The sequence below is a fragment of the Rhineura floridana genome, chromosome 9, assembly GCF_030035675.1.
Source record: "Rhineura floridana isolate rRhiFlo1 chromosome 9, rRhiFlo1.hap2, whole genome shotgun sequence".
NCBI classification, from domain to species: domain Eukaryota; kingdom Metazoa; phylum Chordata; class Lepidosauria; order Squamata; family Rhineuridae; genus Rhineura; species Rhineura floridana.
The window spans coordinates 106,860,664-107,998,593 of record NC_084488.1 but is presented as its reverse complement, the minus strand read 5'-3'; the positions used below and the strand labels follow the sequence as shown (position 1 = coordinate 107,998,593).

The 1,137,930-nt window shown below is 42.9% G+C and overlaps 3 protein-coding genes, 1 non-coding gene and 3 pseudogenes across 20 annotated transcripts in view; 4 read left to right on the top strand and 3 right to left on the bottom strand.

Annotated features, from left to right (window-relative positions):
* Nucleotides 1-169,332: 169,332 nt before the first annotated feature.
* Nucleotides 169,333-662,166, top strand: ARHGAP24 (Rho GTPase activating protein 24). 7 transcript variants are annotated; one of them, XM_061583120.1, is made up of 11 exons: nucleotides 169,333-169,636; nucleotides 173,384-173,485; nucleotides 271,474-271,673; nucleotides 363,552-363,639; nucleotides 574,986-575,108; nucleotides 613,544-613,751; nucleotides 635,917-636,049; nucleotides 640,581-640,654; nucleotides 642,082-642,203; nucleotides 653,229-654,303; nucleotides 661,363-662,166. In XM_061583120.1, the coding sequence occupies exons 3-11, from the start codon at nucleotides 271,494-271,496 to the stop codon at nucleotides 661,604-661,606; spliced, it is 2,247 nt and encodes a 748-aa protein (XP_061439104.1). In that variant the 5' UTR covers nucleotides 169,333-169,636; nucleotides 173,384-173,485; nucleotides 271,474-271,493; the 3' UTR covers nucleotides 661,607-662,166. The 7 variants fall into 7 exon arrangements, with proteins under 7 accessions (XP_061439104.1, XP_061439103.1, XP_061439109.1 ...); XM_061583119.1 differs by lacking the exon at nucleotides 173,384-173,485; XM_061583121.1 differs by lacking the exons at nucleotides 169,333-169,636; nucleotides 173,384-173,485 and adding an exon at nucleotides 184,142-184,291.
* LOC133364689 (5S ribosomal RNA) lies at nucleotides 198,209-198,327 on the top strand. The gene has a single exon (XR_009757997.1). It is a non-coding gene; the product is annotated as a 5S ribosomal RNA (ribosomal RNA).
* On the top strand, nucleotides 445,367-445,483 carry LOC133364684 (5S ribosomal RNA; annotated as a pseudogene).
* LOC133364719 (5S ribosomal RNA) lies at nucleotides 561,179-561,297 on the bottom strand (annotated as a pseudogene).
* A 14,556-nt stretch (nucleotides 662,167-676,722) lies between the features above and the next one.
* MAPK10 (mitogen-activated protein kinase 10) lies at nucleotides 676,723-1,000,323 on the bottom strand. Of its 7 annotated transcripts, none has more exons than XM_061583112.1 (14): nucleotides 1,000,255-1,000,323; nucleotides 902,705-902,915; nucleotides 827,515-827,586; nucleotides 801,654-801,823; nucleotides 768,863-768,992; nucleotides 760,217-760,275; nucleotides 757,013-757,151; nucleotides 756,028-756,193; nucleotides 747,630-747,701; nucleotides 727,891-728,073; nucleotides 717,010-717,134; nucleotides 685,058-685,121; nucleotides 681,342-681,419; nucleotides 676,723-677,257 (listed from the first exon to the last, which is right to left on the bottom strand). In XM_061583112.1, exons 3-14 carry the CDS (start codon nucleotides 827,578-827,580, stop codon nucleotides 677,115-677,117), a joined length of 1,395 nt encoding a protein of 464 aa, XP_061439096.1. In that variant the 5' UTR covers nucleotides 827,581-827,586; nucleotides 902,705-902,915; nucleotides 1,000,255-1,000,323; the 3' UTR covers nucleotides 676,723-677,114. The 7 variants fall into 7 exon arrangements, with proteins under 7 accessions (XP_061439096.1, XP_061439095.1, XP_061439097.1 ...); XM_061583111.1 differs by lacking the exon at nucleotides 1,000,255-1,000,323 and adding an exon at nucleotides 977,470-978,117; XM_061583114.1 differs by lacking the exon at nucleotides 1,000,255-1,000,323 and adding an exon at nucleotides 977,470-978,117 and having other exon boundaries at nucleotides 677,164-677,262.
* On the bottom strand, nucleotides 909,957-910,075 carry LOC133364606 (5S ribosomal RNA; annotated as a pseudogene).
* A 71,558-nt stretch (nucleotides 1,000,324-1,071,881) lies between the features above and the next one.
* PTPN13 (protein tyrosine phosphatase non-receptor type 13) overlaps nucleotides 1,071,882-1,137,930 on the top strand; it is a 196,459-nt gene continuing 130,410 nt past the window's right edge. For 4 of the 5 annotated variants that reach the window (XM_061583095.1, XM_061583093.1, XM_061583092.1 and 1 more), the window contains exons 1-2: nucleotides 1,071,882-1,072,504; nucleotides 1,124,861-1,124,980. In XM_061583095.1, coding sequence (XP_061439079.1) covers nucleotides 1,124,866-1,124,980 — 115 coding nt within the window. In that variant the 5' untranslated portion in view covers nucleotides 1,071,882-1,072,504; nucleotides 1,124,861-1,124,865. The remainder of the gene's footprint in view (nucleotides 1,072,505-1,124,860; nucleotides 1,124,981-1,137,930) is intronic. The other variant, XM_061583096.1, reaches the window with a different exon arrangement.

Here is a 1,137,930-nt window from a genome sequence, read left to right as displayed (position 1 = left end):
TGAGTGATTATATTTTGTCAGCACTAAAACAGGTGGAAGAAGGATAGCAGAGATAAGTGTTTTCCAAAAACTTCTAAAAGAAGAACTGTGAGGGGAGAGAGACTCTGTTTGCCATCAAGGGATGGCTGTTTCCACCTGCTTTGCTCCACTCTCCAGCCTTGAGAGCCTGCATATCGGAGTTGCTTCCAGAAGAACTCTGAGGGGACTTTCTGATCTTCTGGGCTGAGACATATAAAAGATGGGGGGGGGGGTTTGCTAGGTACAAATGTCATCAACTTTGGGACTACTTTTGAATGTGACATTATTGGTTATTTTTAAGCAGCAACAACACCGGTGTTGAGAGGGTAGCTTCTTGGCACTGCCCCACTGCAGTGGCTGCTCCTGACAGCCAAATGGCATGGGGTACAAGGGCGTTTCAGTAGTGGATCCTGCAATGGCACGGGGGCTACCTAAGGATGCTGGGTGCTGACGCTGGCCTGATAACCTCACTTGAAAAGGCTAGTCCCTGCAATGATTAAGATTCTTCTTTTCTTCATCTGAGAGGCTGTGGCTCCACCGGGAGCCATGAGATTCATCCAGTGCATGTCACTATGACGGTAATTATACACATAAATAGATTCTGCCGGCAAGAAGACCTATTTGAAGAAGAGATCACAGATGCCTATAAGGAACATGGTGTGCATAAGATTCTTGCTTGCTTGCTTGCTTGCTTGCTTTCGGCCTGTTTTATATTGTCAGTGAGTTACACTTTTATCACCTGTAGAAGTACCTTAGGTGGCCACTTGCTTACCCTTATAGGCTCCAGTTTTATGAACTGGCATAGTCATGTGGATGCTGGATACACATTGTTTCATCTAGCTCCATATTTTCTACACTAGCCGCTCTTCTCCAAGGTTTCAACAGAGTTCTTTCCCTGTCCTTACTAGAGATGCTAGGGATTGAACCTAAGGACTTTTGCATACAAAGTGTGTGCTCTGCCTCTGAGAGATAAGCACACCATTAAAGCAAGGGTGGCTGCTTGACAATTGGTTGCTGAGGTCATGCAAATGGCAGGCGTCGCACCTACAAGCCTCATAGAATTAGCACCTTCACACTATTTTCACTAGCCTGTTAGTGGCCCTGCACGCTGTGCAAGGGTGTAGTCATCCAGGGTCTCAAGGGGTCTTAGACCCTTTACATTTTGGGGAGCCAGGTCCCTGCAGGATCCCTATGTCTCCAGCATCCTATGAGCCAATCAGCATGAAAGGAAAGTGGGTTAGCCGCTGGGAAGAGTCCTCTAACTTGCTTCCTTGTTGTTTCCTGCTGATTAGAGCCAGTTAGAATGAAAGGAGTTCCTATTAGTTCCTGCTTCAGAAAGCCAAGTTGTGGAGAGAGAGTTCTGTAACTGCAGGAGACAGTGAATCCTGAGGATAGCTTCCCATCCACATCATGTTTGGTAGCAGCAGGTGATAGATATGTATACACTGAATTCAGTAATGCAAGCAATATCTCTGACAGTGAAAAAGGAGAGTCAAATGGTGACAGGGATAGACAATCAGAAAGCAGTATTCAAGCTGGCTAGATTATTCTATAATCTTAGAAGGTTGTGTAGTCTTCGGGGTGGAGGGTAGCTGTGACCCTGCACTTCTGAATTGGCCACTACACTACTGACACTGTGACACAGCAGATAACATGGGTGCCACCAAGTACAGAAACCAGGCCTAAATACCAATCATGTCCCACGTAGATCCCAAAGACTCCATTCTCCACAAACAATTCACACAATGTTCAGTGGGTACAGACATCGTTATTTGTCATGACTATAGTGATAAGAATCTCACCATCGGAATTAGCCACCTAATCAGAGGCCAAGAGGTCAAGACTGGGTAACAAAGACTACTTATGAAGAAACAAACAGGGTTGTATTTTCTCAGGATAAACACACTCAAATACATTTACAAAGACAGCAGTGGCTGCTGATAAAACATGCTACTTCCAGACAAAGGGTTTTCCCCACCCCGTGGGAAAAACCTTACCTTGGGGAAAAAAAGATCAGGTGACCATGATTCTTCTGTGACCTCAATGTTTGCTCACTTTAGGAACCTCAAAGCTTCCTCTCAGTCTCCCAGGACATACACAAACGGATATTACATATGTGCCCTTGCTGTTTATTCCATCATGAGAAGAACCTGTTTTCCATTATTTGCCTGTTTTGATGATCAAAGAAAAGATTTGCTGTGGAATTCTCAGTCCACCATGTCAAATTGCATCTTATCTGAGACACTGCAAAATATGATCTGGTAATGTTAGGAAAATATGGAAAAATCACTGTCTGCCCAGGGAACTGCAATCTTTAAAAGACCCAAAGCTAATGCTTATTAGATACCAAAAAAATTAAAAATAAATAACCACCACCGTCATAATCATTCACAATCATTCAGCTGATTAAGGATTCCTCCAAACAGCCTGTTTATTGAACATTCATCCCAATTTGCTTGCACAAAGCATATATGGAAGTTAAACTGGTCCAGTCTTTATTGACCATTCATTCTTATTTGTTTGCAGAGCAGTTATGCAACAATGAGCATTCATCCTACATTCATGCTAATATACATCTTCCTGTTAATCATTCGTTCATCCCACATTTTCCAGTGCATTTCCCCATTGCTTTCCGAACCTCAGAAAGTCCATTAAAACACACAGGCATGCGCACGCGCACGCACACACACATTTATTACACTAGGATGACAGAGCACTTTAATCCACTTTAATTGCACAAACCTAAATATCTAGTTTGTGCTTGAATCCATCCGGGAAAGTAGTGACCGTCTGGAGGGACCTTAATTTGATCAGCTTCCCTCCTCTTCTGGATAATGGGTGGTGCGCTTTGTCATGCCATCCTAGGCTCCTTTGGGAGAAAGGGCAAAATAGAAAGTTGTTATTCTTGTTGTTGTTGTTGTTGTTATAAATCTCATCTATAAACACACACCAAGGACAGGGAAGGAGTAGGACTTCATTAGGCTCTGTGATGATCCATCTAGACATGAGCAGCATGAACTGGGGGATTGTGCCATTATTCTTAAGGAAATCATATATGCCTCCAAAGGTGAGGTGTAGGTATTTACAGCACCAATATTGAACTCCTTTTTAACCAAGAAGGGAGACCTGCTATAAATGAATGGGTTTGTTAATCAGATCTGTTAATTGCAATATGCAATCACTTCTACTAAACAGAAGGTTTTTTTTCCCCATATTATGTATTTGTGAATGTTGGGTATTATTTATTTCCAATAAATTGGGCTTTCCTCTTGCTTGACATATTGCACTGATCTATTACTTTACTCTCATTTTGTCCTGTTAACTACAAACCTACCTTGTAATGAAATATGTTTCTCATAGTTTCTCCTACATACTGAATGAAACATATTGATAATCATCATAAATTTCTAAGGCTTTCCCTCAAACCATCATGCATGCTGGAAGCTGGAGAGAAAACAGGAGTCAATCCGCAGTGTATTATCAGGACACAAAGCCACAGTTCATGCATTCATTTGGTAGAGGCACCAAACAGCATGCAAGACGAGCAGCATGAGGCCATCCCTCCACCACATAACCTCCAGAAAGAACTACACCCTTGGTGTGATTGTCCAGGTTACACAGAGGAACAATTTGCTTGTTTACTTGCACTTAAAAAGGAGAGGGAGGAATTATATTAAGAGGCCAGTGGTAAAGAACATTATTTCTGTCAGGGACCAGAAGTTGGATTCCTCTGCATCAGGTGATAAACCAGGAGGGATGAGAGGACATCTGGTTGAGCATACAGCCACCAGCACCTTGTCCACATCAGATGACTACAGAAGCTGAAACCAATCCACAGCACATCCACCAACTGTGGCATTGGGTACTTCATCTGGAACTACAACAATTGCAGAGTTGCGGTCGCTCTGAAGTCAAACAACTTTATCTTCAAAGCATGTAGCCGGTTTGTCACAGCAGATTTTCAAATGCTCCAGAGGCCTCTCTTCCACAGTGGGAATCAGTAACCTCCAGGCCATCTGAAATCACGCCAGCAGCCAGCTACTCGAGGATGCAATGCAAGCTGCAAAATGGACCTTCTTTATAGCCCACACTGCTACATGGCAGGCACAATCATGTGCACTAACTGTGTTCGGTATGCCTTAACAGTGAGACTTGCACCACTTGCACTCTAGCCTTCATCTGGCTTGCTTCATAGCCTGAAGCTCCCCAGAATACCAAGGAACCACTCAGGCTCCACAATGCCAGAGTGGATGGTCGGGAGCCATCATGTCAACCACCTGTTTCATCTCACCATTCCACACTGAAACCAGGGCTTCAACAGGATAGTCAGCTTTCTCTGCTGGAAAATACCCTGAGCATTCAGGAACACAACAGTTTGCATCAGTCTCCGAGGGTGCACCATCCGAACATGCCCATCATACTTACAGGGTGAAATTGCCATTACCAGTCCAAACTGGTAATGGCAATTTCCCCCCTATAATGCACTCCCATGTCAACCATGAAAAGGGAGTGCATTGCATCCCACACATACACACTTTTGGTACATTCCTCATATCACTTTGGGTAAGGGTACAGCAAAGGTATGCCCTGCCTGGTGTTGGACTGATGACCATGTGAGATAGCCCTATGATTGTCATGGAGACCATGAAGTTCCATGCTGGAAGCCTCTGCATGGATACAGAAGTCACCCAGAACTATAGTCCTGAAGTCCTTCACCACCACACCAGAGATGACCTTGGCTGGCTTGGTCAGGGATGCTGCTGCATAACAGCACAGTCGATAGACCAGCAGAATTCTCAGTCTGTCTCTCTGGCCCAACTCCAAGTGCAGACCCTCTAAGCTGATCGCAAGATCAAGAGGTTTTCTGGTAAAGGAGACGATGCCTTGGTAATACATGCCAGGTCAGCCCCTTCATCCACAGTCAGTTTAGCTGCTGCAGTTTTCTACTCAGGGAATAGAGAGACAATTTTCCAGATATGACATCTGGACACAAAGCAATTTCTGGCTACCCATAAGAGTGACACAGGCATTCTCTAGTCAGTTGGCAACCCTGATGTCCCATAAAAGAAGGAACGCTGGGCTCTTCTATCATTAGTAGCAACAATGGAGGCAATGGCTTACCAATGTGAGGAAGCTATTGTCCTGCCTTCTGGAGACCCAGTTGCAAATCTCATGATCAGAAGTTGCAATACAAAAGCTAGCTCCGAGCGAGCAACTTGCTCCAATGACAGTTGGGAGCAGTCTGGAGGCCTTTTAAGCCTCTGTCTCCAGACTGCCTCCTCCAGGCTCCACCCTCTCATGGAGAACTTCAGAGCCTTAAAGGGCCAACTCCCTGGCCTGAAGACAGGCACACTTCCTCCATTCCATGGCCTCCCTTCAGGTGTGCTCCCTGCTCCACTGATAGGGTTGCCAGGTCAGAAGCATCTCAAACCCTGAGATTTCAGGGGCGGGCCCTAGTGATGTCATTTGCAAGTAATTAAAAAAACCCTGCATGTACACGTTTATGCCTACCAAGATCCTGCTGTGATCTTTTGCTGTAGAGCAATCTTATTCATGTTTACTCAGAATCAAGTCCCAATCCTGTACAGAGAAAGTACTCTTTATGCTGCTGAAAACTATACATTTACTGAGTCCCTGATGTGAGACAAGCAGGAAAAGGAAACTGTGGGTTTAGCTATTGCCTGGGGGTCAGCAAATCTTATCAATCGCAATCCTGGCTTCACTTATTGGTGAAAACCTGAAAGGGCAGGGATTAGAGCAGCAGGTACTAACAGAAGTTGCAGGGGGGTGGCTGACATTTTGGTTTATATCTTTTGAACCAGACCATCTGGAAACTTACTTTTTTAAAAAACTGAAAGCTAAGAGTCTTGAGATTAAGGTGACTCACAAGGAAACAGTCTGCAGGCAAAAACCAGAGACCTGGCAACCCTTTCCACTGTACTCATGAAGAGCAAGTAGGAGGCATCTGGTTCCTCAGGCTCAGATGAAGGAGCCCGTGAGGGTCCAGGTTGGCCCTGGTGATCCGGAACATTCCTCTGGAAGCTCCTGCCCACCACCCTCAGTTGCAGTGGTCTCTTCATCTCTAGCAGGTGGCTTAGAGCCCTGAACTTGATCTGGTCCTCACCTGGTGCCTCTGCAGCCTTTGGCTGGATTGCTGCTGGATTCAGGGGTCATCATGACATGCAATAGGGGAGGAGGAAGTTTGAGGCCAACTAGGATTCTCTCTTGCATGGAGGAGCCCTATGCGCATACATGGGCAGACACACATGGCCCCTTCACAGGGCTATCAGACATGCAGCTGGAGGGGCATGTGGCTGCAGCATGCATCAGTGTCGGGTGGGGCTGAACAAAAAGTAGCAGACTTATGTCTGTCCATATGCTGTTGGTCCCGCCCAGCTAGCATGGCCTGTCGTGACCCTTGAATCCAGAAACAATCCAGACGCGGAGTCAGAGGCTGCAGAGGCACCAGCTGAGGAACTGGACCATGCCTGAGGCTGTCAAACAGGAGCCCCCAGAAGAACCTCCTGTATCACCAGAGCCAACAATGGTAAAACGCAATTGCCTTCATGCCCTGTTTGCGGGTGTTTGACTGTTGGAAACAGGCAATGAGGGCTGGCAAGTGGAGCACTCCCCCACCAAGCTCAGCTTGCCCCACTCATCCCCCAGCCTGTCTGTTTTCATTCTTACTACCAGTGCATGGGGTGGTGGCACTACCTGTCAGTTTCCTTCTCCTTCGTCTCCGGGTTGCCCTTGCAGAATTCAGCAGGGAGGAGGATGGTGACAAAACTTAGAATTAGTTGGCTCCAGTAGTGTAGTGGCAAATTCAGAAGTGCAAGGTCCCTCCATGATAGTCACAGCCATGCCCCTTTTTTGCTGGGGGTTGAGAATCAGATCCTTGTTAATGCCTTCTTCCACAACAATAGACAATTAGGCCCTAGGACCAACAAGCATGAAAGGGGAGAGTGTCAGCTATTGAAGAAAGTCTTCTTAGTGGCCGACTTACCTCCTTTCACTCTGATTGGCTCCAATCAGCAGGAAAGGACAAGGAGGCATGTTGGAAGACTGCTCAGTGGCTAACAGACTCCCCTTTCATGCTGATTGGCTTGTAGGATGCTGGAGACATAGGGAATCTGCTGGAGACATTGGGACCCTGCTCCCAAAAAAGTAAAGGGTCTAAGACCCCCGGGACCCTGAAGGACTACGCCACTGGTTGGCTCTGCCTGTCATTGGCTCTGTCTTCACCTGTTTTTTTCCTCTTGCCCTTTGTTCTACCAATCCCAATGGACACTGGCCAACACTGGAAACAGGGTGCCATTTTGAATGGACCCTTGGCCTAGAACAGCCAGGCTCTTCTTATGTTCTTGTGGCAGCGGTCACAGAAGATAGCAAATGTGCAATTGTTTTTTAAAAAGTCACTCCTAATTTCTAACAAAGTAAACTATTTTTTTAAATAATCAGCGTAATATTTCAATCTAATGCAGATATACAACAAGGGTTATTTCTCCCCCTTTCCCCAAATCTCACCCTTGGGTCAATGCAGAGCTTGCCTATTAAAAACCAGCAATGTTTTTCTTTTATTAGCAACGTTTAATGAAATAATTAGGCAATTAATTACAAACTTGATGAGGAGCAGCAATTATCCCTTTTATTTCAAATGGGCAAAGGGCTGAATAACTTATGGGTGAGGACTACATAATACCCTGCTGAAGATGGGTCCTGAAGAGGCAGGGTGGGATGGGATGCTGTTTAAGCGTTTGTGGTGGCAATGCACATCAGGAATAACATACATAAAATAACTGCATCATCTAGCTCAGTATTGTCAACACCGGCTGGAAATAGCTCTCCAGGATTTCAGACAGGGATCTAACTGGAGATGTCTAAGATTGAAACTGGGACCTTCTGCACACAAAGCAGATGTTCTAACACTGATCTACAACCTTTCCACCATGGGCAGAATTTGTCCATGAGGACATAACAAAAGAAGAGCCTGCTGGATGAGACCAATGGCCCATCTAGTCCAGCATCCTGTTCTCACAGCGGCCAACCAGATGCCTATGGGAAGCCTATAACCAGGACATGAGTGCAAGAGCACACTCTCCCCGTTTGAGGTTTCCAGAAACTGGTAATCAGAAACATACTGCCTCTGACTGTAGAGGCAGAGCATAGCCATCATGACTAGCAGCCAAAGATAGCTCTATCCTCCATGAATTTGTCTAATCCTCTTTTAAAGCCACCCAAGTTGGTGGCCTTCACTACCTCTTGAGGGAGCGAATTCTGTAGTTTAACTAGGTGCTGTGTGAAGAAGTACTTTCTTTTGTGTGTCCTGAATCCTCCAACATTCATTCGATGTCCATGAGTTCTAGTATTATGAGAGAGAGAGAAAACATTTTCTCTGTTCACTTTCTCTGTGCCATGCATACTTTTATACTCTTCTATGCAACCTTTCCTCTTAGAGGAGTCGTTCCATCCCCTTTATCATTTTGCTTACCCTTTTCTGAATCTTTTCCAACTGTACAATATCCTTTTTGAAGTGTGGTGACCAGAACCGTACACAATATTCCAAATGAAATCACACCGTAGATTTGTATAACAACATTACAATATCAGCAGTTTTATTTTCAATTCCTTTCTTAATGATCCCTAGCATGGAATTTGCCCTTTTCACAGCTGCTGCACGCTGGGTCAACATCTTCATCGAGCTATCCACCATGACCCCAAGGTCATGTTCCTGGTAAATGTGGAATTAAGATTTTTTTTGCCTCAACATGCAACACTTTACACTTGAATTGTGTTGTCCAGAAGTGGCTGCAGCTGGCAAACTTGCAATAGCCAGTAAAAGGCAATCAGTGCCACAGAGACCACTTTGGCCTCTACTGACAGTGTTGAAACTAAGAGTACCTCTGAGCTACAAACCTGCTCTCTCATGGGGAGGGCATTCATGTCCAGGATAGGTTGAACATTATCCTCCCAGACACAAGAACCACCTGCTCACAGCACCTCCATCTTGTCAGCATTCAGCTTCCGTTTATTGGTCCTCATCCAGCCTATTACCTAATCCACTCTTAAAAACAGACAGGATCTCAGATGTAATACCTCCAATTTGCTAATTTAAATCTCGGCCCAGGATCCTTAGAGAATTAGATACACATGCAGTGAAGACTGGTGGCTCTGATGTCAGTGAGGCAATGAATCCGCTCCAGGTTTCAGTGTGAACATTCAAGGAACTAACTGTAATACAATACAGGATGTTCTGAGGGCTTTTTAATATATGTTTTCAAACAGATATAAAAAGAAACTTATATTGTTACAAAATACAATAAAGTAAAAAAGGGAAACAGAATACAATTCAGATTGGACACTTTGCAAGATGTACTAAAGAAAAATAAAAAGAACCAATCTGTAACCATTTTCTTCTTTATTTCCTCTCATTTAATTAAACGTAAAAGCCTTTCCCCTTCTGAGAGGCTAGGAAGCATATCTGTGGCCAGGGGTGTCCAAAACATAGCTGGAAATGTCCCTGGAAAGTGCACTGTGCTGATCTTGTAAAATTAGTTTCCAGGGGCTGCACAGAAGAAAAATATGGCTTCCCTCATTGGCCCATGCACATGCTGCAGGTGCAGAAAATGTGGACTAACCTGTAATCAATCTTAATTTGAATATCAAAATTATTAAACTTCACTGGACTGAAGTCAGAGCTCATTATACATTTGAGAATTATAACAATCATACTCGATACAACTTACGAACCAACTGAATTTTACTGTGACATCAGTGGTATCAACAGTGTTCAGGCATTTCCTTCCACAGAGAATTGGTAGATATGTCACCCAAGACAATCTGGTTACTGCAAAAGAGTGGAAAGTAGATATTACTCTGTATTTTATACAAGCACAAAAGTGGCCGTATACTATAGCCAGCATGGATTTTTCACATTCCGCAATGTTAAATTGAAAATACCCCCATGCCATTCTGATGTTTCAAAGCAGGGAAATTGGGCAGCTATAGTGAATGCACCAGGGGAGTAGGAGACCTGACCTCCTCTCTGAGATATTGGACTGCCCTACAAAGTTGTCAAAATGCAAACACAATTTGGGTTGGTCTTTCACAGTCCAATCCACTTCCTGTGTAGCTTGGAAGAATTTAGTAGCATGTGCCTCTGAGCATATGGTTAATGCTGGCAACACCTGCAATCAGCCCAAATAACAGAAAGAAGACCTGCTGTGCTGATCTTGTTTTAGCAGGGAGGAAGCAACATTATTAAGACAGTTGAGATGGTCACTTTAAATATGTCTGATTCACTTTGCAATTTTAGTGAAGTTTCCTATAGGAAATCATTTTCTTTTTTTTCTATTTCTGTGAATTTGTGAAGTACAGCAACACTTCACAAAATTCACACTGAAAAAACTCCAAAAATAATTGTGGAATAATGGCACTGACTGTTCTGCAGAATAGTTTCCAGTGGACATCAGGAGTGTCTCAGTCTGCAGAAGATAATGTACTTATTTTTATCTGGAAGCCACCTTGAGTTCCAGTTTGGAAAAAGGGTGGGGTATAAATAAAGATAATAATAATAATAATAATAATAATAATAATAATAATAATAATAATAATAATAATAATAATAATAATAATAATAATAATAATATAAAACAGTGGGAGGTGAAATATATTCTAGCAAAATTCTAGGTGTGCTCTATGTTTTTAATTGACCGTGCCCACCTTTCCTTAAATGAAGTGGTTTAAACACAGCAGGCTGAAAACATGCATCCTCTTTTTCCCAACAGCTAGAGTCATTTCTGAAGTAGCAACATATTGTAATCACTCTGATTTTGCATCAAACTTCAGTCTCAGATTCAACTGTTAGTGCACCCAAAACAGAAATAGAACATAACCTCCAATTTGAAACACAAAAGGCTGTCTTGACCAATAAAAAGGCTTTGAAATTAATAAAAATAAATTTGACACAGATTTCTGGGGTGAATAATGAGGGAAATAAAATTTTCCAGATTAGATTCTCTGTAGAAACATTAGTAACACAGGAAAGAAGCAAAGAAGAACACCAGCAAACATACAAAAATATACTTCTCCATCTTTGGAGATGGCAGGTGTTGCCCCCACTCACCATATGCTCAGAGACACATGTTACCAAATTCTTCCAAGCTACACAGGAAGTGGATTGGACTGTTAAAGACCAACCCAAATGGTGTTTGCATTTTAACAAATTTGTAGGGCAGTCCAATATCTCAGAGAGGAGGTCAGGTCTCCTACTCCCCTGGTGCATTCCCTATATCTGCCCAATTTCCCTGCTTTTTAAAGTTTGATAGAAATATCTGTGGGCTATTGGTACATTCTTAAACCGCAAGGTTTTTTGCCTATTAGTGAATAACTATCAAAATCAAGAACATGAAGCATGCAGCATAACAGTGGCCACCACTCCCGGACAGAGAAAGCCAAACCATGCATGCGATGAAATGAAGGGGTAGGCAGACAGAGTGCCTATTTCACACTCTTTAATTGGACTTGGCTGCGTCTTTGCAGTGGCCGGTGGAAAAGGAAGTCTGAACATGGAATAAGCCACAGACTCACAATAAAATGAATAAGAGGGAGAAGCTTTCCCGTTCATCTCCCTATTAATTCTCAGTTAGAGGAAGGGAGGATTTCCATTCGCAGTGAGGGATGCATTAAGGAAAGGGCTATAGCTCAGGATAGGCCATGTATTTTGCATGCAAAAGGTCCAGACTTCAGGGCTTATCCACATGGGGGCATTACCTTGTACAGTACTAAAGATGCTGTTTTTACCTCTGTTTTCTATTTGCACCGTCCACAGTAAAGGCTCAGTGCCAGCTGCACACACTGTGTTTTCTATTCACACTGAGGGGAAGGATCAGCAGAGCTTGGAAAAGTTACTTTTTTGAACTACAACTCCCATCAGCCCCAGCCAGCATGGCCACTGGATTGGGCTGATGGGAGTTGTAGTTCAAAAAAGTAACTTTTCCAAGCTCTGAGGATCAGTCACGCAGTTTCTTAATGACCACACCCTCTAATTTAACATTTCCACTCCCTCTGGTTACCTGGCAATCGAGCATGCTCAGTTTGTTCTACCAGTTAGTTTCATTTTTAAAAAACAACAACTTGGAAGTGTGATTATTTGTATTTTCACTGGTGGAATACAGCTGAAATACAAATCTTTGTTTCAGCAAAGCTATGCTTTTGCACACAAATTAGGGAGGAAAGAAAAATCAGGCACCGTTTGCAGCAACATAAAAAAGTCTTGCAGAACAGGAGAGAGCAGCCAGAAGTTGCTCTTCAGCCCACAGGAAATGAAATGAAAGAAGGGAGGAGGAGTAAGTGGACGTGGAGAGGGGAACAATTGACACACCCACCTAAAAGCATTGGAGCACAGTGTCTGCAAGTACTACAGAAACGGAGTGAAGATGTTTTTTTCTTCCCTTTTCGTATTACCAGAGGATTGGGTTAGTACAGATTTACAGGGGGGAAATTGCATGATAGCTTCCATTTGCCAGTAACATCATGTGAACCATGCAAATTAAAAGCACATGTGAGTAGCACCAAACACACACTAAACCACCATGTAGATGAGCCCTGAGTCTCTGGCATCTGCAGGCAGAGCTAGAAAAGACTCTTGTTTGTTTGGTCACTACCTAGGGCAGATCCACACCATACATTTAAAGCACATTTAACACACATTTAAAGGACATGATTTCCCCCAAAGAATCATGGGAACGTAGATGGTTAAGGGTACTTGGAATCTGTAGCTCTGTAAGAGAAAAAACACAGTTCTCAGCATACAAAAGGTCCTAGGTTCATTCTCCAGGACTTCCAAATAGGGCTGGGGGAAAGATCTGTCTGAAACCCTGGAATGCTACCACCATGTAGGTAATATTAGGCTAGATGGACCAATAGTCTGAATTGACAGAAGGGAACTTCCTAGTTCCTGCATTTTTAATTCTGTATTTAACAGTAATAGTAGAACCAGCACATCTACTCAAAACACCATCGATCTAGAAAATCTGCTCCCCTCCTTTTTTTATTCTACTTTGGGAGACAGTAATGGAACAGTGTTACTTTAAATGTTGTTGTTTTTCCTGTGTTTTGTTTTAATGCCCAAGAAAATGGGATAGTCACAGACTCATGGATTTAAACAAACTTTATTTGGGCGCTTGACTGACTGGCAATTGTGGGCAATCATTTTAGCTGTCACCAGGCCTGCGGCAATGTGTGAGTGCTCTTCCATGAAATGTTTATATTTCATAAACAAAATGATGTGCTTAACAGTCAGAGCAATGGGAGGGTTCCAGCTAATGCATTTTCCAATGTGTGAGGTAAATTATTAATGCGCTCCAGTAGCTGTTAATTTCAGTTTGCCGGAATGATTTATGGGGAGGTAAAGGAGAGAGACATAATCTAATTGAGATCAGAATCACTGTTCTAGGCAAAGAGCACCAGCATGGACCCCTAGCTGCAACAGAATGATTAATATCTAATAAGCAAATAACCCGTTAAATTGTTATAAACATTATCTTTGACAACTCTTTTGTCAGCAAATGAAGGAACAAACAAAACAATATATGCTCCTCCCTAAAAGCATCCTGTAGGCTTTTTATTTTTAAAAGAATATCCCAATAAAATATGCACAGATAAGCATTTTCCCAGAAGGTTATCCTGTTGGTAGGGAATCATATGCCCTGATCAAGTTTGAGTTAGCATTGGAAGCATTTTTATTGTAACGTTGAACAACAATTGAACTGCCAGAGCAAAATCAATCTTGAGAGGCAAAGGGAGAGAGACTGTCTATGTTTTCAGGAATCTACATGGCTGAGTTCTCTCCGGTCATTATTACTCTAGTTAGTATGTCAGTCCCTTAACTCTATTTTGTTGTAGAGATGAAGGGGAGGGCATTTAATTTTTGTTGCTTGCAGCTCCTTGAAGTACACTAATAGGCATTATTACCTCAGAGCAGCTTTGGACATGACTAGGGATGGAATTTTCTGAAAGTCTCAATGCTAAGCTTATCCACATGGATTTTTTCTCATTCCCATTTTGCTCCTTAGTCTCAATAAGAAGAGAGTTTCCCCGACCCCTGCTTCTGCTTAAAAAGTGAAAAATGCTTGCACAGTTCACACATTATTACATGTGTAATATTATATTATACATATACACTCCAGGTTTCTTAAAGTAACCGGCACAAACAGATACTTACAACGCATATATATATATAAAACTACTTATGTATTATTAGCATAAGCATTTGTTAGTCGCTTTATATATAAAAAAGTCTTAGAACAACTTAAGATAAAATACAAACAGGTAAAATCAATCAGAAGCCAAAAAAGAAAGAAACGAACAAAGAAAAAGTAAGACAACATACAATACAAAATTTCTATAATGCTCATCCAACAATACTGTAATAAGGACAAGCCCTGTCCTGCCCCACGAAAAGATGAGCATCACAGCAGAGAACACCTTTACCATCAAAAGCCTGGGTAAATAAAAAATGTCATTGCTTGGTGCCTGTAAACTGATGTAATTGGTGCCAGGTGCATTTCCTGACAGTGTATTATAAAATGTTGTATCTCCTCCATTTTGTTATTCTTTTCAGGCTGAACCTGGAGTACTGTGTCACATTCTATGCACATTTTAAGAAGGACATTGGCAAACTAGACTTTAGCTATTCAGAAGTTCAACTCCCACATCCCCTCCCATTGGCCATGCTTGCTAGGACTGATGGGAGTTGTAGTTCAACAACATCTGAAGGACCAAAGGTTCCCCATACCTGCTGTAGTTTCATCCTGCATTGTAGATCCTTCATTGAGCACAGGGTTGGACTAGTCAGCATCCAAAGACCCTTCTAACTCTATAATTCTATTATTCTAATCAAGTTTTTACCCAGTAACCCGAGAATGATTTTTTTAAAAATTGCATCAGAAAGTGGGGAATGGGTCTTTTGCTTAATGCTGCAATCTACTAACAGCATCTGCTATAATCCCTGAATGACCAGAACTTCAGAATGAAGACTAGTTTTGGGACTTCTACATACTAGGTAGGGCTGGGGAAGAAATGTGAATAATGTGTACAAAAATGCATTGTATTGAAGAAATTGTTTGCAAAAATGTGTACATTAGTCAAAGCACATACAAATATGTGTTTATTAGGAGAACTTTGCACTAAAATGCTGGTAAATTATCATGCCGACTTTTTAAATTGCATATTGCTGCAGAAATATGGGTAATTGAATTTAAGACTGGAAAAATGAGAAACTGACAGAAACCAAGAGTGACAGATTCATCCATCCTTAGCTCTATGCCAGAGGTGGGTAGAAGCTAGATTAGGATCTACTACTGATAGATCTTTGGGTGATTTGCATTAGGCTGGCAAGGGTTTCCAGACAAAATGCTAACAAAATGGCAAGGAAGAACAAAACTATATTGCCATCAGCTACCCTTGAGCTAATAATTTCTCTCTCAGCCACTGTATTCCTCACCTGTAAAACATCTGTATTAATTGACTACTTGTCTCCATGCTTTTCTGCTCTGCAATGTTTGAGTTGTATGCTAGCATTCCTATAGCAACTCAGATACGGATTGTACCTGTATATGATGATTCATCCCAATTCATAGATTGCAGTAGGTAATTGACCCAACCCCTGATCCACCATTGGGCACCTGGTTCCACATTCTAAGCCGCTATTTTACACCGAGCTCCAGTTGGAGAACCTTTGGGTTCTAGTGAAAACAAGCCTTAGGAACATAGAAAGCTGCCTTATATTGAGTCAAACCAATGGTCCATCTAGCTCAGTATTGTAGGCAACAGCTTTTCAGCTTTTCAGACGGAGGGTCTCTTCCAGCCCTATCTGAAGATGCTGGAGAGTGAACCTGAGATCTTCTGCATGCAAAGTAGATGCTCTACCACTGGGCTGCAGCCACTTGGGGTGTAGTCATCCAGGGTCTTGGGAGGGCCTTTGACCCTTTACTGAATGGGAAGCAGGGTCCCAGCAGGGTTCCTAAGTCTCCAACATCTGGCAAGCCAATCAGCATGAAAGGAAGAGTCTTCTAAGATGCTTCCTTATCATTTCCTTCTGATTGGAGCCAATCAGAGTGAAAGGAGGCAAGTCAGCCACTGAGAAGACTCTTCAGTAGCTAAAACTCCTCCCTTTCATGCTCATTGGCGACTAGGGACATCTGTTTTTGTGGAAGAAGGCATGAACAAGGATCTCATTCTCAACCCAGCAGCAAAAAAGGGGGAGGGGGCATGGCTGTGACTACTATGAAGGGGCCCTGCGCTTCTGAATTTGCCACTACACTACTGGCTGCCACCCTTTCCTTAGGTCTGGGATCTGGCCACTGGCCTGTTCTAACCTGCTGTCCTTTCTTATCCCTGGGGGCCTTGCTTGCTTCATCCTCTGCCATGCACACATGAATGCACCCTCCCATACAAGCACAGAGAGAGAGAGAGAGAGCATTTAAAATACTAACCATTTGCTTTACCAAAACCACAGAGGTTTTTTGCAGAGTACACCAATCTAAAAGAGACCAAAAACAAGGTTTCAGTACAATTGATAGATTGATATGTGAAATGGGGGAAATGGCTTGTTGGCTTTGAGGCTAGTGAAGCTAGTGGAGGATGGGTGAGACAGTCTTGGGTGAATAGATCTGGAGCAGAAGTTGGGGCCAGCATTCAGCCTTGCCAATCTCAAAAACTTCCCCAAAGTCAATGAGCGGTGTAGTCTCTACAGCAGGGATGAGGAATCTGCAGACCTCCAAATGTTGTTGGACTACAACTCCCATCATTCCTGACCAGTGGCCGTGGTCAGGAATGGGGGCTGATGAGATTTGGGAGTCCAGCAACATTAGGAGAGCCACAGGTTCCCAATCCCTGCTCTACAGAGATGTGTTGGAACATTCATGAGACTGGTAACTGTGCCAAAAGAAAAAAGGATACTACTTTTTCCACATCAAAATGGTTAGCTTTAAAAAAGAAGCAGCCTAAAACCAATTAAACCCAAACAGGAGGCTGTAGAAATGTCCTAGTAGAGATGGACAAATATATCACTATCAGGTTCTGTCTATTTCTCATTTTTTCCAATCTTAAATTCAGTTATCTACATTTCCACATCAGTTTTTTTGATTTTTTTAAAAAAAGTTCTAATGAAAATTCATCAGCCTTTTTGTGTGAATTTCTCCTATAATACACACTTTTATATGCAGTTTTTCCCTAATATACACATTTTGGTAAAACAATTTCTCCTAATATAATTATTTCCTCTAATGCATGCATTTGTGTCTACAGTATATGCTTTTTTGGTGGGCATTACTTGGTTGGATAACTGCAGTGCGAATTTCACAGGATGGCTGTGTTTCGGTTCACATGTTGTTTCAGAAAGTGAGAACTGGGTAAGTTCGTCCTAAAATGTGAGTGGAATTGAATTTCTCCCCCATCCCTAGAACCAAGTTCATGTTTTAAGACAGAAGCGTTTGGCTCTAGCCTAGCACTGGAACAGCTGCTGAAAATCCATTTTCCTATTGTTTAATTTAGTCCCTAACCCAGTGCATGACTTATTCTAATATTAACCATGAGAAACGTGGTGGTGTTTTGGGTTGTTGTTGTTTTTTAAAAAATATTGTGGAATTTGGGTTTATTAGAAGTCTTGTTGCCTTTGGCTAAGAAGAACCGTATTGTACCCTTGCAGATGTCAGATGTGGAAAGTCCTTTTAAAACCATTTAATATGTTATTTCCTGCTGGTGATGTGGGACTCTTCCAAACAAAGTAAGAAGCACCATTGTGTCCTGTCCTGTCCACCCTAGAACTTCCAGCCTCAAACTCCTTAGGATGAGTTAGTCCCATTGCTCACATAGAATTCAGCCAAAACCTTCACTTCTGATGCTTGCATACATCACACATTCCATTCACAAGGCTCCCAGTGATCTGAAGTAGCCTCTCATAGGCAGCATCACGTGCAGGGCCAGTCAGAGGGGGTGAGGCAGGAGAGACATTTGGCCTGAATTTAGAAATGTGTTAATTTTTTGGCATTTGGCATTTTGGTAAGTTTTGCACCTTGCTTTTTATGTGCATTGGATCAAATTATGACACACTCTCTCAGGTCAGTGCTACAAATTTAAGCAAATAAGAGATGTGGTCTGGTAAAAGACACTGATCTAGAAACTAGTATTTGTTAACTGATTTTATCATATGCTTAATATCAACTATGATACTGCACAAAAGCAAGATTATTCCTCACTGATTAGCGCATTTTGCATGGAAAAAAGGCTAGAAAAGCATTGTTGAAAAAAGAGTGAAGCATAATTTGATTTTTAAATTATGTTTGAATGCCTTATTTTGTTTTCGTGTGTCATTTTTGGGGGGCTGCATTTATTATGTAGAGGGCCCTCTGAGAGGGCCTTGCTGTATGTGTACCAACTCCACACAAGATGGTCAAATACCATCAGCAGTAACTCCACTGATGTTTTTCTGCATATGGTTATATTTTAGGGAAGGGGCCAAACAAGCCACACCAAGATATGTGGGGGGGGGGGAGTGCACAATCCACTCTTGGACATAGAATTCAGATTCCTAAGAATCTCAGGTTTTATTTTTGAAAAAGTTAAGTTTCTAACCCTTACGGTTGAGAAGATATGCTTAAAAGCAGACAAGCAATGCCTGGTGAACTCTCCCAAGCTGAGAAAAAATATCCAATGTTTGGTGGGTGGGCCTTCAATGCCTCATATTGCCTCTCCCATGATTAAGAGAAACGGAATAAATAATGCAGATCTGTCTTGCAAATTTACTTAATCTGCATAATTTGCGCTGCCTTGGTACATGAATCATTATTTCCCTGCCTTTTTTAGCATTGTAGTACACACACATTCCTACCCATATCTTGGTGTGGCTTGTTTGGCCCTTTCCCTAAAATATAATCATATGAAGAAAAAGGCCAGTGGAGTTTTACTGCTGCTGGTATTTGACCATCTCTATATATGTGCCCTTGTAGTCTGTGGAACAAAGAAAGGGATTCTTCTTCTCCATCTTACATGCTTCCCACATCTTGCATCAGGTTGCATTGGCTGCGGTATACTGAATAAAATCAATGGTCCATCTAGTTCAGTATTGACGGCACTGACTGACAGCAGCTCTTCAGGGTTTCAGAATAGGAATGTTTCCCAGCCTTATCTACCAAGGATTGAAACTAGAGCCTTCTGCATGCAAAGCAGATGCTCTGTCTCTGAGGTATGGCCCTTCCAGAACATTGACATCAGCAGGTATTTTACAATTGATTTCAACAGGATATAGATTATTGCCCTAAGCTCCTCCCCCACCTATTTAACTTCCTCTTCCCCATTCAGTTAGACTAGGGATGAGGAACCCCTGGCCCTCAAGATATTGTTGGGCTATAGCTCCCATCAGACCCCAGCCAGCATGCTCAATATGGGAGCTGTAGTTCAACCACATCTGGAGGGCCACAGGTTCCTCATCCCTAAATTAGACTAATAAATTCCCAAGATTTCTCATCAATTATATTCCTAAGCCTTTGTAACAAATATTTCACATTAATTACAGTGTCTTCAAAAATAACGAAAGTTGGATGTGACCTTTAAAACACTAAAAATACAGTTCCTCCTAATATGGGTCCTTTTATTCCTAAACTAAGCCATCCCCACTGTAAATTATGAGGCTAACAGCTGGCTGCCAATGAAGCCAACTATTAATTGTATGCTCACTACACAGCCTCGTGTAAATCAATATGAGCAATGAGCACAGTTGTCTTCTCCTATACAGAGGTGATATAGATACCCAACCCACAATGTGAAGTAATTTAAGGCTGGCTGTCAGATCTCTTGGGCTAGCCATCATCAGTTGCTTTGTTGCCATAAACACTGGAAAAGAGAGAGAAGTGAGGAAAATGTTAAAACTCTGTTAAACATATACTTTGGCAAGTTATCCCAAGGAAAGCCGTGGTGAGGTAGAATAGCCATCGCTTTTGCCAAAAGGTGTAGAAAAATCACATAGGATAACACTTGGGAAGCTGCCTTGTACCAAGTCAGGCCTTTGGTCCATCTAGTATTGTCTACAACACTGACTGGAAGCGGCTCTCCAGGGTTTCAGACAAGGGACATTCCCAGCCCCACCCAGAGATGCCAGCGATTGAAACTGGGACCTTTTGTATGCGAAGCAGAGGCTCTGCTACCAAACCACAGCCCTTCCCAAAGTCCAGAGCTCTATCGACATCAGGATGGGGAACATTTTTTTCATTCCAAGGGCCACATCCCCCCACGGGCAATCTTCTGGGGGCCACATCATGCCAATGGGAGGGGAGGGACAGAGGAAAAGTGGGAGGCACAATGGATGTGGCTCTTTTGCTTTTGTGCAATAGGTTACATCCCAGCATGCAATAAGCAGAGGCTTCTTCATCCCACCCACATCTCTCCGTTCTCCATCCAGGCAAGCACGAGATGTTCAAGGACACATCCCAGCCAGGCAATCACACTTGAGGGGCAGGTGTATAGTCGTCCAGGGTCTCAGGGAGTCTTAGACCCTTTACCTTTTTGGCAGCAGGGTCCCTATGTCTCCTGTATCCTGCAAGCCAATCAACATCAAAGGGGAGTGTGTTAGCCAAGAGTCTTCTAACATGCTTCCTTGTCCTTTCCTGTGGATTGCAGCCAATCAGAGTGAAAGGAGGTGTCAGCCATGGAGAAGTCTCTTCTCAGTAGCTCTCCCCTTTCATGCTTATTGGCTCCTAGGGTTGTTTGTTGTTGTGGGAGAAGGCATTAACAAGGATCTCCAACCAGCAGCAAAAAATGGAGGCAGGGGGCATGGCTGTGACTAACACGAAGAGACCCTGCACTTCTGAACTTGCCACTACACGGCTGCTGAGAAGAGTGAGAAGCAGGGCTGGGGAGGAGTGCAGCCTGGGGAGGGGGCATGGCTTGAGGAGAGTCTCAAGGGCAAGACAGAGAGGTTTATAGAGCACATTCGGTGTCCAGGCCTGAGATTCCTCACACCAATCTACTTGTTCAAGTGGCACAGGGGCAGGAAATCTTTTTACTATTATTTATTTATTTATTTATTTATTACACTTTTATACCGCCCCATAGCCGAAGCTCTCTGGGCGGTTTACAACATAAAAACAATACACCGTTACATTTGGCACAATTGATAATAAAAGAAAACAAATATATCACATTTTAAATAAACATAACTGAACAATAAATTGCTAGCAATATACATATCTGAAAAAACCAAATATAACAATTATAAAAATATCTAGACAAAAATAGAAGAAAACCATACATCACATTATAAAACATAAACCGAACAATAAATCTCAAACAATATACAGTTCATCAAAAGCAGAACCAAAAAAAAAGAGAATAACAATTGTAAAATATATCTAATAACAGTCATAAAATATGTCTCAAACAAAGTTCTCTACTGTCCCGTTATTATTATTTATACCCCGCCTTTCAGCCAAAGGCCCTCAAGGAGGCTTACAAAAACACAAATATAAAAATACAATATAAAATACATCAATAAAACAATACAGTTTACAAAATACAACTTAGAAAAGTTAAATAACTGCTCTTAGGCTAGCAATGTAAAATGCACGACACATGAGGGAAAAGGGACAGGGAAGAACAAGGGGAAAAAGCACGCTCAGGCACGAGTTCTCAAATTATAGTTCTTATCATGAATTTATCAGCCCGAGGGCCATATTCCTTTCCGGGGAACCTTCCAGGGGCCACATGCCAGTGGTAGGTGGGGCCATAGGCAAACGTGGGCAAAGCAACAAATGTGAATTTTGCCTTTGTACAGTAGGCCGGCTTGTGTCCCACTCACACACCTTACTCTGCCCTCCACCCAGGCAAGCAAAAGGTGTTACCAGAGTTCAAGAACACATTGCAACTTGGGAAAAACACTCAAGGAAGGAGTGAAGCTGAGCTGATGAGGGTTCTGGCATGGGGAGAGCCCCAAGCACCAGAAGAGAGGATTGGAGGGCCACATCCCCCGGGCCTGAGGTTCACCACCCATAAAGTAGTTGCACATATGTCCTGTGATGACCAATGCCATTGATCACCACCAATTGCAGCTTCACCCTTCCCACGCCTGGTGCTTCTGCCCTGTAAAATGCCCCCCTGCACCTTTTCACCATAATTACTACCCTTCTCCTTATGGGTTTCCTTCCAAAAGCTTTTGAAGAAACTCGTGTCTCCCTGGAACATAGCTTAAAAACTGGATTATGAGTAGCTTGCTAATCAAAATGTACAGTGCTGCCATGAAATCTCAATGCAAGTTCCATCCACCTATTTCAATTTATATCCTATTCAGTAGTCTTTGTGCAGCTCACATTAAATCCCTATCTTTCCCTATTATACCTTAACTCTTCCTTTGTTTATCTGTTTTGAGGAAACAAAATCTTGGCCTCTGAAGGGCTACATACAGTAATATCTCAGTTAACAAAGTAGAGGCATTCCTAGACATTACTTCTTTAACAGAAACTTGGGTACCAGAAGTAGGAATAACATGGGAAGAATAGGATAGGTTCCTACACCCTCTCATAGACGGCGAAGGCAGCTTCAACAGGGGCTTTACAGAGTGCCTGCATGGCACCAGCACCCTCTTCCTCCTCCTCCTCTGAATTGTATTGGATGCTTCCCTCCCCAGTGTGGGGAGAAAGCAAGAGATGTCTTTCATGCAAAACAAACACACAGGCTTGCCAGTTTCACCCTAGCAAAACAAAGACCCAGGCTTATCAGTCTATTGATAGCAAAGCAGACATAGGCTGGTCAGTTTCACCTTAAAGCAAAAGCACAGACTTGAAAGTTTATCTGCAAAGACACAGGCTAGTCAGTTGCACCTTAAAGCAAAGGCACAGGCTTGAAAGTTTATTCTCAGCAAAACAAAGCCTGCCAGTTTTACCTTTAAAAAGGCCTTCCTTAAAAGGAGCTTCCTTGGTTAACTGAGGTATTACCCTATACAAATCAGAAAACTGTCACAAGAATCAGCAATCCTTCACAAAGTTGTTCCAAAGGCCAGGTCAGATCCCCAGATTCCAGTTCAAGACAGCTGAATTTTAGGTGGGGCTGTTCTAGGAGGACTATTGTGGATTGTATGAGCCCTAGAGGACCATTACATTTCAGGATAAAATCCTTTGGATTGATAAAGTCAGTGCAGTTATTTCCATCAGCAAAGATTCTGCCTGGTCCAGTCCCCCACCCCCACCTCAGTTCAAGGAGAAACACAAAACACAAGAAAACTACCAAGCTGAAAACAAGCCATCGTGATGTAGCAGAGCATTGCTCCACAAAACCATGTTTCTGCCAGTAGATTGGATTACCTGTATATTGTACAATAAATGGGTTAGAAATCCATGCAGTAGCTCTACTCATTTTTTGTGTGCGTGTGCATGGGGCAAAATTCATACGCCAAGAAGCCTTTGACAAACGTTATTTCCATACTTAAATTGAGCAACAAATTGAAACTGGCAAAGGGACAGAGGGGGGGAGTAAGAGAGAGAATGCATGCTACAATTGCGCCTTTTAAAAATTGCTTTATCTATGGATAGTTTTGTCCCACACTCAAAGCAATTTCAGGACTTACAGAATGCGAAGCCTGGAAGAAAACTGAGCTCTAATTAAATCTGCAAAGGTTCCTTTATTTCCTGTGAACAATGTGAGTCAAAAGTGATCTTTTCCACAAGGGAAAAATTAAATTAAGCTTGATGTGAGAAGTCTGCTATTCCCAATGCATTTCCACATCAAATATTTGTAACCGCTTTTATTCTTTTCATAATGGCGTCAATGAGAGAGGAAGAACTCCCCAAATATAGAATTCCAAAATCTTATTTTGAATTAGAATACATTTTTAACCTCTTCTCTAAGGCTGAAGTACAGACAAGGCCATTCACTTTTATCATAATTGCTTCAGTTAAGAGATCTGCTACGTTAATAAATCCCCTTGTTTTAATATTTAATTACAGGAATGCAATCTAAAGCAAATACACAAAGACTGTCTTAGGGCTTGTCAGTTGTGGATAATTGTGGTGTAGCAGGATGCGTTAATTTTCAAAGTGATATTCATGACTTAAAACAAAGGTTCATTCGTTTAGGGAATTAACTAACAGAACATTATCTTTGTTCACAGCTATCTGTCTAAGGTTTCAACTTTTTTTTTTTAATTGGCCTAGCCCTCTTGGGATGGGCCACATCCATGAATGTTGTAGACACCACTTACAGGGCCCGTCCCACACCCCAGAGTGCCAAGCCAATTCAGCAGCTTTATAATGATAGGCTCTGATAAATTCTCAGTCATGAAAAACTCTTTCTCTGATAGTTGGGGCAGTTGTGGTGGCAGAGGCAAAGATGAAGGTGAGATTAGACACGTGCTTCTGATCTGTACACAAGTTTCCTTGATCATTTGGCCTAAAGCGGCACCATTTTGTCCAAGCTGGTGACTACATAAAGCACCATGGTACCCTGCAGATGGTGTTGGACTACAAGGCCCTTCATCCCTGACCATTGAACAGGTTGGCTGGGGCTGATGGGAGGTGGAATTCAACAACATCTACAGAGCACTATGTTGCCTACTCCTAGTCTAAAGGAAGCACTCTTAAAACAGAATGCAGTTGTACATACTAAACATGCATGCTGCCTTGGAGGATGCTTCTTCCCCATAAGAAAACAAAGGAGGACTGTTGAGCAGGTGCTTCTGCTTCTCAATGAGTGAAACAAAGAAAGTGTCTTGAGACGCAAAATACCTATTTTTTTTAAAAAAAGAAATGTGGGCAATTGCTATGAAAACTGCAAAGTCCTGCTTCTTCCCCACCTCTGCACTAACTGATTAGAAGAAGGTGGAGAACAGAGGGAAGCTTACATCTCCTTTAGCAGCTGCCCACACCTCTGTATGGAGGCCCACCTCAGTCACTGAGGACAGACACTAGCTTGAGCTTATCACAGGCAAATGAGTTTTTAAAAGCAAGGGGCATATACTAGGAAGGAGGAGCATGCATTAATATCATCCTTGAGCCTTTAAGCGCATCCTAGAACCCCAGAGACAGTGGATTTGTTAATACTCACTTTGTGGTTTCACAGGCTTGGGTGGGAGGGGGTTGGAGGGAGGCAACAAAAGCTATCAGGAAAGCTTACCATTTACAAACCAATTTCTGTTGTTTCTGCAACACTGCAAAAATGCGATTCATGCATGTGTTAATGAAATTGCAAAGAAAGCTTTGGCTCCATTTTATCAGTGCTATTAGATTGGAGAGCAACAACACAGAGAGTTTACATGTCTTTAGAAAACACCCAAGTGCAAGTGGGGACAAATTTGCAGTATTTATCATTCAAAATAAAATTGCACCAGCATAAAGCAAAGAGTAATGATTTGGTCATGCATGTGTGTGTGTGAAGAACTGAAGGATAGGAACACAAGCCAGACTGATCTATTGATAGAGTTTGCAAACTGGACTTCAAGTTTCTGGGATTTGAATATCCTACCCCCAATATTTATGGGGGCAGTTTGGGTTATTCAGTGGTTAAGGTAAATGGACTCTGTGTCTGCTTAGAGGTATTTTCACCCTTATTGCTTCACATTCCATAGGGCTGATTGCTGGCATTCAACACAGATTTTGGAGGCAATTCTTGCAATATAGGTTGCAATCTTACCTGGGATTAAGCCCCAGAAGTAATACAATGGGATCCACTTTTGAGTAGCCATGGATAGGACATGGATAGGATTGCCCTGTAAATTGATTAAAAGCTTGCCACTTTAAAGTTACTCTTTGGGGTCTGTAGTCCTTACCTCTGTTGTTGTCCTGTCATTGTCATTGTCTTGTCCTTTCTTCTGCTGCCATCCCCTGTCAGGTGTTTGACTATAAGCACCTCCAGACAGGTGTAACCCACTGGTGTATTCTCCGATGTACTATGAATTCTGGTGGGGGGATATTCCTGTGCATGCCCTGTTAGAGAGCTGAAGGCAGGGAGCAGCCGCCATTATGGGCAGTTACCCTATTGTAGGAAAGGGAGATTACTTACCTCAGTGCAGTTAGGATGAAGCTTAGCTCTTTCCTCTCTGTAAGGCCCTGAACCCTAAAGAACAGGTTAATAGTGTGTTTTCCCTTAAAAAAAATTAAACTGAGTGAAGACGTTCCCCAAAACTGTAAGTTCCTTGGCTGGTTTATGTTCTTGTATGTTATAAATTGCATTTTCCTGAGTTACACTGGCACTGGTAGACATTTTGAGAAGACTGCTGTGGCACTGAGGCAAATAAACAGAGACTTTTTTTCTCCTGTGGCCAGCAGCAAGACCAGACTTCAGGGAGAGAGAGAGATGCGGCGAGTGACTGAGTGGAGTGCTGCTGTGATGATAGCCTGAAAGACTGAACTCTGAGGTGAGGGCAGTGCTTTGCTTTATTGTTTTGTGCCATTTATGTAAAATTCTTATATAATTATGTACCTATCATTAAGAAGGGAGTAGAAAAAGAGGAAGGCCAAAGAAGACATGGATTGATTCCATAAAGGAAGCCACAGACCTGAACTTACAAGATCTGAACAGGGTGGTTCATGACAGGTAGGGTTACCAACTCTTTTAAGAGTACATGTACTCTTTTTGAAATGGTGCAACAGCATACTCTTACTTTTCACGTATCGAAGCCACTCTTTTTGAAATGACAAAATGATGGTAACCCTAAGAGGTCGCTGATTCATAGGGTCTCCATAAGTCGTAGTCGACTTGGAGGCACATAACAACAACATCGTTAAGATAGAATGCTGTTATCATTTGGGGTTTGAGAGTTTTATGTTTTTACTGCTGTGAAAGTCCTTTGCTGTGAGTCCCTCCAGAAACCTTGACTACAGAACTTTAACTTATAAAAGCCTGAAGTGATATTCAACTAAAAAGTGGCACTTGCGCAACAGGATTTCCTGCCCTCTCCTCCCCCTGCATGTGCCCCATGCTGTCCTCAGATTTGCTCTGGGAGGTTGGGGGGAATACCCAGAACAGATTTAGGGGGAAGGGGGAGGGGAAGAGAGGAGGAGATCATTCCATTGCTCAGGAAAAAATCCTTGCGCTAACGGAATGATCTGCTTAGCGCTATGTTGAACACAACCCGCAGTAAAATCTTACAAAGAGTTACACGGGGACCTGTTGCTTTTTTAAGAACATAGGAAGCTGCCTCATACTGAGTTAGGCCATAGGTTCATCTAGCAGTGTACTGTCTACACTGACTGGCAGTGGCTCTCCAGAGTTTCAGACAAGGAGTCTCTCCCTGGAGATGTCAAGAATTGAACTTGGGACCTACTACTGAGCCAAATCCCTTCTCCAAAATTTTATATCACTCTTTAAAGTACCATGTACATAAACATAATAATTATAACAACAATGGCATCACAACAGCAGCAGCAAAAATTATAACAATGACATAACAGCAACAGCAACAGAAATGTTGTTCCACTAGAAATGAATAAGAAAATCAGAGCAGAAGTATCATGTTCAGCCTTAATTCAAAGGCAAAATAATTGTACTAATTCTGTGCAAAGAAACCAATATGTAAATTTGCCTACTATTTATGGAATGGTTTCCTTGTTAGCAGGGGCAGTTAAAAGTGGTAGAGGACAAAACTGCCCAGGCTCATTAAGGCACTGCTCAGTGTACTTAGTTCTTGTTTTAATGCAGTGATCTAATTAACCTTTTGGCAGAATTAAAACGACCTTGAGTTGGCCCAGTGACCTCAAATGCTTCATGTTGTTAACTTTAAACAAGCTTTTTGAGATGGTCATGAGCAACATCTGTTAAAACCGGCAAAAGGTCAAATCCATTAAAGATAGCTAGCCCACGCTGATAGCGCGAAAGAAAGAAAGAAAGAAAGAAAGAAAGAAAGAAAGAAAGAAAGAAAGAAAGAAAAGAGTAAATATGGAACTGTAGTACTATTGACTCAGGGTCACAATACAGCATTCACACATAAGACTAAGACAGGGTTCTTGGCTTCATAAACCGTACTGTGCACAAGCTACATAGACATTCAGCCTCATCATTCACATTCATCCCCTTCAGTGCTCCCCTGGGAAAGGGCCATAGCTCAATAGTAGAGCATCTGCTTTGCATGCAGAAGATCCTATGTTCAATACCCAGCATCTCGGGGGGGGGGAAGCAATTTACAACCAAGTAAAAAAAATGCAATGATAAAATCACATCAGCATATGGAAAACAGATTTAACTATACAGTGGCATTACTGGTGCTGCCCAAACACCAAGGAAAACAAAAATGGCTTTGCCTGGTGCCACAAAAATGAGAAAGTTGGTACCAGGCAGGCCTTCTTGGGAAAGTATTCCATTAAACAGGGGGCCACTACAGAGAAGGCCCTTTCTCTCATTGCCACCATTCAGGCCTCCTTTGGAGGTGGAGCACATAGAAGGGACTCAGATTATAATCTCAGAGTCTGAGCCAGTTCATATGGGGAAATGCAGTCCTTTAGGTATAAGGGTTCCACATAAGGCTTTAAAGGTCAAATCCAGCACTTTGAATTGGGCCTGGAATCAGATTGGCAGCCAGTGCAGTTAGGCCAGAACCAGTGGGATATGTTCATGCCTTCTTGTTCCAGTTAACAATCTAGCAGTTGTGTTCGGTACAAGCTGTTGCTTCCAACCCATCTTCAAAGGCAGCCCCACATACAACACATTGCAGTAGTCTAACTTGGAGACACAGACAACTGAAGCCAGGCTTTTCCTGTCCAGATAGGTCACCACTGGTATACCAGCCAAAGCTGGCAGATGACACTCCACGCCACTGAGGTAACTAGTGCTTCAAATGACAGTGTGGGATCCAAGAGCACCCCGAAGCTGTGCACCTTCACCTTCATGGAGAGTGTAGTCCCATCTAGAACAGCATGTATTCTAGATTTATTAAAAATTAAATTAATTAATTATTGTATTCCACTCATCGATACAGGGGAATCACCCAGTAGCAGCGTCTCAGTCTTATCTGGATGGAATGTCAGTTTGTTGGTTCTTGTCCAGTCCATTACTAAGGCTAGGCACCAAATTCAGCACGTACACCACCACTGCATAACTAATAGTCTCCGCTGAAATGCATAGGTCTTAAAATTGTGTAACTTCGGCTGCATTATTTTTAATACATCTTACAAGCTGTTTTTAAGTTATACCACTTTGGGGCAAGGGAGCGATGTGTTAGAAGTCTAACTTGGGCTCCTACTGGAAGGTCAGGAGATATATATATATATCAAAATCAATGGGTGTTGCTTTTCCCAGCATGGAGATGGATTGGTGGGGAAACATTAATGTGTTGTATTTCTGCCTGTCATGCAGTTGCTATGTCAAAAAAAATGTATGAAAAATTGGTCCAAAAGGGGGAAAACCTGAACATCCTCTGAAGATGGGTCAGGACACTTTTATTTAAGCACAATTTTAAATCAACTGTTTTGGTCAGTTAAAAAAAGCTTATCTTTGAAAATTACCTACCTTGATATAGTATAATGGAGGATAAGGCCACAGCTCCTCATGGGCATCTGGCTCGCTGCTGCAGCATCAGAATATTGGAGCAGATAAGCCTTTGGTCTGATCCAGCAAGGCTCTTCTTATGTTCTTATCCTGAGCTTAATCTGTTTGGTTAAAAGCAAGAAAATGAATCGGCTAAAAGGCCTTTACAAGAATAGAAAGAGACCAACAAAACGATATCCTCTCAACATATCAGCTTGTTCTGAAACATATATTTAGACAAAAATGTTTGCTTGTTTCTTTTCTTTATTATATTATTTATATCCCATATATCGTCCAAGGTACCCAAGGTGGTTTAATGGCTCTTCTCAACAAGCCTGCAAGGTAGGTTCACTTGAGAGTTGGTGACTGGCCCAAGGTCACCTAGTGAGATTAATGGCTGAGTGGGGATTTGAACGCTGGTCTCCCAGGTAAGGATGGGAGGATCTGTCAGTTTTGGTTCTCTCAGTTTCTCATTTTTCCAGTCTTAAATTCAGTTCTCCACATTTCTGCAGCAATTTGTGAATTTTTTTTAACCTCATGAAAATTCTTCACAGTTTTCTGTTTTCTTCACAGTATGCAGTTTTGACGAATGTATATATTTTTGCAAGCAATTTCTCCTTTTGTATGTTATTTTCACTAATGCATTTTTGTATGTTATTTTTACCAATATATTCATTTTGTGCACACTTTCACCTCATATATGCTTTTTTGTAAGAATTGTTTGATTAGAGAACTGCATCGCAAATTCAGATTAAGTGCAAATTTCAAAGGATAGCTGTGTATTGGTTCTCATGTTGTTTCAGAAAATGCAAATTGGATAGATTCACCTTTAAGTGTGAATTGAATTTCTCCACCATCCCTGCTCCCAGGTCATACTCCAACACACTAACCACTATACCACACTGGTTCTGATTCCAGTAAGTGGAATCACCAAGATCCCAGTTGCCAACCAGAGGCAAAAGTGTGGGAGGTAGACCATAGCTCAGTGGGAGAACCTGTGCTTTGTGTTTGGAAAGTCCTAGGTAGGTTCAGTTTCTGATCTCTCCATTGGAGGGAGGGAGAGGGAATCAGGTAGCAAATGATGTGAAAAGATCTCTGCCTAAGACCTTGGAGAAACACAGCTACTCCAGTAGGCAATACAATGGCAGACTGACAAACACTCCAACCCGGAACGTTCCTATATGGTCCAGTGGCATCTGTGACCACAGGGTCTACCAGGCAGCCATCACTATTGGTGGGTGGTCACTGGAGCCAATAATAATGTTACTTCGCATTTATTTAGCACCATATAGAGTTCAAACCAAAATGGTTAACAGTCCTATTCATATTGATTCGGAAGTAAACCTCACTGAATTCAAGAAGGCTTTCTCCCAGAATCCTTACAACAGCACTGCAAGTACCATCAGTGACCCCTTTTGCACTAGTGGTGCATGTGGCGGGGAGTAGTTGTGGAGCCACCCTGCTGACACTGGTGTCACTGCTGCTTTCCTGGACAGGGTAGGTGGCAGGGAGGTCGGGGCCATGCAGGTGCATTGTGGGACTGCCACCAATCAGCAATCCTAGGGTCAGGAGAGTGGCTCTGCTACCCCACCATATGTGCCAGTGCTGCCCTTTTGCACATGGTGGGAGGTGGGAGCAAATGATCCTGAGAGTGATATGCCAAGGGCAACCTTGCAAGTTAATAGCAGAGGCAAGAATTGAATTGAGGACTTCCTGATAGACAACTCTGTCTGTGAAGCATTACACTAGCTTTCATCCCATTTACTCCAAGGATGGGGAACTGTGGCCCTACAAATGTTGTTGGACTGCAACTCCCTTCATCCCTGACCAATGCCCTTTCTGGCTGAGGCTGATGGGAGTTGGAGTCCCACAGCAATTGGAGGGCCATAGGTCCCCATAACCCTGCTTTACTCCAATTCCTAATGTGGCTCTTCAAGAAAACAAGTTGCTGACCAGGATGAAAAGTTGAAAACAAAATGGGCTTCCCACTCCAATTTGCCCTGGGAGGAAATCTCCTTAAACATTACTAGCTTTATTGAAAGTAGCCTTTAGCCAGCAGCACCTACTGATAAGATATTTATCTAGTCTGCATCTGTGTTGGAATTGCTTTTTAAAATATAAAGCTTTTTTTTAAGCTTTTTTAAAAAATATGTTTTTAAAGATGTTTTATTTTAATATGTTTTTAAAGATGTTTTGTTTTAATATATTTTAAAGTCTGTTTTTAAGGTGCTTTAGAGTGTTTTTAGTGTTTGCCACCCTGGACTCATTCTGGGAGGGAGGGCAGGATATAAATTTAATAAATAAATGTCTAGAATACCCCTCTCTCTTCTGTCATGGGCACTGAGATGCTATTAAGTGCATATTTGGCTCTTAGGGTATTTCCAGCCACGTCATTCAGAATCCCTTAATGCATCCCGTGAACATGGGCCATCTGTGTGCTGATTTTGGCGGAACTTATTTACATCAGTTTCAATATTAGCTTCGTTTGGCTTAATCATTTATATCAGTTATGATGAACTCAGCAGGCTGAACATCCTCCTTTCTTTTCTTCCAGAAGTGCCAAAGGCTTTCTTTTTCGTGAACTGCTCATATATCCCTGCTCTGTGCTGTTTCTCCTTCAAAAAAAAAAAAAAAAGTCCTGATGTACTACATTAACATAGTGCATTAACATTGGTAATGTGGTAATTATTTTGCATAATCAATACCATCAAGTCCTTTTTCTTGGGCCTCCCTTGGTGTTTATTTACATTTATTCCAGAGACGTCAGATTCCATCAGGAGGAAAACCGATTTTCTTGTCCTACATGCGCTCTCTAGATAACCTCTAATTCCTCCCTAAATCTATTTGTGTTCTTTGTAGCCCCCCAGTTTGCTCTGCTCTCGTAAGCGTTGGGGTCTTGGGTGTGTAAAACAAGCCTTTAGTGCACCAAGGCGTGAAAGAACAGGCCCTGCCTTATATTAATTGCTGTTAACGCCGATGATTATTTATGATAATTATTTATTTTCCAAGCCGTTTCTGTTTATGATGTGATGCATTTGAGCCCCGAGCACATTAGGTGCATTATTCATTGGGTACATTTGTCAGAACATGCATGTGTATAAAGAACTAATGATCCATATTAAATTAATGACACTATAAAAAAGAAAAATGCGCCCCTATACTACGCAGCTAAGGAAGGCAACTCCAGTCTTACAGAAATCACAGGAACGGGCGGGGGGGGGGAACTAATCAGATGAAGCATTGGACTGTTCTGCTCTCCAAATTTCATTTCTCGAAATGTGCTTGTACACAATGTTGGTTTTTATTAAAACAAATTAATTCAGTCATTAAGGAATCATACGGCAAATGTCTCATAAGTCAGGACCTTCAGTGTAACAAATTGATTAAATGACTGTGTAATAGTCTCTTTAAACAAATCTAGTGTAACAAGTTAATAGATCTGCTCAATTACCATGCCGGGGTGGTGAGAATGTGGGCAACACACTCATTAAACCTGGGAGATTGTTCCAGAGGATTTTCTGTATGTATGTGGCTTTTTAAAAAAAAAAAATTAAACCTCCTCTGGAAATTGATTGCTAACCTGGCAATTAATATAAAAATGCAGATTTGATGGCGGTGAGTTGTCAGGGTGGAACAGTTACGAATTAGAAAAAGGTAGGTAGGAAGGAAGAAACTTTGTAATGGATCTATAATGAAAATTATTACAAGTTAATACTTACTCTTGAATATTCTTGAATTTGCTTCTGGAGCAGAACACAACTCCCAGCCAGATTATGGACTTCCCCTGGCTTTTGCAAAGCAGTTTGCAAATAGGGTATACCTCTCTAATGCCCATGTTAAGGGCATGAAGACCCAGATCAGTGGAGTGACTCAGCTCCTCAGCTGAGTGAGCCCAAGGAGATGGAGATGGAAGGCTTAGGAAATATACAATTCATCGGTGTTGGTGGCCTCCTTCTGCTCCTCCTTGGGCCCGGCATCAGCACTGCCACTGGTGCATCTTTGGAGCCATGACCTAGAGTTCGTGATGCGGTGGGGGGCGGTGACGATGGGCCATGGCTTCATGCAGAACTCAGTGGACTTCAACATGGGCCACTCCAGCTTCATCTTGTGCCGCCACCTGAAGCTCACCTTCCATGCCCCGCACTTCTACCTACGCTGCCTTGGCAAGAATGGCGTCCTTGTTGATGGCACCTTACAGCGCAGGGGTGGCCTGGACCTCCAGCTGTCCCCACATCCTTCTGTTTGCCATCTTTGTGATCCCTTGTGAAGCTTGTGAGAATTTGGGGGTGATTTGAGTGTGCTGGACCCTGGGTGAGAACCAGGGTGGACAGGTAGAGTCCTGAGTGAGAGCCAGGAGGTTGAGAAGTGTTGAGTGGAGAAGTGAAAGGCAATTGTTTTAATATTAATATGTAAATTTGTATTATGTATGCATTTGTATTGCGGCTTTACTGGATATTTTTATATTATTTGCTGTTGTTTTATCTTCCGTACACCGCTTAGAGATTTTTATATATATTAAGAGGTATAGAAATGGCTTAAATAAATAAATATTAAAAAGAAAGATAGTTTTATTAGCAGAAACTGCTATGGGAATGGGCCACTCTGTTCTTAAATTACACCTGTTTGGTCTCTACCTTGATATAGTTTGGAAAATTGCTGTAGAGAGAACAGTAGAGGCTGGTGGCTCCAATGGCAGTGGGGCATGGAATCCGCTCCGGGTTTTAGTCTGAAATTTCAAAGAGTTGTCCAAGCTGTTCGCACTAAAAGTTTGGAGTAAAACCTGGAGTGGATTCACTGCCACACTGACACTGGAGCCAGCAGCCTCCACTGGAGAATTATATTCAGTTTACATTTTAATGCAAACCTACATAAAATTCACACTTTCCAAACAAATATGCAAATGCAGATATCCTCTGAAATCCTCTTCTCTGAATATTCCCTGAATATTGTGATGCAGAACTCCAACCATAAATGTGTACAAAGAAAACATATATTAGGTTTAACCAGAGCTTGGAAAAGTTACTTTTTTAAACTACAACTCCCATCAGCCCCAGCCAGCACAGCCACTGGATTGGGCTCATGGAAGTTGTAGTTCAAAAAAGTAACTTTTCCAAGCTCTGGGTTTAACAAATGTATATATTGGTGAAAATAATGTATAAAAATGCATTATATTAGAGGAAATTGCTTGGAAAATTGCATATATTAGGAGAAATGCACACACAAATGTATATGAGCTTTCTTGACTGTTTTTTTTTAAATAAAGTTCACAAAACCGGAAATGGGGCAAATTGAAGTTAAGACTAGAAACATGAGAAACGGAAATTGACAGATGTGTTCATTCCTAGCTCAGCAGCAGAGCACATGCTTTGCCTGCAAGAGGTCCCTCGTTCGGTCCTTCCTTGGCATCTCCAGGTTGGGCTGGGAACGTCCCTTGTCTGAAACCCTGTGGACCTGCTGCAAGTCAGTGGTGATGATACTGATTCAGATGAGCCAACTGCCTGATCCAATATAAGGCAGGTTCCTAAACATGACAGGGCTGTTGCAAACCTTTCCGTGTCTTATTTCTTTTCTTTTTCCTTTACCATTCTTTGTGTCCGTGTGTGGAGTCCTTTACTTTCTTTTTGCTGCAACTGACTGACATGGATGCCTTCTGAAAAATAATTAGGTTTTTTTATTTCTATTGCAATTTTTATACATATACTTAGAATTTACATCATGCTCTAGAGCAGTAGTGTTCAACCTTTTCAGAGCTGGAACTTCCTTTTAACTCAAGTATGCATTTTGGGATCCATTTTGTAATTTTTATTTATTTATTTATTATTTGATTTATATCCCACCCTTCCTCCCAGCAGGAGCCCAGGGTAGCAAACAAAAGCACTAAAAACACTTTAAAACATCATAAAAACTGACTTTAAAATACAGTAAAACAAAACATCTTTAAAAACATTTTTAAAAGCTTTCAAGGCATCTTTTAAAAAAGGTTGAAAACATATTGTTTTTTTTAAAAAGGGTTCAAAACATATTAAAAAGCAATTCCAACACAGAAGCAGACTGGGATAAGGTCTCAACTTTAAAAGGCTTGTTGAAAGAGGAAGGTCTTCAATAGGCACCGAAAAGATAACAGAGATGGCGCCTGTTTAATATTTAAGGGGAGAGAATTCCACAGGGTAGGTGCTGCCACACTAAAGATCCATTTCCTATGTTGTGCAAAATGGACCTCCTGATAAGATGGTATCTGCAGGAGGCCCTCACCTCACAGTGATTTACTGTGTATATAAGGGATGAGACAGTCTTTCAGGTATCCTGGTCTCAAGCTGTATAGGGCTTTGTATACCAATACCAGAACCTTGAACTTAGCCCAGTAGCTAATAAGGCAGCCAGTGCAATTTTTTCAGCAGCGGAGTGACAAAATCTGTGTCAGGCTCTACCTTCTATCCCTCCTAAAGGCTCTCCGGAACAAGATCATTTTCAGAAGTCTCCAGAAAACCAACAGGGAGGGCACAGAGCGAACTTCTTGGGGGTAGAGTATTCCAAAGCTTGGGGGCCACAGCTGAAAAAGCTGTCTCCCGCGTGCCTGTCAATCTAACATCTTTCACTCCAGGCACACAGAAGAGACCGGAGGCAGACGATCTTAAATCCTGGGCAGGTACATATGGGCATAAGCGGTCCCTCAGGTACATTGGTCCAATGCCGTTTAGGGCTTTAAAGGTCAGAACCAGCACTTTGAATTGGGCCCGGAAACAAATTGGGAGCCAGTGGAGTTGATAAAGCACAGGAGTAATATGCTCCCTTGGATCACACACTCATCCCATACATTTATTGGTCTTGGGATGGAAGACAGAACCTTTGATGAAGAGTCCAAGCAGCTGCTGCTGCTGCCATCACCAATCCAGCTCCTTGACTATCACTGTTTTTTCTCATCATTGTGTGTGCTTGAGCTGGTTTGTGAGGACAGAGAGACAGACCCACACACAGCCACCATCATAGGACACTTCTATAGGTTGCTGTTGCCTGGGAGATTCAGTCACATGCTTGCAAATTCGGATTGCACAATTAAAGTTCATTTGGTGCTCTTGAGCAACAAACCTGCGCTCTCCCACCCACCCTCTGCCTAATAATCATACTTTTTGCAGTAAGGCAAGTGATCGGAAAATGCACTGAAAAGTGTAGGAAAATGATTGCTTGATGCAATGTCATGTGATCTCCGCATGGACAAATCAGAATTAATGCTTAATAAATAACCCGCATTGTCTAACCTTCCAGCAAACTTTGTGCAAACAAATCAGGAAGATTGTTCAGTAAACAGGCCATCTGGAAGTGACAATAATGTAAGTCCATCCTCTTCCCAGCACATTAGGGGAGAAACATCAAAACATTCTCCCTGGTGTGCTAATTTGCTATGTACAGGGAGGTTTGTTCCTTATATATTTTTTTAAACTTGAGGAGTATTTCCCATGCTATGAATGAGAGAGAAATTCTCTTTGGTTCACATTTTAATGCAACCCACCTAATCTGCACTTCCCAAAACAATGCATGAAGCAAAATGCAGCCATGGTTCAACATTTGCACATTTCTGAATCTCGCGGTGCTGTTCTCCAACCTTCCCAAAAACTGCCCATGCTAGGGGAAAGTGTGCTTGGCAATGCCTATACCAGTGAAAATAGCATACAAAAATGCATTATGCAAGTGAAAAGTGTTTGCAAAAAATGTGTACATTAGAAGAAATGCATCCTAAAATGCTGGGTGTTGTTTTAAAAATTGGAAACAGATGTGGAAATGTGGAGAATTGAACTTAAGACTTTAAAAAATGAGAAATGAGAGAAACCGTAATTAAGAAATTTGCTCATCCCTACATGCACTCTGTGGTAAACCCAGAATTCCATCACCTCATTTGCACTCACTGCCCTCCATCACAAAATAAGGAAAGCCATGCGAGAGAAACATCGAAAAGAGTACAGGGCTCATGCAGTTGGTTGGTCCTTCTGCCAAGCATCTTCTCTTGACTTCCTAGTTTCTCTTAAATATTTGGAAGGACAGCAACAATCTCCCGCCCCCACCCCAGCCTGCACAATGCCATTTTGTTAAGTGTTTGATCTCTGTGGTGACCCTGCCACTTTATCTGTTGGCTTTTATCTTCCAGGAGCCTGTTGCCCATACTTTACTCTAATAGTTGCTATAATTCTTGAGCAATGGGGCTCATCTTCAGCTGTGGTAAATTAAAAAAAAGGCACTTTAATACCAGCCCCAGCAATACGCTAACGGTTTGACAGTGATGGATTTGCATAAAGATTAATGAGATGGGCTTGCTTGACATGACTTTTAATAAATGATTGAGAAGGTTGGCAGACGTTGGGTGTGTTGGGCGAGGAAAGAGCGGGAAAGATGCGTTATGAAGAGAAGTTAAGCTCTGGTGCCACTTGTGTTTGATCATAGTTTTGTACTCTCCTTTTACATGTGCACCCATTCTCCATTAGATAACGCTCATGGTAATATAGGAAACCTGCGGAGATATGGATCTAAAGCTATTGTTCCTGGAATGGTGATGGCACACCATTTAAAACTTGGAGGCAATAGCAAGGCTTCCAAAGAGAGGTATCTAACTCGTTGGCCTGATCCATTCATTGAGCTACTTGAGGTAAAGGGCTGTAGCTCGTGGTAGAGAGCACATGTGTTGCATGCAGAAGGTCCCAGGTTCAATCTCTGGCATTAGTTGCCAGTTTGTTTCTGGATCCAATTCAAGGTGCGCACATTAGTGTTTGAAGTCCTAAACAACTAAGGCCCCATTTATTTATTTATATCCTGCCCTTCCTCCCAGCAGGAGCCCAGGGCGGCAAACAAAACCACTAAAAACACTTCAAAACATCAAAAAAAAGACTTTGAATTACGTTAAAACAAAACATCTTTAAAAACATTTTTTAAAGCTTTGAAGACATCTTTAAAAAACAGTTAAAAAACATCATTTAAAAAAAAGTTTTCAAAACATATTAAAAAGCAATTCCAACACAGAAGCAGACTGGGATAAGGTCTCAACTTAAAAGGCTTGTTGAAAGAGGAAGGTCTTCAATAGGCACCGAAAAAATAACAGAGATGGTGTCTGTCTAATATTTAAGGGGAGGGAGTTCCACAGGGTAGGTGCTGCCACACTAAAGGTCCGCTCCCTATGTTGTGCAGAACAGACCTCCTGATAAGATGGTATCTGCAGGAGGCCCTCACCTGCAGAGCACAGTGGTAGACTGGGTATATAAGGGATAAGACGATCTTTCAGGTATCCTGGTCCCAAGCTGTATAGGGCTTTGTGCACCAAAACTAGAACCTTGAACTTGGCCCAGTAGCAAATGGGCAGCCAGTGCAATTCTTTCAGCATTTTCAGCCGCTGCAATTTGCACCAGCTGCAGCTTCTGGACCAACCTCAAGGGCAGCCCCACATAGAGCGCATTACAGTAATCCAGCCTAGAGGTTACCAGTGCGTGGACAACAGTGGTCAGGCTACCCCGGTCCAGAAACGGATGCAGCTGTCTTACCAGCTGAAGCTGGTAAAAGGCAATCCTAGCCACTGAGGTCACCTGGGCCTCTAGTGACAAAGATGGATCTAGGAGAAGCCCCAGACTACGGACCTGCTCTTTCAGAGGGAGTACGACCCCATCCAAAGTAGGCAACTGACCAATTATCTGAACTCGAGAACCACCAACCCACAGAGCCTCCATCTTGCTAGGATTCAGTTTATTGGCCCTCATCCAGCCCACCACTGAGTCCAGGCTGCAGTCCAAGGCTTGCGCCTCTCCCGATTCAGAAGTTACAGAGAAATAGAGCTGGGTATCATCAGCGTACTGCTGACACCTTGTTCCAAATCTCCTGATGACCTCTCCCAAGGGCTTCATCTAGATGTTAAACAGCATGGAGGACAAGATGGTACCCTGCGGCACCCCACAGCAAAACTGCCAGGGGGCCAAAAGACAATCACCCAATTCTATTCTCTGAAAACGACCCTGGAGATTGAATCAGAACCACTGTGAAACAGTGCCTTCAATACCCATCTCACCAAGTTGGCCCAGAAGGATCCCATGGGCAATGGTATCAAAAGCCTCTGAGAGATCAAGTAAGAGTAACAGGGTTGCACTCCCCCTGTCATTCTCCCAATAAAGGTCATCCATCAGGGTGACCAAGGCCTATTCAGTCCCATAACCAGGCCTGAACCAAGACAGTAAAGGGTCAAGTAGTCTGTTTCATCCAAGAGCAGTTGCAATTGCTGTGCCACAACTCTCTCAATCACCTTCCCAAAGAAGGGGGTATTTGTGACCGGTTGGTAATTGTCGCAGACCAATGGGTCCAGGGTGGGCTTTTTCAGAAGCTGAAAAAGCTGAAATGCTGACTCCTTCCAGAGAGAGGGCATTCTCTGCATGGTAGCCCCTAAGTTGTAGAACTCCCCCCCACCAGAGGTGCATCTGGCACCTTCATTATACAGTTTTTGTCATATGCAGAAGATGCACCTCTTTGCCCTGGCCTTTGACACCTGAGATATACATTTTAGACCCCACCCTATTCTCTTGTCTATACTTCTTTTAATTGATTTTAATTTTGCATTTTTAAATTGCTGTAAGCCAGTGGCAGCTGGTGGCTTCATGTCAGTGGGGCAATGGAAACCTTGAAAGTTGACACTAAAAGCGGGAGTGGATTCCACCGCCCCACTGACATGGAGCCACTAGCCTTCACTGCTGTAACCCACCCTTAGACCTCATGGAGAGGGCTTTTTCAGTTGTGGCCCCCACCCTGTGGAACTCCCTCCCAAATGATCTCCGCCATGCCCCTTCCATGATGAGTTTCCGCCAGGCCTTGAAGACCTGGCTCTTCAGGCAGGCTTTTGGGGTTGGCTAGATTTTATCTTCATTGTTTTTAGATTTTTAATGTCTAGGTATTGTATGCCTATTTTGTACATCGCCCAGAGTGGCTGGACAGCCAGCCAGATGGGCAACTAATAAATTCAATAAATAATAATAATAATAATAATAGGTAAGAAATCGAATAAATAATAACATTCATCATCTCCAGGTTGGGCTGGGAAAGATTCCTATTTGAATCCCTGAACTGTTCCTGGTAGTCAGTATAGGCAACATTGAGTCAGATGTTCCAGTGATCTGATTTGGTGTAAGGCAGGTACCTTTGAAGGTAAAAAGCCAAGGCATGGAATATGAGAGTTGCATTAAGGTACATTTTCAGCATGCCCCGTGGTTCCCTGAGGGCTGATTTGCACAACAAAAAATCAATCTGGGTAGTGAGACCTATTCAGATCTTATTACAGATAACCCTGCAGTGTGGTAGCCTCCAAAGCATTGCCAAAAAGAGGAATACGTCACAAAAAAGGACACTGATTTGCATAAGGTTTGCTTATGTTGCTATGCAAATTTTGTGCACAGATTTACATAAAGTTTGCATATGATACTATTATTATTTATTATTTATTTATTTGTTTCATTTTTAGACCGCCCGTAGCTAGTAGCTCTCTGGGCAGTGTACAAAACAGATTAAAAATACAATATTATAATAAAATCAATCACATATATCAACAACAATATTAAAATAAAGCGTAGACATAAACATTAACATTAAAAACATTAAAAAGCCTGGGAGTACAGCCAGGTCTTAACCTGGCGCCTAAAAGAAAACACCGTAGGCGCCAGGCGTATCTCTTCAGGTAAGCTGTTCCACAATTCGGGGGCCACTACAGAAAAGGCCCTAGATCTGGTAACAATCCTCCGGGCATCCTGGTGAGATGGTACCTGGAGGAGGGCCTTAGATACTGAACGAAGTGAACGGGTAGGTTCATAGCGGGAGAGGCGTTCCACAAGGTACTGTGGTCCCACACCATGTAAGGCTTTATAGGTCAAAACCAGCACCTTGAATCTGGCTCGGAAACAAATAGGTAGCCAGTGCAAACGGGCCAGGACAGGTGTTATATGCGCAGACCGATTGGTCCTCGTCAATAGCCTGGCTGCCGCGTTTTGCACCAGCTGAAGTTTCCGAACTGTCTTCAAGGGCAGCCCTACGTAGAGTGCATTACAGTAATCCAGTCTAGAAGTTACCAGGGCGTGCACAACTGAAGCAAGATCGTTGCTGTCCAGATAGGGGCGTAGTTGGGCTACTAAACGAAGATGGTAAAATGCATTCTGAGCCACCGAGGCCACTTGAGCCTCAAGCGACAAGGAAGGGTCAAAAAGGACCCCCAAACTACGAACCTGTTCTTTCAAGGGGAGTGTAACCCCATCTAGAACAGGATGAACATCCACCATCCGGGCAGGGAAAGAGCTCACCAACAGTGTTTCAGTCTTGTCTGGATTGAGTTTCAGTTTATTAGCTCTCATCCAGTCCATTAATAAAACCAGCAGCGGTTTAGCACATCAACAGCCTCACCTGAAGAAGGTGAAAAGGAGAAATAGAGCTGCGTGTCATCAGCGTACTGATGGCAACGCACTCCAAAACTCCTGATGACCGCACCCAGAGGCTGCATGTAGATGTTAAAAAGCATGGGGGACAAAACCGACCCCTGAGGGACTCCACAATGGAGAATCCAGGGTGTCGAGCAATGTTCCCCAAGCACTACCTTCTGGCGACGATCCGCTAAGTAGGAGCAGAACCACTGCCAAGCAGTGCCCCCAACTCCCAACTCCGCGAGTCTCCCCAGAAGGATACCATAGTCGATGGTATCAAACGCCGCTGAGAGATCAAGGAGAATCAAGAGAGTCACACTCCCTCTGTCCCTCTCCCGACAAAGGTCATCATACAGGGCGACCAAGGCTGTTTCAGTGCCAAAACCGGACCTAAAACCGGATTGAAATGGATCCAGATAATCGGTTTCATCCAAGAGCGCCTGGAGCTGACCGGCGACCACCCGCTCCAAAACCTTGCCCAAGAAAGGGACATTCGCCACCGGTCTATAGTTGTTAAGAACATCTGGGTCCAAAGAAGGTTTCTTTAACAGAGGTCTCACTACTGCCTCCTTGAGACTACCAGGGACTACTCCCTCTCTCAAGGAGGCATTTATCACCTCTTTGGCCCAGCTGGTGGTTTCGGTCCTGCCAGCCTTCACCAGCCAAGATGGGCAAGGGTCCAGAGCAGATGTGGTCGCCCATCTTAGTGTCCCTAAGTGAAAATTTAGAAATAATTGCCATAATTTTAGTAGAAATACAAGTTGGGCAATTGATTTGTATGCCGTTCAGTCCAGGTGCTGACTGATAATGGGCAGCTTCAAAGCCCTGCTCTCCTTTCTTTGGGTTATTTATCTTTAAACCAGACTTAAGACAGGACAGCCCTCCCAATAGGGAATACCTTAAAATAAAAGACTGATAGCCTTTCAAATAGATGACTAGTCATGCAGTCCAAATGCAGCCAAATGGTCATGTGATTCCTTCATCCTGTTGGTCATATGATTTCATCTCTATTCATCTAGGGAAGGTCATCGACTTGATTGGCTTTTAAAAAGAATTAGACAAATACATGGAGGATATCAATGGCTACTAGCCATGATGGCTAAGTAGTACCTCCACTGTTGGAGGCAGCATGCCTTTGTATACCAGTTTCTGAGAATCACAAATGAGAGAAGTGTTGTTCCATTCAGGTCCTCATTGTGAGCTTCTGAGAGGCATCTGGTTGGACACTGTGAGAACAGGATATAGGACTTTGGCCTAATCCAGCAGAGCTCTTCTTATGTTGCCAGATTTATTTTCAAGTCCACAAGAAGGAAAACTACATTTTTCTCCAAACCTCACCATGGATTGCTACCCATCTCAAGAAATTCCAGAGCTGGGTAGAATCCACTCTGAATTTTAGGACAGACCCATCAGCCTCCTGTTCAATGAGTGGCCAGAGGCTGTGCCATGCATGAAAAGCATTATCAGCCTGTTCCAGGGCCTAGGCAAGCCAACTGGACAATCAGAACAAGCTAACCAGACATTGTGAATATCAAGGGAAACTATCCCATAAATCTGAATAATTTCTGAACCAGAACTGATGGGGTTCACCAATCCCCACTGAAAATCAATGAGACTATGAAGCAGATGAGCAGCTGATATGGCCAGCTGTAATGTGTATTGAACAGACCACATAGCTCATGTCAATTTTAAATCATGGGACTGACCTTAACTAAGAGTGGATTCAGAGGGCAATTTTGTCATTACAAGGTGACTTTTAGACAGTGAACTTAGCTGAAGATCCACGTGATGCCAAGACTTGAAAAGGCACCTTAGGCAGCAATCCTATACACAGTTGCTTGGGAGTAAGTAAACCCCAGAGTGAGTCTTATTTCCAAGTAAGCGTGCATAAGATTGGCTTGCTGCTGTCGATCTCCTTCTAGTTGTAGCTAAAATGCTAAGACACAACATGTTAGGAAGAACATAGGATGCCATTTGATACCGAGACATATTATTAGTCCATCTAGCTCAGTATTGTCTATTCTGACTGGCTCCAGATATTCCCATCCCTTCCTGGAAATGCTGAGGGTTGAAGCCAAGACCTTGTCATATAAAGCATATGCTCTGCTACTGAGCTACAGCCCATTCCATGTTTATTCAGAAGTAAGTCTCACTGATGGAAGTTAGTAGCACGTTGGAGAATCACTGATTTCTGTATAAGCCCATTAATGGTTGCTACACTAAAATTTTGTGCTTCTTATTAATATTTAGTTTTGACCCTCTTCAATAAAAACTGTTTAAACCAGGGTGACTGAGCATGGCACACAAATTAAAGCAACCTGGATTCAAATCCCTGCTAAGGGAGATAAGATTCCATCCTTCGTGGGGGGGCTCTCAGGGGCCCCGATTAACGTAGTGACGGGTAATGGGAGGTATGGCGTTAGGAGGAGAACAGGCCAGGTAAGGGGAACTCATCCCAGACAAATTGTGTCTGTGCCTTGTTCCAGTTCTCCTCATATCCACAGGATTGTTGGTTGTCCTATCAGCCAGCTCTTGGATCTCCAAGTGCTGCTTTTGAATGCCAGGTCAGTACATAATAAAACCTCACTTGTCCATGATTTAATTCTGGAGGAGGGTGCCGACCTGGCATGTATAACCGAGACCTGGGTGACTGATCAGGGAGGAGTTGCTCTTTCCCAGCTTTGCCCACCCGGGTATTTGGTTCAGCACTGTGGTAGATCTGAGGGCCGGGGAGGGGGGGTCGCTGTGGTCTATAGGAGTTCTTTTCCTCTCACCAAGCACCCTGTCCAGACGGCGACTGGTTTGGAATGTCTCCACCTTGTGTTGGGCCAGGGAGACAGACTAGGAATACTGTTGGTGTACCGTCCACCTTGCTGCCCAACAGCTTCCTTAGCTGAGCTGACAGAGATAGTCTCGGAGGTCCTTTTGAGGTCCCCTAGACTTTTGGTACTGGGGGATTTCACCGTCCATGCCGAGGCTGTCTTATCTGGCGCAGCTCAGGACTTCATTGCCTCCATGACAACAATGGGGCTGTCTCAATTTTCTACTGGCCCAACACATGTGTCGGGACATACTCTCGATTTGATCTTCGCCACTGGACATGGAGATGGTGATCTGACGGTGGGGTGTTTTTCATCTACCCCATTGTCATGGACAGATCACCGCTTGCTGAGATTTAGACTTACAGCGGCTCTTTCCCTCTGCAAAGGTGGAGGATCTATTAAGTTGATCCGCTCCCGGAGCCGGATGGATCCTGTAGGTTTTCACAGGGCTCTGGGAGATTTTCCGGCTGATAGGACTGGTGCTCCTGTCGAGGCCCTGGTCGCACTGTGGAATACAGAAATGACCCGGGCTATTGACACGATCGCTCCCGCGTGCCCCCTTCGCTGTAGAGCTCATACAGCTCCGTGGTATACCCCGGAGCTGAGAGCGATGAAACATGAGAGGAGGAGGCTGGAGTGCAGATGGAGGAAAACTCCCAGTGGATACAATCATGCCTTGGTAAGTGCCACCAATAAGTTGTATACAAAAGCGGTAAGGACAGCAAAGAAGCTCTATTTTGCTGCCTCTATTAGATCATCTTTAAGCCGCCCAGCGGAGCTTTTTAAAGTTGTGCGAGGGCTCTTACACTCTGGCCCCCAAGATACTATGGAAACATCTGAGACCCGCTGTAATGAAATTGCTGGACACTTTCAAGATAAGATCGCATGTATCCGCAGGGACCTTGACTCTGATGTTGTGACAGATGAATCCATTGAAGTGTCCGGAGCACGGCCTTGTCTTTCTTTATTGGATGAGTTTCAGTTGGTGCAGCTCGAGGAAGTGGACAAGGTGCTTGGAATGGTTCAGGCGACCACGTCTGTTCTGGATCCTTGCCCATCTTGGCTAGTGAAAGCTGGCAGGGCTGGAACCACTGGTTGGGCCAAGGAGGTGGTTAATGCCTCCTTGAGGGAGGGAGTGGTCCCTGGTAGCCTCAAGGAGGCAGTAGTGAGACCTCTTTTAAAGAAACCCTCCTTGGACCCAGATAATTTAAACAACTATAGACCGGTGGCGAATGTCCCTTTTCTGGGCAAGGTTTTGGAGCGGGTGGTTGCCAGCCAACTCCAGGCGCTCTTGGATGAAACCGATTATCTAGATCCGTTTCAATCCGGTTTCAGGCCCGGTTTTGGCATCGAAACAGCCTTGGTCGCCCTGTATGATGACCTGTGTCGGGAGAGGGACAGGGGGAGTGTGACTCTGTTGATTCTCCTTGATCTCTCAGCGGCGTTTGATACCATCGACCATGGTATCCTTCTGAGGAGACTCGCGGAGTTGGGTGTCGGGGGCACTGCTTGGCAGTGGTTCCGCTCCTACTTCGCGGATCGTCACCAGAAGGTAGTGCTTGGGGAACATCACTCGACACCATGAACTCTCCATTGCGGAGTCCCTCAGGGGTCGGTTTTGTCCCCCATGCTTTTCAACATCTACATGCAGCCGCTGGGTGCAGTCATCAGGAGTTTTGGAGTGCGTTGCCATCAGTATGCTGATGACACGCAGCTCTATTTCTCCTTTTCATCTTCTTCAGGTGAGTCTGTTGATGTGCTGAACCGTTGCCTGACCGCGATAATGGACTGGATGAGAGCTAATAAACTGAGACTCAATCCAGACAAGACCGAGACATTGTTGGTGAATGCCTTCCCTGCTCAGATGGTGGATGTTAACCCTGTTCTGGATGGGGTTACACTCCCTCTGAAGGAACAGGTACGTAGTTTGGGGGTTCTTCTCGACTCTTCCCTGTCTCTTGAGGCCCAAGTGGCCTCGGTGGCACAGAATGCGTTTTACCATCTTCGTCTGGTAGCCCAACTACGCCCCTATCTGGACAGGGACGACCTCGCCTCCGTTGTTCACGCTCTGGTAACTTCAAGATTGGATTACTGTAATGCGCTCTACTTAGGGCTGCCCCTGAAGACAATTCGGAAGCTTCAGCTGGTGCAGAACGCAGCTGCCAGACTACTGACGAGGACCAGTCGGTCTTCGCATATAACACCTGTCTTGGCGCCTCTGCACTGGCTTCCTATTTGCTTCCGGGCGAGATTCAAGGTGCTGGTTCTTACCTATAAAGCCTTACACGGCGTGGGACCTCAATACCTTGTGGAACGCCTCTCTCGATACGAACCTACCCGTTCACTTCATTCAGAATCTAAGGCCCTCCTCCGGGTACCAACCCATCGGGAAGCCCGGAGGGTGGTTACTAGATCTAGGGCCTTTTCTGTGGTGGCCCCTGAGTTGTGGAACAGCCTCCCTGAAGAGGTACGCCTGGCGCCTACACTTTTATCTTTTCGGCGCCAGGTAAAGACTTTTTTATGCTCCCAGGCATTTTAATTTTCTTAACCATTTTAATCTTTTAATCCGTATTTTTAATTTTTGTCGTATTGTGTTTTTGTAGTGTTTTTTGTTGTTTGTTTGTATATGTTTTTATGATTTTTATTATGATATATTGTATTTTATCTTGTTTGTTCACTGCCCTGAGAGCCATTCTGCTAAGGGCGGTATATAAATTGAAATAATAAATAAATAAATAAATAAATAAGGGCAGACAAATCTGTCAGTTTTGGTTTCCCTCAGGGTGCTTCCAGACAGGGGCTTTATATCTCAAACAGCTGGTCTGATCCAGTTTTTATGGCTGCTTTGAGAATTCATCCTGATTTGTTTGCTGGGAGGTTAGATGACAAATTGCATCAAAGCAAACATTACCCTACACTTGCCAGTGCATTTCCTGTCAGTTTCCTTATCACAAAAACTTTATCCTTTGGGTTGGCGAAGCGGGTTTGTTTTACATGAGCACCAAATTAGCTTGAATTGTGCAACCTGAACTTGCCAGTATTTGATTAAATCTCACCCCAAAATAGCGACACGCCAGAAGTACCCTCAGTGTGCATGATTGGCACATTAGCTTCCACACCTTCCATTTGGATATTCACTGTTATTCAGTCATTTGATGTCCAAACCACTGAGTGGAGCATGATGGAATGTATCTCTGCACCTATCATTTTGTCTCTCTCCTCCATCACTCGTCCAATACCTTCTGCTAACTTTTTCCATTCTGGGCATGCACGCAGGTAGTTCTATACCTCTGCACCTTTAGAAAATAAAGAGAACTTTCCCCACTTTTCACATGCACCCCAATCCTATGCAACAAGGATGGAGACTCTGTGGCCCTCCAGATATTGCTTAGACTTCAACTCCCAATGTCCTTGACCGTTGGCCATGCTTGTTGGGATGGTGAGAGTCCAACAATATCTAGAGGGCCACAAGTTATTCATTCTTACTACACAAGCTTAGTTGGAATTAAGTCCCCCGCCTTCAAGTCCCACTGTGCATTGGACAACTCCCTATCCAAGATTTTTTTTAATCAAATATGGTGGAAAGCATTGGCACTTGATAACAATTTCCAGCCCCTCCCCCTGTACAATCATTACTTGCTAAGGGAGAGGGAGAAAGGAAAAAGAGAAGGAAAACAACAGGCAAAATGGAGGTCTGTGCTTTGGGGATGAGGGGGAGAATATCAATTTCTGTTGTATTTATTTATTTAATACTGAGGTCTTATGTAAGAGTGATATTTAGCTATGTTGTTCTGCTATTTGATTTGGCAGGGGTGGTGGCGGGTGGTGGCAATATGTATTTAAAAATTAAGAATGCCCCGTAGGCTTCTGTAACCATTAACAGCAAAACCATGCATTTCTTCCCACCCAATCAAAAAAAACTGCAGCAGCAATGAAATACTGGCATTCTTAGGCAAGACCTCTATGTCATTTTTAAAAAAAGTCCTAGTGCATGTAATGTGATTACAGTCTCCAAGACACTCCTACGTACGGTGTGTTTTGTTGTTGCTAATGAGCCTTCGATTATGACTTACGGGGACCCTGGGACTGCTTTCAAGTCGATTCCGACTTATGGTGACCCTATGAATAGGGGTCTCATGGTAAGCGGTATTCAGAGGGGGTTTACCATTGCCTCCCTCTGAGGCTAGTCCTCCTCAGCTGGCTAGGGCCTGCTCAGCTTGCCACAGCTGCACAACCCAGCCCCTTTCTTGTCCGCAACTGCCAGCTGGGGGGCAACTGGGATCCTTGGGACTATGCAGCTTGCCCACGGCTGCACAGGTGGCAGGACACGTAACCCCTGAGCCACTCACTGTGTGGGTGATCTTTAGCTGGCCCTTAACACCCAGGAGACACGAGCGGGGATTTGAATTCACAGACCCTGGACTCCCAGCCAGGCTCTTCTCTCCACTGTGCTATACCTATGAATCAGAGACCTCCAGTAGCATCTGTTATAAACCACCCTGTTCAGATCTTGTAAGTTCAGGTCTGTGGCTTCCTTTACGGAATCAATCTACCTCTTGTTTGGCCTTCCTCTTTTTGCGTGGAGGTCCGGAAAGAACAGTTCCTCTGAACTGGGTTGTTGAAATTCAGACGTGCTTTCAACATGCAGCCATCGATGGAAATAGTCACACTTGTATTGTCTGGGCTACCAGAGACAAAATGGCTGGACTGTGCTCAGGTGAGGAGGAAACAGAAATGAGGGTGTAGCAACTTAGGTAACCCACTGAAATGTCTCCACTCACATGACAAACTGCCCCCCCCCAAAAAAGTGCTAAGCAGCTTCCACACTAGCAGTGACTGTGGAGGTATTTATTTATTTAAATACTGCTTAATTGCCAAAGTGGCTTCTAAGCAGTTTTCAAGTATAAAACCAATTGCAAATATATATCTGTATCTATATATATATACACACACACAATTACAACATACAATAAAACAAGTCTTTCAAAACATTCAAATAAACCTCCACAGTTGAAATGTGCAATAAAACAAGCCCATTAAAACAGCCCAAGAATTAAAGCAGGAGGTTCAAGTCAGGAGATCAGAGAAATGCTCACCTAAACAGGCGTGTCTTGAGGAGCCGATGGAATGCCAATATGGATGGGGCCTCTCGTATTTCAGCAGGAAAGACTTTCCAAAGCACTGGTGCCACCAGTGAAAAAGCCCTCCTCTGGGTTTCCACAAGCTGATAATCATCAGGTCATGGCAAAACTAACTGAGGTCCATTTGTTGATCTTAATGCCCTTGCTGGGCAATGGAAGGGAAGACAGTCTTTCAATTTTTACTTACTGGATTTTCCATGGAACAGGTAAATCAAGATTAAACAAAGAAAAAGTGCAAACTGGCATTTTGATGATGACATCATGTGGATGATGCAAGAAATAGTGTGCGCATGAGCAGCGCCAATCCCACAGTAAAGTCCTGCCTGGTAGCACCCTGAGTTTATCTTTTTTCCAATCTTCATTCAGGTAACCCCTTTTCCTCATCAGTCTACTTTTTTTTTAAAGCCCCCATCAAAGTTATTGCACTTTTTGCGTACATTTCTCCTAATATATTCATTTTTGCACATAATTTTGATAATATACACATTTTTGCAAGCAATTTCCCCTAATATAATGCATATTTGTGTACAATTTCCCCCAATATGTGCTTTTTTGGAACACATTGTTTGAATGGAGAACTGCATAGCAACGTTCTGAGAGATGCAGTGGAGGCTGGTGGCTCTGATGTCAGTGGGGCAATGAATCCACCCTGGATTTTAGTCTGAACTTTCAACGAGTTGAAAGCACCTTGGACAGCTCCTTGTAAGTTGGGTCTAAACCCCAGAGTGGATTCACTGCCCCACTGACATCAGAGCCACCAGGCTCCACTGGAGACATGTGAATTTCAAACGATAACTGCATTTTCTACTGTTTCAGAAAGTGCAAATTAGGGGTATCAAAAGAATCTCCCCCCCCAATTCTGACAAGCCATCAAGTTTACAGGGTACCTTGGGCAAATCGCTACCTCTCAGCCAACCTTGCAGAATTGTGATGGTAAAATAAGGGGAAATCTAGCAGAGCTTGGAAGTAACTCGTTATTTTTAACGAGTTACTTTTAATTCGTTACAATTTTAAATAACGAGTGGGTAATTCCATTACATTTGGCAAGTAACGGAACGACTAGTAATTTGCCTACTTTTCAGCTTCAACTTTAACGTTTCCACGTTAGGTTGGACGTTACTTGGGGGCGGGAACAAGGGGAAGTCAGCTCCTGGCTGTGATTGGTTAACACAAGACATGTGCCTCACACTGATTGGACCTCTGCGCAGACTGTCTCTTCCCTCGTGATCTGTGTTAGGAGGCACGAGGGAAGAGATGAATAGGCAGGGGGAGCCTGCTAGCGTCTGACTCTGAGAGGAAAAAATGGACGCCGGAGGAAAAAGCCAGGGCAAGGACAACAACGGAAGAGAAGGCTGCAGCAGAATGGCGAAGAGCTGTGGAGGTGAGTGACGATGATTTGTGTGTGTGTGTGTGCCCCGGTGTGTGTGTGCGCCCCGGTGTGTGTGTTTTCGGCTGGAGTCTCCGGTTTTGGGGGGGGCTCTGGCTCTCTGGCTACCACCCCTTACTCTCTGGACTCTCCGCTTCAATTTAAAAAAAAATTAAGTTTCTAGGTGGTCTAATTCCCGAGATATACACCAAAACGTAAACCCCCCCTGCACAACTTTTTTTAAAACAGATCATGCTCTAGCTACAACTCCCATCAGCCCAATCCAGTGGCCATGCTGGCTGGGGCTGATGGGATTTGTAGTTTAAAGTAACTTTTCAAAGCTCTGGCTGCAACCCCGCCCTTTCATGATTGTGAGTAAAGTGCAGACTTGTGTTTGTGTTGTAAATCTCTCTCCCTCCAACCCTATTTTTAAAGAAATTAGGCAGGGTTTATCACAGTTTTTATTATGTAGGAAACTAATACTCATTTTTTTAAAAAATGAATGAAGTTTATTTATTTATTTTTATTATTTTATTTATATCCCACCCTTCCTCCCAGTAGGAGCCCAGGGCAGCAAACAAAAGCACTAAAAACACTTTAAAAATCATAAAAACAGACTTTAAAATATATTAAAACAAAACATCTTTAAAAACATTTTTAAAAGCTTTAAAAACATTTTTTTTAAGAAAAAGTTTAAAAACATATTAAAAAGCAATTTCAACACAGACGCAGACTGGGATAAGCTCTCAACTTAAAGGACTTGTTAAAAGAACAAGTTCCTTATCACTTGAGGCTGCAGTTTTCCCTGGTTGAGTAAGCCCCATTGAATACATTGGGACTTGCTTCTGAGTAAACAAACATAGGATTGCACTATAAATATCTTTACAGGTTATATAAATAAACATATTTGATAGTCATGCTTATATAAATATTTTCATAGAATCATAGAATAGTAGAGTTGGAAGGGGCCTATAAGGCCATCAAGTCCAACCCCCTGCTCAACGCAGGAATCCAAATCAAAGCATTCCCGACAGATGGCTGTCCAGCTGCCTCTTGAATGCCTCCAGTGTTGGAGATCCCACTACCTCTCTAGTAATTAGTTCCATTGGTGTATGGCTCTAACAGTTAGGAAGCTTTTCCTGATGTCCAGTCGAAATCTGGCTTCTTGCAACTTGAGCCCATTATTCTGTGTCCTGCACTCTGGGATCATTGAGAAGAGATCCCGGCCCTCCTCTGTGTGGCAACCTTTCAAGTACTTGAAGAGTGCTATCATATCTCCCCTCAGTCTTCTCTTCTCCAGGTTAAATATGCCCAGTTCCTTCAGTCTCTCCTCATAGGGCATTGTTTCCAGTCCCCTGATCATCCTTGTTGCCCTCTTTTGAACCTGTTCCAGTTTGTCTGCATCCTTCTTGAAGTGCAGAGACCAGAACTGGACACAGCACTCAAGATGAGGCCTAACCAGTGCTGAATAGAGGGGAACTAATACTTCACATGATTTGGAAACTATACTTCTGTTAATGCAGCCTGATATAGCATTTGCCTTTTTTGCAGCCACATCACACTGTTGGCTCATATTCAGCTTGTGATCAACAACAATTCCAAGATCCTTCTTGCATGTCGTACTGCTGAGCCAAGTATCCCCCATCTTATAACTGTGCATTTGGTTTCTTTTTCCTAAGTGTAGAACTTTTACTTCCACCCAGTTTTGTCATGCTGTGTCCCTATAAGTATCCAATTGCATACTATGGTTGTACAATACTTCCTTTACACTTTAAGTATGCCTTGGGGTACTCATGGTTCTCCATTGTTTTCATCCTGAGGGGCAGATAGGCTGAGAAATGGTGAGTAGCCCATGGTCACCCACTACACTTTATAGCTTATTTTCATTTTGAAAAATTAATTAAAACAATTTACATGCAGGCAAAATTTATTAAGCGGATTCACACAATATGTGTAAAGCACATCCAACTCGCATTTAAAGCGCATGACTTCCCCTAAAGAATTCTGGGAAGTGTCATTTCCCCCTCACAGTTATAGTTCTCATCACTCTTAACAAACTGCAGTTCCCATGATTCTGTGGTGGGATTCATGTGCTTCAAATGGGTGTTGAATGTGCTTTAAAGGAATGGTGTGGATCTGCCCTAGGTATGATGTTCATTCAAGAGTGAATTGAAAAGAACAATTTTAAAAGATACTTCTTACTCTTACTCATTTTTCAGACCTCTTTCTGAAGTAAAGGGTCAAATCTGTAAAAACATTTGGAGCAGCCACATTAAAAGATAAGGGCAGGGTATTCCAGGCAGGGGGTTGCCAACCCTGCTTGGATATGGATGTCTTTGCAGAAGAACCCTAGTCAAGGTTTACCAACAGCACAGTCCAAACTATATCTACTTAGAAGTCAGTCCTGTTGAGTTCTATGGGGCTTAATCCCTTAGTAAGTGTGTTTAGAATTGCATCCTTCAGGAGCCTCCATCTTTACTCCCCAAAGCTCCCATCTAACATCTCCACAACACTAGGCTCCTTTGTCTCTGCTGTGGCCTTCTGGTGACTGCCCTAGCCTGAAGGCACTTAACCCTTCTTGCTGAAAGCAAGTAGGCTAGATTAAATGTTCCCTACCCAGGCTCATATATATAAAATATAAACGGCATTTTGTCAAAAGTATTTTTGTCTACATTTTATACCTCATCCAGAATTAATTTGAAATGCTGCTTATGGTGACCCTATGAATAGGGTTTTCATGAGGCTGAGAGGCAGTGACTGGCCAAGGCTCAGTGAGCTTCATGGCTGTGGGGATTTGAACCCTAGTCTCATTTTGTGCTCATCTGTGTTCTAGAACCTGTGAGCTAGTTGTTAGACTGGTCCAGGCAGGGTTATTTAGTGAGCAAAAATGATGCAAATAGGATCTCTTTTAATTGTGCTATCGACCTGCTTACTTCCACTCTGACTGGGGGATCTTGCAGCATGGGGAAGAGATGGGGGCACATCACAGCTGAAGTTCACCCACATAGGAGCATTATCTCTTGTTTATTACAGAGACGCCTGTTGCAGGTTTTGCTGCTGAGAGCAGCAGTCAGTTAGTGCGGCCACTTGCGTCACATCTTGTTGATCCTGAGGAAGCAAAACTAGAAAGTGAGGTTCAGAAAGGAGGCCCTGTGCACGAGGAGGAGGAGGGCATGAAGCAGTGCCAGTTGCCCACAGCCACATCTGCAGAACAGCAAGTACCATGGTTTGGCTTTGAGAAAGCTTGTACATTTGTGAGCCAGAGTGGGAAAAATGTTGTTGTACGATGCAATTACTGCCTTCCAAGGATCAAAAATCTGACATCAGCTGTTTCCTCCTCATCCAATGTGAAGAAACATTTTGAGGTAAGCCTTTGTCATGCTGGTCCTCAAAGAGTGTCCATTGTCTATTTATGTTTAAATTGTGAAGTTCCTCTTCCATTTTTTCTTGGATTCATGCTTTGTTCTTCTTCCTCAGAGGGCACACCCTGAGAAGCTGAGAGCAATTGAAGAAGCAATAAAGGCAAGGAGACGTGGCCTTCCTGAACCAATGCATGACACCCCTCCTCCCAAAATGCTGAAGCAGCAGCAGACAACCCTTGAGAGGTGGGGATCTGGCAGGGACCTGCTTCTTCTGGCAGCCTGCGTACATCCTCGCTTCAAACTAGATCGGCTGGAATCGTGTCAGGCCACCACCCATACCAACAAGTAAGAACATTAGGGAAGCCCTTTGGGTGGATTACTCCAAGGGAAATGTTGTCTCAAGGGAGGCATCAGAGGGCTTAAGGTGGTAGGCAGGGGCTGGGCCTTTTCTTCCTGGGGCTCCTCATCACAACCTTGGGTTGCTGCAGGTAATCCTTAAGGGTCTGCTGTGCTGCCCCATGAGTGTGGTGACTTGGTCACCTTCCTACCTTCCATGTCATCATCCACAGGCTCAGGCTGGACCCTGAACCAGGGGACATGACAAGCATCAGGAAATGAAGAGCAGATGATGGTTTCCTAACATATATGTGTTAACATATCCTCTCTCTTTCTTAGATACACAATGGAAGCCTTGTTGAAAGCTGAAATAAAGATGGGTGTACTTAATGAGGACAGTGATCAGTCTTCAGATAAAGACCAGGAAGGAGATGACTTAGAAGATGACTTCTTTAACTTTCTGCCCCAGGGCAAGAAGTCAGCAGTGGACACTGCTGAGGAGGAACTGGTGAGGTACCTGAGGTCTCCCAGCAGGGAAGTGTCATCACTCCATGGCTTTCCACGTGTGCTGCGGTGTTTTTTGCAGCACAACACAGGCATGCCTTCAAGCGCCACAGTAGAACGCCTGTTCAGTACTGGTGGCAATGTAATGACTGTAAAAAGACATTGCTTGTCTGACATGCTCTTTGAGCATCTTGTTCTTTTGAGACATAACAGAAACATATTATAAAAGCATTTCAAGTGTAAAATCTGATTTCAAGAGTTGGGGTATCTTCATTGCTTGGGGGGATGTGAGATTCTGTTATGCCATTATGTTAATCTTAAGGATAATTTTTTTTATTCGACTACCCCCTGTGTGTGTGTGTTTATTTTTAATATTGTTTTAGGCTTCTTAGATGTGCAGCAGCCAAGGCCAGCACCTTGTAGGAGTTTTTTTTAAAAAGTAACTGAAATGTAACTGTAGTGATTACTTTTGAGAAAAAGTAATCAGTTACTTTCAGAGCAATTGTAATTGTAACGGTAATTACTGCTTTTTTGGGCCAAGTAATTGTAACTGTAATTTATTACTTTTTAAAAGTAATCTTCCAAGCTCTGGGAGTCACTAGTCTCTACACTGATTCTGTTGCTTGGAGTGGAATGTGAAATAGACATCTCATACTGTAAATAAATAGGCTGGTAACATTTCTGTTTAGAAAACCAAGGCTTTAGAAGAGTGGGCTCTTTGTGCTTCCCATTTACAACCATACTTTCCTTTCTGAAGCTCCAAACTGATGTGTTACCCTTCATACCTGTTGATCTTCAGGGCATGCTCCTAATGGAAAAGTAGGTCGCTACTAGGTGGCAATTGATGTGCATTGCTTGTGAGGGAGCACCACAGATCATTGATTCCTGCAAATGTCTTGCTGTCTGTTCCCAGGGATAAAAGAAAATGAGTTTCTGTGTTCACGTAAAACTCATTAATCCCAGCTTCAATTATGCCATTGCAGAGCTCTGCAAACCAGTCTTGCGCTGATCCAGCCCAAGACCCGTAGCTGAGATTTGCAGCAGGGCATTTGAAAAAGCAATCAGAACAGATTTCTTTTTCATCCATTATCTTCACCAGAGTAGTCTCAATGTGCACACCATTGCCCAATTTTGCACGATCAGAGCCTTTGTGTGACATCCTTCCAGCACGCATGGCATAATACATAAACTTTGGTCTCCATGACAACACCTGAGCATAACTAGGTCCCATTCAAAAAGGCCCTAGCCTAGCTCATACTTTATGTGACAGCAGCATTCTAAATAACTCAGAACATGATGCAGTCTGCAACCTTACAGCAGGAATGGTTAAACTTTTCCCCATCAAGTGCCACATTCCCTCAGGTGTAGTGTGTCAGGGGCTGCATTCTGATGGTAGGCAGAGCCGGAACCAATGACAGGTAGAGCCAAAGCCAGAGCTTGGAAAAGTTACTTTTTTGAACTACAACTCCCATCAGCCCCAGCCAGCATGGCCACTGGATTGGACTGATGGGAGCTGTAGTTCAAAAAAGTAACTTTTCCAAGCTCTACAAAGACCAAAGTGTTGTAGATGAACTAATCAAGAATAAAGACTGCCTTGCTTCACCACAGCTACTTCAGATTAGAATTAAACCAGAACTGTCACTAGAAGCCAAAATGATGAAACTGAGATTATCATACTTTCAACACATCATGAGAAGACATGATTCATTAGAAATCACAATAATGCTGGGAAAAACAGAAGGGAGTAGAAAAAGAGGAAGGCCAAACAAGAGATGGACTGATTCCATAAAGGAAGCCACAGACCTGAACTTACAAGATCTGAACAGGGTGGTTCATGACAGATGCTCTTGGAGGTCACTGATTCATAGGGTCGCCATAAGTCATAATCGACTTGAAGGCAAATAACAACAACAACAATGCAGGTCTCCTCAGAAGTAAGCCCCACTGGGTTAGACAGAGTGACTCTTAAATAAATATACAGAGCATTGTTTTTAGTACAACAGATCTGGAAAGCCAATGGAAACAATTCTTTTCTGACTTTAGTATGCTGCAATGCCGTCAGGAGTCTAGACCAAGAGGCTAGACTTCTAGCAGGGGCACCCAAAATGGTCAAAGCTGAGACATCAGACTAAGATGCATCCAAACTCTTGCTCCTTGCCATCAGCTCCCCATCAGACTCCCCTGCCACCGGCGTGCTCTGGCTAGATCCTCTTCATGGTCCTACCACATGCAGCATTCATGCCTAGACTGTGGCTGCAGCTCAGGGAACTGAATCAATGCCTTGGGTGTTGCCACACCACAAGCTAGTGCACAGTGGCACACTCACTCTGGGATGACAACTGTTTGGCATGGCTTTTGCACGTGCAGGAGGGTGGAGGTGGGCTGGGTGCAGGGCTAGGGGGGTTGGTATGTGCATTTGACTTTCAGGAGAAAATAACATAGGAAGAGCCCTGATGATCAGACAAGGGGTCCATCTAGTCCAGATTCTGCCTATCACAGTTGCTAATCAGATGGCTCTGGGAAGTTCACCTTGCATTATAGCATGTCAGTCAGAGAGCTGGGTATTCACAACTCAGCATTTTGTAATTGGTACAATTTTGATTAATGATTTCAAGGTGAAATCATGCAAGCTGTTTCACTGTAGCCTATCACAAAACTAGACCCCATTCACGTTTCTGCTACTTTTAAAATGCTTCAGTTTGAGAAGTTGAGTGGCATCTGCAATTTCCAGTCCTCTAAATAAACAAGCAATCAAAATCATCCTATCTATCACATTTAAATGTGCACCTGGGGTTTTTGGTGCTAAATCAGACCAATCCCTGTTTCCCCTCTCCCTGTTGCAATTTTGAAAATATCGTGGAAGAGTTTATCTAAACACTCAAACTACAAATAAAAAAGTTCCACATTTTTGCAGTCATTAATGCTGCAGTCCACAGTGAGTACATTTCCCTAGATTTTTCCCCCTCCTGATTGTAATGTTATGCCAGGATTAGATGTTTCAGGAGTCCCACAGTTCCCATCAAAAGCTTCTGCCTCGCCTGGGTTGCTTCCACATTAGAGCCATTTAGTACAGCGGAGACACTGCTTTTCTGTAATTAGGTGGAAGTGGAATTACAATGGAGGTTCTGTACTGTTGGAAGTACAACAGCAGCAACCACTCATTTCATTTAGTAACCTAAGGGTTAATTCTGTTGACAGGCAGCCAACCAAGGGGGTCGCGGTGGACATGTTGCTAAGCAAGCAGTCAGAATGGCATGATCCTTGCTAAGGTGATTTGAGCTCTGATTGGTGGAGTAGTTTTGAAGGAGTTTCCCCCTGTATGCCTTCCTACTATAAACTATGCCTGAACTACCAAGAAAGACCAAATCTCTCTTGTTTATTTCTCCTCAAGTTATACGCTATTCTTGTTCAATTGACTAAGTATTTATTTATTTATTATTTGATTTGTATCCCGCCCTTCCTCCCAGTAGGATCCCAGGGCAGCAAAAGTATTACCAGTTTCTTTTCTCTCTAGACTCTGCCTGCTTTATTCCAGTCGCTTTGTTAACATACACATCACTTGGTACACCACTATTCTCCATGGCCAAGATCCTTCTATAATATCTACTCACAAATGCCAAATGCTAATTGACAGTTTGCAGGTCCAACCCATTTTATTACTTCCTGTTGACTTGGCCTTTAGGATGGAGGAATTTGTCAACTTTAGTTTCTCATTTTTCTGTCAGTTCACCACATTTTCACATTCAGTTAACATCTTTTTTGTTGTTGTTAAAGTCCTTATGAAAATTAATCAGTTTAAGAGCACATTTCTCTTAAATACACATTTTTGTATGCAGTTTTGCCTAATATACATATTTTGCAAATGTTATGAGGCATTTTTGTATATAATTTCCACTGCTATATGCATTTTTTCTGCATAGTTTATTGTAATGTACACATTTTTCTACACATTACTTGGGTGGGGAACTTCATCACAAAATTCAGAGAAGTGCAAATTTTGATGGATGGCTGTGTTTTAGTTTGCGTATTATTTGGGAAATGTGAACCAAATTTCTCTTCTCCTCCCCCCCCCACTCCCTACTGGGACTAAGGGATTAGTGGTGAATAGCTTCTGATTCGCTCCTTGAATAGCCTCTTTGCAAGAAACAGCAATAATAAATATTCATCAATCACTTGTAATTGCATATGAAGTATATCAAGCACTCAGGTGCTGCTTGCAGGGTTCCCCTGGGCATCTGTGTGGCCACTGTGAGAACAGGATCCTGGTCTAGGTGGCCCTGATCCAGCAGAGCTCTTCTTATGTTCTTTAAAAAGCCCAAAGGACCCATCCCGCAATCTGAAAAAGGAAGATTCCAAACTGAGGGTGTGGAAAGGATCTTGGTCAAAATCTACACAATGTGTGGTGCTCACAAGTCAACTGAGCCAGTGCTGTGATCTTAGAAAGTTCATCTTAATATGCATTGATTTCTGTACTATTCTGAAAGCGCCAATGCTGGGCTAATTTATATTCTATGTGAATCAGGATTCATTACATCCCCTTTAATGGCAACCCTGCCTTCCCTTCCAGTCCTAGTGCTTGCCATATAATGCATATGCATGCATGAACTATTGTATTTATTTCTGGGAGCAGCAGTGGAATGAATAGCAATCAGTTGCAGTTTACAGCTTTACATATGAGAAACTGATTGCTATTTTTTCCCGCCCCCTTCACTTTCTTAGATGCAAATGTAAGTAATGGCCATAAAATTGCACGGTCCATTTTAAAAATCCAGTCACGGTCTTTGGCTCCTTGACACGGGCACCAGGAGCCTTTGGGAGCCATAGATTATTATTAAGAGGCCACAGAGAAGAGAGAGATTGCTTTGTAATTTGCAGCGCTTCATCCATTTGGGAGGGCTGGGTGTAATTGACAATTTTAAAAAACATAATTGACAATTCAATTACATGGCCTACAATGCAGACAATATTAATTTTGTCATCCCCAAGTGCTCTTCCGTTTCTCGGAGCATGGCAAGACATTGCTGCTCCCCATTCAGACTTCCGTCTCCTCTTTTGCCCAGAACACCAATGAGTTGTTTCATGATGAGTCTTGCAAACTACAGCAGGGAGATGCGTCTGTGTTGTTTGGTAGTGTGTATCACAGATGTTCTGCACTCCAGCCATAACAGAGGGTTGCCACTTTTTCCTTTTCTTTTACTGGACCAGCTCATGCTTCACAGACATTTAGCAGATAAAGCCTTTTCTGGCACTGACGTAGGTGGTAACATTGGAACACTGGAAGCTACCTTAGAATGAGTCAGAGTATTGGTCCAACTAACTCAGTTTTGTCTGCACTGACTGGCAGTGGCTCTCCAGAGTTTCAGACAGGGGACACTCCCAGCCCTACCTGATCAGAGACGGGCAAAGGGAAGTGTCCCGTCCACTCTTCTACCCCCCCATGAAGCCATCTGCTGCACCCTACCCCAAAAACCCTCTCCAGAGGGATGGGATGCACGGGGCTGCTGGAAGATTGAGGAATCGCCTATGGAGTCTGTCAATTTACGTCTCTCTCTGTTTCTCATTTTTCCTGTCTTAAGTTCCATTCTCCACATTTCTGCATCAGTTTGCTATTTTTTTTTTAAAAAAAAGGTCCTCCTGAAAATTCATCAGCATTTGGGTACAAATTTCTCCTAATATACACATTTTTATATGCAATTTTGCCCAATATAGAAATTTTTGCAAAGCAAAATTTCCCGTACTACAGTGCATTTTGTTTGTTAAATTTATATCCCTCCCTTCCACCCAGAATATATTTCACTAATATATTGTTATAGGATTGGGGGTTGATATGGATGATGTCTTTGGGTCCCCTCCAAGCCTCTAATTCTATATCTGGAAAGAACCTTCTGAACTGGCCAAGCCAGTTTCTTTGTTAAGTTAATGGGTCTGTCAAGTATCTGATCTACATGTCTAAAGACTTGATCAAGAGCAAATGTATTGCCATAGCAACAACTGGAGTAGGTTCACCCCTGCCAACATCCTAGGTCAGGAGGTAGCCTCGGTGTTTTTAGTCTGAGGTAGAGGTGGGAGCTGGAAAGACACCGAGAGGCTTGCCTTGCTTTCTGTGCTGATTCCGAAGCTATGGCTTTGGGAAGCTTCCCCTAGAAGCCTAATGGGGAAGCGAGATCTCTTGGAGTGTTAATGCTGGGAGCCCTTCCATCTTATGCTCCAATTGTATATATGTGTAAATAAAACCATATATCATAAAGACACCACGGTCTCCAGTCACCCTCATTCCAAGGAAACTGAATCTTGGGTAAGTGTTGGAACCCCTGGAAGTCTCTCACTGCTCGTAGATTGGGGTGTGCAAACCATGTACATATATGCACACTTTACCCTAATACATGGATTTTTGTACATCTTAGCTGGAGAACTGCACTGCAAAATTCAGAGAAGTGCAAATTTTGATGGGTGGCTATGTTTCGATTCTCGTATTGTTTTGGAAAGTGAAAATTAGGTAGGTTGGCCTTTAAATGCAAATGGAATCAAATTTCTCTACTGTTCCTACTTCTCATTTAACCTCTAGTTACGCCCCTAGCCTTGCACAGTACGCTAGAGTATGCAGCTTTTGAATATCCGCTTCGTAGGCACTTTAAAAAAAAATCTGTTTTTATTCAGGTTTGATATAATGTCCAAGCAATGCCAGACTGGGAAACATATTGTAGAAACCTGTTTTTCTCATAATCCTGTATGTTCCCTTGTATTATTTCATGTTAACATACAGCTACAAGCAACCCTTTCTCAAAGGGATTGGAAATAAATGGCCAATGTCATCATGCTGTAAACAAATCTGCGATGCAACTGCACTTGGAATATTGTGTGCAGCTCTGCTTGCGGCACTTCAGAAATGACATTGTAGACCTGTATATATATATATATATTTAGAACAGAATGACCAAAATGATCATGGGGCCGTACATTTGGGGCTTTTTAGTTTAGAAAAATGGTGCGCAATATGGGGGAGCATGATGGAGCTGTAAAAGATTATGCATGTTGTGGAGAACGTGGATAGGAAGAAGATGTCTCCCCCCCCCAATACCAGAATGCGGCCTCATGTACTGTTAGAAGATTCAGTACAGATCCAAGGAAATACTTCTTCACACAGTGCATAGTGAAACTATGATTCACTCCCACAAGAGGCAGTGATGGCCACCAACTTGGATGGCTGTAAAAGAGGATTAGACAGGTTCATGAAGGATGAGGCTATCAATGGCTACTAGCCCTGATGGCTATGTTCTACCTGCACTGTTGGAGGGAGTATGCCTCTGAAAGCTAAATGGAAATGGACTGCCTTCAAGTCGATACCGACTTATGGTGACCCTGTGAATATGGTTTTCATGGTAAGCGGTATTCAGAGGTGGTTTTACCATTGCCTTCTTCTGAGGCTGAGAAGTAGTGACCGGCCCAAGGTCACCCAGTGAGCTTCATGGCTGTGTGGGGATTCAAACCCTGGTCTCCCAGGTTGTAGTCCAACACCTTAACCACTACACCACACTGGCGCTTCCTCTGAAAGCTAGTTGCTGGGAATCATACGTGAGGAGAGTGCTGTTGTGCTCAGGTCAGGCTTCCCATAAGCATCTGGTTGGCCACTGTGAGAAAATATGCTGCTTTTTTCCTGATCCAAGCAAGGCTGTTCTTATATTCTGATGATGGTGATGTTTAAAACTGCAGCCAAGAATTGGAGAACTTTTTAAAAAAATGTCAGAAGTGTATACATATTGTGTAAATCAAACTATAGCAGGGAGATAGTTTTAGATTCCTACCTTGTTGGGTCAGATTGGCTTCCTGCAACAGCTATTTCTCAATGGCTTCTTTCTGTCTGTGAAATAAATGGCATGTTACCAAATTCTTCCAAGCTACACAAGAAGTGGATTGGACTGTGAAAGACCAACCCAAATTGTGTTTGCATTTTGACAAATTTGTAAGGTAGGACAATAGCTCAGAGAGGAGGTCAGGTCTCCTGCTCCCCTGGTGCATTCACTGTAGCTGCCCAATTTCCCTGCTTTTTAAAGTTTAATAGAAATATTTGTTGGTTATAGGTATGTTCTTAAACCGCAAGGTTTTTTCTTATTAGTGAATTATGTTTAAGGATTTGGCTACTATATGACTAACAGCAGCTAGAGTAACAATTGCAAAAGATCGGAAAACATCACACCTAAATTTATTGGACATCTAGTATCAAGAAATGTGGACTGCAACATTGATGGGGAAATTAACGTATAGTCTGAGAGCTATAAAGAAAGGAACTGAATCTGAGACATTTGCAGAAACAGAATCATATAATAGTAGACCCCCTGCTTGACGCAGGAATCCAAATTAAAGCATGTCCGACATGCGGCTGTGCAGCTGCCTCTTGAATGCCTCCACTGTTGGAGAGCCCATCACCTCCCTAGGTCATTGGTTCTGTTGTCATACCACTCTAACAGTTAGGAAGTTTTTCTTGATGTTTAGTTGAAATCTGGTTTCCTGAAGCTTGAGCCCATTATTCCGTGTTCTGCACTCTGGGACGATCGAGAAGAGATGTTTGGTGTCTTCTAGCTCTTCTACTCCTGTCACCCTTTTCCATGGAGTTTCTTCTACTTCATTGTTGTTCTCCACAACAGTCTCATCTTCTGCTTCAACTTGCTGTTGTTCTTCCACCTCCTCCTGTAGTTGTCTTTGCTGCTGAAGTTCCAGTGTTCTGTCTAAGAACTCTTTGTCTTCTCTTATACTCTTCAGTGTGGCCACCCGCCATCCCAAGCTCCTCACTTTTTCTTCCAACAGCACCAACAGCTTGCACTTGTTGCATGTATATGCCATGTTGTTCTCAGGCAAGAAAACAAACATTGCACACGCCTTGCAGATCACCACCACTGGAGTGTCCTTCTCATCCATAGTCTCTACTGTATTTTATTTCTTTCTGCTTGTATTGGAATGACCTGTGATTGTTCTGTCTTCCTTCCAAGTAAATAGGTATTGCTTTATAATAAATTATATCTCTTTATTGAATACACCTTGTAATTTCGCACCATCTCTCACACAGAAACCTCTGAAGAAATGCTTTTGGTTAATTGAACAAGTGACAGATTCATTCCAGGACTGAAAGTTGCCCTCTTGATTGTCATCTTGTTGTTCTACCACCTCGACTCTCTTGACAACATATCATTGCTATCATTCTTAGCTATGTTTGTTTGTATGTAAAACCTCATAAGCATGTTTGAAAAAAGATGGAGTCTGGGGAATCTGTGACCATGCATTTCTTCATCCCAGCATCCAGGAATGGGGGAGCCTGTGGCCTTCTAGATGTTTTTGGACTACAGCTTCCAGTATCCTTGATTAGTGGTCATGCTGGCTTGGGCTGAAGGGAGTTGGAGTCCAACATCTGCATGGCCACAATTTTCCCCATCCCTGACTTCATATATTCCCATCTGCTAACTCTTCCTACTCCATTTCTCCATCTCCATAGATGCTGAATGACTGTTTAGAGAGGGGAGAGGATGGAAAATCCTGGAGGAGGGCACTGAATAGGAACATTCTACACTGCTACATGTTGTTGGAGATCCCATTTGATAGATCAATCAATCAATCAATCAATCAATCAATCAATCAATCATTTATTACAGTCAAAGACCAGCACTATAAAATATTAAAACAATAAAACATATAATATTATACAGAGAAACAAACAAATAGCTGCAACATAAGATAATATGGCACTAATGGTGTTGGGTAAATAGACCATTGATGTTCTCCTCTCTCCTTTATGCACCTGCACAGGGGCCACTCTTGGAATTTCAACCCTGTTTTCTTTTTCAGAGCCTTCTCCTTATGAAACTTCAATTTTTTTTGTATCCTCAGATACAAGGTTATTCCTGACAGATGAAAAGAATGTGGCTTGCATAGGCATGTACAGGTGAATTGATTTTGCTTCCTAATGATGTATCTGTTCCACTTAAAACATTCATATGATCTCATCAGAATTCATCTTGTATGCAAGGTAATGAGCGGATAACCAGAAGATTATTGAAGGATTGCTTCATTTCAAAAGAAGTTCAGAACCAAATATTAGCATGCTGGGTTTTTTTACTTTTTCTACATGTCTAAAATTCAGGAGAGGGGCAGAAATGAAAGGGGAGGGAATGTCCTGGAAAGGTGTGTTTAATAAATGCAGGCAATATCATTTCCCGCCTGATGTTCAACTCAAGCTAACTTTGATTTCCAATCTGCTGCATGAATGGTATTGCCATTAAAAAATTTCAGATTCAGCTGCAGGAATTGTGTAACATAGTGGGCATGAAACCAGAGTGGCAGGCTGCAGGCTAGGAACATAGGAAGCTGCCTATACTTGATCTTAGCCAAAAGGCTGAGAAATGTTTTAATGGCCATTCCTCAGCAATTTAGGAGGGAAGATATCAAAAAGTCCCTTACCATGACCATAAATGCCCTTGTGACTCTGGAGAGGTGGAAATAGTGACCCATGTGCTCCTCTACTGCTCTTTCTATTGTGATTTACATAGAACTTTAATCAAACCTCTCCTGCTGAAATCCCCAGGACGATCAGATGCATTCTATGTTTCTTTACTCCTTTCCGACCAAAATACTTCTACTACTTTTAGTGTTGCCAAATTTTGCTCTGCAGCGAGCAAAACTCACCAGGAATTGATCCCAGCCATCTTGTAAATTTCTTTTTTTCCTTTTGGAATTTTAAATATTGATGTTTTAACAATCTTATCTTATTCCGTTTTATCAGATGTTACTGTATTTTATTCTCCTGTATATTTGAGAGTTTGATGTCTTTGTTTTATGTTGGTCATTGACAGTAATAACAAAGAATTGAATGGGAAGCTGCCTTATCAACAGTGGAGACTGGTAGCTCCACTGTCAGTGGGGCAGTGGATTCGCTCCGGGTTTTAGTCAGAAGATTCAAGTTGAGCTGTCCAACTAAACAAGCCTTAGTAATGTTCGGGAGGGGTTTTCCTGACACAGAGGAGGGAAAGTGACAGTAGGATTTCTCTTTTTCCCATCTTCATCCCATGATGAGTACAATGTTGTATGGAGTGCAAGAGGGGTTCTGTGTGGTGATCTGCATATTAATGTATTTGCCAGTGCCTCGTGCATGGTGCTATCCCTTTCCAGGGCTCTGGATTGCCTATTAATGGGTGTGCTCAGCTGATATGATTGCATTAGGAACCAAGCAGGGAGAAAGGCATATGCACATTCTGGAGGTCTCACGCCTCCTGTATACAGATAATGAGTCTGAGGACAGCCAGGGTATGCTTGCTGCTTTCTTATCCTGGGTAGGAAAGTCTCTGCTTCCCAATCAAATGGGGGATCTTTGAGTCAAGGTGCAAGGGGCATCCTTAAAATGGCAAGGGAACCTTTGGCAACACTTGGATCAATAAATGTTTGCTTGGCTTACTAGCCCACCATTTGCACAGACATGGCTTGGGAGAGAGGCAAGGACTTCTCTTATTTGTGCAAAATGTGGACGAGACCTCTTTTGCTGCTCAGATGAAGTTCCTGCTGTTTCTCATCTATTCAAAAACTGCACCGTAAAAGAGATGACCTGGGTGAAAATTGGTGTGGATGCCTTCGCCTTAGACTAGGTAAGACTGTCCATCTATCCCAGAGCCCCTCCAGACATCCTTTTTAATTGTGCATTCATGATTATCTGTGATCATGATGTTCCTGGGGCAGTTATACATAACCCTACTTTCAATACTGTTTGCACCTGCAAAAGTTTCAGGGTAGACATTCTGCTTTGTTTCCAGTTACTGCATGCCCCGTAACTTCCTGATGAAGTCCTGTAACTTTTTATACCACAAATGTTCTGGTTTCTTTTTATTCCACTTTTGTTGCACTACAGGGTTCGAGTGCCCTTCCAGATGGCAATAATGCAATAAAACTGGGGAAGCAGCACAGAACAACGACATAAAGCGGGGTGATGTGTGGACGATCCAGGATAAATCCAACACTAGTGCTTAGAAGAGGATTTGGTGTATGGTTTTAAAAGAGGTTATAGTTTTGTATTATTGTGACCCTGGCTGAATTTTAGCACATGTGGGAAAGTAAGGTTTCAGGGAAACAGATGGTTAATTTTTTGGCTTCTATGACTTTTAGCAAAATTCCAACAAATTCTGTCTTCGGTGCACTAGACCTTATTCATGCTGGCTTAATCCCAAAAATGTGAACAGGAGATTAGTGCAGTGGTCTGTCAAAAATGTGTGACAGACATTGCACAGCTTTGATAACCACATCATAATTAGTGGAATGTAGCAAAGTCACTGAAAGAAAGAGGGGGGAGGACGCCTGATATGTATCAAACATTTGTACATCACCCAGCTCAAGCCTCTGACCTTTAAAACTGTCCTGACACCATAATCAGATGACAAACCATAAAGATGAATCAGGATTTACACACAAAACAGCCAGCAACACTTCCCACAATCATCGCAGCTAGTGTTGCCAACTTTTAAAAACTGGTGTTCTGCTCCTATGCAGTGGAGGATCAAGACCAGTAAAAAAGTTGGCCATCATTTGTAGTAGAAAAGCTGTAGCTGTCAAAGGTTCTTCTTTTACAGAGGTAAAGGTATGAGAACCCCATCTTCCCTAAGGTGACTCTTGCAGGCCAGCCAATGTTTGTTTGTTTTTAAAAAAAATCATTTTAGAACTTCAAAGTCATTTTGTATATATATTTTAAAATATTTCAGCATATTTAAAAAGAACACGAGTGGCTAATACCATTAAGAACAATAAAGATCTCACCAATGGGAAAATTTGTTGTCAAAATTTAGCTTTAAAAAAAGCAGAAGTAATTATTATAAAGCAGCAGCAATTACTAATAAAACAGTTAAGTAAGCCTTAGATAATATTGCCATTATCTACCATTAAACAACATGATTCCCTGTTTCACAATCTACCAGCACCAGTATACCATCCAGAGAAATTCTTAATATTTGAAAGTTTGGTTAGGAAACTCTGTTCATTCTTGAGTGCTGATCTTTCCACATTCCAGCAGCCTTTGCCATCCTGGTGCCATCCAGACGATTGGGGCTGATGGGAGTTGTAGCCCTAATCATCTAGAGAACACCAGATTGGCAAAGGTGGCATTAGAGGGACTCCCACTTATTCCAACAGCCTTCTGGGTCAACATATTACAAATAACATATTTGTTACATAAGCCAGGCTTTTAAAGTAGTTGGAACTTTGACCTAGAGGTGCTTCAGCTCCATCTGATGAAAATGAATCTTAGATTCCTTCTGTGTGGTGAGCCAGTGTGCTTTAGCACTCGATAACTGTGTGCCTTGCAGATGCCTAAATGTTTCTGAGTGCATAACAGAGAGAATCCTGTGGAGTAATAGCCTGCAAAGGGCCCATTTCTCTCACCAGGATTCTTTACAGCAAGGTAAATAGGGCATTCCTAATTTTTGTAATGGAATTGGGGAGCTGGTTGCTTGCATATTCTCCTTGGAGCTCCAGCCTGAATTTTTATCTTGCTAGATATCCCAAAATGGTGGTGTTGTTTTTAAAAAAACTTTATTTGCAAACATAAGAGAAAGAAACAAGAAAGAAACGTCAGCACAATGTCAGCTCAAATAATAAGAATCCATCGATCCTAATATATATATTAGATGTTTTTAAAGATTTTTTTTAAAGATGTTTTGTTTTAATATGTTTATAAGGATGTTTTGTTTTAATATATTTTAAAGTCTGTCTTTATGATGTTTTAGAATGCTTTTAGTGCTTTTGTTTGCCGCCCTCAGCTCCTACTGGAAGGGTGGAATAATTATAAGATATATAATCAAATGTAGAAAGGGTAGTAAGATCTTCAGACTTCTGATCATTGAGGAATGCATGGTGGGTGTTTATCCCAACATTGAAGTATTAAGTCTCTTTGTAGCCATAAGGGCTCAAAGAAAATGCTTTCATTGTCGATCTGTGAGTCCTCACATCACAAGAATATAATTTAACAGTGCAAACATCTGCAAATATCCAGGATTCTTCCAAGGCAAAGTTAATACGATCAACAATTTCTGACCAGAAAGGGGACATCACAGGATATGCTCACAACATATGCCTTAAAGAGACATTATCGGCATTACAGCACCAGCACCTTTTTGAACTAGTCAATACCTTTCTATAAAGACACTGTGGAATCCAAAACATCCATTTTTGTTGAATCAAATCAACACCCATTTTAAATCTAAAGGAATATTACACTCTGGAACTGTGAGGGTTTGTTTTTTCAAAAGCCCAGAATATAAATAGCCCAAAGTAAAACATGTTCAATAGGGTGCAGCCCCGGAATTGGATTTCTGTGCCAGGAATGGGCCATGAGATATATATCGCCGCCAGCTCTTGCTAGCAGCTTTTCCGGGCACTGCTACTCATATAATATTAAGCACATTTCAGGTAATCCAAATGTTTCATATATGTTATAGCAATCCTGTAAGGCAGCCCAGTGTTACTATGCCAGTCTTGCAGGTGGCACAGGGTGGGGACGGATCAGCAAGAACAGAGGATCACTTCAGTATGTCATTGTGGTTGGTAAGACTCAAAAGCCCCAGGGGCAAAGACTTGGATCCAAATATAAATTCATCTGAAGAAGATCGCAGAAGGGAAGTTTCCCATCCCCCCATAAAGCCACCTGTGGCATCCACCCCCCAAAAAATCTCCAGAGGAATGGGGTGCACAAGGCTGATGGAGAAGGGAGGGATTGCATCAGGAATCCATCAGTTTTGCACTCTCTCCGTTTCTCATTTTTCCAGTCTTAACTCGATGCTCCACATTTCGACATCAGTTTGTGCATTCCTTTTTTTAAAAAAAAAATCCTTATGAACACATTTCTCCTAATATACACATTTTTGAATGCAATCTTGCCTCATGTGTACATCTTTGCAAAGCAAAAGGTTTCCCTGCTACAATGCGTGTTTGTATGTTATTTTCATTAATGCATACATTTTGATGCACGCTTAGCATATGCGGTTTTGCACACATTATTTGGTTGGAGAACTGCGTTGAAAAAATTTGGAGAAGTGCAAACTGGAAAGGATGGCTGCATTTCAATTCATGTATTGTTTCAGGAAGGGCAAATTAGATAGATTTGCCTTTCAATGTGAACTGAACTGAATTTCTCCCTCATTCCTAAGTATCATCCTAGATCAGATTTGGGTCTTTAGTTCACTTAAGGAAGTTCTCAGGAGTAAATATTCCCCTCTCTCTCCCTCTCCCCCACCACATCCCACCCTACAGGAGGCTTCTTCCAATCCCATGGAGATGCTTTGGGGAGACTGCAGGTGGCTGCAAGGGGAAGGATGGGATGGGAAGCCTTCCTTTCATGAACTTCTTTAACTTAGCTTAGGATCCAAGCCAAAATGTGAAGAGAATTCAGTAGCGTAATGACAAATTAAGAAGTGCAGGGTCCCTTCACAGCCATGCCCCTTCACGTGCTTGCTTGATCTCCATTGTCATCTCCACACTGCTCAGTCCTTCCTGCATGTGCCTTCCCCCAAAACAACATATGTCCCTAGGAGCCAAACAACATGAAAGAGGAGTGTGTTAGCTGCTGAGAAGAGTCTTCTCAGTGGCTGACTCATGTCCTTTCACTCTGAATGGCTCCAATCAGCAGGAAAGGGCAAGGAAGCATGTTAGAAGATTCTGGATTGTGGGCTTGTAGGACACTGGAGGCATAGGGTCCCGGCTGTGACTCTGCTTTCCAAAAAGTAATGGGTCTAAGACCCCTCAAATCCCCGGAGGACTACACCCTTGATAGAGATATAAAGTGTAGAGTAGTGGCTAGAATATCCAACTGGTAGCAGGGGGAGCCAGGTTGAAATTCCCACCCATCCATGTAGCTCACTGAGTGACTTTGGGCTGGTCACTCTCTCTAACCTAACTTACCTCATAGACAGGGGTAGCTGGTGGCTCCATGTCAGTGGGGCAGTGGAGTCCACTCCGGGATTTAGTCTGAACTTTCAAAGCAGTATCCATGGAGCACTGACATGCAGCCACCAGCTGGTACTGCTCATAGGGGTGTTGTGAGGCTAAAAGGGGGAGGAAAGAAGAGTAATATATGCTCCTTGGAGGAACAGCTCTGCTCCCTTCTCCGTGTGTTCACTGAACCCATTGCAGCATGCCTGAAAGGGGCTCAAGCGAGTTCATGGCTAAGATGTGAGATGCCAGCTTTTCTCAACCTGGTGCCTCCCGGTTGTTTTGGACTACAGCTCCCATCAACCATGCTAGCTGAGGTTGATGAGAGTTATAAGAACATAATGAGAGCCCTGCAGGATGGGGCCAATGGCCCATCTAGTCCAGCATCCTGTTCTCACAGTGGCCAGCCGGATGCCTACGGGACACTCGCAAGCAGGACCTGAGTGCAAATATAATACAATAATAACTGAGTAATACTATAATATTGATATTAAAGGACAGCAACGAAGAGCATTTAGCAGAGTAGCAGTGCTGCTTCCACCTGGCCTGTTGGGTTACAAATATAGGACAACAATTGGACAGGTGCACAGATGGACTGGCAGGTGGACAGGTGTGGATGGAAGCTGAGGGTTTAAGTGAAGTGATTGTACAAAACAAGGAGTGCCAACCGGCTGCCCTGAGGCTAGATTTAGTCCTGAGGCAGCTTTGTCTCCTCCCACAGTGCAGTTTCCAGCAACTGGTATTCAGAAACATGCTGCTCCTGACTGTGGAGGTAGAACATAGCCTGGTTACTAGCCACAGATAGCCTTGTCCCCCGTGAATTTGTCTAATCCTCTTTTAAAGCCATCCAAGTTGATAGCCATCACTGCCTCTTGGGCAAGGCATCTGGAAGGCACCCGACTAGGGAGGACTGTACTGCTCTGATCTCCCACTCTAAATCTATAGCAGGGTTGCCAGGTTCAGGGCCTGAGACTGATCCTGTATCTTTAGCAGAAGAGAAAGTCAGCCGAGTGCAGGTGTTCTTGTAACACTGTAATGGGAAAAACCACAAGGTGGGAGAATTCCACCTTGTGGTTTTTCGCATTACAGTGTTGCAAGAACACGTGCACTTGGCTGACTTTCTCTTCTAAAGATACAGGATCAGTCTCAGGCCCTGAACCTGGCAACCCTAATCTGCAGGGATATTTGAGTTTACAAGGAAACAGTGACCCAATCTTACAAGCTGGTCCCCATTGAGCAGAGCTTATTCTTTTGGGGGAATAATTTGGGGTTTTTTAAAAAAAAAATTGACAAGGCCTTGTGAATTTTGAAAGTGGGAACCTTCTCCCCCTTTTTAATAATTGCTGTGACTTACACAGCTGTGGCTGCTTGAATATTCCTCAGGACCTGTTTAGGCAGCCCCAAGCTCAGATAAAGTGAACAATTAAAAAGAGCTGGGAAGCGATTCAAACAAAAGGGACTCCTATTTATGTGCAAAGCTTTTGTGCAATGCTTCAGTAGATGTCTATATACTGGCTCTGGGGCCTTGACCTGATACATTTGGCTGCCCTTCTCAGCTGCAGCTCCTCCTTTAAGCTTTGTCTCTTTCTTTTTGAAGGGGGATTTTCATCCTCCACAAGTGGCAAAAACTCCACTTCAGAGGAGTATTGATCATAATGCAAATGATTTAGTTCAGAGCAAGCCAAATGGTCTAGAGATCATAAATTCCCCCCCCCTTTTTTTATCTAGCCCTTCTATTAGATCAATATTGCAAGGTTTCTATCAGCTCAACAGATTGAGCTGAGATTGTAAGAATTGTCTTGCCTGGGGCAAATGAACAGTTCGTTTATTCAGGCCTTTTGCTCTACCAGTGGCCAGCCAAACACCTCTGGAAGCTCATAGGAAGGGCATGATGCATGTTGGGCAGGGCTAGCCGATGTGGTAATTTCCAGATGCTGTTGGCCTACCACCCCCATCATCCCTAACCATTGGCCATGCTGGCTGAGGCTAATGGAGTCCAAAAGCATTCTCATGCTGATTTCTGCATATCAAGCTACTGTTGAAGAGGAGCAGGATAGGCTGCTTTTAGCAGCAACTAAAGCCCTATCATTTTTACCCCAGCAGTTAAACATACGGTGCCTGTAAATATGGAAGCCCCACTTGACGTGGCTCCCTTAACATCCATTGATAGAGCTGTTCAATTCACACGATGCCTGACCCCCTTCCCCCTGCCAGAGGGTTATTGCAAATAAGAGTTTAGTACAATATTGTTCACTAAGGGATTGCCGACTTTTCAACCAGTCCCTGCAGCTGTACTTTTAACAGCAGCTTGATCTGCTGCAATTAGCAGGTGGCATGGTTTCTTGCCATGTTCTGAAGTTTCAACTGCTTGTTCCTGCATATCACAAGCCTCCACGAAAGGCACAACAGCAGAGGCGCCCTAAACAGTTGGCCCTAGCATATACACTTCTCTGGCAGTAAATCCCAGCAAAATGGGACTGACCTTTGAAATAAAGATGTGAGATTCAGAGCCTGTTCAGAATTATCTCTTGACCAAATCCATGCCAGACCACATTTAAGTGTAATTAGTCCAAGCAGTTCTATTGTCAAAGGACATTAAAAGATAAATTTGTTCTCTTCCCTTGTTTTTTAACTGAATCCAGTTTAAGCTCTGTAACAGAGATTTCCTTTCATCTCACTCTCCAACATGGCTGCTTAGTTTTCTTTGGGGTTTAAGTAAACTTGACGTGCCATGGCTGATTCCAACCCTGAAGACATGGAATGGCAAGAAGACCGGTTTCCTTCCAGCTACTTGAACGGCACTATGTCTTTTCCAGGTATGGGGCTTTCCTGTGTTGATGGATATGAATTTGGCATCCCAGCCAAACTTCTTAGAAAACCTGGTGGAAGACTTGCTGGGGTAAGCCTGTTTATCATATTTCTTTGTTATCCAGAGTTTGGTGGCAGGAGCAGGGTTTTGGAAGAATTAAAAATACAATCGTGGCCATGTCTTTTAAGAGTGGGGGAGAAATTCGAGTCGATTCACCTGTAAGGGTGAACCTACCTAATTCACACTTGCCAAAACAATACAGGAATAGCAACACAGCCGTCTGGCGAAAGTCACTCTTCTCCAAATTTTGCAGTGCAGTTCTCCAGCCAAGATACATATACAAACGCATTATTATTATTATTATTATTATTATTATTAATAATAATAATAATAAATTAATTAATATGATTTATATCCTGCCCTTCCTCCCAGTAGGAGCACAAAACCTGTGTATTAGGCATCTTGATTGCCAGTTTAATATTCATTCATTCATCAATCAGTTTGTATATTGCTGTTTGCAGATAAGGCCTCAGAGTGGTATACATCAATAAAAATATAAAACCAATACAGTAAGATATAGTTCAAATATAATAAAAACAATTCCGTAACTCTAAGACACAACAGGAAAAGACAGCATTAAATTATTTGTCACTTCCATACAAACTCAACTGAACAATCAATAAATTATTACACAAAATCAATAAATTATTGATTAAACAGCAAAGAGTCCTATAAGCAGCTGTAATCAATAAATTGTCACTTCCATACAAACCCAACTGTACAATCAATATACCACATGCATATGATTGAATATTAGACAACAAATTGGTGCTCTGGTGTTTACTAGAGTATCTTCTGCTGAAGGCAGAAAGCCAGAATAACTGTAAGAGAGATGTGGGGCTTCTTCAGACATCCAGCCTGGTGATCACACAACCTTTGAAACTAAACATTCTGGCAAGATTCTGGAGGGAATCTGCACTCCTCCAGGAGTTGCTAGACTACAACTCCCCTCCCCCCTGAAAACTGGTCATGCTGGCAGAGCCTGATGGGAGTTGGAGTCCAGCAGTATCTGGAGGGCCAAAGGCTCTCCACTCCTGGGCTACAGGATATGGTGGACATTGTGGTGGGATAAGGACTGTGTACTTCTCCTGCAGCATATTGAAGTATAAGAATATAGGAAGCTCCCTGATACTAAGTCAGACCTTTCATTGAGCTCACTTTCAGGCAGGGGACATTACCAGCCCTATCTGGAGATGCTGGGGACTGAACCTTGGACCTTCTGCATGCAAAGCAGATGCCATACCACCGAGCCACAGCCCTTGCACCATAAGACAGGACTGCTCTGCCCATCATTCTGAGTAAAGACCTAGTGAGCTGTCTAGAGACCTGTCCATTAAGAATGATTCAGTGAAATGGTATGGTATGGGTTGTCCCCAAACCCAGACTTCTCTAAATGACATCCCTCCTTAAATATCTGGTGTCAGCACTCAGGGGTAAATGCTTTTCATCTCAGTCAGCCACACCTGACAGTAGGAAGGGAATATATACAGATACAGATACACAGGGCCGGCACCAGCCTGCCCTGGGCCCTGGCACCCACCCACCTGCTCCACCTACCTTTCCCTTGAAGTGAATGCTGGTCGTGCTGTGCGCACATGCCGGCCATCAACCAAGATGGTGGCCGAAGCTTTCCTAAGGGGCTGATGCCCCTGCTGGCATCTTGGTTGATGGCATGCATGCGCCTGCAGCAAGGCCAGCATTTACTTCAAAGGAAAGGTAGGTGGGGCATGCAGGCGAGTGTTGCAGGCCTGCACTGTAGTAGGAGGGGATGCCTGGGAGCTCCCTCTCTGTGATCTGTGGCAGGATCAGGAGCCGACGCTGCCACGGATCGCAGAAGGGAGTGCAACCCACCCAGCCTAAGGAGGGGACACAGCCAAGGCCCAACCTAGCTGCCCTCTGGTGCCGGCTCTACATATACATATAAAATCTCTTCCATGTGAGATGTTATGTGTAGCTTCAGACAGCTGCAGAATTTTACAATTCAAAGTTATTAACCTCTGAAAAATGGGGGTTATAATAATGGAAGTGGTGGCACACTCCATCATGAGGGTCACAAGCAGTGCCATGATAGCAAACTCAATGTTCTCTGTCTTTGAATATTGTGCAAAGGCCCTCTTGTGAGAGTCTACTGCATAAAGGAAAAAAAAGGAAATCAAAGTTAGCATTCATGGAAATTTATTGATTGAGTGCTTTGGAAGCCACAGTGCTCTCAGTAAACCAGAGGGAATAAGAAGGATGTTAGCATTGCCTGCTTTTTAGCATCACTTTGTCAATACTTGTGAACGGCAAAAGAGTAGCTTGTTCTTTCAGGGCACCTCACATTTTGTCCTTGGCAGAGAAAGGCTGTCAAGTGTCAGCTGTAATAAGAGTCTTTCCGCCCTGTTCTTTGGGGACATTCACTTATGCTAGAAATCCATCTCACCAGCTACGTCAAAGGGGTTGACTGACATATTTTGGCGGCCACATTCTAAATTGCTTTATGGGGTGGTCATAAAATACACCACTGCAAATGGGGAGTGGGGGGATCTTAGCACTACACTTTGAAAGGAAATTAAAGAAAAACAGCATCATCACTAAGATAAAGGAAAAAGGGAAGGTTGGCTTTATATGTTTATTTTTATATGTGGGTAATGGGTCAGCCCAGATATTGGCTTAAAATGTGCATAAAATGTGCTGAAATCATTTACATTTGCTTATATTTGCTTATATTGCTTAGCTTATAGCGTTGTATACAGGAAACACGTTCTCCTTTTAAAAATGGGCTTCTGGATGCCCCCCTTCTAAACAAAGCAATGTTTTGCTACGAAGCAGAGTACAAAGTGATAAGGCAGTTAGCCAACACTCCAGCTGTATCAACAAGCAAGTTCCTTATATGGTGAAGTTAAGCAAACTAGTTGAGGACAGAAGTTCCATGAGGAGAGTCTGGTTAACAACCTGAAGAGCCAAAAGAAGTTGCATGAAGAGACACAGCAAGAGGCAGTAGCTGATAAGGCCGTGGGAACATGCCTTCCCTTAGATAAGAAAGTGTATAACATGCCAGGTTTTATAGCACTCATGATCCTCCCATCTGCTGCAGTGGGGGTTGAAGAAAGCAGGTGAACCATCCATCTATTCCATCCATGACATCTGATGGGTGATGTATAATGACATGTACTTTGTAACTTTGGCTCTGTAATATGACTTAGAGTTTAACTCACATCTTTCATCTATTGTTTTAACTAAGATGTGCCTTTGAAATCTTATACTTTGATGTTAAATGGCGATCCAGCAACTTCTGTCTTGCTGATATGCATTCCTATTTTTCTGTTTCTGCAATGTTGGCTATGGCCACCTAGAATGCATTTTATTACTTGTAGTGTGCAATATATGAATAGATGGCATATATTATAAAGATTATTTTGCTGTCTGAAGTCTGACTCCCAAATAGAAAATTTCTGGTATCTCCCAAGACTCAAGAAATATTGAGTGGGGTCTCCTCTATCCTCCGCCTGTGTTTGACGACTGCTGTTGATAACCTGTGAGCATAGGTGAACTAACGTTTGATATACAAGGACTCTGTAGATACAGAGGAAGGAAGGAAGCAAGAACCCGCGACCCTGTGTATTCACGAGAAGGGAGCTGGCTTTGGCAGTATCACCCTCCCCCCACGATGGGGAACATTCCCCTACGAGATTCCTTACCTGAAGTTAGGGTGGCAATTTATGCATTGCCATAAGAACAAAAGAGGGCACAGCTTTGCAGAGGGGGGATGCATATGACAATTTATATGTATAGCCACAAATTTAGAAGTAATTCTTATCATGAAAATAGAAATACAATTCATCTCATCATATTGAGAAGACTTCCAACAGAGAATTCCATCAGACAGGAGCAGAAGTTGCTGCAATTCACATGTTTGTCAGAAGTCAGGAACAGAAACCATGCACATGAATACAAGCTGTATTCACTGTCTTTTTTTTAGTTTGCAAACGTTATGTAAATAATTGTGTTATTTTCTGCATTGTTTTGACGTTTCCCTTCCACTGAAATGCATTGACATTAATTATGTAGTGGATGAATTACCTTAATTTTGGCCATAGTGGAGAGTGAGACAATGTAGGTTTTAGTGGAAGCCAAACTGCAACAGAATGGAAACAGTGCTGATTGCGATGAACACAGGGATGGACCAAAACTGCTGCCTCCTTACATCCTTACCTGTGCTCCTGCTCAGTCTGCTGGGTAGTCTGCTATCCAGGTGCTAACTATTGATGGGTAATGTCAAAGCCCCTCCTGCTCTTCCTTCAGGTTCTTCACCTTTAAACTGGGTTTAAACCAGACAACCCTTCAGATAGAGGACTGTCTTCCTTCAGATAAAGGGTCCTTCAAATAAAGCTGTCCTCTGGATAGTAGGACACATGGCCATCATCATCAACATCATGGTTTATTTGTATGCTGCCTTTCCATAATAATCTGTGCTCAAGGTGGCTCACAACATGAAAAAAGTTACATAATTCATTGTTAGGAAACAAAATTCAAAATAGCCAAACAATGAGTTAAAGAAACATCTCATTAAGAAATATACAGTAAATTGAAACATTGCACCTATAGTTCATAATTTATTTATTTAAAATATTTCTATCCCGCCCTTCTACCCTACAACAGGGCACTCATAATAAGGCCCCACAATAAAATACAAAAACATAATCCCAATAACAGCAATTATAATTACTTCCAGAATTAAATTTTGGGCCAAACAAAAACCCCTAAGCAACATCCCATAGTCAAGATGGTCTCTGGCATCTTCAGGCAGTAGCAGCTTTTACAGCTGCTGTCAGTGAGGGCCTCACCCTCCCAGGCCAGGCAGAAAGAGGCCGGCAAGCAGGGAGAGGGTCTTGCACTCCTCAAACTCAAGGTGGTCTCTGGTACAGCGAACGTGGTCTAGCATCTTTGTAGCAGCAGCTTTTACAGCTGCAGTCAGCCAGAGCCACCCTACTTGCAGTCTGGAGTGCTACAGTCCAGAAAGCACTTCACAATATGACTCTCCTGCAGTGTAGATTGGATCATAAAATGGTAGATCCCAGGGCTGGTTGCAGTTTTATAGGGTTCCTCAGCCCCCTCCCTAAAGGGTCGCCAGCTCACCTCCTGCTGCCGCCTGTCTTCATTGCTGCAGGGACCTGCCACTACTGCTACCACTACTACCTCCTCCTTCACACTCGCTCGCCCATCAGAAACACATCGGGCCCCATCCCCTCAGAACCAGCTTCCATGACATGGGAAACTTCACTTCTGGGACAATGTAGCCACTACGCAAGGCACCATGGGAGCGAGGAGAAGTTCCCCATGCCATGGAAGCTACTTATGAGAGGGCAGGGCCCAATGCATTTCTGGCAACAGTGGCTGTGGAAGGCCTCATGAAGGTGGACCTGGAGCCTCCAGCAAATGAAGGGATGGGTGAGCGAGCATGGAGGAGATGGAGGTGGTAGCAGTGCAATGAAGATGGGCAGCAGAAGAAGTGCCAGGCCCAGCGCCGGTGGGTGGTCAGCCCCTGGGAGCTCCTGGACCCTTGGGCCAGTGCCTGACCTAGCCACCCATCGTGCTTGGCCTGGTTGTTCCTCTTAGTTTTTTTGCACCTGCTCAAAGAAGAGGCTGGGAGATCTGAACAAGTAAATGTTTAGGGCTGTTTGCTCCTTTGTCTTCCTTGGATGGGGGAAACTAGGGTACAGGAGGGTACTTTGCATGTGCCCTGCAGATTATTTTATGTCACTTGCTCACTAAGTATAATCAGAAGAAGGGGGAGGGGAAACTCTGAACAGCTGAACTTCTCTGTTGAATATGTTTCAAGACCCTCTTGAGTGTCTAGAGAGTTCAAGATAATCACTTGGCCTTTTCAGATGCCTCTCTCTCTCCCATCACATATGAAACCCCCCCCCCCCCCGAATCATATTCCTCTTCAGCCCCAGGCTATAAAAATACACAACATCCATTGCTTCATCTCCCTCTTGAAACACCAGTGGAATGAGAGCTTTGCAAAACTTTCTCTTTTCTGCACTTGTTATCTGAAACAGCTGATTGAACGCTACAACCTTTCCAAACTATTTCTGTGCTTGAAGTACGGGATGTAGCAGCTCTCTCTCTCTCTCTCTCTCTGTGTGTTCTTCACTGAGCTCAACTGAAATCTATAGAAAAACAAATATTAACAAGTACTCTGCGTGATCTGGCATTTGGTTTTGCATTTTGGTGTGCAAGACTGTCTGATTCACAGGACAGAATTCCTGTGCATTTCGGCCCTTAGTACCCAATATGTTTAGGTCAGTTCTGTACCCATGTAGGTATCCTAACTTCCTATAAAGAATCATAGAAATTGTAGTGAGATCCTGAGAATGCCTTTTAGAGATTCCTTGCCCCTGTTGCATAGATGCAGCCTGTAGTGTGAAAATAATAATAATAATAATAATAATAATAATAAACTATTTACTGCCATTTACCATAAGGTCCCAGGGTAGTTAACAACAATTTAAAATACAACATTTAAAACAGGTGAAAACAAATTACAATAATAAGAATAGGGATTGGGATTGGGGGTTGAGATAGATGGTTTATTTGGGTCCACTTCAGGCCTGTTTTGTATCTGGAAGTTGGGATATGCAAGGAAGAAATCATCTCCACTGGTCAGACTAGTTTCCTTTGTTAAGTTAGTCTCTGAACTAATGGATTTGTCAAGTGGCCACTATTAGCATATGTAGGAATATAGCACAGAGAGATCCTGCTGCTATTGGAACTCCTTCTGGAGACAGGCCTCCTACTCCCCAAACCTGGAGCTAAAGAGAGACCTGGAGAAGCTGGGAACTAGGAAGTGCTCTCTGCACCATGGCTTTGGGGTGCCTCCCTACAAGTCTGATTGATAAGCAAGATTTATTGGACTGCTAATGCTGCAGCCCCCTCCATCTTACACTCTGGCTGTGAATATGTCTACATAAACCATCTATCATGAAGACACTACCGTCTCTGCTGACCTTATTTCCAAGGAAACCAAACCCTGGGTAAGTGCAGGAACACCTAGAAGTTTCGCACCATTCAGAAATTGGGGTGGCGTGTAACACTAAATATCTCAGTGTCAAAGGCCAGGATAAAGAGGTGTGTTTTCAACATACAATGAAGACTGTGTAACTGAGGTGTCAGATGCACCTCTGTGGAGAGAGAATTCCGCATCTTAGGAGCTGCCACAGAGAATGCCCTTTCCCGGACTTCCACCACCACAAACTTATAGGGGTTGTGGTACCACACTCTGCTGATCTTAACACCCAAGAGGGAATGTAGGGAAGGAGAGTCTTTCAGATTTTTATTAGTATTATTATTTATTTAATTTGTATCCCGCCCTTCCTCCCAGCAGGAGCCCAGGGCGGCAAACAAGGCACTAAAAACACTTTAAAACATCATAAAAACAAATCTTAAAATATATTAAGACAAAACAGGGTTAAAAACATTTTAAAAACTTTTTTAAAAAGGGTTATAAACATTATTAAAAACATATTAAGCAATTCTGACACAGACACAGACTGGGATAGCTCTCAACTTAAAAGGCTTGTTGAAAAAGAAAAGTCTTCAAAAGGCACCAAAAAGATAGCAGAGATGGCGCTCGCCTAATATTCAAGGGGAGGGAATCCCACAGGGTAGGTGGTGCCACACTAAAGGTCCGTTTCCTATATTGTACAGAACAAACCTCCTGATAAGATGGTATAGGATTTCTGGGGCCTAATTTGTTTAAAGATTTAAACACTAGCATGAACAGTAGTGTAGTGGTAAATTCAGAAGTTCAGGGTCTCTTCATGATAGTAATGCCATGCCCACTCATGGCCACACCCCTTTCCGCACTTTCCCTCATCTTTGTTATTGTCCTCCACTACAACAGACATCCTTAGGAGCCAATCAGCATGAAAGGGGAGTTTGTGTGTTAGCTACTGAGAAGAGTCTTCTCAGTGGCTGACTCACCTCCTTTCACACTCTGATTGGACAAGGAGTCTTCTCAGTGGCTAACATGCTCCCCTTTCATGTTGACTGGATCACACATAGAGGCCTAGCTGGGACCCTGCTCCCAAAAGATTAAGGGGTCTATAACCCCCCGCAACTCCAGACAACTACACCCCTGAGCATGAGCACCTTAAATTGGGCCCAGAAATGAACTGGTAACCAATAGGCATTAGAGGCCAGGATAAAGAGATATATCTTCAGCACATGATGAAAGTTACACAATGGAGATGCTTAAACACACCTCTGTGAAGAGGGAATTCCGTAGTATAGTGTGTGGCTCCTCCCTATCGGATTTTGAGCCAGTTCAAATTTTAGATATTGTCTTAAAAGTACAGACATATATGAGAACATTAAGACAGGCCGTGCTGCAATAAACCTGTGTGCACTGAAAGGACTCCAGGGGTAGTTAAGTGGAATCATTCATCTGACTGTATTGTAAGTTAACAGTGATAGCTGCCCCAAATGATGGCAAGGTCATTGATAATGGTAACACAGTTTCTTTAGCCACTTTATGGTAAATATAGGCTAATTTAATCCTGGATAAGGAAACATCATTTATTTGTTTATTTTTAATTAGATGACAGGTGTTCAAGTTTTCTGGATGAAACCAATGACATCTCTTGAATATTTATGAATCATACATTGTAGCTTCAGAAGCTGTCACTTCAGTGAGGTTTATACAAAGTTGCTCATTCCAAAAGTCATCAGAGGAACTCCCAAGGAGTGCAAAAGGCAGGAGATAAACAGATCTTTCATCCCAGAACACTTTGATCTCCCTGTGCTCAAATCTTCCCATGGAACATTGTAGAGTCACAAGGGACACTAGAGGCCATCTGTTCCACCTCACTGATCAATACAGGATCTGTCAGATGCTTACATATCTTCAGTGAAGGACAGCCCACACTGTCTGAGGCAGTCTGTTCCACTGTCAAACAGCTTTTACCATTAGGTTCTCCTGATCTTTAGGGATGGGGGGGGGATTCGATTGAGGTCATTTTAAAGCCGAAACTGTCAAATTTGGACTTTCTGAAACAATGTAAAAACCAAAATAGAGCCATCCTTCAAAACAGAGCCGTCCTTCAGAATTTGCACTTATCCTAACTTTGCTATATAGTTCTCCAACCAACCAATGTTTACAAAAATGCATATATTACAGGGAAATGTTCATACAAATAAATATCTTAGTGAAAATAGCATATAAAATATTTTTAAAACTATATTAAGGAGGAATTGCTTGCAAAAATATGTGCATTAGTCAAAACTACATACAAAAATTTATTTATTAGGAAAAGTTCACACTAAGATCCTGAAAATTTTCAACCTTCCGTCCCATGATCCTAATGAAAATTGCCTCCCATACTTCTATTGAAAATGGAAATGGACTGCCTTTAAGTCGATTCCAACTTATGGCAACCCTCTGAATAGGGATTTCATGGTAAGCGGTATTCAGAGGGGGTTTACCATTGCCTCCCTCTGAGGCTAGTCCTCCTCAGCTGGCTAGGGCCTGCTCAGCTTGCCACAGCTGCACAAGCCAGCCCCTTTCTTGTCCGCAACTGCCAGCTGGGGGGCAACTGGGCTCCTTGGGACTATGCAGCTTGCCCACGGCTGCACAGGTGGCAGGGCACGTAACCCCTGAGCCAGTGGGGGTGATCTTTAGCTGGCCCTTTACACCCAGGAGACACGAGTGGGGATTTGAACTCACAGACTCTGGACTCCCAGCCAGGCTCTCCTCCCCACTGGGCTATACCAGCTGTAAGATTGGGCAAATGCCAAATGCACTGGAAAGTGAGAAGGGTAACTTTTTTTGGTGGGTCTATGTGTGTGTCCAGTACCAGTACCCCTTCTTTCCTGTTCAATAACTGGGAATCCCTGGAGGGAAGCTTTTCCTCCGGTAAACTCGGTTATGTAAACCACTTGAGCTATACCACCTGTTTACTCTTATGAAATGGCTTAATAGCAGCATGGGGTCAGTCATCACTGGGATTGCAGGGGAGGGAAGAATTAACCAGCAAGGAAAGATTACCCAGAAGGACTAACCAGAAAGTCCCACCCACTGCCATTTCTGGCCCCACCCACCTCCTGCAGATTATTATCTAAAAGGGAATCCAACTCTTGATGGAACAAAGCTGTTCACTCCTACTCTCATTGCCATCGTCCTTTCAAGGTTCTAGCACTGGATGCCAGCATAGGCTATAGAGGGGCAGCTTTTTCCCACCTTTTAATGGTAAAATCTCCCAGGGGTGGTAAAATAATTAGATGCTGCACAACTTTCTCTTTTAATTAAAAAATAAATTTTGGCTGCTCCATATTGCTCAATGTGAAGCAGTATGGTAAAGCATCTGATGGAGCAATCTTAAAATATGGGTGGTTTATGGATGCAGATATCAAACTGGGGGAGCAGGTCACAGGGGTGCGCAAGGCACTGTGTTGCTGCAGAACATTCTGTTTTCCCACATTGGCCATGGGAAAACATTTCTTAGGAGTCCAAAAGAGAAACTTATCTTCAGAACTGTGATAGCATGCACAATAATGTAGCCTCTTACTAATCAGCTGCCAAAACAACCCACAACAAAATCATATAGTTTATTCAAGGGCAAAAGCAAGAAATGTAGAGGCCTCCCAATGCTCAGGACTCCTCTCTGTGATATTGCAATGCACCACGGAATGGTGTGGATGCCGCAGGGGCGGAGCCCTTTACAGGGATTGGATGAGCTACTCTAACGATGCAAGGAAGCATAACTGGGGATCATAAGACTACTAGGAGCTGCGCTGAGTGACCTTGGCTAGGACAGGCAAAGATATATGAGAAATGGTGGGTGGCTGAGATAGGAAGAATGGAAGCCATGAAGCTAGGGCAGGAAGGTAGGGAGAGAGAGTACACCAAGGTGATGAGGGTAGGGGTGGCTAGATGGAAGAGTTTTAGGAAGGAAATAAATGTTTCGCATCGGGACCCATTTGATGAAGAAGGTGTCAGATCCAGAACCTGTCTTGTATTCCCAATCAAACCACATTATGATTGTACTTATGTTCCTTGTTACTTGCAGGAATCTCAAGGTGGCATATAAGGACATTGAACAATAGGCTCAAGTTACAAGTAGCAGATTTTGGCTGAACATCAGGAATAACTCTCTAACTGTTAGAGCGGTTTGATAATGGAACCAATTACCTATGGAGGTGGTGAGCTGTCCACCACTAAAGGCATTCAAGAGGCAGCTGGACAGCCACCTGTTGGGGATGCTTTAATCTGGATTCCTACATTGAGCAGGGGGTTGGACCTGATGGGCTTACAGGCCCCTTCCAACTCTACTATTCTATGATTCTATAATTCTATTATTCCATTAGCCTGTACTGGTTGCTTGCACATTCCCAAGCATAGTTAAGATTGATATATAACCCCCTAAACAACTTGGGGCCTGAAATGACACTTGTCTGTCTCTACCTGTCTGCTTATATGTTGAGGTCAACAGAGGAGGCCATTCTTGTTGTTCTACCACCTGAGGACGTACAAGGGGTGTTGGCATGAGACAGGGGCTTTTCTGTGGTAGCACCTTAGCTCATTCCCCTTTGAGGTCAGTCTGGGCCAACCTTATTGGGTTGTCAACACTGGTTAAAGATGAACCAGCAGTACAGCAATGGAACCAATGACTAGGGAGGTGGTGGGCTCTCCAACACTAGAGGCATTCAAGAGACAGCTGGACAGCCACTTGTTGGGGATGCTTTAATTTGTATTCCTGCATTGAGCAGAGGGTTGGACTCAATGGCCTTATAGGCCCCTTCCAACTCTACTAATCTATGATTCTATGGTTCTTCCTCTTCCCACACCCAACTGTTTTATCCTCACAACCACCCTGTGAGGGAAGATAGATCCCAGCCATGAGAGAGAGAGAGAGAGAGAGAGAGAGAGACTGGCTCAAGGTCATTCACTGAACTTCATGTCTTAGTGGGGATTTGAACTAGGACTCCTCAAGGTCTTGGTCCAACTCTAACCACTATACTGCATTCCAGAACTATCATGTGTACAAGTGGAGTGGACATTCTTTTTTCTTCCAAGAGTTTCATTCCCTTGGGGGTAATCTCTTCTGGAGAGACATGCCTGCAAAAGGTAGAGCTGAAGCTACTACTGGACCAGGCCAGAGTCAGAAATGGATGGGTGATCCCTTTCTCTCTCTTTCAGCATCCCCGCCCTCTCTCATTCTCAATCTCCTCCATCCTCCCAACTTGGCAATCTTCAGGAGAGCGGCATATCGCTTTTGCCAGTGGTCTGAACTGATTGCCAGAGGAAGGTTTTTTTAAAATTAGCTTGAGGGCTGAATGTGGCCCAAGAGCCTCAGATCCCCCCCGTCTGCTCTGCAAGGAAAGCGCGTTCTATAAAACAACCAAGCACTTCATACACGAAGCAAGACATGCGGCTTGCATGGGCAAGGCCTGAGAGTCATGATATAAATGTGCTCCTTTAAAAAAAAAACACCTTGTGTTGATTATTTGGGTTTGGGCGGGATAACTTAGAGGCAATTGTTCACAAAAAGCAAAGAGAGAGACAGAAACTGAGACTGCCAAGGCAGGACATAACTGGATGGTCATCCCAGAAATAAGAGAGGCCAGAAGGGTGAGCCTGTAAAAATACAGAAGTAATATAGCCTCCATATTAAGTGAGGCAAAACCCTCTCCTTGAAAGAAGCTGCCCACTGAAGGGAACTGGACTAAATTACAAGTTGTGGGGGCTGTAATATCACATCTATTTGAGAAGCAGTGGAAGAGGCCAAGGGGTCAACAGACTCATTTTGTTGAGGGCATATTTACGGAGGGCCTTTGAAGGACAGGGTCAAGGTAAAATACCAACCTATTACACCGACAGGCTGGTCTGGCAGGGAGGGAAACGGCTTCCAGTATCCTCTATGGAGTTGCCTCATCAAAATATGAAAAATTAGAGATGATGCCGTAGGACTTTGATATCAGAGCTGCCTCCACAGAGTTCTTGAGAGCTGTGTTGTTCTTAAGAGCTAATTATAAAAGTTAAACATGGTAGACCTTGAAACTCTATCTTTCCATCCACCACCAAAGCAAACCTTGCTCTAGTGAGAAGGCATATGGCAATATTTATTTTAATCCTATATTGTCTGAGGCAAAATTGATAGGACTGTCCTCTATGGGGACTGGCACATAATTACCACTAGGTGGTGTTAAAGCTGGCTACTGGTTCCCTGATTAAAAAGACACACAAGCCGTGCAGAAGGCATTCTCTCTCTCCATGTATGATGAGTGCATCGGAGGAGGCTGGGTGCACACACACACTCAGAGACACAGACACAGCCTGGTTGTTGAATTGCACATCTGTAACATGTGCCCATACATACAGCATGCACACAATGGCAGAGCTCCATGTGATAAGGAACCCTGCTTTTTCGGGGTTCCAGATTGCATGGCATTCTGCTGATATGCTTATGTGCGATGGCAGTCCACTGGGACTGGTGGGGCAGAAGGCAAGGAGGCCAGCTGGGGTCCAGTCAGCTAGTTGCCAACCCCTAAACTGTTTGCAAGTAAGAAGGCAGGCAGCTGGTGGCTGGCTGAGGACAGACTGAGGTTGGTGGGGCCATGCCCCACTAGCCCTAATGGGCCAGCCTCCATCTTATGTGTCAATGTGCATTTCAAGGCTGTCAGGGGCATGAAGCATGAAAACCCCTGGAGCTGCCCATCTGAAATTTGGCAGGTAGAATATCCTCTGCAGAGGCTACCATGTCGCCAAATCGCAAGTCACTATGGGAAAAAACAAAACTGCTATGTCCATTTTAATTTTAAAATATTTTAAACTTTAAAGGTGGCCAGCATGGAAACCCCTGGAGCTACCCACCTAATCCCCTCTATAGGGGCTTCCATGTCCCCAAACGTCATGTCCCTATCTCAAAAAGCAAGAAGCTTGTGGCCATTTTTGTTTTGCAATGCGAGTTAATGGGATTTCCAGAGATTTATAATATCCAGATTGTGATCTGGCTTCAGATCCAGATCGAGTCAGATTGAGTATGAATCTGTCCAGATTGGATCAGACCTGATCTGTATTTATAAACCAGAGCGACAAATTGAATCAGGGGATCCATGCACAGCCCTGGATGGGATGATGAATGTGCTTTATTCTACACCCATCAGACCTCATCTGGAGTACTTTCTCAAGTTCTGGGTGTTTTAAGAAGGCCATTGACAAACTAGAGCAGGTGTAGCCAGTGGAGACTGGCGGCTCCAGTATCAGTAGAGCAGTGAATACACTCTGGGTTTCAGTCTGAACTTTCAAGGAACATATTTTGGGAACACGTTTCAGCACCCTGGACAGCTTCTTGAAAGTTCAGACTAAAACCCAGAGTGGATTCACTGCCCCACTGACATCGGAGCCACCAGTCTCCAGTGGGTATAGCCAATGTGGTGCCCTCCAGATGTTGTAGACTACAATTCCCATCATCCTTGACCATTGGCCATGACTGATTTCTGGGGCTGATGGGAATTGTAGTCCTTGGCATCTGGAGGGCATCATGTTGGCTATCCCTGGACTAGAGCACTTCCAGAGGATGGCGACCAAGATGGTGCTGGTGGTCTGAAAAACCAAATCCTGTGAGGAACAGTGGAAGGAGATGGGAATGTTTAGCCTGGTGAAGAGAAGATGAAGGACAGACATGATAGCTGTCTGAATGGCTATTGTGTAGAAGATGCAGCAGGCTCGTTCTTAATTTCTGCAGAGGGCAGGAATAGAATTAATGGATGGAAATGGCAAAGAAGCAGATTTCAGCTAAACATAAGGAGAAACTTCCAAAAGGCAAGAGCTGTTTGATAGTGGGCCAGCCTGCTTTGGGAGGTAAAGTGCTGTTGTACTCATGCCCTGCTTTCAGGCTTCCCTTAGGTACTTGGTTGGCCACTAAGAGAAGAAGATGCTGGACTAGATGGGATTTTAACCTGATCCAGCAGTGCTCTTCCTACATTCTCCTTTGCTGCAGATGTTTAAGCAGTGGTTGGACAGGCATCTGGAGGGATGCTATAGTTGCAACATTTCTGCATTGAGACTAGATTGGACTAGATGACTTCCAGCATCCCTTCCAGTTCTAAAATTCTGTGGTCTATGGTTCCTGAATGTCTGAACAGGACTCATGTTGTGATGTTTCTAGAGAGGTGGTGCAGAACAGGTCTTGGGGAATATTCAAACAACCATCGATGCGTATGTAACAGTAATTCTAATGAGAAAATATTTTCCTTTTCATGCTTTGTTCTGACATGATAACCTCACCATTATTTATGTATTTATTTATTGTATTAGATTTCTTACCTGCCACAAGGTCCCAGGGCAGGTTACAACAATAAAATATACAACTAGAAAACAAATCAAGCAGCTGCAACCATAAAACAAGTGTAAAACAATGAAAAACTGTTCCATGTATAGAAACAAATGAAAACAGTTTCATATATAAAAAACAATGCAAACATTTAAAAACAGTTAAAACAGTTCAACAAACCACACAGCATGAACATTCCCAAGGGTATGTTTTGTGTCACTGAATATGTTTGTAAACTAAACAGTAAAATCAACAGTATGGTGGCGGCTGAATTGAACAAGACCTCTGAAGGCAGCCTTCCCCAAACTGATGTTCTCCAGATGTTGATGAACTACAACTCCCATCATTCCTGATGGGAGCTGGAGTTCATCTGGAGAGCACCACGTTGGAGAAGGTGGTTCTGCTTGTCTATTTACTGCTGACAGTTGGTTCATTTAGAAAAGATTAACAAAAAAATACTTCACTTACGGTGTCAGGACAGGACATTGCTAGGATAAGTATTTTGTTTCCTTCTCAGTACAGCCAATTTTTTATGTGGTCTTTAGTATAAAATATCCACTTCATAGAGGTCCCATTCATAGCGGAACTATAAACAACTGATCTGGTGTCCAAAGTATTGATTTGATTTTGCAAGAGGGTCCTATTGCATGGAAAGTAGAAACCTGCTTTTAAAGCTTTAGTAGAAATGTAGGCTTCCTGAGGACAAAAAGCCATAGGGCAGAAAGCTTGGAGGGTGGGGGGGAATGAACTGAACAAAAATACATGCTCAAGGACAGTGGGAGGCCCAGTGGGAATTTTGCCTGTCTTTCTTCGATCAGCGGTCCCCCATAATCATAGAATAGTAGAGTTGGAAGGGGCCTATAAGGCCATCAAGTCCAACCCCCTGCTCAATGCAGGAATCCAAATTAAAGCATACTTGACAGATGGCTGTCCAGCTGCCTCTTGAATGCCTCCAGCGTTGGAGAGCCCACCACCTCTCTAGGTAATTGATCCCATTGTCGTATGGCTCTAACAATTAGGAAGCTTTTCCTGTTTCACAGTTAGCTGCTGAAAGTCCCCCCCTCCCGGTTTCAAAAGTGGTTTGCTGTGTGGCATAGAGAGGCTGCTGTTTGAGAAACAGAACCTGCCTCTCTCTCTCCCCACCGCCCCCCCAGCTCCTGTTTTCACAAGGAATTGATTGTGAGATTTTTTGGATCCAGGCCCACAACTGTTAGTCACATTGTTTGGCGTTGCAAAGCTGATTTTTGTTAAACAAGCAGCTGGTGTGTATGTGTGTGTGTGGGGAAGGTATTGGAGATGGATCAGGAGTGTGGGGAGAGAGGACTTTAACCCTTTATCCCCACCAAAAATGGGAGCTTTCCTCCAGTTGCAAATAGCAGGCAGGAGGGCAATTCCAATTAGGGCAGTGGGAGTGGATACTTACAGAAAGAGTAAATGCAATACCAAAAAAAAAGAGGGCAAAAAAGGACACAGATTTGCATAAAAGGTGTGTATGCGAACAAATATAGGAAGATGCACATTTAGAAATAATTACGATAAGTGAAATCTTTGGTGGGGAACTTTCTGATTGCGGGCCTAATTAGGCTCATCAAACCTTCTCATTTAGCCTGTGAGGCCAAGCCAAGCCACACCCACGTGCCCTACACCTGACATCAAGTAAGGATATGGCTGAGCTGACAGGGTGGTTGCAGGCACCGCCTATCAGCTGAGAAGACCTGGACACTGCACTGTGCACAATGCTTTGCAAGCCATCAAGCAAACTTTTTTAAAAAAAGAAACAAAGCTTCGAAAGGCCCCAAAGGCTGTGCATGCAATCCAAAGCTCTTCATTGCTCTGCAGACGTTTCCCACAGTTTCACTTCTTGCAAAGCCCATGAAAACCTAGCGAAACGTAAGAGATAGCATATAGGAAAATACAGAGATGTACCGACAGAGAAGAGCAGCAAAACAGCAACAGGGCACTCTGTGGTTTTGTGGGGGCCCTGATATGACTTGGAGGAAGGATTGATATGATGCTCTGACTCAGGGGGGTGGGGAGAGGAGACCTTTGAGTCATCTTGATTTGCCTCATCGTTTGGCCTGCATGCAGAACCAATGCACACTCCCAATACATACTTCTTGGCCTTTATGTTGTTTCCTAGATCATCGTGTCTGGAAAAGATATTAGCTGCTAAACCACCAGCACCTTCCGCTCCTTTTTTGCCTAGCCTGGACCAACTGCCAATCAGCTAAATTGGGCGACCTCATGTTTTGATATTATGAGAGGAGGGGGAAAATCCCTTTCTCCCCATTTGTAATTTTAGAAACCCCTATGTCCCCTCCCAGAGCCCAAACGTTTGTTTGTTTTTACAGAGGTGTGAATGTCTAATCTCTGGTGTCTGTGTGTGCGTGTTTAAATTGAAAAACAGCCTTGCGGGCTACTGTCACGAGTGGAAGAGCAGCGGGTAAAAGAACTGCTGGACCTTTGCCCTTTTGTCCACTCCTCCTAGCTGCTTTCCTGCTTGGGGTGGTGGTGATATGGGGACAAACAGCAGTGAGGAAAAGGGGTAGCCAGTCCCACCTTGTTCCTCTCTTTTGCTCCCAGTGACTGCCTCCAAGGCTGCTTTTCAGAAATATGCAGTTGCAGGTGACACATATGATGGCCATTCATCTACATGGGGGTCGGGGACTTCAGGCTCCAGAGCTTAACGCTTATCTGGCCTTTGGCATTCTCCCTAGGCCACACCCCCTTCCCAGGCCACCCCCTTCCCTGGCCCTGCTCCACACCTTTTGCCAGACTGGCATGGATCCTTGAGCTGGGATAATTTATTTATTCATTATAATATTGATAGGCCGCACTTTTCATAAAAGTATATCAAGACGGCATTGCAATGTACAAAAACATAACAGAATTAAAATCCAATAAGAACATCCTTAAAAACAACATTAAAAGCATCCATCTGTGGCTGGAAAAGAAAATTCATACAAAAGGCTTGTTTACAAAGTTCAGTTTTCAGGAGACGCCTGAAAGAAAGGAGGGAGGTTCCTGCCGAACCTCTACTGGTAGGGAGTTCTGCAGGGCAAGGCCTGCCACACTAAAGGCACAGTCCCTGGTTAGGGTTGCCAGGTCCATGGCCTGAGACTGATCCTGTATCTTGGAGGTTGGGCCTGGCAACCAAGAGGTCTTCTATATCTTTAAAAGTTGTGCAGGGGGAAGGGAGAATGCCATCTTGTGGTTTTTCCCCATTACAGGGTTGCAAGAACACCTGCACTTGGCTGACTTTCTCTTCTCCTAAAGATGCAGGATCAGTCTCAGGCCTTGAACCTGGCAACCCTAGTATGGATGCCAGGTGCTGGAAATCGCAAGTAAGGAAAGTGCTGTTGCACTCAAGCTTGCTGGCTTCCCATAGGCATCTGGTTGGCCACTGTGAGATTAGAAGGGCATTTGGCAGCTGTCGATGGTGTGGTAGGATTCTGCCACTAACCTGAGCTCTGGTCTGGCAAGCTGCTGCTGCCTACCAGGAGGCAGAGGGGGAGGGGGGAGGCAGCAGCAAGGTCAGCATAGTGGAAACACACTGGCAGGAACACTAGATTGGCACCACCAGTGTGTTTGCACCATGCTGACCTCACCCTTCCTCCTCTACCTCCCACTAAGCAGCAGCAACACAACTGACTGGCGATCAGGTGGGAGTGGTGCCGTCACACCTCACTATTCACAACTGGCATTTGGCCTGACCCAACGGTGCTCTTCTTATGTTCTTATGGAGCCCCTCATTAATGGAATGCTCTCCCCAGGGTGATTTACCTGGCCCTCACATTGACATCTTTTTGGCCCTGGGTTAAGATGTTTCTCTTCTCCCAGGACACTGGAGTGTTAATTTCTGCAGCAGCAGATGGTGCTTTTCTTTTCTTGGTGGTCAAGCTTATGTTGGTTTTTAATTTTGGGGCCTGATCACCTTAGCTTTTGTGTTACCTGTGTTTAATAAAAACTTTCTTCCTTGTATTATGTGTTAGTTAGGGATGGAAAGATCAGTCTCTTTAAGTTCTCTCAGGTTCTAATTTTTCCAATCTTAAATTCAGTTGTCTACATTTCTGCAGCAATTTGCAAACTTTCTTTTTTTAAAAAAAATCTTCATGAAAATTATCCAGCAGCGTAGTGGGAATTTCTTGTAATAAACACATTTTTATAGGCACGTTTGACTAATGTACACTTTTACAAGACATTTCTCATCATATAATGAACTTTTGTATGCTATTTTCATTCAGATATTCCTTTTTATGCACACTTTTGCCTTACATATGCATTTCTCTAAACACTGGTTGGTCTTGCATTGCAAAATTTGACAAAGTGCAAATTTTGAAGGATTGTTGTGTTTCAGTTCTCATATTGTTTCAAAAAGTGTGGCCTTGATAGATTCGGCTCGAAATGCGAACTGAATCAAATTCCTCACCCATCCCTAGAGTTGGTGTATTGTATAGTGTACTAGGGTTTTTTTTAAATATTTTGTTCTAGCACATTATTTTTGTAAGCTTCTTTGTCTCATGGAAAGTTACTAAGAAATACAATAACTGAATGCACCATGCCATTCAGCTGCATTCTTTGTCATGCCAGCAAGCAATGCCCCACCTCTTCCTGTTTTACAGGGCCAATTAGAAAGAAGGAGGGGGAGAGAACAGTAGGGCAGTCTGTAAGAGAAAATGGAGAGAAGGGAAGGCCCTAAGCCTCCTCCTCCCTATGTCCAAGAGAATGAGTAGCTGCTGGAAGCCAGGAAGGTCACAACTGGTCCATTCAATTGCTTTCTTTTTGTCAGACTGTTGACATGCATGGATGCACAACTGGTGGCTGGGGCCCTGAGGCATCCCTCTGGGGACCAGGCCCCATCTGGCCCCAGTCTTGATATGGGCTGAATGTGTAACTCTCCTTCAGTCTTTCTGCATATGGGGTCCTCTTTTCATGGTGTGGCCACTAATACGAACATCAGTAAAGTTGATGGTTACACATGTATGGCTAAAACTATGTTCAGTCATTGAAAAGTTTTCTCCGTCTTTTTTCTACATTTTTTGGCAGCAAATTTCAGATATGAGATTATCAACAGACTTTTTTCTCTGGAGATCCCATTCTATAGAGAGCACAGCTCATGCTGACAGTCTTAACTGCACTGTTGATCTTAATTTTTTTTTCATAAGGGATAATTTGGAGAACTCTCTTTCTTCCACAGTTGGATGATATTGGAGCTGCCTGTGGCTACAACCATCAGTTGCTCATGCTGTCTTGGCAAAATGGCGCTACTGCTCCACTCCAGCAGCTGTTTTGTGATTCCCCACCCCTCACTCCCAGTTGATTTATGGTAGTCATGGCAGAGGGATTCGGAAGGGCGTGGAGTTAGCAACAGTGCAGTAACACCAATATTGATGTGGCTCCCTCCAGCTGTCAGCCCTAGGGATGTAATGAGGCAGCGATTTTCATCCCGTCCTATGTTCATCACAGTCACCACTGTTTCCATTCTGTTACAGTTCAGTTTCCTCTAAAACCTACATTAATCATCTTGCTAGCCACTATGACCAAAACTAACACAATTATGTAATTAATTTTTTGTAATGGAAGGGAAGGGAAATATCCAAAATGCACAAAATAACAGAATTATTTATGCAACGTTTGCAGGCTAAAAACCAATGATACCACTTGTATTCACTTTCTTAATTTCTGTTACTGACCTTGGCCAAATGTGCAAATTGGAACAATTTCTGTTCCAGTTTCCATTTCTGATGAAATTCTCTGATGTCCCTAGAGAAACCCCAGTGTTCCTCCTTAAAAGGGGCCTGGGCTATATACCTCGGGCAAAAGATTACATATATCATCATCACGGTTTATTTGTATGCCGCCTTTCCATCATAAACTATGCCCAAGGCAGCTAAGAACATGAAAAGGTGACATAATTCACTGTTACAAAACAAAATTCAAAAAAAGAAAACAATAAATTAAAGAAAACATTTTGAGAAACATTCAATAAAGTGAAACATCATTATAATTCCTAATAAGGTCCCACAATAAAATACAAAAACATAATCCCAATAACAGCAAAAATAATTGACCACCAGAATTAAATTTTGGCCCATACAGATGCCCTTAAATAAGACAAGATGGTCTCTGGCAACTTCAGGTACTAGCAGCGTTTATAGTTTTAGTCAGGACCTCATCCTCCCAGGCTAGATGGAAAGAGGCGAGCAAGCAGGGAGGGGGTCTTGCAGGCCTTGCAGTCGAGCTGGTCTCAGGCAGAGTCAAGACGGTCTCCAACAAAGGATATTTTGCTGAGGATAGGTCTTTTTACTTTGCATAACCATTTACTTGCATGTGGGAAGAAATCCAGGTTCCGATCAATAATTTTGTTATGCATCAGAAAGATTTGGTTCAGACTGCTAGGGTTGCTAAGGTTGCAACTCGGGGAATTTCCTGTTTACCCTTAAATATGCTGCTGGATCAGAAGAGAAGGCAGCCATGGTTTCTCCTGCGTATTTCTCCAGTCTCATTTTATGTCCCCTCCCCCACCTGCTCTAATGAGCAGAATCCCAGGTGCCAGGTATGGCACAGAGGGAATGGGATTTGACAGGAATGGGGGCTGGGAGATGACATGGCTCTCTCATCGCACTGAAAGGCAAAAGGAAGTATCTTTAGGTTGCAACCTAAAGATAGGGCTTCCTTTCTTGACTTTTGGAGGCTGGGTAATTTTGGCTAACTTGATTAGACGGGTGAACACACGCATCAACTGAAGGAAATGCGCTTGAGTGTAGAATTGGGAAATCTCAGCATTGTCTGTTTTGATATCCTCAAGACTTGTAAAGAGATCAACACACACACACAAGCCACAAAAAAGAAAGAAAAGTTGTGTAAGTTCTCCCACCCCTGAGCCCACAAAAGGTAGGTGTGACATGGCAAATAAAAAGTGAACAATTTCTTGCTAAATTGATGTCATGGATGAAAGATGTATCTGAGAGAAGACCCTTTTTTTTTTACTTTTTGCTTGCTTTAAAATACAGTAGGTTTCTCAGTTTACTGTGCCAGACCAGTGACATTGCTCCTACTGTCCTCTTGTTCTTTCATAATTTAATATGCAGAGTTGATCTTATATGAGAGTGGATTATACAGATCCTGTAAATCTAATTTACTACTTCCTATTTCCTGCTTGTGGTTTTTCAGCATCAACAGCTCCTTCTGTTGAAGAGTGATGATTGACAATTGTACTGAAGAATCTGAGTATTATAAGGAATGCTGCCCGTACATCTAAGCTTTTCCTCTAGGAGAGAATATCCTAGGTATAAAGCATCTGCTGTGGATACCTTCCCAGACTCTTCAAAACCTTCAAGACAGATTCTGCAACTATCCTAGGACATTTCAGTGCATTGGTGTGCTGCTCTTAGGCTTCCCCAGGGTTTAACAAAAAGTCACTTGTTTGTAATTTCAGCCAGTTGCTAGCTTCTCCGTCAGTCTGTTTGTCTGCCCATCTGCCTTACCTTTTCCCCAGTAAACTTTTCAAATGTGAACATGTAAAGTATAAATGTGAGAACAATTAATCTATGAGACTGTCAGTATTTACAACCCTCCTTTTTAAAAAACTGGGAGCTTAAACATACTCCATTCCCCCTCCAGCTTGGCTATAATGATTTAATTTCAGAACTTTTTATTATGATGCCAAAAGAGATCTCGCAAGTGGTACAGATGGCCTCCAGAGGTGTCCTCTGCGAGACCCAAACAGGGCTACAAATTCCTGTTTCAAGGTTTGCTTAAGCTTTCCCAGCAGTGTACACATCAACAAAGCACAAGGCAAAAACGGATGGTCACTCAGCACTTCTTAAAGTTACAAAGGTCTTACAATATTAGTCCAGGCATTCTTAAAGTTAGAAAGTTCTTCCAGGAGTGCAGATTGGATCAGTTTGTTTCAGAATTCACAAAGCTCAAACTCCTCAAACATTCCAACTCTGGAATGGTCAAAGATCAAATACTGTATGTCACAGACAAGTACTAAATCTTTGGAGAACATTAAATATCACAACTGGTTGAGAATATTGGAGAAGAATGAAGGTAAATTTGCTTTAGGTTTGCTGTGCAAAACAGATCTTTTCTTAATTTTGTTTGTATGTTGCTGAAAGCCTGTTAAATGGGACATACAAATACAATATCCTTTGATTACAAAAGCAACATTTGTCTTGTCCCAGTAGGCTGCAGGTACTCAAACTAGCTGATGTATTTGGCTACTTACATTCTTTGAAGATAGAAAAATAAATAAACCATCAAGGGTTTCTTGCCTCTTGCCCACAATTCCTTGGCCTTTGCAGCTAAGCAAAAACAGGAGCAGCAACCTGCAGTTTAATCCTTAGTCCCAGCCAGTCCAGAGAGAATACAACAGGCTCAAGTCATTTGCCAAGCTCTTGCTAACTAGCCCAAGAATGGAAAGCTCCCATACTACTTTCCCTAAGATACAGATAATGAACTTAGGAACATAAGAAAAGCCCTGTAGGTTCAAGCCAAAGGCTCATCTAGTGCAACATTCTTTTTTCACAGCAGCTAACCACAGGGAACAGTCACAAGCAGGACATGCATGCGCAACAGCACCCTCCCACTCATGATCCCTAACAAATGGAATTCACAGGAGCAGCTCTCTGGGTAGGATAGAGCTGCGACACTGGCTTTCTGGCAGATGGGTCACTGTTACTTTCTGGAAGGTAGAGGGGAAAGTGTGAAGCAGTGGGAAGGTCAGTGCAGTGCAAATGCACAGCCAATCCAGTGTTCTTGGCAGTGTGTTTGCACCACACCAACTTCTCCCAACCCCTCTTCTTCCTGGTAAGCAACAGGAAGTCTTCTGTTGGCAAGTGGGTAGCATAGCGGCTCTGCCCTGCCTCGTGAGCCACTTCTGCTGCTTCTGATATTGAAGGAGCAGAGTTGGAAAAGGTTCAGAAAAGGGCAACCAAAATGATCAAGGGAATGGATCAACTTCCCTATGAGGAAGTTTGCAGTATTTGGGGCCTTTTTCGTTTAGGGAAAAGGCGAGGAAGAGGTGACATGATAGACGTGTATAAAATTATGCATGGCGTGAAGAAAGGGGACAGTGAAAAGTTTTTCTCCCTCTCTAACAACACTAGAATTCATGGACATTCAATGAAGCTGAATGTTGGAAGGTTCAGGACAAATAAAAAAAGGTCTTCTTCACATAGTGCATAGTTAAAGTTAAATTCACTCACACAGGAGGCAGTGATGGCCCACCAACTTGGATGGCTTACATGAAGGTATCAATGGCTACTTGCCACAATGGCTATGTTCTGCCTCTATGGTCAGGGAAGCATGTTTCTGAATACCAGTTGCTGGAAACTGCAGGAGGGGAGAGTGCTCCTGCTTGTTGGCTTCCCATAGGCTTCTGGCTGGCCACTGTGAGAACAGGATATTGACTAGATGGGCCATTAGCCCCATCCAGCAGGCTCTCCTTATGTTCTTATGTATCCAGGATAGGCTGTAGCTAGTGTTAAAAAAGACTAGCCACAGATCAAGACTGAAAAAACACAGGAGGACAACACAGAAAATGCTGGAATGTGTCAACTTGCCAATGATGATGTATGGGTTCCCTTTTTAGAAAGAAAAAAAGAATGAATGAAGAATGTTAATTCCAGAGCAAGGTTTAGCGGGGAAGCAAGAGCTTTCTGTTAATACACAAAATACAAACAGCAACATGAATTCATTTATTTACAGTAGGAATGGGGTAGCTGTGGTCCTCCAACTTCCATCGCCCCCGACTATTAGCAATGCTGGCTGGGATTGATTGGAGTTGGAGTCTGACAACAGCTGGAAGGCCACAGGTTCCCCATCCCCAGTTTGCACTGTAACATTATACATATCTACTCAGAGTCTGAAGTAAACTGCAATAAGTTCAGTGGTACTTACTCCCAGGTAATTGTGCATAGGATTCCTTTCTTAGCTGATTTAAAGTTACACAGGTCAATCAAATCCATTTTGGTGGGAAATCAAGAAGTGTCATCAATCCATGTCACATGAAGATCTGACCCATACTCTCTAACCTTAATGGCTAAATCGTTTGCTAAAGTGTCACAAAAATAGATTCTATGATGATAATATGATCTCTCCTCTCTTTCGAATGCAAGAGAAGGTATTTTTCATCCCATGACATAAATGTAACAACAGCTGTTTTATGAGTTATCTCAAAATCAGCTGGATTGAGAAAAGAAATATCTTGACACATTCCCACTTGCTTGGAAACAACGGAGAAACTGAACCATAAATTGAAACCTATGGATTAACTGGGCTGGTTCAGAAATAACACCAAACTATTATTTAGCATTCAAGAGTGAACCATGGGCTCACAGACTCCATCTTCCTCCTTCTATTTTACAACTACAGCTTTATTTATTTATTTATTTATTTATTTATTTATTTGATTGATTGATTGATTGATTGATTGATTGATTGATTGATTGATTGATTGATTGATTGATATCCTGCCCTTCCTCCTGGCAGGAGCCTAAGGTGGCAAACAAAAGCACTAAAAACTTCAAAACATCATAAAAACAAACTTTAAAACACATTAAAACAAAACATCTTTAAAAACATTTCTTGCAAAAAGCTTTCAAAACATCGTCTAAGATTAAAGACATTTTAAAAAAGAAGGGTTAAGAACATATTAAAAAACAATTCCAACACAGACGCAGACTGGGATAGGTCTCAACTTAAAAGACTTGTTGAAAGAGGAAGGCCTTCAGTAGGTGCCAAAAAGATAACAGAGATGGCGCCTGTCTAATATTTAAGGGGAGGGAATTCCACAGGGTAGGTGCTGCCACACTAAAGGTCTATTTCCTGTGTTGTGCAGAATGGACCTCCTGATAAGATGGTATCTTCAGGAGGCCCTCACCTGCAGAGTGCAGTGATCGACTGGGTATATAAGGGTATATAAGCTTGCTATGTTGTCCAATCTCAACAAACACTGGTTAATTTTAACTATTGTTTGTTGAAACAAGTTAATTTTGAACTATAGCTTAAGAAGCTGGCTTGGTTCAACAAACTATAGTTCAGACTAAGCACAGTATAGCATTTGGATGTTGTGATAACCTGTGGTTTATAAAAAATGGACGTGGAAGCTTCCAATCTCCTTATGGCTGTGCCGGAAGAGGGGCAAAGAAAGCATGCAAGCTCATGGCTCATTGTGGCTCATTCGTATAACCTAAACTGGGCCACTACATGAATAAATGACGAGCATTTCAAACTTACCTAATCCACAAAGTATAAAAGTACGAGTGTATATTTGTTTTTTTAAAAAAAGCTGGGAGGACTTTCTGCTGATTGAGAAGTCTGCTTCACTCATGGCCCCCATCTGAGAGTGCTCCGTTTCTCTCCATTCCATCTTCCTAGGCAGCTAAAATAACAGATTCTTTCTTTTTCTTTGCATAACACAGAATTCCATTGTTTTAAAGTACAGAGTTTGCAACGCATGTGTAAAATAAAACAAGAAAGGGCAGGTGAGGGGCACCAAACCTAGAGCCAAGAAATGCATTGTAAGCTCTAACTTGTCAGAGGTAAGCTTCCTACCTTATGATACAAAAGAGCAGGCAAATCCTGTTTACCCATAAGTTATTGTTTGAATTCAGCTAATCTGTATTTGTCTTGAAGAGACTTGCCTCCATGAACCAGAGCACCTGGATTTGGAAAGGAGAAAATATGCATCATTTCAAATACAAACAACCTTTAACTATCTGTGGACCTAGATATCCTCATATTCATGGTGAGTGGCAAATTCAGTGTGGATTGCCCCAGTTAAAAGGAACATATGAAAAGCCCTGCAGGATCTGAACCAAAGACCCATCACGTCCAGCGTCCTGTTCTCACAGTGGCAAACCAGGTGCCTATGAGAAGGTTGCAAGGAGGACCTGAGAGCTGCAGCAACTCTCCCCACTTGTGATTCCCAGCAACTACTTCTGGCAGTGGACGTAGAATATAGCCATCATGGCTAGTAGCCATTTATCCTTCATGTAATTGTCTAATCCACTTTTCAGCCTCACACTAAGATTTGGGTAGGTATCCAGGCTGATAGCAAGCTTCTGGTGAAATATTTGCACAATTATGGCACTGCATGTCCAGGTTGTATTATGCCATTGCCAAAGCTATATTTAGAAGTGTTGCTGGATAGGATGATAAAATCTGGCTCCAGCATCAGTTAATCACAAGATTCCTTCACTATGATCATCTCAACTCATGCGCCACTATAGCAGCTTGGTTGTAAAAACCAATCCTTATTTTATTGGGTATAAGATCTTGTGTTCATGATGGTAGGATTTTTCTCCCCCACAAAGAGTAAGTGGCTAGAATAGTGGATTTGAATGAGGAAGATCTGGATTCAGTTCCTCACTCAACCGTGAACCTCACTGGATAGCGTTGGGCCAGTCACTGTCATTCAGCCTAATCTACCTCATAGGTTTGTTGGCAGGATAAAAACAGGGAAAGAAACCATGATGCCTGCTGGCTTAAGTGCCTTGGAGGAACTGTCAGTTTAAATGGATAATCCATTCAGTAAAAAGCAGGTCTTTATCTACATAATTTTGGGTATATCTTACCTAGAGAGGCATAAAACTGTTTTGATCTACGTTTCATCTTCCTTGCGAACTGTACTTCTGCCAGGGTGGACTCCTAAGCGGGAACAGAGAATGCATAGCATTGTATCCAACAATTCCCAGGAGTCTTTGAGGGAATCTATGAAGGTTATACCTGTTTCATATCACTTAAGCTGAGTAGCTGTCACAGAGCTTCTGTACCTTCCTAGTAGTCAAGAGTCCTAATTTTGCTCCTTCACTTTGATAATAGTTTATTCATTTATTTATGTACCGCTTCATGCCAACACAGCCTCATAAGTTGTTTTCAAGTATAAAACCCAGTTGCACAAGCATTAAAATATAAACACCCATCATTAAAATACACAGTTAAAATGCACAATAAAACAACCCCATTCAAACATTAAAATAAAAACATCCACAGTTAAAACGTGCATTAAAACAATCCCATTAAAACACAGTAATTAAAACAGAAGGCTTAGGCTGAGAGATCAAGGGGAATGCCTGCTTGAATGGGTGTGTCTCCAGCCAACAACATACTTTGCTATTTATTCAAGTTTTTTACCCCTAATTTTGCCTAGAGCTGTTTGGGGGGGGAGGTTCATATGGAGAGGGGTGGAAAGAATTTGTTCCCTAAAAGGGGAGAATGTGGGTGATTTAGGGGAGCTGCTGGTTGGCAGTTTGGCACTTGTCTTAATAATGAACGTTACAAGGTGGCCAAGGGGTGTGGGCACTCTTCCTTTTAACATCTTTAAAAAAAGAAATCTCCCTCCAGCACACTTTGTGGAATGTGCCCACAATGCTCTCATTAACTGTTTAGAAAGTGCGCCAGCCAGGGAGGCTGCAGAGCATGAGACAGCAGGAAGATAATTTGTTTTTTTTAAAAAAGGTTAGAAGGAAGAACATTCATACCTCTCCACCACTTCATCATGTTAACTATTAAGGGAAGTGCCAACTCTCCTAAAAATGTCACTGAAATTCTTCTGCCCCCCACAAGAGGCAGAAAAATGTCTGCCACTTTCACAGGCATGTCTGTATGTGTGAGCGAGTGAGCGAGTGAAGAATTTTGCAACATCAGTAGACAAGTTTTGGCACAGCCCTAGTCTTCTCTACCCTGTCCTTTTCTTAGCAATTCTGTTCATGTCATGAAATCTCTGGCTTTAGTCAGGTTCTTCAAGTGGTGAAAGAGGGTGCATTTGCACCATTTGTGATGGAAAGGGTGCTCCCATGTGTGAGATTAATTTGCAAATTGAGATATGACAAATGGATTGTTACCAGCATTTTTGTTTTACTTCACTTCACTTACCAGATTTCCCCTGGAAAGAGTAAATTGGGATGAAAAGTGTGTGTGTATGTGTGTGTGTGTGTGAGAGAGAATATCAGCTGGTATTTTGATGCCAACGGTATCATGTAGATACTGGGGGGGGGGACATTACATGCATTGAGGAGCACTGATCCCCCAATAAACACCTATTGGGAGGCACCCAAAAATAAAGACTCAGGGAGATGGAGAGCAATGTACACTGAGGTGGATCCTACTTAACATACCACTCTTGTGTGTAGTGAGTAAGCGTTAGGGGCATCGAGTGTCCTCATAAGTATCACACATTTACTAGAGAATAGAGTTTTCTGCATGTTTGAGGCGGTTGTCTAGTGTGTTTCCTTTAAGATGTCTATCACTGGCACAGAGACCTTTGATTGTCTGACCAATTAAAATGTTCAGACATCTGATTGCTTACTGGACAGTTGTAATAATCACAGGTTCCTAAGTCTTTATACTTGAAATGGTATTTTTCTAGAAATGTCCTTACCAGTGGACCCTTTGGAGTATTAGTATTATTTAATTTATATACTGTACCACTGGCATGCCAAAATGTGTGATATGTGAACTCACCTCCTAATTATTTACACTAGAGGTGGGGAGCCTGTGGCCCTCCAGATGTTGTTACTGTTGTTAGACTACAACTCCCATCATCTCCTGATCACTGGTCCTGTTGGTTAGGGCTGATGGGAGCTGGATATGGAGCGCCACAGGTTCCCCATCCCTGTTTTACACCATCTAGAATTGTTTACACAATCTGCTTGTGTCATAATTATCTAACCTTTTTGTCTGAATTAAACAGGAAGAAGGAATGCTTTCAAATGTCTGAAAATGATATTAAAATATTGCTCAACATGGTGAAAGAGGACTTTGATAGCGCCCTTCATTAGAGGAACAGATTTCAGCTTGGCATTGTTCTTTTTAATTACACCAGTGGTATATTAAAAGGACAGCCTTTACAGCTGTAACTGGAAAGACCATATGCCTCAAGGTCATTTCCATTTTTAAGTGAGATTCTGACATTGTTAGCCCTACCTAAGGCATTATTATTATTGTTATTGTTATCGTTATTGTTATTATTATTAATTTTCCTATACTTCCTCCCAGAAGGAGCCTAGCATGGCAAACAAATGACAAAACACTAAAAACATTATAAAACTTATTTATAAAAAACCAAACATCTTTTAAAAAATCATAAAAGCAAAACATCTTAAAAATATCTTAAGAACAAAATATCTTTTTAAAAAACATTTTTAAAAAACTTGAAAATAATTCCAACACAGATGCAGACAGGGATAAGATCGCTACTTTAAAAACTTGTTAAAAGAGGAAAGTCTTCAGTAGGCACCAAAAGACTTTAGTAATAGAAGTTGGTAATTAAATTTTAAAGAGCATTTAATTGTCAGTTACCAGACTGTATAAGAAAGGAATTTCCTTCTATATCATATAAGAAATGGGATAAAATTAATCAGCAACAGGTTTCACCAGTAAGGACTAATGTAAAGAAGAATATTTAGAAGGTAATCCAAGGACAATTTGCAGTGGTTATAACCTCCCTTTGAGATGATTGGGACAAACTACAGATTAGGAAGTGGTCATCAGTTCAGTCACCTGCTTTGGATCTACCAATATGTTTCTCACAAGGGGCATCTTTTCCTGTGGTTTTCTTCATTTGTGGCATCTGCAGCTAATAGTATATGAATGTAGCATATGAATGTAAGGCACAGGGTGTTTGTGTCTTGATCCAGGCACCCAACAATCATGTGTTGATGTCTTACATCCTGCACTACTGGCTGTCAGCCTGCAAACATGACTAACTGACAGTTGCAGGGCAGGGCAGGGCTTTATTTTTTTTTTAAATGGACAGCCAGATCCAAAATGGGGACCTCAAAAACAAGGGTCATAGTATAGCTCAGTGGTAGAGCATCTGCATGCATGAAGAGGGCCCTACATTCAATCCTTGGCATCTCCAGGTAAGGCTGGGAAAGATTCCCTGCCTGTAACCCTGCAGAGCCGCTGCCAGGTAGTGGAGACAGTATTGAGCTAGATGGACCAATGGTCTGACTCAATATTTGGCAGCTTCCTAGGTTCTTGTATTGCTAATCTTTGGAAGAATCTTGCTGTACAAGGAGGCTTAGAAATGGCATGTGCATGCCCCCTGTCCCATAATTCATGCTTCATACCCCGATTGATCTGTTGGGGTGCTTATTGCTTGGCATACTGTAACTGCAATGTATTGGAATCTGGAGAGTTCAAAATGCAGGCTGTCTGTTGAGAAATGCTTCGTTCTGTCTGTGAAACAGCATTTGGGAAAAGTTATTCAGTTAATCAAAACAATTCAGCTCGTCCCAACTTTTGCTCTGCTATGTGAGATTGTTCATGGCTTTCTCAAGCTTTGAAGGGACAGTGAGCTAATTGGCTTATGAATGTTCTCAGTCTGCTTACATAAACAAAGCACTTGACAGTCAAAATAGGCAATTGTGCCTATGGAGGGAAAAGTTGCACTCCCAGACCAAGTGCTCACACACACAGGGTCAGGAGAGATCAACAAACATCACCTGAGAGGGAAACCAGCAACCTAGATGATGGGAAGATAATGATAATAATAATAATAAATTTAATTTCTGTGTCGCCTATCTGGCCAATGGCCACTCTAGGCAACGTACAAATCGTTAAAACACAATATGATACAATACAGTAATACAATATAAAAACAGTATAAAAGCAATTCAGCTGCAACAACAATATTAAAACAGGGCAGGAGGCATTTCATTCATTGCTATTAACCCTCCCCGGAGACCCCAAAGGCCTGTTGAAAGAGCCAGGTCTTTAAGGCTTTCCGAAATACATGTAGGGAAGAGGCGTGCCGGAGATCTTGTGGGAGGGAGTTCCAGAGGGTGGGGGCCACTGCTGAGAATGCCCTCTCTCTAGTACCCGCCAATCTAGCTGTTTTTGTCGGCGGGATTGAGAGAAGGCCCTGTGTGGCTGATCTTGTCGGGCGGCATAATTGGTGGCATTGAAGGCGCTCCGTAAGATAAACTGGGCCGAAACCGTATAGGGATTTAAAGGTTAATACCAACACCTTGAATTGGGCTCGGAAAACAACTGGAAGCCAGTGTAGATCGAACAACATTGGTGTGATGTGATCCCGGCGGCGACTGTTCGTAAGTAGTCGAGCCGCCGCATTTTGTATAAGTTGTAATTTCCGGACCGTTTTCAAGGGTAACCCCACGTAGAGCGCATTACAGTAATCCAAACGAGAGGTGACCAGGGCATGTACTACCAGTGGAAGCTGATGAACAGGAAGGTAGGGTTGCAGCCTTCATATGAGGTGTAGTTGATACCAGGCTGCCCGGCTCACTGCTGAAATCTGAGCTTCCATGGACAGCCTGGAATCAAGTACAACCCCAAGGCTGCGGACTTGGTCCTTCAGGGGTAGACTCACCCCATTGAACTTCAAGTCAACATCTCCCAACCTCCTTTTGTCCCCCACGAGCAGCACCTCGATCTTATCGGGGTTTAGCTTCAGCTTGTTCCTTCCCATCCATCCACTCACGGATTCCAGGCACTTGGACAAGGTCTCCACAGCCAACTCTGGCGAAGATTTAAATGAGAGATAGAGCTGAGTGTCATCTGCATATTGGTGACACTGCAGCCCAAATCTCCTAATGATTGTCCCCAGCGGCTTCATATAGATGTTAAATAGCATGGGAGAGAGGATAGAACCCTGTGGCACACCACAATTGAGAGGCCAAGGGTCTGAAACCTCCTCCCCCAATGCTACCTGTTGGTACCTGTTGGAGAGAAAGGAATGGAACCACTGTAATACAGTGCCTCCAATTCCCAATCCCTCCAGGCGAAGTAAAAGGATACTGTGGTCGACAGTATCAAAAGCCGCTGAGAGATCGAGGAGGACAAGAAAGGTGAATTCTCCCCTATCTAATGCCCTCCTCAAATCATCTACCAGAGCGACCAAGGCTGTTTCAGTTCCGTGACCAGTCCTGAAACCTGATTGGTATGGATCCAAGTAATCCGTTTCATCCAAGTGTGCTGACAACTGGTTGGCCACCACTCGCTCAATGACCTTGCCTAAAAATGGTAGATTCGAAATTGGGCGGAAGTTATTGAAAACTTGGGGATCCAAGGAGGACTTCTTTAGGATGGGCCTTACAATTGCCTCCTTGAAGGCTGATGGCATCACACCCTCTTTCAAGGATGCGTTTACCACCGCTTTGATCCCCTCGCCCAATTTCTCTCTGCAGCTCATAAGGAGCCACGAAGGGCAAGGATCAGTAAGGCAAGTGGTAGGCTTCACAGACGAAAGCACCTTGTCCACTTCCTCAGAAGGGAGAAGCTGAAACCGATCCCAACTTACCGGCGTGCAACTGGCCAACTCTGGTTCATCTACTGTATCCACGGCGCACGGGATCGAGCTCCGTAAGTGTTCAATTTTATCAGCGAAGTGCTTTGCTAATAAGTCACAGGAGGCCTTTGACTGTTCCAAGGGTTCCTGAGCAACTGGACTGACCAGGCTTCGGACCACCTGGAACAGCCTCCTGGGACAGCACTCCGCAGACGCAATAGAGGCAGCAAAGAAAGCCTTCTTTCCTGCCTTTATTGCCACTTGGTAGGCAGCTACTGCTGTTCTAACCTGCGTCCAGACATCTTCGGAGCGGGATTTCCGCCACCGGCGTTCTAGTCGTCTCACCTCCTGTCTCAGACTACGTAACCGCGGTGTATACCATGGTGCTAGCTGAGTTCTATTCAGGGGGAGAGGACGTTTCGGAGCCACCCGGTCTAATGCCTGGTGATCCCCTCATTCCACTCCTTCACCAGGGTTTCGACCGGGCGACCTTCAGCAGGTTCCAATTCCCCTAGCGCAGTCAGGAATCCATCCGGATCCATCAGGCACCTGGGGCAGACCATTCTAATAGGTCCTTCACCCCTATCATAGGGATAGGGTGCCTCCTCCCAGAGGGTATTTTAGGTATAAATAAAGGACCCCTAGATTGGGGAGATTAAGCCTCAAGGGGGCTGAAGAAGCTTCCAGGAAACCTAAGACCTAAGAGCTGTGACCCCTCCCAGACAAGAATCCTTGCTGTGCTGTTCGTGGGGCTTCCAGCCAGCACAGGTAAGATAAGAGCAAAGACAGGCAGAGGGGAGGCAGAGACCTGCTAGCTATTAGTTTCCGTTTAGTATTTTATTTCTTGCAAATGACAGTTCGATGTATACAGCTTTGCTAATAAACCATTTAACTTCTTCACCACCAGCAATCCTCATTGTCCTTTTGAAATTTTGAACTTTGTCTTGTGCTTGGCCAGGGCTAGGCATTTGGCAATACAGTTCTTAACATTGGGCAATTCAAAATTCAAGTTACACAAAAGTTGTATTACCTTAGGTGATATAAAAAGTGACTGGTAACAATGTGAAAAGTAAACCTGTATGAGTAGCTGTGTTACAGCTGAGTTGGAGTTGCAGGGAAATAGGGATCAAGCAGGCCTTTAAAACACAACTGTACCGTATGACTGTGTAACATACCTGGATTAAACTCTGCCACCACTCCCACCCCCATAGAGAAGAAGATGGCAGGAGGGGAGGGCCCCCTGGGCCAAATGATTGAGTGGAGGTGTCAGCAACAGCCTCTCCAACAGGGCTATTCCATGGAGGAAGAAGAGGAACAGGAAGAGGAGGTGCCACACCACAGGGCAAGAGACGCATTGAAGGCTGGAGTGGGTGAATATCTTGCTTAACTCCAATGCTCTCTGCAGTCAGAATTGCAGTGGATTTTTCGCCCACCCCAGCTTACAGCCTGTCTCTTGCCCTGTGGTGTGGCACTTCCTGTTCCTCTTCCTCCTCTGCGGTCTGGCCCTGCTGAGGAGGCTGTTGCTGAGTCCTCCATTTAGTTCAGGGGCCCCTCCTCTCCTGTCTTTTCTTTCTCCATGGTGGCAGGGGTGGTGGAGGGGGCCAACTACAAAAAAGTAACAGGACGGCATCCTAACACATCGTGACAGGACTACACACCTGCATACATAAGAGTTAGCTTTTGCAGCAAAAACAGTAAATAGACTTGTGGCACCTTAAAGATGAAGCAATTTACTATGGGCACAAGCTTTCATGGGAAAGAAAAGTGGGAAAGTGCTACCAATTACAGGAGAAGGGAAAGAACCTCAAGGGGTCCAAGAAAAAAAGTGTTACTGAGCTCAAGATGTGTCAGGGCTCATTCACACAGCAATTTAATATGAAATTGAGGCTGGCTGCATACCCTTTTAATTTGCAGCGATCGCATGACGTTTTTTGGAAAGGGAAGGCAAGCCGCTGCATTTCCCTTTAAATGTGAATCAAACCAGTCTGCTGAAAAACCAAATAGTAAGGAAAAAACCGCCTCTGTTTCGCTGCGTCCTGCTTATGTAGTCCCTTATTTCAATGTTTCCTGCTGGGGGTGGGTGGATCGTAACTTGCAGAAACACCCCTTTCTCCATCCACTAAACTCCCCATCAACTCCATTTCATTTCTGTCTGCTTAGCCGGCCACTTCTGCCACTCTAGCCTTCCTTTCCACCCCTTCACTCCCCCTCTGTAATGTTAACACAGGTTTGTGGGTGTGCAAAAGGACAATGTTAATGCCCTTCCCAAGTGCAAGCAAAATAAACGTATGGGTTGTTTCAGGCTGGGAGGAAAAGAACACAAGTTATAGTGTGCTCGCTCGCTCTCTCGCTCTCGCTCTCTCTCTCGCTCTCTCTCGCGCGCTCTCTCTCTCTCGCTCTCTCTCTCTCGCGCGCGCTCTCTCTCTCGCGCGCGCTCTCTCTCTCGCGCGCGCTCTCTCTCGCGCGCGCGCTCTCTCTCTCTCGCTCTCTCTCGCGCGCTCTCTCTCTCGCTCTCTCTCTCTCGCTCTCTCTCGCTCTCTCTCACACACACACACGCACACACATGCACACACACACACACACACACACACACACACAGAGAGAGAGAGAGAGAGAGAGAGAGAGATCTGTCTGCCTGGAGGAAGAGAACCTGATTTCCCCATCCTTATGTTCCTGGATTTTTAGCTCCCCCTCCCATCCTCATCAGCTGTTGGGCAGGAAAAGAGAGGCTTTTCAGCCCAAGGAAGCTGTTAAAAACCTCCTCTAAACTTTGTTTGTGTAATATTGCAAAATTGCCCTTGTGGAAATATTATTCATTTAACATTTGATTTTATGTTTGATCGCAAAATAGTATATTTTTTTAAAAAAACAGATGTGAGAGGAATACCCCAGTTCACTATCAGAAGCAGGAATGAAAGGAGAAGGCTCCCTGTCACTCTGCCGCCTGCAAAAGCTGCCCTACTTTGCTTTCACTCACTCCCCCCATGTTTCATGTCAATTCCCCCCCTGCAGAGAGGCATGTAATTGACAAGAAACAATGGAACTGACAAAAAAAAACCTTCCTCTCTTCAATAGCAAGATCTAGAGAGAAGGGTAGTAATGACTTTGGGAGAGCCCAGAGTGCATAACAACTAACAACTTTGACGGTCTATCTGTCAGGAGGAACCTCTCTATGGTTATCAGTGATGAGCCCTGAGCAGAGGGTAAGCACTGTTGAGGCTTACTTCTGAGTAAATAAGGACTGGGTAGTCACTAGAGGCTTCAGAAGGCGCACACCCACGTGTGTGCGCACACACACATCCACTAAAAATTGCAGTTCATAAATACTTTGAAAAGGGGTGGTTCCCCCCCACGCTGTTCCCGCTTCAGGGTCCAATTGACAGGAAACAATGGGGAAAAAACCCCTCCCCTTCTCCATTGGCAATACTCCAGAAGGAGTAAACATGCAGATTTGGGGGCAGGGCCACAAGGAAACAGTGATACTAACCCTCTCCAGAGGAATGCCATGTGAATTTAAAGTAAAAAAACTGTATTGGAAGCTGGGGAGTGTAAACCTTCCAAAGCTATAGCGATGGCAAAAGGTGCATATTTACTATGAAGTTAAGCTCCCGTGTGAACCAGCCCTCATACTCCTCAGGAACACTCTTGAACATAACAATTTCAGCACTTTGCAACTTAGAATCTATTTCATGTGAAGTGTTAATTCTCAGTTATATACACAAGGTTTTAGAGAGGAAAAGATAAACAGTGAGATCATGGGAAACGAAATGCAAAAAATATGGACTGGGACACAAGCATAAATCTAACTAAAATAAGCACAGTGACCATTCACAAAGCAGTGTTGGTGGTGTTAACACAGACATCCTGGCACTGATAAATTTATTAACATCTGTAGCAGGCAATAGCAACTGATTTTCTTGATTTTGGCAGCAGGTGATAGAATTGAACTTAAGTTGTTACTCTCTGTTCTAGTTACCCCTTGAAAGACATTGGGCCAAATATAAAACCTCAGGCTATATATAATTTTATTTATTTAACAACTGCTTGGTGGTAAGAAACTGCGAAGGTTGTAATATACAACCTCAGGCCATGGGGCCAAATATGGCCCTCCAGGCCACTCTGTCTGGCCCTCAGAACTCTTCCCAAGGGCACACCCCTCACTGGCTCTGCCTTGTGCTCCAGGTTTTTTTGACTGGCTGGACTTGAACTCTGACAATGCCTCCTTCTTGACTAATAGAGAATAGCGAGGGCAGTGTGAATGCATGCAAAAACTAGCCTACTGTACCAAGGTGAAATTTACATGCAATGCTCTGCCCATTTTTGTCAAAGGCCCCACCCATCACTGGCATGTGGCCTTTGAACGTTGCTCAGAAGCAAAAGCAGCCCTTGGTCTGAGAAGGGTTCCTTACCCCTGTTCTACATGCATTTTTGACATCTCTGTCTTACTGGTTTTTTCCTGTCTTTCCTTCCTGGGGTGGCCAATTGGAGGGGTGGATTGGAGGGAGAAAAGACCCCATTTTCTCTCCTGTCTTTAATTGAATGTTTAAGTGGAATGATCTGCAGAAATAAGCTAGTGAGCATTTTCACAATATGGTGATAGGTATTATCACATGTTAATGTCTGTTAGATAATGCTGTTGTCTTGATAACAGGAAAAGGAAGCCGTAATTAGCTTCTTTGTTGGAATTGCTTTTTAATATGTTTTTAAAACTTTTTTTAAAAAATATATTTTTAAGGATGCTTTGTCTTAATATATTTTAGGGTCTGTTTTTGTGATGTTTTTGGAGCATTTTTGGTGCTTTTGTTTGCTGCCCTGGGCTCCTACTGGGAGGAAGGGCGGGAAATACATACATACATGCCTGATGATCGCAATCACAGTTTGTCAGGGGCTGGGCACTCCTGCATTCATTCATAAGTTGTGCCATCCTACTTTCCTCTTACCCAACAACCTTCTTCTTCTTAGAGGCTGTCCCTCCCCCTTCCTGCTCTGATGATCCCTTGCACTTCAGCACAACTGAACAAGGCAAGCAGCTATGTCAGCAATCAAAGGAGCGCAGGTGGCACAATGATCCATTAGTCCTCCCATATGGAACACCTGCTGCAATTTCCTTTGTAGTTAAAACTCAGCAACAGCTGGTCTCGTAACAGTTTCACTCTGTGGAGGAGAGATGCCTGGAATGCAACCGAAATAAAAATGGATGTGTCTGTCAAGTGTTCAATTGAGTTATCCTCTCCCCAGGAGGCCCTGAATTCAAAGACCCTTTGCAAAGTTGATGTGAAGTTGCAGACACGTAGACACTTGGAAGGTCATGCTCAAAAGAACCAGGAATTTTGTACACCTGTAGCTCTGTAAGCCAATGAGTTTCAATGTCTCACTTTGAATTTGGGAGCCATTTATTAACAGTTTTTCCTCTTCCTTTCCGGAGCAGTGGGTGGGGTCTGACTTGTTTCTGCACTTTTAGCAGCTGCCTGGTACATTGAAATTAAGTGGATAACCAATACTGTAAACAAGTTATTCAGAAACCACAAACTAGGGGTGTACATAGGCTGTATGTACTCCAAATTATGAGGTGAACGACATTACTTTCTCATGTTTCTGAGTTAGTGCATTCATCTTGAGTTGGATCAGGAACTCCCTAAGCTTCCAACTGGCTCTATGGCCTTGACTAACCAAAAAACCCACAACCATTCTCTCTACGATTCCTCCACCCTATGAAATGAAACTGAGATTTGGGGTGAGGTGTCAGCAGTACGCTTATGATACCCAGCTCTATTTCTCTGTAACATCTGAATTGGGAGAGGCTGTGCAAGCCCTGGACCACTGCCTCGACTCTGTGGCGGGCTGGATGAGGGCCAATAAATTGAGTCTGAATCCTACCAAGATGGAGATGTTGTGGGTTGGTGGTTCCCGAGTTCGGATAATTGGTCAGTTGCCTGCTTTGGATGGGGTTGTACTCCCTCTAAAAGAGCAGGTTAGTAGTCTGGGGGTGCTCCTTATCCATCTTTGTCACTAGAGGCCCAGGTGACCTCAGTGGCTAGGAGTGCCTTTTACCAGGTTCAGCTGGTAAGACAGCTGCAGCCATTTCTGGACCGGGATAGCCTGACCGCTGTTGTCCATGTACTGGTAACCTCCAGGCTGGATTACTGTAATGTGCTCAATGTGGAGCTACCATTGAGGTTGGTCCAGAAGCTGCAGCTAGTGCAAAATGCAGCAGTGAGACTACTCATTGAGCCAGCATATCGCCAACATGTCACCCGACTGCTGAAAGAATTGCATTGGCTACCTATTAGCTACAGGGCTACGTTCAAGGTTCTAGTTTTGGTGTACAAAGCCCTATACAGTTTGGGATCAGGATACCTGAAAGACCATCGTGCCCCTTATATACCCAGGCAATCAGTGCGCTCTGCAGGTGAGGGCCTCCTACAGATACCATCTTATCTGGAGGTCTGTTCTGCACAACACAGGAAATGGACCTTTAGTGTAGTGGCACCTACCCTTTGGAATTCCCTCCCCTTAAATATTAGACAGGTGCCATCTCTGTTATCTTTTCGATGCCTACCGAAGACCTTCCTCTTTCAACAAGCCTTTTAAGTAGAAACCTTATCCCAGTCTGCATCTGTGTTTTAAAATCTTTTAAAAATGTGTTTAAAGCTGTTTTGTTTTAATATATTTTAAAGTCTGTTTTTATGATGTTTTAAAGTGTTTTTAGTGCTTTTGTTTGCTGCCCTGGGCTCCTACTTGGAGGAAGGGTAGGATATAAATCAAATAATAAAGAAATAAATGAATAAATAAACTTTTCCCTTGTTTAAAATATCAAGATTTAAAGGTGCCTTGCACAAAAACTCCTGAATGCATCTGTCTACAATTTGACAGGGTTAATCCATTCTGGAGAGGATGTTATGCCTGCAAACTTCATTCACTTCTGTGAAATGGAAAAAAAAATTATAGTCATTTTTAGATTCCCCATTATACAGAATGGAACAAAACAGACCTTTGTTTTTTAACACATCGAATGTGCACTCAAATAATGACTCAAATTGGAAATCCATGAAGTGACTTTAAAACAAATCAGGTTGCTTCCCAAAGCTACAGATACAACTCAAATGTGGTGGTCAGTGCACACCCTAATGACAAATGGGTCGTTGTCAACAGTTTTTTTTAAAAAAAAGTTTTAAATTTTTTTCCAGGAAAGGGTAAATCTGGATTGTGTGTGTGTGTGTGTGTGGATACTGCATGACTGAGGAGCACCCACCCTACAATAAAACACCCTTTAACCTCATGCCATACATAAAAAATGATGCAATCAAAAGACCTGTATCGATCAGACTTCTTTTCTACCACAGAAGTGTTCCAGAAGCACATGGGAAATCCTTATTGTGGTGATCATTATGACAGCAGGAAAGTCCCTGGGTGCACCAAGCTCCTTGGATATGCTGGAGGGAATCCATGTCTGTATAGTGAAGAGTTGTGCAGCAATTCAATGCATATTTGTTTAGGAAGAAATAAGTCCCTCTGTGCTCAATAAAGCTTACTGCCAAGTAAATATGCAGAAGATTTCAGCCCAAGAATACTTTCCAAGTAAATAACAGAGGGGAGAAAACCCCACCTGGCAGCTGTATTCTGTGATTGCAGGATGAAGGAGGAGAGATATGCATGTTTACACAACACATCCACTGTATTTCAGGGGGAGGGCATAAATTGTATTTGGGAGAGCCATGTTCAATCTGTTGTCAGTCACAGTTGAAGACAGTGGCTGTTAGATACTTAGCCTTCACACATGATAGATAGATAAGATTTTTAACCAGAACTCTTTTGATTGATCAGTCTTTTCTGTTAATTTTTTTTGCACAGAATCATCTGTGTGGCCTCTTTGTATCTTCCCTACCCCCACCTCTCTCTCTCTCTCTCTTTCTCTCTCTCTCTCTCTCTCTCTCAGCTGAACAAAAATTGTTGGTCTCTGCAGCAAGATGAAACAATATGAAGAATCTGGAAGGATTACAGTAATTATTCAAAATTGCATTGTGGAAAGGTAAACAGCCAAAACCAGCTGTTGAGACAACTTATCCCAGTGCTTGTTTTTTCATTTTTGAAGTCATGGTGGTGATGGGGAAAAAGTACCATTTATTGTTGTCAAGCCATGCGTGTGTGAAGCCTGTGAAAAATGGGAGAGTCTATCTAAGGGAGCAATTAGCATAGCATCTGGGTTAAGATGAAGCACCTCTCAGTGGACCAAAGCAAGATAAGCATTCCAGGGCATCATTGTAAGAAGACACTATGGATTGCATCCTGGGAAACATGCGGAAAATGGAGTTGGTGGAAGCTGATTTCCCTGCTCTCTCATCCATCCTGAAGTCCCCTGAAAAGACTCCGTCAAGGGACATGGAACCCTGATGAATGGGATGGGCTTTGATGTGGTGGACTGTAAGGGGAAAGGAGGGATTCCCCCCAAATTAAGCAGAGCTCCCACCTGACCAGACCACCTGAGCTGAGCTTCCACCTGATTTTACAGGATCCCTCTTTCCCCCCTCAGCTTCCCACACCACCACAGATGGTTCTCTTAATCCAGGCCTATTACTATGAATTTGAGGTTGGATTTGTCATGTAGTCTAACATTTCAGCTGGAAACAGAGACTCTCCTGAGCATCTGAAACACCCATCTGTCCACACCATGGTTCATATCCTGAGCATCCCTCTCTCCCATTACACATTGTTTGAAAGCTCTTGTCTGTGTTAGGATTGAATTTGAACCACAGTTGCCTGTAGAATCTATAGTTCACTTGTCTTCCCTGAAACAGTTCAGGCATCATGGGAAATAGAACCAAAGTGGCCTTTAATCGACTTATGATATAAAATGTCGGTTTATTTCCTGGTGACCTGACCCTTACTTACATTCCAGCGGCTCGCATAATAAAAGCCGGTTTAGGCTGGAAACTTCCCTATTATGTATCTCTTGTATCACATCTATGCTTATAACCTTGCTTATTGTCACAAATGTGCCTTTGCATAGAAATGTTAAATGCTGTTCCGCTGCCCCACAAACCTTGACTTGTAAAACTCCTTTGATATGTAAGCAAAGTAATATCATGTCTGTCTCCAGTTTAGGGGGCGCCCGGTTGCAGCTGGGCCTCCCCTCAATGATTGTCTTTGTCTGTTACTGCATAGTGCTTATCTCAAGGACATGCGAAGTATGCAGACATAGAGTCTGAGAGATAGTCTTAATGTTTCCACTTTTGTCCTTCCTCCTGTACCCCTTTACCTCCTTACATATGCCCTACAGCTATAATATCTAGCCATTGCTTCTTTTGTATTTTATGACGTGAGCCCGATATTGTAAACTTCGGGGTATGCCTATATAAACCCTCTGACACCAATAAACGAGGTTCCCATGCTGACCTGCTTCTGCTTGTAAGTATTGGGTCCCCTTTGCAAAGGAATTGTCTTGTGTTACTTGATCTCTGATAGTGGGTTCATTTGCACTCAACTCCGCACTCTTCCCGGGTGTAATAAGCGAGTTGGGGTTGACAGGACGACTTGCGTGTTGGGTTTGGACCTAACATCTGTCTCCTGGGCTTTGCATCACTTATTCCAAGTATAGCTAATATGGTGCCCTCCAGATGTTCCTGGACTACAACTCCCAGCAGCCCCAGCCAGGAGGGCCAGTCATCAGAGATGACAGGAGTTGTAGCCCAGCAACATCTAGAGGTACATCTTTAGTTACTCTATTACAACTAAACCTGTAACTGAGAATGTGCATCTGAAATCATCACATATTCTTCCCTGTTTATCCCTTCCTCCGCTTCCTCCCTGTTCCTCCTCTGAGCCCCTCTATGTCAAGTAGGGAGGGGTGAGAAATTTGATTCAGTTCACATTTAAAGCTGAATGTATCAACATTGCACTTTCCAAAACAATATGAGAACTGGAACACAGCCCTCCTTTGAAATTTCCACTTATCCAACTTTTTGCAATACAGTTTTCCAACCAAGCAGTGTTTTACAAAAAAGCATATGTGAGGGGAAAGTGTGCACAAAATGAATATATTTGTGAAAATAACATTAAAAATGCATTAAGATAAATTGCTTGCAAAAATGTGTATATTAGTCAAAGCTGCATACAAAAATTATTTTTTAGGAGAAATTTGCACTAAAATGCTGAAGGATTTCTTATTTTTTTAAAAAAAATCCAAATTGCTGCAGAAATGTAGAGAACTGAATTTAAGATTAGAAAAATGAGAAACCAAGAGAACTGAAAATGACAGATCATTTCATTCCTAGCGTCAAGTTTTAGATTGTAAACTCCTCAGGGTAGGGACCTGCTCTGTTGTACTCTGTAATTTACCATGCACATTGATATTATTACCTATATAAAGAGGCCCACTGGTTATGTATAGTGTAAAGGAGACAGTGGCAACTAATATGAGCTATTTGTAAGTGAGGCAAGAGCTAAAGCGGTATAGTATCCGAGTAGGACTAACAAACCAAGATTCAAATTCCCAGCCAGCCATGAAGTTCACTGTGTGCCCTTGGGCCACTGACTTTCTGTCAGCTTCACCTACCTCACAGGGTTCTTGTGAGGATAAAATGGGGGAGGGGACAACCACGTTTGTGGCCTTAAGGTCCTTGGAGGAAAGATGGGATAGAAATCTAATACATAAATAACATGTTTTTTTTACTTGAGTTATCTATCGTCATACTCACAACCCCCCGTGTTCTGATGTGGAAATAATACCAGGCTGCCAGAATATCTCCAGAGTCCCCCTTGTCCAGAGTTCCCAGCTGAAACCTGGTGTAGGTCAATGATGTAATATCCAGCCTTGTTCTGGGGTGCAAGCCTTGGGCTGTTAGCACTGATGCCCCCACAAATGAGAAGAGAGGACCTTTCATCTCCATGCCGATGGCAGCGCTCCAGCTCACCCCATGGTGGCTGATGCCCAGTGGGACTGGTGGGGCGGAAGGCAGCGAGCCCACGCAGTAGGTACAGCCAGAGCCAATGACAGGCAGAGCCAACTTCTTATAGCTTTCTCTCCCTCCTCCTCCCTCCTGAGTTCTACTAGGGCAACACTGAGACTAAGGAGGAGGAGGAAGCTGACAGCCAGTGCAACACCCCTGGACTGGTTGTAAATAGAAAGGCAGGCAGGTGGTGGCTGGCGGAGGGCAAACTGAGCTTGGTGGGGCAGTGCCCCATTTGCCCTAATTGAGCAGCCTCCACTGATGGTGATCCTTTTAGAGCTGTAGTCTCGTTGCCACCCTTAAGGCTCCAACAATTCCTTGGTCTTGCATCCTTTAGAATAGGGGTGGCCAACAGGGTGCCCTCCAGTTGTTGCTGGACTACAACTCCCATTATCCCACATTTCTGGCCATGTGGTCTGGAACTGATGGGAGTTGTAGTCCAACAACATCTGAAGGGAACCACATTGGCTACCCCTGTTCTAGAGCCAGCCCTGAGCTTCAGAGCTGCAAAGTGAGGAAAGTGCCAACTTTAAACTGTCATTAGCAAAGGCCTTTGCAACTTCAGATGCCTTTTGAAACAATAAGGGTCTTTCCCACTAGTATTTTCCCCCTTAAAATATTTGCTTTTGCCAGAGGGTGTTGCTGTAGCATTTGGGAGGAATGCAGGCCCACAAAGGCATGAATGCTCTTTAGAACTCTGATGTTTCACAGCAGTTTGCCTTTCCATCCGCTTTGCAAGGGATCCAATGTTTGCACATCTCTTTCCATCGCTCAGAGAGTCAGCTGCTGCTGCTGTGCCTTCATCACTCTTTCAGACAACCATTTCTAGGGCAACTTCTTGATTGTGCCCTCACAAACCTCTTTCCTTTAGTTAAGTTTATACCTTCTATACATATATTGCTCCTGATGCTCACTTTAATACTTCTTGACCATATAAAGCCCTGTCCGCACCCCCAGTAAGCTGAAGTATCTGGAAAGAAATCATGTTAGTTCCATTGACTAAGACAGGGGTGGGGAGCCTGTGGTCCTCCCAGATGCTGTTGTATTACAACTCCCATCATTCCTGATTATTGCCCATGCTTGCTGGGGCTGATGGGAATTGGAATCCAATAACATCTGGAGGGCCACAGGTTCCCTGCCCATAGACTAAGGATTGTTTGTTCCTGATGCAACCCAGCACAAGAGTTTAAATTTCCCTATACTTGGTTCTGATTGGAGCAGCTCAACATCTCCCTCCCTAGTGGGGACTTATTGATCAGCTGACTTTTTAATTGGACAGGACACAACTCCTGTTGGGATACTGGCCTGTCATTGATCAGCCTCCAGGCACTAAATCTCACAAGGCCCAGGACGGGTTTAAACTATATCTATATATCCACTGTCTTTGCCCCTTGTCTAGTTTCCACTCATACAGATCTGCCTCTCCCTGATCCTCCTCTCCCACTGCATCCCCCAGCATCACATCTCAAGCCTTTCCTATCCTCATATAGGGATGGGGAAACCTGTGGTCCTCCAGATGTTGCTGAACTACAATGTGCATCATCCCCAGCCATTGGACATGCTGGTAGGAGTTGCAGTTCAGCAAGTCTGGAGTTAGCCGCCCCTATCCCAGCGCTTCATTATGAAGATTGTGTTTTAAAGTTCTGTATGCCACTTTGAGAGTGCATTGTCAGAAAAATGTGGATGAAGTGGGCTCCTTTGGAGGAAGGGCAGAATATACATTGAATAAATAAAGTGCTGCACCAACTTTCCACCCCCTTTTTTCCTCTGCCACTCGTAAGATTTGTTTTATTGGCAAGCAGCTCACCTGTCAATCATTCAGCAGAAGAAGAATATCCCAAGAATAATACAGAGCGGAAAATTCACTTAGGCAAATGTTTTACTAAAATATATTCATATTTTATTCACATAATCTTCATGTTATTTGTAAAACATGTCAGCTGGCAATGTAATAATGTTTTCAGAGATTTGATTTGGCAGGAAGATGGTCTAGGATTATTTTAGCAAGAAGCATATTAGAGTCATCTATTAATTAGATGACAAGACTCCCAAAAAGTTGTGACTGGATGAGGAAGTAGTTTTCTAGTAAACTTCTTTGCATAATATTCTCTCATCTGCAATAGTGAGTAGTTTCTACTCTGGTTTTGATCAATAATCATATCTAAGAACAGAAGAAGAGCCTGCTGGACTGGGCCAGTTGTGCATCCTGTTCTCATAATGGCCAATGGGATGCCCATGGGAAGCCCACAAGCAGGACCTGAGCACAAGAACACTCTCCCCTCCTGCGGTTTCCAGCAACTCGTATTCAGAAGCATGCTGTCTCCGATTATGGAGGCAGAACATAGTCATCATGGCTAGTGAGCATTGGTTGCCTTCTTTATGTATTTGTCTAATCCCCTCTTAAAGCCGTCCAAGTTGGTGGCCATTCTGCCATGGCAAGGTGGACTTTGGGATGTTGTTTTTGTATTGTGGCTATTTTTATTTGCAACTCCATGAGAGAGCCAGTTTTCAACATGCAAGAGTCAGTAGCAGATGGCATGGTAAGGTGCCATTGCTCACCTGACCTCCAATCAGTTGCATCACTGCTGCTTACTGGGAGATAGAGGGAGAAGTTGCAGGGAAGTGGCAAGGCTAGCACAGTGCAAAAGCACTGGTGGAGCCAATCCAGCACTGCTGCCAGGGCATTTGTGTGGTGGTTGGAAAGTGTCATCCAAATACCGACATAAATAAAGAAATACATATACAAGTCAACGTACAAAACAAAGAAGTGGTAGAACATGTGGTTTGCATGCTGAAGCCCTGGAATCTCCACTTCAAGGCATTGCAATTAGCAGGACTGGGAAAGTCTTCCAGCTGAGACCTTGGACTGCTGCTGCCTGTCATAGTAAACAATCCTGGGCTTGATGGGCCAATGGTCTGCTTTGGTATAAAGTGACTGTTCTGCCCTATTCCCTCACCAACCTACTTCTGTTAGCAGAGAGGGGGACGCGGGTTTTTCTTTACTCTTCACACTACCCAATAAAGCAATGCTATTCAGGGACTGCCTTCTATATTCCTTTAGTGTTGTTGCTAAATGGCTCAGCTAGAAAGGCAAGCCTCCACTCCCCTGTGACACTTCGTCCATTTAAAGCTCACAGCTATGACGTGGGTCTCTGTAACCCAGTACTAAACTCTCCTTCAAGGATTTGCTGTCATCACAGACATAAAGTATCTGGCTCAACTGCTAGCCAATGAAAAGGCGCTTGTGTGAACACAAAACAATCTTTATTTGATAACATGTATTTGAAAAGGAGCAAGTTCACTTGTTGTTCATCAGCATGTGGTTTTATAAATTGTCTCAAGTTCTTAAACTTAAGTTATTGCATGTGCTTTACACACTTTTTAAGCCCTACCTGGCCTACCCTTCTAATTTTCCCACACCAGCTCCACCCTCTCACCAACTAATCCAAAAATAACAAACAACTCCGATTCTACACTCTCTAACACTAAAAGCCCAAGCCTCTCCAGCCATCCCTAACAATCCCTAATTGCCAAAACAGTCACACACTCAAATATAAACCTCTTACTCTCACTCTTACTATCTAGCACATTCCAACCTTCTACTCACTCATTCCCTCCTCCCAACGCTCACTACTTACCTTGAATAATATAAACCACTCACCCTAAACATTATAATACACAAGCATAAAGCATTAACTCACAAATATGAAACATGACAGTGATTTCACAGGTTGAAGCCTTGCCAAGCCTGTTGGGGATGATGGGAATGCTACTAAAATAAATTTGGGATTTCTTGCTCAGTGAGGAACATATGAGCAATGCAGCCAGGTCCAAGGTATGTGGCTTTTATTTGGGAGTGGGGAGCGTTATTGGCTTAATAAATCACCCACTTCTTATGCAAGGAAGCCCAAGGATTTGAAAGCCGGTTCTCTTGACAGTCATAGAGTCAATTCTTTCTGTTCAGAAAGAAGATTTTGACTTCCCCACTGGACCCATCAGATCTGACCCCTGTAAAGCTGAGAGTAGGGCACAGGTGGTCCATAGCCAGCTAGAGCATGTCTTCTACTTATACAGCCCATGGCACTGTTTTTTAAAGAGGTTATGGAGGATCACCTGACCTGTTCTATTGGTATAAAATGGTGGTTAGAGTCCTAATAACTCCTTCCTGTGACCAAGACTGGGTAGTTGTACACAAGCTGACTCCATCCCTTACATCCTTCAGGTAACAGTTCAAGATTTATTGTGGGTTTGAGTTCTGAGATAATGCTGTTGATTAAATGGGATCTCTGATAGTTGCAATAAATTAAAACTCTCACAGGGTGATACCGATGTATTTCCAGTCCCTTAAAAGCCAAATACCCTTGTTTTCTTCTCGTGTTATTCAACACGAACCCACTGAATTGCTTTGTGTGCTGGAATATAGGCTCGATAATGACCTAGTCTTCCATATATGAAAATGAAGATATAATAAATGATCCCTTTTCTGACCAAATTGAGATACTCAAGTTTTCATTGAAGCACTAATCTTCTAGTAAGTGATATGATCTATTCTGAACTCAAGTTATTTCCTTGCTGTAATAATGCTGTTTTTTTAAAAAAAAATAATTAGATATTTTAATAAGGAAATTGTTTTAGCCAAAAAACGTGATTGTGTTGTTTGTACTGTTTGTGCGTACCTTTCTTGGAAAAAGAAAGCTTTATGCTGCAATCCAACTCACCTTTCCGCTAGGCTGGGGTGAGTTGGATGCTGCGGAGCCGCGCTGGCAGGCTCCTGGCTGTGCCAGGCTCTGCCAGTTGCAGCCCTCTGCTGCGGCTGAGCCATAGTGCCACCAGGACCCTGCCGGCACTGCCAGGGGCCCACCAGGGACTGCCAGCCCAGTGGATAGAGGGCAAACAAAAGTTGTCAGAAGCCCCCAAAACAGGGAATTCTGGGGGTGTGGCAGGGGAGGAGCTTATGCAAGTTCCTCCTCAAATTCAGACCCCTCCCCCGGGTCCCAATCCCCCTACAAACTCCACAGGCCAAAAGGCTGGCACAGTAAAATTATATGTATTCTCCATTGTAGCCTATGCAGGGCCAGATTATCCATTAGGCTTAGTAGGCTGAAGCCTAGGGGCCCGGAGCTCTTGGGGGCCTGTGGGGCACTGGCCCGAGGGCCCCTGGAGCTACAGGGAGCCCTCCGCTCTCCTTCCACAATCTGCGGAAGCATCCGCAGACCACCATCCCCCCGCTATCCCCCCGCTTTACCTACCTTTCCGTTGTCTTTTGCAGCGCACAGGTTTGCCATTGATAAAGATGGCAGCCGAGGTTTCCTTAAGGGGCTGAAGCCTCTGCTGCCATCTTGGCTGATCATCAGAAAATATCATCCACAAATACAGGTTGGTTAAAAGGAAATTCACATTTCAAAGGCCTGTATAAATAACATCATTTTAAGGTGACATCTAAAACAGGGGTGCAGAACTTTTTTGGCTGCATGGGCCAGATCTGCCACACTAAAGGGTTGGTCCCTAGTGAAGGCTGATCAAACTTCAGGGGTGTGGGGAACCACTAGAAGTGCCCCATCAGAGGATCTCAGTGATCAAGCGATCAGACAGTCCTTGGATCTGTGGGCCCATGTTTTTTACGGTTTTGTGAATTAACACAGGGATCTTGAACCTGGCTCAGTAGCAAATTGGCAACCAGGGCAGCTCTCTCAGCAGAAGAATAACATGTTGCCAGTAGCCTGCTCCTGTAAGCAGTCTGGCTGCTGTCTTCTGCACTAGATATTGTTTCTGGCCTCGCATAAAGTCTGTTACAGAAATCAAGTCTTGAGGTCACTGCTGATGGGAAGCCCACACAGAGGACCTGAGTGCGGCAGTACTTTCCGCACTTGCGATTCCCAGCAGCTGGTATTCTGAAACATGTTGCCACCATCGTGTACAGAAGAGCAGCACTTTGGTAGAGGTGGACTCTGTGGTGTTCCACATTTCTGCGTCAATCATTGTTGTGGGTTTATTTCAATGTTTATGGTATGTGAGATTTTAATAGGGTGAGTAAGGTAAGTAGTGAGAGTTGGGAGGGGGGAATGAGAGTATGGAATGTTGGTGAATGCTGCGCTTGATTGGCTGGGTGAATGTGGAATGACTGATATATATTTGAAAAGTTTGACAGTTAAGAGTTGGATAGGGATTACAGTTGGAGAGGGAGAGGGCTGGAAGTTTGGAGGGAGAGGGCTGGATGGTGTATGTGAGTGTGAGGGGGTTATACAGGCAGGTTAATATTAATTGACAATAACAGTAAAGACTGTTGGAACTGAATAAGCACATATTTAGAAACCACAGGCTTGAGGGCTTGAAACATAAACCATCTTGCTTAAGAAACGTCTGTCAAACAAATAAACTTATTTGTTCTTTATAAACATGCCTGGTTCTGGGCCAGCTATTACAAGACTACAAGGGTGGCAAAACATAAACAAAAAAGGGAAAACCAGTATCAATGGTGGCAGTGAAGTACCTGAGAAAGAACCTGTAGTAGGTTACAGAGGACCAACCCAGGGCTGTTATCTTTGAGAGTCATAACAATACACCGTGGTGCGTTGGGTTGAGGCTTGACTGGAAGCCTGTATGTTTATTACAAGGGCTAGGGGAAATAGGCAGAGTCCCTAATAGCTTTGTTACAAAGGGTGGTGGAAGAAAAGGGAAGCCATGCTAACGGTGGAGTGTTGGCAGGACAGGGACGTAACAGACTCCACAGACAGTGGATGCTGCTCACTTTTACTAGGGATGGGTGACTGTCTATTTCCAGGCTGTGTCACTTACACAGGTTCAACCAAATGTCCATCCTCTCAATTTCTGTATTAATCTGTATTTTTTTTATAAAAAACCCCATCTGCATCAAAGTTCGTATTTAAATACTAATTTCAAAAACTATTTTCTCATACACATTTCCAAATGTATTTAGAAATACATTTAACTTGTTTAGAGCCAAGAGTTTTGTTGGAACATTTGGGAGGTGTGATAGTTGTTGCTATATGCCTTCAAGTCGATCACAACTTATGGCGACCCTATGAATCAGCAACCTCCAATAGCATCTGTTATAAACCACCCTGTTCGGATCTTGTAAGTTCAGGTCTGTGGCTTCCTTTATGGAATCAATCCATCTCTTTTTCTTCCTCTTTTTCTGCTCCCTTTTGTTTTTCCCAGCATTATTGTCTTTTCTAGTGAATCATGTCTTCTCATTATGTGTTCAAAGTATGATAGCCTCAGTTTCATCATTTTAGTTTCTAGTGATAATTCTGGTTTAATTTGTTCTGACACCCAGTTATTTGTCTTTTTCGCAATCCAAGGTATGCGCAAAGCTCTCCTCCAACACCACATTTCAAATGAGTTGATTTTTCTCTTATCTGCTTTTTTCACTGTCCAACTTTCACATCCATACATAGAGATCGGGAATACCATGGTCTGAATGATCCTGACTTTAGTGTTCAGTGATACATCTTTGCATTTGAGGACCTTTTCTAGTTCTCTCACTAAATTCCAGTCTGCACAGTGGTATGGATCAGGTCAGCATGTATTGGAATTTGCTAAGATTACATTCCTCAAGCATCCCAAAATTTCACAGCTAGATGGACTGGAGAGGGAAACTTAACATGAGGGGAGAGTTCTGGTGAACTTCAAAGCTTGCTCACTGCTTTATGTTTTAGTGTAGCTGGTATCTGTGATGGATCTCCCATGGTTTATTCAAAAAATTGATAGCAGGTTAAGGAGATGCAGATCTCAAAACAGAACTGCAGGGCCATTTCTCCAGTTACAATTGCACCCCCCCCATATGAGGAGGCTGTCACCAGGAAAATGGGTTGGGGAGGGAAAGGGTTAACTTCTTCCTCCCTAAGCATCATGATCCCAGCCAGATTCAGGCTCCCCTAGAGCTGCTATTAAACTTAAAAAACAAACAGTGGGAACTTCAATCAGGGATCTCCCATTGCCATATCCAGTTGAGCTCTGGGCAAATAATGTTGGGATTCTGGTAAGATTTAAATATGTTTACTGAATGCAGTTAATTAAAAAAACCCTTGATTAATGTGCAAGAAAAGTCCAAGCTAATTTAAATTGATCTCACATATGAAATCAATCTCCCATAGGATGAAATATACAAAATCAATATTTTGCACAGCTTTATTTGGAGGATATTAGGTTGCAATTAATGTGTGATTGATTAGCGGTGGAGTATCAACTGATTCAGAGGGAGGGAGCATGAAATGCACAAGGAGCCTTGACTCCTATTATTGCACATCAGGATAATACAATAAAACAAGGTTGGAGAACCTCAGGTCGGGGGGGGGGTTACAGAGCTTGGAAAAGTTACTTTTTTGAACTACAACTCCCATCAGCCCCAGCCAGCATGGCCACTGGATTGGGCTGATGGGAGTTGTAGTTCAAAAAAGTAACTTTTCCAAGCTCTGCATGTGGCCCTCCAGGCTTCTTTGTTTGGCCCTCAGGACTCTTTTTCAGGCCATGCACCTTCAGGACCCCCCCACCAACCTTCCTCTGGACCTGCCTCAAGTACTTCTGCTTTGCTGAAATATGTCCTTGAACTGTAATAATGCCTCTTGCTTTCCTAGGTAGAGGGTAAGGTATGTGTGTATAAACCCCTGACTTTCACAAGTTTGTAATGTACCCTCCTGTACATAGAAAAGAGTCATAGGAACATAGGAAGCTGCCTTATACTGAGTCAGTTCATTGGGTCCATCTAGCTCAATAGTGTCCACACTGACTGGCAGACTTTCTACATGCAAGGCAGATACTCTACCACTGAGTGACAACACTTCCCTTCCCATCTGTTGCTCCACCCACTTTTGCCTCTGGCCCTGTGCATCACTGGCATGTGGCCCCCAGAAGCTTGGCTATGAAATAATGTAGCCCTTGGACTGAGAAGAAGATTCCCCACCCCTACAAGAAAACAAAACAATAGAACATAATAATAAATAAATGGAGGGCAGCTGAAAACAGTCAGAGCAAACTAAACAAGAACCAACTTGGCAAATAAATAATAATTTGAAGTTTTGGATTCCAACTCCTATCAGCCCCAGCCAATGATCAAGGTTGATGAGAGTTGAAGTTCACAATGGCTTAAAGGCATCACATTGACTGCTCTTCTACTAGCAAGTTTAGGTTGCTGTTCCATACACACCTACCTGGAAGTAAGGCCTGTTGAATTCAATGGGATTTACCTCTGAGCAGGCATGTATAGGACTGCACTGTAAGATGACAGAGCCAAGATGAAGCTTCAGTATACAGTAAATGTGGTACAATTTCGCTCATGAATTTTTCTTCATGTCACGTTTCCCCCGAAATCCTACTATAATAATGAAATCCTGCTTAGTTGTGGAATATCTTCAATGCAGTCATTGCACTGAGAGAAATGGGCTGGCTATCCTATGAGAATTGCAAGAAAATGAACAAATGGCTGCTACTATGAATAACAAATCAAGAAAGCTGGGACCATTTTTATATATATTGAAAGAATGGAAATCAGTGAAAGATTAACAGAAGAAGCCAAATAGCCGTATTATTCACAGGCATGGCATGTTTTATAAAGATTTGCTGAACTAGCGTGCAAGGGGAAAAACCCACCAATGTGAGTTTGTCAGGTTGTAAAGTATATGCAAAGTTGCAGCATAAATTTTAGTGCTCAGGAACTGGATGATGAATATTCTTTTTAGAGATAGCAAATATTGTTAATTCTAGGAAGGCCAGTTAGTATGAGTCTCAGCACTTCCAAGGAACTCATGCCAAGTGATGAGGTTTATCCTAGACATTTTTCTTCCAGGGAGAGGCCAACACAATGTGAATGGAGTTCTGTCTTGTTCGTAGTTGAGTTGACACACAAATTTCACCTGACTGGGACAGATGCGGTAGAAGTCAGGAGGCCAACAGGAGGTGGCGCCAGAGGCAGTGAGAAGCAGAGCCAGCTAATCCTAGTTTTGTTCCCATCCTTCTCTCTGCTGTGTTCTGCAAAGGCAACCCTGGGACTGAGGAGGAAGGTGAGTAGCAGTGCTACCCCCTGCACTGGTTATAATAAGAAGACAGGCAAGGTGCGGGCCAGATGAGAGCAGACAGAGGTTGGTAGGGCTGTGCCACATTAGGCCTAATGGATGAGCCTCCACTGCCTAAAGTAAAATTAAAGCACTTTTGGCATATATAACAGTCTTGTAACATTCCCCACTCCACACACACACACACCCCACCGCCAGGCTCTTCGGTAATGTTCTGGGCATGTTTAGTCTGGGGAAGAGAAGACTGAGGGGAGATATGACAGCACTCTTCAAGTACGTGAAAGGTTGTCACACAGAGAAGAGCCAGGATCTCTTCTCGATCGTCCCAGAGTGCAGGACCAAAGAATAATGGGCTCAAGTTGCAGGAAGCAAGATTTCGACTGAACTTCAGGAAAAACTTCCTAACTGTTAGAGCCATACAACAATGGAACCAATTACCTAGAGAGGTAGTGGGCTCTCCGACACTGGAGGCATTCAAGAGGCAGCTGGACAGCCATCTGTCGGGAATGCTTTGATTTGGATTCCTGCCTTGAGCAGGGGGTTGGACTTGATGGCCCTATAGGCCCCTTCCAACTCTACTATTCTATGATTCTATGTCCAGTGATTTTTAATTGTTTTATTAATTTAGCAGGATCACAGTTTTACAGTTTTAGAACAAACACCCTCCTTGCAGCTGATGGTTTTCATGGCATTTATTGCCATTGCTACATCGGTAATTTTGGTATGAGGATTGTGATGCGACCTTCCCTGGCTCTCCCTGTCAGGTTCCTACCTGCTCGTGGTTACTGCCTGTCTCTAGGCACCACCAGGGACTCCACCAGTCCGGACCGCTCTCTCTTATGATTTCTCTCCTCGCTCTAGCACAGATCTCAACAGATCCCCCTGCTAGGCAACCACCAGTAATGTCCCAATACTAGTATTCCCAGAGACTCTGAATACTGGTATTGTTATTCTCTTCACCGCTGCCACCATTTGTTACAGTTCCCCTTCAGCCTTGGTCATTACCTTACCCTCCCTTCTGGTCTGTGAAACCCCAGCCAAGGATCAGGCCTTTGGTAAACCAAATTAAGTATTTATTACAGATAACAAAGCTAACAAGATTAACAAGATTTCTTCTTAAGGCACATAAGCATATGGTTTTACTCAATACTAATCCGAACTCCACCTCCCTCCTGGTAAACAACTCTCTAAACCCCACCAAGCAATCCACTCTTTCTCTTCTTCCCCCCAGATTCCACAATTCACCACCTCACATTCCCCCAGATTTACCTGTCATCCTTTCATTTATACTGTCAGCCATTTTAAACATTCAGCCAATCATCAAGCATTCTATTGCCCATTCACTCCCCCTCCTCTTTCACTACTTACCATGTATACTCTAAACAACCAGCACTTACCATATATACACTAATATATAGGAACATCACATTTCCCCCCCCTTAAACAACGGCAGAGTATTATTCCTGTTCCAGGATTTATACGTCGCGTTAACAAATAAAAGTCTCTATGGGGAAAATGTCTTTCTTTGTTCCTCTGTCTGGTCACGTCACTGCAGTCCCAGCCACTTGCCTGGAAAGTCCATCGGCCAGTACATTGTCCTTGCCTTTGATGAACTGGAAGTCCACTTGATAGTCCTGTAGGGCCCAGGACCACCTCTGCAGCATAGTGTTATGGTTTTTCATAGTCTGCAACCATAACAAGGCCCGATGATCCGTAGTCACTGTGAATCTTCGTCCCCACACGTATGGGCGCAACTTGTTCAGTCCCCACACGACCTCTAGGCACTCCTTCTGGACTGACGAATAGTTTTTCTCCCTCGGCGTCAGCTTGCGACTCAGGTACGCCACTGGATGTCTAGTGCCTTCTCTCTCCTGTAGCAAGACAACTCCCAGCGCGAGGTCTGACGCATCTGTAGCCACGATGAATGGTTTCTCATAGTCTGGTGCTATTAATATGGGTCCTTGGCACAAGGCTTGCTTCAGTAGATCAAAAGCCTTCTGACATTCATCCGTCCATACCACACACTCAGAACACTTCTTCTTTGTTAATTCATGCAAGGGGGTTGCTATTTCCCCAAAATTTCTCACAAACTTCCTATAAAAACCAGCCACACCCAGAAATGCCCTTGTTTTTTGGTTAAGGGGATCGGCCACGCTTGTATTGCCTCCACCTTGCTCCATAAGGGGGTGATTTTCCCACTCCCCACCTTATGTCCTTTTTTTTTTTTTACAATAATTTTTATTCAAATTTTCATAAAACATAGAAAACAAAATCATAAAACATTCAAAGACAAAAAACAAAACAAAACAAAAATGATTAAACAAAAAAAATAAAATGTTGACTTCCCATTTGTCACATATCAAATCAGTTATACGTCTACAATATATAACAATCCTGTCTCTTAAATCATATTATAAAATCACTTTCCTCCAGTAGTTATCTTAATTAATCATCAAATCTCATAAACATTACTTTATTCTATTCTTTCCACAAAAAGTCAAAGAGAGGTTTCAATTCTTTAAGAAATATATCTATCAATTTTTCTCCAAATAAACATGTCAATTAATCCATCTCGTTAATAATTATAATAATCTTATTGTCATAACCATAGTCCAAATAAACATTTCGATTAATCCATCTCATCAGAATCTGTTAGGTCCAATAATTTCAATAGCCATTATTCCATTATCCCTATTAGTTCCATCTTCCATCTTCAATAGTCCTGTTAAGTCCAGTAATTTCAGTGTCCAATCTTCCATTATCAGTATTCCATAATAATCTTGCTGTTGTAGCCATAGTCATATAATAAGAGTCTGATGGGAATTTCCTCTATCCCAAATATTTTCTTGCCATCCATTCTGAATAAGTTGCTGAAATACTGTTGTAAAGTCATATCTGTGTTCTTCTTTTTTACAAAATACACTGGCTCATCTCTTAAGAGTTTTTCCATTGTCACATGGCTGCAGTTAATTCCATAGATTTTCTCTATATCAAGCTCCATCACATCATTCCAGTCCAGAAGATTATCCAAGCCATTGATAACTTTATCTCTAATATCTTCATTAATTTCTTCAGAGATAACGTTAAATTCCAAACAGTAGATTTTATTTCTAAAATCCATAAACTCCAGATCTTTTTCCAATTCCACATTTGTTCCAATCTCCAGGGCTTGTATCTTCCCTTTATTTTTTCTTTTCTCATCTCTGATCTCATTCTCCTCTCTCACAGGATCCCCTATTTCTTTAAGCTCCTGCGTCATTTTGCTCAGTTCAATTTTCAGCTCCTTACTACCCTGTCGCAGGGTTTGTTTCGTTATCTCAATCTCATCCATTATTTTCTGAAACATAGTTACTTCCAGATTCTCAGCCACTTTCTTGATTGCCATTTTTAAAACCACGAAAACAAAGCAAAACAAAAATAAAGAAGAACCACTTCTTATTTCAGCAACAATTGGGTTAATATTCCAGGCTTGATGACATCACAGTATAAACAGAGCAGCCTGCCTTATCTCTCTATGTTCAAGAATGCAAAACAAATTTAGTTCCCAGCATCAAAACAGTTAGTGGCGTCGTGAAGAAGCAGATTCGTCAAAATAAAATAGACCAAAAAGAGAATAGTCCCAGACAATATAATATTCCTCGGAATAGAAATCAGGAATAGAAATCCCTCTTCTGTTTATATCTTTAGAATGCACTTCCAGGACAGCTTTTTGCGACAGAAACAGAGATAAGCTGTTAATTTCGTGAATAACAGAGAAGAGTTATAGCTCACCCAGAAGTTGTCCAAAGCCGATCAATCTGACAAATCTCCTTTTGCTGCAACAATTTAAACCAAATAAAAAAAATAATAGAAAGAAGGGTGCTTGCCTGTTAGTCCGTTCTCTCTTTAAAGAAAAGATAAACGTATTGCTTAAACAGATAGAGCTTGTTCGGAAGTCCGTCCGGCATTGTTGGCTGGACCTTATCTCATAAATTAATGAAATCCAGTCCTCCCAACAAAAACAGGCTTTTGAGGTTGATCTCTACATTTCTCCCTGCCCGGGAGAAATTTCATCAGTCAAAAAAAAATGTTCTGACTGATTTATATCTAAATAAGCTTCTTTTGAGGCGGGAGCCCGTCCCAAAAGCAGGCACAAGCGAAGTCACCCTTCCCGGAAGTCTCCCCACCTTATGTCCTAAATAGATTACTTCCTTTAGTCCAAACTGGCATTTCTTAGCTTTTATTGTGAGGCCTGCTTTTCTTAAGGCCTCCAATACTGTTGTCAGGTGTTGGACATGCTCAGGCACCGACTTGCTAAAAATGGCCACGTCATCGATATAGGCCACTGCAAAATCTGACATGCCTCGCAACACAGTATTGATTAGCCTCTGAAATGAACTTGGTGAGTTGCTTAGTCCCATGGGTAAGGTCACAAACTCATATAACCCATCTGGTGTACTGAAGGCAGTTTTGGCTCTGGATTGCTCATCTAGTTCCATTTGCCAAAATCCTTTACAGAGATCTAGTGTAGAGATAATGGTTGCTGCCCCCAATAACTCTAACATTGCGTCTACCCTAGGCATAGGATACGCATCTGGGACAGTAATTTTATTGATTAGCCGATAATCAATGCAAAACCTTGTCGTTCCATCTTTTTTCGGAACCAGGACAATACTTGAGGCCCAGGGACTGATGGATTCCCTGATCACTCCTAATTCCAGCATATCTTCCACCTCCTTTTTGATCCCATTCAAAACTTTCCCATTCACACGGTACGGAACAGATCTGATTGGGGCATGATCTCCAGTATCAATGGAATGTATAACTATACTGGTTCGGCCAGGTTTGTTGCTAAAGAGATTCCTATAGGTTTTCAAAACTCTCAGAATCTCTTCTTTTACTTCCTCCTTCACCTCCTCTGACCATTCCACTTGATCTACCCCTCCTTTGTCTTTGCTTTCCTGTACCAAATCTGGAAGTTCAGGCCCACTTCCCTCAGGGAATAAGGTAACTTGCAACACCTGTGCATCCCTGGTATGGTAAGGCTTCAACATATTTACATGAACCACTTTGTTTTTGTTTAATTGGTCTGTGGTGATTACATATGTCATTGTGTCAAGCCTTTCTCTGATGGTATATGGTCCTTCCCAGTTAGCCTGTAATTTGTCATGTTTCCTGGGTATGAACGCCATAACCATATCTCCCATATCATACACACGTTCTCTGGCTGTTCTGTCATACCAGTAACTTTGCTTCTCCTGTGCATGACGCAAATTCTCTTTCACTACTTCCATCATTGATGTTAATTTATTGCGGAATTCCAATACAAAATCTACTACAGAAGTTTTGTACTCTCCCAGAGTTCCTTCCCATGAATTTTTTAGCAGTTCCAAAGGTCCCCTCACTTTTCTAGTGAACATGAGTTCAAAGGGTGAGAAGCCTGTTGACTCCTGAGGGACTTCTCTGTATGCAAATAAGAAGCAACCCAACCGTTCATCCCAGTCTTGTGGGTGATCTTGAACATAGCTTCTTATCATGCCCTTCAAAACTCCATTGAATCTCTCAGTTAGCCCATTAGTGGCGGGATGGTAAGTAGTGGTCTTTAGATGTTTTAGACCACAACATTTCCACATACATTGCATCACTTCTCCCATGAATACACTGCCTTGATCTGTCAGCACTTTATGAGGGAAACCCAGCCTCATAAAGATTTTTAATAAAGCCTCTGCCACTACAGGGGCTTCTACAGATCTCAGTGCTTCTGCGTCTGGGTACCTGGTGGCAAAATCCACCACCACCACTAGATATTTCTTGCCATGCGTTGTGGGTTTGGAAAAAGGGCCCACCAAATCTATTCCCACTCTATAAAAGGGTTGTCCAATTATAGGAAGGGGCTTTAAGGGTGCCTTGGTCTTTACTCCACTCTTTCCCACCTTTTGGCATATTCCACAAGATAGACAATGTTGTTTTACATCCTTGGAGATATTTGGCCAATAATAATGTGCAGCCAATCTCCTCTTGGTCTTTTTTATTCCCAGATGTCCTGCACATGGGACATCGTGGGCTACCTCTAGCAATCTGGTTCTGTATTTGCTAGGTACTATCAATTGCTTCACTGGTTCACATTCATCCTTTCTTTCAGCAGGCATCCACAGTCTATATAAAATCCCATTCTCACACACAACTTGATTCCTCAGTTTGTCAGTGAAAGGAATCTGTTGGGTCAGGGCTTGTTCCTTTACCTGCTTCAAACTGATATCTTTATGCAGCTCTTCCCTGAATTGATCTGCTTCTTCCCCAGAGACCACTTGATACAGTTTGTCTTCTTCAGCAGGCCTGCTAGTGGTTGCTATGGTGACCTGAGGCTGGTTAACAGATTCCACCCTGTTTGTTTCAGCCCCCCTTAATATGGCTTCTTTTTCTCTGCCAATTTGCTGTCTGGTCACTACATAGATCTTTCCTTGGGCGCCCATTACATCCCTTCCCAGTATTACTGGTTCTTGTTGCTGGGCATTAATGCCTACTTTATATCGGCCCTCTCGGCCTCTCCAAGTCATTTCCACCAGGGCCACAGGCAAACTTTCTGGTTGACCCCTCACTCCTTGGATAGTCACAGTTTCCTGAGGTAATATTTCTTCAGATTTTATTAAATCTGGCCTCAGTAATGTCTGAGCGGCACCAGTATCAAGCAATGCCCAATAATTTGCCCCTTGTACTCTCACTTCCTCTCTCAGACTTGAATCAAGGTCTGTTACTTCTGTCCAGTTTATCTTGCAAAACTGAACCTTTTTCGCTGTTTCTAAAGCCTTGGGCTCTGTTTTCACTGCCCTTGTCTGAGCAGGATTACTAATGGGGTTGGCAACCTCACATTGAAAACGTAGGTGCCCTGGTCTACCACATTTGTAGCATAATTTCTCCTCACTTTTAGGGTACACAGATCCACTCTGGGGGTGTCCTGTGCCCTTCAGATTTTAATGGAGGACTCACTCGCTGTGGTACCACATCCCTTCTGCCAGCACTATATGGTCTGGGTTTAAACTCTCTTGATGTTTTCCCCACCCAGCCAGTTCTATTGGAGGCGAAGTGATCCGCCATCTCTGCGGCCTCCTGCACAGATGTAGGGGAACGGTCTTTGACCAGGAGCCTTATTTCTGGTGGTAACTGATGGTATAATTGATCCAGTATCATGAGGCTTTTCACCTCTTCCACTGACTGAGCTTTGGCACTACTCATCCACTTTCCAAATATATCCATCAACTTTGCTCCCAGTTCCACAAAAGACCTCCCTGTCTGTATCTGGCAATTTCTGAAAAGCTTTCTAAAATAATCAGGCCCCAATCTGAATCTTTTAAACACTGCTTCTTTGAATTCAGCATAGGTGACGGGCTTGTCTGAGGGGAAATATTGGTATACCTCAGCCAATTCCCCTTTAATCAGGTTTGATAAATACTGCATGTATTTATCTTCAGGTAGCCCCCACAACTGAGCTGCTTTTTCAAATGTGCTGAGGTAAATTTGAGGATCTTGACCAGGCTCATAGACAGCAAAGTCCTTTGGAGTAATTTTTATTTTTGCTCCATCTCTCTCTTTCCTTGTCTCCTCAGAGTGAAATTTCTCTCTATCAAATTTTAACTTTTCTACTTGTAATTCAGCATCCAATGCTCGTTGCTTCTCCCTCTCCTCAAACCCCAATCTCATTCTCTCAATTTCCAACTCCCTCTGTTTTTCCTTCTCTGCACCTTCCATCCTCAATCTCTCAGCTTCCAACTCCCGCTGTTTATCTTTTTCCTCAGCCTCCATCCTCAATCTCTCAGCTTCCAACTCTCTCTGCTTGTCTTTTTCCTCAGCCTCCATCCTCAATCTCTCAGCTTCCAACTCTCTCTGTTTTTCCTTCTCTGCACCTTCCATCCTCAACTTCTCTCTCAAGTACTCTATATAAGCGGGATTGCTTAAATATCCTTCTGGGGTCTCTTCTCTGACAGTTGCAAATCCTATAAGTGCTACCCTCAATTCATCTACCCCTTTACCCTCATGAGGTAAATTGAATGTTATGCACTTCTCCACCAGCTCCTCTCTTTTCATTTTTATGTATTCAGCCATGGTGTTTGAGTTCACTCACTCTTTGCCACACACTCTTTGCCAGTCACTCTCACAAGAAATCTTGTTTTGTTATTTCTGTTTGCCACACAACTATTAGGGATTGTCTAGTATTCGTATCTCACTGCTACAGCCAACACCTGTGACGTAGTCTCCTTTGTCACCACGTGTCTTTGGGACTGTCTCTGGTTCGTATCTGGATTCTCTGTTGTTCGTATCCCACCGCTACCACCACATGTGAGGCGTCCTTCCCTGGCTCTCCCTGTCAGGTTCCTACCTGCTCGTGGTTACTGCCTGTCTCTAGGCACCACCAGGGACTCCACCAGTCCGGACCGCACTCTCTTATGGTTTACCTATCCGCTCTAGCACAGATCTCAACAGATCCCCCTGCTAGGCAACCACCAGTAACGTCCCAATACTAGTATTCCCAGAGACTCTGAATACTGGTATTGTTATTCTCTTCACCGCTGCCACCATTTGTTACAGTTCCCCTTCAGCCTTGGTCATTACCTTACCCTCCCTTCTGGTCTGTGAAACCCCAGCCAAGGATCAGGCCTTTGGTAAACCAAATTAAGTATTTATTACAGATAACAAAGCTAACAAGATTAACAAGATTTCTTCTTAAGGCACATAAGCATATGGTTTTACTCAATACTAATCCGAACTCCACCTCCCTCCTGGTAAACAACTCTCTAAACCCCACCAAGCAATCCACTCTTTCTCTTCTTCCCCCCAGATTCCACAATTCACCACCTCACATTCCCCCAGATTTACCTGTCATCCTTTCATTTATACTGTCAGCCATTTTAAACATTCAGCCAATCATCAAGCATTCTATTGCCCATTCACTCCCCCTCCTCTTTCACTACTTACCATGTATACTCTAAACAACCAGCACTTACCATATATACACTAATATATAGGAATATCACAAGGATCTTTTCTTTTATATATTAGTTTTGTATAATGTAGGGATTTGGTTGTTTTATGTTGGTTACGAGATCTAATTATGCCATTGTAAATTCTGTATTTGTGATTTTTAAAAAATTGTCTAAGGTCAATATTGTTGTTGTGATGCTATTGTTATTTTCTGTTGGCTCCTAATGTGTAACAAGAGTATATGCCCCAAACTGAAGTGCCTTTGTTCTATACTTCAGATAGACAATTTCTCACAGAAGCTCCCTATGCTGAAGGTTGCTCAAACAAATGATGCTAATGTATGCACTTTTTAAAAGGAGAAAAATTGTAAATTGGGTTAATGCAGCATGAAACACAGGACACTGCCTGTATTAATTTGAGCAAGAGCCTCTCTTTAATTCCAATGATCTGGTGGATGCACGTTTTCCAGCTCTTGTGAACAGATGTGGTTTTTAAGAAAGTGCATTATCCACCCCCAATTGCGGTTATTAATATGGAAATCATTGGCACCCTGGCTCTGCTCTGGGAGATATGGCTTCAGTTCAGGGACAGGTTGCAGCATGGAAGCAGATCCAAGCTGGGAGTGCTAGAGAGCTGGTGTCTTCAACCGGGCAGCAGTTGCTCAAGCCTGAATGGAGTGCTAAGTAGAGCTGCTTAAGCATAAGAAGCAGATGTGAAGGCCTAGAGGTGGGCACAAGGAGCCATCCTGCAACATCCATTGAGAGTGTGGTGTAATGGTTAGAGTGTCCGTCCTAGGACTGGGGAGGCACGGGTTCAAATCCCCACTCAGCCATGAAACTCAACTAAGTCACTGTCACTGTCTCTTGATCTAACCTACCTCACAGGATTGTTTTGAGGATAAAATGAGGGGAATAGAACCAGGTGCTCCACCTTGAGCTCCCTGACCTATGTTGGAGGTGGGATATAAATGTAATAAATAAATGCACCGCTAGGCTCATGAGGCAGATGCTGGAGATCAGCCTTTGTGCTGTTGCACCAGCAATCATCAGAGCCAGAAAGAGCCTGTGTGTGTTTGTGTGTGTGTGTGACCTGCTGCATCCCTGACCGGACCTCTTTTCGAAGCATGCCATTAGCGGCTCATGTCTGCAAATCCTTATTTGCTTGAGTTTCACTCTTTGAGGAGTTCCTCCCCCTCCCACAATAAACAAATAAAACTCCAGACCACCAAAAAGGCCTGACTTACAATAGCATGACAGCTGAGCTAACATAATAGTCTCTCTCATTACGGGTCTAATGTAGGAGAAGACAATCACCGTTATCATATTTGTCAGATGGAAGGACTTAAGGCACAATAAAGAACATTAGTGGATAATTCCGCAGACACTGGAATCATTAATTATTTTTCCCGTGCTGTGGCAGATTGGGCTGGAAGTGTCCTTGCACTGTCAGTCTTATTAGTATGAAAAAGAAATCAATTCCCTTCTGCCAAAAAAAGCACTCTAATTTGCTTGTTCCTTGATGATATGGATTTCATGTACAAGCTTCCCAGAAATGGGAGAGAATCCTGCCTGGAATTCTGGAAAGCTGCTGACAATTGGTGTAGACAATACTGAGATGTATGGACCAATGGTCTGATTCAGTATAAGGCAGCCTCCTATGTTCCTATTTACTGTACTAGAGATCTATAGTAGGAGTCCTGTTGCTCTTCTACAGTTGTGTTATCACAAGTTTGGCAGTAACTAACATGAATCTGAGGCCACATCTGCACTATACATTTAAAACAGCATGATACCACTTTAAACAGTCATGGCTTCCCCCACTGAGCTGTGTAAGGGGAATAGGGGTCTCCTAGCAACTCTCAGCGCCCTTAACAAGCTACAGTTCCCAGGATTCTTTGGGGGAAGTCATTGCTGTTTACTACTGTAAATGAATAATGCAGATGGGGCCTTATTAAGTCCTTAAATGCTACATTCCTGCCCCCTCTATGTCAAATAGTGAAAGTAGCATTAATTCTGATGTTTTAACAATTGTTTGCCCAGCTTTGATCTCCTTGAGTACCTCACCCAAAAATTGTACTACTTGCAGACACTCCCACCACAGATGAAAATAAGTGCCCCATTGATTGCAACCCTTCAACATTTGGGGACCCTGGGCTCAGCATGCATGTCATTCTCACTGGGGTATAACACTATCTATGGATTGTTTTTTAATGCTCTGTCCCTAATATATGCAAAAACAGATTGCAATGGCTTTGGAGCATTCTGATCTTCCAGGGTGCCCTGTGTCTTCCCGGTGACCTTTTCTAGATGTTGAGAGAAGAAGTCAGGAAGGATAATCTCCTTGAGTGAGCAGAAGCACAGCAAGGAATAGGGGGTTGTTGGAACTGGATGTTCCTTTTGTAATTTGCAGGCATTGGCCCATCCACAATGCTCAAGACGTCAAAAATCCTGGATGAGGACTATAGCAATTCAGCATCCTCATCTGAGGACTCTGGCAACAGGATCCTCCTTCAGGGGTTACATGGCAATTCTTATAAACCAGAAAAGAGTGGAATTTCTAAGACCATAACAATGTTAACTTTTATTTATGCATTACTCTAATCCAGGGATCAGCCAATGTGGTGTCCTCCAGTTGTTGCTGGACTATACTTCCCATCCCCCTGACCATTGGCCGTGCTGAATATTATTATTATAGTTATTATACTTATATTCCACTTTTCCTCTAAGGAGCTCAAGGCTACATACAAGATAGTTCCCCTTCCATTTTATGGCTATGTTATGTAGGTTAGGCAGCAGTTGCCTCCAAACTTCATGGCAGAGTGGAGATTTGAAGCTGGGTCTTCCTAGTCCTAGCTCAACACTTCACCACACTGTCTTGTTTTGGCCTTGACATTTATATTTTCAATTTAACCCTCTATTTTGTAGTTACAACATTGTATCGGTGCAAGAGAAGGTTGTGATTTTTGCCAGGATAGCTCAAACTTCAGTCTAATTAATATGTTAACAATGTGACATGGGAGCTCCATGAAAAATGCTGGCTCTGTGTCAGTGGGGCAGTGGAATCTGCTCTGGGTTTTAGTCTGAACTTTCAAGGAGCTGTCCAAGATTCTGAAGCCTGTAGCTCAGTTCCATATTGTAGTGCTAACGTTTGGAATTTTCAATGGCACAGGCAGAGGTGCCACCAGGGCAGGCTTTTAGGGCAGATGTCTGGGGCCCCACTCAGCAAAATGAACAGGAAAGCCGCAAAAGAGAACAGGTCTGGCATATCACAGAGTGTGATATGTAATGCACATTATCACCTAAAGAGTGGGAGAACATAAGTCTGTTAAGCCCAGAGTCCAAAAGTTCCTAACTACACTATGGTTCACAGATGATCCAGCAGGTTCCACAGAAGTCCACTAATTGTGTGGGAAGTAACTGATCTGGACAACACAATTACCAGAGCTTTCATACCTCACTGATGTGAAATAGAACTAAAACATGGAGGAGCAGATTTTGATGACACCCACTGCATTGGCAACTGGGAAAAGGACGTCTGAGTTATGATACCCATATCCTACCATTGAGAGCCAGTGTGGTGTAGTGGTTAAGGTGTTGGACTATGACCTGGGAGACCAGGGTTCGAATCCCCACACAGCCATGAAGCTCACTGGGTGACCTTGGGCCAGTCACTGCCTCTCAGCCCCAGAGGAAGGCAATGGTAAACCCCCTCTGAATACAGCTTACCATGAAAACCCTATTCATAGGGTTGCCATAAGTCAGGATTGACTTGAAGGCAGTCCATATCATATCATCATATATCCTACCATCATGATCACTCCTCCCTCCCCACATCTGACTCAGGACGGCCATGGTGTGGTGCAGATCCTTGAACAGGACTAGGTCATGGTGAGGCACCTTGGGGCCAGGGGCCAAATTCAGCCCTTGGGGCTTTTCCCAGGCCACACCCCTTCTCCATGAGCCACACACCTCACTGGCCATGTTTCACACCTTCCTTTGCCTGGCTGTAATGTATCCTTTAACTCTTTTTGCTTGCCTGGTTGGATGATAGATTGACAAGTGGATGTTGGGAATGCCTGGGGATGGCCTGCTGGGGGGGTGAGTGTCCACATGGCCCTGCAACCCTATCCACACCTTTCCACACATGGAGTGGGTTGCATGTATATTTATATGAAAATGTCACTGGTCTGCTACGTGTATGTGTGTGTGCAATAATCCCCACCACCCCAATAAAACAGCTACTGTGCTTCCCTCTCCTTTTCATTTCCCCCCATTTATTGAGAGATGAACCCTGACAGATGGTTGAATGACTACCCTCTGGACAGTACCTTCTTCAAAGAGATGAACCAAAGGTTTGAGTATTCTTAAGGAGAGACTTGATGACATTTTCCCCACCTTCATTATAGAGGCATCCTTTGAATTCTGTATCTGTCAACATTGCCGTATTAAAAATTAATCAAGTCTGAAGCATTTATTCCTGCAGTCAAAATTGCTACGGAGACTCTTTTTTCTTTCCTTTTTTCTTTTTTTTTTTAACCTTCCAGTATATTGCTACTTTACTATGTCGGTGTTTATTTTATTTTATTTTTCCATCCATCACAATAAAGACATATCTAATGTGGATTTCAGATGCTACTCACAAAGTGTTCCTTTTCTTGTGGTTTTTACAAAAGTATCAAAGGTTTTCAGAGTGTAGACAGGCTTGATGGTCCAGCCTTAGAGCAGGGATGGGGAATCTGTGGCTCTCCAGATCATGCAATCATAGAATCGTAGAGTTGGAAGGGGCCTATAAGGCCACTGAGTCCAACCCCCTGCTCAAGGCAGGAATCCACATTAAAGCATACCTGACAGGTGGCTGTCCAGCTGCCTCTTGAATGTCTCCAGTGTTGGAGAGCCCACCACCTCCCTAAGTCATTGGTTCCATTGTCATACTGCTCTAACAGTTGGGAAGTTTTTCCTGATGTTCGGTCAAAATCTGGCTTCCTGCAACTTGAGCCCATTATTCCGTGTCCTGCACTCTGGGACGATTGAGAAGAGATCCTGGCCCTTCTCTGTGTGGCAACCTTTCAAGTACTTGAAGAAAGCTATCATATCTCCCCTCAGTCTCCTCAAGGCTAAACATGCCCAGTTCTTTCAGTCTCTCCTCACAGGGGTCTGTTGCCAGTTTCCTGATCATCCTCGTTGCCCTCCTCAGAACCTGTTCCAGTTTGTCTGCATCTTTCTTTAAGAGCGATGTCCAGAACTGGACACAGTAGTCAAGATAGGCCTAACCAGTGCCAAATAGAGGGGAACCAATACTTCACATGATTTGGAAACTATACTATTAATGCAGTATAAAATAGCATTTGCCTTTTTTGCAGCCATATCACACTGTTGGCTCATATTCAGCTTGTGATTAATAACAAGTCCAAGGTTCTTCTTCCATGTAGTATTGCTGTGCCAATTATCCCCCATCTTATAACTGTGAATTTGGTTTCTTTTTCCTAAGTGTAGAACTTTGCACTTATCCGTGTTAAATTTCATTCTGTTTTCAGCCCAATGCTCAGCCTATCAAGATCTGTTTGAATTTTATTTTTGTCCTCCAGGGTATTAGCTATCTCTCCCAATTTTGTATCATCTGCACATTTGATAAACATTCCCTGCACCTCCTCATCCAAGTCTTTAATAAACATGTTGAAGAGCACTGGGCCCAGGACCGAGCCCTGCGGTACCCCACTCATTACCTCCCCCAGTTTGAGAAGGAACCATTGAGAAGCACTCTTTGAGTACGATTCTGGAGCCAACTGTGGATCCACCTGCTAATTGTTCCATCCAGCCCACATTTAGCTAGCTTGCTAATCAGAATATCACGGGGCACTTTGTCAAAAGCTTTGCTGAAGTCGAGATATATTATGTTCACAGCACTCCCACAGTATACCATGGAGTTTACCCAATCAAAAAATGAGATAAGATTAGTCTGGCAAGATTTGTTCTCAATAAATCCGTGTTGGCTTCTAGTAAACTCTGCATTATTTTCAAGGTGCTTACAGACTGACTACTTTATAACCTGCTCCAGAATTTTTCCAGGGATTGATGCCAAGTTCACTGGTCTGTAGTTCTCAGGTTCCTCCTTTTTGCCCTTTTTGAAGATAGGGACAACAGGTGTTGTTGGACTCAGATCCATCCAGTCCTACACCATATTTTGCATTCCATTATAAAGGGGGCTGCCTTCGGAGACAGTTTGGAAACTGCAGCTATAGTGCAGAATTCAGGGGCCAGATTGTTAACTGGAAGTAAGAGGATTGATCATAAATTTATTTATTTATTAAATTTATATACCGCCCGACTAGCATAGCTCTCTGGGCGGTGAACAACAAATCAATACAAAATACAATAAAATCCAATAAAAACGAACCACAAAATATAGAGAATGGGAGAAGCACAGATCCTAACTGCATTGGCTGCCAATTAGTTTCTGGGCTCAATTTAAGGTGTTGGTTTTGACCTATAAGGCCTTATGTAGAACCCCAATACCTTAGGGACAGCCTCTCCCTGCAAGAACTTACCAGGACCTTTGTCATCTGAGGCCCTTCTTTGTGTGCTTCCTCTGAGGGAGGTGCGAACAAGAGATTGGGTCTTCTCTGTGGTGGTTCCCTGATTGTGAAATGAGATGTGCCTAGTGCCATCACTATCAACTATTTATTTATTTAACAATTACTTTTATATCGGATGTTTCCCCTAAGGAGCTCAAGATGGGGTACAAACACAGTTCTCTCCCTCCTGATTTTATCCTCACAACAACCCTGTGAGGTAGGCTAGGCTGAGGAACCGTGAATGGCCCAAGGTCACCCTGTGAGCTTCATGGCTGAGTGTGGATTTGAGCCCTGGTCTCCCAGGTCCCAGTCTGACACTCTAACCACTACACCACATAGGTGAATATATTTGTATTGACCCAGGTATTTTGCTGCAACAGTATGTGACATAGCCTTGGGGATGGATGGATCTGTCTGTTTCAGTTTCTCATTTTTCCTATTTTAAGTAAAGTTTGCCCCATTTTTGCATTTCTAAAAGGTCTGCATGGAAATGTTTGTGTGCATTTCTCCTAATATATGCATTTTTGGAAGCAATTTTCACTAACGCATTTCTGTATGCAGTTTTCACTAATATATGCATTATACTCGCTCGATATAAGGCAACTTCCAATGTTCGTATGAATGTACTTTACTCAAATCATTCTGGCAAAGCTTCCAAATATATGGGAAGGAAGGTAAGCCAGACTGAGTGGAACCAAACACTATTTCTCCTAATATATGCTAGTTTGCACCTATGTTTTGGTTGGAGAACTGCATTACACAATTTGGAGAAGTACGAATCTTGAAGGATAGCTGCTTTTCAGTTCACATATTGTTTTGGGAGGTGTGAATGTGGCAGGTTTAGGTGCACTGAATTGAGCAGCTAAAGGCAAGCCCTTCTTGTAAGCAGGGATCAACTGCACTCTGGAGCTCCCGAGTGGCACCAAATGCATTGAGACGGCACGTCCCACTCGCAGAGGAACAAGTGGGAGCAGATGGTAATGCTCCCAATTGTACTGTTGCAGCCACGGCTGTACCTGCCCCACACCTGGTTTCATATGACATGAAGTGGGCATTACATAAGGAAAACAGCTTCATAGGCCAAATTGGGACCCTTGGCAGGCCTAATTAGGCCCATGGGCTGGAGGCTCCCCACCCGTGATGTAGACAATATTGAGTTAGATGGCCCAGTAGTCTGACTTGATATTTGTTGTTATATGTCCTCAAGTCAATTACGACTTATGGCGACCCTATGAATCCTTTCTGGATATCTTCATAGGGTTTTTATGGTAAGAGGTATTCAGAGGTGGTTTACCATTGCCTTCCTCTAAGCCTACGGCACCCGGTATTCCCAGGTGGTCTCCCCCCATCCAAGTACTAACCAGGCCTGACCCAGCTTAGCTTCTAAGATTAGACAACATCGGGAGTATTCAGGGTAGAATGGCTGTAGTTATCTGACTCGGTATTAGGTACTTTTTTATGTTCCTGTGAGACTACTCAAATAAATCTGGCAAAGCTTCCAAATAGATGGGAAGAAAGGAAAGTGAGCCAAGTCACACCCTGGCAATTAACAAGAGGTTCACAAAATGCAGGGCAAGCTCTTTTCATTTCGGTCATCTGTAAACCTCAGGAATGTCTTGTATTCATGGTAACACCTTATACTGCTATGGATTTCTGCGGGGTAGGTAGGTTTGGCAGGGTTTTGTTTGCATCGATAACCACTCCAATAAGCCTTCCACAGAATTTACAACAATAGCTTTCCAAAGCAGCCCCCCCCCCATCTTAATTGTCTGGCTCGCACATCTCTTGCAGTGCTTTCCAGCTAGGGCAGAAGTACTGAGGTACGATTGTGTTTTGAAGGTCAAATAAGACAAATGGCCTAAGGAAGGACTCTTTTATAATTGGAGCGGGATAGCGGTTTGGTTAATTTACAGCTCCTGGTAATTAGGTTCATGCCAGAAACAGCAGAATACTTGCAGGCTGGAGGAGGAGGAGGGTGGGTCATGGCCTTTTCCTGTCAAGAGTTCTGGCAGTTTTTTACCTCTTTGCAAACACACAGCAGGAAAACAACACTGAATGGAAGAATATAGTCTTACCTGTGTTGAGCCACTCTGTTCGTGTAGCAGTGTAGAGAAAAGTCAGGCGATCAGAAAAGCTAGCATTTAAATATATCTATATTTCTAAACTATATATGTCATGAAGGGGGGGGGTCTGTCAATTTTGATTTCTCTCAGTTTCTCATTTCCCCCAACCTTAATTTCAGTTCTCAACATTTCCACATAATTTGTACATTTTTTAAAAGAAAGAATCCTCATGAAAACTCATTAGCTCTCTTCTCTAAATATGCACATTTGTGTGCAATTTTACCTAATATACACATTTTTGCAAAACACTATCCCCTAATATAATACATTTGATGTTATTTTCACGAATATATGCATTTTATCCCAGCTTTACTCTAATATATGTGTTTTGTACACATCACTTGGCTGGAGAACTGCACTGCAAAATTCGGAAAAGTTCAAATTTTGAAGGATGGCTGGGTTTTGGTTTGTATATCGTTTTGGAAAGTGTGAATTAGGTAGGTTCGTCTTTCAATGAGAACCAAAAAGAATTTCTCCCTATCCCTAATGCCATGTTACTAGTACTGTAGGCTCTCAGAAGTTTTCTCTGGGAGAACACCAATTATTGTCCCAAAGCAAGATTTTCCCCATTGCAAACGAATAAACCAATGAACAAAACCCCTTAGAACTCAAAACTGATTCTTCTAGGGGTGCCACAACACTTAATTCCAAAGCAGAATTTCACTGTGTGACCTATGGCTGTAGGGTTATTCCAGGTCAATGCAGAGATCATTCTGCTATCTAGGAGCCAGTGTCGCATAGTGGTTACAGTCTTGGATTAGGCCTCTGAGGAGACCAGCGGTCAAACCCCCCTGAAGCCATGAAGTTTGGTGCATGTCTTTGGATTAGTCACCATCATTGGGTCAGTCACCTACCTCACATGGTTGTTGTGGAGAACGTGTGTTTCTGTAAAGAACCCTTAACTCTAGGGGTTGGAAACAGGATCCAGCCACTGAGTCAGATTCTGACCTCCACACACCCTGTGCGCCATTTCGATAGGTGGGTGGGGCTGCCCATCTGTCAGCCACCTGATGCCCAAATGACATCAGGTGATCCAAAGTGAATGCTTCCTTTGTGGGTGTGGCTCAAGACATGCCTTCAGGGGAAGAATCTTTGCATTGTTGGCATCAATTCAAGCTGACAATGCAAAGGAATATTTTTTCTTTGTGGGTTTGGGTCCAGCCAGGCCTCCTGAGAAATATCTTTTGTATGGCTGGCTTGCATTAAAGCCAACAATCCAAAGGAATACATTAAGCAAACCTGCTTTGGGCACAGATCAACTGCGCTACAGAGTTCCCAGTTGGGAACTTCATAGTGCAGCCCATCGCACCAGGGCTTGCTGTCACTGCTGATCAGCTGGTTGGTGTTTCCAGCAAGCCCAGCTTTGGGCAGGGATTGGCTGTGCTAGTGCAGCTGATCCCACCAGGGCTTGCTGTCACCGCTGTTCAGCTGCTTTCTTTGGCTCCAGAGGGTAGGACCTGAACCAACTGGTTCAAATGACAAGAAAGGTATTTAGATTAAATATTAAAGAAGAAATTCCTGACAGTGCAAGCTATTCAGCCTTGGAATGGACTACTCCAGAAAGGAGTGATCTTTCCATCATTAGTGTTTAAGAAGAGGTTGGATGGTTGCTTATTAAGGATGCTCTAGAAGCAGTTCCCCTGCATCAACTAGGGGTTGGACTAGATGACTGCTCCTATCCAACTCTATGATGCTCTAAAGTTATGTGATATCTCCTTATTGAGGCCTTGTAGCTGTGAATGGGTAGGGATTTCAGTAAGCATGTGCAACTTGTCATGTCACAGCACTGCAGGGATTTGAAAAGCAGCCCATGCCAAACTCCTATCATCTGTGCAATAATTAGCAGTCTTAATGTAGAGACGGTGCCTGGCAGGGTTTTCAGAAGTGGGAAAAGCAAGCATGCCTCACTGAAAAGGAATGGTGGAATAAATGCCACGGTTTATGCCTATGTTTTTCCTTCCACCGTGACTCACTGTGAGAAGAATGCACCACCAGTTCCTTTAAACTCAAAGGTGAATTGTCAAATGATGCAGCCACAACTTCTCCCAGTCAGTTTCTCCACTGTACTATGCCAGTCCCCCTCCCGCACAAAAATGTGTTTTGAAGGGGTTTATTCCTCAGGAGCACCTACATTTAAACATAACCATCACAACAGCAGTCTTTAAAATGAATGGCTTTAACAGTTCATTGAACAGTTTGTAAGACCGTACAAATCAGTCCAAACCATCGACTTCCTCCCCAAACATCAGCAGTTGCTGGATCTGTGTGCAGCTCCCCTGTGTGGTAATCCATTGAACTGTAGGTGGTAGCTTCTTAGTGAAGTACTTTCTGGCCCAGGAGTGATGCTGCCCACCCATTGGATCCTCCTGGACAAGATGAAGTAAAAGATGGCTTCCAGTTGCAGTTAAGCCTTGTTTGAGTAAAAAGGTCTTCCTGAGACGCAGTGTTTTACTGGAGCTTTAGTATTCTTTGGTCCTGATGCTTGGCTTTGTTTTCAACCCAGCCTCCCTGTTTGTCCTACTGGCTGGCTCCTAGTTCATCCCAGAGTGTTGCCCATAGTCCAGTCCTAACACTGAGAAGATCCCTGCTGGATCATGCCAAAGGCCAGCTGAATCTAGCATCCTGTTCTCACAGTGGCCAACCTGAGGTCTATGGGAAGCCCACAAGTAGGACCGGAGAGCAACAGTCTTCTCCCCACTTGTGATTCTGAACAACTGATATTCAGAGTAGGATGGAAAGATCTGTCAGTTTCAGTTCTCTCAGTTTCTCAATTTTCCAATCTGTAATTCAGTTCACATTTCTGCAGCAATTGGCTAATGTTTAAAAAAACCGCCTCATTAAATTTTCCAGCATTTTAGTGCAAATTGCTCCTAGTAAACACATTTTTGTAGGCAGTTTTGACCTATGTACACATTTTTGCAAGCCATTTCTCAACATATAATGCGTTTTGTACGTTATTTTCCCTCATACGTTCATTTTTAATGTTTGGCTGGCAAACTGCATTGCAAAATTCGAGTAAGTGCAAATTTTGAAGGATGGCTGTGTTTCAGTACTCACATTGTTTTGCAAAGTGTGAACTTGATAGGTTCATCTTGAAAGACCACCTTGACTGTGAGTGCTACGAGACATTCTCCCTTCTTGCTGGCCTCTTTCCGCCTGGCTTGGGAGGGTGGGGCCCTGACTGGCGGCGGCTATAAAAGTTGCTGCTATCTAAAGATGTTAGAGATCCACTTCACTGTGGGGTGTTGTTTAGGGGCTTTTCTTTGGACCAAAATGTAATTCTGGAAGTGAGTCATTCTTGCTGTTATTGTGATTATGTTTTTGTATTCTATTGTTGCAGCTTATTATGAATTATAAGGGTATTGTTTCAATTTATTATACCTTTCTTAATGAAATGTTTTCTTTACCTGTTTTGTTTTGTGACTGATGAATTACAGCATGTAGCTTTTTTCATGACCATGGTGGGAGGGGAGAGTCGAGGGAAGGAGGAAGGGGGGACAGGGGAGCAGAAGGAGGGGTGAAGGAAGCGGGAGGGAAGAGGCAAAAGGGAGGTGATGGGAGGGCAGGTTTGATTCATTTGCATGCTTATTGAATTCAGTGGGATTTACTCCCGTGCAATCATGCTTGAAAAGGAAATGGACTGCCTTCAAGTCGATCCCGACTCATGGCGACCCTATGAATAGGGTTTTCATGGTAAACAGTATTCAGAGGTGGTTTTACCATTGCCTTCCTGTGAGGCTGAGAGGCAGTGACTGGCCCAAGGTCACCCAGGGAGCTTCATGGCTATGTGGGGATTCGAACCCCGGTCTCCTGGGTCGTAGTCCAGCGCCTTAACCACTACACCACACTGGCTCTCTTTCAATTATGCAGTGCATTTAAAGGCACAGAAGGACTTCCTGGCTTGTGCCCTGGTTAGGAGCATAGAAAACTGCCTTATACGGACTCAGATCTTTAGTCCATCCACCTCTGTAATGTCTGCACTGACAATACTCCAGGGTTTCAGGCAGGAGCCTCTCCCAGCCCTGTCTGGAGATGCCAGGGATTAAGCCTGAGATCTTCTGCATGCAAGGCAGATGCTCTACCATTAAGCTATGGCCCTACCTGAAATCCTAGGGAAATCCAGCTGGAACTGCATTGAAAGAAAGCACTGGCGGAACAGCAGAGACATTGCTGTAGCGTGCTTCCCATCGCCACATCTGCTTTTGCATATTGTGCTGTTATCTCTTTGCTTCTCTTTTTCTTTCTTTGTGTAGGTAATGCTATGAATAGAGAATGCTAATTGTGGATGAAAATAAGTACTCCAAACCACTGCATTACATTTACAGGATTTCATCCCCCCCAACAGACAAGAATGGCACAATGAAAAGAACAAGACTTGTAAGAAAACCAAAAGGAAACAATGAAGGTGGCTGAACAACAGTAAACACTATTTAAAGACTACTTTTGTCAACTGCTTTAAATCATTATCTCTCTAACATACAATCGGCAGGTACAAGCTACAGTTTGCAAAGGCGGTTTGTCCGATTCTGCCTAGTCTTGAACAGCCCAGGGCTTTAGGTAATCACTTTGAGGGGGAGGCTTCATAAAGTTTCCTGCACACAATTGCTTGTGAAAGAGGTCCAGCTCAAAACAGTAGAGTCACCGTGGCAGTGGTAAATGTGAGTATGGGGGAGGGAGAAGCTAAAGCAGCATAGTTTTTAAGATGACATGTGTGATGTCCTTCCCCAGCACCACCAGTGAAGCTCTCACTTGTGGCTACCAGCAGACAGGAACGTCAGGTTTTCTTCTTACCCTTTACAGCTCTAGCACAGATTTCAACAAATCCCCCTGCTAGGCCTTACTACCCCACAATCTGTATCTCTTATAACCTTTAGACTGTGTCTTAGTCCCTGCCAGGCTATCTCGATACCTTGTGTCTATGGGTATAGGTAATTCCCAAACCCCCCTGCAGCCTCTTGCACTGAAGCATACAGCCCTGGGTTTTTCTGTGGGACTGGATACACTTTCCTCCGATCCGCTGCTGCCACCATTCAATAGAACTGTTCAGCCTTGGTTACTTGCTATTCCCCCCTGGTATGTGTTTCCCAGCTGAAGAAATCAGGCTTATGTTTAACCAAGTAATATATTTATTAAGAATTAGAAATAACAAGATTACTTTTAAAATGTTTCACAAGCGTATGGTTTCATCTATATTCTGTTATGTACTTTACTTCTTACTAATTGCCTCAGAACTCTGACTCTGACTCATTCTCAACAACAACACCAACCACCATCCACCTCCTCAACTCACCTCCTCAACTCACCTCCTCAACTCACCTCCTCAACTCACCTCCTCAACTCACCTCCTCAACTCACCTCCTCAACTCACCTCCTCAACTCACCTCCTCAACTCACCTCCTCAACTCACCTCTTCCAAACACCTTCTCAACACCACAACCTCCCAGATTCGACTGTCATTCTTCCATTTATACTCCCAGCCATTCAAACACTCAGCCAATCATCCAGCATTCTACTGCTCATGTACTCCCCCCTCCTCTTTCACTCCACTTACCATATGTCTTCTATATAAACAGCACTTACCATATTTACAATATAAGCAGGAACATCACATTATGCTTTGTAGAAACAGAAGTACAAAAAAGGCCAATGAGAAATGTACTGGAAATGCAACCATCCAAAGCTAGGACACTATTCAGATGCTATGGATTATGTAAAAGTTGGAAGACAGAATTATGGTTCTAAAATTTCTGAAAGGGATCTTAGAAACAATCTATCTTAACCCACTGCTCAATGCAGAATGCAACTAAAGCAGGGGTATGGAACTAGATCCTGCTGATGAGCCTATTAGTCACCTGACATCACAATGACATCAATTGACCTGTTTTTGCTTGTGGGTAAAAGCACAGCTCTGTGCTTTGCCAGCGCCAGCAATCAGCTGATCACTGGCACTTGTGAGGCCCCCCATTTTAGAAATTTGCAGGGTTCGCTAATCAACAGTACCTTCAAACCTGCTTTTGGTTTATAGACAGACCCTTTTGGTGACATAGACACAAACCTGTGTCTATATCTGCCCCCTCCCACCTGATATCCTATATGATATCAGGTGTAGAGGCAGGTGGACATGGTTTTGCTGAAATGGTCTTGTGGGTCAAATGGGGAGGCCTAGCAAGCCTAATTAGGCACACAGGCTAGAGCAGCCTTTCCCAACCAGTGTGCCTCCAGATGTTGTTGGACCACAACTCCCATCAGCCTCAGCCAGCATTGCCAATGGTCAGGAAAGGTGGGAGTTGTGGTCCAACAACATCTGGAGGCACACTGGTTGGGAAAGGCTGGGCTAGAAATATCCTACTGCTGACCTGTAGCATATCTGATAGATGGCTACCAATCTCTACTCAAATGCTTCCAGCAAAGGAGAGCTCACCAGCTCCAGAGGAAATCTGTTCCTAGGCAGACATCCTTTCAGGATTCAGTCTCTGCTTACTTATGATTTGAGAGCAGGGTTTAAAGTTGATTAACAAACCATGATTAAGAGGGAACTTGGTTAGCATTTTAATCTCAGTTAAGGTTAAAATAATATCCTTTATGTGAGTAGAAATAAGATGGGGGGGGCAGTTTACTTTAGGTAAAGAACACATTTCCTACAGTACCCTTCACTCTTTTAACTACAGCTGGGAGATTGCATTTGTAACCTCTGCGCTAATATTGTCCTAACTAGGGATGGGTATTCATTTGGTCTGGTTTTTGCAGATTGACCCCAGCTGCTTCTCCTGAATTTGCTTACAGATTAGAATGCAACTCTGTGCATTTCTCTGGATTTTACAGTGCATTCTTGGTGTGCAGAAAATTCACACAAATATAATTTTATGAAAAAGACACATACAACATGTGCATTTTATGGATGAATGCATTGAAAAATATGTATGTTATCCAGGGATGGGGGAGAAATTCAACTCAGTTCACATTTAAAGGTGAACCCACCTAATTCACGCTTTCTGAAACAATACATGAACCGAGATACACGTATCCTTTGAAATTTGCACATCTCCAAATTTTTCAGTGCAGGCCTCCAACCAAATAATGTGTACAAAAATGCATATATTAAATATACATAAAATGCATATAGTAATGAAAACAATACACAAAATGCCTTATAGTAGGGAAAATTGCTTGCAAAATTGTTTATATTAGGCAAACTTGTGTACAAAAAGGTATATATTAGACGTTTGCACTACAATGCTGACGAATTTTCATGATGACTTTTAAAAAAAAAAAGAATTCACAAACTGATGTAGAAATGTGGAAAAATGAGAGAAACAAAAATTGACAGTTGCACCCACCTCTAATTCTACTTTTAAAAGTCTGTCTTTTGTGTAAATGTCACACACAAAATGCATACAGTGGACTTTTCCTGCATTCTGATTTCTAAATTGATTTTTTTATTTGCAAATTTAACAATAAAAGCAAAGAAAAACAAAACAAAGAAAAATGAATTAAAATAAATAAATAAATATTGAAGATACAAAAAACTCAAGAAAACATATGAACGCTAATAATGACAACAATCCACCATCCATTTACATGATAAATACCATAACTCAGGATGTGTGTACTGGTGGGTAAGCATATAAATTAATATAATCCCTTCTGCTGTCCAAATAGGTATCCACTCAAAATTGACATCTATATGAAGAATGTTCAGATGTAGCCAGAGCAGTGGGTTCTCAGTCCATTGAGTAGTAGATGATGAGTATTTATCTTTCCAGGCTCAAGGTATGAGTTTCTTAGCAACCAAAAGGCCTCACAAAGTCCACTTTTGTTGTCCTCCTGTTAACCCTCATACTATTAGAATATAATTTAGAAGCACATGAATGTCTGCAAATATCAAGGATTTCATTTGCACAAAATTAATACAGATGTCCCCTTCAGACCAGAACAAATATATCACTGGGCAAGACAAAATGAGATAGAAGGAACCTATGACTGAGTGCCAGCAAGGCTCAAACAGGACAGAATTGATTGCTTAGCCCATCCCTTGCCCTAACATTAGAAGGCTCTATGGACTCATGAAGCTTCCTTCTTTGGGGGCTAGGTCAGATCATTGGTCCTGTTTTCACCAGGCTCCTAAGGAGGCAAGAGACGTCTCAGCAATAATACAGCTGAGGGTAACACCAAGGCAGTATCCAGGGCCAGTCCAAAGTCAGAGTCCTAACAGAGACCACCACAACAAAGGGGTCTGGCAAGAAGCAAAGTGAGAGCAACCTAAGGTTAAGATCCAAGCAGTCCATGGGCAAAACAGGTGAAAGGCAAGACAAGAGACAGGTCCAGGGTAGTCCAAGGTCAGGTCTGGAGTCAACAGAAAATCAGCAGGCAGGTCAGGTACAGAAGTAGTTGTATAGACAAGCCCAGTCCCCAGATGTTGCTGGGCTACATCTCCCATCAGCCCCAGCCAGCATGGTCAATGGTCAGGAATGATGGGAACTGTAGTCCAGCAACATCTGGGGGCCCAAAGGTTGGGAAAGGCTGGCATAGCCATTGTTTCAGCAGCCCTTCCAGTCTAACACTGGAGTCTTTGAGCTGGAGCTGCTTGAACCACATCCCAAACCTCAGCTGACTCCTATAAATCCTCTTCAGCCAGTCCTTTTTCCCCAAGGAGTCTGGGCCTACAGTCGGGCGCTCCTCTAGATGGGACAGCTCTTCAGCTGGTGTTTGAGGCAACGCCTCCCCCATGGACCTGGAATCTGTTCAGTCTCACTGTCAGAGGCTGAACTTGCTCTGGGTGCAGATGGCCTTTCCTTGGCCTTGTCACAGGACCCTACTTCCTCAGCATGAGATGGAGCCTGACCCATGGCTGGGTCCAAGACCAGAGCCTCCAGGTCTTCCTCTGATGAGGATTCCCCCGATGAGGGCTCCCTTGGCTAGGACCTGACACCATTGATCCATGTAGCCTGGTATTAGCAGCAGCTCTGCAGGACTTGGCCAGAGATGGTTTCCCTACCTTGCTACCAGAGATGGGGGAGAAATTCAATTCAGTTCACATTTAAAGCCAAATGTATCATATTCACACTTTCCAAACAATATGAGGACTGAAATGCAGCCATTGTTCGAAATTTGCACTTGTCTGAATTTTGCAATGCATTTCTCTAAGCAAACAATGCATACAAAAATGTATATATGAGGGCAAAGTGTGTGTAAAATGAGTATGTTTGTGAAAAATAACATACAAACATGCATTCTATTAGGAGAAATTGCTTGCATGCAAAAATGTGTTTATTAGGACAAGTTTGCACTAAAAAGCTGGAGAATTTTCATGAGGATTTTTTTTAAAAAATAGCAAGTTGCTGCAGATAGGTGGAGAACTAAATTTAAGATTGGAAAAAGGAGAAACCCAGAGAACTGAAACTGATATCTTTCCAACAGAGAGAACTGAAACTGACAGATCATTCCATCCCTACTGGAGATGCTGAGGATCAAAGCAGGCCTGCCTGCCTGCCTGCTTTTGAGGCATGTACTCTTGCCATGGCTAGGAGCCCTTTCCTGTTTTCCCCTCACTATCATACAAGTGCTTTCAGTGAGAAATTGAAAGATCATTAAGCAGTGTTTCATAGTTATGTTTAAAAAGAATAAAAACAGAGCAGGTGAACTCAAGGACTTGGCTAGAATAGACTTCCTGAAACGAACAGTTAATTCAATCCTTCCTCAGTGGGTGTTTTCACTGTGAGAAACTGCAACAGGAATAAATACATTCTGGCAGTCATGCCAGACTCACTCCAAAGGGAAGACTGTCAGTTGGAAAGGGGGAAAGTTGTGTATAAAATGAGCAAGGGGAGCAACAGAATTTCTGTTGACTTACATAATATCGCAAATGTCTAGAAGCTGTGTAAACTATTTATATAAAATTCTCCTTGAACTGTTTTTCTCCCCTCCCCACAGTTGCAATGAAACAAATCTGCTGGGATATCTAGCGTTTAAACATCAAAATCCCCCTAATCATAACACTTGGGCCCAATTATCCCTTTTTTTTTACTTGTTAAATTTGCATTTTGTTTTTCATAACTCAGATGCCTAGGGCGGAATCCAGTGTTATGTCCCCTTCCTCTCCTCCCCTCTGCAGCCCCCCTTGCACCTCCAAAATCTTCTCCAAAGGGTCCTCCAAACCTTTGGAGCAGATTTTGAGGATGGACAGAGGGCTACAGGGGGAGGGAAGTCTCACTGAGTGATGGGGGCCCCCTGTTCCTCACACACATGCAGCATTGGATACAACCCATAGGCAACAAAACAGCAATTCATTACATTTCTATGACCGACACTTTCATATCCCGATAACGTGTTTTATATACTGATGTATTTTCAAGTTCAAAACAATAAAAAATGATAGGAGTTGTCTTTGCAATATTCAGTAACTGGATTTCAGCTGAACATCTGGAAAAAACTTCCTAACTTTTAGAGCAGTACAACAATAGAACCACTTACCTTGGGAAGTGGTGGGCTCTCCAACAGTGGAGGCATTCAAGAGGCAGCTGAATAGCCACCTGTCAGGTATGCTTTAACTTGAATTCCTGCATCGAGCAGGCAGTTGGACTAGATAGCCTTATAGGCCCTTTCCAACTCTACTGTTCTATGATTCTAGCTAACTTTGAAACTATTCCACCTCTGTCTTTTCTGCTTGTTTCTTGTGCAATGAGTTGAGCAGAGGAAGCTGCCTCCACTATGTCAGACCATGAGTCCACCTAGCTTAGTACCAGGGCTGTGGAGTCGTTACATCAAACCTTCGACTCCGACTCCAACTCCTCTATTTTTCTACTGTCCAACCCCAACTCCGACTCCTTCATAAATGGCAAATGTATATTAATTTATTAATATTAATACAATAATATTAATATTAATATATTAATTTTATTTTGAAGCCAGAGTCAGTACATTTTTTCCGACTCTGACTCCGACTCCACCCAAAATTGCTTCTGACTCCACGACTCCAACTCTGACTGCACAGCCCTGCTTAGTACTGTCTACACTGATTGGCAGCAACTCTCCAAGATTTCAGGCAGGCAGGGATCTCCCCCCCCCATATGGAGATGCCAAGGATTGAACTTGGGACCTTCTGTATGCAAAGCAGATGCTCTACCACTGAGCTACGGCCTTTCACCATAATGGCTACCTTCCAAATTTTATTCAGCTACTCTTTTAATGAAGGTAGGTTTTAAGACTTCCACTGTTTTGTGTATGCTAATCTTGCTGCAATAACCATATAATTTGCTAATCTTTTTATCTATTCAATGGATTATTATCTCAATATAGTTCAAAAGAAAAAAGACCCCATTAATTTCTTAATGAACCAGCTGAATAACAGCAATCAATGGCTGCTGGTAGGAGGACGCTAAGAAAATAGCTGAATTTGCTGCTCTAGATTGGAGGCGATATAGGCACGAATCAGTTTCAGGAGTCTCTGACTGATGAAGAGAGGTGCCATTCTTGAAAAACATCTTGAAGTGGCCAGTGTGAATGTTTAATGAGTAATGGAATTGGCTGCACTAGCATTTTGGTCACTGATTGATTTCTTTCAGTATAGGGCACAAAATGGTACCTATGCTAGGAGCTTAAAGGGCACTGTGATGATCCTGTATTAGTGTAAATAGGGTAAGTGCTGTTTGTTTAGAAGATACATGGTAAGTGGAGTGAAAGAGGAGGGGGAGTGAATGGGCAGTAGAATGCTGGATGATTGGCTGAATGTTTAAAATGGCTGAGAGTATAAAAGGAAGAATGTCAGGTAAATCTGGGTGAATGTGGTGTGGACGTTGGTGGACTTGAGAGGGTTGTTTTGGTGGGTTTTGAGAGGAGAGGGTGGAGTTCGGCTTAATACTAAGACCAGTACCTCAGGAATAGATGTAACCATATGCTTAAGTGCCTTTTAAAGAAATCTTGTTATCTTTGCTATTTAATAAATATATTTGGTTTACCAAAGGCCTGATCCTTGGCTGGGGTTTCACAGACCAGAAGGGAGGGTAAGGTAAATACCAAGGCTGAAGGGAAACAAATGGTGGCAGCGGTGAAGAGAATAACACCACAAGCAGTCTGAGTAAATCAAAGGGATTGGGACAGCTTTAGCACTCAGTCACAGAGGTAACCAGATAGAGAGACTCAGGCAGAGTCTCTAGGACTACTGGTTATAGGACGTGACTGGTGGTGCTGCCTAGCAGGGGGATCTGTTGAGATCTGTGCTAGAGCAGGGAGAGAAACCATATAAAAGGACAGTCCGGACTGGTGGAGTCACTGGTGGTGCCTAGAGACAGGCAGTAACCACGAGCAGGTAGGAACCTGACAGGGAGAGCCAGGGAAGGGCGTCACATGTGGTGGTAGAGGTGGGATACGAACAACAGAGAATCCAGATACGAACCAAAGAGAGTCCCAAAGACACGTGGTGACAAAGGAAACTACGTCACAGGTGTTGGCTGTAGCAGTGAGATACGAATACTAGAGAATCCCTACCAGTGGTGTGGCAAACAGAAATAACAAAACAAGATTACTTGTGAGAGTGACTGGCAAAGAGTGTGTGGCAAAGAGTGAGTGAACTCAAACACCATGGCTGAATATATAAAAATGAAAAGAGAGGAGCTGGTGGAGAAGTGCATAACATTCAATTTACCTCATGAGGGTAAAGGGGTAGATGAATTGAGGGTAGCACTTATAGGATTTGCAACTGCCCAGCAAAAACAACCTGTCAGGGAAGAGATCCCAGAAGGATACTTAAGCAATCCCACTTATATAGAGTATTTGAGAGAGAAGTTGAGGAGGGAGACTGAGGAAAAAGATAAGCAGAGGGAGTTGGAAGCTGAGAGATTGAGGATGGAAGCTGATGGGAAAGAGAAACAGTGAGAGTTAGAAATTGAGAAGTTGAAGATGGAAACTGAGAGATTGAGGATGGAAGGTGCAGAGAAGGAAAAACAGAGGGAGTTGGAATTTGAGAGAATGAGAGTGGATGCAGAATTACAGGTAGAAAAGTTAAAATTTGAAAGAGAGAAGTTTCATTCTGATGAGACAAGGAAAGACAGAGATGGAGCAAAAATAAAAATTACTCCAAAGGACTTTGCTGTCTATGAGCCTGGTCAAGATCCTCAAATTTATCTCACAACCTTTGAAAAGGCAGCTCAGTTGTGGGGGCTACCTGAAGATAAATACATGCAGTATTTATCAAACCTGATTAAAGGGAAATTGGCTGAGGTATACCAATATTTCCCCTCAGACAAGCCCATCACCTATGCTGAGTTTAAAGAGGCAGTATACAAAAGGTTCAGACTGGGACCTGACTACTTTAGAAAGCTTTTCAGAAGCTGTCAGATCCAAGCAGGGAGGTCTTTTGTGGAACTGGGAGCAAAATTGATGGATATATTTGGAAAGTGGATGAGTAGTGCCAAAGCTCAGTCAGTGGAAGAGGTGAAAAGCCTCATGATACTGGATCGATTATACCATCAGTTACCACCAGAAATAAGGCTCCTGGTCAAAGACCGTTCCCCTACATCTGTGCAGGAGGCCGCAGAGATGGCGGATCACTTCGCCTCCAATAGAACTGGCTGGGTGGGGAAAATATTAAGAGATTTTAAACCCAGACCATATAATGCTGGCAGAAGGGATGTGATACCACAGCGAGTGAGTCCTCCATTAAAATCTGAAGGGCACAGGACACCCCAGAGTGGATCTGTGTACCCTAAAACAGAGGAGAAATTATGCTACAAATGTTACCACATTTACCAGGGCACCTACATTTTCAATGTGAGGTTGCCAACCCCATTAGTAATCCTGCTCAGACAAGGGCAGTGAAAACAGAGCCCAAGGCTTTAGAAACAGTGAAAAAGGTTCAGTTTTGCCAGATAAACTGGACAGACGTAACAGGCCTTGATTCAAGTCTGAGAGAGGAAGTGAGTGTACAAGGGGCAAATTATTGGGCATTGCTTGATACTGGTGCCGCTCAGACATTACTGAGGCCAGATTTAATAAAATCTGAAGAAATATTACCTCAGGAAACAGTGACTATCCAAGGAGTGAGGGGTCAACCAGAAAGCTTGCCTGTGGCCCTGGTGAAAATGGTGTGGAGAGGCCGACAGGGCAGATATAAAGTAGGCATTAATGCCCAACAACAAAAAACAGTGATATTGGGAAGAGATGTTATGGGAGCCCAAGGGAAAATATATGTGGTGACCAGACAGCAACTTGGCAGAGAAAAAGAAGCCATGTTAAGGGGGGCTGAAGCAAACAGGGTGGAAACTGTTAGCGAGCCTCAGGTCGCCATGACAACCACTAGCAGGCCTGCTGAAGGAGACAAACTGTATCAGCTGGTCTCTGGGGAAGAGACAGAGCATTTCAGAGAAGAACTGAATAAGGATACCAGTTTGAATCAAATAAAGGAACAAGCCCTGACCCAACAGATTCCTTTCACTGACAAACTGAGGAATCAAGTTGTGTGTGAGAATGGGATTTTATATAGACTGTGGATGCCTGCTGAGAGAAAGGATGAATGTGAACCAGTGAAGCAATTGATAGTACCTAGCAAATACAGAACCAGATTGCTAGAGGTAGCCCACGATGTCCCATGTGCAGGACATCTGGGAATAAAAAAGACCAAGAGGAGATTGGCTGCACACTATTATTGGCCAAACATCTCCAAAGATGTAAAACAACATTGTCTATCTTGTGGAATATGCCAAAAGGTGGGAAAAAGTGGAGTAAAGACTAAGGCACCCTTAAAGCCCCTTCCTATAATTGGACAACCCTTTTATAGAGTGGGAATAGATTTGGTGGGCCCTTTTTCCAAACCCACAACGCATGGCAAGAAATATCTAGTGGTGGTGGTGGATTTTGCCACCAGGTACCCAGACGCAGAAGCACTGAGATCTGTAGAAGCCCCTGTAGTGGCAGAGGCTTTATTAAAAATCTTTATGAGGCTGGGTTTCCCTCATGAAGTGCTGACGGATCAAGGCAGTGTATTCATGGGAGAAGTGATGCAATGTATGTGGAAATGTTGTGGTCTAAAACATCTAAAGACCACTACTTACCATCCCGCCACTAATGGGTTAACAGAGAGATTCAATGGCGTTTTGAAGGGCATGATCAGAAGCTATGTTCAAGATTGACTTCCGGGAAGGGTGACTTAGCCTGTGCCTGCTTTTGAGACGGGCTCCTGCCTCAAAAGAAGCTTATTCAGATATATCAGTCAGTTTTTTCTTTTTTTTTTGACTGATTAAACTTCTCCCGGGTAGGGAGAAACGAAGAGATTAACCTCAAAGCCTATTTTTGTTGGGACGACCAGATCTCATTAATTTATGGGACGAGGTCCAGCCGACGAAGGTGGGACGGATTTTCAACAGCAAGCTCTATCTGTTAAAGCGAACGTTCATCTTATCTTCTAAGAGAGAACGCACTAACAGGCAAGCACCCTTCTTTCTATATTTTTCTTTTACTTGACTTAAATTGTTGCTGTTTAAAAGAGATTTGCCAGATTGATCAGTTTTTGACATCTCACTGGGGAGCCATAACTTCTCTCTGCTACGCACTAATTAATAGCTTATCTCTGTTTTTGTTGCAAAAAGCTGTCCTGGATTTGCATTCTAAAGATATACACAGAAGAGGGATTTCTATTCCAGATTTTTATTTTGAAAAATATTATACTGTTTTGAGACTACTCTCTTTTTGGTCTATTTTATTTTGACGAATCTGTTTCTTGACGATTGCCATTAATTGTTTCGATCCTGGGAACTGCATTTTGTTTACTTAACTATTGGAGAGATAAGGCTGTCTGCACTGTTTATACTGTGATGTCACCAAGTTTGGAGTATTAACCCAATTGTTGCTGAAATAAGAAGTGGTTTTCCTATATTTTTCTTTTAAAATGGCAATTAAGAAAGTGGCTGAAAATCTGGAAATAACTATGTTTCAGAAAATAATGGATGAGATTGAGATAACGAAAATTGAATTGAGTAAAATGAAGCAGGAGATTAAAGATATAAGGGTCCCTGTGAGAGAGGTGACCCTGGAAGGGGTCCCTGTGAGAGAGGAGACCCCGGAGATTGGAACAGGGGTCCCTGTGAGAGAGGAGACCCTGGAGACTGGAATAGGGGTCCCTGTGAGAGAGGAGATCCCGGAGATTGGAACCAACGTGGAACAGGAACAAGATTTGGAGTCTATGGACTTTAGAAATAAAATCTATTGTTTGGAACTCAATGTTATCTCTGAAGAAATGAATGAAGATTCTAGAGATAAAGTTATCAATGGCATGGATAATCTTCTGGACTGGAATGATGTGATGGAGCCCAATATAGAGAAAATCTATGGAATTAACTGCAGCCATGTGACAATGGAAAAACTTTTAAGAGATGACCCAGTGCATTTTGAAAAAAAGAACAGAGATATGATTTTACAGCAGTATTTCAGCAACCTATTCAGAATGGATGGCAAGAAAATATTTGGGATAGAGGTAATTCCCATCAGACTCTTACTATATGACTATGGCTTTGACAGCAAGATTATTATGGAATACTGATAATGGAAGATTGGATATTGAAATTACTGGACTTAACAAGACTACTGAAGATGGAAGATGGAAAATGGAACTAATAGAGATAATAGAACAATGGCTACTGAAATTATTGAACCTAACAGATTCTGATGTGATGGATTAATTGAAATGTTTATTTTGACTATGGTTATGACAATAAGATTATCATAATTAGTAATGAGATGGATTAATCGATATGCTTATCTGGAAAAAAAAATTGATAGATATATTTCTTAAAGAATTGAAACCTCTCTTTGACTTTTTGTGGAAAGAATAAAGTAATGTTTATGAGATTTGATGATTAAGTAAGATAACTACTGGAGGAAAGTGATTTTATAATATGACTTAAGAGACAGGATTGTTATATATTATAGACTTATAACTGATTTGATCTTTGACAAATGGGAAGTCAATATTTTACTCTTTATTTTTTATTTTTGTTTTTTTTTTTCTTTTTTTCTTTTTGTTTAACTATTTTTGATTTTGTTTTTTGTCTTTGAATGTTTTATGATTTTGTCTTGTATGTTTTATGAAAATCTGAATAAAAATTATTGAAAAAAAAAAAAAAAAAAAAAAGAAGCTATGTTCAAGATCACCCACAAGACTGGGATGAACGTTTGGGATGCTTCTTATTTGCATACAGAGAAGTCCCTCAGGAGTCAACAGGCTTCTCACCCTTTGAACTGATGTTCACTAGAAAAGTGAGGGGACCTTTAGAACTATTAAAAAATTCATGGGAAGGAACTCTGGGAGAGTACAAAACATCTGTAGTAGATTTTGTATTGGAATTCCGCAATAAATTAACATCAATGATGGAGGTGGTGAAAAAGAATTTGAGTCAAGCACAGCAGAAGCAAAGTTACTGGTATGACAGAACAGCCAGGGAACGTGTGTATGATGTGGGAGATATGGTTATGGCGTTCATACCCAGGAAACATGACAAATTACAGGCTAACTGGGAAGGACCATATACCATCAGAGAAAGGCTTGACACAGTGACATATGTAATTACCACAGACCAATTAAACAAAAACAAAGTGGTTCATGTAAATATGTTAAAGCCTTACCATACCAGGGATGCACAGGTGTTGCAAGTTACCTTATTCCCTGAGGGAAGTGGGCCTGAACTTCCAGATTTGGTACAGGAAAGCAAAGACAAAGGAGGGGTAGATGAAGTGGAATGGTCAGAAGAGGTGAAGGAGGAAGTAAAAGAAGAGATTCTGATAGTTCTGAAAAACTATGGGAATCTCTTTAGTAATAAACCTGGCCGAACCAGTATAGCCAAACATTCCATTAATACTGGAGATCATGCCCCAATCAGATCTATGCCATACCGTGTGAATGGGAAAGTTTTGAGTGAGATCAAAAAGGAGGTGGAAGATATGCTGGAATTAGGAGTGATCAGGGAATCCATCAATCCCTGGGCCTCAAGTATTGTCCTGGTTCCGAAAAAAGATGGAACGACAAGGTTTTGCATTGATTATCGGCTAATCAATAAAATCACGGTCCCAGATGCGTATCCTATGCCTAAGGTAGACGCTATGTTAGAGTTATTGGGGGCAGCAACCATTATCTCTACGTTAGACCTCTGTAAAGGATTTTGGCAAATGGAACTAGACGAGCAATCCAGAGCCAAAACTGCCTTCAGTACACCAGATGGGTTATATGAGTTTGTGACCTTACCCATGGGACTAAGGAACTCACCAAGTTCATTTCAGAGGCTAATCAATACTGTGTTGCGAGGCATGTCAGATTTTGCAGTGGCCTATATCGATGACGTGGCCATTTTTAGCAAGTCGGTGCCTGAGCATGTCCAACACCTGACAACAGTATTAGAGGCCTTAAGAAAAGCAGGCCTCACAATAAAAGCTAAGAAATGCCAGTTTGGGCTAAAGGAAGTAACCTATTTAGGACATAAGGTGGGGAGTGGGAAAATCACCCCCTTATGGAGCAAGGTGGAGGCAATACAAGCGTGGCCTGTCCCCTTAACCAAAAAACAAGTAAGGGCATTTCTGGGTGTGGCTGGTTTTTATAGGAAGTTTGTGAGAAAATTTGGGGAAATAGCAACCCCCTTGCATGAATTGACCAAGAAGACGTGTTCTGAGCGTGTGGTATGGACGGATGAATGTCAGAAGGCTTTTGATCTACTGAAGCAAGCCTTGTGCCAAGGACCCATATTAATAGCACCAGACTATGAGCAACCATTCATCGTGGCTACAGATGTGTCAGACCTCGTGCTGGGATTCATCTTGCTGCAGGAGAGAGAAGGCACCAGACATCCATTGGCGTATCTGAGTCGCAAGCTGACGCCGAGGGAGAAAAACTATTCGTCGGTCCAGAAGGAGTGCCTAGCGGTCGTGTGGGGACTGAACAAGTTGCGCCCATACGTGTGGGGACGAAGATTCACGGTAACAACGGATCATCGGGCCTTGTTATTAGGGTTGCCAGGTTCATGACCTGAGACTGATCCTGTATCTTTAGGAGAAGAGAAAGTCAGCCTAGTGCAGGTGTTCTTGCAACATTGTAATGAGAAAAACCACAAGGTAGAATTCTCCCTTCTCCCTGCACAACTTTTAAAGATACAGAAGACCTGTTGGAGACCAGGCCTGGCAACCAAGAGGTCTTCTGTATCTTTAAAAGTTGTTCATTGAGAAGGGAGAATCCCACCTTGTGGTTTTTCTCATTACAGTGTTGTAAGAACACCTGCAGTTGGCTGACTTTCTCTTCTCCGAAAGATACAGGATCAGTCTCAGGCCATGAACCTGGCAACCCTACTTGTTATGGTTGCAGACTATGAAAAACCATAACACTATGCTGCAGAGGTGGTCCTGGGCCCTACAGGACTATCAAGTGGACTTCCAGTTCATAAAAGGCAAGGACAATGTACTGGCCGATGGACTTTCCAGGCAAGTGGCTGGGACTGCAGTGACGTGACCAGACGGAGGAACAAAGAAAGACATTTTCCCCATAGAGACTTGTTTATATTGTTAACGCGACGTATAAATCCTGGAACAGGAATAATACTCTGCCGTTGTTTTAAGGGGGGGGAAATGTGATGATCCTGTATTAGTGTAAATAGGGTAAGTGCTGTTTGTTTAGAAGATACATGGTAAGTGGAGTGAAAGAGGAGGGGGAGTGAATGGGCAGTAGAATGCTGGATGATTGGCTGAATGTTTAAAATGGCTGAGAGTATAAAAGGAAGAATGTCAGGTAAATCTGGGTGAATGTGGTGTGGACGTTGGTGGACTTGAGAGGGTTGTTTTGGTGGGTTTTGAGAGGAGAGGGTGGAGTTCGGATTAATACTAAGACCAGTACCTCAGGAATAGATGTAACTATATGCTTAAGTGCCTTTTAAAGAAATCTTGTTATCTTTGTTATTTAATAAATATATTTGGTTTACCAAAGGCCTGATCCTTGGCTGGGGTTTCACAGACCAGAAGGGAAGGGAAGGTAAATACCAAGGCTGAAAGGAAACATATGGTGGCAGTGGTGAAGAGAATAACACCACAAGCAGTCTGAGTAAATCAAAGGGATTGGGGACAGCTTAAGCACTCAGTCACAGAGGTAACCAGATAGAGAGACTCAGGCAGAGTCTCTGGGACTACTGGTTATAGGACGTGACTGGTGGTGCTGCCTAGCAGGGGGATCTGTTGAGATCTGTGCTAGAGCGGGGAGAGAAACCATATAAAAGGACAGTCCGGACTGGTGGAGTCCCTGGTGGTGCCTAGAGACAGGCAGTAACCACGAGCAGGTAGGAACCTGACAGGGAGAGCCAGGGAAGGGCGTCACAGGCACCTCCAAGATGAGTAAAAAAAAAAGAAACAATGGTGTCCTTCTGTCCATAAGTATGCCAAGGATTGCGTCCTTAAACATTATGCCTGATGTGACGCATATTGCCCCAGAGCAATGCTTTTCATCAACATGGTGGTATGATATTTAGATTGGCTCCAAAAAGGTTTTCTTTGAGAAGAAATAATGGAAACGAGCTTGCATAAACAGCTGTGCTACATTGCTGCTACCATCGTGCCTCAATTTTTTTTAAAAAAAGCCTTCTTTAAAAAGGGACTTGTGGCATCTTAAAGTTTAACAGATTCACGGTGGCATAAGGTTTTGTGAACTAGAGCCCACTATGTTAAATGCATGAAATACTATCCTCAGTATGGATGCTTGCGGAATTCAGTTTCTGTCAATTTTGATGCAAACTGACCTGATCTACATTCGCTTGGTCTAATGTGCAAATTAGAACATAATGATCCTTAACCCATACATTAAAGTTGTCCAGAGAGGCTCTGTTTTTTGTGCCCCTGTTGGCTGAGGAGCAGAATACTAAGTCACATGACAAGGCCTTTTTGTTGATGGTGCCTAGACCATGGAACTCTTTGCCCTGGTGAGATCAAGCAGATTATCTCTTGAAGCTCATTTTGGCATCACCTTGAAGTCCCCTGAATTTGATTAATCTGTAGCAGGGGTGGGGAACCCCTTTCAGCCGAAAACCCACATTCCTTCATGGGGGACCTTTTGGGGACCCATGCCACTGCTGAGTGGATCGAGACAAAGAGTGGGTGGGGACAGAGGCAAACATGGGAGGAGCAACCAGGGATGGAAGGAACTGTCAATCCTGGTTCTCTTGGTTTCTCATTTTCCCAATCGTAATATCAGTTCTCCACATTTCTGCAGCAGTTCACAATTAAAAAAAATATCCTCATGAAAATTCTTCTGCAGTTTAGTGCAAATTTTGTATGCATTTTGACTAATGCACACATTCTTACAAGCAGTTTCTCCTAAGGCACGTTTGTATGTCATTTTCACTAATACATTCGTTTTTATGCACACTTTACACTAATACATGCATTTTTGTAAATACTGCTTGGTTGGAGAACTGCATCACAAAATTTGGATGTGTGAATTTTGAAGGATGGCTGTGTTTTGATTCTCATTATTTCGGTAAGTGCAAATTCCATGGGTTCGGCTTTAAATGTGGGCTGAATCCCTTCCCTAAGAGCCGCAGATACAACTTTTACCCATGTACAACAGATTACACTCCAGCCACAGAGAAGTCAGTAGTTCCTATACACACACCCACATCACTCCATCCTCCATCTAGACAAGAAGGAGTAGTCATGTAGGAGAGATGGTGCTGTGCACCTGGCCTCCCAGCAGGTGTGTCAATGCCACTTACAGGGAGGGAGAGGGGCAGAGGCGAGGAGGTGAGGAGGTCGGGGCCATGTGGGCACATAGGAAGACCTCATCCAGCACTCCCACCAATGCACCCACACTGTGCCACTGTCCCCCGTAAGCAGAAGTGAGACATCTGATGGGAAGCTGGCTCTGCTCTACTTGGTAAGCTGCTTCTGCAGGCAAACAAGAGGCACCATCACACTTCAAGGGCACATTTCAGCCAAAGGCAAAAGCACTCAAGCAAGAAACTGGGACATGGATTGGAGAGAATCCTAAGGGGCTGATAGAGAGTCTTGGAGGCCCACCTTTGGTCTGCAGGGCTGAGGATCCCTGGCCTTGACCTCTAAATAACATTGGTGCAGTCTGTTATTACGCTGCTGCTGTTCTGCTGGTGGACTGATGGTTTTGCTGCTCTCTGACGATACTGATTTTTAGCCTTCCGGGGGGGTCCCATGTGAATATCTGTTTAATTCTTAACCCCCTCTTTCATAGAGAAAACCGTGACATTGCATGCTCTGTAATGCCCTTTAGTGCTAAGGTCTAGTGAATCCTGCCTGGGCTTCACTAGACTAGGTTTGCATCTCCCCAGTGTTCCAAATGTGTCTCAAGGGCCTTGTCTGGGCATCTGGGGTCTCCATCTGAGATATGCTGTGATGCTCTGGGAAATCAACAGGTACCCAAAGGAAAATAGGTTGCACAGGTAGGCATGGAGTTGGGAAGACTTCCATTAGTGTTGGGGAAAACAGGCCAAGCTGCTTTGAGGTGGGGTGGGGGGAAACAGTGAAGTTGTTAAGACAAAGCTATCCAGCACGAGCAAGTGGAGCTAAGCGGTGAAGGGATCAGCAAGTTTGAGACACTTGGCGCAGCTGAGGTGCTGTGTCGTTCCGGGTTCCAGAGATATCTGAGGAGTGAGCAGTTTGGCCAAGAAGGGATTCTCTCCAGCTCCGCAGCACCACAGCCAGCACATTGCGAAGCTCACCAGCTGCTGGGTGAAATCTGACACCAACTTTCATTGCTGAGGGCTGGCCTTCTGCGTTTTCCCAGCCTCTTGGACTGTGTGTATTATTTACACATTTTGTACACGGCTGCCTGTTCCAAATTCTAGGACTTATTCCTTTGGTCAAGTACAACTGGTGGCCTGATTGTCGCAGGAGCTAGAGGCATCTGCAAAGCCACAAATGGTCTCCGCATTCAAGAGAGAGGCGGAGGAAAGCAACAGTTGACAGCTTAATTTAGTCACTTCTACATTTCCTTTTTGAAACTGCCTGGTCGGAGTTACAGAGAAGTTCACAGATTTGAATATTATTGTGAACTCGGGAAAGTTCAGGGCTTTCTCTTCCTCTCCCCTCCCCCACTGGTTTATGGTGGAGTCTCCAGTTTGGAACTATTGCTGGCGTGGATCAAGGCAGAAGCTGCAAACAGGGTAGGTGGCATTAACAAACCATTGGCTTTAGTGACAAAACCTCGACAAGAGGTGATGATCTTCTGACAGGCGAGACTCTGCTTATCGCAGACCAGGAAGCAGCAGCAGCAACTGCTGCCTTACAATCCCGTTTTTGACATGGAGAAGGTAGAGGAGTAGCTTAAAGGATTCCGCTCTGTGATCTATGTTTTAATGAGAAACGTAGTAACAACACACCTCGTCTCCTGGAGTTTAAAAATAGAATGCATGTTTAAACTGGGGGTGGGGAGAGAAATCTGTACTCTTTTTGTGTCTTGAAATTCCCATGTTAACAAACCTTGTCAGGTTCCTAATAGTTTCCTTTGCATGTTCTTATTCGAAAGGACGGTCTGTAGTAAGACTATCTGACATCACCAGGATCACTAGGTTAGGCTTTCTAATAACCCCTTCGATTGCAAATCACAAAAATCCCGAGGCATCTTAAATAGTTCAGTTTTTCGGTGTGAGAATGGTAGTAGTTGCCTTTAATGATTTTCCTTGTTAAATCTCCAGAATAAATGCAGTACAATACAGATTATGAATTCTCTCTCTATATATAATAAAAAAGGATTTTCTTTGTAAGGTGATTATTCTGAGATGCAGTTAGATAGTAAGTAAGTATCTAACATGGGGATGGGAATCCTTTCAAGTAAATAAAGAGAATTCTTTTTGACAAAATAGGCTTTGGTGATTAATGATTTCATTCCATCCATGTTCAGGGGTATCCCAACAGCACAATCCTATGCATGTTTGCTCAGAATAAAGTCCCACTATGAGAGACCAGGGTTCGAATCCCCACATAGCCATGAAGCTCACTGGGTGACCTTGGGCTAGTCATTGCTTCTCAGCCTCAGAGGAAGACAATGGTAAACCCCCTCTGAATACCCCTTACCGCTGTGACTGTGTACTGCCTTCAAGTCAATTCCGACTTATGGCGACCCTATGAATAGAGTTTTCATGGTAAGCGGGATTCAGAGGGGGTTTACCATTGCCTTCCTCTGAGGCTGAGAGGCAGTGACTGGCCCAAGGTCACTCAGTGAGCTTCATGGCTGTGCGGGGAATTGAACCCTGGCCTCCCAGGTCGTAGTCCAGCACCTTAACCACTACACCACACTGGCTCTCTATCCCTTACCAAGAAAACCCTATTCACAGGGTCGCCATAAGTTGGAATCGACTTGAAGGCACTCCATTTTCATGTTCAATGTGGCTCGCCCCAACTAATAATGCATAGGATCGCCCTTTCTTTTGCTACATTGTGACATAATTTTTTATTTCATTTTCTCTGGTTTCAAGGAGAAGCAGAAATGCAGACTAAGTGAGGGCAGAGAGATTTCTTGATAAAGGTTGCTCTCTCTGAGACAAGTTCATTTGAATCTTGTGATATTTACCAATTAACGTGCTACGGAAAAGCGAAGCAAACTTGTAGGTTTCTCCTTTGGATGTGATTGTTTTCTGCACTTCCCCTTTTTGTGAGATTGTTTTGTCTGCCAGATACTGTGTGCTCCCTGCCACACACAATTATTTTTAATACTGAATTTTAAACTGCTGTAACCTGCCCTGGTGAAGGGCAGATAATGATGATGATGATGATACTTTCCAACCTGCTGGTGATAGTTTTCCCTTCAAAGACTTTCAGGAATTCCTCTTAAAGGGGGAAAAGGTAGATGAAGACAAATGCTCATTCACTTGTGTTTTAATTTGGTTACATGTGAAGGAGCCCATTGTTGAAAGGTGCTCCTAAGATGGGTGGGACTCCCGGGTGGGACTCCTGGGTGGGACTCCCTCCCCCCACCCCAGACTGAATGCTTCCTTATTGGCAAATCTCCCATTCCCTCCAAATCCATTATACCTGGCTTGCCCTATACTCCAAGGACCACCTTCAAGGCCCCGACCTCTAAGAACTGGCTCTATGAGCTGACGCTTGCAGGGTCACCTGCTGAGCATACTCAGTTGCTGTGGAGCACCTGAGGCTCGCTTGCATCGGAACATAGAATCATAGAATCATAGAGTTGGAAGGGGCCTATAGGGCCATTGTGTCCAACCCCCTGCTCAATGCGAGAATCTGACTGAAAGCATACCCAATAGGTGGCTGTCCAGCTGCCTCTTGAATGCCTCCAGGGTTGGAGAGCCCACTATGTCCCTAGGTCATTGGTTCCATTGTCGTACCGCTCTAATAGTTAGGAAGTTTTTCCTGATATTCAGTCAAAATCCAGATTTCTGTAGCTTGAGCCCATTATTCCATGTCCTGCACTCTGGGACGATCAAGAAGAGATCATGGCCCTCCTCTATGTGACAACCTTTCACGTATATAGGAAGCTACCGTATGCCATAGGTCCATCTAGCTCAGTATTGTTCACACGGGCTAGCAGTGGCTCCCCAGAGGGTTTAAACAGAGCTTTTCCCCAGATCTACTTGGAGATGTGAGGGTTTGAACCTGAAGCGTTCTGCTTACAAATCGTGTGCTCTACTGGATCCTATACAAAAGAGTTTCAGATCCCTGGCCTAGACATTCGTGGTCTAGCACTCATGGGCCGTTTCACACTTTTTGGCAGTTTGCTGCATTTACTCTGGTGTTCTCCAGGGCAGCGGTGGGGGACCTGTAGCCAGAGCTTGGAAAAGTTACTTTTTTGAACTACAACTCCCATCAGCCCCAGCCATCATGGCCACAGGATTGGGCTGCTGGGAGTTGTAGTTCAAAAAAGTAACTTTTCCAAGCTCTGCGTAGCCCTCCGGATGTTGTTGGACTCCAGCTCCTAGAAGCCATGGCCAGCATGGGCAATGGTAGAGGATGATGGGGGTTGTAGTCCAACAACATCTGGAGGGGCATAGCTTCCCCATCCCTGCTCTAAGGGGAACACAGAACATGTGACAGGAGACATGAATTCCATTTAATTATCAGCACTTTCCAGAAGCAACTGAAGACATTTTTGTTCCCAAAAGGCTTCACAGCTGGATGAATGGGTCTGTGCCATGCATATCTACTTCACACACACACACACACACACACACACACACACACACACACACACACACAGAGAGAGAGAGAGAGAGAGAGAGAGAGAGAGAGATGTTTTCTGTGTTTTTAACTTTTTAGCTGTTTTTATTGCCTTTGTTAGTTAATAATAATATTAATTCAAGAATTGTAAATATTACAAGCAATTCATTTAAATGCAAATGCAAATAATTTATAATGATCTTAAACTAAACCAACATTTTTAAAAGCTTTAGAAACAGATTAAAGCTTAAACATAAGGGGGTAAGCAATGACATGTATGTTTTTAAAAAAAAGGAAATAGCAAGTTCTGGGAGGAGGGGGCTTCTCAAGATCTGGACCCTGGTGGTGGCGGTGGCAATGACAGTGGGGCTTTAACCCTCTGTTCCCCACCACAGTCCCAATCTATATCAGATACCCCATTCCTGTTATTTGTATTGGAAACAAAGCTTCTAATGGCTTGAATGGGAGATTTCCTTCCAATGCAAATCTCAGGTGCAGATAGAGATGTGAACGTCCAGAAAAGAAAAGAAAAAATAATGGGAAAGAAATGTCCCTCCACCCAAAATTTTTTTTTTCCAGGCCTTCACATCTCTAGGTGCAGAAGGACCCATTTGGATTGGGACCACAAGACCGACAAAGGCTTAAAGTCCCTACAGCCCAGTCTCACCATGCCTGCTTTAAAAAAAACCATACATCCGCACAATTGCTAATTGCATGAATGGTGTCATGTCTAGTGAGAAATCTAGCAAGAATTCTAGGAAGAACTCCTGGCAAGATTGTTCCTTCTTCTGGAACAACGATAGCACAAAGCCTTCTCATGAAAAAGATCTGTAGCTGTAAGTATGCAGAATATGCATAGTTTCCAGGGGATTTCTGTGGGTTTTTTTGTTTTTTTTTTGTGGTGGGAGATGTTTTGTTTAATGCAGTGTTATGATGTAAAATGAATGATGGGAAAAATGAACAAAAGGGGAAGTAGTTCATAGCAGGTGGCAGACGGTGATTTGCATGCTATGGTTCCTGTGCTCTTCACATTTGGCTGTTTGGAGTTCATGAGAAATGTCCTTTCACAGCATTCATCTCTCCTAGCCTAAGGTGACCATCTGGCCTTCTGAAGGACCCGTTATCCCCAGAGTTATTAATGAACTCAGATGTTCATTAATACTTCCCCCCCCCAGGCTCTCTATGACATGAATGGGGGGGACCCACTATTGGTGAAAAGCCATACAGCTTGGCATTTCAATGCCCTAAAACCCCTTTTGCATCTGAGCATGGATGTCCTTAAACATTCTCTTAGCCATGTCAGATCCACATTTCCCACATGGGTGGGAGAACATTTAAAGGGCACCTGTGCTGTGAGGCATTTCGGATTAGAGCATAAAGTGACCCTCCCTCCTCTCGCCTTGGTACTTTTACTTTCAGCCCCCCTCCCTCTGTATGTGAGGGCCTCCCTGTTCACTGCATGGCATTTCTGCCTGGTATAATGTTGTGTGTCCCAATTAGAACAGGTGGCTGATGCTCTCCTTCGCCAGCGGATAGCATAGAGGCATTTTAGCAAAATTTACATTACGTACAGTGGCTGCCCTTGGGAAGGGCAGGAGCTGGAAAAGGCAACTGTAGAGCATCTGCCCAACGTCACTTAATTATCTGTTCAAAAAAAGAAGAGAAGATACTGTATATTATTCTGATAGGTGCTCCTGCTTGTTGCTTGAGCATGGCATTAATGGGCAAGTGGGCATATAACTGGAGGAGGTAGAATGCTATAGTGGTATAACAAAGTTGCAGAGTCTTCTCCCTTGCTAGCTTTCCAGGAAAGCACAGGATGGCACCTGTCAGAGTTTAGAAACTGTATGTTCATAGGAACACAGGATGCTGCCTTTACTGAGTCAGACCATTGGTCTATGTAGGTCAGTATTGTCTGCGCTGACTGGCAGCAATTCTTCAGGGTTTCAGCAAAGGGACCTTCTCAGTCCTATCTGGAAATGCTGGGGATTGAACCTGGGACCTTCTGCATGCAAAGCAGATGCTCTACCACTGAGCTAAGGTCCTTTCCCCAGGTCCATCCAGCTTGGTATTCAAACGGATATTTGCAGCTGTAAAGGTTCAAAGGGTATGGACAGTGGATTTTCTCCTGGGTGAGCCCCCTACGAAACCTCCTTATGCTTCAGTTGTGGAGAACCTTTAGCACTCCAGATGTTTTACTGAACTACAAATCCCATCATCCCTGGCTATTGGCTAAGCTTGCTGGGGCTGATGGGAGTTATAGTTCAGCCAAAGGTTCCCCTTACCTACCATAATGGGTCACTCCTCATTAGACCATCTAGCCAAGTGTTGTCTTTTTTGAATGGAAGCAGTGCTCCAGAATCCATAGGAAGAGAGGAAGCTGGCTGAATACTGAGTCAGCCCAGTTGGGTCCATCCAGCTTGGTATTGTCTACACTGACTGGTAGTGGCTCTCTAAGGTTTTGTACTGGGTTTTTCCCGAGCCCTCTCTGGAGATGCCAGGGATTGGACCTGGGACCTCTTGCATGCAAAGCATGTTCCCTGCCATTGAGCTATAGCTCTTCCTCATGGGGCAATCACATTTCATTTTCCGAATGCCCCTGTGAAGTAGGCTGGGACAAGTGAGTGTAACTGGACCAAGGTCACCCAGTGAGCTTCAAGGCTGAGCAGTGGACTCAAACCCAGGACTCCTCGTCCAAATCCAAGAATCCATCCACTCCAATGCACAGTGGCCTTTCTTTTGAGCTAATTCACACAATTTTCAGTGGGTTAAAACCGACTTCCTGATTTGGCACTTTGAACAAGCCTCGTAAATGCTTTCATATTTGCCCATGTTGTAGCTATAAGAGCTGATTTTGGATGTGTAAAGTAATGGTATAAACATTGAAGAAGCATGCACAAAAGCTACTTCAATCCATCAAAAGCCATTGGGGGGGGGAATCAACTTATGTTCATGGATTGGCTCATCTGCCTTCTGCTTTTAAAGCTATGACCAGTGTGCTCTTCCTCACATGCAGAGGTGTTAGAGCCCTGTCCATGCAAACACCTGTGTTCGTCCAACTTCCACACGTTCATCCAAACCTTTTGGAAGTGGACAACTTGTGTGCACATAGGTCTCCTTGCACAGTCAGATACCCTGCATTTTACATAGAATGTATTTACATATTCATGGTTCCAATGAATTAACAGAGGATGTAGTTGAGCCATAGTGACACTTCCCTATCCATGCTAGAGATCTACAAAACCCACTCAGCTCAAACTGCATGCTCATTCATATTCTTCTACTGCATCTTGGGAATTGTCAAGGGGTGGGCTGAGGAAGAACATTGTCTAGGCAACTGTTTGACATTTTGCTTTACACCTGTCTGCAAATAGCCTCTGGAAATTCTCCTCCCTATTTGTGAGCAGAGAAATTGGGAGGTAGGAACTATTTCACCTGATTTCTCCAGCAGGAGGATAAATTCTCCAATAGTTTCTCAGTGGATGGGTGGGGACTCACCATTAGCTGTGGCAGCAGAACAGCTTCTTTCATTTTTCTGAAGGTTTTTTTTGGGGGGGGAGCAGTTAATTGGCAGCAGCAACTGTGATGGAAGACTGGCCACCATTTTATATCCTGCACAATACCCCAGAGACCGTTCCAGAGGACTATGAGGAGAAAATGGTATCCACCACAAAGAAATGGCAGAGAAAATATTCTGAGAAAATTCTGCCAGGTGGTCTTCTTTTTCAAGGAGATAAGAAAAAGAAAAATCTCAAATATGTTCTCAGAAAAAAAATCTCTTCTGAGAAATGTTGGCTCAGCTCTACTTCCTTCTAGATATGTCATGATGCCTTGCACCATATTTGGCCTGTTTTGGCCACTCTTTGGGGGGGGGAGAGTGGGGGGAATCCTTGGTTGCTTTACCATTTGTTAGATAGGGGTTTTCCCTTGAAATAGTGAGAGGTATATGTTATTTTATTTATTCACTTGTTTATTACATTCAAACATGTAATAAATGTGTTTCTTCACTGATGGAACTCAAAGTTCTGTGCAAAGGTGTTCCCCAGCAATTTCCCATACAGCCTCTGATCAGACCTAGACCTACTTACCTTCAGCATTGGTGCTTTATCTCATACTGTTAGAACATGTCCTAGGACCTAGTTTTGTTGTGTTCCCAACAGTAAGATTCATTATTTGCTTTTGGAAAGGTCACATTTACATGATGCATGTCCTGCCCTCGAGGCATATGTGAAGTGTTCCCTCCTCTTAATTGTAAATGCCCAGCCAAACTGATTGCTTTAATCAGAATCCAGGATCCGGGGTTGTTCTGTACATTACATGCGTATTTTTCTTTTAAAGTTCAACTCAATTTTGGCACTGAACAAACTTTTGCCAACCAGTCACCGACACAGTGGCTACTTTTCTTGAGTGTCTGCTCTGATGAAGGCAGAACACACATGCACAAAATAGGGCTCTGAGCTTGTAATATTGTTGATTTTAATTGTGAACACTTTTGGGGGCAAAGAAGCCCACCTCCAAATATATCTGCATATTCAGAACTAACAAATCCATATTGTGAGCCAGCTAGCCTTGATCTTGGATGACTTATTTTTTTATTAAAAATCTATATACCACCCTTCTTCCCAGAAGGAGCCCAGGGCAGCAAAGAAATGACATAACACTAAAACATGTATAAAACATATTCAAAATAAAACATCTTTTAAAGCATATTTAAAACAAAACATATTGTTTAAAAATCTTTTTTAAAAAACTGTAAAAACAGCCTTAAAACAATTCCAACACAGATGCAGAGTGGGATAAAGTTTCCGCTGAAAAAAACTATGCCATGTGTTCATTTCTCCAGGGATTTAGAAGATTTATAAACCGCTTGATCAAAAACCTCTCCAAGCATGTACAAACAAAATTGGAGATAAAATATAGTTGAAATACACAATCCAGTGAAAAACAAATATACATAAACCCATTATCATTACAAACATCTCTCTCTGTGCATTTGTTTATGGTTTCACACATGGAACCCTCATTATTGAAAACAATCATCCATACAATATTTAAAACAGATATAGGAAACTAAGTTATGTGAATGCATGGCTCATCTTAAGAACATAGGAAGCTGTGTTGTACTGAGTCAGGCTAGGGTTGCCAGGTTCAATCCCTGAGACTGATCCTGTATCTTTAGGAGAAGAGAAAGTCAGCCAAGTGGAGGTGTTCTGGCAACCCTGTAATGGGAAAAACCACAAGGTGGAATTCTCCCTCCCCCCTGCACAACTTTTAAAGATATAGAAGACCTCTTGGTTGCCAGGCCCAGCCAGAGGTCTTTTGTATCTTTAAAAGTTGTGGAGGGGGGAGAGAGAATTCCACCTTGTGGTTTTTCCAATTACAGGGTTGCAAGAACACCTGCACTTGGCTGACTTTCTCTTCTTCTAAAGATACAGGATCAGTCTCAGGGATTGAACCTGGCAACCCTAAATCAGGCCAGTCCTACATCTAGCTCAGTATTGTTCACACAGACTGACAGCAGTTCATCAGGATTTCAGGCAGGGGACATGGCAAGGATTGAACCTGGGACCTTCTATATGCAAAGCAGAAGCTCTGCCACTGAGCTATGGCCCTTGATGTGATCCATATAGCACTGAGAATGCTCCCTTGGTGGCACAGGGCCCATCTGTCGGGGATGGTCAGACAGCCTAGTATTCCACATGGGTCTGACCATATTGCCACTAAGGAGCAGGGAGGAAGTATTCCCTCAAGCCCATAGATGTTTCCTTTTGCATTTTAGCAAGTCAAAGCTGTTGCATGACCCCTCTGCATATGATGGTAAACAGCCTTCAGAACAGCTGACCCAACTGTGCAGATGGTGGAAAGCCAAGTGGCGCTGACATGCTACTGAAAAAATGTATGAAAACAAACATTCATTCTTGCCAGGGTCTGTTCTCAACCTTCCAGAAAGGCTAGACTAACCATGATATGATATCAGGGCTCTGTGTTTGTGATCTAATATTCTGGCACCCTTTTCTCTGCTTGTTGTTAATAACAACAAATGCCAATGAGCTTCTGTCTAGGCCAGTAACTGCAGGAAACAGTACATGTGAGTATCTGGTCATTTGTTGTTTCAGCTGGAGAAATGCATGTAATTTTCAAGAGCCTCTTAATGAAATTCTTTTTGAAAAACCCGTAAACATGGCTTGCAGGAACAGGAACCTTCAGACTAACCTCTAGTGTTGCTTTAGGCAGAAGTCAGTGGCCACTCTTGTTTCCGGTACAACAATGTCTTCAGGGCATTTTGATGCATGCAAGGGAGCTCGGGCATGCTGCTCAAAAATCACTGTGTCTTATGAATGTAAAGCTGCTGCCAGCCAGAACACTCATTTGCAGAGCAAATGCCTCTCTTCCGCTTTAAGTTCTGCATTGACTAGGATCAGGTATTAACAGAAATTGCCTTTGAGCCACTTGCACGCTCTTGAAGCGTCATCTGTGGAAAGAAACCTAAGACCAGCACTTGGGACCACATAAACTGCTTTTTAGACTAACTTGTGCTTTTAATGCAATCCCCACTCAGTTGCTGTGACTCAGTGACAGACCGCATGGTTTGTATGCAGAAGGCCCCAGGTTCAATCCTCGGCATCTTTAGGTAGGGATGGGTAAAACTCTCTGAGATCCTAGAGAGTTACTGCTAGTCAGTGTAGATAGTACTAAGCTAGATGAACCAATGGTTTGACTCAGTATAAGCAGAGTTGGAAGGGGCCTATAAGCAGTAGTGTAGTGGCAAATCCAGAAGTGCAGGGTCTTCATGAAAGTCATGCCATGCCCCCTCACTCGCTTGCTTGCTCTCCGTCATCATCTCCACACTCCTCAGTCCTTCCCTGGAAGCCAATCAGCATGGAAGGGGGAGTGTGTTAGATACTGAGAAGAGTCTTCTCAGTGGCTCTCTTACCTCCTTTCACTCTGATTGGCTTCAATCAGCGGGAAAAGATGAGGAAACATGTTAGAAGGTTCTTCTCAGCTGCCAACACACTCCCCTTTCATGCTGATTGGCTTGTACAATGCTGGCGACATACGGACCCTGCTGGGACCCTGCTCCCAAAAAAGTAAGGGGTCTAAGACCCCCTGAGACCCTGGATGACTACACCCTTGCCTATAAGTCCATCTAGTCAACCCCCCTGCTCAATGCAGGAATCCAACTTAAACTCATTGCAAAAGAAACAAGGAGAAAAGACAGAGGTGGAATAGTTTTGAAGTTAGCTAGAATCCAGCTAATGAATATTGCAAAGACAACACGTCATTTAAAAAATTGTTTTGAACTTGAAAATATGACAGTATATAGAACAGGGGTGGGAAACACTTTTGGCTCCACGGGCTGGATCCTTATTAGGATCTGAAACCCTGACGAGTTGCTGTCAGGCAGTTGTTCACTCCAGAAGTCGTCAGACTACAACTCCTATTAACCCCAGATAGCATGGCCAATGGTCAGAGATGATGGGAGTTGTAGTCCAACAACATCTGGAGGGCACCATGTTGGCTACCTCAGGTGAGGATAATACTGATCTAGATAGGTCGATGGTTAGACTCACTGTAAGTCAGCTTCCTCAGCTGACAGGTTTCCATGACATTTCATGCAACAAATCACTGCTGTTTTGTTGTCCCTTTCATGTCGATCTGTGACAATTATCCAGATCAGATCTGCAAATATAGGATTTGTTCCCAGAAATTAAAATCAGAATATTCGTTGTTTCTAATTATTAAAACAGCAGCCAGTTTTAGATGTGCATACATTCCAACCTATTTACATAGGCAATAAGTCAACAATTGTTTGTATAGGGAAAGTGCTACTTTCTCTCCATTTCTCTTCATATATTTATTTATATACAAATACACACACATGCATTATCCCGTCAGTGGTCAGAGCTGAGTGCTGGTTCTTATGCCATCCACCCACAAGAAGGAGATATCAGCAGGTTCGGACAAAGTCTGCAGTAGTTCAAAAACTCTTTAGGGGGGGAAAGGTACAGGGGGCAGGGACCTAAAACAGTCTAATGAGGACAGAGCATGCTGACTGAAGCTGGAAATGGAAAGCCAGGTGGGAAAGGGAATGGAATGGAGTACCCTGGAGGAAGGCAGAGCTGACTGACTGGGACACTGTACAGGAGCCGTCCACCATGCAAAAACTGTTGCAGATCCCTCTTGTGTCATCTAAACTACTGGGATGGTGTGCAGCAGAAACACATTAGCCCTGTACAATGATGACAGTGGGCGATATCTCATTGTGCAGCTGCTGGGACTTAGAAGTTCCACAATGGGGCATTTTTGTTGCTCCACTGAAAAACCAAACTAAGCGGCTCAAGAAAGTCTTTTTGCTCTGTGAAGAATTACACCCCAAAGCCTGGTTTCCCTCGGCCTCTTTGCCTTCTAGCGGTGTGTCGTTCTTCGAGTGAGCTTGAATTAAGGGTTTGCCTCCTTCACCGGGAAGAAGATCAATGTGTCTTGCATGCATGAACAACCGCTAGGCTTTTCATTGAAAAGTGGCTTGGCTGGTTGCTTCCCCTGTCCTCCTCTGGTTTGTTTTGTTTTGTAAGCCCAGCAAGATTTGGACCCTGAAACGACACCTCTTGTTGGCAATATTTGTGCAGCTGTTACCATAGGTCTGCTGGAGCTTTTTCCTTCCTCTTTAAAACCCAAGTGTAAGTTGACATTCATGTCTTTAAGGTGTTTGCATTCTTACAGGCCATGACGGGGGGGGGGGAATCGGAAGAAGCGTTAAGCTTCAGGCTCCTGCTAAAGTTAGGGGGTGGCAGCAGCAGCAGCAGTGAAGCCCATGTGCCGTGTGCACATTCCTGTTTAGGCTTGCATCATTTCTATTTGGATTTCCATTATTTTGTGCCGGGACTAGTGAGGGACGTGAAGAAAATAATGAAATGAGTTTAAGGTGTGGAGGATAGGAGGATGGCTATGTGCAATATTGCATATTCTTGTCTGTTGAACTAGGCAAGGATATATCATTTTAAAATTTCTTCTTTATTTCGTTATATGTATAAGCCCATCCTTCATCATACTGATCCCAGAATAGGTTACAACAAAAAGCAGAACTGAACTAAACAGCCCAGCACCAGCATAAAAATACCTTGAAACACTTAAAGACAACAATGCATTCGGACGGAAGAAAAGCCCTGCTGGATTGTCCACCATCCTCTTCTCACAGCCAATCGGGTGCCTCTGGGAAGCCCACAAGGAGGACATGAGTGCAACAGTGTGGTGTAATGAGAGTTAGTGTGGTATACAGTGTTAAGGTGTTGGACTATGACCTGGGAGACCAGAGTTCAAATCTCTGCTCAGTCATGAAGCTCCCTGGGTGACCTTGGGTCAGTCACTGTCTCTCAGCCTTACCTACCCCACAGGGTACTTCAAGAAGGATGCAGACAAACTGGAACAGGTTCAGAGGAGGGCAACAAAGATGATCAGGGGACTAGAAACAAAGCCCTATGAGGAGAGACTGAAAGAACTGGGCATGTTTAGCCTGGAGAAGAGAAGACTGAGGGGAGATATGATAGCACTCTTTAAGTAACATGAAAGGTTGTCACACAGAGGAGGACCGGGATCTCTTCTCGATCATCCCAGAATGCAGGACACGGAATAATGGGCTCAAGTTGCAGGAAGCAAGATTTCAACTGAACATCAGGAAAAACTTCCTAACTGTTAGAGCCATACGACAATGGAACCAATTACCTAGAGAGGTAGTGGGCTCTCCGACACTGGAGGCATTCAAGAGGCAGCTGGACAGCCATCTGTCAGGAATGCTTTGATTTGGATTCCTGTCTTGAGCAGGGGGTTGGACTTGATGGCCTTATACGCCCCTTCTAACTCTACTATTCTATGATTCTATGAGGGTTGTTGTGAGGATAAAATGGAGAGAGGAGAACCATATGCAGAGGGAAGGGCATGCCGTAGTGCAGAGGCAATAGTGGAACAAGCCCATTTTTCATCACCCTATGAAATTCTGTTGGGTGCAGTACCACGTCAAATTTCCCCAGATGATCTACTGTAGAGCTTACCATGTGCGTTTGTCCTAGTTCCTTCTCCCTTCTTGCAGTTACTCTGCCCCCAAAGGCTGTCAGAGCTGTGGCTCCCATAGAAATTATGGGCCAAGGTGTGCTTAGCATTGCACTTAATCGTCCTGCTGTCTTACAGCTAAGCCCCCAGCCCCCACTTCTTTCTTAAGTAGGGAAGGGGTGCCGGGAATGAGGCGATTGTTTCCCTAGTGGCATCCAAAGCGGGAGAAGGTGTGCTCTTCCTGTCTGTGAAAAATGGAAATGGACTGCCTTCAAGTCAATCCCGACTTATGGCGACCCTCTGAATAGGGATTTCATGGTAAGCAGTATTCAGAGGGGATTTACCATTGCCTTCCTCTGAGGCTAGTCCTCCCCAGCTGGCTAGGGCCTGCTCAGCTTGCCACAGCTGCACAAGCCAGCCCCTTCCTTGCCAGCAACTGCCAGCTGGGGGGGCAACTGGGCTCCTTGGGACTATGCAGCTTGCCCACGGCTGCACAGGTGGCAGGGCACGTAACCCCTGAGCCACTCACTGTGGGGGTGATCCTTAGCTGGCCCTTTACACCCAGGAGACACGAGTGGGGATTTGAACTCACAGACTCTGGACTCCCAGCCAGGCTCTCCTCCCCACTGGGCTATACCAGCTGTAAGATTGGGCAAATGCCAAATGCACTGTAAAGTGAGAAGGGTAACTTTTTTTGGCGGGTCTATGTGTGTGTCCAGTACCAGTACCCCTTCTTTCCTGTTCAATAACTGGGAATCCCTGGAGGGAAGCTTTTCCTCCGGTAAACTCGGTTATGTAAACCGCTTGGGGCCGATCTTGGGAGGGAAACACGCCTCCCCCCCCCATGAACCTTGAGCTATATCTCACCCCTCACCCCTAGGAGAGGCGATGGGGTGCTGACAGTGTTTGGGTATATGAACTCCTGGGAAGTCCAGGCATGCTCCCGGCTGTCATTCTGGGAAGGCTGCCGCGAGGGGAGGGGGGAGAGAGAGAGAGAGAAAGAGGGCAGGAGGCGAAAGGGAAGAGTGGCAGAAAGGGTCCTGCCGGCTGCTGGGCGGAGAGCCGAGCGCGGCACAGTTGCCCCAGCGCAGGGCTGTCGCTCTGCCCGCCGCCGAGTCCTCTTTTGTTCCGCGTGTGCAGAATCCCCACGTGGACGCTCCCGCCTTTCCCCGCTTCGCTTGCCTCGTGGGGAGGGGGCAGGCTTGCCTCTCCGCTGACATCGGCGCAGGGCTCCGGCAGCCAGCCAGCCAGCCAGCGGAGGGTCTGCCATCGGGGTACATGTGGCCGCGGCGACTGCTCCAGCGCGACGAGGCGAAGCCCCCGCGCGCCCCGCTGCCGTCGGACGCAGGAGCGGGCTGCTCCACCGGGCTTGCTCGCCGGCCGATTCAAAGTCCATCGCGGTAGTTTGCTGGTGGCGGAGGGGTGTGTGTGTGTGTGTCTCGCGTTCTTGTCCGTCTCCTCCCGGCTACATGCCACGAGAGAGACCCTAAATGCTCCGGCTCCCTTCTGACGCGCGGTCGGAGAGTGTCACTCCTGGGACCCGCCCGTACCCTCCCGAAATCTTCATCCTCGAGGCCGGACGGGGAAAGCTGCCCAGCGTGAGTTTGCCTCTCTCGTGTTTCCTTGCGGGTGGGAGGGAAGGCAAAGCGGGGCGGGGGTGGAGAGGCATCCTAGCCCAGCCTGAGAAGACGGAGCACGCCGCGGGGATTGAGCGGTGTCCCCCTTGCTGAGTGCTGGCAAAGGGTGCCCTGCCTAATATGTTGTCATCCTCCAGCGCTCGATGCCTGGGGGGGCAGGTGAAGGGAGCGAAATGGCAACGGTGGTTGCGGCAGAGACGTTTCAGGGGTGGGTGGGAGTGGGCAGCTCACTCCCCCCCCAGAGAGACAGATGGGACTTAGCGATGTGATGCTCCTGTCAATCAAGGACCGGGGTGGGCGGAGGCCACTTTTCTCGGAGATGCCCCCGCCCGAGTTGCGCTCTGGATCGACGAGCCAGAGTCCTGGTTAGGATCGTGTGCGTGGAAGAGAGCAGCCGTGAAGCGTTGCTAGCTTCCCGTGTTCTCAAACGAGCAGGTGGCATCTGTATGCTGGAGGACTGGGCGTCTGCTTGAAAAGCTCCCTCTTCCCCCCCCCCCTGCACAGCCTCCCCGCTACTCATTAGCACTCCGTCGCTCTCTTTCTGTTTCGATAGAAGTACCTTTCGAAAAACAACATCCCTGCCTGACTCCTGACAAGTTGAGCTCTTGGCTGCTTCGGCCTTCTCGTCTTTGAAAACTTCTAATCGTTTCCTAAATGCCAGGCTTTGATCTCGTTGGAAACCAGCCTGCCTTGGGATTTGGAAGGGTTGTTGAGCTGTGTGTGTGTGTGTTTTTAAAGCGAGCTCAGAGGCCCTTTTCAATGGAACTGCAAGGACGCCAGGGTGGTGAGGATTTTATTGCGAGCCAGTCTGCTAGGCTGTATCTGTTGGTAGGTAGGCAGGCAGGCAGGCAGGCGGGCGGGCGGGCGGGGGGGCACAGCCTTTTGAGGACTGAAAGGTGTACGCCGGACAGATGTGTTAATCTGCAGATTTCTGAAGATGTTGCAGATTTTGAAGTGTTCAAAGCATGTTGCGCACCATCTCAGGAATCCTTCATGCCAATTCTGTAGCATGGAGGGGATCTCAGGCCTGGTGGCAAAATGTGGCCCTCCTGGCCTCTGTATCTGGCTGGAATGCGTTCTTGGACCTTGAATAAAGCCTCTTGCTTGCCTGGATGGGGGACAGAGAGGGGTGTGTGAATCTGTATAGACACTAGCTCATTCCTTTGCATTCCTTTGCATTTGCATTCCTTGCTCTCTCTGCTTTGGCCTCTTGCCCTGTCCACCACTGGCTTGTGGCCCTTAAGACATTGACCAGAAGGGAATATGGCCCTCACTACCCCTGCTATGGATTAAGCAGGTATTACCCAGGGCTGGGTCTAGGATTGAGGGAAGCCAAGGCAAGGAGTTATCTGGTGGGACCCCTCTTACGTTAGTGGGAATCCGTGGGCTTTACCCGGTGACTGCAATAATTTCACACTGTGCCCTGGATTGATACGTCGTGGTTCTAGGGATATTGTGGGAAATGAAAATAATGGCTCCAAACTTCCTAGAACATCCCAGTAGGGAAGCTTGAGGAATTTGAGCTTTCTGGATTCCAGTATGACCCAGCCTCATTGTCAGTTCCTAGAATAATGTGCGAAGCAGAAGCGATCCTTTGGATTTTGCATTCCTTCGGATTTTGCAGTGCAGTCCTCAACTAAAAAAACATACCAGAATACATTTTAAAATGTATACTATGCAAGAAAAATACATTTAGGAGTGCATTGTTTTGGTAGGAGTACATCCAAAAGTAGATATTTAAAAATGTATTTCACTGCAAAATTAAACAGGTAGTTAACTGCAAACATTCTGTGTTCCTGTATATGCTCAGTCACATCTGCACTCTGCTTATTTTCTTTCTTTCATTAACTTCCCCTGTCCATCATCTGTGGTGATGATGGCAGCAGAGGAGATCCGCTCAGTGTCTAATGGTCATAGTTTTAGTTTTCCCAGAATGCACTGAATATTGCATTGTTCCAGGGGATTCCAGGAAAAAGCTCCCCCTTCACAAAAATGTTGCTCCCCCCTCTCATTAGCTGACTTCCTAGAATATCAAATAAAAATGGCACATCCAGGGCATTCTGGGGAATGAAGTGACAGCCACTAGGAATGGCTACTAAAATAAGCTTTGCAGCGATCACTCCCAGAGAAAGTTAAGCCAACTTCATCCCTGAATGAATGACAAATAAGTACAAACAGGATATTTTTAAAAAGGTGCCCATTTGCAGCCATCTGTTTTTCGTTGCACTTATTTCAGAACAAATGGAAACTGAACTAGATTTTGGGAAGGACTGTAGCTTAGTGGTAGAACATCTGCTTTGCATGCAGAAGGTCCCAGGTTTAACCCCCAGTGACTCCAGGTAGACCTGGGACAGCATCCCTGGGTACCTGGAGGCCAAGGCATAGGCTTGTTGAAACACATGTGCAATAAGGAAGTTCCAAATAAATATGTTGCAAGCCCTTGGAATGTTATTCAAAGGGACTGCAGTACATAGCGATTCTAGTCACCTCTTGTAGATCATCACAGGTAAGCAGCAAGCCAAAATGCTACTTTTTTTACATCTGTAAAAGGTGTTGCCAAACCAATCCCTTTTGGTAAACAAGGTTGTAGAGTTAGTACACTAGTCTCAACAAAAATAGATTTTACAGACGAATGCTGAAAATTATTACTGTTTTCCCTGTTTTAATAAAAGTTTCCCAGTTAATCAGGAAAGAAAACACTGGGCTCGAGTTTGTTATAAACTGTCCTCTTCATATAACAGATAAATGGGAATCATTTTACTTTTGGAAGAATGTCTTCTTTCTCTTATCGTAATCAGACCAGGGGTGGGGAGTTCGTGGCCTTCTAGAAATTGCTGGACTACAACTCCCATTATCCTGACCATTGGTCATGTTGGCTGGGGCTGATGGGAGTTGGAGACCAGAATCATCTGGAGGGTCAGAGGTTCCAAAGCCCTGTTTTAAATTAATCAGCTCAAAATATTGCAAACCCAATAGTGGACGCTTAGATTTCCACCTACAAAGTGAGTGCATCCAGACCATAGCTCAGTAGGAGAGTGTGTACTTTGCTTGTGGAAAGTCCCAGGTTCTACTCCTGGCTTCTTACATTAGAAAGGATCTCAGGTAGCAGAGCTGGGAAGGACTCCTCCTTGAGGTCTTAGAGACCCATTGCCAATCTTGATGGATAACATCAGGCTAAAGAGATCAAAGGTTTGTCTCTATAAAGCAGATGTGTGGAACCTTTGGCCCTCCAGATGTTCTGAACTTCAACTCCCATCAGCCCCAGCAACCATGACCAATGGCCAGGGATGATGGGAGTTGTAGTTCACCAACATCTGTAGAGCCAAAAGTTCTCCACATCTGCTGTAAAGGCATCTTTATATGTTCATAATGCTAATTTTCACTTCTTCCTCATCTTATTTTGCAAATAGTCTAGTAATACCTGAAATAGGTGTGTGATAAATGGTGCCCAGTTACCAATAAGTGTGGTTACCTATAAGAGCTCAGAAAGTTTGACAAGCTTTTTAGAAGCAAACTTATACACACAATAGAAGAAGCCAGCAACAATAGAGGACTCTGTGTTGGTTGCTGGGACAATCATATTACTCCTGTAGTGCTGGATTTGTGACGTTTCCTTAGGCTGTAGGGGTCCAGCAAATGTGGAAATGAAGCAGCATAATTTTCAGAGATTGGATCCAAATTTGAGCATTTCTAATCCTGGCAAAATGGCAAATCTTTCCTGAACCTGCTGTAGAAAACCAAATGTTTCTAAATTTTAGCCCTGCTGCACAATGCCCATGCTCTTCCCCCCGTGCTAAATAGCAGGATCCTCTCTGCGTAGTCTGTCATAGGTTAACCCATATAATGAAGATCATCATGTTCCACAAGCAAAACCATGCTGTCTGGGGCTGATGGGAGTTGTAGCCCTAAATATCTGGAGGGCACCAGGTTGGGGAAGGCTGCTGAAAGATAAGTAGTGGTGCCTTTAAAAAAGTCTGGTAACTTGTAGCACTGGAGAAAAATTGAAATGGACTGCCTTCAAGTTGATCCCGACTTATGGCGACCCTATGAATATTTATTTATTTTATTTATTTGTTTCATTTATAGACCGCCCATAGCGAGTGGCTCTCTGGGCGGTGTACAAAAAGGTTAAAATACAAAATATCAACAATAAAATCAGACAACAATCAATAAACACAAGCAGCAACAAAAGAAAAAAGAAAAAAGAAAAAATTTAAATTATAACATAAACGCTTAAAATGCCTGGGAGCATAGCCAGGTCTTAACCTGGCGCCGAAAAGACAGAAGCGTAGGCGCCAGGCATACTTCTTCGGGGAGGCTATTCCACAGTTCGGGGGCCACTACAGAAAAGGCCCTAGATCGAGTAACTGTCCTCCGGGCTTCTCGATGGGTTGGTACCCAGAGGAGGGCCTTAGATGCTGAGCGAAGTGACCGGGTAGTTTCATAGCGGGAGAGGCGTTCCACAAGATATTGCGGTCCCACGCCGTGTAAGGCTTTATAGGTCAAAACCAGCACCTTGAATCTGGCTCGGAAACAAATAGGTAGCCAGTGCAAACGGGCCAGAACAGGTGTTATATGTGCTGACCGGCTGGTCCTCGTCAGCAGTCTGGCTGCTGCGTTTTGCACTAGCTGAAGCTTCCGAACTGTCTTCAAGGGCAGCCCTACGTAGAGCGCATTACAGTAATCCAGCCTAGAAGTTACCAGAGCATGAACAACTGAGGCGAGGTCATCCCTGTCCAGATAGGGGCGTAGCTGGGCTACCAACCGAAGGTGGTAGAACGCATTCCTTGCCACCGAGGCCACTTGCGCCTCAAGAGACAAGGAAGGATCGAAAAGAACTCCCAGGCTATGAACCTGTTCCTTCAAGGGGAGTGTGACCCCATCTAGAACAGGGTGAACATCCACCATCTGGGCAGGGGAGGCACTCACCAACAGTGTCTCAGTCTTGTCTGGATTGAGTCTCAGTTTATTAGCTCTCATCCAGTCTATTATCGCGGTCAGGCAATGATTCAGCACATCCACAGACTCACCTGTAGAAGATGAAAAGGAGAAATAGAGCTGCGTGTCATCAGCGTACTGGTGGCAACGCACTCCAAAACTCCTGATGACGGCACCCAGAGGCTGCATGTAGATGTTAAAAAGCATGGGGGACAAAATCGACCCCTGAGGGACTCCACAATGGACAGTCCAAGGTGTCGAGCAATGTTCCCCAAGTACTACCTTCTGGCGAATATCCGCCAAGTAGGAGCGGAACCACTGCCAAGCAGTGCCTCCAACTCCCAACTCCGCGAGTCTCCCCAGAAAGATACCATGGTCGATGGTATCAAACGCCACTGAGAGAGCAAGGAGAATCAACAGAGTCACACTCCCTCTGTCCCTCTCCCGACAGAGGTCATCGTACAGGGCGACCAAGGCTGTTTCAGTGCCAAAACCAGGCCTAAAACCGGATTGAAACGGATCCAGATAATCGGTCTCATCCAAGAGCACCTGGAGCTGATTGGCAACCACCCGCTCCAGAACCTTGCCCAAAAAGGGGATATTTGCCACCGGTCTATAATTGTTCAAGTTATCTGCGTCTAAGGAAGGTTTCTTCAAAAGAAGTCTCACTACTGTCTCCTTGAGGCTACTAGGGACTACTCCCTCACTCAAGGAGGCATTTATCACTTCCTTGGCCCAGCCGGTGGTACCAGTCCTGCTAGCCTTGACCAGCCAAGATGGACAAGGATCTAGAGCAGACGTGGTCGCCCGCACCATTCCAAGCACCTTGTCCACTTCCTCAAGCTGCACCAACTGAAACTCATCCAATAATGAAAGACAAGACCGTGTTCTGGACACTTCAGTGGATTCATCTGTCGTAACATCAGAGTCTAGGTCCCTACGGATGCATGCGATTTTATTTTGGAAGTGCCCTGCAATGTCGTTACAGCGAGCTTCAGATGTTTCAATGGTATCTTGAGGACCAGAATGTAAGAGTCCTCGTACAAACCTAAAAAGCTCTGCTGGGCGGCAGAGAGATGTCTTGATAGAGGCAGCGAAGTAGGACTTCTTCGCCGCCCTTACCGCTTTTATGTACGACTTAGTAGAGGCACTTACCAAAGCATAATTGCATCCATCTGGGTTTTCATGGTAAGCAGGATTCAGAGGTGGTTTACCATTGCCTTCCTCTGAGGCTGAGAGGCAGTGACTGGCCCAAGGTCACTCAGTGAGCTTCATGGCTGTGTGGGGATTTGAACCCTGGTCTCCCAGATCATAGTCCAACACTCTAGCCACTACGCCGCACTGGCTGTAGCTCTGGGGAACAATTAGGTCAATGGCCTAATCTGGTAAGAACTCTTCAGTGGGTAGACACTCTCCAGTCTTTCAAAGGCTTCTGCAGCTAGAAGTAGCATGGTAGAAGTGATCGTTTAAAGAGTTTTCTTTTCCTGCAATGCTTGCCGTCTCTCCTACCAGCACAATAGGCTTTTAAAGCCTTTAGTTCTTTAATGATCTGCGCGGCATGCTCTACTTGGCACCCCAATTCACATGCACAGAAGGAAGAAGAGCCTTTATCTTATTTTGATCCAATTCGGCACTGCATAAAATCCTGAGACAAAACAGGCAGTCGAGGCAGCTAAACTGTTTTATCTGAGAAGACTGGTATTCTCATGCTTACTCATTATTTTTAGCTTTTATGAAAGCTGTTTGTAGTTTCCTGTATGGAGTAGGGCAAAGAAAGAGAGCCCAATAGTAGCAGAATTCTAACCACTCACCCCTTAATAAGAACTTTGGACTGCAGCATTGCAGCTTGGGTCCCTGAAATGTGGCACTAGAATTTTAGTACTGCTGCTCATCAGTGCACCTTCAGCTCTGACCCAAAAGATTCCTCTGGGTTAACTTAGCCCAGAGTCTGTTCTTCTTCTTGATGATGACTTTAAAGTCACAACATTGGTCAGCCTGGTGTTGGTGTTTTCCCCCCCTGCTACCAGCTCTCGTCTTTGCTTTTCTTACAGGTACTTCTGGGACTGCCTTCAAGTCAATTCCGACTTAAGTACTTCTACTGCTGGTCAAATTCTATTTTGGGTTTGTGTGGGTTTTTAAAAAACATTGTTTGGTGATGAGAAAGGTTTCCTGTCCCTTTAAGCTGCCAGCTAGCCAGATTTGAACCAAATTGTTGGAAGTGGGGCAAGAGCAACTCCTGTTTGGGTTCTTTTGTTTGTATTCCAGAAGGAAGATAGAGTTGGGGTCCTCCAGCTGGCTAGTTTGCCTACCTTTACCTGTGCTCTTCTCTACCTAACTTCCTTCTTTTGTAAACTGATATGCTCAGGGAAGCTGATGCCCTTCCTTCCTTTGTCTTCTTCTTTGACTGTCCAAGGAGAGAGGAGACATCACTGTCTTTGCTCTCTCTCCTGAGTGATGAGGGCAATACCCAAACTTGGGCATTGCACCTTCAACTTAGTTAGTTAGTTAGAAGTAGGTATGCCTTTCCTATCTACTATGTATTTCTATAAATAAAGTAGCTTTTCTTGTTTTACAAAGTCTTAAGTCTCAGTGATCTAAACGCAGAATAAAAGTCTGCTTCCTAGGTAAATACACACACTGGCACACTCCAAGCTCAGACCGCTGAGTTACTCTGCATATTTTCATAAAAGAAAACATATTTAAATGATTTCTGGACCAAATGTTGCCAGAGAGCACCTCCTGTTTATTGAGCATCCATCCTTATTTGTGTAGTTATTTTATGTAGAGACTAGACCAAGTTTGGTCTTTATTGAACATTTATTCTGATTTGTTTGTGGGGAGCTTATACGGCAATAAACTTTCATCCTGCATTCCTCCTGATTTGCTTGTGGGGTGTTTATACATCTTCCCATTCATCACTCATCATCCCACAATTTTTAGTGGATTTCCCCATCACTTTCCTAACTGTGAAAAGTCTTAAAAAAAAAGAAAGACAAGAAAGTGGATTTGTTGTGTTAGGGTGACAGAGCTCTTTAACCCACTTTAATCCACAAACCTAACCACCCTTCCACACTGGTCTTTTGTTGCGGGTGTGTCCTGCAACATGCATGACACAATAATAGTGCCTTAGTGGTGGATTTATTCTGCTTTAGTTTGTACTGCGATGCTCCTCCAATGCTACTACACGACTTCTGCCCAGAGGGGTTACAGCACAACAAAAGCAGGACAAAAATAAACCAGAACATTCAGCTGGAAGTTATGGGATATGCACTGATTGGAAATGAAGCAGTGTGACCACTCCAAAACTTTTGCAGGTGCAGACAGTACTGAAAGTGGGAATGCGCATGACTGCCCCGAAAGCATCATAAGCACAACTCATCATGAATGCACAATGAAAAGAACATCTGAAGGTCCCCTTTCCTAAGCTGATGTATAGAGTGATGTACGGGGAATCCCAGCATTGCTTCAGATGTTGGTAATTGGCAGGAGATCATTACTCTTATATGCATATACAGAAGAGTCCTCAAGTCTCAGGGCTTATGCTCCAAGGCCGGGTATCCTGTGGACCCAGCAGTAGCATCCTTTTTATATCTACAATATTATTATTGTCTTGGCAAAGTGATAAAATGTCATCCTTATCATCAGGTGCATAGCTGCATTGACTAGAAACCCCACACACACAACATTGCCTTTTGCTGTGCTGCGAGATAACAAGTGGCAGAAAGCACACATATATTCTAGCCTGAAGGCAGGGGAAGTTCTGACAAGATGGAAAAGGCACTCCACAGTTTATGGAGGATGGGGCCTGTCTTTTCTTTGACATCTTCTGAGAAAGAATAGATCCTGGAGATGAAGGGAGAGGCAGCATTCATGCAATTATTCATCATTTCTATGGCATATTTCACTGTATAATGTGACATTCGGGTCTTATCTCATTTAATCTTCACAAAAATCCGATGAGTGAGTTTCCTACCCAAGCAGGAAATCAAAACTTGACCTCCCACATCCAAATGTTTCACTTTATCAAGTACACTACATTGGACCTGACAAAGAGCACTGTAGAATTTGAATGACTTCTGGGTGGACCAGCCTATGCTATATAGGCGCCACGAGTGGCACTTATATTGTGGGAATTAGCAATATTGTGGGAAGTAGCAGTAGTGTAGTGGTAAAGTTAATCATGAGTTAATCATGACAGTTCCCATTGCCATAAGCCGAAGGAGAAAATGTAGGTACGTGTGCTGATCCATTGTTACTCACACCAAAGAGCAGCAGTACATAGCATAATACCCAGCTGATTAGAATCAGCATGACTGCAATTCTGTGCATAGTTTCTAGGGAGCAAACTCCGCTGAATCCAGCGAAGCCTATTTCTGACTGCACATACTTAGCAGGTAGAACAAACTGAGCTTCAACAAAAGATCTTCAGACCACTGAAATGTAACCTTGAGCTTTTCCTTAGAAATGCAAACCACCTTGCAAAGAAGTTGTTCCTCTTAAGCTGCTAGCTGGAAATAGGAACCCTGTCAAAGGAAAGGGAAGAAGTATCCAGCCTCTGCCTGATTATTCTCAGGCTACCTCTATGCTAATGTGTCACCAACAAGCTTGAAAGCTTTATTAACACCTCATTCACTTGCCAGAGCAAGGAGATTCCATCAATTATCCAGGTGCTCCAGCAGTCGACTTCCTGGTTCCTGCTCAGACAAAAAAAGTCCTGGAGCTGGGCTCCCCTGTGTTCCCCCTCCATGACACCACTGATACCTAGAGTGGAGCATGAGGGCCTATTGTCCATGGTATCATTTATTATTATTTTATTTATTTATTAGATTTATATCCCGCCTTTCCTCCCAGTAGGAGCCCAGGGCAGCAATGGTATGGGACAGAGTCCTACCGTCTGCCTCTCTTGTGTTATGGTGATGTGCAATCCCACTCTCAGTAAGACTATAGCAGCCTTCTACTCTAATTTTCATCTGTTCTAGCCAGCATGGCCAATTGTCAGAGGTCATGGGGAGCTGTAGTCCAAAACCTTCTGGAGACCCCCAGGTTGGGGACATCTAAACTAGAAGCAATACATCAATGCAATCACATCTTATGTGCCTGTGCTATGGAGAAACAGAGGACACATTCATGACATGTTGTCGTGCTGTGCTATGCCTCTTATCACACCCAGCTTGGCTCCTTGATCAGTAAGTGCTGAACATTATAAAAGGCAACACACCAGGAGGAATCATCATGTGATAACTTGAATGTGTGAAACAAATCATATACCAAGTGATTGTCAGTGCTGGGGTGGCAGTGGTGGAAATATTTCAGATGCCTCCATTTCAAATGTGCCAGACTTGTAGGTTGCACCTCATGTATATCAACTGGTGGTGGTGGGAGTATAGCCATGCTCAAAGAGGGGGAAGCTGTTTCCATTCAGTGGAAACCTCCCATCACTGCTCTTTGAACCTCCAGAGACCCCGAGGTTTAATGGGCAGCATCAGCTGTTTGACAGCCCTTTCCCAAACAGCCGCTGTGGTGGTTTAAGGAGCACTGTGGTTTAATAATAATAATAAATAATAATACAATTTTATTTCTAGGCCGCCTATCTGGCCGAATTAACGGCCACTCTAGGCGGCGTACATAGACTAAAATATAACATAGAGTAAAATATAACATATAATACAAAACAACAATAAGTATACTCAATCCAAACCTACCCCCATCATACAAAAATTTAAACTAAATTAGACAGAGGTCTCGAATGCCTGCCTAAAAAACCATGTTTTCAGTTCTTGGCGGAAGCCTGTCAGGGAGGGGGCATGGCGGAGATCATAAGGCAGAGAGTTCCAGAGGGCGGGGGCCACAATTGAAAATGCCCTCTCTCTGGTCCGCACCAGCTTAGCTGTTTTGACTGGTGGGACCGAGAGAAGGTCTTGGGAGGCTGATCTCGTTTGGCGGCCTATCTGGTGATGCTGAAGGCGTTCCTTTAGATAAACTGGACCAAAACCGTGTAGGGCTTTAAAGGTTAAAACCAACACCTTGAATTGGGCCCGGTAAACAACTGGTAGCCAGTGCAGATCTTTAAGTACTGGAGTGATATGGTCTCGGCGGCGGCTGTTCTTGATCAGACGTGCCGCCGCGTTCTGTACCAGCTTAAGGAGCAGCTTGGGTCTGTTGGGAAAAGGGCTTTCAGACACTTCCACACTGAGCCTCTGATTAAGCAAGCAAGCAGCACAGGGATGTTTACAAAGGAGCGTTTGAAAGCCCATGTGCTGCACTTTGAAGTCCTGATAATCGGAGCTTCAAAGCACAGCATCAGCTGATGGCACTTTGACATCAGGTAATCGACAGGTGGGTGGGGTCAGGGAGATTGGGATCTGGCCCACTAGCCAGAAGAGGTTTCCTGCTCACATTAGAGGGTTGTTGGCCTTGGGATCCAGCCTGCCCTGGGATCCCCATACAGTAATTCCTCAGTTAACAAATCCTCCAGGAGCTAAGCTTTTTTAAAGGTGAAACTGACGAGATTTGCTTTGCTATGGATAAACTTTCAAGCCTGTGTCTTTGCTTTCAGGTGAAACTGAGCAGCCTGTGTCTTTGCTTTGCTATGGATACACTTTCAAGTCTGTGCCTTTGCTTTAAGGTGCAACTGAGCAGCCTGTGTCTTTTCTATGAATAAACTGATAAGCATGTGCCTTTGCTTTGCTGGGGTGAAATTGACAAGCATGTTTATTTGCTTTGCATTAAAGAGATCTTTTTCTTTCTTCCAGGGCTGAGGAGGGAAGAATCCAATACGATTCAGAGGAGGTGAAGGAGGGGAGGGGGAAGGAGGGGGCATGGGTTGCTGCTGGGTAGACACCCTTTAAAACCCCTGTTGAAACTGCCTCCACCATCTATTAGCAGGTGTAGGAATCTATCCCTATTCTTTCCATGTTATTCTTACCTCCAGCACCAAAGTTTCTGTTAAAGAAGTAATGTCTAGGAACGCATCTACTTCGTTAACTGAGGTGTTACTGTACTTTTGACATCCTTTCCACTCAGGGAGTGATACGTTCTGCCATCTAAGCCCACCCTCCATCTACCTGGCTCTCTGTAGGGGTGCTCAGTCAGTGATGGGGAACCTGTCACTCTCTGGATTTTGTTGGACTCCCAAATCCCACCAGCCTTAGCCAGAATGGCCAATTAGCAGGGACAATGAGACTTGTAGTTCAGCAACATCTGGAGGGCACTACGGATTTCCCTCACATCCCTATCCTAGGTTCCAAGTTCCTGTTTCTACCTATTCCTGTATTTATAATGTTGATTTACAGTTCTGAGGATACTGTTTAACTGGGGGTGGTGGTGGTATATTTTTGTACACCGCTTAGGGATTTTTAAAAAGTGATTTAGAAACAGGAATGAATGAATGAATGCATACAGATGGAGCCTCCTGAATAGGGATGGGCTGAGAATCCCCTGTCTCTAATTTCCTAGGCACCGATAGGATATTTTTACCCAACCCAAGCAACCTAGATGCTTCCTGCCTGACTAAGCCATCCACATGCAAGAACCATATGTACCTTTGGAAAAGAGCTGTAGCTCTGTGGTAGAGCATCTGCTTTGTATGCAGAAGGTCCTGGTTCAATCCCCAGCATCTCCAGGTAGGGCTGGGAGAGAGCCCTGTCAGAAATCCTAGAGACCCACTTCCAGTCAGCATAGACAATGCTAAGCTAGATGGACTGTTGGTTGGACTCTTTGTAAGGCGGATTCCTATGTTCCTATGCCAGTGGTTCCATCCACTAATCAGTGGAGATATTCAGTGTTAGTCCTGCTCAGAATAGACCCACTGAAGTTAATAGGCATGGCTAACTTTCTATTCCCAACAACATAGGAGGCTACCTTATATGAGTCAGACCATTGGTCTATCTAGCTCAGTACTGTCTACACTGACTAGCAGTGGTCCTCCACGGTTTCAGTCAAGTGTGTCTCCCAACACTACCTGGAGATGCAGGGGACTGAACCTTCTGCATGCAAGGCAGACGGTCTATCAGTAAGCTACAGCCCTTTCCATAATGTGGGAGGAATCCTCTAGCTCTTTCTTCTACTTGTTCTGCATTACAGAAGATTCAAAAGTTATAAGCGGTAGCTAGAAAGATATACACCTGCCTTTGGCTCAAGTGAGACCTCATTCCAGGGAGGCAAGCGCCTCCTCTTTAGGCGGTATATGCTCCCATGCTTCATCTTTGTTTGAGTCAAGCCAGGACTATGGGCAATTATACCAGGCTCCTCGTGGTCAGTTGCTGTAGCTGAAGGCCTGACCTTTAGTCTGTAGCTGTAGCCAAAGTAAAGGGCTGTATTAAACTAAATCTTACTCAGAGTAGACCCACAGAAATTAATGAACCTAAGCTAGTAGGGTTGCCAGGTTCTTGGTCTGAGACTGATCCTGTATCTTTAGGAGAAGAGAAAGTCAGCCAAGTGCAGGTGTTCTTGCAATGCTGTAATGAGAAAAACCACAAGGTGGAATTCTCCTTTTCCCCTGCACAACTTGTAAAGATACAGAAGACCTCTTGGAGGCTGGGCAAGACAACCAAGAGGTCTTCTGTATCTTTAAAAGTTGTGTAGGGGGAAGAAAGAATTCCACCTTGTGGTTTTTCTCATTACAGGGTTGCAAGAACACCTGCACTTGGCTGACTTTCTCTTCTCCTAAAGATACAGGATCAGTCTCAGGCCAAGAACCTGGCAACCCTATAAGCTAGTCATGTCCATTAACTTCAATAGGTCTACTCTCAGTAGGACTAGTGTTGAATACCACCAAAAGGATCTGAAGTGCAACAGGTTAAAGGCACTGCTCTGTTAACAGACAAGGGCAAACACCCAGGCTCGCAGTATTTCAGGGCTGATGAAGGTATTACCAGCCACTTGCACTACTTGAAAGCACTTTCTGTTCCTTTGTTTACTGATATGTATGTGTGGATAATGGCCTACAGCCATACTACCCTGAACACTCCCAATCCCATCTGATCTCGGAAGCTAAGCAGAGTTAGGCCTAGTTAGTACTTGGATAGGAGACCACCTGGGAATACCAGGTGCCGTAGGCTTAGAGTAAGGCAATGCTGAATACCTCTTACCATGAAAACCCTATGAATATATCCAGAAAGGGTGCTTGGGGTCACCATGGGTCGTAATTGACTTGAAGGCATATAACAACAACGTGTGGATAAAGTGGTCATAGTTCAGAAAATTAATCACTTAGTGACTGTCTTGTCCTAACAATAGCTGACAATCCATACCTCACCATGAGAGATAGGTACAATGGGTGCCTGAGTGTGGCTTACTCAGGCAGGTAGCATCCAGCTGGAATTGCAGGACCTTGGATAGCTCCAAGGAGACACCTTGCTCTGAAAAGGGATGGAATTGAGCTCTCATAGCCTCCGGCACAGTGTTGAGGTCTGAGGTCTACATCTCTGCAGCTTGCCTCACTGGTCTTCCTGATCTATCTGGTTTCTCTGTCTCTGTGTCAGTGTCTTGCTGTGGCTTAGGGTCAGGGTTCTGACAGTGATAGAGCACATTCTTTGCATATGTGCAAAGTCTCGGGTTCAATCCCTCCAAGTTATCTCCAATTTATGAAAAGGATCAGGTAACAGGGATGGGGAAGACTCGTCTTGAGCCCCCAAAGAACTGCTTGATGGACAATAGTCTGATCTGGTCCATGCACCCAATAGCAGTGAGCGTGAGACCAGTGTGGGCAATGCACCGTGTTCCTTTATATGTCACATTTGTGTTAAATACATTTTTGTGTATTTTTTTACTCCATGGAGTTCAGGATGACATACATGTGGTTATCCCATTTTATCCTCACAGCAAGAGTCTGCAATAGCTTAGGGAGAGAGCTGGAGGTGACCTACACAGCTGAGTAGAACTTTAAACCTAGACAGGGCTGGCACCAGGCATGACTGGGCCCCTGGGCTCTAGCCTGCCTGGGCCTGCAGTGCTGTTTGCCTCAGCACCTCCTCCCGATACAGGCGGTGTGGGGCTTATATAGGCCCACCCACCCCACCTACCTCTGGCATCAGTGTGTGCTTGCTGCATGCACACTCCTGCCATCACCCAAGATGGCGGCAGGGGTGTCAACCCCTTAGGGGCACAAACACTGATGCACTAACATGACAAGTAAGTGAGGCAGGTGGGCTTATTTAAGCCCCTGCTGCCTGTATGGGAGGGTGCTTGGGAGCTCCTGCAAAATGGATTCCACCCTCAGGGGTCCCTGTGGGCTGCATGAGCTCTCAGCTAGGGCCCAATCTGGCCATGTGCTGGTGCCAGGCCTGAACCTAGATTTCCACAAATCCCAAGACTTAATTTATTACTCCTCAGAGGCTTGTCTGGCTGGATCCCTAAACGTTCACAAGTTCCTGAGTACCAAATAAATGTGTCTTCAGTTTAGCAGCCCTTTGACTGAGCTCTCAGTTTATGACTCATGTAGTCCTGGGACAAAATGACATTTGCCAGTCTGCCCACACATGGGGAAAGTGTCCTTCTTAATGGATGCATACAAGCCCCTTCCTTATGCAATCCTATTCTGGCACAGGCTCCCAATTTAATATTATCAGTGAACACTGCTGATATGTGGCCAGAACATTCAAATAATATGTCTGGAAGTGACTCATGATTTATACGTTCTGTGATGTATTGGAGAGCTAGGAGTCTTTCAATGTTACCTTTCTGGACAGATTGACTCGGTGTTGACTCAGTCACTCAAGCAATTAATCAAAAATCCAAGAGGTGTGCTAACTAAACAAAATACACAGACGTGTGTAACCCTAACCCTAAACTGTTGACAGAAATACTTGGTCAGATGTTGCTTTATTATTTCACTGTGGAGGGGACATAGTACTCCACATTCTGGGCAAAGCTGTTTTGGGGCCCTATTCCAAGTTCATGACAGTGCTTCTGATTTTGCAGTGCTGAAAACTGCATCTAAACAGAATCAGAATGAAATCGTTGTGCTTTGAGATTTAGTCCAGCGTTGACAGTCAATAAGCTGCACTTAAGGTGCTCCCCCTCCCTCCAATATCATGAGTAATGGAACAAAGTGGAGGGACTCATGACCTGGAACTGGGACTTCAGGCTTGTGGGACCTGCTTTGTTTTTGTTTTTTACCAGAACCCCAAGATCATCTAACCAGAGCCAGGTACAAAAGATGCTAAGTCACAATGAAAGAACAGGATGCCATTAGGTACTTTCTGAGCCTAGGGACCTTCTGCATGCAAACCTTGCAGTCTGTCACTGAGCAATGGTCCTCTTGCTTGCAATTATGGTCTGGATTCTGTGGGTTAATATATGGATGATCTTTAACGTCTTTTCTGCTTCTTTCATTCCTATAATTCTATATTCCTACAAATTGATAACATTTATTCAAATGTGCTTATTTTGCACAAATGTGTTCAGCTTGCATCCATTATTCTTGGAGGTTTTGTGGAGGTTCTCCTTCCCCCTCTTCTCTCTTCTTGGGGGCAGAAAGAATTAGTATTGTGGCAAGAAAATTATAGATCAGTGAGGAGCAATACATAGCCTCCAGTCATTAAGGAGGGGCAGACAATGGAGTTTATTAAAGGCATGATTTGCATGCTTCAAAACCTCTATTTGCAATTGTAAAGGACAGATATTTACCTCTATAAATTTGCATGGATCCAAAAATGGAATAACATATCAGATTCTGAGCAGAACCACAGGAGACTGCCAGCTCTGAGAACTGAAGCTACTGTTAAGTGATATCAGGTACTGTGATGTGAACTACTGTATTTGCATCTGTGTCACCTGGAGAGACAGCATTTTGAGATAGCTAACTGTTTCTGGCTTTCACAAGTGACTTTAAGACTACTTCAAGTTTTATGCAGTGGCAATAAAGGTACTGACAACCATAGCTTCATGCTACAGGGAATGACAGCTGATCCAAAGTTCCTGGGGCTTGTGCTTCTATTTGATACACACAGTTAGGAAATACATATTTGCAGCATGCACACATTACAGTAATATGCTTTGGTATCATCATAAAAATATGTAATGCAGGGGTAGCCAACTTGGTGCCCTCCAGAAGTTGTTGGGCTCCAAGTTCCATCAGCCCTAGCCAGCATAAACAATGACTAGGGATGCTGGGAGTTGTAGTCTGACAACATCTGGAGAGTATCACATTGACTACCTCTGATGTAATGTGTGCCAAAGGGTAGCTTTTATGTGAATTTTCAGAAGGGTTGCTGTGTCAGTCTCTTGGAGCAAAAACAACACAGAGTCTTGAGGCACCTTAAAGATGAATGAATTTATTGGGGCATCAACTTTTATGCACTACAGTCTACTTCATCAGATGCATGAAGGGTTATCTGGAGTTACACATGTGTGTACATAGGTGTGGGGTGTGGGGGGGGAGTACACAATGAAGTCAGAGAGAAATGAGATGCAGAAAAGTACAGACAATAACACAGGGGTGCCAACAGGATTTCCTGGGCCTGTATGTAGATTGGGCCCCCTACATTCCCACCCACACCCCACTTCCCAGCAATCTATTGGCAAGACCTGCTGCTTCTGTACATATCTTACTGATACAAACAGTTATTTTGAATCCACAGTCTTGATTTAAGATGTATTTATTTAACAGATTTTTAAGCTGCCTTTCAGAGTTCCTGCCCTCACAAGGCATTTTACAGCAGTTATAAATAGTTCAAAAACCATAATTATATGATTATTAAATAACATTTAAACATTAAAATAATATTAAAAAATAGGAACAGCAAAAAACCTGTGCAGCTTGACTGAACCAACTCTCAGCCTAACCTACCTCACAGGGTTGTAACAAAGATAAAAGAGGACCCAGGAAGAAAAGCAAGGTGCAAATATATCATGTCATATTCACAAATAATGCAGGAGGGGGAAACATGCATAAAGGTATCCCCCATTGCTTTAACTGCAACATCCCACAGTCCTGATATTTTTAGAGCAAACTACAAAAAAACCCTCCATCCCTTGCAACACAATCCTATGTTATGCCTACTCATAAAGCCCATTGATTTACAGCACAATCCTAACCATGTCTACTCAAAAGTAAGACCTATTGAATTCAGTGGGGTTTAATCCCAGATATGTGGGATTAGCATTGCAGCTTTAGTCCCAGAAAAGTGAGTATAGGCTTAAAGCCTCTTGTAGGGAAGCTTTTCAAAACAGGCTTGGATTAAACAAATAAACTGCCCAGTTCAGCAGCTTGGGAAAATGGAAACTTGTATGACTCCTTATATTTAGAAAACTATAACACATTGTAATGGCATCATAACCTGCATGTATACTTTTTTATTTCTCTAAATTATTTGATAGATAATATGTATAATATGCTATTTTTGGCAAACAATTTAAATATTACATTTTTATTTTATTATCATAATCACTGAAATTGTTTACTCTGCATGCCTACCAAGATCTTGCTGTCCTATGTGTGCTTCTTTGATCTTCTGGACCTTGTGCTGGTTATGCACAGAGAGGAAAGTGGGCAGGCAGGCACATGTGCTGCTGCTGAAAGCTTACTCAACTCACATAATGCGCACATACACACACAACATTAACCAATATGTGGAGACAAGCAGAAAAAGGCAGCTCTTTTCAGCACTTGCAGTAGCTTCTAATTATTGCCTTCTGTTCAACAAATCCCTTGTCAATCACAGCTCTGACTTCACTCATTGGCTAACAACCTGAAAGGGCAGGGATTGGAGCAGCCTGCTAGCTCATTTCACAGAAACTGCAGGAGGGGTGAGGCTCACATTGTGGTGTATAACTTTTGTTCCAGAGCACTTAAAACTTACTTTTTTTTAAAAAAAATGAAAGCTAAGAGTATGGGCTCTTTGTTGGCCCTGGGCCTGATAGAAATGGACCATTTTCCCCTGTCTGTCAGTGGCCCTGAATATACAATTAGTAGTTGCCATTCACAAAATAGTTGTTGATAACACAGACGTTTGTGGCATTCACAACTGTTTTGTGAATGACTATTCCTAATTGCAAAATTATCACTATCCGTATTTTTGTGAATATTATTTCTCTCTGAACTCTGTTTAAAATTCTCCACCACACTCTCTCTCTCTGTGTGAAACACACACACAAGCACACAACTGAGGATACTACTTCATACATCTTATGAAGTTGACTGGAATACATTAAAGCTTATGTCATCATAAATTTGTTGGTCTTTATCCTTTACATGAATGGTGCGGTCTAGTGGAAGAGAGCTGTTTCGAAAAATAGACAAACCTTCCAGATATTGTTGTTGATCTTTCACTTCAGTGTGCAGGCCCTGGAAATGCAAAGCCCAAGTTACATATTGCTTGTGAAAACAGACTGAAAGTAAGAGACACTGGGGAAGGCAGAACAAAATGAGTCAGTCCCAGTCCCAGACACCTTCAAAACTTGAGTGGATTATGAGTCAAGGTCCTGCTGGAGTGACACTTTTGCTTGTGAATTGGGATGCTCTCCCTTCCTCACCCTCACCTGGAAAATGATTAGCAAACACTTTGAGCCTTGGTTCTGGGAAATGGTACAAAAGAGGAGGTTTCTTTTCTGTTGCTGCTGCTTTCTTGATTAGTGTGGCATGTGCTATGAGGAAAATGTCTGCTGTGAAAACACTTCTAATTTCCTCTAGCTTTCTTTTTTTTTTTAAAAAAAAGTCTTTTTTGGCAGTGACAATTTTACAGCAATGGCAAGGCCAGCCCTAGCATTAGGCAGCATGAACCAATTGCCTCAAGTGGCAGATGCTGAGGGGCAACTGCCACTCCAGTCAGCTTCTATACCTGGAATGGGGAAGGGGTGCCATTTTCTCCTTCACTTCTGACAGTAAAAAGTCTGGGGCCATCCCTGAGCAGGGGCTGTTGGAGACTTGCTTTAAAAAGTGGAAATGTGACATCTGTAAATGGCAAAATTTAAAAATGAAAACTTCCCTTAGTTTGCATTGAAATATGGACACATTGATAGCAGCACATACTTATTATCTGTGGCATACTGATGGCAACACACTCCAAAACTCCAGATGATTGCACCCAATGGTTTCATGTAGATGTTGAACAGCATGGGAGACAGAACTGACCCCTGCGGAACCCCATACTAGAGAGCCCAGGGTGCCAAGCAATGTTCCTCAAGCACCACCTTCTGGAGCCGACCTGCCAAGTAGGACCGGAACCACCGCCATGCAGTCCCTCCCACTCCCAACTCAGCCAGTCTTCCCAGAAGGATACCATGGTTGATGGTATCTAAAGCCGCTGAGAGATCAAGGAGAATCAACAGAGTCATACTCCCCCTGTCTCCCGACAGAGGTCATCATACAGAGCAACCAAGGCTGTTTCCATGCCAAAACCAGGCCTGAAACCCCACTGAAATGGATCCAGATAATTGTTCTCATCCAAGAGTGTTTGGAGCTGGCCTGCCACCTTTCGTTCAAGGACCTTGCCCAGGAATGGAACATTTGCTACCGGCCTATAGTTATTAAGATTTTCTGCATCCAGGAAGGGTCTCTTCAGGAGTGGTTTCACTACCACCTCTTTCAGGCAGCCAGGGACCACCCCTTCTCGCAGAGGCATTAATCTCTTCCCTGGCCCAGCTGGCTGTTCCATCCCTGCTAGCTTTTATTAGCCAAGAAAAGCAAGGATCTAGCACAGAAGTGGTTGCACAAACCTGTCCAAGCACCTTGTCAACATTCTCAAGCTGTACCAACTGAAACTCATCCAAGAAATCGGGACAAGGTTGTGGTATGGATACCCCACTTGATTCACCTGCTATAACACTGGAGTCTAAGTCCTGGCAGATGCTAAAGATTTTATCCTGGAAGTGCCTAGCAAATTCATTACAGCGGACCTCAGATGGTTCTACCATGTCCTTGGGGCCAGGATGTAATAGCTCCCGGACAATTCTGAAGAGCTCCGCTGGGCGGCAAATTGATGATTTGATAGTGGCAGCAAAATATTGGTTTTTTGCTGCCCTCACTGCCCCTAAATACAGCTTACCATAGGCACTTACCAATGTGTAATTGCATCCACCAGGAGTTCGTCTCCATCTGCACTTAAGCTGTCTCCTATATTGTTGCATCGCTCTCAGCTCTGGGGTATACCATGGAGCCATATGAGCTCTGTACAGGAGAGGACGCTCAGGAGCAATCATGTCAACCGCCCGGGTCATTTCTGTATTCCACAGATCAACCAGGGTTTCGACAGGAGAGCCAGCCCTATCAGCTGGAAAACTCCCCAGAGCCCTTTGGAAACCTTCTGGATCCATTAGTCTCTGGGGGTGGACCAACTTAATAGGTCCCGCACCCTTGCAGAGAGGAAAAGCCGCTGTAAGTCTAACCTTCAGCAAGCAGTGATCTGCCCATGACAGAGGGACTGATGTAAGGCCCCCCACATTCAGATCACCATCTCCATGTCCAGTTGCAAAAACCAAGTGTAGAGTATGCTCTGCTACATGTGTTGGGCCAATGGCATATTGGGACAGTCCCATGGTTGTCATGGAGACCATGAAATCCTGAGCCGCCCCAGATAAGGTGACCTCGACATGGATGTTGACTTCCCCCAGAACTGACCGTCTGGGGGATATCAACAGTACACCCGAGACCAGCTCGGTTAGGGAGTCTGTTGGGCAGCGGGGTGGGCAGTACACAAACAGAATCCCCAGTCTGTCCTGCTGACCCAACACATTACATGTTATATTTTTCTAATTATAAGGAGTCAAACAAGTTTAAATTTTCTTGAGTTGTTGAAGAGGGCAGTTTATCTATCTAATTCATAGTCTGGTTTGAAAATCTCCCCAATATGAAGCTTTTATCCTACACTCACTTTTCTGGGAGTAAACCTGCAATGCTAATCCCACATACATGGAAGTAAACATTGAATTAAATAGGACCTACTTTTGAGTAGACAGCTTCTGGAAATCACTGGGACTTTTGAGTGAACATAGCAAAGTATTGTGTTTTAAATCATTCTCTTCCCCTTCAATCCTATTTTTAAAGCAATTAGACAGGGCTTGCTTAGGTGTCATTGCTTCTATTTGGTAGGAAACTAATACTGATTTATTTTTTTAAAAAATTGTTATGACCAACAGGTTTTGACAACAAACTATTACCTAGAGTATATATTTTTACATCTGCAGTGTATGCATATATGGAGTTTTCCCAACAGCCCTGTGAGCTAGGGTTGCTGATTGGAAACCAAGGAAATTCACAATAAGAAATAAATCCATTTGAAACCCAATAACTATCAAACAAGAATAAAACAGTTGCAAAACAGCTAAGGTGGCATGATTCTGAATTTTGGGTTGGGTGAGTAAAGTTCCTTAACACTTGAGGTTGCACTCCTGTGCCCACTTCCCTGTTTGAGTAAGCCCCACTGAATATATTTGGACTTGCTTCTGGGTAAACATGCACAGCATTGCACTATAAATATCTTTACAGGTTGTGCAAATATTAAACATCTTTGAGACTCATGCTTATATAAATATTTATTCTATTTCTTGATAAATACCTGATTTCACTCTATGGTTGTACATTATTATTTCCTCTACATTTTAAGTGTGCCCTTCTTTATTGGGGTGGCCATGGTCTCCCTCAGTTGTTTTCACCCAGAGGGACAGATTAGGTTGAGAGATGGTGAGTAGCCCATGGTCACCCAGTAAACTTTATAGCTGATTTCCATTTTTAAAAATTAATTAAAACTATTTATATGCAGGCAAAGCTTATGAAGTAATGCAGATCCACACAATACATTTAAAGCAGATCCAAATTGCATTTAAAGTGCATGACCTCCTCCAAAGAATGCTGAGAAGTGTAGTTTCTCCCACACAGTTATAGTTCCCACCACCCTTAACAAACTACATGATACTGTGGTGGGATTCATGTGCTTCAAATCTGTGTTGAATATGCTTTAAATGAATGGTGTGGATCTGCCCTAGGTATACTGTGCATTCATTAGTGGATTGAAAAGAACATTTTTTCAAGATAATTTTTAAACAGAGGAAGGGCTGTAGCTCAGTGGTAGAGCACATGCTTTCATGCAATGATCCAAAATTCAATCTCTGGAAGAGACTATTGCCTGGAATCCTGAGGAGCCAATGCTAGTCCATATCATCAGTTCTGAGCTAGATGGTACCAAATGGCCTGAGTCAGTATAAGGCAGATTCCTTTGTTCCTAAAAGAGGAAAGAGGCCAGTTTGACTTTGAAATTTATTTATTATTTTATTTACAACATTTATACACTGCTGTATTGTAAAAAAAAACCCCTCAAAGCAGTTTACAGAAGGAATTAAAACAATACAATTACTGGCAAAAAAGACATTATTTAAAAACATTCAAAATAATATAACCAACAATGAGCTAAAAACAGATAGCTTCTACATGCCTTGGTAGGCTTGCCTAAACAAAAATATTTTTACCAGGTGTTGGAAAGAGTACAATGAAGGGTCAAGTCTGTAAAGAAGTTTGGAGCAGCCACGTTAAAAGGCAGGGGCAGGGCATTCCAGGCAGGAGGTTGCTAACCCTACTTAGATATGAATAACTTTGCAGAGGATCCCTAGTCACGCTTTGTCAACAGCATGATCCTAACCGTATCTGCTCAGAAGTAAGTCCTATTGAATTCTATGGGACTTAGGTTCCTTAGTGTGTTTAGAATTGCAGACTTCAGGGGCATCCAACTTTCCTCCTGAGTTCTCCCATCTAACATCTCAACAATGCTAGGCTCTATTCTTCCAACAATGGCCTTCTGGTGATTTGCCTGACCTGAGTGCACTTAAACCCTTCTTGCCAGAAGCAAGTAGGCCAGATTGAATGTTCCCTACCCAGGCTCCCTAAGCAGGTGAGAAGGAATGATCACATTACTTCTGCTGCATCTGGGAACACCCTCATTTACCTAAAATTTCTATCTTAATTTCCAATCAGAGAAATTTCTTTGTTTGAGTGGCATGCTCAAAGCAACTGTGGTTTATGCTTAATGTTCCATGCTTAATGATATCATTAGGGGCCACCTCCAGGACATCAATAGGGCCACCCCTGAAATATCAGGGTTTGGGATGCTTCTGACATGGCAATCCTAGATGGGGGAGAAATTTGTTTCCGTTCACATTTAAAGGCTTCCTCAAAAGATCTGCAAACTAAAACAGAGTCATACTTTGAAATTTGCAGTTCTCTGAATTTTGCAGTGCCGTTCTTCAGCCACACAGTATATTAATAAACTGACATACTAGGGTAGAGTCTGCATTAAAATGCATACATTGGTGAAGATTACAAAATGTATTATGTTAGGGGAAATTGTTCGCAAAAAGGTGTATATTAAGCAAAATTGAAAAGAATTTGTAAGAAGAAATCCGCAGTAAAATACTGATGAATTTTAGGACTTTTTTTTTCTTTTTAACTAACATGGAAACATGGAGAACTGAATTTAAGACTGAGAAAATGAGAAATAGCAACTAAAATGGACAGATTTGCCCATTGTTAGCTGACCCAAATGTGAAATGGCAGGAATCCATTGGAACAAGAGGCTCTGTGTTTTCAAGGTCACTGAGTTCAGTTACTCACCCCAACCCTGGTTAAAATGTCCTTCCTATGGCAACCAGATGTGAAGGGTGGCAGCACATTTGTAAGAAGAGGGAATTCAGATGGGTGCAGCTTTTCTTCCCTCTAAAGATGCACCTGCACCAAAATTGCCTCTTCCCTGTAAGGAACGTACAGAGCACCTTTTCTCATTGGCGTCAACATTGCCTTTGGTCAATCTGGATTAGCAAAGCAGCTCCATGCTCATTCCTGACAGTAGGAGGCCCAAGCAGAGCAATAAAAGCAGCATAACAATTGTCCTTCCTGGCAGATACATAATAAATAGGTAAAAGGGGGGGGCACCCCAAGATGACGAGAACGCTTGAGTGAAAATGTATGTGTAATTTCACAAATTTTTATTCCAATTTTAAAGAGAAAAATAATCTGCAAAAAAGCCCAATGCATTTTGGCTAATGTTGTATAGCCTTCATCAGGGGATGACTGTCTATATTTTTTCAGATTTGCCCTGACAAATGTGCTGCTGATTCTCAACAATCCTGTGGAAAGAATCTGATCCATTACAGCTTTGATTTAAGAAAAAATATAGACAGTCATCCCCTGATGAAGGCTATACAACATTAGCCGAAACGCGTAGGGCTTTTTCGCAGATTATTTTTATCTTTAAAATTGGAATAAAAATTTGTGAAATTACACATCTATTTTCACTCAAGCGTTCTCGTCATCCTGGGGTGCCCCCCCTTCTTACCTATTTGCTTCATTGGATGACATCCACCTTTTCCTCCATCTAGATAGATAATAAAACATGAAATCATAAGATTGGTAGAGCCAGATTAAAAACACAAGTAGTTTAAAAGACCTGGGTGACTAAAAATAGTTTTTCACCTGGCACCGAAAAAAACCATAAGGAAGGTGCTTGGCAAGTGTTTCTGAGGAGGTGCTACCACTGAGAAAGTAGGTGCTACCACCTGTCTCATTTTATTTGCCAGAGGCAATTTTAGCAGGGCCTCTGTTGAGGATCTTAAGGAGAGGGGGGTACATATGGGATAAAGTGACTTGTTTCAAGTAACCGGGTCCCAAGTCATTCAGGCAGTGATGGCTGGTACCCATTGGGACTGATGGGGTGGAAGGCAGGGGAGACCAACAGTAGGTAGAGCCAGAGCCAATGACAGGCAGAGTCACCCCCTAACTGATTATAAGCAAGAAGGCAGTCTGAGGTTGGTGAGACAGAGCCCCATTCACCCATATGGACCAGCCGCTGCAGCATTTAGGACTTTAAAGATTAACATTAGCACTTCCAATTAGGGCCAGAAACAGACTGGGAGGCAATGCTGCTGACAAAGCACAGGTGTAATATGCCCAGTCCCAGTTAATCTTATGGCCCTATGGAAGTTTCTGTAAAGACACACACACAGAGAGACAATGCATTTCAAGAGTTAATGGGCTAACAAGGGTGTTTAGGATTGCAACTTCAATCTGTCATACAAAGGGAAGGTGAGATCAATATAAGTCATCACAGGCCAATCACCTTTGGCTGCTTGCCATATATTAAAGTCCCATTGTGGATCCAGGCAACAATCTGAGTGCAGAATATCAAGTAATGACCTAGTTCTACCACTGCAGCTTCTGGGATCTAGGTTGCTAAGTCAAAAATTTCCCTTTTCCTTGGCAAAGGCAAGTAGCTCTCTTTTCAATTTTCTTTCTGTATAATTTATTTATGAAGGCATTGGAACTCCTGGAAAAAATGTACTGAATTTACTCTTTCATGTAGCTCTATTAACTTACATGCCCTTATTATATAAATGAATTCTACCTAATTTGTTACTTACCATAGAGTGGAAAATTGTATGACTTCAGTTTAGATTTACTGTACAGTATATAAGTTGGGCTTAGTTGTTTGGAACCGGATGCAAAGTCTCATAACAGTGCAATCCAATATATGTCTACCCTAATTGGTTTAAGGGGACTTACTCCCAGCTAAATGTGTACAGGATTGCTGCCTTAGAAGCTATTCTATACAGAATGGCAGAATGAAATGTATTCAAATACTGATCTGAATTGATCAATTATATAACCAAGTCACATGGTGTCATACTCATACCCCAGTCCAAACAAGCACACCTGAAAGTGTTCTCCATTGCAGCCTAAAAGGTGACATGATTCTTCATTACAGGGAAATGTCACCATAAGTCAGTCTTGCAAACAAGTCCTGTTAGGAGGTACTGGGGTTAGAACTGAGATCTTTGGGCTCTCTGTGGAGCTGCCCCATGTGGTGAGCTGCCAGAACTGCAGCATGGAGCTTCTTCCTCGCAGTGCAATATTCACAGGCTTTGAACTAGATAGGCCTTGGATTTGATCCAGCAGGACTCTTCTTATGTACTTATTGCACCAGCTGTTTGATATATGTTCTGAGAAAGCAGCTGGTGGAGACCTCTTGACACCTCATGGGATCAGCCCAACATGACATTCTTGGGATACAAGTGGGGATTCGCAATGTTCTTTCGAAGCAGGCACTATTATTTTTCTCTCTGTGTGTGTTCTGGCTAAGATTATGTGCATATAACCAACTACTCCTCTAGCATGACTTGTTTGCTCAGGAAAGGAAGGAAAGAGTTAATCCATTTCTGCTCCGCTGTATTATTTCTAGCTAACCTGAGCTAGGGTAAAAACATAGTAAGTGTAAGACAGTTTCCCATTTATTCATCTAGCCCAGTATTGTCTACTCTGACTGGTGGCAGCTTTTATGGTCTCAAGTAGGCTTTTCACATCATTTGCTACCTTGTTGTTGTTATGTGCCTTCAAGTCGATTACGACTTATGGTGACCCTACGACTCAGCAACCTCCAAGAGCATCTGTAGTGAACGGCCCTGTTCAGATCTTGTAAGCCAAGGTCTGTGGCTTCCTTTATGGAATCAATCCATCTCTTGTTTGGCCTTCCTCTTTTTCTACTCCCTTCTGGTTTCCCCAGCATTATTGTCTTTTCTAGTGAATCAGGTCTTCTCGTGATGTGTCCAAAGTATGATAACCTCAGTTTCATCATTTTAGCTTCTAGTGATAGTTCTGGTTTAATTTGTTCTGACACCCAATTATTGGTCTTTTTCGTGGTCCATGGTATCCATAAAGTTCTCCTCTAGCACCACATTTCAAATGAGTGGATTTTTCTCTTATCTAGTTTTTTCACTGTCCAACTTTCACATCCATACATAGACATAGGGAATACCATGGTCTGAATGATCCTGACTTTAGTGTTCAGTGATACATCTTTGCATTTGAGGAACTTTTCTAGTTCTTTCATAGCTGCCCTCCCCAGTCCTAGCCTTCTTCTGATTTCTTGACTATTGTCTCCATTTTGGTTAATGACTGCGCCGAGGTATTGTAATCCTTGACAAGTTCAATGTCCTCATTGTCAACTGTAAAGCTGCATAAATCTTCTGTTGTCATTACTTTAGTCTTTTTGACGTTCAGCTGTAGTCCTGCTTTTGTGCTTTCCTCTTTAACTTTCATCAGCATTCATTTCAAATCATTACTGGTTTCTGCTAATAGTATGATATTGTCTGCATATCTTAAATTATTGATATTTCTCCCTCCAATTTTCACACCTCCTTCATCTTGGTCCAATCCCACTTTCCGTATGATATGTTCTGCGTACAGATTAAACAAATAGGGTGATAAAATACACCCCATCTCACAGCCTTTCCAGTTGGGAACCAATCGTTCTTCATATTCTGTCCTTACAGTAGCCTCTTGTCCAGAGTATAGGTTGTGCATCACGACAATCAGTTGCTGTGGCATCCCCATTTCTTTTAAAGCATTCCATAGTTTTTCATGATCTACACAGTCAAAGGCTTTGCTGTAATCTATAAAGCACAGGGTGATCTTCTTCTGAAATTCCTTGCTCCGTTCCATTATCCAATGTATGCTTGCGATATGATCTCTGGTGCTTCTTCCCTTTCTAAATCCAGCTTGGACATCTGGCATTTCTTGCTGCATATGTGGTAAGAGCCTTTGTTACAGAATCTTGAGCATTACTTTACTTGCATGGGATATTAAGGCAATAGTTCGATAATTACTGCATTCTCTGGGATCCCCTTTCTTTGGAATTGGGATGTATATGGAATGCTTCCAGTCTGTGGGCCATTGTTTAGTTTTCCATATTTCTTGACAGAGTTTTGTCAAAATTTGGACAGATTCAGTCTCAGAAAGATGACCATAAGATTTGAAAACTATTGTACCAGCTGCAGTGCTCAGAACCAAGCAGCCGCCCTCATCGCCATCTTCCTCCTCGGCGATTCAGTCTCAGTAGCTTGTAGCAACTTTATTGGTATGCCATCTGTTCCTGGTGATTTGTTTCTTCCAAGTATTTTAAGAGCAGCTTTCACCTCGCATTCCAAAATTTCTGGTTCTTCATCATATGGTTCCTCCGTGAACGAATCTGTCATCCTTGCATCTCTTTTATAGAGTTCTTCAGTGTATTGCTTCCATCTTCCTTTTATTTCATCTCGGTCAGTCAGTGTGTTCCCATGTTGATTATTCAACATCCCTACTCTTGGTTTAAATTTCCCTTTCATTTCTCTAATCTTTTGGAATAGGGCTCTTGTTCTTCCCTTTTTCTTGTCCTCTATTTCTATACAGTAACTATTGTAATAGTTCTCTTTGTCCCTAAGTACTAGTCACTGTATTGTTGCATTTAGGATTCTAACCGTGTTTCTATTTCCTTTTGCTTTTGCTTTCCTTCTCTCTTTAACCATTTGAAGAGTTTCTTCAGTCATCCATTGAGGTCTTTCTCTCTTTTTAACTAGCGGTATTGTCTTTTTGCATTCTTCCCTGATCATGTCTCAGACTTCACTCCACAGTTCTTCTGGTTCTCTCTCAACTAAGTTTAAAGCCTCAAACCTGTTCCTTATTTGATCTTTATATTCTTCTGGGATGTTAGTTAAATTGTATTTTGACATTATGATGATTTTGTTGTTGTTGTTTAGCTTTACTCTGATTTTTGATACAACCAGTTCATGATCTGTACCACAGTCTGCTCCTGGTCTTGTTTTCGCAGAAAGTACGGAACTTCTCAATCTTCTGCTACCAATTATATAATCAATTTGATTCCTATATTGACCATTTGGTGATGTCCACGTGTACAGTCGTCTTTTTGGTTGCTCAAGAAATGTGTTTGCAACAAACAAATAATTGGCTTCACAGAATTCAGTAAGTCTCTCTCCTGCTTCATTTCTGTCTCCTAAGCCCCATTTCCCCACAATTCCTAGTTCTTCTCTGTTCCCTACTTTTGCATTCCAGTCCCCCATGATTATCAGCACATCTTGTTTTGGAGGGTCAATCCTTGGCATCTCTAATTTGCTGCCTAATCTTTGTAATTAGCGATGCCAAGGACTGACCCTAGAACCTTCTGCTTGCAAAGCATTTGCTCTGCCATTGAGTTGTAGTCTCTTCCCTCAATGAAAGTTAGGAATGGGGGAGAAATTCAATTCAGTTTGCAGTTAAAGCTGAATCTATCAAATTTGTACTTTCTGAAAGAATGTGAGAAATGAAACTTAGAATTAAGGAACAAGGAACTTTGGAGTGTATCTCAGCAAGGGACAGGGGAGAAAATTTGTTTGATTCAAGTTATAATGTGAACCTACCTAAGGTACTTGGACAGGTACATGCAACCACTTCGGTACTGGATCCTTGCCCCTCCTGGCTTATAAAAACAGGTAAGGAGGGAACAGTTGGCTGGGCCAGGGAAGTGATAAATGCCTCTTTACAAGAGGGAGTGGTCCCTGGCTGTCTGAAGGAGGCAGCAGTGAGACCACTCCTGAAAAAGTCTTCCCTGGACCCAGAGAATTTCAGCAGCTACAGACCAGTGGCAAATGTTCCATTTTGGGGCAAGATCTTGGAACGAGTGGTTGCTGACCAGCTCCAGGCACTATTGGATGAAACTGATTATCTAGATCCATTTCAATCGGGCTTCAGGCCCGGTTTTGGCACTGAGACGGCCTTGGTCGCCCTGTTTGATGATCTATGTCGGGAGAGAGACAGAGGGAGTGTAACTCTGTTGATTCTACTTGATCTCTCAGCGGCTTTTGATACCATCGACCATGGTATCCTTCTGGAGAGGCTCGCGGAGTTGGGAGTTGGAGGCACCGCTTGGCAGTGGTTCCACTCCTACTTGGCGGGCCGTCTCCAGAAGATAGTGCTTGGGGAACACTGCTCGACACCGTGGGCACTCCAATGTGGGGTCCCGCAGGGCTCAGTTTTGTCTCCCATGCTTTTCAACATCTATATGAAGCCGTTGGGTGCGATCATCAGGAGTTTTGGAGTGCGTTGTCGCCAGTACGCTGATGACACGCAACTCTACTTCTCCTTTTCATCTTCTGCAGGTGAGGCGGTCGATGTGCTAAACCGTTGCCTGAACGTGACAATGGATTGGATGAGAACTAACAAACTGAGACTCAATCCTGATAAGACTGAGATGCTGTTGGTGGATGGATTTTCCAATCAGGTGGTGGATACATATCCTGTCCTGGATGGGGTTACACTCCCCCAGAAGGAACAGGTTCGTAGTCTGGGAGTCGTTCTAGACTCTTCCCTCTCACTCGAGGCTCATGTAGCCGCGGTGGCACGGAATGCGTTCTACCAACTTCGATTGGTAGCCCAGCTACGTCCCTACCTGAGTAGGGAGGACCTTACATAAGTAGTACATGCTCTGGTAACCTCACGTTTGGATTACTGTAATGCGCTCTACGTAAGGCTACCTCTGAAGACGGTTTGGAAGCTACAGCTGGTGCAAAATGCGGCAGCCAGACTGCTAACAAGAACTAAGCGGTCTGACCATATAACACCTGTCTTGGCCCACTTGCACTGGCTCCCAATATGCTTCCGGGCCAAATTCAAAGTGTTGGTACTAACCTATAAAGCCTTATACGGCGCGGGACCTCGATATCTGTCGGAACGCCTCTCCCGCTATGAACCGGCTCGTACACTACGGTCTGCTATGAAGGCCCTCCTCTGGGTTCCAACTCATAGGGAGGCCCAGAGGGTGTCGACAAGATCAAGGACCTTCTCAGTGGTGGCCCCCGAACTGTGGAATAGTCTCCCTGAGGAGGTCCACCTGGCGCCGACGTTGTCATCCTTTTGGCGCCAGGTTAAAACCTTCCTTTATTCCCAGACATTTTAATTTTAATTTTTAATTTTAATTTTTGTTAATGTATTGTAATGTCTGAAACTTGATTCTGAGCCTTTGCTGTTTTAGACTGTGATATTTGATTTTAGACTGTGAAGTTTTTTGTACCATATTGTATTTTATTGTATCTATGTTCACCGCCCAGAGAGCTATTGCTAGTCGGGCGGTATATAAGTTTTAAAAATAAAAATAAAAAAATAAATAAAATTTACACTTCTTCAAACAATACACAAACCAAAACACACATATCCTTCGAAATTCACACTGCTTTGAATTTGGTGATGCAGTGCAACCAAATTATGAGCAGAAAAATGTGTATAATAGGGGAAAGTGTGCATAAAAATGCATATATTGGGGGAAATAACATACAAATATGCATTATGTTACTGAAAATTGTAATGCTATGGTTATGTTATGGCTCGTTTCTATGCCGCCTTTTGACCAAAAACACCCTCAAGGTGGCTCACAAAAAATAAACGTGTACACAAAATACAAGTAAGAAAAGAACAATACAGTTTACAAAAATTTAAAACAATATATTAACATTTTTAAAAAGCAACAATAAAAATAGCCAAACCAACTAAACAATAAAAACCAAATACATTCATCTTCCTGGTAAGAGGCCATCCCCAGAAAGATGTCAGAAAGGACAGCAGTGAGAGACCAAGGCAGGTGGAAAGGCTTGAGGGTCCCAGCACAGTCTCACACTTACAGTAGTCTCACCCCTGCTTGCAAAAATGTGCCCATTAGGAAAACAGAGCACTAAATGCTGACCAATTTTCGTGAGGATTTTTAAAAAAATGCAAACTGATGCAGAAATGTGGAGTACTCAACTTAAAATGAGAAACTGAAATTGACAGAGTCACCCATCCCTAATCTCAGCCCAGGGAGTAGTTTTCAGTAGCAGAACTGAGCCCATTGCTTTTCCACACAAAAATCAATTCCATGTTTTTTCCTAAACTTTCTGCATTTCAGTATCCTATTTTTTTTTGAGGTGGGGGGGGGATTGTTGCTATCGTTAAACAATTGGGAGTCAGAAATCTTTGGTGATCTATTGGTAAATCTCTGACTGATTTGCAGTGGGTCTGGCTCTCTCTCAGGGCCCCAGCAACTTCCTGTCTCGCTGCCTGCTGGACTTAAAAGAGAGATATCAAGCATTGCCTTTGATTTGACAGGTCCCAACTTATGCAGGCAAACCCGCCTTAGGGAGTACCTGCATGAGCTAAGATATACTTCTTAGAGAAAGGCTTTTACATTGCTGACATTTCAAAGAACATATATAGAGGTGCTAGCAGAGCATTTTAGTAAAACTCAATATGAATCTGCATGTAGAAAATCTTTCTCATTTGCTCAAGAGTGATCTCTGTGGGCAGATTGGTGGTGGTGGTGGTGGGGAATGACTGATCTGTTTGTTGATTGGACTAGTTTTCTGGTTTAAAGTACAGACACTTAAGCTTGTTGTCTTTAAATTGAAAGGGGAAAAAAGACAGCAAAAAAGTAGCTGTATGTCATCAGGTGTAGCTAAAACTCAGAGACCACTTGAAGGTTAATGTTATGGTGTTACAGAGCAATCCAAAAAGAGAGAACTGAAAGTGGATAAAGTACTTTTTTATATGCCTTGCTGGGCTTGTGCAGGCAGGGCAGAAGGAGTGTGCATGTCTTTTTCCTTGATTTTCTTCCATTTCTTCTCAAAAACAGTTTCCTCCCACTGATTCCACTGGGAGGAAAATATGCCAGCGCCAGTGCTGGTGCAGTTTGTCCCTCATTCCAGGGACATGTCAAAGGAATGATACAGCTTTGGAGCCTCTGGATCCACAGCCTCTTTCAGGATGCCTCCTTTTTGCCCTCTCCAGTGACAAAGCTCTAGCATGAGAACACTGCCTGCAAACCTTTCCACAGCCTCAAAGAGGAGGCATAAGAGGCTGAATCTCCCTCTTCAAGAGTGGATCTCTCTCTCTCTCTCTCTCTGCCCTTATAGAGGGACATCCTCCCAGAGACCATAGGATTGCAGTCTTAATAATGTCACAAGAACATTTGCTTGCAATGTCTTTCAATGTCGTAATCTCTTAAATGTTTTTATGTGCTGTAATGGGATTATTTAGAACCATTGGCTGATTAAAAAAAACTCCCAGCACTCCCAACTAAATCTGGAGGAGCAAAATGTGATATTCCATAGACTGCAGTCCTATGAACACTATTTCAGCTCTCTTAAGACTGGCAGGAAAGCCAGGCAGACAGAAAGGATTCCAGAGAGCAGACAGGAATAAACAAGCAGATGGGTAACTGGAAGCCTGGAAATGTATGCCTACAGCCCCAGTACCTGATGCAATAACTCCATGAATTTCCTAGGAGTCTGGAAAAAAGTCCCAGTGAACAATCAGGCTGCAAGGTTGGGGAACCAAGTCACTAAAAAGTGCCTGAAAGAACCTATGGGATTCAGTCCCAACGGACAGGTCAGGATCACATGCTGCAAAATTTTTCTAGGAATCCTCACTGACTAGACACTGATTTGGTGAAATGTGAAACTCCTTTAACAGATTCCCAGAAATATGAGAGTTGATAAACACATTAGTACCTGCCAACTTGATTTCTTATATTTAGCAAGCCAAGCAAAAGATCACAAATAGAGAGGATTACTGCTGAATATCCCATGTCTGCTGATCAGTGAAAAAGTTAATCACAAAATGACAATTATTTGAAATATTATTCTGGGTTGCATTCAACTAAGCCCTACGCAGAGTCGCAGACCCATTGAAATGAATAAACCTAAGGACTAGCACTGAATGCCACCCTTTGTTTTTAGGATGCTTTTCAAGCTTCTCCCTTGTTCTTTGCTAAATGGGGAACATGCTAGCTGCTTAGAGCACAAGTTTGTTAACAGGCACAATTCTGCAACAAACATCTTCCTCTCCCTCCCACTACCAACCAGTGAACAGTGGTGGCTCTCAAAATATGTCAATATATTTTTTTAAAGTTATCCATTGCGAACAATCAATTGAAATTGAAATAACCCACTTGGTGTTGAGAATCTTTCTTTCTTTCTTTCTTTCTTTCTTTTTCCCACTTCAAAAGACAAGAATTTAGAAATGAAAGCAGAGCAAATAGTTTGGAATTTTGTGAATAATTCATACAATGGGTTTTGCTACATTCCAGCCACAGAATGCCCACGTACAAATTGCAATTTTTAACATATCCATTATTCAACATGTCCAGATGAAATATTCATGGCATTTGTAAGTTGTATGCACTGCTAGTCTTTTTGGGGCTATGCGTAGAGTCAGTATGTTTGTCCACTCTTTGTTTTGAGGAGTTACAGGCAATTCACACAATCAACGGAACACATTTGCAAACAAAATGCTGGATGCAAATTGAGCCACTCTACAGCAAGGATGTGGAACTTAAGGTCCTCCAGATGTTGGAGTACAACTCCCTTCATCCTTTACCAGGGCCATCTGGGGGGCCCTGAGTGTCCAGATCCAGTTCTAAAGACAATGGTTTAGACAGTTCTTCTGGTGGCTGGGAAGGGCCCACATCTCAGTGGGAGAGAACATGCTTCACACCTATAGGTTCAGCACCTTGGACAGCTCCTTGACAGTTGAGACTAAAACTCAGAGCAGATTCTACTGCCCCACTGACATGGAGCCATTAGCCACCACTGGATGGCAGAATATCTCTGCTGGTACTTGGTACATTCTCTTGCTTTCTTTTGTCAAAAATGACATTATGGAGAACTCCTGCATGTGAGTGGTGTGAGCAGCGTAGCACATGTGGCTTCTGAATAATCAAGTAAATAAATTCATTAATAGGCAAAAAACCTTGCGGTTTAAGAACGCAGCTGTAGCCCACAGATATTTCTATCAAACTGTAAAAAGCAGGGAAATTGGGCAGCTATAGTGAATGCACCAGGGAAGTAGGAGACCTGAACTCCTCTCTGAGATATTGGACTGCCCTACACATTTGTCAAAATGCAAACACAATTTGGGTTGGTATTTCACAGTCCAATCCACTTACTGTGTAGCTTGCAAGAATTTGGTAACATGTGCCTCTGAGCATATGGTGAGTGGTGGCAACACCTGCCATCTCCAAAGATAGAGAATTATATTTTTGTATGTTTGTTGGTGTTCTTCTTACTTTGCTTCTTTCCTGTGTTACTAATGTTTCTACAGAGTATCTAAACTAGAAAATTTTAGTTCCCTCATTATTCATCCTAGAAATCTGTGTCAAATTTATTTTTATTAATTTCAAATGTCTGATGGTGCAGACAGCCTTTTGTGTTTCAAATTGGAGGTTATGTTCTATTTCTATTTTGGGTGCATTAACAGTTGAATCTGAAACTGCAGTTTGATGTAAAATCAGACTGATTACAATATGTTGCTACTTCAGCAATGACTCTTAGCTGTTGGGGAAAAAAGCATGCATGTTTTGAGCCTGCTATGTTTAAACCACTTCATTTAAGGCAAGGTGGGCACGGTCAATTAAAAACATAGAGCACACCTAGAATTTTGCTAGAATATATTTCTCCTCCCACTGTTTTATCTTGTGCAAATTGAGACACTCCTGAGGTCCACTGGAGACTATTCTGCAGAACTCAGTGCCATTATTCCACAATTATGTTTGGAGTTTTTTTAGTGTAAATTTTGCAGTGTTGCTGTACTTCACATACTCACAGAAATAGAAACAAAAGAAAATGATTTCCTATAGGAAACTTCACTAAGATTGCAAAGTAAATTAGAAATTTAAAGTGACCATCTGAACTATATCAACTGTCTTAATAATGTTGCTTCCTCCCTGCTAAAACAAGATCAGCAAAGCACATGTCTTCTTTCTATTATTTGGGCTGATTGCAGGTGTTGCCACCACTCACCATATGCTGAGGCACGTTACCAAATTCTAGCAAGCTACACAGCAAGTGGATTGGACTGTGAAAGACCAACCCAAATGGTGTTTACATTTTGACCAATTTGTAGGGCAGTACAATATCCCAGAGAGGAGTTCAGGTCTCCTGCTCCCCTGGTGCATTCACTATAGCTGCCCAATTTCCCTGCTTTTTAAAGTTTGATAGAAATATCTGTGGGCTATAGCTACATTCTTAAACCGCAAGGTTTTTTGCCTATTAGTGAATTTCCCTGCTTTTTAATCCAGGAGGTAAGAAATGGGATCCTGTGCAAGTTTGCTGAGAATGGATTGATCATTTGCATGATTATTGAGTTCAGTGGGATTTACTCCCCTGCAATCATGCTTAGGATAGGGGAAACTGACCACAGAGGATGGGGAGGGGAGGAGGAGGAGGAGGGAGGGGAGGAAATGCAGAGGGGAGGACTGAGATGGGAGCAGGCAGGAGGGGGAGGGGAGGAGAAGGACAGGTTTGATCATTTGCATGCTTATTGAATTCAGTGCGATTTACTCCCATGCAATCATGCTTAGGATAGGTAAAACTGACCGGGGGGAGGGGGAGGGCTGGAGTGGGCAGGGGAGGAGGAAGAAGGAAGAGGGGAGGAGAGGAGAGGGGAAGGAGGGGAAAAGCAGGTCTGATCATTTGCATGCTTATTGAGTTCAATGGGATTGACTATGCAATCATGCTTAGGATAGGAAAAACTGACCATGGGGGAGGAGGAAGGGGAGGGAGAAGGGAAAGGAGCATATCGGAGGGGGGCAAAGGAAGGGGGAGGGGAGGACAGGTTTGATCATTTGCATGCTTATAGAGTTCAACGGTATTTACTTCCATGCAATCATGCTTAAAATAGGTAAAACTGACCATGGGGAGGAGGAAGGGGAGGGGGAGGAGGGGGAAGGGGGAGGAGGGTATTGGAAGGTGATGGGGATGGGGAGGGAGGGGCAAAGGAAGGGGGAGGGGAGGGGCAAGAGGGAGGGGATAGGAGGGAGAAGGGAGGATGGGTTTGATCATTTGCATACTTTTTGAGTTCAATGGGATTTATATCTGTGCAATCATGTTTGAAAATGGAAATGGACTGCCTTCAAGTTGATCCAGACTTATGTTGACCCTATGAATAGGGTTTTCATGGTAAGCAGTATTCAGAGGGGGTTTACCATTGCCTCCCTCTGAGGCTGAGAGGCAGTGACTGGCCCAAGGTCACCCAGGGAGCTTCATGGCTGTGTGGGGATTCAAACCCTGGTCTCCCAGGTCATAGTCCAACACTGATGTGAGGAAGGGGCAGGGAGGGGAGGGGGAGGAGATTGGGTGGGTGGGCACTGGGCAGAAGGGAAGCCCCTTTCCAAAAGGAAAACATTGTGAACAGTATCATTGTTTTTCAGCATTTTCCCCACCTTTTTATTCTACAGCAGGCACATGTAGCCTCCCATCCAAATTTAAACCAAAGCTGTCCTGGCCACATCCACACCAGGCCTTTATTTCACTTTGGACAGCCATGGCTTCTCTCAAAGAATCCTGGGAAGTGTAGTTAGTGAAGGGTGCTGAGAGTTGCTAGGAGACACCCTGTTCCCCTCACAGACCTTCACTCAGAGTGGCTGATTGTTAAACCAGTCTGGCCACTGAAGCACTCTCAGTGGAATAGGAGTCTCCTCTCAACACCCTTCACAAACTACACTTCCCAGGATTCTCTGAGGGAAGCCATGACTGTCTCAAGTGAAATCAAGTCTGGTGTGGGTGTGGCCCCCTGATTAGCCAAGCTCAGCAGCTGTGAGGCTTTTAGAACACTGACAGTTTGTTCTTACTGAGCATGCCCCGCTTTATCATAGGTGCCAGCCAAAATGTCTTAAATTAATTAAAAATCAGCCAGGCATTTTTTTAACTTTTCAACTGCAGAAGATGAAGGTCAGAGTATGGGGCAAGGCCAGTATTAGGATTACAGGTACTCTGTGAACATGGCTGATTTTTAATGAATTTCAACAGATTATGAGAACTCTGAGAGAAAAAAGTCCAAAAGGGCTCTGTGGTTTTTTTCTCTCTTTTTAGACTTTGAACTCTTTATTCTCTCTGACTGTTTAATGTACCACCATGAAAATTGAGAGTGTTGTTAAGCAAGCGTTTCTGAGTTCAGGACTATATGATTTGTAAGGTTTTGTTTTGAAATGAGCTTATGGGAAGCATGCGAATGGCTTGGGGGTATTTTCAATTTAACATTGTGGAATATGAAAAATCCACACTGGCTATAGTATACAGCCACTCTTGTGGCTGTATAATAAAACAACAGATTTAAAAGATCATCAAATGATACAGGTATGAAGGGGGGCACTCATTACTAATGATGTCAGGGGTACTAGCCAATAGATGCTCATGATACTTGCTCAACAACATTCTTTGCAACATTCACTGTAGGTGAAATAGGCAGAGGAAATCCTGCATTTCTCCTGCAATAAAGCATGGTTATTTGAGAATTAGGAAAATCTACTCTTCTTTTGAGGGAAAAAGACTGAATCCCCTCATGACTTTGGTGGCACATTTCATGCAATAATAACAAGCACTTAGAAAGGCTCCTCCTCCTAAACAGTGCAATCCTGTACATGTCCAGTCAGATGTAAATCTCATTGAGTACGATGGGGCTTGCTTTCCCGTAAGCAACTATAGGATTGCCTATAACATGTTGCCTAAATAAAAGAAGCTGCATAATGTTTAATTTTGTGTGTGTTATAAGAAGGAATATAGATTTTTCACTTTATAAAAGTATTTGGGTAATTCCACATTTTCCTTGCAGTTTATAATGAAAGAAAACCTTGAAAGTAGAACTCATCTGATTTTTAAAAATTGTTATTGAATTTATATCCCACCTTTCCTCTCAGAAGAAGCCCAAGACGGCAAACAAAAACACTAAAAGCACTTTATTTATTTATTTATTCATTCATTCATTATTTGATTTATATCCTGCCCTTCCTCCAAGCAGGAGCCCAGGGTGGCAAACAAAAGCACTAAAAACACTTTAAAGCATCATAAAAACAGTCTTTAAAATACATTAAAACAAAACATCTTTAAAAACTTTTTTTAAAAAGCTTCCAAGACATCTTAAAAAATATATTAAAAACATTGTTTTTTTAAAAAGGTTTAAAAACATATTAAAAAGCAATACCAACACAGACGCAGACTTTAAAACATCTTAAAAACAAAAGACTTTAAAACATATATTAAAACAAACTTTTCTCTAAAACATTTTTTTCTGGGAGAATTTCTGAGGTTAAGCATCCCCCTCCATACACACAGAGAAAGAGAGAGAGAGAGAGAGAGAGAGAGAGAGAAGGAAGAGAAGGCCACTTTGCAGAATTTTTAACAAATATTCTGCACCATTTTTGTTATTTTTTTTTATGATGGCTGCCATTCCTTGCCGCCGCCACTCACCCATTGGGGCCTTGTGGAAGATGCAAAATGCAGCCAGGATGCCAATATATTTGCAGTTGCTGTCACTTGCAGTGGCAGCAAATAGAACCATCAGAAAAAGAAAGAATACGTGCTATTCTCATGGATAAAGATGATTCCCACTCCCGTGAAACCGTTGGAGAATTTCTCCTCCCCTGGAGAAATTTTGTAAAAAGAGCTCCCCAATTTCCCTGCCCATCAGTAGTGTGGTGAATTTTGAGAGGCCATTTGTGCACAGCTTGAAATATTTCCTGCATAATGGATATGCCGGCCTATCCTCTTCCTCTTTCCTTCTCCAAGAAGTTTTAATTGGAAATTCTGAGAAGTGAAAGAAAGGGAGTTGGCAATTAAGCCAGAACAATGAGCAACACTAGAAAATTAGCAATGAAAAGTTTTGTTTTTTCAAAAAGACACATCCTGCAAAACGTTTAGCTGAGAATGCCATGACACAGCAGCTTTCACTACTTTGTTAAGTGAAAAGGGGAACAAAAAATGACCGCAAACAAAAGAGAGAGAGAAACCATTGCTTCAGAACACTGCAATGGCCCCAAATATAAATGGCTTTTTGAAAAAGTTAGATTCGATATTTATTTATTTTAAAAAAATATTTCTATCCTGCCCTTCTACCCTATAATAGGGCACTCAGGGTGGCTTACAAAAATAAAATCAAACACATACATAATAAAATTGTAAACAATAAAATCACAAAAACATTAAAATAAATTAAAATACATAAAATACAATTAAAATACATAAAATACAATATATATATATATATATATATAGGGAGTGGTACTAAAGGGGGGATATGTAGAGGACAAAGTCTGCAGTCTTCACCTTCACACACTGAATGTGTCTGACTGCCGCATGTTGAGGATTAGCAGCTGTGGATATATATGACCAAGAAGATGCCCTCTGTGAACCTCTGGCATCTGCCTGGTTGCCTACTTTGAAAAGGCAAAAAGCTATTAGGATGGCTTTGGACAGGACATAGATGCTAGATGAAGGGAACTGCAGGTACCTCAACACTTCATTTGAAGTAGGTTTTTCTCCCACCCACCCCAACATCCTGAGGTATAGAAGATGCCCCCCTAACTGTGGGTAGAGATATTTGTGCTGTGATTTCCTCTTATATCAGTGTTCTATCCAAAGCCAATCTCAGATGGACCACTGGCTTGATCTGACAGTGACATGGAGAGATTCTCCAGCTAAATGCCTCTGTCCTGAAGCTGTTAAAAGCACAAGGTTCCTGGAATCCTCGTCCATCACCAGCCCTTCACCCTGAGGTCCCAGGGTGGGTTACAATAGTTTAAAATACATCCTTAAAAGCAATTTAAAACAACTTACAAACATCACAAAAATAGGGTCCTAAGGATATGCATCTCACGTGTCAAAGCCTGGGGTAAAGAGGTGTATCTTTAGCATGCCACTACAAAAGCATTCCAGTATAAAAGACACTTCCAGTATCGCCATGCAGGCTTCATCCCTTGCCTACTCCTAGGGGGACCATGGGTATGTCTGTCTGACTTGTAAGTTGCTACTAACAGAGGACAGCGCTTTGTTTGAAAGTGTTCTCTTAAGTGAAGGGCTGTCTAATCCAGTCCACTGTAAATATAAAGACTCATAAGAAGGAAGCCTTGAAGTTGCCCATCAACAGTGAGCACCCGAACAGCAGACTGGCACAAGGTCACCTGGTCACAGACTTCCTCCCTATGATGAGATGTATTGTATTTTTTTAATTTAAACCACAGAAATTTTTTAAATGGATTTGCATCTGTATATATAATTAGTGGATGCAAATTTTGTGCAAATCTGTGCCCTCTTATTTGGTGATATGTAAGTGGCCATCCTAATGATACAGCCTTTTGTTACTTGCTACCAGAACCCCGTATTCCAAGGTGAGGGTTTTTTTTCCTCGTGTGAGGAGTGTGGGGTAGCAAGCAGCAAAGGTGGTGAGTAGAATCCATGAGGGATGCCTCCTTGCCTTGATACTGCTCACACTGATTCAATCAAGGATACTCACATCGTCAAGCACCCCTGCTTTGAATTCTCAACTCACCCTTAACAAAATATCTAAAGTCTCCATCCTTTGATGCCTTGGAAGATTTCACAGGTCTGTAGGGGTGCCTAGGCCTTGGCCTGTAAGACAAATATGATACAGAGAAGTGTCACAGATTGATTAGAATTGCTTAGCTAACCCCTTGTACCTTGAAAAGCTTTGCACGCTACATGCCTGCATGCCAGGGTTCTGGTGATAGCTCAGAAGCAGGTGGAGTAAAAGAAATGGCAACCCCACAGTTGGCCAAAATTATTTGGAAACAAATTGGGCAAGCCCCATTCATTAGTTTTAGAACAATGCAGGATATTGCCCTGAAGATTCCATTTGCACCCACTAAATGCCTAATTATGGGAATTTGTTGGGTTGTGGTTGAGCCTGACTTTAGTGTTGGCATTGCTGCAGCAAACATTTTGCTAGGATAACTCGACAAAACTTTTACTTAAGGAGTTATTGGTATGAGTCTACAAACACAGGCAGTGTTCTCTTAAGCAAGCAATAGCCATAATTTTGAAATAAAGTATTCACAAGTGCAGCAGGCTTGATACAAGTCACTAGGGACCTACTCTGGAATATTTGTAGTTTATATTCTTTTTTTCTTTATGGTAATATTTTTATTTATATGATAACTGTGCTAGGAGGAGGTGGGCACCTAGGGAACCACAAAAAGTAAAACGATAAAACATTGCCCGGTAGAGAAAGACACAGAGCAATAAAATCTGAATTTGAAGCTGAGAAACTGAGCTTGCATATAAAACATAAAAGACAAGGTAACAAACACAGCAACCAGTGGAAACTGGTGGCTCCGCTGTCAGTGGGGCAGTGAATCCTCTCCAGGTTTTAATCCAAACTTTCACTGGAGGGGCACTATCTGGGAAGTGTCTGTGTTTCGTAGGAGAACAGCCAGTGTGGAATACTGGGTAGAGTAATAGACTCTGACCTGGGAGACCAGGGTTTGAATCCCCACTAAGCCATGAAGCTCATTGAGTGACCTTGGGCCAGTCACTGCCTCTTAGCCTAACGTACTTCACAGGGTTGATGTGAGGATAAAATGGGGAGGGGAGAACCATGTACACCACCTTGAGCTCCTTGGAGGAAAGGTGGGATATACATGTAATAAATAAATAAAAATAAATAAACAAACAGCACACTTCCCACTTATGATTCCCAGCAACAGGTATTCAAAGGAATACTGCTTCTGAATCATCTCTAAAAGTGATGACTCATTAAACAGCAGGTGTTACACAGTCAGCAACTGGTTACAGTAACTACCCTTCTCCAACAACCTGAGCAAAGTGGTTCATCTTTAACCAGTACTTGCAATCCACAGGGTTGTCCCAGACTGACCTCAGAGAGGAAGAAGCTCCAGAGATGATATAAAAAGGTGATATATAAATGTAATAAATAATATATAAAGGAAATTTGGAGGTGCTTTTGTATTCAGGCCTGGTGCCAGTGATTGGCCGGATTGGGCACTGGCTAAGGGCCCCAGGGTTCAGAAGGGCCCCCCACTGGCCTGATATTGGGTCACAGTGGTGGAGTGCAAGCAGTGGTGGCTGGCAGGGCTGCATGGGTGGGACTGGATTGCACTCTTCCTCTCTGAATGCCACACAAGTCACTGCCAGTTACTGAGAGGCAGTTGGGAGCTCAGCCTGGTGTGGATGCAGGTTTGGAAGTGCTGCATTGCCTCCATTACTGTGCCTGCACCATGCCAAGCTCTCCCCTGCCTTACCCCTCCTCCTTTTGGTAACCAGCAGCAATGCATGGTATTTGGACCATGCAGCTCCGTTAGCTGCTACTGAGTGCAGGCACCTCTTTACTTGGGAGTGACAGGTGCTAGTCTCCCACCTCCACCTCCCTGCCTCACATGGAAGCCTCTGACAAAGGGCCAAGGGGATCCTTCATCTCAGAGCCAGGCATTCTGGGCAAGGTGGCCAGCAAAATGCCTGCAGTTTCCTATGGTGGTTAGGAAAGCTTTTTAAAGTTAGAGTTTTCAATAAGGTTGTTTAAAAAAAAAATCTACAAGCCTTTCTAACTACAGTGGCAAAGTGCAGCAGTGATGCAGGCATCCATCTGGCCACCTTGCCCAGAATTCCTGGCTCTAAAGAATGGACTTTGGTGAATGTCAAGGATGGATGCATGCAATACAGTAGAAAGAGAAAAGGCAGATCAGGTTGTTACTTTGCTGTTTTTTTTTTAGTGCATTGTATTTAAACCTTGGAATTGTGGAATATTCCTAGGCTGCAGTCCTTGCTCCCACTGTCCTGGGAGTAAGCCTCATTTGAATTAACTAAATGGGACTTATTTTCAAGTAGGCATGCTCTGGATTGGCCAGTTACTTGCCTTGTGATTAGCCTTACGGTGTTCATAAGGATTAACATCCTTTTTAATGATAGAAGTGCTGGTGTTAATTTCTCCGGGTGAGCAGTCATTTGGCCTTTGTACCATTAAAAAAAGGAAAAAGCAGCTCTTACTAGCTCTTAATAACTAGTTTGAATTCTGAATGAGTTGCATGATGATCTTCCGTCACTTTCAGATTACAGCTGTAAAAGCCATGTCTCTATTTAAGATGTCAACTCACTTATTGCTAATGAGAGGTTTTGATGACTCAGGGCTCTAGAGACTGGTTTTGTTACAATCAAGACCTTGCTGACTCAATGCATCAAATTTCTCTTGTTCACTAAAATAAAGACTCCAGGGAAGCGGCCCTCACTCGGAAGAATGGGGCAGCTGGACTTCTAGTTGCACAGCAGCAGAAACAGAATGATCTAGTGTGTGATCCAGATGAGAGATGACTTGGACCTGGTTCAAATCCCTGATCAGTCATGGTCTTTCAAAGAAGCTTTTAGTCAACTGCTGTCTGGCTTTTGTTCCTTGTTGAGGCCAGTGAAACCTCTGTAGAAGCAGGACATAGGAGAACAACTTGGACCCAAAGTACTTTAAGGACCACCTGATCAGAGCTTGGAAGTAACTAGTTACAAGCAATGAATTACTTGTAATTCATTACTTTTTTGAGTAACGAGTGGGTAATTCCTTTACATTTTGATTGTAATAGAACTAGGAGTAATTTTACTACTTTTGTGGAGTAATTGTAACATTTCCAGAATTACTTTTGGGCATTACTTGGGGGGGGAGCAGGGGAAGTCTTCTGCTCCTCTGATTTGTGGATGAAAATCATGTGCCTCATGAGAGAAAGAGAGAGAGAGAATGAATACTGTGTTTGCACTTGGCACACAAAGTGGCCTCCACCACCCTCTCTGGCTACTGTGCTACATTTGCAGTATTTTAACTTTTTTGCATCTCAGGGGTAAATGTTTGCTTGAGTGAGTGTCCCTTAGTTGGTGGAAGGGCAGGGTTTGGGAGGTGGTTTAGTGAGAGAGATTATGCTGGCTGGCTGAGTGAGGGGGTTGCACTTGGTTTGACGTGCAAAGATCTCAGTTGTGGCCTCAGCCTCCCTCCCCACCACCCTTACCAGTGGAGAGACCTCCATTGCTATCTTATGAATAAAAATAATCATTCTACTACCTCTGTATGTGTTTGTTTATTTTTAATGTTTATTTTTAATGCTACTTAGATGTGCAGCAGCCAAGGCCAGCACCTTGTAGGCTTTTTTTAAAGTAACTGAAATGTAATTGTAGTGATTACTTTGGAGGAAAAGTAAAGTAATCAGTTACTTTCAGAGCAATTGTAATTGTAATGGTAATTACTCCTTTTTTGGGCCATGTAACTGTAACTTTAACTTATTACTTTTTAAAAGTAATCTTCCAAGCTCTGCTCCTGATTCCTTATGCTCCACCTTGATGGCTCAGGTCTTCTGATGGGGCAGTTTTGATGGTCCTGCAAGCCACTGAAGTTTGGCTAGCCTTTACAAAGAGCCAAACGTTTAGTGTGGCAGACCCTGCCTTGTGGAACTCCTTGCCAACAGAGGTTCGGCAGGAGTCATCCCTGCTCATTTTTAGATGTCTAAAAAACTGCATTATTCAGTCAGGACTTTCAAAATTGAGATTCTTTGGGCTTATCCACATGGGAGCATTACATCATACTAAAGATGCTGTTTTTACCTCCGCTTTCTAATTGCACCATCCACAATAAGGGCTCAATGCCAGCTGCAAAGATGGCATTTTCTTTTCACACTGAGGGGAAGGATCAATCACATAGTTTCCTAATGACCACGCCCTCTAATTTAACATTTCCATTCCCTCTGGTTGCTTGCAAACCAAGCATGCTGCAGTGGGTTCCTTTAAAAAAAGGTGGGTGTGGAGAGGGGAATGATTGACATACCCACCTAAAAGCATCAGAGTGTCTGCAAGCACTAGAGATATGGTGTGAAGATATTTCTTCCTTCCTTTTTCGTATTATCAGAGGATTAAGTTGGTACGGATTTACAGGGGGAAAACTGCGTGATAGCTTCTGCTTGCCAGTAACATCATGTGAACCATGTGAATTAAAAGGACACTTGAGAAGCACTAAACACACAGTAAACTACCGTGTAGATGAGCCCTTTGCCAACCAGTTCTTACTAATGTGTTTGACATTTTAAAAATGGGTTTTACTGTGCTTTTATAGGTTGTATACCACCTTGTGATATTTTATATGAAAGTGCCATTTTATAAATATTTAAACAAATAAACAAACATGGTAGATCACAACAGACCAGAACAACTTACAGGGTTCACTCTACAAGAATCACACCACACTTACAGCACAATGCTACCTCCTGCCTATGCAAAAGTAAGTCCTACAGCCCTGGGCTTCCTTTGGGAGGAAGGGCAGGGTGTAAATGTAATAATAAATAATGCTAATAAATGATAAAGAAGTCCTACTGAATTCAGTGGGGCTTACTTCCATGTAAATGGGGCTAGGCTTGTAGCCTTAGCTGCCACACCAACCATAGTTCTCACTTGTTCCTTGCACTCCAAATGACACCTTAGTTTTAGCAAAATCCAGTGGTAAGTGGGCTAGAGTAACAAGTGGAAGTTGGCAGGGGTGAATGGCAGGGATTTTGCAATGGAATGGAGACACAGATGTTGGCACTCCGCTTTGCCCTGCTAACTTCACACAGAACATTTTAGAGGATGTGGTAAAGCATTTTCTCATTCTGGGTAAACGGGTAGTCTCCACAGCTGGGAGCATGTCTCTTATTATCTTACTGTATCACAGGGGAGGGTTCTTAGTTGCAAAAACTGGGTACAGTTGGTTTGCTCCTTCTCTTGAGTATTGAGCAAGGCCAGCTCTGCCAATAGGCAGAGTGAGGCATCCATCTCAGGCAGCAGATGCTGAGGGGAGGGATCAAGTAGCAGCGGTGAGATGTTGGAGGACAGAGCTGCTTGTGCTCCATGGCATGCCTTTAGCATGGCCAATTGTCCTGTCTGTTGAAGGTAGGGACGGGTGAGAAATGCGATTCAGTTTGCATTTAAAGTCAAACCTACCTAATTTTCACTTTCTGAAATAATATGCGAACCAAAACACAGCCATTTGCTTTTCTCTGAATTTTGCAGTGCAGTTCTCCAGCCAAATAATGTGTACAAAAATGCATTTACTGGGGCAAAGTCTGCACACAAATGCATATATTGGTGAAAATAACATAAAATGCATTATATTAGGGGAAACTGCTTTGCAAAAATGTGTATATTGGGGAAAATTGCATACACACATGTGTATGTTAGCAGAAATTTGCACCAAAATGCCGATGAAGGAACAAAAATTCCACTGATGTGGAGAACTGAACTTAAGACTTGAAAAATGAGAAGCTGAGAGAAATCAAAATTAACCAACTCTCCCATCCTTAGAGGACAGTCCTCAATTTGAAGCAGGGTTGTCTGTCCCCAAGTCTGGTTTAAAGATAAAGACCCATAAGGAGGGAAATCGGAGGCCTTGAACTTGCCCCTCAGCAGTTAGCACCAGGACAGCAGAGTGAGCAAGCTTACAGGTCAACTGATCATTGTCTGCCGCATGGATATTATTCAGTGTTAGTCATACTCAGTGTAGACCCATCAAAACCAATTGAATTAGCATGTGCAAATTTTATTCAGTATAGGTCCTCTTTTATTATTTATTTATTTATTTATTGCATTTGTATACCGCCCCATAGCCGAAGCTCTCTGGGCAGTTTACAACAGTTAAAAACGTTAAAAACAAATATACAAATTTAAAAACACATTTTTTAAAAAAGCAATTTTGCAGTCATGCATTTTTTTCTTTGTATGCGTGGTTTTTTTGGGAGCGGTATCAATTTGTAAGTGGCCACTGTACCCGCTCTGCCTGTTGCCCTTGGGTGCACTGTCCCCTTGCCATTGCTAATATTGATGTATGATTCATGGACAGTCCAGCTTCTGTACATGGAATGGGGATGCCCCATCTCCCTTGCTTTAGGCAGGAAAATGCCTTTGGCTGGCCCTGGATTTATATAAACATAGGAAGTGTCCTGCTGAATCAGTCCAGAGGCCTATCTGGTAGGACTGTGCACTGGATGTGGCCAAGTCCTGAGTCCTGAACTGAGTCAAGCCAATTTGGTGGGTTTTCAGCATTGGTCGAGTTTCGTTGAGAGAACTCCGGGTTGCTGCAACGTGGCCTAGAGTGATCCAAAGCTGTCAAGTGTTGAGCCCCAACTCGTCCAGGAGGAGCAGAGAGGGGAATTGGTTGAGCCCCGGCTTTCCCAGATAGATTAGGGAGAGGAGCCAGAGGTGGGTGAGGTTTTTGAGGGCATTGAGGGAGGGTGTGAAGTCGACAGCCCGCCAGTTCCCACAGACAGTCCTCCCGTCAATACAAGTGCCCCAACAGAGCAGTTGGGGAATGACCTTGCATGTGCGCCAACTCCACCCCCCAGGACTCCCCACCTAGCACTTCAAACACTTCCCCGCCCCCTGAAGTCAAGCCGGCACCTAGCGAGCCTACACTGTCAGATGAGCAAGTGGAGGCTTGCCCCCCTCACCCCGTGTGAGACGCCATGAGAAGCAGGTCGGTCAGAAGGTGGAACTTCGAAGGAGTCAGAGATTATGGGTGAAGACCTTTCCTATTTAAGGTGGTGCCCCCCTAATTGGGGTGCTGAGTCAACTTACTCCACACGCTGCAGAGCAAGCTTAGGTAGCCTAGTTAGGGTCAGTAGTGAGTCAGCACAGATAGATCTATGAGGCGCACTGCTTTTGATGTAACCATTACTCAAAACAAGAATTAATTCCAGTCTCGTCTCCGTCTCGCCTCTCGGACTCTGGGCAGGAGATCAGGGGGCATCAGGTAGGAAGAAGAGGGGGGAAACCTGTCAAACCCCAAGACTTAGCTTCTTCAAGGCAAAAGGTAGGAGACCAACACTGCCTGACTCTCCTTCCTGTCTGTTGCTTCACCACCTCAGGAAGGGGCTATTGAGCGAAGGCATCGATCCTGTGGGGTGCAGGGTGATCCTTCACAAGCAGCTTCCTGCAGAGTAGCTGCTTGTGAAGAATCACCTTGCAGGTTGAAGAACCCTGCTCTCAGTCAAGGAGGGAAGGAGATGCCATGCTCTTTCCCCTACCCCTCTCCCAGCCATATGTTTAATTAGGGTGTGTGTGTTTTTTTTAAAAATAAACATTAACCCCACCCCCAAACTAATCTAGGACCAGATCTACGGTGGAGCAGTTGGTCCCCAGGTCAGCCAATGGCAGATTAGCCTGATGGGGGGGACAGAATGGGGTGCTGGGGTGGATTGGGGGGCTGCACTCAGCCCTGCCATGTAGTCCATCATTCTGTTCTCAGAGTAGCCAATGAGATGCCTGTAGGAAGCCCCCAAGCAGGACCTGAGTGCAACAGCACTCTCCCCACTTGTGATTCCCAGCAACTGGCATTCAGAGGCAGGCTGCCTCCAACAGTAGAAGTGTAACATAGCTGCTGTGGGCAGAAGCCATTGATAGTCTTATCTTCCACGAATTTATTTATTTATTTATTTATTTATTACATTTATACCCTGCCTTTCTCTTCATGATAGAAACCCAAGGCAGCTTACATATGGTTCCCAGGCGGACTGACCAGACCTGATCCTGCTTAGCTTCAGCAGGGAGCTGGCCTCATGTGCCTTCAGACCATAGCCTGGGACCTGTCTAATCCTCTTTTAAAGCTGTCTAAGCTGGTAGCCATCAGGGAATCCCATAGTTTAATTATGCTCTGTGTGAAGAAGCATTTTCCTTTGTCTGTACTGAATCCTCCAACATTCAGCTTCAATTAATGTATTCTGAGAGAGGGAGAAAGACTTTTCTTTATTATACTTTCTCCACACCATGGTATAATTTTGTACACCTCTCCCGTGTCACCTCTTGCTCACCTTTACTCTAGATTAGAAAGCCCCAGATTTATTTACAGGGGAGTTGCTCCTTCCCCTTAAGGCTGTCAAAGAGGCTGACAAAGAAGAAGAAGAGCGGATTTCTCTTCAAGCAATGTTGTAGCTGAATTTGAATGTGGCTGAATTTGAATATGTACTTACATGGGAGTCAGCCTCATTGAACTCAGTGGAGCTTACTTTGAGTAGACATGCATAGGATCAATTAATGCAATGGATTAAATAAACAGTGTAGCTCTAGTTGCAACAACACCTGTCCTGTAAGAGGAATAAACAAATGGACACATAAACATAGCTTTCTTAAAATTGCTTTTTAAAAATGTGTTTTTAAATTTGTATATCTGTTTTTAATGTTTTTAATTGTTGTAAACCGCTAAGAGAGCTTCAGCTATGGGGCGGTATATAAATGAAATAAATAAATAAAATAAACCTCACAGCCCCTTACATTGAACTGTGCCTAATGCTGATGTGGCACTCGGTTCCCCCGAGTTTGGGAATCACAGTTTTATGCATGTCTCCTGAACATTTGGAGCAGAAAGAAAAATGGCTATTTGAGAAATATTAGCAAGAGACGGAAAGACACTGAGGCTCATTTTGCTATTCACGAGCTGCCGGTGTCCCTATAAATAATGAAAGGGCACATCACTTGAGCTATTCATTATTAATTTGCCTCAGATAATCGGGGGGGGGAAGGGCAATTGTATTGATTTGCTGGCATTTTAAACCTCGAGAACAATATGCATTTCAAAGTTTACAGAGGAAACAGTACTGAAAAACAGTATTGTCTGTAGAGCCAATGTGGCATTCTTGTGTCCCGCTGAAAACAGCAGAGCAGGAGGGGCACCTGACCCGACTGAAGGATCATGTTGCTTAATTTTGTCAGGTAACTTTTCCCCAGACCTGGGGCTGTCTGGCATTGTACTCTAACTCTGGTCTAACTCTGCTCTCTAACTCATAGAGATACCAAGTTTTGATAGGAAAAGAGTTCCTTCAGGCCATTCTTCTGAAAGTAGCATATGGGCCACCTTTCATCTGATTGGCCTGCAATAATGGTAGCCAGGGGCCAATAATTTAAGTGCTGTGGGGTGATCTATTGCTTAGTAAAATTCTCTTCACGTTTTGTGGCCCTCAGGCTCTTTTGCATTGTTCCCATGTTCCAGCAACCTACAATTGCTGATGACTCAGTTGTCATAGGCCTCATCTGGACTATACATTTAAAGCACTATTGTACCACTTTAAAGAGCCAGTGTAGTGTAGTGGTTAAGGTGCTGGACTATGACCTGGGAGACCAGGGTTTGATTCCCCACACAGCCATGAAGCTCACTGGGTGACCTTGGGCCAGTCACTGCCTCTCAGCCTCAGAGGGAGGCAATGGTAAACCCCCTCTGAATACTGCTTACCATGAAAACCCTATTCATAGGGTCGCCCATAAGTCAGAATCGACTTGAAGGCAGTCCATTTCCATTTTTCATACCACTTTAAATAGTTATGTGCTCCCCCAAAGAATCCTGGGAGCTGTAGTTTGTTACAGGTGCTGAGAGTTGTTAGGAGATCCCTATTCCCCTCAGAGCTACAATTCCTATGAGAGATTGACTGTTAAACCACTCTGAGAACTGTGGCTCTGTGAAGGGAATAGGGGTCTCCTAGCAACTCTCAGCACCCTTAACAAACTACACTTCCCATGATTCTTTGGGGAAAACAATGACTATTTAAAGTGGTATGATACCGCGTTCAACATATAGTGCAGATGGGACCATACTTCTGACAAGCCCTTTGATCTCAAATGTGGCCCCATAAACCACATAGGTTTTCCTGCCCTCTCTTAACTGTGAAGGATCTTGTGGGAGCTGAGACCATGTCCCTACAGATGCAGCATTTTCCACGCTCCCTAGCTCAACTGGGATTCAGACATCCTGCCTCATTGCCGGGGAAACGGAATCACTATCTCCTGGTGCAGTGCTCTGTAGCAACTCGGCTGGGCTCATTTCTACCAGGTACAACTTCTGCCACCAAGAGCCACCCTTCCGATCCCTTGACATAGAAGCGTTACCTGGACAACTTCCAACACTATTCCTAGAAATTTTTGCTCTTCCTGCTGTGCTTAATGAAGTTCTTCTTAAAGATATTTTTAGCAGGATTCTGTCTCCCTCCCCCCCCCCATTAAGTGAATGATGGAACAGTCTGCTTTGAGCAACACATTCCAAAGGGACACCTGAAAGCATCAGGATAGTTTAGGGGGTGCAAGGCAGGTCATGTGGAACACCCAGCTCTGATCTCCAATATCCGAGAATGGCCAGGGAATTCAGGAGGAACAGCCAGGCCAGGGGGATGCCATCGCTGCCCCTGCTCAGCATCTGCTGTCTGAGACAAATGTCTCACTCTGCCTAACAGTAGGGCTGGCCCTGACCTGATTTCAGTCTGTGTACCTGATGTAAACAGAGGCCCAGTAAGTAGGTGTGTGTGAGAGAAAGACTTGTGGTTTTGGCCTTAGCTGAAAAATATCTAAGGCTGGAATTGATTTTTTGTCAGCTTTGTTTGAGTTAAGAAGATAGATATGATTCCATTTTGGAATTCCTGGGTTTGCTTTTGACTTATAAGTGTGCATGCTTGACTTTTTTTCTTTGTTTCCCTTTTCCGAAATGTAGCTTAGCTTTTCAACAAAAGTAGAAGTTATCCTGATAAATCACACAACAAACTGATTTTATTTGAATGTACTTGTTTTAAGGAGGGGAAATACACTTTAATTTCTACTGTTTTATAATATATCTAAACATATTGTAGCACGGCATGAAATTACAGTTGTTACATTTGCAAAACCTTCTCTGAATTGTAGAAAGATTTATGCTGGGGAGGCACAGAGATGTTTCGTGGGCTGGTTAATATCAGTTCTGCATTTGATTTCTGGAAATGTTGTCACACATGCCTATGATTTAGAATCTGTTAAAGTGCCTGAAAGAGAAATCCTCAAGAGGAATAAAACTATGATGGAGAGGGAGAGAGAGAAAGATCTGTAGGAGGAAAGCATTAACTCAACCACTGTTTGAATTATGTGTGGGCTGGAATGTATGGTTGCAGTTGTATACATATAAATATACAGAATAGGACAGGGGATATCAACAAGTGTGAAATGACAGCTGTCTGACTCTTCCTCTATTATTGTATCTAGTTATTTACATGTTATAGGTCTGGTCTTTCTGGCATGCCTGCGTTCAGCAAAAGAGAGAACAGCAAACAGTTTTTTTAAGACAAAAGCAAATAACTTGTTCAACAACATGGGCTTCTAGGAAAATAAGCCAAAGATTTGTAGCTGGCCATCATATTTGTTTTCATATTAATAAGATGATTTACATATTAATAAGATGATTTACATATGTTTGTGGTCATTTATGTATTTATTTATCTTTGACACTCTATATGCCACTTAATTACAGTCATCTCTAAGCAGTGTACACGAGACTCAATACAATCACAGAACAAAATGAGTTACAGTTGTAAAATCAGAATTCTATTAAAAAGTCTGCTGGAATTAAAAAAAAGTCTTCAGTAAGTGCTGGAAGTTCAACAGGGAGCAGGCCTGCCTGATCTCAACTGGACAGGAGTTTCATAAAATCTGGCCCACACTCCTGAGTGCACAGCTTCTGATGGATTTAAGCCATGCGTCTGAGCCATGGGGGACCACTAACAGTGACTCCCCAAAAGACCTCGTTGATCAGGCAGGGATATAATGGATCAGGCAGTTCCTGAGGTACCCTAGACCCAAGTAGTTAAGGGTCTTGTGAATTAATACAAGAACCCTGAACTTAGTAGCATATGGGCACTCAGTGCAAGCTTTTAAGCACCGGAGCGATGTTCCTATCAACTGTTTAGCTGCAGCATTTTGCACCAGCTGCAACCTCCGGACCTGCTAGTACAATGGGTTAAGACTAAGGCTTGGGAGCAATCCAACTAGGGCTCATCTGAAGGCTTTGGTGTAAGTTAGGGGTGGGAAACTGTGACGTCCTTCCCTGGTTCTCCCTGTCAGGTTCCCACCTGCTTGTGGCTACTGCCTTTCACTAGACACCACCAGGGATACCACCAGTTCGGACCGTCCTTTATATGGTTTCTCACTCCGCTCTAGCACAGATCTCACTAGATCCCCCTGCTAGGCAGCACCACCAGTCACGTCCTATAACCAATACTTCCAGAGACTTTGCCTGAGTCTCTCTCTAGCTGGTTACTTTTGTGACTGCGTGCTTATGCTGTTCCCAACCCCCTTGTATCTTTATAGATAACGCATACAACTCTGGGTTGCTCTGGATACTTGAATTGTTATTAATCCTCCCTTCACCGCTGCCACCATTAGATACTGTTTCTGTTCAGCCTTGGTAATTACCTTGCCCTCCCTTCTGGTATGTATATCCCCCAGCCAAGGATCAGGCCTTTGGTAAACCAAATAAGTATTTATTAAATATCAGAAATAACAAGATTAGTTTTAGAATGTTTCACAAGCGTATGGTTTCATCTATTCCTGTTTTGTACTTGACTTGTTATTAATCAGAACTCCAACTCCCTCTTTCTCCACACTCCTGACCTCCACCCTCAAACACCTCTTTCTCCACACTCCCAACATCCACCACCAAACACCTTCTTCTCCACCCTACTAACATCCACCACCAAACACCTTCTTCTCCACCCTACTAACATCCACCCAGATTCAACTGTCATTCTTCCATTTATACTCCCAGCCACTCAAACGCTCAGCCAATCATCCAGCATTCTACTGCTCATGTACTCCCCCCTCCTCTTTCACTCCACTTACCATATGTCTTCTATATAAACAGCACTTACCATATTTACCCTACAAGCAGGAAAATCACAGAAACCTTAGGCCCAAGGGCCAAATGTAGTCTGCCTAGGCCTTTCTTTCTGTCCTTCCCCTGTCTACATGCTCATATCACACCTAGTTCTGCTCTGTGCACTCCTCAAGTATGTTTGCTTAACTGAAATGTGACCTTGAACTGTGCTTGCTTGCCTGGATGAAGGATGGTGAATTGTGTGTGTGTGTGTGTGTGTGTGTGTGTAAACCTGGAATGTTGCCTAGTGCACAAAGGTAAGAGTCACATCTGTTGCTCTGTTGCCTTTTTACTTCTGGCCCCACCCACTGCTGGCACGTGACCCTCCAAATGTTAACCAGGAGGAAATGACCCCTGAAGTAACCCTCAAGTGAATGTGCCTGGCTGCTGGAATGCATCCTTCAACTAAAATCTTGGTTGTCTAGATGGATGGGTATGTGAGGTGCTGGTGGTATAGAAACCTCTGCCTTTTGCATGGCTGGCATGGCAGTGGACACTGGCCCATTAGATTCTTCTAAGCCCACTTGCCTGCCTTCTTACCTAGAACCAGTCCAGGGGGTGGTCCTGTTGGCTTCCTCCTACTTAGTCTCAGTTTTGCCCTTGTAGGACATGGTGGGGAGGAGGATGGGGGCAAAAGTAAAGTTAGTTGGCTGTGGCTCTACCTACGGTTGGTTTCCCAGACTTCCGCCCTACCAGTCCCAATGGGTAGCGGCCACCACTGTGGTATGTATGTAGCCTAATTTTTAAAGCTAAGAGTCACATCCATAGCTCTAGACCTACCCACCGCTGCCATGTGGCCCCCAGAAGATTTCCCATGAGGAAATGTGGCCCTCAAGCAGAAAAAAAGGTTTTCCACCCTTGTTTAGAACAGACTGTTCTAAAGCAGGTTGTTGCTTGTCAGAGCTGCTGTACAATAAGACCAGCGTATGCATGCACCACACACACACACACACACACACACACACACACACACTTCTTAACAGTTCAGAGCTTCCTGCTTGGTCACTTTCAGGTCAGAGGTAAAATAAGAGCTTTGAGGGAAGAGAAGGGAAGGTTGGAAGAAAGTGCTATTGACTTCATATTTAATTCATTTAGTAGAGCAGGATCATAAAGAGGAAGAAAAATCAAACATCAAGATTGCTATAGCAACCATCAATTTGCTGCTGTGTGATTTACTGTCTTTGCCTCACCTTTTGCATTGATGCCCCCCCCATCTTCAAAAATAATGTGTGAGGCCTTAGATCGCTGGGATTTTCAGACACCCTTTAGGCCTTTCTCTGCTACTGAAAGAATTTCTCTATTTTCTGATAGAATCCGGGAAGTCTATCTAGAACTGTGAACCAATTATCAGAGAGTTGGCAAGTGTATTTCTTTCTGGAATTCATAGGCACGTAAATGGATTCTGCCTGCCTCCTGCTGTCTCATAAATTATGACGGAAAATTAGTGTCAATAACAGTCAAAATGTATACCCCATGTTTCCCTCACAGCCAGAATATACAAAATCGACAATGCGGCCAGCAATGTGTCCTATCAACCCTTGCCCTTCTTGGCTTATTAAAGCTTGCCGAGGAGATTTGACTGAGAGGATCCAGGGTGCGGTCAACGCATCGTTGCAGGAGGGTGTGGTTCCAGCTGCCCTGAAAGAGGCGGTGATTCGAGTGCTCCTGAAGAAGCCCACCCTTGACCCATTGGTTTGTGACAATTACCGCCCGGTTGCAAATACCCCATTCTTAGGGAAGGTGATTGATTGATTGATTTTATTTACAGTCATAGACCAAACTGAACATTTACAAATACATAAATGCACAACAATACTTAAAAGAAGCATTAAACATAATCACTCTTGTGAGATACCAACTTACTGCATATTAAAACAATAAAATTAAAATATTAAAATTAAAAGGAGAATTGTTTAATCATTACTTTTTGACAATCAATGGCTGCTGCAAAAAAGCTGGCTACTTTTATTGTTATCTGAGGCAGTGATTATAAAACGGTGCGCCCAGGCACACTGGTGCACCCTAAGAGGTGGCTAGGTGTGCCTCAAATATTATGAAAGTATATTTTAAAAATGAGAAGAAACCCATTTGTACAGGGTAAGCAATAGTTTTCTATAGTTTATTTTTATTCATAGTTTAAAATACATTAATATATTTTTAATTTTGTACACGAAGTGCGCCAGAAACTTTTAATATGTTTTACAGTGTGCCGCAAACCAAAAAAGTTTGAGAACCACTGAGGGTTCCAGTCAGACAACAAATACTCTAAGTAAAATAAATCCGATCTACTTGGGATTTTTATTAAAATCGTAGTAATAAAAATAACTCTAAAATCACAGTAAAAGGAACAATAAAACAACACGTGATGAATTGTTTCCACCTCCCCTGACCCACAAGGGCACAGTTGCTCCCGGAAGGACACGCTCTTAAATCTGCCTTCAAGGAGGGCAGAAGGCAGGACATTAAGCTTGGCTAACATAAAAGCTTTCCTATATTTTGGTACTGATAAATTAATTAAGTAATTTGCGGTGCAAAGGTGACTCAGAGGGTTGTGGTGCAGCAATTGCAAGTACTCTTGGATGAAACAGATTATCTTGACCCATTCCAGTCTGGGTTCAGGCCTGGTTATGGGACTGAATCAGCCTTGGACACTCTGATGGATGACCTTTATCAGGAGGACAGGGGAAGTACAACCCTATTATTCTTACTTCATCTCTCAGCAGTTTTTGATACCATTGACCATGGTATCTTTCTGGGCTGACTTGGTGAGATGGGTATTGGAGGCACTGTTTTACAGTGGTTCCGATCCTATCTCCAAAGTTGTTTTCAGAAAATAGCATTGGGCTATGGTATTTCAGCCCCCTGGCAGTTGTGCTGTAGGGTGCCACAGGGTACCATCTTATCCCCCATGCTGTTTAACATCTATATGAAGCCCATGGGAGTGGTCATCAGGAGATTTGGGGCAAGGTGTCAGTAGTACTCTGATGATACCCAGCTCTTTTTCTCTGTAACATCTGAATCAGGAGAGGCCGTGCAAGCCCTGGACCGTTGCCTGGGTTCTGTGATGGGCTGGTTGAGGGCCAATAAACTGACTCTCAATCCTAGCAAGATGGAGGTGCTGTGGGTTTGTGGTTCCCAGCTTCGGATAATTTGTCAATTGCCTGCTTTGGATGGGGTTGTACTCTTTCTGAAAGAGCAGGTTTGTAGTCTGGGGGTGTTCCTGGATCTATCTTTGTTGCTGGAGGCCCAGGTGACCTCAGTGGCTAGGAGTGTCTTTTACCAGTTACAGCTAGTAAGACAGCTGCATCCATTTCTGGACCAGGATAGCCTGACCGCTGTTGTCCATGCACTGGTAACCTCCAGGCTGGATTATTGTAATGCGATCTACATGGGGCTGCCCTTGAGGTTGGCCCAGAAGCTGCAGCTGGTGCAAACTGTGGTGGTGCGACTGCTCACTGGGGCAGGGTATCACTAACATGTTATTCCGCCGCTGAAAGAACTGTACTGACCTCCCATTAGCTACTGGGCCACGTTCAAGGTTCTGGTTTTGGTGTAAAAAGCCCTATGTAGCTTGGGACCAGAATGCCTGAAAGATCATACAATCTAATTTACCCAGTCAAGCACTGCACTCTTCAGGAGAGGGCCTCCTGCAGATACCATCTTATCAGGAGGTCCATTCTGCACAACATAGGAAGTGGATCTTTAATATCGTGGTGCCTACCCTTTAGAATTCCCTCTCTTAAAATATTAGACAGGCACCATCTCTGTTATCTTTTCAGCACCTATTGAAGACCTTTCTCTTTCAACAATCCTTTTAAGCAGAGACCTTGTCACAGTCTGTGTCTATGTTGGAATTGTTTTTTAATATATTTTTAAAGCTTTTTTAAAAAGATGTTTTGTTCTAGTATGTTTTCAAAGGTGCTTCGTGTTAATATGTGTTTAAATATGTTTTGTTTTAATACATCTTAAAGTCTGTTTTTAAAATGTTTTAGAGTGTTTTAAGGCAGAGTGTTTGCTGCCCTGGGCACCTTCTGGGAGGAAGGGCATGATCTAATTCATTATTGCTATTGTTATATTAATAAATTATTATTAATAATAATAGGATTCCTCCTGGGGTTTAATGCTATAAATGAGGCATATGATTTGGGCATGCCCAGTGATATTCTCTTTTTTGACTTAAGTTGTCTGTATTGCATTGGTGCAATCCTTGATATTTGCTGATGTTCGTGTACTTTTAAACTATATTAATGTGGTATGGGGATTTGGTATGGGGATTAGCAATACAACAACAAAAATGGACTTTACGAGCTCTTGTGGTCACTAAGAGACTTATGCTTTGAGCCTGGAAGTATAAATGTTGGTTTGCCTTCAAGTCGATTCTGACTTATGGGCGACCCTATGAATACTGTTTTCATGGTATGCAGTATTCAGAGGGGGTTTACCATTGCCTTCCTCTGAGGCTGAGAGGCAGTGACTGGCCCAAGGTCACCCAGGGAGTTTCATGGCTGTGTGGGGATTCAAACCCTGGTCTCCCAGGTCATAGTCCAACACCTTAACCACTACGCTACACTGGCTCCTGGATGTATAAATAGCCACCATCTATTATGCAAAAGTCTAAAGACCTTAATAACCTTACTACATTTGAATGTACTTTTTATAAACACCAACTTCACCTGGATACTTATTCGGGCATAAAGATGGCATACATCAATCTGTTTGTGTAAACTAAGATGGATGTATTGATGTTTACTGTATTGCTAATGTGCTGGTGGTTGTTTATATGTGTGTTGTTTTTTCTTTCCTCCTTTTCATTTCTTTTCCCCTTTTCTTTTTTTCTGTAATAAACTTCCATTAAAAAAAATAATAATATGGGCTCCTTCCTTCAAAATGGGGAATACGAGAGCTGTAGCATTTTTTTTTAAAGGAAAACACTAAATGCTTTCTCTGCATCCAAGCACAAATATATTTTAAAACTTACTCCTTTCTATAAGTTAGGCACAGAGATTCCCTTCTGCATCTGGAAAGTGTCTTCTGTTCATGGCTGAAAATGGTGTTTTATATTTTGCACTAGAGGGTTGTGTTAGAAAAATGAAACTAAATCCACAGATATCCTTCCAGTTGTGCAAGAGTTTGCACTAGAGCAGAGACAGGGAACCTGTGGCCCTCCTGATGTTGTCCACATCATCCTTGACCATTGATTGTACTAGCTATAGCTGATGGGAGTTGGAATCCAAGAACATCTGGAGGACACCAGGTTCTGTACCCCTGTGCTAGAGCATCCACAAGCATGAACTCTGCTGTACGACCTCTCTATTATACCAGTGTGCGAACTCTTCTGCTGGAATGAAGTATTTGCAAAACAGCACTAGTGATTCTTTTCATTTTGCTTATGGTTCTTAGGATCCAGCCATATGTATATCACTCTGTTGGCTCTTCATAGTGAGGATCTGCATATGTATATCTCAATATATAAAGAACAAAATGAATAAATGGCACAATAGTTAATTCAAAGGGATTCATTCATGACTTAAATTTATATTTGGTTTCCTCCATTTCATCCATTGCCATTTGTTGAATATGTAACATTAGATAGAAAATAATAAATTGGCCAGGTCCATCTGGGATATTTATGAAAGTAGGTATAAAGCAAGTTGATAATATGGAACTGTTGAGAATATGCCTTTGATAACTTTTTAAAAAACATTGTTTAATTATCTGGGACAGGAAGTTTAGTTAAGGCTTGAACCATGTCCAAGTCCACAATTCTTCCTTTAAAAGCTTATTTTCTTGATAAACACGCTTTTACTTACAGATGAGGGCAGATCTGGTTGCTTGATACCCAAATTGATCCCAGTTTTTTTCCATTCAGCTGGATGTGTTTAGCTGTTCTGTTTCAGAGATTAGTCACAGAAAATGACCACTTTAGATTTCACAGAACAAACAGAATTACACTAAGTGAAAGAGGGCCTGGGTTTTTCAGCTAAGCAATCCTTAAGTTTCAATTAGGGCTGCCAGGTCGGAATCATCCCAAACCCTAAGGTTTTGGGAGTGGGCCCTAGTGATGTCACGGGGACAGGCCCGAGTGATGTCATTAAGCATGATACATTAAGCATCAACCACAGTTGCTTAGAGCATACAATTCTAACAAAACATTTCTCTGATTCAAAAGTAACTTAGTTAAAAGATTGAGTCTGGGTAGGAAACATTTAATCTAGCCAACTTGCTTCTGGCAAAAAGGGTTTAAGTCCCATCAGACCAGGGCAGTCACCAGAAGGCCATTGTAGGAAAAAAAGGAGCGTAGTGTTGTGCAGATGTTAGATGGGAGCGCTCAGGAGTAAAGATGGATGTCCCCAAAGGGCTGCAATTCTAAACACGCTTACTAAGGGACTAAGCCCCATAGAACTCAATAGGACTTACTTCTCAGTAGATATGGCTTGGATTGTGTTGTTGGTAAAGTTTGACTAGGGATCCTCTGCAAATATATCCAAGCAGGGCTGGCAATCCCCTGGCTGGAATGCCCTGACCCTAATGTTTAACATGGCTGCTCCAAATTCTCTACCCTTTCCTGCCAGCCTGTGGGCTGCTATAAACTCACTTTGATAGCCAACCCAATTCCAGTGAATAATAACTGACAGAGAGAAAACACAAATGGTTTGGTTTCATAGGCAGCAGTTTGAGAACAACAACAGTTGCAGTCACGCTGCCCAGTATGTGAATGACCTTTTACCACTATTGGGCAAGAAATAACCAATAAGGTGCATCATCAGTGGGATTTTTAAGTAGATTGAGTGGAGCGCATGGAACTACTGTTGTTGCTTCTATGGATGAAAGCAAGTGAGGATAAAGGTAAATGAAATGCAAATAGAAAAAGAAAAGACACTGATGATTTCCTAAATGCAATACCATACCAGCCACAACAAGATTCCTATGAGTATGGCAGAAAACTCAGCATCCCGCAACCAGTCAGGATTCCTAACCAAAAGCCAAAACTAAAAACATCCTGGCAGCCAGTTAGCCAAGGTCACAGAAATCCCCATGCAGCACAACCTGACTTGGGGGCTGCAGTTAGTGCAGAATGCTGTGGCACAATTGCTGACATGAGTGAGACCTTATTAGTACATAATGCCTCCGCTCTGAAATCTGCACTGGTTGCTGATTTACTACCAGGCCAAGTTCAAGGTGTGCTTTCCATGTTACAGGTGCCACATAGTATTCTGCTCTTGTAAGAAATCAGTGCTTTAGTGTGGCAGCACCTACACTTTGAAACTCCCTGCCTATTGACATTAGCAGGTGCCTTCATTGTACTCTTTTTGGCACCTGTTGAAAATATTTTTGTTTAGGCAAGCCTACCCAGGCATGTAGAAGTTATTGTGTTTTTATCTATTTTTAACTCATTGTTGGTTTTATTATTTTGAATATTTTTAAATACCTGTCTTTAACTGTTTTTGCCAGTAATTGTATTGTTTTAATTCTTTCTGTAAACTGCTTTGAGATTTTTTACAATAAAGTGGTATATACATGTTGTAAATAAAATACATAAATAAATTTTGCAATCACTGTGACCCTTGAGTCTCTTCCACTTTTAGGAACAAAGGAATCTGCCTTATACTGACTCAGGCCATTTGGTACCATCTAGCTCAGTACTAATGGCATGGACTAGCATTGGCTGTCTGGGATTCCCGGTAGTAGTCTTTTCCAGAAATTGAATTTTGGACCTTTGCATGCAAAGCATATGCCCTACCACTGAGCTACAACCCTTCTCCTGTTTAAAAAAATCTTTAAAAATTATTCTTTTCAATTCACTAATGAATGCACATCATACCTAGTACAGATTCACACCATTCATTTAAAGCACATTCAACACATATTTGAAGCACATGAATCACAACCACAAAATTTGTTAAGGGTGGTGGGAACTATAACTGTGAAGGAGAAACTACAGGATTCTTTAGAGGAAGTCATGTGCTTTAAATGCAAATTGGATGTGCTTTAAATGTATTGTGTGGATCTACTTAATAAACTTTGCCTGCATATAAATAGTTTTAATTAATTTTTAAAAATGGAGATCAGCTATAAAGTTTACTGGGTGACCATGGGCTACTCACCATCTCTCAGCCTAATCTGCCCCTCAGGATGAAAACAACAGAGGGGAACCATGAACACCCCAAGGAAGAAAGGCACACTGAAAATGTAGAGGCAGCAATACTATACATCCATAGTGTGCAATGAGATCAGGACATAGTATGAAGAAATATTTACATAAGCATGACTATCAAATATGTTTATTATTTACACAACCTGTAAAGATATTTATTGTGCAATCCTACGTTTGTTTCCTCAGAAGCAAATCCCAATGTATTCAGTGGGGCTTACACAAACAGGGAAGCGTGCAGAGAACTGCAACCTCAAGTGATAAGGGACTTCATTCACCCAACCCAAAATTCAGAACCACTTTAAGCTGTTTTGCAACTGTTTATACTTGTTTTTATGGTTATTGGAATTTAAAGGGATTTATTTCTTATTGTGAGCTGCCTTGGTTTCCAGTTGGCAACCCCACCTCACAGGGTTGTTGGAAAGACTCCATACACACACACACAGACACTGGAGATGTAAAAATACACACACCCCATATAATAGTTTATTGTCAAAACCAGTTGGTCATTGCAGAACGTTAAAAAAATAAAATCAGTATTGGTTTCCTACACAATAAAAGCAGTGATACCTAAGTAAGCCTTGCCTAATTGCTTTAAAAATAGGATTGGAGGGAGAGAGAAAGATTTACAACACAAACACAATTCTTTGCTTGTTCACTAAAAAGTCCCATCAATTTACAGCACAATCCTAATTATCTCTACTCAAAAGTAAGCCCTATTGAATTCAGTGGGGTTTACTCTGGGTATGTGGAATTAGCATTGCAGCTTTACTCCCAGAAAAGCGAGTACTGGATTAAAGCTTTATATTGGGAAGGTTTTCAAAACAGTGCCCTCTTCAACAGTCCAGAAAATTTAAACTTGTTTGACTCCTGCACACAAGAGAGAAAAAGACTGAAAGCTATATACTTACTCAAGTTATGAGATTTTCGGAAAAGCAGGAAAAAACAAGTTTTCTGATTTGCAAAGGGCTCTAACTGCCTTGACAATCACAACCCTGACTTCACTTATTGGCTATAAACCTGAAAGAGAGGGATTAGAGCCAGGGCTGGCTCCAAAGGGTGGACAGGTGGGCCCCTGGCTGAGGGCCCTGCAGCCCACAGGGGCCCCTGAAGGGCCCCTCATTATGGTGGGGAAGTAGTGCTCCCCTTCCACAGCAGGCTGCCTGCCACGGATCGCAGGGAGGGAGCTGCCCGCTCGCTCGCTGACCTTCCCGTGCCCGCTTGCCCTCTGCCCCGCCTGCTCGCTTGCCTTCTTCCCCACTCACTGCCATCCTGCTCCCCGCTCACTTGTTTGCCTGCCATCCTGCGGGCCCCTTGTTAGAGAGGGGGAGTAGTGCAGGGAGGGAGCTGCCTACCCGCTCACTGGCCCACCCGCGCCTTCCCGCTCTGCCTACCTGATCGCTCACTCCCCGCCCGCTCACTCATCCCTCCCCCACCTGCTCCCTCCCTCCCTTCCCCCTGCCTGCCTACTCCCTCCCTCCCTCCCGCCTGCTCTCTCGCTCCATCCCCTGCCCACTCCCTCCCTCCCCCTGCCTGCCCACCTGCTTGCTCCCTCCCCCAACCCACCCTCTCGCTGCCCCCCACCCGCCTGCCAGCTCGCTCGCTCCCCCCCACCCACTTGCTCACTCCCCCACCTGCTCTTCCGCCTGCCCACCCCCTTCTCCCTCCATTGCTTGCTCGCCCTCCGTCCCCACCGGGTCCCTCCCTCGCCCTCCCTCTGCCTGCTCGCTTGCTCGACCTACTGCCCTACCTCCCGCTCCTCTGCTCACTTGGTAGGTAGGTTGGTAGGTGCATGCATGCGTATGCCAGGGCCCAGGGCAGGCTGGTGCCCAAGGGCCCTGACATACCTGGGACCGGCCCTGATTAGAGCAGCCAGCTATGAGCTCATCTAACTGAAGTTGTGGGTTGGATGGCAGCTGATGTTTTGGTGTATATCTTGGGCACCAGATCACCTAGACATGTAATGTTTTCTTTAATGGAAGCTGAGAGTCTGGAGATTAAGGTGACTCACCCGGAGGCCCAGAGAGCACCTCAAAAATCTGGAGTCTGCGGGTGAAACCGGAGACCTGGCAATCCTAGTTTCAATAGAGAATTTTCCTCTTTTCTGATATACTAGCAATATTAAGCTTCCGTACTGTTTTCAACTTGCCCGCTTGACCTATTCCATTACTGGCTGTTTCTAGCAACCAGGGGGAAAAAAATCTGAGAACCATGTTTTTTATGATAATGTATGGAGTGATTCTTTAGTTCTATCAGGTCTGAAGACATGGATGGTCCTACCAATAGACAGAGTGATGCAGTGGCCTCAGGCAGCAGATACTGGGAGGGCAGGGAATGGCAGTGAGGTGTTAGAGAACTGAGTGCCATCTGGTCTATCCTGTGTCTCCTAAGCTAACCTTATGCAGGGAAAAACACAGGCCCATCACCAAAGTAAAATTTGGCTACTAGTCTAGTCAATTTCTGGACATGGAAATGAAGGGAGCAGCATCTTCTACTTTGACTCCGGCCACAAAATGTCTTGGGTAAGGCCACTATTGAAGAAACCTTCCATTCCTAGCTATAGTCATTGAGTGAGTGGTGGCTGAGCAGATCCAGGCATTTCTGGATGAAACAGATTATCTAGATCAATTTCAGTCCAGCTTTAGGCCAGGGTACAGTACTGAGAGTGCTTTGGTTGCCCTGTTGGACAACCAACATTTAGAAGAGAGATGGAAGAGTGTGACTCCATTGATTCTCCTGGACATTTCCCCATGCATTTCAGTATCTTTGATTTCTGAAGTAACTAGATTGGGAGCCTCACACTCCAGACCTGGCCCTAAGGTGTTTGAGAGAATGCCTCCTTGAGTGTTTATGCCTGGATAGAATGTGTCCTTGAACTCTGATGGCGCTTGTCTGGATGGAGGATAAGAGGGATGTGTGAGTGTATGTAGAAACAAGCCTACTGCACAAAGGTAAATTTAATATCTGTTGTTCCACCCAGTTTTGCTTCTGGCCCTGCCCACTACTGGCTTCTGGCCCCTAGAAGGTTATCTAGAAGAGAATGTGGCCCTCAGGTAGAAAAAGTTTCCCTAACCCTGACGTAAACAAAGGCTGCTAAATTTTGCATGGCTCAATAAACTCAGAAACAACCATGAGCTTAAATTTATCATACAGGCTTCATCCTATAAGGAAAGCAAAGGACCCATTTTCATGAACATTTCCTGCATAATAACTACTACTCATACTGATTGCAGAGCAGAGTTTGGACACCATCTCCTGGGGCAACCATTTTATTTCCCCCAGAACATGTCCAACGTGTCATTCTAGAGTATTCAAAAATGAAAATTGCAGTAGTCACATAAAAATGGTGCCTCCCCACTAGCAGACATCATTTCCCCCCTGGAATGCCTCAGAACACTGCAACATCTGGGATATTCTAGGAAAAGAAAAGGTGGCCACCAGAAGGAACTGCCAGATCAGCTTCTGCCAGTGAGAAAAAATTCCTAATGAGTGATGAATGTGTACAGGTAATGAACAGGAACCTATTTATAGCCACTGCTTATTTATTCATTCAATTTTTAAACCACCTTTCATCAGTTTAAGAACACAGGGTGGTTTACAATATATTTGCTAAAACAATAAAACTCAAATAAACAGCCAATAAATAAAAAATTAAACCAGTATTCAAAAAAGTAAAATAGAAACCATTACCGCATGATATAAATAAAGCAGCAGGCATCAAACCTGATCCGAGCTGTAAGATCAATTTCCACTAAAGGCCTAGGTGAACAGATGTGACTTTACATGAGACTAAGAGCCCACTAAAGTAGGGCCATCCATGCTTCCAGGATGGAGGAATTCCACAGACATGGTGCCACTACAGAGAAGGTCCTGTCCCATGTCAGCACAGAAGAGACTACGTGAACCTGTGGAACAAGAAGGGCCTCTGCTGCTGGTATTGGGTCCTGGCTAACTGATATAGGGAAGAAGAGCTCCATCAAGTGTTTGGGTCCCAAATAATTTGGGGCTTTATATAACAATATTCCCATCTTGGATTGGATGTGGCAACATATAGGCAACCAGTATAGGTCCTGAAGAATCAGTGCTGTATCCTTCTATGCACCAGTGGGAATTCTAGCGGATGCATTCTGCACTAGTTACAATATCCAGACCATCTTCAAGGGCAGCCCTAACACACAGCACACTAGAGTAATCTGCATGAGGTTACAAAAGCATGGATGACTATGGCAAGGCTAATCTGGTCCAGGTATTCTGCACTGTAAATTATTAGTTAAATAAAAAGCCAGCTTGGTAATGCAAGCAGGGTTACTTTAGACATATTCTTCACAGTTTCATTCATTTAACTGACAAGCCAGCTACAGCTGGAAATAGGCACCCCTTGCCACTGAAGCCACCTATGCCTCCAGTAACAATGGTGGATCTGGGACTACTCCCAGGCCAGAGCTTGGAAAAGTTACTTTTTTGAACTACAACTCCCATCGGCCCAATCCAGTGGCCATGCTGGCTGGGGCTGATGGGAGTTGTAGTTCAAAAAAAGTATCTTTTCCAAGCTCTGTCCCAGGCTATATACATGTTCCTTAAGGGAGAGTGTGACTCACAGCTAGGTCATCCACCCAATTCCCAGGAACCACACACCAACAGCATCACCATCTTGGTTAGGATTCCAGTTCACTTTATTGGCTCTCCTCCAGCCAATTGGTTATTAATGGCATATGTTTCACAACGAATGAAAATTGAACTGAATGAACCCTATTCAGTTCAATTCCTTATTCAGTACATAATGAATACACACTGTTGCTGCCCTCTTGTCGCATCAAGGAGCCCCTGCACCATTGGTCATCACCATCATTTCCACTGATTGTCTTGGCTTCTGTAAACTTGGGCTTCCTGCTCCACCAACAGCAACTTATTTGCCAGATCAGCTTCTGCAACAATCTTAGCACTCAATCTGAGCTCGTAACAAGTGTCACAGTTCTCATTCGTATGTTTATTGTTCCGGAAGAGTGTGTGTGCAGGCAGTGGGTTGTTGCCAAGAATGACAATTAAGCTCCCTGGTTCATTTAAGGAGAAAAGCTGGCCTGCATTAGGGATTGGCATATTGACTCTGCTCTTCATTTTGATCTCTGAAGAACAGAGAGGGCAATTTTCTTATCATTCCAACACTGAGTTGCTATGGGGAGGAAGATACCCCAGACCTCTGCTAACTGTGTCAAGGTGCCTTATCTTGTGTTCACGTTAGTGTCTGAAGCCCTAAACAACTTAGCACCCAAATGTCTGAAAGACTGCCTCCTTCCCTACAGGTGCTGTCAGGTGTTGACATCAGCAGAGAGGGCCCTTTTGGTAGTTCCACCACTCTTTGAAGCTTGGGCGGTTGTGGCCTGGGAGAAGGCCTTCTCTGTGGTGGCCCCTAAGCTGTGCCTCCCCACAGAGGTATGTGTGGCAACTTCACTGTACAGTTTTAGGTGAATGCTGAAGATGCACCTCTTTGCACTCGCCTTTGTCACCTGAGACTCCCCTTATTTTGTGATTTTAGGTTATTTTAACTGATTTTAATGCTATGTTTTGAAAATGTTGTAAATGCCCTAGGACCTCTGGGTGTAGGGCGGGTAATAGATGCTGATGATATGCGATCCAGGTGATGCTGAACTCCAACTCCTATCAGCCCCAGCCAGCATGGCCAACGAATCATAGAATCATAGAATCGTAGAGTTGGAAGGGGCCTATAAGGCCATCAAGTCCAAACCCCCTGCTCAAGGCAGGAATCCAACTTAAAACATACCCTACAGGTGGCTGTCCAGCTGCCTCTTGAATGCCTCCAGTGTCTGAGAGCCCACCACCTCCCTAGGTCATTGGTTCCATTGCTGTACCGCTCTAACAGTTAGGAAGTTTTTCCTGATGTTCAGTCGAAATCTGGCTTCCTGTAACTTGAGCCCATTACTCCATGTCCTGCACTCTGGGATGGTCGAGAAGACTCAGGGTTGATGGAAGTTGGAGTCCAACAACATGTGGAGGACCACAAGCGCTTATGCACAAGAGGAAGAAAACTGACTGGGATCAGAGGCAAAAATGGGCAGAGCAATGGATGTGACTTTTACCTTTGTACAGTACAAACCAGAGATTTATCCACACACATCTCTCTATCCAGGCAGGCAGGAGACATCATCACAGTTCAAGGACACATTCCAGCCAGCCCAAAGGACTCAGGGAGAGTGTGGAGCAGGATCAGTGAGCAGGGTGTGGCCTGTGGAAGAGCATGACCCAGGGAGAGTTCCAAGGGCCACACAGAGAGGCCTGGAGGGCCCCTTTGGCTCCTGGGCCTGAGGTTGTCCACCCCTGGTCTCGCATTTGCATGCAAACTTGGCAATTCAGAAATCCCAAAAGATTCAGTGCCACCAACTCTACTGAGTTAAATGAAATGGAGAGTGAAAGTGTTTTCATGTCAGGCCACACTAACTTCCTGGGATTTCCAAGCAGACACTCGAGCAATGACGGGCCGAAATGAGCCAAAGAGAAACCGTGTGTGTTATATTAACACTGCTCTTCCATACTAATAAGACACATGAATGAAGATGACAAATTGCTCTGCCTGGGATGCACAGAGGTTCTGCACTGTAAATTATTAGTTAAATAAAAAGCCAGCTTGGTAATGCAAGCAGGGTTACATTAGACATATTCTTCACAGTGTTTTGTTCATTTAATTATTTTATGTCAGCTGTGAGGGCTCCAACCATCAGTGCAGGGAATTTGCTTTGGAGGATACGTGGCCAACTGTGTGCCTCTCAGTGAGCTGAGTGAACCACATGGATTAAAGATGCTGGGGTTTTTTTTTTCTTAAAAAAATCTGGGATGATAGATTGAAGGTTTGGGGGAGCAAGACTGTCCTTTTCTGCACTGAATTTCTTCAGCTTTTGAATCAACTTTTGAAACTAGCGGGCAGTAATATGGCTCAAATAACTACGGTAAGAAAATTGAGAGAAAATGCAGAAATGACCTGATCACTAGTTGGCATTTTGCCAGAGAAGCGCATCAAGGTGAAGATAACAGGACAAATAAAGGATGTGGAGATCGGTGTTGAGTGTCTTGTGCTCCATATTACTTGTTCTGGAGTGCCAAAGTCACCTAGTTTGGGGGGTGGCCAACGTGCTGCTTTCTAGATGTTTTTGGACCAGAACTCCCATTAGTTCTGACTATGCTGGCTGGGGCTAATGGGAATTGGAGTCTAACAACATCTGGAAGGCAACACATTGGCTTTGTTCTACATATTTAAACCTGTCATCCTTGGACTCATAACCATAAATGGACACAAGTATGTTTCCCTATCATTTCAATACATGGTTATGGTGGATGTGAGGATTCTAACCACTGTCATGACTATTAGTAGGGAACTAGGAGATGGTAGTCATTATAGATCAGTTAACACAGAGTAATTTTGTGTGTGTGTGTGTGTGTTGCCAGTGGTAGAACAAAGGACTAGTGATGAACCCAGTGACCCTGGTGACAGCTTCCTGTTGTGATTCAGAGGTCAAAGTTTACTAATACCAAACAAGATCATATTTTTATATTCTGAGTTAATTCTTTTGTCCTCTTCTCTAAGAGCCAGCGCCAGCTTTGATCTAGGTTTTGGAGGGTCCTTAGGCAAGACTTTCCCTCTTGAGCAACCCTCCCTCCATGAGTCTACCCCCTCACTGCAGCAGGTCCATGGGGCTCTCATCAATGATCCCCTCCCCTGCTGGGGCATGGGCCCTCTGCAGATGCCAAATTATATTGATCCTTGATGCCAGTCTTTCTTCTTACTATCCATCTTTCTCCTTCCTTCCTTTCCAAAAAATGGTGGTGATACAGCTGGTGTGACCTCACTTTAAACCAGGTGATTCACTGACTAAAGATCAATAGACCACAATATTCATTTTCTCCCTGTTAACTTTCAACTCTGCGATTCTATGATAAATGCAAAGTATACACAGAGAGAGAGAGAACCCCATGGTTTGGGGGAAATGGGATGTCCATTTGGACTCTGAATCTGCCTAAATCTTCAGTCAGCTAGCATGTCCTGAGAACAGGAAATCTCTGGTATATAACCCATGAGCTCAGAGAAGGGTAGAACAGAGCTGAAGATTGTGGGAAAATTTGGCTAGAGAGATGGAAACAGAAACATGCTATTATTGCCAGCAGCATAATTGAGGATCTCAGCATGTCTGATGGACATGTAGAAAACATAGTTGTTGTCGTTTGCTTTGCACAGATGGTCTGTAAAAGGTAAGGCTCATGACTGCACATGGTTAAAACCCACATGTTTTGTTTTATAAAATCTCTGTGATGTTCAGTTCTACAGCTAAGTTCAGCTCTAATTGATCTCTGGAGAAGGACTCATGAAAAATCAGAGAACAGCTCCTCCAAGCCATATTTATAGCAATTAGCTCTTGGGTGTTGTGTCTCATACTGTGTTTTGGCTACTTCAGTGCTGAAATGTTAAGAGTTCAGCCAACACAATTGTTTCTTTCAGAATCCACAGTGCAGGCAAAAAACTCATTTGCCATGTGTTTTGGAAGAAACCTGCACGAATCGCAACCAACTTGAAGGGGGCTTGCAGAATGTGGCTTTCTGCGTTTGAAGTCACAGATTGCAGGAAGTGATGGGAATCTGATTTTAGTTTACAACTACTTGCATCATAAATATGGCAACTCTTTGCCAATTAAGAATAAGAGATGATAGTCCTCTTCACAGCTGTGCTATTTCTTTTCCACTCTCCCACAAAGGAGGAAGTGCATAGCATATTGATGTTATACACCAAGGGTCACCAAATATTTTGGGCCCAGGGGCACATTTGCTAACTGGAGAAACTGGAGAACTGGAAAAACACCCCCCACCCCACATACACAATCATGCACACATATAAATACTCTTCCCACCCCCTCCCAGCAATTAGACTTGAAAAAAGCCTTCATTTGGCTATAATAGAAAGCTCCTTTCATGTTTAATTTTAGTGGGAGAAGGACCCATGGGCACCAGGAAAGGCCTTTGTGGGTGCATGTGAGCCTGTGGACACCACATTAGTGACTCATTAGCTATTATACACTGAGGCCCCATCTGCACTATACATTTAAAGCAGTATTATACCACTTTAAACAGTCATGGCTTTCCTCAAAGAATCCTGGGAAATGTAGTTTGTTAAGAGTGCTGTTAGGAGACCCCTGTTCCCCTCACAGAGCTATAATTCTTAAAGTTCCCTGGGAAGAGGAATTGATTGTTAAACCACTCTGGGAATTGTAACTTTTAGCACCCTTAATGAACTACAGTCCCCAGGATTCTTTGGGGAAAGCCATGACTGTTCAAAGTGGTATAATAATGCTTTAAATGTATAGTGCAGATGGGGCCAGAGTCTTGAGTAAAGGTGGGCTTTTGAATACAGTTCTTTAATGACCAGATGAATCCTTTTAACTACTGGATTGAGTTGCTCATACTCATATAGGATTCCCCTTCTTGCTATATCTATGGGGTTGTATTCAATGAAGTCCTACTCAAAGTAGATACATTGAAATGAATAAACTTAAGTGAGTCATGACTGTTAACGTCAACAGGTCTGGTTTGAGTAGGACTAGCACTGAATACCACCCTAGTTCTTATTTTTAAAAATTGGTTATATTCAAGGCTGTTGATTTTTAACCATTTGTCACGAGCACAGCATTAGAGAGAGAGAGACAGAGAGGGAGAGATCGTGGCACTGGGGCAAGCAGTTCCAAGGCCTCAAGAGGTCTCCCAAGACCCTGCACTTTTCTTGATTTTCAAGGGCTATATAGATAACAGACACAGCAGTTAATGAATTACAAGTGGGACCTACAACAAAAGTGCTCCTTTTCAGGTTTCCAGCCAACCATGTCCTCCTCCAGGTTACTCCATTCCATCGCCTCCAAAAAACAAAAAAAGTCAGCCATACTTTCTGTGGCCAGTGGTGGCTGGTGAATATTGGAACTGGTGGGGCAAAGGCAGAGAGGTCAACAGAAGGCAGAGGCAGAGTCAATGACAGGCAATGCCAAGTAATTCTAGTTTGGTCCACATCCTCCCCCCTATGGAGTTGTATAAAAGCAACATTGATACTGAGGAGGAGGAAGCCTAAGGGCAGTTCCACCCCATGGACTGGATGCAAGTAAGACCGCAGAGAGGGACTAGCCAAGGGCAGACTGAGATTGGTGGGGCAGCACCCTGCTTGCCCTAATGGACCAGCATCCACTCTCTGGGGCCACTGAACATGTGCAGTCTTCACTGGACTAAAGATACTTTGTGTTTCTGCAAACCTTGGAGTTCTTCCAAGGCTCATGATGCCTCCCTCTTGTGCATGGATGGTGCCATTTTGGTTACATAAGAACTGGCACTTGGACACTTAAAAAAAATTCTAGCCCACTCTTTATAGAAAGCACCATTTCATTATTAGTATACAGTAGCCTTCCCCAACCTGGTGTCTCCTAGATGTTGTGAACACCCGCATCATCCCTGATCTGTCAATTTTGGTTCTCTCAGTTTCTCATTTTTCCAGTCTTGAAGTCACGTCTCCACATTTCTGCAGCAATTTGCATTTAAAAAAACACTCATGAAAATTCTTCAGCATTTTAGTACGAATTTCTCCTAATAAACACATTTTTGTATGTAGCTTTCACTAATGCATACTTTTTTGCAAGCAATTTCTCCTAATATGCATTTTTGTATGTTATTTTCACTAATATATTCATTTTTATGCACACTTTCCACTTATACTGTACATGCATTTTGGTAAACACTGGGTGGAAAACTGCATTGCAAAATTCAGATCAGTGCAAATTTTGAAGGAAGACTATGTTTTCTCATGTTGTTTTGGAAAGTGTGAGATTGACAAGAGTCAGCTTTAAATGTGAACTGAATCAAATTTCAGTTCCATCCTTATCCCTGACCATAGTCCATGCTGGCCAGGTCTGATGAGAGCTATAGTCCAATACATATGGAGGGTACTACATAGTGGGAAGGCTAGTGTATATGATACTACTGTGTATCTTGGTGATCATTGTGTCTTTCTGGATAAGGAACTCTAAGAAGATGGTTTTCCTCTGTAATATAAGCTTTTCTGAATTTGTGAATATGCTTGATGCAATTTGTGATATGAGCAATGACCATTTTTAATTTGGATAACAGTTCCTGGTATTGTGCTATTTCATATGAATTATCTTCTGAACATATTTTCCTGCTGCTGTGAACTAAGGAGTTCTCAAAGATAATCAATGTCACTCACTAATTGTCATTTTCCCCCAGAGAAAAACAGACGCATCTGCACTATTCTTCCAGTGGCATGACCTCTCCTATGCTAAAGAGTGTAAAACAAGTACAAAAGAAGTATGGAGACCTTAACATCAGACAGAGCATGCATGATGCAGGCTGATGTTAGGTTGTTGCAGAAACTCTAGAAATTTAAAGAGTGATTTAAGCATCTCCCACAGAAGTGCTCCCAGCACCTACTCTGCTATAGGCTAGTTTGGCAGATAAAAATGCTCAACTGTGGCATATGAGCCATAGAATTCTACAGGTGGGAGAACTTTCCTGCTTAGGGTCCCAGCCAGCCATATCTTCTTTCAGAATACTCCATTCCACCACCACCCCCAAACCCCAAGACTCTGACTCCAGGCGAGTCATCCCAATCTCCGGGCTTCTGGTCAGCCACCTGGCTGCGCATGTATGTACTGGTTGCCTGGCTGTGCATGCACCACCACTTGCTGCCACCCACAACCACTGTTGTGGCTACAAGCAATTCCCCGGAGTCTAGGGAATAAGAAGACTCCAGGAAAGGGAGATCTGAGGCTGTTGATGTGCCCCCTGGCTTTGGAGCCAGCTGCATTCAGTTGGAGGGGCGAGAAGGAACTTCTCAGGCTGGAGATTTAGGCAAATTGTCACACCCCTGGCTTACGAACTAATTGCATCCCATCAGGGGGGTGAGGATCAGGAATTTGCTCCTCCACCCCTGTTGGGATGCAGCTGGCTCCAAGGACCTGCTCCATGACATCACTAGGCCCGGCCCTGAGAGCTCAGGGTTTGGGATGCTTCTTACCTGGCAACTCTCATAGGGCCTAAGCACATGGAGTGTGACATACCTTGTTATCATCCCTTCATACACATGGAGTGCAAAGCGTTTCTGCAGTCATGACATCCAATGGGAGGAAATATGCTGATTCTGGTAGAGTCACTGATAGTGCTGTTTTTCCAGCATATGATGGCATCATTACACTTTGGCCCCTGTTGGAGAATAACCCACACTACCCGATCTGTGCTTACCTGGGGGGAAGCAGGTAGGCATGGTTAAGCATTTCAGTTTGGTTCGCATTTACCTAATTTGCACTTCCTGAAACAATTATGAGACCCCAAATGCAGCCATCCTTCACAGTTTGCACTTCTCCAAATTTTTCAGTGCAGTTCTCCAATTGGTAAATGCATTAAAAATGTTTATTAGGGGAAAGCGTGCATGAAAATTGCATATGTCCCAGGCTGTGGTCTGAAGGCACATGAGGCCAGTACCCTGCTGAAGCTAAGCAGGGTCAGGTGTGGTCAGTGCATGGATGGGAGACCGCCTGGGAACCATATGGAAGCCATCTTGAGTTTCTATCATGGAAAGAAAGGTGGGGTATAAATGTAATAAATAAATAAATATGTTTGTGAAAATACCTTACAAAACATATACATTATAATAGGGGAAATTGCTTGAATATATATGCATATTAGGCAGAAATGCATATCAAAATGGGTATATTAAGAGAAATGCAGACTAAAAGGCTTTCTCTATGGTGTGGCCCAGTCATTTATGAAACAAACTGTACATCTGTAGGAATAGTTTTATTGCTCTTAGAGTTTGTAGGAATGGTTTTGACTCTTTTTAGAATGTGTATTATTTGCATTTGGGCCTTATGGTTTGTCCTGTTGCCCACCACTTTGATGGCCTCAGGTTATGAAGCAGTTTATACATTTGCAAAGTAATAAATAAATAAAACGCTGCTGAATTTTTGTGAGGACAATTTTTTGAAAATGCACATTGATGAACTGAACATAAGATGGGAAAAAATGAGAAACAAAGAGAAGCCAAAATTTGTTCATCCCTACATACTTGTAAGGAGATGGATAGTGGCGCAAGGCAAAGGCAAAGAGTGGGTGGGAAGGTGTGTATGATACTAACACTTTCTATGAGACTTCAGGGTTCTGTAATTCATGAATGAACTTAACCAGGAAACTGAAGGCATGCTGTTCCTTCACCGGCATTATCTGAGGTGACCAAGCAGATCTTCACTCCTACTCTTGCAAGTGGAAGGGGAAGATTTTGTCGCTTATGTTCCCTTCCTCTAGGAATGAGACTGCAGTGTCAGCTACAAAGCAATGGGACTTATTAACTGGCTTCCTCCAAGGAACGATCCACATTTGCATTTTGAGAACTTTGGACAGACTCCAGAATGCTTGGAAAGAAAAAGAAATAAATCCATATCAACATGATGTTTGACTCTATCCAGTGCTGGCTGTAACAACCGTAACCAGCTTGTTTCTGAAGATAAAAAGTTACAGATTTTTATTATTCCGCATATTTTATGGATCTTAACACTCAGCATCTTGCTGGGCTATTGCTGACACTTACAGCAGTCAAAGTTGCTTGTGGGATATCACTGGGCTCTTAGCTACAGACTATTTTTCAGCTAATTGTTTATATTAAGGTAGCAACTAGAGACTCCAGCAGTGATATTAGTGTTTCACATATTTAGGCAGCCTCTTTATACTTGCCACACATTCTCTCAAACTAATTTAGACTACTTTCACACTGCATTTTATTCCATTATTCTTATCATTTCTTACCTGGTAATTTGTGCAATATGTTTCATCTTTCATACAATGCACAAGCTAGCTCCAGAATTCTAATGGAATGTAGTGGAAGTTTAGCACAAATTTCTGTGATAAATGATACCATAAATAATCTGTTATCAAGGCTGGGAACCCAGAAGATTGCAGGAGTTTCTTTCTAGCTGCAACCACTCAACCATCCCAGCATACAGTACATTCCTGCCCTTTAGTCGTGGTTTTTTTGGGGGGGTTGCCTGATGAATGTTGTACCGGTATTCCAGCATTAGCACAGATAGCAGCAGCATTTCCCCCACACACCCGTGTTGATACAACTAAAATAATTTTTAAAATCCGATTCTAAAGGGAGAGGGCTTGCTTGCCGACGGGACAAGATCTTAGACCTCCTACACAGTGGAGAACAAGGGCACATGTGTATAACGGATGAGGAGCAAAAACAAGCCGTGTGAAAAACAGTTGCGCGAAATGCCAGTATATCAGCTGAAAAAGCTGCTGTTCCTTAACGCAACAGGTACGGCAGTTTGAAACGGATTTTTGAAATCAGGACAGAAGTGCTACTTTTTAAATCAGTTAAGTTAATGCAATAAGCAGCCTTATTGTAATGGTTGTAATGGGATTTGGTTGACAATGGCAAATGGTTTTGAACTAGAGACTTCTAGAGGTCAGGGCCACTGGTGCAGCTAGGGCTTGACCTCAGGGCCAAAGTCCAGGCCTCTGCAGTCCAGGGCCCCTGCAAACTGATCTGCCATCACCACCTTGAACATTGGTAGCCAATGTGGTACCCTTGAGATGTTATTGGACCCCAGCTAACATGGTCAATAATCAGGAATGATGCGAGCTGCTGTCCAGCTACTTCTGGAGGGCATTGCTCCCTGACCTAGAATGAATAGCCACAGCTAGTTCAATTTTGTCCCTGAGACTCACCTTCATTTAAAGCAGGAAGACAGCTATCCAGCTTCACACCCCAGAGTGGGGCTATATGTTAAGCCTCATCATAGAGCTGCTAAAAACTGCATCCCCATATTGTGTTCCCCCATTAAATGTGCAGGATTGTTTATCTTGTGCCACTCTGGGAATTTTAACTCTGTGAGGGGACTAGGGGGGGTACTACTAATTCTCAGCACCCTTAACAGACTACAGCTCCCAGGAGTCTTTGCGGGAAGTCATGACTGTTTAAAGTGGTATGATGATGCTTTAAACGTAGATCCTCAGTTAGATGGATCTGTGGTCTGACTTGGTATAAGGCAGCGTCCTGTGAAGTTCCTTTAATGCAACAGAAGGGCCGTCTCCCAGGTATATCAGATATGAGGATGTGCATTAATGTTTTAAGTAGTGATAAGCTGCAAAGCTGCAGAGGCAACTTCTTTTGACACCCACATCACAGCATGCGGGCCACACTCCCCCCTGCGATCAACACTGTTGGAAGTATGACCTCTGGAAAAAAGTATTGCCATGTTAGATAATTAGAGCGTTCTCTGTGCCCATGTTCCCAGGAGTTCCATTTTGCCAGGGGTAGCGCTCCTCATAAGGATGATGCTAATGTGGCTCTTAATGTGGGCAACAGCCTTCCCTCCCCAGCCACCAAAAGCCTCACAGAGCCAGTTTTCTTTTTGCTTTTATCAGGTTTTCTGCCTCATGACAGTGCTATCATTTCTCAACCTCACCCCCTACCCATCTTCTTTTCAATAGGAAAATAAATGTCTTTAGCTAGCCTCTGGGATCTTGTTAAAGTGATAGTTCCTATTTATTATTATTATTATTATTATTATTATTATTATTATTATTATTGGCAGTGGTAGAGGAAAGAGGGATGATGGTGGTCACGGCAGCAGAGGGTGATGGTGGTTGATTTTCTACTCAGCAGGGTCAGAATGAGATTAATTTTCCCTGCTACTTTTTTTTTCATGTTATTTCCTCCTGAAAAATTTTATAGCATAACATCAGTGGGTGAGGCACTTTAGAATAACATAAAGAAAAGGCAGGTCTGTGCCCTGAGGAACCTGCACTCTGAATTTAGACAGGGTGGAGGGAGGAGAACAGGATAAAGAAGGGCAACAAAGGAGGAATGTAAGGAAATGCAGTTACATTAGGGATGGGTGAATTTGTCAGTCTTGGTTTCTCTCAGTTTCTCATTTTTACAGTCTTAAGCTCAGTTCTCCATACTTCCACAACACTTTGCATTTTTTTTAAAAAAAAATGTCCTTATGAATATTCATTAGTGAATTGCTCTTAATATAGGGTGGCATTTAGTATTAGATCTACTCAGAGTAGACCCATTGAAGTTAATAGACATGACAAACTTAGGTTCATTCATTTCATTGTATCTACTCTGAGCAGGACTTAGTCAAATACAACTCATACATATGTTTGTAGGCAATTTTGCCTAACATACCTATTTCAAAAAGCAATTTCCCTAATATAATGCATTTTAATGTTATTTTCATGATTATATGCATTTTATGCACACTTCGCCCTACCATATGCATTTTTTGTACCCGTTACTTGGCTGGCAAACTATTGCAAAATTCAGAGAAGTGCAAATTTCAAAGGCTGGCTGCATTTCAGTTCTCATACTCTTTTGAAAAGCGTGAATTAGGTAGACATGCCTTTAAATGTGAACTGAATCCAATTTCTCCCCCATCCCTCAGTTACATATGAGCTCTTGACAGAGGCCCTGACTCTGGAGGATCAAGTGCGTATCAGCAAGGGAAAGCATCACAACAGCAGCCATCCCAGCTTTCATGTTTTTGTGAAATGAGCCTATAAACATGCAAGCATCAGTGCATAGCTTTGTTTCAGATATGGAAACAAAAGTGTGACAGCCAGGATGGAGACTGCTGCCCTAGTGAACAAAAGGATAATTCAGATGGATCTCCCCAAACTGGGTCAATGGGCGTTAAAATGGCAAATGTGGTTCAATGTAAGCAAGTGTAAAATGATGCTCATTGGGGCAAACAAATTCTAACTTCCCATATATGCTGATATGGTCAGTACCAACAATGACTGAGCACAAAAGGGTCAGTTGCGGGTGGCTGCTGGATCAATATGTCGATGCACTGTGTGGTAGCCATGGAAAAGGAGAATTCTGTATTAGGGATCATTAGGAAAGGAATTAAAAATAGAACTGGCGATATTTATTTATTCATTCATTTAATTTATATCCCGCCCTTCTAGAAGGAGCCCAAGGTGGCAATCAAAAACACTAAAAGCACCTTAGAACATCTTAAAAACAAAAGACTTAAAATACATTGAAACAAAGCATCTTGAAAAACTTATTAAAACAAAACTGCCTGGGCTCCTGCCAGGAGGAAGGGCGGGATATAAATCAAATAATAAATAAATAAATAAATAAATAAAACATATTAAAGACATCATTTAAAAAAAAAAACTTTAAAAATGTCTTTAAAAGCAATACCTCAAAGACATTATACAAATCTGTGGTGCAATTGCCCTTGGAATACTGTCTTCAGTTCTGATCGCCACACTTTAAAAAGGGTATTGTAGAATTGGAAAAGGTACAGAAAAGGGCAACCAAAATGATCAAGGGGCTGGAGCAACTCACCTGTGAGGAAAGGTTACAACATCTGGGGCTTTTTAGTTCAGAAAAAAATGAGCAAGGTGGGGCAATGCCATTGTTGTTGTTATATACCTTCAAGTCGATTACGACTTATGGTGACTCTATGAATCTTTTGGATGTATTCATAAGGTTTTCATGGTAAGAGGTATTCAGAGGTGGGTTACCATTGCCTTCCTCTAAACCTACGGCACCCGGTATTCCCAGGCGGTCTCCCATCCAAAGACTAGCCAGGGATCAGACAAGATTGGGTGTGTTCAGGGTAGTATGGCCGTAGGGACAAGGCAAAGGTGTATACTATTATGAATGATGTCAGAAAATGGATAGGGAGAAATTTTTCTCCCTCTCTTATAATATTAGAACTTGGGGTCATCCAATGAAGCTGAACGTTGAAGATTCAGGACAGACAAAAGGAAGTTCTTCACACAGCACATAGTTAAACTATGGAATTCACCTCCACAAGAGTTCACCAACCTGGATGTCTTTAAAAGGAGATTAGACAAATTTGGTTACTAGCCACGATGGCTCTGCACTACCATGACAATTGCAGGTGGTATGCCTCTGAATGCCAGTTGCTGGAGAACAGACACAAGCAGACTCATGTCCTGCTTGCAGGCTTCCCATAGGCATGTCGTTGGACACTCTGAGAACAAGATGCTGGACTACATGGGCCTTTGGTCTAATCTAGCAAGGGGATTCCAATATTCTTATGATGTTATTTCCTCCTCTCCCCCTCCTTAGTATGTTGATTGTTTACAATACGAACATCTGAAAAGGGCTACAGTTAGACTTTGTTTCAGTTGAAGATATAAAGCCCAAAGGTCCATGGAAGAGATGAAGCTTGTTTTTGAAGAAAGTGAGAGGGGCATATGTATTTGCTCTGGTATGAGAGAGGAGTCTTTGTTGGTATTTCTTAGGTCATTGCACCAACACAGAATCTCTTTTGGACAAGTTTTATGCAAAAACCCTCATTGTGTCACTGTGCATCAGAAGAGGAGAATCCATTCCAGAAAGGCTACACCAAGAGGTCAGTTCCTCCTCCATTATACACGCTAATGGCAGTTCACCTAGAAGCTGGGTGAACAGTCATCAGGAACCTGATAATTACATGACAGGTTCCTGATGACTGTTCATCAGGAACCTGTCATGTAATTATCAGGTTCCTGATGACTGTTCATCAGGAACCTGATAATTACATGACAGCATCGCCACAAGGTGGTATATGTTTCGCACAAGGAACCACAATCCCATTAATCATGCGAAGTGCTCCATCAGTCTTCGGCAAACATGGCATGAGAATCCCCAGACTTCTTCTCCAGCTTGGAGCTGGGAAGGGGATAGGATTGTCCCTGCCCAGCACACTTATAAAGAAGATCCCCAGGCCTCTCTCAAGATCCAAGCTAAAGAGCTAGCCATTTGGGCACTTAATTGCCAATACCTCCCAAACACAGCACAACTGCAGGGATGACCTTCAGTCTCCTTTCCAGCTCCAAGCTTGGAAGTGAGGCAGGGAATAAAGGATTATCCCTGCCCTCACACAGAGGCATGCAGACAGGAACAAGGTTGGGGTGGTTTTTTCTTGACTGGAACCTTTGGTTTGGCTATCAAGGCCAGCCAAAATGTTGTGGGACCCCAATTTTGCAGTACATTCAGAGAAACAGTTCTTGGAGAAGTTGCCAGACTTATCTATTTGTGCTAGAATGTTATCAAATGTTCTGAACTAGGGTGCTCTGGGCTTCTGTAGGTTTTGATGAGCTTGTTCTGTAGTGTTTATCTGTCTGTTGGTTTTTTAATTTTATTTTATGCTGTACCCTTCCCTGGTATCTGTACTAGGAAAGGCAGGCTGTGCATCTTTTTAATGTTCATGTGTGCATGTCTTATAAATTGTTTTTGAAAATTTGATCCTGAAAATTGTACAAAGGTGAATTTTGCTACAGCTTTGTATAGTAGTTTTGCTAAGTTTTTGCCCTGTTTCATCCTGTTGGAAACTTCTGGGACATAGCTCTCGCAGAAGCTGAATCTTAATGGTTCTGTCTGGACGAGACTTTGATGTCTAGGAAACATTATTTTGATCCTGCCTATGGGCTTTTTCCCAAAGTCAATAAATATATGTCTTTCCATGGTGACATATTTTCCCCTTTATTGAACAAGCTCAAAAGCATTACTGCTCCATACGGAAGTGCATAAATATAGACCTTAGAAGTTACTCCATTCATGAGGCAAAACAACTACTCATTCCATGATGAAAAGATAGCTTTTGTTTGAGTCAGCCTGTATAGACAATTGGCTACTATGTACAGAAGTGATGTGCTCAGTTTCAATATTCCTCCTTGTTGCTTCCAAGGGAATATAACAGGTTTGGATTGGGGGGAACAGTGATGGGACCAAATGCACAGAGCAGCAAAAGATTCTTCGAGCCTAGGGGTAGCCAATGTGGTGCCCTGCAGATGTTGTTTGGACTTCAGCTTCCATCAGCCCCAGCCAGCATGGCCCATGTTCAGGGATGATGGTAATTGTAGTCCAGCAACATCTGGAGGGCACCACGTTGACTAGTCCTGATGTAGCCCAACTCAAAGGGCAAGTGAAGACATTTAAGTTTTTAAGCAACCTAGGTCCAAGATAGAAGATGGTCCATCTCCCAAATAAGCCAGTCTGTCGATTTAAGATCTTCTCCCAAAGTAGGTATTGGGAACCTTTGGCCCTCCAGATGTTGCTGAGCTACAACTCCCAGCAGCGCAGCAAGTATGGCCAATGGTGAGGGATGATGGGAGTAGTTCAGCAATGTCTAGAGAGCTAAAGATACTTCACCCTTGCTCAAAAGCTAGAGAAAGGGAATCAGTGGCTCTCCAGATGTTGCAGAATTGGCCTGCAGCAACATAAGGCCCCAGCTTCCCCATCTCTGCAGCGCAGCTTCTCATGCCCCTGTCGGCCCAAGCTCCAGTGCAGGGACGGAAAACTTGTGAGCCTCCCGATCTTGTTGGACTCTAACTCCCATCAGCCTCAGCCAACACTGCCAACAGTCAGGGATGACAACAGTTGTAGTCCAACAACATCTAGAGGGCCACAGGTTCCCCATCCCTGCTCTAGCAGACACTAATGCAGAAGACAAAGAACATCTTTGGATTTAGTTTCACTGCTCTTAGGCAGCACTCGAGCCTGAAGTACAGAGCAGCCCTTGCAATCCAATGTGTTTCAGTCAGGGGCTTAACTTGTATTTGGATATTTTTTTACTGTGAAAGCCGATACTGGTGCATATATATATATATGATTTTCAGAGAATGCTTTTGCCAGTCTTATTGGAAAGGTCATCTTCTGGCTTATCCTTTAGAAGATGTAATTAAATTTCTTGGAACAAACAGATCTTTGCTGTACTACATTAGGGCCCAAATTTTCAATACTGTCTAGCGGTATGTCAAAAGAATTGCTAGTTGCTCCTGCTCAGCTGCCACTGGTGTTGAAGAATGCTTTCACAGAGAACAACCACAAATGCTAGGAACATGCGGCAAACATATGTGCAATTCCTTTCATTCAGGAAGCCAGACTAAATTAAGGGGCGGAAGGTAGAAATCAAACCAGGCACAACGTGGCTGTGTAATGGACATCTTGTCAAAATTCAAAGTCTCGTGTATTTTCTTGAGTAGTCTTTCCATATTTGGCCAATGGTCACCTGGACACACATCAAGGACAAGTGGCCTGTTGTTGCTTAAGATGCTGAATGAATAGATTTTATTTTGGCTTAACCTCGCACAAACCAAAAAGGAAATCAAGATGTAGAAAAGGTATCCTCAAAAGTTCCAGAAATTGAGCCCTGCAGAAACAGTGGAAAATAAGCGACATGGAAATGTAAATATCTAGTTGCTCCTGCTGCTCCTGCGTCAACACACATAGGAGGCTATGGTGCATAGACCTGCCAAGGCTACAGCTGCTGGTGCCTCTAGTTCCATGAGTATAGAGGAGAGTACTCTCTCTGTGTCAGATGACCTTCCAACTTACCTGCCCTAAGGCCATGCAGCAATAAGACTCAGCGCAACTTCAAAAACTACTATTCAAGGCCACAGTCAGACATACAGAATAAGGTGGCATCACACGCACCAAAAAAACCAAATAATAAAAAGAGGAATGCATCCTCAAAGGGCAGGTCACATATGCATAGATCCACATTTAGAAATAATTACCACAATTTAAATAGAAATACCTCTCACCCTAGCAGGGAAGGCTGTGACCTCCACAGTCAGAGACAGTATGTTTCTAAATACCAGTTCCCCTACCTGGAGATGCTGAGAATTGAAATTGGGACCTTCTGCATGCAAGGCAGATGTTCTACCACTGAGCTACAGCCCTTACCCTAAAGGAAAGTAGTCCAGGGTGTCCTTATGGCTGCCAGATCTCTGGCTTCAAATGAGCCAGCTGCTAGTCTGTCACACGCACACGCCCTTATCCCAAAGATACCTTTTCAGTTCAGATAGGCTTCTATGCTCCTTCTTTCAAGGTCTCTTTAGAGGAGGGGAAGTCAATGTGTTGCCCTCCAGATGTTGTTGGCAGGGGTGCAGTTTCTGGGGTCTCAGGGGGTCTTAGTCCTCTTACTTTTTGGGGAGCAGGGTCCCAGCAGGGTCTCTCTCTCCAGCATCCTACAAGCCAGTCAGCATGAAAGAGGAGTGTGTTAGCCACTGAGAATAATCTTTTAACATGCTTCCTTGTCTTTTCCTGCTGATTGGAGCCAGAGTGAAAGGAGGTGAGTCAGTCATTGAGAAGACTCTTCTCAGTAGCTAACACTCCCCTTTCATGCTTATTGGCTCTGTTGTGAGAGAAGCTATTATCAAGGATCACATTCTCAACCCAGCAAGGAAAAGGAGGAGTGGGTGTGACTGTGGCTATTATGAAGGGACCCTGTACTTCTGAATTTGCCACGACACTACTGGTTGTTGGACTCCAACTCACATCAGCCCTAGCCAGCATGGACAATGATCAAAGTCATTGATAGACACTCCTGTGCCACAGCAGATCCCAGCATTCTCCATTTTAAATTGACTCCTCCTCCATCTTTGTTGACCATCCCCGGTATCTAGCTTCAGGAAATGAGCTAAAAATGAAAACAAGAAACAGCTTGCTCCCCCAAACGTGTGTCAGCTGCTGGTAAGAGATCAAGGGTGCCAAGCAGACCTCAAAAAGGACCACAGGCTTTGCTAAGGAATATAACACAAATTCAAGTAACCATTTCCCCCCACTTAAACAAGTATTTTTAAGATATCAGCCACAGCCATTTGTTTCATAACATCTTTGACACACATGATGCTGCTTACCCAATTTAGAAAATATGCCTTGGCCAGACCTAAAAGGGAAAAAAGTATTGATTTCTATTTTTAAATTTGATAGTTTTATTTGTAATTAAAAATTGTTCAGTGGCTTTCATGATCCTTTGCAAGATGCCTTGGGAAAGGCTTTGCCCTGACAGGCAACACATAAGTATTTTAAATATAGAAATAACACAGATAATAGCTTCCTAGTTGCCTCATTTGTCTCCAAAAAAAGTTAGGAACATTTCACACAACCAGTTTTAAGACAGTGAAGTTAATCTGAGTTGACATCTTCAGGATACCTAGCCCTGGAAGCAAGAGCCAGGATGAAGTCAGGAGCCATAGCAGCAAGAGAGATCCAAAGCAGGTCAAGCAGATTATCAGTTTTCAAAGGTGGCAAGGTGAGGCATAGCCAGGAGTCTGTATGGCTGAGAAGAAGAAGCAAGCCTGAAGCAGCCAGGTGTTGATTGGCTCACCAGATCACCTGTTCTGGCTGTGCTGATGAGTCACAGCACCTCTCTCTGTCTGGCTGTTATCTGAACACAACAAAGATCAGGCCAACTGTTCCCTCTGCCTGGGAATTGCCCTGGTGTTGCAGAGAGGAAAACACCTGGGCCTTGTTACTAGAGTATCTGGTTGAAGTCCTCTCACATTCGGCTATTGAAAATGATCTGGCAGCTCTCTGGATTGTGACTCACTTCACCCTAGCTCAACTGAAGCTTTCCCTGGTCATGGCAAATCAACATTTAGGCACATAAGAACTAGCTTGGGAAACCAAACCTCATACTCTCTGTGCATATGCAATCAATGAGCCTCATTGTTTTCTAGGTAAGGTTGTCTAGCAGCCTTCCCAAACCTGGGACCCTCCAGATGTTTTGGATTACAGTCAGGTAGCATGGCCTGTGGTCAAGGATTATGGTAGTTGTAGGCTAAAATATCTGGAGGGCATCTGATTGGGGAAGAGCATCAGATTTGTAAGACTGCAGCCTAAGATGCACATCTGAGTAGTCCAGGTCATGTTTTGTTTTTTCTATCCCACTGGAAAGTGACAGGCTGCTTTTTGGATGATAGACTAATATGGCTATTTTCCCTCTTTCCCACCCCTTCTTCTCCTCCTCTAACTAGGAGAGTCTGCTAGCCTCATTATGGAAGAGCACAATGGCTCTGCAGAGAGTCCCCAGCTGAGCCAAGGACGGCACGTTGCCATTAAGTGTGGGTGGCTGAGGAAGCAAGGAGGCTTTGTGAAGACTTGGCACACACGCTGGTTTGTTCTTAAAGGGGAGCAGCTCTATTATTTCAAAGATGAGGATGAAACCAAACCTTTGGTAAGTGTAGATGATGGTTCAAGGTGGGTGACATGAGGGGGACAGAGAAAAGGGAGCTGAAGGGAAAAGGGACAGAATTCAACCAAGTTCAGCAACTCATTCTGAGCATCAGTCTATGCAGCTTTTATTTTTGGCAGATGCTTCAAGCACAAGGATGGCTACCAACGTGATTGTCGTTGCCTAATCTGCAAGCATTTGGCTTTGTGAGGGAGACAGGGCTGCCTCTCTCTTTTGGTTTGGCCAGCTCAGAACATGTTGGTCTACAACCCGATCAGAGAAGGGAGTTGGAAGTTTGCAACAAAACATCCCAGCACCACTTTAAAATGTTCTGGCTTGTTTAGGTAGTGAGGCACTGCCATAGGGCAGAAGATAAAATGAAATTTTGGACACATTTGAAATTTAACAAAATGTCAGCATTAAAATTGGCTTGGATTTGCTTTTGTTTAAAAAAAAATCAGCATTGAGGGATGATTTCAGAGAACTTTTCATTTTGTTGATCAGCGTTAATACTTCTACACATTTGGGATCATAATAGACCCCAAAGAGGTGCAAAAAAAAGTTATAAAATATGTTCCCCCAACCTGTGCCACTTTGTACTCCATGGATTCTTCTGGTATATCATTCCATTGTGTACAGTTTCTTTGCCTCTGTGGAGTCACTTTGCCTCAGCAGCCACTGCTGACTTTAGAGATCTTCCTTGTATAAACTATATTCCTGTACAACAAACATTTCATATATACTCTTTTGTCTTTTTTTAAAATTGAGACTACGTTGGTATCTATGACCCCAGGACTTCATTAGTTATGTGTTTTATCTAAGTATAGGAGGAGTAGGCAGTAATGTGAAGGATCTGTTTGCCAAAAAGCCAATGCTGATATCCAACGTTAGCCATACTCAAAGCAGACCCATTGAAATCAATGGGCATAGGTAACTTAAGTCCATTTGACTGACAGCACAACCATAGCAACATCTACTCAAAAGTAAGTCATATCCAATTCATTGGGGCTTGCTCCCAGGTAAGTGGGATTAGGATTGCAACCTCAATTGGATATTGCCCAATATTGCTATACCTTTCAAATAAGATTTATTGTCTTACATCTTGATAGTAAAATTCCAAAATCCAACAGCCTCATAATTAAGAGGATTTTTTCCTTACTGCTACTACTATTAATACTATGAAAAAAAGGTTGATATTGGCCTCAAGTCAAAGGCCTGAAACTATTCCTGAGCAAAAACGTTTTTTTTAAAAAAAGTGTAGTAACTTCTTTTGGAGTAAATGGTGTATGCATGTGCTGGTCCTTAGATAGTGGGCCATTTTTTATGAGTATACAGGGAAAGATTCTAAGGAATTCATGAAAGAGCTGAGCTGAGCCCAGAAGCCTTATTCTCCGCTAACTGGTCTGGAAGCCTGGACATCTACTCTGCTCCCTGGTTCTCTAGCAACTGTTGCCTTTGAGCTTTGCAAGCTATTCTTGCCATGAAATCAAGGATGTGGGACCTGTGGCCCTCCCAATGTTGCTGGATTCCAGCTCCCATCAGCCCCAGCCAGCATGGCCAATAGTCAGGAATGATTGAGGGGTCATTCAGGAACATCTGGAGAGTGACAGGTTCCACCTCCCTGTCCTCAATGAATCTTGCAATTTGGTATCACTTCCTCCATCTTGAAACATACAAAGGAGAGTGTGCACAGCTCTAGGGGGACTGCACTACCCCAAAGCTTTGCCCTCCTCCATAGTCAAGAACAATAGTGCTTTATTATTGCTAAGCGCAAGAGACTTTCCACATTTCATGTACTGTTTGTTGGTCAAAGAGGATCTCTCTCCTTCCTCTTGCTCTTGAAAGCTCTTGAGGACTGCTAAGGAAAATACAGGCGTGATCTGTTAAAGAAGCAGGTAAGCTTATAAATAGTGCTTCCTTGCTTGCTCCAGAGAGAAAGTGGGAAGAAAACTGCTAGTATAAAAAAGCAAATTAATGCAACGCGGTCACAAGTCAACTCAAGAATGACTGACATGTCATTAGATTGATTTCCAATTCATTTTTCTTTTTCCATATGGGAAATGATCCATTCTTTGTTAGTATCCTGGGCTGTCTTATATTCATGTATCCCTCCCAGAGGTTATTTGCATTTTGTCCATGTGCCAGCTTTGAAGGTCAAACATCCAGCCAAAGAGATCAACCAACATTCAACATCCCTCAGTTTCATAATGCAACTGTTGTTTGACTGCCGTTGGCTAGTAGGCATTTCCCACTTGCTGCTTTGTTTTCGAGTGAAACCGACATTTTCCCCAGCATGTCTGGGTAGCCAGTGTCCCATGCTGTGCCGCAATGCATTCTTGTGGTCATTTCTAAAATGCTTGCAGACTGAATGCTCACACAGAGTTTTTGCATTTAGTTAAGAAAAGGACTATAAAGGAACAAAGGCTGCTGGCATGAAGGATGTCTCTAATGTAGGTCTGGGTCACATACATGTGAACAGCCATTTTGTTTCTTTGCTGCGTCATCAGTAGTTGATGGCAGGGTGGGGCAACAGTGCCCACCTGACCTCTGGTCGCCCACACCGGTGCTGCACAGCAGGAGGGGGAGGGGGAAGGTCGTGGCAAGGCTGTTGTGGTGCAAACACACCAATGGAAGCATTGGATTGGCTCTGCGTTGTGGTGGCCTTGCCGCCACCTCGCCCATCTCCATCTCCATCCTGGTATGCAGCAACCACATCAGCAACCAGAGGTGAGGTGAGCTCCTCTGCCCCAACCTGATGTAGACCAGCAACTGCAGGGCAAAATGTTACTGTGAACCTTTCCCAGCTGCCACTATTTTATTTATTTATTCATAAGATTACATAACTGCCCTTAGGAATGGAAGGAGCCATCAGGCGTTGTCCTCTCCGTTTCTTATTTTTCCCATCTTCAATTCAGTTCTCCCCATTTCTGCAGTGATTTGCATTTTTAAAAAACTCATGAAAATTCACCAGCGTTTTTCTGTAAATCTCTCCTAATAAACACATTTTTGTAGGCGGTTTTGACAAATGTATTACATGTTTGCAAGCGATTTCCCATCATATAATGCATTTTTGTATGTTATCTTCACTAATTCATTTGTTTTTATGCACACTTTCCGCTAACATATGGATTTTTGTAAAACATTGTTCGGTTGAAAAACTGTACTGAAAAATTCAGGTAAGTGTGGATTTCAAAGGATGGCTATGTTTCGGTTCTCATCTTATTTTGGAAAGTGGGAATTTGATAGATTCAGCTTTAAATGTGAACTGAATCAAATTTCTCTCCCATTCCTATTTGCCCTTCACTGTAAGGTTCCAGAGTAGGATACAGCAATACAATCATACCATTAACAAACGGAAGTAAAATGGTTTGGATGTACAATTATAAAAACAAGTAAAGCAATTCCAGTACAGTGTAGATTAAATGAAACAGAAGAGGGGGCCCTACAAAAATACATTAACTTTCAAAAAGGTGCATCTTTAGCATGGGATGGAATGTATATCATAAAAATGCTAGACACACCATGACTTTTAGCATTTTGGGGCTGCCACAGGGAAAGCTCTGTCCCTGGCTGCCATTCTCCACACTTCTGAGTGTGGCAAGAAAGCCCTCTCTGCTGATCTAAACACCCAAGAGGGTCTGTAGGGATAAAGGTAGTCTTTCAGATAGTTACAGGAATGCCTGTGGCTTGTCACTTGGTATCTGGCATGAACACAATTCAGACTGAGTCTGAATTTACTTCCTTGAAAGGTTGCCACACAGAGGAAGGTCAGAATCTCTTCTTGATCATCCTAGAGTGCAAGACAGGGAATAATGGGCTCAAGTTCTAGGAAGCCAGATTTCAGCTAAACATCAGGAAAAACCTCCTAATTGTTAGAGCAGTGACAATGGAACAAATTACCTAGGAGGTGGTGGGCTCTCCAACACTGGAGGCATTCAAGTGGCAGCTGGACAGCCATCTGTTGGATATACTTTAAGATGGATTCCTGCATTGAGCGGGGGGTTGGACTCAATGGCCATATAGGCCCCTTCCAATTCTACTGTTCTATGATTCCTTTTAAACTTATTCTATCCCAAACTTAAGTGATGTTATCAGAAACACAAGGCTTTAAGGCCTCCCCTCCTCCTAGTCCATACACGAGCAGTTGCCTCCAACTGGAGGATGTTGTTGATGATGATTATGATGCTCTTCACCAGTAGGTCCCAGGGTGGGCCACAGAAATTTAAAATACAGTATAAGTTCCCCAAACATCTCATGATCCTGCTCATTGCCCCCTTTCCTTTTCCATTTATCTGGTAGGAACAGCAACAAGAAAAGATTGATTAGGTCCAAATGCTATCCCTGCAGCATCCAGAGTGTGAGGATTGCAAGAAATAATAGCAACCCAAGAGTCTGATGAGGGGACTACAATTTCCAGCAATCCTAACACCCAGGCTGCTGCAGAGCATGTTTTTTTTATATAATTTGGTGAGAAGGGGGGTGTAGTTTTTCAGGGCTTAATAAGAACTCCGAACTCTTGGGATACTACAAAACTCAGTGATCGTGACACCTGCAATGCTGCTCAGGGTTTATAAAAGGTAGGGTTGCCATATTCCAGTTCCACAAATCCGGGCAGGTTAATTTGCATATTATGCAAATTATTTGCATATTATTTGCATATTATGCAAATATTTGCATATTAATATTTGGATTGTCCAGTTGTTTTGTTTTTGTGCCTAGGAATTACCACCAAAAACTGGGGAAAGATGTGAGAAATCTTTTTTTTTAAAGCAACATTTTCAGCCTTATATGCCTAGACTCTAGTTTCCAACACTATGGAGTATTTATTGATTGATTAAGAGAATTTATATCCTGCCCTTTTGCTGTTAAAAACAGAGCTCAGCACAGCTTACAAATATAATAAAAACAATAAAAATACACAATCAATATAAAAACATAATAAAAACATAAAATAGCAACAAACATAAAGTAAGTCAGGGCAGCAGCACGGTTAACCATAACATATACAATATATTTCAGAGATGTGGTGGGTGGAGAAAAAGAAGCCAAAATGTTAGGAAAAGGAGTCTTTCACACCACATGCTCGGTTCCAAATACTGTTGCAGCAAGTTTTACAAGTTCCTCCAGTATTCCACTGGTGCAGACACTCAGACATTCAAAGTATCTGTATGTTTCTTAGGTTTTATAAAAGCAGAGCTTTGCTTAACTCAAAATTTCTCAACCACATCTACACAGGTTCCACCTCCATACTCAAAATGAAACTGGGCCTGGAAGTGTGCAACAACCCCACACATACCTTGCTAATTAGATGACCAATGCCAGGATGTCTGTCTTATCGACTACTCTCCTGCTCCCCTACACACACCGGGCATCATGAAAGACCCAGTCCTCAGAAAGAAAATAAATATCTGGTCCTCTTCAAAGTATTGATAAGCCTCTTGTTTTAATTGAAATAATAATTATAAATTCTTGTTCTTATCACTAATGGGAGTTAATTATCTTGTATATGCTGCTGTTGCTTCTATGGCTGTAACCGAGTGTTAAAGATAAGTGAAATGCAAATAGGAAAAAAAAACACAGAAGGCAGTAACACTTTCCTAAATGTTATACCATACCAACCACAACAAGATTCCTATGAGTAAGGCAAAAAACTAAGCATCTCACAACCAGTCAGGATTCCTAACCAAAAACCAAAAATATGATAAATGAAGAAATATGTATATAAGCATGACTATCAAATATATTTATTATTTACACAAACTGTAAAGATATTTATAGTGCAATCCTAAGTTTATTTATTCAGAAGCAAGTCCCAGCGTATTCAGTGGGGCTTACTCAAACAGGGACAAAACTGCAACCTCAAGTGATAAGCAACTTCATTCACACAACCCAAAATTCCGAATCATGCCACTTTACGCTGTTTTGCAACTGTTTATACTTGTTTTATGGTCATTGGATTTTAAATGGCTTTATTTCTTGTTGTGAGCTGCATTGGTTTCCAACCCTACCTCACAGGGGTGTTGGCAAGACTCCATACACGCACACGCACACACAGCAGATGTATAAATACATACAGCCCATATAATAGTTTATTGTCAAACCAGTTGGTCATTGCAGAAAAACCAGTATTAGTTTTTTAAAAAATCAGTATTACTTTCCTACAGAATAAAAACTGTAATACCTATGTAAGCCCTGCCTACTTGCTTTAAAATTGGACTGGAGACAGAAAGAGTTTGAACACAAACATAATTCTTTTTTACATTCACTCCAAAGTCCCATTGATCTTCAGCACATTCATAACCATGTCTACTCAAAGTAAGTCCTATTGAATTAAATGGGATTTACTTTGGGCATATGGGATTAGCATTGCTTTTACAAAAAGCAAGTATTGGGAAGGTTTTCAAAACACTGCCCAAGCTCTGACTCCTGCACACAAGAGGAAAAAAAAACTGAAATGTATATACTTACCCAATTTATGAGATTTTCAGATAAACGGGGGTGGGTGGGTGAAACCACCATTTTGTTTTCTAGACACTAGGTCAATGAAACTGAAACACAATCCCTGATTGGCTGCAATGCTGAACGGGCGGGGTTAAAGCTACAAACTGCTATAGTACAATACTGTTTAAAGAAAGATTTAACAGTCGAGGGGGTGGCTGACGTTTTTATCTATATCTCGAGAACCGGACCACCTAGAAACTTAATTTTTTAAAAAAATTAAAGCTGAGAATCCGGGCCACGTAAGGGGCTAGCCGGGTGCCGGGTGGCATGCATAGAATCCAGGTAAAACCTGGCTATCCGGGCAATATGGCAACCCTAATAAAAGGTTGCCACAATAACTCTTCCTCTCAGTGCCACTGCTGCTGCTAAGTAAATGCCAGTGGTGCATGGGATCGAACAATTTATACATGGAGCCCTAACTTCAGTGAAGTTTGGGCTTGGCTTGTGGTTAACTTGGAAGTTCCAAGTGCCATCATTTCTGAACTCCACATTATCCTGTCTGGGCATTGAGACATTCCAGGGAGGTCGAGTTATTTGCATATTGTCTTTGGGAACCATACAGACCTAGGTAACAGCTGAGTTTTGTTGTTCCAGAGATGGAGAATCAGCCATCATTATGATTCTTCCCAGTAGGCCTTGGTGCAAACTGATACCTGCCCTTTGCCTAAAAGAGCCTCATTTTAATGTCTGCTGCCTCCTCCCACATTCTACTTTCAGAGTCTTACCAGATACAGACTCACAGTATTATCAGCAGCATCATTTCATTCTTCTATTTATCCTAATGGAAGAGTTCTGGAGAACTTGAACATTTGCATACAACGTTTGTGATATTTTAGGATAGGATAATTGTTTTCAGATATAGGAAAGGTTATACATTGTAATAAATAAAACTTAAGGTGCATTCAACAGAAATCAGGTCTAATGAATCCGTGTTCTGGCACTTCAGAACTGGAGCATATTGTTGAGTCATGTAGTCTGTGGGGCAGAAGGAGGGCAGAAGTATTTCCCACATGTGTGTTCATCCCTTGAATTTGCCTTACTTGATTACTCTGTACTTGATTCCAAAATTCATATTGGGGCAATGCCTTTATTAGGCCAACCAAAGTATCACCAAATAGTATGCAAGCTTTCAAGTTGCAAGCTATTCCGAGACATTTTGGTTGGCCTAATAAATGTATTGCCCTAACATGAATTTTAGAACTTTTCCCTCCTTATGGGCCAGCCCAGCTACCTTTTACTTTCAGTTCTCTGCAGTTCACCTGAAGTGGCTCCATGGAAAAGCTTTATACTTAAGGTGATATGTCTGCTGTAACTCTGGTGTTAGATCTATGATAGCTCACTGACATATGCAGGTGAACCCTTGGCATAGTACTCACGAAGTGATGAGCATATGTGATAGGCGCGCGTGAACCAGGCCTTGGTCTAATAATTTCCAGTGATGGAGAGTCCACCATTTTCTTTGACAATGTGCAATGGTTATATTTTTTCAAAACTTTTTCTCGCTTCAGTGTCCAGCCATAATACCTTTTAATGCTTACTTCTTCCGGAGGTTTTTAAAAGCCCCCCCCTTTGCACTTTTTAAAAAGTACTTCCTGAATTGGTTCAAAATCCAAAGCGCAGGAAGCAGAGTAATCTTGGACTCAGTTACAATTCATATTCAGTTGACAGTAGCATTAAAAGCACCCCAGGCTTAAATTTGGATGTGCACATAAAAATTGTGTGGCAAAGACTCTGAAGGGATGTTCAGTTCCAAATAGCTATGACTGTTACGATCCTTAAATGCTACATCCAAATCCTGCATTGGTGACTTGAGCCCACTGTTGATTAGAAGTACATAGTCTGCTCCTAAAATTAATCTGCAGTTCACCAGATGTCCTTATGTGAGAAGCCTACCTTTTAGATACAAAGCAGGTTTTACAAGCCCTTCATTCTGGCAAAATATGTACTTTCCATCTAATCTAATTTGCGTAAAAAATTCATTAGCAGACAAGTCCATTTAAGACATCTGTTAGGAGTTAATGGGGCACAACCACCAGAGTTCAGCTCAGTTTTAATTAAAATAATTTAAAATTTCTAATGGATCTGTAAAATAGAAATTAATGTGATAATTACATTAATTACATGAATCAAACTGGAGCTGGGTAGCTGGGGAAGCCCCTGGCAGCTCTTGTTATACAAAGGCAAAGGAAATAAGGTTTCTTACGGCCTAATTTATATACATTTATGGAGAAGTAAGCTCCACTGTGTGCAAATGGGGCTTACTGCCAGAAAAGACTACATCAGATTGCAGCCTAAGGGCTCAATTAGCCACAATGCTGGAGACCTGTAATTAGGATCTTCTGCATCCTGCGGGATGGGGGGGCTGCACTGGTTGAGGAGGGGGGAATTAACAATTTCTTCTCTGTGACACTTTTCTGGATTAAAATTGCCCTCTCTTTTAAAGAAGCTGCTGCTTGCCCATGGAGGGTTGTGGGGAGAGGAGAAACTTACATGTACCCATAAGATACTTGTGCATTTTCCTCCAAGGGGCAAACAGCTTCAGATGACAGTTTCAATTAGGAAAATCGCATGGAGAAAATTGATTACTCCCCCTTACACACATGCATGCACACACACATGCACGCTCACACTCACTCACACACACACACACACACAGCACCATGTAGTGGCGGCTGGTGGCTCCATGTCAGTGGGACAGTGGAATCCGCTCTGGGCTTTAATCCAAACTTTCAAGGAGCTATCCAAGATGCCGAAGTTTCAGCACTGTGGACAGCACCTTGAAAGTTCATACTAAAATCCAGAGCAGATTCCACTGCCCCACTGACATGGCACCACCAGCCACCATTGGCACCATGAGTCCTGGTCTTGCCACCACTACTACCACCACCATGGTGTTATTAGATTTTCTATTTAAAAAGTTGGAGGTTTATCATACAATCATATACAGGTCTAGAAGTAAAGTCCCTGAGCTCAATAGGACTTATTGCCAGGTAAGTGTGTATAAACACACAATGAGACTTGTGAGTAAGCATACATAAGGATTGTGCCACTTATCAATCCTACTGAGAAAGATCTAGTTGTCCTTAGCTCCAATTAGAAAAGGAAAATTTATTGACATGAAGTTAAAAGCTTATATATTCCATAATGTTTTAGCAGTTCAAAAACATGTTTGCCATCTTTCATTAATCATAGAATAGTAGAGTTGGAAGGGGCCCATAAGGCCATCGAGTCCAACCCCGTGCTCAAGGCAGGAATCCAGCTTAAAGTATATCCGACAAGTAGCTGTCCAGCTGCCTCTTGAACGCCTCCAGTGTTGGAGAAATTAGTGTGAGAGAAACAGCAAGTAATTAAGAGAATTACAGTGTGTTAACTGGTGGAAGTCCTGCAGAAATATATCAAATATATAAAAAACAAAAACATCCTCTAAAACATTCCATGTTTATTCTGGGTACTTTCCTTGCATCTGCCATTTTTCTTTATTTTAAAATCCTTGTGTCCAACTGAAATCTAATTTGGTAACCTGGTCTAGTTGCTTTTTCTCTCTCTTCCCAGAAGACTGTGGGTCAAATCTGAGTTTTTGAAAGCTGCCTTGTATGAAGCATGCAATGAGATCTTAAACCTATTTGCATTTTTGAAAGTTTAAAAAAAGTAGAGATAAGGTGGGAAACAGCTTGAGCTTAAAGTAACTTGTGCCTCGCTTCCATAACTGTAGTCCTCTAGCAGTGCACTTTCTTCTGGAGCTGGGTTCAGTCCAAGGGATGCATTCCTACATGGACGACCTTTGTGGGCTGCATGTCCAGGGGCAACAAAGTGAGCATGGCCAGAATCAAAAGGGGAAGGCAGAGCAACAAGCGTGAGTCTTGCCTTTGTACAGTTTACTACATTCCAGCCACATAAACATCAGCTGTTCTTACATCTCTCATCTCTCCATAATACATCTAGGAGAGTAAGCATATTCCACTTAGGCAAAAGCACATAAGGAGGGCCTACGGCAGGCCCTGCAAGAGGTGTGGCCCAAGGACCAGATATAAAGGCTTAGGGGGCCACATTTGGCCCCCAGGTCTGAGGTTCTGTAACCCCATTCTAGACCTTTCTCTTCAGGACTTATTTGCTAGCTTCCCTCATTGGGCTTTTCTTTCATGTCTGCAAAATATATGTTTGCTCAATTGCATTTGATCATTTCTTACGGCTTTTGCCTCTCTGTAGTGAGTTGTGTCCCTGTCCTCAGGAAGAGTGTACCTCAGAGACCTTACATCCTCCAGCCCTGTCCAATGGAAAGATGTATTGCCATTTTCAGGTGGGATTCAATTGCATAGCAACAGATTCAGATTGTGCAATTATAGTTGATTGGGAGGTCTTGTGTAACCAACCCGCTTCTTCAAAAGATCAGATGTTTTGTGCAAAGTGAACAGTGTGGAATAACACTTGCTTTTACACAATGTCTTCTAATTTCTCCACAAACAAATCAGAATGAATGCTCATTAAATAGCCAATGCCATCTAATTTTTCTGCAAGCAAATCTGGATGAATGCTCAATAAACAGATTATCTCAAAACACACTAAAGTGCACAGCTTCAAGTCTTGCTTGCATTAAACTGAGTGGTGGGGCTAGAGCATTCTGCAGTCCTGCCTCACTGTTTAGGAGCTCAGCTGAATTCTCACCATTATCAAAGCAACTCCTGCCTTTCCTGGGAGATCTCCTTGGTGCTGAGCAGCCAAACGATACCAAGCTACTTGGTCTTTGATACCTACCTGCTGTTGCTGAATGCCTTCTCCTGCAGAACAGCTCCCTTCCAGACTTGGTTTGTACCCCATAGGCTTTCATCTTGAGAGTCAAACCCCCTTACCATGTTGCAAACAAAACATCTTCTGAATGATTAAGTTGAGAGCCAATGGGGTATACTGTATAGAATATTGGGCTGAGTCAGCAGGAATTTCTGGGTTTGAATCTTTGCTTAGCCATGAAGAAAATCACTAGGCAACCCTTGGAAAATCAACTTTTAGCCTAATCTACCTCATAAGGTTGCTATAAAACCAATGGCATGATCCAAAGTATGTCTTCTTAGAGGTTAGCCACTGTCATTGGCCCCAAGGAGAACCTTTGGCAAGAGTGGGAAGAGTGGGGTACTTAACTTTGGGAAGGAGTTGCTAGTACTGTGGAAAGTAACAAAGGAGACACAGGGGAAAGGTCTTCACAAGCATCTGGGCTTGCTAATAGAATTACTGAGAAAAGCCCAGAACCCCTCCTTCTTTCTCGTGAACCATCTAATGATGAATCTGCCCAGGCACACAGCCCAGATTTAACTATGGAACACTTAAAACTCAATGAACAGCTGAGAGCAAAGTGAAAGCAGTCAGTCCGAGCTAGAGTTTATGCTTTCACCAACGTCAAGGAGATTAGATAAGAGACAACTTCAGAAGATGCTTTCAGCTCCTAGAAAGGGTCTTCGCCTTGTAACAAAAGTTAGAAAAACCTAGAATTAACATGCAGAAGTAAGTCCCTGTCCCTCTCTGATTGAAAGGTTTGGTAATGCCTGTTTAGTGCTTTTGTGGCAACTTCTTGCTGTCACCTCCATGCCTTGTTCCTGGGAAAAGCCTAGATTGTTTGGTATCCTGAAAGATGTTCCAGTATTCTTATTGGTGCCTAAAGTGTGATGCTATGTTCCTGTAATCACCTCCTGAATAAAGCTTTATGCAGAAAATCCGGTCTTCTAGTCCTCACTCTACTGCTTTGGTTGGGAGCCTGATCAGCCCCACTGTGTTCTGCAGAGCTTATGCATAAATTATCAAGGGCTTTTATAATAATACCATCTTCAATAGAAGCTACCAAATAGTACTATAGTTCAGCATATTTCCTTGGAAGGTTTGATGCATCTTTGGCTATGGTGAAAAATATATTTGAATCCTTCCCCTATTCACTATGATAAATGAAGCAACGCTTTGGATGTATAAATATTATAGAGCATTTCCTGAAGGTCACAAATGGAGGTGATTGCCTGTAATAGCAAACCTGCTGGTTCTTTTTTCCTATTCTAGTCACTTCTCCTCTTTGAATGTTTATCTTGTAATCCATTTCCCCCCATGGCTTTTGACTCTGTGCATAAAAGCAGTTGAAGGAAGACATTGCTCTCTTAAAGTGCAAGGTCAAGTTCAACATACAGCATGCAAGCCAGAAACCTGTTTCAGATTTAGATCAGCTATCCATTCTTGAAAGTGAATTCCTGTTTCTGGAAACATTCCGAATCAGAAGATTGGGGGGGGGTCCAGTTTTCCATAACATGTCATTAAGCTTTCAACATTTTGTAAAGCATGTTTCTCAAATGATAATATTGCTCTCACCTCTATTCCATTTGTACTTGGAATGAAACCAGATGTGGTGGAAGGCCAATTCAGATCACCAAGTGTATATGCCAAGATGTGGATGTACACATTACAGCTAGCCACATTCTGAAACAGATGTGTGATTGGTTCTACATGCAGCTGGCTCAGGGTCTGGTTAGCTTATGTGTACTGTGATTCTGAAAGCTTCCAAATGTGGGTTGGGAATGGCAAGGTTACTCCTAGTGAGATAGCTGGTTGGAAAGAGTGCCTGGTGTTATTTCTCATGCTTTTGGAAATTCCTGTGGATTTGCAGGTATGATTCAGGCTGTTAGTTGTCACCTACATAGCTTGAAATTCGGAAAAAATTGAGAATGCCTTTTCTCAGATCAATACATTCTCCCCAGTTGTGAAGATTAATCTTCAAGTTGGATTATGCAATGTGGTCTAAGTAGGTCTGCCCTTGAGGGTATTCTGGAAGCTGCATCTAGTACAAAATGTGATGGTTCTATTGCTCAGGACATCACCACCATGTTATGCCTCTGCTGAAAGAATTTCACTGTCTGCCAATTAGTTACCAGGTGAAGTTCAAGGTGCTGTTTTGCATTTACAAAGCCCTATACCTGAAAGATTGTTTCACCCCTCCTACCTAGTCAATAACTGTACTGTTCAGGTGTAGACACAATCTTATCAAGAGGTCCATTCCACAAAATATAGGTACCTGGCTTTTAGTTTTGTGGCACCTACCCTTTGGAATTCCCTCCTGTTAAATATTAAACAGGTGCCTTGTTGTCTTTTTTCACCTGCTGAGGTAGGGTTGCCAGGTTCCTGGCCTGATCCTGTAGGAGAAGAGAAAGTCAGCCAAGTGCAGGTGTTCTTGCAACCCTGTAATGAGAAAAACCACAAGGTGGAATTCTCCCCTTCCCCTGCACAACTTTTCAAGATACAGAAGACCTCTTGGAGGCTGGGCTTGGCAACCAAGAGGTCTTCTGTATCTTTAAAAGTTGTGCAGGGGGAAGGCAGAATTCCACCTTGTGGTTTTTCCCATTACAGGGTTGCAAGAACACCTGCACTTGGCTGACTTTCTCTTTTCCTAAAGATACAGGATCAGTCTCAGGGATTGAACCTTGCAACCCTTGTTCAGACCCATCTGAGTCAGTCTCTGTTCACCTTTAGAAATGAGTAAAGATATTTCTTTTTAGGAAGGTGTGGGATGAAGAAAACACAGCTGTAATTTGTACAGGTACAGTGTCAAATGGCTCCTGTTTGGCCTATTTTATGGGGCCTACTCTTAGGTAAGTGTGTACGGGATTGCAGCAAATGCAACACAAATTATCAAGGTCTTTAATAAATTTCTTTATGTCAGGGATGGGATCCTGTTGCCCTCCAGACGTTCTTGAGCTCCCATCATCCCATCTATTGAGACCATGCTTGTTGGAGCTGATGGGAGTTGTAGACCAACAATAGCTGGAAGGCCACAATTTTCCCATCCCTAATCTACACTGTAGAGAAAAGTATGTGGCCCCCTTTGCCTGGAAAAAAATGAAGGCTGATCGAAGAATTCCTGTTAACGAGACTAGGAATCTTGATTGACAGCTCTTAAGAGCAATGTTATGTGCAGAGCAAATTAGCTTTGCAATAAAAGAAATAGAAGTAAAAACCCCTTCATGCTTTTGGTGTTTGATTATAGAGAGGGAGGTTGCATATTAATATCATCTCTCCTGAAGCAATCTTTTCCTTCACTGAAGGCAAAGACAATGTAGTCAAAATAAATCTTCTCCTGGGCATTTTGTTAGGATTAGGTTATCCCCTTTTAATATAGAAAGAGTACAGTGCTTAAAGGGACAGGGTAGTGGAAAAGATTATTTGCTTCCTGAGAGAGAGCTTGCAATGAATAATTGCCTGAGAGGCCTCCTAGAAGAAAATGACATTTCTAAAGAAAGTATGAAAATTGAGTTAGCCTTTCTGGAACATCAAGCGAAGTCTTTGGCATTTGATGGTGATGTTAAATGTTTACCTACATAAGGCAGGCCAAATAAATGAATTGCTGCAGTCATGGGAATCCTTAATGTTCGATTTATAGCTGCTGGGAATGAGGCATTTTTTTTTCTTTTTCTTTTTTGCATGTTGGCTGCTGCTGCTAGGGATTATGGATGCATTTGATCTCTTCATGGTCAGCCACACTGTAAATGGAAACTGCCACATCATGATCTCCTGTAGCCTGGCTGCCTTGTTGCTGATGCTGATGCTACAGGAAGAAAGCAGGGCTTCTGATTTCCCCTTCTGTTCTAATTAAACTTTAATGGTATGCTTGCATTCCAAAACCAGCAGACCAGGAGCACCAGCCTTCCTCTTTGTATTGCTATCAGGTCATTTCCTTCCACTATTATCCTCGTCTAGTAAACAGTTGTCTGACAGCTGATTCATATCAGAGACTTTTGTACACCGGGCAACACAAGCTGAAAGCAAGACCCCTGTAGTCTTCCTTGTGGATGAGAAGGTGGTGACTGGATATGGCGGACATCAGTTAGGAAATGGATTTACAACACATCAGAAGACCAGTGAATGCATTTCAGCTTTTGAAAGACGTGGGCATGATAATATCAAAGAGCAGAGGAACACAAGCCCTCTCCTCGCTTCAGAATACAGTGACTGGATTCACAGACAGGGATGCAGGATTGCACCTGATGTCACTGCCCTGCTTCCAACCTCTATGCATCCAGTAGAACAAGGGTGGGGAACCTCAGGCCCAGGGGCCAAATGCACCCCTCCACGCCTCTCTATCTGGCCCTTGGAACTATCCCCACACACCACTTCACCTCAGACCAAGCCCCTCTCCAGCCTTTCTCCATATCGTCATTGAGAGTTTTTGTCTGCCAGGAATGTATCTTTCAAGTCTGGTGATGACTTGCTTGCTTGGATGGATGGATGGAGGATAGAGAGGGGACTATGTGTGTAGAAACTAGCTTACCATACCAAGATAACATTTGCATTCATTGCTCCACCGCTGGCCCTGCCCACCACTGTTATGTGGCCTCTGCAAAGTTGCTCAAAAAGGAAAGGAGCCCTTGGACTGACAAAGGTTCCCTGCCCATGCAGTAGTAGATGAGAAAGGGTCTCCAGGTGTTGGGTTTCTATGCACAATTCGGAAGCCTGATGGCATATAACAACAACAACATGTGTCTGGCTGCACATATGTAGGGCTCATTCTTACCTTCTGCTGAAGACCTAGCAGAAATGGACCTACTCCTCTTCAGTCTGGATTTGGAAGGTAAGAACAGGACTTCTGTTAGGGCAGGAGCCCAGGGCAGCAAACAAGGCGCTAGAAACACTTTAAAACATCATAAAAACATCATAAAATCTTAAAATACATTAAGACAAAACAGCATTAAAAACATTTTAAAAACTTTTTAAAAAAGGTTAAAAACATTATTAAAAAACATATTAAGCAATTCTGACACAGACACAGACTGGGATAGCTCTCAACCTAAAAGGCTTATAAGGAAGATATTGATGGACCCAATCTCCCATTAGCCCCAACCAGCATGGCTAATGGTCAGGAAGTTGTAGTCCAATGACATCTGGAAGGCCATAGGTTAGGAACACAGGAAGCTGCCTTATTGAGTCAAACCATTGGACTATCTACCTCAATACTGCCTACATTGACTGGCAGCAGCTCTCCAGGATTTCAGGCAGGAGTCTTTCCCCATCCCTACCTGCAGATGTTGAAGCTTGGACCTGGAAGAACTGCTTGCAAAGCAGATGCTCTGCCCCTGAGCTATGGCCCTTCCTTGCTTGACCATTCCTAGTGCAAGGTGTTGAAGGCTTGCTCTCAACTGCTGGCATTATTAAAGGTTTTGTGCATGGTGGGCTGTTCCCATAACTTGGCCATTGGTCAACCCCGAAACTAACCATTATCAGCTCTGCTTTGAAAATCTTTGTCTCAGAATACATAATTGATTCAAAGCTGCTTGTTGCCTCCTGCTTAATCTGCAGGGTGCATTTTATGCAGTTCTTGCTCTGAGAGGGATGTTCTGTCAATCTAAAGGCATGATTCCTCCCGGTGAGCAGTTGTTAAGACATGAGCCCTATATTAACTCATTCAGTTTTTGTAATTCTACACGGACTGCCTCAGGATTGCAAGCTGGGCTGATATTTCAGAAAATCCAGTGGGTTTTTGTTTTTTTACAGAAATACTATCAGACACCTCCGCTGCTCTTTGCTCTGAATTAAAATGTGGGTGGGATTGGCTTTACACCATCTAAATCTGTCTCTATGTAGGGGGGCAACCTTTTTCAGCTTCAGGGCTGCATTCCCTTCTGGGCAACCTTCTAGGGGCCACGTGCCAATATTGGGTGGGGCCAGAGGCAAAAGTGGGTGGGGCAATTTATGCTAATTTTACCTGTGCTCTAGTTTCTACACACACTCATCTCCATCCTCCATCCAGGTAAGTAAGAGGCATTATCTGAGTTCAAATACATGTTCCAAGTTGGCAAAAAAAAAAAAAACCCTCAAGGAGAGGGTGAAGCAAGGCCAGTAAGGGAGTTCCAAGAGTAATTTTTAAGGTATGTCCTTAATTTGTTTCCTCAGTGGTGTGTGGGGAACCCCTGCTTAAACCCTATTTCCTCTCTAATTTCTGTGTATGTACATAACCTTTTCTCTTTACACTTCAGGTATAAAATAATGTTGCTTTAGCTCTGCTACTAAATCCTTTGCTCCTTGTGGGGATTATATGATGGGACATCTGGAATGCAAAAAAAGTGAATTGGGGACAATGTCATGAGTTTCTTATACTCTTCTCTTTCTCCTCCAAATGTAAGTGTTTTATTTTATTTTAAAGGTTGACTTGCATTATTCCTTTTTCTTTATGATGCAAGTTTCCATGGAGAATTTGAGCCCCTGTTCCACACAGAACAGCCTTTCAGAACTTCTTTGTTTAATACAGTATTCACCCTCTACTTCCATGTTTATAAGTATTATGCACTGAATTACATTAAATGTCGAAGCCTCAGCATTATATAACAAAACAGCTGGCATTGTATCAGCTTCCATTATAGGTGCAAGAGAACACTGACTTCCCTAACTTTTTTTCTGTGGGTCCCTCTCTGGGTTCTGATAGCTAATGGGTAGTTACTTGAACTTAGTGTGTTGAGTGGGATATGTTGTTGTTATATGCCTTCAAGACAATTACTACTTATGGTGATGCTGTGAATCTTTTGGATGTATTCATGGAGTTTTTCATGGTAAGAGGTATTCAGAAGTGGTTTACATTGCCTTCCTCTAATCCTATGGCGGTCTCCTATTCAAGTACTAACCAGACCTGACCCTGCTTAGTTTCCAAGATCAGACGAGATCCGGCTATTTTACATACTGAATATTAGACTGCAGAAAACATCCATAGAACCCGTGTGATGAATCATGCTGAAGCTTGCACTAACGTCCTTGCAACACTTGTTGTGGAGACAAAGGATTTAAAAAGTAGAGTGTGTGGAGTGCTGAATGTATTCAATAGCTCTCTTCAATATGTTGACCTGTAGGTATTATAGTTCTCAGCAGCAGCGACCAGTGTGCTGTGGAGGAGCCAGGGCAGGCTGGTGGCTCCAATGTCAGTGGGGCCATGAATCTGCTCCGGGAAAGCACCTTGGATGGCTCCTTGAAAGTTCAGCCTAAGAACCAGGGCTGATTCACTGTGCCACTGACATCAGAGTCACCAGCCTCCACTGGGAGGAGCTACAGAGCCACCCTCCTGAGACCACCATTGCCGCAGGTAGCCTGGATTGTGCTGGGGTAGGGTGGGGTCCTGGCAGCACTGGAGATGCCCAGATGCACCAGCAGGAGCACTGCTTTGGCTTTGCCAGTGCACCAGTGCAGTCCTGACCTTGCAGCCTTCTTGCCCCACCACACCAGCTGCTACTGGTAGGCGCATCTTAGAGCAAGGGTGGGGAGCTTCAGGCCTGGGGGCCAAATGCAGTCCTTCAGGCCTCTTTGTATGGCCCTCAGGACTCTCACCACACCTCTTCCCATGCCATGCCCCTCACTGGCCCTGCTCCAATCTGCTGTTGAGTGCTTTCACCCATGGCCACTAGATTGGGCTGATGGGAGTTGTAGTTCAAAAAAGTAACTTTTCCAAACTCTGCTTTCACCTGGGTGGAATGTGACCTTGAACTATGATAACGCTTCTTGCTTGCCTAGGTGGAGAGTTGTCTCTAGAAACCTCAATTTTTTTTAAAAAAAAAACCCTCTACATTTTGCATAGCTTGAACATGGCGCACAGTACAACAGCAAGGGTTCCATCTGTTGCTCCACCCACTTTTTGCCTCTGGCCACGCCCACTACTGGTATATGGCCTATAGAAGGTTTCCCATGAGGGAATGTGGTCCTCTGGCTGAACAAATTTCCCCATTCCTCTCTTAGAGGAACCCAGGTTCCACTTCATACAATGCACATGATCCACTTATGGTTCAATAGAGCACTGTACTCATCTCATTTGCATGGTTATGTGCACAAGCTGCTTAATGGGATATTTACTTGTTTTATTTATATAAGAATTTCTCATTGTCCCACTGGCCAGGATTGCTCACTACAAGGTGATGGAGGAACCTTTTCTGTCCTGACTGTGGAATTTCCTACCCTGGAGGCGCAGGTGGCCTCTACCTTGTTGGAGTTCCAATATCAAATTAAAACATATTTGTTCACTCAGGCGTTTGGCTGAGTTGGTCAGTCTCTTGAAGGTAGATATAGGAATTTTTGCCAGCTGCTGTTTTTAATCTTGGTTGTTAAAATATTGTTTTAATGTTGATCTCATAACATTATTTTTTTGTTTTAACATCTTTTCTAAACTGCCCTGGGGTCCTCTAGATCAGCCTTTCCCAACCAGTGTGCCTCCAGATGTTGTTGGACCACAACTCCCATCAGCCTCAGCCAGCATTGCCAATGGCTGAGGCTAATGGGAGTTGTGGTCCAACAACATCTGGAGGCACACCAGTTGGGAAAGGCTGCTCTAGATAAAGGGTGGCTTAAAAGTTTAATAAATTAAATATGGCACCCTTCTGATGCATGTGTAGTACTCAGAGCAGCTTTCAATAATTAAAGGTCAGAACTTCATAATAAAATAGCACTATACAAAAACAAGAAACATGAAATATAACTGTCTCCATCAGTTAAAGCTTCTGAACAATCAGCAGGGGTGTTTATAAATAGAAATATTTATTTAAAAAACACAACAGCAATTTTACAGTAATCACTTTGGCTTATGTCAGGAAATAATTTCACAAAACCATTCAAAGATAATTTCCCTTCCAAGACTTTGTTCAAATAGAACATTAATGCATTTAAGAACTTTGGGTGAAGAAGAAAGTGATCAATGTAGGCTCCAACAATAGCATATGAAATAAATAAGTAAAGTGAGACCTCACGATGTGCCACATGAACTCTGTTTGGTAGGCATATGCATTTTTGTGGGCTTAGTTTCATCCTCAAAGATTCTATGTTGCCCAGAAATGGGGAGCCTGTGCCACCCCAGATGTTGTCAGACTCCAGCTTTCATCAACCCCAGCCAGCATGCCCAATGGTTAGACATGATGGGAAATTGTAGCCCAGCAACATCAGAGGGTCACAGATTCCCTGTTCTTGATGTAGTCTTGAAAACACTACATGACGCTTGCCTAAATTAAAAAGCCACATTGCTGAATACTCAGTGTAAATATTGGAAATGTTGGGTTTACTTCTAATGCATCACAGAAAGTGTTAGGTCACATCCACACCATACATTTAAAGCACATTTAAATCACAAGGTTTCCCCCAAAGAATCCTGGGAACTGTGGTGTGTTAAGGGTGATGGGAATTATAGCTCTGTGAGAGGTAAACTACAGTTTCCAGCATTCTTTGAGGGATAAAATGTGCTTTAAATGTACAGTAAGGATGTGACCTTAATCTCTGTTCTTTATTCTAATTCTTAATTAGAGCTGGAGAAGAATTTAAATCCTTCCTCTTTGACCCTCATCCGCTAACCTAATTCCTATTCCAGCAGCAATGGAATGGAGGGTGGGCCTTTTCTGTCATGGCAACCTGGCTCTGGAACTCTCTTTTCTTGAAATTCGGCTGGTATCCTTCACTGCTTGCCTTTAGATGCTTTAGGCTGCAATCCAATATACACTTAACTGGAAGTCCCACTGAACCCAGTGGAGCTTACTTCCGAGTAATGTATTGGACTGCAACCTTGGTTATGAAATAATTTTAAAAGTTCTATTGATTTTATCTTTCTCTTTAATGAGGGTTTTATGTATATTTGTTTTTAATTGGCTTATGGAATTTAGTCATCCTTTATATACAATTTTACTTATACATTGCTTGCAAACTTTTTTAAGCAGTGGTTTATACATTTTCTAAATAAATAAAAATAAAATAAACACAAGGAACTAGAGTCAACTGAAGCTTTACACTGATCATTTGCAGAGTGGGGTATGTTCTGCCTCCCTGGAGAAGCTGATTAAAGGGTCCTTGATCTATTTTGCAGTTTTTGGCTTGTGCGTGGCTGGGGAGTTAGCAGTACAGTTAGGGATGGATGAATCTGTCAGTGTTGGTTTCTGTTTCTCATTTTTTGAATCTTAAATTCAGTTCTCCACGTTTCTGCAGCAATGTGTGTGTGTGTGTTTTAAAACATCTTCATGAAAATTCATCAGCATCTCAATGCAAATTTCTGTATGCAGTTTTAAGAAATATACACATTTTTGCAAGCAATTTCCCTTAAAATAATGTATTTTGTATGTTATTTTCACAGATATATACAGTTTTATGCACACTTTCCCCTAAACTATGTGTTTTTGTAGACACTGCTTGGTTAGAGAACTGCATTGCAAAATTCAGAGACGTACAAATTTCAAAGGATAAGAAGAGCCTGCTGGATCAGGCCAGTGGCCCATCTAGTCCAGCATCCTGTTCTCACAGTGGCCAACCAGGTGCCTGGGGGAAGCCCGCAAGCTGGACCCGAGTGCAAGAACACTCTCCCCTCCTGAGGCTTCCGGCAACTGGTTTTCAGAAGCATGCTGCCTCTGACTAGGGTGGCACAGCACAGCCATCACGGCTAGTAGCCATTGATAGCCCTGTCCTCCATGAATTTGTCTAATCTTCTTTTAAAGCCGTCCAAGCTGGTGGCCATTACTGCATCTTGTGGGAGCAAATTCCATAGTTTAACTATGCGCTGAGTAAAGAAGTACTTCCTTTTGTCTGTCCTGAATCTTCCAACATTCAGCTTCTTTGAATGTCCACAAGTTCTAGTATTATGAGAGAGGGAGAAGAACTTTTCTCTATCCACTTTCTCAATGCCATGCATAATTTTATACACCTATCATGTCTCCTCTGACCCGCCTTTTCTCTAAACTAAAAAGCCCCAAATGCTGCAACCTTTCCTCATAAGGGAGTTGCTCCATTCCCTGGTTGCCCTCTTCTGAACCTTTTCCAACTCTATAATATCCTTTTTGAGATGAGGTGACCAGAACTGTACACAGTATTCCAAATGCGGCCGCACCATAGATTTATACAACGGCATTATGATATCGGCTGTTTTATTTTCAATACCTTTCCTAATTGTTGCTAGCATGGAATTTGCCTTTTTCACAGCTGCTGCACACTGGGTCGACATTTTCATCGTGCTGTCCGCTACAACCCCGAGGTCTCTCTCCTGGTCGGTCACCGCCAGTTCAGACCCCATGAGCGTATATGTGAAATTAAGATTGTTTGCTCCAATATGCATAATTTTACACTTGTTTATATTGAATTGCATTTGCCATTTTCCCGCCCATTCACTCAGTTTGGAGAGATCTTTTTGGAGCTCTTCACAATCCCTTTTTGTTTTAACAACCTTGAACAATTTAGTGTCGTCAGCAAACTTGGCCACTTCACTGCTCACTCCTAATTCTAGGTCATTAATGAACAAGTTGAAAAGTACAGGTCCCAATACCGATCCTTGAGGGACTCCACTTTCTACAGCCCTCCATTGGGAGAACTGTCCATTTATTCCTACTCTCTGCTTTCTGCTTCTTAACCAATTCCTTATCCACAAGAGGACCTCTCCTCTTATTCCATGACTGCTAAGCTTCCTCAGAAGTCTTTGGTGAGGTACCTTGTCAAACGCTTTTTGAAAGTCTAAGTACACTATGTCCACTGGATCACCTCTATCTATATGCTTGTTGACACTCTCAAAGAATTCTAATAGGTTACTGAGACAGGACTTTCCCTTGCAGAAGCCATGCTGGCTCTGCTTCAGCAAGGCTTGTTCTTCTATGTGCTTAGTTAATCTAGCTTTAATAATACTTTCTACCAGTTTTCCAGGGACAGAAGTTAAGCTAACTGGCCTGTAATTTCCGGGATCCCCTCTGGATCCCTTTTTGAAGATTGGCATTACATTTGCCACTTTCCAGTCCTCAGGCACAGAGGAGGACCCGAGGGACAAGTTACATATTTTAGTTAGCAGATCAGCAATTTCACCTTTGAGTTCTTTGAGAACTCTCAGGTGGATGCCATCCGGGCCAGGTGATTTGTCAGTTTTTATATTGTCCGTTAAGCCTAGAACTTCCTCTCTCGTTACCACTATTTGTCTCCGTTCCTCAGAATCCCTTCCTGCAAATGTTAGTTCAGGTTCAGGGATCTGCCCTATATCTTCCACTGTGAAGACAGATGCAAAGAATTCATTTAGCTTCTCTGCAATCTCCTTATCGTTCTTTAGTACACCTTTGACTCCCTCATCATCCAAGGGTCCAATTGCCTCCCTAGATGGTCTCCTGCTTTGAATGTATTTATAGAATTTTTTGTTGTTGGTTTTTATGTTCTTAGCAATGTGCTCCTCAAATTCTTTTTTAGCATCCCTTATTGTCTTGCATTTCTTTTGCCAGAGTTTGTGTTCTTTTTTATTTTCTTCATTCAGACAAGACTTCCATTTTCTGAAGGAAGACTTTTTGCCTCTAAGAGCTTCCTTGACTTTGCTCGTTAACCATGCTGGCATCTTCTTGGCCCTGGCAGTACCTTTTCTGATCTGCGGTATGCACTCCAGTTGAGCTTCTAATATATCATTGTGTTTAAGTTTGCATATTGGTTTGAAAAGTGTGAATTAGGTAGTTTCTCATAGAAATGCAAACAAAATCATATTGCTCCCCCACCCCTAGGTAATGCAGGGGACTCATCCTTTGAGGATGTTGGGGGGGGCTATGTCCTAAAGTCAGAAAGGCCCTAGATAAGGTACAAGAAGTTCTGCCCTGAAGTAGCCTGAACCTCACCTCATCTGATTCTTCCACTAGACATGGCAAGGCCCCCTGAATTATGGGTCATGATGAAGATGGAAGCAGCTTCGTAAGTGGAAGGGAGGGACTGGAGAGAACTGGTCCTGTTACACTCCCAGCAACATCACTGGGAGCACTGTATGGGCTCATTTTTGAGGTTCTGGGAAAAGTAGCTGGGCATTAGGAGCCCAACTTGGAGGTTGATTGGGGCGTCTCAGTCTCACCACTTCATCAGTATGGGCTTCTGTTTGATAACAAAAGCAGCAAGAGAGCACAAGCAAATCTAAACTTGCATATACAACAACAGACTAATGCTGTCAAATAAAACAAATGGTGATAGGTGAGAACTTTTTGGAGCGATTAAGGCCATAAATATCTGGCTCGCTAATTAGTGCTTGTGCCAAGGACAGGACAGCTGGCAGCTGAAGAATGAAACCTGGAATACAAATTTATTCTGCAGAAAGTTTTGTGTTTGGCCAAGCCCCAGTGTCTTGCAAATCCTCAAGGAAGACTATTTTACATTGCACAACTCTGAAGAACTACTATTTCCCAGAAAGCAGTCCTTGAACACTTTGGAATTCATGAATGTAGGCCTGGTCCTTGAGAACATTAAGGTGATGCCTCCTCTCTTCACTGCCTGTTGTCGGGGGTTTAAGGTTTTATGGCTTCCCTTGGCTCCCTCAGGAAGAGGTTGAGGAGTCTACCACAGCTCACTGTGCTTTGATTCATCTGAGGGATCACTGTGGGACATGTAAAGGCTATTGAGAGGGAAGGAAGAGAGAGCACCAGGCATGCAAGTAGGAGAGGATTGCTTCTTTTCTAACCAAGATACTGAAACAGAGGGGAAAGGCACTGTGTTAAGGATGCAGTTTAGAAGGAATTCACTGCTTAGGCTTTCTCAGAGAGAGAATAAAGACAAAACAGCAGATCAACAGGCATATTTGGAGTTCATTTTTTATCTAGCACCATCAAAGTACACATATCTCTGTGGTGTGCACATTCTCTTTTAGGTTGACACAAAGTAGAGGACGCTTAAGCACCCACTTTTGAACTCATCTCCTGCACATCTAAGTCGGGCAAGCAGCAGGCTGAGTCCAGTGGACTTGGGAAGCTAAGCAAGATAAGCACTGTCTGGAACAAGGACATTGTCAAATAGGCACAGTCTAGGGATGGGAGGAGCAGTTCAATTCAGTTTGCATTTACAGCTGAATTTATGAGATCTGCACTTTCTGAAACAATATGAGAACCTAAACACAGGCATGCTTCAAAATTTGCACTTGTCCGAATTGTGCAATGCAGTTTGCCAGCCAATCAATGTTTACAAAAATACATATATTAGGGGAAAGTGTGCATAAAAATGAATGTATTAGTGAGAATAACATACAAAATGAATTATATATGGGGAAACTGCATGCAAAAATGTATACATTAGTCAAAACTCCATACAAAAATGTGTTTATTAAGAGAAATTTGCACTGAAATGCGGAAGACTTTTCATGAGTATTTTTTTAAAAATCACAAATTGCTGCAGAAATGTGGAAAACTGAACTTAACATTGGAAAAATGAGAAAATGAGAGAAACCAATATGGTCAGAATTGCCCATCCCTGGTCCTGTCATGTTTTCTGTGTCATAGATGGAAGGATTTGTCAATTTCAGTTCTCTCAGTTCTTAAATTCCACATCAGTCTGCATTTTAAAAAAAAAGTCTTCATGAAAATGTATCAGCATTTTAGCGCACATTTTTCTTACAATACACATATGTGTAATTTTCTCTAATGTGCACATTTTTGTAAAGCAATTTTCCTTAACATACTGTATTTGCATATGTTATTTTCACAAATATATGTATTTAATACACATTTTTCTCTAGTATATGCATTTTTACATGCATTACTTGGCTGAAGAACTGCATAGCAAAATTCAGAGAAGTGTGAATTTTGAAGGATGGCTGTGTTTTTGGTTGCGTATAGAGAAAGCTGCTCAGATTGATGAGACAAGGCAGAGTCTGAAGGGTAGGGGTTGGCCCAGATGAATTCCCATTGGCTTCTTATATCATATGACAGATGCTGAGTTGTGGGGCCTTGATGGTGCCAAGCACAGCAAGAAACTGACTAGGAGCTGCCTATTCTGGCAAGTTGCAAGAACCACAGCTGACTGGCTAGAATCCCTAATTTGAGACCCCTGGTGGTGTCTTAGACTCCATCTGCACTATACATTTAAAGCAGTATCAGCCATCGCTTCCCCAAAGAATCCTGGGAACTGTGGTTTCTTATGTGTGCTGAGAGTTGATAGTACACCCCTGCTCTCCTCACAAAGCTACAATTCTCAGAGTGGTTTCACAGTCAGTTCCTCTTCACACAGTACTCTGAGAACTATAGCTCTGAGACTATATACCTCCAGTGGTTAAAAGTGGTTATTTATATGCCACCAGACCAAGTGCTAGATTCTTGTATCAATTTGCATGACCCTTAACAACTTGGGTACAGGATGAAAAGCAGCAAAATTCACTTTTGGTTTAAGAACGTACCTATAGCCAACAGATTATTCTATCAAACTTTAAAAAGCAGGGAAATTAGGCAGCTCTAGTGAATGCATCAGGGGAGCAGGAGACCTGACCTCCTCTCTGAGATATTGTCCTGCCCTACAAATTTGTCAAAATGCAAACACAATTTGGGTTGGTCTTTCACAGTCCAATCCACTTCCTGTGTAGCTTGGAAGAATTTGGTGGCATGTGCCTCACTTAGGATCATGCTTAGGATAGGTGAAACTGACCAGAGAAGGGGGACTGGAGTGGGAAGGGGAAGGGGAGGAGGATGGGAAGAGAAGGAGAGAGGAGAGGGGGAGAGGAGAGAGGGAAGGGAGAGGAAAGGGGAAGGGGAAGAGGAAGGCAGTTTTGATAATTTGTATGCTTATTGAGTTCAGTGGGATTTACTCCCATGCAATCATGCTCAGGATAGGTAAAACTGACCATGTGGGAGGAAAAGGGGGAGGGAGGGAGTGGAGTGGAGTGAGGAGGGGAAGAAGAGAAAGGGGAGAGGAGAGGGGAGAAGGAAGGGGGAGGGGAGGGGAGGGGAGGGAAGAAGAGGAGGGGGAGGGGAGAGGGGGAAGGAAAGGGGAGGGAGAGGGGGAAGGAAAGGGGAGGGAGAGGGAAGGAGGGGAGAGGATAGGGGAGGGACAGGAGGGAAGGTTAGGAGGGAGGAGGATGGAAGGGAAGGTTTGATCATTTGCATGGTTATTGAGTTCAATGCGGTTTACCCCTGTGCAGTTATGATGAGAATAGGTGAAATTGACTGGGGGAGGGGAGGGGGAGGACCAAGGAGGAGGGGGGAAAGTGTTGAGCCCCAGCTGTCTCACGAGGCCCAGGGAGGGAAAAGGGATGAGTTTCAGGTTCCCCAGCAGTTAGAAGGCGCGGAGGATCCAGTAGTTGTTGAGTCTCTTCAAGACCTTGGGGAAGGGAGTGAATTTAACTTCGTGCCAATTTCCACAGACGGTGCTGCCTCTGAAGAGGACAGCGCATAGCCCCCAGACATGCCAGAAGAGCAGTTAGGCGATGTTTCGGAGCGCGCGCTGACTCCCCCTTTACTAAGTGGCTCTCAGGATGCTTCAAACGCGTCTCTGCCCCCTGACCTCGAGCCTGTTGCTAAGGAGCCAGTTCTTTCAGATGAGCAGTTGGAAGCACGCCCCCCTTCACCTTGCTCTCAACGCCATGAGAAACGGACAGGGCAGAGGCAGGGCTTGCGAAGGAGTCAGAGATTACGATCCCAGACTTTTCCTACTTAAGACTGCATCTGTTAGGTTTGGGTGCTGAGTCAACTTACTCCATACGCTGCAGAGCATGTGTAGAGTTTAGTTAGGGAATTGTAGTGACCTTTGTCTCCGACTTGTGGCTCTCACCCTGAGCAGGACAGAAAGGTAGGAAGGGGAGGACATTGGGTGTGTGGGCATTGGGCAGACAGAAAGCCCCTGTCCTTTCAAAAAGGAAAACATTGTTAACAGTATCATTATTTTTCAGAGTTTCCCCCACTTTTTTATTCTACAGTAGACACATGTAGTCTCCCACCCAAATTTAAACCAAAGCCGTCCCTGGCCACACCCACACCAGACATTTATTCCACTTTAAACAGTCATGGCTTCTCCGAAAGAATCCTGGGAAGTGTAGTTTGCAAAGAGTGCTGAGAGTTGTTACCTCACAGAGCTACAGTCCCCAGAATTGTCTGGGAAGAGGGGCTGCTGACTGTTAAACCACTGGAGCTCCATCTGGCCACTGGAGCTCCATCAGGGGAATAGAGTCTCCTAACAAATCTCTGCAAACTACATTTCCTAGGATTCTTTGGCGGAAGCCATATTTGTTTAAAGTGGAATAAATGTCTGGTGTGGGTGTGGTCCCCTGATTAGCCGAGCCAAACAGCTGTTAGTCTGGCTTTTAGATCACTTGAGTTGGTTCTTACGGAGCATGCCTGCGCTACCATAGACTCCAATGTTAATTTTCTTAAATTAATTAAAAATCAGCCATGCGGGTTTTTTAACTTTTAAACTGCAGAAGGTGAAGGTCAGAGTATGGGGCAAGGTCAATAATAGGATTACAAGTACTCTGTGAACATGACTGATTTTTAATTAATTTCAACATATTAAGAGGGACCTGACAGAAAAAAGTCTAACAGGGATCTGGATTGTTCTACTCTCGTAGACTTTCAACTCTGGATTCTCTCTGGGTATTTTGTGTATCACCATGAGAACCTAGAGGGTTGTTAAGCAAGTGATTCTGAGTTCAGGACTACATGTTTTGTAAGATTTGTTTTGAAATAGCTTATCGGAAGCGGTAGAATGGCATGGGGGTATTTTCAATTTAAAATGACAGAATGTGAAAAATCCATGCTGTCTGTAGTATACAGCCACTCTTGTGGCTGTATAATACCTTCAGGACTGTCTGGTCCCTTGTATCTAGTAACAGAGGAAAAAAAGAGAATAATAAAGTGGGGGCTGAACACACAATTGCTGGCATATGGTCTTGGAGCTTTTTTAAAAAAATTGGGTGTTTCTGCTGTTCTTATTTTTTTCTTATCTTTTGTCAATATAGATGCAGCCTGGCTGTCTACTGTGTCATTAATTAATATAAAAGTCACGTCTCGCAGCCAGCCCCAGCTAAATGCTTCTATCTGTCAACTCTATTTAGTTTTGCTATTTCAATTCCTAGGGGCCCATATGTTTCCTCCCCCCCCCCACTTTCTTCTTCAGTACCACAAGGGTGCCATTAGGGGGCTTATGAATGTTTTAGAACATGAGGAGTTAAAATGAGATTTTGTTTCCTCTTGCAAGACAACAGATGTTATAGTACTTTAATTACCCCAGGTACACAAGATTTCATTTATTTAGAATATATTACTTCATTTTTAGATTATTTTCTTCTTCCAAGGATGGGAATTTATTTATATATATGCATACATTGTCTGTCTATCTATCATCTATCATCTATCATCTATCATCTATCATCTATCATCTATCATCTATCATCTATCATCTATCATCTATCATCTATCATCTATCATCTATCATCTATCTATCTATCATCTATCTATCTAATCGCTCTGGCCATATGCTTTTGGCTTGACATGCAATAACAATGTGTGAATTAGGACTGAAAGCATCAGTGCCATTTACTGATTAGAATTAGAGCTCTGATTTATCGGCGCCAGCCATTTGGGCTTTCTATCCCCATTGACTAGCAGACCTGAGTACGTGAGAACACAGAAAGCAGAGCCGGCCTTATCATTAAGCAGAATGAGGCAGCTGCCTCAGGCAGTAGGTGCTGATGGGCAGGGAGTGGTGGCAAGATATTGAAGGGCAGAGCAGCGTGTGCCATATGACCTGCCATGTGGTCCCAAAACTAGCTTATTGCCCTTGAGTGCAGTGGAAGATGCTGTCTCATCACCAGCATCTTGATTCAGTTGCCAATCTGGCCAACATATCCGCATGAGATGCAGCTGTGGCTGGAGATGAGGAGCAGCTCCATGCACGTGGCCTCCCATCAGCCATGTCACTGTGCTTACCAGGAGGGAGATGGGCAGGGGTGAGGCAGTGGGGAGGTTGGCACAGTGCGGGCGCAGTGGTGGAAGCCCCAGATTGGCACTTCCATCCCCACCACCTCACCTCCCTCTCTCCCAGCCGACCTTGATGAACTGAAAGGGGGTACCACACGGTCCTTGACCTCCAGTGCCAAGATACCTTGGGCCAGCCCTGATTGGAAATTGCCTTATACCAGGTCAGGCTGTTTGTGCATCTATCTACTTCTGTCTTTCCCAATCTGGTAGCGTCCAGATATTTTGGACTACAGTTCCCATCTGTGACCATGGGCCACGTGGCTGCACCTGATGGGAGTTTTAGTCCAAAGGATTTAGATGGCCCCTATTTGATGAAGGTGGGTCTGTCTGATTGGCAGCGGCTCTCCATGGGTGCCCAGATCCTTGCTGCTAAAGTATGCAAGCCCTCTGTTACATCTTTGCTGTTTCACTCTGAAGGAGTTGTTTGCATCTTGACCAACAGTCTGTAGCCCAGATGACAGAATTAGCCCAGGATTTGCAACTGTCAGTTGCTTTCCAAATAAAACTTTAGTAACAAACTGCACTTTACAAACTGTAAATAAAGTTCCAAAAATGAAGAAAATATAGATATTTGCCAAATGAAGAGTTTGTATAACTGTCTAGATAAGCTAGATTATTGAGTAGAACTAGCCCCATGGAACACATCTCACCAGTGTTAAAACATCTCCTCTGACTTTTTGTGCATTTCTGGATGCAATACAAAGTGCTGTCGTTGACCTTTTAAAATGCTTTGTGATTTGAGACCTGGGTTTCTGAAGGAGCAATCACTCCCATAAAAACCTGCACAGTCATTAAAATCTCCTTTAGAGGCCCTTCTCTGGAGTAACCTTGCCTCCAGAGGTTAACTGAGTAGCAAAAGGAAGGAGGAACATTTCTGTGGTGGTGCCCTGATTGTGAAACCCCAATCCCAGAAATGTTTGCTTGGCACCTTCTCTAATTTTACATGTCAGGTTAAAATGATTTCATTTGCTCAAGATTTTAATGAACAGTATAGTTGCTTTTGAAATTTTCCTCTTCTGTTGTTTATTGTTTTTCCTGCATTATACTGATTTTATTGAGTCTGAATGTAGGAAACTTACTAGTAGGGCCTGCAACAAAATGTTGCAGTTTGCAATTCTCTGCTCAGGATTCCAGCTAGCCAAACATGCCCTTTCCCAGGATACACCATTCTATTCCCCTTCCCCAGTTTTCTCTTCTCACTTCCCCAGCATAGACACACAGTATTCTGAAGGTACTGAGCATGCTCACTCCTCTTTGGGCTGTTTGGGGTTTTTCCCCATTAGTGGTTCCCCCCCAATTCTTTTGTATATTTCTGCTAATACCTACACCTGCCAATCCCTCCCTCTTGTGGGTAGATGATGCTCATTTAGCTGTATAAGATCAGCAACTAGAGAATAAATTTGCTGTTCGCACATATGATTATGTTTGAATTAACTTTTTATGTTTCTTTTTTAGATGCCATCTTTAATTATTATTTTTAAAGGCGGGATATATATGAATAAGCAAACCATACATTCCTGACTGTTAAAAAAGAGCCAGTCATATTGCATTATTTTCTATCCAGCCATGAAAATTGATTCACTCTACATACTATCACTAGAGACCAAACTTTTGAATGCTAAAAACATTACTTTAGATCTTTGATAAGCTGTTGATTTCACTAATGAGATTAACTTCTATACTTTAGGGACCCACTCCTGTTTTGAAAGGACTGATTGCCTTTTCCAGTACCTTGCTAAAATAAGCATTGCAAAAGCTACTGAGAAGTTAAATACCAATTCTGGTTGTTTCTCTACATTTTGTACAAAGATAATGGTAATTAAATAGTCTATTGGCACAGGCCACACCTCCTCCTCCTCTCCTCCTCCTTATTATTATCTTATTTTGTCTTTTATTAATGTTGTAAGTCACTTAGTGATTTTCAGGTAACGAGTGATGAATACATCTTATAACAACAACAACAACAATAATAATAATAAATTAGTCCCACAAGAGGTAGTGATGGCCACCAACTTAGATGGCTTTAAAAGAGGATTAGATAAATACATTGAGTATAAGACTATCAAAGGCTACTAGCAATGATGGCTATCCTCTGCCTCCATGGTTAGGGGCAGTATGCTTCTGAATACTAATACTGGAAACTGCAGGAAAGGAGAGTGCTCTTGAGCTCAGATTGGTCACTGTGAGAATAGGATGGTAGACTAGATTGGCCACTAACCCGATCTAGTAGGCTTTTTTTACGTAACAGCTGAATCAAAAAATTTTGAGCCAATCCTACATGATGCAGAGGCATGGCAAAAGTACTTGCCCAAGGCCAGGTGAGGCCTGGGTAAAGGCCAGAGAGACAGTAGGCACCCTGTCATATAGGTGGGTGTTTTGGGACACTAACAGTTTTTATTGGATTAACCTATTTTTCATGGAGCACAGTTTGGAAATTACTTTTGTGAAGAGTAGATGCCATTGGCCATGTATATTGTACAATCACCGAAAGAAAACTGTATTTATTAGGGCTAAACTGAAAGTTCAAAATCAAATGGAAAATCTAATAGAGGGAATGGGGTGGGGAGAGAGAGCAGGCGAGTGATTTTGGTAAGACCAAAATTGCCCAAACATTGCCGGGGGGTTTACTGGTGGTTGTACAAGCGGCATTTTTTCCTGTTTCTGTCTTGTTGGCCCTGCCATCTCTTAATCCCCACTGTACATCATCATCAACAACAACATGTATGCTGCTTTTCAAGGCCAAAGATTCTCCCAAAGCACTTCACAATAAATGAAGATGTCCTGAGAACTAAGGAAGAGAATTTTCTCTAAATTGTGGGGTGCTTTGTTTTTGTCTTTTGTCCATTTTCCATGAAACTAACTGGAAAAAGACACTGGGTTGCATCCAATTAATTTTTACTCAGAATAGACCCACTGAAGTAAATAGAACCTAAGTATGTCATGTTCATTAATTTCAGTGGGTCTACTTTGAGCAAGACTAGAACTGAATACCACCCACTCTCTTTTCTAGGCAAGCAGTTGTGCAGAATTTTGTAGGGCTTTCAAAACCTGCAACACCTGTTCATCCAGAGTCTATAGCAGGACCAGAAGAAGAAGAATAAAAAGGAATCTTTATTCCACAGGCAACAGTGGCTGTCTCCTGCCACTTTTGATTCTCTTAAGCTATTGTCTGTGTCCAGCTCCTGGGAATGTCTGTAGCCCACAGAACTTTTCAGACAGTTCCTGTTTCCACTTAGAAGCATCTTAAGAATTGATTGTTAATGGTTTTGTTTACCCACCGTCTCCAGAAAACACCCTCTGGAGATAGTACATGTAGTTTTCAGGACACAACATTCACTTTAAATGTCTTGACATGCCACTTAACTGTAATTATGTTATTGATGTGTTCTGAACACAGGTTGTTAGCTGCTCCTGAGAAAGCAGGTTGTTGCCAATATGGTTTTATTTTCATTCAAATTCCTTTGCATTATGTCTGTATGCACCAATTGTGTAGGCAGTAGCGAGGTGGATGTTCTGTTCTAGGTGGACAGAAAAGAATTGGTTCTTAATAAGAATCACAAGTGGGACTTGCAAAAACAGTGTGTAAGATGTTCCTGTTTTGGGCTCCAAACAGCCAACCACACATCCTTTTAGGATACACCATTCCATTCTGCCTCTCCCTCAGTGTTCCATTTCCCCCCTTTTCAACAGTCAGTCAGTATTCCATGCCCACTGAGCATGCTTTTTATTTATTTATTTATTTATTTATTTATTTATTTATTTATATCCTGCCCTTCCTCCCAGCAGGAGCCCAGGGCGGCAAACAGAAACGCTAAAAACACTTTAAAACATCATAAAAAGACCTTAAAATACATTAAAACAAAACATTAAAAACATTTTTTTTAAAAAGCTTTTAAAACATCTTTTAAAAAGGGTTAAAAACATATTAAAGAAAACATATTAAAAGCAATTCTAACACAGACTCAGACTGTGTTTTTGTGTGGGTTCCACCCACTTACCCCCCCTTTAAATGGTAATTTTACGTCTGCAAACTTTGGAGCTTTCCCAAAGCAACAGATACCTTACCCTTGTGCAAGAATTGTGCCCTTTTATCTAAATAAGGATCCTTACGTGGAGAATTGAATTCACTATTTATTTATTTTACTTTATTTATTTATTCATTTATTATTTGATTTATATCCCGCCCTTCCTCCCCGCAGGAGCCCTATTTGTATATATCATGATGATTCTGATGATATGCTGACTCCTTTAGTTGCTTACATGAGTAGGTCGTAAATCTTTTACCAGGGAAAGCACTGTTTTCTTTTTTGTTAGGAACCTACTGTTTCGCAATTGCCACTGGCAACTCCATGGTGGATTACTTGTATAACAGCGTCCTGGAAATCAAGGGTTGAAAATTTTGCAGAGTCACAGCTACATTCTCTTCACAAGCCCTTAAATGCTTTTGAAATTATCCTCATATGTATCCCTCTATGTCACTGGCTGGTAACCAAAGCTTGATGTGAATAAAACACACAACTGCAGCATCTGGAAGATGTATGGCCTTGATGTTTTGGTGATTCTCCAGAAGAGCCACACTTTAAAACTGAGGGGTAGCCACCATGGTGAGGGGAGTGAGGGGAAGAGGTAGAGGGAGTTGGCTAGTTTGACAACAGTAAAAGAAAAGAAATGGATTATTAACAAGCATTTCTATTGCATTGGCCCAGGTTGCTGGAATTCTGGTAGGGATGAATCTAGTGCAATGTCATCTTTGTTCTGGCTTGGGATGGATAAATTTGTCAATTTTGGCTGTCTATATCTCTAATTTTTCCAATTTTTAATTCAGTTTTCCATATTTCTGCAGCAATTTATTATTTTAAACAAAACACCAAAATTCATCAGGATTTTAGTGCAAATTCCTCTGAATACACACATTTTTGTATGCTGTTTTTGACTAATACATACATTTTTGCAAGCAATTTTCCCTAATACAATTATTATTTTTACTGTTAGTTTAACTAATATATGCATCTTAATGCACATTTTCCCCTAATATATATTGTTTGTCTGAAAAACTTCATCGCAAAATTCAGAGAAGTGCAAATTTCAAAGGATGGTTGTGTTTTGGTTCGCTTATTGGTTTACAAAGTGTGAATTAGGTAGTTTCTTATTAAAATGCAAACAAAATCACATTTCTTCTCCATCCTTACTCCTGGTTGGTGAACGATGTCAGAGTGACCTTTTCCTTACCTCTGTAGTTCCAAGGCAACTGAGTGTGGCAACAGAGTTCTTGCAGAGTGGGAGGGGGATGCAATTCAGCTGAGCTCAGAAGATAATAGGAAGGCAATTTTTGAGCACTGGTATAATACCTTGAGCACTGGTATAATATACTCCCAATTAATCTGACCCCATGCCTTTAACTGGAGTGGAGCCGTTTGCATTTGTTAATGAAACTCCAGAGGTGTGGCAACTTTTGGTGTGAGGCCATGGCATTTTAGGGGAATAAGCCTGGGCAGTTGCTCAGGGGAATAAGCCTGGGCAGTTGCTCATATATATTCCATGGCCCTGCATGTAATCTAATCCACGGTGTCTGATTATCAAGGAGAAATCATGAGCAGGACAGTGACTTTAATGCCTTACGACAGGTACACCAAATTTCACAGAAAATGTTATTTGCAGTAGGCAAGCGCTGCCTCTCGGTGCATTAGTTAGGCTACGGAGGAGAAAGACCTCCTGGTTCATAATGAGCTGTGTGCCCAGTTTGCAGCATGCTATTTCCATGCCGCATCATTCAACCCATGTCCATTATGCAGCAATGATAACCTGGAAATGTAGGTGACCCCAAAAGAATCCATGCAGGAACCCAGCGTTCTGGGAATTGGTCAGGTGTTGCAGGTGACAGCTGCTATTTATTATTTGCCATCCCAGAAATAATTATTCTGACAGCTAATTTTCTTTCACCGTCTGCCGCCTGTTTCCTAGCCCTGTACCTGGGTGAGTAATGTGATACAGCTGTCACACACCATCTTTGACTGATTGGCTTCCTAAACAGTTATTTCTGTCACATAAGCCACAATGTTTTGTGTCCTGCACAGGTACCATTTTGAATACTTTTGTAAGCTGATCCATTTTGCTGCTGCTGATGCAATGCGGGCATTTGGTGGCCCTGAGGTTATCCAGAAGGGGAAAAGTGAACAGATGCAGCTGATTGAAAAGACCAGGCTGGTGGCCATTAGTTAAAGCTCAGCATGGAAAACCTCTAGAAAATCTAGGCAATCTTGCACGTCTTGGTGCTTTACAGTCTGCAGAGAGGTACATGGAGAACAAGACCTGTAATGCTACTCTCCTAAATGGATATTGTGATGGAAAGGTTGTTGTTATTAATTAGATTTCTTACCCATCCTTCACATTAAGGTCCCAGGGCAGCTTACAGCCATTTAAAAATACAGTGTTAAACTCAGTTTAAAACAAATTGCAGTCAAGAGAATAGGGAAAGTCCTAAGAATATGTATCTCTGGTGTCAAAGGCCAGGGTAAAGGTGCATACAATGAAAGCTATGCTGTGAAGTTGCCAGACACGTCTGTAAGGATTTCAAAGCGTAGGGGCTGCCACAGAGAATGCCCTCTCCTGGGCTGCCTTCTCTCCAAACTGCTGAGGGCAATGGAACTACCCAGAGAGCCCCCTCTGCCAATCTTAACACTTGGGAGGGTCTATAGCGAAGGGGGCAGTTTTTCAGATATTTGGCATCTAAGCCATTTAGGGCAGGCAATCCTAAACTGTGGTCCATGGATCATCAGTGTTCTGCGAGCTTCGTTCAAGTGGTCTACAGCATGCCTGTAAAAATATAATTAAAAATAACACAGCATCCAGCACAGTGCATTACAATCACTACAACAGGCCAAAAAAAAATCATTAATTGGTCTGCCAAGACCCTCAGCAATTTAAATGGACCTTAGCCTGATCCAGCAGGATTTTTCTTATGCTGTTATGTTCTCCAGACCATCTTTATCATCCTTCTCTGGACACGTTTCATTTTGTTGATATCCTTCTAAAATTGTCGTGCCCAGAACTGGACACAGCACTCCAGATGAGGTCTGCCCAAAACAGATTAGAGTGGCATCATCATGTCTTGTGATCTGGCCATTATACATCTGTGGTACAGAAGTATAGGCTTGCATTTTAAATTTTTCAACTAGTTTATCACACAGCTAAGGCATATTTAGCTTGTAGTTTCTGGGGGAAAACCTAGATCCTTTTTTATGAACTGCTGTCAACTCATCCTCTATTTGCAATATAGAAGCCACCAAGATCATGGCTCTGCTAATTTGATTATATTAGTACAGAGTGCTTTGTTCTAGACTTTTCTACCCACCATGCAAACATTTCAGCAAAGGTGGATGTACATGATCTTGGTCTTAAAAAGCACTACCTAGACATTGACTGGCCTGTCTGAGCCATCATCTCACAGCTGGCACTTAATCTCCACGAAATGCTACAGGTTTGATCATTATTACTTAAATAAAGAATTCATTTAGTGCTTATTTTTTCATGAGTAAAGTGTACCCACTAGCCTCCATTTCTTTGGAGTGAAAATGAAATCTCATTTGAAGTGATTATTATGAATTATACTCCACTTTGAATAAATTCACTGCTCCCATTAACATTGCAGGCTCATGGACATACAGAGAAAAGATTTTCTAACATGTGCTTTGATATGCAAATGAGATGCAATGTGCTCCCTAACGAACTAATAATCCTCTCTGTTATGGGCCATTGATGTCTTCTATTCAGCAACGGATCTTCACCTCCCATTAGCATTTGGATGGCTAAATTGAAGTGAATCATGTCAGACTAAGCTTTTAAAGTTGTCTGCCTAAAAACTATGGCTTTAGAACAACCGTTCATGATAGTGCTTGCAAAACCAGCTTTTCTGTCTCTTTCCTATGTGTAAACAGAGTAGTTTAACAAGGCACCTTTGCTGCTCACAGCCAATACTATGGAAGGCATTGTATCCCAGGGGAGCATTATTCTACTCATACAAATGTCCAGCTCCTGCACGAGCTCCCACAGTGGTTTATAACAGCATTGAAAAATAAACAATTAAACAACACTTATGAAACCTACAACATAATTAAATCAACAAGTTAAAGTACCAAAATAATTTCTAACTCCAACAAACTATGCAAAGGAAGGTCTAGATTAATTTCCTAAAACAGGCAAAGGAATTGGCCAGGAAAGGTTATCTGGGAAAGGAACTCCAAAAAAGGGGGCCACCACAGAGAAGGCCAGAGATGTAACTGCTCCTAACCTAAATGAGGTGAGTGCAAATACAGCTTCCTTTGAGCTGAATGTATGAAAAGGATCTCTTGCACATAACCTGGAGCCAAGCTGTTGAAACCTTTAACAATTAAAACCACTTGCATATCCTGATTGTGTTTGTCAAATAGAACTCTGAGTTGCTTTTTAAGGCTCTAACAGGAAGCAGAACTTGGAAAAGTTACTTTTTTGAACTACAACTCCCATCAGCCCAATCCAGTGGCCATGCTGGCTGGGGCTGATGGGAGTTGTAGTTTAAAAAAGTAACTTTTCCAAGCTCTTACAGGAAGAAGGGGTCAGTCAGTGACCAGAAAAACCACGTTCTAAGTTTGTTAGAATGAAACAGTTTGTGGCAAAGGTAAGCCAAATAGAGCTGGTGTTTCAGCAGAGTCTATGGCAGGGGTAGCCAACATGGTGGCCTACAGATGTGGTTTGACTCTAACTCCCATCAGCCCTAGCCAGAATGGCCAATAAGGATGATGGGAATTAAAGTCCAGTAATGCCTGGAGGGCATCTCATTGGCTTTCCCTGGTCTATTGAGTGGGTCCTGCTTCCCATCTCTTCCTCTGCTGCATCCACATGCCAAGTCCTCATTCCATAATGGTAGTGTTGAGCTTATAGAACAGTAAAGCTCTGTCAAAACACCATTATTATTACTATTATTACTATAATAATAATAATAATAATTTGCTCATTACCCAAAGGTTTCCAAGTGACTTACAACATGGTTAAAAACAGAAATAAACAAAATAATAAAATAGTAGCCCCCCACAGATAGCTTTGGCAGCACACAAGCATACAAACATCATCTTAGCCTATCAAATGCCTGGGAAAAAATATAAATTTTTACCTGGTGCTGAAAAGATGTCAATGAAGGTGCCAGGCAGACCTCACTTGGATGCACATTCCACAGATGTGGAGCCACAATTGAAAAGGCCCTCTCACTTGTCACTAACCTCCGAGTCTCCCTTAGATGGGGACCCTGGAGAAGGGCCTCAGAAAAAGATTTAAGGGCTCAGTTAGGTTCATATCAGGAGAGGTGTTTAGAAGATTTTGTGGTCCTAAGCCGTAAAGAGCTTTGTAGGTCAAAACCAGCACTTTGAATTGGGCTTGGAAGCTTGCATGGCTGGATACAGGGAAAGAGTTCATCATTCCTAGAACAGTCAGAGCTGGAGTGAAGTGGGCTGAGCAGCTAATTATGTTCTGTTGTCGTCTTGCTGGCAGTCAGTCATAGGTCCATTTCATCCCCTTGCATGCCGGTGTGTCCACTGTACACTCTTGTTAGAGAAAATACACACACCAGTGTTTTTCAATGCATTCACCAGTACATCTTTTAGGTAAAATATGTATTTTTGTGCACATAAAATGCATTGCAAAATCCTAGGAAATGTGTAATACAACTGGGATTGCACTCTAACTTGCAAGCAAAGTCAGGAGCATCAGATTGGGTTGTCTGCTTTGAATAGTCAGAGCATGCAGGGGACTATGGCTGCATTTTCAGAAAAGACTTTCCTCCAGCCCCTGCATGAATCCTGCAACTGATAATGACACAACCTCTAGCATTTTGTTGCTGTTGTTCTGGTGTACTGTTAATGGCTGAACTTTTCCTAGATGTATCAGATTAGATTGGAGAAGATCCTGAAAATAACTGCATGAGGACTGACTGAAATACTCCCGTTCCTGGTGAAGGGAGGAGCATGAGGTATAAGAGGAATTTTATTGTATTTATTTAACAAAATTTATATACCACTTGATTGTAAAAGCCTCTACGTGGTTTACAAAAGACATGAGTCAAGTAGAACCTCCAGCTGTTGTTGATAGCTATTTTATCATTCTGGCAGATAGTACATACAGAGTTGGAGTGGGGGAGGAGCTGATCAAACTCTTGGCTACAAAAGACATCGAAATGTAAGAACAAATGTAAATTTTGTTCAGTTTGAGGGAGGGGAGGTCTATCTGGAACTTTCATGTTTAAGGGCAGTATGACACTAAATGTAAGTTTTAGGAAGAATAAGTCTATTTATTTTTATTTTAAACATTTTATCCTGCTTTTAACTATTTAAGTCTCAAAGCAGCTTACAACAAGAAAAATATATAATATACAAATCAATCAATATTAATTGTGTATGTGATAATATAGAACCTCTGGATTCAGAGAGGCTACAAAATATCCATTTGCTTTTACTGTTGCCTTTAAATCCTGCTTATGCACTTTCCAGAATATAAGAGCATAAAAAGAGCCTGCTGGATCAGGCCAGTGGTCCATCTAGTCCAACATCCTGTTCTCACAGTAGCCAACCAAATGCCCATGGTGCAAGCAGGACCTGAGTACAAGAGCACTCTCCCCTCCTGTGGCTTCTGGCAACTGGTTTTCAAAAGCATACTGCTTCTGAAAACCAGTCAATCTGTAAGCACCTTGAAAACAATGCAGTGATTACTAGAAGCCAACATAGATTTATGAAGAACAAATCCTGCCAAATTAATCTTATCTTGTTTTTTGATTGGGTAACCTCCCTTGTAGACTGTGGGAATGCTGTGGACATAATATATCTCGACTTCAGCAAAACCTTTGACAAAGTGCCCCATGATATTCTGATTAGCAAGCTAGTTAAATGTGGGCTGGATGGAAAAATTATCAGGTGGATCCAGAATCATACTCAAAGAGTGCTTATTAATGGTTCCTTCTCAAGTAATAAGTGGGGTACCACAGGGCTCAGTCCTGGGCCCAGTGCCCTTCAACATTTTTATTAATGACTTGGATGAGGAGGTACAGAGCATGCTTATTAAATCTGCAGATGATACAAAATTGCGGGGCACAGCTAATACTGTGGAAGACACAAACAAAATTCAAAGGGACCTTGGCAGGCTGGAACACTGGGCTGAAAACAACAGAATGAAATTCAACAGGGATAAATGCAAAGTTCTACACTTAGGGGGGAAAAACCAAATGCACAGTTATAAGATGGGGATACTTGGCTCAGCAATACGACATGTGAGAAGGATCTTGGAATTGTTGTTGATCACAAGCTGAATATGAGCCAACAGTACAATGTGGCTGCAAAAAAGGCAAATGCTATATTAGGCTGCATTAACAGAAGTATAATTTTCAAATTGCATGAAGTATTAGTTCCCCTCTATTCAGCACTGGTTAGGCCTCATCTTGAGTACTGCATCCAGTTCTGGTCTCTGCACTTCAAGAAGGATGCCAACAAACTGGAACAAATTCAGAGGAGGGCAACAAGGATGATCAGGGGACTGGAAACAAAGCCCTATGAGGAGAGACTGAAAGAACTGGGCATGTTTAGCCTGGAGAAGAGAAGACTGGGGGGAGATATGATAGCACTCTTCAAGTACATGAAAGGTTGTCACACAGAGGAGGGCCGGGATCTCTTCTCAGTCATCCCAAAGGGCAGGACACGGAATAATGGACTCAAGTTGCAGGAAGCCAGATTTTGACTGAACATCAGGAAAAACTTCCTAAATGTTAGAGCCATATGACAATGGAACCAATTACCTCGAGAGGTAGTGGGCTTTCCGACACTGGAGGCCTTCAAGAGGCAGCTGGACAGCCATCTTGCTTTGTTTTGGATTTCTGTATTGAGCAGGGGGTTGGACTTGATGGCCTTATAGACCCCTTCCAACTATACTATTCTATGATTATATGACTGTGGTGGCAGAGCACAGCCATCATGGCTAGTAGCCATTGATAACCTTATCCTCCATGAATTTGTCTAATTTTCTTTTAAGGCCATCCAAGTTGGTGGCCATCACCTCTTGTGGGAGCAAATTCCACAATTTAACTATGCACTACATGAAGAAGTACTTTCTAGTGTCTGTCCTGAACCTTCCAACATTCAGCTTCATTGAATGTCCATGAGTTCTAGTGTTATCAGTGGGGGAGAAAACCTTTCTCTTTCCTCTTTTTCCATGCCATGCATAATTTCATACACGTCTATCATGTCGCCTCTGGCTCACCTTTTTTCTAAACTAAAAAAACCCAAATGTTGCAACCTTTACTCATAGGGGAGTCATTCCATCCCCTTGATCATACTGTTTGCCCTTTTCTGAACCTTTTCCAACTCTACAACATCCTTTTTGAGGTGAGGTGACCAGAATTGTACACAGTATTCCAAGTGTGGCCACACCATAGATTTCTATAACAGCATTGTGGTATCAGCATTTCCTAATCAGTACATTTCCTAATGATCTCTAGCATAATTTTATACTTGTTTACATTGAATTTGCCATTTCACCACCCATTCACTCAGTTTGGAGAGGTCCTTTTGGAGCTCTTTGCAATCCCTTTTTGTTTGAGGAACCCTGAACAATTTAGTATCATCAGCATCTGCTTGGCTGCTGTGGAAAACAGGATAGTAGTCTAAATGGGCATTTGGTCCAATTTAAAACAGTAAAACAGGGGAAGCCAATATGGTGTGCTCCAAATGTTATTGCATTTTATCAGCCCCAGCCAGCATAGCCAAAAGCTAGGGATGATGGGAACTGTGATCCAGCAGCATCTGGACGCATCATGTTGACTAGCCAACATTGCAGTTAGAATTTTCCTTGGAGAGTTCCTTCCCATTTTGTTTTATTTTTAACCTTAGCTGCGTATATGACTTGCCTAAACTTTGGCCAACAGGGATATGACCTTTTCCGATGTCAGTGGAGCAGTGCTGAGCACCATGGACAGCTCCTTGAAAGTTTAGGCTAAAACATGGAGCGGATTCACTGCCCCACTGACATCAGAGCCATCAGTAGGAAAGATATACAGAAAAGTTTGGGAATCTACTCTTGGATATGCTCAAGATAAAACAGCAAATCTCATACACAACTAAATGCTATATCTATTAAGAGCTTTGTTGTGGCTAAGTTTTATACTATCTTTCCATGTGAATCTGCCTATGTGTTAAGACTGCATCAAAGGCTCTGCTGTGGGTGCTCTCCTCCCCCTGCCACTAGACATTAAGCAGTTGGAGGCTGGGGAAAGGACCTTTTCAGTTGTGCTCTCCTGACCAAGGAACACTCTCCTTAGATTTGATTCCTGGCACCTAGCCTAGAATCACACAATCATGGATTTAGAAGGGATCTGAAAGGTGATCTAGTCCAACACCTGCAGGAAATCCACTGCTACAGCATCATAGGTGGCTGCTTAGCACTACCAGCTCACAATTCAGAGACGCATACATTGCCTTTTTAAATTCCACAGCACAGTGGGAGATAGGCACAAAAGAGTAAAAGAAATGTCATCTAAATACATGAGCAATGTCGATGAACACATGAATCACATGTGCTTTAAATACTGTTTTCTACAGATCTGAAGATAAAATTGCATATCTTGAGATAATTCTATGAAACAAAGCCATTGTTAATTAGGGATGGGGGAGAAAATTTTTTTTCTTTGCATTTTCATCAGAAATTACGTAATTCACAATTTTTGAACTAATGCACAAACTGGAGTTTGAACAATCAGTACAAAAATGCCTATATGAGAGGAAAGTGTGCATAAAAATGAACACATTTGTAGAAATAATATGCAAAGATGCATTATATGAGGGGATTTCTTTTGCAAAAATGCCCATATTGAGAAATTCACACTAAGATGCTGGTGCATTTTCATAAGGATTTTTTTAAAAAATATCACAAATGGGGAAAACTGCATATGTTTGGAAAAATGAGGAACTGAGAGAAAGCGAAATAGATTTGTTCATCCCTAGTTATAATGTAATGATTTTTCTGCAGCTGACTGACATTTTAACATAAATAGAAGAGATGATAGCAAAGGGGGCTTTGACTAATTTTGTTTCCTGGTTATCCGGGAACAAAGATTTTGTACTGTTTCCTTTAAGACCAGGGTTTATAGCCCTTAACAAACAACAACTGTATCAGCGGATCCTTTGTGGTACAAGTGTACAAGACCTGCATGCTGATACAAGTAGCAAAGCAAAATATCCAAGAAAGTTTTCATTAACCTGTGACTGAGGAGGGGAGGGGAAAAATCGCTCTTTTAGTGTAGACTACTCAAGAGAATCCCCCACTGTCCATTACATCTGAGATAAAAGCAGTATTTTCAGCTGAATAAGCATCCCAAAGAACAACATTGGCTTGTTGCTATGTGTAGAAATGTTATTAGTTGTTTCCTGCCAAATGTATTGGCTCACGAGGAAAGAAAAATTGAATTGAACCCAACAATGTACAACAACAACAAAAATCATCTAGCATTTAATCTGGAAGTCTTAGCACACTTGTTCAAACTGGATACAGTTTGGTAGATGCTATTTATTTCTCTCACTCTCTCTGCCATCCCTCTCTAGCTTAAAGGAATTTTAGAGGGATATAATTCTGTTTAAATGGATATCCTTTAATTTGAAATTGTTATAAAGAATGGCCCTTTTAGCACTGTGGGCACAATCCAGAATGCTGAGCATATTTAAGTCCCACTGATTTTGAGGCTGTGTACACAGTTACCCATTTGTAGCAAAACAATGTAGTTTTTCTCAGTACGGAATTGTTAGTGCTTATCCTCAACATACTACTTTCAATTTAGATTGATTATAGATGATCCTTCCATCCAGATAAGTAGATGTGGTTACTTCATACACATTTGAAAACCCTTCACTTGATGAGGTTATCCACATCTTTTCCTCCATGTGCATATGTGGATACCACCTCTTCCCACTGCTGGGACCACTTACAGCTGTTTTCAGGGTAATGCAGAATCAATGAGCTTTTATTTTCAGAATGAAGCCAGTTGGTCAAGAAGCGCTTTTCAGGGGCAAAAAATGTGCTGTGGGTCTAGACTGTGTGTGGACTAGGTAGAAAAAGCACAAACTCCATCTCCATTGATTCTATAATAAAATGTGGTGTGTACAGAGCCAGAGGTAAATAATATGCCAAACTTTCCTAGTGAAATCGTAGAAATTTCAAACTCCACTGTTCCCACCCAGCTGTGCGCAATGGAGATTACTCTCATGTAAGTATTTACAATGAATCAATTGCAGTCTTACATGATCTTAGCTGAATCATACACATTTATACATTTAGCTTTTTGTATTAATCTATTATTATTATTTTTTGCCATATTTTTTATGATTGTTAAACTATTAGGAGAAGGGCAATAGCTCAGTAGTAGAGCATCTGTTTTACATAAAGAAGGTCCCAGGTTCAATCCACAGCATCTCCAATGAGGGTGGGGAATAACCTGTTGGAAACCCTGGACAGCCTCTGCAAGTCAGTGTTGGCAATACTGAACTATTATTATTTATTAAATATATATCCCACCCTCCCTCCCAGCAGGAGACCAGGGTGGCAAACAAAAACACTCAAACACTCTAAAACATCATAAAACAAACATTAAAACATATTAAAACAAAACATGTTTAAAACCGTCTTTTTAAAACATCTTAAAAAGCAATTCCAACACAGATGCAGACTGGGATAAGGTCTCCACTTAAAAGGCTTGTTGAAAGAGGAAGGTCTTCAGTATGCACCGAAAAGATAACAGAGATGGCGCCTGTCTAATATGTCAGGGGAGGGAATTCCAAGGTGTTGCTGCTACTATACTAAAGGTCCACTTCCTCTATTGCATAGAATGGACCTCCTGATAAGATGCTATCTGCAGGAAGCCCTCACTGCAGAGCATAGTGTTCAACTGGGTATATAAGAAGTAAAAATCTTTCAGGTATCCTGGTCCCAAGCTGTACACCAAAACCAGAACCTTGGAAAAGTGCAATTCTTTCAGCAGCTGGATGACATGTTGGCAACACCCTGCCCCAGTGAGCAGTTGCACCAGCTGCAGCTTCCAGACCAACCTCAAGAGCAGCCCTACCTAGAGCACATTGCAGTAATCCAACATGGAGGTTACCAGTGCATGGACAACAGTGGTCAGGCTATTCCGGTCCAGAAATGGCAGCAGCTGCCTTACCAGCCGAAGCTGGTAAAATGCACTCCTAGCCACTGAGGTCATCTGGGCCTCTAGCAACAAAGTTGAATCCAGGAGCACCCCCAGACTACAGACCTGCTCTTTCAGAGGGAGTACAACCCCATCCAAAGCAGGCAACTGACCAATTATCTGAACTCAGGAACCACCAACCCACAGCATCTCCATCTTGCTAGGATTCAGACTCAGTTTTCTATTTGTCTTCATCCAGCCCACAACCAACTCCAGGCAGCGGTCCAGGGCCTGCACGGCCTCTCCCAATCCAGATGTACAGAGACATAGAGCTGGGTATCATAAGAGTACTGCAGACACCTCACCCCAAATCTCATGATGACCACTCCTAAGGGCTTCATATAGATGTTAAACAGCATGGGGAACAAGATGGCACAACTGCCAGGGGGTAGAAAGACAATCACCCAATGCTATTTTCTGAAAACAACCCTGGAGGTAGGATCGGAACAACTGTATAACAGTGCTTCCAACACCCATCTCACTAAGTCAGCTCAGAAGGATGCCATGGTCAATAGTATCAAAAGCCACCAAGATATCAAGTAAGAATAACAGGGTTGCACTCCCCCGTCCCTCTCCCAATAAAGGTCATCCATCAGGGCGACCAAGGCAGATTCAGTCCCGTAACCAGGCCTGAACCCAGACTGGAATGGGTCAAGATAATCTGTGTCATCCAAGAGTACCTACAACTGCTGCTCCACAGCCCTCTCAATCACCTTCCCTAAAAAGGGGGTATTTGCGACCCGGTGGTATTTGTCACAGACCAATGGGTTCAGTTTTTTATTTGTTTGTTTGTTGATTATTTGATTTTTATCCTGCCTTTCCTCCCAGCAGGAGCCCAGGATGGCAAACAAAAGCACTAAAAACTTTAAAACATCAAAAAACAAACTTTAAAACACATTAAAACAAAACATCTTTAAAAACATTTCTTAAAAAAAGCTTTCAAAACATCATCTAAGATTAAAAACATTTTAAAAAAGAAGGGTTAAGAACATATTAAAAAGCATTTTTTCAGGAGTGGTTGGATCACCGCCTCTTTCAGGGCAGCAGGGACCACTCCCTCCCGCAACAATGCATTGACGACACCCTGGATCCACTCAGTCAAACTCCCTCGACAAGCTTTAGTAAGGTCAAGGGTTGAGGGGACACATTGCTGACTGCATTGTCACAAACACCTCATCCACATCATCAGGCCACATCAATTCAAACCAATCCCAAGAAGTTGCAGCAGACATTGCACTGGACATCCCACTGGAGACTTCAGTAGATGTGGATGGGGCATCAAGATTGCTACGGAGGCAAGCAACTTTACCCTCAAAGTGCCTTGCAAACAATTCACAATGGGACCAAGGGTCTAAACATTTCATGGAGTTGATGTGAACAGATCCCTGAAAATTCAGTGGAAAATCTCCACTGGATGGCTACTTGAGGATGCAGTGGTGGCAAAGAAGTGGGCCTTCTTCGCCACCCTCACTGCCACACATTAGGCATGGTTATGATGTTTTGCTCATGCCCGATTAGCCTCACAGCATGTCTTTTGCCTCTTGTGCTCTAGCCCTTGTCCAGCCTGTTCAATTGCCCTTAGCTCACTGGTGTACCAAGGTACAAACTGGGCTCCACAATGCTGGAGAGGGCGCTGAGGAGCAACCTTGTCAAGAGCCCGATGTGCCTTGTTGTTCCACAGTACGACAAGGGCTTCAACAGGGTCACCTGCTCTATCTACTGGGAACTCCCCCAGGGCATTCAGGAATCCAGTGGACTCCATTAGTCTCTGGGGGTGGACCATCGTAATCTGTCCACAACTTTACCAGGAAGTGGTCTGCCAATGACAATGGAGTGACATCCACTGCCATTCCTATCTCCAGACCACCCTTTCCTCCATCTGGAGCAAAAACCAAGTCAAGTGTGTGCCCTGCCCTTTGTTTCGGGCCGGTGACAACTTGAGACAGCTCCATAGTCATCATGGAGGCCATGAAGTCCTGAGCTGGAACTCTAGAGGCAGCCTCAGCATGGACATTGAAATCACTCAAGACTACCGTTCTGGGCTCCTCCAATACCACAGCCGAGACGGCCTCCACCAGCTCAGTCAGAGAGGCTGCCGGGCAGCAGGGTGGATGGTACACCAGCAGCAACCCTAGTTTACTGTCTCCTTGGCTCAACACCAGGTGCAGGCCCTCACAGCCAACTCCAAGACAGAGCAGTTTTCTGGTGACAGAGATGGAAATTCTGTAGACCACAGCATCTCCTCCCCTCTGTCCCTGCAGCCTGTACTGGTGTTGCACTGAGTATCCAGGTAAGCAAACCTGGATCAGATCAACTCCTCCCAGCTCACCCACCTAGGTCTCAATAATGCACACCAAATCACCACCCTCATCCATGATGAGTGTGGTCTTATTGTGTACCGATCTGGCATTAAACAACTACGCTAACCTAAACATGTACTGTCTTTTAACATAGGAGATATCCACATGGGCAGATCAAAACAGGAAAATCTCACCAAAGATTCTCTTCGGACTAGGATTACATCAGCAAAATAATGGGAACTTCACAGTGGAACTAATAATGTGTGGCCCACAACAGATTGCAGAGGGCTGACCATACTTTTAGGAAGAGTGAGGTGGCTGCCCCTGTGGGCCTGGAGCAGCAGCAAGGTATTGGAGGGCAGGGCTGCATGCGGTAGTGACAGAGGCTCCAATGTCAGCGGGCAGTGCTGAGCATCTTAGACAGATCCTTGAAAGTTTGGATTAAAACATGGAGTGGATTCACTGCCACACTGATATCAGAGCCACCAGCTTTTACTGGCTGCATACCATGCACCCTGCACTGAGTCCCTTGCTGCCCTCAGACCCAATGGAAGAGGCTGTCCCATTGCCAGTGTTGATGTATACCTCACTGAGTCACAATTCCCAACATTTCCTGGGAAGAGGGATTTACTGTTGAACCACTCTGGGAACTGTAGCTCTATGAGGAGAACAAGGGTCTCCTAACAGCTCGCAGCATCTAACAACTTAACAAACTACACTTCCTAGGATTCTTTGGGGGAAGCCATGGCTGTATAAAGTGGCATAATAATGCTTCTCCCGGGCATTTTAGCATGTGTTTTTTTAATTGTTTTTTTAAAAATTTAAATTGTGTTTTAAAATTTGTATATTTGTTTTTAATGTTTTTAATTGCCATAAACTGCCCAGAGAGTTTCAACTATGGGGCGGTATATAAATGTAATAAAGAAATAAATAAACGTATGGTGCAGTTGTAACCCAGTTGACCTCTCTACCCTGTGTATGTATTTGATTGCTGACCCACCCTTCACTATAAGACCCCAGCGTGGGTTACAACAATATAAAACGCCATATAAAAATCAGTCAAAACTATTTACAATTAGAAGAATAGGGTGGATCCTAACCATAGATCTCTCAGTCTTGGGTGTCAAAGGCCAGGGTAAACAGGTGCATCTTCAGCATATCCCGAAAGCTATGCAATGAAGAAGCCAGATACGTTGCTGTGGGGAAGGAATTTCACAGCTTAGGGGCTTCCACAGAGGGTGCCCAAATACTTGAAAGTGGGGAGGTCCATCTTGTCTTTTGCCTCAGGCAGCAAAGTGTGTTGGGCCAGCCCTGGTATCATGCCTTCCAAACACTACTTTATTTTAATTGCAGAATGGTCTGAATATATATTAGAACGTGAGAAATGTAAAGGAAGCATCATAATATCAAGTGAATGTCTTGAGAAGCAGAGACGTAGGCTGAATATCAAATAGAATCCACCTGGTAAAGCAGCAACCGAGTCTCTAGGGAGCTTTGAAACGCCAACTTGCACTGACTCTCAGGCGTGATTAATGTTTTCGGTTCTGGAAAGTCTCCCGTTTTACTTCTGCATTTGTCTTAGCTTATTGGAATAGCCATAGAAATAAACATTTATAGCTTATCAAATCGCAGCATCGCATTGATTGATTTCCAGTTTTTGTTTTCTTTTTTCACATAACTATCTGGAGATCTTTTCCTTAAACAGAAGAAGGAACGAACTTGCTAGCCTCACCTCCTGGGTGAGCTTGTTTGCTACATATCACTCTGCCAAGTGATAAAGGGAATTATTACTTCAGGCGCAACTGTGAGGTAGAATACATTGCATAATGGCTTTCTGTATCCACCCAGATGACTGACTGTGATAAGTTACCCATAACAGTAAGTTTTAGTTTGCTGATGCAAGAGAGTGAAAGCAGTGCATTAAAAAAAAAAAAAAAAGACCATGAGCCGTTGAGCACAATCTTCGACTTGGCTTATTACTATTATCCTACATACTGGTGGTTCCTAATGTTTTCCCCCACGGACCACTTGAAAATTGTTGATGGCTTTGGCAGACCACTTTGTTATTTTTCTGCCTGCTGGAGCACTTGCGATGCACTGCGCTAGATGCGGTGTGGTTTTTAATTGATTTCATTGCTTCTTTTGCCTCTTACATTGCATTTTATTATATCACAGTTTGCATTCTGTAGAATTCAAACTATAATACAATACAATAAAATATAAGAAATAAAAGAATACAAATATAATTAAAATTCAACATGAATATTTAATGCAGACACGCTGCAGACCACCTGAATGACACTTGCAGACCACTGGTGATATGTGGATCACAGTTTGGGAATCCCAGCTATATACTCATGACAAAGCTATTTTCCAAGTGCCTGTCCCTATGTAGCCTAAGGCTGTCATCAGCACACTGGTCGCTTCAAAAGCAGCAAGAATGTTTTTTCTGCCTGTGTTTTGAAGTGATTCTGCCCTCTGCTGGACATACCTCCCTTCCCCACTGCTCACTTCAGACCTTTCAGGACCTCCCACAGCCAAGTGTTGAGCTAATCACTGTCTCTGCCTGAGCCTACGGCAAAGCGTTTCCATTGGCCACACCTGGAGCGGCAACAGGTTGATCTACCAATCAATTGCAAAATGTGTCGGAAGCTAATTTTTTTTAAAAAAAACACACACAATTGAGCTGATCTGACCAGGTTTTAGAGTAAAAAGGGGTAGAGTTTGACTATTGTCATGTGCCTCTGTTTTCAGCAAACAGAGGAGATGCACTGGAACCAGCACAACAGTAAGTGTGTCTCTACCTTAACTGCACAAGAGAGTGGTATCAGCAGGTTTGGAGGGACTCCAAACCTGAGAGTAGAGAAAATCTTAAGGGAGGAAACCCTAAGGAAGGGGGGAACCCAAAATAACCCAATGAGGAATGAGCATCTTTAGTGGCCATAGAAGACTGAGTGTCTATTGAAGAGGGAAACCTGAAAAGTAGAGAGGGAGAATGAAATGGAGTATCTTGGAAAAGGGCATTGCTGGCTGGCTAGAACCCTGAACAAGAGCATCCCACGCTACAACAATTTGTTTCACTTGCTATATAATTTATGAAATGTACACCCCAGTTTTCCCACAATGATCTGTGTGATTTGCAAAATTTTATTTATTTATTTAATTTATTTATTTTATTTAATTTATATACCGCCCTAAGCCAAAAAGGCTCTCTGGGCGGTGTACATAGAGGATAAACAAGAAAATATATGAATAGAACAAATATTAGAAAATCAAAAAGCAAAACAAACAAAGAACAAAAACCAAACAACATCAGAATATACCAGTAATGAAATACTGTTTTAAAATACACTATAAAACATTTTTTTTAAAAAATAGAATATTTAAAAAATTTTAAAATGCCTGGGAGTATAAAAAGGTTTTCACCTGGCGCCGAAAAGATAGCAGCATTGGCGCCAGGTGTACCTCATCGGGGAGACTATTCCAATTCGGGGGCCACCACCAAAAAGGCCCTGGATCTAGTCACCGCCCTCCGAGCTTCTCGATGTGATGGCAATCGGAGGAGGGACTTAGATGTCGAGCGCAGTGTACGGGTAGTTTCATATTGGGAGAGGCGTTCCACCAGGTATTGCGGTCCCATGCCATGTAGGGCTTTATAGGTCAAAAGCAGCACTTTGAATTTAGCCTGGAAACAAATAGGAAGCCAGTGCAGACAGGCCAGAACAGGTGTTATATGAGCGGACCGTCTGGTCTGCATCAATAGTCTGGCCGCTGCATTCTGGACTAACTGTAGTTTCCGAACTATCTTCAAGGGCAGCCCAACGTAGAGCGCATTGCAGTAGTCCAACCTAGAAGTTACCAGAGCATGAACAACTGAGGCGAGGTCATCACTGTCCAGATAGGGACGTAGCTGGGCTACCAATCAAAGATGGTAGAAAGCATTCCGTGCCACCAAGGCCACCTGGGCCTCGAGAGACAAGGAAGGATCGAAAAGAACTCCCAAGCTACGAACCTGTTCCTTCAAGGGGAGTGTAACCCCATCAAGAACAGGATGAACATCCTCCATCTGGGCAGTGAAGGCACTCACCAGCAGCGTCTCGGTCTTGTCTGGATTGAGCTTCAGTTTATTAGCCCCCATCCAGTCCATTATCACGGTCAGGCAACGGTTTAGTACGTTAACAGCCTCACCTGAAGAGGATGAAAAGGAGAAATAGAGCTGTGTGTCATCAGCATACTGATGACAACGCACCCCAAAACTCCTGATGACCGTACCCAGCGGCTGCATGTAGATGTTGAAAAGCATGGGGGACAGTACCGATCCCTGCGGGACTCCACAACGGAGAGTCCAGGGTGTCGAGCAGTGTTCCCCAAGCACTACCTTCTGGTGACGACCCATCAAGTAGGAGCGGAGCCACTGCCAAGCAGTACCCCCGACTCCCAACTCCGTGAGTCTCCCCAGAAGGATACCATGGTCGATGGTATCAAAAGCAGCTGAGAGATCAAGGAGAATCAACAGAGTCACACTCCCCCTGTCCCTCTCCCGACAGAGGTCATCATACAGGGCGACCAAGGCTGTTTCGGTGCCAAAACCGGGCCTAAAACTGGATTGAAATGGATCAAGATAATCAGTGTCATCCAAGAGCCCCTGGAGCTGGCCGGCAACCACCCGTTCCAGGACCTTGCCCAGGAACGGAACATTCACCACAGGTCTATAGTTGTTCAGGTTATCTGGGTCCAAGGAGGGTTTCTTCAGGAGTGGTCTCACCACCGCCTCTTTTAGGCAGTCAGGGACCACTCCCTCTCTTAAAGAGGCATTTATTACCTCCTTGGCCCAGTCGGCGGTTCCGGACCTGCTAGCTTTCACCAGCCAAGAGGGGCAAGGATCCAGAACAGACGTGGTCGCCCGCACCAGTCCAAGGATCTTGTCAACATCCTCGAGCTGCACCGACTGGAACTCATCCAATAAATGGGGACAAGACCATGCTCTGGATGCTTCATTAGGACCAACTGCTATAATATTGGAGTCTAAGTCCCGACGAATGCAAGCGATCTTATCTTGAAAATGCCTGGCAAATTCATCACAGCGGGCTACAGATGAATCTATAATGTCCCGAGGGCCAGAATGTAAAAGCCCTCGTACAATTTTAAAAAGCTCCGCTGGGCTTTTTAATAGCAGCAATATATAAAACAATGAGGCAGCAGCAGCAGGTTAAAACATTACATGGGAGATCTGAAGGGAGTGAGTATCTATCCAAATAAATAGGTTTTCAAAACCCACCAAAGTGCAGGGAAGATAGGGCAAGTGGGAATACTGGACCTCGTCAGAAGGACAATTTCAGTGCCACCCAAAAGCTGCTGTTCTGCACACCTGCCCATCAAACCTACAAAGGACAGGAAACAGGACCTCTGAAGCTGAACTAGGGCCCCAGCAAGTTCATATGGAAGAAGGTGGTTGTTGAAGTACCCCTCCCAACCCCAGTCAATATAGTGCTTTACAAATCAAAAGAAGCCTTTCCTTATCATGCTCCATATCGCTTACCTGTCCTTATCAGATAACTACAATACAGCCTGTCTTGAACCAATAGATGTTCTGCATATTATTTATTTATTTATTAAATTTATATCCCACCCTTCCTCCAAGTAGGAGCCCAGGGTGGCAAACAAAAACACTAAAAACACTCCAAAACATCATAAAAGCAGACTTTTAAAATATATTAAAACAAAACATCATTTAAAATATATATTTTTACAAAGCTTAAAAAAAAATCTTAAAAAGCAATTCCAACAGACACAGACTGAGATAAGGTCTCTAAAAGGCTTGTTGAAAAAGGAAGGTACATACATCATCACATCAGTTCTGTTCTGTGCCTTTTGGGAACCTCTTTATAGTCAGTTATTGCAAATTGCTACTCTAGTTACATGCCCTGTTTTATGGAATCTCCTTTCTCTGTCAATGCCAAATGGCTGGGCTTGTTTCGGAAGTGAAATAAGATAACAGTCCCTCAAAGAGAGAGACAGAGACAGAGAGAGTTCCAAAGTTTGTTCTTAATTGATGATAATTATAAAACAGACGATAACATCTTTATGGCCTGCTTTGATTGATGTGACAGTTTTCACAGCAGCCTTGAACAGGATGCTCAGACAAGGAAGGTATTTTATCTCACTGTCTCTATCCTTGCATAAATATTTTAAAAAATGAAAGGCATAATAAATCTGTCTGCTGCATATACACACTTGGGCTGCCAAAGATGCCACCTGTTTAGGATTTTAATGAACTGCTCTGGAATTGGGAGGTGGGGAGAGAGAGAGAGAGTAACCCAGTCAAATTAATGCTGTCATTTTCCTCCACTGCAGTCTTTTCTTTTAAAAAAAAAAAATCAGGAGTTTCTAAGAAATCATTTTACCCAAAACCTGCTCGATGAGGCAACTCTGATCTTTTAATTAGAATTGTGGGGGTGGGAAAGGAAGGGAGCTGATACTGCTTGGTGCTTACATGGCAGACTTCTCATGGCCCAAACAGGAAAGTGGGCTTTCACCTGCATGCTTGAATGGCCTTGTGAGATCTTTCTCAGGTTGCTGACAAGTCCAGAGGTCACATCAATAATCCAGCAGGATTTTCTGGAGCTGGGGTAGTGAAGTGGAAGATGGCATCCAGTGGGATTCTTTGTTCTTTTTGTGCCTTTATACTGAACTGCCTGGTTGCTAGAAAAAGACAGTGGGATGGGTTGGAATTGGAAAAGGGATTGCAAGCACATTGTATATTGGAGAAAAGTACTATGGTGTAATGAACAAAGTATTAAGCTTGGAAGGGGTCAGGTAGGCCTGATTCAAAGCCTTCACAGATCTCTTTGTGGATCCTATACATAAGAACATAGAAGAGTCTTGCTGTATCAGACCAAAGATCCAACTAGTGCAACATCTTGTTTCCCATACTGGCCCACAAGTGCAGAACATGAAGGCAATAATCCTCCACTGCTGCCGTTTCCCAACAACTCGTATTCATTAACAAACTACCTCTAAACGTGTAAGCTCCATAGGCTTACCATGACTGACAGCAATTTATTTATTCAAAAAACTATTCATATACTGCCCTCTCACAAAACTTCAGAATGATGTACTATTGATGGGCTCTCAGTGGTTATGTAAACCACTTAGAGGTTTGGGTAATTTACTTAATTTATCTCTCAAATGAATCAGGAATCATACAAGGTAAATTCATACAATTCCAGCCTGACAATGGAAGCCTTTATAGCCCTTCAAGGTCAATGGAGCCAATGGCCTAGGTGGGAGGAGTCATTCTAGAGCTAAATAGCCCGTTATTATAGGGATGGGAAATCAGTGGTCCTGTAGATGCTGTTGGACTCCAGCTCCCTTCAGTCCCAGCCAGCATGGCAAATGGTCGGTGATGATGGGAACAGTCCAGCAAAATTTGGAGGGCGGCAGGTTCCACCCCAGCTGTACTGCATAGTAAATACTTTAATGTTAGCTCCACAGACTCACTATGCAGCCCTGGAAGTAACTATCATATGGATAAAATGAGACACCCTTCCTGTGTAACACTCAAACTTTCCAGAAGGAAGGGTAGGATACAACTGTAATTTTTAAAAAATATGTACGTGTGCATCTCTGGGGATCTCATCCCATTACTGTCTAAAACATGTAAAAAAATGGAGAATGATCTGAGATTATTGCCTGATACACATTTATGACCAGTTTGTTATTACAAAGACTCACATCTGAATGTGTCCATAGATATATTTTCATAATGCAAGTAGAGGAAAGTAATATCATAACAGTCTCTATGAAAAAAGAGTTATGACTTGTTGAGGATTTCTTTTCTCATTGAGCTATGGAAGAGAAGCTTGTCTACTATGACTTTGTTGCATCGACCCCTTTAGGTTTGGCTTGCTTGAAGATTTTCTTGGCGATGGACAAAAAATGATGGGTGATGGTGGACCAGGAACATGACTGTGTTCCTTGTAGGGATGGAAAGATCTGTCTGTTTCGGTTCTCTCAGTTTCTCATTTTTCCAGTGTTAAATTCAGTTCTCTACATTTCTACAGCAATCTGTGAATTTAAAAAAAAAAATCCTCATGAAAATTAGTACGTAAGTAATAACCTTTATAGCTCAAAGCAATTAGCCACCGCAAAAAACCAAAAATGCATAAAATACACAAAACACTACAGAATACACCAAAAACATCCAAAAATAAATATATACATTCATACATAAAAACCTACGTTAGTAGACGTATGCATGTAAATTTAAATCAACGAAAACAATATCAAACCGACTCTAATTGTTTTACATAATTAGCCCTGATCTTCCCGGCTGCCAAAGCAAAGTTGGCGACCCGAAATGTTATATGAGTATCCGTACCGGCCAGAAGAATGGATATTAGTTCCGGCACAGGCCTATCTGACATAGGGTGGATTATGGGAAATAAAATTTTAGACCTGGGATCTTTATAAAGAGGGCATCTCAGAAGGTAATGGGCCACATCCTCCACCTCACCCGAATGACATATACAAACTCGAGAGTGGTGGGGCATGTTAGCATAACGACCCTCAAGGATAGCCGAGGGCATGGTTTGGAGGCGTAAGGCAGTAAAAGACCTCCTCAACGATGGAACAGAAAGGAAGGAAAAATATTACTCCATACTAAATGTCGTCTTGTACCAAGGGTACCATAAGGAGAAGGACATTTGGGAAGTTGAATAAAGCGTCCATCTTTGGGCATATAAAAAGATCCTGTCCTTCAGCAGTTTTTTTGCCCTCAAAGAAAGGTGTGAAGGTAAAAGGGCTATGGAGATCCCGTAAGTGGCCAATTTAGATTTGGTTCGATTTAACCAAGTAGAGTGATAAGATGATTGGAGTTGTTCGAGAAAACACTTTTTAGGTAGACAGGAATCATCCATGCCAGCAAACCGCAACCAGTAGGAAGCCAAAGCGGCATGAGCCAGCGATTCTATCGGGTGCGAGCCAGTCTGTAACCTTAATAGAGAAGCTGGCGTGCCACGGGGGGTAGCCAGAATAAACCTGAGGTAAGCGTTCTGAACTTTTTCAAGAGAAGAGATGTTGCCATAACCCCAGATCTCTGCCCCATATAACAGCTGTGGAATTATCTTCCTGCGAAAGATTTGCAGGGCAGGGGGAACCAAACTACCTCTCTTGCGGGTGAAAAAACGGCATAGCTGATGTATAGAATGGGCAGCCTTCAGCCTGACAGAGTCAAGATGGGAATTCCAGGACAGATAGGAAGTAGAATTAAGGCCCAGGTAACGGTAACTCTGTTGCTGTTGTATAATCTTGTTATTAAGTCTCCAGACGTGTTTGGTTCGTTTTTTCCCAAACACTACCACTTTCGTCTTGGAGCAATTAATGAGGAGACGTTCCTTAGCACAAAATAGGCCCAGGCTGTGTAACAGCCTCCCCATTCCAACTTGAGTGGTTGAGATGAGGGCCAGATCGTCGGCATAAAGTTAAACAGAAAGTTTAACAGATAAAATTGAGGGTGGAAAATACATTGAGCCTGAAAGTTCCTGTACGATATTGTTTATATAAAAGTTAAAAAGAAAGGGGGCTAGTAAACAGCCCTGGCGAACCCCACGATAGGTAGGGATCGCCTCTGAAAGTTGACCATTAGCCCCTAGTCTCACCCTAAGGGATGTGTCAGAGTACAAAATTTGCAGGAGTAGAAGTAACCGTTTGTCTATATTTGTAGTGCCAAGTTTCTGCCAGAGGCGTCCTCTGTCTACCAAATCAAAAAAAAAAAAGTCATGAAAGTTCTCCACCATTTTAGTGCGAATTTCTCCAAATAAACATTTTTGTAGGCAGTTTGGAGAAAGCTACACATTTTTGTAAGCCATTTCTCAACATTTCATGCCTTTTTGCATGTTATTTTCACTCATGTATTCAATTTTATGCACACTTTCCCCTAATATAAGCATTTTTGTAAATGTTGTTCAGTTGGCAAACTGCATCCCAAAATTCTAATAAATGTGAATTTTCAAGAATGGCTGTGTTCCGGTTCTCAAATTGTTTTGGAAATTGCGGATTTGATAAATTCTGCTTGAAATGCGAACTGAATCGAAATTCTCACCCATCCCTGATTCCTTGAAATGAAAATGTTAGGAGTTTCTGGTGAGGTCGGTTAGGGGAATTTCTTAACTGAATCAGTAAGGTTGGGTGACTGTGGGTGGTATAAACCTAATTCATTTTTTCCCTCCATCTCCAGTTTATTTGCTTTTTAGTTTCCTCATCTTTGTGCTATAATAATCACCAGAGAATGCTGTTGCTCAGAAAAACACACTGTGCTGGCATCTATCTTTCAATTCAATGGCTTAATTTGGAACACTGTGTAAATTACATGGGCTATCTCAGAGCAGCTTCTACCAATATGCTCAACTGATGTTTTTCATTCCAAAGAAGTTGCATCATTGGTTTTTAATTGTGTGTAGAATTGAAAAATTTGTCAGAATCACAGGCAGGTGCAAAAATAATTTCCATGTCCTTCCCACACATGTTGTTCCTATTTCCAAATTCTTATTTCTCCTTAGTTTGTCTGTTCACCATAGTACTTGTGGATGCCTTCCCCAACCTGCTGCCCTCCAGTTGTTTTGGACTACAACTCCTATAATCCCTAACCATTGACCGTGCTGGCTGAGGCTGTTGGGAGTTGTACTCTGTCAGACCCCTACTCAGGGTCTGGTCTCATAACATATCTCTCACAGGTTCTAGCACAGGTCTCTCACGATCCCACTACTAGGCACCACCACCTGACACTCTGTAACGCAATATTGCCCAGAGACTGTGCCTTAGTCTCCTCCTCAGATTGCTACGTAGTGTCTGGGTGCACACACCCCCTGCATATTTCTGCCTTCAAAGATTACAGCCCTGGGTTGCTTTAGATACCTGCTGCTATTACACTATCCCTTCACCGCTGCCACCATTGATGCTGTTCCCAGCTTTGGTATTTGCTTTGCCCACCCTTCTGGTCTGTAATATCCCAACCAAGGATCAGGCGTGATGTTAAACCAAAACTATTTATTTAATAACACAAGGAATAAACAAGATTACTTTAAGTTGAGTCAACATGTGTGTGGTTACATATAATAGATTTCTCTTTATATAGCTTAGTCCTAAACCTGCCTCACTACCCACCTAAACACAAATCAACCCCTCCAAAACCCAGAACCAACAACAACCCAACCAACTGCCATTCTCTCATTTATACCTTCAACCACCCAGACGCTCAGCCAATCACAATTCAGCATTCCTCAACATTCCAACACATGTACTCCCCCTCTCACTCACTGTACTTACCACATTTACCCTACAAAACCGACACTTACCATAATTACTGTACAACATTTACAGGAGCATCACATACTCCAGCAAACATATGAAGGGTACCAGGCTGGTGGAGGCTGGCAGTTTGGTTCTGTATTGTCAAGCATGATTTGAGGGAGAAGTAAAAGGAAATCCAACTCTCCCCTGCCTTGGGGGGTCCTAAAGGTCTAGTTTTCATGGAGGTGGTAAACCTGTGTCTGGGATGTACCATTTTAAATCGTAAGGGGTGGCTCCTATTATTAAACATACAAAAAAAAACCCCACAAATCTACACAGAAAGCTAGCATCCTGTTAGGGGAAGACTTCTATCTTAGTCTTGTCCCTAACAGGGTAGGTTTAGAAAAGAAAAGAAACAACATAAGACCAGTATCAAAATCATCTGAGACAAAAGTATCAGTAAAAATCGTGCATGCCTAATGTCAGTCTACATAAAAAGATCTTGGGTGGCCACTTAAAAGAATAAAAGTGACAATTTAAACAGGCATTTCTGAGGCCCCCTTTGCACTATACATTTAAAGCAGTATTGTGCTACCAGTCATGGTTTGCCCCCCCCAAGAATCCTGTGATTTGTTAAGGGTGCTGTGAGTTGTTAGGGTTCCCCTCACAGAGCTACAATTCCCAAATTTCCCTGGGAAGAGGGACTGATTATTAAACCACTCTACTACAACTTCCCAGGATTCTTTGGGGGAAGCCATGACTGTTTAAAGTAGTATGATACTGCTTTAAATGTATCCGAAGATCCTCCATGGCGCAGAGCGGTAAGCGGCGGTAACGCAGCCGAAGCTCTGCTCACGGCCAGAGTTCGATTCCAACGGAAGGAGGAAGTCGAATCTCCGGTAAAAGGGGTCGAGGTCCACTCAGCCTTCCATCCATCCGTGGTCAGTAAAATGAGTACCCGGCATGTGCTGGGGGGTAAAGAAAGGCCGGGGAAGGAACTGGCAATCCCACCCCATATATACGGTCTGCCTAGTAAAGTGTCACCCTAAGAGTCGGAAATGACTTGCACTATAAGTGCGGGGACACCTTTACCTTTACCTTTTAAATGTATAGTGCACATGGAGCCTGAGGGAGAAATTCAAGGGCCACAATTGGGAAAAAAAAGTCTATCCCAATGGTTGACCCCAAAACCCCGATAAATAAAAAAAGGTATGTGGGCTTTTCTATGTCTTGCACTTGCTATGTCAACTAGCTGCTGCACTGCCTTTACTGTAATTAGAAAACACAAAGTGAGGAGGGGCAATTCTGCAGGTGCCACAAAGCCTCCTCCCCAATGCCTCTACTGAGGCATTGATCGTGGGAAGAGGCACTGCGGCACCCTGCAGCTTTGACCCCCATCTCAGCCGTGGGGAGGAGGAGGAGACGCAAGGTCTCCACCACTCTTCCTGCTGCATGTTTAGTTAGGGTTTTAAAACCCTAATTAAACAGTAGCCCTGTCCCCAAACTTATTCGGGAGAAAATCGAAGGCGAAACAGGGGAGTGGTCCCACAGATAACCCAGGGTGGGTTGACCTGAAGACCCCTTGGATTGGAACCACAGGGCAAGCGGGGTGGGGCTGTGCACAGCCCTAGTTTTTATTTATGATGGCTTTTCCTGAGGTATGACCCAGTCATTTATGAAATATGAAGTGCACATTCATAGTGTTATTGTTTTTAGAATATGCTATTTTTGTATTTTCTTTTCTTTTTACCTTGTACGCTGATTTGATGGCCTCAGGTCGTTAAGTGTTTCATACATTTAGAAGATAATAAATAAACACGTGATACCCTCCAGCTGCTTGCTGAAGTGGTTTCCTTCTGAGATGACTGTATCACATGCTTTTTCTCAACATGTAGATCAGCTCTCAGTGGCTGGAAGTTGAGCATGGAATTAACATAGCAGTGCAAGTTTTATTTAACCCCCTTAATCTTGTTTAATCGATTAATTGTCTCTCAGCCTGAGCCTTTGGGAATTGGTTATAAATGCAGATAAATTATAAATAATCTGCCTGTGTAGCAGCTACTATCAACCTAGCTTTGTCTCTAGCCAAGTCATTTCTTTCAGTAGGGCTTTTCAAGTGGCTGCCTCTATAGTTGGCACAGTGTGTATTTAATAAGTAATTTAATTTACCCTGCAATTGATTATTGTCTCAAATCCCTACTTCCAAAAGCCAAATACTTATTTTTTTCCAGCACAACTTGCAGTAATCTTTCCCATGAAGTCAGACTGTTTCAGATGCTAACTATGCATGAAATACATCAACGGCATTATCTTAAATCTGAAGATAATTAAGTGGGAGAGGCTTTGGGGGGGGAGGGAAGAGGTTTAATACAACAGCTGTCATTTATCTGGCAAGACAGTACTAAGCATATTTATTCAGAAATGTCCCACTGCATTCAAATGGGCTTATCCTCTGGCAGTGGAGGCTGGTCTATTTGCCCCACCAAACCCAATTTGCCTTCAGCCAGCCCACACCTGCCTCCCTTGTTTCTTGCAACCTGCCTGTGGAGGTGGTGCACTGGCTGTCAGTTCCTTCACCCATAGTCCCAGTTTGCCCTTGTAGAACTCAGCAGAGAGGAAGATAGCGGGCAAAACTTGAATGCGTTGGCTCAGCCTGTCATGGGCTCTGGCTCCACCAGCGGTGACTGGTGGCTCCATGTCAGTGGGGCAGTGGAATTCACTCCAGGTATTTGTTCGAACTTTCAAGGAGCTGTCCATGGTGCTGAAGCACTGGGCTCCACCTGCCATTGGTCTCTCTTTCCATTCCAATGGGCACCAGCCACCTAAGCCTCTTTAGGGCTATAGCTTTAGGAGCTCCTCTTGGTCTCACTTGAGATCATACATTTTTGTCCGGGTTGTACCACTAAAGACTGGAAACTTTTTAAATGTTGGAACATAGGAAGCTGCCTTATAGTGAGTCAGACCCATTGGCCCATCTAGTTCAGTACTGTCTACACAGACGGATTGAGGCTTTCCAGGGTTTCAGGCAGGAGTCTCTCCCAGGCCTGTCTGGAGATGTCAGGGACTGAACCAGGGACCTTCTGCATGCAGAGTAGATGTGCTGCTACATCGTCTGCAAGCTTTTAATTCTGTTGCTGTTTAATGCATTGATTTTTGGTGCGGCTCTTTTGTCTTTTTGTTTCTGTTTTTGTTTCTGTTATTCTTGCATTTATTTTGTTTTGTTTGTTTTATTCATAAGCTGCTTTGAGCAACTCCTTTTGCGCAGGGGAAAAGCAGGGTATAAGAAAAATTGGTCAGGTGCTTTTGAGCAATAATTTTAATAGAAATCAGATTGATAAATTTTAGAATTAATAATATTTTGATCTGTTTGTCATCCAACTCCATGGTTCTAAATTAGAGATGGAGGGATCTGTCAATAGTTTCTCTCACTTTCTCATTTTTCCAGTCAAGTTTTCCTCATTTCCACATGACTTTGCAGTTCTTTTTTTAAAAAGTCTGCATGAAGATTCATATGCATTTTCTAGTGCATTGCACCAGATAAATTTAATGCAATTTCACCTAGCATGACTGTGTATGAATATGTACTGTATGTAATATATATACATACACACATAAATGTAAGTTGAATGGTTAATGTGCATAACAACTGGCCGTTGTGCACATTCACCTGGCATCATGGCGAATGTGCACATAATCCAAATGTTAGTGGTAAAATTCTACTGTATTTTATATTGTTTTGGATTTTAAGTACTGTGTTTTACATGAGCTGGTCAATGACTGAAATAAATAAATCTATCTAATGCTACTGAGTACTTTTTATCCCGGCCAGGGCAAAAGGCAGAGGGCAGGTAATTTGACAGTAGTGGACTGGGTCAGGAATGGCACAATGACCGGAAAATATACAAAATTCAGCCAATATATGCACATTTCTTGAGGCCTGTTGCAAACTATGTATATTGACCAGGAAATGTGCACCCTTCACAGATGGATTATGTGCACATTCTTCATGAGGCCTGCACAATGGCTAGTTGTTATGCAGATGATGATATAATGATTAAAATTTATATCCTACCCTTCCTCCCAGAAGGAGCCCAGGGCAACAAACAAAACACTAAAAACACTCTAAAACAAATGCAAAGCAATCTAGATTCTATCTTTTCGTGGTATGAGCAAGTTGCCAGGGAACTTTGCAACATATTCAACTAAGATAAGCAGCTTTCTCCAGATCCATTCTTTTGTGGTTCCTCAGATGTTCTCTACCCTTTATTCCACTCCCCTTGGATTCATATTTAACTAAGATCATTTTAAAAATTAGTTCTGGCACTGGAGCATAAGCAGCTTGACCCAGTTTGCAGCTTCTTGCATTCATTCCCACTAAATTATATTTATATCCCTCCTTGGTTCCATGATGGAAGTCAAGGCAACGTCCATAGATCTAATGGTAGTAGAGGAAAAAGAGGGTTTTGCTGTAAAACCATAAATATCATACACCAAAAATAATGAACGTTGTTGTATTTTCTTTTATTTCTTTCTTCATAAAAAAACTTTTTCTTCATAAAACTGCCCAACGCATTTCGGCTTTGGTTAATAGCCTTCGTCAGGGGCTACGACATAAACATATTTACACATATCATTTTTTAAAAAAATATATTTTTACACATTATAACATTATTAATGACAAAATATTTTTCATTTTAAAATTACTTACACTTCACTTCTCCTAGTGACGTCTCTTTCTTACTGTCATTCACTTTGTTCTTACTATTCTAATATCTGAGGATCTCTTATAAAAGGCTTCGTTTTGCATATGAATCATTGCTCAGCTGTTTTGTGTATTCCTTGACCATTGCTTGCGTTTCTCTAAAAGGGAACGTCTCCCAATTCATTTATGTTTACAAAAGAGGAAGAAAGTCTATATCTCCATTCAAGCTTGAAGGGGATAAAGTTTGTAAAGTTAAAATCCACCACATTTCCCTTTTTAAGAGTAGTTTGTTGTCTTGTTTTCGTATTTTTTCTACACCCCAAAATTTAAAGTCTTTTACTGTATGATTACACTCTGAAAAATGTTCAGCCAACGAAGATCCCTGTCTCTTACATCTTATGTTACTTAGATGTTCTCCTATTCTTGTTTTTAAGGATCTTGATGTCTGTCCTACATATAATTTGGGGCAACTGCATTCTATGATGTATATCACTTGTGTGGTTGTGCAAGTGGTAAAATGTCGTAGAAAAAATTCTTGTTGATTTAAAGGGTTTGTAAAAGATAATTTCTTTTCTGTAAATTTACAATAGTTACAGTGTCCACAGGCATGATGTCCTGTGGGCACTGTAGCATCAAATATAGTTGTTTGTATTTTTTGATGTTCTGTATATGTACTCCTGATTATATGTTCTTTTATATTTTTTGTTCTTTTGAATGAAATTATTGGTTTTGCTGCACATCCAGGAACATGTCTCAAAATATCCCAATATTTTCTTCTTTTTTTTACAATAATTTTTATTCAAATTTTCATAAAACATAGAAAACAAAATCATAAAACATTCAAAGACAAAAAACAAAACAAAACAAAAATGATTAAACAAAAAAAAATAAAATGTTGACTTCCCATTTGTCACATATCAAATCAGTTATAGGTCTACAATATATAACAATCCTGTCTCTTAAATCATATTATAAAATCACTTTCCTCCAGTAGTTATCTTAATTAATCATCAAATCTCATAAACATTACTTTATTCTTTCCACAAAAAGTCAAAGAGAGGTTTCAATTCAAGAAATATATCTATCAATTTTTCTCCAAATAAACATGTCAATTAATCCATCTCGTTAATAATTATAATAATCTTATTGTCATAACCATAGTCCAAATAAACATTTCGATTAATCCATCTCATCAGAATCTGTTAGGTCCAATAATTTCAATAGCCATTATTCCATTATCCCTATTAGTTCCATCTTCCATCTTCAATAGTCCTGTTAAGTCCAGTAATTTCAGTGTCCAATCTTCCATTATCAGTATTCCATAATAATCTTGCTGTTGTAGCCATAGTCATATAATAAGAGTCTGATGGGAATTTCCTCTATCCCAAATATTTTCTTGCCATCCATTCTGAATAAGTTGCTGAAATACTGTTGTAAAGTCATATCTGTGTTCTTCTTTTTTACAAAATGCACTGGCTCATCTCTTAAGAGTTTTTCCATTGTCACATGGCTGCAGTTAATTCCATAGATTTTCTCTATATCAAGCTCCATCACATCATTCCAGTCCAGAAGATTATCCAAGCCATTGATAACTTTATCTCTAATATCTTCATTAATTTCTTCAGAGATAACGTTAAATTCCAAACAGTAGATTTTATTTCTAAAATCCATAAACTCCAGATCTTTTTCCAATTCCACATTTGTTCCAATCTCCAGGGCTTGTATCTTCCCTTTATTTTTTCTTTTCTCATCTCTGATCTCATTCTCCTCTCTCACAGGATCCCCTATTTCTTTAAGCTCCTGCGTCATTTTGCTCAGTTCAATTTTCAGCTCCTTACTACCCTGTCGGAGGGTTTGTTTCGTTATCTCAATCTCATCCATTATTTTCTGAAACATAATTACTTCCAGATTCTCAGCCACTTTCTTGATTGCCATTTTTAAAACCACGAAAACAAAGCAAAACAAAAATAAAGAAGAACCACTTCTTATTTCAGCAACAATTGGGTTAATATTCCAGGCTTGATGACATCACAGTATAAACAGAGCAACCTGCCTTATCTCTCTATGTTCAAGAATGCAAAACAAATTTAGTTTCCAGCATCAAAACAGTTAGTGGCGTCGTGAAGAAGCAGATTCGTCAAAATAAAATAGACCAAAAAGAGAATAGTCCCAGACAATATAATGTTCCTCGGAATAGAAATCCCTCTTCTGTTTATATCTTTAGAATGCACTTCCAGGACAGCTTTTTGCAATAGAAACAGAGATAAACTGTTAATTTCGTGAATAACAGAGAAGAGTTATAGCTCACCCAGAAGTTCTTTAAAGCTGATTCATTTGACAAATCTCTTTTTGCTGCAACAATTTAAACCAAGTAAAATATCCCAATATTTTCTAATGCTATATTGTAGTTGTTTGGTGACATGATTATAAGTCAAACTACAATGCATTTGGTAAAATGTCGTAGAAAAAATTCTTGTTGATTTAAAGGGTTTGTAAAAGATAATTTCTTTTCTGTAAATTTACAATAGTTACAGTGTCCACAGGCATGATGTCCTGTGGGCACTGTAGCATCAAATATAGTTGTTTGTATTTTTTGATGTTCTGTATATGTACTCCTGATTATATGTTCTTTTATATTTTTTGTTCTTTTGAATGAAATTATTGGTTTTGCTGCACATCCAGGAACATGTCTCAAAATATCCCAATATTTTCTAATGCTATATTGTAGTTGTTTGGTGACATGATTATAAGTCAAACTACAATGCATTTGTTTTGGAACTTCTTTAGTTCGTGGTTTTAAAAGGATATTGCGATCTTGTGAGGCTGCTTTGAAACTATTTTCTACTTTTTGTGTTGGGTACCCTCTGTTTATTAATTGTTGTTTAAGGGACTGTGAATGATTTTCAAAATCTTTTTTGTCACTGCAGTTTCTTTTAATGCGTAGAAATTGTCCATATGGTAAATTATTTTTCATGGTTATTGGATGTGAGCTTTCATAATGTAAATACGTATTCCTGTCTGTAGATTTTTTGTACATATTTGTTATTAATTGTTGTCCACACTTAGTTATTTCTAAATCTAAAAAATGTACAGTGGTGTCATCATATACAGAATCAAATTTTATATTGGGGTGTCTGTTGTTTACCCATATGAAGAATTCTGCTAATCTTTGTATTTCACCTGTCCAGACAAAAAATACGTCGTCTATATATCTCAACCAACTCTTTATATTTGATGTAAATTCACATGAATTCATAATCTCCCATTCATAGTCTGCCATAAACAAATTGGCTACTTCTGGTGCCATGGGGCATCCCATGGCCACACCTGTCTTTTGCCAATAAAAGTCGTTGTTAAATTTAAAATAATTTTTTTCTAAAGCTATTTCTGCTAGGGTACACAAAAAGTGAGATGGTGGATGTTTAACAGATCTTTTTTCTAATGTTTCTCCTATAATTCTTATTGCTGATTCCTGAGGAATGTTTGTATACAAGGAACAGACATCCATAGTCACCAATTTGTCTTCTGGTTCAATTTTTAAGTTTTTAATCTTATTAATGAAGTCTGTTGTGTCTTTTACATAAGATGGAATTTCTTGCACAAAAGGTTTTAAAAAGAAGTCTACAAATTGTGACAATGGCTCTAGAATTGAATTGCATCCCGAAACTATGGGTCTTCCAGGTGGTGGTAACTTGTCTTTGTGTATTTTTGGAAGTGTATAAAAAACTGGTATTCGTGGATTTATATTGTACAAAAATCTTTTTTCTTCTTCATTGATATATCCCATAATCAGTCCTTCTTCTAATACTGTCTGGATAAGATTTGAAATATCTCGAGTAGGATCGGCTAAAGATCTACAATAAGCATTATTATCTGATAGTTGGTGTATTATTTCTGTTTTGTATGTTGTAGCATCTTGGATGACTATCGCACCCTCTTTGTCTGCCGGTTTTATAACTATTTGTGAGTCTTTAGATAATGTCGTTAAAGCATAGTGTTCTTCTTTGCTCATATTTTGCCAGGGACGAGGAGTCTCCTTTTCTATTCTTGCCAATTCTTCGTATATCATGCGTTCGAATGTGACTATGGCTGGATCTGTTGGATTAGGTGGCATAAATAGAGATCTTTTCTTAAATGGGGTGGCTGGTGTTATTGCTGTAGTCTCTCCAAAATGATCTCGTAATTTGATGTTTCTCAGAATGCGAAATAGATCAAGGCGAATCTCTACTGGATCGTATTTGGGAGTGGGAACAAATGTTAGTCCTCTTTCTAAAACTTTTATTTCTGCATGGTTGAGGCTTCTCTTTGATAGATTGACAATTAACGTTTTTTGCGTAGACGGTACGGTGGAGATCGAGGATTGTTGGAGCGTTTTTGGCGGAAATTGCGTGTGCTGTTGTTTCGATACTTCCCTCTCTCTCCTAAAAAAGAGGAAGACGCATGGCTCATACTATCTGTATCGCTACTTTCCATCGTGGTGTTTTCCCAGTCTGTATTTGATCCTCTGGATACATCATGAAACGAAAATGTCACTTTTTTCTGTTTTTTATAAAGCCATGGATACACTTTTTGTTGTTTATAGTCATTCTCGTCACGTATAAATTTCTTGTATTTAAAAGCCTTTGTATCCTCTTGAACTTTTTTTAATTCTTGATCTAATTTTGAGAGTTTGTGCATTATATCTGGAGTTTCTGTTTTTTTAAAATCTTCTATTGTTGTCCGTACTGTTTCTTTAAGTTGTTCATTAATTTGTTTAGAAGTGTCTATTATTAGTATCATCAGATCTTGTGAACACTTGTTAAGGATAGAGCACCATTTCTGCATAAACATTTCATTTTCTGAAAACATACCTGGTGCTTTAAGGATACGTAGACCTCTAGGTATTCGTTGTACTCTACAGTACTCCAGTAAAGTAGATGCATGCAATTCATTTCTAATTAGATCTTTTTGTTGTTTTTCTAAACTTTCCGAATCCAAATTCAGAACTTGTCGTTGTGTGGAAAATATTGAAGGTTGCATAAGTAATTGATCTAAATACTCTTTGGTGTAACTATGGGTGTTTTCCCACATTGTGCAGACCAGAAAAGCTGATGAAAAAGTGCAGATGGTGGTCAAAGAACAAATGGTAGTGGAGGAAAAAGAGGGTTTTGCTGTAAAACCATAAATATCATACACCAAAAATAATGAACGTTGTTGTATTTTCTTTTATTTCTTTCTTCATAAAAAAACTTTTTCTTCATAAAACTGCTGTTAGGGATAAATTGAAACCCCCCCAGTGCTTGTAAAACTATAATTCACTTGTCCTACCTAAACCAGCTTGGGCTTCACGGGAAATAGAACCAAAGTGGCCTTTATTTGACTTTTGATATAAAATGTCGGTTTATTTCCTGGTGACCTGACCCTTACCTTCATTCCAGTGGCTCGCATAATAAAAGCCGGTTTAAGCTGGAAACTTCCCTACTATGCATTTCTGTATCACATTTATGCTTATGGCCTTGCTTATTGTTACAAATGAACCTTGCATAGAAATGTCAAACGCTATTCCAATGTCCCACAAACCTTGACTTGTAATACTCCTTTGATATGTAAGCAAAGTAATATCATGTCTGTCTCCAGTTTAGGGGGCGCCCGGTTGCAGCTGGGCCTCCCCTTGATAGTTGCCTTTGTCTGTTTCTGCATAATGCTTATCTCAAGGACATGCGAAGTATGCAGACATAGAGTCTGGGAGATAGTCTTAATGTTTCCACTCTTGTCCTTCCCCCTGTACCCCTTTACCTCCTTTCATATGCCCCAAAGCTATCACAGTTAGCAATTGCTTCTTTTGTACTTTATGACGTGAACCCGATATTGTAAACTTCGGGGTAAGCCTATATAAACTCTTGGACACCAATAAACGAGGTTCCCATGCTGGCCTGCTTCGGCTTGTAAGTATTGGGTCCCCTTTGCAAAGGTTTTTGTCTCGTGTTACTTGATCTCTGATAGTGGGTTCATTTGCACTCAACTCCGCACTCTTCCCGGGTGTAATAAGCGAGTTGGGGTTGACAGGGCGACTTGCGTGTTGGGTTTGGACCTAACAATTGGGGGCTCGTCTGGGATCCCTTGTGCGGACCCCCTTTTTGCCATTGCACCCCTTAATTTGATAACAGGTGCCACGAGAGAATTTTCTCGGTTATCAATAAAAGCGGGCAGCTTTGACACTTTGGGGATAAAGCACAGTTGAGGAAAAACCCGTTATCAGACGTCATGGGAAATAAAGGGAGTGCGGACTTCCGGGAAGGGTGACTTAGCCTGTGCCTGCTTTTGAGACGGGCTCCTGCCTCAAAAGAAGCTTATTCAGATATATCAGTCAGTTTTTTCTTTTTTTTTTGACTGATTAAACTTCTCCCGGGTAGGGAGAAACGAAGAGATTAACCTCAAAGCCTATTTTTGTTGGGACGACCAGATCTCATTAATTTATGGGACGAGGTCCAGCCGACGAAGGTGGGACGGATTTTCAACAGCAAGCTCTATCTGTTAAAGCGAACGTTCATCTTATCTTCTAAGAGAGAACGCACTAACAGGCAAGCACCCTTCTTTCTATATTTTTCTTTTACTTGACTTAAATTGTTGCTGTTTAAAAGAGATTTGCCAGATTGATCGGTTTTTGACATCTCACTGGGGAGCCATAACTTCTCTCTGCTACGCACTAATTAATAGCTTATCTCTGTTTTTGTTGCAAAAAGCTGTCCTGGATTTGCATTCTAAAGATATACACAGAAGAGAGATTTCTATTCCAGATTTTTATTTTGAAAAATACTATACTGTTTTGAGACTACTCTCTTTTTGGTCTATTTTATTTTGACGAATCTGTTTCTTGACGATTGCCATTAATTGTTTCGATCCTGGGAACTGCATTTTGTTTACTTAACTATTGGAGAGATAAGGCTGTCTGCTCTGTTTATACTGTGATGTCACCAAGTTTGGAGTATTAACCCAATTGTTGCTGAAATAAGAAGTGGTTTTTCTATATTTTTCTTTTAAAATGGCAATTAAGAAAGTGGCTGAAAATCTGGAAATAACTATGTTTCAGAAAATAATGGATGAGATTGAGATAACGAAAATTGAATTGAGTAAAATGAAGCAGGAGATTAAAGATATAAGGGTCCCTGTGAGAGAGGTGACCCTGGAAGGGGTCCCTGTGAGAGAGGAGACCCCGGAGATTGGAACAGGGGTCCCTGTGAGAGAGGAGACCCTGGAGACTGGAATAGGGGTCCCTGTGAGAGAGGAGATCCCGGAGATTGGAACCAACGTGGAACAGGAACAAGATTTGGAGTCTATGGACTTTAGAAATAAAATCTATTGTTTGGAACTCAATGTTATCTCTGAAGAAATTAATGAAGATTCTAGAGATAAAGTTATCAATGGCATGGATAATCTTCTGGACTGGAATGATGTGATGGAGCCCAATATAGAGAAAATCTATGGAATTAACTGCAGCCATGTGACAATGGAAAAACTTTTAAGAGATGACCCAGTGTATTTTGAAAAAAAGAACAGAGATATGATTTTACAGCAGTATTTCAGCAACCTATTCAGAATGGATGGCAAGAAAATATTTGGGATAGAGGTAATTCCCATCAGACTCTTACTATATGACTATGGCTTTGACAGCAAGATTATTATGGAATACTGATAATGGAAGATTGGATATTGAAATTACTGGACTTAACAAGACTACTGAAGATGGAAGATGGAAAATGGAACTAATAGAGATAATAGAACAATGGCTACTGAAATTACTGAACCTAACAGATTCTGATGTGATGGATTAATTGAAATGTTTATTTTGACTATGGTTATGACAATAAGATTATCATAATTAGTAATGAGATGGATTAATCGATATGCTTATCTGGAAAAAAAAATTGATAGATATATTTCTTAAAGAATTGAAACCTCTCTTTGACTTTTTGTGGAAAGAATAAAGTAATGTTTATGAGATTTGATGATTAAGTAAGATAACTACTGGAGGAAAGTGATTTTATAATATGACTTAAGAGACAGGATTGTTATATATTATAGACTTATAACTGATTTGATCTTTGACAAATGGGAAGTCAATATTTTACTCTTTATTTTTTATTTCTGTTTTTTTTTTCTTTTTTTCTTTTTGTTTAACTATTTTTGATTTTGTTTTTTGTCTTTGAATGTTTTATGATTTTGTCTTGTATGTTTTATGAAAATCTGAATAAAAATTATTGAAAAAAAAAAAGGAAATAAAGGGAGTGCGCCGGTAAAGGACAGCCCTTTGGGAATCATGTGTATGCTGTGGCAAGAGGAGGAATTGCCTGTGCGAAGGAGAGGCCTGAAAAAGAAAAAGATGATAGAGCTCTGTGAGGAGGAGTGGCCGCGGATGACTGCAGTGTCGGTGCCGGGTGAACGGTGGCCGAGGGGTGGGTCCTTTGAAACCGCTCCGCTACTGGGAGTGCGGAGACGGATTGGGGATACCCACCCGGATCAATTGGAATTTTGGCTCCTATGGAAAATAGGGTCGCAAAAATGGGATAGTCTTACTTTGATGGCAGTGAGAACTTTGTCCATTGAGGAACCCCCTCCTCATTATTTTAATGACGACACGTCAAGTAAAAGAACGGTCTTGAACCATTCTATAATACCGTCTGCTCCGGATCCGCTACCAGCTCCCGGGGGCAGGGATCCCAATCTGGAGGAAGGGGCCTTTTCATTTGTATCAGATGATGAGACAGACGAAAAGGGGAAAGAGAAGGGGGCCTCAGGGGGCATGGACACGCGCAAGCAAAAAAAGGAAAAGAAAAGAAAAGAGGCAGAAGCGTTGGAGATGCCTTTGCTTGTACATGATCAGCCGTACGTGGATGGCCACGGGGATATCCAGCGTACTGAGGTGGTTGAACTAAAGAGTTGGTTGGAATGGGACTTAAAAGAATGGAGTAGAATGGCTGGAACTTTCGGGGAACAGCCAAGGAGAATCAGAGAACTGTTAGGCAGGTTGTTTGAAAGCCACAATCCGACGTACTCGGATGTGGAGCATTTGTTGAGAAGAGTACTGACAGGTGAAGAACGTAGCAGGTTGTGGACAATGGAGACTGCTTGGGCTGCGGAAGCGGCAACAAATAGAGCTTGGTCGGACCGAGCGCAAACGGCTGCAGCTTGGGCAGCGGGAGACTGGACGCAGCCTCGCCGCGCTCAGCTGCAGACCGATAGGGATAGGATTTTGACACACTTGGAGGGAATGTCACAGAAACCCCCCAACCAAGCTAAATTTATGGCGATCAAACAAGAAGCCAGCGAACCTCCCAGAAAATTCTGGTCGCGCTTGTTAGAGGGAGCACGTAGTTATACTAATTTGAACCCAGAAAACGTGCTGGACCATCCGACCCTCATTGCCAATTTTGTTCACCAAGCGCAGCCAGCGGTGAGGGATTACTTTCTGAATTTCAGACCCGGATGGGGGGGGAGGCTGTGACTGTGATTTTAGAAGTAGCAGATTTTGTGTGGGACAAAGATAAGGAGAAAAGTAGAAAGAAGGAGAAGAAGGAGGATTTTGAAATGCTGGCTCTTGCAATAAGAGGCCAGCCACCAAATAGAGGATTTCGAGGCAGGGGAAGAGGTTTTCCGAGGGGGCTGAGAGCTGGAAACCAGAGAGGAAGGGGACAGATGAGGCATTCATGGCAGGGAGATAGGGCTTGTTTCCAATGTGGAGAGTACACTCATTTCAAGAAAGACTGTCCGTGGAGGACAGGGGACGCGCAGTATACCCCTAACAACCCTTCTTACCCAGATTTTACAGGTACGAACGCAGATTTTCCGCCCCCACCTCCACCTGCCGCTCAACAGATACCTGCTTCATGGGACCAGTACGGCGGACGCCCAGTGAACCAGCAATGACTAAATGTGGATAGGGAGGGGCTGGGAGCGGGGCTAATGAATCTTATGTCTCTGGCAGGTTTCTTTCTCTCTCTCTCTCTCCCAATCCAAGAACCCAGACTGTCCTTAAACATGCAGGGGCAAACGGTGACTTTTCTGGTGGATACTGGAGCCACATATTCCCTGATAAATGTTGCATCCGATAGTTGGTTAAGTAAAGAAGTGAAAATGACAATGGGGGTAGACGGAAACCCCACACCTATGTGCATAACGTTACCATTGCAAGTAAAATACAATGATAAAATGTTTAACCATGTTTTTCTTTATTCTGCTTCATGCCCTATTTCTTTAATGGGCCGTGATATGTTATGTAAACTGGAGGCTACCTTAACCTGCACCCCTGACGGGGTGGGTTTGTTGATGAGTGTATTGGGGGTGCCTGTGGGGAACACAATTAAACACAAACATATAGGTCACAGCTTACCAGAAGATCTCATTGACCTGCCACCCGACTTGTGGGGCACAGAGGATACGGATGTGGGATTGTTGCGATCGGTAAGCCCTGTCAGAATTCAGGTAAAGCCATTCCTCCTGCCACCAAACGTTGCCCAGTATCCTCTGTCATTAGAAGCAAGAGAAGGCATACGCCCCATAATTGAAGGTTTTATCGCAAAAGGAGTCATCCGGCCGCAGCGAACCCCCTGCAACACGCCTATTTTACCTATAAAGAAACCCCCAAAGAAACCCGGAGATCCAGTCCGGTGGAGATTTTGCCAAGACTTGAGGGCGGTAAACAGGTATGTGATCCCTTTACACACTGTTGTTCCAGACCCGGTGACAATCACCAGTCAGATTCTGTGGGACGCGAAGTGGTTTACCGTCATTGATCTAAAAAATGCCTTTTTCAGCATCCCTCTCCACCCAGATTCGCAGCATTTGTTCGGGTTCGAATGGGACCAGCACTCTTTCGTTTGGACCCGAATTCCTCAGGGATACTGCGATAGTCCTGGGGTGTTTAGCCAGTGTCTATGGGACGACCTCGAGGGGTTCACCCCAAAAGGGGATTCAGTTCTTGTTTTGTACGTCGATGACATCTTGATTGCGAACGGACACCAGGGGGCGCTGCGAGAAGACGGTAAGGCTTTTCTGCTATACTTGCATTCAAGGGGTCATAAAATCGACCCGAAGAAAATTCAGTGGCTATCAGAGAAAGTTAAATATTTGGGGTTCATTTTAACGCCAGAGGGGCGACAAATGGATCCCGGGCGCGCTTCCACCATACAGAATTGTCCGCTCCCAAAGACAAAGAGACAGTTAAGAGGGTTCCTGGGACTGATTGGGTTTTGCAGACCATGGCTGCCATCCTGTGGAGAATTGAGCAAACCGCTACACGTGCTTACTGCAAGTAAAGCTCCTGATTTGATACAATGGAGCCGGGACAATGAAAAGGCATTTGAATTACTAAAACAGAGTGTAGCCACGTCTATGTCTTTGAAACCGCCGAATTACGGTAAACCCTTTCATTTGTTTGTTCATGAAAGGTCGGGGGTAGCTAGTGGAGTTCTGACACAACTGTACGGTCCCAGTCACTTCCCAGTGGCGTTTTATTCGCAGCAAATTGACAATGTGGCTCGTGGGACCCCCACATGCACACGCACGCTGACAGCGGCGGCTTTACTTTTGACCAAGATGAAAGGATTGACCCTCGGTCATTCCACTACTGTCTGGACTTCGCATGCACTTTCGGCTTTGTTGCGAAAAGGTACCACGCAAGTGTTTTCAGCGCAGAGGCAGCAACAGCTGGAAGCAGAGCTGTTAGAGGATCCTAATGTGCGGTTTGAACGTTGCGGACCGTTAAACCCAGCTACCCTCCTGCCCGAGTTGCCTCCGCCCTTCCCGGACCATGACTGCGTAGAAGTTTTGCAATCCACCTTGCAGATCAGACCCGATCTGTCTGATGAACCGCTACCGGAATCAGATGTCATTCTCTTCACGGACGGCAGTTCCTACTACCAGAATGGGGTAAGATACACAGGTTTTGCAATAACAACACAATGGGATGTGGTAGAGGCGGCAGCACTCCCAGGACGGTGGGGAGCGCAAGCAGCAGAAATCTACGCGCTGGCCAGAGCGTGTCAATTGTCAGCAGGTAAAAAGGTGACCATTTTCACAGATAGCAAGTATGCTTTCGGGGTTATACATTGTCACATTCATTTGTGGAAATACAGGGGGTTTACAACTGCAGGGGGTAAACCAATCCAACATCTGGAACTCGTGCAAAAGTTGTTACAAACTATTCTTGAATCTTTACAGCTAGCAGTGGTGCATTGCAAAGCACACACCAAGGAGCAGGATCCTGTGACACTAGGAAATGCCCTGGCAGACCAAACTGCGCGCCAAGCGGCACTGCTTCCTATAAGTATGCCAACTTTGGCGCTGGCAACCACTGCTTTTGTCCCGCCTTATCTGTTTCAATACCCCCACAGGAACTGAAGCGATGGACCGAGCTAGGAGCGATCCTGAAACAGCAGTTATGGACTATGCCTGACGGTCGAGCATGCCTTCCCAGAGCTTTGTACCACACAGCAGCGAAATGGTTCCACGACCATGGGGGTCATTATGGTAAACATCCGCTAGTGGATTCGATAACGCGCTTCTGGTATGCTCCCGGAATTCAACCAGTATGTGGTGCAATAGTGAAAGCATGTCACATTTGCCAAGCAAACGGCCCAGCTTTACCAAACAGGGCCCCGCAAGGGGGCAGACCTGTACCGGCTGCACCATTTTTACATCTTCAAATTGACTTTGTTGATCTCCCTAAAGCAGAAGGAAAGAAACATCTTTTGGTCATGGTATGTCCTTTAACAGCATGGGTAGAGGCATTCCCAACCACAAATGCCACCGCCACAACGGTGGCCAAATTGCTGCTGAAAGAAATAATACCGCGGTTCGGGGTTCCAGAGGTAATAGACTCAGACCGAGGGACACACTTTACAGGACAGATTTTGGCAAAAGTCAAAGAAGGTCTGGGAATCAAACATCTATTTCACACTGTTTATCATCCACAATCGTCCGGGGCGACGGAGAGACAGAACCGGGAAATTAAGACGGCATTGGCTAAGTATACTCAGGAAACAGGTTTAAGGTGGCCTCAGGTACTCCCTCTCGTTCTTTTCCAGTTGCGCACCCGCCCTACCCGAGACTTAGGGCTCTCGCCGTTTGAATTAATGTATGGCAGGCCTCCCACAAAAGGGGGGAGCTTGCCAAATGTGGATGTTTCACTATTGGGGGGGGATCACATAACTGTATCCCAGTATCTTTCTCTGCAGAATAGACTCCGTGAACTGTGGAAAGCTGCCGGATCCACCAAGACGGTGCCCCTTGAGGACCAGGTGCATCCATACTGTCCTGGGGACTTTGTCTGGGCAAAGAAATTCGTGAGGGGCGATTCTTTGCAGCCAAGATTTACAGGACCACATCAAGTCCTTTTAACTACACAAGCAGCCATCTTCCTGGAAGAACGGAAGTCGTGGATACATCATTCCCACATAAAGCCTGCTGTGGTAGCGGCACCTCCACCTCCCCAGGTCCCCAAAATACGTTTGCAGAGGAACGAAGAAACCGGTCAGTGGCAGGCGGCTCAACTCCCTTTCCAAGAAACAGACATCGAGTAAACAGCAACGCAGGAATGCTCCGACACGAATGGAGGATGTCTGCCTATTTGTGGGTCGTGGGTGTTTTGATTCACCATGCCTGGCCCTTATGTTGCCCCCCAAATGTGAAAATATGCAGTGACAATGACTATTATTATCTGAAAGATTTTGGATGAACAATTCCGAAAACCCAGGACTATCCAGATCCCTTCCTGTATGATGTGGACCAGATAAAGGAAGGGATGGTGAAGGCCGACATTGCGGGACGGTTATGTCATAAAGCGGCTGTTATATTGCAACACAATTATACAGGCAGCTGGGTAGTACATTGTATCCGTGTGGAAATTGAATGGCCCATCAGACTCGCACTTCGGTGCAGACAATATTGCCCTATGCCTAACTATGGTTGTCCCCCTAATGTGGATGTAAAGTCCATAAGAGCAGAGTATAACATGCTTACTTTTCAGACACAAGATAATAGAATTACTTTTCAGCTCAGGACAACAGAAAAACAGAGGTTTTGTGTGGGTATCGGTATACCATCTTGCTATGAGTGGCTGAATGATAAACTGAGCGCTCAGAAACCCGTACAGAAGCAGGTAACACAGGCTACACATAATATAAAGACATTAGGCGGGTTTAAACAAAGAAATACTAAAATAGGCGATGGGTGGGATGGAAATACGTTTGTTGCCTTAATGGAAAAAACAGCTCCTAAGAAGGGCACTTGTTATGTCTGTGCACACACACCACCACATGGACAGGCTGGAGTCCCCTTGACTGGGGCCCCTTTGCCATTGAAAGAATATCTTTCCTTTGCCTCACATTCCAGCTCACAGGAACTAGAAGGGGGGCTGGTTCTAAGCGGGCCCATCACCAGATCAGTCTGTGTAGGCAGCGGAAGCCAGCCAACGGGTGGGATGATGTGTGATGGCTTGATTTACTCTACAAACCCGGGTAATTGGACATTTTTAAATGGAACACACAGAGCAGAGGACTTGACTTGGTTATCCATCTGGCAGCATCTGTTGCGGCTGACTTTTGCAGACCATCATCTGGTGCCTTTCCTCACGGACTTAGTGGACCACCAAACCCCAGCTGGACTCTGGTGGCTTTGTGGACACTCAGCGGTAAGGAAACTACCAGTATCAGGCTCTTGGACCTGCACTCTGGGAAGGGTGGTGCCAGGGCTCCGGGTTTCCCCCACACTGCCCACTCTGCGCCACCGCAACAAGAGAGGCACAGGGGAGGCAGTGCTGAGAGGATTTTTTCCAATGTATGGCGCAGCCAAAACATACCAGGAACTCATAGAACTTTCTCAAGCCTTTGAACGTTTTATGAATGATTTGGCTATTTCCTTTTCAGATCTTACAAATGAACAAGGACAAATTAGAACTGTAGTTTTGCAAAACCGGCTCGCCTTGGACTTTTTATTGAGCTCTCACGGGGGGGTCTGTTCGTTAATAGGAAGCGAATGTTGTACCCATATTACGGACAGCAAAGCTGACGTCATTAAACACATTAATGATATTGGAAACATTTATCATGAGGTAGAGCGCATTGGGAATTTCTCTTTGTTCTCTGGGTTTTCTGATTGGTTTTCTGCATGGCCTGACTGGCACAAAATTTTATCTTACATTGTTATGGTACTTGCTTTGTTGATTTCTGTTTGCTGTTGTTTGCAATGTATTCCTAATTTGATGCAATTGGCCTCGGTCTGTTTGGGCAAGCTCACACTGTCCTTTTCCCGTAAACCACAACCGACTTACATGGAGATGGCTTTGAGACTGATTTGGCAACTCAAGCAAGGAAAGACAGCTACCTGAGAGACTAGTCAGTCTCTCAGGGCTGAAAGGGGGGACTGTTAGGGATAAATTGAAACCCCCAGTGCTTGTAAAACTATAATTCACTTGTCCTACCTAAACCAGCTTGGGCTTCACGGGAAATAGAACCAAAGTGGCCTTTATTTGACTTTTGATATAAAATGTCGGTTTATTTCCTGGTGACCTGACCCTTACCTACATTCCAGTGGCTTGCATAATAAAAGCCGGTTTAAGCTGGAAACTTCCCTACTATGCATTTCTGTATCACATTTATGCTTATGGCCTTGCTTATTGTTACAAATGAACCTTGCATAGAAATGTCAAATGCTATTCCAATGTCCCACAAACCTTGACTTGTAATACTCCTTTGATATGTAAGCAAAGTAATATCATGTCTGTCTCCAGTTTAGGGGCGCCCGGTTGCAGCTGGGCCTCCCCTTGATAGTTGCCTTTGTCTGTTTCTGCATAGTGCTTATCTCAAGGACATGCGAAGTATGCAGACATAGAGTCTGGGAGATAGTCTTAATGTTTCCACTCTTGTCCTTCCCCCTGTACCCCTTTACCTCCTTTCATATGCCCCAAAGCTATCACAGTTAGCAATTGCTTCTTTTGTACTTTATGACGTGAACCCGATATTGTAAACTTCGGGGTAAGCCTATATAAACTCTTGGACACCAATAAACGAGGTTCCCATGCTGGCCTGCTTCGGCTTGTAAGTATTGGGTCCCCTTTGCAAAGGTTTTTGTCTCGTGTTACTTGATCTCTGATAGTGGGTTCATTTGCACTCAACTCCGCACTCTTCCCGGGTGTAATAAGCGAGTTGGGGTTGACAGGGCGACTTGCGTGTTGGGTTTGGACCTAACACTGCCCAACGCGTTTCGGCTTTGGTTAATAGCCTTCGTCAGGGGCTACGACATAAACATATTTACACATATCATTTTTTAAAAAAATATATTTTTACACATTATAACATTATTAATGACAAAATATTTTTCATTTTAAAATTACTTACACTTCACTTCTCCTAGTGACGTCTCTTTCTTACTGTCATTCACTTTGTTCTTACTATTCTAATATCTGAGGATCTCTTATAAAAGGCTTCGTTTTGCATATGAATCATTGCTCAGCTGTTTTGTGTATTCCTTGACCATTGCTTGCGTTTCTCTAAAAGGGAACGTCTCCCAATTCATTTATGTTTACAAAAGAGGAAGAAAGTCTATATCTCCATTCAAGCCTGAAGGGGATAAAGTTTGTAAAGTTAAAATCCACCACATTTCCCTTTTTAAGAGTAGTTTGTTGTCTTGTTTTCATATTTTTTCTACACCCCAAAATTTAAAGTCTTTTACTGTATGATTACACTCTGAAAAATGTTCAGCCAACGAAGATCCCTGTCTCTTACATCTTATGTTACTTAGATGTTCTCCTATTCTTGTTTTTAAGGATCTTGATGTCTGTCCTACATATAATTTGGGGCAACTGCATTCTATGATGTATATCACTTGTGTGGTTGTGCAAGTGGTAAAATGTCATAGAAAAAATTCTTGTTGATTTAAAGGGTTTGTAAAAGATAATTTCTTTTCTGTAAATTTACAATAGTTACAGTGTCCACAGGCATGTAACGTCCATAGAGCTCCCAGGTGATATCTCATCCAGTCCCTGTCTGGGCCCTGGTCACCTTAGCTTCAGCAAGGTTGCTGCTGCTGCATGTGCCTTTAGGCTATGGCTCTTTTTACTCCCCTCCATCATATTTCATTTATTTATGATCAAGCGTAAGATTCATTGTGTGTGGCATCTTTACGTGGTACATCCATTTGCTGTTGCTGATGAGATGGGCTCCAGAGGGAACGTTGCAGCATCTTAAAAAGAGCATGAGAGAATCATGTTCTACTCTACCATCTGAGATGTTATTGAGCTACAACACCCACCATCCCTGATATTGGCTAAACTAGCTGGGGCTGATGGGGATTAGAGTCCAAAACATCTAAAGGCCACCAGGCTGGGAGAAGGGTACTCTCCTCTTTCTGGCACCTGTGTCAAATTGAGAGATTGCCTTAGTGACTTTGTGATGATGTGTGCAGCTGCCTAGTGCGATGTCCCATTTTTTAGTGGAAGGCAGATCAGGTGATTAACAAATTCTCATTTAGCTCCAGCTATTGTTAAAAGAACATTGCCTAGGGGAAAAGGAGAGATCACCCCAGTGACCATTGTGGCATGCCGCATTATTATCCCCTTTCTCAGTGGAAGGAATACAGGAAGCTGTCTTACACTGAATTAGATCATTGGTCCATCTACTTCCAGTGTTGTCTGTACTCACAGGCAGTGGCTCTTCAACTATAGAGGGCAGTGCTTCCCAGCCCTACGTAGAGATCCCAAGGATAGAACCTGAGGCCTTTTGCCTGCAAAACGAGTGCTCTCTGTGGCCCTTCCCAAAAGTGATATGATGGTCATCGTCAAATATTCTGAGGACCTTCACATAGGGATGGAGCAAGAGGATATCCAGAGGATAGGACCCAGACCTATGGGTTTCAGTTACAAGAAAAAAAGTTTTAGAACAGTGGAACAAGCTGCATCTGAAAGTGGTGGAGTCATCTACATTAGAAAAAGCAGAGGCTGGATAGGTACCTAACAGATACTGCAGTAGCGGATGTCCTGTGTCAGCAGGAGGTGGACTAGATGAGCTTTAAGATCCCTTCAAACTCTAACAAAAGACAATTGCCTGATCAGTTTATTTCACTGCCACCAGGTGTTCCCCATTTCCTCTTCTTTATCAAGAAAGGAGATTTCCCCTCCCCACTTTCTCATTCTCTCCCTCTTAATATTAGATGTTTATGACTTATATTGAAAATGTTATATTCTGTGTAATTTGGTAGAGACAGTTCAATATTTTTAACTGCATGTGCTTTCAGCACAAAAATGTACAGTACCAATGGAAGCCATCAAGACTCTCTCTCTCTCTCTCTCTCTCTCTCTCTCTCTCTCTCTCTCTCTCTCTCTCTCTCTGAAAGGCTATTGTAACTGTGAGAGGAGCATAGTAAGGATATTTCTCCTGGACTCCTCCTCAGTTGCCATGCATGACTATGGTGAAATCGAACAAGGGAATGGAAGCTCTGGTGGTGATTAATTTATGATTGATGGTAAAATCAAGAGGTAAAACATAAGGCCATCATAGGAAGCTGCCTTATACCAAAGAGGCCATTGGTTCATCTAGCTCAGTATTGCCACTCTGTATCAATTTAAAGGCAAACCTACCTTATTTGCACTTCCCAAAACAATATGTGAACCAAAACGCATCAATCCTTTGAAATCTTCTTTGAATTTTGCAATGTAGTCATCCAGTAATGTGTAAATAAATTGCACATACTAAGGTAAATTGTGCATATTAATGCATATATTAGTGGAAAAAACATAGAAAAAGCATTGCATTAGGGGAAATTGCTTTGTAAAACTGCATTTTAGACAAAAATGCATACAAATATATGTATCTAAGGAGAAATTTGCACTCAGAGGCCGATATATTTTCATGAGGACTTTTTTAAAAAAAAATCAAAAATGATGTGGAAATGTGGAGAACTAAACTGAACTTAAAAATGGAACAATAAGAAACAGAGAGAAACTGAAATTTACAGATTCACCTATGAAAATGGTGTCTTCCGCACAAAAGAAGGAGCTATGAGAAGGCTCAGCGAAACACCAAGGGTTTGCAGAAGTTTGAAAAATCTTTAGAAAAAGATTCTAAGGGGGAGACCCTAATAACAACTGATTGAAGACCGAGCGTGCTCACTGACCACATACTGTTGAATGATGACTGTGGAGGGAATGAAAGACTGGATGGGAGGGAAAATGGAATGAGTTTCCCTCAATGGGAGCACTCCACGCTGCAACATTTTGTTGCAGGTACCATCTGTATAGAATATTTTGAAAATCAGGTAATGGTTAGTTAATTGTTGACTAATGGGAATATTTAAATATTTACAACCTCACTTTTATTAAAAATACACCAAGGTGGTATCCCACATTAAGAAATTACAATATATACATCAATAAATACTGGGTGGGAAAAAGAAATTCATGTTGCAAAGGCCTGTCTGAATGTCTAAAAGTAGGCAGGGATGATTTGGGCTGAACCTCTACTGGCATGTAGTACTATAGGGCAGGGACACTAAAGGCTTGGTCCCTAGTAAAGGCCAACCAAACCTCAGGGGCTTAGGGAACCACCAAAAGTGCCCCATCAGATCCTATACTCTCCTAGACTAGTCTTCTTCCCTCAGATGCATTGGAGGACACTGTCCTGTCACCAGTGTTGAAGTAATATTCAACTGTCAGCCCAGTCAGCTTTGGTACATGGAATGGGGGCTTGGTGGTGCACCATCTTGTCCTTCACCTCAGGCAGCAAAATGTCTTGGGCCGGCCATGCTGCCTGTTTCTTTCTTGAAAGGATTATTCTAAAGAATCTGCTGGATCCAAACCCTCACGGATGCATTGACCTTTTGCAGGTAATTCCCATTTGGTCAGGCTGGGTATTAGAGGCTGTTTGTTTTTCACATTGTGCAGTGAGTTTATGTAGCTTGCAAGGCTTCCTGAGGTGATAATACAGGATTATTAAATTTAATGCCTTAGCAGTATAAAGTCTTAACAAAAATGTTATATTGTTAACTGCAAAACTTTGTAAAGGGATGAAAATGGACCACCTTCAAGTCGATCCCGACTTATGGTGACCCTATGAATAGGGTATTCATGGTAAGCAGTATTCAGAGGGGGTTTACCATTGCCTTCCTCTGAGGCAGTGACTGGCCCAAGGTCACCCAGTGAGCTTCATGGCTGTGTGGGGATTTGAACCCTGGTCTCCCAGGTTGTAATCCAGCACCTTAACCACTACACCACACTGGCTATTAAGAACAAGACCAGGATTTTACTTCCTAGGCTCTAGGAAGCTGACCCGCACTGCTTCAGCAGCCTCTTTTGGCCCAGCCACCTTTTTACCTGCCCACATGCACCATATGTGATGTCAGGTGATTGGCAGGTGGGCATGACTTGGCCAAAATGGCCTGGTGTGCTACATGGGGAGACTTCTTGGGCTTAACTAAGCCTGGAGGCCAGAGGGTCCCTAACCCTGTCCTAGAGGGGGAAAAACAGGCATCCTGTTGTACAACTGTTTATTTTACTTTATTTATTTAAAATATTTCTATCCTGCCCTTCAGTGGGGCACTCAGGGCGGCCCACAATGCAATCCTACACAGTAAATAAAAACATTAAAATAGATAAAAATAGATAAAATACAGTTAACAATTCAAGGGGAGTGATATTAAAAGGGGACTAAAGAGGTAAAACTAGAAAGGGGGGGCAATAAAATCAGTTTCAGGCTCTACCTTCAGTCCCTCCCAAAGGCTCTCCAAAACAAGATGGTTTTCAGAAGTCTCTAAAACATCACCAAGGAGGGAGCGGAGTGGGGTTCTTTGGGTAGCAAAATATTCCAAAGCCTGGTGGTCATGGTTGAAAAGGCCCTCTTCCACATGCCTGTTAGTCTAGTATTTTCATTCCAGGCATGCAGAGGAGACCAGAACCAGATGAACTTAAATCATGAGCAGGTACATATAAGTGAAGTGGTCCCTAATGCCACATTTGCACCATACATTTATTCCACTATTATTCCACTTTAAACAGTCACGGTTTCCCCCCAAAAATCCTGGGAAGGGTAGCTTGTGAAGGAGGGTTCTGAGAGCTGCCGGGAGACCCCTGTTCCCCTCACAGAGCTACAGTTCCCAGAGTTTTCTGGGAAGAGGGACTGACTCTGATAACCACTCTGAGAACTATAGTTCTATGAAGAGAATAGGGGTCTCCTAACAAAATTAAAGCACCCTTCAAAAACTATCCTTCCCAGGATTCTTTGGGGGAGGCCATTTTTTTTTAGTATATTTATATCCTGTCTTTCCTCCAAGGAGCTCAAGGTGGCATACAAACATGGTTATCTCCCTCCCAATTTTATCCTTGCAATAACTCTGGGAGGTAGGTTAGGCTGAGAGACAACGACTGACTGGCCCAAGGTCACCCAGTGAGCTTCATGGCTGAGCAGGGATTTGAACCCTGGTCTCCCAGCTCCATGTTCCACTTGCCACACCCACTAGTATTTTCTCTTTGAAAAAGTATTATTAAAACTGTAAACAGCCTTTGGGTGTGCCTCATTTCCTGGCTCAACTGTGGCTGTTTGGCAATAATTTCACTGACTGCACCCCAAGACCCCCATCTCATGCAAACCCCCCCCCCCCAGCATTCAGCTTCCACCCCTCATTCATCTTCCATCACCACTCTACAAGATCAGGCAACCCGTTTTAAGGAACTGTTCATCAAGATTTGCATTAAAGGTAGGAAGAGAATGACACTGTAGAGGAGAATATTACAAAATCTGAAAATTAAGCCAATTTTTATGATGATAGTGGAAGATAAATAATGAGAGATGACATGGCAAGAAAAGATACTGGGTTGGAGAAAGGCTTGTAGAGATGGGACAATTTAAGTACAACTTAAAAAAATGAATATGTTTGCAACATTGCTATGGGCCAAAGGAGGCTGGCTTTTAATAAGCTGGAGGCTGACTGTCCAGCTTATTCAATTAATTTCAATTACTGCCTCAAGTTCTAGTGAGGTGGATAAATATGAAGTCCCCACCCATGTACTCACCTCTCTGAGACTCAAATGGAACAAATTGTGGGAACATACGTGTGTGTTTGTGTGTTGCGAAAAGAATTCTGGGAGAAAGAAGGAACTAGATTTGAGGAATTAGGGCTTGAGACACCCAGAACAGAGAAATATTTCATCCAGGTCTTTAAATGAATATTCTGAAACCAGAATTGCTAGAAGCTGTCAGGTTATAATAATAATAATAATTTTAATTTATAAGTCGCCTATCTGGCCAATGGCCACTCTAGGCGACGTACAACTCAATTAAAATACATCATAATAAATACAGTACAACAATAAAACAGTAGAACAGTGACAGTTCAGAGTAGCAGGCAATTAGTAAAAAAGATTAACCCTCCCCAGAAGTCCCGAAGGCCTGTCTGAAAAGCCAGGTCTTCAAGGCCTGGCGGAATACATTCAGGGAAGGGGCATGCCGAAGATCATATGGGAGGGAGTTCCAGAGAGCGGGGGCCGCCACAGAGAAGGCCCTCTCTCTAGTCCCTACCAGCCTAGCTGTTTTAGTTGGTGGGACTGAGAGAAGGCCCTGTGTGGATGATCTTGTCGGGCGGCATAATTGGTGGCATTGGAGGCACTCCATCAGATAAACTGGGCCGAGACCGTGTAGGGCTTTAAAGGTTAATACCAACACCTTCAATTGGGCCCGGAAAACAACTGGGAGCCAGTGCAGATCGAACAGCACTGGGGTGATGTGCTCCCGGCGGCGACAGTTTGTAAGTAGTCGAGCCGCCGCATTTTGTATAAGTTGTAGTTTCTGGACCGTTTTCAAGGGTAGCCCCACGTAGAGCGCATTACAGTAATCCAAACGAGAGGTGACCAGGGCATGTACCACCAATGGGAGCTGATGAACAGGGAGGTAGGGTTGCAGTCTACGTATGAGGTGTAATTGATACCAAGCTGCCCTGCTCACTGCCGAAATCTGAGCCTCCATGGACAGCTTGGAATCAAGGACAACCCCTAGGCTGCGGACTTGGTCCTTTAGGGGCAGTTTCACCCCATTGAACATCAAGTCAATGTCTCCCAACCTTCCCTTGTCCCCCACGAGTAGCACCTCGCTCTTATCAGGATTCAGCTTCAACCTGTTCCTTCCCATCCATCCACTCACGGATTCCAGGCACTTGGACATGGTCTCCACAGCCAACTCTGGTGAGGATTTAAACGAGAGATAGAGCTGAGTGTCATCTGCATACTGGTGACACTGCAGCCCAAATCTCCTAATGATAGTCTCCAGCGGCTTCATATAGATATTAAATAGCATGGGAGAGAGGATAGAGCCCTGTGGCACACCACAATTGAGAGGCCAAGGGTCTGAATACCAACCAACATTCAATGAAACAATGAGGCTAGTAATGAGTTTCTGTATTCTGCATCCCCCTGGCTGCAGGTGGCAGAGGAAATAGAAGTCTCAGATCGATCTGCTGAGAACAAGATGGATAGTCAGCGTCCATCTTAGCTGTATTTACAGAGAAGCATAACTACCCTATAGCTGTACTCTACTGTGTGTTGACCTATAAAGTTGGAACCTTCATCTCCATCCATGCCTGAAGAGTCTCTCCCGCTATGTTCCATTGCAATCAAAAACGTGTGCAGACATAATACTTAATCATGTTTTGTTTTTCTTAACCATGGCTAAATGTTATTTCTGATCTGAATACAAAACCATCATTCCACATACCAGGATATGAAACTGTGGTTTAACATGAATTTGAAAATAACAGTTTGCGTTACCCTTGTATTATTATTCTACCTGCACCAAGCAAGCCATGCTTAATAAGATTTCTGCACTGAACCATAGTTAATACGATTTTTGCACCATGTTGCTTGCAAGACAGCAAGCAGATCTCACTGATGTCTCCCTTTATACAAACTCTGGCTGGAGGCCTCATACCAGCAAGCCAAATCATGGTTTCACTGTGCATTTGGGGTCTTTTAAAACTGGAGTTCAAGCAACAGACCATGATGGGCACTATATATGGTTATGCACTATGTCTGCACTTGGCTTAAGAATGGCCATGAATGCCCTACTGAATGTGTCAAGTACATTTGAGGCAGAGCTTGGACGTAATTAGTTACAAAAAGCGAATTACTTGTAATTCATTATTTTTTGAGGAACGAGTGGGTAATTCCTTTACATTTTGATGTAATAGGAGTAATTTTATTACTTTTGAGGAGTAATTGTAATGTTTCCAGCATTACTTTTGGGGATTACTTGGGGGCGGAGCAGATAGATAGAAATCATGTGCTTCAAACTGGGTTTCTGTGCAGCATCTCTCTTCCCTCGTGCTCTGTGAGTGAGTAGGAGACGACAAGGGAGGAGGTGGAGAGTGAGACAGGGGCAGAGTGGAGAAAACAATTGTTTAAAAAAATGGACGGTGGTGGAGAAGAATGGAATGGAGGGAGAAAGGAGCCAGAGAGCAAGAACATGGATAAAGGAGGCGAAGGAGGCAGCAGCAGAATAGAGATAAAGAACTGTGGAGGTGAAAGATGATGACGATGATGTGTGTGTGTTATGTTTGCACTTGGCACACAAAGTGGCATCCACCACCCTCTCTGGCTACTTTGCTGCATTTGCAGTGTTTAAACTTTTTTTGCAACTCAGGGGAAAATGTTTGCTTGGGTGGGTGTCCCTTAGTTGGTGGCACGGCAGGGTCTGGGAGGTGGTTGAGTGACAGAGATTATGCTTGCTGGCTGAGTGGGGGGGTGCACTTGGTTTTACATGCAAAGATCTGAGTAGTGGCCTCTGCCTCCCTCCCCACCTTCCTTACCAGCGGAGAGACCACCAATGCTATCTTATGGATAAAAATAATTATTCTACCTCTGTGTGTGTGTTTATTTTAATGTTGTTTTAGGCGATTTAGTGCGCAGCAGCCAAGGCCAGCACCTTCTAGGCACTCTAGGTTTTTTTTAAAAGTAACTTAAGTGTATTTTAGTGATTACTTTTGAGTAAGAGTAAAGTAATCAATTTTTTTCAGAACAACTGTAATTGTTTTTTGTTCTTGTTGTTATGTGCCTTCAAGTCAATTATGACTTATGGCAACCCTATGAATCAGTGACCTCCAAAAGCATCTGTCATGAGCCACCCTATTCAGATCTTGTAAGTTCAGGTCTGTGGCTTCCTTGATGGAAACAATCCATCTCTTGTTTGGCCTTCCTCTTTTTCTACTCCCTTCTGGTTTTCCCAGCATTATTGTATCTTCTAGTGAATCATGTCTTCTCATGATGTGTCCAAAGTATGATAACCTCAGTTTCATCATTTTAGCTTCTAGTGACAGTTCAGGATAGAGATCAGGAATACCATGGTCTGAATGATCCTGACTTTAGTGTTCAGTGATACATCTTTGCATTTGAGGACCTTTTCTAGTTCTCTCGTAGTGGCCCTCCCCAATACTAGCCTTCTTCTGATTTCTTGACTATTGTCTTCATTTTGGTTAATGACTTTACCGAGGTATTGATAATCCTTGACAAGTTCAATGTCCTCATTGTCAAATTTAAAGCTACAAAAATCTTCTGTTGTCATTACATTAGACTTTTTGACATTCAGCTGTAGTCCTGCTTTTGTGCTTTCCTCTTTAACTTTCATCAGCATTCGTTTCAAACCATTACTGGTTTCTGCTAGTAGTATGGTGTCGTCTGCATATCTTAAATTATTGATATTTCTCTCTCCAATTTTCACACCTCCTTCATCTTGGTCTAATCCTGCTTTCCGTGTATGTTCTGCTTACAGATTAAACAAATAGGGTGATAAAATACACCCGTCTCACACCCTTTCCGATTGGGAACCAGTCGGTTTCTCCATATTCTGTCGTTACAGTAGCCTCTTGTCCAGAGTATAGGTTGCACATCAGGACAATCCAGTGCTGTGGCTCCCCCATTTCTTTTGAGGCATTCCATAGTTTTTCGTTATCTACACAGTCAAAGGCTTTGCTGTAATCTATAAAGCACAGGGTAAATTTCTTCTGAAATTCCTTGGTGTGTTCCATCATCCAACGTATGTTTGCGATATGATCTCTGGTGCCTCTTCCCTTTCTAAATCCAGCTTGGATGTCTGGCATTTCTTGCTCCATATACGGTAAGAGCTTTTGATGTAGAATCTTAAGCATCACTTTATTTGCATGGGATATTAAGGCAATAGTTTGATAATTACTACATTCCCTAGGATCCCCTTTCTTTGGAATTGGGATGTATATTGAACGCTTCCAGTCTGTGGACCATTGTTTAGTTTTCCATATTTCTTGACAGTTTATTCCTTTTTGGGGCCAATGTAAGAGTTATTGTAATTTATTCCTTTTTAAAAGTAATCTTCCAAGCTCTGGTTTGAGGCACAGAGAGAGATGCTTGGTAGGTGCGCCATAACTGACAGTTATGGTTCAAACATATACAACTGATTCTGGCCCTCTTGCATTGGCTGCCTGTATGTTTCCGAGCTCGATTCAAGGTGCTGGTTTTAACCTATAAAGCCTTACACGGCTTAGGACCACAATACCTGATGGAACGCCACTCCTGACATGAATCCAACCGTACACTACGCTCAACATCTAAGACCCTCCTCCGGGTGCCTACTCCAAGGGAAGCTGGGAGGCTGGCAACAAGGGAGAGGGCCTTCTCAGTGGTGGCCCCCAAATTATGGAATGATCTCCCTGATGAGGTGTGCCTGGTGCCAACACTGTTATCTTTTCAGTGCCAGGTCAATACTTTCCTCTTCTCCCAGGCATTTTAGCATGTGTTTTTAAATTGTTTTTTAAAAAATTTAAAATTGTGTTTTAAATTGTTTTTTGTGTTTTAAAATTTGTGGTGGTATATAAATGTAATAAATAAATAAATAAATAAACTGTGACCTCCTGGAGAGTCACCAATGCCAGAACATCTGGCTATTTTTAACTGTTTTTAATGATGTATTTTAATACTGTTGTGACCTGCCCTGGGACCTTTGGGTGAAGGGTGGGCAATAAATCATCATCTTCCAGGAGGAGCATAACACTATTTGGGGTAGGTTTTGGTAGCCAGATGTGATATTTGGCAAGATTTCTGGGTTTTCACATGGTGGTTTAGTCTGCTTATCACTTTTATCTCAAGGGCTCATCCTATCTTTCTTTTTTATTTTTAAGGGTACAATTTTCTTGCCTGGAAATCGAGTGATTGAGCATCCTTGCAATGATGAAAGTCCAGGGAAGTTCCTCTTTGAAGTGATTCCAGGTAGGATATTTTTATTCACAATAAATCTGTTGTGATGTTGTACTGACTGACTAATGACCAGTTTTATTCAGCCTTAACAGATGCTGAAGATGATTAATGATTCAGTTTACGAAGGGGGGGGATCAGTTATTTTATTGCTAATGATAAAGCTAATTTACACTTTTTTCCTATTCAGTTTGGGGTTTTAGGTTTGCTTTTTTTGCTTTTTTGTGTGTATTTATCACAGTAGAGGTTGCTTTAGATTTCTAGACTCTCTTGGCATTGAAAGATACCTTAAAGAGTTTGATGTGTTAACATTAGGTAATAACAAGTGAAGCAAGCACTTCATAATAGCGCAGTGATTTAGCTGTAAAGAAAATGGGCAGATTGACGCTGACCTATGACAGGACCTTCTCAATGGCAGCTCCACATTTGTAGAATGCTCTCCCTGGTGAGGTGCATCATGGGGTAGGACTAGATTACCTTTGAGTTCCCTTCCAACTCTATGATTCTAGGGGTAGGATCAGAAGGCCAGGGCTAGTTTTCAAAGCAGGCTGCCAATCTGGAAAGCAAATGAGCAATCAAGTTAATAAGGAGTTATGCAGGGACAGACAGTTTGAAAACAGCATAGCTGTATCTGAGTGACACATTTCATGTTCAAAAGCAACCCAGAGTCAAAACCTTTTTAGGGCTAGGCAGAATCCAATGAGCCTCTTAGGTCACCTGACCTCTGCTGAGCTGATTGCTCCAGTAGCATCCCTTGTCCATCCATAATGAAGGTGCTAGACAGCAGTAGAAACTAGAAAATAGTCTGGAGGGCACAGTTCCCTCTGTTGAGAAGCTACCAATGTTGCTGCAGGGAATAATGTCCCTACATCACATGGTCAGAATTTACAACTGGCTCAGACTTCCAATACTCCAGGCAGGCAGGCTTGAAATGGCTGTGGGACTAATGCTTTGGCTACCACTACAAAAGTGGCAGTCTCAGCACCTTGAAAGTTCAGACTAAAACCTGGAGTGGATTCCACTGCCCCACTGACATGGAGCCACCAGGCGCCACTGACTTGGATCTCCCTCTCTCTTTTCCTCCTTTTGGTATGCCTGTGGCAAGACTTTATGTAGATTGGCTTTACCCCTGTGGTATTTTATAATAATTCTGTACATTTACCAGCAGACATGGTAGCACTACGTGATGAAGAATGGAAAGAGCACATAAATAAAAGAGCAATACTAGTGAAGCAAACATTTCCTGCTCATCCTTAACAATTTGGGGTGAAGTAATAGGTCATTCTGAACAGAGAATGATTTTTCACACATGGTTCCCCATAATGGGTACCCCCCACCCCCCGCACCTTATCTGGTGAAGTAGATTCTTAGTGTGTCCTGCAGTTTCTTGGCAAATCGAAATCCTGTTGCACTCCAGCTTGGAACCAATGGTAGGCAGCAGCTGTCTTTCTCTAGCATTCCCTGCAGGCTTAGCGTAATGGACAAATATTCAGTTTGTCCAATGGCAGCATCAGCTGTGACCAGGAAGAACATAGGGCTTATCCATACGGGAGCTTACCTTTGTACTAAAGACGCTGGTTTTATTGTCATGATAGATTTGCAAGGTCCACACTTCATTCTCAATGGTAGCTTCAAATCCTCTGTTTTCCATTCACACTAGTAGGCGTTCCTCTGGGAAAGATTAGTGTTGCTGTTTCTTTGTGGCCCCGCCCTCTAATTTTACATGTTTACTCCCTCTGATTCAAGGCTGAAGACGGGAGATCGCCTTGGTGTGCAATTGACAAAAAAAAAAGACTAGACCCCCCCCCTCCCCTTCTCCATTGTCCAAGCCTGAGTGAAAGGCAGACAGGGGGGAGTGAGTGAAAGGCAAAGTAGGCAGTGGCTGTGGCAACTTTTGCGGGTAGCAGAGAGAGAGGGAGTGGGCGATGGGGCATAAGAGAGCCCGCCCACTAAAAAAACTTTGAAGCAAAGCATCTACAAGAAGGAGCTTAGCACAGCTGAGATGGTTTTTCCTTTCATTTTCAGATTGAATTAATATGGATTTAAAGGGGAAAACTGTGTGATAACTTCTGCTTGCTGCAACATCATGTGAGCCATGTGAATTACAAGGGGATGCAAGTAGCAGCACACATACACTAAATCACCGTGTGGATGAGCCCATCGATAAGGGAAGGAGATTCCTGATGGGAATATAGTTAGAAGCTGTTGCTAAATATATGTACTAGTTTAGAATATTCATCACATCATCACTTTGTGGTTCAGGGTCTTCCTGGAGAGAGGGGGGAGGGGAGAGAGAGAGAGAGAGAGAGAGTTCTCGAATTATGCTTTCTTCATAGCTAGTGGAGGAAAAATCTGACTCCTATAGCATTTATAGTCCCCCATCAACACTATTTGTATGTTGATTTGTTTGCGCATAAAGTTTGTGTGTAAGTTTTGTAAAAAAATAAATATTAAAAAGCCAGTTGAAGAGAGACACACCTCCTCTTAGGTTTAAAAACCATGAAATTCCAGAGTTGAAATATTTTTGCAAAACAATACAGACAAATGTAGGCTGGACAAGAGTGGAATCCATGGCTAAATGTTAATTGATGCAGCTGAAGGGCAGAGAGGTTAGTCAGATGCATTTGATTATTATTTCCCTGGGGAAACTATGGGGGAAAGATCTAAACCGTATCCAGTTTTCCTTGTTCAGCTTCCTCCACTCTCATCCATTTTGGCATATGATTACAGAATTTTCTGTGTGGGAACTATGTTCCAGATTAGGCTGCTTTGAACTAGCAATGGAGGCAGTATTTTTATGGCTTGAATGCTGATATGTATAGATAGGACAGTGGTTTTTAACTGAATGTTGATTTGCATAATTTCCTTTTCACTTCTTACTCTAGAAAGCCAGTGTGTTCTAAGGCAAGGTATATGGGACTATGTTTACCACCTAGTTTAGCTGTGGATTCTGTTACCATGAGTCTTGTCATCACCGCATGTGTCTGTGCTTACAGATCAACAGTAGGAACATGTGCTATGCCTTGTGGCAAATTAAACTTATACGAGGCATATTTTTATCTATTTATTTTATTTATTATTTGATTTATATCCCGCCCTTCCTCCCAGCAGGAGCCCAAATATTTTTCTCCAAATATTCTCCACCATTTTGTGGTGGTTGTCTTTTTCTCTCCACAATGCCCTGAAAATGTTGGTTCTAGGGTATTGTGGAGGATGTAAAATGGTGGCCAGGTTGCCCTCATAGTTTCAGAAAAAAATAAAATAAAAATCTGGCACTTTTAGTGGCAACAGAAAAACCTACCACTGCTAATGATGTGCTCCATCCCCACAAAATTATTGGAGAACATCTTCTCTTCGTGTAGAAATTCAGTGAAATCAGCTTCCAGTTTCTTTGTCCATCAATAGTGTGGAGAATATCAAGAGGCCATTTGTGTACAGCTCTACTTAAAACTTGATGTGAGTTAGATTGACAGCACCCCAGGCTCTTGCAAAGCTTCTATTCTGACTCAGTTGCTACAGTGGTTCTCCTTTTCAGCCCAGCATGCTCACTATGTAACCTTTCTATTTAGGAGTAATATGAATATTTGAATCAGGCCTGAAATCCACTTATAGAGTATTTAATCTCTATACTTAGAGCAATAATGTTCATACCTTTCTTTATTAAGGAGAACCACCAATGGAATTTTGCCTTTGTTCAGCTTCCATCTCACAGAGGCGCCAGTCCTTTTATCCAGAATTAAAATTGTATTTGCAGCCACTGCGCCATCTCTCATCCACACCTCGTCATGTTTTGCAATCTCAGGTTGGTGCATCAATCAGTATCAACCCATTTCTGTTTGTGCAAAACCCCTTTGGTCCCTAGACCATAAATATATCTTTTTTTTGTTCTGTGTAGCTACAGGAGCTGAGCTGATTTTAGGTACTATTGACAAATATAAAATACCCACACCAAACCTGGATGCTTGGGATTAGTCTAGCATGCATGTAGCCTGGTTTTTTATACAGTTCTGAGTATTGGCAGCATTTTGTAAGCAGGAAATGCTGGCACAGAAAACAATATGCATCACATAATGTCTCAAACCTCGATTGAGTTTTTTTGCTTTTTCTTAGACTGCCAAGTTGACCAGAAAGCAAATGGACCAATCTTCCTAAATCTCGGCTAACTCTGAAAGCAGACATAATTGCTCAACTTCTCTTAACTCTGGAAATCTTGATGAAAAGGTTTCAGGCTAAGCATGGGTTTACAGTTTTAAAAGTAGATAGCTAAATATTCAAAATGTACACAATCTGATTTAAAAATATCTTCCTTTGGAGATATACAAAATGTATTTCCTTACATCCATCTTCCTGTGCACTGACACTGACATCAAAGTTTCAGGATGCTTATCTGCAAAAGCAAACAGGATTTTCACAGTGCAAATCTGGATAATTGTTGCTATCACATGTAGTTGGTTAAACTGCAAAACAGTTTGCACATCCAGTTGTCCCTTGCTACAGCTTGTTTGGGGACACATATGTAGCTTCACATCTGGAGCCATTCGTAGCATCCTTACCTCTCTGGTGCCACTGATGGAAGCTCAATTAATTAATTAATTAATCAAATTAATTCAAAGATGGGCATTCTCTCACTACTGCTGTGCATGGTGTATTGTTTTTAAAAGTCCCTTATTGATCCTAATGGCGTAGTAACAGGATAATGTTTCTCCATGACTTGTCCAGGCCAGCAATCTGTTACTAATAGTAGCACTGGGAAGTAGCAGAAGATGATTGCTTTCGGGATTTTTGTACTATTCTTCTTATCTGGATAGATGTCTTGCAGTATTATCCTTACATAACGTTGCACATCCTCCTCCACTGGCTTTATTTTTCACCAAGGAAAAAACCCAACAACAAAGATTGTTTTATGTAGCAGATTTCTAGCATCAGCAGGGATTAGACTCGATGACCTTTGCGATCCCTTTCAATTTTATGATCTATGGATAGCAACCAACGTATACATCAGTAGAAGAATTTCCACTTGCTCAGTGGAACTTCCCCTCTGCTCCCACATATGCCCCCTAAATCTGTTCTAGGGGTTCCCCAATGGAATGAGTGACTTGGATACTGCCATATCATTCTAGTCTATGGGCTTATCCAAACGGAGCGGGATAATCCACCGTTTCCATATCCGGTTTGTCAGCTGATAGTCCTCACTTTTCGCCTTTTTGTTCGCTGTTTCCCAATGAAAAAAAATGTCCCAATGAAATTCCCAATTTCAAACAGGAAATCGCATTTTTGCCGGTATTGGAAGGAGCAGATTTAACCCGTGAAAATGCGTGACACCGTGCGACGTCATTTGGACGACCGAAAAATAATAAACACACATAGCGTGCGTGTCACACATTTTGCAGTCGTCTGGATGAGCCCTTTGTGTGCAAAGGCACCCATGCATCATGGTAACATTGTACACTCCCTGCAGCTTCAGTTCTGACAACCTGAACTTGCAAGCGGTAGCATCTGTGTTTTCATATTTCATGCTCTCCTTTCAAGGGTCTCCTGATTTTGGATATGCTGAATCAATGAAATGCTGAATGCAGTGTTGCACATTTCTCTCCTCCTCCTCCTATTAGAAAGTGCACTCAAGCTAAAGAACTCAGCTCTTCTCTTCCACTCACCCACAAGCCTCAGCACTGCTTCCTTCCATCCCATTCATGCACTTACATTCCTGGTAGCTGTAGCAGCACAAGGAAGGAAGGAAGGAAGGAAGGAAGGAAGGAAGGAATCTTTCCCTCTCCCCTCCCTTGTCTGCTACAAGCAGCAATGCATAAACAAGATGCTCTAGGAAAACTGTCATTTCCCAGAGATCTTTGAGCCTGCCTTGCTGCCATATTGCAGCAGTGGTGGGGGAGAGAGAGAGAAAAGTCAATTCACCTTTCACCACTTATGAAACTTGGGAGGGGAAGAGCTTCCAAAACGTCATTTGTAAGATGGCATGGGCACTTTCCAAAGGGAGGGAATCCAAATTTCCACTTGCAGGGTGGGTAGTGGCAAATGAATTTTAATCACACTCTTTATGAGAGCAAGATGTGGATGTGGAGGATTGGTAAAGATGGATTTGGGAAAAGGTTACTGTGTCAATCTGTGTTTGGGTGGGTAAAGTGTGGGTGCAATTTCTGTTCCAGTTATTTTGTTTAGTTACCAATGATGCTGTTTAGTGGAGTTTATTGTATTTTTGTGTTTAATTTTTATCCATAATATTGTATGTTTGAGATAATATTTCGTTTTCCTGTTAATTATGCTGCTTTAAATGAGTATTTTTTATTTGATGTCTATCTGTAATGTTTATTTTGATATTTTGTGGTGCTTTATTTGATGCTTTAATTTAGGCTGCAAACCACTTTGATGCAGTATAGACATGGTTTAAATAAATTATTTTATTTTATTGGGGTGGGATGCAGAGCTCAAACAACATTCTAGAGCATTATATTGCAATGGCAAAGCACTGAAACTTGATTTTCTTAGCCTGACAATTCCTCGCTGTTCACACAATTAATGTTGTGCTTTCCTTTATCATTCCAAAGGCAACTGGGTACAATCTTGCATCTGTATGTTAAATCTGTGGGCAGCTTCAAAAACATTTTCTCCTTTTCTTGTTTCTTTGTCGGTGATACGAGTAAATTATTCTAAGAATGTGAGAGGGAGTTGGATTGTTGTGTGGTATTCGAATTCTGTGTCTGAGGGTGAAAGAGAGAGCAAAATATGTTAATGGGGATTAATTTAGCCTTTGTGTTGCAATGAAATATGCACATAAAATGTATTTACATTTTTAAATAGCCATTTAGATTTTTTTAAAAACTATGTTGGTTCCATCCCCACTTCATCTAATAAAATACATTAACTTTCTATGTGTCTTCCATAATACAATTTCTCGTTGGATAAATGGTATGATTATGTGTGGCATTTCGCTTTGTTAGAGAAACTTACAGAGCAATCCAAATGCTGGGAAGCTGGCAGAGGGGTGACTGGCAGAGGAGGAGCTGGTGGAAAGTTCCGTGGGGTCCTCCTCCCACTCAGGAACCACTGGCCTGGCTGAATGCCGGCTCTGGCAGAAGCCACGTGCACAGGCTGGCCCAGAAGTGCCAGCTCTGACAAACAGGTTTCCTAGGGAATAAGCACTCCCCGTAGGTCACAATGGGACATAATTAAAATTATTGTACTGCACTGGCCTTTTGGTCAGTCCCCCCATGGCTCCAGCCTCGCCACACCCTTGGAACACCCCATTTTCAGGGCTCCTGCCAGCTTCCACTAGCCCTCTGTCCCCTGGGCTGGCTATTCCTGGCAGACCCTCAGCAGCGCCAGCAGGCTCTTGGCGACACCACGGCACAGCCACGGCAGAGAATTGCTGCCAGCAGAGGTCAGTGGAGCCCAGCACAGCCAGGAGCCTGCCTGTGCAGCCCAGGCTCTGCAGCATCCAACTCACCCCAGCCTGGCGGAAAGGTGAGTTGGATTGTGCCCTAACTCATAAATTGTGGGTAGCATGAGATCAAAGCAGGAGAGACATCTTTTTTACTGTTTGGTTTGATTTTATTGATTACACAAACTGGAAGGAACATGGGAGATCACTACCTTTTGTTTATGCAAGGCAACGGATCTTGTAACCCACCCCTTCCTTCCTTTTCTGGGGAGGAGGGATGATTAAATAGATTATTGTTGCCAACCTGGATAATATCTTCAAATTTCAGAATTGGAAACTGTATTAAGACTTCAGTAAGAACTGAAGAAATGTTATTGTATCTTACTTTCTCAACAACTGCCAGATTTTAATTCCCCTCCCAGTTTAGGGAAAAGGTTTTTTAAAAAATCAATGCATCTTTTTCAAATTAAATGTTGATAAAATGTTCTGGAATTATGTAGAAAGAGGAGGAAACACTTTTAAAAACTAGGAAAATGAGGAGGAAATGAATGGAAGGAACACTGGTAGGACAGATGAATAGGACAGCTTCAGGAGGTGCCAGGAGCGAGGTCAGAGCACATGTGCCCTCAGGGGCTGTAGGTTGTCCATCTGTGTGTGAACCTGGGACCTTCTGTATACAAAACATGTTCTCTCCCATGATGCTATGGTCCCTCCTCACTCAGAATGGCAACTTCAGTGCTCTAATTAAAATTCAGAGTGGAAAGGTACATATTAAAGGGTAAGCAGACGATCAGTTCAAAATTTCAAAAGCAAGCAATGTTATAGAACAATGGTTAGAGCTGGACTAAACTCTAACCCTGAAAAACAGAAGGCTTAACATCTCACTTATACCCCTTCCCCTGTCACATAAGGATAGTTGTTGGAGTCTTGGAGTAATCTCCCACTCTGGAGAGCAAATATTGCCAGATCCCCCTGTTCACAAGAGACAACTTCCTTGTGGTGCACCATGGATAGGCCCCAAAACTTGTGTTTCATTGGTGACAGGTATGACTATTAATGTATGTATTAGTGAAACCAAGGTGTATGAGTCCACATGTGAGCAGGAATGGGCATTAACAAAATACACAAGGCTTTCTGTATCCCAAGCTCAAGTAGGCATTGGTACATGTGTGTAGGGATTCCAGATGCATCACTGTTGCCCAGAAATCATGGCCCTGTTCTTGAGTCCTGACTGATTGGCTAAGGGGGAGGAGGGGATGCCAAGAATAGCCCACATTGGCCTACATTATGACTAAGTGATAGAGTTGCCCCATGACATGACTCTAGAGTTGCCCTATTACATGACTCCAGCAATGATCATGGTACAGAGTTGGAGGCTGAAGAGGTTGGAGGCTGAAGAGGTTCAGGGCTCTGAGAATGCTGCTGAAGATTGGTCGACAGGAGCCAACATAACAACCACTGGGAACTGTAGAGCCACAGCCAGAGCTCTCATGGGCACCTTCCCCTGAGGAACCAAATCCCTCTCACAATAACTCAACAGTGCAGTAGTGCAGGGAGTGCATGAGGCAGGAGGCCATGGAATGTAGGAGGAGTGCCTGTCTTCAGGCTATCGGGTTGGCCATTTAAAAACTAAGGACGTGATGAGGAGGCGGAGCCTGGGAGATAGGGTTTGGGGGCAGAGGCTTTAAAGGGCTCACTTTGCCTCTGCAGGAACAAGTTCTTCACTTGGAGCTCTCCATGGTACTGACCAGCTTTGCTGTCCCTGGCCTCAAACCAGACCAGGATGCCCCCTCTGTCTTTGAGTGCTGTGCAACTTTTAGTCCAATAAGCCCCCTGTGCTACATAAATGTGGCGGTGTATTCATATTTCAGGTTTTATTTATTTGATATTTCTTTTAAACATTTATACACAGCTTTTCCTCTCCAGAAAGGAGATGCTCATAGCAGCTTACAAATATGAAAGCAGACATAAAAACAATAATCCAGCCATTAAAATAGAAATGATCAGACTAAAAATAGGTGCAAAAAAAGCAAGACTCTAGAGAGCAGCAGCAGCAGCAATCAATACATTCAGCAGCAACAGAATCAAAAGTTTATTTTAAAAGGGAATGTCTTCAGTTGCTGGTGGTACACAAATACAGAGAAAGACAACCTCACCCAGGGCAGTTTCATATAAAAGGAGAGGGTGCTTCAGGTAGCTTGGTGCCAAGGACTTTAAGGTTTTATGGCTCTTGCTGTGTGGAGTCACTTTCCTGCTAAGAAAAAGAGACTGCAATAGTTTCCTATCTTAGCTCAGTATGCATTACTTTCCCTGGGTTACTTAGAAAGTTCCATAGTTTAGGAATAAAAATGGCACAGGCTCCCTCCATGGCTCACTTCCAGCAACCGCAGCCTGCTGTTAAATCACCTCCACAGTAAAAAAAAAAAATGAGCAATTGAAAGCACTGTGAGATGTATCAAAATGTTTTTTATTTCATTAGGCAGGAAGGATGAGGGAGGTGGGTGCACTTTTAAAAACATTTGACACCATCCAACTCCTGAAAACTCTCATGGGGGATTGCCAGGTGGGCTGTAAATAGTGTTTTTCTTCTTAATCTTTTTACTGCTCTGGCTCTTGTATTCACAGACTGATATCAAATTGTGTTGCTCCCACTGGTGCGGTATGTTTTCATTTCTTCATCCTAGCAACGTCTTTCTCCCAAGATGCTGCGCTCCCTTTTGAAATTTCAATTTCACTGGAAAGAATGAACTAGTTTTCTTGAGACTCTGATCTCAAGGACAGGTATGGGGGAAAGGAAACCAGCAAGCTGTTTTTGCTTGTGTGTATTCTAAGCACTCTGTAAAATGGTGAACACCTGGGGCCTATTCTAGATACGGCATGATTGTTACATGAAGTAGAAGCACTTTGCTGTTGGTATGATGATGCCCTGATGGTTTAGTTAAAATGTTAAGCCAAGGGACCTGAATAGATGGATGCTGTCTTCATTTCACCAGCTGGAGATATTTTAACATCTTGAGCTTTGCAACCTTGATATTTCTCCATGACTCCAAATGTTGATGGCCAACAACTCCCATCATCCTTGACCAGTGGCCCTGCTCACTGGGTCTGATGGTATCCTACAACAACTGGAGAACCACAGGTTCCCCATCCTTGCTGTATGACAACAATGAAGTTCCAGCCAGCATAGTTAATGGTTTATGGGATGAGGAGAGTTGCAGGTTCCCCATCCCCATCCCTGGGCTACTATGTAATGGACTGAATCTATGTAATGGACTGAATCTAGTGAAAGTGGGGAATAAAATCAGTGGAACATTAAGAGCCCAGTTTGGGGTTTAATATATCGTTGGAAGATTCAGGACAGACAAAAGGAAGTACTTCTTTACTCAGCGCATAGTTAAACTATGGAATTTGTTCCCACAAGACGCAGTAATGGCCACCAGCTTGGATGGCTTTAAAAGAAGATTAGACAAATTCATGGAGGACAGGGCTATCAATGGCTACTAGCCATGATGGCTGTGCTCTGTCACCCTAGTCAGAGGCAGCATGCTTCTGAAAACCAGTTGCTGGAAGCCTCAGGAGGGGAGAGTGTTCTTGCACTCGGGTCCTGCTTGCAGGCTTCCCCCAGGCACCTGGTTGGCCACTGTGAGAACAGGATGCTGGACTAGATGGGCCACTGGCCTGATCCAGCAGGCTCTTCTTATGTTCTTATGTATATACACACAAACTTGTGAGCTAGTCCCACTGAACTCATTGGTCTTTTTTCTGCAGAAACAAGTATAAAATTTGGCTGCAAGTACCATTCATTTCAGGGAGATATAAGTAAGGCTAACTTTGTCTGGCTTGCACCCAGTATGTCTGGGAACAGGATGCCAGGGTAGCATCAAAGCAGAAGGTTATGTGATTGAGAAAACATATGGTTCTAAAATGATGGCTAATTGCAGGATATGCAAAATGCTGCAATCTGCCCTGCGGAGTATGGCTATGATGCATTGGATTATTTTCGACAGGCTTTCCAGACACCAGTTCTCAAGACATATTTTTTTTCATTTCTGCTGAGCTCAGAATGTGAGAAAAGGAAAAATGGGGCATTTTTTGGCACAAAGGGTTTAATGAGTAATTACTATGTCAGATGTGATGGTCTGTTAGTTTTTAAACTAAAATCCTCAGAGTGTTTCAACATGTCCAGCAAAGCAAGATTATTTTCTTTTGGCTCATGATGGAGATCTTATTTCATGAAACTAACATTCTCTCCTACTGTTCAGAAACAGCATACTTTTAACACATCAGTGCACATTCAGCTAAGTCATACTCAGAGCAGACCCTTGAAATTAATGCACTTAAGTTACTCATGACTAACTTAACTCCACTAATTTTAAAGGATCTCCTCTATGACTTAGTTGAATGCCATCCATTATCTTCAGTTGGTTCAGAATGTGACTGATTGGATATTAACCAGTGTAAATAAGATTAAACATCCTATATACTAATAGGAAAGTCACAATACTAGAATCTCTTTTATGATATTAGAACTCAAGGCTGAATGATGGAATGTCTGTGTCATTTTCAGAAGCAAGCCCCACCCACAAAGTCTCTGCATGTGCCAAAAGGTCTCCACTTCAGATCCTCCTGCATTGGGATAGTGGGGCTCAAGGGACAGTCTCTAGGAGTGTTCAGCTGAATGCATTTCCCAGTTACAAGGAAGATTCTCAGTGTGCTCACTTGAATTAGAATCCCAATGCAGGTAGGTCTGAAGTGCAGCCAGCGTACATGGGATTTTCGAGAGTGTGGCTTGTGTCCATGCCCCATCTCTCCCTAATTTTATCTCACACACATTTGCCTCAAATGCCTGAAGGTACCTAGCATAAAAGGCCATCACACTGTCATTTATTCAACAGCTGAATGACGGAATGTCTGCATCATTTTCAGAAGCAGCTTGCAGGATTCGGCAGAGCCATTATGTTAAATTCGTGACAGGTGGTTCACTACTGCTTGAAGAGCAATACAGAATTGGGTTTATTTATCTGTGTCTAAAAAATATTAAAACCAACATTAATAAAATAAAGAAAAATGTCCAACTTTAATCTCAAACAAATACATATATTTACAACATAGGGAAAACAATACCAGGAAAAATACCAATAAATAAAATCTCTGAAAACTCTGTTATTGACTATATCGGTTGATATTTTGATATATTCCATATACATGTCAATAACATAGAATTTTTGGACATTTTATTTATTGGTATTGTTGTCCTGTTAGAAATTAAAGCTGTGCATGTTTCTTTATTTTATTAACTTTAGTATTAATATTTTTAGACACATATACAAACCCAAATCTGTATTGTTCTTCATTTCTGTAGGTTGGGTTTATACTTCCTTGTTCTTTCATCTCATTGTGGTGCGGGTCACTATTGCTTACCCAGAGGGAGAGGGAGGGGTAAAGCACTGGGAAGGTTGGCATGGTGCAAATTCACCAATAGGAGCACCAATCTGCTCTGCCATGCTCTGCCATTTGCCATGCAGTGACTGCCTTGCTGCTTCAGCAACAGCGACCCATCCGCTGGGAAGCTAGCATAGCAGTTCTACCCCATCCGGCAAGCTGCTTCTGGTCATTTTACATTAATGTATCATTATACAAATGTATGGGTCCCTCCTGTTCCACCGTTTCAAAGAGCTATCAAGAGATACCTAAGCATATTTGACACATCATAGATGCTTATCCTTACCAACTCTTAAAGGAAAACAAAGGCTGGAGTTTTAACTCCTTCAATGCGCATCATGCTCGGAAAGCCTAGTGGATTTAATTGCTTCTGCCAGAAAGATGAATGCCTCCCACACTGCTCCCTGACAGTCAGCCGTGCCTCTTCATTAGTCGTCAGGAGCACAAAACCTCAAGGGCATTGGTGATACTTCAGTAGAACTAATTTTGCCTGTGATGTCTTGTACAGTGAGCTAGGGAGGTTATTTACTGCATGGCAATAGGACTTTTTTTGTTGTATTACAGCCTCAAGCTCTGTTAAACTTTTGTACAGGAACTGCTGTAATTATGGCACCCGGTCTAGGGATGTACTAGAATTCTGTCCAATTCGGATTTCATACCAAATTTTCCATTAATTCACTTATTCTCTATCATTGCGGATCAGATTTTTATGTATTGATTTTCCACGGCTATTTTCAAAAACGGACTTTTTAAAGAAAAAAAATCACCTCTAAAATATTGAAATTAAGAACAATAATTTTATCACTATTTCTTTCATTTGATCTTTCCTTTCAAAATATCAATATTTCCTTTCAAAATATTGATATTATTATCAATATTTTTGTGGGGGGAGGGAACGGATCTGTAAAAGCAGCGGCTAGTGGACAAAGAGTGAACTTGTATCGATATCAGTCTGTTAGGTTGACAGAACTGGCACTGGCCAAGAGTTCCAAGCGCTAACCAGGTCCTCAAGTCATGAATGTTGATTTTGCTGTTCTTCCTCCAAATATAGAAATGCAAGGAAATCTCATGTTCTGAAGACATATTCATCTATTTCCAGATCATGTCACTTTCAGAATTCTATTCCATCATTAATCTGTGAGGTGTTGTTGTTGTTGTTGTTAAATTTTATATCCCGCCCTTCCTCCCAAAAGGAGTATGAACAATTGCACAGAGCTGGCATTTTAAGGCAAGTGTTCTAATGTTATGGTTAATTTTTAACATATTTTATTTTTATTGCATAATTTTAACCTTATTCTACACCGTTTAGAGACTAGAGTGTATATAAATTGTGGAAATAATAAAATACAGGTTATTATTTCCATATTACATATCAGGGAGAATCAATGGCTAGCTTGAATAAGCAGAGTCCAATTATAGCTCAGAAACATAACAACTCAGAACAATGATAAGTAAGGTTCTGTGGCAAAAGGACTCTAAGATGGGTGAGAGTTTCTAAATAAGGAGATTCTAAAGGCACAATGGCAAACAATTCCAACAAGGAGAAAAGGGGGAAGACAGCAAAAGAAGCCAATGTGGCCTCACAAAAAGCTTAGACATGAGCTGAAAACAAAAAAGGACACATGTAGGAAGTGGAAGGAAGGCCAGGTCACAAAAGAAGAATATAGACAGGTAGCATGGAATTGCAGGGATGGTGTCAGGAAGGCTAACCGGCCAGAGACCTTCAGCTATGGGATGGTATACAAATGCAATAAATAAATAAATAAAGCTGAGAATGAGCTGAGGTTAGTGAGGGATGCTAAAAGCAACAAAAAATCTTTCTTCAGGTATATCCATAGTAAAAGACAGAGAAAAAAATGGTGGTACAGCTACTCAATGAGGATGGCAAAATGATAACAGATGACAAAGAAAAGGCAGAAGTGCTCAATTCCTACTTTGGCTCAGTTTTCTCTCAAAATAGGGTCCATGACCTTCCTGACAAACATAAAGTTGAAGTGGCAGGATTGCAGCTTGAGATTGATAGACAAATGGTCAAGGAATACCTAATCACTTTGAATGAGTTCAAATCTCCAGGGCCCTATGAACTACATCCGAGACTATTGAAGGAACTGACTGAAGAATTCCCAGAACCACTGTCTATTATCTTTGCAAAATCATAGAGGATGGGCGAAGTGATGGTTGACTGGAGGAGGGCTAATGTTGTCCCTATCTTCAAAAAGGGCAAAAAAGGAGGAACTTCAGAACTACAGTCCAGTCAGCCTAACATTAATCCCTGGGAAAATTCTGGAGCAGATTATAAAATGGTCAGTCTATAAGCACCTTGAAAACAATGCAGTGATTACTAGAAGCCAACAGGGATTTGTCAAGAACAAATCCTGCCAAACTAATATTATCTCATTTTTTGATTGGGTATGTTATCAATTAAACAATAACGCCTCAATATTTTGGAATATTGATAGGCTTAGGCACGCTCCCAGATCACAAGGTTCCAATAAACCCAGGAACTACGAAACAAGTAGGTAAAATATGCCAAGTTTATTAGTACTCTTGCAAGAGGAGAAATAGCCAGGCCAGTTCTGCCTGGGCTGGGCGCAGCCAGCCTTTTTACTCCCAGGAAAGTTACGTATAGAAAGTACAGCATATGCCCCTGCCCATTTCCCAGAAATCAGCCCATTTACAAGAAATCCCATACGTGTAGTTTCGTTCTCCCCTCATGGAAGACCCCTGTTAAGTTTCCATTTTCCTTATATGGTGTTGTTTTTCTCTTCTTCAGGTTAGGGCGTTGGTGGGGGGTGTAAGCGCCATTACTCTAACATAGGAATGTGATGCCTAAGCAAGTTAAGCGACCTTGACACACATCTTCCCTGATGCTACAGGCTTTTCTACAAGAGCTACTTCAAGACATTTCTCTCAGGGTGATGTGGGCATCTATTTCTTTTTTAACATTCTAACAAACAACTTATAACAAAATTAAAATCATTTTCCACAGGTAACCTCCCTGGTAGACTGTGGAAATGCTGTGGTCATAATATATCTCAACTTCAGGATAGCTTTTGACAAAGTGCCCCATGATATTCTGATTGGCAAGCTAGATAAGTGTGGGCTGGATGGATCAACTATCAGGCGGATCCACAGTTGGCTTATCAATGGTTCCTTGTCAAAGTGGGGGGAAGAAACGAGTGGGGTACCGCAGGTCCTGGTCCTGGGTCCAGTGCTCTTCAACATTTTTATTAATGACTTGGATGAGAAGGTGCAGGAAATGCTTATCAAATTTGCAGATGATACAAAATTGGGATAGGTAATATTCTGGAAGACGGAAACAAAATCCAAAGGGATCTTTAGGCTGAAGCATTGCAGAAATCAATAGAATGAATAGAATGAAAACAATAGAATGAAATTTAACAGGGATGAGCGCAAAGTTCTACACCTAGGAAAAAGGAACCAAACGTACAGTTATAAGATGGGCTCAGAAATACTACATGTGAGAAGGATCCTGGGATTGTTGTTGATCACAAGCTCAATATGAGCCAACAGTGCATTGTGACTACAAAAAAGGCAAATGCTATTTTAGGCTTCATTAACAGAAATGTAGTTTCCAAATCATGTGAAGTACTAGTTCCCCTCTGTTTTGCACTAGTTAGGCCTCATCTTGACTACTGCGTCCAGTTCCTATAACTTTAACAAGGATGCAGACAAATTGGAACAGGTTCAGAGGAGGGCAACAAGGATAATTAAACTACTTGAAAGGTTGTGATGCAGAGGAGGGCCAGGATCTCTTCTCGATCGTCCCAGAGTGCAGGACACGGAATAATGGGCTCAAGTTACAGGAAATCAGATTTTGACTGAACATCAGGAAAAACATCCTAACTGTTAGAATGGTACAACAATGGAACCAATTACCTAGGGAGGTGGAGGGTTCTCCAACACTGGAGTCATTCAAGAGGCAGCTGGACAGCCACCTGTCGGGTATGCTTTAACTTGGATTCCTGCATTGAGCAGGGGGTTGGACTCAATGGCCTTGTGGGCTCCTTTCAACTCTACTATTCTCTAATTCTATAGGTGAGGTCTATTAACTAGGGATATGTTGCAACATGTGGCTTTACTGGCCCCAGATTCCAGTCCATGGCCAGCACCTCCTAAAACTCAGCATTCATTGCAACTGTAATTTTGGTGTTATTGTCTTCATTTTCGAATCTCTTGAAAGGAGACTGCCTCTGTTCTGTATCTCTCTCCTTCCCTTTCATGTGTGCTGTGTTTTGCCTTGCTTACACCTCACATCATTGGCTTCCTACATTGGGAAGTGGCCTTCTCTCCTGGGTGATGGGTGAGAGAGAAAGGTGAATGCTTGCCCTCTGCAATTTCTGCAAGTATTTGCATTAAAAATCTCTCATATAATAGATATAGTACATGGTTTCAGCAATTTAATCGGTAATGCATGTGAAAGGCACAGAGCCACTGGTGATACTATTTGAGACTGGGCTTATGCATGACAAGAAAATCTAGTGACCAGTTACCAAGTTCTCTTATCTCTGTGTCGTTGCACTGATTAATCTGGAAAGCTGTTAGGAACACATAATTGCAGAACTCTGGACAAACACTGTAGCCACAGTTGACAGTGTGTTCTTGGCAATCAACTTTGCATTGACTTGTAGCCTCTGTCTAGTCTTAACAAATTGGTTGTACCTGCTGCCTTTGAAAATGAAATATGAGGGCAACTTTTTAAACCAAAAGCATAGAACAGAAGACATTTGTTGGAAGCATTTAAAGGTAATTGGAGCCCTGCCAGCCCCAGAGGGCCTGCAAAACTGGCAACTCTCACTTGAAACGGAACAATTTGCTCCCCAGGAATAGGGAAGGACCTATTGATTTTAGGTAGATGTCTGCTGCTCCCAAGATCTGTAATTGTAAGTGCCACATACTTACTGAAGCAGCTTTTTCTTCAGCCCATACTCCGTTTGTGGCCAAAGGGAGAATCTGCTCTTTAAAAGCTACTCTCTGGGGGTAATCATGAAAAATGCCACAGCCTCTTCAGCCCAGGTGCTGGCTGCCTAAGTGCAGAGACAGGAGAAAGGAAATTAACCAGGGAGGTTGATCTTTTCAGTTCGCCAACTGTGGCGCAATGAGTACAGAATGGGATGGTGCCATCTGCTGCTATTTGGCATGACTGCTCCACGGGAGGACAGAGCTTGCTATTGTCCTCGACCTTGGCAGAGGAACCTGGCACAGAGCCGGAAAGTCTGCTGCCTTCAAGGAGAGATACGAGAGGACAGAGGGAATTTGTGCCAAAATGGCAGGAGTCTGTTCTTTGATCCTACAGAATCTCACCAAAATGGGAGAAGGAAAATTTATCAGACATGCAGTACCTACAACTGGATGGTTTTAAAACAGGCACATCAGATTGATTTCACAAACTAGTGAATCCCTTATTAACACTGAGGACCTCATCAGCAATGTGCCATAACCTCAAGAGGCACAATAAACTTACTATTGTTTATAGTTTATGATTCATGTATATGATTTTTATGTAGTTTTATTCTGTACCACATCCTGAGACCTATACTGAAACAGGGAGGGTTATACAAGTTCTTAACAAAATGATAAATAATTTTAGTTTCAGATTACTAATGTTGTATATTATTTTTGTGAAGCTAATAGATGCTACTGTATGAGAGTCTCGCTTGGCATCTTCTTTAGGATAATTCTGGTGCGCACTGAAGTTTTTTTAAAAAATCTCATACGACTTTTAAAAATATGTGTTTTTAGGGCTCTGAATCACTGCTTAGTTGTTGTTATATGCCTTTAAGTTGATTACAACTTATGGTGGCCTTATAAATCAGCAACCTCCAAAAGCGTCTGTTATAAGCCACCCTGTTCAGATCTTGTAAGTTCAGGTCTGTGGCTTACTTTATGGAATCTATCCATCTCTTGTTTGGCCTTCCTCTTTTTCTACTCTCTTCTGTTTTTCCCAGCATTATTGTCTTTTCTAGTGAATCAGGTCTTCTCATTATGTGTCCAAAGTATGATAACCTCAGTTTCATCATTTCAGTTTCTAGTGATAGTTCTGGTTTAATTTGTTCTAACACCCAATTGTTTGTCTTTTTCGCAGTCCATGGTATGTGCAAAGCTCTCCTCCAACACCACATTTCAAATGAGTTAATTTTTCTCTAATCTGCTTTTTTCACTGTTCAACTTTCACATCCATACACAGAGATAGGGAATACCATGGTCTGAATGACCCTCACTTTAGTGTTCAGTGATACATCTTTGCATTTCAGGACCTTTACTAGTTCTCTCATAGCTACCCTCCCCAGTCCTAGCCTTCTTCTGATTTCTTGACTATTGTCTCAATTTTGGTTAATGACTGTACCGAGGTATTGATAATTCTTGACAAGTTCAATGTCCTCATTGTGCTTTTATTCTTCACTTGTGCTGGAAACATTTATGCGGTGAGGTGTTACTTGATGATACTGTGTTTTTAATTCACATCTTCAGCGTGAAAGTCTACAGGGAGATTTAGATTAATGTGGATGGAATCTGCCTCACAGTCACAAGCCCTGCACAATCAGGGTTCCTGATTGAATGTTCTCCATGCAGACCTCTGGCCTGAACACATGAAGGTCAGGAAAGGAGGGAGGCACATATGGAAATATTGTGGGAGGGGCTGGTGTGCTCCTATAACTCTGCCCAGTTTGCGCATTCATGCATCAATTTGAATGTCGGAAGAGGGCTCCTGTTAACTGCACAAAATTGCCTCAAGAGCTGCATGTAATAGGGTCTGTATACCATATGCTCCAGCTGTCATAAAGACATAAGAAGAGCCCTGCTGGATCAGATCAAAGGCCCATCTAGTCCAGCATCCTGTTCTCACAGTGACCAACCAGACGCCCATGGAAAGCCTGCAAGCAGGATCTGAGTGCAACAGTGTCCTCCCTGTGATTCCCACCAACTGGTATTCAAAGGCATACTCCCTCCAACATAGTACACAACCACTGTGGCTAGTGGTCATCGATAGCCTTATCCTCAATGAATATGTCTAATACTCTTTTAAAGCCATCCAAGTTGTGGGAGTGAATTGCCCTATGTCCGTTCTGATTCTTCCAACATTCACCAGTTTACCAGGGATAGTCTCTATTTTCTGGTACCTGGCCCTGGTAAATCAAAATTCCTGTTCTGCGTCTCTTTTCCCCCCATCTTTTTTGGAGATGTCTTACTAGAAATTTCAGCCAATGTGAGTTGCTAGAGTTGTCATTCTTCAGGACTCAGGGTCCCTTCCCAAGTGGGTGAGTGAATGAGTGAGTGGGTGTGTCTTGTCTATCTAGTGATTATGCATATAAAAAATGCATGCATCACAGACTGCACAGCTTCTCATTTGACATACTGCAGCTGCTGGGATATATTTTAATCTCCTATAACCTATTGTTGGAATAATCTCTTTCCCCCCCCATATAACTTTAATTAAAAGATCTCATTACCCTTTTGGCTTGGACACCAGTGGAGCACATGGCTGTCACTGAGTAAATAAATACAGCAGACAGCAGGCGGTTAAGAGCCTTCAGCAATGTGTAATAGCATAGAGGGTGAGGCTCGCTATGATATGAAATTAGGGATGATTACAAGCATGTTATTTATTTATAGGTTGCTTGTCTGAGCTTTGCCCTCATGCCCCATTTTAGCTGGAGCTGTGGCTTACTTTCACAAATGTATACGCCATTGGGAGTGTTGTTGCAATATTATGCAAGATGTTTTAAGTCCTATGGATATGAAGACAAATGGGCTGTTCGCTTCCACCTTCCCCACCCTCACTCAAGAGGCACCAGCATATGTGTTGATTTACCTTATGCCAAATACTGCTCGGTCTGTACACGCTCAGGAAGACAGGGAAACTGTGAAAGTCATTTTCCAGCTGAAAGTCATCTCTTGAGGCTGCTGTCTCTCTGCAGTGATAAAAACCACAATTCAAATACTTTTGGCAGTAAATTTCAATACTGCATGTGTTCACCAAGTGTCATTATTGGTTTGACCTTAAGGACCATTTTTCCTAGAGCATTAAAAAGGGGAGGAGGGAAGAAATCTGAACACACTTTTCATTACTCTTTCCCCATTCAAATACTATATTTCAAGGGAGTGGGTGATATTCAATGCTAATCCAACTCAAAGTAGACCCATTGAAGTTAATACATGTCTAACTCTCATTCTTTCATTTTAATGGGTCTAATCTGCACTGAATCAAAACAGAGAGACTTGTACCACATTGCTATACATTCAAGTCCCATGGGATTTGCTTCAGTTCCAGGTATGTGTGTATAGGACTAGAGCATTAAGAATGCTACTGAAATCACAGTGTAGATTCAATCATGGTTTTGAAATTGGGACTGAGGTTTAGTGAGGCATGTACTGAATAACAATTAAGGGCAAAATGTCCATGATTTAGACAAGTAGAGGGATGGATTGCAGGAAACCCATCCTCAGTGGGGTAGGTCTTCTGCCCACCTCCAGAATGTCACCAAATTTAGCAGTTTACTTTCTTCCACAGGAGTAAAAATCAGCCATATTAGCGTGGATTTGTTCTCTGTGTCTGCTAACTTCTTGTAAGCCACTCAGTGAACCTTTTGGGGGTTGGACTGTGGGACAGAAGGAACTTTAAATAAATAAATAAATAAAGGCACAAACCTATGTATGCTCGCTCAGGAGAGTCAGTTCCATTAAACGCAATGGGCCTTGCATCTAAGTAAACATGCACAGGATTGCATTGCAAAGGAAAGTGGCATATTAGAAGAGACCATTGGGATTCTCTGTATGGATAGATCTTCCATGATGGAAAAACAAAATTCATACCATGTAATAAAATAGCTACATGTGCTGATACTAGAGGCAAGGAGCCACCATCCCATGGACTAGATTTGGGTCCTGGGGGTTGTTCATTCAGCCTGCAGCATCCCCTCCTCACCTCTCTCCCCTCCCACTGTAATTAGGCTCCCATTGGAGCCAATGAAGGCTTTTTTCAAGCCTAATGTGGTGCAGGAGTGGGTATTTTGGGGGGTCACAGCTGGAGAGAGAAGGGCTGTGGCTCAGTGGCAGAGCATCTGCTTTACACATAGAAAGTCCAGGTTCAATCCCTGGCATCTCTAAGTAGGGCTGGAAGATAATCTTTTCTGAAATCTTGATGAACCACTGCCAGTCAGTATTATTGTTGTTGTTGTTGTTATTAACCCACCCTTCACCTAAAGATCCCAGGACAGGTGACAACAATGTTAAAATACAGCATTAAAAACAATTAAAAACAACTTAAAATCACAAAATAGGGTACAGACCAGCCTTTCCGGGTCTCCTCATGTTGCAGGACTACAACTCCCATCAGCCCCAGCCAGCATGGCCAATAGTCAGGAATTATGGGAACTGTAGTCCAGCAACATCTGAGAACCCAAAGGTTGGGAAAAGCTGGTATAGACAGTACAAATGGGATGGAGACAACACTGAGCTAGATAGACCAATGGCTTGATTCAGCATAAGTCAGCTTCCCATGCCTCTATGATTAACCCTCCCTTCCCTATATGTTGCAACTCCCACAAAGAAAATGTCCACATTTGCCTCAGCCACGCCAGAGCTTGGAAGATTACTTCCAAGAGCTTCGGCTATGGGGCGGTATACAAGTTTAATAAATAAATAAATAAATACTTTTAAAAAGTAATAAATTACGATTACTGTTACATAGCCTCAGAAAGTAATAAATTATCATTACAATTACAATGGCTCTGAAAGTAACTGATTATGTTATCATTACCCGAAGTAATCACTACAATTACACTTAAGTTACTTTTTTAAAAAATTGAGTGCCTACAAGGTGCTGCACATCTAAGTAGCCTAAAACAAAGTTAAAAATAAACACACACACTCAGAGGGTAACAGAATAAAGGTGCTACAAAATTCTAAAGGTGCTGTTTTGCCGTAACAGACTAACACAACTGCCCATCTGAAATCTGTCTCTCTTTGTGTATTTATTTTTCTTCATTGCATTTGTATCTTGACCTTCCTCCAGGGAGCTTAATGCCTTACTAAAAACTAACAGCAAAGAACCAGAAATAATTCCACTTCTGTCTTTTGTTTGTTTCGCATCTACACCACAGAGTTAAGCAGGTTGAACAGTCAGTCCCTCTCCCCAAAAAATCCTGGGAACCATAACCCTGTGTGTGTGTGTGTGTGTGTGTGTGTGTGTGTGTGTGTGTATGTGTGTGTGTGTGTGTGTCTAAGAGAGAGAGAGAGAGAAATCTCTAGGAGAACCCAGAAGGAGATCTTTTGCTGTAATCAAGCTCAAGTTAATTAAATGTATGAGATCTCTAAGAGACTCCAAACAGGAGACGTTTTGGAATTCCAGGAATCTTTGGGAGGTGCCACAACTGTTACATTGGTATAAAACAATTGTGTTCGTTGTCCAGTAGATGTGCCCTAAATGCTAGTTTCCCATGTATAATAATAATAATAAATAAAATAATAAAATTTAATTTCTGTGTCGCCTATCTGGCCAATGGCCACTCTAGGCGATGTACAACAGTTAAAACACAGTAAGATAAAATACAATGGTACAATATAAAAACAGTAGAAAAACAATAGAGCAGCAGACAATGATATTAAAACAGGGTAGGAGGCAATTCAATCTAGTAATTAACCCTCCCCGGAAATCCCAAAAGCCTGTTGAAAGAGCCAGGTCTTTAAGGCTTTACGAAATGTATTTAGGGAAGAGGCATGCCGGAGATCTTGTGGGAGGGAGTTCCAGAGGGTGGGGGCCGCCACTGAGAATGCCCTCTCTCTAGTACCCGCCAATCTGGCTGTTTTTGTCGGCGGGATTGAGAGAAGGCCCTGTGTGGCTGATCTTGTCGGGCGGCATAATTGGTGGCGTTGAAGGCGCTCCGTAAGATAAACTGGGCCGAGACCGTATAGGGATTTAAAGGTTAATACCAACACCTTGAATTGGGCCCAGAAAACAACTGGAAGCCAGTGTAGATCGAACAACACTGGTGTGATGTGATCCCGGCGGTGACTATTCGTGAGTAGTCGAGCCACCGCATTTTGTATAAGTTGTAGTTTCCGGACCGTTTTCAAGGGTAACCCCACGTAGAGCGCATTACAGTAATCCAAATGAGAGGTGACCAGGGCGTGTACTACCAGTGGGAGCTGATGAACAGGAAGGTAGGGTTGCAGCCTTCGTATGAGGTGTAGTTGATACCAGGCTGCCCGGCTCACTGCCGAAATCTGAGCCTCCATGGACAGCCTGGAGTCAAGTACAACCCCAAGGCTGCGGACCTGGTCCTTCAGGGGTAAACTCACCCCATTGAACTTCAAGTCAACTTCTCCCAGCCTTCTTTTGTCCCCCACAAGCAGCACCTCGGTCTTATCAGGGTTCAGCTTCAGCTTGTTCCTTCCCATCCATCCACTCACGGATTCCAGGCACTTGTCTCCACAGCCGACTCTGGTGAAGATTTAAACGAGAGGTAGAGCTGAGTGTCATCTGCATATTGGTGACACTGCAGCCCAAACCTCCTAATGATTGTCCCCAGCGGCTTCATATAAATGTTAAATAGCATTTAACTAGCATTTAAATAGAGAGAGGATAGAACCCGGTGGCACACCACAATTGAGAGGCCAAGGGTCTGAAACCTCCTCCCCCAATGATACCTGTTGAAACCTATCGGAGAGGAAGGAATGGAACCACTGCAATACAGTACCTCCAATTCCCAATCCCTCCAGGCGATGTAAAAGGATACTGTGGTCGACAGTATCAAAAGCCGCTGAGAGATCGAGGAGGACAAGAAAGGAGAATTCTCCCCTATCTAATGCCCTCCTCAAATCATCTACCAGAGCGACCAAGGCTGTTTCAGTTCCGTGACCAGTCCTGAAACCCGATTGGTATGGATCCAAGTAATCCGTTTCATCCAAGTGTGCTGACAACTGGTTGGCCACCACTCGCTCAATGACCTTGCCCAAAAATGGTAGATTCGAAATTGGGCGGAAGTTATTAGTATAACTAATTTATTTCTGTATTTGAAGTGTGTGCGTGTGTGCGCATGGCAGGGGTGGTGGTTATTGGCTCATTTGGATATTGGTGAAGATGTGAAACACAGAGTTCAAGTAGTATGGCTGTGTACACACCATATGTTTAAAGGACCATGAAAGCACATGGTTTGAAGAATCCTGGGAACTGTAGTTTACCCCTCACAGAGCTACAATTCCCAGCACTTTTAACAAACTACAGTTCCCAGGATTCTTTTGGGGAAGTAATGTGCTTTAAATGTGTACATAGTGATTGATGAGAAAAAGAAATAGCATGTGAAATAGTAAAAATCTACATATTACTGAATGGGAGGAAAAGAAACCCCAATTCAGTTCAGTCCTCATAAATATGTTTTCTTGTTCATGTGGTTCTTCTGTACGTTTTCATAGACTAGGCATACACAGGGGGTGCCATTTTATACAAATGCAACCTATTTCTTTTGGAAGGCCTTGTTGATGCAAAAAAAGGCATTAACAAAGGGCACGTAATAACTGTGTAAAAGTCTATATGATATTCTCTTTCCCAGTCTATATAAGTAACATACACAACACTGCCCTCTGCAGCTTCCATCCAGCACCAGGCAGTGGAGAGTTTTGCTTTGTAAGTGATGGTTCTCTCACACAACATTTTAGACATTCTACCCCTTAACTGACATCTCTCATACAACATTTCTTTCATCCAACAACCTGTCATTCATGAGAATATGTTCCAAGTAGTCTTGATCACAGCCGGGAAAGGAGTGTTGTCTGTTGTAAGCGTTTTAATAAGGTTTATGTCATAGGATCAAACGAGCATCACCCTGTACAGATGATGACCTTTAGGTACTCACAGAAGCAGTTGTCCTGATCCATGTGTATATGAAGCTCCTGTATTTTTGAACTTCCCCATTCACTTGGATGGAAATGACAAACCTGTGTATGTAATTATTTTGCACATGTGGAGCTTTGTCTTGCTGACTGAAGTGAATGTTGAAGCCCTTCTTGCCAAGGGAGCATCTTGGTGGCACAGTATCACTGAGAGCTAACTGGTTGTAGTAGATATAAATGTGAGCCAGAGAGTCCCCAGTTCCTTTTAGCTATAAACTCACTTGGTGGCAAGCCACTATTCCAACAGGTATAGATTTCCTATTATGTCATCTTCATGCTGGGCAAAACCCCACCTGCTGAATTTCAGCCTGTCATTCAACTCTCAGGGAGGGGACAGTTCTAAAAGTAAATGGGTTGAACTATTTTTTGATATTATGCAGTCTGTCTCAACCAAGGACCCGCTCTGGTAATATCTTCATTTCCAGGATGGAGTGGTTGGGGCAAAGCAAAAGGGGAGATGTTAGTCTCTTTGCCAACCATCCTTTCTATGAAGCCAGCTACATTTCATCTCAAGAATAGGATAAGAACATAAAAAGAGCCCTATTGGATCAGATCAAAGTGCGCGCGCTGCATGCCATCACCCAAGATGGCGGCAGAGGCTTCAGTCCCTTACGGAAACCTCGGCCGCCATCTTGATTGATGGCAACCCTGCACAGCCGCAAAGATCCGTAGAGAAAGGTAGGTGAAGCGGGGGGATGGCGGCGGCGGCAGCAGCAGCAGGGGCGGGTGGCTCGGACGCTCTTGTCTTGCGATCCGCGGCGCAGCTTGTGCCACAGATCACAGAAGGGGAGCGGAGGGGCCCAGGGCAGACTGATGCCCAAGGGCCCCGGCATTCCTGGAGCTGGCCCTGTACAACTCCCATTAGCCCACTTGATCGCCAGTTTTATAAACCTTGCATCTGCTTGACCAACATCCTTGAGTAACCTTTCCCCTTAGCCTGCTGCCATCTTTGAAGTAACAGCCAGTTTTGTTTATTTCCCACTTGCTTCTCTTTCTGTTCCTGGACCCTGTGCTATCTGGCCCTGTTGTTATCTTGGCCCTGCCATGGCATTGTACTAGGTCAGTCCATCTAATTCAGTACTGACTACTCTGACTTGCATCAGAGTGGAAAAGCAGGAGTCTGGACAACAACCTGGAGATGTTGGGGTTGAACCTGGGATACAAAGCTTATGCTCTACCATTGAGCAATGGCCTTTTTTAGTGGGACTATGAACTTTCTCCATATTTCTGTTCAGGGACATAGGAAGCTGCCTTATACCAAGTCAAACCACTTATTCATCTAGCCCAGTATTATATATTCTGACTGGCAGCAGCTCTTCAGAGTCTTCTCCAGCACCTCCCACCTGATCGTTTTAACTGGAGATGCCAAGACTGAACCTGGGACCTTCTGCATACAGAGTATGCTGAGTTATGGTGCCTTGGCCCTTTCCCAACCATCGTTTTTATGGAGAAACATTCTAGCCTAAACTTCTCCCTGACATACAGAGATATTATTTTTTATTTTTGAGCATTCAGTCATGTGAATGAGGCCCCACTTGTGGTCTGAAGTGGTAGAGATCACACTCAGCTGTATATGTTCCTGGAAATGTCTCTTACATGTATAACTGGGTCTCTGAAGCAAAACTGGTTGCAATGGATTCTATGGCAAAATATAGACATTGGTTGCTATATCTTAAGTAGGATAGTTCATGTTTATTTTGATTACCTAGTCCCATGTAGAGATAGGGGATAAATATGATTCAGTTCACATTTAAAGGTGAACTTACTTAGTTCACATTTCCTAAACCAAGATGCAAACCAAAACGCAGCCATCCTTTGAAATTCACACTTCTTTGAATTTTGCAGTGCAATTCTCCACCTACATAATGTGTACAAAAATGCATATATTAGTGTAGTGTGCATAAAATGCACATTGTAGTGACACCCTTCGCTGGATGTCTTCAAGCAGAGGCTGGACAGCTATTTGCGGGAGATGCTCTAGATGTGGATTTCCTGCTGTGAGCAGGGGGTTGGACTCGATGGCCTACAAGGCCCCTTCCAACTCTATGATTCTATGATTCTAAATAGCATACAAAAGTGCAGTATATTAGGGGAAACTGTTTTACAAAGCTATGTGTATTCGGCAAAATTGCATACAATGTGCTGGTGAATTTTCATGAGGACTTTAAAAAAAAATCATAATCTGATGTGGAAATTGGAGAACTGAACGTAAGACTGGAAAAATGAGAAACTGAGAGAAACCAAAATTGTCATGTCCACCCTTCCCTAGTCCCATGAGGGTACACTAAAACAATGGCCAAGGCATGCTTCACCAGTAGAGGAGTTTCAGGTAATTGTGGTAAAGGTCTGAAGCATCCCAGCTATAATGCAAGAAGGAAATGCAAATAGCATTGTTGTGCCAGGCTCTTTTTAAAGATTAAACCTGGGTTGTTGGGTTTCTTATTTGTTTTGATTGCCAGCACCTATAAATCGGGTTACATAGAAAACTGCCTCATACCAGGTCCATTTTTGTGTATTTTCTACTCTAACTAGCAGTGACTTTCCAGGGTCTTTGACTTTTTCATCACCTGTTTCCTGATCCTTTTGACCAGAGGGTTGAACCTGAGACCTTTTGCATACAAAACAGGTATTCTGCCACTGAGCCATTTGGTAGCTTCACTGTACTAGCATTCCAAAATGTGACCTTGAACTAGATAACAGGCATCTAGATTGTATGACTCTTTGAGAGACAATCCATCTGTAAGACCTACAGTTTGAGGGAGAAGGAGAAATCCCTGTGGGTCAAAGTAAATAGTCGCTTCTATTTGCATTTAAATTAAAATACTTATTTTGAAATCAAGAATTGCTGATCTGTGCAGGCACATGGGTATTATAAAAATGCCAACGCTTAAAACTAGGTCTCATTATGGTGATGACTTTTCTCAATTTAAATTACTTACAAAAATATTTTCTATTAATTCATAAGTATCCATTAGAACCCTCTTATTTGTAACATTTGCCATGCATCTTTTCTTAAGACTAGAAAGAGTGGCTCAGTGGTGATGATATTTCAGGCCCATTATAGCCCAAGGAAGCTTCTTATTCAAAGTGCTGAACAGGCTGCTGTGATCAGCTACTCTGAAAAATAAGTCAAGCGAAGCTCTATAGCAATTATATAATTTAAGTGGTCAGCGAAGGCGTGGGGAGATTGCATTGCAATGAAACATTTCAGCGTACTTCAGGGTAGCTATTGTGTCAGATGAAACATTAGTTCAGGAGGCTTTTCTCTCTTGGTCCCACCCATGCACACTGACAGAGGGCTTGCTTTATAGAATCACAGTCAGGTTGGGTGTTGCCAAGGTACTGAGAGATTTTGAAAGATTGCTCAAAGGGGCAGTGTATGCACAGAGCCATATTGCACCCCACTGAAGGATCCCTATCAGTGATTATCAGGCCATCCAGTGCCACTTTGGCCCACTGTGCAACTGTGTCCCAAAGCTCAGCACTTCACTGAAATGCCCAGAAATAAATGCCCAGTTTTCACTTACAGGAAAAGGATGTATTTGGGGATAGTCTTTGGAACTAAACTTACTTCCTGTCCCAGTGACTGGTAATGGGCTAACTCCCATTGGCTTGCCTTAGTTTCCGTGTGCTTTTTGCAATCTTTCCCTGTGAACACTTGATGAAAACTCTAGTTTTTTCAAGTACTTGCAAGAGATTGCCGACAGGGGATGGATTAGGCCATTGGTCTTTAACTGATGGGTTGGGACCCACTACTGGGTCACAGTCTGAAGGTGGGAAGCTACCTATGGTGGTACTAACAAGCAGGTTCCCAAATGCATGTTTGGTTAAAGTTGGATACCAGGTCTGAAAAAGTTGAAGAATACTGGATTAGGAGATTTCTCCCCATGAATCCTAGACCCTTCCCTGCCATTCCTTTCCTATCTTCTGAACTTACCTAGTAGCAAGGGTATTGGTGGTTGCAGCATCAAAATCTCTCTTTCTCTTTCTCTGGCACCTAGAATGCTACAACATAGTTGTCCATAGTTCTCCATGAAGCTTTGAATCTGGAATGATGCTCTAAAGCAAGGGTGGCCTGTTGTATTTTTATTTATTTATTTATTTATTAGATTTATATCCCACCCTTCCTGCTAGTAGGAGCCCAGGACAGCAAACAACGGCACTAAAAACACTTTAAAACATCATAAAAACAGACTTTAAAATATATTAAAACAAAACATCTTTTAAAACTATTTTTAAAAAAGCTTTAAAAACATCTTTAAAAAAAAGTTTTAAAACATATTAAAAAGCAATTCCAACACAGACACAGACTGGGATAAAGTCTCTACTTAAAAGGCTTGTTGAAAGAGGAAAGTCTTCAGTAGGCGACGAAAAATTAACAGAGATGGTGCCTGTCTAATATTTCAGGAGAGGGAATTCCAAAGGATAGGTGCCACTACACTAAAGGTCCATTTCCTATGTTGTGCAGAATGGACCTCCTGATAAGATGGTATCTGCAGGAGGCCCTCACCTGCAGAGCACAGTGATCGATTGGGTATATAAGGGATAATATGGTATTTCAGGTACAGTATCCTGTTCCCAAGCTGTATAGGGCTTTGTACACCAAAACCTGAACCTTGAACTTAGTTAGCCCTGTAGCAAATGGGCAGCCAGTGCAATTCTTTCAGCAGCTGGGTGACTTGCTGGCAATACCCTGCCCCAGTGTGCAGTCTCACCGCCACATTTTGCACCAGCTGCAGCTTCCAGACCAATCTCAAGGGTAGTCCCACATAGAGTGCATTACAGTAATCCAGGCTGGAGGTTACTGTCAGCTCTACACTGCGTCAGCAGTGCCGGTGGGGGCTGGAAATTCCTGGGTGGTTGGCAAGGAAGCAAAGTCCTTAGCCGGCAGTCTGGCCATAAATCTGCCAGGTCTTAGGAGGAGGAAATCTGATAAGGGCCAGGCTTGTCCGAAGCGTACTTGCTGAGTCAGGAGTCCAGAAGCAAGGTCAGTAGAGGTCCGGGATCAAGTGCCAAGGGGTCAGTCCGAAAGAGGGTACCAAGAAACTAGGAACACACAAGCCACGCCTGACGTTGCAGTCAGCAACAAGCTGCAGCCAAGGTGTGCCTTATAAAGAGCAGGATGGACAGCAGGTGTGAGTCCTCAGCATTTGGGCCTTAAGGAGACAGGCCTGCCTCTCTTCTGCCTGACCTTCTGCTGTCTACGTTCTGCAGGTGAGGGGGGAGTATCCTGTTCACTGTCTGTGTCTGGCTGCAGGGCCTCTGCTGTATCTGGGGTGCTCTGCAGCTGAGGGGGAGAAAGAGCTGGATTCTCAGGAGGCTCCTCCATGTCTCCTTCTGAGTCTGCTGCTCCTGGGTCTGCTGCTGTTACTCCTGAGTTGTCCTCATCTGAGGAGTCCTCTGACAGGGCCATGAGAGTTACCGGTGCATGGACAACAGTGGTCTATCCCGGTCCAGAAATGGCCACCGTTGTCTTACCAGCCAAAGCTGGTAAAAGGCACTCCTAGCCACTGAGGTCACCTGGGCCTCTAGCAACAAAGATGGATCCAGGAGCACCCCCAGACTACGGACCTGCTCTTTCAGAGGGAGTATGACCCCATCCAAAGCAGGCAACTGACCAATTATCCAACCTTTTTGGAAACACAAACCATGCTGTGTATTGATATTTACTATGGCTAGCACAAACTACACTTTGGCATAATATGTGATCTGAGCCACAAGAAAACATCTTATAAAAATACTTCATTTGCTTCTCATTCCTATAGATAACGTTAAAACACCAGTTTGTATTCCTTAGTTAACTGCATAAAATAGAGGTGCTGCTAGATTTTGTCTTCCTGTAAGCTTTTCATGACTACTCATATAGCACAGCTGCATAGCCTCCACAAGCTGGGTTCTTAGTGAGTATAGAAAAGTCATGAGATTTGGAGCCACCTGATTAGCATCAGCACATCTTAATTTCGGATCTAGCAATACTCCCTCTGCTTTATAGACTCTCGGCATGATATAAAAGTATCATCCTAAGCTCTCTCTGTGTGTGTCTGTTTTCAGGGGTCAACTTAGATGGTTACTATCATTTAAAAGGGAAAAAGAAAGGGACAACAACTCTTGAAGGTATTTCTGTCTTTGATTTAAGTTTTAAAATAATGACATTTCATCTGGGACTGTTGACCTACTTGGAGGTTTGTGCTGATGAAAGGTGTAGCTGTGAGTGCTGAATGGGATATGAGGGTGCATATAAGGATAATGAATTTGTGTGTGGCTTTGATGGTTGGAACTCTGTAATAAGATCCATACTGAAGTAATGAATGTCTGTAGACAAAGCCTTAGGGATAGGGATGGTTAGAAATGCAACCACATAAATACATAGAAAAAATGTTCTTGGTCCCCAGGGTTGGGTCTCCTACTACAGGCTCAACAAGCATTTCCTAAATTATATGGCCATCTGTAGGTATATTACCCCATTTTAATTAAAAGTACATTAGCCTAGTTGCAGGACGGGCAGCTTGTTCGGCAAGGAGAGACACATTGGAAACAGATATTTGTCTGGATAGCTACAACTACATTTGCATACCTAGTTGCAAATAATTGATCTTGTGTACAGGTTATTTGCATAAACAAAGCTGATGCCAAACATGTGCTACAATATTTGTCTTCTGAAAGTGCTATTTTCAAGGCTGAAAAAACTTTCATAAGCCCTTGGGAGAGAGAGAGGAAAAATTGATATATGAACCTGTAAGTAACGAGTATGGGGAGATGTAATTAATTGGGGCTGCCTTTGCCTTCTTGCTTCTCAGCTTTCAATATTTTCGATATTATATTTTCAAAGTGAACTTTGCTGCTGTGTTAGCTATAAATTTCCATAGCCCCCACCCCCAAACCTCAGGCTCTCAGAATTTAAAAATGTGACCATTACTTACAATATACAGCAAGGATATTGCGGAGTTAGGAAAGGTTCAGAAAAGGACATCCAAAATGATCAAGGGGATGGAGCAATGCCCCTAAGAGGAAAGGTTGCAGCATTTGGGGCTTTTTAGTTTAGAGAAGAGGCAAGGAAGAGGTGGCATGATAGAAGTCTATAAAATTATGCATGGCTCTCATAATAATGAAGGAGAATGTTGGAGGATTTAGGACAGACAAAAGAAAATACCTCTTTATGCAACGCATAGTTAAACTGGAATTCACTACCACAGGAGGCAGTGATGGCCACCAGCTGGGATGGCTTTAAAAAGGGGATTCGACAAGTTCATGGAGGATAAGGCTATCCAATGGCTGCTACCTACAATGCTGTGCCTCCACGGACGGAGGCAGTATGCTTCTGAACACCAGTTGCTGTACACCAAAGGAGGGACAGTACTGTTGCCCTCAGGTCCTGCCTATGGGCTTCCCATAGGCATCTGGTAGGCCACTGTGAGAACATGATGCTGGACTAGATAGGCCATTGGCCTGATCTAGCAGGGCTCTTCATATGTTCTTATGAGGTGCATACTGCATATATCTGACCTATCTGTGTGCGCGTGCAAGCACCAGGGTTACATCACACTTGAAAGGAGGCAACAAACAGGAGACAAAGTGGAAATGTGGGCATAAATATAGAACTGACTCAAATCTCAGTTGCATCCATTAAATTTTATGGGATAAAGTTAACAAGATGCAGGCACAGGCACAGTTCACAGTTCAGAACTTGTTACCCCAGACACTGGATAGGTGTTATCAAGTGTACTTGTTTACTTTTAAAAACAAATCACTGCCATTCATGCCTATGGAGAAAAGTCAAGCGCTGCATTTTGGCACACTAGGTGTTTGTGTATTTGTTTTTATGTATAGCCTTTCTATTAAATATTCAGGATGACTTATAAACTACTAAAACCAATAACCAATCAAATAATAGCCATTAAAACAAACACTAGAAATACAAATATTTATTATTATTATTTATTTATTATTTATTAAATTTATATACCGCCCGACTAGCGATAGCTCTCTGGGCGGTGAACATAAAATAGGATAAAAATACAATGAATAACAAAATAATATTAAAATACAATCAACAATACAATAAACATTATTAAAATTAGATCAATGTAACTTAAATGCTTCAGAGAATAGGAAGGTTTTGACCTGGCGCCGGAAGGAAAGCAGAGTCGGCGCCAGGCGTACTTCCTCAGGGAGACTGTTCCATAGTTCGGGGGCCACCACTGAGAAGGCCCTAGATCTTGTCATCACCCTCCGGGCCTCCCTGTGAGTTGGAACCCGGAGGAGGGCCTTCGTAGCAGAACGTAGTGCACGGGCCGGTTCATATCGGAATAGACTAAAGCCCTAGAAATATACAGGCTCACCCTCTGTTCCTGCCTGTCACAATGATGCGCTAGTTGTAGTTAAAAAACAGGGATCCAGGGAAGCTCCTTTAAAAAGAAAAAAAACTCAATTATAGACCCAAGCCTAGACATTGCATTAATGGAATTACAAGGTTGAAAGTGACAAGAAGATAAACCCACCTGGTTGACAGAAACAGGCATATATTATACCAAAAAAATCCTATATATTAACCCGTTACAAATTAGTTTGCAATGACAGTTTGCCATAAGTAGAGAACATGCCATCCAGCTTTTGCCAGAACATTGTTCTCTGCCACTGCCACCATAACTGAAGATGGTCACTCACTGTATGGCATTGAGCAAGCCTTGTCCATCAGCTGGTAACTTCAACAAATTATAAATAAATAATTTGTAACCTTTCCTCATAGGAGAATTGCTTCGGCCCCTTAAGCATAATAATCAAGGGCCTGGAACAATTTTCCTAATAGGGGAATGTTGTAACTTTTCCTGAGATACAACATTTGGGGCCTTTTGGGTTGAGGGGGAAAAAAACAAGTTGTGGGGGGTCAGAGAGAGACATGATAGAGGTATATAACATTATGCATGGTGTTCAGAAAGTGGATCGAGAGCAGTTTTTCTCCACCTCACAAAGTGCAAGAATTTGGAGTTGTCCAATGAAGCTGAATGTTGGAAGATTCAAAACAGACAAAGGGAAATACTTCTTCACACAGCACATAATTTAACTATGGGAATAGCTGCTATAAAATGTGGTGATGGCCATCAGCATGCATGGCCTTGAAAGTGGATTAAACAAAGTCATGGAGGTTAAAGCTATCAATGACTACTAGTTAACTTGGCCATATGCTAAAAACCATGCCTCTCAATAACAGTTGCTGGGGAACACCAGTGTGAGAGAGCAGTTGCCCTCATTTTGAGCTTCCCACAGGGATCTCATTGGCCACTGTGGAAGACAGGATGTCGGACTAGATAGGCCTTTGGTTTGAGCCAGTATGTATTAAAAATTGATGAAAATGTTAATGCTAAAATGTCTGATGAAGTTGCATCTGATGAAGTGGGCTCTAGTCCACGCCAGCCATATCATTAGCCGTTAACGTGTCACAAGACTCTGTGTTGTTTTTGCTGCATCAGAATAACAATAGCTACCCCTCTGAACACTGCTAAACTGTATTCTTGCAATTCTAGAAAGGAAAACATTGATCAATTCTTATCCACCTAGGAAGGCCATGGATTACTAAGGCCTCTGCATGTGCTAAAACAGCTGACCTGCTGCTAAGCACATCCATTGATTAAATTAGAATTTCCTCTTAATGGCAAGAAGGTGCCTGAAAGCAAGCAAGCAATTTCTGTACACCACATTTCCCACTCCTAAAGATTATACCTTTTTACCATTTTTTAACAAAATGATTAAGTAGTAGCTGTTTAATGACTTCAAATACCACTAAAATAAACAGCCGCTCCTGGTGCATCCTAGACAATAAAGCCTATTAGCTCAACGACTCATAGCAAAGTGATTAGATTCACTTGAGTACTAATGGAATAACTGGGGAACCACAGGCAGAACTGTGCACAAACCCAAGCAGGAGCAAACTAATATCAGGGATGACTTTTCCATAGCAGCAGGCTCTGGTGAAAACTTGTTAGGAGTTGGTGTTATACTGCCGCTGAGTTGGAAATGCTCGTGGATGACCCTTTGCTCCTTGATGCTCTGATCTTGGAGGTAGTATATAGCTATCACAAGTCACAATTACTAGTGGAGATTGATAGCCTTATCCTCCATGAATTTGTTTAATCCCCTTTTAAAAGTGGTCTATGGTAGTGGCCATCACCATGTCTTGTGGAAATGAGTTTCCTAGCTTAAACTAGGGATGGAAGCATATGTCAATTTTGCTTTCCCCAGTTTCTCATGTTCCAATCTTAAAATCAATTTTCCACATTTCTGCAGGAATTTGCCTTTTTAAAAAATCCTTGTAAAATTCTTCAGCATTTAGTGCAAATTTCTTCTGATCAATACATTTTTGTATTCAGTTTTGACTGATGTACATATTTTTGCAAACAATTTTTCCTAATCCAATGCATTTTGTATGTTATTTTCACTAATGTATTCATTTTTATCCACACTTTCCCCTAAAATATACATTTTGTATTTTTTATTGTTACATGTATAACCCAGCTTTCATCCAAGGAGCTTAAGATGGCGTACATGATTCTCCTCCCTCTCTAACTTCTCCCGACAACAATTCTGTGAGGTAGGTTAGGCTGAGAGACCATGACTGGCCCAAGGTCACACAGCAAGCTTCATGGTGGAGTGGGGATTTGAACCCTGGTCTTCCAGGTTCCAGTCCAGTACTCTACTGAACTACTACACCATACTGGCTCTAAAATTCAAATTTGGAAACACTGTAATTGAAAATTGAAATGGTATATTGTAAACATTGTATGGTTGGAGAACTTCATAACATTTGGATATGTGCAAATTTCAAAGGATAGCTGTATGTTGGTCCTCATATTGTTTCAGAAAGTATGAATTTGATAGATTAGACTTTAAAAGTGAATGGAATCGAATTTCTCCCCCATCCCTAGTTTAAAGCAGGGGTTTTGTGAAAAAGTAATTTTGTTTGTTTTGAATCTACTACTCTTCAGCTTCATTGGATTTACTCAGCGCATAGTTAAACTATGGAATTTGCTCCCACAAGATGCAGTAATGGCCACCAGCTTGGATGGCTTTAAAAGAAGATTAGACAAATTCATGGAGGACAGGGCTATCAATGGCTACTAGCTGTGATGGCTGTGCTCTGCCACCCTAGTCAAAGGCAGCATGCTTCTGAAAACCAGTTGCTGGAAGCCTCAGGAGGGGAGAGTGTTCTTGCACTCGGGTCCTGCTTGCAGGCTTCCCCCAGGCACCTGGTTGGCCACTGTGAGAACAGGATGCTGGACTAGATGGGCCACTGGCCTGATCCAGCAGGCTGTTCTTATGTTCTTATGGATGGCCCCAGATTCTAGTATTATGAGTGAGGGAGGAAAGCTTGTTGGGGTTATGGGGGGCGGGGCAGAAATCTAGTCTGCATTTTAAAGCAAACTGATCTAATTTGCCAGTTCCTGACTTATATGCAGGTTGGAACATCTATCAATAAGATTACACGCACTTCTCTGAATTTTGTGATGCAGTTTCAGTTCAAAAACTGCACACAAAAATGTGTATATTTTGGGAAAATGCAATGTTGTGTATTTTACAGTGAAATGCTAACCATGGTCTACTTGGAAGTAAATCCTATTGAATTCAGTTGGGGTTCCTGCCAGGAAAGTGCGATTGCCACTTTGAATAGTCATGGCTTCCTGCAAAGAATCGTCTTCGAGATCTCAGAGTGGTGTAACAATCTATCCTTCTTCTCCCCAGGGAACTCTAGCACTTGTAGCTCTGGGGTCTCCTAACAACTCAGTACCTTCAACAAACTACAGTTCCCAAGATTCTTTGGAGGAAGCCATGACTGTATAAATGTGTGATACTGCTTTAAAGGTATAGTGCAAATGGGCCCTTAGGGAGAAATGCACTGAAGAACATAACAAAAATGTGTATTTGAGGGAAAGAATTAGTACAGAATGCATACTTTAAGGGAAGTATATGCAATAATTTAAGGGACAAACCCAAGACAGAATGGACATATAGTTGAGTGCCTGTTAAACCAAAGCAGTTGCAGAACAGAAGTAGGCTTATGTGTCCATCCCTTTATAATACCTTCTAGTTACATTTTACTTTTGTGAACATAATAGGTGTTTTTCCACCCTTTTCTCTCACATCCATAGGCAGAGTGATGTTTTGTTTTGTTTTAAATCAAAGTTTTTGGACGCTGCCTCTCCTCTGCAGACCATGCTTACCAACTTCATTTGTAAGCAGTACCAAAGAAAGCTTCTGCTGTTGTTGCTTTATATGATGAGCCCATTAAAAGATATACAGAAGCTCATAAAAAGAAATTGTACACAATCGATGGAATGCTTTCCCAGGCAGTGATGTTGTGATTGATCTGAAGTAATTTGATTCTGACCTTTTTCATCCTTTACTGAGATTGCTCTTACTGATACCATTAACTAGAGGTAGCAGTGGTTTGAGGCTAGCCTTTTTAACAGCAGGCACACTATTGATTCAGAACAGAGAGCAAAGCTGTTAGCATCAAACTGTTTATGCCATCAAAAGTTTTTTAAAAAAAGTTCTTCAGTCACTAATGAGATTTTCCAGCTCTAGTCTGATTTTTGTTTTTAACGTTTAATGCTATGAAAATGAAGAATTAATGCACACCAGAGACAGGAATCAAATCAAAACAAATACACTTTCCTGTTTGAAAAAAGATGGACTGCCTTCAAGTAGATTCCGACTTATGGTGACCCTATGAATAGGGTTTTCATGGTAAGCGGTGTTCAGAGATGGTTTACCATTGCCTTCCTCTACTTTCCTGTTTAAATACACCCTTTTCAGTAACATGGCTGCTTCATTTTTGCTGAGAGCCCCCTTACATTGCTTCACTCTATTCATCATTGACTGAACACTGGTTCCTATCCTACTTCACAACATCAGGCCTGCAAACTTCGAGACTACAGTAGCTAAGTGTAAGGAAGCTTATTGGAAGCTCCTAATAAGTTTTGCTGCTTTTCTGGGCTTAAGAGAGTTGTGAAGCACCTTAGCCACCAGTTATGGAGGTCTGGTGTGACAATGTGTATAACAGACACCATTTAGAATTTGCTGGTTTGGAAACAGTTTATATTTTGAAAAGTCCCTCGGAGACATTTTGTGAACAGGTGTGAAAAATTCTAATTGAAGGGCAGTACGTACATCTTTTTTTTTGGTGGGGGGAGCCATAAATAACTGGGGGAAAATCCTATTTTTAAATTGTTTTACAATTTTAAATTGTGTTTTAAATTGTTTTTAAAAGATGTGTTTTAAATTTGTATATTTGTTTTAATGTTTTTAGTTACTGTAAACCGCCCAGAGAGCTTCGGCTATGGGGCGGTGCATAAATACAATAAATAAATAAATATTAAAGCCCCACTGAAACACATCTCTATGTTATAGAAAGCGAGTCGAATATTGAGCATACAAGAGAGAGAAACTGAAATCTTGAGTATATGGAAGTAAATTTCTTTGAATTTACTTGGAATTCTATTTGAGGAAGTGTGGACTTACACAACAGATACCAGTGAGCTGAATAATACTGGTGTTGCACAAGAGCAATACTTTTATGATTATACCCTTCATATTGTTTCCTTCAGATGCTCACAGTGAGATCACCTCAGTTTCCCTTGCAGATGCCTAGAGAAGGCAAGATCATGGTTAGTCCCCCTTGCTCCTTCTTATTCATCAAATGTGCTGTAAAATGAGAAGCAGACTTGGGAATGTAGAGAAGAGCTCTGATTTACAGACTTTAGTGTGGTCTTGGGCTGCCCACTCAAATACTGCCAAAAAAGAGGAATTGCATCATCAAGAAAGAGAACAAAAGAGTACTTTGCATATGCTAATTTTCACATATAGTTGCAAATTTAGAAATAATTATTAGAAGTACAAAATCATCACCATAGTGGGGAAGAGTGTGACCTGGTGACCTGTGTGTCTGCTCAGTCAGCTGGCCAGGGGCTAACTATTTATGGGCAATTTCAACACCTTTCCTGCTCTAACATCTTAGGGTTTGGCTTTCAACAAGACTTGGACCAGACAGCCTTTCAAACAGAGGACTGCCATTGGTAAAGTAGGACACAGGGCCACCTTTATAGGCTCTATAAGTAAAAGAAAATATGATTGGTCTCCTTTCTGGCTGTGGCTCAATGGTAGAACATTTGCTTTGCATGCAAAGCACCCCAAGTCCAATCCTTGAAAGCATCAGATAGTGCTGGGAGAGAACCTGTCTGAAACCCTGGACAGCTGTTGCCACTCAGTGTATACCAGGTGTAGGGAGTCTTTGGACCTCCAGGTGTTGCTGAATGGCAACTCCCATCAGCCCCAGCAAGCAAGTCAGGGATGATGGGAGTTACAGTTCAGCAACATCTGGAGGACTAAAGGTTCCCCACACCTGATGTTTGGTAGACCAAATACTAAGTTTGGTAGACCAGTAGCCTGACTTGGTATGAGGCAGTTTCCTATGTTCCTATGAAGTCTTTTCTCTCACCTCCCTCCTTTCCCTCCCTCCCTCTCTCTCTCCCTGTCTCTCACTCATTTTCTTTCTCTCTCACAGACACACACTGCTCTGAGCTGCTGAGAGCACCAGCAGTCATTAAGACCAACAGAAAATGACAAATTGAGGCTGTCTGTGCCAAATCACTTGAGTTGTGACAAGCCAAATAAACATTAGGAACCTTTCCAAGAAGTGAAAAACCAACACAAATGATTTTCGTTTTTATTCAAAGGAAAGAGAAAATAAACTCTCTGCTGCGTCTGAAATGCCTCACTCACTTTTCTTCCCCTCACACTTCAGAAAATTTCATTCTGGTGTTAAATCACGCGCACAGAACATTTCAGATGAGTTGGTTTAGTTTAAGGGAAGGGAGATGAAGGAGGAGGAGATAAATATTTTAAAGGGTAAGGATTTTGGTTCCATACACAAGATTTGTTGACAAAATCCTGGGAGAAAATAATTGCATTTCCCCCTCCTTTCACTTAATTAACTCTGGCTATGATAAGCAGCTATGATTGTGGATTGTCACAATATCTTTCACAGCAGTTGCTGACAAAGATAATTCAGGACTTGATGGTGTTAGCTGTTACCTAAAATATTGCTGCCTGTCCCCTGCATTATACCTCATAACAGGAAGAGGATAAAGATTGTCTTCATGTCAGCTTAAAGACTGATCATGGTACAAGTAAACAGTTCAGTCTGTTGGCATGTCTGAGGCGTCACCACTTTCTGTTGCTGCCTGATCAGCATCCCAATTTGATAAAGAAGCTTATTGTTTGAATCCTCGAGTATTACGGAATTAGTCAACTGTAACTTGTCTACATAACGCTTTGGGAAGTTTCTGGAAACTTCTGTTGGTGCAAATTGCAGCAGCTGGACTGCTGATAGGAGCCCATTTTTGGTGAAACCCATCATGGGAGAGGGAAGAGTTAGGCAATCCCCCCATGTGTTGAAAGAACACATGGGGGAATTGAGGGGCTGCACAGACTAGCCTTGCCCTCTCCTACTCCTGACTATGGTTGTGAAGGCCCAGGGGAAAAAAACATTCTTCCCCCCAGTTTTTTTCCTAATTTTTCAGAAAAACTGAAAAAAACAGGAAAAATTCCCCCCCCCAAAAGATTTTTTCTAGCCTTCACATCTCTGCTCCATGCTAACACACACACAATGGCCACACTGGCTGGCATGTGAAGAGGCCCTATGTATGCGTGGTAGGGTTGCCAGGCTCAGGGCCTGAGACTGATCTTGTATCTTTAGGAGAAGAGAAAGTCAGCCAAGTGCAGGTATTCTTGCAACACTGTAATGGGAAAAACCACAAGGTGGAATTCTCCCTTCCCCCTGCACAGCTTTTAAAGATACAGAAGACCTCTTGGAGGCCAGGCCTGGCAACCCTGATGTGTGGCTGTATTGCTTAGTGTTGTTTCCTAAATATTTGCTGCCCTGGGCTCCTGCTGGAAGTAAGGGTGGGATATAAATCAAATAATAAAATAAATAATTATTATTTGATATCAGTGTGCATGCTGCTTTTGTGTTTTTAAAATGTTATTTAATGTTTTAAATGTCCTTAGGGAAATTGTTAGCCCCCTAGGAGGCCCCATTGTTGAGCCAAAAGGAGGATTAAAAAGTTTTTCATAAAATGCTAGTGATTGACTGTGAACCTTTGCTAGGTTTGGTGCAAAATAAACTAAAATTGTCCCTTTAAGACAGAACTTTTCCTGCAATTTCTTACAGAAGTTTCACCTAGCAGAACCCTCCAATTGATTTGAATTTCTCTTTAGGTTAAATTAAGCAGCAAATCTAGATGCTAAAATACCAACAATGGGAATGCTCATGTTGTATACTGTAGATCAAAATCTAGACTTGGGCACTGGAGGTGTAAGGCAGTTTTCCTGAGCAATCATGCACTGACTGGGTAAACACTTTCACTTGCCGTACGTCTGTAAAATTGGTACAGCAGTATCCTGCCTAACAAGGTTGTTGTGATTATGAACTAAATAAAAGATGTAAAGTGTTCTCTCTCTCTCTCTCTCTCTCTCTCTCTCTCTCTCTCTCTCTCTCTCTCTCACTCACTCACTCACTCACTCACTCACTCTCTCTCTCTCTCTCTCTCTCTCTCTCTCTCTCTCTCTCTCTCTCTCTCTCTCTCTCTCACTCACTCACTCTCACACTCTCTCACTCTCTCGCTCACACTCTCTCTCTCTCTCTCTCTCTCTCTCTCTCTCTCTCTCTCTCTCACACACACACACACACACACACACACACACACACACACACACACACACACACACACACACACACACACACACACACACACGAAAAAGAAGACCACTTTACAAACTTTAATTTGCTTGTGGCAGCTGCCATTCCAGTCCACAATTTCCCAGAGTGATATTAGGTCCAGGGCTTTTTGGAGGATGGAAAATGGTGGCCAGGCTTGTCAGCACAGTTGCTACTTGCAGCAGCTACTAGCCATGACGGATATGTTCTACTTCCACTGTCAGAGACAGTGTGCCTCTGGATAGCAGTTGCTGGGAATCAGACGTGGGGAGAGCATTGTTGCACTTGGGTCCTGCTTGAGAGGTTCCCACGAACATCTGGTTGGCCATTATAAGAACAGAGTGTTGCATTGGATTGCTCTTTGGTTTAATCCAGCAGGTTCTTCTTTTGTTCCTGAAAACAACCAAAACAAAAAATTTGGGGGGGGGGAGAAAGAAGCTCTGCAACTGTCACTACTAATGGTGAGCCTCACCTCCAAGAGACTGTTGGATAATTTCTCCTTCCACTGGAGAAACTTGTTGAAACGATCTTTCCAGTTTCTCTGCCTATAAATAGAGCAGCTGTGTAGTGGCAAATTCAGATGTGCAGGGTCCCTTCATGACAGTCATGCCCCCTCACAAACATGCCCCCCTTCTAAAATTATACAGCCTTCCAATAAAATGAGCTTTCAGTCTCTTACTTTGGAGTTCTGTTGAGTGAGGAATGCAGGATGAGGGCATATCTTTTTGAGTTTCAGCAAGAAGGAGACAATGACAGCTTCCAGAAGACTCTTCTCAGTAGCTAACATGCTCATCTTTCAAGCTGATTGTTCTGTAGGATGCTGGAGACATAGGAACCCTGCTAGAACCCTGCTCCCCAACAGGTAAGGGATCCACAACCCCCCCTCCATGCTCCTGGATGACTACATCCCTGACACAGACTGCAGAAGTTTGAGAAGGCATCTGCTCACAGCTTTGCTTTATACTTTCAAAGTGCCATATGGATGGTGGTGATGATGAAAGATTCTGCAATCTTTCCTCCAGCTATATTATCAACTATAACATCATATCTGTGTTTATTTTAAAATTCAGAATATACTGAGACATTTTGATGTGCATTTGGAAGCAGGACCAAGCTCCACAGTTGGAGCTAATACTTCCACTCCTCCTCTCTGGAGAATGCAGGTCCTCCTTTCTTCCTCAAGCTACCACAGATGCTGATCAACAGTATGCGAGCAGGTGTGTGTGCATGGAGTTGAATGCTGGGGCACTTCACAGGTTCTGGCAGAGCATAGGTCCCTAGAGTGCTCTCTTTCTCTTTAAGGCAGGTTCTAGTTATATGTGAGTACCAGATGTTTGGACTGGTGTTTGGTTATGAAAATGTGTGGGAAGCAGCTGGATTATTTAAATGGCTGAGAACTTGGATACTTTCACCATTGTGTTTCGCTGGAATTAAAGAGAAGTAGCTCTTTCTGGTAAATGAAAGGGAAAAGGGTTGTTTGCCTCTTTGTCAGATATTTGTGTAGCTGCAGGAAAAGCCATGTAGAAGTCATTTTTGCATCCTGGCATAGCTTTTATAGTGTACATTTATCAATTATACTCATAAAGGCAGCATCCCTGCAAGTAAAATTAATGGCCAGATCCAGAACCCAGGAAAAACAAATGATGTAGTCCTTGACATCTCCAAATAAAGGAGGGAATGATCCCCATCTGAAATCCTGGAAAGCCACTGCCATGAGGGTAGACGATCCTGAACTAGATGGACCAATAAGGCATGACTTGGGCCAAAGATCTGATACTATGTTCGGATTTTTCTCCTCAGTCTTTCTCCTGCGCACAATGGAGGAGGGAGATCACCTATAAAATTATGCACGGTTTAGAGAAAGTAGATAGAGAAAGGTTTTTCTCCCTCTCTCATAACGCTTGAACCTGGGATCAATCCAATGAAGCTGAATGTTGGAAAATTCAGGACAGAGAAAACAAAGTACTTCCGCACATAGCGCATAGTTAACCTATGGAATGAGCTCCCACAAGAGGCAGACATGGCCATCAAGTTGGTTGGCTTTAAAACCAGGACTAGACAAATCCTTGGAGCATAAGGCTGCCCATGGCTACTAATCCTGATGACCATGTTTTACTTCCATGGTCAGAAGCAGGATGCTCCTGAGTACCAGTTGCTGGGAATCACAAGTGGGGAAAGTGCTGCTGTATACGTCCTGCTTTCGGGCTTTCCACTGGGGCATTTGGTTGGCCATTGTGAGAGGAGGATGCTGGACTAGATGGGCCCCTGGCCTGATCCAGGAGGCTCTTATATTCTATTCTGCTCTGATCCTGAACCTGATCTGGCAGAAAGAGTGCTTCTGGGGAGGTTAAGATATCCGGAGCCACCCCCATTGACATCAGGGACAGAAGAACGTGATTCTATCAAGCCTCCTCCTGTGAGGATTCTAACTATGATGACGTTAGCTGTCTGAGGGGAAGAACTATGTGGCAGGAGCTGCCCTGCCTTCCTGGCCTGGACATTTGTCACCTGCTGTGTTCCTGGATCTGATTTGGGAGGAATCATGCTTCCAGGGATAGCCAGAACTGCCACAGACAGCAGCAAAGAGTTGCTGTTCTTCTAGAGTAGTCTTTCCCAACCAGTGTGCCTCCAGATGATGTTGGACCACAACTCCCATCAGCCTCAGCCAACATTGCCAATGGTCAGGAAAGATGGGAATTGTGGTCCTACAACATCTGGAGGCACACTGGTTGGGAAAGGCTGCTCTAGAGAGCCAGAATATGTATAGGCAGAACTATATAACTGCATTATCAGAACTTCAATTTTAAGAACTTGTGCTTGAGCCTCCTTTTCCCTCCTCTCCCGTTCCTTTCTTGTTGAGCATCATGCCTGTTTAGATTGTGCGCCTGAGATTGGGACAACCTTAATACTGATTTTTGTGAACCCTTCACAGACCCTTTTTAGCTAAAGGGAGAGGCATATATGCCTTTGTCTACACCAGTAGTGTAGTGGCAAATTTAGAAGTGCAGGGTCCCTTCATGATAGTCATGCCACGCCGCCTCACAGCCACCCACTCTTTTCCGCTTTCCCTCATCTCCCTTGCTGTTGCTGTCATCTCAAAAGTCCACATTCCACCACAACAGACATCCCTAGAAGCCAATCAGCATGAAAAGGGAGGGTGTGTTAGCTACTGAGAAGAGTCTTCTCAGTGACTGACCCATCTCCTTTTACTCTGTTTGGCTGCGATCAGCATGAAAGGGCAAGAACTCTTGCTAACACGATCCCTTTTCATGTTGATTGGCTCATACATAGAGACCTGGCTGGGACCCTGCTCCCAAAAAAGTACTGGGTCTATGACCCCCCCTCCCATGACCCTGGACAACTGCACCCCTGGTCTACACATGAGCATAACATTTGAATGAGGTGTACACATGTAATATCCTATGTATGTTGGCATGAACAACAACATCAAGTTCCCTCATACAAGTTAGGACTCAGCAGTGCAATTTGTGCCTCCACATGTTGGGGTTTTTGTGTCTCCTATGCCCTACTTCAGGGTAAAAGTTGCCCTGGGCTCCTTCTGGGAGGAAGGGCAGGATATAAATTTAAATAACAACAACATAAGAAGAGCCCTGCTGGATCAGGCCAGTGGCCCATCTAGTCCAACATCCTGTTCTCACAGTGGCCAACCAGATGCCCATGGGAATCCCGCAAGCAGGAAGTGAGGGCAAGAGCACTCTCCCCTCCTGCAGCTTCCGGCAACTGGTTTTCAGAAGCACTCTGCCTATGGTGGCAGAGCACAGCCATCAGGGCTAGTAGCTACTGATAACCTTATTCTTCATGAACAGGATGGGGAACCTGTGGTCCTTAATAGCCTTGGGTGGGCTCTGCCCCAATATTCTTCCACTGTTGATCATCTGCATAATAACACTCACCCACTTGTAATTCCCCAGCAACTGACATTCAGAGGCGTGCTGCTTCTGATATTAGAAGTAATATGGCCACAATGACTAGTACCCATTAATAAGCCTATATTCCATGAATTTGTGTAAATCCATTTAAAAGCCACTATCCACCATTACATATTAAGGTAGAGGATTCTATACCTTAACCATGCATGAAGTGAAGGAGTATATCTGTCCTGAATCTCCCTACATTCCCAACAACAAATAAAACAAATGTTGCTGGGCTATAGCTTCCATCATCCCTGACCATTGGTCATGCTGATTAGTGCTGATGGGACCTGGGATGATGGGAGTCCAAGAGACATGTGGAAGGTTTCAGGTTCCCCACCCATGCCCCCTATTCAAATGTTATATCCATGCATAGATGTCCAGGGATGACCAGTGGCCAGAGTAGGAAGATTTGATTTAACTTAACTATAATCAGAAAGAAATCTTGGTCATGGGCATATAATCAGATTTACAACAGGGAAGATAAAATGATGCATTTTCCAGAAGACAGGCCAAGAAAATCCCACTAGCTAGGATGTCAGAGTAATAGCAGAACACGAGAAGTGGTATAATTTACAGCTCACTCGAGAACTCTGAATCAATGAAAATCATGGGCAAGTTGGATAATATAATTCTACCATGCTATCTATGCCAAACATAAAAAAGGTTTGGTTTCACCTCCCACTTTATTTAGAAAACATATGTTCCAGATTCAAGCATATGACGATGAACTGGCAACTGAAATCAGTCTTTGTAAAACCTAGTGAACTAGACAGAATGAAGAGCAGGGAAGTCTGCAGCTGAAATAACTGTGATCTGTATAGTTCAGTAAAAGCCAAGAAGGTTGGACAAGTGCAATAAAACCAAGCATAATTTAGTCTCTCTTAGGTCATGAAATGTTATGCAAATTATGCAAAATGCCTCAACTGTGCCTTTGCCATGTGAGCCGATTGCAAAGTCCTAGGGATCCTAGGGAGATCATCTCAGGCACAGTTGTTTATGCCATGGGTTGGTCCACTGTTAATGGAACATGATGAGGAACACAGTATTCAGGGCATCTGCCAGATTCTTTAGAATCTCAGCTTCATATTCTTAAAAGAGCATGTTTCTCATCTTTGTAGCAGCAGGAAGAAGCTTAAAAACGCAAAGGCAATTTTATTTATTTATTTATTTATTTTCATTCTCACTTCTCACCCCTCAAAGTGCAATGTACCTTAGGAATTGTATCAAGCCTTTTAAAAAAATCAGTCCAAAGTTCTGTGAATGAGCACTGAGAAATGATTGGGAATGACATCAGCTCCATTAAATGTTACTAGCAAGATGACCATCAAACGACTGGAATGTCTGTGTGGAAACTAGTGATGTGCAAACTCACTGTGGCCCAAACAGCAGCAGCATCAAACTATCAGAAAAAATGAGTTTGCTTTGACAGTTCTGAATTGGCTTATAATGTTTTTGCACAGGTGTGTTTTCACCCTGCTGCTTGGGAATTGTTGCACAAAGGTAGGCAGCACAACCATCTTCCTTCTGTTCCTGTCGATGTTGCAAGTCACAGTGCCCTGCTCCATGCCTGGCTGCTTGCATACGCTCCGTATTGCAAACATGGAGCTCCATGTTGAGAAGGAGGAAGCAGCACTAGCATCTCCACTGACAGCAGGGGTGAGAGATAGGCAGAGGCAGAGTCATCTGCCACATGGGTGATGACTGTTACTTGTGAGGAATTCCCTGTTGCTGCTGCTCAGCACTTTCTTCCTAATCCTCCCTGCAAGGGAAGAAGGCCAAGTCATTATTTATTTACTTGCGTATTTAAAACATACTGTTATGAGCATGGGGGGTTGGAATGGATGATTCCTGTGGGTCACCTTTCCAGCCTCTGATTTGGAATCCTGTGCCGTGGAATGAGAAACTCTCTGCTGGTCAAATGAGTCTTTTGTTAACCAAATAGATTGGCCAGGTAAGATGGGCCAATCAGTTGCCTAGCAATGGAGAATGGGCTAGGAAGACCCCTTTTGTGATTGGAACTCTCCTGGAGAGGCTCTCCCCCACTCCTGGCAGCTAGCAGAGTTGTGCTTGTAGTTTTTAGTGTGGCTAGAGAATGGCTGGGGCTGCAGGCACGCAGAGAGGCTATCCGTCTGCACCATGGCTTTAGGATGCCTCTTGCAACCCAGATGGAAAAGCTGGGTATTGGACTGCTGATGCATTGAACCCCTCCATCCTTGAGCTCAGGTTGGAATGTGTGTAAATAAATAAACCATATTTCATGAAGACACTGAAGTCTCCGCTGACCTTCCCAAGGAAACCAAACTCTGGGGAGGCGCAGGGACCCCCGAAATCTCACCACTCGGAGATTGGGGGAGGCGTGCAACAATACCATCATGAAGCTTCCATTCTCCAGGTCAGAATATCACAGGGGCAATGATCAAGTAAAGATTGAGAATCCATCAAGTGGATTCTCCACCAAGAAGCCTCAGGCTGTCCAACTTTCCCTCTCCTTCACTAGGACCTGGATTCATTTGGGGAAAGACAAATTAAAGATTTAGAGTAGGGGTAGCTAACATCTCATTTTAGTGTCTGATATGGCCCCCAAGTAATTTTTTCTGGGCCCCCAAGGCTGTACTGATTTTGGTGGTGATGGCAACAACAACAAAAATAAGACTGGCATAGTGGTGGGATAGGCAGAGAGATTTGCACATGTGTCCTCTCTCTCTTTCTCTCTCTCTGCTTGCATGCGTGAGAGTCTGCAACAGTGTGTGATGGCCACAAACACCACTGATATGTGAGCCCTACAGGGTTGGCCAAGGCTGAATTGGGCTCTCAGGCCAAAAAAAATTAGCCACTCCTGATTTAGAGAATCCACCAAGCAATCCCAAATAAAAATCTACGCCATTTCCTACAGAGGACAACAATGATTAAATAAAATCAATGGACCATCCTGGCATTTTTTAAATAAATTGGCTTTATAGTTTATTATTCATGAGGACCCCACTCCAAACAGTTGGGTTTTGGGTTGCTTTCTCCCCAAATCCTTGTATATTTCCTTTTGGCAAGGTCACATTGGCATAATGCATGTACCCTGTGATTAACTCTTCCAGACCTGGGAAAGGATACTCTATTCTCTTCTGTATTCTCTTCCTATTTACAGTACAAGAAGCTCAAGTCAGTTACTGCATTTGGAACAGATGTTGAGGCTGATTTGAAACTGTCACCAGGTGGTATGCAGACTAAAACACAATACTACAATGAAAACATCAAACACCTCTGTAAAAAGCTGGTTGGCAAAGAATTTCTGATTTCAAAGGCCTGATTTCATAACAACCAAGTAATCAACTTCTTAGTCTTTGGTGAAAATGGCTATGGTCTTAGCTGCCTAGCCTTCCCGTTGACTGTGAAGGTGCAAATGCAAAGGGGAAAAAGGAAAGAAATAACATTTTAAATTATGACCAGAGTAATAATTTCAGGACAACAGGATCCACCTCATGATAAAAACAAGTATTTTAAGTATGGAAAAACTCTTTCCTCTGGTGAGGAATGGCTAGGATGTTAGCCTAAGAACCCAAGTTCAAATCCCTTCCCAGCTGTAAAGCAAACTGGGTGATCTTCGGTCAGTGTCTCACTCTTAGCCTAACCTGAATCTGGAGGAGGGAAGGGGGAAGGAGGGAGCTTGGGTGAATGAGTGGGCACTTGTTATTATGTGCCATCAAGTCGATTATGACTTATGGCGACCCTATGAAGCAGTGACCTCCAATAGCATAGACCTCCAATAGCTCTGCTACCCTAGTCAGAGGCATTATGCTTCTGAAAACCAGTTGCCGGAAGCCTCAGGAGGGGAGAGTGTTCTTGCACTCAGGTCCTGCTTGCGGGCTTCCCCCAGGCACCTGGTTGGCCACTGTGAGAACAGGATGCTGGACTAGATGGGCCAATGGCCTGATCCAGCAGGCTCTTCTTATGTTCTTATGTCATGAACCACTCTGTTCAGGTCTGTGGCTTCCTTTATGGAATCAATCCATCTCTTGTTTGACCTTCCTCTTTTTCTACTTCCTTCTGTTTTTCCATTGTATTTCTATTGTATTATCTATTGTATTTCTATTGTATTTTCTAGTCAATCATGTCTTCTCATGATGTGTGCAAAGTATTATAACATCAGTTTCATCACAGAATCAGAGAATAGTAGAGTTGGAAGGCGCCTATAAGGCCATCAAGTCCAACCCCCTGCTCAATGCAGGAATCCAAATTAAAGCATACTTGACAGATGGCTGTCCAGCTGCCTCTTGAATGCCTCCAGTGTTGGAGAGCCCACTACCTCTCTAGGTAATTGGTTCCATTGTCGTATGGCTCTAACAGTTAGGAAGTTTTTCTCATTCTAGCTTCGAATGATAGTTCTGGTTTAATTTGTTCTAACACCCAATTATTTGTCTCTTTTGCAGTCTATGCTATGCGCAAAACTCTCCTCCAACACCACATTTCAAATGAGTTGATTTTTCTCTTATCCGCTTTTTTCACTGTCCAACTTTCACATCCATAAACAGAGATCGGGAATACCATGGTCTGAATGATCCTGACTTTAGTGTTCAATGATACATCTTTGCATTTGAGGACCTAGTTCTCTCATAGCTGCCCTCCCCAGTCATAGACTTCTTCTGATTTCTTGACTATTGTCTCCATTTTGGTTAATACCTGTGCCGAGGTATTGATAATCCTTGACAAGTTCAATGTCTTCATTGTCAGCTTTAAAGTTGCATAAATCTTCTGTTGTCATTACTTTAGTCTTCTTGACATTCAGCTGTAGTCCTGCTTTTGTGCTTTCCTCTTTAACTTTCATCCGCATTCATTTCAGATCATTAGTGGGAGTGGGCACTGGGCAGAGGGAAAACCATTTTCCTTTCCAAAAGGAAAACATTATTAACGATATCATTATTTTTCAGGAGGGGAAAAAATCAGAACAGAAAAAGCAAAGCAAAAAAAGCAAAAATAACTAACCCAAAATGGAACCACCTGCCAGTTTGATGGAACTCAATTGAACAGACACCAACCAGCAGATCCTAGCCTTAGCTGGGAATAGGGGTGAAATTTGATTCAGTTCATATTTAAAGGTGAACATACGTAATTCATACCTTCCAAAACAAGACGCGAACTGAATCACAGCTATCCCTCAAAATTCTCACTTTTCTAAAGTTTGAAATACAGTTCTCCAGCCAAGTCATGAGCACAAAAATGAATGGTAGGGTAAAGTGTGCATAAAATGCATATATTAATGAGAAAACATACACAAATTATTATTATTATTAAAAATTATTAAAAATTGCTTTAAAATTTGTATATTAGAGAAAATTGCATACAAAATGTGTACAGTATGAGAAATTCACACTACAATGCTGTTGAATTTTCATGAGGTCTTTTTTTTTTTTTTAAATGCAGACTGGTATGGAAAAGTGGAGAAATGAACTTAAGACTAGAAAAATGAGAAACTGAGAGAAATTGAAATTGACAGATTCACCCATCCTGTACCTACCTCACAGGGTTGGGAAACCATGTATGCCACCCTGGGCTCCTGCTGGGAGGAAGGGCAGGATATAAATCAAATAATAAATAAATAAATAAATTTTAAAAAATTAAAAATGCAAGTGTTACAGACCTGTTAATTTTGAACTTCATCAACATCACCAGTAGAAATGAGGCTATAATGATGGGCAGGGAAGTTCTCTATGTGATGCTCCAGTTCATGCAGTGGATGATACTAAGCAGAATGCCTGGAGTGAGTTTGTTTAATGTTCTCATAGGCCGAGGATGGGGAACCTGTGGCCTTGTTGTTGGACTCCAGATCCCATCAACTCCCATCCAGCATGGCTAATGGCCAGGGATGATTGGAACTGGAGTCCAGGAACATCTGGAGGGACAAAGGTTCTCCATCCCTGCAATATATTGTGGTTAACATCTGCCCTCCCTCACCCCTAGGTGCTGTGGGACTCCAAATCCCATAATCTCCCAGCTGTCATAGACAATGTTCAGAGATGCTGGAAGTTTTAGTACAAGAACATCTAGAAGGCCACAAGTTCTCCATCCCTGCCATAGGCTGTCAATTTTTGTGGCTGCTATAGTGTAACATGAGTATAAGGGAAGGGGCTGCTGGGAAGTTTTTGTTAGGCCAGGAAGATCTGCAACCTGGAAGAAAGAGTTGGTGCATCAGCCCATTTTTCTGCTCAGAAGAACCAGGTTTGTCTGCAGCTGGAGCTCTTGTCAAAGCCCTATGAAGTGCAATTCCAAATTAGCAATATTTACAACTTTCATGGATTCCTTTAATTTATTTATAGCATAGCATTCCTTCTTGTTCTTTCCCCCTTAAAGTCATGGGAGAGTAGATGTTGGCTCAGCCATGAGAGGAGGAAGAAATTGGTTATTTCCCCAGTGGCCCCTCAGTGTTTAAAATAAATAGTAACTATAGTGGCTTAGATCCAACTACATTTTTTTAAGGGAAGGAGGGGGGAAAAGACACAGATTGCTATGCCCCAGCTTGTCAGTTGAGCAAATCAAGGCATTTCATTTGAGCTGAATGGCGATGTTTAGGTACGAAAGACTCTGCTGGAAAAAAGATCTATGAACAGACTGTCATACCCATTAACTTTAAGGTAACTTTATTTTATGTTTTTATTACCTTTTAATTATATCAGGCAAGCTGGGGTCAGGTTAAATTCTAGTGCTGTTTTCACCATCTCTCCTCAGTTTTATGAATGACCATTTCCAAGCAAAGGGAGCTTCATTATATGATGCAGACTTTTCTGGAGAACTTGTGTGTGTGCATGTTTGTGTGTTAAATTAGTGCATGCTGATGTTGGTTATTGGACTGACTATATACAGAAATTGTACTAATCTCCAGATGATGAAGAAAATTGATTCTGAGGCTGTAAAAAAAAAATGATTTGCCAGAATATGTTTGGTACAAGACTTTTTTTGCCTTCCTGAAGCACATTTGATCTGGACAGGGAATGCAAAGTTCACATTTGTTATGCCTGGATCTCTGGATGAACAACGGTGGTTGCAGAATGGTTAAGCAGATGTATAAACTGCTTGCTATGTTAATTCCTTAACAGGATGCGTTACAGTTGCCCTTCATGTCATGCATGCCCTGAGACTCTGTTACGGAGATGTGCTTGAGAGAAGATGATGCGAGAATGCTAATTTGGCAAGCAGCTTCTGTCACTAGAGCGTTGCAACGCCTTGGAGTTGGGTTCCTTTTGCTCTTTTTCCCTCACTCAGCCTCAGTGTTGGGGATTTTTTAAAAAATTAGCATAGATTTGCATAAATTAGCAAAAGTGAAGGAGGAGCATCAGGGATGGCAGTCGTACATGAGGATGGATTTCACTGGAACTCTGAAATGTCTGTAAGCTGAATTTGCTCCCGATTTGTGTTTTGTTTCCCCTCACTCAGTCAACTCATTTATACCTTTTGATTTAGGGGCAGGGACCTTCAGGCCTGGGAACTAAACGTGGCCTTTTGGGCATCTCTTTCTGTCCCTCAAGACAAACCCCAGGCCACACCCTCTCCTCAGGCCAAACCTCCTCACCAACTTTCCTCGAATGCCTTTGTCTGGCTGGGACGTGTCCTGGAACTCTTGATTGCTGCGTGGGGGGGGGGAGGTCTAGAAACCTTTGGCTTTTTCATGGCTGGAATGTAGTCTCCTGGATAAAGGTAAGGGTCACACCTGTTCCCCAGCCCCTGTTTGCCTCTGGTCCCTCCCACCACTTGCATGTGGCCCTTGAAAGGTTTTCCATGAGGAAATGGGGCCCTTGGACTTTAAAAAAAGGCTCCCCTCCCCCACCCGAATGTCTTACAATAGCAATGAACATCTCTACATAAGAACGAGGTGGAATTTATTCATTATCCTTCATTATCAAGTTCCAGAACAGTGGAAAAATATATTTAAAAAGTACTAAAAGCTACAAATTAAAATCAGCAAATGCTTGCTGAGTTAGATAAGTCTTCATGAAGACACCAAAACACAATTAAGGCTGGCATTTGCCATACTTCAGGGGGAGGGAATTTGAAAGGCTGGGCACTTCAACAGAGATGCCTCCCCACCCCTTGGTTGTCAGGAGATGTACATGTTCAGGTGAGAGAAGAACCAGGAGGGCCTTATGTGTGGATCAGTGGTTCCCAACCTTTGAGTATGGGACCCCCTTTGTAAGCTCCAAAAAATTTGTGACCCCGCCATGCTAATTGTAATTTTAGTCTCTGTTAATTGAAAAAAATGGTGCGTGGCAAAATCACATCTCCAAATATCCCTTTCCATTAAAAGCTCCCTGCAGACAGGGAGGTGTTGCTTTCTTTTCTTAATGCAAAGGTCCAATCAAATTGGTATATCCCTCCCCCCCAGACACACAATCTGAAGATGTACAGTTCTGTCTCTCAACACTAGTGGGTTACAGTGTTGAACTAAGATCCAGGTTCAAATCCCCACCCAGCCAAGAAGCCCACTGGGTGACCTTGGACCAGACACAGTCTCTCAGCCTGACCTGTCTCACAAGGTCTGTGTAAGGATAAAATGGAAAGGGGGGGGGAGAACCATGTGCACCACCTTGAGCAACTTGGGAGGAAAGGTGGGATATAAATGCAATAATAATTAAATAATTAAATGCATTTCAGCTGCAGTATGTGGACCCCGGCCTCAGCCAACCTGAAGCAGCAATGTGGTAGTGGGGTGTGTGTGCTAGATTGTGAAGACAAAAGGATGGATAGATTGAGGAGGGGGGTAGTGTTTTGGGTGTTGGGATGATCATCAGAACTGATGACTTGGGAAATGAGAGCAGAGCAGAAGACAGATCAGCACGCACACACACACAAACACACACACAAACACACCTGCCCTTTCTGCAAGCATCTGCAGGTGTGCAGGCGTTCAGACACTTGGGAGGGGGAAAACCCTCAACTGCCGCAGCATCTAGAGAGAGATTAGGAGGGCAGAGTGTAGGTGGAAGAAAGGGGGGATGCTGGCACACACACTTAGCCTCAGAGATGGGGGGCAAGCAAGTCCTGCACTTCCTCACTGCTCCTTGGCTCCATCTGGGCAGCCCTGCAAATAAGAATAATTTTTAAAAGGAGGTGGCAGCGAAGCAGGAGCCAAGAAAGGCAGGCAGGTTGGCTGCCGGGAAGGAAGGGGGAAAGCAGCCTTTCCTTGCAACCTTGCTTCTTTTGCTTCACAGGAGTCAGCGATTGTAATCCCCTCTTCTTCCTGGTAGCTCCACCCTCAGCCTCCTTCAGCATGTGCCACATGTTTTATAGGCAGATGCCTGTCCTCGGCATGCCTGAAAGACACTTTGCCACTCCAGCAAAAGTCCTCCCCTCTTATCTGGAGGAAGGGGAAGTGTAGTCTGCAGCAGCAGTGGGGAGCAGACAGCATCCAGGGAATGGAGACTTTTAAAAAATAAATAAATACATAAATAATTCATTTCTTTACTGTTCACAGCCCGCCCCCCCAGATTACTTCGCTGGTGTAGATCTCATTGAATAGGCAGGTTGGTACAGCAGAAGACACTCCCTCAGGTAACCAGGTCCCAAGGTGTTTAGGGATTTGTATGTCAATAACATCACCTTGAACCTGGTGTGGTTCTGCCTCCACTGGAATCTGGGCTGTAATCACAGTTGCCAGTGGGGTAGAAGCATTTCCAGAGTAGTGTCCGGACTGGCTGCTTTTGGTGCCTGCTATAGGAATTAACAGAAATAGAAGTGGAGGGAAGGGAAGTGTTTTGTCTTCCCTTGGCTCCAAGTCCTGGGGTAAACTGAGGGTCTATAATGACTCTCACACTGTGTCTTGCTTCACAGTGGTCCTCTGGCATAGCAACTGTATATAGGGACTGCATTTGCTGACCCTTTGCAGGATTGCAGATATTTCATCTGATTTTGAAAGTGCTCTGGATGCTACAACAGTAGACCTGTTATGTAGAAGGGGGGGGGAACCCACACCTCCCTTATAGGACCATTGGGCATACACAGGGATGCTCAGACATATTTGCACGTGGTCAAAGTGAACTATGGAAGCCGTTCTGATTCCTACAGTCCTCCCCAGGAATTTGCAAAGCAGACTTATTTCATTCCACTCTCCACCAAAATGTCATAGAACAAAACTAGGTGGTTCCACCTATCCTTGTTGCTGCCTACAGCTACTGCTTGCTCAGCTACGACAAGAGTTGGCTGTGTGCTCTGTGCAAGTCTGTAGAAATGCACTTTAAGCTACAGTCATAACTTATACTGCATGTGCCATTAACATTGTACTCCCCTGAAAACTTTTAGGAAACTTTTTCTAAAAGTTTTAAATCCCTGTTTCAGTTAGCTCAAATTAAGTGGCTTTTAAAATGAGTGCACTCAAAAAGGGAAAACTTTCCTTCTTTTTCTCATCTTTTTATTTGCCCTTTGGAATTTTACACAAGCATCCTAAAAATCAGGATGTATAGCTCAATGTATATTTCATCTACATTTAAATTCAGGTGCGGGCAACTTGGGTGATCAAAGGACTGGAAACAAAGCCCTATAAGGAGAGACTGAAATAACTGGGCATGTTTAGCCTTGAGAAGAGAATACTGAAGGGAGATATCATAGCATGCTTCAAGTATTTGAAAGGTTGTCGCACAGAGGAGGGCCAGGATCTCTTATCGATTGTCCCAGAGTGCAGGACACAGAATAATGGGCTCAAATTACAGGGAACCAGATTCTGACTGAACATTGGGAAAAACCTCCTAAATGTTAGAGCAGTTAAGCAATGAAAACAATCACCTAGTGAGGTGGTGGGCTTTCCAACACTGACAGCATTCAAGAGGCAGCTGGACAGTCACCTGTCAGGTATGGTTTAATTTAGATTCCTGCACTGAGCAGGGAGTTGAACTTGATGGCCTTGTACTCTCCTTTTAACTCTACTACTCTATGATTTTATGAGTATAGAGTGTGCTTCTTTAGGCCCAAAGATATGCCATTTGATGTCATGATTTTCTTTTTACAAGATTGCAATGTGAACTTCCCAGCATCTGAATGCTAATTTGGCTGGATAAATTTGGCCAGTGAGCCGTTACCCACCTGTAACTTGATGCCACTCTATCATGCATGCTTCCTTGGCTTGCTGACAAGGCTCCTGCTGACAATTCACCTTGCTGCATATTGCAATAAATTTTTCCAAATGAACAATTCCCCCTGGATTGCACATGCACAATATTTTCTCATTTAAAACTGCGGCGGAGGAAGGAGACGTTTTCATTTCTTTTAAACATGCACATCAGGCAGTAGGTAACCTAAGGGGATGTTTGGTGCAGGCTGAACACTGCCTAAATGAATAGCACATGCATCATTACACCTTCTTTCTTAGCCTGAGACATCCATTGTTGGTATTGTTTCATTAACTTATCTGTAAGATATTACGGGGGCAATCTACAAGGAAGCTCTGCTAGTGGCCCACAAAATTGTTGTTCATAAAATAGATACTGCAGTTGTGCCAGAGAAGTAAATATTAGGTATATTTGGCTCCATTGTGCAGCACATTATTCTTTGGATTCCACTATTTCCCAGAGGCACCTGCTACAATCAGGGATATAGTCTGCAGGACAAAATTGCAAAATATTTCATTTGACATCCAGCTTTTCCTAGATTTTGATGGAAGTCCTAGCCTCATTCAACTCTCTAAAGGCCACTATCCACATTCTGCATCAAAGGTACATCCTTTTCTTCTGCATCATGTACTATATGTTTAAGCACATCTCTCTAACTACAGCCAAATTAGAGTGCTCAAGTGAGTGTGTGTGCACAAATTTACTAAACACAGTGCACATGCAACAAATGTAATGTGGCTAGCTGCTCTAATTGTGTGGTTTATTTTTGTGGTTTATTAAGGAAATTCATTTCCTTTGTACACACACACACATGGTTCCCTGACTCATGGAGTCATCAATAAAGATCAACTTGCCTTGTTATGAATGATCTTCTTCACACTTGTTTCCATGAAAAATAGCACTTGGCTGTCCATTTCCACCTGTTTATCTTTAAATATCATCAGAGCTGAAAAGGGGGGGGAAGCAGGTGCCTTTATAGCAACTGGAGAGTAATGAAACATGCACTTATGGCATCTACACTTCACTGAGCCAGAGGCTAAGCAGTCATTAGCAATAATGTTTTCCCAGCACTCCTCTTCTTTCATGCAAGCAAAAATGTTGAAGGTGAGGGCTTGGTCATTAGGATTTGGCAGCATTGCTTCTGCTCACTTCAAAATAGTCCTGGGGACTTCCATGATTATTTGACAGGAAAATGAGCCTATAATACCCTTTCAGGAAAGGAGGGAGGCTGAACAGCCAATGACAGAATCAACTGTTGTCAGGTTATGTGTTCCAGTGAGATCATTCAGTGCTACTAAAACTGCACTGACACATAGAGCTCAAAGTAAATTTGATGTTAATTACATGACTGTACATTAATTAATGTACATGTTTTTTTCTTATACGAATAACAGCTGTGGGGGAGTAGCATCAGGAGTACAGGGGGTAGAGAGGGAGAGTTTAACCCTCCCCCGTGCCATGGTCCCAATGTAAATCATCTCCCTAAGCTGCTGTTTGCATGCAAGTTCCTGATACAAATAAACAGCTGGTGGAAGGTTTTTTTTGTTGGGGCTGCAGCAGGAGCGAAAGGGTTAAATTCTCCCTTTCTACCTCCTCATATGCTCAGGATTCTCCATGGCTGCTATTTGCATAACAAAAAACATACACATTAACTGAAGTCATGCAGTTAACATCACATCTAGCCTGATCCAAAGAGTACAAAAAAAGAAAAAAATACCGGACGATAGTGAAAACTAAATTATCCAGAAACTTTACTCTTACTTCCATATAGGTATGTAAGATCACTACTTTTAAGGAAGACAGAAAAAATACAGGCATGCTGGGCTCCATATACACAGTAGTTCCACAGAGCAGTTTACTCTGCAAATACTTACCTACAACTGGATTCCTACCTGCCTGTTGTATGGATTTGGATGGCAGACTGGCCTGGGGTGGTGGTGTTCCCCTGCCCTGGAGATTGTTGAATGCACATTAATGGAAATTACTACCAATGTATAAGTAGGATTCATTTGATACATTTAGAATTAGTATTAAATGATTACAGTTTCACTTGGACCAGAAGCCTGTGTCCATCTGGAGCTTGGCTCTAATTCAGAGTTTCTTCCAAGTTAGCCACTTCTCCATTGACTAAAAATGCATTTGCTTACCTTCCTTTCTCATTCCATTTTAGAGAGATTGCTTCCATGTGCTCACACAAAGACAGCTGCAGGGTTTTACTAAAAGTTGAAAGGGAAGATTTTTGTGAGTGCTGCTAATGTTGTCCGAGTTTGCAGGCTGGCAAGCAGCCGGCACCCAAGATGGGAGAAATTGAAATCGTCTGAGCGCTAAAGTACTGTAAAGTGGTATTTTCACATATAGCAGTAATTCCTGCATTTTTCATGGCTGGAATCTGTTAGGCTGAAAAATAAACAGAATCATTCAGCATCTGCAGAACTTTGTGCTGCATATCTGGGCTCCTTTTGGGAGGAAGAGCAGGACAGAAATGTAATAAATAAATACCTAAGGATGTAAGAAGGCATCATTTTCCATTTCATCCTGTATTTGTTGCATGTTTCTGTGTCAGGTGTGGCAATACGATGTAGCTTATGCAATTAATTACATAAATTACACAAGTTATGTTGTCATTACGTTCCATCCCATTCATCGCAATGCAAATTGGGGGAAAAGTAATGTATCATTTGCAAACTGAAAGCAACAACAATCAAATTTGCTGGATTGATTTCCATTCTGGACATGGGACGAATAAGTGAACAGTAGCAATTTCTGCTCCCATTTCTGTTTTCAGCAGAATTCTCCAATATCTCTATGCATATCAGGACTGGCCCAAGCCATTCTGCTGCCAGAGGTGAAGGACAAGATGGTGCTTCCCCTCTTCCACCTACAATACCTGACCAGCCTGGCAATTGAAATTGAACTTCTGACAACCCTGGTAACAGGACAGAGTTCTACACTGCATTTGAGGGCAGCAGGCTAACTTAGGAAGTGCAGGGCAGGCCTGACCCCATGGCACACACAGCACCCTGCCTGTCAGAATCTGCTGCCTGAAACAGTTGCCTCTCTCTGCCTAATGGTTGGGCCAGCCCTGCCACTGTGACTGTAAATGTGTACAGCAGAGCTTCAGACATAACGGCCACTTGTTAACTAACTGATACTCATGTATCCTTGTGGTACAATGGGTCCAATCTTGAGTGGTGCAGAGTCTTCTGTTTCTCACACACCAGACATATTGTGATTTTTTCCAGCTTATCTGTATGCTGTTTTTAACCCAAAGCTTCCTAAATAGTGAAGAGTGGTGAAGATCTGCAGGCATAATAACCGCTTGCTAATTAATTGATCTTCATGTGTCTGTGTGGTAAAAATAGGGCTAGTCTTTGATAGAGATTATTTCCATGGAATGGCAAAACCCAATATAAAAATATTGGAAATGCAGTGTTAGAAGCAATATAACCAGAGATGGCAATGTTTCCTAATAACGATCAAGAGCCAATATAATTTAGACAATACTAAAACTTAGAGAGTGATTTAGAAATTCTGAAACTTGAGTACTTTTTATTTTCTCTGTGGGTTTTTCATTTTCCTTTCTTGCCCAGTTTAACACTGAGAACCCCTCTGAAATAATTGTGTTCGTGTTTTGATTTTTTTATATTATAATTATTACAAACACTGGTGGGATGGGTTGTAATTTGGTTTCTGTATGTTTGTCTTATTTCTGCAGAATAAGATCACAAAAAGGAGTTCTCACCAACCGCCATCCCATACATGTAAGGACTATTTTTTTAAAATTAAAAGCCAAGGAAAGAGAGAATTTTAAAAGTGGATATGTAAGTTAGCCAGTGGTGGCTGGTGGCTGCATGTCAGTGGGGCAGTGGAATCCACTCTAGATTTTAGTCCGAACATTCAAAGAGCTGTCCAAGGTGCTGAAACCTAGTAGCTCACTGAAGGCTTAGAATAAAGCTTGGAGCAGATTCCACTGCCCCACTGTCATGGATCCGCCAGCCTCTACTGAAGTTAGCTGATATGTAAAACTTGAACTGTACAAAATAGACTACAGTGCTAAAAACAAGGAAGTTCTGTCAAAAAGAAAAGAAACCTATAAAATATACCCACCTAAACACAGCTGTAAATATCACCAAATCCCTGAAGTTCATGAGAGAAGGGGGCCTGTCTAATGTCAGCTGGGAGGGAACTCCACTGAATGCTGAACACACAGCTCCTGGTGGATGAAAGACATGCATCTGAGCCATTGGAGAGCACAAGCAGCAACTCCCCCAAGGATCTCATTGATCTGGCAGGGACAGAAGGCATCAAGTGGTCCTTAAAGTATCCTGGACTGAAGTCGTACATTAACACAAGAACCTTAAACTTGGCCCGGTAGCATAAGAGCATTTTAAATGTTTCTTTGCACATTAGTTCCTAACAATAACAACAACTTAAGAAGAGCCTGCTAGATCAGGCCAATGGCCCATCTAGTCCAGCATCCTGTTCTCACAGTGGCCAACCAGCTGCCTATGGGAAGCCTGCAAGCACGGACTGAGGGCAACAGCACTCTTCCCAATTGTAATTCACAAAAACTAGCAATCAGGACCCGAGTGCAAAGAGGACTCTCCCCTCCTATGGTTTCCAGCAACTAATAAAAATAGTACTTTGAAAGTCATGCCACATTACTGCAGGGAGAAGGGAGAAATTGGCATAAATCACCTCTCCCTCTTTCCTCCAGTGGCAGCCTCCACCAAATCTCAGTCAGTAGCCATTCCTTTCTCAGCATGGCTCTGGGTCCATCCCATAGAGTTCTAGAACATCCATTGTTGAAGCTGCCACTTACAGAATTATAGACATAAGCTTGGTTGAGTTCAAAGACAGCTAATGTCCTACACTTTTTTCCAACTGGAATTCACACTGGATCACGGGGATTGTTGCTAGAAATTTGCTAGTTTTGTCCATTATGTCATCCATTTAAATGCGTACCCATGTGGATATATACACAGAAAGGTCTGATTGCATGGAGGGATTTAGTGTCTCTAGTGATCCAACTCAAGCTATCACTTAAAAACAATACATTAGCACAGAAAATTATTGGCTCAATGACACATCTTTCTCTGAAAGACATGAGAGTGGTTTTTTAGGGGTTTTTTCTTGAGGGGAGGTGGTCCTTTTTTACTGTGGGAAGAGAAAGCCTTCTTTTTCTAACACCTTTCTATGCAGCATATTAACGTAATCTCATTTCCTGGTTGGCCAGATCCATTGTCTGCAAGCAGCAACTATGGAAATCTAAATGTATGTGTGTTTCTGAGCATCCCCCCTCCCCACTATGGATGTTTTGTTAGCCTTTGTACTTGTTTGTTGTCTGCTTAAATTGGGTGTCAAATTCCAGCTGGAAGCCAGGCTGCTTGTTGCCATCATGGCTAATTGGGCATTCATAGGGAGGTAAAAGATACACCCTCTCTGCATCTAAATTTTATTAGTGTCCTACTGTTTAGTCCTCTTTTGGGGAGGCAAAGGCTATTTGTCAATGTCTGCTTCCTTATATTTGGCAATCCCCCAATAGCTGTTTCTTTAGAAAAGTCACAATTGGACAGCTCTGTAGCTGTTGTCTTTATCTGATTTTACATAGTTTAAAAATTTATGCCTGGGAGAAGAGCCAAAGATCTTTACAGTTAATGTAACATTGATGTAAATTTTAATCAGCAGGAATACACGTCAGAAAGTGGGCAGGCAAGGGACACTTTTTGTTCCTTCCCATTGGCCTTATGAAAATTAGCATTCAGGTTTTTCTCAATTGCTTATGATTTAAATCACAATTCTTCAGCTTTGAGTCTTTTCCAAACATCAAATAAAGGTGACATAAGGACTTTGGACATGAATGCTCTTGCTTGGGGATTGAAGCTAGACAGTTTCAGGGACGAGTGAAAGACCAGAGCAAATTGTAGAGCCATGGACCAGGGGTCAAATAATAAATCAAAGGAGCAGCTGTAGAAATATATCTTAAGAGTTGCTCCAGGGCCAAAGCTGAAGAGGGCAGGGCATGCTAAGAGAAGGTGGTTTCTTTCAGGGCTTGTAAGAGATATTGAAGTAACTTCCACAGTGCTTCAGAGCTGGTACTTGCCTCTGTGAGGATCCCACCTCAGACCACCACCTGTCAGGTCTTCCAGTCAGGATCCTGGGTTTTATTTGTTCTCTCAGTTCACTTTTCACTGCTCTTCCTTGAACAGGATTACTGATGGGGTTTGTAGTTTCACATTGGAAATGGAGATGTCCTGGCTTACCACATTTGAAACAGAGTTTCTCCTCCATTTTAGGATACACAGACCCAAACTGAGGTGCCCTGTGCCCTTCTGATTTTATTAGAGGGTATACTCTCTGTGGTGCCACATCCCTTCTGCTATTATTTGGTCTTGATTTAAAATCTCTTTGTGCTTTTCCCATCCAACCAGTTTGGTTTGAGGTAAAATGATCTGCCAGCTCTGCTGCTTCCTGCACAGATTTAGAGGAACGATCTTTAACCAGCAATCTAATTTCTGGTGGCAATTGATGGTATAACTGGTCTAATATCATGAGGCTTTTCACCTCTTCCACAGACTGAGCTTTCGCACTCGTCATCCATTTCTCAAATATATCCATCAGTTTTGCCCCCAACTCCATGAAAGACCTCCCTGTCTGAATCTGGCAATTTCTGAAAAGTTTTCTAAAATAATCAGGCCCCACTCTAAATCTTTTGAACACTGCTTCTTTAAATTCAGCATATGTCACTGGCCTGTCTGAGGGGAAATATTGATACACCTCAGCCAATTCCCCTTTAATCAAGTTTGATAAATACTGCATGTATTTATCTTCAGGTAGCCCCCACATCTGAGCTGCCTTTTCAAATGTTGTGAGGTAAACTTGTGGATCTTGACCAGGCTCATACACAGCAAAGTCTTTTGGAGTGACTTTTATTTTTGCTTCATCTCTCTCTTTTCTTGCCTCCTCAGAGTGAAACTTCTCTCTTTCTAATTTTAACCTTTCCACTTGTATCTCAGCCTCCATTCTGTCTCTCAGTTTCCAACACACATTGCTTCTCCTTATCCTCAGCCTCCATTCTCAATATTTCAGTCTCCAACACTCGCTACTTTTCCTTTTCCACAGCCTCCATTCTCAATCTTTCAGCCTCCAACTTTAACTTCTCTCTTAAATACTCCACATAGGCAGGATTACTTAAGCACTCTTCTGGAGTCTCTTCTCTTACAGGTTCTTTGGATTGGACTGATGTATAAGTTATTAATGCCACCCGCAATTCATCCACCCCTTTACCCTCATGAGGTAAATGAAAAGCTATACATTTTTCCACCAGCTCCTCTCTCTTCATTTTCATGAACTCAGCCGTGTTTCTCGGAGCTCACACACTTTACCACACACTCACAAGTAATCTTTATTAGTTATTCCCTTCACAGTCACACCACTTTTTAGAGACTCTCTTTTGTTCGTATCCCTCGTATTGTTCGTATCATTCGTATCCCACCACTACAGCCACCACATGTGAGGATCCCACCTCAGACCACCACCTGCCGGGTCTCTCCAGTCAGGATCCTGGGTTTTATTTGTTCTCTCACCAGCTCTAGCACAGGTCTCGCAAGATCCCGCTGCTAGGCAGCACCACCAGCCACTCCCTGTTTCACAATATTGCCTTAGGACTTTGTCTTAGTCCCCTTCTGGCTTATTGTTACTTTGTGTCTGGGTGCACTTGCAGGCCACAACCCTCCTGTGTCTTTGTGCCAATAAAGCATACAGCCCTGGGTTGCCCTGGATACTTGATGATACACTATCTCTTCACCGCTGCCACCATTCGATACTGTTTCTCCACCTTGGTAATTACCCTGCCCACCCTTCTGGTCTGTGAAAGCCCCAGCCAAGGATCAGGCTTTTGGTAAACCAAGAAAATATTTATTTATAAACACCAGGAAATAACAAGATTACTTAAGGTATATTTAACAAGCATATGGTTTCATTTATTGTGTTCCTCTTTATGTTTCTAGTCATATGTAATCTGCCTCAATACCAGCCAAATATAATCCAACCCACAACCAACTCCAACCCACAACAACAAACAGAACCCTTTCTCAACTGTTATCCTCTCATTTATACCTTCAGCCACTCAAACACTCAGCCAATCACAATACAGCATTCTCTAGCATTCTAGCCCATGTACTCCCCCCTCTCACTCACTCTACTTACCACATTTACCCTACAAAACCTGCACTTACCATATTTACAGTAATATCTACATACAGGGACATCACAGCCTCCTCTGCCACATTTCCATAGAAGAAACCTTCCTTAGTTTTTATTACCATCTCCTGCCTTCAAACAAACAGAAGTTAATGCTTTTGTCTCCTTCCTTTTTGGTCTCACCACAAGAGTTCCTATGATTCTTATAAACACTTTCACATAGTAGCCATTAGCTTATCTAATGGAGCAGAAGCTTCCATTGTGGAAGCTTTAAACTTCCACCTGCTCTTTTCCTTTCTTCTTAGTTATTTCCCCCCCAACAAATTATATACCACTTAATTATAATTATCTCTAAGCAGTGTACACATAAGTCAGATAAAAATCAGTTCAAACTGTAAAATCAGAATTCAGTTAAAATGCCTGCTGGAATAAAGAAGTATTCTGTAGGTACCAGGAGGGAGAGGGCCTATCTAACCTCAACTGGAAGGGAGTTCCATAAAATTGGGCCTACAGTACTGAATGCATGGCTCCTGGTAGATACAATCTGTGCATTCAAGCCATGGGGGACCACTAACAGTTCCTCCCCCAAAGACCTCAGTGACCAGGCAGGGATATAATAAATCAGGTGATCCTTGAGGTATCCAGGACACAAATTGTTAAAGGCCTTGTAAATTAATATAAGAACCTTGAATCTGGCCTGGTAGCATATGGGCAGCCAGTGCAAACTTTTGAGCACCAGAGTTATGTGCTGGTGATAGTCTGTTCCCATCAGCAGTCCAGCCACAACTGGAGCCTCCAAACCAGGCCCCACATAGCCCCACATAGAGCACATTGCAGTAATCAAGTCTTGAGATTACCAGTGCACAATTAGCTACTGCTACCCATGTTCCAATTCTTGATTTCTTTCAAATGTCTGCCCACTCTACGATTCTCTAGTATTTGGGGGATTTAGTGGTTCTGAGTTAGGCTCTTGGTGTGACACAAATAAGCAGAAGACAGAGATCCAGCAACAAACAGATGGCTGGGAGATCAAGAGATCAAAGTAGCATAAATGGCTCCCTGGAAGTCAGGTGAGCAAGTCCAAAGGAGAAGTTCTGGGATACCATGGAAGAAGAGCCTGAGTGTAGAGCAAAGTACAGTCATGGGGTTTGAAATATTTGTTTTAAAATATTTACATTTTATTTTATTTTTCCCTCATTTGTTTCAACTGAATTCATTTCATTTTTCATCAATTTCATTCTTTTTTTTTGTTTTCATTTGTTTTCCATTTTCCCATTTATTTCAATGCAGACAGACTGCTGATGCATGCAATGTCCCATCCAAATGGTATGACATTCTGCTATCTGCTATAGCTATCTCCAGGGCATCACTTTCTGCTATCTTCAGGGCATCACACCGGCCAGATTTCACATAGACAGAACAAAGGGCCCCTGTTTTGTAGACAGTAAAAATAGGTGCACCGACACAGCCCAGCTGCAATCTAAGCAGAGCTTTCCTGTCTGTCACTTTCACTGTTCTGTGCTTTCTCTTTTTCTTCCTTGTGACCTTTTTGTGAACTGTACACAGAGTTCTAGGCAATGTACCAGTTGCACAGCAATTGGAAATGAATGGGAAAATGAAGCAAATAGGATTTCACTCCCCCACTTGCTTTCAATCTAAAAATGCGTCAATTTCCATCCATTTTTAAAACACATGCACACTTCCTAATGAACAAAGGGTTCTATAGATGCAGCAGCGGCTGGTGGCTCCATGTCGATGGGGTAGTGGAATCCGTTCTGGTTTTAGTCTGAACTTTCAAGGAGCTGTCCAAAGTGCTGAACCTATTTTGAAAATAGGTTTCCACACCTTGGACAGCTCCTTGAAAGTTCAGACTCAAATCTGGAGTAGATTCCACTGCCCCATTGACATGGAGCCACCAGCCGCCCCTGTTTGGATATGGACTCCACTTGTTCGGGAACATCACTTTGGCTACAGGAAGATATAGTTGAAAGAACAATGTTTCTGTGGAGCCAGGGAGCTGAGTCCTAGTGAGAATGGTAGGTGGGAAATCCCCTGGTACAAATCTCTCTTCTGTCTTGACCTCATGAGGTGGGTTTAGGCCACAGTGTCTCAGCCTCCATCTGCACTATGGGATAATGGTGTTACCCTTGTTTACAGCATGGAGAACCAGTGTGGCACAGTGGTAAGAGTGTATGGCCTGGTATGCCAGCGTTCCAATAACCACATGGTGCTCACTGAGTGCCCTTGCATGCCTAACTCACAGCCTAACCTACCTCACAAGGTTGTTGTGAGAATAACATGGCAAAGGGGGAAACTATTATACTACCTTGAGCTCCTTGGAGGAACGATAGGCTATAAATGTAATATACAAATAAATAAAGCATTGTTTTAAGGATCACTGAGAGGGTGAGGTACTTTAAACTGTTTGAAATGCTATATAAATGTGAAGTGTTATTGCTGGTGGTGGTGGTGGTAATAGTAGTTATTGTGATGCAAAGTCTTCAGGTCATTTTCTGACACTCCTTTTGCAGATGTTTTATGAGATATAGACATTTCTAGTCTCTATTTACATACCTTTTATTCCTTTGATCGTGAAATTGAATCTACTTTGTGAAAAGGTCAAAAAATGGTGTGGTTACAAAACTGCACAGTTAATGAGATACAGCAATATGAATGAATTCTGGTAACCATATTGCTGGCTGTTTTGTGCACAATATTGGCACCATTAATGCAATTATAGGGGTGGGCTTTTGTATACTACTATCAAATGGTCTTTCTTTTCCAAATATACTGACATAAATTTAGCCTCAATAATATTACAAAATAATAAGGTAAACTGACAACCGGGGACTGTACATCCTGTCTAATGTTCAGTTCTAACCTGTTGTTTTATTTTTAGGTTAGTTTATGGGTTCTAATAATGAGAAATAAGTGTGCTTTTCATATATATGAAGTACTAAATCTGAGACAGAAATCCTTAGTTACAGATAAATCAAAATTTCTCATGTAGAGCCCTTTCACCACTGGAGACAAATTGTCTTTTTCCCCTTCTTCTTCCAGAAGTGTTAGCCTGCCAGAAGCCAAGTAAAAAACAAATGCACACTCCCATACCCATCTGAAAAATAAATTCTGGGATTTATTTGACCGTGTCTTCTGTTTATCACTGTGAATTATCACCATCCAAAAATCTAGTCCTAGAAACAAAACTTTAATACATATTAATACATTGTAGAATTGTAGAGTAGAAAAAGAGGAAGGCCAAACAAGAGATGGATGGATTCCATAAAGGAAGCCACAGACCTGAACTTACAAGATCTGAACAGGGTGGCTCATGATAGATGCTGTTGGAGGTCACTGATTCATAGGGTCACCATAAGTAGTAATTGACTTGAAGGCACATAACAACAACACTTTGTAAGGATATGCCACCCACTAGAAGACTCTTCCTAAAATTTATTTTCATTTTAAAACAGTGGCTAAATTTGTCAGATATATGGATAATTTGAATGTGTCATTTCTCCCCTTGCAGTAAGAGTTTAGATGTCAAAGACTATTATGCAAGACTAAGATTGATGAAATCTGGGTAGTGAAATACTGGGATTTTTTTAAAAAAATCATATTTGTTGTTATATCATTTTTTTCATATATTGTAAATACACTTTAAGCTTCAATCCTATGTACACTTACCAAGGAGTAAGTCGCACTGATCGCAATAGGACTATTTCTGACTAGACAGAGTAGATTTGGACTGTCAATCACATTAGTTAAAGGAGATATCTGAGGCAAAATAATTCTACCTACCCAATCTTAAAGGAATATTGTCAATTCAACAGTGTTGCACAGTGTCCCACTGCAATTAAAATGTTACTCTCAATGTCTGTTTCTTGCTATCTTACTAAGCTTTTAAGATAGAGGTGAGATGGATGGTTTATCAAAGTTTGCAGGGCTACAATTGTAAGCAAACTTGTTTCTTAACTGTGAAGTCTCCATTTTAGTGTGATATTCCTTGTGTGATTACAAAAAGTCAAGGCTCATAAGATCCCTGGACACAGTTAAGAGAGAGAGAGAGAGAGAGAAAACCACATTTACAAGCACTAACGGAACACTGTGAAAACATACTTGGACAAGTTGCCTCATATTAGAATGTTGTGGTTGAAACTGGTTTCCTGTGACATTTTACTTGGAGTGTGTGTGTGTGCGGGGGGGATTGGGATCATGAATGCCAGTTTCTGCACCTGAAATACAACTTTTTAAATCATTCACACTATTGGCCATAGCATACACAGAATGGCTGTTGTAGGGGCATGGCATGACTGCCACAAAATGACAGGCAGGTAGAAAAAGAGACAGCACCATGAAATGGTGCGGGCAAGCCCCCCTCCCCCATCAGTGGGAAAAAATACCGCATCACGCTTGCTCAGAAAGAGAAACTCTTTGCTCCTCTTTTCTGTTCAGAACAGAAGGGAGTACAGGGGATCAATCCTGGCATCCAATGAAATATAGGCAAGTTTGCCGGGAGGGTTCACTGTAGGAGAGGCCGAGCCAGTGCAAACAACGGAGAAGGAAGAGCAAAAAAGTCTCTTGTGCATTGTAGATTTGTGAGGGGATATTTACTGAGATCTTTTGCAGGCACCATGGAAGGTAATGGCAGACACACTGGAACCCATGGGCGCCACATTTGCAACCCCCAAGCCAATGGGGGGCTTGTAAAAGGCTCAAACCAAGCATTACAACCCCCCAACAATTTTCTGCTTTTTTTCCTTTTAAAACAATGTTCTGTGTTCACTGAGCATGCTCAGTCCTCACCAGGCTTTTGTTTTTTGAAAGGGGGGGTGCCCCATAAGTTATTTTTAACAAATCTGTGCTTCTGCAAATCTTAGGGTTCCCCTAATTTTCTGATCTCTTCTTGTTTCTCAGTGGCCCCAACTGCTTACAATTCTGTCTGTACTTGTTACTTGCGTCGCTGTTAGAGGGAGTCATATGAAATAAAGGCCTTCATGTAGAGTGGCTTATACGTATGTGAGAAGAAAAGTATTACTGATAACTTCATAAGCAACTTCTTCCAATTCATTTTCAATTTATTTATTTAATTTAAGGAGTTTCTTCTATGAAACAAGATAAAATGGATGAGGTGATTATCACAGCAGGGCGAATAAAAGGAACACAGTTGAAACATATGGTTCTCTTAATTCACACTGGCTTTAATTACTTCTTGATTATATTGTATACATTAACCAAAGAAGTTACTGTCTAATATTGCCCAGTGAGTAGAATTTCTCCACAAAGGAGCTATGATCTCTGAATCAAAAATGGTGTAACTGAGACTGGTATACCAACTTTGCATCTCTTCACTTTGATGATTAAATTATAAGCAACAGTGCTAGAGACAGTTCCCATATCAAATGCCGTATGTTTGGGCCAGAGCCCAGAATACCAGATATTGTTTTCCCTATCAGTTGAAAACACTATTTCAGACCAATCACCCAACTCTAATCCTAATGAAAAAATACTGATGAAATGGACTGGCATAGCCATGCATCTTCCTTTGCAATGTCTTTTTCTTTCACAACAGCATTTAAATGCCAAATGTGTAAAAATATGTAACCATAACAACACACATTTTCAAGATTTGTACTATTACATTGTTCAGCATGTCATGTTTCCTTGTTCATTCTTTATGGAAGGGGTGGGGGAACCTGTTGTGCTCCAGATACTTTTGGACTTCATAAGAAGAGCCCCTCTGGATCTGATCAAAGGCCCATCTAGTCCAGCATGCTGTTTTCACAGTGACCAACCAGCTGCCTATGGGAAGCCTGCAAGCAGGGCCAGAGGGCAACAGCATTCTTCCCAATTGTAATTCACAAAAACTAGTATTCAGAAGCATACTGCCTCTGACAGCAGAGGTGGAACATAGTCATCATGGCTAACAGCTATTAATAGCCTTATCCTCCATGAATTTCTCTAGTCCGCTTTTTTTTCCCAATTAATTTTTATTCAAATTTTCGAAACCAAAACAATACAAAAAGAAAAAAACACAAATCAATAACTAATACAATAAAAAAAGAAAATATATATATAAAAAAATATTGACTTCCGATTTGTCATAATTCAGCTATAAATCTATAATATATAACATACCTGTCTCTTAATAGATTATAAAATCACCTTCCTCCAGCAGTTATCTTAGTTGGTTTCAAATCTCATTAACATCATATCATTTTAATCTTCCACAAAAAGTCAAAGAGAAGTTTCCAATCCTTGAGATATATGTCAATCAATTTTTTTTCTAAATAAACATGTCAAATAATCCAACTCATCAAGTCTACTAAGTCCAGTAATTTCAAATCGCTCTTCTGTCATTATCCTTATTGGGTCCATCTTCCATCTTTACGCACCCAAAAATCTTGCTGTCATAGTCATATAATAAAAGTCTGATAGAAATTTCCTCCATCACAGATATTTTCTTGCCATCAATTCCGAACGTATCACTGAAGTATTGTTGCAAAGCTGCATCTCTGTTCCTCTTTTCCACATGATACACTAGTACATCTCTTGAAGATTTTTCCATTGACACAAAACAGGGATTAAATCTGTTAACTGTCTCCATTTCAAGTTCCATCAAATCCTTCCAGTCCAGGAATTTTTTTGAACCGATAATATCTTTATCTCCAATCTCTTCAATTCCTTCAGGGACAGCGCTGAGTTCCAAACTGTAATATTTGTCTCCAGGATCCATCACAGCCAGGAAATCCAAATCTTTTTTCATGTCCATATTTAATCCAATCTCCATAGTTTGAACCTTGCCTTTAATTTCTCTTTCATCTTTTTTTGGTTTTCCAGATCTATCTTTATTCTCCTTTCTCATAGAATCCTGAATTTCTTTTAGCTCCTGTCTCATTTCGTGAAATTCAATTCTCCACGCTTATCTATTATTTGTCAGTTCTTGTTTTATTGAGTTAATCCCATTCATTATTTTCTGAAACATGTCTAAAGATAAAATCCCTTCTTGTACATCCATGATCTTCTTAATTGTCATTCTTAAAGCCAAAGGAACAAAACTCCTTCAATTTTCAATGTCCCAAGCAAAGAGCAGTTTATTTCTTTATCCAGTTACAAAGGAGTTAATCTTTCCAACCAACTGGCGTCACACGCTAGACAGCCCTTATCTCTTATATGCCCAGAAGTGCAAAAACAGCTTTAGTTCACAGCATCCAAATAACTAGTAGCAGAGAGAATGAGCAGATTCGTCAAAAAAAAAGTAGATCAGGAAAAATAGTCCCAGACATATATTACACAAAAGTCTTATAAATCAAAAAGATTTTTCTTTTCTCTTCCAATCAGAAATCCCTCATCCGTGTAATCTTTAAAATGCTATTTTCCATGTCAGCTTTTTGCAATAAAAGAAAGATAGGCTATTTTTATTTTCTTCCCTCTTAGTTCCGTGAGTAAAAAAGGAAAGTCTTAACTCACCTAGGTTATCTTAATTGCTGTTACTTTGACAGATCTCTTTAGCTATATAGATAAGAAAGTTATAAGCGTAGACAGGAGGATACTTGCCTGTTAATCCGTTATTCTTTAAAGAAAAAAAAACGGGTCACTTATTCAGCTGAGCTAGCATAGAAATCCTCGCTCCATCTGAGCTGCTGGAAGACTGTCTTTCACAGACAATTCTGACGAATTCCAGACTCCAACAATCACAACAAAGCTATGTGGGAAATCTCACGTTTCTTCCTTATCCGGAGGAAATTATCCCCAGTCAGAAAAGACCCTTCTGACTGAATTTAAAACTGAAAAAGTTTCATCCAAGATGGGAGCCCGTCTCAGAGCTGCACAGGCGGAGGGATCCTCCTGGGAAGTCCGAATTTGTCTAGTCCGCTTTTAAAGCTGTCCAAGTTGGTGGCCATTACTGTCTCTTCTGGGAGTGAATTCCACATTTTCTTTTGTCTGTCCTGAATCTTCCAACATTCAGTTTTGTTGGCTGACCCTGGGTTCTAGTATCATGTGAGCAAAACATCTTACCTACTTTCTCCACATCTCCCCCTTACTTGATTTTTTTTAAACTAAAAAGCCCCAAATGTTATAGAATTTCCTTGTAGGGCAGTTGCTCCATTCCCTTGATCATTTTGGTTGTCTTTTTTTTTGCCCCCTTTCTATCTCTGCAATATCCTTTTGACATGTGGTGACTAGGATTGTGCACAGTATTAAAACCTGTATGGGTTTTTATTATGACACTGGAAGTTTTATTTTCATAGAATCATAGAATAGTAGAATTAGAATAGTAGAGTTGGAAGTGGCCTACAAGGCCATCAAGTCCAACCCCTGCTCAATGCAGGAATCCAACTTAAAGCATACCTGACAGGTGGCTGTCCAGCTGCCTCTTGAATGCCTCCAGCATCAGAGAGCCCATCACCTCCCTAGGTAATTGGTTCCATTGTCGTACCACTCTGACAGTTAGGACGTTTCCCCTGATGTTCATTTGAAATCTGGCTTCCTGCAACTTGAGCCCATGATTCCATGTCCTGCACTCTGGGACGATCGAGAAGAGATCCTGGCCCTCCTCTGCATGACAACCTTTCATGTACTTGGAGAGTGCTATCATATCTCCCCTCAGTCTTCTCTTCCCAAGGCTAAACATGCCCTTACTTTCAGTCTCTCCTTTCAGTTTCCAGTCCCCTGATCATCCTTGTTGCCCTCCTCTGAACCTGTTCCAGTTTCAATCCCTTTCCCAATTTTCCCTAACATGGAATTTACCTTTTCAACAGCTGCCTCCCACTGAGTCAACATTTTCATCATGCCTTTTCTTTTTATTATTCTAAAGTGCCCTGCCCACTTATGGTGAACTATAAAATTTTCAGGAAGTAACAGTGAGAGGGAAGTAGCAGGGGGGGAAACATGGATCTGACACTACTGAGTAGAAATCCAACCCTATCCCCCCATCCCCCCTCTCTCTGCTTTAAAAATATCCCAGAAGGTATTTGATGTTACTCTTTATTTCATATATTTATATACTGCTTATATATACACAAACAATGGAGCTGAAAAAACTGCAAGACAATATAATGCAAAACTGCAATGCAATATAATGTAAAACACTAAAATGCCCCCAAAGCAAACATATAGCAGCATATTTTGAAAACATCTTCAGAGTCAGGGTTCCCTTTTCTCTTCACTTTCCCCCTTATCAAGGTTCATTCATTTGGCCTCACAGACCTCATTAGTGTATATGTGGAGATTTTTGACCACACAAGCTCACATTCAACCACATTTGCCATTTTAATGCCCATTCTTCCTGTTTAGAGAGATTCCAGAGGGCAGCTGGATAGCCACCTGTCAGGTATGCTTTAAACTGGATTCCTGCATTGACTCGATGGCCTTACAGGCCCATTCCAACTCTACTATTCCATCATTCTATCTTTTTTCGAGCTCCTCAAAATCCTTTTTTGTTTTTACCACCCTGAACAATTTGGTGTCATCAGCAAAGCTTGCCACCTCACTGCTCACCCCTATCTCCAGGTCACTTGTGAACAAGTTAAAGGGCACAGGTCCCAATGCAGATCCTTAGAGGATCCCATTTCATACATCCCTCCATCGTGAGAGCTGCCCATTTATCCCTACTCTCTGCTTCCTGTTTCTTAACCAGTTATCAATCTATAAGAGGACCTTTCCTCTTATTCCATGCAGGGATAGAATCCACAGCCATGGCCAATTTGCCACCAATCTGCTCCATGCCCACCCACCCCCTGCCACCATGGAGAATGAGGAAGCAGGAGAGTAGCCCCACCGGGCAGAACAATAGAATGGAGGCCTCAGCAACAGCCTCCCCAGCAGGGGCAGAACATGGAGGAGGGAAAAGAAGAGGAAGAGGAGGTGCCATACTGCAGGGCAAGCAACAGGCTGCTTGGGGGGGGTGGAATTAAGTGGATTTTTTGCCCAACCCAGACTGCAGCCTGTTGCTTTCCCTGTGATGTGGCACCTTCTCTTCCTTTTTCTCCTCTGCAGTCTGGCCCTGCTGGGAAAGCTGTTACTGAGGCCTCCGCTCTATTGTTCTGCCTGGGAGGGGGCTCCTCTCCTGCCTCCTCCTCCGTGGTGGCAAGGTTGGGTGGGCACAGAGTGGATTGGTGGCAAATCAGTGGCTGTGCATTCCATCCCTAACTTTATGACTACCAAGCTTACTCAGGAATCTTTGGTGAGGTACATTGTCACCAGATTTTTGAAGGTCTAGTCTAGGGTTGCCATATTCCAGTTCCACAAATCCGGGCAGGTTAATTTGCATATTATGCAAATTATTTGCATATTATGCAAATATTTGCATATGAATATTTGGATTGTCCAGTTGTTTTGTTTTTGTGCCTAGGAATTACCACCAAAAACTGGGGAAAGATGTGAGAAATCTTTTTTTTTAAAGCAACATTTTCAGCCTTAAATGTCTAGACTCTAGTTTCCAACACTATGGAATATATATTGATTAATTAAGAGAATTTATATCCTGCCCTTTTGCTGTTAAAAGCAGAGCTCAGCACAGCTTAGAAATATAATAAAAACAATAAAAATACACAGTCAATATAAAAACATAATAAAAACACAAAATAGCAACAAACATAAAGTCAGGGCAGCAGCACAGTTAACCATAACATATACAATATATTTCAGAGATGTGGTGGGTGGAGAAAAACAAGCCACAATGTTAGGAAAAGGAGTCTTTCACACCACATGCTCAGTTCTAAATACTGTTGCAGCAAGTTTTACAAGTTCCTCCAGTATTCCACTGGTGCAGGCACTCAGACATTCAAAGTATCTGTATGTTTCTTAGGTTTTATAAAAGCAGAGCTTTGCTTAACTCAAAATTTCTCAACCACATTTACACAGGTTCCACCTCCATACTCAAAATGAAACTGGGTCTGGAAGTGTGCAACAACCCCACACATACCTTGCTAATTAGATTACCAATGCCAGGATGTCTGTCTTATCGACTACTCTCCTGCTCCCCCACACACACCGGGCATCATGAAAGACCCAGTCCTGGGCTCAGAAAGAAAATAAATATCTGGTCCTCTTCAAAGTATTGATAAGCCTCTTGTTTTAATTGAAATAATAATTATAAATTCTTGTTCTTATCACTAATGGGAGTTAATTATCTTGCATATGCTGCTGTTGCTTCTATGGCTGTAATGGAGCGAGGCCAAAGATAAGTGAAATGCAAATAGGAAAAAAAAAACACAGAAGGCAGTAACACTCTCCCAAATGCAACACCATACCAACCACAACAAGATTCCCATGAGTAAGGCAAAAAACTAAGCATCTCACAACCAGTCAGGATTCCTAACCAGAAACCAAAAATATGATAAATGAGAAATATGTATATAAGCATGACTATCAAATATATTTATTATTTACACAAACTGTAAAGATATTTATAGTGCAAGTTTATTTATTCAGAAGCAAGTCCCAGCGTATTCAGTGGGGCTTACTCAAACAGGGACAGAAATGCAACCTCAAGTGATAAGCAACTTCATTCACACAACCCAAATTCCGAATCATGCCACTTTACGCTGCTTTGCAACTGTTTATACTTGTTTTATGGTTATTGGATTTTAAATGGCTTTATTTCTTGTTGTGAGCTGCATTGGTTTCCAACCCTACCTCACAGGGGTGTCGGAAAGACTCCATACACACACACGCACACACAGCAGATGTATAAATACATACAGCCCATATAATAGTTTATTTTCAAACTAGTTGGTCATTGCAGAAAAACCAGTATTAGTTTTTAAAAAAATCAGTATTACTTTCCTACAGAATAAAAACTGTAATACCTAAGTAAGCCCTGCCTACTTGCTTTAAAATTGGACTGGAGACAGAAAGAGTTAGAACACAAACATAATTCTTTTTTACATTCACTCCAAAGTCCCATTGATTTTCAGCACATTCATAACCATGTCTACTCAAAGTAAGTCCTATTGAATTAAATGGGATTTACTTTGGGCATATGGGATTAGCATTGCTTTTACAAAAAGCAAGTATTGGGAAGGTTTTCAAAACACTGCCCAAGCTCTGACTCCTGCATACAAGAGGGAAAAAAACTGAAATGTATATACTTACCCAATTTATGAGATTTTCAGATAAACGGGGGTGGGGGTGAAACCACCATTTTGTTTTCTAGACACTAGGTCAATGAAACTGAAACACAATCCCTGATTGGCTGCAATGCTGAACGGGCGGGGTTAAAGCTACAAAGTGCTATAGTACAATACTGTTTAAAGAAAGATTTAACAGTTGAGGGGGGTAGCTGACGTTTTTATGTACATCTCGAGAACCGGACCACCTAGAAACTTAATTTTTTTTTAAAATTAAAGCTGAGAATCCGGGCCACGTAAGAGGCTAGCCGGGCGCCGGGTGGCATGCATAGAATCCGGGTAAAACCCAGCTATCCGGGCAATATGGCAACCCTAGTCTAGTCACAGCATCACATGGGTCACCTCTATGTATTTGCTTGCTGACACTCCCCCAGTGCTCTAAAAGTCTAGTTAGATAGAACTTACTTTGCAGAAGCATGATGATTGCCCCCACACCCGCAAAGAAGATCTGTGAAACAGAAGATTGTGTTCAGGTTATGTTTATTAAAATATAACAAACTTGGAGGACCTGCAGATCAGATAACCAAATTAATCAAATTCCAAAGACATGGGCAGGTGTGGAATCTATCTAATTCTGGTAAGGAAGCATCCCTGTAAACTCCTGTGCATGTACTATAACCATAGGATGTGACTCCCCAGCAAAGGATGGAGAAGAAATCTCTCCCTTCTTGCTAAGCAAACCTTGGGTATGAACCCAGTATGAGAAATCAGGGCCCAGTGCACCTGCGTTCACCTGAACTGTGCATGTCAGGTCAAAGGGCACTTCCCAGTGATACAGCACTGGCAGATCCCTGAAGGGTGCCCTTAACCCAATAATGCCTCAGTACACCTACCAATTTTCTCCCCACATTCCTCACCTGCCCAAAATCCATGCCCTCACAAGGTGATAAACCACCGTGTTCCCTAAGCCAATTTGATTTATCCTAACAGTGTGAAGAAGGCAAAAAGTGGGAATCCAAGACTGATACCCTAACCCCCCTCCAAATCCTACTTAGCCCCTTTACAGATGACTGGCAAAGCCAACACTGCTGCATATAGAGAGGGAAGGAGGGTGCATTGAAGGAGCAAAGAAGAATGGCTTGAAGTGGAGCAAACTTATATAGTGAGTTCCATCATCTTCCTTGTTGGCTGATTCAGAGCCACATGTCCATCCCCCAGCCCCCTCCCTTTGGGAACAAAACTCCAAAGTCATAGTCATCACAGAGAAATTGGGGGTGTGTGAGGGCAAACCCGACCTCTCCTAATCATGGGAATGGCATTCTTATTGAGCAAGACTTGTTCTGCTACATTCTTGGCAATTTTCTCTTTAATAACGCTTTTCACCAGTTTCCTCAGGACAGATATGCTAACTAGCTTGTAATTTCCCAGATTCCCCCCTGGATCCCTCTTTAAAAACTGGTGTTACATTGGTCACTTTCCTTAGGTAAGCAGGCTAACTTTAAGGACAAGATTCATGTTTTTTTCTAGAAGATAAGAATTCAACTACCATCAGCCCCTATCAGCATGATGAATCATCAGGGATTAAAAGAGTTGTACTCTAGCAACATCTGGAGAATCACAGGTTCCTCAGCCTGGATTTATGGGATAATGGTTTTAATACTTTTCTTTAAGGCCAGTCTTCCTGTCAAGGTTAGTTATCTAAAGAGTGCCCTGTGCCTAGGAAAAAAAAGTTAGTTGTAAAGCAACCTAGCAGGATATAATTCTTAAATAATGAATGACACAATATATGGGTACATATCTCTGCAATAAAACAGGTTTTATATTAAGATGGTTCCAGAATGTTTAATGGCTTTTATTGCAATAATTTTCAGATAATCATAAACAGCCAGAAGACAAAGATGCTTTGGGAAAAAAATCAGTGCATAATGTTTTAAAATCCTGGTTCCCAAAACTGTGGGTTGATGCATTTTCCTATCAAACTAATAAAGTAAACCTGCAGAGTGACAAAAAATACCAAACATTTCTTCTCTGTGTTAACAATTTACTGTTGTTGCCACAGCAATCTTAAATCATCACAGGCATTAAAGGAATGGACCTGGGGGTCATGACTGTGTGAAAATCCAGACAAGACCGAGACGCTGTTAGTGAGTGCCTTCTCTGCCCAGATGGTGGATGTTCACCCTGTTCTGGATGGGGTTACACTCCCCTTGAAAGAACAGGTTCGTAGCTTGGGAGTTCTTTTCGACCCTTCCCTGTCTCTTGAGGCTCAGGTAGCCTCAGTGGCACGGAATGCTTTTTACCATCTTCGATTGATAGCCCAGCTACGTCCCTATCTGGACAGCGACGACCTCGCCTCAGTCGTTCATGCTCTGGTAACTTCTAGATTGGACTACTGCAATGCGCTCTACGTTGGGCTGCCCTTGAAGACAGTTCGGAAACTACAGTTAGTCCAGAATGCAGCGGCCAGATTGTTGACGCGGACCAGAAGGTCTGCTCATATAACACCTGTTCTGGCTCGTCTGCACTGGCTTCCTATTTGTTTCCGGGCTAAATTCAAAGTGCTGGTTTTGACCTATAAAGCCTTACACAGCATGGGACCGCAATACCTGGTGGAGCGCCTCTCCCAATATGAAACTACCCGTACACTGCGCTCAACATCTAAGGCCCTCCTCCGAGTACCATCCCATCGAGAAGCTCGGAGGGTGGTGACTAGAAATAGGGCCTTTTCGGTTGTGGCCCCCGAACTGTGGAATGGTGTTTCCGATGAGGTGCGCCTGGCGCCGACGCTGCTATCTTTTCGGCGCCAGGTGAAAACCTTTTTATATTCCCAGGCATTTTAATGTGTACTATTAATATTTATTGATGTATTTTGTTGCTGCTTTGATTTTTGTTTACGTCTGTTTGGTTTGATTCCATTGTATTATTGTATTTATATATTTTCTGACTGTTTTATTGTTATGTACACCGCCCAGAGAGCCCTTGGGCTTAGGGCGGTATATAAATTAAATTAATTAATTAATAAATATAAATTAATAAATAAAATGTTTCCTGCGGGTAGTTTAATTATTTCATCCTCACCGTTCCAGGAAAACTAAAGATGTCATACATGAGGCTCACTATGGTCTCCAATCCAGGCTCTGGTCAGATCCATACGTGCTTAGCTTCAACAGTGTTCTACCAAAAGATCATTTACTGACACACAAATATTTATATCTGTATAATATGTGTCTGATGTTAGTATACATCAGCAATTCCTAAAGCTGAATGCAGCAGTTCCAAAACTTCCCTCCCCACACAGGTCCACTTGTAAATTACTGATTGTTAAGGTTACTGCCTGTAACCTTGCCTATTTCTTGTTGTTATGTGCCTTCAAGTCGATTATGACTTATGGCGACCCTATGAATCAGCGACCTCCAAGAGCAACTGTCATGAACCACCCTGCTCAGATCTTGTAAGTTCAGGTCTGTGGCTTACTTTATGGAATCAATCCATCTCTTGTTTGGCCTTCCTCTTTTTCTACTCCCTGCTGTTTTTCCCAGCATTATTGTCTTTTCTAGCGAATCGTGTCTTCTCATGATGTGTCCAAAGTAGGATAACCTCAGTTTCATCATTCTAGCTTCTAGTGACAGTTCTGGTTTAATTTGTTCTAACACCCAATTATTCGTCTTTTTCGCAGTCCATGGTATGCACAAAGCTCTCCTCCAGCACCACATTTCAAATGAGTTGATTTTTCTCTTCTCCACCTTTTTCACTGTCCAACTTTCACATCCATACATAGAGATCGGGAATACCATGGTCTGAATGATCCTGACTTTGGTGTTCAGTGATACATCTTTGCATTTGAGGACCTTTTCTAGTTCTCTCATAGCTGCCCTACCCAGTCCTAGCTTTCTTCTGATTTCTTGACTATTGTCTCCAGTTTGGTTAATGACTGTGCCGATGTATACTACCCTGAACATGCCCAATCTCGTCTGATCTCAGAAGCTATGTGGGGTCAGGCCTGGTTAGTACTTGGATGGGAGACCGCTTGGGAATACCGGGTGCCGTAGGCTTAGAGGAAGGCAATGGTAAACCACCTCTGAATACCTCTTACTTTTTTTTTATTAATTTTTATTCAAAGTTTCAAAAAAACAAAGCAAAACAAAAGGAAAACAAATTAATAACTAATATAATAAAAAATATTGACTTCCGATTTGTCACAGATCAGCTATAAGTATATAGTATGTAACAAACCTGTCCCTCAATATATTACAAAATCACTTTCCTCCAGTAGTTATCTTAATTAATCATCAAATCTCATTAACATCATATCATTTTGTTCTATCTGCAAAAAGTCAAAGAGAGGTTCCGCTCCTTGAGAAATATATCCATCAGTTTTTCTCCAAATATACATGTCAGTTGATCCATCCCTACCAAGTCAGCTAAGTCCAGTAATTTTAATAGCCATTCTTCTATTATCAGTATTAGTTCCATCATCCATCTGCCATCCTTGCACACATGTTAATCTTGCTGTCATAATCATATAGTAAGAGTCTGATGGGAATTTCCTTCATCACAAATATTTCCTTGCAATCAATTCTGAATGTATTACTGAAATGTTGTTGTAGGGTCATGTCTCTGTTCCTCTTCTTTACGAAATGCACCAGCATATCTCTTGAGAATTTTTCCATTGTCACATATCTGAAATTAATTCTGTAAATTTTCCCTATTTCAAGTTCCATCAAATCATTCCAGTCCAAAAATTTTATCAAGACAGTAATAACTTTATCTCTGATATCTTCACCAGTTTCTTCAGGAACAGCACTAAATTCCAAACAGTAATCTTTGTCTTTAATATCCATCACGACCATAAAGTCCAAATCTTTTTCCAATTCCACATTTGATATATCTGATCCAATCTCCAGAATTTTCTTCTTCCCTTTAATTTCTTTTTCATCTTCTATTGCTTGTCCATCTGCTTCTTTTCTCATATAATCCTTTATTTCTTTCAGCTCCTGTTTCACTTTACCAAATTCAGTTGCCATCTCTTGTCTACCCTGTCTCAGTTCTTGTTGCGTTATCTTAATCTCATCCATTATCTCCTGAAACACATCCAGAGGGGAAAACCCTTCCAGGGGTACATCCAGGGTCTCTGCCACTTCTTTGATTGTCATTCTTAAAGCTGAAGAAAAAACCCTTCAAATTTCCAATATAACCACAATTCCCAAACAAAGAGTAATTTGCTTCTTTTTCCAGCAATAAGGGAGTTAATATTCCAGGCCTGTTGACATCATCTGGCCAACACAGTTCTTATCTCCCGCACGTCCAAGAATGCAAAACAAATTTGGTTCACAGCGCCGAACAATTAGTAACATACACGAACAGCAGATTCGTCTAAAGAAAGTAGTCCAAGAAAAAGTAGTCCCAGACATATATCAATCAAATAATCATCTAAATCAGATTTTCTCTTCGGGTAAGTTGCCCCTCATCTATTTTAATCTTTATAGTTTCCAAATTCAGGCCAGCTTTTTGCCATAAAAAAATAAGCTTTTTAAATTTTCTTTCCTCCTCAATTCCTTGTATAAAAGAGAGAAGTGTAACTCACCCAGGTATCTTGATTGCTGATTCTTAAACAAATCTCTTTTGCTGTAGTAATTTAAGCCAAATGATAAGATTAGACAGAAGAAAGCTCGCCCGTTGTGGATCGTTTAAAAGAAAAACGTCTCACTTTTTTTTCAGCCCAGCTTGTTGGAAGTCCTAACTCCGTCGTCAGCTGCTAGGTATGCCTTCTTTTCCCAGGGAATTCCTGATCAATTCCAGCCACCGACAGCCCAACGAAGTTTCTGTGGATAATCTCTTCGGTTCACCCTTGCCTGGGAGAACATTTATACCAGTCAAAGTTCCCTTTTGACTGATTTTAAACTGAAAAAAGCTTCCTCTGAGACAGAACTCATCTCAGAGGCAGCCACAGGCAGAGCAATCCTTCTGGGAAGCCTCTGAATACCTCTTACCATGAAAACCTTATGAATTGTGATTAACAAAATAGCGGTTTTTATTCTAATACCAAAATGTTTTGGCTTCCACCTTCATCAGCTGCTAACATAAAAATGCTGTTACCAAGGTGGCAGTTATAGAGCTTTGAGGATGGAACGCTCAGAGGGGCTTCATTTGCAGAAGCTAAGTGGAGCTGGTACTATCGTCCAGGTTCAGGCCATGTGATTAACGGAATCCCTATAGGGATCCGAGCAAGCTTGGGTGAAGTTCTGTTTGTTGCTTTCAAAACTATCTGTCTGTCTGTCTGTCTATATACACACACACATAATTGTGATTAACAAAACAGAGGTTTTTATTGTATTACCAAAACGTTTCATCAGCTGCTAACATACAAATGCTGTTACAAAGGTGGCAGTTATAGAGCTTTGAGGATGGAATGCTCAGAGGGGCTTCATTTGCAGAAGCTAAGCAATGTTTGTACTGTCCTCCAGGTTCAGGCCATGTGGGGCCAATGTGTCCAAAGAGCATATCCAAAAGTTCTCCCTTTTAGTCAATGCTGCTGGATCTCTTGGCATCTCTGTAGCTGTTATAGAAAAGTCCAACCAGCTGTGACCCTGTGTTGAAATGTTTTGCAATTGGTTGCTCCACTTTTTTTGTTAAGATTGCCGATTTGTGGTTTCTGAAGTGTGTGCGTAGGTCAGTTGTAGTTTTTCCTGCGTCTTCGATATGAAATCCTGGTCTTTTGCATTCGATGTCATAAATTCGATGTCGATGCAGGTGATGTTCTGTTTGATGTAATTTGTCCTGCCTGTCCTAGTGCTTGTGAAAGTAGCTGTCTCCCTGAGGTACACACAGGCGATACAGCGTTTGGAGTGACAAGGATGAAACCCAGGATTGGTGATTGGTGGCTTAAGCACAGCTCTCATTAACAGTCTGCACAAATTAGGAGGCTGGTGAAATGCTACAACAGGAGGCCTGCTGATGGCTCTAGCAAGACGTCCAGAGTTTGCCAACAATGGGTAGCTCTCCCTGATTGCTCAGTGATAGTTAGCAGATGCTGGATGGAAATCTACCACAAATGGAATCCGTTGCTCTCTGCTCTTTGACACATTATGATGGAGGAGGTTTTCTCTGGACAGAATGGAGATTCAGTGGATGTTGCAATCGATAATATGTGGAGGATATCCTCTCAGAAGAAGGTGTTCTTTAAGTTTGCTGATCCTTCTCTGGTATTTATCTTCAGTGTTGCAAATAAGTTTGATTCTCAGAGCTAAGCTATACAATGTTTTTCTTGACATGCTTAGGATGGCAGGATTTCCAGTTTAAATAGGTGTGGGCATCAGTGGGTTTGTTGTAGAGATCAGTGGCTATTTTGTTATTTTCATTGGTAAGAAGGACATCAAGAAAAGGGATGTGCGGATTATCATTTGTACTATTAAATACAAATTTAATAGATGGATGGATAGAGTTGATGTAAAGATTCATAGGGTCGCCATATGTCATATGACTTGAAGGCATATAACAACAGCAACAATGACTGATGTTATATTTGCCATAAGGAGTGGCCATGTGAGCTGGGGCCATCATGTAACACGTTTCCCCATCCTCACTAAATGAATGCCATTGATGTGGATTCTGAGTGGTAAAAATTATTACATGATGGACCCAGCTCATACTAGATCGATAATCCTCATGCAAACTGGTGCCCTCTAGATGTTTTGAACTTTAACTCTCAGCAGCCCCAGCCAGCATAGCCAAGATTGGGGATAGGGGTGGTGGAAAAAATTGATTCAATTCACATTTGAAGCTGAATTTATAAAATTCACAGTCTCCAAAACAATAGGAAAAGCAAAACACAGGAATCCTTCAAAATTCACACTTACCTGAATTTTGCAATGCAGTTCTGCCACCAAATAACGTTTACAAAAATGCATATACTAGGAGAAAGTAGAGAACCAGTGTAGTGTAGTGGTTAAGGTGTTGGGCTACGACCTGGGAGACCAGGGTTCAAATCCCCTCATAGCCATGAAGTTCACTAGGTGACCTTGGGCCAGTCACTGCATCTCAGCCTCATGAAAACCCTATTCATAGGGTTCGCCATAAGTCGCCATAAGTCAGAATCAACTTGAAGGCAGTACATTTATATTTAGGAGAAAGTATGTATGAAAATGAACATATTAGTGAAAATAATATACAGAAATGCACTATATTTTGAGAAATTGCTGCAAAAATGTGTACTTTAGTTAAAACTGCATACAAAAATGTGTTTAGTAGGAGAAATTCGCACTGTAATGCTGACAAGTTTCCATGAGGGTTTTTTAAAAAAACAAAAACAAACACAAATTGCTGCAGGAATGTTGGGAACTGAATTTAAGATTACAAAAATGAGTAACTGAAAGAACCAAAATTGACATATCTTTCCATCTCTAGTTAGGGATGATGTGAACTGTAGTCCAACAACATCTGGATGACACCAGGTTGGAGAAGGCTGTACTAGACTAGGGAGGTCAGGCTTCAGGCTTGATGAAGCTACTTCCTTTTATGCTAGAACCCAAAGATCTACCAACTGGAGACCTGTGCAGAAGCCATATAGAGTTAGAATTAAAGAACATGGTGCCTCTGAGCACACTCTGAGCCTAGTTTGTTTTTAGTACTAGAACTGAACTGGTTAACTTTCTTCATTTCAGCTGCCTATTAAAAAGAATTGTTGTTGATATGGTTAAACATATCAGGGTGATATAATATCAGGGTAAATCTGAACAGGGTGGTTCATGACAGATGCTCTTGGAGGTCACTGATTCATAGGGTCACCATAAGTCATAATCGACTTGAAGGCACATAACAACAACAACAGTGGTTAAACAATTGGGAAGCTGTTGCTGAACTACTGCAAAACATCCACATACCAGTAGATCCTGAGCTATCTTTTGCTCAACCCTATGCTAGACAAAATGGCCAAAGTGTACAGGAGAAGTTGGCCATGAGGATGCCAATCTGCATGGTGAATATCATGTTTGGACTACTTCTGATTTGTATGGAGAGAGGGGAAATGTACAGGATATGTCCACATATGCCTCTTTCTACAGCTCTGCTGTCTAAGAATTAAACTATCATTACTTTCTAGATTAGTATTCCTTAAGGTCAAGAAGCTGTATTTGAAAGTACATAGCACAAATCGGTGACCAAGAGTGGTTTCCAGTGGTTAGGGACCAGCGGGGACTGTTGGCGATGTATTAATTCCACACTGACCGCCAGTGTGGTGTGGTGGTTCGAGTGTTGGACTAGGACCTGGGAGACCAGGGTTTGAATCCCCCCTCAGGCATGGGTGACCTTGAGCCAGTCACTGCCTCTCAGCCTAACCTACCTCACAGGGTTGTCGTAGGGATTAAACGAGGAGGGAAAGAACCAAATATGCCACCCTGAGCTCCTTGGAGAAAAGGTGGGATATAAATGAAATAAATAAACAAATAATTTGATCAGACAAATGTTTCCTGTGTCACATAGCATTGCAACAAAAAGCAATACTTGTCTGACCATGCAAAAGAGTTTAACAAGAGTTGGTCCTTTAGTTAGTTTAGGTGCAGTGATCACTCTCAGTGGAAGCTAGTCTATTAGGGCAAGTTGGGCACTGCCCCACCAAGCTCAGTCTGCCTCAGCCAGCACCCAGCTGCCCACATCCTTACAACTAGTCCAGGGGGTGACATTGCTTGCCATCTTCTGCCTGCTCCATAGTCTCAGTGTTGCCCTAGTAGAACTCAGCAGGGAGGAGGATGGGGACAAAACCACAATTAGTGGCTCTGCCTGTCACTGGCTCTGGCTCCACCTACAGTTGGCCTCCCTGTCTTCCGCCCCAACAGTCCCAGTAGGCACCAGCCACCACTGCTCTGTTGCTGCTTTCAGAAACTTCTGTTGTAGTTATTTCTGCTTTGCAAACTGGGACGTGCAAACAGGTTTTAATTAACTGAGCAGCTCAGCCAACAATGTTTTGGTAAGATTGTACCATCTGAGTGGGAAACGTCTGGAACAGTCTCCAGCACTGAGGTGACTATATTTCAAATCAAACTATAAAAGAAAAATATATAATTATTTCAGGGTTGAAGGGGCATCCATAGCATTCTCCTGATATGCCTTAACAGTTTATTGCTATGATCTAGTGACTTTTGTGTCTATCTGGTGGCTTCAGTATATCCAGTTCTTTGTACATCAGCAACTGCCCCATTCCACATTTATTATTGCTGATAGGATAAATATTTTTTGAAACAAAAACATAACCATACAAAAGTTGACAACAGATCAGAACTGTTTATCCTCCTTGGATACCAGAACAGAAGACTGCAAACTTCCTTATGAAAATTTTAAAATATTGTATTTCCAGTGTGTTGCCCCTTTTCTAGCATATGCACACACACACACACATACACACACACAGAGAGAGAGAGAGAGAGAGAGAGATTTATACTAGCTATTTATGCATTGCCAAATAAAGAGGAAATGCATCACAAAAAGAGGATGAAAAGGATATAAGTTTGCATAAAATGTGCATATGCAAATATATATGTATAGATGCAAATTTAGTAATAATTACTAAAATTTAAGTAGAAATACAGTACATTTCACCATATTGGGGAGGCTATGAGCTGGTGATTTGTGTGTCTGCTAAGTCTGCAGCCCAGGAACTAACTATTGATGGGCAACTTCGCAATAACATAGAGCCTTGCTGGATCAGACCAAAAGCTTCTGTGGTCCAGCATCTTTTTTTACACAGTGGCCAACAAGCAGGACATGAATACAATAGTCGTTTCCTGTTGTTGTTCCCCAGCAACTGGCATTCAGAGGCATATCCACCATTAACATTTTTCATAGCCTTTTAAAGTTGTCTGAGTTGGTGACTATCACATCTTGTGGCAGTGAATTCTAAAATATAACTGTGCAGTGCGTGAAGAAATACTTCCTCTGGTTTGTCCTCAATCTCCCACTATTCAGCATTAGTGGATGGTCCCAGGTTCCAATATGATGAGAGCGAGAAAAGCTTCTCTTTGTCTACTTTCTCCACAACATGCATATTTTACACACCTATGGGCCCGTCCATACGACTCTGTAATCTGCAATGTTACAGCTTTGTGTCCTCATTAATTCACCATTATCCATATGATGTTGCAAGCTAGTGCAGATTTTTGCATTCACAAATCCGCATTAGAGATACCACTGAAAAGCCAATATGTTTTCCTAAAATGATAATCAGTCGCATTAACATCTGTGTGCTTGGACACAGTGCCACGGACTTTCCTGCAGTAGGCGGTCCATGGGCGTTCCTCCATCACATGCCAAGCCCTTTATCTCCTTCCCACCCAATAGCACATCCACAAACCTGCACATGTGTGGGACTGAAAAAAAGGTTTCTGCACTCTTCGGAAAAAGTATGCAAAAAGCAAGCAACCATTATGGACCAATCACTGAAAAGGAGTGGACTTAGGGGAGTGGCAAATGCTAAAATAATTTAGACCAAAAAAAGTCCAAATGTATGGATGGTTGATAATCGGGTTTTCACAATAATCCGACCACAAACAGGACATGTATAGATCTCAAGGCCACCAACTGAATATGGAAAATGCTGATGGTAAGGTATGGATGAGCCCTAAATCCTCCCCTTACTCGCTATTCTTCTAAGCTAAAAATCCCAACACCTTTTAACTTTTCCTCCTGGAGGAGTTGCTCCAGTCCCTTGATCATTTTGACTGCCCTTTTCTGCACCTTTTCCAGCTCTACGATGTGTTTTTTTTGGGGGGGGGAGGAGATTGACCAAAGCAGTATACAGTCATACCACAGATTTGTATAAAGACATTATGATATTAGCAATTTGAAATTTGCTTCTTTTCCTAATGATCTATTACATGGGATTTGCCTTTTACACAGCAGCTGCCTATTGGGTCATTGTTGGACTATACACCATAATCCCAAAATTCCTTTCCTGGTCAGTCAGTGCCAGCTTGGGTCTCATCAGTGTATATGTGAAGCTGAGATTTTTGAGCTCATTTGCTCACACAGAACCACATTTGCCATTTGAATGCCCATTCCTCGACTTTGGAGAGATCATTTTTGGAACTCCTCTCAATCCCCTCTTGTTTTTACTACTTTATTTGCTAGTTTGACCACCTTGCTACTCAATCCCAACTCTAGGTCATTTATGAGCAACTTTAAAAGAAAGCATTACAAGTGGTTCAAATTACATCCTTTCATTTCAGGAACTTTCTGTTTATGCTCTGCTACATAAAACATAAAAGAGCCCTGCTGGATCATGGCAAGGATCCATCCAGTCAAGCATCCTGATCTCACAGTGGCCAACCACATGCCCAAGGGAAGCTCACAAGTATAACTGGAGTGCATAGTGCTCTCCTCACCAGCTACAGGTATTCAGTGGCATACTGCTTCCAACAGTGGAGGAACAACATAGCCAGGCAGCACCTACCCTGTGGAATTCCCTCCCTTTGAATATTAGGCAGGCTCCATCTCTGCTATCTTTTCGGCGCCTTTTGAAGACTTTCCTCTTTCAACAAGCCTTTTAAGTTGAGACCTATTCCAGTCTGCATCTGTGTCAGAATTGTTTAATATGTTTTTAATGATGTTTTTAACCCTTTTTTACAGTTGTTTTTTTTAAAAAATGTTTTTAATGCTGTTTTGTTTTAATGTATTTTAAGATCTGTTTTTATGATGTTTTAAAGTGTTTTAGGGCTTTGTTTGCCACCCTGGGCTCCTGCTGGGAGGAAGGACGGGATACAAATTAAATAAATAAATAAATAAAATATATTGTGACTAGTAGCCATCCTGTTCTACAACCAGTTACAATCCATAAAGGGATTTCTCCTCTTATCCCATCATTCCTAAACTGACTCAGGAGTCATTGGTGATTATCCTTGGAATTTATCAAAAGCTTTTTGAAAGTCCAGGTACACAGTGTCTACCAGATCACCCCCCTAATCCACATGCTTATTGAAACTCAAAAAATCCCAAAAGGTTGGTGAGACAGGACCTACCTTTGCAGAAGCCATGTTGCAGACCTTTCTAATGCCAACCCTTCTAATGAAACAACAAATTCTTATTTTGTTAGTCTGAGGATTAACAAAACAATCTTCATTATTGTCACTTCCTAAATTAGTCCGATTGACTTTCCTTGTAGAGCAGTAATCCAGAAGAATGGATTGATCTTATCAATTTAAATTTTGAAGCTGACTTTTTTCTCCTCTTTAAATTGCAATTAAAAAAAAAAAACCCTCATACATTGATCTTATGTATGTGGTATGTTAATACAAGACATTTTATCAGTCCTCTGCTGGATTAGACCTAGTTGTTTATGACTGAGATACAGGTCTGTAAATAAGCACCTTTAACGGATTCAGAGGAAATCTTTACACACTTTAATTGCATGGACTGGTTCAATCCTCCGGAAGGCCAAAAGGGAAATCAACTGGTAATTTTAATGCAAAATCAATTGGGATTATCTTTACAAAATGTGCTGATGCAGCTCCTTAAAGCAGCATCTCCTTTTTGAGAAAATGTGATGGGCTGGTATCCTAATGAATTACAATTCTGCTGGGTTTTTTCCCTTCCTCAATACATAGTATTCCCTAAGGGAAATTAAGTCATATGGCATTCTTATGACTATGTTGGCAATTATTAAAATGGATTTTTAAGAAAGCATTTAAGTTCAGAACAAGATTGTGGGCACCTGAAGGTCTATATATTAGATACCTAGTTCAGCTCAGTTATCACATTTTGCTGAGTGTGCACAAAGAGGGAAGCTTTCAGTGGCAGTCACCTCCTGAGGAAAATAGCAGCGAGGAGAGAGGAATTTATGAGGACCACAGTACAGAGTGAAAGGGTTAGACCAGGTGTGAAGAACCTTGGGCCCTCCAGGTGTAGCTGAACTACAACTCCCACCAGCCCGAGCAAAGATGGCCAATGGCCAGGGATGACAGGAACTGTAATCTAGCAACATCTGAAGGACCAAAGGTTCCCCACACTTGGGTTAAACCATCCTCCTTGTTTTGACCATTATACTGATTCTGATCACAACCCCCAACTCTAGCTATGATTTCTGTTTATTTATGTATTTAATTTACATCCCACCCTTCCTCCCAAAGAAGCTCAGGGCAGCAAACACACAAGCAATAAAACATCTAAAAACAATTCTAAAACAGATGCAGACGGAGAAGATCTCTACTTAAAAGGCTTCTTAAAAGAGGAAGATCTTGAGTAGGCACCGAAAAGTCAACAGAAATTGTGCCTGTCTAATATTTAATGGGAAGGAATTCCAAAGGGGTAGGTGCCACAATATTAAAGGCTTTATTCCTGTGTTGTACAGAACAGCCCTCCTGATAAGATGGCATCTGCAGGAGGCCCTCACCTGTTGACCATAGTGTTTGACCAGGTATATAACGGCTGAAACTATATTTCAGATAACCTGGTCCCAAGCTGTATAGAGCTTTATACACCACAGTGAGCACCTTAGACACATACATGCTTTTCACATAAACTAGTTTGGCCCCAGCAAGTCTTGTTGCTGATGCTGGTCCATGAGGCTGAAAATGCAAGTTGTTTTCTCTCCACTACACTCCTGTTGCCATGGAACACAACCTAGGGGGTAAATTCTCCTGTTCAAACTTCTCTGCAATGAATTTGAGCTGTGCACAAAACAAACGCCTTTGCTTCAAAAAAGGGTGACTGGTTTTGCTTGTGTTGATACTATTGCTATAGTTACTATGAAGAGAGGTATAAAATTAACCACAAAAATGCTTTTAAAATATAGTGCTTTTTTGAAATGCAATCTTGAATATACCAAAGAATAGGCCTTTGAACTAATAATGCTTACAGAGAGAGAGAGAATTTTCTTCTTTTCTTGCACTGAGATCTGAAATGGTGTTTCTACTGTATGTTCAGATGTTGTCTTGCTGAGTGAACCAAAAACTATGCAAATGCAAAAGGAAAATGGGAAGGGTTTTGTGACTGATCCTGAAATATGGTAAAAGGTTTCTAGAGTTGCCTGTTTATATATCAGAACGATATAAATCAAGAAAGGTTGGCTGGCAGTGCTGGCACAGCCTGGTCAATTTATATTGATTGATTTATTTATTTATTTAAAATATTTATACCCTGCCCTTTTTCCAGAGAACTCAGGGCGGCTTACAAGAATAATCATAAAAAAGATTAAAAGAGTAAATATACAAAATTAAAAACAATTAGAATGAATAAAATCAAGTACAATTAATTAACCAATTCAATTAAAAGCTCTTCTAAAAAGGATCGTCTTCACCTTAGCACGGAAGGACAAAAGCGAGGAGGCTAATTGCACTTCACTAGGGAGCGAATTCCACAATCTGGGGGCGGCCAACGAAAAAGCCATATTCTGTGTCTTTGCAAGAAGAATTTGTGAAAAGGATGGAATAGTGAGTAAGGCCTCACTGGAGGATCTTAGAGTCCGGGCAGGTTCATAGAGGGAGATACAGTCTAACAGATAACCTGGACCTAAGCCGTATAAGGCTTTATAGGTCAAAACCAGCACTTTGAATTGTGCCCAGAAACATATTGGCAGCCAGTGGAGCTGGTACAGCAAAGGGGTTGTATGTTCCCTGAGCCCGGCTCCAGTTAACATTCTGGCTGCAGCTCTTTGTACCAATTTAAGTTTCCGAGCAGTCTTCAATGGCAGCCCTACGTAGAGCACGTTACAGTAGTCTAATCGGGATGTAACTAAGGCATGTGTCACCATAGTCAAGTCTGATAGGTCAATGAAATTGAGACTTGGGTCACGTCCACACCATACATATAATGGTCTCTTAAACCATTTTAACAATCATGGCTTCCTGCAAAGAATCTGAAGTGTAATAATAATAATAATAATAAACTTTATTTCTACCCCGCCCTTTTTCCAATAGGACTCAGAGCAGCTTACAGCTAAACGATAACACACCATTAAACATAGAAATGTATACAATTAAAAATAGAATTAAACTATGAGAAAAATTAAAAACTATAAAACGTATGTTTAAGAACAGCAGATAATTTAAAATAATAAGATCATAATGTAGTCACCCATCCTAGGACACTTAATCCTGGCCGTTCTCTATCCCAAATGCCTGTTGAAATAAAACAGTCTTTACTTGTCGCCAGAAAGACAGCAAGGAGGGAGCTAATCGCACCTCACTCGGAAGGGAGTTCCATAGCCTAGGGGCGGCCACTGAAAAGGCCCTATCTCGTGTCCCCGTCATATGTACTTGCGAAGGTGTGGGGAGCACAAGAAGGGCCTCACCTGAAGATCTCAAATCCCGGGCAGATTCATGTAGGGAGATACGATCTGCCAAATAGCCTGGACCTGAGCCGTGTAGGGCTTTGTAGGTCAAAACCAGCACTTTGAATTGTGACCGGAAACAAATTGGCAGTCAGTGGAGCTGTTGTAACAGGGGAGTTGTATGGTCCCTGTAACCAGCCCCGGTTAGCAAGCTGGCTGCAGCTCTTTGTACCAATTTAAGTTTCCGAACAGTCTTCAAAGGCAGCCCCACGTAGAGCACATTACAGTAGGCTAAGCGGGATGTAACCAAGGCATGCATCACCCTAGTCAGATCAGGCAGGTCCAGGAACAGGCGGAGCTGGCGCACCAGTTTTAATTGGGCAAATGCACTCCTGGACACAGCAGTAATCTGGGCCTCCAAATTCAAAGCTGAGTCCAGTAGTACACCTAAACTGCGAACCTGAAACTTCAGGGGGAGTGCGACCCCATCCAGCACCGGTTGAATCCCTATTCCCTGATCTGCCCTCCGACTGACCAGGAGTACCTCTGTTTTATCAGGATTTAATCTCAACTTGTTTGCCCTCATCCAGTCCATCACTGATGTCAGGCACTGGTTTAGGATCTGTACGGCTTCCTTGGCTTCAGGTGGAAAAGAGAAATAGAGTTGAGTGTCATCGGCATACTGATGGCATCGAACCCCAAAACCCCAGACAACCTCTCCCAGCGGTTTCATGTAGATGTTAAATAACATGGGGGACAAAACTGAACCCTGAGGGACCCCATAGGTCAATGGCCAAGGGGTCAAGCAGGAGTCCCCCAGTACCACCTTCTGGGTTCAGTCCTCCAAGAAGGACTGAAGCCACTGTAACACAGTGCCCCCAAGTCCCATCTCAGCAAGGCGGCCCAGAAGGATACCATGATCGATGGTATCAAAAGTCGCTGAGAGGTCCAGTAGAACCAAGAGGGACACACTCCCCCTGTCCAGTTCTCTGCGTAGGTCATCCACCAAGGCGACCAAAGCAGTCTCTGTCCCATAGCCAGGTCTGAAACCAGATTGAAATGGATCCAGATAATCCGTATCATCCAAGAATCTCTGGAGTTGGGCGACCACCACACGCTCTATTATCTTGCCTAGAAATGGAATATTGGAGACTGGCCGATAGTTACCCAGTAAAGTGTAGTTTGTTAAGGGTACTGACTGAATGCTAAAGTGGTATAAGAAACTGTATAGTGTGGATGTGACCATAGTTCAGACAGAGCAAAGTAGGTCAAACTCACTCTTTTTTTTTAATTGGGCTAGGAAGAAACTGTGTGCCTGCATGCTCCCTCCTTGCCCCTGCCCTGCCCTCTTCCCTTCTTAAGGGTGCCTTAGTTAAATACCTCCTGCTGTTTCAATGAACCACAGTTGTTCCATAATGTCCAAACAAGGAAACTGTGGTCTAAGTAATCTCTCCAAGCCAGTACATCAGACCAGTTTAATCCTGGTTTGATATCCTGGTTTGTACAGATCACTTATATTAGTTTCCTAGCTTGGACATCAGAGGAAGCTGTGATTTATTGAACCAGGATTATTGAATTAAGGCATGTAAAATAAAAGAGGGAGAAAAGGGAATGACTGGGCAGACAGCTCATAAAACATGGTTTACTAGTCTGAAAATTTTGTATCTAAACTAGGCCTGTTATTTTTTTCTAGGGTTTTCTTTTCTTTTTGAGTTTTCTAATAACATAATTATAACAGCAAATACAACATATATTTAAAATTTTACAAGGAAGGAGAATATAAAATAAGATGGTGTGGGAAGGAAGGTTTAAAAAGGGCACTCTCAGATATCTTAACCTTTCGGATTTGCTTGTAATATAAACAATCTCACTCAGATTATTTTATAAACAGTCTTTAAATAACCTTGCCAAACTGCAGTAAATGCCACCCTCTTTTAAAATGAAAAAAAAAAGTCTCTTCCCCCTCCTGCCGCCCCAGTTTTTGGTTAGGCAATGTCTACGGCTAAGCACACCCCCAGATGCTTTCTCTGAATTTATGAATTCAGCATTTCTTTGTTTTCCTTTCCCAAAGGAGAAACTGGAGCTATATGTCAAATGGTCCTATTCAGGTGTGCAAGAGCTCGAGTTTACATGCAGCAGATGACATTTAAGTGTTATATCACACATTGTGCCAAATAGCCTTGTCAAAGATAAGAGCCCATAGAGACTATGGTTGTGTACACACCATACATTTTAAAGCACATTTAAAGCACATGACCTCCCCCAAAGAATCCTGGGAACAATTGTTCACTCCAGAGTTACAATTCCTAACACTTTTAATAGATTACAGTCCCTAGGATTCTTTGGGGGAAGTCATGTGCTTTAAATTTGCTTCAAATGTGTGTAAACAGCCCATGTATCTTTCCCTAAGGTTCTCTGTAATTCATAATCCACCTTTCTATCCTATAGGACCCCAAGACAACTTACAAAAGGAACTAGGGGAAAAAAGTGAGAACTGCAACAAAATGTTGCAGTGCTGAGTACTTCTCCTCAAGATTCCATCTACCCGCTCCCACCACATTTTTCTCCCTGCCTTGCTCAAGTCAGCAGCATTCTGTGGCCACTGACAAAGGTCAGCTGTCACTGAGCTGCTTTGTGGAGCTCTGCCCCATAGGGGTTTTTCTTTCTTTCTTTCTTTCTTTCTTTCTTTCTTTCTTTCTTTCTTTCTTTCTTTCTTTCTTTCTTTTTTGTATTTTTGCAAGCCTGCTGATACCATGTGTGAGTCTGTGTGTTAGAAAAAGAGAGTTGCTGCTTTTGGCTACATTTTATTTATTTATTTATTTTGTATCCTGCCCTTCCTCCCAGAAGGAGCCCAGGACGGCAAACAAAAACTCTAAAGACACTCTAAAACATCTTAAAAACAGACTTTAAAAATATATTAAAACAAAACATCTTTAAAAACATATTAAAACACCTTTTTAATTTTTTTTAAAAAACATCCTAAAAAGCAATTCCAAACAGACACAGACTGGGATAAGGTCTCTACTTAAAAGGCTTGTTGAAAGAGAAAGGTTTTCCGTAGGCGCTGAAAAGATAACAGAGTAGGCGCCTGTCTAATATTTAAGGGAAGAGAATTCCAAAGGGTAGGTGCTGCCACACTAAAAGTCCATTTCCTAAGTTGTGCGGAACGGACCTCCTGGTATCTACAGGAGGCCCTCACCTGCAGAGTGCAGTGATCAGCTGGGTATATTAGGAGTAAGACAGTCTTTCAGGTATTGTGGTCCCAAGCGTATAGGGCTTTGTACACCAAAACCAGAACCTTGAACATAGCCTGGTAGCTAATGGGCAGCCAGTGCAATTCTTTCAGTAGCAGGGTGACATGTTGGCAATACCCTGCCCCAATGAGCAGTTGTGCCACCGCATTTTGCACCAGCTGCAGCTTCTGGACCAACCTCAAGGGCAGCCCCACATAGAGTGCAACATAGTAGATCACCCTGGAGGTTACCAGTGCATGGACAATAGTGGTCAGCCTATCCCAGTCCATAAACTGTATTTTTCCAAGCTCGAATCAAGGTGCTGGTTTTAACCTATAAAGCCTTACATGGCTTAGGACCACAATACCTGATGGACCACCTCTCCAGACATGAACCCACCCATACACTACGCTCAACATGTAAGGCCCTCCTCTGGGTGCCTACTCAGAGGGAAGCTGGGAGGCTGGTAACAAGGGAGAGGGCCTTCTCAGTGGTGGCCCCCAAATTATGGAGTGATGTTTCTGATGAGGTGCGCCTGGCGCCAACACTGTTATCTTTCCGGCGCCAGGTCAAGACTTTTCTCCCAGGCATATTAGCATGTGTTTTTAAATTGTTTTAAAAAAAAATTAAATTGTGTTTTAAATTGTTTTTTGTGTTTTAAAATTTGTATATTTGTTTTTATTGTTTTTAATTGCTGTAAACCACCCAGAGAGCTTTGGCTATGGGGCGGTACATAAATGTAATAAATAAATAAATAAATAAAAGGCACTCCTAGCCACTGAGGTCACCTGTGCTTCTAGCTACTAAGATGGATCCAGGAGCACCATCAGACTACAGATCTGCTCTGACTACATCAGACTACAGAGGGAGTATGACCCTATCCAAAGCAGGCAACTGACCAATTATCTGAACTCAGGAACCACCAACTCACAGTGCCTCTGTCTTGCGAAGATTCAGCCTCAGTTTATTGGCACTTATCCAGCTCACTGGTTCAGAGCTTGCAAAGCCTCTCTCGATTCAGATGTTGCAGAGAAATAGAGCTGGGTATAATCAATGTACTACTCACACCTCACCCCAAATCTTCTAATGATTACTCCCAAGGGCTTCATATAGATGTTAAACAGCATCAGGGATAAGGTGGCCGAAAGAAAATCACCCAATACTATTTTCTGAAAACAACCCTGGAGATAGAATTGGAACCACTGGAAAACAGTGCCCCCAATACCCATCTCACTAAGTCAGCCAACAATAGTCAATGGTATCAAAAGCCACTGAGATATCAAGTAAGAGTAACAGGGTCGCACTCCCCCTGTCCTTCTCCTGGTAAAGGTCATCCATCAGGGTGACCAAGACTGATTCAGTTCCATAACCAGGTCTGAACCCAGGTTGGAATGGGTCAAGATAATCTGTTTATCCAAGAGCAGTTGCAATTGTTGTGCCACAACCCTCTCAATCACATTCTCTAAAAAGGGCATATTCGCAAACAGGAGGTAGTTGTCACAAACCAGTGGGTCCAGGGTGAGCTTTTTCAGGAGCAGTTGGATCACCACCTCTTTCAGAGTGGCTGGAACCACTCCCTCCTGCAATGATGCGTTGACCACGCCCTGGATCCACTTGGTCAAACCCCCTCAACAAGCTTTAATAAGCCAAGAAGGCCAAGGATCGAGACGACGCATTGCTGGCCGCTTCATCAGAAGCAACTTGTCCACATTATCAGGCTGCATCAACTGAAACTGAAGTCGCAGCAGTCGTTGCACTGGACACTTCACTGGGGACTACACTAGATGTGGATGGGACATCAAGATTGCTACAGAGGTGAGCAACTTGTAAACAAGTGCCTTCTAAACAATTCACAGTGGGCCTCCAAAGGGTCTACAACTCCATTTCCTGGAGTTGATGTCAGCAGACCCCTGACAATACGGAAAAGCTCCACTGGATGGCTACTTGAGGATGCGATGGAGGCAGAGAAGTGGGCCTTCTTTGCTGCCCTCACTGCCACACAGTAGGCACGGTTATGATGTTTTACTCATGCCCAATCAGCCTCACAGTATGTCTTTCTCCATGTGTGCTCTAGTCATTGTCCAGTCTGTTTCATTGCCCTTAGCTCACTGGTGTACCAAGGTGCAAACTGGGCTCCACAATGCCGGAGTGGGCACTCAGGGGCAACCATGTGAAGAGCCCAGTGCATCTCGCTGTTCCACAGCGTGACAAGGGCTTCAACAGGGTCACCTGCTCTATCTACTGGGAACTCCCTCGGGACATTCAGGAATCCTGTGGATTCCATTAGTCTCCAGGGGTGGACCATTTTAATCTGTCCACCATCCCTGCAGGGAAGGATCAGAGCCATAAGTCTAAACTTCACCGGGTAGTGGTCTGACCATGACAATGGGGTGACATCCACCCCTTCTACCTCCACAACACCCCTTCATCTGGAGAGGAAAAAACAAGTTGAGAGTGTGCTCTGCCCTATATGTTAGGCTGGTGACAACTTGAGACAGCCCCATGATTGTCATGGAGGCCATGAAGTCCCAAGCCTGAACACTAGAGTCAGCCTCAGCATGGACATTAAAATCACCCAGGGCTATCATTCTGGGCTCCTCCGGTACCACAGCTGAGATGGCCCCTGTCAGCTCGGTCAGAGAAGCTGCTGGACAGCAGAGTGGATGGTATACCAGCAGCCACTGTAGTTTACTGTCTCCTTGGCCCAACACCAGATGCTGGCCCTCACAGCCCCTCCAAGACAGAGTGGTTTCTTGGTGACAGAGATGGAAATTCTGTAGACCACAGCAACCCCTGCCCCTCTCCTGCAGCCTGTGGTGGTGTTGCACCAAGTGTCCAGGTGGGCAAACCTGGATCAAATCAACTCCTCCCAGCTCACTCACCCAGGTCTCGGTAATACACACCAAATTGGCACCCTAATCCACGATCAAATCAGAGATGAGTGTCGTCTTATTGTGTATTGATCTGTTACATAAGCAATGACACTCACAGCCTCAACAGCAGAAATAGGTATCTAAATTTGAGGATTGCATATATGTTAGAAAAATAACCACCTCTTCTCCTCAACAGTCATACTCATATTTTTTTACCTTATACTAAATTCTTCATACTTTTTTTTCCTGTTCTGACTTTTTGAAAACTATATTTTTATCCCACCCACCCTCTCAGGAACTCAGGCCAGGGGATATGCTCTCCTCTCATTTCCCCCACCTTCAACAACCCTGTGGGATAGGTTAGGCTGAGAGGCAGGGACTGGCCCAAGATCACCCAGTGAGCTTCATAGCTGAATAGAGATTTGAATCCAAGTCTCTCCAGTCCTAGAATGACACTCAAACCAGTTCACTTTAAAGGCTTTTTCAGGGGTTAATTATCTTGATCTATCAGGATACAGACTCAGGAGGACTTAATGTGGAATTGAACAACTCAAAAGTATGGCACCTTGCAGAATCTAACACATTCTAGCTGTTGAGAACAGATGCAGGTATCTATTCTACATAAATTAATTTGGAGTAAACTTTTTTCAGCCTTATGTACATGGCATTAACCAAAATAGACAAATATATTCTAGAGATGACACTAAAACTTTGCTGAAAAGAAAATAGAAGTGAATATATAGGCTCTACCTCAAACAAAACATGTGAGGGAATTCAAGGTAAGCCAAAATAAAAGAAACAAGCAAAGTTTCTCAAGAACATCCTACACATCCCTATGTTGTCACTGGATTACCCCACAGCAAAATATGAAGCAAATATGGAAATTCCTAGGCTGAAACATCTAAGGAATTTTGAAGAAAGCCAAAGGAGTTTCATTAAGTATTGAAATATCAAAATGGAAGGTGCCTTTGTACCTTCCCAATTCCGATATTTATTTCGGAGAATGGTCAATAATCATTCTAGAATAGAAATGGGGAACCTGTGGCCCTCCAGATATTGTTGGACTACAACACCCATCAGCCCTGACCATTGATCATGTTGGCTAGGGCTGATAGGAGTTGATATCCAGCAACATCTGAAGGACCACAGGTTCCCAACTCCTGCTCTAGAACATGGTGTATCAGAAGAGGATATGTCAAGACCTTTCTCTTTCAACAAGCCTTTTCAGTAGAGACCTTATCCCAGTCTGCATCTGTGTTGGAATTGATTTTTAAGTTGTTTTTAAAGCTGTTTTTTAAAAAAAAGATATTTATTTATTATTTATTATTTGATTTATAGCCCGCCCTTCCTCCAGCAGGAGACCAGGGCGGCAAACAAAAGCACGAAAAACACTTTAAAATATCATAAAAACAGACTTTAAAATACATTAGAACAAAACATCCTTAAAAACATTTTTTTTAAAAAAAAAAAGCTTTCAAGACATATTTTTTAAAAAGGTTAAACGCATTTTTTTTTAAAAAAAAAGTTTAAAAACATATTAAAAAGCAATTCCAACACAGATGCAGACTGGGATAAGGTCTCTACTTAAAAGGCTTGTTGAAAGAGGAACGTCTTCAATAGACATCGAAAAGATAATAGAGATGGCACCTGTGTAATATTTAAAATATGTTTTTAAGATATTTTGTTTTAATATGTTTTTAAACATATTTAGTTTTAATATACTTTTAAAGATGTTTTGTTTTAATATGTTTTAAAGTCTTTTGTTTTTAAGATGTTGCAGAGTGCTTTTAGTGTTTTGTTGGCCACCCTAGGCTTCTTCTGGGAGGAAGAGCAGGATATAAATGTAATAAATAAATAAATAAGACCAAATTATCCAGAAAAGAAATTCCATGTAATTAATAAAATATGTTAACAATAATATATACTTACAATTTGGCAGCATGGTCTGATGTAAAATTAAGAGGTTCTGTTAAATTAAAGATCTATGACAAAATGTCTTAATATTAAATAACATGTAAGAAAATTCCAATGACCATACTAAACACTGGTGTGCCATTTTGCATAATGCAGGAGAAACACTTCTTCCCCATAATCTATTCTAAACCGTTATGGAGTGAAGTATGATGTTGGCTTTCCAATTAGCTGTCATAGTCAATTGCCACCGATGGACCAACATCCATGAAGGTGTGCCTCCTCTCCCTCTGAGTATGGGCTTGTACGGGAATTGAACCACACATCTCTCACACCCAAAGTGAGAATCAAGCATGTAGATGTTGCATTGGCCTCATAACTGCTTTATCATAGAATTATATGCTTCTATAATTCTGCGTTGAGCAGGTTGTTGGCCTAGATGACCTTCAAAGGACCTTCCAGGTCTATTATGATTTTGCATGTACATTGTAATGAGGGCTGGTCAACTCACATCTTGATGTGTTCAGTGCATCATGTGGCTAGGTCCTTGGTATTGGTCATTGACTAAGGCAGCCTTTCCCAACCTTTGGGTCCCCAGATGTTGTTGGACTACAACTCCCATCAGCCCCAATCAGCATGGCCAATGGTCAGGAATTATGGGAACTGTAGTCCAGTAACATCTGGGGACCCAAAGGTTGGGAAAGGCTGGGCTAAGGTGACTCTCCCTTTCAGCAGTATGTAACCTTTGAAAAAGCCACTCACTTGGACTCATCTCATCATCTTCTAAATACATTACTCACTGCTGGTTTTCTCAAGTGTGCCAACAATTAGAAGGCATGGCATTTGGAAGGTGTGCATTTTGGTGGGCAAAATATTATGGGGATGGGAATTTAGGAAATGTAAATGCCAGAGTAGGTGACTACAACTTGCTACCCCTACATACCCAACATTCACCAGGAGAGGCCATCCTGCAGATACCACTCTATCAAGAGGTCTGTTATGCACAATGTCAGAATTGGGCCTTTAGTGTGGTGGCATCTGTCTTTGGGAATTCCTTCCCATTGCATATCAGTCAGGCAAGTTCTCTATGGACCTTTTGGTACCTGCTCAAGATATTTTTCTTTCTAAAATCTTTATCCCAGCTGGCATCTGGCATGGATTTGGACTGATTTTATGTATGTGCTGTTTTTATATTTATATATAATTGGTTTTTAAAAAATATTTTATATTTTTATTTGCTTATCTATTTATTTATTAAATGCATATCCCTTCCTCCCAGAAGGAGCTCATATAGGGATTTGTTTTATATATATATAATACATATATGTATATGTATAGGGATTTGTTTTTATATATGTAACTTTTTAATGTTTGTTATTATACAGCCACAAGAGTGGCTGTATACTATAGCCAGCGGGGATTTTTCACATTCCGCAATGTTAAATTGAAAATACCTCCCATGCCATTCTGATGCTTCCCATAAGCTCATTTCAAAACAAAACCTTACAAAACTTATAGTCCTGAACTCAGAAACGCTTGCTTAACAACCCTGTCAATTTTCATGGCGATACACAAAACAGTCAGAGAGAATAGACAGTTCAAAGTGTAAAAAGAGAGAGAAAAACCTCAGAGCCCTTTTGGACTTTTTTCTCTGAGAGTTCTCATAATCTGTTGAAATTCATTAAAAATTAGCCATGTTCACAGAGTACCTGTAATCCTAATACTGACCTTGCCCCATACTCTGACCTTCATCTGCTGCAGTTTAAAAGTTTAAAAAATGCCTGGCTGATTTTTAATTAATTTAATAAATTTTGGCTGGGACCCAATGATAATCCAGAGCATGCTCAGTAAGAACCAACTGTCAGAATTCTAAAAGCCTCACTGCTGCTGGGGCCACACCCACACCAGACTTTGATTTCATGTGAGACAGTCATGGCTTCCCTCAAAGAATCCTGGGAAGTGTAGTTTGTGAAGGGTGCTAAGAGACTCCTATTCCCCTGAGAGAATGGTTTAACAGTCAGCCACTCTGATTGAAGGTCTGTGAGGAGAACAGGGCGTCTCCTAGCAATTCTCAGCACCCTTCACTAACTACACTTCCCAGGGTTCTTTGAGAGAAGCCATGACTGTCCAAAGTGAAATAAAGGCCTGGTGTGGATGTGGCCTGGGAAAGCTTTGGTTTAAATTTGGGTGGGAGACTACATGTGTCTACTGTAGAATAAAAAGGTGGGGGAAAGCCTGAAGAAGAATGATTCTGTTTACAATGTTTTCCTTTTGGAAAGGAAAGGGGCTTCCCTTCTGCCCAGCACCTACCCACCCAATCTCCTCCCCTCCCACTCCCTGCCCCTTCCCTGGGTCAGTGTTGGACTATGACCTGGGAGACCAGGGTTTGAATCCCCACACAGCCATGAAGCTGACTGGGTGACCTTGGGCCAGTCACTGCCTCTTAGCCTCAGAGGAAGCCAATGGTGAAATCACCTCTGAATACCGTTTACCATGAAAACCCTATTCAAAGGGTCGCAATAGGTGAGGATTGACTTGAAGGCAGTCCATTTTCATTTTCAAACATGATTGCATAGAAATAAATCCCACTGAACTCAAAAAATATGCAAATAATCAAACCCACCCTCCCTTCTCCTTCCTCCTGTCCCCTCCTCTTGCCCCTTCCCTCTCCCTTCCTTTGCCCCTCACTCCCCATCCCCTTCCAATCCCCTCTTGCCCCTTCCCCTTCCTCCTCCCCATGGTCAGTTTTACCTATCTTAAACATGATTGCATGGAAGTAAATACCACTGAACTCTATAAGCATGCAAATGATCAAACCTGTCCTCCCCTCCCCCTTCCTTTGCCCCCCTCCAATACGCTCCTTCCCACTCCCTCTCCTCCTCCCCCATGGTCAGTGTTTCCTGTCCTATTTGCATAGATTGCATAGGAGTAAATCCCATTGAAAATAAGCACGCAAATGATCAGACCTGCTTTTCCCCTCTCCTCTCCTCTCCCTTCCTCCTCCCCTGCCCGCTTCAGCCCTCCATCCCGCCCCCTCCCCCCGGTCAGTTTTACCTATCCTAAGCATGATTGCACGGGAGTAAATTGCACTGAATTTAATAAACATGCAAATGATCAAACCTGTCCTTCTCCTCCCCTCCCCATCCTGCCTGCTCCCCTCCCCATCCTCTGTGGTCAGTTTCACCTATCCTAAGTATGATTGCAGGGGAGTAAATCCCATTGAACTCAATAAGCATGCAAATGATCCATCCATTCTCAGCAAACTTGGACAGGATCCCATTTCTTACCTCCTGGATTAAAAAGCAAGGAAATTCACTCATAGGGAAAAAACCTTGCGGTTTAACATCATACCTATAGCCCACAGCTATTCTATCAGACTTTAAAAAGCAGGGAAATTGGGCAGCTATAGTGAATGCACCAGGGGAGCAGGAGACCTGAACTCCTCTCTGAGATATTGTACTGCCCTACAAATTGGTCAAAATGCAAACACCATTTCGGTTGGTCTTTCACAGTCCAATCCACTTCCTGTGTAGCTTGGAAGAATTTGGTAACATGTGCCTCTGAGCATATGATGAGAGGTGGTAACACTTGCCATCTCCAAAGATAATTATATTTTTGTATGTTTGCTGGTGTTCTTCTTACTTTGCTTCTTTCCTGTGTTATTAATGTTTCTACAGAGAATCTACACTAGAAAATTTTATTTCCCTCATTATTCATCCCAGAAATCTGTGTCAAATTTATTTTTATTAAATTTTATTAAATTCAAAGCCTTTTTATTGGTCAGCATCATATGATGGTGAAGACAGCCTTTTGTGTTTTATATTGGAGGTTTTGTTCTATTTCTATTTTGTGTGCATTAACAGTGGAATTTGGACCTGCAGTTTGATGAAAAATCAGACTGATTCCAATATGTTGCTACTTCAGCAATGACTCTAGCTGTTGGAAAAAAGAGGATGCATATTTTCAGCCTGCTATGTTTAAACCACTTCATTTAAGGCAAGGTGGGCACAGTCAATTAAAAACATAGAGCACACTTAGCATTTTGCTAGAATATATTTCACCTACCACTGTTTTATTTTGTGCAAATTGAGACACTCCTGAGGTCCACTGGAGACTATTCTGCAGAAGTCAGTGCCATTATTCCACAATTATGTTTGGAGTTTTTTTAGTATAAATTTTGCAAAGAGTTGCTGTACTTCACATATTCACAGAAATAGAAACAAAAGAAAATGATTTCCTATAGGAAACTTCACTAAAATTGCAAAGGAAATCAGACATATTCAAAGTGACCATCTGAACTATATCAACTGTCTTAATAATGTTGCTTCCTCCATGCTAAAACAAGATCAGCACAGCACATGTCTTCTTTCTATTATTTGGGCTGATTGCAGGTGTTGCCACCACTCACCATATGCTCAGAGGCACATTTTACCAAATTCTTCCAAGCTACACAGGAAGTGGATTGGACTGTGAAAGACCAACCGAAATGGTGTTTGCATTTTGACCAATTTGTAGGGCAGTACAATATCTCAGAGAGGAGTTCAAGTCTCCTTCTCCCCTGGTGCATTCACTATAGCTGCCCAATTTCCCTGCTTTTTAAAGTTTGATAGAATAGCTGTGGGCTATAGGTATGTTCTTAAACCGCAAGGTTTTTTGCCTATTAGTGAAATATACTATGAATTGCTCTGGGATACCTTAGGGGAAGTGATTCATAAATTGAATTAATAAATAATAGTAATAGTAATACCCTCACCCTGAAATGTTTTGTTTAGATTTTGAAGAGGGATCATCATGGTTAAACCCTGAAGGACCGCTGCACAGATAGCTTATTGATTACAATTGGGTACTACTTTCATGAGCTAGAACCTCTGTCACAGTATGCAGATAGCAGGAAAAGGCATGGGATGAGAAGAGTTTTCTCAGTAGCTGACTCACCTCATAGAATCATCGGGTTGGAAGGGGCCTATAAGGTCATCAAGTTCAACTCCCTGCTCAATGCAGGAATGCAAATTAAAGCATGCCTGATAGGTGGCTGTCCAGCTGCCTCTTGAATGTCTCCAGTGTTGGAGAGCCCACCACCTCCCTAAGTCATTGGTTCCATTGTCATACCGCTCTAACAGGAGGTTTTTCTGATGTTCAGTTGATATCTAGCTACCTGTAACTTGAGCCCATTATTCCTTGTCCTGCGCTCTGGGATGATCAATAACAGGTCCTGGCCCTCCTCTGTGTGGCAACCTTTCAAGTACTTGAACAGTGCTATCGTATCTCCCCTCAGTCTTCTCTTCTCAAAGCTAAACATGCCCAGTTCTTTCAGTCTCTCCTCATATGGCTTTGTTTCCAGTCCCCTGATCTGAACAGGGTGGTTTATAACAGATGCTATTGGAGGTCGCTGATCATAGGGTTGCCATAAGTCATAATCGACTTGAAGGCATATAACAACAACAACGATCATCGTCGTTGCCCTTCTCTGATCCCGTTCCAGTTGTCTGCATCCTTCTTACAGTATGGTGTCCAGAACTGGACACAGTACTCAAGTTGAGGCCTAACCAGTGCCGAATAGAGGGGAACCAATACTTCATGTGATTTGGAAACTATACTTCTGTTAATGCAGCCTAAAATAGCATTTGCCTTTTTTGCAGCCACAACACACTGATGGCTCATATTCAGCTTGTGATCAACAACAATCCCAAGATCCTTCTTGCGTGTAGTATTTCTGAGCCAAGTATCCCCCACTTATAACTCCAATCAGCATGGAAGGACAAGCACTCTTATCAGTGGTTAACACACTCCCTTTTCATGACCCCTTGCATCTCCAGATGATTACACCCCTGTATCTGTCAAATATCAACAGGAATGTTGTAAGTGTCACTTAGCTTATACTCCATCATTGTTTAGACACACAGTACTTTTATATTTATATACCTATTGATTTTGATGTTCTCACAAAATTAATTTGGGTGTGTTAGTATTAACATGTGAACATGTGAATGTCAAAGTTCATCAAATTTTGAACAATCATTGTCACAAATACACAAAGCCCAATGCTCTAAGTTTATGAGGATCTTCTAATAAAATATCAGGGACTTTCTTCTTCTTTTGTATATTTATTGCAGCTAATGTCCCAAATTTGATGAATGCTGACATTCACACATGAATGCTAAGAATCCCAGAAGAAGAATGACCCAAAACAGACCTATGTAGAGAAATACAAGAGTGCTGCATTGTTCAGGCATAAGCAAGTGAATGTTGACAATCACATTTAAGTAACTAAGGCTGCAATCCTATACACAATTAGCTTCCTGGGAGTCAGTTCTGGGGGTATGTGATGGTCAACATTTCTAGATGTATATCTGAGTTTTTGGTAATTCACAAAATTGAGCTAGGATTATCAGCATTCACACACACAAGCTGCAATGCAAGTTGTAATTGCTTCATATCTCCTTCCTCTTCTTTGACTGATTGACCTTGTCTACCAGGTCTGCTACAGGCAATGGTACTGTGACTGTATTGCCTTTGGCTCGTCAGATGTAGGTTGCCAAGAGCACCCATCAAAAACAGTTAGCTAACCTGCTGCAGGAGCAACAGTCCAAAGCATATTCAGAGGCTTAGAATCACATATATTCTCTCCTCTTTCTTACCACTGCAAGGCGGCTGGTGTATGACAACCTTGCACCAGCAAATCTTGTAAATCTGGCTGTCAGGATGCTGACACATGTAAGAACAATTTCATCCACTGATGTTTCAAGCATGACACTTAGCTGGCAAATGAAGAAGGCCTGGGACTGTTTTTAGAGCACAGAAATTCAGAACAGTATACAGAGGACACACAGATGTATGTGTTTAAAACCTTTCCCACTGAACAGTGTTTCCTGGATTTGTGAGAATTATGTGCATGAGAAACATAAATTCTTCACAAAAATGAATAGGTTTGTGTCTACTTTCTTTCGTGTGACAATAACAACAATACTGTCTCTTGCTTGTTTACGTCAGGGTGGTGAGGAAACATGCCATGGAGATTTCCAGCTCCGAAACAGAAAGCGCATCATTGCCCTAAAGCCAAGTTTGTACTTAAAAGTGGTTCTACAGATATCCTAATTGTAAAAGCTCATCTGCAACAAAGCCAGAGCTCAGAAACATTTTGAAACAAATAGGTCTCATTGGCAGAACTAAGCCCCAGAGCTTCTTTAGATAGTGTTCCATAATGTAGCCACATTTGCCAAGAAAAATCACATCCCCATTGCTCTTCACATTTGTAAATGAGGAATGCAGAGCAAGACCTCCTATGAAAATCTTATTGGTTAAAGGTTAAAGAGGAATATATGAGAGAAGGTGCATAAACAGGATCTTTAGTAGCAGAGCAGGAAAAGATCCCTCCCTGAGACCATGGAGGTATGCAGCTGGTGAGTAGACAGAACTTGGTTCAATGCACCAATGGTCTGACTCCATCTAAGGTAGCCTCACATATGTTCATAACTAGTAATATACTAAGTGTGGAGAAAGATTGAGAATAAAATGCCTGTTTGTTTAACAATTCAGTGTACCTTGCACAATTGCCTAGGTTCACCATCTCAAAATTGCTGCTCTTGTCGCCAGGACCAGTGTCAGGATAGATGTTACTGGGCACCTGCCAAGGCCCACTTCCTTGTAAGGGCCAACTGCAGTTCTCTAGAGACTAGTCTGATTCCTGCAGCTCCTCCTCCTCATGATACCTGCCCATTCATCGGTCCTCTTTTGAACATGCAAGCAATGACAAGAGTGAGAAATATCTTCTCTCATGCTCTGCTTCTGGGCAGTTGTGTGGATTAGGGCCAGACAAAATGAAATACCAAGCTTTGAGATACTGGAATGGCAAGGACAAAACCTACCTTCCACTCCTGATGCTGGGTGGTCGGCCTCTCATTGGCTGCAGTCCTGCACATAAGGGTCTGTGCAATGTGTTACTGTGTGCAGAGTATGCAGAAATGTCCTGTATCCCATGGATCTTGTAGCATTATTATTGTTGTTGTTGTTATTAGTGACTTGCAACAAAATGCTCCTGGTCATGATTTCAGTTAACCAGCCATTCCATTTTCCAGGATTCTCTCTTCTACTCTCCTCCCCACTGTCCTGGCTCCCACCTAAAACATGACAGCACATGCACTTACCTATAGGTAAGGAAATGATAAAGCAGATTAAGAGGCAGGAAAGAGCCAGACATAGTCCAGGAGCTTTTATAAGGCAAAGGTTTAGCCAGAACAAGGCTGCTCTAGGCACAAGGCCAAGGTTCACAAATCCAAGAGCAGTAACAATCCCAGGCTATGGTCTGAAGGCACATGAGGCCAGCTCCCTGCTGAAGCAGGATCAGGTCTGGTCGGTGCCTAGATGGGAGACCACCTGGGAACCATACGTAAGCCGCCTTGGGTTTCATGAAAAGAAAGGTGGGATATAAATGTAATAAATAATAATAATAATAATAACAACAATCCCAAGGCTGCTTGGGAGCTGCAATATTGATCCGACAAGTTCCCCCACCTACCCACCAAGCTTTTAAGGAGAGATGGAGAAAGGTCAGTTACTCACAAGAAACCTATTCCTCCTAGAGTCCTAGAAGACCCCTATTCCCCAGACAATCCCCAGAGGTTTTAATGGGCCAAGGTCCCTCTTCCCTGGGAGCCCTAGGAATTGTAACTCTGCGAGGGGAATAAAGGTCTCCTCTCAGCCCCCTTAACAAACTTCAGTTCCCAGGATCCTTTGGGGGAAGCCATGACTGTTAACAGTGGTGTGATATCACTTTAAACGTATAGTGCAGATGGGGGTCTTAGTGTAGAATAGGAAGCTTTCAAAACAAAATATCTGGGCTGTTTTAGTCAGCGCATGTGAAGAGTTGGCCTCTAAGGGACAGTTTCATTTTTCTGCAGAATCGACGGTAACAATCTAGCTGACTTCAGAAAAATGGAAATGGAGACTTGAGGGAAGAGGCAGAAGGTGCAGCTGCCTTTTAAAATGTCTTTTAAAATGATCTCTCATTAATGGCAACTAGGGGTCCTCTCACACAGGACAGCAATAACAGATGGCTTCACGAAGCAAAACAGCAGCTAAGCTATAGTCCTAATAAATTACTCAGAAGGAAATTGGTGCACTGCTAATACACCGTCTCTGTTGAGCAAGCCAAACAGCAAGAGTATAAAGTATCTTCCCAACATCCTTAAGTATAGATTAGAATGTATGGCTTGTCACTGGCTTCAGTCAGTGAAGGCTAGACAGGCTGAGCAGAGGTTGTAGGCCTCAATGCCAAGAAGGCACTATATTTGCAAAAACATCAAAAAATTACCACAAATCCTCCATCAAAAAAACATTCAATCCAAGGATAGAGATATGTTGTAGGGAACTATCCTGCTTTTAACAACCAGAATGAATAAATAATGACTTCCTACGTTGCTTGGCTCCCCCTGAGATAAGAGTAAACACAACTGTTATTAAAAATAGTATTTCTTCCCTTCCTGTCTTGCCAGAAAAATGGAACTATTTTTAAAACTTGTCTGTCCCACATTTCATGAAGACTTAACAGCTGTGTTCAAAACCCAGATTCAGATGTTGATTTAAGTCAGTTGATGGGACTAGCTTCCATTAGAACAGAAAAGTATTTTTCCCTGGCTCCACCATCAGCACCACCACTCTCAAGGGTTTTTTTGCTATTGTATATTAATGTGTATTCAGTTTTCAGTACTGTTTAGATGTTGGTATTTGCTGCTCAGAAATATATGCTGTTTGGTTTCCCTTTTTGATAGTGGGTACTAATGTTTGGTTTCAGTTTCAATATTTAATAGTTGAAAGTTAGTATGTGACAGCATTTGGTAGGTGACACACAATGATATTTTGTATATTATTGTTGGAGCACTGATAGTACTTGGGTACCAGATGACTAGCAATGGACAAAATTCACACACCTCAAGTCATCATGGGGTTGGGTTTTCAAGGCCTTTTAGGATAATTCTCAGGAAATGCCCCACTTGTGGGAATTGAAACACAGAAGCTGCCTGGTGCTGATCACCTGTATAGGGATGCGATCCACCCGCCATAGACGCCACCCCCCTGTCAATACGGAGAAGGAGAAGGCAGTAGAGGAGGGCTCAGCAGAGGCCTCAGCAACAGGCTCCTCAAGCAGAGCCAGGCCACGGAGCAGAACAGGAAAATGCCGCCGAGGAGAACAGGGGAAAGTGATAGAATGGTGGTGGGCTCTCCAACACTGGAGGCATTCAAGAGGCAGCTGGACAGCCACCTGTCAGGTATGCTTTAATTTGGCTTCCTGCATTGAGCAGGGGGTTGGACTCGATGGCCTTATAGGCCCCCTCCAACTCTGCAATTCTATTATTCCATGGCTGCAGGCTGGGATGGGCAAAAATCCACTTAATTCCAACCACAGGGGTGTGTGGGCAAAAATCCACTTAATTCCAACCACAGGGGTGTGTGTGTGTGTGTAAGAATTAAGAGGATATTCACCCATTGCAGCCCGCAGCCTGTTGCCTTCCCTGTGGTGTGGTGCTTTGTTTCTTGTTCCCCTTCTTCCTCCACAGTCTGGCCCTACTGGGGAGGCTGTTGCCAAGGCCTCTGCTGTATCGTTCGCCCCGGGTGGGGGGTATTTTCTCACTTGCCTTCCTTCTCTGTGTTGGTAAGGGGGTGGCGGTGAATTCATGGATTCCATTCCTAACCCTGTCGGGGTGTGTGTCTTATATAGCAGCTGTGGCCCTGCCACTATGCAACAGGGGTAAAGCTCATTTATTTGAAAAGAAGCTGTATGTTGGAGGACAGACAAAAGAAAGTGCTTCTTCACACAGTGCAGAGTTTATTTATTTATTTATTTATTGTATTTATATACCACCCCATAGCCAAAGCTCACTGGGCGGTTTACAGTAACTAAAAACATTAAAAACAAATTTACAAATTTAAAACACATCTTTTAAGAACAATTTAAAACATTTAAAACAATTTAAAAACACATGCTAAAATGCCTGGGAGAAGAGGAAAGTCTTGACCTGGTGCCGAAAAGATAACACTGATGGCACCAGGCGCACCTAGTCAGGGACATCATTCCATAATTTAAACAATGTTAAACTATGGAAGTCGCTCCTACAGAAGGCAGTAATGGCCGCCAACTTGGATGGCTTTAAAAGAGAATTAGACAAATGGAGGATAAGGCCATCAGTGTCTATACCATAATGGCTATGTTCTGACCCCACAATTAGAGGCAACATGGTTCTGAATACCAGCTGCTGGAAACCACAGGAAAGGACAGTGCTCTTGCACTCAGGTCCTCCTTTAAAGTTTCTCTTGGGCATCTGGTTGACTACTGTGAGAACAGGATGCAGAACTAGATAGGCCATTGGCCTGATCCAGGAGCCTCTTCTCATGTGTTCTTAAGTTTCTAACTCTATGTTGAATTGTAAGTAAAATTTCAAACATAGATGCATGTGTATCTTTGTAACATCATTTGGATATGTATTTTTAATCCCTTTACTATTTTTAAAAAAAAATTAATTTCCCCTTTCCCTGCCACATAATTCAATGAGTCAACATCCATGTTTATACCTACAAAATTCAATAGGACTAAGACAGCAATCTCATACACTTGGGAATAGGGATGAGTGAATATGTCAGCTTCATTTCTCTCACATACTCATTTTTAAAATCTTAAATTCAGTTTCCCACTTTTTCACATCATTTTGACTAGTACACACATTTTTGCAAAGCAGTTTCCCCTAATATAATGCATTTCTGTATGTTTCACTAATATATGCATTTATGTGCCCTACTATATGCATTTTTGTATACATTACTTTGCTGGAGAACTGCACTGCAAAATTTGGAGTATGAATTTTGAAAGATGGCTGTGTTCTTCAGGCACATATTGATTTGGAAAGTGCAAATTAGGTCAGTTTGCCTTTAAATGCAAACTGAATTGAAGTTTTCCTCCATTCCTACTTAGGAGTAAATGTAGTTGAAGACTTTTAAGTAAACATTGAATTGGGCTTCAAGCTAGTTTAAGTACAGAGTGCTCCACCTTTGTTGGATTTGAGTATGGACTGCTTTTCATTCCACTTTTGACTCCTTATTCCCTTGTTAAGAACATAAGAACATAAGAAGAGCCTGCTGGATCAGGCCAGTGGCCCATCTAGTCCAGCATCCTGTTCTCACAGTGGCCAACCAGGTGCCTGGGGGAAGCTCTATTAGCATTTCTATAACTCTATTAGCATTTCATTCCTGAATCCTAGTTGTGTTTAAACAGTCGTCTTGTGCACAAATTGGAATGGAATCGAGCTCTCATTCCCAGTGATTTGTTGGCACTGCAGGGCTAACAGGTGTTAAAACTATAAAACAGGTGTTAAAACTATAAAAACTTTGTGATTCGACTGAGCATGTATGACACCCAAAACAAGCAACTATCCATCCAATGTGACATACTGATGACTTATTGCCAATATGATGTGAGAGAATGAAAGAGGCAAAGGTGATCTGATATTGCTTATTTTACTGACAGTGAAGAGAATCTAGAATCCTGCCCCCATGTGAAGATATGTTTACAGCCATGTTATCTACACAATTACTTTTTAGAGGTAAAACACATTATTCCCATTTTACAAACAAAGCATTGAGATGCAAGCCCATCCCTGCAAATCTCCTGTAGCTGTCACAGTGGAACATCAGCATGCCCACAACATGCATTTGACCAAATTTTCAAACCGATTAACTTTTCTGGCTCCCAACAAGGGATGGAAAGATCTGCAAACTCCATTCTCTCAATTTCTTGTTTTTCCAATCTTATATTCAATTCTAAAGCAATTTTCAGAGTTTTGGCGTGAATTTCTCCTGCTAAACACATTTTTGGGTGCAGTTTTGACAAATATACACCTTTTTGCAAGCACATGCTCCTAATGTATTTTGTATGCTATTTTCATGAACATTTTTATGTAGCTTTCCCCAACTTTTGGGTCCCCAGATGCTGTTGACTCCCATCAGCTCCAGCCAGCATTGCCAATGGTCAGGAACGATGGGAACTGTAGTCTAGCAACATCTGGAGACCCAACTATTGGGAAAGGCTGACTTAATACATGCATTTTTTGTAAACATTCTTTGGTTAGAGAACTGCATCTTCCAGGAAGGGTGACTTCGCTTGTGCCTGCTTTTGAGACGGGCTCCCGCCTCAGAAGAAGCTTATTCAGATATAAATCAGTCAGTACATTTTTTTTTTTGACTGATGAAATTTCTCCCGGGCAGGGAGAAACGTAGAGATCAACCTCAAAAGCCTGTTTTTGTTGGGAGGACTGGATTTAATTATTTATGAGAAAAGGTCCAGCCAGCAATGCCGGATGGACTTCCGAACAAGCTCTATCTGATTAATGCGACACGTTTATCTTTTCTTCAAAGAGAAAACGGACTAACAGGCAAGCACCCTTCTTTCTCTTCTTTTTTTACTTGGTTTAAATTGTTGCAGCAAAAAGAGATTTGTCAAATGAATCAGCTTTAAAGAACTTCTGGGTGAGCTATAACTCTTCTCTGTTATTCACGAAATTAACAGCTTATCTCTGTTTCTATTGCAAAAAGCTGTCCTGGAAGTGCATTCTAAAGATATAAACAGAAGAGGGATTTCTATTCCGAGGAGAAAAAAATAAAAAATATGAACTTTGGAACATTATATTGTCTGGGACTATTCTCTTTTTGGTCTATTTTATTTTGACGAATCTGCTTCTTCACGATGCCACTAACTGTTTTGATGCTGGGAACTAAATTTGTTTTGTATTCTTGAACATGGAGAGATAAGGCAGGCTGCTCTGTTTATACTGTGATGTCATCAAGCCTGGAATATTAACCCAATTGTTGCTGAAATAAGAAGTAGTTCTTCTTTATTTTTGTTTTGTTTTGTTTTCGTGGTTTTAAAAATGGCAATCAAGAAAGTGGCTGAGAATCTGGAAGTAAGTATGTTTCAGAAAATAATGGATGAGATTGAGATAACGAAACAAACCCTGCGACAGGGCAGTAAGGAGCTTAAAATTGAACTGAGCAAAATGACGCAGGAACTTAAAGAAATAGGGGATCCTGTGAAAGAGGAGAATGAGATCAGAGATGAGAAAAGAAAAAATAAAGGGAAGATACAAGCCCTGGAGATTGGAACAAATGTGGAATTGGAAAAAGATCTGGAGTTTATGGATATTAGAAATAAAATCTACTGTTTGGAATTTAACGTTATCTCTGAAGAAATTAATGAAGATATTAGAGATAAAGTTATCAATGGCTTGGATAATTTTCTGGACTGGAATGACGTGATGGAGCTTGATATAGAGAAAATCTATGGAATTAACTGCAGCCATGTGACAATAGAAAAACTCTCAAGAGATGAGCCAGTGCATTTTGTAAAAAAGAAGAACAGAGATATGACTTTACAACAATATTTCAGCAACTTATTCAGAATCGATGGCAAGAAAATATTTGGGATAGAGGAAATTCCCATCAGACTCTTATTATATGACTATGGCTATGACAGCAAGATTATTATGGAATACTGATAATGGAAGATTGGACACTGAAATTACTGGACTTAACAGGACTATTGAAGATGGAAGATGGAATTAATATGGATAATGGAATAATGGCTATTGAAATTATTGGACCTAACAGATTTTGATGAGATGGATTAATCGATATGTTTATTTGGACTATGGTTATGACAATAAGATGATTATTATTATTAACGAGATGGATTAATTGACATGTTTATTTGGAGAAAAATTGATAGATATATTTCTTAAAGAATTGAAACCTCTCTTTGACTTTTTGTGGAAAGAATAAATAATGTTTATGAGATTTCATGATTAATTAAGATAACTATTGGAGGAAAGTGATTTTATAATATAATTTAAGAGACAGGATTGTTATATATTGTAGACCTATAACTGATCTGCGACAAATGGGAAGTCAACATTTTATTTTTTTGTTTAATCATTTTTGTTTTGTTTTGTTTTTTGTCTTTGAATGTTTTATGATTTTGTTTTGTTTGTTTTATGAAAATTTGAATAAAAATTATTGTAAAAAAAAAAACGAACTGCATCACAAAATTCAGGCAAGTGCAAATTTTGAAGGATGGCTGTGTTTCAGTTCTCATATTGTTTCAGAAAGTGCGAAGTTGACTAATTCAACATTAAATGCCAACAGAATGAAATTTCTCCTCCATCCCTACGCCCAACTAAAGAACCTTGGGGCTTTTGGTGAAAGACAGGGGTGGGGAACCTATTGTCCTCCAGATATTGTGGGACTGTAACTTCCATCCTTCCTAACCATTGGCCATGCTGGTTGGGGATTATGGGAACTGGAGTCCAACAACATCTGGAGGGCCACATGATTGTATCTCAGTGGTAAAGCACATGCTTTGCATGCAGAAGATCTCAGTTTAAATCCCTGCCATGTCTAGCTGAATGAATGAGGCAGCCAGCGATGGGGAAAAACCTTCCTAAGACCCTGGAAAGCTGCTGCCCATCAGAGCAGACACTACCAGGACAGACTGAGATACAGTGTAAAGCTGCTTCCTACATTCTGTGAAATGGCTAGGGAACCCAATTAAAAAATTCCCATGACTTTGCAGTGATGTACAATTACCAAGGTACTGTGGCAAAGGGACGAAGGGAATCATTCTACTTAATCGAAGCTGGATTAAATTTTTAGTGAAGACGAGTCTCAGTGTGAAAAGAGGCTCTCAGTTTAAAAGTTGTATTTTTAAGGAAACGGTCACTTCACCTAATTTTTGCGCTTTCCCCTGAACATCTCTGCACTGATCCATCTCCCACTCCCAGATCAGTTTTTAGCAAAGATCTGAATTGCACTTCAATCTCTCTTGTTGCTTGCTGATAGTTAACTAGCTGCCTAGTCACATGGCATTCAGCCCAAGGGTGACTTGGGCAAGTGCTTGACTAGTAATAATAAAAACCAAACCCTATTTTTAGTTCCTACACAATAAGCCACTTGATTTTGCAGCCTGGGGGAATGGAAGGGAGGGGGAATAGAGGGTCTCAAAGAGATCAGTAAGCTAAGGGCAAACAATGCACTTAAGTAAAACAACTTGCCTGCAGAGAACTAATGCTAGGTATATTTTAAATGGATATAGATAGACAGAAAAGCACTTTTAGTGTGCTATTTGAATTCTTTTAATCTTATCTTGCTTTAAATATATAAACACACACATGCACGCATTCCTTTTTTGCTCTTCACTTCGCAAGTATACTCTGAGTCACTAGGGGCACAATCCACTGGTTTGCTTTTTCATGCAACCCCCACTGAAATTAATTGACCCTGTATCCTGTGTCTAAGAGGGGAAAATATTATGTGTAGCACACAGTCACTCACTGCTACCATCTGATTAAGACTTCTCAGGGTTTCATTCCACAAATTCCTTTGACAACCATCAGCTATTAAATCTTGAAAAAGGGAAAAAAAGCTTCCTTCCAACATCCTTCTTTGGAATCCTTCTGCAGGAACTGAATCAAAACACCAAATAAGTATAAAGTCACATTTATTTATTTTTTTAAAAAGTCCAAAATTAGTTTTTCACAAAAATTGTTAAACTTTGGAATGGGGTGGTGGTGTAGGAAGGATGGTAGACTTAAAAGGAAAAAAAGTCTGTAAGCAGTATGTTGGTATTTTTCATAAAATCTTTGTTTAGAAGCTGAAATGTTCATCCTCCCTCTCTCCCCAACACGCACACACCCCTACCTTCTCTCAAAAAACCCTGAAAGGCTCTGGCCAGGACACACTATAGCTGATGACAAACTCTGTAGTCTCAAAGCTCTTTCTGTGTTTTGTTTAAGACTAGAAACGAGAGGCTGGCTCAGAGTCAGTACCCCTTTTGGATTCTCTGATTCATTGCTCTCCTGACCTCCCGTTTGTCTCACGCTGTGATTTATATAGCTCAGCACCACTTTCAAAGCCGAGCCTTTCCAAAGGCAGTTTTTTTTAGGGGGGGGGACCCTTCCCTCTCTGGGCTCCAACCGTTCACCTTGCAACTGCCCTTGTCTTAGTTCCCCACCTGACTTCAACAGCTCTGTATGTGTGTGTGTTGTGTGTGTGTGCAGCACCGGTGTTAGAAAGAGAAAAGTTGTTGCCATTCCTGTGTGATGGAGTCATGGGAGAAATTGCAGCGAGCAGCACGGAGATAGTGGGAGTGCAAGGAGTAAAGCTGGCCGGGCTTGGAAGCCGCTCGTAGCAGCAGCAATTTCAGCTGACGGCGCTGGAGGTGTCCACATTTGTAGCTGGCTCTTCTTTCCCTGTAGTACTTGTTGGAGAAAGGTGAGAGTTCAGTCTTGCTTTAGATTTCTTGCACGTTTCCAGTTCCAGCTGCTTGGAGAAGGGTGTGTGTGTGTGTGTGTGTGTGTGTGTGCGTGACTAGCTCAGGTCGAGCCACAGCAAATCTATTCCTAACACTGCCAAAATCTAGAAGATTTTGTGGATTTACTGGGAAATATTTTTGCATCCTAATCCTTCCCAGTATACTGGATCTGAAGCTGAAGATTGGGAGAGTCCAGAGTGGCGAAGTGCTGGGATTTTGTTTCTTACCTTGTTTTTAAATGGTGGAGTCTTCCAGTGAAACTGGCTAACTAATTTTAAATAGCTCTCTTTGTATGCTTAGGCAGGCAAAGCCTAACTGATGAACTGGTCACCGGTGATTTTATTACTGTGTTCACTTTGGGAGTATTTTGCCTTTAGGATTATGCAATATTTATTATTGCTTCAAGTAGGGATCCAAACTTTGGCAAGAAACTTGTGGGATTCCCTATCTCCTTTTATTGCATTCAGGGTTTACTAGTATAGTTTAACATTATCCACAGTAAAATTGAGGTCTGTAAATTAGCAGTAACTCTGATACAAAGTAGCTCCAATAATAATTATCTTTTGTTTGAGATTATGTACCTTTGTAAATATATCCGCTGTAACAGACTTGCTGCAGTTTTATATGCTGACATGAAAAAGACAGGTGATAAAATTCCAGTTACATATGTATTTATCTTTATTGCAAGTAATAATAAGCCTGCCATGGCATATGCAAGCTCTCCTTTTTGAAAGTATGGTACAGTTACCTGACTAACAGCACTGAAATGTGTATGAAATATAGTTTTAGCAAAGATTGTGGGGGGGGGCTTGGAACTCCATATGTGAACACAGATGTCTTGAATTCTTCTAAAAGAAAATTCAAACTTTGTAACTAGAATAAATTATGCAACTTCAGGAAAGTAGTACCCAGCTTTATTACCTGCATAATTTTGTTGCTCCTGCTGCTTTTGATCCCCCTCTTTCGCAATATTATGAATTGTTTCCAAGTGTTCTTTTCCATGGCATAAGTGAGGATGGTTGGAAGTTATAAATCAGTGGATGAGCTCAACAGGTGTGTAACATCACAGTGATGAAGGGTTGGGTGACACAGGAGTATGAAGGTAAACTTCTTTATGAAGAAGACCCATCTTCTCTGACCATCACCAGAACCCACATTCAGACAGCAACAACGTTCCATACATCTTAATGCCCCCCCCACTCTACAACTACAAGGGCCATTGATCTACTCTTATATTTTAAACTAGCAAAAATGCTTGTAAGTATGATGGGGAAGGGCTTTGTAGAGAAAGGCTTTACATATTGCGAGATCAAAGGTGCTATGGACTTTGAAGAAGCACGAGTACAGGGCGAAAGGGACAAACGAGCTAAGTAGAAGGCACGTCAAGCAAATCCTCATTGCGACCATCTTCCATCTGGAAACCTATGTCCTCACTGTGGGAGGCTGTGTGGATCCAGAATTGGTCTCCACAGTCACTTATGGACCCACTGTTAAAGACCTTACCCTGGAAGACAATCTTACTCAGCCACGAGTGATTGCCAGTGAATGACAGTACCTCTTTGTGTGTTTGGTAAATAAAAGTATATTGCATTCCACTGTCATTTTTATCCCCAAGTATACCATTTCACCTTTTCTCATTGGAATGAATGGAGCCATTCACTTCTATGGGAGAACATGAATGGCACATGCAGGAAGACCACCAACTTGTGAGCTAACCCTACTCACTGCCCCTGCCATTCTTCAAAAAGAAGCGGAAACAGATTATCAGAGTGTTGGTTAATGTTTCATTCCTTTGTCCTTTGACTGTACCTTACCTGGTATCAGGCACTTAGGCTATGCACAATTCCAAGCCACAGAATAAATAATTTAGAAAGCCTTCTTGGGAAATCCCAGATGTGTGGGATGTTTCTGGCTATAATTGCAGGTGTTGTGGAGTATAGCTGGAAAAGTGTGATTCCCGTCTTAACCTCTGAGAGTCATGGTACACAAAATGTGAATTTTCCCTGTTCTGTTGCAGTGTGAAAATTATGAGGGAAGACAAGGGATCCCTTAATGTAATCCACAAGTCCCACCCTTGACTCCCTTATCTTAGTAAAATCATTCTATTCCAAAGCTTTCTAAAAACACTAGGTAAGAGGGCCAACACAAAAGCTATGTGGATGCCGCAACCCAGCACATTGTGATTTAAGCACTAGTTGGGTGGTAGTACATATATAGGATGCCTTGTCCCCATCCAGTGGGGGAGCTGATTTGTTTCCATGGACCATCATTTTAGAACTGTAGTGCCTGAAAGGTTCTATCTCCATTTGACCTGACTGTCTTAGACCTGACCATGCCAAGCCTCTGGTCTAGGCCCAGTTCTGAAACAGTCATGGATTGTCTCCCATTAAATCTATCCATGACTTGGGCCAGCTGGTTCAATCCATGGACGACGTTTCCAAAACAGAGAGTTGGATATGTGTAAGGTGTTTCTGCAGTTCTTTGCTTGTTCTGGAGTCCACTACTAAAGCAATCTACCCTCTTTGGTAAATCATGTGAGTGCTTGAGAGAGATTGCTGTTATACACCTACACTAAATAAACATCAGTGAAACAATTCAGGAAAATAAAACCAAGTAACAAGCTGAGAAGGTTAATTACAATTGCTATGGCCCAAATGTCCCATCGTATTATGCATTGCCTAGTTGCTGTAAATGTTTTCTGCCTTATTTATGTGCATGAATGATGTTTAGTCCTTAGTTTAAGAGTTATTAACCTCAAAGGGCACGTTTGTCCACTTTCAACTAATAAGAACTGTTGCAGCTCTACAGCTCGTGTCTTTGTTTGGAAAGCAAGAAAGGCTATTCTGCCATTTGTCACAGTTCTGCTTTGGCTTTGTGCAGTCTTGTTATGTTGAATGAATTTAGAGCATCCACAGAGAGTGACTTTGGACTGCTTACCCTTTCGCTATTTGGAAAGTCAGTTCATCCTTTTGAATGCAAAATCAAGTAGCAGTTCTGCACTGACAGTCAACAACTGGGTTTTCATCAAAGGATTTATTCACGGGCCGATTTATGTGGAATTAGTGGGGAAAGTAAACTTTGAAGTGAAATGCTCAGCAGTGTAAAAGCTTCATTAGGTGAGTCATTTTGGCATATTTGTGCACGAGTGGTTTCTTCTGCCGTTGCTTCAAGAAGCCACAGGGGCAGGGCAAATATTTTTCTCCTTGAGTGGGAATGACCATGGAGAAATCCACCACTATGCCTTTCTTAGTTGCAATCTCTGCTAACTTGCTTGACTGTACAGTGGCATGCTATGCTTATGAGGAGAGAAGTAACACTGAACGTGACATCTCAGAGTCAGATTAGTTAATAAGTGATTTCCTTAGAATTTTCGTGGAACAAACGTAGTTGTGATAGCATGAAGGACAGTGTAGTGATAGTATGAAGAGTCATCTTTTTTGGCAGTGGAAGTTTTGAGTGGAATCAGAAGACAAAAAATGAACATGGACTGGGAAACGCTGGCCCAAGCTGAATAAAAAATACGTGGCTGGGAGACTGAAAAGAGATGGTTTGGGAGAAAAGCTTCCATTGTTTGGGAAAATAGATCTGAAGGGGGGAAGTAAGATCACCCTTTCAAATGTGTTTACATGGCTCTCACTGGAGGCCCGAAAGCTGGTCCTTTGTCAGTCAAGGCACCGATCTTGTTGAGGAGCAGATTTTTTTAAAATTATTTATAAAACTATACATCATCAGTTTGTACAATATAACAAATCTGCAGTTCAGGAAACTCTGATAGTTTTGGTGTTTGTGTGCCACTCTTCCCTCCTGTATTTCTCAGTGGCCATACCTGTGTTCTCCCCCTGCCACAGTCCTTACCTCAGTCAGTTGCCACAGATATTTGGATATGGGCCTAAATTTTGAGGAGCAATCTGACTATACATTTAGCCAGAGCTTGGAAAAGTTACTTTTTAAAACTACAACTCCCATCAGCCCCAGCCAGCATGGCCACTGGATTGGGCTGGTGGGAGTTGTGTTCAAAAAAAGTAACTTTTCGACTTCCGGGAAGGGTGACTTCGCTTGTGCCTGCTTTTGAGATGGGCGGGCTCCCGCCTCAAAAGAAGCTTATTCAGATATAAATCAGTCAGAACATTTTTTTTTTTGACTGATGAAATTTCTCCCGGGCAGGGAGAAACGTAGAGATCAACCTCAAAAGCCTGTTTTTGTTGGGAGGACTGGATTTCATTAATTTATGAGAAAAGGTCCAGCCAGCAATGCCGGACGGACTTCCGAACAAGCTCTATCTGATTAATGCGATACGTTTATCTTTTCTTCAAAGAGAAACCGGACTAACAGGCAAGCACCCTTCTTTCTATTCTTTTTTTTACTTGGTTTAAATTGTTGCAGCAAAAAGAGATTTGTCAAATGAATCAGCTTTAAAGAACTTCTGGGTGAGCTATAACTCTTCTCTGTTATTCACGAAATTAACAGCTTATCTCTGTTTCTATTGCAAAAAGCTGTCCTGGAAGTGCATTCTAAAGATATAAACAGAAGAGGGATTTCTATTCCGAGGAACATTATATTGTCTGGGACTATTCTCTTTTTGGTCTATTTTATTTTGACGAATCTGCTTCTTCACGACGCCACTAACTGTTTTGATGCTGGGAACTAAATTTGTTTTGTATTCTTGAACATAGAGAGATAAGGCAGGCTGCTCTGTTTATACTGTGATGTCATCAAGCCTGGAATATTAACCCAATTGTTGCTGAAATAAGAAGTAGTTCTTTATTTTTGTTTTGTTTTGTTTTCGTGGTTTTAAAAATGGCAATCAAGAAAGTGGCTGAGAATCTGGAAGTAAGTATGTTTCAGAAAATAATGGATGAGATTGAGATAACGAAACAAACTCTGCGACAGGGCAGTAAGGAGCTGAAAATTGAACTGAGCAAAATGACGCAGGAGCTTAAAGAAATAGGGGATCCTGTGAGAGAGGAGAATGAGATCAGAGATGAGAAAAGAAAAAATAAAGGGAAGATACAAGCCCTGGAGATTGGAACAAATGTGGAATTGGAAAAAGATCTGGAGTTTATGGATATTAGAAATAAAATCTACTGTTTGGAATTTAACGTTATCTCTGAAGAAATTAATGAAGATATTAGAGATAAAGTTATCAATGGCTTGGATAATCTTCTGGACTGGAATGACGTGATGGAGCTTGATATAGAGAAAATCTATGGAATTAACTGCAGCCATGTGACAATGGAAAAACTCTCAAGAGATGAGCCAGTGCATTTTGTAAAAAAGAAGAACAGAGATATGACTTTACAACAATATTTCAGCAACTTATTCAGAATTGATGGCAAGAAAATATTTGGGATAGAGGAAATTCCCATCAGACTCTTATTATATGACTATGGCTATGACAGCAAGATTATTATGGAATACTGATAATGGAAGATTGGACACTGAAATTACTGGACTTAACAGGACTATTGAAGATGGAAGATGGAATTAATATGGATAATGGAATAATGGCTATTGAAATTATTGGACCTAACAGATTTTGATGAGATGGATTAATCGATATGTTTATTTGGACTATGGTTATGACAATAAGATTATTATTATTATTAACGAGATGGATTAATCGACATGTTTATTTGGAGAAAAATTGATAGATATATTTCTTAAAGAATTGAAACCTCTCTTTGACTTTTTGTGGAAAGAATAAAGTAATGTTTATGAGATTTGATGATTAATTAAGATAACTACTGGAGGAAAGTGATTTTATAATATAATTTAAGAGACAGGATTGTTATATATTGTAGACCTATAACTGATTTGATCTGCGACAAATGGGAAGTCAACATTTTTTTTTTGTTTAATCATTTTTGTTTTGTTTTGTTTTTTGTCTTTGAATGTTTTATGATTTTGTTTTGTATGTTTTATGAAAATTTGAATAAAAATTATTGTAAAAAAAAAAAAAAGTAACTTTTCCAAGCTCTGCATTTAGCATAATGTTAATCCAGCTATCATCTAATTATCATCCAGTTACCATCTAGAAAATAAAATAAAGGCCATCATCCAGTGGTAGAGAGTGGGGTTCGCATGGAGAAGATCCCAAGTTCAGTCCCTGGCACCTCTAGTGGAAAGGATCTCAGATGGGAAGGGCTGGGAAAGACATTTGCTCCTGGCATCAAAACAGATGGGCGTACTCCAAATTTGGTGCCCTTCAGTTATTGCTGGATTGGAACTTCCATGAACCCCAGGCCACATAGCCAATGGTGAGGGATTGTGCTTATGACTAGAGGGCACCAGGTTATGGAAGTGGAATAGAACATACAAAACTAAATAGACAAACACTGCATAAGGCAGCTTCATAATGAACCATTGTTTCAGCTTTCAGGGCTGTTCTGTTTGTTACATTTCTTATCTCTTTGACTTTGGAATGTGGCGAACACTTTTCAAACACTTTTCCTTGGAACTTTGTGCTGTGCATGTTCATAGGTTATGAGATATCTTGGAAACATGAAAAGAAAGTTGTTGTTCCTTTTGACTTTTCCACCTGTTTATCCAGTTCACAAACATCATTTTGGTTGTACAAAGTCAGAATGATTATACACTTGCAAAGTAGAACTTCAGTTAACTTTGGTGCTGCTGTTCAGTTATCAGTTATTAATGCTGTCAAGGATGGGAAATAAAAGTTAGGTCCTTTCTTGTGTTCCATGTTGCTGGCGTTATTTACGTCCTCCAGTGTTCCAGGTATTTTGCATTATTTGTATCCAAAAAAGTTTAGATGACTGTCAGCTGAACTACTTGATTCTTTTTTTGCCAGCTTTCTTTAGATACCATATTTCTGTCCCTTGTTATTCTCTTCAGAGTCATATATTGTGTATATACGAAGTTCCAGGTCTGAATGCTTGGTAACTTTCAGAAAAGCAAGACGGGTATGGTTGAGGGGCTCTACCTGAACCTTAGAGAGTTAGATGCTGTGGTCAGTGGCCAATTGACATTAATAGATGATGTGGAGGGTTGTCAAAATGTATCTATAAAGATATAAATGCACTACTTATATGAATAATATTGGCCTATTTTGCCAAGCTGTTGGAAGGATTACTGATATGATTTATGCATTTTATTAGGATACAATTAAAGTATTTAATTTGGATAAAATGAAGGTGCAAGGCCCATTGCTTAACGCATAAAGATGTTCAATTTAAATGATCTCCTACCTGTTAAACGGTAACCACTAGGTGGCAGACAGAATAGAAAGTGTCTCATAGCTTCTGGACAATATCCAAAGCCAGGCTTCAATAGGCAAAGAGAGTTTCAAAGAGGAAGAAAGTTAGGAAGCTGTGTAACCACTCATAAGGACTCTCTCTGTGAACTTTTGTGGATGAAGGTGTTTCTGTGTTGTTTTGTGTTTGAAATTTTACAAGCAAGGCTGTATCCCCACCACCACCACTAGCATGAAGTGGAAAGGAGTGGAATTACCTTTGATCTGTAGCAGTTTTTTTAAAAAAATGTTGAAAGCATCCAAAGGTGTTAGTCATGATGCCTAAATGAAACATCCATGTTCAGAGACAGTATACCCTGGATACCAGTTTCTGGAGAGCAATAGCCCTCCAGCCCTGCTTGAAGGCTTCCCAGAGGTATTTGACTGGCCACTGTGGGAAGCAGGATGTCAGAATAGATGGAGCATTGGTCAGTTCCAGCAGAGCTCTTCCTATGCATTACAGCCTCCAAAATGGAGGGAGAGAGGCATGAGTAGGCAGGGGAGGAATTTGTAACATAACTTGCAATGATACATCATATTGGCACCAAATAATGGGTTGTATCCAAGGCTGCACAAGCACAATGGGACTTCCCTTTCCTCTCCGCTCTCCATGTCCCCCCAATCTGCTCCAGAGGGCCCCACAACCCTCTGGAGCAGATCTTGAGAGTGCACAAGGGGGCTGCAGGGGAAGGCAGATAAGAGGAAAGTTCCATTGCACAAACTGAAGTCTGTTTTGCCAGCGGAACTGCAGCATACGATACAACCCAACACGTGCTCGTGATTTGATTTATTGCATTTATATGACAATTTATTGCATTTATATCCCACCTTTTCTCCAAGGAGCTCATGGTTTTCCCCCTTCCTTATTTAATCCCCACAACAAGGTAAGTTAAGCTGAGAGGCATTGACTGGCCCAAGGTCATCCAGTGAGCTTCATGGCTGAGTGGGGATTTGAACCTTGGCCTCCCAGGACCTAGTCCAACACTCTAACCACTATACCACAATGCCTCTCATGATACTAGTACAACTAGATGTGTAGTAGTTGTGATTGCTGGGGCAGGGATTTCTGTTTACAAACAACTTAAGGAGAGCTGTTTGACAGCTGGTAAATTGTGTTTTCTCCACAATAGGAGCCTTAGCCCAAGCACCATCTCTGTGATCCCGGAACTGTTGTGTACAGCTCCCCCGGTAAATCCCTGCATCTGGAAAGGCCCTTTGTGCTGTCATTGTAATATAAAACAACATGAAATTGATATTGTAATTATTAGCTGATCTTAGCAACTCCATTAAGGATGATAAAAGCCTTGCTGGATCAGACTAATTGCACATGTAGTCCAGCATCCTGTTCTCACAGGGTCTAGCCAGATGCTTATGGGAAGTAGGGATGGAATCTGTTGGCCAGTGCCAGTTCAAAAGCATTCTGTCGACCTAACATGCTGACTCAGATTTGTTCTATATCCGCTAGCCGCTGCTTTTATCAATCTGTCTTGTTTTTTATATAGATATTTTTAACAAAATATTTATATTTTGAAGGAAATTGATATTTCCTTTAAAAATATTGATATTTTGAAGAAAATATTGATATATTAAAAGGAAATATCAATAAATTATCATTCTTACAACTGATATTTTAGAGGTGGATTTTTATTTTTTAAAAGTCTGTTTTAAGAAATTTGCTGCATTAAAATCTGATCCTCAGCAATTAGCAAATTAATGGAAAATTCAGTAACAAATCCAAATTAGGCAGAATTCTAGCACATCCCTAATGGGAAGCCTGCAAGCAGGACTTGATGAGTGCAACCACATTCTGCCCTCTTGTGATTCCCAGCATCTGGTATTCAGAGGCATACCTGCTCCAATACTGGAGGTTGTACATAGGCATTCATGGCTAATAACATTAATAGCCTGATGTGCCATGAATTTATCTAATCTTCTTGTAAAGCCATTCAAGCTAGTGGACATCACTATATCTTGTGGGAGTGAGTTCTGTAATTTAACTACCTGCTTTGTGAAGAAGTACCTCCCTTTTCTTTGTCCCGAATCTTCCAACATTCAGTTTCATTGGAGTTCTGGTATTCTGAGAGAAAATAACCTCTCTATCCACTTCCTTGACACCACACAGAATTTTATACACCTCTATCCTTTTGCCTCTTATACACATTTTCTCTAAACTAAAAAGCCCCAAATGCTGCAACCTTTCCTCATAGGGGAGTTGCTCCATCCCCTTGAGCATTTTGGTTGCTCTTTTCTGAACCTTTTCCAGTTCTATAATATCCTTTATGAGGTGAGGTGACCACAACTGAGCACAGTATTCCAAGTGTAATCACACCAAGAGTGTGTCCAACCCATTTAGAGCCAACATCTTGAACTGAACCAACATAGAAAGCAATGCTAAGTTCTCTGGAGTAGAGATGTAATGTCTGTGATCTGTTTTGGTACTACTGTTGCAGAGTTGGTGTACATTTTGTTCTCACCAAGTGCATCCACTTAATCATCCAATCAATGGCTGAAATGGAAGGAGTATTACTGTCATGCAGGTTCCACATTGGGGAAGGGGCAATAGCTCAGTGGTAGATCACATAGGTAGCGTGCAATTTTCAGCTGGTACAGAATACAGCCACCTGGGCCCTGATGGGAGACAGATGGCTGGAGCATGTAAAACTATTGCTTTATCACAGAGTTCTTAAACTATGGGCCTCCAGGTGTTCAGTCTTGGGTCCCTAGATGTTGTTGGAGTACCACCAAGTCCTACAAACCCCAGCCAGGTAATCCAGTGGTAAGGGATCATGGGAGTTGTAGTCCAACATCATCTGAGGAACTTACGTTGGAAACACTGCTTTATCAGCTACACTGGGTGCCCAGTTTTCTGAGCCCAATTTAAAGTGCTGGTTTTAACCTGTAATGGGTTTGGGTCTGATTTATTTAAAGGATTGTCTGCACCCATATAAACCTGCCCACGTATTAAGATTGACAATGGATGCTCTTTGCTCTTGCTTACCCCCACAGTTAGTGAACTTGGGCACAAAGGAGACAGCATTGCCTGTGGTGGCCCCAGGATTCTGGAAACCTTTATCAGCCAACCTCCGGGCTGTTCAAGCCTTTAGAAAAGCTTTGAAGACCTACCAGTTCTTAGTGGCCTATCTATGAGGTATACTGGCATTGTTGTCCCTTTGGGTTTGATGGACTGTGTTATTGTAGGCTGGAGATTTATGTATTATTTCTGGTTTAATTATGCTGTGATATGTTGCTTGTTTATGATATTGTATAGTATTATTGCTGCATTTTGTATTTTATGTATTATTTTGTTAGCTGCCTTGAGTGAGCTGACTCATAAAGGTGCCCTATAGATGCTTTTAATAAATAAATAAAAAAACCTAGGTTTGGTTCCCAGCAATTCCTAGTAGAATTGAGAAAGGCCTCTTCCTGAATCCTTGGAGAGCCACTCCCAGTGACAATACTGTTAGATGTTGTGCAACTTCCTGTGCTCCTTCTCATTTTAATGAGGTTTGCTGAGAACTGGTTAATTATGCTGTTTGGTGTTTGGGTTAGCAGGTGTGGGGAACCTTTGGCCCTCAAGACGTTGCTGAACTGCAACTCACATCGTCCCTGGATATTAGCCATGCCTGCTAGCGCTGATGGGAGTTGTAGCTGAGCAACAGCTGGAAGGCCAAAGATTCCCCACTCCTGGGTTAGAGAGATGTAGTGCTCTAAAATTGATTCCGAACAGGGCCCTGTGTTTTTAAATCCATGTCTCACTTCCATGTGCTAAGTCTTAATACAAAATATACGAAGTCTGCAATGGCTGTTAGGTAGGTTACAGAAAATGCTGTTAAGTGTTAACCTGTGCAGTAGCGGGTATTACTGCACCAGGATGAAAAAGATTCAGTTTATTTTGCTTTCATTGATTTTATTCCTCCCGTCTCTTGCCACGTTGATCTCTGGGCCGGCATGAAATAAAACAAAAAGATGATTGCCTGTCTTCAGTTCTCCCATCAGTCGTTAGAAACAAAAGTGTGGGTCAGAACTGGACATATTGGACAAAAATAAGATCCAGGATGGAAAGAACAGCAGTAAATATTTCTAAATAGACATGCAGTAGCCTATGCAGGCTTTTGTATCAAAGGCATATTGAGTAACAGTGATGCGTAAATTTGGTATTTTCCTTCTAAAGCCTTATCAGAAGCAGAACTGACCCTTCTTTTATAGAACAGGAAATGAAATGTGCCACAGTTCAAGAGTCAAGAGTGAAATTAATTGGGTTGTAAGATTGATTTTTCTCTCTATTCTGTCCTTGCTTGCCCCACAAACATCTCCTCCCCTCTTTGCTTTGCAAACTTTAGAGCACTATGAGCCAGCTCACAGATTAGCAATTAAACATATGCTACCCCTGGCATTTGAGAGCCAGTCTGGCGTAGCGATTAGAGTGTTGGACTATGACCTGGGAGACCAGGGTTCGAATCCCTACACAGCCATGAAGCTCTCTGGGTGACCTTGGGCCAATCACTGCCTCTCAGCCTTAGAGGAAGGCAATGGTAAACAACTTCTGAATACCGCTTACCATGAAAACCCTATTCACAGGGTCATCATAAGTCAGGATCGACTTGAAGGCAGTCCATTTCATTTTTCACCCTGGCATTTACCGTCCTAGAATTTATTTATTTATTTATTATATTTCTACCCCACCTTTCTTTTTCATGATTGAAACCCAAGGCGGCTTACATATGGTCCCCAGGCGGTCTCCCATCCAGGCACTGACCAGACCTGACGCTGCTTGGCTTCAGCAGGGAGCTGGCCACATGTACCTTCAGACCATAGCCTGGGACCAGAATGTGTTGTTGTTGAGGCCATTAGAGGGGTATGATTTGGAGAAATAAGTATTTTCACACTTCTTTTAAGCCAGTGGTGGGAAACCTCAGCCCAGGGGCCAAATGTGACTCTCTGTTTGACCCTTGGAACTCTCCTAAAGCCACACCTTTCACTGACCCTGCTTCATGTTTTGGCCTGGCTGCAACTCTGTCAATGCTTTGTGCTTGCCTAAATGCAGGCCAGAGAGGGATGTATGAGTGTGGGTAGAAACTAGCCTTCTACAAAGCGTAGCATTTATATTTGTTGTTCCACCCACTTTTGCACCTGGCCCTGCCCGTCACTGGCATGCGGCCCTTGGAAGGTTGCCCAAAAGGGAATGCGGCCCTTGGTCTGATAAACATTCCCCACCCCTGTTCTAACCTCTGGCAGCTAATGGGAAATCATTAGAGCAGAATCGCAAATGCCCCCCACAATTTGTCCACACATCAAAACACGGGAGACCTCGGGTTGAATGTATTCTCTGTCAGTATCCCACACAGCAGGGATGGGCAACCTGCAGCCCACCTTAACCTAATTTCATGTGGTTGAGGAGCCCCAAGGGACAGAAGGAGAATGGGAAGGGGAAATGGGGAGCAATAGAAGGAGAGGCAAGCAATCAGACCTCTGGCAAGGTGAACAATCTTCTCGGTGGGAAAGGAGAGGGGGTTGGCAGAAAGAGAGTGAGAGAGAAGGGGTGATTCTGCATCACTGGCATGCAGCCCCCGGCAGATAATCTCAGAGGGAATGTGGCCCTCAACAGAACCCTGCCATACAGCACGGCATAGAGAAAAAGGAGGTTGCATCATGTATTTCCCAGTGCAGAGGTAATGTTCCTGGTGCTGGAGGGAGAGGAAGCTCCTTACCTTCAAAGCTTGAAGGGCATAGTTCAGATCCTCAGTGTACTGGGAATTTATTTATTTATTTATTTATTTATTACATTTATACCCCGCCTTTCTTTTCATTATAGAAACCCATGGCAGATCAGTGTACGATCATGCCAGGCATGGTTCACCTGAAGTAGTTCCCACATTAGTTTTTTGTTTTGTACATTACTTTCCAATCTTCATAACAAGCGAATGAGGAAAATTGGGATGAAAAATTAGCAATCTGCTCAATCAGCTTTATAGCTGAGTCAAAATTCAAACAATCACCCACATATAAAACTAACACCTGTAGTATACTTGGCACAGTAGTTCCTGATGTGTCTGTTATCAGCCACATATTTTACTTAATTGGGAGGGGGGTACGGCTCACAAGAGAGCCTTCTCAGTGGTGGTCTCAAGAATATGGAACTCCCTCCCCGCATCTGGCACCATCTGTTGTTAGCTTATGTCAGTTGCTGAAGATGCACCTCTTTTCTCTGGCATTTGAAAACTGAATAGTTGGCTTTGGTGCCCTCGCTATTGTGTGTTGTATGGCATTACTGTTTTGGAGTTACAGGCAAGGCTGTTATTTTTTTATTATAATTTTAACTGTGTTCTTATATACTGTAACCCACCCTGGGACCTTCTGCTGAAGAGAGTTATTGATTAATTAACAATTAACAATTATTGATGCTAATTATCATAATCAAAGTTGTTGCATCTTGACCTTTTTCATTGATAGCTATGGCCTATTTTCAAAGTCAGTTATTCATGACAGTCACAAAGATCAGGAAAGAGCCAGTGATTATTTGGGGGGTTCTTTCTCAACATCTTAATTCCCTTAAATTTTGTTGATCAGATCAGTAATATTTGAGCTTGACATCTGATCTTGATCCCTCCTCGATAATCCATCTTGCAGAGCTGCCAACAATCAAACTCTTATTACAATCTGCATCAATATAAACAGAAAACCTACTTCAAAACTACTTCAAAATTTTTTCAAAAAAATGTTTTTAAAGTCGTTTTGTTTTAGTGTATTTTAATGTCTGTTTTTATGATGTTTTAAAGTGTTTTCAGTGCTTTTGTTTGCTGCCCTGGGTTCCTGCTGGGAGGAAGGGCGGGATATAAATCAAATAATAAATTAATTAAATAAATAAATAAAACTGTTAAAGCACATCAAAAGAACAAATATGATCAATCCTTAAAATTATTCAAAATCCTTAAAAGCATGCCTGAAATAATCATAATTATAATTGCAATAATGATCCTGTAAACGCTCCTAATAGCTTACTGGCTTGAGCGTTGCTATACTTCTTGAGGGACATTGCCCCCCATTGTATGTATGACACTGATTGAGGGGATTCAATTGGAGCTGCTTCAGCTGATCGTAGGAGATTGCAGTGTGGGGGAACTCATAGGAATGGAGGTATTCCATAATACCTCCCTGTTTGTGGAATACTCTCCCTACAGAGGTGTGATTGTTGCTGATGCTGGAATGCTCTCTGCTCCAGATCAAAACTTTTCTGGCTGTTGGAGCATTTTACATGCATTACATTCTGCTGTATCCCTGTTGCCTTTTAATATTGTATTATGATTGTATTTTGTTGTTGTATTTTGTGGTTGTGTGACCATTTTTGCTTATATTGTTCACTGTCCTGATATCTTTTGATGCAGGGCAGTTTATAAACATCTTAATAAATAAAATAAAAGAGAGGGTATATTGGGGCCGGCAAAATGTTTAGGGCTTTATAAACAAGTGGCACAAGCCGCTTGTATTGTCCTCTTGATACCATGTTCTTTTTCCAGTTTCTGTGCTTTTACATTCCAGCCATTATACTAAATGTGCTTTTTATCACATTATGTGTGTTTTCAGCCTTGCTAGTGATAAGGCCTGCTTTGGCAGCTTAACTCCACATCTGGACCCAGATAGCATCGCCGAGGAAAGGAGATTACACAGAGAGCATCAACAGAGAATTACTTACACACAGAATTACACATGTGCACATCCTAGCATTCCAAACCTAGCAAAATATAGAGGAGACAGGGCCCTTCATCTATGGCGTGAGTGTAATGCTTGGTGTGATATATACCAAGAACCAAATGTGTTGCCATAAAGATAAATGGAAGCTTTAAAAAATATGGGGTGAAGCCATTCAGTAGCTTGCTAGATAAGCACTAAATATATTACAAGGCATAGTTGGTCGATATTTAAGAGATTAATTTTCAGCCTCTTAAATTACTGCTATTACAACAAGACACATATTAACTGTGCTGTCTTTGGTCCAACAGGGAAGATATTTTTTTTGTCTCTCTGTGTTGTGTTAAACAGTAATCTACCCCAAACCATGGAGTCATTACATTTTAGAAGTGGAACACAAAGATGAAGCAATTTTGATTAAGCCACTGTTGGCCTCCTATTGTTTGAATTGCTTTTGAACTTTCTGTCAGACTAAGCATTTATTGACTTTCAGAAATATTAAAATGGAATGCTTTTGCTGCTTTACAACAGGATTTTAAGCACTCGGGTTTTTTCTTAAGCCTTTCCTCAGGTCTAAGGTATCTAGCATCATCATGGAGGTACCACCCTTAGGATATTGCTCATTGCAAGCATCTAACAATTCACCTGCAGTGGGCACCAACAAGCATCTGGATTAAAATAAATGGGGCAAGGAATAGAAGGAACATGGTGGTTGGCATCTATTACCGCCCACCCAATCAAGGAGAAGACGAGGATGAAACGTTTGAAAAGCACATTTCCAATGTTTCGAGGAGGCATGATGCAGTAGTAACGGGGGAGTTCAATTACCCCGATATCTGCTGGGAGACAAATTTTGCCAAACATGGCCCCTCCAAGAAATTCCTGACTTGTGTTGCTGATAACTTTCTCCTATAGAAAGTGGAGGAAGGAAGCTATCCTTGACTTGAGGGGCAGTTATGGGAACTCTGGGAAAAAGTGACCATGTTATACAGTACTTGAGTTATTGATTTTAAAGGAAGCAAAACCTGAGAGTGGCCATATGTGTGCCATGGACTTCAAGGAAGTCAGTTTTAATAAACTCAGAACAATTTTAAGTTCCCATGGCAAGTGACCCTAATGAGAAAAGGAGTCCAAGATGGGTGGGAGTTTCTAAAAGAGGAAATTCTAAAGGCATAATTACAAACAATTTCAACATGGAAAAAAGGTGGAAGACAGCAGAAAAAGCCAATGTGGCTTCACAAAAAGCTTAGAGATGACTTAAAAAAAGAGGACACATATAAGGAGTGAAAGGAAGGCCAGGCCACAAAGGAAGAGTACAGACAGGTAGCACAGAATTGCAGGGATGGCATCAGGAAGGCAGAAGCTGAGAATGAGCTGAGGTTAGTGCGAGATGCCAAAAGCAACAAAAAAGATTTCTTGTGGTACATCCATAGTAAAAGGCAGAGAAAGGAAATGATGGTTCAGCTACTCAGTGTAGATGACAAATTGATAACAGATGACAAAGAAAAGGCAGAAGTGCTCAATTCCTACTTTGGCTCAGTCTTTTCCCAAGAAAGTTTATGACTCTCCTGGCAAATGTGAAGTACAAGCTGAAGGGGCAGGATTGCAGCTTGAGATTGATAGACAAATGATCAAGGAATAACTAATCACTTTGAACGAGTATTGAAGGAACTGGCTGAAGAACTCTCGGAACCACTGTCTATTATCTTTGTGAAATCGTGGAGAATGGGTGAAGTTCCGGATGACTGGAGGAGGGCTAATGTTGTCCCTATCTCCAAAAAGGGCAAAAAGGAGGAACCTGAGAAATACAGACAAGTCAGTCTGACATCAGTCCCTGAAAAATCCTGGAGCAGATTATTTATTTATTTGTTTATTTATTATTTGATTTATATCCCGCCCTTCCTCCCAGCAGGAGCCCAGGGCAGCAGATTATAAAGCAGTCAATCTGTAAGCACCTTGAAAACAATGCAGTGATAACTAGAAGCCAACATGGATTTATCACAGAGCTTGGAAAAGTTACTTTTTAAAACTACAACTCCCATCAGCCCCAGCCAGCATGGCCACTGGATTGGGCTGATGGGAGTTGTAGTTCAAAAAAGTAACTTTTCCAAGCTCTGATTTATCAAGAATAAATCCTGCCAGACTAACCTTATCTCATTTTTTGATCAGGTAACCTCCCTGACAGCTTGTGGGAATGCTATGGACATAATATATTTCAACTTCAGCAACGTTTTTGACCAAGTGTCCCATGATATTCTGATTAGCAAGATAGCTAAATTTGGGCTGGATGGAATAACTATCAGGTGGAACCACAGTTGGCTACAGAATCATACTCAAAGAGTGTTTATCAATGGTTCCTTGTCAAAATGGGGGGAGGTAACGAGCAGGGTATCACAAGGCTCAGTCCTAGGCTCAGTGCTCTTCAGCATTTTTATTAATGACTTGGATGAGGAGGTGCAGGGAATGTTTATCAAATTTGCAGATAAATTGGAAAGGATAGCTAATACCTTGGAAGACAGAAACAAAATTTAAAGGGATCTTGATGGGCTAGAGCAGCCTTTCCCAACCAGTGTGCCTCCAGATGTTGTTGGACCACAACTCCCATCAGCCTCAGCCAGCATTGCCAATGGTCAGGAAAGATGGGAATTGTGGTCCAACAACATCTGGAGGCACACTGGTTGGGAAAGGCTGGGCTAGAGTATTGGGCTAAAAACAACACAGTGAAATTCAACAGGGATAAGTGCAAAGTTCTACACTTAGGAAAAACAAACCAAATGCAGTTATAAGATGGGGAATACTTGGTTCAGTAATACTACATGTGAGAAGGATCTGGGGATTGTTGTTGATCACAAGCTGAATATGAGCCAACAGTGCGGTGTGGCTGCAAAAAAGGCAAATGCTATTTTAGGCTGCATTAACAGAAGTATAGTTTCCAAATCGCGTGAAGTGTTAGTTCCCCTCTATTCGGCACTGGTTAGGACAAACTGGAACAGGATCAGAGGAGGGCAACAGGGATGATCAATGGACTAAAAAGAAAGCCCTATGAGGAGAGACTGAAAGAACTAGGCATGTTTAGCCTTGAAAAGAGAAGGCTAAGGGGATATATGATAGCACTCTTCAAGTACTTGAAAGGTTGCTACACAGAGGAGGGCCAGGATCTCTTCTTGATCGTCCCAGAGTGTAGGACATGAAATAATGGGCTCAAATTGCAGGAAGTCTGATTTTGACTGAACATCAGGAAAAACTTCCTAACAGTTAGAGTGGTACAGCAATGGAACCAATTCACATGGAGATGGTGGGCTCTCCAACACTGGAGGCATTCAAGAGGCAGCTGGATAGCCACCTGTCGGGTATGCTTTAATTTGGATTCCTGCATTGAGCAGGGGGCTGGACTTAATAGTCTTTTAGACCCCTTCCAACTCCACTATTCTATGATTCTATCAACATGCACATATGGTGCCATTTTAGAGGCACCATTATGCCCCTGCCATACAAGCAGCTTTTCAGCTACAGAACCCGTGTAGGTTACAAGAACCTCCAACGCCATCATTGCAGTCTGAGGACCAATTTTATATGCCCTGCACAGGAGCTGCTTTTATTGCTTTCTGATCCCGTCAGTGACTTACAGGGTGGCAAATTCTACAAAATTGGAGAGCCCTCAAATTGCACCCCAAGGTCCTGCACAACAGATTATAGCCAGCCTTGCCTGGGTCTGTTTATTTGATTTGATTTCTATCCCTCCTTTCTAACCTGAAGAATCCCCAAGTTGGCTTGCATTAAAAACCAGTAAAATACAAATGCCACTTTTACACCTGGCATTGCTGTGGGGAAACATATATCACCCCAATGCAATGAACCATAACATTACAGAGTTGGAAGTAGGGATGGAAAGATCTCTCAAATTCAGTTCTCATTTTCTCATATTTCCAAACTGAACTTCAGTTCTCCATATTTCTCCATGAATTTGTGATTAAAAAAAAAAAAAACTTAAGAAAAATTTTCAACATTTTAGAGTGACTTTCTCCTAAACATATTTCTGTATGCAGTTTTGACAAATGTACACATTTTTGCAAGCAATTTCTCCCAATATGGTGCTGTTTTGTATATTATTTTCATGAATATATTCATTTTTATGCACATTTCCCCCCAATGTATGCATTTTTAAAAACAATGGTTGGTTGGAGAACTGCACTGCAAAATTTGGATAAGTGAAAAGTGTGAAGGATGGCTGTGTTTCAGTTTTCGTATTGTTTTGGAAAGTGCTGGATCAAATTTCCCCCCCATCCGTAGTTGGAAATGACCTTGGTGGTCATGTAGACCAACCTTCTCAATGCAGGAATCTTATAATGGCAGCATCCCTGACAGATAGCCATCCAACCCTGCTTATATACTGCCAGCGAAAGAGAGCCCACCACTTCCAGTGTCACTAGGTCTCATTGCAGCCGTTCCCAATGGCTTTCATCCTATCTCACTTTTCTGAGTGCTGGCATTGGATGGTCGGCTGCCAAAGTGCACACTCCTTCCTTCCTTGCATTCAGGATTGTATGTCTTTTTCACTGCCCAAGGGTGGGAAAGGATGAGGCGGGTGCTGCAGAGACAATGCAGCAGCTGCTGCTCTTCAGGTGAGCTGCTAAGTGATGGCAATCAGATTTTTGGATGCCTGCATATTATACGTTGCTACTCTCTTGCAAGCATTCATGTTCATATGTGAGACAAGGGAAGCAAGCAAATTGCCTTGTTAATGTTGACCACACTGAAAAGTGAGATGCAGCTAGTTCGTAATATAACACTGAGTTGTATCGAATGTTAGCCATAGTCAGAGTAGATCCATTAAAATTAATGGGCATCACTAATTTAGGTCCATTAATTTCAATTGGTCTACTCTGAGTAGAACTTACTTGAATACAACCCAGTATAATGATCATGCACTGGTACAGCATGAATATAGAAGATCAAGAGATCCTCTTCAGTCATTGTTTAATAATGTCATAGGATTAAAAAACAACAACCCTAAGGGGTAATCTAAATGGGTAATCCAAGGGGTAATCTTTGTGGGTAATTCTGACCACAGGGCTCAAAAGGGTATCAAGATGTTTATATTGAGGGAGGGAACAGATCAGTGTGCTAGCAAACCAACACAGACAACACACCCTGTTTTACCAGCATGTGGCAATGAAGCTGCTACCTTCATGGCAAAATGGAGAGCTTTGATCCAGTTGCCTTAGCAACAGGCCAGTATGTTCCCTCTTCCTGCTCTATTGAGAGTGCGTGCAGTGCATGCGCTTTGTTTGTCCTCAGTGATATCACTCCATAGCCAGTCAGATCTGGCCACATGCTGCTAAGTTGTCCTTATACTCCTCTCAGTTTGATCAGAGGAGGGCAAGGGTAATGCCAGCCAAGGAAAATGGGCCTAAGAATCTCCTACCTCCTTCCTTTCACTGACAGATCTATCTATCTATCTATCTATCTATCTATCTATCTATCTATCTATCTATCTATCTATCTATCTATCTATCTATCTATCTATCTATCTATCTATCTATCTGTGTTATTTATGAATTTATGTATGTATATATACATACCAGCCTTCCTCCCACAAGGAGCCCAGGGCAGCAAACAAAACACTAAAAACACCCTAAAACATTTTAAAAACAGACTTTAAAATATATTAAAACAAAACATCTTTAAAACCATCTTTTTTTTTAAAAAAAAAAAGAGCTTTAAAAACATATTAAAAAGCAATTCCAACACAGATGCAGTTTGGGATGAGGTGTCTACTTAAAAGGCTTGTTGAAAGAGGAAGGTATAAGGACTTTGTCTTCATAGATGCCACCACATTACCAAATATGATCATCTAAATGACAAAATGATGTTGCCCCACTGACTACGATCCCTAATTCTCACTTAACTAGGGTTGCCAGGTCAGAAGCATCCCTAACCCTGAGATTTCAAGGGCAGGCCCTAGTGATGTAATGCGGTGGGCCCTAGTGATGTCATAGAGAGCGGCCCTAGTGATGTCATTAAGCATGATACATTAAGCATCAACCACAGGTGCTTGGAGCATACCACTCAAACAAAAAAATTTCTCTGATTGGAAATTAAGATAGAAATCTTAGCTAAATGAGGGTGTTTCTAGGTCTGGCTGAAGTTATGGGATCATTCCTTCTCATGTGCTTAGGGAGCTTGAGTAAGGAACATTTAATCTAGCCTACTTGCGGGGAAAGGTTGCCATTGGAAATTTCAGTGCAAAAGAGGTTTTTTGGGGGGGGAGGCCTGAAGGCCTACTGTTTGTTTACTGCCTCTCTTTGCAGCTCATCATGTTCATGTACTTCTTCCAGAGCTTGGAAAAGTTACTTTTTTTGAACTACAGCTCCCATCAGCCCCAGCCAGCGCCATGCTGGCTGGGGCTGATGGGAGTTGTAGTTCAAAAAAGTAACTTTTCCAAGCTCTGCTTCTTACTGGTTATGTGAACCCAAACTGGTTTGCTTTCCTGATCCATTTAAAGATTGCACTGCCACTGTCTGAAAAGGCTTTATGGATTTCTTAAAGCCTATTAAGAAACCCTTTGCATCTTATCTCTGTCTTTTCCTTTGTCTCCTGTGGGATCTGAAGTGCTGCTGATTTAATACATCTTTTGCGTGTTGCTTCCTGTTACTTTAAATAAGGCGCAAGCACCATATTATAAACTAGGACTGCCTCAGAGGCAGTAATTTATGCTAACCATACAAGAAACAGACCATTTCAGAGATCTATGTATTTACTGTTTTGAACTAGGGAGTCGTTTTCGCCGTAAGGGCTGGCAGTTTTTCAGATCCCAGGAGAGAGCGAAGAGCTGACCAAACTGCTAATATTATAAGTGATGTTTGTGTGTATCTCTCCACATCTAAGAGAATTGCTAGTGGAGAAGTTTCCTTTTATAAAAGCATGCAACCAGAGCCTTGCCAGGGGAAAGCAAGTGGGGAGGGGCAATTTGGAAAAGAAAAATGGCTGGTGAAGAAAAGGTGAAGTATCCCTCCACATTAAGAGGAGCCCTGCTGGATCAGGCCAAAGACCCCTCTGGCCCTGCATCCTGTCCTCGCAGCAGCCAGCCAGATGCCTATGGAAAGCCCATAAGCAGGACCTGAGGGCAAGAGCACCTCTCCCTAGCAACTGGCATTCACAGGCATATTGCTGCCAATAGTGAAGGTAGCACACAGCAATCATCATGTCTAGTAAGAATGAACTGTCTATCCACCAGTGTGCCTCAGGTGTCAGTAATTTGGGGAGGCTGTTATAAACTCTATTATGTACAAGAGAACATAAAAACATAAGAAGAGACTGCCGGATCAGACCAATGGCCCATATAATCCAGCATCCAGTTCTCAGAGTGGCCAGCTGGCTGCCTACGGGACGCTCACAAGCAGGACCTGAGCACAATAGCAGTCTCTCCTCCTGTTTTTTCCAGCAACTGGCATTCAGAATAGGGTTGTCAGGTTCAATCCCTGAGACTGATCCTGGATCTTTAGGAAAAAAGAAAGTCAGCCAAGTGCAGGTGTTCTTGCAACCCTGTAATAGGAAAAACCACAAGGTGGAATTCTCCCTTCCCCCTGCACAACTTTTAAAGATACAAAAGACCTCTTGGTTGCCAGGCCCAGCCTCTAAGGGGTCTTCTATATCTTTAAAAGTTGTGCAGGGGAAAGGGAGAATTCCACCTTGTGGTTTTTCCCATTACAGGGTTGCAAGAACACCTGCACTTGGCTGACTTTCTTTTCTCCTAAAGATACAGGAACAGTCTCAGGGATTGAACCTGGCAACCCTAATTCAGAAGCATACTGCCTCCAAGATATCCACATGTTCTACGGAGGGAACATATCCTTCATGGCTAGTAGCCACTGATAGACTTATCCTCCATGAATGTGTCCAGTTCTTTTTTGAAGCCCTCCAAGTTGGTGGTTGTTATTGCCTCTTGTGGAAGCGAATTCCATAGCCCTTCTCTGTCTTAAAATACTAAGAAGCAAATAATGTGTTCTTGTTGTTTTGCACCATAATATTTAAATGCCAGAAGTATGCCTTATGTACTTTACTGCCCACCTCTTTTGCAAGGAAAATGATCCTGTGCTTTAAGTTGGATTCTTAAAGTGTCTAAAAGTGTTGTTTTAAATTAGTAAGCAACAGACGCCATTTTGGTTGCTGCCTTTCCTAGAGACTGTAGCATATTTACATGTGTTAATTCCCTTAAATGTATGAAAATTTAGAATCAGACTGAGGTTGCTGTTTTAGAGGCTGTAGGGGGAAATGAACCAATATGGTTTACAATGAAGTCCTAAGTAAATAATACTGCTTTCTGGCACCTACATATATTTGTGGCTTGATAGCTTTTCAGATGCTAGCAACTTCACTGAGAAAGGCACATATGAGTTGTCCATTTCAATTAGAACCATACCAAGGTTTTTGGTTGTTGACTTAGAGCTAACTTGCTATTCATTCAGAAGGACCAGCTAACAGTAATTTCTAAGCTTCAATACTCATAAAGGACTTTCAAAGATCAGTATGTGTGCAAGAGCAAAATGAAGCTTATACATAAGATGAAAATCTAAAGACTCTTTAATTTTTAATGCTAGTGCCTATGATGAGAGACATATTGTGAAGGAGGGAAAAAAGAGAAATTGCAAAAATGTGCCATTCTTCGTGAAAAATGCATTGTGAGAATTGATTTTTAAAAAATGAAGGCATGAGTAGGGCCTAGCAGGTAATCTAATGCAGCCCAAAATGGGGGATGGTTACTCAGCCAGGTTTTGAGTGAACAAGGTGCAAAAGATAAATTACAGGACAAGGTAGTATTTATGAGAAATGGAAGGGAGTGTTAAGGGCAAGCTGAAATACAGTGGTGCATTGAGGCATTATGAAATATAGTCAGGGGGAGGAGACACTAGTCATATATTGCAAGAAAGAAATTTACAATGATTATAGCTGAGAAAGCAACTAATAATTTAGAAGCCTTACTTGCAGCATCTCTCTGCTACAGCATAATACTTCAGTCATCATCTGCCCTCGTCTGCAAGAACTCTCTCTTAACATTTTACTTGTTGTGTAAATTAAGAGGGAATAACCAGATAACCACTCCAAATTGTTATTATATCCTAGACATACACTAGCCATCACCATACCTGAGCCCAATATTGATGACTTCGTTAAAAGAGGTGTATCAGCTAACCAATGCAACACTGAGGTTGGAAGAGACAAAAGTTCCTGGAGCTAAATTGACAATGAACTTTCAATGACTGACCATCAGGAATTGCTTTAATTCTTACCCTTGGTGGGATTGATACCGAATCCATAGTAATTTGTTGGCCCACAGGCAGAATGGCCTCATGAAAGATTTTAAGGAGGTAGCTGGAAGTATTTATCTGTGCTTCGTGACAGTCACCAGACTCAAAGAGCACTTCTCCCTGTTTTGCTTGCTTACAAATCTCAGTGAGCAAACTTGGGACAACCCTATCTGTCACTCAACATACCAAACAGGGTTGTTTGAAGTCTATAATGCAGCTCAGAACTCCTTGAATGAAAGGTAGAATACAAATACAATAAGTAACATTTAGAACAACGGTAGCCATTTCCCTTGTTTTGTTTTAAAGCTTTCGGATCTCTTGGTGGATGCTGCTGCAATCCAACTTCTGTGAGGAGTTATCTTTTGAGAATCGCCCTTCCTGTTAGGGAGTCTTTAAAGAACGACTTGGGTTACATGTTGCAATGGTGCTGGTGGCAGCCTTTGTTTGGTAGAACAGAACCACACAGGTGCTTTCCTGTAGCCAGAAGGGGTAGAGAGAAAGGCACAGCACCTTCCTTTCCATTTAGAAGCCCTGGATTCTGCCCAGTGCTGTGTAAAATCATATCAAAGGAGGGTGTGGGAGCTTTTAGAGCAACAAAATAGCAAATGAAACAGTTGCACAGGTCTACCTCGCTTGCTTAGGATGTCACGCAGCAGCCTTTAAACTGGTAGTATATAGCAGTGGTTTTCAAATGGTATCCCATTCCCTGGAATCTTTGAGAGGTTTGCTTTTCAGTGATGCCTCAATGAAAAGACTGGCAGGTAGACAAGTTGCAAGAAAAGCAGCTTGCCCAATCTTGTCTTCATTTACACAGCTGTGGTGGAACGCTGGGCACATTGTGGGGCACACTCTCCATTTATGTGGGGCAAAAAATTTGCCTAACGCAGTTGGTCAGAATCCTGTATTAAGTGAATACTGCAGCCTGTAAACCTGAGCAGGACACAGGTGTTCCATGGGAGAGGACTCGGGTCCTGCTTGCGGGCTTCCCCCGGGCACCTGGTTGGCCACTGTGAGAACAGGATGCTGGACTAGATGGGCCACTGGCCTGATCCAGCAGGCTCTTCTTATGTTCTTATGCTCTGAGGCTTCTCACCAGATGGAGTGATGCAGAAAGCATTCCTTGCTTTCAGGCAGTTTGAAAACCACTGCTGAATAGGATTAGGTTGCGGCTTCTTTGATTTATCATTTGATTGGAAGGGGGTAGGAGCAATTGAATCTTGGGCAACTGCCTAGAAAGGTTTAACCATTACTAATGATTCACAGGGTTGCCATAAGTCATAATCGACTTGAAGGTATATAACAACAAAACAAAAAATGGAAAGTTAGAGAAGTACTCGCGTAGCCTTTAAACAAGAGCCAGTGTGGTGTAATGGTTAAGATGTTGGACTATGACCTGGGAGACCAGGGTTTGAATCCACACACAGCCATGAAGCTCACTGGGTGACCTTGAGCCAATCACTGCCTCTCAGCCTCAGAGAAAGGCAATGGTAAGCCACTTCTGAATACTGTTTACCATGAAAACCCTATTCATAGGGTTGCCATAAGTTAGGATTGACTTGAAGGCAGTCCATTTCATTTTTCAGCCTTTAATCAGGAAGCAAGCTCTTTGTCCAAATCAACTTAGTCTGGAATGCAAGATCTCACTTAACTGTTCTCCAGGAGAAATGTGAATTTAGATGGCCTTTGCTGACCTTTTTCATCCTAAGTGTAGGAAGTCTGAACTGTACACCATGGCATGTGTTTGAGCTGTGATTTCTGAATGCAGTGCATAACTCAGGGGATTAACCTTTTGCAAAAGAGTAAATTCCATAGAGTCAAATCCCATAGCTGGTTGGGGGTGGGACTTCCCATTACTCCTGTACTGCTTAGCAGTAACTGTTTGCAATTGCTGCAGGGCTACATCTGCTTCTGCTGGTATAAATAAAATAGCATTTTTATGAGATTTCTGAAGGTCCATACATATCCATTTCCCCTTGAAATTCTACATATATCCAGGTGGGGCTATTGTTTTTAGAACTGCAGCTTTCCCACCCAATGCTTTGTTTTAAAGATTTGTGAGCCACCAGTAAAACGTTGCAGTTAATACTGACTGGCATATGTCACTCTTAAGGTTAGCTCTTGGTTTTAGGTGGGCATCAGGCAAATGACAGAGATTCCTTTTAACTGAGGGTGACTGATGAGGAGCTGAGAGTGGGCCAAGCACACTTTTGCTAGGGCTAGGGCAGAAGAATAGAAGAATAAGGCCCGGCCTCCAAGAAGTCTTATGTATCTTTAAATGTTGTGCAGGGGGAAGGGAGAATTCCACCTTGTGGTTTTTCCCATTACAGTGTTGCAAGAACACCTGCACTTGGCTGACTTTCTCTTCTCCTAAAGATCAGTCTCAGGCCCTGAACCTGGCAACCTTAAGTGGGACCTGTCCAAATTGAAAGAAAAGGAGAGCTCTAGGGAATCATTTGGAACAGGCCACAGGAAGCTTCCAGCCTGGCCAGAGTCCATGCCAAGTGAGAGTGGCAAGCCATATTGGTGGTCCTAGGCCCTAACACCTACTCAGGACTTGCCAACTCTTGGTTGCAGCCAGGGTCATTCTGGAGAGGATGGGTTTTGTGTTGAGAGGTTTGGGACTCTTAGAAATAAGAATCAAGACTATGCTTTATAGATTACTGCTTTATTTTAGCATTCCTTCCTTGCATATAGCTACATGCAGACTGATGTTCTTCCTTCCAGCAAGCCCCTTGCCTTGCCAGATTGGACAGATCTTTCAGAGCATTCTGAAATCCTGGACTGTATCAAGAAGGGATGGGGGAGAGATTTGATTCTGTTCACATTTAAAGCTGCATCCATCAGATTTGCACTTTTCAAAACAATATGAGAACTGAAACATAGCCATTCCTTGAAAATGGCACTTATGTGAATTTTGCAGCTGAGTTCTCCAACCGAACAATATTTACAAACATGCATATTTTAGGGTAAAATGTGTACTAAAATGAATATATAGCCATGGGCTCCTTCTGGGAGGAAGGGTGGGATATAAATTTAACAAATAAAATAAAATAAATATATTCATGAACATAACAAAAAAATTAAGAGAAATTGCTTGCAAAAATGTGTACATACAGAAATGTGTTCATTAGGAGAAACACTAAAATGATGAAAAAATTTCATGATGTTTCTTTTAAAAACAAACCACAAATTGCTGCAGTAACTTGGAGAAGTGAGTTTATGACTAGAAAGATATAAAAATTTCTCAGTGGAGAAACTGAGAGAACTGGAATGTACATGTCTTTCCATCCCTACTGTCAAGGAATGGATCTGCAGGGAGCACCTGCATATTTCCTGATGGAGGTTGAAAACATTTTAAAAAGCTAAAATGGCAAGCAAAAATGCAATCAGACTGGCCAACCATGTATGCTGAACAACCTGATATAGTGATTCACATTCCAGTTCAAAGCCATTCATTGGCGATCACTCGTGGCCGAGTAAGATTGTCTTCCAAGATAAGGTCTTTAACGGTGGGTCCGTAAGTTACTGTGGACGCCAATTCTGGATCCACACAGCCTCCCACAGTGAGGACATAGGTTTCCAGATGGATTTGCTTGGAAGACGCCTGTGCGTGAATTTGTTTTATGTGGGGAGATTGGTGCACGGCGATCAACACACAGTCTTGACAGAAAAAGGCTTTGATCCAATGGCATGGATACCACAATGATTGGAAGTCTTTTGTCTGCTGCAGCCTTCATCCGCCTTCACAGCCGTTGTAACCTACACATTGTTATCCTCTGCCTGTTCTGCCGTTGAGGACTTTCTTGCATTGTTCTTTGTCTAGTTCCTCTCCCTTGACCTTACCGCCATGGGTGACCTTCTGGGAGTACATGACTCCCGATGGCATCACTAGCAGGTCTGTGTTAATTAAGTCTGCTGTGCTACCAAAGTGTCAAAATGGGAATTTCCAAGGATAGGAAGTCCAGCCCCTGCGCTGCATTCAGAATAAAGTAACATCCAGTAATTTCTTGGGAGCATTCAGATTCAAATCCATTCAGCTTTCATGCTGATGCTGCTCAGCATAAACTATACAGGAGCAAGTATAACTTAGGTCAAGAAGACAAATCGTATTTCACAAACTCTGAAATGTATTAGCTTTGACACTTATGAAGTTGCTACCAAACTCAGCACTTTCCATTTGCGTAGGCATTTTCTATTAAATTTGGGGCCAAGAAAAAACCTCTTGGATTCCTGAGCTTTACCCAGTGGAGGCTGGTCTGCTAGGGCAAATGGGGCACTGCCCCACTAACCCCGTCCAACCTATCTGCCTTCTTACTTACGACCAAGCCAGCGGGTGGCATAGTCTGTCAACTGCCTCCTCCTTAGTTTCAGTGTTTCCCTTTGTAGCAAGGAGGAGGATGTGGAGGAATTATTTGGCTTTGCTTGTCATTGGCTCTGGCTTCACCTATTCTTGATCTCCTTGCCTTTCACCCTATTCATCTTAATAGGTGCCATCCACTACTGGCTCTACTGTGTTTCTTAAGGCTCTCTTTCATATGAAAGATTTCTCAAAGTTATAAAAGCATCCTGTAAAAACTTCCCCACCTTTGGATCACCATAACATCTAGCCCAGCCTTTCCCAACTGGCCACCAGATGTTGTTGGACCACAACTCCCATCAGCCTCAGCCAGCATTGCCAATGGTCAGGAAAGATGGGAATTGTGGTCCAACAACATCTGGTGGCCTACTAGTTGGGAAAGGCTGATCTAGCCCATGGGTGACATTGGAAGATTTCATTACACACGGGCATCACAAAACACCCTGTTTTACAGAAGAAACACTGGTGATGTTCAGAATCTCCCGTTCCAAACTGGTGATGTTCAGAATCCTCCAAAACAGGCAGAATGCCTACACCATCCCAAAGAAGCAAATAAACACACACAAAAAAGCAGACAACTGCCCCAAAATAATAAGCAACCACCCCAACCAAACAACCCCCCAAAGCCAAATGAGCCTCAATTTAAAAAAAATTGGGAGGAGCAGGGGGCCTTGGTGTGCCTCACCCTTAGGCAATATCTCAGTCTTCTACCTTCAGCATGAAGATAATACGTTTTTATTAAGGTTGATGTAAGGATTGTTGAGATACAGTATTGGGCTGGTTCGCACATCACACTAAGCCAAACCATGACATAGCATGAATGCAAGGGTTCCTGGAAAAAAGTCTGCAGCCACTATGCTCCTCCCTTGGTCATCCTGCTGTTGCACTGCCATGAGCTAAGCCATGGTTTGGCTAAGCATCAAACCTGGGCCCATGGTTGATCTCCTCCACTGCTGTAAACTCAAGAACTCATGGATTACAGACCATGGTTTGTCTGGAACAAGACAGAACCACAAGCCCAGGCTGAGATGACACAGTAAGCCAAACAAGGATTTATGATGATGGCAGCACAGCAGCAGAACCAGGGGAGGATCATAGCAGCTGCAGACACCTCCCCAGGGACCTGCACTCTTGCACATTGATGCTAAGCCATGGCTTATCTTAGTGTGGTGTGCAAAGCAGACCAGTGTTTGAGAAGTGCTTTCAACATTATAAAGTGCTATAAACAAACATGTTGATTTCAAGCAAGTGGGCCTGGGAGCATCACTCAGGATTCTCAGTTTCTGGGAGGCCTGTATGTGCGTTCAGGTGAATGCATTTGCAATCCGCCTTCAGATTTTCCCTTTCACCATGGAAAATTCAGGGGTGGAGAGGGTGGGTACGTACAGCCTTATACCCCTTCCACAAAGAGCATCTGAAGCTGGATTCTGTAATGTATCACTTTACTTAACCTATTTTCCAAAGACCAGAAGGAAGTCAGCACTGTGGACCTCAAGAACTCTGAGGTGATAAAATGCACCATACCACTTCAGGTCGCCAGGTGGAAGGAGGGTGGGGTCACATTTTTTAATTCCTTCTCTATCTTAAAAAAAAAAGAGGAAAACTCCCTACAGATCAAATCCTGATACACACTAGGCAGAAAGGTTCAATCTTAGCAATTTGCCCGTGCTGCCAGTTTTGTATTTACATGGAGTTGTTATTATTAACGGGACCAGTGTCAGTTGGTGGCCAGGTCAGGCCCTGGCTTAGGGTGGGTGGGTAGTGCTCTCATTCTGCAATCTGTGGCAGCGTCAGTTCCTGACCCTGCCACGGATCACAGAGAGGGAGCTCCCAGGCACCACCCTACAACCGTGCAGGCCCATGACGCCTGCCTGCACGCCCTACTAACCTTGCCTGTTGGGGTAAATGCTGGGCATGTTGCACGCATGCCTGCCATCAACAAAGATGGCAGCCAAGGTATCAGCCCCTTAGGGAAGCCTCGGCCACCATCTGGATTGATGGTAGGCACGTGCGTGCACCATGGCCAGCATCTACCGCAGCAGGAGACATAGGTGCGGCAGGGCACTGTGGGCCTGGGGCTGGTGCCAAAGGGTCCAGTCATGCCTGGCACCAGCCCTGTTTATAACATGAGAGAAGCATGTGACATTGTGAATTCCCCATCTGCAGAGTGAAGTGGCACCATCTGTTTTTCCACCACATTCTGTGACATACTTACAATTACAGGCCTGTAAAATGATTTGTGCAGTAGGGTGGTCCGGAAATGTGCCAGGAGGAATTAATCGGTTCAAAAACATTCCCCCATGTATCAATTATACAAGCACTGTGTCTCAGAGATGTTTGGAGGTGCTGAAAGGCTTCTTTTTAGACTGCACTTATGAAACATGTTAAACTCTTCCCCATCCGCTTGCTCCTTGTTGGCTGAGACAGCAAAAACCTACAGATCTGAGAGGCTACGGCCTTGAAAATAATGCACTACTTGAAAAGAACTAATTTGTAGGGCCTAGACTAGAGTAAGGAAACTGATGCCAGTTTTGATGAGAGTGGGAAGAGACCTCCATATTATGGCTGCCCTTGTAGGGCCTGTTTTTGGTTTTATATTATCTCCTGGTTTTTGTACTTCTGTTCGTCTGGGTCTTCTGTACCGATTTAGTTAGCCATTTACTTGTTGCCACTCATTGTATTTGCCTGTGCTAATCTTCATGTGCGGGTGCAAATTTGGAAATCACTTGTATAATTTAAATACGAATACAGCACATCTCGTCATAGTGGAGGGAGACTGTGACCAGGTGACTGTCGTATGCCTGCTCAGTTTGCTGTCCAGGTGCTGCTCATAGGTGATGGGCAACTTCAAGGTCCCAGTCTCCCTTCTCTATAATTAAACTGGACTTGGACTGGACAGCTCTTCAACTACAGGACTGTCTTTTGTAAAGAAGGACACATGGCCACCCTAGTTGTGATGAAGTAATAGAGTCACAAGTTAATCCCCTGAATTAGCTATGTGCTGTATGATCAACCTGCCATTAAAAGCACAACTTACAGGGGAAGGTTTATATACTGGCAACTTTAGTTGTAGGACACGGGGACAAATGAGATTGTGAAGCTTGGGCCCAGTTAATGGTCTGGTAGCATCTGATATGGACACTGAGCAGATATGGACCTCTTCGGTCCCTTGGATGAGAGACTACTGAGATCCCCAAGCACAAACAGAATGAAAGTATAAATACCCATTTTTTTAAAGCAAGTAAACACACACACACACACACACACACAATTACAGCAGTTGCAGAACCAGATCATCATTTTAGGCTGCTGCTGTCCAGAGTGAATCTTGTTTTTTAGCAACTTTTGTGTTTCTTTATACATATTTGTGTGCATCTGCGTCTGTCTTTCAAACTTGTTTGTATGCATTATATATATAGTATACATGTGTTCAGTTTTAGCTGCTTCTCATCAATAGTTCCTACAGTCAACCTGATCTAAAGCATGTTTTACTTGGTAGTATATCCTCCTGAGATCAATGGGACTTACTTCCTGCTGGTAAATGCTCTCAGTCCTGCTACAATTGAAGGTCAATGGGATTTTAAGCAGCCTACCTGTGTGTGGGATCACAGTAATTGTCACTACCATAACTGGGCTGATTTTTAGAAATACCAAAGTGATCTGCCTTTGTAGCTTATCACCCTTCTCAAAGCTTCTCCCCTAATTCAGGATGCAAGAACTCAACTGAACTTCACAGATATACAATATTATGGGAAATTGAACCTCTCTTTCTCTCTGTCTTTCTTCTGAAAATTTGATCAAGCAACCCCTAGGGAACCTGAAAGGCTGTAAAAAAATGTAAATGTACTGCCTTCAAGTCGATCGCAACTTATGGCGACCCTCTGAATAGGGTTTTCATGAGGCTGAGAGGCAGTGACTGGCCCAAGGTCACCCAGTGAGCTTCATGGCTGTGTGGGGATTCGAACCCTGTTCTCCCAGGTTGTAGTCCAACACCTTAACAAAACAGGGTATTATATTTACTTTGGCCTTTACAGAACTAGTGACAGCAAAACCCAGTTAAATAGTCTAGTTCAAAGCCTATCTTTTCAGCAGTTTAATCTGTTCATCATGTAAAACCTTTCGATACCCAAGGTGTTTTAAAAATATATATATCTTACAATCAGTTTCCATCCAGACTAGCCATGTAAAGTCTGCTAGAAGAAGGATTTGGAGCTGTTATATGTAATAGCTTGCCTCTCTCATCTTGCATTAACAAAACGAGAAAACAAAACAAAAGTCAGTTCTCAATTTCGATTGCCTTTTCCATCATACATCTATGAAAATTCATACAGAAATGATGTAAGAAGATTTCAGTTGGGGAAACAGCCAAGCTATGAGATGATTAACTTCATTCTCAGGAGCATGGGATATAAAAACTTATATTGATTTTTTTTTTCTGTATGTGGCCTGCTCCCCAATGTTGAATGAAACCTATCTGCCTCTCTGTTTTTCTATTATCACCTATTTTTAATTGGAATTATATATATAATGCACATATGCTCAAACATGTATTTGTTGTATCCACACCATGTGCTATATCTTTTCTAACCAACTATCTGTCTTGTTTTAGCCTCCGTTAGAATAGTATTTCTGTCTATTCTCTACAGAGTTTATATATAAATATATGACAAGTTGCTCTTGCTATTAACGAGATAAAGCTTTGAAGAGAGTGTGTGACTTAAGCCTACCAAAAACTCTTCCATACCTGTAAGTGATTTTGTTTTTCAGTTTTGCTCCCAAGCTCCCAAAGTGGTTGAAATCCATGTATAATTCATATCCATGGCCATATACATGTAAATGATTCATGTCAGATGCTGACACTAAGAGTTGTATTCAATTAAGTTCTACTCAGAGTAGACCCACTGAAGTTAATGGCCCTGTTAGTGATGTACATTAATTTCAGTTGGTGTACAATAATTTAAGATATGCAGACGATACCATACTACTAGCAGAAACCAGTAATGATTTGAAACGAATGCTGATGAAAGTTAAAGAGAAAAGCACAAAAGCAGGACTACAGCTGAACGTCAAAAAGACTAAAGTAATGACAACAGAAGATTTATGTAACTTTAAAGTTGACAATGAGGACATTGAACTTGTCAAGGATTATCAATACCTCGGCATTAACCAAAATGGAGACAATAGTCAAGAAATTAGAAGAAGGCTAGGACTGGGGAGGGCAGCTATGAAAGAACTAGAAAAGGTCCTCAAATGCAAAGATGTATCACTGAATACTAAAGTAAGGATAATTCAGACCATGGTATTCCCGATCTCTGTGTATGGATGTGAAAGTTGGACAGTGAAAAAAGCAGATAAGAGAAAAATCAACTCATTTGAAATGTGGTGTTGGAGGAGAGCTTTGTGCATACCATGGACCGCGAAAAAGACAAATAATTGGGTGTTAGAACAAATTAAACCAGAACTATCACTAGAAGCTAAAATGATGAAACTGAGGTTATCCTACTTTGGACACACAAAGGGAAGACATGATTCACTGGAAAAGACCATAATGCTGGGAAAAACAGAAGGGAGTAGAAAAAGAGGAAGGCCAAGCAAGAGATGGATTGATTCCATAAAGTAAGCCACAGAGCTGAACTTATAATATCTGAACAGGGTGGTTCATGACAGATGCTACTGGAGGATGCTGACTCATAGGGTTGCCATAAGTCGTAATCGACTTGAAGGCACATAACAACAAAAACTTTGAGTAGAACTAACATTGGATACAACCTACAGCCCTCCTTGGGTCTTAAGATCAGCAGAAGGGTCCCTCTTGGTGGTTCCACCACCCTCAGAAGTTAGAGGATGGTGGCCCGAGAGAGGGCATTCTCTGTGGCAGACCCTAAGCTGTGGAACTCTTTTCCTACAGAATTGCATCTGGCAACTTCACTTTTTGGCCAATGCTGAAGGCACACTTCTTTAACATTTGAGATGTATGTTTTCCAGACCCACCCTATTCCCGTGATTGTAATCTGTTTGTAACATTGAATTTTAAACTGTTGTAACCGGCCCTGGGACCTGCTGGTGAAGGGCAGTCATCATCATCAACATCATCCAAAGTTTAACATTTTGGTCAATACATTGTGTGTCCTTTTAAAAAGGAGGCTACTTGACTGGACTGATTTTAGGATTGATCTGGACTAGAGCCTCATTGCCCCATCCTACTCCTTACAGTGTTTAATGCATTACTGTTTGCATTCTTTTAACATTTGATTAAATTAGTGCTGTAATTTTTATCTTGGCATCCTGCACTAGCTATACCCCAGGCATTTTGTCACCGAGGTTCTTCTGCTGAATTATAGGCTTAATATGTGCAATAGGAGTTACATTACTCTTTTATAAGTGCTGTAATCACTGTGTATTAATAATATGCTTGTCGTACTAATGTTCAGAGAAGCAGAGAGATACAGAGGAAAGGTAATTTGGAGACAACGTAGCAATTGCTCTACTTGATTTTAATGTGGCACATACATTAATTAGTACCCACATTTGGTCTTTATTAATTACTTTACCAACCGAAACACAGTTTTGGGCCCATACTGTAAACTAGCCATGAAGACTTGTGAATGAATTAAATTAATAGTAGTTCACATTGCACTCACCCAATTTGATTCTCATATGTACATAGGAAAATGAAAGGACTGGTTTGCATGGTTATTTTTGAAGTGCACCAAACGGGGTGTGACACTTCTATGGATTCTATGGATTTTGAAAGCAACAAACAGGGTGTGACAACATGTGAGCCATTATCAGAATATGTATTTGAGTAATATTCACACGCCCAGTTCCAGGGCTGGCCCCACCTAATGACGGCTGGTCCATTGGGGCAAATAGGACACTGCCCCACCAACTTCACTCTGCCCTCAGCCAGCCCCCACGTGCCTAACAATCAGCCCAGGGGGTGGCCCTGGCAGTCAGCTTCCTCCTCCTTAGTCTGAGGGTTGCCATTGTAGAACTCACCAGGGAGGAAGAAGTGGACAAAACTAGAATTAGTTGGCTCTGCCTGCCATTGGCTCTGGCTCCACCTACTGTTGGCCTCTCTGCCTTCCGCCCAACCAGTCCCAATGCGCACCAGCCACCTCTGGCCATACCATTAGGCAGACTGAGGTGTATTAGGTAGAGGGAGGAGCAGCAGCAAGGTGCTCGAGGATAGAGCTGTTTTGGGGAAGCAGGAAGATATGTGTGTGTTTTTTGGGGGGGTGTCTTCTTCTCTCCATCAAATACTGGTAGAATTTTTGTATGCGGTTATTGTGTCTAGTCAAACAAATGAAAAAATCTGTCCCACTACATAAAAGCAATTTCGTTTGTTGCATTATTTGTTTATTGCATTTATCTCCTACCTTTACTCCAAGGAGCTCAAGGTGGTGTACAAACATGGTTCTCCCCCTCCCCATTTTATCCTCACAACAACCCTGTGAGGTAGGTGAGGCTGAGACACTGTGACTGGTCCAATGATGACCAAGCTGAAAGGAATCTGGAACAGGGATAAGTCTCCCCTGCCCAGTCTTGCCCCTGCCATGCCCCCCCAAGTCTTGGAATGCCCCTTTTTCAGGTTTTACGCCCGCCTCAGCTGAGCTGGGATGGAGGACTTGCACTGGTGTATCTCCTGCAGGGATGGGGTTCGGTAGCTGGTTCCTATCTGTTCGAATTCTGATGGTCTTCCAGTATCAATCCGACATTTTTTGTTCCTGATTATTTTCACAGTTGCCAATTTGCGGGTTTTTTCCAGCAAAATATATATATATAAAAAATAAAAAATAACGTACTTGCTGAAGAAAATGCTAATGAAAATGCTTATGCTGTCGGCACTTGTTCCATTGATTTTTTCCTATTTAAATATCAATTAGGCAGCTAATTGCCCATTAATTCTGTCTCTTGCCTCAGGCTAACTGCTGTGCTGCTTAACAAGGGCTGTCCCCCCTCCCATTTTGCTACTCTTGTTGTTTTGCAGTACTTTTGATTGTTAATGTCGATTGTCGTCACCTAGACAGAACTTAAGAATGCATCAGTTTAGAGAAAAGCTAATTGCGAAGACAGTAACGTAAAACTGGGAACAGATTTTTTTTTAAAATTGTGCCGCTGACAGCCGCGACCTGCCACAAGAAATCAATGCAGGTCCGAAAACAATGTGAATTATCGGATTATGTCAAAATCTGGTAATAAATCTGATTTAGCAAATATTCTCCCCCATCCCTAATCTCCAACTGAGCTGGAAAGGGGAGCTTCAACCAGTGTAGTCCTGGCTGAGCCCTGATTCATCTGGAAACCTGCCTATTCCAACATATCATCCATCCCAGCGTATCTTGGGTTTGGGTTACTCCCTACAATGCTCTCCTGCATTCGAGCTGTCAAAGTCCCAGTCCTGAGGATTTCCATTCTGTGTAGGCTTTTATATGTCATGGAATGTGACTCTAAGCAAGAGAGCAGGTATGGGGAAAAGCCACAGGTGTGTTGTAGTGGTGTGCTCTTGGGATGTGAATTATAATCATATACTTCTAGAAACGATCTTGTTCTGGAGAGCCTTTGGGAGGGTCTGAAGGTAAAGCCTGACACTGATTTTATGGTTTTATGCCTTCTATGTTAAATTTTACCCTTGTAGTCCCCTTTAGTACCACTCCCTATATATATATTTATATATATAATGTATTTTAATTGTATTTTATGTATTTTAATTTATTTTAATGTTTTTGTGATTTTATTGTTTACAATTTTATTATATATGTACTTGATTTTATTTTTGTAAGCCGCCCTGAGTGCCCTGTTATAGGGTAGAAGGGCGGGATAGAAATATTTTAAATAAATAAATAATAATAAATATACCCCTGGGCAGTTAAAATTTTCCTTTTCAAAAAGTACTGGAGAAGACTGGTTGGAATTGATGTTTTGGGAAATAGTGTTGTGGTGCTTCAAGAAAACTGTTAGAAATCAGCTAAAAAGTTAATAGCAGTGATGTTATTTTTGTTTACAAAGGCTGAAGGAAGTCTCATCTGATTAATTCAGTCCCTGCCATCTTCCACCTGGCTTCCTTTTCTCCCCACAGGCTAGTCATCTGCATTCCACCATTTACATCTAAATGGCTGGTTCACACTACTCGCTCTCCCTGGTCATCATGCATGACCAAGCAATCTGAAGGGTGCATGACATTCGACCTGTGAAATACCAGGAAACAAAAGGAACGGCAAACTCGGGGTGGGGGCAGGGGCTCACTGATATATTTTAAACAGTAAGGCAAGAAGCATCCCACAGGTCCCCTTAGCCAGAGTAGGTCTTTTTACTCCCCAGCCGAAATGTTCAGAACTGCAGGCTCACTGCTTGCAAAAAAATGAACTGGAGTATGCTTAAATAGATAGTTTGCTAAACATATTTTTGACACTTGCACTGACACTATCTGTCAACTGTGCAACACAGTAATACGTGGGATTGTTCCTCCCAACATATTTCAGTAGTTTTCCTTGCAGGGGTTTTGAATGAAACAGAATCATAGAATCATAGAGTTGGAAGGGGCCTTGTAGGCCATCGAGTCCAACCCCCTGCTCACAGCAGGAAATCCACAGCTAGAGCATCTCCCGCAGATAGCTGTCCAGCCTCTGCTTGAAGACATCCAGTGAAGGGGATCCCACCACCTCCCTAGGCAGTCGGTTCCATTGCCGAACCGCCCTTACTGTCAAGAAGTTCCTTCTAATATCCAATCTGAATCTACGCTCCTGCAACTTAAAACCATTAGACCTAGTCCTACCCTCTGGGGCAGCAGAGAACAAATCTGTACCCTCCTCTATGTGACAGCCCTTCAGGTACTTAAAGAGTGCAATCATATCACCCCTCAGCCTTCTCTTCACCAGACTGAACATGCCAAGTTCCTTCATCCTTTCTTCATAAGACTTGTTCTCCATACCGGCTATCATCCTTGTCGCCCTCTACTGAACCCGCTCTAATTTGTCTATATCTTTCTTAAAATGAGGCGCCCAGAACTGAACACAGTATTCCAGATGAGGCCTGACCAATGGAGAATATAGTGGGACTATTACTTCCCTTGACCTGGAAACTATAGCTCTGTTTATGCAGCCCAAAACCGTTTTTGCCTTTTTTGCCGCAGCATCACACTGCTGGGTCATGTTCAACTTGGCGATCCACTACAATTCCAAGGTCCTTCTCACATGCACTACTGCTAAGCCGGGTATTTCCCATCCTGTACCCGTGCATCTTGTTTTTGTGGCCTAAATGCAGAATCCTGCATTTGTCTTTATTGAATGTCATTTTATTAATTTCAGCCCAATTTTCTAGTCTATCCAGGTCCCTTTGGATTTTATTCCTGTCTTCCATTGTGTTAGCTATCCCTCCCAGTTTTGTATCATCCGCAGACTTCATAAGGCTTCCCTCCACGCCATCATCTGATAAAAATGTTGAAGAGTATTGGCCCCAGGACAGAACCCTGTGGCACTCCACTTGAGACCTCCTTCCAGTCCGAAGCAGAGCCACCAACAACCACTCTTTGAGTACAGTTTTCCAATCAGTTGTGAATCCACCTGACAATATTTCCATGTAGTCCACATTTGACTAGTTTGCTAATCAAAAGGTCGTGGGGGACTTTGTCAAACGCCTTGCTGAAATCTAGATAGATGACATCTACAGCATTTCCACCATCTACTAAGCTAGTGACCCGATCAAAAAAAGAGATGAGATTAGTTTGACAGGATTTTTTCTTGACAAACCCATGCTGGCTCCTTCTAATCACAGCATTGTCATCTAGATAGTTGCCAATGGATTCTTTTATTATCCGTTCTAATATCTTTCCCGGTATTAAAGTCAGACTGACCGGCCTGTAATTCCCCGGATCTTCTTTTTTACCCTTTTTAAAAAAGCGGGACGACGTTTGCCCGTCTCCAATCCTCCGGCACCTCTCCCGTTCTCCAGGATTTCTCAAAGATGATGGCAAGAGGTTCCGAGAGTACATCCGCAAGTTCCTTCAATACTCTGGGATGCAGTTCATCGGGCCCTGGAGATTTGAACTCATTTAGGTTAACTAGGTATTTCCTGACTATCTCCTTATCAATCTCGAACTGCAGTCCCGACCCCTTACTGAGATTGCTACCGATGCAAGGTTGCACACTGTTCCCTTTTTGGGAGAAAACGGAGGCAAAATAGGTGTTGAGCAGTTCTGCTTTTTCCTCGTTATCTGTCAACATTTTGCCATCCTCATTGAGCAGCAGTCCCACCGTTTCCTTGGTCTTTCTCTTGCTTCGAACATTTCTGAAAAACCCCTTTTTGTTGTTCCTCGCTTCCCTCGCCAGCCTCAGCTCATTCTGGGTTTTAGCTTTCCTTATGCTATTCCTGCAAGCCTGAGCCGCTCGTCGGTACTCTTCCTTGGTGATGCGTCCTTCCTTCCATTCTTTATACATGCTCTTTTTTACTTTTACCTCCTCCACCAGTCTTCCATGTAGCCACATTGGCTTTTTCCGATGTCTTCCATTTTTCTTTCTCTTTGGAATTGTTTGCGATTGCGCTTTTTGTAATACGTTCTTCATGAACTCCCACGCTTCTTGGGCTCCTTTTTTCTTTAGTCTATCTAGCCACGGGATCCTACCCATCATTTTCCTGAGCTTGCTAAAATCGGCTTTCCTGAAATCCAAGGTCCATGTTTGACTATATTCTTCTTTGGCTTTCCCCAGAATCCCGAATTCCAGCATTATGTGGTCACTTTCCCCCAAGGTACCGACCGCTTTAATTCCCGTGACCAATTCGTCCGTGTTAGTTAAGATCAGGTCAAGGATTGCCGATCCCCTTGTTCCTTCTTCTACTTTATGAAAGAGGAAATTACCAGCAAGGCCCATCAGGAATTTGTTGGAGGCTTTGTGCTTCGCAGAGTTTGTCTCCCAGCAGATATCCGGGTAGTTGAAGTCCCCCATCACTACTACTTCTTGCCTCCTTGAGATTTCAGAGATTTGTTTGAGAAAGGCCTCGTCTACCACCTCTTCTTGGCCAGGGGGTCTGTAGTAGACACCTACTACCATGTCAGTTTTATTTGTTTCTCCATTTATTTTTACCCAAATGGTCTCTATCGGACCACTTTGTTCGCTCTCTTGGATTTCCGTAGAGGTGTATTTGTCTTTGACATATAATGCTACTCCTCCTTTTCTGTTGCTTCTATTCTTTCTGTAGAGTTTATATCCTTGAATGGCTATATTCCAATCATGGGAGTCATCCCACCAAGTTTCTGTTATCCCTATGAAGTCATATTTGCCTTGATGCACTAAGACTTCAAGCTCCCCTTGTTTGTTTCCCAAGCTCCGCGCGTTGGTATATAGACACCAGAAGTCTCTTTTCTCCCGATTGGATTCCTCCGTTAATATACCATGAGCTTTGCCATGCATCCCTTTCTCTCTCCCAGTGTCTCCTGTACCCTTCAAATCGCTGCGCTTACAACCCGCTGTCTTTGGATCGGTCTTTAAGCTATCATCTCCATCCCCCAGAGGTTTTAGTTTAAAGCCCTATTGATGAGTTTTGCCATACTTCTGCCAAAGAGATTCTTCCCAGTCCTCGTGAGGTGCAGCCCATCTCTTGCCAACAGTCCCCCCTCCAAGAAGCTTAGACCATGGTCCCAGAATCCAAACCTCTCCCGTCGACACCATCTGCGTAACCAGTCGTTGACCTGCAGTATCTTCCTTTCCCTTTGTAGTCCTCTATCCTTTATGGGAAGAATTGACGAGAAGACCACCTGCGCCCCCAAATGCTTGACCTTCCTAACCAGAGCCTCATAGTCCGAGGTGATCTGTTCCAAAGTATTTCTGGCCGTGTCGTTCGTGCCCACATGGATGAGGAGAAAGGGGTACCTATCTTGTTTCCCAATGAGCCTCGGCAGGTTGTCAGTGACATCCTGGATGCGCACCCCAGGGAGACAACAGACTTCTCGATTCATTTTGTCCGGCTGGCATACCGGTGCCTCTACCCCCCTGAGCAACAAGTCTCCAACCACCAGCACCCTCCTCTTTTTGCCGCGAGCAGTGGTTGCATCAGCTTCCTTCTTCCGAGGTGTGGAGTCTTCCTTTGCAGTCAGTGTCTCTTGATGCAGGTGAGTTTGTTGAGGCTCTTCAGAGGTGCTGTCTGCCGAGAGACACTGAAAGCGATTTGTTAGTTGCATCAGTTCTGAATCCCTCCTGTTTTTCCTTGCCCTTACAGTGACAGTCCTCCACGGGGATTTGTAGCTGTTGCAGTCCTGTTCTTCCTTGTCACTTTCTTCCTGTACTTTGTGTCGCTCCCTTAATTCCTCTTGTGTTCTATCGAGGAAGTCCTCATCTTCTGTGATAAGTCGCAGGGTGTCTATGCGTTGCTGCAGCCCCCTAACCTTTTCTTCTAGGAGCGCCACCAATCTGCAGTTGCTGCAAGTGTAATCGCGTCTGGTTTCCGTTAAGAAGATGAACATAGCGCACACGTTGCAGGTGACAACAACTGCTTGATCCCCCTCCATTTTATGTTTGTTGTTTCCTATTTCGGTTGACAGTGGCAGTCTTGATGTTTCTTTTGTGAGTGCCAGGAGTTAGTTGAATGGATTTTGGTTTGGTTTTTTGGTTTTTGGTTTTATTTAAATTTGCGCGCCATAAGGTGCGCGCCGCTGAGCCTGATGGGAAAGAAAGTATGCAGATGAGCTGCTTACCTCACCAGAGCTCCGCCTCCTCTCTTGGTCAGCTGCCTCCCAAGTCTTTCAGGTGTTTCAGGGTCAGGAATTACCTCACCCATCCTTTCCTCTCAAACTCAAACTTCTGAACTTGAAATATGATTTGCAAATAATGGTTTCTGAAATTCTGGTGTTGCAATTTGTGCTCCATTTTTTTGGCATCATGCTGTAGCATGGTTGATGAAGAAGCCAGAGCTGGTAGCAGCCTTGGTCTCCCCCTCCACAACTATGCCCCCTGGAAGGGAAAAAGCCATACCTGGGTGATCAGGCATGGCCTTTGCATACAGAAGGTCCCAGGTTCAATCCCTGGCATCTCCAGGAAGGTCTGGGAAAGTTGGGGAGCCACTACCAGTCAGTGAAGACAGTATTGAGCTAAGAGGACCAATAGTCTGGACAGTTTTCCACGTTCCAACGTTTAACCCTCCTGGTGGCTTTGGGCGAGCCTCTGTCTCTCAGTCTCAGTTCTGCTTTTGTTAAAGGAACAATAGGAGCTTTGCAAAAGAATTACTACAGAGTCAAAACTGCCAGCCACATCACCACCACCACCACCACCACCACCATTATATTTGTATCCCACTCACAGTTAGATATCACCATCAGAGTTTGGATGAAGAGTAAAATCTCTTCTGAGAAAATGTATCTCAGCTTTACCCAGGATTTAATGGAATCTATTGATACATGTGATGGGTTTAGAACATGGGGTTCCACTTGCAGTATTTGCTGCAGCTGGTGCTGTGCCAATACCTACTCCCCAATTTCTTAAAAGTTTTCTTTCCCAATGAAAGAGGCTTTGGTTTTTCTGCCTCATTTGCAGAGTACTTTAGAATGTTTTTAGAAGTTTATCATTTTTGTGGATCCGGGGATGAGGTGAGGTTATCTTATTGATGCAAGTTGGCTGAGGATGGTGTGCATATTTTTCTTTCCATTAAACATTTCCCTAGTGCTCTGCAGTCTCACCTGCTGCCTGCGCTTCCTGAGCTGAAAAAGCCCCATGGCAGGTGTAACCTCATGAGATCTTTCCCTGGGAAGTGGCTGGCTACCAAGTGCCCGAGATCAATGTGCTTGCTGTAGGGATGCTGTTGGGATGGCATTAGGTTCAGCTCACATTTAAAGGCAAACCTATAAAATCCACACTTTCTGAAATAATATGAGAAATGAAACACAGCCTTCCTTTGAAATTCACACTTATCTGAATTTTGTGATGCAGTTCTCCAGCCCAACTGTGTTAGCAAAAATGCATATACCTGGGAAAGGTATGCATAAAAACGAATATATAAATGAAAATATTATTAAAATTGTATTATATATGGGGAAATTGTTGGCCAAAATGTGTACATTACTCAAAATATCTTGATTAGGAGAAATTTCGCATTAAAATGCTGATGAATTTTCATGAGGATCACAAATTGCTTCAGAATGTGGAAAACTGAAAGATTGGATACATGGGAAAACTGAAACTGACAGATCCTTCAATTTCTAGCTTGCTGATTTTATTTTTAAGGGAAGGCCTTTTAAAATGGCCTTTTAAACAAACCTTTACACACTGGTTTCTTTAAAAGTAAAATGACTTCATTTTTAAAAAATAAAGAGCTGTCAGGAACATGGTAGACAACCTTCCCCCACACTTACAGGAAAGCCCAGCTGAGGACTTCGTGGGGTTTCCAAGAAGAACCATCACCCTGAAAGGCTGCTGAATGCAAACTATCAGAAAGCTGATTTGTAGAATGGAAGGAAAGACAAAGACACGCCATCAACCACCTTAAAAACAAGGCAAGCAGAAAAACCCTGCACACCACCAATGAAAATTTCACCAAAATGTCCTTTCCCCTTTGGTAATTTTCTAATGCAGTTTCTTTTCTGATTGATTGATGGAATGGTTGTATCAATGTAGAAGAAATTTTCAGCATAGCATTAATGCTATTTAAGTGCTAGAGATATCTAATGGACTTGCTGGAGCAATTTTCTTCTTTCCCTGCTTTGCATTTCATTGTTTAAAAGCATGTCACTAGCATCCATTCTTTTGGAAAGGAAAGTGAAATCTTACTCTGCCTGTCAAAGTAAATCATTGCCTTTAAAAACTGTTTGTTGCTGCTGCTGCTGCTAAACTGATTAAAGTCACAAGTATGTGCTCCTTAATTAACAATAGCATCCAGACTCCTACCAATGCAGCAAAAGGGAGATGCCTGGCCGATACTGAGGCTTTTGGGGGGGGTTGTTCCCATGGATTCTTGCTACTTCTGATAACAAGACTAATACAGTAGGGCCCCACTCATACAGCGGGTTACATTCCGGACCCCCGCTGTAAAGCAAAAACCGCTGTAAAGCAGATCCCATTGACTTACATTGACCAAAATGGTGCCCGGTGGCAAAAAACCACCGTAAAAGTGGAACAAGCGCTGTAAAGCGGGACCTTTCTACAATTCACAACCACTGTATTAGCGGAATGCTGTGAAGTGAAGCGCTGTAAAGCGGGGCCCTACTGTACTCCACTTCAGTGCTTTATGTGATTGGTTGCTTATACTGAACAAAATAAAAGGCACAGTACTGTAAGCATAACAGTGATTAACTTTAAGAACTGATGCCTGAGTTTGTTTGATTTCCTCTTCTCTCCTCTTGCCTTTTTCCTTTTGTGTTGTGCCCTTTAGATTGTAATCCTATGAGCAGGGATTTTATGTAAGTTGCTCTGAGAGCTTTTTCAGATGAAGAGCAGAGTGCAAGTGCTATAAATAAATAAAGTAAAAATGAAGAACTCCACTGCTGATTTGGGAGATTCCCTCTTTGGTTAAAAATATATCCTCTCTGGCTCAAGAATGTGTTACAAGATGCAGCAACAGAGATAATCAGGCTAAAGCACATCCAGATAACAGAAAAATATTTGGCTAAACTTGTGACAGCTCCAAAGGCTCACTCAAATTACAGTAGGGCCCCACTTATACGGCGGGTTCCGTTCCGGACCCCTGCCATAAAGCGGAAATCGCCATAAACCGGAACCCCATTGACTGTAATGGGGCACATTGCGCGAAAATGATGCGAAAATGCCGCAAAAGCGGCTTTAAAAGAGGGGAGGAAAGCCGCCGCATTAGCGGAACGCTGAGAAGTGGAGCGCCAGGAAGCGGGGCCCTACTGTATACTGTAGCCATTTTGTTCTGTTGTTTCTCTGCCATGAATCTACAGCGTTTACCCTTTACAAAAGATAGTGGTTCCTAGCAATAAGGAGATTGGTAAGGGATATACTGTATAACAGGTGACTCCGTTTACTTCTTTCATTTTACCTACTGCATTTACATCCTCCAAGGTGCATAAAGGCAGCATACATGGTTCTTTTCTCCTCAGGTTTCTGTTCAACAACTATCCTGTGAAATAGGTTGGGCAAAAGGATAGTGACTGTTCCAAGGTCACCCAGTGAGTTTTATGGTTGTGATTTGAACCTGGGCTCACTAGTCCTAATCTAACACTCTAAACACTAATCAACTCTCTCTCTCTCTCTCTCTCTCTCTCTCTCTCTCTCTCATATGTATAGTACATATAAAAATTATATTATTGCTTTACCATTTGTGCTTCATTTCTAATTAGGCACCAGGTCTGTGACAAAACTGGCATGTTTGGAATGTGGATTGGGTAGATCTACACAGAATTCTACATGTGGTAAACCAAATAGGTGATGGCTTTGCCATGCATGAGTTTCCTTTAAATTAAAACTCAGAGCAAATTTGGCAATTCCTCCCCATGTAAAACTTAACAAGAAATATTGAAGAAAGTCAAAGGCTCAGTTCAGACACTTCCTGTTATGTGCCTTCAAGTCAATTATGACTTATGGCAACCCTATGAATCAGCGACCTCCAATAGCATCTGTCATGAACCACCCTGTTCAGATCTTGTAAGTTCAGGCCTGTGGCTTCCTATATGGAATCAATCCATCTCTTGTTTGGCCTTCCTCTTTTTCTACTCCCTTCTGTTTTTCCCAGCATTATTGTCTTTTCTAGTGAATCATGTCTTCTCATTATGTGTCCAAAGTATGTTAACCTCAGTTTCATCATTTTAGCTTCTAGTGATAGTTCTGGTTTAATTTGTTCTGTCACCCAATTTATTTGTCTTTTTCGCAGTCCATGGTATGCGCAAAGCTCTCCTCCAACACCACATTTCAAATGAGTTGATTTTTCTCTTATCCGCCTTTTTCATTGTCCAACCTCACATCCATACATAGAGATTGGGAATACAACGGTCTGAATGATCCTTACTTTAGTGTTCTTTGCATTTGAGGACCTTTTCTAGTTCTCTCATAGCTGCCCTCCCCAGTCCTAGCCTTCTTCTAATTTCTTGACTATTGTCTCCATTTTGGTTAATGACTGTGCCGAGGTATTGATAATCCTTGACAAGTTCAATGTCCTCATTGTCAACTTTAAAGTTACATAAATCTTCTGTTGTCATTACTTTAGTCTTCTTGATGTTCAGCTGTAGTTCTGCTTTTGTGCTTTCCTCTTTAACGTCCATCAGCATTCGTTTCAAATCATTAACTGGTTTCTGCTAGTAGTATGACACTCCATTTTAACAGCAGTGAACTCTCAACACTAAAAAAACCAAATGCCGAAAACAAATGTCTTACCTCTATTGAGTTACTTATATCTTAGCATTGTGTTTGGGCAGCTGAGCAAGCCTCCTGGTCAGTCAGAGTTCTCTATATTTTTAACAATGGTGAATTTACTCCTAGCTTTACTTTCCTAACTGAGAGAGACTTGCAATCAACAAAGGCATTTCTATTTTAAAAATAAGTTAAGTGACCTTCTGGCTAATCAGGTGCCCATCCTGAGGAATAGATAAGGAGCTCGTTTGCTTTGACTTCTTCCAAGGTCAAACCTATTGTTTGCATTGGCTCAAGGAGACAGAGCTGGCTGTTGATATGCTTGTTTTACAATTGATTCCATGCACTCCCTTCCCAAACACACACTCACACACAGTTATTTACTTGTGCCTTGCAAAATGTTCAAGCAATAAAAGCAGACCCTTGGGAATCAGACTAGAGTATTATTGTTTGCATTTTGAGAGGCCAGTTCTCTTTATTGCTGTTAAGGGTTTGATTCAATGTGGATTTTCCCCCTGGATTTTTCTCAGCAGCCTTTAGCAGGGGTGCCATGGGTCTCTTTAAGGAAAAGTAAACAGATTCCAAAGGCATAGGTGATACAGGAGGGTACAGTGGGCAAGCAATCCCCCCCGACAGGTAGCTTGCTCCCCCCCACATCACCTAAAGATAGGTGAATCAGTGTATTGTGCTCCATGTCACTTTGGCAAGTGTTCACCCGTAGGTGTCCTTTTCCTTCACATTTCCTCATCTCGTTGTTATTTAAAAACAAATCTGCATGAAAATTTGCATTAAATACATATTTTAAAAACATTTCAAGTAAACATTTTCAAATACACTTAATGTATTTCTCCTCAATATACACATTTTAAGATGCATTTTCTCTCAAAAATACAGATTTTAAATCAGATGGAACTGTGATACATTTAAAATGTTCAAGGACTGCACCAGAACTTTCAGAGAAGTGCAAAATCCAGTGAATAGCTAACTTCCAACCCACACCATTTTGGAATTTGCAAAGATCACATGCTTCAAGCTTTCCTACCAGTCACCTCCATTGCTGGACCCTTATTTTATTTATAAAAAATGTTTGTATACCGCTATTTCGTTAAAAACATCCAAGTGATTTATAACATGTTAAAAATAACCACCACCACCATAGAATAAAAAACACTGAAAATACAATAAAAACAAAGGTCAACTGTTGCCAAAAAACCCTTCTTAATTGCCTCCATAAGCCTGGTGGAACAGAAAGGTTTTCAGCAGGCTCTTAAAAGTTAAAACAGAAGGCTTCTGCTGAATCTGTGGCTCTGTTGGCAGAGCATTCCAGAGAACTTGGCCGATGACACTAAAGCTCCATTTTGTGTCAATGTTAAATGAGCTTCACCAACTCGGGGGATGACCAAAGCCGCTCCTGCAGATGATCTCAATGATCAAGCTGCAATATAACCCTTGTGGTTACTTCAAAGAAAGACACTGTTCACATAATGGCTCCCTCCTTCCAGAAATTCACCTTGCCTCTATTGTGTCTTCCCCAGTCCTTTTTCCGTTTCTTTTTATGGTGCCGGCACTGCCCAAGACTCTTTCTTGGCCCTCCCCTAGAATGAGATTTGATATAGCAAAGGACCAAGCATCTAAAACTCTTGCTTTGCCTATATGTATTGGGGATCGGTTTATGCCAAGACCCCTGAAGGACCCCTCATACGTGTGGGAGAGTAGTGCTCCACTGCCATTTTCGGAAACATTACAATTGCTGCACATCTCTAGAATTGTCCCAGATCCCAACAGTATGGGAAAAACAGAAGCCTCTTGAAAAGATAGATGCAGAAACCAAAATAGCTTCCTCTCAGTTACACAGGTGTGAAGAACTCTTGGTCCTCCAGATATTGCTGAACTACAGCTCCCATCAGCCCTAGCAAGCATAGCCAATGGCCAGTGATTGTGGGAGTTGTAGTTCAGAAACATCTGGCCGACCAAATGTTCGTCACACCTGTCTTAGGACAAACCCATCTTAATATATGACATAATCCACCTGATTTAACATCAGTGTGTCTTTTTAAAACTATACATTTAGCAGCTGCTGTGGGCCTATTCACAATCTCTCAGGAACCTAGTGCAGATCAATGTGTACAGGTAGCTTTGTTTTCTAGTGTTAAGAGATCTGTTTGTTCCAAACTGAGCTCTCTTGTGGCGTTGGCTAGTTAAGTACCAGACCAAACATTCCCCAAATTAATTATACGAGAATGTCAGAAATCTTCCCATGTAAGTGCAAGTGAGGCCTATACCATTTGAGTGCGGCGTAGACCACCATATTAATTTATGATGCCTCAACCTTCAGTCCTTTACATTGCTTTCCACGTGTATTAATGGGTAAACCCTTTTAAAATGCCTCTTAGCAAGGCAGCCATTACCATATCAGCTTGGTTGCTTCCTCGCAAACAGATCATGTCCAATCCTTTGCCCCGTGACCATGCATCTGAATGAAATACTTAGCATATACAGTATGCTGAATGTTTAAACACCATCTGCTTCATTTATTACAATCCAGCACTTTTGCTGACATACCGCCAGAATTTGCTTCTTACGGTAAGCTGAGTCAGCTGTTTGCTTCTAAGCAGGAGTGTCCTCCAAACAAAGCAAGGTAAATTATCTGAGCAAATAGTAAAGCTAGGGCCACAAGGAGTTGATGGAGAAGGAAGTTTGCAAGCCAGCACACGGCCCATGAAGGAGAGCAAATGAAAGGGCTTTTTTCAAATTCCAGGCATGTTTTTTTAGACTCCATACTGCTAATCGCCTTCTCAGCTGCAGTGGAAGGGAGCCACAACAAAGCTGAATGAGTGGGGCACTTTGGGACACAAAGCTCAACCCCAGCCTTGAGGGGTAGGGAAGTCCTCGCAAAAACATTTGTCAGCATTTTGGTGTGCATTTCTTCCAATACAGGCATTTTTGTGTGCAATTTTGCCCAATAGAAACCTGTCTGCAAGCAATTTCCCCTAATATGATACATTTTTGTATGTTGTTTCCACTAACATATGCATTTTATGCACACTTTCTTCTAATAGACACATTTTTGTTCATGCTTTTTGGCTGGAGAAGTGCACTGCAAAATGCGGAGAAGTGTGAATTTCGAAGGATAGGTGTGTTTACTTTCACATATTGTTTGATGAAGTCTGAATTAGGTAGGTTCTCATTAAAATGTGAACCAAATTAATTTCTCCTCCATCCCTATTGAGAAGGAGCTCAGAAGCATCCACTTCCAATTTTAAACTAACCAGAGGCCCCTGTTACGTCCAAACTCAGGGAAATCATATTAGATTAAATTATAGTTAGTGAATAAGACAAGATCATAAGGTTTGATCCTGGCTCTTTGAATTAACCAGGCTTTCAACTAACCAAAGTTCCCACAAGTTTGGACATGATGAGGAGCTCTGGTTCGTTTAAATGTGGAAGCAAAAATGTCCAATTCCCTCCCTGAGGCTGCATTACTTGGAGACACAAGTGGTTAGAGTGCTGTTTGCTCAGGTCCTGTTATTGGCCTTCTTATCAGCACCTGGTTGGCCACTGTGAGGACAGGATGCTGGACTAGATGAGCCACTGGCCTGATCCAGCAGGGCTCTTCTTAGGTTCTTATGCATGGAAGAAGAGAAAGGAGAGGAGAGTCTCCAAGGCTCATTCATATTATGCTAGAACATAATGGGGTTTGGATGACCAGCACGTCCATTGAAAGAACAGTGCTGGCTAGCACTGTCCCCATTACTGATATGTGCAGTGCCCACAACCCCCCACTGCTGTCTATGCGTTTGGCTGGTGTGTGAAGAGTCTGTGTGCTTACTGAGGTGCGTACATTGAGCTCTTCCACCTGAGGGACCCTGGCCCAATTATGGAGGCTTTGAACCCCACTATAGTTTAGTGTCACACCTAAATCATGCTGGCTCCCTGTTCAGTGCTGTTTTGTCTAAGGGATGTGTCATCTTTTGTTACTGAAAGAGTTGCTAGGTTTTTTCTGACCTCAGCGTAGATCAAGAAGAAGAAAAACCTGTTGGTTTCTTGAGTGAAGGAATTGTATAATTTGTACTTGGTTTTTAATTGTTGCATTTCCTATATTTGTATTGATTTTTTTCTGGTTTGTGACCATAATAAATGTCTTGACTTTGACTTGATTACTGGTCCCCTTTACATACCTGACTTTATGGATGTTACTGTGCCCCTGATATTAGGGATACAAGGGATGGACCTTAGTCTCACAGCCTCCTTCCCACATTCCCCTCTGCAATCCATTTCAGGTATTAATGAGTAGGGAAGGAGAAATAGCTTTGGTTTTATTTCCAGTCTCCAGTACGCAAACTCCCGCCCCTCAGGATATAAGCTCACACACTACCAGTATCACCAGCTGACAACTATGATCATATGGTGCACAAAAATTAGGAAACAGGTGACCTGTGTTTGGTATGTGTGATTTTCCCCAGATCATCTTCATCTAAAATAATCCCATTCTGAAGTCTGTTATGAAAAGGGTACTTCTGGGCAGATGCGTAAGTGGGCAGATGTTTAGCAGAGCACCTGTGGCCTTCAGTTATATGGTTAAGCCCAACATCACCAGCTGTCCATTTCCACATACAAGGGAGATAATGCTGGCCTGATCCCCCAAACCACCCCCCAATTAGCTATAGTAATCACATGGTAGGTTATGATGATGATTTACATTTAAATCCAACCTTTCCTCCAAAGAGCTCAAGGTGGTGTACCTGTTTCTCCCTCTCCCCATTTTAGGCCAGTTGCTCCAAATGCTGGGGATCACACGTGGGGAGAGTGCTGTTGCACTCAGGTGTCCGGTTGGCCACAGTGAGAACAGTATGCTGGATTAGATGGGCCAATGGCCTTCTTAGGATCTTATCCTTACAGCAACCCTGTGAGGTAGGTTAAGCTGAGAAACAGCGACTGGCCCAAGGTCACCCAATGAGTTTCATGGCTGAGTGGGGATTTGAACCCTAGTCTCCCAGGCTTAGCCTAGTACTCCGATCACAACTCTACACCAGCTAATTGCTGCTAAGAGATTATGAAGCAGACTTTGCCTGGGTGGAAAGGTATAACTTACTGTTTTTGGAAAACCTTCCTGTGTATTGCCCAAGTGGCTCCTTACTAACCAGCATAGGCCTCTCAAAGAAAACACCTGGTAGCTAATTATTGTTCTTCAATTGCATTTTCTTTCTGATGTTCTTAGGTGCAGGTAATTTTTAATCTTTATGACATTCTGCTTGCGTTGCATTGGAAGCATAAATTCATGTGGGTTAGTTTAGCCTCGAACTGAAAATCCGTTTTGGAATACACTGAGTGGATAATAGCTGACCTAAAATTTGACGAATTCTGCTTTTAATTTTCTCTCTGTGTTCCAGTTGTCTACCAGCCAACATTTTTGAACCCTGCTTTATTGTTGCTGTTGTAGCAGTACTGTGTTTGTTTGTTTTTAAAAAATGGGGACATTCTTTTTTCTATTTTCTAAAGATGTTGTTTATTAGTTATGGCAGCTTGGTGCATTTGTCTTATACAATAAAAATATGCTTATGCCAGACACAAGTAGGTTAACCACTTGTCATGTTTAGTAATGAATTTCCCACATAGGTTAGACATCATGAGTTTGCATCAGTGCATCTAACCTAAGAAAAATGCATTATTGCATTCTGGCAGCATACCCTTGAAAGTTTTTTTTAACAGTTTTGTTAAACAGTTTGGAGGTACCTCTTTTTAATGCTTCAAAGAAATCATTGCTTCAGCTCTCATGCACCATTATCGTAAACGTATTCACTGTATTCTCATTCTTTTGTTTAAGCACTATGTAGTAATTCAGCATGTTTCCAAGATTTGAACCTAGTTGTGGATTTTGTGGCCATTGCTTGCTTTTATGTCATATCCATCAGATTTCCATACTCAACATTTTCTCTTTGCCAATATTTTATGTATAAGACCTGAAATTTGCAGTTAGCAAAACCATGGTCTGATTGACTGATTGCTCAACTGTTATTGTCTGTTGATTGATTGGGAAGATGACACAATGAATAGCTCTTCCCCAATGGATGATGCTTCACTTTGCCCTGTGTAAAGATTGTCTTTTCTTGGCTTTGTAGTCCGACTTGATGTTTCACAGCGTGTGCACATTAAGCATGCTTCCCAATAATACTAAAGCCGCAATTTTATGCACACTTACTTTAGAGTAAACCCAACCCTTAGTAGTACTTACCTTTGAAAAAGCTGGTTCAGTATCGTATGTATAATAAACATAAGGTGAATAGTAGCACTACATTTGCAGTAATAAATAAATCTGTGCCCCATTGACTTGCTTGATTTGTAGGTCAGGTAATATGAGAACTGTCTCAGTGACATGCTATGAGAAGATGTAGGAAGCTGCCTTATAATGAGTCATGTGATTTGGTCCATGTAGCTCAGTACTGTCAACACTGTCTAGGAGCAACTCACTGGGGTTTCAGACAGGGCTGTTTGCCAGCCCTATCTGGAGATGTCAGGTATTGAACCTGTGACCTTCTTCATGCAAAGTATGTGCTCTGCCACTGAGCTTTATGGCCCTTCCCATTATTCTTTAGACGTCGTACCTAGATATATAACCACATTATTTTGCACAGTATAGTTAATTTTGTTTTGCACTGAACACCCTTCCCCAATGAAAAGTCCAATGCTTCTCCATACAATTTGAACAGTGACATTACCATCTCCGCTGATACCATCTGCACAAATCACAAGCCAGTCAGAATAATTTGAATCAAAGTACTTCATTTAACTGAGCTATAAATTGTTTGTGCATCTCTCTGAGCATTAGGAAGTATTCTAAGAGTGTTTCAAAGACGTTCAAAGGGAAAAATGACAACAGCTATAATAGCATTAGGCAATGCAGAAAGGATATGATCATAATTGTTGTTATATGCCTTCAAGTCGATTATGACTTATGGCGACCCTGTGAATCAATGACCTCCAATAGCATCTGTTATAAACCACCCTGTTCAGATCTTGTAAGTTCAGGTCTGTGCCTTCCTTGATAGAATCAATCCATCTCTTGTTTGGCCTTCTGCTTTTTCCTACTCCCTTGTTTTTTCCAGCATTATTGTCTTTTCTACCAAATCATGTCTTCTCATCATGTCTCCAAAGTATGATAACCTCAGTTTCATCATTTTAGCTTCTAGTGATAGTTCTGGTTTAATTTGTTCTAACACTCAATTATTTGTCTTTTTGCAGTCCATGTTGTACGCAAAGCTGTCCTCCAACACCACATTTCAAATGAGTTGATTTTTCTCTTACCCACTTTTTTCACTGTCCAACTTTCACACCCATACATAGAAATCGGGAATACCATTGTCTGAATTATCCTGATTGTAGTGTTCAGTGATACATCTTTGCATTTGAGGACCTTTTCTAGTTCTCTCATAGCTGCCCTCCCCAGTCCTAGCCGTCTTTTGGTTTCTTGACTATTGTCTCCATTTTGGTTAATGACTGTGCCAAGGTATTGATAATCCTTGACAAGTTCAATGTCCTCATTGTCAACTTTAAAGTTACATAAATCTTCTGTTGTCCTGATCATAATAGAGTAAGTAATGTTGAGAGTGTTAGGATTCCCAGGCGTTGCTTCTCTTGGGGACTCAGCAAATGGTCAGTATTGTGTTTCCTTCACCTTCATGAAGGGGCAGGAAGAAAGCAAGGGAGGTGGGCATTGGAGCAAACACAGATATAGAAAGAGTGGCACACAGCCTGAATTTCCAGTAACAGTAGAAAGCTACCTTGAGGTGCACTGCATTTGCACAAAGTTGGCAAGATATAAATATTTCAAATAAAATAAATCTACCATTGGCGGTTGATTCTCTATGAATGAAAAGTGGCATCAGTCTATCCTCTGGCATCTCTATAGTGAAAGCCCTATATATTTTGCATTGGGGGGGAAGCTCAGGATGGAAGTGCCAAAAAGAAATGTGGAGGATAGCAACCCCTAAGCAGATTCAGTCAGTGCCAACATTTTTGTAACTGAGAATGTCAGAAAGGAGCTACTACTGAGATTATTATTATTATTAGATTTATATTCCACCCTTCCTCCCAGCAGGAGCCCAGGGCAGCAAATAAAAGCACCAAAAACATTAAAACATTTTAAAAACAAACTTTAAAACACATTAAAACAAAACATCTTCAGAAACGTTACTTTAAAAAAGCTTTAAAAACATCTAAGATTAAAAACATTTTAAAAAGAAAGTTTAAGAATATATTAAAAAGCAATTCCAACACAGACGCAGACTGGGATAATTCTCAACTTCTTGTTGAAAGAGGAAAGTCTTCAATAGGCACTGAAAAGATAACAGAGATGGCACCTGTCTTAATATTTAAGGGGAGGGAATTCCACAGGGTAGGTGGTGCCACACTAAAGGTTTCCTGTGTTGAACAGAATGGACCTCCTGATAAGATGGTATTAGCAGGACCCCTCACCTGCAGAACGCAGTGATCATCTGGGTATATAAGGGATAAGACGGTCTTTCCGGTCACAAGCTGTATAGGGCTTTGTACACCAAACCTTGAACCTTGAACTGATTTAACATAGGCTGCAATCCTGTGCACACTTATTTGGGGAGTAATGTGTGGTGAACTCAGCAAGATTAACTTCCAAGCAAACATGCAGATTTCTCATTTGCTTTGCGTGTTACAGAAACTGACCTGGGAGGGACCACAGGATGCACAAGCTTTGCACACAGAAGATCCCAGGTTCAGTCCTAAGCATTTTCTGTTAGAAGGATCAGGACTGCCTTGATTCTGGAGAACCACCACCAGTCAGAGTAAGTGCTAGACTAGGTGGACTAATAGGGGGTATAAGGATAGAGAACCTCAGGCCTGGGGGCCAAATGTGCCCCTCTACGCCTCTGTATCTGGCCCCTGGGACTTTTTCCATGCCACACCTCCTCCCCATCCACACCCCTGACTAGACCTCCTTTGCATCCTCCTTGAGTGTTTTTGCCTGATCTGAATGCATCCTTGAATTCTGATAATGCTTCTTGCTTGTCTGGATGGAGGACAGAGAGCGGTGTGGGAATGTATATAGAAATTAACTTACCATATAAAGGTAAAATGTACATTTGTTGCTTTAACCTCTTTTTTCTCTGGTCCCGCCCACTGCTTACATATGGCCCCCAGAAGGGAATGCGGCCCTTGGGCTGAAAAACGGTTTCCCACCCCTAGTATAAGGCTTTTCTCCTGTGTAGCCCTAAAAAAATAGCAAGAATAAAATGCTGAGTTGGCAGCTTTGTGAGGCACAGTTGAGAAAGTTCAAGGTAAACCAAGCTTTTGGAGAACTTAATGAGAGGGGAGGAAAGCCCTGCCAAAGATGTTAATGACACATCAGGAGCAGTTACAGTTTCTGATCTGCTGTAAAGTTTTGTTTGACTGCTTCGAGAGTTTCTGTGCCTTTGCACATTCCTTGGATGATTTCACGGCAGAAGACTTTCTATCTACCCATCTTCTTCCACCTTCCCGTCTCCTGGCTCTTTTCTCTGAGCATTTGGTGTAAGGCAGAAAGGTTCAGAGGCTTGCCCTGGATAAACATCAAACATTCTCTTATCTGAAATGCATCCTCAGCCTCTTATGTCTAGACATCAGGCAGGGAATCTCACAAAAACAGCTTATCCTAGGACAGGGTGGGCTGGGTCGAATTAGAGTCAAACACAGAATAAGCACAAAACCTCTTGCCAGAAGCAAGAGTTAATTTGAGCTCTGGCTGTACCTGACACACACTTACGAAGGCAACCATAAATTCAGATGGAATGGGCTTCGTAGGCTGAGAGAAAGGGCAAGTGATGAATGCATGCTATTTTGTTAGGCTGGTTGGCTCACCAACCTTGGTCAACAAGAGCAGGGGTTTGGTTATCTGTGGTCCTGGGGGGGTGTCTTAGACCCCTTATTTTGAGAGGAGCCAGGTCCCAGCAGGGTCTCTATTTCTCTAGCATCCCATGAACCAATAAGGGGAGTGTGTTAGCCATTGAGAAGAGTTCCAATGAGCAAGCAAGCCTTTATTTGTTCCTACAAAAAGTCAAAACAAGATGTGGAGAGTGAGAATTTGGTAATTGCACAAGAAGAGACAGTGAATCCTGATGATAGCATCCCATCTACATCATCAAGCAGCTTGGTAGCAGCAAGAGATGGAGGTGTAGACACTGAATTCAGAAATTCAAGCCATATCTATGACAGTGAGAAAGGACAGTCAAATGGTGACAGTGACAGAGAAGCAGAAATCAGTATTGAAGTCTGGCCAGATTATTCTATAATCTTAGAAGGAGCATGGCTGTGAGGAAGTGTGGCTGTGACTATCATGAAGGGACCTTGCACTTCTGCATTTGCTGCTACACTATTGAACAAGAGTGATACCCTAGCTACTTGTGCATTCACAGAAATACCTCGGTGACCCCAAAATAACTTGAGATACATTATCAATGTCCTATCAAGGCTATCAGTAGCTACTAGCCATGGCAGTTATGGCAGTTGGAGACAGTAAATGCCTCTGAATACTAGTTGCTGGAATCCACAGGAGGGGAGAGAGCTCTTGCAGTCAGGTCCTGCTTGCAGGCTTCCCGTACGGATCTGGTTGGCCACTGTGCGAACAGGATGCTGGACTAGATGGGCCACTGGCCTGATGCAGCAGCTCTTCTCATGTTCTTATGTTATGTTTGTACACAGGCATTGCTAAGAACATGCAAGAGAAATGAGAACTTGGGAAGGAAGTGATGACAAAAGGCAAATGTGTGCAACCCAAATCATACAAAATAAATCCAAGACCTTTCGCCATGGTACACATGAGCCCTGGCATTCAGCAAGGAAAATGTACATGCAGAAGCACATTCCAAAGTCCACACAATCAGTGTGAATGCAGGTGTGCATCTATAGTATGATGCTCAGCTAAGCCCCGATGGCACATCTTTTGATGTGGATGCAAATTTGCAAACAAAAACAAAAGACAGCTACATAAATGTATAGGTGTTGTGTCCAGGACTGGACTCAGGAACCAGACCAGTTGGTGAAAGCAATTCAGTCTTTATTAAAGTAATATCCAAACAGAAACTACGCCTTCTCATGAAGCAACACAGTAACACGTGTCCAGTGACATGCAAGAGAGTTGACAGAACAAGGAATCCCTGCTCCCCCTGACTCTTATAAAGGGGGATTTCTGGTGCGAATTCTCTCACTCCGCCTCAAGGTGCTCTCTTCTACACCCCTCCTTTCTCTCCCCCTTGCTCTTTTTTGTTTTCTCTGGGTTCGCGATGAAGGGGGAAGCGCTGCCCCCTCCCCTTCTGAGGATTCTATCTCTGGTATTGGGGAAAGAGGGGGGTGGATGCCATGCCCATCAGGCGGGCTTTTCTCTGGCTGAGGAGGGAGTTGAATTCCCCCTCCTTCCGTTTCTAACTGCTCTGACCTGGGAAGGGGGGTGAGCGTGGGAAGTTCCTGGGAAGAGTCTGTGTCTGTGTCGGCTAGAGTTTCAAGGTCTTTACTGCTGGGCAACACTAACTCTGGGATTCCTCCCCCCTCCTCTGGTTCTTCTTCACACAACTCTGGGAAAATGATATCCTCCCCCTCCTCATCCTCTGAAGTGCCAGAACCCCAATCCTGCATCCTGACAATAGGGTCCTGACCTGTTTTGAGATTATTATTTTTTTATTTATCGGGGGATTGCTTTCCAGCTTCCCTTTCAACTCACCTAAGCAGACTAAGCAGTGTTGAAATGGAAAGAAATTCCCTTGTTAAAGAGGAATTTTCAAAAGGTGACAAGAGCCTGGACATTTGCGCAGCTACTTTTTTCCCTTTAGTCTCTGTGGTTTTTTCCCTACGGCTCTTTTTCATTCTTTCCATTGTCGTGTGTCAGTGTGCCTCCCTCCCTGTCAGTTGTGCTCCTGTGATCAACAAGAGCTGAGCTGAAGCCTTGGTGTAAATGGGACTTTTGCATTTGCATAACCTTTAGACTCCCTTTTGGGAATTTCCACCAGCATTTCTCATTTTCTCTCAAACTGAGGTTTGAGAAGGTTAATGGTTCTGTACAGGGCATATGGGGTCATTCCACCACTGGGTAAAGTTTGCTGAATGTGATCTTGTGAGTTAATACACTTCCAGTGTTTCAGGCTGTCACTGACTAACTTTGCCACTGACTGATTATTTTTCACATCATCTGGCTCCTAAAAGAGAAAGGCAGCTCAGAGGAATCACCACCTCCAAGGGCGTTGTGTAGCTTTTCACTCATCTGGTTCTGAATTAGATGCTACTAGAAGGACTGAATTTCAGTCCCCCGCCTCTTCTTTCTAATTCAATGTGTCCGTGATGAAACATGGAGAGCAGTTCTTACTTAGGTCAGGGGTGGGGAATCAGGAAGCCAGATTTCAGCTGAGCATCAGGAAAAACTTCCTAACTGTTAGAGCAGTATGACATTGGAACCAATAACCTTGGGAGGTTGTGGGCTCTCCAACACTGGAGGCATTCAAGAGGCAGCTGGACAGCCACCTGTCAGGGATGCTTTAAGTTAGTTTCCTGCATTGAGCAGGGGGTTGGGCTTGATAGCCTTATAGAACCCTTACAACTCTACTATTCTATAATTCTATGTGTAGCACTCCAGATGTTTCTGGACTGCAGCTCCCACCATCCCTGACCATTGGCCATGTTCGCTGGGGATGATAGTCTTCAGAGCCCAACAACACCTGGAGGGCCACAGGTTGCATACTCCTGGCTTAAACATATGTGAGCATAGATTTGAGTCTGTGAGTATCAGCTGTTTATGGTGCCGTCAAACCTCTACAGTGAAAGGGACGAAATTGGAAGAACGCCACAGAATAATGCTGATGATATCTTAATGCTGGTATACAAATCTATGGTGAGACCATATTTGGAATACTGTGTACAGTTCTGGTTGCCTCACCTCAAAAAAAGATATTGTAGAGACAGAAAAGGTTCAGAAAAGGGCAACCAGAACAATCAAAGGGATGGAGCGACTCTCCTATGAAGGAAGGTCGCAGCATTTGGGGCCTTTTGGGGTCAGGGAAAAGGCGAGGAAGAGGTGGCATGATAGAAGTGTATGAAATTAGGCATGGCGTGGAGAAAGTGGAGAGGGGAAAGTTTTTTTATGTCTTTCTCATAACACTAGAACTCGTGGACAACCAATGAAGCTGAAGGTTGGAAGATTCAGGACAGACAAAACACATACGCAGCACATTGTTAAATCCTGCCCTGACTCCACGGCCAGGGGCGGTGTGCTTCTGAATACCAGTTGCTGGGAACTGCAGGAGGGGAGAGTGCTGTTGCACTCGGGTCCTGCTTGGAGGCTTCCTATGGTCACCTGCTTGGCCGCTGTGTGAGGGCAGGGTGTTGGACTGGATGGGCCAGTGGACCGATCCAGCAGGCTTTTCTTATAACCTTTTGTATTGGGCATAGGGATGTGCAAGCTTTGAAGTTACACATATCTGTCAGGCAGAACAGAGATGCTTATTTCAAACTGTGCATGAACATTCCCCCCACCCCCCATATCCCAGCAATTCCTATATTATGTGCTGAAATGACTAACATAAGATGTTAAATCAGCCAGGTCATTAAGACTAGCATATACATTTGTGCAGGTTGGTTCACGACAGATGCTACTGGAGGTCATTGATTCATAGGGTCGCCAGGCACATAACAACAAAATACATTTGTGGGCCAGTATCCAAACAACTGCACAACTAGGTCTGGATGCCCAAGGAGGTTTTACATTTCTCAAACAGGAGCTCCCCCTGCCGCATGGCAAACTACTTTGAAATCTTGTGTGTGTGTCTGCACACACACAAATAAAGGCAGCATGTAGCACAATAAGTGGAGCCTGCTGTTCAAAGGGGAAAAAGGGTTTTTAAAACTCCTACTGAGCACTGCTAAGCCCCTGGGGACGCCTAAAGTGGCTCTTTGGCTCCTAGTCATGCTTTTTAATAAAAAAAAATCAATTTCATTTTTGATAAGTTGACTATCATTTCCAATGAACTATTCTCCTGCATAATTCAAGAGCATGCATATGAAACCTGTGATGGCGGCTAAAGTTTGCATTTCTGGTTCTTGTCGTTTATATAATTTTTTAATTTATGAAAATGGAAGTATAGGTAGATGGAAGCGCCCTGCTAGATAGGAACAATAATAATAATAATAATAAATTTAATTTCTGTGTCGCCTATCTGGCCAATGGCCACTCTAGGTGACGTACAAAATCATTAAAACACAATATAATAAAATACAATAATACAATATAAAAACAGTATAAAAGCAATACAGCTGCAACAACAATATTAAAACAGGGCAGGAGGCATTTCAATCAAGACAATTGACCCTCCCTGGAGATCCCAAAGGCCTGTTGAAAGAGCCAGGTCTTTAAGGCTTTCCGAAATGACAGTTACAAAAGGAACACTACTTAACATCTTAACATCTTAATATTCAATTGATTTAATGCATTTTACATTTAATATTTTAGTACTGGGTTTTGTAGTTGTTTATATGTTTAATTATGTTTAGGTATTTTTGGTATAATTTTTAAGTTTAATATATGTTTTTAAATTGTATATTGGATGTTATATGTTGTGAACCGCCCAGAGAGCTTCGGCTATGGGGCGGTATAGAAATATAATTAATAAATAAATAAATAATAAATAAATACATTTAGGGAAGAGGCGTGCCGGAGATCTTGTGAACACAGGAAGCTGCCTTATACTGAGTCAAACCCACTGGTCCACCTAGCTCAGAACTGTCTACACTGACTGGCAGCGGCTCTCTGGGATTTCAGACAGGGAGTCTCTCCCAGCCCTACCTGGAGATGCCCGGGATTAAACATGGGACCTTCTGAGTGCAAGGCAGATGCTCTACTGCTGAGCAACAGCCCTTCCCTGGGTTCCATGGAGTCCAACCTCGTTCTCCCAATAGCAGCCAGCCAGATGTTAGTAGCAGGGTGTGAAACGAATAGTGTAACATAGTGTATCTTCCCCACGTTAAAGAAACTGGAAGTGACTCCAGACCTGTTTGTCAAACAGCAGCTAAATCTGCTACCTGATTTTAAATGTATAACAGATTTAACTATCCTGGCTAACCATTGGAATTGGAAAGAACCACTGATGTTTTACTTCAGTCAAGAGAAGTCTTTTGAGAGATCTCTGGGGGATTGTTTCACACGGCTGATCCGCTCCAGATTATTGTGTACAAACGTATATACCCGAATGGAGAAAAGCGAATGTGAACCAGCCTGTTTGTGACCGCAAGTGTAGCCACAAAAGGGGTCAGGAGGCGGCTGAGGAGTAAAGTGTATGTCAGCCTTTCTCTATATAGGCATGCACCTTATCACGCGATTGCAAGGAGGAATTTAACAATGTGAGGCAGCCCCTGAAGAGTGTATTTTGAGAGCCATACTAGGTGTTTCTCTAATCATGAATTTAATTCATTCCTCCTCTGTAACTTGTGGTAGAACTTGCTTGCGGGCTTCCCATAGGGATCGGCCAATGTGAGAAGAATATGCTGGACTAGATGGGCCACTGGCCTGATTGAGCAGGGCTCTTCTTATGTTCTTATATGACTGTCTGTTGCATCTTTCTACCCTATGCTACCTGATTGGCTTCCAGTGCAGCAGCCCCAGCAAGGAAACATATAGGGGGATATTCAAAGTTAGACCTGCTCGGAGTAGTTTCATTGAAGTCAGCAGACATGACTAACTTAAGTTCATTAATTACTGAGTAGGACTTGATTGAATATGACCCATAATATGATCCCAGAACAATGGGTAAGCTCTACTGGATGTTACAGAGTGGGAATGGAGAACTAGATAAATGACTGTTACTTTGCTCTTTGCCATCTTTTAGTCTAGAATGTGCCACTTGTGAACATTAATGTGGAATAGAAAGATACTTAAAAAACAAAACAAAGCTAATTGTAGCTAATGTAGGGATTACATTTGAACTGTTACTCCAGGAAATGCAAAAACCAATTAAGTGTCTACTCAGCCTTGAGTAGCCTTGGAATTGGTTTGGAAAACATTTGTCTCTGTTCTGGGCCCTCACACAAATGCTCCTGTTCATACTCAACATTCCTGCAAACTTCCCAAGCGGTTTGCACACACTTGCTTTTGGCGTCAGCTATGCACGGTGGATATGAATTTTGCTACAAATATTCATTTCAGCTATTTCCAGGAGTGTAATTCATAGAATCATAGAATAGTAGAGTTGGAAGGGGCCTATGAGGCCATTGAGTCCAATCCCCTGCTCAGTGCAGGAATCCAAATGAAAGCATACATCCATATTAAAGCATAATTGATACAGCCCTGCTGGGCAAGGCCTTCTGTTAACCAGTGATTTAAAAAACATGGCAGATCCCAGGTTTCTTAAGGAGAGTATTTACCTTTTAACATCAAATACAAATCAGCAGGCACATACAAGCTTAAGTAAGAGAGGCAAGCCTGTTGGTACATGAACTCTAGCTGTCTAAACCTATGCACGTTATTTTCCTATATTAAAAACAGAGACATGGTCAAAGTGAGCCGTTTGCATCCCAGAAAATCTGAACTGAGTCAAGAGGAGAGGAGGCTGATAGCAACTGCAGCTTAAGGTTGTTCAACCAAAGTCTGTATATTGGCTTCCCTGTGTTTTGTTAAGCAGTTATTGTAACGGCAGTGATTGATAGCACGAACTAAAGCAGGTGTGAGGAATCTGGCTCTCCAGATGTTGCTGAAATACAACTCTCATCATATGAGTCCATCGGCCATGCTTGTTGATGCTGCTGCGAGCTGTAGTCTAGCAACATCTGAAGGACCAATAGCTCTCCACGCCTGAACTAAAGTGTTCCATGAGTGGATGTTGTTCTGAGAAAAAGAAACCTAGAACAATAGCCATTTTAGATAAGACTTGTACAAAGAAGAGGAGATATTCTAGTCTTCTCTGTATACTTTTATGGATTTCCTGTCTGATCTCTATGAACCAAAATTATTACACCCAACCTGATGTTGATGGACCACAACTCCCATCATTCCTGATCATTGGCCATGATAGCTGGGTCTAATTGGGAAAGACTGCCTTAAAGCAATACTTAACCATAGTCTTAAACTTAACAAAGGAATGCTAATAGTCCAGGATACTCTAGTGATGTGTCTCCATATAATCTGATTGTTGGGTGGTTGCTTTTAAGCAAACTGGGTCTTCCCTAGGTCTGAATGGGGCAAAACCAGAGCTTCCTCTGCCCACCTACTAAAGATAATGAAACTGGGTGAAAGGGATAGTGAGGCTATGTATTTAGCCTGCCCCAAAGATGCCTGGCTTCTCCACCCCTCCTCACACTGCTTTTGGTGTATTGGGGCATAACTTCTGATGTGGGAAAAGCCTGCGCTTTGATGCTCCCCATGCAATTTATAACCCCAGTCACCCAGGATTCTTAGAAGTACAGTTATACATCAGTTAACAAATCCTCTGGGAAAGAAGCTCCGTTTAACAAAGTCTTTTTTGGATGCGGGGGTTGTGGGGAGTGCCTACTCTGACATAGTCAGAATGTGACTCCTTGTCTACTAGACTGCGGTTGCTGCAGGCAGCGATCTCATACATGGCTGGAATGGTGCTCCTTGCAGGTACCTCCACAGTAAACAATGCTTTGGGTTGCCCTGGAAGCACTGTTTACTGCAGACAAGTCTGCTCGAGTGTGGGGAGGATGGCAGAGAGAGAAAGAGAGAGAGACCAAGCACAGGGGAGTGGCTGCCTCCTTGCCTGCCTGCTCAAATGTATGAAGCCTTCAAGCGGTGTGTATGCAAGGCTTACCTGACCTGGTTGTTTCATTTCAGACATGTGTTTTTTTTGTTTTGAATAAGACGTTTGCTGAAATATGTTGAACTGCTCTTCTTTTTTGTGGTGTAGGAACCTATCCCTGTTCTTTCCGTGTCATTCCTACCTCTCGTATCAAAGGTTCTGTTAAAGAAGTAATGTCCAGGAACGCATCTACTTTGTTAACTGAGGTATTACTGTGTAGGGAGCTTACCCACTTCAGACGTTATGCTCCAATACAATGACAGAGGATGGAGCTTTACATACTTGGAGGCAAAGCTAAATGCACAGCCCCTCTTCACCATGCTCCCCCACTTCGCACGAATAACTACTGAAGGACTCCGGTATTTGTGTCTGAAGAGAAACAGGAGAAACTGCCATTTGAATCAGAGACTGAAACAGATTAAGGGAGACAGTGAGGGGAAAAAGAGAGAGAGAGAGAGAGAGAGAGAGAGAGAGAGAGACTTTGGGTTCCATGAAGTTGTGGCAGCTTCTCACTGCTCCATAGCTCTTTGCCTTTGTGTAACTATAAAACCAACTTTTGGACTAAAGCACATAATTTCCCCTGAGCTGGCCCATGCAGCAGTACTATATGGATGCGGCAACTTGCCCTGCATCAGATGAAGCAGACTTTAAATAAACAAAAGTTGTTAGCCTTTAAGGTGCCACATGGCCTCTTTTTTACCCCTTGCAACAAGCTAACATGGCTAACACTACGGAAACTGTTGCAAATTACAATAGGGGATCAACATCCTGGTGCATTAAAAACAAACAACCTTGAAAAAGGCAAGATCCACAAAGCATTTGAATAGTCCATGAAAATACAGCCGCTTTCGACAGGGAGTGACTGAAGGCCCATTTACCCAGATGAAAGAGGCTGGCAAATTTAGATAGGCAGGATGCAATTACCCAAGGCAGAATTCGCCCAGAGACTCAACAGTCTCTTGTCCGCCCTGTTGTAAAAACTGAAATGAGATCTTCAGTGACCAAGGCTGCAATCATGGGATGACTTAGGAGCTTGCAGCAGATGTCATCTAAGTGGCGAATTAGTTCAGTCAGCCCTGACTTTACGAGAAAGGTGATGCTTTGTGAATTGCAAATGTGACTTAGGTGGCAGTTTCCTTCTGCTCCAATTTATTCCTTTGGCCCTGATAGTGAAATCCATAGACTTTGGTCCTTAGCTTTGCCTTGCATAAAAGTCCACCAAGTTACTAGCCCACATTGCCACTGTCCATCTGCCCCACCCATCCTTATTTAGTTGGATGTGGCCAATCAACATGCTAAAAGAAAGGGGGAAAGGAGCCACTTCTCTTTTCCTTTACAAAAGCTTCCCTACCTGGTCACCTGAAAAGGATTCAGCACTTGCCATTGGCAGGGAAAGGTAGAGCATATGCTTTGCCTGCAGAAGGTCCCTGGTTCAATTCCTGGCATCTCCAAGTAGTGCTGGGAATGCCTCCAGCATAAAAAGCTGGAGAGCTGCTTCCAGTCAGTGTACACAATACCGAGGAAGTAGGACCAATGGTCTGACTTGGTAGAAACAATCTTCTGATGTTACTATAGGTGACCAAGGTGAGAATCTGCCTACATGCCTGCCTGAGCTCATTCTTATGGCAGTTGTAAGGTGTGCTATATGGCACAGGGAATGCTAGGGATGGGTGACAATTTTGATTCCGTTTGCATTTCAAGCCAAATCTATCGAAACAATATGAGAACCAAAACACAGCCATGCTTCGAAATTCACACATATCCGAACTTTCCAATGCAGTTTGCCAACCAAACAATGTTCAGAAAAAATGAATTTTTGGGGAGGGGGGAGTGTGCATAAAAATGAATATACAAGTGTAATATAACATACAAAAATGCATATATGATGCATTATATGATGAATGGCTTTGCAAAAAAAATGTGTACGTTAGTCAAAACTGCCTGCAAAAATGTGTTTATTAGGAGAAATTCACAGTAAAATGCTGGAGAATATTCACAAGGATTTTTTAAAAGAAAAAATCACAATTTCTAGGTTCAAGGTTCTAGTTTTGGTGTACAAAGCCCTATACAGCTCAGGACCAGGATACCTGAAAGACCGTCTTACTCCTTCTATACCCAGCCGATCACTGTGCTCTGCATGTGAGGGCCTCCTGCAGATACCATCTTATCAGGAGGTTCGTTCTGCACGACATAGGAAACGGACCTTTAGTGTGGTGGCACCTACCCTGTGGAATTCCCTCTCCTTGAATATTAGGCAGGTGCCATCTCTGCTATCTTTTTGGCACCTTTTGAAGACTTTCCTCTTTCAACAAGCCTTTTGAGACCTATCCCAGTCTGCGTCTGTGTTAGAATTGGTTGTTAATATGTTTTTTAAATAATGTTTTTAACCCTTTTTTAAAAGATGTTTTTAAAGCTTTTTAAAAATGTTTTTAACGTTGTTTTGTTTTAATGTATTTTAAGGTCTGTTTTTATGATGTGTTAAAGTGTTTTTAGAGCTTCTGTTTGCCGCCCTGGGCTCCTGCTGGGAGGAAGAGTGGGATATAAATCAAATAATAAATAAATAAATAATTAAAATTGCTGTGGAGAACTGAATTTAAAATTGGAAACACGAGAAACCGAGAGAACCAAATCTGACAGCTCTTTCCATGACTAGTGGATGCAGGGCTGGAGTTGAACTGTGCAGATCTTGATAAAACGTCCCAGAGAACTTGTGTTTTGGGGTGGAATACAAATATAATAAATAAATAAATGAAATCCTCTTGAATTTTTTAAAGAAGAAATTCAACAGTCTAAAGCAGGGGTAGTGAATCTGTGGACCAGATGTTGTCGGACTCCAAGTCCTATCAGCCCTAGCCAACATGACCAATAGTCAGGGATGATGGAGTTGTAATCCAACAACATCTAGAAGGCCACAGGTTCCCTTCCCTCGTTTAGCATGACTGGAGTAAAGCCAAGGGACAGAGCCTCTTGAGTAGATCTTTCTGGCCTTGTTTGTTTTACTGCCTTAGTCCACCTGTTGCCTCCTGACCAGATGTAGCCTGATTGGCTATTGAGAATATTTTAGCAGGCAGCCTGGGAAATCCAAGCAGGCTGTGCACCTCAAGATTTTGGGGCTGCTGGTTTAGCTTTCCAGGTACTTCTGCCTCTGTCCTTGCATGCTTCTTTCAACAAACCCTGACTGCTGGCCTAGCTAACTGCTGTGCCTGCTTCACTTCCTGCTTATTCATCTTGGAGTGCTTGAGTCATGTCCAGCAGCTTTCTGCCTGAAATTCTAGGCTTGATTTGGTTGCCTGGTTGCCCGGGGTACCATGGTGCAAAGACAGTTGAATTTCTTTAGGAAAACCAATGCCTGTAAACTGGGGATGTACTAGAATTCCACCCAATTCAGATATGGTGGTGAATTGCCCATTAATTCACTTATTCTCTATTGTTGCAGAACAGATTTTTATGCAGCGATTTTTCACTGCTAGTTTTGAAAACAGTTTTTTAATTTAAAAAATCCTCTAAAATATTGATATTAAGAATGATATTAAGAATATTTTTTGATATTTCCTTTCATTTATCAACATTTCCTTTCAAAATATTGTTTTACATTTATTGATATGTCCTTTAAAAATATCAATATTAATATCAATTTTTTTTTTTTTTTGGTGAAGGGAATAAGACTGGTTTGGTAAAAGCAGCAGCTAGTGAACAATGAACAAACTCGGAATAATACCGGCTTGTTAGGTCGATGGTTTCGAACCAGCACTGGCCAGTGGATCCCCTCCCTACTGTAAACATGACATCTTAGTTTCTATTTCTAGGACCACCTTGGATTCTTGGCTCTGAGGCAGAGTCCTGCCACCACACCCCTGGAAAAATGGTAGAAAAAATTAGGAGTGCACAAAGAGATGACCTGCAAAAGTACTTGCAAAAGATCAAGCCATTTATAGGTGCTTGCCAAATTCTTGTAGGTGCTGGACATACCCTCTGCCTCCCCCTTTCCCCTACTTCAACCTAAATAACTTATCTTGGAGCCAAGGCAAGGATGGGCAGCCTGTGGCCCCCCAGATGCATTAGAGTACCATTGGACATACTGGCTGGGCATGATGGCAGTTGGAGTCCAACAACATCTGTAGGCCACAGGTTCCCCATCCCTGAGCTAGGGGGAACTGGCAGGCCCTCCCAAACAGTTGGCAGAGAACTTTCTGTTCCAGGGATCAAACTACTTGTCCCATCATCCCTGATGGGGAAAATGCAGATCTCCTGGCCCCATTTTTGGTATGGAAACATGCTCCATGGAGGCCTCTGGAGCTACTTGGTTTCCTCCCCTTCCCAAGGCAAGTGGTTGATCCCTTGTGGCTGGGGCAGTGGGAGGTGGAAGCAACGGTGGTAGATGTCTGCAGCTTTGAGCCAAGGATGGCTGTGCTTGCAGCAAGCTGAGAAGATAGCTTTGCTTGCCTCAGATCAACTCACAAGCATTTGAACAGTGTCATTTTTCAAGTGTCCCTAATTCAAATGCTTACAATATCGCTAGGAGAAACCCAAGGAATACATTTGCTCTTGGAGATCAGAGCCACTAGATGGAAGTATGACCTAGGCATAAACTAGAATGCGTTGGGCTGTCAGAAAGTAGGACTGGCCCTGTTTTATCAAGAACTTTCTTAGATTCCCATACCTCACCTCCTGCGGCAGCTATTGCAGGTGCTCCTCCCTCCCCAGGAATCTGACTGACTGCCCTTAAATGCAATTAAGATTTTCATACCCACACCTCTTAACAGAACAGCTGGCTCCATCATTCCCAAGAACCAGTGTGACACTCTGCCCTAGAAACAATCAGCTTTATGACCCAACAGCATCCATCCTCTGAGGCATCTAGCCTGATCTTTGTACTGTCCAAGGTCTGCTGATCTCAACAAAATCCCCACATTACCGGTATAATCAGCTCCATTAAAAATCAGTGGGAGTTGGGGTTCCCCCCCAATTGATTTGAGGTGGATTGCACCCAATGTATTTAAGATCCAGGTATTCAACTGTCAAATTACCAAAATAACAACAACACCCTGCTTGTCATGTGGAGATAATAACTAAAACATGAGGGCAGGCAAGCAGAAACAATTAATAGAAACCCATCAGATTATTGCTGGCAGCAGTCTGATGCTAGCTAAATAGAAGGAAATAACCCTGCAATCACGCTGCCATTTGCATTTTTTTGTTCCTTCTGTAGACGACTATCACTATAACATGGCTGTTCAAATATGTATGTCAGTTAATCTTCCTTTCTGCATCATTCAGGCAGAATTATACCTAGGCTTGCAAGGTACAGAAATCCAGATGTATCAGGTGCTGGTTCAGTGTTTCACATTAATGAACCACGGATAACCTTAATGAGGATTTGTTGATGGTTGAGATTATTAGGAGCCCCTAACTGCCTTCCTTGTTAGACGTGGCATTCATTATAAGTCACCTAAGGGCAAAAGCAGCTCTCTCCCCACCGAACAGGTTTAGCTTGCCAGTGAGTCTAATGAGACGGCTGAAGTTCATTTAACAGTGGGTACTGTGGCTAGGGAGGGGGAGGAATGATTCTAGTCTCTGTTGGCAAAGTTCACCCATTCAAAAAGATTACTTCGTAAAGAAAGGGCATTTACTTACCTTTTGTCCTTAGCTATTCTCTCTCTCAGCCATCTGAAATGCAATACAAATATGCACTAAGGGAATGACATTTTAAGCTAATCCATTTCAATTTGGTTAGTGTGCTTGAGTGCAAAGCAAAGTACGTTTCCTATGATAAAAAGAATGCAGAGGTTCCTTTCCAACAGTTGGGTACCCTTTCCAAGTTTCCATCCTTAAGAAAGGAAGACTCCACTATCATATTCAAGCATTGCAAAAGCTGGTGGGAAGAGGAGAGCCTCTCAGAATTCTTCACTCTATCTGTAGGAAGAGGCATTGGAGGAAGCATTTCACCAAATTTCTCTGGGGAGCAGACAAATTCTCCCAATAGCAGAGATAGTAGCACAGCTTTTTAAAGTAGCACAGCTTCCCTAAAGCCCCCCCCCCGCCTGAAAGTGGCAGTGACGACAACTGTCTTGGCAGCCTATTGACGATTTTACCTCCTCGACAATGCCCTGGACTTAACATCACCACAAAAATAATGGTGGGCAATAATCAGAGAAAGTTCTGCAAAGAGGCCTTCTTGCAGGAGGGGGTGGTATCCCATAAATTTTCTCAGGAAAAATACCTTTTGATAAATTTCACCTCAGCTCTAGGTAGGACATAACCCATACTTTGTTATATGGTAGTATTACGTTTCATGTTGTAGACAGTTGTTTTTGTAGAGTTGAGAATTCACCACGGTTAAAGTGGAGGGTCATACTACTAGCAGAAACCAGTAATGATTTGAAATGAATGCTGATGAAAGTTAAAGAGGAAAGCACAAAAGCAGGACTACAGTTGAACGTCAAGACTAAAGTAATGACAACAGAAGATTTATGTAACTTTAAAGTTGACAGCGAGGACATTGAACTTGTCAAGAATTATCAATACCTCGGCATTAACCAAAATGGAGACAATAGTCAAGAAATTAGAAGAAGGCTAGGACTGGGGAGGGCAGCTATGAAAGAACTAGAAAAGGTCCTCAAATGCAAAGATGTATCACTAAACACTAAAGTCAGGATCATTCAGACCATGATATTCTCAATCTCTATCTATGGATGTGAAAGTTGGACGGTGAAAAAAGCAGAGAGAAAAATCAACTCATTTGAAATGTGGTGTTGGAGGAGAGCTTTGCACATACCATGGACTGCGAAAAAGACAAATAATTGGGTGTTAGAACAAATTAAACCAGAATTATCACTAGAAGCTAAAATGATGAAACTGAGGTTATCATACTTTGGACACACAAAGGGAAGACATGATTCACTGGAAAAGACCATAATGCTGGGAAAAACAGAAAAGAGTAGAAAAAGAAGGTCAAACAAGAGACGGATTGATTCCATAAAGTAAGCCACAGACCTGAACTTACAAGATCTGAACAGGATGGTTTATAACAGATGCTATTGGAGGTTGCAGATTCACAGGGTCGCCATAAGTCGTAATCGACTTGAAGGCATGTAACAACAAACACAAGGCAGCTTATATAATATCAATAAAATACAAGGCAAGATAATTAAGAAGACAACTTTTTTAAAAAAAGAGGCAAACCATCAGGGAAAACCAAGCAGCAGGATTAGTTAAGGAATTCTAACCAACAATATTAATCCATACTATGGCCTTCATATGGTTACTTAAATGAAGTATGATACACTTGGTGATATAATCCAAAGTGCTTCTTTTGTATGAGGGTTTTAGTCTGCTGCAATGCCTCCATCGCCCTTAGAAATACTGGAGCCTAACCAGAATCTTTTTTTGTATGCATCACAGCGGGTGCTGCATCCCTTGGTTGCATTTCTTTCTTCATGATGACCTATGATGCAATGTGATTCCCTCTAGGGACTGCATTGAAATTACCAGGGTTTTTGTTTTCATCCCCTCCATTAAGACACTTAGAAAATGCTTCAGTCTTCTGGTTTTTCAACTGCATGGATCTCTTAAATCAGAGTACTTGCATTTGGAACGAGTAGGAGAAAAGAGCAGATTGGACTCTGAACAACAAATGTGAAGGAGGTCACAGCAACACCAACAAAAACAGCCCTTCTCTTTGAAGTACATTAATGTAATTGTTGTTTCTTTCTAAATTACTTTTGATCACAACTTGACAATAACAGTCATGCAGGCTTGTCCAGGGACCTGCACACGGGAGCTGAATGTCCGTCCCAGTGATATGTACTAATCTTCCTATGCTGGTTTTGTTTCTCCCAATCTGCTCATGTCTTTTGGCCTCTCCCTAAGGGCATTAGCAGAGGAAGAAGCTGCTGAACAGGAAAGTGTGGCCCTAAGCTCTTTCTTTTCCTCTCTTGAGCAGCAGAAAGTTTGAGACCAAAAGACTTGCACAAAGCAGATTTGTATTTGAACTGTTGCACAACTGACTTAAGGCAGTCACAGGTGGATGGCCGTGGTAGCTTGTTGTAACAAAAACAAGCAACAGTGCAAACCTAACCATGTCTACTCAGAAATAAGTCCTGTTGAGTTCAAGGGCACTTTCTCCAAGGCAAGTAGGGTTAGGACTACAGCCTAATAACCTTGTGATGCATGAAAGACTGACAAATTTATTATGAAGTAAATTTTTGTGAACCTGATTCCATTCCATCAGATGCACAGAATGTTATTCTGAGTTGGCAAGAATACACTTACACATGAACATATGCTTGTATGTGAGTGTGGGAATGTTAGCAGTGAGGTCAGAGGGAAAAGAAAGAAGAGGAATTCAGACTGTTTTAATTAAGTTAAAGCTCAAATGTAAAAATAATTACAGTTAACTGTTCACAAAGCAATGCTTATTTCTTTTTATTAACATATTTATATACCACCTGTTATGCAGGCATCCTAAAGGGCTTTGCAGCAAATAATAAAAAACAGCACACACCAAAAACCAAAATATGATAACATATTTAATAACGTATGATAATATAAATATGGTAACCCAGACATCCTGGCATTGCTAAGCTACAGTAATGTATTGTAATGATAGGAAGATGTTAACATTTTTTAAAAAATACACTGACATGGCTGTGTTGGTGCCTGCCAGCACTTAGAGACAGAATTGCACCTTCCATGTACATTTCTGACTACAATATGCAGCAATTAACTGGGAATGGATGTTGCTGTTGTGCCTTGCTTATGAACTTGCATCTGGGTGATGACTATTAAATGACAAAATGCTGAACAAGATGGCTGATTAATTGGATCCAGAATGACAATTCTCACATTTTTTCCCTGTAGGGTTTTTTTGTCATAATGAGCTACTACGGGGTTACAGAGCTATACTGCTGCTTGCCAAGTGGAAGTCCTTGAGAGAGTGATAGGCTCAGACCTTTATTTTTGTATGTGAATAGAGAGGATCAGATGCAGTGATGCCATAGTTTCTTAAATACAGTGATTGAAACCACAGCCTTCATGACCAGCCAGGGGTATGATCTGGCTTTCTCTGCTAAACTGACAACATGCCACTGTGAGATTTTAACAGGCATAGGGTAAATGACACGATGAATCTGATGGTGATAACTGCCATGGTTAAGCTATGTACCTAACTCGGCTCAATGTATTATCAGTCATTGAGGATTTAGATGGGATTCATTTATTGGATCTCAAAATAACTGACTCTGTTTGAAACCCATTTTGCAAATATTGCATCCATCATTGACAGCACCAGTAATACAAGTGAGAATGCTTTTGTGAGAGTGTGCTGATTCCCACCATAGACTCAAAGCGTTAGCTAACTATGCAAGAGTGAGTTCCACCATCCACTTTATTTACATTTCTCTTTTGAATTAGGGCTCAAGGTGGGCAGCCATATTTTTAAACAAAGGCATCTATACTTCCAAATGCAGCTGTGTTCTACAATTATCAAAATGTTCAGAGCTGCCAAATGAAAATCAGTGGGTTGTTAAAAGTGTGTGAAGGTTAGAGGCGCAAAAATTACACATTCATTGGTGCAGTTAAGTGCCCCAAAACAACAAACAAGATTGTTGTTAGTTCCCATTGATCTGTGGAAAAAAGCATTTGGTGAGAAATAGTCTGGAACAATTGACAATAGCTGGTCTGGTCTATGGAGAAGTGATGAGAGAAATAGCCTGACATAATGCATAGTGGCTAGCTATGGCTGGGGTTTGAATGGAAGAGCAATAACCTTGCATGGTGTCCAATATCTAGCTGAGACTGTGCATTGAATAGGGAACAAATATGATCACTAGTTAGATTGATGGGAACGAGGTGTACAAAACTGGTAGCCAGTCTCCGCTTTGAATCTGAGTGTCTACCAAGGCTGTGAAAATGCTTCATGTTTGAAATGCCAATGCATGGATAATACCCCAGCAAACAATGGAAAGGTTTTGCACATCCTTAGTGAACCAGATTCCACTTCGTTCTGTGATGCACACAGCTTATGTTCCTGCACATCTTCCATGGGGTTTGTGTTAGATAGCAGACAGGGAGCCCCATGCCATTTTGCCTCTGAAAATGCCTCTACAAAGCTTATTTCCCTCAAATATGCTGTTTAGTGCAGGTATGACCTTTTTCTTTTTATCCATAAGATAGCAATGGTGGTTTCTCTGCTGGTAAGGGAGGTGGGGAGGGAGGCAGAGGCCACAGGTCAGATCTTTGCATGTCAAACCAAGTGCAACCCCCCCCCTCAGCCAGCAAGCATAATCTCTCTCACTTAACCACCTCCCGGATCCTGCCCTGCCACCAACTAAGGGACACTCACCCAAGCAAACATTTTCCCCTGAGATGCAAAAAAAATACTGCAAAAGCAGCACAGTAGCCAGAGAGGGTGGTGGCCACTTTGTGTGCCAAGTGCAAACACAGTATTTACACACACACACACACAGAGAGAGAGAGAGAGAGAGAGAGAGAGAGAGAGAGAGAGAGAGAGAGATCTTTCACCTCCACGGTTCTTTATCTCCATTCTGCTGCTGCCTCCTTCTCCTTTATCCATGTTCTTGCCCTCTGGCTCCTTTTCCCCTCCACTCCATTCTTCACCACCACCATCCATTTTTAAAAACAACTGTTTTCTCCACTCCACCCCATCTCACTCTCCACCTCCTCCCTCGTCACCTCCTACCCACCCACAGAGCATGAGGGAAGAGCGACGCTGCACAGAAGCCCAGTTTGAGGCACATGATTTTCATCCACAAATCAGAGGAGGAGAAACTTCCCCTGCTTCACCCCGCAAGAAATGCCCAAAAGTAATTCTGGAAACATTACAATTACTCCACAAAAGTAATAAAATTACTCCTAGTTCTATTACAATCAAAATGTAAAGGAATTGCCCACTCGTTCCTCAAAAAAGTAATGAATTACAAGTAATTTGTTACTTGTAACTAATTACTTCCAAGTTCTAGTGGGGAGTGGCATCTATTTCTGGCTGGGGGAGGGAGGGAAGTGGCACAGTGGTAGGCACCACTTAGAAATTGCATCCTTGTTGCCACATTGGGAATGCAACAGAAGCTGGGGTGAGGAAGGAGTAAAGCAGGGATAAATTTCACTGTGATTTCCACCCTAAATCTAGGTTTTGACCCTATTTACCATTGTGTTGCTTTTATTAGTGTCTTGTTAGCTGTCCCCAGCCCTTCCGTAAGTGCAGAAGCTGAAGTAACTCATCTGTAATTATTTTAAGAAGACTTCTATAAATTGATGTTGGGACAGAGCACCTGACCTGAACAGAATTATGGTGTTCCAGTAAAGCTCAGGTGCCATGGTTTATGCATATGACATTTTGCGCTGCCAGAAGAAGTTGTGTATTAATCCAGGGTGCATCTCCTGGATTGATACGGTGGTGAGAAGAGTCAAACAGAAGTAGCAGGACAAAACAATATTCCTAAAGAACAAATGTACCCTGTGCTCATCTTTATAAAATAAACTCAGCAAGAACATGAAACACAGCAATTAAAGCAAATAAAATTACTAAGAATGCACATTTTACAGTAAATATGTGGCCAGTAGTGTAAGCAGGAGGGAGGATAAGGGTAACCAAGCCTGGGTGGAGCTCTAGCCATGGCACAAAATGGACATCAAAGGCCGTGCAATACATTGGCAGCTATTTACAATAATTTAAAATTATATAAAGTTTCATTTTTTATGGTGGGATAATTAAGCATGCTTTTGAGACAGCAAATAAATATAAAGAAGCAGGCATTAGCTTGCTCAGAGGCTTAGTGAAGGCACCAGGCCAGTGATAGCACCTCCATTGCAGCTTCTGTCTGCAGCTTCTCTGCCTGCCATCTAGCATAGTAAAGCACATTTAGCCACTCTTCCTCGTCCAACTGCTGCTGCTGCCTAATCAGGAGCAACACGATGAAAACGAAGTGGGGAGAACCAGCAAGATAAGGAAGCACAAAGGAGACACACTCCGGTGCTACTGGTAATGGGCTGCTTATTGAGCTCAACATGTTGCAGAGCACTCTCTTTCATCAGAAGCTACAAACACCGTTCACTTCCTTTACTCCAACAAATTCTGGATCAAAGAGCTCGAAATGATAACAAATCATATTTGTTCTTATAATATGTCTGCAAATAATTCTAATCTCAAGCCTATACTCCCCAATCAGGAACAACACCAAGCAGTAGCACAGGGTAGTGAAGGCTTCCCCAAAATATTTCCTGCTCCCCTGTTTGCTCACCTAGCTTTCAGTCTCCATAGATCAGGCATTGGTTACTTTTTGTTGCTTCTCTAATAAGGGTCTTTGCAACTCCTTGGCATCCTCAAACTATATTTTTCTGGAGTTACCCATGTGTCCAATCAGCAGGCAGCAGGGCTGTGTTTTTGGTTTTTTTGCAGGGGGTGGGGGATGTACAACAACTTCTGAGCAGGAGTAGTCTATCGATGTAGTGAGAACTTTCCATTTTAGCACTGGTAACCCCACAGAGCCATATTCAGGCGTTTGGGACCTAAGGATCCCAAAAGCATGAAGGGGCTATTGAAATCACATGGTCTAAACCTGCCCCTTATGTGCTGACCCATGCACTGGCCATGCCCCTGGCCAATACGTGACTGGTGTCTGTGGCATTCCTGCTCCATTTAAAAGGCAACATCCTGCCTTTCCAGTGCTTTACCACAACAGGCAACACCCTCTGCAATATTTTTTCTGCCACCAGGATCTTTACCTTAGGTCCCCTTTTTTTATACACTTCAGGTTGTGAAGATATTATGACGTTTAATATTATACTGTAATACTCACCTGCTTTTCAGTAACACAGCATTAGGAATGGGATGAGGAAAACAAAAAGATCCTTATTAATGCATTTGAGAAATAAAATACAATAAGAAGCCACAATTCTAACTGAACCTAACCCCCTGCACTAACTCTGTGTATCTGTCCATCAGTCTCTAAACCAGACCTTATCTCTGTATCGTACTCTTCCTCTCCTTCCACTCTCTCAACCAATCACCATTAATATGTAGATACTCACTTGGTGACTCACTCGCTCAACCAAACACTACTTACTATAAACAGCATATATTTAAATACCAGTAACATCACAGCGTATTCACACAGGGTTCCCTCTACAGAGACAGGGACTCTGGCCATTCCGCACTTGCATAGGCTCCCTTCAAACTGACAAACACCACACGTTGGGCAGAGACAATGGCTGCCACCATGTCAGTGGGGCAACTTCAGCACCTTAGATAGCTCCTTGAAAGTTCAGAGTGGATTCCACTGCCCTACTGACATGGAGCCACCAGCCACCACTGGCTGGCACACGTCAGCATCTAAGGGTAAGCCTAGACAATGTATTTTCAATAGCCCCTTCATGCATTCAAGTACTCGTGAATAGTGATGCCTAAATAGGTTTGAGGTCTGCCTTCCTCTAAGCCTACGGCACCCGGTATTCCCAGGCAGTCTCCCATCCAAGTACTAACCAGGCCTGACCCTGCTTAGCTTCCGAGATCAGACGAGATCGGGCGTGTTCAGGATAGCTTGGCCATAGTTAGAAATGATTAGGTGCATGATATATGGCCATTTAAAGGGGTGGCAGTCAAAAATGACGTGAATATTTGCAGAACAGATTAACAGATTAATTATCTAGTTATTAGCAATGATTAAAAGAAGAAGAAGCTGTAAATCAAGGGAATGCATTTTCATAACTGAAAGTGTGTGCTACTGGGAGTAAGAGAGTCATTCCATGAGTAACTATTTGCAAAGAAGGAAGGCCTAATTACTTTTAATTTGCACTGGAGCTAGTCCAGTAGAGCCGTGAACACATGTTGTTCCACAGAAGAAATGACTTCTCTGGAATTCACACCACTGCTGGAATAGCACCAGTTCAGATTTAGCAGATTTAACACTTTTGCCTCTGTACTGATAATTACATCCAGTTGTACACAGACCTTTTTGGTCCTGGAGAAGCATGCCCTTGCTTCACTGTCAGCTTTCTCATTGCTAATAGTAGTGTGAGAAGTTATGTTTTCCTCCTTGCTGCTGTAAGGTGAGAAGGGGACATGGAGAGCTCTTCCTCCAAGATGGGTGTGTGTCAAGCAGGGATGGGCGAGCAATTCGATTCAGTTCAGATTTCAAGCCTAGTCTATCACATTCACACTTTCCGAAGTTTGCACTCAATCGAATTTTTCCATGCAGTTTGCCAACCAAACATTGTTTACAAAAATGCGTACATTAGGGAAAAGTGTGCATAAAAAGGAATATATTAGTGAAAACATACAAAAATGCATTGTTATGACAAGAAATTGCTTGCAAAAATATGTACATTAGTAAAAACTGCCCACACAAATGTGTTTATTAGGATAAATTTGCACTTAAAATGCTGGAGAATTTTCATGAGGAATTTGTTTTTTAAAAAATCACAAATTGCTGCAGAAATGTGGAGAACTGCATTTAAGACTGGAAAAATGAGAACTGAGAGAACCAATACAACAGCGCTAACACCAGTGTTTCCCACTGCAGTCCTGTTAGCTCTATTTGAGTGTTCAACCCCTATGTGATTCCAATTGTGCAAGGGAGACAATGGGGCCATGCTGTCTGACTTCGCCCCTGCTGTTACATCCTTGATGGCCTGGCCCCATTGTCTTCCACATGCTGGCTGGGAAGGTCTGAAGCAGGGAGGTCCCCACACAATTTAGAACTGCAGTCATATAGGACACATGCAGCTCCACCGTCTGCCCCTACGCAACAGCTGTTACTGGCACCCCCAGTTAAAATGGGGATCTGGTAGTAGCAAGTTATGGGAAGGACATTTCCTATCTGAGACCTTGGAGAATTGCTGCCAGTCAGAGTAGCCAATATTTGGGCTAGAGATGGACAAATAGCCTGACCTAGTATAAGGCAAATACCCATTTTCCTTGGTTGACACAGTTCCTTAACTGTTTTGTTTAAATTAAAAGATACATTTGCAAATGGTAACCATTAAATGACAACTCTGGATTGTATACAACTAAATTCTACTTAGAGGAGACCCAATGAAATTAATAAACCTAGATGAGCCATGTCTATTAACTACTCTGAGTAGGGCTGGTATTGAATACCACCTTCTGTGTTGGGGAGAGAAAAACATCATTGTGTATCTTAAAACAACTGTTCAAACACTTAATTATCAAATAGATTTGAACTACCAGAGAATTAGTTACAAGTCAAAACTTATTAGCAGAGGCTTTTAGCTAATTAACAGGTATATTAGGGAAACATGCATTCTCTTGGCAAAGAAGAAGGGGATAACTGCAATTATGAATTACTTCACCAACTTCACTTCGCTGGAGAGACATGTTTTATAAAAAATAAAAAATTAAAAGGGGCTCCAGGCCCAAAACTGGCCCTGCTATGACCCTGTGTGCTTTATGAGATCAAAGTCCTGGCATGAGATCTAAAGGGAATAGAAGGCTAACCTAGGCAAAATGTGATTTTGGTTTAAAATAACCTGGATGTGGGGAAGTCCACAGTCTTGCATGTCTAATGCAACCTTTGGTGTCATTCCCTCTTTCCTGAAACCTTTAGTTTGCCTCATCTTTGGTCATAGAGAGCAGCTTTTGCTGCTATTCTGGCTTTTTTCTTTTTTATTAAGACTTTTATTAAAATTTATATAATCGAATACATTTCGACCAATCTAAAGCAAAGTATTAAAATTTAATAAAACATTTAAAATGTAATTACGGTGGGGGGGATTGTCTGCAATCTATCACCTTCTCATAAATAATTTGTTACAAGCCCATAGCATTAAAGTGAAGATACGTTCACAGATGCAAGCACATTTTCAAATCAAAACATACCAGAAAAGAGTCCCAAGGATTTGGGGGTCTCTTCTTTTTCTGAGAAAAGAAAATCCAGCTTTCCCCATTTAAGAAATGTGCTTTTAAAAACATGTGCTGCAAAAATACTCTTAGCCTTTTCTGGGGTCTTTTTCTCTATCTTTCACTCTCTTTTATAAGGGCAAATTACTGGCATTTGGGTCCCTGCTGGCCTTATGGAATTTTTCCAGAACATTTTCAGCATGCTTAATACCTTGACTTTTTAATGCGTTTGTGGGATTTGATTTGTGGCAAGGCTTCTTGAGCTGCCTGCTCTGAAAGCATGTTTTCTTCTCCTTTCTGATGATGGCACTGTTGAAGCCTGGATTGTGCTGTCAGCAATGAGGGCCAAACATCATGTGAATAGATGCACTCTTCCCAGGGCATGGTGTGAAGCCATGTGATGCAGTTGCGCTGCTGAAGCTAAGCAGGTCTGGGTCTGGTATGTGACTGGATGGGAAACTACTGGGGACCTCATGGATGAATGCCATTAAATGGGGTTATTATTAGTAGTATATACATTTGGGGCTCTGCAACAAAAGATGTTTGGGAAGAGCTTTCAGCATTCTTCCATCTCAAGCAATTGGGTTGCCTGATGGAGTGAATGGGTCGGCACCAGCTGGTGAAAGCAAAGGAATGAGTGGGCACCAACTGAGTGAATGGGGAGGTGCTTCTATATCTATGGGTGGTGTTTGACATTAGTCCTACTCCAAGTAGATCTTAGGTTCAGTAATTTTAATGGGTCTACTCTGAGTAGGACTTAGTTGACTACAACCCTGTGTGTCTTTTGCTCTGTCCTTCCTTTCCAGCCACTCCATTCTATTTCCCTTTCTACCCAGTTTTCAGTTCCTGCCCTCAATAGTCATCCCATGGGCACTGAGCATACTCAATTGTCATTGGGCTGGGGGTTTTTTTGGGGGGGGAGTTCCCTCCCCTTTAGATTTTTTCCCCTTAAAGATTTGATGGTTCCTTCCTCGTGTGGATGTGGCTTTTCCCAGGAACATGACTGTCAGAATTTCTATTAAAACCCCTTAAATATGTGATTTGGACACATTCAAAAAGCAGAGATGAGATGAGATTAAACCATTTGGCAATGGTGTAGCAATAGATGATTTTGTGAGATTAAAAAGATGGCATTAAGGCAAGATAGTTTGGCAAACATCTAACATCAAAGATAGTTTGGCAAACATCAAACAACTAAATATCCTGAAAATAAAGAAAAAGCATTGCTGGCAGTATAAAAATTCATCCAAACTCCAAGCGCAATTGGGACTATAGATCTGATGCGGTTAAGTGAAGGTGAGTACAGACATCCCTCTGAACTGGTGCAGATAATACTTAAGGGTTTTGTTATTGTGGAGCGCTCTGCATCTATAGAGTACGTGTATAACCTCCCATTCAAAGAGCTCTTTGCTTCTCCTTTCATGCTTCAGGTGGGCTGTTTGCTCCCTCCCCATCTTTAACAACCTGAGTTAAGCATCAGCAGGGTGGCCATGTGTCCTTCTTTTCAGAGGACAGTCATCTATTTCAGTGTGTTCTCTATTTGAAGGACTGCCTGATTCAAATCTGATTTGACCACAAAGAACTATAAGCAGGGAGAAGAGCAGGGGCTTTGAAGTTGCCCGTCAACAGTTAGCAGCCCCAGGACAGCAGACAAGCAGGCACACACTGGTCACCTGGTCACAGTGATACATTTTCTATTTTTTAGGCAATGTATAAGTGGCTTCCCTAAGCATCAGAGTGCATCAAGCACTTGTGGATCAGAGTTTGTTTCAGTGCCCCCTAAGCTTGATTCCATGATAGAATTCCACTTACATGTTGCTCCCCCCCCAAAAAGGACAAAAATGAACACAGCCTCACAGAGGTTGTGTGTGCAATGTTCCAGGTGGAAGCCTCACACAATCTCAGAGATGAATGTGTGCGTGCAGTTACACTGTTTCACACACATCGTATATGGACCTCAAATTCTATATTTATACATCTGTGTAAAAAATGGAAAAATTGACTGCCTTCAAGTTGATTCTGACTTATGGCGACTCTATGAATAGGGTTTTCTTGGTAAGTGATATTCAGAGGGGGTTTAGCATTGCCTTCCTCTGAGGCTGAGAGGCCGTGACTGGCCCAAGGTCACCCAGTGAGCTTCGTGGCTGTGTGGGGATTCGAACCCTGTTCTCCCAGGTTGTAGTCCAACACCTTAACCACTACACCACATTGGCTCTCACTATACGATACTATACTATACTATACTACTTCTATACTATACTGTACTATACTATACTATTACATCTGTGTAGTAGGTCTAATTTGCAACCCTGTCAGAGACAGAGAAAACCCAAGCTGCAGAGTTGCATGTCGGAAGAAGTAGGAGGGGGAGAGGTTGTATTTCTCCAGGAATGTCTTGTTCAGCAGAGGGGATAGCTTGAGGGTCAGAACCGCAAAAGGCCTGAAAAATGAGCTATGAATTCTTCCTACAACTATTGCTTATGTAATGTCAAGAAAAATTAATCATAGGCTCGCTCTGAAATGGTAGAGCTTTGTTATCTCGGGCACAAAAATATTCCTGGGAAGCGCAAGGGCATGGCTACCATGCAGAACAAAGATAAAGAGCCATGCATCTTGTGCAGGGGCTGTTTCTTCAGGATTATACAACAAAGGACACAAGCATATCACCAGAAGGGGCAGGATCTTTGTAGGATTGTTGTGCCATTTGTTTAATTTATCTTCTTCAATTTCTCTCCCACCTTGCCCTCCAAGGACCCCCTAATATCATAAAAAAAACGATAGTGTAAAAGCAATCAGACAACAAAACTGCAAGCACAATAAATCAGTAAAACAGGCCAGGAACAGCGAGAGTAGCAAGTAAAGTACCTTTTAGAATTAACCAGATGCATTTAAGAAAGCCTGCTGGAACAGATGCGTCTTCAAGACAAAATGTTAAAAACGTCTCTGTTGGTTTTGAAAATTCACCCTTTCTGCAAAAGGTGGTACATCTCTTCAGTTTTGTTGGCTCAAAGTCATGGCAATCACTGGGAGGAAGGGCAGGATATAAATATAATGATAAATAAATAAATGAATAAAATGGAGGTTATATAAGGGGGGAGTACAATGATGGTTCCTAAGAGCTTGATGACTTAATACAATAGACGTGTAAGAATACCGCATGAGGTATGTATATAATCTGCCAACTGAGGATAGCACGTTATGGAGCTGATGAAGAGGACCGTGGTATACAAAAAGCTTACGCAATCATAAATCTGTGAGACTTGTTAAGTTGCCACAAGTCTCCTTTTTTTTTGCATTTTCATACACAAACATGTTCTTCTGGGCAGATAAAAATCCAGTTTAAAATCTGGATAACAATTGACTTTCTTCCTATATATGCTTAACACCAGGAGGGGAAAATGCAAGGAAGCTGCTTGGCTTGATCATTCAGGAAACAAGCCCCCACTCATTGTAAAAAGCTCCTCTTGTTCTGTACAGGGAGTACGTAAGGTGCAATGTGGTGAAGACACGCAAAGGCCTCTCCAGTTCTCTTTCAGGTGGACCACGTCACCTCTGGACTTGTACCTCCCTTGATGTCGATTGCTTTGTTTTTCCATTTGCTGGGCAGAAGTTCCTAAAATATTTTTGCTCGCATCCTAGTGGTGCCGGCTGGTTGCACAAAGCTGCACCCAGAGTGGAGTGGAGTGGTTAGAGGCAGCCTTGATCAAGAAGCGCACCGACTCTCCACTTGCTATTTACTGAACCACTGGAGTGCATCTGAGTTTGCAAGAGAGAGGGCAGGCAGCTAGAATGAGTTACTTATAAACCATTTTGCAGAGTAGAGGTGCGGAATAATTCCTCTTCAAGGAGCAAGGAACAGTAGAGAAGTCAGTTACGCCCTTTTCATCTCAAATTGCTAACTGATGTCTGTGGCTTCCTTTAAGAAATCCAAACATTGTACAAAAGAAAGATCTGAAGAGAACATAGGAAAGTTTCCATTTTTCCTCCATTGTACCAACTCCATGTTGAAAGATGAAAGATATGCAAGCTTTTCAATTTCACAGAAGTCTTCAGCAGGAGGATTTATAGAAAGAAAGAAAGAAAGAAAGAAAGAAAGAAAGAAAGAAAGAAAGAAAGAAAGAAAGAAAGAAAGAAAGAAAGAAAGAAGTCTTTATTGTTCAGAGCCATAGGCTACCACAATTAAACAGATATAAAAAGAAGATACAAAATACGTATTAAAAAACCCAAATCAGATTACAATAAAACACAGTTCGACAACATAGAGTGGAAGAGCAATGTTACAGTTCAAATAAAATTTCCTCCCCTGAGAGGGAGATACCCTATCCCACGCCATGTCTTAGTCTTATAGAAAGACAGCTTATGCGCATGCCCAGTTTTCACATGGCTGCCCTCAATGAGATGGAAATTAGCAAAGGCATTGCCCCCAAGTTCCCACATTATTTGCATTGTACTAGAGGACCCTCCTTGTATGTCAAAAAGACCCTGGCTGAAGAAAGCCAAGACAAAACAAAATGCAGTTCTGGGCTTCTGGGAAGAAAATTCTGGAGACATGAACTGGCATTGACCTAGCAAAGGGTTTCAGGATCAAATTAGATGTGATGCTAAAACTGTCATTTGCAATTATGCCAGAGGTTTAAAAAAAATAATAATAGGTACAAATGACATTTCCCCCCAAGAGGACATGGGGAGAGGAGCTTTAACTAGGATGGCCAATTATGCATTGCCAAAAAAAAGGGAAATGCATCACCAAAAAAGAAGACTGATTAGGACACATATTTGCGTAAAAATGTGTATGCTAATTTCTAATTATATATGCACATTTAGAAATAATTACTATAATTTCAATAGAAATGCAGTACAACTCACCATAGTTGGGAAGGCTGTGACCAGGTGACCTGCTCAGTCTGCTGTCCAGGTGCTGCCCATTGTTGATGAGCAACATCAAGCTTCTTTCCGCTCTCCCTTCTTAAAGTTCTTCCTCTTTAAACCAGACTTGGACTAGACAGTCCTTCAAAGAGAGGGTTATGCTCCATAAAGTAGGACACATAGTAATCCTATGTTAAACCTTCCCTCACCAGCTACAATCCTGACCAAAAAAAAAAAAGAAATTCTCCCCCATGCTATTAGCCCTTAGGAAAAAAAGTTCACGTTGGTGCTAGCTTGAGCTTTTTCCCTAAGGTTAATAGCCACAGGGAGGAGGGAAAGTTTTAATGGGGTTCACAGCTTGAGCAAGGAGGGTTAAACCTTCTCTTCCTGCACCCTGTGGTCCCAGTGCCCAACCTGGACCCATTGGTTTGTGACAACTACCACCCGATCGCAAATACCCCCTTTTTAGGAAAGGTGATTGAGAGAGTTGAGGCACAGCAATTGTAAGTACTCTTGGATGAAACAGATTATCTTGACCCATTCCAGCTGGGGTTCAGGCCTGGTTAATGGACTGAATCGGCCATGGTTGCCCTGATGGATGACCTTTATCGGAAGAAAGCCAGGGGAAGTGCAACCCTGTTATTCTTACTTGATCTCTCAGCGACTCTTGATACCATTGACCATGATATCCTTCTGAGCCGACTTGGTGAGACGGGTATCAGAGCAGTTGCATATGGTGTGCCATAGGGTATCATCTTGTCCCCCATGCTGTTTAACATTTATATGAAGCCCTTGGGAGCGGTCATCAGGAAATTTGGGGTGAGGTGTCAGCAGTACGTTGATGTTACCCAGCTCTATTTCTCTGAAACATCTAAATCAGGAAAGTCTGTGCAAGCCCTAGACTCGGTGGTGGGCTGGATGAGGGCCAATAAACTGAGTCTGACCCTAGCAAGATGAAGGGTTGTGGGTTCTGAAGTTTGGATAATTGGTCAATTGCCTGATTTCAATGGGGTAGCATTCCCTCTAAAAGAGCAGGTTCGTAGTCTGGGGATGCTCCTGGATCCATCTGTGTCAGTAGAGGCCCCAGTGGCCTCAGTGACTAGGAGTGCCTTTTACCAGCTTCGGCTGGTAAGACAGCTGTGGCTTTTTCTGCATTGGGATTGCCTGACCACTGTTGTCCATGCACTGGTAACCTGCAGGCTGGACTGCTGTAATGTGCTCTATGTGGGGCTGCCCTTGAGGTTGGTCCAGAAGCTGTAGCTGGTGCAAATTGAGGTGGCACAACTGCTGACTGAGGCAGGGTATTGCCATCATGTTACCCTGCTGCTGAAAAAAATTGCACAGGCTGCCTATTAGCTACCAAAGTTCTTGTTTTGCTGTACAAAGCCCTATGCAGCTTGGGACCAGGATACCTGAAATATTGTCTTACCCCTTATATACTCAGTTGATGTTGATCACTGCGCTTGGCAGGTGAGGGCCTTCTGCAGATACCATCTTATCAGGAGGTCCGTTCTGCACAACTTAGGAAGTGGACCTTTAGTGTTGTGGCAGCAACACCTTGGAATTCCCTCCCCTTTAATATTAGACAGGCACCATCTCTGTTATCTTTTTGGCGCCTACTGAAGACCTTTTTCTTTCAACAAGGCTTTTAAGTAGAAACCTTATCCCAGTCTGTGTTGGAATTGCTTTTTAAGATGTTTTTAAAGATGTTGTTTAACGTTATTTTAAAGATGTTTTTAAAGTTGTTTTTGTTTTAATATGTTTTTAAGTCTTTTGTTTTTAAGATGTTAGAGTGCTTTTAGTGGTTTTTTTGGTGGCTGCCCTGGGCTTCTTCTGGGATGAAGGGTAGAATATAAATTAAATTAAATTAAATTAATAAAATAGTTTAGAAATAACTGGATGTTGCTGCTAATGATGCATTTAGTATCATGCATACTTTGGCCTTTAGCCCCTGATGTTTTAAATCCATTCTGAAGGAACCACAGATGTGCAGCCATATATTCAGAAGAATGTCTCACTATGTTCAGCTGAGCTCACTCCCTAGTGCTAGACTGTGTTTAGGACGGCACCTTTAGATTGGTACATTTGTCAAGAAGATCTTACATGAATCTGTGTTTTCAAATTATGCAATCCAAATGAAAGACTTAAAATACAGACAGAAGGGGTGAAACCTGTATGTTATGCGTTGCTCACGTTTTGCTGAGATCAGGTTACAAATGTAGGAGGGGCAGGGTTACCTAGGAAGAACTATGGTAACACTGTTAACCTGACCTCTGACACTGCCATAGTTCTTCCCACATGGTGTCATCCAGTCCACATGGTACTTCCGTTCCTACATTTCCATTTGGAGAAGGGGCATAACTCAGTGAGAGAACATCTGCTTTACACGCAGAAGGTCCTAGGCTCAATCCCAGGCAACTCCAGGTAAGGTTGTAAAAGACTCCCTGTTGGAAACCCTGGACAGTCACTGCCTGTCAGTGTAGACAATATGGAACTAGATGGGCTGCTGGTCTGACTTCGTTTGAGGCAACTTCCTGTGTTCCCGAGTGAAGTGGAAAGCCAGCCCTGTGTTATTGTGAATAGGGATGGAAAGATCTCTCCATGTCATTCCCTCAGTTTCTCATTTTTCCAATCTTAAATTGCACCAATTTGCAATTTTTTTAAAAAAAAAATCATCATAAAAATTCTTCAGCATTTTAGTGTGCATTTCTCCTAATAAACACATTTTTGTTGGCAGTTTTGACGAATGTTCACGTTTTTGCAAGCAACATATTGTCATATAATGCATTTTTGTATGCTGTTTTCACTCATGTATTCATTTTTATGCACACTTTCCCCTAACATATGCATTTTTGTGAGCAATTTTTGGTTGGTGAAGTACATTGCAAAATTCAGATAAGTGTGAATTTTGAAGGATGGCTGTATGTCGGTTCTCATATTGTTTTGGAAAGTGCAAATTTGACAGATTCTGCTTGACATGCAAACTGAACAAAATTTGTTGCCCATCCCGAATTGTGAATCAGGAGAAGTATCCTTGGCACTGTAATTTGCATTTGAAATCCAGATATTTATTTATTTATATCTCATCCTTCCTCCCACAAGAATCCCAGGGCAGCAAACAAAACACTAAAAGCACTTTAAAATCTCTTAAATACAAAAAATGTTAAAACATATTAAAACAAAACATCTTAAAAGTATCTTTTAAAAAAAACAACTTTAAAAACATCTTGAAAACCAATTCCAACACAGATGCAGACTGGGGTAAGGTCTCTACTTAAAGGTTTGTGGAAAGAGGAAGGTCTTCAGTAGGCATCAAAGAGATAACTGAAATGGTGCCTCTCTAATATTTAAGGGGAGGGAATCCCAAAGTGTAGGTGCCACAACTCCAAAGGTCTGCTTCCTATGTTGTGCAGTACGGACCTCCTGATAAGATGGTATCTGCAGGAGGCCCTCAGCTGCAGAGTGCAGTAAGGTAAGACAATATTTCAGAGGTAAGACAATATTTCAGGTATCCTGTTCCCAAGCTGCATAGGGCTTTACACACCAAAAATTTGGGGGATTCTGAGGACTTGTCAGAGTTTTTTTTTTTAAAAAAATGCTTCCTCAATGGTAAGGGTAAGGAAATTGGTACGTGACTGAAATCTAGGAAGCTGCTTTATACAGAGTCTCTCTCCCTCCATGTAGTCTGACTCGCTGCAGTTTGCCAGAGTTTCAGATAGACATCTTCCTGGCCCTACATTGAGATGCTGGTGATTGAACCTGCAACATTTTGCATGCAAATTGAGATAAAGCTTGCAGCTTTTGCCTTGCCAGCCAATTTAATCTAATGCGTCATAGTTGTACCTTAGTGCATACTGTACACTGCGGTGGATTGTGCCCTGTAGACTACTGAGCAGGCACGGTTACTGCCCAGGAGAGGTAGGCAGGAACATTCTGTGACAGGTTTAGCCAATGTGGTGCCTTCAAGATGCTGTTGGACTACGATGACCATCAGTCCCAGCTAGCAAGGCCAGAGGTGATGGGAGTTGTAGACCAGCAACATCTGGAGGGCAACCATATTGACTACTGGTGCTCAATGACATAGGCAGTCTGTGGACTCAATGCTCCATTCTAAGATTACCACAAAACATCTACTGTCTTTGCCACTTATGGCCTCTGTGCTGCAGAGATACTTTAAAGTGCTCACTCATTACTTTACAGTGCTTTCTAGTTATTTTGCTTTATTGTTTACTGTATTGCTTACTATTGTTTATTGTACTGTGTTGCTGTAATGAGTCCTTGTATTTGTTATAACCTGTGCTTTAAGCTAATAAACTATTCCTCCATAACACTTTAGCATGTGATGCCACAGCATCAAAGGACATGGACAGTGTTTCTGAAATTCTGCCCATGTGGCTAAGCACGATCGCATCCCATATGGCTGTGCATAGGGCTTATAGCCACACACGTGCTATTTCATCTGCGATAACTATGAATACAACTGGCTCTTTGTGGGTGGAAGAAAGAAATGTTTAAAGTGTCTGGTAGGGATTTGGTGGAAACTCTACATTTTCTGCTTGGGTTACAAATATGAAGTACTTGCATCATTTTGCTGTACAGCATCCAACCAAATGAACATCAGAGGGTTGAAATATTGGACACTGGCTCCATTCATGGAAACTGAAATGAGTCAATTAGTGGCCGAAAGTGTTTTTCCCTTTGTCAGGAACACATTGAAGCAGCTGTCATTTGGAGTCATTGCTGGCTGAACTGCAGGATGACAGAGCAGGATATTGCTGTATTATTTGTAAATCACCCTTCAGGCAGGCCCCAGCCGTTATCGTTTCATTCATTTCTGGGAATGGCACTTGTTTACAATCTCATGCAGTGCTTTTACGGCGCGTCTTCAGATGAAACTTAAGCCAATATCCTCGATATCAAGCACGCTCAATATGTGGGACTTCAGCGAGTGGTCAGCTCTTACGCACAGGATGCTACCCTGTGTATGATACTGGGACACAAATGTTAACAAATACCTATTGAGGTTTTAGAGTAAAAAGAGGAGCATTATCCTCATCTGTCTCGGCTGTTGTGTCATCATGAGTGGCCCAATTTCTGGCAGAAGTGCCAGGAGCTGCACGGGCTGCTGGAGGTGTAGCAAACCTGGGCAGATGTTGGAAAAGCTAGGGATACGGTTAGAGCTTTCAGCTGAGCCAGAGGGTACCTGTGTGTTCACTAGTACTTCCTGTGGTGCCTGCACAATGTCTCAGTAAATATCCATTTTGTTCTGTCTCCTGCTTCCCCAGCATCCATTTTGTGATAACTCTGCCCCACCCCCGAGCCATTTTGTGACTAGAGGTCACCGGAACTTTCTCAAAATTGTAAATATGCCCACAGGTCCAAAAAGGTTGGAGACCCTCCCCCCCAAAAAGATTGGCAAGCCTTCAGAAAATTGGACAATGGGGGTATAGCAACCGCTGAAGTTTTCTTAACATGAACAATGGTTCCTGAAAGCTTAGCCGACAAACTTTGGTTACCACGGACAGAACTCTGTTTCTACAAACTGTAAAGAAAGGGAAAACAGGAACACAAAACCCAGCTGCTTTCACTTTTCATAGTACTCAATGGGAATTACATTAAAGAGAGATCCCCTTTGGCCTCCACTTGTGTTACTTCCAAACTATTCCCCTGAAAGAAACAACACACCCTTTCAAAGGGAGGGCAGTACATACGTCCTGATTTTGGGCATTCAAAAGGGGCAATTTTTTGACCTCTTTGACTTCCGTCGCCCACCAGCAGTCAGACCCCTGGAACCTCTTTTTAAAAATCACTTCCTCACCACCCCATATCACCCCCAGTTTTCCCCTCCAAATTCACCTCATCTGATATTCAAGCCAAAAAGGGCTCAGAACACTACTGATTTAATTTCTAGAATGGGGAACCATGTTAGTCTCTTACAGCAAAAACAAAAATCAGTAGAAGCAGCAAAGATTATTTTGGCACCCTGAAGACTAACAGAAGTATTATGGCCTAGGTTTTCTTCGGCTTGAGACTGTGGAAGCTTATGCCACAATCAATGTGTTCATCTGCAAGGTGCCAGAAGACTCTTTGTGTCTTCTACTGATTTAAGAGCATTTATTCTTCACATCATGAAAAGGTTTATCTTTCATTGATGAACTGAGCTATCTGTATCTGCCTATCTGTCGTTTCCTGCTGCTGTTATTTTTATTTTTACTTTATTTTATTTACATTTATTACCCACCCTTCCTCCAAGAAGCTCAAGATGGCGTGCATGGCTCTCCCCCTCCTCATTTCATTCTCACAATAACCCAGTGAGGACGGTTAAGTTGACAGGCAGTGACTGGCTCACGGTCACCCAGACAGCTTTATGTCTGAGCAAAGGATTTGAACTCCTGTCTCACCGGTTCTAGTCCGACACTCTAACCGCTGCACCATACTGTCACCACAGTGGATTGTATATGAGAATTTGGGTTGTAAGGAGAGTGATCCTTAAAGTATGGCCCTCTTCTCTCGTAGGAGGAGACAGAGAACGGATGACATCAAACCATGAGACATACCTCCTTATGGCCAGCACTCAGAATGACATGGAGGACTGGGTGAAGTCTATCCGCAGGGTTATCTGGGCACCTTTTGGAGGAGGTGAGTGCATCTGTGAAAAATGTGACCTGAAATTCATTTGCTTGTTTTAAATTATGCATGTGGCTTATTTTGTTTCGACGAGGAGCAGACAGAGAGTCTCACAACAATGAAAAGGGGAAATGAAATGGATCAGATGGATTGCAGAACTCCAGTGTTTGACAGAGAAAAATAGCCACTCTCATTTGATTCCATTTGTACAAGAGGTTTGTAGTGGTACAGTCAGTAAGCCACTTTATTGTATTAGTATGCCCCACCATATATATTTATAATAGCAGCAATTTCTAGAGTTCAGAACAAACTACCAAAGTAGTTTTCAAATCCATTTTCATAAATAAGACATTTTCATAAATAAGGTACAATTGGCAGAGAAGCTCCTATATAACGTAGTGGTGAGAGCTGGTATAGTGAAATGGTGCAAGAATGTAGGTGGGAAAATAGGAGTCTCTGGTTCACAACTTAGCCATGACATTTGCAAGGTGGCCTTAGACAAGCAATTATTGTTTTAGCCTTGATATGGGTATAATAATGCTTGCCTACCTACAGAGTGGTTGTGAAGATAGCTGAGATACCATTTGTGATAGCATTTAAACTTACAGATATACTAGACACTAGAAGCTCTATAGGCATAGAACTGGCATTTCTAATGAGAATTCCTAGGTGGCAATCCAGAGAAGGTGTGGGGAACCTTTGGCCTTCCAGATGTTGCTAAACTACAACTCCCATCATCTCTGGTCATTGTTCATCCTTGCTGGGCCTGATGGGAGTTGCAGTTCAGCAGGATCTGGAGGACCAAAGTTTCCCCATCCCTCATTTAGAGCAATATCTTTTACTCCCATTAGCCCCAGCCAGCATGGCCTATGAACAGGAATGATGGGAGTTGTAGTTCAGTAACATCTGGAGGGCCACTGGTTTCCCATTCCTATTTTACAGGATGGTGCCTTTTTTTTTTTGCAGTAGCAAAGTAGTTGTTATTGATTACATTATATTCCACCTTTCTTCATAGGTGATGCCAGAGAGGGTGAAGGGGGCAAATGGGCCAGACCAGTTCATACGCCCAGACACACACATGTACCTTATTGCTGGATACTGGTGATTACTTGAAGGAAAAGCACTCATAGAATCATAAACTAGAATTTAAAATAAGACTATAATCTGAAGTGTGTTTACTTGAATGTCAACTACATCAGAATCAACAGAACTTACTTTAGAGAAAATGTTTAGATGGGAGCATGAATTTGAAATATACTGTTTCAAGTTGGACCTACAAGAAAATGTTGCAGAGTTGAGTATTCCTATTAGAGTTGTAAAGGACTGGGGGGAAAAAACAGAAAAATATGGGGAAGGAACAGGGTTTTTTTGTGTTTGTTTAATTTTTTCAGAAAAAAAAGTCCCATCCCCCCAAATTTTCCCAGTTTTTCTTCCAGGCTTTCACATCTCTAGTTCATCTTCAGTGTTCTAGCCAGCCCATCTTCTACCATATACAATTCCATCCCCCACTATTTCATTTTTCTGCCAACAGCATGCTCAGTCCTTAATAAGCCATTTTGCCCCCCCCTGCATGTACAGTTTCCTTTTCCTTTTTTTAAAAAAAAACTTTGGCAGAGCTGCTGATACTTCCCTCTCGCTCATCGGTGCTGTTTTTACTCATTCCCTGGGAGAAGGAGTTCACTATTAGTATATAGGATTTCTCTTTCAGGTGGGACAAAGCTAGTAGTGGACAGCATGGTGAGGTAGTGCCACTTTCCTGACCTCCCGACAGTTGAGTGGCTGCTTCTTACCAGGAAGGCGAGGTCAGTGTGGAGCAAATGCACCAGCAGGAGAGCAGGATTGGCTCCACCAGTATGTTTGCACCATGCCAACGTCCCTGCTGCCTCTTCCTCCTTCCTCCCAGTAAGCAGCCATGATTTAACTAGCAGGAGGTCAGTTAAGCATCACCACCCACACACACCATGCTATTCAGTACTGGACAAAAGCTTATTCCACCCATAATACACTTTGCGTTTCTATGTACCCTTCACTGCTACCACTGCTTTTCTTTAATGACAGACCTTAACAGACCCAGGCCTGCTTATTTTCAGCAAGATTGCTGCATTTATGGTCTGAAGTGGGTTGCCTTTTTCATTTCTGCCTTAGCACATCTGCTCAGGAACAGGAAGGGATTGAGGAACGTAGGAAACTGCCTTATATAGAGTCAGACTATTGGTCCATCCAGCTCAAGATTGTCTACGTCAGTAGTTCCCAAACATTTTTCCCCCATGGCCCACTTGAAAATTGATGAGGGTCTCGGCGGACCACTTACTTAATTTTTCTGCCCATTGTCGCAATTGTAATGTGCTATGCTAGATGCAGTATGATTTTTAATTGCATTTTATTGCCTCTTACTACAATTTGCATCCCATAGAATTCAAATATAATACAATAAAGAACCAATACAATACAGTTAAAAATCAATATGAATACTTAACATGGACATGCCACAGAGCACCTGAATGAAGTTTGTGGGTGGTCCACATACCACAGTTTGGGAACCCCTGGTCTACACTGATTGGCCGTGGTTCTGCAGGGTTACATATGAGGGCTCTTCCCAGCTCTTCCTGGAGATAGATAGGATTGGAGACCTTTTGCATGCAAAGCATGTGCTGAACTAGAGGAAGAACACTGAGACTGTCAACATAATGAGGCAAAGGCAGATCAGACATTACACTTATTTATTATTGATGTAACATGCTAGGAAAGTATGTGCTTCAGCACAGCAGCAGCAGTCCATTCACATGCAGGTCATGACTCACTTTGTTGTTGTTATGTGCCTCCAAGTCGATTACGACTTATGGCAACCCTATGAATCAGCGACCTCCAAGAGCATCTGTCATGAAACACCCTGTTCAGTTCTTGTAAGTTCAAGTCTGTGGCTTCCTTTATGGAATCAATCCATCTCTTGTTTAGCCTTCCTCTTTTTCTATTCCCTTCTGTTTTTCCCAGCATTATTGTCTTTTCTAGTGAATCATGTCTTCTCATGATGTGTCCAAAGTATGATAACCTCAGTTGCATCATTTTAGCTTCTAGTGATAGTTCTGGTTTAATTTGTTCTAACACCCAATTATTTGTCTTTTTCACAGTCCATGGTATGCACAAAGCTCTCCTCCTATGACTCACTAGGACTTAATATTTATATATTAGTACAGCAGCATTGAAGCTGCTTCCCTATTACAGAGTCCCAAGATGTTCAAGTAACTACTGCATCAGGCATGTGGAAGTGGTGGCCCTTCAGACTTGCTGGACTACAGTCTCCATCATCCCTGACCATTGGCCATGCTGGCTGGGGCTGATGGAAGTTGGAGTCCAACAACATCTGGAGGGCTACAGGTTTCCCAGCCCTGATTTAGTTGCAGGAATTTCATAGGTAGGGAGGATGATATGCCTGGCCTCCTTGGAGACTGCTCCTATGAGTTTCCCCCTCAATGTAGGATACAGCTCTTTACTCTCAGTGCCCTTGTGAAGGTGCTGTGGGGAAGATCTTGCAGGTGAAGTCCATTTACAGGATTATATGGTCATCATTTGGAAGTAGATGCCTACGTCCAGCCGTATGCTTCCACGTTTGGGGGTTGTTCCTCCCAGCAGCAGCCAATCGGTTTCACAAAGGATTTATTCCCACTTGCATGCTGGCTTTTCCAGTAGGCTGGAGCATCAGCATGAAAGTAAAGTAAACAGAATTTCTGGCTTGCTCCCAGTAACGTTTGGCTGTGAAAATAAATGTCTGGCAATTCAGAAGCTATGCTTTGTATTGTTTTTGCAACAGCGGAGAACACCATTGCAGCTGAAAAACTATGTTTACTGTTGGAAAAATCACCCTTTCCTCTTATCAGTTAGACTGTAGGGATCTGTAGAAAATTATCATTGTTAACTGACTCTCCATAGGGAACAACACAACATGCATACTCCCTATCCAGTATTTAAAGGCTAAGAACATAAGAACATAAGAAGAGCCTGCTGGATCAGGCCAGTGGCCCATCTAGTCCAGCATCCTGTTCTCACAATGGCCAACCAGGTGCCTGGGGGAAGCCCGCAAGCAGGACCCGAGTGCAAGAACACTCTCCCCTCCTGAGGCTTCCGGCAACTGGTTTTCAGAAGCATGCTGCCTCTGACTGGGGTGGCACAGCATAGCCATCATGGCTAGTAGCCATTGATAGCCCTGTCCTCCATGAATTTGTCTAATCTTCTTTTAAAGCTGTCCAAGCTGGTGGCCATTACTGCATCTTGTGGGAGCAAATTCCATAGTTTAACTATGCGCTGAGTAAAGAAGTACTTCCTTTTGTCTGTCCTGAATCTTCCAACATTCAGCTTCTTTGAATGTCCACGAGTTCTAGTATTATGAGAGAGGGAGAAGAACTTTTCTCTATCCACTTTCTCAATGCCATGCATAATTTTATACACTTCTATCATGTCTCCTCTGACCCGCCTTTTCTCTAAACTAAAAAGCCCCAAATGCTGCAACCTTTCCTCGTAAGGGAGTCGCTCCATCCCCTTGATCATTCTGGTTGCCCTCTTCTGAACCTTTTCCAACTCTATAATATCCTTTTTGAGATGAGGCGACCAGAACTGTACACAGTATTCCAAATGCGGCCGCACCATAGATTTATACAATGGCATTATGATATTGGCTGTTTTATTTTCAATACCTTTCTTAATTATCGCTAGCATGGAATTTTCCTTTTTCACAGCTGCCGCACACTGGGTCGACATTTTCATCGTGCTGTCCACTACAACCCCGAGGTCTCTCTCCTGGTCGGTCACCGCCAGTTCAGACCCCATGAGCGTATATGTGAAATTAAGATTTTTTGCTCCAATATGCATAATTTTACACTTGTTTATATTGAATTGCATTTGCCATTTTTCTGCCCATTTACTCAGTTTGGAGAGGTCTTTTTGGAGCTCTTCGCAATCCCTTTTTGTTTTAACAACCCTGAACAATTTAGTGTCATCAGCAAACTTGGCCACTTCACTGCTCACTCCTAATTCTAGGTCATTAATGAACAAGTTGAAAAGTACAGGTCCCAATACCGATCCTTGAGGGACTCCACTTTCTACAGCCCTCCATTGGGAGAACTGTCCGTTTATTCCTACTCTCTGCTTTCTGCTTCTTAACCAATTCCTTATCCACAAGAGGACCTCTCCTCTTATTCCATGACTGCTAAGCTTCCTCAGAAGTCTTTGGTGAGGTACCTTGTCAAACGCTTTTTGAAAGTCTAAGTACACTATGTCCACTGGATCACCTCTATCTATAGTTGACACTCTCAAAGAATTCTAATAGGTTACTGAGACAGGACTTTCCCTTGCAGAAGCCATGCTGGCTCTGCTTCAGCAAGGCTTGTTCTTCTATGTGCTTAGTTAATCTAGCTTTAATCATACTTTCTACCAGTTTTCCAGGGACAGAAGTTAAGCTAACTGGCCTGTAATTTCCGGGATCCCCTCTGGATCCCTTTTTGAAGATTGGCGTTACATTTGCCACTTTCCAGTCCTCAGGCACGGAGGAGGACCCAAGGGACAAGTTACATATTTTAGTTAGCAGATCTGCAATTTCACCTTTGAGTTCTTTGACAACTCTCGGGTGGATGCCATCCGGGCCCAGTGATTTGTCAGTTTTTATATTGTCCATTAAGCTTAGAACTTCCTCTCTCGTTACCACTATTCGTCTCCGTTCCTCAGAATCCCTTCCTGCAAATGTTAGTTCAGGTTCAGGGATCTGCCCTATATCTTCCACTGTGAAGACAGATGCAAAGAATTCATTTAGCTTCTCTGCAATCTCCTTATCGTTCTTTAGTACACCTTTGACTCCCTTATCATCCAAGGGTCCAATCGCCTCCCTAGATGGTCTCCTGCTTTGAATGTATTTATAGAATTTTTTGTTGTTGGTTTTTATGTTCTTAGCAATGTGCTCCTCAAATTCTTTTTTAGCATCCCTTATTGTCTTCTTGCATTTCTTTTGCCATAGTTTGTGTTCTTTTTTATTTTCTTCATTTGGACAAGACTTCCATTTTTTGAAGGAAGACTTTTTGCCTCTAAGAGCTTCCTTGACTTTGCTCGTTAACCATGCTGCCATCTTCTTGGCCCTGGCGGTACCTTTTCTGATCTGTGGTATGCACTCCAGTTGAGCTTCTAATATAGTGTTTTTAAACAACTTCCAAGCATTTTCGAGTGATGTGACCCTCTGGACTTTGTTTTTCAGCTTTCTTTTTACCAATCCCCTCATTTTTGTGAAGTTTCCTCTTTTGAAGTCAAATGTGACCGTGTTGGATTTTCTTGGCAATTGGCCAGTTACATGTATGTTTAATTTAATAGCACTGTGGTCTATGAGGCTATGAGGTTTTGCTTAGGAAGGGGATTTCGGCCTTTGGCTGGTGGTCCTTTCCTATGGCACATTTTCAGCTGGAGCTCTGCCCAGTACTACCTTCGGATGTGTCCACAGCTGGGTCTTGGATGTGCTTGGGAGGGAGAGGCGAGAAGACACCAGCTGAATGAGGTCCGAAACACATTTGAAATACATTCCATTCGTCCACTAGGAATCTGATGCCTGTGCAAAAAGCCAGGGAAAGGCTCCCAAAGAATTTTACATTACGATGACCTACAAGTGAGAGTTTAATAACTTAACTTCTCTCCAGAAGGTCAGATTCTTGCTGTAATTTTCAGGCTTGGTGGAAGCTACTCCTTTCTCTTTTAGAACATAGCATGACTCGCTTCGTACAGTGTATGCAGTTAGCAGCCCATTCCATGCATTTTGGGTGCCTCTAGACTATCCTTTTGTCATTTTGCAAGAGGGATTCAACCTCATAAAGGTCTGCACAATCAAAAAGGATTAAAGTACCCTGTTGCCCAGCCTAGAGCAACACATACACTTTTAAAAATAGCGCAACATACTTGTCGAGGTTAAGAATGTGACAATGAAATGCATTGAAAAGCGTGGCATAACGAATGATTAACAGGAATGCTTATAAAGAGCCTGTTAAGCAAATCAGGATGAATGCTCATGATTGTATAACCTCTCTGCAAACAAATCAGAATCATTGCTCAATTAACAGGTCATGTGGAGGAGCCCTTTGTTGACTTGGGCAGCTCTTTCATTGGGTTCATTGGAAAGTGTTTCGCATCATGCCCTGTCTCAATGCAGTCAGTTAGGGCTGGCCTGAGACATTTTGCTGCCTGGAGTGAATGACAAGATGGTGCTCCCTTCATTCCACACACATAAGCCAGCTGGATTGGCAGCTGAATCTTAATACTAGCAATGTTAACACTAGCAATGCAGGTCAGCATTTTCCTCCACCAACCTGAGGGCATCAGGCTAGCTTAAGGAATGCAGCTTAGAGAGCACAGCTCTGTCCTTTGACAACTTGCCACCACTCCCTACCCCCTCCCAGCAACTGCCTCACTCTGCCAAAAGACAAGGCCAGCCCTGCTGCCAGTGTTACCAAAATCAGGAGCTGTTTGCTACACTTCTATCCCATTCTTCCATGAAATAGTTCAAGGCAGCAGCTCACTGGGCTACCTTGGGCCAGGCACTCTTTCTCAGCCTAACCTACTTCACAGGGTTGTTGTAAAGATAAAACAGACGGGGACCATGTAGACCACTTTGAACTGTTTGGGGGAAATGTTATATATAAATGGACTATGACCTGGGAGACCAGGGTTCAAATCCCCACATAGCCATGAAGCTCACTGGGTGACCTTGGGCCAGTCACTGCCTCTCAGCCTCATGAAAACCCTATTCTTAGGGTCGCCATAAGTTGGAATTGACTTGAAGGCAGTACACACACACACACACAGCAACAAGAAATACATGGTGTGTCCTCACTCCCCATTTTATCCTCACTACAGTTTTGTGAGGTAGGTTAGGCTGACCAAGGAGCAACTCACCAATGCCACCCAATAAGCTTCACAGTGTTATCAGGGACCCATTTTTCATTTGCAGTGTGGTTTGAACTCAAGCAGTGCTGCAGTGGAAGTTCTTAGTTGATCCAAATAGGGATGGGAGCATCTGTCAATTTTGGTTCTCTCAGTTTCTCATTTTTCCAATCTTAACTTCAGTTCTCTATGTTTCTGCAGCAATTTGGGAATTCCTTTTTTTTTTTTAAATCCTCATGAAAATTGCCCAGCATTTTAGTGCGAATTTCATCTAATAAACACATTTTCTATGTAGTTTTGACTAATGTACAGTTTTATAAGCACTTTCTCTTAATATGATGCACTTGTGTATATTATTTTCTCAAATAGATTCATTTTTATGCACACTTTCCCCTAATATATGCATTTTTGTAAACATTATTTGGTTGGTGAACTGCTTCACAAAATTCAGATAAATGTGAATTTCAAAGGATGCCTGTGCTTCGGTTCTCATGTTTTCAGAAAGAGCAAATTGTAACAGATGCAGCTTTAAATGCAAAATGAATCGAATTTTTTCTCCATCCCTTGGTCCAAGCAGGGCTTGAAGTCACAATCAGCTGATCGGCACTGACTTTAAACCCAGCTGTCAACAGAGCTCGGTTCCACTCAGGAGGTCTGATTGGGAGCTCCTAATGGAACCATTTCCAATGGGGCTTGCATTTAGCACCAAAAGGCATCAGATACAAGCCCCACATGCCATGAAACAATCAGGAGCACATTTTAAGGCTCCACGTCTTTTTAGCCATGTCTTTACCTGTGGGACAGTTGTGAGTGACTTGGGAAAAATTATCTCATAGGCCAAACTAGGACCCCTGTCTGACATAAGTGGGCCCACAGGTCAGATGTTCCCCAACATTACTTTAGCCCATGTTTATCCGCTTGTAAAAGATGTATTTGAGCTAGAAACCATGTAATAGTTTTTGTTGCAAAAACCTACATCCTTTGAACCTTATATAGGATAATTGGCAATTCATAGTCTCACACTATTAGGCCTTTTTGTTAGTTGACTATACCTACCGAACACTGGTAAGTTCTTCCTGCAGAAAGGCCGTTGGCAAGGTTGGGCCCACCTAGCGGGTCCCAGTTCAGTGGTGCCTTGTCATTTCGTCCAAAATATTAACTATGTTTCTAAATGTTATGATGTGAGTTCTGGCCGCATCCCAGTCAAGACCTTAGGAACATAGGAAGCTGCCTTGTATTCATTCAGATCATTGGTCCATCTAGCTCAGTATTGTTTACACTGACTGGCAGCGGCTCTCCAGGATTTCAGACAGGATTCTCTCCTAGCCCTACCTAGAGATGCCGGGGCAGGAGCCATAGCTCTGCCCCATGTGCAAGGCTCAGGCTGAATTCTATAGAAAAGCAGACCTCTGGCATTGCTTAAGCAATGTTTGGCCTTTAGCTGGGCCTTATGTAGGAGCAACATTTCCGACTCCAGTGTGAAGTACACCTTTACTGAAAGGTGCCTCTTCACTTAAAGGGGACAAGCCTGCTCTAGCAGTCTTTTACTCCAGCAGAGGAGACTTTGATTGTACTGAGGCTTCTGCGATGGAGTCCTCCGAGTCAAATGACAGCAATGCAACATCCTCATGTCAGAGGGGCACTGCTATAACAGGCTCATCTTGTAGACATGGTTCTGGGGCTGGCAGTTCCCCCTTCTGATTCCCCAGTTTTATCAACCAAAGAAAGGGAATCCAGTCCCGGGGTCATGAGACAGAGACAGGTTTAGCCTCAGACCCAAACCCAGGATTATCTAAACTGAAAGCTTGGAAGCTCTTTCCACTCTTCAGAGTTGCTCAAGAGATGCCAGGGATTGAATCTGTGACCTCCTGCATGCAAAGCAGATGTTCTACCTCTTTGTTAAGGCCCTTCCTCTCAGATATGTAATCCCAAACAGTAATGCATGAAACAGGCCAAGTTTTAAGTGGCCATAGCATGCTTGTGGTTGTCTTAGTCCAGCCTTTCCCAACTAGTGGGCCTCCAGATGTTGTTGGACCACAACTCCCATCAGCCTCAGCCAGCATTGCCAATGGTCAGGAAAGATGGGAATTGTGGTCCAACAACATCTGGTGGCCCACTAGTTGGGAAACGCTGTTACCTAGTCCACCTTTTGAGAACTATAGATCTATGGAAATCATGAAGTGCTGCAGAGAAGTTGGTATTACATCTTCATGGATGTAGAGTTGTCTGGCACCACCTGTTGTTGGTAACGTAGTACAGAACTTGATTTGTTAGTTGTACTGAATTTTAGGCCTGATGCATGAGACATCATGAGAAATGTAAGCCCTTTTCAGACTTTTTTCTAGGGTTAAATGAGCTCACAGGGAAGGAGCAGCATCACAGGACTAGGCTCAGTGGTGTCACTAGCGGGGTGCGAGGAGTGCGGACCGCACCCGGGTGACACCATGAGGGGGGTGACACCCAGAGCCACCCCGTTGCGGGGCAGGGCGCCCGCGCTGTTGCCCGACAAAGGAGCCAAGAAGCGCTCCAGGTCGGCATTGGAGCAGCCAACTCCTCCTCGGAGGCAGGCAGGTAGGCGGGCGAGACCAGGAGCAGTGTCGGCGGGGTGAGGGAGGCGTGCCAGCATTCCCAGGCCTGCTTCTCCGGCTGGGTGCCCCTCCGGCGCGTGCCCTCCCAGGGGCATGGGTGGCTGGCCTTGTGAACGTGTACATGCGTGCATGCATACACACACACACTCAGCAGGACATTTGGGGGCTCGCCAAGGAGTTATCACACTGGGTAACACCAACCGTAGTGACGCCACTGACTAGGCTCCCCTGGTTAGTTTAGCTCTATGATAATGCCAGAAAGGCCAGTCTTACGTGTTGCTTAGCATTATGCCAAGTTGTTTGCAAATGTCTTTTTAAAGGTCCAGAACTTTTTTAGCAACTCACTGTGAGTCACTATCTTGGAGAAACATAGAGACAAGGCACTGATTGATAGCAATAAAAATATTGGTATTTAATAAAAAAGGCTTTTAGTGGTTTTAGATTTCTGTTATAATGGATCTGTGTTGGCAGAGGGCCTACATTTCATGAGGAACATTAGAAAGTATCCAAGTGTAGACCACAAGGAAAGTGTGCTTTGAAGTATTTTCTTATCTTACTTTGCGTCACTCTCCTGTTGAATGTGCAAATATTGTTTAGGGCAGACTTGCACCTCCATACCCTACTCAGTTACCTTGAGCGCTCATTGTGAACAGGTTCCTGTTGCTTTGCTGCTGTTCTTCCCACCATTTTCCTTCTTAAGCCTTGCCCTGACAGCCCTTGGCCTCATTTGCCCACACTGCTACTTTAACACTATTGAAGGAGGGTTCAAACTCTGCAGAGAGCCATATGATTTTTATCAGTGAAGGTACAATGTGACATCATGACATAAAGATGAGGTGGATGCTCAGAAACAAAATTCCAGGAGTTGCCAAAGCCAAGCAGATTATATGACAGTGTCCAATGAAGCTGAAGACATTGAGATCAGAGAAGAAGAAAGAAAGAAGCATAGCCAGATGAATAATGGGGCAACTAAGAAAACATCACTAAAAAAATGTGAATGTTTAGAGCAGTGTTTCTCAACCGGTGGGCCTCCAGATGTTGTTGGACCACAACTCCCATCTTTCCTGACCATTGGCAATGCTGGCTGAGGCTGATGGGAGTTGTGGTCCAACAACATCTGGAGGCACACCAGTTGAGAAACACTGGTTTAGAGGGATGAGTTTGGATCTTTGGGGGAGAGGTGAAGAGATGATAATTTGTTTGGCTGCATGTGATGTGCTTCTTTCAAAGCAAATATTGGAATCCATGTGTGGAATACGCTCCCCAGTGAGGTCCGCCTGGTGCCTTCATTGTCATGTTTTGGGCGCTGGGTAAAGACATACCTTCCCCCCCCCCAGGCATTTGGTAGACTGAGATGATGTTGTCTGTTATCAGTATGCTGCCAAAGCTTCCTGTGGCTGCATGGCAATGTTGTTGTTTTACTGTTCTGTTTTTACACCATGTTATTTTTGTCACTTGGAGACTTTTAGGTAACAAGCAATTAATAAATTGAATTAATAATGATAATAATAATTGGATAAATACCCATCACAGACTTAGTTATTGATATCAAAACTCAGGGAAATTCTTCTTAGCTCTATTTTTGAATCATTTAAAAGAAACGTGTGCTTGTTTTTATGAAGCTGTGAATATCAAGGGAGTTATACTTTTAATGTGAACTGTGTGCAGCAGCACCCTGTTAACAGTGTCATGTATGTACCAAGACTAGGGATGGAGGAAGGCAGTGATTTCTTTCCTGTCCAATGTTTGTTGCCATCAATGACGTTTCCATTCTGCTGCAGTTCCGGCTTCTGCTAAAACCTACATTTTATTCATCTCATTATCCACTACAGCCCAAACTAACACTATTAATTATGTAATTCATTTCAATACATTTCGTTGAAACAGAAACTTAAAGAATGGTACAGAATATAATGTATTATTATTATTTTATTAATTATTTACATAATTGTGGACTAAAAAAGAAAGACCATTCTTGACCACATAGGGACATAGGAAGTTGCCTCATACTGAGTCAGACCATTGGTCCATCTAGCATAGTATTTAGTCTACACCAGTAGTATAGTGGCAAATTCAGAATTCATGTTAGTCACAGCCACGCCCCCTTTTCTGTTGCTGGGTTGAGAATGAAATCCTTGTTAATGCTTTCTCCCACAACAACAGATATCCCTAGGAGTCAATAAGCATGAAAGGGCAGAGTATCAGCTGCTGAGAAGAGTCTTCTCAGGGGCTGACTCATCTCCTTTCACTCTGTGGCTCCAATCATCAGGAAAGGACAAGGAAGCATGTTAGAAGGCTCTTCTCAGTGGCTAACACACTCCCTTTTCCGGTTGATTGGCTCATAGGATGCTGGGGACATAGTGATCCTGCTGGGACTCTGCTCCCAAAAAAGTAAAGGGACTAAGACCCCCTGAGACCCTGGATGACTACACCCCTAGTCTACACTGACTGGCAGTGGCTCTCCAGGGTTTCAGCAGGAGTCTCTCCCTGGAGATGCTGGGGATTGAACTTCGGGCTTTCTGCATGTAAGTCAGATGGTCTACCACTGAGCTACGGCCCTTGGACAAACGTGAATTGTGGCAATATCTGCTCCCATTTTGTTTTCTGACAGAATTCTCCAGCATCCCTAACCATGAGATGTTCTCAGCAGCCAAAATGCATGTTCATTAGACCCTAGCCTGGCTTATTGGAGGTGCAAAGGAGAAGCACAGGAAGGATTGCAAAGCCTCCAGTGTCACAGGTTTAAATGGGGAGGCACGGGTTGGGGAGCCTCCTTGCGCTCCCCCATTCGACATCCAATGTCATGATTTTGACAGATGGGTGGGGCAACGCACCTGTGATTCATGATGCCTCATAATGACATCATGTGACTGACAGGACCGTTGTCCCACCCACCTGTCAAAGTTGGCTACAGCCAAAAGGTGCCCTGCCCCTATCTTAAAATAATGGTCAATATTCTGTCCACTGGGCCATGCTGAAGCTCACAAGGATCTGGGCCAGCTCCAAATGATGTGTCTTTCTAAAAATGTGCTACAAAGCAATTTCATTTCACAGCCACAATTCATCAGCGGATTGGTAGCCGCTTGGCATAATCCTCAACAGATTATAACTGCTGAGTACTAAAAGCCACTTCTTACACTTCAGTGCATGGGTGCCAGATATGTGTGAGAGTGAAAAGAGAAATTTTGTTCCTGCTCCCATCATGCTACAATTCAGGCTGACCCAAGTTTGTTAGCAGGCTGAGGGACAAACAAAAGGAAGTTGTTCTTCACACGCCCCATATTAAATGTGTGGACTTCCCTACTACAGGTTGCGGCGATGGCCAGTAGCTTAGATGGTTGTTCAAAAGGACCGGGAACATTCATGGAGAATAGGTCTGTCTGGGGCTATTATCCTTGATTGCTATATAGAATTTTTATGTATAGAGGCAGCACGCTTCTTGCAGAGACTGGAGTAAGTTGTCAGCATCCATGGGCCCATTGGGATTGATGCCGGGGACTCTCCTTTCCTCCCCATGAGCTTCTCTCTTCTTCAGCAGTGTGCCTCTGAATAGCAGATGTTGAGAAAAAAAACAAGGAAGGCCCTTTGTATGAGTGGACAGAGGCATTGGGATGCTGTATTAAATGGACCTTGATCTGATCCAGAGTGCAAGCATGTGCGTCCATCGGAGGGTTTTTTAAATATATATAGAGAGACATTTATTTATTTATTTATTTATTTATTTATTATATTTATATCTCACCTTTCCTCTGAACAGCTCAAGCTACTTTGCTCTCCACAGGATCTGCCTTTTGACTTTTTTACATCTCTGCAGTTAAACTGGCCCTATATACTTGATCTGCTGTGGCAGGGATGGGGAATCAGTGGCCTTCTAGATGTTGTTGGACTACAAATCCCATCTTCCCCTGACCATTGGTCTGGCCGGTTAGGGCTGATGGGAGAAGGAGTCCAACAATATCTAGATTCCTGTGCTAAAGTGAATACAGCTCACCAGCCTGGCAGGTGTTTGACAGGTTCTCCCTTCCTCTGTTTTCGCAAGCATAGATGGGTTTCTATAGTGCTTGACTGGAGATGTGAAGGCCCAGAAAAAAACTCAGAAAAACCAGCATTTTCTTCCATTTTTCTGTTTTTTTCTGGAGTTTTTCTTGGAGGATAGGGAATGGAAAAATGGGGGGTGAAAAATGGGGGGAAATGAATTTTTAAAATTTTTCTGGTTTCCCCCCAAAACCTTCACATCTCTATACTAGGCACAAGATCAGTGTGTGTAGGTGGCCTTTTGGCAAACCTCTAATAAAGGGGTAGTCAATGTGATGCCCTCCAGATATTTGTCAGACTACAATTCCCATCAGCCCCAGCCAGTAGTCAGGGATTATAGGAGTGATAGTCCAGCAACATCTGGAGGGCACCACATTGGCTACCCCTGCTCTAATATTTGGAGTTGGCCTTTTGGCAGGCATAGCGCAGTGGCAGCAGAGCAGTCAGCTCTGCAAATTATTAACCACTTTATTAAACTGTGGTGCTAACTTGTGCTAGCAAGGGGGAGGGGAGAGAAAGAAACCTGCTGGGAACAGATTGCTTATGAAAAAAATAATAATAGAAAAGGTATGGAGACACGACCTTAACCAATTTTATTTTTTTAAAAAATCTAATTCCCCAAATGTTTGTCTATGAATTAAATTCATTTTCCTGATTAGATTTAAGGGGTGACATTTTTGTTGTTGCTGTTCAAATAAGAGAGAGACAAGTTTTGATTACACAGCATGAAAATAGAAATAACATGCAACTAGGAGGGATGAAGGAGCTGGAAAGATTAATGGGTTTTTTTAGGGCGGGCAAAGAGAAGCTGGACGCTCATGTGAGAGCCAGAAGGGTTCTTAAGCTGTCACACGTGACAGCTGTTTGAAGTCAACTCCAAGTCAACATTAAAAAAAAGAATCAACATTGTAGAAGCTGTAGAAGCTCGCTTTGCCTCCTTTACATTGTTTTGCTTGCACCTGCTGCATGCTTGCGGCGGACTTGGACAGAAGGCAACGGAGGTAGCGACAGAAGCAAGAGCAGCGTTTGAAACCCTTGCATTGAGAATAGTTGGACGGGGAGAAGGCTGGCACTGGCATTTCTTGCAGGAGGCGTGCGTTCTTCAGCAGATCCCAAAGAACTTAGTGGCGGTGCTCAGCTGCTGATGCTGCCAGGGCTGGTGTATTTGCCCACGGGAGTCGAGGGAGCAGGAAGGTAACAAATCATCCAGACTCTCTGAAGGGGAGGCGTTTTCTTGCATAATAATTGGGAAAAGAAGAAGCCCTTTGAAGAGAGTCCATAATGGACAAATGTAGCCTTTGGGGAGATGCTGTCATTATTTTTGTTCCCCATTTGCGGAGATAAAAAGGAGTCGACAAGGAGCATCCAGAGCAATTCTTTGGGGCCCTTTTTTGCCATTGTGCTCGTCTTCTGTCTGTGCATTGCTATTTGCTGACCTTTCCCAGTGGAATCTGTGCCCTCCCTTCCCCATTTGCTCCACCCCATACAGTTCCAGCTGAGAAGAAGCACTGATTTCCCCCTCCATACCCTGTCACAAGACCCCCACAAGACCCCTTTCATGGAAGATATACCTTTATGTTGAAATCCTTTTGTCGCAGCATGGCATTGTTGCCATTCAACGGGAAATAAAATTTTAAAAGCTCAAGGAACAGGAATAGGGAAGACGGAAGAAAGCCATCTGAGATCACTAGCAAAGAAAGGATGATATAATATCTTCCCTTTCAAGAGCTCAAGAGCCACATTCCACCAAGCCTGGGAAGATCTCTATTTGGGAAGCTCGGGGGAAGAAATGCCACTGAAAACCATAGTAAATATGAGTGATGGATTGCAGTGTGCCATCTAGAAGCGGGTTTTAACACATTTGCTTCTGGGTTGCAACTATTTCTCTGGCCTGCATGATGCCTGAAGACAGGAATACGGGGGTCCGTGCCTCAGGTGCCTTAGCATCATCCCCCTTTGTTCCCAAAACTACCTACAGGAGAATTAAGCGGTGTTTTAGTTTCCGCAAAGGTAGGTACAATTTGTCATTCCCATTGCCTTTCTCTCTCTCTCTCTCTCTCTCTCTCTCTCCCCCCCTCCCCGATTCTTTTCTGAAAGGTTTGGGGGGGGTGTAAGAAAGAAAAGCTGTTGTATTTTGAATAGAAACTCAGAAACAAAGGGTAAGAAACAATCAAAGATGCCAATGCTTATTTGGATGATTTTATTTTTCCTTGGTTTGTTGTCGCATGGTTACCATTTTCTTCTTCTTCTCTGGTTCACAACACACAACTTGATGTAAAAAAAAAGTACAGAAGGGTTACTATATATATATATATATATATAGTTAAAATTACAGTGCACCCCAGCTAGCAAAATCAGTCAGGCACCAAGGACGCTGGTAAACTAGGAACACCAGGTTCTGCTTTAGTGTGGAAGAGGGCTTAGAGATCCTGCCATTTGAATCTAAAGATGTCTGATCAGCTAAATAGGGTCTGCAGTAGATACATCTGATTATTCTGTTGTTAACAATTTTGCAGTGTGGTTTTGCTAGCTTGTTCTTCTCCTGCAGCTCGTATTCCTATTTCATCGGCTGCAGAAAATATCTTCAAACTTGTTCTCCAGCCCCCTCCAGTGACACAGTGCTTCTAATAAATATGTAGGATTTTTATTGAGTATGTGAATGCATGCATGTGTGTCTAGGTGACCTGGTGGTAGTGGAAGAGGGAAATATGTGTTATCAAAGAGAAGAAATAACAGGAATGGTGGGTATAAGAACAAGGTTCTCTCTATTCTAGGATATGCAACAGTGGCCAGAGAGATGCTTCTCGGACGCTCAGAAGTGAGGCATAAGGACAACAGCCTTCCCACATTGACTGTGGCCAGCATCTGGTATTCAGAGGCAACATGCTTTTGAGTCTGGAGGTTCAACTTAGCTATATTGGCTAATGAGCCTTCAAGTTCAGAGGCACAGGATTGTAAAATATTCACATGCATTAATTCTGAAAATGACAGGCAATCTTTTCATTGGGATCCAGGAAAAAAGCTGTCATCAGTATATGGAGTTGTTGGGGCAAATGTATATAGGATCCTACCTTGGGTCAAAGGTGGCTTTGATGACCTCTTTACTACTATACTTTAGTCATTCAGTTTATTGCCTTCGGGAACCTTTGAAGAGACGAAAATAAATCAATGACTGTGAGCCAGTTTCCTATGGCTGCACTGCATGTGGCTAGACATTTTGGAAGGGGTAGGGCAGATTGCACCACATGTGTCAATCATTTGTCAAAAGGACAAATTGTGCTTTTTTATGCCACTGCAAACTGGCCTTCTATGGATTGGGCAGTATTGTGCATCATTGCAGTTGTGGGCTTGTGATGAACTATTCAGACAGGCCTTGTGGGAGAAATTAGGAGATATGTTAATTTATTTATTTATTTATTTATTTATTTATTTTATTTTAATAATTTATATCCCGCCCTAGTTCATAGAATTCAGAGCGGCGAACAATAACAATAAATGTTCTCTGCCCATCAAGAAATGTTTTGAATCTTTGATTTCCATTGAAACACCTTCTGGTATTTTTGCCTGCCAAATATGCCTCAATTTTTGCTTCAGGCAACGTTCAGTTGTATCTCTGAAGGTATGTGGAATCCCCATCAGAATTTTTGCTAGCCTCATCAAAAATTATTGTAGTCTCTCTTGAAATTCCAATAGATGTTCTATCTCTTCCAACGTCATTTTCTGTGAAGTTTGGTTGGTGCAATTGAAATACAGAGGTTCAGAGCAACTGCTTCTCAGATTTCTAGGGATAATTTTTAGTTGCATGAGTGACTTCTTAAAATAGGGCATAATGCCAAGGGGTCAATCCAGCCTCTCCTGTAAAAAATGGCTTTTGGTCTGTCAGATCTGAATATCTATAGGTCAGTAGTTAACCTACCATTTCAAGAGAGTTAGTGGCAACCCAACTTCAGAAATTTTTGGTTGAGAGCAATTATCTAGATCCTTATCCATTGGGATTCAGAAGAGAAAATTGTATTGGCCTTGATACATGTTCTGTGTGACCCGTTTAGTCTTCTGGACCTTTCAGTGGCATTTGACCCTAGAATCACCAAATCCCTCTGAACTGTTGAAACAGTGTGGAACACTGTAATGGTGATTCAGCTTCTACCTGGATGAATAGTCTTAGGCCTAGCTATTCACGATGTTATTAGCAATCATGTCATAGGTCTTTAAAAAATAAAGAGCAGGCCAGGGGGTGATCATCCTCAGGCATACAGCATGTGGGGAACATAGGAAGTTGCCTTATACTGAGTCATCCAGTTTGATATTGTCCACACTGACTGGCAGCAGTGCTCCAGGCAGGTGACATTCCTAGGCCCACCTGGCGATGCTGGGGGTTGAACCTTGGATCTTCTGCATGCAAACTAGATGCTCTACCACTGAGTTATGGGGCGCGGGAGAGCTTTAAGTCTTCCCAGCTGCAATACTAGTACAAATCTCACTTCATGGCATTATTAGCATTAGGAAAAAGCACTCTATTAGTGCCAAATTTTTTTTCCCCTAACAGTAACTGTTACGTGGGGGGGGGGACTTAAATGCTCCCCAGCCCCCTGTTGGATTTCTGAGGATGATCACCATCTGTGTCTGGTATTAATTTTTTTTTAAAGCAACAACAGCACTTTTAATCATAGTGTTAATGTCACATATAGTTATGTCTTTGGAAGGAATCAGTTGGTGACTTCCATTCTACACCATACAACTTAACTGTTGGGTTCAGTCTTGCCGCCTTTGCTTTCAACATCTCTATGTATCCACCAGGAAAGAGAGAGTCCAGGATTTTGAAATATAGTACCACTGATGGCACAGATCTCAAAGTCAGATTGTGGGCAGTTCCTCGACTGAGCCTAGGCGTTATGTTAAACTGGGTGAGGGATGATAAACTGAAAATTAATCCAGAGCAAATCTGGAGCTGAAGAGACAGTGGTTTTGTCTGTTATAGAATGTGTTACCCTCCCTCTAAAAGAACAGGCAGGGGGCAATCGATGGTGCAGCTTTAATGCTTTGCAACCAGATGGTTGCAAAAGCCAAGAATGCTTTTTTCCAGCTTTAGCTGATGAGCCAGATGTGAACCTTCTTTTCTAAAACATGTTTGGCTACCTTCAACTATGCATAGGTAGCCTCCTGTTTAGATTAGCATTATTCCCTCTGCATGGGGCTATATTTGGAAATAACCCAGAAAGTGGTGCAACTGATGTAGAATGTAGCTGCTTGCCGCCTGATGGGAACAATATGCAGGGAGCACATTAAAACAATTTTTTGCTTAGTTGTTCTGGCTGCTGGTAAGTATATTTGTGCTCAGCTAAAATAGCCCCCCCTCCCCACATACATGCACATATTCACAGCTCCATTCAGAGGACAACATTTCAGCAATTTTTGCAGTACACACAAATTTCGCTACAAGGTGGTGGAGGCAGACAGCAGCAATTTGTTTTATTTAATTTTTTTGAAAAATGTGCTGCTCAGCAGCAGAAATGGAATGCATCTGGGCAGCACCAAAAGTTGTTTGTTTTTAAAGGAGGCTTAGGGTGAATTTTGCCTACCCCCCTGAAACCACCACCCCTTTCACCAGCCCTCTACCCCCCCCCAAAAAAAAATCAGTCCAAAATTATCATTATATGGTGTTTGGCCCAGCATTAGTTTCTCTGCTCAATTCAAACTATTTGTGTTTACCTTTAAACTCTACGCTGAGGTCCTTTGTACCTAAGAGAATGCCTCCATCTGTACATTGCTTGCCCCCCATCTATCAAGAAATGAAATCGGCTGGAGAGGCCTTGTGCTGTATGCCATTTTTCAGGCAGGTAGAAATCATGCAACGTATTAACTGCATGAAAGGAGACCACATATAGAAAGCACATGTTCTTCCAAGCACATGTCTGTGACTTCACTTGATTGCTTTTTTCAGCAGGCACCTTCTGTTTTAACTTTTAAGTGCCTGCTGAAAACCTTTCTGTTTCACCAGGCTTATGCAGGCAATTAAGAACATGCTTTTTTGGCAAGAGTTGGTCTTTGTTTTTATTGTATTTTTAATGTTTTTTTAAAAAGTTTCTGTGGTTGTTGGTTTAAACATGTTGTAAACCGCTTTGATGCTTTTAATGAAATAGTGATATACAAATATGTTTATAAAGAAATAAATAAGTTGGTTTTTCACTTTCTTCCATGTGTGTCTGTAACACAGTTGGAAGTGCTTGCCAGCCTGGCACAGACCATTGGGGGGGGAGGAATGTCATCTTTCCCCCGGGAATCCACTCCCTGTATTTCCAGGTTTGTAAGAATGTACCATGTATTCATGGACTGAAGGGGTGTCCTTCTCAACAGTGTTTAATGGATCCCATGCACCAAGGATGTAAGCCCCTTTCATAGCTGAGTGAATATACTGGGGGAGGGGGAGGGTGGAAGAGCGGGATCACAGCAGAAATCCCTGCTCCCATCATCTGCACATTCTTTTTGTGTGTGACTATAGCCCATGTACCATGGCTGTCTGCACAGCTTTCTCGGGTTCCTAATCATGTGGAGAGTTCCCTGAGTGTGTACAGTTGTATATGTTGGGGGGGGGTCTATTTATACCTTCAGAACAAATGCATGTAGGCTGGGTTGGTGACTGTTTCCATGATCATCTCCTCCTCCACACATGCAAAAAGGGCTCTTGCATCACCATTAGAGTGCTCAAAGCAGGTGCTTGAAGGTTGCCAGAAGATACCGATGCAAGCAACTTGCCTTGGACCTAATAAATCTCACTTCTGAAATCTGTTGCAGTTGATAGAGCACCCTATAAGTCTGTTCTTTACGCTGGGCAGGTATTTTCGATTTCCATACATCTGAGAATGTGGGTATGAATAAGTGAGTCTGTCCATTTCTGTTTCTCCTTTTTCCAGTCCTAAGTTTAGTTCTCCACAATTCCACCTCGGTTTGCAATTTATTTCTTTTTAACAAGTCCTCTTGAAAATTCAGCAGCATTTTAGTGCAGATTTCTCCTAATATAATGTTTGAATGCAAGTTTGCCTAATATAGTGGTTCCAAACTTTTCCCCCTATGAAAAACTAGAAAATTTCTGATGATCTTGGTGGATCACTTAATGATGTTTCTGCCTGTCGTAGCAATTGTAATGTGCCATGCTAGATGCTGTACAATGTTTAATTGTATTTTTATTGCTTTATTTCCTATATTATGATTTATTGCCTTACAATTTGCATTCCATGGAATTCAAATGGTAATACAATAAAATGTAAGAAATAAAAGAAGTAATAAAATAGAATTAAAATCAATATGAATATTTAATACTGACATGCTCTAGATCACCTGAAAGAAACTCACAGACACTGGTGGTCCATGGACCACAGTTTGGGAACCCCTGGTCAAATATACACATTTTTGCAGTGCAATTTCCCCCCAAATAATGCATTTTTGTATGTTGGTTTTACCAATATATGCATTTTTACACACACTTTATTCTAGTATGAGCATTTTTGTATGCATTACTTGGCTGGAGGACTGCATTGCAAAATTGGGAGAAGAAAGAATTTTGAAGGGTGATTGTGTTTCGATTCTCATATTATTTTAGAAAGTGCAAATTAAGTATTTTTGCCTTTAAATGCAAACTAAATCAAATTTTCCCCCCAACCTGAGTATGGGGTCTCCGGGTGATGTGATAAAGGACCAGCCTCCATGTGCTAAGCTACAGGAAAATGTAAAAGGAATAAGATGGGAACTTTCTCCATATGGCAGTGTTTCAATTTGTATTAGAGAAGTTTTGTAGCCAGGTGAAATCTAAAAATCAGAGTTGCACAAACAGTGACAATTAGCTGTACTTGGGTTTGAGAGTCTGCAATTTGTTGTTGCCTAAATTAAACCAGAACTATCACTAGAAGCTAAAAGGATGAAACTGAGGTTTCATGAGAAGACATGATTCACTAGAAAAGAAATAATGCTGGGAAAAGCAGAAAGGAGTAGAAAAAGAGGAAGGCTGAACAAGAGATGGATTGATTCCATAAAGGAAGCCACAGAGCTGAATTTAACAAGATCTGAACAGGTTGGTTTATAACAGACGCAATTGGAGGTCACTGATTCATAGGGTCACCATAAGTCCTAATCGACTTGAAGTAGTATGGAAAAAAATGGAAATGGACTGCCTTCAAGTCGATTCGACTTATGGCAACCCTACAAATAGTGTTTTCATGGTAAGCGGTATTCAGAGGTGGTTTACCATTGCCTTCCTCTGAGGCTGAGAGGCAGTGACTGGCCCAAGGTCACCCAGTGAGCTTCATGGCTGTGTGGGGATTCAAACCCTGGTCTTCTGGGTCGTAGTCCAACACCTTAACCACTACACCACACTGGCTCTCAGAAGTAATATAGCAACAACAAAAATACTCATTCTCTCTATTCGCATCTATCTCCTTTTGCTGCTGCTGCTGCCACTACCTGTATTTCCCCACCTTCTATGCTAGTTCCACAGGAGATGGAGGCAGTGCTTAGGGAAACACCAACTTTTTACCGAAAGTATACAGCAGAGCAGAAGAGCGGTTGCTAGGCACCCACAGTCACATGGTGTTTTTATTGCTTGTACAACATGTGTGCGCCACCAACTGATGTTGTTAGCTCCAGACAGCTGAGGTGGAAATTATGGCAATGCCAGCTCACTGTCCTACCAGCAATGGGACATAGTCACCTGCAGTCAACCAGGCAAGGCAATAGTGACAGTGCATGCTGTTAGAGGAACAGTGTATGCTGTTGTCTTGCATCCGACCTGCTCTCGGCTTCTGTTATGCTCCAGTTGTAACTATTCCAGGAATGTTCAGAACTTGGTGAAAAGATTAAGTGATTCATCTGCAGACAGTTGGTTCTGTGCTCTCCCCCTGCTTTTTAATTTCACTGTCCCAGACTTCTCATAAGGAACCGAGACTGTCAGCTGTTTACCTCCCCTCCCCCCACTTAGTTCAACAACAAAGTGACCCTCTGTTCCGAAAGCAAGAGCAGTGAATGAGTGCAACTTCCCTTAGGCCTCTGCTCTCTGGCTATATAAGGGGAAGGTCAGGAGGGCAACCAGTGCCCCTCCAAGCCTCTTCAAGCCACAGTCACCAGTGAGATCACCAGCACTGGCCCTTCACTCGTCTGTTACCCAGTTGCCAGATGTGTACAGGTTGCACAAAAAGAAAAAGGTACCTCCTTTTCTCACATGACCACTTTGACATTTTTGTGGATATGCAAGGATGACAAATGCAGAAGTATGCCATGAGCTCAAAGGAGGCTGTGTATATTTCTACAGTAACTCCGTGTAAAATTACATGAACAAAGCGAGGGGACTGTGTAGGTACATTGGGCAGTGAGGTGGCATAGGACAATGGAAATCAGAGCAAAAACTCCATTATGATCACAGTCTCACCTTACCTGGGATCAGGAACTGATATGTTCCCAATAGACATTGTCTAATTGTTAGGAATTTATTAGGAGAGTGTTAGGAAAGTGTGATTTGTTACTGTATTTTCATTGAAAGTTTCATTGAAAGTTGTTATAGTTGCTTTTTAATAATGTTATCTTGTTATTTAATTTTTGTAAATTGTACTGTTTTTATTGATATGTATTTCTGTATTTGTGTTTATTTTTTGTAAGCTGCCTTGAGGGCCTTTTGGCCAAAAAGCAGCATAGAAATAACAACAACAACAACAATAATATGTAGGGGACATATGGAATTAGCAGTTTCTTTTTGTCTCTGGTAGAATTGCCATGAAATATTATTTAAAGTACAGCTGAGGGGGGGGGGGACCAGAAAAAATTCTGAGAATTTCTCCCCCACCAAAAAAGGCTTGCCAATTATTCTGTGCTGTCATTTTCCCTCACAATCCCCAGAATGACACTGTGCTCAGGACATTGTGGGAGATACAAATTGGCAGCCAGGCTGCCATCATGGAGGTTCTGCTGTTGCTACTGTTGGTTCTTGTGGCAGCAGCGGAAAACAAAACTAAAACTATAAGAAGAAAGCAAAGAAGTTCTGCCATTGCTAATGATGAGTCTTCTTTCAAGAAACAGTTACAGAATTTTGCCCACTACTCACTCACTCGCGCGCGCGCGCACACACACACACACACACACACACACACACACACAGTGAAATGCAAATATAATACAATACATTATTATAGTGGATTAGTCCTGTGGTCCATGTGAGTCATAGATGTGGAATCTGTGACTCTCCAGATGTGGTTGGACTTCAGCTCCCATCAGCTTTAGCCAGCATGCCAATGGTCAAGGATGATGGGATTTGTAGCCCAACAATACCCAGAGGGCCAAAGGTACTCCATCCCTGACTTATACCAAATCAAGTTAAGAGGAACCATTGGGCTGCCTGGAATGGTTGGGGGCCTATTCTTTCTTCCTCCAGTCTGCAGACTTGATTTGGGTCATCAGAAGGAACAGGAGAACAAGACAGCATCTGGAGGGCCACAGGCTCCCCATCCCTGATTTAGCTGAACATTGTCTTCCAACAATGGCCAACCACACTCGGGTACTTACGGGCATTAAAATATAGGCCAAGATTTTGCCATTATGACTGGTCTTTTTCTATACCTAGTGTGTTTGTCAAATTTGAAAATTTGATTATGCTAGTGGCCATAGTAACATCCTTGGCAAAATTAGTTCTGCAGATCAGTTGTGCATTGTGTGAAAAAGTGCTTCCTTTTGTTTGTCTTCAACACGCTACCTGTCAGTTTTAAGTTAATGTGATAACTATTGTAGCTGCATTGTTTATTGCTCATTTATTCTCAAAACCTTTTAAGTGCTGATAATCACTATCTTCTGAGAGAAAATAGCAAATGGGGGGATGTTTCCCCCCCGTTCATGATCTCCATGTTTTACCAGCTTTGTCTGTTATGCTATCTATGGCTGTATCTGGATCAGGATCACTTGGCCACTGTACGCCATGCATTGGTAACATCAGGAGTGGATTACTGAAATGCACTGTATGTGGGTCTGCCCTTAGGCCTGATCTGGAAGCTCCAGCTAGGACAGAATGCAGTGGCTAGACTGCTGATGGCACCAGATGGCCAACAGCATGTGACACCTCTGCTAAAACATCTGCTCTGGCTGCCCATATGGTACCAGGCCAGGTTCAAGGCTCTTATGTTAATATATAAAACTCTGAACAACTTGGGTCCAAAACACTAAAGGACCACCTGAGCCCTTATATCCCATCTCCATTGCTGAGATCATCAAGAGGAGCACTGTTAGTTATTCCCCATGTTGCAAAGGATTGGTTGGCTTCCATTGGAAGTCGGGCATTTAGGGAGCAAACCAAACCCAAGATCTGCTGGGATTAGCGGAGATTGGAATAGGCAGATCTCCTGCTGAGCCTGGTCTCGACTGGTTCTATGCATGCTGAAGTCCCTGAGGCAGATATACACTGAGCCAAGGCTGGGGTAAATCCTGAAAAAGGGGTGTTCTGGAGGAGTGGCAGGTCTGGGACAGGGGGAGGCTTACCCCTATCCCAAACTCTGTTCAGCTCTGTCACATGACCTAGCAGCCCCACAGACATTTTGTTTTCCCTCTGCCAGGCTCAGTCTGGCTCAGTTGGCAGTAGCCCTGTTCCTGAACCAAGTTTGGACTAGGGGAAGTTACACTTGCATTATTTATCCCTGCCTAAATTACACTGGCTTCCTATAGTTTGGATTGTTCTGTGAGTGTCACCAGTCCCATTCTATGGAATACTATTCTGGCAGAGATCTGGCAGGCACCCTTGCTGTTAACTTTCAGGTGTCTCTTGGCATATCCACTTTACATTTTCTTCAGATTACCCAGCCATTATTTTGTATTGTATTTATGGTATTTTATGTTTTATTGCATTTTGGATACTCTGTTCATAGGGTTTTCGTGGTAAGAGGTATTCAGAGGTCGTTTACCATTGCCTTCCTCTGAGTTTCGATGCATCCTAGTCTGGTGTCTCAGCTTTGACCATCCCGCCTTAGGTGACCCTGCTACGGATCTAGCCTCTTGGTCTAGAACAGCCTTTCCCAACTAGTGGGCCACCAGATGTTGTTGGACCACAACTCCCATCAGCCTCAGCCAGCATTGCCAATGGTCAGGAAAGATGGGAATTGTGGTCCAACAACATCTGGTGGCCCACTAGTTGGGAAAGGCTGGTCTAGAAGGAAGCCACAGACTTGAACTTACAGGATCTAAACAGGGTGGTTTATAATAGATGCTTTTGGAGGTTGCTGATTCATAGGGTCGCCATAAGTCATAATCGACTTGAAGGCACATAGCAACAAGATGTTTTATTGCATTTGTGTACATTGCCATCTACCACATTGATATCTTACTTTGTATGGTAGTATAGCAATGCCTCTATTAAATAAATGAATCAAGGTTGTTGTCCATCTCCATTGCATCTGGCTCAGACAGCATCTACATATATTGTAGGGCATCCATATTTTTTTGAGGAGGAGCAATAGGAGCAAGGCCTGTTCTAAAGGGCGGCCAGGTTGGGCACTGGCCTGATGGCCCCTGGAGCTACAGGGGGGCCCTCAGCCGCCCCTCCGCTCCCCTTCTGTGATCTATGCCCCCCACGTCCCCCCACTTACCTGTCTGCTGTCTTTTACCGTTGCCCTTAATGAAGATGGTGTCCGTGGTTTCCCTAAGGTACTGAAGCCCCTGCCGCCATCTTAGTTGATGGCAGAGATGTGAACACGCACACACGCCAGGGCCCAGGGCAAGCTGATGCCCAAGGGCCCTGGCATTCCTGGAGCCGGCCCTGCTTCTGAGTAACAGCTGCTGAAAATGGCAGGAGGAGAGAATGCTCTTGTGCCCAGGTCCTGCTTGTGGACTTCCTACTGGCATCTGATTGGCTACTATGAGAACAGGATAGCGGACTGCATGGGACATTGGCTTAATCCAGTAGGCTTTTCTTATGTTCTTATCCATGCATATCCAGAGTCGCCTCTGCCTTGCCTCATCCAGATAAGCTATACAGAGGAGAGTGTTGGGAGGATAACTCCACAGCTCTGCCCCACCACATTGGCCACTAGTGATTAGCAACTACCTGTCAACATCATCATCATCATCATCACCACAAAGTATCACATAACCGGCCTTATGAAAGGGTTTTGGAATTGTTTAGGGAATAAGGCTGCAAGAACATTACATGTCCCTTTAGTTAACTGAGCAGAAACTTGTACTTGAGTTTTCATTGCCTCCTCCCTAGGCCCCTTGACTTTTTCAAATGTATATGACAAACACCCCCCCTTAACAGTACCGCTTTGTAACTTCTCTTCTGCAAAACCAGCACAAGAAAGGGGGGAAAGCGGAGAAATGTTAGGTGTCAGCAATATTTCTTGTACAGTGCAGACTCCTTCCTTGACACCGTCTGTTTGGGGGCAGCACAGCGAGAAACCATCCCTCACACAGGGAGATCATCAATGTTATCGGAATGAGGGGGAAATGGGCCTTTAACAGCTGCTACACAAAGCATAATATTTTTGCAACAGAGAAGATGCCAAAGCCAACAGCAGAAGTTAATTTTTGTATTAGTGCTATGGATTAGCTATACTTAATTAGATTTTCCAGTCTCTGGGAAAATGATATTTTTGGGGGGTGGGGCTCAGTTATGGCCCAAATAGGAAGGTCCACAGCGTAGTAGTACAGAATCTGCTTTCCACGCTGAAGGTCCCAGGTTCAATCCCTGGCATCACTGGGTAGGGCTGAGGAAGACTCAGTCTAAAACCCTGGACAGCCAATGCCAATCAGTGTAGACAGTACTGACCTAGGTGGATCAGTGGTCTGACTCAGAGTAGAAGGCAGCTCCCTAAGAACCTTGAGGGTTTTCAGTTTAGCATTTTGCTTTTAAAAGATGCCTTCAGGAATAAGAGAGTGCCTTCCTAGGGACCCTTTGGGTTTCTGCCTCCTCCACCATTGTCCACTAGGATTGGATAAGAACATGAATGCCTCCTATTCAGGGCCGGTTCCAGGAATGCCGGGGCCCTTGGGCATCAGCTTGACCTGGGCCCCGGTGTGTGTGCGTGTTCACATCTCTGCCATCAACTAAGATGGCGGCAGGGGCTTCAGTACCTTAGGGAAACCACGGACACCATCTTCATTAAGGGCAACGGTAAAAGACAGCAGACAGGTAAGTGGGGGGACGTGGGGGACATGGATCACGGAAGGGGAGCAGAGGGGCGGCTGAGGGGGCCCCTGTAGCTCCAGGGGCCATCGGGCCAGTGCCCAACCTGGCCGCCCTTTAGAACCGGCCCTGCTCAGAAGCATGCTGCCTCCAACAGTGGAGGTAGAACATAGCCACAATGGTTAATAGCCATTGATAGCCTTATTCTCCATGAATTTGTCTGAAGCCATCCACATTGGCAGCCATCACTTCTACCAATATGGATGCACCAGCAGAGCCAATCTGGTACTCTTGCCAGTGTGTCTGCAGATCTCGCCACCACCAAGTCCCATCCAGGTAAAGTGGGAAGGAAGCTCAGCAGCTCTGTCCCACCCCAGCAGCTACTACTGGAACTAACTATCTGCAGCAGTGATCCCATTTTCTCTGTTCGTGTTGAGAGATTGAGACTGATCTAATACCAACCAGTGAGCTTTGTGGCTGAGTGCCAATTGAACTCCAAGCCTTCCCTCTTAAAGTGCAGCATTCTAACCACTACGCCACATGGGCTGTCTCAATTTTGCTAAGAAGGAGCTCCCTTGTAAGAATTTATTGCACAAAGCCAACATGCAGTTTGCATCTATGACACTGCATGTGTATGCAGAAAACAATCTACCTACGGTAGCTTCCTCCCACATGTACACATGGCAACATTTCGTGGGCCCTCAATGAACTACTTAGAAGATTTATGTGATGTAGAAAATTCACTCTGCATGAGGTAGATTTGACCTATGCGTACCTTCATCCATTCTTGGTGATGAGAGTCATTTGAAATCATCATTGTGGCAGTCTACTATCTTGGAGGGTGAGCAGTTCTATGCTTTGTAGCCCATAATCTTCCATCTTGCTTATGTAAGCAAAGGATCCAATCTCCTGAGCCTGAGGCTGTCATAGTTAGTTAGTTACAAGGAATTATACTGCCCTTTGCAACATCATAGAATTTTGTAGAGCTAAGCCAAACTGCGGGGGGGGGGGGAGAGATAATGTGTTTCATTAACATTTTTGCCCCCATCAAAAAGCAACTTCTCTTTTTAGTCATTGCTATGCACATACGTATTCACAGTGAGCAAAAGGGAATGTTTCTAATGTGCCAACCAATGTAAAATTCCCAGATTTTCCACTGTAGCAATGAAATCACCACAGCACAATATGGCAAACAGATGATGCACATCAGAATGTGCATCTAAGTACAAATGTTGTTTTTCTGCCCTTTATTGCTTTTAGTGGGATGCATGCCTTCAGGTCAATCTGTCTTCAAGCTTGTTGTTAGAATGGAGCTATGAAAGCACTTTGTACAATGAAAAGTGAAAAATTATTATTACCAGCGGTGGCAACAGAAACTAAGCCTGGAATGTATCATGACAAAATATAAACATTTTTGTACATGCATTTTGGTTTTCATCAGGTCAGCTAGCGCCACTTGGCATCTGCCCATCCGACTGTACCCCAGGAACTATGCATGACAGAGCACCAGCTCATGAGGGGTCAATAATCCCAATATTTTTTTTATGGGGTGGTGGTGTATGCCAGCAACTTCAAAAGATGCCAAGCACCCAGCTGGCCATAATGCATAGTTGATGGGCACTGTTGGGCTTGATGGGTAAGCAGTTGTTGGGCCCACATTAGGTGTTGCTCAGGTACCCATGAATCGGGCAGGAACAAGCATAGTTTGTGGAAACAAGGCACTGAGTTACTTTTGAAAGGGAGTCAGTACATTTTAACAATCTCACATCATTCAGTGCGATGGAACAGAGGAGCAACAAGACCTCTCAGGGGAATAAGAGTTCCGCACCATGAGATAAGTCATGACAGCCATTTGTCCCCTTTGTGTACTTGCATTGAAACACAGACGCAGAAGCACACTTCATAGTATCAGAGCTTTAAGATATTGACTTTCCCTCTTTGACACTACATACGTACATACCAAACATCCTGGAGATGTGCAGCAGTTTACAAAAAACCCTGGGTTTTCAAGGGCTGGTGACAGTTCTCTGGACACTACCAGAATCATGATGGTCCCCAAATCCTGGAGCTCCACTCTGCTGTGATGAATCCTTTCAGAGGCACCATGCCCTTCACAAAAGGAAAAGAGAGAGAAGCTCAAGCTGGAATTCCCAATTTTCTTTTGGGTCAGGGGCATTGCCACACTGCATAGTCTCACCACACCTGCTTCCAGTATTCTGGATTTGGATACCTGATAGAGGTTTTCAAAACTTTCTACCTTCCTTCACAGAACTTTTTCCATGCTGTCTTGTGTACCACAAAACACCTGCATCTCTGCCACACAACATCTTGCAGAGAATTCTGGTGTGTTTGAGGTTGCACACTTAGTTCATGTGAGGCCCTTAGTGTTGCCCCATTTGAATTGAAAGTGTGACCAAGAAGAGTCACCTGCAGACCTCTGGCTTGCAGGACCTACTTTGCTTTTTATTAGAACCCCTCTTTCTGCCCCCCCATGCCAACCAGTCCCAGCTGCAAAATAATGGTGGAATTGCATGCACAGTGTAGCCAAATGCACAATTCAGAGGGCAGGTTCCTGCTGTGAGCAATGACCTCTAAAACCAAAAGCTTGGGCAGAGCACAGACTGAATGCTATAAGACAGCATAGCTCCGATGTTACCCCAACAATAGTCAGCCTTAGGCGGAACCCAATATAGGAGCAGCCGTTCTGTCCCAGTTACAAGCTCCACCTTCACTGAAAGGTGCCTTTTTAGTTAAGGGGCCTAGCCTGCTCCAGCAGTCTTTTACTAGGAGGCTGGCTGTACCGAGGCTTCTGTGATGGAGACCTCTGGGGCACAGGATGGCAATACAGCATCCTCAAGCCAGTTGAACCCTGGCACCATGGGCTTGCTCACAGAAGTAAGAACATAAGAAGAGCCATGCTGAATCAGGCCAAGTGCCCACCTAGTCAGCATTCTGTTCTCATGGTGGTCAACCAGACACCTATGGGGCATGATTCCAGGGCTGGCCGTGTGTTCAATTCCTCTATCAACTCTTAACCCTCGACTTCATCATCTGAAGAAGGGGAGGCCAGAAACTGATCTACTACAAATTATGTGATGATCTACCAGTAGATTCCTATCTACTTTCTGCGTCCTCCATCCAACCTAGACGATACCCTTTGTTCCTCCTCCGGATTGCTAGCAGTGGACAAGTTATATTTCAGGGACATTTAACCACAATTACTGATGTTATCATAGAGAAGGACAGTTTTTGGAGGAATCCCAGGTTTCTCCAGTACATAGGCTTGTGTACACATTACCGGCTTAAACGAGGGTTCCCCCCCCCCCCCGTTCAACTCCAAGCTGGTTTTGGGGGGAAACACATCAAAATGTAATGTTTCATAAGAAATGACAAGATAGATATGGGTTGTGGCTAACATCAATCATGTTTACACCACTTCCCAAACCAGTGTTGATAGCTCACTGGATTCAGAGTAAATAGGGGTTTATACACAGCCTGTAGTTTTAAATGGACAGTGAAAAAAGCAAATAAGAGAAAAATCAACTCATTTGAAATGTGGTGTGGAGAAGAGCTTTGTGCATACCATGGACTAAAAAAAAGACAAATAATTGGGTGTTAGAACAAATTAAACCAGAACTATCCCTAGAAGGTAAAATTATGAAACTAAGGTTATCATACTATGGACACATAATGAGAAGACATGATTCACTAGAAAAGACAATAATGCTGGGAAAACAGAAGGGAGTAGAAAAAGAGGAAGACCAAAAAAGAAATGGATTGATTCCATAAACGAAGCCACAGACCTGAACTTACAAGATCTGAATGGGATGGTTTATAACAGATGCTCTTGGAGGTCACTGATTCATAGGGTTGCCGTAAGTCCTAATCGACTTGAAGGCATATAACAACAATAGTTTTAAAAACCACTGTTCTAGATTAATAATTTGGAAATAACAGTGGACACAGGATAGATTTCTCTGTTCTAGGCATAATAAGATTGCAGTTAAAGACTGGTAAGAATCTATTATTTTACCACACATTATTAACATGATTCTAGGAACAAAAATTTAAAGTTGCTGGGCCACATAGTGAGGGAGATGCTTCTGTAGGTGGAATGGAGCCAGTGCCATCTTGTTCTTTGCCAATATCTTGGGCTGGCCCTAAAAATATGGGAAGAGATTAACTAATCCATGTCATGATTTTGATTGTGTGCCTTGAATGTATGAAAGTTGTTGGCTGGTAGATTTTGCTTTTCTCTTTATAACCCCATAGCTTTCAAAATAATTGTCTCAACACATGTTACCAAATGAAGGAACTTCTTCAGGAATTTGTCCTGTGGATTACAATTGAAAAATTAATTACAGTACGTTCAGACTTTTAGCCAGGCAGAAGGGTTGAATATAATTTCCCATAAGCGTTGCAGACAGATAAGTAAGGATTAGATTTGAACTTCAGTAGAAATGCAGATGTACAAAAAACTTACACATATTTGTATAACCTCTGTGGTGGGAATGTTCCAGTTAATAAATAACTGTTCAGTGTTTCTTTTGTTAACCATGTGGCTCTACCACTTTGATTTTCTAAGTGACCTTAGTTCTTGTTGATAGATTTAAAGGGATAGAATTGTGAGAAAATAAAGGACTCAATTTCTGTTGGATAATTTCAACATTCAGTTGGCAATTTCTGTCAATTAAACATAAGCAGAATATGAGCATACCTAAAACTCTTCATTTTATGAAGCATTTGGATTTCAGGGGGAAAAACTGCCTTTGATCTTTCAAAAATGTGTATTCGGGAACCAGTTTTTTCCTCTTGTTGAGAGATCCTAATAGAATTATGTTATATGAAGGGATTCATCATATGTAGTGTTCCCTCATTATGGAACCTTTGTCTTTCCAAATGTTGCTGAATTACATCTCTCGTCAGCCCTAGCAACCTTTGGAGGGTCCAAGGTTCCCCACAACTGATATACAGGTTCCTTTTAGACAACCAAATCCTACAGGGATCTTACCTCATGGTGACTGCGAATCCACACAGTGAGTGGGTGAAGAGACCATCCATCCCAATCCATCCATTTTTCATTCAAATTTAATTCCATCTTCATTTTGATCAAGAAGCTTTCTTTACTAGCTATTCCAGCAGGTGTTGCCTTTCCAACAGAAAGTGAGCTAAAATTAAATTGACTTTAAATTTTTAATTAATCAAACAATCAAAGGCCATGGTCCAGAAGTGACCACAAGTGTTTGGTGCTCCCATTGTGATCTCCTGTTCCTTAAAATGTGGCATAGCGGTTAGAGTGTCAGAGTGGGACCTGGGAGACCAGGGGTCAAATCCTCACTCGGCTATGAAGCTCACTGAGTGCCCTTGGGCCAGTCACAGTTTCTCAGCCTAACCTACCTCACAGGGTTATTGTGAGGACAAAATGGGGAGACGGAGAAGCACATTTGTATGGAACCTTATGCCCCTTCAGAAGAAAGGTGGGGTATAATAAATAAATAATAAAGCCTGCAGTTCAGAAAAAGCATGCAACAAGTGGTTTGTGCATGGCAGGCCTGCCTCCCTTCATAGGAACATGGGAAGCTGGCTTGTGCTGAATCAGACCGCTGTCAACGCTGACTGGTTGAGGCAGGGGACATTCTGTGTGCAAAGTAGTTGCTTTGCCCTGAGCTACTATGGACCTTCCCCTTTTTGTTGTTTGTATTTTAAATTAATTTAAAAGCAGCTGGAAATGCAGAAAGAGATGCACTCCATTTCATAGAGTCATAACACTGGAGCTCAACCCCCAGCTCAGTGCAGAAATCTTGCAGTTATAGCGTCCCTGATAAATGGCTGCCCAGCCTCTGCTTAAATGCCTCCAGGAAAGGAGAACTCCTCACTATTAGCTTCTCTTATTGTGTCAGTTTCCAATTTGCCAATCCCCCTCCCCCGGTTCTAATACTGCCCTTTGGAGCAACAGAAAACAACAGCCATAGTTTTGTTTAGGTGGGAGGGCAGGGAAGAGAGAAGCACATGCCCAAAAAGAGCTTCTGCAGTCCCAGTCCTTGAGCTTAACTGACTCTCCCATGCAGTAAGTATGTTTACAAACAGTTGTCAGTGCTGCATCCTGATGTGTTGTGATTCCGGTCAAGCCATGTTCACACCAACAGTTATTTCAGTTTAACTGTCATTTCGACTCAACACTTAACCTAGGCCCAAATCATACAGATAAGTAGCAGAATGGATTATCACTTTGGCCCCATCTGCACTGTACATTTAAAGCAGCATCATACCACTTTAAACGGTCATGGCTTCCCCCAAAGAATCGTGGGAACTGTAGTTTGTTAAGGGTGCTGAGAGTTTATTTATTTATTTATTTATTTATTTAAAATATTTCTATCCTGCCCTTCTACCCTATAATACGACACTCAGGGCGGCTTACAAAAATAAAATCAAACAAGTACATAATAAAATTGTAAACAATAAAATCACAAAAACATTACAATAAATTAAAATACATAAAATACAATGTATTGCCAGGAGACCCCTATCCCCCCACCCCACAGATCTACAGTGTCTGGGAAAAGGGATTGATTGTTAAAGCAGTCAGTTTGCACATGAGGGTTCTAGTGAGAGGGCCTGAAAGAGTAGGCAAGTGAAGAGCGCAGATAGACATAATGCTCTTAAACCTAGACTCTTAAATTTCATATTGCCATCACAAAAACATGGCTCCCTCAATCCCTTTTCCTCTCTGGAAACAGAACAGAGCAGAACCCTGGGAGATCATCACAACATTTCTCCCCCCCCCCTCTCTCTGTGTGTGTGTGTGGTGAATGGTACAGAAATAAATCACTGCCTTCTGGGTAACTCTTGCAGGCATACCCGACATTTTGCTTCCATTCATGTAAATATGGTGTCTGTAGCACTTGGAACAGCTATGGAAACAACGGCTAGGAATGGCAAGCAACTACACTGCTCAAGTTCCTGGATGGAGCCTACTTGTGGTGATGTCCTGAGGAGGTCATGCTAGAGGATGATCATGTGGTAAACACTCCACCACTGAACACTCTTTTGTGTGAATAGGTCCTCTTGACTTGTGTTGCCATAGTGACTAAGATTATGAGAAAGAGGGTAAATAATGAAGCAGGTGTGCCTTTCAAAACAGGAGCTGATTTGTCCTTGAGTCTTTGCCAAAGAGATAAAAGAAAGAAAAAGGAGTTACAATACAACACAAACAAAATTGGTTGCTAATAGGAATACTGTGGAGGAAGAGGATGGCATCCTTTCCTAAGGAATTAGCAAAACTGTGCACAAGCAAATGTTTAGTTGGGTTTATGGTAGGTGCTAAGCCTCTGGCTGCTGCTGTACATCCTGTGTTCTTATGTCTCAGATTCTCTAAAAATGTAAATGTACTGCCTTCAAGATTCCGACTTATGGCGACCCTCTGAATTGGGTTTTCATGAGGCTGAGAGGCAGTGACTGGCCCAAGGTCACCCAGGGAGTTTCATGGCTGTGTGAGGATTCGAACCCTGGTCTCTCAGGTCATAGTCTAACACCTTAACCACTATGCCACACTGGCTCTCTAGCCCCCCCCCCCAAAAAAAAATCTCTAGAAGCTTAACACTTGGCCACAATGATATTGCTAAGGAATGCTCTAGGAAAGGGCCAAAATTGCTCATGGTCAGTTTCATTTTTGCCAAGACTGAGACACAATTACATTTTTTTTAAAAGAAATAGTCTTGAAAACTGTTCAGGAATAATCCTTTAGGGCCTGCTCATGGAATGCAAACCTCTGAGGGTGGGAAACTGCCCCCTAAAACATTATTAAAAACTCTTGGGGGGAAATGGCTCAATTTGCTTCTCCCTCCTCAAACAAAAAGGTCCAATTTATCAAAAGGGCATAATAATAATAATAATAATAATAATAATAATAATAATAATAATAATAATAATAATAATAATAAATTTTTATTTGTTAGTCGCCCATCTGTCCGAATTAACGGACACTCTGGGCGACGTACAACAATACAAAATACAATATAAAACAATAAAACAATATACAATCAACAATTCACAACATCAACATCAATTCATCTAAAACCATCTTTCAATTAATATACCATAAAAACTAATCCGCCCCAGAAATCCCATAGGCCTGCCTGAATAGCCAGGTTTTTAAGGCTCGGTGAAAAGCCATCAGGGAGGAGGCATGTCGAAGGTCAAAAGGAAGCAAGTTCCAGAGGGTGGGGGCCACAATCGAAAATGCCCTCTCTCTGGTCCGCACCAGCCTAGCTGTTTTCACCGGTGGGACCGAGAGAAGGTCTTGTGAGGCCGATCTTGTTTGGCGGCATAATTGGTGATACTGGAGGCGTTCCTTCAGATAAACTGGGCCAAAACCGTATAGGGTTTTAAAGGTCAATACCAACACCTTGAATTGGGCCCGGTAAACAACTGGTAACCAGTGTAGATCTATCAACACCGGAGTAATATGATCCCGGCGACGGCTCTGCGTTATCAAGCGAGCCGCCGCATTCTGTACCAGCTGCAATCTCCGGACCGTTTTCAAGGGTAACCCCACATAGAGCGCATTACAGTAGTCTAAATGAGAGGAGACCAGGGCAATGTATCACTCGTGGGAGCAGATGAACAGGAAGGTAGGGTCGCAACCTCTGTACCAGATGTAATTAGTACCAAGCTGCCCGGCTCACTGCTGAAACCTGAGCCTCCATGGACAGCTGGGAGTCAAGAATGACCCCCAGGCTGCGGACCTGGTCCTTCAGGGGTAATTTCACCCCATTAAGCACCAAGTAAGTTTCCCAGCCTTCTCTTGTCACCCACGAGCAATACCTCGGTCTTGTCGGGATTTAGCTTCAGCCTGTTCTCTCCCATCCATCCGCTTACGGACTCCAGGCATTTGGACAAGGTCTCCACAGCCAACTCTGGTGAGGACTTAAATGAGAGATAGAGCTGAGTGTCATCCGCATATTGGTGACACTGCAGCCCAAAACTCCTGATGATGGCTCCCAGTGGTTTCACATAGATGTTGAATAGCATGGGGGAGAGGATAGAACCCTGTGGCACTCCACAATTGAGAGGCCAAGGGTCTGAAACCTCATCCCCCAATGCTACCCGTTGATATCTACTGGAGAGATAGGAACGGAACCACCGTAAAACAGTGCCCCCTATTCCCAGTCCCTCCAGGCGGTTTAAAAGGATACCATGGTCAATGGTATCGAAAGCCGCTGAGAGATCCAGGAGGACGAGGAATGTGTATTCTCCCCTGTCCAACGCCCTCCTCATATCATCCACCAGAGCGACCAAGGCTGTTTCAGTGTGAAAATCAAAGGCCAGAGAAATTCCGTCCAGCCCTTGAAATTCCCTCATTGGGTTTGAGAAATGGGTACTGTCCTGTGTCCATATTGTAGGTGGAAAACTTGACTGATTGATTCATTGATTGGCAATGATGCAGTTAGGATCGTTGCAGGAATCATTCCATATAAATATAAATAAATTCTAAGAGGCAAAGCTAGAAGTTTCACCAACAGAAATGGGGAGATTTGAAGACCCAGTCAGATTTTCACTCACTTCCTATAATTTTCATGCACAAAGTGGCTCTGTAAATATAGCTGCTCACTCACTCTCTTGTTGCTTATCTGTTATTTAAACAACTACATAGCCAAAAAAAGGCAAGAGAGGATGTATATGTTTTCAGTATGCAAGGAATCACAGAAATGTCTAAATGTTTTTACCTGGTGGTCTCTTTCCTTTGACTCACCTGTGTCGCTTCCTGTTTTCATGTGCAGGAATCTTTGGGCAGAAGCTGGAAGACACGGTCCGTTACGAGAAAAGATATGGAAACCATTTGGCTCCCTTGTTGGTGGAACAGTGTGTGGATTTTATTCGGCTGCGTGGGCTACAAGAGGAAGGGCTTTTTCGACTGCCAGGCCAGGCTAATCTTGTCAAAGAATTACAGGATGCTTTTGATTGTGGAGAGAAACCATTGTTTGACAGGTAAGTTGGCAAACTTATCTCCTTTATAGTGGCATCTCCCAGGGGCAATGGGGTGCCATCAGACACCTCCTTTTGTGACTTACCCCTGCTCCTCCCAAATTATATGTTTATTTATTCATTCATTCATTTGTCTTTTTGGGTAGGATTTTTTTTTTGAGGAGGAAACATTCATAGAAATGCAAATGTTAAGAGAAAATACATTTAGAAATGTGTGTTTTGAGAGGAAATACATTCAAATACATATTTAAATGTGATTTTTTTTGGTGCAGATTAATAAGAGAAAGAGAGAGATTATTTATTTATTTAAAATATGGATAGCCTGACCTTTAATTTCAGGGTCGGAAATAATATCCATTTTGTTGCACTGGGCTCCTTCTGGGAGGAAGGATGGGATATAAATTTAATAAATAAATAAATTTCCAGATAGAGCCGATTAATTCGGTTCTATTCACATTTAAAGGTGAATCAAGTGAATTTGCATATCCTGAAACAGTATATAAACTTAAAACAGTGGCCATTCAAAATTTGCAGTTCTCCAAATTTTGCAGTGCAGTTTTTCAACCAAGGAATGTGAACAAAAATGCATATACTTGTACATAAAGATGCACTATTAATGGAAATAACACAAAAACACATTATATTGCAGAAAAACGCTTGCAAAAATGTGTATATTAGGCAAAATTACAGAGAAAACTGTATATTCAGAGAAATACATAAGAAGAGCCTGCTGGATCAGACCAGTGGCCCATCTACTCCAGCATCCTGTTCTCACCAACCGGATGCCCATGGGAAGCCCACAAGCAAGACCTGACTCTAAGAGCACTCTCCCCTCCTGCAGCTACCGGCAACTGGTATGCAGAAGTATACTGCCTTTGACGATGGAGGCAGAGTACAGCCATCATGACTAGTAGCCATCTACTGCCTTTTCCTCCATGAATTTGTCTAATCTTCTTTTAAAGCCATCCAAGGTGGTGGCCATCACTGCCTCTTGTGGGAGTGAATTCCACATTTTAACTGTGCGCTGCATGAAGAAGCACTTTCTTTTGTCTGTCCTGCATTTAGTTTCATTGAATGACCATGAGTTCTTGTGTTATGTTGCCTCTGACTCGCCTCTTCTCTAAACTAAAAAGCCCCCAGTGCTGCAACCTTTCCTCATAGGGGAGTCGCTCCATCCCCTTGATCATTCTGGTTGCCCTTTTCTGAACCTTTCCAACTCTACAATATCCTTTTTGAGGTGAGACAACTAAAATGCTGATGAATTTTCATAAGGACATTGTTTCTCCCCCCAAAAAAACATAAACTGATAGGGAAATCGTGGAGAACTGAATTTAAGATTAGAAGAATGAACCAAAATTCACACATTTGCTTATCCCTAGTCATAATCCACCAGCTAAATACCAATGTTTAACACTTTGGGGCGGGAGGAAACCTGCCAATGAATGTAAAACAAATGTAACTGTATTCATCTCTCAAATGTCAGAACTGCTTAAGCAAAGCTGCCTATGTTCCCTTCTCTGGGATTGTAGTTTTAAACTGCTTGCAGTATGTTTATTCAGTCCGCAGGGGGAGGTGTATGTGTGCGTTCTGAAGTCCTTTGATACAAGGCCTTGCTCTTCGAACTCTGAGGCACTTTTGTGCCAGCAAGCACATTTCGCCTCTGCAATTTACTGAAGAGACACCGTGCTGCGGACTTCCGGGAAGGGTGACTTAGCCTGTGCCTGCTTTTGAGACGGGCTCCTGCCTCAAAAGAAGCTTATTCAGATATATCAGTCAGTTTTTTCTTTTTTTTTTGACTGATTAAACTTCTCCCGGGTAGGGAGAAACGAAGAGATTAACCTCAAAGCCTATTTTTGTTGGGACGACCAGATCTCATTAATTTATGGGACGAGGTCCAGCCGACGAAGGTGGGACGGATTTTTAACAGCAAGCTCTATCTGATAAAGCGAACGTTCACCTTATCTTCTAAGAGAGAACGCACTAACAGGCAAGCACCCTTCTTTCTATATTTTTCTTTTACTTGACTTAAATTGTTGCTGTTTAAAAGAGATTTGCCAGATTGATCAGTTTTTGACATCTCACTGGGGAGCCATAACTTCTCTCTGCTACGCACTAATTAATAGCTTATCTCTGTTTTTGTTGCAAAAAGCTGTCCTGGATTTGCATTCTAAAGATATACACAGAAGAGGGATTTCTATTCCAGATTTTTATTTTGAAAAATATTATACTGTTTTGAGACTACTCTCTTTTTGGTCTATTTTATTTTGACGAATCTGTTTCTTGACGATTGCCATTAATTGTTTCGATCCTGGGAACTGCATTTTGTTTACTTAACTATTGGAGAGATAAGGCTGTCTGCTCTGTTTATACTGTGATGTCACCAAGTTTGGAGTATTAACCCAATTGTTGCTGAAATAAGAAGTGGTTTTCCTATATTTTTCTTTTAAAATGGCAATTAAGAAAGTGGCTGAAAATCTGGAAATAACTATGTTTCAGAAAATAATGGATGAGATTGAGATAATGAAAATTGAATTGAGTAAAATGAAGCAGGAGATTAAAGATATAAGGGTCCCTGTGAGAGAGGTGACCCTGGAAGGGGTCCCTGTGAGAGAGGAGACCCCGGAGATTGGAACAGGGGTCCCTGTGAGAGAGGTGACCCTGGAGACTGGAATAGGGGTCCCTGTGAGAGAGGAGATCCCGGAGATTGGAACCAACGTGGAACAGGAACAAGATTTGGAGTCTATGGACTTTAGAAATAAAATCTATTGTTTGGAACTCAATGTTATCTCTGAAGAAATGAATGAAGATTCTAGAGATAAAGTTATCAATGGCATGGATAATCTTCTGGACTGGAATGATGTGATGGAGCCCAATATAGAGAAAATCTATGGAATTAACTGCAGCCATGTGACAATGGAAAAACTTTTAAGAGATGACCCAGTGTATTTTGAAAAAAAGAACAGAGATATGATTTTACAGCAGTATTTCAGCAACCTATTCAGAATGGATGGCAAGAAAATATTTGGGATAGAGGTAATCCCCATCAGACTCTTACTATATGACTATGGCTTTGACAGCAAGATTATTATGGAATACTGATAATGGAAGATTGGATATTGAAATTACTGGACTTAACAAGACTACTGAAGATGGAAGATGGAAAATGGAACTAATAGAGATAATAGAACAATGGCTACTGAAATTATTGAACCTAACAGATTCTGATGTGATGGATTAATTGAAATGTTTATTTTGACTATGGTTATGACAATAAGATTATCATAATTAGTAATGAGATGGATTAATCGATATGCTTATCTGGAAAAAAAAATTGATAGATATATTTCTTAAAGAATTGAAACCTCTCTTTGACTTTTTGTGGAAAGAATAAAGTAATGTTTATGAGATTTGATGATTAAGTAAGATAACTACTGGAGGAAAGTGATTTTATAATATGACTTAAGAGACAGGATTGTTATATATTATAGACTTATAACTGATTTGATCTTTGACAAATGGGAAGTCAATATTTTACTCTTTATTTTTATTTTTGTTTTTTTTTTTCTCTTTTTTTCTTTTTGTTTAACTATTTTTGATTTTGTTTTTTGTCTTTGAATGTTTTATGATTTTGTCTTGTATGTTTTATGAAAATCTGAATAAAAATTATTGAAAAAAAAAAAAAAAAAAAAAAGAGACACCGTGCTGTGAGGAATGGTGCCGCTGAGCTCCTGTGTTTGTATAGCTAAAATGCATTTCTGCAGGCCTCAGCAACTGCATTTCCTGCCACTCAGTGAAGGCAGTTCTGCAAGATGGGCCCCTGCAGAATAGCTGCAGTCTGCAAAATGGTGTTTTAGGGGCTTCTGAATTCAGCTGCTTCCGCACTTACAGGCTTGAAGGCACAATGTGTTTAACTGGCAGACAACTAACCTGTGGTTCCAACTAATTTACCAAATGACATTATCCCAGTCTGCTGTTGTTTTTTTTAAAAAATATGTTTTTAATATGTTTTGTTTTAATAGGTTTTTAAAGATGTTTTGTTTTTTAAAGTCTTTGGTTTTAGAGCGCATTTAGTGTTTTTGTTTCCCACCCTGGGCTCCTTCTGCGAGGAAGACCAGGATGTAAATATAATAAATAAATAAATAAATAAATAAATAAATAAATAATAGTATGAGGGGCAGGGGGGAATTAAAAGAAAAAACCCAGTGCTGCTCATAGCAAGGACCAGTGGTGTTTCATGATCCTGTATCTTTCTCCAGTTCATAGAAAACATTGGGGGAAGCCTGTAGCTCAGTGACAGAGCTTGTGCTTTGCATGCAAACAGTCCCAGCTTCAGTCCTTGATATCTCCAGCTAGGGCTGGGAAAGACCCCAGTCTGAAACCCTGGAGAGCCACTGCCAGTGAATACAGACCAGGGATGAGGAACCTGTGGCTCTCCAGATGATGGGCTTGAACTCCCATCAGCCCCTGCCAGGATGGCCACTGGCATGATGAGAGCTGTAGTCCAACAATATCTGGAGGACCACATCCCTGGAATAGACAATGTTCAGCTAGGTGGACAAATGGTATTAGGCAGTTTCCTATTATTTCTGTGAATGGAAGTGAGTGTGAGTAGTTTACTTAATGATGTGCAAAATATAAATTCAGGCTGTGCTTGCATGTCATGATGTCATAGTTCTAATTTTTTGTGGCTTACATCCACATTGTTTTCTGTGCATTTGCTCAATGGAAACTTTCTCCAGCAAACAGCAGTGGCATGTTACTTATTTATTTGAACAGATGTCCTGACCTTTCCTGTAGGCTCTTGGAAGTTCACAACATTTTTAAAATGGTCCTACTCCTTGCTTTGTGGCACCAAGCTCCACTGCCAGTAAAGGGAGGAAATCAATCCCCAGCTGTCCCTTTCTACTTCTCCTTGTGCTCATTTTTTCCACCAAGATATATAAATATATACAATGTTTAGTTCAAAACATGGTACACCAGACCCTACATATGAGTGAAACTTCTCACAGGTTTCATGAAGACTTTCAGTAGTGCCAAAAAAATATGTTCCCCCTTTTCTGTGATTTCTCAATACAAATATTGACTTCACTTGCCCACACTCTCAGTTTCCTTCACCTGCCCTCAGTGACGTATCATCACATATCTTAATCTGATTGGCTACATATGTTGTGACATTGAACCATTCACTATGTGATCCCAGATTGGAGGAAGAAGCACAGCCAAGGAAAACAATTATGATAACCAGGATTGAAAAAGTTGAATATTTGCACAAAATGTTTTTTAATGAAAACGTTTCCCACTGAAAAAAAATAATTTTGATTCCTAAACTGAAACTGACAAATGTTTGGTGCAGTTTTAATGAAAATCTCATTCCTTTCTATTGGCTTAGCCTTCAGGCACATCAAACAAAGCCCAAATAAATTTTATTTATTTATTTTTACATTTATATCCCACCTTGCTTCCAGTGAGCTCAAGGTGGCATACATGGTTCTCCCATTCCCATTTTATCATCACAAGAACCCTGTGAGGTAGGTAAGACCAGTATTCTTCAACCTTGGGTACCCAGATGTTGTCAGGCTACAACTCCCATCAACCCCAGCCAACTTAGCCGATGGTCAAGGATGATGGGAGTTGTAGTCCAACAACATCTATGGACCCAAGGATGAAGAACAGTGAGTTATGACTGAGAGCTGGTAACTGGCTCAAGGCCACATGGTGAGCTTCATGCCTGAAAGGGGATTTGAATCCTTATTTGAGCTCAGATAAATGGTCTTGTAATGCTATGGTCTGCATTGGAAAAAGAGTTTCAGATGTGACACTTGTGTTACATAACTGTGACAATGCAAACTACAAGAGAGCAGCAGAACAGCAATATATAAATTGGGCTTTTGGTGAGTTTCTTGGAAAAGCAAATGTTACTGGTGTTAAGGCAGGCAGACACCAACATTTCTTTGATTTGGGTGCACAGAAGCATGTAGAATACAGAAGTAGAGAGGCTGAGTATTGGGAAATCGAATGAGTCGAGGTCCCAGGATGTGCTTCCATAATTGGATTGCCTGCTTTGGCAAAGCTGCAACTATTTGTAGTGGAATTTGGCTTTGCTGTATGCTCAGTGAGGAGTTGCATGCACGATGAAGAGCTGTTTGAAAAAGATGTCATTTGTTGATCTTCAGATCCCCCCCCCCCCAACCACAAATGCACATTGAGAAAACAGAGCATCGGATTCCATTAGTTGAACAATAGATGAAAAAGGATGGTGAACATTTAGAATAACCTCATTGTAAAATTGTTTCATAGCAGGCTATTATTCTATTCTGTTTTTATGGGCTGCATCTATTGGGAGGATTTTTTTTACAGTAAATGTTATGACTTTTTAATTGGAATTTGAAGAAGGTGTGGGAATACTTTCAAGTAAGCACTGATCATTTTGGAATTGTTTGCTTTCCAACTAAATAGCTGTGATGATATATATAAAGACAACTTGGGAATATATATTCTCAAGATATCTTTATAGCATATGAAAAAGAGTTCTTCAAGAAGCAGCAATAGCATTAATCCATAACTCAATTTATCTGGATCAATCCCATTAACAATAATGAAAAACTACACTGGAAACTCAGTGCAATCTTTGGCTGTAATCTCAAGAGGGTCTTTAGATGAGCACACATATTATTTCTTTTCTTTTTTCTAATAGCACTATTTAGAATCTTTAGCTTCTCCACAAGCTGTCAGGAGGGTTTCATTTCACCACCCGCTCATCCAACAAAGGGTCGCTTAAAAAAGAAGAATTTCCAGCACAGCTCTCACTTCAGCCAAGCAACATTGAAAAATCTTGGACAGAAGCTGCTGTCCAAGGTACTGAAGCAGCTAGGCACCAGAGATCATATCACAAACATACTTTGAGTAATGGAATGGACCAAGGAATTTCAGAAGAAAATCATCCTGTGCTTTATAGATTACAGCAAAACCTTTGATTGTGTAGATCATGAAAAACCATGGAATGCTTTGAAAGAAATGGGGGTGCCACAGCATCTGATTGTCCTGATGCACAAGCTATACTCTGGACAAGAGGCTACTGTAACAACAGAACATGAAGAAATCGATTGGGTTCCAATCGGAAAGGGTGTGAGACAGGGGTGTATTTTATCACCCTATTTGCAGAACATATCACAGGGAAAGTGGGATTGGACCAAGATGAAGGAGGTGTGAAAATTGGAGGGAGAAATATCAATAATTTAAGATATGCAGACGATATACTATTATTTATTTATTTATTTGTTTTATTTGTATCCCGCCCTTCCTCCCAACAGGAGCCCAGGGCAGCAAACAAAGCACTAAAACACTTTAAAACATCATAAAAACTGATCTTAAAATACATTAAAACAAAACAGCATGAAAAACATTTTAAAAAAACAACCTTTAAAAAAGGTTAAAAACATTATTAAAAAACATAGTAAATAATTCTACTACTACTAGCAGAAATCAGGAAAGATTTGAAATGAATGCTGATGAAAGTTAAAGAGCAGGACTACAGCTGAACATCAAGAAGACTAAAGTAGTGACAACAGGTTTATGTAACTTCAAAGTTGACAATGACATTGAACTTGTCAAGGATTATCAATACCTTGGCACAGTCATTAACCAAAATGGAGATAAAAGACAAGAAATTAGAAGAAGGCTAGGACTGGGAAGGGCACCTATGAGAGAACTAGAAAAGGTCCTCAGATGCAAAGATGTATCACTGAACGCTAAAGTCAGGATAATTCAGACCATGGTATTTCCGATCTCTATGTGTGGATATGAAAGTAGGACAGTGAAAAAAGCAGATAAGAGAAAAATCAACTCATTTGAAATGTGGTGTTGGAGGAGAGCCTTGTTGATACCATGGACCATAATTGGGTGTTAGAACAAATTAAACCAAAACTATCACTATTTTTATTTATTTATTTATTTATTTAATTACGCTTTTAAACCGCCCTATAGCAACAAGCTCTCAGGGCGGTGTATAGCAAAATAAAACCACATTTAAAAACAAACAAGCGTGGATTAGAACTAGAACTAGAAGCTAAAATGATGAAACTGAGGTTATCATACTTTGGACACATCATGAGAAGACCTGATTCACTAGAAAAGGCAATAATGCTGGGAAAAACAGAAGGGAGTAGAAAAAGAGGAAGGCCAAACAAGAGATGGATTGATTCCATAAAGGAAGCCACAGACCTGAACTTACAAGATCTGGTGTTTCATGACAAATGCTATTGGAGGTCGCTGATTCATAGGGTCGCCATAAGTCGTAATCAACTTAAAGGCACATAACAACAACAAACCTAGGAGACAGTTTCAGCAGGGATCATAAATGAGTTGTGCCCCTCTGTATGCTAAATCAGACACAGCACAGAAAGCCTGACGTGCAAGGAAGGCTGCGCACTTAAGATACTACCATTCTTAGCTTGGTTAATGGTTTTCTTCTTAGAGTTAATTATACAATAGCTGGCACCTGTTTAGCAGTGCTAAGAGTCTTGAAGCAATTTGCAGACATTAATAAATAAAGCATGTCAATTGTCATTTGATGAGACCACTCTCATCGGAGCCCCTCGGGATTTCCTCGAAACCATGGCTTCCTGGGAACTGCACCTTAGTAATACTGAGCCCACCCATGTAGCCGGTCATGCCCTCGACCTTGTATTTGTCTTGGGAATGGCGGGGAGTGTTCTGAAGTTGGGGGCTATTTCTTTTACCCCCGTGTCATGGTCAGATCACTATCTGGTGAACCTTGACTTCTTGTTGCCATACACCCTCTGTAGGGGTAAAGGACCTATTAGAATGGTCCGCCCCAGGCACCTGATGGATCCGGATGGATTCCTGACTGCACTGAGGGAATTGGAACCTGCTGAAGGTCGCCCGGTCGGAACCCTGGTGATGGAGTGGAATGAGGGAATCACCAGGGCATTAGACCGGGTGGCTCCGAAACGTCCTCTCCCCCTGAACAGAACTCAGACAGCACCGTGGTACACACCCCAGTTGCGAAGTCTGAGACAGGAGATAAGACGACTAGAACGCCGGTGGCGGAAATCCCGCTCTGAAGATGTTCAGACACAGGTTAGAGCAGCAATAGCTGCCTACCAGGTGGCAATAAAGGCAACAAAGAAGGATTTCTTTGCTGCCTCTATTGCATCCGCAGAGTGCTGTCCCAGGAAGCTGTTCCAAGTGGTCTGAAGCCTGGTCGGTCCAGTTGCTCAGGAACCCTTGGTGCACTCTAAGGCTTCCTCTGACAAATTGGCAAGGCACTTTGCTGATAAAATCAAACACCTGAAGAACTCGATTCCGTACACTGTGGATGCAGTAGAAGATCCAGAGTTGACCAGCTGCAATCCGGTTCAGTGGGATCGGTTCTGGCCTCTTCCTTCTGAGGATGTGGACAAGGTACTTTCAACGGTGAAGCCTACCACCTGTCTGACTGATCCTTGCCCATCATGGTTCCTTATGAATTGCAAGGAGAAATTGGGCGAAGGGATCAGGGCGGTGGTAAATGCATCCTTGAAAGAGGGTGTACTGCCACCAGCCCTCAAGGAGGCAATTATAAAACCCATTTTGAAAAAACCCTCCTTGGATCCCCAAGTCTTGAACAACTTTCGCCCCATTTCGAATTTGCAATTTTTGGGCAAGATCATTGAGCGAGTGGTGGCTAGCCAGTTGTCAGCACACTTGGATGAGACGGATTATTTGGATCCATACCAATCGGGTTTCAGGACTGGACATGGTACTGAAACAGCCTTGGTCGCTCTGGTTGATGATATGAGGAGGGCATTAGACAGGGGAGAATTCACCTTTCTTGTCCTCCTGGATCTCTCAGCGGCTTTTGATACCGTCGACCACGGTATCCTGTTAGATCGCCTGGAAGGATTGGGAATAGGAGGCACTGTTTTTCAGTGGTTCCGTTCCTTTCTCTCTGACAGGCATCAACAGGTAGCATTGGGGGATGAGGTTTCAGACCCTTGGCCCCTCATTTGTGGAGTGCCACAGGGTTCTATCCTCTCTCCCATGATATTTAACATCTATATAAAACCGCTGGGAGCTATCATCAGGAGTTTTGGGCTGCGGTGTCACCAATATGCTGATGACACGCAGCTCTATCTATCCTCACCGGAGTTGGCTATGGAGACCTTATCCAAGTGCCTGGAATCCGTGAGTGGGTGGATGGGAAGGAACAGGCTGAAGCTCAATCCTGATAAGACCGAGGTGCTACTTGTGGGTGACAGGGGAAGGTTGGGTGTTGTTGACTTGAAGCTTAATGGGGTGAGTTTATCCCTGAAGGATCAGGTCCGCAGCCTCGGGGTGGTTCTTGATTCCAAGCTGTCCATGGAGGCTCAGATTTCGGCAGTGAGCCGGGCAGCTTGGTATCAACTACACCTCATATGGAGGCTGCAACCCTACCTCCCTATTCATCAGCTCCCACTGGTAGTACATGCCCTGGTCACCTCTCGATTAGACTACTGCAATGCGCTCTACGTGGGGTTACCCTTGAAAACGGTCCAGAAACTACAACTGGTGCAGAATGCGGCGGCTCGGTTGCTTACAAACAGCCGCCGCCGCGATCACATCACACCAGTGTTATTTCATCTACATTGGCTTCCAGTTGTTTTCCGGGCCCAATTCAAGGTGTTGGTGTTAACCTTTAAATCCCTATACGGTCTCGGCCCAGTTTACCTGAAGGAGCACCTCCAGTACCACCAATTAAGCCGCCTGACTAGATCAGCCACGCAGGGCCTTCTCTCAGTCCCACCAACGAAAACAGCTAGGTTGGTGGGGACTAGGGACAGGGCATTTTCAGTGGCGGCCCCCACTCTCTGGAACTCCCTCCCGTTCGATCTCCGCCATGCCCCTTCCCTGGATACATTTCGCCGAGCCTTAAAAACTTGGCTCTTTGGACAGGCCTTTGGGATCTCCGGGGCGGGCTAATTTTTCTGTGATTGTTTTTTGTTTTTGTGATAATTGTTTATTGATTGCCCTACATAGTTCTACAGCTGCATTAGTGTTGACTGCATTGTATTTTATTCTGTATTTTTATTGTATTTTATTGAATTTTAATATGTACGTCGCCTAGAGTGGCTTCGGCCAGATAGGCGACACAAAAATTAAATTTATTATTATTATTATATTATTATTAAGTATCATCACCTCTTATTTCATGGAAGGAACACCCAACCAATTCAACAAGGTGAACTAATTACCTGGAGGAGTGGTGAGCTCTGCTCGCCAGAGGTCTCCAAGCAGAGGGTGGACTGCCATCTGCTGGGTGTGCTCTAGCTCTGGATTTCATGCATCAAACGGGTTGGACTAGACAGCCTTCAGAGCCCCCTCCAGCTGTATGATTCTATGGCATTACAGTTCCAAAATGACTTGATTGATGCTAAGAATCACCATTGATTAAAATGGGTTCTGTAATACTATATATATTATATATACAGTGTAATATAAATACTGTGATATAATTCCAGCAATACTAATAATCACATAGTGCCTGAGGGCATTCTAAAGGCTTCATATACAATCTCAATATTCCTTAAAACAACTCTGTAAGGTAGGTTGGTTTCATTATCCCCATCTTGCAGATGATCAAAGGCTGGAGCTAAGAGATAAAGAATTGCCTAATGCCATCTTGAGAGTTCTTGCCAAGATTTGAACTGGGCACTTTCTGATTTCCAGATAGTCTGTTGCAAAGCAATGATGACATGAAGTACATGTATGGCTACCTCCAGGCCAAATCTCTGGGGAAATGTGGGGTTGTATTCAACTAAGTCTTAGAGTAGACTCACTGAAATAAATGAAGCTAAGTTAGCCATGTTTGTTAACTTTAATGGGTCTACTCTAGGATTAGCATCCAGTGCCACCCATTATATTTGTGCCCACAATCCCATGGGCACAACCTGAATCCCTTTAATTCTGGCTGACCCTTCTTTACAACAGCCTTGTAAAGTTGTTTTCGCTGAGAAACAGTGATTAACCTTAGGTCATACATGCTTTGTGGCCAAGTGGGGATTTGAACCTAGGTCTCCACAGTTTAAGTGCAATGCTCTAACCACCACACCACACTGTAGTGTCCTTGGTGTCTTTCTTCAAGGACATACCCTTGAGAATATAATAAACCACATCCAAATTTTTGAGATCTGTTCAACCCATATTACTCAAAGATTTTCAGAACATTTCACTATATACCTCCTGGGACGTTACTCTCCAGTGACAGAATGTATGGTCATTTCCCAAGCTTTTCACTCCACTGAAATTTTGTTTGGAGGGTCTTGAAATAATACATTTGGCTTTGACTATGTTTTAGGAACAAACCATCTTTCTTGACCTCTGCTTTATGCAAGCAGACCCTCAATTATATAGATAAACAAGGGATTAAATGGAAACTGGAAATCTTTTAAAGGAAGTTTTTATTGAAAGAAATCAAATTGGACTTCTTTCCACTCCCACCACCCCCCATTTAAAAGTAAACTACCATTCCCATCATTTGTTCATTGCTGTTATTATAGGATTGAGATGATCTGTTAGGCTAGAACAATATTTGAAATGTGACAGCGATGGGTATTAATATTTATGTGGGAATATTTTCCTGGGTGATTTCCAAAGGTAAGCAAAGTTTAGATATCAGAGGAATTTAAAAGTGGGTCAGATGAGGTAGCGTATGCATAACTGAGTGGGTATAATGATATTGTATATCACATAAATAGCATAAAGCATGATCTTGTGCATTATCATCTAAACGTTCAGAGACTGAAAGCTTATCTGCACCAAGATGTTACTCATAGTGTAGAAGGAATAGTTATGTGATTTAGGCTTTCAAGAGTTTCTCATGGACTTTGGCATTCATTTCTTAAAATCCCACTGATCACTGCATAAACCAAGGCTGCCTAGACCCTCTGTGACATCAGAGCAACCAAACAAATGGGAGCCGGGTGCAGGAGTATGCACGTCTGCCTAAAAAGTCTCTGTGTGATTCAGAGTAGATCTGCCACCCATATATGGGTCAATGGGTAAGAAGATTGCAAGAGTCAGAACAGGAGTGGAATGCCAGACATGTGCTGTACTTAAAAAAAGGGGGAAAAAACCCTCACAACTTTTTATCACATTGTATCCCAGCCTTCCACTAAGCTTCTCAGGCTGGTGTGTATGACAGATCTATTACATTCTCCCAACTGTAGAGGAAAGTATTGAGCTGCGAGTTGGTGACTGACTCAGGGATGGCCAGTGAGACTTTTATCTCAAATATGGATTCATAGGGAGCCGCCTTATATGGAGTTAAACCATTGTACCATCTAGATCAGTATTGTCTACACTAACAGGCAGCAACTGTCTAGCTTTCCAGACAGGAGTCTTTCCCAGCCCTACTAGGAGACGCCAGGAATTTAGCCGGTGACCTTCTGCATGCAAGGCAGATGCTCTGCCATTGAACCACGGCCCTTCCCCAGCCCAAGTCTCCATTCAGTGGTGATAGGAGCTGAATGAGAATATGATGGTATGCTGTTAACACTGGGGTTGAGCCAGAGCTTGGAAAAGTTACTTTTTTGAATTACAACTCCCATCAGCCCCAGCCAACATGGCCACTGGATTGGGCTGATGGGAGTTGTAGTTCAAAAAAGTAACTTTTCCAAGCTCTGGGTTGAGCTAGCTCAAGCATACTTCTGTTTTTTTTTAAAAAAACAGCAACACATTTTTCTTGGTTGTCTAGAAATATCCTCAGAGACCAATGGGTGATAATGACAGATATAGGGAAAGCATATCAAACACACCTTGGGGGCTGGGAAGGCTGAGGCTGTAATTTTGGCAAAGAGATAACAAACCACAAGGGAAGCACATTGTCATGGGAGGGCTGGGGCAGAATCATGCTTCCATAATTTGAAAATGCAATGGTTTTATATAACCCTCAGCTGGATGTACCCGTTTCCTCACTGGGCACCATGTGCTGAGTGATACACAAAGGTCAGTGGGGAAGTTGCTCCTTTGACACCAAAAGAAAATTTCCCTTTGTGGAAAACAGCAAGCCATATTATGTTCATCAGCGCTGTTCAAGGGTAGAGTCCAAGCCTTTGATGTTGACATCAAAGATAAAAGCCATTTCAGAGCCATCATTTCTAACTGAGCTCCTTGGGGCACAAAATAGTTAGATGTTTTTATTTCATTTCATATATTCCTACACTCTTCACCACTGAAGTGATACGGTAGCTCATGGAGGCCCGTGCTCTGTACTGGACTGACACTAATGGAGTTCAACCTGAATGTGAACTTGAAGAAACTGATAACCATCCCGTAATGTAATGTTTACTGTGCTTTTAATCAACCTGGTGATCAACGTGATGGCTGTGCTCTGCCACCCTAGTCAGAGGCAGCATGCTTCTGAAAACCGGTTGCCGGAAGCCTCAGGAGGGGAGAGTGTTCTTGCACTCGGGTCCTGCTTGCGGGCTTCCCCCAGGCACCTGGTTGGCCACTGTGAGAACAGGATGCTGGACTAGATGGGCCACTGGCCTGATCCAGCAGGCTCTTCTTATGTTCTTATGTTCTTAACCTAATCTGTGCAAAGTAAACAACAGAGCAGTCACTGAGATAATTTTAGACCTACCAATGCATGTTTTTATGATCTGACCTGGCCATCATTATATATAATTATCTGCAATCAGGACTGCATCTCCAAAGATGAATAATGTTTTTTATGTTTGTTGGTGTTCTTCTTACTTGGCTTTTTTTCCATGTTACTACCGTTTCTACAGAGAATCTAAGCTAGAAAATTATATTTCTCTCATTCTTCATCCTAGAAATCTGTGTCAAATTTATTTTTTTAATTTCAAAGCCTTCGTATTGGTCAGTTCATATGATGGTGAAGGCAGCTGAACTATATCAGCTGTCTTTATATTGTTGTACAGACAGCAAGTGCGGTGTAGTGGTTAAGGTGTTGGACTACGACCTGGGAGACCAGGGTTCAAATCCCCACATAGCCATGAAGCTCACTGGGTGCCCTTTGGCCAGTCACTGCCTCTCAGCCTCATAAAAACCCTATTCATAGGGTCGCCATAAGTCGGAATCGACTTGAAGGCAGTACATTTACATTTTATATTGTTGCTTCCTCCCTGCTAAAACAAGATCAGCATAGCACATGTCTTGTTTCTGTTATATGGGCTGATTGCAGGTGTTGTCACCACTCACCATATGCTCAGAGGCACATGTTACCAAATTATTCCAAGCTACACAGGAAGTGGATTGGACTGTGAAAGACCAACCCAAATTGTCTTTGCATTTTGACAAATTTGTAGGGGAGTGGTATATCTTAGAGAGGAGACCTGACCCCTGGTACATTCACTATAGCCACCCAATTTCCCTTCCCAAATATCTGTTGGCTATAGGTACGTTCTTAAACTGCAAGGGTTTTTTTGCCTATTAGTGAATAATAATAGTGTTTCCATTTGCAGAAGTATGGTGAGCCAGTGTAATAGATAAGAAGTTTTTAGCGGGAGGGAGAATGATTTCCCACAACAGACATACTCATGTGTGGAACCTTCCCGACTGCAGAGTAATAGTTGCATGTTTATGAGTTGAAAATGTTTATGAGGCTTACATGTTCAGACATGTGGCAGCCCCTCTCCAACAACCTCCAAAGTGATGCAGGGCCACTAGCTCAGGCCTAGGTAGGTGTGGTGGCTGGTGCCCATTGGAACTGGAAATGCAGAAGGCAGGGAGCCCAAACAAAAAGTAGAGCCAGAGCCAATGGCAGGCAGAGCCAGTTAATTCTAGCTTTGTCCGCATCCTCCTCCCTGTTGAATTCTGCAAGGGGCAACTGACACTAAGGAGGAAGAAACTGACAAACAGTGTCACTCAGGAGTGTAGTGGCAAAGTCAGAAGTTCAGGGTCCCTTCTTGATAGTAACAACCACACCCCTCCCTCCCTGTTATGCTGCCGGGTTGAGAATGGGATCCTTTTTAATGCCTTCTCCCACAACAACAGACATCCCTAGGAGCCAAAAAAGCAGGAAAGGGGACAGTGTGAGCTGCTGAGAAGAGTCTTCTCAGTGGCTGACTCATCTCCTTTCACTCTGATTGGCTCCAAACAGCAGGAAAGGACAAGGAAGCATGTTAGGAGACTATTCTCAGTGGCTAGCCCCCTCCCCTTTCCTGCTGATTGACTCGTAGAATGCTTGGAGACATTGGGACCGTGCTCCCAAAAAAGTAAGGATCTAAGACTGTCTCAAGACCCTGGACAACTACAGCCCTGGACTGGATGTAAGTAGGAAGGTAAGCTTGGGGGGGGGCTGACTGGGGGAGGCTGAGGTAGGTGGGACAATGCCCCATTAGCCCTAGACAACCAGCCTCCACTAGCAGTGTGTGAAAGTGCTGTCTTTATTAAACCATGGTGGAGAATCTGTGGCCCCAAGGGCTGCATGGGGCCCACAGCCTGCTTTCATGCAGCTAAGGGGAGCACAAAGGGAGAGAAGGATTGCTGGTGGAGGAAAATAGAAGGAAAGCTGAAACTTGACTGAGTGATGGGGAGGAAAGCTCTCTCTACTAGTGGGGAATGATGAGGGTGGGGAAATAGACAACGGAAAGGGGGAAGGAACACAGGAAGCTTGCCTTAGACCAAGTCACACCAAGGTTCCATCTAGCTCAGTACTGCTGACACTGGTTGGCAGCAACTCTCCAGATTTCCAGCAGGGAGCATTCCCATGCCTAACCAGAGATGCCAGGTATTGAACTTGCGACCTTCTGCGTGCTGAGCAGGATGCTCTGCCACTGAGCTACGGCGCTTCCCCTGGGGCTGATCAGAAAAAAGACACACCCCCCCCGTGAATGATCAGTTCAATAATGATCTGCTGTCCCCGCCCTACAGCAGCCTACAGGCAGAGAGGGGGAGAGAGCAAAGGGGACAGAAAAGAGAGTAAAGGGGCATTGAAAAAGTACCTCCACCAAGCTAGAATGTCGGGACAGTCCCAGATGCAGCATCCAGAAGGAAGTGCTGGTTCATACGGCACAGAGCCTCCATGCCATCCATGCCAAGCCCTGAGGCTGCTGGCAGCAACACCAATCTCCTCCAGCGATCGTGTGTGAGATCCCACATACGTGAACCGCCTTGATATTTGCTTTCTTTTGGAATGGCCTTGCTTCATTCACCTGCAAACTGGCGACTTTGCTTTCTTAAAATGTTGACTGTGGTACCATGGACACATATCGGGCTGTACAAGCAATTGCCTGCGAATATAAATGTTGCGTATGTATATGCGGTGGCCTGCCATGCGTCCGTATTTGTCATACGGAGGAGAGGGAGGAATGTCCCCAGGCTGTGTAATCAGCCTGACAGCTATTTTCCCCGTGTTTGTGATACCACAAAGCAAAAAATGTTGTTGAAACAGCAACTGCTGGGAAGGAAGTCAATGACAGCAGGGGCTGGAATGAAAAGAGCTCTGGATCTGTGCTGCCTAATTGCAAAGGAAAGGATTTGTGACTGTTTGCAATCTACAAAGCCCCTTTATATTATATTCCTAGGGGCAGCTTAGAGACCAGCAGCGGCCGGTATTCTGCCAGGCAATAAAATGAACAATTAACTCATCTCTGTCTCTCTGCTGTTTGTATACATGGCTAGGCCAGCATAGCTTATTTAAAGGGGAAGAGAATGGGTGAAGTGGTGAAGAGTTAATACAGAAGGGCTAAGAATTTAGAAAATCCTCAGGGTATGTACTGTTTAATTAAATTCTGTGCTAATCACCCCAAATAGGTGGCTTGCCACTTGCCATAGTTTACAGCGAGGAATTTAGACATGACCGCCTTTGACAGGCGAATAAGATTGTTATACCGACATCCTGAAGGTTTTTCAGTGGGATCTTCTCTAATGCAGAAGCATTTCTTTACCTGCCACAGCAGTGTTGCTCCTGGGTAGTCGTCGTCGCTTGCTTATGCTGTGGCCAGGGCGAGCTGCTGTTTGGAGTTTAATACTGAGCTATGTGCCTATGTTTGGGGTAGGATACATGGGTTAAATCCAGTTTCATCCTCGCAACAATCCTGTGAGGTGGGTTGCACTGCCCAAGGCCACCCAGTGAGCTTCATGGATAAGCAGCAATTTAAATCCAAGTCTCCCCATTCAGAGGGCTCCTGCAGATGAACTATTTACTCAGCATGCATCCTGATTTGCATGCACAAACATTATGCAGTGGTTAGCCTATGTTCCATCTTGATAGAGCATTTGTTCTGATTTGTTAGCAGAACAATGAGCATTCATCCTGCATTCATCCTGATTTGCTTGTGTGCAGTGTTTATTTGGCTTCCTGTTAAACATTTGTTCATTCTGTTTGCTCCACTACAAATCCACACTGCCTCTAGAGGCAGAATGATTTTATATTCCCTGAAACATCCAAGCACAGAATCAATTCCTGGGGTTCCCTGATTCCCTGATGTGCCTCTGTTGCTTTTTTTCCGCAAAATGGTTATCTTTTCTTGATTTTTAATGAACAGCTGGTGGGGGGGGAATGAAAAACTGGAGTTGCCAACTTCTCTTGACTTTATTTGAAAGGGAGAAACCATAGCATGATGAAAATGGTGTGTCCATTTTTTCTGAGGACCGGGGGGTGGGTCTTAGTCAAGGTTTATTTCACCCAGGCTTCACCAAGAATTATTATCACAGCATAGGAGAAGAAAGTGAGTTTGGACAGGACTGCATCACATTTTCATGGGGTTCATTTTTCACTGTGAATGGTGCCATTTTAAGGGGCACAGAGTTTCCTCCAAAAGAGCAATGCTCTCATAGGGTGAAAACTGCCTTTTGCTGCAAAATTGGCATCCATTTCTCCTCTTTTCACAAAACACAATCTCCCCTTTCCCTTGTCAAGAGATGGGGAGGACTTTTCAGCTGCAGATTGCCTCCTTCAACGTGTCTCTCCCAGCACTTTAATGGAAACAAAATGCGGTGCAGTGCACAGCACATGTTGCCTGTAAGGGTGAGGGGTATTGTTCTTCAGTACAGAAGAAGATGCCGTATTAAAAGATGGACACTTTTGCCCCCATTTGTATGTTCCTTGAAACGCTGCCAAAACAGGGAAGATTGTTGCCAGGGTGATGGGTTTTATGAAAAGTGGTCCCCTATTTCTGTTCAGCCCCTAAAGGTCTCCCTCCACTCAGTAATCATATATGGCTCAAAAATTAGGAATTTGGAGATGTGACTCCTGACAGGTTTGAAAACTGGCATTTCTCTCATTTTAGAAATTACACTGTGGTCTTGGAACAGCTCACATCTCATTAGGTGGGCTGACCATCCACCTCGTTAATTGTTATTAAGTCCGATACTGCATTAGCATTCTACCGCAAATGGAAGCTCCTCTGGCCTTGGGAAGTATTCTCTATAATCTTATTTTACAAAAGCACCATCTAGTGGTAATATACAGATATAGCACAATTTCCAAGGCCTTCCACCTGCCGAGCTCATTAAAAAGGTTGCAATGTGTACAATATAAATTGTCGACTGGGTCCCCAGATGTTGTTGGACTACAGCTCCCATTATCCTTGGCCAATGGCTAAACTGACTAGGGTTGATGGGAGTTGTAGTCTGACAACATCTGGGGACCCACGGTTGAAAAACATGAATATAGGGTACACGGATTTAGTCTGAGCTACAAACGACAGCCAAGACATCTGCATGGTTTGGAAATAAGAGATAGGGAGAAGTTTTCCTTTATCTCTAGCTAGAAACAAGTTCCAGACAGACAAAAAAGAAGTATTTCTCCCATAATTGAGTTAAGGAATTTGCTGCCTTCAGATGTGGCAATGATTGCTGCCTTGGATGGGATTAGACAAATTCATAGAGGAGAGCAGCTCTATCAGGAGTAGATATGCTTGAGAAATTCTGTATCTTTGAATTCCAAAGTGAACTGGCTTGATCCATACTTCCTGGCCTAATGTGTAGAGTGTGACATACTGATCCTTCTGACCTTACACTTCTCAGAATTGACAGTAAAAGTACCCAAATGCATATTTTAAGATAAAATACATTTAGAAATGTGGTACATTGAGATAAAACAAGTATAAACATATGTTTGTAATCAAATAGATAATAAAATATGTATTTAGGCATTTTCATGCAGACATTTAAAAATACTATTTTTAAAAAATTATCTCAGACCTTTGTGGAACAGAACAGAACAGACTTATGAATGAGACATATGTAATTGGCCTGGGCCAGAAATAAAATGATCTGCCTGTCCCTAATCAAGAGCTATTCATGGTTCCCACCTCCTTGCCGCTGCTGCTAAGGATGGCATGTGTCCTATTTTGTAAAGCAGAGGTTCCCAAATTGTGGCCCATGGACCACCAGTGGCCCACAAACTTCATTCAGGCGGTCTGCAGCATGTCTGCATTAAACAGTCATACTGATTTTTAATTGCATTTTATTCCTTCTTTTATTTCTAATATTGGATTTTATTTATTACAGTTTGAATTCTATGGAATGCTAATTGTGATACAGTACAATAGAATGCAATATTAGAAATAAAAGAAGCAGGTAAAATACAATTCAAAATCATATGGCACCTTGCACAACATGGCTACAACAATCATTCAAATCATTAAGTGGTTCACCAACACCCTCATCAATTTTCAAGTGGTCTGAGAGGGGGAAAAGTATGGGAACCACTCTCTCTTTCCATGATCCTCTGTTTGAAGGACTGACCAGCCCACATTTAGTTTAAAGACAAAGAACCCTAAGGGTTTTATCCAATGCTAGTTCTGCTCAGAGTAGACCCATTGAAATTAATGGCCGTGACTAACTTAGGTCCATTAATTTCAGTGGGTGTACTCTGAGTAGATGTTAATTGGCTGCAACCTTAAGAAGGGAGAGTGTCAGATCCTTGAAGCTGCCCATCAACAGTCAGCACCTGGACAACAGATTGAGCAGGCCCACAGGACACAGCTTTCCCTGCTATGGTGTCATGCACTGTATTTTTAAATTGTAGTCATTATTTCTAAATTTTTCATATATCCGTATAAATTAGCATATGCAAATTTTATGAAAATCTGTGTCCACTTTGGTCCTTTTTTGGTGACATGTTTCCCCTTACTAAGTGGTGCATAAGTCACCACCCTGCTGCTGCTACCTGCTCGTTTGCACGATCACCTCTCCCTCTGGGACCATTCAGCATCGCTCCCAGAGAGAGAGGACAACACGCACAGAGGTCACTGCTGACTGCTCCATTGTGTGGAGAGCAGGTGGACAGGGAGCAAAAGTGGGAAGTCAGGAGGCTCTTGCGATAGGCAGTGGGCCCCTTGCTAAAGGGGTATGGGCCTCCGCATTTGCCTAACAATGCTGCTACCTGAGGTCAGTTCTCATACCAGTTGCTGGGGTTGAAGGCAAGCGCAGAGGCAGGAGGTTACCTTCATGCCCTGCTTGTGTTGGCTTCCTGGAGACATTTGACTGCCCAGTGTGGGAATCAGAATTCTGGTCTCTGTGGACCTTTTCATCTGATCCAACAAGCCTCTTCTTATGTTTGCATTAACTCAACAATCGCATTTCTAAAGCAAAACTTAGAATTGCCTTAAACAAGTGTAACTTATCATTGGACCAAATCTGAGACTCCATAGTCAACCAGTCACCATGCTTACAGAGCAATCCAAATGACAGATCTGCCAGGATTCGGTGGATCTTGTGCTTTCCTGGCTCAGATGGAGATATCCTGGTGTAAATCCCTCACCCTGTCTCAGCCAGCAGAACTTAAGCAGGCAGAATTTAAGCCAGTTTAAAAGGGGTCATTCCAGGGATGTGGCAGAGACTCACATCTGTTCTGAACCCCTTTCAACTCAGTCACATGACCTAGCAACCCAGCAGAACTTACCCAGCAGAAAGGGCGGTGTAAATCAAATTCCTTCTGAATAGAGTCTGGAATAGGGATAATTTAAACTGGTGTAATGTATGCCAGCCTAAATTATGCTGGCTTTCTATTGTTAGAATTCCTTTGACAGTCAATTTACGAAGTGACTGAATGGAGCTTCAAGTGACAAATTATTTCTGTATTCATAAAGCACAGGTTTTTCTGAAATGCTGATTCAGCTTTTCTTGGCAATATTGGAAGAGATGTATGGTAGCCTTCCAGGTGTCTTACGTTACATTTCCAGTGGTAAACTTGTCCATTCCACTCACCCCCCAGAAATACAGATGTACACACGGTGGCATCGCTTTTGAAACTGTACCTCAGAGAGCTCCCAGAGCCAGTTATCCCGTACGCCAAATACGAAGATTTTCTTTCCTGTGCCAAACTGCTCAGCAAAGAAGAGGAAACGGTGAGTTTTCTGCCTTGATTTTGGTGCATGAAATTATGAGATGTTTCCTAATCTTATTTAGGGATTTGGAGTGGATTCACCTAACTCCTATTTGGCTAGCCTTTATGCTGGCTATTTCAGTAATGTATCTTAGAAACATTATTATTATTATTGACAATCATTCATGCATTTATTAATCACCTTTCCACACACACGTTTCAAAGTGAAGTATAAAATACAATAAACAGTTCAAAACGGCACAGAAAATAATAACATGGTTTTAAAAACAATGCAAAGTAAAACACCCAAGGTAAAGACGTCCTCATCCAGTTGGAAATGCTTGTCAGAACAAAAATGTCTTCATGTTTTTCTGGAATGTGCAGATAGTGGGCCCCTGTCATATTTCAACAAAAATGCTGTTCCACAAAACGGGGGCAGCCACCGTTTAAGCCCTGCTCTGTGTTACTCTGGAGTGGGCTTCTGATCTCTTTGGAACTTGAAGGATAAGCTCTCCCACAGACTGCTGTGACCTACTGGGTATATAAGGGATAAGGCGGTCTCTGCAAAAGTAACATGGGAAGCTGCCTTCCACAAGATAAGACTATTTGGCAGTGTGGTGTAGTGGTTAGAGTGTTGGACTGGGACCTGGGAGGCTAGGGTTTAAATCCCTGCTCGGCCATGAAGCTCACTAGATAACCTTGGGCCAGTCACGGTCTCTCAGCCTAACCTACCTCACAGGGTTGTTGTGATGATAAAATTGGGAGGGGGAGAACCATGCTTGTACGCCACCTTGAGCTCCTTGGAGGAAAGGTGGGATATAAATGCGATCATCATCATCATCGTATAGCCGACTACTGTCTACCATTACTCACCGTGCCTGTCCAAGGTCTCAGGCAGAGCTGTTTCCCACTCCTTGACCTTGTAATTGGTGATGCCAGGGATTGAACCTGGGATTTCCCGCATGTGCATGTGCTCCACCACTGAGCTGTGGTCCCTGCCCAAATTTGTGAGGATGTGACAGAAATGTCGTGTTGCTATTTCTCATCTCCCATTCATCATTGTTCCCCATCGTAGGCACAGTAGCAACAGGACAACAGACAGCCGGGGTAGGGCAGAAAGTGGGACACAGGTTCTTCTGTCCCTCGTCAGTGAGCACTGGGGATGGTAACATTCACCTCTCTTGCAGGCAGTGATGGCCGGTGGCTCCATGTGGCAGTGAAATCCACTCTGGGTCAGCACCTTGGACAGCTCCTTGAAAGTTTGGACTGAAACCCAGAGCAGATTCCACTGTCCCACTGACAAGGAGTCACCAGCCGCCACTGCTTATAGGCTGCTGACGTCAACTTCTTAAGATCAGTTTCAGTTGATGCAGCCTGATGATGTGGACAAGGTGCTTGCAACAATGCGGCCACCAACGTTTTCTCTCGACCCTTGCCCTTCTTGGCTTATTAGAGCTTGCCAAGAGGGTATGACTGAGTGGATCCAGGGTGTAGTCAATGTGTCATTGCAGGAGGGAGTGGTCTCAGCCACCCTGAAAGAGGTGGTGTTCCGACCACTCCTGAAAAAGCCCACCCTGGACCCATTGGTTTGTGACAACTACCACCCAGTCACAAATTCCTCTTTTGAGGGAAGATGATTGAGAGGGTTGTGGCGCAGCAATTGCAAGTACTCTTGGATGAAGCAGATTATCTTGACCCATTCCAGTCTGGGTTCAGGCCTGGTTATGGGACTGAATCAGCCTTGGTCACTCCCTTTATTGGGAGAAGGACAGGGGGAGTGCGACCCTGTTATTCTTATCTGATCCCTCAGCGGCTTTTGATACCATTGACCATGGTATCCTTCTTGGCTGATTTGGTGAGATGGGTATTGGAGGTCCTGTTTTACCATTGTTCCAATCCTATCTCCAGGGTTGTTTTCAGAGAATAACATTGTGTGATTGTCTTTCGGCCCTCTGGCAGTTGTGCTGTAGGGTGTCGCAGCATCTTGTCCCCCATGCTATTTAACATCTATTTGAAGCCCTTGAGAGTGGTCATCAGGAGATTTGAGGCACGGTGTCAGCAGTACACTGATGACACCCAACTCTGTTTCTCTGAAACATCTGAATCAGAAGAGGCTGTGCAAGCGCTGGACCAGCACCTGGACTCAGTGGTAGGTTAGATGATGGCCAGTAAACTGAGTCTGAATCCTAGCAAGGATCTGCGGGTTGGTGGTTCCCGAGTTCAGATAATAGTTCAGTTACCTGCTTTGGATGGGGTTGTACTCCCTTTGAAAGAGCAGGCTTGTAGTCTGGGGGTGCTCCTGGATCCATCTTTGTTGCTAGAGGCCCAGGTGACCTCAGTGGCTAGGAGTGCCATTTACCAGCTTTGGCTAAGACAGCTGCAGCCATTTCTGGATTGGGATAGCCTGACCACTATTGTCCATGCACTGGTAACCTCCAGGCTGGTTAACTGTAATGTGCTGTATGTGGGACTGCCCTTGAGGTTGGTCCAGAATCTGCAGCTGGTGCAAAATGTGGCAGCACAATTGCTCATTGGGGGAGGGTGTCACCAACATGTCACCCTGCTGCTGAAATAATTGCATTGAGTGCCCATTAGCTATCAGGCCAAGTTCAAGGTTCCGGTTTTGGTGTACAAAGCCCTTTACAGTTTGAGACCAGGATACCTGAAAGATCATCTTATCCCTTATATACTCAGTCGATCGCTATGCTCTGCAGGTGAGGGCGTCCTGCAGATACCATCTTATCAGGAGGTCCATTCTGCACAACATAGGAAGCAGACCTTTAATCCTGTGGCACCTACCCTTTGGAATTCCCTCCCTTTAGACAGGCCCCATCGCTGTTATCTTTTCTGTGTCTACTGAAGACCTTCCTTTTTCAACAAGCCTTTTAAGTAGAGACCTTATCCCAGTCTGTGTCTGTGTTGGAATTGCTTTTTAAGATGTTTTTAAAGCTTTTTGGAAAAGATGTTTTTAAATATGTTTTGCTTTAATATATTTTTAAACTCTGTTTTTAAGGTGTTTTAGAGTATTTTTAGTATTTTGTTTGCAGCCCTGGGCTTCTACTGAGAGAGTGGGATATAAATTTAATTAATTAATTAATTAATTAATAATGTTCGAAACACAAAGAAAATCCCTTATTTTTCCTTCTTCCTCTTCTAAGCACATATTTGCATTGGACTGCTTTTCTTAGGGACTAGATGCACTTTTAATTTTACCCCTCTGTGCAAGCAATGCACTCTATGAACATAGTCTCTGTTTTCCCTCTTACCATTTGCTTGGTTGGTAAAGATGGTAATGATAATCTTGCTCTCCATAGTGCTTGATGTGTAGCAACTTTCCAATTTCATCTCACCTGACTTAACATTTTCAGGGAACTGCATCTGTACTTCAGGTTTGCTGCTAAAGCACAGAACCAGGAAATCTTGGATAAATTTTTTTAGCCATGTTGGTCCCTTAGAAAAAAAAATCTAAACGTAAATTCAGGATAATACCTTTATTTGGACCAATAAATATATCACAAAGTACTGAGCAGGCTTCTCTCCTTGAGACTAAATATTATTCAAAATATTGGGGGTAGGAGTGGAGAGAAGAGATTTTGCTGCATATGGTAAAAAAACAAAAAAAACCCAGTGTACTGTGTAAGATGGAGTGAACAAACTGTTATACAGACTTAATGAGGTTTCCAGGCCATGCTAGGTGGGTGTGGCGGGGGAAGATACCAGGCTGCACCAAAGGCTACTGGGAGGAAGTACCGGTAGAAATGTCTGCTGTCCCTCAGAAATTTTAAAAGCTAGCAGTTATTCAGATCTGGCACAGGTGTTAATTGGAACACTCAAAGCCCTTGTTAAGGCAGACAGCAGAAATTAGTGGTAGTCCAGATATTCCTGGGCAGATTCACTCCTGGCCAAATATATTAAATTAACCTATTTGTAGTATTTAGTTCATTTATATACCACCTTTCTTCAACTATGGAAAAGCCTGGGTGTAGCATCACTGCACAATATCATCAGGAACGAGCCCAGGCCACAGCAATCTTGCAGGGCCCACCATTGATTCCTGCCCTTAGACCCCTTGAATTCCCCCCCCCGGCATTCAGCTGGGCAAGCATCATTTAAATTTTCCACAGTGTCCGCAGTGGGAAATTAAAAGGGCATCCACCCAGTGCCAACCCAAAATGTGCTGCAGCCAGGTAAGCTGACCTGGAATAGAAATGAGGGCACTGTGCTCCCAAAACTGCAGTCAGCCCTGCTCAAGGTGGGCTTGTGTATTCATACAGTCTCCCATCCAGGCTGCGGCTAGACCCAGACATGCAAGATTGCTCCATCACATGTGTCTTCAGACCATGCCCCAGGACCAAACATGCTAAGCCAGGCAGCACTTTCCTTTACCAATTGGAAATGGGTGGCACCTGTACTTTGTCTCATCATGATATAAGCTCCTGCAGTCACTCATCACAGTCTGTATGGCAAGTTTCTGCATGAGTAATGAGGGGGCAGTATTATGTTTTGTTTGGTATTCTGATGTTTCCTGCACATGTTTGGACATCTTCACACAGGGGCTGAACGAATTAGTCAAACAGGTGAAGAGCTTGCCACTCGTCAACTTCAACCTGCTGAAGTATATTTGCAGGTAAGTATCCTGACAAGAATCTCTTAATCACGGACTGTCTCAGTGCTCCCAAAGACATGGTTAGGCAGCAGTAGTTTTCTGTAAGCAGTTTTGTAAGTGGCCAAAGAAGGAGCAGTTAAATTTAACTGATGAATAGCCCAGTCATCCTTTCTGAATCCTTTTGTACTTTAGAGCAGGGGTGCCCTGCAGATGTTGTCGGACTGCAACTCCCATTGTCTCTGACCACTGGCCAAGCTGGCTGGGGCTGATGGGAGCTGGAGTCCCATTAGGAGAGCACCACACTGGCTACCCCTGCTTCAGAAGAGTCATGAGGTGAGGCTCAGTTCCCTTTCATTTTGACCATGTGTGCAGGAAGACGTAGTTTCTTCCTGTCCTACTTTGAACCCACTTTGGCGGCCAACAACAGTAGCGTGGTATTAGGAACTAACTCTGTAACGTAATGCAAAGGTGACGTTTGGATTCACCCTTTCCCCATGATTGTTTGCTGTTTCATTGCATAGGGCAGCCTTCCCCAACCTGGTGCCCTCCAGCTGGCTGGGGCTGATAGGAGTTGCAGTCTAGAATGTCTGGAGGGCACCAGACTGGAGAAGTCTGGCTTAGGTGGATTGTAATGAAGGAAAAGAAACCACAGGAGACTCATAGGAATGTCTCTGTTTGCAGTGAGAGACTTTGCTTGGGAAAATTACTCTGTAAACTCACTCCAGTACTCTAGGGGTTCTCACAGGACATATTGTATAGAAACACAGTAAGTAAATAAGTAGAATATTTGCACGTAAGTGGGCAAAGAACAGCAGCCATTAGCTGAGGTTTTTTTTTCATGCAATCTAGTCAAATACTAATAATTTTCCAAGTTTTACCCCTTCTGGAGTTTTGACTTTTCCTTTTCCCCATTTCTGTTTCAAACTTGTGCATGTCTCTTTTAGAACAATGGTAAGAGCTTGTGGGCAAACTGCAGTGCAGAAGTGTCATGGGTGAAATTAGCAATTGTGGGAATGCTTTTAAAAAGTAAATAGCAAGGCATGGGGCAGCCAATCCAGACTGGGACTCTAGGAGGGATAGAGAGGCTTTAACCCTTTGCCCTCACTGCTGTCCAGATGCGGCTCTCCCTCATGCCAGCATTGGAAGAAAAGCATCCATTGGCACAAATGGGAAGATTTTTCCCAATGCAAATAACCGATACAGCGAGTGGGGAATGATCCAGACTGAGACCACAGCAGGAGGCAAAGGGTTACCCGCCTCCCCCAACTTGGGTGCCAATTTATATTGAGGGGGGCATATTTACTATTTACAGTTTTTTTAAGCCACTCACATTATTGCCAAATGCATGAAAGGCATCTCGTCTAGCTTGGCCCTGTCATTTATAGTTGACTGAACCCTGATTCTGGACTCCCCTTTCCTCCCCTTATGCTCATGGGATACTTTAACAGATTCCTGGATGAAGTTCAGTCCTATTCCGGAGTCAACAAAATGAGTGTGCAAAACCTTGCTACCGTGTTTGGTCCCAACATCCTGCGCCCCAAAGTGGAAGACCCTCTGACCATTATGGAAGGTGAGTTAGCAAGCAAACCATTCTGCAAAGAATCAGTTGGCTGGCCTAAGGATCCTGCCAGGACATAAATGCAATAGTTTGTCAGAATGCTGATTTAATTTGATAGTTCTTTAACTGAGTAAAAACTTAAGTGAAATTTGCCAATAACCACATAGCAGCATATACAAACTACTAGTGGGCAGTGGCGGCGCCTGGCTCCATGTCAGTGGGGCAGTGGAATCTATGCTGGGTTTTAGTTCAGACTTTCAAGGAGCTGTTGAAGGTACTGATAGCTCTGTGCAAGTTCAGACTAAAACTCAGAGGGGATCCCACTGCCCCACTGACAGGGAGCCACCAGCCGCCACTGCTAGCAGGCCACATTGTAGGTAACAGACTATACATTTTGAGCCCGAATGCAGCTGGAGCCTGAGATTAGTGGCTTGGGGTAGGTATGGGGCGTCTATGTCAGAAGCACTCATCAAGTACAATGAAGACCCAAGGGTATCACAGTTTGTCCCTGCCTTCTGATGGTTCCCACCACCATCAGCTCCATGCATGTTTTTTTCCTTGCTTGCCTGGGGCATTGTACTAAATGAGCAAAGGAGGAAAGGAATCTATCCATCCATCTCAGGGGGCCACTTACTGAGCTAGTCTAGACAGGACACACACCACAGTACCCCTGCAAGTACTGTGAGCCAATCCAGATGCTATGCTCATGATGGAGACTGGTATCTCAGTGGCAAGGTTACCATATGCCAATAAGCTTGTTTGTTTAGTGGAACCGACCATGTGGCTCTTGACCACCATCAGTGGAGGCTGGTGGCTCCAATGTCAGTGGGGCACTGAATCCTATCCAGGTTTTTGCCTGAAGAAGTTATCAGCACCTTGGACAGCTCCTTGAAAGTTTGGGACTAAAACTCAGAGCGGATTCACTACCCCACTGACATTGGGGGGCACCAGTCTCCATGGCCCACCACATAGTGTGTTTCCCTTCCTGTACGAGCAGCCACAGATGCAGTGCATGGTATCCTTAAGCAGCTCCAGAGGACCCAGTTCTAGTGCCACCAGAACTAGTGGCTGTGTTGGTCCCTCCATCCTGCCAGTCCTAAGACCCAAATTTACAGCAGTAGCAGCAGGCAGGAAGCTACCATTTTGACATTCCCACAGTGCCACAGAGCAGTGCTACACTGGAGCACTGTGGGAATGTCAGGATGGCAGACAGCTCATAGGCACCCGCCAACAGTTGCATGCCTGATGTCGCCTGCTGTTATAAACCTGCTGGGAACCCACTCTGGTGTCAGAGGGGGGGCATTCTGATGCCAAAGGGGCCCCACTTTGGAGTCTAAGGGGACCTCCTTGGAAGCCACTCTGGTTGGGGTGTAGGGGGCTCAACCTGGAGCTAGCTTTGCACTGTTGTCATTGATTGTGGGCAGGGAAACTCACACTTAATGGGCAAGATAAGATACCAACAGTGATTTCTACTAAACAATATGACTGGTAATGTTCAGCATAATGTCTAGACCAGAAGTGGACAATTTGTTTTCTGTTGAGGTCTGCATTCTCCCTGGGGTACTCTGTCAGCAGCTGCACACCAGCAAAGGATGGGACCAGACCTAAAGGATGGTGGGACCACCCCTTCTCTCACACACACACACTCTCTCTCCCTCTCCCTCTCCCTCTTCCTTTCTGTCACCCCTTTCTCTTTCTGCTACTCCTTCTCTCTTTCTGCCAAACCCCTTTCCCCTTTTCTTTCTCTCCTTAGCCCCTGCATGAAATCCTTTTTAGGGTTGTATAGGACCATGGGTTTCACACCACTAGCCTAGACCACTTTTCTCCTTGTAATTTAACAACCCTGTTGAATTTGCTACAGCAGAGATTGAAATATGCATCATACACCCCAGGGCAGCTCTTTCTGGAACTGGACTATTGGAAGCTGTGCCCAGCTGGACAACCCATTCTCTACATTGCTGGCCAACCCACCCTCTACATTTTTAGAGACGTTTAGGAGCAAACAAAGAGCGCTGTTACTGGAGAGAGCCCCCCCCCATGTGCCACTAAGCCTAAATTGAAGGCACAGTGTTCAGCTAAGTAGGTATAAAACCATCCAGGGAAAAAAACCCCGAAGAATAGTTTATGGCAAAAAAAGGGTATTTTTTCAAGCATCTTGTGGTTTGTTGTTGTTGTTATTGAACAGAATATCCAAAATGCAACAACAACAACAAACCACAAGGTGTGATGATGACCACTAATGTCAATAGTTCTTAATAATGATGACACCAATTCAATTCATCCATGATAGATAACTGCTGTCTTCACACCATGATCAACCACTGGGAGGAGCAGTCCCCCGTCCCAATGAACCCAGCTTTCATTTTTTTAAAAAATAGTTAAGTTTTTAGCATTTGTAGAACCTGGGATATGGGGCAAAAAGTGCAGGCACAATTATCGTTTTTTGTGTGTGTTTGTGAGAAAGTAGCCTGCTCCCACCTTTCAGTGTTTTTAGTTATTATTTATTTATTTATTTAATTTCATTTTTAAACCGCCCATAGCAAGTAGCTCTCTGGGCGGTGTACAAAACATACAATGTTACAATAAAATCCATTTCAAATAACAAGAAAATTTAAAACATTAAAATGAACAATTAAACATTAACATTAAACATTAAAATGCCTGGGAGTATAGCCAGGTCTTAACCTGGTGCCTAAAAGAAAATACCGTAGGCGCCAGGCGTATCTCCTCTGGTAAGCTGTTCCACAATTCGGGAGTTAATGAATGAAGTCACAGCAACGACTGACATTTAAGAAAGGAGATCTAGCCAATGATACAAAGAGAAAGCCGGAGTGAAACTCCCATTATGTAGACTCTAGATCAGCCTTTCCCAACCAGTGGGCCTCCAGATGTTGTTGGACCACAGCTCCCATCAGCCTCAGCCAGCATTGCCAATGGTCAGGAAAGATGGGAGTTGTGGTCCAACAACATCTGGAGGCACACTGGTTGAGAAAGGCTGCTCTAGATTATCTAGGAATGATTGCTGCTCCATAGAAAACAATTCAGGTATCCAGGATTTTAGTGTAGCTATGATTTGGAAATAGTGTGTCAACAAAGACAAAAGGAAGCAGCAAAGTCATTTACTTTTTTATTTGGCATATTTAGTTTGTCCCCACCCCCATACCCCCAAATTTTCCCACAGACACCAAAGCTTCACAACCTGCCTGGGAGCTTCTCAGGGGGATCCGGCTCATCACTGCTGGGAAATGCAATGGTAGACCAGATGAACTTCTGGCCTTTCCAAGTCCTGGCCCTAACCTAGGAAGCTGCCTTCTTCCAAGTTACACTATTGGTCCATCTTGCTCAGTGTTGTCTTCTGTGACTGGTTGCAGCATTCCGGGATTTCAGACAGGAATATTTCCCAGTCTTACCTGGAGACCCCCGAATTCAGTTTTAGAACCATTTACATTCAAAGTCTGTGCTCCACTACTGAGCTATAGACCTTACCCTGATCCAGCTAACGCAATCCTTAGCTTCTTAACAAGGCATTAGGGTCCAGCTGCTGAGGTTTAAAACCCCACAGAGCATGTGGATAGATACACAGGCTGGCATTCCAATTAATCCATTAACATCTAGATATCTGTTCTTAGCTTCTTCTCCTTCTGTGGATTTATATCCCTCTCATCAACAAATGATTTATTTTGCTAATTAGAGAGTGAAGGAAGAACAGTATGCAAATGTTCTCGCGATTGCAGATGCCCATATTTCAGCTGCTGTGCTATTGCATGCTTTCCCTCATAACTCATTAAATATGAGAAGTCAGAGCACTGTTTGTGTAACTCATTTAAAAGTGTGCAATCAGCATCCTTCAGACTTCCATTCTATAGTCCAGTGATGAGCATTTGACAAAAACATCATCCTGAGCAGAACAATCTAGCCTTCCAAGTCTCTGAGGCTGCATTCCTATGCACACTCGCCTGGGAGTAAATATCACACTCAGTAGGACTTACTTCTGTACACTATATGCATGTAAATCTGTATCTGTGTTTGTCATGAGTCCCATGGACCATCCTTGGGGCCATGATGAAGAAGAGGAGGAGATGAACTGGGACTTCTGGGAGGGCCTTAGTGACTCACATTCAGGGGGCACTGATGCTGAAGGCTTCAGCACTGTTGACAGTGATAGGTCCACCCCCATAGCTCCAGTTAGAGCTGACAAGATGTTGCCCAAGCAGGAGGCTGCCCTTCCACTTCCCATTCACCTCCCTTCTCCACTCTCACCACCACCGCCTCCACGCACACTTCTTCCTGAGGAGGAGGATCTTGCAGATGTGTCTCCACCACCCTCACCTCGGACGCAAAGATTACTGCGCCAGCAGGCTCAAAACATTCCCACAGTCTCTGTAAGGAGGAGTGCTCGCGTGCACGCATGCTCCCATTCAGTGACACCTTCCTCATGCAAGTAGAATGAGCCAGTCCACACTTATTTAAGGGTTGTAAAGGGGTGTGACCAGTTGCTGCAACAATGTCTTAGCTCTGTGTAGTCGTGCTGAGTAGAGTTGTGGAATTCTGTGTAACCTGTAAGCTGATCTAGGAAGTGTTCTTAACTGAAACTTTCTATCAAACCTATTAAAGGAAAGCACACCTTTGCATCTGAATCTGACTTCAGCAGCCTAGGGCAGGACAGTTTGTCACAGCCCCCAGCTCCTCCACCCGACAATACCATGAATGAATTGGAAGCAATTGGAGGGGCAGAGGAGGATATCCAGCATGCTTTGGAAACTGTGTTAGCCAAGCTCTAGACTCTTTGTGTTGACAATTGGCTCGAGCCCCTAACTCCTTATCAGAGCTCATCCAGCTTTGCCTGCAAATTGATAACAGACCTGAAGGTTGTAGGATGGAAAGGCCTCTTCGGCTTAGGTGTTACCCCCCATACCTCTCCCCTGCATGCACTTCTCTGCCAGCATGGGAACCTCCACTTAGTCAGGGTGGAACCCATGCAGATTGGGGGGTCGTGGCCACACCTGATAGAGGAGGAGAAAGAAGTGCCAAGACGAGGGGTGTGCCTATACTGTGGAAAAGCAGGGCACTTTGTGAAATCCTGTCCGGCCAAGTCTGACAAAGCCCTGGTGCAGGAAAACTCCAAATCCCAGTTCTCAGAGGTCCACAAGCTGGGATCAACTGTCCATAATGGGCATCACAACATCCTGACCCCACCAAGGCCAGCCATGCACCTACCCCCTCAGGTTGGAGCATCCAACTACAAGCCATGGTGGATTCCAGAGCTTCCAGTAATTTTATGGACTTGGGCTTTGCTAAACAGCATAACATTCCCATAACCTCCCTGGACATGCAATTGGCAGTGGAGACCATTGATGGGAAGCATTGCTGTACCACTGTGAGGCCCTGTACGTGCCCCCAGGGGAACTTCAGGCTAGGATCTTGTGACAGTGCCATGATACCCCCAACTGCTGGTCACTTCAGCATATTCAAGACTCTGCAGGCGGTTAATCCAGAATTTTGGTGGCCCTGAATAAAGCAAAATGTGGAACAATACTTTCAGACTTGTCCTAACTGTATGAGGGAAAAACACACTCCTAAATGACCTGCTGGTTGCTCGTACCTCTGCCCATGCCTGAGGGGCCATGGAGAATGGTGACTCTGGACTTTATCTCAGATCTACCCGTCTCACAGGGAAACATTGCCATTCTGGTTGTGGTAGTAAAATGGCCCACTTCATTCTCTGCTGTGGCCTCCCTACTGCCAAGGAAACCGCCCACCGTTTTTATCAAAAATGTCTTCCAGTTTCACAGTCTTCCAAACAGTCTGGTCTCAGATTGGGGGGCCCAGTTTACCACCCAGTTTTGGCATGCCCTTTTGCAATGTCTGCATATTGAACTTTGTTTATCCTCCACATAACATTCTCAGATGGACAGGCAAATGGAGAAGGTTAATGCCACCCTACAACAGTATCTCCGCTGTTATGTCAACTATCAACAGGACAACTGAGTGTCCCTGTCACCTCTGGTGGAGTTTGCCTATAATAACTCAGTGCATTCCTCCACCCAGCAGACCCCTTTCTTTGCCAACTATGGGTACCACCCATGCTACTTCCAAAACCCCACCACTACGTTGACCATACCTACAGCTACCAAATAAGTTCAGCAGTTACAAGCTATGCAACAACTGCTACAAGAACAATTGGAGACAGTCAAGGCTGCCTACAAGCAAGCAGCTGGTCAACACTGTCAAAACTGGTCCAGAAATCCAAGTGGGAGATCGGGTGTGGCTCTCCACAAGTTCTCTGCCAACCTCCACCCCGCACCACAAGTTAGAACCTTGGCAAGTGGGGCATAAGTGGAAGAGCAGATCAACGCAGTAGCTTATCAAATGTGTTAATCAAATTCCACCATTCATTGCTGACTACTGAAGATCCAGCTCACCCATATGGGAAGCCCAAGCTGCCTTCCACTCCCACACTCAGTGACGCCCAGGAGGAGTAGAAAGTGGAACAGATCCTCAATTCCTGCTTGCCATGCCTCCTTCAGAGGACTCAACAGATGAAGGGGAATGGGAGACTTCAGACTCAAGGGAAGGGGTGAGCTGAGAGGCAGCTCAAGACCCTTCACCCTCAGACAAGGAGCAGGACCCTGCTGGAGCCATACTGTCAGATTCAGAGAGTCATCAGAAAGCTACGCTGACCCCAGCAGAGAGGAGACACCAATGGGTGCTGGTACAACAGAGGCTGTCCATCTGCTTAAGAACCACACGCTCGCGAAAGAGGGAAGGCTGATTGCAAACACCTGGCCTCAGACGCTGAGCTTAAAAGGCTGTGAATGGCTTGGGGCTTTGCCGGAAACAACATTGACCTTCCTTGTCACCTTATAGCCAGCCTGGCTTGTGATGCCATGTCTTCGACCCTGCCCTGCCTAATTGGATCTCCAGTACCCTGACTTTGGACTCCCAAGGACTCATCTGTCCTACACTCTTTCGGCTCTTCCAACCTGGTATTTACATTTGTTGTAGTTGTGGGCCTCTTATCCTCAACTCAAGCCTGACAGATTTATGGCCTGGCTGCTGGCCATTATCTGCTGATTGCAGCCAAACTATTTCACTCGGTCAGCAGAAACTTGACACTGCTGGCATCGAGGGAAGCTACAGTACCTGATCCATTGGAAAGGTTTCAGACCAGAGAAACATTCTTGGGAAGCTACTTACTTACTTACTTAGTTATTATTTGATTTATATTCCACCCTTCCTCCTTGCAGGAGCCCACTTCTGACATCCCACGCTCCAGACTTGGTGAGAGATTTCCATGAATGCTATTCCAGTAAACCTAAATCTCTGAAGTGGGGGAAGGAACTGTATGGGAGGAAGGATGATGTCATAAGTCCCATGGACCATCCTTGAAGCAATGATGAAGATGAGGAGATGGATTGGGACTTCGGGGAGTGACTCGCATTCAGGAGGTGTTGAGGCTGAAGGCCTGAGCTCCGTTGACAGTGACAGCTCTGCCCCTTTAGCTCCAGTTACTGCTGATGAGACATTGCCCAGTCAGGAGGCTGCCCTTCTATTTCCCATTCACACCCTTTTCTACCCACGCTGCCACTGTGCACACCTCCTCCCGAGGAGGAGGACCTTGAACATGTGTCTCCACCACCCTTGTCTCCATGTCCAACTGCACCAGAGGTCAAAGGGTTCCCACAGTCCCTCTAAGGAGGAACGAGCACATGTACACACGCTCCCATTCAGTGACACCTTCCTCACGTGAGTAGAATGAGCCTGTCCACATCTACTTAAAGACTGTAAGGGGGTGTGCCCAATTGCTGTGACAATGTCTTAGCTCTGTGTTGTCATGCCTAGTTATGCTGAGTTGCGGAATTCTGTGTAACCTGTAAGCTGATCTGTGAAGTGTTCTGCACTGAAACTTTTGATGAAACCTATTAAAGAAAAGCACACCTTTGTGTCTGAGTCTCACTTCAACAGCCTAGGGTAGGACAGTGTTAACCTTAAGCTTGGACAGATGTTTGGTGTATTCTGAGCAATTTTTTGGCAATTGCTTTGTGAAAATGGATAAAGTGTTTGATTTGCCTATCCGGGAAACATTTCCGTCACTCTAATTGACTCCATTTCCCTTCAGTGACATCAGCAAGCAGCCAAATGGGATCGCCCATGAAGTGTCATGGTATCATCCTCACTCCACGATGCTTATTGATTCGTTTGTTTAAAATGGCTCCTGGCCTTTGCATTTGAAGGGGGAAAAAAGAATCCATAATATTAAAACCCAACCTTTGCAAAATGATAAGGGGCAAGTGAGAAATTACTGCTCAAAGGTGTCTAGCACACCATGGAATAATGCATAAAACTGTGATTATAATCCCCCAACTTTATTTCTAGAAAGATCAGGATGGGAACAGATGCCACGTATTGCCAGATGCCTAACTCCAAAATGGGCTCCATAAATTAAAAAAGAGGTCATGCTGCTTGTGCACTGGGGCCTTCTCCAGAAAGAAGCATGGCCATTTATTATAATGCATTTCAAAATGACCCCCCTCCTGGCTTAAGGGAGTGCACTTTGATTTATAACATAAGCAGCAGTATATTCTACCCTGAAGAACTGTGCGATGCACTCTAGTGGCTGATCCCAGGCTCATTTTGGAGCGCTTAATTATATTTATATTAAATTGATTTAACAGCCCTTCTCATTGTGATATGCTGCTCCAGTCGGCAAAAGTAAATATTCCATACATGGGGACGAGTGGGGGAAGAACTCAAGTGCTCACCGTTGTGGGTTTCTGAATCCAACCAACTCCATGCTGTTCAGACCTCAAGTAATACTGAAATGAACCTCATAAATTGTAATTAGACCATTCATCTTCCCACTCCTTATTTCTTTCCACCCTCATTGTTCTTGCTGTGTTCCTGAAGCTGCTGGCTATTACATTTAGCTATTTCTCTTGCTCTGACATGACAATTCAACCTTATCTGAATTCTGGAAGCCATGGAGATCAAGTCATGTGTCCAAACTGACATGTGGAGAGATTTCATTCTTAAATTCAGCTCTCCACATTTCTGCAACGATTTGCCATTTTTTTTAAAAAAAATCCTCATGAAAAATGTTCAGCATTTTACTGTGAATTTCTCCTAATAAATACATTTTTGTAGGCAGTTTTGACTAATGTACACATTTTTGCAAGCCGTTTCTCCCAAAATAATGGATTTTGTATGTATTTTTCACTAATATATTCACTTTTATGCACATTTCCCCCTAAAATATGTTTTTTAAAAAATATTGTTTGCTTGGAGAACTGCATCACAAAATCCAAATAAGTATGAATTTCAACGGATGGTTGTGTTTGGGTTCTCACATTGTTTTGGAAAGTGTGAATTTGATAGATTTGGCTTCCAGTGCAAACTGAAATAAATTTCTTCCCCCATACCTGCTCCTTATACATCTCTATTCACATAGTTTAATTTTCTCTTCACAGACATATACTATCACTTCATTCTTTCTCATTACCTACTCTCCTTGTCTCTGTTCCCCCCTGTGCTTTTCATAAGAGCTGATATGCAGTTCAGTAGCTGTGAATGGGATCAGTAGGCCAGGAAGCCCATAACTTAAATCTCACCTCTGTCATCACCTTACTAAGTGGTGTCGCCTTGATGTTGTCCCCAGACTGTAAAGGTTACTAGGACTCTCTTGAGAATCATGGAATCATAAACTAGGAAGAGGAGAGAAGGCACTTGAGCCACTCTTTCCCCTTAAGCATGATATCCCTACGCACCAGCCTCCCACATGTTATTCATTTATAATCCACACCATAATACCTCATAAAGATGCTCGCAGAACATAAAAGTTCCAGACTGCAAAAGTGTGCAGGCCATACTCAATCACACTGTGCGGACCACATCTAAATGGTGCCCCTTGTCTCTATTTCTTCAAAGCCCTCAACATGAGCCCTTCATTTCAATCATTGTAGCATCATTTCCAATGGCAATAAAGCCTAAGTATGTGTAAGTGTTGGTCACACTTGTTACCTTTCCTGTCTCCCCCTTCTCTCTAGTGGCATTGCTAGAATTTAAGCAGAATCAAGATGGACACCGTCTGCTGAGGGTGTATTTTTTGCCTGCCTTGATTCTCCTTATGTCCTTCACTGCTCACTACCCCCATCTTCCAAGGAAGAAGGTGCTCACCGCTTTGAACCCAGGGGCAAGGTAGCTAGTGCCATTTACTTCTGAGCATCATGGAAGTTACAGTTCAAATGGAATGCTTGAAGGGCCTCATTCTTTTTTGTAATTACAAGGCTGACCACCCATTGCAACTCGTCCCGCTTTGTCAACTCTCTCTGTTGTCAAAAATGAGGGGCATGTACTTGGCTTTTGTTGTTCTTATTGTTTGCTTTCATTGCTCTGTGTGGGCCCCTCCAGATGTGCTTTTTATTGTGCATTCATGATGATTTGTGCTCAGGATGGTATCCGGGCAGTTATGCACAATCTCACTTTCAATACTGTTTGCACCTGCAAACTTTCAGGATGGACATATTGCTTTGTTTCCAATCAGTGCATGTCCTGTAGCTTTCTGTTGAAATCTATAACTTTTCGTACCACAAATGTTCCCGAGATGGAGGAGGGTTGGTGTGCATTTGTTGTGCAATAGCACAAGAGTGCTTCTCCAGAAGGCAATAAATGCTGTAGCATTGGGGAAGCATCACAGAACTAATAAAGCAGAATGATATGTGGATGGTCCATTATAAATCCACCACTAATGCACTGTTATTAAGTCAATGACATTTTGCAGAATACACACACACACACAAAAAAAACAAACCCATTCTGGAGGAATACATCAGTCATGCTTTACAAATAATAATTAAGAGAAAGAAAGACATGGTGATGAGTGATAGAAACAGGAAGATCTCCTTTACTTTCATTTTTCACTAGAATACTGATCTTGTAGGTACCAAGTCTCACAACAGATAGACATTAACAAAAACCTCATTTTTCATCAATTATTATTTGATATTCAAATCGGGGTGTGTTTGTCTTATCCTCTTCTAGGTACTGTTGTCGTCCAGCAGTTGATGTCCATGATGATAAGTGAACACGCGCTGCTGTTTCCCAAGGATGCAGACATGCAGAGTGGACAGGAGGTGTGTATTAACAACAATGAGATCCAAAAGAAAGTGATCATCGGTCAGCTCCAGAACAAAGAGAACAACAATACCAAGGAGTCATCACCGGTGAGACGCTGCTCTTGGGATAAACCTGAATCTCCTCAAAGAACCATTGTGGAGAATGGATCTCCGACAGCCCAGCCTGGGAGCAAGTCCAGTAGCCCCAGAAATAGCATTCACAAACTGGACATCACCAGAAGTCCACCCCTCATGGTGAAAAAAAACCCGGCATTTAATAAAGGCAGTGGCATAGTCACCAATGGGTCCTTCAGCAGCTCTGTGGAGGGTCAAGAGAAAACATCACCAGCCTTGCCCAATGGCACTTTGCAGACTAGAAGAACATCCTCCCTGAAAGGGCCAGTGACCAAAATGGGCACACACAGTGTGCAGAATGGAGGTGTACGAATGGGCATTTCCAGCACCGATGCCCATAGCAACTCTCTGAACAGCCGGAACCAGAGCTGGATGCCCAATGGGTACGTGACACTGAGGGACAACAAGCAGAAGGAGCCCACGGGCGACTCGGGCCAGCACAACAGACTTTCTACCTATGACAACGTGCACCAGCAATTCTCCATAGTGAACGCTGAAGATAAGCAGAGTGTCGACAGTGCAACCTGGTCCACGTCTTCTTGTGAAATATCCCTCCCTGAACATTCCAACTCCTGCCGCTCGTCGACCACCACTTGCCCCGAGCAAGACTTCTATGGGGCCAATTTCGAAGACCCCATCCTAGATGAACCCCCACATGAAGACCTCTCCAACCAAGGAGATTACGAGAACAAAGGTGACCGAAGAAGCGTGGGGGGACGCAGCAGCCGGGCAACCAGCAGCAGCGACAACAGTGAAACCTTTGTGGTCAACAACACAAGCAACCATAGTGCTTTGCACAGCCTTGTGTCGAGCTTAAAGCAGGAAATGGCAAAACAGAAGCTGGAGTATGAAACGAGGATAAAAAGGTAAGCTGCTGGGGTAGGAGCTCCAGTTACAGGGCTTTACGGGAAGTGGTCTTGCCTGTAATCACGAATGGGTACGGCCTTGGAGGCTACAGCAGCTCAGGGATGCCATTGTCTATAGCATTGTTCCTGGAGAAGTCAGATTTGCTCAAATACATGAAGGCTGATGGGGTTAGGCTCATGCTTGATCAAATGCCACTCAGGCCGATGGGGAAGCTGCCTTGTACCGAGTCAGACCATTGGTCTGTCTAGCTCAGTATTGTCTGCACTGACTGGCAGCAGCTCTCCACAGTTTCAGGCAGGTGTTTTCTCAAGCCCTACCTGGAGATGTCAAAGATTGCCTTTGGCACGCAAAGCGTATGTTCAGCCACCAAGGTCTGGCCTCTCCCCAAAACCTGGGCCCATGCTATGAGCAGGATCCAGCACTGCCTAAGAGTCTGCATTATGCCAGGCCAAACCTACTTGTCTGTCTTCCCTAGTATTGTCTACTCTGACTGTCAGAGACTCTACAGGATCCCAGGCAGAGTTCTTTCACATCACCTGCAATCTGATCCACTGAGCTGGAGATGCCAGGGATTAAACTGGGGACCTTCTGCATGCAAATCATGTGCTCTGCCACTGAGTTATGGCTTCTTCACTATCTGTGAAGTCTTTGGCTTAATCCTCATTCCCAGCTAAGTATGTGCCCCCAAGTATGTGAGCAATTGTGTTTGTTTACATACATTCATTCATTGTTCCTCTGTGCCTCTCCCCCTCCTTCTGCTGCCTGCCCCACAGTTTAGAATGTAAACTCCTCAGTTGTTGTTGCTGTTGTTGTTGTTAACAATAATAATGAAACCTAGAAAAGTACATTGATCGGGCTAGCTAAATAAATAATGAGGGGGGTAAGGATGATAAACTACAGAGTTGAGTGCAACTAAAGACACAAATCTTTGGTGTGTCAGAAAGGTTGTACACAAGCCTCTTTTTGCAAAAGTGCCAAGGCCACATGCCAGAGTCATAACTCGGCTGATGGGGTGAAGAAGGTGTATGGTTACTTGCATGTCAGGACCCATGGCTTTAAGTACAGTGCAAGGAAGGTATGCTGGAAACATGCCCGCTGCTCATAGTGGCTGCCAGTATTCCAATTGTGCCCATGCTCATATTCATGGTGTCATGACACGATGGTGCACTGGCAAGGAGAAGTGTGATGGAACTGATGGGTAGAGGGAGAAAGAGACAGAAGCTTGGTGTTGAAGAACAGGGCTGTCGGGGAACCTGCTTTGCAGAAAAATTGTCCCTTGGCCCTACCATTCGGCAAAGTCAAACGATGTGACATTTTGATTCAGTGCATTGCACAGCCACAACACCAAAGGCAATTTGGTGTCATTAAAACCCCACATTCCAGTGCAATCCTCGGCATGTCTACTCCATAATAAGCCCTATTAAGTCCAATGGGACTTTTTCCCAGGTAGTAAGTATGCATGGAGGGTTGTAGCGAAAAGCACCGTTGTCCCAGTGCAATAATACAGAGGACTGCATTATTCATCTACTTAACTCCAAATAATCCAACTCAAGAGGTATTTAGATTGGGCTGCTCGTGCTGCCTTCTTGACTGAAACAACTATACATTATTTGCTAGTCAGGTGAGTTAAGATCATTACACCGGGGTCTTTCAATCAGATCCCAAGGAAAAGTCATTTAAATTATATATGCTCTGACACGAAGTGTTGCATTAACAATGAGAAAGAAGAAAAGGTCAGACGACGTCTTAGCACTTGGCTTGATTTATCTCTTAGGGGATTACTTATCGCTCACATCTTCCTGTCTGCACCAAGTGATCAAGAAGTCCAGCTGTAAATGCTAATGAGTATCATGAAATTTATTTTGCTGCATGCCAGGGGACAGAACAGGAGACACTCAAAAAATAAAATGTATTTCTCACTGGCAAGAAATGCAAAAGCCCCTCTGCAATGGCCACTATTTTCAGATTCATAGCATGGCTTTTAATGAGCTCAGGAGGCTTTGATTCCATTATAGAAAATTGCGAATGAGCCTTAGAAATGGCTTCAGCCTTTCACAGCCCTGAGCCAGTTAAGTATTAGGCCGAGGTTAGTAAACACTTACATTTTTTACTGTGGAGCTCAAAACGTTGGGAGAGTTGCAATCCAGATTGTCTATGCAATTCTTCCTTCTTTCAAAGTACCAGGGGGGAACACGACTGAGAGCAGAGCAGCAGCAGCAGGTGGGAAGAGGGTTAAGCAACCCTCTCTCCTGTTTTCTGTTGTAAATAATCCCATCCTGAAATGGTTTTTTATCTTCTCTTTTTTTAAAAGGAGCCATCAAGTGAGTGTGTGTAACATTTTGTTAGGCCCCCAGAAAGGTTCACATACAGTTCTGAGGAATCTCACTCCAGGCTTTTCGCAGGACCAGACATAGTTAGCTTCAAGAGTAGAACTGTGTCATGCACTTCCAGAACATTCTCTGGGCCTCTTCACATGTAGGTTGTCAACTGGTTAGTTAAATAATTCCTGGAGAATGGGGCCCCCATTCTGCAAGTGTTTCTGTAATCCATACCATCACAACATTGCCACATGTTGAACTCAAAAAAATCCAGTTGAGTTCAGTGGGACTTACTCCTAGGGAAGTGGCTATGGGATTGTAGCTTGTGGAGAACGCAGCCCAGACATGTAGTGGCTGTGCCGCGTTCTGGTCCTTCTCATACCCGCAGGGTTGTTGGTTGTCCTATCAGCCAACTCTCAGATCTCCAGTTGCTGCTTTTTAATGCCAGATCGGTACATAATAAAACCTCCTTCGTCCATGATTTGATTGTGGACGAGGTGGCCGATCTGGCATGTGTAACCGAGACCTGGGTGGTCGAACAGGGAGGAGTTAGTCTGTCCCAGCTCTGCCCACCGGGGTATCTGGTTCAGCATCATGGTAGATCTGAGGGTCGGGGAGGGGGGGTCACTGTGGTCTATAAGAGTTCCATCTCACTCACCAAGCACCATGTCCATGCAATCACTGGTCTGGAGTGTTTGCACCTTGTGCTGGGCCAGAGGGACAGACTGGGAATCCTTTTGGTGTACCGCCCACCTTGCTGCCCAATGGCTTCCCTAACTGAGCTGACAGAAGTGGTCTCGGAGATACTGTTGAGATCCCCCAGACTATTAGTACTGGGAGATCTCAACATTCATGCTGAGGCTACTTTGTCTGGGGCAGCTCAGGACTTCATGGCTGCCATGACAACCATGGGGCTGTCTCATATGTTAGTGGCCCAACACATACATCGGGGCATACTCTTGACCTGGTCTTTGCTACTGGACATGGGGATAGTGATCTGGATGTGGGGAGTTTTACATCTCTCCCATTGTCATGGACAGATCATTGCTTGCTGAAGTTTAGACTTTCAGTAGCCTTTTCCCTCTGCAAGGGTGGGGGACCTATTAAATTGGTCCGCCCCCGGAGACTAATGAATTCTGAAGGTTTTCAAAAGGCTCTGGGTTTTTTTCCGGCTGATAAGACTGGCGCTCCTGTCGAAGCCCTGGTCGATCTGTGGAATACAGAGATGACCCGGGCTGTTGACATGATCGCTCCTGCGCGCCCTCTCCTATGTAGAGCTCATACAGCTCCTTGGTATACTCCGGAGCTGAGAGCGATGAAACAAGACAGGAGGCGGCTTGAGCGGAGATGGAGATGAACTCCCGACGAATGCAATTATGAGCTGGTTCGTGCTTCTACTAAGCTCTATGTAGGAGCGGTGAGGGCGGCAAAAAAACAACATTTCGCCGCCACTATTCAGTCATCTCTCTCACGCCCACGGGAGCTTTTTAAAGTGGTTCGTGGCCTACTTCATCCAGGCCTACAAGATACGGCAGATACATCGGTAGCTTGATGTAATAAATTTGCTGAACACTTCTAGCATAAGATCTCATGCATTCGCCGGGACTTAGACACCTATTTAATAGCAGTTAATCCTACTGAGGTGTCCAGAGCACAGTCTTGTCATGTTTTGTTGGATGAGTTTCAGTTGGTTCAGCTCGAGGACGTGGACAAGGTGCTTGGACAGGTTCGTGCGACCACTTCGGTACTGGATCCTTGCCCCTCTTGGCTAATTAAAACTAGCAAGGAAGGAACAGTTGGCTGGGCCAAGGAAGTGATTAATGCCTCTTTACGAGAGGGAGTGGTCCCTGGCTGTCTGAAAGAGGCGGCAGTGAGACCACTCCTGAAAAAACCTTCCTTGGACCCAGAGGATGTCAGCAGCTACAGACCAGTAGCCAATGTTCCGTTCCTGGGCAAGATCCTGGAACGTGTGGTTGCTGACCAGCTCCAGGCGCTATTGGATGAAACCGATTATCTAGATCCATTTCAATCGGGGTTCAGGCCTGGTTTTGGCACTGAGACTGCCTTGGTCGCCCTGTTTGATGACCTATGTCGGGAGAGAGACAGAGGGAGTGTAACTCTGTTGATTCTCCTTGACCTCTCAGCGGCTTTTGATACCATTGACCATGGTATCCTTCTGGAGAGGCTTGCGGAATTGGGAGTTGGAGGCACTGCTTGGCAGTGGTTCCGCTCCTACTTAGCGGGTCATCTCCAGAAGATAGTGCTTGGGGAACATTGCTCGACACCGTGGGTTCTCCAATGTGGGGTCCCGCAGGGTTCGGTTCTGTCTCCCATGCTTTTTAACATTTATATGAAGCCGCTGGGGGCGGTCATCAGGAGTTTTGGAGTGCGTTGTCATCAGTATGCTGATGACACGCAGCTCTACTTCTCCTTTACATCTTCTTCAGGTGAGGCAGTCGACGTGCTGAACCGTTGCCTGGCTGCGACAATGGACTGGATGAGAACTAACAAACTGAGACTCAATCCTGACAAGACTGAGATGCTGTTGGTGGATGGTTTCTCTGATCGGATGGTGGCTATATACCCTGTCCTGGATGGGGTTACACTCCCCCTAAAGGAACAGGTGCGTAGTCTGGGAGTCATCTTAGACTCTTCCCTCACACTTGAGGCTCATGTAGCCTCGGTGGCCCGGAATGCGTTCTACCAACTTCGGTTGGTAGCCCAGCTATGTCCCTATCTGAGTAAGGAGGACCTCTCATCAGTGGTACATGCTATGGTAACCTCGCGTCTGGACTACTGCAATGCGCTTTACGTAGGGCTACCTTTGAAGACGATTCGGAAGCTACAGCTAGTGCAAAATGCGGCAGCCAGACTGCTAACAAGAACTAAGCGGTCTGAGCATATAACACCTGTGCTAGCCCGTTTGCACTGGCTTCCAATATGCTTCCGGGCCAGATTCAAAGTGTTGGTACTTACCTATAAAGCCTTATACGGCGCGGGACCACGATATCTGTCGGAACGCCTCTCCCGATATGAATCGGCCCGTACACTACGGTCTACTACGAAGGCCCTCCTCCGGGTTCCGACTCATAGGGAAGCCCGGAGAGTGGTGACAAGATCTAGGGCCTTCTCAGTGGTGGCCCCCGAACTATGGAATGGTCTCCCCGAGGAGGTGCGCCTGGCGCCGACACTATCATCTTTTCGGCACCAGGTTAAAACCTTTCTCTTCTCTGAGGCATTTTAATTCCTGTTAATTGTAAATTATTATATTTTGATTTTAGACTGTACAGTTTTTGTGTACAGTTTTGTGTTATTTATATTGTATTTTTAATGTTCACCGCCCAGAGAGCTGTTGCTAGTCGGGCGGTATATAAGCTTAATTAAATAAATAAATAAAATAAATTGTGTTAACTATCCTTCTTGATGCCCTTGAAAATGCCGTAGGATCCTCCTGTTCACAAAATATTTGCTCACTCATGTTTTTTTAGAAACCCTTTTTGTCAACAGTTAAGACTGTACTATGTATTTATGACTACAGCATCAACCAGCAGAGTTGTGAATTACTGATTGCTGTAAAAATCTGCCTCCATCTGGGAGGAAGGGTGGGATATAAATCAAATAATAAATAAAATAAATAAATAAATTAGCAAAGGTCCTACAATGAAAAGGACTAGCAGAAGGTTTCATTAAGGACAAAAGGAAATACTTCTTCAAATAGAGTTCACTGCCAAAAAAATGATGCAATAGCCACTGTCATAACTGCCATTAAAAGGTTAGAAAAAATATAATTAATGTTAAATCACTCGGTAGGTATTAGCCGTAACTAGAAACGGAACATCTATGTTCAGAAGTGGAATAGCTCCAGGTGCTGGAGATACACCAACAGGGGTTGGGATGACAGTGTCTTGCTCATGAGCTTTTCAATAAGACGAAGGCTCTAAATTGCATGAAGAATCTACTTGAACAGAAAAAGTTCCCTGCTGGAGACACTCAGCACCTAACACATGGAGGGCTGCAGGAATGGTGACAGAGACATGGAGAAAGGGGGCCAACTACTTATCGGGGGTGGGGGGAGTGAACAAGTGAATAGGGCTAAAGTACTTGTTTTATTATTTAACAAAGTTTATATACCACTTGATTGTTAAAAAACAACCTCTAAGCGGTTTACAAAAAACATTCAGAAGTATCACACCAAATCTCTGTAATAGGATAGCACAATGGACACTGAAGAATTGAGTTACTGATCCCAAATCAGCCACGTGAACGAGAGCCTGTGTTCACATAATAAGTAAGAGTGTGCAAACATCCCATAATAAGTAAGAGCATGCAAACATCCCAGGGGACAGTCCAAAAGGGGTCGAGTCTTTGCAAACATTCCATTTGAATGCTCTCAGGGGCACTTGCAAACTTCCTGACACCCTCCCTTCTGCCACCTCCACTTTCCTGTGCTTTAAGGTTCAGAAACCTAATCTCAGGCCTCAGAATATGGAATAATCTCAGGCCTCGGAATGATTTTTTTCTCTCCTTGTTGCTCCAATTCCCCAAATCCCCTGATGCTTTGCCTGTCATTTCCCCCTAGGGGAAGGCCTATGGACTGATAATTCTATCCCTGTATATTTCTGGGCAATAAAAGACCCACATTCTGGAAGGCATTTAATACTGCCTCACAGTCTTCACTGATGGTGCATTGAGTTGTACCAAAGTACACTAAGCCTTTGCCTTCTACTTTGATTCCTCCAGCCTTGAACAAAGGAATCTCTCCCTGGAGACCGAAATGATGGGCTTGCACGATGAACTGGAACAGGAGAAGAAGAAGTTTACCATGGTAGAAATTAAAATGCGCAATGCTGAGCGGGCCAAAGAAGATGCCGAGAAGAGGAATGACATGCTGCAGAAAGAGATGGAGCAGTTCTTCTCAACATTTGGAGAACTGACAGTTGAGCCACGTCGGCCGGAAAGAGGGAACACCATATGGATCCAATGAGCACTGCTGCTGACCAAGACTGTGGGATTCTGGGAAGAGGGTTGTTGGGATATTCTATTGTAACAGGTGACTGGTCACCTGACTGAGGCTAGCACTCAATGTAATGTTGTCGACCCGCAAAAAAAAGCACCACCCCTACATCAGCCAACTGCATCTGCCATGTGTACTTTTTAATTGAGAAATCATATTCCTTGAATGCATCATAATGCTACTGTTAAGTGTTACAAATGGGTTTGTGTATATAGATTTTACACAGGTCATCTGAGGGAGGGAGGGAAGGAGGGAGGGAGGGTGATAGAGACAAGAAAAAAAATATTTTAATGCAAGTCTTATATTTAAACTGGCAAACAGTAACTTCATTGCAATCAAGCTTTATAGTGAGGCTTTTCTCCTTTGCACTTACTTAACATAAGCTATTTTTGGCATTGTGTTACCATCAGCTTATTTTGTATATTATTTTTTCCCCTTTGGTTGCCCCTGTTGCTGGGGAATTAAGATAAACATCTATATATATAGATATATATATATATAAGGTTAGCTATTAAACAAAACAAAAAAGATACTGTGTGACTGTGCTTTTTGTGCCAATGGATTCGCCCATGACCAAAAAAAAAAAAGTGTAAATAATTTTATAAAAATATAACATGAGCATCTAATCAGTTCTCTCTTTTTCTTTGTGTTTTGTAACTGATAGATCCCAATCCAGCATTTCCTCCAGATGCACCAGTAGCTGCAAACCGCCCTCCTTTGGACCTCCACATTCAGGGTCAAATTACCCATTATATTAAACGCATAGTACGGAAATGCATGCTTGTTTTTTAAGTAAGAGCCATTGGGGGGGGGCACAGGCAGGAGACTACAGCACATGGGAAGGGGCATTAACCCTTTCTTGCCATGCCATAAACCTTCCAAGAGCCCTCCCCCATGCACCAGTGGCTGCTTCCCTCCAGTATTAAACAGCAGTTTGGAGGGTGGCCCGCAGTGAAGGGAGGTATAGTGTTAACCTCTCCATGCACTATAGTCCCAGTCCTGATCACCTCCTCCCTTAGGCAGCTATTTATCTTATTTGATTCAATTCATGAACCACTTTAAAAAAATCTCCAAGGGCTTTGCAAAACAAAACAAAAAAGCATACAACTCTAAACTATGTTTGGCCTTAGACGGGTTTGGCAGAAGGGGGGGTCCTTAGTAGTGATGGGATCCATTGGCTGTGCTGGTTCGAAAGCATTCCATCAACCTAGCTGGCTGGCATCAATTTGAGTTTGTTCTGTATCCACTCACTGCTGCTTTTACTAACCCGTGGGGGGGGGTTTCTCTCAGAAAAAAAATGATATTTTGAAGGAAATATAGATATTTTAAAAGGAAATATTGTTAAATTATCATTCTTACAATCAATGTTAGAGGCAGATTTTTTTTTAAAGTCCATTTTCAAAAATAGCCATGGAAATTCACTACATTAAAATCCAATCCACACCAACTGAAAATAAGCAAATTAATGGAAACTTCTGTACCAAATCTGAATTGGGGGGAATTCTAGCACATCCCTACTCCTGAGTGCAGGAAAGAAAGCATGAGGGAAGAGGATTCAGTGGGAAACCAGACTGCCCCTTAGGACCAGATTGCTTGGGGAAAATGTTATATTATTAAGTATTGTTAATTATTATTATTCAAAATATGTTGGGCCAAACATACTGCTGAAGCTCTCTTCTTCCCTGTGTCTCATCATATTTTTTTAGGCCCACTTTTCCTTCTTACCTGAAGTAGGTCCTGACGTCTCTGTAGTTGTGTATGCCATTGCTCCAGGGTTGCCTTCCCGACTGTCAGTATTTTGCAGGGGGGATTCAGTCGCACACCAGAAATGTAGGTTTGTGCAATTAGAGTGGATTAAAGTGGATTTTTAAAAAATGGACTTTTGTGGTTAGGGATATGTGGAATGCCCAAAATGTGTGGGACAAGAAATCGATTGATGGCAAGATGTATAACCTCCACTCGAATCAGAATGTTCCTAAAGAGCAGATATTGTATAGCTTCTGTGTAAGCTTTGTGTAAGCAAATAAGGGATGAATGTCCTAGGGGCCCTAAAAATGTTTAAAAACTTCCATCTATGAGGCTCAGCTTTATACTGTGTTTATACAACATGTGTGTAACATATGCCCCTTTCGGAAGTTCAGGTGGTAAACGCACAGGATTAAACCAGGATGGGAGTGGCAAGATTTCTTGCATCTTTTTTTTAAGTAGCTGGTTCTAAAGCGTGCTTCTAATGTCTTGTTTCCTGTTTTAAGTCTTTTGGAATATTAAATTTTAAGAGCAGGTTCACATCACACATGCATGTCCATCATTTTGCTTACTCAAATTGTGTTGACTTTCAGATGAAGTATATTATAAACTGTCTCCCATTAGAAAGGTGTGTGTTGGAACTGCCACCAGGTCTGTTTAGGGTGCTTCATCTGTGATGGCTTCTTTGCCCATGCAAGCCGTCACATGATGCTACAATGAACCAGTAATGTAAACACATGCAGTTAATCAGCCCCGTAATATAAATAATGGGTGGTACTCAACACTAGTCCTACTCAGAGTAGATCTATTGCAGTTAATGGACATGACTAGCATAAATCTAGAAAAGATAGCGACCATCAGCCTGTAACGGTAAAGGCAGCAGTGGAATCTGGCCTAAGCACAGTAAATTATTCAGATCAGTGGTTTTCACAGAATCTGGGACTACAGGAGAAGAAATTAAGAAGGCAAAAGGTACATGAGATCACAGTTAAACATTTTCAGGATTCAACTATGGATAGATTATGTGATACTATTTTAATCCCTGATACTAATAGTACTACAAGCATGTATTTGAGACCTTTCTTAACAACTGACATAAAGGTAACTGAAAGAAAGCCTATGAAATCCTTACATTTTCATAAAGAATGCAGAGTACTGAGTGGGACTAACTTAGGTTCATTAATTTCAGTAGGTCTCCTCTAAGTAGGACTTTGTTGAATATAACCCAAAGGTGGGTTGGAAATACGGGAACAAAGAGCTCTCAACCGTTACCATTAAGAGATGGAGAAAGTGCTGCAGGGCAGCCGTTCAGGCGGATGACATGCACATTTTGCCAGTTATCCCATAGCACTTTCTCCATACTCTGGAGGGCAAACTGGGTATGTTACAGGAGCTGGATGAGCGTCAGCACACAGCAGCTTCAGGCAGTTACCAAAGCTCCCAGTGAGGTCCACCAGCAATGATTCCCACAATCCTTCTCATAGGTGCCAGCTGACAAGCCAGGATTTTAATTTCCCACAATGCCACAATAACAACAGTATGTTAGGAGAATGGTGGGGAGTTTAAATACTGGCTAGCACCCTAGTGCTAAGCTACCTAAGCCCAGCAGAGGTCCCACTAAAATAGGAGCGGAGCCACCAGAGGGCAAGTTCCTGAGGGCCACCTCAAAACTGGAGCCAGCCCTATGTGGGACGCACACAAACATTGAATCCGGGCAACTTTGTTTGGGGAGGGGAGTTAACCCTTTACCTCATGCCATTTTCCTGGTGCAATGTCCCCCTTCCCCACAGCAAATTAGCTACAGAGGAGAGGGGAAAGACAATGATATAAAACAGAGTTGGGAGGGGGCTTGAAGGCTGGCCAGGCCACCCTGCTCAAAGCAGGAATCCCAGAGCTGCAACTTTCTTGACAAATGGAAGCACCCTGGTAAGAGAGAGCCCTTCTGGTGATTGGTCCTATTTCTTCCTCCTTGTGGCCTTCATGATTAGTTATAAGTGCACATGTAGCACTGCTACTGATTAAAATGCCGAGTGTAGACTGACTGAGATATGTCCATGAGGATCCAATGGGCGGAATGAGTGCTTCTGAAAGTCTCCTCCTCCAAAGAAAGACCCATCAGACATGCCTCTGGGTGCACAGTTTAAGGCAGGTATGTGAAACTCAGTCCCCAAGTCATATGCAACAGCCCAACCTTGTACTGTAGCTCAGTACAAGCTTGATAGCCCTGTCCATCTGCACTTAGAAGACTCAGGTCCCCTCCCTCCCCAAGTAATAAGGAAGATTTCATCACCAGAGGCCTGATTTGCATACAGGTGCAGAAGGTACCAGAAAGCATCACTCTGTGTTGTCATGAATGACTTTGCCAGGATGATTTCAAAAATAAGGGTAGCGCTGACTGTTCACCAGAGGTGTAAGAAACTAGTGTTATGAAGCAAGTGCTCTTGTCAGGCATGTTCTATGAGGCCATCATATGAAATGAGGAGGTTGGACTCAATGGCCTTGTAGGCCCCTTCCAACTCTACTATTCTATGATGGGTTACCTATTGTGAGAGGGGCATGGAAACATAAGCCATAGCTCTTGTGTCCTTCTGATTAGCCCAGGAATTTATATTGCTTTGTTTAGGAACTGCCATTGCCTGACATTAGGAGGCTTGTTGGTAAGTGGTCATCACTCAGTCAATAAACACGATAGCTACTTGTGCAACCCTGGATCCTGAGCTGGTCCAGCTACTGGTAATGGGTTTGATCAGGGCCTCTGTCATGAAAACAGGATGAAACTGATTCCCTCACCTTCCACTCTGGCCAGTGTAAGCGGCAGGGCATTAGATGTGGTGGCTTCATCCCCCCCATTCCCAGATGGAAGTTAGGATTGCTCCCTAAGCAACATTAGAAGCAGCTCTACAAATGTGAACCCTCAGTGTTGATTGTCCCTGTCTTATAGGCCAGGGATGGGGAACCTGTGGCCCTCCAGATGTTGTTGAACTCCATCTCCCATCAGGCCCTGCCAGAAAGGCTAGGACTAGAACATTTGGAGAGCTACAGGTTCCCCCTCTCTGTTAGATGCATTTACACTGAGATTGCAAGTCGTTTTAATTTACATTAATGAATGAAAGAGAGATACATGATGGCCTTTCCTTCTAACAATGAATAATAGTTTTTTGGAGGTAGTCCCTACCTACACCATATATACACTATAGGGACATCCAAGCAGCTACCAGCTCTTCCCCCAGTGTTTATTCCTAAGCTGCTCAAAGATCTAGACCGAGGTGGACTAGCAAGAGCGTACTAGTGCGTAATTGCCTCATAAAATCAGCACTATCCACACCTAAATGCTTAGGATTATAGCACTAAACCAGAGTACTGAATGTCCCCATCGCTTCTTGCAAAACACCCCCCCCATTCATCTCAAGACAAGCTTACTGGTCACCTTTGGACAAATTGACCCTGTTCTGCCTTGTCATGTAGTAGGATTGATACTGTACTCAAAAGTGGTTTCTTCTGCAGTCAACCGCCATGCTTTTGGCCAGTGGGAAAGTTGACTGAGGTTAGGCTATAGCCTGTTTTGGCCAGGACCCTGGAGTCACACTCCCCATCTTCAGGGGAAGAGGTCAAGGACTCTGAACCAGAAGAAGAAGGGCATGCAGGGCGTACCCCAGATGTTCCTCCATCAGATGGGCCTGTGGGACCAATGCCCCTCGGGCCTGAGCATGTGGCACCATTTTTGCTGCTGTGTTTTATTTATCTGTTATATGTATATTTGTAGTTGTAGCTTTTATTTTACTTCGGTGTCTTTTCTTGTAAGCCATTTTAACAGGATTATTAGACAGGCTTACTCTGAGGATGCAATGTCTATTTTTACGACGTTTTAAAGTGTTTTTAGCATTTCTGTTTGCCGCCCTGGGCTCCTGCTGGGAGGAAGGGCGGGATATAAATCAAATAATAATAAATAATGCCCAGATATGTTTGAATCTCTATTGAAAATTTTGTATATATAAAATAGCGCAGAGGACATGACCCAAAAGAATCAAGACAATGAAGCGAAGTATTTAGACAAGAACTCCAAAAGGATTTTTTTTTCTTTTTTTGGCACAAAGGGGAAAATAGATTCCCTTCTGCTTTTAATAACTCAAAACAAACAGAAGTTAGAATGCATCGACTCAACATTTATCCACAAAAGGTTGATGAACAAAGCCAAGATCCCTCCATTCCCCCTCATACCACCCACAGGAAACAATGAAAGGTAGAAAGTAAAATGACTGAAGCAGTAAACAAAATGCAGTGATGTTCATTTCCTTATCAAATGTCACATTTGTCAGTTCATCCATACTCACAGGCTGTTACTTATCACATTCAAAACTAAGACCTTGCAATGAAGTTGGACACTTTTTCCTCTTCCGGTCTTGATGCTGAACAGCGGCTCTTGTTTTGTGTTTGTCTTTCTCCGCATATATATAGAGATATAAAAACTACTTTTATCAACACTGAGAGGTTACACTCCTGGCCATTGTGAATTATATTTGGAAGTCCAATCATGCAGAACTACAGGCAGGTGCAACTTGGGTCTTATTACAGGATGGACATGGCAAGGTGAACAGTTTGGTTTTGCAAGTTGGGTTTGGAGGTCCTGGTACCATTGTAAAATGTATTACTGGCCTTAAGTCCCACTTATTCAATTTACTAAATATACATAATTATCTATATACACATTGAGCCCTCTGACCCTTTTCCTTACTGGCTGATCACCAATAGAGGAAATGATCAGAGGCACCACATGGAGGTTGTACAGTGGCCTTCGAAAAATACAGAAAGAGTGATGAATTGGTATAGATAAGTTACAAAGAGAGAGGGAGAAAATCAGTACATATATTTACATACTATGCATCTAACTAAGTAGGAGAAACGTACAGCCCTGCTCAACAGAAACAAACCAATTTGTTGAATTTAGTGAATCTTGTTTTCTCAGGGCCATGCTTTTTAAGCCTTTGAAGTTGGGCTAGTTCCACTGAAGCCAATATTAGGGAACTGCCTTATTATGAGTCAGACCTTCTCTATCTAGGCTATGGTCTGAAGGCACATGAGGCCAGCACCCTGCTGAAGCTAAGCAGAATCAAGTCTGGTCAGTGCCTGGATGGGAGACCACCTGGGAACCATATGTAAGCCGCCTTGGGTTTCTATTGTGAAAAGAAAGGTGGGGTATAAACGTAATAAATAGAATAAATAAATATCTACTTCAGTGAAATCTACTCTAGCAGTTGTCTAGGATCTCAGGCCAGCCCTTGCTATTAACTGGAGATGCTGGGAACTGAAAGCTGACAATCCAAATCTTCTGTTCTTTTTCTGAGCTTTTCTATATTAAAGTGAATTGGATGACTCTGCCTTGGGCTGGTGAGCATGGTAGGCCTTTCTACTGCAAAATATACCACACTACCAAACATCTGCATTAGCCTGTCTGCATACAATGCTGGAATAAACCCTCGGCTGTGCTGGCCCAGCAGTGCTATCTGTTTGTCCAGCATTGCTGCCACTGAATATCATGATACCCACCTTGGGAAGCATCCACAGGTGCTTCGGGGAGAACAGGCTATAGCTGCAAAACTCATACACCCCAATCCAGCAGGAGAAATCCATGCACATTGCAGGCCTTCGTGGACATGTTTTTATGAGCATACACACTGCAGTACACAAGCCTGCACACTCTCTTGTACTACCACATGCAACACATTATTGTGTACAACCAGAACTGGATCGGGCTCCCCGTCTCCTAATTATAGTCCCAAAAGAACCCAAAGATGAAATTGTAATGTCATCCAGGTGGGCAAATGCATTTTTAAGGGGGATTGAGAGAAAGAGTAAACTGCTACCTAAAATAATAAAACAATTTTAGCAAAGCTCACTTTTTGCATTTCCCATGCCTGAAATTGAAATTAAATATTGCATTGACTTAAATGTTTACTTATTTAATAACTTTCCTGCCCTATGTTTCATTAAATTACATCAAATTACAAATGTTTGTGTAACTGAGAAAAATTATTGGAAGGAACACCTTTGGATGTTTTCAGTCTCCTTTTGTTTGGGGATAAATACAATGTCTCAGAGTCCCTTTTGGTTTAAGAGGTGTTCATAATTTTACTTCTCAGCAATTTCATCCCTTTCCCTATTCCTTTCAAGATGGGAAACCCAATCTGCAATCCAGTCAAGGGTACTTCAACTGAAATTGGTTTTGTCCCATGAAAGCTTAACACAGCTAGGACTGAAGGCTAAAAACGTGTCTCACATACACTTCAGCAGGACTGTTTGTTTCCTGTAAAACTAAGGGGGAGGCATTTTCTAAGATTTGACGGGGGTGAGTTGGAGAAATTTCCAAAGCTTTGCAGGGGGAACTTACCATAATAGATATGAGGGGGTAGCACTGAGGGCAATCATTTGAAAAACAAACCAACCACAGCCATGGCCCCCTTTTTCAGCTGCTGGGTTGAGAATGAGACCCTTGTTAATGCCTTTTCCCACAACGACATCCCTAGGAGCCAACAAGCATGAAAGGGGAAAGTGTTAACTACTGGAAAGAGTCTTCTCAGTGGCTGACTGATCTTCTTTTACTCTGATTGGCTCCAATCAGCAGGAAAGGACAAGGAAGCATATTAGAAGACTCTTCTCACTGGCTAATACAATGACTAATACCCTTTCATGCTGATTGACATGTAGGAGGCTGGAGACATAGGGGCCCTGTTGGGGCCCTGCTCCTAAAAATGGAAGGGCTGTGAGACCCCTCGAGACCCAGGATGACGACATCCCTGGTTACAAATTATGATCTTTCCACCACTCTGTAGAAATTTCTCCTGACCCATGAAGATCACATGAACATTTGGGAGCTATACCCTGCCCTGAAAATGCTAGCCAAACTAGATGGGAATGTAATTGTATGATTGCAGTGAACACATCCAAGGTTTAGGGGTGAACAGCCACTTTGTGTATGTAATTCTCATGGGGACTGTTCCACAGGCAGAAAGGGTTAACTCCCTTACCTGTGTAGCCCCCTGAATGTACCACCCCAACCTGCACCATCATGGCTACTCTTTTAAATTTTTCAAACCAGACAAAGTAAATGCAACCATGCCATTGCAGTCACTTCTCGTCTGGTCCTTAGACCAGACATTCTTATAACTCTTTAAACTAAGAATCTTGCCACCAATTTCACAGGGTTCTTCTGGTGAGCTTAAAGTATTAAATAAAGTACTTTGCACGTATACAAGTGCTTTAAGTTGCTAATGATGATATAGATGGGAATAAGCTGTTCCAAATCAAAATTCTCCGACTAACCCAGTTTCTGGAGCGCTGCCTTAAGCCTCAATCTGTGAAGTTATTGACTTTACTGAAACTATTCCAGAAACAGATGGGCCATTGATTGCAGGCTCCCATTTTTCATTGGGACTGAACAGAAATGAAATTTAAATAACACAGCCCATGAGTCAAGCATACTTTTTATAAAGAAATGAGATCCAGTATATCATAGGAACAGGGCTCTTTCTCCAGCTCATCAGTTTAAACAAGACACATTTCTTCCTGTTTTTCACCCAGAAAAACTTTTAAGTTCTTACAAATCTGCAAAATAATTCAAATCCACTGTGTTCCCTTCCCTCCGTTAAAGCAATCCTTTGAAATTCAAACCAGCTCAACCATCAGACTCTTGACAGTGCAGTGTTCTAGTCAATATTATATGGATAATTTCCAGTCTAAAAAGAGACACATTCAGACTGAATTTAGCAGACCACCAAGAAACTAAACATTTGCATGTATCCAGCAAAATACAGGCTTTTAAAAAAGAAAATACTAATATGTCTCCAAACTACCATGCAAAATCTAATTATTTCTTGTCAGATATGCACTTGGTTGAAATCTTTCTCTACACAATATACAACCACCCAAGTAAGACTCAAAACAGAACAAACCTTCCTAGACCATTTCATTGAAGTAAGAGAAAGAGGACTGATTTGGGGGAGGTGCAGATTATGGCGCTGCAGAGGGGATAACTGCTTTCACCTGCTACTTCTGCACAGCTGAAACAAGCATAAGAACTCTGTCCTCTGTTTCAGGGGTGGGAAAACTTCAGGCTTGAAGGGTCAACTTTACTTTTACTAGGACCTGAGAGATACCAGCTGCAGCCAACTGCAAAAGCCACTTGGAAGGAAAGAATTCTAAGGCTGTGTACATAATCCCATTTACTCTGCATTCAGTGGGTTTCCGCTGCTGGTTTGGGGAGCGACGTACACACGATGTTAGTCACAATCCATCTCTATCCTGTTGTTGCTTATGAAATAGTGTGTTTTCAGGTGGTTTTCCCCCAAAACCAGCTTCTATCCAAATTGAGAAAAAGAACGACTCAGCTGTGTTTTAAGTCGGTAATGTGTACAAGGCCCAAGACCAGGGATTTGTACCTGAACGCACAGATACTCCACACAAAAATCCCCTCTCTCTGCCTGCACCGCCCGTTTTCTTCATTTCAACTGTATAATTTAGAGGGAGTCATTTTGTCGTTGCCGCTGTCAATCTATCGGGAGTCAGAAATCCTTGCCAATCTACTTCAAATCCTCCAGAGTGGGATTGGAAATCTGCTCTCCCATGGATGGGGAACCTGTGACTAGGCATGGAATGATGTCTCCGTTTCTCATTTTTCTAATTTAAAATTTGGTTCTCCGCATTTCTATTATTGGGGCATCTTCTAGAGTACCACCTCTCAGAACAGGGGTGGGAAACCTCTTTCAGCCCAAGGGCAGCATTTCTTTGTGGGAAACCGTCCAGGGGCCACATGTTAGTGATGGGTGGGGCCAGAGACAAAAGTGGGTGGGGCAACAGATGGGACTCTTACCTTTGTCCAAATGGTTACATTCCATCCACACAGAAATCAGAGGTTATTCTGCCAACACAAAACATCCCACCCACCTCTCCATGCACCATTCAGGCAAGCAACAGGCATTATCCGAGTTCAAAGACACGGCCCAGCCAGGCAAAAGCACAGTGAGACTTAGGAGAACAGATATGAGAATACTGCATGAAAGTCAAAGGGAGAATGTATCACTTAAAGGACATGGATTTCTCTGCTCCTGTTTTGTCTCAGCATGTATCATTAATGTATCTATTTGTGGTCTCTCTTTCTGGCTAGACATGCGGCAGTGCTGGCAGGGTTGCCCCCCTTTTAATCGGCAAATTACAGACAGTCCAGTCATTTGCCAGATCTATACGACCTGGGAGACCAGGACTCGAATTCCCACACAGCCATGAAGCTCACTGGGTGCCCTGGGCCAGTCACTGCCTCTCAGCCTCAGATGGAGGCAATGGTAAACCCCCTCTGAATACCGCTTACCATGAAAACCCTATTTGTAGGGTTGCCATAAGTTGGAATTGACTGGAAGGCAGTTCATTTTAGTGCATAGGCAAACTCAGTTTATAGAAAATTTCCTATGCGTTATAGACAAAATTTCAGAAACTAAAGGTATGACACAGCAGCAACCTCCCACTAACTGCCCATCCCTTACTTTCTTCATCTTCTAATATATCCAGTGTAAACTAGAATGGAACTGCAATGAGATGGGTGGCCATTGATAGCCTATCCTCCTGAATATGAATGAAGCACATAGGGTTGTATTAAACTATGTCTTACTCAGAGTAGACCCATTGAAATTAATGAACCTAAGTTAGTCATGTCTATTAACTTCAGTGGTTCTATTCTCAGTATGACTTAGTTTAATGCAACCTTCCCCCCCCCCTTTGGTTGGAATCACTACCAGTCAGTTTCACGGAATGCCAAGTCAGCCTTCCTCAAGCACTAATATTTGGAAAAAGATACTTTCTCCAAAGTATTAACTGTTTTATAACTCTCCATCAGGTCCATACTACATTGTCTTTTTTTCTAAGCCAAGCCCCCTAACATTTTGGACATGTCTTCATAAGAAAGAAACTAAATCCATTTAAATTATTTCAGATCCCCTTTTCTATATTTTGATATTCTTTTTTTTATGTGGCTTAACCAGAATGGCACCCAGAAGTGTAAATGAGGGTGGACCATAGTTTTATATAACAGTTTAGAGATGCATGCTGCTTGATTTCCAGTCCCTTTCCTAGTTATTCTAACACCGTCTTTGCCTTTTTCACAGCTGCAGTACAGTCAGCTGATGTTCTCAGTATGCATTCTATGATCTCAAAGTTATCTACCTTTCCTTGCTGGCTGAAGATGATTACTGAGTTTTATTTTATTTTGCCCCAATGAAATTCACTTTGCACTACATGAAATTTCATCTATTCCCCAGTCACCCATTCAGGACAGCTTTATGAAACCTTCCGATGGTTCCTTGGGATTTCACTCCCCTGAGTAATTTGCTATCATCATCAGACCTTGAAATTATGGATTGTGGCTTCTGATATTGACAAGTGCATCTTCTAATGGTCTTTAATTCCAAAAGGCTCCCTGTTACCTGTGGTATCAGCACCAAAATGGGGGACAGTTGAAAGTGGTTTTTAATTGCCCATAATATTTGGGCAGAAAAATACACAGCTAGCAGATGCCATTATTGCTGTTATTGCTTAGAGCATTATTTCCCTGTTATTGCCTTTGTGGCATCCCTAATGCACTAGTGTGTCTGATTTAAGTACTGCCATTTCTTGTGCACTGGGAGTTCATGAGGGCTGAGTTAAGGTTACAGTGCCACTCACAGATGTCATTTTCATGGCTTTTAGAATGAATACAGGAACAATAAATCAAGCACCGTTGCTTGGAGGCTCCCATTTCAATGGAAGTTGCATGTGGTACCCGTGAACAGACTGCTCAAATGGCTGTGATGCACTAGCAGTGCTTGATGGATTGCCCCCAATATTGCTATTTATTTTTATTTTTTGCAGTAGTAATTTATTGCTGCTATACATACTGCACTAATTAAAAGTGTTCTGGTTCTTTTTCATCAAAGAAAAATCTACCAGCCTATTATTTCTTTATTTAGTAAGTAAAACTAAGACTGTGATTATAAAAATGTTAGGGAGGAAATATTTCTAGACTTATTAATGGCCAAATTTAATAGAAAATTAATATGTGGTTCAGTTCTAATGTAACATCACTTAAAGATTTTGGATTGTGGCCATTGTGTTTATTTGTACATATCTACAAAGTTATTTGCCTTCATGGAAAAAATTTATTTTTTTAAAATCAGTTTAGTTTCACACAATGGAACCATGTTGGCCATGGTAGTTGTTACAGAAAGTAAACTAGTATGTATGTGTTTTCTACAAAAATTGAGTCACATGCAGCCAAAAATAAATGTTAAAGAGTTGTGTTAATATTTCCTTCCATTTGATTGTGGCATGAAAGCTGACTCTTACAGACTAACCCCTGATTTTGACCCCTAGTCTCCTGGCAAATTTCAACATAGAGAAGTACATAACTTCTCAGGTTTTCTAAAATCTCTGGGTTACAATCTGTACATGCACATAGGCATCTGTAGAGTTTGTGTACCTGGGTTCCATAAAAAAGCCAGGCCACTGGGTGCCTCACCAATGGCCAGGTTTGGTGCAGTGTGCAGGGCGCACCATGGATCTGGCTGAGAACTCACAGGGTGGCAGCAGGGAAAGGGCGCACTCACAGGAGATGGCTCATCCCTTCAGCTTCACTCAGAAACATTTTTGCTTCTCTACAGGCATAGCCCTCAACTTTTGTGCATGTTTGCTTTGTATAGCTACATGGAACAAAGACCAGTACCTGGGTTATCAGACTCATTCCTTATTTGACTTCTCAAGAAATATGTCTTACAACATTGTCTACTTGATGTATCAGTGACACTGAGGCAACTGCTACTCTGGCTTGCTCTATATATATGTAACCTCTCTTGGTGTAGACCTGGGGAAGTTTATTATTTGTCCTAATGAAACGCTTGTAGAGGGGAAAACTGTGTAAGGCTCAAAGCAGCTAGCCATTCACTATTCTCCAGTTAATATCCCACAAGGAAACTGATTGAAACAACTTTTAAGAGACAGCGCCTAGATTGGCGTTGCTCCAAATCTTCTTTTTCTGATGCTCTAAGCAACTCCGCATGAAATAAATGTACATTAAAAAATACCCTTTTCTTAAAATCCAACTACCTTGCTTTGTTGCTGTAACAGGAGCACTCTACATGCACAGAGAGACAGTCCCAATGAGAAGCCTATCTGGCAGTCGGCAACATTCATTATTATGAAGAGTGCCTCCCCATCTCTCTAGTGAAGACATCTGGAAGCTCTTCATCCTGACCAAAGAAATGATGGGGCTTGAGGAGAACAAATGCACAAGTCCTACTTATCTCCCCACGATATAACACAGCTTTCACTACTGCCTTGATTCAGGAGCCTGGTATCTCCCTGTTCCTCACCACCTGCAGCATGAACTCTGCAAAGAAGGGAGAAACCTGCAGCATGTTTTTGCCCGATGGGTCCCCAGGATCAGATCAGAGTAAGAGGTGGCACCTCTGCAAGTTGCCTTCTCATCCTCTAGGATGTCACAGCTACTGGTTAGCCTCAGCTTGGCCCAGCCGCAGCCACGTGACCGGCAGGTTGCCACCTGACTAACCCGGTTTGTTACCTCCTATTTAATTTTTATGGACCATTTCCTACAGCCTCTTTATAAAAAGCAAACGTGGACATACAAGGCAATGGAGTTTTCTGGAGATCTGGCCCCTGAAAGGCTTCTCTTGTCCTGGGAACAGAAGAGAATGCCTGCTGGATCAGGCCAAAGATTCACCTAGTCTAACATTCTGCTTCCCATAGTGATCAAGCCAGAGGTCTCTGGGAAGCCCATAAGCAGGCCTCTCTCCTGACAATTCCCAGTGCTTAGCATACATATTCAATCTAAAACCCAAGTCTAAAAATCCATCACTATCAAAAGAAAAACGTACCTGATTGAACATCCTTTCTATATTATTTCCCCAAACAAACTGCTGTTAACGACAAAGCTGAAATATAGGACTCTACATCATCAAGATTCTGAGAGAGCTTCGGTTTGATTTTGTTTCTACTCCTTTAAATTAACCCATGGACCAACTAAACAGGCTGTACAATGAGAATTATATTACAGATGACATGTGCATTAAAACAAAAAAACCAGGAGATTCAGTTTGCTACTGCAGGCTGTGTGTGCACGCATGAAGACGCCTGCTCTTTAGATATATGTGCATACACAGCTGCATATATATCCATAAACACATATTTGCACGTATGTACACCAAGATACGTGTGCAATTCTCTGTACAACTGCTCAACACAGAAACAGAGACGGGTTAGATATGCACACATGTATACACAGAACGGGATTTGATGTACTGCCCACCTTGTCATGCCAACGTGGAAAAAGGACAGTTGCAGGTTGCTGGTTTTGCAGCCATTAAATTTTTGCAAAATTTATGAAAAAAGGCTTCTTTTAAGTCCCCCACCCCACTTTTTTCTCATTTTGCAGTAAGCATCATTGGAAGAAGACCAAAGCAGAGCAACTATAAGTTAAATATACACTTGAGCTTAGCTGCATTTACATAACTCTTTTAGGAGAAGCAGGCTGAAAGGGTTTTGTTTTATTTCATCATTATGCATTTTTGTTGGGTTTTTCCTTTGTTTTTTTTTCTTCCTTGCCATCACTGAATTCTTTTGTAACCACAATGATTCTTCCCCCCTCCCCTAAATCACATTATCTTCTGAAGAACGTTGGGTTTCGCAGGCAGGCGGCTAGTCACCTGCAACAACCGAGGGGTCCTGCAGAAGCTTCCAAACTGCTGTCAGTGTCCGATGCCAGGGTCTGGTCTGTGGACATGGAGGAAATGTCATTGACGGATGAGGACGGAGGGAGGCTTTCGCTGCTGTTCACTGCTGCACCTGTGCTAAGAAAATGAACACCGACGTGATTCAACCTGGAAGCCAGGGAAGGCTTGAGAGACAGCAGTACAGATGCTTCAGCTCCAGGGCAATCAAGTATCATGGGGCATTGTGGAAAATTAAAAGGGAGGGTCACAGACCCAGCTGCCCAGCATGGGGCAGCTGGGGCAGGTGTCAATATTGGTGGGCCCACTAGGGCAGTCGGGCCTTGGCAGCTGCCCTAGAACATGCCATGCTGACACCAGGCCTGGTCCACCTGGGTGTCTTCAGATATATGCTGGAGAGGAGATGGTCTCTCTTCTTCATTATCTGAAGGGATCAGCTAGCCATGTAAATGCCTAAATAGGATTCATAGTATTAACCAAATACTAACTAGGAATACAGATAGCATGCATTTGTTAGCCAATAGGATTTGTATACTTGTAAATGTCTACTGTACCATACTGGATTGGGTTTTTTTTACTGTTATTGCATAAATAGTTTGTATACAAACAGCTCTGTGTAGCTTTACTTTTCCAACGCAATCAGTGAACACTTAAAAAAAAACAAAGTGCCTTTCAGATTATACATTTTTGCAATTCTCCTGTAACCTTCAGGGAACCACAGATACTCACCTAACCTTCAGACTGATCCTTGCAATGCTAGCATGGCTTGTTGCAGGAGTGGGCTGAATATCTGTACCTGTATTCCTCTTGTCTAGTTATAATGCAGAATTAGGTCATTCCCTCACCGCCCCCACCTTTATTCTTAATTGGTTACACACAGAGTGCCCTCGTGCTTTCAGCTGATAACATTCTCTCCCACCCCCACCCCCACCCAAGGATAAAAAGTTGCCTAGAAAATGATTGCTTCATAAAATAGCTTGTTTGCCTGTCCCTTATTAAAAGTTATAACAACAACCATTGAGCTGCATGCAGCTAGAAATGCTAATGGAAACGGAAGGAAAGCACTGAAATACATCAAACAACAATTCTCTGTGCTTCTCTGCAGTCTCAAGACCGGATAAATAAAATGAAATGGAAAAGGTGATATGTCAACACAATGCAAGTGGACTTCCACTTACGCAATGGGACTTCCTTTAGCGCCCCACACCTACCCCAATCTGATCTGGAGGATCCTTCAAGCCTTTATGCTCCATTTTAGGTGATGGTTCATTTTAGATGAAAGCCAACCCTTAATTACTCCTTGCAAATTACTTCCCCATATAAGCAAATGCTGTCATTGTCACATATAAATCACCCAACTCACACTGCTCTGTGTGACAAATGTGCTTGTGAACAGTGATTTATTCTGATATCCACTCCATCTTAAAGAAAGATTGTGCTGGGCAATACACCAGAAGTGCTTAAATCAAACCAGCACGCTTTGTTTTTCACTGTCTGTTCTGCAAGGACCTGTTGAGTTGCCTCGCTATCATAATGGAAACCAATGTGTATGTTTCTTAAAACTCCATCATGTCCTTTGCTGCTCTGGCAACCTATGGTGGTATGTACTTTGGGTTGTCCTAAGTGATTGCATGGAGCAGATGGTGTTTTGCAACTGTGATTGTACCTATGAGGGGTAGGAAAGGGAAATGTTTAGCCGGCTTCATAAGTACACAAGAACATAAGAAGAGCCTTCTGGATCCGGTAAATGGCCAATCTAGTCCAGGTTCTCACATATCCCTTAACCACAGGACAGATGCCTGTGAGAATCCCACAAGCAGGACCTGAATACAACAGCTCTCTCCCTGCTTGTTTCTCAGCAACTGGCATACAGGAGCACACCGCATTCAACAATGGAGGCAGAGCATAGCCCTCATGGCTAGTAGCCACTGATAGCCTTTTCCTCCATGAATTTGTCTAATCCTCTTATAAAGGCATTCAAGTCGGTGGCCATCACTGTCTCTTGTGGGAGGGAATTCCATAGTTTAACTATGTGCTGTGTCAAGAAGCACTTTCTTTTGTGTATCCTGAATCCTTCAACGCTCAACTTCATTGGATGTCCCCAAGTTCTAGTGTTTCGAGAGAGTGAGAAAAACATTCCTTTCTCCACACCGTGCATAGGTTTATACACCTCTGTCATGTCTCCCCTTACATTTTCCTCTAATCTGAAAAACCCAAAATGTTGTAACCTTTCTTCATAAGGGGAGTTGCTCCTTCCCTGCTATCATTTTAGTTGCCCTTTTCTGGATCTTTTCCAGTTGTAGCTTCAGGCTTCATATGCTCCCTCCTCCACTCCCCATGGGGGGAATAACTGAAAGAATGATTTGGGGAAATCTGTACACCCCCTCCCCAGCTCTGTGGCCAGTTGCTGGCCGTGTGGTGTCACCATAAGGCCATCAAAGTGAGGGCAGAAGCAAGAAGTAATGCCTCTTGCCCTCACTCTGACATCTTCCGGGTAGGAAAAACTGCAGGAAGAGCAGCAGGTAAACTGCAGGGAGCCTGGAACATTGAGGTGGCTCATTTCAGGTCAGCATTGGTGTGGGTCACATAGAGCAGTGGTGCATGAGTGCAAAGTCAATGTGCAACCACAGCAGGAAACTGTATCTTTTTGGTGCCAGGTCAAGACTCCTCTTCTCCCAGGCATTTTAGCATGTGTTTTTAAATTGCTTTTTAAAAATGTGTTTTTAAATTTGTATATTTGTTTTTAATGTTTTTAATTGTTGTAAACCGCCCAAAGAGCTTCGGCTATGGGGCGGTATACAAATGCAATAAATCAGCAGCAGCAGCAGCAGCCTGTCCTTTGGGAAAGGGGCATGATACTGCATAGAAATTAAATCCATGATAGCTTACAAAGCCACTGTGGAGCCACATACACAAAACTAATGAGTTTTTCACAGCTGTTATAAACCACATCTCCTTGGATGACAGCAGAGGATAGCGTTGACAGTGGCTCTCAAAAAAGTCTTAATGCAGACAGAGGCCTTTGTGGAGCTAAGCACAGATTTCCTAGATCGTGGGTATAGTCACCCATTGATTGAAGGATTGTAGCTATACATCTGCATGCAAGGGACAACATAATCTCTCTTTACACGAACACTACTAGGAACCACACTGATCTGTTATCCCTTTTGTGTCCCAAGAGGGCAGGTGCAAACACTGCACATTGTTAAGGGACACAAGATGGCCTACAGGATTAAGAACATAGGAAGCTGCTTTATACTGAGTCAGTCCATTGGTGCATCTAGCTCAGTACTGTCTACACTCACCGGCAGTGATTCTCCAGGGTTTCAGGCAGGAGTCTTTCCCAGCCCTACCTAATGATGCTGGAATTGAACCTGGGACCTTCTGCATGTAAATCCCATGCTCTACCACTGCACTAAGGCCCTCCCCCAAAGGACTGCATCTCCTTCCCTTCTTATGTGCAAATTCATCTTTAAGGAACTACCTTAACCATGGTTAATGCTAACCAGGGCTTATTTTAACCAGGCTGGGAAGAAGGGAACTTAGATGACATTCACCAAGCCCAGGACAACTTGGTGATCCAACACCCCACAAGTTATGGATTGCAGCCAGCCAGGACTTTGACAATCCCCCTGTTTTTGCTATCCCAGGCAGACAGCAAAAACAACTGCGACTTATCAAGTTCTTGGCTGGTAAGCGGAGTTCTGCCTGGAGGGTCACAAACTAGAGTGGGCTTGCCATTCATCACAATGAAGATCAGTATAAAGGTAATCCTTAACCATGGTTATGCTTGGCAGGAGAAGGGTAGGGTGAATTTTAACTTGACAGTGAGAAGCCTGTCAGGAGGCTCATCCTTAATCAGGCTTAAGGAACTGGCTGGCTACAACTGGCACCAAGCTAAATGTTTTCTCTATGGATGCAGTCAGTATACAGTATTGATACAACTGTGTTCATTCATCCAGAGAAAGTCCTGGCAGTAACCTAGGCTCCCGCATAGCATTAAATTATCTGCCTTTACCAAAAAGAATAAGAGACTAGAGTTCAATTAACACTCATCTTCAGTTTCATGCAGCAAACTGTTTGAAGGGATGTTCAGCCTCAAAGCTGGTGCAGCAGTGTATGCCCATATTAATAGCAGCAGGTTAAGATATTTGGAGCTTGCAGCGAGCACAATAGGGTTATTCACTGGGACTGAGTACCTGAGGGAGAAGGCTGTCCTTTTACTACACCATTTTTAGTCTTTTCTTCGGAATTCATTACTTCCTTGTAGATTAATTCTGCAAGAGACAAAAAAGCCCGTTATAAAGGTGCATAACAGTTGCTAGCTTTCCCCCACCATCATTTAAAACAGTGGTCCCAAAACCTTTTCCCACAAGGACCACTTGAAAATTGCTGAGGATCTTGGTAGACCACTTAATGATTTATATTTTTTTTGCCTGTTGCAGCAATTGCAGCGTGCTGTACTAGATGCTATGTGCTTTTTAATTTTATTTTTACAATCCTGGGTTTAAAGAATTTGTGATTGGATGGCCTAAGCTAATGACCGGCCTTGTAAATAAGTCCACAAAAGGTATTAGTCCACACCCATTTTTACTAACCTCTCTGCCCACACATGCCTGCTGTTGTCACTTGTGGCATGTAAATAGCCTGGAATAGTAAAAGAGCCAACTCTCTTTCATAATGCAACTTATGAAAACTGCCTGGCCCCAATTCCTTAGAGGTGACTCTTTCCCACAGACTACAAGCTTTTAGTGAAGGGCCTATTTGTATTTTAATCTGCTCTTGTTATCCTTGGGTTCTACTGTCACAGCCTGCTTCTGAGACCTACTGAGAACTGATCTACACCTTCAGAAATATTATGTAATGCAGCCTTCCTGGGGTCACATGATTTTTTGGAACGTATTGGCAGCAGTGTATTGGAAAATTAAGAAGTGCAGGGTGCTTTCATGATAGTCACAGCCATGCTCCCTCCCATCCCTAAGTGCCAATAAGGATGAAAGGGGAGAGTGTTGGCTACTGAGAAGAGTCTTCTCAGTGGCTGACTCACCTCTTTTCTCTCTGATTGGCTCCTAGGAAAGGACAAGGAAACATGTTAGAAAACCCTTCTCAGTGGCTAACATGCTCCCCTTTCATGTCGATTGGCTCATTGGATGCTGGAGACATAGGGACCCTGCTGGGACCCTGCTCCCAAAAAAGTAAGGGGTCTCAGACACCCCCCAAGACCCCGGATAACTATACCCATGTGTTGATTAGTTCAGATGGAGCAACTCATATCACCCTACAACATTTCTTAGTTGGAAACAGGGACATGCTTTTAATACCGCTATTCTCATACCAAAGATAACTGCCGGAGGCACCCTCCTCTGCATCACTACCATCATAATTCCCTCTGACATTCATTCCTGCAGTTTAGTGGTGAGGGTTGCATTCAACTAGGTTCTACGCAGCGTAGGCTCATTAAAGTTAATAAACTTACATTAGCCATGTTTATTAACTTCAGTGGATGTACTCTGAGTAGGATTAGCCCCGAATACCACCCTGAGTGTACCTTCTTATATATCCAATAAGGCACCATTCATACACAGGAGAGAGGTACCAGCAGGCGGCATGCCAAGCTTTGTAGAAGTACATAATAATATTTGTTTGGAGGGGGGCTAAGGGGAAGAACCCCCAAAATTGCCCAATGAGTACTGAGCATGTTCAGTGGGCATGGAATGTGGACTGAATATGGGGGTAAATACAGAAAGTTGTATCATCATTGTTATTGATTAATTAAAGGTATATACAAGCCTGGTGTTGAAATCAGGTTCCAGACACACAGGGGTGTAGATTTCAGGCACATTCAATCCTTCCTTCCGCCAGCCGGATTTTGTTATACCACTTGCGGTTGGGATTTTTCCTATTTGCTTTTTAAAAATGGTTTAACTTGCCTTGGGCACTATATGGCCAAAAAAACAAAAGTGGCATACGAATCTTCTTAACAAATTAATTAATAAGCTTGCAATTTGCATGTTTTGAAGTTGCTCTAGATTTATCCTGCTGAACCAGAAAGTATGTCCCATCTTATGCAGTCACTTACTTAAGTTAATTTTCCTGATCCAGGGGCAGTAATTTAGTCCATGCCCCTGCTACAAAGCATGATGCATGTGAGTTAGTGTGCACTATGTTGCAAGCAATGTATACAGTAAGAAAAGTTCTCTATCATTAGTAACATATATCCTAAGCAGGTCATATCCACACCATAGATTTAAAGCAGTATTATGCCACTTTAACAGCCATGGCTTCCCCTCCCAAATATCCTGGGAATGATACATAAGAACAGCCTGCTGGATCATACCAATGGCTCACCTAGGTCAGAGCTTGGAAAAGTTACTTTTTTGAACTACAGCTCCCATCAGCCCTAGCCAGCATGGCCACTGGATTGGGCTGATGGGAGTTGTAGTTCAAAAAAGTAACTTTTCCAAGCTCTGATCCTAGTTCAGCATCCAGTTCTCAGAGTGGCCTGCCAGATGCCCGCAGAAAGCCCACAAGCAGAACGCCAGATTCAAAGTGATGGTTCTTACCTATAAAGCCCTTAACGGCATTGGACCGCAATACCTGGCAGAATGCCTCTTCCGCTATGTACCTACCCGTTCGCTGCGGCTGATGTCGAAGGCCCTTCTCCGGGTTCCAACGCACAGGGAGGCCCGGAGAGTAATAACTAGAACTAGGGCCTTCTCAGTGGTGGCCCCCGAGTTATGGAACACCCTCCCTGACGAGATACGCCTGGCGCCTTCTTTGTTATCCTTTCGGCGCCAGGTAAAGACCTACCTCTTTGCCCAGGCATTTTAAAATTTTAAAATTTTAAAATTTAAATTTTAATCTATTTTTGTCTTAATCTTGTTTTATATATCTTTTATAGTCTATTGTACCCACGCTCATTTGTATGTTAACTTGTTTTTATACTGTTGTACACCGCCCTGAGAGCTTGTTGCTATAGGGTGGTTTAAAAATGTAATAAAATAAATAAATAAATAAATAAAATAAACCTGGGCACAACAGCAGTCTCCCCTCCTGTGGTTTCCAGCAACTGATATTCAGAAGCATACTGCCTCCGACTGTGGAGGCAGAGCACAGCTATTATGGCTAGTAGTTTGTGAAAGATGCTGAAAATTGTTAAGACACCTCCCCATGTCCCTCATAGAGCTACATTTCCCAGAGTGGTTTAAACAACCAATCCCGCTTCCCAGGGAACTCTGAGAATTGTAGCTCTGTGAGGAAAACAGAGGCCTCCTAGGAACTCTCAGCATCCTTCACAAACTATGCTTCCCAGGATTCTTTGGGGGAAGCCATTACTGTTAAAGTGGTTTAACGGTGCTTTAAATGTGTACGGTGTGGATATGGCCTATGTTATAAGCCAAGGGCAGGAAATCTGCACCCCCGGAGCCACATGCAGCCCTCAGCCTCTTTCTGTATGAGTGAGGTGGGCTTAAAAGGAGAGAAGGGTGCAGGAGGAGGCCAAAACTGAAGGAGTGATAGGAGGAGTGGGTTTGGGGGGAGCTCTCCGCAAGTAATAGAGGTTCAGATCTCTAGAAAGAGCAGTCTGTCTCTGCTCAGACACCCTTATGGGTAGGGAGGAGAAAGAAAGAAAGAAGCCCCACCCACTTTTAGTTCTGGCCCCACCCCCTCTAGCTTCAGCCCCACCCACATGATTAGACAACAGATTACACCCAGGAATGTGGTCCTGGAAAAAAAGAGGTTCCCTATCTCTGTAATAAGCAGTGTACGTCACAAATGCGATGCTAGAAGCAACTGGCATGAGCTGCAGAGAAAGAAAGGCAGAGAATGACCAGAGAGGGAGAAAATGCAGAGAGGCTCAGCGGCCTGGGATGTGTCCGCTGAGGCACCAGGTCATCTGCCTTAAAAATGAGATTACCTTTCCACTCTTCAATTGTGTGTTCTCTTTCATCCAGCTGCTTATCATATATCTGCGGAGGTGGCTGTTGAGCAAAAACACAGAGAGGTAAGCAGAACGCGCTATATTAGGAGTCTAAAATTAAATTAAGCCCAGAGGGAAGGGGTAATTTAAATGCCAAAACCTCAAGGAAATGAAACAGTGAGCAATTTCCACCACAGCAACCCTTTTTTTTGCTCTGCAACATGAGACAGGTGAAAGGGATAGGAGTTCTTACCTACAGGCCATCCGTTGATTTGATGACACTCGTTGACTTGATACCACATTTAAACTACATAAATATTAACTAAGGTTGTGATTGAAGAGAATTTCTTCCTCTCAAAATGTGGATTTGCTTGGCTTCTTGCTTAATTGACCATCCATACCTCATATTCACATTTTAAGCAGGAGTTCTCTCAATGACATCTAGGTCTTGATTGACACTGCTGTCCCTTGGTTGAAAACTATAATACTTACTTTCCCCCCCTCCCAGTGTGAATAGTTCACACTTTTCCAGCTCCTAGCACCTTAGCCTTTGTAAAATGGGTTAAACTGGGGTGTCTTGAGTCATAATGTTGACACATGTTGAAGCATTCACAAGACCTGATTCCACATTCAAACAAAGGTCATTTTGGACTGATTATACCATAGTTTGAATGCAGTCTGGTACAAACCAGGAATGCAGTGTTTAGCTTACTAATGAGAAGGATGACACCTGATGCTATTCTCAGTACTATTGGTATAGTTTCACATTCCATTTGGAGAACCTTAAAAAAAACAGGCGTGGTTCCATGAGCCTATGAATGGCTAGACAGAAGGGCAGACAAAAGTAAGATATCTCCACTAGGAGAACCTCCCCCCACTCAATTTTGGGAATTGATCGACCACACTGCATGGCTACATTTTGATGCCACACATAAAAGGTCTTGATGTGGCAGGCATTAGGTACTGCCTGGGGATCCCACTTATTTTAAGCAGAAGTGGGGTGGGGGGAGGAACTGGTAGAATGAAAGAGTTTAGATTAAAGGTCAGACTGGCAATCCCACTGTCACCTGCTATCAAAGTATTCATGGGTTGGTTTTGAGACAGTACGCCAAGTCAAGTGAAAGTACACCATAGCAACAAAGGACAAAATGGAGGAAAAGAAAGAAGAAAAAGAAAGAGAAAGGCTAAAGAGACCTTTTGCAATGTCTGCCAGAGACATTTTAAATTCACTTTTGCAAAGGAAAATTACTTTGTGGGATTAAATGAGGAAAAGTCTACAGGCCACAAGTTTGTTTTTGGAGTAGGGTACCCATTTACAATTAGGGATGTCAGAGGATTCTGACAAGACAGAAATGGGAGCAGAAATTGCTGCTGTTCACTTATTTGTCCCATATCCAGAACAGAAATCAATTCAGCAAATACAATTGGTATTTGCTGCTGTTGTTGCTTTCAGTTCACAAATGACATGGGTTTTCCCCCTTCTCCATTTGTATTGTGTCTCCTTCACATTGAAATGAATGGGGTTGAATAACATAACTTACGTAATTAATTATGTTGCGTATGTTATGTAAGTTACATAGTTAATCGTGTAAATTACATAAGTTAGATATGTTATATAATTTCACCACAGCAGAGAGAGATAACATAGTTGTTGGCAGAAGACAAACTGCAATGGAACAGAAACAGTGCTGCATGCAACAAATACAGGGTGGAACAGGAAACAATGCCTTTTTACATCCCTGCTTACAATATACCCCCCAAAGTGGAAATGTATCATCAGAAAAGAAGACACAAAGAGGTCAGAAATTTGTATGAAATTTGCACATGCTGATTTATATGTATAGGTGCAAATTGAAAAGTGTTTACTAAAACGGAAATGGGGAAGACAGTGACCAGGTGAGCTGAGTGTGCCTGCTCAGTTCGCTGTCCAGTTGTTACGTAGTGATGAGCGCCTTGGGGGTCCCTGCTGCTCTCCCTCCTTAGGTTCTTTATCTTTAAAGCAGACTTGGCTTGGACAACCCTTCAAGTGGGATCCATGTCCAATCTATACTGGAGGCAGCAGAAGCAATTGTTGTTCCCTATTTGCCCCAAAGAAAAATCTCAGGGCAGCATTACAGGGCCTGTTTCCTCATGATTACTGGAGAATTACAGTAGTTTATGTTGTTGTTCCATCTTTTTATTTTCCAGTATACACACTGAATGGAGACAGAAGCACAAGCTAGCACACAGATAGGCAACATTTTCTTAATGTAGCTACAGGACCCCAAAATCAATAGTATACCACTGAAGCACTTATACTATTCCTGGCTAGGTAAAAAATAAATAAAAGCTGGCTGTTCCTTTTTCTCTTGCTAGACTGAACCTGCTCCAAATCAGGCATGTTGAATGGGACAAATATTCCAGTGGCTTGGAATAGCCCTTTGATATCAATGACAATTAATCAGGACCCTATTGTTCACTAACAAGTGTCAGGTTGTGGCAAAATCTAGAGAGTCTGGGCCATTTTGCATGTCCAAAGAGCAAGCTTAGAACAATATCTTCAACTTAATTCCTGGACTGGATTGGGTGGATCTGCATGGCAGGAGTAATGTGGGATAGATGGCGAGATGCAAAATCCCAAGGGAAGGAAATGATCCTGAGGTCAGTGAAGCATCTTTCCCTCCTCAAGATGAAGACCGAGTGGGCTGAGTCACAGAAGAACCTCATTGAACTATGCTGGATTTATGGAAGTATAGAGCCCAGGTTGCTCCTGTCATCCCAACTTGATTGAGGAAGGAGGGAAGCATGGCTGGTTTGTTCTATTGATCTTTCCTGTACATGATTTAACAAAGAGTGGGAAGCCAGATTTTGGCTGAACATCAGGAAAACCTAACTGTTAAAGCGGTACAAAAGTGGAACCAATTGCCTAGGGAGATGGTGGCATGTGAGAGGCAGATGGACAGCCATTTGTCGGGTATGCTTCAACTTGGATTTCTGCATTGAGCAGGGGGTTGGACTCAATAACCTTATAGACCCCTTCCAACTCTACTATTATGTGATTCTATGTCCTATTCTCCTTTTCTAATACTAGTGTTGGATTATTATCTCAGTCTATAGATCCTTACACTTACCATGTGGTATACAAGGGTGTTCACCAACATGTTCACAGCTGGAATCTCATAGGGTGGTGACCCAAAACCAGGCACTTTTCTTCTATTGCCCCTGTACTATGGAATGCCCTTCCCTCTGCCATATGTGAAGCAGCAACCATCAGTTGCTTGTGAAGATGTATCTTTTGGCCCAGGCTTTCCCTGACCCATCTTTGGATCCTGTTTTTTATTTGTTTGAATTCCCGGAATCCCTGTTTTTTAAAATGCTTTTATACTAGTGTTTTACTGGTTTTACGTTGTTGCTTGTTTTAATGATATTGTTTATTCTTTTTCTGTAGTAGACTGCTTAGAGATTTTAAGACATTAAGGGTTTACCATTTTTTTAAAAAATAAAAAATGCTAGGTCGGGGGATGTGAGTTCAAAACACATGAGAAATTGTAGGAAGCCGCCTTACACTGAATCAGATCAGTGGTCCATCTAGACTAGTACTGTCTGCAGTGATTAGTAGGGGCTGGAAAAAGTCTCAGAGAAAGTCCTTGCCCATCCTCTTTATACAGAGTCAGGCCATTGGTCCACCTAGCTCATTATTATCTACATTAACTGGTAGCAGCTCTCCATTGTTTCAGGCAGGGAGTTTTTCCCAGCCCTACATGAAGATGCTGTGGGTTGAACCAGGGACACTCTGCATGCAGAACAGGTATTCTGTCACTTAGCTACAGTCCTCAAAGACCATTTAGTCCAATCCCTTGCTGATGAGTGAAATCCATTACAATAGCATCGTTACAGGTGGCCATCCATCCTTCAAAGCAATTACAGTGGAAACTTGCTAGAATGCTTCTCGCTGTACCGCAATTTTGGATATACCGCATCCTCAAGTAAAATATACAGTACATTAGTGTACATGTTTTTTAACCCCCAAGATTGAAAAATGCGATAGGTTCCCGTCCCTTCCAAATAACTTTCCTCACTTCAGTGCTCGTGCTGTTTCTAAGCCGCTGGGTGGTTTGGCTTCTCACTAGGAGCCACTGCTCACTGACTTTAATCCTTAAAGGTGAGCCTGAGCTGAAATGCAAAAGGGACGGTTCTCCAAGTGCTTTTTGCAGGGATGGGGGGACAGGATGGTTTCTTCAAAGGGAAAAAGCATGCCTAAAATGTAAGTAGTGCACCTTTAAAACCTTTAGCAAGTACTTTACTGTAGTTTGAATGTCACTCTAAGTGCCTACTGTACTTCCCGGGGGGTTCCAAACCACCAGCGCTTTGGTGCTTTCAAGCCAGAGAGCTTGAACCCTTTCAGTGCAGTTTTCATTATAAGGCGGAACCCCTACAACACAGGTGCATCCTTTCTCCCTCGACCCCTGTGCTATAATGAGCTTTTACTATACACGGTGTAATGAAGTTTCCTTTTATTGTTACTAAAGCCATGGCTTGTGCTTTCCAAATAAACTTGTGTCCCTTTGTTGCTGCAAACTGGCCAATCACTCTGAGGCTTATGGCCACATCATGCGAAGCCTTGGAAAACCCAGCCAGAGCCTTCTCCTTCCTGCCAATCATGGTGCTGTGAAGATCTCTCACTCAGCCTAACAGAGCATGCAACCCTAGCCTGTGACAACAGGGAGGTCATCCAGATTAGCAAGTCTGACAGCCCATCATTCAACAGCTCTGCCGGGCCTTGAGCTTGCATTTGCTAATGAGGGGGAAAGCAAAGAGGACAGGGCGCAGGGTTGAGGGGACAATGAGAAGACAATGAGGAAAACCCAAGGTGGGACCAAGGGCTGCAAATTCACACAAGAGCTGCTACGGTTGTCTGCTTCACTAGGCAGCCCACTCTAGGGATCAGAAAAGAGCTGAAACAGGGAGTGAGCTTGGCTGAACTGCAGCTTAACTCATGTCAGCTGGGCCACTACTACAGGAGGTAAAGCAAAGGACAAGAATCTGAAGCTCAGCAATTGCCATTCCCCAAAAAAGGCCTCGCCCAGGGAACTAAAAAAACAAAACATGAGTACTTAGTTTGAGGCAGGCTTTGGCTCCAGATGAAGTTTTCATGGCTTGTGACAGGTGCTGTTAGAGAGTGGGTAGTAGTCAACTAAGTCCTACTCAGAGTAGACCCACTGAAATGAATGAAACTAAGTTAGTCATGCTTAGGGATGGAAGGATCTGTCAACTGAAGTTTACCCAGTTTCTCATTTTTCCAATCTTAAATTCCATTCTCCACATTTCTACAGCAATTTGTGAATTTCTAAAACAACATCCTAGTGAAAATTCTTCAGCATTTTAGTGCAAATTTCTCTTAACCACCACATTTTCATGTGCAGTTTTGATTAATGTACACATCTTTGTAAGTAATTTCTCTGACTAGAATGCACTTTGTATGTTATTATTTATTTATTATTTGATTAATATCCCGCCCTTCCTTCCAGCACGAGGAATTCAATAATATGTTTGTTTTTATGCATTCTTTCCCCTAATATACGTATTCTGTGAACATTGTCTCGTTGGAGGACTGCATTGCAAAATTTGGACAAGTGGAAATTTCAAAGGATAGCTCTGCTTTGGTTCTCATATTTTTTCAGAAAGTGCAAATTTGGTAGATTCGACATTTCTTCCCCATCCCTAGTCATGCCTATTAACTTCAATGGGTTTACTCTGAGTAGGACTAACACTGAATACCACCCAGTGTCTTGAAGTGTGTGTACAGAGTACACATAGGAGGAGGAGCCTATTACCTACTTTCTTCAGCAACCCAGATTTCAGCCAACATGACCAATTTTTAAGTTATCATTTGCAACTAAGTGCCTGAATTTGTCCACTCATGGACAGTTCCTTTTTCACTGTAGTCATTTTTATTTGGAAATATATCATCTCATCATCATGCTTAAAAAATTATTGTAATCCAAATTGGAAACCACAGATTCAAAGAAATGTTTTCTAGCTAGGAAAGATGCACATGCTGTTCACAGAATCACTACATTTACACAGGAGCTTGGCTTCTACAGAACATGCTTGACCCTTACAGCTCCATACATGCTGGTAGCCATGGTTACAGTTGCCATGGAAACAAAAAGTCCTGACTTCCAACTTGCTCAGCTCTCTTCACCTGAAAGTCTACAGAGATTATTTCAATATAGGAAAGTCTAATTAAAACTAGGAACATATCTCCAAGTCAAAAATACCCACAAAATGTTGTACAGTTTTCACCTGGGGCCCACCCAAACTACTGTGTTATTGTGGGTGTATGCAGCAACAGGTCATTGACACTTACTGCACAGTGATGAATGGCATGGTGGGGCAGCACCACTCACTTGATCTCTGATCGGTTATGTTGCTGCTGCTTACCAGGAAGACAGAGGGGGAGAGGCAAGGTGGCAGTAAGGTTGGCATGGTGAAAAACTCACCACCAGAATCATTGCACTGCACCTGCCAGTGCATTTGCACTGGGCTAGCCTCATTGCCACCTCCCCCACTGCTCTACCTCCCAGAAAGCAGCAGTGATGCAACTGACCGGAAGTCAGATGAGTGATGGAGCTCCACTAACCCAGCCACTACTGCATTTGAAATGGATTTATACTGGACCGTCTACACATCATCCTGCTTTATCAGTTGTTCAGTGATGCTTCCCCAAGTTCCTGCATTATTTACATCCACACTTTAACTTTGCCCATTCCATTGTCTGCGTTCCTGTCATCCCCGGTACTCCTCCCTTTTTTCCATGAGTCCAAATTGACTGTAAGTCTCTTTTGGTTCACCTTGTGAAGAAGCAACTTTTATTATTATTATTATTATTATTATTATTTGTACTAAGTTGCACTTTGATGCCATGCCATCATACTTGCATTTGTACACTTTTTAAAGTTTTTATTTTTTGGCTGTGATTACTGTGTTAAACTATGCTCATGTGAAGTGGGGGGGGGAGACCACAGGGATGCCAGTGTATGGCAACAACAGGAAGTATGTAGGAGTGGCTACATCACAAAGCAGCAGATACATTTTGGCATGTTGCCAATGCGCTTTTGCCCTGTAGTGTGCTGTGTGGAAAAAAAGAGAACCATATAGTATACTTTTTATACTTTCATAGTATAAAAAGCAATGGGGTTTTAGCAGGAAAATATGGGACATGTACCAATTGCAGATGAAGCAATATAATCGCCTCAGATCTTTAGCGGGTACAAACGGTATTGAAAGTATAACTTCCCCACTAGCATTATGGGCACCAATCTGGAGAGGCCACTGGTAAAAGTCATCTATGAAACCCTCCATATACAATGCTGAGAGAACGGGGCTAATGGTATGTAGTGGATCTTCTGACAAATGCTGTTCCTCCAGGTAATAACCATCTGGCTGGCCATATTTCCAGATGGTTAAGTGCAGACAACACAGCGTTCCACTCCACCTGGGTATTGTGTTATTTGTTATATTGCCCTCTTGACTCTGCATTTAGAGCTGCTTTAATTTTCCCACTGTTGAGCTTTTAGCAACTGATCAAGCCTTAGTATCTATTGTCATGCATTGATTGGTTGTTCCTGTGTTGCACATCTGTTCTCCTCAGAAGAAGAAAAGCCTCCCTCTGGCCTTATTGTCTGCCACACTGAGTTGTAGTCTGAAAGCATGGTCTTTTCACTTTATCCATACTATCTGTTTATTTCAGTCCGATTCAGCCTTCTGTAAATATATATTTGATCATCTGCATTTACATGTTGTTTGCTGTTCAAGTAGGGTTTGAATTAATAAAGTTAAGAACATCAGAACAGCCTGCTGGATCAGGCCACCAGCCATCTAGTCTAGCATCCCGTTCCCACTGTGGCCAACCAGATGCCAATGAGAAGCTTGCAAGCAGGACCTGAGCGCAATACCACTCTCCCCTCCTGCGGTTTCCAGCATCTGCTATTTAGAAGCATACTGCCTCTGACTATGGTGGCAGAACATAGACATTGTGGCTAGTAGCCACTGATATCCTTATACTCCAGCCCCTCGCTGGATCGTCACCTTGTAGTGGTGAGTGGGCTTGCGTGTTCCAATGAACACTGTGAGTGATGCCGTCGGGAGTCATGCACTCCCAGCAGGGTCACCCATGGCAGTAAGGTCAAGGGAGAGGAACCAGACAAAGAATGATCCAAGAAAATCCTCAACGGCAGAACAGGAGGAGGATAACAATGTGTACATTACAATGGGTGTGACGGCAGATGAAGGCTGCGGCAGATAAAAGACTTCCAATCGTTGTGGTATCCCATGCCATTGGATCAAAGCCTTTTTCTGTCAAGACTGTGTGTTGATCGTCGTGCGCCGATCTCTCCACGTAAAACAAATTCACGCACAGGCTTATTTTATTTCTATTGTATTTTTTTTACTATTTTGCTTGCCACCCTGGGCTCCTTGGGGCAGAAAGGTAGGATCGAAATTTAATAAAATAAAGAAACAAACAAACAAATCAGTAATGCTGAGCCACACTGAACAGAAAGCATTTAGTAGCAGTAGCAACAAGGACACTGCTAATGACAGTTGCGCATGACCTTTGCTGAACAGGACAGACCTACACTGGCCTGTAATGTGGACACAGGACATCAACCTCAAAGAGGCTGAGAAATGATATACTCCTGGAGGAAGAGATTTAGGAAGGAATTGCTGAAAAAGTCCATAAAGAAACATTTTGTCTAGAATCCTTCCTAGGATCATTGTAAATACTGGCTACTGTAGCAAATGGAAACTGGGGAACAGAATACAATTTTATAGATCTGTACGAAGCAGTTATGTTTAAAATATTTTCCTGGGACATAAAATAAGAATGAGACACCATGCAAACTACTTTACACAGTCATGGATGGTTCAGAGGCTGATGAACAGATGACCTAGCATTGACCTCCACTGTTCTGATCTGTCCCAAATATTATTTTATTTATTTATTATTTGATTTATATCCTGCCCTTCCTCCTAGTAGGAGCCCTGGATGGCAAACAAAAGCACTAGAAACACTTTAAAACATCATAAAAATGGACTTTAAGATATATTAAAACAAAACATCTTTAAAAAACATGTTTTAAAAAAGCTTTAAAACATATTTTTTAAAAAAGGTTTAAAATCATTTTTTTTTTTAAAAAAAAGAAGGTTTAAAAACATATTAAAAAGCAATTCCAACACAGACACAGACTGGGAAAAGGTCTCAACATAAAAGGCTTGCTGAAAGAGGAAGGTCTTCAGTAGGTGCCGAAAAGATAACAGAGATGGTGCCTGTCTAATATTTAAGGGGAGGGAATTCCAAAGGGTAGGTTCTGCCACATTAAAGGTCCATTTCCTATGTTGTGCAGAATGGACCTCCTGATAAGATGCTATCTCCAGGAGGCCCTCACCTGCAGAGTACAGTGATCAAGTGGGTATATAAGGGATAAGATGGTCTTTCAGTTAACCTGCAAGCTGTAAAGGGCTTTGTACACCAAAACTAGAACCCTGAACTTGGCCCAGTAGCAAATGGGCAGCCAATGCAATTCTTTCAGCAGTGGGGTAACATGTTGGCAATACCCTGCCCCAGTAAGCAGTCTTGCCACCACATTTTCCACCAGCTGCAGCTTCTGGACCAACCTCAAGGGCAGCTCCACATAGAGCGCATTACAGTAATCCAGCCTGGAGGTCACCAGTGCATGGACAACAGTGGTCAGGCTATCCCGGTCCAGAAATGGTCACAGTTGTCTTACCAGCCAAAGCTGGTAAATGCTACTCCTAGCCACTGAGATCACCTGGGCCTCTAGGGACAAAGATGGATACAGGAATGCCCCCAGACTACAAACCTGCTCCTTCAGAGGGAGTATGACCCCATTCAAAGCAGGCAACTGACTAATTATCTGAACTCAGGAACCACAGCATCTCCGTCTTGCTACGATTCAGACTCAGTTTATTGGCCCTCATCCAGCCCACCACTGAGTACAGGCAGCGGTCCAGGGCTTGCACCACCTCTCCTGATTCAGATGTTACAGAGAAATAGAGCTGGGTATCGTCAGCGTACTGCTGACATCTCACCCCAAATCTCCTGATGATAGCTCCCAAGTGCTTCATCTAGATGTTAAACAGCATTGGGGACAAGATGGTACCCTGTGGCACCCCACAGCACAGCTGCCAGGGGGTTGAAAGACAATCACCTCATGCTGTTCTCTGAAAATGACCCTGGAGGTAGGATCAGAACCACTGTAAAACAGTGCCTCCAATATCCATCTCACCAAGTTGGCCCAGAAGGTCAATGGTATCAAAAGCTGCTGAGAGAACAAGTAAGAGTAACAGGGTCACACTCCCCCTGTCCTTCTCCCAATAAAGGTCATCCATCAGGGAGACCAAGGCTGATTCAGTCCCATAACCAGGTCTGAACCCAGACTGGAATGGGTCAAGATAATCTGTTTCATCCAAGAGTACTTGCAAATACCAAGATGCCCAAGTAGAAATAATCAGTCAGGTAAAAAATCCAGATGCTATACTGATGCATGCTGGCAAAGACACTCTGAAAGTTGAAGTTTAGCATGCAGTGGCACTGTTGCAGTAGAAGAAACTGAAAATCATGCAGGAGGAAGGCATACCACTTGGGTCTGAAAGATCATAGGGCAGGATATTTATTGATCATATTTATTCACTGACCTTCATTTACTCAAGGAGCTCATAGCAGTGTCTTGCCCTCATAACAACCCTGTGAGGTGAATTAGGCTGAGTGACTCTGACTTGTCCAAGGCCACCAGTGAGCTTCATGGCAGAGCAGGGATTCAAACCCACGATTCCCTGCTTCTAGTTCCATCTGCTGTCCATTAGATTACATGCATACTGCCTTATAACTTTTTGAAGAACTTTTCAGGAGATAGGAATGAAACAAAAAAGGCAATAGGTCCTTCTGGGAACTGGTCTCTAAAGTTTGCTGTATCCATCTGGAAGAGCCTATGCAGTCAAGTGAATTTCAGTACCAAGGGGTGTGTGTATAATGCTCTAGATCTTTTCAGGTGTTTAAAATATGTGAGTAATGAATGTATGTAAGGGGCAGTCTCCACCCTCCCACCCTATGTGTGTCCATCAAAACACCTGTAAAGGTCCCCGTGCACTCAGCAAAAAACAAAAGAAGAGCCCTGCCATGTCAGACTAAGGGCTCCTCTATTTCATTTCCCACTAGGGGTGTGGGAGAAATTTGATTCAATTTGATTCAACGTTTAAAGCCGAATCTATCAAATGGGCACTTTCCTAAACAATAAAGGAACGGAAACACAGCCATATTTCAGAATTTGCACTTATCCAAATTTTGCGATGCAGTTCTTCAGCCCAGGTTTATAAAAATGCATATACTGTATGGGGGGAAATGTGCATAAATATGTTAGTGAAAATAACATGCAACAATGCATTATATTAGGAAAAATAGCTAATATTAGTCAAAACTGCCCCTTCTAGGATGCACACCTAAACGTGGTGAGGGGGTTTGAGTGTGTTGAAGAAGCTGAGAGCAATGCCGTCATCATGAACTGGTCGTATCGAAAATCAGAGTGAAGCTAAAGAACAACAAAGCAATCATAATGCCAAAATACAATTTAAATAACATCCCAGAAGAATATAAAGATCAAATAAGGAACAGGTTTGAAGCTTTAAACTTAGTTGACAGAGAACCAGAAGAACTATGGAAAAAGCAGAGATGTTACCAGAGAAGAATGCAAAAAGACAATACCGCTAGTTAAAAAAAGAGAAAGACCTCAATGGATGACTGAAGAAGCTCTTCAAATGGTTAAAGAGAGAAGGAAAGCAAAAGCAAAAAGAGATAGAAACATGGTCAGAACCCTAAATGCAACAATACAGTGACTAGTACGTAGGGACAAAGAGAACTATTACAATAGTTACTGTATAGAAATAGAAGAGGACAACAAAAAGGGTAGAACAAGAGCCCTGTTCCAAAAGATTAGAGAAATTAAAGGGAAATTTAAACCACGAGTAGGAATGTTGAAGGTCCTCCATGGCGCAGAGTAGTAAGCAGCAGTAACGCAGCCGAAGCTCTGCTCACAGCCGGAGTTCAATTCCAACGGAAGGAGGAAGTCGAATCTCCGGTAAAAGGGGTCGAGGTCCACTCAGCTTTCCATCCATCCGTGGTCGGTAAAATGAGTACCCGGCATATGCTGAGGGGTAAAGAAAGGCCGGGGAAGGAACTGGCAATCCCACCCCATATATACGGTCTGCCTAGTAAACGTTGCAAGACGTCACCCTAAGAGTCGGAAACAACTCGCACTACAAGTGCGGCGACACCTTTACCTTTACTTTAGGGATGTTGAATAATCAACAGGGGAACACACTGACTGACCAAGATGAAATAAAAGGAAGATGGAAGCAATACACTGAAGAACTCTATAAAAGAGATGCCAGGATGACAGATTCATTCACGGAGGAACCGCATGATGAAGAACCAGAAATTTTAGAATGTGAGGTGAAAGCTGCTCTTAAAATACTTGGAAGAAACAAATCACCAGGAACAGATGGCATACCAATAGAGTTGCTACAAGCTACTGAGACTGAATCAGTCCAAATTTTGACTAAAATCTGTCAAGAAATATGGAAAACTAAACAATGGCCCACAGACTGGAAGCGTTCGATATACATCCCAATTCCAAAGAAAGGGGATCCCAGGGAATGCAGTAATTATCAAACTATTGCCTTAATATCCCATACAAGTAAAGTAATGCTCAAGATTCTACAACAAAGGCTCTTACCATATATGGAGCGAGAAATGCCAGACGTCCACAATGGATTTAGAAAGGGAAGAGGTACCAGAGATCATATCGCAGACATATGTTGGGTAATGAAACGGAACAAGGAATTTCAGAAGAAAATCACCCTGTGTTTTATAGATTACAGCAAAGCCTTTGACTGTGTAGATCATGAAAAACTATGCAATGCTTTAAAAAAAATGGGGGTGCCACAGCATCTGATTGTCGTGATGCGCAACCTATACTCTGCACAGGAGGCTACTGTAAGGAGAGAATATGGAGAAACCAATTGGTTCCCCATCGGAAAGGGTGTGAGACAGGGGTGTATTTTATCACCCTATTTATTTAATCTATACGCAGAACATATCATACGGAAAGCAGGATTGGACCAAGATGAGGGAGGTGTGAAAACTGGAGGGAGAAATATCAATAATTTAAGATATGCAGACAATACCATACTACTAGCAGAAACCAGTAATGATGTGAAATTAATGCTGATGAAAGTTAAAGAGGAAAGCACAAAAGCAGGACTACAGCTGAACGTCAAAACAACTAAAGTAATGACAACAGAAGATTTATGCAACTTTACAGTTGACAATGAGGACATTTAACTTGTCAAGAACTATCAATACCTTGGCACAGTCATTAACCAAAATGGAGACAATAGTCAAGAAACCAGAAGAAGGCTAGGACTGGGGAGGGCAGCTGTGAGAGAACTAGAAAAGGTCCTCAAATGTAAAGATGTATCACTGAACACTAAAGTCAGGATCGTTCAGACCATGGTATTTCTGATCTCTCTCTCTATATGTGAAAGTTGGACAGTGAAAAAAGTGGGTAAGAGAAAAGTCAACTCATTTGAAATGTGGTGTTGGAGAAGAGCTTTGCGGATACCATGGACTGCAAAAAAAGACCAATAATTGGGTGTTAGAACAAATTAAACCAGAACTATCACTAGAAGCTGAAATGATGAAACTGAGGTTATCATACTTTGGACGCATCATGAGAAGACCTGATTCACTAGAAAAGACAATAATGCTGGGAAAAACAGAAGGGAGTAGAAAAAGAGGAAGGCCAAACAAGAGATGGATTGATTCCATAAAAGAAGCCACAGACTCCTGAACTTACAACTTACAAGATCTGAACAGTTCATGACAGATGCTCTTGGAGGTCACTGATTCATAGGGTCGCCATAGGTCGTAGTCGACTTGGAGGCACATAACAACAACAAAGTAAAAACTGCATATTCCTTATGAGAAATATACACAAAAATACGGAAGTATTTTCATGAGGGGTTTTTTTTTAAAAAAAATAGCAAATTGCTGCAGAAATAGGGAGAGCTGAATTTAAGACTGGAAAAATGAGAAACTGAGAGAACTGAAACTGTCAGATCTGTATATCCATATTTTCCTTCAAGTAACTCTCTAGATGCTTGCTGGAAGCCCTCCTACATAGAGCATGAAGGCAAAAGCTCTCCTCCATTACAAAAGACAGCCACTAACAAATCTGGGAAGTCAATATCTTCCAAAACCATGGCAACTGTTTCATTTATTTATAGCAAATATTAGTTACTGTTCTACAAAAACATTCAAAACACCTTTGATTATATGATAACAATACTGGCAACCCTAACCCTAAAATATTACTGCCGAAGCTCTGCTCACAGCCTGAGTTCGATTCCAACGAAAGGAGGAAGTCGAATCTCCGGTAAAAGGGGTCGAGGTCCACTCAGCCTTCCATCCATCCGTGGTCGGTAAAATGAGTACCCGGCATATGTTGGGGGGTAAAGAAAGGCCGGGGATGGAACTGGCAATCCCACCCCATATATATGGTCTGCCTAGTAAACGTCGCAAGATGTCACCCTAAGAGTCGGAAATGACTCGCACTACAAGTGCGGGGACACCTTTACCTTTTTAGTAAAGCTCAATAATAAGACACGTTGCAAAACTGGTAACCTATAGCCAATCATTGTCCAGATCTGAAAAGTTAAGGAGGCTAGAATGTGGAATAGGCAAGGCCTTCTATCACGCGCCACAAACACTCCCATCAGTAGGAGTCAAAAGCTAATCTATTCCTAACAGTAAGACAATGCTGCAATTGTTTACTAGCACTCAGAGGTCAAAAAGTCAGGTTGGCATTTGGTTGTATTTTCTTACAAAGCACTCTTAGGGGCAATCAGGCCCCAGCTTGTCCTTCATTCATTGTGAATGAACAGCATGTCGCCAGAGTAATAACATACATTTCCCTCTAGTTAGCAGCAGGTCATGGGCTGGCATTTAAACAAAGACTACCAGAGTCTACATTTTTTTAAACCTGTCAGAAGGAGAGCAGGCTTTTGCCTTCCTGCTACCATTTCCCAAAGTCATTACACTCCCTGCCATTTGAACAAGACATCATAATTTTACTGCTCCTCTGTAGCCTATGAAAAGATCATAAACTTTTAATAGAGTTATAAAATGAGATTCTAGCTGGCTCAGGGTTCTGCATCTTGGCTAGGATGCCATCTAGCTTCCTTCTTCCTCACTAGCATGCTCATGCTGTAAAGCCCAGGAAGATGCACAGGGTCATCACCTCAAGGTTAAGCTCTTGAAACAAAACCATTGACATTTTCTACAAAGACTGAGCTATATATTTTTTATAAAATGCTCTGTTCCCTCCTTTTGTGCTTCAGCTGCTTATTCAGATGCTTCCTTGTCTAAATTGACTTGTTTTGCTTTCTTTCCTTTTCCCTTCCACAACCAAATTTAAAACCAAATTTAAAAGACCCAAGGGATGGATATTGCACTTTTGGGGAGATGACTAATTGCCAGTTTGGGGTTTTGTGGCTCTGAAGAACAGAACAAGGTAGGAAACCCTGTAGAAAACGAAGAAATAAATGAAATATTGACAGTGTTTGCTCATTCATTGCTCATTCATTGACATCTGGATGTGAATAGTGTAACAAAAAGCCGGGATATATGGTTCATGTATCTCTAGAGGCAACTACTATGGGGTGCAAGGATTGCAAAGAGGCTGCCTGTGAAGTGAGTGAGTGAGTGAGTGAGTGAGTGAGTGAGTGAGTGAGTGAGAGAGAGAGAGAGAGAGAGAGAGAGAGAGAGAGAGAGACTGGTATGTTGTGATCAGTGGTTCATAAAATGCTCAATGTTCTCATACTGGACCACTATCATTTCTAAGGAATAATATGCCTAACTGAGCTGAGAGCCAGCGCTATGAAGCTTTGCAGCCTGCTCCAGCAGCTCAGCCAGGAAGATTAATCTGGCAGTGATCTTCCTATAGACACCAGAAACTTCTGACCCACCAGGAGAAACAATATTATGTGACCTAGGCTGACTTATCCAACCAGTGGGATGAAAATATGAAGAACATCAAATCTATAAATGCCTCAAAAGCCATCCATAGGCTGATTATTCATAAACTCGCACAAGCCATTCTCACTATAAACACAGGCTAAAGCTAATGGATAGTTTACAAAAAGGGGCCAGGCCATTCATATAAACAGTTGTGTGCAACAATTTGTTTCATCACAGATCTGCCATTCACTGATTTTCTTTTAAAGCTGTCAGGTTTTTGCACAATTAAGATGTATAGCGAATGCTATACAAACAAAAGCTCAATGGAAGGGGAGAGGAAACAGCATATGTAAATATCTTCCGTGAAATGCTACATGAGTGATTTGTCATTACACCTGCAAAACCCTTTGATTGACCTGGCTTTGCTTATTGTACCATATTGCAGCCACAGAAGTTTCCTACAGTGACGCTGCAATCTCAGTTTCATCAAGGAGTTTTGACTTAGGAGCTTGGTTCAGCTCATTCTATGGTTATAACTGTTACAGTTTTGTGAATAAGACTGTGACACTGTACTATACCTGTTGGTTCTCCTGGATCTCTCAGCAGCTTTCTATACCATCATTCTAGACAGGATTGGGACTGGCATTCACTGTGTTATGGTGGTTCCACTCTTACCTAGTGGAGCACTTGCAGAACGTGGTGCTAGGGGACTTCTGTGTGCCCCCCCCATCCTGGAATTTGGTCCATGGGGTATCTCAAGAGTCCTTCTTGTCCCCATGCATTTCAACAACTCCATCAGGGATGGGGAACCGGTGACCCTTCAGATGTTGTTGGACTTCAACTCCTATTAAGACCAGGAAGTATGGCCACTTGTCAAGAATGATGGTTGTAGCCCAGCAACCTCTACAGAGCCACAGTTTCCCTGCTGATCTGTGGGAAGTAATCTGGAAGTTTAGGCTGATGTGTCAACAGTGTGCAGATGATACTCAGATACTCTGTCTTTCATTTCTATCAGCTCATCCCGGAAAGGCTGTAGACGTCCTGAAGCACGGTCTGTAAGTGATTTAGGGGTGGGTGAGGAAGAAAAAGTTGTGACTCAATCCAGACCACATGGAGATACTGTGGTTAAAGAATCAACTACTCTGGATGAAGATTCATAACTGGTTTTGATGAGGTTGCATTCCTTCTGAAGGACCAAGTCTGCAGTTTGGGAATGGTCTTAGACTCCATACTAACTGGGAAAGCTTGGGTGGCTGCAGTTTACATTGATATACCAAACATGACCCTATCTGGAAAGATATGGACCTTGCCTCGATTATCCCTGCACTAGTGCTATCCAGGTTAAGACTACTGCAATGTGCTCCATGTAGGGATGCCTCTGAAGACAGTTCAGAAACTTCAGGTGGTGCAGAATGCAATCACCCAAATTCTGGTGGAAGCCGGGAGGTCAGCTCACATAACACATCTATTGTACTAGCTGTACTCATTACCAGTGTGTTTTGACACCCAATTTAAAGTGCTGGTCTTAAGCTTCAAAGCCTTGAGCTGTATTACCTGAGAAACCACCTTCACTCATACCAGCCTGCCTGCTTGTTAAGATCACCATTGGAGGCCTTTGACAGCAGCTAGCCCCGTGCATCCGGGATTCATTGCTGATGCTTGTCCATTGAGACATTTAGGACAGCCTCAAAGATTTGTTTTTTGTTTGTGTAGTTTTGGGTGAGTTCATTACTGGTGTTTTTTATTATGTATTTTGAGTTTGTGATTGTGACAGCATTTGATTTTATCTTGTAAAGCTTCCTTTTGCCTTTAAAAGTGGCCTAATTTTTTTTAACTGCCTTCTTGTGCACCTTGGCACATAGGATCCTACCACAAGTGAATTGCCTTAAGTAAGCTTATCATTTCTGCCCCCCCCATTGTGCTCTTATGCCTTTTATAATCCCCAAAAGTAAGCAGACGAACCCTTTGCAGCCAGTTAGCGCCTTGCAAGCTTGTTGTACTCCTGCATTTGTGTGAGTCAGGCTGCAGTGAAAGACAAAGGAGCGGGGCAAGAAAACAGGTGGCATTAAGACACAGGCCAGCATCTCTTCCTGGAAGGGAAAGATATGAAAGCACTGCGGGAGGGAGGGCAGGAGGGAGGGACAGCAGGCATAAGAATGGTAAGGATATTTCAGCAGTAGCACCTTCAGAGAAAGGAAACTAAAACACAAGATGGAACAAGAATTCTTACAGCCCCTGAGCCCAGAAGCAGAGTGCTGGAACTTGAACTTCGCCTTGGCTTAACCCACACATACACACAGAATGCCTATCTTTGTGTCTCTTGGCACCAGTTCCCCAGAGTGTACAATGAGAATAACAGTGGTAGGAGTTGTAGTTGTTGATTAAGTGTATTTCCCAGCCTTCCTCCCAAAAGAGCCCAGGTTCCAGGGTAGTTCCAAGAAGGGATTGCAGAGAAATTTGATGCAGTTCACATTTCAAGGTGAACCTACCTAATTTGCACTTTCTGAATCAATATGAACGCAGCCATCCTTCAAAATTCACGCTTCTCTGCATTTTGTGATGCAGTTCTTCAAACAACAAGTGATAAAACAATTTTAAAAATCTGAAAAACAACTTAAAAACAACTCCAGTACAGCTGCAGACTGGGAAAGTTCTCTTCTTAAAAAGCTTGTTGGAAGAGGATGGTCGTCAATAGGTGCCAAAAACTCAGCAGAGACAGCACCCGTCTGATATTCCAAGGGGGAATGGAGATGTCCAGACCACAGCTTAGCCCAGTAGCTAATTGGCCAGTGCAAATCTTTCAACAGAGGGGTAACATTTATTTATTTATTTGATTGATTGATTGATTGATTGATTTCCTGCCCTTCCTCCCAGAAGGAGCCCTGGGCAACAAACAAGACACTAAAAACACTCTAAAACATCATAAAAACAGACTTTAAAATATATTACAATAAAACATCTTTTAAAACATATTAAAACAAAACATCTTTAAAAACATCTCTTTTAAAAAAGCTTTAAAAATATCTTAAAAAGCAATTACAACACAGAAACAGATTGGAATAAGGTCTCTACTTAAAAGGCTTGTTGAAAGAAGGTCCTCAGTAGGCACTGAAAAGATAACAGAGATGTTGCCTGTCTAATATTTAAGGAGAAAGTATTCCAAAGGGTAGCTGTGACTACACTAAAGATTCACTTCCTATGTTGTGCGGAACGGATCTCCTGATAAGATGGTATCTGCAGGAGGCCCTCACCTGCAGAGCGTAGTGATCGACTGGGTATATAAGGTGTAAGATGATCTTTCAGGTATTCTGGTCCCAAGCTGTACAGGGCATTGTACACCAAAACTAGAACCTTGAACTTGGTGTGGTAGCAAATGGATAGCCAGTGCAATTCTTTCAGCAGCAGTGTGACATGTTGGCAATACCTTGCTCCAGTGAGCAGTTGAGCCGCCACATTTTGCACCAGCTGCAGATTCTGGACCAACCTCAAGGGCAGCCCCACATAGAGCACATTACAGTAATCTAGCCTGGAAGTTACCAGTGCATGGACAACAGTGGTCAGACTATCCCAATCCAGAAACAGCCGTAGCTGTCTTACCAGCTGAAGCTGGTAAAAGGCACTTCTAGTCACTTAAGTCACCTGGGCCTCTAGTGACAAAGATGAATCCAGGAGCACCCCCAGACTACAAACCTGCTCTTTCAGACGGGTATGACTCCATCCAAAGCAGGCAACTGACCAATTATCTGAACGCAGGAACTACCAACCCACAGAGCCTCCGTCTTGCTACGATTCAAACTCAGTTGACTGGCCTTCATCCAGCACACCACCAAATCCAGGCAGCGGTGCAGGGCTTGCACCGGCTCTCCCGATTCAGATGTTACAGAGAAATAGAGCTGGGTATCGTCAGAGTACTGCTAACACCTCGCCCAAATCTCCTGATGACCGCTCCCAAGGGCTTCATATGGATGTTAAACAGCCTGGGGGATAAGATGGTACCCTGCAGCAAACACCCCACAGCACAACTGCCAGGAGGCTGAAAGACAATCACCCAATGCTATTCTCTGAAAATGACTCTGGAGGTAGGATCAGAACCACTGTAAAACAGTGCCTCCAATACTCATCTCACCAACTCGGCCCAGAAGGATACCATGATCACTGGTATCCAAAGCTGCTGGGAGATCAAGTAAGAATAACAGGAGCGCACTCCCCCTGTCCTTCTCCCGATAAAGGTTATCCAACAGGGCGACCAAGGCTGATTCAATCCCATAACCAGGCCTGAACCCAGATTGGAATGGGTCAAGATAATATGTTTCATCCAAAAGCACTTGCAATTGCTGCACCACAACCCTCTCAATCACCTTCCCTAAAAAGGGGGTATTTGCGACCAGGCGGTAATTGTCACAAACCAATTGGTCCAGGGTGGACTTTTTCAGGACCATTTGGATCACTGCCTCTTTCAGGGTGGCTGGAACCACTCCCTCCTGCAACAATGCATGGACCACACCTTGGATCCACTTGGTCAAATCCCTTTGGCAAGCTTTAATAAGCCAAGAAGGGCAAGGGTCAAGAGGACACGTTGCTGGCCGCATCATCGCAAGCACCTTGTCCACGTCATCAGGCCGCATCAACTGAAACCGTTCCCAAGAAGTTGCAGCAGATGTTGCACTCAATACCTCACTGGGGACTACAGTAGATGTGGATGGGGCATCAAGACTGCTACGGAGGCAAGCAACTTTACCCTCAAAGTGCCTTGCAAACAATTCACAGTGGGCCTCCGAAGGGTCTAAAACTCCATTTCTTGGAGTTGATGTCAACAGACCCCTGACAATACAGAAACGCTCCACTGGACAGCTTGAGAATGCAATGGAAACAGAGAAGTGGGCCTTCTTTGCTGCCGTCATTGCCACACAGTAGGCACAGTTATGATGCTTTATTTGTGCCTGATCAGCCTCACAGCACGTCTTTCACCACTTGTGCTCTAGCCATTGTCCAGTCTGTTTTATTGCCCTTAATTCACTGGTGTACCAAGGTGTACACTGGGCTCCACAATGCCAGAGAGGGCACTGAGGGGCAACCATGTTAAGAGCCCAACGCACCTTGCTGTTCCACAGCATAACAAGGGCTTCAACAGGTTCACCTACTCTATCTACTGCAAACTCCCCCAGGGCATTCAGGAATCCAGTGGATTCCATTAGCCTCCGGGTGTGTGTGAACCATCTTGATCTGTCCATTGTATTAGGGGAAAGTGCTTGCAAAAATATGTACATTAGTCAAAACTCAAGAACAAAGATTATTAGGAGAAATTCACACTAAAATGCTGGTGAATTTTCAGGAAGATTTAAAAAATAATAATTCACGAATTGATACAGAAATGCGGAGGAGGGAATTTAAGACTGGAAAAATGAAGCTAGGAGAACTGAAATTGGCAGATCCATCCCTAGCTCCAAGGAAAGTGTGAGAAGAGGCTGGAACAGAGCTGCTGTTATCATAGACAAGGCAATGATAGCAAAGCATTCCAGCATTTATAACTGTGAGCTGGATTTGGTCAGTATTTCACTCCAATTGAAAAGTTTCTTGGTGACTTTTCATTAGTAACATATGGTCCAATGATATATTTCTGGAAATCAGCTGACAGGACAAGGAACGAGAATTAAACTATTCTTTTAAAGTAAAAGATAAGATGAACAGCTACAAGCATCCTGGATCATTACAGTATATTAAACTAACATTCAAGCCATATGTCTCTTTCATCTATGCAAGAAACGTGGAGTAGAGCAATCCCCACAGCCATCTATAGCTCATAAAGCACCTGTGCAGAATTCTAAAGATAGGGGCCATTCCCTGAAGCTATCATAAAGAAAGGTCTTTCAAGAGGATAGATTCTGGATGGGGAATTTTAAGGATGGAAGAATGTTCTGTAAATTTGTATATTTGTTTGCAGATTAGCAGAGGATGTCAACGATCTGAAATGCGTGTGTGCCAGTGTGTGCTTTTACCTAAGAAAGCAGGCTTTTACCCTGCATTGAGATCACTGAGACTTAAGACTTAGTAAAATAAGAAAAGCTACTTTATTTATAGAAATACATAGTAGATAGAAAGGCATACCTAGTTCTAACTAACTAACTAAGTTTGAGGCGCAATGCCCAGGCTCGGGAGTGGCCCTCATGGCCCAGGAGAGAGAGAGCAGAGACAAAGGTGTCTCCTCTCTCTCGGACAGTTGGAGAAGACGAGAAGAGAGGAAAGGGCAGAAGGAGGAGGGGCAGATAAGCTTCCCTAAGACATATCAGTCTAGCGACGGAAGTCAGTCAGAGCATCACAGGTAAAAGTAATTAAGCCTATCCATCTGGAGGGCCCTAATTCTATCTCCCTTCTGGAACATAAAAGAACAAAACAGGAGTTGCTCTTGACCCACTTCCAACAATGAAGCTGAGAGGTAAGTGACAGATTAAGTGCCAAATGCCTGATGTGTGAACTTCAAAAAAAGCAGGATTAGACTGTAACTGCGGGGAAATAAAAGAGTCCTTATAATTTCAATCACTGAGCAATTAACAATAAAGAAAACCCTAAAGGAGGGTGGGGAACTTCTGGCCTGCATCCAGCCCTCTGGGTCTTCTCCCACCCATCAGGTGCTCAACAAGGAACAGATGAGAGGAGAAAGGGCTTTGAGGTTCTGCAAAGTGTGTAACTGCCTATCTTCTTCAGCTTAAAGATTTGCTGCTAGATCAAAGAAGTGCGGGATGTCTCTGAGAGGTTGATGTGTGTTCCTCTCAAACATTTTAGAAAGTCTATGGGGGAAATTAGAAAGAAACTTTTTAGAAAGTCTATGGGGGGAATTGAAGGTGAAACCTGAGCAGAATAAGGAAGAATTAAATATATACCTCTTTTTAAAGGGGAAATACCTTTGTGTGTCTGTGTCTGTGATTGTATGTGTATGTGTTAGGGATGTGTGATTGTGTGAGACTTTACCTGACCCACTCTTGGGTCTCGAGCCACCCATTCCTGGAATGTGGCTCCCAACTACTTTCCACTGGGGTAATGCAGCCCTCGGCTTGAAAAAGGTTACCCATCCCCGCTCTAAATATTCATTCACAGCTAATTTTCCAATACAACAGAAAGAGTCTGAGTTGATTTCCTACCAATTCTTATGGCAGTGCTAGCCTAAAGGTATGGCTCTAGCACTTTGATATGCCACATTGGTTTTATTGTATTTTTAATGTTTTTTATTCTATGGTGGTGGTGGTTGCTTTAAAAATGTTGTATACAAATATTTTTGTAAATAAATAAACAAATAAACACAATAGCCATTTGTATTACTTCCAGTATCAGAGGTGGTATACCTCTGAACTAGGGTTGCCAGGCTCAGGGCCTGAGACTGACCCTGTATCTTTAGGACAGCATTTCCCAACTAGTGGGCCACCAGATGTTGTTGGACCACAACTCCCATCCGCCTCAGCCAGCATTGCCAATGGTCAGGAAAGATGGGAGTTGTGGTCCAGCAACATCTGGTGGCCCACTAGTTGGGAAAGGCTGCTTTAGGAGAAGAGAAAATCAGCCAAGTGCAGGTGTTCTTGCAACACTGTAATGGGAAAAACCACAAGGTGGAATTCTCCCTTCCCCTGCACAACTTTTAAAGACACAGAAGACCTACTGGAGGCAGGCCTGGCAACCAAGAAGTCTTTTGTATCTTTAAAAGTTGTGCAGAGGGAAGGCAGAATTCCACCTTGTGGTTTTTCCCATGACAGGGTTGCAAGAACACCTGCACTTGGCTGACTTTCTCTTCTCCTAAAGATACAGGATCAGTCTCAGGCCATGAACCTGGCAACCCTACTCTGAACACAAGTTGCAGGGGATAGTGGAGGCTGACCCATTAGGGCTAATGGGGCACTGCCTCATGAACCTCAGTCAGACCCCCCTCCTGTCTGCCTTCTTTCTTGCAACCAGGCTACGAGGAGGCACTGGCTGTCAGTTTCCTCCTCCTTAGTGTCAGCGCTGGCATTGTCAAAATCAGCAGGGAGAAGGATGGGGACAAAACCAGAATTACTTGGCTTTGCCTGACATTGGCTATGGCTCCACTTAATGTTGATCTCCCCGTCTGCCACCCTACCAGTTCCAATAGGCATCAGCCACCACCGGTTGGGGATCATGAATGGGAGCGGGCCACTGTGCCCATGTCCTGCTTGTGCTCATAAGTATCTGGTTAGACATTATAAGAACAAAATGATGGTCTAGATAGCCCTTTGGTCTGATCCAGCAGGGCTCTTGTGTTAAACCCTCATGACCTGATGGTTTTTTTCCCCCTGTTGTGGGCATAAGGGTTAGAAATTCAGGATTCAAGGAGAAGCATGTTAGACATGAAGGCAATTGCTTCTTGCTCCAGGGACATGAAGACTGCAGAACACAGAGACAGTTGGGAGGAAGAGACCACAAGCACTGCACCAGAGGGAAACCTTTGGGTAAATTCACACTCCCATAGAAAAGTCATTAGCATATCTTAAATGCAATGCATTGTTGCATTTCTGTGCGAGGAAGACAGCACTGTAAATCCTAAAACCAAGTGGTAGGATTACTTCCTTGTGATGTATTGGAATAAATGACTGCAGAGTGATAATTACTTATTAGCCTCACATGTGCAGGAGTTAGATCTGTGGCCAGCTACTGGCTATATGTTGCTCCAACGTTCTCAGGTCTCATAGTCAAAGCAGAAAAGGACACAAGTTTGCAGACTGTGAGCCATCTCTCCATATGGTATCTCATCGCTATGGTAACAGAGCATCTCACAAGCACTAATGAATTTACTCCCACAGCAACACTGGCATTGGGAAGAATTATAAAATGCTCTCTAGGCCATCTTAGGAGGCTTGCTAGGAATGATTACACCTCCTGTACACTCACACCTGACCTTTTCCCCCGGAGGGCAAGCAGATGCTTATGCTGCTATCCTTGCTTGCTAAGAATGGCTTGCTGTTCTTGATTTCTTGATTTCTTCTCCTGCTAGTCATCAATATCAAAACAACAAATTGCTACTGGAGATAGAATTTTCTTCTTCCACCAAGTGGGAAACATTCTATGGAGATACTCCACTTAACTTTTTCATGTGATGTTATTTATTTTCTTCTGTTTATTAACTACATTTCTATACTACCCAATAGCGGAAGCTCTCTGTGGGCAGTTCAAAAAGCAGAGGACAATAGCAGTGCAAGGAGCTAAAAAGCACCAACACATTTTTTACAATTATAGGATTAAAAAGCTGGGGAAACAATGGAGGCTGGTCCACCAACCTCAGTTTGCTCTCAGCCAACCCCCACCTTTCTGCCTGCCTTCCTACTTACAACCAGTCCAAGGGGTGACACTGCCTGCCAGTTTCCTCCCCCTTAATCTCAGTGTTGCCCTTGTAGACAAGGATGGGCTCTGTCACTCAGTCTGTGTCCATTTACTGCTGGTCTCCTGGCCTTCTGCCTGACCAGTCCCAATGGGCATCAGCTGCCACTACTGGGAGAATAACAAGGCCTTCACCTGGTACAGAAAAGATCTCAATGCAGATGCCAGGCAGACATCTCTAGAGAGGACATTCCACAGTCAAGGTGCCACCATTCTCTCTAGTGGCCACCCTTTCAGCATGGAGGTTCCACCTAGTGCCATGCCACATAGCGATTGATAGACCCATCCCCATATATTTGTCTAAACCTTTTGAAAAACATCCTCCCCTTAAATATTAGACAGGCATCTTTGTTATCTTTCCACGCCTACTGAAGACGTTCCTCTTTCAACAAGCCTTTTAAGTAGAGACATTATCCCAGTCTGCATCTGGGTTGGACCATATCCCAGTCTGCATCTGGCTTTTTAAGATGTTTTTAAAGCTGTTTCTCAAAAATAATTTTTAAAAAATGTTTTGTTTTAACCTGTTTTTTAAATATAATAATAATCTAAACTAGTGAACATTACTACATCCCCTAGAAGTGATTAAGGCTGCATACACATGACATTTTATTCTACAACAATAGAGACTACTTGTTTTTTCTACAGAGTCCACATACAATCTAGATCTATTGCATATTTTTTTTGCCGCTGAAAAGCACTTCTTGACAAACTGGTTTCATTCTGAAAATAAAAGCTTATTGCAGATTGATTCTACATTACCCTGAAGTATCCATTTGAAAACAGATGCAGGTGATCCCAGCAATGGGAGGCAGGGTGTATCCACGCCTGCCCAGTGATGTGGGTGGGAGTGTATCAATATTGCAATCACCACTTCTTTCTTTATTCACTTGGGGCATGTGCAGGGAGGAAAAAGCGTGGATAAGCTAATCAAGGGGAGGGTTTCAACGGTGTATCAAATAACCACATCACCCGTGTGGGCAGCAGGATCTACAGTCAATCTAGATTGAAAGCAGCATGTTGAGGATGAGCATGAATAATTGAGTTTGTGTGTGTGCCCCGAAGTCAAATGTATTGTGTGAAACATGGACATGGATGTGGAAAGCACTCTATGTATGAATTGTAAATAAAGTTATTACAAACTGATATTCAGATAGTAGTTAACACTTAATAGGATGAGTCAAATGTATGCATAAGTCAAAGATAAATTCTGGAGATGCAATTTCAACAGAGTTCACATGTTTCATATCTTTTGGACCTGTCCTAGGATTATAAAGTACTGGGCTTCTATAACTGAAATTAAAATCACGACATGCTATGATTTACCAAGAGATCTATTTGTTATCTTTTTGGACTACAGTAGGGCCCCACTCATACAGCGGGTTATGTTCCGGACCCCCGCTGTAAAGCGAAAACCACTGTAAAGCAGAACGCATTGAAGATAATGGTGTGCGTCGCGTGAAAATGGCACGAAAATGGTGCGCGACGAGCAAAAACCGCCGTAAAAGCAGAACAAGCGCCGTAGGAGCGGGGCCTTTCTGCAATTGACAACCGCTGTATTAGCGGAATGCTGTAAAGAAAATGTAGTACTATCAGAAAAAAAATGTAGTACTATCAGATAATAGAGGAACACAAATGTAACACACTAACAGTATCATGATTGTTATTAGCTATAAATGGAATAAGATCCCCATCCTCACCCATTCAGCTGAATGGCTTTTAAGACCATGAGATATGGTCAAATTTGCAAACATGATCAAAACTAGAGAGAGGAGACAACAAAATGACCAGTTTATAGCAAAATGGATCTTGGAAAAAATTTATCCATTATTGGAAAGGGCACAGTTTTTCTATACTCCCTGTTAGGCATGTCTTATTTATTATTTCACATGTTATCTGATTATATTTCATATGAATTATTCTGCTATTATTTAACAAAACTTAGTAACACTGCCACCTTGCCTTATTATTATTACAACTTATCCTTTTCTATATTCCGTCATTAACACTATTGTTATCCTATTATTTTTATTATTATTGTTTCACCATAACAATTAAGTTTCTTGAATTTACTATGATTGTTAAGGAAGGGAATTGTAGGAGGAAATTTACATTCATAAATAATCATGATGTTTTTCATACCTGAATTTATTTATTTTGTAAAGATTGTTTAAAAAACGAGAAAGAAATAGTATTTACTTTCTGTCCTATTGGTAATCAATTTCACTGAGTAAAGCTAACAAGTATTATGAGAGAGGGAGAAAAACAGGGCAGAATAAAAGATTCCTGTTCCACCAGGGCAAGATACTTGTGCTAGCAGAATGGAAATTCGCCTCCCTCTTCTCTCCCCTGCAGTGTCCTGTGCACCCTCAAAAACAGCTCTGGAGGGTTGGGGAACCCTACAGAGAAGATTTTGATGGTGTGTGTGCCAGAAGGAGAGTAGGAATAGAGGATCTGTCAATCTCAGTCAGAATCACAGAATAACAGAATAGTAGAGTTTGAAGGGGTCTATAAGGCCATCAAGACCAACCCCCTGCTCAATGCAGGAATCCAAATTAAAGCATACCCGACAGGTGGCTATACAGCTGCTTCTTGAATGCCTTCAGGTCATGGATTCCTAGATCATTGGTTCCATTGTTGAACTGCTCTAGCAGTTAGGAAATTTTTCTTGATGTTCAGCTGAAATCTGGCTTCCTGTAACTTGAGACCATTATTCCGTGTCCTGCACTCCAGGATGATCAAGAAGAGATCCTAGCCCTCCTCTGTGTGGCAACCTTTCAACTATTTGAACAGTGCTATCATATCTCCACTCAATCTTCTCTCCTCAAGGCTAAACATGCCCAATTTTTTCAGCCTCTCCTCAAAGGGCTTTGTTTCAAGTCCCCTGATCATCCTTGTTGCTCTCCTCTGAACCTGTTCCAGTCTCTCCAGTTTCTCTAGTTTCTCTCAGTTTCTCATTTTTCCAATCTTAAATTCAGTTCTGCGGCAATTTGTGATTTTACTCACAAATATTCGTCAGCACTTTAATGTGAATTTCTCTTAAAAAGCATTTTTCTGTGCAGTTTTGACTAATGTATGCCTTTTTCCAAGCAATTTTCCTAATATAATGCCATTTTGTATGTTATCTTCCTTAATAATTCATTTGTATGCACACTTTATCCTAATATATGCATTTTGGCAAACGTTGGCTGGTTGGAGAACGACATCAGAAAATTCAGATAAATGCAAATTTTGAAGGATGGCTGAGTTTCGGTTCTCATGTTGTTTTGGAAAGTGTGAATTTGCTAGATTTAGCTTTAAATGCAAACTGACACTAATTTCTCCCCCATCCCTAGAGGTGAGGAAATAAGAATGCTACTACACCAGTGGAATCCCACTAACCTTGGTTTGGATACAACCCAGAGTACCTCTGTCCATTCTCTTATCATGTTCCACCTTTGTCGCCTTTATTAGTGTTTAAATCACAGAATTCAAAGGGGGCAGAACATGACAAAATCCAAGCCCCTTCCCTAGGAGTCTACACAAAGGTTTGCATCTGCCAGCGCTGAGGACTCTGGCCAAATAAACAAACAAAAGCAGGACTGCAGAAGTGTACAGGTTGGGGAAAATCAATATGATGAAAAATAAACACAAATGCAGATAGAAAATCATACTGTTGCCTCTGACAGGTGACATGAGACAAAGAGTGCTTTTCAGCTCACCTCCAGAGCCTTATAAGGGCAATAAGTAAATGTCCTTATTTCTGAATGTTACAGGAGACTGTGAAGCATTTTGATGATGGGGAGACTGTACTATAAAAAATGTTTCAGATTTGGAGTGTGAAGCCAATAACGGCCAAGTGTACCTCAAGTCACGTTCAGCATAATAGTGCCACTGTGTTGCACACTGGAGTATAACACACACATATACACATTTGTGCTTTGGTGTGGTTGTGTGCTGCGGGTGAGTGCTCTCCAGCTCACCACAGACTGGTTCAGTTGACCTGCTTCTCTAAATGTCAGGAAATTGTTCTATTTTCCCCCAGGCCAATCTGAATTAGGGCTGGTATTTTGGAATTTGCCAGATTTGGGGAGGGGGGGGAGAGAGACTTTAATTGACTGCTGAAATGGGGAGAATAGGGAGTTTACATGAGAACCCAGGAGCTTCTGAGCCATGGCAACCACAGTGGAGCTCTGGTTGCTGCTTCCTCTATTTCCAGAGCACATCTGCCCATCCTAGCTCCCTTCCCAGAGAGAGGAAGGGAGGTGTGGGTGGTTTTTACAATGAAGATCACGATAAGACATGCTCCCCAGACGATTCAAGCCCCTTCTCTCCCTCCCAAACTGTTTTGAGGATTGATGTTGCGCTCTTGACACAGAACAAAAATGCCCACCCTTAATTCAAATGTGGCAGCAAATTGGGTGATGCAGCCTAAGCCTCTTTCGAACTCCAACCCCTCACTCTGCCTCCCTCCTATCCACTTACCCAGCAGGCTCCTTCCATGTCCCCAGCCCTCTCCTACTTTCCCTTCCACTCCATTTCCCAGGCGGATATGATGGTGGCAATTCCGTGGGAGCAAGCAGGAAATCAGGGGTGAGCCATAGATGAGCAAGGGAAGAAAGATCGCCCTCCCAGTCATGGCAGTTCTCCAGTGGTAAGCCACAGCAAGGAGAGAGAGGGACAGAGAGGAGGACAGAGCTTCCCTCCCTCTATGGCACCTGGCATTATTTTATTATTCCATTTATATCCTACCTCTCCTCCAAGGAGCTCAAGGTGGTGTGCAAACATGGTCCTCCCCCTCCAGTTTTTATCCTCACAACAGGCAGATTAGGAAGAGAGAGAGAATGACTGTCCCAAGGTCACCCAGTGATCTTCATGGCTAAGCAGGGATTTGAACCCTGGTCTCCCAGGTCCCAGTCTGATGCTGTAATCACTACTCCATGCTGGCTCTACATAGCATGCCAGACTGAAGGCAGACCCTGGGAAATGCAGTTTTCCTTAAGGCTACTGTCATTGTGGTAGCCCTTGGGAAAAGCTACATTTCCCAGGAGGTATCAGCATTGTAGCTAGGGTTGCCAGGTTCTTGGCCTGATCCTGATCCTGAGAAAGTCAGCCAAGTGCAGGTGTTCTTGCAACTCTTTAATGGGAAAACCACAATGTGGAATTCTCCCTCCCCCCTCCACAACTTTGAAAGATACAAAAGACCTCTTGGTTGCTAGGCCCGGCCTCCAAGAGGTCTTCTGTATCTTTAAAAGTTGTGCAGGGGGAAGGGAGAATTCCACCTTGTGGTTTTTCCCATGACAGAGTTGCAAGAACACCTGCACTTGGCTGACCTTCTCTTCTCCTAAAGATACAGGATCAGTCTCAGGCCATGGACCTGGCAACCCTAACTGTAGCACACTTCATAGCATAGCGAGCAGAGGAAGTGGAGATTCCTCCCTCCTTACCCTCTTCTTGCAGTTTGCCACCAGTGGAGCATCAGCCCAGTAAGGGGGAGGGGGTAAGAGATAGGAGTGAAATAGGAAGGGAATTCCTTGAACCTGGCCCATGTTCGAACAGGAAATGTGAACTGTAAAATAATCCAAGAGACAGAATATCTGCCATGGATTCAAAGCTGAGAAAGACACATTTTGGCAATGTCACTAGTATGGTGTCGCCTACAGAGCCAGGGCACAGGCAGCTGGACAGGAACAGAGAAACAGATTGAAGGATATGCCTTACTTTATATTGCATCGCCAAGTTCAAAACTTTCTTACTTGTTGTCCAGGCCAAGAGTGCCACAGACCCCAACTATGTCTGGCCATCAGGGTAGCCATTCACCACTACTAGAAATACTACGTGAATTAACAGAGGTACTTTAAAGCATAGAGAGTGTGACACTGGCTGCAAATTAGGTTGGAAAGGCTTGTTTCTATTCAAAAGGACTAATGTCACCAGACAATGCAATGAAATAAAATAGCAACATGAATGAATTTATTTATTTATTTATTTCGGTAATGGACCAGCCAAAATAGCAACATGGAATTAGCTGAACGTAGGGATGGGTGAATTTGCCAGTTTCAGTTTCTCATTGTTGCAAACGTAAGCTGAGTATGCCCCTTCCACATCTGTAACTTTTTTACATAAAGAGACTGCACGAAAATTTGTCCACATGTTTGTGTGCATGTCTACTAATATATTTATTATGTGTATTTATAGCCTACCCTTCACCAAATTGTCCCAGGCTGTGTTACAAAAACATAAAATTTAAAAGAAGTACAGTGTGTATTTAAAATCATAACATAAAAAGCACAAAAACAACCAGAATATCAGAATAACAAAACAGCAGCAGGGCACAGCAAACCATGCATTTTTGTAAACCATTTCCTCTAACATTGCATTTTTTGCATATTATTTTTACTAATATATGCATTTTGTGCACACTTTCCCCTAAAATTCAAACTGAACAAATTTCACCCCCATTCCTAGCTCGGTTTGGATACCCTAAAGGTTCTAGCATAAAAGACAGTGTTTCACTTACCGCCTCCACTTCTGCTGGGTCATACCAGACGTTAATGTACGGGTGCTGTAAGGCTTCATCCACTGATATCCGTTTGGCTGGGTCAATCACTAGCATCTTTGACAAAAGGTCCCTGGCTTGGCTAGCTGGAGCAATGAAACCAAAGCAGGAAATGTGTCAGAGCAGGAACGTGTGTTTTTTTAAATTAGTTTTTCATTAATATAATTCGCAAACTGAACTGAAGTTTTTAAACAGGCCTTTGAATATGAATTTTCTTTCCAACCAATGCAGTACTTCTGGATGCTTTTATTATTGTTTTTAATTATGTTTTAATTAGTTTTTAATTCTAGTATGCTTTTTAAGTTGTAACACCGCCTTGATATTCTTTTATGAAAAGTGCGGCTTATAAATATTTTAATAAGTATATAAATTAAAGTGCATATAGGGAATTACTAAACAAACTGTGTGCAGGGTTGGTAAGTACATTTTTTTAAAATCCCCCATCCCCACCTGGAATTCACCTGAGTGCACTTGAGGGTTCAATCATAACTACAGTAAGTCTATTAAGAATAAGGTAATATAAAAACAATTGTTGTTCATTTCTGCAGGTAATCAGTCTTTGCCCCAAAGTAAGAAATGAAGCCGACGTGGAAACTGAAGGAATACCGACCCTTAATGTAGTTGACAGACAAGCCCTATGTGGCCGAGTAGTCCATTGTCTTTGCCTTTGTTGTTTTTATTTTGAAGATAAGTTTCCCAGTCATGGCTACATCCCATAGCCGCTGCAGCCAGGCTTCATAAGTTAATATATCAGCTGTTATTCAGTTTCTAGCCACCGCCACTCTGACAGCCACTAGCGGGAAGGATATTTCATTTTGGGAAGTGGGTGGAGGAAGGACATTCAACATGATGCCAACTTCAGACAAGTTGATGATTATGATGGACTGCCTTCAAGTCGATTCCGACTTATGGCGACCCTATGAATAGTGTTTTCATGGTAAACGGTATTCAGAGGAGGTTTACCATTGCCTTCCTCTGAGGCTGAGAGGCAGTGACTGGCCCAAGGTCACTCAATGAGCTTCATGGCTGTGTGGGGAGTCGAACCCTGCTCTCCCAGGTCATAGTCCACCAAGGGCATGCAATGCACTTTTTTCTTATACTGCTAAATGCTCTTTAACCTATGCAGCTTAACTGACAGAGAGCTAGAAAATTGATAGTTGGTTCTGCTCAACCTTCTCCGTAGATCATGGTCACCATTTTAAGCTGAAGCTTTTGGTTTTCATTTATAAAAATGAGATTAGAATAATATGACTACTTTCCCTTTTTTTCAAAATAGGCATTTCTTTAAGGAATCGACATCCTTATTTGGATAACCTACAGTGCTTTCAAAGGCACACCATTCTGGGTAACAAAAAAAATGCAACGGATGCACCACTTACTCTAGTGCAATAATGACTTATGACTTGTTCACGCATTCACCAAAGGGGAAAGCCTCCATGCATGGGGTGGCAACTGGGGTGGGCGTGACCATATGTACTGCGTAATAGGTAATGCAGAAAAACAGTTGCAGGCTTATATATGTGTGTACACTTAATTTGTGTGATGCTTCTTCCATAAACAGCAAGTGGAAGGGTTCATGTGGCCCTGATGCCCCATTATGCATAAGACAACAGTCCGCAGACTGTGGGCTGTACCTAGGGCTGGACAAATCAGGCTATCTCTGGTCAGTGTCGCTTTTGCATGTATTCATCCCCAAATCCATTTTCCTGTTGCTGTTTTAATTGTATTGTAACCCTCCCAGGGATCATTTGATGAAGGTACACTTCATCACTGTTTGTGCATCACAAAATTCAAAGAACTGCAAAACCTGATCCATATATTAGTTCGAGAGGTGCAGATCAGGTCAGTTGAAACCAGAATTCACACATATTGGATCAAGCAATCCTAGCTGCATCTGACTCACATTCCAGTTTCTTGCAGTCCCTTCTCCTCTCTTCAACCCAGTCCTTAGCCTATTTTCTCAGAACTCTCACTGAGGTTAATGGAGCTAACTCTCTAGGAAGTATACTTAAGTCATACAGATTCCAATGAGCCTTCTTGGAGACTCCTCTGCAGTAACTGGTTTATGGATTGCAGACTACATTAGGGAGGTGTGCATGCACTCCTGTTTGACACCTCAACATCCAGGGATAAGGCCTGTCAGACTGCCTGTAGATGGGGGTGGACTAACATAAAGGCAGGAATTTGAATAAAGTGCCCTAATCAGAAACAACAGGCCTTGGCATTACACAGTTTTGCCCAAAGCAAGTCTCAATGAGTAGCATGCATTGTGGCCTCTGAACTGACAATGGCTGTAAAAGAGTAATTTTTCGGAGTATTACATACTTGTACAAAAAGTACCACAGCAGTAGGGCTGTGCACTGGATCCAGCCATTAGGCAGGGAGAAGAGACAACCACAGCTCTCTTTCCTATCTGAACGCCACTGCCGCCCCATAGGATTGCTGCAGGTGCTAGTTTGCAAGGCACTTTCCTATGGGAAAGCACCTTGCAAACCTACATTGCATAGGTTTGCTCCCTCAGTTTGTTGCCTATTGAGCCCATGGAGCGATCCTGGAGGGGGGGGGTTGCAAGGCACAAGGCAAACAACCCCCCCTCCAGAATTGCTCTCTGGGTTCAGTAGTCAACCAACCAAGGGAGCAAATGTGGGCAGAATTGACCTCCTCCGCAACATCTCCTTCCCTCTCCCCTCCCCTAACCCTAACCCTAATTAAAAATTAGCCCCACCTCCTGAACCCAATTCTTAGTGACTCCCAGGTGGGGCAGGTGGTCCCCAGGTCGATCCAGTGGGGTCCATTGATGCCCCCCTCCGGACTGGAGCCATGGGGTGAATGGGTGTGTGTGTCTGTGCACAGCCCTAAAAAGCAGCTGTATAGAGTAGAGTAATTCCACCTAAACCCTGCTGTCTTCTGGTAGAAGATATCACTGTCTCTTGCCCATGCTCAAGTTTGAGGAATTTAGCATATAAATTAGCCACAATCCTAATAAGGCTGATAAGATGGTAATTAGCAGTGAGGTGTCTCCCCTTTGTCTTATGAAGAAGGGGAACTTGCTGGTATCACACAGTAGCACTAATAAATAGGAAGAATTGATAACTACTGTACTATTAGATATGAACCTCTAGTAATATTAATAAAATGGAAGGATTTATAAGTAATTGGAACCTTCTATATTATATTAAGCACCTCTCTAGGGCTTGTATCCTCCTCAGAAGTCTTATTACTAGACAAGTGATCAATAAATCCAATCATATCTGAAACAGGAGACCATAATTCAGAATCACAAGAATACCTCCCAGGCCTCTGGGAATCTGAATCTGGGTTTTTTATTAAAAATAAGGGGGGAAATACTTTCCCCAAACTGGACCTGATACATTGGTTATTAACGGGTTGGTGGTCTAATGAGACCCCTGGTTTATTAATTTCCAGAATCCTGGTGTATCCTTTGTTTTAATTGCCCTCTGCAGATAAAATCCAAGAAATGTTTTTTAAAAAGCGAGTTTGTTCATAGTTAAAATAATGCTTTTTCTCTATAAGGAGTTTAATTGCAGAACGAGAGTCATCTGATAAATTGACCCTTTTCTTTGCCAGCACACACTACACACTATACCAGTGCTATATTTTTTATCTATAACTGCCCTTAATTAAAATTATGTGCAGAAAAAACACTAATGGATCAGGAGATAATGGCGCACAATTTTTAAAAAGAGCATTTAACATAAAGACATATGATCAGAAACATCTCCCATTGCAAAAGTGTAACTTATCATAGTCAAATTAACCTATTTTATGCATGTTGGACAGGATTCTAAAATGGACCCCTTCAGGCTGATCCTCACTAGAGATATAGGGCAAAAAACAGATTCTGCAGGATCATCAGATAGATAAGAGGAAACATAATCTTCAATGCTGGCTTTGCAGAAAGTAACATAGGCAAAGTTACCCTCTGGATCAGTAAGACTAATTCTGGTGAAGGATTTGAAATTTAAGTTACCCATCGATTTTGACATAGCTACTTCTGCAATGTTAATAAGGCCATCTTAAGACTGCCAAGAGGGAGAGAAAAATAGTCATCCAGCTTGGTCCCTATTTGGATGGCAATAACTGCACCACTGATCCTGATACAGGGAAGCAATATCTGCTTCAGAAACCAAACCTGTCAGATTACTGTGGCATCACTTGCCTAAATCCACTCTATTTGCAGTTAAGTAATTGCCTCCCTGTTTCAAAAGCCATTGAATGGGAAGCAGACAAAGCAATGACAATGTGCTATACTATTCATATCTCCTGGGAATCAGAGAGCCTGTGGGAATCACAAGTAAAACATGGAATCTGGCCAATGCAGACTAACCTTTGAGCCATTCTGACAGAAAGAGTTTGATTAATTCCCTGATGAAAGCTCATTTGGATGACTGACATGGAGAAGGGAAAACAACATTTTTCTGGTACAAAATCTACTCTCTTGTCAGTCAAAACACTCATACAGGCACTCCAAGTGTGGGTGTGAATCCAGTTCTGTTTTCCTCACAAGCAATCATTTGTACCATCAAAATGGGTTTTTCTAAAAAAAAAGCTATCCATATGCTAAGTGCTTCATGCATGACAGTATTCTTTTTTGTTGTTGCCACATCTAATTCCTTATCTGAAATACAAAAACCTCCACTTGTTCATCATGCACAGCATGTTATTAAAGGAGCAATCAAACAATATGAACACAAGTGGCAAAAATATTCTGACTGTCTGCTTTTGTCTTTCAGGTACAATTCAGCATTTATGGCCAAGCACATTTATTCCAGAAGAATCCAGAATAATTATCATCTTCTGGGTCCAGGTTAGAAAGTCTACATGCACACAGTCATTGAAAGTGATGGGAAAGCAACTAAATGCACCACTATTTATGCATCTGAGGCAGAAGTCTTCAGTTATGTCCTCCTAGGTCCTGCCCCAGGAGTCCAGTGGAGCTACTGATTGGCTCACGGGATGTGGGACCACCTACCTGTTGCCTTCGGCTGGCTGAGATCCCAAAGGATGGCCATGTTCTCTTCCCCCTCAGCACAGGGCCACAAATTAGGGCCCCTGGTAAGTGGATCTGGGACTTACACTGATGTAAAATAAATCTAATTTTAACATCGTCATCATCATCACTGTTGTTGTTATTTATATACTGCCCCTCCTCCCCAAAGGAGCTCAGGGCATCAAACAGGCAATAAAACACAAAAACATCTATAAAACATCTTTTAAAGGTTTTTAATTTTAAAAAAATCTTAAAAAGCAATTCCAGTACAGATGCAGACTAGGATAAGGTCTCTACTTAAAATGCTTGTTGGAAGAGGAAGGTCTTCAGTAGGCACCAAAAAGACCAAAAGGACAGTGCCTGTCTAATATTTATGGGGAGGTAATTCCAAAGGGTAGGTGCCACGACAGTTAAGGTTTGCTTCCTATGTTGTGAAGAGCAGACCTCCTGATAAGATGGTATCTGCAGGAGGCCTCACCTGCAGGGTGCAGTAATTGACTGGGTATATAAGACAATGTTTCAGATGTCCTGGTCCCAAGCTATATTTGGCTTTATACACCAAAACCAGCACCTTGAACTTAGCCAAGCATTATGGCCAGAGTCTAGACTTTCATATTTCTACTGATCCCCCCCCCGAGCTGCAGCCCCCAGAGCCATACCCCACACTACTCCAGAGGGTTTCCCCAAGCTTCAAGAGAAGCTTTAACACAAAGGAGAAGATGGGAAGCCCCTTTCCACAAGCAGAATTCAGCCCATGGTTTGCTGGATCCCTATGCTTTGTTTTCTATAGCTCCTATGTCCAACAGCCAATTCTCAGTTCACATCTCCATGAACTGGAGCCAGTGGTTTGTCAAGGCTCACTCATTTCTGTACTAGGGTTCAGCCCTGGAACATGTGAACATGAGTGTCCATCTGAGCATGTGGTGAGCATGTGGTGGGTACATTTAACTCATTTCACAGAAACCATAGCCACTGGGCTCCATTTGTCCCTGCATTGTCGCCAAGGCCGGTGCCAAAGGGCAGCCAGGTGGGGCCCTGACCAAGGATCCCATGGCCCACAGGGGCCCCTGAAGGGCCCCTCAGGGTGGGGGAGTAGCACTCCCCTTGTGCAATCCTGCCACAGATCGCAGGGAGGGAGCTGCCTGCCTGCCTGCCCACTTGCTCACTCACCAGCCCACTCGCTCGCCGGCCCATCCGCGCCCACTCATTGGCCCTCCCACTCACTCCCCCTCCCCCCACCTGCTTGCTCACCCTTCCCCCGCCCGCTCACTTGCCTGCCCCTTTGCCTGCCATCCCACCCGACCCCCTTGCTCGCCCACCCACCATCCCACCTCCCTGCCCACTCAGTAGGTAGGTAGGTAGGTGGGGCATGCATGCATGCAGGTGCCAAGGCCCAGGGCCAGCTGGTGCCCAAGGGCCCCAGCATGCCTGGCACCAGCCCTGATCATCGCCATCCTCCTCACTATCTCCCTATGCATGGGGCAGCTGAGGTGGCAGCAGATACCCCTGACAGGCTGAAACAGAGGAAGAGGAGGCAGTGGGGGTGTGAAAGGTGGATGCTGCAGTTCTGATCCTGATCCTGCCACTGGTAAGCGGGAGCTCTGGACAGGTCTTGTGCATGCCTCCCCTGCCCCTATGGCTTCTGCATTTCTTGGGGGCAGCAGGAGGAGAACCTTTTTGGGACACCCCATGCTGAGTGGTGTGGGGGCGCTCTTGGGAGTTGGCAGACTTGGCTTGGCTAGGTGGCCAACTTCCCCCCAAGCAAGGTGCCTCCTGAACAGACCCCTGATCCCCTGCACCCAAGGGTCCCTAGCAACCTGGAGCCGGCCCTGGCTAAGGAAGCCGTACTTCCCAATAGCCATTCTCTGATGTTTGTTTTAACTTTTAACTTCAGTTTTTAACTAAAGACAGCACAAGAACAAAATCTTGCTGTCTTTACTTGGGGACTTCCTTGATTTTTTTTTCTTTGTTCTTGCTATTTTTCAAATGTCAAGGGGGAGGGGAGTGGAAAATGAACAAAGAAAGGAAGAAATCAGCGATGTTTTTTATCTAAAATAAAATGAAGCTGTTTGGGTAGGGGTGTGTGTGTGGGGATTAGACCGAGGTTTGCTACTGAATTGGATCAAAGGGGCTGCACTCATGATATGTGCTATATGTGCATATCCCCGTTCAGAGCAACATACCACGGAGTGGCTTGTATCATCACACACACAGCATACATTAGAACAGTTTGCTCTAATGGTTCTTTTCACTTTTTTAACGACCACCTTTTTACCTCTGAGCAACAGAAAAGAGCAAGCGGCTTTGAAAATTATTGTATTTAAACAGATGATGGGCTGGGCAAATATGAATTCTGTCAAAGAAGACATGAACACATGAACACTTCCTGAGCACAAAGGAGGTCTGTAAACAGCTTCCACAGGCAATAGCCGAATGCCAAAATATCACCTTCTGCTGCAGAAGGAGGCAGTGGTGGTTTTCAGCATGTCAAACATCTTTTTAATGGTATAAGGTTTGGAATGGCTATTTTGGGGGAGTAGATCGGGACAGGAAATCAGAGTTTGAAGGGGGGCAGCCATATCTGCATGCATGCAAAAAATATTTTTTTCATCAGGGAGCGAAAGAACATCTCACTTATCATTCTCTCTGCATCTGCTTTAAATCCCTTGTAAACCCATTATTGTGCTTCATTATTGGGGTGGGGTGGGGTGAGGAAGGGACGGTATGTGGGCTTATAGAAAGATCTCAGTGCTTCTGAAGCCATTTGGCCAGAGCTTCAATCACCCCCCAGAGTGCAGACAACAGCATCGCTGTATGATGGGAAAAGGCATTCTGGGTAATGACATGCAAATGGCTGCAGATTAAAAAACATTATGCATCACTGTTACAAGCAACCTTGGGAATCCATGTGTGCAAAACGGATGCACACTTCAAGATTTTAGAAGGTTCCAAAACTGTCATTGGAAACCTTTTTTCTGTATTAAACACACATCAATCATTGTTTTCTCAGAACGCTTCCCATCCTGCTGAAGTTAATCATGGGCTCCATTAATGTTTAAAATCATCTCCGTTCTTATTGCTGGCAATGGCAACTTCTCATCTAGCACCATTGTAATCAAGACAGCATTTGGTTGCCTGCATCAGACATTGGCTGCCCATGCATGCTTCCCTATTGATAAAGACTGAATCCAAAGCAATTTTGACCCAGCAGCCCTTACAATTTAATTCTTTCTAGGGAAGGTTTTGCGTGTTTTTGTTCACAGCTTACATGCATCTGAGTGTCTTTGTTTCAAACAAAGGGGGGGAAACAGTGGGGCCTAATCCAGCCTCTTATCCATGTGCATCACTGGGCACAAGCAGTTGTTCCACTCACTTAGCTCTCTGACTGCAGGAAGGCTGCTTACAGAGGAGAAGGAATCGGTAGTAGAGTATTCCTCTATGCAGGAGGGAAAGACAGGAAGGAAGGATGTTTAAAAAAATGGAAATGGACTGCCTTCAAGTCAATCCCGACTTATGGCAACCCTATGAACAGGGTTTTCATGGTAAGCGGTATTCAGAGGGAGTTTACCATTGCCTCCCTCCGAGGCTAGTCCTCCCCAGCTGGCTAGGGCCTGCTCAGCTTGCCACAGCTGCACAAGCCAGCCCCTTCCTTGTCCGCAACTGCCAGCTGGGGGGGCAACTAGGCTCCTTGGGACTACACAGCTTGCCCACGGCTGCACCGGTGGCAGGGCACGTAACCCCTGAGCCACTCACTGAGGGGGTGATCTTTAGCTGGCCCTTGACTCCCAGGAGACACAAGCGGGGATTTGAACTCACTGGACTCCCAACCAGGATCTCTTCCCCACTGTGCTATAGGAGACTCAATTATCCCTATAGTGCTTTCCTAGGTACATCGGAAGTGGCCTTATACTCAATCAGAGAATTGGCTCATCTAGCTCAGTATTTTCTACACTGACTGGCGGTGGCTCACCAGGGTTTCGGACAGGAAACATTCCCAGCCCTCTCTGGAGGTGTCGGAAACTGAACCTGGGACTTCTGCATGCAAAGCAGATGCTCTGCCATGAAATTATGCCCCCTCCCCCATGAGACCATTGGTCCATAACTGTCTACACTGACTGGCAGTGGCTCTACAGAGTTTCCAACATGGGACATGCCATACCCTACCTGGAGGTGCCAAGAATTGGACCTGGGACCACCAGCATGAAAGGCAGATGCTCTACTCCTGAGCTACAGCCCTTCCCCAAGGGCCAAATGTCTGAAAGCGAAGTCAGATGCAAATCTGTTCAATCAATCAATCAATCAATCTCTCTCTCTCTCATACACACACACACACACACACACACACACACATGAGAGAGAGAGAGAGAGAGAGAGAGAGAGAGAGAGAGATTTTCTGGGCACATTTCCCACCTTTATTTTTAACATTGAACTCTCATTTCATAGCATGCCCTATAGCTAATGAGTTTTGACTAGTTTTTTGTTTGTTTTATTAACACACATATATTCTACCCTTCATTACAAAATAGCAATAGTATCTGAAGCCATATTAGAGTAGGGACAGAGCTTCCTGCCCTCACTCACCCTGGTGTTTTATGGGTAAAAATAAAGAAAAAAATGCAGGGAATGCAACTCCTGCTGTCTCCAGCATTGCAACACTGCCCAGGTTCTTAGTCTTTCAACTCAGTCCTAGTATGTTCTTCAAGTAGCCCAAGGTGGTCCGCATTATCCCTGCTCTGAGGTCAGTTTTGCTCCACTGACCAAGTATCAGATGTTCATCAGCATAATAACTGGATGGCAGGCTGATGTGGGGGACTGCTCTACTAAACAGGGTTGCCAAAAGCTCCTAAAAATTAGTCTCTCTGCACCCCAGTGCCTTTAATGGAGATTTGATATGCAGAAATCAGTAGATATGACTGCAAACTGCTGCAAATTAAAGTGCTGTTAATGGGACTGCTCCAGAGACTGGTTGAAAAGTTGATGACAACTCTTCTTCTGAAACATAGAAATTTGACCGCAGCCTTTTAGCATGTTACTGCCACCGTGCCCTATTTTGGAAGCTTGTAGTAAATCTATGTATCAGCACTCCAAAGATATCATAATTAATCAATTCATGCAAAAAGCATCACTGCATAGTGTTTTCATATAGAATCTTAAAAACACCTATGAGATTGTCTTATTGCTGTGCATGGGCTAAATATTGCTAATGTAGGACAGAAAGCGGAAGAGAGCCTTTTCCCAGCAACCTTTCGTTTTACACACATTTTGCAAGGTGCTTCTCTGAGATTTTCCAAGTCGTGGTCTAAAAAGCTACATGATGCAGTAACCTTGCTGAAGTTAAACAGATTTAGGTCTGGTCAGTGCCTGGATGGATGACCCTATATTATTATTATTATTATCATTATTATTATTATTATTATTATTTATTCAACTTTTATACCGCCCGACTAGCAGTAGCTCTCTGGGTGGTGAACACAAGTACAATAAAATCACAAGTACAATAAAATCACACAATACAATACAACAGAGCATATAAAAACAACACAAACTAAAATCAATACAACATATTTAAAATTGAATTAACTTAAATTGAAATTAACTTAAATTAAGATTAAAATGCCTCGGAGAAGAGGAAGGTTTTAACTTGGCGCCGAAAGGATAATAGTGTCGGCGCCAAGCGCACCTCCTCGGGGAGACTATTCCACAGTATATGCTGCCTTGAGTCCCGTGATGGAAGAAAGATGGAAAATAATTGTAACGCATTTCACATGCAAGCTATAACAATCTCATGGCACTAGTTCAAAAATGATTCGTATCCCCTTCTTTGCTCTTACCTTTGAGTTTGTTGTGTTCTGAATCTGCTGGAAAGAGAGAGTCTGGGAAAAGTTTGGGGAAAGTGAGGCCAGCATATTTAGGTCGGTTTTCCACGTAGTTCCGCACTGTGGGCTGGAGTTTCTTCATGAACTCTGGGCAAGGGGTTCCAAGCTGTTCAATTACCTTATTCCACTGGTCAATATCTGAGCAGAGATAGTTAAGGAACAACCAGGTGCAGAATCCCAATCCCATTCTCAAGCATTTTTCATAATTTTTTCTCATTTCCAAGTGACTGGCACGTTTAGTGTTTAAAGACCAACATGAAAACTTAACTATTGAAAGCTTTACTGTCAGTGGTTCACTCCAGGAGCAATATTATATTAAAGCAATTCCATCCACAGCCCAAATAAGCCCAACAACTTGAATTAAGTCATGATTTACCCCATTGATTAACAGATGGAATTATGGCCCAATTCATACAATCACTTTGCCATATAACTAGCTCATAGGGGCTTTCATCACATGGGAAGCCCAGTCACGTGGAATACTTTTCATGTCACCATCGGTAGCCCTAGTGGAGATGGAACACTGGCATGAAAAGTATCCACATGACTGGTCTGCCCATGTGATCAAAACATCCAGACATTACCAATATGTTATGAGAGCCACTGATAGAGCCATAGTGGCAACTACAGCACAAAAGTAGCATATAAATATGCTTAAATGAGTCATAGCATCATGACACCATAATGACTATGGGTTTCCTCAAAACTTTCGTGAAGCCAATTATTCCATCAAGGTAGTTCTGCTTGTTGTAACAACTCAACAAAGACAATGGAGCTACATTACATGAACAGGTCAGAAAAATGTTTCTATTGCCAGCTTGGCCAATTCATCAGGATTGTTGCATTGTACCAAACACAGTCCAGAGGAATAAAAACAGTGTAACCTCTTTGCAAGACCTCTCTGCAGAGGCCATTTTACCTCTCCTTTTGAGCCTCATTCTTCATGAGAGGTCCTGTACTATTTAGAAGTGCAGGTTCCTCTAGGAAATGAGATGCTGCATAATGGAAGACACTTCCACAGAATAAGTCCCAATGGGTATGAACGCAGGTCATTTGTACACATTCTTGTTCACTAGCTCCACAATGTACACGCTAAACCCAAATGTTCCTTATACAATTTTTAAAATATTATTTAGCTCCCCTACGACAGAAATTAAACCATTATGATCATTTTTATGATAATCCCAAATGTTGCATGCTGAACTATGTAGCAACCCATGCTCCAGCTTGCTGGCAAATATTTAATACTGCTTGCTGTAATTAATTGGTAGTTGCTAACAGAGCACCAAACAGCATGACAAGCACTTTACAGAACACAGAAAGCTTACAGTCTACAATGGATGGTCAAATCAGATGAAAATAGAGGCACTGCTGTATGCATTTAATACCCTAGCTCTCATACCAAACATCGTTGCCTGAGGTGCCCTGCACATGGGCACATTACTACACAATAGCTGATGCCTCTTATGTCTCTCTCTCTCATAATATTAGAACCCAGGGTCACCCAAGGAAGCTGAAGGGTGTGAGATTCAGAACAGATGAATGGCAGCACTTCTTTGCACAGTGCATAGTTAAAACGATGAAATTTGCTGGCACAAGATACAGTGACTACCAGCCATGCTACCTCCAGGATCCGGGGCAGCATCCCTCCCTATGCCAGTCACTGTGGAACAAGAGCAGGACAAGGCTATTGCTCTCATGTCATGCTTGTGGGTTCCCCAGAGGCATCTGGTTAGCCATTGTGGGGAAACAGGAGGCTGAACTAGATAGGCTTTTGGTCATATCCATGCTCCTGTTGCTCCCTTATGTTCTCATTCTGCAATAGTCTGTCCTGATCTAAAAGAAAGAGGGTGATCGTTCTTTTCGTTAAAGATATACTAGAAAACCCAAATGATCTGTTTTTCAAAATGAATAAGTTGTTTTGTGAAATGGCAGGCTGGGCCAGGGCCAGCTCCAGGAATGCCGGGGCTCTTGGGCATCAGCTTGCCCTGGGCCCCGGTGTGTGTGTGCGTGCATGCACGTGTGTGCGCATGCACGCCTGCACACACGTGGCCCCCCACGCCCCCCCACCTACCTGTCTGCTGTCTTTTACCATTGCCCTTAACAAAGATGGCGGCCGCAGTTTCCCTAAGGGGATGATGCCTCCGCCGCCATCTTTGTTGACGGCACGCGTGCGTGCTACGCACGTGCATCTCTGCCATCAACTAAGATGGTGGCAGGGGCTTCAGTACCTTAGGGAAACCGTGGCCACCATCTTCATTAAGGGCAATGGTAAAAGACAGCAGACAGGTAAGTGGGGGTGTGGGGGGCCTGTGGATAGCGGAAGGGGAGCGGAGGGGCAGCTGAGGGACCCCCTGTAGCTCCAGGGGCCATTGGGCCAGTGCCCCACCTGGCCGCCCTTTAGAACCGGCCCTGGGCTGTGCACTGCATGTCGCTGTAGTATTCATAACGGTGTTTATGCTCTAAGAGGAAGAATAAGATTCATCCACTCCCAACACAGGTATTTGGCATCTAGGGACCAGGGAGCCAGGAGACATAACCTCAGAGGATGATGATTCTAGCAACTGACCCTAATACTTTTTAAAGGTACTCACAACAATCTCCCACAAAGGCAAAACTGATTTACCAGGAAGGAGAGGTACCAGGAAATTGAAATGTGCCAGAAGTGTGTGAGATTGGGATGGAAGTGGGGAGGAATAGAGCAAGGATTGAGTAGACAGGAGTAGAATGTACTACTCGCAAAACATGATTAGAGTGGATGGGGTAGAGGAAAGCTGAGCAGCAACAGAGGGATAGATAAAGCTAAACTAGGGTACTTCAACAGAACCCTTGTTAAAGCTGTAGACAGTGAGGAAATATTAGAAGAGGACCCAAACCAACCTGCACCCTGCGTTCTTCATCTGAGGCCCTTCTCTGTGTGCTCCCCTCCAAAGGAGATGCAACATGAGAATGAGCCTTCTCAGTGTGCCTCCCCATTTATGGAATGCTGTCCCTAGGGAGGCATGCCTGGGCTGGCACCATCACTACCAGTTTGTAGGCACCAGGCAAAAACATTCTTATTCACCAGGACTCTGGGCCTTAATTCTTTGTTTATCTTTCAGTGGGGTGGCTTTGGTTAGATCTTTTATAAACATTACTTGCCTATTTTAGGTTGTTTTATCTTTGTTTTTATCCTTGTCTTTAATGTTTGTTTTTGTAAGTCGCTTTGAGTTTTACTTTTTAAGGGGAGGGGAAAGTCACTTATATAATAAATAATCATAATCCAGGGTTATTGTCAGATATTGTTGGGCACCTGCTGAGGTTCATACCCCACCAGGAGGTCCATTGCTGACCCCCCCCCAAGATCCCTGTCCCTGATCTAACTCCTGGTTACTGCTGCCTGCTCACTTGTCGTCTCCAAGCATGTGAGCAGTGACAAGAGCAAGAAGGAGAAGCCTCAACTTGCTTTCACTTCTACTTGTTGGAAGTTTTGTGGACTGACCCAGAGGAAGTGGGCAAGCAAACAGGAAGTGGTGAAAGGGCAAGGAAATAGGCAGAAAACTAAAGGCCTCTTGCCCAGGTGTCCTCCTGCCAACACACACACAAACACTGGGACTGACACTGGACAACATTTTTGGGCACAGGAAGCAGCTTTGGAAGGCACAGAGATGAGCGTCAGACTTGCAGGGTTCATGTCATATAAATCACATGAATGAAGAAAGAGTAACTTTTAAGACTCAGAGAAAATAGGTTGAGCTCTTGGAGCTGGCTTAGAGTTTTTCCAGCTAAGATTTATCTTCTGAGACATCGTCTTCTTCCCAACACACACAAAAAGCCCTTTCTCTAAATTCTAATGATTATCATAACAATCAGAGTGGGAGGAAGACACAAAACTGATCAGGTGGCTGATTTCAACTACATAAAAAGGGACCTAAAATTTTCATTCAAGCAACTCGTTTAGTTTAGCTGAAGCTCCATAAGGGGAATGGAAAAAGCAGCAGAAATATTTTCACCCTCAACAATCACAATCAGAAAATGATCTACTCAAGGATATACTCAACAAGTAAACCGACACTTTTGACTGGACCAGCCCTGCCAGTACAGCAATGTACAAGGCTCTGATTGTAACATGCGGAAATGAACAAGCACATTAGCTTATTATAGAACAATACTCAACTCCTGTCAGCATCCAAAAGGACAAAGATTAGAACCACTACGATTAGGTGAAAGAATTGAATGTTTCAGTAACAGTCTGAGTGCACGCAGGTTGGCTCTAAGGCATGTCCACACATAAAGCAGTTGCAAATATTGGTCACAGCTGGGGATGGAGGAGAAATTTGATTCAGTTCGCATCTAAAGCTGAATCTATCAAATTCGCACTTTCCGAAACAATGACAACTGAAAAACATTCGAACCTTTGAAGTTTGCCCTTATCCCAATTTTCCAATGCAGTTCTTCAAACAAAGTGTTTACAGAACTGCTTATAATAGGAAGTGTGCATTAAAATGAATATATTAATGAAAATAACATACAAAATGCATTGTATTAGGATAAATTACTTGCAAAAATGTGCACATTAGCCAAAACTGCAGACAAAAACGTGTTTATTAGGAGAAATCTGCACTAAAATGCTGAAGAATGTTTATGAGATTTTTTTAAAAAAAATTATAAATTACTGCAGAAATGTGAAGGATTGAATTTAAGATTGGAAAAATGACAAAATAAGAGAACTGAAATTAATGGATCCTTCCATCCCTAATCATAGCACAGGACATTTCTAAGCAATTTTTCTCCTTGGGAAATTCATGGCTTTATTATAATAGACATCAATGGTATTGGACCACACAAGAGGATCATTGTGGTTCATAAAATGGCCAGGGTATTGTGGGGTCAACAGTCAACAATGCATGTACCCCTCACAGAGAGAAAGATACAAATGCAGTTGTCTAGGATCATTCCAGCTTGTGGTATCTAGTTCACTGACGTTGCCAAAACCCAATGAGCCTTCAGAGCCACTGTTACGGCAAATATGGGTGGAATGTGGCATGTAACACCTATGCAACATAGAATTTACGGAAGAGGGGAGGTAGGAGGAGCTTTAATGAAATTCATAAGCTCACCCCAGTTCTTTCCAAATTATGACTTTAGCCTTCTAAAAACAGTATATAAGAGGGGCATAAAAACTATTAGGAGGCTTGACCCCTTTGACCCAACCCTGTAAATTGAGGATTGGTTATAACTTAACCTAGGATATTGCATTAACCTGCATGTGGACAACCTTTGGCCCATCAGATGTTGCTGAATTACAACTCCCATTAGCCCCAGTGACCATGGCCAATGGCCAGGGTTGAGGGGAGTTCAGCAACATCTGGAGACCCAAAGTATTCCCTATGCTTGCATTAACACAACACTATGTGTCAATGATGCTGAATCAGTTGTAGACACTGCTGCAGCGTAACAGTGTCATTAGAAAGCCATTAAATGCCACGAAAATAGTCAGAGTGGAGACATGGTTGGAGGAGGCGGAACAGAACTGTCATGTGCCATCTTAAAAGACTTTTGACCCAATAGAATCAGCAACGTTGGAGCAACTATTTGTGTCTAATTTACTTCAGTAAACAACCAAAATGGGATTGGACTTGTCAGGATGTGTTTGCCCAAACCAGTGCTTGCACAAGGCACCATTAGTAATGTGAGAATGAAATTCATATCTATAGAATCAAAGTGGAGTCTATAAATTCCAGCATATACTAGGATTCCAGTTCAAAATTCTGTTAAATTTCAGGTGATTACTTCAATTTCATCTTTATACTAACCAAGAGCAAAGTGATTCAAATGGAAAAAATAAATGTTCGGTTGTGATGTCAATTGGGTGCTAGAAAATTGTTGCACAGGAAATCACAGTACTGTTGAAAAAAAGGAAGTCATGAACCAAGTGGCTACATTTCAGGGCCAAACCAGATGTGATGATAGCAGATCTGTTCTAAACTCTGGGTTTTTACTGCAATATGTAGAAAGCCAGGGCGGAGGCTCAGTTTAAACAGCAAAATGTTTAAAGAACTGAGAAATGGGCAGGGATGCTGAGTCGCCCATCCACCTAGAGCACCTCTCTCTCTCTCTCACATTCCAATTTGTAGCCTAAGGTGATCTATTTCTCCAGCTGGGCTCTGAAACTGGAACTGAACTCCATGAAAAACCATCTTGGGGGAAGACTAGATGGGGATAAGCCATTGGAGGGGTGGAGGAACTAGCATCCTCCTTGCTGGTTCACCCCTATTGCTGTTTACGGCAAGCTCATCTTTTGCTTTTACTTTGGCAAGATCCTGATTTTAAATGCATGGGCCTGCCATCATCACTGTTAGTTTGGCCCTCAAAGGGGAGCCTCTCAATCCAAAAGATCACATGTCTTAAGAGCACTGTAGCCATTGGTTACAGATCCAAACTAGCTGACCATCACTTAGCAATCCTTCTAATAGCAAACTCGGGATGTTGAGTGCCAACCAGTTTGGAAGTGAAATGGGGTTGCTTAAACACTAAGGCAATCCGTTCTGCATATTCAGAGGTCTCCCTAGGTATGCAGAAGTATATATGCTTGTCAGCTAAAATGATTTCATTTAAATTCCCAGTATGGCCCAGCAGGGGCCTGCAAGCTTCCAGGATGTACAGGACGTTAATATGTCAGTAGCAGTAGATGGGTATGGAGGAAGATTGAAAGGAGGGAGAAGAAGGGAGTTAACCTGCTCAAGGACCTAACAGTGAATATCCTGAGGGAGGATTAGGGTTAGTGGGATGTGACCTGACATGTGAAACAACAACACAGAAATCCTCAAACACCTTCCAACCATTGCATGGATTGCAAGTACTCTTGTAAGGAAACAATCTATTCCTCTTTTTTCTTGGTCCCTGTAAAAGCCACCCTCTTCCCATCCCTATGAACCCTTGCATTTGTGATTTTGAAAACACTAGAACAAGCACAGGACCACAAAGAAACACCTGGCCCAGTGGTAGGTCTCCGAGTATCAGTCCATAATACTGGAGTCTTTGTGTGTGTCTGACACATGGTAGTAATGAAAGCCACTACAAATTAGTTTTAGGCATAGATTTCAACACCTCAGCATTTAAAGTGTATGTATCACCTCCTACAACTCCATAGGTTGAGCCAAGGCATGGTGAGTCCAGGCTTGCACATAAGCCCACAGAAATGACTAGCTTGCAAAAAGAAACAAGTTACTAGCCTGCTAAGAGGCTAGAAGGCTGCATTTGCGTGCTGGTCATGAGTGGGGTGGGAAACTGCAGCCCGTATGGAAACAGAGACTACTAACTTCTTAGCAGGTGAATAGGAAAAAAAGGTGCCCTTCTACTAGAGGTGGGTGAGAATTTTGATTCAGTTCGCATTTCAAGCAGAATTTATCAAATGCACAATTTCCAAAATGATATGAGAACCGAAACACAGCCATCCCTCGAAATTCACAGGTATTAGAATTTTGGGATGCAGTTTGCCAACTAAACAACATTTACAAAAATGCATATATTAGCGGATAGTGTGCATAAAAATGAACACGAGTGAAAATAACATCGAAAAGGCATGAAATGATGAGAAATGGCTTGCAAAAATGTGCACCTTTGTCAAAAATGGCCAGAAATTGCCACCCTGGCTCCTGCTGGGAGGAAAGGTGGGATGTAAATAAAATAATAAAATGAAATAAATAATAAATAAAACTCCCTACAAAAATGTATTTATCTGGAGAAATTCACACTAAAATGGAGAATTTTCATGAGGATTTTTTTTTAATTTGCAGATCGCTATAGAAATGTAGAGAACTGAATTTAACACTGGAAGAATGAGAAACTGAGAGTACCGAAAGAGTCAGATCTTTCCATCTCTACCCAAATGGGCTGTTGGAGAAGGGATGGGACAATCAATCCTCCCGTCTGCTAGCCAACTGCATTTCCACGCTGGTTGTGAAGGGAGAAAATCTCCTTCCACCGAAGCTAGCACAGAAACCAAATGGCCTGGCAAAGAAGGGATGGAATGATCTGTCGCTCTTTCTGTTAGGCTGCATGGGGCTCCTGGATGCCAATAGCCACCAGGGAAGCATTTAAATAAAAGATTGGGTGAGCCATGATCTCCACATGCCTCTGTCTGCGCATTTCCAAAACTGCCTCTTTTGTGCCTTGCTATAGACCAGGGTTCCCCAGCTGCGATCCATGGATCATCAGTGGTCTGCAAGCTTCATTAAGGTGGACAATGACATATCTGTGGATTTGTGGTGGAAGATGGGAAAGGGCACATCCATGGCACAGACTATTCATATTGATTCTTAATTGTATTTGTCTTGCTTCTTTCATTTCTTACATTGGATTTTATTGTATCACAATCCAAATTGTGTGGGATTACAATTGCTAGAACAGGCAGAAAACTCATTAAGCGGTCTGCCAAGACCTTCAGCAATTTTCAAATGGTCTGGGGGGGCGGGGAGTTTGGGAACCACTGCTGTTTTGTTATGCTTTGCCTTGGTGTGGCCTGGTTATCAATGGGGAATAATGGGCATGAATGGGGCAGCTAGCTGTTCCAAGTACTGGAAATGTGAGCCATGCCCACTTGAAAGGAACAGAAAACAGCTATAGATGCAGTGTGCAAAGTGAGAGTTAACAGAAGTTGCTTTTGCAAAAAAAAAAACTGCAGAAAAGGGCCTTCCTCTTCACTAAGGAAAGCTACACTGCAAATGAGAACAAAGGAACTAGATAAAATGTTGCACAGCCTTACAGGAAATGGAGTGCACAGTTAACAGCATTTCCCCCCTATTTGTTTAAGAATACCAACACAATTAAGGACAAATTTCAAACAAATCATCAGCTGCTAGTGGTTGGTTTCTAGGGAGTTATTTCTATAGCAAAATGCTCTTAATGGTTTAATTATAGAGGCTCTGTGAACAAATTTTAATAAGTATGCAGCTGTTTGAAAGAAACTAGGCTTTTAAAATGCATTATATAGAACATCTTTGGTGAGGTTTATCTTTTCCTTCGGGTAATTTATTTGAAAGAGATTTCTTAAAATAAAAAATACAAGAAAATTCATGCTTCTGAGCCCATAGAAGCTATAGGATGAGTCTAATCCATGGTATGCTGAGGTGCAGCAAATACCGCATCTTTTGGAAGAAGACCAGGGGGAACTTACAGTAAGATGAGGAATCCTTGTAATTCCAATATGGGTATTTGTTCTAAGCCATGCATCAGATGGTGAAAAAAAAAGAGAGCCATGAAAAGGAAAGACACTGTTAATTTTCAATAAGAAGAATTGCACATAGTTGCACATCTCTACTGCACGCCGGCCGATACTGTGGCCCAGCAAGCCAAACACATCTCAACAGCTATGCATTGTGGCCAGCCTTGTGCTTGAGATCTCCCCTCCTGCTGTTTTTGCAGTCCCAGGTTTGGAAGCAAAGAGAAGCCATTCATCAGGCCCTTGTCGGGCCACCACATATTGACGGGCTGAATTTGGTTTGGTGGGTTGCAAGTAATACAAACCAGGTCTTCTACTGAAAACAAAGATGGTCTGGACAATTAGGATAGCTAACATTATTGGGTAGACCTGCCATCAAGAGCCCTAGCCCAGTAAAGCAGAAGCATAGTGCATGTCTGTGTACTGGCTTGTTGGCAGCACCTGTCACCCATTGGCAGCACCAGGCATCCTCTAGAAGCTGGTAGGGACTCAGCACCCTAGCAGGGCCTGCCAATACTGAAGTCTGATCTGATTTCACTCAGCCTCTCATGCCATGCTTGATCTTACTGAGTGGAAAGCTGCCATTTTTAATTGCTCACAGAATTCCCAAAATGATGGTTTGTCATTGTAGGGTTTGGAGGGGGGGAGAGATTGTTTTGGTTCACTTAATTTGTACTTCCCCAAACCATATGCAAATCAAAATGCAGCTACCCTTTGAAAGGCGCACTTGTCCAAATCTTGTGATGCAGTTCTCCCCCCCCCAAAAAATGTACAAAAATGTATATATTAATGGACAGTGTGCAAAAAATGCACATATATTTGTGAAAAAATATTAAAAATATATTGTATGGGAGGAAATTCCTTGCAAAAAAATGTGTATATTAGGACAAATACACACTAAAACACTCCCAAATTTTCATGGTGACATTAAAAAGAATGCAATCTGATGCAAAAATGTGGCAAATCACACTTTAGATTAGAAAAATGAGTGAGAGGAACCAAAATGGACAGATTCATCCATCCCTAATTGTGGCTACTTACATTTATGATGTTGTTTTATCCTCAGTTGTATTACACAAGATTTTAACGTTTTAGTTTTCTTCACCTTTGTCTACTGTCCTGTTCCCTCTGTAAATGAAGGGTGCTCTAGCTGCATTTTAAATGAATATATAGACAGTTGGTACTTGCAGACTGCAGAACTGCTTCTGCCAGTAAACTCATCAGAGGGGTTCAGTGATGTGGGGAGAGGGGTGTCAGAGGGCACTTTGACAGGGGGGGGTAGCTTCACACCTGGAGCCAGCTCTGTCTCTGTGCACCATACAACATACATGGTGGACAAGCTTCTATACCAGCTTCTCCTTAGGGATGCCTGCAGAATTTCACATACATTACTGTCTCGGTCCTCAGCAGAATCTTTTCAAGACACCATTTAGCACTGAAAATCTGTTGCTGTCAATCAAACTCTTTTAACTGTTCTGCAGAAATGTCACTTTTGCACAGCTAATCTGGGCATGGAGCCTGCAAAGTGCATTTGACTGGCAGACATTCAACATGTTGGTGGGAAAATGAGTGAATATGATATTATGTATCAACAAACATAAAAGATAAAAGACGGACAGACAAATGCATAGCCATGACCTTGTGAATGAAATTCACGTTAAGACTGAGGACTTCTTTCCTATTCCTCCTCCTCCCCTTTTGCTTTCAGTATGTACTACATGCACAGATTTTGTGGGGAAATGCTTTTCCCCTCTGATAATTTCTTGAGCTTGAAGAAAATAAAACTGTGCCAGAGATAAGACAGATGCAGCTTAGAATATGTTTACATATATTAATTGCAATTTGTATGGAATAAAAACATTATTCAGAATAAATCTAAAAAATGTCACTGAGCAGCAAATGCGAAAACTAAATAGTTTGCAAACTGGGACTTTATGGCCACAGATTTAAAATGAAGAATGATAAGGAAGGGACGTAATGGTGATGTTGCAGAAAAGAGTTGGTCCCATGTGTAACATTTATTTTATTTATGTGAAGAGGACAAAAATCCTATCTGAGAGCTGTTTTTTAAATGTAGAAACAAAATGGTTAGTTTTTAGAGCCTGTACAGACTCACTTTTTTTAGGGGTGCACTTAAGTGTCTGCTTAAAAATCTTAAACAGGTATCTGCCCAATCCTATTAATGTATGTCATATAAGTCCTCCAAGCTCAATCAAACATACACCCAGGCAAATCTGCCTGGCTTTGCAACTTAAAAATACCAAGTGTGACTGTGAGAAACACATATTTGCAAATGTATCATACAGATTTAAGAGGCAAGTTCCCCCTTCTGGGATCCCCTAGATGGTGTGCTCCCTTCCCCAGCTAGAGTCATAATGGGCAACAGCAATTATCTCATAAGCCCACAATGCCTCAGAGCAACACTGTGTTGGAGGCTTGCGGGCAATGTGGGAAATTTTAAATAGTGGGTGACTTTCCATACTCAGCCACTACGGCCCAATAAGCTCAGAGGCAACAAAGTGGGCAGCTAAGCCAAAATGGCATCAGTGCCAATGGGGCCAAGGCATAGATCAGCAGCCGTGGACCCTGCTGGAGTGAATGGGGCATGGCAGTTGCCCGAGGCTGCTGGAGGCTGCCACCAGTGCTTCATTCTTATCAGAGAGCTGAGATTAGCCATGGCTCCCTGTTGAGTCAACATTAAGCGGCCTTTGTGGGTTTGTTACTGTGAAAGTGTGAAGCAGCCATTACTAAAACCAGCTACCACAGCATTTGACTCACCCGGAAGATATAATTCAGAAATCATTTCCAAGGATGAAAACCAGTGAAATATTGCTACAGAAGCACTGATGTCTGTATGTAACTGATCGTGTTAGAATGCAACACTGACTCATCCTCTTCACTCACCTGAACTGCAATATCCTATCATTCTGTGCTGTGCCGGTAAAAACGTCAGGCTTCTTTGTGTTTGTAGTTCCTAGTGTTAAAGTGCTATCAATGAGGTTCATTACAACAGAAATGGAACAGGAACCTGTGGCCCTCCAGATGTTGGTGGACTGCAACTTGCATCATCCCTGGCCATTGGCCATGCTGGCTGGGGCTTATGGGAGTTGTAGTCCAACAACATCTGGAGGACCACAGGTTCCCCCATCCTTGCCTCACAAGAAAGGGAGGACTGCTGTGGTACTTTTAAATTAAATTTGCAACCTGCCCCATCCTGAGGAATCAGGGCAGATACCAAGGAAGAAACTATCTACTGGACAGCATAAGCTGAAGATAACTAGTGCAGCCATCTATAACAATACAGTAGAATCCCATTTGTCCAAACCTCAGTGATCTGCATGTTATCCATGTCCTCTATAGGTCTGTTAGCCACAAATGGAGCCTTTCTTTAGCCAAAAGATAGAATAAAAGTGGATGGGGTGGTGGGAATCAATAGATTTATTTTTTTTAAACGAAATAAATGTTCTCCCATACCAAACCAACCCTTGCCAATTTTCTTTATCCAAATTTTCTGGAACTCCTTTAGGCCGTTTTGATACAGGAGATTCTACTATAACATAGAAAATTTATAGAACAGTATCTAATATAGCCAGGAGAAGGCTGCTAACCTCTACAGAATTATGAATCTATGGCAGTCTGTGCCATGAGTGAGGAACCTTTGCTCCTCCAGATGTTGCTGGACTACAACCCCCATCATACCATTGGTCATCCTGGCTGGGGCTGATGGGAGCTGTAGTCCAGCAACATCTGGAGGGCCACAGGTTCCCCATCCCTGTTCTGTTGTGTCACAGATTTTTCAAGTAAAGATATGACAATGATTGTGAGGCATCCCTTAAGCTGTGTTGATCCCATTCCATGAGGTACAATAAAAGCCTTTGCTGTACCATTCCAAATGCGCAGAAGGGAGTGAAAATGGTACCTAGAGAGGCCCATGGCCTAGGAAGGATACGATCAGTGCCAGGAAACAACACAGCACCTTTAATCATTTCTCCCATGATGCACCCTACTGACCACATGTCAACTGAAAACAAAAATGAAATGAAGGTAAACAAGAACACAGCAACAGAACAACAAATAAATGAGAAGACTTATCTGGTTGGGTCAATAAAACAGGCATGATTCCTTGCTTTGAGGGTTCCAAGGAAGAATCGGATCTGCCTGATTTGAGCCTCAGATCAGATCTGAAGCTCTGAAGCTCCTGCCCATTGCTGTATCCATCTGTCCTTGCTGCTTCCTGCCCTCTTACAACATCCCTGTATCACCTTCCTCTTGGTAAGCACCAGAGGCAGTTGCTGCAGGTTCAGGAGGCACTGGCCAAGAAGCCACGGGAGCAGCAGACTGTGGAGACTGGTGGCCCCAATGTCGGTGGGGCAGTGAATCCGCTCCGGGTTTTAGTTTGAACTTTGAAGGAGCTGTCACAGATGCTGACATCAGGAACACCAATCTCCACTGGCAGCAGGTAAAGGGGGTGCTGATGTCTTCTCTTGCCCTTCCCAGACCCGCAATGAAAAATCTGCTACTGTGAACACAATGTGACAGCCCTGGTGCTTAAATTCCACTCTTCTGAATAAAGCTTTTCCAACGTTTATGCCTGCAAAAAGCAGCATATTGATTGATGGGGCAACCTTTTAAGGAGAGCTTCCATGCATATCCTTATGAAATAGTTTGTTGCACCCTGTAGCTACAAAAGAGGGGGGGCTAAAACCTCCCCCGCTCCCCCCCCCTGCAAAGGCCTGATTTCTGTCTATACCTTAGAAGTGGAAAGGGAAGGAGGGGGGTCTTTTGTTTCCCAAGCAAATGTCCTTCTGACAAGGTCTTATTTTTTAGGAAATTGAATGTCCTCCTCATTTGGGCAGCTACTTCCTTGAGTACAAAAGACTGCTTATGTTAGACTTGCCAGCCGGAGGAAGTGATTGGTCAGAAGGGGGTTGGTAGCTATAGGTTAAAATGGTTGATTTTTAGTTTGGAAAAAGTCAATACTTGCCTACATGCACGAGAGTAATGCAGCATGAAAGAAAGAAAAAACAGAATAAAGAAAGAAAGTTCAGTGAACTGAATAAGACCCAAGGCTAGCTACTGAATGTCACTATGGGTTTGAGATTATGATTACTCAACTAATTTTAAAATATAGGTCTCATCTGCATTCTTTTAAGCATATTGGTTTCTAAAGAGTTATTTTCTGAAGGGATATGCAAATCATCTTCCCTTTAGCCTATAGCAAAGAAACTACTGTTTCTCCTAACAAGCTGAAATTTCAGCAGCTGGACAAGCAAGATTCCCAACAAAGCAGTAGGTGGTATTCAAAGCTAGTCCTACTCCGAGTCAACTCTCTTGGTTCATTAAGTCCTGCTCTGAGTAGGACTCAGTTGACTACCACTCCCAATATCCACCCATTATTTAGAAATGTGATTCAAATGTATTGAGAATCCATTTCTCTGCTGTGGTAACTCTTTTTGGAATTCATAAACTTAGCAAAGCCAAATTTAGAATAAGGCCTGCAGGATTTTTTTTGCACAGCATGATGGATAACACTGGTTTTGATTGGGAACATGCATTCTCAGGAGAAAGGAGGGGAGAAAGCAGCCCACCCTTGTCAAAATTTCTCTCTGCTTTCCAAGCTGGAGGGTGGAGCAAATGCTACATTTTACAGTTGACAAAGGTTTGAACCGTTGGCCTGAAAGTTGTGGTAGAGGAACAGTTTTCAGCAGCAGATGCACCTCTTAACCCCGGCCTTTGACACCTGAGACGTGTGTTTTCAGGACCCACTCTAACCCTGTGATTGTAATTTGGTTTAAATGTTCTTAATATTGATTTTTAAATTGTTGTAACCAGCCCTGGGACCTGCTGATGAAGGGCAGGTGATGGTGATGATGATGATGATATGCTTAATTAAGACATTGGTCACAGCCACAGCATACATTTAAAGCACATTTAAAGCACATGGCGTCCCCCAAAGAATCCTGGGAAGTTCAGTTTACCCCTCACAGAGATACAATTCCCAGCATCATTAATAAACCAGTTTGCAGGATTCTTGGGGGAAGCCATGTGTTTTAAATGTATGGTATGGATGTGACCATTGTTAACTCGTATGTGCAGCAATAGGCAAATTCCGTACCAGGGTCTGAAAACAAAGCAGCCAACGTTGTGATGCCTTTATAGAAGCCTATGGAGTGATTGGTTGTATTGCCAATATTGTGACACCTTCCTACAAATTTTAAAGTGCAAGCACATTTGGAATACTGTGTACATTTCAAAAAAGGGTATCATTGAGGTGGAAACTGTGCAGAAAAGAACAACTAAAAATGATCAAAAGGTTAGAACGCCTTCTGTGTGAAGAAAGGCTAAAGCAACTGGAGCTTTCTAAAATAAATTAAAAAGAAAACATTTTAAAAAACCACTAAGGGAGCCAGAATTGAAGGGTTATAAAATTAAGCATAGTATGGTCAAAGTGTGTAGAAAAACACTCTCCATTTCTCATAACTTAGAACCCAGGGGTCATCCAGTGAAACTGACTGGCGGTAGATTCAGGGCAGATAAAAGAAAGCACTGCACAAGAATCCACTGCCACAAGATGGTGGTGGTGACAGCAACTACCAGCTTTCAAAAGCCATAATGAAGTAAATAAATAGCCAGGATCAGGGGTGCTAAAACCAGCTGTTAGGGATAAAGTGGGTGAGAACTGACCAACTTGGGGCATCAGTCCTACCTACAATCTATCACCTAACTCACTCCACCCACTTTGCTAGCATTTAATCCTTTAGCAGAACTTGCGCCTACATGTTTACAGTTCTGGAGCATGTGCACTTTTTAGGAGGGGGCAGGAGGACAGTCTTCCTCTTTCAGACCACCACTTTGTCATGATCACCTGTTCCTCTGGTTAAGAGGAAGTATAAATGCGGTAAACAATACTGCACCTATTGTGAGAGAGTGCTGTGCAGACTATGGTTACCCAAGTTTCACAGGCTCTTACTAGAGAGCACCTATAATATCAGTGATGACAGCACTCCAGATGCATAACAGCATTCCAGGTGACATTTAAGAACATGCTTCATTATTGTTGTTGATGCTTTTAAATGATGCTTTAGAACAGGTGTAGGGAACCTTTAGTTCTCCAGATGTTGCTGAACTACAAGTCCCATCAGCCCTAGCAAGCATAGACAATGGTCAGGGATGATGGGAGTTGTAGTTCAGCAATATCTGGAGGGCCAAAGGTTCCCCACACCTGCTTTAGAACACATCATTCCCTTTTAAAATCATCCAAAATCTCCTGCCTCTGCAGCAACACCCACTATTTTGCATTTTTTCCATTTCTTTCCCCCATTCCACCCTTTAATTCTCCTGCCCACTTTGTGTCCAGCACAGGGGTGCACATCTCCCTTTTACAAAAAAAAGAAAAAAAAGAAAAAAGGCAAATGTCTCCCCACCCCACCCCTCAGCGGCACATGGAAACAGGAAATTATACTTTGTTCTAGATTGTATTTTCTCTTTGGTGTTACTAAGATTAAAACTGGGGCTTGAGGTTGGAAACCCATGGCATTGCTTTGTATATCTGTAACTACAATGTTGCGACGCTTCGCCAACATTTCAACTAACAGTGAAAGCCTAGACATATCTACTCAGAAGTAAGTTCCACTGAGTTCAGTGGGGCTTACTCCCTGGTAAGGGCATAGAGGATTGCAGTTGAAGTTATACATCCTGATCTATAGGCTCGTGAGTGTAACAGAAAGCACTATTGCTCAGTAGTCCTTCTAGCAGGAACTCTCCCCCACCACCGCCCCCACCACGCTTCCTAATTTTCTGTGCTAAATAGCCCTGTATATTCTGACAGTAGTATAGTAGCTGCATATTGCAGAGGGGGAGGTGTGCCTCGAGTAAAGGTTTGCCATGGGGATGCCACAAAAATGGAGATGGGACATATATATGCAAATAAATAAAAAGGAATAACTTTGCTTTGAAACATATAAATAGAAAGTTTCAATTTATAAAATGCAATTATACTCACAAATGCACACAAGCAGGGGCACAGCCACCCTGTCCTTGGCAGCAAAAGCATCAGTTCACTAAGCGCAAAATCTCTCTCAGTGCTTACTTCACTGAGATGTTGGAGGGACCCTGAGAACAAATTTCCGGTTTTACCAAATAAGAATGATCAAATTATGGTATCAGTATGTGTGAGCACACATGGCATGATTTCAAATCTTGTGAGCAACACCACGGTTCTTGTTTGTCAAAAAGAATACAGTGGTAACCATATTTTCCAGGGCATCTTTCAGCAACACGTGGATAGCACTGAGAGTTTTGTATGGCCCATCAAGAGTGAGAACCATATGAGAAGCAACACGCCAATGAGCATGATCTTTGTTAAAAAGTTAGTTTGCTAAAGCCATAGTTTTTCAGGTGCTTCATTACACACACCTAAAGCTGCTGCACAGACACGATCTCTCTCACTTCAATATGAGAAGTTCTCTGCACATAGAAAAGGGTGTGTGTATGGAGCCTCCAATGGAGACTGGTCCTTTTGGGCAAATGGGGCACTAGCTGCCCTCAGCCAGCCTCACCTGCCTATCTTATTTACATCCAATCCAGGGGGTGGACCTGGCTGCCAGCTTCCTCCTCCATAGTTTCAGTGTTGCCCTTGCATAATTCAGCAGGGACAAGGATGGAAACAAAGTTAGAGCTAGTTGGCTCTGCTTCTCAATGGCTCTGGCTCTACCTGCAGTCGGGCTCCCGCTCTTTCACCCTACCAGTCCCAGTGGACACCAGCCACCACTTCCCATGGAGGAAAATCATGCAGATATGAGAGCTATGCATGCACATTGGCATGTTTGTATCACAAATGGCTGGGCAACTGACAAAGATCACAACGGCCACATTCACACCAGACATTTACTCTACTATTATTCCACTTTAAACAGTCATGGCTTCCCTCAAAGAATCCTGGGAAGTGTAGTTTGTGAAGGGTACTGAAAGCTGTTAGAAGACTCCTGTTCCACTCACAGAGCTACAATTCTCGGAGTTTTCTGGGAAGAGGAAATGACTGTTAAACTACTCTGACAAATTGTAGCTCTGTGAGGAGACCAGGGGTCTCCTAACAATTCTCAGCACCCTTCACAAAGTACACATGGGAAAAGCCATGACTGTTTAAAGTGGAATAAAAATGGAATAAATGTCTGGTGTGAATGTGGCCAACAGTACTCAGCTTTAATCGTCATGGGTAAAAGTCTTAATCAGCAGCATTCCTCTCATATAAGTGATGCTGCAGGTGATCCTCAATATATCTTTTTATATATCTGCTGGCCCCTACAGATGAATGGCATCATGTCCATTCATCTGCTAATCTGTTCATGTGATTTTCAAATGCAAACTTCGCACACAGGAGATACTATCCTCCCATCTTTCAATAACAGCCTACCTTCCCTACATTTGGGGGCAGATGACCACAGCATGTTGGAAAGATTTACCCTATGTTAATCACTAAAAGGCACCAAATATTAATTAGTGCTCATGACCGTATGTCTATCACACCAGCTGTCAAAAAACTCCAAAGCCAATTTATTAAACAGTCTCTTCCTAGCCAGCAGATGGAAATCTTCCTTGTGTTTCTTTCAAAGCCGTGAGAATGTAATATAAATATGATGTTTTATTAATATAAATGCATTTTATTCCTCCCCTAAAATAAACAGGCAACTTTCTTTCTTTCCTAGATTGCAATTGTTTTCATTTTCTAATATTGCTTTCACCACCTTGAGAGATGGTAAAAAAAATATCACCAAAGCTCAAAATGAACAAGACAGAGTGGGGTGTGAAGGGTGAGCAGAGTTTTGTTAATGATACAGACCTCATGCACAAAAAAAGAGGAATGTTTATTCTGGAAATCTGGTTAGGAGTTCCATTTCTAGGAAGCTTCAAAGGATTGCTGATCTTTATTAGGCAACAAATGGGTAAGTCAAAACATTTAGAATAAAATGTTGTATTGACCCATCTCCAGAGTCCATACAACATCAAGGTGGACCCAAACTAACGATGCATTAGCAAGCAAAAGATTATGATGTCACCACAAACATCAAAAAAATACAATTTTCAAAACATTTAGCCAAAACCGGGAAAAACACAAAGCTTAAAGGAACAAATGGGCTATTTTCTTTAAAGTGCAATCAATAAGAAAAAGCATACAATTTTGTCATCAGTCGCTGGTTCTTTTATACCCCCAAAATGGCATTAACAAATATAAGGGTAAAGCATGAAAATCTGCATGATATCATTTGTCACAGAGCTGGTGGTTTTTTTGTTTGTTTGTTAGTTTTGTCATTTTGTTGCTATTTCCCAGGTGACTCCAATCATAATTGCAAACACCCCTAAAATTCAGCTTTTCACTTCTGTCTTTGTATTCTTCTCATATATTGTTTGCTTAATAGGAAAACTCAGGGATGAGGCTGCAGCGGATGGAAGAGAAATAATTCAATGAAGGTTGCAGCAAATGGAATAAGGATACAGTCCCTTCCTGGAAAGAGGATTTTGTGGCGCACCATTTCTCCCATAATGCATCCTACTGACCATATATCCACTAGAACAGCAGAGACAAAGAAGTGAAGAGAGAAAGGGAGGGGAAGGCAAAGTTAACTAAGACACTTTGGCTCCTATAGAAAGGGGGGGAAAGAGCAGGTTGATCAGAGAAAGGACAGCTTTATGTACCTTCCACCAAACATTTTTAAACACACACACAAAGATCTCATAAGCAGAAGTAGCACCATACCCAGACAATATCATTTTTTTCAGAATTTTATTTCACTTTAAAAAAAAACTTATTTCAAAATTCCTGACCCTTTTTTTAAAAAAAAATGTCCCAATTTAAATGTGTCGTGAGCCACAGGTAATGCTCTTTACTGTTTAGGGCTGCAGTCCTATACACACTTACTTTGGAGTAAGGCCCATGGAGTTCAACAGGGCTTAGGTTTGAATAGATATATATAGGATTGTACTTTGGACCTGTTCCATGTGGTTCCTGTCACGTTTAGCCCGTATGTGTTCAGTGACCATGTGCCAGCAGCACATTCCATATGGGCAACTCCCGTTTGACAATACCAAGAAAGAAATTGTGTATTCTAACTGCACGTGTTTGCTTTTCATTTTCAGTTACAGAAAATGTGAAATTTTAGAACAAATTAGAGTAAATTTGGGGAGAGGTGAAAGGATGAGACCTAATCATCCCAAGTTTGGTCTAGTTCGGGGATAGGGAACATATATCCCTCCAGATGTTGCTGGACTAAACTCCCATCATGCCTGATCATTCACCATGTTTTCTAGGACTGATGGGAGTTGGAGTTCAACAACATCTGGAAGGCCACAGGTTGCCCCTCCTTAGTGTAGCTCCTACCAAAAGCACCCAGGAGGCTATGGTCATAGAAGCTATGGCTGCCAAGTTGTGAGAACCTGTGCAAAACGAATCCAGTTCTGTGGTCAGACAGATGTACTGATTCCCACTTTCCCTCACTCCCAACTTCTAATGGGGCACATTTATAATCTCCTCCCTCTAGAAGCCACATCCAAATCCACACCAGTTCCTGCTTCATATTGTTACAAGTCTGGATTAACTGTCGAGGAGTGATGTTGTAGGTCTCCTTCACCTACAGCTACAGCAGCATAAGGACAATTGTCCTCTTGGCATGTTGCCACCCACCTGAGTATGCATGGAAATGATCCAGCCAAAATAGGGAGGGCCAATCCTGTAGGTCTTTCCCACCCAGTTATTGGGTAATGACAAGTGGGGAACATGCATATGATTGGCCCAACCCACATTGTCCCACCTTGTACACATACCACACTCACAGGGGATCACATTACAAGGAAGCCATCCCCATGCAGCTGCAGGCTTGTGTGAAGGGAGACACAGAGCACGGTTCTTCAATCTTGGGTCCCCAGATGTTCTTGGACTACAACTCCTATCATCCCCAGCCAGCTTAGCCACTGGGCAAGGGATCATGGGAACTGTAGTCCAACAACACATGGGGACCCAAACTTGAAGAACGCTGACATAGAGGATTCCTGATCTTCCATGTTATTCCTGTTTAAAGGGCAGCTAACTGAATGGCTTCCTTGCATATGTACTTCAAATTTTATCAGAAGTTGAAAGGGTGGGGAACCTATCCAAACTTTATATTTTAATTAAAAGTGCAGTTGTGTGGGTTTTTTAAGTTCTTTGATGGTAAGAAAAATGAGAGAAAACTAAAACAACACCCCAAAGTATGTTAAGTCAATAAATAAAGTTAGAATTTAAGTAAAACAATGCTTTTAAAACATTCAGTTCAGCAATCCTATACTTTAGAGCATGTCCAGAGTTTGAATCGTGCAGCTCCTGAAACTCAAAGAGCTCCAGCCTGCTAAGCATTCTACTCCCACGTATCAGCAGCAGCCAATGCCACCGGCATTGCAGGTCACCAGGGAGTTGCCCTCAGGGGTACAATCCACAACAGCAGCAAATGCACAGGGCTAATTCGAGCAAGTGGAACACAAAGGAAGCAGTTATCTTCATCCGTCAAGTCTGCTCTGGTGGGTCACACACAAAGGCCCCTTTCATGTGTTACTTGCATGAAGGGGGTATCACATGATTATTAGGCTGTGGGGCCACGTACCTGGTACTGTCCCCGATGTCAGTCATGCTCCTGGCAACATCTTACAGATGCTTAAGCATTAGCAATGCACACAGGCTTCTTCCCTGCTAAAGTGAGGTTGTCAGAAGGCATGGCCAAGCAGCAGGACCAAAGCTAGGAGTGGAGCCAACAGCAGGGCCTCACTCTCCAGGAATCACAAGACAGCCAAAAAGGGGGCTGGAATACATGTTTTTATGTAGGGAGATGAAGGCATCAGTCCCCAAAATACTGAGCTTTAGAGCAGCCCTTGAATATTCCAATTGACTGCAGTGGAGGTGAAGTTGGCTGTACAAGACAAAAGAAGAGGTTCCTAAACCCATATTTGTCTTGCAGCATTCATGGTGGGGCCAGTATTTGCAGGGGGGAAATCAGGCAAGGGGAAGGAGGTCTTTAATCCTTCCCCCACCTGCTAATATGTCTGCAGCTATTTTTCATCCATCTGGGCCCGAAGTCCAGAAATAAGTTCAGTAGGAAGAAAGAGATGCTAAGGAGCTGGGAGAACTGGCAAGCAGGGGAAAAGCTACACCTGATCCTCCTGTCCAGGATCCAGCTTGCTCAGGGCCAACCAGATATGATGGTGCCATTTTACATGTACAGTACTTGCCTTCGCCATTCATCAGGTGAGGGGTGTCCCTCTTACTTTAATACAGAAGACCACACTGCAGAAGGGTGCTGAACAGCAAACCCTGCCTCCCTCATCTTGCCTCCCTGTGGTCGATTGCTCCAGCCAGGGCTGGCGTCAGACTGCTGCGGGCATCAGAATCTCACCATATGGGAAAATGGAGAGGATGGATTCAGTGTTCACTTCAAGTCTAGTACTTCTCAAAAAGTGATATTTTGAAGTTAATTTATAAAACAAATTTAGGGGTAATCTAGCCAAAGCTAATCCCCTTTTAAGTCCAAATGACTCTAGTTGAAGACAATGTAACATATTCTAAATCAACTCTTTCACAGAGGACCAAACTACCTGTTCCACACTATGCACCTCTTTACCCTGGCCTTCGACGCCTGAGGTGTATATTTTTAGGACCCACGCTATTTTCTGTGGTGTTGTTTAGGTTGTGCCGTCCCCTCCATGTGCGCGTATGTGAACACTTTAATACACCTGGTTGAGCTACCTCTTGTGTTGCTGTGTCAGCAGTGCGCATGCCTGCCATTGCCCAAGATTGTGGTGGGGGTGTCAACACGCCACCACCATCTTGGGTGATAGCAACAGGAGGTGCGACCGGGTGTATTTAAGCATGCATCGGCTGTGCATGCAAGCACTGGTAGTGTTGCCTGGGAAAATAGAGCTCCCACTCTATGATTCAAGCCACCATCTGGTTGTGCCCCATAACCCAATTCTGGCAGAAGTTCCACCCTTCCACCTGCAGGGGCCCTCAGTCAGCCACAGGGACCCTTGGCCATTGCAGGGGGCCTCTGCCAGTGCCCGACCTGGCCACCCGATGGCACCAGATCTGGCTCCAGCCACTTTCCTCCATCCCCAGCACTGATAGTAAAAGTGAGTCAGGAAGTGGGGGAAGTGGCTGGTGCAATGGTGGAGAGGTCAAGCCCAGCAGAAGAAAGGGTTTTGTGGCTTCTCTCCTATGCACTCCATTTACTGTTGAAGCAAGACACATATACACAGCTTTATGTGTGGCCTGGGCAAACATGCAAGAAGAGCCAGTTCCTTCACTGCAGCAGCCTCAAGGAAGAAGGAGTTCCCAGTCTTCTGGGTCCTCACTGACAGCTGCTGCTTCCTGCATGGGTGAAGAAGTTCCTTCTTCAAATCACTGAGTTCACAAGAAGAACCAGCAAATAGCAGTTCTACCTGGGGATTTACCATGTCAGCTGTAGTTATGACCCCGGGGATGCTTAATAATGATGGCGTAAAGACTTCAAATGGGGGCGGCCCAGAATATGAACTCCCCACTGCTCAAACATTTTGAGTTGGGTGCAGCCCCCAGGTCCAGTTGGAGCTGTCTCAAAATGGAGTTGAGACACTGCCTCTCCCCTGCAATTATTTTCACCTCCTCAGGCTTTACCTTGGAAAAAGAGAGAGAGGTTTAAAAAGCAAAGAAGAGGTCTCACTGTCCCAGAAATCCTGGCAAGAAATTGGGCTCTGCCCATCATTTCTGGCTAAGGTGAGGTCATACCAGGCATCTTCTCCATGGCAGTGAGCCTTATCCCACATCACTCTGTTATTCAAACACTACTAGAGAGTTGTGGGTAGGCATACCAGGTTGCAACCTAGAGATCTGTAACATTAAATTCTCCAGCAGGGGAGATGAGGCACCCATACAATCTGCTGCTCATTCCACACCCAGTCCTCTCTGCCAGAGTTTATAATGTGCAGAATTCCATGTGAGGTGCACAGCAGGTATGGAAAGGGACACAGGTGACAGAGGTGGAAAAGGCAGGAAAACCACCAGCTGCCACATCGCCTGCTTCACTAGGCAGTGTACAGGTCTTCTGGACTACAACTTCCACCAGCCCCAGTGAGCTTGGCTGGAGCTGATGGAAGCTGAAGTCCAACAACATCCAGAGGGCACCAGGTTCGTGAAGGCAGGTGTACCTTCACCAGGTTCCAGTCTGGCAACTTTAGCAGCATGGAGTCCCACTATGGGGTTAGCGCAGCCACTTCCCTCTGGTAACAAACAGTCAGAGGCCCAGTGTGTATATTTTATGATGATCATTTGGTCTATCAAAGAGATTTCTTCTCTTTTTCTCTCTCCCTCTTTCCCCCCCTCTCCTTTAAACAGAAACAAAAACAAGCACTAGCAAGTCATTTGTTTTGGTTAAACAAAACAAAGGTGCAATGCTTGATTGTACACTACACTCAACATCTAAGGCCCTCCTTCAGGTGCCTACTCCGAGGGAAGCTCGGAGGTTGGCAACAAGGAAGAAGGCCTTCTCAGTGGTGGCCCCCAAATTATGGAATGAAATCTTTGACGAGGTGCGCCTGGTGCCATCACTGTTATCTTTTCGGTGCCAGGTCAAGACTTTCCGCTTCTCCCAGGCATTTTAGCATGTGTTTTTAAATTGTTTTAATTTTTTTAAATTGTGTTTTAAATTGTTTTTAAAAGATGTGTTTTAAATTTGTATGTTTGTTTTTAATGTTTTTAGTTACTGTAAACTGCCCAGAGAGCTTTGGCTATGGGGCGGTATACAAATACAATAAATAAATAAAAATAAATAAATTGATAGCGGGGGGAAAGAAAAAGGCTGACATTGGGTGTACAGGACAGCAAAGGCATGCCTGACATAGTGGAGTAGCTCTCACTGTTAAAGGAGGCAGCAGTTTGAGGACCTTGGGAACAGAGTGCAGCAAAATGGTGGCAAAGTATATGCAGCCTCCATAGAGTCAGGTGCCAAGAGAAAATGAAAGCATGGAACTGGCCTTCAGCAGGCAAGATGCATTGGTGGAGGGAGATTAAATCAAAATGTACCAAAATATTTCCCTCCTGAAATGTCGGCTAGCAAGGACTAGTCAAATAGAGAGGAAAACTAAAAAGTAAGCTCGCTCGCTCTTGTACCACACCAAGCACTTCTGTGAATTCAAAAATAAAGTGTCAGTTACAGCCCAAGCATAATAGGCAACAGCCAAAAGATGTAAGCTTTTCCCCTCCTGGCTTGGCTTCCATTGACAGATAAATGCCTGTACTGCCATGAAGCAATGATACTGGATTGTACATTGTATGATAACTGATTCTATCATTTACATGTGCTCAGGTTATCAATGCAATGACTGTATGTATTTATTTATTTAATATCCTGCTCTTCCTTCTAGAAGGAGCCCAGGGCAGCAAACAAAAACACTAAAAACTCTGATAGCTGCTTTAACATTCTTGATTAAGAAGATTTTAACATTTATTTTCCCTTTAAATTATTACTGAAAGAAAACTTTCACTTTTAGCTGATAACTAGTACTAGAATCGCCTTCAGCTCTAGCCATCAGTTTTAAACTGAGAAACGCAAGGTGTGCTGTAACTGCAGACAAATTTAAATAACAAAGAAATCGGGCTAAAATAGCTATCTAATTGCAAGCTCGCAAACTGCTATCAGATGTCAGTTAAAAGTGCTGCAGCATGCTAATTGGATTCCATAAAATTGGAAAATAAATGGCCTAGAAGTTACACTACTTCCCTGTTACAAAAGGGGTCTTCATTTTAAGATTACTTGGGCAGCAGAAATAGGAGTCTAATGGATTTATTTCTATTGTGTTACTTGCTCTTTTCTCTTCAGCATGGGTCACCCAATATTTAAAACATATGCAGCACTGATTTAATACTGTACTGCTGATAGGGATTTTTTAAAAAGCACAGAGAGAAAAGAATGCTTGACCTGATGAGATTATTTGTGCATAAAGAAAATAATCCCCCTCTCTCTTCCTAACAGGCCAGGTGAATCAGATAGAGTCCTAAAAATAGCAAAAATACAGTTTCAGTGCAGTTATACAGCAACAAGCTTACATCAGATGTGGGAAACTTTGGGCCCTCCAGATGCGATGAGGAGGGTTTGCAGCAATCGTCAAGTCACAGGTTGATGCATGGATACTACATGTGATCGTGGCAGCATTTATTTATTTTAGTTTACAAATTGACAAACCCCTTCACAGCCTAAAGCCTTCAAAGCAATGTACAAGAACATAAAAATAAGATACAAAAAAAATACAAACCTGATGCCCAACAGTTCATGGGGGCTTTCCCTGCCTTCCCCTTGCCTTAGGTGAGTCTGTGAAAGGGAGGATACCATGCAGAGGGTCGCAGAGAAGCCTGTGCACCCTCTTACACTCATGATGACATAATGATGCCCTAGAGTCTTCACCAATTTGGAATGGGACAAATTTTCAGTTGGGTTTATTCAAGATATCTAGCAGACGTCTTGCAAATTAACCCAATTGTTAACTGGACTAGGTGTCATCTGCCATCACTAGGCTTAATAGTAGATTTTGAAAGAGTGTTTATAGGATCTTGGTATACCTCATTAAGGAAGGCTTTCACAAGGTTGAGGTATCAGTCCATAGCCTTAGCTTACCTTGAAGATACATTTTCCTAAACTGCTTTGGATCAATGCTTGTATATACAGACAAGAAGTCAATGATATTGATTTAGATCCTAACTAAAGTTCCTTTGGCACTTGAAAATATGCTCCAGTTGGTTGGGGGACCCACCCGAGCAGCATGAGTGGTGATGCAGAGAGAATGGGAGGTTGATGAAAAATGCTAACCTGCCTTGTATTCCATCAGGAGCCTCTGCTGGATCCCAGTTCTTTCCATTAGTGGAGGGCTAGTTAGAATTCAAGTCATTGTCTGTTTTTTGCTGTAGAACACTATGTATAAAGTGCTTAGAGCTGGATTCTTGCCTGGTCTTTGTGTTGGTTCTGTGATATCAATGTTACTGTGTTTAAAACCCTCTGTTTTCTCTTGCACAACCAGGATAAATATATCTTCTATAAGAACCTCCCCATTTGCAGAGCCACTGGCAGCAAATAAAAAATATACAAATATGTGCAATTGAACACAGTCTCTGTGTTACACTGGAGATAATTTAAGTTTCTGTTGCAAATGTTATCTTGTTATTGTTCTCTGCTTGCTTGATTTTACAATATATTTTGCCAGCCACAGGGCTGGATGTTGTTTACTTATCTTTTTAGTTTTATGGTGATCCATGGTTTTAAGCACACAAACTAACTGGAATATAGGTCCAAGTTCCTTTGTTTTGAAAGGATGTGCAGCTCTAGGGCAACAAGTTACTAACAGGGGCCATAGTTTGAATTGAGAGAGGCCTGGAGGGCCAGCCACTGTAATCTTTGACCCATACCCACTGACTCCTAGAAGTCTCACCAAGGCAAATAGCTCTTTTGCCTTTTTCTTCCCACTGTGATGAAGAAATGTTCTGTCTAAATTCTCTTCCTGTACACATAGAGCATCATATCCATTTCGGTGGTCTCCATATTTGTTTCTTAACTGTAGTTCTATCTGCATCACACACTATGTAGTTATCCTGTCTTCAATAATCAAGTGGATAACCTTAGAAGTGTCAGTGTTTCAACAGCTACTATAGTAGGTGATAATGTTGTTGGTTTTATGCTGGTGAAAAGCTTTATTGGATGATATCTGCACAATAAGGTTTATTAAAGACACAAGAGCTGCTTTCTCTTTTTCTTTTTTTGGCCTGGCCAGTTAGCAATCCTAGCTTTACTCCATTCATATGCTCATTCAAATCATGTGTATGTGTGCATGTGTATTTATATATATCCTACCATTCTCCTTGTAGCCCATTCCCAAGATGACCTCTGGTGCTCTGTAATAACGTGTGACCACATAGGGAGTCATCATGAAGCTAGTGCCTGCGGTCCTGGCCAGTCCAAAATCCAGGATCTTCAACGTGCAATCAGATTTTACCACAATATTACTGGGTTTTAAATCCTGAAAGAGACAAGAAAGAAAGAAAAAACAGGAATAAGTTCTACTTACAAGTATGGAAGACGAATCTGCCCATTTTGGTTCGCTACATTTCTCATTTTTCCAATCCTAAATTCAGTTCTGCCCATTTCCACAGCAATTTGGGATTTTTTAAAAAAAATCCTCATGAAATTCCACCAGTATTTTAGTGCAAATTTCTCCAAACATACACAAGTTCGCAATGCAATTTCTCCTAAATTAATGCATTTTTGTATGTTATTTTTAATATACAAGTTAGCATATGCATTTCTACATTGACACTATGCCTGACTATATACATTTTTTGTATACCTTACTTTGCTGGAGAACTGCATTGCAAAATTCAGAGAAGTGTGAATTTCAAAGGACGGCTGTGTTTCTGTTCTCGTATTGCTTCAGAAAGCGCAAAAAAGATTAACCCTTAAATGTGATTTGCATTGAATTTCTCCCCCATGCTGATGTACAAGACATACTAGGTGCAATGTTGCTTTATATCTGCTTTGGTCGAACTGCAGGACTAGAGAACATACCCCGAGTGAGGTGAATGATCCAAGAGAGGGGATAGAGCAGGAGGATGTGGCCAATTAAAACTTAAGATTGGTCATCCAGAGAGACAAGGGAGGTAGTGTTTGTTCTAAAAAGAGCATTGTCCCAGGAATCCTGGGTCCAGGTAGAAGCGAATGCTCCAAAGAACAGAAGATACACTGGAAACGTTTTCAGCATTTTTTTTATTTCAAATTTTTCTTTCCTGTACGACCCTTGTCCTTTTTGGTGGGGAGGGTGTTAAGCGGAAGGCTAACTTACCCTGTGAATGATGCCTGCAGAGTGAAGATGCTTGATGCCACAAAGCATTTGATAAAGCAGATACGACATTCGCTCATGGTCTAGCTCCATCTGAATCACCTGGCACAAGTTGGCATCCATCAGCTCCATTACTAAATAGCTAAAGAGAAGAATAAAGCCACATGATCACTACTTATCATGGATCAGATGCAACACTCCATCAGAAATCATTTTAATGGGTATAAGAATTAGACAACACCAACAACAAAAAAAGCAAGGAAAGAGACAATTCCACAGAATTGTGATGCAGCTGAGGGTAGGGAGTAGGTGAGATCTTACTGAGTGTGGTGTTGGCGTCTACATATTTAACATAAACATCCGTTTCCCCCACTAGCTTAATTTTATTCTTTAGTAACTAGGGTGAACGGAGTACATTCTGTATGCTCGCTGCAGCCTTCCACTCTCTTATAGGATCTCTCTCTCTTTCTCTCTCTCTCTCTCCCTTCAAGACCCTCCAGAAGACCTCTTCATATGAAGCCACCTTATAGCAGAATAAGGAATTCAGTACTGTCTGTTTGCCTGGCAGAGGCAGTATGCTTCTGTAAACCAGTTGCCGGAAGCCGCAGGAAGAGAGAGTGCACTTGTGCTCAGGTTCTGCTTGCAGGCTTCCCATGGGCATCTGGTTGGCCACTGTGAGAACAGGATGCTGGACTACATGGGCCACTGGCCTGATCCAGCAGGCTCTTCTTATGTTCTTATGGCAACATTTCTAGTACCAGCAGTCCTTTTAATTGCAGAAGCCAGAGAATGAAATTCCTGTTTTCTACCACTGAGCTTTGTCTCCATCCTAAATAACAGAAAAAGGCTTTGATCCAATGGCATGAATACCACGATGATTGAAAGTCTTTTATCTGCTGCAGCCTTCATCTGCCTTCACAGCTGTGTAACATACACATTGTTATCCTCCACTAGTTCTGCCATTGAGGACATTCTTGGATTGTCAGGTTCCTCTCCCTCGACCTTACCACCATGGGTGACCCTGCTGGGAGTACATGACTCCCGACAGCATTGCTCATAGGGTTCATAGAATCATAGAATAGTAGAGTTGGAAGGGGCCTACAAGGCCATCGAGTCCAACCCCCTGTGTCATTGGAACACAAAAGCCCACTCACCACTACAAGGTGACGATCCATCGAGTGGGCTATTGTGCTTATCACACTCTTGACAATAAAGAAACCTTCCATTAATAATTGCAAGGGGGGGAGTTGATCAATAATTATTGTGCATATGAAACAAAAAACACAACAAAAAACAGTGCTGGCTTCTTATGCCAACACTGGCATCAAGGGTATCAGTGGAATTGGTTAGGGATGGAGAGAAGGGCAAACAAAAGAGAGAGTCCCAAAACTCCTAAACTTTGACTTGCATCCAAGTGGTTAAGGGGTAGGGGCAGGTGCTACTAGAGATGAGGAAGACTTCTGAAATTTGCCTAGAATTAACTTGGATATTACCGAAAATCTTCCCCAAAAAACAGACGTTCCTAGGTAATTTTTCCTAGCCAATTTGAAAGGCTTGCAGAAATTACTGGTGCATCTCTGCGGCCCTCCCCTATCCCCAAAAGCTATTTCCTGCCAGCCCCCAAACAATTCCCCCTTCCCTTTCCTTACCATGCAACAAGATGATGGCAAGAATAGAAGTGAGGGTGCATGAAGGGATGGATATTATCCTCCCTTCCTCCTCTCCATTGCCCTATCACACTGAGTAACAGTGTGGCAGGGCACATTAAGTACATAAAGAACCTGCTGGATGAGGCCAGTGGCCCATCTAGTCCAGCATCTTGTTCTCACAGTGGCCAGCCAGATGCCTATGGGAAGCCTGCAAGCAGGATCTGAGTGCAAAAGCACTCTCCTCTCCTGCAGTTTCCAGCAACTGGTATTCAGAAGCATATAGCTCCTGATTGTGGAGGCAGAACACAGCCATCATGGCTGGTCACCATTGATAGATTCATCTGCCACAAATTTGTCTAATCCTCTTTTGACTTGGTGGACATTGCTGCCTCTTGTAGGGTTGAATTCCATAGTTTAACTATGTGCTGAGTGAAGAAGAACTTTCTTTTGTCTGTCCTGAATCTTCCAACATTCAGTTTCATCGGATGTCCATGAGTTCTAGTGTTATGAGAGAGGGGTGATGGGGGATGTAGTTTTCCCGGGGGCATCGTAATTGCCAAGGGTATCTCAGAAAAGTTTTAAAAACACAGACATATCACAGTGTAAGGAGAACACTTGGTTCTTCAACCAACATTCTGCCCTAACATTATAGGGCAACCTGTGGATAGCGAAAGAAATTAACAAAAAGGGCAGGATAAGCAGAGTGTGGCCAACCAGAAACACTTCTGGATTACCTTAAATTTCATTCAGATCAGGTTCTCATTACGTGCCAAGCAATAGCAGACAATGCTCAGTGGAGATACTAGCAATTCTCTGCTTTGTCCCTAGGCAAATGATTTTTACAGAATCATAGGTTATCAGAAAATAGATATGAAAGAGGAAAAAATGTTTCACATCCCTCCGTTCTTTTTCTTTTTCAAAAAAGGCAAGTGAATTACCCACCTTTCAAAAGCCTGCACACCTCAGGGAGGTAACAGGCGCTGCGTAAGGAAGCTATCAACACAAAGGAATTAAACGGAGCTCCTTAGAGCCATTCAGATTCCTTTGCACATGTGCAGATGTTCAGACTCTCCCCTCACCCCAACCTCACTCCTGCATTTTCTCAAGAACCTCCATTAGGATGCTTTGCACACATTTTCCATTTCTGCACTTCCTACACTGAGGTGGAAAGAGCTTTTCTGAAATACCTAAAGGCAGCGGACAGATAGTCTTGAGTTCTCTGAGTCTTTCTTTTTATCCTTTGTAGCTTTTCAGTTTTCACAGAACAATAATTAACAACATAACACAAGCACAAAAAATGGCAGGATATTCAATTCTCCTGTTCTCTCCCCCCTCCCCCCCATGTAGATACAAAATATAGCACTGACAAGAAGAAATGAAAGATTGTCCATCAGGTCACCACCTCATGTAGTTTTCAAGGAGAAGGTGCACTTTCCCTTCAGTCATTCCTGGATTTTAATTTTCACTACAGAGAACAATGCCTTCATCTCCCTCTGTTCTTTCCCACCCCCACCCCAATAGCAAAGATTTTGCTTTCGCTTATGTCCACATTACTTACACATCCTGGAACTCCTCCAGAGATTTCTGTGGTGTGAAGACATTTAATAAACTGATAATCTGAAAAGCAGCGAGAGAGGAAAGGGGAGAGTGAGAAAGAATGATAATAAGCAGTTGATCAGATTATGACAGATTGCTCTACTGAAATAGCAGCGGCTCTTTAAAACTGCTCAGTTTTTACCTGAATCTATCCTCCTACAAGAGCTTAATTAAAATAAAAAATTAAAAGGAACCCACCAACTGCAGATCACGAAGGCAAACGCTGAAAAGGTGGAGGCCATGACTGCATACGTGTTGCTCATCTGATTCAACAAAAGCAGAGCAATGTTTGCCTCTAAACTGGGAGTTCTATGAGTGCACATTCAGACTTGCTGAAAACAAACATATAGAATTTGCAAAACTATGAAACACCATATTAATGATGTTTGCCAGAGAAGGATGGGGAGGGTACGAAAGGCATTGGAGCTTCAGAAAAACAACCACCTGCCTATTAAAAACAAAGATTTGGATTGGTTTGTTTCCTACTGTTTACTGCTGTTGCTGCTTCTACTAATAAATACCTTCTCCTGCTCCTGCCACTGTTGGTAGCTGTAGACTGGATTGCAATGAAAAGGTGCTGGTGTTGATATTGTCACTACCTTTAGTTAGTACCTACTGTAAAGCTGAAGGATGTGCCCTCCACTCCCAGCCCCAACTAAATGTATTCTGCACTCCCACATCCTCAGAGATGCAGCCCACAAATGAGGCCAATCACCAACAGCCAGTCAATTGACCCGAAGGAGCAGCACTAAGGTTTCTCTGGAGTAACAGACTGGGAATCCAACACAGTCATTTGGGGATTTGTTTTGCTTTGTTAAACTATCGAGCGGCAGTTGGTCTTTATCTGGCCTAGCACACAGGCATAAACTCACAGAGGCAAAATAAAATTGCCAAAAGAAACATGCTTTTCAATATGTTTCAGTACGCGTTATCTTCTGTCATCTCATTTGTGGAAAGCTACCCATCTAGAAGCCAAAATGATGAAACTGAGGTTATCATACTTTGGACACATCATGAGAAGACATGATTCATTAGAAATGACAATAATGCTGGGAAAAACAGAAGGGAGTAGAAAAAGAGGAAGGCCAAACAAGAGATGGATTGATTCCATAAAGGAAGCCACAGACCTGAACTTACAAGATCTGAACAGGGTGGTTCATGACAGATGCTCTTGGAGGTCACTGATTCATAGGGTCGCCATAAGTCGTAATCGACCTGAAGGCACACAACAACAACAACAACCCATCTAGGCCCATCCATGTCACTTCACCCCTCTCCCACCACCCATCCCATTATGCATCACACTGCCTCTCTTTTCCTAACTTTGGCCCCATCAGCGCTATAGGTTTAAAGCAGTATCGTACCACCTTAAAGAGTCATGGCTTCCCAGAAAAAGAATGCTGGGAACCGTAGTTTGTTAAGGATGCTGAGAGTTGTTGTGAGATGCCTGTTCCCCTCAAAAAGCAGCAATTCATTCCCAGAGTGGTTTAACAATCAATCCTTTTCCCCAGGGAGCTCTGGGAATTGTTGCTCTGTAACGGGAATAGGGGTCTCCTAATAACTCTCAACACCCGTAACAAACTACAGTTCCCAGGATTCTTTGGAGGAAGCCATGACTGTTTAAGGTGGTACAATACTGCTTTAAATGTATAGTGCTGATGGGACACTTACCTGGGTAATTTACACCTCCTTTCATCCCATAATCTCCCCATCCCCAGTACTACCCACTCTTTTTATCTTTGCCTCTCTCACCTGCTGCCAATGTTACACCAAGAGCTATTTTTTTTTTATTTCTTATACCTTGATCCATTACAGTGGACCTTGGTACGAGAACCAAAATACCAATGAATCCTGGGAGACCAGCGTTCCCTTAGATTTGTTTGTGACAGACAGGGCCTAGCACAGGCTTCCTGGCTCTGCATATGTTAAACCAAAATTGCAGACCTTAGCATCTCCAATGGAAAAAGCTTTGCACTTATGAGATGTGCCATCCTGGTAGATCTATAGCCCCTTTAAAGTACAAGAGATAAGGATATATTCCCCCAATAACAGCATCTTAACATTAAGAATTTGGCCATTAGAACCAGATTTTTTCACTGTGTATCTGATAGCGGACAGTAATGCGATGATTTTCACACTGAGCACCCTGTAAACAGGAATCCAACACTTGGCACTACCAGGACCCCAGCTCTTTCATTTCAAAGCATATTCCAGGATGTTCTTTGTTCTTCACCGGACATGGAGGCACTGCCGCTCGCTCCCCTTCCCACATTACATGTAACTTTATGAGCGGAAAAAGTTATTTAGGATCAGGATTCTGTAGAGTCAGGGTGCATCTTCTGGGCTTCCACGAGTTCCTCCCTGCTTCACATCACAACACAGCGCAGGACAACCAGACCAAGGAAGGCTGAGACCTCTCATGTTTAGGTCGAGGTTACACAGCAGGCACAACTTGGGTCCTGAGCTTGATACAAAGCTTCATTCCTGAATTTGAGTCCTAACATTTCTACAGGAGAGGTATTACTCCAATACTTTTATTTCTCTACTTTTTCTTCTCTTGGGTGTAAGTCTATGCATTCTTGGATGTGAGTAGCACAGGGTCTCCTATAACCTCTATAGACCTATCAATTGAATGAGTGCATTTAGCTAGAGGCTGCTTGAAGTTTCACTGTAAATTAATACTACATTTTTCCTATTTCCTCTTTGAATAAAGTTTACTTTTACTTATCTTTTGTGTGCTTTCTTGTTGGGTTGTGGGTGGGTTATACACACACACATATGGGCAAATCCAATTAAAAGCTGCCTGGACTCCTGGGAAGAGTGGGATATAAATCTAATAAATAAATAAATAAATAAATAAATAAAAGGTCCCATGAACTCTAAGTACATTTTGAGTCACTTGCACGTATACACACATCTGTAGGATTCACACATACACATGTTGATGTGTTTTTACACTAGCAATCTTTCTTTATTTACCATTAAATTTATATCCCACCTTGCCTCTCAAAAGGAGCCCAGAGAGGTAAACAAATGATAAAACACTAAAAACATAGTTCAAAACAAAGCATCTTAAAAATAGCTTCAAAACAAAACATCTTAAAAACAGCTTCAAAACAAAACATATTTTGAAAAATTCTTAAAAACAAATCATCTTAAAAACAATTCCAATACAGATACAGACTGGGATAAGGTCTCTAAGTAAAAGGCTTGTTGAAAAAGAAAGGTTTTGGGGACAGAAGTTTTCAGCTCTGAACCAAGAGGCATTATGGCTAGGGGTAGTGAACCTTTTTCAGCCAGAGAGCCACATTCCCTTGTGGGAAACCAGTGCTAGGTGTGGCAAAAGTGGGTGTGGTCAACCATACACCACTCTCCAACTTGGCAAGCAAGAGCTCAAGGACACATTTCAGCCAAGTAAAATCACTAGGGGGCACAGAGCTGAGCCAGTGTTGGGTGCGGACTGGGCAGAGTTCCAAGGGCTGGATAGAGAGGCCTAGTGGGCCACATTTGGCCCCCGTGCCTGATGTTCCTCGCTGTACTCTAGGGAATCTATTTCCCAGTGGCAAACTGAGCATACGTGGAAAGAAGTTTAACCTACCATTTTAATTGAATTTTGGCAATGAGAACCACATAAATCTGCAGCTGTGTCATATATATTTAATTCATGTAAATGTTAGAGTCTTAGATGCTGTGCAGTAATTACCTGAGTAATTTCAGTAAAGGAGAGAACTGAACTTAGAGGTTGAAATATTATATAAAATGTTAAAGTATTTTATTAAAATGTTAATTAAAAGAAGAAACTACTATCATCTGGGTCTTAAAACTGACAGAACAATCCTCTGGCAGCCCTTCAAACAGGCCATCCTCTGTAAAGTAGTGCACGCTGCCCCGCCCCCGCCCCAATACCTGGCTGTAGCTCTTCTTATCTCTGTTTGGTGCTCTGGGCCTTGATTTCTGCCTGAACTGGATGAGGTACTTGCCTCTGACTCTTCTAAATAACTGCTTGCTGGCCTAGTCTTGCGGGGCCCTGACAAAGGGTTTGCAACTGAGTGAGAGCTCAACATGGTTTTCTCTTTTTCTAACTGAGGGAGTTTGGTTCCAAAATCGCTCCCTCCCCCCCCCCGCAAAAAAAGGCCAAAGGCCCTTGGACGTGCAAGACAAGGCCAAGTGCAGAGTGGAGGCATCCTCAGGTCTTTATAGGCACCTGCCTTTCACATACAAGCATGGTGGGGAGCAGATGTCACTGACCCCATGTGAGAATTTATGAAATTCCCTATTTGGTAGCTTCCAAAGTCAAAACAATAAAGAGGATTGTTGTTGTTGCTGTTGTTGTTGATGATGATAATAGCTAGTAATTTAAAATGCAATATCAAAAACAGTTTAAAACAAATTACAGTAGGCCTCTGAACCAAGTCTGCTTTGGAATGACTAAGAAAGTGGCTTGATGGAAAAACAAGGAAGTGGATGGGTGATTCATTCTGGTTGCTTGTTGAAGGAAAAGACTTGGAGACACTGTCCTTGAATATATTTAAAGAAAAAGGGGGGACAGCGTGGGGTGGTGGTGGAAGGATCATAGCCCATTCCACAAGTTCTCCAGGCCACTGTTGCTTTAAAGTAGTTCTTGCTTGCGAATCAAAACTAAAAATGCTATGCTTTAAAATTTTGAGTCACTTACAGTACATACGCATCTGTAGGATTCGCACATTGAGGTGGGAAAAAGGTTCACTTTCAAAATCTAAATCTGAAATTTGGGAATTGGAATTTAAATGGCAACAACTGTGATTTTTGCGCTATTTGCTTCAAACCTCTGGGGGGGCGAGGACACTGCCCCATACCTCCCAGGCTATGCTAGGACTTCCAAGGACCCCAAGATAAATTATGGTGGAATATGTTTATACCGATTCCTTGCTAGACACAGCCTAATAATGTTGAACGGTCATAAGCAGATAGATTCATGTGCGGAATTTACCTACATCTCTGGCCTCAGGTGCAGTGTCATCGATTACGCCTTGATCTCGCATTCCCTGTTCAGGTTTATTTTGGACTTTTCTGTCGGCTCCAGACAGGATAGTGATCACCTTCCCCTTACCTTTTCCTTTTATCTACCAGAACGCGGTAACTTGCTCCTTACCCATAAACCAATGGCAAATCTAATCCACCCTACCCATAAAAGGACATTTTGGACTCCCACAGTAGCCTCTAATGTGGCCTTATTTCTCACTTCCCCCTCTGCCCTGTCCTTACAGAGGGAGATCATGCATGCTTCTGATTCATATTTAGCGTCAATAGCGTATAACTCCTTAATTATCAAACTTAAAGCCTCTATTATCCCACCATCTTCTTCCTTCAGGGCTCCTCCTACCACTGGTTTTCCCAGATGGTTTGATAAGGACTGTCTTGATGCTAAGAAACAGCTGAGACGGCTATACCTTCAATATCGACACCAAAATTTAACCACCCTCCCCCCTGAGTATTTTATTATCAAAAAATACTACAAGCATATGATAGTCATCAAAAAAAGGCAGGTGATGCACGAAGATTGGGAAGCCTTAATTCAAGCCTCCAGATCAAATAATTCAAAGTGTTTTTGGGAGCTGATTTCTGGTTCTATGAGCCCACTAAATCCGGCCCCTTGCCACATTTCCCCATACCTCTGGGAGAAATATTTTTCTGCAAACAACGAGACTGTAAATGCTGTTTCCTTTATTGATAATTTAACAAATCTTCCCACTTGGCCACCTGTAACCCAAAAAGAAATTATTGATTTGATTGCTAGCTTGAAATCCGGCAAAGCTCCTGGACCTGATAACATACTTTCTGAAATGTTGAAGGCGCACCAAGCTTGGTGGGCCCCTCTTCTAGCAAATTTCTTTACTCTGATCAATAATTCCGGATGCTTCCCTGAGTCTTGGCTTGAATCCATAGTTATCCCTATATTTAAAAAAGGGAACAAAGAGGACCCAGCAAATTACCGCCCAATTAGCCTCCTTTCCATTATTGGCAAACTATATGCCTGCTACTTAAAAGAGAGACTCTCATCTTGGTTGGAGGAGGATAATATCCTTGGGAGGGAGCAGGCAGCTTTCCGGAAAGGTAGGTATGGGATAGAACACTGTGTGATTTTAAATCACTTAGCTGAAAAATACAAGAACCGCTGGGGTAACGGCCTGTTTGTTGCCTTTGTCGACTTGAAATCGGCTTTTGATTCCATCCCTAGGGAGATACTATGGGCGAAACTCGCAAAATCTACGATCGACAAGAGACTCCTCTTCTTAATTAGCCGTCTGCACCACCACACATCCTTTCGTGTTAGATGTAGTCATGAAGGTCATCTCACAAACCCCATTACTACAACAAAAGGAGTTAGACAAGGCTGCATACTAGCCCCACTTTTATTTAATTTTTTCATGAATGATCTGTCCCTTTATTGTCAATCCCCGGACTTCCACCCCCCTAAGTTAGCAAACCTGCATTGTCCCTTGTTATTGTATGCAGATGACGCTGTTCTCCTTTCTGTTTCTAAAGTTGGACTCAAACGCCTAACTAAAGCTTTTATGAGTTTCTGTCATGATAACAAACTATCTATAAACTTTTCCAAAACTAAGATCTTAGCTTTTGCCAAGCACTCTCCTGCTCACGCATGGACAATTAATACCCATAAAATAGAACAGGTTTCTCATTTCAAATACCTTGGTATACTTTTTCATTCCTCTCTGTCCTGGAATCCCCATATCCGAGGGGCTATTTCTACTGCTCGCAACTCAGCCAGTGGTATTCGAAGGTTCTTCTTCACTAAAGGAGGACAATACATTCCGGCAGCCCTAAAGGTTTTTAGATCCAAAACTATTTCTCAACTTCTCTACGGGGTACCTTTATGGATTGGCGCCTTCAACTCTTCTGCGGAGGCAGTTCTCTCCTTGTTTCTCAGACAAATTTTTGGCGTTCCCAGGTGCGTTCCTGCGGCGGTCCTTAGGTTAGAATCTGGCCTAGTCTCACTTGAGTCTCAAGCGTGGTTGGCCGCCCTAAATTTCTGGTTTAAAATGTCTTATGAAAAATCTACTGGCTATCTCCCTTTACTCTGGGAAGACTCTTTTACCTCGAAATGGGCCTGTACGTTTACAAATTACCTTGCAAGTATTGGCCTCTCAATTGAACATCTGATGTCCCTCGCTCCAGAGACAGTCAAACATTCTATCCGGACTCGTATCAACGATATGGACTTCCAACGCTCCATAACTGCAGCCACCTCGACCTGCTCTCCTATTCACTTTGGTCTGAGCTTTGTGCCTATGCTCAGTGCCCCTTATCTGGAAACTCTTACGATCCCCAAATATCGTCTAGCCTTTACAAAGGCTAGATTTAACTGTCTTATCTCTGCCTTACTTGAAGGGAGATTTAAACGTATCCCGTATGCAAACCGATTATGCCTTTGTGGTGTCAGCGCCATAGAAACTCTCTCTCATGTCATCTTTGAGTGCACCCTATATGACGATATTCGCTCCAAATTCATAACCCCCATCATAAATAAATACGCCTACAAACCGCTTAACTGTTTACTTTTACATCTTTTGTCAGCAGCTAATAAGGATACTATCCTGTCAGTTGCTAAATTTATTTTTGCGGCTCAATCAATTCGGAAGGCATCTATCCTTTCAGAAGCTTCCGCCACCCAACTGTAACTGTTTTCCTTGTTGTTTTATTGTTTTACTGTTTTAACATGACTGCAACTTTGTAACCTTTTATTATAAACGTATGTAGTTTTATTTATAAATGTCTTTTGGTCTATGACCGTATCAATAAAGATTGATTGATTGATTGATTGATTGTGATTTTTGCAATTGTTAATTCCTACTCTCCCACAACTGAAGCAGCCATCTCCTGCCTCACTACATTGAAAATAGCTGTGTGAACCAATCCTATAGGAAAACATCCCTGGAGTGGAGGGGGAAATACTTGTTGAAGAAAAAAAGTCTGATCTGTGCTGGAAGAGAACTCCACTCTTCACCACTAGATGAGGAGATTGCAAAAAGAAAAGGATTCCAAAGAAAGATCAAACATTTCCACTTGAAAGAGAACTCAAGGTTCACTCCTCAACTGCTTTACCCCATATCAGTAAATTCTGACCTTGACCTTAATCATAATCATAATCCTATTTCCACAAGCACAAACGCTATCCAGTATTAGCATATACCAGTTATGTAGCTGTGGACTGGATAATAAGAGCACAATTGATCTACTGCTGCACAAGAGAATGGAAATTGAATTGGTTTTCCACTGGTCTCCACGGGACTTTCATAAGATTTAAATAGAAGATCTCCATAACGACAGCATAATCAAATATTCTGATCCAAGGTTCAGTAAGTGCAGCTAAGTTTTTGCCTTTTTCTGACACCTCCTTTTGGGAAGGGAATAATGCAGCTCTGATCATAACCATACCTCTGCACAACAATCGGGGGAGGAATATTCTGGAACACCAGGTAACACAGAATCGTGTTTTTAAATTAACAGGTGATAAAATGAGCTTCTCATAAAGGCATAACATTATGTCTCTCGCTTTGCAGTGTTAAGTGTTCATGCTTCTCAATCCCACCACCAGAAAGAAACTCACATTTTTGTGATTCACACACTTCATGAGGACTAGCTCCCTGTAAGCTCGCTTAGCATGTGTTTGATTTTGAAACGGCCTGCTGAGCTTCTTGATGGCCACATTTCTGTCGAGAACAGCATCATATGCAGCACTGGAAATGAAAAGGATAAGAACGATTACAGCAGGTCATTCCGTTTAAAGGCACATTTTGTATTATGTTTACTAATTAAAGATTTTTTTTCTTTCAACAGAAAAATGCATTTCTTGAATAGATCCAATCTCTTTCCAGGACTCGTCTACCTTTATCAGAAAAAATATGAAGGAATCCAGCTTGTCAGTGACATATAAAGGCATCATTGTTCACAGAAGCTGAAGCCAACAGTTTATTTCAGTGGTCACACTAGTTAAGTCTGAGTACTCATATATGAGCTGATTTACCTTCACAAGAAGGCATTGTGACTAGGCACCTTAATTCTAAATATCCAGGTGATCAAACGTTTCTGAAATATAATGATATGACATATATGATACCGATATTGACAGACTTATTAGTATACACCAGCCTTCTAATACAATCTTGTGCCCTCCAGACGGTTTAGATTTCAAATCCCATCAGCCCCAGCCAGCATGGTCAATGGTCAGGGATGATGGGAGTTGTAGTCCAACAACATCTGGAGGGCTTCAGGTGGGGGAAGACTGGTATACACCAACCTATACTGCACAGGACTGATGTACACTGAAAATCACTTGGGCACTTTGCCACACTCGCACATTTTGGTGAGCGCTGGATGCAACATTGGAAAGGTGGACAGTAGGTCTAATATGTACTCTATTTTTACCTTCTAAGCAAATACTCTTTGTGACATGCTAACTGAGACCCAGACTACATAGTTTGTCACATAGTTTGCCCTTGCATGATTGATTTTTCTTTAATGAATAGTTGGCGTGGGGTGGGTGAGCTGAATCAGCACCGGGGGGGGGAGTCTTTAACCCTGCATCTCTGCCACAGTCATAGTTGGAATTACCTGCTCCCACTATGCCATCGTCACAATCTGGCTCCCTGTCCATGAAGGTTATTTGTTAAAGGGGAAAAATTGCCTGTGTAAGGGCAAACTGTGAGACAAACATTATATTTGGTTTGATTCTGAGTGTAATAAACCAACTTCCCATTTCCCTGGGCTATAGGAAGTTCCCTGGACAGTCTTGTTATTATGTGAGGTGAGAATAATGTACATTTATGGTGTTTCTATAATGTCTGCATATTTAACGGAAGGAGGAGGGGCAGATAAGCTTCCCTAAGAATTACTCGAGTCCCTGGATACTCCAATATGGGGTCCCACAGGGTTCAGTTCTGTCCCCCATGCTCTTTAATATCTATATGAAGCCGCTGGGCGAGGTCATTAGGAGATTTGGAGTGCGTTTCCAGCAATATGCTGATGATACGCAGCTCTACTTCTCCTTTTCATCTTCTTCAGGTGAGGCTGTTAATGTACTAAACCACTGCCTGGCCGCGATAATGGATTGACAAGACTGAGATGCTGTTGGTGGGGGGGCTCTCTGCCCAGATGGTTGATGTCCGACCTGCCCTAGATGGGGTTACACTCCCCCTAAAGGAGCAGGTCCGTAGTTTGGGGGTCTTATTAGATCCGCTCCTGTCACTGGAGGCTCAAGTAGCCTCGGTGGCACGGAATGCGTTCTACCAGCTTCGGCTGGTAGCCCAACTACGACCCTATCTGGATAGGGAGAACCTTGCCACAGTTATCCATGCTCTGGTAACCTCTAGATTGGACTACTGTAATGCACTCTACGTAGGGTTACCTCTGAAGACGGTTCGGAAACTTCAGCTGGTGCAGAATGCTGCGGCCAGAGTTCTTACTGGGACAAAAAAAATTGATCATATAACACCTGTCCTGGCCCAGCTGCACTGGCTACCAATATGTTTCCGGGCCAGATTCAAAGTGTTGGTTCTTACCTATAAAGCCCTTAACGGCATCGGACCACAATACCTGGCGGAACGCCTCTCCCGCTATGTACCTACCCGGTCGCTGCGCTCAACGTCGACGGCCCTTCTCCGTGTCCCAACGCATAGGGAGGCACGGAGAACGATAACTAGAGCTAGGGCCTTCTCAGTGGTGGCCCCCGAACTATGGAGCGCCTTCTTTGTTATCTTTTCGGCGCCAGGTAAAGACCTACCTCTTCGCCCAGGCATTTTAAAAATTTAAAAATTTGAATTTAAAATTGAAAATTTTTAATTATGTTTTATTGTGTATTGTATTTACATCCACTTGTATTTTAACCTGTTTTATTATGCTGTACACCGCCCTGGGAGCTTATTGCTATAGGGCGGTCTAAAAATGTAATAAAATAAATAAATAAATAAATTAACAATGGGAGAGCAGAAAAGCACTCATAAAGTTCTAATCCATAATCCATATGCTGAGAGAAATTAGTCTGGTTTACTAAGAGAAGAGTCTTCTCAGTGGTGGCTCCTGTTCTGTGGAACTCCCTTTCAAGGGAAACTATTAGATCCTTGAAGTTCCTTCTTTCCCCCAAAATCCAGCTACTCCTAATCTCTCTGCTTCTAAATTCAGTCTCACCAGAGGGCTTACCTGCTTTTGAACACAGTTTCTGGAAATGCATGAAAACCACAGGTTAGTTTAACAAAATTGGAAGGCTTCAGCTTCCACCTGCTACATGCCACAATTGCTTCAAGTCTTTAGATTTTTTGTAAAACAATATAATGCAGTAAAAATAGGGACTCTTACCTACTCTACAAAAGCACATCCAGGCTCCCACACACACACTTCATGGAAGATCCCATCATGATGAAAAGCACATGCTAGCTATGTGTAATCATTAATTTGTGTCAGGAAGGGAGGGAATGGGAGAATAAAGCACCTTTTAAAAACTGACAGCTATTTGCTAAAAACAGGGCTGGCGAAACTTTTCTGGTTGGCTGGTCAGATCCCAGCTTTCCCCACCCTCTGTGAGCCATTTTGTCAGGCGGGCAAGTCTTGCTTTCAGCACTGACTGAGCTCCCACTAACAGCACTAGGGGACTCACTTTAAGATCCCAATTGTTCCTTTGCAGCCACATCAGGTGTGGGATGGCTGGGGGAGGGAGAAAACAGCCTTGTGGGCCAAACTGGGACCCAGGCCTGGCCTAATTACACACAGGGGAGGCGGAGGTTCCCCACTCCTGGTTAAAAAACCTGTTTTGGTGTGTTTGTGTGTGAGAGAGATTAGGTTTTGCCTCTAGGTGGTGTTATTCAGAGCCTCAGTACAAAAAATCGGAACTATATTCAAGGCTAGCCGTCCTCAGAGTACATCCATTGAAGTTAATAGACATGACTAACTTAGGTTCAATAATTTGAATAAGTCCGCTCTGAGTAGAATTTAGTTGAATCCAACACTATGTACCATATTAATTCCTGGCAGGGAAGTCCCTACCAAGAATTAGACAAATTCATGGAGGATATGGCTCGCAATGGCTTCTAGCCATGATTGCTATGTTCTGCCTTCACGGTCAGAAGCAGTTGGCCTCTGAATACCTGTTGCTAGGAATCACAAGTGGGGAAAGTGCGGTTGCCCTCAGGTTCTGCTTGTAGGCTTCCCACAGGCATCTGGTTGGCCACTTCTTCTGTTTCTATGTCCTTATGTCCCAGAACATGGTAATAGATTTTCTGTATATCCTTTCCTGTTCCATCCCACTGGGTTCTATTATATTATTCCTCATGTTCAATATGTACGAGGCTCTCAGGTACATCATTCCAATGGAGTTTTACCTTTCCTTTTCTGAAGATTAAAGTCTAGTCCTTGCTCTAGTGGAAAACTAGTGTCCGGGCCCTAGGTTAGTTGACTTCCATATATTTTGGCCAGTTTACTGTGTAGCAAGTCTACTACAAGGTGTTTTTGTGATTTGGCCAACTTTTAATATTTTGATTATTGATTTATTGTATTTTATTATATCTTGTGTTGTATTGATATGCTGTTCACTGCTTTGGGGGCCAAAAAGTGTTATATAAGTAAACCAGAATGTGAGGAGAGGGAGTTGCCACGGTGCAGGAGAAGATGCCCTTCCATGCTGGTGAGCGTCCCGGAAAGAGAGAGGTACAGCTCATAAGCCGTGCATCAAGAGACGGAAGCGGGAGGATAAAAGAACCATGGGTGGGGCAGTGGGGTTCAGTCCTGAGGCTCACCAATTTAGAGAAATGCTGGAGAGAAGCGGAAAGAAATTGAGGGCAATGCAGCAGAGCAAGTGACCAGCAGCTCTGTACCATGCATTTAAAGCCCATCCAATGCTCAAGTAAAGCAGATGACTTCCCCCAAAGAATTCTGGGAACTGGGGTTTTCCCTTCACAGGGCTACAAGTTCCCAACCCCCTTAACAAACCACAGCTCCCAGGATTCTTTGGGGGAAGTCATGTGCTTTAAATGTGCATTGGATGGGCTTTAAGTGTATGGTGCTGGTTGAAGAAAGAGATGGGAGTGAAGAACAGTGTGCCAGGTAGTGATGGGCTGTTGGAAATGACAACACAGCTTGAAAGTTTGGAAATGGGAGAGAAAGAGCTGGCACGGGTACAAAGTGAGGAGTGGATGTGTGAAAGTCAGAAAGCTGAAGAGCCAAGAGGACAGGCTGAAAAGGTAGTGGCAAGTTCAGGAGTGTAGGGTCCCTTTATGATAATCACATCCATACCCCCTTCTAAGATTATACAACCTTCTAAGATTACAGAATAATCTGGCCAGGTTTGAATATTGCTTTGTACTTTTCTATCCTTGTTCACGCCTTTTCCCACAACAAGATGTCCCTAGCAGCCAATCAGAATGAAAGGGGAGTGTGTTAGCTACTGAAAAGAGTCTTCTCAGATGCTGACTCACCTTTCACCCTGATTGGCTCCAACAAGCAGCAAAGGACAAGGAAGCATGTTAGAAGACTCTTTTCAGTGGCCAACACACTACTCTTTCATGCTGATTAGCTCATAGGACGCTCGAGCCATAGGGACCCTGCTGAGACCTGGCTCCCAAAAAAGTAAGGGCATCTATGACCTCCCAAGACACTGGATTACACCCCTGGGAGTGGCTATAGAAAGGCAAACACGAGCGAAGGTGGACAGGAGGGAAATAAAGCAAAACAGCAGGAAACCAGGAGTCTGAAGTAAACTCAGGTGTGGAGGATAACTAGAGAGGAGAGAATGGAGAAAGCCTTATCCAACACAGGGTGTTAACTGCCCCAGTGGTGGGCCATAGACTAAGCACACCTAGAAATATTATAACAAAGGCGGCCCATAATGAAAAAGGACCTCTAGCAGGAAAGCCTGAAGGGTTCACCAAGGATCTCTGTTGTATAAAGAGACACAGGATTTCAGAGGACACGTGGAACTCAAAGAAGATGAATCCTCAGACATAATCCCTGGTGCCTGATCTTTCTAAATGGGAAATTCGAGGGATTGAACCTTCTTTATGTCAAAGGCTGTGCCCTGCCACTGAGCCATGGTCCCTCCCCAAGATTCCCCCCCCCTTCAGTTGATTCCTAATACTGAAACTGACTTTGCTTGCTTGAAAAGCACTAGGGCAGAGGAGCTGCACAGAGGTATGCCATTGGTGGGATGAGAGTTCAGTGTCCCCCACCAGCCTTATACCAGATCAAAACATTGGTCCATCTAGCTCAGTGTCATTTACACTGACTGGCAGAGGCTCTTCAGGATTTCAGGCAAGGGACATTGTCAGCTGTACCCGGAGATGCCGGGGATTGAACACTGAGCAACTGCCCTTCCCCATTTTGCCTGAACAAGCAGAATGGCTGCTGTCACTCCCCCCCCTCCCTCTCTACTATCCCACATTGGTTTGTGTTGCTTTTACTGCAATTTGCCTGCAGGCTGCTGCAGAAATCCTCTCTCTCACACATGTGGTCCAATAAACTGTCATTCATTCTCTCTCACACACCCAGATCCCTGCTGTTTGAGTACACAGCTCAAGACAAATATCAGAAACCAAATAACAAAGCCAATAGAAAACTGGTGGGAACCTCTAATGAAATCTGGCATCTCCTGCTGGCATCTTGGAAGATTTCCTTTCCCCTGCTTATAAATGGTTTTTTTTTTATCTCCACCACATAATCCAGAGAACACCTTGTCAATACTGCATCCAAATTAATACATAACATAATGTGTGTGGTTGTGTGTGTGCCTGTATCTATATAAATCTATATCCTTCATTTTTAAGTGTATTGTTTTGCTCAGGTCTCTGAGCAATAGTTATGTTACGTACTTAGGATAGGGATGGGTGAGAATTTCGATTCAATTTCCGTTTCAAACTAAATTTTATCAAATCCGCACTTTCCAAAACACTATGAGAACCAAAACACAGCCATCCTTCAAAATTTGCACTTATTTGAATTTTGCAATGCAGTTTGCCAACCAAACAGTGTTACAAACATGCATACATTAGGGGAAGTGAATAAAAATGAAAATATAAATGAAAGTGATGAGAAATGGCTTGCAAGAATGTGTACATTAGTCAAAACTCCCTACAAAAATGTGTTTATTAGGAGTAATTTGCACTATAAATGCTGGAAAATTTTCATGAGGATTTAAAAAAAAAAACCCACAAATTGCAGCAGAAATGTGGAGAACTGAATTTAAGATAGGAAAATGAGAAAGTGAGAGAACCAAAATTTACTATCCCTAACGAATCTTTCTATCCCTAATTTGGGGCAATGTTACATGAACTCTTATCATCATCATTATCGTAGCAACATCTGCGTAGATGAAACACAGCACTACACCTCTTCCTTCAAACCCACCTCAAAATTCACCTTTCCCATGAAGCCTTTGGCTACCCCACTGTGCTTGTACCTGAAATAAACACATATCCTTCCCCTGTTTACCTCTACCTACATCTCTCTCATTTTTTATTTTATCTAACCTGTGTCAAATTTTTGATTGGGAGTTCCTCGGGACAGGGGCCTGTGTACACTCATCTTATTTGCACATTGACAGTAAGAAAGAATGGATGAAGCAACTGTACTTCTCAAAATAGATTCTTAATATAATCTTGTGACTCACAGTATTAGTTGATTAGGATTTATGAAATAATCTGCCTTCCCATATGTTATGTTTCCAAACTAGCTAACCAAATCATTGTGTCGAAATGGATTTTCTGTGGTTATGCTGCTTTGTTTTTGCCTTCTCTGAGGCAGGATGCCAGAGCTAGTTGACTCCCCACGCCCAGTAAAAAGGTGTCATTTTCATTTAGGCAATATATGAAATCTTTGGGATCTTTGTTCTAAACAGGATTTCACAGTCAGCTTCATCACTTGGAGACTATGCATAGTGGCTGGGAAGTGTACAAAAGAACCCAGGGATGGGGAAACTAGGGCCAGATGTTGTTGGACTCCAACTCCTGTCATCCCTGACCATTGGACATGCTAGCTGGGGATGATGGGAACTGGGAGTCTTAACATCTGCAGGGCCACAGTTACTCTATCCCTGAAATAACCTCTTTGCTGTCCATCTGTGGATATCCTCCATAACTTTATGTGATGCGCACAAATGATGGTGTTTATTCTTCATTCATCTTACACTGGCCACATCTGGTCCATCTAGGCTAATATTATGAACTCTCCCTGGCAGTGGCTCTCCAGGTTCCCATCCATGCAACCTAAAATCCTTCACCTGAGGTGCCAGGAACTGAATTTGAGAGCTTCAACATGGAACACAGATTCTCCCACAGAGCTATGCCCCCCCTTATTTGGTGATAGATGTCCCCATCTTGCCATGGCATGGGATGTATCAGTTAGGGCCACATCCACACCATACATTCAAAGCACTATTGTACCACTTTAACAGTCATGGCTTCCCCCAAAGAATCCTGGGAACTGAAGTTTGTTAAGCATTATTAGGAGCTACAGCTCTCACAAAGGTTTATCAGTTCTTCCCAAGGTACTCTGTAGTATGATATTGCTTTAAATGTATCATGCAGATGTGGCCTAGGAATCATCACAAACAAGAATTCTCCCATGGTCACTAAATGCTGAAATTGTTAGGTGAGTAGATTCTTACTGTGTCATCATCATATGCTGAACTCTGTATGGATCCATGCAACCCACTCTTTCGTATGTATCCATTTTAAAGATGAATGCAAGAGACAACCATCAAAAGCTTCATGCAATTATCCCATAAAAATGAGTAGCTGGCCTGCCCACAGATACCTGTGTGAGACTCCTATTCTATGCATGCTTATTTAAGAGCAAGTCCCACTGAATTCAATGGGACTTCTATATAGATATGCAGAGAATGGCCCTGCTAAGCATCCATGGCACATTCAACAGCTCAAAAGACAACAGAAAACCAACTCTCTTCCACCTGCCTGTCTTCCAAACCTCTGCTTATCTGGAGGCATTCCTACATGTAATCCTATACCGCTTTATTCAGAAATAAGCCCCACTGTGTTCAATGATGTTTCCTTCCAGGTAAGTGTAGATAGGATTGCAGCCCTACTCATCACAGGAGACCAGGCAAGTAACTATTTACAAGCCTGGTGAAAGGGAATTAGAAAACTTGAAAATACAGCTTACAGATAAAACTGTGTAACCATTCTCTGGAAGAATAACTGCAGATACTCTTGCTAAACTATGACTTTATCCTAGTACCTATACAGCTGTGCATTTTTTTAACAACAGCTTTAAATCAGCCACAGCTTTATCATAAAAGCTACAGCTTTACTGTGATACACACTGTAAAAATATTATTTAAGTTTACTACAAAACACTAGCAGTTAGGGTCACTAAAAATGCTGTAAATAAACTGGTAGCTAATAAATTGTGTTTATGGTTGGCTCAGAGAGGCAGTGTTAGCTTACAATTTTTTTAAAAAAAATCAACAACGGTAAATAACTATTGAAATGGCCTGTTTTAATGGAGGCAAAGACTGCTTTCAGCTAAACACCTAACGTACCAAACCCACAACAAATGAAGTATGTACAGTATATATACAGTAGGGCCCCGCTTTCCAGTGTTCTGCTAATATGGCAGTTTTCAGTTAGAGTAAGGCCCCACTCATACAGCGCTTGTTCCGCTTTTACGGCATTTTTCTGGCATCGGGCACCATTTTATTGACAGAGTTCCGCTTTTCGGTGGGTTTCACTTTTAGGCGTGGGTCTGGAACGTAACCCACCATATGAGTGGGTCTCTACTGTACACATTATCGCCCTTTAACAATGTGCAAGGAGCTAATTTCACTGGGAGGAGAGAAACTGAGCTATGCTAGTTTTATAGAACAAATGTTGTAGGAATCAAAGTAGATCGCTTGAAGGGCAAACACAAAAGGCCACAATGCAAACCCAGCTGAGGGATCTCCAGCTTGCCAGCCATGATGAAAGTTACAGACCAACATCATAACCTTAGTTACACAATGCTTAGGTTTACTTCAGGTGTGGCTCTCCAGATGTTGCTGAACTACAACTCCCATCATCCCTGGCCATTGCCCTTGCTTGCTGGAGCTGATGTGAGATGTAGTTGAGCAACATCTGGTGGGCCAAAGGCTCCCCCCACCTGATTTAGTTAGATAATTCTGCAGGTCAGTAGTAGACCCAAAGGGTTGTAGCCAATTATGTTTTTCTCAGAGTAGACCAATTGAAATTAATAGATCTAGTGGGTTGGATTCAACTAAGTCCTGCTCAGAGTAGACTTACTGAAATTAATGAACCTAAGTTAGTCATGTCTATTAACTTCAGTGGTTTTGCTCCGAGTATGACTAACATAGGAAATATCCAGAAGCTTTCTCTACGGAAGGTCACCATTTCAACTCCCCCTTTCATTCACCAGTTAAAGGTTTCCTATAGGAGGGTTGAGGAAGACTTCTGCCTGAAGCCATGGAGAGACATGACTAATCAGGTGATATAATAATCAATATAATCAATAATCAATATAAGGCAGGTTTGTGTGTTCATATTTTGGATGGCATGAACCTTGTAAGGGGTGGCCCTAATATTAGGTAGAGTGAGGCACCTACCTCAGGTGGTAGATACTGAGGAACAGGATGAAGTGTTAAGCTGTTGGAGAGCACAGCTGTGTGTGGCTTGCAGCCTGCTCTGCACCCCCTACGCTAGCCTGCTGTCCTAAGGCGTGGTGAAGGCCAATGTCTCATGACCAGTGTTAAAGATTTAAGTATAATGGCTTCTAGGGAGGGGTGAAATTATCAGTTTTGGTATCTCTTAAGGTTAATTACATTTCCTTACCAGTTTGATTTTTTAAAGAAAGTCCTCATGGAAATTCATCAGCTAATTAATCCTAATATACATATGTTTGCATGTAATTTTGTCTAATATACACATTCCTGTAAAGCTATTTTCTCTAATATAATGCATTCTATAATGTTATTTTTCCTAGAGCACTGGGATCAGTTTGCTCACCCCAACATAGGAAGAAGGAGATAGTGATTACAGGGCTAGAGGTTAAGGTGAGAAAGAATGAGAGAGCCCTAGGTTAATCGATTACCATCATATTTGGGCTACTTCACTGAACAGGTAGGTCATTATCAGGTATTTTGTGGTTTTGCTATCTTGTATTGTTTTGATGATGTATTTATTTACATCTTTATTGCATTTTTACTTTATTGTTTCATAGAATAGTAGAGTTGGAAGGGGCCTATAAGGCCATCGAGTTTCATTGTATTAATATGCTCTTCACCACTTTGGAGGGCTATGAGCAAAAAAAAGAGCACAGTATGTAAATTAAAAAAATGATTGTCATAATTACTGGTTTCAGTTCTGTGAGCCCCCACTGTCTGACCTGATGCACTCCAAATGTGGGTTTGCCATCTCCACATGAGCAAAGTCTCCATCAATTTAATAAAGTGGCCTTATAGGCCCCTTCCAACTCTACTATTCTATGATTCCATGAACTTTAGGCAAAATATTTAGCCTCAAAAGTACAGATGTAGCTCAACAACTGATCTCAAGGTATACAATAAGGTCCCACTTCTGAAGAGAATGCAGCGGTTCATTTGAGGAGAGGCCACCTGGGACCCTTGCAAAGTGCCTTGGGCTCCTTGGAGGAAGATTAAGATTAATTATACTGTATATACTAAAAAACCATTGTTCTCTGCAAGACCCATGAAAGCCATGCTGTGATCCCACCCTGGTCATGGCTTCTGTATATTTTGCTGAGAAAAGCAGCTGCACCTACAGCCTTCCCAACTGATGCAAGTCACATGTATTTTGTTACTGTATTCAGGTATCTTTCAAAAATATCACTCACTTCAATGTTGCTGTTGTCACCAAAAAACTCTTTTAAGCATCCCCTGCAAACTCCTCAGATATTGGTGTCCAAGTAGGTACCACCAAATTCATGTCAAATTTCACTTAGAGCTGCACATTTGAGTTGATGACTCAACTAGCATAATTAATTAAAAACCTTCCAGGTTGTATTCAGCTAAGTCCTGCTCAAAATACACCAACTGAAATGAATGAACCTAATTTAGTCATATCTATTAACTTCAATGGATCTACTCTGAGTAGGAATAACACTGAATACCATTCTCTAATTGGTTAAAAATGTGCTTCTGATTAATGAGGTAGTGGATTTCTTTTGTTAAAAAAAGACATACACATATTTACAAAACATCAAAAGGCGGCAGTTGTCATAGGAGAAGTGCAGAGATTAAACACTGCAGTCATTGCAGCTGCTTTTAAGATCTGATGTTTTCATGATGATGACCAGTATGTAATTTCGTAACAGGCTCATGTTGGAGCTCAGAGGATCAGGTGTTCATCTGCTCTTCAATCAGCACATACATACCTGTAACCCCTTGAAATGGCGGCTTCAGGATTTGCAATGAAGCCACCCTGCTGTCTGTAACACAGTCATCATGTCTTTTTTTATTGCCTATGCAGCTGCTTCTAGGATTAAATAAACCTATCTCTGGTCCTTTTTAGGGATTTTACAAAGATTACAGGGTCAGGCTGGGCCTTGATATACAGCATGAAAATGGATGGTGCACTATAACTTCAGCCTCCTTAACTGCAATGTAGGGATTAAGTCATACTCAGCTAACTTCAATACTGTTTCAATAGTACTGAGAAATAACAGGGAACTGTCAGTATGCTCAAGAGAACCCCAACATTTGCAGAAAAAGAAAAATATTTATGGGGAAAAAATCTAAGGGGCACCCCTTTCCAAAAAACAGTGGACTAACCTATGAGGATGAAGCATACTCAGCGGCCACAGAATGCTAAGTGTCTGTTGCAGGGGGAAAAGGGAACTGGGGTGGGGGGAAAGAGAGGGACAGGGAGAGGGAGGGAGGGAGAGAGGGAGAGGGGAATGGATAGAGCATCCTGAAAGAAGATATGGCTGGATGGAACACTGAACAGGAGCGCTCTACACTACAAAAAGGTATTGGAGGTCTCACTTATAATTACTACTACAAGTCATTTATAACTGGCTAATATTGCTTATTTTTTTGTTATTTGCAATGGACAGCTTGATCCCCAACTTAAGTTATGCTGAGCCAGAAGGGCCCAATTAAGATCCTTGGTAATGCTATGTGGTCACTTGCAGGAATGCGTGAGGTTACTGATGAGTTCATCACCTCCTCGCGGAGATTTCATAGAGACTCCAACTATATGACTGGGTGCTTTACTGTGTGTCTCCTACATAGAGCTGCTGTAATTGGTAAAATCATGAGATAGGTATGATCTGGTATGATCCCTTTTTCAAGCCATAGCAACCACAGAAATTGAAGTGGCTGATGCCTGGAAGCACTAACGCATACAATCAGTGCTCCCATATTATCCCTGCTAGGCTACAAGCCTGCCAGTGGCACTACTTTCTCCTGCAAATGATGGTGTGGGAGCTCCTCTCTGTCCATGTTCAGCTTACAATTGAAAACAGTTTTAGGATCAGAGAGCTGGGGAGAACTCAAATGTCATATAGTCCAGCTCCTGGCCAATGCAGGAAATCTGCTACTACAGCATCTCTGATAGGTGGCCATTCAGCCTCTTCTTTAAAATCTCTGATAAAGGAGAGTCCAAAACCGTCCAAGGCAATCTGTTCCAATGTCACATAGGTCATGCCATCAGGAAGTTCTCCCTAATGTTTAGTCAAAATCCACTTTCTTATAAGTCTAGAGGGAAGTGCACTGATCACAAGATCTGATTTGGACCCTGATTCAACACTTCAGAAAACAGTGTGATGTAGTCCAAAGCACTTTAGATACTACCTGTTTTGGTTTTGGTCCCAATTTGGAAAAATGAAGCTTCATGCCTCACCCATTCGCTATTATGGGGAAATTTTTAAAAGCCCTTTTTCCCCCTTTTGACAGAATCGGATGAAGTTTTCAGGTATACCAGCCCTTTCTGAGAGGATAAAGTCTGCCAGATTACAGACAAATAGGTTCAGGGTTTTGGTGTATGTGTGCTGGGCACCTTTAAAAAAATTAAACTACCTATAAGTGGAGTTTTTTGGCAGAAATTGATAAAATTTTGCAGGCATGGCAGTCTCTTCTCATGGGATGGATTGTGCCAATTTTAAATGATAGTGTCACTGGCGTTTCTGGCAAGGGTAGCACTTACAGTTCTGGAATAGTTAAAGGTTCACTTAATTTCCCCAGTTGCTTTGTGGACAATTTTCATGAAAATAACATACATTACAGAGAAGCCCCTGGGTGAGAAAACTGCCCAGTTTCAGAAGGATAGAGTCATGCATTTTGTGCTATGTTCCTTTAAACTTTTTGGTGAAAAACTAAATAGGATTTGCTTCCTTCCCTATGGTTTGGTTAGCAATGATTTTAGTATGAAACCGGCAAACATTGTTGAGGTGCCCTTAGGAAAGTAACCTGTAAAATTTCAGAATGATAGATGCAGGGGCTAAGGAGTTAAGACTGATTAAAAAATAGCTTCAGACTTCTATTCTGCTTCATTGGCATCAAAAGTCACAGAAACTAAGTGCAAAGCTGATTTGGCAGAAGTGGATGTGTGAGTTTGTGGCAGAGGCAAAAGGACTTGAATATTCAGAATTTTCCAGGCAAACCTGACTAGCAGAACTAGAAAAGAACACATAACAGACAATAACAAGGTAATACAATACTTCAGCATACCTCCTACAAAGCACTGTGATTAGAGAATCCTGATAAAATTATCCTCCCTGATTAGAAGGAAAATCTGTCAGTCACTTTCTCCCTTTGCTGGCATTTTCCTTATATTTTCTTTTGGGAGAAATTGTTTTTGCAGGCACACTGTCTGCAGTGTTTTTTAATGTCTTAATATCTGAAGCATCCCACACAGCTTCAGAGGCCCTGCTTCAGTTTGGGCACTTCACAGAGATCCTGCTCCAGCTGGTACAAGCCTGAAATCTACTCAAAGCAGCCTCCTTTGGTCCAGAATTTGGGATTTGTCTAAATCTGCTACACACCCCTAACGTGTCTGAATCTTCTACACACCCCTAATTTGAACCCTTTAGTTTGGATCCTACCCTTTATAGCAACAGAAACCAAATTTGCTCCCTCTGTGTGACAGCCCTTCAAATATTTGAAGATGGCTATCACATTGCCTCTTAACTGTCTCTTCTCCAGGCTATGTACCCAAACTCCTTCAACCTTTCCTCACAGAACAATAGTGATAGCACATAAACAAACAGGAATTTGTGAACTACCAAAACAAACAGGAATTTGTGAACTACCAAAACAAACAAAAAAAACTTTACCATGTTCAAACTTTATTGTAAAATGTGGTAATTTGAATGCTGAAGTATACTTTGCCAATTAATACTGTAAAAACTGTTAACTTCAATGCAATATTGATATCAAATATACATTCTCATTCTCATATATATGCATAGTAGTCAACATTAAAATGTTGCATTGATCTTCCCACTAATTCAGTGGTGGAACAGTCTGAAGAGGAGAACTTTAAAAGTAGTTTGTGGCTGATTTGTTTTGCCACAAATCATTTACTGAAAATTTTGGAAGCGCTATAATGTTTATTTACCTGGACAAGGTTTTCCAACCTTTGAAGATATAGGACCACCTGAAACATGGGACACACCTTTAATTCCCTCCCCCTTCTCTCTCTCTATGCCATAAGTTCTTTCTGTGAATTCCTCTCAAGAATAATTTAATTGGGCCCCTAGGCTTTGATGGAGTTTGAATCTCAGGACTGAATCTAGGCTTTTGGCCCTGTTTTTTCCAAGTGGCATACAGCCTCACACTGTTGCATATCAATAGTGGGAGATGACATAGCAGAGAGAAGATTTTTCATGTGGATTGTGATTAAACATTTGGTGCTGGCATCTGCTTTCTATTTGGTAAGGAGCTGTCAGCAGTGGAGTTTTGACAGATAGATCCCAAGTTATATATTCAAAATGATAATAGGACAGGCACGATTCAAACAGATTGGAAAGGGTCTTAAGCTTTGAAGGCATTCTTGCAAAAAAAAAATCACTTTTCTAATTTCAGCCACAATACATTGCTACAAACACAAAGAAAACTGGAAACTGATCAGAAAGTGGCAGGCTAGCTTGGCAAAGAATTTAGTCCCTGCTACATCCAGCTTCATCAATACCAATAACAAATACCTATAAAACAGAGTGTCAGCCAGCCTTGCCCCTCTTCCAAGATACTCCACTCCATCCCCCCTCCTGGGTTTTCCATTTTTCTGTGAGGCAGCACTCCATGCCCCAAAGCAAGCTCTGTCCTCTGTTGGCTGGTTTTGTGCTTCCCCTCCTCTCCCCCCCCACCCCGCTTAAGGCTTTTTCTTTTAAAAACTTTTTTTGTACTTCCCCCAAACCTGCTGACGCATGCCTCTTCTGCAAGGATTTTGACATTTTGGCTCCATAAGGATCCACACTTGGACAATAATAAATAATAATAAATTTAATTTTTGTGTTGCCTATCTGGCCGAAAACACTCTAGGCGACGTACAACATTAAAGTTCAACAATACAATATAAATACATAATAAAATACAGTGCAGTCAACAATAATCATTTTAAAAGCAGCAGTACAAAACAGTTTAGGGCCATCAATAGACAGTTTTAAAACAATATAAAAAAATTAGCCCACCCCGGGGATCCCAAAGGCCTGTCCAAAGAGCCATGTTTTCAAGGCTCGGCGAAATGTATCTAGGGAAGGGGCATGGCGAAGATCGAACGGGAGGGAGTTCCAGAGAGTGGGGGCCGCCACTGAAAATGCCCTCTCTCTAGTCCCCACCAACCTAGCTGTTTTCGTTGGTGGGACGGAGAGAAGGCCCTGTGTGGCTGATCTGGTTGGGCGGCTTAGTTGGTGGTACTGGAGGTGCTCCTTCAGGTAAACTGGGCCGAGACCGTATAGGGATTTAAAGGTTAAGACCAACACCTTGAATTGGGCCCGGAAAACAACTGGAAGCCAGTGTAGATGAATTAACACCGGCGTGATGTGATCACGGCGGCGGCTGTTTGTAAGCAGGCGTGCCGCCGCATTCTGCACCAGTTGTAGTTTCCGGACCGTTTTCAAGGGTAACCCCACGTAGAGCGCATTGCAGTAGTCTAATCGAGAGGTGACCAGGGCATGTACCACCAGTGGGAGCTGATGAATAGGGAGGTAGGGTTGCAACCTCCGTATGAGGTGTAGTTGATACCAAGCTGCCCGGCTCACTGCCGAAATCTGAGCCTCCATGGACAGCTTGGAATCAAGAACAACCCCGAGGCTGCGGACCTGATCCTTCAGGGGTAATCTTACCCCATTAAGACTCAGGTCAGCAACACCCAACTTTCCCCTGTCACCCACAAGTAGCACCTCGGTCTTATCAGGATTGAGCTTCAGCCTGTTTCTTCCCATCCATCCGCTCACGGATTCCAAGCACTTGGACAAGGACTCTGCAGCCAACTCCGGTGAAGATTTAAAGGAGAGATAGAGCTGCGTGTCATCAGCATATTGGTGACACCGCAGCCCAAAACTCCTGATGATAGCTCCCAGCGGTTTTACATAGATGTTAAATAGCATGGGAGAGAGGATAGAACCCTGTGGCACTCCACAAGTGAGGGGCCAAGGGTCTGAAACCTCATCTCCCAATGCTACCTGTTGATGCCTGTCGGAGAGAAAGGAACGGAACCACTGTAAAACAGTGCCTCCTATTCCCAATCCCTCCAGGCGATCTAACAGGATACCGTGGTCGACGGTATCAAAAGCCGCTGAGAGATCCAGGAGGACAAGAAAGGTGAATTCTCCCCTATCTAGTGCCCTCCTCATATCATCTACCAGAGCGACCAAGGCTGTTTCAGTACCATGTCCAGTCCTGAAACCCGATTGGTATGGATCTAAATAATCCATTTCATCCAAGTGTGCTGACAACTGGTTAGCCACCACTCGCTCAATGACCTTGCCCAAAAATGGCAAATTCGAAATGGGGTGAAAGTTGTTCAAAACTTGGGGATCCAAGGAGGACTTTTTTAGAATGGGTTTTATAATTGCCTCCTTGAGGGCCGGTGGCATTACACCCTCCTTCAAGGATGCATTTACCACCGCCCTAATCCCTTCGCCCAATTTCTCCTTGCAGTTCATAAGGAACCATGATGGGCAGGGATCAGTCAGACAGGTGGTAGGCTTCACCGTTGAAAGTACCTTGTCCACATCCTCAGAAGGAAGAGGCCGAAACCAATCCCACCGAACCGGATTACAACTGGTCAACTCTGGATCCTCTACTGCATCCACAGCGTACGGAATCGAGTTCTTCAGATGTTCGATTTTACCGGCAAAGTGCCTAGCCAATTTGTCACAGGAAGCCTTTGAATGCTCCAAGGGTTCCTGAGCGACTGGACCGACCAGGCTTCGGACCACTTGGAACAGCTTCCTGGGACAGCACTCTGCGGATACAATAGAGACAGCAAAGAAATCTTTCTTTGTTGCCTTTATTGCCACCTGGTAGGCAGCTGTTGCTGCTCTAACCTGTGTTCGAGCATCTTCAGAGCGGGATTTCCGCCACCGGCGTTCTAGTCGTCTCACCTCCTGTCTCAGACTACGCAACCAAGGTGTATACCACGGTGCTGTCTGAGTTCTGTTCAGAGGGAGAGGACGTTTCGAAGCCACCCGGTCTAATGCCCTGGTGATTCCCTTGTTCCACTCTGTCACCAGGGTTTCGACCGGACGACCTTCAGCAGGTTCCAAATCCCCAAGCGCAGTCAGGAATCCATCCGGATCCATCAGGCGCCTGGGGCGGACCATTCTAATAGGTCCTTTACCCCTGCGGAGGGTGTGTGGCATCGAGAAGTCAAAATTCACCAGATAGTGATCTGACCATGACACGGGGGTAAAAGAAAAAGCCCCCAACTTCAGAACACTCCCCACCACTCCCAGGACAAATACAAGGTCGAGAGCATGACCGGCTACATGGGTGGGCTCAGTATTACTAAGGTGCAGTTCCCAGGAAGCCATGGTTTCCAGGAAATCCCGAGGGGCTCCAGTGAGAGTGGTCTCAGCGTGTACGTTAAAATCCCCCAGTACTAAAAGTTCTGGGGTCAACGTTCGCACATCCGAGACCACTTCCAGCACCTCGGTCAGGGAGTCTGCCGTGCAGCGGGGCGGGCGGTACACAAGCAGTATCCCCAGACTGCCCTTCGGGCCCAACCTCCAGTACATGCAATCAACAAACTTGGTCCTTGGGAGCGGAGGCCTGGTGAACATCAAGGACTCCCGATAGATGACAATGAGTTCGCTATTAGAATATAGCAGGGAAAGGGAACCTGTGGCCCTCCAGATATTGTTGGACTCCAGCTCCCATCAGCCCCAGTCAGCATGGCTAAAGGTCAGGAATGATGGGGACTGTAATCCAGCAATATCTGGAGGGCCACAGGTTCCCCCATCCCTGCTATATAGACTGCCACAAAATCTCTGTTATTTGGATCATGTTAAAGTATAAGCCCAAATACAACGAAACTGAGATTTTTTCAGCAGCATCTCTTAAACGCACACAGTTATCAAACCAGTTTGGCCAACAGGTCTTTGGAATAGCTCGTATACAAAATGGCAAGTTGACACTGAAATCCAGGAAATCCAGAAGGGTTTGTGCTTACAGCAGGAATGGGAGAAGGAAGGAGAGTTCACACACATTGTTGGGTAGAAGGCAAATTACAACATTTATTGAGCAGTCAGCAAATAGGATGGCTGATTTTTAATGATGGGCATCTCGGCACAGTGGACATAAGTTGATAAATGGCATGGAGGAAAAGGGTGAACTTAAGAGACACCCTCTGCTGTCCAAACGCCAGCCACCCGAGGCTGCTTTTCATTAAAAAGAAAGAAACTCTTAGAAGAAAGACAAGCAACTGAATGTCACACCTAGTTTGGCCCTAATTAAGAAATAAATAACTGACCATGGCATGTTTGATCAACCAAGAGCTTGTTTAATAACTTATCTTTAGCTTGTGAACACTTAGTCAGGAATTTTTTGTCTTTATACTTTAAATGAAATAATGTTTGTCATTGAGTGTAACAAAGGATTGATTGAATTCTAAGTACTTTTTTATTTACTTTTAAGTCTTGCATATCCATTAGAGCACCTCCGCCCCCAACAAATCTGAGATGCTGTTTCCTGTATAAATCCTGGTTCACAGAAGTGTTCAACAGAGCCATTTCAAGCAAATACATCCTGGCTTTCAACATGGTATAGGTACTAGTACTGCAGATACAGCAGCCACAACATAATGAAGATGGATGTTCATCTTTCAAGCAACAACATCAATAAGCAAGTAATTTTGTGCGGCATCTCAGGAAAGGCCAAACTACTTATATATGTAAAAGCCAGGAGTAACAGAAGCATGTCTTTTAAAAGTATTGATAGCTGTCATTGCAATGTGTGCAGGGGAGGGGCAATTTTGAGTGGGACCAGACTGCCGGACCAGGGACTTTAACCTTTGTCCCTGCACCATTTTCTAGTCTCCTGCTCTTTCAAAATAGCTGCTGCTTGCCTTGTGGAGCACAACCACCTACATGAAAACTAGGGATGGAAAGATCTATCAATTTCAGTTCTCTTGGTTTCTCATTTTTCCAATCTTAAATGCAGTCCTCCTAATTTCTGCAGCAATTCTTTATGATAACAGTTATTATTGAACTGCAGCAGAGAACCCTTGTTCTGAATAATGACTGTTACAGAATTCTGGCAACAGAAAAGTGAAACTTGTTTTAATGTCAGAAAACAGACAGCATTCAGCTGTGCAAAAGCAAGATTACCACTGAGTGGAAACAACCTTGTTTTATTTCACTTCCCCCCACCCTTTGCTTAGTTACAAAATGGCAAGGGGTAAAACACCAGGGCATCCCATATCCTCTAAAAAAGCACCCTTAATTCTAAAATGTCCCAAATAGTTCATATTTACTATAATTATTAGACAATTTAAGTGACGATCGCTGGAAACCTTTTTTTTTTAAAAGAGCCAGTGTGATTTTGTCATACGACTGGATTGCTTCATTGGAGAGCCTGAGCTTTAAACCGTGTTTGATATATGCTTAGCTGATATGAACAGCAGGGTTGTAGCAAACAGAAAATGGACTGCCAAACATACCTGATAGGTTCCAACAGCAGCCTCACATTATTGTGTTACTGCTGGCTAGTCATGCATAGACAAACAGAAAAATAAATTGGGCTGAAATTCTGGATGCCTAAACTAATATGAATAGAGACAGGGCCACTGGAACATCTGTATTGTACTGCAGAAGGAAGGAAGGTTGAGGGTAGCATGATGCTATCATTAAAAAAGGGTGCAAGGAAGAGAGGATCAGCCACTCTGTACAGCCTGTTATGTCTTGCTCCCCATCAATTAAGCAAGAAGAATTCTGGAATCAGTTTACTCAACACTGAACTTTCCAAAATAATTTAAGTTTTGCTTCAGATTCAATACAATAGTATTTTATTACTATGTTGTATTCTGGATGTTGTTTGGTTCTCGTATTGTTTGTGTGTTTTTGTTTTTTTTGAGTTATTATATTTATTGTATTTATATATTGTGCCTGCTTTTACCTTTTATGTACACCGCCCAGAGAGCCTTCGGGCTTAGGGCGGTATATAAATTAAATAAAATAAATAAATAAAATCTAACCTATAATTAGAGATGTGTTTAATATGGGCCCCTCGTAGATTGGCATTTTATTGTGGATGTATTCTGCAACATATTCTCAACACAACAATAATACATTCATGGTGGATTTATCCTGCGTTAGCTTGTTCTGCAATGCTTACCAACTGCTACCATATTACTGCCATCCAGAGGGGACATAGTGCAACAAAAGCAGGACAAAAATAAACTAGAACATTTGTGGTAGAAAAAGTTACAGGATTTCAGCAGGAAGCTATGGGATATGCACTGACTGGAAATGAAGTAGTGTGCATATTTGCAGGTGCAAACAGTATTGAAAATGGGATTGCACGTGACAGCCCCGACACCATCATGAGCAGAAACCATCATGTAGGCATAATAAAAAGGACATCTGCAGGGGCCCTATGTTAGAGAACAAACTAATGAAGGCAGGGGAGAAACAATCTATGTTGACAGAATGGCCAAATCCTGAGCCAAGCCAGGAAAATTAGTACGCCTGCTCCAGGGCTTTCCTTCCAAGCTGGGCATGTGGCAGGGAAGCAGAAGATATTTGGATCCAGCAGGTCCAAATCTCCCCTGATCTATCCCCAACACATCCTAGGAAAGCCCCCGTTTTGCCCTCTCTGTCACTGGAATACCAAAGGCAAAGGGGCAATGGTGCTATGGTGTATCCAAGGTTCTTGGATGATAAAGAATACAGAATTAACAGAGGGAGTTTCCCACAAAAAGATGTGACAAAAACCACTAGTTTAAATAGCTTTTCAAAAGGATTTAAGACATTCCTGGCAGAACTATCTGACAACAACTTTGGTGCATGCCTATGTGCAAAACTCAGCAAAACGTAGCTTGAAACTCACATTCAGCTTGCAACTCAAACAAGTTAAATTACTTTTCCTTTTGTCACGATTTAGGTGCATCGTGCAACGGCTGCAAGGATGGAAAATTATTTTTGCAGAGATTGTGTTCCCTAAATGCTACATTTCACAGAGCTGCGTCCTGATGCCAAATATTTCTGTTTCCCAGCAAAAAAAAAAGAGTATGAAACATTAGAGTATAAATTCGAAATATGTGCCAACTTCCTTTAATCCTTGATAGCATCAGCAACAGCTGGGAAAGAGGCTTTAGCAAATGAAGGGAAGATTTGTCAAATAATTACATGCCAACCTCTTCCTTTTATTGCTCTACAAGTCACAGTCTGAAAAGGTCCAACAATAATTCTTATTTCGTGTTTGTATAAAGACAAGCCTTTATCCTGTCCTGGATTTCTCTTTGCCACATCAGCTCATGTGTTGATAGTAGTGGCAGTATATTTGTATAAACTGACAGAGTATCAAGGTCAGATGCCACAGGCAGGTATAAGCTATTGGAGGTCGCTGATTCATAGGGTTGCCATAAGTCAAAATCGACTTGAAAGAACATAACATTAACAACTAGGGCATAATTGTTAGAAAATGTGTTTTTAAATTTGTATATTTGTTTTTAATGTTTTTAATTGTTGTAAACCGCCCAGAGAGCTTCGGCTATGGGGCGGTATACAAATGAAATAAATAAAATAAATAAATAAATAAATAAATATGGCCAGGGATGATGGGAGTTATAGTTCAGCAAGTTGCTAATAGCAACATCTGGAGGACTACAGATTCCCCACATCTGCTCTAGCACTTGGGTTTCTGCCCTGATCCTGAGCTACCTTTTCTGTTCTTATTGTTTGCTTGCCTGCTTATTTATGACAATTATTTATGTGTGTGTATGTACTGCCTTCACGTCAATTCCGACTTATGGTGACCCTATGAATAGGATTTTCATGAGGCTGAGAGGCAGTGACTGGCCCAAGGTCACCCAGTGAGCTTCATGGCTATGTGGGGATTCAAACCCTGGTCTCCCAGGTCGTAGTCCAACACCTTAAACACTACACCACACTGGCTTTCAAAAATACGTAGTCGGCAGGATTTGAACCTGCGTGGGGAGACCCCAATGGACTTCCAGTCCATCACCTTAACCACAAGAAGCACTTTTTAAAAATAGCCAGAGCAGAGCACACCTCTGGTTGCAACCATGTCTTCCTTCCAATATGACCCTGGAATTCCACTATCAGTGGGTAGTTTTCACAGTAGCTGTCTTGTCTGGAATTGCTACCCTTCATTCACTCATGTATGGAGCATTCAGTCAACACTGTCATTAAATGGTAGCATTACAGGGTGGTTTTTTTCCTAAGTTGCTCTGATGGATTTTTTTTCAGGCTTGGGTTGTAGTGACTTGTCTTTTTAATTTTTTTTTACTTAGAAATATATTTGTATACCACTATTTCATTTGAAAACATCAAAGTGGTTTATAGCAAGTTTTTAAAAAACCATACAGTAAAAACAATTTAAAATATAGTAAAAACAAGGATTTTACTACAATCACATTTGCAATGCCTGCCTGTCCAATGTGAATAGGCAAAGCTGAGTTCCTTCTATCAATCAATCAATTTATCTCTCTCTCTCTCACACACACACACACACACACACTCGCTCACACACACACACACACACACGCACTCCCTCCAGGGTGGTTTAGGAGCACAGGAAAGGACAAAGAAAGAATATTTCCTACATTTCACAGAAGGATTGCAAACCTGGACTTCCGGGAAGGGTTGCTTCGCTTGTGCCTGTCTCTGAGGCGAGCTCTCGTCTCAGAGGAAGCTTTTTCAGTTTTAACACCAGCCAAAAGGTTTTTTTTGACTGGTAAAAATTTCTCCCAGGCAAGGGAGAAACGAAGAGATCACCCACAAGCTTTGTTTATGTTTGTTGGGGGACTGGAATTCATTAGGATCGCCTATGAACGAAGGTCCAGCCAGCAGCGTCGGACGGAGCCAGGGAACTTCAAGCAAGCTCTAACTGATTAAGCGAATGTTTTTCTTTTCTTCAAAGAAAAACAGATTTTAACAGGCAAGCACCCTTCTATCTATCCTTATCATTTGGCTTAAATTGTGGCAGTAAAAGAGATTTGTTAAAAGAATCAGCAGTAAAGAATCCCTGGGTGAGTTATGACTTTTCTCTTTCATATACGGAATTAAGGTGGAAGGAAATTGAAATAGCTTATCTTTGCTTTTATTGCAAAAAGCTGGACTGGAATTGAGCATTATAAAGATTACAAACAGACGAGGGGCATCTAATCTAAGGAGAAAATTTTTTGATTTACATGAACTTTTGAGTTATATGTCTGGGACTATTTTTTCTGGTCTACTTCATTTTGACGAATCTGCTTGTTCTTTATGCCACTAACTATTTGGACGCTGTAAACTAAATTTGTTTTGTATTCTTGGACACACAAGAGATAAGGTAATTTGTGCTGTCTACATTATGATGTCATCAGGTTTGGAATATTAACTCCTTTGTTGCTGGAAAAAGAAATAAATTGCTCTTTGCCTGGGAATAGTGCTATAAGTGGCTGAGACCATGGATGTAAATATGTTTCAGAAAATAATGGATGAGATTGAGATAACGAAACAACAACTGAGACATGGCAAACAAGAGATGAAAATTGAATTTGGCAAAATGATGCAGGAGCTGAAAGAAATAGGGGACTTTATGAGAGAGGAGGTTGATGAGATTAAAGATATAACTAAACCAGAGCTTGGAAAAGTTACTTTTTTGAACTACAACTCCCATCAGCCCCAGCCAGCGCTGGCTGGGGCTGATGGGAGTTGTAGTTCAAAAAAGTAACTTTTCCAAGCTCTGAACTAAACAAGCAACAGAAGAAGAAAGAAAAAATAAAGGAGAGATGCAAGTCTTGGAGATTGGAACAGATATATCAAATGTGGAACTGGAAAAAGATTTGGAGTTTATGGATCCTAGAGATAAAGATCACTGTTTGGAATTCAGCGTTGTCCCTGAAGAAATTGATGAAGATATTAGAGATAAAGCTATCAATGTTTTGATAAAATTTCTGGACTGGAATGAGGTGATGGAGCTGGAAATTGAGGATGTGACAATGGAAAAATTCTCAAGAGATGTGCTAGTGCATTTCGTAAAAAAGAGGAACAGAGATATGACTTTACAACAACATTTCAGTAACACATTCAGAATTGATGGCAAGGACATATTTGTGAGGAAGGAAATTCCCATCAGACTCTTATTATATGACTATGATTATGACAGCAAGATTATTATGGGTGCAAGGATGGAAGATGGAAGATAGAATTAACACTGATAATGGAAGAATGGCTATTGAAATTGAAACCTAGCAGACTTGATGAGATGGATTAATTGACATGTTTATTTGGAGAAAAATCGATGCATATATTTCTCAAGGAGTGGAAACCTCTCTTTGACTTTTTGCGGAAAGAATAAAGTGATGTTAATGAGATTTGATGATTAATTAAGATAACTACTGGAGGAAAGTGATTTTGTAATATATTAAGAGACAGGTTTGGTATATATTATAGACTTATAACTGATCTGCGACAAATCGGAAGTCAACATTTTATTTTATTGTATTAGTTATTAATTTGTTTGTTTTTTTGTTCTGTTTTGTTTTTTGAAACTTTGAATAAAAATTAATGATAAAAAAGAAGGATTGCAAACCTTATACTTGGCAGCAGAGCTTGGAAAAGTTACTTTTTTATAAACTACAACTCCCATCAGCCCCAGCCAGCATGGCCACTGGATTGGGCTGATGGGAGCTGTAGTTCAAAAAAAGTAACTTTTCCAAGCACTTCTTGGTAGATAAGCAGACTTAGGGAAAATTGAAGATTTGCAAAAAAATCTTTAATTTAAAAAATCTTTCAGGGGGAACTCCACCCCCCAACCTAAAAACAACCAGCCCAATGAGGACTGAGTGTGCTCAGTGGTGACAGACTGCTGACAAACTGGGAGGGGGAGATGGAATGGAGTGGCTGGAATCCTGAACAGGGTTCACTCCACACTATAACATTTTGTTGCAGTGCCCTTATATCATTTACAAACATCTGCATTTTTATGGAATTTGTAAAGAATGCATCGTGGGACATCCCCATTAACATGCAACCAGCACTTTTAGTATTGCTCTCAGCTCAAAACAAGATGAGGAAAGCAAAGAAATTGTTTTCTATCAGAACCAGCAGTCACCATTAACACTTGATGCCTAGTGCCATTCAAACAACACTGTATTTGATCATCTTCCAACAGAGGGGTGGGGAGAAAAGAATGGAGAGGGAAGCAGCTGTTCACCATCCCTTGGCACAGAAACTGCATCACTACTAAACTGTGAGAAAACAAGAATGGCTATCCTTTTCTAGAGGACACTGCTTTTTCATGCTGCTTGGTCAGTGCTAACAAATTATAGTCTTGCGAATCTGAAATTCCTGATCAGCAACTAGTTTTAAACAGGGATTATATTTTGAACTAAGGAAGGACTGAAAAGCCAGCAACATTAGCACTGCATTCTCAATACTCAACACACAAACATATATATGTATTAGGGATGCGCTAGAATTCAACCCAATTCAGATGTGGTACTGAATTTTCCATTAAGTTGCTTATTCTCAATGGTTCAGGAATGGATTTTAATGTAGCAAATTTCCATGGCTATTTTTGAAAATGGAGGGTTGTTTTTTTTTAAAAAAAGTCCACCTCTAAAACATTGGTTTTAAGAATGAGAATTTCCTTCAAAATATTGACTTTTCCTTTAAAAATATCAATATTAATATCGATATTTTTCCAAGCAAAAAAAAAAGCCCAGATTGGTAAAAGCAGCGGCTAGCAGATAAAGAATGAGTTTGAATCGATGCCAACCTGTTAGGTCAATGGAATGCTTTTGACCAGCACCAGCCAATGGATACTATCCCTAACATATATACACAAATACATGCACATACATATATACCCCAGTGGATACTGGTGGTTCTGATGTCAATGGGACAGTGAATCCACTCTGGGTTTTAGTCCAAACTTATACACCATTTGAGGAGAAGGATTGTATTACGGTAAAATTTGCGCAAACATTTAGGTTCCGTTTGGTTTCATGCTGGAAGCTAAAGAACCTGATTCAGAATATAAATTGCAGAATGCAGGACTATCAGGTGGGGTTTAGAATCTTTCTACACTTGTCTTCCAGGATTGGGGGGTATGGGGCATATAGGCAGGACTTTTTATCTCTGGACTCTTGCCTTACTGAGCAACAAAACATTCTGGTGATAAAAAGTATTCTTCTGGCATGTTGCTAAATATAATTTGCTGTTTTGTTGGTTCTCTATCCAGGCTAGAGTTTGTGATGGTTGGTTACTCCCTCTGCCAGATGCAACATTTTAACAGCCAAGCATCCAGGAAACAGATGGTACAATCAGTGGTCAGTGTACCAGATGCTTAAGCCTCCACTCCTGCAAACTCCTCCTTTTCCCCCAATTGTCCCTCCTGGCCAAGGATGCTCAAGGATTTTCTTTATTCCCTTTTTTAAGCAAACCAAGCTGATTCACACTTCCTAGACTAATATGCAGAGTGGAACACAGTTATTCCTACAGTTTTCACACTTCAAATTTTGCAATACAGTTCTCATCTCAATAAATAAAACAAAATGCATATCTGATGTTAAACTATAGAAATACAAATGAATAATTTGGGATAAAATGTGTACCAAAGATGCCTATTTTGTTAAAAAAACATGATGAAACATAATACATATTTAGTGTGTATGTGTGTTTTAAAATCACAGATTTAAAAATCAGATGGAACAGACTTATGAATGAACACATGCAAAACAGATGTGGTCCAGAAATAGACTGGCCTGGTTTGGACCCACTATTTTTATATGTCACAGCATAAAAGTATTATGGAAGATGTGGGGAACCTTTGGCCCTCCAGATGTTGCAGAACTACAACTCCCATCAGCCCTAGCAAGAATGGCCAACAACCAAGGATGATGGGAGTTGTAGTTCAGCAGCATCCGGAGGGCCAAAGGTTCCCATACATATAATAAGGTATCAGGCTGTCTCTCTAGAAAACAAATTACAGCAAACATGTTTTCTATATTTTCCAAAAAATGGAACACAGAATAATTCTAGAAGATACATGGCTTCAGCTTTGACACAAACTATTGTACACATGCTGCTTCCAGATGATACATCTCTTTGTAATGGCTTTAAAAGAGAATTAGACAAATTTGTGGAGGATAGGTCTACTAACCCTAATGGTTATGTTCTACCTGCACTATTGGAGGCAGTGTGCTTCTGAATACCAGTTGCTGGAAACCGCAGGAGGGGAGAGTGCTCTTTTGCTTATGTCCTGTTTGTGGGCTTCCAATGGGCATCTGGCTGGCCACTGTGAGAATAGGATGCTGGAATAGATAGGCCAGTGGCCTGATCCAGCAGGACTCTTCCTACATTAAGTTCCATTAGTAAATAGCCATGTCCTTTCTTGCAGAGCTTGGAAAAGTTATTTTTAAAACTACAACTCCCATCAGCCCCAGCCAGCATGGCCACTGGATTGGGCTGCTGGGAGTTGTAGTTCAAAAAAGTAACTTTTCCAAGCTCTGCTTTCTTGTTAGAAGTCTGAGAACACCTCTAGTTCTCTATTACAGTGTAAACCTGGAGTGCGTGCAGGTGAAAAACAAAAAGAGAATGAGCCTCTTTTTAATGCATGTGTGCTTGTAACATACAGGGGAATTAAGGAGCACCAGATACTCTTTTTAACATTGCCTGCCTGGCTGCCCAGTTTCTGCCGTCTCCTCCTCCTTTTTCTCTTGGGGACCAAATACCTTAGAACCAGTTACTAAAGACAGGAAAAGCAGGAAGCGACAAAAGCGATAGCAAGAGGGGAATAAGTGGGAAAGAAAGAGGCCTACAGGTGGGGGCCTGAGACTGAAATGGTGCAGAATCCGCCCAGGTCAGGTGGGGAGGGAGACACTTCTGTGCTATAGCTTATGTTTTGTATGCAAAAGGGCCCAAGATGTCTTTATTTAAAAGGGTCATCTAGCAGGAGATAGGAAAAACCCCTCCCTCCCTGTGCCCAAGACCCTGAGGAGAAGCTGCCAGCCAAAGTAGACAATATTGGGCTTGAAAACAGTCTGACCTGGCAAAAGGCAGCTTCCTGCGTTCCTAAGCAGCTGTGGGGTGGCTTGTTGCCCAAACAGAGATGGGAAGGAGGAGAATGCCGCAGCAACTAGCAGGCTAGCCGTGATTTCGGTAGGATTTAGATTTTTCTCCTACTACTCTCATTATAAATGTCCTTTCCTATCTGTACATTCCACCTCCACATTGCTACGGATTAAATGGGGTGTGATGCCACAAGGAGAAAGAGTATCAGGAATGCCAGCATGGCACCTCCAACACGTGGGGGAAGGGCCATAGCTCAGTGGGCAGAGTTTCTGCCCTGCATGCAGATTCTAATGATGGTGATGATGATTCATAGGGTCGCCATAAGTTGTAATTGACTTGAAGGCATATAGCACAAACAAAATAATAATAATAAGTTTCTTTGTTTGTTAGATTTATATCCCAATCTTCCTCCCAGTAGGAGCCCAGGGTAGCAAGGAAAAGCATTAAAAACACTCTAAAGCGTCATAAAAACAGACTTTAAAATATATTACAACAAAACATCTTTAAAAACATCATTTTAAAAAAGCTTTAAAAAGATCTTAAAAAACAATAATGACCCACAGCATCTCCAGGGAGGGCTGGGAGAGACTCCCTGCCTGAGACCCTGGGGAGCTACTACCAGCAGTGTAAACAGTACTGAGCTATATGGGCCAGTGGGTCTGACTCAGTATAAGGCACCTTCCTATGTTCCTATGGGGAGGAGGGCTTGGGATTGTGTCTGCTGGCTCTGCCCTTGACCTCCACACAGACACAGACACTCACTCATTGTACACATGATGAGTGGTATGCACCGACATCGTCCCATTAACACAAGGACTTCCTCTGCCTTTCTGTCTCCCCCCAAAAAAAGTATATCTATTCTGGGGGTTCCCCCAACTGTCTGGAGCAGAGAACAAGAAGACAATTTTGCTGGATACAGTCCAGTGTCTTCTGACTAGGGTTGCCATGTCTTCCAGTACAAAAACATTTCCATTAAATGAATGGTGATGTGGAGGTAAAGTTGGCAAAGGATATTTATAATGAAACAACAGAAGGAGGGGAAAAAGACCCAAATCATCAGCTGCCATCAAAACATAAAAAATAAGAACAACTACACAGATTTTAAAGCAGATCTAGAGCCTGGAGAAAGGAAAAGGCAACCTATACAGTGACAAACAATAAATCAAAGAAAGCCTTACATAAACCACAAAATATCTGATTATTTACTCTGCAAGATTTATTAGCTCTCCATGTTTTATAATGCAGCCCTTATGATATTCATGCTTTCACTGAAATGTCAGAGTTTCTTGCTTTCCTCCCCCCCCTTTTTTTTTAAGTGAGAAAGGATTAATGGGGACATCAACTGGGGGACCTTGCGTTTGTGACAGCTTCAAAATGATACGGGATGAGACTTATTGCTTGGCAGATCTGGGGTTGTTTTTAGAACACCAAGAAGAGGTATTACTGGGTCCACCAGAGGTGTGCTTTGCACTGCTACTGGAAGCAGCTTCCAAAGACCATAACCTCCATACCCTGTCCTGTTGCTAGTTACTGTCTGCCACACGCAGCACAAATCCAATGCTACCATTTGCTGTATAAAGGATACTTCGAAAGATTGGGAATGTGTTCCAAAAAGTCTGAATGACTGCCTCTGTGGTAGGAGGCAGCATGCTTCTAAATACCAGTTGCTGGAAACCACAGGAGGGGAGAGGGCTCTTGCATTCAGCTCCTGCTTATGGGCTCTCCCATGGTCATCCGGTTGGCCACTGTGGGGACAGGATGCTAGACTAGTTGGGCCATTGGTCAGATCCAGCAGGACTCTTTTCTTACAATGTCAAGTCCAAATAAACGTCATGTTTTGACTTCCTTCAGCGCAGGAAAGGTAGCTACATAATCAATTAGATGTGATGTGCTGTGCAATGCAAGGCATTCCAAGGCCCACCTGGATTCCATTTTGTATGTGAATGTGAATGTTTTTGTATGTGTATGTGAAAGTTTTTGCGCTCTTTTGTGTGGTAGGTTTTAGTTGTTGTTGTTGTTGTTTCTCTTGGCCATGCACATTCACACTTGTGGGTGCATACCTTTTAGTAGGAACGTAAGAGGAGTCCTGCCGGTGGCTGGAGCTGTCCACATCCCTTCCCAATTGGCTTGGTTCCACCTTTCCTTCCCTTGGTCCCTGTTTTTCTTCCCCTTTGCATCTCTTGGGACCTTCACTTCAGCCCACTGCCTCATCTGCACCAAACTCTGCCTGTTTTCCTTTTCCCCTCAGTTTCTGCTCGGCTGTGGTATTACCCCACCCCATGGCCCCATTTGGACCAAGCTCGATGAGACAGGAACTGCCACGCTGGTTTATTCTAGAGCTCAGCCTATCTTCCTCAGAAGGCATTTTTCTGAGAAACATTTTGAGATTTCTGTTCCCTTTTTCTCAGCCCCCTTGACAAAAGGCCACTTTCCATAATTTTATCCAAATACTCTCCATATTCTCAAATATCCTTGCTGCTCTGGGTTCATTTGGGTGGAAGGGTGAGATACAAATCTAGTAAATAAATATTAGGCATTTTAAAAAATGATGATGACTACCCCCCCATACACACACCTACAATTCCCCAGCATGACACTAGAGGATTCCCCAGCATTGTAGAGGATGCAAAATGGTGGCCACCCTGCCAAGACAGTTGCTGCTGCTGACCCTTTGCATTGAGAAGAAAAACGAAGATGACGAAGAAGAAATATGTACTAATAGTGAGCCCCACCCTGAGAAACTGTTGGAGAACTACTTCTCCCCTAGAGAAATTTGGTGAAATCTCACCCCTCAATTTCTTTGCCGACAAATAGGGGGAAGACTTTTGAGGAGCCATTTGCATACAGATGTACAGTTCATTCACAGATCTGCCACTCCATTCACATCTAAGATCGGGGTGGGGATCATATTTTACGTCAAAAGGAATGTATGAGTAAAGGGAACGAGACCCTGCCCCTCATCGTAGCTTTCTGTGCTCCACTGCTCTTGAATCCGTTTTCTCCCCAGCTTGAATCACTTTCAGTATTTGTTCCAGGACTGGGGCATCAGGAGCTATGCACTGCACCATCTCTACCAGATTTCAGAATTCTTTTCTCCCTTCTGATGGATAGGTTGCTAGACATGCAAATAGGTCTGAGCTGAGGGTGGAAAATGGTATAACTGCTTCTGATACTGTAGAGGCATCGATGTCTTCCTTCAGCAAGGAAAATCAGTCCTGTTCTACTCAGCTCCTAAGGCATTAGGGTTCTTGGAAGGCTCTCTCACAGATGAAAAGTTGAAGATTCCCTAGACATAATCTACCAGCTTACCCTCCTCAGTTTACCACTCTACCAGACTCAGCAAAGAACTTTAGAATAAGGTTGCACCAGGACAGACAGATGCTGACTTGCCCCCTTTAACTTTGATTGGCTCCACTCAGCAGGAAAGGGCAAGGAAGCATGTTAGACGAGTCTTTTCAGTAGCCAACATACTGTAGCCTTTCATGCTGATTAGTTCCCAGGATGCTTGAGACATAGGGACCCTGCTGGGACTTGGCTCCCCAAAACGTAAAGAGTCTAAGACACACACACACACCCCAGACCCTGGACAACTACACCCCTGTTCATGACTACAGATGGTGTACCCTACATACAACCAAAGGGAAAAGCAAACACACACACATATAAATATATATACATGGACAAGAATTCCTGCACAAACTTACCAAACTATTCCCTGAGCCCCAGACCCTATTGGTTTTAAGTTCTGGTAGCGCTTGAGAACTGTGAAGGTCGAGTCACCCACTTCCACACTGTAGAACTGGTTGTCAACTTTGCTTTTACTCATGTTGTAATATTTGGCAATATATGACACATCCACTTGCTTCCCGAATCCCTGTCACAGAGACAAAAAGCAGAGGGGCAAGGGGATGGGGAAGGAAACAGAATGAGAATAAACTATCAGCATAGTAATGAAACAAACCAGACAAAAATGTGACCCATTCTGTCATATCAGACTCATTGTCAAAGAATTTTATGTTGACAGCTAGCTTTCTTAGTGACTCTCATGTGATCTTTCTCAAGCCCCATTTCAGATAGGAAATCACCCTTCAGATCATTCAAGCCCCTCCAAAAAGGACCCAAAGACTAGAGGATTCAACATGGAAAAACCAAAGGAAATTCTGCCCCACTTTTAGCAGTCACAACACATTGTGATATTTACGCTTATATATCCCTAAATGACCTTAATATTTTCCCATTTTAAGAAATGTGTGGGTCTGGGGGTTGGCTGTGTGTGTATTTATTTCATAAATTAACATCCCACCCTTCACCATGTAAGCATTTCCAGGATGACTCACAAAATTTAAAGAATAAAAACAGTAATGCCAAAGTAAACATCTTAATACCACATTTAAAAAAACAGAGAAAGATCAGACAACAAAAACACAGCAGATAAAACAAACAACAGTTTTAGCCTGGTAAAATAAGGTCTTTGGTACTGAGAAGACATCAAAGTAGGTGCCAGGTGAGCCTCCCTGAGGAGTGCATTCTGTAAAGGATATCACGAGAGCCAAGAAGGCCATCTCCCCAGTTGCCACCTGTTCCATTTCAGAGGGTGGTGGCACCCAGAAAAGATCCTCCGAAGAAGATCTCTGTGTGTGATCAGGTTGAAGTGGGATTAGGTAATCCTTCAGGTGCCTGGGTCCCAAGCCACATAGGGCTTTTAAATCCAATCCAAGTCCAGCATGTTCACATCTGAGCTCTTCCTGGAAGGGGGGGGGGAAGCAGGCCTGGCACCAGCAGGTGGCCAGGTCAGGCACTGACTGAGGGCCCTGCGGCTGCTCAAGGGCCCCTGCTGCTAGCCAAAGGCCCCGGGGGCTAGCAGGATGGAGCTCCCGCTTTGCAATCCTCGCCAGCATCGGATCACAGGCCATGACCAGACAGTGGCATGGATTGCTCTCCCAGCTGACATTATCCAGTGGGCCCTTAAATGTGCCCAGTCATTTCACCTCCTGTCTTAGCACACATGCTTGCCATCACCCAGATGGTGATGGTGGTGTCAACACACCCCTGCCACTATCTTTGGTACACAGGCATACATGCTGATGCATGAGGTGGTGCAACTGGGTGTATTTAAGTACATGTGCATATGTACATGCAGGAGCCCACATGCACATATGCACACACAGGGGAGGAGGGGGCCTGCAGCAGGCTGCTGCCCAAGGGATCATGGCGGGCTGGTGCTGGCCCAGGATTATTGTGTTGATATATGGAGAATAAAAATTACAGAGTCTACACTTGGAAACCTTAGGCAGCTGCCAGGGCCCCAGTGTTCTGGGAGGATCCAATGCTGGTTCTTACGCTGGGCACCCTTGAATTTTTTCTTTTCTGGTCCTGTACTCCAACAGCACCAGGTGGCAGGATGCAGCCATCCTTTACATTTCCCACATCTTTGACCTACTATCAGTTTGGGGAATTGTGAGAAATTAAAAGGGTGGCACTGTACGGAGCTCTGTCAACATGCACATGTACCAGAGCCTAGTGGCAGATGAGGTGGCCCATGAAAGGACAGTGTGCCCACACCCCATAAACCTGAAATCAGCCCAGATTACTATATATGTGTGTGTGCATATATAAGATGCCCATGTTCTCTCTCCTGAATCTCTCTGGTCCGTTTCCACAGGTCAGGATGCTTGGAAGAGAGCTGTTGCTTGAGCAAATGAGGCAGGTCCGACAGGAAGCCTGTATAGGAGCTGGAGACTCCACCCTTTCCTGCAACTCAGCCCAGCTCTAATCCGGACAGGTGCTTCCCTCCCCTCTCAAGTGGCCTCGCATACAACTAGCTGAGCACTGAAGCTCCTGCCTGGCTTGCTGCCTCCTCTGCTCCTACAGCCCTGATGGAGAGGTTCTCCTGAGAGTTGGCCAGGAATCCAGGTGGCTGGTGTGGCGAACTCCAGTCCTGGGGCAGAGATGTCTGGATCCAGGGTGTCTGGCAATGTGGAATCCAGCTCCTCCTCAAACACACACACACACACGCACACACACACACAATCACTACTTGGCTCAGACAGCCAAGTGGTAGGCCAGGTGTGAGGAACCTCTGGCCCAAGGATCAATCTTGGTCCGCCAGGGGGTCCAATTTGGCCCACAAGGCTATTTCCCCCAAACCATGGCCACCAGTCAATCAGCTGATGGGCAGAGGGTTCAATCCTGCTGGGTGCTGCTTCACTATAATGTTTTCCCCCATCCCTGCAAATCAACTTTGACAGGTGGGTGGGACCACCCACCTATCATTCATCATGATGTCAGATGACTGACAGGTGGGGGGAGATAAAGGGCCCAGTGGTCAAAATGTTTCCCAAAATTTGCTGTTCTAGTAAGATTTTGGTGCATCTGCCTGATTTCTGCTTCCTTACCCTGAGGATAGACTTTCTGGGAGCTGAACTCATGTATAAATAAGAATATTATAAAAATCTTAATACAGTTAGTACCTTTTCTGTACGTGCGTTCATAAATTGTATTTTTTGACGGCAGCATAGAAACGACACACTGATTTCTACTCGTCTCCTTGCTGCAAATCGTTTCCCCAAGACTCTGGCCAAATTTTCTTGCAGATAAAAACAGTGCTGAGCAACTAAACAGAACGCAGAAGGCAGCATATGGAGAAGGCTGTCATTAAACCGGGAAGGGAGGGCAGAGGGAAGAGGGGCTTCTGTGCTGTGCAATAGTGCTTCGGGGGCATGTGGAGGGGGGAGGCTCTATCCATGACCCGACTGAGCACAGCATGTTAATGTATTCCTGGCTAATTGCCAAAACTGGCTTCCTCTTAATTACATTAGAATTTTGAATGTATTTATTTTCACAAGCTACCCAGCAGGAATATATATTTACAAGAGGGGGGGGGGAGCAGGGAACCAACCAAGAATGCCAGAAGGACAAAAAGACTGAGAAGAGCAAATTTGTAGACCAAATTGAATTGTGCTACTTAATGCCCTATGAGTTTTCTTCCATTGTTTTGATAGAATGCACCCTGAGCACCCTTTATTGCTGTTATCGGTACTATTACCAGCAGTTGCAGGCTGGTGAGCAGCCAAAAGAGTACTCTGAGGCTGTGCCTACAGGTGCCAGGAGCCAGGTTGCCATCTGTTCATTTGGGACTGTTCATATTTTGGAAGCTTTGATGATAATAAGGAGAACTCTGCTTACAGGCATGGTTTCTCCACATTATCTCCTAGCAAATGAAATCCCAACAGACACCAGCAGACTCCACATGAAAGAAGAGTCAGACACCAGCTTGATAGATTGAGTTAAATGATGCATCTTCTGTTAATGTAGTATATTAGTACACCGCTGTTGACCTCATGTCACATCCCCCCAGTAGATTCAGAGAACTGGAAGGATAAAAAAAAAAAGGATAATTCAAAGCTGCATTAACAGAAGTATCGTTTCCAAATCGCATGAAGTATTAGTTCCCCTCTATTCAGCACTGGTTAGGCCTCATCTTGAATACTGCGTCCAGTTCTGGTCTCCGCACTTCAAGAAGGATGCAGACAAACTGGAATAGGTTCAGAGGAGGGCAACAAGGATGATCAGGAAACCAAGCCCTATGGGGAGAGACTGAAAGAACTGGGCATGTTTAGCCTGGAGAAGAGAAGACCGAGGGGAGATATGATAACACTCTTCAAGTACATGAAAGGTTGTCACATAGAGGAGGGCTGGGATCTCTTTTCGATCATCCCAGAGTGCAGGACACGGAATAATGGGCTCAAGTTGCAGGAAGCCAGATTTCGACTGGACATCAGGAAAAACTTCCTAACTGTTAGAGCCATACGACAATGGAACCAATTACCTAGAGAGGTGGTGGGCTCTCCGACACTGCAGGCAATCAAAAGGCAGCTGGACAGCCATCTGTCGGGAATGCTTTCATTTGGATTCCTGCCTTGAGCAGGAGGTTGGACTTGATGGCCTTATAGGCGCCTTCCAACTCTACTATTCTATGACTCTATGATAAGGGCCACTTACAGCTATCCTGATCTAATCCAACATCCTTCTGTAAAACAGAACTGATAAGCCACTAGTTCCCCTTCCTTGAACACGGATGAATTGACTCAGTCCATAATATAATGTGATATAAGAAGAGAATCTGCAGAAAAGGTACTAGCAGGCTGAATAGTTTCACACATTCAGACCAAGGGAGCCAAGCCACACAATGAATGAAGCAAGTAGACCAAGCCATGAGCTGCACTAGAAGGCAAGTAGGACCAAGCCATGAGCTGCACTAGAAGGCAAGTAGCTCCATTCCTTCGCTGTGCTTGGGAAGATATTGCCAAAGAATTGTGGTAACAATTCAGGTGGGTGGCTAGAGTGTGAAAACTGACAAAGAATTTTTTAAAATCTAATTCATGTTAGCCACTTTGGGAGAAAGGGAGGATTATAATAAAAATAGTAGTAGTGGTGACGGTGGAGAAAATATGAATTTTCACTCTACTCATGATATGTCAAACTAGTTTAGCCCATATATAGCCATTCACTTGGAATCTGTGCAATCAAGTAGTAGTCATAGTAGTAGTAGTGAGGCCCGGCACCAGCATGCAGCCAGGTTGGGCCCTAGCTATGGGCTTCCGTGGCCCAAAGGAGACCCTGAGGTCCCCCTCCTTCAGGTGGGAGGGTGGAGCCCACTCCGTGATCTGTGGCAGTGTTGGGTCATGCAATTTGACACTGATGCCAATCACAGAGTGGGAGCTCACAAGCACACACACATCGACAGAGGCGGCATGGGCTTAAATAAGCCCTCCTGCCTCACCTACCTGTCGCGTTAGTGCATCAGTGCACATGCCTCGTGTGATGTGTGTAAATGCCTGCCATCATCCAACCCAAAGCTGTTGATGCCACCACTGCATGGCACGTGGAGCGTGTGGGTGGGCCTATATAAGCCCTGTGCTGCCTGTATCGGGATGGGGTGTTGAAGTGAATGGCATATGGGCACAGGCAGGCTGGTGCCCAGGGTCCAGTCACACTTGGTGCCAGCTGTGGTGGTGGTAGAAGTAGTAGTAGTAGTAGTAAAATAAACAAATTTATATCCTACCCTTCCTCCCAAAAGAGTTTAGGCTGGGAAACACACAAATGATAAAACAATTAAAAGATCTAAAAACATCTCAAAGCAATTCCAATAGAGATGCAGACTGCGAAAGAGCTCTACTGAAAAAAAGGCTTGATGAAAAAAGGTGGTCTTCAGTAGGCAATGAAAAGAGAACAGAGACAACACCTGCCTAATGTTTAATGGGAGAGAATTCCAAAGGGTTGACACTAAAGGCCCAATCCCAAAATTGTTCTGAACAGATTTTCATTGGGAGGAAGGGTGGAATATAATAATAATAATAATAATAATAATAATAATAATAATAATAATAATAATAAAATACCCAGCAGATTGCAAGGAAATGCCTATACATGGCTTGAACTAGCTAAAAAGAAAAAGGACGTTCAGTTTCAAGAAGGTTATTCTCAACACCCAATAATATTAGTTGCATAGGAGAGACAGTTAATCTCCAACCCAAAGAAATAAATTGCTTTATCAATAGTAATGAATGAGATACAGACAACAACGTATATTGCACTAACCAGGCTATAGAAATGATTAATAAAGATAATTATTCAGCAGCAACAGCAACCACTGAATAATTAAAACCACTTTGTTGTGGTGATCTCTAAAAATTCTGTCTTCGTAATGCGCTTTATATCATCCCAGAGCCTGAATGGGAGCTGGTAAAGTTTTATTTGTAAAGTTTCTATCACTGGAGGCCAACCTTTCTGGCAAATCTGCCACCAGGTCCATTATTATTTGTATTTGTCAGGGCTTTGTCAGTTCTTCCCATATCTTTGCACCTGAGCAGAACTATGGAAGGCACAAGCAGGTTTATGTCTTTGTGGGCAACTGAGCAGAATACTGCCTTCACAGTTTTCCTTATATCTTCCTATGCAAAAGGGATAGGGGTGACCTTTTTAAAGAAAAGCTGAGAGTTCTAGGAAGAGACCTGGAATATCCCTGATATTCCAGGCCCCGACAGGACTTCTCCTCACTCTGTACATAGGAAGCTGACTCACACCAAGGCCTCATCTGCACTATAGGTTTAAAGCAATATTATACCACTTTAAAGAGTACATAAGAATATAAGAAGAGCCTGCTGGATAAGGCCAGTGGCCCATCCAGTCCAGCATCCTCACAGTGGCCAGCCAGTTGCCCATGGAAAGCCCATAAACCAGACCTGAGAGCAAAAGCAATCTCCCCTCCTGCGGTTTCCACAACTGTATTTGGAAGCATACTGCCTCTGCCTATGGAGGCAGAGCATTGCCGTTATGGCTAGCAGACACCGATGGCCTTTTCCTCCAGGAATTTGTCTAACCCTCTTTTAAACACATCCAAGTTGGTGGCTGTCACTGCCTCTTGTGGTTTAATCAATCCCTCTTCCCAGGGAACTCTGGGAATTGTAACTCTGTGATACGGGTCTCCTGATAACTCTCAGCACCCATATCAAACTACAATACCTAATGGAACGCCTCTCCTGACTTGAACCCACCCGTACACTACGCTAAACATCCAAGGCCCTACTCCGAGGGAAGCTGGGAGGATGGCAACAAGGGAAAGGGCCTTCTCAGTGGTGGCCTCCAAATTATGGAACGATCTCTCTGATGAGGTGCGCCTGGCACCAACACTGTTATCTTTTTGGTGCCTGGTCAAGACTTTCCTCTTCTCCCAGGCATTTTAGCATGTGTTTTTAAATTGTTTTTTTTTTAAATTAAATGGTGTTTTTTTATTTTTGTGTGTGTGTTTTAAAATTTGTATATTTGTTTTTAATGTTTTTAATTGCTGTAAACTGCCCAGAGAGCTTCGGCTATGGGGTGGTATATAAATGTAATAAATAAATAAATACAGTACTCAGGATTCTTTGGGGGACGCCATGACTGTTTAAAGCGGCAGAGCACAGCTTCAAATGTATAGTGCAGATGTGGCCCAAGACAGACTATTTGCCTTTCTAGCCCAGTATTCTCTTCTCCAAGTGGCAGAAGCTCTCCAGGGGGGGTTCTCCATCATCTGCTACCTGATCCTTTTAATTGGAGATGCCAAGGCCTAAACCCAGGACCTCTAGCATGCAAAGCAAGTGCTCTACCCCTAAGCTACAGTTCCTGCCTGTGGCTATAGTCATGGTCCTGGCAGCAACATAAAGACATGCCCCAGGTAAGAGGCAGTGCCACTCTAGTGTGCACTACTCTATGTAGGCAGCAACCCTTACCTCCTCACTACCATCCTTTTGTGTGGTTTTGCCTCTAGCCAACTGAGCGCAGGAGTAGAGAGGCAGACAGGAGCAAAGGCCAAGGGTTCCCTGCTCCTGCCCAAGAGTCCCACAAACACAAGCTGGCTATTCATGGTTTTAAGGCTAAGGTTTCTGTAAAAGACTGCCCCCTTCCCCATGTTCAAGACCAGCTGAGGGCAGCTTTTTATTAATATGCTAATTTCAAGCACTACGGGTGTGTGGGCATGCTATATTCCTTTCTGCAATGGAGACTGGTGGCTCTGATGTTGGTGGAGCAGTGAACCTGCTCCATGTTTTTGTCCGAACACTCAAGGAGCAGTCCAGGGTCCCTCCAGTTTGAGTGTTCAAACTAAAACCTGGAGCAGATTCACTGCCCTACTCACATTGGAACCACACTTGGATAGCTCCTTGAAAGTTTGGGCTAAAATCCAGAGTGGATTCACTGCCCCACTGACATTGGAGCCACCAGTCTCCACAGGCTATTTGGAGCAGTAGATACACCTGGAGGAAGGAAGCATAGGATGGAATTCTCTGCTCTCATTGGGAGGCCTTGAAGAAGTCGTTATCTCTCAGCCTAACCTACATCATGGGGTTGCTATGAGGTTAATATTAGATATCCCCATGCACACTGCTCTATGTTGTTTGTGAGAATAAAAGGAATGTGTGATAAATATATAAAACTCTCTCACACACACACACACACACTTCCATTTACATTGTATTGTCGGGCCTGGAGGTAGGTTCTGATACTGGCAAAGTAGGTCAGGGTCAAATGGGCTGGAGGGAGATGTGGTCATGGGCAGCCTGGACCAAAACAGGCAAAAAAGAGCCAAGGTTAGGGGACAGAGACATAGCCAAGAGTGGGCTGGTGGCCAGTTACTGAGTCGGGCAGATGAGAAACAGGGCCAGAGGCAAGGATGTAGTCAAAAGTGAACCAGAGGTCAGGTAACATTCAAATGGCCAGGCCATTCGAGCTGTTACTATCATACAAGTTTCCCAAACTGAGAAACATAGCTTGGAGAAGGAGTTATATTCAGCCAATAAGGCCCCTACTAGACCCTTGAGTCACATGGTCCTGGCAGGACTAAGAAAATGCAGTTCTGGCTCTGGTGCTGCAATGTGACAGAAATAGGGCTGGTATTGCCTCAGTGTGAACACTGTTCCGATCGCAAAGAGGGTAAGGCACCTAGACTCTGCTGCCTGATTTCCCCCAGCATGCCCCAACGCGAGATGTGGAGGACATTGAGGTGACATGCATACCTGGCATAGAGGGAGCCTCTGTACCCTATCCCCTGCACATAGAGAGCAGGATTGCACCCTGAGAAGAGAAGGGGAGAAGTGTTCTTTGTACACTCCTAATTTGCCATAATGTTTTTAATTGCTCCTCTGCAATCATATTTTCTGTTTGAATGGATACTTTTATTTGGGAGACGCCCTCTAAACAAGTTACCTTTAATTAAGCAGAAACTTCCTGCAGAGTGTTCATTCTCATGAGATAACGGCCAGTCGCACTAGATAGAATGTACTCAAGCAAAACAAAGCTCAACTGACCTTGACCAGGTCAATTTAAACATTTTAATGACTAACTTCATGGAGCATTGATGTTAAAACTATTAAAAACATCAGTGGTTTGGGAGAACTTCCACCCATTTCACGGAATCATTTCCGTTTGTGGCTTCAGAGAAGGAAAAATTGTCAGCATGGTCAAAGATAAAGAATGGCTTCAGGAAGTAAAAAAAAAAAAAGGCTTATCCCTGTCTCAAAAAAATGGGAATCCCTGTCTCATTTAATAAGGCAGAGACCTACCAAAAGGCCTCAATGCCACATTGGTCATTTGAACTGGATTGGATGCAGAAAATTTCCTTGTTTGCTACATCTCTCCTGGTGTGGATCAGGCCCTCCATACCCACATAGATGATCCTATGGGATAGTGAGCTATCTGCATTGGAAATATTACAATATATGTGGAGATTTCTAGACCCTGGACTCCTCCAAATGACCTGTTTATTCAGTATTTATCCTGATTTGCTTGCACAAAGCTTACACAGCAGTTAGACTAACTGAGCATTCATTTTGATTTGTTTGTTTATAGGATTATATGACAATGATCACTCATCCTTGAGGGATATTTACATGGCTTCCTATTAATAATTCATTCATCCCATATTTTTAATGCATTTCCCCATCGCTTTTCAAACCGCAAAATCTCCATTTTATTTATAAGTGGATTTGTTGTGCCAAGACAACAGGGCACTTTAATTACACAAGTTCCAGTATGCACTTGAATTCCTTTCACAAAATAGTGATAGTCTTGAAGCACCCCCTGTCACAAACCCAGTTACATTTTTGTACACACTGCAGGGGCCTTTTAGAAAGCTGAACTGTTTTTGCACATTTTAGACACATTTCAAGCATCTGAGAACATAAGAAGAGCCTGCTGGATCAGGCCAATGGCCCATCTAGTCCAGCATCCTGTTCTCACAGTAGCCATCCAGATGCCCATGGGAAGCCCACATGCAGGACCTGAGCGCAAGAGCACTCTCTCCACGTGCAGTTTCCACAAGTGGTATTCAGAAGCATAATGCATCTGACTATGTGGCAGAGCACAGCATTTATGGCTAGTAGCCACTGATAGCCTTATCCTCCCTGAATTTATCTAACCTTATTTTAAAGCTATCCAAGTTGGTGGCCATCACAACCTCTTATAGTATTGAATTCCATAGTTTAACTGTGCGCTGCATGAAGAACTTTCTTTTGTCTGTCCTGAATCTTCCAACATTCAGCCTCATGGAATGTCCATGGGTTCTAGTGATATGAGAGAGGGAGGAAAACTTTTCTCTATCCACTTTTTCCATACCATGTATAATCATATATACTTCTATCATGTTGCCTTTGACTCACCTTTTCTCTACACTAAAAAGACCCAAATGCTGCAACTTTTCCTCATAGGGGAGTCGCTCCTTCCCTTTGATCATTCTGGTTGCCCTTTTCTGAACTTTTCCCAACTCTACAATATCCTTTTGAGGTGAGATGACCAGAACTCTACACAATATTCCAAATGTGGCTGCACCATAGATTTATACTACAGCATTATGACATCAGCAGTTTTATTTTCAATACCTTTCCTAATGATCCCTAGCATGGTATTTGCCTTTTTCAACAGCTGTGCACACTGGGTCAATATCTTCATCAAGCTATCCACTACGACCCCAAGGTGTCATTCCTGGTCAGTCACTGCCAGTTCAGTCCCTATGAGCATATATGTGAAATTAAGATTTTTTGCTCCAATATGCATAACCGTGGCGCAGAGTGGTAAGCGGCGGTAATGCAGCCAAAAGCTCTGCTCACAGCCGGAGTTCGATTCCAACGAAAGGAGAAAGTCGAATCTCCGGTAAAAGGGGTCGAGGTCCACTCAGCCTTCCATCCATCCGTGGTCGGTAATATGAGTACCCAGCATATGCTGGGGGGTAAAGAAAGGCCGGGGAAGGAACTGGCAATCCCACCCGATATATACGGTCTGCCTAGTAAACATCGCAAGACGTCACCCTAAGAGTCGGAAACAACTCACACTATAAGTGCGGGGTCACCTTTACCTTTTTATGCATAACTTTACACTTGTTTACATTGAGGCTGTTCCGCTGCATGTTGAAATGAATAAGGAAAAAAGGGGATGGACAAAATCCATTCATTATGAAGTTCTCTAGAAACTTAATTTAATAATATCCAGGCTCAAAACATGAAGTACATTAGGGAATGCACAGAATCATTGAGAATCCATTCTCCTGAGTGGTTTGTCAATCAATCCCTCTTTCCAGGGAACTCTGAGAATTGTAGCTCTGTGAGGGGAATAGGGATCTCCTAACAACTCTCAGCCCCCTTAACAAGTTACAGTTCCCAGGAGTCTTTGGGGGAAGCCATTACTGTTTAAAGTGAGATGATACTGCTTTCAATTTATAATGCAGATGGGGGCATAGTCTGTTCCCTATGTTATCTTCCAAGACAAAGTTTATGACTTCAAAACATGTTTTATAGGCCATCACTCCGTACGTTTGAAATTAAATCCTCTTTTTTAGTTTATTTTAAAAAAATATTAAAACTCTGCCCTTGCAGCAAGACTCTGATAGGGGAACAGGCAAAGTTTGTCAAGAGCCCATGAGAGGGAGAAACTACAGTTGATTGAATTCAGTAGGAAAAAATGGTGTTTATCTGAGTAACATTTTACAACCAATCATGTAGCTTTGGGAATTCAATCATCTTCTTTATGATTATATAAAATCTTTCAAAGCTGGTGCAAGAAGTGTGTCGAAGGCATAATGGAGCATGGAGACGTATAAACATTCTAGAGTGGTTGATGGAAACTGTGGTACCCTTCACCTACAGCAAATGACACACATGTATCCCGGGGAGTTTGACACACATATTCTGCAAAAAAAAAAAAAAAAATCAGACAAGAACAAAAGAAAAAAATAATGGAATGTTTATGGACTTTGCATATGAATAACTATAAGGCAACTTGGAAATAAGGTCATAGATCTGTGGCAGATGCATGGAAGGCCTGAGATTTGGCCCAGAGCTACTCGAGCTAAAAGGTGCAAGTTGCAGATCATGCGAAAAGCCTCTGCCTGGAGATCCATCAGCTGGGGTGTTCCAATGTCCTCAAAACAAAATTAGGCATAAGCCATGACATAAATTTGCTAATGTATATGTATAGGCTGACTTTCACAGGGGAAACTGCCTGTAAGCAATGTTTTAAAAATGTTTTAGTGGGGGAAGAGGCAGAAGATTAGAGGCCTGATGCAAAAAGCCCTGGGACTTGGGTCCACTGGGCCACCCACTAACAATGCCCTTGCCCTGGAGAACAGTATTGTCACAGCAGACAATATTGGACTAGACGGGCAAATAGCCTGACTCAGAATGGCAGCTTCATACGGGCATTCCACATCGTGCTCTTGCAGAGTGTGTGAGGTTGGAGAGAGAAAAATACTGGGAGGGGTGGGAACATTAGTTAAGGTACGTTCAACAGCAACCCTATCACAGGCCCAAATTCTTTTAAAAAACAAAACAGAGGGCATGATCCACCCTGCACAGGATGTAGAGACTCTGTGTGTACAAAATGACCTTGGAAACTGAGTGGATTACCATAGGCAGCATCCCCAGGCAGCTCACAGGACAGCTTGGAATCTCCCCAACCATATTTTTTCAGCTAAGGCCATGATTTTATTTATTTTCTGATGAGAAGGAATATCCACCTGAAGCCTATATTCTTAACTTGAAAAGAAAAAGGAAGGTAGACTTTGATTTTGTTGTCTTCCCTTTGTTAAAATTATCCTGCCTGGAAAAGTTCCATAAAGCAGACTAGGTAGAGTGTCCCCATTCACCAGATGAGTAATTGTTTTTCTGTGAGTAACAAATTATGTTTCAACACACTAAACTATCGTTTTTTATGTTTTGTACAGTGCCGAGTGTGCTGCTGGTATTAAACAAGTGTTATGGGGAAAAGTAGTAGATGCCTAAGAAGATGATTGATGAAGGTGCCAGATGGCACAGTATGCAGGACAATATTTCTGAATCTGGGACAATGTCACTGTTTAATGCAGTAGAAGAGGAACAGCCAAATGAAATTCTTTGGGCCAAAGCAATTTTATCTGAATCCTGTTGGTGCTACCAGACTTTAATCACGGCATAAAAGTTTGCTTAAAATTTTACTTTTAAGAAAACTTTATTTTCAAAGTTTCTCTACACTTTTCTCTGTGGGCTTTACGTGCAATGCTGCAGCTGATAATTATTTGTAGACGTTTTAGGACCTGTCTACCTGCAAGTGGGTCAGTTTGTGCAGCAATTCCACACAAATCCATTATGTTTTCACACCACCACAAATGGCAGGGAATAAAGGCACTGCTATAGTCAGGTGTAAATCACCCAGTCTACATGGTGAGCAGATGCTCACAAACAACTTCTCACATGATGATAATGCGTGCATTGGGCCTTGCAACCAAATGTATGAATTCTCTCCATTGAGACTTACTGTATTTGATGTCATGTACAGAAAATCTGTGATGGATGTAAGGCACATGGAAACAGTTTGTGTGCCATCAAGTGATCCACTTTTCAAGCTTTTTGAGCATTTATGTTTAATTCATAACTTTTTAACAAGTTTTTAAAAATGGGAAGTAACACTAATAAATAACTAGAAGAAACTAGAAAAGGGATGACAGCCAGTGTGCTGTAGTGGTTAGAGTGTTGGATTAGGACCTGCAAGACCAGGGTTCAAATCCCCGCTCAGCCATGAAGCTCACTGAGTGACCTCGGGCCAATCACTGCCTCTTAGCCTAACCTACCTTGCAGGGTTGTTGTGAGGATAAAGCAGAGAGGGAGGAGAACCATGAACGCCACCTTGTGCTCCTTGGAGGAAAGGTGGGGTATAAATGCAGTAGTAAATAAATCAAATCAATAAATAAAAGACACACAGGGGAGTATGAACACAGTACAGGGTGGGTCTGATCAGCCTGTAGAATTGAAGGGCACCACATTCTGACCTCTGCCATCAGCTAGGGGGTCAAGGACCACTAGGAGATTAGAACCCCTGCCTTCCAAGAAGAATATCACAACAGGGGGAAGACCAGCTGTAGGGGACTTGCTTCCCCTCACCCTGCCATAAAGAACACTCTGCTCTAACTGCCAACTAACCTGGAGCTGCAGAATACCAGTTGCTGGAAATCACAAGGGGGGAGAGTGACCTTGTGGTTAGGTCCTGCTTGTGAGCCTCCCATAGGCATCTGGTTGGCCACTGTGAGAACAGGATGCTGAACTAGATGGGCCACTGGCCTGATCCAGCAGTCAGGCTTTTATGTTCTTAAGTGAGGGGATCACAACCAGCTATTTCTGCCATTGGCCAGACTGAGGAATAAGCGATTGGATTCAGTACGTCAATCCAAGCAAGATCACAAGCAAGGGAAGATCCGCCTGGAGCCGAGTGGATATAAATGCCTGTTTACCACTGTTTCTTTAATGGTCAAGGAACAGCTTTCCCCTTCCATTCCCCTTCTCTTGTTTATCTTGTCTTTTAAAAATTATTATTTTATAAGTGTGACGGCAGAACCTGTGTCTCATTTTTTTATCAATGTAAGCCACTTTGGGAGAAAATATATGCCTGAAAGTGGGATAAAAGTATCAATTAATTTTTAAAAAATTAAAACAATATTTTGCTTCAGTATTAGTATTGCTTTTCTTTAGCTTTGGAATAACAGTGACAATTATAAGCAGACTGAAAGTACTTCTCAGTTATGGGGGGAAATGGAAGAGTCCCAGCACTATGTTTAAGATGTTTCCTTTTACTGATCAAGATCAGCCTTTTCATCTTGCATGAACTGTGCCTAAGACAACTTATGATTGCTTTGAAAGAGCATGCCCAATTTGCAATATGGATTCTTCATCTCTGAACCATAGAGTGGTACAAATGCTATGGAGACGATGTACACTGGGATGTTACTGATTTACTACACCACATAAACGTGGAAAAAACTCTGGACATCCTCTATTGTTGCTTTTAACTTTTATAGAAGGCACAGAGAATAAGGAATAACGCTGTCCCTTTATATAATAACTAGATTCAGGCAATCAAGGCTTTGGATAATGGTGTTTCTTGCTTGTTTAGCATATATAGAGTATGTTTTATTGTACTTCTCCATCTTCTCTCTCCTTGCAACAGCCATGCAGTCTCATCGTTTTTGCAACCAAACAAGCTCTTTAAAACAAATACCCATCCTTAGAATGCCTCCAACAAGATTTATATTCGATTGCACACCAGACATCTGGTTATTTTTAATCAACAGATGTAAAAATCAATTACGTGAACTTTGAAAATGAAACCAACCCATATTACCACAGTCCTCTGGACAATTAATGTATGCAATTGCCTCGGTCATTTCAATATCCATTAAGCTGATGTTGATAGAACGGATGCAGAGGATGCAAAATGAAAGATCTGACTGTAACATGGAAGAGTCCTGGTAAGTTAATGCACTTCACATGAATAATGTGCAACATTACGTGAGACTCTTCCATCTTAATGGAGTCTGGGCAGAAAAGCCAGGCCCAACCGGTCTTTCTCTAGTTAGTGGTTAAAGAAGCACTCAGAGTTAAAGAAACATTTGTCGCGTCTGCATGCCATGGAACAGAGAAAGTACATGGTCAGGAAATATTCATCTACTTTTCATTGTGATCATCATATGTACAGATGAGAGACGCCTCTCTGAAATATCACCACTCTTGTTGAAAATCTTTTTGCTTCCCTCAGAATTGCTCAGATGGCCCTCCCAAGCAATATTCTCCAATCACTTTGGAGAATTCAGAGATAACTTTACTTCCAAATCAGTTTTTAAAATCAGCCCACCACATGGAGAGACTCTGAACTGGATATCCAGAGGTATTGAAAGGCAAATGACAGCTACTGCACAATTGAACTAGAGATGGGAGCAGAATCCAGTGAACTGGGTTTCCAAACCTAGACTCACCCAGTCCAGTCCATCTAGACCAATGTGAGGATCCAAGGAGGGTTCTGCTTCAGCACCTGCACATTGCTGGATTCCTAGATCTCCCTTATGAAATTCTATTATGAGATGGGTCAGAGGGCTGACTCTCTATTTCTTGTTTGTTGTTTAAAGTAATTGCACCCACCTAGCAAGTGGCTAGCTAGCACACAGAGCTCCTGCGTGGCATTCATTGAAAATAATGGAGCAGTGCCCCCTGGGAGCAACAGAACTTGATGATGTGCCATCAATTTCTGGGAAATTTGTATGGGGGGAAAAACATGGCTATCTAATGATGCTATAAGTGCAGCTATGTTTTCTTGCCATACAAATATCCCTGAAAGCAATGGCACTCCCACTGCTACATTGTTTTCAGTGTGCAAAGTGGCTGGGGCCACACATGCTAGGTAGCTGTACATCTACGTGGCTATAGCTTCTTGGTGGTGGTTCCCCCTTTGGGGAATGCCCTTCCTGGTGAGGTGCATCTGTCTCAGAGCTTGGAAGTAACTCGTTAAAAATAACGAGTTACTTGTAATTTGTTCCTTTTTTCGTAACGAATGGGTAACTTTGTTACATTTTGCTTGTAAGAGAACGAGTGGTAATTTTATTACTTTTTAGCTGTAACTATAACGTTTCCCGCGTTACATTTGGACGTTACGCGGGGGGGGAAACAGGGGCAGTCTGCTCCTGTGATTGGTGGAAAAAAGACATGTGCCTCGCACTAGGCTTCTGCAGTGTTGCTCTTCCCTCCTGCTCTGTATTAGGAGGCACGAGGGAGGAAGTGGAGAGCCAGATCGCACCGGAGGGCAAGAAAGAAGGCAGAAGCAGAAGAGCTGAGGTTAGTGATGATGGTGTGTGTGTGTGCGCTCGTCCTGTCGCCCCCTTCCCGCCTGTCGCTGCCTCTGCCGCCGCCTGTTGCTGGCTCTCCCTCCCCACCGCCGCCTGTTGCTGGCTCTCCCTCCCCGCCACCGCCTGTCGCTGGCTGTCCCCCCCCCGCCGCCGCTGCCTGTCGCTGGCTCTCCCTCCCCGCCGCCACCTGTCGCTGGCTCTCCCCCGCCGCTGCCTGTCGCTGGCTCTCCCTCATCTGTCGCTGCCTCCTCTGATGTGTGGATCAGCTTTCACTGCTACCTTCAGTTTTTAAGGCTACATACTGTCTTTGGAAGTAAGTCCTAAACTAGTTTACCACCTCAGGAAACCTGGTCATGACTGAGCTACAAGCCTTGCAAGCTCCTTTCATGTGTAAAGCACAGATAATTTCTCTGTCCCAGGCGTATTGTACGGGTTCCTGTTTGAGAAGCACTATGTAAGGGTTGCATCTAGAAGTGGTTTCCTTCTTGTGTAAAATGAAGTTCAGCCTATGGAAAGCAGACTTAAAATACCTGGACAGCAGCCCAAACCTAAATGGTGTTCCCCCCTCCCCCAGGACTGGCCTCCTGTTCCCTCCTGGTAGTCTGTTTGAATATTGCACAAGATTCACTTCTTACGATGCAGCATGTGCTCTCTTTGGCCTTTCCAGAAAAATAAGAAAGTGTAATGGTGCCATTAATAGACTTTTCTCACTCTTAAAAGAGCCTCTTCCAATTCCTTTAAATCTACCACATGCATTTCATTGTCAACTCGAGGTGGTTGTTGTGCAAAAGAAGTGATTCATAAGGGAGGGGGGAGAAACAAAGTCGGTATGAAACTACAACTCTCCATTTTTATTAATTCATGCAATGCCAGTTTTCCTGGGAAGTGATTCAACTGCCTTGCAAGGCAGCCTCTCTGTTATCAATATTCCCCTGCAACGTGCTGCTGCAGAACAGAGCTGGACACATCTGAGGTCCTGTTCTCCGTTCACAGTTGTGACAGCAAACCCCTATAGATTATCCCCCAAAATAAGCAATTGAAAGGTGCAAGCTTGAAGAAAACATTAACCACAGTCTTTAGTCAGTTTACAGAGATCTCTTTCAGGATAAGTTGTTGCCCCTGTGGGGCACTTTATTCCTGATTGAAACCTCCTGAAAACTATCAACAGAACACTGCAGCATCACTATTTGGCTGAATAAAGAAGCTCAACATTTTGCAAAAATACAAACTACTGGAGCAGTGTTCAGCTTTTCTTTTTGTTACATCTACAAAGCTTAGAATATTGCACTAACAGTGCAATCCTCTGTGTGCTTATTCAGATGGAATAAATTCAGTGGAACTCCCTGGCTGTTATTATTTATTTAATTAAATGTATTAGTCGCTCTTCTTCACAATAGTGAATCCTAAGCAACTTACAATCAACAAATTATATCGAGATTGGAATGCTGCCTGAAAGAGCACAGCTGTTGTGACTGGGGAAGGGTTCTAGCTCAATGGCAAGAGCGTTTGGTTTGCATGCAAAATATGTCAGGTTCAGTCCCTGAATTTTTAGATAGGGCTAGGAAACACCCATATCTGAGAACCTGGAGATCCACTACGAGTCAGGACACATAACACTGAGCTAGATGGACCAGTGGCCTGACTCAGTTTAAAGCAGCTTTGCTATGTACCCAAGACTAAAACAAGTTCTGCAGGCAGAAAATACAAATTCTGCATTTGGAATCCGTTAAAAAACTGGAAAATGATTCATACATACATGGAGAGGGGTAGGCAGAATATAGACTTTTGGGTTTGTTATCTGAGGTGGGGGGCTGTTTGCCAGTTGGGTGGAATATATTTCTTAAGGTATTGTGCCAATCCAGAATTCCCCAGACTTGATTATAATAATCTGATGCATGTGCAGGTAATACAGCATGTACACCAAATGTCAAATAAGGGGCCAGACACACCCATTGCTGCTGGGGTTATCAGGAGGCTTCAGCCATCTTTTCTAGTATGAAATGAATACCTCTTGGCTCATCATGGTAAACTAGAAGTGGGCAGACATTGCACCCACTTCTCACTTGAGGATCTGTCACCAAAGGAAACCAGTGCAGCAGCCTTCTTAGTTCTCTCACAAAGCCAATCTGGGCCTCCAGCTGGTGCCCATTCCTGTCAGAAAACAGCTTCTCCTCATACTCAGATAGTAACTGACCAGGTCTGCAGACATTCTTTTTATTTCTTGAGGCAATGCCTGCAGCTATATTCTCCACCATACTGTATGGGTTGACCGTCAGCCATCCTTGAGGACCATAAAGGTACCATCTTGTCCCCCATACTGTTTAACATTTATATGAAGCAGCGGTCATCAGGAGTTTTGGGGCAAGGTGTCAGCAGTACGCTGATGATACCCAGCTCTATTTCTCTTTAACATCTGAATCAGGAGAGGCTGTGCAAGGCCTGGACTAGTTCCTGGACTCTGTGGTGGGCTGGTTGAGGGCAAATCAACTAAGTCTGAACCCAGACAGAGACGCTGTGGATTTGTGGTTCCCAAGTTTGGATAATTGGTCAGTTGCCTGCTTTGGATGGGGTTGTACTCCCTATGAAACAGCAGGTCATAGTCTGGGGGTACTCCTGGATCCATCTTTGTCACTAGAGGCCCAGGTGACCTCCATTGCTAGCAGTGCCTTTTACCAGCTTTGGATGGTAAGACAGCTGTGGCAGTTTCTGGACAGGGATAGCCTGACCACTGTTGTCCATGCACTGATAACCTCCAGATTGGATTACCGTAATGCACTCTATGTGGGGCTACCCTTGACGTTGGTTTGGAAGCTGCACCTGGTGCAAAATGCAGCAGCGAGACTGCTCACTGGAGCAGGGTGTCACCAACATGTCACTCCACTACTGAAAGAATTGCACTGGCTGCCTATTTGCTACTGGGCTAAGGTTAAGGTTCTAGTTGTGGTGTACAAAGCCCTATACAGCTTAGGACCAGGATACCTGACAGACCATCTTATCCCTTATATACCCAGTCGATCACTGCACTTTGCAGGTGAGGGCCTCCTGCAGATACCATCTTATCAGGAGATCTGTTCCACACAACATAGGAAATGGATCTTAAGTGTAGTGGCGCCTACCCTTTGGAATTCCCTCCCCTTAAATATGTTTGTTGTTATGTGCCTTCGTTGATTACAACTTATGGCAACCCTATGAATCAGTGACCTCCAAGAGCATGTCATGCACCACCCTGTTCAGATCATGTCAGTTCAGGTCTCTGTGGCTTTCTTTATGGAATCAATCCATCTCTTGTTTGGCTTTCCTCTTTTTCTGCTCCCTTCTGTTTTCCCCAGCATTATTGTCTTTTCTAGTGAATCCTGTCTTCTCAGTATGTGTCCAAAGTATGATAACCTCAGTTTCATCATTTTAGCTTCTAGTGATAGTTCTGGTTTAATATGTTCTAACACCCAATTATTTGACTTTTTCGCAGTCCATGGTATGCGCAAAGCTCTCCTCCAGCACCACATTTCAAATGAGTTGATTTTTCTCTTATCCTCTTTTTTCACTGTCCAACTTTCACATCCATACGTAGAGATCGGGAATATCATGGTCTGAATGATCCTGACTTTGGTGTTCTGTGATACATCTTTGCATTTGAGAACCTTTTCTAGTTCTTTCATAGCTGCGCTCCCCAGTCCTAGCCTTCTTCTGATTTCTTCACTATTGACTCCATTTTGACTAATGACTGTGTCGAGGTATTGGTAATCCTTGACAAGTTCAAAGTCCTCATTGTCAACTTTAAAATTACATAAATCTTTTGTTGTCATTATTTTAGTCTTCTTGACGTTCAGCTGTAGTCCTGCTTTTGTGCTTTCCTCTTTAACTTTTATTATTGTCATGATCTGTGGGTGGGTAGGAGGGGACAAGGGAGGAGGTGGAGAGTGAGACGGGGTGGAGTGGAGAAAACAACTGTTTTAAAAAATGGAGTGGATGGAAAAAGAAGCCAGAGGGCAAGAACATGGATAAAGGAGGAGAAGGAGGAAGAAGCAGAATGGAGATAAAGAACTGTGGAGGTGAAAGATGACAACGTGTCTCTGGCTACTGTGCTGCATTTGCAGTATTTTAACTTTTTTGCATCTCAGGGAAAATGTTTGCTTGGGTAAGTGTCCCTTAGTTGGTGGCAGGGCAGGATCCAGGAGGTGGTTAAGTGAGAGAGATTATGCTGGCTGGCTGAGGGGGGAGGGTTGCACTTGATTTGATGTGCAAAGATCTGAGTTGTGGCCTCTGCCTCCCTCCTCACCTCCCTTACCAGTGGAGAGCCAACCATTGCTATCTTATGGATAAAAAGAATTATTCTACTACCTCTGTATGTGTGTGTTTATTTTTAATGTTGTTTTAGGCTACTTAGATGTGCAGCAGCCAAGGCCAGCACCTTGTAGGCATTTTTTTTTAAAGTAACTGAAATGTAACTGTAGTGATTACTTTTGAGAAAAAGTAAAGTAATCAGTTACTTTCAGAGCAATTGTAATGGTAATTACTGCTTTTTTTGGGCCATGTAACTGTAACTGTAATTTATTACTTTTTTAAAGTAATCTTCCAAGCTCTGATCTGTCTCCCTCATTACTGACTTTCAGGAGAAATGTAAAGACATTCCCATTTACCCAGGCCTTTCATGGCTGAGAGATACTGGCCATGGCAACTGTGAAAGTAGTAACTGTAAGGGTATGTGGTTGCTTTTCAATGTTTTTAGATGATCTAAATGTTTTTAGATGGCTTAAATTGTTTTGAAATGTTGTCAATATATGTTTTTATTTTATTTTAAATTTTATTGTTTAAACATTTTGATGTTTGCCACCCTGGGCTCCTTTGGGAGGAAGGGAGGGAAACAAAATAATAACTACTTTTTAAAAATAACTAGAGAAGACAAGAGACAGAGAGACAACCCTCGGCCATCTACTAATGGCAGGCTAGAGAGAGGAAATCCTTGAACTATCTTCATAAGTATTTTTTAAAGTCCCAAATCTATTCCATCCCATTTTTTCCCATGTGAATTTTTTTAGGATTTTTCCTTTTAAAAAATCCACATGGAAACAGGACAGACAATATGGAACTGGGCTGGAATGGAGTTGGGTTGGTGCATCCATCCCTAAATTAAGCTAAAAGTCTGAACTAGTCCTTCAGTTCTGTACCACCTTTGAGATGCACACTATCTGGGAATCTGAATATGAGCTATATTCTTCCTGCAGGTGTAAGTAAGCACCCGTAGAGAAGTTGCTTGTAGTTCAGTCTTCTTCCTATTGTGCTAGATTTCAAGTTGCAGAACAGTTTTTAGCATGGGCAGGCACTTCAAATGGTAACCCATAATGTGCACATCTAAGTAATCATCCTTTATGCTTCATAATGCAAAGTATATCAGTCTGTGGGATATTAACTTGTCCAAGGCTACCAAGTAACCTTCAGAGTGGAGAAGGGATTTTAATCTGTGTCTCACACATTTTATCCACTGAACCAAGTATCATACAAGTAATGAAGCATTATGACTGCATGATTTACAGTCATCCCAAATTTGAAAGGACAAGAAATATACAGCAAAATGTAATAACTTTAACCCACAGCACTTGATACTGATTTTAAAACACCCCTCTCTTGCCCCATATGAAATACCTACTTTGGGGCACTTACTATCTGCATTTTGATTTTTTTTCACCTTTCTGTTACCTATACCTGGTAAGGTATTAAATTATTATCACATCTTGAGATGCCACTGTGAAAGCTAGGTTTACTGGCTTTGCATCAAACTACAAAAATTGATGAGGAGACTGAAAGGTGCTATGTTGTTCACTGCATATAAAAACAAACAGCAATATCCAATTTCACTTTGATAATGGAAAATACTCTTCACAGAGGTGTTGTTGCTGAGCTAAACACGTATGCATGCTAACAGGTAACCCCTTGCCTAACCAGTAAAACTAAGGGCTGAACAACTTAATCCTCTTTCCTTAACTGCTTACCTTATTGAACTTCAGTCTCCAGAGTTTAATCGATTAGGATGTCTTTTCTCAAGGGCAATTTATCTTCAGAAGAATAGCTATGTTAGGGCTACTTCAAATTATAGCTCCCACATACAGGCCGACCAGCAAATACGGTTTCCATGTTGTAACACTCAGGGCTGGTTCACATGGAGATATAATGCGAGTTGGGCAGCGCCTGCACCCCCATTTAATTCACACCATTTACATGACGTAGGAGGCAAATCGAGGGCTTCCCGCTGCTGTTCCCTTAAAATCCGAATGAAAGAAACTGGCAGAAAATGCGAAAAGAGAAGGAAAAAAGTGTCTGCTTCACTCCCTTCCTGTCATGTGGGTGCTTTGCTACGATGTTTGCTCCACCCACAAAACTCTCAATGGGAGAATTCCATTGTTTCCTGCTGATTAAGAAGGCACTTCCTGTCGCTCTAGCCAAGGAAATAGTGATACTAATCCTTCCAAATGAACGTGAATGTGAAAAACAGTGGATTGAAAGGCAGGAAGGTAGGACATGTGTAAACTTTGAAAATCTATCGCAATGGCATATGGTGAGTATTTACTATGATTTTAAGCTCCCGTGTGAATAGGCCCTCAGTGCTGAAGAACACAGTATCTGTAACTTTACTACTATTTAGCAATATTAGGAAGTAATAGGAAGCTACCATTGGTCTGTCTACCTCAGTATTATCTACACTAACTTAGCATTGGCAGTGGGTCTCTAGGATTTCCTACAGGGAGTCTCTCCCAGCCCTACGTGGAGACACCAGGGATGGAACCTGGGACCTTCTGCATGCAAGGGCGATGCTCTACCACTCTTGCCAATTGCATGAACAGCCTCTTCAGCAGGCTGTCAGGAACTTGCGGTATCAACATGGAAACCCTCTGTTTTAAAGTAAATTAAAATGTATGGAGGGAGAGACAAACAGGCAGAAAATAACAAAAAGTCCTCTTGTAGCAAAGAAGCAGAGGTTATTTACACAATACTATGCGAAAGTCGACATGCTGGGTAATGTCATGACCCACAATCCAGGGACCTTTCAGTTTGTTGTGGATAAGGAAAAGATTTAGGCCACTTCCTCACGGGGAGAACCATCAGTACCTTATTCAGGGCCCTCCTGGCTGAACACAGCCCTCCCTTCATCCTCTGACTCAGAGGATGAGTCTCTTACAGTACCTGTATCTCCCCATCCTTACAGAAGCCAAAGATGAAAAAATAAGATGTGGGCCCTTTAATTAGCTGGCTCTTCCAGGAAGAGAGACCCACCACATCTCAGCCTATTATTATTATTTATCATATTTATTAGTCACATTTCTGCACTCAAGTGCCTCAAAGCAATTTCTACAGTAAGCCTACATACAGCTTCCTGCAGAGACATTTCCTGAAGCTGCTTGGAGCTGTCCAAGGTCCTGTATGCTGTATGTATGTCCAAGGTCCTCTACTTGATTTGGACTCTTGCTTTCCCTGCAAACCTCAAGCTCCCACAGAAATGGATAGCTGATTCTTTGGAAATTGTGGGATTGTGACTCCCCCAACCCAACTTCTCAGTAAAATGTCATTTGTGCATTAATTGTGAGAGGAACTACTGAATAAATGCAAATTAGAAAAATTAATTACATGGGTCGCTTTTCCATCTAAAAGGTCCTGAACATGGCTTAAAGCAATTAAAAATTTCTGTCAACAAACAAATATGTAAAGAAACAAAACAGAAACTATGTATATCAAATTTTGGCATCATAACAACTGTATGAGCAGCACAAGCAAAGGCAAAAATTATGGCAAGAACTAATCCATACTAAAGGCACAATGAAACAATACCCTTTACAAGACATCAAAATATTGGCAGAGAAGGATCCAAGCAATAGAGATTTCCATAATCTAGCTGCCAGAAATGAAAAGACTACATGTCCCATGTAGACTCAAGCTGTACTTTCAAGGGTGATGGAAGCACAGTAGGGACTCAGGTCACACTACACCATACATTTAATTTATTGTTATTTTTAGTTTAGGTATAACATGACAACCAAACAGCAAGGTACAAAAACAGGAAATGAAGAATATTTTGACTGTGTACTGAGAAGCCACAAAAGTATTTCAAAAAATACATTTTTTCCACACCTAGATAAAAAGAAAAGGGATATAGTACCAAAAAAAAAGAATTATTCACCTAGATTGCGGACAGCCTTGGGAACCTTTATATTGTTATCTCCCTCTTTAATTTAGGAAATAAAACTCCACCATTCTGTGACAAATGTGTCCTTTTGCTTTCTACCTTTTGCAATCTCTCTTTTTTTTAAAGTTTTTCTATTAATGCTAACTGCCAATTTTTATTGTATCACAAGAAGATGGATATGCCCTTCAAGTCCTTCCAAAGCACGTATATACCACTTTAACAGTCATTGCTTCCTCCTAAGAATCCTGGGAACTGTAGTTTAACACTCACAGAGCTACAACCAGCAACCTTAACAAACTACAGTTCCCAGGATTCTTTGGGGGACGTGTGAGCTTTGAATGTATGGTGTGGATGTGGCCTATGAACGACAATAGTGGGCAGGCAGGATCATGTGGAAGGAGGCACTGTTCCATCAGCACATCTAGACCAGTGGAGCAGCAGCAGCAGCACAATGCTCTGCCAATGTATCTGGCATAACTGCCACAGTGGCGGCATATCTGGAATTCAGCTGGCATGGCAGGGCTTCTGTCATATCCTACAGCCTTTCAGTTCGCAGATCTTCTGGACAGCTTATATATGTAGAACATATTCATATTTTATACTGGAGACTCCATCCAGTTTTTCTGTGAGTTATTGCTACTGCTGAATCTACTATAATACTGACCGTAAAATATGAAAGTACAAGTATATACTGTACCTTGTTTTACCTGTAAGGAACACACACCTGACAAAAGGCAATCTTCACATCCAGGGTAGGTTCACTGCAGTAGTGTAAGAAATGGCGGCTCATAAATACCTGCAATTCAAAGAACAGCAGAGTGGACAACTGCAATCTACTTTGGATGTGGAATTATTTCAATATTTAAGAGTTTATACATAAATTGCATCTGTTGGAGCTGGTTGTATTGGCTTGGTAGTAATAGAGATATACAGTAACCTCAGAAAATGAACTATATGGAAATTCAGGTTTTAGGGTCCAAGTGAGCTTTTTTCTCCCCCCAAAAAACTGAAGGACTTTTCCCATGATGCAGAATATGAACATGGAACTCCAGCTCAGTTAGTAGCATTATCACCCCCCACAACTTATGAAAGGGAACTGGAATAGCCTTGAATCTTGAAGCTTTGCATTATGCTCAAGAGAAACACTGATGACAACAAGTCATAGATGCGTGCAGGATAAGGCTATCAGTTGCTACTAGTCATATTACATTGCCTCCAGCATCAAAAGGTAGCACGCCTCTGAATACCAGTTGCTAGAGAGCAGGAGCAGGAGAGTGCAATAGCACTCATGTCCTGCTTCTGGGCTTCCCAGGGGCATCTAGTTGGCTACTTCATGAACTGAATGCTGGACTAATAGGCCAGTTGGTCTCCTCCAGCAGGGCTCTTGTTGTTGTTGTTATGTGCCTTCAAGTCAAGATAGGTGGACTAATGTTAGTGTATTGGAAGAAGCAAAGACCACCAGTGTTGAAACAATGATTCTCCAACATCAACTTCGCTGGACCGGCCATGTTGTTCGAATGCCTGATCACCGTCTTCCAAAGCAGCTACTTTACTCCCAACTTAAGGATGGAAAACGGAATATTGGTGGACAGCAAAAGAGGTTTAAAGATGTTCTCAAAGCTAATCTTAAAAAAAGTAACATAAGCATCGAGAACTGGGAAGCCTTGGCCCATGAGCGTCCCAATTGGAGGTCGGCCATTATCAAAGGTGCTATGGACTTTGAAGAAGCATGAGTACAGGGTGAAAGGGACAAACGAGCTAAGCGGAAGGAACGTCAAGCAAATCCTCATCGTGACCATCTTCCATCTGTAAACCTATGTCCTCACTGTGGGAGGCTGTGTGGATCCAGAATTGGCCTCCACATTCACTTACGGACCCACCGCTAAAGACCTTATCTTGGAAGACAATCTTACTCGGCCATAAGTGATCGCCAATGAATGATGATGACTTATGGTAACCCTATGAATCAGTGACCTCCAAGAGCATCTGTCATGAACCACCCTGTTCAGATCTTGTAAGTTCAGGTCTGTGGCTTCCTTTACGGAATCAATCCATCTCTTGTTTGGCCTTCCTCTTTTTCTACTCCCTTCTGTTTTTCCCAGCATTATTGTCTTTTCTAGTGAATCATGTCTTCTCATGATGTGTCCAAAGTATGATAACCTCAGTTTTATCATTTTAGTTTCTAGTGATAATTCTGGTTTAATTTGTTCTGACACTCAGTTATTTGTCTTTTTTGCAATCCAAGGGATGCGCAAAGCTCTCCTCTAATACCACATTTCAAATGAGTTGATTTTTCTCTTATCCGCTGTTTCCACTGTCCAACTTTTTATGTTCCTAGAAAAAGTGTGAGAGGATGTGGCCTCCAAAGAGGAAAAAAAGAAACAAAACTTACTACACTAAAGGGTAGAAAAACATTCACATTCAAAATGGCAGCCAGGCAGGCCTTGGAAAGCCTTGCATCATATGGCACATCACGTCTAATCAATTATGTAGCTACCTTTCCTGCACTGAAGTAAAAACATGAAGATATTGGAGCTTGAAATTTCAAGAACATAAAAAGAAGAGCCTGCTAGAACAATCCAATGGCCCATCAAGTCCAGCATTCTGTTTTCACAGTGGCCAACCAGATGTCTAAGGGAAGCCCACAAGCAGGACTTGAGTGTAAGAGCACTCTCCCCACCTGCAGTTTCCAGCAACTGGTATTCAGAAGCATACTGCTTCAGACCATGGAGGCAAAGCATAGCCATCATGGCTAGTAGCCACTGATAGCCTTATCCTCCATGTATTTGTCTAATACTCTTTTAACACCATCTTTTAAAGCCATCCAAAATGACTTCCACAGTTTAACCATGCGCTGCCTGAAGAAATACTTCAGTTTATGTGCCCTGAATCTTCTAGCATTCAGTCCACAAGTTCTAGTCTTATGAAAGAGGGAGAAAAACTTTTCTCTGTCCACTTTCTCCATGCCATACAACATTTTATACACTTCTATCATGCCACCTCTTACTTACCTTTTGTCTAAACCAAAAAGTCCCAAATGCTGCAACCTTTCCTCATAGAGGAGTTGCTCCATCCCCTTGATCATTCTGGTTGCCCTTTTCTGAACCTTTCCCAACTCTTCAATATTTTTTTGAGGTGAGGTGACCAGACCCATAAACAGTATTCCAAATGCAGACACACCAATGATTTGTTTAACAGCATTATGATACTGAGTTTTATTTTCCAGAACTTTCTCTGAGAGGTTTTATTGCTGCTTAACAGTGATTAATAATAGGAAAAACCTGCTGAGGTGATGTTAGCTAGCTGGTTCAGACATGGCCTCACAGCTCTCCTGTACCACCTACAGCATCCAGATGAGCCCCCTAACTGGGACTTTTAACTGACTTGTCCTAGCTCACATTATTTATTTATTTATTTATTTATTTATTGCATTTGTATACCGCCCCATAGCCAAAGCTCTCTGGGCAGTTTACAACAATTAAAAACATTAAAAACAAATATACAAATTTAAAAACACATTTTAAAAAAGCAGTTTAAAAACACATGCTAAAATGCCTGGGAGGAGTCTTGACCTGGTGCCGAAAATATAACAGTGTTGGTGCCAGGGACATCTCGTCAAGGAGATCATTCCATAATTTGAGGGCCACCACTGAGAAGGCCCTCTCTCTTGTTGCCAGATTCCCAGCTTCCCTCCGAGTAGGCACCCTGAGGAGGGCCTTAGATGTTGAGCGTAGTGTACGGGTGGGTTCGTGTCAGAAGAGGTGGTCCATCAGGTATTGTGGTCCTAAGCCGTGTAAGGCTTTATAGGTTAAAACCAGCACCTTGAATTGAGCTCGGAAACATACAGGCAGCCAATGCAAGTGGGCCAGAATCGGTTTTATATGTTCGAACTGTCTGGTCCCTGTTACCAATCTGGCTGCTGCGTTTTACACAAGCTGCAGTTTCCGAACCACCTTCAAAGGCAGCCCCATGTAGAGCGCATTGCAGTAATCTAACTTGGAGATTACCAGAGCATGGACAACTGAAGCCAGTTATCCCTGTCCAGATAGGGGCATTGCTGGGCCACCAACCAAAGATGGTACAAGGCACTCCATGCCACTGAGGCTACCTGAGCCTCAAGTGACAGAGATGGTTCTAGGAGAACCCCTAAGCTACAAACCTGCTCCTTCAAGGGGAGTGCAACCCCATCCAGGACAGGTTGGACATCCACCATCCAGTCAGAAGAACCACCCACTAGCAGCATCTCAGTCTTGTCTGGATTGAGCCTCAGTTTATAAGCCTTCATCCAGACCATTGTCACAGCCAGGCACCGGTTCAGCACACTGACATTAAGCACTGGGAGAAAATCTGTGGGGCTGAACACCCTCTGCCATAAATGCCTTGAGAGTTTACAGTGTTTTGGCATCACTGAGGTTCAATTTCATTTGTAAAAGAAAATAAATATCCATATGTTTCAAGACAATCCCTAAGATCATCTGAAGGAGACTATCAGTTGTCCTCCATAGGTCAGAAACACAACTCATGTCTTCAGTAGGCCCAACTCTATGGAATGACCTCTGATTGCAAATCAGACAGGCACCCTCCCTGCTAGGTCTCAGATGCCAGGTTAAAATGGTTTTGTTTCAGGAGGCCTTTGCACCATGGATGCTATTCTAATGCTTCTACATCTGAAGTTTTAGTCTATGTTTTATAATATGTATATCAGGTGTGAGAAATGTTTGGCTCTCCAGATGTTGCTGAACTACAACTGCCATCAGCCTATATATATAATACAGCCTATATATATTCACATAGACACATATACAATAAAACCATGTCAAAATTTAAAATCAGAAATCATTGACTAACTATTACAGAAAGATGTCTTCTCAATGGCCCGCATAAGCCTGGTAGCATAGAAAAGTGTTCAACAGACGTTTAAAATTTAAAACAGAAGGTGTTTGTTGAACCTCTATTGGCAGAGCATTCCACAGGACTGGACCAATTACACTAAAGGCTCAATTTCTTGCTGCTGGCAGCTCCAGTTAAAGGGATCAGGTAGGAGATGACGAAAAATACCTCTTTCTGCCAGAGGTGAGGTGCTGCTAGTCAGAGTAGGTAATACTTGACTAGATGGAATAATAGTCCAGCATAGAATAAGACAGCTTCCTATGTTCCTACAGTGAGATTTACTTCTGAGTAAACATGAATTGCAGTGTTAGGATTACAAGCAGGTTCTTTCTCTAAGATGAGGAGGAAAGGGCCGTAGCTCAGTGGTAGATCATCTGCCTTGCATGCAGAAGGTCCCAGGTTCAATCCCTGGCATGTCCAGGTAGGGCTGGGAGACACTCCTGCTTGAAACCCTGGAGAGCTGCTGGCAGTCAGTGAAGACAATACAGAGCTAGATGGACTGTTGAGCTGACTCAGTGTAAGGCAGCTTCCTACATTCCGACGGGATTCTCAAGTGAAAATTCAATCCATGGGTCTTTTAGATTCTTTCAAAAAGAATCCTGGTTATAAGATTTTATTGTCTGTTTAAAAAATTGCATTGATTACTGTTTAAATGTTATATTGCAGAGCCATAGGTGTGCAGCATCACTTAATCTTGAAATTCTACTTCATGGCCTCATACAATTTAGGGGGGAAATGGTAAAAGGCAGTGTGCAAAAATGCCCATGTTTTTCCTTTGCAGGCATAACAGTATCTATTGCCAGAGCACCACTGCACAGAAACAGCCAAAAAATATATAAAAATCTCCCACCGTGATCCCAGCCTAAAATGCACACGTGTTAAATTTTTAATGAATGAATTATAACCTCATTCCAAAAAAGCAAGATTTTGACCTTTTCAGCATTGTGTTGCAATGGCTCAGATTGCTGTCTCATCGCTCAGTGACTCACAACAGAAGCTTTCTATTCCACAGATGGTTTAATTATTTTTCCTCTCTCTTCCCCCCCTCTCTTCCCCCCCAAAAAACCTTTAAGATTAATCATAATCTCACTGGTTTCTGGAAACCTAGCAGAAAATGTCCTTTCACTGTAGGGATATTCAACATTTAAGCCCCATCAAGCAGGCCTAGGATGCTGTTATTGAAGCGTTAACGCGATATCAAATGGCTATGGTTCACATGGCTGCTTTCAAAACATGCTGGATTGAGAGCAGAGTGGAATAGGAAAGATGGAATCAGAAATTCCTGCAACAGCAGTACACTCTGTAAAAGCATCTACAACTCTTACCTTTTATTCCCCAGTAGATTATAATAGCTCTTCCTTGCAGCCATGCTGGAAGGGAAGGGGAGGCACAAGCCCAAGGCTCACTGCTAGTAGTGTAGTGGCAAATTCAGAAGAGCAGGGTCGCTTCACAATAGTCACAGCCACCACCCATCACAGCCATGCCCCCTTCTACAATTATAAAATAATCTGGCCAGCTTGAATACTGGTTTCTGCTTCTCTGTCACTGTCATCATTTGACTCTCCTTTCTCACTGTCAGATATATTGCTTGAATTACTGAGTCCAGTGTCTACATGCTTATCTTCTGCTGCTACCAAACTACTTGATGATGTAGATGGGATGCTATCATCAAGATTCACCGTCTCTTCTGAAGTTACAAAATTCTCACTCTCCACAGCTTTTTGAAGTAGGAACTAATAGGAATTCCTTTCACTCTGATGGGCTCCAATCAGCAGGAAACTACAAAGAAGCAAGTTAGAAGACTCTTTTCAGTGGCTGACATACTCTCTTTTCATACTGATGGCTCATAGGATGCTGGAGACACAGGGATGCTGCTGAGACCTGGCTTCCAAAAAAGTAAGGGGTCTAAGACCCCCTGAGACCCTGGACTGCACCCCTGCGCAGTTCATTCTTGGAATGCTAAACTATGGTTTAGCCCATGGGTGGGGACCCTCAGGCTCAGAGGCAAATGCAGCCCCCCCCCTCTGTACAGCTCTCAGGACTCTTTCTGAGCCATGCCCTCTCCCCAGGACACACCGTTACCAGCAGTAGTGCAGTGGCAAATCCATGATAGGCATGCCACACCGCACACTTACAACTCCTTTCCACTTTCCCTCGTCTCCCTTACCCTCCCTGTTCTCTTGTGATTCTAAACTCTACTTCAACAGGTGTCCCTAGCAGTCAATTAGCATGAAAGGGGAGGCTGTGGGTTAGCTACTGAGAAGAGTCTTCTCAGTAGCTGACTCACCTCCTTTCACTCTAATTGGCTCCAATTTGCATGAAAGGACGACTCTTCTCAGTAGCTAACACATTCCCTTTTCATGCTGATTAGCTCATCCACAGGGACCAGGCTGAGACCCTGCTCCCAAAAAAGTAATGTGTCTATGACTCACACACATCCGCAACCCCAGATGACTACACCTCTGCTTACTGGCAGCCTCCTCAGGTGTTTTTTCCTTTAACTCTGATCATTCCTATTGCATGCAGTAGAAGTAGCATAGAAACCTTTAACTAGTGTGTGGCTGGAACATAATCTACTGAGCAAAGGTTAAGAATCACATCTGTGGCTCCACCTACTTACCGTCTCTGGCCCTGCCCACCACTGACATGTGGCCCCCACAAGGTTGCCTATGAGGAAATACGGCCCTTTGGCTGAAAAATGTTCCCTTTCCCAAGTTTAGTGTCGCATCCAAACCAGCTCATATAAAACCAAATCAGCTTTAAGTTAATGAATCTGTATTTAACTCTTCCATCCTCTTAATGACATTAAGAAATTAGGACACATTCCTCCACTGAGCCTAAAGTAGTCCTTTTAATTATTCTTGGAATAAGTGGGCAAAGCAAAGGTAGTAATTTAAGTAGGTAATACACCAATTTAAATCCTAGGAGAAAAGCTTTATCTTTCTCCAAGAAACCTCAAGCTACCAGAAAAAGAAACCATGGTAGTAAATTACTGCTATTAAAATAAAAATCACAGTTAATTTGTCTAACTCTTAAACTGTTTAACTGGAGAAGGGAAATAAAATGGTAAAAGACATGGAAAGGGGGAAAGAAGAGGAAGACTAGAGTGATGCAAAAAAATGAAACCGAGGACACTCGTGTAGCTTTGCTTAGTAGCAGCTGAATAAATGCAGGAGACAGAAGCTCATGAGTTCTAATCTTAGATTGCAGGAGACCTAAACATTAAAAGCAGAGGTGCCTTGCAAATTTCACCTAAAGCTAAATTAAGAGTGAATTTGAGGATTCCTCCCCAGATGAAATCTGAGGAAAGCCAAAAGAATTTCAGTAAGGCAACTCAGATTTCTCTGGAAGATTCCACACATATCTTGGCAGAAGTTCAGTTTTGCCAAAAGTGAAATCCAAAGCCAACCTTCAGGTTCCTCTGTGGGCCAAACATATGGGAAATTTCAAGGGAGGCTAGAAGTATTTTGATAAGGCTAGAAAGAAAAAAGTCAAGGGAGTTTCTCACATTCATTATTGAAATAGAATAAATTGCCAGAAAAGGTTGATTTGATAAATATATATATATTATTTCTTTCTCAAACTTCATCAGTCCTCACTCTGTCACAATGGCACTCAAGGTGACATAAAGCACATATTAATACATAAAAATAATTAAAATTACTGATAAAAACACAAAGCAAATAGTTTAATTCCCCCAGTGCTGACTCCCATTTACGGAGTTCCCTTCCTATAGCTTCCTTTAGAACAGCTATGAAGAAGCTTCTTTTTCATTAGGCCTTTGGGACATAGACTAGCACCTGTTTAAGTTCAGCCACCAGCTCTATTATTGGTTCTGTATATTTTTCAATTAGTTTGTTAACTGAATTTGTCATGTTTTTATTCGTTTGTATTCTACAAGATAATGTAGTGAGTCGCTTTTGGAATCTGGATTGAAGGAAGGGATATAAATTTATGTCGAGTCTCAGATCGCACAATTAATTTAATTGCCTAAATTGTGTAGTGGTTAGAGAGTTGAACTATGAGTGTTGGACTACGACCTGGGAGACCAGGGTTCAAATCCCCACATAGCCATGAAGCTCACTGGGTGACCTTGGGCCATTCACTGCCTCTCAGCCTCAATGGTAAACCACCTCAGAATACCGCTTACCATGAAAACCCTATTCGTAGGGTCACCATGAGTCAGGATCGACTTGAAGGCAGTCCATTTCCATTGTCACCAAGGTCTTGGGGTGATGATAAATTCTAGAAAGACACATGCTTGCTCAGAAGTGAGTCTTGCAGAGTTCAGTGAGACTCTCTGTTAACACCATAAGCCGGGGTAGCCCATGTGCAGCCCTCTAGATGTGGGCTCCAATTTCCATCTGCTTCACCCTGCATGGCCAATGGCCAAGGATGACAAGACTTGGAATCCAGCAACATCTGGACAGCAACAGCCTACAAGCCTATGCACGCCTGCCTGGAAGTAAATGAACAAAGTAAACTTACTGTTGAGTGAACATGCTTAAGATTATGCTGCAAGGGTACTTAGGGTTGTAACCCTAGTGATGGCTGACATGTATTAATATTTTTAAAATTCACACACACACACACATGTACACACACACACACATAAAGAGAGAGAGAGAAGAAGAGGAGAGTTTACTTTCACAGAGTTGTACTGTCACAGTACTTTCTTACTAAATCCAAAAGTCATAGAGGAGATTGTCCCAGTTCACATTTGATTCTTCTATTAGTTATTAACCCAGATTTTTCTTCTGCCCTTTTCTGGTAAGGTTTTTCTTTCTGGCACCTTCAAGCAGTATGTAGCTGTAATCATTTGGTGCTTAACCCCTGCAGCAAACTCGCAAGAGAGCACAGTGAGGAACCATCATTCATGTTGTAATTCCACCCCACCCCTAGTCTCCCACACAGTGGGAGGTGATGATATGGTATTAGAGGGAAATATTTATCTCTTCCAAGAAGGCATTTTGTGACACCCATTGTAAACTACAGCCCACAGTCTAAAAAAGCACAGATTTCTCCTAAATCACCTGAAGATCTCTTTCCTTTGCTCACAGTGAACAAGCTTTGTGATTAAAAAGAAAAAGTTGTTGCTAAGGCTTTCATAATTTCATATGCATACCCACTGAGTAAATATGTAATATCCTGGGGAAAAATTAATTAATAAACCCTATTCCTCATTAAAATGTCAATAGTAAAGCCAGCCAGAAGTATGTAACCACGTCAGGTGCTGTGTTTAATATCACTGCACGTCAAACTATAATACGGGTCACACCTGACATGACTTTAGCTTCATTTGCCTCCAAAGGATGAGCATATCCCTTGTGCTTTATGATAGATGGAAATGGAACATAGATTGACAAACCATGACACTACGAGTATGAAAAGGCTTCCCTTTAATGCATGGAGTATTATAGAGAAGTAACCCTGCTGCACTTATTTTGGAAAGTATCCTGCCCACCTCCAAAATTAAAACATTATCCCAAATATTACTTATCTTAAATATATCTATCTTGCTTTGTTTCATTGGTCTTCAACCAGAGGAGATGGGGCGTTCCAATGTCACTGGGGCAGTGAATCCACTCCGGGTTTTAGTCTGAACATTCAAGGAGCAGTCCTAGAATTTGGACAGCTCCTTGAAAGTTCAGACTAAAACCCAGAACAGATTCACTGCTCCACTAACATTGGAACCACCTTCTCCACTGTCTTCAACTGGCAGGCTGCAATTCAACACATGTGAGTAATACTTTTTAAAAAAAAAAGTATAATGGACAACATGCTATTTCAGAGAAGCACGGATTGTACAATGGGGCAAAACTGATGAAACACCCAGCCTCGTCCTGCGTGGGATGCAATTACAGGGAAGTCCCTTCTCCACTGAAGATGAGAACAATCTCCAACCACAGCAACTTTTATGCCTTCTATCAATAGCTGAGGATACTTTTACAGTACATTGCCAGATGCTAATAGTTCCTTCTCTTTGGGCATCCCCTCTGATACACACCCTCTACCATAGTGCCATACCACGAGGCAACAAAAGGACATATCAAGAGACCTGTCAATGCTGTCACAGCATATGCCTTAAAGCCTCCTTTCAAGGATGGTTGCTTCCTAAGTACCTTTCCTACAATTAAGAGCTCCAGCTAATTTGTGTTGAAACAGTGTTGTAGGATGCTTTGTTGCTGGCCTTGGTCCTGAACCCAGCAATCAGTAGCCTATCTCCTGTTCTTGTCACCAGTTCTCTGCTTCTGCCCTACAGTTACAGCTACCAACCCATTCTCGACATGCTATCTCTGTCTAATAGATGGGAACTCTGCTTAACACAAATATCCTTCCTCATAGCCGTCCAATACATGTAGTAGAAACTGGGGACTAACAATGGAATGGGTATCACGTCGTTCAAGCAGATCTCACTCTTGCTCATATGCACACTGTTTCATCATCCATTCCTAGTAACACAAGCCACACTGTACTGCAGGCATGCTACTGCAATCAAAACACATATTAAGTAGCACAGTGACCCCTTGTTCCTAGTTCAATCATTGCTTTATCTAATTAATTAATGGCTATTTGGACTGGCAAAAGCTTTCAGGAAGGCCTCAATGAGAGATCTTTCTCAACCCTGCTGCTGGAGACTCTTTCTAAAGCTGGGGGTGAACCTAAAACCATGTGCATGTGCTCTACCATTGAGCTATGGGAAGCCCTCATTTTAGTTTCTTTGGCTCTGCAGGAGCTTCATTGGCTTACATAGCATTTCACAGAAGCCGCCTTCAGTTGTTCCTCTCCATGCAATCAAAATCACACACACACACGCACACACACACACAGAGAGAGAGAGAGAGAGAGAGAGAGATGCCTGCTAACCCCATCTCCCACATCACATCCCCCTGTCGGCCCCACCCTCTGCTGTCACAGGTTCCCTGTGAGATTTAGAAGCAAACTGTACAAAGAGCAAGCTCCAGACCTTCAACCCCAACATGTGAATGGCAGGAGGCAGGGGTTGTGACAGCAGTGGCAGGGCCAGGAAGTGCAACACAGGCAACAAAGCTCAAACAATACAGACAATTTTCTCATCACTACACAATCCAGGCTTCTCAGAAAAAGCAAACCAGAAACCCAGCTTCAAGCCATTAAGTGATGTGAGAGATCTATCAGCTGATGAATGTGTATACCTCAAATCATAATTTCAAATGATTTATTTATGTATGTATGTATGTATGTATGTATTTCTAACCCACCTTTCCTCCCAGCAGGAGCCCAGGGCGGCAAACAAAAGCACTAAAAACACTTTAAAAATCATAAAAACAGACTTTAAAATATATTAAAACAAAACATCTTAAAAACATTTTTAGAAAAAGCTTTAAAACATTTTTAAAAGATTTAAAACATATTTTTTAAACAGGGTTAAAAACATATTAACAAGCAATTCCAACACAGACACAGACTGTTTTAATGTTTTAATGTATTTTAAAGTCTGTTTTTATGATATTTTAAAGTGTTTTTGTTTGCCGCCCTGGGCTCCTGCTGGGAGGAAGGGTGGGATATAAACCAAATAATAAATAAATAAATAGTAGTGGTAGAATTACTACAGCTACTACTATTTACCTGCCCTTCACCCCAAGGTCCCAGGGTGAGTCACAACAATTTAAAATACAACATAAAAACAGTTTAAAAGAAATAATAGTGACAAGAGTAGGGTGGGTTCTACAAAAACATAGATGTCGTGTCAAAGATCAGAATCAAGAGGTGTGTCACATTAAATCACGTTCAAGTGTAAAATCAGGAAAAAAAATAGCATATTGTTCCTATTGTGCCAGGATTATCCTGGAAGCATTTACTGCCCTCATCTTTGGCCTCCCCTGAGGTTGCCAGGTGGGAGCTTCCACTGAGACCTTCAGAAGCAAGGAAGTGGCACCATGTGTTGGAATCTCAGTCCCATTTGGGGTGATTCCCTCCTTCCATTGCAACCCTAAATGACATAGATCACAATGTTCAGTAGGTCGCCCAACCTTCTGCAGAGGATTTTTGTGGGTACAGCAGGCTGTAGGGGGAAGAGGGGAAGTGTCAGAGATCCGTTGTGCGAGCTGCCTTCATTGGATACAACTAGGGATGGAGAGATCTGTCAATTTTGGTTCTCTCAATTTCTCCTTTTCCCACTCTTAATTTCAGTTCTCTGTATTTTCTTCAGCAATCTGCAGGGTTTTTTTTTTAAAAAAAACCTTAAGAAGATTCTCCAGCATTTTAGTGTGAATTTCTTCTAATAAACACATTTTTGTATGCAGTTTTGACTAATGTACTCATCTTTTTGAGCCATTTCTCCTAATATAATGCATTTTTGTATGTTATTTTCATTAACAGATTCATTTCTATACACATTTTCTAATATATGCATTTCTGTAAACTGTTTGGTTGGAGAATTGCATTGAAAAAAGTGTGAATTTCTAAAGATGGCCGTGTTTCGGTCCTCATAGTGTTTCAGAAAGTGTAAATTTGATAGATTTGGCTTTAAATGCAAACTGAATCAAATATCTCCCCTATCCCTAGATATAGCCTAATATTCTTCTTTGTTGTTAATCATTTTAAATGATTTTCAACTAAGCAAAGTGCTTTACATTTACAATTCTCACCCTAGACAATGTCACAACAAACCAGCTGTTTTCAATTAATATAAATTTGCAACTAGCAAAAGCAACCAATTTTCAAATGTCATTCTGCTGGCATCTCCTTAAAGTTGCCAGTTCCCTTTGGCCTTGAAACCACCATTCAGTTTGAAGAACTCTTAAGGTTTAAAAGCCTCATCACTTGTTCAAGCTGCACTGCAGTATTTTGTGCATAACCACTGAAAAGATCTTGAGAATAATTATTTGCTCAGTAATCACAGGTAACTCAGTAAGTTAAGGAGGTTTCCAGTACATTGGCGATATAATGCTGCAAAACAAATAGATTAAGAGGTGGAATCCAGAGCTATTAAAACCAGTGGCTGCTTTGCAACATTGACTTCAAGGGGATAGAGACTGCACCTTAAAGATGACTTAATGAAGGGCTGCAACTGGACTCTTTTGCAGTAAAAGTGTGGGTGCATGCTTTTTTGAAGGTCAACTATTTTTTATCTTTTATTTTACAAAGAACACCATTGACCAGGGCTTCATGGGTGACTGGAGAACTATAATTCTAGCTTGGCCACCAAGGCCAGCCATCAAATTCAGTTTTGCCTACAGCACTGAAGGAACAGTGTTAAGAAACTCCTTCTAGTCTGTGGACAGACAGACAGATAGACGGATGGATGGAGGGAGGGAGGGAGGGAGGGAGGGAGGGAGAGAGAGAGAGAGAGAGAGAGAGATACTTTTTCCCATCCTCAAGGAACTCAAGACAAGGCACATCCCTATCCCCAATTCCATCCTCACAACTAACCTATCAGACAGGTTAAGCTGACCCAAGTCAGATTCATGGCTGAGTGAGGATTTCCCCCATTCTAAGTCCAACACACTGTCCACTGAACCACACATTTATGTTTCCAGATTCCTCAAAAACATGCTTGTAACCTTCACTGAATTTTTTTCTTATCAACTTGCCTGTTGAGGAAACCCTGTGGAGCATTCTATGGCTGCCAGGTATTGCCTGGACTGGAACTAGGAGCCCCTATCTCTGGGCATGGCTGCCTCCTGTGTTGAGTCATCAGGGCTACAGGTTGGTGCCTCTGCCTACCCAGGTTGGCCACTGACTCTCCTTAATATGAAGAGCTGGGAGTTTGGGCAATGGCACTCTTTTATGACTCTGGCTCTTGGGTTGTTCTCTGGCTTTGATTCTCCAGTTTGAATGGCTCATGGTTCCCAGTTTCCAATCAATGCTGCCTGTAACTCAGCTCTGGCACTGGGACACCCAGTGATAGATCTCATTGCCTCTCTGTGTGAATTGAGAGCACCCTAAACCATGCTACACTAGGCATGAAGGTTCTGCTTCCAGGCTTCTCATAGGCATTGGGTGGCTTGTGACCACTCGCCATTGGCCCTCCAGGCCTACCTGTCTGGCTCTTGGGACTCTTCCCTGGCTGCTCCTCTCACTAGTCTGGCCTTCCCCTTAAATACTAGACAGGTGCCATCTCTGTTATCTTTTGGGCACCTACTGAAGACTTTCCTTTTTCAACATGCCTTTTAAGTAGAGACCTTATCCCAGTCTGCATCTATGTTGGCAGGGCCGGTGCTAGGCATGCCTGGGCTCTTGGGCATGAGCCTGTCTTGGGCCTGCGTTGCCATAGCCCAACCCCTCCATACAAGCAGCATGGGGCTAATAAACCCACCTGCAAGTCCCACTTACCTTTATTGTCCCTGTAAATGACATGCACATTGTGTGTGCATGCCTTCCATCAATTAAGATAGTGGCGGGGTGTCAGCCCCTTAGGAAAGCCTCTGCTGCCATCTTAGTTGATGGCAGGCATGTTTGTGCTCCGCATGCATGCATGCCATCAACCAAGATGGCAGAGGAGGAATCAGCCCCTTAGGGAAGCCTCTGCCACCATCTTGGATGATGGCAAATGTGCACACTGCATTCACAGGGATGAGAGAAGTAAGTGGGACATGTGTGCAGGCTTACTGAAGCCTACACTGACTGTATGGGGGGCAGATGCCTGGGAGCTCCCTCTCCGAGATCTGTGGCAGGGTCGGGAGCCGACACTGCTGCAGATCGTGGAACAGTAGCAGTACCCTCCCATCCTCAGGGGCCCCTCTGGGACTCAGAGGATCTCGGCCGGGGCCTGACCTGGCCGCCTCCTGGCACTAGCCCTGTGTGTTGGAATTACTTTTTTAGATGGTTTTTAAAGCTTTTTTAAAAAAAGATGTTTTAAAGATGCTTTGTTTTACTATATTTCAAAGTCTTTTAAATAAATAAATAATAGTGCTGCTCTGTGTCCTCCCTGAGTGCTTTTGCCTGACTAGAATGTGTCCTTACTTGTGAACATGTCTCTGGCTTGCCTGGATGGAAGCGTGTATGTAAACCTCTGGCTCAGTGGATCATGGTCCCTTGGGGCAAATAGGGTGCTGCTCCACCACAGTCTGCCTTCAGGCAACCACCACCACCCGCCCAAGTCCAGAGGGTGGCACTGCCTGTCAGCCTCCTCCTCAATCTCAAGTGTTAGAACTCAATAGGGAGGGGGACAAAAGTAGAATCAGTTGACTCTGCCTGTCATTGGCAGTGGCTCCACTTACTGCTGGCCCCTCTGCCTTCTGCCCTACCAGCCCCAATGGACACCTGTCCTGGCCAAGCCCATTGGAATCTTACAGGTCAAGATTCTGCATCTCTGCACAGCATAATTAGGCATGGCTACTCAAAGTGAAGACACTGGCGCAGCAATTAGGCACACCCCCTAACAACCCTTAAGTAGGTTTGGGCAGGCTGTTTCTACTTGCATGAGGAAGGTGTCACAGAACAGCAATGCATGCTCACGCAAACGTTCCTCCTAGTTGGAAAAGTGGGGGCTAGCTGAGCCTGCCGGCAGTTGTCTGTATGCCTGGGGCGACAGCGGTGGTGGCACCTCATTGAGATCCCCCTCCTCTAGCTGCAGCCTCCTCCTTTGCAGCTGGAGCAAAGAGGGGGGTGGAGGGAAGGAGAAGGGGCTGGCTGCTGATCAGCCAACATTCCCTCTGTTGTAATTGGAGCTAAGGGGGAGGAGCTGTCACTCTCAAAAGTGCTGAAGCCTTCTGCTTCAACACTTTCTGGTTGCAAGTTACGAGGACCCTCCCCTGGATCCCATCCTGTATCTTCTTCTTCTTCATCATCATCACTCCAGGAACATTCCACAGGACTCATGACAACACCAGCCACCACTGCTATGACTACTGATATTTAGAAAGGTCGCATCCATTGCTCAGACCACTGTTTTTTTCTGCCCACGCCCACCACTAGCGTGAGGTTCCTGGAAGAATTGCTCATGGTGGAATGCATACCTTGAGTTCAGAAAGGTTCCTCTCGCCTGCACTAGTCAGTCCCTTGCAACTGCACATGAATGGGGAGGATCAGTTTTGCACAGATAAGGAGCTCAGAGCTTTATGTTATGCTACACTTTGGAAAGATACTTGCAGGTGTTAGGAACATAAGGAGCTGCCTTTTCAGACCAGCCAATAGCTCAGTATTGTCTACATGAGGGCTGGGCAAACCTCTGGTACTCCAGATGTTGCTGGGCTCTAACTCCCATCAGCAGCAGCCAGCACAGCCAATTGTTAAGATTTGATGGGAGAAGTAGTTCAGCAACATCTGGATGGCCACAGGTTAACCATCCTGACAGTGGCTCTCTAGGGTTTCAGACAGGAGACGTTTCCCGCTCTGCCTAGAGATGCTAGGCTTTGAACCTGGGACCTGCTGCATGCAAAGCAGATGCACTACCATGGAGCTATGGCCTTTTCCCAAAGTAGGTTCCCATTAGATGAATGAGGAAATTTAGTAACTTGCCTTACACTGAATCAGGCCATTGGTCTATCTAGCTCAGTATTGAATTCAGTCTACACTGACTGACAGCAGCTCTCCAGGGTGGCAGACACGGGTCTCTCGCAGCCTTACCTGGAGATGCTGAGGATTGAAACTGGCACCTTCTGCGTGCATAGCAGATGCTGCCCCACTGAGCTGCAGCCCCTTCCCCATGTGCCTTAACTGAACAAAGTCAAGCAAGTTAAACTTGTCAAAAATGTCTTTAACAGACAGTCTGTACGAGTGCTGAATGACACAGACTTTGCACATGACCTTAAGTAGTAACAGAGATGATTTGATCTTTTGAGATGAAATGTTTTGCTGTTTGAAATACAAAATAAGGAAAGAAAGGGGAGAAAAGTAATGGCAGGCAAGTTGCCTTTCACAGAAGTTTGTCTATCATTATTGATCTTCTTGTTGAGAAACCCATTTTTCAACATGTTTTTTTAAAAAAGGGAAAAAACAGTGTTTCAGCTCATGAAGCTTGTGTCAGGCTGCTGGATAAGGAAAATTTAGGAAAGCATCCAGTGTATCAAATTAGATTTTTTAAACACACACCACTACATGAGGAAAAGCAAAATATAAAACGCAAAACCAAAAACTGTTTTTCAATTCAAGCTTGCCAGCAGCTAATTACTCTCCTAAAGACCACTAAGGCAGCAATCAAAACCCATCCATCATGGCTAGTAGCCACTGATACCCTTAGTCTCCACCAATTTGTATAATCCCCTTTTAAAACCATCCAAGTTGGTGGCCATTACCACCTCTTGTGGGAGCGAATTCCATAGTTTAACAATGTGTTGTATGTCCTGAATCTGTCCTGAATCTTCCAACATTCAGCTTCCTTGGCTGTCCACAAGTTCTAGGGAGAAAAGCTTTTCTATATTCACTTTCTCCATGCCCTGCAAAATTTTATACACTTCTATTATACTCACCTTTTCTCTAAACTAAAAAGCCCCAAATGTTGCAACCTTTCCTCATAAAAGAGTCACTGCATCCCCTTCATCATTTTGGCTTGCTTGCTTGCTTATTTATTTATTTATTACAATAATTATAATCCACACTTTCACAGGATTATATCTAGGCAATATTCAACATGCAAAATTTAATAACATCAGCATGATATTCAGTCTCTATAAACCGAACATCCTAGGAACTAATCCACTTGAGGCCATTTCATTGACTGATCATCTATTTTCCTCAGATATTCAGTGTTTCTCCTAATTAGACTGAAATCTCAACTATTTAATTGATGAAATAAGTATATGTATAATTAGTACATGAATACTTTTATATTAAAATATGTTGCAAAGGAATAACAATCATAACCACTGCTATATATTGCTGTATTTTAACACTGTAGTCAATCATTTTCATAAAATCTCCCCCAATGCCACAAGGCTGTTCTACTGTTGCAATAAATACTTTATGTTTAATTGTGGAATATCCTGAATTTAGGCCAAGTGCGGAGGAATAAAACTTTTTTAGAACTACTAATTTTGCAATTGTTCTCCATGAAAACATACAACCCTGTTAATATAAATTGTGTAAACACATAAAATATGCATTGTTTATTAATACACATACATTTGTACACATTAATATATAATGTGTGTGTATATAGCCAAAAAGATACTTATTAAAATTGCAGTTTTCCATTTATTTCCTTGAGACGAAGCACCACTGAATCTCAGTAGAGGGCTTATTCCTGTGCAGAAAAATCCAGTCTAAATACAACAGAATAAATTGCCCACAGCTATGAATATATATTCTCTCTGGTTGCATATTTAGATAAACATCCCACAGGACATGCCAAATATCATGGATGATGCACACATCTATGTTTGGGCAGACAATTAAAAAGATTTATAGTGATTTATATCATACACGAGATCAATAGTTTGCAAGTTTAATCTCTCATTAGCTATTTATTTTCTCCAGTGATTTTCTTAATTGGGAAATTGAGGTTTCCTTACAACTGAGCTCCATTTTACTGCAGTAACATAAACTGAAGAGCTGACTGTTTCCAATCTACCTCCAAGCTGATTGGTTCATCCTGATGTGAACTGGAATTTGCCATATTTCCTGGGAATCATTCAAGAAAACCCAGGGAATGATAAAATTATGGGTTGATTCATTCTTTATTGTTTTTAAAATTAGTACTTTTATCATTTTTTAAATTAATTTTCAGTGGAGCTGTGAATTCCAAATGGTGCATGTAAGTTTAACGGCCAGGTTTCACTGTAGTTAATGCAGAAGGGGCAACTAGGAAACAGGCAAGAACTTGCTTCTAAGTTTTACTGCAAAGAAACCTGTTAAAATCACACTGTCAGGGACTTTGTAGCATGAACTGGTAACCAAAGCATCTCAGTCTGAGACCTAGTAACTTTTTCCATGGACAAGGATGTATTCAGGCCTCAGAGCCCAGTTCAGACATAGAATGTGATTGGCAGGTGCTATGAAACCTCTGGATTGGCCAGGCTTAGTATAAATAAAATACTAGAAGCCTGGCTTTTTGGCATTGCCTGGCCTGCAGAACAGTACTATCTAGTTGCTTGACAGTAAGCTCTGTTTTCTGCAGCTCAAGCTACTGACTTCAGGAACTCTGAAGTTGAAAACCCTAGTAGGATTTAGGCCTTGTTCCGACATAACAATCTCAGTCCATGGGTTATCTGACTGAGAACATGCATTCTGCTCACATACTCCCTCTGACCTCCTTCACGTCCTGCCCTCCCTTCTCTCATATATTGTACTGCAAAGCTTTCCTGTTAATACAAAACTAGGAAACTGTGGTTTAATCTCCAGCTACAAACCAATTATTGAGCAAGATCAAGTTGGTTACATCTGAATTGGGCCACATACTTCTCACACCCTTCACATGAATCCCACCTCTCAGTGTTATGGTATAGCTCAAATGTCTGCACTGATGCTGCCCTTGGCTAACGCGAACCAGGTGTCAGGTCCCAGCCAGGGGAGTCCTCATCAGAGGAGTCCTCATTGGATGAAGACCAGGAGGCTCCAGTCTTGACCCCAGCCCTGGCCCAGGCTCCATCTGAGGGTGAGGGGCCAGGGTCCTATGACAAGGTCCAGGATTGGCCGTCTGCACCTGGGGCAAGACGGACCTCTGACATTGAGGATGAACAGCCCCCAAGCCCAGATGGAGACCCGGCTCATCAGAGAAGTGCCTGGCTGCAGGCCCAGACTCCTTGGGGGTAAAAGTCTGGCTACAGGTGATCAGTGGGAGTCTGCTGAGGTTTGGGGTGTGGTTGAGTGGCTCCAGCATAAAAACCCCAGTGCTAGGTTGTAAGGGCTGATGAAACAATGTCTACACTCTAGCTCTGTACCAGACCTGTCTCAAGATTGCCTATGGACCCCAGACCTGTCTCTTGCCTTGGCCCTTATTTGCATTGCTTACAGACTGCTTGCTTCTGAACCCGGACTGCTCTGACCCTGATTCTTACTGATCCCCTTGGTTTTGAGATGGACTCTAGTCTGACCCAAGATCCTCCGTGGCGCAGAGTGGTAAGCGGCAGTAACGCAGCCGACGCTCTGCTCACGGCCGGAGTTCGATTCCAACAGAAGGAGGAAGTCGAATCTAGTAAAAGGGGTTGAGGTCCACTCAGCCTTCCATACATCCGTGGTCGGTAAAATGAGTACCCGGCATATGCTGGGGGGTAAAGAAAGGCCGGGGACGGAACTGGCAAGCCCACCCCATATATATGGTCTGCCTAGTAAACATCGCAAAATGTCACCCTAAGAGTCGGAAACAACTCGCACTACAAGTGCGGGGACACCTTTACCTTCTACCTAGTCTGACCCTGGATGAGGCCCTTGTGCTGCCATTACTTGTGTTTGTGCTGGGGGAGTCTCTTGCCTCCTTCAGCAGCCCAGTGAGAACATGCCACCAGGACTGTAACTATTTGTAACTCCCAACTGATTGTAATTCTGTCGGCGCTGTACATTTAAAGCTGTATCATTCCACTTCCAACAGTCATGGCTTCCCGCAAAGAATCCTGGGAACTGTCATTGGTGAAGGGTGCTGAGATTTGTTAGGAGACCCCTATCCCCCTCACAGAGTTACAATTCCCATAATCCCCTGGGAAGAGGGATTGACTGTTAAACCATTCAGACATTGCTTTAAATGTATAGTGCTGATGGGGCCTAGAGTTTGAAATCAAGGGGCATGGGTAGAGCTGTTGCAGTTGTAATGGTACACCATGGCTAAAGCAAGCTGAAAGGAAAAAGGAATTCACATTGGGGAGGGAAGGAGGGAAACCATAGCACAGTCCTGCTTTCTTAACCATGGTTAGGAAACTAGGAATAGTATTTGTTTGTTTATTAAATTTATATCCCACCCTTCCTCCCAAAAGGAGCCCAGAGTGGCAAAGAAAAACACTTAAATCACTCTAAAGCATCTTAAAAACAAAAGACTTTAAAACATATTAAAACAAAACATCTTTAAAAACATATTAAAACAAAACATCTTTAAAAGCATCTTTTTTTAAAAAAAGCTTTAAAAACATCTAAAAAGGCAATTCCAACACAGATACAAACTGGCGCAAGGTCTCTACTTAAAAGGCTTGTTGAAAGAACAAGGTCTTTAGTAGGCGCTGAAAAGATAACAGAGATGGTGCCTGTCTAATACTTAAGGAGAGGGAATTCCAAAGGATAGGTGCCGCAGCACTAAAGGCCCAATTCCTATGTTGTGTGGAAGAGGACTCATGATGAGATGGTATCTGCAGGAGGCCCTCGCCTGCAGAGCACAGTGATTGACTGGGTATATAAGGGGTAAGATGATCTTACAGGTATCCTGGTCCCAAGCTGCATAGGACTTTGTACACCAAAACCAGAACCCTGAAACTGGTCCAGTACCAATGCACAGTCTGGCTCTCCCCAGGATCTCATCAGCTATTCTTTGCCTAGTTTGAGCACAGCTAACGATAATCAATTCCTAGAAGGCAGGATGACTTACCAGTGCTGCAAAATTGCGAAGGTTATCCATCATCTCTACTCACCTTGAGAGCTAGCAATACATAGCAAAGCTTATACCCTGAGAATACATGAAAACCAAAGCAGTTCCACTGGGTGTGGGATTTTTTATGCTAAGCAAAGATACTGTATCAAGGATGCCATTTTATGTGTTACAAGCATGTCTGAAGGCTATTTACTAAATATGAACAAATACCCTGAGAGCCTGATACGGCTGTCCCTTAACATTTACGGATATCATATCAAATCGTTATGGGACCCTCGTGTAAGACAAATCAATTTAAATCCAATTTTTCTCCTCCCGCTTGCTAGGGCTTTTCCTGGTGAGGGAATGTGGATTGCCTTCATTAGAAGTGATATTAAGATCTAGAACAATATTCAGTAAATGTCACAGCAGCTGCATCAAGCACCCTGGCAAAGATTATCCATGCCAACCTCCAGCATTTTAAAGGTTAACAATAACAGGATAAATTCTGTATCCTAAGCTATATAAATTATGTCTGAATTCAGATATCATGCCAAACAGTTAAGGAAGCCTCCCTATTTTTATTTATTTATTACATTTACATCCTACCTTTCCTCCAAGGAGTTCAAAATGGTGTACATGGTTCTCTCCTCTCCATTTTACCCTCACAACAACCCTACGAGGTAGCATAGACTAAGACAGGCCCAAGTGACAGGCCCAAGGTCACCCAGTGAGTTTCATGGCCAGGTAGGGATGCAAACTCCAGTCTCCCAGGTCCAGGTCCAATACTCTAACCATTACACCACACTGGCTCCCCCTTGCATGACACTAGCTATGATTTTGTGTGATTGTGAATTGACAAACCATGGTTTAGGAATGGCTGGCAAACCAGAATAAGAAACTCATTTAAAGTGGATTGCAAACTATGGTTTGTACTAAATATGCCTTTGAAGTTATGTTTGAATTGACAAATCATAGTTAAAGCTTTTGTTCTAATCTCCAAATGTCACTGCACCTCAGGGATGCCACACTGAGCAGACAGAAAACAAAAGCAAACAAGCAGCTCTACCCGTAGTCTTTCTGTATGCCTGGAAGCTCAAATCATGGTTTGAGTTCCAGCTATAGCTATCTCAAACCATGGTTTGGCATGATGTCTGTTTGGTGGCAATATCGTGGCTTAATAAGCTGAGATATGAACACTTAGTGGAATGCTTGTTCCACTGTCGAAATGTATTGCGACAGCGGGATGTTGTTGCACAAGAGGAAGCATAAGAAGGTTGATGGTAACTTTGTTACAAGAGTGGATATGTTTAATGCTTCTTTTAAGTATTGTTGTGCATTTGTGTATTTGTATATGTTCAGTTTGGTCTATGACCGTAAATAAAAATAAATCAATCTTTGTTGTGCAACACATTGCATAATCTCTTGCATAAAGAGTTTCTACTAGTGCAACTGTTGCACTGGATTCCTCTGTTGTGCAATAATAAAACTCACCCATCAGTTAGCACAAAAGCCCTTGTGCCAGCAAACAGAGAATGCTAGACACAGCTCAAAGTATAACGTAGATGTGGAACCATGCACACCAGCCTCATCCTCAGCATCCACATTTCTGCCATCTCCACCTTGAACCTTTGTGGGTTGAGGCTGAAGTTCTGAAAGGGGAGCTTCATACATTCATCTGAATACACTTAGAATCCTTCTGGCAATCAGGGACCCTAACTGTACAAAGTTCCTAGTCACTAGGAGAATTCTAAGTGTGGACAACCAAACATGTCAAGGATCCCCCTTCACAACTTTCCCCACATCACCAGAAGGTTGGGGATGGAGCTGGCAAGAATGAGGGGTTCATGGGGCTCCATGTGTTCTTTGAGCACCTGAACAGGTCTGGGAAAGTCTCTACTGTGTAACAGCAAACATATCTTCTAGTAACCCTAAAAGGGACTAACCTGACATCTGTTTGTGATCTTAACTCTAAAAGGAATTAACCTTAAAATAAAAGCCTCACCTATGGAGATCCACTCGATATTTTAGCTAACTATGTGTCTTAGGAACAAAGGAAGCTGCCTTATACCAGGTCATACTATTGATCCATCTAACTCAGAATTGTTATCACTGACGGGCAGTTTCTAAAGAAAGTGACCAAGGATTTGGAGGCAATGTGCTGTGCTGGTTAGGAGCATTCATATCTCCCCTTGACAATGCAGCTCACTAGACAAATTTTTCACCCTCACCTAACATTTTGTCAAAGAGAGAGAAAGAGAGAAATTACCTGTAATTACTGTGGTCCTTTAGATCTGCTCATGCTTCTTAAAGCATTAGAGTGGGCCTCACTGAAACAGCGCATGGAATTTACTGGAATTACAGGATATTTTGGGGGGTCTGCATTACCACATACAACACAAGCATCAAACCACTCCCACCCATCCAATATTATTTTGGTTTATTTTCACCTAAAGAGTCTGTGATCCCCAATCGTAGTCTTCCTAGGAGAAATAGCTTTTACCTATCACTGGTCGGCATTTTTATAAGCCTTTATTTTATCACTGATAATAAAGTTCTCCATTTTGGTCTAAATTCCGGTTGGTAGGAAGGGTTTTTTATTTGCCCTGATATGATGGACAGGTTAACAGTGCTGAGAAAGTGACCTTAGGGGCCAGAACCTATTAAAATTGTAAAAGGCAGACTAAAGAGAAGTGGGAGGGGGAGAGAAATATCTTCTTTTTGTACAGCTCTGGACTTTTCATCAGAAAAGGATTCAGAAATACAGCGGAGAGAGGCTTCCACATATATCAGAACATATTTAATCAGAGATGATGTGAAATAGAATCTTTTCCAATTCACTTCAGTAGATTTCTACAAAACATTTCTCCATTCACTATTGAAATATTGTCTGCTTAAAGTCAGCCTGCTTCCACAGCTACTTGCTGAATTAAACAACAAAAGTAAATTGAATGTCCATCAAGACCTCCATTCTGCTTAGTATTTTAGGGATGCCTTCTCCAATATGGCATCCTCCAGATATTTTGAACACCCCCATCAGCCCCAGCTAGCATGGCCAAGGGTCAGAAATGATACGAGTTGCAATCCAAAACATCTGGAGGGCACCAGGTTAGGGAAGGCTGTTGTAAGGCCAGTTGAGATGCTACTTGTACATGGGCTACCTTGACCACCACCATCATTCCCATTTTATGCAGAAGGAGAAGAGTAAAAGAGGGAATGAACCATGTCAATTGCAGAAGAGGATCTGCCTTTGTTATCTTCTATCCATTGGGAAAGGAAGGGGGAACGAATGTTTGAGCTAGTGTCTTGGCGACATCATCAGCATGAAACACAGTCTGCTGGTAACCAAGCAGGCATTGTGTGGCTAGTGCATTAGGCTACCTAAGATGGCTTCCACCTGACTGTACCTAAACCAAAATCCTGTGTTTTTTTCCTGGAATTTAAGATCCAGTTCTACAAATGACAGCCTGGTTACTTGAAGATACCAAGGTGGACCATCATATAAGTCTATTCATCTTCCAAAAATTGTTCTAAAATATAGTGTAGGAAAGCTTCCCTCTGTTTAACCATTTGAATTGGATGTCAATATCTTGTCTGAGTTGATGGACAAGACAGATTTTAAAATAGAGGAAAAGTTGAAATATTTAGGTATTATTATGACAAATAAAAATTCAAAGTTGTTTCATAATAATTATGAAAAACTATGGACAGAGATCAAGAAAGACTTGTTAAGATGGGATAAATTACAATTGTCATTAATGGGCAGAATATCCGTGATAAAAATGAATGTATTGCCGAGAATGATGTTTTTGTTTCAAACAATACCTGTAATATCCTCTGATTTACCTTTTAAACAATGGCAAAAAGATATTTCTAAATTTGTTTGGCAGGCAAAAAAACCAAGAGTTAAATTTAAATTATTACAAGACACCAAAGAAAGAGGAGGATTGGGACTACCAAATCGGAGACTTTATTTTGCTGCCTGTTGTTTAGTCTGGATAAAGGAATGGATTTTATTGAGGAATAAAAGACTATTGGATTTGGAGGGCCATAACTTGAAGTGGGGATGGCATGGATATCTATGGTATGACAAAGTAAAAGTTAATGTGGACTTTAACAATCATTTTATAAGACGTCCTTTGTTGAAAATATGGAACAGATATAAACCAAGGTTTTATTCCAAAATACCATTATGTGTCTCAAGTCAAGAAGCATTTTATAGAAGAGAAATGGCTGGAAAAGAGAAATGGTTAACTTATCAAGAACTTTTAGAAAATGTACATGGAGAATATATAATGAAAGAGAGAGAACAACTGACAAAGGAAGGATATAGTTGTCAATGGTTTGCCTATTTACAATTGTTAGAGAGATATAAAATGGATAAGAAAATGTATGGGTTTGAAATAAGTAAATCTGATTTTGAAATAGGTTTGTGTACAAATGATGAAAATATAATTGCGAAAATGTATAAACTCTTGCTGAAAATGGATATGGAAGAAGAACAAGTAAAAGAGTGTATGGTAAAGTGGGCAAAAAACTTTGGTTATAATATACAAATGGATCAATGGGAAAATATGTGGAAAAAAGGCTTGAGATTTACATTATGCTATAATCTTAAAGAAAATTTCTATAAAACAATGTATCGTTGGTACATGACTCCAGAAAAGTTGTCAAAAATGTATAGTAATGTTTCTAATGTTTGTTGGAAATGTAAACAACAAGAAGGATCATTTTGTCATTTGTGGTGGTTGTGTAAACAGGCAAAATTATTTTGGGCACAGTTAGGTAGGATGATGCAAAAAATTCTAAAGATAAATATTCAGTCAAAACCAGAATTTTTTTTATTGGGTTTTATGGATAAACAAATAGAAAAGAAATATGGAAGAATAATATTATATATGATTACGGCAGCAAGATTATTATATGCACAAAAGTGGAAAATGGAATCAACACCAACAACGGAAGAATGGCTATTGAAATTAATGGACTTAGTAGAGATGGATAAATTGACATGTTTACTTAGAGAAAAATCGACAGATACATTTCTTAAGGAATGGAAGCCTCTCTTAGACTTTTTGTTGAAAGATAAAAATGAAATGATGACAATGGAATTTGACGATTAATTAAGATAGACTATGGAGAAAAGTAATTTTGTATGTATTAAGGGACAGGTTTGATATATATTATATATTTATAGCTGATCTGTGACAAATCAGAAGTCAATTTTTTTATTTTTATTGTGTTATGTTTTTTTATTTTGTTTTGTTGGTTTTATGAAAATTTGAATAAAAATTATTGTAAAAAAATATCTTGTCTGAATCCACTCAGAATTGCATATACGTCCCAGTTTGGGCTTTACTAAGGGATGCCACAGTAATCCACCAGGTTCAATTTCTGATGTAGTTCTCATAGTACAGTGTAGACAAGTATTCCAGACCCACCCTATGTCCATGTCGGGCGGGGCAGACACCAATGAGAAGCTCACAAGCACAGCACAAAGACAACCACCTGTTCTTCCATATCACAACTCAATAGCAATTGATATTCATACTGCCAGTGAATGTGGAGGTTTCATGTAGCCATCATAGAGCAAATATTAATAGACATATCCTCCGTGAAGTTGTCTAATCCCCTTTTTAAAACCATCTCAGCTTGTGAACATTCATGAACACAAATTGTAGCATGAGCTATTGATATTGTGCATGTATTTGCACAGGTAAAATGCCAACACACTGACACTGTACCTCTGTTAAAATTCAGATCCAATTGCACAACTGCTCTTTCAAGATGGGGGGGGGGAGCCCATGCAGAAGTTGTTCAGAAAACAAGGATAACCATGTGCTTTCCGTGAATATCTGAGAAAGTAGGGTAGAACAGGGTCGGTGCAAACACTGAGCTACCTGAGGCAGATGCCGTCACTGTCCCTCTTCATCCTGCTTTCACTTCCCCTGGTTTACTTGTTAATTGCTTTGATGCTGCCATCACTGCCACAGCATTAGCAATGGCAAAGAAACTGACATGGGATGAGATGACCAATCAGGAGCACAGCAGGGGAGAGAAGGAGAGCAAAGAGTGGCACTGGAAACTATTTACAATCTGGGTGGGTGGGCAAGTGATGGCGTACGGATGACTTCATGAGCAGGAAAGGCAGGTGAGCAGAGAGCCTGTGGGTTGCACCCGCCATCTGAGCCAATTGTCTCAGTTTGTGTCATTATATGGCGACCCCAGAGGCAGAAATGTAAAAATTCCACAGAAATAGCAAACCTCATTTCACACATTCCTAGTCCCAGTTAAGAAAGTGGTACTGCAAAATCAACTTTTTTATATCTAATGCAACCATCTACAAATCTGTACAAATCAACATTCTAAAAATAATAGTATTATTGTTGTTTTAAAACCATCTTCCCCTTCTCCATTTGGTGAAAATTATTTCCTCCTGCACCCTTATTCCTACAAATGTATATATCGGTTTCTTGTCTGTACTGCAGCAATACAGAAGTGTCAGAGTTAATTCATGGCCATCTGTCTTTGTTTTTTGCTCACCCACTCCATCAAATCCCATGCTACTATGTAATTTATGTACATGTAGAGGACTTTTTGAAACAAGATCCAGAGACATTGCAGCATAGCCATAATGGAAGGGGCTGTCTAACTGACCTGCTACAAGTAATAATAGTTGGCATTTTCCATTCCTCTGCCTAACCCAAGTAAGGATGGGTTTATGGTAGGACACCAAGCTGCCATTCCTGGTCATGACAAGCAAAACACATTCACCCTAAATGGGGAGCCAGCATGGTCAGGTAAGTTATATGCATTTGATTTGTGCTCTCTCCTGCCACACTTCAAAGCTTTTCCTCTCATCAGTCATGAGAGCTAGAAGCTTTCTTGCAGACCACAGCTACTCAATTCCACGCTGGCACAATAGATTAATGAATACATGGAATGCCTGCTGCTCTAATTCCTCTCTACCTGTACTTTCATCCCTCTCCAAGGCAACATTCATCTCTTGAATAATCTGTCCTCCTAATGGTTTTTTAAAAAAAATAAAAAATCTCCCCTTCAGTCTACTAAGAAATGCTGATTCTCTATTGTTGACAGGGATGTGGGGAACCCGTTAAAAGTGTTCTTTAAAAAATGTATTTACAGACATCCCATTCTTACCCCAACAGTGATGACTTATCTCACTCATATAAAATCACACTTCAGTAGATATTCACAGTGACAGGCCAATGAAAGAACTGCATTTCCCCTCCTTCAGAACAGTTTAACATCATCAAACCCAAGCAAGAAAATGAATCAATAAGAACGCACATGAAGGATGAACATCACAGGTCGCAACAATGACAAATGTTCAGCAAGATCACCACATATGCAAAAGACCAGACTGCTATATGCAAACTCTCAAGGTGGTTCTCCATCAGTGTAATTCAGTGTCAGATATTATACTGAACAGCGACAATAAACACAGTTAGAATCAAAGGGGCTGGGAGAAGGTCATCATGACATCTAACCCAGTAGATCTCTTCTGTACTGCAGGGTGGAGAACATCAGCCTTGAGGTCTTCCCCAGGCCACACCACCTTACCAGCCCTGAACCACATCCTCTTTGTGTGCTTTTACTTGACAAGAAAGTGTCTCTGAACTGTGATAATGCTTGCCTGAATGGAGGACAGAGAGGAGTATGTGAGAGACCCACACCATGCATATAAAACACATTTAAAGTGCATGGCTTCACCCAAAGGGTACTGAGAACTGTCATTTATTCCTCACAGAGCTACAATTCCCAGTACTCTAAACAAACGACAGTTCCCAACATTCTTTGGGGGAAACCATGTGCTTTAAATGTGCTTTAAATGTATGGTGTGGATGTGTCCACAATGTATTGGCTCTGCAGGGATTAATCTATACAACCCAGACTATCATGCATCATGAGCAGACCAACCAAACTGCACCAGTGCTCCAAACAAGCAGATTGCTCCAGATTACACAAGCAACTGAGCCAAGGGAAAACTTGCTACATAAATGCTTAGAATGGAGCATATTAATACCCTGATATTCTGATCAGCAAGCTAGCTAAATGTCAGCTGGATGGAACAACTATCAGGTGGATCCATCAATGGTTACTGAATTGCACTCATAGATTGCTTAGAAATAGTTCCTTCTCAAACTGAGGGAAAGCAATGAGTGGGTACTGTAGGGACCTGTCCTGGGCCCAGTGCTCTTCAACATTTTTATTGATGTCTTGGATGAGGAGGTGTAGGGAATGTTTATCAAATTTGCAAATGACACAAAATTGGGAGGGATAGCTAATACCGTGGAGGACATAAACAAAATTCAAAGGGATCTTGAAAGGCTGGAGTACTGGGCTAAAAATGACAGAATGAAATTTAACAGGGATAAGCAAAGTTCTACACGTAGGAAAAAGAAACCAAATGCACAGCTGTAAGATGAGCGATGCTTGACTCAGCAATACTACATGCAAGAAGGATCCTAGGATTGTTGTTGATCAGAAGCTGAATATGATCCAACAGTGCAATATGGCTGCAAAAAAGGTAAATGCTATTTTAGGCTGCATTACTGGAAGTAGAGTTTCCAAATCATGTGAAGCACTAGTTCCCCTCTATTTGGCACTGGTTAGGCTTCATCTTGAGTGCTGCATCCAGTAGACACTGCATTTTAAGAAGGATGCAGACAAACTGGAACAGGTTTAGAGGAGAGCAACAAGAAGGATCAAGGGACTGGAAACAAAGCCCTATGAGGAGAGACTGAAAGAACTGGGCATGTTTAGCCTGGAGAAGAGATTAAAGGGAGATATGATAGCACTCTTCAAGTACATTGAAAAGTTGTCACATAGAGGAGGGACACCATCTCGATCATCCAAGAGTCCAGGACATGGAATAATGGGCTCAAGTTACAGGAAGCCAGATCTCTACTGAACATCAGGAAAAACATCCTAACTGTTAGAGCAGTACAACATTGGAACCAGCTACCCAGAGAGGTGGTGGGCTCTCTAACACTGGAGGCATTCAAGTTGCAGCTGGACAGCCACCTGTTGGATATGCCTTAAACTGGATTCCTGCATTGAGCAGGGGGTTGGACTCGATGGCCTTATAGGCCCCTTCCAACTCTACTATTCTATGATTATATAACAGATGCATGGATACAGCATGGCAAAGCATATAAACATCACAGTGATGTTCTAAGGGCACCACAAACAAATGTAGAGGGAAAGGAATGCCAGTTGTGAGACAGGTGGCCAGTTCTCTCTGCCAAGACTTGCTCCACATTTAGATGAATTCCTCATTAGTTCAAAATACTGACTGTGGGGGGCTGGGGGAGGAGGTGGGGAAATAGCCATCACAATATTTGTAGCACTCCAGTAGCTAATTAACTGGATTTACCAGAACCAGATGTCCTTCATTTGAAGAATCATTTATTTTGCACCTTCACAACAGTAAAATGCAATGGACATACACATGAGAGCCTATGATTCCTTAATTCCACATACTGCAGTCCTGTATTTAGCATTCCTTATTTAGTCTGCTGCAAAGTCTTGTGTATATGTGATATGGGGCAAATGAATATATCCTCCAACAGGCAAATAAAAACTCTAGTAACCATGCATTGTGAACTGCCAGGCTCTTGACATACATATCCACCATAATTATTGGTGTTGTTTGCTCTCCCAAGCAGGTAGTTAAAAAAAGAAACTTATTTATTGTACCTAGGGCAAAGGGCTGCACTACATGGCTGGTAAACTGCCTTTGCTTGCAGGATTACAGCTATGCAGTTTGGCCTGCTGCACAGTGCTTATTTGCAGACTGTTGGCAGAAATTCTTGATAAAATTTCAGGATTACCAGTTGCTATCCAGATTATTCAGGGGTTGACAACATGGCACCTGTGGGTACCAGTGTGTCCACTGTCTCCTACGTGTCTCCGGTGATGCCCATGAAAGGTCCCCTCAAAAATTCACAATGCACAAGAGACTGCGCTTCCTGCTCAGTTCCTGTTTGCATTGGCTCTGCAATATGCCCCCTTAAACATGTCTTGAATATGCCCCCTTAAACATGCCCACATTTTACTAGATGCCAGGACTGGACACTCACCCTCCCTTCCGTTTTGAAGAGAGGATTCAAAGAGCCTTCTCTCTGTGAGCAAGTGTAGCAGTGCCCGTTCCCTATTGATTGCATTTCCACACCATTTTGTGGCCCTGACTCTTTTTTCTGTTGTTTTCATTTGGGCAGCCATTTTGTATTATGCCACACACTCCACAACAGCCATTTTATGACTGATGCCCATGGCACTTTCTCAAAATGCCAAATGTGCCTACTGGCCCAAAAAGATCGGTGGCCCCTGATCTGTTTGTTGTGCGATAAGAGCCCTAACACTACAAAATTGGCAGCACGGTTTGCTTTGACAGCAGCCAAGATCAGAGTCAAAGACAGGGAAAAAAGAGACCTCTGACATAACATTGATTCATGAAACTATCGATCTCTGTAGCCTGTATGTTGTGTTTACGAGGAGATGCAGGATGTCTGTTTTATATGTACTGGTGTTATTTTTTACATGCATTCCATATGTGTATTGCATTGACCAATGGTAGATGCAATAAAATAGACGTACAGTAGGGCCCCACTCATACAGCGGGTTATCTTCCAGACCCCCGCTGTAAAGCAAAAGCCGCTGTAAAGCGGAACCCATTGAATGGAATGGCGTGCGATGCCCGAAAACCGCCGTAAAAGCAGAACAAGCACCGTATGAGTGGGGCTTTAGTCTAATTGCGTCTAATTGAGACCACTGTATTAGCGAAGTGCTGTAAAGTGGGGCCCTACTGTATATGAATCCCTAATGGAGGGAGCACCCTTGGAAAAGAAAATACGGCAACCAAGAAGACAATGTGCTCATTTGCATATCAGTTCGTGTAAATGTGTGCAAAATTTAAATGGTGTGAGGATTAAACATGTGAAACTGGTGACAAATTTATTTATTTATTTATATTCATTTTTAACGTCTGTACCCTGCCTAACTTCCAAAGGGCATTCAAGCTGGTTTACAAATCCAAATTTACTTTCTCTATTTTAATTCAGATCTGGCTCAGGTTTTCCAAGTTTAGTTACTATTTTTATTTAGGATTTATATCCAAAAGGGAAGGACCTCTCTGGACATCAGATCAGCAATGGGCTAACCCAGCCTTTCCCAACCAGTGTGCCTCCAGATGTTGTTGGACCACAATTCCCATGTTTCCTGACCATTGGCAATGCTGGCTGAGGCTGATGGGAGTTGTGGTCCAACAACATCTGGAGGCACACTGGTTGGGAAAGGCTGGGCTAACCGATAAGGGATGGCGGAGAGATCAGGGCATACAAAATACACAGCCTTCCAACATGTCTAGGCTGCCAATGCAGCATCCATGGGTGCACATAAACCTACAGAGGATTTCACTGGCACCCAAAGGGTCACGTTCCCTCTCCCTGCTGATATTAAGCTCGAAAGGAGTCTTCTGTTACAGCCATTAGAAGGGTTTTTTTCAAGTCTAACTGCAGTGCAGAGGAGAACTAACTCTTCACTCCCCAGCTGTGACCCCACACACACCAAAAATGCCCCCTATGCCACAATTAGGTTTGAAAAAAGCCTTATATTGGCTACAATACAGGACTTCTTTCAACTTTATTACAACAGAGAAGGGTAACTTGAGGGAGTCACAACTGGGAAGAGATGTGATTCCCCTAGCCAAAAATGCCTTCCGTGCCACAATTAGGCTTCAAAGAAGCCTTCTACTGTAGGCAATAAAAGGCTTTCCAAACCTACTTGCAGCAGGAGGTGGGCAGTTTGGAGGGAGGCATAACTTGGGGCATAAGGGCAGAGCTTGGAAAAGTTACTTTTTTGAACTACAACTACCATCAGCCCCAGCCAGCATGGCCACTGGATTGGGCTTATGGGAGTTGTAGTTCAAAAAAGTAACTTTTCCAAGCTCTGCATAAGGGATAACCCTTCCTTCCCCATTCTAACTCCCCCTCCAAAAAAAACCAAATTGCTCCTCCTCAACTGCAATTAGGCTTCAAATAATTAGGCTTGGAACCAAGAGAAGACTTTTCTCAATCTTAATTTCTGCAGGGACAGGAGGAGATCTTCCTGGAGATTGCATCATCATCATCATGGTTTATTTGTATGCCACCTTTCCATTGTAATCTATGCTCAAGACAGCTCACAACATGAAAAGGTGACATAATTAACTGTTACAAAACAAAATTCGAGAGCCAGAGTGGTGTAGTGGTTAGAGTGTTGGACTACGACCTGGGAGACCAAGGTTCGAATCCCCACACAGCCATGAAGCTCACTGGGTGACCTTGGGCCAGTCACTGCCTCTCAGCCTCAGAGGAAGGCAATGGTAAACCCCCTCTGAATACTGTTTACCATGAAAACCCTATTCATAGGGTCGCCATGAGTCGGGATCGACTTGAAGGCAGTCCATTTCCATTTTTTTAAAACAAAATTCAAGTAATCAAACAAAAAGTGAAAGAAAACATCTTAAGAAGCATACAATAAATTGAAACACCATTATAATTCCTAATAAGGTCCAACAATAAAATACAAAAACATAATCCCAATAAAAGCAAAAATAAATGACCAGCAGAATTAAAGTTAGGCCAAAACAGAAAGCCCTAAGCAAAATGGTCTCTGGCAACTTCAAGCTTTTATAGATGAAGTCAGTCAGGGCCCCACACTCCCAGGCCAGATAGAAACATCCCCCAGATCCCAGTCTTCTTCTTCCTCCTCCTCCTTCTCCTCCTCTACAGGGCTCATGACACCATCTAGGTGACTGCTCAAGTCCATAGCTGCTTGGCTTCAGCAAAGCTACAGCAAGTGAAGAAAACAGACATTTCAGTAGGCCTCAAGAATGCAGAAGGTGCTCCAAGATAACTGTAAAGACATTCTCCTAGGGCAAGTGTGTATAAGGTTTTCTGGCCTGAGGCCACATTCATCTCCAGGCATGGTATGACAGTGGTGCTTGTCGCCAAACCACAGTCTTACATGCGTTCTTGCATGCGCACATGCACACACACCTCCCCCTGCCCCAGTGCAGTGATTACTTTATTTCCCCCCTTTTGCCACAATCGTCACAATCAATAGGTTCTTGGGGGACTTGTAAAATTAGCTTGGGGGGCTGGATCAAGCTCCCAGGCTGGGGATTAAGCACCCCTGTCCTAAAATAATATATATTATCCTAGACAGCAACTGAAGTTAGACAGGCAGTGGCCAGGTGAACAAAGCAGGAGTAGAGGAAGGGAGGGATGGTGCATGTATGTGCAGTGTGGCCCCTCTCTTTACACTACTTTAGGTAGGGGAAGGTTCTCCGCTACCAAGAAATCTTGGGACAATTGACTGTGCAACTGATATCAATCACAGCAGGATGGGCTCATCAGATTTACTTCCTAAGGCCTTCTTTAGCTCTGTCCTTGCAAGTCATTCTATTCTCTGCCACAATTACGCATAGCTATCAGACCAGAGTTTAAGTCATTAGTCTGTGATCCATCTTGAAAAAGGTTTGGAGGAGAAAATGGGTCTCTGCTGAAAGGCTAGCAAAACAGAGCTATTACTTCCATAGGATGAAGCAGATGCCACATAAATGAAGTCTCTGTCATCAGAAGAAATGAACGGGGGCAATCAAGGGCAGCCTAACTCCTCCAGTTCTCAATCAGATGTTTGCATTCAACCAGCCACAGAGACACATTTCCATACTCAATGGTTTCATGACTTGCCTTGGCTGCACTTCAACAGAGATAAAAATAAAGCAACTCACACACAATACCAGTTCAATGGGGACGGCCACTTCCCATTGTGAAGAACGGGCACGGTTTCCAAAGCAGGGATCTGGCTCTTCAAAAGCATGCAGCGTCAGCAGAGCATAAAGCAGCTGTTGTTGCCGATGGGAAGAGAGATCAGAATTGGGGAGAAAAGCAGTGCAAAAGGCAATGAAACAAGTGGAGAATGGAAGGCAGGATGGCCTGAGAAACTGTTTTCGTGGCCTGCAAGGTATGCACAGGATTCCAGAACAGGTCATAAGCAAACATTTTCTAAAACCAAACTGCTCTTCTGCACTAACAGCCTTCATAATCATGAAACTGGTGGACTATAGTCTTGCCAGGTACTTCACTTAAACAGAGGAGATGACTTCCCACTCAGTTCTTGTACTACTACTCATCCCACTACTCATCCCACATCTTGTACTACCATCCCACTACTCAGAAGGTTTAAAAATATACAGTGGGTTCAGCATTGGCTTCCTGGCCAACGTCTGTACCCTCAAAGGCCCCATAAAATTTATCACTCTTCCCATTTGAATTTCTTATGAGGCTGCAGCCATTTCATAACATCCTCTGAATTTTGCAACAGAAATTACATTAAAGCTGTCAGGTATAGACCATCTAAGGCAACCACGAGGAACTATAAAGCATCTTGTGGCATGGGTTATAAAACACCTATTAAAATTAAAGGATTGTACAAAACCTTTATGAGAGTCTTTATGATTCCAAAGGGTGGGTTTGTAAGTCAGTACATGCTGGAATTCAGAAAGAAGATGAGAGGAACCAGATTTAACCCTCAGTCTGCGGGGAGGTGGCAGGAGGCAGGGCTTTTTTTGTTTTTGTCCAGTTTGTGAAACTAGAGATTAAAGCTACAGTCCGATATACTGGAGTAGCTAGAGTCAGTCCCTTTGACCACAGTGGGATATACTTCTGTACAAATAGATCTATACAAGATTGTGCTGCATAAGACGGAGAGGTGAACCAGAAAGTCTCTCCAGTTCAAATTCAACTCAGCCATGAACTCATGAGCAAGCCACTCATCCCATCTCAGCAACCATTTACAGGGATAAACATGTTGGCCACCCTTACAAAATTGTTATACTTCTGAAATACTAGAAGCAAAACAGGTTGGGTGCCTTGAGGCACTACATAAGTACAGGTTGTTATTGTTGGGCAGATACAATACAGCCTGGAAGATAGGGAAAAGAAGTTTTACCATCAGGGCTATTTTCTGAAGTTCTTCTTCTGTGGAAGCTCTGCCTGCAACGGGACTTGCCGGCTCTCCTAAAGAAAGGAGAGTGCCCCGAGCACAGCTCAGTTGCATGTATGAGCTCATTTCACTGTCTCAGCACTCTGTAACACAACTATATGTCATCTCAGCAAAATGCACACTCTGGAACTTGCATTTGCTAAGAGAAACAGCGGGTGGGAGAGAAGGATGTTCAGTCACTCCCATGATCACCAGTTCTTGGAAAGAGTCCCCCTGAGGATGCATTTCTTCTGATTTCATAGCCCTGCAAGGAAGCCTATTTAGCTAAAAGATTAAGAGAAACTCCCTAACAGTAAGAGCAGTTCCGCAGGGGAACCGGGTGGTAGGCTCTCTCCTTCACTGGAGGCATTTTAAAAAGCTGCTGGGTGGTCAGTTCCAAGATTTCTGCACTGAGCAGGAGGTTGGACTAGATGACCTCCAAGATGCCTTTCAACTCTAAATGTCTGTACTTGTTTTAATTTGTTTTGTGTAAATATTTTTTATTTACATTTGTATTCGTTTTAAAATATACAACACAAAACTAAAACCAACAAACGTCCCCAACCTCCTCCCTTGTACAACCTGTTGCCGCTATTAAGGTGGAAATATTGCTGCACAATAACTAAAAAGCAGCATTCTGCAACAGCTGCAGCTTCTGGACCACCTTGAAGGGTACCCCCATGTAGGGCATTTTACAGTAATCTAGGGGTCACCAATATGGCGCCCACAGGCGCATGTGCACCCTGGCATCCCTGAGAGGCTCCTGGGACCTCTCCATGCATCCACAATAGCATCCCCTCCCCTTCTACTGAGACACTGATTTCAAGCCCTAATTTTGGGCGGGGGGAGGAAATATATATGTATGCAGGTATACACGTGTGTGGGCATGTGCATATGGTGAATGCTATATGTATGCTTTTTAATGGGTTTGTGATGGCCTCATAACAATTGATTGATTGTGTGTATGCATGAGAGTATGCAAGTATGTATGTGCAGAAGTGGGGTTGGCCATCAGGCTAGGTCACCATCAAGTCTCTGAATTTTTACATGGGGAGGAAGCAATTGACTGACAAATGTCCTAGAGCATCTTCTGGTCTGTCTTAACCCCATACATTCAGCACAATTATACTGTGGAACTCCCTGCCTGTTAACATCAGGCAGGTTCCTTCGCTGTTATCTTTACAGCACCTGCTCAAAACATTTCTGTTTAGGCAAGCCTATCCGTAAGTGTAGATGCTGAGGTGTTTAGTCTACTGATGTTTTAATTGTCTTCCAAATGTTTTAGTTATTTGTTTTTAACTGTTTTACTGATGTTTCTTGTAAACCACTTAGAGTTTTTCTTACAATCAAGCAGCATATACATTTTGTTAAATAAAATATATAAACAAACTGTAATGGAGCACAGAAACAGTTCAGTTTTAATTGAACATTTTTCACCATTTGCATAGTAGGGGGGCCCTTCAAGACTCTGATTATGTCTTGTAGTCTTTTTTCCTAGACCAAAATTTAAAGCTAACAGATTCAGAGGTGGATGGTCTCTCTTTCAACACCAATTTTATTGGTAGTCACATATCAACAAGAGCTCTGGAATGCTTCCATTTCCTGCACTGCAGACAGGTGCAAATAAAATGTAGGTTATTGCCAAAGAATGGCACAAGGGAATGTTTCTGAAAGAGCTCAAAGGGTGCTGCATCTTAATTGCTGGTCCTGCCTTCCATGTCTCAAAGGAAAGAAAGGCTGTGCATGATGACAGATCTGTTTGCAAGAAGAGCAACAGTAATGTTATACCATAAGACAGAATTAAGTACTTGAGCTGCCTTTAATCCTGTGGACAGGATAAGCATTTAAAGATGCCCTGACTCATTCAACTGTCACAATCTTTTAAGCCACTTTAAAGCCCAAACCCACATAGCATACCAAGACCTGCAAGTTAAAGGAATGCTATCCATTTAGGGTGGAAATAAATATATAAATAAAACCACAAGAGAAGAACAGAGTACAAGTCTTTTTGGAGAGAAGTAAGTTAACACAGCCCAGTGAAATCCAGTGCAGATTGTACTGCTCCAGAGGGATCTCTCCAAACCGGGTGAACGTAGAAAACTAAATGGGCAATGAATATGAATGCAAGGATGTTTTAAAAGCATGAATGCTTTCTTTCACATATCAAGAGGTGGGCAGTAATGTGGTGGCAAATTCAGAGTTGCAGTGTTGCTTCATGTTAATCACAGCTACACCCCCTCTCCCTTTTTGCTGCTGAGAATGAGATCCTTGTTAGTGCCTTCTCCCCCAACAACAGACATCCCTAGAAGCTAATAAGCATGAAATGGGAGAGTGTTCTTCCCACTGGCTGACTCACCTCCTTTCACTTTGATTGGCTCCAATCAGCAGGAAAGAACAATCATGTTAGAAGACTCTTCTCAGTGGCAAACACACTCTCCTTTCATGCTGATTGGCTCATAGGATGCTGGAGACATAGGGACCCTGCTCCCAAAAAAGTAAAGGGTCTAAGACCCCCTTGAGACCCTGAACGACTATACGACTGGAGGTAGGGTATGAGACAGTTGCAGCTACAAAAACATTGTGATCATGGTGGATACCTGACATCAACTTAATGTGCAATAGAACTGAAAAGGGCAAATTGAATGTTAGGGATTATTAGGAAACAGAAAAGCAACCATAACAATGCCACTATAGCAATCCATAGTGCAGCCATATCTAATATGCTAGTGCAGTTCTGGGTACCCTCAGCTTAAAAAGGATACTGTAGAGTTAGAAAAGGTTCAGAAGGTACAACAAAAGTTATCAAAGGGTTGAGGCAGCTTCCCTATGAGGAAAGGCCAGTGTTTGGGGCTCAGAGAAAAAAATGTTGTAAGGGGCACATGGCAGGTTAATAAAATTATGAACTGCAGGTACAGAGTGGGTAGAGGTATTTCACATCCTCGCTCGCAGATGGTTCAGAACAGACAAAAGCAAGTACTTCTCCACATAACACATGACGATAACGTATGGGATGCAGTTTTGACCATTAGCTTAGATTATTGACAAATTCATGTAGGATGCATGGCTGGTAGCTATGATTGCTAAATGGACACCATGTAGGGAGATTGTTTATCTCTGAATATCAAGAGCTGGGGAAAACACAAGAAAGCAATCATTTTAATGCCTCCTTGTGAGTATCTATGGCTATTATTTATTATTATTATTATTAATTAATTAAATTCATATCCTGCCCTTCCTTCCAGAAGGAGCCCAAGGCAGCTAACAAGTGATAAAACATTAAAAACACGTTTAAAACATTTAAAAAACAAAACACCTTTTTAAAAACATCTTTTAAAGCATCTAAAAAAATTCAAACACTGACGCAGACTGGGATAAGGTCTCTACTTAAAAGGTTTGTTGAAAGCGGAAGGTCTTCAGTACCTGCCAAAAAGACAACAGAGTTGGCACCCATCTAATATTTAAGGGGAGGGAATTCCAAAGGATAAGGCCAGATTGCTGTGTTGTGTGGAACAAACTTCCTGATAAGATGGTATCTGCAACAGGCCCTCACCTGCAGAGCACAGTGATCAACTGGGTATAGAAGGGGTAAGACGATCTTCCAGGTATCCTGGTCCCAAGCTGTATAGGGCTTTGTACACCAAAACCAGAACCTTGACCTTTGCCCACTACGTAATGGGCAGCCAGTGCAATTCTTTCTGCAACAGGGTAACATGATATTCTGTCTAGTCAGCAGTCATACCACTGCATTTTGCACCAGCTGTTAGGCATAGAATGCTGGATTAGATTAGGCATAGAATGCTGGATCCAGCAAGGCAGTTCTTATGAGAAAATAATAGTTTAACCAAAATCTCCCTTCTTGCCCATGCACGCACAAGCCTATCCACAGTTACGTGAGAGTAAGCTTCACTGAAATGAGTTGGATTAGTACTGAGTAAATATGTGCTATAGATAGGGATGAATCAATCAGTCTATTTCTGGTCCATGTCCCTTTGGCTTGTGTTCATTCATCAGTCTGCTCCATACGGTCTCCACATGAATCTGCACTTGTTCAAAATCCGCATGAAAATGTGTGCTTCAGTGTGTATTTAAAAAATATTTTTGAACATATTTTCTCCCAAAATACATGTTTCTATTTTATCTTTTTAGAATGTTATGCATGTTAATGCATTTCATTTGTGTGTGTTTTGAGCCAAGAACTGCATTGCAACATTCACATTAATGTGAAATCCAGTGGAAAGCTATATTCCAATCCACACCTAAGTTCAAGAGATGCAGATCAGGTCAGTTCATTTCAGATTCACAAAGGTCAAATTCCTCAAGCATCCCTAGCTAAAAGGGATGGTATTCAAATAATTATGAGCCTTACAATTACTTAAGAAACCAACTGTTCCCACTAAAATATAAATGATAAAAATAGGCGAGACCCGTAACTCTTCTGATTAATCAGTGGGAACAATGAGTTAAGTACAAAAAACTCCACCCCAAACACACAATTTGTGATAGGTCTGTTACAAATAACTGCAGACCATCAAGACAGGGCAGGAAAAATGATTATTTATGTATTTGAGAAATTTATACCCTGCTTTTCACGTCTCAAAGCAACTTACAGGGGAGGAAACAGAGAAAATACAACACCTCAAACATAAAGCACATGATGTATGTGAATCATTAGGAGCTTTTTCTAGAAGGGGTTACACAGCCACCGTAGAAACAGGTTCACAACCTAGAAGTGCTCTGACCTCAACTCAGCAATTGTGCTTCAGGTAGCAGCAGTGGCCAAGGCAGCTTTCTAACAATTAAATCCAGTCACCCAGCTTCCTTGAGAACAAGCCACTGTGTCATGGCCCTGGACTCAAGACTTGCAGATGAGGAGGAACAAGAACAGGAATCATGCCCAGAAGCTCCCCCCTTGTCAGAGACTCCCATGGGAGCATTACTGGCATCAGCTTTGCCAGAGGTGGTAGCCATGCTCCACTCCTCCGACTCCAAGGATAACTTCTCCTTGGAACCCAGTACTGGTCAACATCCCACCACTACTACCATACAACCAGGGGCTGCAGAAAGTTCCCCAGTTCTTCAAGGCGTCTTTAAATCACAAGAGCCAGTGTAGTGTAGTGGTTAAGATGCTGGACTACGACCTGGGAGACCAGGGTTCAAATCCCCACACAGCCATGAAGCTCACTGGGTGACCTTGGGCCAGTCACTGCCTCTCGGCCTCAGAGGAAGGCAATGGTAAACCCCCTCTGAATACCACTTACCAAGGAAACCCTATTCATAGGGTTGCCATAAGTGAGAATCGACTTGAAGGCAGTCCATTTCCATTTTTTAAGTGACAACAGCGTTCCTTGGGAAGGAGGTTGCTAGAGACAACACCTTGGCTGCAGGACTTGAAAGCACATAACCTGTGCCAGATAATTGTTGGATGAACATTCCTAGCTTTTTGCCATGCTGAGACTTGCTCCATAGGGAGCTGACCAAGGTCCTGATTTCCTGCTACTGGCCTTCTCCATTTGATTGTCAAGTTTGCCAGTACCCCTGTGGTGTGCCAGCCTGGAATGGGATACATTGTCATCTGTATCCTACTAACCACTTTGGCAGATCCTTGTAATGCTCTCAGTGAAGTAGGAATGCCCAGGAAGATAATCTGGAAACTCAACTAACACACAAGTCTGCATCCAAAATGTTGTCAGATTCAGAAAACATGCTGAATCAGCTTATGCTTTACTTAATGCTAGTAGGTATGATGCCCCAAAAGATTGGAAAGGTTCAAGAAATCCTTGCAAATTTATTGTGTTGGCAAAAACATTGCTCCTAAACATTGCATCACTGAAATGTTTGCCAAAATGCATCTGAATTAAAGAGTGTCCAATAAGGTATAGATGCAGGATTAATAAGTATAAGACTTACTTCTATCTCTGTATCAGATACAGTGTATTTGCCATTACAGGGTGACAAAGATCTTAATTCTTCCTCTATGTTCTGTCTGTAAACTGACACTGCTTTTCATACATCCTTAATGTCTTACTCTAAATCCAATGAGGGTTGCCATTAAAAAGGAACAATTGTCAGCAACAGTACAATATTGGCATTATTTCTGCATTATATAATTCAGGGTGGCATATTGGGAACTTTAAATTAAATTATGTTAAGTTTTACCTTTGTAGTCCCTTTAGTACCACTCCCTATATATATGTATATATGTGTGTGTATATATAGTATTTTATGTATTTTAATTTATTTTAATGTTCTTGTGATTTTACTGTTTACAATTTATTATGTACGTGTTTGATTTTCTTTATGTAAGCTGCCCTGAGTGCCCTATTACAGGGTAGAAGGGCGGGATAGAAATGTTTTAAAATAAATAAATAAATACACTTCCAGCTGCTCAGCTGTAAGTATTATTTATTTAAGCAGTTACTGGCTTGCTATTAATATAGTGCAACCAATGTATATAATGTTTTATTGGGTAACAAAAGCAACAGCAACAACATAAAGGATAGGTTCTCCCCCTCCCCCCAAAAAAGCCTTACAAAATAAATGTTGGCACTGGGAGAGGAAAGTCGAGGGTAAACAAGGGATAACCCTTATGACAAAGGTTGACATGTGTCAAAAATCTGCTGCCATTCACAACTTCTCAACACATGGACACACAGTGGACTAGCACATCCACAATAATCATAAATGATTATGTGCACAGGTGTACAAGTATAGGTGTATGTAGATAAAATATCATGCATTAAGCAGCCCTTGCACACTGATTTGTATATGTTCTTCAAGGCATCTGAATGGTGACTTCCAAAGTCATAAGATGGTCCTAGTACCATAAAAAGCTGCCTTAATTTTAAGCCTTGGTATTGGTCCAGCTAGTCCAGCCTTTCCCAACCAGTGTGCCTCCAGATGTTGTTGGACCACAACTCCCATCAGCCTCAGCCAGCATTGCCAATGGTCAGGAAAGATGGGAGTTGTGGTCCAACAACATCTGGAGGCACACTGGTTGGGAAAGGCTGACCTAGCCCAACATGATCTATTCTGGGTGGCAGCAGCTCTGTGAGGTCTCAGGCAGAGGCCTTTCATATCATCTACTTCTTCAAGCATGGGGAACCTTTGACCCTCCAGATGCTGCTGAGTCACAACTCCCATCAGCCCTAGCAAGCATGGCCAATCGGCAGGGATGATGACAGTTGTAGTTCAGCAACATCTGGGGGGACAATGGTTCCCCACATCTGCACTACATGACTCTTCTTAAACTGGAGGTGTCAGAGATTAAATCTGGGGCCTTCTTCATGTAAAGCTACCATGGAGCTAAGGGTCTCCTCTCATAGCAGGGCCAAGAATCAATATAATATCTTTCATTATGCCCTGAGATTGCAGGGGTCAGACTGCTATTACTGTATTAAAGCAAAATATGCCTTAGACTGGCCAGTGAGCAGGCTAGAAACTGCTTGAGAAGCCCACGCAGGTTACTCTGAACTTCCCAAAAAGAAGGTCATCACAGATATGTGATAAAGGAGACCTGGCCCTCCATCTGAACGAGTAAGCCCTTATTATGCTGTTCCATCACTGACACTCACCCAAGCCTGGCAATCAGTTCTACGTGGTGGTTTCATTCAGACTTCTCTACACCTGAGAAGTAAGAATGAAAGGGAATGAGTGCAAATCTGCTGGTGCAGAGCAAGGTCAGCACTGTGACATCAATCTTCGGGAGGCCATCAGAAACTGCAACATTACTTCACCTCATCAAGCCGTGCTCCTTCCTCAAAGATGTATTGTTCATCTCATGCCTGTTTTCACTTGAGTTCCCTTTGCCCCCATCTCTCTTAGATTTTCAACAAACTTGTCAAAACCTGTCAAATGCAGTCAGTGTGTTTATATCTCACAATCGCTGGGAAGGTGGAGGTACCCTGGGCAATTTGCAATTTTGCACTCAGCCAGCACTGCAAAAAAAGGGAGGCTGTGAAGAAAGACAATTCTGCTCTCAGGACAACTTTTAAAAGTTTATCGGAAATAGTCAGTGTGGGAATGTTCTTAGCAGCTGGCAATTTATCTGTGTAAGTAGCTTGCATCTATCAAATTCACCTGAAGCACAGCCAACCCAAGATATATTGGCACTTAAAGTGAAGACTGGGGTGGCAGTTGAATTTTGTTTTGATGCTGGCCATGGGACAACATCTGCCACTGCACCTGGGGGTAGCAGGCTGCCTTAGGAGCTGCAGGGGAGGTCACGTAGCACTCACAACTCTGTTCTCCAACAGAGGGAAATGGCCAAAGGGGTCAGGAAGAACAGCCAAGGGAGAGGCTACTGCTGCCTCCCCACGCCAACTTGCATCTGCCACCTGAGGCAGCTGCCTCACTCTGCCTAATGATAGGGCTGGCCGTCAGGCCTGGCACCAGTGAAAAGCCAGGTTGGGCCCTGGCTGAGGGCCCCTGGAACTCACAGGGGCCCCTGCAGCTGGGGCTGGGTGGGTATAGCTCCCACTCCATGATCTGCATTAGCATTAAGTCATGGAATGTACAGCACACAACCCGATGCTGGCGTGGATCGCAAAGCAGCACCCACCCTCCCAGGGAACATCCCCCCCACTGCCAGCTCAGGCTGGCCACACCACTCCCGCATCACCCCATCAGCATGCATGCTTGCCATCATTTGCTAGATGGCAATTGTGTGCGCACAGCACACTAACACACTGACATGGCCGGGCCTTTTTAAACCCCTGGCAGGGGTAGTGCCACCACGTCACCACCGCCACCACCTTCAAGGGCTCACTGCAGTCCAGTGCCAGTCCCACCAGCCTTGATCAGGAGCTTTACCTGAGGATATTGCAGAAGAGGGGGGCAAGCAATCGACGGCTAGGATTACACAAGTAGAGGGGTTCTAGACAGATCATTATCAGATCAGGTTTGGGTTGTATCCTCAACATGTGTGGGAAATCTATTGTGATGATCTGCCCAAGAGAATTTGGAAACTTCAGCTGGTATAAAACTCAGCCACCAGAATATATGTGCAGGCTAGGTATTTTGACCATATTATACCTAATTTGCATTATTGGAATGGTTACCCAATCATTTCTGGATGCAACTTTAGGTCCTGGTCCAAACGTTGAAAGATTAGCAACCTGGTGAGGGCGTGCCCTAAAAGGCAGGCAGGCAGGCAGGCAGGCAGGCAGGCAGGCAGGCAGGCAGGCAGGCAGGCAGAAAGAAAGAAAGAAAGAAAGAAAGAAAGAAAGAAAGAAAGAAAGAAAGAAAGAAAGAAAGAAAGAAAGAAAGAAAGAAAGAAAGAAAGAAAGAAAGAAAGAAAGAAAGAAAGAAAGAAAGAAAGAAAGAAAGAAAGAAATGATATGAAACTATGGGAAAGAAACATCAGTTTTCTATGGGGGCATTCACAACAGATGAAGTAGTCTTAAAACAAAGAGTTACTATAGTAGATTACTCATCGAAGCCAGCCAAACAGCTGATGGAACAAGAGCATCTTGAATCTAGAAAAAGTCTAGAGAGAAGGTTAAACAAGAATCACTTTTGTTAAGAAGTCTCCCCCCAATAGCCTAGCCATTGCAGACAAGGCACATTCCCACATCCAAAGTAGTTGCAAATCCACCACTGGTAGGACATGGAAAAGACCCTTCCCTGCAGATATGAGCAAGTGGACAGGATTGCATTGCAATGTTTCATCAGTGTTAACATGAGGGGGAGAGAGATGCAAATGAACTGAAAGCTATAACATAGGCTCCTGCTATAGAATTAATTTCAGAAATTCTCCTGGTTATGCTGGAATTCTAACCCATAAAACAATCATCCACTTACGGTGCTTGCTGGTCCGAACTTTAAAGGAGCTGTCCAAGGTGTGAGGTTCTTTGAAAGTTCAGACTAAAACCCAGAGAGGATTCTACTGCCCCACTGACATGGCGCCAGCAACTGCCACTATCCATGTATCACTTTCTGTAAGCCATGGTAGGTTCCTGCCTTCCCAAACACGTCTTGTTCCATTATTATTTTTTTAAGTAAATAACTGTGAAAGGCTCAGACACATTGCTACTTCGCCTTCTGCAATTCCTTTCCTTTTGTGTTGCCACTCTACTTCCCAATGTTGGTAAAGCATACCCTTAGTTAGTTAATTTCAAGCAGACCTTGAATATCATGAGCAACTGGAAGAAAGTGTGGGCTGTTTGTGCAGGACAGGGCTGCTGGCTGTACAGCCATCCTCCCCAATATTATATTCCACGCATGTGCTGTAAAATGTGTCGGCTGATTTAGCAATATATTTGGTAAGCCTGAAAAACTTGCATGCATAGTTCACATTTACATTCTGGAGGGTAGGGAGTTATTAATGAGAATAAAAGGATTGGGAATTACTGTGCGCAGCTATAATTAAATATAGGATATATGTGTGTATATTTAGTGATATCAATGTCTTGTTTCTCACAATGGCTCTCAGATACTGTTTGTTCAAGGACCGGCAAATGAACTGGCAATTAATGAATGACACTCCAACTTTACTGCAAGAGTAATATTGATATTCTATTAGCAGTTACTCAAGAAGCTGCCACAATGCAAACTTCCTTTGTCCATGTCATCCATCTGCAACCAGAACTCGGACCAAGAATACAATGCACTAAGTAGTATCGGAGATACTCACATGCAAGTGGAGCAGTGGTTAATTTCTAAAATAAGTAGTGCCAAAGCTGCAGTGCTACATCCTTGAAGCCACCTGGGAGACAGTGTGGTGTAGTGGTTAGTGAGTCACACAAGGACCACGGAGACTCAGATTGAAATCCCCACTCAGCCATGAATCTCACTAGGCAGTCTTGGACCAGTCACTGTCTCACAGTCTAACGTACTTCACAGGGCTGTTGTGAGGATAAAATAGAGAGGACAAGTACTAGGTATACCACAGGTCCCTCTAGAATTGGCTGGTTGGAAAAGGTTTGGGAACTGATGCTATCAGAACATTTAACGCAATACAGGTGAGTGGTGAGGGGTCTTTTGAAACATGACCAATTTAACAAAACCTGGTATCCTTTCGTTAGCTACGTAGATAAAAATGGCGGGGAGCTCCAAACACCATCTACACATGGCACATTGCAGTGGGGCTATTTCTATTTGAACTGGAATGGGGAAAAGGGTCCTATTCTTGAGTCAGTTACACTACACAATTACCTGGTTGCACTGGTTAAGGTGTTGGACTACGACCTGGGAGACCAGGGTTCAAATCCCCACATAGCCATGTACCTCACTAGGTGACCTTGGGCCAGTCACTGCCTCTCAGCCTCATGAAAACCCTATTCATAGGGTCGCCATAAGTCAGAGTCAACTTGAAGGCAGTACATTTACATTTATTTACTACAGTGCTTACAGAGGACCAGCATCATTATATTGCTGTTTGCTAAGCCACTCTACATGTTGTTTTGAAGTGATCTATTGTAATGTTTATCCTGTTGTTTGCCATGTCCTTTAACCCCGCCCCACCCAAAAAAGTACTATGTATACCACCTTGAGCTGCTTAGAGGAAAGGCAGGATATAAATGTAATTTTGGAGAGAAGAGGGTTTGAGAGAGAGTTTGTCTACGTCCACCTAGCAAGTTCACAGCAGAGGCAAGATCTGAATTAGAGAGTTCCTTATTCACAGTTTACTCTCTTAGCAACTGTGATATGCTGCTGTAAATATTGCGCCCCTCACCTTGAAACAACATAATTGAATACTTGAGGACTGGGACGTTTCAACACCAGCAGTAAATTTACCAGTCAGAGGTACTGGCAGCAGGTGGTGGCAGCCATTTTAGTTTCCCTCAATGTCCCATCATTGTGCAAAATCAAAATGGCAACTCCCTAGGCACTTGGTGCTAAAGGAAGCTCTGGACAGATTATCAGTGGTAGACCCAGACATGCTAACTGATATCTGAAGATGCCAAGTGCTGATTCCAATCCTGGAGGGTTTACTTGTAATACTTTTGGGTTTTTTAATGTTGAATGTTGAAGAATTTTTAAATGATTAGTTATTGAAGGGAATTCTGTCTCAGTAATTCCAGCCAGCTTCTCTATCAAGCAACAAAACTTGACAGCTTTCACAATGCATTGTTTTCCTTAAACATAAAAGGCTACATTTTTGTAGACCTGCCAAGATATTTGGAACAGATTATAAAGGACTGGACCTCTAGAACAAATAGCTGGCCCAGAGTATAATCCTCTCTCAGGCAAAGAATTTGACCTCTTCTTGACAAAGCAAGGACACTTGATACTAGGGAGAAGATAATAGCTGCTATAGAAACAGTTGGTGATATACTTCGGTTTGAGGCCTGCAGTTAGATGTGCTTTCCATATGGATGGAATATTTACAGTAATGGTATTATAACAACTGTGTTATTTGTCTCAAATATAATTCTCAAAATGCACTTTTTCCATAATGTTAAAAAGAGGACTTGGGTGAGGAGGAGGAGGATATTTGTATGGAAAAGGAGGTGAGAGCAGCACAAATGAAGTTAATTCCATAATGACAGTGGGAAATAGTTTAGGCCCAAGATCACCCATTAATCTTCATAGTTAAGGGAGGATTTGAATCCAGGTCTTTCCAGTCCGAGTCCTCATGGAGCAACTCCCCTATGAGGAACGGTTGCAGTATTTGGAGCTTTTTAGTTTAGAGAAAAGGCAAGTAAGAGGTGACACGACAGAAGTATACAAAATTATGCATGGCATGGAGAAAGTGGATAGAGGGAAGTTTTTGTCCCTCTTATAGCACGTGAACTTGTGGACACCCAATGAAGCTGAATGTTGGAAGATTCAGGCCCACTTCCCATGGGCACCTGGTTGGACACTATAGGAAGAGGATGCTGAACTAGATGGGCCACTGGCCTAATCCAGCACTTCAGTTGCTGGTTGGTGTATGCATGGTTCTTATGTCCATCTTACCATGCATAAACCAATTATATTCACACACAACACAAAGGGAGCAAAGTTTGCTGATAATACTAAATTGAATACTAAATTGTTCAGGGTTGTGAAAAAAAGGGATTGTGAAGAGCTCCAAAAGAACCTCTCCAAACTGAGTGAATGGGTGATAAAATAACAAATTAAATTCAATGTAAACAAGTGTAAAGTTATGAATATTGGAGCAAAAATCTTTAATTTCACATACACACTTATGGGATCTGAACTGGTGGTGACTGACCAGGAACAAGACTTTGGAGTTGTAGCAGACAGCTCAATAAAGATGTCAACCCAGTGTGTAGCAGCTGTGAAAAAGGCAAATTGCTAGGAATCATTAGGAAAGGTATTGAAAATAAAACTGCTGGTATAATGTCATTGTATAAATCTATGATGCGGCCACATTTTGGAATACTGTTCTGGTCACCTTAGCTCAAAAAGGATATTGTAGAGTTGGAAAGGTTCAGAAAAGGGCAACCAGAATGATCAAGAGGATGGGGAAACTCTTCTATGAGGAAAGGTCACAGCACTTGGAGCTTTTTTGTTTAGAGAAAAGGAGAGTCAGAGGTGACATATAGAAGTGTATAAAATTATGCATGGCATAGAGAAAGTGGATAGAGAAAAGTTTTTCTCCCTCTCTCATACCACTAGAACTTGTGGACATTCAATGAAGCTGAATGTTGGAAAATCCAGGACAGACAAAAGAAAGTATTTCTTCATGCAGTGCAGAGTTAAACTATGGAATCTGCTCCCACAAGAGGCAATGATGTTCACCAACTTGGATGGCTTTAAAAGAAGATATAGACAAATTCATGGAGAATAAGGCTATCAGTGGCTACTAGTCATGATGGCTGTGCTCTGCCACCATTGTCAGAGGCAGTAAGCTCCTGAAAACCAGTTGTTGATAGCCGCAGATGGGAGTGGTCTTGCATTCAGGTCCTCCTTGTGGGCTTCCCATGGGCCTCTGGTTGGCCACTGTGAGAACAGGATGCTGGACTAGATAGGCCACTGACCTGATCCAGTAGGCTTTTATTACATTCTTATGTTGAACCCAACATCCAAGAGTGAGTTAGTATCTGGTGGATCTCTGGCTGAGACAGCTAAACTCTTGCACAGCCAGGGGGACACCAGCATTAGTCCCCAACCCCAGTTCAGCTGGATATATGTCAGCATAAGTCCCATTTCCACACTCAACCAGGGTTCAGCCAGTTCCACCAAAGCCTGCTCAGCCAAGGCCACCAAGGGCCTCAAAGAAGGGGCATTCAGGGAGGAGTTGCAGGGCAGAACTGGGCAGCAAGGAGGATTTATGCTCAATGCAGCTCAGTCATGTGAACTGTCAATTCAACAGAACTTACATCGGCAAAAAGGGTGGTGTACGTAAAACTCTTATTTTAAAGGCTTGTTTTCTCTCTGCCAGGCTTGGACCAACTCAGTCAGCTATAGTTTAGCTCCTGAATGGGCTTTGGATCTGGCTTACTTTACACCGGCATATATTTTGCTAGCTTCCCATAGTTAAGGTTGCTCCTTAAGCCATGGTTTGTTCAACAAACCATGATTTGAGGCAAAACGATGAGAAAACAAGTCATATCTTGTTCTTCCAAAGCCTAATTCATTTTCCAGCTACTCTTTCCTCATGCCTTTGTAGCTTGGCGAGTATCTGGGGGTGGGCAATTGCTGCACAAACTATGATTAAGCAAGGCTTTCAGCATAACACCAAACTATAAAACAAACCATGGGCCATAATCTACGAAGAAACAGATTCACAGTAACATTTGGCTGAAATGCCTTGCATTTCTCTGTGAGAAGCAATGCATTTACTCTGCTTCATTTCACACATTTCCTGCACTCCACACCTCTTGATCCAGGAAAGCTAGCTGGATGTATAACAGGTCATTTGTCTCATCTTCCCATGTCACATACACAATAGCCCTGGCATGCAATAAGAAAATGCTCAAAGAGATGTATCTATTTTGGCCATGCTGATGTATCAGCAAAGTTAATACATTCAGGAGGGTTTAGATACAAAGCATCTCAGTTTACCCTTGAAAAGAAAGAAATACACATTCTTCTTCTGTAAATACAATGCATCAGTGTTGGCTGGCATAGGCCAAAGTTAAAACCCCATGTAAGGTAGTTAGCCCCTACTGTTCCTCTTAAACTCAGCTAAGCATGATGTTGATAGTAAGGTGTACAGCTCTGACCTGACATACTGCCATCCTCAGGTTACCTTGTATATAACTGAGTGCATGTGCAGTGTATGTTCTATTTGTACCTTACTGTATCATGTTATTCTAGTTCTGCAACAATATCTCTGCATTTCAGACATCACATATTCCTTACGTGTGATTACAAAGCTTGTGAATGTGTGTATGTGTGCATGTGTGTGCAACTCTCAATCAATTCTCATTTTGGTTATGATTAAATAATTACTTGCTGGGCTTCTCAGAGGAAGAAAAAAATTAGTTTCCAGATGTCAGTTGTCCCCAGTCACAGTAGCCACAAATCCAGAGGCAAAATAGGAGGTATGGCATAGAGGAGCTTCCCATTATCAAGGGTTTTAAAAGTTTCCATCACTGCTTTTGCATGGTTACCACTCTCTTCCCCTTGGCTGATCCTGCGACAATTTTTCACGCAGCAGCTATCAGTATGGGGACTGGCACTGTTCAAGTCTAGTTTGTGTCATGCCTCAGTGTCCCCTGAGAGGACCAGCCCAGAATGGGATGAGACCTCCTCAGAGGAGAAGGACCCTAGGATTCACCAGATACCAATAAAACCGTCAGGACCTCTAGCTAGGAGGAAGACCTGCCTGCCTAGGGATTCAGTGGAAGCCATGGAACCTTGTTGATCCCAGCTCTAGACTCTCAGATCACTTCCAGGACACCAGTAGCAGAAGTGGCAGCATGCCAATATAGAAGCCCAGAACTGAAGTCAGAGTGTCAATCAATTGGGCATGAGACTGCCCATTTCTGAGTTCTACCCATAGGAGGAAGTAAGGCTTGATGAATGCCCTACTAATACTCCAGGAATGAGTGAAGCACTTATAAAGCTGTTGATGCAATGCTTTATTCTGCTCTCTGAAGGACAACGTCCTTGATATCCCCAAGATATGTAAAGCATTTTACACACACTGGAGCTCTATTAACAATAACAACATTTATCATCATGATCCCATGCTCTGGTATGCATGTTATTTACTATAGTAAAGAGCTTTGAGGAATTTGACAGACACTCACTGCAACACAGGTTTGGTACCATTCAGGATGGGGGCAAAATTCAATTCAGTTCACATTTAAAATCAAATATATCAAATTCCCACTTCCCAAAACAATATAAGAACCAAAACATAGCCATCCTTTCAGGCTCATTTAGATTTCGCAATGCTGCTCGCCAACCAAAGAATGTTTGCAAAAATGCATATGTTAGGGGAAAGTGTGCATAAAAATAAATCTACTAGGGGCTCTGCCCCTGCTTGCTTCATTCACCAACCCCACCTACTGTCACCAAATCTCCCCCTTCCCTCCATGGGTCACCAGTGCTGTCCCCTTCCCCCACACATGGGTTGCCAGGGCAGCCCCCTTTCCCCCCAAGATCACCAGCGCTCCCCCATCCGCCCACACAAATCACCAGTGTTTTCCCTTCCACCCCCACAGGTCACCAGTGCACCTCCTTTCCCCCATGGGTCACCAGCATTCCCCCATTTCCCCCAACAAAGATTGCTAGTGCTCCTCCTTCCCCCCACGTTGGAAGTGGGGCAAGAGCAACTTCTGTTTTGTTCTTTTGTCTTAGGGTCCTCCAGATGGCTAGGCTTGACTACATTTACCTGTGATGTTCTGACTGACTTCCTTCTGTTGCAGACTGATATGTTCAGGGATATCTGCCCCTACTCCTTCTGCCCTTTCCTTCTTCTCTTCTTCGACTGTCCAAGAGAGAGGAGACCTCCAAGAGCATCTGTCATGAACCACCCTGTTCAGATCTTGTAAGTTCAGATCTGTGGCTTCCTTGATGGAATCAATCCATCCCTTGTTTGGTCTTCCTCTTTTTTCTACTCCCTGCTGTTTTTCCCAGCATGATTGTCTTTTCTAGTGAATCAGGTCTTCTCATTATATGTCCAAAGTATGATAATCTCAGTTTCATCATTTTAGCTTCTAGTGACAGTTCTGGTTTAATTTGTCCTAACACCCAATTATTTGTCTTTTTTGCAGTCCATGGTATGTCCAAAGCTCTCCTCCGACACCACATTTCAAATGAGTTGATTTTTCTCTTATCCGCTTTTTTTACCGTCCAACTTTCACATCCATACATAGAGATCGGGAATACCATGGTCTGAATGATCCTGACTTTAGTGTTCAGTGATACATCTTTGCATTTGAGGACCTTTTCTAGTTCTCTCATAGCTGCCCTCCCCAGTCCTAGTTTGGTTAGTTAGAACGAGGCATGCCTTTCCTATCTACTATGTATTTCTATAAATAAAGTAGCTTTTCTTATTTTACTAAGTCTTAAGTTATCCTAATGCAGGGTAAAAGCCTGCCACTTAGGTAAATGCACACACTGGCACAGACTGTCGACGATCTCTGCTCATTTATACAAATTTACATGACACCACACACATGGGTTGCCAGTGCTCCCCCTTCTCCCATAGGAGCCACAAACACCTGCACAGAAACATTCACTGGTACAGTAATGCTCAGAAAAATATAACATAGGAAAATTAGTGAAAATAGCATACAAAAATGCACTATACTAGGAGAAATGGCTTGCAAAAACGTACATTAGTCAAAACTGCATCCAAAAATGTGTGTGTTGGGGGAAATCACAGTAAAATGTTCATGAGGATTTTTTAAAAAATCTGTAAATTCCTGTGGAAATGTGAAGAGCCAAATTTAAGATTGGAAAAAATGAGAAACAGAAAGAACCCAAAGTGACAGACCCTTTCATACCTAGATACCACCATTTAAGCTTTTTATATGTGGGTATCAGACAGGAGTCTTTTACAGCCGTATCTGGAGATGCTGGGGATTCAATCTGACCTTTTTTAAAGATTTGCCACTCTGCCTTGCTTGTTTGCTGTTACTTTTCCTGTATTCATTAGCTTTTTCCTGCCTATTTTTAGTTTGTTTCACATGTGTCATATGTTTCATTGTTTCACAGTATGTTTTGAGGCCAAAAATGCATTGTGCAAAATAAAATCTTGGGTGTGGAATAATCTGTTCTACAACATTAATGCCCTCAGCTGTGATGCTTAATTCTATTTAGTGAAGTGCCTCTACTGGCATCAAATGTCAAAATAGCCTTCCTTTTGCTCTGTGAGCCAAATTGTGAAAAATAACCTCACACTTTCATAAACAAAAAACCCTAACTGCCTTTACGAACTATATCCCCGAGGATGCCACAGAATACATCTGGAAAAGGGGCAAATAATGTTGGAATGCACATGAGAGCAACATGGAAAAGTAATGTAGGTGAAATGTGAGGTGATTCTCGTACTTGGTGCTAATGTGACAGCCTTCAGTACAATGTTGCAAAGCTTTCTAACGTTAAGGGCCATAAGCACTATATCCTAAGGCAGTGGTTCTCAAAAAATTTTGGTTTGCGGCGCACTGTAAAACATATAAAAATTTTCTGGCGCACTTCGTGTACAAAATTAAAAATATATTAATATATTTTAAACTATGAATAAAAATAACTTAAACTATAGAAAACTATTACTTACCCTATACAAATGGGTTTCTTCTCATTTTTAAAATATACTTTCATAATATTTGAGGCACACCTTAGCCACCTCTTGGGGCGCACGAGTGTGCCTGGGCGCACCGTTTGAGAATCACTGTCCTAAAGTAACTTTAAGATTCTGAATGTCCTTGGTTTCAACTGGAAACCTTATTTATTTTAGAGGCAAGGCTGTATGCTTTTTTAAAAAATCCAAACATTGGCCCAAACCCAGCTATTAGTCATGTAACAACCAGATGCATTGGATGGAGGTTTGCATTCCTGTGCACATCAAAAGGCACATCTAGCCTGTTCAGTGGGGCCTCAATGAGAATCGCAAGCATTCTGGATGGAGATATACATGTAGACACACAGCTATATCTTCAGTGGTTACGCACAAAGGAGGTTGCTTCTGCCCATAATTCACCTTTGTTTATCAGGGGTTTTTTATTTTAGATTGACAAACTGCGGGTGAAGTTGAATGAGAGTGTCCTTGTAGTCAGTCCTTGTCCAGTGCTTTCCTCAAGACATCCTTTCTTGACAAAAGTTTTGTCTTCAACAAAACTGAAGCAAGCAGGGCATGAGCACTTCTGCAAGCACAGCATGAGTGCAACACCACTCTTACCACTTGTAATGTCCAGCAACTGGCACTTGGAAACAGTATGAATTACTGCTCAAAAACCAAACTTTAATTTATTACAACGATATCAGCATACATGAAAATTAGGGTGTTTATACACATGGTTCCAAAGAGCATGGTGGGGAAAAACCTGGAAATGCCACAGGAAATGTTTCATTAAAAAAGGTACTTCCTATTGTACAACCTAGAGCTATTGGGTTGTATTCAACATAGCGCTGGTTCCCTCTCTGCAAGGATTTCTCCTTAAGCAACTGAATGTTCTCCCTCTCTCCTTCTCCCGCTCACCTCCTACATCTGTCCTGGGGGTTTCCCCAACCCTTCAAAGCAGATTTGAGGATGGCACAGAGTACATGCAGCAGGAGCAGAGAAGTCCCATTGCACTGACGCTAATCCTTGCACTAGTGCAATTATTGAGTTGAATACTACCCACTGTGCCTATTTTGCTACAGAGGTAGCTCTTTCTCCTAAGCTGATCCATCTCACAGTCCCAGTATTATCACATGGCAACTTTGGGCATCTACCAGGACCGTAGCACTCAGTGATGCCTGCCCTGGATCCATCTTATATATATAAAAAAAGAATGGATCTGGGAGCCACAGTTTTGATTTCCCAGAATACCCTAATGTAGCATCACTCCAGGGCACTGGTGCAAATCAAAATGGCAGCCTGACACTGATCTCATTTTAATTCCAGCAGTGCTTCAGAGTGGCAGCTTCCAGACCCAGCTATCTGGCACTGAGCAAAGTGCAAAGAAAGGCCCACTTATGTAGAAAGGGCCCACCAAAAGGTCCTCCCCATCAAACCTAGACTAGCCCTGCCTGTTGGTCTGTTATGGACTTGGAATTCACGGTCTGTAGGCATTTGCCTCTTTGACCGTGCTGATCAAACCACAAGTGGCATCATGTGGAAACCCTTAAAACTGGATCCTTCTACTGTCTATATAGTTACATGAGAAGCATGAGGAACACAAACTCTTCCATTACAAAACAACTGGGTTGAGTAATTGTTTTATACAGGCACCATAAAATGGATGGGAAAGTTTTTGGCATAGTAGACTGTTTCCTAAAGAACTTTACTGGATGTCATAAAGTCTCTGTTAATAGGGAAACAGGCCTAAAGGCTTCGCTAACAAATGTAACCTTAAAAGATGGCAGCTGAAATAGGCCAAGCATGCACTACCCCAACTGAAATGGCTATCATTCATTAATCCCTCTGCGTTTCTGCACTTTACTGGGGGCAGGTAGACTTACTGTTTTCAGCCCCAGGGCACATTTCTGACATGGTTTCTATACCCTCATCATTCTTTGGGCCAGGCAGTGTATGTCAGTCAAAATGGTTGGCAGGAAGAGGTTGCAAGCTGGAGTCAGTCTGATTTTGAAGAATGTAGGACGGAAATAAAATATGGTAGCATTTTGGTTCTCTGTGCACAAATGGCAATTTAAAGTTCCTGAGGACTAATGCTATAAACCCTATAAATTGTTTTCTAATGGCAGCAATTTGACACATGCTTTTAAGAGCATACAGAAGAGAAAGATATAACTAATCCATATCAGTTTAACAGTTTATATAGGTGGTTCAAGACTTCTAAACAAGTTATTTCTATCTTCCAAAACACCACTGGCAAAGGGGTAGGGATGGTTATTAGTGGTTGTAAAAACATCAACTTTAAGGCAGACTCAACCTGCAAGTTAACATATTCTTGTAACAGCACTCCCAACCATAAATGGGAAGGGCAGGCATTCCCTTTACTCTGACAAAAATGTGAATCATGTTACAAGATCCCATGGAGAACTCATCACAAGGTAGGGAGTGGTGTGTAGGTATACATGAGAACAGAGCGGTGCTAGATTAACTACTGTACTAGATTATACTAGATTAACGAATTGAATGAGTGAACAGTGTGATGTGGCTGCAAAAAAGGCAAATGCTATTTTAGGCTGGATTAACAGAAGAATAGTTTCCAAATCACGTGCAGTATTAGTTCCCCTTGATTTGCCACTGGTTAGGCCTCATCTTGAGTATTACGTCAAGGTCTGACACCACACTTTAAGAAGGATGCAGACAAACTGGAACAACTTCAGAGGAGGGCAACAAGGATGATAAGGGACTGGAAACAAAGCCCTATGAGGACTGAAAGAACTGGGCATGTTTAGCCTTGAGAAGAGGAGACTGAGGGGAGATATGATAGCACTCTTCAAGTACTTGAAAAATTGCCACAGAGAGAAGGGCCAGGATCTCTTCTCAATCATCCCACAGTGCAGGAGATGGAATAATGGGCTCAAGTTTTAGGAAGCCAGATTTCAACTGAACATCAAGAAAAACTTCCTAACTATTCAAGTGGTATGATAATGGAACCAATTACCTATGGAGCTGGTGAGCTCTCCAACACTGGAGGCATTCAAGAGGCATCTGGACAGCCACCTGTCAGGTATGCTTTAATATGGATTCCTGCATTGAGCAGGGGGTTGGACTCAATGGCCTTATAGCCCCCTTCCAACTCTATGATTCTATGATTCTATTTTATAAATGTGATTTGTCGAGATATTATAGAACGATGCTTTTGTGTTTTAAAACTTGCTGTCAGTTTTGATCCCACCCTCACTACAGTGAGTTCAGGGCAACATACAATGTCCCCCACCCCTATTTTATACTCACAACAGCCTTGGCAAGTTGCTTAGGCTGAGAAGCAGTGGCCAAGTGAGAGCCAAGCTACATGTGACATACAGCTGCATGCAACAGTAGAGCTTTAAAAAAAAAAAGGAAAACCGTCTCCTGAATGGAGCACTGGCAGACTGAAGTATTGGTAGGTGAAAGAGACTGCTGAAACTTTTTCCCTGCGTGTATTTTTTCCTGCTCAAGTTTGTACCCAAAATGGCCTTTCCTTCCCTCAGGGAAAAAGATATAGGTCTTCATAGAATTTTCCCCCACATGTGGGGAAAAAGCAGCTTGAGGGACTTTTCCTTGTGGGGAAGGGTTAAGCAGTCCTCTCCCTCACCGGTGCTCAGTTCAAGACTGCAGCCACCTGTGGCTGCTTTTCACACTGGGGGAAAGTTGCTTGCATGCCATGTGTGCTTTGGCCCTAAGTGTCATAGGTGAGCAAGAATCTGAACTCACATTTTATCCAAAGCATCATCCCAACTCTAAGCACTCTGTCTGTACTACACAAGGAATATGCCCGCAGAGATCTGTTCCACTGAACTCGTGGCACACTGCACCTAGCCAGTTAGCTTAGATGGTTAGATCAGTGGTTCCCAAGCCCCCCCCACTCACTCACACACACTTGAAAATTCCTGAGGGCCTTGGTGGACCACTTAATGGTTTTTCTGTCTGTGCTAGATGCTCTCTGTCCAATGTAGCAACTGGAATGTGCTGTGCTAGATGCTGTATGATTTTTAATTGTATTTTTACAGACATGCCGCAGACTGCCTGAATGAAGCTTGCAGACCACTGGTGGTCTGTGGACCAGTTTGGGAACTCATGTTAGAGCATAGTTCTTATAGCACAAAGGCCACAGGTTCGATGTCTGTACAGTGGACTACTTAGCAGAGAGACACCATAGCTCAATGGCAGAGCAAATACTTTCCACACAGAAGGTCCCAGCTTCAGTTCTTGGCATCTCTAATTAGGAGGAGATGGGAAAGACCTCTGCCTGAGACCTTAGAGAGCTACAGTCATCAGAATAAATAGTACTGGACCACATGGGCAAATAGTCTGATGTGGTGTAAGACAGCTTCCGTTGTTCCAGAGCTAAAATGTAGAAGCTCATGAGTGGTTGAACTTGGCATTTAAAAAACTGCATTGTCTACGGGAGGATACCAGCTTGTGGGATGGTGGAGAGTTAAGAGGTGCAACAGAAGTATGGACGGCTTTGTCTGTTTTGGACACACTAAACACCATGAAGGCTCTTGGTGGCCTTTTGGGGGAGTGTTTCAGTGGCACAATATTTTAAGGCAAGCAACTTACCTGCATCAGAGGTGAGCCTGCCTTCACTCTAGGGAGGGAGAAATTATGGCAGCAGGAGGTGGAGAAAAGTGAAGTTGGAAAGATAAAAATAGCAGGGCAAGGAGAGGCCGAGTGGGTCACTCCTGCACTGTAGTTTCCTGAAAGATCTGGGAGTTTGTGGTTCCTTCTCTTCATCGTGTTACTTATGAAATTTTAGTGCTAGCTATTACCTGAATGAATGTGTGTGCTGTAATTACGACCTGCCAAAAGCCATATTTTTAAGGCGGAAATTCAGGGCCCCAAGCAGTCACGTGGAAGTCTCTTGAAGTCTTTAACATATTTAACAAAGGCTTTTAATGAGGCAAGGGAGTTTAGTTATTACCTGAACGAGCGAGAGTTATGAGGCCATGAAGATATTGTTGCGCACCACCCCAGCCTCTGAGCAGTGTGAGACATCCAGGGGTTCCTGTGCTTTCCCAGAGTTTGGTTTCCTTGGAAAGAACTTCAGCTGAGACTATGGTGTCTTATAGGATATATTTGTACACACAATACAACTTGAGCTGAAGATGGAGTGGTTCACAGCATTATCAGTCCAACAGATCTTGCTTTCCATTGCCCAAGCAAGCCTCTCTATCTGTCTCCCTAGTTCCCAGCTTCTTCCCACTAGAAAAGCCACTCCTTGGCTCCAGGATGCAGGGAGGGGGCCCCTCACCTGAAAGAATTCCAATAGCTCCCTTTGGATACGCAGATTGACTATTCAGCAAGTCTGTTAACTCACAGACTAGCATAATAAAGGAAACTAGCCTGACCAGTAGAGCAGGTTTCTTGCTTGCATATCCTAACTTCAGATACAAGGTTGTAGGCTTGAAGGGGACACAAAGAAATCATCTATCTCATCCCTCAATTCCATAACAATATATTAAATAATTTTATATGGACAACTTCATTATATTAAAATATCACTGCTGGATCTTCTGCTTGCTTCACAACAGGATGAAAGATAGGCAGGTATCTTTCCCTACATCAGCTTAGAAAGATTAATTTTGGCTGAGACTGTTGAGTCATACCCTTCCTACTGCCAGCAGGCTCGCTTCTGCCAGCAGCAAGGGCCATTGCTCAGTGGTAGAGCATCTGCCTTGCATTCAGAAGGTCTTAGGTTCCATCCTCTGCATCTCCAGGGAGGGCTGGAAAAGACTCCCTGCCTGAAACCTGGAGAGCTGCTGCCAGTCAGTGTAGTCAGTACTGAGCTAGGTAGACCAATGGTCTGATTCAGTATAAGGCATCTTCCTAGATTCCTATGAATGTTTTCCAAGAAAGTCTCAGAGGGCACAGCCCCGACCTTTGGCATTACAACACCCAGGTGCCTGAATTTTTCCCTGCTGTTCTTTCAGGCAGGTGGCCTCACCTCATCATCAGCTGATCAGAGTGGAATCTCAGTTTTTCCTATAAAATGCCTCCTCCCTCATGATCTCTCTCCTGTCCTCTCGCTGCTCTCTCACTCTTCTCTCCAGGCTCTATTTTATCTCCCACCAGGACTGGGGCAGTGAAAAATCTGAAGAGCCACTCTGCAGGCACCACACAGGCTGATTCAGAAAGCTATGAGGGTCCATTTAACTGTGGTTTTGTATTTTTACCATCTCAACAGTTCACTTTATTAAGGATTCACTTTTGTCTACTGTTCTGGTGCTTTGGCCGATTGTCTGCTGATGCAAAGTTCAGGGCCAATTAAATGTCTTCTCCCAGTTATGGAAAAAGTGGAAATGGACTGCCTTCAAGTCGATCCCAACTTATGGCAACCCTACGAATAGGGTTTTCATGGTAAGCGGTATTCAGAGGTGGTTTACCATTGCCTTCCTCTGAGGCTGAGCGGCAGTGAGTAGCCCAAGGTCACCCAGTGAGCTTCATGGCTGTGTGGGGATTCGAACCTGTGGTCTCCCAGGTTGTAGTCCAACACTCTAACCACTACATCATACTAGCTCTCTCTCCCAGTTATACTGGCCTCCAATTCATTTCTGGATGCAATTTTATTTATTTAAGACATTTCTTGCCTGCTTTTCAATTGGTCACCTAGCAAACTCCTTTGGAACCCAGGTTTCCCCAGTCCAAGTCCAACACTCAGATTGCTATATGTAACAGCAGTCTTTTAAAATGTATTTAATAAATATTTATATTTAAAGGCACATGACCTATTGTCTCACTGTGTTCAAGACTTAATTCATGCCAGTTCACATCACTGCTCAGCCACCAAACCAGGTTTTTAAGCTATGGCACAGCCCTAGGATATATTGGGCGGTATCCATTGAAGTGCTTCCACTAAGGACTTTTGTCTGTGCAACACAGCTTCTTCCTCCTCTCCTCTTCCCTACAACTGTTTTTTGCGGATTCCCAACCAACTGGAGCATATTTGGGGAGAGTATGTGGGCACCTGGTGAGAGGAAGGAAAGAGACGTTCCACTGAGCAAGCACAAATCTTTGAATTAGCAGAAGCACTTCATTAGATACTGTGGAAGTGTCCTAGGCCATGGCCAAAGTGCTTTTCCATTACCACTGAGTGGCCACAAATAGTTTCTACATATTAGGGATTAGAGCCACATTTCTCAACATGCTTTGGATGTGCATGCTCCCGGTCCATCTATGTCCCTTCACACATTCTATTTCATTACTGATTTGTGCCAACCATAGTTTGCTGTGATATCTGAATTGGACAAACCATAGTTATTGCAAACCACAGTTTACTTCCAAACCAAAATGGAAAAGCCACACATTTTCCCAACAACCAAGCCATGGTGTGAGAGGTTGAGGGAAAGCCAGCAGTTGCACAGATGGCTCAGGTACAAGATGGGTGTGTCAGAAGGTGGATAAGATGGTAACAGCTGGTCTAGGGTACGCACGTATATGCATGGCTCCAGCATAAAACGTGGGCAGCATGCATTAAAGGGAGGAAAGGATAGGCTTGGAGTGCTACAGCAACTGTGTGTGCTTGGGGGGAGGGAGAGGGAGACACACACACACCCAGAGCTTGGAAGTAACTCGTTAGAAATAACGAGTTACTTGTAATTTGTTACAATTTTGCATAACGAGTGGGTAACTTCGTTACATTTTGTATGTAACAGAACGAGTGGTAATTTCATTACTTTTGAGCTGCAAATGTAACTTTTTTGCGTTACATTTGGATGTTACGGGGGGGAAGCAGGGGAAATCATCTGCTGCTGTGATTGGTGAAATGGTGGAAGAAAGATATGTGCCTGAAACTGGGCTTAATCTGCGCTGTTTAGCTCTTCCCTCATGCTCTATGGAGGCACGAGGGAGGAAGTGGAGAGTCAGACAGAGCTGGAGGTCAAGGAGGAGTAGAAGGCAGAAGCAGCAGAATGGAAGTGAAGAGCTGTGGAGGTGAGTGTATGTGTTACCCTTTCCAGCCTGCTCTCCCTGCCCCCCCCCGCTCATCCTGCCTCCCTCAGCCTGCTCGTCTGCCCCCTCTGCTCTTCCTGGCACACCCTGCTTCTCCTTGCATCCCCTCCGCTTGTCCTTGCACCCTCTTTGCATCCCCTCCGCTTGTCCTTGCACCCTCTTTGCATCCCCTCCGCTTGTCCTTGCACTCTCTTTGCATCCCCTCCGCTTGTCCTTGCACTCTCTTTGCATCCCCTCTGCTTGTCCTTGCACTCTCTTTGCATCCCCTCTGCTTGTCCTTGCACTCTCTTTGCATCCCCTCCGCTTCTCCTTGCACTCTCTTTGCATCCCCTCCGCTTGTCCCTGCACCCTCTTTGCATCCCCTCCGCTTGTCCTTGCACTCTCTTTGCATCCCCTCCGCTTGTCCTTGCACCCTCTTTGCATCCCCTCCGCTTGTTCTTGCACTCTCTTTGCATCCCCTCCGCTTGTCCTTGCACTCTCTTTGCATCCCCTCCGCTTGTCCTTGCACCCTCTTTGCATCCCCTCCGCTTGTCCTTGCACCCTCTTTGCATCCCCTCCGCTTGTCCTTGCACCCTCTTTGCATCCCCTCCGCTTGTCCTTGCACCCTCTTTGCATCCCCTCCGCTTGTCCTTGCACCCTCTTTGCATCCCCTCCGCTTGTCCTTGCACCCCTCCAGAGAGAGTGAAAATTGGGAACTGGCAAGAGACTAGGAGGTAGGTGCAGTCTCATACTTCTGTTTGTGTGTTTTGCTTCAGTTATGTGCCTCTCATAGAGTGACTCTCACTAGGCAGCAAGAGATGACTACCCCAAGCAACTAATTTGGGGCACCATGCAACAAATTATTAGCTATTTTAATTTTTGGTTGTTGTATATTTACTGTCAGGAAGAGGTACTTGTGAGATTTTCTGCCTCAAATGCCAACATAACTTTTCAAGCTATGGTACTATGACCTTGACTTGGGGGCAGGGCACCATTTGCTCTTCTGCTTCAAGTAGCAAAATGTCTTGGGCTGCACCTGCTTGCAGTCATTTCACATACTGGACAACTAACATGGCTTTTTGGTGAAGGGCAAGAGAGAATAAGACTGTTATCTCAAAAACAGTTGTGCTTGAGGAAAAGATGGCAAACATGTAGAACTGAACTTTTCTGCAATAATATAGACATTTGCATAGGGTATTTTTTTCTACTCATGGAATATTAAATCTTTAAGTCCTAAATCCTTTGTCATCCCCTCCCCCTTGTGCACACCCTTTACACTGTCTTTCTCCCTATGCATGTAGGTCAAAATGACAACTGGTGTAGTTTGGGAATTAACAGAATGAGAGCTGAATTACAACTCAAAAAAGAACTTTCCTGCTGGTGTCTGCTACTGATGTGGGGGGCATTTTGTTAGGGAGAAGTGATGAGAGGGGGTAATTTTCTGCTGAAACTTTTTATCTGCAACCCCTTCCCTGGCCACTTTTCCCTAGCTGATGGAGGTCAATAAGGAAAAACATGGGGCATTGCACTGGTAAAGTGGCAGGCATGGAAAACAGCCCCTTCCATCTATCTCCTGCTTCACCTACCCAAATGCACCCCAGCAAATGCTTTGCACATTGACAGCACACATTTAGTTGGTTTTCTGGTATTTGCTGCTGAAAGTGTAGTTCCATGCTGGGTGCAGCTGGGACGTTCTGAGTTCATATCTTACCACAGCCATGAACTCACTGGATGACCTTCTGGCCACACCCACGCCAGACATTTATGCCACTTTAAACAGTCATGACTTCCCCCAAAGAATCCTGGCAAGTGTAGTTTGTGATGGGTGCTGAGTGTTATTAGGAGACTCCTATTCTCCCGACAGAGCTCCAATGTCCAGAGTGGTTTAACAGTCAGCCCCTCTTCTCAGACAATTCTGTGACTGGAGTTCTGTGGGGGGAATTAGCCTGTCAGGTGTGCTTTAACTTGGATTCCTGCATTGAGCAGGGGTGTGGACTCGATGACCTTAAAGGTTCCTTCCAACTCTACTATTCTATAATTTTCTGTTAGCTGAGACATCTCTCTCTCTCTCTCTCTCTCTCACACACACACACACACACACACACACACACTGACTCACTCACTCACACAGCCACTGAGCATTTCATAACAGAGCATGCTCAGTACTCATTTGGTCTGTTTTGGGAGTCATCCCCTTTCTGTTTTCTCTCTCACTTTTTGTATACTGCAACACTTGGGGTTCCCTCTTGCCCACTAATACTCATTATGTGTGGTATGGATGATGATACCATGGCTACATAAGCAACAACACTTCCAGCCTGAGCTTCAGAAATAGAGGGAATGACACTCTGACCAGTTTAAGTGGTTAGTATTTAAATCTGATTGGAAACTGTTCAGTTTGATACAAGGCGGCTATTAAGCATGACCTAAAAGCTGCAATTCCAAGCATACTTACTTGGAAGTAATTCCCATAGCAGTAAATAGGATTTACTTCTGGGAGTATAGAATCAATCCGTAAGAGTCTCCCAGTAGACACCATACATGTAAGCACATGGCTTTTCCCCAAGAATCTTGGGGACTGTAGTTTACTCCTCAAAGAGCTACAATTCCCAGCACCCGTAACAAACTACAGTTCCCAGGATTCTTTTTTGGAGTGGTGGTGGAAATGTGCTTTAAATCTGTCATGTGTATGCAACTTTGGTGAGATAATAGCTGAAGGTAATCAGCCCAAAATGATAACAAATAATCAGTAGGCATTCCCAAAAGACATTCAAACAGTGGGTAAAAAAAAGTGAGAATTACAGAGGCAAACACAGAATGCAGTTAAGCAATAAAGTAATCCAAGAGAGAGGAGACACCTTTGTCTCTGCTCTCTCCCTCCTGAGCCAGGAGGGCAACTCCCAAACCTGAGTGTTGCGCCTCCAAGTTAGTTAGAACTAGGTATGCCTTTCCTATCTACTATGTATTTCTATAAATAAAATAGCTTTTCTTATTTTACTAAGTCTTAAGTCTCAGTGATCTCAGTGCAGGGTAAAAGCCTGCCACTTAGGTAAACGCACACACATCTCAGACTGTTGACAATCTCTGCTAATATCTATACAAATTTACATAACATGCATCACCTGAACTCACATGATCTAGAGTTACCTTAGATCTTGCAACATTTGCAAATGAGAAGCAATAGGGTTTTATATTAGTTCTGATTGTCTATTGGGCTATCATAGGGTATGTATTTTTTGCAGAGCTTGGAAAAGTTACTTTTTTAAACTACAACTCCCATCAGCCCCAGCCAGCATGGCCACTGGATTGGGCTGATGGGAGTTGGAGTTCAAAAAAGTAACTTTTCCAAGCTCTGATTTTTTGCCTTTTCTATGGCAAAAACTCCAACTTCAGTGGAATTTATGTGATGTGTTCTAACCATTTGAATGTGGCTAATGAATGCTTTATTCTTCCATCAGAACTTTAGCAGTAGTACTAAAATACTAATAAAAAAGGGAAAGAGAAAAAAATACTTTACACACATCATTCAGCTGTATTGTTAATTATAGATATAGATATAAAGGATAAATGGCATTTTGTCAAAAGTATTTTTGCCTACATTTTATACCTGCTCCTTGGTTTTCCAAGCTTGGCATGGAATGCTTGTCATACAGAATTAATTTGAAATGCTGCATTATCATAATCATCTTCTTCAAAATAAAAAAATAAATGTACTGCCTTCAAGTTGATTCTGACTTATGGTGACCCTATGAATAGGGTTTTCATGAGAGGCAGTGACTGGCCCAAGGTCACCCAGTGAGCTTCATGGCTATGTGGGGATTCAAACCCTTCTACTACTCCCTGTGTGTGTGTGTTTAGTTTTAATATTGTTTTAGGCTACTTAGATGTGAAGCAGCCAAGGCCAGCACCTTGTAGGCATTTTTTTAAAAAAGTAACTGAAATGTAATTGTAGTGATTACTTTTGAGAAAAAGTAAAGTAAGCAGTTACTTTCAGAGCAATTGTAACTGTAATTACTACTTTTTTTGGCCAAGCAATTGTAACTGTAATTTATTATTATTAATTAGATATAATTTTTTATATCTTCCAAGCTCTGCACATACCAGTAGATAATTATGAACCATATTCATCTCTACACAACTTTCTCCTTCTATGTTCTACAATTATTGGAAAAACACCCAACAAATTTAATTTAAACTGGCAGTTTGGTGGTGCCTTCAGTTTGCAAGGGTGGCAAACTAAGAACTGAAATCAATTCCCACTGTGGGAACCTATGTGATTGCTGCTCAATTTAAAGTGCTTGTGTTAACCTCTAAAGCCCTAAATGGCCTAGGACCAAGTCATCTGAAGGAGTGCCTGCACCCTCCGGACCTTACCTGAGCCCTAGGATTGGCATCAGAGGCCCTGTTCTCGGGCCTGTCATTAGCAGAGCCTCAAATCTGTAGGTAGCAGAAACAGGACTCCTCATTGGTGGCTCCACAGTTGTGCTATTCCTTCTGAAAAACACTATCTTTAGACAAGCCCTGAAAAGTTTTTTCTGCAATTACTTATTATCTATGCTCTTATATGAGTTATCCTGATATGTTTTAATTGTGCAATACTGCTTGCACTATCAATGTTGAAGCAGGGAACTGCTTTGTGATGCCTTGGCAATCCACACATTGAAAAAATACTACAGACAGGTTTCAGCTAAAAGCTAAAGTAATATCTCTAAGCTTACCATAGTTAGGCAATGGAGGAAAGGAGAACAAACACCAGAGTGGAGAGGGCAGAGGGAGAGCTCTTTTGTGATTGACAGGTCAAGGCTATAATCAGAGGGTACAATTTCACCCACAAAATAACTTTTAGTTCATTCTATTCCAAAATCAATTTTAAAGGTGCCTAGTACAAAAGCCCCTGGACCAACTTGTTTGCAATTTAATAGGTTTTTTACTCTCTCATGTCTACAATTTTAAGATCAATCACTCATAAAACACTAGGAGAGATTAACCCACTCTAAAACTATAATGGCTGCCCTTGGAGGAAAACCACTGTAGCTATCCTTCTGAAATTTGTTATGATTTAGACTTCCAGAAAGGGTGAATATGTATATATACAGAGCTTGGAAAAGTTACTTTTTTAAACTACAACTCCCATCAGCCCCAGCCAGCATGGCCACTGGATTGGGCTGATGGGAGTTGTAGTTCAAAAAAGTAATCCAATCCAGTGGCCATGCTGGCTGGGGCTGATGGGAGTTGTAGTTTAAAAAAGTAACTTTTCCAAGCTCAGGGTCTGAAAATAATGTGGTCAGTGCATAGTCCTAGTAGTTTCATTGTTGAAATGAACAGTCAAAAGAGGCCCAGTTGCCACAACCAATAGACCATCATGCCCCCAAGGTGGAACAAGCATTGCATGAGGTCCAGGATGGGATAGCAGATGGAAGCGCCTTCAAAAGCAGGAAGGGGCCAGTTGGCTGCCACTCCTTTCCTTCTGGTTCTTTCTAAGCAAAGACGCTGCCAGCATAGTGATGTTGGCAGCATGTTTTTCAGTTCAGAAAGAAGTGTGAGGGAAGGAGCCATTGTTTGAGTCCCCTCCACTTGCTATACTGTCCTTTCTCTCAAGGTGGTCCTATGGAACCAGGATAGGTGGCATGGTGATGCAAGCAGACTCAAAGTGAGCTGTGTTGCCCACTCTGATTCGGGAACCAGAAATCAAGCGGGGAGGGGTGTTCACTTATATGAACACCCCCACTCAATTTCTTACAACAACCTTATATATATTACTGGGATAGATGGAGCAATAGACTGATTCATTACAGAGTATCTTTGGGGAAGGGCCATAGCTCAGTGGTAGAGCATCTGCTCTGCATGGAAGAAAGGCCCAGGTTCAATCCCCGGCATCTCCAGGTAGGACTGGAAGATTCCCTGTTTGAAACCCTGTAAAACCAGTCAGTACAGACAATATTGAGCAAAATGGACCAGTGGTCTGACTCCATATAAGACAGCTCCCTGTGTTCACATATATCTTCTGTGGTCAATTTCTAAAGCCCATTTAGCAATTATTTTTGCTATAGAGCCATTTTGAGGAAGCAGCAGCTGTGAGGATGGCCCAGGAGTCACATAAACTGCTGGGTAACCACATGGCTCAGGACCAAAAGTGTTTCAGTTCCAGTTGTATAATAAGTGCAGGCTAGCAAGATCATGTCTTTCTTTCCCAACAGTATTTATTATTTATTTATTAGATTTATATCCCACCCTTCCTCCCAGCAGGAGCCCAGTAGGAGCAGCGTGACAAATGCAAACCCTGAAATAAGCACAAAATGGAAAAGCACCATTGGAAGTGTTCAAATGCAGAGTCAGCCTCTTTTGAAGAACATTGGCAGCTTCCGCGAAATAGAAGGAAGCCTGTAGTGCTCTGTTTTCTTTTAAATCAAGAACTTGGATAACATGTCAAGTAAATAATCAGAATCCTGCTGTAAGGCAGAGCATGCTTACTCTGCCATAGGAGTTGAGTTTACAAAAGATAATGGGTAACTGTTAGTTTCTGAAATGTCCTGCTCAAACATTCTGCATGAAGCCTTGACAATGCACGTTGAATGGAGTAACAGGAGAACAAGACAGAGACCGTACGCACTCTTAAAATGTTGCAGTGTCACTCTGCAATGCAGCAAATAGGCACTTTCAACATAAAAGCTTTTATTCCTTCCTTTTTTACTTTTGGAATGCTCTCGCTCTTTCTCAAAACCTTATTTAAACAATTAACCTCAAAACAGCAACAAATCAGGTCACTAACACACCAGATAATGCTACTTGGTATTTGCAGGGGGGGGGGTTGTGTGTGTGAGAGAGAGACAGTACTCACTGGTACTGAGTACCGGCATCTTTTTTTTTTTGGCTTCCCCTTGCAGCCATTTTGTGCTGGCACCCATGGCACTATCATCAAGATATGAATACCGCCACCTCATTTTTTTACGAAGCAGCAGCAGCAGCAGCAGCACTGGGTATTTGTACATTGCTTCAGATAATTCCAAGAACTTTCTGTCTTAGCTTTCCATCTTGCAGAGTGAGACTGCAATCTATTTTTGAGCAAAATATTCTCAGCCCCTCCAGTTCTTTAATTTTTCCTCATTGCCTAATGCCACTCATAGAACATGGCTTGCCCTCAAAGAATTCTGGAACTGTAGTTTGTTAAGGGTTCTAGGAATTGCATCTCTGTGGCAGGTAAACTACAGTTCCCAGAATTCTTTGGAGGGAGCCACAATGATTAAAGTGGTATAAAAGTCGTTTAAATGTATGGTGTGGAGGTGCTGCTCAACTGTAAGAATTTTATTTTTATTTAATATGTTTACATCCCACCTTTTTCCGCCATGGAACCCAAGGTGGCATACATGGGGTTTTCAGGCAGGCTTCCAGGCAGGCTTCCATTGACTAGACCCAGACCTGCTTAACTTCAGCAAGGTGCTTGTATCATGTGATCTCAGATCATGCAACAAATAACTCATCAATCATTGGCCAAGGTCCAAGTATTGCTTCTGCCTGCAGCATCCCTCTATGAGAGAGCTTTTATGAGAGAACCTTGCATGAGAAAAATATAGCCTTAGTCAGAGACCTGGATCCACATGTGTAAGCTCTTCAACATGCGGTAACCATGTGCAATTGTTCCCCTTCCTCACATAAGGCTCACTCACAGTAGCTCTTGGCATTCATGCACAAAATGGCACAAGCTGTTCCTCCTCTTCTACTGACAGCCCTTTGAATCCCATCCATAGGCTATTTTTTGATCCTGAATGTCGACTAGAGGAAGAGTGATATCTTCTATGAGACCAGGTTCTGTGTATGTACAAGTAGGCAGCATTTCAGATTACACACAATGCTTCAGTAAAACAGAGAGGTAAAAACTCGCCTTTTCCATTTCACAAGCAATTCACAGACAAAAATTCTTACCTTGCCTCCAGCTTGTCATAGCTCAAAAAACACACAACCAAATCACACCCAGAAAGCTATTTTAAGCAGCCAACAGCCTGCCATTATAATTTGTTCAGCTCGTATCTAACTGCAAATTATTTCTGAAGTGGCTATCTCTAAGCATATGAGGTTTAACAGCTGCTAATAATACACCTCCAAAATCTACGCATGATCTTACAGTTAATGCTGTAGATATGCTAAAGGCATAAGAACAGACTACACTGCCACCTGCCCAACATGAGTTGGCTGTGTGAATGTTCTACATCTGTAATTTTTGAAATGCAAAGGTCATTTCCTAGGTTACCAGTACAGTCTGAGGGTGCTTCCCACTCATCCAGTAACTTCCACAAAACAGGAATATGTAGGTTAGCCAAATACCTCTTCGGTCAGCAGTGCCACCCCTCCCATGAGGGCAGCAATGCTGGCATAGAACAGGAAATCAGGAAGCTGCCTTATATCAAGTCAGGCCATTGGTCCATCCAGCTCAGTACTGGCAGCGGCTCTCCAAGTTTCAGACAGGAGTCTCTCCTATCCCTACTGGAGGTGCCGGGGATTGAATCTGGGATGTTCTGCATGCAAAACCGATGCTCTGTCACTGAGCTATGGCCTTTCCCTGAAAGGAACCACATTATTTGGCCAACCCTGACATAGTTTCCTTCTAAAGAAGTAACTGGATCCAGTTAGGATCAATTCCTAGAGCAGAAGTGATCCTCCAATAACATATGAATTGGACTGGAAAAGGACCTCCTTTAGGAAATAAGAGTTGTCTCTCTCTGGGTTCACATGAAAGGGTCAGTACATCCAACCACCCTGCTACAGGTCAGCTGCCTTCTCCCAGCTACATTCCTTCCCAAATGGACCAAGCAGTAACATGAAAAATGTAGGCTTCTGCTTGTGGCTGATGGCAGCTCTGCTGCTAGCACTGCCCCACATGCCCCTGAGGCTGTATCGTCACTGTATTCCCTCCAAGGAATCATCCTAGGAGGGGAAGAAATGGAGGAGAACATGCAGGAGAGAAGCCAGACCCAATGCTTATTATTACATGCTCAGGAAAGAATCGCCTTTTGGGCCTTCAGCCGAGACAGAGAAGTGTTGCTGATGCAAACAATTAGTAAGAAGCTGGGCTTTCAGCTAAGTTTAGGAATCAATCGCAGGTGCAGCATGCCTCTGAAAACCAGTTGCTGGAAGCCGCAGAAGGGGTGAGTGCTGTTGCACTCAGATCCTGCTTACGGGCTTCCCATGGGCATCTGGTTGGCCACTGTGAGAAGAGAATGCTGGACTAGATGGGCCACTGGCCTGATCCAGCAGGCTCTTCTTATGTTCTTATTAAGTAAATTAGAACAAAATTAGACATGAATGGACCCTTATTCATGCGTCTATCTCATTCTAAACTTGGGCTTATTTCACCCATTTTGGGGGTTTGCCCAATTTGGGGATGGAGTGGCATTTGAGGCAAAGCAAGCATTGGGGCAAAAGAAGCCCAGGTATGGGCTGTATGACATGCTGATTTGTGTAGGGGGGGGCAAGAATTCCTCTCTCTCTCTCCCTCTCTCCCTTTTTGTCTTCTTTTTTCTAGTTTAAAAGCCACTGGCTCTGCTGGCCATTTCAAGGGCACAGCAGCAGAGCTCTGGTCACCAGCAGCTTTAAACTGTAATAAAATTAATCAGAATTTTAAAAAAGGAAGCTCCTGTTACCATGGTAAGCCGTCTCCCACACAATTATTTTGGAAATCATGTCACAGTCTCCAACACAGGACTCCTCCACATGTCCTTTTTATTGAGCATTCATGATGTTCTTTGTTCATGGTGTTATTGGGGCAGTTATACACAATCCTGCTTTCAATGCTGGTTTTGCCTGCTAAAGTTTGGGGTCAGACATACTGCTTCATTTTCAGTCAGGAAGGCCCATAATTTCCTGCTGATCTCCTGTAATTTTTCTACCACTAAAGTTCCAGGGGAAGTCCTGCTTTTGTATCAATATAATGCAAAGGCGTCCCTTGAGCAGTCGTATAGTGGCAAATTCAGAAGTGAAGGATCCCTTCATGTTAGTCATAGCCACGCCCCCTCCCCTTTTTTGCTACAAGATTGAGAATGAGATCCTTGTTAATGTCTGCTTCCACAATAGACATCCCTAGGAGCCAATAAGCATGAAAAGGGATAGTGTCAGATACTGAAAAGAGTCTTCTCAGTGGTTGACTCATCTCCTTTCATCCTGATTGGCTCCACTCAGCAGGAAAGGTCAAGGAAGCATGTTAGAAGATTCTTCTCAGTGGCTAAGACACTCCCTTTTCATGCTGATTGGCTCACAGGATGCTGGAGACACAGGGAACCTGCTGGGACCCTGCTCTCAAAAAAGTAAAGGGTCTAAGACCCCCCAAGACCCTGGATGACTGCACCCCTGCCCTCGAGACAATAATAATGTCAAGAAGGGCTGTGAGCAGGCTAAGGAGTGCTAGCGCTTGGCAGTGGGCTGGCCTCCAGAACACAGGCCTCAGCAGGTGCAGAGCTCCTAAGCCAGCCCTGCTTCTAGTCTGGTCCTCCGTCCAACAGCAGGCTGACTTGTCTGTATCCCTGAGCATGAAGAATCTTGGAAAATGCAGAAACCAAAGCTTAATGCTAAGAGGCCAATATAAGATGGAGAATTTAATGCCTCAGCATACATGGCTACAGCCATCTCAGCCCTCAATTCTTCTTCCCTGAGCAGCAAGCCTTGAAAGGCTAGCATGAAGGCTAGGATGGAGTAGCCTGTTAGGCAATTTTCTTCTTGGGCTTTAAAGAAATATGGATTGATTGAACAAAATGGAATAAATTAAACTAGCTTGGGATTCCAGCTAGGATCAGGGAACGCTTTGTTTGCAACCGTCTTGTAATCTCAGTTCCTTGCAACATTTGGTATCCTGAATGAATGGGGTCCCTTGTGAAAATGAAAGCTAACATTGCATTACCATTCTAGATAATGATACTTCCTGAATTATTTGTTTTCTTACTAGGGCATGTCATTCAGGCTTCAGGAGTTTGAAAGCAGAGAGACCAATTCATGACATAAAAAGCTCCCATTGGTTCAACTACTTCAGTGCTGCCTACACTGGCTCAATATGCACCACACATTTAAAGCACATTATTTCCCCCCAAAAATCCTGGGAACTGTAGTTTCTCCCTCACAGAGCTACAGTTGCCAACACCCTTAACAAACTACAGTTCCCAGGATTATTTTGGGAAAATAACCTGCTTTAAGTGTATGGTGTGTACACAGGACAGATAGCTGTTTTTCAGGGTTTCAGACACCAAACTTTTTCAGGTCAACCTGGAGACATTGAGGAACAGAATCTGGGATCTTTTGCATGAAAAACATGCACTCCATCACTCAGCCAGCCTTTATTCTTTTCTAGCCTCTACCCATCACCCAGAAATGCAAATGTCTTTGTGTCAGTGAAACCAAGAGGCAGTGCCACTGGGGGCTCCACATCAATGGAACAGTTAAATCGCTCCAAGTTTTATTGCAAACTTTCAAGGAGTTGTCCAAGTTCAGCACCTTGGACAACTCCTTCAAAGTATGGACTAAACCTGGAGCAGATTCCACTGCCTCACTAACATAGAGCCATCAGATGCCTCTGCCAAGAGGAGCACATGGCATGTTATGTGGCACACCACTGAAGTACCAGGTTTCAAGAGAGGTTAACTAAGGAACTCACATGGGGAAGGTACTGCCATTGTTGTTCCCCCACTTAGAAAGTAGCATCTCCCATCTGTCTTCTCTCCAGTGATGGCTGGAGCTTAAATTGTCAGGCCAACACTGACCGTAGAAGAAGACACTGAGATATATTGAAAGTGCAGGGTACTAGGGGCTGGCCTGGAGCATGGGAGGAACAGGCTGATACATGGAAGAGAATGATAGCAGGTGCAGAATAGGCAAACGAAGGAATAAAAAAGTACTTGGAGTTAAGTACCAGAGGGAGAACAGTTGTAAATTCCAAGGCAAGAGACCACATAGACAAACATCACCTACATCCCGAAGGCAAAAGAGGCATACCTTATTGTCTAAAGGCAGGAAAAGGAGATGGAGACCTTTAAAATGCTGGTGCTTGGCCACCTATGGATGGGAAGACTTGAAGCTCCGCAGCTAAATGCCAACGCCTCCTGCTGCTGTCCCTCCTTAGGTGCTCTTGTCTGCAGAGTCTCCGCTTCATCTGGAGCTCAAAGAAAAGGCAATACCGGGAGGGTCTGGATGCCCAGTTTCACACCTGCCAAACATTTGAAAAACCAAGAGAGGATGATTTAAGCTCCCCCACCTGACCATTGCTAAAATTAAAAGTCCTCCCAGCATTATTGTTGTTGTTGTTGTTAGCGAATTACTACTATATATATAGCATCATCAATGTATATAATTGTTGCCCACCTTTCTGCTATCAGTTTGCAACATATAACAATTTGCAACATAAACTGGGCTTGAACCCTGGGAAGATAGTTGCACTGTGAGTGAGTGGTTCCAGTGTCCAAGAGATTGGCCATTTGCCTGTTCTGGGTGAGGTTACTTTCCCTCTGAAAGAACAGGTGCATAGTTGGGGGTGCTCCTAGATCCATCTTTGTCACCTAAGACTCAGGTAGCTTCAGTGGCTAAAAGTGCCTTTTACCAGCTAAGGCTGGTGTGCCAGTTATGGCTATTCTTGGACAGGGATAGCCTGGATGCAGTGATCAACCTTAAGGCTTGATTACTGCAATGTGCGCTATGTGGGGCTACCCTTGTGCCTGGTCTGGAAGCTCCAGCTGGTGCAAAATGCTGCTGCTAGACTCTTAATGGGAATGGACTACTGCCAGTGTATAACTCCAGTGCTTGGTGAGGAGTAGCAGTAGCAGTAGCAGTAGCAGTAGCAGTAGCAGTAGTAGTAGTTGTAGTAGTTTTTTAAAACACATGCACCTATTTTAGCAAATGCAAACCATTTAAAATGTATTTCAATTCATGAGTGTCTCACACTAAATAGAAAATTAACTTTTAAAAATTAAGTAAATTAAAGAAAAAAGTCAAGATGTATTCTTGCAGAGAGACAGTTGCCCATTTGAATTTTAAGCATCTGTTGTCATATCAACTGATTGTGTTATATCTTGAACGCCATTGCTATTTTTTAACTAATGTGACAAAAGGTAACCACTCGAGGTCAAACCAGACTTGATGTTAAATGCACCTTTGCATCTAAGGTGTACGCTTTTTGAAATACAAATTGCATCAGCAAAGGGGACTGATAATTAACAGGATCAGAATAGGCCTAAGAAGAGCCTTGCTAGACTGAGCCAAACGCTAATCTCGGCCAGCATCCTGTTTCAACCATGGCTAGCCGGATGCCAATGGAAAGCCTACAAGCAAGATATGAACACAACAGCACTCTCCCCCCTTGTGGACAGGAAATTTAACATTTTCTTCCCCTGTTGTATCCTAAGTAAAATCCCTTGTCTGAAGCTGGCATTGCATTGTGAAGAAATCCTCCCCTCACTTGTGCCAGTGGAAATTTTTTTCCAAACCAAATACCAGCTTTAGAAGAGTATGTTTCATCAGGATTAGAAAAATGGAAATGGACTGCCTTCAAGTCAATCCCGACTTATGCCTACCCTATGAACAGGATTTTCATGGTAAGGGGTATTCAGAGGGGGTTTACCATTGCCTCCCTCTGAGGCTAGTCCTCCCCAGCTGGCTAGGGCCTGCTCAGCTTGCCACAGCTGCACAAGCCAGCCCCTTCCTGGTCCTCAACTGCCAACTGGGGGGCAACTGGGCTCCTTGGGACTATGCAGCTTGCCCACAGCTGCACAGGTGGCAGGGCATGTAACCCCTGAGCCACTCACTGTGGGGGTGATCTTTAGCTGGCCCTTGACACCCAGGAGACACGAGCAGGGATTTGAACTCACAGACTCTGGACTCCTAGCCAGGCTCTTCTCCCCACTGTGCTATACCAGCTAGCTGGGAGGAAATGCTTTAATTTCCCCTCCTGGTCTGATCCTGTAAATTATTAACCCCAGCTGGTACAATTTCCATTTTTTTAAAAACCTGCAGGTTAGATTCAGATCCATATAACTCCATGTCCAGCTTAGCCCTTGTTTTGAGTAAAAGCAAAATACATGTTCATTGCCTATCAGTCTTCTCTGGTTTTCTTTTATGAATTGCCTTTGCAAATCCTGAAAAACAGCAGTGGACAACCTCCTAGACTTTACATTGCACAGACTTCCTTTGGCCATGGCAAATCTAATTAAACTCATTTCACATAGTGCCTGTAATTTAGCTGGGTGGGGGCAGAGAATGTACTGTACTGAAAATACAATGAACAGTTAAAAACACTCCAAGATGCACCGGCATTCCTGGCAATATGCAATACCCAGTGGCTACCTTACAAAACATTTATGAAGAGGACAGTAGGACTCTGATTTCAGTGGCCAAGTATATAACTGGTGAACATTTGAAATGTATTGGAGGTTATCGATGATAATGAAGAACTCTCTTGATGGCGGAGTGGAGGGACACCGTCACCCCATCCAAACCCCCTCCAGCATGGTAGATCAGGGGTTTGGGTTGCTGTATAAGCAAATTAAGAATATTTGAATACCTTCCCCTCTATTTTGACCATGTGTTTTTCTATGGCTCTTGGGGAGCAGCAGGCAAACAGGAGATGGAGAATTTGGATATATAAAACTTCCAGTGTGGGGGTGAGAGGAAATATTTACAGGATGAAGGGAAGGGAAGGGTAATAAGGAAAAGCAAAGGGGTGTTTGCTAACTTAAGAAAACCCATCACTGGACTACTAGAAGTTGCATATAGATCTATAGTTTGCATGGGCCTTCTACAGCAGAATGTTAAGCCCACCAGTCAATATAGCCAGCCCTATTAGGTATAGCTAATGAGTCAATAGAGCCAGCCCTACCATAAGGTACATCTGTTGCTCAAGCAACAGATACTGGATAGCAGGAAATGACAGCAAGGTATTGGGATGGCAGAGGTGTGTGTACCATGGACCCTGCCCTGGACCCCCTAAGCTAGCCCTCAGGTAAGGTAGAGGGCAATGTCTCATCATCAGTGTTGAAGTAAGATTCATTGACTAATCTGGTTGGCTTCTCTATGCGGAATGGGGAGGGCACCATCTTGTTATCTGTCTCAGGAACCAACATGTGTTGGGCCAGCCTTTCCAGTAGACAAAATTTAAGTCTCATGGATTTCAATGACGATCTTCTTAAACATTATGAATTCCCTCCACAGAAACCACTTTCATGAAGGGAATAAATAAATACCACACAGATTGTGAATGTGATAATTACAAACAGTTCTATTTTTCTATGTGGATACATGCTGGGAAACAATCTGACAATCTGTAACTGTACTTCCAGCAAAACAGACTCCTCACACTTTTTCTTATATATTTTTTCTTACTCTGAAGTGTGTCCCATACTAGAAATTCATGCTTCAATTGATTCTTGTGCACACCAAACTTCCAGTTTCCTTTTCTCTTGGCATATTCAGGCTACAAATTTAAACTAGTTTAGCAGTCATTCCCTCCCCAGGGAATCTTGGGAATTGTAGTTTGTGGAAGTTAGGAATTTCTAACACAGAATTCTTAGTACCTCACCAGCTACAATTCCCAGGATTCTGCAGAGCAGGGCAGGGCAGGGCAGGGCAGGGGAACCTCAGATCTCTCTACCTGATCCTCAAGGCTCCCCTCAGGCTATGCCCCTTTCCCCAGACTACCTCTTACCAGCCCTGCTCTGTGCCTTCTTTGAATGCTTTCTGACTGGCTAGAATCCAACCCTGAACTCTGATAATGCCTCTTCCTTGCCTGAATGGAAAAATGTATGTATAGAAACTTCTAACTTTTGCATGGCTGGAATGTAGCGTAGTGATGAAAAGTGAGCGTCATATCTGTTGAGTTGTGCACTTTTGCTTCTGGCTTCGCCCACTACTGACACGTGCCCCTACCCCAGAAGGTTGCCTTTGAGACAATGTGGCCCTCAGGCTGAAAAGGTCCAACCCCTGCTTTAGAATTAGCAGTATAAATCTTGTATACATTGATATGTTGACTAGGCCTCTGTTAAAAAAAAATCAAGCGACCTTTTGTCATCGAGGTTTTATTTTCCAAAGATTCCTGCAAATTTGTTTCACCAGAGGTATGTTCTGCTTAGTGCAATGTAACTGTTACACTGAATAGTTTCTGTACAAAATGATCCAAACTGCTTAAAGGATAAAAACAAAAAGTAATTTTTCTTAAAGATCAAAATAATAAAGGTAACTTACAGGTACCTTTTTTCTTACAGATAAAAATAATATGGAAGCAAACCTGCATGAAATAGTGCTAAGTCCCCCATCCTTTCTCTCTCACACACAATTCTCAGCTTTTTTTTTAACCAGAAATAACTCCTATGGGTTCTAGGAGCTCCCTTCTAGCACTCCCTTGAGGTCTATGTTGATTGTTTTGGGGGGGGGGGGAGTTAGAAGTAACACACTTGAGTTTTCAGTTTCTAACAGCAGGCTGGGAATGTGCTGTAAATCTGTGCAGAAAAAACAAAAATGCATAAAAGACCGCCTTGTTGCCCAACCAGGTATGAACTCTGCTTCCTCAGCACCAACCCCAAATCCCCTAGAAAAGGTGGGCTTGCTGAGTCCTCACCCAGTGAAAGTGCCAAGAGCTTTAAAACATCTGAGGCACTACAACAGAATGCAACACACCTCCTACCCATTCACCCACCAGTTCCCTCCTCCACCTAGTTCCCCTGGCCAGCATGCCTCTACTATTACTCCATCCAGGGCAAATGGAGAAAGGCCATATTAGTTCAGTGGTAGATAATCTGTCTCCCATGCAGAAGGTCTCTGGTTTGGTCGCTGGTTCAATCCCCAGCATCTCCAGGCAGGACTGGCAGAGACTCCTGCCTGAAACCTTGGAGAGCCGTTGCCAGTCAGTGTAGACAGTACTGAGCTAGGTGGGCCTGTGGTCAGACTCGGTACAAGGCAGCTTCCTACGTCCCTATTAGGGCCCAGCCTCCAAGAGGTCTTCTGTATCTTTAAAAGTTGTGGAGGGGGGAGGGAGAATTCCACCTTGTGGTTTTTCCCATGACAGAGTTGCAAGAACACCTGCACTTGGCTGACCTTCTCTTCTCCTAAAGATACAGGATCAGTCTCAGGCCATGGACCTGGCAACCCTAGTCCCTATGACAGGTGGAGGAATGGTAAGGCAGGTGAAACAGATGCATGATTGTTGCAGTGCCTTGGGACATTTAAAAGTATGAGCAGCATCTGTGGGAAACCACAGCAGTTCCAAGCATTGCAGCGTAACACTTGCCAGTTCTCAGTATATCCAGAGCCAAGCTGGGGGTGACCTAATTCAAATCCCTGTTCCCATCCCACTCTCTAAAGGCGCATTTGTGTCCTCCCACAGCTATTCCTCCATCTGATTCAAGGGCAGGCAACTGACAAGTCCCAGAGCAAGCCGGGTCTAGCTTTCCTTGCCTGGAGGGACTTTCATTCAGACAGGCGGGTGCTCTGCAGACACGGCACAAAGACACAGAGGAGAAGAAATGATGAAGCCCTTGAGGCTGAGACACTCCAAAGGATCGTGGGGGGCAAGGAGGAGGGACGAGAGAAAATAATTTGTGTGTGTGAGCCAGAAGGGCAATACAACTCCCTCCAAACAGGAAACTCAGCAACAATATCCCAGTCTGCGTCTGGGTTGGCATTACTTTTTTAGGTGTTTTTAAAGCTTTTTTTTAAAGATGTTTTTAAAGATGCTTTGTTTTAAGATGTTTTTTAAAATGTTTTAATATGTTTTAAAGTCTTTTGTTTTTAAGATTTTGAAAGTGATTTTTAGTGTTTTTGTTTGCAGCCATGGGTTCCTTCTGGGAGGAAGGGTGGAATATAAATTTAATAAATTTATTTATTTATTTTATTAAATTTATATACCGCCCCATAGCCGAAGCTCTCTGGGCGGTTCACAACATAATAAATACATTTGCCCTAATTTGGGTAAACTTTAGCCATTCCTTGTGAGAAAAAGGGAGTGGGGGCTCAACATTTATAAAGGGCATTAAAAAGCAAAGATTACTTGTACTGGATAACACACAAGTTGTGATGCAGCGAGTTGATCACAACTCACTAGCCACATGTCACAGCTCAACAACAGTTCAAGCGCCCTGCTAGATCAGACTAAAAGCCTGTCTTGTCCATCATCCTCTTTTCCACAGGCATTGCTGAGGAAGCCCACAAGCCAGGCATGGAGACAAGAGCCAAGCAATTCATGCTCCTTTAAACCTGGAGGTTCCATTTAGCTACTAAATGGAACATCCATTTAGTTTTCTTCCATCTAAGCCAGGGGTTCCCTCACCGTGGACCATGGAACATCAGTAATCCACATGCTTCATTCAGGTGGTTTGTGGTATGTCTGTGAATCTGTGGGAGATAGCAGGTCCATCGCATTAAATATTCATGTTGGTTTTTTTAACTGTATCTTTATTGTATTTTTCTTATATTGTGCTACAGTTTGAACTCTATGGAACTCAAACTGTAATACAAAAAAATACAGACAATATAGATAAAAAAGAAAAGAAGCAATAAAAACACAGTTTTGAATCATACAGCACCTAGCACAGTGCATTACAACTACTGCAACAGACAGGGGAAAAAATTAGTGGTCCGCAAAGACCCTCAGAAATTTTCAAGTGGTCTTTGGGGGAAAAAACACTAATCTAAGCCACTGGTCAACACCACATCTTGTGTCAGTAAGTTCCATAAAATAATTATGAGTTGTGTAGGAAAAGTATTTTCCTTTGGTCTGTCCTACATCTACTGCTAATCAATTTCACAGGATGATCCCTGGATTCTAAGGTCCCTTCACTACATTACTTGCATTAAGGGGTATTGGACGATGCCCCCACCTCTGAGGTCACGTGTCTGGGCTAGCCCCTTTCCCGGACATCCATGTGTGGACATAAGAGGACCCCTACGCATGAGCAGCACCTACAAGCTGAGGGGTAGCAAGAAACTGGTGTGGGGCCCTGATCCAGATCAGGAGCAGATTCTGGACTGGGGCCCCATGGCTGCTTTTCCTTCATAATAAAAAAAGCCAGTTCAAACTTGTCATTTCACCTGCAGAGGCAAACACTGGTGGTTGTATTCAACTACTCAGTCCTACTCACAAGTTGTTGTTGTTATATGCCTTCAAATCGATTACCACTCATGGTGACCGTGTGAATCTTTTTGGATGTATTCATAGGGTTTTCATGGTAAGAGGTATTCAGAGGTGGTTTACCATTGCCTTCCTCTAAGCCTATGGCACCCAGTATTCCCAGGCGGTCTCCCATCCAAGTACTAACCAGGTCTGACCCTGCTTAGCTTCCGAGATCAGACGAGATTGGGCGTGTTCAGGGTAGTATGGCCTAGGACCTACTCAGAGTAGACCCACTGAAATTAATTCACCTAAGTTAATTATGTCTATTAACTTCAATATGTCTACTCTGAGTAGCACTAGCAGGTTTTGTTTCTGGTCATGCTCATAAAGTGAAGAGACGGAATGCAGGGAGAGCCTTTTCTGTAGTTTTGCTTTAGATGAGAACCGAACAGTGTTCAATTCTCTGCATGTTTACTCAGAAGTAACTCAGCGGAACTTAATTCAAATGTGCATCGCACTGCAGTTTAAGATCTTTACATCATGACAAGTGAAATCAACGGGTTTACGAGCAAGAAAATGTGTCTTGGATAAAGTGGCTCACGGAAAGCTGCCTTATACCACATCAGATTGTTGTGTCCATCAAGCCCAGTACTGTCTACCATGACTGGCAGCAGCTCTTCAAGGTCTCCAACAAAGCTCTTTCACATTGCCTGCTAGCTGATCCACGGATTGGGCATGGGAATGCCTACATGCAAGTGCATGGTTCCCCACTGAGCTATGGTCCCTCCCTAATTTGACTTGCTGGATTCTCCCCAAACTGAAGACCTTTCCACACAGTCTGTATGTCACAGCTGAGTTGTCAAGTGGGTGTCAGGAGTCAAGGCAGGAAATACTGTCATTGCACAAGGAAAGTCCCAGCCTGAACAGGAAGCTGCCCAGGGAGTTGGTCCAACTTGCAGTTCTGATGGCTCCCAGCACAGACCAACTGTAGACAAAGCCACAGATCCCTTGTTTTAGACCTGGCACCTTCTGAAAGTATGAAACCAGATATCATGAATGTGTGATAGGACAGTGGGATTGTGCCTGCACATAGTCAATGAACACGTTAGGAAGTGCTGGATCTGCATGCAGCCCCCCATGCGGTGAACCTTTGGAGTGCAGGTAGCAGACCCTCGGCAATATACCTTGAGGCCCTGGATGACTCTGCCCAAACAGGCTGACCACTGGATCCTCATGGACAAGAAGAAATATAAGAGGACTTCCTGTTCTAGTTTAGTTTTCCTTCAGCAACAAAGTCTGAGCTGTGGTACATTCCTGAATTTTTAGTGATTCTTTGGGTCCTGACTCTTAATCCTCAGCCCTGCTGCTTAGTCTATTCTTCAGCTCTGACTTGCTCTTCAGTTCTGCCTCGTGGCTTGCCCTGTGGTTCTGACTTACTCTTCAGTCCCATAGCTTCTGGCTCTCGAGTCCTGGCTCACCTCAGACTGCAGCCAAAGGCTCAACCCTGACCTTGTTGGAGAGGATGTTTGTGGGCAACTATGCACCCAACGGGTTTGTTGTTCACAATCACAGTCTATTTGAAAAGGACTTTAGTTATCTGGCTATGTTTAAGCCACAATTTTCAAGTAATAAGATCAAGACATTTACTGCCTTGTGGGACCAGCCGAAGGTCAAATCACTGGCAGATACACTATTAAGGAACTGCAGTTCCCCTCCTCTGCCCTGCAATCTTTCAATACTTGAATGAAAACAAAGGCTCCGGAGCTTTTGCTGCAGTAAAAATCCATTCATTATTTCTTAGGAGACTCCTTTCATGTTGGGAACATCGTTAATGACAAGAAATTGGATTTGGAGAAGCAAACACAGAAGCAGTCGATTATTGTTATTTTTGTGTCTTCTCCTAGCAAAGAGTACATGAACCATTCTCACAAAAAACAAAAACAACTCTGCACAACGCACCAAGGAAAAAGAAGGCACGCAAGTCTAGAAATAAATTCAATAGCACAATAAGTGGGTAATAAAGCCATAACAACAATGCACTCAAGATAAGTTTTGCCTTTGCTTCTGCTATGCCACCCGCAGTCATATCTTACAACAGCTCCCAAATTGTTTGCTGTTATTACTCATTCAAAATAGAAAACAGAAAATGGAAAAAACATAATACAGATATTGTGGGGAAACTGAACAAAAGTGTGAGCTACGATTAGGTATCTAGGCGGCTTCATTTTCATGTCTCACTTACACATACTAGAGTAAATCGAATTTAACACAGGTCAATAGAATTGTTGAGGCAGAAGATGGCTAGAACAGAGGAGTTATATAGGTTACCACCTGGAGAACATGCATGTAATTTTAGATCCCGCAATGTGACAGAAGAGGCAGCCACAGTTTCTCCTTCCTGTTTCTCCCCCACCTCAAACTATCATTCCCACCCCCACTGTATCTGCTGTCCAAAACATCTGCAGTCCAACATTATTGCAGGAGAGGGAAGGGGCGGACAACTGGGAGGGGACAATCATGAACAGCTGCAGCTACCTCTTCTTGGGAACATCCAGTGAAAGTGATTGGCAGGAGACTCTACTACACTGGAAAATTTCAAGCATCAGGAACAGTATGCTTAAGTCACTCTTTGAATTTCGCCCACCTTATGCCTGTTCACACTGCAGAATTTTTACGCTCCTGGACCTCTCTAACCCACCCAGGACCTCTCTGCAATCAAGGAACATGAGTTTTCCATTCTTATGAAGAAGTCCCTTTCAGGGGAAGAATTGGGATGGTTGGTCAATTAATCTTTAGGTTAGGTGTCAAGCAGTTTCCTTTGTTTCACAAGAAGGCACTGAGGATATGGCAGCTTTTATTTTTATATATACTTTAGTTATTTATTTTTTAAAAATTATATTGCTTAATAGAATAAAAACCTCTAAGCAGTTTACATAAGGGTATGGCCCTTACAGTGGCCCACAGACTGGAAGCATTCAATATACATCCCAATTACAAAGAAAGGTGATCCTAGGGAATGCAGTAATTATCGAACTATTGCCTTAATATCCCATGCAAGTAAAGTAATGCTCAAGATTCTACAACAAAGGCTCTTACCATACATGGACCAAGAAATGCCAGACGCCCAAGCTGGATTTAGAAAGGGAAGAAGCACCAGAGATCATATCGCAAACATACGTTGAATAATGGAACGGAACAAGGAATTTCAGAAGAAAATCATCCTGTGCTTTATAGATTACAGTAAAGCCTTTGACTGTGTAGAACATGAAAAACTATGGAATGGTTTAAAAGAAATTGGGGTGCCACAGCATCTGATTGTCCTGATGTGCAACCTATACTCTGGACAAGAGACTACTGTAAAGACAGAATATGGAGAAACCGATTGGTTCCCCATTGGAAATGATGTGAGACAGGGGTGTATTTTATCACCCTATTTGTTTAATCTATATGCAGAACATTTCATACAGAAAGCAGGATTGGACCAAGATGAAGGAGGTGTGAAAATTGGAGGGAGAAATATCAATATCAATATCAAGATATGCAGACAATACCATACTACTAGCAGAAACCAGTAATGATTTGAAATGAATGCTGATGGAAGTTAAAGAGGAAAGCACAAAAGCAGGAGTACAGCTAAACGTCCAAAAAACTAAAATAATGACAACAGAAGATTTATGTAACTTTAAAGTTGATAACTAGGACATTGAACTTGTCAAGGATTATCAATACCTCGGCACAGTCATTAACCAAAATGGAGAGAATAGTCAAGAAATCAGAAGAAGGCTAGGACTGGGAAGGGAAGATATGAGAGAACTAGAAAAGGTCCTCAGATGCAAAGATGTAGCACTGAACAATAAAGTCAGGATCACTAAATACCAGACCATGGTATTCCCGATCTCTATGTATGGATGTGAACATTGGGCAGTGAAAAACGCGGATAAGAAAAAAATCAACTCATTTGAAATGTGGTGTTGGACAGCGGCGTCACTAGCAGGAGTGCGGGGGGGGGTGCGGACCTCCGGTGTGCGCCCTCCCAGGGGCATGGATGAGATGGCTGGGTTTGCGTGCACACGCGCGTGCACACAAGCACACACTCGAGGCCAGCCACCCCATCCATGCCCCTGGGAGGGTGCGCGCCGGAGGGGCACCCAGCCGGAGAAGGCCTGGGACCGCCGGCGTGCCTCCCTCGCCCCGCTGATGCTGCTCCCGCGCTCACCCGCCAGCCCGCCTCCGAGGAGTTGGAGCAGCCTTGCTGGGCAACGGCGCGGGGCGGGGCAGCTCTGGGTGTCACCCCCCTCATGGTGACACCCAGGTGCGGGCCGCACCCTCCGCACCCCGGTAGTGATGCCCCTGATGTTGGAGGAGAGCTTTACGCATACCATGGACTGCAGAAAAGACAAATAATTGGGTGACAGAAAAAATTAAACCAGAATTGTCACTAGAAGCAAAAATGATGAAACTGAGGTTGTCATACTTTGGACACATCATGAGAAGACATGATTCACTAGAAAAGACAATAATGCTGGGGAAAACAGAAGGGAGTAGAAAAAGAGGAAGGCCAAACAAGAGATGGATTGATTCCATCAAGGAAGCCACAGACCTGAACTTACAAGATCTGAACAGGGTGGTTCATGACAGATGCTCTTGGAGGTCACTGATTCATAGGGTCGCCATAGGTCGTAGTCGACTTGAAGGCACATAACAACAACAACAAATGACCATTATGGTGTAGCAAAAAAAACCCTTTAGTGTCTCTTCCCTCCCTGAAATGAGATTATTTTGTCCCCGACCCCCCCATCACACACCCTATGTTGCCAATGTCACCCCCAACCCAAACCACACATTTGTTCTGCACTCCTTAAATATGTGCAAAGTGCTTTTTGGTTCACATGTTCCACACTACAGGAACACTTTGTGTAGATCGTGCGGGGTCAGATCCACACCATACATTTTAATCACATTTTAATCACATCTAACGTACATTTAAAGCACTTGACTTCCCACAAAGAATCCTGGGAGCTGTGGTTTCCTCGTCAGAGAAGTAAGATTTCCCAGCACCCTTAACAAACAAACAGTTCAGTCGATTCTTTGGGTGAAGTCATGTGCTTTAAAAGTCTATGGGATATGTGCTTTAAATGTATGGTGTGGACCTGTCCGTGTTCCTGGTTCTCCAACCCAGTCAGTGTATTTTTCCTGCATGACACTGCAGCAACTCAGAAAACTAGAATTAAAGAGGAAGAGAGGGGTGAGACTGAGCCAGGGCTTCATACATACCCAACAACAGGCCCACAACCCCAACAGCACCTGCCATTTTCACTTTGCGCTGGCACCTGAGAAAGTTGAAGGTGGTGTGAGATATGACTGCCAGCTCCAAAGGTTTTTTTGGTGGAGGAGGAGGCTTCCGCAGTAGCCCTTCCCTAGGGACCCTTCTCTGAATGGGCCACCTCCATTGTTAGTGCTTCACATTTGTTTGCCCTCTCCCTCTGGTGCCAATCTGCACAACTGCCCAAAATGAGAGCTTGTAGCCAGTAGAAGTTGCTGCTCCATCTCCACATTCTTGCCACTGCTTGTATGCGCACAGTTAAATAGGCAGTGACCCGAGGGAGGGGCGCAGACAGGATTTTCTGGGCCCAGCACACTGTATGTGGATTGGGCCCTCCACCCAACCTGCAAAATGGGATACAGATTTGCATGAAATTTGCATATGTTTTCTCTCCATGTCTTCTTTTGCCGGTGCAATGGAGGACCCGATCAGTGGTCACACACAAGTAATAAGGTATCTGATAGAGAGAACATGAACGGGTGAAGTTTTTCCCGTGATTGTATTTCCATACTTGAAAAGGATTAGCCTGTTGAATTTCTGTTGAAGTTGCCTGCACATTTGGCTTCATAACTGTCCTTCTAGGAGGACCAGAGATTAAGTTTTGTTATTTTAATGGAAGCTCAGTCTCCGTGCTCCCTGCTTGCTGCAGACCCTGCACATCAGTACCCTCTGTACCCACTTCTCAGTAGCCCTGGCAGCGGCAGCAAGAAGAAAGAGGGGCAGCAGCAGGAGGAGGCTGTGGGGGTCAGCAATGGGCTTCTTGAAGGGGTGGGGGCCTTAACAAATGCCCAATGATGCTGACCTCTGACGCCGGGCCTGTGGGAATTTCTCAGGATCCCCTTACAGGTTAAGGGGGCCCACAGAGAGTTCCTTAGCTCCCTGGAGCCACTGCCACTGTGATCCTGCCATGCAAAATGTTGGAGTCTTCTAAACAAAAGCAACATTTAATTCTGAATTCCCCGAAAGAAGACTATAGCCAAACTTTTTCTCAAAGGTGATGTAGTTTAAATGGAATTGCTGTTTAGACTGTAAAATATTTCTCTTGAAATGTATGCCACCTGGGTATAGTAACTTATTCAGGTGGGGTTAAAGAGAGAGAGCAGAAAACACACAAGAATGCACCATTATTTACATTGCAGCTGAAGTTCAGGAGTCAGCATTGGTGCTAATAATGCCGATAGGAAATCAGAAAAATATTCATGCAGGGCTGCTTTGGTTAACAGAATGCTATTTTAAGTACTACTCCACATTACAAGGAATGAGTCTGAAACCTAAAAAAGGAGGGAGATGAAATTACCATAGCGATAGGTTTGAGAAGGGGACTAGGCTGAAAAACTGTCAGCACTAGGAGTCTGTATTTTCTCTGTGCTAATTTATTTATTTATTTTAATATAATGCACCGCAAGAGAGCATTTCCATTTAATTACCCGGGCATCTCAGTAGAATTCCCACACCACAACCACCACTTATAGAAGTGGAGTCTGCCCTAGCTGTTTGCTGGTAAATTTAACTCTCCTACTAGTCAACGAGCAGTTTCAGAAATTCTACAAGAGAAAGGGGGAAAGGAAGGTCTGAAATGGATCTTGGTCTTCTTCTCATGCTTGTTAGATTAGTCAAAGCTGAGCTGATACCTCTTCTGGGGTGGGTTATCCATGGGTTGGACGGGGTGTGGGGGAAGACCACAGGACTATGGACTCAGCATCACATGTTCCATACAAATGTGGGAAATGCAAGTCTATTATGCCTACCTGTGGCTGTCCGCATCTATTCAGAAGTAAGTCTCATTAAGTTCAAAGAGGCTTACTCCCAGGAAGATAGGCACAGAACTGCATCCTAACTCACTTGCACTTTTTGCTAACTTTTAAGATATTACAGCCATATGTGTTTATTTGGGGGGGCTACCTCAGTTCAGGTACATGACTGCAACAGGACATGAAAAAAATATATTAGAAATGTTGTTCCTTCTAACAGTGAGTGGTAACATTTTTAATATATATAAATCTTACCTTTGCTTCAATACATCAAGAGACGTGAAGATACATATTCAGATATCTAAATCAGTAAATTTGCTTGATCGGCAAAAAGTGGATGATTAATCCATGAACAATATTTAAACAGTTGCTCTTCAGGCAGCTGAAACGCAACCTTGAGCTTTTCATCAGAAATGAAAACAATTTTGCAAAGAAAGTATTAACATTTAACTGCTAGCATGAAGTGGCAACCCCATCAAAGAAAAGAAAACAAGTATCCTGCCTCTGGATACTTATCTTCCTCATTCTCTGGCTTTCTGTATTTACTAATCTGTCACAAACAAATTTGAAAGCCTCATTAACATTTTATTGGCTTGACAGAGCAAGGAGGGTTTCTCAATTACCCTGGCGTTCCAGCAGTGAGCATTATTACGCCTGCTCTAAAAAGGGTCCCAGAGCAGCGTACCCCCATGTTGTCTTTTTCACTACCTCACTGGAGAGATGAGAAAGAAGAAGAGTACAGGAAAAAGACTGGGAGTGAGGATAGCTGTAACAGATAGGCGTCAAGTATGCTAGGTTAGGATCATAAAGCTAGCTGTTATGTTTTACTGACTCTTGGTTCTGGGTATTATTTTTTATAACTATGTTTAATGAATGGTTTTAAACGTATCCAAAGCAGTGGTAGGACTGGTGCAGCAGCACTTCCATTTCTTCTCCTCTCCCTGTGCACCCTCCAAATCTTCTCCAGAGGGTCCCCAACCTTCTGCAAGTGATACTGAGGGTGCATGTGGGGGATTGCAGGAAAGAGAAGGGGAAAGTTCCATTCTACTAGCACACGTTTCTTGTGCTAGCAGGCATTGGATTCTGCCCTCTGAATATATTCTGGTCTGATTCTAGGAGAGCCCATGCCGGCTTTGGCTTATATTGTAAAACATATAAAAGGAGTGGCCTACTGCTCTCTGTAACTCAGTAGGTGAGGGCTGCAGATTGTTTTGGGGAGTACTAAGGAAGTCTGTACTCAGTAGAACAGCCAAGTGACTGGCTTAGTGACATCTAGGGAGCGGTGGCTGGTGGCTCCATTTCAGTGGGGCAGTGGAATCCACTCCAGATTTTAGTCCAAACTTTCAAGGAGCTGCAAGTTTGGACTAAAACCTGGAGTGGATTCCACTGCCCCACTGACATGGAGTCACCAGCCATCACTGCCTCCAAGGGCCAGAGCCTTATAAGGGAACTTCTGGCATATTACAATCGGGTATATGTTTCTATTGCCCAGGCACATCTAAAACAATTAACCAGCCACTCATATGTGTATGCAAATACAATATCAGTACAGACTGCATGAAGAGAGTGCTCTTGTTGTGGAAAACATTCTGCGCAAAGCATAAAAATTTAAAACAAAAATCAATGGTGTATTTAACTAGTTCTATAGTATTTTGATTAGATCATTATTTTCCATTAATTGCAAATTAACACATTTCACATCAACATTGCATAAAAAAAAAACCAATTATCAGCCACATGCTGTCAGCTGATGAAACATAAAACATGTTACGGACATGTGGCCATTACCAATTCATTCAGTATAAAACAATTATCAGTTTTATTGACCCCAAATGAAAATGCACTGTTCTTCTTCTCTGACTGGGATAATGCATTCAGGCCTCAGGACTGATTCATACAATACTGACGAAGTATAGGAGCTCTTTCCCTGAGGATGGAGCCCATACTGATTTGGTAATGTCTGTAGAAAATTGCTACCTGGACTAGGTAAATGACACAAACTTCTTGGGAAGTGAATTGCTAGTGTGGAAGGAGTCATTTCATTTGCCTGGCCACGGGGGGGGGCACCCTTTTATCTTCTTAGTTGGGGAATAGCTGTACATGCCCTTAGAAATGTGTTTTGCCAACATGCAGTTTCAGCTGGATGGTGTGTCGTAAAACTGCAAGTTATTCCTAAACGCATGATAATAAGTGTGTCTCTGTTTCTCAGACTTCTTGTAATCGGACTCTGAGAACCATGTGTATATTTGTGACAGATCCCTTCCTTGATCCAAGCTAGTATTTCAGGATGCCCTGGGTTAGTCATAGGCTAGTTCATCCCAGGATATATATTAAACAGGGGAGAATAGAGCAGATTTTGAAAGAACAAACTGGGATTCTGGTTGTTGCTGTGTGCCAGGATGGCAGCTGAACACTAACTCTACGGCTGTACGTGGATACCATAATAAACTGTGGGAATGAGCCTAGCTTCCCCTCAGACATGCACGCTTCCCTCTCTGCTACTGAGCTCAGTTTAACCGGAACTCTGCACATGCCCTGAGACTATGTGTTTATTTCAGCTCAGCAGTGAGCACTGAGCTAGGTAAAGGAGTCAGAGGAAGCTCAACCTTCATACTATTTATTCAGGGAAATATTTAGTGGTTCCCACCAAGCCATCCAGCCCATAGTGATTACTGTACATGGGGATTTCCCCGCAATAACTGGTAATAACTGATCATGCCACCACAAGCCTAATTAGTCTCTGGAACCTCTGCCATATCTACCGCAGATAAACACCCTTCTTTAGCATTAATTATTTAATTCTGGGCAGTAATCCAGCAAGCATCTTCCCCTGGTAATTGGATTTAGCCTAAATTTACATGTCTGACGAAAGCTTGCTGCAGAAAACACTGTGATACTTAAAGGAGGGGTATGGAACTTTTCTAGCACCCAGGGCCCAGACTATTATCTCCTCAAATCCTTGTGGGCCATGTTTGACAGGCGGGTGGTACAATCATGTCCATTCCAATAATGTCTGCGGCACACAATTGTCACTAGTAAAGATCCCAAAATAACAGTTCTGTGAACACATTTGCAGAGCTTGGAAAAGTTACTTTTTTGAACTACAACTCCCATCAGCCCCAGCCAGCATGGCCACTAAATTGGGCTGATGGGAGTTGTAGTTCAAAAAAGTAACTTTTCCAAGCTCTGCACATTTGTAAGATGTGGGTCCATGAGTGTATTTGCACTGGCACACAAGTAGATCTGGTAACACCTTCCTTCTTTTCCTCTGGTGAGGCCACAAGGGGGAAATTGGAAGATTTCACTTCAAATTTCGATTAACCACAGTTTGGTGGTACGTCCACATGCTAAGCTGTGATTGGTCTTAGTTATGGTTTGTTGAAACAAGCCAGCTTCACAGTTTGAAGGTGGCTTGTTTCAAACAAAAAAGCCAAAAAACACGGTGAAGATTAACCGCAGTTTGTCAGGTTCAAACAATATGAGAAACTCTGGTTAATCCAAAACTGAAGCAAAGCTTCTGAATTCCTCCTTGCAGCTGTGCCAGAAGAGGAAGGATGAGCATGTGATCCCTCAATCTAACACAAACCACACTTCTCAGGAAGCTCAAGGAAGGAATCACTGCAAGTGTTGAAGCACACATGCATGTTTGTTATTCAACCAATGAGTTTTCACTGATGACTTTCACGTGTAAATGAACATCGCAGATAGAACACTCTGTCTCATGTGATCTTCACATGCATTTGGGGTGGCTCAGAAAGGACTGGGGAGTTTTTCCCTCCTGATTCTGGGAATTTTGGTATGACAAGGTTATAAGAACCATGGTTCTGGGATTTCAGTGCATCGTGGAGACATCTAGTGGTGATAACTACAAATAAATTTCTGGAAATTAGTAAATCTACCTTTCCTTGGTGCACTGTGATGATGAATAAACTGAGATCCTGCAAATGAAGTTGAGAAGGCACTCGTTAACATGATCTGAAATTCATTTGTTAATCTTTGGGAAAACACTAATAATACCATTTATTAATTACTGGAATAACACTAAATGTCTAATCTTCTCTGTGCTGAGATTTAAAAACATAGATAAAAATAATCTTTGAGAGACAAAGGCTGAGTCATTCAGTTGGTGAAAATATTGGGGGAGGCAATGCAGAAGTGGTCACCCTGCCTTCCTTGCATCCCATCCGTGAGTCTATTGACCCCAGGTGCTGGTGGCTGGTGCTCTCTGATCCCGGTAAAGTGGAAGGCAGGAAGACCACACATAGGTGCAGCTAGTGCCAATGACAGGCACAGCTAGCCAATCCTAGTCTTATCTCGTTCCTTACTGAGTTCTACCAGGACAACACTGAGACTAATGTAGAGAAAGCTGACAGCAAGGGCCACCTCCTGGGCTAGATGTAAGTAAGAAGGCAGGCAGGTGGGGGTTCTCTGAGGGCAGACTGAGGTTGGTGGGCCAGTGCCCCATTTGTCCCCATGGATCAGCTTCCACTGGGTGCACTGCCCCATTGCCATTGCCAGTGTTGGATGTAAGACTCAACTTCCAGTCAAGTCTGCTTCTGTACTTGGAGTGGGGAGGCACCATCTCGCTATTTGCTTCCAGCAGCAAAATGTCTTGGGCCAGCCCTGCAGGGAGGTACAGGCAAAACCATGATAGAGGGTGCCACTATCTTCTATTCAGACTTGGCTGGTGGCACCAAAAAGATTGCAATGAACTTTCCTGTTGCCAAAAAGGTTGTAGCAGCCCTTTTCATTGGTAGCTACTGAAAACTCATTGCATGCTGGCTTTTTGACTGACGTGAGTGCTGCTCTGCATTTCACCTGAACGATACCAATGATCCCTCCAATGATCACTCCAGGGATGCTATTTTCAGTGGCATTTTATAGGTAAGCCTGGCCAACTCTAAAAGCTGGGTTGTGTATCAAATGAGCATTAGGCGGCCCTCATCTCCCAGGGATGCAATCCATGTACTGTACTTGATAACTAAGCTCACCTACCCAATGACAGCAAAGCATCCATGCTGATAGCGTTACTGAAAGTAGTTGCCTGGTACATGAACCAATTAATTTTATGTAAAAATAAACAAACAAAGGTACTGCATTACCATCATTGCTCCTTCCATACGTGATGTATCACCTGCTAGTCTTCAAGTGGTATTGAACCGCAACACTCGCAATGCAGCAATTAGTATTCAGGGAAAGAAACGACAGCTTGCTTGGGTCAGGAAATGCAGAAGACAGACGTTTGGCAGCCATGCACAGAGTTCACTGCCGATGTCAGCCAGCTCCAAGAGAGCAGGCAACACACCCTTTCTTGTAGCTGTAGCAGCAGAATAGCAAGCCGCGAAGGCTTTTTTGGGGTTTCTTTCCTTCCTTTTGAAAGGAGCCTTTTGTCTTTTGGGGGGAGGGGATTAAAAGTGGGACAAGGAACAACAGCTAAACTTGAGCCGTAGTAGCAAGATAAGATGTTCCAGGATCGGGGTTTGATGGGGTCACATGTCAGCTAGTCTAGTGGAATTCAACTGGTGGCTCAATGTCCACAAATAGATAACACTTCAAGCTGAAGCTGGATATGTCCATTGTGGCAACACCACATTTTCTTTTCTTGTTTAGGGTCATGAGGCTTTCAGCGGGTAGTAAGAGTTCCTCTGCAGAAAAGGTGAAAGGTGCGCATAATACAGAGCTATACATTTTTCAATTAAAAAAAAAGTAAGAGTGGCTTCTCTGATGCAGGTTGAGGCTACCCTGCAGTCTTCAACTTAAGGCTGAAGACAAAGATTATTCCCAGGGGTAGCATGCACCCCCCCCAAAAAAAATATTTCCCACTACTCAATTCACTCCCCCAGTTTTTAGTCACTGTATATTAAGGTCCTCTTTCCTGTCCTAATAATGATCTTGGGCATCCTTTCCTCCCTCAGGCTATTTTTTCTGGAATCCTCCCTGCAGAAGACTGCTGCCTCCTGAAGCCAAAGGGTAACACAAGCAGGAGCATCAAAGATACAGACCGTAAGGATTGAAACGGATGCCTTGCATATAAAGGTCTCCTGGCTTCTTGCACCTCCACCTGGAATTTTGGTCTGAGCAACAAACACTGCCAGCCAGAAGCATCCTGAGTTCAGGAATCAAGTGATCAAATAAGGCAAATCCTACTCCATTTCCTGCTATGTAGCTTCAAAGCCTGGTGCACTTACTACATCTGTGCAACATATTGCTAGAAGAAGCCATTAAGATGCCCTGTATGCTGACTGGACTATACCGCTGCCTCCCTCCAGACTACCAACCTTCCTGAGGTCCATTCAGCACTCACTCAAGACATTTTGCTGCCTAAGGCAAAGGACAAGTTGGTTTCTTCACCACCACCCCCATAATTCTACATACAGAAGTTGACAGGGATGGGAGCTGAATCTTCCTTCAGCACTGTGGACAGGACAGCATACTCTGCTGCACATGACAGCAGCAGGCTGCCTTAAGGGTCACAGACAGAGATGGGCGAGAAATTAGATTCAGTTCGCAATTAAAGGTGAATTTATCGAATTCACACTTTCCAAAACAATGCAAGAAGCGAAACACAGCCATCCTTCAAAATTCGGACTTCCAAATTTTGCAGTGCAGTTCTCCAACCAACCAGTGTTTCCAAAAATGCAAATATTAGGGGAAAGTATGCATAAAAATGAATACGTTTGTGAATATAGCATATAAAAGTGGATTGCACTAGTATAAACTGCTTGCAAAACTGTGTACATCTGTCAAAAACTGCATACAAAAATGTGTCTATTGTGAGAAAGTCACACTAAATGCTAAAGAATTTTCATGATTTTTTAAAAAATACAAATTGCTGCAGAAATGTGGAGAACCAAGTTTAAGATTGGAAAAATGAGAAACTGAGAGAACCAAAAATGACATTCCTTCCTCCCTAGGCACAGAGCAGGGCATATGCCTCACACAGCTCTGTCCTCCAACACCCCAGTACTCCTCCCTGTTGCCCCAGAATCTGCTGTTTTAGGCAACCACCTCACTCTACCTAATGGTAGAGCTGATTCTTATGTCTCACCAACTTGCTTCCTGGTTTGGTCCCTGGTTTTTCCACCACACCTCTTGCCTATGCTATGAGCACCACACCTGCCTGGCTTCTCTGTTCAGATGATCCAAAACTTTCGTAACTTCTAGAGTGTAATCCTGCAAAAATGGGTTCCTAGTATTCTTACAGGAGGTCAAGTTGCCCGCTAACATGGTAGGCATAACAAACAGATAGAATAAAGTAGGGGTAGCCAAAGTGGCGCCCTCCAGAAATTGTTGGACTACAATTCCCATCATCTCTCACCATTGGCCATACTGGGAGTTGGAGTCCAACAAATCCTGACGGCACCACATTTGGAATAAAGCTAGTCAGGAATTGGCAGTTCCGAGCATTCATTGGTGTGGTATCATTGTCTGCCAGTCAAGATCTTTGACTACTCATCCCACTAGCCCTAGCCAGCATGGCTAAAGGTCAGAGATATGGCCCCTCCCCTAATCCACATTCTCTCATGTGGATGAAGCAATCATATGGGTGAGGCCAATTATATAACATAGGAAGCTGCTATTTATCCTGCATCAGATCGGTGGTCCGTCTAGCTTAGTGTTGTCTACACTGACTGGCAGCAGCTCTCTAGGGTTTCAGGCAGTCTCTCTTAGCCCCACTTGGGCATGAAACCCACTGAGTGACTTTGGGCCTGTCATTATCTTTCAACCTAACCTACCCCACAGGGTTGTCGTGGGGATAAATGGAGCGAAGGAGAAGCATGTATGCCACCTTGAGCTCCTAAGAGGAAAGGTGAAATAGAAATGTAATAATAAATAAATAAACATAAATACATTTATGAGCTCCATGAAAATTAAGAATACTTGTAGCACTTCAGTGCAGTTGATGAGTGGCTGCAGTTACTTCAACTTGCTTGAGTTTTCCTCTGCAATGTCAGAAAGATATGACAGTTTGCCTTCCTGGATTCCTAAATTGTTGTACCACACTAGGGGAAAAGCAGAGTTGCCTTTTTCATTTGCAGCAGAGCCGACCACATTTTATTGGTAAATGAAGCATTCCTTTTATAGTTTGTAAAACACTCCAGGCTCATTAGGCATGAAAAGCTCCTTTATAAAAATGTAAGATATTAATCACAGTCATTTGCCTTCAAGTCTCAAGTGTCTCTCATTGTAGTTTAACTTCTTTTTCCTATTACAGTATCAAAATGAGTCTGGAAACAAAGTATGTGCAACCTTCCAATTCAACATTTGTTCAGGATGTATCACGGCATCCTAAACTCCCATAAGGCATCTAGATACTTATCACATTTTCTCTCCACCCTTTTTCTGAGGTGTTCAGGGCCAGAATACGTGAGATTATCTCATTTTATCCTTACAACCACCCTAGGAGGGAAGAAAAGGTTGCAAAATATTGATTTGAGCGAGGCATCCCAGTATAGTGGTCCCTAGCCTAACACTCTCAGGAACAGCTCCTTCTGGGATTAAGGGCAGGATATAAATTTAATAACTAAATAATAATAAATGATAAATACTGTTTAGTTTTCAGGTCCATTTTTACATGTGCTTATTTCGTGGTCAAATAATAAAGTTGTAAGCTCTCACAATCAATACTGTAGAAGTGGGTTTTTCACACTCACATGAACATTTGAATAAAGAAAGCAATTAATCAAAGAAAATTTTTTGTACATTTACAGAGCATCAATCAGCCTTGACTACAACAGAAGCCTTTTTGCCTAATCATCACTGGGGGAATATTGGGAGGGAGGTTCTAACACCTCTGCCCTCCCTTTTGGAGTCCTTGAAGACTTGTCTGCTGCATGCCTTCTAAGCTACTGACGTTTGTTTGTTTATTTCTTACATTATATCCCACCTTTCTTTCATCATAGAACCCAAGGCAGCATATGTGTGGTTCCCAGGTGGCCTCCCATCCAGGCACTGACCAAACCCAGACCTGCTTAGCTTCAGCAAGGTGGTTGCCCCATGTGTCTTCAGACCATACCCTGGGCCAAGACCATTGGCTTTTCATGCAAACATCCTCACACTTGGCTTATGGAAATGCAGATATGTATCTCAATGAACTATCTCTCAGCTTATCCTACCCCACAGGGTTGTCTTGAGGATAAATGGAGAGAAGGAGAAGTATGTATGCCACCTTGAGTTCCTAAGAGGAACATCCATATCACAATATGCACCTGGGCCAATTTAAGCTAGCTGAATGCCTTGTTTGATGCAGGTAGAGATGTACATCTCTATACAAGTCCACTAGATGTTGCATGCGTCTAGTCACACACAACTGTAGATGAATCAGGACCAACTATGAAACTACCATAACTGTTCTTATGAAAGCCAGCATTGCCCCTTCTCACTAAGCACAGTTTTATAGATGCATGACAGTCAAACACCATTTTTTATTAGACTCCTGAGCCTATACCTGCACATATTCCACTGGAATGCAAACAGATACCTCATTAAACATAAACAAACAAGGATTCCTTTTCAGCAATGTTTTATTGGCAAAGTTCTAAATGAAACAGATAATGAACCATTTAACAGAGCAGGTTTTATTGTGATAAAATCGGGTTTAAAACACCAGTAAACTGTATATAGGCTGCATTTTTAGTGTCTAGTAAAATTAGGAAATATATTTGTAGTATTTCAACATTTTGTTTGACATTTATACTGTCATTCAACAAGCCAATTTTATTAGAAATCGGGTAAGCGTGCATTCGGTGTTCTTCCACAGATGATCGGATATGTCTTTTGTGCCCTAAAGGCTTTATGGATGGAGGAGAGATGAGTTGGCTTGTGATTCAACATTTTGAAAGACTGAAAATTTGATCTTTAAAAGTTTGGTGATACTGGCAAGATTTCATTTTTAGAAATATGCAAAGGTTTCTGCTTTTTGATTTGTTTATAGATCCTTTTATTACAGATGATATCAAAAAAATATACTAGTGAACACAGCTTGCTTTGTGCATGCATAAATACATGTCTGACTGCTATGGGGCACCCTCCCCAACTCAACCTGGGGATTATTCAAGTGTGTGTAAGGAGAAGTTGTGTACTTATGTGGCTACCCATGTATTATTTCCAGGCTGATGTTTCTGACTGGCACTGCAAATCTTTCAAGTTGAAGATGGGGTTCCCAAAGGCCAATGTTCCATCTTATTCCACTGCAAATCTTTCAAGTTGAAGATGGGGTTCCCAAAGACCAATGTTCCATCTTATTCCATTCCTCTATCTGTCTGTCAGTCTGTCTGTCTATCTATCTATCTAATATCCCACCCTTCCTCCCAGAAGAAGCCCAGGATGGCAAACAAAAACACTAAAAACTCTCTAAAACATCTTAAAAACAGACTATAAAATGAAAACAAAATACCTTTAAAAACATATTAAAACAAAGCATATTTAAAAATCTTTTTAAAAAAAAGGTTTTGAAACATATTAAAAAGTAATTCCAACATAGACGCAGAGTGGGATGAGGTCTCTACTTAAAAGGCTTGTTGAAAGAGGAAGGTCTTCAGTAGACACTGAAAAAATAACAGAGATGGCGCCTGTCTAATATTTAAGGGGAGGGAATTCCAAAGAGTGGGTGCCACTACACTAAACATCTGCTTCCTATGTTGTACAGAACGGACCTCCTGATAAAATGGTATCTGCAGGAAGTCCTCACCTGCAGAGTGCAGTGATCAACTGGGTATATAAGGGGTAAGATAATATTTCAGGTATCCCAAGCTATATAGGGCTTTGTACACCAGAACCAGGACCTTGCACTTGCCCAATACCTAATGGGCAGGCAGTGCAATTCTTTCAACGGGGTGACATGTTGGCAATACCCTGCCACAGTGAGTAGTCATGCTATCACATTTTGCACCAACTATAGCTTCCTGACCAACCTCAAGGGCAGACTTATGCACTATAGTGACATAAATAAATAAATATAGTTCAGCTTGCTCTCTGGTGAAGAAGTGGTTCCATTTACAAAACTGATGTATCCCGAGTTTGGGAGGAAAGGAGTATGCTTGTTGAATTTTTAAACTTTTCTAGTAATCTAAGCATAGTGTTTATGACAGAACCATTCCTTGATCATAGCCAGACTTCAAGCTAATATAGCCTTTGTGGTGGCAGTCTTTGGAAGAATGAGCCATTGGACACTCCAGCATGACATGGCAAGGAGAGGAGAGTTATACTAGCCTTCTACTGATTCTGGGCCTTTCTACAATTACCATTTATAGTAGTGTCATTGCAGCTTGATCCAACATTTTAAAAAGTGAATTTGCAGCTGATTGTCTGCACTTTTGGTCACATGTCACTGTTATTACAGACTGAGGGCTTATCCAAATGGAGCGGGATAATCCACGGTTTCCATATTCAGTTTGTCATCTGATAGTCCTCACTTTGCCTTTTAGTTCGCTCTTTCCCAATTAAAAAAAAACGCTTTTTTGCACCCGCACACGCAGCGGTAAGACCCCTACATTCTTTTTGCTTTTTCCAAGCTCCGCCTCTAAAACCTCCCCCTATCAACCAATTGGTCAGCAAAAAACATTACGTATGCTCCTCTCAATATGGCTGTAAAGGAGTTCTTGCCTGGAAGGAAAGGCTGCTTGTCGGTTTCACGCCTGCCTTCTCACAGAGAATGAAATTGACAAAGCTTTCCAGAGCAGGCTTGAAACGGACCAGAAGCCCGTATTTGCAATATTACACTTAAACGAATGTATGCTTTTCTGCCTTTATTGATATTTAAGGAGACACACACGCTGGGAATTGCACTTATTTCTCCAAAAAAGCAAGAAACGGGTCACCCCCCCTCCTTCTCCCTTTCCTTACCACAGAGAATGAAATTGACAAAGCTTTCCAAGCAGGCTTGAAACCGACCAGAAGCCTGTATTTGCGATATTACACTTAAATAAATGTATGCTTTTCTGATCTGAAGCAAAAAACCCAGCAAGTAGAATGAAATTGACAAATCTTTCGGAGGCAGGCTAAAACTGACCACCACCCCTTTCTCGCTTGCTGTGCATTGCAGATCTCACCCACAGCGGCCGCCCAGTTTGCAGGCTGGCAAAAAATAAAATGCATCTGCGCAGTAGTTGCAGACCCCCCCCAACACCCCACCATTGCAATGATTGGTTCAATTTTCCCAGGCTTATTCTCGCACATGCGCAAAAGTGCAGATACGTGATTGGCTGGAATGAGGAGAAGGGGCAAGGGGAAACGCCCAAGAACCGCCCATCAGCTGTAAAGTCCGCGGTATTGCATCCTAACTCCTGAAGGCACAGCGGATGATTCCCGATTTTAAACAGCAAATTGCATTTTTGCCGGTATTGCAAGGAGCGGATTTAACCCGCAAAAATGCGTTACAGCGCGAGACATCATTTGGACGACCGAAAAATAATGAACACACATAGCGGGCGTGTCACACATTTTGCAGTCGTCTGGATGAGCCCTGAGTATGGGGGCTTTTTCTTTCCACACTAATGATGGGTTGTGCCTGAATTGAGTAAAGTCCTAGGGCTGTAGTCACACTGCTTACATACCCTCATGCTCTTCCAGCCAGTAAATATCAGAGTTATGAGCATGTGCACGGGGATAGCGCTTTTGCAAGTTGGTTGGTTGGTTTTATATAAAATGCTTAGTATTCCATAATTCTAATCCTGTGGGAGAATAGGAGATTAGAGGAGGTTAGATAAGAGGAACTATGCGTGCGTGTCTGAGCAATGTCAGACCCAGTTACTGTGGTTAAATTTTATACCATACTACTAGCAGAAACCAGTAATGGTTTGAAACGAATGCCAATGCTGTTGAAAGTTAAAGAGGAAAGCACATAAGCAGGACTACAGCTGAATGTCAAGAAGACTAAAGTAATGACAACAGAAGATTTATGTAATTTTAAAGTTGACAATGAGGACATTGAACTTGTCAAGGATTATCAATATCTTGGCACAGTCATTAACCAAAATGGAGACAATAGTCAAGAAATCAGAAGAAGGCTAGGACTGGGGAGGGCCGCTATGAGAGAACTAGAAAAGGTCCTCAGATCCAAAGATGTATCACTGAACACTAAAGTCAGGATCATTCAGCCCATGGTATTCCCAACCTCTATGTATGGATGTGAAAGTTGGACAGTGAAAAAAGCAGGTAAGAGGAAAAAAAACTCATTTGAAATGTGGTGTTGGAGGAGAGTTTGGACACACAATGAGAAGTCAGGATTCACTAGAAAAGACAATCACGTTGGGAAAAACAGAAGGGAGTAGAAAAAGAGGAAGGCCAAACAAGAGATGGATTGATTCCATCAAGGAAGCCACAGATCTGAACTTACAAGATCTGAACAGGGTGGTTCATGACAGATGCTATTAGAGGTCGCTGATTCATAGGGTCGCCATTAGTCATAATTGACTTGAAGGCACATAACAAAATGATCACTCTCACAGCAAAATCTGGACTCAGCATCATTATCTAAATGCCCAACTGAGATGGAGACACTGGTTTCTAATTCTAATGTTCAGCCTGACAGAAAACATGTCTCCCAAACCATGCCCACCAACCCCCAATCCCTCCACACAGAAACCAGGATGAAGTCTGTATACATGCCACACGAATGGAAATATTGAGGATCCATTCTGGATCTTTCACAAAAGAATTCCATAGTTCAGCTATGCGCTGAGTGAAGAAGTATTTTCTTTTGTCCAACATTCAGCTTCTTTGGAAGTCCACGAGTTCCAATGTTATGAGAGAGGGAGAAAAACTTTTCTCTGTCCACTTTCTCCACACCATACTTCATTTTATACACTTCTGTCATGTTGCCTCTGACTATTTATTTATTTTATTTATTTAATTAAGCTTATATACCGCCCGACTAGCAACAGCTCTCTGGGCGGTGAACATTAAAAATACAATAAAAATAACACAATACAGTATATCACAATACAAAACTGTACAAAAAACTGTACAGTCTAAAATCAAAATATAATAATTTAGAATTAACAGGAATTAAAATGCCTCAGAGAAGAGAAAGGTTTTAACCTGGCGCCGAAAAGATGATAGTGTCGGCGCCAGGCGCACCTCCTCGGCGAGACCATTCCATAGTTCGGGGGCCACCACTGAGAAGGCCCTAGATCTTGTCACCACTCTCCGGGCTTCCCTATGAGTCGAAACCCGGAGGAGGGCCTTCGTAGTAGACCGTAGTGTGCGGGCTGGTTCATATCGGGAGAGGCGTTCCGACAGATATCATGGTCCCGCGCCGTATAAGGCTTTATAGGTAAGTACCAACACTTTGAATCTGGCCCGGAAGCATATTGGAAGCCAGTGCAAACGGGCTAGCACAGGTGTTATACGCTCAGACCGCTTAGTTCTTGTTAGCAGTCTGGCCGCCGCATTTTGCACTAGCTGTAGCTTCCGAATCGTCTTCAAAGGTAGCCCTACGTAAAGTGCATTGCAGTAGTCCAGACGCGAGGTTACCATAGCATGTACCACTGATGTGAGGTCCTCCTTACTCAGATAGGGACGTAGCTGGGCTACCAACCGAAGTTGGTAGAACGCATTCTGGGCCACCGAGGCTACATGAGCCTCAAGTGTGAGGGAAGAGTCTAAGATGACTCCCAGACTACGCACCTGTTCCTTTAGGGGGAGTGTAACCCCATCCAGGACAGGGTATATAGCCACCATCTGAACAGAGAAACCATCCACCAACAGCATCTCAGTCTTGTCAGGATTGAGTCTCAGTTTGTTAGTTCTCATCCAGTCCATTGTCGCAGCCAGGCAACGGTTCAGCACGTCGACCTCCTCACCTGAAGAAGATGTAAAGGAGAAGTAGAGCTGCGTGTCATCAGCATACTGATGACAACGCACTCCAAAACTCCTGATGACCGCCCCCAGCGGCTTCATATAAATGTTAAAAAGCATGGGAGACAGAACCGAACCCTGCGGGACCCCACATTGGAGAACCCACGGTGTCGAGCAATGTTCCCCAAGCACTATCTTCTGGAGACGACCCGCTAAGTAGGAGCGGAACCACTGCCAAGCAGTGCCTCCAACTCCCAACTCCGCAAGCCTCTCCAGAAGGATACCATGGTCGATGGTATCAAAAGCCGCTGAGAGGTCAAGGAGAATCAACAGAGTTACACTCCCTCTGTCTCTCTCCCGACATAGGTCATCAAACAGGGCGACCAAGGCAGTCTCAGTGCCAAAACCAGGCCTGAACCCCGATTGAAATGGATCTAGATAATCGGTTTCATCCAATAGCGCCTGGAGCTGGTCAGCAACCACACGTTCCAGGATCTTGCCCAGGAACGGAACATTGGCTACTGGTCTGTAGCTGCTGAAATCCTCTGGGTCCAAGGAAGGTTTTTTCAGGAGTGGTCTCACTGCCGCCTCTTTCAGACAGCCAGGGACCTCTCCCTCTCGTAAAGAGGCATTAATCACTTCCTTGGCCCAGCCAACTGTACCTTCCTTGCTAGTTTTAATTAGCCAAGAGGGGCAAGGATCCAGTACCGAAGTGGTCGCACGAACCGGACCAAGCACCTTGTCCACGTCCTCGAACTGAACCAACTGAAACTCATCCAACAAAACATGACAAGACTGTGCTCCGGATACCTCAGTAGGATTAACTGCTATTAAATAGGAGTCTAAGTCCCGGCGAATGCATGAGATCTTATGCTGGAAGTGTTCAGCAAATTTATTACATCGAGCTACCGATGTATCTGCCGTATCTTGTAGGCCTGGATGGAGTAGGCCACGAACCACTTTAAAAAGCTCCCGTGGGCGTGAGAGAGATGACTGAATAGTGGCGGCGAAATGTTGTTTTTTTGCCGCCCTCACCGCTCCTACATAGAGCTTAGTAGAAGCAGAAACCAGCTCATAATTGCATTCGTTGGGAGTTCGTCTCCATCTCCGCTCAAGCCACCTCCTGTCTTGTTTCATCGCTCTCAGCTCCGGAGTATACCAAGGAGCTGTATGAGCTCTACATAGGAGAGGGCGCGCAGGAGCGAGCGTGTCAACTATCGTGTCAACTAGCGATCGTGACTAGCTTTTTCTCTAAACTAAAAAGCCCCAAATGCTGCAATCTTTCCTCATAGGGGAGTACTAGCTGAATAATAACAACCTTGTGTGGCAGCATGCCAAAAAAAATATAAAAGAAAAACCCAGCAACTGTACCACTATAAATGGCAAGTGCAGAAATACCCTTCAGTTATTACTCTCTTTGCTTTCTTTGAATTATTCACAACTCACGTGGTGAAGCAGTGCAATCTCTCATTTATACATAGGGACAGTAATATATGTAACACAGTGGCTTGACCAAGCATTAAAGTTGCTGATCAATGCATGTGGGATATTGCCTTTTACATTAGTGACTTGCATGCCAACTACATTAAGTGTGGCGGCTTTTGTAAAAAAAAGAAAAAAGAAGGGAGAATAAAATACCAGCAAACTATGCCAACAAAGGACTTGAGCTTGGAAATGGCAGCCTCCTGCAGATACATACAAATGGTTGCTTGCTTGTGCTTTCCTTGCCTCTTTGAGACTTCGGCTCTTCATTTTCTCGGCAGCCTTCACTGTTCCAAATAGCTATTTATGATGGCTTGCTTTCCTTTTTCTCTTTTTCCTTCCTAATTCCTCACTGTGTGACTTAATGGATTTTCTCTTCAAGGAAGATTCTTTCTACTCTCCCTGCTGCAGAACTTTTTCATGGAGGCAGGTTTAATTATTTACTCTGCACTGTACGCCGCAGTACAAGCTCGGCCATATTTCTTAAGGTGGTTGATGAAACATCCTTCCCAATTGCAGACACAAGAAGACAAAAGGAGCTGGAAGTTTATGTATTTCTTTAATGGCAGGCGTGGGTTTGGGTTTTGTTTTGCTTTTTTACAATAAGTTAGAAAAATACCTCACTAAGTGCCAGACCTACCATTAGGCAGAGTGAGGTAGCAGCCTCAGGTGGCAAATGTTGTGGGGGTGGAGTAGCCATAAGCTAGCCTATTCTGCACAAATTCTGCACATGAAATTGGGGGGATGTGGAAGCAGTGAAATGTCTTGAGCCGAGCTAGTTCTGGTGCTTTGAATATTTTCCTGTTCTCCCCTCTGACCTTCTCCTGCTCAGTGACATGCGAGGTCTACCATTTGGGATTGCTCGGGGAAAAACATTAAAAGATACAATCTCTTGTTTTGCCCTGTTGAAAAACATGGCAGTCCCGCTTCTCCCTCTCAAAGGATCTGTTACCTCACAGGACCAGGGTTTCAGTTAGGGCAAGACTGAAATGTTCCTCCACCTTTTGTTTTTGCACAGAACAAAATAATAGCTCTGTTTTATTTTGTTAACATTCATCCCAGCCCAATAAGACCATCTGTGGAGGCCATGGTAGGGGCAAGTCTATTGACCGCCATTAAGGAAAGGGCTTATATGGGTAAGTAAAGGCTGAGTTTTAGTTCAGACAGGATTTTTTTGGCTGAACCTTCACTGTAGAATTCAGGCTCCACACGAGTCTTTGTAACGCACCAGGTTTATTCATCTTCTCTGAATCTATAATGTCATCCGTGTAAGAGACACAAGCTTTTTCATACTAAGTCAAAGAGGATGAAGTGGTGTCGTTTTCATCACTGTGTGGATGGCAGGATGAAATGTCTCTGGCATTTGGATGCGGTGTCTGCTGGAACAGATGGCAAGATGAGTGGGGCTATCTGTGGCATAACTGCAATAAGCAGGTGGGTGTAGCAGGGTCCTGTGTGTATAGGTATGTATGTCATATAAGCAGATAAAAAGAGCATCTGGACAGGAGGTGTGCAACGCCCTTGGGAGCCAAATGGACTGACGCTTAGCATCCAACCGTTAGCACAGACATGCTTGGGGACGAACTGTTATATGTGAGCCATTTATCCTTCAGAGGCAGCGTAGGATCTGGGAACACATGCTCCTTAATTCCCTTTTTTATATATATTCCCTGAATGACAACCTCCAGTCCCTTCTGTCGCTCAACTTTTAGAGTCTTTTAAAATCAACTGATTCCGGACTTTAGAGGCAGGGATGCATCAAGCACTTCCTTTACAGCATACAGAAGGCTGCAGCTGCAAGGTCACCCAGTCCCACGTTGCTCCCCTCAGATTTGTAACAAGCGTCATGTGGGCTTCCAATCCCAGGGAAGGACGGCAGCAATGTGGGAGCAATGCTCAGTGGTAGAGCATCTGCCTTGCATGCAGAAGGCACCGTCCCCCGCATTTTCAGGTAGGGTTGGGAGAGACACCTGCCTGAAACCCTGGAGAGCCGCTGCCAGTCAGTGTAGACAGTACTGAGCTACATGAACCAATGGTCTGACTCAGTATAAGGCAGCTTCCTACGTTTCTGTGTTCCAACATGCTGCCTCTTCACAAGTCAGTGATCTGGACAAAGCAACGTGGCTCATCCACTGCAAAGGCCCTGACTGAACTGGGCTAGCATCAACCTGAAACATTTTCAGACCGAAGGGGAAAATCAAAATATGCCCCCCACGGCTCTGGACTACATTCCTATACTTCCCCCAAAATTTACATGCCGAGATATAGGGCACTTTTGCATGTCATCAGTAGGGCAGTGGCACATTCAGAAGGGCAGGGTCCTTTCATAATAGTCACTGCCACGCTCCTCTGCGGCCACACACCCTGCACAGATTACACAACCTTCTAAGATTATAGAATAATCTGACTGCTTTCTGTTTCTGATCACTGTCACCATTTTACAGTCCTTTATCACTGTCAGAGATACTGCTTGAATTACTGAATTCAGCGTCTACAGTTATGTCTACCTGCTGCTTGAGTCTTCTCAGCGGCTGACTCACCTCCTTTTACTCTGATTGGCTGCAATCAGCAGGAGAGGATAAGGAAGCAAGTTAGAAGACTCTTCTCAGTGGCTAATACACTCCCCTATCATGCTGACTGCCTCGCAGGATGCTGGAGGCATAGGGACCCTGCTAGGACCCTGCTCCCCAAAACGTAAGGGTTCCAAGACCCCCTGAGACCCTGGTAGGGATGGAAAGACCTGTCTGTTTTTGTTCTCTCTCTTTCTCATTTTTCCAATGTTAAATTCAGTTCTCTGCACTTCTACAGAAATCTGCGATTTTTTTTAATCCTCATGAAAATTCTCCACCATTTTAGCGCAAGTTCCTCCAAAGAAACACATTTTTTGTAGGCAGTTTTGGCAAAGGTACACATTTTTGCAAGCCATTTCTCATCATTTCATGCCTTTTTGCATGTTATTTTCACTCATGTATTCATTTTTATACACACTTTACAAAATATATGCATTTTTGTAAATGTTTAGTTGGCAAACTGAATCCCACAATTCTAATAAATGCGAATTTCAAAGGATGGCTGTGTTTCGGTTCTCATATTGTTTTGAAAATTGCGAATTTGATAAATTCTCTTGAAGTGCGAACTGAATTGAAATTCTCACCCATCCCTAGACCCTGGACGAGTACATCCCTGCATGTTATGCTAAACCATGGCTTACTGGCCATGGGCTTAGCCCCAGGCTCACACACTCCCCCTCACCTCCTCCTGGGGCCAAGAGGGCTGGGAAATCTTGATTAACTAAAACTGAAAGTAAAAGCTTCTGAACCAGGATGGTGGCTTAACATGAGCTATGGTCCATTTCAAACCAAGTCGGCTTCAAACCATGGACTAGGCAGCTGGCTTGTTTAAACTAACCAGATTGTGCTCCGCTCTTACACGAACAGGGTATTGATTCCTCCTTCTTACTGGATTGGACACAGAGGCTGGCGAGGAATGTTGAGTGGTGCTGAACTACAGGCAGGTAGCAATAGGCAAGAGGAATACAGGTATCCAAACAAGGGAGCTAGGCTTGGTTTGCTGCCCATGAAATGGACTGGGACTCGTTCAGGGTTAGGGTTAGTGATTGTTTTCTGATACCATGAGCCATCTAGCTCAGTATTGTCCACACTGGCAGTGGCCCTCCGGGGTTCCAGGTCTTCCCCAGCCCTACCTGGAGCTGCCAGGGATTGAACCAAGGACCTTCTTCATGCAAGGCAGAAGCCCTACCACGGAACTACAGCCCTTCCCTGAACAGGAGGAAAGAAGAAGCCTCGTCAGTTTAGCTCACTCCCAGAGCTTTTACATAGGAACATAGGAAGCCGCCTTATACCAGATCAGACGATTGATCCATCTAACTTAGTACTCCGTACACTGACCAGCAACAAGGGTCCAGGATTTCAGGCAGGGAGACTTATCTGACCATGCCAGGGTCTGGGACCTTCTACACGCAAAGCAGATGCTCAACAACTGTCTTAATTGGCCAGTTGCAAAAGAGAACAGGGCTCTGCGCCTTTAATAGTTGGGTACAAGGGGAGAATTTGGGAGCTGGAGCTGGCATGACAAGCTACACCTGCCATAATTCCTCATCTCCTACACAACTATTAAAATTGCAGGAGCTCCATTTTCTTTTGCATCTGGCCACTCTACATAAAACCAGGGCCAGCACCAGCCTGCCCCAGGTGCGTGGCTCCTGCCTGTTCCACCTACCTCTCTCCTGTTTTTGCGGCTGCGCGCGCTGCACATTCAGCAGAGGCTTCTCTAAGGGGCTGATCCCCCACCGCCATATTGGTTGATGGTACACATGTGCAGTACACTACGTGCATGCACATGCCTGCCATCAACCAAGATGGTAGTAGGGGCATCAGCCCCTTAAAGAAGCTTCCTCCACCATCTTGGTTGGTGGCAGCCTTGTGCACACAGCGCACGCAACAGCAAAGACAGGAGAGAAGTAGGTAGAGCAAGCGAATGGGTGGGTGGCCTGGAAGCTCCCTCCCTCCCTGCGATCTGCAGCAGGGACCCTACTGCAGATTGTAGAAGAGCAGCACTACTCACCCACTCTAATGAGGGGCCCTTTAGGGGCCCTCGGCCAGGGCCCAAACTGGCCTCCCTTTGGCACCGGCCCAGTATAAAACATTCAAAGGGAGGGTGGGGATGGAAATTTCAACACCAAGGGAATTGAAGATGTGTAGCAGTGCTTCTCTTTGATCCACTTAACCATGGGCCTGACCTTGACTTGAAAGAAAACCAAGGCTGCAAACCTATACACACTAGCAAGGGAGTGAGCAGCACTGAACTCAGTGGGGCTTACTTCTGAGTGGATTTACATTGGATTACTGTATCAGTATTTTAAATTTAGACCTTTAGCCGGTGTGGGCAACCTTTGCCCCTCCAGATGTTGCTGAACTACAACTCCTATCATCCCTTGCCATTGGCCATGTTTGCTGGGAGCTGCAGTTCAGCAATATCTGGCAGAGCAAAGGTTTCCTCCACCACCACCATATAGAATTCAAGATTGGGCAAGTAAGAAGAGGAATCTACCTTCTCTTTACACACACACACCCTTCCTAGAATATATTTCCAATTTAAAATCCATTGAAAAATCTCTTCCTTTCTTGTCCCTTTCCTGAACCCCAAAAGCCAGCTCAAAGAGTTTGTCCTGCAAACGTCCAGATGTTCTTCAAGGCTGTGCTTTGCAGGTGTACAGTGGAAGGGTGTTTGGGCAACCCCTCACTTTGCACCATTGCTGGCTGAAGCTGATTCACAGGTGGATTAAGAAGATATCTTCGGTGCCTCTGAGAGATCCAAAAGGTACACAGAGGATGTTGGACTAAATCTAAATCTCTTCATAAATATTCAATCCTCTTCCTGCACAAATTGAAATACTGGCACAGGCTTCCTTCCCACACACACACTTTTTTTTTAAGCGAGCAACCATATTTAGTTTTTAGGATGGTTCAGGCTCCATAATGAAGGAATTGGGGGGGGGAGTATCCTGAGGGTAACAAATGTGCCCAGAAGCATACTACCTGAAATACTGATGTTTTCCTAAATCTATTGCAAATACACTTACAAAACATAAGTTCTGCCACAAATGCACATATACACAAATGCACATAAAACATCAAGCTCATCTTCAGGCCATAAAAATATTCCCCATTTCAGCCTATTTATCCTTCCAAAGCTTCCCTGAAGAGGTAAATCACCATAAAATCTGCTTAAATGAGGCCTGCTTATAAATCCTTCTAAAATAGGATAAATATCTGGGATTGAATCAGTGCTCTTTTTAAGAAAGAGAGAGGTAGAATGAATACAGGCTGTTCAATAAAATGCTTCTTCTGCTCTTCCAAATTTGACTTTAACCCTGAGGAGTCAACCGTTGACTTAAGGTGGCACAGTAAGTCACAGTGCTTACTGTGAGGCTGAACTAGGGAACAAAGAGCACACACACACACAGCCCTCTCCTGAGCCAAACAAACATGTTAGATGCATAAATAGATGTTCTACAATATGAATCAAAAATAAACATCTGCATCTGTAAACAGCATTCCTGGGGAATCAAAAGAAATTCTAATTTCTCTTCACATTTCAGTCAAAGTCTGCCCAGAATGGAGATGGCCAGCTGAAGGCCCGATGCCCAAATTTGATTGAAGCCCCATCAAAGATGGGCTTGCTTTCCTAGTGAGTATATCCAAGTTCTCAGTTGCTTTGGGGTCAAACGATTTAGTATTCTAGTAACTAAGACTCAGTCATATGTCCAACTATGAGTTAGCCCTGCTAAACTCAACAGAGCCACTGTGATATAGTGGTTAGAGTACTGGGCTTTTGAAACCCAGGTTCAAATCACTCATCCATGAAGTTCACTGGGTGGCCTCAAGCCTGTCAGTCTTTCTCAGACTAATCTACCTCACAGGATTGTTGTAAGAATAAAATACGAGGGAGGATAAAAGATGATGGTGAAGGCCATGCTGTTCCAGAATAATTGCAAATGTGTTGCTGATAAAGCACACATAAAAATGTGTGAATTTGCATGAATATAGTCTCTGGGATGTCAGTAGGTAAAATGATTTGTTGTTGTTATGTGCCTTCAAGTTGATTAGGACTTATGGCGACCCTATGAATCAGAAACCTCCAGGAGCATCTGTCATGAACCACCCTGTTTCAGATCTTGTAAGTTCAGGTCTGTGGCTTCCTTTATGGAATCAATCCATCTCTTGTTTGGTCTTCCACTTTTTCTAATCCCTCCTGTTTTTTCTAGTGAATGGTCTTTTCTAGTGAATCCTGTCTTCTCATTATGTGTCCAAAGTATGATAACCTCAGTTTCATCATTTTAGCTTCTAGTGATAGTTTTGGTTTAATTTGTTCTAACACCCAATTATTTGTCTTTTTCGCAGTCCATGGTATGCGCAAACACCACATTTCAAATGAGTGGATTCTTCTCTTATCAGCTTTTTTCACTGTCAACTTTCATATCCATACATAGAGATCGGGAATACCATGGTCTGAATGATCCTGACTTTAGAGTTCAGGGATGCATTTTTGCATTTGAGGACCTTTTCTAGTTCTCTCAGAACTGCCCTCCCTAGTCCTAGCCTTCTTCTGATTTCTTGACTATTGTTTCCATTTTGGTTAATGACTGTGCCAAGATATTGACAATCCTTGACAAGTTCAATGTCTTCGTTGTCAACTTTAAAGTTACATAAATCTTCTGTTGTCATTATTTTAGTCTTCTTGACGTTCAGCTGTAGTCCTGCTTTTGTGCTTTCCTCTTTAATTTTCATCAGCATTTGTTTCAAATCATGACTGGTTTCTGCTAGTAGAATGGTATTGTCTGCATATCTTAAGTTATTGATATTTCTCCCTCCAAGTTTTACACCTGCTTCGTCTTGTTCTGCATATAGATTAAACAAATAGGGTGATAAAATACACCCCTATCTCACACCCTTTTCCGATGGGGAACCAATCAGTTTCTCCATATTCTGCCCTTACAGTAGCCTCTTGTCCAGAGTATAGGTTGCACATTAGGGCAATCAGATGCTGTGGCACCCCCATCTATTTAGTTATTTATTTGTTTATTTATTTATTGAATTTCTTAGTTGCCCATCTGGCTGGCTATCCAGCCACTCTTTATTTTAAAGTATTCCATAGTTTTTCATGATCTACACAAGCAAAGGCTTTGCTGTAATCTATAAAGCACACAGTGATTTTCTTCTGAAATTCCTTGGTCCATTCCATTATCCAACATATGTTTACAATATGATCTCTGGTGCCTCTTCCCTTTCTAAATCCAGTTTGGATGTCTGGCATTTCTCGCTCCATATATGGTAAGAGCCTTTGTTGTAGAATCTTGAGCATTACTTTACTTGCATGGGATATTAAGGCAATAGTTCAATAATTACTGCATTCCCTAGGATCACCTTTCTTTGTAATTGGGATGTATATTGAACACTTCTAGTCTGTGGGCCATTGTTTGTTTTCCATATTCCATAAGCCTGCCCCAGACGATCAAACATGAAAAATCAAATTTGTGCTCTGAAAATGCTGAAGTGCAATTTTTACAAGCTCATCCAACTCCCATTTAAAAACAGCAGGAGCTTCAACTGAAGCTTCAGTGGAAATAGGAATAGACCAATTAATATTTGCAGATATTCTATTCTCACTTTTGGCTCCTGTGATATTTCATAGTAATTTTATTCATAGTGCTGTAGAGTTTTCTGTATTCCCTTTTTGATTATCATGGTCTCATTAGGGGAGTCTTTTCCCCCCATTGCCTCTGGATGTCAATAGGAAATATGTATTTTACTGATTTAGAATGGAGTCTCTTATTTTGTTTGCTTGTTTACTCTTTTTCACATTTTTCATTCTCTTGGCTGTATTGATTACAGTGAACGGATATTAAATGCTGACAAATAATTCTGCCTTGCTCATGAGGTACATTTTTTCTCCCAAGGTCTTATACATTACTGCTAAACAATCTGAATGCCAAGGACTTAAAATGTTAGCAACAGTTTTGCTTTATCTGATAGAAGCACCCTTTAAATCAGCTTCTTGGGAACAACTATAAATAGTGCATGTGATAAATGGTCTTTCTAGGTCAAGGACCCTATTGGCTAACACGTAAATATAAGAATATTTTCAAGGTAAAGACACGGCTAGCAATGTAAGCCAGAGTGGATAACTTCAAGCTGTGGGACAAGAATATTTCACTCCACTCAAATGGGGCAAAAATTGCTGCTCATCGGCTACAATATCCAGTGGTTACATGTCCCAGTAAATTCCCACTGACTCAAATACTTGCTCCTCCAGGAATCACTTTATTTCCTGTCCCTCCTTGTATGCTCTCCCTCACTTCCACACACCTCCCTCGACAGCCTGTTATGGTCCCTTACTCTTGGTTTTGCTCATGTTCACCCTTTTTAAAAACAATTGCACATAGGAACATAGAATGCTGTCTCATGCGGAGTCAAACCAATGGTCCACCCATCTCATTATTGTCTATGCTGAGGGGCCTGGCAGCAGCTCTCTCTAGGCAAGCAGTCTCTTCCAGCCCCTTCTTGGAGATGCTGGGGATTGAGCCTCAGACCTTCTGCGGGCAACACAGATGATTCACCACCGAGCTATGACTGATTGTCCAACAGTCCTTTGCAATAATGAGTGAAACAAAGGGGACATCTCACGATCTTCCAGATGGGCACTGCAGCACCAGATGAGAGCATAAGAAAAGAGGATCACTGAGGAGAGACCATCGCTCAATGGTAAAGAGTATGCTTTGCACGCAGATGATCCCAGGTTCAGTTCCTGGCATCTCTAGTTCAACAGGCTCAAGTAGCAGATAACAGGGAAAATCTTTGCCTGAGACATTGGAAAGCGGCTGCAGTACACATCAAAGTAGGCAATAATAGAGAAGGTGGACAGTACCTCTAAGTGTAAGGTAGGTTCCTACATGACTAAGAAATATCTTAGGAAATGGGGAAAGTTAGATGCCTTCCACTAGTTTACCCACCAAAGGGAGCCAGCCATACATATTATAGAGACTGCACTGGCCCAGTTCTTGTGTTCCTAAGAACATAACAATTGCTTCACCGAATCAGAAAAAGGTGCATCTACTTTCTCTCTCTCTCTTTCTCTCTGGTCACATCCACACCATATTTTTTTAACAACTTTTATTCAAAATCTCATACAATACAGATTAAGTAAGAAACAAAAGAGAATTTTTGAACATAGCAAATATAAAACAACACAGATCTCAGCTAAACAGATGGAACAAAATTGAACTGATTTTGTTAATTACACAGAAGGAAATATAGATTATAAACATACAACACCGAGTATATCTATGGGGATAGAAAGGGAAAAGAAAGTAGAATATCTAACATTAAAAAGAAGAGAGGAGCGCTGATTACCAGACTTCAGGAGAACCAAATAAAGACATATTTTGTCGGAACTGTCCATCCATGATCCACACCATATATTTAAAGCACATTTAAAGCACATTATTTCCCACAAAGAATCTTGGGAACTGTCTTTTACCTTTCACAGAGCTACCATTCCCAGCACCCTTAACAAACTACAGTTCCTAGGATTCTTTGGGGGAAATCATGTGCTTTAAATGTGTGTTAAATGTGATTTAAATGTATGGTGTGGATGTGCCCCCATACTCTGTATCGGTTGTTCTCTCTCTCTCTCTCTCTCTCTGCCTCCCTCCCTCTCTCTCTCTCTCTCTCTCGCACACACACACACATACACACACACACACACACACACACAGAGAGAGAGAGAGAGAGAGAGAGAGAGGTCAGCTAGATACTGTCTAGGAAATCCACAAGTCTATAAACGATTGTCATACCACCCTATATTGTTCTCAGCAATCTAGTAAATGGAGGGGATTGCTGGATGAGTCTGCCACTAAACAATGCACAAATGGGAACAAACCATCAACTGTGTGTGGATTAAAGAAAACAGAAGGAGACAAATAATGGAGAAAGAAATTAATTTGTCTCTGGGACAGGAGGGCAGGATAGCAGAAACAATTAATTGGATGGGAATCTGGGAGGAAATTAATTGTTTGGGGGGAATTGAATTTGCCACAGAATTAATGGAATGGAAAATTTGGGGAGTGGTGGAGGGAATTCTTTGTTTTGGGTATCAGGCACCAAATCTGTCCTACACTCAGTTCGTGGCCTTTTATTTTATCATTCATTCATCACCTTTCATATATCAGTCTCAAGTCACACATCTCTCAGCCTGATTAGCTTGCTATATGTAAAATGGCTGTTGTAACACCAAACTGGGAATCAGAGGAGTGGCTTGGAGAGGTGGGCAATAAAGCACACTGCCGCTTTGTATGCAAATTCTGGTCTGGGTCATTTATCTTGTCCAGGCACAGCCAATGTGGTGTCCTGCAGATGTTGTCAGACTCCATCAGCCCCATCCAGAATGGCCAATGGTATGAGACAATGCAACTTGTAGTTGATGGATGAATCCCCAATGACACTGGCAGGAGAGGAGGGTATCTCCATCAAGGCCGTAGCTGCCATCACGTCAGCTGCCTGAAGGAAGAACTGTATGGCACAAGCCACCTTGTCCTCCTGGCCTAGACATAGTTTCTCATTCTCTTGTTTCGCATTCCCAAGTAAAGTTTGGAAACATATTTAGGGAAGAGCCATGGCTTAGTGATAGAGCACCTGCTTTGCAGGCAGAAGGTCTCGTGTTCAATCACTGGCTTCTCCAGGTAGGGCTGGGAGAGAATCCTGTATGAAATCCTGGTGAGCCACAGCCAATCAGTGTAGGTAATATTGAGCTAGATGGACCAATGGGCTAACTTAGTATAAGGCAGCTTCCTATGTAAGTAGCGATAATTGGCTGTTTTGAATGGGTGCAATTTTCCCCCAAAACCTGTTATATCTCAACAAAACAAACACAGGGACATAGGAAGCTGCCTTATACCAAGTCAGGCGTTTTACCTTCATACTGTCGTTACCTTCATACTGTCTACACTGACTGGCAGCAGCTCCCCAGAGTTTCAGGCAGGGAGTTACATCAGGTATTGAACCTGGGACCTACAAGGTAGATGCTCTAACACTGAGCTACAGCTCTTCCCCAAAACAAATTCCTGAGTACTTCTCCAAGACTTCCAGATCCTCACCAAATCTCCAATTATAAAGTTAATGGACAGTATTCATAAGTGCACAAGCTGAAGGTCCTTTTCTTGCATTCATTTTGCTTCTGTTTGAGATAACTGGTATCCCACAGTCATTAACATGCTTGTGATCTGATCCTCAGACATACTGGTTCACACTGGAGCTGAACTCCATTTTAAAGGTGAAGCTTTTCTCATCACGATGGAGTTTAAAGGTTCACACTTCTTCCCTTATATGAGCCCTCAATCTGCTGTTTTGTGTTCATACTGAAGAGGAAGGGTTAATCTTGTAGCTTCCTAATAACCACTCCCTTTTAAGGCCAAACTATCTCTTCCTCCAGTTACGTTGGCAACCAAGCATGCTCAGTTTGTTCCAGAGGGGGGAAAAACAAAGGGAGGAGGAGGGAGTGGGAGTGGACTCACCAAAGCATTGGAGCTAAGCGTCTACAAGCCCATAGAGATGCAAAGTAGAGATGGTTTTTCCTTCCCTTTTCAGATTAAAATTGGATTGATTTGCTTCGGATTTAAGAGATAAAGCAGCGATTTGCCTTCCCATGGGTCATGTAAACTCAGCGAATTTAACAGGCATGCGAGTAGCACCGATCTCGGAGTAAGTCCCCATGTGAACGAGTCCATAGTTTGCAAAATACGTTGTATGCTATTTAGTAGAATAAAATAGAAAATACAGCTGGATTCTTTAATTTTGGCTGCTGTGAACCCTTAGTTTAGAAGATTTTTTTTTACAGCCAAAATATATTTTAAAAATTAAAAAGTACATATGCAACGGTGAATACTGGAGAATGTTACTGAACTCATGTTCCACTTGTGGGCTTTTCATAGCATCTGGTTAGCCAATGTGAGACTAGAATGCTGAACTAGGTGGGCCATTAGCTTGATCCAGCAGGACTTTTCTTATGTTCTTAACCAAAATTTGGTGAATATAAACATTTATAGTTGAAACTGAAGCCATACAATTAGTACTGTCACCTAACTTGATTATCATATTCACTTGTGTATGTATGAAAAAATGGAAATAGATATCCATTTCTGTGTTTTCACAAAACTTGATCTGGGATTTCTGTGATCACTTGTGAATGTCAATATTCAGTTGTGAGTTGTGTCAATAATACCTAAATTCTGGACATTCACTAAAGCATATACATTTTTAAAAATACAACCTTTATTTTCATTTTGCTATTTCTAGGTAGTTACCTGCAGCCAAACAGCTGCAGATCAAGGATTCCGCTGAGTTTTGCTACTGACCTCAATTCCAGCTGCATTAAATTCCTGAATGAACTATAGGGAGAAAATGTCACATCACTGGGAAGAGCAATGTGCAGTATCAAAAGACAAAGATAGGTTTCTCCCTTACATGAGACAGTTGAACAGAAATCAAGAAGCCAAGAATGCCACAAAGGGAAATGGGGTCTAAGGGTTTCCAAAGTAATAGCACTGGAGAATACAAGTATTCAGCTGGGGCCTTCCAGCTGTCTCAGGCTGGTAAGTGACAGACTACCACTATAGGCAGAATATTAATATACAATATACTGGCTCACAAGCATGTTTTGGTTCCCCTACCACCAAAAAAAATTGTGTCCTGTGAACAAGGGTGGGGAGCTCTGCAGGAGGTTATTAGGGGTTCCATGATAAGGAGGACAGTTTGTTCACCATTACTGTTCTGCTCATGACATGCACAGCTATAGAGAAGTGTTGGGGATGTTTTAAAGAGTGACAGCAATATCCAGCTGGAAAATCTTCTCTTTTGCTGTAGAGGTATGAATGAAGAGTTTGCCAGGAAGTTAAGCAATAAAACAGTCAGTAGGTGATAACTGAATACATTTTAATGAGGGAGACAGATGCACTTCACCAGCGAAGGCAATCCACAAATGGGGAACTGCCACTGAAAAGGCCCTGTCATGAGTACGTGCTACCCAGGCGGCCTCTGATGGCAGCATCACCAGCTAGCTAGCTAGCTATTTATTTATTTATTTATATTCCACCCTTCTACCCTACAATAGGACACTCAGGGCAGCTCACAATAAAATCATACACAATAAAAAACACAAAAAAACATTAAAATAGATAAAATACATAAAATGCAGTTGAGAAATATAGGAGAGTAATATTAAAAGGGTCTAAAGTAAAACTAAAGGAGGAGGAGGAAATGGAATCAGTTTCAGGCTCCACCTTCAGTCCCTCCCAATGGCTCTCCAGAACAAGATGGGTTTTGGAAGTCTCTGAAAAAACATCAGGGAGGGAGCAGAGCGGGCTTCTTGGGGTAGGGTATTCCAAAGCTTGGGGGCCACAGCTGAAAAGGCTCTCTCCCTTGTGCCTTCCAGTCTGACATCTTTCATTCCAGGCAAGCAGAGCAGACCAGAGGCAGCCAATCTTAAATCCCAGGCAGGTACATATGGACATAAGCAGTCCCTCAAGTGCATTGGCCCAAGACCATTCAGGGCTTTAAAAGTCCGAACCAGCACTTCGAATTGGGCCTGGAAACAAACTGGGAGCCAGTGGGATTGATAAAGCACAGGGGTGATGTGCTGATCAAGGGGATATTTGTTGAAAGGCAGTATGAAGCTGGAACGTTTTTTAAACAACAGTGGACAACCTTGAGCCCAGACTCTGCATTCCCTAAGTCCTGACTTCACCTTATGTGGCCCCTGAAGCCTCCTCGAGCTGCCCCATTCTTCCCAGAGTTCCTTCCTTGCTGTTCACTTCTTCTCTTCCCGCATCTTAAAAATGTTTTCCCCTCCATTTTTATGTATGTTCAAAACAACTGAAATGGGTAACATTTCCAGAAAAGAACACACCTCTACCCTGCCACCCAAGTCCCGGCATATCTTCTCCTCACCCACCCACCCTATCCCTGGCAGAGCATCTTGCTAAAGAAACTCAGAGCAAAACCTGGCCATCCGAGGCTTGTTTGAAACCAAGAAACCATGGTCTGGGTTCAGACGACAGAGGCTTGTATCCAATGCTGCGCAGTCGGAATTCCAGTCACGCAATGGGATTTCCATTTCCTCTTCTTCCCCTGGGTTCCCCAACTTTTTCTGGGTAATCCCCCAACACTCCAGAGCTCATTCTGTGTGTACAGGGCAGGCTGGAGGGGACAGGACAGGAAGAGGAAGTTCTGTTGCATGCATGGAAGCCTGACGCACAAGCAGAGGTGCAGCGTTGGATGCAGCCCTTAGGTATGGCTTGTTGGAGTGTGGAGAATGAGACTCTGTGCAGGGACACACACACAATTGGAAATGGACTGCCTTCAAGTCGATCCTGACTTATGGCGACCCTACGAATAGGGTTTTCATGGTAAGCGGTATTCAGAGGGGTTTACCATTGCCTCCCTCTGAGGCTAAGAGGCAGTGACTGGCCCAAGGTCACCCAGTGAGCTTCATGGCTGTGTGGGGATTCGAACCCTGGTCTCCCAGGTCATAGTCCAACACTCTAACCACTATGCCACACTGGCACACACAATTAAACCATGATTTAAGATAGAGGTGGCTAACCTCAGTCCAGGGAGGCCATATATGGCCCTCCAGGCCTCTCTGCCCAGCCCCCGAAACTCTCCCCAGGCCACACACCCTCTCCCGGGCTACCCCCCTCACCAGCTTGCTCTGCACCCTCCTCAAGTGCTGATCGCTGGCTAGAAAATGCCCTTGAACTGTGACAATGCTTCTTGCTTGCCTGGATGGAGAGATGTGCGTATGTAAAACCTCTGACATTTGCATGGCTGGAATGTAGCCTATTGTACAAAACTAAGAGTCATACCTGTTGCTCTGCCTGATTTTGCCCCTGCCCACTCACCACTGGTGTGTGGCCCCCAGGGTTGTCCATGGGGGAATGCAACCCTTGGGCTGAAAAGGGCTCCCCACTTTGGCTTTACGACAAACTGGATTCAATCCCCACCACCACCACCAATAAGTGATGGGCGCTGTCACAGTTGATGGTACTGACCATAGGTTGCACACTGCTTGCTCAGAAGTGGATCTTGCACATCAATGCAAGCTTCAGAACATGGGTTGCTCTTTCAGGATTGAAGTGCGTCATTCTGTAAGCGCCGCTGGAGAAAAAACAATTTGTGCCAGCAGAGCTGCTTTAGGACCCCCAGTGTGCATTTAATATTTCCTTGCCAGACACAAGTACAGAGATATCTGTGAAATGCAGGCCAGGTTAGCTAAATTAGGCACAATTCATTGCATGTAAATTGTTATTCTAATGAGCATCTACTCTGGATTTATGGGTTATTGTCCCTAGCGTAGTGCAATGTAGCTGCATAGGCTCTTTGCCACATTCTTGTGGCATGAATGCTATCTAGAATACATTTTTCTTAATGCGACTTGGTAAAAGTATAATCAAATTAATTTTAAAGACAATTGTAAATCAGGCGTTCATAATGCCATAAAAATATCTGGGCATACACTGATGACTAAAATCTTACCCCAAAATTAATGTAGACATTTTAAATAGCATTATAATTTGCAATTAAGCCATATTGATCTATTTTTCAGGAACAGCTCAGAAAGGAATTTGTATTTAAGAGCTGTGGCACATCTTAGTGAGAATGTAATCCCCCCCCTTTTTTTTCTCTCTCTCTCTAGTTGCGTTAGGTTTTTATGTTTGGGTGAGTAAATACATTCCCACTGATTCTACAATATATAAGCCATTTACTTATTATTAAGTGTTGTAAGATATGCATGGATCATTTGGTGTGTATGAAAGAAATGGGTTGTTTGGTATTATAATATACCGTTTCGTATTAGTCAGAAATATAAATCTGATGTATAATTTTGTTTGGGAATTATGGGGTTAACTTGTTATACCTGGCCTGTCAGGGGCTCAAATTGGAAGGTGGAAAATTCACTGAAGATGTGAAGGTTTGTATGTAGGCACATCTACTGTTTGGGGAAAGACTCCAGTGATTCCTGGAGTTTTTGTAGATTAGGAAGAATGGGAGTCACATAGCCCCAAGCTATATCTGCCAGGCACTTGCTTTGAGAGTTAAAACAAGGTTGAATCTCAGAATGACAGAGTAACATACAGGTAGGCTAGAGAGCATACAAACAGGCAGTCCTGATGTAAATTGGTAATGGTTGGGAATACTTCTAGATAGGGAAGCTGGAGTGAAGTTTAACCCTTCATTTATTCGTCCTTTTTGCTCCATTGATGGGATATTCTGGATTTCTGTAACTTTCCTTTGTAAAACCCTTCTCCTAAGAACTACCTTTTCATTTATGTCTTTCTTTCTTGGTAAACTTTTATCTTTGTTTCATTAAAGCCTTGTGGTCTCACTTGATACACAGCCCACATCTAAAGCCAAGTTCCACACAACTTTGTGTACTTTGGGGTTGGTAAAAGCAGCCTTGTTGAAAAAATAACTCTTTTACCTGGTGGCAGTGATAAGGACCAAAAGGAAGGGTCGGTGAAAAAAGGAAGGCACTCTGTTTTGGCTAGATCTCCCTCCCCACACGGCATAGGACCCAGAGTGCCATCCCAGTGGGCCTGTTGTTTGCTACTATAAAACATCCAGGTAGGGTGCAGAGGGAGGAAATTCTTAAACCAGAGCTCCCAGGGGTCAGGTCCTGCACCTTATGTCTTTAAAACAAGGCAGAGAGGGGAGATAAAATTATGGGAAAGTATTTTTTCCTAATGAAAAAAATGGAAATTTAACTCCACTGATTGTTTTTTCTCTGGGAATGAGAGAAATGTTTTTAATACAAGGTTTTTATGTGCGACAACCTACAGTGTTAGCAAATGATCATGCTCGTCTGTACTGTAGACCCAGGGTGAGGGGCCTGGAGCCCTACAGTGCCACGGGCCCGGGGCAGACTGGTGCCCAAGGGTTAATAATAATAATAATAATAATAATAATAATAATAATATTTAATTTGTTTGTCGCCTATCTGGCAATTAGCCACTCTAGGGGACGTACATTAAAATGAGATAAAATACAAAAATTTCAAATGCAATCACATAATAACAATAAATAAAATATTGGACAGTCATCGATACATATAAAAACAGTTATATTAGCAGCATACGACAGATGACAAATCATGGAGATTTACCCGTCCCAAGGACCTCATAGGCCTGTTGGAATAACCACGTCTTCAGGGCCTTGCGGAATACGTCTAGGGAAGGGGCATGTCGGAGATCACATGGGAGGGAGTTCCAGAGAGTGGGGGCCACCACAGAAAAGGCTCTCTCCCTAGTACCCACCAACCTAACTGTTTTGGTTGGCGGGATTGAGAGAAAGCCTTGTGTGGCTGATCTAGTTGGGCGGCATAGTTGGTGGCGGTGGAGGCGCTCTTTCAGGTAAGCAGGGCCGAAACCGTTTAGGGTTTTAAAGGTTAATACCAACACCTTGAATCGGGCTCGGAAGACAACCGGCAGCCAGTGTAGATCAAGTAATACTGGCGTGATGTGGTCCCGGCGGCGGCTGTTGGTAAGTAAGCGCGCCGCTGCATTCTGTATAAGTTGTAATTTCCGGGTCGTTTTCAAGGGTAACCAAACGTAAAGCGCATTACAGTAGTCTAATCGAGAGGTGACCAGGGCATGTACCACGAGCGAGAGCTGTTGAACAGGGAGGTAGGGTTGCAGCTTACGTATAAGATGTAATTGATACCAAGCTGCCCGGCTCACAGCCGAAATCTGAGCCTCCATGGACAGCCTGGAATCAAGAACAACTCCGAGGCTGCGGACCTGGTCCTGTAGGGGCAACTTCACCCCATCAAACACCAGGTCAACATCTCCTAACCCTCCCTTGTCTCCCACAAGTAGTACCTCGGTCTTATCAGGGTTCAACTTCAACCTGTTCCTGCCCATCCATCCACTCACGGATCCCAGGCACTTGGACATGGTCTCCACAGCCCTCTCCGGTGAAGATTTAAATGAGAGATAGAGCTGAGTGTCATCCGCATATTGGTGACACTGCAGCCCAAATCTCCTGATGATCTCTCCCAACGGCTTTACATAGATGTTAAATAGCATGGGAGAGAGGATAGAGCCCTGTGGCACAGCACAATTGAGAGGCCAAGGGTCTGAAACCTCCTCACCCAATGCTACCTGTTGGCGCCTATCAGAGAGAAAGGAGTGGAACCACTGTAAGACCGTGCCTCCCAATCCCAAACTCTCCAGGCGATCTAAAAGGATACCGTGGTCTACGGTATCAAAAGCCGCTGAGAGACCCAGGAGGACAAGGAAGGTGAATTCTCCCCTATCCAATGCCCTCCTCATATCATCAACCAGAGCGACCAAGGCTGTTTCAGTTCCATGTCCAGTCCTGAAACCCGATTGGTATGGATCAAGATAATCCGTTTCATCCAAGTGTGTCTGCAACTGATTTGCCACCACTCTCTCAATGACCTTGCCCAAGAATGGTAAGTTTGAAATTGGGCGGAAGTTGTTTAAGATCTGGGGATCCAAGGAGGACTTCTTTAAGATGGGTTTTATAATAGCCTCCTTGAAGGCTAGTGGCATAACACCCTCTTGCAAGGATGCATTAACCATTGCCTTGATCCCCTCACCCAATTTCTCTTTACAGCTCATAAGGAGCCATGATGGGCAAGGGTCATTTAGACAAGTGGTAGGCTTTACAGATGAGAGCACCTTGTCCACATCCTCAGAAGAAAGAGGCCGAAATCGATCCCATTTGACCGGTTTGCAACTGGTCAACTCTAGTTCACTCACTGTATCCACGGCGTACGGAATCGAGCTCCTCAGGTGCTCGATTTTATCTGCAAAGTGCTTTGCCAATTTGTCGCAGGAGGCCTGTTCCCTGCTGTTTGATAAAATAAACTACTTACAGCATCTTGTGGTTTTATTTCACTATTTTTCTTGGTATGAAAGTAAGTAATGTCATTTTCCCCTGGAAAAAAAAATCAGGGAAGATTACTTTTTCCCACAGGTTCAGGATTTCCAGGAATGTCACTCATCTACCCAAGAATCAGTGTTTGCCCACCAAGCCCTACAAAGCCCTGATCTAAATGGTTTCTCTTCAGTCTGAGCAACTGCCTAAGTGGTAGCGGTTGCAAGCTGAATAATTATAGTGTCCCATGCAATGGATAAAGAGTTGCTGTTAAAAACGTGCTCCCAAGGAAGGTCTTGTTCCAAAATCTGGCTTGGAAATAATCTTTCTTTGAGCACGTGGAGTTTCTGTTTCTTTCTTTTTTCCTGCCAGGGATGCTTTCCCAATTTTGTGGTTGGTTTTCAGCACTGCATAAGTGCCTGCTTCTTCTCCCCGATTGCCACCTTGGATCTTGACTCCTGCCAAGCTTTGACCACACACCTGCTTCTGGCCTCTTTGATTTCTGGCCTCTTGATTTTTACTCTGGACATTGATCCTTGCCTATTTTGCACAACATGCTTGCTTTTGTCCCACTTGGACTGACAACCAGTTCCCCCTGGGTCCTGGAACATGACTGCCTGGAGCCTGACCCTTACCTACATGTGAAAGGATTTATTGGAATATTTTTCACTGGATTTTTTTTATTGTGGAAATAACAAAAAAGATTAGTACTGTATCCTTTTAAGGGGCCTTAATTACATGTTAAGGCTATTATTTCTGAATGAATGTGTTTCACAAAATGTACAGTTCTCTCTGTATGAGAGGATATCTTTCTTTGTACAACAGCTCTGTAATAAGAACTCAAAACACCTTTGATTGGGGGTACAACTAGATGAGGCACGAGAGGAGCCACAGGACATCCCCAACTGAATTGGATGGATGATACCGTACATTCCCCCCTCCCATAGGGCAACAGCAGCTTCGGGAGGTGATTTCAATAAGGGAAGTGGCAGAAGAGGAAAGGTTAAAGAAAGTTGGCTTAAATCAGAACTGGCCCCCACAAGCCACCGCAGCATCCATACATCCCACTAACACTGTCTCTAACACCAGCTTAAAAGCCCCCTCAACTTTCCCCCTTTACCTAATTCAAAACTGCCCAAATTGTTTATTATGTATTTGTTACATTAACATTCCACCTTTCCTCCAAGGAGCTCAAGGTGGCGTAAAAACATGGTTCTCCCCCTTCCAATTTTATCCTCACAACAACCCTGTGAGGTAGGTTAGGCTGAGAGACTGTAATTGACCCAAGGTCACCCAGGGAGCTTCATGGCTGAGCAGGGATTTGAACCCTGGTTTCCCAGGTCCCAGTCCAACACACTAATACCCAAGTGTATTATTTGGCACATATCCTACAAGCAGAGCTTGGAAGTAACTAGTTACAAGTAACGAATTGCTTGTAATCCATTACTGTTTTGAGTAACGAGTGGGTAATTCCTTTACATTTTGATTGTAATAGACTAGGAGTAATTTTACTACTTTTGTGGAGTAATTGTAACGTTTCCAGAATTACTTTTGGGCATTACTTGGGGGGGAGCAGGGGAAGTCTTCTGCTCCTCTGATTTGTGGATGAAAATCATGTCCCTCAAACTGGGCGTCTGTGCAGTGTCGCTCTTTCCTCATGCTCTGTGGATGGGTAGGAGGCGACGAGGGAGGAGGCAGAGAGTGAGACGGGTTGGAGTGGAGAAAACAATTATTTTGAAATACGGATAGTGGTAGTGAAGAATGGAGTGGAGGGAAAAAGGATCTGGAGATCAAGAACTGTGGAGGTGAAAGAGGTGTGTGTGTGTGTGTGCATGCGTGAGTGTGTGCGTGCGCGCGCGCACACTTGGCACACAAAGTGGCCTCCACCACCCTCTCTGGCTACTGTGCTGCATTTGCAGTATTTTAACTTTTTTGCATCTCAGGGGAATATGTTTGCTTGAGTGAGTGTCCCTTAGTTGGTGGCAGGGCAGGGTCTGGGTGGTGGTTAAGTGAGAGAGATTATGCTGGCTGGCTGAGTGAGGGGGTTGCACTTGGTTTGACGTGCAAAGATCTGGTAGTGGCCTCAGCCTCCCTCCCCACCACCCTTACCAGCGGAGAGACCACCATTGCTATCTTATGGATAAAAATAATTATTCTACTAATTCTGTATGTGTTTGTTTATTTTTAATGTTGTTTTAGGCTACGTAGATGTGCAGCAGCCAAGGCCAGCACCTTGTAGGCGTTTTTTTTAAGTAACTGAAATGTAATTGTAGTGATTACTTTGGAGGAAAAGTAAAGTAATCAGTTACTTTCAGAGCAATTGTAACGGTAATTACTACTTTTTTGGGCCATGTAACTGTAACTGTAATGTATTACTTTTTAAAAGTAATCTTCCAAGCTCTGCCTACAAGTGATGTTTTAGGTACGTTCCAAGATTTTTAAGAAAAAGTTATCCTAGGAGGAAGTGCGGGATATATAATTAAAATTATAATCAAGGTAAAAACTAGTAAGATAGAATATTAGTGACCATTAAAGAAATACCTATTATTCAACTAGTAGGTTATAAAAAGAGAAATCTTTTGCTTGGTGTAATGGAATAGTATCGCCCATAAAACCCTTGCTTGTCTAAGGGTCAAACTAGATGAGACACCATTCACACAGCTAGAAACGTACAGGTGGGATCTGCAACAAAATATTGCAGTGTGGAATACTCTGGTTCAGGTTTGCAGTCACTCATTCCATCCTCTCCCCCCTCCCAGTTAGTTAATTTTCTAAGACTATTTATTTATTAGATTTATAATCCCACTCTTCCTCCCAGCAGGAGCCCAGGGCAGCAATGATCAGTTCACACACTGAGATTTTTTGAGCTGTCCCCTTCTTTTTCTTTTCTTTTCTTTTCTTTTCTTTTCTTTTCTTTGCTGAAGATACTTTATGCTCCTGTAAACATCAGGGTTCTCCAAGCCTGCTGAACCATCCAAGTCTTGTTCCTGGATGGTGCCACTTTAGCTACACAAGCAATAGTAGTCACAGCCTGAACAATAACAATGCAGGAAATTATATTTACTTTAGCCATTTTATGGTCAAGGTCATTGCTTTCTGATTTCACACCATCATCACTGGATTTTCCACAGAGAAAAGAGAAAAACTAGCATTTTATATGCAAAAGGCCCTTTTGAAAATGTTCAGTATTCTACCTCTGTCTTTCACCACTCTTCATAAGGGGCTTGTACACAAAATCTAAAAAGAGCTACAATGAAAGGTTTTAATGAACAAGACTTCTAAAGGTCATAGCACAAATGAATCTATCTTAAATGGCTTGTGTGGTATTAAAAATTAGTGCCCGCAAGTTAACATGGAGTCTGTTGTCAGATGTAAGGCAAAAACATTGCAAACCTAAACTAGCTGACATGGATTTGACTATATTCAGACCGGGGGAGCAGTTTCTTAGAAATTCATTTCAGCATTGGACTAGAGCAGAAGTTAGCTGTTAAACTGCTGAGTGCCCCAACCGCTATTCATGCGTGTGTTAGGGTACCCATTTACACATCACCAAAAAAAGAAGAGGGCAAAACAGGATACATATTTGCATATGTTAAGTTATACTGATACTGTAGATGCAAATTTAGAAATAATTGCTATACTTGAAATGAAAGTACATCTCACTGTGATCCGGTGAACTATGTGCCTACTGAGACCGCTGTCCAGGTGAAAACTCTTGATGGACAATTTCAGGGGCCCTGCTCTCCCTTCTTAAGGTTCTTTTTCTTTAAATCACACTTGGGGGCAGATAGCCCTTCAAATAAAGGAATGGTTCCCAAACTTTTTTCCCCATGGACCACTTAAAAATTGCTGAAGGTCTTGGCAGACCCCTTAATGATTCTTTGGCCTGTTGTAGCAATTGTAATGTGGGGTGCTAGATATCTTGAATTGCATTTGTATTACTTAGTTTATTTATTATATTGTACTTTATTATATTACAATTTGAATTCCACAGAATTCAGATTGTACACTTTCTTCATAGAGACACCGTGAACCACCTTAGAGAAACTTGCAGACCACTGGTGATCCATAGACCACAGCGTGGGAACCTCTGAAACAGAAAGAATAGCTTTCAGATAGAGCTGTTATCTGATAGACATTCAAACAGAGGACTGTCTTCTGTAAAGTAGACACATGGGTACCCTAGTGTGTGCATGTACACATGTGCATTTAAGATTCTTATATTTTTATTAGTTTTTCGAAACTGAACTTATACCTCTGTATGGCCAGGTCATTTTCTTAGCTTTCACACCATTATCCATAGATTCTCCAGGGGCAAAACAAGAAAATAAGCATTTTGCATGCAAATGGCCATTTGCACAATCAAAGAGACTGTTACATATGCATATAATTCCCTGATCTGCAGGGATAAATGCCAGGCTGAAAAGAAAAATGAGGGATTAGCAAATGAATTATTTACATGTCTTGTGCAGGAATTTAAATGTAAACTTAAGTACAAACACAGCTGGAAAATTTGGACACCCATATATACATATTAGCAAAATTAGGATCCATTTTAAAGTACTGACAACGCATTTTGTTCTTTATATTACTTAACCTATAAGTTCTTGGGGTTCAGTAGCTCCTATACATTTGAATTCCAACAGTCTGGCTTTCAGTAGCAATCTGCCATTTTTTTGTTCCTGATTGTTTGTGCAACTGCTGATTTGCAGGGGGGGGTTAGCAAAAAAATAACATAATTGCTGAGACAAAAGCTAATGAAAATTCCATAGTTCCACTAAATTAAGAATGCATCAGCTTAGAGGAAAGCCAATTATGAAGACAATAACATAAAATTCGTAGATGATTTTTTAAAAAGTGCCAATGACAGCCACAACCCACCACAAGAAATCAGCGTCGGTCCAAAAACAATGTGGATTGTCGGGTTATGGCAAAATCCAGTAAATCCAATTCAACAAATATTCTCCCCCATCCCTACTCTCAAGTAAACAGTTTCAACTGCCTAGCATATCATTGTACAAAAAGTACAATGGGCGGGCTGATGTTGATGTATCTGTTCCTATATACACCCAAAGGCTTTAAGACCAGACCACCAGTCATTCTAGATAATCTCAAACTTACCTCATGAGATTCTTAGGACAAAACCTGCAATATGTTGGGGAACAACTCAGGATTTCCATTCAGGAAGAATTAACATTTTGATTTACCCACATTACTTATGAAAGAGCTGGATCCATTGAGACTTCTGCAGAAGTGATCTATATCATCAGCAAAAAGGAGCTATGCACATTCATGCACTGGCCCCATTTAAAGCACTATTATACCACTATAAACAGTCATAGTTTCCCTGAAAGAATCCTGGGAACTGTAGTTTCCTCTTCTCCCAGGCATTTTAGCATGTATTTTTAAATTGTTTTACATTTTTAAATTGTGTTTTAAATTGTTTTTAAAAGATGTGTTTTAAATTTGTATATTTGTTTTTAATGTTTTTAGTTACTGTAAACCGCCCAGAGAGCTTCAGCTATGGGGCGGTATATAAATACAATAATTAATTAATTAATTAATTAATGGGTGTTGAGAGGTGTTGGGAGACCTCACCCTCACACAGCTATAATTCCCACAATTTCCTAGGAAGGAGGATTGTTAAACCACTCTGAAAACTGTAGCTCTGTGAGGAAAATAGGGGACTCCAAACAATCCTCAGCACTCTTAACAAACTGCAGTTCCCAGGATTCTTTGAGGGAAGCCATGGCTGTTTAAAGAGGCATTATACTTCTCTAAATGCCTAGTGCAGATGGGGCCTCTCAGAGGCTCTCTCCCTCTCTCTCTCCTGATAAAGTTGAAAATCTAGGGTTATGCATTCCTTCTTGCATGTCCCTAACCATAAAACCCTGCTCCTTGAACCCATTCTGGTGCAAAATGCAGCTGCACGACTGCTGACTGGTGCAGGGTATCGCCAACATGTTACCCCACTACTGAAAGAATTGCACTGGCTGCCTATTAGCTACCAGGCGAAGTTCAAGGTTCTGGTTTTGGTGTACAAAGCCTATACAGCTTGGGACCAGGATACCTGAAAGACATCCCTTATATACCCAGTCCATTACTGTGCTCTGCAGGTGAGGGCCTCCTGCAGATACCATCTTATCAGGAGGTCCATTGCACACAACATAGGAATCGGACCTTTAGTGTTGTGGCAGCAACACCTTGGAATCCCCTCTCCTTAATTATTAGACAGGCACCATCTATGTTATCTTTTCAGCACCTACTGAAGACCTTCCTCTTTCCTTTTAAGTAAACACCTTATCTCAGTCTGCGTCTGTGTTGGAACTGCTTTTAAAGATGTTTTTAAATATGTTTTGTTTTAATATATTTTAAAGTCAGTTTTTATGATATTTTAGAGTTTTTGTTTGCTACCCTGGAATCCTACTGGGAGGAAGGGTGGGATACAAATTAAATAAATAAATAATAAAATTCTATAATGGAGGAAAGGCACCTTGCACATGCTCAGGGGAACTTACATCCCTGCTATCACAACACACTCCTGAAAACAGGTTCATTTTTTCTTTGCTCAAAGATATTCCTACTTCACAAGGTCCAGAGCTGAATCCTGATACTGAAATAAAAACAAAAGGTTCTTCTGAAGGTTACATCTGGCTTAGATTAAGCCCTGAACTGTGCCCAGTTTGTGGGTGCTCTGGGCAAACCTTGTTGCCTTCCCCCACACGCTTAGCAAGGGGTGGAGAGGGAGGCAGAAGGGGGGATGGACTGCAGTAGGGAGTGCAGTGACAGCAGTCGCCGCCATCTTAATTTTCCCAAAATGCCTCTGGGCCCTGTTTCTCACTCAGTGCTTCTCTTCAGAATAAGTACGTAAGAATACCCTGCTGGATCAGGCCAATAGCCCATCCAGTCCAGCATCCGGTTCTCATAGCTGCCAACCAGATGCCCATGGGATGTGCAAAGGTTGGACAGCACTCCCATTTGTGATTTCCAGCAATTTGTATAGAGAGACATACTGCCTCCAACAGGTGGAATATAGCCATTTTGGCTAGTAGCCATGGATATTCTGACCTTCCATGAATTTGTCTAATCCTCTTTTATTTATTATTATTTATTTATTATTTTATTAAGCTTATATACCGCCCGACTAGCAAACAGCTCTCTGGGCGGTGAACATAAAAACATATACAATAATAAAATTACAGGATCTAATACAACAAGTATATAAAAGTACACCATCTAAAATAAAATTACAACATTTACTCAAATTAACTTAGATTAAAATGCCTCAGAGAAGAGAAAGGTTTTAACCTGGCGCCGAAAGGATAATAGTGTCGGCGCCAGGCATACCTCCTCGGGGAGACTATTCCACAATTTAAAGCTGGTGGACATCACTGCCTCTTGGGGGAGTGAATTCCATAGTTGAACTATGTGCTGTGTGAAAAAGTACTTTCTTTTGTCTGTCCTGAATCTTCCAACATTCAGCTTAGTTGGATGTCCCCAACTTCTAGTGCTGTGCAAGAGAGAAAAACTTTTCTCTATCCACTTTGTCCATCCCATGCATAATTTTATACACTTAAATTCAATGCACCTGCCTTACCACAGATGTAAAGCAAGCAGTCATAGCATTTTGTCTATAAGGTCTGGTTTATAGCTCAGCTATGCAAATCAAAACAACACCCAAACCATGTTCCCTCTTGTCACAAACCAAGTCATCCACGCACTAGCCAAATATATACATATATTACATACACACACAAATCAACTGGCACAACATTGTACCACAAATATTGAGACCAAACAAAGAATACATCAAGAGATGTAAAAAAAAAAAATGCAATGTATCTACATGATATTCTATTGCGGCACCTTAAAAACTACCATATTTCTTGCAACACAAAGCTTATGTGGATTAGAGCCTACTGCATCAGGTGCCCAAAGTGTTCCACTTACTTGGTGGATGCAGACTATGCATGGGTATTGTAAACAGTGGAGCCAAAATTTCTATGCAAAGCTGAAATACAGGATAAATTCAGTGTCTATTCATACTGGCAGAAATTGGCAATAAAAGAGTCTTCCTGGCTTTGCTTTTACTACATTAATTTAACACCTGTAGTGAGAGATTAATGTGATCTCGATTAAGCAAATATTAATTCCCACTACAGGGGTTAAATTAACAAACCTAGGAAGATTGTGTTATTGCTGGTGTTACGAATAGTCACTGTATATACCCTTGAGCTTTGTATAATAGTATTTCCTCGTGGCTTTGCCATAGCCTTTGGCCCCACTGTTAGAGTTGTATCAAACCAAGGCGTACTTAGAGTAGGTCCATTAAAATTAACAGGCCAAAGTTAGACATACCCATTAATTTCACTGGGTCTGTTCTATTAGTGGATATAACATTGGAAGCAATCCAAACCCCAAATTCACCAGCCTAAGAGGAAATTGGAATAGGTGGATCGCCAGCTGAGCCAAAGTTCAGCCACGGCTACGCCGGCTGAAGTCCCTCATCCTGGCTCAGCTGGAGATATGCCAACTGAAGTCCTCCAAAGTTGGCTGAACCAAGGCCGGGGTAAGTCCCCAAAAAGGGATATTCCAGGGTTGGGTCAGGGAGAGACTTACCCCTGTTCCAAACTCTGTTCCATTTGGTCATGTGACCTAGCAACCCAGTGGAAGTCACACTGGCAAAAAGGGTGGTGCGAGTCAGTCAAACTCTATTTTAAAGGCTTGTTTTCCCTCCACCAGGCTTGGGCAGCTCAGAGGGCAGGAGCCCCACTCCTGAATGAAGTTTGAAATAGGGGTCAAAGCAACGCAAACTATAGGAAGCCATCGTAAGCTACACCAAGGTAAATTATGCCACTCTTTGTAGTTTTTCTTGTGCAGCACAGCAGACTAACATGGTTCCTCAGTGGATGATTCTGCTGAGTGCTTAGCATTCATCGACTAGCTAAGCCCTGGACCAAGTTCCAGTTGCCCAGGGACTGGAACAGAAGGAAAGCATACCCTGGCCTCTGCCACCGGCTGGGGAACCAGGCCACTGGGAGGAAGAACGTCTTGGTATACCGTGGCCATGTATTCTGTTTTGCAGAGGAGAGTCTGTTTGAAGTTCTGTTTGGTCCGATTTTAAAGAAGGGACAGCAGCAGGGGATCTGAAGTTGCCCATCAACACTTAGCAGCAGACTGGTCACCTGGCCACAGGATTACCCATTAAAGTGAGATATATTGTATTTCTATTTAAATTATAGTAATTAGTTCCAGATTTGCATGGATCCAAAGAAATGACCACTTGCAAATTTTCTGCAAATAGGTGCCCTCCTTTTTGGCAATGAGAAGCTGCCCCTCCGTTCTTTGGTCATGGCGAAAAGAGGACTAGCCTTGCCCCAGCCATCAGCCAGAGAAGAAATAGTTGCAGGGAACTGCTTCCCCTGCCCCCCTCCTGCCGGAAAGAGCACTGAGTCAGCTCCACTTGCCAGTTGCTCTGGAACCCAAGGGAATCATGCGCTGGACTCATTCATTAGCCGGAATGCTAAGGGCTGTGCATGAGTCTGTGCATTTGAGTGGGTTTTATAGTATTTTGCATAATCACCTTTCTCTTTCAAGCCTCTTTGCGAATCACTGCATTGAGAGGCACAGGAAAAACCTTCCAATTAAATAAATAAGCATGCTGTCGTTATTCCACTCAGAGACAGAGCAAGCAAAAGAGTCTCTGGGATCCATGGGCATAGCTGCTGTCATTCAACAGCAGACCCACACAACTTGGGGAGGTGCTAGGTGCTTCACAATCCTGTTTTTTACAGTCCCACACCCCATGTACCATATCAAGCAGAGAGCAAACATGGGGGCCCACTGAGCCTCAGAGTGGCCACTTAGCACTGCCAAAAAAAGAGGAAATGCATCACCAGAGAAAAAACAAAAGAGAACACAGATTTGCATAATATTTATATGTGCTAATTTGCATGTTGATGGGCTTCTGCTCTCCCTTCTTGTGGTTCAAACCTTTAAACCAGACTTGGACCAGACAGCCCTTCAAACAAAGGGCTCCCTCGAAGAGAAGGCTGTCCTTTGAGAGACCTTCAAACAGTGGGCTGTCCTCTGAAGCAGGCCACATGACCACTTTTTTTCAGCTGGTGCAAACTATGCCTGCTCTGGACCTTGCAACCTACAGCAACGGGTGGGAAACCTCTGGCCCGTGGACCGAGTCTCAGCCTGCCTAGGGACCCAATTAGGCCCACGAGAGGCTATGTCTCCCAAAGCCACGCCCACCTGTCAATCAGCTGGCATCACCTCGCTGGGTGGGTGGCAGGGCTCAGTTCTGCATTTCCTGCACCCTGCCAATTCCCCACAGCAGGACTTTTAACACCCACCTGCCAGTTGATAAGTGGGAAGGCAAATCATGCTCAGACCCATGCAGGGAAAAGAACTCAGGTCTCTCCTCATAGCCGATGAGTGGAGAGTTCAGTCCTGCTGGGTGCTCCTTCACCATCATGTTCCCTGTGGGGGACACTGTGACCCCTACAGAAAGCAGGAATGAAGTCTCCACTGATCAGTGGATGAGCAGAGAGTTCAATCCTGCTGGGTGCTCCTTCACCAGCATGTTCCCTGTGGGGGACACTGTGGCCAAGCAGACCCCTACAGAAAGCAGGAATGAAGTCTCCACTGATCAGCTGATGAGCAAAGATTCAATCCTGCTGGGTGCTGCTTTGCCAGCGTTTTCTCTGCCAGGAATGCGCTGGCAAGGCAGACCCTTTTGCCCACCCCCACGGTCAATTTTGACAAGTGGGTGGAATCGGCCACCTATCCGTCACCTGATGTCATCTTGGTGCCAAATGATTGACAGGTACTGGCCCTGCCCACCTGCCAAAGTCGACCCGCGGGGTGGGGGAGATAAAGACCTGGCCACTGGGCCATAAAGGTTCCCCATCCTGATTGAAAAAAAACCCTGAAATTCTGCCCGATGCCTCAGAAGTAAGTTCGGGGCAGTCAAACTGCCCAAGGCATCCGGTCCTTAGCTATGTTCTCTCCACCCTAGTCATCAGAGGCCATCGTAGATGTATCCTACACCTCTGAAAGGTTGAGAATCAAGACTTCTAACCCACCCTCAGAATTATTCACATCAAATCTATCTTGCAGAGATGCATGGCCAGAATTTGTTGTTATTGTTTTCTAAACTGGAGATGAGTATTTGTCAGCACATCTTGTTCAGCCACTTCTTCAGCTTTTTATATTGAGATTTTCGCCTACTGTATGACTTGCACATACATACATTGCCATTACTGTTGAGTGTGCGGTAGCTGTCAAACACACAGGGCCTCTTGATCTCTTGGAACACTGCAGGCTATTTTAAGTTTATTAAAACTGTGGCAACCCTTGCATATTTACAAAAAGCCATTTTAAAAACAAATATGGATGCAACCTTAAAACATCTATAGCAAACAGAGAAAACATTTATCTTGGGACACTCAAAGTATCATAAAGCATACATAATAAAGACAATCAGATTTAGGATCAAAATGGAAGTGACAACAACTGCATGAAAGCAATTAACATTTATGTTTTTTTCCTAAGTAGATAGCCGTGGGGTGGGAGAGGAAGTTCAACTCTCCCTACCGTTGTCCTGACAAAAATAGTCTCTCCAAACTGCTATTTGCATTGAAAGGGAAGCCTTGGAAGGGAAGCAAATACTGGCTTTAGAGAGGTGATTTTTGCTGCAGAAAATTCTTTATTTAACAAAAATGTTTATATTAGTTGCATTCACATAATTTATGTCACATTTATGTTTGGCCTTTTATAGCACTTTAAAGTATTTCACATTCATGATCTCAGTCATCCTTACAACAACCCTGGAAAATAGATCAGCATCACTATCTCCATACTGGGAGTATAAGGCTGACGTTGGAAGAGCATGTCTTGTCTGATGACATGCGGAGTACTGAGTTCATTGAACCAACAAACTCTTGTTTGTTGGTAAACTCTGTTTATCACTCAGTTGTCACCTGTATCCAGCAGTGATCTGGCCATGAAGTTGGAAGCTGCAGGGACATCACATGGGGAGTCAGGTCAGGATCAGAGCTCAGATCAGGATCAGACCCCATTGCACCTGAGGTTGCTGGACAGGAACCCTCAGAAGAAACTCTCAGGCCACCAGGGCCTATAGGACTAGAGCCTGGGCCCTCACAGGCAGCTCCCCCTGAGCCTGAAGAACCAGATGCCTCCCACTGCACATCATCAATCTGGCAAGACAGAGAGCACACCTGGAAGGAGGCTATGGAACAGAGAAGGAGGGCCCATCTTTGGGCCAGAACGTTGGCCCATTAAGGCTCTGAAGTTCTCTGAAGGGGGTGGAGCCTGGACGAGGTAGTCTGGAGTCAGGGGCATAAAAGGCCTCAGCCTGCTTCCAGCCATTGTCAAAGCAAGTTGCTCATTTGCCTTGCCTCCAGCCTTGCCACTTTCTCTGTGGAACCTGACATCAGACCAGAACACAACAGTCTTCCCTGCCAATACACTATATGGTGATGATGATGGTATATGCATTATTTAGCCTAAGGTTGCACTGCAGATTTCTGTGCACCTAGGGCAAAGTTGGTTCACATGTCTTATTATTTTTCTTCTTCTTCTTCTTGGCGATCACTCGTGACCGAGTAAGATTGTCTTCCAAAATATAGTCTTTAACAATGGATCCATCTGAATCTGTATCCACCGCCGATGTACCAGACCATGACTAGGGGCTTCTGGATTTCACAGTCCTGCCCCCGTCGCCATTTGCCAATCGCCATGGGACTTTTGTTATGGAAGATGCCTGTGTGTGAATTTGTTTTATGTGGGAAGATCGGTGCACCACAATCAACACACAATCTTGACAGAAAAAGGCTTTGATCCAATGGCATGGGTACCATGACGATTGGAAGTCCTTTATCTGCTGCAGCCTTCATCCGCCTTCACAGCTGTTGTAACATGCACATTGTTATCCTCCGCCTGTTCTGCCATTGAGGACTTTCTTGCATCGTTCTTTGTCTGGTTCCTCTCCCTTGACCTTACCGCCATGGGTGACCCTGCTGGGAGTACATGACTCCCGACGGCATCGCTCACAGGGCGCAACTATATGTCCCTTGGAGGAGGTGTGCATACACTTTTCTTTTGCTCTTAACTTCTTCATATATTTATTTTTTATCTTTAACTGCTACATCCCCTTTTCCCCCTTCACACTCAAATCATGCCTGCCATACACTTTCTAATGCTACCATCTGTTTCACTTTCCAATGTTATCAAGTCCCCATCACACAGACTAGCAAATGTCTAGGGTCACAACACTGTGAAAGGTACAGCCATAAAACCAAGAAAACCCAAGTAAGCCTCAGTTTTTGAGAAGAAGAGTAAGCAAGTGACCATAGCTCAGTGATCGAGTACATACTTTGAATGCAGAAGGCGCCAGGTTCAGTCCCTAGCATCTTTTAAAAGGCTCAGATATGAGGTGATAGCAAACACCTCTCCTAAGACCCTGGAGCGCTCTTGCCAGCAAGAGGAGAAAATACTCAGCTAGATGGACAAAGAGTTCCTATAATGATGGGAAGCAGGACACAGGGAGGGAGGCAAGACAAAACAGGTTACACAAACACAACAGAGTCTGCTCAAAAGCAACAGCTCTGATGTCTGATTTGCAGGATCACTGGCCAGAGAAATATTTCGGGTACCTTGAATCTGGAAAATATGTCATCTCCGTGAACAATGGAGGAAAATGTGTCTTCTGCAAAATAATTATTAAATAATGTGGGTTTAAAAAACACACACACCAGTACCTAACAGCGCAATAACAGCATAGTTTCAGATATAATTAGAGCCTGCTGGATCAGGCCAGTTGCACTAGTGCAGCATCCTGTTGTCACAGATGATCCCAACCATGGACTAAAATCTACTACTTACTTCTGTCTTTTCTCTCCAAGCTAGAGCCTATATTTCCTGAACATATGAAAGGTCATGAGCAAATACTTTAATACCTTTTACCAAAGAAGACTGCCTCTGTTGCTTTTATTCAGCTAATCTGTATGAGAAGGTGGGCTGGTTAATTCTCATTCCGCTTTGCTAAAAATGCTCTGCTGAGATGGAATTACTAAACTGTTTCTATCTCATTTAAACCCAATACACACTATGGTTTGCACTTGCCCTTCAAACCATGATCACTGTGGTTTACAAATTATTTTTTTATTTATTAAATTTATACTCCACACCTTCTTCCAAAGGAGTCCAGGGAGGTTTGGAGGGCAAGTGCAAACCACAGTTTGCTGGTTCTGATGTATTCAAAACATGGTTTACCATGACAGAGAGGCAAGGGAACTACACAAAGGGAGAAGGAAGTGCACAAGCCTAAGGTTTGTTCACATAATGTCAAACCATACATGTGAACTGAGCCCAAGTTAGATATGCTTGTGAAGGAAAGTATTTTTCTTCTGGTTGAACCTACTGTCAGTCAGTTGCACGGTTCTATAATTATGAGCTCTACAATTATGACAGACAGAAGAAGAGAAACACCTTTTATGGTATTTTTGCACTTCTGTCATGCCTGCCCTTAGTTGTCTTTTTCATTTTCTTTTTCTTTTCTTTTGCTAAAATTGAAAGTGCCAGTTCTTTAGCCGTTGCTCGTTGAGAAGATTCTGCAACCCCTTATCATATTAGTTTTACAATAAAATTACAAGAAAGGTCCTAGACGACAGACTGAAAATAACACAGTGGTCATATTCGGATATTTTTAAAACGTGCCTTTGAGAGGATGGTTTCAATAGAATCTACCCAGGGGGGTGTATTAGTTTCCCTGGAATACATCACAGCTTGTGCTATTCCTTCATCATTCTAAAAGGAGGGGTTCAAAGACATCTATCTCACGGCTGTATTCAGCAAGGATACAAGCCTGCTGGTGATCAAATCCCTAAAGTTAGTAGTAAATCACAAAGAAAATTCTGCAATTTTATCTATTAAAATCAATTCTAACTCAGCTAGCTAAATAAAGACATGTCATTTATAGACCAGATAACTGAGTAAAGAGAGCACAAATTAACAGGACACTCATAATTAATGGAATGCTAACGTACCACAGGACAGTTCTAAAAAGGGCTACAGAAGTACATTAAAGATCCTTAAAGTGCAGTGAGTCCATTAAAATACAGTCTATATTTTTGGTGGCTGTCACAGGCATTTGCTTATCTTGATAGTAGTTCTTAGCAAAATTCTCCACAGTAGTGAAACTATGTACTATTCACCACTTTGTTCACCATTTTAGATACCTTTTGAATGAAAATCAGTGTTAAGCATTTACAAATAAATACCATTGTTCTCCTTGATGGGATCCCCTATAGCAGAGGTGGGGAACCTGTGGTTCTCTAAATGAGAAGTGGACAGAAGGTAGATCAGGGTCAGCTAGTAGGTCTCTGGGTAATTTGCAGTAGATTGGAAAGGGTTTCTCACTACCCGTTGTCTAACAATAGCAACAACTAAAAAGCTCTTTCCCCCTATATTAGATTGCTGAAAAAGCATGCTTATTTGCTTTACTTATTTATTTATTTATTTACTTGCTTATTTATTTAAAAGCCTTTCTAAACTGCTTAATATTTAAAATCTAAGCGGTGTATGAAAGTACAAACAGTAAAACCATGTCATATAAACAGAGATAAAAAAGCAATTTAGCAATAACAGGGTCCAATCTTATGGGTCAGGGAAAGTCTGGGCAAAAATATATGTCTTCACAAGGCATCTGAAGCAACTGATGGATGGTGCTTCAGAGAGGGAAGGCCATTCCAAAGTGCAAGGGCAATAGTGGAAAATTCCCTTTTTCAGGCCAATGCCCTGTAATATTCTGAAAGACACAGTGCCATGAGTTAACATTTCCCCACATCGTCTAAGCAATCTTTCGAGCCTAGCAGTAGGCGGTCCGTCAGCTAACCTGGTCCTGAATTGCTCTGGGCTTTTTAGGTTATTAATAGGACATTGAGCAAGGTCTGATAGCTAATCAGCAGCCAGTACAGGTCCCCCAGTACAGGTGTAACGTGTGTATCCAGGTACTCCACTCAACAACTTGGCCACAGTGTTCTGTTAGTGGCCTTCAGGGTTCTGGGGGGGGGTCCCCTAAAAAAGTAGATTCCACAAGCGTGAAGTCTGCCCAACCCTGCTCTACATGCTGAAGCACCTTGGACAGCTCCTTGAAATTTTGGACTAAAACCCCGCGGCAGATTTCACTGCCCCACTGACATGGAGTCACCCGACACCACTGCTTACAATCTAAGAGAGGCAACAGAGGAAAGAGGGCAAGATGGGGGCAAGAGGAAGAGTGGAAGAATGTGTGTTCAGACATATTTACACTACAGTTCAGGATCAGGACTAAGGGATTAAGCCAAAGGCTTCACAGAAAAAGTAGGTTTTAAGGAGAGACTTGAGCTGAGGTGGTATTCTCTGTACCAGGGATGGGTAACCTGTGTCCCTTCAAAGAGACAGATGTTTCCGCTCATCTCAACAGACTGTGAATCCAAGCCTTACAAGACAACTAGGCTACCATCCACAAACTTCACTCATCACTAGTATCCTATCAAAATAATTAGGGCATACTTAGAATTGAACACACACCCCTCAACCCAGTGGTATAGGCTGACTGTAGCTGCTAAAAAGGAAAGGCTGCTCCCCACACACACCCCAAAGTTACATTTAAGTTACATGTTCCATATCTATTCAGCATCTAAAATAACAAGATTATCTCACTTATGTTGAGGGATCAGTCCTCTCCCATGAATTGCTCATGCTGGCTAGGGCTGACAAGAGCTGCGTCCAACAACATCAGAAGGCTTGCAGCCTCCCCGCCTGCTCTATATAGAGCCCTGTTCTGGACTCTGAAGCACTTTATTCAGTGTTTATAACAACTCTGTACAGAGTTCTCATGAAGCTGTTTGTCTGCTCTGGTTGGTAGCGCCTCTCCTGGGTTTCAGTCCTAGGACGGTTTCCTGACACCCTTCAACTGGAGACGCCGGGGATTGAATCTGGGAGGGTATAGAATCATAGAGCAGTAGAGTTGGAAGGGGCCTATAAGGCCATCAAGTCCAACCCCCTGCTCAATGCAGGAATCCAAATTAAAGCATTCCCGACAGATGGCTGTCCAGCTGCCTCTTGGATGCTTCCAGCGTTGGAGAGCCCACCACCTCCCTAGGGAATTGGTTCCATTGTCATACCACAGTTAGCAAGTTTTTCCTGATGTTCAGTTGAAATCTGGCTTCATATAACTTGAGTTCATTATTCCGTGTCCTGAATATGCCAGCCTTCCCCAACCTGGTGCCCTCCAGATGTTTTGGACTACAACTCCCATTGCTGGCTGGGGCAGATGGGAAAACATCTGGTGGGTGCCAGGTTAGGGAAGGCTGGCATAGGCTATACCACTAAGGTATGGGCTCTCTCCCTCTCTTTCTTGGCAGGGCTTGTCCATAGCTCAACATCTGTTGTGCCATTTCAGTGAGAAAGGTAAGTTATTATTTCTTTTCCTACCTCACCCCCGAGGGATTTGGCTCTTTTCGAGCTGAGATGTACAAAGGGCTAGATTCTCTGTTGCAGCGCATCTCAGCACTTGCTTCTGCTTGGCAAGGCAAAGGAGCTCTTAGGAACCACACACAGCCACAAGAGAAGCCCTGGTGCAGGGGATTCTCTTGGGGCACAATGCATTCTCAGCTAGTCTTGGCTGACAGCAACACAACACAATGAGTCAGCGCCCTCTGCGTTGCAGGGATTACTGGCCTACCTTATAAGAATTACAAAAATAATATATGTGATATACCCTGAAATCAACTGATATAGGGCAGTGCTTGGCGTAAAGAAAAAAAGTGACTGCTTTTCTTTGTTCTGCAAACATAAATGGCAGCTTTGGCTTAAGACCCATCACAATTTACAAGAGCAGAGGGAAAAATAGAAATCAGCATATTGCTAAAATCAGCTTCACGCCACTGTGCATTTGTTCCTATTAACTGGGCCAGAGGGACAGACTGGGAATCCTTTTGGTGTACCGCCCACCTTGCTACCCAAGGGCTTCCCTAACTGAGCTGACGGAAGTGGTCTCGGAGATACTGTTGAGATCCCCCAGACTATTAGTACTGGGAGATCTCAACATTCATGCTGAGGCTACTTTGTCTGGGGCAGCTCAGGACTTCATGGCCGCCATGACAACCATGGGGCTGTCTCAATATGTTAGTGGCCCAACACATACATCGGGGCATACTCTTGACCTGGTCTTTGCTACTGGACATGGGGATAGTGATCTGGATGTGGGGAGTTTTACATCTCTCCTGTTGTCATGGACAGATCATTGCTTGCTGAAGTTTAGACTTTCAGTAGCCTTTTCCCTCTGCAAGGGTGGGGGACCTATTAAATTGGTCCGCCCCCGGAGACTAATGAATTCTGAAGGTTTTCAAAAGGCTCTGGGGGTTTTTCCGGCTGATAAGACTGGCGCTCCTGTCGAAGCCCTGGTCGATCTGTGGAATACAGAGATGACCCGGGCTGTTGACACGCTCGCTCCTGCGCGCCCTCTCCTATGTAGAGCTCATACAGCTCCTTGGTATACTCTGGAGCTGAGAGCGATGAAACAAGACAGGAGGCAGCTTGAGCGGAGATGGAGACGAACTCCCAACGAATGCAATTATGAGCTGGTTCGTGCTTCTACTAAGCTCTATGTAGGAGCGGTGAGGGCGGCAAAAAAAAAACATTTTGCCACCACTATTCAGTCATCTCTCTCACGCCCACGGGAGCTTTTTAAAGTGGTTCGTGGCCTACTTCATCCAGGCCTACAAGATACGGCAGATACATCGGTAGCTCGATGTAATAAATTTGCTGAACACTTCCAGCATAAGATCTCATGCATTCGCCGGGACTTAGACTCCTATTTAATAGCAGTTAATCCTACTGAGGTGTCCGGAGCACAGTCTTGTCATGTTTTGTTGGATGAGTTTCAGTTGGTTCAGTTCGAGGACGTGGACAAGGTGCTTGGTCCGGTTCGTGCGACCACTTCGGTACTGGATCCTTGCCCCTCTTGGCTAATTAAAACTAGCAAGGAAGGAACAGTTGGCTGGGCCAAGGAAGTGATTAATGCCTCTTTATGAGAGGGAGTGGTCCCTGGCTGTCTGAAAGAGGCGGCAGTGAGACCACTCCTGAAAAAACCTTCCTTGGACCCAGAGGATGTCAGCAGCTACAGACCAGTAGCCAATGTTCCGTTCCTGGGCAAGATCCTGGAACGTGTGGTTGCTGACCAGCTCCAGGCGCTATTGGATGAAACCGATTATCTAGATCCATTTCAATCGGGGTTCAGGCCTGGTTTTGGCACTGAGACTGCCTTGGTCGCCCTGTTTGATGACCTATGTCGGGAGAGAGACAGAGGGAGTGTAACTCTGTTGATTCTCCTTGATCTCTCAGCGGCTTTTGATACCATCGACCATGGTATCCTTCTGGAGAGGCTTGCGGAATTGGGAGTTGGAGGCACTGCTTGGCAGTGGTTCCGCTCCTACTTAGCGGGTCGTCTCCAGAAGATAGTGCTTGGGGAACATTGCTCGACACCGTGGGTTCTCCAATGTGGGGTCCCGCAGGGTTCGGTTCTGTCTCCCATGCTTTTTAACATTTATATGAAGCCGCTGGGGGCGGTCATCAGGAGTTTTGGAGTGCGTTGTCATCAGTATGCTGATGACACGCAGCTCTACTTCTCCTTTACATCTTCTTCAGGTGAGGCAGTCGACGTGCTGAACCGTTGCCTGGCTGCGACAATGGACTGGATGGGAACTAACAAACTGAGACTCAATCCTGACAAGACTCAGATGCTGTTGGTGGATGGTTTCTCTGTTCGGATGGTGGATATATACCGTGTCCTGGATGGGGTTACACTCCCCCTAAAGGAACAGGTGCGTAGTCTGGGAGTCATCTTAGACTCTTCCCTCACACTTGAGGCTCATGTAGCCTCGGTGGCCCGGAATGCATTCTACCAACTTCGGTTGGTAGCCCAGCTACGTCCCTATCTGAGTAAGGAGGACCTCTCATCAGTGGTACATGCTATGGTAACCTCGCGTCTGGACTACTGCAATGCACTTTACGTAGGGCTACCTTTGAAGACGATTCGGAAGCTACAGCTAGTGCAAAATGCAGTGGCCAGACTGCTAACAAGAACTAAGCGGTCTGAGCGTATAACACCTGTGCTAGCCCGTTTGCACTGGCTTCCAATATGCTTCCGGGCCAGATTCAAAGTGTTGGTACTTACCTATAAAGCCTTATACGGTGCGGGACCACGATATCTGTCGGAACGCCTCTCCCGATATGAACCGGCCCGTACACTACGGTCTACTACGAAGGCCCTCCTCCGGGTTCTGACTCATAGGGAAGCCTGGAGAGTGGTGACAAGATCTAGGGCCTTCTCAGTGGTGGCCCCCGAACTATGGAATGGTCTCCCAGAGGAGGTGCGCCTGGCGCCGACACTATCATCTTTTCGGCGCCAGGTTAAAACCTTTCTCTTCTCTGAGGCATTTTAATTCCTGTTAATTCTAAATTATTATATTTTGATTTTAGACTGTACAGTTTTGTGTACAGTTTTGTGTTATTTTTATTGTATTTTTAATGTTCACCGCCCAGAGAGCTGTTGCTAGTCAGGCGGTATATAAGCTTAAATAAATAAATAAATAAATAAATAAATTTTGGAAGAGGTTGCAAACGCACCCTTGCATAATCCAGGCTCCTGAAAAGCCTTGTGCTTGAGGGTTTTTGTTTGGAGGGGGGTTGGCTCCCATTAAGCACTGTTTCTTCATTACAGCAGAGTTTATATACCTCTAAAAGAATATTTTTCCCAGAAGTCTCCGTCTTTGCTATAGTAAGCAAAAAAGAAGTCTTTGCAGCAAAGGCGGCCTTGTTTTTTATTAGTATGAAACCCAAGCCACTTTGCAAGGCTTTTCAAGTGAACCTGCCTGTAAGAATGCTAAATATAGGAGGAAGAGAGAAACTCGATGGCAATTACTGTTAAGATGATTCCAGCAGCGTGGTTTGAATAGCCGTGCTGTTCTGTTGCTTTAAGCTAAGCAGGCCGTAGCCTGGACAGCACCTGGGTAGAAGGGTGCCTGGGAACCCATCTGCAGTTGCTTGTTATTCAGGCTCAGTGAGGGCCCGTTACCCCCAATGACTCAAGAAAGCTGCAAAAATGTCATAAAAACATCCATTCGCATTTATGGCATGTATACCAAGCTTTCTATGAAAAATTTTTAAAGTATTAGAGGAATATTCAGTGCTTTTCATTTCAAGTTCTATCCCAATTTCCCTAATTTAGCAGTTAACAATATTAAAGAGAGTATTTAGATGGATTACCCACATCTGTTTAACCAATCTAAAGCAGCTATAGAGGTTGGTTGGTTTTTTCAAAGCAACCAGCACAATTTCGGCATTGTGCTCATCTCATAAGGATATTTATTTATTTATTATTACTTTTATATCCCACTGTTCCTCCAAGGAGCTCAAGGTGACGTACGTGATTCTTGTCCCTCTCCATTTTATCCTCACAACAACCCTGTGAGGTAGGTTAGGCTGAGAGATTGGGTGGCCCAGGGTCACCCAGCAAACTTCATGCCTGAGTGAGCATTTGAACCCTGGTCATCCAGGTCCTAATCCAAGACTCTAACCACTACGCTACTTGTGCATTCTTGTACATGTGTGCTCATAAGTAAGTCCCACTGTGTTCAAATGGATCTTATTCCCTTGTAAGCACATTTAGAATTGTAGGCTTAGACTACTACAATCCTATGCACACTCACCTGGGACTAAGCCCCATTGAACACAGCAGTGTTTACTTCTGTAGGGTTGTACTGTAATCACAACTAGTGGGGCTGACTTCCATTAAACATGGATAGGATTGCTCTCTGCATACATGTATATAGGAAGTTGTCTTAAAATGATCCCAGTCATTGGTCTATTTAGCTCCAGCAGTGACTGCTCCAACTGAAAGCCGCTCTCCAAGGCTTCTGATGTTTTCCAGCTGTAAGATCCTTTAAATGGCAACTCTGGGACCTTATGCATGGAGCCTACCACTGTGCTATGGTCCCTCCTACATAAACAGACAATATTGGGATATCAAGATACTAGCATATGTATAAAGGGCTCTTCAGTACGTTGCTTGCATTTTTTTTAATCAATTTGAATCCCCACCTTCCCCCCCAACTTGCTCAGGGTGTGGAAGTCGACCCCACAACCCCATGGGAAGGATTAGGCTGAGAGATTTGTTGGACCAAAGTCAGGCAGCCAGTGGAATCTCTCCTTGGCCAAGCCCATCACTGTGTCCACTTATACCACACCAGCTCATGCAGTCAATGCTCTTTGCTATCCCATTTTTGTGTCCCTTTTCAGTACAGAAGACTAAACAGATTGATGCCCTCTGATTTCCGTTGCAATTCTATGATTCTTTGAAGGGGATAAGAATTTTACAGTAGACTGCAGATAAAGCAAAATAACAATCCAAATATTGATATTCCCAAATGAGAAATTACGTTCCTCCAAATTTTCCCATTCTGTCTGCAAGAACGGGAATGATTGAAAGTTGGCAGTGTCTTTAACAACAAATTTGCTTTTCAGTCATTGACCCTATGCTAGGAAGCCATTAAATAATGGCTACAGATATGCCAGCAAAACACACACACTCATCCCTTCTGGGAGTCGCTCATAAACAGCCTCTCCCAGCAAGCTGACAGGTATACACACGCATCTCAAACAACAAGAGGACAGTTTTCTAATAGTCAGCATGGAAGCGGCGATAGCCAAAGGCAGCAAGTATTTCTACCTCAGACGATTCTTCTCTTGACCTTTCCCAGATTATGCAGGCATTGTGAAGCCCCTTCGCCATATGCCACAACAACAAATTTGCAAAATAATATACGCTCCGAAACAGCAAGACAGAAGAGAGGTCCATCTGGGAGAGTGGGGGAAAGGGTGCAGGCTCCTGATTTAATAGCTGAGATCACATCACTTCTGTCATTTGTTTAATAATAAGGGGGTGGGAAGAGGGGGCAGGAGCTCTAAGCCAGAAAATGAGCCTGTACAAGTTGAGGTTGTCAGATGCCCCTTGCTTTATTGGCATATCTTACCCTAAGGGGGCAGGCCCCGTTTCACATCATCGGCTCTCTCTAGCATTCCTTTGTTTTGAAATTTTGAACCAGCAGCCTTACAAATGCTACACTGGGGGGCCAAAAATGAAACACCAGAAAGAGAAGAGTTGCCAGCTCAAGCACGCATTGTGCATTTCGCCCTGACAGTAACCTTTTTCCAATCCCCCAAAGATGTTTTGCTTAGCTTTGTTTGCATTGTTTGAATCAAGCCTGTTTGTATGTGGTGGAGCTCAGCGCAAGCACTGTCTGTTTCCCCGATCAGCAGTGCACTCTCACACACACACCCATCTTTATTGGCCTTGCATGAGAAGATCAGCACCCCAGATGCAGCCAATACAGTCAAAACAGTGAAAATATCACATAGCCCATTATCCATTAATACCACTCTCTTTTCTCCCCCACTTTTCTCATGGCATCTCCATTTGCTCCCCTTTAAAAAGAGGAAGAGAGAGACTTGGATCTGAATATAGGTTTAATCTGCCTTTTATAAGGCACTAGAAAAAGAGTCACCAGCTGAGAGAACAGAAAAACTGCATTGAAGAAACTAAGAGCTCTGCAGCAAAAGGCACCCATGTAAACAAGCCAATAGTCCATGAATACTGAGGATAGGGGGGGGGGAAAAAAGCACACACACACAACCTACCTCGTTAGATAGATCTGCAGGATTTTGACTTCCAAGAGACAGGCAAACTACATATATCTTTCCATAGAACCCGCACTGCAGAAGGTGGAAAATGCTATCTGAAGATTTCATCCTATTGTAATAGCCGGGGCTGTCAGAAGCTATTCTGGTAAAGCTACATTGATTTCACTGCAGTCTTTGCCAGAATGTGTAGGATGTCCCTTCTCGACACATAGCCAAGCTACTTTTTTGTTTTAACAGTTGTCCTAAATGGTACTGTCTATAAACATGCATCCTCTGCCCACTTCACATACATATGGGGGTGTTATGCAAGACAGGAATGTTTCTATTAAGAAATGACTTCCTGGGGAGAAAAATTGCTCCCCTCCCTCCTTTTAAAAAAAAGACACTTGGAATTTTCCATCCCCATCTTCACCACTCAGCCATCCTGCCCCCTGCCCCAAAAACCCATACGTATACTTTTCCTTCCTTTACACACCCATCTCTGCTGAAGCATAGAGAGAGAGAGCTGTGAGAGAGAGCTGTGAGAGAGAGCTGTGAGAATTAAGAGAGGGGTGGAATTTGGAAAAATAGCATCTTTTTTTTAAAAAAAAACCCCTTAGTATATGTGACACACCAGCAGCACCCATGCAAGTGGATCTTATGGAGGTGAACCTGTCTTTAAACATGACATTACAATAGGAGCCACAGCCTATGGCAGAGCCCATCAGCACTGTTTACATCCCCCAGCTTGTTAAAACACCCTCCCCTCTGCCCAGGGCTATCCACTGATACATGCACATTCCCAATCACCTGAACAACCTAGAGAGGCACGCAGAGATGAACCCAAACTCGAGGCAAAGGATGCTCGTCCAGTTTCCAGCAGTGCAGCCCCTGCCTTCTTGCTCCTGCTAGCAGTTGACTTCATTAACCTGCCTGCCTCCCTCTCCCTTCCCCCTCCCCCCCACGCTCCCCCCTCCCCTTTTTATTTTTAACAGCCATCAATATTCATCACCCCACCTCCTCACAAAGCCAGCTGGTGGCGGCTGTTTGTTTTAAGCCCCAGAATCCCAGCGTCCGTCACCTACCATTCCTTGCCTGCGGACTAGTCTCCTGGGCGCAGCAGCAACCTTTCCTCTCGCGCGGCGCGACCTCTTACGTGGTCTTTCGGAACCACATTCCGAATAGTGAAGAGAGGGAGGGAGGAGGAAAAAATGGGCTGGAGATGGGTGGAAGGGTATATTCCACGAGGAAGACGCTGTCGGGAGGGAGATCTGGGCGGAATGGTGGGCCGATGGCGGCAAGGCAACCTGGTTGAAGGTGGCGGGCCGGTCTTTGGGGGGGGGTGCAGGCAAATAAGTATGAAATGCACGGCTCAGGAATCAAAGCAACCCGCGCACACAAAGAAAAGCAGGGAAGGAAATGGGAGGGAGGGAGACAAGTGTGGGAAGAAAAGGAGGAGGAAGAAACGAGAGGGACTGTGGCTTGCTGAATCACCCTCTTTTACAGTCTGGAGACCATTGTGCATCGTGATGCCGGCTGTACCATTGTGGAACCTACCAGAGGAGGCAGGCAGAGGGCTTGGGGAATGGGGCTGCCATGGCAACGGAAAGGAGCACACATGACGTCAAAGCGCATGGAGGTCTCGGGAGGGGGGGGGAAGGAGAGAGGGGAAGTCTAATCTGCAGCTCTAGCTATTGTAACTCCTGGCGAAAGCAGGACGGAGAGCGCGGCAAGGGATTGCCGACTGCGAAAAGCAAAGCTGAATAAGCTTCTGTGATGGCGCCGCCGCCGCCGCAGCATCTAGAATATCCGGCTGAGTATGCAAAGGAGGCACCAGGCAAAGGCCTGGCTGGATGCAGCGACGACCTCTTGCGTGGCTTTGGCGGCTGGATGGTAGGAGCTGCACAAGCTGTCCGGTTCAGACAGATTGGAGGACCTGGCCGAGGCTTGCAGGAAATCACCAAGTGATGGAGAGCAGGGCCTCTGTCCACCGTCTCCAAGGACCATCTCCTCCTTCCCTCTTGGTTCCCGACAGCCTCTTTGCCTCTGCTATGTGTTCCGAGCCTTGTTTTTTACTCAACAGATTTAAGAGGCAGGGAAATCACATCAGAGGTCCAACCTGTGTGGGAAATCCCCCAAATTGTCCTGGTTCCAAGCAGGGCAGTTTTCACCATTTTAGGTCATCACCTTGTGAGACAAAAGCATCTCCCCTCACTCTGGAAATTATCATTATTATTTGCCCACTTTTCACCAATAGGTACCAGGTTTGTTTACAAAATCTAAAATGCAATATTAAGAAAGAATTAAAACACGTTTCAATCACAAGACTACGGCGGGTTCTGTAAACATACATCTCAGGAGCTGAAGGCCAGGGTAAAGAGGGTAAATTCATTAGATGGGCCTCTATATTCTGAGAGAAAAAAGTGCAGCCAGTGCTTGTTTTAAAGGAAAGCACAAATGTGCAATTCTTTCTAGGAGACAGATGGTGAGAATTTCGATTCAGTTCGCATTTCAAGCCAAATGTATCAAATTTGCACTTTCAGAAATATGAGAACCTCCAAAACAGCCATCCTCTGAAATTCGCACTTATTCAAATTTTGTGATGCAGTTCGCCAACCAACCAATGTTTACAAACTTCATTTATTTATTTATACATCAATATTATTTAAATATTTAAATAAATAAATAGATATTATTTAAATATTTAAATAAATAAGTATTTATTTATTCCTCCTACTGGGGGGAAGGGCGGGATATAAATCAAATAATAAATAAATAAATAAAATTTATATCCTACCTTTCCTCCCAGAAGGAGTCCAGGGTGGCAAAAAACCCACTCTAAAACATCTTAAAAACAGACTTTAAAATACATGAAAACAAAACATCTTTAAAAAATATATTAAAACAGGCATCTTAAAAACATCTTTTAAAAACTACTTTAAAAACATATTAAAACCCAATTCCAGCACAGATGCAGACTGGGACAAGGTCTCTACTTAAAAGGCTTGTTGAAAGGGGAAGGTCTTCAGTAGGCACCAAAACAGAGATGGTGCCTGTCTAATAGTTAAGGGGAGGGAATTCCAAAGAGTAAGTGCCACAATACTAAAGGTCCGCTTCCTTTGTTGTGCAGACCGGACCTCCTGATAAGATGCTATCTGCAGGAGGCCCTCACCTACAAAGTGCAGTGCTTGACTGGGTATATAAAGGGTAAGACGATCTTTCAGGTCTCTTGGTCCCAAGCTGCATAGGGCTTTGAATACCAAAACTAGAACCTTGAACTTGGCCTGGGTCAAACATGCATATATTACAGGAAAGTATGTATAAAATAAATATATGAGTGAAAAATTATGCAAAAACATACAGTATATGCAAAAATAGTTCTTGCAAAATGTGTATCTTTGTCAAAACTTACAAAAATGTGTTTATTATGAGAAATTTGCACTAAAATGCTTGACAATTTTCATGAGGATTTTTTTAAATCAAATTGGTGCAGAAATGTAGAGAACTGAATTTAAGATTAGAAAAAAAATAGAAAGGGAGAGAACCTAAACTGACAGATCTTTCCATCCCTCTGCTAAGGATAGCCTGAATAATCTCCTACCCCATCCTTTAGGGATTATGTGGATGCAGGATGAGCAGTAAGCACCTGCTGCAATTCCCTTTCCTATACTGCTGTCAAAGGTATAGAATACAACTGGCAAATATTTTTTTAAAAAAGAAATAGAAATTGTATTTAATTGCCATTGACCCAAATCAAATGGCTCACACTTCAGTTTGGATAGTCCATCATCGAAATGGCTTTCAAGCTCTTTGTTTTCAAAGGGATTAGATGGTTGATCCAACGAGAGCAGCATGAGAAATGAGAAATGAATAAGGATGCAGCAGTTTTCCACTTGAATGTTGACACACAGTTAGGGCTTCTGTCCCACCATGCCTTTGTCAGGCAGATTGCTGGGTAACAGACCACAAGTGGGACCCAAAACGAGCATGTCTTCCACTAAGTTACTCTATTCCATCCCATCCTGATTTTCCATTTTCCTTTTCCATCTGAACCTCAGCATTTTGTGGCTACTGCTCACCTTCAGTCCTCATTGGGCTTCTTTGAGGAGTGTCTCCCCTTAGGGCTTTTTCAAAAAATATTTTGTACTTCTGCAAATAACTTGGGTTTTCCCAAAAAACATCCTGATAGCTCCCTATTGCTGCTCAGTGACACACACCCCCAGCTCCAGTCCTACCATAGGAATGTAGGAAGCAGCCTTATATTGAATCAGATCATTGGTCCATCTAGTTCAGTATTGTCTACACCAGTTATGGGGAACCTTTGGTCCTCCAGATGTTGCTGAACCACAACTCCCATCCTCCCTAACTATTAGCCATGCTTGCTGGGGCTGATGGGAGTTGTAGTCCAGTAACATCTGCAGGGCCAAAGGTTCTCCACACCTGGTATACACTGACTGGCAGTGGCTCTCCAGAGTTTCAGGGAGGAAGTCTCTCCTAATCTTATCTGGAGATTGAACCTGGGAGCTTCTGCGTGCACAGCACATGTGCTACCATTGAGCAACGTCCCTTCTCAGAAGGGCATTTCCCCTGTCGGCACCTGAGTTTGCTTTTAGGGGGAATGACAGTCAGTTGATGGACACCCGTACACCCACCCAGAATGGGGGAGCATGTGCATCTCTGTCTTTGTGCACATGCACATTTGTGAAGAAAAAGCTTTAAATGCAATGGTCAGGTCTGAATGCCATAGAGACAGAGGCAGAGAGCGACAGCTATGAGTTGGCTGAAGAGAATATACCTTGGAGGGCAATACTTTGGAGTACAGCAGCATAAAATCATAAGAGCCTGCTGGATCAGGCCAGTAGCCCAGCTAGTCCAGCATCCTGTCCTCACAGTGGGCAACCAGATGCCCATGGGAAGCCTGCAAGCAGGACCTGAGCACAACAGCACTCTCCCCTCCTGCCGTTTCCAGCAATTAATTCCACCTTTGTCCTACAAGGGCGATGCTGACGCTAAGGAGGAGGAAGGTGACAGCCAGTACCACCCCCTGGACCAGTTAGGTAGGTAGGCATGGGAGGACAGCTAAGGGCAGACTGAGATTGATGGGGCAATGACCTATTTGTCCTAATAGACCAGCCTCCACCATTTATACCAATGTAACAATCACTGTTAAAAGAATCCTGAGAACTATAGTTTGATCTTAAAAATTTTCTGTTAGAGATCTCTAGCATGCCCCCCCCCCCAGTCATCCAGATAAAGGGAATATCTATTAAGGCTGCAATCCTATATACAGAGGTGGGCAGCTTGTGCTGTTTGGCCTAATTTCAAAAGATCCCATATTCTGAGCCTTGGGACATGGAATCGCAAACTTCGCCATAACCTCTAAGACTTTGGGTATTGACCTAAAACTCTTGGAAATGGAAAGAAAAACCTTTTGCAAAGCTTCTTAGACTGAATGCTGTTTCCAAGCTGCAATTAAGGGCTAACCTTTCTTTCCCCTCTTTCAGCCCCATCCGTCTCTAGCAGCTGCAAGGAAAACAGCACTAAGCAAGTTGATAAGTTGCCCAGAAAATGGCACAAGACAAGTCAGTCTCTGGTTTCAAACACAGATGAAATAGTGCCCCGGAAAAAAATCTGTCTTCCTTTCTGCTTTCAATTTTCAAAATGTTTGAAATTGATTGAACAAGATACAGAGTAACAATTACTGGCTATCTGGCCTATGAAAATACAGAGAATGAACTGTCAGCTCAATGAAAAGATACAGAACCTGTATAAAGCTGTGTTTCCGCTGTCTTCCAGGCTTCCTGCTAGAACAAGACGTACAGGCAGCTTGAGGGCAAGGCTTGATTGTCAGCCATGGTGAGTGATATGGTTCAAATCTACATTCGTTGGTGCCTGGTCAGGGTGCTGCCTCCTGCCATGTGACTGCACTTCAGATATTACAGCCCTACGTTAACCACTTAGTCAGTTGCCTATGGCAAGTGAGAATTACCTCTAGGCTGGAAAATCTTTTGTAGACTGGAAAAGAGTAATTTTCTTCATTTACACCAGGGATGTAGAATGTGTGGCCCTCCAGATGTTGTTGGACTACAACTCCCATCATCCCCGATCATTGGACATTGCAGTGGGACAGATGGGATCTAGAGTCCAGTGACATCTGAAGGACCACACATTCCCCATCCCTGAACTTTTAAATTATCAATATGCTAAACTGATTGACATAGATGTAGATTGATAGGTGGTTATTTGCAAGGTGGACCCTCCGTGGCGCAGAGTGGTAAGCGGCAGTAACGCAGCCGAAGCTCTGCTCACGGCCGGAGTTCAATTCCAACAGAAGGAGGAAGTCGAATCTCCGGTAAAAGGGGTCGAGGTCCACTCAGCCTTCCATGCATCAGTGGTCGGTAAAATGAGTACCCGGCATATGCTGGGGGGTAAAGAAAGGCCAGGGAAGGAACTGGCAATCCAACCCCATATATACGGTCTGCTAGTAAACGTCGCAAGATGTCACCCTAAGAGTCGGAAACGACTCGCACTATAAGTGCGGGGACACCTTTACCTTTATTTGCAAGGCTGTATTATAAATACAGAGAGCCAGGGTGGTGTAGTGGTTAGAGTGCTGGATTAGGAGCTGGGAGGCCAGAGTTCAAATCCCTGCTCGGCCATGAAGCTCACTTGGTGGCCTCAGATCAGTCACCATCTCTCAGCCTAACCTACCTTTGTTGTGAGAATTAAATAGGGAGAGGATGAACCATGCACACCACCTTGAACTCTTTCGAGGAAAGGTGGACTACAAATATAGCAATAACAATTAGAATAACAATAATCAATAGCACCAGCTCTCATAAACAGCACCATATCTGTCTATTTGTGTTTTTAGCAGTTTACTGTTTTATTCTATTGATTTCCTCCTGTAATCCCCCTTGCTATTTTATATAAATGGAAGCAAATTCCATACTTTTACCATGTGCTGTGTGAAAGAGCACTTCCTTTTGTCTCTCCAGAATCTCTCACCATTTTGCTTCCTTGGATTACCCCAGGCTCTAGTATTATGGGAGAGAAGAGAAATCTCTCTCTGTCTATACCATGCAGAGAATGGGAACCTGTCTCTCTCCAGATGTTGTTAGACTACAGTTTCCTTCATTCCTGACTACTGGCCATGCTGGCTGTGGCTGATGAGAGCTACAGTCCAATGAAGGCCTACAGGTTCCCCATTCCTGCTCTAACCACTATACCATGTGATTTTCTAAGATGACAGCTATTATAAAATATTTCTCTTATACCTATCCTACTGTATTATATTTTTCTAAGCATCATGCAACCTGTGTGACACTGCAAGATGAGGCGGGGCGGTGATGGTGATGGTGGCAGCAGCACAAGGTGCCCAGCGATGGCAGCATGCGAGGCACCTGGTGACGGGGCATGTAGTGCCCAGTGATGACACGGGAAAGTAAGGCACCCGGTGGCAGTGACGCGTGAAGCGCCCAGTGGTGGCAACAGTGGGGTGTGGGACAGCAAGCAAGCAAACAAGTGAGAGGGGTGGAGGCCGATGTGCTGGCTGGGTCTGGCTTTTGGTGGGTGAGTAGGAAGGAGATAGGGAGGGAAGGGAGGAGGCTGACTCATGGGGAGGAGGGAGAGAGTGCTGGTGACCAGTGGGGGGAGGGATAAAACACTTGTGACTTGTGGGGGTGGAGGGAGGGAAGTGCTGGTGACCCATGGGGTGGGAGAGGGAGGGTGGCGCTGGCAAACCATGTGGGGGAGGGAGGAGGAGCACTGGCAAACCATGTGGGGGAGTGCTGGTAACAGCAGGTGGGACTGGCAAGCAAAGCAAGCAGGAGCGGAGTCCCTAGTATATTATACATAGTAGATATGTGCATGGCATTAGTGCAACAGCACTCTCCACACTTGTGATTCCCAGGAATTGGTATTCAGAGGCATACTGCCTCTGACAATAGAAGCAGAACATAATGGCTAGTAGCCAGCAATAGCCTTACTCTCCATGAATGTGTCAGCTGATGCAATGTCCAAATGCAATGGATACACATGGAAGGAAAAGCACAAGCTGTAGGTAGATATGGATACTTGATTGGATTCCTTCTGCACATTACCAACAATCAAACTTACTATGGAAGTGATTGCAAGACCAGCTTATTGCGTTTGTTAGCACAGTTGCTCTGACCAGAGCCTGCAAAAGTTACTTTTTTAAACTACAACTCCCATCAGCCCCAGCCACCATATCCACTGGATTGGGTTGATGGGAGTTATAGTTCAAAAAAGTAACTTTTCCAAGCTCTGGCTCTGACACCAACTATGATCTCCAGCTGACCCATAAAAATGCTCTGACAGGGCAGGGGAAAGTACACTCTTTACTACAGTTGTACCACTCTGGCTAGTCTTGTTAGTTGTTCATTCTGCTTCAGAGAATGACAGTATAAAGCCAGCTTGCAGCCCATGACTGTTCATTACAATACCAGTAGGGAACACGCAGGCATACAGCCGTACATGCAGGGCCTCTCTACAATTGTCTTAATCCATGTGCATATTCAATACCTGTCACTTCTGTGCTGCCACTCCCACACAAAATGAATGACAGAACAGGGCTGAGGTCAAAAACGCGGATAAAAAGTCTCAGGATGGTACTCAATCCACTTTACATTATACTGATATATGGGCCTCAAATCATTTTGTTTACTTTGGGTTCTGATCTATAATCCTCTCCGTTAGGAGTCTCTTTTTATATTACCACATTCTTCATTCAGTTGAAGCACCTTGGACAGTTCCTTGAAAGTTCACACTAAATCCCAGAGTGGATTCCACTGCCCCACTGGCACCATTTCCACCAGCTCCACCCTACCTGACCTTCACACATTCAACAAAAGTTGGAAGGGGGAGCCTAGTATATTTTCACCCTAGTGCACGTTCAATCAAACAGGCTCTCCCTTCAGATCTTCACCAAATGAATGGAGGTTTGGAAGTCAGAGTTGGCAGAGGATGGCGACATTGAAGCTGAATTCTGAAAAGACAGAAGTGTTATGTGATCTGAGTTCTCAAGTCCAGGAAGTGGTAAGATGGCTTGTTCTGGATGAGGCTGCACTCTCCTGGAAGGAGCAGGTCCATAGCATGGAGGTACTCCTGGATCCAACATTGTCACTGGAGGGTCAGGTGGCCACAGCCGATTCACCAGGTACAATGCCTTGGACAGAGATGACTTGGCACCTGTACTCCATGCCCTGTAACTTACAGATTATTGTGACGCACTCTACATGGGACTGCCCTTGAAGATGACATGAAAACTTCAACTATGTAATACAAATGATGAGTACCATATTCTCCTCTTGTGCCTAAATACTTACATAGATAACATAGGTTCCGTTTACAAAATAAGCATCTCACCACAGCTTCTCTTTCTTATTGCATGAAGATTCTTATGCTGAAAACTCATGAATGAACAGGGGAAAGTAGTTGCCCTACTGTTGACTAAGGGGGTTAACTGCCTATATATATGTTGGAAGTGGGGCAAGAGCAACTCCTGTTTTGTTCTTTTGTTTATGTTCCAGAAGGGAGATAGAGTTAGGGTCCTCCAGATGGATAGGGGCTTGATTACCTTTACCTGTGATGCTCTGACTGACTTCCATCATTAGACTGATAGGTCTTAGGGAGCTTATCTGCCCCTCCTCCTTCCACCTGTTCCTCTCTTCTCTTCTTCGACTGTCCAAGAGAGAGGAGACACCTTTGTCTCTGCTCTGTCTCTCCTGAGCCATGAGGGTAACTCCCAAGCCTGGGCGTTGCGCCTCCAACTTAGTTAGTTAGAACTAGGTATGCATTTCCTATCTATTATGTATTTCTATAAATAAAGTAGCTTTTCTTAGTAATCTCAATGCAGGGTAAACACCTGCTACTTAAGTAAACGCACACACTGGCACACACGCATTTCAGACCGCTGACATTCTCTGCTTAACAAATATACAAATTTACACAATAACAATATTCACAATTATACAGCAGAATGGATTGTATTCACTAGCCCACTTATAATCCAACAAAAATAGTTGGGAGACAACAGAACCTAAATTCTTTCAGAGGTAGGAAAGGATCCCAAAAGTAATTACAGCATTTGTCTTCTGAACAACCAAGCTAATAGAAAATTGCATCGTCCCAGTTGCTGTCTTTTGCGATAAAGGAATTGTGCTTCCCACCGACCTGCGCAGCCTTATCAACCTTGCAATACGTGCACATCCAACAGTTGGTTACACTTTGTTTCTTGAAGTGCCATACTAAGATGAACCAGTGGGCAGAAAGAAGCTTTAAAGGCTGTCTTATTTACTGTGTGTATATATAAACATGGTTGCCTCATTACATCTAGCCTAGCGGTTAAACAAAAGGCAAAACCTCATAATACAGATGGCTGTATGACACCACGTTTTCTTTATCTCATAAAACTGCATGCCTTAAGATTGGCAGGATGGCTAATAAACAGCCATACCTTGAGGTGGGGGACAGCACTGATGGTCACAGCTGAGGATAGGGGAGAAATTGGATTTAGTTCACATTTAAAGCTGTAATTTTCATATTCACACTTTCTGAAACAGCCATCCTTTGAAGTTCACATCTGTCCAAATTTTGCAATGCAGTTCTCCAACCAACCAGTGTTTACAAAAATACATATATTAAGTGAAAGTGTGCATAAAAATGAATATATAAGTGAAAATAACATACAAAAATATATTATATTTGGGAGAAATTGCTTGCAAAATTATGTTTGGCATTATGTGCCTTCAAGTTGATTACGACTTATGGCGACCCTATGAATCTGCAACCTCCAATAGCATCTGGCATGAACCACCCTGTTCAGATCTTGTAAGTTCAGGTCTGTGGCTTCCTTTATGGAATCAATCCATCTCTTGTTTGGCGTTCCTCTTTTTCTACTCCCTTCACCCTTTTGCCAGCATGATTTTCTTTTCTAGTGAATTCTGTCTTCTCATTATGTGTCCAAAGTATGATAACCTCAGTTCCATCATTTTAGCTTCTAGTGACAGTTCTAAATGTGTGTGTTAAGAGAAATTTGCACTAAAATGCTGAAGAATTTTCATGAGGATTTTTGTTTTTAAAATGCAGATTGCTGCAGAAATAAGAACTGAATTTAAGATTAGACAAATGAGAAACTGAGAGAACCGAAACTGACAGATCCCTCCATCCTTAGTCACAGCTGATAACTCTTACAAACTTCTTAACAGAAGCTCAGGAGTTGATCTCATGCAAAGTAAGCAAAGTAAAGACATGAAGACAGAAGGCTGGGAGGTCTGGCATTGAAGTATTCATTCATTTCCAATTTCAATTCAAAGTTTGTTCGTACATGTAATTAAAGTGTAATGGAGTAGATAGAAAATGTATCTAGTCAGATAAACACATAAAATAAAAAATAGAAGAAATCAGAAACTAGGTTTACCCTCACATAATCCACCAACAGGCTCCAATCCTATGCAAGCTCAATTGAAAATTTTATGTTGAATATATATGCATAGGCTCAGCTGCACATCAACTTATCTGGGTACTTCCATAGTCCTACTAACTTTGGGGAATATGATCAGAACCATGTCTGATTGACAGCAGAATTTTCCCACCTGTGCCTAAGTTCCCAAATGACCATTGGCTTTACTATGGCTGACCTACTTTCCCTTGATACCTTCCTTGGGTTTCACATGTGTTCTTCCAGAAATAAGGCCAGAGACAGTTTAAATTTGATTAGACAGACAAGATACAAGCAAGCAGTGATGGTTGATGTTTGTTGGGACTGATAGGGCAGAACACAGAGAGACCACCAGTAGGTGGAGCTAGAGCTGCAGATCCACACCATATATTTAAACACATCCAACATACATTTTATTTATTTATTTAATACATTTGTATGCCATCTTTCCTCCAAGCAGCTCCAAGTGGAATACATGGCTCTCCCCCTCTCCATTTCATGGTCACAATAACTCTATGGGGTAGGTTAGACTGAGAGACAGTAACTGGCCCAAAATCACGCAGTGAGCTTCACGGTTAAGTGGGAAATCACATGACTTCCCCCACCCAAGGAATCCTGGGAATTGCGTTTTCCCCCTCACAGAGCTATAAATTCTCAGCAACTTTAACAAAATACAGTTCCCATGATTCTTTGGGGGGAGTTGTGTGCTTTAAATGTGGGTGTGGATCTGTCCAATGACAGGCAGAGCCAAACAATTCTAGTTTTCCCCCCATCCTCCTCCCTGCTGAGTTCTAGAAGCACAACACTGAGACTGAAGAGGATAAAGCTGACAAGTAGTGCCGTCTCCTGGACTGGTTGTAAGAAGACAGGCAGGTGGGGGCTGGCTGCAGTCGGTAAGGCAGTGCCCCATTTGCCCTCCACTGCTGCAAGATAGGTTAGGCTGAGAGACTAGCCTCCACTGCTGTGAGATAGGTTAGGTTGAGAGATAGCAACTATCCCATGGGCATCCAGTGAGGTTCACAGCCGAGTGGTGATTTCAATCCCAGTCTTCTCAGACCTCAGCAAACAGAAATGATTTCAGCTGAGACCCAGATCATTCAGCTGATGTAAAATAAAGTTTTGGTCCAGCACCTGGTTAATTCACAGCCACAGCTGCCTCTTGACTTTCTTCCCAACCTTTCCTTCTTGTGGATTTTAAGTGCACAGATTGAGATAAATATTTTAATCACATTGTTATCTTAGTATTCTGCCTGGAACTGGATTTCTTGCAACAGACAACGGTTGGTCTCAGCAGATGTTCAGAAGGAAACTCTCAAACCTATTTGTTCTGCATCACACCTGTTTACTTGTGACAGCAGGAATAACAGGCACTTTAGAAACAGTGACTCTTTTTCCTCAGTTCCATGTCAGATTAGCACAGAACCATATGTTTATATTGATTCTGGCATGAACCAATGACCAGGTGATGTCTCTCTGCAAAAATTACCTTAGCCAGAAAAAAGCATAAATTCCCTTAACAGTACAGCATGGAGACTTGAATTAAATGAGTTCTCTAAAACAGAAAATTATGGCTCAGTTGTAGCAGCCCCCAATGATTCACACTCTATTCCACTGGAGTCTGGTTCTAGCTTTTCTGTTAAATTATAGTTCAAGCTCAAAAACACCCAGGAAGACAATGGTTTGCCTAGAGTTTTGCAGGCCTTTGGAGCTAGCATGATTTGTTGTGTACAAGGAACATTTGAGGGGATCCCTCTTATTTAAGAGCATTTCAGCAAGCAGGAACAGCTGCATTAGGCAGCAATGAATTTGTTAGTACATATCTAAAACTGTAATCCTAGGCACACTTACCTGACCTGGACATAAGTTCCACTGAACAAAGTGGGACTTAATTCTGAGTAGATATATATAGGACTGCACTGTAAATTAGAGATGTCAATCTAATTTAGGGTTGTATTCAACTAAGTCCTACTCAAAGTAGACCATCTGAGTAAGAACAGCATGGAATACCGCCCTTAGTTGATTAAGCACCTGCTTTTAATCAACAAATCCATTCTTTGAATGCAAAACTGCATATTGCCAAAGAACTTATATAGATGTATTTTTGCGTCACTGAAAGAAGTGTGAATTATATCTTAATTTAATACACAAAAGCCGCCATATTTTTTAAAGGAAAAACCATATTTTCTCCATCCTCCCTTTCCTGTTGTAGTAATACAGAGAACCAAAATCATATCAAAAACAAAGCCAATGCACCCCAACCTCTCAGCTGAGAAGTAACTTGTATTGAATCAATGGGACTTATCTATGGTCAGTTCAAGTTCAGTTCAGGCTTACTTAAGAGTAAACACTCTGATGGTTGGTTTGCAAAGCTTCAGTTGGTGAAACTATGAATTAAAGTTTGCAGACCTAATCTAAAAGCATCAATGACTGTTCTGTCCGACACTTGATACATCATGTTGGAGTAACCAGTACCACAGAAAATCTACCATATGCACCAAGTTGTCGTTATTATTGTTGTTGTTTAGACCATTTATATACCTTTTATATTTAAATAAAACTCTAAGTCAGTAGTTCCCAACCTTTATAATTACAGGACCCCCTTTGTAAGCTCAAAAAATTTGTGACCCACCATGCTAATTGTAATTTTAGTCTCTGTTAACTGATCTCCAAATATCGCTTTCCATTAAAAGCTCCCCGAAGACAGGGAGGTGTTGCTTTCTTTTCTTAATGCAAAGGTCTAATCAAATTGGGATTTCCCCCCCCCACTCACAGTCTGAAGATATACAGTCCTGTCTCCCAACACCAGTGGGTTACAGTGTTGGACTAAGACTCAGATTTAAATCCCCACCCAGCTATGAAGCCCACTGGATGACCTTGTACCAAAAACAGTCTGTCAGCCTGACCTGCTGTCTCACAGGGTTGATGTAAGGATAAAATGGAAAGGGGGGGAGAGAACCATGGGTACCACCTTGAGCAACCTGGAGGAAAGGTGGGATATAAATGCAATAATAATTAATCAAATAAACAAATAAATACATTTCAGCTGCAGTATGTGGATCCCAGCCTCAGCCAACCTGCTGAGCTTTTTGATCATCATCAAGAAGCAGCAACGTGATAGGGGCGGGGATGCTAGATTGTGAAGACAAAAGGGTGGATAGATTGAGGAGGATGGACAGTGGGCTCATTTCTGTACCTGACTATCTTGCCTCTTTATGGCTTCCTAGCACTTTTGATTTTCAGTTTGGCCTTTTCCTGATTCATCCATTCGCTGAGCCTTCTTCTTTACTCTTTCTTATGTTTTCTACTGTGATTTTGTTCTTACCTTCAGTTCTGACGTGGTAGAAATGGAGTGTACTCTTTCAGAAGGTGTGTGGCAAAATCATATCTCCAAATGTCCCTTTCCATTAAAAGCTCCGCGCAGACAGAAACCCAGAATCATGAATTGCATTAGAAACTCCCCGATGTGCTAATCTTCTATCTACAGGGAGGTGTTGCTTTTTTTTTTTAATGCAAGGGTCCAAACAAATTGATATCCCCCTCCCCACCCACCAACCCATGCAGTTTGAAGATGTACAGTCCTGTCTTCCAGCACCAGTGTGTGACAGTGTTGAGCTGGTGAGCTTTTTTAAAAACAAAAACAAGAAGCAGCAATGTGGTGGTGGTGAGGATGCTAGATTGTGCACTGCAGACAACAGGGTGGATAGATTAAGTTGGATGGTTAGTGATTTTAGGCCTTGGAATGATCATCAGAACTGATGACTTGGTTAGCATGCATTTGGGAAATGAGAGCAGAACAGAAGACAGATCAGTGCACACACACACACAAACACACCTGCCCTTTCTACAAGCATCTGCAGGCATGCAGGCATGTGGGAGGGGGGAAGCCCTCAACTGCCACAGCATCTTGGAAAGAGAGATTGGGGGGGTAGAGTGTCAGTGGAAGCAAGGGGGGATGCTGGCGCACACACACTTAGCCTCAGAGATGGGGTGGGATGAGCAAGTCCTGGGCTTTCTCACTGCTCCTTGGCTCCGTCGGGGCCGAAGGTGAGATCTGGGCGGCCTTGCAAATAAGAATAACTTTTAAAAGGAGGTGGCAGCAAAGCAGGAACCAAGAAAGGCAGGCATGCTGGCTGCCAGGCAGGAAGGGGAAGAACAGCCTGTCCTTGTAGCCTTGCTTCTTTTTGCTTCATGAAAAGCCTCTCCTCTCATTCTGAGCAAGGGCTTCGTCAGCAGCGTCAGCAGCAACAGTGCGAGGAGATGGGAGTTGGCTATAGTAATCCTCTTGTCTTCCTGTTAGCTCCATCCTACTTTGGCATCTGCCATGTGTTTTATAGGTAAACGCCTGCCCTCGGCATGCCTGAAAGACGCTCTGCCGCTTCAGCAAAAGTCCTCCCTCTCGTTTGGAGCAAGGGGGAGGTGTTGTCTGCAGCAGCAGTGGGGAGTAGACAGAGTGTGAAGATGTCATTTAAAAAATTAATAAATAATTCATTTCTTTACTGTTTGCAGCCTCCTTGATTACTTCATGCCCCCCTTGGGGCTCACAGCCCCCAGGTTGGGAATCACTGCTCTAAGTGGTGTACAACAAGTCACACCTCTATCAGATGAGTCCTCAAAGGAGCAGCGGACTGGCACAGCAGACCCAGGAAAGGGAACAAGCGGACTTGCCCAAGAAGCAGCTCCAGACCTCCCACTACTGGTAGGTGTTCAGAATACAGCTGGAGCCCCTCAGCCAGACTCAGAAGGTGAGGGGGGGACTCCACTCCCTGCAGAACAAAGACATCTGCAAGTACCAGAACAATGCAGGCATTCTGGCCATTTAAGGCTACAAGCTCCCGGGAGTCGGAGGACTAACTGCTAGCACCTGAACCATGGAGGAGAACTTAAAAGGCAGTGAGATGCCATTGGGCCTTTGCTAGAAGCAATGTCAAGATGCCAGCATCAGATCCTTGCCAGCTGTGCCTTGAAACCTGGATTACCTTGTTAGAATATCAAACCTTGCTTTGTTAACTAACTTTGCCTTTTGGAAGATGACCTGGTGCTTGCACTGAGACCCCTTGACCCTTCCTTGCTCATCTGTTTACAACCAAGCCCCTGCTTGGGTAGCTGCCAGCTAATTGTTTTACGGCACCATATATCACCTTGGTGCAGCTGGCAGAGACTGACACAACTTATGAGATCCAAAAATGACACAGAAAAGAAGGTTAAGCACCCACCCCCATGCTAGCCAAAGGAGGAGTATGACTGAGTTGGGTGTAGCACCCGCTAGAATTATAGGTGACCCTAGGTGGTTGTCTAGCTTTTAATATTGAAGGGGCCAGCAGCACATTTGCTAATCTTATAGCAAACACAAGACACTTTGATTTTCTAATACAGCCCTAAATAAAAGTATTTCTTCCTTTCTGAAACAATAGGGGGTAATGGAAGGGGGGGAAGGCCTGGTGCCATAAATGAGGATAACAAGAAAAGTGATGAAGGGAGAGAGATAGTGTGGATGGGGAAGGAAAGCCTGCTGGATTTTACTTAGAGGCCAACAACAATGTATTGACAGAGGCAGTAAGGGCTAGTGAGGAGAAAATATCTAATATATTTACTTGGTAGAAAGAAAAAATGAAGCACATCTATTCTACTTAATCCCAGGGCAAGGAGGCACTGCAGGTGAGAATTCTCACCTATATGCAATAATGCATGCAATATGCATGCAATAATTCTAGCATGTGGTCCCCAGCTTTGTGCATAAATCCTTGCACAAGGCCCCATAAACCCTTTGGGCAGCCCTGCAAAGTTGACCATGGGAGTGGGTGAGGCACTGAAGGCATTCCTCATCTAGGGCACTATTTATCCTAGGGCCAGCCCTGCACAAAGGCATGCAGCTCTTGGGCTGAAAAAGGTTCCCCACCCTTGATCTGCACCCATATGAACCTTTATAAGCACTTCCCAATCAGGTACAAAGGCCCTGCTCATTGATCCTGCTCGTCAGGGATAACTGGGGTGGCAGGCACAGGAAACAAGACCTAGAGGGCACAGCTATAGCGCAATCACAGCTTTCAGCTCATAGGAGGGCTTCTGACACAGAGTGAAAGAGGATCAGCAGCTCAAACCACTCACACACCACAGAGTGGGGCATATAGTGAGAGTGGGGAGGATGTGAAAGGCAACTGGGTCATGGCCTCTGTTTTACAGTCATGTAACCACTTGCAGAGCTTGGAAAAGTTACTTTTTTGAACTACAACTCCCATCAGCCCCAGCCAGTGGCCATGCTGGCTGGGGCTGATGGGAGTTGTAGTTCAAAAAAGTAACTTTTCCAAGCTCTAACCAGGCAGGCATTTTGCAAAGATAAACCTTTTTGTGCTGTGTGTGTACTGCCTTCAAGTCGATTCCGACTTATTGGCTACCCTATGAATAGGGTTTTCATGGTAAGCAGTATGCAGAGGGGGTTTACCATTGCCTCCCTCTGAGGCTGAGAGGCAGTGACTGGCCCAAGGTCACCGAGTGAGCTTCATGGCTATGAGGGGATTCGAACCCTGGTCTCCCAGGTCATAGTCCAACACTCTAACCACTACGCCACACTGGCTCTCTAGCTTTTGTGCTGTACTGTATTTAAAAATCTACTCCTGGGTGTGGACATGCAGAGCTACATTCTGTGTTAGCCAGACCTGACAATACTTTTGAGAAGCGCAGCACAATCCAATGTACTCAGGCTGAATTCCCACTGCGTTCAATGACGCTTACTTCCAGGTAAATCATCATCATCATCATCTTATTTGCATGCCACCTTTCCACAAAAGAATATGCTCAAAGCAGCTCACAGCAATGAGAAGAGCAATGCTTCACAAAATCAACCGCTGTAAGAACAATTTCATAATAACTGCAACAATAAAAGAGCAACAACGCAGCAGCAAACAAAACACATTTCCGTACTGTCAGTGTAAACATTATACCTCCTGGCAACAGCAAAAATAACAAAGGAGTTTGAACTCTTTCACCTTGGTTCCTGATGTTCTAGCCACTACTGCTATACCCTCTACAAATTAGCCAAAAATCAAGTCAGTCAAATGAAATAAACGCCTGAGCGTTGGCTTCTCTAACAGATTGCTGCCTCTTTGGCATCACTGTTTCAGGCAGCAGCTTCCTGTAAGGCAGGGTGGGGTAGCTGGAAGCACTCCTCCCTTAATGTTACTCAATAATGACTGCAGCATGATTCTCTCTGCTTCCTGGGCACATAATACATGTATGTTGGACAATAATTTATTTGGGGTTTCCATATTATTATAAAACATAGACGTAATTTTGCATAACCAAAGGTAATGAGCTGGAAAAGTATGCAATAAAATCCCAGTTTTATTTGATCATAAATTAGCACTTCTTTCTTTAATATTTGCATAATGACATAAGGGATACAATTTACTTTTGTTCCCATTGCCATCAATGAAAATGGTTCAGACATCTGTTTGCAAGGCATAAAAGTGCTGACTTTTCAGTATGATTATATGTGTGTGGGGGGAGGGATGTAATGTGTTTCAGCATCTTGGACACCTCCTTGAAAGTTTGGCCTAAAACCCAGGGTGGGTTCCACTGCCCTACTGACATGGAGCCGCCAGCCACTACTGCTTCTTATACAGTAGTGGAAGGCATGGCGGAGCAGTGGCACTCACCTGACCTCTGGTCGGTCACCTCACTACTGTTCACCAGGAGGTAGAGAGGTGGGTCAAGGCAGCGGTGAGGTCATACAGTGCAAACACACAGGCAGAGCCAATCTGGTGGTCCTGCTGATGTGTTTGTATTGCACAAATCTTGCTGCTGTCTTGCCCTTCCTCCTGTACCTCTTGATAAGCAGCAACAATGCAACTGAGTAGAGGTCAGGTGAGTGCACACACTCCACCATGCCACCCACGCTGTTTTATGGTTCTTCTTGTCTTTTAACTGGTCCTATGCAAAGCAGGCCACATGGGCAGCCTAACAGGGAAGGGGATCACTGAAAATCATGTGGGGTCACCTTCCTGATGCCCATGGAAGATGCCTCCGCCTGATTTTCAGCAACCCCCCTCCCCCTGCACCACAGCTAACCCCACTAAGAAGAGTCCCCAGCACTTTTCACAAAGCTTGCAGGCTGCAGGGGGAGCAGTTGCAGCTGGTGGCTCCATGTCAATGGGGCAGTGTTATCCACTCCACGTTTTAGTTTAGTGTGAAGCACCTTGGACAGCTCTTTCCAAGTTCTAACTAAAAGCCAGAGTGGATACCATTGCCCCACTGACATGGAGCTATCAGCCGCCACTGAGGGGGAGGATGGGGCAAAAGACTCACTTTCTGCCAATCCCCTTCCAGAGGTGATTCACAGGATCCAAGCCATATATCCAAGCCTCCTGCTGGGAGGAAGGGTGGGATACAAATCAAAATAATAAATAAACAGCAGACTTTTTTATCTGGCTCAGAGATTTTACTTTTGGAGCCTGCATATGTTGACAGCTGTGTACTTTGCAGACTCCCCCAAAAACAATTATTTATTTTATCCTGATCCATCTTTTAAAGTATTATAAAATTACCTTTTCACCTAAGTAGTACCCATAGATACAAAAGATATAAAGCCCAAAAAGAATATACTACCAAAACAATGCTTCTCAAACTAGGGGTCTCAATGACTTCCTGGATGAATCATGCAATGATGGTTTTGTTTTTGTTTTTCATTTCCAAGAGCTGACTTAAATGAAAATTTCTCTCACTGGGTGACTCCTGGCCTAATTTCATGTGAGTGGGGGTAGCCCAGAGGGAAAAATAGAGGACAGAAGGGGGGAAATTGGATGCAATGATGGACGAGGGGGAGAGAAGCCCCCGGCAAGCAATCCATTCAGACTTCTGACAATAGTGATCTATCCTCCCCCAGCAGTCTGTTGGGCAGGGAGGAAGAGGAGGAGAGAGGGGAAAAAGTGGTCCTACCCACCACTGCCATGTGGTCCCAGCAAAGTGCATCTGAGGAAATGTGTTTTCTGCCCTTGACAGAAAAAGCTCCCCACTCTGCAATATGATATGCTTAAATTCTGTTCAAATACATACACTGTGTGTGCATGCGTATGCATGTGAGTGTGTGTGTGTACACATATCTGTCTTTGGCTGTGTGTGCACACCATATTTTTAAAGGAAATTTAAAGCACATTTCCTCCTCCCAAAGAATGCTGGGAACTGTAGTTTATTTTCACAGAGCCACAATTTCTAGCACCTTTAACAAACTACAGTTCCCAGCATTCTGCAGGGGGAAATGTGCTTTAAATACATGGTGTTTACACGTACTGTCTATATATCTGTCTGTCTGTTTTCAACTACGTTGTGCTCAGAGTATCAGACACTAGACCAATTGAAACCTGTATCTATAAATTAATTTTCAACACATACAAATAAACTTTCAAAAACACAGAAAACAACAGAAAACCAAATACATATAGAGGCTTAAGCATGAACAGCAGCTGAACCATAGAGTCTGAAGGGAAATCAATTTATTTATAAAAGTTCACAAAATTACAAAATCATAAAATATAGAACAAATGAGCAACACTGAATCAAATTAATTCTCTAAAATTAATGCTTGGTGAAACGTAAATGTTTTTAGCAAGCGACAAAATATCCAAATTATACGTGCCCATCTGATTTAGATAGGAACAGTGTTCCAAAGCACTGGTGCCACTACTCTAAAAGCCAAGGTTCATGTAAAACAAATTGGTTACTTAAGTGCATTGATTTCAAGGGGTCTACTCTGAGTATGACTAATGTTGGTTATCACCCTATATTTACAAAATGAAAAATAAAATGCAACACTGTTAAGTACTGATATCAAAACATGTGCATGTTGCGTTGCAGAGAGGGAAAGTGGAGTTCAAAAGGTGGAGTCAGTTTCCAGGTGGAGGCCTCTTCAAACCATTTGAAAAGCACCGCAGTTAAACATTACAACAAGCAAATGGCAAAGCAACTGTCTGTTTCGGCAGGACAGTTTAAAAATGGCTACACAAATAAAGACATTTTCATCCCACATCTAAATTAGCAACAAGGTCTTCCTGGAAGAAGGTACAAAGTCATGTCATTTGCTATGTCTTTCTTCCACCCCTATGCCCAAAATGAAACTGGTTTGCTTGGGGAGGAAAATGACGTGAATATGATTATTCTAGCTAGAATTGTTTGCTGACTCCTTCAATACAGCATGTTAGCAGGCATGTCAATTTAAAAACAGTGCAGAATGGATAATTTATAAAACCTCACCTGTGGATTACACCAAGCCAGCTGGTACTGAATGATAAGTGAAATCAGGGCAAAGTATTTTATTTTGAGTGTGTACTTATAATAGAACTATTTTATATGGGGTATGGCCAGTCCCACCATTGCTAATGCCTTTTTTCAAATGCTTGTGCCTTAAACATGCCATCCATTTGAAAGATGTGATACACGCACAGGACTCTGGCAAACAGCATCTCCTGATTCTCTTTGCATACAGGAATCTAGCCTGCATTTCCAGCAATTAAAAATAGGAAAGCCAAGCTATCAGTCTGAACCACTAAAAAGTGCCAGGCTAAAGTTGCTTCCACACAACCTGTTTATTGAGCATTCATCCTGTTTTGTTTGCACAAAGTTTGCAGAGACATTAGACAGTATCGGCTATTTGTTTAGCATTCAGTTTTATTTGCGGGGAAGTTTTCTAATGTTGCCTCAAGCAGTTGTTATCCCACCCATTCCGGTACATTTTCACATCACTTTCCTCACTGCAAAAAGGCCTATGTGGGACGAGGGATAGCTTTGTTGTTCAAGAGCAACAAATCATCTGTAATTGCACAACCTGAACTTGCTGATATGTGATTGAATCCTACCCAAAACCTGCACCATCCAGAGCAAAATGTGAGGACAGTTTTTCTGTGGTTTTGTTGTTGTTGTGCCATCTCCAGGTAGGTTCAGCTGAGGGGAATGGACCAACATAGGATCCAGGGGTTGTCCCTTTCCCTTCCCAATGATGCCCCATTATAGACCTTACACCGGCTGCTGACAGCAGCGGTAGCATTAATTCCACCATGCTTTCCATGGCCACAGCAGGGGCCTCCACGGCAGAGATGGAGCAAGCTAGCACATTAGGGAGATGGCTAATTCTCTAATTAGGGAGATAGGCCCCTTCTCTGAAGTCCAAGTCAGCTGCATGCAAAAACAAAGTGGAATTCAGAATTCTGTCTCATATACCTAACATTATTTATTTATTTATTATTCCTACGAGGCAGATTTCTACCATATGTGGTGGAGCTGTCAGATTATTCATGGCTGGGTGTTTATTGTTAATTTCTTTCTTTCTTTCTTTCTTTCTTTCTTTCTTTCTTTCTTTCTTTCTTTGAGATTCACATAATCTCCCTCACACACTGAAAACATTTTAGGAGATTGTTGGGGCCAGGCCCACCACCGACTAATAGTGCACGAACTGGGCATGCCCCCTGAGAGCTGCACATAAAGCCACAGCCACCCACACACAGAGCTTCCAAATGGTCAGTGGGAGTGTGGCTGGCTTGCACAGAAGCTAGCTAGTGTGAGCCATATGACAATGGAACCAATTACCTAGAGAAGTAGTGGGCTCTCCGACAATGGAGGCATTCAAGAGGCAGCTGGACAGCCATCTGTCGGGAATGCTTTGATTTGGATTCCTGCATTGAGCAGGGGTTTGGACTTGATGGCCTTATAGGCCCCTTCCGACTCTACTATTCTATGATTCTATGATCCCACAGCCCCTCATCTGTGCTTTCAATGCATGGGTTTGGGGAGTCATGCAAATTTCTCCTTTGCTCCCAGCCTAAACTACCTGGCAGGGTTGGTGTGAGGATGATATGGGGAGAGACCAATGTATGTCATTCTGAACTTTTCCTTTTTTAGGTCTTTATTTATATGCAAAAAAAGACATTAAAGTAGAGAATACAGAACTGATAAAATAGAACTTGGTTATCTTGGGTTTCTATTTTAACAGTCTGAGTTACGAAATTAATTACTATTTAACTTCTGCACATCCTGTGGATAAAACCATTTAGAGGATAAAGTCAATGTCAACATTAAAGGGAACTTGAAAAGGAAGAGTTGGGTGGATGGATAGACAGACAGGCAACCTAGTTCCCCCACCCCCCACAGCTCTGGACAGATAAAAACATCCATAAGGAATTCAGCTTCTGAAAAGAAAGTCAGAAAAAGAGAGACCGTTCCTGAACAGTGATTCCTTTTTATTTTGTTCCTTGAGCTTCCATTTTACTGAAGCCAGCATATCCACCAATTAGAAAGGACATACAGCTCTGGAATCACCAGGGCTGAAAGAAAGAGCAGTTGGTTAATGGTTTCAGGGGCCTCTCTTTAAACTTGAAATGAAGAGCATTGGCAAGGTGACAGAAATGAGCTGTCAGGCTGTCCATACCTCACATTTCACTCCAGTCATTCCAATTTGCCACCGTCAGTTCCCTGGAATCTCTGGGGCAGAGATGTTGGTCGGTGAAGAGATGACTTTGTAGGGTATCAGAAGCATTCACAAGTCCGCAGGCTACTGCTAAACAGCACTGACAGCAGACTGTTCCTCAGGAAAATATCTTTTACTGCAGGCAAAACACCAGGCACCCGTGGTTAAGAGGCAAGGGAAGTGAAAGGAAGTTACTTGTTTTTAAAACTAGCAGTGTGTGGGAAACTTGTCCTTTTCAAAAGAGAACAGCGGAACGCCAGCAGCAGTTGAAGTAGGACTTTCGACTCAGGCAAGAGAGCAGTATAAAAAATGTTGTGGGGAAAATGTCCTAAATAGTCAAGGTTTTACAATTGTAAAGTCTAAATATGACCACAGCAATCACCACTACTTAACATTTTCTGTGTATACACAAAAATTGTAAAAGAATGCAAAGGGGACCTGCCACAAAATGTTGCAAGGTTTAAATGCTGCTTTTCAGTGTTCCAACCAGCCAGCCATGCCCTCTTCTGGAATACTCCATTCCATCCCCGCCCCCCAGTTTTGCATTTTTTTTTCACCAAAAATTCACCAGAAATTCCGTAGTCACTAAACATAATCAGTCCTCACAGGACTGGTTTGTTTTTGTTTTTTTGTCTTGGTGTCCCCTTAGTTCCCCCTCCCGCCCCAAAATATTGTTTGTACTTCTACAAATCTTGGGTGTTCCCCTGAGCATTCTAATACCCTTTCTTGCTTCAATCCTGTAAGATTAGGCTGAACAGTGGTGACTAATCCAAAGTCACGCAGTGAGAACTGTGGCTGAGTAGGAAATTGAACAAGACTTCCATGACCTCTGTTCAGCTACATTCTGTCCCCCCATACACAGTTGGACAGAGGTGTTCGAGATGTGTGTGCATGTGTGTGTGTGTTTATGCAGCAGGCATGAGGAACCTGTGTCCCTCCAGATGTTGCTGGACTACAACTCCCATTATTTCTGACCATTATCCATGCTGGCTGAGGCTGATAGGAGTTGCAGTCCAACAACAAATGGAAGGCCACAGGTTCTCTATCCTGGTATATAGACTCTCAGCATCTGCACCTGAAAATATTTGTAATAAAGTCATGCTCTATTTTAAGACGTCTTGGGAGATTTTTGACAACCCTCAGGCATGTCTTAATTTCTACATGGTTTGAGCTGGGAAATCTTTCTAGTAGAAAAGCATATGTTGCAGGATCATATTTGTGTGTATGTAAGTGTACATCTGATTCACTGCAAGGCTATGTGTAGTGACCTTATAAGCTAGTAGTAAACAGAATGGATTCACATTTATATGATGGAGATGAGGAACCCATAGAGGAATCTAGAATATTAAACCTTCTTTAGAAAAGACAATCATGCTGGGGGAAAATAGAACGGAGTAGAAAAAGAGGAAGGCCAAACAAGAGATGGATTGATTCTATAAAGGAAGCCACAGACCTGAACTTACAAGATCTGAACAGGGTAGTTTGCAACAGATGCTTTTGGAGGTCGTTGATTCATAGGGTCGCCATAAGTTGTAATCTACTTGAAGGCACATAACAGCAACAATTCATATGGAATCCACTGCCTGAGAATTCATTTCCTCCAAGATGTACATATATGAGCTCAGTAAACAGTGATATTTTTTAAAACAACAATAGACTGGACACATTTTCAGAACACCACTGAAAGCTGGAATGTATTTTCTACACTCTAGCATCCCTCTGAATGTTGCTTTCCTCTCAGAGAATTTAGCATTGTCAAGAGCCAGGAAATGTTGCTGTCTGATTTAGCCCTGCTGAAATCCTAGGTGTCCTTGCCTTCTCAATTTCATGTTTTAAACATGGTGGGAGGAAATTGAGAACTCTCTTTAATTTCCTGTGAGGCAGACAGCTTAGCTTAATGGACAGAACAGAAGACAACATGGTTCCAGGCGAGAGCAGAAAGAGGCACCTTTTTAATCTCCCAAAGAAAAGTCCTATAGGATTTATGGCCCCATCTGCGCTAAGCATTTAAAGCAGTACCATACCACTATAAACAATCATGGCTTTCCCAAAAGAATCCTGGGAACTGTAGTTTGTTATGGGTGCTGAGAGTTGTTAGGGGACACCTATTCCCCTCCCAGACCAACAATTCTCAGAATTCTCTGGGAACAGGGTTTGATTGTTAAACCACTCAGGGAACTGTAGGTCTGTGAGGGGAACAGGGATCTCTTAACAACTCTCAGCACCCTTCACAAACTGCAGTTCCCAGGATTTTTGGGGGGAAGCCATGACTGTTTAAAGTGGTATGATACTGCTTTAAATGCATAGTGCAGATGGGGGCCTTAGAATGTCACGATCCCTGCCAGAAAACAAATGTCAGATTACTGAGGGCCTGCACAACGTGCAGCCCACAAAGTTGAATTTAGGACTCCTACAGACTCTGCATTGGTGCCTGCCAGGTCCTTGTTGTTGGAAGTGGGGCAAGAGCGACTCCTGTTTGGATTATTTTGTATATATTCCAGAAGGTAGAGTTGGGATCCTCCAGCTAGCTACGCTTGCCTACCTTTACCTGTGCTCTTCTCTACCTACTTCCTTCTGTTGTAAACTGATATGCTCGGGAAAACTTATCTGCCCCTCCTTCCTTCATCTTCTTCTTCGACTGTCCGAGGAGTCAGGAGACATCTCTGTCTGTTCTCTCTCTCTCTTCCCACTAGTCGGCTGAGAAACTGAGCAGAGCTGAGGGAGTGATTAAGGCCCCTTGGCAGGTAGGCAGATTCAGGGTGGTAGCTTCCCCTCCTCAGCCAACTATTAATCTAAATCAGGAAATAAATTAAATAAAACATGTTAGGATGTGCAAATAATTGCCAAGGTATATACCCAGAATCTCCAAAACAAATAATTGCCAAGGTATGTATTGTACCAAGAGCCAGGTGTGCAGTGGTATGGATTTATGTTGATATTATGTCCCGAAGACTTCAGCCACCTTACATAAAATAAATGTCTCTTGTTGTTGTTGTTGTTGTTGTTGTTGTTGAGCTCAGGGCAGCTTGTTTCCTCTGGTAGGCTAGACTAAGATAGTGATTGTCCCACCATCATCCAATGGCCTTCACGGCTAAACTGAACCTAGAGCTCACAGTACCTAGAGTTGTACCCAATTGCCTCCTATGTAGTGGGACTTCCCTTTCTTCTGTTCTCCCGGCGTACTCCCAAAATCTGCTCCGGAAGTCCCCCAACCTTCTGGAGAAGATTTTGAGGGTGCATAGGGGGCTGCAGGGGAGGAGGTAAAAGTTATGTTGTGTACATCTACTGCCTACCTCCGTCACATTGGCTCCCGACACAGACTGCATTATAATTAAAATGCCTGATCCAATTAGAACAAGGAAGCAATTGATAGAAGAGATTCATTAAGAAAGGATGGGACCAAACTATAGATTCTTCTTCAATTGCTCCCATGTTTTGTTCTTATTGTTTATTTGGACTTTTCCCATTACACTCTTAGTTAATTGATTTCCCCCCTTTCCACATATTCCACTTGTGGAATTTGCTCTTTTGTTTTTTATTTTTCAGGCACTGAGTTTTTAAACATTCTCTTCCCCCCCCCATGCTTCACTGTAACGCTGAAATAAGTAAGATGACATCTGTCACCAATACTCCACCCTCAATCATTTACTGTAGGGACTCGCCACCAGACAGCATCAAAGTGCTTTGTCTCTCAATTTTGTCTCCCATCCACTGGGGAGTGCTTTGTCTCCCCGCTGAATCATGGGATTTGCATCAGCAGAATGCTTGAGGACTGGGATCATAATGTTCCACACTCTCATAGAATCATAGATTCTAATTCCTGTGGCAGCTGAAGCCCTGTGAAACCGATATGGTGAAAAGCAGAAAGGGCAAATGTAGGTGGAGGCGCAGACAGACATACTGCTGTGCCAGTTCCATTGTGTCTCCACCTCTCTTTTCTGAAAACGGGGGCACACAACACTAGTCAAACTCCACCCCTTTTTACTTTAAAACATGGTCTGATCAGCTCGAGCACTTCTTCTTTTTAAATTCAGCTTCAGACAGATTTTGCAGCTGATTGGTAGATCAACCTGTTGCCACTCCAAGTGTGGCTAATGGAAACACTTTGTTGTAGGTTCAGGCAGAGACAGTGATTGACCCATGCTTTGCTGTGGGCGGTCCTGAAAGGTTTGAAGTCAGCAGTGGGGAAGAGAGATGTGGCCAGCTGAGGGGAGAGTCGCTTCAAAACACAGCCAGAAAAAAACATTCTTGCTGCTTTTAAAGTGACTAGTGTGCCCACAGCCTGAGTCAATGACAGGCAGAGCCAACTAATTGTGGTTTTGGCCTCATCCTCCTCTCTGTTGGGTTCTGCAAAGACACCACTGAGGCTAAGGAGGAAGAAGCTGAAATCTAGTGCCACCCCCTGGATTAGCTCTAAGTAAGAAGACAGGCAGGTAGAGGCCTGGCTAAGGGCAGACTGAGGTTGGTGGAGCAGCACCTCATTTGCCCTAACAGACTAGCCTCCACTGCCTGGTTCCCTGAGAGATGTGGGTGACGCCATTTTGGCTACATTAACAATGGCACTCAGACTCTGAACATTAGAAACAGAGGGAAAGATGTTATGCTGTTAGCCACGTTGGATGACTCCTATGGAAAGAAAGTCATGATATAAATTGTATTATGGGCAAATAAAAATAGCTTAAAATCTGCGGGGTGGGGGATACTTATAAACATTAATATTTTCACTTATGCAATAATAGATGCAATTGATTTCACACAGGAACCTTGAGAATACAGTATATTACTGATTGGGAGAAACTGAACAGGAAGTAGCCTTTTTTTTTAAGTATTCCAATACATGTGGAGGATTTTCAGTCTTGGCAAGACAGAATTAGCCAGAAACAACACAGAATAAGGTTGTTGCAACACTCCAGAATGCTGCCGTCACCTGGTGGTAGACAAAGTTGTCTCTTATATGAAATCAATGTATTTGGGACAGAGCTCGGCAAAGTTACTTTTTTGAACTACAACTCCCACCAGCCCAATCCAGTAGCCATGCTGGCTGGGGCTGATGGGAGTTGTAGTTCAAAAAAGTAACTTTGCCAAGCTCTGATTTTGGAACATAGGAAGGTGCCTTCTGAAGAGCCCAGCCAGTGGTTCATCTAACTCAATAATCTCTAGCCTGGTGCCTTCCAGATGTTTTGGACTACAACTTGACCATCCCTGACCACTGGGTATGCTGGCTGGGCTGAAGGGAATTGTAAGTACAAAACAACTGAAGTGCATCAGGCTGGGGAAGGCAGCTATAAGCCAAATAAGGAGAGTTTGACCGAGGTTCATCTTAATACTTGCTTCAGTTTTCCAGTAAATAATTCTGACATCTTGATTAGTTTTATGGAGGTGTTAATGTAAGATGTATTAGATATGCTATTCTTTCTTGTAAAGGTTTGTGGAGGAAATTAATTTTGGCGTGAAGAATCCTCTCTCTCCCTTTCTTCTTTTGCTCCAGGTTGGTGATGTCAGTTATAAGTTCGGTCCCAAATATGCTCAGGATAAATAAATCCTTAATTAAAAATGACCCTTTTGAATGCCCAGATGATCGAACTAGACTAGCAATCAATCACACAACATCTTCACTTTCCAATTTTCTTTTAAGGAGCCTTGGAAAAACAATTATCACTCCCAATAGTTTTATTCTGTCGTTAGATCTGTGATTAAGATATGTGCGTGAAGGCAGGTGTGGGGAACCTTTGGCCCTCCAGATGTTTCTGAATGACAACTCCCATCAGCCTGAGTAAGCGTGGGCAATAGCTAGGGATGATGGGAGCTGTTGTTCAGCAACATCTGGAGGGCCAAAGGTTCCTTACACCTGTGCTAAAGCATGGCAGCTCACTTTCTGAAGATACATTTTCCCACTCTCACAATAGAAGAACAGACCTCTTTCTTAAGAGAGGAAAGGAGACTGAAGCAAAATAACCCCTGATGTCGTGGGGCACATAAACATGCCCATCTCTCTCTTTTTCTCATGGTAGAGTTAAATAAATAGCTTATGGGGTGAAGCCAAACTGGGTGGGGGGGGAGAGGGGAGGATGGTGCCCAATCATTTGAAGACTCTGATACATCACTGATGATGTGGTGAGATTACAGATTGTTTCCTAGAAGACACATGAAACTATTTGATTCATTTTAAGTATTTTTATACTGTCCTTCAGTATATATCTCCTGGGTGGTTTACGAAAAAGAATACAAGAAGTAAAATGTAAATAATACATACAGATATACACAAGATCATAAAAGCAAAAAAATAAAATTAGTCAGCAGGATAACGATGGCTTGGGAAAATGAGGACATCTCTCCCTGGTATCCAAAGAACAATTAGGCAGGCATCTGGTGAGCCCCCTCTGGGAATCTGAGTCCCTCTTCCCCCCTCATGGAAGCCATCAGTTCCACCTGCCCTGTGAACCTGCCCTGTGAACCATGGGGAAAGTGACAAGAGGCTGTCCAGTTCTAGCTAGACCCAAGAAGGCTGAGGCACCATCCTGTAAGTCAACACCTTCCAGCTACATTACAACCACTTTCAGCGAGATCCTGTTGCCAGTTATTTCTCAGATGCTGTCCTGTATTTTGAACCATGAGAAGCGCTTTGCCATTTACACTTGGCATTATATGAACTAGGTAATACCAAGAAGTCGGTCTTCGCATATAACACCTATTCTGGCGCGTCTGCACTGGCTCCCTATTTGCTTTCAGGCGAGATTCAAGGTGCTGGTTTTGACCTATAAAGCCTTACACGGCGTGGGACCTCAATACCTTGTGGAACACCTCTCTTGCTATGAACCTACCCGTTCACTTCGTTCAGAATCTAAGGCCCTCCTCCGGATACCAGCTCATCGGGAAGCCCGGAGGGTGGTTACTAGATCTAGGGCCTTTTCTGTGGTGGCCCCTGAGTTGTGGAACAGCCTCCCCGAAGAGGTACGCCTGGCGCCTACACTTCTATCTTTCCGGCGCCAGGTAAAGACCTTTTTATGCTCCCAGGCATTTTAATCTTTTAATTTTCTTAATCTTTCTACTTTTAACATGTATCCTTCTTAATTTGTGTTGTATTTCGTTTTTGTTGTGCTTTCTGTTGTTTGTTTGTACATGTTTTTGTGATTTTTTACTATGATATATTGTATTTTATCTTGTTTGTTCACCGCCCTGAGAGCTATTCTGCTAAGGGCGGTATATAAATTGAAATAATAAATAAATAAATAAATAAGAACATGGTATGTGAATTAGCTTGTTTTCCTCTTCCCTCCCCATTGGGTTTTTTTCCCTTTTGTGCCTTGTATTTTTAGAGTGTAAGCCTAAGGGCAAGGATTGTATTGCTTTAATTGATCTGCAAGGCACTCTGGGAGACTTTCTAGTTGAAAAGCAAAATATAAATGCTTTGAATCGTCATCGTCGTCATGAATTAATAATAGTGTTATGTTATTTGTAGTTTCATTCTCAGTCCCTTTCTTAAGGGACTAACAGGCCTTTTTCACTGCTTCAGCCTTCAGGGTTGATGCTTTCAAACAGCTTGCTATGATGACCTTAAGAGCACTTTGCCAAGAAGTCGCAGACAGTTCAGAACCTATGTAAAAGGCATTATTAAATATTTCTTCCACTCATACTCAAGCAATGGAAATAAATTCCATACAAGTACATGTTTTGGAAATAAGTGAAATACTGTCATGACTTGTTAATGCTTCAGATTAGAGTCATCCTCCATGACAACAGTATGATAAATGTCTGTTGTGTAATTTTCTATGGAAAAAATTGCTAAGAACTTACTGTGATTTTTTGCAGGAAGGTGTTTTACCTGAACCATGCACGCTAATGACTCACTTACACACCTCATCTATACGGTTGACTTCTTTCATATAATCAACTCTGAGTGGGATGAAGGAGTGTCCTCATATGTTCTATATAAGACACAGACTGCAGACACACACTATGGTACTTATATAATTGTAGACTAACTCATGCTCTCTAGGCAAACAATGCTTTTCAATGGTAGTTTTAATCATCCTTGCTGTGTTTCATCATCCTGTCAAAACATTTTGACCTGGTTCAAAAGAAGGGGCATGTGGATGCAGGCTCTTTAGTGCAAGGATGGTGAACCTCAGGCCCAGGGACCAAATGCAGTCCTCCAGGCCTCTCTATCTGGTCTCAGGGGACTCTCCTCAGGCCATGCCTCCTCCCCAGGCACCCCTTGCCCACCCTCCTCCACCCTCCTTGAGTGCTTTTGCCTGGCTGGAGTGGATCATTGAACTGTGGTCACACAACATAAATTTCAGTATATGGTTCCACCAAACAATCCTGGGAACTGTACTTTCCCTCTCACATAGCTACCATTCCCAGTTCCCGGCAGTTTTCTGGGCCCCTTGTTCCCTCAAACCACATTTCTTCTACCTCTTGACCGATATGGCAACCCTCTATCATTAAAGCAAAACAATACAACATTTTTAACTTTTGACGAGTGCCATTTCTTCATCACTGAATGGATTCACCACTCCCACACACCTAAAATTAACCCTTAGGTCTCTTTGCCATAAATCTCATTTCACACTTCTATTTTTAAGATAAAAATGTAACATTTTTGTACAGGCACAGTATGTAAATAAATAATATTTGATATTAGAGCAACATCCATAAACTGGATTGGCCAGCAAGGTTGAGCTAGGGCCGACAGTCCAGTGCTGGAAACAGGCCTGGTTCCTGGGATTCTTTGGGGAAAGCAATGTCCTTTAAATGTCTGGTATGTATGCAACCTGTGATAATGCCTCTTGCTTGCCTGAATGATGATAATGATTAGTTGCTTTCCTTGCAAAGCAACCCAAAGCATCCTTGTTATTTAATTTTTGTAAATTGTACTATTTTTATTGATATGTATTTCTATGGGAAATGGACTGCCTTCAAGTCGATTCTGACTTATGGCAACCCTATGAATAGGGTTTTCATGTTTAGTGGTATTCATTGCCTTCCTCTGAGGCTGAGAGGCAGTGACTGGCCCACGGTCACCCAGTGAGCTTCGTGGCTGTGTGGGGATTCGAACCCTGGTCTCCCAGGTCGTAGTCCAACACTTTAACCACTATACCACACTGGTTTCTATGTATTTCTATATTTGTGTTTATTTTTTGTAAGCCACCTTGAGGGCCTTTTGACCAAAATAAACAACTTACAACAATAAACAACAACAACAACTTACAACAATAAGATTAAAACCAATTATAACCAAAAAAACCCACCCATTAAAGCAACAAACACAACATAACCTAACAACAGATTGATGCAAATAAAGACAGGTCTTGCAAGACCTGCCACATTAAAAGAGGCCATTGATACCTAAAGCTCTTCAAGGTTAAGGGCCAAAAGGTTAAGGGTCCGGGTTGGTATTTGAGGTATTGGGATCCTGAGCCGCATACGGTTTATAGGTCAAAAACAACACTTTGAATTGAGTCCAGAAACTCATTGGTAGCCAGGGCAGTCATGCCAGAAACGTGTTATATGTGGCAACTGTCCTACCCTGGTTAACAGTCTGGCTTCTGAATTCCGCACCAGCTGCAGTTTCCAAACCATCTTCAAAGGCAGCCCGATGCGGATGGAGAGATGTGCACAGAAACTTTTCCCTTTTGTGTGGCTGGAATGTAGGCCACTGTACAAAGGTAAGAATGACATCTATTGCTTCATCCATTTTTTTTTGCCTTTGGCTGCACTTACCACACTTGCATGTGGCCTCCAGACAGTTGCCCATGAGCCCAATGTGGCCCTTGGGCTGAAAACAGGTCTCCACCCCTGCTTCAGTGCAAACAACTGGAGACTTGCTTGTTGCTGTCACCTCAGCAGACCCCACTGTTGAAAAGACAAGCCACTTCCTGCTGGAACACTCAAAAATAGCAAAGAAAGCTCCAGTTTCACCACAGCAGTTCCCACTAACAAAAAGCTAAGTTAGCTCATCTTTTAGCAGTGGCCATTTCTGAGCAGGAAATATCAAGCAAAAAACCCTTTGCTGTGCATACCAGTGAGAATACGTGCGCATGACCCTTCTTTACAATTTGGACACCTATGTCACAAGCCAGGAGTTGTCTAATTCAGTAATTAAATTCCAGAATTAATAAGAATGTGCATTTTCTCATACCTATTCAACCAGATTGGCCAGGTCTCAAACTAGGAGCCTCCTAGCCTACTTAGAGAAGTCGATTAGGGACCATCAAGACCAACCACAGTCTTGATTCCTCCAAGCCTACCTGTCTGCTTTCCTACTTACAACCAACTAGGGAGTGGCCCTGGCTGTCGGCTTCCTCCTCTTCCTTAGTCTCAGTTTTGCACTTGTAGAACTTAGCAGGGAGGATGGGGAGAAAAGTAGAATTAGTTGGCTCTGCCTGCCATTGGCTCTGGCTCCACCCACTGTTTGTCTCCCTGCCTTCTGGCAGAAGTGATTTGGTGGTTTGGGGTCACACTTTTTTGGGTGCAGGGTCCCATCCAGGTCCCTATATAGAACATGAAAGAGGAGCATGTGGGCCACTGCAAAGAGCCCTTGTCCTTTTCTACGGATTGGAACCAATCAGAGCGAAAAGAGATGAGTCAGCCATTGAGAAGACTCTTCTCAGTAGCTAACACATATCCTTCCCTTTCATGCTGATAGGCTCCTAGGGACATCTGTTGTAGTGAAGTGTGGACTCAGAGATGACACAGAGAGCAAGGGAGATGGGGGAAAGTGAAAAAGGGGTGTGTGGCTGTGCAGGGGCATGGTGTGGCTATCATGAAGGGACCCTGAACTTCTGGATTTGCCACTACACTACTGCAAGTCAGCAATGATAGATATGGGCAACATGCTCCAAATTTTGACCCATGTTTACTTCTTCCCTTCTGCAACAAGGCTGCATTTTACATCTGCTATGTGTTTAGTACTAAACCTAATCACATTTGACATCAGCTACTATCCATGTAATGTGACATCATCAAACCACTGAATGGGCCAGAGTTCCATGCCAGCAGTATCGGCAGTGCAAACCAACCACAGACAATTCAGGAAGATTCAGAATTCAGTTCCTTGCCTGCCAAAGGGTAACAAGTATCAATGGAAAAGGAGCATTGGTACAAAAATCACTTAAAGATGCAGACGTTTCGACTTAATGGAGCATGTGCAGATGGAGATATGTCAAGGCTGAGATTAGACCTAGACACAATGTGAGTTGTGGCCATGAGACTTCATCAGTAGTCCTGATAGTGTCATAAGGTAAATTCATGACAAAGCTAGGATTTTAAGTCCCTTTATTTATTTATTACATTTATATACCGCCCCATAGCTGAAGTTCTCTGGGCGGTTTACAGCAATTAAAAACATTAAAAACAAATATACAAATTTTAAAACACAAAAACAATTTAAAAACACAATTTTAAAACATTTAAAAACAATTTAAAAACACATGCTAAAATGCCTGGGAGAAGAGGATTGTAGCTGAGAAACCAGTGCAGTGGAGGTGCTCGTGCAACAGGTAAGCATGTGACACAGTAGGTAAATACAGAGTTACAGCAGGCTGCCTGCATTTTTGTTAGTTAAAGTAGAACTTAGAAACTTTCTGGTCTTTAATAAAACTGCCCCATATGTCCGTGTCCTGTTGGCAGGTGCAGTCTTTCCACTGTTTGAATGCCATAATTCTTAGTCCTAGGGCAAACTTTTAAGAGCAACGTGGAATATGCAAAACCAAAACCTGTTTCCCACTCTAGCAATTAATACCATCTGGACATGCAGTTGTTGGACATCAGCCATGGAATTTGAAAAAGACTAATGCTGGCGATACTGTTGAATTCATCCCTTCTCCTGGCTTGGTGTTTTGCATGCTGGATGGAACAGCTCAGATTTATTGACCTCATTAAAATGGTATTCCTAAGCAAGATTTATAAAAAGTTACACTTTTATATGGAAGAGGGTCATTAAATGGTGGTGCTGCCCATTTTGTCAGCTGATAGGTTGATGTGCACATCCTCATTATAATGGGCTTGTGTTTGTAGCACTCTCTTTGGAACAGTATAAAACAGAATGACCAGGATTTCCAATGTCAGATCCAACATAATCATTGCTCTTATAATGTGATGGTACTGCAGCTGTAGATGTATGACAAGGTGAAGTATTTGTTTATATTCCCATTCTCCTTCAAACATTATGAGATAGGAAGCAAGTGATGAGAGGGAGACATTGGTGTCACCTGCACATTTGCATTGGACTTCAACCCATAAGAGAGTGTAGAACCTTCAAGGAATGAGGCCTGGTCTACGCATGCAACAGAATGAGGGGGTAGAAAGGACTGTACCACTTCAGGCTGCAGATGAGGGAGTACCATTTGTGAATGCTTCCCCATGTCTGTTTTTTGTTTGTTTGTTTGTTTAAATCTTCCCTGTAAGCAAAACAATAGGAAGGGGAGAATGTGCCCAGCCTAGCTGATGAAGTCAATATGAGTGGCAGCAGCCTTCAAAAATAGGTCTGGAGCCATAGATGGAGAGGATAGATGAAGGCAGAAGTTGGTGTCTGAATGATGTAGCAATACTTTTTAAAAGTGTGAGCACTAGCTGGGGGTTGCCATATGGGTTCCACTTCAGGCAACAAAATGTCTTAGTCCTGCAGTCTTCAAATAAATCTTCAAAAGTTACTAGTCCACAGCGTTTTTGGAACAGAAAATCTGAAATGTTAAAACAACAGCCTCTTTTCCAGTTTACAAAAGCATCCCCTACTGGCTACCTGGAGACAATTCTTACTCGCCATGGATGACTAGATGAGTGGCTAATTATAAACCTTCTCATTTATAAAACGGTGATATCCATATTTACAACAGTACCTGCAACTCTGCTCATAAGAGCCTTGCTGGATCAAGCAAAACACCCATCTAGTGCAGCAACCTTCCTGTTCTCACAGTGGCCAACTGGCAAGCTCACAAGGAGAACCTGAATGCAAGTACTCTTCCCACTTGTGATTCCAAGAAACTGGTATTCAGAGACATACTCCCTGCCAATACTGCCTGCCAATACACAGCTATCATGGCCAGGAGCCACTGATAGCCTTATTTTCCATGAAGTTGTCTAACCATCTTTTAAAGTCTTCCAAGTTGGTGGCCATCACTACATCTTGTAGGTGCAAATTCTATAGATTAACAATGTGCTGTGTAAAGAGGTACCTATTTTTGTCTGTCATGAATCTTCCAACATTCAACTTCATTGAATGAACTTGGGCTGTAATATTATGAGAGAAGGAGGAAAACTTCCCTCTGTCCATTTTCTCCATACTGGGTGTAGTCTTACAGACCTTTATCATGTCCCTTTTTTCTCTTTCCTAAACTAAAAAACTCCAAGTGTTGAAACCTTTCCTCGAAGGGGAGTCACTCCATCCCCTTGATGATTTTGGTTGCCCTTTTCCTGAACCTTTTCCGGCCCTACAACATCCTTTTTGAGGTGAGGCAACCAGTACTGTACACAGCATTCCAAGTGCGGTCTCACCATTCCTCCTCAGAAAGGCGTAAAAAGGATACAGTAGGAGGGGTAAAAAGGTTGCATATCACTCAAAAGGCAATTAAGGCTGCAGTGCTATACGCACCCGTTAATAAGTTCCATTGTATCCAGTGGGCCTTTCTTCCGAGTGGACAAGTGTGTAGCAGGTCGGGCTAGTAAGGGGCCCTTCTGAGTACTGGGACACTCAGACAGTGCCATTTGCTGGCACTCTTCCTGTAGTTCACCTACATTAAGATCTGGAAAACATGCCATCCACCTTCATCAGCATTTGGTGGCTGGCAGCCAGAGATTCTACCCCATTGTTCAGAGATTCTACCCCATCGTTCAGGAATAGTAGGCCTTTGACTAGAGGCTGAGAGAGAACAGCATTGCTTGTTGAGTTTCTGGTGACATCTGGCTGGTCATCCTTGGAAAGTTACAATGTTGACATAGATGGTGTCCTTGAGATGTTTTGGACTACAATTCCCATCAGCCCCAGCCAGCATGGTCAATGGTCAGGGACTACAGAGTTGGAGTCCAAAACATCTGGAAGGCACCAGGTTGGAGAAGAAAGGTCCTTTTATCTGCGGTGGAATAAATGAACTGCTGCTGGTGGATTGTGTGAACCAGATTTATTATCTTAGCCAAGGCCAGATTTAGGATACCCAGAAGGAGTGGGGGTTATTTTGAATCTCTTATATGGCAAGTCTACTACTTTCTGTGTGAGGTTATCAATTAATTTATTTATTTTACAGCTGTCTCCTTTGCTTCTGCTTGAAAACTAGATCTAGGCCTGCCACTGGTACTTTGCCTCTCCCGCTTTAGTTGTCATCACCCATTCCCATAAAGATTGTGAGGGCTTGCAGAGTGCTGAGCATGGCACTTTGCAGGTGATGTGTGTATACCCACCTGTCCCACACTATATATGATGTCAGGTGCAGGGCACATGGGCGTGGCTTGGCCCACATGGCCCCAAAGGCCAAATGGGGAGGCCTGGTGATCATAACTTGGTCTCGGGGCTGTAGGTAAGGAAACTTTTTTTAAAAAGGGGTGAAGTGAGATTCCTGATTCAAATAGCTTCTTCCAACATAAATATTATAATTACACACTGATGAAGCTCTGTGTCTGAGTTAAGCCAGTATAAATAAATATAACATTTTACACTGGGCTGTAACAACCTGGTATTCACAATCTCTATGTTTGGATAAAGTGGATAAGAGAAAAATCAACTCATTTGAAATGTGGTGTTGGAGGAGAGCTTTACACATACCATGGACTGCGAAAAAGACAAATAATTGGGTGTTAGAACAAATTAAACCAGAACTGTCACTAGAAGCTAAAATGATGAAACTGAGATTATCATACTTTGGACACATAATGAGAAGACCTGAATCACTAGAAAAGACAATAATGCTGGGAAAAACAGAAGGGAGTAGAAAAAGAGGAAGGCCAAATGAGATGGATTGATTCCATAAAGGGAGCCACAGACCTCAACTTACAAGATCTGAACAGGGTGGTTCACAACTGATGCTTTTGGAGGTCTTTGATTCATAGGGTCACCATAAGTTGTAATTGACTTGAAGGCACGTAACAACAACCATAAATATAACATTTTAAACTGGGCTGTAACAACCTTGTTTTGACCTTGCTTGAAGACAGTCTCTACTTTTTCCTGTACGCAGTTGTAAGTGAACCAGATGACTCTGGGGAGAGTCATGACAAGGGCCTGTCAGGCAGGAGCTTTTCCAAAGGGTTCCAAACTGGAATGCTATTGGACTTAAAGCTCACTCTTCGGAACTCATAAGAGAGGAAGAGGATACATTTACATAAGGTTAATCCTCTTCCCTCTCATCTTCACACACAATTCAGAGAGCGTCTGGATTTTAAATGAGCTTCTTATCTTAACAATGAAGAAGCTAATTTGCTTTACAACTTTCAACAGACGTCGTTTTGTGATAGCAAACAGATACGACTCCAGCCCTGCAATTGCTTCGCCATCTCAAGGAGCAAAAACTGTGCTTGCAAAGGTATGATGGATGCATACCAGGCCTGCAGGATTATTAAAACCATGGGGACTAGAAGCCCTGTTTTATGAAGCTCTAGCACTATTAATGGACAATTTGTGCTAATGCTAGGAAAGAAGCCACTCATCCCTGGCCAAGTTAGCCATTAGTACTGCTGGCATAGTACATAAGAATATAACAAGAGCCCTGCTGGATCAGGCCAATGGCCTCTCTAGACCTGCATTCTGTTCTCACAGTGGCCAGCCAGATGTCAATGGGAAGCCCAAATATGATACAAATAAATACAAATTTGTGTCTTATTTGCAACTTCAGTTTGTTCCACAGTTCCTCCAGGCCAAACTAGATGTGACATGAGATGTGAGTTTGCATTTAAACATGCATGATTGTTGTTGGTTTTTTAAAAGTGCAAATACCATTGGTTGGAAGGGCTGACAATCATAGAGACTGCAGTAGACGTGTGTGTATGTGTGTGTGTTTTGTGTGTGTGTGTGTGTGTGTGTGTGTGTGAGAGAGAGAGAGAGAGAGAGAGAGAGAGAGAGAGAGAGATTTCACATTTTCCTTCCCTGCTGCAATTCTACAAGAAATCCCTCCTCTGAAGGAACTGGCTGAAGAACTCTCAGAACCACTGTCTATTATCTTTAAGAAATCGTGGAGGATGGGTGAAGTGCCAGATGACTGAAGGAGGGCTAATGCCCTTATTTTCAGAAAGGGCAAAAAGGAGGAACCTGGCAACTACACACCAGTCAGCCTGACATCAATGCCTGGAAAAAATCTAGAGCAGATTATAAAGCGGTCAGTCTGTAAGCACCTTGGAAACAATGCAGTGATTACTAGAAGCCAACATGGATTTATCAAGAACGAATCCTGCCAGACTAATCTTATCTCATTTTTTTTTATTGGGTCACCTGCCTGGTAGACTGTGGGAATACTGTAGACATAATATATCTTGACTTCAGCAGAGCTTTTGACAAAGAGCTCCATGATATTCTGATTAGCAAGCTAGCTAAACGTGGGCTGGATGGAACAACTATCAGGTGAATCCACAATTTGGCTCCAGAATCATACTCAAAGAGTGCTTATCAGTGGTTCCTTCTCAAACTGGGGGGAGGTAACAACTTGGATACCGCAGGGCTTGGTCCTGTGCCCAGTGCTCTTCAACATTTTTATTAATGACTTGGATGAGGAGGTGCAAGGAATGCTTATTAAATTTGCGGATGATACAAAATTGGGAGGGATAGGTAATACCTTGGAAGACACAAACAAAATTCAAAGGGATCTTGATAGGTGGAAGCATTGGGCTAAAACCAACAAAATGTAATTTAACAGGGGTAAGTGCAAAGTTCTACACCTAGAAAAAAGAAACCAAATACACAGTTATGATATGTGGGATATTTGGCTCAGCAATACTACATGCAAGAAGGATTTTAGGATTATTGCTGATCACAACCTGAATGTGAGCCAACAGTGTGATATGGCTGCAAAAAAGGCAAATGCTATTTTAGGCTGCCTTAACAGAAGCAGAGTTTTCAAATCCCATGAAGTATTGGTTCCCCTTTATTTGGCACTGGTTAGGCCTCATATTGAGTACTGCGTCCAGTTCTGGACATCACACTTCAAGAAGGTTCCAGACAAACTGGAACAGATTGAGGAGGGCAACGAAGATGATCAGAGGACTGGCAACAAAGCCCTGTGAGGAGAGACTGAAAGAACTGGGCATGTTTAGCTTTGAGATGAGAAGACTGAAGGGAGATATGATAGCACTCTTCAAGTACATGAAAGGTTGTCACTCAGAGGAGGGCCAGGATCTCTTCTCGATCTTCCCAGAGTGCAGGACATGGGCTCAAGTTGCAGGAAGCCAGATTTCAACTGAACATCAGAAAAAACTTCCTAACAGAGTGGTACGACAATGGAACCAATTACCAAGGGAGGCGGTGGGCTCTCCAACACTGGAGGCATTCAAGAGGCAGTTGGACAGCCACCTGTCAGGTATGCTGTAATATGGATTCCTGCATTGGGCAGGGGGTTGTACTTGATGGCCTTATAGGCCCCTTCCAACTCTATGATTCTATGAAGGCTAAATCATATGTCCCAGCTCTGCACTGAGCCTGCTCTCCTTTGCATCATTCTGACAACTCTCCCTGTCTCCCCTTCCAGTAAAATACTGGAGGGCATGTGCTCCAAAAAGATAATTTATGATATTCATTGTATGCTTGATAAAATTATACATATTATGAAGTTTTATTGTCTGCAAGTGTGCCAAATAGGTACACCCACTTATCTGCTTCTTCCATTTGCTGTAGATCCTATGTTTCAGAGGGCCAGTCCTCAGGGGAACGTAAGTCTCACACAGACAGTTGGGGTTAAAGACTGCAGTGGCCTGAGGCAATTCTCTGTTTTGAATGGGCTGTCAAAACATTGAAACTGAGGTTCTTGTTTTTGTTTCCTCTGTCCCTGTTGCATCTTTTCCAAGGCCTCTTTGCACTGAACCTTTGTTAGAGAAATGACATTGCAAGATGAGCTATCAAAGGCAGAGCTTGGAAAAGTTACTTTTTTTGAACTACAACTCCCATCAGCCCAATCCAGTGGCCATGCTGGCTGGGGCTGATGGGAGTTGTAGTTCAAAAAAGTAACTTTTCCAAGCTCTGAAAGGATATAGAAGATAGAGGGCTACATATAGGCTGTGATATAAATGACACCCAGTGTTGCATTACTTTGTGCCATTTGCAAAAATTTTGTCGTTGTCCCCTTCACTGGGTCCACCGAGTGTGTTTATCTTTGTTTCAAATTGATTATTGCAATGTGGCGCTGAAATAATATGCTGCCAGCGCATCAGTGCGGCTTTTGTGTAGCAGTTGTGTGGTCCAGGAGACTGTGGGTTGGTCCACACCATACATTTAAAGCACGTGGCTTCTCCCAAAGAATCCTGGGAAGTATAGTTTATTGAGGGTTCTGGGAACTGCAGCTCTGTGAGGGGTAAACTACAGTTCCCAGGATTCTTGGGGGGGATGTGCTTTAAATGTATGGTGTAGGAGTCTTTTGTGACTCTGTGTCTTGACTCACGTCACTGAACATCATGTGAAGTTAAACCATGTGAGTCAAGACACAGAGGCACAAGAGACGTCCACACCGCATTTCACCTTATTGGCTGCATTGCATCACATGACTTTCTCGATGGAAGTCATTGCCAGCTGTGGACAATGCCAGACACTGCCAGCTGTGGTTTGGGGAGACCAGCGGAGGCTGGTCCATTAGGGTGAATGGGGCACTGCCGCACCATCCTCAGTCGGCTCTCACCAGCCTCCACCTGCCTGCCTTCTTGCTTAAAATCTGTCCATGGGGTGGCACGGCCTGTCCGCTTCCTCCTCCTTAGTCTCTGTGTTTACCCCTGTAGAATTGTGCAGGGAGGAGGATGGGGACAAAACTGGAATTAGTTGGCTCTGCCTGTCCTTGGCTCTGGCTCCACCTGCTGTTCATCTCCTTGTGTTCCATCCCACCAGCCCCAATGGCCACCGGCTGCCCGTGTTCAGCAGTCCATAGAGCAGCAACGGCGGCAGCGGAGGCACCTAGAGCGTTCCTGTTCAAGAGTGTCGATGGCATTCCCCACCATCTGCGTTCCCAAGTTGTGTGCAAGGTTGCATTAGTGTAATTCAGTTCCGTTGATTGAAAAATGGGATATAGCTGAAGCTCAAGTTTGTGCAGTGTGTGACCTCCAAGCCAAATGCAGGCCAAGTGTGTCAGTGCCACCCAAGTAGGGCGAAGAATCCATCTTGTGAGTCACCAGGAATCCAGATTGGAATGCAGCCTACCTGGAATATGATAAGAAGTCTCTGCTTTTGCTTCCTTCCTGGGAATGCAAAAAGAGGAATGGGTAGATTATCAAGAATTTGGCGGGTGAAAAAGAGTGATGTTCAAAGTGGGGCATCAAAAGATGGGGAGACCTAATGCAGCTATATAATAATTTATTTTTCTTCTAGTAAGTTAACAAGAAGCAAGAGCCTAGGCTATAAAACCAACTGCATTATTTAAATTACTTCAAATAAAATCTAAAATTTATTAATTCATCCTGGCAAATCTACATAGCCAAATATGCAATGCTTTAAAAATAAATCCTGTTTCCTTTATGTCAGGCAGGATTTTCAAACCGTCTGTTCAAAAAGAAATCTTCCACTCAACAACCATCCCTTAATGAGAAATCTTTTGTTATGCACTTTCCATGTAATATTCAGACCCGTCTATAATCATATGCAACCCACCAGTAATTGAATTCAACTGCAGTCATTTGGGAAATGTGTTCACCTTCTCTGGTAAGTATTGGAGATGCCTTGCAAGTTTTTGAAAATGCCTTTAGTGAGAAAAGTAGGGAAGCCATGTGAATACCATTTCCTAAAGGTAAAGGTGTCCCTGCACTTGTAGTGCGAGTCATTTCCGACTCTTGGGTGACGTCTTGTGACGTTTACTAGGCAGACCATATATATGGGGTGGGATTGCCAGTTCCTTCCCCGGCCTTTCTTTACCCCTCAGCATATGCCGGGTACTCATTTTACCGACCACGGATGGATGAAAGGCTGAGTGGACCTCAACCCCTTTTACTGGAGATTCGACTTCCTCCTTCCGTTGGAATCGAACTCCGGCTGTGAGCAGAGCTTCAACTGCGTTACCACCACCTACCACTCTGCGCCATGGAGGATTCCTAGAAGACCAGATTCTGATAATGTAGACTAATGTAGGATTGCAAGGGCTGCTTCATTTGCCTTACTCCCTTGAGGTGCAAAGGAGCCCTGCGAATGCCCCTCAATAGGCTGCTTGTGGGCTTTTGGGGGCCTGCCAAGCTTCTCCAAACTGCTCACTAAATGTTACTGCCTCTCCCCTAACCTTTCCCCAATGCCCTCATGCATCCCACTCCACCTGCTAATGGCTAGCAAATGTATCTGCCTTTGTTGTTGTTGTTATGTGCCTTCACGTCGATTACGACTTATGGTGACCCTATGAATCAAAGACCTCCAAAAGCATCAGTTGTGAACCACCCTGTTCAGATCTTGTAAGTTGAGGTCTGTGGCTCCCTTTATGAAATCAATCCATCTCTTGTTTAGCCTTTCTCTTTTTCTACTCCCTTCTGTTTTTCCCAGCATTATTGTCTTTGCTAAGTGAATCATGTCTTCTCATGATGTGTCCAAAGTATGATAACCTCAGTTTTGTCATTTTAGCTTCTGATAGTTCTGGTTCAATTTGTTCTAACACCCAATTATGTGTCTTTTTTGCAGTCCATGGTATGCACAAAGCTCTCCTCCAACACCACATTTCAAATGCGTTGATTTTTCTCTTATCCGCTTTTTTCACTGACCAACTTTCACATCCATACATAGAGATCGGGAATACCATGGTCTGAATTATCCTGACTTAAGTGTTCAGTTATACATCTTTGCATTTGAGGACCTTTTCTAGTTCTCTCATAGCTGCACTCCCGAGTCCTAGCCTTTTCTGATTTCTTGACTATTGTCTCCATTTTGGTTAATGCGGGCACCATATTTAAAAGCCATATCCAGTGCCCAGTCAAACCCTGGTGGCACACACACACAATCAGGGACAGTGCTGAAAGGACTGGAAGTTAGCGCAAGTATAGTAAGACTTCCCGCAGCAAATGGTCATAGCAATTTATCCTTAGTATTTCACTTTCTTTCATTTCATTTATTGTTTGATTTTAAGATTCTAGACCTCATGGTTGTGGAGATGACCTGCAGGCAACGTCCATCACAATCTCACAACAAGAGAGCACCTGGTTGTGTCCTAGAGCGGTGAGAGATACAACTTTAGCCAGCACTTCACATAACATGCTGGCTCTCTTTGTGATCCATAGTCTGCTTAAAAACTCCTCTTGGCCTGATTTCCCATGTGCTATCAAATACCCCTTTTCCTCTACCATATGTATCAAAATTCTTTTTTAAAAAAAGTAATACATTGTGCAAACTGATAAACTAATTACATGATTGCCAAGACATTAATTGTCTAGAATCTAGAGAGTTTGTGTTGGAGATGCAGAGCTGTGGAACTTTGATGCAGATTTCTGGTGAACTGAAAGGACTCACTTCAACGGCATCCAAGCCAGTTCATAAATCCTAAATGTCAAGGCACCACAATCACACAGTTCCAACTGGCTTCCACAAGTGGCTTTGACCTCCATCTGTGTTTAGGGGATAGAGCAATACCTCTTTCTCCTACAGCAGCAGCAGCAGCAACTGCAAACCAAATGGGATAACAATAAACAAAAACACTGAGAGACCCTGTCTCTGCCGACCTCCTTTGCCTCGATAATTGATTTCTGGTTTTGTATAGGGTCACAGAAGAGTGGCAGCAGTCTATTTTACATTTATTAGACTGGGTCAGATCTCGCTGCAGCTGGCTCCACTGTCAATTAGTATTTTTCAAAGCAGCCTGCCATTCTATTCTCATCAATTAGGATAGGTCCAAGGCTGCTGGTATCCACCAAGCAGAATGCAGGTCATCAGTCATGTGTGGTGCCTCTGTAGAGAATCGTGATTCTCTGCTCTTGCTGCCTGCCTAGGACTTCAAACACAGGAGGTTGTCAAATATCTGGCATGGCTGATGGCAGGCTGGAGCAGTAGTGCAACATCCATGGGAATATCGGCACATTTTCCCCTTGTTGCCTCTTCCCTGTTCTTCCCTTCATGATTTACTGCAGTATAATTGTGCTACTACAAAAAGCAGATTACACAAAGAGACAGCCAAGATCTGTTATTTTCCAGTGATGAGTGACATTTGCAATCACAATGGGACTTCTGGTTTCTCCTATACCCACCCCAGCACTTTGCATGTCCTCAGAACGTCTCTGAAGAGACTCCCTGCCCTCTGGAATAGATTTTGAGGGCACACACACAGAGGGATGTAGGGCAGAGGAGAGGAAGAAGAAGCCCCAGCATATGAATGGACACCTGTTCTCTCTCATTCACTTCCTTGATTGTGTACAATATGTTAAAGCACATCTGGTTGTGTAAAGCTTGAGGACGTTGACAAGGTGCTTGGACTGGTACGTGCGACCACCTCAATGTTGGATGTTGGATCCTTGCCCCTCTTGGGTAGTGAAAGCTGGCAGGGTTGGAACAGCCGGCTGGGCCAGGGAAGTGATAAATGCCTCCTTGAGAGATGGAGTGGTTCCTACTTGTTTGAAAGAGGCGGTAGTGAGACCACTCCTGAAGAAACCTTCCCTGGACCCAGATAATCTCAACAACTATAGGCCGGTAGCGAATGTTCCATTCCTGGGCAAGGTCTTGGAACGGGTGGTCGCCAACCAGCTCCAGGTGCTCTTGGATGAAACCGATTATCTAGATCCATTTCAATACGGTTTTAGGCCCGGTTTTGGCACTGAAACAGCCTTGGTCACCCTGTATGATGACCTATGTCGGGAGAGGGACAGAGGGAGTGTTACTCTGTTGATTCTCCTTGATCTCTCAGCTGCTTTTGATACCATCGACCATGGTATCCTTCTGGAGAGACTCACGGAGTTGGGAGTTGGAGGTACTGCTTGGCAGTGGCTCCGCTCCTACCTGGTGGACCAGCTCCAGAGGGTAGGGCTTGGGGAGCATTGTTCGATACCCTGGACTCTCCATTGTGGAGTCCCGCAGGGATCGGTACTGTCCCCCATGCTTTTTAACATCTACATGAAGCCATTGGGTGCAGTCATCAGGAGCTTTGGAGTGCGTTGTCACCAGTATGCTGATGACACGCAACTCTATTTCTCCTTTTCATCTTCTTCAGGTGAGGCTGTTAATATGCTGAACCGTTGCCTGGCCGCGATAATGGACTGGATGAGAGCTAATAAACTGAGGCTCAATCCTGACAAGACCGAGACGCTGTTGGTGAGTGCCTTCTCTGATCAGATGGTGGATGTTCAACCTGTTCTAGATGGGGTTACACTCCCTCTGAAGGAACAGGTTCGTAGCTTGGGGGTTCTTTTTGATCCATTCCTGTCTCTCGAGGCGCAGGTGGCCTCGGTGGCACGGAATGCGTTCTACCACCTTCAGATGGTAGCCCAGCTACGTCCCTATCTGGAAAGCGACGACCTCGCTTCAGTTGTGCATGCTCTGGTAACCTCGAGACTGGATTACTGCAATGCGCTCTACGTGGGGCTGCCTTTGAAGACAGTTCGGAAACTACAGCTAGTGCAAAACGCAGCAGCTAGAATGTTGACGAGGACCAGACGGTCCGTGCATATAACACCTGTTCTGGCTCGTTTGCACTGGCTACCTATTTGTTTCCGGGCCAAATTCAAAGTGCTAGTTTTGACTTATAAAGCCTTACACGGCGTGGGACCACAATACCTAGCGGAACGCCTCTCCCGGTATGAACCTACCCGTTCACTGCGTTCAACATCTAAGGCCCTCCTCCGAGCTCCGACTCACAGAGAAGCTCGGAGGGTTGTAACAAGATCTAGGGCCTTTTCAGTGGTTGCCTCCGAATTATGGAACAGTCTCCCCGATGAGGTGCACCTGGCGCCTACACTTTTATCTTTTCGGTGCCAGGTTAAAACCTTTTTATTCTCCTAGGCATTTTAATCTATCTTTTAGCTGTTAATGTACAGCAGGCTGTTTAACTGTTCAACATGTATGCTTTTACTGTTTTTCGCGATTTTATTGTATTTTATCTTATGTTGTGCACCGCCCTGAGAGCCTTCGGGCTGTGGGCGGTATATAAATCGAATAAAATAAATAAATAAAATATCTGTGGCCCCATCTGCACTATACATTTAAAGCAGTCATACTACTTTAAACCACCATGACTTCCCCCCAAGAATCCTGTGAACTATAGTTTGCTGAGGGTGCTGAGAGTTGCTCAGATGCCCTTATTCCCCTCACAGAACTTCAATTCCCAGAGTAGTTTAAAATTCAATTCCTCTTCCCTTGGAATTGTAGCTCTGTGGGGAAAATAGGGGTCTCCTAACAATGCTCAGCACCTTTAACAAACCATAGTTCCCAGGATCCTTTGTGGGAAGTGGTATGATACTGCTAAAAATGTATAGTGCTGACGGATCCTGTGTTATGCAATATGGAACAGGTGCCCTAAATCTCTTGGTTGAACCTAAATGATTAATCTTTTATGAGATAGTTTTTCAATTTTTTTGGTAAAAAAGAAGCATGAAGTTAGCAAAAAGTACCTTAGATTTGTAGATAGAGTTATATTATAGAGTTATATTAAAAATATTTGGAGGCAATGATCAGAAGGCAGCAAAGGACCAGAAATGCTTCTTCAGGATGAGGGTTCATAAGAAACATGTTCACACAAATGGGTAAGGAAGGTATGTGGAGAGAACATTCATGGAAAGAAAGAAAAAATGATCAGATTTGGAGCAACTGGCAAAGGAGAACATGAAATGTCTTGTTTTGGATGCTGCTTTTACATTGGTGTCTTTGCAACATTCAGGAAGCACACATTCCTTTCCCCACATATGTCTGATCAGTCAGCAGAATAATAATGAAAACTTGAGACTCCATTGCTATATATTCATTTGAAACCAGCTGGGTTAATGCATCTTAAGGAGAGCCATGCATACTCTGCAACTGAAAATTTCCAAATTTGGGGCCAAGGCAACTCATATATAGTTACTATATATGATCTGTGCACTGGCACTTTATAAATAATGAATCGGACTTGGTATATAGTCAATGGATACCAGCCTAGCTATTTATTTGTGCTGTTTATGACTCACCACACTTGAAAACATCTATTTGTGCACTTTGGGAGCCAAATTGTGTATTTGCTCTTGTATTATACAGCATTCTTATCTGTATATTGCTGCTTGTAATATGTGTTTTATATTAGGGTTTGGCTGTTTTGTTTCTGGGTTGTGCTCTTCTGATTGTTTTGTTTCTGTGCTTTTCAGTGGTGCCTGGATAATAGCAGAGGGGGCACCTTGGCATTTATTAATGGTTAGTTGCTGCCAGACTGGTGATAGCTGGATATTGTTTCTAAGAACACAAGAAGAGCCCTAATGGATAGGCTAATGGCTCATCTCGTCCAGCATCCGGGCCTCAAAGTGTCCTCACAGTGACCAGCCGGATGCCTATGGGAAGCCCATAAGCAGAATCTGAGGGCAACAGCACTCTCCACTTGTGATTCCCTACTGCTTCCAACAGTGGTGTTGTTTATTTATTCTTATTGTTGGCTGTTTCTGTGATTTATTCGATGCCTTATCAGTTTTACTGTATTTTTTTAAAATGTAAATTGTCATCCACTCCAGGATCTATGCTACAGGGCAGAATATAAATATAAACAAATACACTCTCTAACTGAAGTTTTGCAAATTTGGAAGCCGACTATTGTAGCATTTTTCTTTTAGTTTTCTTCATAACTTACTTCTGCTTCCAGAATCCAGGATCTTTCAGCCTCCCTTTGCACACCCACCCAGGGGTGTCTCATGTTAAGTGTATGTGAATATCACAAGTACATGGGCACAAGCCATCATGTGAATTTTTGTCGCTCAATATGCACCTTGCCTATTATGTTTTCAAAGACTAGGTCTGCACAACTTTGTGTCCCATCAGACCCAACACAGCTCACCAACAATTTATCATTACCTGCCAGGTGTTTGACAACCACCCCTTTATAAACCTTCTGAGTTTATATAATTATGTAAATTTGCATTTCTAGACCAGATCAAAGTGATGTATAGTACAAACCCAAACAGGCAGCAGAAACAAGAGACTTAATGAGCTCTTGATGGGCCCCTATGGGTCTGTTCAGACTTTTTCTTCAACACTACTGCAAATTCTTGGAGGAGGGGACTGCACTGCTAAGACTGCCCATAGATGTTGATACCCCTGCTAAGCACACTCATCTGTGAACTCAGTGGGACCTTCTGTGTAAACATGCATAGAACTGACAACTATATAAACAATTGATCTGGAATTTATGGAACAATAATAGGACCCGTAGGACAGACTATTACATATTATAAGCATCACAAGAATTTTTTATTAGGGTTGGGGTTTTTTGTGTTTTTTTGCAAAAGAGATTACAAACTTCTTGTCTCTGTAACTATAAGTCGCCATCATCATCATTCGCAGTGTTAGCGAATGTGCAATCTGGCCCTTTAAAAGCATATCCCAACTGGAAGAGCCAGGTGGGGCAAGGGATGTGCTTTGCAGAAGAGCTCTGGGCTTTTCAATATGATAGAAAGTGCCAGCGAACTCAATTTCTTATAAGCAGTGCAAGCAAATAAACAATAGCAGCAGCAATTGCAAAGAAAACAAAACCCTGCTCTAGTCGTCTTCACTGAAGCAGGGGAGAGAGAGATCTGGTCTTAAGGAGAATTCAGCTCCAGGCCTGGTACTGGCTGTAAAGGAAATACAGCTGGTGAGTGACTTGTTTTCCAGGGCTGAGGACCATCAACATTACTCAGCTCCAGGAGGGAATGAAGTAACCACACCAGAAGCGGGGCTACTGCTCTCTCCTGATGGTACGCACTACCTGTCTAGCTCAACAGTTCTCCAATGCAATTTCCCCAATAACTGTGACTATCTCCCAGTATGGGGGGGGAAGCTTTTTAAAAAGCCCTTGGCTTGCATTCCAGTTTGACTGGTTCTGTGCCCTCTCCATCCGCTCCAGTTAGGGAAGGTGCAGGCTGCTGCCTTGTAACTCTAATTAGGTCAGTATTCCAAAGTGGGAGCAGGTGCTGTCTCCAGACCTCCGGTAAGTGGAGCCTTGGAGCTCTGACACATAGCATCGTTCATCTACATCAGGCATGGGGAAGCTTTGGCCCTTCAGATGTTGTTAAGCTGCAGCTCCCATCAGCTCCAGCAAGCATGGTCAATGGCCAGGAATGACAGGAGCTGTCGTTCAGCAACATCTGGAGAGCCAAAGGTTCCCCATACCTGATTTACATGGTACGTTTTTTAAAAACCATTTAGAGGTTGTTGTTGTTTTGTAAACCACAGAGTTTTTTTTACAATCAAGCAATATATAAATGTTGTTAAATAAAATAAATAAATACTTTACCTGCCCCAAGGGTCTAGAAATAGACACAACAGAAAAAAGGGAGGAGAATTAAAGCAGGGGTACATAGGGGAAGTATATATATTAGAGTTGCATTTACAGTAGGATACTGAGTTTATTTATTTAATTTATATCCTGCCCTTCCTCCCAGCAGGAGCCTACGGCGGCAAACAAGGCACTAAAACACTTTAAAACATCATAAAAACAGATCTTAAAATACATTAAAACAAAACAGCATTAAAAACATTTAAAAAAACCTTTAAAAGGGTGAAAAACATTATTTAAAAACATATTAAACAATTCTGACACAGATGCAGACTGGGATAGGTCTGAACTTAAAAGGCTTGTTGAAAGATGAAAGTCTTCAAAAGGTGCCGAAAAGATAGCAGAGATGGCGCCTGCCTAACGTTCAAAGGGAGGGAAATCCACAGGGTAGGTGCCGCCACACTAAAGGCCCGTTTCCTATATTGTACAGAACGAACCTCCTGACAAGATGGTATCTGTAGGAGGCCCTCACCTGCAGAGCGCAGTGATCGACTGGGCATATAAGGGGTAAGACAGTCTTTTGGGTATCCTGGTCCCGAGCTGTATAGGGCTTTCTACGCCAAAACTAGAACCTTGAACTTGGCCCGGTAACAAATGGGCAGCCAGTGCAATTCTTTCAGCAGCAGGGTGACATGTTGGCGATACCCTGCTCCAGTCTCGCCGCCGCATTTTGCACCAGCTGCAGCTTCCAGACCAACCTCAAGGGCAGCCCCACATAGAGCACATTACAGTAATCCAGCCTAGAGGTGACCAGTGCATGGACAACAGTGGTCAGGCTATCCTGGTCCAGAAACTGCCTCAGGTGTCTCACCAGCCAAAGCTGGTAAAAGGCACTCCTAGCCACTGAGGTCACCCAGGCCTCTAGCAACAAAGATGAATCCAGGAGCACCCTCAGGCTACGGATTTGCTCTTTCAGAGGGAGTACGACCCCATGCAAAGCAGACAACCGACCAATTATCCAAACTCGGGAACCACCAACCCACAGTGCCTCTGTCTTGCTAGGATTCAGATTCAGTTTATTGGCCCTCATCCAGCCCACCACTGAGTCCAGGCACCGGTCCAGGGCTTGCACGGCCTCTCCCGATTCAGATGTTACAGAGAAATAGAGCTGGGTATCATCAGCATTCTGCTGACACCTCACCCCAAATCTCCTGATGACTGCTCCCAAGGGCTTCATATAGATGTTAAACAGCATGGGGGACAACATGGTACCCTGCAGCACCCCACAGCACAGGTGCCAGGGGGCCGAAAGACAGTCACCCAATGCTATTCTCTGAGAACGACCATGGAGATAAGATCGGAACCAATCTAAAACAGTGCCTCCAATACCCATCTCACCAAGTCGGCCCAGAAGGATACCATGGTAATGGTATCAAAAGCCGCTGAGTGATCAAGTAAGAACAACAGGGTTGCACTCCCCCTGTCCTTCTCCTTATAAAGGTCATCCATCAGGGCGACCAAGGCCGATTCAGTCCCATAACCAGGCCTGAACCCAGACTGGGATGGGTCAAGATAATCTGTTTCATCCAAGAGTGCTTGCAGTTGTTGCGCCACAACCCTCTCAATCACTTTCCCTAAAAAGGGGGTATTTGCAACCGGTCGGTAATTGTCACAAACCAATGGGTCCAGGGTGGGCTTTTTCAGGAGTGGTCAAATCACCACCTCTTTCAAGGTGGCTGGAACCACTCCCTCTCGCAATGAGGCATTGACACCCTGGATCCACTGACACCACACCCTGGATCCACTTGGTCCGACCCCCGCGGCAAGCTTTAATAAGCCAAGAAGGGCAAGGGTCGAGAGGACACGTTGCTGGCCGCATCATCGCAAGCACCTTGTCCACTTCATCAGGCCGCATCAACTGAAACCGTTCCCAAGAAGTTGCAGCAGACGTTGCACTGGACACCTCATTGGGGACTACGGTAGATGTGGATGGGGCATCAGGAGTGCTACGGAGGCAAGCAACTTTACCCTCAAAGTGCCTTGCAAACAATTCACAGTGGGCCTCTGAAGGGTCTAAGAGTAAAGCAAAATGGTAACGTTCAGTGGTAAAGCATACAACATCACCTCTTTTCTCCTCTCCTGTTGTCCATCCTTCTGCATCAATGTGCCTCTATTTAGATGTAAGTTTAGCCAAACAATTAACAAAACAATAAATAAACAATGGACTGGGTGTTGCAAACAGAGATATTCTCACATGGCCCCTCCTCTTCCCTTTCTGCTCACCTTGTGGTCTCCAGTCCCTTCCCTTACTTGCTGGTTCACAGTAAATGTAGTTTGCCATGTTGTCCAAATTGGGCAAATTACAGTTATCCAAACCAGAACAGTTCCTCCAAATCAGAACTGAGAACCCAATTTCTGGTTTCCAGTTCTGGTTTGCAATCAAATTCTGGCTTGCAGTTACCCATCTTACTGTCTCTATAAAATATAAAGCTATATGTTACTTTCCCCCCCCCTTAAAGTGAATTGGGCAGAGATGGTGTGACGTTCCTGTGTCTCTGGGATTCCCACCTCCTGATTCCCAAACACAAGGATCAGGAAATCCCCAGGAAGTCTGCCTCAGCCTATGGCAGATATGCCCTCTGAACCACAAGCTTCAGCCCCACCACCTTTCCCCCAAAACTGACCACTGGTGTAATCTGTCTGAAAAACTGGTATAGGTACAGAATGGGACCTTAATATGGTAGCACACTTGACTAAAGTGACACATGGGATTTTGAATCAAACAAACTTTATTATATACAAGATGTTAAATATGATATAAGAACATAAGAAGAGCCTGCTGGATCAGGCCAGTGGCCCATCTAGTCCAGCATCCTGTTCTCACAGTGGCCAACCAGGTGCCTGGGGGAAGCCCGCAAGCAGGACCCGAGTGCAAGAACACTCTCCCCTCCTGAGGCTTCCGGCAACTGGTTTTCAGAAGCATGCTGCCTCTGACTAGGGTGGCACAGCACAGCCATCACGGCTAGTAGCCATTGATAGCCCTGTCCTCCATGAATTTGTCTAATCTTCTTTTAAAGCCGTCCAAGCTGGTGGCCACCACTGCATCCTGTGGGAGCAAATTCCATAGTTTAACTATGCGCTGAGTAAAGAAGTACTTCCTTCTGTCTGTCCTGAATCTTCCAACATTCAGCTTCTTTGAATGTCCACGAGTTCTAGTATTATGAGAGAGGGAGAAGAACTTTTCTCTATCCACTTTCTCAATGCCATGCATAATTTTATACACTTCTATCATGTCTCCTCTGACCCGCCTTTTCTCTAAACTAAAAAGCCCCAAATGCTGCAACCTTTCCTCGTAAGGGAGTCGCTCCATCCCCTTGATCATTCTGGTTGCCCTCTTCTGAACCTTTTCCAACTCTAGAATATCCTTTTTGAGATGACGCGACCAGAACTGTACACAGTATTCCAAATGCGGCCGCACCATAGATTTATACAACGGCATTATGATATCAGCTGTTTTATTTTCAATACCTTTCCTAATTATCGCTAGCATGGAATTTGCCTTTTTCACAGCTGCCGCACACTGGGTCGACATTTTCATCGTGCTGTCCACTACAACCCCGAGGTCTCTCTCCTGGTCGGTCACCGCTAGTTCAGACCCCATGAGCGTATATGTGAAATTAAGATTTTTTGCTCCAATATGCATAATTTTACACTTGTTTATATTGAATTGCATTTGCCATTTTCCCGCTCATTCACTCAGTTTGGAGAGATCTTTTTGGAGCTCTTCACAATCCCTTTTTGTTTTAACAACCTTGAACAATTTAGTGTCGTCAGCAAACTTGGCCACTTCACTGCTCACTCCTAATTCTAGGTCATTAATGAACAAGTTGAAAAGTACAGGTCCCAATACCGATCCTTGAGGGACTCCACTTTCTACAGCCCTCCATTGGGAGAACTGTCCGTTTATTCCTACTCTCTGCTTTCTGCTTCTCAACCAATTCCTTATCCACAAGAGGACCTCTCCTCTTATTCCATGACTGCTAAGCTTCCTCAGAAGTCTTTGGTGAGGTACCTTGTCAAAAGCTTTTTGAAAGTCTAAGTACACTATGTCCACTGGATCACCTCTATCTATATGCTTGTTGACACTCTCAAAGAATTCTAATAGGTTACTGAGACAGGACTTTCCCTTGCAGAAGCCATGCTGGCTCTGCTTCAGCAAGGCTTGTTCTTCTATGTGCTTAGTTAATCTAGCTTTAATAATGCTTTCTACCAGTTTTCCAGGGACAGAAGTTAAGCTAACTGGCCTGTAATTTCCAGGATCCCCTCTGGATCCCTTTTTGAAGATTGGCGTTACATTTGCCACTTTCCAGTCCTCAGGCACAGAGGAGAACCCAAGGGACAAGTTACATATTTTAGTTAGCAGATCAGCAATTTCACATTTGAGTTCTTTGAGCACTCTCGGGTGGATGCCATCCGGGCCCGGTGATTTCTCAGTTTTTATATTGTCCATTAAGCCTAGAACTTCCTCTCTCGTTACCACTATTTGTCTCAGTTCCTCAGAATCCCTTCCTGCAAATGTTAGTTCAGGTTCAGGGATCTGCTCTATATCTTCCACTGTGAAGACAGATGCAAAGAATTCATTTAGCTTCTCTGCAATCTCCTTATTGTTCTTTAGTACACCTTTGTACTAGTTTGCTGATCTGCTAACTAAAATATGTAACTTGTCCCTTATCATCCAAGGGTCCAATCGCCTCCCTAGATGGTCTCCTGCTTTGAATGTATTTATAGAATTTTTTGTTGTTGGTTTTTATGTTCTTAGCAATGTGCTCCTCAAATTCTTTTTTAGCATCCCTTATTGTCTTCTTGCATTTCTTTTGCCAGAGTTTGTGTTCTTTTTTATTTTCTTCATTCGGACAAGACTTCCATTTTCTGAAGGAAGACTTTTTGCCTCTAAGAGCTTCCTTGACTTTGCTCGTTAACCATGCTGGCATCTTCTTGGCCCTGGTGGTACCTTTTCTGATCTGCGGTATGCACTCCAGTTGAGCTTCTAATATAGTGTTTTTAAACAACTTCCAAGCATTTTCGAGTGATGTGACCCTCTGGACTTTGTTTTTCAGCTTTCTTTTTACCAATCCCCTCATTTTTGTGAAGTTTCCTCTTTTGAAGTCAAATGTGACCATGTTGGATTTTCTTGGCAATTGGCCATTTACATGTATGTTTAATTTAATAGCACTGTGGTCACTGCTCCCAATCGGTTCAACAACACTTACATCTCGCACCAGGTCCCTGTCCCCACTGAGGATTAAGTCCAGGGTTGCTGTCCCTCTGGTCGGTTCCATGACCAACTGGTCTAGGGAATAGTCATTTAGAATATCTAGAAACTTTGCTTCTTTGTCATGACTGGAACACATATGCGGCCAGTCTATGTCCGGGTAGTTGAAGTCACCCATTACTACCACATTTCCTAGTTTGGATGCTTCCTCAATTTCATATCTCATCTCAAGGTCTCCCTGAGCATTTTGATCAGGGGGACGATAGATCGTTCCCAGTATTAAGTCCCTCCTGGGGCATGGTATCACCACCCACAACGATTCTGTGGAGGAGTCTGCCTCTTTTGGGGTTTCGAGCTTGCTGGATTCAATGCCTTCTTTCACGTATAGAGCGACTCCGCCACCAATACGTCCTTCCCTGTCCTTCCGATATAGTTTATATCCAGGGATAACCATATCCCACTGGTTTTCTCCATTCCACCAGGTCTCCGTTATGCTCACTATATCAATGCTCTCCTCTAAGACCAAGCACTCCAGTTCTCCCATCTTGGTTCAGAGGCTCCTAGCATTAGCGTACAGGCACTTGTAAGCAGTGTCTCTCTTCAAGTGTCTTTGGCACTTGTGGTTTGGCCTGTGGTAATTTTGCTCTTCTGAATTTATATCCTGTGCCCCTGCTCTCACAATGCCTACTTCTAGGCCTACCCCTTTTAAAATTTCATCATTTCTTTGGTTTTTATCCCAGGGGGGAGGTTTATTCCGAACCGGACCTTTCTCAGCTCCTGTCGGGTTTCCCCCCTCAGTCAGTTTAAAAGCTGCTCTGCTACCTTTTTAATTTTAAGTGCCAGCAGTCTGGTTCCATTCTGGTTCAAGTGGAGCCTGTCCCTTTTGTACAGGCCTGGCTTGTTCCAAAATGTTCCCCAGTGCCTAACAAATCTAAACCCTTCCACCCGACACCATCGTCTCATCCACGCATTGAGACTGCAAAGCTGGGCCTGTCTGGCTGGTCCTGCGCGTGGAACCGGTAGCATTTCAGAGAAAGCCACCTTGGAGGTCCTGGCTTTCAGCATCCTACCTAGCAACCTAAATTTAGCTTCCAGGACCTCACGGCTGCATTTCCCCATGTCGTTGGTGCCAACGTGCACCACGACCACTGACTCCTCCCCAGCACTGTCTACCAAACTATCTAAACGACGGGCAATATCCGCAACCTTCGCACCAGGCAGGCAAAACACCTTGCGGTCTACACGCCCATCACACACCCCACTGTCTATGTTCCTAATGATCGAATCACCCACTACAAGGATCCCTCCACCCCCTGGAGATATATCCTCGGCACGAGAGGATAGCTGCTCATCCCCCAAGGAATGGGTCCCTTCTAAGGGATCGTTTCCCTCTTCCTCAGCTGGATGCTCTCCTTCCCCGAGACCATCGTTCTCCATGATAGCAGGAGAGCTATCATCGCTGGAGTGGGACACAGCTATAATGTCCCTGAAGGCCTCCTCCACACACCTCTCTGCCTCTCTCAGCTTTTCCAGGTCTGCCACCTTGGCCTCAAGGAAATGAAGTTGTTCCTGGAGAGCCAGGAGCTCATTGCACCGAGAGCACACCCAAGACTGCTGTCCAACAGGCAGATAGTCGTACATGCTGCAGGCTGTGCAAAACACTGGAAAGCCCCCACACGCCTGCTGGCTTTTTACCTGCATAGTTTTGTTTGAGGTTTATTACGTCAATAGGTTGGAGACTGTGGTTTAGTTGAGGTCAGGGAACAGAAGGGCAGAGTGGGGGGCCCTGGCCTCCTTGCCCTGCTGCCGAACTCACTCTGCTGCTTAACTCGCCTTGACGCTTCGTCAGCTGGGGCTCCCTCTAGCTCGTGGAGCGATAGTAAATGAATAAGTTGTTATTGTCCCTATCCTACCTACCTAACCTACCCCTCTAATCCAAATGAAATCTTCTTCCAAAACTCCAGCCCTTCTGACTAGATGTTCTCTTCTTGATACCTATCTAATCAAACTGGCAAACTCCAACAGTTTTTCTCTTTTAAAACTCCCCTTGGAATTCACACCTTCCCACCTGTTAGTCATACCTCATCTGCACTTATTACCATTCTATTAACACTTTCTTACCTGGACACAATTTCAAAACTGTTTTAAACATTTAAATAATTCTGATTTCATTACAGATGGTTCCAGTCCTGTCTGCACCAGGAAGCAAAACAGTCACAGAGCATGTGCAGTGCTTCAGCTGCTTCACTAGTCCACTTAACTTTATAGAATGGTGGATTCCTGTGGCCTAGAGGAGCATATAGACTGGGGTTATTACTAATGTGTTTCCAAGTCCAAGCTGCAGCAGAAAGAGAAGCCAAACATCATCCAGAGGGTAAGATGTTATTTATGGTGCTCAGTTTACTCTGGACAGCTCATATAATGGGTATCCCTTTTGTGGAATTAATCAGGTGTATTGTACCCTCTTGGGAGAGATGCTGAAGAAATAGCAAATTCTACAGGTTACTCTATTCACAGTACATATAAATATTTGAGTTTGGCCATGATTCTGTATGCTATAAATACTTGAGTCTGGCCCTGAAATGTGAACAAGGCCTGTGTCTTTATCTTGCTATCTCCTCTCTTGACCACCATTCTGTCTTTCTTTTTCTCTTAAAAATGTAAACCAAATAAGTATGGTGCCACTAAGTATGGCCTACCTTAAATTGGGATATGATCCACTTTTAGGTCCCAGCTCATCCTCTAAATGGAAAAATCTTTCAGTTTCAGCTTTTCTCATTTTTCCAGGCTTAAGCAATTCATCACATTTCTGCCTGAGTACTTATGCAAGTGACAAAAAATTTTCAGCATTTCTCCTAATAGATCCATTTTTCTATGCAATTTTGCCTAATATACCAATTTTTGTAAGAAAGGAGTGGTATTCAATGCTAGTCCTACTCAGCATAGACCCACTGAAGGTGATAGACATGACTACTTTTAACTCATTAATTTCATTATCTGAGTAGGACTTAGTTGGATACAATCCAATATCCCCTAGTATTACAGTATGTATTTTGTATGTTATATATATGAACGTAATTATACTTTTACCTCTGTTTGGTTAATCACAATTACGTTCATATATATTTTTAGGTGATTAACGGAATCCTTATAGGGATCCAGAGCAAGCTTGAGTGAACTTCTGTTTGTTGCTTTCTAAACTGTCTTATATATATATATGCACACTTTTCTCAAACATACACATTTTTTGTACATTTGTTTTGGAAATTTGGGAGAATTTAGAATGTCAAAGAACAGCTGTGTTTCCTTTTGCATGCTATTTCAAGTGCAATTTGGTAGGTTCATCCAGAAAGTGAGTGGTTGGAATGAAAGAAGGCTTCTCACCTTTGATAGAGGGTTAGGTTGTGGGAACACATTGCTGAAATTGTGGAGGAGGGGAGGAATTGTGTTGCCTGGAAAAAAATCGAGAAGCATTCACCTACCCCAGCCATTAAAAAAAAACAACTAGTAAAGTATTGCAGTAAGCAGTTGTGGAGAAAAAGCCTAAATTAGGCTTGCCAACTAATTGCTGGCAATCTTCTCTGGAGTATTTAATAGCTCTGAGGCAGAGAAAAATCCAACATATGCAGGCTGATTTGTTTCTCTGTTTGTTTGTTTGTTGGAGGGGTTGTTTTATCCTACCTCTCAAAAAAGAATCTTTCCAGGATGGCTTCACAACGTATAAAAACAAAGACCAATCGATAATAAATATGAAATACTAAAAACAAAAACACAGATAAAAATAGTGTAAAATTCGATTTCAAAAGGGGTTAAAATTCTTTTAGCAACTTGTGGGAGAAACAAAACGTTTTCCAATCACAGAGGTATAACAACAGGAAAAGCTTCACCCGTTGAGTATCGCCTTCTGCACATACTTAAAGCATAGGAGACCTGTAAGACAAGAGTTCACAACCTCTGGACTTACCTCTGAATTCCATTATTTACTTCCACCCTACCCCCAACCCCTTCTCCCTCCCACCATGCTAAGCCTGGCTGCACGTCAGTCACTCCCACCGTGGTCCACAAACCCAGTGCAGGCCTCTGACACCTGGTAGCCATGGCAACAGCAATGACAGCATCTAAGCTGAGAAAACCTTTCAGAGAATGGAAACAATTATTTCTCTCTCCTTTAGGATTCTTCCTAGAAACTGGAGAGATGCTGGCATGAGGAGGACCTGCAGGATGGACGCATGTGTGGTCCGGCAGGCTGCTTTTGGTCTCATTCCTTTGCTTGCTTTGACCCTTGGCTGCTGCCCTGGACTCCTTCAGGAGGACAGTCAGAATATAAATGAATTAATTACATGATCATCAGTGGCAGTGGCCTGGCATAACAAGTGTCTTTCCTCATCTTTCTTCCCCTAACATTGGCTGTGGTGGGGTCAAAACTGCAATATTGTAATCGTTTTCTGCTCTGGACACCCATTGTGTGCAATGTTTTTTAAATATTTATTTTATTTATTTTATTTTATTTTATTTTATTGATACATTTATATCCCACCTTTCCTCCAAGGTGCTCAAGGTGGTGTGCATAGTTCTCCCTCTCCATTTTATCCTCACAACAACCCTGTGAGGTAGGTTAGACTGAGAGATTGTGACTGGCCCAAGGTCACCCAGCAAGCTTCATAGCTGAGTGGGGACTTGAATCCTGGTCTCCCAGGTCCTAGGCCAACACTCTAACCACTACACCACACTGCCTCATGTGAAAATTTAAAAACTAAAATGTGTGTCAGTGCACACTCTGTACACACAGGCTGCATACTACACACCATACATTTAAAACACATTTAAAGTGCATGACAATCTCCGTGGTGAAGCTGATGTACAAAGGAGAGGGAAGGGGCAAGGGAGGTACATGCATTCATACACTTGTCCAAAGGAATGGCGCCAGAGGGCAGAATTGACAGTAAAAGTACCCAAATGCATATTTTAAGATAAAATAATTTAGAAATGTGGTACATTGAGATAAAACAAGTATAAACATATGTTTGTAATCAAATAGATAATAAAATATGTATTTAGGCATTTTCATGCAGACATTTAAAAATACTATTTTTAAAAAATTATCTCAGACCTTTGTGGAACAGAACAGAACAGACTTATGAATGAGACATATGTAATTGGCCTGGGCCAGAAATAAAATGATCTGCCTGTCCCTAATCAAGAGCTATTCATGGTTCCCACCTCCTTGCCGCTGCTGCTAAGGATGGCATGTGTCCTATTTTGTAAAGCAGAGGTTCCCAAATTGTGGCCCATGGACCACCAGTTGGGCCCTGGCTGAGGGCCCCTGTGGTCCAGCGGGGCCTCTAAAGGGCCCCTCAGAGTGGGAAGGTGGCGTTCCTGTTCTTTAATCTGTGGCAGTGTTAGGTATTGGCAGCCCCAATACAGACAGCGTGGGCTTCAATAATCCCACCCACACTCCCCACCTACCTCTTCTGTCAGTGTGAACACTGTGTGTATACGTCTGTCATCACCTAAGATGGTGATGGGGGCTTCCCTAAGGGGTTGATGGTAGGCGTGCACACTTCATTCACATGACATAAGAGGTAGGTGGGTGTGCGGGCAGACTTATTAGCCCATGCCACCTGTATTGGGGAGGTGTTGGGCTATGGTGCTACAGGCCCAGGGCGGCTGGTGCTGGCCCTGCTTGTCCACAGCTTCATAAGCCATGGTTTATGCAACGTCATGGACAAATATTGTCTTGTTGAAGTCAGAAATCTGTAATTTGTATAAAGTCCACTAGGGGGAAGTAAAGGCATATCTGAAAATGTTAGTGGAGAAAGATGGGTTCCACTTTCTGCCTCATCAGGGAAGATTTTTCTTGCAAGGATTTGCATCCCTTAGAAATTTGTTCTGGACATAATAAATGTGTGTTTGGTAAGACACCCTCTGACAGTGCAAGACTCGCACCTACCTGGGAATCATTGGCTCTGGGTGCTTCTTTGCACTACCAAAACTTAATGCTGTAAAAAAAAACCCATGATACACGGTTTTGTGGGACCCAGTGAAAATGCAGGGCGATTTTTGCTCTTTTCAGAGGGATGGATTTTCTCAAGGTTTCCAGGTTAGCTGTGGTTTAAATTCATTAATTTTTTACATGAGGTGGCCTAGGGAGATATTTCTATTTTTAAACTTTGCAACAACGCATCAGGTCATCAACGACTGCCTCGTTGCTCCGCAGGAGTGGCGTGGAATTGGCTTAACTTTAAGTGAAGTTTTTGGGGTGTGTGATTTCTTCTTATTTAGCCTAAAAGATGTGCCAAAGTGGCTCCCACAGCAACACTTCTGGATCCAGAATGCCAGTGGGTCCGTGTGATCTGGACCTGAAAGTGCCAATGAGAAAGCAGAGGATGCCATATTTTGTAAAGCTAAGAAGAAAAAGAAGAATACTAAAGATCTGGCTGAAGGTTTATAGCAGCGATGGGGGACTCTCAGGCCTGGGACCTGAAGGCAGCCCTCCAAGCCTATCTAGCCCTTGGAATATGAGATTCAGCAGGCATCTTCTGTTTTAACTTATAAACGCCTGCTGAAAACCTTTCTGTTCTGCCAGGCTAATGCAGGCAATTAAGAAGATGTCTTAAAAACATTTCCAATACAGATGAAGCCGGGGTAAAGGTCTCCACTTCAAAGGCTTGTTGAAAGAGGAAGGTCTCCACTAGGTGCCAAAAAGAAAACAGAGATAGCGCCTGTGTAATATTTAAGGGGAGGGAATTCTGATTTGTTTGTGGGGAGCTCAGGCGATGATGTGGCAAAGCAAGTGTTATCCCACACTTTCTTGTGCATTTTCAGGTCACTTTCCCTAGCGCAAAAATCTGAACTTTTGAGGAGCTGAGTTTGTTGTGCAAAAGGCCTCCCAATAGGGATGTGCTAGAATTCACCCCCAGTTTAGATTTGGTACTGAATTTTCCGTTAATTCTCTTATTCTCTATCATTGCAGATCAGATTTTTATGTAGCAATTTTCCACAGCTATTTTAAAAAAACAGGTTTTTTTAAATCCACCTCTAAAATATTGCGATTAAGAATGATAATTTCAATTTATCAATATTTCCTTTCAAAATATCAATACTAATATCAATAGTTTTTGTCAGGAAAAAACAGAACAGTAAAAGCAGCAGCTAGCAGACAAAGAACAGACTCAAATCGATACTGACCTGTTAGGTCGACGGAATGCTTTTGAACCAGCATCAACCAATGGATCCCATCCTTACCTCCCAATCAACTCTAACTGCAGAACCTGAATTTGCTGGTGTTTGACTGAGTCCCCTCTGAAAATAGCAACAATCTAGAAGCATATGGAAGAGTATTGCTCAAAAAGACAGCATATCAGTTCATAGAACCATAGAATAGTAGAGTTGGAAGGGACCTGTGTGAGGCGTCCTTCCCTGGCTCTCCCTGTCAGGTTCCTACCTGCTCGTGGTTACTGCCTGTCTCTAGGCACCACCAGGGACTCCACCAGTCCGGACCGCTCTCTCTTATGGTTTCTCTCCCCCCTCTAGCACAGATCTCAACAGATCCCCCTGCTAGGCAACCACCAGTAACGTCCCAATACTAGTATTCCCAGAGACTCTGAATACTGGTATTGTTATTCTCTTCACCGCTGCCACCATTTGTTACAGTTCCCTTTCAGCCTTGGTCATTACCTTACCCTCCCTTCTGGTCTGTGAAACCCCAGCCAAGGATCAGGCCTTTGGTAAACCAAATTAAGTATTTATTACAGATAACAAAGCTAACAAGATTAACAAGATTTCTTCTTAAGGCACATAAGCATATGGTTTTACTCAATACTAATCCGAACTCCACCTCCCTCCTGGTAAACAACTTTCTAAACCCCACCAAGCAATCCACTCTTTCTCTTCTCCCCCCAGATTCCACAATTCACCACCTCACATTCCCCCAGATTTACCTGTCCTCCTTTCATTTATACTGTCAGCCATTTTAAACATTCAGCCAATCATCAAGCATTCTATTGCCCATTCACTCCCCCTCCTCTTTCACTACTTACCATGTATACTCTAAACAACCAGCACTTACCATATATACACTAATATATAGGAACATCACATTTCCCCCCCCCTAAACAACTGCAGAGTATTATTCCTGTTCCAGGATTTATACGTCGCGTTAACAAATAAAAGTCTCTATGGGGAAAATTTCTTTCTTTGTTCCTCTGTCTGGTCACGTCACTGCAGTCCCAGCCACTTGCCTGGAAAGTCCATCGGCCAGTACATTGTCCTTGTCTTTGATGAACTGGAAGTCCACTTGATAGTCCTGTAGGGCCCAGGACCACCTCTGCAGCATAGTGTTATGGTTTTTCATAGTCTGCAACCATAACAAGGCCCGATGATCCGTAGTCACTGTGAATCTTCGTCCCCACACGTATGGGCGCAACTTGTTCAGTCCCCACACGACCGCTAGGCACTCCTTCTGGACCGACGAATAGTTTTTCTCCCTCGGCGTCAGCTTGCGACTCAGATACGCCACTGGATGTCTGGTGCCTTCTCTCTCCTGCAGCAAGACGACTCCCAGCGCGAGGTCTGACGCATCTGTAGCCACGATGAATGGTTGCTCATAGTCTGGTGCTATTAATATGGGTCCTTGGCACAAGGCTTGCTTCAGTAGATCAAAAGCCTTCTGACATTCATCCGTCCATACCACACGCTCAGAACACTTCTTCTTGGTCAATTCATGCAAGGGGGTTGCTATTTCCCCAAAATTTCTCACAAACTTCCTATAAAATCCAGCCACACCCAGAAATGCCCTTACTTGTTTTTTGGTTAAGGGGATCGCCCACGCTTGTATTGCCTCCACCTTGCTCCATAAGGGGGTGATTTTCCCACTCCCCACCTTATGTCCTAAATAGATTACTTCCTTTAGTCCAAACTGGCATTTCTTAGCTTTTATTGTGAGGCCTGCTTTTCTTAAGGCCTCCAATACTGTTGTCAGGTGTTGGACATGCTCAGGCACCGACTTGCTAAAAATGTCCACGTCATCGATATAGGCCACTGCAAAATCTGACATGCCTCGCAACACAGTATTGATTAGCCTCTGAAATGAACTTGGTGAGTTCCTTAGTCCCATGGGTAAGGTCACAAACTCATATAACCCATCTGGTGTACTGAAGGCAGTTTTGGCTCTGGATTGCTCGTCTAGTTCCATTTGCCAAAATCCTTTACAGAGATCTAGTGTAGAGATAATGGTTGCTGCCCCCAATAACTCTAACATAGCGTCTACCCTAGGCATAGGATACGCATCTGGGACAGTAATTTTATTGATTAGCCGATAATCAATGCAAAACCTTGTCGTTCCATCTTTTTTCGGAACCAGGACAATACTTGAGGCCCAGGGACTGATGGATTCCCTGATCACTCCTAATTCCAGCATATCTTCCACCTCCTTTTTGATCTCATTCAAAACTTTCCCATTCGCACGGTACGGAACAGATCTGATTGGGGCATGATCTCCAGTATCAATGGAATGTATAACTATACTGGTTCGGCCAGGTTTGTTGCTAAAGAGATTCCTATAGGTTTTCAAAACTCTCAGAATCTCTTCTTTTACTTCCTCCTCTACCTCCTCTGACCATTCCACTTGATCTACCTCTCCTTTGTCTTTGCTTTCCTGTACCAAATCTGGAAGTTCAGGCCCACTTCCCTCAGGGAATAAAGTAACTTGCAACACCTGTGCATCCCTGGTATGGTAAGGCTTCAACATATTTACATGAACCACTTTGCTTTTGTTTAATTGGTCTGTGGTGATTACATATGTCACTGTGTCAAGCCTTTCTCTGATGGTATGTGGTCCTTCCCAGTTAGCCTGTAATTTGTCATGTTTCCTGGGTATGAACGCCATAACCATATCTCCCACATCATACACACGTTCTCCGGCTGTTCTGTCATACCAGTAACTTTGCTTCTCCTGTGCTTGACTCAAATTCTCTTTCACTACTTCCATAATTGATGTTAATTTATTGCGGAATTCCAATACAAAATCTACTACAGAAGTTTTGTACTCTCCCAGAGTTCCTTCCCATGAATTTTTTAGCAGTTCCAAAGGTCCCCTCACTTTTCTAGTAAACATTAGTTCAAAGGGTGAGAAGCCTGTTGACTCCTGAGGGACTTCTCTGTATGCAAATAAGAAGCATCCCAAACGTTCATCCCAGTCTTGTGGGTGATCTTGAACATAGCTTCTTATCATGCCCTTCAAAACTCCATTGAATCTCTCAGTTAGCCCATTAGTGGCGGGATGGTAAGTAGTGGTCTTTAGATGTTTTAGACCACAACAATTCCACATACATTGCATCACTTCTCCCATGAATACACTGCCTTGATCTGTCAGCACTTCATGAGGGAAACCCAGCCTCATAAAGATTTTTAATAAAGCCTCTGCCACTACAGGGGCTTCTACAGATCTCAGTGCTTCTGCGTCTGGGTACCTGGTGGCAAAATCCACCACCACCACTAGATATTTCTTGCCATGCCTTGTGGGTTTGGAAAAAGGGCCCACCAAATCTATTCCCACTCTATAAAAGGGTTGTCCAATTATAGGAAGGGGCTTTAAGGGTGCCTTGGTCTTTACTCCACTCTTTCCCACCTTTTGGCATATTCCACAAGATAGACAATGTTGTTTTACATCCTTGGAGATGTTTGGCCAATAATAATGTGCAGCCAATCTCCTCTTGGTCTTTTTTATTCCCAGATGTCCTGCACATGGGACATCGTGGGCTACCTCTAGCAATCTGGTTCTGTATTTGCTAGGTACTATCAATTGCTTCACTGGTTCACATTCATCCTTTCTTTCAGCAGGCATCCACAGTCTATATAAAATCCCATTCTCACACACAACTTGATTCCTCAGTTTGTCAGTGAAAGGAATCTGTTGGGTCAGGGCTTGTTCCTTTACCTGCTTCAAACTGATATCTTTATGCAGCTCTTCCCTGAATTGCTCTGCTTCTTCCCCAGAGACCACTTGATACAGTTTGTCTTCTTCAGCAGGCCTGCTAGTGGTTGCTATGGTGACCTGAGGCTGGTTAACAGATTCCACCCTGTTTGTTTCAGCCACCCTTAATATGGCTTCTTTTTCTCTGCCAATTTGCTGTCTGGTCACTACATAGATCTTTCCTTGGGCGCCCATTACATCCCTTCCCAGTATTACTGGTTCTTGTTGCTGGGCATTAATGCCTACTTTATATCGGCCCTCTCGGCCTCTCCAAGTCATTTCCACCAGGGCCACAGGCAAACTTTCTGGTTGACCCCTCACTCCTTGGATAGTCACAGTTTCCTGAGGTAATATTACCTCAGATTTTATTAAATCTGGCCTCAGTAATGTCTGAGCGGCACCAGTATCAAGCAATGCACAATAATTTGCCCCCTGTACACTCACTTCCTCTCTCAGACTTGAATCAAGGTCTGTTACTTCTGTCCAGTTTATTTGGCAAAACTGAACCTTTTTCGCTGTTTCTAAAGCCTTGGGCTCTGTTTTCACTGCCCTTGTCTGAGCAGGATTACTACTGGGGTTGGTAACCTCACATTGAAAACGTAGGTGCCCCGGTCTACCACATTTGTAGCATAATTTCTCCTCACTTTTAGGGTACACAGATCCACTCTGGGGTGTCCTGTGCCCTTCAGATTTTAATGGAGGACTCACTCGCTGTGGTACCACATCCCTTCTGCCAGCACTATATGGTCTGGGTTTAAACTCTCTTGATGTTTTCTCCACCCAGCCAGTTCTATTAGAGGCGAAGTGATCCGCCATCTCTGCGGCCTCCTGCACAGATGTAGGGGAACGGTCTTTGACCAGGAGCCTTATTTCTGGTGGTAACTGATGGTATAATTGATCCAGTATCATGAGGCTTTTCACCTCTTCCACTGACTGAGCTTTGGCACTGCTCATCCACTTTCCAAATATATCCATCAACTTTGCTCCCAGTTCCACAAAAGACCTCCCTGTCTGTATCTGGCAGTTTCTGAAAAGCTTTCTAAAATAATCAGGCCCCAGTCTGAATCTTTTAAACACTGCTTCTTTGAATTCAGCATAGGTGACGGGCTTGTCTGAGGGGAAATATTGGTATACCTCAGCCAATTCCCCTTTAATCAGGTTTGATAAATACTGCATGTATTTATCTTCAGGTAGCTCCCACAACTGAGCTGCTTTTTCAAAGGTGCTGAGGTAAATTTGAGGATCTTGACCAGGCTCATAGACAGCAAAGTCCTTTGGAGTAATTTTTATTTTTGCTCCATCTCTCTCTTTCCTTGTCTCCTCAGAGTGAAATTTCTCTCTATCAAATTTTAACTTTTCTACTTGTAATTCAGCATCCAATGCTCGTTGCTTCTCCCTCTCCTCAAACCCCAATCTCATTCTCTCAGCTTCCAACTCCCGCTGTTTATCTTTTTCCTCAGCTTCCATCCTCAATCTCTCAGCTTCCAACTCCCGCTGTTTATCTTTTTCCTCAGCTTCCATCCTCAATCTCTCAGCTTCCAACTCTCTCTGCTTGTCTTTTTCCTCAGCCTCCATCCTCAATCTCTCAGCTTCCAACTCTCTCTGTTTTTCCTTCTCTGCACCTTCCATCCTCAACTTCTCTCTCAAGTACTCTATATAAGCGGGATTGCTTAAATATCCTTCTGGGGTCTCTTCTCTGACAGGTTGTTTTTGCTGGGCAGTTGCAAATCCTGTAAGTGCTACCCTCAATTCATCTACCCCTTTACCCTCATGAGGTAAATTGAATGTTATGCACTTCTCCACCAGCTCCTCTCTTTTCATTTTTATGTATTCAGCCATGGTGTTTGAGTTCACTCACTCTTTGCCACACACTCTTTGCCAGTCACTCTCACAAAAAATCTTGTTTTGTTATTTCTGTTTGCCACACAACTATTAGGGATTGTCTAGTATTCGTATCTCACTGCTACAGCCAACACCTGTGACGTAGTCTCCTTTGTCACCACATGTCTTTGGGACTCTCTTTGGTTCGTATCTGGATTCTCTGTTGTTCGTATCCCACCGCTACTGACACCACATGTGAGGCGTCCTTTGCTGGCTCTCCCTGTCAGGTTCCTACCTGCTCGTGGTTACTGCCTGTCTCTAGGCACCACCAGGGACTCCACCAGTCCGGACCGCTCTCTCTTATGATTTCTCTCCCCGCTCTAGCACAGATCTCAACAGATCCCCCTGCTAGGCAACCACCAGTAACGTCCCAATACTAGTATTCCCAGAGACTCTGAATACTGGTATTGTTATTCTCTTCACCGCTGCCACCATTTGTTACAGTTCCCTTCAGCCTTGGTCATTACCTTACCCTCCCTTCTGGTCTGTGAAACCCCAGCCAAGGATCAGGCCTTTGGTAAACCAAATTAAGTATTTATTACAGATAACAAAGCTAACAAGATTAACAAGATTTCTTCTTAAGGCACATAAGCATATGGTTTTACTCAATACTAATCCGAACTCCACCTCCCTCCTGGTAAACAACTCTCTAAACCCCACCAAGCAATCCACTCTTTCTCTTCTCCCCCCAGATTCCACAATTCACCACCTCACATTTACCCAGATTTACCTGTCATCCTTTCATTTATACTGTCAGCCATTTTAAACATTCAGCCAATCATCAAGCATTCTATTGCCCATTCACTCCCCCTCCTCTTTCACTACTTACCATGTATACTCTAAACAACCAGCACTTACCATATATACACTAATATATAGGAACATCACAACCTGCAAGGCCATCAAGTCCAACCCCCTTGTCAATGCAGGAATCCATCTTAAAGCATACTTGACAGGTGCCTGTCCAGCTGCCTCTTGAATAACTCCAGGGTTGGAGAGCCCACCACCTCTCTAGGTCATTGGTTCCACTGTCGTACCACTCTAACAGTTAGGAAGTTTTTCCTGTCATCTGTGCAGTCCCTGATGGGTAGGCTGTGGCCACGTTTCCAGAGGCACTATGGCTGCCTGTTGTTTTCTGTGTTTCATGGGTATGGGTGGTATTCAGCACTAGTCCTACGCAGAGTAGCTCCATTGACGTTAATAGGCATGTGTAACTTAGGTTCATTAATTTAATTGGGTCAGCTCTGAGTAGGGCTTAGCTAAATACAACCCTAAGTGTTTTCACCCTCTCCTCCAGGCTGAGGATACACTGGATACAGCATAGCTGCAGAATATTTCTGGTCCTGGCTCAATGTGAATACAGGATTGCTATGTCTCAGGAGGAGGAGGAATTGGTTGGATCCTCTATACAAAAGCACATGTGGGAGCAGAAGAAACCTGATTCTCCTTCTCTTCAGGTACCAGGACTAATTTCATAGGTGCCAGTGGCAGCTAGGCACCTGGAGTTTTGCAGCAGGGTAACTGGGAGGGACAGAAAAAAGTGTTATGATTACAAAAAGTATGTTATCTGAATTGTCCCTGATGCACATCCTGTTCAAATGGTACCATTTAATAAAAAATATGCGGTATAAAAAATATGCAAGAAAAATGCCAGATGTATTTCGACATTGAAACTAATAATGCGGTATAGAGCTGGAACAGCTGCTGTGGTTTTGGAATGATTAGTAATATTTTTGAGGGCTATTAAACTGTTGACCTTTGTCCTCTTCTTAAAAAGTAGACTTCTTTAAGGGTGCCAGGTGATGACCTTGACATTCCTTCTGCTCCTTTAAAACTGCTGGCTTAAGCGGGAGACAGAACTGTTGTTGCTTCTGCAGTCTATCACTTCCTTTTGTCCAGCCCATCTCCCATTGCTGTAAGTGAGCAAGACTCCAGATACACCAAAAAAAAAAAGCTAATATGACGGGAGGTGGTGAAAGGATTAGGAAGGGATGATCAAGAGAAGTCGCAGATAGAGCACCTCCTCCTTAATCAGGAGTTTTAAAGCAGGACTGGAGAAACTATGGCACGCCCAGTGTTTCTGGAGCTCAGCTCCCATCATCCGGGACTATTGGCCATGCTGGCTGGGGCTGATGGGAATTGGAATCCTGCAACAACTGGAGGGCCAGAGGTTCCCTACTCCATTTTTAAAGGAACAGAGAGAAATTACAGGCTGCCTGTGCTAGTGGCATGAGAAGGAATGTGTGTGAGGGTTTATTTCCATAAATAAATATTTATTTTGTTTCTGAATCGCCTTTCCACCCAAAGGAACCCAAAGCGATGTACCACAAAAATAGAACAAAATGCATCCAATAAATAAAACCATAAAGTTAAAATATAAATACCTGAAAATTATCTTAACTATTAAAACACAATAACCAGTTGCAGATGTTGGGTATCGGAACAACTAGCCTTCAGCTGACATCTAAATATAAACAATGAAGAGGGCAAACATACCAAGGGGAGGGGGGTTCCAAAGTCAAGGGGCCATAATGAAGAAGGCCCTGTTGCATGCCGCCACAGTGTGAATTTTAGTGGGGACCACAAGCAAAGTGTCCTCAACACCCACACAACAGCCACATCCACACCACACATTTAAAGCACATTTATAGCACTTTAACCAGTCATTGGGTTCCCCAAACTGCTCAGGCCGAGGAATGAAGCTCAGCTAGACTAGTGACCTGGGGAAACAGTAGGGGCCTGGCTGCCTGATAACAACATAAGAAGAGCCCTACTGGATCAGACCAAAAGTGATCCAGCATCCTGTTTTCCACATTTCCATAATTTACATGGGGTACATGTTTGGCTTTTCAACCTCCATGGAATTACAATGTATAGTATACAGAGTACTGCCTATGACAAGGATGGGGAACCTTTTTCAAGCTGAAGGCCGCATTCCCATGTAGGCTCAATGCCAGTGGTGGGCGGGGCCAGAGACAAAAGTGGGTGGAGCAATGTACATGACTCTCCCCTTTGTACAGTAGGCTAAATTCCGGCCACACAGATGTCAGAGGTTTACATACCCACACACACCCCTTTCTGTTCAGGCAAGCAAGAGGCATTCTCACAACTCAGGGATACATCCCAGCCAGGCAAAAGCACTTGGGGAAGGGTGCAGAGCAGGGCTAGTGGAGGGTGTGGCCTTGGGAGGGGGTGTGGTCTAGGGAGAGCCTTGAGGGGGTCAGAGAGAGAAGCCAGGAGGGCAGCATTTGGGCCCCATGCCTGCGGTTCCACATCCCTGACCTGTGACTTCAGAAAAGCAACAGAAATTAAGTGCCTAGAAACAGATACATATTAGCTGGAGAACAGAGCCTAAATAGTATGGAGTGTATTAGGCATGCTGAGTCTGGAGTTTTCCCCTATCCTGTCACTACATAAGTATATTTATAAAGTGTATGAACCCCTCACCAATATTTTTGGCACAGTCTCCTAGTTACATAGCTGGCAAAAGGCTGAAAATCGCCAAAAGGGATGCAGAAGCCTTTGTACGTGCACAATTTTATTTTTCAGCTGTACGACTTTGTTCATTCTTCTTTGGTTTAACATCTAAAGGAAAAGAGCCAAGGGTGAAAAGGGTTTCCTTTGTTTATTTTTTAGAGCAGAACAGATGTGCATTCAAATACAATCCCTCATGTGTAATGAACGCAGTTCGGTCTTGCAGCACAGACAAGATTGTATGAACAAAACCACCCGGGGTTTCAGATTTGCCTTCTTTGCATAGCTTGTCCACTTGGGTTAAAATATGTGCCATGCCATAGCCACCATTCATAGAAAGAGAGAGAGAGAGAAAATCCTAATCAAAATAGATGGGAATCACTCTTATTTTCAATACTTTGCCTCTAGGATTGATTGATTTAGTTCGTTTATATGCCACTTTTCCACAGTGAACTGCGTGTCCACAGTGGCTTCCAAAGGACACCCGATTATTATCAAAATACAAAACATTGTGGGGGGGTGTGTGTGAAGCAGAAAGCTGTTTACAAAACATATCAATAGAGTCAAACACCACCAATTTAGCAAACATTGAAAAATTCAGTATTACAAAAATTAATAGTCTTGTACTCGATGCATAAATACCAAGCAAAAGAAAGTTAAGAGATAGTGTTCCAGCTGGGATGGGGAGATTGCTCTTGCACTCAGGTCCTTCTTATGGGTTCCCCAGAGGCATTTATCTGAAAGAGTGCCTCCAGCTTCATCAAGGATGCTGCGCAACAAGATCAGCCTCAGAAGGCCTCCTCTCTATCCCACCAGATAAAACAGCTAGACTGGTGAGGACTAGGGAGAGGGCTTTTTCTATTGTGGCTCCCACTCTGTGGAATTCCCTCCCAAACAATCTCCGTCATGCCCCCACTATGATGAGCTTCCGCCGGACCTTGAAGACCTGGCTCTTCAGACAAGCTTTTGGGGTGGGTTAGGTGTATTACTACTGTTGAGATTTTAATGTTTTAGTGTATTTGTATGTTTTTATTCTGTACGTCGCCCAAAGTGGCTGGACAACCAGCCAGATAGGCGACTAATACATCTAATAAATAAATAAATCTAGTTGGCTGCTATAAGAACAGAATACTGGACTAGATGGGCCATTGGCCTGATCCAGCAAGCTTTTCTTATGGTTCTTAACTGTTGGCACTGGTCTTATTGCACTCAAGGAGCCTCTGCAGCCCGGCTTAAATTCAGTTCTGTGGGGGTATGGTCCTCCTACAGGGCTAGATGATTTACTGCTGGCTCCCTCCTCCCAAGCAGGCTGACAGCAGCAAAATGAAAATGCAAGGGAGGGGAATGATGGTGAGCCTACTTCTCCAACCTCCTAGAGGTTCCAGCTGCTGGTGCTGGTTTTACTGCACTCCAACAGGAGATAACAATAGCACAGTCGAATTAAAATATAGGATGCAAGGCCCAAACTACATATAACCCAGGAGATCCATAATAAGTTCTCCCTCTGTTTTTTGTATTATTTTGAAGTAGCCATGCCGGATTCCAGTTTTGATTGGAGCAGCATGCTGCAGGGATGGGAGAAAAATTTGGTTCAGTTTGCATTTAAAGGTGAACCTACCTAATTCTCAATTTCCAAAATAATGCACAAACTGAAACATAACCATCCTTCGAAAGTCACACTTCTCCTAATTTGGCAATGCCATTCTCCAGCCACGCAATGTGTGCAAAAAAAATACATATACTAGGGTAAAGTGTGCATAGAAATGCATATATTAGTGAAAACAACATACAAAAATTATTGGGGGAAATTGCTTGCAAAAATGTGTACATTAGGCAAAATTGCATGCAACACTGTGTATAAATGGGGAAATTTGCACTAAAATTCTGATGGAATTTTCATGAGGCCTTTTTTTAAAAAAATGCAAACATGTGGAAATGTGGAGAGCTGAACTGAAAACTGGAAAAATGAGAAAATGGGAGAAAACAAATTGGACAGATTCACCCATCCGTAGTGTGCTAGAAGAGGGGGGGGATGTTTCCTCCTCCCCTCTCCCTGATGTAAATTGCCCCCGAAGCTGCTATCAGCCCTGCAGTGGGGGGGGGGGGCACAAAACCTAGATCATGCCTGTATATTTTCCACAAGAGTCCTTATAGCAACTTCAGGGATGGAAGGGATTTAAGACAGCAGAATGGGTACAGAGCTAAACAACCCCTCCTGCAATGAGCACTGCTATTCTCACTAAAATCAGATACGCTGAAATGTCAGGAGATCCAGTCATCAGAGGAAGCTGGTCCATTAGGGCAAATGGGGCACTGCCCCACCAACTTCAGCCTGGCCTCAGCAAGTCCCCACCTGCCTGCCTTCTTACTTGCAGCCAGTCCAGGGGGTGGCCCTGGCTGTCAGCTTCCTCCTCCTTAGCCTCAGGGTTGCCCTTGTAGAACTCAGCAGGAAGGAGGATGGGGGCAAAACTAGAATGAGTTGGCTCTCCCTGCCTTCTGCCCTGATGCTCACATGGGCACCACCTACCACTGCCCATCATAGCTATTATATGTAATTTGGGCCTCAGATTGACTACTTTGCCGGCACGCTATCCTGACTCCGCTGTGGCTTCTTTAGGATAGGATTGCCAGAGGCAAAAGAGAGCAGGCTCCTGCACTTGTACAAGATGTGTGGAAGAGGGAATTTCAGCAGGTGCAGCATATATCTCCCGCTATGAACTTACCCGTCCACTTCGTTCAGTATCCAAGGCCCTCCTCCGGGTACCAACTCATCAGGATGCCCGGAGGATTGTTATTAGATCTAGGGCCTTCTCTGTGGTGGCCTCCGAACTGTGGAACAGCCTACCTGAGGAGATACGCCTGGTGCCTACGGTACTTTCTTTTAGGCGCCAGGTTAAGACCTGGCTATACTCCCAGGCATTTTAATGTTCAATGTTTCATATTCAATGTTTCTAGTTTAACTTGCTGCTATTTGTTATGGATTTTATTGTAATATTGTATTTTAATCCTGTTTTGTTCACCGCCCAGAGAGCTACTCGCTATGGGCGGTTTATAAATGAAATAAATAAATAAATAAATAAATATCTGGCTGCCCTACTTGAGGATGAAAGGAAGCTTCCTCTTGACTCTTCCTTCTTATAGCAGTTTGGGCTATAATATAATACACTGTTCTTCAACCTTAGGTCCCCAGATGTTGTTGGACGGCAACTCCCATCATTCTTGGCCACTGGTTAAGCTGGCAGTAGGGTTGCCAAGTCCATGGCCTGAGACTGATCCTGTATCTTTAGGAGAAGAGAAGGTCAGTCAAGTGCAGGTGTTCTTGCAACTCTGTAATGGGTGGAATTCTCCCTCCCCCCTGCACAACTTTTAAAGATACAGAAGACCTCTTGGAGGCTGGGCCTGGCAACCAAGAGGTCTTCTGTATCTTTAAAAGTTGTGCAGGGGGGAGGGAGAATTCCACCTTGTGGTTTTTCCCATCACAGTGTTGCAAGAATACCTGCACTTGGCTGACTTTCTCTTCTCCTAAAGATACAGGATCAGTCTCAGGCCAAGAACCTGGCAACCCTAGCTGGCAGGGGTTGATGGGAGTTGTAGTCTGACAGCATCTGGGGACCCAGGGTTGAAGAACAGTGGTATAATATAAATTTAACTGGGAATCAGCTTTATTGATCACAGTGGAATTTACTGATGAGTAAACAGCATGGGTGGTGAAGCAGTGACCCTTCGGGTGTTAGAATCATCGAATCACAGAGTTGGAAGGGGCCTATAAGGCCATTGAGTCCAACCCCCTGCTCAGTGCACGACTCCTGCATGTTGCTGGATTCCAGCTGCCACCCTTCCTTACCAGTGGCCGTGCTGGCTGGGGCTGATGGGAGTTGCAGTCCAACAACATCTAGAAGACCCATCCATGATGTGTAGGATTGTGCTTATTGTTACAATAACCAGGTTAGTGGACCAATGCCCGTATACCTATCCTTGCTGTTTTCACCATTAAAGAAAAAAAAATCCAATAAACAAGCATGCGTTCCTAGAAACTCCCCCCCCCCTTTTCATGTAGGCCTCTGTTTTCTCAGTGCTCGCACTGTGTGGGAGTGATTGACACTGACAAAAAGCGAAAATGTGCACCAGAGCAAACTGAACCGGTAAGGTTTTTGAAATTATGTGAGGGGCGGGGTGGGCAGAATCCAAGTGGTGATGGGCCAGAACGGATGAAGGCAAGTCCCAGCTGGGCTGAAAGGAAGCAAAAATCAGACAAGCAGACTGAGTGGGTGGGGATCTACCAAGTTTTATGTACAAAGGGTGGATCTTGTCCACAGAGAGTTGTGAAGAAAAGGGAAATGAGCATGATTTATTTTTTTAAAGTAGACTAGAATCCAGTAAAACATCAGCAAAAGAAGGATGGGACAACCTCCTCCGATTCTTGGAACAAAACAGTGACCTCTAGATGCTCTTGTGAAGCAGTAGTTTTGGACATTTCTGCTGGGGTAGATAGATGGAAACAATTGGGAAATTGTTTGTTCACTATGTATCTGGACACCTCTTGAGATATCATAACCAAATTTTGCATGATGGTTCCTGAGAGCAGGTTTTTGTCTGTGTTTGGATACTATTGGATATCATTTTGTATCAAGATGGCAGACTGAACCTTTCAAAACTGGACTGATTTTAACCACTGATTTCAAAACAATATTGAAGCAATCCATTGACAAAAAAGTAGAAAGAACTATCCAATGAGAACTGGTCAAAATTCAAACTAGGACATGGATTTTCTTTAGAAATTCACTGATCAGGGCAGGGAAAGACCAGTGAAGAGAATTCTACTTGCAGGTTTTACAAAAAAAAATTTTTTTTTTGTCTAGACAACAAAACTCCAGTGGCTGCTTTGCCATTTTGTTCTTCTAAGCCCAGCAGGGTTTGTTCTAGAGAAAATATAAGGTGCATATGATCTCTAGTCAATAACGGGGTTGTAGAGATAGGGCGTTTCTAAAGAACAGAACTGTATTAACCACCAAACACAACATTAGGTACTTAGTTAATGATAATATTCCATCATTGACACAACCCATATTCACACACACACACACACAATTCTTGCTGTTAGCTTTCCGCACATGCCTCTCCTCTGCTTCCAGGCAGTCCCACAAGGGCATTGTTTGAAATGCCAGTGAATGTTGTAAGACAATGTCATTCTGAGCTCTGTAAGAATTATGATGCCAATTACAGGAAGTTCCTGACTGTAATGTGTTGTTAGAGCAAAACGAATGTTCGTATTTATTTCCCCAGAAGACAGCTCAAGGACCAAGAATGCAGCGGTTATTTTGCTAATAAAATATTTACTTTTCCAGAGAAGAACTAGCAACTGGATACTGTTGCTACTGCTATTGTAAAAGATCCCCCACACACCCAGGGGTGTGGTCCTCCAGGGCCATGGGGGGGTCGTGGACCCATTACTCTTTTGAGAGTAGGGTCCCAGCCAGGTCCCTATGCATGAGCCAATCAGTATGAAAGGGGAGTGTGTTAGTCACTAAGAAGCCAATCAGAGTGAAAGAAGGTGAGTCAGCCACTGAGAAGACTCTTCTAACACACAGCCTCCCCTTTCATGCTTACCATGAAAACCCTATTCATAGGGTCGCCATAAGTCGGGATCGACTTGAAGGCAGTCCATTTTCATTTTCCATTTTGGTTTACACAAGGGGTAGCAAATCTGCAACCCATGAGCCAGACCAAGCCTGTGAAGCTGTTTTTAGTAGCCTGCTAATCTCTTCCAATTTTTGGGGGGGGAGGTTCAGGAAACAGGAAGAAGTGTTCCTGTTTTCTCTAAGAGTTTGTAATGACGGTGCTATACTAGTGCTTTTCAGAGGTAAGAAGAGGCGTCTGAGTTTGGAATGGCTTTTCTCCCCATCATAGCAGTGGGACAGGAGGCTCTCCTAATAGCCCAGTGCTGCGACTAGGAGGAAAAATACTCAATATTTTATTTTGTTTATATATATATATATATATATATATATATATTTACATACCGCTTCATATTTCAAAGAAAAGCAGTTTACAACATCCTAAAAATATCACAAATAAAAGTAAAAGACAAAGAAACACTGTAATAATAATAATAATAATTCTTCTCTGGTGTGATAAATAACAGTTTTCAGCATGTAGCAGTTTACCAAGGGAAAAAAGCTGAGATGAAATACTTCAAGAGCAGGAGGTAAACAATATTACCTCCTACTAAACCAAAAAGGCTTTCAGAATTGTAGAACACACTGGACATTTTGGCGTCTTTGGTGGGATTTTTGAGTGTGCACACCATTTGTTGCATTTAACTGCTGAAAAGGAAGTTGTTGAGTCTATTGCTTCCTCTGCTGACCAAAGAGTTTTACAAATGCCATTAGTTTAAGAAAGGAGTGGAAATATAGAAGCCCTGAAAATATGAATTGCTCCATTGCTGACCTATCAGGCAATCTCCTGAGAATAAAAACTTGAAGCTTTTTGTTTTTCATTCCCTCCTCTTCTGAAAACAGTAGTTTGCAATCAACAGGGCTTAAATGTATTGAAACTGGGCTGAATCATCCCAAGTATTGTCAGGAAGATATTAAGAACATAAGAAGAGCTAGATTAAGCCAAAAGTCTAGCTAGGCCAGCATTCTGTTCTCACAGTCATAGTGGTTAACCAGATGCTTATGGGAAGCTTGCCAGCAGGACCTGAGTGCAATAAGCACTTTCTCCACTTGCGATTGCCAGACACTGGAATTCAGAGGCATACTACCCCTGACAATGAAAGCAGAACAGATCCATTGTGGCTAGTAGCCATTGATAGACTTGTCCTCCATGAAGTTGCCTAATCCTCTTTTAAAGCTATCCAAATTTATGACTATCTCTACCAATTGAGGAAGTGAATTCCATAGTTTAGCTATGCTCTGTGTGAAGGAGTACTTTCTTTTGTCTGTCCTGAACCTTCCATCATTCAGCTTTATTGAATTTTACATCTCTCTGTCATGAACTCTCTTACCCATCTTGTCTCTGAGCTAACTAAAGAGCCCCAACTTTTGTAACAAAAAATAATGTACACAGCATCTCAGCACATCAGTTTAACAATTAAGATGGCGATTGCTCTATTGCAACCTGTTCCGAGATTTATAGAAAGCTGTCAATAAAACACAACAGCATTAAAGTACATTATAGTATGTCTCAGGATCTTTGTGCCATAATTTCACTCAGCACTTTCTGTACACTATTCAATTATTGTGTTAATTTTTATGGTGTTTAGGTGTTTTGTTTTGTTTTTCTTTTATATGGATTAAGTGTTGCTGTTTTTATTGTTTGGTTATATATTATGTATATTTCATATATTTTGTAAATCATTTTTTTAAAGATGCCTGAGAAGTATAAATAATAGTACAGTATTCAATATGTAACACTGAGGGTTTCAAGGGGTTGTAACATGATGGTACATTGGGACTTGGAAAATAGATAAGAGACCAGCAGAGATGTATGAAGGAATGGATCAAATTTATTTTTATTCATATCCTACGTCTTCCTCCTAGAAGCTCAAGGCGGCATACACACTACCGCTGCCCCATTTTATCCTCATAATAACCCTGTGAGGTAGGTTAGGCTAAGAGATAGCAACTGGACCAAAGTCAGCCAGTGAACTTCCTAGCTGAGTGGGGGTTTGAACTCAGGTCTCCCAGTTCCTAGTCTGAATCTAACTACTACACCATAGTGGCTTATTTTGAAAATGTGTTAGCCACCTTTTGACCAAGTGAGCCTCCAAGCACAGTTCCACTGATATCTGTAGCAACATGGATCCGGGCCCTCTCTAGTTACAATGCCCCAGACATGGAATTCCCTGCCTGTAGAGATTAATTAATTAATTACAAAACTTTGGTTACTTTTAGGCAACAGCTCATAGAGTACCTGTTACTCAGGCCTCTGATATTGGTTGAGAATTTTTGGATTAACTCCTGGATGGATTTGTTCATTCATTCATTCATTTATATAGTTTAGATTGCTTTATGTTTGTTGTACTGATTTTCCCGTGTTATAATTTGTCATGTACTGCCTTGAGAACCTTCAGGTTGAAGGGCAGAAGAGAAGTCTAATAAATAAATAAGTAATAAACAGATTGCAAAACTACAAAACAGCAGCATATACATATATGCCCACAACAACCCAGCACCCCTTAGTTCTGGTTGATGAATGGAGTCAGAATGCACTTCATAGAATCATAGAAGAGTTGGACGGGGCCTATAAGGCCATCAAGTCCAACCCCCTGCTCAGTGCAGGAATCCAAATCAAAGCATTCCCGACAAATGGCTGTCCAGCTGCCTCTTGAAGGCCTCCAGTATCAGAGAGCCCACTGCCTCTCTAGATAATTGATTCCTTTGTCGTATGGCTTTAACAGTTAGGAAGTTTTCTTTCATTGCTTTCCTGGATGTGATGAAAGCAGGGATGTAATCAGTGTTGGCTGGTGCCCATTGAGACTGGTAGGGCGGAAGTGAGTGGAGTCAGTGCCGATGACAGGCAGAGCCATCTTTTTCTAGTTTTGTCCCCGTCATCCTCCCTCCTGAGTTCCACAAGGGCAACACTGAGACTAAGGAGGAGGGGGGAGCTGACAGGCAATGCCAGCTCACTCTCGCTGTCTGTACAAAGGCAGGCAGGTGGGGCTGGCTGAGAGCAGCCGGCTGAGGTTGGTGGGGCATTTGCCCTAATGGACCAGCCTCCACTGGATGCAAGCATAATCTCTTAATTAAAACTCAATTATAATTAAGAAATTGTCCTTCTTACATCTCCAGTTGCTGAGCCTAAGAAGGCGGCCCCAGCAATTGCCATAACATTGCACAAGTCAAGATGAGCATTTTGTACACCTTCATCATTCCAGCCTTCCTCTTCTCCCTGTATGGTTGATCAAGAGCAGCAGGGAAGAATGAAAATGGGCAAGGAAAGGGATATACTGACCAGAATGCATTATTTCAAGTTTTACCATACAGAGTTCTGTAAAAATGGAAGCAGGGCTGTGTCAAATACGTTTCTTCTGTTGCCAAGTGGATGTGTTAACATCAAATCTTTAATGTGCTACCTGGGTGCCAAAATATTTACATAGATACACACAAGCTGTAAACTTGGTTATGCCAGTCAGTTTTCACAGCTACCACCTACATAGTCCTCTCATCATCACTGGATTAGTCAGTCTTGTCCTGATCCTGTCCCAACTATGCCAGTGTTTTCTTTCTCTGGTAAAGGTGTGTGAGGCCCAAAGGCTTAGAATCGTAGAATGGTAGAGTTGGAAGGGGCCTATAAGGCCATTGAGACCAACTCCCTGCTTAATGCAAGAATCCAAATGAAAGCATACCTGGCAGGTGGCTATCCAGCAGCCTCTTGAATGCCTCCAGTGCTGCACAGCCCACCACCTCACTAGGTTCCAATGTTGTACCGCTCTTAATAGTTAGGAAGTTTTTCCTGATGTTCAGCCGAAATCTGGCTTCCTCTAATTTGAACCCATTATTCCATGTCCTGAACTTTGGGATGATTGAGAAGAGATCCTGGGAAAAGGCTGGTTAGGAAACATTTATGCAGTGGACCAATTCTTCAAAACTACAGGGGTGGTAATAGTGATCCATGAAAAGTTGGCATGTAATATTCTGAACTCAGTCAAACTGATGTGTTGGTTCCCCCCCCCCTTATTAATTTAAACTTCATTTTCAGGACATACTGCTCTCACAAGACAGTAATGTCCATATAAATATAACATACTGTTATGGGTTTGGGGGTTGAGATAGATGATTTCCATGAGTCCCCTTCCAGATTCTGATTTGGAAACATGCACTTGGAGGTGAGAAACCTGCTCCGCTGGTCAGATGAGTATTTTTTGTTAGTCTAATAGAGTGGCCAGGTGAACTAATGCCCGTTAACTGGGCCAGGGAGATCCCATTGTTACTGAAACTCTTCAGGAGAGCTCCCCTCTCCTGGGGCCTAAGAGGGGCTTGTGTTTTTAGCTGAGTGAGAGGAAACGCTGGGAGCTGGAGACAGGCAGAGAGGCTGGCTCCCTGCACCATGACTTTAGGATGCCTCCTGTAAGCCTGATGGAAAATGCAAGATCTATTGGACTGCTGATGCTTTGAATCCCTCCATCTTAAGCTCAGGTTGGAATGTGTGTAAATAAACAAACCATTATTCATAAAGACACCACAGTCTCAGCTGACTTTCTTTCCAAGGAAACCAAACCCTGGATAAGCGCAGGGACCCCTGGAGATCTCTCACAGCTTGGATATTGGGATTACGCACAACCAGGGCCGGTGCCAAAGGGTGGCCAGGTCGGACCCTGACTGAGGGCCCCTGTGGCCCAGAGGGGCCCCTGAAGGAACCCTCATTAGGGTGGGAGAGTAGTGCTCCCTTCCGCGATCTGCAGCAGGGTCCCTGCCACGGATCACAGGGAGGTTGCCTGTCTATTTGCTCGCTCCACCTACCTCTCTCCTGTCTTGTTCTGCTGCGTGCACTGTGCACACTGGGCTGCCATCAACCAAGATGGTGGCGGAGGCTTCTTTAAGGGACTGATGTCCCTACTGCCATCTTAGTTGCGTACTGCGCATAGCATACAGCGCATGTGTGCCATCAACCAAGATGGCGGTGGGGGCATCAGCAGCCATGAATCCTGTCCCCCTCCCCATACATTTGAAATGGAAATGGACTGCCCTCAAGTATTCAGAGGGGGGTTACCATTGCCTCTCAATCCCTCTGAGGCTAGTCCTCCCCAGCTGGCTAGGGCCTGGTCAGCTTGCCACAGCTGCACAAGCCAGCCCCTTCCTTGTCTGCAACTGCCAGCTGGGGGGCAACTGGGCTCCTTGGGACTATGCAATTTGCCAACGGCTGCACAGGTGGCAGGGCACGTAACCCCTGAGCCACTCACTGTGGGGGTGATCTTTAGCTGGCCCTTGACACCCAGGAGAAATGAGTGGGGATTTGAATTCACAGACTCTGGACTCCCAGCCAGGCTCTCCGATTGCAGCCTTAAGGATGTTTAGAGCAGGGAAGATTACTGTCTACTACAATATGGTGTACTTTGATATAAGAATTTTAAAACAGAAAGATTGTGCTTTAAATGGGAACTACAGGCGGGCCCCGCTTATACGGCAGGTTCTATTCCGGACCCCCGCCGTAAAGCAGAAATTGCCGTACAGCGGAACCCCATTGAGTATAATTGGGCGCGTCATGCGAAAATGATGCCAAAATGCCGCAAAATGCCTCAAACAACAACAACAACAACAATGGTAAGATGGAGGTGGACTTTTTCACTGGTGGCACCAGTATTGTAGAATGCCCTCCCTGCGGAAATACGAGAGGCTCCATCAGTATGGGCACTCTGCCAGCTCCTGAAGACACACCTGTTTAGGTGAGCACTCTCCTGCTGCAGGTGAATGTCTGATTTTATGAACTGGTTTGATTGTTTGTTTTTAATTGTTTTACTTGTAATGTTTTTAACTGGTTTGTTTTGTTGCATATTTTAATTAAGGATGTTTTAATGTTCTAACTGAAAGCTAATTGGGCATTTTAATTACGTATGTTATTTTATAATTTATTTTATATTATAGATGGCTTAGAAGCCGTTTTGGCATATAAGTGGTATATAAATCAATAAACAACAACAACAACAACAAACAACATGCATTCATGTGGTTTGCAGCACATTCAAAATGTACATGGTGAAAATCAGTCAGTCATTTTAAAACCTGAGTTGGGCATGGAGACTCGCCCACAGGAAGAGACCCACCCATATCACCACACCCCTTTACCTGTCTGTCCTGATATAGCCATTCTAGGATGTTTCTAGGTGTGACACTAGTATGTGACAGATTGGGGAAGTCATGTTTTATACTACTACCCTTTCTATTTTCAAGCTGTGTACCTGAACTCCTGAATTGTCCACAAAAGTCTGCCAGTGACTACTGTACATCTGTCAAATAAGCATCCTTTAGGAACTTAATCCTATTGCCACCTTCTTATGGAGTAAGAAATTGTGAGCAAACACATCTTGAGGAAAAGACCCTAGTTCAGCGGAAGAAGGCATGCTTTGCATGTTGAAAGTCCCAGTTTCAGTCCATAGCACCTTTAATAGAAAGAAAGAGCATCAGAGAGCCAGGGATCTGAAATACCTGCTTACCTGACACCCACAACACCCGCTGTCAGCAATAATATACAATTTACTGAACAGACAAATAATCTGGTCTCGTACAAGGCAGCTTCCAGTTCCTGATTATTTACTTTACCACACATTTCTATCTCTGTAGGCCTTATAAAATAATTGGGTGTTAGAACAAATTAAACCAGAACTATCACTAGAAGCTAAAATGATAAAGCTGAGGTTATCATACTTTGGACACATCATGAGAAGACATGATTCACTAGAAAAGACAATAAGGCTAGGAAAAACAGAAGGGAGTAGAAAAAGAGGAAGGCCAAACAAGAGATGGATTGATTCCATAAAGGAAGCCACAGACCTGAACTTACAAGATCTGTTCACGACAGATGCTCTTGGAGGTCACTGATTCATAGGGTCGCCATAAGTCCTAATCGACTTGAAGGCACATAACAGCAACAACAACAAAGGCCTTATAGGACAGAAAATGCCATACATACCCAGTATTTAGCAATATGACCTTTACCCATACACATAACTTTTCCCCACAGTTCTCTACAAAGGGCATCACTTTCGTTTATATTGCTCATGGTTTGATGCAAGTCCCTCCATTTTCCAAACATCTGGTGGGCAACTGTCCAAGCTGCATGCCAAGCAAAGGCACAGGCTGTGGAGTTTTATACCCCAGATAAATATCCTGTTGTGCATTTGGGTCCCCTTCCATGCCAATGAAGGCTTGTTTTTGCCCACAGATAATCTTTACTGGATTGAGACAAATGCTTAGAAAATCCTGCTGTGATAGGATCCTAGCGGTCTCTCCTCAGTGAGCCTGAGGGGGGAAATTTCCTGAAGCCTACAAGCCTGTGGGTCTTCCATAGGGAGTGTTTTGCAAGTAAACACAGCAGTTTTCCAAGCTAGAGCACTGAAGCCTGTAATTGTTTACTCATTCACTCTCCTGCCGTACCCTCGCTCCCATAAAACACAAACTCTGCATTATGTTTGGAATATAAAGTCGCTTACCCACACATCCCCCGATTTAAAAGAAACAACACCCTTGCATATTATTTGTTTATATTAAAGTAAGCGGTCAGGTAAGCAGATAATAGACATATGACCTGTTGTTGCTGAAAACTGCAGGAGGGGACAGTGCTCTTGCACTCAGGCCCTGCTGGTGCGCTTTCCTTAGTGACATCTGTTTGGCCACTGTAAGAACAGGATGTTGGACTAGATGGGCCACTGACAGGCTCTTCTTACATTCTTACGAAGTAAAGTCAAGGTGAGAAACTCTGGTCACACATACATTTAAAGCACCTTTAATGCACATTTAAAACAGATGGCTTACCCCCAACGAATCCTGGGAACTGTAGTTTGTGAAGGGTTTGTGAAGGGTGCTGGGAATGGTGAGGGGTAAACTACAGTTCTCAGGATGCCTTGGGGGAAGCCCTGAGCTTCAAATGCATATGAGATGTACTTTAAATGTATGGTGTGAACATGACCTGATTAAAATTTGGTAAGCAGAGGTGGCTGGTGCCCACAGGGACTGGTGCAGGGGTGGGAGGAGGCCTTCGGTGGAGCTAAAGTAGGTAGAACCAGAGCCAATAACAGGTAGAGCCAACTAATTTTACCCCATCCTCATCCCTGCTGAGTTCTGCTAGGGCAACACTGAGATGGAGGAGGAGGAGGAGGAGGAGGAGGAAGGGGACAGGCAGTGCCACTTCCTGGACTGGTTGTAAATAAGAAAGCAGGCAGGTGGGGACTGGGTGAGGGCAGACTGAGGTTTGTGCCCTAAATGCACCAGCCTCCACTGTATATAAAATGTGACAAAAGAAGGAAGGATGCAAGAGAATCACTTGCCCAAAGGCTATTGAACAAGTCTAGTTTATCTTGACAATATAAAGAAATTCAGGTTATGCAATTACCACTGATTTGGCTCTCTTGTGCATCAAATCTGCTCCCCCAGTGACTCATCTAGTCTGGCATCCTCTTCTCACAGTGGCCAACCAGATGCCTCTGGGAAGCCCGAAAGCAGGACCTGAGCACAAACAGCATTCTCCCCATCCCAGCTGGAACATTTTCTGTTAACTTTCCTTTTTCCAGCAACTGGCGTTCTGAAGCATAACTGCTCAACTGAACATTTTACGCTTCTGTGTTCAATAAACAGGCCACCTGGAAGTGACCACAGTTCCCCAGGATACCCTGTTATTGATTTTAAGGTGGCCAAATTTGAACAAAGGCATTTCAAAGACAGGCTCTAATATGAAACTACCGAATTACAATTCATTAAGAAGTTAGATTCTACTCATTTGGGTTGGAATAGAGACAAGGGTTTCCTATCGCAGTACCGACATTAATTAACTCAGTGTTCTTGCTGAATGCTGTAAAGGATTGCTGTGCTTGTTTTACAACACTCCTGGTCTAATGGTGTTTTTTTGCATTTCATTTCCCTCTGACTTCACTGCTTACAGTTTTCGCCATGTATGTGTGTGTGTGTGTACCCGTGAGAATTACGCTTCTTGAAATCTGATGAAATTACTCTAGTCCAGGGGTGGGCAGACTTCAGGATTGCAGGATCTGCTTTGTCTTCTGCTAGCACTCTGAGCTCCACCAGCTGGAGCCAGGTGCAAAATATTGGCTCAGGTGGACAGACATATGTTAAGAATTAAGGAACAGGGTGCCTCTGAGCTCCGTCTAGGAATTTGTGATCACTGCCAGAACTAAGCTCACAAATCATTTCATATAAAAATCCATTCCTGTCCCACTCCCCAGTGTTCTTTTACAGCAATCTAAGGCTGTGAGCACAGCAAAGTGTTTCGATTGGCCACACCTGGAGGGGGAAAGGATTGATCTGCTGATCAGTTGTGAAATCTCTTTGAAGCGGGGGGGGGGGGAAATGCACTCAACCTGATCCCACAAGGTTTTACAGTAAAAACGGGCAGGGTTTGACTAACATCATGTGCCCCCATTTTCAAAAGAGAGAGGTGGAGACACACTGGAACCGGCAGAACAGTGAGCATGTCTCTACCCTAATTTACAAGAGGGGGAGGAAAGACAACTGTGAGTCAGAAACCCTGCTGATCTATTACAAAATATCTAGATCTACCAGTAGATCCCAATCTATCTTCTGCCATCCTCTATTTCTTGTCCACAAAGAGGTATAATAAATGTTTGTGTTTAAGGAGCCACAAGACTCATTGTCTTTCTTGGCTATCTTAATTTGAAAGAGTTCTTCTTATTTTCACTATTATTTCTCATTAAGGAGTTCACGCTTTCCAATGTTATTTTTCGTGCCATTTGGAAAAAGTCAATTAGGCCCTTATATTTACAGCCACGTCAATCAATAGTCTTCAACGTTTTCCAAATCCACGGCTCACCTTTAACCCAAACTAGGTTTAATTAAAAAGAAGAGCGTTAACCTGTTCGTATCCTTTCAAGTAACTTGTGCCAGTATAGACAGTTACCTCATTTTATACACACAACAATCCGATGAAATAAATTAGACTGAGAGACAGCGACCGACTGGCCGCCACCCGAGCTTCGTTGCATTATGGAATATGATAATTGGAAAAAAATTAGGGGGGGCAGAAAACGGTAAAAAGATAAAAGATAGAGGTGGCAGAATAGCTGTGTCCACACTCCTATTTATTCTGCATCCAGTGCGTTCCCACTGCTGGTTTGGAAAGTACTTTACAAATAACAGCCACAATCCATATCTGTCCTGTCATTTCTGAGAAATACAGTACTGCATTTTGATGCATTTTCCTCAAACCAGTTTTGATCCAAATTGAGAAAAAGAATGAGCTAGCTGTGTTTTAAGCTGGTAATGTGTACACAGCTAGAGAGTTCTGAAAGTGGAGGTGGTGGAGAGACCATAGAATCACAGAACAGCAGAGTTGGAAGGAGCCTATAAGGACATCGAGCCCAACCTCCTGCTCAAGGCAGGAATCCAACTTAAAGCAAACTGGGCAAGTGGCTGTCCAGCTGCCTCTTGAATGCCTCCAGTGTTGGAGAGCCCACCGCCTCCCTAGATCATTGGTTCCATCGTCGTACCGCTCTAACAGTTAGGAAGTTTTTCCTAATGTTCAGCTGAAATCTGGGTTCCTGCAACTTCAGCCCATTATTCCGTGTCCTCTATGTCCCAGTTTTTCTCTTTTTAAATATCACATTCTGTGTTCACAGGGATATTCAATCTCTTCTTAGCTTGGAAAGCTTCCATCTATTTATTGTAGCAAGGTTTACTTGCTCCTTCACCCCCTTTGGGCACTAGCAGGCTGATGTTGCTCATTCATCCATCCTCCACACTGACCCAGGACCCACTGTGGACTTGCAGGCTGAGTCCATCCATGTGTCTGTACAATATCAGGCCTCTGTCTTTCCTTCTCTCCTGCAGTTCAGGCGGCCCTTCATTGAGAACGTCAGTTCCCTTTCCCGCTGAAATACGTATTTTATTTTATTTGTTTCTTACATTTATCCCACCTTTACTCCAAGGAGCTCAAGGTGGGGTATATGGTTCTCCTCTGCCCATTTTATCCTCACAATAACCCTGTGAGGTAGGTTAGGTTGAGAGACAGTGACTGGCCCAAGGTCATCCAATGAGCTTCAAGGCTGAGTGGGGATTGGAACCCTGGTCTCCCAGGACCTAGTCCAGCACCTTAACCATTACACCACACTGACTCTCAATGTAAGTGATAGCAATCCAACTGAACTACCTTCTGGGGATATAATGCTGACCTACTGTGGTAAAAATTACTATGATCATGTGTGTAAATTAGTGTAATGTAAGTTAAGTTACATAAATATGCAATCCTATGCATGCTTATTGTTTTTGGGTTGCATTCAGGTAAGTCCTACTCAGATCAGACCCATCAAAATTACTCATGTCTGTTAACTTCAATGAGTCTACTCTGAGTAGGAGTAAAATTGAATACCACCCATTATTATTTTTAGCAATAACTATAATAGGATTTAACATGTTGGATTTTATTGATGAACTGTTGCTAGTTTTATTGCTATAATGGAATTCCTCTATGGTACGTTTTTCATTTTGTTTATTTTTATGCTGTATGTTGCCTAGATAATATATTTTATTAGGCACCTCGTAAACGGAAACAATAAAATAAAATAAATAACAGCACCATCACGGCTCATTGTGCTTTACAAAATAAAAGAGGATTGGTCCCTGCTCCAAGGTGCTTACAGTCTAAAATTCAACACTGGGAAGATAGCAGAGGAAGGAGAGGGGAACAGAAGCAGAGGGAAATTATATGTGAACACATTTATGCCAGTCACTTATTGTTAAGGCTATTGTTAATTATTGAAAGGTTGTAGACGGCAAAGAATCTCACAACAAGGATCTACACCAGTGGTTCCCAAATTCCCCCCTCCCCAGACTACTTGAAAACTGGCTAATGGCCTTGGCGGTCTACTTAATGATTTTTTTCAGTTCCTGTTGCAGCAACTGTAATGTGTTGTGCTACATACTGTAGGATTTTCAATTGTATTTTCATTGTTTATTTTTGATGTTACATGTTATAGTGTTACAATTTGAAATCCATAGAATTCAGATTGTAATGCAATAAAATACAAGAACTAAAAAACACACGATACAATGAAAAATCAATGTGAAGATATAATGTGGACATGCTACATACAACCTGAATTAAGCCTGCAGACCACAAGTGGTCCACAGACCAATTTGGGAAGCCTGTTCTACACTACTGGTGTTCAGCTGGTGGGCTGGAACCCACTATCAGGTCACAGCCTGATCTAAGGTGGGTCTACCACTACCACTATATAGACATACGATAAAAAAAAAAGAAATGAAATGGGATTCTAAATGCATGTTTGGGTTAAAGGTGGGTCCCAAGTAATTAAAGACTGAAAATTACTGATTTACACAATAAATGAAGACACAATTATATAAAAGTAGTATCTTTATTGTACTAATACAGAAAAACATGAACATTTTACAAACACATATGGCATTGCAAATGACAATAAATACTAGTAAGTGGTGGTTTATATTTATTGTTATTAATGTAAAATTTGCATGCTGATTTATTTTTATTTAGATTTATAAACCACAATAAAAATAAGGGTACATAAGCAGTATAAAATAATTATAGTTCAGAGAATAACATCAGCAAAATTTAAATGTAAATAACTAAAATTTATATCTGGATAGGCTTGTCTAAATAAACATTTTTAGCAGGCATCTAAAATGTTTAATGAGAGTGCCTGCTTAATGTTAATAGGCAGGGAGTTCCGGAGTGTAGATACTGCCACACTGAAGAAGTGACTAGTCCTAACAGATGCAGAACCACCATTACATTCGGCTTGTAGAAGTACAAGTCTGCAGGTCTGCATCTATTTGGGTTTGTTCCAGTGGTGCAATGGTAAATTCTGAAGTGCAGCCCTCATGACAAACCCCATGGTCCTACCTCCATAGCAATGTCCCTTCTGATAAAAATGAAGTTTTGACCAGTGTTGATGTTGAGGGTTCAATACCAAGCCAGGTTTTTTCTCAGTCCCCCCTCCCCACTTTGCTCAACATTCAGCCTCATGAAGAGTTCAGGTGGAGTTAAAAGCTTAATCACTAGGTTGTGACATTTTGATTGATCATAATAATGGAACCTTTGCATTTTTCAAAGTAAAAGTGGTAGTTCAACCCTTAGCCAAGCATGCTATAGTGTAACTTTCTTTTCCTTCTGCTGAATTTATTTGGTGGGTTTCTGCTCATTTCACGGGCATATGAAGAAGTGGCAAATAAGGGCCCCAGGAGATGACATCATAGTCACAGATGTGAAAAAAGCAGCAATGCCCTAGCTCCACACGACTAGTCCCTTCATTCATTGTGTGTAGACTACGAAATGAAATCCCACTAAATTAAGTGAGGGTTCTCAGTCAACATTTTATTTATTTATTATATGATTTATATCCCGCCCTTCCTCCCAGCAGGAGCCCAGGGCGGCAAACAAAAGCACTAAAAACATTTAAAACATCATAAAAACAGACTTTAAAACACATTAAAACATCTTTAAAAACATTTTTTTAAAAAAAGCTTTCAAGACATCTTTAAAAAAAGGTTAAAAACATTGTTTTTTTTAAAAAAAAGGTTTAAAAACATATTAAAAAGCAATTCCAACACAGACGCAGACTGAGATAAGGTCTCAATTTAAAACGCTTGTTGAAAGAGGAAGGTCTTCAATAGGCACCAAAAAGATAACAGAGATGGCGCCTGTATAATATTTAAGGGGAGGGAATTCCACAGGGTAGGTGCCACCACACTAAAGGTCCGTTTCCTATGTTGTGCAGAAAGGACCTCCTGATAAGATGGTATTTGCAAGAAGCCCTCACCTGCAAAGCACAGTGATCGAATGGGTATATAAGGGATAAGAAGGTCTTTCAGGTATCCTGGTCCCAAGCTGTATAGAGCTTTGTACACCAAGACTAGAACCTTGAACTTGGCCCAGTAGCAAATGGGCACAACTGCCCAGGGGGCCGAAAGAAAATCACCCAATACTATTATCTGAAAACCTTGGAGATAGGATCGGATCCACTCTAAAACAGTGCCTCCGATACCCATCTCACCAATTCAGCCCAGAAGGATACCATGGTCAATGGTATCAAAAGCCACTGAGTGATCAAGTAAGAGTAACAGGGCCGCATTCCCCCTGTCCTTCTCCCGATAAAGGTCATCCATCAGGGCAACCAAGGCTGATTCAGTCCAATAACCAGGCCTGAACCCAGACTGGAATGGGTCAAGATGATCCGTTTTATCCAAGAGTACTTGAAATTGCTGCGCCACAACCCTTCAATCACCTTCCCTAAAAAGGGGATATTTGCGAGCCGTCAGTAATTGTCACAGACCAATGGGTCCAGGGTGGGCTTTTCAGGAGCGGTCGGATTACCACCTCTTTCAGGGTGGCTGGAGCCACTCCCTCCCACAATTATGCGTTGACCACACCTTGGATCCACTCGGTCAAACCCACTCAGCAAGCTTTAATAAGCCAAGGAGGGCAAGGGTCGAGAGGACACGTTGCTGGCCGCATCATCGCAAGCACCTTGTCTACGTCATCAGGCCGCATCAACTGAAACCGTTCCCAAGAAGTTGCAGCAGACATTGCACTGGACACCTCATTGGGGATTACAGTAGATGTGGATGGGGCATCAAGATTGCTATGAAGGCAAGCAACTTTACTCTCAAAGTGCCTTGCAAACAATTCACAGTGGGCCTCTGAAGGGTCTAAAACTTTCCTGGAGTTGACCTCAACAGACCCCTGACAATACAGAAAAGCTCCACTGAACAGCTACTTGAGGATCATAGAATAGTAGAGTTGGAGGGGGCCTATAAGGCCATCAAGTCCAACCCCCTGCTCAATGCAGGAATCCAAATCAAAGCATTATAGAATCATAGAATAGTAGAATCGATGGGGGCAGAGAAGTGGGCCTTCTTCTCCGCCCTCACTGCCACACAGTAGGCACGGTTATGTTGTTTATGATCAGCCTCACAGCACGTCTTTTGCCACTTGCGCTCTGTCATCCAGCCTGTTTCATTGCCCTTAACTCACTGGTGTACCAAGGTGCAAACTGAGCTCCACAATACTGGACAGGGTGCTCGGGGGCAACCATGTAAAGAGCCCGATGCGCCTTGCTGTTCCACAGCGTGACAAGGGCTTCAACAGGGTCACCTGCTCCATCTACTGGGAACTCCCTCAGGGCATTCAGGAATCCGATGGATTCCATTAGTTTTCGGGGGTGGACCATCTTAATCTGTTCACCACCCCTGTAGGGAAGGATCGAAGCCATAAGTCTAAACTTCATTAGGAAGTGATCTGACCATGACAATGGGGTGACATCCACCCCCCATCTCCAGACCACCCCTTCCTCCATCTGGAGCAAAAACCAAGCTGAGGGTATGCCCTGCCCTACACATTGGGCCAGTGACAACTTGAGATAGCCGCATGGCCATCATGGAGACCATGAAGTCCCAAGCCGGAACACTAGAGGCAGCCTCAGCGTGGACATTGAAACCACCCAGGACTATTGTTCTGTATTCCTCCAATACCACAGCCGAGATGGCCTCCACCAGCTCAGTCAGAGAAGCTGCCGGGCAGCAGGGTGGATGGTACACCAACAGCAACCCTAGTTTACTGTCTCCTTGGCCCGACACCAGGTGCAGGTCCTCACAGCTCCAAGACAGAGTGGTTTCCTGGTGACAGAGATGGAAGTCTGTAGACCACAGCAACTCCTCCCCCGTTCCTGCAGCCTGTGTTGGTGTTGCACCAAGTATCCAGGTGGGCAAAGCTGGGTCAGATCAGTTCCTCCCAGGTCACCCACCCAGGTCTCGGTAACACACACCAAATTAGCACCTTCATCCACGATAAAATCAAGGATGAATATGGTCTTATTGTGTACCAATCTGGCAGGCTACCGGGCACAGCAGATGCACAACGAGGAACCCATCCATAGGTTCAGGTGGTATTTTTAATTCTAACAACAACCAATATGCAGGAGCCAATGCAAAGAATAGGAGGGAGAAACTATTAATATTACTGCTGCTACTCTGACTATATGCAGGAGCCAATGCAAAGAAAAGAAAAATGATTATTATTAATATGCAAGGAAGCCAGCGCAAGGAAGAGGGGGGAAATGAGGAGCCAATGCAAAGAATAGAAAAAACCCTTATTATTATATGCCGGAGCCAGTGCAAAGAAAAGAAAAATTATCATTAATATGCAGAAGCCAATAAAAAAGGGAAAAAATAGTAAGCAGGAGCCAATGCAAAGAGTAGAAAAAACCTATTACTATTATATGCAGAAGCTAGTGCAAAGGAAAAAAATGTAGAAGCAAATGCAAGGAACAGGAAAATAATAGTAAGAATGAGCCAATGCAAAGAACAGAAAGCAACTTATTATTATTATATATCGGAGCCAATGCAAAGAATAGAGGGCAAAAACTATTTTTATTACTATTACTACTGGTACTATTATATGCAGGAGTCAGTGCAAAGAAAAGAGAAAGTATTATTAATAATAATATGCAGAAGCAGATGCAAAGAAGATAATAAATAAATAAATAAGCAGGAGCCAATGCAAAGAATAGAAAACAACGATGTTTTATTAATTATTATTTGCAGGGGCCAGTGCAAAGTATAGAAAAACAAAGCGAGGACTCTCATGCGCTCTGAGAAAGAGTGGGCCTTTCCAGCGGAGTTTTGAAAAAGTAAAACCCTACGTTGCTCTTGGCGCCGGCGGTAGTAAGCAGCAGCAGCGGCAGCCGCCACCAGGCCTGAGGTTGGCTTAGTAACCAGAGAGCGGCTAGACCCGCCAGGGCCCCAAAACGGGGCGGGACAGGAGGGGGGCGGGCGAGAGCGCCGGGATCCCAACGAGCTTGTGTCAGCAGCTTCCCTGCGGCCAGAGGGGCGTAAGTGAATGAGAAGGCAGGCGGGGGAGGCCGCTTCGCCGCTGGTTACAATGGTTACAGCCCTGAAGAGGCAGCGTTAGAGACGCGCGCGCAGGCACACATCCACGCGCACACGCTCCGGCGGCGGCAGCCTAGGCTGATGTAGGGAGGAGGAGAAGGGGGGCAAATAAAGAGCCAGACCCTGCACGGCGCTGACTTTCCCCGCCTGCTCCTCCGGTGGGAAGCCGGGCTGTGCGGGATCGGCTCCCCTTTCGCAGGCAGAAGAGCGACCAAGCCGGAGACTTTGCGTCTGGAGCGCCGTCCCTCCTCGCCAGACCAACCAGCCTGCAAGCCGCCTGAGGGAGGTGGTGCGAGGGAGACGGGATGGGGGGCTCGGGGCGTACCAAATAGCAGCCCCGAGGAGATGCTGCTGCTCCTGCCGCCGCCCCCCTCCTCCTCCTCCCCCTCCCTGGACTCTTTGGCAGATTCCACTTAGTCCCGTCGTGGGGGAGGAGGGAAGAGACGCCCCCCACCCGGCCCGTTCCCAGCACTCCAGCACCCAGACTTTGAACTCCCAGCGGCCGGTAGGTGAAGTCTTGGGTCGGTTCCTTGGGCGGGTGGGAAGAGACGGTGTTCTTCGCGGTGCCCCCCCCTCTCAGAATGCCCCTCCACACAGGGACTCCGCGTGTTTAGTTCGTGGGAGTGTGGCTGTCTCTGGGAAGGGAATGACGGGCTGGCATGGTGGTGGGTGCAAGGGCTTGGGAGTTTGAAGGATGGCGTGTACTGGACGACCACCCCCCCCGGTCAGTGAGAGGGGGGAATTGAAGGGTTGGGGAGAAGTTTGCTTTTGAGGATGGGTGGGGAGCGTTTGGCCCTCCAGATGTTGTGGCAGTACAGTTCCCATCAGCCTTGGCTACCGGCTATGTTGGCTGGGGGTTGTTGGGAGATGGAGTTCAGCAAAACTGTGGAGGGTTAAAGTTTACCCACTCCTGGAAGAGATTCCCGCAACAGACCTGTTTTGTTGTTTGCTTTTGTACTTGAAAGAATTATTGGGAATCAGAGGGGGTGATGATGTTGGGGCATCCTTTGTGACCAGCTGCAGAGCAAATGTGTGTTGGACAATTCCCTCTCCCCTCCTGAAATGCCGCGTTTGCAAAGGGCCAAAGGAAAAAACCACAAATGTGGTGGTGTTTTGGAGTCCTAAAGAATCCGTTTCTACGCTGATCGTCCCCACGTGGAACATGCAGCATTGGGTTTCCTTGCTTCAGCCTGTTTTCAGAATCAGGTGGGAGAGAAAGCTCTTTGCTTGTAGTTGGGATGCGCATTTGTGCGTGTGTGTGAATGACAGACGTCAAGGCTGTGAAGAGACTTTGGTACAGATGGACTAGTTGGAAGGAAGGGGGAATTTCACAAGATGCTCCCCCCCCACACTGTGTTGTGTGTCCGTTTTTTCCAAACAGCAGGCCTGCTTGCCTGTTTCTCTCAAATTATTGTGGAAACTTTATGTCTCATCAGAAGAATACAAGGGAGGAAAGAGAATATTGATGCAAGCTGTTTTGCTGTTGTTGTTAAGGTTTCCCACCACTTCCTGTCCCAAACCTCAGCATAGAAGAGCAGAAATTTTGAGGTTCACAAAGCAGCAGATGGAGAAAACATTTGGAATAAAAGTTGAACTTGGAAAGTTAAGATGTTGGCACCCAGATACAAAACTTTTTCTGAGAGAATAATTCCCAGTCACTCCTATAGAACTTTCTTCTGAGGATCTTGGCATGCTAGCCCTAAATCTCTTTCTGGAGTACGGTAATAATCCAGAGTTGGTTCAATTGAGATCTGGAGGAGGAGATTTGTGGGAGAAAAGTGGGAATCGAAGGAGAAATCTACTGGGGAGTGATGAGAAATAAAATGGCTTTCATTTTTGATATTCATCTACCTGCAATCAACACCTCCGCAAAACCACAGCATAATCTCTCTCCTATTGGCAAGTGTGTCATTCTCTTTAAATTACATGTTTTAAAAACAGCGAAGACAGTGACTTCGTAGAGGGCCGCCTGGAGTTGCTCTGTAGTACTCTGGTTTTTGTTGGGAATTAAAACAGCGCAACCGGTTTTGTGTGTTGGGTGGATCCCAAGCTAAATGTAGGGCATCCAAAACTGTAGAGCCATAGCTGGTTGTTGACAACTGGTGTAGTTAAAGCATCTTTTTTATAGAATGAGTTTGATGTATTTTCCCTGTTCTTGAAACATGGCATAGATTGTGGCTGCAGTCTGATTGGGATTGTTGGGGAGAGGGGACAGTTAGAATTTGTGCCACATTTTCTGCTGGCATTTTGACTGTTTCCAACTGGAGAAATTCAAGGCACGCTTAACAAAATAACAACTACAGGGTTTTTGGCCCTACAGCCTGATTGACAAGGAGGGTGGTGTATTGTTTTTCATTCCTGGAAGGCTTCAGATTGGGGACTAGGTAACAATCTGCAAGATAAACACAGAATTTGGATGTCATTGGTGAAATGTGGCCTCCTCACCAAGCTCCTTGGATCCTGGGGCTTCCCAGGTGCTATTACCCTTCACTCACCACACACTCCCCTTGCACTGAGGCTGCTAGTTTCCCAGGTCATTTCTACCAGACCCTGTCTCCCACCCCATGTCTGGTGATCCTTCACCCTAACCCTGGAGATGCCAGGGATTGAACTTGGGACCTTTTGCATGCACAGCATATGCTGTACCATTGAGCTACGTCCCTTTCCATAACATGGCATCTAGCCATATTGGAAGTTGCCTTGTACCAGACGCTTTGACCATCCAATCCACTTGTGCACTGCAGCTGGTGGTGGCTCTCCAGGATCTTGGGCAGAAACAGGTCTTTCGTGTCACTTGCTACCTTGTCTTTCTAGCTAGGGATGCCGGGAGTTCTGCTGCAGAGTTGTGGTCCCTCTCCTTATTTGCATGGGACAGCTGGCAGGCATGGATGGGGTTTTGCACCCCTTATTTTCTCCCCGTGTTCACCTTATCTCAGCAAATGGGCTCGTCCATTTGCCATCACAGTGTACAACTTGACTTTGTGTTAACTGCCTCATCCTGCTGGGAGGAAGGGTGGGATATAAATCAAATAATAATAATAATAATAAATCTGTATCTTGGGCTCTTCGTTGAGGAATTAATACACACATTGAAAATGTAAAGACTCAGTCTCTATCCCAGCAGCTTGATTACTTTAGTGATGTTGATAGATGAATGGAATTGTATTTGTCTTCCCATTTGGTTCCAAGTTGGGAATCAGAAGAGAACAAAAAACAAGGGATTGAAGATCATGTAGTCTGAACTTGAAAATGAGCAGACAAGAAATACTAAATTTAAAGACCTCTTTTTGGGGGAGCATTTGTATTTACTTTGCTCCTTTCACGTGCTATGCATTGATTTGTGGCTTGATCCTACCTTCTTCAAATACTGGCTGTCATCTAACCACAAACATATTGTTTACATATTGCCAGGGTTTTTTTTTCTTTTTCTTTTTCACTGAGTAGTTTCCACCTCAAACTAGAGAGCAGGAGAAATACATGTGATAGGATGTTTATCCATATGCATTACCTAAGCAAAAACAGAGGGTAGACAATTGCAAAGAAGTCAAAATATTTGACTGACAATAATCCTGATTGTTTCTGTTATTAGATGAACATGGAGAACCTTTATTTTGGGAATGGGGAACCTATGGTCTTCCAAATGTTGGATTACACCTCCCATCATTCCTGACCTTTGGCCATGCTGGTTGGGACTGATGGGAGTTGTGCCGTTCACGTATTATTAGACCACAAGTTCCCCATTCCTTGTGGGCACTGATATAGAGCCCTGCATTTATGGACTGTCCTCAGTGATGGAACTTGGGATATACTGTGCATGACTTGCATGATTTGCATGATCTTTCTAAGAGCTTCCATTCTGAGCACCAAACTACACTTTTTGCTTAATGTATCTTCTGTTTTTCCTTAGTTTATTACTGATGCCGGGGAGTTGTTGTTTTGACCGCAGCGCTTGAATTTCTTCCTTCCCACCCACTTTGGGGATGGAAATGGTTGCCCCTCTCCATTATGAGGCTTAGTAAAAAAAGTTTCCATTGACTGTAGTGGGATTTCCATCAAGGGTTGCTATAGAAGGGATAAACCTGCCTTGCTTGTGTCCTGTAGTCAGGATAATAACATCCCTGGGCTCCTTCTGGGAGGAAGGGTGGGATGATGATGATGATGATGATGATGATGATAATAATAGTAATAATATCCCCCATTGCACTTACAGTAAAAACAAAACCCAGAAGATGTAGTTGCACACAATTCATAAAGTAGTTGTGGAAGGGCCGTAGCTCAGTGGTAGAGCATCTGCTTTGCATGCAGAAGGTCCAAGGTTCAATCCCCAGCATCTCCCTGGTGGGAGTGGGAGAGATTCCTGCCTGAATAGCTGCTGCCAATCAGTGTACTCCAGTGGTTCCCAAACTCCCACCCTCCCTTGACTACTTGAAAATTGCTAATGGTCTTGGCCACTTTATGATTTTTCTGCAGGTGTAGCAATTCTACTGTGCTGTGTTAGGTGCTGTATGATTTTAATTGTATTTTATTGCATCTGTTATTTCTTGTATTTTATTGTATTACAATTTGCATTTAAAAACAATTAAAATCAATATGAATATTTAATATGTGGCAGACCGCTTGAATGAAGCTCACAGAGCACTGGTGGTCCACGGACCACAGTTTGGCCACCTTTGGTGTAGATGTTCCTCAGATAGATTATGTTAGATTAGTGGCCTGGCTCTGTATAAACCAGCTTCCTATATTCCAAAGTGTAATGTTTAGTTTGGCCCTGAAAGAGATTTTGTTTTTAGTAAAATGTGGTGTGATGACCAGAGATAAGACACTTTTCTTATGGCAACAGCTTCCAGAGTAATAGCTACATGAGTCTGTTACAGCAAACACTGCAAAGAGTCTTGTAGCACCTTAAAGGCCAGCAGTTTATTACAGCAGAAGCTTTCACAAATTAGAGGCCATCAGACTTGTGTGTTTGTGTCTTTGCTTACAGATATCCCCTTAATCTAAAATAGCTACTGGCGACCAATAACAGACCACATAACAGAGACACAAGGAAAGGGGACCAGACCCTGCAACAAACCTAGTTTCCAACTCTGTCCCCATATCTTCTTATTACAGCATCATTAGCCACATCAAGATCTACTTTACCTGTTCATCTGAATCTTCCAACATGACACATGCTGTTACCCTCCAGCAATGCCCTTCTGTCCTTTCTATGTAGGACAAACAGATCAATCTCTGTGCAAAAGAATTTATTTATTTTGTTGTTGCATTTATATACCGCCCATAGCAAGTAGCTCTCAGGGCGGTAAACAGAATAGGATAAAATACATACATCATCATAATAAAATCACAAAACATATAAGACACAATGAAAACAAAATACAATTAAACAAAATATAAGATGATAAAAGGATTAGTATTACAAGATTAAAAAGATAAAATGATTAAAATGCCTGGGAGCATAAGAAGGTCTTTACCTGGCGCGGGAAAGATAATAATATAGGCGCCAGGCGTACCTCTTCGGGGAGGCTATTCCACAACTCGGGGGCCACCACAGAAAAGGCCCTAGATCTAGTAACCACCCTCCGGGCTTCACGATGGGTTGGTACCCGGAGGAGGGCCTTAGATGCTGAACGAAGTGAGCGGGTAGGTTCATAGCGGGAGAGGCGTTCCACCAGGTATTGCGGTTCCACGCCATGTAAGGCTTTATAGGTCATAACCAGCACCTTGAATCTCGCCCGGAAGCAAATAGGTAGCCAGTGCAGGCAAGCCAGAACAGGAGTTAAAAAGAATAAATGGGCGCAAATCTGAAATGGGGATTGGCAACATTCAGAAACCAATGGGAGAATATTTTAGTTTCCTGGGATCCTTTACTGCTATTGTTCTTCAACAAAGGAGCTTCAAAGGGAGACTGCTGTGAAATTGCTGAAACAGAACTTACCAGAAAGCTTGATACTATTTGCTCACACCTGAGTCGAGACAACATCTCCCATTCCACGTGTTAAACCTAGGATAATTGCATTGTTCCCCTACTTAACCATGCTATGAATACTCATTGTGTTTATCTGGTATACTTTTGAGCTTTGTATACATCTTGAATTTCACGGTCATTTTGCCCACTCTACATTTCTCTCTCTCCTGTGTTGTGCCAACCTGTGCTGATATTTATGAGCTGAAGATAATGCCATGTTGATATGATGAAGTGGGCTCTAATTCATGAAGGCTTTTGCCACGTTACATCTTTAAGGTGCCATAAGACACTCTTGGCACTTTTGTTCTATAGGGCCACCATGCATTCCATTGTGTTATACCAGAGTTTTTCATAATGAATGAAGTCATTCCCAGTAGGGATGTAAAGAAGGGTCTAGGTAGGAGAACATAGACTAGAAGCCTGATCCTATGCATGTTTGCTTTGAAATAAGTCCCAATGAGATCAGCTGAACTTTCTGGCAAGTATATGATTTCTACATAAAGGTTATGTGAGAGAGGTAAAAGTAACTAACTGCCATGGACACAGAACTTCTTATTAACATACACTTCAAATTAGACATCTTTTATACACAGTCTTTAAATGCAGAGCTTCATGCTTCAAGGTGGCCTTTGCTATCATGACTTTAAAAAAATTCGCAAGGAGCAAATATTCTGAAAGGTGCAAATGGCAGCTTGCTAACTGCAGGGATCTTCTGAAATAATGACTGCATGGAATGCTTTGAAGCAAGTCCTGAATGGAGACATAAACACAAACTGTTTAATTGGAGCTGCCCTTTCATTTAGATTTTTCAGGAATTCTTCTGACAGTTCCTTCTCATGTGACCATAATGAAACTATCCTTAGGAATGCCCAGTACAGGCATAGCGTTTTCCACCTGTATGCTTCCCTGGGAAGAAATCCAAAGTTTCTGTGACATGGAAGCAAGTGTTATGTGGGAACTGGGCCTTCCTTTTGATTTTTTTTAACGAAGTCAGTTTCTCAAACTTTGTGTTTCCCGAACAAATCTGCCTCATTTGAGAGAAAGTCATAAGGAAGCCTTACAACTGCTTTTATCCGTTTCTTGTATGGCATTCCAAGTGATATTTCTTGCAAGTAAATGTGTTGCTTTATTTAGACCAAACTATATTCTGCAAGACATGTTTCCCCTTATCAGATTGTTCAGTCTGTAGCTATTCACGACTAAGACGGACATATCTTAAGATATAAAGCCTTACGATTGAAATTGAAGCAAGGCACTTTTGGGCCTCAGCTATCTGAGAGATGTATACATTTAAACTGACATGACTTGCTTTCCTGCCATGTGATTTCTGAACATCTTTTTATGCATTATGCAATGGCAAATTCAGGAGTGCCACTGAAGAGAACCCACTTCATGGAGCTGCAGCCAATCCTGACTTCCTAATACACATACATGTTGTCAGGAACTGCTGACCTCTGCCGCATGTGGGGAGATGAGTACCTGCACCCTGTCAGGGGAAACCTTCCTGTTCTGCCCTGGTTCCACCTGCCCGGCCTGGCTCTTCCTGGACAGGAAGAAGAAGAAGAAGAAAGGTCTTCCTTTTCCAGTTGAACCTTGCTGGATCAACAAAGTGTACTGGACTGCTAGTATATACTCATTTCTGGTCTTCCTCTTGGTTCTAACTCCTAGCTTGGCTCATTCTCTGACCTTGTCTCCTGGTGGCCCTCAGATCCTGCTTGCTCTCTGGCTCCCAGTTCCTGGCTCCTGACCCCCAAACCACTGCCCCGTCCTGGTGCACATGGGTACGATATGCACGTTTGTAAGCAGAAATTTGTCCTCACTCGGGGTTCACATTTACACTTGAAAAATAAATTAATTATATTTCTAGTAAATAAGTATAACACTTAGAATATCTCAGAAATACGCTAATACGTAAGGGGTGAATCTGTCCTGATTAGTTACTTGGTGTGTCAAAAAAAAATCTGTGTGGAATCCATCCTTGTGAAGAAATTCAGCAAATGTCCCTTCTGCTCTGTTACTGCACGCCTAACAGGGCATAACTTCTTAACTGTGCCGTGCTCGTGGCTGAGCTGTGGGACTCATGGCAAACTGTCCCTGCAAGACAGTAGCTCTGGTCCTGTAGGATGCCGCAGCATGTTAGGAGCCTTTCAGAGTCCCAAGTCTGCTCAGATTTGCAGAGGAGACTTGGTGAGACTCTTACACCTTTGGTACAGGAGGTCCAAGTCTTTTCTCATCATGCAGGTTCCTGTGAGGCTCAGTGGTACAGCTTTAATTACTCTATTGTACGTCAGTGACAGCTGGTGGTTCCATGATAGTGAGGCAGTGGAATCCGCTCTGGGTTTAAGTCTGATCTTCCAAGGGGCTAAAGGGTAGATTGAGGTTGGTGGGGCAGTGCCCCATTCTCCCGAGGGACCTGCCTCCACTGGGGCCAGGGAAGACTTACACAGCCCCCACACCCAATGTCCCTGCTTGTGCTGTCTTCTCCCTCCACTTCTGACCTTTGTGTATACAGTGCGAAGGATCTGAAAGCTGAACACGCTTAGAAACCTCTTTCTGACCTTCCTGCTCAATGCGGGAAGTTCAGGAGTGGGGATGCAGAAGAAATTTGCGACCTAGGCAGTTATGCACCGCATCCAGCCCCCTGAATACTTTTTGTCCTGGCTTTTTTAGGGTGAGCACCCCAAGAGAGCTAGTGTTCCATGCAGGTCCATGTTAGATTATGGCTGTCACTTTGTGGTGAGAATGTACTTGTGTATCAAGTGCTTTTTGTATGAGAGTGGGTGTTTTTGTGGTGCAGGGAAAGGGCAGCAAAGAAATTGGTCCTAGTAAGGGTTTCTTACTGTTCTGACTGTTCAGCGAAAACCAAAAGACTCCCCCCTTCCACCTCAAAAAATTTGGTTGTTAGGAATGCACTGGAAAATGTGGAATAACACTGGCTTTGATGTAACGTCATCTAACGTCCCTGCAAACAAATCAGAATGAATGCTGAATGAACTGGTCATCTGGAAGAGCCCTCAGATGTAATTCTGTACTTCAGATATACAGATGTATGGCTTGAGGAGTGCAGTGGGTAATTGGCTCTGTCACCCAAAGCTGCGGCTTTGCACTTACCATTAGATGGTAAGCCCTCAGGTTTCTAGTAAAAATAAAACAAAGTAGATTGAAATCTGTCCACACCAGATATAGTAGCTAAGATATGAGCTGTAAGGGCCTTGTTTAAAATTTCAGCCCAGTTATGTATTTGCAAAGTGGCCTTGAAGAAGCCACTGATCCAGTTTGGCCAATTATTCCAGGTTTTGTAAACCAAAGTGCTCCTCCCTTGGGCTCTCCCCTTCTCCCATTGTGCACTGGCTTTAGTGCAAAGACCCTGTCTTGTCCTAAACCAGTGTTCTTTATATGTCCAAACCAGGGAAGTCTGGCTTAACGTCAGTCTACAAAACAGGCAAATAAACCAGGATGTTTGATCCATCTTTCCCCAAAATGTGTGGTTAATATTTCCTCTGCTTAGGAAAAGGTATTCAAGGCTGGCTAAGGAATAGAATTAGAGCTTCCTTTGCTGGCTATTTCTGGGTTGGTCTGTATTCCTGCTCATTTGCAAGCAGAGCATCTCTGTCACAGAAAGTTCATAGGTTTTACCCTAATTATGTACCTTTTGAGTGACACATACTAGCGGGTAGCACTTGGATCTCTCTGGTTTTAAGTCTATATTTAATCTTCTGTCCCTTTATTTGTGTTAGTTATTGTCTATATGAGCTGTTGATTCACACATTCAAAATCTTTCGGCATTGGAGTGTTTTTGGCAAATTGTCCTAGTGTTGCAGTGATTCTCAAAACTTTTCTGCAGAAACCTCCATTGTGGCTTCTTAGTGCTTTCTCAAGACAGAAGGCGTGCAGATATAACCCACAATCATGCCTGCAAGGCATTCAACTGCCCCCAAACCAAGACTTCCCAGGTCCCCAAAGTTTTATATCTGTTGTCCTCTACAAACATTTGGCCAGTTTTCTGGCTCTGTAGGAATGGCAGCTGTGATTTCACCTCACCTGTCACCAACTTGCTCATTTCTGTTCCCATTTAGGTTATGTAAATTTATTGTATTTAAAAATACATTACATTAATACTGCTTGCCACTCTGACTGAAATCCTGGAGAGTCACTGCCAGTCAGTGTAGGCAGTACTGAGCTAGATGGGACTAACAGTCTGACTTGGTATATGGCAGCTTCCTATGTTTCTATCCTTCTCTTCCAAATACGTTATCTGGCTGGTTATGCATTGTTCATACACTTTCAACTCTGTATTTGCAATCTTACGGATCAAAAATGTATTGGATTAAAAAAGACAATGCTGACATTCACAGGATGATGAATTCTGAGCTCAACACTAGTTTCCGCACTGGGTACCTCAATCACAGAATTGCAGAATGTACATCAGCCTGCATTTTGACCAGGGCTGTGCAGTCGGAGTCGTGGAGTCGGAGTCGGAAATGTACCGACTCTGACTCCGGTTTCAAAATAAAATTAATAATTAATTTTTTTTGTTTTAATGTATTTTAAGGTCTTTTTATGATGTCTTAAAGTGTTTTTAGTGTTTCTGTTTGCCACCCTGGGCTCCTGTTGGGAGGAAGGGCGGGATATAAATCAAATAATTAATTAAATAAATAATATACATTTGCCATTTATGAAGGAGTCGGAGTCGGTCAGTAGAAAAATAGAGGAGTCGGAGTCGAAGGTTGGACGCACTGACTCCACAGCCCTGATTTCGACAACCATAACAGTGACCTTGGGCCAGTCATTCTCTTTCAACCTAACCCACCTCACAGAGTTGTTGTGAGAATAAAATGGAGAGAGGGAGAACCATGTGTGCCATCTTGAGCTACTTGGAGCAAAGGTGGGATATCATCATCATTATCTGAAAGCTCCTTACAGCAGTGGCTAGTAGTTATTAATTAATTACAAAGTGCTTTTCTCCACTCTTATTCAATAGCAGTTTCCACCTTGAGTAGTTAAGAGTCCTGCTCAGAGAAGATAGTGGCTCAGCACTGCCATCATCTCAATTTTGCACAGCCAGATTTTTTTACATCTCCATCAGCTTAACTTTTATTTAACACTCACCTGTAATCTTATAAAAATAACATGAGAATCAAGGAGGAGGAGGAGTTGGTGGTGAAACTGGCAAAGCATAGCCTAATTGGTGGTGTTCTTTACTACAATGTAAGTTCAAAGCAGGAAAAACATTGTGACATTCCTTAAGTTAATGATATGCGTGTGTTTTTTGTTAACTAATAATTAACACATCCATCTGGTAAAAAAAGATTCTCAGAAGTGTGCTTTATTCCTCTGCAGTGCAGAGAAGCTGGAAGTTGTTTAATGTGGCTGTTTATTTTGTTCCTAGAAGTCAAATTGGTAGAGATGCATCCTCATGTGCTTGTTATGCTTTGCTGCCCCTTAATATTGTTTTGCACCTGCACTGGGAAGGAGGTGAAGAAACTGGGTTGTGCATATCTCCGTAAATATCTTGTTCTTTCTGGTGATCAGATACTATTATGTCACCTGAGCGAGGTAGGAAATCTATGTTGGGCTCTATATATTTGTTTTTTAGATGTTTCTAAGCGGCAGCTGTCTCAAGGCAGCTTATATTAAAACAAGTATACGATTTCATTAAAAACAAACATAAAACTCAGTGTGCACTAAAACAGCCAGTTTAAATATGCTCAGTACAATGAAAAAAAAACCTCCAATGAAAGAACCCAACAGTAAAACCTTTCAATTAACTAGGAAGCTGCCTTATACTGAATCGGACTGTTGATCTGTCGAGCTCAGTATTGTCCACACGAGGGATGGGGAACCTCCAGCCTGTGGGCCTAATTTGTCCTGAGAGGCCATTTCAGCCACCCTTACCTGCCATCACACATGACTTTAGGTGTGGTCAAGGTAAAAGCCTGGCTAACCCAAACGTGGATTTACAGGCAGCCACGTGGCAGCAGTGCCCTATATAGAGCACACCACACAATCGCTCTTTGAAAGGCGCTTCTCGAAACCCATCAATTGCCTACATTATCAGGGCTTGAAAAGTCCCTTTAAAAGCCCTCTCTTACAACAGTGTGATATCAGGTGATTGATAGGTGGGTGGCTCTGTTCAGCTGTTAAATGTGGCCTGTGAGGGGAGATCACAAACTGGCCCACTGGCCAGATCCAATTCTCCACCCCTTACTGAGAATTGAACCTGGGAGCTTTTCTATGTAAAGCAGATGCTCTACCACAGAGTTGTGGCCCTTCCTTGAAAGCCAAGGAAAACCGGCGAGCTTTTACGTCTCCCATTGAAACCCTGAATGGAAGGAGCCAGCCATGTATGTCTCAAAAGGGAATTCCATGGGACAGGGACATAACATTGGAGGGTTTTGTGTGTGTTCCGTTTACCTCACTGGAAGTTGGGAGGTTGATCCTGAGGTCCGCTTCTGATGCCACAGTCATGGCCGTTGGGTCTAGAAGCAAATGGCAGGCAAGGCCAACAGTTAAGCAGAAGGACAAGCAGGATGAGCAAGGAATGTCAGACTGGGGAATGATGTCAGCAGCTTTGTAGGGCCAGATGAGATCCTATTGGCTCCTTGTACCACTTGATTCTTGGTAGGCTGGAATGTACAGTACCACTTTCCAAACATCTGCAGCGGTAGCACGGCAGGGAATCGGCTAGCAGCTCCCTCTGTCTGTGAGCTGTCATGGTGGTATAGAAAGTAGGGACGGGCGAGAAATAAATGTTAGTTTACATTTCAAGATGTCTATCAAACTTGCACTTTCCAAAACAATGTGAGAACCGAATCACAGCCATCCGTTGAAACTTGCATGTATTTGAATTTTGCAGTGCAGTTCACCAACCAATGTTTACAAAAATGCGTATGTTAGGGACAGCTGGTATAGCACAGTGGGGAGGAGAGCCTGGCTGGGAGTCCAGAGTCTGTGAGTTCAAATCCCCGCTCGTTTCTCCTGGATGTCAAGGGCCAGCTAAAGATCACCCCCACAGGGAGTGGTTTAGGGGTGACGTGCCCTGCCACCTGTGCAGCCGTGGGTAAGCTGCATAGTCCCGAGGAGCCCAGTTGCTCCCCAGCTGGCAGTTGCAGACAAGGCAGGGGCTGGCTTGTGCAGCTGTGGCAAGCTGAGCAGGCCCTAGCCAGCTGGGGAGGACTAGCCTCAGAGGGAGGCAATGGTAAATCCCCTCTGAATACCGCTTACCATGAACACCCTGTTCATAGGGTGGCCATAAGTTGGGATCGACTTGAAGGCAGTCCATTTCCATTTTCCATTTCAGGGGAAAATGTGCATAAAAATGAAAATGAATGAAAATAACATACAAAAATGCATTATATGATGAGAAATTGCTTGCAAAATTGTGCACTTTAGTCAAAACTGCCTATAAAAATGTGTTTATTAGGATAAATTCACATTAAAATGCTAGAGCATTTACATAAGGATTTTTTTTATTGCTAATTGTTGCAGGAATGTGGGGAACTGAATTTAAGATTGGAAAATGAGACACAGGAAGCTGAAAATGACAGATCTTTCCATCCCTAATAGAAAGTAAGGCATCTTTGGTCCCATTTTCATAGTCCCTAGTTCGATACCCCAGAATGAAGTTGTATCTGAACAGGCAAAGCCAAACACTGCAAATCAGGAACAATCCCTTACCAAAATAACCCCACGCATCTTGGTCTTAACAATTAGAACAAATACTACTTTCTCATAAGTGGCACAGGGTCAAGACAAAATGTGTTGCTTTGAGTGAGATGAGGAAAGACCTGTTAGTACGAATGGTGAGTTTCAGGAAATAACCTGAATCTAGCCTTGAATCACTAATGTCGTGGTCTTTGAAAACTGAATCATGATACAGTTGCTTCATATCTGCTTCCAGGAGAAACAGAGAGAATGACAGAAATAAAAGCATGTCTGAACGTGTCTGGCATTTTGTATAAAACTGTCGTGTTGAAAGGCAACTTGGGTGGTTAGGCTGCCTGTGTACAATTAGAAGTGGACTGATGATATGCTGTAAACTGGAAATGGTTGCAACAATTTTAAAAGAATACACACCTGTTTCTGTTCTTGTTAAGTTTCTTTCCGAGTTCTGTTAAAAGGGTGGGTTGGGTGCAGAGCACAATGAAGTGCATTTATGAAAACTTATCTAGCACTAAAGTTCTGGGATTTATATTGAAACTTAACTCGCCTCTCTTTCAGTTGAGAGAAATTTATGGATGTGTGATTGGAGAAAAGGACTTCTAAGCAAATGTAAGCATGATCCAAGCATGCTTCTTTAATCTAGAATGGCTTGTGTATTTGTAAGATGGATAATACTTGCTTAAGAAAATTAAGTTAATCTGCTGCTAGCAGTTGAAGTAAATTAGGCTCATGACTTATTGAAAGCTATCCAGGAAACTTTAGGGTCTGCAAACAATATCACACTGTGGGGAGGGGAAGTGAACCTGTAGTCTTTCAGATGATGTTGGACTCTGGGCTGCTTCCAGGTGACCTGTTCATTGAACATTCATTCTGATTTGATTACAGGGAGGTTAGATGATACTGTGTCCAAGCAAGTGTTACCTCACACTTTCCATTGTATGTACCCATCTCTTTCTCCTTTTATTAGAAAAAGTCTGATCTCTTAGGGAAGTAGGCTTGTTGTGCAGGACCATCCATCAACTATAGTTGTGCAACCTCAACTTGCCGGTATGTGGTTGAATCCCTGCTGAAAATAGGTCCAGCTCCCATCATCCCTGGCCATTGGCCTTGCTGGTTGGGACTGGCAGTGCTAACTGGGGGATGTGGCTTGGTTTCAAATGGCTCATAGATTACTAAATTGAAGCATGTGCCTATGTTGGCAGTTGTCAAATATATTATAGGTGGAGGCAGTATGCTTTCAAATACCAGTTGCCGGCAACTGCAGGAGGGGAGAGTGCACTTTGCACTCAGGTCTTGCTTGTGGGTTTCCCATGGGCAACTGGTTGGTCACTGTGAGAACAGCCTGCTGGAGTAGATGGGCCACTGGCCTGATCCAGCAGGCTCTTCTTATGTTCTTACCAGGTGAAATCAATTGATCAGGCATTAGCATCGAACCAAAGTTTTTGCCCTGCCCAGACACTGAGGGCTGGTGTGTCTCTGGTCAATGGGGATAGTTAGTGTATGTAAGGGTTTGTTTTGTTGTTCTTTCAAGAGTCTGCAACTGTTGCACAGTCACCTGTAGAGTGAACCTAAGGGATCCATGGAATTAGGGGCATGTTTGGGGTGTCAGCCAGACTTGGATAACAGTACCCTCTATTGATAGGGTGTTACCCATAGTAAGCATCCCCATCACAGTGCTGTGGCCTGCCCACTCCAACACAACTAGGTAAGTTTGGAAAAGAGTAGGGGGAAAACTGGGAGCAGAGAGAGCTGGCAGTGGTATGGGTTGGACATTGAGACATAAGAGTATAAGAGGACCTTGCTAGACCATACCCAAGGCCTGTGTCCTGACTCCCGCCTGAAAGCATCACAACAAGGCTTTTCTTTCAAATTACAGAGAGAGATTTATCCATAAAAGCTTGATACAGGTTCTGTGGTAGGTTCAGGTTACTGGGATCACAAGCCAAGAGTTTAAGAGCAGGATGTGGAATACAAGACTGGATGGGAGCAACAAAGATACGCTGATGAGTCTCCATGCCATTCCCGCCTAGCTTTAAAAGAGCTTAGGTGTGGCAAGCTCACTCACGGGATTCTTGCCTCACATGGGAAGACCATGCTAGACTGTGCTTGGAGGCAGGTGCTTCTGCAAGGAGGCTGCAATTGTTGGTACTGATGAAGGCAGCATTGAGCCCTTGGCGACAGAACCTGCCTGTAGGCTCCTCCTGTCGAGTGAGTGGCATCCCCCTTACCCAGTGATGTATCCTGCTCTGGGGGGTGAGGCTGAAAGCCAGAGACTCCATTGCCCCATTCTTAACATCTTGAGTCAAGGGGAACCGGGTCTTCATCTTCCCTCCCAGTTGGCTCCAGCTGATTCGTCCCCTCTGCCACGTCCTCCTCATACGCCAAACACTGCCACCCCAGTCCAGATCCTGTGGGAACTGAGCGGCTTATGACAGCCTATCTAGTCCCACCTTCTGTTCTCATAGAGGCCAGCCAGATGCCTCTAGGAAGCGCAGAAGCAGGATGTGAACGTAGTAAGGCTTGCTACTCACATTTCACAGGAGCTGGCATTCAGAAACATGGGCCTCTGATCCCAGAAGAACCATATAGCCATAATAACTAGTAGCCGTTGACAGCCTTATCTTCCATGAGTGTGTCTGATCATCATCATCAGTTGGTGGCCATAGCTACATCTTGTGGTAGCCAATTCCAGAATTCCACTATGCGCTGTGTGAAGAAGTCCTTATGTTTGTCCTGATTCTCTTGTCATTCAGTGCCATTGGATGTTCCTGCGTTCTAGTAGTATGAGACCATACTTCGTGTTTCCCCTTGCTTGTCTTTTTCTAAACTAAAAAGCTCCGAATGTTGTAACTTTTCATCGTAGAGGAATTGCTCCAGCCCCTTGATCATTTTGGTTGCCCTTTTTTCTGAACCATACCCACCTCTACAATACTCATGTTGAGGTGCAGTGACAAGAATTGTACGCAGTATTCAGAATGGACATTCAATGAAGCTGGATGTTGGAAGATTCAGGACAGACAAAAGAAAATGCTTCTTCACGCAGTGCATAGTTAAGCTATGGAATTCTCTCCCACAGGAGGCAGTGATGGCCACCAACTTGGATGGCTTTAAAAGAGGATTAGACACATTCATGGAGGATAATGCTATCAATGGCTACTAGCCATGATGGCTGTGCTCTGCCACCATGATCAGATGCAGGAGGCTTCTGAAAACCAGTTGCCGGAAGCCACAGGAGGGAAGAGTGCACTTGTGCTCAGGTCCTGCTTGCCGGCTTCCCATGGGCATCTGGTTGGCCACTGTGAGAACAGGATGTTGGACTAGATGGGCCACTGGCCTGATCCAGCAGGCTCTTCTTATGAATGTGGTTGAATCATAGGTTTGTATAGAGGTTTTATGATAGTGGCAGTGTTATGTTCAGATTTCCTTTCCTGTGTTGTGAGCAAGCTGCAACTTGGTGAGGATTTTTAGCTTGGCTCATGCAGGATATTCTGAACTGGGGGAAACTCCCAACCCCCACATATTCCAGCCCCCACATTTCCAGAATTTCCTGCCATCGCAACTTATTATGCAATTACTGTTCTCTCCCAGACTAAAGGGCTCTTTAATCCCTTCCCAGAGTCCTTATGAGCCAAGCCAAACCCCTCTCCAAGTTTCATCTGGGCTTGTAATGTCTCAGTGCCAGGTCTGTCCCAGTGCCAGTTTTCCCTGCCAGTTTCCCCCAGAGCAGCAGAGGCTTTGGCAAAATGACCTTCCATATACCTTTGTTGTTTATTCGCCCCTGCCTATACTCGGTCTTGAGCTAGGGATGAACAAATCTATATGTTTCTCTCACTTTCTAATTTTTTCAGTGTTAAATTCTGGTCTCCATGTTTCTGCAGCAGTCTGCAATGATTTAAAAAGAAAAACACCATGAAAATTCATCAGCAATTGAGTGCGGATTTCTCCTAATATATCCATTTTTGGATGCAGATTTGGCTCATGTTCACCTTTTTGCAAGCAATTTCCCCTAATATAATGCATTTTTGTATGTTGTTTTTCACTAATGGATAAATTTTTGTGCATATTGGTTGGTTGGAGAACTGTATTGCAAAAATTGGGGAAGTGCAAAATTTTGAAGAATAATTGTTCTTCGGATCACACGTTGACTTGAGAATTGTCTGAGTAGTTTCTCATTAAAATGCAAACAGTATTGAATTTCTTCCCCATTCCTGTCTTGATTGTATGTGTCTGTGTGTAAAGTGCTCTTTGCATGTGTCATGGAGTGAATGGCTGAAGTGTATAAGAACGAGGAAACTCTACCAAATCCTCTGTTTGCACTAAGGAGATGGGCTGAGGAATTCTTTGCCTGTCTAAACTTGTGGCAGGACGAGGTGATAGAATGGGCTGTACCACTTCAGACAGCAGGTGGGTGATCATATTTTTGAATGCCCACCTGCAAATCTGCGCCACAGGAAAAGCATTAGGCTAGAACCTTTATCTTGGCTCTCTGAGTTTCCTGACTGCAAGGAGTTCTTTACGTGGAGGAGCAGTCAAACTGGAATCTACCATCTGCAGTCTGAAGGGGTACAGCCCATTGTCCCACCGCATTTTCCTGCAGGTATAGACCAGTTCTGTATTTCAGCTTGTGTGGGAGAAGGCAACTGGGGTGCCTAATGGGTGGGGAAGTTATTTTGGATTGGGGACCAGATTGAACTCTCAATGACTTGCCCCAAGTATTTGTAGTTATGCTTTAGGATTGGGCAACTCTCTTAATTTTGTCTGAGGGTAAATAAAAGGATACCAGCAGTGGAATGGGTGGCTGTTATTACTTTCAACAGATAGAACATGACATCTCATTATCGCCAATATTATAGATGCGCTGACTTGCACCTCTGTGTTTTTGCAGGAGAACCTGTTCCCATCCATTAATTCTACACTCTAGCAAAAGGTTTCCCTTCCCTCTCTGGATGCACTTGTGGATTCTTTTTTCCTGAGCAGAAGGACAAATGCAGGAGGCCTGTTCCAGTATGAAATACAGTATAGTATTTAGGCAAACAGCGGCAGCAGTAATTGATGCATAGAAAGATTAAGTGATAAACAAACCGTGATCACCAGCACGTTGATACAGATGGCGATTAGGCTAATTAGCATAGAACCTTTAATAAATAAAAAACTGTCAAGCCAGGAGTTCTGCGCTGATTTGCGGTTGAAATATAGCATGTTCGTAACATTTTGTATGCTTTCATTGTTTGTTTTAATTCCGCAGTGTGAAGGGGAAAATAATGAAAGTTGCCGGCCTGATTGATGGCCGCAGTTAAACTGGACCACTTTTAAGATGATTTAAATTGATGTTGGCAACAGTGTCAGGAAGTGGGCACATATTAAGATTCTAAGAACATAACATAAGAAGAGCCTGCTGGATCAGGTCAGTGACCCATCTAGTCCAGAAACCTGTTCTCACAGTGGCCAACTAGATGCCGATGAGAAGCCGGCAAGCAGGACCTGTGTGCAAGAGCACTTTTCCCTCCTGTGGTTTCCAGCAATTGATATGACAACAGCAACTTGGTGGCCAAGTCCTGTTGTGGCCTTTTTTAACTGTGTGCTGAGGCCATAAATCTGTACTGTTCCAGGAGAGTTACAGGAATAGTGGAAGGAGGGTTCCAACTTTTTCTGCTTGTCATGCAGTAGTTAAAGGCCCAGGAGCCCTGTCAGGAAAATACGTTGGTGACCCTAAACAGAAGGCGCAATGTGGGAGGCAGTGCCTATGTATAAAGAGTTGGCACACAGTGCACCAATGTGCACAGGGTGGAAATGTGTTGGTTTCTTCATTACCAGGTGCTGCTTTGTCATCTTGGCAGATTTTCATGCTGCGGGCAGAACTCTGTTCCCTGGATCAGGTTGGCCACAAAAAAACAGCTATTTCACAATGCCTTTTTGTTGGGGACTCCAAAAATGCCAAGCTTGGAGGCGGATTCATACATGCTTGTATATTGCTCCATGTCTCATTATTCAGTGGCATAGGAAGATGCCTTATGCTGAGTCAGACCATTGGTCCATCTAAGTACTGTCTACACTGAGTGGCAGAGGCCCTTCAGAGTTTCAGACTGCAGTATTTTCCCAGCCGTACCTGGAGATGCCAGTGTTTGATCCTGGGATTTTCTACATGCAAAGCAGATGTTCTACCACTGAGCTATGGTCCTTCCAGGTCCTCTTTTCCCACCCCTGCCTCTGATTTTTTTGGGGGGAGAAAGGGGACTGCCTGGGTAGATGTACGCAGTTAAGGTCGCAGATGGTTTGTGCTCTTTCCATGCATTTTACTACCCTTCCTCTTCTTGTGTCTCCAAAGAGGACTTGGTGAATTTATAGCAGAAGATGTGGGCCTCCATCCTATTCCCATGTTGTTGGCAGAGAGAGAGAGATGCATTTGATGTGGCATAGAAGAATACGTTTCTGAGTAATCTGTTTTATGCCCGAGCTATTCAACAGTGTGCAATATTGTTATTTTAACTAGAGAGCCTGTTGGGATGATCTACTTGAGAATTTGCACAGAAAGTGGAAGAAATCAAGAAGCATTCAGAAACTGGCTCAAAAGTGCAGTCTGGGGAAACAGATGCCTTTAGCACCCTTTGCGTGGGCGCTGAACATCTTGCATTCTCACTGCACTGCAAGTTGAGTTGCAGTAAACAATTTAATCATCCAAAACATCACGTTCTGGATAGCTGCATGCTGTGTTGTTCCCTTTTGGTGTGCAGTCTTTTGATTGACCGTAATAATGAATTTTAAAGATTATCTCCTTATAAAGAGTTACTGGTGGGCAATGCCGAAAGTTCATCTCATCAGCTACAGAGACTCATTGTCATTTATTGAGCAGCTTTGTGGCTGGTCTATCACATGCCCTGCATGGCCAAATCAGCCTGGGAGTTTAAACATAGGCCAGGGAATAATGTGGAGGACCAGGTTAGATGAGTCATGTGTTTAAAAGAGTTGCTCGTGCCAAAGGTATCAGTTCTGTATTTTGACTTCTCTCATTTCATTCCTCATCACTTGTCTTCTGTTAACTGTCAAATTTTACCTGATTAAATAAAAATGTTAAAAGAATTGTCTGTTGGATGGGTAATTCACAGTGGAGCAATGTCAAGGCTAGTGTGCTCTGGCAAAAAAAAGGTCAAAGTATCTCGGATGCCTTTTTGAGCGTTACTTATGAACACTTGAAAGTTTGCAGATTAAAATACAGGAAAATATTGAGTCATAGATCGCATCCACACCATTCATTTAAAACTCATGGGTTGGTGTCCAACGTAGTGCTTAGTCAGGGTCCTGTCAGCGCAAGGATTACTGCTAGCACAGTGGAACTCCCCTTCCCACGCCCCTTTTTCTGTTCTAGAGGTCCCCCCAGAGCAGATTTGGGAGCAGTGTTGTGCATGCATGGAGAAGGAGACGGGAGGAGGTCTTTGCACTAGTGGTAATCTTTGCACTGACAGGATGCGTGAGTAGAATAATGCCATGGGTTCCCCCAAAGAATCTTGGGAACTGTAGGATTTACACTCATAAGCATAGAGAGTGAGCGAGCCCTACAATTCCCAGCACCCTTAACAGAAGCAACAGAAAAGGAGGAGTAGCGTTATACATCAAAGACAAATACACCTCTATGGAAATCCAAGAGAGCGAACAAAGTGGTCCGGTAGAGACCATTTGGGTAAAAATAAATGGAGAAACAAATAAAACCGACATGGTAGTAGGTGTCTACTACAGACCCCCTGGCCAAGAAGAGGTGGTAGATGAGACCTTTCTCAAACAAATCTTTGAAATCTCAAGGAGGCAAGAAGTAGTAGTGATGGGGGACTTCAACTACCCGGATATCTGCTGGGAGACAAACTCTGCGAAGCACAAAGCCTCCAACAAATTCCTGATGGGCCTTGCTGATAATTTCCTCTTTCAAAAAGTAGAAGAAGAAACAAGGGGATCGGCAATCCTGGACCTGATCTTAACTAACAGGGACGAATTGGTCACAGGAATTAAAGCGGTTGGTACCTTGGGGGAAAATGACCACGTAATTCTGGAATTCGTGATTCTGGGGAAAGCCAAAGAAGAATATAGTCCAATATGGACCTTGGATTTCAGGAAAGCCGATTTTAGCAAGCTCAGGGAAATGATGGGTAGGATCCCGTGGCTAGATAGACTAAAGGAAAAAGGAGCCCAAGAAGCGTGGCAGTTCATGAAGAAGGTATTACAAAAAGCGCAATTGCAAACAATTCCAAAGAGGAAGAAAAACAGAAGACATCGGAAAAAGCCAATGTGGCTACACGGAAGACTGGTGGAGGAGGTAAAAGTAAAAAAGAGCATGTATAAAGAATGGAAGGAAGGACGCATCACCAAGGAAGAGTACCGACGAGCGGCTCGGGCTTGCAGGAATAGCGTAAGGAAAGCTAAAACCCAGAAGAGCTGAGGCTGGCAAGGGAAGTGAGGAACAACAAAAAGAGTTTTTTCAGATATGTTCGAAGCAAGAGAAAGACCAAGGAAACAGTGGGACTGCTGTTCAATGAGGATGGCAAAATGTTGACAGATAACAAGGAAAAGGCTGAACTGCTCAACGCCTATTTTGCCTCCGTTTTCTCCCAAAAACGGAACAGCGTGCAACCTTGCATCGGTAGCAATCTCAGTAAGGGGTTGGGATTGCAGTTCAAGATTGATAAGGAGATAGTCAGGAAATACCTAGTTAACCTAAATGAGTTCAAATCTCCAGGGCCTGATGAACTGCATCCCAGAGTATTGAAGGAACTTGCTGATGTACTCTCGGAACCTCTTGCTATCATCTTTGAGAAATCCTGGAGAATGGGAGAGGTGCCGGAGGATTGGAGATGGTCAAACATCGTCCCGCTCTTTAAAAAGGGTAAAAAAGAAGATCTGGGGAATTACAGGCCGGTCAGTCTGACTTCAATACCGGGAAAGATATTAGAACGGATAATAAAAGAGTCCATTGGCAACTATCTAGATGACAATGCTGTAGGATCCAGCATGGGTTTGTCAAGAAAAAATCCTGTCAAACTAATCTCATCTCTTTTTTTGATCGGGTCACTAGCTTAGTGGTTGGTAGAAATGCTGTAGATGTCATCTATCTAGATTTCAGCAAAGCGTTTGACAAAGTCCCCCACGACCTTTTTATTAGCAAACTGGTCAAATGTGGACTAGATGGAAATACTGTCAGGTGGATTCACAACTGGTTGGAAAACCGTACTCAAAGAGTGGTCGTCGGTGGCTCTGCTTCGGACTGGAAGGAGGTTTCGAGTGGAGTGCCACAGGGCTCTGTCCTGGGGCCGATACTCTTCAACATTTTTATCAATGACTTAGATGATGGGGTGGAGGGAAGCCTTATGAAGTTTGCGGATGATACGAAACTGGGAGGGATAGCTAACACAATGGAAGACAGGAATAAAATCCAAAGGGACCTGGATAGACTAGGAAATTGGGCTGAAATTAATAAAATGAAATTCAATAAAGACAAATGCAAGATTCTGCATTTAGGCCACAAAAACAAAATGCACGGGTATAGGATGGGAAATACCCGGCTTAGCAGTAGTGCGTGTGAGAAGGACCTTGGAATTGTAGTGGATCGCAAGTTGAACATGACCCAGCAGTGTGATGCTGCGGCAAAAAAGCAAACGCGGTTTTGGGCTGCATAAACAGAGCTATAGTTTCCAGGTCGAGGGAAGTAATAGTCCCACTATATTCTGCATTAGTCAGGCCTCATCTGGAATACTGCGTTCAGTTCTGGGCGCCTCATTTTAAGAAAGATATAGACAAGTTAGAGCGGGTTCAGAAGAGGGCGACGAGGATGATAGCCAGTATGGAGAACAAGTCTTATGAGGAAAGGTTGAAGGAACTTGGCATGTTCAGTCTGGTGAAGAGAAGGCTGAGGGGTGACATGATTGCACTGTTTAAGTACCTGAAGTGCTGTCACATAGAGGAGGGTACAGATTTGTTCTCTGCTGCCCCAGAGGGTAGGACTAGGTCTAATGGTTTTAAGTTGCAGGAGCGTAGATTCCGATTGGACATTAGAAGGAACTTCTTGACAGTAAGGGCAGTTCGGCAATGGAACCGACTGCCTAGGGAGGTGGTGGGATCTCCTTCGCTGGATGTCTTCAAGCAGAGGCTGGACAGCTATCTGCGGAAGATGCTCTAGCTGTGGATTTCCTGCTGTGAGCAGGGAGTTTGACTCGATGGCCTACAAGGCCCCTTCCAACTTTATGATTCTATGATTCAAACTACAGTTCCCAGGATTCTTTGGGGGAAAGAAATGTGCTTTAAATGTGTGGTGTGAGCATGGGCCATATATGCATTACAACCCTACACCCTCAGGGTTATTCCCTTACTCCTCTGAAAGATATTTAACCCCCTTTTCTCTTTTACAAAATTGCTCTCTAGGTTTTACTTATGGAGATACTGGTTTAGCACACATACAATGGTTTGGCCACAGTGACCTTTTCTTGAGCTCATGAACTGCTTCTCTGTTCCTTTTGTGCACTACAGTAATCTCCCCCACAGAAGGGCCATAGTTTGGGGGTAGAGCACCTGTGTTGTGTGCAGAAGGTCCTGTGTTCAATCCCCAGCACTTCCAAGTAGTGCTGGAAGAGACTCCTGTCAAAGAACTGTGGAGAGCTAACTCTACACTGACTGGCAAGAGCTCTCTAGAGTCTCAATGTAGACCTGGGATGGGGAACTTACAGCTCTCCAAGTGTCAGTGGACTAAAACTCCCCTGATCATTGGTTAGACATGCTGGACTGATGGGAATTGTAGCCCAGCAACATCTGGAGGGCTACAGGTTCCCCACCTCTGCTGTAGAGAGCACTGTTAGATGGGTTAGACTTGATGCAAGGCAGCGTCCTCTGTTCCTGGTCTGTGGTGACTACAGCCTGCTGTTTCGTCCAGATTAAAGATCAAGCAAACTGTAGTTTGCACAAAACATAGTCTGGCCAAAATTTACGTATTTAGAGTAGAGATTTATATCCTGCCCTTCAATAAAATTCCCAGGGAGGTTAGAAAAATTAACACACAATAAAATGAATTACAAATATACTAAAAAGAGCAAAATCAACAGGAGGAGTATAAAACTATAAGAAATGCAGCCAAGGTGAACTAGGATCAGACCAAAGGCTTATCTAGTCCAGTCATGTCTCCCATAGTGGCCAAACAGATACCTCTGGGTACCTACAAGTAGGACATGAGGGCAATGCCAATAGCTCTCTCCCACCGCTGATACTCAGAGGTATGCTGCCTCAGGAGGTACAGCCATCATGAGGATTCATAGAAATTGAATTAAAAACACAGAGAAAATAGAAAGGTATTTGTCTAGCACTGAAATAGCATCAAATTAGGCACCAGGTGAGTTTCTCTGGGAAAGACATCCCCCATAAAGGATATTCTGTTGTTAAAGTTAGTTTGTCGCAGAGCTACAATTTGCAGCATCCTTAACAAACTACAGTCCTTAGGATCCTCCACAACTGTTAAGAGTGCTTTAAATGTGTGGTGTGGGTGTGACCTTACTCTCATTTTTCAGCCACTGAGTGCAAAGCCACATGAATTGCTGGGAAGCACTTGGGGCAAATATTAGCATTTCATTTTAGTTGATCAAAATACTAAATACACTGGGTGGTAGTCAATGCTAGTCCTACTTAGAGTAGACCTGTTGAAGTTGATAAACATGACTAACTTAGGTTCATTAATTTCAATGGGTCTACACTGAGCAGGACTAGCATTGTCCTAACTTTAATTGGCTGTTTCACAAACTTATGTTGTCCTCCACCTCATCACCACCACAGCCACCACCACCACCACAAGATGTCTGGCTAGGAGGCCTGCATTGATTTAAGCTGCCCTCCCTTTTCCAAGTCTGTTTACTTAAGTGTATTTAAGCAACGTGGATTCTTTTAACACTGTATCAGCTTCTCTGGCATCCCCCTTTTTTGCTGACCGACATCAGAGCAATGTTTTATTTTGATTGGCTGCCTGCCTCTTAGCAAATGGGGGAGTTTCCAGTGGGTGCCAAAAGAACAGAGGAAACTTGAGAGCCTCAGCCCTTCAAAAAATTTGGGCCAAACAACTAAGTTTTATCTGTTGCTGTGATTGAAGGAAAAACAACGATGACCCTTGTGGGAAAGACTGCTTATAGCATACATAACCCTTCGATCAAGAGATGAGTAGTAACAGAGGGAAATAACTGTTGGTTCTTGGCTTACAAGGAATTATGGGGAAACAAAGAGAATTCTGGGATATTTCCCTGTGACTTTTTGGGGGGTGGTCCTCTTTCTTAGGGGGTGTTTGAAGGAGAAAGGCTATTTAGGCTGTGATCCTGTGTACAATTACCTGGGAGTAAGCCTTGCTGAACACTTTACCACTTTAAACAGTCATTGCTTTCTCCAAAGAATCCTGGAAACTGTAGTTTAAGGATGCTGAAAGTTGTTAGGAGACCCCATGTTCCCCTCAGAGAGCTGCAATTCTCAGAGTTTCCTGGGAAGAGGGACTCTGCAAATTGTAGCCCTAATGAGGGGAACCGGGATCTCCTAACAACTCTCAGTATCCTTAACAAACTACAGTTCCCAGGGTTCTTTGAGGAAAACAATGACTGTTTAAAGTGGTATGATGTAACTTTACATATATAGTCCAGATGGGACCTTACTTCTAAGTAAACATTCACTGGATTGTCATTAGTCTTGCATATAAGTCAAATGTACTAGGTCACAAAGAAGTCACCTGTGTGTCTTTTCTGTACAGAACCTACCATGCCGTTGACATTCAGGTATTTAGTAACTGTGAAGATTTTTGTGGCATTTTTATTTGCTTCTCCTTTTGAAACTCTTCTGCTATACTCTAAATTACAACAGCTAGGAAATTCACTATAAGCTGTCCTGCTGTTAACCAGACGTTCCACATACTGGCTTCACCATCCATTGCCCATCCCTTCAAATCTTAGGCAGAGAAGCTTCTAAATGAGAAAGAGGATCTGTTAGTTCCTCCTCCCTGCCCCCTGTCAGGATCTGGAAGTTCGTTTAGAAAAGAGTTTGTGCTATTTTATGTCCCTGCTGTGCAGCCAAGGGTATAATGTGGCCCTTTGTCCATTAATTCTAATAATATGAAAGGATTTATCATCTGCACATTGTGAAAGTTCTATGAACTCTGGTTTCTGGCTGCAGCACGCTTGAGTTCCCATCATAATAAGAGGAGGTCTTCTCCCCCCCCCCCCAATCACTTTCTGGCAACAAATATTCTTTCTTGCCAGTCATAGAGTTTGAAGGGCATTCTGTTACTCCAGTGTTTTTGAAGTGTAAAAATATCCTGAGTGCATGCAAATAGTTGGAAAGGAAGCATATCTTTTCTCAGATACTTGATTTAGTCCTACGTGCATGAAATAACTTAATTCTTAAACCTGGGCATGCTCTGTGCAGACGATACAGATATTTGACACAAGGAAGCCCTTGCAAGTGACTCTGGTGCCTTGGTGCCCAGAGATCAGGCCCTTATTTGCACATAAAGCAAACCCATGGTTTAGTTTTATGCGGACAAGCCACAGCGAGTCTGAAGCTCATACACTCACCCTGTTCCTCCTGTGGGATGGCTGTGAGGAGGAGCTTTCTTATCTATTTATTTATTTGTTTGTTTGTTTCCCACCCTTCCTCCCAGAAGGAGCCCAGGTCGGCAAACAAAAACACAGAAAAAACTTAAAAACACATTAGACAAAATATCATTAAAAACATAAAAACATCTTAAAAATTAGAGTAGTTGCCGGTTGTCATGTTTTAAACCTGGGCAACAAGTGTCTAGTCTTAACTGGTTTGTTGAAATGAGCCAGCTTCAAACTATGGATTAACAATATTCCATCAATAAGAAACATCTTTACAAGTCAGGTTGTTCTTAACTGAATATAATTGGGTAGTATTCAATGCTAGTTCTACTCAGAGTAGTTGTACTGAAGTTAATGAACATTATTAAGGTTTTACTCTGAGTAGGACGTAGTTGAATACTATTCATTGCTTGGATTTATTATCCTGTACCTCTATTTTCAATAATTGACAAACTGTAACATAAACATTTGTGTGATGCTTCTCTTTGATATGAATTTGATTTTTCTGAACTTTTGAGCTTGGTGTTAACAATATAATGAATGCATATACAGTGATGGTGAGTAAGGCAGGAGGATTTAGACCTCTCATATTTCAGTTGTTTCAGATCAAAGATCCACTCTGCTTCAGAGAAATGCACCAGTTAAGGAGAAAACTAAATACGAAAATTTGATGACCTCCTTTGGAATATAGAGCTTAATAGGGAAATGTATTTCCTTATGTTAAAGCTGGATACAGAGCCTTTAACACTTCTGCATAAATGGAAAAATAGATATTGGTGATGACATATTAGAAGTAGAATGGAACTGTAGAAATGGTGAAAGAGGTACGATCCGTAAAACGTATCTATAACCTGCAAAAGACTTGTGTTGGAAGTGCCATACCACAAATGTAGGTCTGCTTCATATCCTCTAGGCCTTTTAGCTTTTTGTTGGCAAATTCTTAGGAAAATCAGGGACTATTCTGTTGTGTTACAATATTTTCCCTAAGCCAAAAATATATACTTGAGGATATTTTAAAAATGATGTATTGGGTGAATACTTTGAATTTGTTAATCTTTGCTGAGGTCAGTAAACATCACTCTTAAACAGAACTAACTGATCCAACATCCATAAGAAAATTGTTTTAAGTGTATATGGATACATATTTTATTTATTTATTTATTAGATTTATATCCCTCCCTCCCAATAGGAGCCCAGGGTGGCAAACAAAAGCACTAAAAACACTTTAATACATCATAAAACAGACTTTAAAATATATTAAAACAAAACATTTTTAAAAACATTGAAAAAAGCTTTAAAAACTTTTTTTTAAAAAGGCTTAAAAATATTAAAAAGCAATTCCAACACAGAAGCTGGCTGGGATAAGGTCTCCACTTAAAAGGCTTGTTGAAAGAGGAAGGTCTTCAGCAGGCCTTTAATGGAGGATAAACGGATACAGAGATGGCACTTGTCTAATATTTAAGGGGAGGGAATTCCAATGGGTTGGTGCCATTAAAGTTCCATTTCCTATGTTGTGCATATTATACAAGGACATATGAAGAATTCCAAGAAGACAATTTTGTTAGAAAATGGATCTATTTGAATCTCACTGGAGTGTTAATTTTCAAGACAAAATAATTAGTTTTTACTTTGTATAAGTTTACCGAATCTATATTGTATCTCTCATACCTTTCATTTCAATAATATTTTTGGGATGGGGATGAACATTTTTTGGGATGAGGGATAAATTTGTTCGCTTTGCAATTTAATGTGAATTAGATAGATTAGCAGTTCTGAAACCAATATGGAAATTGAAACATAGCTTTGAAATTCACAATTCTCTGAATCTTGCGATGCAAATCGCTAACCAAAAAATGGGCATATTAGGGAAAAGTGTACACAGAAACGTATCATAGTGAATAAACATAAGACATGCACATGGAAATACTTACACATGATGCAGAAATGGGGCAAACTGAATTCAAGTTCGGAAACATGAGAAACTGACATTGACAGATTTTCCCATCCATATTGTATATTGGTTTGCAACAGCGTTTAGCCTTAATATGACATAGAGTATAATCCAGAACCTCTAGCTGTGCAACCCACATGCTTTCTGCACCACACAGTTATATCTTCTGAGTGTCAGGGAATTGTGGAACTAATGGGTATCTTTCTCTTTTGCTCTCTGTACACATGCAGGGATACTAAGCACAACCATTTACCTGAAGGCATGGACCACAATTCAGTAGCATTAGGCATTCTGAATGGTTGCCTTAAGTACCCAAAACTTTCCAGAAGCAAGTCTGATAATTACTGGGTAAAGTCAAGTGTTTCTCCAAGAGATGAAAAATGAATGTCCATACTGTTTGGTAGGTAGAATAATAGAATCACTGATGGAAGGGCCTTATAGGCCAACTTATCCAAACCCCTGCTTGATGTAGGAAATCCAAAGCAAATGCTTTCCGCACAGATGTCTGTACAACGTCTGCGTGAAGGAACTCCAGTGAGGGAGAACCCACCACCCCTCTAGGTAAATGGTTCCATTGTCAAACTGCCCTAGTTTCTCCTGCAGTTCAACTGAAATCTACCATCTGATAACTTCATCCCATTATGTCTGGTCCTGCCCTCTGGTGCAGCAGAAAACAAGTCTTTGCCCTCTTCTACTTGACAGTACTTAAGGCATTTGGAGTATGCTACCATGTCTCCTCTTTTCCAGGCTAAACATACACAGTTCTCACAGGACTTGTTTTCCATACTGCTGAACATCTTTGTTACCCTTCTTTAAACCAGTTCCAATTTGTCTACATCCTTCCTAATGTGTCTTGTGCAGAACTGGGGAGTCAGAAATGTTATTTGGCATTATGATGTGCTGTTGCATCTTATTCATAACACTTGAACTTGGATATCAAATATTTTAACCCCGTGTTTGCACTTTTTTAACATAGAAAAACAGGCTTTAATATAATGAGTTCAGTACATTATTAATTTGGTTTTAAGAGATATGTGCAGGTATAACATGCCTGTATTAAAAAATTCTAGCCACTTTCGATTGACACAGTGTAAGTGAAATGTTAAATTAGATCAGATTAAAATTTAAGCACCCGTTTTAGTTAAAAATCTGATTTAACTTCTTTAAAATTGATTATTTAAAATGCATGCACCCTTGCACACACCAGTTTTCTTTTTCCTTTACACATACATACCTTGCTTCCTTGCAATGTTCATGCAAATCCTTGAGTGGCTTTCTCAATTAATCTGGAGCTAAACCCTCCTAATTGCAAGATTTATGTTAGACAAGATAAGCCTTTCAAAAAGAGGGTTTGTCTCTCTATAAGGGAACAATGCAGATAGGAAATATTTTTGGTGCCATAGTAGATTTACTGCAATTTACTGTATCTGTCTGGAATGCCGTTGTAATATCCCTCTAATGTTAACGTGAAGGTGTATTCCCTGATGATGGTTTGATATATTGGTTGAATCATCACAGCTGGACTTATGCTCTGGTGCAGCCATTCTAGATTGCAGTGATAGAAACATGTTTGCTTCCGTCAGATTATTTGAATAGTCTCTAATGTACACCAAATTTGTGTTTTTATATGGAGATATTTGTCTTGCACACAGTCTTTGAAAAGGAAGGAGAAGGAAGGAAGGAAGAGAATACCTAAGGAGAAAATGAGGCAAGTGTAATTCAGTGGACAGAGAATTGATTTCAACCTAGGTGACAAGAGCTCAAACTCACAGGGTTGTTGGAAGGCAAATGATAACCAGTTCTATCCAGCTATTGTTCACCCACTCAATGGGCCCTTTTAAAAAAACACACATGGGTGGCATTCAGTGTTGGTCCTTTTCAGAGTAGACCCATTGAGTAATAGACATTCATGTCTTAGGTTCATTCATTTTAATGGGTTTATTCTGAGTAGAACTTCATTGAATGCAACCCATAGTGTCTGCCTTGCTGCTTTTTTGGCATCCTTGCTCAACCTGGTGCCATCTAGCTGCTACTGACCAAAGTTGCAGTCCAAAACATCTGGAGGGCACCAGACTGGGGAAGGCTGCTTTAGGGTAACCAGATGGAAGGAAGGATAAGGCTGATGTACCTTCTAATTTAGGGGTAGCCAATGTGGTGCCCTCCTGATGTTAGAGCACAACTCCCATGAATCGCTGAGCACTGGCCATGCTGGCTGGGGCTGATGGGAGCTGGAGCCCAGTAACATCTGGAGGGCACCACTTTGGTTACTTCTAATTGCTCCATAGAAGAAGGTCTTTTGGTAGATGCTGCTTATTGTACAGGAGTGAAATTCTCCTTTCTGTGCAACTTCCTCTGCCAGCAAGGTGGTCCATCTTGGATTGATGGCATGGCCCATTTGTGGGTCCAACCAACTGAAGCATGTTCTAAAACTATCGTCAGCTGCCTGATACAAAGTCAGGTCATGGGCCTACTATCTAGCCCAGTATAGTCTATTCTGAGTGGCAGCGATTCTGAAGGGCATTAGGAAAGGCTTTTGCCATCATGTGCATCCTGGCTATTTAACGGAAAATGTCAAGGATTTGAACTTGTGACCTTCTGCAAGCCAAGAGTGTGCTGTGCCACTGAGCTATGTGGGTCTAACCTGTAACCCCGAGGAAATATAGGAGACCTGGCAGAAGAGAAGACTGAAGAGTGGAGCCTCTACTGGTTGGGAAGTCATTTTTGCGCTGCCTTTCAGTGTAATTCACTGAAAGCAAAAGGCAAATGTGTGCAAAACTTTCAAAATAAATGGGAGGGCAAGTATATTTCAGCTCTTGTTTCATTGTTTTCTTTTTCCCTTTTGTTGCATATGAACCAGCACTATAATTAATTCTATAGTGAGACAGCTTTATCATCAAGTCATAGGACTGGAAGTTTAAACCAGGAATGTCAGCATGAAAAGTCAGGAACACACCTTTTCTGGTCGAGATTCTTCCCTTCTATAGCATTGTTCTCTTGATAGTCTAAGGAGGGATGGGCAAATTTGCCCATTTTGGTTACTCTCTGTGTCTCATTGTTCTGATATTAAGTTCAGTTCTCCACATTTCCAGTGTGCAATTAAAAAAAAAAAGTCCTGAAGAAAAGGTACCAGCATTTTAGTGTGAATTTCTCCTAATATACATGTGTGTACAATTTTGCCTAATATATACATTTTTGCAAAGCAGTTTTCCTAATACAATGCATTTTATGTTATTTTCACAAATACGTGCACCCTACCTTAGTGCATGCATTTTTGTACACATTACATGGCTGGAGAACTACACTGCAAAAATAGAAATGTGAATTTCAAAGGATGGCTGTGTGTATCAGGTACCCTATTGAAGGCTGCTATATACCATACTCTACCAGCTCTTACTAAGATTTTGGAATATGATAGCTAATATTATCAGAAATTTTTTTATTTTCAAATAAATCCAGATCTTCTCATTTCTTTTCAACTACGTTAAAAATATACAATTTCTTTTTTAAAAGTGCTCTTTCTTAATATACAAGAATCTCCTTATATCTTAACACATGCGTTGCATATGAAAAAAATTGGAAATGAAACCTAGAAGGAATGAGCTGATTGGTATGATTTTGGGGGCAGGGGGTGCCCATTATATCAGCTTATCAGAAGCAGAGTATCAAAAATAGGAGAGTTTTTAGGGACTATTGGCAACCTGTCATTATTTTTCTTAAAGTATTGTTTTGTTTGTTTGATACTCTGATTATATTGTTTTATATACTTTTTTATTTATATGTCTGAGGCATTGGTATCTTCTTTAAAAATCAATTTTTAAAAATAACAACACACTGCCAGCTCATCTTATTTTCTCATTATTGTGAAAGGAAGGATAGGTCAAAGGTCTAAAGCACCTCAAGGGGAATTACCTACTGTCTTTACACTTGAACTCTTATATATTTGTGAATGGGATTGTACTGAAAAAGAGTTGTATGATATGCCTCTTCAGAATAAACATTGATTATTTTTAAACATAAACAAACTTGTAAAAGTGGAACTAGCCTAGCTGCCTTTGGCAAGAAAGAGCTGCCTCTAGGTGACTAGGCAGGGAAGCCTAAAAAGAAAAAACTTCATTCTATTTCTTTATTCTTTGTTTTTAGTGCACATAGCTGTGTGTAGCTATATAAGGATTTTGTCTGCGTTATTCCAGTTCCTCTCTTGTATCCTTGCAAGTGTGAGGTTCAGTGTGCTGTAGTGGTTAAGCCAACCAGGTTCAGACTCTGGATTGAGGGTCCATAGCTTATCTGGAGAGCAGATGTTTGCATGCCAGAAGTCCCAGTTTAAATCCTTGATGTATTGGCCTGTTCCGCAAGACACAGTTAAACCCAAACTATGGTTTACCAGGACTGGCAAATGTTCGGGCTCCTCAAGAGAAACGTGCAGCTGCTTGCTTCCCTGTCCTGTTTATTCCAGCACTTCACTAAGCTAAGCCAAGGTTTAGCCTAGCAAATGGTGTATGAAGTGGGCCTCATGGTTCACCCCTCTCCTCTCTAAATATGACCGGTAGCCAAGGCACATTTTTCACTAGTCTAAGGCAAGTTTCTGTATTTTTTTCTTTTGTTTCTGAAATTTGCCCTGCAAGGTAGTTACATCTTTTCAGTTTTTATTGGGTGGTATTCAATGCCCACCCGACTCATAGTAAACCCATTGAGTTAGTGGACATGACTAACTTAGGTTCATTAATTTCAATGGCTCTACTCTGAGTAAGAGTTAGGTGAATACAACCCATTGTTTTTGTCTTTACACCTCTTGTGCTTTTTCTTTGCCTGATTGCTCTCTCTGCAGATATGATGCTTTCTGCCTAATTCTGCCAATGCCATTGAAAGAGTTTGTGTGTGTGTGTGTGCGTTTGCTGTAACTGACTAACGGGCTTACGCCTGTGGAATTTTCCCCTCTTGTTCCCAATGTGATAGGCATCAAGGATGATTAAACTTCTAGGTGAGACGTCTCTTTTTGGAGACTAGCCTGTGGCTACTTACTGATACTGTGATTCCTTTAGAATGTTCTTAGGAAAGCAGTCATTCACTATGGTGAATATTGCAGAAATGCTTGTGCGATTAAGCTATTAAGCTAGTTCTAACTTGCCATGGCAAGTTGTAAAAGAGTGTGAATGCATGCCGTGTGGAAAAGGGGTGGTTGGAAGCCTGGTTCCTTTGGATAAAGGGAACTCTGATTCCACAGCCTTATTCCATCTGGTGTTATGACCAAGTCAGTTTAAAATGCACTCAGTTTCCCACTGTAAAGCTGTCAGCTTTCTAGGGATCCCCTCTTTTTAACAGTGGCAACCCTTCCCTTACAGGGCCCTAAAATAGATGCACAATCCTGGCAGATTAAAATTCCACCTGTCAGTCAGGACACCTTGGCTCTTGTGCAGTCACAGAGAGAAAAGGTCTTTCTAACAAGGTAGAAAGTTTGTAGGGCAAGTGGTCTCAAGCTGTGACTTCCACAGCTTGCTTTGATGGGAAGAGTGAACAAGGTTGCAGGGTGGGGACTGGGTAGTTTCTAAGAATCAGGATTGGGGGAGTGGTCTGTGGTTTCCATTTATCACACCAGCTGGTAAATTCAGTCAAGTCTATGCACCTGATCTTCCCTGGAGGTATGCATGCTTTTGTCTGGGCGGTTGATTCATCACAGGTCATCAATGGGAAAAACTCAGGCCCTTCAGGAAAACAACTGTTGTCCTTGTGTAAAGTCTCAAGCCGTATTCAAGTCTCCTGCTCTTTGCACCAACAGTGCTGGTGGCCAAAGGGCGGTAGGGTGCAGCTTCCAGTTTAGCAGTTGTCAAGTTTCACAAGGGGATCAATGGAGGTTACAGATGGCAGTGAATTCTGCTAGTAATAGAATCAGGAGCGAAAAACGCCACAATTTGCATGTTTGTCCGAGGTCCGGAACCTGAATACGAGGGGTATTTGGTAGTAGTTTTTTTAGTCAGCCAACATTACAGACACAGGACAAATTTAGATTAGGGAGATGGTACATGAGGGGGTTACCCAAATCACTCTGGATTGATTCAGTTGTCCTAATGTCCCCTCCCTCTCCCCCAATTTTCCCTTTTTTCCCTGGGCCTTCACATTCAATTCCTCCTGAAAGTCAATAGTGAGGAAGACAGACACACCTCACCAGGAAGGGCATTCCGCAAATGGGGAAACTGCCACTGAGAAGACCCTGTCAAGGGTCAATGCCAACTGGGCAGCCCCCAGTGGCTGCACCATCATCAGGGTCTCAGCTGCCGATCGTGGAGTCTGAGATGGTTGATACTGGGGGAGGTGCTTTTTTAGATACTTTGGTCCCAAGCCGTTTAAGGATTTGTATGCTAATACCTATACCTTGAATTGAGCCTGGTATGTCACTGGCAGCCAACGCAGAGCTTTCTGGACTGGTGACACATAGTCGCATTGGGCTCCCCCAATTACCTAGCACAAAGTAATAGGCCCCTCCCTTTTTGCGAGTTCTCTGCATCAGCAGAAGACTTGGAAGGAGAGGAGATGGCAAGTCTGAGCTAACTGCTAGTTAGAGATGTGAAGGACTGGAAAATTTGGAAAGAAATTATTTTTTCCTGTGTTTTCCCCGTTTTCCAGTTTTTCAGGGAAAAATGGAAAAATTAAGAAAAAAAGAAACAAAACATCCCCCTCTTTTTCCGCTGGGCCTACATATTTCTGCTCTAGTGCAATCCAAAATTTATGGTCCCCCAATGAGAGGGTTCTGGGAGCTGGGTAATAAAAGATGTTGCACTGGGGGTCACAATCCTATCTGTTGTTTGCCTTGCATAATACATCATCGTATCATACTGTCAGGATCAGACTTAAAACCCATTGGGTAACTCAGTGTTTGAGTCATCCAGTACGAAGTATTTTTTAAGTACTGTGGAACGCTGTTTTCACTCAATATTTTAGACACAAATTTGTTTTCTGTTAAGCAGTATTAAGACTTTGAATTACGAATGTCAAAGGTCAGAAAGGAAGTTGAGTAATTATTTCTGCAGCGTCTGTTTTCTGTTTTTCCTATTTAACTTCCAGAAATGGTATTGTGCTTGCAAATAAGAGTGCTGGAATGCCTGGTGATATTAAAGATGATCTCAGCTGAACTAACAAAAAATGACAAAAACAAGACTAGATATTGCTAGCCTCTATATTATCAGTGCAGTTATGCATATTTCTGTGTCCAAATAATCAAGTTAAGGATGAACAGATAAGTAACTTGTATTATTTGTTGTAGCTTGAGTAATCACCTCTCCCAACAGATGATGTTTTCTTTCACTGCTTATTTGCAAATGTTAACTGACTTACAACTCTTGTTGATTTACAGCCTGTATGATGCCTGTGGGCTTCACCCCACAGGGCAAATAGCCGCTTGGGGGGAATAATTTAGATTGGGGAAATGGCACCGGGAGGGGTAATCTGGTCACCCTGGGTTGATCCGATTTGTCCTAACTTTTTTTGTTTAATCTAAACCACAAACACAAGAAATTTGATCATGGATCACTTTCTGTCTATCTGGTATTATTTGGTCCTTAATGCTTGAATGTTTTGGATAAAATTGTGTGTGCCCATGCATGCACATGTGTGTGCTTAGTTAAAGAAGTCTGGAACACTCCCTTGCATTCATTGAGGGTTCCGCAGGAGCAGAGATTTATGGGTTGTGCTCTGTCCAGTTAAGGGCAAGTGTACACAACTAAGGCAGCCATGGGTGGGGATCCAGTGCATGCAGAATGCTGCTGGTTTCTTGAGAATAATTGAGCAGTTGGGAGCAAATGGCAGGATCCTTCTGGAGTGTGCATCTTTGTTGTCAGCAGTTGATACATTAGTGGTTGTATTTAACTAAGTCCTACTTGGAGTAAACCCGCTGAAATTAATGAACCTAAGTTAGTCATGTATTAACTTCAGTTGGCCTACTCTGAATAGGCCTAGCATTGAATACCATCCTAAGCTAGCAGCAATTCCTGCTTAACTACAGTTTCAAACCAGAGTTTAATGCAAGGCAGTTATTAGCCTAGTTTGGACATCACACTAATCCATAGTTTAAGGCAAGATGAATGAGTCATGATGAACCTTGGGCTTGCAAATTTCCCATCGTCTTCCACCATGGCAGTGTGGAGAAGTCTGGAAGCCTTCATTTCCATTTTTACTTAACTATGTGCACTGAGACCCCATGAACCTCTCTCTTGCTTATGTGCTTTAAAACACAGCCCCTGCTTAGGCAGCTGCTGGCTATTTCCTTTACAGCACCATATATTACCTTGGTGCAGCAGGCAGAGACTGACAACAGCCCTGATAGTTGATCTTGCTGGCAGGGGCTGATGGGAGCTGGACTCCAACAACATCTGGATGGCCACAGGTTCCCCATCCCTGGATTCATGTTAATTATGGTTAAACAATGGTTTCAGGTTGTCTTGTTAATCATAGTTTTGTCAGTTCAGATGTTAAGGCTACCGTGGTTAAGCAAAAATGGAAGCAAAAGCTTTCAATCAGCTCCATGTGACCGGAGGCTCTCATTGGCTCATTTGCATCACTCTTAAGACTTTAGTTTGACATCTGAATTTGGTCATAATGTTTTGTCTCAGTTATTACGATAACAAAGGTACCTCCCACAAGAAGTAGTGATGGGCACCAATTGGGTAGCTTTAAAAGAAAATTAGACAAATTCGTGGAGGGTAAGGCTGTCAGTCGCTACTAGCCATGATGGGTTTGTTCTGCCTTGACTGTTGGCAGCAGCATGTTTCTGAATACCAGTTATTGGAAATCACAGGTAGGGTTAGTGCTGTTGCGCTCAGGTTCTGCTTGCAGGCTTCCCATGGGGATCTGGTTGGCCACTGTGAGAACAGGATGCTGGACTAGATGGGCCACTGGCCTGATCCAGCAGCACTCTTCTTATGTTATTAGGAGAGTATGTAGGTTTGCTCCATAACAAAAATTGACACTTAAAAAAAAATACTTGTTTCAATAGTATGTGGGCTTATATGGCCAGAGAAGGAACACTTCTGTTATTAATAGCAACAAATACTGAGATCTAATGAGCTGATCTGCCTATTTAAGTAGGGTTACCATTGCCAACGAACTCTTTGAAGCGCTGCTCGTCATTTTCTTTTATTGGATCAGCTTTGGTTGCAGTTGCATGTATTATCTGTAAATTAAAAATGAAAGTTGTGAGGAGGGGAAAGGCACACCTAGAAAGATGTGCCATTTCAAACCAGACTCTGCTGAGGTGGTATAAGATGACCTGCAAAATGCAGGAGTTGAATCCATCCCTTAGTTTGAGGAATGTGAGTCAAGAACCCTATAATTATTTTCAAGGGCCATTCACTTTTATGAGAATTAAACTTATTTGTAGTCGTAATTACATCCAGCTTGTTGAATTGCAGTGTGGAATAAGGTGTGATGTTTTGGCTAAACGTAAACATTGTTGAAACTCAATGATTGTTCCACAGTACTCCTCTCCCCCGCCCTGCCCCTTTTAAAAAAGATGGTTATATGAGCAACAGGAGTTTTGGATTGAAACATGCCTTTTGGTTTCACACAGCATGTCAAGAAACAAGTTTATCTCGTTCCCAGGTGAATCTGGGAAATTAAAAATGGGGGGGTAGGTGTGTTTCATGGGGGAAAGTTTGTAGTTCACCAGTTGTGAAATCAGTTTGGCATTCATGACTGAGCCACCCGTTCAAGAAAAAGGTAATATGGTTTTAATTCCATTATCAGTGTGCAAGAGAAAAGGGTGATGTGGTGTTGCACTTGGCAGTGATTAGGCATTAACTAGAGTGCCGTGTCTTGTTTGGAAGCCACATAGGGGCCCACAGTACAATCTAAAGCTTCGTGGGGGGGCACCACACAGAGGAACAAGAACTGCAGTGCCAATTTAAAATCATCTTGATCCTGAATCTGTTGAGTGGATGGCACTGTCTTCCCAGGATGGGAATGGTTTGGTTGGTATGGCTGCCATACTGTGGGAGGACAGGGAGGGGGAAGAGATGGGACCTAGCTGCTCAGTTGTCTCTGGCATTTTGTGTATTGTATTGTATTAGTCATTTGTAATTGTTTTAAGTAACTCATGAGGATGATTTTGTTTTATTGTTTGCTGATGTTTTTGTTATCTTGTAATGCAGTAAGTTAAAAGGATTCTTGACTTTTGTTAATTTGGTTTCAGTTATAGGGTGGCGATGGGTTTTGGTTATATGCCTTGCCATTTGTAAGCCACCCTGAGTTCCAGTTTGGAAAAAGGGTGGGGTAAAAATAAAGTTTCATTCATTCATTCATTCATTTCAATGGGTTGTAAGCCACTTTGAGTATAGTAATGTAGAAAGGCGATACACTTACAAAAAAATGAAATGAAATACATAAGCTGGCATTTTGCTTTTTTATCACGTCTGCCATGACTTAGGATAAGAGCTGGTTTCATGTATTCCCTGCAGTTTCTCTTCACAGCCCTAGAGATGTTGCCGTCATATTTTAAAATCTCTCTGCTTAGAGCAGGGGTAGCCAATGTGGTGCCCTCCAGTTGGTGCTGGACTCCAGCCCCTGCCTGCAAGTGGTCAAGGATGATGGAAGTTGTAGTCCCAATAAATCTGGAGGGCCACAAGTCGCCCACCCCTGGCTTAGAGCAAAGAAGAATGAGTAAGGGACATAACCAACAGTTTTTCAAATATCCAAAAGACCATTGCAAAGCAGAGGATACCCAGTGGCTTCCCTGGGGCCATTGAAAGAAGGACAAGCCGGAGCGAAGTAAAGACCAGATTTAGACTGGATATCCAGGGGAGGGGGGAGTTCCTAAATGTGACAATATGGCTGAGCAATAGATCAAGTTGTAGATTTTTTACTGGAAGCTTTTGAGAACAATCACTGTAGAGAACAGACCCTATGGACAACACTAGTTTTTGGTGGCTGTAACATTTGAAGATGTTTCGATAATGCCTCCCCCAGTTTTATGTAATGTGATTCCCCTTAGTCTTTCATTGCTTGGAGATGTTTCAGTCAATGAGAAGAAGGGTGGGAGATACTGCTTTCAAATTCTGCAAAAACAGGTTGTTGATGCATTTTAGAAATGGAAAGTATGGGATGGCCAATAGGGGTTTGTGTCACTTTAAATACTGAGTTGCCTTTTATAGGCATGTTCTAAACACCCACACCCAGATCCAGATGGCTTGCATTATATACAGAATATAGAGTCATGAAAGATACTAGCACTGCACTGCTTACAAAGGATCTGATTCCTTCAAACACAGTGAACTGACAATGACACTTCACTCTGTTGTGGGCACCTCTGTACATTTTCTAGCTCAGTGGTAGAGCATCTGCCTTGCATGCAGAAGGTTCAGTCTCTGGCATCTCTAGTAGGTCTGGGAGAGACCCCTGCCTGAAACCCTAGAGAATCTCTGCCAGTCAGTGCAGACAAGATTGAGCTAGGTGGACCTGTGGTCTGACTCCATATATGGCAGCTTCCTGCATTCCTACCGGTCTGATTGCAACTACAACCTCAATAGGATGCCTCAGAATTTAAATTTCAAGGACAGCACATTCCCATTAGTTTCCTCTCTCTTTCCATCTTCACTTTAAAGATTGTCATTTTCTTTTTTCTCTCCACCTTCCTCCTCTTCACTTTGTTCGCACCTGTGTTGCACCCCCTATCACCTACTTGATACATCTTTTCCAACAACTGATGTTAAATGTATATAAGCATTTAACAAAATGGAAATGGACTGCCTTCAAGTCGATCCCAACTTATGGCGACCCTATGAATAGGGTTTTCATAGTAAGTGGTATTCAGAGGTGGTTTACCATTGCCTTCCTCTGAGGCTGAGAGGCAGTGACTGGCCCAAGGTCACCCAGTGAGCTTCATGGCTGTGTGTGGATTCGAACCCTGGTCTCCCAGGTCATAGTCCAGCACCTTAACCACTATACCCATGGACAGTTTTTATCCTTTTACATAATGGCTGCAGGTGTAGGTGTTTTGCCTCTGTTTCTCTTACTGCATTATTTTATTCAATAGTCATTCAGTCCCAGATTTTTTATTTATTTTTTATTATTTATTTATTAAATTTATATCCTGCCCTTCCTCCCAGAAGGAGCCCAGGGCGGCAAACAAAAATAATAAAAGCACTTGAAAACAACTTAAAAACAAACATCTTTTAAAAAATATTAAAACAAAACATCTTTAAAAACATCTTTAAACAAAGCATCTTTAAAAACATATTAAAACAAAACATCTTCAAGACATCTTTAAAAAACAACTTTAAAAACATCTTAAAAAGCAGTTCTAGCACAGACTCAAACTGGGATAAGGCCTCTACTTGTTGAAAGAGGAAGGTCTTGAATAGGCACCAAAAAGATAACAGAGATGGTGCCTGTCTAATATTTAAGGGGAGGGAATTGCAAAGTGTTGGTGCCACAACCCTAAAGGTCCATTTCCATGTTGTGTGGAGTGGACCTCCTGATAAGATGGTATCTGCAGGAGGCCCACTTGCAGAGCACAGCGCTTGACTGGGTATATAAAGGGTAAGGCTATCTTCAGGTATCCTGGTCCCAAGCTGTATAGGGCTTTGTACATCAAAACTAGAACCCTGAGCTTGGCCTGGAAGCTAATTGGCAGCCAGTGCAGTTCTTTCAGCAGCGAGGTAACAGGTTGACGCAGTTGCACCACTGCATTTTGCACCAGCTGAAGCTTCCGGACCGACCTCAAGGCCAGCCCCACATAGAGTGCATTACAGTAATCCAGCCTGGAAGTTACCAGTGCATGGACAGCATTCCTCTTCCATTGGTCTATTGCGGGTATTCAATCCTTTTTCCATGCATTGAATTCAATCTATGTATTAATAACCAAAAATGTATTAATAACCAAAATCCATACATTGCTCCGTACTTGATGTTTCATTTATCCCAAATGCATTAAATGCAATTGACAACCAGTTATTTATTCAGCATTTGCTTGCATTTCTCCCAAGAATTCTTGAATTAATAAACATCCCCACTATATGAGGTAAAAGGTTCTTTTTGACCTTTCTGCAGCTCCATAGACAGAGCTGGTGCCAGGCATGACTGGGGCCTTGGGCACCAGCCTGTCCCGGGTCCACAGCACCATAGCCAAGCCCCCCATACAGGTGGCACAGGGCTAATAAGCCCAGCTGTGCGTCCCACCTACCTCTCCCATCCCTGTGAGTGATGTGTGCACTTTGTGTGCATGCCTCCCATCAGCCAAAATGACAGCGGTGGCATCAGCCCCTTAGGGAAGTCCTTGATGTCATCTTGGTTGATTACAGGAATGCATGCACAGTGTGCATGTCATTCACGGGGACGGGAGAGGTAGATGGGGCTTGCATGCAGGCTTATACCTGCCTTAGGGGGGTTGCCTGGGAACTCCATCTCCACAATCCACAGCAGGGTCTGGAGCCAACGCTGCTGCAGGTCGCAGAATAGGATCGCTACCCTTCCACTCTGAGGGGCCTCTCTGGGTCACAAGAGCCCTTGGCCAGGGCCTGACTTGGCTGCCCTTTGGCGCCAGCCCTGCCCACAGATATCAGGTATTGTTAAGTAAACCTTAGCTAATCTGTCTGTATTCTGATTTCCTTCATGGATTCCCCTTCCTTCCCTCTTTCACCCCCTCATTTCCTTCCCAGAGGCATAATGCTCCAAAACCCATTTTGGAGAGTATGTGCCATGGGCTCATTTGCACCTTCTTTCTGTCTCCTACCATGCAGATTCACTTATCCTTTCCTTAGTTTGCTTTAATCATGGTTCATTTCATTCACATTGCTGGTTAAGGATAGCCAAAGTCACCATTTTCCAGAGAGGTAGCTACATTAGTCTGCTGAAACATAAAGAAAAAAGAGTCTTGTGACATCTTAAAAGAGTAACAAATTTATTGTGGCATAAACCTTTGTGGACCACTGCCGAATTTGTCAGAGACATGATGGTTGAGGGTCTGTGTCTGAAGCAATTTGGGGGAGTGAGGTCATGAAATGTACAAGGAACAGACAGCGATAATTACCTAAGAGCCAAATACTTACAGTGACCAATCGACAAGGCTGTGTTGGTGATGACGCAAACATCCTGGAGTTAGTATGCTAGTTAATGCATGTAGTGTGATAAAAATCAATTATCTCAATTCAAGCCACAGGTGGCAGAATTGAATTGCCTGATGAATTATAGTTCAGCACTTTGACACTGTCGAGTCTCTCTTTAAAGTCATTTGCTCAATAATGGCCACTCAGTGTGGTGTAGTGGTTAAGGCAGCCTTTCCCAACCAGTGTGCCTCCAGATGTTGTTGGACCAGATCTCCCATCAGCCTCAGCCAGCATTGCCAATGGTCAGGAAAGATGGGAGTTGTGGTCCAACAACATCTGGAGGCACACTGGTTGGGAAAGGCTGGGTTAAGGTGTTGGACTACGACCTGAGAGACCAGGGTTCGAATCCGCACACAGCCATGAGGCTCACTGGGTGACCTTGGGCCAGTCACTGCCTCTTAGCCTCAGAGGAAGGCAATGGTAAACCACCTCTGAATACCGTTTACCATGAAAACCGTATTCATAGGGTCGCCATAAGTTGGGATCGACTTGAAGGCAGTCCATTTCCATTTTAAGGTCACTTATGGAGTGTTATTAAAACCATGAACTGCAGCTCTGGTTTCTGGGAGACTGCAACTGTGGCTGGGAGGTAGACAATGTTAAACAATGGTTGAAAATACTGTGGAAGGGAGAGGAGATTCATGGATGAGAGGAAGGGCAGCATGCCAACTTGTGAAATCAAATTTCGGATAGTGAAACAATGTTACCACTGTACCAGACGGATGTATCCCATTAGGTGGTAATATAAAAGTCAAGTCCTCCTTATATGGATGGTGTCTAGATGATTTAGGTGCTTCATTTAAAAAATGACAACAGTATTATGCATGAAGGCTTTTCATCATACAGTGTTGATATTCAGCTAGAAATGCTTTATCAATAGATTACATAAGAGATGAGCAACATGTTCAGCAGGCAGGTCCAGATCAGCTATATAGCACAAGCTGGAATACTGTACTTCATTTTAATACTAATGAGACAAGGAGAATGTGACCTTGCTGCTTCTCGATCTCTCTGCAGCATTTGGTAACACCTACGATGGTATCATCATGGGCCAATACACTTTTTGGGACGGTTATTGGAGGCACTGTTTCGCAGTGGCGCTGATCCTAACTCCAGGGGTGGTTCCAAAAAGTAGTATCAGGATAGGGCTCTTCAGCCCCCTGGCAGCAATGCTATGGGAGTGCACAGGGCACAGTTTTATTTCCATTGTTGTTGAACATCAACATCAGGTGTGTAGAAGCTTAGCCGCTCCCGATGTTGCTAAACTACAACTCCTACACTGGGTCCAACACTCTTAACAACTACGCCACATTGGCCCTTTGTATCATGTAGATAAAAAGAGTATAAAAAGAATAAAATTAACTTGCAACTTGTTTAATTTACTTCCCACTCCCTAATATGTTTTGCCATGGCAATTTCAGACTCACAAAGATGACTGCTTGAAATTTCCTTCTATTTCCTTTTTATTATTATTAAGAGAAAGTTCTTGTGACTGTAACAAGATTCTGCAGTCCAAAAATGTGATGGGGTCTGGTGTTGCTCACTTAGGGTTTTTTCCCAAGCCTATATATTTAGAAGACAATTAGAGCGTAAGGGACATCAAAGTTATACAAGTTTGTTTTTCTCATATTTATTATCGAACCAAGCAGACATTGTCAGAATATTTTTATGGCTGCAATAAAGGCCTTTGAGCATCAACGTGATTGTCAAACTGAAGGTTTTCTTGTCTCCCAACTAGGGATGGGAGAGAAATTCAATTCAGTTCACATTTAAAGCTGAACTTATCAAATCTGCACTTTCTAAAACACTATGAGAACCAAAACACAGCCTTTCTTGGAAATCTGCAGTTATCCAAATTTTTGCACTGCAGTTCTCCAACCAAACAATGTTTACACAAATTCATATATTAGGGGAAACTGTTCATAAAAATGAATATATTCATGAAAATAACATACATAAATGCATTATATTGCTCAAAACTGCATACAAACTGTATTAGGAAAAATTCACACTAAAATGCTGAAGAATTTTCATGGTATATTTTTATTAAAAATTGCAAACTGCTGCAGAAATGTGGAAAACTGAATTTAAGGTTGGAAAAAATGAGAAATGGAGTGAATCAGAATGGACAGATCTTTCTGTGACGCCCTTCCCTGGCTCTCCCTGTCAGGTTCCTACCTGCTCGTGGTTACTGCCTGTCTCTAGGCACCACCAGGGACTCCACCAGTCCGGACTGTCCTTTATTTTATTTTTTTCTCTCCCCGCTCTAGCACAGATCTCAACAGATCCCCCTGCTAGGCAACCACCAGTCACGTCCTAATACTAGTATTCCCAGAGACTCTGAATACTGGTATTGTTATTCTCTTCACCGCTGCCACCATTTGTTACAGTTCCCTTTCAGCCTTGGTCATTACCTTACCCTCCCTTCTGGTCTGTGAAACCCCAGCCAAGGATCAGGCCTTTGGTAAACCAAATTAAGTATTTATTAAAGATAACAAAGCTAACAAGATTAACAAGATTTCTTCTTAATTTATTTATTTATTTATTTATTTTAATTTATATACCGCCCTAAGCCTGAAGGCTCTCTGGGCGGTGTACAAAAAGATAAAAAAACAAGCAATGTATAAATACAATAAATACAATAAATCAAGAAAACAAAACAAACAAACAATAAAAGAACCAAACAACATCCAAAATACAAATAATGATGAAAATGCTATTAAAACACACTTTAAAATGCCTGGGAGTATAAAAAGGTTTTCACCTGGCGCCGAAAAGATAGTAGCATTGGTGCCAGGCGCACCTCATCGGGGAGGCTGTTCCACAGTTCGGGGGCCACCACAGAAAAGGCCCTGGTTCTAGTCACCACCCTCCGAGCTTCTCGATGGGATGGCACTCGGAGGAGGGCCTTAGATGTTGAGCGCAGTGTCCGGGTAGGTTCATATTGGGAGAGGCGGTCCACCAGGTATTGCGGTCCCATGCCGTGTAGGGCTTTATAGGTCAAAACCAGCACTTTGAATCTAGCCCGGAAACAAACAGGAAGCCAGTGCAGACGGGCCAGAACAGGTGTTATATGAGCGGACCTTCTGGTCCGCGTCAGCAATCTGGCCGCTGCATTCTGGACTAGTTGTAGTTTCCGAACAGTCTTCAAGGGCAGCCCAACGTAGAGCGCATTGCAGTAGTCCAGTCTAGAAGTTACCAGAGCATGAACAACTGAGGCGAGGTCGTCACTGTCCAGATAGGGACGTAGCTGGGCTACCAGGCGAAGATGGTAGAAAGCATTCCGTGCCACCGAGGCCACCTGGGCCTCAAGTGACAAGGAAGGATCAAAAAGAACCCCCAAGCTATGCACCTGTTCCTTCAAGGGGAGTGTAACCCCATCAAGAACAGGATGAACATCCTCCATCTGGGCAGAGAAGGCACTCACCAACAGCGTCTCGGTCTTGTCTGGATTGAGCTTCAGTCTGTTAGCTCCCATCCAGTCCATTATCGTGGCCAGACAGCGGTTTAGCATGTTAACAGCCTCACCTGAAGAGGATGAAAAGGAGAAATAGAGCTGCGTGTCATCAGCGTACTGATGGCAACGCACCCCAAAACTCCTGATGACCGCACCCAGCGGCTTCATATAGATGTTGAAAAGCATGGGGGACAGTACCGATCCCTGCGGGACTCCACAATGGAGAGTCCAGGGCATCGAGCAATGTTCCCCAAGCACTACCTTCTGGTGGCAACCCACCAAGTAGGAGCGGAGCCACTGCCAAGCAGTACCCCCAACTCCCAACTCCGTGAGTCTTCCCAGAAGGATACCATGATCGATGGTATGAAAAGCAGCTGAGAGATCAAGGAGAATCAACAGAGTCACACTCCCCCTGTCCCTCTCCCGACAAAGGTCATCATACAGGGCGACCAAGGCTGTTTCAGTGCCAAAACCGGGCCTGAAACCGGATTGAAATGGATCAAGATAATCAGTGTCATCCAAGAGCCCCTGGAGCTGGCCGGCAACCACCCATTCTAGCACCTTGCCCAGGAACGGAACATTCGCCACAGGTCTATAGTTGTTCAGGTTATCTGGGTCCAAAGAGGGTTTCTTCAGGAGCGGTCTCACAACCGCCTCTTTCAGGCAGTCAGGGACTACTCCCTCTCTCAGAGAGGCGTTTATTATCTCCTTGGCCCAGCCAGCGGTTCCGGTCCTGCCAGCTTTCACCAGCCAAGAGGGGCAAGGGTCCAGCACATATGTGGTCACCCGCACCAGTCCAAGGATCTTGTCAACATCCTCAAGCTGTACAGACTGAAACTCATCCAATAAACAAGGACAAGACCGTGTTCTGGATGCTTCATTAGATCCCACTGCCATAATATTGGAGTCTAAGTCCCGGCGAATGCATGCGATCTTATCCTGGAAGTGCCTTAAGGCACATAAGCATATGGTTTTACTCAATACTAATCCGAACTCCACCCCCGTCCTTCTCCACTCTCTCCTGGCAAACAACTCTCTAAACCCCACCAAACAACCCACTCTTTCTCTTCTCCCCCCAGATTCCACTCTCACTCTTCCTTTTATACGTTCAGCCATTTTAAACACTCAGCCAATCATCTAGCATTCTACTGCCCATTCACTCCCCCTCCTCTTTCACTCCACTTACCATGTATCTTCTAAACAACAACACTTACCATATATACATTAATATAGGAACATCACACTTTCCATCCCTGCTCCCATTACATCTGTGCATTTATTTTCTCTAGGAATACATCTGTGCCATTAATTCTTGGCATTATATGTTGATGGGATTACAAGCAAGTATGAAATAACTGCAGGCTTATAAGTGAATTCAGTTGCTATTTAGTTATATAGGTTCAGACTTTTAACTTGGAAATGCCAGCATAGGAGGGCAAAACCCCAGCTCATTCAGATTTCTCATGTGCCACCTGAGGCACTTTTGAGCCTCGCTTCCACTGTTGTATTGGGTTTTTGAATTAACAAGGGGGACTGGCAACAAAATGTTGCAGTGTGAAGCTAACAAGATCCTGCCAGTTAGCCACACCCTCTTCCATGATATTCCATTCACTCCCCCATTCCTAGCAGTCATCTGGTATTCTTTGACCACTCAGCATGCTCAATCCTCATTAAGCTGTTTTAGGGTTCTTCTCTTAAAGTATTGTTCTAGTTTTTTGTACTTCTGTACATCTGGGGTTCCCCCAGACCAGTTGATACCTCCCTCTTGTGCATAAATAGTTCTGTTTTGGCTCCGTAAGGTTCCAGGCACAGAGAACTGAGTGTGCTATCAATTGACCATGTAGGAAGGGGGATTTACAAACATATTTCCACTTTTCTGGGTTTGTTGCATCACCTGTGATCTAGTGTGTTCTACCTGAAGCACATTTTAGTCTTCCATCCAGAATGTTCAACACAGAATTATATAAATTTCGGGATGGCTTTTTTCACATTTTAACCACTCCTGAAAATGGAAATGGACCGCCTTCAAGTCGATTCCAACTTATGACAACCCTATGAACAGGGTTTTCATGGTAAGTGGTATTCAGAGGTGGTTTACCATTGCCTTCCTCTGAGGCTGAGAGGCAGTGACTGGCCCAAGGTCACCCAGTGAGCTTCATGGCTGTGTGGGGATTCGAACCCTGGTCTCCCAGGTCGTAGTCCAACCACTATGCCACACTGGCCACCTGTACAGAAATTGGTGGGAAGTGGAGTTTGTCAGTTTCATCAATGTAGATCTCCTCTCCCTCTTTGCTCTCTGGAATGAAATGTTGGAGAAAGACTTGCCAGTTTGGCTCCTGCTGGGAAAACTTGATTCCTTTTTCCTGTTTCTTTTCTGAGCAGAGAAGGGGAGTTTTTCTGATTTCTTTTTTATAATAAGAGCATGTATGTGCATCCTTAGTGATGCACATGGTAGCACCTTACTTAAAAATAAAACAAATGGAGAAGGCCTCATTGGAACTGACAAACTTTCCCCCCTGATTTTATCAATTTGACCGAAGAGCTGAGGGGCTGATGATGAAGAAAATGGCAATGTTAACTAGAAAGAAGATTATTATTGTTGTTATTATTGTTATTAATTAAATGTATATTTATTTATTTATTACATTTATACCCTGCCTTTCTTTTCATGAAACCCAAGGCGGCTTACATATGGTTCCCAGGTGGTCTCCCATCCAGACACTGACCAGACCTGACCGTGCTTATTTAAAGACTTTAAAACATATTAAAACAAAACATCTTAAAAACATATTTAAAGAACAACTTTAAAAACATCTTAAAAAAACAATTCCAGCACAGATGCTGACTGGGTTAAAAGGCTTGTTGAAGGAGCAAGGCCTTCAGTACGCGCCAAAAAGATAACAGAAATGGTGCCTGTCTAATGTTTAAGGGGAGGGAATTCCAAAGGGTAGGTGCCACAGTACTAAAGATCTGCTTCCTATGTTGGGCAGAGTGGACCTCCTGATAAGATGTATCTGCAAAGCACAGTGATCAACTGGGTATATAAGGGGTAAGATAATCCTTCAGATATTTAGAGATGTGAAGGTCTGGGAAAACCCCCAGCAAAATTCACAAAAAAGTCCCCCCTTTTTTCCTGGGCCTTCAGATCTCTAGTCACAGGGAAGTAAGAGCCAGTGTCCTGGACTGACAGATAAGGGGTATGTCTTCTCGCACACTCAACCCAAGGGATATTGTGAAGTATACAAAGCTGGAGACGCATAACTCGGGAATGTTCATGAGCATTAACTGAAGCTGGCTAAGATTTCCAAGTGGTAATCTGAGGTGATTTAAAATACATGCGTGATTTTGGCCTGCAGATATGTTAAGATACAAATCTAAAAGGGCTTTGTGTGCGTTCTGCAGTTTTATGGGAGGCAAAAGTTGTGGAACATATTATTTCCTGCAGAATGTCAGGATTCCCCCCCTTTTCCCTTTAAAATTATATTTATATCTCACCTTTCCTCCAAGGAGCTCAAGGTAGTGTACATGGTTCTCCCCCTCCCCATTTAATCCCCACAACAATCCTGTGAGGTAGGTTAGGCTGAGAGGCAGTGACTGGCCCAAGGTCACCCAGTGAGCTTCATGGCTGAGTGGGGATTCAAACCCTGGTTTTCCAGGTCCTCGTCCAACACTCTTAACTACTACACCACACCAGCTCTCCTCTTTTTTAAAAAAACCAGGTTGCTAGTTCTTATGATTGCAAAGACAGGCTTGAAGCTGTGGGCACAGTGCCTGCGGCTAAATAAGTGGCTGAATCACTTTTCCAGGGAGCAGAGCTTCAGTGTCCTGCACAGCTCCTTATCTGTTGTTGTGACTTCAAAAGCAGAATAAATTATGCAAAAGCAGGAACTCATGGAAATATGTTGAATTTGCATAGTTTATTCAGACTGCAGAATTTTTTTCACAGAATTTGGGTTATTTTTGAAGTAATTTCCCCCACCCACCCCATGTGCATACACAACCCTTGATATAAAGTGAAACAGCTGTTGAAACATGATACTTGCTTTCTTGTTAGCAATTGGCTGGATACTTAAGGAGTTCTTGGCCATAAAATCTCTCATCAGTAAATCATTGTCTTGGGCAATAAGATTTATAAAAGGCTACACCAATTACACTTAAGGATGGTTTATAGAGCAGCCCAAAGGGAATTGCTGGTCTAATTTCTGTTGTGCTGTAGTGGCACTATTACAAATGGGTAAATGGTGCCACTGCAGTTTCCAGATCAGCAGAGATCAGGTGACACAAACAGCCAGAAGGGTCTTGTCTGACCATTCAAAGCTGTGGATTCTGTGTCCTGACCCTTCAGTCTGAGCAACTTGTAGCTGACAAATTGTTCATAGACTGCATTAGAGGAAGGGCCACAGCCCAGTGGTAGAGCACACAGTGCTTTGCAGGCAGAAAGACACAGGTTCAATCCTTAGTGCCTCCCCTGAGTTGGCAAGGTTCATTTCACATTGACACGAAATCAAGCGCTCTGTGTTACTGGCCTAGTTCTCTGGAATGCGCTGCCAACAGAGATTCAGCAGGCGCCTTCTGCTTTAAGCATTATATGCCTGCTGAAAACCTTTCCTTTCCACCAGGCTTATGCAGGCAATTAAGAAGACATTTATTTGCAATAGTTGACGTTTGTTCTTACTGCATTTTAAAAATGGTTTTTACTGCATGGTTTTTATCATTGTTAACCACTTTGATATTTTAAAAATGAAATAGCAATATACAAAGATTTATAAATAAATAAAATAAATGTGCCCGGGAAAAACACCCATCTGAAATTTTGGAGAGTTGCATTCAGACATCATAGAGTGTTGGACTGTGACCTGGGAGGCCAGGGTTCAAATCCCCACTAGGGTGAACTTGGGCCAGTCATTGCCTCTCAGCCTAACCTACCCCATAGTGTTGTTGTGAAGATAAAATGGGGGGGGGGAAAGAACCATGTACAGCCCCTTGAGCTTTGTGGAAGAAAGGTGGGATATAAATGCAATAATATATAATAAAAATAATTTCTGCATCCCTCTAAACTGCCGTACCTGACACGAGGAGGATTCCCATGAGCACAGAAATTATCCCTACAGTTACAGAACTTAGCCAGGGCAGAGCTGTGAGCAAAAATAAAAATGCTTTTTAGCACATTTAATGGGCGGATAGATGTGAAACTGCCTTTATACCAAACAGATCTTTGGTCCATCGAGACTCAGATTGTCTACTTTGACTGACAGCAACCCCTCTTCGTATGCCCTGTGTGTGTGATGTTTTCAGGAATCCAAATACCTCCCGAGCGGCCCGCTTGCTCCGTTCAGTAGTACATGCTTTGGTTCTGTCTCGTTTGGACTACTGTAATGCTTTATATGTGGGTCTTCCCTGGAAAACGGTCCATAAGCTGCAGCTAGTGCAGAATGCGGCAGCTCGCCTGATTAAAGGCAGCCACCGCCAAGATCATATTACCCCAGTCCTCAAGGAGCTGCACTGGTTACCGGTGGCTGCTCGGGCCAAATTCAAGGTCCTGGCTTTAACATTTAAGGCCCTATTTGAAGCTGGCCCACTCTACCTAAAGGGACGCCTCCACTCTCACCAGGGGCGTCGGCTAACAAGATCATCCACGAATGGTCTACTTCTTATTCCCCCCATAAAAGCAGCCAGATTGGTGAGGTCTAGAGCCTTCTCGGTTGTGGCTCCCTCACTTTGGAACTCCTTGCCAACCGACCTCCACCAGGCCCCCTTGCTGTGTTTTCGATGGGCCTTGAAGACCTGGCTCTTTAACCAGGCATGGGAGGGGGGTTAGGCTGGCAGATTGCAGTTCTAGGGGGGTTTAATTTTTTAATTTTTTAATCTTCTCTGTTTATGTTTTTATATGGAATGTATTTGTATTTTGTTGTACGTCGCCCAGAGTAGCAGATTAATCTCTGCCAGATGGGCGTCTAACAAATCTAATAATAATAATAATAATAATAATAATAAGTTTGAATTGCCCCTATGTCCATCAAAAATATTGTTGCCTTCAGAGCAAAATTCCTCCTGAATTCTATGCAAATCCTGCTCATAAGGGAGAGCTGATGGAATACTGGCATGTTCTTAAACAAGGGTTATCTTGTCTTGATTCCTCAGATAACATGCATGTATCACTGGCTGAAGCTCTGGAGGTTCGGGGAGGACCACTGCATGAGGAAGAAATATGGGCTGTATTGAATCAAAGCGCCGAAAGCCTTCAGGAGTTGTTCCGGAAAGGTAAGCCCTCCCCTCTGGCAGCAAAGTCACGCCTGGAGCCGAAACTTGTTGGTGAGGTTTCATGGTTGAACATAATTGGGGGTAGTGGGTGGAGAACACTGTTACAGATTCCTGCAAAAGGGCAAAAATGTGAAGAAATATTCTAATAATGTATTCTATTTATTGGGTCATGTCTGCAAAATCAAGATTGAACATAGGAAGCTGCCTTATACTGAGTCAGACCGTTCGCCCATCTAGCTCACTATTGTCTACACTGATTGGCAGCAGCTCTCCAGGGTTTCAGGCAGAGAATATTTCCCAGCTGTACCTGGAGGTGCCGGGGATTGCAAAGCGGATGCTCCGCCACTAAGCTGCAGCCCTGGAAAATGGAAAATTAGTTTCTGGCGCATCAATTGTCCCAGTGCCTTTGTACTTCGGGGGCATAATAATGGGAAGTGGGAGCAGATGCTCTTCTTACAAGAGAATGGAATAGAATAAGAGAGACTTTCAACAAAACACTGCCGTGTATCCTAACAGCAGTGTTGCTGTTAGGGTACCAGGCAGCCATGTTCCCCTCCTGGCTACTCCATTCTACCACTATTCCATTTTTCTTTACCAGCTGTACTCAACATTCTATAGCTACTGAGCGTGCTCAATCCTCATTGGACTGTTTTTTGAGGGGAGGGATCCCCATAGATTTTTTAAAAAATATATCATTTTGTATCTCTGCAAACTCAGGATTTCTCCAAGCATGCTCTATGCCTCTCTCATATTTTCCCTGTGGCACTCATAACCCGTGGTTGCTGGTAGAGTGATACTGCCCACATGTTTTTCACCTTACCTCCATGAGTAAAGGGGCTAGAGACTTGCTCTTTGTTTTAATGAAAGCTGAACAGTCAAGGAAGGGGTCTGGAATATTGGTCAGGGGACGGGTTCCCATAGCCCACCACCAGGCTGTGGGTCAGAGTGCAATGTGGTAGCACTGCTGGAGCAAAAGGGGCAGTTGCGTCAGCAGCTTTGATTTATCACCATTGATTAAAAAAATTGAACGGGAGAAATAGCCATGCTGCAAGTTCCCATCCCAAGCATTTGGAACTCCGTCTTTGTGGTGACACATTTGGCACCGTGCCAAAGAGAAAAGCCTGTGGCAGTCTCTCCTCCTAGTCCAGACTCCTGAACACAAAAATGAGCCTCAAAGGTCAAATTTTATTGCAGTTCTAAAAATAAAATAAAATAAAACCACATACACACCCCGCACAACAACCCACAACCCTCTCTGAGTGCCTACTCAAGGTACTAGGGAAAACTATTCTTTATCTCAACAAACCTAATTGTGCACAGCTGTTGTCTGTTTTTGCTCCGAAAAGGAGCAATTCAAATCCCATTTCCTCTTCTTCCTTTACTGGCTCTCTCTGCATTAAGAACATAAGAACATAAGAAGAACCTGCTGGATCAGGCCAGTGGCCCATCTAGTCCAGCATCCTGTTCTCTCAGTGGCCAACCAGGTGCCTGGGGGAAGCCCGCAAGCAGGACCCGAGTGCAAGAACACTCTCCCCTCCTGAGGCTTCCAGCAACTGGTTTTCAGAAGCATGCTGCCTCTAACTAGGGTGGCAGAGCACAGCCATCATGGCTAGTAGCCATTGATAGCCCTGTCCTCCATGAATTTGTCTAATCTTCTTTTAAAGCCATCCAAGTTGGTGGCCATTACTGCATCTTGTGGGAGCAAATTCCATAGTTTAACTATGCGCTGAGTAAAGAAGTACTTCCTTTTGTCTGTCCTGAATCTTCCAACATTCAGCTTCTTTGAATGTCCCCGAGTTCTAGTATTATGAGAGAGGGAGAAGAACTTTTCTCTATCCACTTTCTCAATGCCATGCATAATTTTATACACTTCTATCATGTCTCCTCTGACCCGCCTTTTCTCTAAACTAAAAAGCCCCAAATGCTGCAACCTTTCCTCGTAAGGGAGTCGCTCCATCCCCTTGATCATTCTGGTTGCCCTCTTCTGAACCTTTTCCAACTCTATAATATCCTTTCTGAGATGAGGCGACCAGAACTGTACACAGTATTCCAAATGCGGCCGCACCATAGATTTATACAACGGCATTATGATATCGGCTGTTTTATTTTCAATACCTTTCCTAATTATCGCTAGCATGGAATTTGCCTTTTTCACAGCTGCCGCACACTGGGTCGACATTTTCATCGTGCTGTCCACCACAACCCCGAGGTCTCTCTCCTGGTTGGTCACCGCCAGTTCAGACCCCATGAGCGTATATGTGAAATTAAGATTTTTTGCTCCAATATGCATAATTTTACACTTGTTTATATTGAATTGCATTTGCCATTTTTCCGCCCATTCACTCAGTTTGGAGAGGTCTTTTTGGAGCTCTTCGCAATCCCTTTTTGTTTTAACAACCCTGAACAATTTAGTGTCGTCAGCAAACTTGGCCACTTCACTGCTCACTCCTAATTCTAGGTCATTAATGAACAAGTTGAAAAGTACAGGTCCCAATACCGATCCTTGAGGGACTCCACTTTCTACAGCCCTCCATTGGGAGAACTGTCCGTTTATTCCTACTCTCTGCTTTCTGCTTCTTAACCAATTCCTTATCCACAAGAGGACCTCTCCTCTTATTCCATGACTGCTAAGCTTCCTCAGAAGCCTTTGGTGAGGTACCTTGTCAAACGCTTTTTGAAAGTCTAAGTACACTATGTCCACTGGATCACCTCTATCTATATGCTTGTTGACAGTCTCAAAGAATTCTAATAGGTTACTGAGACAGGACTTTCCCTTGCAGAAGCCATGCTGGCTCTGCTTGAGCAAGGCTTGTTCTTCTATGTGCTTAGTTAATCTAGCTTTAATAATACTTTCTACCAGTTTTCCAGGGACAGAAGTTAAGCTAACTGGCCTGTAATTTCCGGGATCCCCCCTGGATCCCTTTTTGAAGATTGGCGTTACATTTGCCACTTTCCAGTCCTCAGGCATGGAGGAGGACCCGAGGGACAAGTTACATATTTTAGTTAGCAGATCAGCAATTTCACCTTTGAGTTCTTTGAGAACTCTCGGGTGGATGCCATCCGGGCCCGGTGATTTGTCAGTTTTTATATTGTCCATTAAGCTTAGAACTTCCTCTCTCGTTACCACTATTTGTCTCAGTTCCTCAGAATCCCTTCCTGCAAATGTTAGTTCAGGTTCAGGGATCTGCCCTATATCTTCCACTGTGAAGACAGATGCAAAGAATTCATTTAGCTTCTCTGCAATCTCCTGATCGTTCTTTAGTACCCCTTTGACTCCCTTATCATCCAAGGGTCCAATTGTCTCCCTAGATGGTCTCCTGCTTTGAATGTATTTATAGAATTTTTTGTTGTTGGTTTTTATGTTCTTAGCAATGTGCTCCTCAAATTCTTTTTTAGCATCCCTTATTGTCTTCTTGCATTTCTTTTGCCAGAGTTTGTGTTCTTTTTTATTTTCATTCATTTATGACTGCTTCTTTCTCACTTAAATTAATTTCATACAGCCCAGTTCAGCGATAAAAGTAAGTTACACCATTGGAGATAGGGGAGTAGAGGTATTGTGCAGGGTCTCGCATCTGCTTTAGGAGATTTATATACGTTGCAAAGAGCTGTGAGGAGAGGAGGCAGATGATGATGATGATGATGATGATGATGATGATGAATAATCTAGATTATAATAATCTAGAACACACAGCAATTCATATCCCTATCATCACTACAGTAATAGAAATAATAACCATACTTAATATTTACAGAGCACTTGAGAGTGTCCGAAGTCATACACTTTTTTTGCAGTTCTCCCTTACAGCTGCCCGGTAAAGTAGGCCAGAATCATTATTTCTGTGTTGCAAATGGGATCCTGACGACAGTGGTCTTCAACTGGTTCAGACCTGAGACCCACCTCAGACACCCAATTTGTGACATGAGACCCACTTCATATTTTCACATTTGATTTATACTTAATAGTGCTAATAATTCACATTACTAATCCTAAAATGGCAATATACAGTGTTACCATAGGATTACTACAAAATAAAAACCAGTGATTTTTACACTTAGAATCATAGAATAGTAGAGTTGGAAGGGGCCTATAAGGCCATCAAGTCCAACCCCCTGCACAATGAAGAAGTCCAAATCAAAGCATTCCTGACAGATGACTGTCCAGCTGCCTCTTGAATGTCTCCAGTGTTGGAGAGCCCACTACCTCTCTAGGTAATTGGTTCCATTGTCGTATGGCTCTAACAGTTAGGAAGTTTTTCCTGATGTCCAGTTGAAATCTGGCTTCCTGCAACTTGAGCCCATTATTCTGTGTCCTGCACTCTGGGATGATTGAGAAAAGATGCCGGCCCTCCTCTGTGACAACCTTTCATATACTTGAAGAGTGCTATCGTATCTCCCCTCAGTCTTCTCTTCTTCAGGCTAAACATGCCCAGTTCTTTCAGTCTCTCCAAAGGCTGTGAAATGACTGAAAACTAGTGTGTTTCTCTCTTACATGCCCAGGTGTCCCACTGAAATTGTATGTTGTTCTAGATTTCATTTCAAAGAGGGGTGAACTTAGAAAGGCTAATTTGCAGCTCATTTCTTAGGACTAAACTGTTTTTGTTTTGAGGGTCACCATTGTTGAGAAGCCTTGCTCACAGAGATAGGGAGGACTAAATGGCAGGGAATGGATGATAGCTTCATTTGGCAATTCTGGATATTCTTTTTAGAACAGCCTTCACAACCTTGTGCCTACCAGATTTTTGGAACCACAGAATTTCCATCAGGCTGATGGGAATCGTGGTCCAAAATTTCTAGAAGGTACCAGATTGGCAAAGTCTGTTTTAGAATGTTCCCAAAGCACTTCATTTGTATTATCTTGGGACAATCCTAGATGTTCTACAGTCTTGTTTATTTGTTTATTTAAAAAATGTATACCCCTCCTTTCCTTTAAAAAAGGTGGTTAACAAGTTGCAGCTAGTGGCTAGCTGACTCATTGGGGTATCCTACCGTAGTCATATTGCACTTCTCTCGGGGGGAAAACCTGCACTGGCTGTCAATAAGCTGCCAGACAAGGTTTAAGGTTTTGGTTCTGAACTCCAAAGCCCTAAACAATTTGGAACCAGATTGTTACTGTCCTACGCAATCATTGCAATGAACTAGGGATGGGGGAGAAATTCAGTTCACTTTGCATTTAAAGGCGAACCCCCCCAATGTGCACTTTTTAAAAGAATGCACAAACTTACACACAGACATCCTTTTAAATTCACACTTCTCCAAATTTTGCAGTGCAGTTCTCCTGCCAAATAATGTGCACAAAAATTTGTATACTAGGGCAAAGTGTGCATAACGATGCATGTATTATTTTATTTATGTATTTATTTATTTTTATTATTGTATTTGTATCCCGCCTTTCCTCCAAGGAGTTCAAGGCAGCATACATGTTTCACTCCCCCTCCATTTAACCTCACAACAACCTTGTGAGGTAGGTTAGGCTAAGAGGCTGAATTTGAGAGATTCTCCCATCCCTACAGCCAACTGACAAGGGTCTTTTGGGGGTGCCGTCACAACCTAGAGAGGTTCAGTTTATGGTGGCCAAAAAAAGAGCCTTTCCTGTGGTGGCACCTTCCTTGCAGAAGTATCTCTTTGAGCTCAGGCAAGTGCTCTCATTTCCCCCTTTAAAAACATAGTTATCTTTCCAGGCTTTTGCTGGTGTTTAATTTTCTAGTATATCGTTATATTTTGATTCTGCCTTTAAGTTAATATCTGCGCCTTCAGACTTTGTACTGTCATTTTATTGCTGATGTTCTGTTTTTAACATTTCTTTTGTATACCACTTTGAGACTAACGTAGAAGGCAGTATAAAAAGTCTGAATAAGAAAACAAATAAATCAGCAATGAATTAAACACAAATAAAACCAAAATTACTAAAAGCAGCATAATTCAAACAAGATTCAAGGGAACCATTAAAACAGTTAGATTTCCTCCAGCAATGAGAAAAAATATTTTCTTATCTCTGTGCCCTCAACGTTCTATAGGTTCTGGAAGCTTCCAGGTCCTGGAAATTCATGGGGTCATTTTTGGTACTTTGACGTTTAAATGTATAAACTTCTATACTTCTGCATACCTAGGAAGTCCCCTGGTAGAAACACTACCTTACTTTTGTGTGGCTATCTCTGCTTTGCTTCCAAATTGATAGGCACTTCAACTTCCCATGTTTGCTGTTAGACGGGTTGGTGAGGAAACCAAAATTGTAACCCAGTTGTATGCATCTTTACCCCGAATAGATCTCTCACATTGCCCAATGTGATTAACTTCCAAGGACTGGATTCTTTTTTGAAACCACACTTTGAACAGTCTGGGAATTGCCTTGGGCTCATGAGCTTTACTGTACTTGAATTCTGTGATTATCTCAGCTTGATTCTCCCCTCCCCCCCAAAAATAAAATCCTTTATTAATTCACATACACACACTTCTGAATGACACACTTATTTTCAAATACCAGCATTGTCTCTAGAGCACTTTCATGGAACTGCGCTCATGATGCAGTAAGTGTTCTCTGTCCTTTCATCTTTCACAAATAGGGTTTTTATTGTTGAATCATAAAATCAAACCAAACAGGGGCTGTTAAAGCACAATGCAGTGCGTCTTTTTTTTGTTGCACATGCCTTTCTTGAAAGATGGAAAAGAATTACAGGACTTGTGCAATGTTGTTGCCATTGATTAATCACTTATATCTTTTAAACCACGGCAAGCGCAAGCCCGCAGCCATATATCTTATTGGCAATGGGGGGATCAGGAAATGTTAGAATCCATCCATGTCCCTTCCCTTCCCTTCAGCCATCCTATGTTTCTTAGCATGCTCTGTTGTTGTTGTTTGTTTATTTGTGGATTGCCTTTTACATGTTTCTCAAGGCAGTTTACAAACATACCTTAAGAATAGCTAAAAATATTTTTTAAAACAGCACCAAATAAATAAATAAATAAATAAAGATGGTTTTAAAACTAGTACAAAATGAACACTGTAAGGCAGAGACCTTTTCATCCAGCTGGAAAATCTTGTTGAAAGTTAAATGTCTTGTTTCCGGTTAGTATAGATAGTAGGTGCCTATTGTATCTCGAAAGGTTTGCTTTTTTTCACAGAACAGGGACGGCCACACAGAAAGACTTGCTTTGAGTTCCTGTTGAGCGTACTCCTGATATGTTTTGGACTTTAAGCAGAATGCAGTGACCTACTGGTCATAGAAGAGATAAGATGGTCTCTCAAGTGATGTCGTTCCGAGCTGTATAGGGCCTTAAATGTTTGTAACACAAATTTGAACTTGGCCCAGTAGCAGATTGGCAGCCAGTGCAAATCCTGTAAGCAAGGTGTTATGTACTGGTGGTAGTTTGCCCCCAAAGCAACTTAGCAACCACATTATGTAGCTTCCATATCATCTTCATGGGCAGCCCCACATAGAGTGCATTGCAGCAATCCAACTTAAGGTTGCAAATGCATGAACAACTGGGGTCAGTAGGCTTTGGTCTTCCAAAAACACCAGAAAAAACCCACACATGATATCTTGGCAATATACTTGAAGTGTTGTGGTGTTCAAGAGGTAGATGAACCTCAGGCACATGGGTTGCCATGAAAACATTCCCTTTCTGTACTTGGCAGCTACTTCACACAATGGCCTGGTGCTTGTCATGTCAGCAAAATAAATTGTCCACCCTGAATGGTTCATTAATTTGTTCATTTTGTTTTGGAATGACTATTTGGAATGAATAGAAGGCAGTTACAGTATAAATCTCAAACCTTGAGTGGAATCTAGTGCAAATTCCTTGAGTGGAATTTGCAAACGTGTCTGTGTATTGGATCAGGCCCAAGTTCAATTGTCGTCTTATACATTCATTCCCTTTTTGTCCCATACACATACCCTGGACTTCAGGAAAGCAAATTTTAATAAACTCAGAACAATGGTAAGTAAGGTTCCATGGCAAGCGACCCTAACAAGAAAAGGAGTCCAAGAAGGGTGGGAGTTTCTAAAAGAGGAAATTCTAAAGGCACAATGACAAACAATTGTGTCAAGGAAGAAAGGGGGAAGCCAGCAGAAGAAGCCAGTGTGGCTTCACAGAAAGCTTCAAGTTGACCTGAAAACACAAAAGGACACATACAGGCAGTGGAAGGAAGGCCAGACCACAAAGGAAGAGTACAGACAGGTAGCATAGAATTGCAGGGTTGACGTCAAGAAGACTGAAGCTGAGAATGAGCTGAAGTTAGTGAGAGATGCCAAAAGCAACAAAAAAGCTTTCTTCAGGTACATCCATAGTAAAAGATGGAGAAAAGAAATGGCGGTACAGCTACTCAATGAGGATGGCAAAATGATAACAGATGACAAAGAAAAAGCAGAAGTCTATGACCCTCCTGGTCAAGGAATACCTAATAACTTTGAACGAGTTCAAATCTGCATGGGCTGATGAACTGCATCCTAGAGTATTGAAGGAACTGGCTGAACAACTCTCGGAACCACTGTCTATTATCTTTGAGAAATCGTGGAGGATGGGTGAAGTGCTGGATGACTGGAGGAGGGCTAATGCTGACCCAATCTTCAGAAAGGGCAAAAAGGAGGAACCGGGGAACTACAGACCAGTCAGCCTGACATCGATCCCTGGGAAAATTCTGGAGCAGATTATAAAGCGGTCGATCTGTAAGCACCTTGAAAACAATGCAGTGATTACTAGAAGCCAACATGGATTTATCGAGAACAAATCCTGTCAGACTGATCTCGTTTTTTGATCGGGCAACCTCCCTGGTAGACTATGGGAATGCTGTGGACATAATATATCTCCACTGCAGCAGAGCTTTTGACAAAGTGCCCCATGATATTCTGATTAGCAAGTTAGCTAAATGTGGGCTGGATGGAACAACTATCAGGTGGATCCACAGTTGGCTGTAGAATTGTACTGAAAGAGTGCTTCTCAATGGTTTCTTCTCAAACTGGGAGGAGGTAATGAGCAGGGTACTTCAGGGCTTGGTCCTGGATTCAGTGCTCTTCAACATTTTCATTAATGACTTGGATGAGGAGGCACAAGGAATGCTTTTCAAAATTACAGATGACACAACATTGGGAGGGATAGCTAATACCTTGGAAGACAGAAACAAAAAAGGCAAATGCTATTTTAGGCTGCATTAACAGATGTATAGTTTTCGGATCGCGTGAAGTATTGGTTCCCCTCTATTTGGCACTATTTAGACCTCATCTTGAGTACTGCGTCCGGTTGTGGACATCACACCTTAAGAAGAACGCAGACAAACTGAAACAGGTTCAGAGAAGTGCAACGAGGATAATCAGAGGACTGAAAGAGACTGAAAGAACTGGGCATGTTTAGCCTTGAGAAGAGAAGACTGAGGGGAAATATGATAGCACTCTTCAAGTACTTGGGGTTGCCACACAGAGGAGGGCCAGGATCTCTTCTCAATCATCCCAGAGTGCAGGACATGGAATAATGGGCTCAAGTTGCAAGAAGCCAGATTTCGACTAAACATCAGGTAAAACTTCCTAACAGTTAGAGCGGTACAACAATGGAACCAATTACCTAGGGAGGTGGTAGGCTGTCACACCCTGGAGGCATTCAAGAGGCCGTTGGACAGCCACCTGTCAGGTATGCTTTGATTTTGATTCCTGCATTGAGCAGGGGGTTGGACTCAATGGCCTTATAGGCCCCTTCCAATTCCATGATTCTCTCTCACATTCCTCCCCCCCCCCCCGATTTGGAAGGGAAGTCTAAGTAGATATTTAAATTGTTTAGATCTGTAGGAAGGATAGAATCATAGAATAGTAGAGTTGGAAAGGGCCTACAAGGACATTAAGTCCAACCCCCAGCTCTATGCAGGAATCCAATTTAAAGCATACCTGACAGGTGGCTGTCCAGCTGCCTCTTGAATGCCTCCAGTGTTGGAGAGCCCACCACCTCTCTGGGTAATTGGTTCCATTGTTCTACTGCTGTAGCAATTACAAAGTTTTTCCTGATGTTCAGTCAGGAAAAACTTCTAACTGTTAGAGCGGTATGCCAGTAGAGTTAGAATAGGGTTGGGATATTGGTTCCACCCAGTTATTGTGCCCAACTTTTATATCTACAAGGTTATGTCTTCATTTGGTACTGACATGTATACCCTCCAAGATACATAAGCTTTGTATGTGCAGTCTGCACTCTCCCATTTTGAAGTGTGTGGATTACACCTTTTGAACCAGTACACACTGGGGTATACACACGCAGGCCCTTGTTGAGATGGAACCTTGAGCAGATGGTGGTTGAGTAGGTCAGCAGGCATGATCTCTTGTACAGACTAAATATCTGCACAGGACCTTCCTCTCAGTCTGCGAGAGTTATATATGGTCTGAAATCATACATAATGGAGGTCTGCTTAAACCTTTTGTTTTTGTCTAATGAGGGCATATTTTGAATTGAGCAAGGGCCAAGTCAGCAACGTCAACCTTGCATGCTGACTTGTAGCTAGGGATGGGTGAATCTGTCAATTTCAGTTTCTCCTTTTTCTGGTTGAATCTCAACTTCAGTTCTGCACATTTCCACATCAGTCCTCATGAAAAAAAAAAGTCCTCATGAAAATTCATCAGTGTACTAATGTGAATTTCTCCTAATATTCACTTCTGTGTTTGCAATTTTGCCTAGTATACACAAGGGTTTTCCTCAATATAATGCATTTTTGTATGTTGTTTTCACTGACAGGCATTTCTAGGCACACTTTGCCCTAGTGTATGCATTTTTGTACACATTACTTGGTCAGAGAACCAGATTGCAAAATGTGGAGAGGTGTGAATTCTGAAGGACGGCTGTTTTGGTTTGCATATTGTTCTGGAAAGTGCAATTTAAGTAGATTTGCCTTTATGTGGGAACTGAATCTAATTTCTCCCCCATCCCTGTTTGCTTCTGCATTAAACAAGACACAAGGAAGGAACTCTTTAACTTTCTGATCCCTAGAGTGATTACTGCCACAAAATAAGGCTGCCAGAATATTGACTGAGGCAGCTAACAGGGATCATAGAATGCTGATCCCAAAAGACTTACATTAACCGCCTATTTGCTTTTGGGCTGAATTTAAGGTAGTTCTGACCTATAAAACCCTAAATGGCTTGGGACTAGGGTATCCAAAGGAAACCTCTTTCTGTTTTGACCTGCCCAAGTCCTTAGATTAGGGTGGAAAGCCTTCTCATTGCCACCCTACCTCAGCAGAGGCATTGGGTGGTGGCTAGGGATGTGTTAGAATTCTACCCGATTTGGTACCATTAATTTGCTTATTCTCTATCATTGTGCATCAGATTTTTATGTAGTGATTTTCTGTGGCTATTTTCAGAAACGATTTTTTTTTTAAAAAAACCTGCCTCTAAAATATTGATATTAAGAACGACAATTTTGTCAAACTTTCTTTTCATTTATCGATATTTTCTTTTAAAATATTGCTATTTCCTTTTAAATTATTGCTATTTCCTTGATAAAATCTATATTAATATCAATATTTTTGCAAGGGAGAAAAATGGATTGGTAAAAAGCTCTAGTGGTCAAATAGCAAACTCAAATCAATACCAGCCTGTTAGGTCAATGAAATGCTTTCAAACTGGGACCAGCTAACGGATCCCATGTCTAGTGGTGACACAGGATGATGCCTTCTCTGTGGTAGTACCCTGACTGTGGAATGCTCTTCCCCTGGAAGCATACCTGGTAACCAACACTTTTGCCATTCTAGTTCTAGGCAACAACCTATCAATTTGTCTAGGTAATTATGGGATGCTAGCTCCTGCTGCAATTAGATACCATGACTGTTATGCAATGTGTTTTAGTATTATATTTATCTGCTCTTATTGGTGTGAATTGTTGTTTTAATCACATGGTAACATGTCCTGGGATCATATGAGGAAGAGCAGGCAAAAATATACAATGAAGGAATGAATAAACAAAGACTTGCAGGGTTTTTTTTGCAGAGCCCTTCCTCAATTTAGGCAGATCAACCTCGCATTTGAAGTCCTAGGCAAAGGGCTCTTTAATTTTGCCTGCATCCATGTGAATAGCAACAGAGTCCTTCCCTTTACATTTCATATTCTGAATCCTGTTTGCCTGTGAACAAAAGGGGCAAACTCTTTCAGAGCTCTGTGAGGGGAATAGGGGGCCTCCTAACAACTCTCAGCACTCTTAACAAACTGCAGTTCCTGGGATTCTTTGGGGGAAGCCATGACTGCTGAAGTGATGTAAGGGCGATTTAAATGCAAGCTGCAGATGCGGCCTGAATGATTTGAATAAGATGTTGGGTTTTGTGGAGGTAGCCCTGTTCTAAGCTTTCTAGCAAGTTTCATTATTCATAGTAGAGCAATGAGGAGAAGAGGATGGAGATAATTCTTCAGAAGTTTGTGTGAGAGTGCCCTCAAGCTAGTAGAGCACTTGCTTAATGCCAGCTTCTGAGATCTAAATGATAAGAACAAAGCCAATTCTTGCTCTGGCTGGGGTTCCCAGGCAACACTCGCAGGCAAAGGGATCAAGCGTACCCAACGTTAACTGTTCTAACATGGCTCTTAGCCCAGTGATGATATTCATTGTTGTAGTAATCTTTCCATTTTTTTTTCTGAGCTAAGGAACAGAATTTTCTGAACCTGTTATTCCCGGCTGAGATGGCAGTCTTTAAGACTGCTTTAAGATTGAAATGGGGGAAGTTAAGTGCTTCTCTAGCTCCACCCACTTTTGGGTCTGTCCCCCAGCCACTGGTGGAACATAGCCCCTGCGAGCTTTCCACTGAGGTGATCCGGCCCACAAGCTGAAAAAACCTCCCCACCCCAACATTTCTAAATTAATAATTCTACATTAATAATCCTTGAATTTTATAGATACAGGAGTAGATTAGGAGTCATGATCTTCTATGGTCAGACATTGGTTGCTGCTCAGCTGTAAACTCCTTACACTGATGTGATTATTTGGCCTCCATACAG

Excerpts from the sequence above, each read along its gene's own strand:
- ARHGAP24 (XM_061583119.1), top strand. The coding sequence starts at position 271,494 with ATGGAAGAGCACAATGGCTCTGCAGAGAGTCCCCAGCTGAGCCAAGGA. Across the intron at positions 613,752-635,916 it reads GAGAAACCATTGTTTGACAG|AAATACAGATGTACACACGG; the intron begins GTAAGTTGGCAA and ends CTCACCCCCCAG. Across the intron at positions 654,304-661,362 it reads TATGAAACGAGGATAAAAAG|CCTTGAACAAAGGAATCTCT; the intron begins GTAAGCTGCTGG and ends TGATTCCTCCAG.
- MAPK10 (XM_061583112.1), bottom strand. The coding sequence starts at position 827,580 with ATGAGCCGCCATTTCTTACACTACTGCAGTGAACCTACCCTGGATGTG. Across the intron at positions 760,276-768,862 it reads AGTGTGTGAATCACAAAAAT|ATTATCAGTTTATTAAATGT; the intron begins GTGAGTTTCTTT and ends GCTGCTTTTCAG. Across the intron at positions 685,122-717,009 it reads ACCCAGCAGAAGTGGAGGCG|CCACCTCCGCAGATATATGA; the intron begins GTAAGTGAAACA and ends TTTGCTCAACAG.